We start from the raw sequence: 980,374 nt of genomic DNA on the forward strand, positions 1-980,374 counted from the left end.
GGTTCATATGGCAACTCTATTTTTAGCTTTTTTTTTTTTTTTTTTTTGTCTTTTTTGTCCTTTTAGGGCTGAGCCTGCATCATATGGAGGTTCCCTGGCTCGGGGTCTAATCGGAGCTATAGCTGCCAACCTACGCCACAGCCACAGCAACGCCAGATCCGAGCCTCGTCTGCGACCTACACCACAGCTCATGGCAACGTTGGGTCCTTAACCCGCTGAGCAAGGCCAGGGATCGAATCCACATCCTCATGGATACTCGTCAGGTGCGTTCACCACTGAGCCACGACAGGAACTCCCTTTATGAGCTTTTTTAAAAACAGACAAGTAGAATCAATCTCTGGGGGCAGGTCCGCATTGGCATTTGTTAAAGCTCCAGGGTGGAGAACCACTGCTCTAGGAAAAAAAAAAAAAGAAATGGTGCTGCTGGAGTTTCTGCATCTCTTCCGCCTTGGCACTTTGCCCTTTGTTCCGCGGCCCCACAGCCCTGCACAGCACAGCTCGCTGAGTTAGTAGAGCCCTTTGTAGACTGAATGGTCCTAACACTCATGAGGTCACATGAGGTACCTCAGTGGCCATCAGCCCTCTCTGTACACTGGACTCCCTGGAGAGCTAAAGAAAAAACCCAGTCTTCCTTCTCCCTTCAGGCCTGAAGCCGTTAGGTGTCCACACTGAGGGTGGGATAAGGGCGTGAGTAGGGGTTAGGGAGCCGTGGTGGGCAGAGTAGAGTGAGGAGGGCATCTCCACAAACTTGGGGATGGCTTGATTGGGGAGTTAGCGCTCTAGCGGGGTGTCCGCATAGGAGAAGGCATGCAGTGTAGATGGGAGATTGGTTATCTACAGGGGATTAACCTCATGAGTGAAAATATTAGGGTTAATGGAAGCCAGGTTTCTTACCATTGGAGGAGGGAGTTATAGTTATGAAAAGGGAGAAAATTAGAGTCAGCTCTGTGGTGGTAGATGGGAATTGGGTGTATCAGTGTGGGGAAATACATATATTTAATATATATTTAATATATATTTAATTGGACAGACGTGTCTGTGTGTGCATATGTGTACATGCATATATACACATATGAACATATATACACACATATATACTCCCTAGCTTTGTCCTCCGAGAGGGCCTGGGAGCAGGAATGCCTCAATAGCAATGAGCATACTTACCACTCAGATCTTGGCTTCTAAATACCATTTCCACTGAAAGGAACCAAGGTTCTTTAGAAACGTGTCCGCTTCCATGACTAGGGGGTAGGAGAGTACAAGATGAGCCTGAAACACTTTGTCGTAAAAGTATTCAGAGAATGATGGGGATGTGTCAAAAGGAGACAGAAGCCAGCTTGAATGAGCTCCCATGGTCAAGTCAGGGACAATTTGCACATCAAAATGAATAACGATAGTAAAAGATTATAACCCGTGGGACAACATAGGAAACCACAAGTCTATACTGATATATAGATTTTATTTTATTTTATTTTATTATTTTATTTTTTTTGTCTTTTTGCTTTCTTTGGGCCGCTCCCGCAGCATATGGAGGTTCCCAGGCTAGGGGTCGAATCGGAGCTGTAGCCACTGGCCTACGCCAGAGCCACAGCAACGCGGGATCCAAGCTGCGTCTGCAACCTACACCACAGCTCATGGCAACGCCAGATCATTAACCCACTGAGCAAGGGCAGGGACCGAACCCGAAACCTCATGGTTCCTAGTCGGATTCGTTAACCACTGCGCCATGACGGGAACTCCTGATATATAGATTTTAAAGTAAACACATGGAAAGTCTGATGAGAAAGAGGCCATTTACACAGCTTCAAAACACCTGACTACAAATGCTTTATTAATTGCAAGAGGAGGGAAAATCATTGACTTGACTGTGGAGAAGCCTGGTAGGCACCCCTTTGATCAAGGGATCAAAGTCAATCTCAGTTGGGGACAAATTGAAATCATGAGCCACTGATAGGATGCATCAAGAAGGGCCCATCCTGGGAGTTCCTGTTGTGGCTCAGTGGTAATGAACCCGATTAGGATGCATGAGGACAAGGGGTTCGATCCTGGCCTTGTACCATGAGCTGCTGTGTAGGTCATAGACACTGCTCGGATCCCACGTTGCTGTGGCTGTGGTGTAGGCCAGCAGCTGTAGCTCCAATTCAACCCCTAGCCTGGGAACTTCCATATGCCATGGGTATAGCCCTAAAAAGACCAAAAAAAAAAAAAAAAAAAAAAAAGAGACCCATCTCCTCTGTGATATTCCTGCCAAAGGCTCACAACCTGAATTTAATCATGAGACTCTATCAGACAAACCAAATCTAGAGATATTCTGCAAAATCTTCCTGTGTCAGGGTCATGGGAGTCAGGGAAAAGCTGAGGATTGTTCTAAACTGAAGTGACCAAAGAGAATTGACCGCTAGATGCAACATCTGATCCTGATCTGCATCATTTTGCCAGGAAGGACATTGTCAGAACAGTAAGGGAGTCTTGAGTGGAGTCTGCCCTTTGGATGGTGGTGATGAGACAGGGGCATGTGCAGTGTTACACTGTAACGACGAGAATATCCCGAGTTTTGATGGTTGTGTTGTACAAAGGCAGTGCACTAAGTAAGCACTGCTCTTGAGCCTGATTGTGCAGACACATCATCTGAGGGTCTTTTTAAAATACAGATTCTGATTCAGTGGGTCTGGCTGTGGCCTTGAGTTCGGCCAGTCTAAGCAGCTCCCAGGGGAGGCCCCTGCTGCCAGCTCAGGGACCACACTGAAGGCAGCAGGGGACTAGGAAACTCATGGTGATCGGTCACTGTTTGCTGCCTAAACTTCTACCTTCCCTCCTCTTTTGGTTCCAGAGGTTTTCCTTTGGGGATAATTCCCTCCCTGCTTTCTGTGCATCCGTTTTGGGTCAGCTGGTCCTCAAGGCTCAAGCATGCAGTGTGTGACCTAGGCCTGCTCCGTCCCATACGTGGCCGCTGTGAAAGGTTCTGGGCTGGTCCTTAGATCCAGGCAGGGCCAGTGAGTTGCAACCGTAAGAGGCCTGGCTGCGCTGACACCGTGTCTATATACCTCATCGTCGGGAACCCCACTAGGCTTCCAAGGCTTAGGGTGGCTCCTTCTGCCCTCTTAACTCCTCAGGGTCTCAAAGGTGTTTCTGACCCACGTGACCGACTCCACAACCTGGTAGCCCCCGGGACCTCACTTAGCAAACAATCTGTGCCTCAGTTTTTTCATCTATAACATGGGGTGCTGCCCACCACAAAGGGTGTTTGTTTTAATAGGGAATTAAATATCATCCACTTAAATAAGAGTTTTGTGCTGACCTGGTGCAAAGCAATTGCTCAAGACTTTTTTAATTTTGTTCAGTTTGGCTTCTGGCGCCTGTGGCCCCACACAAAAAGAGGGGATGGCATCCCGCTGGTAGGTTTTAGGTCGTTTTCTGTATTGAGAGGGGCTCAACAGAGTTTGGGGACCCTGGAAGATGAGGCCAAATATTCCACTAGCTATTATGTCATTGTTTCCGCATAGCTGAACTACTCAATTCATACCTAATTTGCTCCCATCTTGTATTAGTTGCCTATACAAATACATAGCAAAAGGAAATAAATTAGTGGCGTTGTAAGCGTCCCCAAGTGTGTTTTTCATGTTTCCAGTAATCGCGAGCCCCGGTGGGTGATCAGAAATCCCTTTTGACTGTCTTTATTCTACTGCCATCCTGTGGCCAGCCTGTGCCAATGCAGCACTGTGGGCCAGAGGTGGCTGAGCTTCCTGTTCTCGGGTCATCCTGGTTCCCTGGGAAGGGACTCCTTGGGAGGAAGAACATGCAGTTTGAAGGCCCTGCTTGGGTCCGCCACCGGGTCGGCAGGAGTCTGGGCTTGAATCACCAGTCTTGAGTAGATTTCTGTTTGATGAACCTTAAGGATATATAGTACAGGACCATGAAGCCACCACTGATGCTGATGACAATCAAGTAGATGGCGTAGAGCGGGTAGGAGTTCAGGCCCATGGCATTGAGGATCTGGGGACACAGACAACAGTGAGCTCCTTAAGAAGAGGCTCATATGGCTGCCGTCTATCTAGCATCCAAGACCTCGGCTACTTACTACGTCTCCTGGGATAGGGATGGTGAGGTTGCCAGCTGCCATGTGGTAAGTGAGCCCGCCCAACTGGATCTTCATCAACCCTTCAAAGCACCATCGGAGGAAGGACACCTTGGAAATCAGCGCGGGCACTGGAGACGGTGAGAGGCGAGTGACATCACTCACGTGGACTAACCACCTGCTCCCTGGGAAGTGGGACTGGGGAGGGGCTCTGATCCAGGGGCAGCAGGTCCCCTGAAGGACCAAGGAGAAGGGGGCGGACAGAAGAGTGAAAGGGCGGAGGGCGAAAGCTTGGGACATGGACTGGGGCAGGAGGGCCAAGTAGCCTCGGGGTCACCACGTGGTTGATCCATAATAACTTTAGAAAGTAACTGAATCAGGTGTCCAGCACGTGCTCAGCTTCATGGAGCCTATGGACTGTGGAGACCCAGGACCCCAAACTAGAGATGACTGAGTCTGGACCCTGACCCTGAGGAGGTATCACGGTTCGGGGCAGCGGAGAAAACAATGAACCCTGCCTGGGATGGTCAGGAAAGGCCCATAGAAGGGGGGTCATGGCGTTTCCACAGAGCAGGGACACACAGGCTCTACTGCAAGAGCGTGGAGTGTCTTGAGGGGTTTCAGAACACCTGGGTAGAGGCAGCGGGGAATGAGCAGCCCAGGAGCCACTCGAATACAACAGTGACTGGATTTGCACCTCGGGAAGCTCAGGCTGCCTGGGTGAGGGTTGCGAGGGACATGGAGGAAGCAGGGTGACAGACACTGGACTCTCACAGTGGCCCAGGATCTTTCAGTAAGACATGGGAGGCAGAACAGATTTGGCTCACTGGTGACATAGAGAGTGAGAGAAAGTCAAGGGTGGTCCCCAGGTGTCAAATGAGAAGGTGCCATCTGCTGCCATCCCACCCCCGCCACGGAGGCATTCCCTTGGCCTGCAGGTGAACCGGCCCAGGCACCTGCTCCCAGAAGGGCCAGCCGGGAGCTGGACCTAAGCGCTGAGCTCTCCTCTCCAGGGAAAGCAGGCTGACCCAAAGCCTGACTGGTGAGGGGAGCAGGTCTCACCTATCCACAGGTTGTCCAAGCTTATCATGAAGCCCCCGGTGAGGTAGAAGGAGTTGTAGAGGGCATTGCCGAAGAAGGAGGACATGTGGAAGGTGGGGAGCAGGGCGGCGGTGGCCAGGGCCATCATCCTGCAGCAGAAGACCACCAGCCACACCAGCATGAAGTGCAGCAGGAAGGGCTCGAGGCCTGGGCGCAGGTCCGTCAGCAAGTAGGTGGGCATCCCGTAGATGATGATGTAGACACAGTGCTCAGGAAGCCCCCCCAGGATCTGCAAAGACAGCGCTCGCAAGGATGGGGAGCCAACGCCTTCACTGGCTATCGTTTGGGAAATGCGCAAAGGTGGCAGCGCCCAAGGACGCAACCTCCCCTCCTGGTAGCGATGGCGGTAGAACAGGTGGTGGGCCAGTGGGTACAGCTGTGTGGGACACCGGGGCGTGAGCTCACCGCTGGCTTCTCCCTGCAGATGCCACGCGCTCTCCCCCTGGGGCAGACCAGAGCAGCTTCCTCCCGGGGGGCACGTGGCTCAGTGAAAACGGCAGTAGGGTATCTGCTCTCCTAAGACCTGGTTTCAAGTCCCCACCCTGCCTGCCCAGACCTGGTGGCTGTGTGGCCTTGAGACAGTCACATCACCTCTCTGAGCCTTCCTTTTTTGGTTGGTGTTCTTTTTAGGGCCGCACCCACTGCATGTGGAAGATCCCAGGCTAGGGGTCGAATTGGAGCTGTAGCCGCCAGCCTACACCACCGCCACGACGTGGGATCCCAGCCGTGTCTGTGACCTACACCACAGCTCATGGCAACACCGGATCCTTAACCCACTGAGCGAGGCCAGGGATCGAACCCACATCCTCATGAATACTGGTTGGGTCCATTACTTGTGAGCCACCGCGGGAACTCTGAGCCTCCACTCCCTTGAAGTGAGGACAGGCATACCTGTCTGACCTGCTTCCCAGGGATGCAGGGAGACTAGACAGGTGAAGAATGTTCCATGTTTCCCTTCTTCTTTGGTAGGTTTCTGGTGACCAGAAAAATATTGTTCCTGGTCCGTGGTCCTGGCCTTCTGGCAAATGTTTTAAAATATGGTCTCTGAAACTTCCCTAAGGAATGTGGCATCTGCAACCACAGATGATGCAGGGCCTGACAGTTGAGCAAAATGCTTTCCTTCCCCGTAACTTCTGTACAACGTTGGGCAGCGTTTTCTGCCCCTCCTCCAACCCAGGGCAGCCATTCCCTCTCAGGCCTGACCAGTCACCTTGGCAAAGAAATATGGCCCAGCAGTGTACAGCCCATCTTCTAGTTCATGGTAAAGCAACGCCCTCTCCGAGTGGCCTAAAAAGGGGAGGAAAGGAGAATGAAAACGTAAAATTCATGTATCACGTGTCTGTTTCCAAGTCTCAGTACAATTTGAAATAGTTTTATTGCCTAAATGTCTTCTATTAAAAAAAAACACACAGGCAGATTTAGATCCCAATTAAGATGTTGTAATTCCGTGGCTCGGGCATCGCTGTCCGTATAACTCCTGCTAGGGCAGGAGGGCCGCAGACTCCTCGGGAATCGTTCTCCTGTGCACACTAATGTTAATGTTCACACGTTAAAAGCAACCCTTTCTCTCTCTCACTCTCTGTTTTTGGCTTTGGTGCACAGCAGCTTGACATGGATCTTAGTTCCCAGACCAGGAACTGAAACCCAGACCATCAGGGACCTCCCGAGAAACCACCATCATCTTTTATTTCACAGTCAGGATGAAGTGTCCGAGCAAACCCGTTTTCTCCAGGAGCTCAGAGGCACTTAAGGCCGCCTTGGATCAGCTCCGAGCACAGCCGAGGCTGCTCCAGGTGTGGGTCATGGACACAGGTCACACTTACATTTGGAGATGACATCCAGGATCACATTGAAAGGGACGAGCGCTCCGATCATGAACAAGAGGGCGGACATGTCCATGAAGGACACCTTGATGGCCCCGTAGCCGTAGTAGAGGAAGCCGATGATCAGAGACATCAGGCAGGCCTCCACCCCGTGGATGAGGAGGGTCGGCAGGTCTCGGAAGTCATTGGAAATCTGACGACTTAGAAAACAAAAGAGAGACGTCCCAAGGGAACAACAGTCCCTGGCACTGTGGCCCTGGCAACGTTCTTTAATCTCTGTAAACCTCAATTTCCTCCTCTGTAAAATCGGGAGAGAGCAGGGCCCACAGAGTTTCTCTGAGGACCAGAGGCAATAACTGATGCTTGCATCTGTCTCCCAGCAGGTGCTCAGTAAATGATTGTGACTCTTGTGGCCAAGGCATCAGCCTTGCAATTTTATTTAAGGAAGTTACCCTGACGGAGTTCCCATCGTGGCACAGCGGAAACACATCTGACTACCGTCCATGAGGACACAGGTTCGATCCCTGGCCTCACTCAGTGGGTTAAGGATCTGGCATTGCCATGAGCTGTGGTGTAGGTCACAGACACAGCTCTGATTCGACCCCTAGCCTGGGAACCTCCATATGCCACAGGTGCAGCCCTAAAAAGCAAAAAAAAAAAAAAAAAAAAAAGTTATCCTGGAGTTCCCTTCATGGATCAGTGGTTAACAAATCCAACTAGGAACCATGAGGTTGCAGGTTTGATCCCTGCCCTTGCTCAGTGGGTTGAGGATCCGGTGTTGCCGTGAGCTGTGGTGTAGGTTGCAGACACGGCTCGGATCCCGCGTTGCTGTGGCTGTGGTGTAGGCCGGCAGCTATAGCTCCGATTTGACCCCTAGCCTGGGAACCTCCATATGCCTCGGGAGTGGCCCAAGAAATAGCAAAAAGACAAAAAAAAAAAAAAATTATCCTGAAGAAAGATGCAATCAGGAGCAAAAAGATGCATGTACCAGGATGCCTGGCATAGCATTACGTGTAATACCAAATGCCTGAAGATAATCTGACCATCAATATGGACTTCATGGATAAATTTATTATGGTTAGACAGGGAAAGCTGAAGACAACCTAACCAGGTGGGAGGTAGAGGCCCTATTCTAAGTGGGGGGTGGGGGAAGAGGTTACAGAACAACATGCATTTCCACTGTATCGTCTGAGTTTTTCACAATGATTCTGGGTGATTTCTGCCATCACCTGGCTAGTAAGGAAATTCTGATTTTGTTTAAGGAGTCAAAGTAACAGAGTGCTCTGTACAACCTGGAGGACTGGTGCTGGGTTTTTTTTCAAATGATTCTACCTTTTCAAATTCAAATTCCTCCTTCAAATTCATTTTATTTATTTATTTTTTTCTTGTCTTTTTTTGCCTTTTCTAGGGCTGCTCCCGTGGCATATGGAGGTTCCCAGGCTAGGGGTCGATTGGAGCTGTAGCCACCGGTCTACACCAGAGCCACAGCAATGCGGGATCCAAGCCATGTCTGCGACCCACACCACAGCTCACGGCAACGCCGGATCCTTAACCCACTGAGCGAGGCCAGAGATCAAACCCACAACCTCATGGTTCTTAGTTGGATTTGTTAACCACTGAGCCACGATGGGAACTCCTCAAATTCACTTTAGATCCAAAGGGCTTAATTTGATACAGCAAAGACTCTGGGGGTTCAGCTGGGTGATGAAATGGCAGACAATTACCGGATCAGTGTGGCAAACTGCAGTATGGGTGGGAGCTTGGTGGGGGTCTGGAAGGCGTAGGTGTCACTCCGGGAAGCCGGGCTGTCAGGAGACAGAGTGTGTCATGGGGGTGTGGGGTGGCCACCTTCTGCAGGACACTCTCCACCCAGAGCCACCCAGCTGTCTTACCTCTGCACGCAAGGGCTCACACCCTGTGCCCTTGGCTCCGCCGTCCACAGAAAGTCATCGAAGCCACGCACTTTTTCTTGAAACAAGGCCGCAAGTGACTGAGCCTTCTCCCTGGTGGCCACTTCCTGCTCTCGGCTTCGCCTGTCGATGCTGGTCAAGTCCACTGTAAGCAGAAGGGGTGGGGCCACAGGTGACCCAGTCCCCACAGGAGCTCAGTGCAAGCCCAGCCCACGAAGCTGGTCAGCCCTTGAGGACCCTGGGACGTGCTCCCCAGCCTCTGAGAGGGGACCACGAAGGGATGGTCAGAGCAGAGAGAGGCAGAGAGCCCAGCCCGGGGCTGTCCCTCACATCCACAGAAACCCAGCCTCAGGGGAAGGGCAGGTGGATCAGCAGAGGCCCTGTGAGCACTGGCCCTGGTCCCACCAGCCAGGCTCATGAGGGGGACATTGCCAGGACAGGGAAGGAGGCTTTGGGGTGGCACAGCGATGCCCTGGCTCCCACTCCAGCCATCCAAGAGGCTCGCTATGAGGACTCAGCTTCACAAATGTGCCTGCTATGGGCAGGCCAGGGGGAGGCTGACCAGCTGGGCTCCTCGCAGCTCAAGCTCTCACTGTAAATTTAGTCATTTGGCTTCCCAAGCAGCCTGCCCAAAAGGGAAACATGTTTTGGCTGGAGGGTGCCAGGATCCAGCCAAATATACTTCTCACTGCCCCAGGAGGAAGGAGCCAGCACCACCAGCTGGAGAACCAGGCAGGGCTACACTCCCTCCTCGTCACCCCTTCGGGAACACCTGGTAGCCCCAGACCACAGCCCTCCTCTCCCGGGGCCCCTGAAGTGCCAGAGAGTCTCACCTGCCGGTCCCTTCCTAAGCCTCCCCTCCCTCTATTCCTCCCTCGGGGAATCGGGGGAGCTCCCTCTTAACCTCTCTGCCTTTTCCCTCCTCCCCATTTTCATGACGAGACTCAAGGCGGGATCATGTCTCAGAGGGGCCTTGTAAACCACGCAGGGTCCCGTCTGTGTGCAGGGCCATAACTTCAAACACCGGATTCTTTGGGGCACTGCCAGGCCATGCAGCCTGGATCGGTGCAGGGCACCCGCCCTGGGGCTTGTGGGCAAGTGCACCCCTCCAATGATAATGGTGTAAAATTAAGAAAAGGAAGGGAATTCCCGTCATGGCTCAGTGGTTAATGAATCCGACTAGGAACCAAGAGGTTGCAGGTTCAATCCCTGGCCTTGCTCAGTGGGTTAAGGATCCGGCGTTACCATGAGCTGTGGTGTAGTTTGCAGACGCGGCTTGGATCCTGCGTTGCTGTGGCGGTGGTGTAGGCCAGTGGCTACAGCTCTGATTCAACCCCTAGCCTGGGAACCTCCATATGTGGCAGGTGAGGGCCTAGAAAAGACAAAAAAAAAAGGAAAACTTTTTTTTTTCAGGGGCTCCCGCTGTGGCGCAATGGGATCAGCGGTGTCTTGGGCGTGCTGGCATGTGAGTTCACTCCCCGTAGCCTGGCACAATGGGTTAAGGATCCAGCGTTGCTGCCATTGCAGCCAGCTTAGGTCGCAACTTCTGCTCAGATTTGAAGTTCTAGAACTCCATTTTGGCGGGGCAGCCAAAAATGAAAAAAAAGAAAAGAAAAGAGGAAGAAAGAAGAGGAAAACATTTTGTTCAGATCTGGGCACCTGACTTCCAGTAACTCTTCTCTAGGGTTATTGCACATGTCTCACAGTGGCCAAGCTGGCAGGTACACTTTGCCCTCTTATCTGGGGATGGGCAGCCAAAGAATGACACACTGGCAGGAAGCCAGGCTGGCACCTGAGCACAGATGAGTTCACGCAGTTTAAGCGTAGAGGGTGAGGGCTGGTGGGACACAGAGAGTGACCTGTCCTCCTAGGGGAGGGTTGGCAAGTGGGTGCTGGGAGGAGGGTGAGGACAAGGGCCAGGAGGCAGGGAGGGGCTGGGCACAGGAGTTCTGCACTTTTCGTCTGAGGACTCTGGCCTTCTCATTTGTAAGGCCGAAGACAACCATGGCCCTTGTGGCCCTGCCTTTGGCCAGCCTGGATAGGGTTTTCACCAGGTTGTGGGTGCTTGGCACCTGTGGCATAGTGTCTGGCTTTAAGGAGTTGGTCCTTATCATCAAGTTTATCAGGGAGGCCTGGGAGGAAGGCTGGGTGACTCCAGGTGACCCATGTTTAGGACAAGTGACAGCTTGCTTTCCTTGGCCCAGGCACAACCATGCAGCTGGTCCAGCAGCCACAGCAGGCCTTAGTCCTCAGGATCTCAGCACTGAGGATCCAGGCCCCTGCTTTCAGGGAGGGCACCTGGAAGAGCAGCTGTCCCCACAGAAATTGAGGGCCAGATGCTAAGGCCTCAGGACCCCAAGCAGAAAGGCTGGTGCTGAACAGAAGTTGCATATCTGGAGATTCACTGGCCAAGACCACACAAATGGCCCTGGGCTGGCTTGTGCCCTGGGCCCCCCTCCACCACCACCCAGCGCCTTTGGGGCCCCTGCCTCTGTGGGGGCACCAGGGCACAGCTTAAAGATTTCCTGGTGGCTTTCCGACCTCAAATATCCTGAGTTCCCTACAGAATCTGAATAAAGGCCACAGTTCCAGAAACTGAGCCAATCACTCTTAGATGACACCGCCTCGGGTTTGGAGTTCTCAGAAGGTTCTTATCTGTCCTGCGCACAAGGGGTAGCCATGTCCCAAGGTGCTTTTCGAGCATCTGGTCATTTGATGCTTGGCAAACTGAAGCAGGTAATACACCCCATCTGCCCCTCCGCCTCCATCCCTGGTCCCGCTCTCCTGAAGCCTCTGTGAGCTTCTCTCCTGGCAGGGTTTGGGGTGTGGGGGAGGCCCGATCTATGCGTCTGGCCTGGCTGGCTCACCATAGAAGTCAGCAGGGTTGCTGTAGCGAGGACAGGGGTGGCCGGCGGAGGTGAAATACTGGACCATGTGCTGGGCTGCCCCCAAGTAGATGGTGGTGCCAGACGTCATCAGGAGGACCAAGTCAAAGAGCCTGAAGATGTCGGAGCGGGGCTGGTGGATGGAGATGAGCACCAGCCTGTTGCCTTTGGCCAGCCTGGATAGGGTTTTCACCAGGTTGTGGGCAGTGAAGCTGTCCAGCCCAGACGTGGGTTCATCCAGAATGAGGATTCCTTCCCAACAGAGAGAAGCCTGGTGAAGGGGCAGGGCTCCAGCTGGACCGGATTAAGCCAGGCGGGCGATGCCGGCCCCTCCCGCCTCACCTGGGTTCCACAGCAGCTGCACCGCGATGCTGACCCTGCGCCGCTCGCCCCCCGACACGCCCCGTATGTAGGTGTTGCCCACGCGCGTATTGGCGCATTGCCGCAGCCGCAGCTCCGCGATCACGTCGTCCACCTGGGGAGGGAGGTGCCCAGGGCTTTAGAAGAACCACGGGGAGCCTGCTGGGGCCCGGCATCTTGGACCTCAAAGGAGGAGGACGCCTGGGTGTAAAGCTCAAGCCTTCGTTTCTCTGCTGCAATGTTTGTCCCTGATTCTTTACACACATCCTGCGCAGCTCCCACGTGCCGAGCGTGGTGCAACTCATTGGGAACGTGGCCATGTCTCGCTCCCTGCCCGCACAGAGTAAGCAAAGATGCATCACGCATTTGGGGCTATGATGGGGCTTTGAAAACCACGGAAGCCTGGGGCTGAGTTACGGTGGACTTTTTCAGTTGGATCGATGGTGAACTGGGTCGCTCACACTTGACCTGTGGCTGGACCTTTAAGCAGGGAGGGAGGGTCAGGGAAGGACGTCATGGCTTCTTGGGGGTCACCAGAGTCTGTTAGTTACCCTTTTGTCACGCTGGGCCTGGGAGAAGGTTCTGGGCAGGCGCAACTGGGCAACAAATGCCAAGGTCTCGCGGACGGTCAGGTTGGGGAGCAGCTGGTCGTGCTGGCGCACGTGAGCCACATACTTCCTCACCAGCTGCGGCGTGCTGGGCTGCCCGTTGATCCAGATTTGGCCGGACTTAATCTTGCCGCCAGGGCCTCGACCGGTGATCACGTCTAGCAAAGAGGCTCTCCCGCAGCCTGAGAAGCCACCAGACACATCCCTGAGAACAGAGATTCTAGGGGAGGAGGCGGGGGTGGGGGTGGGGGGTGGGGAGCAGCCTGGAATCCACTGCTGCCATCGCACTCTCCAGCCACCCGGGACTGCTCTGTCCTTGCAGATGTGACCCGCCCCTAGGGACGGTGACACAGCCTTCAGACCCCAGTATTCCCACACTGGCCAATCGGGCCTGAACACCCCAACTTTCTTCTTTTCTCTCCCTTTTTTTTTTTTTTTTTTTTTGGCCTCTTTCATGGCATGTGGAAGTTCCTGGGCCAGGGATCAAACCCTCGCAGCAGCAGCAGCCCGAGGCGCTGCAATGACAATGCCAGATCCTTAATCCTCTGCACACAGGGAACTCCCCTTCAGAGCTACTTTCTTTTTTGTACTTTTTGTCTCTTTTAGGGCTGCACCTGAGGCATATGGTGGTTCCCAGACTAGGGGTCCTATCAGACCTGCAGCCACCGGCCTCCACCACAGCCACAGCAACACCAGATCTGAGCTGTGTCTGTGACCTACACCACAGCTCATGGTGATGCCAGATCCTTAGCCCACTGAGTGAGGCCAGAGATTGAACCTTTGTTCTCATGGATACTCGTTGGGTTCATTACTGCTGAGTCACAATGGGAACTCTCCAGAGCTACACTCTACCTGCCAAATGGGATGCTGCCCATTTCATGAATGGTTGAATAAAGCCAATAAGATCTTAACAATCTAATCCACTGAATTTTTTTAAACATCTGCGCATCAGGAGACCAGAGTTCTGGTTCTAGCTCTGCATTAAGTGTATGTCCTTAGGTGAATCATTCCTCTTTGATCTTCTCGTCTGTGGAATGAAGGAGGAATGGCATAGGAGCCGGAGGACTCTCTAGAACTCTGGAGAACTAGATAATTTGAAAACCCTCCTCTAAAGATGCTTCCAGGCTGGTAAGAAGAACGGGAAAATACGGTGAAGGGCATGATCTCAGTTCTCCAAGGCTCCTTCCAGGCCTGGCGTTCTGTACTTTTAAGTCTGGTCTGCGTAAGTGACTTTTTGAAGCACTTGAAAAATCTGGATCATTGCTAAGGGTTGAAGGTTGAGCTAAGACTTGGGTTAGTTGAGAAGTCAGTTGCCAGTGGAGCTGTGCCTACCAGTTTTCTGACTGAAGCAGGAATCTAATCTGGGGATGAATGAGTGCGCCTTGTGGTGGGGGGGGTCCCCTGGGAAGAACATTGAATTCCAAAGCTGCCTGGTACTCTTGGAAAGCCCTAACCTTGGTATTAATGAAGGACCAAACCTCTGGTTGCAGCTTCAAGAGGCACCCTCAGGATTCATAAGGGGAGCAATTACCCGAGAGCTAGGAAGTGGAGGAGCTGAGATTTGAACCCAGCTCTGTCAGACCCAGAACCTGTGTTTTCACCACTCTGCTATATTATTCTATCCGTCAGCAAAGGCTTCTGCAAGGAATACCCATTGGTTCCAGGGACCACTCTCTATCCCAGGAGAGAGAGAACCCATTGCCCCACTCTTTGCCCCTAGTGCTACCTGAGCTCCCTATGATGGCCAGCATTTGTCCGCTCCTCACTTTGAAGCTCAGGTTCTGAAGGCCCAGCTCACAAGAGTCCTTGTGAGATGTCCAGGGCATCTTAAAGTGAGCCAGCTGCTCAAACCAAGGCACCTGGGAGGCCATGTCCACCTGTGGGAAGACATCAAGAGTTTCCTCAGAGGGCTTCAACTTCTGCTGGGTGCTGTCCAGCAGACATCCTCCTGCTGACACACAACAGGCCTGAGGGGCCCCCCACCCAGGTTCTATTGAACATGGAGGTGGACCCCACCAGGCTGAGAACCTGAAGCTGCCATTTCCAAGTCTGTTTTTTGTTTTTGTTTTTGTTTTGCTTTTTTGTCTTTTTGCCTTTTCTAGGGCCACTTCCCACGGCATATGGAGGTTCCCAGGCCAGGGGTCTAATCAGAGCTGTAGCTGCTGGCCTACGCCACAGCCACAGCAACTCAGGATCTGAGCCGTGTCTGCGACCTACACCACACTCATGGCAACACCGGATCCTTAACCCACTGAGCAAGGCCAGGGATCGAACCCTCAACCTCATGGGTCCTAGTTGGATTCATTAACCACTGTGCCACGACGGGAACTCCGTTTTTTGTTTTTTGCCATTTCCAAGTCTGAAGAGAAGACTTGGGAAGCATGAGTAATAGCAGAATAGAAATAGAAACACAACACGAAGCAGAGTGATGGCTTCACTTAATAATAATAATAATAACAATAGTAATTTACTAATAATTTATTGAATGTGCAAGGCATTGTATTAATCTGTTCATGTCCATTCATCTCATTCAGTCCTCACTGCAAACCTATAACACATATACTGTTTAGTCCCTGTTTGCAGATGAGACTCAGAGCAGTGAAGTAACTTGCTCAAGGTCACACAGCTAGTACGTGGCAGAGCAGAGAACAGTGATGGTGTAGCTTGTCAGCTTGTTCTATTTTACTTCCCCAGGAAGCCAGACTTGGTCTTCTGAGGGTGACCATCCCAGGCCCCACCAGGCTCCATCTGTGTCACCTAGTATCTGGCCCTGGGGAGGTGTAGGAAATAGGGCTCTTTGAATCTGACCAGAAGATTCCTGAGAGCCTCTGAAAGGCCAGTGGTCCTTGAACTTGGAATGTTTTATTAGTTGTTTGAAATTTTATTTTTAGGGCTGCATCTGCAGCATATGGAAGAGCCCAGTCACAGCAACGCGAGACCTGAGCCACCTCTGTGACCTTCACCACAGCTCATGACAACGCCGGATTCTTAACCCACTGAGGGAGGCCAGGGATTGAACCTGCATCCTCATGGATACTAGGCAGGTTTGTTACCACTGAGCCACCATGGGAACTCCCGCCATGGTTAATTTCTTAGTTTTGATCATTGGATTATGGGTAAGCAAGATGATAGCATTAGGGGAGGGTGGACAAAAGATGTATGGGAACTCTACTATAAAAGTATTTCAAAATATAAACTTGAAAAAGAGCTTTAGAGATTTTTTTCCCACAGGTTCACACGGTTGGCTTTGTGTTTTTCCAAAGGTCTCATTCTCTTTTGCACGCCCGTCAACCTCCTGCTGTATGTAGTTGAGGGACGTCTCCAGGGTGGTTGCCCCCAGCATATGAAGCATCAGCATGACCTTGACTCTGTCCTTGGGGCAGAGGGCCCCCATCTGGGCTCACCCTTCCCATCTGCTTGAGGAAATGCTTGGCCTTCCACCTGCTCCTCTCCCCCCCCCTCCCCCCGCTCAGTTGTGCCTCTACCTGGTAGGTGAGACCTCGGACCTCCAAGGTGTTGGACTGGCCGCTGTAGGTGAAGTACAGGCTGTTGTCACTTTCAGAGGAGAACACACTGTCCTGGAGGCCCTGCTGGGAGACAGGACGGATGAGGGCATCCTTTGGAAGGAGGGAGACATAGGAGAAAACAGATGGAGGGGACCCAGAGAGGTGAGAGCCGGCGCGAGTGTGGGTGAGGTCCCGAATAACCTAGAGATGGATTTGGGCAGGAGGAGCCCAAGGGCGCTGAGTAAACAGGAGCATCCATGAGGGCCCATCTCCCCTTCCCTGCAGTGAGAGCTTTGGGGCTTCGCTCCAGCATAGCCCCGAGCCCCAGAGAAGCTCAACCCCAGACCCCTGAAATCCGAGCGCAAGCAACCTGTGGTGGATCAGACCCAGATCGTGGCCTGGAAAGAGTTTGTGAGCCTCTGCATTTGGGGAGGACCTGAGCTGGGGGCTGGCCTTCAACTTTCTCTTCCGTGGATCTGGCTTAATATCCTCACGCCACACAGACATCCCGTCCCCAGTGTGTGTGAAGCAGACAGCTGTCAACAAGCTAGTGCTCAGGACACCCTGAAGACCCACCCCTTGGAAAAGTCACATCTTATTTTGACAAGGAATTTTGCACAACAATGCTCCCAACATGTTGGGAGATGTTAGAGGGAGTCCCTATCATCCCCATCGTCGTCACCGCCACCATCACTGTCATCATCATCTTGCGGTTGCTGGAGTGTGGTTTATTTGCATGTACATCAAACAGATCAATGTCTTGGGGTATCAGCTGATAACGTCGAATGATAGTAACCACCTGCAGATCTGAATTCCTTCTCTTTTATCAACTGAGTCATTTAAATCACCAAGCTCCAAGCAAGGAAGAACCTGCCTAGGGAGATTTCCGTTTTTTACCACATTCAATTTTTCCTTCTTTGCAGTAGTGCAGGGGAAAGTATGCCTTCATTAATAAATTCCTCTTGATTCCCGCCTTCCTCTCTCAGAACGGCCATCCTCCCGCTGATGCGTTCCTTCAGTCAATCAAGCAAGCATCTGATAAACACAGGCAGCCTATGGCATGCTTTAGGCTTGGAGTTTGGGATGTGATGGCAAAAAGACAGTCTTTTTTTTTAGGGCCGCACCTGGGGCATATGGAGATGCCCAGGCTGGGGGTCGATTCGGAGCTACAGCTACCGGCCTACACCACAGCCACAGCAATGCTAGATCTGAGCCACATCTGTGATCTGCACCACAGTTCACGGCAATGCTGGATCCTTAACCCACTGAGCGAGGCCAGGGATCAAATCCACATGCTTGGGGATGCCAGTCAGATTTGTTTCTACCGCATGACATTGGGAACTCCAAAAAAGGACCGCCTTTGAGAAGCTTAGGTTTTAATGGATGAGACAGGTGATGAGGCTGGAGCAAGACAGGCCAGGTGGAGAGACAGGCGGACCTTGAGAACCTGATCAAGGTGAATCTTCACTGTGTATGTGAAAGACCATGTGCGCTTTATGTAGAAACAACATGCCTGTAGCTTATGTGAAGATAACACCACCCAACAGTCTTTGTCAAAGCATTCCTGCAGCGGTGGAGGTAAGAGGTCCTTAAAAAGGGCGTGGGGACCAGAGGAAGATGGAGGGAAGTAAATACAGGTGACAGATTGCAGCAGACCCACGGTGAGTGGCCCCCAGAATTCTGGGTGAGAGTGGAAGCAGCTATTTACCTTTTTTAATATTTGAACTAGCACAGTCAAGATTCTAAATTATACAGAAGAACATGGGAAAAGGAGGCAGCTAAGTCAGCAGAAGGGCTATCTGTGGGGTATAGGAAAGGATACAGGGGAAGTGGCCCCGGTGGGTAGGGGGCGGGGTGGGCGTCAGAGCTATTGGTAATTAGTGATGGGTACATGGGAGTTCACACTTCTTTTTTTTTTTTTTTTAAATAAGATTTTTATTTTTTCTGGAGTTCTCTTTGTGGCTCAGCGGTTAACAAACCCAACTAGGATCCAGGAGGACGTGGGTTCAATCCCTGGCCTTGCTCAGTGGGTTAAGGATTTGGTGTTGCCGTGAGCTGTGGTGTATGTAGATTGCAGATGCGGCTCAGATCTGACATTGCTTGGCTGTGGTGTAGGTCAGTGGCTACAGCTCTGATTCAACCCTTATCCTGGGAACCTCCATGTGCCTCAGGTGCAGCCCTAAAATAGCCACAAAAAATATACATTTTTTGTTTGTTTGTTTGTTTCTATTATAGTTGATTTACAAAGTTCTGTCAATTTTTGCTGTACAGCAAAATGACCCAGTTGAGTTCACTCTTCTTTGAACTGCCTTTCCTGAAGTCTTTCAAAATGTTTTCAGATTGAGAGAGTGAGTCTGAGAGGAGAACTCCAGAATCCTACTCTCACCTCGCCCTCCAGCTGCCAGCGCCTCCAGTGGTGGCGGAGGTGGGAGGTCGTGTCCTCAGAGTTGGAGAATGAAGCTCCTGGGGAGCTCACGGGCTGCTCTGGATTCTGGCAGGTGAGCCCTGCAGCCCTGACCTTCCCACTCTCCTCCACCAGCATTTGCACTGGCTGGTTTTCCCATTTACCTTGTTCAGCTATCAGAAATGCTATCCACTGCTGAAAGACTCGTTTGGGCGAACATGCATCCTGCTTGTTTTTAGAAAGGAAATGTCTGCAGGAAGAATATTAGTCGATTGGTACAAAGTGTGAGTTAGCTCCGAAGTTGCTTTAGTGGACAGACACCTGAGCCAGAAGCTCCCCAGGTTAGATTTTGAGGCAAAGGCTGCTGACAATGGACCACTGGACATTTGGGAATCTGGCGCAATATGTGGCAGTGATCTGACACCTAGGGGCTTCCCTCTTCCAGGCAGGAGCTTTCAGAAGGTGGAAGCGGGTGGGGGCCCTGGGGATGGGAGACAGATAAAAGGAAGGAGAGGGATGTATGCCCCCTGCTCCTCGGCGCCTTCACCCTCCCTTCCCCCTGGGCCAAGGTGGCAGACACAGGCCACCACTGAGGGACTGGGCCATCTGGGGCCGCAGCTTTCAGAAAAGAATTCATGGCCCCTGTTCCATTTTGAAATATTTTCCTTGGCTCCCAGGAAGGATTTGTTAGACTCTTCATGAGGTTTTGACAAACTCTCTGTGTCTTTCAAATACTTAAATATCTGTTCAGCTGACATCTTAATCAGTGTGACTGTCAGAACATCACTTGCATTTCTGACAGGTGACACCCCAAAAAGCACGAGCAGCTTTGTTTGTAGGTAACCAGCTGGGCTCCTGCTGGGCTGCATTGTAATTTCTCCTTGTATTAACTTCGGAGCAAATTCCTGAGTCAGAAGCGTGGAGCAGAAGAAAACTCAGGGAGCCCAGAACCCACGGTCCTTGTTCCAAGGTGAAGAGCCTGTGCCTTGGGGAAGCAGGGACCTGCTGAGGACTTGACCCTGAGGCCTGGGCCCCTCTTGTCCTCTGGCCAGGCTCCTGCCCATGGACCCGGGAGGGAGTCTATGGGCCAAGGGCACTTGCCACTCTGGGTACCCACAACCCCAGAAGTACCTGTGCAGATGGCCACAAGGCCGCTCCCTGGGCCTGCGTGAACCTCATCCCAGGCCCATCCTCCCGGGCATCCCAGGCCAGGAGGGCATTTGTCTGGGGAGGGGGTATGGATAGAGTGAGGGTGGGCAGGATGGGGTGACCATGTGGGGGGGTGTGAGGTCACTGTGGTGCTGGGCCTGGAGAGAGAAAGGGGACAGGCCGTGGCTCTGGTGGGAAGCCACCAGTCCTAGAGTTTCTCAATTTTCACCTGGCCTTCCACATTGTGAAGAAGGTATGTCAGAGTAAGAGGAGAGGAACTATTTTATTTAAGAGCTCGTAACTTGACTAATTAAGGATCCAGACCTGTGATACATGGCCCTATGCTGCCTTCCAGGTGCCATAAACGTGAGGGGCAGCCTTCACTGGGCACCTTGAGAAGCAGGAAAAGGAAACTGGAAAAGGGAATTGGAAACAAGGAAATTGGAAACATCAGCGCCTGCACACATTCCTGGATGTCTGATTTGGGCAGTTCTTTGCATCCCAAGCTATGGGGGCTGAAGTGTCAGGAAGTATCCCCCAGAGCCACCGGTGACTTTATCTCCTTTGCAGCTGGGACCCTTGCAGTCCTGGCTTCTAGGAATCAATTCCCAGCAGGCATTGGCCCCAAGAGGGATTCCCAGAGCAGAGCTGGTCCCCTGCTGTGGCTGCAGGAGTGGTGGGTCCCTGGGGCCCGACTGAAGTTGGGTCCTAGCAACTCAAGGTCAGTCCAGGTGGCCTGTGGCCCTTCCTGTGGTGTGGAGTCCTCAGTCCTTTGCGTCTTTCTGTCCCTACCCCTGGTCCCCACTCACAGCTGGCAATGATGAATCAGAGGGTGGCCTGAGGTGGGGCTGGAGCGTGGGGATTCGCTTCTTTTCTATCTTCTGATTTCACCTCTTGCTTCAAATCCCACCCACGCCCTGATTTCAGTCAGAGGCCATTTGCCAGGGAAACATTTTTCCTGGAAAGTGAGGGCAGGAACCCCGCAGCCCCGCCTCTCAGCTTCCCCGGCTTGTCGCCTGTTCCTTCCAGTTCTCTCCAGGAGCTACGACCGCCTGCTGTGACCGTGTATGGAGCCCAAGTTCTGATGTGCCCCCAAAGCCAGCTGCCATCCTGTCTCGTCACTTTCCTGCCACTGAGACTCTGACCTTGATAGCCACATGGACAGAAGAGACACCCCAGGATCCCTGGGTCGTGTAACCCATGTCTGTGACGGAGCCTCATTCAGGAAAAAGCTGGATCAACCGAAGTCACTCACAAGAACATCATCTCCCCGTAGGAACGCAGCCCAGGGCAGGAAGTGACCTCAGAGGCGCTCTCCCCACCCCCGTCCCCCTGACCCCTGAGTCCACTGCCCTCGGCCCTGTGATGTCCCCAGGAAGTAGAGTTTGGCGGCCAGCTTCTCGCTCTGCTTGTGGTCCTGGTGCTGGTTTGGGACAGAAAGCTCCCGAGGGAGGACAGAAAGGCCCAGTTGGCCTCCTCCCCCCAGGACTGAGGGGACTGCCTCCCCATCACTCACCGAGTCATCCTGGGGAGCAGCCCTTTTGCCCAGCCCCGTCTCCTTCAGGGCCTCCTCAGCCATGGGGCCCAGCAGTATCTGCCGCAGCTTGCTTTGGACTTAGCTGCTGGTTCCCAGTGCTGGGCAACCTCTGCTCTGTCTCCCAGTATTCCTGTCTGCAAGCCCTCCTACAAACACGGGCTGTGTGTTCCGCCCACTGCCAACACACACACACACACACCCATGCACGCACTCTGGCTAAAGGTACATCAGATAATGGCATCCACGGCCAAACCCCAGTCCAGCTGCTGGAAAGGCCTGAGGAGAGGCTCCCGGGCCAGGTGAGGAGCAGGCTGGACAGTCTGCCCCGGGAGCGCACCAGGGAGGGTCAGAAAATTGCCCTCTCTTGGCTTCCTGTTGATCATGAGCGAACTTCCATTTCTCACCCCTGTGGAGTCCGGGGAGCTCCAAGTACACAGAGGCTCCTGGAGCTCCCTAAAGGGGCTTCCTGCAGCTGCTTCAACATCTCGACACAGCCTGGGCGTTTTCCATTCCTCCTACAGTGTCAGGTAATGCCTCCTCCTTTGTCACCTCCCCCGGGGTCGGGGGCGGGGGGGGGGGCATGCTCAGAGGCTTGGGCTCCCTCTTCAGCAGATGGAGGTGGAGAGAGGAGAGTAGAAGGGCTGCCAGAGGGACATGAGGAGCCACAGTGAAGGGCCCCCTCCTCCTGCCCACAGCGGGACCTGGGAGCTGCCACAAACAGCAGCTGCACTCTGCCTCCTGCCCCTTCCCGCCTCGTGTCTCCCTTGACAGCAGCCTGCCCCGGGCAGATGGAGCGGGCTTGGGGAATGGGGGTGCTTGGGAACCCGAGGTGTAATGAACTGGATGAAGGAACGCAGAGGCAACCGAACGAACAAGGAGTGTCCTGTTTGTCACCTGCTGGCTAGCCACAGAGAGCTGATAATCAGAGCCGCTCCCTGACAGGTGCTTTTCATAGGTGATCTTCCATCACTATCTGCTGGGATCTACAGAGGAGGACACTGAGGAACCTGTCCAGAGACAACTAGGGCTGGGGAGAACTGGGATCAGGGCTGGGGGGACAAGGGTCTGGGCCCTTGCAGGACCCCATGCTGCCTTTCCCCTCATGGGGTTTCCTTTAAAGCTATCACGTGGGACCCTGGTGGGACATCGCATCTTGTCAAAAGAAGTGGACCAGGCAGATCCTCAAAGACATCTCCTTGTACATCGAGAGTGGGCAGATCATGTGCATCTTAGGGAGCTCAGGTAAGCCGGGGAAGGCGTTCCCCAAATTTGAGTCCATGAGGACTCAGAAAAGGCTTCAGCTTGATTTGAACACCACATTGAGAAAAATAGCTCTAAGTTGTAGGTCAAGAAGGCCATGAGTTTAATATTAGGATGAAATCCGGTGACGTGCACATCCGATATGAATAGAATCTGGTGCTGATGTGAAATCTTTGGAAAGATCTGTGAAACACATGTAAGTTAATTCATATTTCGAAGTTTGAAAAGCACCCAGCACATGTCCGGGCATATAAGGGTGCTCAGTAAATGCTGTTTTTCTGCCTGGAAACAGGTCAAGCATGGTCACAGATGCTTTCGACCCCAGAAAGTTAAATCCACAGCCACTCCCTTGCTATAGCAGGTGGACAACTGGATGGCAACAGCAGTGCCATTAAGCTGAACTGAAAAAGAATTCGCTGACAAGAATGGTTACAATTTCCTGAGATTTCATTTCCTATTTCCAATTTTTAACCATGTCTAACTGTTATGCATGGACCACAACATCCAGGATCATTCTATTTTTTTTTTTCCCACTGTATGGCATGGGAACCCAGTTACACATACATGTATACATAATTTCCCCCCCCCCCCCCCCCCCGTTGTCGTGCTGCAAAGTAAGTATCTAGACATAGGTCTCAGTGCTACACAGCAGGATCTCATTGTAAATCCATTCCAAGAGCAATAGTTTGCATCTGTTAACCCCAAGCTCCCAATCCCTCCCCAAGCTCCCAATCCCTCCCCTTCCCTCGCCCTCCCCCCTCCAGGATCATTCTAATTGCTCTTTTCCATTCTTTAAAAGGGAAAAGGCTGGGAGGTCCGGTCATGGCTCAGCAGTAATGAACCCGACTATTATCTGTGAGGACTCGGGTTCAATCCGTGGCCTTCTCAGTGAGTTAAGGATCCAGGATTGCCGTGAGCTGTAGTGTAGGTCACAGATGCGGCTCGGATTTTGCGTTGCTGTGACTGTGGCACAGGCTGGCAGCGGCTGCTCGGATTCAACCCCTGGCCTGGGAACCTCCATAGGTCACAGGTTCAGCCCTAAAAGGACGAAAAAAAAAAAAAAAAAAAAAAAAAAGGCTGAGTTATTCCTATAATAATGTGTCACTTGTTGCCTTCCTTGTGTAGGATAAAAAAGGGTGACATGAAGCACAAGGAATTGAACCCACCTTCTTGGAAGGGTGTCTCACAGGCCAATGTCACACTTCATGTATGACTCAGCAAGGACAGTGGGTGGGCTCTCTGTTCTAGGGGCTCATGGACTGATTTCTGAGATAACTTATCATGGTTTTATGACTGTCCATCCTTTTATATTGAACATGAATTCATAATAGATGGTAAATTCTGTGAGCGTGGGAGTTTTTGGTTTTGTTTTATTTTTCCTGCTGTATCCTTAACAGCTAGGACAGGGCTGGCCACATGGTAAGTGCTTAATAAATATTTGCTGAATAAATGAGTAAGCACATGAATTAATGCTCTGAATTACTCTTGGGGTTTTTCTGGTGTCTTATCTAAAACTGTTTTGTTTATGGAGTCTTTATTAGTGAGGCAAAAGATGATTTAGGTGTACAAAGTCTGACTAGAGAATGGTCCAATGCGAGCCTGCCCATGGGCAACCACCACTCCAAGGGAAGACAGTTTTGACCCATTATTTTCTAACATTTAGGACTTGGACTCTAGGCTACTGCTCTAGACTGTTTGCTTACAGACTGTCTCTGCCCTTGTAGAGAAGATAAGCCCAAGGGTCAGGGTTTTATTGCCCTGTAGGGCATTAACCTTTTTTCTTTTTTTTTTAGGGCTGCATCTGAGGCATACGGAAATTCCCAGGCTAGGGGTCGAATCAGAGCTCCAGCTGCCAGCCAACACCACAGCCACAGCAATGCTGGATCCCTGACACACTGAGCGAGGCCAGGGATCCAACATGCATCCTCATGGATACTAGTCGGATTCATTTCCACTGGGCCACAATGGGAACTCCCTTTCTTTTTTTAAATTGTGGTAGAATACATGTAAAATTTGCCATCTCAAATTATTTTATTTATTTTTATTTTATTTATTTATTTATTTATTTTTATCGAAGTTTGGTTGATTTATAATGTTGTCTTAGTTTCAGGTATATATATATATATATTCTTTTTCATTATAGATTATTATAAGATATTGAATATAAGTCCCTGTGCTATATAATAGGTCCTTGCTGGTTATTTATTTTATATATAGTAGTATATCTGTTAATCCCAAGGTCCTAATTCATCTCTTCCCCTGCTCTATTTCCACTTTGGTAACCATAAATTTGTTTTCTATGTCTGTGAGTCTGTTTCTCTTTTGTTAAATAAATTCATTTGTATCATTTTTTTTAGATTCTGCACATATGTGATATATGTGATATCATATGTTTGTCTTTCTCTGACCTATTTCATTTAGTATGATAATCTCTCTCTTTCTTTTTTTTTTTTTTTTTTTTTTTTTTTGCTTTTTAGAGCCTCACCTGCCACATATGGAGGTTCCCAGGCTAGGGGTCTAATGAGAGCTACAGCTTCCAGCCTATACCACAGCCACAGCAATGCCAGATCCAGGCCATGTCTGCAACCTACACCACAGCTCACAGATCCTTAACTCACTGAGCAAGGCCAGGGATCGAACCCTCAACCTCATGGTTCCTAGTCAGATTTGTTACCTACAGCACCATGATGATGGGCACTCCCTGATAATCTCTTTTTTTTTTTTTTTTTTTGTCTTTTGTCTTTTGTTGTTGTTGTTGCTATTTCTTGGGCCGCTCCCGCGGCATATGGAGGTTCCCAGGCTAGGGGTTGAATCGGAGCTGTAGCCACCAGCCTACGCCAGAGCCACAGCAACGCATGATCCGAGCCGTGTCTGCGACCTACACCACAGCTCACGGCAACGCCGGATCGTTAACCCACTGAGCAAGGGCAGGGACCGAACCCGCAACCTCATGGTTCCTAGTGGAATTCGTTAACCACTGCGCCACGACGGGAACTCCCCTGATAATCTCTTAAATCCATCCCTGTTGCTACAAATGGCATTATTTCATTATTTCATTTTTATGGCTGAGTAATACTCCATTGTGTGTGTGTATGTATGTATGTATATACATACACACCAAACTTCTTAAACCAATCATCTCTTGATGGGCACCTGAGTTGTTTCCAAGTCTTGGCTATTGTAAATAGTGCTGAAATGAACTGGGGTGTATGTACCTTTTTAAATTAGAGTTTTTGTCTTTTCCGGATATATGCCCAAGAGTGAATTTGCTGGATCTTATGGTAACTCCGTTTTTATTTTTTTAAGGAAGCTCCATACTGTTCTCTGCAGTAGCTGCACCAATTTACATTCCCACCAACACTGTAGGAGGCTTTCTTTTTTCCATACCCTCTCCAGCATATATTATTTGTAGACTTTTTGATGATAGTTATTCTGGCCAGTGATACTTCATTGCGGTTTTGATTTACATTTCTCTAATAATTTGCAATGTTGAGCATCTTTTCATGTGCCTGTCGGCCATCTGTATGTCTTTGGAGAAATGACCGTTTAGGTCTTCTGCCCATTTTTTAAATTGGATTATTTGGTTTTTTGATACTGAGCTGTATGTGCTTTTTGTTTATTTTGGAAATTAATCCCTTCGCAGTCACATCACTGGCAAATATTTTCTCCCATTCTGGAGGTTGTCTTTTCATTTCATTGATGATTTCCTTTGCTGTGCAGAAGCTTAGAGGTTTGATTAGGTCCCATTTGTTTATTTTTGTTTTCTATTTCTTTTGCTTCAGGAGACTGATCTAAGAAAATATTGCTGCGATTTATGTCAGAGAATGTTTTGCCTATGTTGTCTTCTAGGAGTTTTATGGTGTCATGTCTTGCATTTAAGTTTTTAAAGCACTTTGAGTTTATTTTTGTGTATCATCTGAACCATTTAAAAATGTACAGTTCAGTAGAATTAAATACATTCACATGGTTGTGTGCAATCATCACCACTATCCATCCCCACAAAACCTTTCATCTTGTCAAATGGAAACTATTCCCATTAAATAGTAACTCCTTTTCTGCCATTCTCTCAGCCCCAGGCTTTATGATTTTGACTACTCTAAGCTCCTCATCTACATGGAATCAGACCGTATATCTTCATGACTGGCTTTTTTCAGTGTTCATCCATATTGTAGCATATTGCAGAATTTCCTTCATTTTAAAGGCTGAATAACATTCCATTGTATCTATAGACTGTAGTTTGCTTATCTGTTCATCCATTAATGGACACTTCGGTTGCTTCGACATTTTAGTTACTTTGAAGAATGTTGCTGTGAACAAGGGTGTATAAATAGCTCTTCAAGACCCTAATTTTAATTCTTTTGGATCTATATCCAGAAGTGGCATTGCTGGATCATATGGTAATACTATTTTGAATGTTTTGAGGAACTGCTGTACTCTTTTCCACAGAGGCTGCACCACTTTATATTTCCAGCAATAGCGCACAGGGTTCAAATTTTTCCACAACCTAGCCAACACTTGTTATTTTCTGTTTTTGTTTTTTTTTTTCTTGATAGTATCTATTGGGTGGGATGTGGTTTCTCATTATAGTTTTGATTTCTATTTCCCTAATGATTAATAAGATTGAAGATTTTTTCATGTGCTTCTTAGCCATTTGTGTATCTTTGGAGGAATGTCTATTCAAGTCCTTTACCAGTCTCGAATCCGGTTATTTGGTTTTTTGGTCATTGTCGTTGTCGTCATTGTTGAGTTTTAGAAGCTCTCTCTGTCTACTCTGGATGTTAATCCCTTTTCTGATATAAGATTTGCAAATATTTTTCTCTCATCCTGTGAACTGCCTTTTTATAATATGGATAGTGTCTTTCGTTGAAAAGCCTAAGTTTAAACTTGTCATGAAGTCCAATTTGTCTATTTTTTCTTTTGTTACCTGTACCTTTGGTGTCACATCCTAGAGCATTAACCATTTTTGCATCTAACTTTGCAACTTATTCCAATCTTCTCTTTTCCACTAAGAATACATATTCATTTCTTACATCTTTTTTTTTTTTTTAAAATGGCTGCACTCATGGCACATGGAAGTTCCCGGGTCGGGAATCGAATTCAAGCCTCGGCCACGATCTATGCCACAGCTGCATCAAGGCCAGATCCTTAACCTGCCATGCCACAGCAGGAACTCCTCTCATATCTATTTTTGAATGAGTTTAGTCATCCTGCTGGTACCCTCACTAATGAGTTAATAAATATTTGACACATGTTTTTAAAGGAAACACTGTTAGTTACCTATTTTTATGTTTTAAAAAGGATCCCCAAGCTAAGTGACTTAAAATAATAAAAAGCATTTATTATCTCTCAGTGTTTCTTTGAGTCAGATATATGGGAGTGCCTTGGTTGGAAATTTCTGTCTGGGGTCTTTTGTGAGGTGAGGTTGGATGTGAGCTGAGGCTGCAGTCGTGGGGCTGGAGAAGCTACTTCCCAAATGGCTCCCTCCCATGCTGGCTAGTAAGCTGGTGCTCACTGTTGCTCAGTCAGAATGTGTGATATGAAAAGAACCCCAATCCACGGCCACCCACAGGAGGCTGAGAAGCAGCAGCCAAACCAGCAGGATTAAACCAAGAGGATGAGGTGGCATCAAAGCCAAAGGAGAGAGATTTACAGAGAGGGGCAAACAAGAGTATCAAACATTGCCGAGAGGTCAACAACATGCCGAGAAGCATCTCCTGGATTTGGCAACAAAGAAGAAGGTTAATCTGGCCGTAGCAGTGGACCGGCAATCCAGGCGGCAGGATATGTGGAGCATCTGACAGAAGCCCAAACAATTTCATATGAAGTAACACTAGCAACCCGAGTTGAGATCGGATCCCAGAAATGTAAGGCCAGGGAGACCACTAGTTAAAAGAAGCACAGACATGGCTTAATACGGTGACTGAGAAACTTCAGGGCGCATTTTTGAAAGACAACCCCAGTGAAGTCACATGCTGTTTCTTTACTATCACCTTCCTCCCTTCCCCACGCCAACCTCTACCTGAACACACGGGGGCTGATTCCAAGCATGATCAGTCGTGGGCCAAGAAGATCACTGCTCCAGGAGCTGGGCTTGCTCAACTTCGCACCCCTTCAGAGCAACTAGGAGTTTCTTTAAAATATTTGAACCAAAGATCTTTTCTTTGGTTTTGCGCAAGTCATCACATCCTGAGTAGAATTAGCTGGTTATCTTCTCCGACGGCCCAGAACCTCTTGCCTGTTTCCTCCATTACTAATTCTGAATTCCTAACAGCCTTGATTAGGAAAGCCTGGGGACTCTCTATTGGAGAGTTAGCTCCAATAACTCTCTGGGCTTCTGTCCAGTAAGAATGGGAAGGTCTAGATGGTGTCTTATCCTAAAGGATCACTAATCTCTTAGTCCTAGAAAAAGCAAACCAGGAGAAACCTCACCCTCCAGTCATCCCAGCAAAAGGGAGGTGATTTCATCCCATCTCCTCTGTGAGAAAGTTTTTTTTTTTAATTACTCAATGAATTTATTACATTTATAGTTGTAAAGTGATCATCACAATCCAATTTTATAGGATTTCCATCCCACACCCCCAGCGCATCCCCTCAACCCCCCAACTGTCTCCTTTGGAAAACATAAGTTTTTCAAAGTCTGTGAGTCAGTGTCTGTTCTGCAAAGAAGTTCATTCTGTCCTTTTTTCAGATTCCCCATGTCAGTGAAAGCATTTGATGTTGGTGTCTCATTGTGTGACTGACTTCATTTAACATGATAATTTCTAGGTCCATCCATGTTGCTAAAAATGCTGGTATTTCATTCCTTTTCATGGCTGAGTAATATTCCATTGTGTATATGTAGCATATCTTGATCCATTCCTCTGTCGATGGACATTTAGGTTGTTTCCATCTCTTGGCTGTTGCAAGTAGTGCTGCAATGAACATTGGAGTACATGTGTCTTTGTGAGTCATGGTTTTCTCTGGATAGATGCCCAGGAGTGGGATTGCTGGATCAAATGGTAGTTCTATGTTTAGTTTTCTGAGGAATCACCATACTTTTTCCCACAGTGGTTGCACCAAGTAGCAATCCCACCAACAGTGTACTAGTTTTCCTTTTTCTCCACACCCTCTCCAGCACGTATTGTTTGTAGACTTTTTGATGATGGCCATTCTGGCAACTGTAAGGTGGTACCTCATAGTGGTTTTGATTTACATTTCTCTAATGATGAGTGATGTTGAACATCTTATGTGTTTTTTGGCCATCTGTACATCTTTGGAGAATTGTCTGTTTAGATCTTCTGCCCATTTTTTGATGGGGTTGTTTTTTTGGTATTGAGCTGCAGAAGGTGTTTATATACTTTGGAGATTAACCCCTTGTCAGTCAATTCATTTGCAAACATTTTCTCCCATTCTGTGGGCTGTCTTTTCGTTTGTTTAGGGGTTCCTTTGCTGTATACAAACTTTTAAGTTTAATTAGGTCCCATTTGTTTATTTTTGTTTTTACTGTCATTACTCTAAGAGGTGGATCTGTGAAGATGTTTATGTCAGAGAGTGTTTGGCCTATGTTTTCCTCTAGGAGTTTTATAGTGTCTGGTCTTATATCTAGGTCTTTAATCCATTTTGAGTTTATTTTTGCGTATGGTGTTAGGGAGTGTTCTAATTTCATTCTTTTCCATGTGGCTGTCCAGTTTTCCCAGCACCACTTATTGAACAAGCTGTCCTTTCTCCATTGTATATTCTTGCCTCCTTTGTCATAGATGAGTTGGCTGTAGGTGTGTGGGTTTAATTCTGGGCTTTCTATCCTGTTCCACTGATCTATGTGTCTGTCTTTGTGCCAGTACCATATGGTTTTGATGACTGTTGCTTTGTAGTATAGTCTGACGTCAAGGAGCCTGATTCTTCCAGCTCCATTTTTCTTTTTCAGGATGTCTTTGGCTATTCTGGGTCTTTTGTGCTTCCAAACAAACTTTAAAATATTTTGTTCAAGTTCTGTGAAAAATGTCCTTGGTAATTTAATAGGGATTGCATTGAATGTGTAGATTGCCTTGGGTAGTATAGTCATTTTGATAATAGTGATTCTTCCAGTCCAAGAGCATGGTGTGTCTTTCCATCTGTTTGTGTCATCTTTGATTTCTTTCATCAGCATCTTATAGTTTTCAGAGTACAGGTCTTTTGTCTCTTTAGGTAGGTTTATTCCTAAGTATTTTAGTCTTTTGGATGTGATGGTAAACGGGATTGCTTCCCTAATTCCTCGTTCTGATCTTTCATTGTTAGTATATAGAAATGCCATTGATTTCTGTGTATGAATTTTGTATCCTGTGACTTTGCCAAATTCATGGATGAGCTCTAACAGTTTTCTGGTAGAGTCTTTAGGATTCTCTAGGTATAGTATCATGTCATCAGCAAATAGTAATAGTTTGACTTCTTCCTTTCCAATTTGGATTCCTTTTCTTTCTTTTACTTCTCTGATTGTTGTGGCTAGGACTTCCAAAACTATGTTGAAGAGTAGTGGTGAGAGTGGACATCCTTGTCTTGTTCCTGATCTCAGTGGGAACTCTTTCAGCTTTTCACCATTGAGAATGAGGTTAGCTCTGAGTTTGTCATATATGGCCTTTATTATGTTGAGGTAGGTTCCCTCTATGCCCACTTTCTGAAGGTTTTTTTTTTTTTTTTATCAGAAATGAATGTTGGATTTTGTCAAAGGCTTTTTCTGCGTCTATTGAGAAAGTTCTTAGAGACAACCAGCTGCATTATGCTCTAGGCTCTCCTTGCAGGCTGAGACCAACTTGGTTTGACTTGGTTTGACTTGCTCAGCTAGAGCTTCTCAAACTCTAACATGCACGAGAACTTTAATAAGATCCTTTTAATAAGAAGGGATCTTATTAAAAAGCAGAATCTGATTTAGGAGTTCTGGGTTGGGGCCTGAGATTCTGCATTTCTAACAATCTCTCAGGTGCTGCTGCTGCTGGTGGTCCTCAGACCACACTTGATTAGCAAGGCTCTCGTGTCCCCTACATTCAGGAACCACCAAAGTATCCCAGGGAGTCCCCAAAAGAAATTCAGATATCCTAGGCTCCAAACGTTTCCAAGAGCCCTGATTTTCCTTTTATTTTGATCCTGTGTTTTCTTTTTCAGCCTGAAACAACTTTAAATGCAAAATAAACAGGCAGATGAAGCTTCTCCAGTCCTGACCTGGAGGAGAGACATAGCTTGTCCCCTCTCACTGAGAGAACAAGCTGGAACAATGCTTCCCAGCCATGAGTTTGACCCATGAGGCCAAGGAGAGGACACGTCAGGGCTGCACCACAGGTTCACCAAGGGTCTGGTGAAATTCCTGCATGGAGTCATGGAGGGCTTCCTCCAAGGCCTTCTCTTGTCACCTCCCAGGCTCGGGGAAAACCACGCTGCTGGATGCCATGTCCGGGAGGCTGGGGAGCAAGGGGACCCTGCTGGGGGAGGTGTTTGTGAACGGCCAGGCACTGCGCAGGGAGCAGTTCCAGGACTGTTTCTCCTACGTCCTGCAGGTGCACGCATCCCCGGCCCCTGACTGTGAAGCCAGTGGGTGTGTGTGTGTGTGTGATGGTGAGCGGGGGGTTGGGGGGGCTGGATAACACGGACACTGACCCATCCCTCCCCTGCAGAGCGACACGCTGCTGAGCAGCCTGACGGTCCGCGAGACGCTGCTCTACACAGCGCTGCTGGCCATCCGTGGCAGCTCCCCAAACGTCATCCAGAAGAAGGTGGGTACCACCCTGGGGCCACCCAGGGGACCTCCCCATGTTGGCTTCGTACCCCTCTTCCCTCCATGTGCTCTTTTCTCCCCTTCACGCTTCATCCTTTAAGCGCCTAGACCTGTGCTGTCCCTTACGGCAGCCACTAGTCACAAGTGGCTTTGGGACCCTTGAAATGTGACTAGACCTAACCGAGGTGTGCTGTGAGATTTTAGAAAATTAGTCTGGAGCCACAGAATGTGAGATAGCTCATTAATGATGTTTAAAATACTGATTTATGGGTCAAAGTGATAATATCTTGGCTGTCTTGGGTTGAAGAAATTATACCACTCAAATTCGTTTCACCTGCTTCTTTTCACTCTCTAAAATGTGGCCGCTAAACTGTTGAACTTCTCAGTGTGGTTTGCATTGTATGTCTGTTGGATGGTGCTGTCTTGGGAGCTCTATGGACAGATATGGTTATTTTCCTCACTGCCCCTTGCCTTGCAGCCTTGTTGAGATTTTCCCCAAATTCCTCTGAAGCATCTTCCAAACTGGATTCAGTTGGTGAAGGAGGAACTGGTGAATTGTCACCTCTTTCTAGGTTCCAGTCTGTTTCGTTCAGTGTACCCAGTTTGGAAGTAACTCTAGGTAACCTCCCGGGGAGCTTACCTGGACACACACAAAAAGGACAAGTTAGTGTGTCAGCTGCAGAGCAGGCATAGTTCCCTGGGAAATGGGTTCCCAGAGCTGCCAGAGACTACCCGTGACACCTGTCTCGGAAGCTTTACCACCGTGAGGACACAGCAAGGCTCCTCACGGGCTTTCCTCCCATAGCCTGGGAACTTCCATATGCCACAAATGAAGTCCCAAACGAACACGCAAACAAAAAAGTAAAAAGCAAAAAAAAAAAAAAAAAAAAAAAATTCTTAATGCCCCCCCCCCAAATGGACCATCAGCCCCACAGAGCAAGACTAGCCCTTGATTTGACCCCTAGCCTGGGAACTTCCATATGCCATGGGTGCAGCCCTAGAAAAAGACAGAGAAAGACTAGCCCTGTTCCTCCCTGGAGATTGCCTGAAGCCATTGTGAGGTTCTTGCTCTTCTACCAGCTTGCATTCTGGGCTCTCATATCTGGCTGGCATCATTTTGGCCTTGTTCACATACGATATCTCATTTCATTCTGGTATCAACTCTCTGAGGGAGGCCTTATCTCCATTTTTCAGCTTAAGAAACTGACCCCCCCCCCCGCCCCCGCCCCGGAGTTCCCGTCATGGCTCAATGGTTAACGGATCCAACTGGGAACCATGAGGTTGCGGGTTCGATCCCTGGCCTTGTGGGATCTGGCGTTGTCGTGAGCTGCGATGTAGGTCACAGACGCGGCTTGGATCCCACGTTGCTGTGGCGCTGGCATAGGCCAGTGGCTGCAGCTCCAATTGGACCCCTAGCCTGGGAACCTCCTTATGCTGCGGGAGCGGCCCTAGAAAAGGCAAAAGACCAAAAAAAAAAAAAAGAAAAAAAAAAGAAAGAAAAGAAACTGACCCCCAAGGAGATCAAGATCCCACAAGTCGGACAGGCAGAGCTGGGAGGCCATCCCAGGTCGTCTAGCTCCGTCATGCCTCCTTGAGCCCCCCGGTGCTCTAGAAGGTGCAGGTCAGAGTTCAGCTCCCAGTGAGACACAGGCATGCTCGCGTGACAGTGAGTGACAGGCGAGCCCCTCTGCAGGCTTCCTGTCTGCCTGCTTTAGTATTTTTGTCTCTGAAATAGGTAGGGGGACATCTCATTGGTATTTGAGTGGGAGAAACGATGTCATAAGCAGATTCTTTTGAGGTAGTGATCCATTTACATCCCATACCCCGGAGGAGAGAATCTGAGAAAGCCAATGAGCCATTTCCCCTGAAAAATGCACATATTTGTATAAAGATTCAGAAAATTCAAGGGTACTTGCCATTGGTTAATGGCAAATTTGCTCCCTGTGAAGGGCCCCTCTCCCTGGTACTGGCAGCCCCTAACCGGCAGCCTTGATAGGTTTCCTATCATAAAGTTCTCCCTGCTTGCGAGTACTTTCTTTCTTTGTTTTCTTTTTTCTTTTCTTTTTGTTTTTTCTTTTTAGGCCCGCACCCACGGCATATGGAGATTCCCAGGCTAGGGGTCCAGTTGGAGCTGTAGCTGCCGGCCTCCGCCACAGCCACAGCAACGCAGGATCCAAGCCACATCTGCGACCGACACTACAGCTCACGGTACCCCGGATCCTTAATCCCCCTTAACCCACTGAGCTAGGCCAGGGATCGAACCCACATCCTCATGGATACTAGTCAGGTTCGTTAACCACTGAGCTGCAGTGGGAACTCCGAGAGTACTTTCAGAGTAAATCCAGTCTACAGGTTGTAAAATTCTGATAAAAGTCATTTAGGAAGAAGGCAGTGCCTGTGATAATAGAGCAGAGAACATAGCAGAGCTGCTTCTGTTCTCTGCAGAAAGTGCATGTAAAGCCACGGTTGACGTGGTCAGGCTGCGTCTGCTGGGCGGTTGGCCAAATCTTGTGCTTCTTGGACCACTTGAGAACCCACACAGTTTACTCTCAGTCTCAGCTCTGCCATTTGCTAATGGTGTGGCCTTGGGCCATCGATGGACCTCTCTGAGGATCTGTTTTCTCCTTTACAATAGAGTAATAATACCTCTCTCCTGGAGCTGACATGAGGAATCTGTTTATGTGAAATCACACAGCATGGAAAGGATTGATGATCCCAATGGATCCCAATGAGCCCAGTGGTCCCTTCCAAGATTCTGTGAATTCTATTCCCAGTAGTGTTTGCAAAGCATGAGAGAGTCTTCTCGCCAGGGACAGAACAGATTAAGAGAATGTCTCCTCTCTCCATGCCTTCTGAGCCAGGAGGGGCAAGTTTTATTTTTTTCTTGCTGCTGCAGAGCAGATGAAAGGAATGATCAGGAATTTGCCCTGGCTGGTGAATACATAAACCCTGCCAGGTCAAGAGAATTTCAATTCCAGAATCCTACTCTGCTAGCAAGAAGAGACCCTTCTTTTTTTCCCTAAACCATCATCCTGGATTACTTATGCACTTAAAGTTTTTTTTATTATAGTTGATTTACAGTGTTCTGTCAATGTCTGCTGCCAAATGACCCATTTATACATATATGGACATTCTTTTTTTTTTCCATTTCTTGGGCTGCTCCCACAGCATATGGAGGTTCCCAGGCTACAGGTCGAATAGGAGCTGTAGCTGTCAGCCTATGCCACAGCCACAGCAACGCGGGATTCGAGCCACATCTGCGACCTACACCACAGCTCATGGCAACTCTGGATCCTTAACCCACTAAGCAAGGCCAGGGATCGAACCCACAACCTCATAGTTCCTAGTCAGATTCTTTAACCACTGCGCCACGACGGGAACTCCTAGACATTCTTTTTCTCACATTATCCTCTCTTCTTGTTATTCCCTTGTATCGATTTCAGATGGGTCCCTTCTTTTGGTCAAAGCTTCATCTGTTGATCCCACACTCTAACTCCTCTGGACTTTGTTCCATAAATCACCCCCTCTTTTACTCCAGCAAAAGTTCATTGTTGTCATTTTTAATATTTTGGGTTTTTTTTTCCATTATAAAAAAACACAATCTCATTAGAAGTACATGGGAGCAAAACTCATTACCATGTATAAAAGTATTCTCAGTCACTTTCTGTCTGCTTTCCCCAGGGCCTTATGCAGATAGGGGTACTCTGTAAGGGGAGGGCCAGAAATAGAGATTTTTGAAAGTGTCTCTGGAGAGGAGATAAGCTGAGGAAGCAAAGAGGGAGAGGGAGGAAGAAGGCCAACCTTCTTGATTAGAGGCAGTAAAGAATTTTTTTTTTTTAAGTGATTGTTGTTTTGGGGAGTTAAGGAGTAAGGAGAGGGTTCAGGGAATTGTAGGATGTAAGATAAGCAGAGTGGAGAGAATTGGGGGAAAGGAAATTTTTTAAAGTGTGGCTGTAGGTTATAAACTGGGTACCTTTTAAAGTCCTTAAAGAGGTTCCAATAAAGACTGACTTTATTTTTAATTACTTTTGATAGTTGGATTATATTTGATACAAAAAACCACAGTGAGATTGGACTACATGGGATCCCGGGACTTTTTTGGGTTACATAGGGGAAGCTAGAATTAGCTCAAAGCAAATTTTTTTTTTAAGGTATAAAACATTATAATAAAGGCTCAAAAAACCAAAGATTTTAAAATAAGCTATATTGTAACTACGTCTTTGGGGGGTTTTCTGTATGTGCTGGACTGACTTACCCTGAAAATAGGAGTCCAGCAAGATCTCTACTGTTTCTTGCTACATTTCCTTGAAGCAAGTGAAAGCAGTTTTTATTGTCATAAGGACTTTTGAAAAAAAATTGTATTATTTATTTTACTCTCATACGTATATTCTAGTGTGATTTAAACCAAACTGGATTTTATCGTAATAGGTGTGCCTTCCCCAGGGTGTGGTGCGTATGAAAAGGCTTAGGCACTCAAGGAAAGTGTGCTGCCTCTCCCGTGGCAACCTCAGCCCATGAACTGTGAGAGCATCCTAGCAGTCACCAGCCTTCCTGGACGTTGTGTCTCCCACAGGTGGAGGCAGTCATGGCAGAGCTGAGTCTGAACCACGTTGCAGATCGACTGATTGGCAACTACAACTTTGGGGGTATCTCCAGCGGTGAGAGGCGCCGGGTCTCCATTGCAGCACAGCTCCTCCAGGATCCCAGTAAGTGGGACCCAGCACTGCCACTAGCGGCTGCCTGGTAGCTTCCACGTGTCTGCAGACATTGTCAGCCCTTTCTTCACAGTCTTTGTTTGGAACAGGGTTGGTGTGGAACTGGAGTCACTGAGGTGTTTCAAACTGGGGACCCAGTTTCTTTGGGAATACTCTGTAGCTCCTGGTGCAATTCCATCACCCAAGTACCAAAGAGCTCTTGGACTTGGAAGTACTGCATTTGTGCTGATGATCAATTAGGGTCTTCTATACATGTGTGATCCTGCCCTGTCCATCCTATAACCTATAGGAGCAGCACCACTGTGTCTGCGCTGGAAAGCCAGTGCATTTTAGTGTGACTAGAAGTGTTTAGGAAATGGCAGGAATTAAAATAGGACTTTGAGTGATACATAAGAACGTATATATATTGGAAGGAAGGGCTCTCAAGATCAGGTAGCCAGTCCCCTGCCTCTCCTGCCTGGCTTGGTCACTTTCCCCACTATCTGGGGAAACCCTGCCATTTTTAGGCACTTGGAAGAGGACACAATACATCTGGATACTTTCTTTACACTGGGGTAGACCAAGACTGCCTGTCTTCAGAGCAAATAAGAGGGGTGTTATAAGAGCCCCTGTACTTTTTGAGTAGGAATAAGCTACTGTTAAACCCTCTAAAGATTTCCACCTCAGATTTTGTTTCATGGGTCAGAATTTTTTGCAGTGCAAGGACCCAGTTGGTGTGGGAAAGTGCTAGATGTGAAATGAGATGATGTCTTTTTTTTTTTTTTTTTTTTTTTTTTGTCTTTTTGCTATATCTTGGGCCGCTCCCGCGGCATATGGAGGTTCCCAGGCTAGGGGTCTAATCGGAGCTGTAGCCACCGGCCTACGCCAGAGCCACAGCAACGCGTGATCCGAGTCACTTCTGCGACCTACACCACAGCTCACGGCAACGCCGGATCCTTAACTGACTGAGCAAGAGCAGGGATGGAACTCACAACCTCATGGTTCCTAGTCAGATTCATTAACCACTGCGCCATGACGGGAAGTCTGAGATGATGTCTTTTTAAAAATGTTTTGGAGTTCCCGTCGTGGCGCAGCAGAAACAAATCCAACTAGGCACCATAAGGTTGGGGGTTCGATCCCTGGCCTCGCTCACTGGGTTAAGGATCCAGTGTTGCTGTGAGCTGTGGTGTAGGTTTCAGAAGTGGCTCGGGTCCCACGTTGTTGTGGCTGTGGTGTAAGCTGGCAGCTGTAGGTCCGGTTAGACCCCTAGCCTGGGAACCTCCATATGCCACAGGTATGGCCCTAAAAAGCAACAAACAAAAAACAAACAACCCCACGTTTTATCCAAGTATAGTTTACTTACAATTTTGTGTTAATTTCTGCTGTACAGCACAGTGATTCTGTTATATACACATTTTTTTTCATATTCTTTCCCATTATGGTTTATCACAGGATATTGAATATTGTTCCTTGTGCAATACCTTGTGCAAGGTGTAGGACCTTGTTGTTTATCCATTCTGTACATAGAATAGTTTGCATCTGCTAATCCCAAGCTCCCAATCCATCCCTCCCCGACTTCCCCTCCCCCTTGGCAAACACAAGTCTGCTCTTTATGCCTGAGAGTCTGTACCTGTTTTGTTGATATGTTCTTTTGTATCATGTTTTCTATTCCCTTTATAAGTGATACCATTTGTCTTTCTCTTACTTCACTTAGTATGATGATCCGCAAAGTCTATCCATGTTGTGAGATTTTGTCTTTTTAACCAGCCTCCTCTTAGCCTTTTAGAAAGACCTGGGTGCCAGCCTGCCAGCTCTTGTTCCCTGTTAGAGTTCCCTGCATGGAGCCCAGGCTATAGTGCCACATGAGGGGCCTGATCTGGTTGCCACTCTGTCCCTTCAAGGATCAAGGCCACAATGTCTTCTGGAGCTGGGAGTTGGGCCCTCCTGCGTCAGGTGCTTGCTCCTAGGTGCGGGCTGAGGTCCTTCTCCCTGCGGACTCTTTGGATGGGATAAGACAGCTCAATAAGGAACAAAATTCTGAGTCTAGGGCTCAGAGCCCAGGCTCAGATGTCTGACCTTTCTTTGCCTACAGAGGTCATGCTATTTGATGAGCCAACCACAGGCCTAGACTGCATGACTGCCAATCAGATTGTGGTCTTCCTAGTAGAACTGGCTCGCAGGGACCGCATCGTGATCCTCACCATCCACCAACCCCGCTCTGAGCTCTTTCAGGTAAGGGGGATGCCTCTTGTTCCAGCTCTGCTCATCCAGGGTGAGTATATATGTGCCAGGCTGGGGATCTCAGGGTAGAGATTTGTACTTAAACCCTTGCAATTGGAGCCAATAGCTCCTGATGTGGGAAGGGCAAAGGATGGAAACTCAATTCTTTTAGCACCTACCATGTACCAAATACCTTCTATACACTAGCTCACTTAACCCAAAGAACAACCCCATGAGGTGGATATCAGTACCTTCTTTTTAAATTTATTTTTATTTATTTATTTTTTTTTTTGCCATTTCTTGGGCCGCTCCCATGGCATATGGAGGTTCCCAGTCTAGGGGTCTAATCGGAGCTGTAGCTGCCGGCCTACACCAGAGCCACAATAACGCAGGATCCGAGCTGCGTCTGTGACCTACACCACAGCCCATGGCAACGCCGGATCGTTAACCCACTGAGCAAGGGCAGGGATCGAACCCGCAACCTCATGGTTCCTAGTCGGATTCCTTAACCACTGCGCCACGACGGGAACTCCCCCTTCTTTTTTTTAAAAAAAAAATTTTAAGTAGAGTTGATTTACAATAGTCCTTCAATTTCTGCCCAGTATTTTCACATTACAGAGGAGAAGAGTGAGACTTAGAAATGACACAAAATTGAGCCAATATCACAGTTAATAAAAAGCTAGAATTGGCATTCAGATTCCAGTTGGCTTTCAAGTCTGTGTTTTTCCATTAAACCATGTAGATTTCCTGTCAGAAATCTCACCTTCATCTCCCAGGATCCTTTTAGGGAGCTATTATTTGCATTTTATGGAAGAGGATCTGATACTTCCAAAAATTTTTTTTTTTTTTTTTTTTTTTTGGTCCAAGGTCACTCACTCAGGGGCACAACTAGAACTCCAACACAGGTCCACTGACCAGGTCCAATAGCTCTCCTCCATCCCAGATGTGGTGCTGGGTGAAGGCTGGGAGGCAGCAGGACCCACAGGGGCAACCAAGGCTGGAAAGAATAGGGACGACTCTGGGGATTCCAATGGATGCAGTAAGATGACTGATGTATGGCTGAGATAATCGAAGGGCTGACTACTTGAAATTTATCTTCCATAAGGATGCGGTGATCTGATGACACACTCACACTGTCTGTTGTTCAATCAGCTCTTTGACAAAATCGCCATTCTGAGCTATGGAGAGTTGGTTTTCTGTGGGACACCCGTGGAAATGCTCGATTTCTTCAGTGGCTGCGGTTACCCTTGTCCTGAGCATTCAAACCCTTTTGATTTTTATAGTAAGTTTTGGTTTCTTATCCTGAAAGTTTTTTAGCCTTTATCATCTCAGATTTCTGCCTGGATGACACTGGCACAAGTAGGTTTTCTTTTTGCTTTTGCTTTGGTGTTTTTACTCTTGAAAAAATTCATCTGACCTAGTCAATTAACATGCCATGGATGACCTATCAGAATGAGGTGGGGGATTGCTCTTGAAGTGGTGCGCTCCTACTTTGTCAGAGAAAAATTAGCTGAACTTCTGAATTCTCTTAGACAGGCCTTTCGGGGTCCTCATGGCCCTGCTTAAAATATTCTGATTTTGGAGTTCCCGTCATGTCTCAGTAGTTAATGAACCTGACCAGCATCCATGAAGATGCAGGTTCTATCCCTGGCCTCGCTCAGTGGGTTAAGGATCTGGCGTTGCCGTGAGCTGTGGTGTAGGTTGCAGATCCGGCTCGGATCCTGTGTTGCTGTGGCTGTGGCATAGGCTGATGGCTACAGCTCTGATTTGACCCGTAGCCTGGGAACCTCCATATGCCATGGGTGGGGCCCTAATAAGACAAGAAAAAAAAATTCTGATTTTATAGGTGGGCATTAACATCAGGTATTATTTTGATGAGATGAAGTCTTATTAAAATTAATTTATGAAATTGTATATTATTAGCCATTGGTATATATATATGTATATATATATATAAGCATTTAAAAACACATGGGTCATTCTGGGGGGGGAAATTTCAGTGGACCTGACATCAGTGGATACCCAGAGCAAAGAACGGGAAATAGAAACCTACAGGAGAGTCCAGCTGATTGAATCTGCCTACAAAGAATCGGCAATTTATCGCAAAACCTTGGAGGATATTGAAAGAACAAAACACCTGAAAACATTACCAATGATCCCTTTCAAAACCAGAGATTCTCCGGGAGTCCTTTCTAAACTGTGGGTTCTCTTGAGGTAAGAACCTCACCCCTTTTTAGGTTGGTCGACGTCCACCCACAAAAGCAAAGCAATTAAAACAGGGTTGTTTGGCTTTCAGGAGAGTGATGAAAAACTTAATGAGAAATAAGCTGGTGGTGACGATGCGTCTCACTCAGAATCTGATCATGGGTTTGTTCATCATTTTCTTCCTGCTGCGGCTCCAGAACGATGTGCTGAAGGGTGCCATCCAGGACCGCGTGGGTCTCCTGTACCAGTTTGTGGGGGCCACTCCGTACACAGGCATGCTGAACGCCGTGAACTTGTGTGAGTGCTGTGCCCAGGAGGTACCCTCGGGGTTAGGGGCTTTTGTCTCCCAGAGTATCTCCCTTCTCCAGCTGGCACCCTGCAAGCTTCCCCCATTGTAAGGGTATTTCTCGGAGCTCAACCTGGCCCTTTCCAGGGTTTTCTTGCTGGAGCAAGGTCATTACATCTTAATGGGAATTAGGTCACCAAGCAGATTTCCCTGAAGGTCTCTGAGGATCCAGGGAAACAGGAAGTTATGAGGAGCAGAGTTTGGGAAGGGTCATCTCTAGTGTCCTGTCTTAACCATTAGGAGGTGCAGCCGTGGGGGCCCAGATGCCTGGCCAACTTGGCACTGTTAACCTTCTTTTTGGAGGCTATTTTAGGACAGCCAGAACCTGGTTTTCAAACTCAGTGGGAGTCCAGAAGCAACATGTAGTTGCCTGATGTTCTGTGACAAGACCCTGCACGAAAAGGGGACAAAGTACCTCATGTCACTCATTTGTGTCCCTATTGCACATGTGTTCCTGAATTGGTGACACTCCTCCCCCGAGAAAGAAACCAATTATGAGAACTTTTGTAATCATGGTAATTGAGGTCGAGTGTAAATTTCTGGGGTGGGGGTATTTATAGTTCTACGGATGGCAGGTCCCCTCTCTCCATGACGAGCGAGCCCCACCAGGACCTCACCAGCCATCCTGAGAGACCTCAAGTTCAGCTTGGGCTAGCCCCCACCCCCTGTGGGCTGTGTGGTGACTGGCTCTTCTGAAACCTGCCTTCCGTGCCCAGTTCCTGTGCTTCGAGCCATCAGCGACCAGGAGAGCCAGGACGGCCTGTACCAGAAGTGGCAGATGCTGCTGGCCTACATGCTGCATGTCCTCCCCTTCAGCGCCCTTGCCATCATGATATTCAGCAGCGTGTGCTACTGGTAAGGGGGAGGGGATCCCGAGGTGTTCAGTTCTCCTGGGCCACGCTCCCCATGGGGGTCCCAGAGGGCCGATGGGACCCGTGGAGGGAGAACCCCAGGGAAAACAAGTCCCTGCTCTCTGCTCTGGAGGGCCTGTTTCTGCCCATCAGGGCCCAGGACAATGTCCTGTCCTTCAGGACAATGGAAAAACCCCACTGTGGGCCACATGGCCCCTGAGAGCAGACAAACTAGACCACATGCACCCAGGAATGGCATATCCCACACTCACCTCAGGGCCTGGCCCAAGGAGAGGGCTCTGGAGTAGCCAGAACCCGGGTGCAGAGGCATCGAGCAAGTGTCCACCCAGCTCAGCGTGGCTCCCAGGCTGCCGTGAGCTGGAGCAGCAATGCTGCCTGAGGCCTCACTGACTGAGCTGGGGCATCGCGGTTGGGTGGGGTGGTAGGGGATTGAGCAATCGAGAGCGACTGTGGGGAGAGAGCACTGGGGGACCATGAAGCCTCCCTGATGCTGGGTTTTGATGGATGGCTTGTCGAGAATGCTTTTTATTTCATGGAATCTTTAAAAGATATAAATCTGAAACGTGTAAAGTTATTGGTATTCCTTGTTGTCGTGTTGAGATGTTACCTTCTCTACTCGCTGTGGCTTTTCATTGAGGAAAAGATGGGGGGAGTCATCTGGCATTCTGTGACTCCAGTAGGGAAAGGTGGCCAGCTTTGCGGCCCCAAAGTGTTTCAGATGCTGGATTGTGGGCATAAATCTCCAGATGACTCTCATTCAAGAAAGTGTAAGATTAATATTATTCAGAAGCACCAACACTATCTAAGGAATATAACAGTAAATAACAATCATCATCATCATAATAGCTAACATGTATTGAGCACGTGCTTTATGTCAGGCACTTAAGAGGTTTAAATACATCAGTTCATGTAATCCTTGCCACCTTTCTAGGAAGGTGGCATTATTAATTACCCTGTTGGAAGATGTCTCTTTCCCATCTCACATTCATTAGCCCAGTGAATCACAAAGGAGGCCAAGGGTCCCTTTGGCTGGGCAGGGAGAGGGACTCCAGGAGGCTTTACAGAGGAGAACTTCCGAGATGAGGAACATTTGAACAGATAGAAAGGGAGCAAGGGAATTCCAGGGGAAGAAGAAACAAGCAGGAGTATAGGTTCAGAAGGAAAAACACACAAGACCTTTCCAAAGAAAAGGTTCAGCTGTGTTGTGGGGAAAGGGGGGTTGGACGGAGTAGCGGTAAATGGGGCTGACAGCCCCAGAGCCTGGTAGGGGAGATGCTGAATGCTGGGCTCAGGGGCTGAAGGGGACTGGATATTGGGACACAGTAGAGGATTCTGAATCCCAGCGAGCAATGCATCTGTGTTGGACTCTGGAGGATGAAGCCAGCATCACTTTGGTTGCAGGCTGCAGTGAGGGCAGAGATGCTGGATGGCCCAGTGAAGAGTCTGTGGGAAAGACAGAGGCCCCCGGGGAAGAGAGTAGCAGAGGCAACAGAAAGCGGGGATTGCTTGGAGATGCCGGGAAAGTAGTTACTGATGGACTCAGAAACTGAATGGACTTGTTGGGAGTAAAGAAAGTCAGGGGTGATGCCTGAGGTTTTAGCCTGGGGGAATGGGAAGGTGACAGCATCCTTGTCAAGTCTGCCAGGAAAGAGAATGGGTTTGATGTGGAACACGTGTCACTTGGGATGCTACAGGACACCCAACTGGTGATGTCAACCTGAGATTTGGGTGATAGGGTGGGTTGGGGAGAAAAGGTGAGGGGGGTAAGAATAAAGACCTGGGAATGGATTCTATAGGAGAGAATGTCACAAATGAAGGAAGCAGTGGAGTGTAAAACCTCATGAGGCCCATTCAGAGGGTGGAGAGAGGCAAGCGATCCAGAGACAGAGGCAGAGAGGTGTCAGAGAGGTAGAAGGAGGAGGAGGATTGGCAGCATTGGCGAAGCCAAGAGAGGAGTTTCCAGCAAGTGGAGAAAACCCATTCAGTACTGCAGAGGTTCAAGGAGGTGAGGCTTAAGATTAGGAGGTCATTGGCAACCTTCTAAAAAAAGAGCTTCGGTAGAGTGGTAGGGATGCAGGTCAGGTTTGCAAGGGAATAAGGAGTGAGATGGAAGAAGCAGATGCTGTTTGAGAAGCTTAGTGGTATAGGGTAGGATGATGAGGGGACAGTTGCTTAAAAGGTTGTCAGATTTGGAGTTTCCCGATGGCCTAGCAGTTAAGGATTTGGCATTGTCACTGCTGTGGTTCAGGTCACTGCTGTGGTGCCGGTTTGATCACTGGCCCAGGAACTTCCACATGCTGCAGGTATGGTAAACAAACAAACAAACAAACAAAAAACCTAAAAACTGGAGTTCCCATCGTGGCGCAGTGGTTAACGAATCCGACTAGGAACCATGAGGTTGCGGGTTCGATCCCTGCCCTTGCTCAGTGGGCTAACGATCCGGCATTGCCGTGAGCTGTGGTGTAGGTTGCAGACGCGGCTCGGATCCAGTGTTGCTGTGGCTCTGGCGAAGGCTGGCAGCTACAGCTCCGATTCGACCCCTAGCCTGGGAACCTCCATATGCCGCAGGAGCAGCCCAAGAAATGGCAAAAAGACCAAAAAAAAAAAAACAAAAAAAACCCTAAAAACTAAAAACCTGAAACCAAAAAAAAAAAAAAAAGTATTATCAGTCTCTAGGAATGGTTATTTTACAAAATGGTAAGAAAGTCCATTAGGGAAAAACCGTCAGATTGCAAGTTGAGAAAACTCTAGAGAAATTGGATAATTCACAGATCGAGTTTCCACAGTAGACCAAGGTTGGGACAGGAAAATCAGGATAACACAGACTCAGGGATGCAAGATAAGATAGGGATGAAGTTTGGCAAAGATGGGGGAAGAGCGAGGGAGGGAGAAGAGAGAGAGGGAGAGAATATGAAAAGTAGGACAGATAAAGGTAGAAATTCACAAAATGGGATGTGAAGCCATCTGCTGAGCACTGGGGAAAGTCTGAACTTCCCTGGGGAGAAGGCATAATTTAAAGTAGAAGATTATTTTAGCCATGATGGGAGAGCCATTGGACTCCAGTAAGAAAAGAGGAAAAATTAAGAGGTCCAAGAGTCAGCTGAGGCAAAGTGGTAGCGTGGATTCAATGAATACCGCTTAAGTGAGAGAGCAGAGGTCTCCAGGTGTGGGGATTGGTAAAACATAGAGCAGCCAAAGGGAGTGAGAGGATTCAGGGCAGTGAGGGCTTTGGGGAAATGGGAGACAGGAGGGAGGCTGTGATCAGAAAGGGTTTTTTCAGAATCTGAATCTTGGAAGTGGGGTTTTTGAGTAACAAGTTAACATTTAAATCGAAGACAAGATGAGTGATCAAGTTTACATGGGTGGAGCCACTGGAATTGATGAGGTTCCCTAATTAGGAGGCATGGATGTTGATGGTTTGTCAAGGAGGTTAAAGACTTTGAGGATCATGGCAGGCAGGAGCGCAAAGACTGACCCTGGTCCAGAAGCTATAAAATCATCAAAGGTGAGAGTGTCTTAACAGTCGCAGAGGACGGCACTGGGACAGAGACCTGATAGTATAAGCGAACTTCATGATTTATATAGGAGCAAAGGCAGATGGCCTTGGTGAGTGGTGGTGGAAATGGAAGAAAGAGCGGCCAGGTCTAAAGGCTGTTTGAGGACATGCTACCACCAGGGAAATGTTATTTGCTGAAAGCAATATAAGCGGTAAGGGGCAGGGATATAGGGTAGCTTGTTTACAAGAACATGAAGGTCAAGTAAATAGAAGAGGTTGGTAGAATAAAAGGTAAGGATGGGACAGAACAGGCCTGGGGAGGGCTTGTTGACGAATGAAAGCCATGAAGGATTTTCATGCTGGGAATAACCCCATATAACAGGGGTGAGGTTCACGAAAGAGGGGCTGGGGAGCAGTTGGGTGAGTCCTCAGCATTAGGGTCGTGGGCTAACTAGGGCGGGAGCAGCGTCAGCCAGGCAGGATGTGACTGTGCTTATGGAGAAGCCTGGGCATTCAGCCCTACTCATTGCAGCTGGTTGTGACTATCTCCCAGGTGTTAGGATTTTTCTGTGAAAGTTGAGCAGCTGTAAAAAGGAAAGGGTGGCTCCGTTGACTTGGGGCCAACAGAAGCAACCTTCGGTACTAAATGGCCTCAAATGTTGGTTCTCTTCCAAAAAAGGCCTCTCGAAGGGGAGTTTGGCTTCCCCTGCAAACTCTTCTCACCCACTAACCACCATGGATTTATGCAGAAAATGCCAGTGTGGGATTTTCCTTAAATGATAACCCTTGGAAGGGAGCTAAAGATCTTGTGTTTTTCTAGGACTCTGGCCTTATACCCCGAGGCTGCCAGATTTGGATATTTCTCTGCGGCTCTCTTGGCCCCCCACATAATTGGTGAATTTCTAACTCTTGTGCTGCTTGGTGTCATCCAAGACCCAAACGTGGTCAACAGTGTGGTGGCTCTGCTCAGCATCGCTGGGGTGCTTGTGGGCTCCGGATTTGTGAGGTAAGACCTACCAATTCAAATGATTTAAATTGATATGACTTGATGTTAATAATCACTTAATAATGATTAATATAAGGAATCCCAGAGCAGTGCTATGTGATACTGTGATACTATATCACCTTATAGCCTGGATTTATAATGTTTGCTAATCATTAATGCTTAAACTTTGAACTGTTCGCCATTTGTTGAGTACGATGTCTTCAGAGTGAGGATCAAGAAATGACAACTTAGGCCTCTTTATCAATATGATTTCTCTGTCACGAACCGCTGTAACAAGAGAAGGGAAAGTAAGCTATCCTTCAGAAACACTCAGCCTACTGCAGGCTGAAGAGCACGAGTTTCGTTCAATGCTTCCCCAGCACTGTTGATTTCTATTCCAGCTCTCAATTCCCATTTACTTTAGGGAAAGTAAGAATAGTCAGAGAAGAAAAGAGCTTGCAGGATGAGGGACTGCTCAAAAAACCATGAGGGCTCAAAGGACACACACCAAATGTCAACAGTAATTATCTCTGGGTGATATTTATTTTTATTTTTTCTTTTACATTTTTTTTTTTTTTTTTGGTGAATTTTCTATTTTAAAAAATACACAAGCATAAATTTTTAAAAAGTACTGTAGGGAAGGGTGGAACATTTTAGAAAGTGAAAGTGGTCTTCGGTGGTTGATGTGAGTGGGATCTTGGAAACCATGGGTCCCTGAGAAAATGGTGAAGGTGGCTCTGTTTCTTTGACTTACAATTTAAAAGCTATTGAGCAAATACTATATGTAATCGTATTTATTTAATGACTTCACTCTCGGAGCAATCCACATTCAGGTAAGGGGGCTAAGCTCAGATGTGATGTTGCTTGGTCACCAGCTGGCAAGACTTTCCCAGGAGGCACGGGACTCCCTGGAGAGAGGACTGATCCTGGAGTCAGTCTCCCTCCTACCACTTTGCTGTCATGTGACCACTGGCAAGTCACTCTTCTATCTAAACTAGTTTCCTCATTTATAAAATGGAGATAATGATCTCAGCCCCACCTGCCTCCAGGGATCATGAGAATCGAATGAGATCATCAGCGGGGAAACATTTCATGAACTCTAGTGAGTTATAAAAGGTGATATATTATAAAGCCAAGTGACCTAGGTTTTGTTCGGTCAAGGAGGATTTTTTTTTTTTTTTTTTTGTCTTTTTGCTATTTCTTGGGCCGCTCCCGCGGCATATGGAGGTTCCCAGGCTAGGGGTCTAATCGGAGCTGTAGCCGCTGGCCTACACCAGAGCCACAGCAACGCAGGATCCGAGCCGCGTCTGCAACCTACACCACAGCTCATGGCAACGCCGGATCTTTAACCCACTGAGCAAGGGCAGGGATCGAACCCGCAACCTCATGGTTCCTAGTTGGATTTGTTAACCACTGCGCCACGACGGGAACTCCAGGATTTTTTTTTTACAATGACACCATGATATTGCATTTGTCTATGTAGCTTAAGTGGCTTGTTAGCATCTCTGAAAAATGTGCAACTCAAATCACCCCAATGGCATGGAATCAAGCCAGTAAGTTACAGGCCCAACTTACAGCAGCATCTCCTCTTTCATGTTTGAATCTGTGTGTGTTCCAATCAGTCTGGCACTATTTCATGTATTTGATTTATAAGAAAAGAGGATTGTTTGGAGTTCCTGTCGTGGCTCAGTGGTTAACAAATCCAACTAGGAACCATGAGGTTGCGGGTTCGATCCCTGGCCTTGCTCAGTGGGTTGGGGATCTGGCGTTGCCATGAGCTGTGGTGTAGGTCGCAGACGTGGCTCGGATCTGGTGTTGCTGTGGCTGTGGTGTAGGCCAGCGGCTACAGCTCCGATTCGACCCCTAGCCTGGGAACCTCCACATGCCTTGGGACTGGCCCTAGAAAAGGCAAAAAGACAAAAAAAAAAAAAAAAAAAAAAAAAAAAGAAAGAAAAGAGGATTGTTCTTAAGAGAGAGGCAGTAGCCAACATTACCAAAATTCTCTCACATTCTTTGCAAAATCTCAACTTTCCAAGGCTTTACCTAGGTTCCACTCCCATCACCGATGCGACACTCCACCCCTGAAGGTCACATCAACCTCCTAGTCACTGAATTTATATTTTTCCCTCAAGTTATCATCGTTCCTGACTGACTGCCTACAGCATTTGCAATTTTTGATACTTCCCCATTAAACACAAGTGGAAACAGCTTTGCTATTCTTTCTGCTTAAAAAGTAATACAGTTCTTTGGGAAAAAACAAACATGCACACAATAAAGAAATGTATAAGGAGAAAAGTAAAAATTACCTGAAGTATCACTGCCCAGAATTAAGTTTTATTGTGTATCTTGCTAGATGTTTATATAAGCTTTAATTAAAATAGGAATAGATGAAACCATAAATACTAAATACAAGAATGTCATTGGACATGTGGCAATGGCTTTCCATATTTTTCTAGGCACAAATTGTTCACCACTGTTTATTTAATTTTTTTGTATAATAGTTAATTTACAATGTTCTGTCAATTTCTGCTGTATAGCAAAGTGACCCAGTTATACATAATATTCTTTTTCTCATATTGTCTTCTATCATGTTCTATCACAAGTGATTGGATCTAGTTCCCTGTGCTATACAGCAGGACCTGGAATTGCTTATCCATTCTAAATGTAATAGTTTGCATCTACTCACCTCAAATTCCCATTCTATCCCTCTCCATCCCCCTTGACAACCACAGGTCTGTTCTCCATGTCCATGAGTTTGTTTTTTATGATAGGCTCATTTGAGCCATATATTAGATTCCATATAAGTGATATCATATGGTATTTTGTCTTCCTCTTTCTGACCTACTTCACTTAGTATGAGAATCTCTAGTTTCATCCACAATGCTGCAAATAGCATTATTTTGTTCTTTTTTATGGCTGAGTAGTATTCCATCATGTATATGTACCACATCTTTTTAATCCATTCATCTGTCAGTGGACATTTAGGTTGTTTCTGTGTCTTGGCTATGGTGAATAGTGCTGCAATGAACATAAAGGTGCATGTATCTTTTTCAATGAAAGTTTTGTCTGGATATATGCCCAGGAGTGGGATTGCTGGACCATATGGTAGTTCTGTATTTAGTTTTCTGAGGTACTTCTATACTGTTTTCCATAGGGTTTTACCAATTTACAATCCTACTAACCAAGAGTATAGATGGGTACCCTTATCTCCAAACCCTCTACAGCATTTGTTATTTTGTAGACTTATTAATGATGGCCATTCTGACTGGTGTAAAGTGGTACCTCATTGTAGTTTTGATTTGTATTTCTGTAATTAGTGATGTTGATCATTTTTTTATGTGTCTGTTGACCATCTGTATGTCTTCTTTGGAGAAATGTCTATTCAGGTCTTCTGCCCATTTTTCAATTGGGTTGTGTGAGGTTTTTTTTTTGTTGTTGTTTGTTTGTTTTGCTGTTGAGTTGTATGAGTTTGTAAATTTTGGAGATTAAGCCCTTATTGGTTGCATTGTTTGAAACTTCTCCCATTCTGGAGGTTGTCTTTTTGAGTTTTTTTTTTTTTTTTTTTTTTTTTTTTTTTTTTTTTTTGTGGTCTTTGCTGGGCAAAAGCTTGTAAGTTTGATTAGGTCCCATTGGTTTCTTATTTGCTTTTATTTCTATTGCTTTGGAGACTGACCTAAGAAAGAAAGCATTCATATGGTTGATGCTGGAGGACATTTTGCCTAGGCTCTCTTCTAGGAGTTTTATGGTGTCTTGTCTTACGTTTAAGTCTTTAAGCCGTTTTGAGTTTATTTTTGTGCATGGTGTGAGGGTGTGTTCTAGTTTCATTGATTTACATGCAGGTGTCCAGTTTTCCCAGCACCACTTACTGAAGAGACTGTCTTTTCCCCATTTTATATTCTTGCCTCCTTTGTTGAAGATTAACTGGCTGTAGGTATCTGTATTTATTTCTGGGTTCTCAATTCTGTTCCATTGGTATGTCTATTTTTGTACCAGTACCACACTGTCTTCATTACCACAGCTTTGTAATATTGTCTGAAGCCTGGGAAACTCATGCCTCCTGTTTGGCTTTTGTTCCTCAGGATTGCTTTGGCAATTCTGGGTCTTTTATGGTTTCATATAATTTTTTGGATTGTTTGTTCTAGTTCTGTAAAAAACGTCCTGGGTAATTTGATAGGGATTGCATTAGATCTGTAGATTGCTTTGGGTAGCATGGCCATTTTAATGATATTAATTCTTCCAATCCATGAGCATGGACTATCTTTCCATTTCTTTGAATCCTGTTTAATTTCCTTGATTAATGTTTTATAGTTCTCAGCAAATGAGTCATTCACCTCAGTCAGATTTATTCCTGGGTATTTAATTTTTTGGGGTGTGGCTTTAAAAGGTATTGTATTTTTATATTCCTTTTCTAATATTTCATTGTTAGTGTACAGAAATGCTACCAATTTCTGAATGTTAACCTTATATTCTGCCAATCTGCTGAATTCATCGATCAGTTCAAGTAGTCTTTGTGTGGAGTCCCTAGGGTTTTCTATATATAGTATTATGTCATCTTCATAGACAATTTTACCTCTTTTCTTCCAATTTGGATACCTTTTATTTCTTTTGTTTGTCTGATGGCTGTGGCTAGGACTTCCAATACTATGATGAATAAAAGTGGTGAGAGTGTGTATCTTTGTCTTGTTCCAGATTTAGGCGGGAAGGCTTTCAGCTTTTCTCCATTGAATATTATATTGTCTATGGGTTTGTCATATGTTGAGATATATTCCCTCTCTATCCACTTTGGTAAGAGCTTTTATTATGAATGGATATTGGATCTTGTGAAATGCTTTTGCTGCATCTATTGAGATGATTCTGTTTGTTTTGACTTTTCTTTTGTTAATGTGGTGTATGACATCAATTGATTTGCATATGTTGAAACATCCTTGTGAATGTGGGATGAATCCTACTTAGTCATGGTATATGATCCTTTCTATATGTTGTTGGATTCAGTTGGCTAAAATTTTGTTAAATTTTTGTGTCTGTATTTATCAAAGATATTGGCCTATAATTTTCTTTATTGGTTTTATATACAAAACCAAGTATACATACCTATACTTTGGTATTAGGGTGATGGTGGCTTCATAGAATGTCTTTGGGATTATTCCTTCTTCAAGCTTTTGGAAAAGTTTAAGAAGGATGGGTATAAGACCTTCTTTGTATGTTTGGTAGAATTTGCCTCTCAAGCCATTTGCTCCTGGACTTTATAGGGAGTATTTTTTATTACATATTCAATTTCATTTCTAGTGATTGCTCAGTTCAATTGATCTATTTCTTCTTGATTCAGTTTTGGCAGGTCGTATGTCTCTAGAAAGTTATCCATTTCTTCTAGGTTGTCAAATTTGTTGCCATATAATTGTTATAGTCTTCTCTTGTGCTTTTTTTGTATTTCTACAGTATCCTTTGAGATTTCTCCCTTTTCATTTCTTATTTGGATTCATTCTATCTTCTTTTTGGTGAGTCTGGCCAGAGATTTGTCAGTTTTGTTTACCCTTCCAAATAACCAGCTCTTGGTTTTATTATTATTATTTATTTATTATATTATTATTATTTTATTATTGTTTTTTTCTATTCCTTTTTGAATCTCTATTGTGTTGATTTCCTCTCTGATGTATGATTTCCTTCCTTCTGATGACTTTAGGTTTTGTGTGCTCTTCTTTTTCTAATTCTTTTAGGTGGTATGTTGTTGATTTGAGATTTTTATTCTTTTTTGAGGAAGGCTTGTATCACTATGAACTTCCCACTAAGCATTGCTTTTGCAGCATCCCATAGATTTTGAATGGTTGTGTTTTCATTATCATTTGTCCCAAGGTACTTTTTAATTTCCCTTTTAGTTTCCTCATTGACCCATTGTTTTTTTTAGTAGCATGTTGTTTAGTCTCCATGTAGTCAGTTTTTTCTCATTTCTTTTCCTTTGGTTGATTTTTAGTTTCATGCCATTGTGGTCAGAGAAGATATTTGAAATAATTTCTATACTTTTAAATTTGTTGAGGTCAGTTTTGTGCTCTGGTATGTAGTCGGTCTTTGAGAATGTTTCATGTGCACTTGAAAATAACATATATTCTGATTTTTTGGATGTAATGTCCTGAAAATATCAATGAAGTCTAACATTTCTATTGTGTCATTCACAATCTCTGTTGCCTTATTGATTTTCTATCTAAAGGATCTGTCCATTGATGTGAGTGGAGTGTTAAAGTCTCCTACTAGTATTGTATTCCCACCAACTTCTCCTTTTATGTATGTTAGGATTTGTTTTATGTATTTGGGTGCTCCTATATTAGGGGCATATATATTGACAAGTGTAATGGAATGGTTCCTTTTATGGTTGAATAGTGTCCTTCTTTGTCTTTCTTTATGGCCTTCATTTTAAAGTCTATTTTGTCTTTTATGAGTATTGCAACTCCTGCTTTCCTGTCTTTTCCATTCACATGAAGTATTTTTTTCCATCCCTTCACTTTCAATTTATGTATCCTTTGCCCTAAGGTGAGTCTCTTGTAGACAGCATATTAAAGGCTTATACTCTTTTTTTTTTTTTTTTCTTTTGCCATTTCTAGGGCCACTCCTGTGGCATATGGAGGTTCTCAGGCTAGGGGTCCAATCAGAGCTGTAGCCATTTGCCTCTGCCAGAGCCACAGCAACATGGGATCTGAGCCACATCTGTGACCCACACCACAGCTCATGGCAACGCTGGATCCTTAACCCAGTGAGCAAGGCCAGGGACGAACCCACAACCTCATGGTTCCTAGTTGGATTTGTTAACCACTGAGCCACGACAGGAACTCCCTAGGCTTATGCTCTTTTATCTGGTCTGCCATTCTGCATCTTTTGATTAGAGCATTCAGTCCATTAACATTTAAGGTAATTATTGATAAATATGTACTTACTGCCACTTTAAACCTTTTTTTCCAGTTGACTCTACATTTCTCTTTGTTCCTTTCTTTTTTTGGTTGGAGGGTTTCTTTTTATGTTTGCGTCCCCTTTTTCTTTTTGTGAATGTATTGTTTGGTTTCTATTTGTGGTTGCCCTGTTTTTTCCCTCCCTATATCTGCTTGCTTTAGCCTGATAATCATATAGGCTCAAACACATTCTAGAAAAAAAGAGTCTATATTTTCTCACTTTCCTTCTCCACATTTTATGATTTTGATGTCCTTTTCTGAACATCCTCGTGTTTATCCTTTTGCTGTTCCTTGTGTTTATCATCACTTTTACAATAGGTTTCTTTTTTTCCTTTTAGATTTGCATAGTGGCTTATTTAAGTGATTACTTTCCAATTGTGATTTCTTCCTACTATTTCTTCATACTTTTTAATTTAGAGGAGCCCTTTCAGAATGGGTTTAGTATTGCAGTACTCTTTCAGTTTTTGTTTGTTGGAGAAATTCTTTATTTCTTCTTCTACTTTAAATGACACTTTTATTTTGTCTTTTTAGGGCCATGGCCATGACATATGGAAGTTCCCAGGCTAGGGATCTAATTGGAGCTACAGCTGCCAGCCTATGCCACAGCCCCAGCAACACCAGATTTGAGCTGCATATGTGACCTACACCACAGCTCATGGCAACACCAGGTCCTCAATCCATTGACAGAGGCCAGGGATTGAGCCTGCAGCCTCACTGTTCCTAGTTAGGTTCGTTTCTGCTGCGCCACGATAGGAATTCCTATGTGACAATCTTGCTGGGTATTCTAGGCTGCACATTTTTCCCTTTTGGAACTTTGAATATATCTTGCCACTCTCTTTTGGCCTGTAGTGTTTCTATAGAGAAATCAGCTCATAGCCTTATGGGGGTGTCCTTATAATTAACTCTTTATTAACTCTATAATTTTCTCTTGCTGCTTTTAGAATCCTCTTTAACTTTTCCATTTTTATTATATCTTGGTGTAGGTCTGTTTGGGTTCAACTTGTTTGAGCCTTCTGTGCTTCCTGTTCTTGATATGTTTCCTTTAGATTTGGAAAGTTTTCAGCCATAATTTCTTCAAATACATTTTTTATCCCCTTTTCTTTTTCTTCTCTTTCTGGAATCCCTATTATGCATAGATTGGCCCACTTTATATCATCCCATAGATCTCATATTGCTTTCATGCTTTTTTTTCATTTGGTTTTCTATCTGCTGTCCCGATTGGGTGATTTCCATTATTCTATCTCCATGTCACTTATTCTCATTCCTCTGCTTTATTCAATCTGCTCTTCAGTGCTTTTAACTCAGCTTGTGTCTCTGTAAATGAATTTTCTAATTTTTCTTGGCTCCTCCTTGTATTTTCTAGTCCCTTTCTAAAGTATCTGCATTGCTTTTCATATCTAATTTTAATTCCTTCATATTTGCTCTTAATTCCTTCAGTATTTTCACTATCTCCTTTTTGAACTTGGTATCTATTAGACTACAGAGGTCTGTTTCATTGTTTGCTCCTTCAGGGGAATTCTCCTGTTCTTTTAACTGGAAATGGTTCCTGAGTTTCTTCATTTTGTTTATATTTGTCTTATTCTGTGAGTTTAGGGAAAACAACTACTATAATCTTGGAGAGCTATTTATATGCGAGAGCACCCCTGAGTATTCTTGAGGGCTTTTTATTTTTGGCATGAGGGCTACTTTTGGTTTGGATGCTTGCTGTCTCTTTTCTCAGTGTGTGCAAGCTGTTATCCTCTTGATAGGATGCTACATGTGCTTCCATAGAGATGGAGGTAATGGGCAGGGATAGTAGCCACTGCCTGGTTGCTAGGCCATTAACAGTGGTAAGGACCCTGTGGGAAGATGGCACAGGCTGGCTACTCCTAGTTGCAAGACCCTGGAAAGTGGCAGTGACCCTCAGGCAGGTGTAGGCAGTGCCCAGAGCATTTGGCAATGGCAGCATCAGGGCATGTGCATTCCCAGGGGAGTGATAGCAACAAAGAGTTGTGCTTGGTTGCAGTGGCCTCTGTGCCAACCTCTGAGGTGACTAGGGCCACAGGTGGTTCCTGTTCATGGACCTCTAGTGGTGACAGGCCATGCCTACCTCTGGAGTCTGAGATGACTGATTATTTTCCCCTGCAGACTGTAGACTATGCACAAGGTGCCCTGTCAAGCTTACCCCACGTAGGAGGTGCCACCACCTGTAGTCTGTGCAAGTAGGCAGCTACTCACTGCCTGTAGCTCCACCATCCCAAGAGTTTGAGTGGGCACAGAGATATTCCTATGTGGTCCAACCCTCCTTTTCTTGCCCTCCACAACAATGGTGTCTTGCTTCTGCTGCAGGTGTAGACTTCCTCCTGGGTTCCCTCAGCTGTGGTGCTCCACTCACCAGCCCTTGGCACACCACTCCCTAGCCCCTCAGGCTGTCTCCACACAGTCAGCCCTAGTCCTCTCCCTAGAACTGACCTCCAGAGCCTGAGTCTCAGTGCCCAGCCCCCTTCTAAGCATCTCAGGCTGTGGTCTCCCAAGAGGTGGTACTGATGGTCTATGTTGCTCTCTCTGTGCTTTGCCCTCCTCATTACAGCTGTTGCACTTTTCTTAGAGGCTTTGAGGTCCTTTCATCTCAGCTGATCTCCCCATCACCTTAGGTGGCTTCCCAGGTATGGGTTCCTTTCTTCGTTCACAGCTCCTTCTTGGGATTGCTAGTCCCATCCTGATTCTCTTCTCTCCTTTTTTTCCCTTTTGTTCTACCCAGTTATGTGGAGTGTTTCTTGCCCTTTTCGGAGGTTTAAGGTCTTCTGCCAGCAGCATTAGTAGATGTTCTGCGTGAATTGTTCTACAAGTAGAATTTTTTTTTAATGTGTTTGTGGGAGAAGGTGAGTGCCTTGTCTTACTCCTCTGCCATCTTGACCCTGCCCCACTATGTATATTTATAGTCTTAGGGATACATAATCTATGTTCCCCAACTGCATTATGAGTTATTTAGAGATAGGAAACTTCTTTTTAATTCTTTAAGCACCTAGAACTAGTGCTTTGCAAATAGATTTAATGCATATTTGTTGATTGATAGAAACTACATGGTGGACAAAGAAGGCTATAGGGTCAGAGTGAGGTTTTTCCTGAAACAGGCTGAAGAGGTGACATACTTCATTTTCACAATGTATATCTACTTCTTCTCTCCATCCTTTCCCCCTTGTATTATAGTTTAGTTTTCACTTCATACATCAGCACCCTCAAATCTGTTTAATCACAAACATTCTCCTCTAATGTGATGTTTCATGTTTATTATCAGTGGTGCCTACCAATAAAATTAGATACCAGTCCATCACCAGGGGATTGTTACATTAAGGTTTCTATTTTAATGGAGCACCAAGCTGTGATTAAAAATGATAGAGTGCTATGCTTACTGACTTGGAGTGGTGTCTGAGACATATGTTTGAAAAATCAGGTTAGGAAAGAGGCTGAGGAGTTTAATCTCATTTAGGCAAAATGTTATAAACACATGTGTTATATATGTCACCAAAATGTTAAAAATAGTTATTTCTGGGCAGTGGTATTTCTTTATACCTCTGAGTTTTTTTGAAGTTTTTATAGTGAGAATATTGATAATGAGATGAAAAGCTGCATATATTCCTATTGTGAAACATAAGGGTTCCCTTTTCATTTGGTAGGACGGTTAACCAGAGCCTATTAAATTTCATCTTTCTTTCTTTTTGCTTTTTTTTAAGAAACATGGAAGAAATGCCCATCCCTTTTAAAATCCTCAGCTATTTTACATTCCAAAAATATTGTTCTGAAATTCTTGTGGTCAATGAGTTCTATGGACAGAATTTCACTTGTAAGTATTCTATTTTGGAATCTATTTTTAACATACTACTTCAAGAAAATATTTTTACATATTCAGAAAAATACATTGAGGGAAATGTATTTAAAATAAAAGCTATATTTTGAAATATGATAATATTTCCTCTAGTTTTTAAAATAAGCAGTAGTCAAATTAGTCACCTGTTAAAGGTCAACAGCTTGAGCCCGCCATGATGTTTTTAGAAAATGACAGACTCAATGTACACAGAGGGGAGTTCCCTTTGTGACTCAGTGGGTTGAGTACCCAATGTTCTCTCTGTGAGGATGTGGGTTTGACCCCTCCTCTTGCTCAGTGGGTTAAGGATCTGGCATTTCTGTAAGACGCAGTGTAGATTCAGATGTGGCTTGGATCCTGAGTTGCTGTGGCTGTGGCATAGGCTGGCAGCTGCAGCTGATTCGACCCCTAGCCCAGAAACTTCTGTATGCTGCAGGTGTGGCCTTAAAAAGAAAAACAAAAATAAGAAAACAATGTATACTTAGGTAAACTCTAATATTTTCTGGATGGAATTAATTCCTATACTACTGAACAGGCTGAAGCAGGATGCAGTGGTTTTTTTGTTCTCCAAAATGTACGTAGTATGTAGCTGAGCGAACCATTTTTGGCAAAAGTCTGTTCCCTGATCCCTTGAGAGGGCAGTAGGAGCTCAGCAAGGCACTCCTGGCCTCTGAAAATCCTAGGCCACTCTGAAGACAACTAAAGAACAGGGCAGAATTTAGCAGTTGTTCTAAACATCTTTAGGTGATAACAGTAACCTTGGGATATTCAGTGCTAAGTGATCATAATTTTTAGCATGATCTATGGTAATGGGTATATACCTAAAGGAAATAAACCTGAATCCAATATCTTTATGAAGAAGGGTACTTAGCAGAATGCTAAGCATGTAGTGGGGATTTGGTAATAAATATGTGTTGTTTAAATGACCTTGCAAGTACCACATCTGACATTGTCGATCTTCCCCCCTCCACCCCCCCACAGGCAGCTCAAATGCTTCTGTGTCAACTAATCCAATGTGTGCCTTGAGTCAAGGAATTCAGTTCATTGAGAGAACCTGTCCAGGTGCAACATCCAGATTCACAACAAACTTTGTGATTTTGTATTCATTTATCCCAACTCTTGTCATCCTGGGAATAATTGTTTTTAAAATAAGGGATCATCTCATCAGCAGATAGTAAAGAACACTGCTGTGAAAATGGAACTTAAGCTCCTAGATGTACAGGACTGCTTTGACTTTCTGAGAAAAAGGATGCCATGTGATTCTTAACAGTACATTTTAAGTCTTTTAACCATTAAGACTCCATTTGTGCCCCCTTGGATCCATGCTGGCCTTGAATGCTACTCCAACTTGCAGGGGACGTGTGGTATTTGGAAGTTGCGACTGAGCTGCTCCAAAGAAGTAAATAATAATAATTCATAAAGTTATGGGAGACTAGTGCGACTATTTGTTTTCTTTGTTCTAGACACAGCAAAATAGGTCAGTTAAATTATGCTTACATTTGATAAAGGATTTGGTTAAAAAAAAAAGAAAACATCTGAAAGATTACTGACATAAGTAACAGAAAAGAGAGTTGTGGTTTGATTGAAGCAAAGCGGCACACAGACTTGGGTAAGAATGCCTTCATTATCATTTAAAAACCCACATTTATGTGCACGTGTTCACATAAGTTACCTGGTCACAGGGAGAGGATGTTGGACAGATGCTGGATGAAGACCCCTGACATCGAGCACCCACTGATTTTTCTGAGAGTTAAAAGGAAAAACTGCAGGAATGGGCTGAACTGAGAACACACCAGACAAAAAGATTAGTTTGCTATTTTTCACTTTCTACTTAGTTTACCTACAAAATTAAGAGCCCACGTTACAAGATAAAAAGTGTATGTACTGAGAAATGACATTTTTAAAGTTGGAGAGCAGCTGTTATTTAAAGTCCATATGGAAGAGATGCTCAACTGACCCAACATTTACACTATGAAGAACAGCTCTATGTTAGGAATTCATGTTCTTGAACTGTAAAGAGAAAGTAAGTTGATTAAATAATTTTTAGGCATGAAAAAATTATGTATATAGATTTATTAAAAGTGGGTTCTTGACTAAATGATTATCTTTCTAATTTATCTTCAATTCATGTACAAATCTGAAATGAAACTGTCTCCATGTTACCATGGTAACTTTGAGTGAGACTATCTCAGTGAGTACATGAACTTGTTACTGTGACCTAGCTTATAAAGAATGATAAATTATAGCATTTGAAATGTCTCACATTATAGTAGGAAAGATCGGTTCATTAAGAAAACCACAGTAAAATTCTATTTCTTAGAGCAGTATTTAAGGATCTAGAGACATCGGTAAATTACAGAACAGTATTGTCAATTTTTATAAAAGGTCTTTGACACTGATGATTATGGCATAATCGTTACATAATGCCTTACAGATTATATATGTCACATCAGTTATAGACAATTCTGGAGATGAAAATCTATTAAAGTAGTTCAAAGAGTCCCACAGGAACCTCTTTTGAAATCACTGATTTCAACGTACTAAAGATATGGGTGTACGATATAAGCGGAAACATTTTCTGCTATTCATATGCAGATGAATTTCATTCTAGCTCTGAAACATTTGGGAAATTGACATAGCACATGACTTGAAGCTATTAAATGTTAGTGATACCATCTTAGAAAAATACAATGACTTTCAACATGTGATAGTTTGTGTCTCAAGTCAAAAATGGACAGTGATATCTAAGAAAAATCACATTATATAATAAAAATTCCTATTACTATTGTGGAATAGGCTGTTTCTTCTGACCAAGTCAGTGATGTTTCTGAGATCATAATGTTCCCTGTTAATTTAAAGGGAGCTCTTTCTGCACAGCACCCGGGCAGGGTGCTTGTCTGCTCCTGCGATTGCTGTTCCTTGGAGACAGGCAGAAAATTCAAGAGTATTGGAACCACATGCGCTGTAACTAGTTTAGGAAGTCTTTATTTCATTGCGATCCACTCGGATAGCACTCATCAAATAAGCACACTTACCAACCCCATGGTGTTCTTGGGGTTGGTAAGTGTGCTTATTTGTAGCTGGGTGCATAGCATATTAAAGTCAACATAGTCTATAGTGGAAAGGGAAGAGCACAGAGCAAATACTTTCCTGTTTAATGACAGCAATTATGCTTACTTCAAACTGCACTGTAGGTACACAAATCTACAGGCATTAGAGGGCTTCTTAAAGATTATTCCATCTTGGAAATCATCTTGCTTATCACCAGCTCATGCAGTTTGGGCCTGCTTATTGAAAGAATACCTCCTTATATTTGCCCATTCTTCAAAAAGTTATATTCAAATTAAGTCAGAATCACCAGAGGTACTGATTAAAAATGCAGATTCCTGAGCCCCATTCCAGACCCACTGGTTTAGGATCTCTGAGTGTGAGGACTCAGAAATGTGTGTTTTAAATAAGTACTTCAGGTGCTTCTTGTGCACCTCCATTAGAGTAAAATGACACCCGTGAAAGTGACCCCCCCCATCCACTGTTCCATCAGACACAATGTGTCTAATATAAATGCTCAACTTCATACTCACAGCTGTTACTAAATGCTCTTGCTTTCATAGTCCTGAAAACTTAAGCAAAAACTTATAAATGCTGAACCGAGAATACACTGCTTAAAACATGTTAGAGGTAGGGAATGCAAGATTCTTTTTATTTAAAAAAATATTACAAGTAATCATATAATTTTTCCTTTAAGAGACTTTAAAAGTATCCAGGGAGTTGCACTAACAAGAAATTCCCGCTTTTCCTTTAAACAAATGTTTGTTTTCCTTTAAACAAAGTTTATGTCTAAACTTTCCTCATTATTATAATAGTTAATTAATAAAATGATCTTACTTATATTTGGGAAAGAAGAAATAAATTCACTGTAGTTGAAGTAGGTTCAGGAATCAAGCTCAATTTGCTTCCAAGACTTGGAAGAACTTCTTTTGTACTGTTCTAGTTCCTAAAACAAAAACATATATTACTTAAAAAATAAACTTTAAAATTTAAACTAGGCACCTAAAACTGCCTTAGCATTTGGGGGTATTTTGGGGGTATTATGGTGTTATCCTTCTCAAAATTTCTTGACAACTGTTTTATAAATGATTATACTTGGGATTTATTTTGTAGAAACGTATTCTTCAGAGTTTCTAAGCAGCACTTACAGAGATTAAAGTTGCAGACAAAATTATACACTATATGGTATATACAAACTGTCTTTCGACTAACAAAATAAAGCATTTGTCATACTTTAAGTATATAAAGTGATCTTATTTTTAACCATTTGTTCAACTCTCGTCAAGTCATGGCTGAAGTTTGCCAATTAATGCCTAATATGTACACATCCTATTGCGCTTTAGAAATTTATAACATAGAATAAGAGAGAAGAGCAGGACAGAAATAGAAGGATGGGTATTGGAGTTTCCGTCATAGCTCAGCAGTAACAAATCCGCTTAGCATACATTGAACGTCGGTTCAATCCCTGGCCTTGCTCAGTGGGTTAAGGATCAGCATAGCTGTGAGCTGTGTTATCGGCCGCAGATGCGGCTCGGATCCTGGATTTCTAGGGCTGTGGTGTGAGCTGGCAGCTACAGCTACAGCTCTGATTCGACTCCTAGCCTGAGAACTTCCATATGCCAAGGGTGAGGACCTAAAAAACCAAAAAAACAAAACAGAAAAAAGAAATAGAAGGATATTCACTACACTGTGTACATTGTGTATTCCATGCAATTGGAGACAACTTGGATAACTATCTCCCAGTAAGGCCTGATTAAATACATGGGGGCTTACTCACCCCCGACTTTGTAGGCAGCCAGCAAAAATAATAGTGGTAGGTAGTATGTGCCACATGAAAAAGGAGAGGGCATGACACTTTCATTTTCTAGTTTCTATACTTCTGTAGCTTCCCCCCGCCACAATGAGCTTAGGTTACTTTTACAATTCATAAAATCAAGGTACATTTTAGTGGGGGTGGAAATGTTGCACGAGACAACTGACATGCAGAAAGGACGATCTAAGGGGACAGCTTCCTGGCCTCGTACATGGGTTCAAGGTCTAACTGTACAAAGTATATTATTATTTCAGATAAGCAAAAAGTGGTTACTCTGCAAGATAAGGCAGTCACTGCCCTTTGGCTGATGTAACAAGTTCACGGCTGCTAGGAAAGGAAAATTCCATTCTCATTTTCAGGAAAATTACAGATGGTCTGTTTCATACCTATACCCTTAAGTTATTAAAACTTAAATGTTGGTTAAAAAATAAAATTTAAATGTTGAAAGTTTCAAAACTGTATAAAGACTTTAGAATATTTTTTTTCTTTTTTCTTTTTTTTTAAATGGCCACACCTGTGGCATATGGAAGTTCCTGGGCTAGGGCTGCAGCTGCCAGCCTATGCCACAGCCACAGCAAAGCCAGGTCTGAGCTGCATCTGCGACTTACACTGCAGCTTGTAGCAACACTGGATCCTTAACCCACTAAGCAAGGCCAGGGATGGAACCTGCACCTTCAGGGACTACATTAGGTTCTTACCTTGCAGAGCCACAACGGGCACTCCTCGAAGAATTTTTATAGTATTAACTCCAAAGTAGTCTTTATAGCTTGGTTTATTTTTTCTAATGAACTTAACCCACTTCACCCGTTATCTTAGCTTATGGTTTCAAAGGTTATTAGCTCATAAAGAATAAACAGTAATCAGTTATCACAAACTCTGTCTTTAATTGGAAGTGCTGAATTCTTTTTAGCAATGATAATAGAGAGGACAGTGCTTTGAGGGTCTGTGCTAGTAGTCTCTCCCTTCCGCATACAGCAAACTGAGAGAATGGATCTGGTCACGCCGGCCATGCCATATTTTGTTTGATTGCTGATTATTTAAGCCACTAGGAGTGAGGTCTGGGGACGGAGAAGGAGTCAAGAGGAGGGATCACATCTAGTTTCAGACAGGCTCAGGACTAGCCTTCCACTCATATGCAACTGGATTATATTTTAATGAAACAGAATGTCATCTTTCCTCCTAAGAAGTTCAAGAGTGAGGATAACTATTTGGGTTAAAGGTATGAAGACACAGAGCATACAGTATACACTTTTTCAAGCATTTTGAGGTTGTTTTTAAATAAGAGCATACTTTTGTGTAATTACTGAGTAAGACATTTCTTTCAGATGGCTGTTACTGTTCTAACAGGCAAATCAAATCTAAAGATTATAATGCTGTTTTCACTGAAAAATGTTCAAAGCTACAGATTAGTTTTTCACCTAATGCAGATAAATGCTTTTATTAACACACAAATTCAATGTGTTCATAAAACTGGCACTATCTCGCCCATATAAATGAAAATGTATTCTTAAATGTTAAGAGGGAAATTCATAGGGATCTTTCAACATTAATCTATTGACAATTCTCTCATACCTAAGTCAGTTTCTGTATATGTCAGCAGACAACTGGAAACAACATAAGGCCCTGCAACTACTTTGGAAGAACATGAACAATATACAAGTTTAAAATTTTGGATATTAGAATGTCAAGGTTTGAATGTGGATATCAATTCAATAATTCAGCATCAAGTAGTAATCTTTAGGGTGACTTTAAAACAGAAGTATAAAATTAATTTAAGGTACTGCACATGCAAACTGAAATCAATGCCATTCATTTACTAAAATAACATGAATGAAACTGGTTTAGAGGCAAAATTTGGATATTATAACTCTTCAGATGAGTTTAAAAAAATCTCTCAGGCAAGAGGGTATGGGAATTCGTGAAGAAGTGGTGAGGTCCAAGGTGAAGTAACGAATGATATTGGTATTGTGGGGCTGCTTTCCAGTTCCACTCAACAGTTGTATGGTTTTAGGTCAGTTAGGGAAGATGGGCTGGAACATGAAAACTCATGATGCTCAGAAATACTCTAACCCTTTAATAATACCCACATATGTGTATATATATACAAATAACAAAAGGTATCACTGTATAATTTAAACAGATCCTCTTATCAACAATGGCAGTTAGTCACTGGCTCCTAGGTAAACATTAATTCAGAGATAACTTCCAACTAATCTCTATTAATTCAGAGATAACTACCAACTAACCCGACATAAGGGTTACAAGAGGTCATTTTACTCTTCCAACAACATGCCTCTCCCTGCGCTACAGTTACAAAACCCTCTAAATATGCATATTTTTCAAAAGCCCTCTGGACTGTGTTTAAATAAAATGTTTTACTTACTTATTCGAGGGCCCGTGAAGGTGAAACAATAGTGCTGAGAAAAAGGCCCTGGTGACTGCTCGCAATGAGTGGTTGTGTGCGGTTCCCTTGTAACCATGTGGCTGCCCAAGCTACTCAGCTCTACAAATCCCACCTGAGGTCAAAGTATTCAATGTACTGTGCATAATTCTATAAGGTCACGTTCTGCACCAGGTCTCACTTTATCAAACTAAGCGGAGATCTGGGAAAAATCTAAACACTGGCTCCTGATGAATTTACCAATCTTTTCATTCTTACATCAGACTTGTGTATCACAAATGGGAAGGCAGTCTCCACTTGCAATCACTTTCCTGGGAGAGCCTGGAAATTGCGTTTTGTCATCTGTGTTTTTGTGCTTTTAGACTGGGTCATCCTTAATTTTTCTGATACAAGTACAGACACATCTAAATGTCCTAATAAAAAACAAAACCTTTTAACTAGTCCCACAAACAAAAGGATATCATGGAAGTGTCTCCACAGCAGTGAGGGAAGAATCACTACCTATCTTAAACACAAAGGAAACTGGAAAATCCAAAAAGGATATGTGAACATCTCTGGGTGGTAGTTGGACAGGTGATTCTTAGCTCCTTCTACATGCATATCGGAATTTTAGTTTCTTTTTAATATAGTGAAGGTGTACTGTTTAACTAATTTTAAAAATAAAGAAATTTAAGGAAATCAACTGAGAAAAATTTATGGAATTCTAATATGGATATTTCTGTGATAAAACAAGATGAAATTTTAAAAGCGTTTAGGATAATACCTGATCCTTCTGGATTCTCATTTCATCAACCTCACATTCAGCGTACTGAGGGTCTCTTGCAGGGTCCTTGACATCTTTTTGTGTGCTGATACTCTGAAATCACAATTCTTCAGATCATTGCATGCCCATAAGTCAAGACCTTCAGTGACTATCATCTACCTCCCAGGCCAAGTTCCCCATTCCCCACCCAGACGGTGAAGGTGAAGGCTATCTTTTGAGCTTTTATTGGCACCTCTGAGGGCCATTTCGGATTCCCCCCTGTCCTTTCTCCTCCCTCTCCTTTCAAATGTTGTCTCTTTCTTCTCTAAGAGCCAGAGAACTCTGTTTGGAAGGGGAGAAAGAACTGTGTCTTACCCATCTTTGAAACCCCACAGTGCCTCATCTACAACAGATTTTTGGCAAATGTTTAGTTGATGTTGGGGCATGTGAGTAGGAAACAAAGGTACCATAATAGGCCCACTGGAACATTTCCCAAGAACTGTTGAGTAGTGCTGAAAATTCTTGTTTTGAAAAAATTAGAAATATATACCTTTGGTGGAAAGAGCTTTTCATATACTTTTTTCCACAAGTCCATTGGTGAATGGGCTTGAATCTTTCCAATGTCATTATCAGGAACAGGAGGCAATCCTAAAATTGCAAGTTTTACTCTAAATGACTGCATTGACTGAAATCTTACAAACTCTATCAATAAAGCTGATGACACTTATGCAAGCATAAATCTTAGATCACTCATTTCTCTTCTCCCTAATACAGTCACTATTAAAATTTACCCCAACCCAGTGTAGCAAGGCCACTGGGGCAGATTTGAGTACCAGAGGAAGAGGAGACAGAGCAATGATAAATTATAGTTCTCCTTCTCCACACTTAAACTATAGACCAGCAAAAATATAAAGTTTGATATTCCCATGTTTTCATGAATTTGTAAGAAAACAGATATTCTTACATGCTGCTGGTTAGAGTACAAATTGGGATGGCTAATTCAGAGAATAATTTGACACTACTAAATACTATGAAAATACTAAAAAAGATCATACCTCTTAACCAGCAATTCTGGTTTGGGGTGTTCCTGCTAGAAACACCTGCATACATGTACTAAGGATTTCACACAGGAGCATCATTTGTATTAGTAAAAAACTGGCCACCTGAAAATGTCCATCAATAGAGGTTTTGTGAACTAAATTACTATGCACAGCCACACTGTGTCATGCTCTCCAGCAGTTAAAGTACAAAATAGACCTACATGTGGAATTAATATGGAAAAATCACCAAGCTGTATTGAGTAAAAAAAAAGGATAATTTCAAAATGATAGATATAGAATGATACAATTACATTAAAATAGTTTTTTTCTATACCACATTCACATATATAGACAATAGTCTGGAAAGATACATACAAAACTTGATCCTTATATGTACTCTTTCAAGATTTTATAAGGCAGATGTCTTTATGTATTGCTTGCATAATTTAATTTAAAGATTAACATGAAAAATTTGAAAATATGCTGCTACTTCTTGGCAATTTTCAATCCATAATCTGAGATTTCTCATGCTTTCTATTCCAGCACCTACACTGTTCACTCACACTGTGTTACTGTTGATCTCCTGGGGCGTCCTTATCACTTTGGTGGGAAAGACTTTGACATAATCCACCAATCTTATTCAGATTTCCCAAGTTTTTTCCTTGTCTTCACCTGTGTGTGTATTAAGTTCCCTATTATTTTTATCACCTTTGTAGGCTTGAATTATGTTATATGTAACCTTTCCTGATTGGCTTTTTTCATTCAGTAAACTTTCCTGAAAGTTCACCTAAGTTGCTGTTCGTGTCGATAGTTGTTCCTTTTTACGGCAGAGTATTATTCCATGCTATGTATACACCAGTTTGTTTATCCATTTACCTGTTGAATGACATCTGGATTTTTCCACTTTGGGTCTGTTACAAATAAAGGTGCCATGAATACTTGTGTACAGATTTTTCTGTGAACATAAAGTTTTCATTTTCTTTCAGATAAATGTCCAATTGTGAAATTTCTAGGTCATAAAGTAGCTGCAAGTTTAGTTTTATAAAAAACTGTCAAACTGTTTTCAAGAGTGGCTGTGCCATTTTACATTCCCAGCAGCAATGTCTGAGTGATCCTGTTTCTCTGCATCCCCTCACCAGCATTTGGTGTTGTCATTCTATTTTATTTTAGCCGGTCTGGTAAGTATGTGGTGGTCTTTCACTGCAGTTTCAATTTGCAACACCTTAACAATTAATGATACTAAGCATCATTTCATGTTATTGCTATTTGAATATCCTCTTAAGTGAAATGTCTACTCATGTCTTTTGCATATCTTCTAGTTGGATTTTTTTTTTTTACTATTAATTCCTTTATGTAGTCTAGATACTAGTCATTTATGTAGTTTTTACCTATTTTCAAATACATAGTTTTAAAATATTTTCTCTCAGATTTTTTTTTTTTTGTCTTTTCTAAGGCCACACCCTGCAGCATATGGAGGTTCCCAGGCAAGGGGTCCAATCAGAGCTGTAGCTGCCGGGCTACACCACAGCCACAGCAACGCGGGATCTGAGCTGCCTCTGTAACATACACCACAGCTCACAGCAACACCTCATCCTTAACCCACTGAATGAGGCCAGGGATGGAACCCACAACCTCATGGGTCCTAGTCAGATTCATTACCCACTGAGCCATGAGGGGAACTCGGCAAAAGATTTCTATCAGTGTTATCTATCAGTACATAGTGATTCTCACTGCTAATAAAATTAAGCTGATACTAATAATAAATATAAAAATCAGTCTATGATCACTCATTACCACATCTATCCTTCTCATTCCAATTCAATTTATAACCTCTTGTCAAAGATCTCTACATTTGGGAGTTCCCATTGTGGTACAGCAGAAATGAGTCTGACTAGTATCCATGAGGATGCGGGTTTTATCCCTGGCCTTGCTCAGTGGGTCAGTGACCCGGCTTTGCTGTGAGCTGTAGATGTGGCTTGGATCCTGCATTGCTGCAGCTGTGGTGTAGGCCTGCAGCTGTATCTCTGATTTGACCCCTAACTGGGAACTTCCATATGCCATGGGTGTGGCCCTAAAAAGCAGAAAGATCTCTACATTTGAAGTCAAGTCAACTTTAGCTTGAAAGAGTAATGAGGGATGAGAGATAAAAAAGAAAGCTATTGTCCATTACAATTTTAAAACCAAATTATGCAACTTGAGAATAAAGAGCTGCTAGGTCTAAAAATCTCCACAATGAAAACAGTTCTTGAGAAGACAAGGAGCTTGACTATTTAAACTCTTAAAATACCTTTTGCCTGTGGCATCTAAAGTTTAGGAAATACATCCCATTAGATGAGGCAAGTTGTTTTCATAATGAGAAATTAAGGCGTATCTAATTATAAAGTACAACTGTGGTCTTTTTGATTTATTCCATCACTTGCATCTCTCAGGTGTTTCATCACTGCCATAATGTATAGCTTTTAATTTCCTGACCACTCTGTTTCTGGTTTCCTTCTAAACTCAAGGAGCTTAAGTTTAAAAGTACCTGGAAATCAGTGAGGAAAAGAAAATACACGCGAATTTTTTAGTGGACTAGAGATCAGAGAAATCAGCCTTTCATGAGGCAACATCCCTTCTTTTGCAAATATTTCAATGTAATGCATTATGCATCAATTCTGTGTATACGAATAAATATGTAAGAAATAACAGCAATGATAATGAAACCAGAAACAGTGGTAAAGTTGGAGATGAAGTGAACAGGGAGTAGGATAAAATCAATAAGCAATTAAAAAAAGATTGAACAATCTTAATAAGTTTACCAACCTATTTGACTTAAAGAATCCAATCCTGCTGTGATAAACAGTGGTTTATTCTGATCCACACATATTGATTTACTACACGGATAAGAAGAAAAAAGAATCTAATTTAGTTTATCAATCGAATAGCCTGCCTACTGTAAATACAAGAGCAGAGTTTTATATCTAGCCACTGGTGAGAGCATCACCCAAAATGAAAGAGTGAAAGTTAAGGCAAGTGATTTAAAAAATTAAAATATTGTGCCTTGGATGTATAGTGGTGAGCACAGCTGTTTCCCCAAAATTAAAACACAGCATTAATAAAGGTTTTATAGGACAAAGAAGTGACAGACCCAAATTATCTTAAAGGCAAGAAAAGTAGGAAGGTTAAGAAAAATACATACTAAAATTATCGATTCAATTTCTAATCAATATAAACAAGTCATAAAAGAGGGAAAGCTACTAAAATGAGGGAAAAGAAGAAATCAGGGAAACAAGTATAACATCACTATTTTATTCTAGTCTCAAGTATTTTTATAACATTTTACTTGTAAAACCCGAGATATAGTTAAACAAAATAAGCAGCAGGAGATAATATGAAATTATCTCTTTAAAGAACAGTTATCCGAGGCACTTCTGGGGTCAAGAAACAAAAGACTGGTAAAGACGATAACTGAATGAGATAATACCAAAAATGATAAAATGAAAAAATATTTTAACTACCTTTTGTCAATGCCAAATGCCAACTGGTTAATAACTCCACGTATTTTTAGTAATAGAGCTTCTGATTTACTGGTAAACTAAAAAGATAAAAAAAATCAGGGGAATCAATTACATGCTCTGCTTTTCAAATAGCAGGTAAAATAAATATGGTTTTGAGTGAGTACATATTACAGGGAGAATTACTATTTATTTGCCTAACAAATACTTGTGTTTGAGTAAGCAAAGGAAAAGAAAGCAAGCTCAAAAGCAGTTGTTTTAATCCACTCTTCAAACTACAGGAATGCATGATATCGAATGGATTATCCTCATTGCCAGGGTGCAAACTGGTTGGTTACAAAACAGGAAGTGGGCATCATAAATAACTTTCCCCTCCCAGGGCATATTACTGTCTTCAAAGCAGTTAATGTGGGAGTTGAAGGCCCATCCAACAATACTCACACTCACTAAAATGATTTTTTTTAACTTCTCTTCTGCATTGCTTTTGGAGCCTGAAAAATTAGCTACTGAATATTCTCAGGGGTGGTCTGTAACTAGGGTGATCATAACTGGAACATCTTAGAGAATGAGACAGGGCAGGGGTGGGTACTATTAATAATTAAGCTGAGAAAAATCAGGTGAAAGTTAGGATATATGGTTACTCTACAAATCTTTGAAGACTAATTTGGATTTTTTGGAAATATCAAATGTCACCCAGCCAAATCAGAGTGACTCAGAGGTACCAAAGCCGGAAAAACAATCTTGAACCAAAATGAAATGTAATTATAAGGCAAAGAGAGACCAGCTTTCAGGATAAGATTCATTATGGATTAAGAACAGGCTCCCAGGGAAAGTATTCCAAGGAGAACACTTGTGTGAATCTATGATTTGATACATTTATATTTTTTAAAATTAAAGCAATTTTACGCTTCTATTGAGACAATTTTTTAATATGAAAACTTCAATCGAATTTTAAAAACACTTCTTTCTCTTCTTTTTATATTATCTATTATGTTCCCTATATGGTGAAGAAAACCTCACCACAAATGTTATTTCATGGGACTATAGGGCCACCCTTGCAGCATATGGAAATTCCCAGGCCAGGAGTCGAATCAGAACTACAGCTTCTGGCCACAGCCACAGCAATGCAGGATCTGAGCTGCATATGCGAACCATACCACAGCTCACAGCAATGTCAGACTGCTGATCCTCTGAGTGAGGCCAGGGATCGAACCCATATCCTCATGGATGCTAGTGGGATTCGTTTCTGCTGCGCCATGATGGGAACTCCCAAGAAGCTTTTAACTCAACTCCCCTTCCCTATCTGTTGCATCAGTTGCCTTGAAAATATCCTCCACAAATAGCTATAGAGCTTCTACTTGTGAACTCAGTGCCTCCTGGAAGTTATTTTTAGAAACAACTTATTCCATTTTTTTTTTCTCCTTTTTATTTGTGGCATATGGAAGTTCCTGGGCTAGGGGTATAATCCGAGCTGCAGCTGAGGCCTTCACCACAGCCACAGCAACACTGGATCTGAGCTGCATCTGAATCCTATGCTGCAGCTCATGGCAATGCTGTATTTTTAATCAACCAAGCGAGGCTAGGGATCGAACCCGCAGCCTCACAGAGACAATGTCAGGTCCTTAGCCTTCTGAGCCACAACAGGAACTCCAACTTATACCATTTTCAGAAAATGTTAGTTTTGAAGTTTCTTTCTTAATTTGAACCAAACTCTCTTGATTCCTTGTTCTTGACTCTAAAAGAGCAAAGAATACATTTAATCCCTTTTCCATGGAACAGTTCAAGTATTTAGTGTTACCACATTCTAGATGGTACAATCTAATTGTATACTGTTCCTCTTAGATCATAATTTTATGTCCCCTACCATCCTGGTGGTTCTCCATTTAATCTGGTCCAACTTATCAATATTTATCTCTTTTTGCTTTTATTAACTTGATTAGATTGCCCATACTATTGAAGGTAAACTATGTTTTAAAAAAAACCCTGCTGAGTGTCACTGAATCTTTTTTTTTTTTTTTTTTGGACTTTTTGCCATTTCTAGGGCTGCTTCCCATGGCACATGAAGGTTCCCAGGCTAGGGGTCGAATCGGAGCTGCAGCTGCCAGCCTACACCAGAGCCACAGCAATGCCAGATCTGAGCCACATCTGCGACCTACATCACAGCTCACAGCAACGCCAGATCCTTAACCCACTGAGCGAGGCCAGGGATCGAACCCGCAACCTCATGGTTCCTAGTTGGATTTATTAACCACTGAGCCACAACGGGAACTCCTGAGTGTCACTGAATCTTGTAATGCAGTACCCAACTCGCTCCCTTGAATGGGCTGTAGGGTAAGAGTGGACGTGAAAGATGGGGCTTTGGTAACTTTGGCTGCTCTCTTCTGGCCTGGGAAGCTGGAAAGGCTTTTCTGATTCCCTTGGTGGTCCAGAAGTACTCCTCTAACCCCAAGCACTGATCCCTCTGGCTCACTGAAAGCTGAGAGGAAGAATTCTCAAATCATTTCCCCAGTTCCTGAGTCTTTTGAGCTATGGTTAACACAGCCTGCTGTGGCCTGCACTGACCTGACTTCACTGAAATCTGTCCCTATAAAAGCTGCCTGGGCCTTGGCTGATCATCAAGTAGGATCTGTTCCTAATGAAAGGCAGGAGTTTCCCCCGGCTAATTAACCCGAAGTAAATGTAGGGCCTCATCTAGTGACAAAAATGAGAAACTACAAGATCCATGGTCTTTACTTCTGTGCCCTGAATGAGTAATTTACTTTAAATTTCCTGTATCTTTTCAAAACAGGAAAGAATATTTCCAGAGTGCTTTGTTAATATGTAAGCAGATACCACACAAACATAAGAGAGGATTGCTTTTTTTTTTTAAAGAAAAATACATGATAAAATGTATTTGGAATATTTTGAGAAACATAAAAATTTTAAATACAAATCCTATGTATTACTTTTAGTCAGAATATACTAGCCATGAAGGCTGGGGGCTAGGCTATGTTGTCTCCAGGTTCCTCTGAACACTTTGATTTAGAGGGGAAAAGAGGCCAATCAAATGGGGAAAAAAATCTTTTTTTAAAATAAAACTGTTTTTATATTTTATTACATTAAAGAATATTCAGCAATATCTGGTCCTGCTGGAGAAGATAATGATAATAGCAGTGATATGACCCAGCCTTTACTGAGCAATACTTTGTGTCGGGCTCTGAGCTAAGGATTTCACAGGTACTCCCATCTATGAATCCTCACAACAAGGTACTATTTTTGTCCATTTTACCCTGGAGGAGACGGAAGCTTCAGTGAGATTCTGCGATTTGTCTGAGACCACATTATCTAGTACACTGTTGCCCTGAGATACGAACCTAGGCAGCATGACTCCGAAGTTCCTATTTTTAACCTCTACAACAAGCAGCCCTTTTTTAAGTTTAAAAAAGAACACACTGTTGGAGTTTCCACTGTGATGCAACAGGATCAGGGGCATAGCTGGAGCACTGGGACGCATGTTCGATCCCCGGCTAGGCAGCATAGGTTTGGGATCTGGAGTTGCCACAGCTGTGGTGCAGGTCTCAACTGTGGCTCAGATCTGATCCCTGGTCTGGGAACTCCATATGCCGTGGCGCAGCCAAAGAAAGACAGAAAGAAAGAAAAAAAACCCAACATGTTGTTAAAGGTTTTTTTCCTCTTTCAAAAGAAAACAGATTCTCTTAGGGGGAAACTGTAAAAATGGATAAATACATAACCAATTTATCTCTTTCTAAGGATGATTGGTATTTATGGCTATCAGAAATTTAGAATTTTTGCTTGAACACCTAGGCAACACCTAGCAGAGGGTGTTCTATAAATGCATGATAAACACTCTGTAATAAGAGAGTTTGGGGGCAATGGGAAAGGAAAGAAGGGGATGACATGCATTCGTAAAAGCATTAGCATTTGTAACTGTGCACCTATCAAATCTGTTACTGTGGAGTTCCCATCGAGGCTCAGTGGTTAACGAATCCAACTAGGAACCATGAGGTTGTGGTTTCAATCCCTGGCCTTGCTCAGTGGGTTAAGGATCCGGCGTTGCCATGAACCATGGTATAGGTCACAGACGCAGCTCGGATCCAGCATTGCTGTGGCTCTGGCCTAGGCCAGGGGCTACAGTTCCCATTCAACCCCTAGCCTGGGAATCTCCATGTGCCACGGGAGTGGCCCAAGAAATGGCAAAAAGACAAAAAAAAAAAAAAAAATTGCTACTGTCCATGCAAACCCAAAGGATAGGAAGTGTACAAACCATTAACGATGCTCCGTAATAATGTGCAACAAAACGAAGTGTCTTGCATATTACCTTTCTCTTCTCAGAGTCAAAGTCCTGAAGAAATATGTTATTACAAAGAAAAAACAAGTTGAGGGAACTAAATATCTGTAGCAAGAAAGCAGAAATTGTTAAGTACAGAAATAGATTCTTTCTTATTTATTTACTTTTTTGGAATGTACCTTGAAGGGTAGGATTCTATTACCTTGCTATTTGCAGAAAGCTGAACAGAGCTGCAGCCTTCTAGAGCTACAGCTTTCAGATCTTTCCTTGTTTAAACACTTAGCTCAATAGAATTTAGATATTAGCACACATTTTATAACATGGAATACCCTGAGGATTCTCTGACAAGTCAAGATAAGAAGAAACCAATTTTCTACTTTCTTCAATTTAAAAGTTGGGACGTTAAGTCCTGTCCCTTGGTAACTGGATTGGATTTGGTTTCTAAATCTTCTACCTTATCCCCATTTCACAGTATTTACTCTTTCCCAACTATATCCTCTTTTCCAAAATCTTTAAGATGTGTGACCCCTGACCTCTCCCTCCCCAAGTCAATTTTGTCATTTCGTTATTGCATTTGTTCCTCTCCTATAAAGCCCAGGCATGCACGTACACAAACTCAACTAGAAGGGGAAGAGCTTACCTGGAAAATATCGTATTTACTTCCAATTATGACCAGAGGAATTGGGAATGGATCAATTAATTCACGATCCTGATAACAAATATATTTCATTGGTTATAATTATTTATTACTATGTATTCAGCAAATTCTACTTATCTCATTTTAAATCTTCTCATAATGTTGACACTGTTTGCTTGACATAGAGGTTCTTCCAATGTTTAACTTCCACTTACTAAGCTACATTTCTCAAGCATAAAACTAGAAATAAGTTCCTAAGTTACTGTGATATATAATCACATTTTCATGTTCTGCCCTTTAATTTTCTTATGTAACATAAGAAAATGTCATCTTCCTGTTTTTGTTTTTTATTATTTTGTATTAACTGTCTGTTACAGTAACATTTATACTGCATACGTGGGATCTGTAAACTTTCAGTTATGTTCTGATATTACCTTTGTAAAATACATTCATATACACTCTGGCTACTATAAAATACTGCTCTTAGTTTTCTCAAAGACAAAATTCATGGCTGTATATAAAGGGTGTGTGTTATCACATTGCAACTTTATAATTTTATTAATTATCAGATGATAAAAAGATATTGATTATGTGACAGCCACTGAATGAATCTAAAGTATAGAGTGAAGGTGAAGGCTGTTAAAACCCTGCTCCTTGCTTAAAATTGTAGCTTCATCTAGTCTTTGCCAGGTAACATTTGTACAATCTGGCTTTTTAGCTTCATTTTACAGAGATTATAAAATCAGTATCAAACTACTACTTTAAAACTCTGTTCCTTTTGATTGGTGTAATGTGCCATAACAATCACAGAAGATGTCTAATAAGAAGACATACAAAATCTTTTTCCTTGTTTTGCTCCTGAGGTTTTATTAAATTGCTATAATTTTCCAGTGAACAGGTTCATCTACATCAAATGAATTTCAACTCATGCATACAAATCTAAAGAATGTGTTTGTGATGTTAACTTTAACTATGTATGGAGCTAAGAAATCCAGGAATAACCCCAACAGCCACTCACTGGATGGTCCTTCTGCATATTACTCCATATCTTCTGTCTCATTTCAGAAGCTGCTTTAGAATTTTTCTTCCCCAGCTTCATTATCACTTTATCTACATGACGTTTTGTGGCTTGCAACAGATTCTCCATGGTGGGCCAAAGGTCATTAGGTTTTGAAAGATCCAAAACAAGAACGACAGAAAATGTCCTAAAGAAGTAAAAATATCTTTCAAAAAAAGACTCAAAAATAATTACCATTTACTGAAATTTGTTTTCTAAGAGTAACACTATAAGGAAAAAAATAGCAATTTTCTAAGAAAGAAGTGCCCAAATTACAGCCTTATTTATTCCAGTGCTTTTCTCTAATAGTATTTAAGTGTGACAACTGAAGATTTTATTCAAACTAATAATAATCCAGTTCAAATAATCTGCAAGCAAAAAGTTTATATCCAATTTTGCTATGTGCTCCAGAGAAGGGAAGCAAAAATAATCACAGCATCAGTGACAATTCAACAATCAGGTGAAAGAAGGAAACAGATTTACTGAGGGACCTTGCTAGGGGATGATCTAGCTTATTCATCAACACCTCCTAGAAGATGTTATAATGGCCATTTTATGGATCAGAAGTTTGAGGTACAGATTCCTGTAACTAATAAATTGTAGAGCTGGTATTTAGATTCAAAGTCACCTTTCTACTATACTTTGCTGTCTCTCTGAAAGCACATTCCTGACCAAGACACGTACCACCACCGTCACCACGTATGCTCATGTTCATGTATATTACACATAAAACTATTTAACTCAGCAACAACAACAACCCAATTTAACAATGGGCAAAGGACTCAAATAGACATTTCTCTAAAGATATACTGCCAGTAAACATATGAAAAGATGCCCAGTATCACTAATCATTAGAGAAATGCAAATCAAAACCACAATGAGATACCACTTCACACTCACTAGGATAGCTTTGATAAAAAGGGAACAAAAATAAAAACAAACAACCCACCCCCCAACCCCCGCCTGAAAATAACAACCATTGTTAAGGATACAGAGAAACTGGAACCCCTGTGCATTGTTGGTGGGAATGTAAAATAGCACAGCAAACACTGTGGAAAACAGTATAGTGGTTCCTCAAAAAATTAAAGGATTCAATAAATTCCACCTCTGGGTGTTTTGAAATCAGGGACTCAAATAGATATTTGTACACCAAATTCTCAGAGCAGCATTATTCACAATAGCCAAACGGTAGAAATGACCCATGTCCATCAAAGGACTGATGGATAAATGAAACATGGTTTGTACATTTGATGAAATATTATTCAGGAAGTATGATTAAGATGGCAGAGGAATAAGACGTGGTGCTCACCATCTTCAACAAATACATCAAGAAGAAAAAAAGAACCATCAACACGTAGAATGATTCACACAGAACATCTACTGAACGCTGGCAGAAGAACTCAGACCTTCAAAAGAGGCAAGAACCCCTCCACATAACTGAGTAGAATGAAAAGAAAAAAAGAGAAAAAAAAAGAGAGAGAATAAAGAAAAAAAAAAAAAAAGAATTATGACAGGACCAGCTCTCCTGAGAGGGAGCTGTGAAAAGGAAAGGAATCAGCACCCTGGGGGACCACCTAACTGATGAGGAGATCAGCCAGGGCAGAGAAGAAGCCTCAAAGCTTCTCAGAAAAAAAGCACAGCAGCCAGTCAGAGGAGGGCAAAGCAGAGAGAGAGCCACACAGACCATCAACACCACCGCCCAGGACTCCACAGCCTGAGAGACTTGGGCTGCAAAATTCAGTTCTGGAGAAAGGACTAGGGTTGGCTGTGTGGAAACAGCCTGAGGGAGCACGAAAGGAGGCCTGGGCCCACAGGGGTAGCAAGGTACCAGTGTTGGGGAGGGCAAGAGGAGGAGTAGGGGGGGATGGCTGTAGGACCTGCTTTCTCTGCATGTGGGGGGGATGGCTGTAGGACCTGCTTTCTCAGGCAGCAGGGCACCTCTTGCGAGGGTTATGGGTGGGGGTACAAGCAGCCGTCTTGGACTCCTGAGGTACGTCCAGCCCACCATCAATAAGGGTCCTGTGAACAGGCATTGCTTGTGGCCTGTCACCTCAAGGGTCACTGCTGCGGAGGGCCCTGTAACCAGGTGCTATCTGTTGCCCTCACCCCCCCTGGAAATGCACATGAACTGCTGTTGCTGCTGCCAAAGGCTCTGGGTGCCGTCCCACCTCCCATAAGGTCACCTCCACTGCCCAGGGCTCTACAACCAGGGCCTGCTGCCTCCACATTCCTGTGGGCCCTCACCACTGCCAAGGAACTGGCAACCAGGCATTTTCTACAGGTGCTGCCCATTGCCCCTACCTCCATGGAAGCATGCATGGGTCATTCACCTGCACACCCCCATCAAGGGTCATTCACCTGCACCCCCCCCATCATGGGTCATTCACCTGCACACTCCTATCATGCGTCATTCACCTGCACACCCCTATCATGGGTCATTCACCTGCACACACTGAGGAAAGAGACAGGAAGCATCCAACCAAAAGCAGTCCTTATGCCAAAAATACCCCCCCAAAAAAACCCAAAAAACAAATAGTAAGCTCACATAAGCTACCCAGAGACACTCCTGCATATAAATAGCCCTCCAAGACTATAATAGATAATTGTTTTCCATAGACTCACAGAATAAGGAAAATATAAGCAAAATGAAGAAGCACAGGAGCCATTTCCAGTGGAAAGAATAGGAGAATTCCCCTGAAGGAACAAACAATGAAACAGACTGCTGTGGTCCAACAGACACTGAATTCAAAAAGAGAGACAATAAAAATACTGAAGAAATTAAGAACAGATATCAACAGTAATGCAAATTATTTTGAAAATGAACTAGAAATTATAAGACAGAGCAAAGAAAAATTAGAACATTCATTTGAAGAGACAAAAGCTGAGCTATAAGCATTGAACAGAAGACAACAATGCAGAGGGACAAATAAGTGACTTGGAAGATAGAAAAATGGAAAACATCCTATTAGGACAGCAGACAGAAAACCAAATTTAAAAAAAATGAAAGCAATATAAGAAATCTATGGGATAACATAGAGCAGGCTAATCTACACACAATAGGGATTCCAGGAGAGAAAAAAAAAGAGGATTGAAAATATATTTGAAGAATTTATGGCTGAAAACTTTACAAATCTAAAGAAAGAAAGAGATATCCATATACAGGAAGCACAGAGGGCTCCAAACAAGTTGAACCCAAATAGACCTACACCAAGTCAAATTATAATAAAAATGGCAAAAGTTAAAGGAGAGGATTCTAAAGGCAGCAAAAGAAAAACAGAGAGTTAATTACAATGGAACCCCCCACAAAAGACTATCAGTTGATTTCACTACAGAAATTCTACAGGCCAAAAGAGAGTGGCAAGACATATTCAAAACTGGAAAAATTTGCAAACTAGAATACTCTCCCCAGCAAGATTATCATTTCAAAAAGAAAGAGAAATAAAGAATTTCTCAAACAAAAACTAAAAGAACACAACAATATTAAACCCACTCTAAAAGAAATATTGAAAGATCTCCTCTAAACAGAAAAGAAGTAAGGAGACATAGGATGGATGAAATCACAATTGGAAAGTAATCACTTAAATAAGCCTCTATACAGATTAAAAAGAACAAAAAACTATTTGTAAAAGTGATGATAAACACAAGGAAGAGCAAAAGGATAAGCATGAAGATATAAAAAAGGACATCAAAATCATAAAATGTAGGAGAGTAAGAAAATCAAGTCTTTTTTTTTTTTTTAGAATGTGTTTGAGCCTATATGACTATCAGGCTAAAGCAAGCAGATATAGGAAGGGGTTAACAATCATAAATCAAAACCAAACAATATATTCACAAAAACCAAAAAGAGGACATAAGCATAAAACAAAATGAAATCATTCATCAAAAAAAGAAAAAGGGAGTTCCCGTCATGGCACAGTGGTTAACGAATCCGACTAGGAACCATGAGGTTGCCGGTTCGATCCCTGCCCTTGCTCAGTGGGTTAATGATCCGGCGTTGCCGTGAGCTGTGGTGTAGGTTGCAGACTCGGCTCAGATCCCGCGTTGCTGTGGCTCTGGCGTAGGCCGGTGGCTACAGCTCTGACTGGACCCCTAGCCTGGGAACCTCCATATGCCGTGGGAGCGGCCCAAAGAAATAGCAAAAAAAAAAAAAGAAATAAAAACGAAAATAAACTAACGGGATCTAATCAAACTTAGAAACTTTTGCACAGCAAAGGAAACCAGAAAAAAAAAAAAAAGACAACATACATAATGGGATAAAATAGTTGCAAACGATGCACTGTCAAAGGTTTAATATTTGAAATTTACTATTGACTCATATACAACTCAACAACAAAAAACTCCAACAACCCAACTGAAAAATGGGTAGAAGACTTAAACACTTCTCCACAGAAGACATACAGATGGCTAGTAGGCACATGAAAAAATGCTCAACATCACTAATTATTAGAGAAATGCAAATCGAAACTATAATGGGGTACCACCTCACACTGATCGGAATGGCCATCACTAGTAAGTCTACAAGTAACAAATGCTGGAGAGGGTGTGGAGGAAAGGGAACCCTCCTACCCTGCTGATGGAAATATGAATTGGTACAACTACTATGGAGACTCCTCAGAAAACTAAATATAGAACTACCATATACTCCAGCAGTCCCACTCCTGGGCATATATCTGGACAAAACTACAATTCAAAAAGATACATGCACCCCTCATGTTCATAGCAACACTATTTACAATAGCCAAGACATGGAAACCTAAACTTTCACTGACAGATGAATAGATTAAGAAGATGTGGTACATATACACAATGCAATACTACTCAGTCATAAAAAAGAATGAAATAATGCCATTTGCAACATGGATACAACTAGAGATTCTCGTAGTCAAGTAAGTTCCAGAAAAACAAATACCCTATGATACTGCTTATTATGTGAAATCTAAAATACAGCACAAATGAACCTATCTACACATCAGAAACAGACTCATAGACATAGAGAACAGACTTGTGGTTGCCAAGGGGGAGAGAGAGAGAGGAAGTGGGATAGACTGAGAGTTTGGAGTTAATAGATGCAAACTATTACATTTTAAATGAGGAAGCAATGTGTATAGCACAGGGAACTATATCCAGTGTCTTGGGATAGATCATGATGGAAGATAATGTAAGAAAGAGAATGTATATGTATGTATGACTGGGTCACTCCGCTGTACAGCAGAAATTGGCACAACACTGTAAATCAACTATACTTCAACAAAATTTTTAAAAATGAAAAAAGATAACAAGGATCTACTGTATAACATAGAGAAATCTACTCAATGCTCTCTAATAACCTATATGGGAAAAAAGAATGAATATATGTATATTTATAACTGAGTCACATTGCTGTACACTTGAAACTAATACAACATTGTAAAGGAACTCTATACTCTGATAAAGTTTTAAAAAAGAAAAAAATAGAACAGAAATGGTGAGGTCTTCCTGACAAGTTTGAAAAACCAGACCAAAAAATGAACACAAATATATTTCTCTTACACTTGTGTTATAAAATGGAATGTAAAAAAAATTTTATTCAGCTTTATAAAGGAAGGGTATCTGATACATGCTACAACATGAATGAATCTTGAAGACATCACTTTAAGTGAAATAAGCTAGACTCAAAGGACAAGTACTGTATTTCATTTGCATGAGGTACAGAGAGTAGTCAAACCATAGAGACAGAAACTAGAATGGTGGTTGCCAGGGGTTGGAGGAGTGGGAATTAGGGTGTTATTGAGTAATGGTTACAGAGAGTTCAGTTTGAGAAGATGAAATAGTCTGGAGATGGATGGTGGTGATGGCTGTATAACAATGTAAATATACTTACGGCCACTAAGCTGTACATTTAAAAATGGCTAAAGTGGTGAATTTTCTGTTATGATCTTTTACCATAATAAAAATGAACGAACATAAATCTAGGGGTATTTCAGAAGATGACATAATATGTATGTAGGGCCATAATTATGGGCCAATATATCCTTGATCAACAGGTAAACATTCTGCTAATAGAGTTACAATATATGTTATTTTATAATATAGTCAAGTTATTTTTCTTATTTTGACCAAATCAGCTATTTTGTGTAAAGCAAATCAGTAGCTAAATTCTATAATATGTCTAAATTCAGAAAGTAGTCTTTTTAGGCATTATCAAGATTTTCTATAAAATTACTGTGCTATTAAATTGTCTAGCCAATCATATGTCATTTTAATAAGCTCATAAACAGGTTTGCTTAATTTTAACAACATAACATATACAGTTTTTAATAGTAAGGAAACAAATTTTATTTTCAGGGTTTTAGTATTGTTAATGCCTTTTTTTTTTTTTTTTTTTTTTTTTTTTAAAGAGGCCTATGGTTTAACTTTTTTTTTCGGCTTTGTCCACACAGCATGCAGAAGTTCCCAGGCCAGGGATCAAACTCACATCACAGCAATGACAATGCCGGATCCTTAATCCCCAATGCCACCAGGGAAGTCCCAACTTTTTTTCCACTATGGCAAAATAAATATAACGTAAAATTTATCATCTTTTTTTCCAAATAAAAATAAATTTGTTTTAAGCAAAGGTGAAAGGGATTATTCAACTTTTTTTTAGGATTAAAATGTATGCGTCCAGTGTACTGGAAATATTCATGTTACTTTTACCTTCATGGCAAATGGCAGGTAAAAAACTTTTTTTTTTTTTTTTTTTTTTTTTAACACAGCCATCCTCTTAAAGCAGGGAAGTGGGGACTTCCCATTGCGGCTCAGCAGGTTATAAACCTGACTACTACCCATAAGGATGCTAGTTCAATCCCTGGTCAATGGGTTGAGGATCTGGCGTTGTCATGAGCTGTGGTGTAGGTTGAAGACGTGGCTCGGATCTGGTGTTGCTGTGGCTCTGGCTGGCACCTGCAGCTCCGATTCGACCCCTTGCCTGAGAACTTCCATATACCACAGATTCAGCCCTAAAAAGCCAAACAAACAAACAAACAACAACAGCCACAAAAACCAGGGAAGCAGACCACAGGAAATGCTCTATTACAAATTATCTCAAGTCTCTGGAGATGTTCAATGCACTTATAATTATTCTATGAACAGTCATTTTGAAGATAAGCACTGCTGGTAGCATTTGGTATCATTTTTGGAAGTTGCTGGGCTTTGTCCAACACAAGAAAATTATGTGTCAAATTAAATCCAGTCACAAAACACTCAGATTTGCAACTATATTAGGAGTGAAATGTTTTCCAGGAATTCTTCAACCACTCAGCAAACTACTCTGGACCCAAGCCTCTGGTGGCCCTTCCCTCTGTTGATCACAACCCTGACCTTCTTTTCTCTGAAAGCAGCCTCTAGCTGCCTGGGGTTGCAGGGCAAGAAGACCAAGAGCCCACAAACCGAGGCATTACACAGAAGCTGTAGAAAGACTTGGCTTCCAGTAGAAACCGGAATTTCTACAAGCCAGCGAGGTCTAGAGAAGAGAAGTGAGGTAACACAGCAAGGTGATGTGACACGTCAGGGCCAGAACTGAAGCCAGCGCCCAGCCAGGAAAGAGCTGCTCCCAGCCTTTTCTCACTCCTGTCAGCCTCCGGCCAGGCTCTGCTTCCTTCAGCTCCTCCCCACCCTCGCCATCTCTCCTCAGCCAACCACCATGATCTGCCCTAATTCCCAGGCAGCTTTGATTCTTTTTCTCCGTTAGGACAAATAAACTATATAACTGTAAAATTCCAAGATTCTGAAAAATAATATCAGAGGAAAATGGTGGTTCTAAGTGAAAAAGATCTCAATGTGGATATAAAATATCTCACATCTGTTCAAAGGTGAATTTACAAACACTGAAAACACTGAAAAATACCTCAATATGTGGAGAGTGGTTATCTTTCACATTGTTGAGGATGCTTTTACTTTCTAGGTACTTTTTAGGATTTTCTAAGTTTTCTATATGGCATACATTACTTTGGTGATAAGATAGTAAATTATATTTCTTTAAAAGAAAAAAAATCACTGGACAAATACAGCCAATGTTACTGGCTAGTTATGGAAAAACAATTATCCTGGTAACAAGAAATAATGCCATACTTATTTGGATCTTAATGGCTGAAATGTAACAAAGAATTGTCAAGCCTTTTGTATTTGGTCCAGGGAGCAGCAATGATTTGTGCTAAACTCTGACAAAAGTAAGATATTTTAGATTTCAAAATTTTGTTTTCCTTGGCTAAGATGGGTTCCCAGGAACACTGTGAGAAATGTCACAATTTTCCACATCTGATTTGGCCAACATGTGGGAGTCATTGTCAGGAAAGCACCACCAAGGAGTTTGAGGTTTTCCCCCAGGTTCTATTTCTTTAAGGTCAGCAACAGACTTCCTTTCTCCTCTAACTCATAGACTTCCCTTGGATGAGGTTTCAGTGGTACGAATTAGCAGTAAATTCAAAGGTGACTTGTAACATCCAGCTGAAGGAAAAACTCAGGGCTCAATGAGCTCACACTTGGATGGGTATTAGAAAGAACTGTTTTCAAATTGATTTTTGCCAAGTGAATTCACTGCCCAAGTGTCATCTGACATATTTTTGTTTGTTTGTTTGTTTGCAGGTTTGAGAAATATATGGTATTAGTTGGAATGCCAACTATCTCACTTCAGCACTGGCCAGAACCTTGGTTTTTCTCAAAATCTGAGGGTGTTACGGTTTAAGCACACAGAAAAGAAGTGAACTTAAGCCCTTCAGCAACATAAAAGTGTCCCTGCAAATTCTGATTCACAAAAGCCTGCTCATATTCATCCCGTGGCCTCTCCTGTATACTTACTAGCAACAGTTCCTGGAGTTAGTCCACTTACCGTAAGGTGTCACTTGTGATTGGTATGCTGATTAAGTCCAGTAAAGATGTCCCTCCACCTAGTTCCCAAAAGTGAGCAATATCTTTTGGCTGAAAAGAAAGTGTTTTTTTTCACTTTAAAATTTTTGATTTTTTGGCTTTTTTTTTTTTTTTTTTTTTGTCTTTTCAGGGCCACACCCGCAGCATATGGAGGTTCCCAGGCTAGGGGCCCAATCAGAGCTACAGCTGCTGGCCTACACCACAGCCACAGCAACACAGGATTTGAGCTGCGTCTGCAACCTACGCCACAGCTCACGGCAACACTGGCTCCTTAACCCACTGAGTGAGGCCAGGGATCAAACCTGCAACCTCATGGTTCCTAGTCGGATTCGTTTCTGCTGCGCCACAATAGGAACTCCAATTTTTTTGAATTTTAACTACTTCTTATACTTCATTAGCACTGGCCAGTATTAATTATGGATACAGAATACTACAGTCCTCAATCAACCCTTTCTTGGCAGTCAAAATTTTCTCCATTCTCTATCTCATCCTTCAAAATGCACCAAATCATCTATTCCAAAGGAGATGAAATATTAAAAATATACACGTGGGAGTTCCCATCGTGGCACAGCGGAAACAGATCAGACGAGGAACCATGAAGTAGCGGGTTAGATCCCTGGTCTCACTCAGTGGGTTAAGGATCCAGCGTTGCTGTGAGCTGTGGTGTAGGTCGCAGACACAGCTCGGATCTGATGTTGCTGTGGCTGCAGCGTAGGCCAGTGGCTATGGCTCCGATTCGACCCCTAGCCTGGGAACCTCCATGTGCGTGAGTACGGCCCTAAAAAGCAGAGAAAAAAAAAAAAAAGAATATACATGTGTATATTAATGCCCCAATTCTAGTAATACCTTAATAGAAGACATTAAACAGCACCCCAAATCTGTAAATATCACATGTAGCAGATACTCACTCAAATGTGGTTTTTTTTGGCTTTTTAGGGTTGCACCCTCAACATATAAGGTTCCCAGGCTAGGGGTCAAATTGGAGCTATAGCTGCAGGCCTACACCACAGCCACAACAACATCAGATCTGAGCTGTGTCTGTAACCTACACCACAGGTAACGGCAACAGCGGATCCTTAACCCACTGAGAGAAGCCAGGGATCGAACCCGCAACCTCATGGTTCCTAGTCAGATTCATTTCCACTGTGCCACAATGGGAACTCTTTTTTTTTTTTTTTCCAATTTTTTTGCTGTTGTTGTCTCCTAAGGGCTATGCCCATGGCATATGGAAGTTCCCAAGCTAGGGGTCAAATCAGAGCTGTAGCTGCTGGCCTACAACTTGCATTGGTGAATCCAGGAAGCAGCAGCAGGCAATTTTAACTCTTTATACACTGTCTAAGAACTAAACATTTGGATTGGATCAATATATAAAAATTTGCCTATGTTATGGGAGATATGGGACCTTCTATTCTAGACTGTTCTTCCACACACCTAACTTTAAGAAATGACTTATTGAAAAAATAAAAAAATTAATTAATTAATTAAAAAAAAAAAAGAAATGACTTACTGGAGTTCCCACTGTGGCACAACAGGATTGGCGGCATTTCTGGAGCTCTGAGACGCAGGTTCATTCCCTGGCCTTGACACGGGGATTGAGGATCTGGCATTGCCACAGCTGTGGCACAGATCACAACTGTGGCTTGGATCTGATCCCTGGCCTGGGAACTCCATATGCTGTGGGAGGGAGGGAGCAGAGAAGGAAGGACTTCTTTTCATGTGAGAACTCGGAAAGAGAATTCTATTTAGGAATTTTCATTCCCCTAACATATACTATAAGTTCTCCCTCTATCCTGAACAATTTCTAGCTTTCCTCTGCAGATACACTAAAACAAGTGAAAATAGAATTGTGAGCAATTAGGGCCTGTGGTCTCAAATAGCATTACCAATTTCAAGATGTATTTATAAAATATTAATAATTTCTAATAATTTCTCAAAATAGAGCAGAATATTTTCATAAACATTACACAAGTCAAGCTCATATTTTTAGCAGATTTTCTGGGGGAGACAGAAGACAACTCACACTTTTACTCTCATTAAAAAAAAAATGCCAAAAACTGTGCAAGATAATTCCAAAGGAGTCTTATCCCAGCATTTTAAGACATAACAAATGAGAAGACCAAAATATTTTCACAGTTTGGTTGGCTTCAAATGTGCTGAGTTGCACTTATGTTTAAAAATACAAGGCTAAGGGAGTTCCCCTGTGGCCTGGTAGTTAGGGACTTGGCATTGTCCCTGCTGTGGCTCAGGTTCAATCCCTGGCCCAGGAACTTCTGCATGCCATGGGCACTGCCCCAAAAAAAAGAAAAAAAAAAAAAAAAGAAAGCACATAACTAGAAAGTGTATAGCTAGATATTTTTATTGATTATAGATAAGATGGAAAATGTAAAACAATATCAGCATCATTATTTCTCCAACTAAGGGCATAGCAGCATCACCTAAACAGACACTCACTATGTTATGTCCTTTCGCTCTCCTTCCATATGTGTACTCCAAAGCTAAGGTTGGTTTCGGTGGCTCATCCCTGTACAATAAAGACAGGTAGCATTACCATCATGGGTGGGGTTGTTCTGTTATGCTATCATCTTACCTGATTTATTTTTGCTTCCTCTTAAAAACTTTATTTTAGTAGTAGAGAAGTTACATTTTACATACGACATTGAGATACAAATGACTAAAAATGTACCTAAAAATTAAGCCTTCAAAAAACCATCTATTTCGGTAGCAGCTGCAGAGGTGAGTGACGGCATCTGCATGTAGCAGTGGCTGCATCCAGAAACACCACTGGGGCGGGGGGGAAGGCAGCAGGCTGGCAGTGATGGTGGCCAGGTCAGGGCACAAGTTCGCTGCATCTCGGTCATGTGGGAAGCCCTGACATCAGGGTTATGCCCAGCCTGGCTGTGGGGAGCAGGAAACCTAATGACTGTGAATTTAATGGAGACATCAAGGAAAGATTTGAATTTGGTTCTCTATCCGAAATCATGGCTCAAACGTGGGCATTATGTAGCTACTGAGAGCTGCAAATAAATAGGACTTTTCCTTATCAACTTGTGGCACTACCTACATGTCATCCTAAACCTTAATCTGATGGCTCGCTTCTATGGTACAGAAGATGAGCAAGTATACAAAACACATGGGAATATGTACAGCATGAGGACCAATAATGTACTTCAAAAATGTACCTACGAGAAATTTAAAGATTATAATTAATCTTCAAATAATCATGAATTAGGCAGATTAAAAACAATTTTAAATACCAGAGTAGCATAGCCTAAAAAACAGTAAGTACTACCATAGGCTGAGTAATTCTGTTAATTTCTCCCCTCCAAAAAAGGAAATCTAATTATTAATCCTGTGTGATTTTTTTCTGCTTGTTGTTGGTTTTATTTTTAAAGGATCTATTAAAAGCCATACTAAAGATTCACTAAGAATTAAAATGTTTTATTTCAGCCTCAAAATTATTCTCCATGTTTTTCAGAGTCTAACCTGTCCTACACAACAAGAATAAGCAAAAATTAGTCTAAAGGTTAACATAACACTTACCTGTCAAGACACCTTAGAATAATAGTTGTCTTCCCCTGGAAATTCAAAAAGAAAGAATAGTGCGTTAATGTCATCCACATGTAAAATTTTATTATTGTTCATAATTGTGGCCCAAAATAGCTTTTAATCACTTGAATGATAAATTACCTGGAAACTAGAAACTGGAAACTTTCAGAATTGTTCCTAAGTTTGATGAGTGGAAAAAGTTAACTGTCAACTTTCCATCAGAGTGTAACTACACTGCTATTATTATAATTATAAAGTTCCGCAGATGACAAATACTAGCAAATCATACCTCATTTTAGTGGTCAACTTGGCAGCTGTCTTAAATTTTCTCTCTATTCATCAATGCTAATTACTGGTTAAGCTGATGATTAGTGTCTTCTAAAATATTTTAATTCCAATTTGTTGAAGTGGAAATAAAAGATAACATACAAATAAAGAACATGTTGCTAATATGTTCAAGGTAAGCAACCCATATACCAGGTTAGAGGACTTCTTTTGAGTTTATTTCTAGAGGATGTACTTATTCCAAATTTCTTTTTAGGAGTCAGGAAATAAAGGCTCGGGTCCCATTTCTGCCACTAACTATGAAACTTAACCTCACATCTTAATCAGGGACTGGCTCAGTGTTTTAAATCATTTGCTTTTTTTTTTTTAATAGTAAAACTTTTTCTTAAAAAAAAAAACATCTCTTACAAAAAAATAAGATAAAAGAGGAGCAGCAGGGAAAGTTCTACTGAAGGACACCTTTAGGATCCAAGGACAGCAGTTTAGAAAACTCTGGACTATCAAAAACAAAGATTATTTTACTTTCATATGTTTCTTTAACCAAGAAACCTATATTCATCCAAAAAGGATAATCATAAGTACATGACTCTAGATTATATCCAGAAATGAACAAAATGAATGACTTTTCAGTAATGAGATATATAATTAGAATAGTACTACAAATGTACATTATTGAAGGATATTTATTTAGCGGGTGTTATAACAAAGTGAAAAACTAGAAATAATCTAAATGTCCCAAATAGGGGATTGGCTACATTCATTATGACAATCCATAAAAGGAATCACATGCAGCTCTTAGGAGGAATGATGCAGGAATATCATACTGAAATGGTAGGACAAGCCATGCTAAGGTAACAGATTTGCATGACCTTTATTCAATTTAAAAACATCTTTTTCTACTCCTTTGAGATGCACAGATATATACACATGTGCATAGATAGAGAAACAAACACAAATGAATCCAGAAAGACATCCCATGTTAACGGTGAAAGTTTCTAGGTAATAACTTTGTAGGTAATTTATTCTTTAAGAAAATTAGTAGGAGTTTCTAATTATCTTATACTGAATATGTATCATGTGTAATATTTTTAAAGTTTTAAATAAATGAGAATTACAATACCTAAGGATTAATGTATTCTAGGTATAAGAAGGCATACAGAATTACTGTATCTTTGAATTGGAAGGAATGTTAGGTAATATCTAGCTAATTTTCCAAATTATCATAGTCCCATAGTGTTGATTTATATAAAGTTATAATACAAATAATTTAAATGTATAGGGCTATTTAGTAGAATTCCAAATAAAAATAAACTCAACTCTAGGCACCCAAATCAACTTTTACCATTAAAATAACAATCCAAATTTCATTTTTTTTTTTTAAGTTTGCCTTCTGAGAATGCATCCATAGACTTCCGGGTTTCTTAGTCCAAAAAGCACTGATCTAGTACAAGTTCACTGAGGGGCCATCAAAATGAACACCATCTTCCTTCCCGTCACCTCCGTCACATCAGAAATCTAGGCTTCTCCTCTGGCCTGTTATCCCTGCAACTCAAATTCCATAAACCCCTACATGTCCCTTCCTCTGCCATAATGACCTCTTCCCCCTAAAATCCGTCTAACCCACAACTCTAGCTCCATGATACCATCTGCCCTACATCCTCAACCTCTTCTCTAGAACATCTCTTCCTCTTGGCCTGTGCTAAAATGCGGCTGTCTTTGGACCACTTCCTCGGCAGTCTTATTAAATAAGGCTACTTCTCAGCAGCCTGATGTACTTCGGGGCCCTGCTCCCCAGTGCCACCTGGAAGCAATTACTTGACCCTCCTCTTCTTGCAAACCCCTAGAGGCTTGTATCAGCCTACCCTTGTGGCTGTCATCTCTTCAGACTCACAGGCTCCCTTTCCCTCTTGGCTGCTGTCACTAGCCTTGTTACTTCACACCCACATGGGCATCGCAACCCATCCAAGACCCTGACCGCTCAGTGCCCCTGGCCTCCTCAGGAGAACTTTTCCTTCACTCTATTCTGTCACATGTCACTTTCAAGGTTCTGTCTCGAACCGTTTCACTACTGGAAATGTTACCACTTCCAAAATCACACACAAAACATTCTCTCACCATTTCCTCAGAAATCCCCATAGTCATAACTCGTTAGTTTTAGTGAGAGGCCTTAAAAATCCATCCATCTCTCTCAAACACTTAAAAGTCCATGTCTGCTTTTGGAGACAAAGGGGTGCTCAGGCTACCTGGGCACCGATTCTGCTTAGTAAAAAGGCAGCCTCAGTGATTCAGAAAGCTTCCCATCTGTTAACATGCCCTACAGTAGAAGCATGAAGCACAGGAGTAAATACATGGTATGATAAATTATTCCCCGACTTAGGGTGGTTCCACTTATGATTTTTTGACCTTATGACATTCAGCAGAAACTGTACTTTGAATCTTGAACTTTTCCCAGACTAGTGATCCACACTGCTATCCTACCTCGTGATGCTGCGCAGGGCAGTGAGCTGCAGCTCCGTCGGCCCTGCGATTACAAGCGGAAACAACCAATACACCGACAACCATTCTATATCCACTCAACCATTTTGTTTTTCACTTTAGAACAGTATTCTATAATTTACATGAGATATTCGACACTTCATTATGAAAGAGGCTTTGTGTTAGATGATTTTGCCCAGCTGTAAGCTAATGTAAGTGCTCTGAGCACATTTAAGACAGGCTAGGTCAGCTATGACGTAGGTTAGGTTAGGTTTATTAAATGCATTTTCGGCTGACAGTATTTACAACTTATGATAGGTTTATTGGGATGTAACCCCATGGTAAGTCGAGACAGGTCTGTAATATAAACCCCAAATAGGATGGTTTTCAGCATCCTGGATCTGCATGCCTCAGCCTTTTTCAGATAGTGTCACCAGCCGTTTTGTATCTCTGGCAGGAACTCTGTGGGCCAAGCAAAGCTGCATGAAGATATGATGCATCTGCTCCTGCTCTGTATGGCCACTTCCTAAACCTTTCTGTAATCTTTGTTAAACAAAACAGAAACTTACACGGGGTGGGGGAGAAGGTCTCTTGCTACTAAAGTGTTCCAGTGGATATGCTGTCCTTTCCCCCCATATTTTTCACAACAATAAATAACCCTTTGACAAACATCATTGGCACAAGCCATTATTCCTTAAATATGATTCCTAAGAGTGAAGTAACTGAATCCAACATATGAATATTATTAGGATACTGACTTAGTGACTCAGATATTTAAATAGATCATGGCTTCTATACTCAATTGAAGTAGAAAAGTTTAATATTTTCAAATTATGAAATACAACTATTAAAAAATATTTTAATTGTTTACTGTTACAATTTTGCCTAGCTCAGTATAAGTGCTTTCTAATTCATGCTAAATATGGTATTAACTAAGAATAAATTTAGGGAGTTCCCGTCGTAGCGCAGTGGTTAATGAATCTGACTAGGAACCATGAGGTTGTGGGTTCGATCCCTGCCCTTGCTCAGTGGGTTAACGATCTGGCGTTGCCGTGAGCTGTGGTGTAGGTCGCAGACGCAGCTCGGACCCCGCGTTGCTGTGGCTCTGGTGTAGGCCAGTGGCTACAGCTCTGATTTGACCCCTAGCCTGGGAACCTCCATATGCCACAGGAGCGGCCCAAAGACATAACAAAAAGACAAAAAAAAAAACCAAAAAAAAGAATAAATTTAGTTCACCAACTTCAATAGTTCCATGACCATGAATTTGCACAAAATGTCTAAATATTATTTTCAAAATTAAATTATTCTAATATTAGATGATAAAGACAATAAATTCATTCCATACGTAAAATTCTTTCATCTGCATATTTTCCAATCACATGTCTCAGTGAGAGTGTTAATACTGTAGTCAAAATTATTTCTTAATTAACTTCCTTCTTATGGTACACAATACTTAAAGTGCTCAAATGACATAATGTGGTATTCTATGTGAAATTACCTCTCTATTGATCTGAAGGGTATGCAATACCTGTGCATACATCAACCCATGGACTCTGGCTGACTTCTGCTAATTCGTGTGGAGATAAATGACATTACTAGGGTTAGAAATGACAAAAAGATTTTTATCTCAACTGCCAACACTTTCCTGGAATGCTACGGATCAGATGTCATCTTCAGGCCCACCAGAGAAGAAGACCGTGGAGTTCTCGTCATGGCATAGCGGAAACGAATCCGACTAGGAACCATGAGGTTGTGGGTTTGATCCCTGGCCTTGCTCAGTGGGTTAAGGATCTGGCATTGCCGTGAGCTGTGGCGTAGCTCGCAGACATGGCTTGGATCCTGAGTTGCTGTGGGCTGTGGTGTAGGCTGGCAGCTGTAGCTCCGATTAGACCCCTAGCCTGGGAATCTCCACATGCCATGGAGCAGCAGCCCCCCCACCCCCCCAAAAAAGAAAGAAAAACAAGAAAAGGGGACCATGATTAACAAGGTATGTGCCTAGTATATGCTATCTACTAAGGAACTCTGGAAAGCATTTTCTGACAACCAGATCCTAAAGTGTGGAAAGTTAGAAAAGGAACAGCTCAGAGGTCTAGGTCTAGGTAGCTTTTTTCCCACTTTTCTACCACCCAGAGGTTCAGGTTTGGAGTGAGAAAGTAAGCTCTGGGAAGTGAAGGACTAGTCAATGACAAGTTTTCTGGACCACACTCTCAGAATACTAGAATTATTCTCTGCTAAGAGAGGAAACATAAGAGGATCAGAAGACAATGCCTAGAGACCTGACAATTAAACAGGAACACAGAAAATGAGAAAGGTCCAGATAAATTAAGATGTCAGTAGGTGACATTAAGAAAAATTGTAAAAACCATCGCCTCCACCCTCCCAGGCTTCAGAAGCAGTTGCAAGCCACCTCTGCCTCCCTTGCAGATATAAACAGTGATTGTGAGCCGCCTCCACTCCCATTGCGTGCTCTAAGGGTGTGTATGAGGAACCATCACCATCACCAATAACCCCAGGACCAGGTACCAGCTGCCATAGCCACATCTGCACACCCACTATCAAGGGGATAATGGCCTGTACACACTAAGAAAAGAATTCTCCATACTAAAAAGAGGCCTTGCGCCAAAAATATTTAACTTACACAAGCTACACAGGGATGCTCTTACATGTAAACAGCCCTCTAAGACCACAGTAAACAACTGTTTCTCTTAAATTCGCAGAATAAGAGAAATATAAATAAAATGAGGCAGAAGAACCACTCCCCATTAAAAGACCAAGAGAATTCCCTAAAAGAACAATAAAACTGATGTCTTCAGGTCAAAAACAAGATAATGAAAATACTGCAGGACCTAAGAAAGGCTATTGACAGGAGTTCCTGTTGTGGCTCAGTGGTTAACAAATCCAACTAGGAACCATGAGGTTGAGGGTTCGATCCCTGGCCTTGCTCAGTGGGTTAAGCATCCGGTGTTGCCATGAGCTGTGGTGTAGGTTTCAGGTGTGGCTCGGATCCTGCGTTGCTGTGGCTGTGGCATAGGCCAGCGGCTACAGCTCTGATTAGACCCCTAGCCTGGGAACCTCCACATGCCATGGATTTGGCCCTAGAAAAGACAAAAAAAAAAAAAAAAAAAAAAAAAAAAAAAAAGGAAAGAAAGGCTATTGACAAAAATGCCAAATACTGTAAAAAGGAACTAGAACCTATAAACAAGAACCAAGAAAAATTAGAAAACTCATTTGAGAAGACAAAAGCCAAGCTAAAGCCAACAAATAACAGAATGAATAATGTAGAGGAATAAATAAGTGACCTGGAAGATAGAATGGAAATTACCCAATAAGAACAGCAGACAGAAAGCCAAATTAAAGAAAATAAAATAAAGCAATATAAGAGACCGATGGGATAATATAGAGTGTGGCAATCTATGCATAATAGGGATCCCAGAGGGGGAAGAAAGAGAAAAGGGGATCAAAAATATGTTTGAAGAAATTATTGCTAAAAACTTCCCAGACCTATAGAAGAAAACAGATATCCAGGTATAGGAAGCAAAGAAGGTCTCAAACAAGATAAACCCAATCAGACTTGCACCCAAGACATATTAAAATAAAAATGGCAAAAGTCTAAGAGAGGATTCTAGGGCAGCAAGAGAAAAAAAGAATTAATGACTGGGGAACCCGCATAGTTCTATCAGCTGACTTCTCTACAGAAACATGCAGGCCAATAAGAGAGTGCCAAGATATGTTCAAAGTTCTGAAAGAGAAAAATCTACAACCTAGGATATTCTACTTAGCAAGATTATGATTTGGAATAGAAGGAGAGATAAAGGATTTCCCAGACAAGCAAAAACTAAAAGAATACAGCAATATTTAACCTATCCTAAAGGAAACACTGAAAGGACTTTAAATAGAAAAGAAGTAAGAGTCTATAGGAAAGAGAAAATCACAACTGCAAAGTAAACCACTTAAATAAGCCAGTACACAGACTAAAAACATAATAAATCAAAAAATTTTTGTGAAAGTGATGATAACCACAATGAACAGCAAAAGGATGAACATGAAGATGTAAAAGAGGACATTAAAATCATAAAATGTGGGAAAGGAGTAGGAAAATGTAGATTTTTTTCCCCCAAGAACATGTTTGAGCCTATATGACTACCAGTCTAAGGCAATTAGTTATAATTTAAGATTCTCTTTTTTTTTTCTTTTTGGAGGACCACAACCACAGCATATGGAAGTTCCCAAGCCAGGGATCAAATCAGAGCCACATCTGCTGGCCTACGCCACAGTCATAGCAATGCAGGATCCGAGCCATGTCTGCAACCTACACAACAGCTCATGGCAACACTGAGCAAGGGCAGTGGTTGAACCCACATCCTCATGAATAGCAGTTGGATTCGTTTCTGCTGCGCCACAATGGGACCTCTGGGTAAGCAAAAATCAAAAGCAGGGTAGAAGCAAGATGATGGAGGAGAAAAACATGGCACTCTGCTTATCCCACAAACACGTTAAAAAAAAAAACGCAAAACTACATGTAGAACAATTTCCACAGAACATCTACTGAAAGCTGGCAAAAGACCTCAGACCTTCAAAAAGGGCAAGAAACCCTCCATATAACTGGATACAACAAAAGGGGGGGGGGGAGAGCGAGCAAGCAAGAGAGAGAGAGAAGAGAAAAAAAGGAATGAGGATGGAAACAACACTCCTGAGAGGGAGTGTGAAAGAGGAAAGGAATCTATACCCTGGGAGGCAACCTAACTGACATGGAGATCAGGCAGGACAGAGATGGAGCTTCAAAGCCTCAGAGAAAAGAACAGTGGCTGGTCAGAAGAAGGAAAAGCAGAGAGAGAGCCACACAGACTATTGGTACCACAGCCCAGGACACCACACCCTAGACACTTGGGTAGGGGCTGGGTGCTGAGACTCTTCAGGCTACTTAGGCAGTTCCAGAAAGAGCACTAGAATTGGCTGTGTGGGAACTGCCCAAGGAGGCTACGGAGGGGTGCACCACAGGCTGGGGAGGAATGTACCACAGCCAAGGGAGTGCAGGAAGAGGCCTGGCCCACAGGAGAAGCAAGGCATTATTTTGGAGGGAAATGAAGGGGGAGTGGAATCACCACAGATACTTCTTTCTCTGCTCACACACAGGCTCTTGGGCAGCTGGGTGCCTCTTGCATGGGCTATGGGGGCAGGGGCAAACTGCCACATTAATCCGGACTCCTGAAATGGGTGCAGCCTGCCACCACTGAATATTCTGTGGGTGGGTATAGACTGAAGCCCCAGTCACCTCAGGGGTCATCAATGTGGAGGGCCATGCAACTGGGTGCCACCTGTTGCCCTCACCCACCTGGGAAGGGACACGTCCCATGCTGCTGCTGCCATTGCCAAAGGCTCTGGGTGTTGCCCCCACATCCTGGAGGGTCACTGCCATTACCCAGGGTCCTACAACCAGAAGCAGACTGCTGCCCCCACTTTCCCATGGATCTTCTCTACTGCTGGGGGCTTGATGACCAGGCTCTGTCTATAGGTACTACCCACTGCCCCCACCTCCCTGAAAGCACACATAGGCCATTCACTTGCACACCCCCTATCAAGGGGATAGTGACCTGTACACACTGAGGAAAGAGGCAGCAAGCATCCAAACCAAAAGCAGCCATCACACCAAAAAGAGTAAGCCCTCAAAGCTACCCAGGTACGCACCTACATATAAATGGCTCTTCAAGACTATAGCAGATAATTGTTTTTCTTAAACTCATAAAATAAGAAAAATATAAGCAAAATGAAGAACAGGAACCATTCCCAGTTAAAAGAACAGGAGAATTCCCCTGAAGAAGCAAACAATGAAACAGACTTCTGCAGTCTAATGATCACTGAATTAAAAGAGTAGGTAATGAAAATACTGAAGGAATTAAAAACAGGTATCAACAGTAACATGGATTACTTTAAAAAAGAAATAGAAACCATGAGGAGGAGTCAAGAAAAATTAGAAAATTCATTTGCAGAGACAAAAGCTGAGTTAAAGGCACTGAACACCAGAATGAATAATGCAGAGGAACAAATAAGTGACTTGGAAGATAGAATAATGGAAATCACACAACAGGGCATTAGAAATAAAAACAAATTTTTTTTAAAAATGAAAGCAATACTATAAACCTATTGGATAATATAGAGCATGCTAATCTACACACAATAGGGATTTCAGAAAGAGGAAAAAGAAAAAGGGACTGAAAATATATTTGAAGAAATTATGGCTGAAAACTTTCCAAATCTAAAGAAGGAAAGAGATATCCAGATACAGGAAGCACAGATACAGACCCCAAACAAGTTGAACCCAAATAGGCCCACACCAACACATATTATAATAAAAAATGACAAAAGTTAAAGGAGATGATTGCAAAGACAGCAACAGAAAAACAGTTAATTATAAGGGAATCTCATAAGCCTATCAGCTGATTTCTCTACAGAAATGCTATAGGCCAGAAGAGAGTGGCAAGATGTATTCAAAATTCTCAAAGGGAAAAATTGACAACCTAGAATGCTCTCCCAGCAAGATTATCTTTTAAAATAGAAGGAGAAATAAAGAATTTCTCAAACAAAAACTATAAGAATACTGCAATATTAAACTCACTCTAAAAGACATATTGAAAGGTCTCCTCTAAATGGGAAAGAAGTGAGAAGATATAGGATGGAGGAAATCACAACTGGAAAGTAATCATTTAAATAAGCCACTATACAAATCTAAAAGGAAAAAAAACCTATGGTAAAAGCAATGATATCCCAAAGATATTCTATGAAGCCACGATCACCCTGATACCAAACCAGACAAAGACCACCAAAAAAAAAAGAAAATTACAGGTCAATATCTTTGAATATAGATGCAAAAATTCTCAACAAAATATTAGCAAACTGAGTCCAACAGCACATAAAAAAGATATACCATGACCCAGTGGGATTCATCCCAAGTTCTCAAATTTGGTTCAGCATATGCAAATCAATGATATATCACGTAAACAACAACAAAAAAAGACAAAAAAACAGATGATCATGTCAAGAGATGCAAAAAAAGCATTTGACAAAATTCAACATCCATTCATCATAAAAACTCTTACTAAAGTGGGTATGAGGAAACACATCTCAACATAATAAAAGCTATCTATGACAAACCCACAGCCAATTATAATACTTGACAGAGAAAAGGTGAAAGCCTTCCTGCCAAAATTTGGAACAAGGAAAGGATACCGACTCTCACCTCTTTTATTCAACATAGCATTGGAAATCCTAGCCACAGCAACCAGACAAGAAAAAGAAATAAAAGGTAAAACTGACATTTTATCCAGATGACACAATACTATACATAGACTCCACACACAAGTTACTAGAACTGATAAAAGAATTGAGCAAAGTAGTTGGATACAAGATTAACATACAGTTGCATTTTTTTTTCCTTTTCTTTTTAGGGCCACACCTGCAACATATGGAAATTCCTGGGCCAGGGGTCAACTCAGAGCCTCAGCTGCAGGCCTATGCCCCAGCCATGGCAATGCCAGATCCAAGCCGCATCTGCAACCTACACCACAGCTTATGCCAGGGAGCAAACTCGAGTCCTCACAGACACTATGTTGGGGTCTTAACCTGCTAAGACACAATGGGAACTCTATGGTTGCATTTCTTTACACAAACAATGAAATATCAGAAAGGGATTGTAAAAAACAATACCAGGGAGTTCCAGCGTGGCTCAGTGGAAATGAATCTGAATAGTATTCATGAGAATGCAGGTTCAATCCCTGGCCTCTCTCAGTGGCTAAGGATCTGGTGTTGCCGTGAGCTGTGGTGTAGGTTGCAGATGTGGCTCAGACCTGGTGTTGCTGTGGCTATGGTGCAGGCTGGCAGTTGCAGCTCCAATTCAACCCCACAGCCTGGGAACCTCCATATGCTGCAGGTGCAGCCCTAAAAAGACAAAGAAAAAAATAAAAATAAAAAACCAACACCCTTTAAAATTGCACACCCCAAAATAAAATATGTAGGAATAAACCTGAACAAGGAGGTGAAAGATTTATATGCTGAGAGCTATAAAACATGAATAAAGGAAACAAGATAATTTAAATAAATGGAAAGACAGTCCATGCTCTTGGATTGGAAGAATTAATATTGTTAAAACTGGAAGTTCCAGGTCCAGTAGTTAAGGATTTAGCTTTGTCACTGCTATGGCTCAGGTTCATTTCCTGGCCTGGGAACCTCTGCATGCCTTAGGCATGGCCAAAAAAAAAAAGAAAGGCATACTATCCCAATCAATCTACAGATTTAATATGATCCCTATCAAATTACCCATGACACTTTTCACAGAACTAGAACAAATAATCCTGGAGCTCCAGCTGTGGCTCAATGGGATTGGCAGCATCTTGGGAGCCCTGGGATGTGTGTTCAATCCCCAGCCCAGCATGGTGGGTTAAGGTTCTAGCGTTGCTGCAGCTATGGCTTAGGTCAAAACTGTGGCTCAGATCTGGATCCCTGACCCAGGAGCTCCAAACCACATGGGGCAGGGTGGGCAAAAATGAAAAAAAAAAAAGGAACAAATAATCCTAAAGTTTATATGGAACCATAAGAGACCTGGAATTGCCAAAACAATCCAGAAGAAAAAGAACAAAGCAGGAGACACGACTCTGACTTCAGACAACACTACAAAGCTATGGTAATCAAAATAGTGTGGTACTGGCACATAAACAGATATGGACAACAGAACAGAATAGAGAGCCTAGAAATATAAATCCACAGATCTATGGCCAATTAATCTTCAACAAAGGAGGCAAGAATATATAATGAGAAAAAGACTTCAGCAAGTGTTGTTGGAAAAGTTGGACAGCCACATATAAATCAATGAAGTCAGAACACACCCTCTCACCATATGCAAAAATAAACTCAAATGGCTTAAAGATTTAAACATAATACATCACACCATAAAACTCTAAAAGAGATCGGAGTTCCTGTCGTGGTGCAGTGGTTAACGAATCCGACTAGGAAACATGAGGTTGCGGGTTCAGTCCCTGCCCTTGCTCAGTGGGTTAACAATCCGGCGTTGCCATGAGCTGTGGTGTAGGTTGCAGACGCGGCTTGGATCCCTTGTTGCTGTGGCTCTGGTGCAGGCCTGGGGCTACAGCTCCGATTAGACCCCTAGCCTGGGAACCTCCATATGCTGTGGGGAGCGGCCCAAGAAATAGCAAAAAAGACAAAAAAAAAAAAAAAGAGATCATAGGCAAAAGATTCTTTGACATAAATTGTACCAATGTTTTCTTCAGTCTTCAAAGCAATAGAAATAAAAAACAAAAATAAACAAATGGGACCTAATCAAACTTACAAGCTTTTGTACAGCAAAGAAAACCATAAACAAAATGAAAATACAACCTATGGAATGGGAGAAAATATTTACAAATGCTGTGATCAACAAGGGCTTAATTTCCAAAATATACCAACAGCTCATACAACTCAACAACAACAACAAAAGCCAAACAACCCAATTGAATAATGGGCAGAAGACCTAAATAGACATTTCTTCGAAGGAGAAATACAAATGGCCAATAGGCACAGGAAAAAATACTCAAGATCACTAATTACTAGAGAAAATCAAATCAAAACTACAATGAGTTAACACCTCATACTGGTCAGAACGGCTGTGATTAAAAAAATCTATAAATAATAAATGCTGGAGAGGATGTGGAGAAAAGGGAACTCTCCTCCACTGTTGGTACAGCCACTATGAAAATAGTATGGAGGTTCCTCAGAAAACTAAGGAAAGAGTTACTATATGATCCAGCAATCCCACTTATGAGCATATATCCAGACAAAATTATAATTCAAAAAGATATATGCACTCCCTATGTTCACTGCAGCACTATTTACAATAGCCAAGACATGGAAACAAACTAAATGTTCATCGACAGATGAATGGATACAGAAACTATGGTACATATATACAATGGAATACTACTCAGCCATAAAAAGAATGAAATAATGCCATTTGCAGCAACATGGATGCAACCAGAGATCATCATACCAAGTGAAGTCATAAAGAGAAAGACAAATACCATCTGATATCACCTATATGTGGAATCTAAAATATGACACAAATGGAGATTTTCTGTGGCACAGCAGATTAAGAATCCGGTGTTGTCACTGCAGCAGCTTGGGCTGCTGCTGTGGTGCGGATTCGATCCCTGGCCCAGGAACCTCCACATGCTGCAGACAAGGCCCTCTCCACACACAAAAACAAACAAACAAAAAAAATCCAAAAAAAAAAAAAAAACCACAACTGAACCTATTTATGAAATAGAAACAGACTCATGGACAGGAAGAATAGACTTTTGGTTGCCAAGGGGGAGGAGGTTAGCGGAGGGGTGGAGTAGGAAGCTGGGGTTAGCAGATGGAAGCTACTATACGTGGAAGGGATAAAACAAGATCCTACTGTATAGCACAGAGAATTATATTCAGTGTTCTATGATAACCATAATGGAAAGGAATATAAAAAAGAGTGTATTATATATATATGTATAACTGAATCATTTTGCTGTACATCAGAAATTAACACATTACAAATCAACTATACATCAATAAAAACTTAAAAACAGATTTGCCATACAACTCAGTAATCCCACTCCTGGGCAAATATCCAGACAAAACTATAATTCAAAAAGATACCTGTACCCCTATATTCACAGCAGAACTATTTACAATAGCCAAGAAATAGAAACCTAAATGTCCATCAACAGACGAATGGATAGAGAAAAAGTATGGATAGAAGTACACACACACACACACACACAAAATGGACTACTACTCAGCTATAAAAAGAATGAAACAATGCCATCTGCAGCAACATGGATACATCTAGAATTATTATACTAAGTGAAAAGTCAGAAAGAGAAAGACAAATACCATGTGATATTTCCTATATGTGGAATCTAAAATATGAACGTATCTACAAAACAGACATACTCATAGACATAGGAAACCGACTTGCGGTTGTTGGGAGCAGTTGGAGGGGTAAAGGTAGACCGGAAATCTGGGAATAGCAGATGCAGAGTATGACACAGATGTATGAACAAGGTCCTACTTTGCAAGCACAGGGAACTATATTCAATATCCTGTTATAAATCATAGTGAAAAAGAAAATATATTTAAGAATTTATATGTATATTTATAAAATCTGAATCTCTCCTGTAGAACAGAAAGTAACACCACATTGTAAATTAACTATATCTAGTCACTTGTGATGGAACACGATGGAGGATAACATGAGAAAGAGAATGTGATAATGTGGAGTTCCCATCTTGGAGCAGCGGAAATGAATCCAACTAGGAACCATGAGGTTGCAGGTCTGAACCCTGGCTTTGCTCAGTGGGTTAAGGATCTAGCGTTGCTGTGAGCTGTGGTGTAGGTCGCAGACGTGGCTCAGATCCTGTGTTGCTGTGGCTGTGGTGTAGGCCGGTGGCCACAGCTCTGATTCAACCCCTAGCCTGGGAACCTCCATATGCTGCTTCAGGTGCAGCCCTAAAAAGACAAAAGACCAAAAAAAAAAAAAAAAAAAAAGAATGTGATAATGTGAGAAATATGTGTGACTGGGTCACTGTGCTGTACAGCAGAAAATCTTTTTTTTTATTTGTTTTTTTAGGGCCTCACCCTCTGCATATAGAGGTTCCCCGGCTAGGGGTCGAATTGGAGCTACAGGTGCTGGCCTACGCCACAGCCACAGCCACGCCAGATCCGAGCCATGTTTGTGACCTATACCACAGCTCATGGCAACATTGGATCCTTAACCCACTGAGTCAGGCCAGGGATCGAACCCACAATCTCATGGTTCCTAGTCGAGATTGTTAACTGCTGAGCCATGAAGTGAACTCCTGTATAGCAGAAATTGACAGAACAATGTAAATCAACTATAATGGAAAAAATGAAAACCTAAAAAAATTCAATAAATTAAAAAATAAAAATAAAATAATGGAAGTGGGTCCATGTAATTCACAGGAAAAAAAAAAAAAAAAAAAAAAAAAACAGCTGGGACAAGGCCCTAGCATAATCTATAGCCCCAGATGCAAAACTGTACAAGTAAAATTAGTATTATCACAGAGAAAATGACTTCACATATACTACCAAAACCTGTGGCATGAGCAAAGTGTGAAATTTCAATGTAAAGAAAGAGAGAGACAGAAGAGGAGTAAAAAGGCTGCACACCTTGTGTTATTTGTATGGAAACTTACACACATGCAGATGGTGTCAGCATAAAGAAATCCAAGTGAAAATAAATGAGAACATATGCAATCTTGTGGCCTGACCACCTGAAATGAATTATACATAGAAGATCTCATGATACACATCACAGGAGGAATACAGGTAAACTTCAACACTGTAGCGGATATCAATACTCAAGACAGTGTCTTAGTTTGAATTGAGTTTTCTGTCACTCCCAGGGGAAAATAATCAGATTCACATGGCTTAAGTGACCAATTACAACCTGGAATTCTATACTTAAACTTTCAATCCAGAGTAGGGGTAAAATAAAGGCATTTTAGAGATGCAAGGTTTTCCATGGATACATTCCCAGAAAACTACAAAGGAATGTGCTCCACAAAGATAAGTCAGTAAAGCAAGAAAACAGAAGACAAGGCTCCAGGAAACTGAAGCTCCAACACAAGAGAGAGGCAAAGGGGGTCTCCAAGATGTTTGGAGGAGATGGTGTCTATGCAGCTCCCCCCCAGGAATAACCAGTACAGACTGGCACCAAAGGTTCAAAGATGGGAAGACTCTGGCTGGAGAGGGGAACTTTCAGATGATTCGATCCAACAGGCCATCTGCTGGGGATTGTGGAAAGAATTTGCAAGAGGTACTTGGAGAGCCAGCTTCCAGGGTGGTCCCAAATGATCCCCACCTCCTGGTATTCACACTCACGTGCAGACCCTCACACACGATACCAGAGTTGGTCTTTTGGACCAATAGCATATGAGAAGTGATGGCACGTCTCTTCCGAAATTAGGTGACAGAAGACTGCAGCCTCTGTCTTCGGTACCCTTTCACTTTTGATCTCTCACTCTGGAGGAAGCAAGCTGCCATGCTGTAAGCAATCCCTATGGAGATGAAGAACTAAAGCTTCTGGCCAGCAGTCAGCAAGGAACTGATGCTTCCTGCCAAAAACCATGCCAAGGAGCTTGGAAATTTGATTCTCCAGTTCAGCCGACCCAAGAGATTACTTTAGTCCCAGATGACATCTTGACTACAACTTCTTGAAAATTCTTAAGCCAGAACCACCCTCACTAGGGTGCTCTCAGGCTCCAGACCCTTAGAAACTGGATGAGATAATGTTTGTTGTTTTAAAAGCTGATATAAGTTTGGGGGTAATTTGCTACATAGCAATAGAAAATTAATGCATATAAAAACTAAGGTACATATGTAAAAACTAAGCAAATAAAAAACAAAGAAGTTTTAAACTTCAGGAAAAAGCTATTTGAGAAAGGCAATAATCACAATTCTGCACTTGATGTAGCAGCAAAAACAATTTAGATACTTAAATTAACACTGAATAGTGATCTAGCCCCAAATGATAACAGCAACAATGTTGCTGGAAGTGGATGTTTGAGAGTCACAGCAAAGTAAATACTCTTCTACTATTATCAGAAATTCAACAGATAGTGTCTAACATTGAAAGTCTGGAAATAACACATAAGCACACTATTCAGAAACAGAAGTAAATGACAGAAGAAACAGTAAAAGAGATGAAAATGGTGGAGTTTCTGTTGTGGCTCAGTGCGTTAAGAACCTGACTAGTATCCATGAGGATGCAGGTTCGATCCCTGGCCTCACACAGCCAGTAAAGGATCCGGCATTGCTGTGAGCTGCGGTGTGAGTCACAGACACAGCTCGGATCCCGCATTGCTGTGGCTCTGGCGTGGGCCGGAGTCTACAGCTCCGATTAGACCCCTAGCCTGGGAACCTCCATATGCCACAGGGGTGGCCCTAGAAAAGGCAAAAAGACCAAAAAAACCCACAAAAAACAAAAAACAGAAGCAGGCTGCCTTGTGAAAGACGACACCTCATTGTTGGAAATAGTCAACCCTAGACCATCCAGCCACTGTTTGCAGTGGCTCTCAACCTCTTCAGGAGGTGCTAGATCCCTGGGGGAATCTAATTTCCCATTCAAAAAACAAAACAACCAACACCAGTGGACAACCACACGCAATTGTGCATACATTTCTAGCAAGTTCATGGACCCCAACAAGTAGCTCTATGCACTCCAGGGTAAGACTCCCTATTGTAGAAAACTAGACTGTCAAAGATTCCTTCAGTTCCTGGAATGCTAGTTTAAGACAAGTGAACGTTAAATGTATTATACTCTACATGTTTCATGTTTTTATTATCTATATGCTTGTTTCAGTTTATACAAACTACCTGATATGACCATGAGAAGTATTTATGGTGCCTTTGGGCAACTTGGGAAAAGATGACTCTTCTGGGCTGTCCAATCAGAAGTGAGTAGCCCTTCTTCTGGCTGCTGTGGCTCAGGTCAGGGCACACCACTTGACAAGAAGGCTGGATGTTAGTCCCCACCACCCACAAGCAGGGCCCAACCAGATCAACATAACCAGCAGGCCGGAGACTGGTCATCTGGTTAAAGAGCTGAAGTACCTAAATTTGTTTTTTCCTTTTTTACAGCCACACCTGCGGCATATGGACGTTCCCAAGCCAGGGGTTGAATCCCAGCTGCAGCTGAAACCATGGCAACACGGGATCCGAGCTGCATCTGTGATATACACTGCAGTTAATGGCAAGGTCAGATACTTAATTCACGGAGGGAGGCCAGGGATCAAACCCAAATCCTCACAGAGACATTGTCAGGTCCTTAATCCACTGAGCTGCAATGAGAATGCCTGAAGTACTTAAATTTTTATCAAAGTATTAAAATCAATTTTACCCTTGTTAAATCATCACCATACTTTAAAAAGGTAGGAAAAAAATGCATATTACCCCGTTCTTACTGCCAATGAAGAACACAGACTTTTCTCCAATTTCAACTCCATCACCTTCACTTCCATTACTTCCCCGTTTTTCCACTTCAGCTTTTGCGATTTCCCAGAGAGTTTCACTGTATGAGAGGCAGCAAACCAAAATTCAGAGGATTTCAAAAGAATTCTTCCACGAATTTATTTCAAGCCCAGAGAAATTTTATTTCAGTCAAATTTATAAGTCATTATTTGTGGGGGAAAATAAGTCGGTAAAACCTCTGAGGATCTTTGCACTAGACCATCGAGACAGAAAATGATTAACAGCCTTTATCACCAGGATTTGAGGTTGTCTTATTTGGGGGCTCCTGGGCAAGGCTGGTTGCTGTATGTGTTAGCTTCTCAAACACATGGATATACAATGCTTTCTGGAAACGTACAACTTCCAAACCACCAATATCTAAGAAAACAAGGCATGTGTAAAAGCAGTGTACCACATAATCTTTGCTCCCTGAAATATGTTTTTGTTTTTTTCATTGTATTTTTTGGCTCAAGATTCCTTTTTAAAAATATAAAAAAGGGAAGTCACCTAAAATCACTTTTAAAAATCATCCTATCATTCATCTCTCTACACATGAATTTTACACGAATAAGATACCACTTTTTTTTTTTTAAAGTAAAGCCTAAATGAATTACGGAGTATTGAACTAAAAAAAACATGAGTAAGATTTGATGTTATAAGCTTGAATTTGCTACTTTCTACATCTATCAAGTATGCCAACTTGGGCACATTACCTAACCTCCCTGGAGCCTTCATTCCTTTATTAATTCAACACATATTTATTGAGCACCTAATATATGCAAGCGTCTGTGCTAGACCCCAGGCTCTAAAATGCTGATTTAAAAAAATACCAACTTTATAGGATTGCCACGATTGTTAAAACGTGATAATTCATTTAGGTTAGGGCCTGGTCTATATACAATTACCTAAAATAATAGAGTACTTATAATTACTATTTTAGGAATGAAAAGGGGGCAGAGAAAAGATCGAAATAAGCACTAAAATTCACACATTTATGTCGCAAGTGAGCCCCTAGGAACTCAATCCGGGCCTGTTGGCTCTTTAGTTACACACCGTTTCTTCATGATGTGATTATCTTCTTTCCAAGTTACCAGCGGGGCGGGGGGAAAAGAGAAGGAGGTGGTAGGTGCTAAAACCTGGTAGGTGCTAGAACCAATTATACGGTGATGGGAAGCTGACAATTTTTAAGGTTCACAAACTCTACAGAGATCACACTGCCCACATGTAAGGAAAACAGACTTATCCTGCTCGGTAATGGACTCCAGGACCCCTCTCTTCCTGATGTCGTTTTAAGTTGTTCAGAGAAGTTTTAGGTATCTACTTGAGAACAAGGAATTAACACTGACATCAGAGAACTGAAGAGGACTTGTTAGGTGATTAAAAACCCAGCCCCACCCCTGCTGCCCCTTTAAATTTGAGCTGACACTTTTCACAGTGTAACTTTCACAAGTTTCCCCTCATTTATTGTGGTGGCAAACATCTGCACCTGGAAGTGGCTTGGTGGTCTAGCTCACCGTCTGAAACTCGGCCCCTAGAACATTCCCTGTCCCGCAAGTAACTCTCATTAAGAAGTAAATGACTGGAGTAGAATGATCTTTCGAAATCTCTTAGCTTTTCCACCTGGGGAACTTTTATTTTGGCTTGCAGCAAAATCCACACGCTCAGGAATAATGCCTATGTATCCTTGACCATCTAAACAAGCGCTGCAAGCAGGAGAGACCCCAAATTTTCTTCCACCAGCAGGTCCCGCGTGGATCTTTAACCAAATATACCTGCGGGGGCCTCTTCCCCCCAGTCCCCACCACCCCACCCCTTTCTGGCAGGGCTGGGAAAGAGGGAAGGCTCTCGAGGGGAGCATAAGCCAGCAGCAAGCAGGGTTGCAGGGATACCTGGGCATCGCGGCCCGAGCGTCCCGGTATCTTGATCGAAGCGTAGGGCCCAGCTTAAAGCCTATCCGTCCGCGAGCTCCGAGCCGCGCCTGGTTGTGCGGGCTCTTATGTTGCCATGGTAGCGACGTCACAAGAACGGGATGCGTGCGGAAGAGGGGCATCACGGGAGATGTAGTTTCAGAGTTCTTCGTTAGGTAGTGGGAGACAGAGAGGAGATACGCGGTAATAAACCTGGGACCTAAAAGTTCTGGGCTGGACGTGTTCTTTGACTGAAAAAAGTATTTTACTGAGTACCAACTACTTATATGCCAGGAGGCTCTCCCTTTTCAATTGCTTTTCTCTTCCCAGTAGCAATGATTTGAAATTGAGGACGGAACAATCTTCTGAGCTATTTGCTAGTAATTTACTAGAGACAAAAATATTAACGATTTTTAGTATTTTCCAATTTTCTACTTGTTTGGTTGTTTCAGGATTTATGCAGTAACGCATCATTTATTAATAAGTTAGTAAAGAAATGCATCTCCTTAATACTTAATTTACTGTATCTCCAAATCAGTAACAAACATTGAGTTATTACTGAATGCAAGACTCTGCTATAGAGAGTAAGGAATGACGAGATGACTGCGACAAGATCACTGCCCTCGAGAGAGAAATACACAACTAATTACAATAATTCAAAGGAAGTCAGTGATACAAGCTATTGCTGGGTACAAACAATTTACATAAGAACAAGGGACTAATTATGCCTAAAGGAGTTGGTGAAACATACATGGCAGTGAAAATATTTTATCTGTCTTGAATGCTGAGTAGACCCAGGCTTTCTAGCCCAAGGTGTCCTGAATATTTGAAGAAGAAACTCCTCCTCCACCTTTCTGCCATTTGGCTTGGTCTCAAGAATATGGGCTTTGCAATAAGATAGATTTAAGTCCTGACTCAGCCACACTGGCTACATTGTCTCATTCCCACAATGAATACATCACTCCATTTCTCTGAGTCTTAGTTTCCTATCCTGTAAAGCAGGAGAAAAAGATGAGTGTTAAATGAGATAAATACATGTAAAACATAACTAATGTGCGTCTGACATAAGTGCTTAATAAGTTTTATTACTGTGTGGTAAGCTGCTGATCAGCAACGTTGAGGAAAGAAACACAAGAAAATGAAGCAGGGGGATGGTTGGTAGAAAGAAAGAGGCATTAGCTTCAGATAGAATCTTTGGAGATAAGATTCTCCCAAAACCTTGGAGACATAGGAGACTATAGTTGCACATCAGAGAAGAAATGGAGTTGAAGGGAGAAAGGATGGTAGCAAGGGGGTTTGCTACATCTACCATAGAATCAGCATCTATAGCCTGGGGCTGGCGTGCTTCTAAACCCACAGACTGACATGGGACAAACTGTAATGAATCATAAAGATTTGGATTCTGGAAGCTCAGAATCCCTTTGCATGTTAGTTGAGAAGCCCTATTGGTATGGACAACAATAATGGCAGCTAACATTTTGCCAAGTGCTTGCTGGGTCCTAGGCACAGTACTAGCATTTTAAAGTTTTAATTGTTTGGATAACTGGGATGGGTGGTTGAAGAAGGAAGCCTAGGAACAAGGAAGGTGAAAGCAATCTGACTGGTCCCTGATCACCAGCACTCATTCAGGAGTGACTGAGTTGATTCAGCTGATCTGATTGAACAGGTGAATTCCCTTTTCTACCCTTACACCTCCTGAGGCTTCATACTTGGACAAAGAAAGTGACTTTCTTGGGTAGATGAAAATTGTACTTAAGGTAAGAACATACAAAAATTTGAGCTCCCCTGCTGGATCAGCTCAAGAAGACTCAGATTTCAACGGTGGTGATGGAGGAGATAATTTTATGCTGCTTTCTGGATGAAATGAACAACAGTACAGAAGGATAAAGATGTGTGCAGGATATATTTGGGGACCTATCAATAGCTTGGATGGAAATTTATAAAGTGTCTGGTGGGACTAAGGTGGGAGAGCAAACTGGGCAGGTAGATTGGGCTGCAGGGAAAGATCTTGCAGTCTGGATTTTACTATGTTGGTGATGAAAAACCAAATAGGATTTCAAATAAGGGTGTGCCACGACTAGACCTGAGTTTCAGTGAGACAATTTTTTGCAGCTGCGTGAAGGATGTGTTGGAGTCTGCAAGTCCATATGGAGATTATTAACAATAACCCAGAAAGTGACAGAGTTTTTACATTTTCCCCTTGTTTCAAAGTTCTATAAGCATATTGTAGAAACAAATAGTGTACAGAAAAGATGAAGAGGGTATAATCAGCAAATGCCAGAAGTAACAACTGTTAAGCATTTTGATGTATTTGTTTTTCTTTCTTTCCTTCTTTTTGACTGCACCCAGGATGTGTGGAAGTTTCTGGGTCAGGGATTGAACCCTCACCACAGCAGAGACCCAGGTTACTTCAGTGACAATGCCAGATCCTTAACTCACTGTGCCGCAAGGGAACTCCCATTTTGATGTATTTCATGCTAATATTTTTTCCTCATAGTTGAAATTTTACTGTAAAGTGAGTTAATATTCTGATTTTAACATGTGTTTTCCCAGTTAATATTCTGATTTTAACATGTGTTTTCCCATGTCAATTCTTTTAAACGCCTGAAATAAAATATCATTGATGGCTGCATAAGATTCCACTATAGAGATTTTTAATAATTAGTCATTTTCCTAATATGAGTGTTTGAGATGGTTCAGAGTAAATACCTCACCTGAGTTGGGCTAATTCAGAGTCCTCTGCAATTTTTCCAAACTGGAATTGGGAAAATCGAGTCATTCCCTCTGGAGGAAACTGGCATATTTCCTGCTAAATGAAGGAGGTATTTTGTAGCGAGAGAACATGAAACAGATGCAGAGCTATGGGAAGAGGAAGAACTGGCATGAATCTCATGGTTCCGGTCCTCCCTGAGGCTCATCTTTGTCTATCTTTCTTATGACTTGGTTGCTCAGCTCTCGCTTTATGTGACACCTCCTCATATCCTTGTAATAAGTTCTCGCTCTCTTTTTAAATCTAAGTTCAAGTTGAATTTTGGACTTTTCAAAAATACAAGTGCTATCCGATATAGTTACTAAACAGCAGAAATCGAGGGCTCAGGGAAAGGGAGATGTCACTATTTCCCTATTGAGTGACTGATGAATGATGATCCTATCAACAAATTGTTGGGGGCAGTGAGTAGGAGAATCAGGTTTAGAGGACGAGTTTGAGATCCAGCCAGCACACAGTGGGGTGATTTGGAGTCCACTGGATTTGGCAGTGAGAGGGTCAATGGTAACCCTGCATAAAGAAGTTTCAGTAGAACAGTGGGGGCATGACATCAGCATTAATGATATTACATCGGGGGGCGGGGGGTATCCTATAATTTGTGCATAATCCCAAAGCTAATAACTCTCTTTAAGCTTAAACCTTTGCTTTACAGGAATCAGCCCAGAGACTCTGCAGAGAGGAAGTCCAGATTCCATGACAGCTGGGGATGGGGTGGGTGGATGGGTGAATGTGTTCCTGGCTTCCCAGGAACATTTAAAGCCTTTTTCTAGAGAAAAAGGGTTATCCATGGTGGTTAATTCTTCAGGATTATACTTCAGTACAATTATGGGTTACACGTATTATTCCAGAAACCCAGCTACCATGTATTTTTTTCCCCATGCGGGGAAAAAAAAAGTGTCCAAACAACCACTTAATAAACACATTTTTCAAGACTATAAGTTGTAACTAACTTTTCCTGTAAATTCAGAGTTAAATTTATTTCTAAGCTCTGGTAGTATCTGACTTTAAGGACAGACACACGAAAATGCAGAACATTTAAAATAAAATTTTAGGCAGTTCCCTGGTAGCCTAGCAGGTTAAGGATCCAGCGTTATCACTGCTATGGCTCAAGTCACTGCTATGGCACAGGTTAGATCCCTGGCCCGGGAACTTCCGCATGCTGTGGTCATGGCTTAAACAAATAAATAATAAAAATTTTAGAACACAGACCAATGAACTCATCTATCTGAAATAAGCTCCATTAAGGAGCTTGTTATGCAATCAAGGGAGAACCTCATGATTTATACATATTATATATGTGTGTTGATATGCAGACATACATATGAAAATTACCATTTGCCCAAACAGCTTCCCTTTATATGGATAAAACAAAGCAACACTGAAGACGAAGCGTGAGTGCAAGAGAAGGAGGTAATAACTACCATTTTCCCTAGTAGTACACCTCAGCTTTGACAATGAAAACATTAGGTATTTCTTGAAGATTGTTCAAAAGATAATGCTTGAAATGGGTTTTGTAAATCATTTATTATGATTGAAAGGGAAGAAAATGATAGGAGACAAATATTACAATTAAACACGTAACATTATTCTCTTGTAACCAATCATAATAACATACTTTGAATTTTTTAAATGGCTATATAAGCAATTTCCCAGAAAATAAAATTTTCACATCATCAGTTACAGAAAATTGATTTCTTTCCATCAAAATATTTTATCTCTGCTCTATCAAAAATAAATGCCAAGTCTAGGGTACTCCTGTTTAAGCTAAGCCTTCACCACTTGTTTAAATTAGAAGACTTAGGGGGGAGTCTTACCAGAGGGTGAAGTAACAATTGCCTGAGAATGAAGTTTTCACATATATGTAACAGCTCTGCCAACCCTCCAGCTCACCAACTAACTATTATTAAATAGTTTTCTGGGAACTCAGAAACTCTACTGTATCTCAGCCAAAAGGCTCCTGAGAGTCACCCCAAACTGGTAACCAGTTTCTTCTCAACAATTAATTTGCTTACACAGTGAGTAGTTGTGGCTCAACAGATTTAAGGGAAATTGTAAATGGAAATATTTCAATAGGGGTTTTGACTTTTGTCCTTACCAATAAAGAAAAATCTTACTTGATCAGTGTATTTCTTAGTTCTGCTCCTTCTAAGGATGCTAACATGGGATGGAAAATTTTCAAAAGGCTTAGTAAGAGAACAGTACTAGCCATTGGGAGAAAGCAGCGAAAAAGAAAACATGAAGGCTCTGCCAACAAATTAATTCAGCAGCTAACTTTTTCTTTTTCAAATTGGTCAATTACCAAAAATACCAAAGTGATAAATATATGTCCAAAATATAAATATAAAATATTCTACACATAAATAAAATTAAGTATACTCATGATTACTATTGCAATTAAACATTTTTACAATATAATTTTCATATCTTATCACAGTTTCATTTTTATCATGAATAATAAGTACTTTATTCTGTCACATACTGGAATGTACTGACCACTCATGTAACCCAGTAAAGTAATACATTTCTAGACTCTTTCAACTAAAATTTACCTCCTTTGATAGAAGAGTTACTTTCGCTTTCCTTTTAAAAATATTTTGGGGAATTTCTTTTTAAACCATAATTAAACAGGAGTGTATGTATGAGGTGAAGCTTTAAGAACTAACTATCTTCGTTTTCAAAGATATTATTATTGAACAAAGCAAGGTCAAGATGACCCAGCACCAATGCAATGAAATGTGGGCAATATTCCACTGAGCTTGGGTTATGCTGAGAGCCAAGGAATGTCAGGAATCTACTGTGTCGTTTTAAGTTTTACACGCCAGTGATCTGAAAAGGTGACAGGGTATGCTTTCTAATCCCACATAGGAGGTTCTGGTTATCTAGCTCCTGTTTTCTCACACAATGATTCATAGGGCCACAAGACTTACTGCATTTGCTCTAAAAATGTACCCTTCAACACCTCCCTGCAGCTTTTTCTTAAATTGTATACTCGACTTCTTTCTAAACACCATATCATTAATTAAAATCACATTTAATTACAGTACTTAATTTTTTGGCAGCGAGCATTTACAAATAACCAAGTGGTTTGCCAAATGAGAGTTTGGCAAAACTCCCTTGAATCTCCTTTGCTAAAGATTACTGGAATTTTTTTTTTTTTTTTTTTTAAAGAGAACAAAGCCATATCGCATGATCTCTCTGATGGCAAGGAAGAAGGTGATGGAAAAAAATTACAAATTCTAACCCATTTAATCTAAGAGAAAATCAGTATGTGGGAAAAATCTGTGTTTAGGTTTTAGTATTCACATTCATCTGAATATTTATGAATCAAATAAAAGAGATTAACTTCCATTATTTTTAAAGAATGGAATACTGCTGTGTGGGTGCCACGCTGCCAGGATGCAAATGAACTTATTTGGAGCTGATGCAGCCATTGCTTAGAGGACAGGAAGTCAAAGTTCAGACTCCCAAACTTTCAGAGTAAAGTGGGGCCTTTCGTTGGTCTGCTGCTTGATAGAAGGGGCTGGCTTCCCATCACCCTGGCTTGGGGGCCCCGGGTCCGAGCTGAGAGCAGCGCTGGAGCAGAGAGGTGGTGAACTGCCTTTTGTTGATAGAAGTTGTTTATGTAGCTGGCGATCAAAAGAGTGATTTCAAGAATCTAAAACAAGAAAAATAGAATTGTGATTCTTCTGAGAAGTTCTCATCACTTTCAAAAGAGGTTGAAGAGTTGGCCATGGGTGGTCTTCATTTGCAAGTAGCCAGGTTACCAGAATTCCCTTATAATCAAATCAGTCAAATACAGTTGACCTTTGAACAATACAGGGGTCAGGGGTTCTGACACTCTGAGCTTAACTTGACAGTGGCCCTCTATCCTCTGTTCCTTTGTCTCTCCGGTTCTGCATTCCTGGATTCAACCAACTGCTGGATGGTGTAGTAACATAGTTTTTACTATTGAAAAAAAATCCTTATGTGACTGGACCCATGCAGTTCATACCTGTGTTCGTCAAGGGTCAACTTGTACTTGCATGTTCAGTATATTTTTCCATTACTTAAACCAGCAGAAAAAAATGATACTTGAAACAAAATTTCAAATTTAGTGGCAACATTAGAATATGTGACAGCAGTATGATTCTATCCGTTATTTTAAAGCCATGTCTGTGAATATATGAGTAAGAAATTCAGTATATTATATCAACTCAATATTTATTTATTTATTATTTTTTGTCTTTTTGCCATTTCTTGGGGCGCTCCCGCAGCATATGGAGGTTCCCAGGCTAGGGGTCGAATCGGAGCTGTAGCCACCGACCTACACTGTAGCCACAGCAACATGGGATCCAATCCACTCTATATTTAAACTAAGGCACTGAGTGTGCCATGATCTTCTGCACTCACTATCTGCCTTTGCTTAAGTATAGATTTAATTAAAAAATATATATGCCACTTTTAAAGCTTCAAATTCTAAAAAAGGTTTTCTTTTAGTTAACAAATTTTAAGACAGTTAATTGTCTATCCATTCTAAATGTAATAGTTTGTGTGCACTAACCCCAAACCCCCAGTCCACCCCTCTCCCTCCCCCTAGGCAACCGCAAGTCTGTTCTCTATGTCTGTGAGTCTGTTTCTGTTTTACAGATTGGTTCATTTGTGCCATATTTTAGTTCCCACATATAAGTGATATCATATGGCATTAAGACAGTTAAAGTTTTAGAAAAATTAATTTTTTTTCTAAAATTGGAATTATATGTTAGAATATAGCCCTTTGATTTATTGCTTTTCGAGACTTTAGTTTGCTAAGAATAGTAAAGAAACAGGTATGTTTTAATTATAAAACCTCATTCTTCCCACTAATGAGTCCATAAAGTAAATTACTCCAAGCAAATAAGATGATTGAATAAAGTACCTGAAAACAACAGCTTATGCCATGACCACTTATTTTGAACTGTCTGTATACTAGGCACTGGGCTAAATATTTCACAGCTCCTTCATTTAATTTTAAACTCCCCCACCAAAAAAAAAAAAAAAAAAAAAAAGAAAAGAAAATAGGTAGCACCATACCATATTTTATAGGAAGAAACCAAGGCTTAGAAAAATGAGGTACGCCAGAATTTGGACCTATAGTTGTTGTTTGATTATAAGTGAAGTCTGTTTTCCCATCAGGAACTTAGTCTTTCCACAATAAACATTTTAGTATGGGAAAGAAAAACTAGCATAAAAAAGTTAGCAGAAAGGCTTCTACTCACCTTGGGTTTTGCCATGGCAAAAAGTAATTTCTCTGTTGGTTTGTCCTTTGAATGTGTATTGTTAATGACTATCATAAAATCATCTTGATAACCTCCAAAGGTCATTAGACTCTTGTACACATGGCTGACTATTAACCTCTTCAAAGAAAAGAAAAAGTAAATGTATTATACCATCTTCATTTTCATTTTATTTATTTATTTGGTTGTTTTTAGGGCTGCAGGTGTGGCATATGGATGTTGTCCAGCTAGGGCTGAAATCAAAGCTATAGCTGCCAGCCTACGCCACAGCCACAGCCACACCACATCCAAGCTGCATCTGGGAGCTTCACCACAGCTCATGGCAACACCGGATCCTTAACCACTGAGCAAGGCCAGGGATTGAACCTGCATCCTCATGGATACTAGTTGGGCTCATTTCCGCTGAGCCACAATGGGAACTCCCAATCTTCATTTTCAAAGAAAGGTGAGAGATAATTAATCACATATATCATCAATAAAGTGCTAATACAGGCAACCAACTGTGAATCAAAGACATTTTTTAAAAAATTTCATAAAGTTCTTAAAAGCAAAACTTGAACTTGCCATGCACCAGAAACTATTTACATAGTTTCTGTATTTGTATTTGTCCTTTAAGATAATCTACCTATCTATCTATACATTAGGTTGAACGGTATGAAACTGATGCTTTTTAAGGTAAAAAATGTTCAAATGCTGTCAAATCCATTAAGTTCAACTGACAAATAGATTTTGATATATATATAAACATAAACAGTATCACGCATACTGCTGCTTTTTTTTAACATCTGCTCCTTTTAGCTTAACATGTTATGAGCATCTTTCCATGATAAGAAATGTACTTGTCTAACATTTTAAATGATTTTATAGGCATTTAGATTTTATAGACATTACTTAACTAATATCCTAATGAAGAATATTTAAATCTTTTTGTAATTTGTTACTATCTTAAGCCATACTCCAGTGAATATTTTGGGACATATTTCATATTACATATACCTAAATTATTTCTTTGGTTATAAACCTCAACAACTGAAATTGCCATCTAAAAAAATGTAAGGAAAATTTTGAAATTTTCCAAATTGAGAGGTTATACCTGTTTATATTCCCAGCATCACTGTCTTGCTAAACACTGAATATCATTATTCTTTAGAATCTCTGCCAACCTGGGAATTCCGGTCTTGGCACAGAGGAAACAAATCTGACTAGGAACCATGAGGCTGCAGGTTCAATCCCTGGCCTCGCTCAGTGGGTTAAGGATCCGGCATTGCCGTGAGCTGTGGTGTAGGTCGCAGACGCTGCTCAAATCTGGTGTTGCTGTGGCTGTGGTGTAGGCCGGTGGCTACAGTTCTGATTAGACTCCTAGTCTGGGTACCTCCATATGCTATGGGTGCAGCCCTAAAACGACAAAAAAACAAACAAACAAAAAAATCCTCTGCCAACCTGATTGGTGAAAAGTAGAATCTCACTGTTTTTTTGTTTTTTGTCTTTTTAGGGCTGCACCCACAGCATAGGAGGTTTCCAGGCTAGGGGTCAAATTGCAGCTGTAGCTGCCAGCCTACACCACAGTCACAGTAATGCCAGATCTGAGCCGAGTCTGCAACCTACACCACAGTTCACTTAACCCCGGATCCTTAACCTCCTGAGCAAGGTCAGGGATCGAACCTGAGTCCTCATGGATACTAGTCGGGTTCCTAACCACTGAACCACAATAGCAACTCCAGAATCTCACTGTTTTAAACAGAATTTATTTGATTGTCACTAAGATTAACATTTTTAAATGCATTTATTTAATTATCTGTATTTCTTCTGAGTTGCCTTGGCCCATCTGTCTATTGATGTGTTCATAGTTTCCTTACTATTTAATAAGACATCCATGTTCAGAAAAGATATCAACCCTTTGTCATATTTGCAGCAAATATTTTTCCCAATGTGTTACTAAAACAATTTTAAAAATTTAACTCAAAGATGTAGAGCCTAAAAATAAAGGACTCTGCATATCTATCTGATGATTAGCCTGGAGACACGAAGCAGAACATTTCGCACTGCACGCCTTCAGTACTGCAGCCCAGCAGTGCCTACGTCCTGGCCTGTATGTCCATCTCCTGGGATCTAGGGCACTGGTTTACTGAGCTAAGGTAGCTCATGATGGTGTACGACTTCTGGTGACTTTAAGTCACTGACTTTATAATGTAACTTCAGATTATCTTTTCAAGAACTGAAAGGCATTCAGGAAATATAAACACCTTCAAAGAAGTTTTTCAGCAATTATAAGGAGAAACAGTTACTGCAACAATTAAGGACAAGAAATTCCCAGTGATCCTGACTATAACCACAGGAAGGAGAGCTCACTACACCTACCAAATGAATTTTGCAAGCTCTGTCCATTAGGTTAAAAAAAAAATTTTTTTTTTCTTTTGGTATGGCCATACATGAGGCATATGGAAGTTCCTGGGCCAGAAATTGAATCTGAGACGCAGCTGTGACCTACACTGCAGCTGCTGCAATGCTGGATCCATTAACCCACTGTGCTGGGCCGGGGATCAAACCCATGCCTCTGCCGCTACCAAAGCCACTGCAGTTGTATTTGTAACCCACTGTGCCACAGCAGGAACTCCTAAAAAAATTTTTTTGTGTGTGTCTTTTTAGGGCCACACCCATGGCATATGCAAGTTCCCAGGCTAGGGGTTGAATCAGACCTGCAGCTGCTGGCCTATGTCATAGCAACAGCAACTTCAGATCCAAGCTGCATCTGCAGACCTATGCCACAGCCTGCAGAAATGCTGGATCCTTAGCCCATGGAGAAAGACAGAGATCAAACCCATAACCTCATGGATAATAGTGGGTTCTTAACCCATTGAACCACAATGGCAACTCCCAAAAAATTCTTTTTGAGTAGTCTGATACATATAAAATATGACAGAAAATAAATTTAAGATAAATTAATATATAGAAAGTATTATTTGACTTATATTTAAATATGAAAAGATACTGTATAATACAAGTGAACGGATAAGAGATATTATGGGAAATCATAGAAATTGTTTTAGAAGCCTTAGTGAAGCTGAACTTAAACTTTGCTAACTACTTTCAAAAGGTTGAAGAAGAAGGAATACTCCCAAAGACATTCTATGATGCCACCATCACCCTCATTCCAAAACCAGACAGAGATACCACCAAAAAAGAAAACTATCGGCCAATATCATTGATGAATATAGATGCAAAAATTCTCAACAAAATCTTAGCCAACCGAATCCAACAACATACCAAAGAAATTATACACCATGACCAGGTTGGGTTCATCCCAGGTTCACAAGGATAGTTCAACATATGCAAATCAATCAGCATCATACACCACATTAACAAAAGAAAAGTCAAAAATCATATGATCATCTCAATAGATGCAGAAAAAGCATTTGACAAAGTCCAACATCCATTCATGATCAAGACCCTCGCCAAAGTGGGTATAGAGGGAACATTCCTGAATATAATCAAAGCCATTTATGATAAACCCACAGCAAATATAATACTCAATGTGGAAAAACTGAAAGCCTTCTCACTCAAATCTGGAACAAAACAGGGATGCCCACTCTCACCACTGCTCTTCAACATCGTTTTGGAAGTCTTAGCCACAGCAATTAGACAAACAAAAGAAATAAAAGGCATCCATATAGGAAGAGAAGAGATAAAACTGTCACTGTATGCAGATGACATGAGACTATACATAGAAAACCCTAAGGACTCAACCCCAAAACTCCTTGAACTGATCAATAAATTCAGCAAAGTAGCAGGATATAAGATTAACATTCAGAAGTCAGTTGCATTTCTGTATACCAGCAATGAAACATTAGAAAAGGAATACAAAAATACAATACCTTTTAAAATTGTACCTCACAAAATCAAATACCTCGGAATACACCTGACCAAGGAGGTAAAGGCCGAGAACTCTAAAACTTTAATCAAAGAAATCAAAGAAGATGTAAAGAAATGGAAAGATATTCCATGTTCCTGGATTGGAAAAATCAATATTGTGAAAATGGCCATACTACCCAAAGCAATCTACAGATTCAATGCAATCCCTATCAAACTACCCATGACATTTTTCACAGAACTAGAACAAACAATCCAAACATTTTTATGGAACCACAAAAGACTCAGAATCGCCAAAGCAATCCTGAGAAACAAAAACCAAGCAGGAGGCATAACTCTCCCAGACTTCAAGAAATACTACAAAGCCACAGTCATCAAAACAGTGTGATACTGGTACCAAAACAGACAGACAGACCAATGGAACAGAATAGAGAACCCGGAAATAAACCCTGACACCTATGGTCAATTAATCTTTGACAAGGGAGGCAAGAACATCAAATGGGAAAAAGAAAGTCTATTCAGCAAGCATTGCTGGGAAACCTGGACAGCTGCATGCAAAGCAATGAAACTAGAACACACCCTCACACCATGCACAAAAATAAACTCCAAATGGCTGAAAGACTTAAATATACGACAGGACACCATCAAACTCCTAGAAGAAAACATAGGCAAAACACTCTCGGACATCAACATCATGAATATTTTCTCAGGTCAGTCTCCCAAAGCAATCGAAATTAGAGCAAAAATAAAGCCATGGGACCTCATCAAACTGAAAAGCTTTTCCACAGCAAAGGAAACCCAAAAGAAAACAAAAAGACAACTTACAGAATGGGAGAAAATAGTTTCAAATGATGCAACTGACAAGGGCTTCATCTCTAGAATATATAAACAACTTATACAACCCAACAGCAAAAAAGCCAGTCAATCAATGGAAAAATGGGCAAAAGACCTGAATAGACATTTCTCCAAAGAAGATATACAGATGGCCAGCAAACACATGAAAAAATGCTCAACATCGCTGATTATAAGAGAAATGCAAATCAAAACTACCATGAGATACCACCTCACACCAGTCAGAATGGCCATCATTAATAAATCCACAAATAACAAGTGCTGGAGGGGCTGTGGAGAAAAGGGAACCCTCCTGCACTGCTGGTGGGAATGTAAACTGGTACAGCCACTATGGAGAACAGTTTGGAGATACCTTAGAAATCTATACATAGAACTTCCATATGACCCTGCAATCCCACTCTTGGGCATCTATCCGGACAAAGCTCTGCTTAAAAGAGACACATGCACCTGCATGTTCATTGCAGCACTATTCACAATAGCCAGGACATGGAAACAACCTAAATGTCCATCGACAGATGATTGGATTCGGAAGAAGTGGTATATATATATATATATATATATATATACACACACACACAATGGAATACTACTCAGCCATAAAAAAGAATGACATAATGCCATTTGCAGCAACATGGATGGAACTAGAGAATCTCATACTGAGTGAAATGAGCCAGACAGACAAAGACAAATACCATATGATATCACTTATAACTGGAATCTAATATCCAGCACAAATGAACATCTCCTCAGAAAAGAAAATCATGGACTTGGAGAAAAGACTTGTGGTTGCCTGATGGGAGGGGGAGGGAGTGGGAGGGATCGGGAGCTTGGGCTTATCAGACACAACTTAGAACAGATTTACAAGGAGATCCTGCTGAATAGCATTGAGAACTATGTCTAGATACTCATGTTGCAATAGAAGAAAGGGTGGGGGAAAAAATCTAATTGTAATGTATACATGTAAGGATAACCTGACCCCCTTGCTGTACAGTGGGAAAATTTAAAAAAAAAGAAAAATAAATAAATAAATAAAAGATTAAATTGTAATCATGGTTGCATTTGTAAAATGACTATTCATTATATAGTATTAGGAAGAATGTTTTCTGTGTATGAGAAAAATCAGATTAAGATATCATTACCCACGGAGTTCCCATCATGGCTCAGCGGTAACAAACCCGACTAGTATCCATGAGGATGCAGGTTGGACCCCTAGCCTTGCTCAGTGGGTTAAGGATCCAGTGTTTTCATGGAGCTGTGGTGTAGGTTGTAGATGCGGCCCGGATGTGGCATTGCTGTTACTATGATGTAGGCTGGCAGCTCCAGCTCTGATTCTACCCATAGCCTGGAAACTTCCATATGCCGTGCGTGTGGCCCTAAAAAGACAAAAAAGAAAAGAAAAAGATACCATTACCTTTTGTTTATGGTACACTGAGCAATGGAAATAGTTGACTCAATGCAAAACTTAAGGATTAATCTTACCATGGAGTTGTATTCTAAGATGCTTAAACCGTCTTCATGTACAGCCAGCCACATGAAAGTACTTCCAAGTGATGATGGGGTTATGGGCTATGAAGACGTGAAAATACACGATGTGATAATTGCCAAGCAAAATTACTGAAACACTTTTCAGTCTAAATACAATGCAACATTTGCAAAGACAACAACAACGTATTAAAAATCTCAGCTAGGGAGTAGGCATAACAGAAAGAGCAGTGAATCTAATCTTAGGAGACCTGGGTTTGAGACCTGAATCTGCCATTTATAAACAGATGCAATTGGACAAACCACTTAATCTAACCCCCGGCAGGGTTCATCTCTCCTTTCTCAGTGTTTCTGCAGCACTCTGTTCATGTCACCCTTAACAATATTCACCACACAGTGGTTGTTTCCAGGCCTATTGCAACACTGGTTGTGGGTTCCTGGAAATTTGAGCACAACGCATCTGAAGCCATGGGCTTATTTATCCCTAGAGCTTAGCTGAGTGTTTAGCAAACAGAATTCATAAATGTTAAAAAATTGAGCAAATGAGTGAAGGTGAAAAAGAGTGAATAGATGAATGAATAAAGAGAAGAAAGCAGCCTGGATGTTGTCTTCAGTGTAATGATTAATCATAATGAAAGTAGGAAATGATTTAAGGTAGGGGGAAGTGGAGAAGAGGGGAAAATATAGAGACACTGATGGCTTTCCTACCCTTTCCTTAGTGGATCTTCATCATTTTCTTTAAATTGTTAGAAATGTCCTTCTTTCCTTTTGTCTTTTTTAGGGCTGCACCTGTGGCACATGGAAGTTTCCAGGCTAGGGGTCGAATCAGAGCTGCAACTGCTGGCCTACACTACAGCCACAGAAACGCCAGATCTAAGCCATGTCTGGGACCTATACCACAGCTCATGGCAACACTGGGTCCTTAATCCACTGAGTGAGGCCAGGGATGGAACTAGTTGGGTTCGTTACCACTGAGCCAGGATGGGAACACCCTTATTTTCTTTTAAAAAACCAAATATACTAAGCCTGGGGTTACTGTTAAGACTTGGTATTTTACTGAACTGAATAGCTCCCCCACTCATCCTTACTTTTGCAAGAAACAACTTGGCACCGAAGAATGGCCACTTCCGGGCTACTGTCAAATAAATTCGCACACAATCTGTAGCACTGTGTCCCCGGAGGGCCATCCATCTGGTTGACAGTCGCTGGCACAGCTGCCTAAAAAAAAGGAAAGAACAAAAACACAAAAGAAAAAAATATAAACAGTGTATCATCCTCCCAAGATAAAGCTCTCCTTGAGCCAGTCCTAGGCACCACTGGGGGACCCACTCGCCACTGCGGTGAAACTGTGGTTTTGTGACTCCCCTCTCACAGCTGTCCACACCTTGTCCTCTTTGTAGCATATGGAGGTTCCCAGGCTAGGGGTCAAATTGGAACTGTGACTGCCAGCCTACACCACAGACACAGCAACACCAGATCCTTAACCCACTGAGCAAGGCCAGGGATCGAACCTGCGTCCTCATGGATGCCAGTCAGATTCGTTTCCACTGAGCCACAACAGGAACTCCTCCTTTCACCAAATTCCCCTATGATTAGTGCTCTCAGGATGACCTAGGTTCCCCACTCCCTACCCCCTTCAGGTAAATTTGAAAAAAATCTGATAAGCTAATATCAAACTTTCATATAGATTAGTTTAAAAGGTAATTTCTCATGGGAATAACTTTCATTTTTATGGAAAAGTACGGGAAGTTGAGACTGAAGAATGAATCCCCAGCAGCAGAATCCTGGCTTGGAGAGATGTTGGATACAGGAGAAACCTCTTAAATAAAACCATGAAAGCAACCATTTATTTACACAGACAAAAAAGGGGCTGATTTCAAATGTTTCTATGATGGAAAAATTCATGGTGAATTGGATTTGCCTCTATTTTTGAATCTACAGCTTTTCTTTATAAGGCTTTCAAAAATCATAACTCCAAGTTAGTTGAGTTTAATTATAAAACTTTACATGATGGAGTTCCTATTTGACTCAGCAGGTTAAGGACCCAGTGTTGTCTCTGGGAGGATACAGGTTCAATCTCTGGCCTTGCTCAGTAGGTTAAGGATCCAGCACTGCTGCAAGCTACAGCACAGGTCCCAGATGCGGCTTGGATCTGGTGTTGCTGTGCCTGTGGCGTAGGCCTCAGCTGCAGCTTGGATTCAACCCCTAGCCTGAGAACTTCCATATGCCACATGTGAGGTCATAAAAAGAAAAAAGAATTTTTTTATATGAAAAAATTTTGCCTAAGAAGATAGTTTATTTTTATTCCAATCTGTTTATAATGGAATACACTGAGATAAAAATTTTTGATAAATGCTTCATAAAAATTAAACATCAGTAAGTTTTTCTCTTTTATTTACTAGCAAGGTTAATTTGGATAAGAATCAGTAAGATTACATGAAAAGTAGATCTTCTACACTAAGGTATATATTTTTCATTAAAAAAAGTTTTAAATCATTAAAAAAAAAAAAAAAAAAGGTCCCTTGTAGTGCAATGGGTTAAGGATTCTGCGTTGTTACTGTAGTGGCCAAGGTTGCTGCTGTGGTGAGAGTTTGAACCTTGGCTCGGGGACTTTCACATGCTGCAGCCACAGCCAAAAAAAAAAAGTTTAAATCTAGATTCTAAAGTTTCTAGGTAAATCTTAAAAAGATCTATAACCCCTTGGGATTCAATACTCTTAAAAAATTCTTGAGAAAATTGTTATGTACAATTTTTTTCATCTGTAAAATTTGAACAGAAAAATATCACTGAAAAACTAGTGTGCATCTTCCCTTTAAAGAGTTACAAATTGTTCTTTACCTTAACTGTTCTTCAGACGAGTCATCTCTATACCTTTTGGGGTAAAATTTCTCGATGACTTGTTTGAGAGTTTGATTTGCTTTGCACTGATTAGTGACATGACCTGCTGGAGTGGAAAAAGGTCTTTCAAAATCTCCAATCTCCACCTAATTGAAAACCAAAAAAAAAAAAAAAAGATATAGGATATGAAGTAGAATTTTTAAAAAGAAAATTGGTTTTATTTTTTCAGCATTATTTATAACATACAACATATAAACCTATTTGTAATAATTGTGTCATTATGGAATTTATAATCATATACAAGTAAGATAATTAAAATCTAAAGTTCATTTAAAGTATTTTTTTTCCTCATTTTTCACTGTGAATAGTTGGGGTTTTTATTTTTTTTTAAGTTTTATTGAAGTACAGTTAAGTTATAAGGCAGTAGTAATTTCTGCTGTACAACAAAGTGACCCAGTCATACATATACACATATCTATTCTCAGATTCTTTTCCCACATAGATTATTACAGAAAAAAATCTGTAACATTTCAGTTCCATTTCTACATTAACTACCTGAGGTTCTTATCTGGTAGTATTTGCTAAAGACCACTTACTCTACCAGATAATTTTTCATTTTTAAGGTACTATTTTGGTTGATAATAATAAGGCAAAATAGAAGTTAAAAATGAAAGATTCAAAAAAGTTATAAAACCATTAAAATCTTTAAAAAGTATTACTTGGACTTTTTAAGGGTCTTTACCTAATATGATGGAAGGGAGTACTATATTCTCATTACTTTCTTCCTAGGTTTTCTATATAAATGTTACTATATTTATCCCTCGATCTATCATTCTGTTATTCTTGGAAATAAGGCCTTTCATTGTCCTTTCTCCCTAAATGAAAGAATGTTTAATCCTTCTTTCTATTAGCAGGCTACAAAGATGTCATTCCCTACCAACCCATCCAACTACCCACCCATCCATCTCTTCCACCCAGTCATTCATCCAAACTTACGTTGAGTCCCCATTTTATGTCAGGCACTGTGCTAATTTATATGAGAAAGAAAAAAGTTGGAGTTCCCGTCATGGCCCAGTGGTTAACAAATCTGACTAGGAACCATAAGATTGCGGGTTCAATCCCTGGCCTCGCTCAGTGGGTTAAGGATCTGGTGTTGCTGTGAACTGTGGTGTAGCTCGCAGACTCTGCTCCGATCCTGCATTGCTGTGGCTGTAGTGTGGGTGGGCAGCTGTAGCTCCGACTGGACCCCTAGCCTGGGAACCTCCATATGCCGCGGGAGCGGCCCTAGAAAAGGCAAAAAGACAAGAAAGAAGGAAGGAAGGAAGGAAGGAAGGAAGGAAAGAAAGAAAGAAAGAAAGAAAGACAGAAAGAAAGACAGAAAGACAGACAGAAAGACAGACAGAAAGACAGAAAGAAAGAAAGAAAGACAGAAAGAAAGAAAGAAAGACAGAAAGAAAGAAAGAAAGAAAGAAAGAAAGAAAGACAGACAGACAGAAAGAAAGAAAGAAAGAAAGACAGAAAGACAGAAAGAAAGAAAGACAGACAGACAGACAGACAGACAGACAGACAGAAAGAAAGAAAGAAAGAAAGAAAGAAAGAAAAAAGTTGAGTACAGTTCCTATCCTCAAAGAGTTTACTGTCTAGTAGGGGAGTCGGAAGAATAAACAAATACTTGTGATCAACTGTGTTAAATGCTTTGTATAGGGTACCAAAGAGGGTTCAACAAAGTGGGATGGGGTGGGGGACACACTGAACATTCACATCCTTACCTAGACTCCCCCCCCCCCCAACAAGTGGATGGAGGGTTCCATCAGACCTTAGAGAAAGTCTGGGTCTTCATCCTAAAAGGGCTCTCTGGCTCCAGGTAGGCTGTTAACATAACCAGCCTCTGAGATTCTGGCCCCCGAGACTTCCCTTATCCAGTTCTTAATCTGACCAGCTACAGTCTAATTCCTTAGCTGAGGGGAGTTCCCGTCGTGGCGCAGCAGAAATGAATCCAACTAGGAACCATGAGGTTGGGGGGTTCAATCCCTGGCCTTGCTCAGTGGGTTAAGGATCCGGCGTTGCCCTGAGCTGTGGTGTAGGTTGCAGATGAGGCTTGGATCCTGAGTTGCTGTGGCTGTGGCGTATCCGTAGGCTGGCAGCTGTAGCTCTGATTGGACCCCTAGCCTGAGAACCTCCATATGCCACAGGTGTGGCCCTAAAAAAAACCCAAATAAATAAAAATAAATTCCTCAGCTGAGCTTCTTCCTTGCAGTCTATTCTTAGGAACTTTCTAGGTTCCTTGACCCAGTCTCTTACTTGTTGGTTTCTTGGCTTGGCTTTGCTGTTCAGCTTTTGCACCCCCATCTCCTATCTAGTCAGGTATTTTTTGAGTTTCCTTGCACCAAATAAAAGTTGTCCACCTGCTCTTCAAATAACTGGAATTCTTCCTTCAGAGCAAGCTTTTCCCTTTTCCCACCTACCACCAGGCAGTACTCAGCAGAGCTAGCTGTGAAACTTTAGACCAGGATTTAACCTCCAAGCATCTGACAGTTGGACAAACAATAGTGACAAACATAGAGGGCCATTGAAGGTAACCCTGGCTATTAGGGAACCCTACAGTGGGATCTTCAAACACAGTGTCTCCCTCTGGCTCCTGGCATACTGTGTAGCACAGAATGAACACAATACATGTTTGGAGAATAACTGAAAATCAACTCAGATAATTCCCCATATGCCTCACATCAACATAAACACCTTATCAGACACTATATACAGCAATCAGAACATCAGCTCCAAGGATTTCCTTATTAAGACAGAAAATATCAACAAGGTCCTAGAGATACTCAAATCTACAAGAGAAATAATTTTTTCTACAGAGCTCAGATTTCCTTAGCATATTTTATTTATCTTCACAAAAACTACTCCGAGGAAGAGATCAGAGGTAATATTTTCCTTTTATAGATGGAGGAATTATACTTTTTAGTTTGCAATATGCTCAGAATTTGTAGGTGTGTGATTGATTGTACCTTTATACCCCTTCTAAAAATTCATCTAAAATATTAGAAGCATCTATCTCCAAAGTATATAATTTTTCTTGGAGAAGCTTTCGCCACAAAAATACAAATTAAACAAGGAAGACAAATTTTAGCAAAAATGAGAGTGATTTTAACAGAGCATCTGTGCCTTTAGAGAACCAAAGCCTAGCTCAGCACCTGATAGGAAATCATTCCTAATCCTATGACCAAGAAAATATGGGACCTAGTTCTTTCTTCAGCTCCTTACCACTTGCATAAAGAGAACATTCAGTGCAGCCCTAATGCTTTAAAGTCTGGATGATCATGAAATTGTTCTGAGAGTAAACTAAATTGTCAACTATTCATTCATCCGAGAGCATGGATGCGGAATGGACTGTGTGTAAGGCACTGAGCTAGATACAAAGATGAACAGGGAGCGCCATCGCTCTCAGGAAGGGCAGAGTCAGTGGGGCAAAGCAGAAACAAGTAAGTAAAATAAACCGCTGAGGTCAGGACAGTAGTAGGACATGGGCAGGACATTACAGAAGCCTCAAGAGGGACAATTAACCCTCCTAGGCAGGATTCAAGGTTTGCTGGAACGAGGGACACTTTAGATGAAAATTAAAGGATAAACTCAAGTTAACAGGTAGAGGCACAGGAGTAGAGGTATTCTGAGCAGAGGGGACAAACAAGTAAAGCATAAGAGGTAAGAAAAAGTGAATCATATACAACTCAGGAGGGTCAAGTTCAAGGTAGGGAGTATTAAGAGATGAGGCTGGAGAGGCAGGCAGAGGTTAGATCATGGCAGTCCTTCCGTGTAAACCAGGGAAGGACAGAGTTAGAGGCACATTTTTGCTGTATCTCCAACCCCAGTTACCAGTGCTGCCTAACAAACCACCATGGCACAGTTTCTAGGCCGAGACCTTAGGAAAATGGCAGCTTCCACATCTTGTCTCTTCCGGGACATTGCTCTTGCCACCCAACCCCCATTCTGTGAGGAAGCACAGGCAGCCACTTGAAGAGGCCACAGGTGGGGGTTCCAGCTAACATTCCCAGTGGAAGTTCCAAACAACACTTGGCATCCGCCACCAGATGTGTGAGTAAATGGCCTTCAGAGGATTTCAGCCCTCAGCTGTAGTCACAACCAGGCTACAAGCTACGGCAGCTGATGCCATATGAAGCAGAGACAAGCTGCCCTGACACATTCCTGCCCAAACTGTATTTTGGGCTGAATCTTGGAGTCATCTGTTATGCAGCAACAGGTAACTGGAACAATCTCTCTAGATTCTAGGTGGAGGATAAAAGTGTGTGGGGGACCAGACCAGAGAAAAACACTTTGGTGAGAAGCCTGATGCAGGACGGCCAGCAGGATGTGATGATGGGTCTGAACCATAGCAGTGGTGGTTGGCATGGAGAAGAGGAAACAGAATTTAAATGGGCAGGGCATGGTGACGGGGGCGGGGGGGCAGTCAGGGATGATTCCTGGATTGGAAGCTTGCTTGGTGGACTGAGCAGAGGCAGTATCACAGTGAAGACGCAAAACGTGTAAGAAGAGAAGGGAACACAATTAGTTCAGTTCTTGATATGCTGAATTTAAGGAGCCCATGAAAGAAATATGCGCTAGAGAGAAAAGATGCGGGCATCACCAGCATAGGTGGTAGAAGAAATGAAAAGAATGGTTAAGATGTCCCAGGATGGTGTGCAGAGTAAGAAGACCGAAAATTCTGGGCAATTCAAGGCAGCCAACACACCATTTTCCCTTCATGCACCTGTGCAAAGATCCAGATGGGGTAGAGACTGTGGTTGCCTCTTGGGACCCTTCTTTCCTTCTTTCTGAGTAATCAAAATCTTGAATTTAGCTGGGATCCTTGCAGCCCAACTAAGACCACATTCTTTAGCCTCTCTTGTAGGCTGACAAGGCCATGGGACTTAAGTTTTGATCAAAGAAACATAAATGGAAGTGTTCCGTATAACTGCTGGGAAGCTTCTCGAAGGCAAGAGGGGGCATGCCCTTCTTCAGTGCTTCCTCCATGCTGATGCCTGGAGCACTGATGTGATGGCTGGAGCCCTGGCAGATCTCCAGGACTGTGAAGATGACAGCAGAATGGAGGGCAGGATAAAACCCAAGCCCCTAATGACTGCCGAGGTGCCAGCAAGCCTATCTCTTGTCAGGGAGGAGCAGATTCCCCACCCTCATCCCTCCAGGGTTCTTTTTGCTGGACCCAAAATGGATTAACAGGAGAAAAAAACAGTTGAATGCACAGAGGTCTCATAGAATTAGAACTCCTGAAATGACCAAAGCAGGCTGTTTACATATCATTTTTAGACAAAGAAACAATTGTTTGTGAAGATTTAACAAAATAAAGGGGCTTGTGCTTAGGGGAGCAGACTAATGAAAAAGTAACAAAATTTGTTCATACAGCTTTCTGAGCCTTGAATTCCCTAACTCTGGTGATAAGGATGCTTCTATCCTCCTGGTAGAGGGAGGGCACCTTCACATGGGAGATTTATTTCCTGCCTTTAGAGGAAAAGAGGGGGGCAGAGTGGCTTTTTGAATATCTATTTCCCCCCACACACACTGGCTGTTTCTCAAGCAACTTTAGTTCAAAATAATCAACATTTAGGATTCCCTGGTGGCACAGAGGGTTAAGGTTCCAGTGGCTTAGGTCACTGCTGTGGTGCAGGTTCGATCCCTGGCCCGGGAATTTTCACACAATATGGGCGAGGCCAAAAAGAAGAGAAAAATTAGCAAAAAATAAAGGGGAGTTTAAAAAAAAAAACCATGCCATTGAGGCATAATTTGGGGCAGAATGCTCTCTCTATGTGAAAGACAAATAAATTTTTTTTTTTTTTGGTCTTTTTAGGGCCATACCCACAGCACATGGAAGTTCCCAGGCTAGGGGTCAAATCAGAGCTGTAGCTGCCAGCCTATACCAGATCCTTAACCCACTGAACGATGCCAGAGATCAAACCCTCAACCTCGTGGTTCGTAGTCAGATTTGTTACCGCTGAGCCACAACGGGAACTCCATATACTTCTATTTTGATTGTCACCTTTAATTTGCACGTGTGTATGTTCATAGATGTCTGAACTTGATACAATGGGTAAATAAAATAAAGAGCTTTAGCTTTTTAAAAGACTGATCCTCTTAGGTTGCTGAACAATTTTGGCTTGGCATCTAAACCCCCACAGTTTGACACTCAAACTCCTTTATTAAATGCAAAGCCTAGCAGGATACATCCAAAGAATTAAGAAACTAGGTTCCCTTTATGGAACATTGTTGCATTCTACATCATTGCAACTGTCAGCAATCGGAGTCAAACTGTAATTATAATGCCTGTAATTTTTAAGGTGTTAATCATAGCAAATTGGATTTAAAGAATTACCAAAAGTATATTGTTTTACGACATTTAATTCAGTGGCGAAATTAGTATTTTATCTTTACAAAACATTCCTTACATAACATGGAAGTTACCTGCGCTAAAAGAGCCGCCATTTCTAATGCCAGGTCTCTGTTCAGAGGAAAGAGTCCATTTATTATTTGATCATTTGTCTGATACATTAGCAGCAGTTTTTCTCTATCAGTCTCTCCATGAGCTTGCATTGAGAAATACAGTCTGTAAAAAAAGAGGAGACTTTTCATTAAACGACATGCTTACAAAGGAGGCAAAGAGAAATCCAGTGAACTGATACGGGTTGTTCTAACAGTAGTTCTTTAAGTGCTACAAACTTTGACGATCATTGTCTGTTAATGACCTCTATTTCTGTTCTTGTTAACATTTTTCAGCAAACTGAGTAAAAACTTGTTTGAGGATGAGGCTGTAAGATGCGTCCATGCCATTTCTGTGCCCTTAAATTTAATTTTAGGTGTTACTGAAGGACCTCAGTCACCAAGGGGCTATATAAACCTAATTTTCAAAACACTCATGATCTTTCCTAAATACCCTGGACACACCAGGGAATAGGAAATGAAGGTTTCAATTCAAAATCGACATCAAATGATCAAGGAGGGCCGTTTTCTTGGGAAACAGCCAAGTTTCTCAAGCAACTTTAGTTCAAAATAATCAACATTTAGGATTCCCTGATGGCACAGAGGGTTAACCTTTAAATGTTTTGACTTTTTTTTTTTTTTTTTTTTTTGCCACATACTGATAAGCAGCCTTAGGATCTCAAAAATAGCTTACGTGTTGTTATTACTTGTTAAAATATGACATGGTTTTGTTCACCTGGGTCATCATCAATTCATTGACCCTCTGTGTTTATTCACTGTGCTGTTTCTTTGTAGGTGGGATTGCTGGGGCTCTAGCTTCAGGCTGTAGAACCGGCATGGAGCACTGTAAACGCCGTAAATGCTCCGACAATGCAATGGATAAGCAGCATCGTGACATGTCTTCACATTGTCACGACAACAGAGTGGCAGGAAAAGAGAGATTTAGATCCGGCATGTATTAAGTGTGTGCTCAATTAGCTATGATTGGATTTCCAGCCTTATTTCCCCATCCACTTGAGGGAGAGGATACCCTGTCATCTGCTATAGTCTCTCTCATGGTAATTATCTCCAATAGCAAGGAATGAGAGGGCAGCGGGTCAGAATCTTGGAAGAAGCACTGGGGGTGTACTTTGCAAAGCTCTTCCTCCCCATATCATTCGGATCATTCTTTCTATTCATGCCAGCTTAGAGTGGTTCCTTGAAAAAATAATTATCTGTGACTGCACAATGACAAACTGTCAACTGGTAGAAGAATATGGCTGGGCAACAGAAATAGATTCTAAATTCAAAATGATGTTAGCAAAGGGAGAGAAAACAAATGGAATAAAGTTCAAGATGAGGAGTTCCCGTCGTGGCTCAGCAGTTAGTGAATCCAACTAGCATCCATGAGGACACGGGTTCGATCCCTGGCCTTGCTGAGTGGGTTAAGGATGTGGCTCAGATCCCACATTGCTGTGGCTCTGGCATAGGCCGGCGGCTACAGTTCTGATTGGACCCCTAGCCTGGGAACTCCAGATGCTGAGAGTGCGGCTCTAAAAGCCAAAAAAAAAAAAAAAAAAAAAGAAAGAAAGAAAGATAAAAGCCCCCCCTCCTTTGGGACATGTGAACATAAAAATGTTCACATGTCCCAAAATGTTCACATGTCCGAAAAATAAGCTCAGTACAAAAGTACTGAGCTTATTTTTTCCACTTGAAATTAAGAACTATGTCTTATTCATCACCATCGTCCACTAGGGTGTATTTAGCTAAGGGTTACCCCTGGAAGGTTCTTAACTAAAAGTCTGAATTCATAATAGGCTAGGAGGGAAAAAAGAACCAAATGTTCAAATGGCTACAGGCAAGAACTGAAGTGCATTTTCTATCATTTCTGGTTTTTTTTTTTTTTTTTTTTTTTGTCTTTTTAGGGCTGCACCTGAGGCTTATGGAAGTTCCCAGGCTCGGTGTTGAATCGAAGCTGTGGCCATCGGCCTTCGCCGCAGCAATGCAGGATCCGAGCTGCGCCTGCGACCTACACCACAGCTCATGGCAATGCCAGAGCCTTAACCCACTGAGCAAGGTCTGGGATGGAACCCCTGTCCTCACAGACACTGGTTGGATTCTTTACCGCTGAGCCACAACGAGAACTTCCATTTTCTATCATTTCTGACACACCAGTAAGACTGAACCTTGGAAGGGAAAAGGAAGCACTATAAGCGTGAAAGGGAAAAGCAATTCCAGACACACAAACAGGAATATAACACGGAGGAATCGATGGCTCAAGGTCCTAGTGGAACAGTTTGGGCTCCAACAACTATACGGACATTTGGAGAGAATGTGGGAGGAACTAAAGAGTCACAAAATTGATGAAGTCAGAAAATCAAATCCACAGGCCTTGACTAGGAAAGGCCTGGGAAACGTGATCTGTCTCTCCCAACATGAGCAGCTTCCAGCTGCTCCCAATCCCACAGGAGCCTGAAGTCGAGAAAGCAAGCTTCCGTCACAGCAGGCAGGGTACACGATGGATGGCAGGGTAGTCCCAAATGCCCACCTCCTCATTTGACACCCAGGAAGCCAAATACCATGCGGTGGAAATCACATCGCCGTGTGGACCAGTGTCACCAAGCACGCACTGTTCCGAGTTCAGCGGAGCGCTCGGCCCTGCTGAGCAATCCCTGTGCTCACCTCCAAATGCCTCCTTACTGCATTCCTACTATGGCCTTTCTCGGCAACGGCAATGTGTAAACTTCCTGAGGGAACAGCCTCCTTTTGTTCCCTGATCTGCTGATAACACTCTACGAAACTTGCAGTTCTGAGCCCCCCTTTCCCTGTTCTCCTCCAGCCTCCACAGCTACCACTTCAGGTCCTGTGCTCAGAAGCCAGCAGTCCGTGAAGCAGCCCTCTGTGTTCCCACGACATCTGGTACAGATACGGTACAGTCACGGTGGAGGGACTACTCCTGAGGCATCTACTGCGACAAGGGCTTTACATTCGCCAACATTTGGTCCTGCAGGCACCCCTAAAGGAAGGTACTGCCTTCACCTCCATTTTCCGGAAGAGGTACCTGGGACGCGGTCAAGGCCGCAATGTGAGCGCAGGAGCCGGGATGCTAAGCCAGGCCACTTCTCTCCAGAGCCCATGTTCTTCACTGCTCTGCCACACTGCTCCTGTTATAGCAGTCATCACATTGCTGAGAATTCATGTCTGTCTCTCCCTATCAACTGTCAGATTCTAGAGGATAGGAAAATTCTATTCACCCTTGAAACTCTAGGGCTTCAACAAGACCTGGCACTGGCAGACACGGGACAGAAGTTCACTGCCAGCATAGATGAATGGTGGTGAGAACTGTTACATACAGAAGTTATCCGCCAAAAAAGCTTGACATATCCCTTCTGTAGCCTTGGGTGAAAGAGTTAGCTCTCTAAAGCTTCAGTTTCCTCATCTATAAGATGGAGATAGTAATAATACCTACCTCATAGAAGGGTTGTTAGGATTACAAGAGATGAGGCATATAAAGAGCTCAGCCCAGGGCCTGGCCTGTGGTAAGTGCTCAGTAAATACTGGTGGTAGTTATTACTATAGTATTATTACTATGATGATGCTGACTCTTCTCTAGAGGTCTTTAGTATCACCAGAGTCTCTTTATACTAGAATTTGGGGGGGGGGGTGCCTGTCAACATAGCGGGAAAAAATGGGATGAATTAGGTGACCTGTAAAGGGGCTTCTTGGGAGTTTCCATCGTGACACAGGGGAAAAGAATCCGACTAGGAACCATGAGGTTGCAGGTTCCATCCCTGGCCTGGCTCAGTGGGTTAAGGATGTGGCGTTGCCATGAGCTGTGGTATAGGTGGCAGATGCGACTGGGATTTGATGTTGCTGTGGCTGTGGTGTAGGCAGGCAGCTGTAGTTCTGATTAGACCCCTAGCCTGGGAACCTCCATATGCCGAGGTCGTGGGTGTGGCCCTAAACAGCAAGAAAAACCAAAACCAAAAACAAACAAACAAAAAAAGAAGCTTTTTGGCTTAGAAGTCAATGGATATATGTACTCTTACAGTCAGCTAAAGATGGCAGAGATGGGAATTTTTTTTTTTTTTTTTTTTTTTTTTTTTGTCTTTTTGCTATTTCTTTGGGCCGCTCCTGAGGCATATGGAGGTTCCCAGGCTAGGGGTTGAATCGGAGCTGTAGCCGCCAGCCTACACCACAGCTCACGGCAACACCGGATCGTTAACCCACTGAGCGAGGGCAGGGACTGAACCCACAACCTCATGATTCCTAGTCAGATTCGTTAACCACTGCGCCACGATGGGAACTCCCAAGATCTTTAACTGCTAAATCTGTATAATTAAAATTCCATAACTGACTAAATATAAATAAAAACTCCATGATAAAGAGAGCTGGTGTTTAGTGTTGCTTCTAACAGTGTTGCTCGACAGATGAAGAATCAAGTCCATGGCTGCATGATTGGTCACAGCCAGTTCCCCTCCTAACTGTGTCACTGGAAATTAGGGCTTATTGGATTAGCTATTTCTACATATGTGCAAAGCATGGCCATATTTAGAAATACAGTACTTTCTCATAGCTGTGGCTATCCAGCCATTTCAGACTTCTGTCAAAAATTAACAGAAGGTTGAGCTGCTTTTTTCTGACATCAAAGATACCATCATGGGAGTTCCCGTTGTGGCTTGGCATGTTAAGGACCTGATGTTGTCTCTGTGAGGATGTGGGTTCGATCCCTGATCTCACTCAGAGGGTTAAGGATCCGCTGTTACTATAAGCTGTGGCATAGGCTACACATGCAGCTCTGATTCAACCCCTAGCCCAGGAACTTCCATATGCTGCAGGTGTGGCTGTAAAAAAGGAACAAAGATACTGTCATGAGGCTTTTTTTTTTTTTTTTTCTCTTAGCAAGGCAATCTTTAGTATGTGTTATTCATGACTGCCTTTGTCCTTCCTGGTGGACGTAATGCATTATTCTTGTGTGTCTTTTAGACCACTTTTCTCCATTTCATCCAAATTTAATTTTGGTTCCAACTGTGGCTATCATAGTCAAAAATCGGTATGTATTTAGCATTCATAAGGTATGAATTATTAGGAATAGTCTTAGACATAGAAGTAATTTCATTTAGAGCCAACAAAACCAAAACAGAATTCCTGAACTTCTTCTCCATAAAAATAGATAGCAGGTCAGGTCCAGGAGTTAGCTTCCTTCCACATAAAGGTATGATCAAAAGGGATGGGCAGCAACAAAGACCTCTAGATGTATGCTTTTCAAAACTTGGCATGCCTAAGAATCACCTGGAGAATTGTTAAAACACAGACTCCTGGGTCTTATCCCCAGAGATTCTGACTCCGTAGGTCTGAAGTAGGGCTGAGTAATTTGCGTTTCAATGTGTTTCCCTGTGATACCAAAGCTGCAAGTCTGGGGTCCACACTTTGGGAACCACTGCATCGGTCACAAAACTAGAACAATCACCCGCAAGGTCTATGTCTTGGTCTGCTGTTCTTGCCAGTCACCAGTGGACCACAGGTGAAGTGGAAACAGGTTCCTCCAGGAGCAGAGCCTATTAGACTTCTAAGTAATCCTGCTTATCTCTAGGAATGCGTGGTTTTCAAACCTTTGATACCAAAGCTTCATAGTGACCTTCTTGTTGCTCAGGACTCCTGTGAATCGCCACAGCTCCTGAACCTCCAAAGAGGGACGCGGCAGTGGCTCACAACCACCATTTATTCAGATCAAGGGAGTCTGTTCAAACAGTGGTGGCCCTTTAGTGGCTGGATGTGTAAGAGGAGTCCACGGTATGAAAGCACAATATTTATTTAACCGTTCCTCTATTAATAAACATAAGTCCCCCCCCACACTTATTTTCCACTGTTATAAAAAAATACTGGAATAATCTTATCCACTTATGTGGGTATTTCTGTGGGACAGAATACCAGCAAAAGAAATCCTGAACTGGATCAAAGGCTGTTACATTCCTCATGCTATACGGTACCTTTACTTCTTACATTCCAATTTCGGATCTACGAACACCTTCCAAAAGGAGGCCTCTGAAAAAAGTCAAGGCGACACCACCAATTCTACCAGGCTCTTGGTCTGATATTTTAGATTTCTTACTTTATGGGGTACGAGAGTCAAATAAAACCAGAAAAATACCCCTCTTTTTTGGTATAGTTAATATGACCTGGTCAGTGAATACTGGTTATTAAGTACCACCTTCTGCTAACACATGGAAGAAAAGATGATATTTTTTTTAAAAAGAAAAAGAGAATGTTTTCTGACATATGTCAGAGTATATTAAAATTGCATCTATTGAGAGGGTAATGTATTCCACAGAGAACAGACTTGTGGTTGCCACGGGGGTGGAGAGGGAGTGGAATGGACAGGGAGTTTGGGGTTGGTAGATGAAAACTATTACATTTAGAACAGATTAGCAATGAGGTCCTATGTACAGCACAGGGAACTATATCCAGTCTTGAGATAGACCATGACGGAAGAGAATATAAGAAAGGGCATGTATATGTATGTATGACTGGACCATTTTGTGGTACAGCAGAAATTGGCACAACATCAACTATACTTTAATAAAAAAATAAAAATAAAAAAAGAAGGTACGAGCCCTGGTCCCGCCAGCTTTTCCCCAGTTCCTGAGCACTCTATAGCCTCCCTCTATAGACTTTCAACTTCCTTTCCCCCCCATTTCAATGCTCCCACTCCCAACCCACTTCTGACCTTGGCATAAGCATCATTTCCTCAAAGAAGCCTCCCAACATCTCCGGTCTAGGTCAGGGTTGCTGCTATGTGTTCTCGCAGAAACACACTCTTTTCTTTCAGAGAACTTAATGTGTAATTCTATGTTGATTAGAGTTATAGGAAAACTAACAACCGCCCTCCACACTAGCCTGTAAATTCCAAAAGATCAGAGATTGTGTCTGTTTTTATTATCACTTTATCCAGAGCATCTAAGTGCCTGGCTTATCAATGAAGCTCAATAAAAAGAGAAAGACTATGAAAGACAGAGAATGAGTGGATGTGAACATATCGCTTCTAAAACACTTGAGGAAACATAACTATTTCTTCTTGCTACAGGTCTGTAGGAGGGTATGTGAGTATTCAGTCTTATGAAAAAAGGTAATAACAGTGTTAAAGGAAATTTTAAAGTGAAGGATTCATCCTTTATCGACTACCCTAAGAGAGCAGCTAATTATTTCCTACAGTTTTCTTCTAGTCTTTGTCGGAATGTATATTTTTATAAAATATAATTACTTATGACATTAAAAACCTAGAATTAGAGACAAAATTTCACACGACAGCTTCTTCTGACAGAAGTAGAGTTATAAATTATAGGAAAACAAACATACGAATAAATATAACTTTTTTTTTGTTGTTGTTCTTTATGTCTTTTTAGGGCGGCACTCGCCGCATATGGAGGTTCCCAGGCTAGGGGTCGAATCAGAGCTATAGCTGCTGGCTATGCCACAGCCACAGCAATGCCAGATATGAGCAGTGTCTGCGACTATACCACAGCTCACGGCAACTCTGGATCTTTAACCCATTGAGTGAGGCCAGGGATAGAACCTGCATCCTCATGGACACTATTCAGATTCGTTTCCACTGACCATGATGGGAACTCTGCAAATAAGTATAACTTTTAAGCTATGCAAGAGGAAGCTAAATTCCATGATTTGAACATAAGTGTATACTCCTACTTTGGCACTTGGCAATGGTATTACACACCTGTTTTTATAAGTGAGACGAACAGTTCTCGTACCTTCCCATTTTCCAGGCTGCTGCTCTTTGGAAGCCTGTTCCCACTTAGAAATAATGTCACAAATCTAGAAAGGAAGTGGAAAATTGAGATTCATAATATTTTTCGCATTGGCATTTTTTTGAAGACAAGCACGTCCAGAGACTAAAAATTTTCAATTAATGTGATCAAACCAAATGGATGGAAGCTTTCCGTTTTAGGCTTCTGCAGCTCCGAGTTTAGGATTTAATTATAAATCACTTCTTTGGTCCACTTATCCTTTTGGACACACATTAACTTTGGACTGTGGCCACGAATTTTTTACTCAAAAAGAATTTTTTTTTTTAGGGCTATGTCCGAGGCATATGGACATTCCAAGGCTAGGGATAGAACTGGGACCACAGCTACCAGCTTATGCCATAGCCACAGCAATGCAGGATCCCAGCCACATCTGCGACTTACACTACAGCTCACGGCAATGCTGGACCCTTAATCCACTAAGCAAGGCCAGGGATCGAACCTGAGTCCTCATGGATACTAGTAGGGCTCGTTGACTGCTGAGCCACATAGGAACTTCCCCAAAAGAAATCTTAATGAAGGATTGCAAGAGACTGGAGACAAGAAGATTTCCAGGAATTTTTCATGATTCAGTCACTGAAGAAGCAACTTCTCCACCTTCTGAGTTTATAAAGATTGGAATAACTGAAGTTATCCCAAAGAAATCAAATATAATGTTAAGGTGGTTTTTTTTTTTTATTGGGAAAGAACAAACATTCTTCAGAAACCAAATAAATATTTGCTTATTTATTAACTGGCCATTTACAGAATTATAAATAGAAGTTTTCAAAATTATATAATAAGCAGTTATTCATCACAGCCCCTAATATTTACTCAGCTCAAGTCAACCCAAAATCCTAGCTTATTTTATTGGCTGATGATGAACAACAGTGCTCTAGGGATGTCTGTCTCAAAACTGTGCATTTGTAATGGTTGGTCTTGATACACCTGGATATGCTTGGAGGTGAGAAGAAAAAGACATTCATTTACCTAGATTTCTCCATATGCCGCTGAAGAGAGAGACGGGGCTGTGGTGAGGGGCAGAATCATATCTTCCGACAGACACTCCTAATGAACTAGGTATGAGCTTTAACATATTCTGCAGAACCCCATGGAGACCCAACAGATCATTCTGCAAGTAGAGCTAGGCTCTGCGAGTCAGGTGAAAGTAATGATGTTTCTTATCTCTAAATTCATGGGAACTTCCACTGCTTTGCCCCAATTTTTTAATCACCAAATCACAGAAATACTTTTAATCTGGAAAAAGGTACTTATTCCCAAAAGTAATCAAAGACCACATCAAGGAAGAGGTCCAGACCTGGTTCCAGCTGTTTGCGTTGCCATAAGTCATTTCCCACTCTGGGCCTCAGTTTCCTTATTTGCAAAATAAGTCAGTTCATTCTCTAAGGTTCTTTATGGTTCTATATCCTATATTTTTAATTGCTGTCATTGCTAGATGGAAACTTTATTAAAGTTATTTTACTATGTGACCTGGAAAACATTTTATTTTTTCTTTTTATGGCTGCACTTGCAGCATAGGGAAGTTCCCGGGCAAGGGGTCGAATCGAAGCTGCAGCTGCCCAGCCTACACCACGGCCACAGCCACACCAGATCCGAGCCACATCTTCGACCTATGTCACATCTTGCAGCAATAGCAGCCACTGAGTGAGGCCAGGGATTGAACACAGACATTACGTGGGGTTCTTAGGCCACAGAGCCACAGTGGGAACTCCTAGAAAACATTTTTACAGAATCTTCCAAATCCCTGTCTTTGCTCATGATTTTCCTTATGTCTGAAATCCCTTCTTTATTTCCACAGGTCCATTTTCTACTTGGTAGAAAGTCCCTCAAAGTCCAGTTGGGAGCTTTTCCCTAATTTCCAATCTGAACTTAATCTCCCCCTCTGCAGGATGTTCACCACATTCTCAAAATACTCATCACTTTTAGATCTAAGGTTATCAGTGTATAAGGCTACTCTTCTCTAAGGAAATTAAAGTTCATGTGGGAAGGGACTATTTCTGGTCCTTCTTTTATACCCCACAGGGTCTGGTCCAGCTTCTGAGACACACTAAATAGTTCCATAAATACTGCTGAATAAATGAATAAAATGGAAAGCCATTTTATTAGAGAATCTACATCTCTACATTTTTTTACCCTAAAATTTAGGTTATTATTAATCCTCTTTCTTTCTTTAACATGGAGTATGTGTGTGTGTGTGCAGATTGTATTAAGAATTCTATGGCTTCAGGTTAAGGACTTGGTGTTGTCACTGCTTGGCTGAGGTTTGATCCCTTGCCTGGGAACATCTACATGATATAGTCAAAACAAAACAAACAAACAAACAAACAAATTCTATGGCTTTAACAAAGTTCTGCCATATTATGCTTTTGTCTTCTAGGGCTTCACCTGTGGCATATGGAAGTTCCCAGGCTAGGGGTCGAATTGGAGCTCCATTTGCCAACCTACGCTACAGCCACAGCAACGCCAGATCTGGATCTGAGCCTCATCTGCAACCTATACCAGAGCTCACGAACGTAACCAGCGAGGCCAGGGAACAAACCTGTGTCCTCATGGATACTATTCAGATTCATTTCCACTGAGCCACGACAGGAACTCCATCTTTTTAAATGAAGAGTAGATTGCTTAAATTTTTGGACACATCTTGAGCTAAACGTTTTGCAAATAACAGAGTAGCTTCTTTGATGTTTGCTGGGTCTGCCTTCTTAACAAGAGTAGGTTTTACCTTGATGTTCCCTTGAAGACAATGCTCTAAATCCCTGCCAGAAGGATCATCTGTGAACAATGCAAATCCAGACTGGGCTGGCTTCCTCATCCCTGTATCCTGGTTCAAAGTATTCAAAAATTCTTCCACTGTGGTAGATGCATCAAATCCAACGACCTAAACAAAAATAGCAAAGTCGTTCTCTTAATAAAAAGGAACACGCATTTCAAACTTAGATTTCAGGGGGGGAAACAGGGCATACTTGATGCATGATTAATGATAACATATATTTATTTAGGTGCTTTAACTTTTTTCAAAGTGCCACTGGAGAAAATTAATGTCATCTTAGTTGTTAGCTTGCTATAAGAATTTAGAAATCTTGGCTTCAGCCAACAGACATGAATTCAAAAAAGAAAGATCATTTGACAGCTATAAACATCTTGCAGAGATATTATGCCTACCCATTAGAAGTAAACCCAGAACTACAGCACAATATGTAATCTTTAATCAAAGAAAAAGAAATAAACAAGAAATGTACCTAAACAAATGAACATTTTATGCATTTAACTCTTCCTTCTTTAATATGCAGTTAAGTATCTGAATCCTGTGATAAAAGGCTTAGAGCGACAAAGACTAATTGCTAGCTTTGGAACAGGTTTGCTTTCGTTAATAAGCAAGCATCTAGATCTGAGAGTTGGACAGTTTTTCCAGATAATTTCTGAGATCTGAAGACTTTAAAGAGACTAAACCTATCACACCCCATGTTAGTAATTATTTCCTCACCCAGCCGGTACACTGGTGGGGAAAGGCCTCAATCAAAGTATTTTTGTTTTTCTCCATCAGAATTATAATGGCAGTGAAACTCCTTTATTCCGTTCTATATGGATTGTTTGGAGGGATTCCTTTTTAGCAAAACTGTTTCAAAACTCAGCTGTTCTGAGAGAAAGTCTCATACATTTGCAGGTTTATCACTGCCAGCTGCTGACAGAGGTAGGCAGACAGTCTCACTTCCCAATCCCGCAGAGGTTACACAAAGGATTCTAGGCTAAGCGTGTTTTCACGGGGTAGCAAGGCTAATCCACCTGATATATCCCATTCATGAAGTGCACCGGGATACTGAAGGGCAAAGAATGATGATATGGGTTTCGAAGAAGGGTTGAAAGAATTTCCATTCTTGAGGGTCTTGCTTCTCGATCTCCATTCTGTTGTGTTCTTTCTACACATCGCTGGCAGTAAATGGCATATTTTCCAAATTCTGTCCTATAATACAAAAATTAAGATAAAGCCTAAGAATAAATCAAATTAAGACAACCTTTTATATATATGCAACCATCAAGAGAGCTTTCCTTGGTGTACATTATTATAATGATTATGCTAAAGCTGACAGTAAATTTTCTTTTTTTGTGATAATATTAACTGCTGTCACTTTTCTCAAATTCTAGTGTCTTTACTTTTGTCACTGACTAAACCAGACTTCCCCACAAAGCAGTCTTCATCTTTATCATATTATTATACTCAAAAAATAAATTTAAAATTGCCAGATATTATATGGTCAATATACAGCGATTATATTAGCAAATGTAAAGAAAATAACTGTATAAAGACTAGCACAGGATAACTTAAGAAGTACATGATGCAACGGAGCTCTCTTGAAGAATACAGAAGTTAGTGCCTGACTACTAAGCAAGGTAAGAAAACATCTTCAAACAAAAATAAAAACAATGTTTTCTTCTTGACAAAACATGCATGTCTTATAAAAATGTCATGCCTTAAACAAAACCACTGGAGTACATAAATCCAGTAAAAGCTGGATAGAGACCTTATTTGCTTTCATTTGCCATACACAATTTTTGTTCCATTTATAAAAGCATATTTATAACACTTCTAAATATATTTGTATTTAAGTGCCTTCTTTCTTATTTTTTTTGGCTGTACCAGGAGCTTGCAGAAGTTCTTGGGCTAGGGATGGAACTTGTGCTACAACAGCAATCTGAGCTGCTGCAGTGACAACACTAGATCTTTAACCCACTGTGCCCCTAGGGAACTCCCTCACCTGCCTTCCAGGTAGATTTAAACTGTCACCGTCATCTGGTGGTCCTCAATGACTACAACTGAAATTACATGATCTTGGATGCTCCCCTTATGGCTCAGTGGTAACGAGCCCGACTAGTGTCCATGAGGATATGGGTTCGATCCCTGGCCTCGTTCAGTGGGTTAAGGATCCAGTGTTGCTGTGAGCTATGGTATAGGTCGAAGATGTGGCTCGGGTCCTGCACTGCTGTGGCTGTGGTATAGGCGGGAAGCTGTAGCTCTGATTAGACCCCTAGCCAGGGAACTTCCATATGCTACAGGTGTAGCCTTAAAAAGAAAAAGAAAAAAAACACACAACCTTGATGACAGCATCTGCAAAATGTATTATGACCTGGAGGATATTTTCCTACTGTTTCCAAGTTGTTTTTTGTTTCCTATTGTTTGTTTGTTTGAGTCCCAGAGTCTATTTAAACAACCTAACTGAACCTCTTGGACAAATGATCCTGATATCCCTTGGCCAGGCACACTGGGTCCCAGTGAAAGAAAATCATTGTGACAACTGGATTTTAAAGGTCTTTTTCAAAGGAGTAAAAATTCTGAAGGAATTCAAATGCGCATAATTAGAAAAGGTGGGAAGACCATCAGAGAAGTCTTCAAGTTCAAGTTGAATGGAAGTTGTCAAGCTTTTACCACAATCTTCCATAAGAGATTTAGCATAACAAAGGAAGTGTTTTCCCAGTTTCACATAAATGATAACCAAAGGCTTCCTTTACCAACATTTGTTTCACACATTCTTTCACAAATGTACCTGGCAGGTTCCTAAATACCTAGATTTATTGTAGACTGTCAGAGGCTGCTGGCTAGTAGCTTGCATACCTGGAATCTGCATTCCTCTTTAGGTGGAGTCTGAGGAGCCACAGGAAAGGATGATGAGGAAGGAAGAGCCCAACACAGAGGGCCAAGAGCTGCCAGCCCTGGGCAAAGAGAAGCAGCAGAGGTTAGATACCACATGGTCAGCAGAGATCGAAGTCAAGTGAGTGTGCCTGACAGAGGCTGGGAGGTCAAGGGGATGATGACAATTTTTTTCTTTTTTTTTTTTCCTTTGGTTGCACTCATGACATATGAACATTCCAGGGCCAGGGATCCAACCTGTGCCACAGCAGTGACAATGCCAGATCCTTAATCCACTGAACCACTAGGGAACCAATCTTTTTTTGACCCCAAAATGTTTTTGCTTCTTCCACATAGACATTATCTGTTTAGAGCATTTATAGTACATAAAAATATAAAAGCTTCATATTGGCTGAGGTCCATAATCCATCCAGTTGTGCAAACTGTTGTCTACAACTGAGGTACCAAAAGACATAACATGGTAGTCCTTTTTGATATCACACCCAAAGATTAGAGAAATTGTTCCTTTTTGTTCATTTATGTGTTAACTCCTTCACTGAAATATAAGTAATAGCACTGAGAAAAGATGGATTGAAAAATGGTAAAAAAGGAGTTCCCATTGTGGCTCAGTGGTTAACAAATCTGACTAGGAACCATGAGGTTGGGGGTTCGATCCTTGTCCTCTCTCAGTGGGTTAAGGATCCAGCATTGCCGTGAGCTGTGGTATAGGTTGCAGACATAGCTCGGATCCCAAGTTGCTGTGGCTGTGGTATAGGCCATTGGCTATAGCTCCGATTTGACTAAGCTGGGAACCTCCATATGCCATGGGTGCAGCCCCCCAAAAGACATAAATAAATAAATAAACAAACAAATAAATAAAATTAAAAAATAATAATAAAAAGGAGAAGAAGGAAAGACCCTGCCCTTGAAGAACCCACAGTCTAGGAGAAGATGTTATACATTTAAACAGTAATTTATAATACACCATTGTCAAATCAATGTAATAACGTTTTTGAAGTGTAACCAATGGAGGGAGTGACTAACTGTTGTGGGAGTCAGGAAAGAATTTACGGGAGAGATGCTGCTTGGGCTGGACTGTGAAGTCCACATATGGGAAGAAAGCAGGGGGATCCACATAACAGGAATAATGCCAAGTGCAAGGTGAAGGATAATGCAAAGGCAGGGTGTGTTTGAAGAATAGGGAGAGTTTATTTATTCACTGAATGCTGAAGGCAGGATGCATAAGATGAAGTGAAGAGAGAAGAGGCCATTGGAGCCAGACTATGAAGGATCCTTAAGGCAAATGAAGCTTAAGCCTCACCACCCCTCTCACACACAGGTCCCCTCCAAATCCCTGGGGCAGGCCCTCGGAGCTGTCAGAGTCATATGACATGGTCATATGCTCTTTTAAAATGTGTAAAAGTAATGTATTCTATATTCTTTTTCTTAGAGAGTATTCATTGCATAAGCCTCAAAGTTCCACAAAACTTGGATCCATGCTAGGGTAAGAAATTTGTTTCATTCTGTGGTTGACAGGGAGTCAATAAGCAAAGATTATTATTTACTCTTCAATTGAAGAGTAAACTCAAGTGACTAAAAAAAAACCCTGAAAATAAATTCAACTGCCCTAATGATTAAAGAAATACATCCAAAATCAACAGTGAGATACTACTTTTTACCTCAAAAGAAATTAAAAGAAGAATTATACTGAATATCGCTGAAGATACAGCAAAGTTCTAGACGTTGATTCAATGAAATGCACTGGACTTGCATACAAAATTTAGGTTTAAAGATGTTTACTGCAGTGGTATTTATTATAGGAAAAATAATTGGAAAAACCTAAATGTATAGCAGTTGATACAATGCAACGGAAGACTGCTGAAAGCTATAGGATAAATGACTATGTTCCATAGTTTTAAAAAAGTAGTATGCACAGATTAAGTGACTCCCTCCGGAGAAGTGGAATGGAAAATATGCTGAGACAAATAGGAAATTTATTCTATACTTTATCCCATTTTGTATGGCTTGCATCTTTGCTATTTAGTATTATCTATTACATTTCAATTTTTCTTTAAATATTTTAATCTGTTTCTTAAGATCCATGATATAATAATCTGTGTGAATGTAATTGCGTTTAAATATATGTATTTTATTATGTAAAAAAAAAAGTAGTATGCACATGGTAACTCAAGCAATGTGAAAAACTGAGCGTGCCCAAATATATACACATATACATTAACTATAAATAAAGAAACTGAAAGGATATATATCAAAATATTTGATATATATCAAAATATTAACAGCTATTTTTCCTTTTCAAACTTTCTGTATTTTTTAAATGTCTATATTGACTATGTATTATTCTTCTAATCAGAAACAGAAATCATTTAAAATTGTATGTATATGTATCAATACATACCTGCAGGGGTCCTGGTTGATTCTGCGGCTGTCTCCGTCTTGTCTGTTTAATGAGCTGACAGAAAATTTCATTCTGTAGCTCAGGATGTGTCAGACAAATTTGAAAAGCACTCTGGGCTAGAGATATGTGGTAATCAATTGCAGGAGAGTCAACTGCTGCATTTATAAAAAGCTGGCAGGTCTGAATTAAATGAAAAAAATTGATATACTCAAGGTGAGAAATGATTAGATTTATTCTGCATGAATTATATTGATTCTCTTCTCAGCAATAGTTTTTGTTTAAAAGGATGGAAAAGATACATTGTGATAACACTAGTCAAGAAATCTGGAGTGGCCACCTTAACACCAGACAAAGTAGACTGCAGAACAAGGAATTCTGCCAGAGATAAAGAGGGTAATTTTTAGGAGTTCCCATCGTGGCTCAGTGATTAATGAATCTGACTAGGAACCATCAGGTTGCAGGTTCGATCCCTGGCCTTGCTCAGTGGGTTTAGGATCTGGTGTTGCCATGAGCTGTGGTGTAGGTCGCAGACGTAGCTCGGATCCTGAGTTGCTGCGGCTCTGGCGTAGGCCAGTGGCTACATCTCAAATTAGACCCCTAGCCTGGGAACCTCCATATGCCATGGATGTGGCCCTGGAAAAGAAAAAAAAGAAAAGAAAAAAGAGGGTAATTTTCATAATATAAAAGGGTCAGTCCATTTAGAGGACATAACAATCCTAAATGTTTTAATAACATAGCTTCAAAGTACATGGTGCGAAAACTGATAGGACTACAAGGAGAAATAGACAAAATTCACAATTAAAGTCAGAGATTTCAGTACTCTCTGTCAATATTTGAGAGAACAGTTCCCACTATGGAACTGTAGACAGAAAATAAGTATGGATTTAGAAATTCTAAACACTGTCAACTTACTTTACCTAATTTGTAGAATACTCCTCCTCAGAGCAGAATATGCATTTATTTTAAGGGAACATTTTTTGCTCTCCTTTTGTGGAACTCTAATTCCAGATGGAATTATATATATATATAACAAGTGTGGGAGAATGCTGATAATTGTTGATATTAGGTGATGGGTACATTAAACTAGTCTCTCTACTTTTATTCTTGTTCATATATATATGGGTACTTCAAATTATCCTATAGCTCACCATACTCTATTCAACTTTTTTTAACTCTGTGTTTCATTTTGGATAATTTTTCTTGCTACGTCTTTGAGCTGCAAAATTTCCTTTCCTATTCTTTAAGGACAGCTGTAACAGCATTGAAGTTACCCACACTTATAAAATATGGTAAATTCCCCTGTTTGAATTTTCATTTGGCTGTGTAATTGATTTTGGCCATTTTTTTTGTTATAAAGTTGATCACTTAATTCAGATTTTCAAATGTAGTTGTGTAAAGTCTTTCTTGCTTTGGGTATTTTTGTATTCTACAGGTGGCTTTTTAAAAAATGTTCCATTATGGTAATTTTAAAACATGAATAAAAGTAGAGAGACTAGTTTAATGTACCCATCACCTAATATCAACAATTATCAGCATTCTCCCACACTTGTTTCATTCAACCCCTGAGTCCATTTTTTTTTCTGGAATATTTTAATGTATATCATGTTATTTTACCAAGAAATACTTTAGTGGGGACCTCCAATTGATAAAGATTTTTTCCCATAACCATCTTGTTATTATCATCCCCCACCCCAAATTAACAATAATTCTTTAATATTATCTAGTAAACACAAACTTTTTGAGATAGGGGGAATGTAGGCAAGAAAAAGCCCAAAAAGAGACAAAAATTGAGACTCTTAAGAGATGAGGGGGAAATAAATTACCAAGATCTTGGTGGAAAGTCAAAAACCAAATCTACAGAAGGTACACTATATTCTAAGACTTGGAGTAATGGAAGAAAAAATAAATGAAAGAATGTTTGTTAGGAATAGAGATTTGAGGTGATCATTTCTGATGCCCTCTAATTTTCCAACTGAACTAGAAGGTAAGTTTGTTGTGAGGAGTATTACTGAGAAGGAAATCTGAGTGGGATGTGACCAAAGCAAAGCAAAAGCAGAAACAGTTGGTCCTAAGGAATGAAGACCATAGATTTATACTGGCTCCAGTCCATTTGGCTATTTGATGCTCTCTAGCAGTACCCCCGGGATTAATATGGAAGCAAATAAGACAGTGGCACTGAAATCTGACGGGGTTTGGCTGAAGAATGCATGGAATTATGAGTCCCAAAGAACTATGAGTATTAGGAAAGCCATCCAGACTGGATAAAGAAGGAAGAAAAGTCAAGAGGGAGTTATTGTGCTCTCTCTTGACCTCAAAGAAAGTAAGTGGCTCAAAACAGAGGTCTCAGTGAGCATATGAAGAAGAAAGAAAGAGTAAGGAAGAGTAAGAAAATAAGAGAGCTCATGGGCTAAGAGATCATGGTTAAAAAAAGACATATTAGAATTTAAGCTTTTAGGAGTTCCCGATGTGGCTCAGCGGCGATCCCTGGCCTTGCTCAGTGGGTTAAGGATCTGGCATTGTTGTGAGGTGTAGGTCACATCTACAGCTCAGATCCTGCGTTGCAGTGGCTATGGCAGAAGCCTGCAGCTGCAGCTCCAATTCAACCCCTAGCCTGGGAGTTTCCATATGCCATGTGTGTGGCCCTAAAAAGCAAAAGCAAAAAAAAAAAAAAAAAAGTATTTAAGCTTTTAGAAGTGGTGTTCTTATAAGGAATGTTGAGGTCATAGCATGAACGTGAAGAACAGGATGGTGAAGCAGAGTAGAGGTGAAGCTTACTGACCTTGAGAAGGTCAGGAATCTTAAGGCCGAGGCATTGGTGAGTGAAGTGACAGGAAAGTCATGCAGGGTAATGGCAAGAATGGAGGTAGAGGGAATGTGAGTTGGGAGCCACTTCTTTAATTTCATTAATTTCCTTAATGAAATTTGAGGAGTTACCAGAAGGCGACTGATGACAGAGATGAGGGGCAAAGAATTGATACAGTTGAATGGCAAGTTTCAAGTGATCAGGGATTTCAAACAGAGGCTGAAGAATAAGAATTTGAGAGCAGTGCTGGAGAAGAAGAGTGCTGATCCCTCTTCCAACACCGAGGCACGTGTGATGTCACAACTCTCTCCCTCTGAGGAGGAAATGCTTCTTCTCTGATGAAGTGTTTCACATGGCCCAAACCATAAATAGCTCATTTCAGTAAATCTCAAATCCTCACTCAGAAAGCATTTTAAATTCACCTGATTTTATTTCAGGAGATTTTCTTCTTCAGCAGCATTATCATCACATTTTGAATTTTCCTGGAAAGAGTGAAACTTTATAACCTAAATTTTAATTTTTTTCTATGAACATTTTTAATAATATACAACTCCATATGAAAGTTTACCTTAAATAACTTAATAGCTTCTGTCTGTAGAGCTTCTGAAGGCAGTGTTGTCAAAGGGGAAATGATTCCTTCCTTACTGTGACACAAAGTAGGATGTCTCCATATCTGAGAGGCTAAATACAGAGGAAATACGAACAGGAAACAGAAATGATCAATTATTTTGGCCTCCAATTCTCCTTTTTGAAATTAGCTCATTCAGACCTGGCTCACAACTTTAAGTCATAAAAGTCGTGCAAAACCTCTGGTAACATTATTTTATTTCAGTTTCCAGGAAACTTGGATTCTCATATTTCTGTTTTGGATAAATTACGTCTGAAAGAATTTGGTACTAACATTCTGGGCCCAAACAAGTCTGCCGGGCCACTGTCATGTTACTTAAATGTGCTAAAGATTGGTGACCTAGGGAGTTCCCACTGTGGTGCAGTGGGTTAAATGTCCAACCTGCAGTGGCTTGGGTCACTGTGGTGGTGCAGGTTCAATCCCTGGCTCAGTGGGTTAAAAGATCTGGCATTGCTGAAGCTGTGGCATAAGTCACATCGGTGGCTCAGAATCGATCCCCATTCCAGGAGCCTTTATATACCACAGGCGCAGCCATAAAAAATTTTTTTTAAAAAACTGGTGATCTAGGTAGTGAGATGACTATACATGAGAGAGAGCTGGGGGAAGACACAGAGAGGAAAAGCCAGAGCAGGAGGAGGTTAGAAAGATAAAGAAGAACTTGAAGTCATTCCTAAAATCAGCATTTCTTAAATTCCTAGGCTAGACACTGCAAATAAAATGTGATCTCTATTATTAAGTAAAACAGAGCTTAGAATCTAGACTCTCAATGGGGAAAACTTAGTCATTAAAAAAAATTTCAATGCAAAGCGACAAATGTTGTAAAAGGGTTAAATGGCAAAATGCATTGGGACATCATTTTAACATTTATCAGGCACCTTTTATGAGCCAGATGCTGAGTTGGGATGGGCTGGCCGGGGGAACTCCCAAGGTAGGTAGAATTTTAACAGGTTGGTGGGGAATGTAAAGGAAGGAGGGTGTACCAGGCAAAGGGAGTAATGTGAGCAAAGGCAAAGAGGTGTGATAGGATACGGTATGTTGAAAAATGATGGTGTCTCTGGAGTCGAAGGAACACAATGAGAATCCTGGCCTATGAGAAGCAAGGCTGATGAAAAGATGGATACATTGCAGGGAAACAGGAACCCACAAATTCGAAACTCCAACAGACTAAGAGGACCCATTCATAAACCATAAAAACATATCAACTTACAAGGTTCCCCTTCTATATTCAGCAATTTGCAGACAAGTTGCTCAAATTCAGATCCAACATTTACATTGTTACTTCCAGCTGCAACAGTCAGGTGATAAAGCCAAGTGTCCTTAAAAATCAAAACATATTAATAGAGATGTTAACCAAGATATAGCTTTTGATGACTGAAAGAAAAAAACAACTTGGGTAACCAGTAGAAAACTCTGACACTGGAACACAAAAACAAAAACAAAAAAAAACCTCTTAATTTTAAAATATTAACTAAAAGCCACTTAGTCAAAGAGTTCTGAAGCAGGCTCACTTGAATTGTGCTCATAGTACCTCTTCCCCATTGATCACATTTTATTATTTTCTATTTTCTAGATGTTTCTTAGAGAAGCATAAAAAAGTAAGAAGGTAACATGACATTAAGAGGCTAGAATAAACACAACCAATTAATACTCTTTTAATAAATACAACTAATGTTATCAAATTTAAAGTACAATTCCCAGTACATACAAAGAACACATACAAAATACTTAGGAAATCCAGAAAATTTAAGGAAGAAAATAATACCCAGAAAGAACATACCTCAGCACAATAAAGGCCATATTAGAAAAGCCCACAGCTAATATGATACTCAATGGTGAAAAAGTGAAAGCTTGTCCTGTAAGAGCTGGAACAAGGCAAGGATGCCCACTCCTGCCACTTCTATCCACCATACCACTGGAAGTCCTAGCCAGAGCAATAGAGTAAGAAAGAGAAATAAAAGGCATCCAAATTGGAAAGGAAGAAGTAAACTTATCTCTGTTCACAGATGACCTTATTTCATTTGCAGAAAGCACTAAAGATTCCATAAAACACTGTTAGAACTAATAAATTCAGCAAAGTTATAGGATCCAAAATCAACATACAAAAATCAGTTGTGTTTCTATACACTAACAATGAAATATCCAAAAAGAAAATTAATAAAACAATCCTAGAGTTCTCATTGTGGCTCAGTGGTTAACGAACCCAACTAGTATCCATGAGGACATGGGTTCGATCCCTGGCCTTGCTCAGTGGCTTAAGGATCTGGAGTTGATGAGAGCTGTGGTAGGTTGTAGACGTGGCTCGGATCTGGCATTGGTATGGCTGTGGTACAGGCCAGCTGCTACAGCTCCGATTTGACCCCTAGCCTGGGAACCTCTATATGCCACCGGTGTAGTCCTAAAAAGACAAAAAAAGAAAAAAAAAAGAAAAAGAGAAAGAAAGAAAGAAAGGAAACAATCCCAAAACAATAGTCAAAAAAAAAAAAAGAATAAAATAATTAGGAATAAATTTAACCAAAGAGGTGAAAGATTTGTACCCCCAAAACAAAAAGCACTAATGAAAGAAACTAAAGTGGAGTTCTCATTGTGTCTCAGGGGGTTAAGAATCCAGCAGAGTGTCCATGAGGATGTGGGTTCGATCCCTGGCCTTGCTCAGTGGGTTAAGAATCGAGCATTGCTGCAAGCTACAGTGTAGGTCACAGATGTGGCTCAGAACCAGTGCCTGTGGCACAGGCCGGCAGCTGCAGCTCCAATTCAACCTCAGCTGAACCTCCATATGCTGTAGATGCGGCACTAAAAAGAAGAAAAAAAAAGAAACTAAAGCAGACACAAACAAATGGAAAGACATCCAATCTTAATATTATTAAAAGGTCCACACTACCCAAAGCAACTCATAGAGATTCAAAACAATCCCTATCCAAATTCCAATTGCTTTTTTAAAAGAAAAAAAAATCCTAAAATTAACACGGAACCACAACAGACTCCAAATAGCCAAAGCAATTTTGATCAAGAAGAACAAAGCTGGAGAAATCATACTTCCTAATTCAAAATATAATAGCAAGCTAAGTTAATCAAAATAGTATGGTACTGGCATAAAAGCTGAAATTAGGCCCATAATGGGCCTAATGATTGCCCCATTAGGCCAATGGGACAGAACAGAGAGCCCTGAAATAAACACACATATATATATAGTCATCTGATTTTTGACAAGACTGCCAAGAATGCAGTGGGCAAAGTATAATGTCTTCAATTAATGGTGTTTGGAAAGCTGGATACCCACATGTTTTTTTAGTGAAACTGGACACTGATTTCACACCATACATAAAATCCATTCAAAATGGAATAAAGACTTAAACATCAGACCTGAAACCATAAAACTAGAAGAAAACATTGAGGAAAAAAGCTTTTGGACATTAGCCTTGGCAATGATTTCTTAGGTATGACACCAAAAACAGGCAACAAAAGTAAAAATAGAAAAATAGATAAGTGGAATTACATGAAATGAAAAGCTTCTGCACAGCAAAGAAAACAATCAGCAAAATGAAAAGGCAACATACTTAATGGGAGAAAATATTTGTAATCATATTTCTGACAAGGGGTTAATATCTAAAATATATTTAAAAACTCACAGGAGTTCCCTGTGGGACAGTGGAGTTAAGGATCCAGTGTTGTTACTGAAGCAGCTCTGGTCTCTGCTGTGGCGCAGGTTCAGTCCCTGGCCTGGGAACTTTTCATATGCTGCGGATACAGCCAAAACAAACAAAAAACAACAAAAACTCATACAATTCAACAGCAAAAAGAAAAACAATCCTATTTAAAAATGGGATCTGAAAACCATTTTTCCACAGATATTGAGATAGTCAACAGGTACAGGAAAAGGAGCTCAACATCACTAACCATCAGGGAAATGCAACTGAAAGCCACAATGAAAACCTCACGCCTGTTTGAATTGTTACTCTCAAAAACAAACAAACGAAAAGAAATAACAAGTGTTGCTGAGGATGTGGGGAAAGGGAGTCCTGTACACTTCGGGAAGGAATGTAAATTGGTTCAGCCACTATGGAAAACAGTACAGGGATTCCTCAAAAAACTAAAAATAGAACTACCATATGATCCAGCAATTCTAGTTCTGAGTAGTTATATGAAGGAAGCATTATAATAAATTTATATAAAACAGTAACTTGAAAACATACATGCACCCCCATGTCCATCATAGCATTATTTACAATAGCCAAGACATGGAAGCAACCTAAGTGTCCATCAATGCATGAATGAGTAAAGAAAACATGGGGAGTTCCCGCTGTGGTGCAATGGGATTGGCAGCATCTTTGCAGTGCCAGGACACAGGTTGGATCCCTGGCCCGGCACAGTGGCTTAAAGATCTGGCATTACCACAGCTAGGTTGCACCTGTGGCTCGGATCTGATCCCTGGCTCAGGAACGCCAATGCCATGGGGTGGGGGGGGCAAAAAAAGAAAGAAAAAAAAAAAGGAAAAGTATGGCTTAATGTCATACAATTATTAAAATCTATTAAACAATATGTATCAGTCAATTCAAAACATAAATTAAAAAAAGAATATATGGTATGTACATATAATGGAATATTATTCAGCCTTAAAAAGGAGGAAATCCTGCCATTTGTGACAACATGGATGAAGAACATTAAGCTAAGTGAAAAAAGCTAGACACAAAAAAACGAATACCATATAATACTACTTATGTGATGGATGTAAAACAGTCAAACTCATAGAAGCAGAGAGTGGAATGGTGGTTGCCAGGGGCTGGGTGTGGGGCGGAAACAGGGTGGTACTAGTCCAAGGGTACAAAGTTGTGGTTATACAAGATGAGAAAGTCCTAGAGGGTTATTGTACAGCATAGTTCCTATAGTGAGCAATACTGTATTACATACTTAACATTTTACTCAGAGGCTAGATCTAATGTTAAGTAATTTTTATCACACACACACAAATAATAACTTAAAAAGAGGTGTACAGGAACATTCTGGAAGTGATAGTTAGGTTTATAGCATAGATTGTGGTGATGATTTCATGAGTACATGATTATTTCCAAACCATCAAGCTGTATACATTAATTATGAAGTTCCCTCGAGGCTCAGTGGGTTAAGGACCTGGCATTGTCACTGCTGTGCCTCTGGTTACTGCTGTGGCACAGGTTTGATCCCTGGCCAGGCAACTTCTGCATGCCACAGATGCAGCCAAAAGAGAAAAAAGAAATAAAGGGAGTTCCCGTCGTGGTGCAGTGGTTAACGAATCCGACTAGGAACCAGGAGGTTGCGGGTTCGGTCCCTGCCCTTGCTCAGTGGGTCAAGGTTCCGGCGTTGCCGTGAGCTGTGGTGTAGGTCGCAGACGCGGCTCGGACCCCGCGTTGCTGTGGCTCTGGCGTAGGCTGGTGTCAACAGCTCCGATTAGACCCCTAGCCTGGGAACCTCCATATGCCGCAGGAGCGGCCCAACAAATGGCAAAAGACAAAAAAAAAAAAAAAAAAAAAAAAAGAAATAAAGGAAAGAACCCATGTTTCTGTTCTACTGGCCTTTTTTCCTCTATTAAAATATATATGTACATTATATTTTCACATAGCTACGATTATATTAAGGAAGGGCTTTTACTATATTAGTAAAACTCAGAAATTATAATTATCTGTTTTTTACAGAAAAAGATAATGTCTTCAAAATATTTTTTCATATGGACATATATATATTTAATCAATTTCCTACTGTTGAACATTTAGATGGCTACTAATTTCACACTGATTAAAAAAACATGAAATCTAATATCTATTAAGTAGAAAAGGGTGTCTGTCATATCTTGTGTTTGAAATATATCAGAAATAAAATCATTTTTAAAAGAATACTATGTCCAAGTTTATATGTAAATCTTTGCTTGTACTTATGATCATTTGAACATTATTACCAATATGTAACGACAATAGTCAAAATCATTCTAAATCAACCAGTTAGTCCTTACATACCTTTTCGTGTTTGGATCCAATGAGGAGGTAAGTCGGACCTTGGTCTTTGGGGTGGATCACAATAGTGTAATGTGTGGATAACAGACTTCGTCCACTGGCTTCATAATCTTCATCTGAATCACAGGATCTGTCAACCTCCTCAACTTTAGCCTCCCAGAGTTTGATCTGACCTAAAGGAAACTAAAGTAAATATTTGTAATTGTAAGGAAGGCACTTTCTAAATCTTCTCCTACCAAAATTTTTCATAGTCCTCTCCACTCTTACCTTTATAAAGCATATCTTTTTTTAAATGATTTTTATTTTTTCCATTATGGCTGGTTTACAGTGTTCTGCCAAATTTTCTACAGTGCAGCAAAGAGACTCAGTCGCAAATATATGCATACATTCTTTTTCTCACATTATCCTCCACCATGCTCCATCATAAGTGACTAGATACAGTTCCCAGTGCTAAACAGCAGCATCTCATTGCTTATCCATTCCAAAAGCAATAGTTCGCATCTATCAACCCTAGATTCCCAGTCTATCCCACTCCCTCCCCCTCCCCCTTGGCAACCACAAGTCTGTCTGTTCTCCAAGTCCAAGCATACCTTTTTTTAAAATGAGTGCTTAAAGGTAATTGGATGACCTGCATTGTTACAAAAGCAGAAACCACAACCAACATGCCCGATGTAACATAAAAGAAGAATTCAAATACTAGACATTTGACTTTGGTGGAGAAAGCAGGAAGATACTTCTGTACTGTGGCTCAGATTATTCATTTGGACCAAAATGACCCATTACCTCATCAAGAAATTAGGTTATTCAGTCAAAATATTCCTTTGCCATTTGACCCCCCCCCCAAATTGATTTGATTAAGCCACTGGATCAAAAGGACAAGTGTATACATAGTTTCAATACTATTCATAGAAAAAGTAGCAAAGGTAGACAGCTGGTGTGAAGAAGTGTGATTAACCACCATCCTAAACTTCAACAAATGAGAAGGGGTTTGAGGCCACTTATATATGTAAAGTACCACCCAAAAAATGCCATGATTTCTTCCATCTTAATTTAAGGGGAAGAAAAACATTCTAAAAATGATTTACATTAAATTTTACCTAGTCTTTTACTGACAGAAACAATTATCTGCTGTATTGAATCTTTAGCCTGTTTGTTTTAAAACCTTTCTTGAATTAAGTACTTTTATTTCATGAACATACACAGTCTGCTTCAGACATGTACAGCTTCTAAAGTATTCAGTCAGGTTTGCAACTGCAGCCTGAAAAAGTTCATTCTCACCCATTTACCATCTTACATTTCCATGCTCAGGCCCAGCGCTCAGTCAACGGACTCTTTTCCCATCTACACTCACTTCCCCCCGGGGTGACCTCATTCAAGCTCATGGCTTTAGTACCAGCAAGTATTAGCTACACCCACACTGATAACTCCCGACTCACATAAATTCTACTTAGATGTCTAACAGCATCTCAAACATCGCTCGTTAAGTCCTCCCCTGGCCCCCGACCTATTCTCCTGAGTCTGCCCATCTCTGTTGTTGGCAACTTGATCTTTCCAGCTGCTCAGGCCAAAAACCTTGGCATCATCACTGATCCTTTTCTTGCTCTCATCTCCCACACTCTTTCAGTTAACAAATCTCGTGAGCAAACCTTTCAAAATATACCCTGAATCTGGTCTCTTCTCACCCCCCCACCGCCACATCACACCACGATCATCTCTTGCCTGGATCTAACTGCCTCCTAGCCAGTCTCCTCCTAATTCCCTTCAGACAGCAGCTGGAGGGTCGTGTTAGAGGTTAGATCATGTCACTGCTCTGCTCAAAAACCCTCAATGGCTTCTCGTCTTACTTGGAGTAAAAGCCAAAGTCCTTGCTCTGAAAGGCCCTATGTGATTTGGTCCCCTTGCTTCTCTGATCTCATCTCCTTTTATTCTCTTCCTAACGGACTCCAGTCCAGTCACGATGACCCTCTCACTATTCCCCAAACATGCTCCTGTCAGGGCCTCTGCACTTGCTGTTCCTTCAGCCTGGGATGCTCTCAGTTCTTTTACTTCCTTCAGAGTCTAATTAAAACATCAGCTTCTCAGCGAGGTCCTCCCTTGACATCTAACCTAAAAGGCAGTATTACCTGCCGGGTGGCTGAATAAGAGTAAAAAATTAATTCACTTAATTAAATGTGTTGTCTTTTATGAGGAACACTGCCTTTCCCCGTTAAATTAATAACAATTATTTCCTGAGTAGTTACTATGTGCAGAGCACTATTCTGAGCACTGAATAAAGAAGATTTACTTCTGAAGGCAAAATGCGAAATGAACGTATTTATACTTTCAGAAAAAGGCAGTAGAACAAAGCAAAATGTAGGGCAGAAAAGTCGCATGAATAAATACAAAGCGAGCTTTAAAAAAATGGGATAAAGAAAACGAATTCTACTTTGACAATGCATGGCAATACCATCCTGAGTGTGTGCTTCAGGCGTGTTCAATCACATGACAACCAAGGCTCCATCCACCCCAGTATTTAAAGATGATCCTTTTACCAAAGGATTCACCATGGCTCCATAAACAGTGACTAGACCTGGTGCTTTAAAATATCTTGACTGACTTTTTAAAAAGACACTCATTGGGATAAGGACGAACTGTTTCTGATACATCGATAGCACAAAACGAAGTAGGCCTAAACTGAGTCACAAGCATTCTCAATATTTTTCCAATCACTTCAGTGGAGTTCTGTTCATCCATCTACATTCGTCTGACTTTTTCCTTCTGTGATCAATGTTATCTATTTTATTAAATAATAAAATTGTTAGTAGGAGTAGTAGCAGTAAGGACATTTAAATTCTACTCTCAGCAAATTTTAAATTATTGTTCTACTTATAAAACACATGCTTATTATAGAAACTTGGTAAAAATAGGTATAAAAAAGGGAAGAAAAGAAATCATCCATAATTCTACCACTACTCAACATTTTGGTGTAGTTCTCTCTGATCCTGCTGCTACGTGTATTTTAAAAATGTTTTTTATTATAGTTGATTTACAATGTTCTGTCAATTTCTGCTGTACTGCAAAGTGACCCAGATATATATATATAAATATATTTATATATATATTATTTTTTTCATGTTATCCTCCATCATGGTCCATCACAAGTGATTAGATACAGTTCCCTGTGCTGTACAGCAGGATCTGATTGCTTATCCACTCCAAATGCAATAGTTTGCATCTACCACCCCCAAACTCCCAGTCCATTCCACTTGCTATGTGTATATTCATGTAGATGCGCTGGACTGAGAATTATAAACTCAGCCCCAACCTCCCTCTTCTAAAGTCTCCCTGTAACTGCAGAAAAAAAGGTGGGAACTGTTTGTCAGAATGCCCTCTGCTGTGTGGTTCCCAGTTAGAGCTCGCCTGTGAGAGAACTGGCCTGTGATGTGGAAGGGAAGGGTGACAGAGGAGTCATTGTTCTCCTGAGACAGCTGCCGTCAGTTGCCTAGGCTGATGTGAACGTCACAGGGGCTCCCCAGTAAACTGCCGAAGACCAGCTGCCTCTGTGCATCGTGCTCACACAGCCAGTGCTAACTTCTTGGACCTTTGGTGGTGGCTTCTTCTCTGACCTCTATTCCCCCAACTTTTCTAAAAGTTATATATGTCCCTAACTCTCTAGTAAAACCATTATACCTGGAATACGCAGAATGGCTTCTGTTTTCCTGACTGATAATTAGTTAGGGTCATACTGAATAGACCGTTTTCTATTGTGTTTATCCTTGTGTTGTTTTTATGAGTGCATTCCCACATGATTTCAGAAATGGCTCACTGGCTGCACTGTGCTAATTCCCATCCCATGAACGGTACTGAGAATAATGGCTTGCATCTTAAATACGGCTAGTCAGAAAGGAGGGTGCAGGTTGCAGAAACAGAACAGAGAAATAATAATTGACCTACATGGTCAGTGGACCAAGAAGTTTAGTCTCATTAGCATGGTAATCAGTCACAGGCTGCTATTCTGTGGAGCTGGCATTATTTTATGCAAGTACTCTTGGCCCACGTTGGTTCAATTGTTATAGTTTCAGTAATCCGAAGGTGACATGGAGTGTCCGTAATGACAATTAGGCATACATCTCACCTTTGGAAGATATCCATCTCTGGACTCTAAAAATGAGGATAATGAGTTTTTTGGGTGAGAGGTTAGTATAAAATGAATAAATGGGATAGAAGTAGGTAGACGGATGGATAGATAAGTGGTGCCTTGGGATTCAGGGGCCTAGGACAGAACTGGATTCAGTCCCCCCATCCTACCCCAGCTCTTCTTTCCTGGCTTGCTATTCTCCTCATTCGACCTTACCTAGCCTGTCAGATCTGGAAAATATGAGAAATTGATGGTTAAGGGTGGGGTAGAGGAAGACTTTTCTAAGTCTTAGGAGAAGCATTAATTAAAAGTTGCTAAGGCTTATATTTATAATTAAGATCCTTGTTAGGTCTATGATTACCTGAGTTATATAAAATTTATATAAACCTTATCAAATGTTATATATAATTTCAACCTTATCAAACATTCTAAAATTTGACTGGCAACAGTGAAATGAAAAACTTGAAGCTATAACAAACCAACAAAAAAATCCCTCTAATTAGCATATTACATACACATACATACCTTATCTTCTTGACTACGAAAATAATATAATGTTTTTCCTATAAGTGTACACCAGACTCTTTTGGAGTAGCCATGTTTCACCTGAAATCATATTTCAAAGAATTACAAAGTAGCTCAGGACTCTTGACACTTTAGGCACAGTTTATACACTCTATTTGAAGTTGTTCAGCTCTATGGTTTGCTCAAGCTATAGGTGATATTCCATCTAGGCTGTCCAAATGCTATTATTTATTTATTTATTGCTTTTTAGGGCCGCACTTGCGGCATATGGAGGTTCCCAGGCTAGAGGTCGAATCGGAGCTATATCTGCCAGCCTACATCACAGCCACAGCAGCACAGGATCCAAGCCACGTCTGTGACCTACGCCGCAGCTCACGGCAATGCTGGATCCTTAACCCACTGAGCAAGGCCAGAGATTGAACCTGCGTCCTCAGGGATGCTAATCATACTCATTAACCACTGAGCCACGATGGGAACTCCTGTCCAAATGCTATTTAAAATGTAATAGCTACCTGTTAGAGTAGTAGCATGGGATGTTTCACTTTGGTGTTCACTATTCAGCATTTAACAAACGTTTATTATATGTCAAGCACTATGCCTAGGACCAAGGGTTCAAAGATGCCAATTTCACATTGTAAGTATTTTTCACAGTTTGCATATTACATAGATTTCCAATATCCAACACCCTAATGTTAGAAATCAGAAGATTGAAACTTAAGAATTCTAATGGTTTCCAAAATGTAAAACATTGATTCATTCAAAACATGTGATACCTGCTCCAGGATACACACAAAATAATAAAATAATATTCAAAACCATTATTCTATACTGAGTACTTCCTATATGTCAGGAACTATGTTAAGTGACTGGGATTGACTCTGAATCTAGATCTTGACTATGTTTCTGCTTTCGGCTGCACCTCCACAGCATGCAGGTGTTCCCGAGCAAGGGATCGTACTTGCTCTGCAGTTGCAACCTGTGCCATAACTGCAGCAATGCCAGATTCTTAACTCACTGTGCCACACAGGAGTTTCCTAGTTCTTGACTGAATTGTCAGAACTGGGCTTTGCACCGGGGATACAGATATGAATGAGACACAGTCCCCTTCCTCAAGAAGCTCACAGTGTACATATTTTCATCAAGAACACAAAGAGTTTATGCACTTATATGTATACGTGTGTGTGTGTGTGTGTGTGTGTGTGTGTAAAACATTTTGCCTAAATTTGTACTGAATACTGTAGGTTTTTCATCATTTGGTGGCTTCATGAAGACCCTCACTCTGAGTTCCTCCCTGTCCCCCACCTGCCCCGTACAGGCTTTTGAAGATCTTTGCCCCACAGTCTCAGCTTCACCCTAAAGCCTAGAAAAAATACCAAGAACTCCATTCCTACAAGTGGTTAAGATTTATAATAAGCTCTGTCATCCCAGACCTAGAATGTGGTGTGCCTGGTTGAGTTTGCATAAAATTCCATTATCCAGGCAGCCCTGACAACTTTTACCTTAAGGCTTGACCCTCTCCTGCAGTGCTTAGAGTGGACTTAAATCTAGAGAAGCCCACCATCTGGAAAGCAAGACACTGGCCAGCAAAATTAAAGCCCAACACTGTTATCACGCTTATCCCTGGTGAGAAAAATGAAGGAGAAAAAGCAGGAAAGGAGAAAGAAGCACTTGGAGAAAGGATGATGTGTTTTTATGTATGTATGTATGTATGTATTTATGACTTTTTAGGGCTGCACCCGCGGCATATGGAGGTTCCCGGGTTAGGGGTCGAATAGGAGCTGTAGCCTCTGGCCCATACCATAACCATAGCAACGTCAGATCTGCAGCCTGCACCACAGGTCATGGCATTGACAGATCCTTAATCCACTGAGCAAGGCCAGGGAGCAAACCTTCATCCTCACAGATGCTAGTCAGATTTGTTTCCACTTAGCCATGATGGGAACTCCAGATGATGTGTTTTAAAATAAGGTGGTCAGGAAGGCATCACCCACACTGAGTCAAGCCCTGGAGGAAGTAGGGGAGCTCAGCAGTCACCTGAGAGAAGAGTACTCTGGGCAAGAGCAGCAGCAAGGGGTAGGGCCCTGAGATGGTATGTGCCCATGTATGTGAGACTGAACCAGTAAGGAGTGAGGTCACTGGGGAAGGGGCAGCACAGGGGAGTAGGGAGCACACATATTTTATGTAATGACTTAACATTCAAATGGACTGCTCTTGGGGAGTTCCTGTTGTGGCTCTCTGGGTTACGAACCCGACTAGTGTCTAGGAGGACATGGGTTCGGTCCCTGGCCTCACTCAATGGATTAAGGATCCGGCGTTGCCGTGAGCTGTGGTATAGGTCCACATGTGGCCTTGGATCCCTCGTTGCTGTGGCTGTGACATAGACTGGAGGCTGTAGCTTGGATTCAATGCCTAGCCTGGGGAACTTCCATATGCCACAGGTGCGGACCTAAAAAGCAAAAAAATAAAAAATTTTTAAATTAAAAAAATAAAAAATAAATAAATGGACTGCTCTGATAGTAGTACACTGAGAAGAACATAAACAATTGCCACAATGGATTTTACAGTCTGCAGGTCACAACATTGGAAAAGGCCTGGATTCTGAGGTCAAACAGACCAAGGCTTAAATTCCAGTTGTGTATTGGACGGATGATGTCCTCAGGTAACTGACTTAACCTGTCAACTTCTGCCATTAACATGAGATTACTGTACAGCTCATTGGGCTGTTGCGATGCCCAAAGGGGAAAATGTAAATTAAACAATAATAGCAGTTACTCAATAAATGCTTCCTTCCTCACCATGCATAAGAAGAAGGAAAACACATGTTTCATTTAAACCCACAAACAGCAGCCAGCCTTTGGGCTTTCAAAGCTATGGTTTAAGCAAACAAATAACTCTACCATCTAACAGTTTGATGGATTTAGAATGTTGCTTGAGAAAAAAAAAATATTTCATCTGGCAAGACATGTTTCAGTTTAATTAAATTTAGAAACATATATTTATAGAAAAATATCCCGCAAGTTTTAAATAGTTTGTGTCCTGCAGCTTTTTTTTTCTTTCTTACTCTTTTAAACAAACTCCAGAAAGCAGTCTCACCAAAACTGAAGCCTAATGCACCTGGCTATAGAGAGCATACTTTTGAAATGATTTATCTTTAAATAGAACAATGACTGCCTTTGAGGAATGACAAATGAAGACCTTTGCCAATTTGCCATAAAGACTATGTTTTCAAAACACACTCTACCTTTTTATGCAAATCTGATTATTTACTATCTCTTCCAACTCTGACTTATTCTGAAAAAAAAAAATCCCAATAAAACAAATTACACTAAAGGAATCTTCTTGAAGATTTAAAGACAATATCAAATCTCAAGGCTTTGGTGAATGAAATAGTTGAAAGAATAATTTTTTTAATTATTAACACCCAAACGAAGGTACTTATATCAGTTCTCTCTGAAACTTGGAAGACCAACAGTGTATCATATCCTGACTGGCCTTTTTCATTACAGAAAACATAAGCTTCCACAGTCGGCTCCCCCCCCCCCCATATTTTCATGCTTCTATCCTTTTCCACCACAAATCTTGCCACCTGCCTTGCTGAGTTCAGCATCTAGGTGAAACTCTTGTAATAATAATGGTGAGCCCTTTTGGAGTGTTTGTGATGTGTGCTCCAATGAGTGTTTATGATGTTCTAAAGCATTTTACAGGCTTAAATAGTTTACTCAATCTTCCCAACACCCCGTGAGGTCGGCACTATTATTCGCACTTTACAGAAAAGGAGGCTGAAGCACAGAGCCTATCAGTAACCTATTCAGGTCACACAAGTGGCAACAGTCAGAGCCAGGACACGTGCCCATGCACTCTGCCTCCTGAACCCTTGCTCTAGCCTCTTTGCTATCTGCCCTCTGTACAACTTTAACTCACAGTTCCTCGTTCTCTTCATTTCCAGAAACCTTTGCATTTCTCCATTTTTGCCATTCATGCCCTTGGCTACACCCTGCTCCTTTTTTCCTCATTGGGAACTACTCCACCTCTGAAATTTTCATTCTATTTTCTGTTTCCACTCTCCTCCTAGCTCCCTCTCTCCTTACTCACACCACTCCTACTCTTTGACCTCACTGTAAACTTTTAAGTTCTCTGATCCTTCCATTTGATTCCAATTTATCAGTTCCCTCCTGGCCTCTCTTCTTTCTCTACTAAACTTGGATCTGATGTTTGATCACAAAATAACTTTTGCTCTAAGACCTGTGATTATGTTGCATTCCTATGCTTCCCACAAATCCACTCAATAAAATATCACCTCCATTTGTTTGAAGTAATCCAGTGGAGGCGTAGGAAGAAAAAGGAGGTTATGAGAGCTTTTATAAGAAATAACACTAGCCATAGTTAATAACCGTTGAAACTAGGTGATGAGCATACAAAGGTTTTTTCTATTATTCCTTCCACTTCCATGTGGGTTTGAAAATGCTCCCAATAAGTATGAATTTAAAATCATAATCTTGATATGCATAAAGCAAGTAAAATGTTAATTGTGGAGTTTAAGTGGTGGGAATATGGGTGTTTGCTGTTAACCATTCTTCTGACTTTTCTGCAGATTTGAAAATTCACATACTACAATGTAAAGTCTCTGTTCTTATTTCTGGGCACCTTAGAGAAAAATAAACCAATATGAACTCAAATCACAGAAGTCAGGTGGGCCCTTAGTAAACAATGATCAACTCAGCCTTCCAAGCATGCCTGCCTGCCCGCTTCTGGACTTTTTCTTAATCTCTCATTTCTCTCTCCTGGCTGCTTCCCCTCAATCTGTAAATGCAAGGCATGCCTTTCCCATCCAAAAATGCCTCTCCTGACATCACGGTCCCTCCCAGCCTCATTCTTCTCATGTGCTGGAAAGTGTGGACAGTCCTGCAAACCCAGTACTGCCCTTACTCATCTCCCCATTACCCTTCAACACACCACATGCACGCTGCCGCATCTGCCACCGAGGATCACTCCCTCCCCGTCACAGTCCCCCTCCTGGCCTCCAGGACCGACTCTCCAGAGTCTCTTCACGCATCTCTTTTATGTGCCCTGAAATGTTGGAAACCAGAGTGTCCCATAAACAGTCCCCTGCTCTTCCCACCCTGCACATTTTCCTGGGTGATTTCTCTCACTGTCATGGACTCAACTATCACATCCATGCTGATGATTCCTCAGACCCTTCTCTCCAATCTAGCCCTCTCCTTTCTCCTCTGATGGAGACTGGCGTTGCTGCTGCCTGCTGGAGTCAGGTCCCTACAAGCTCTAGACACTGACAAGTACCCAAATAACTTTGTAATCATCCTGAAACTGCTCCTCTTTTCTTTCTTTCTTTCTGCCGGCCTACGCCACAGCCACAGCAACTCCAGATCCGAGCCACATCTGCGACCTACACCACAGCTCATGGCAACACTGGATCCTTAACCCACTGAGCAAGGCCAGGGATTGAACCTGCGTCCTCATGGATGCTAGTCAGATTCGTTTCCGCTGAGCCATGAAGGGAACTCCCTTTCTTCCTTCCTTCCTCTCTTATTTTTATTACTCAATTGAATTTGTCACATCTGTAGTTGTATAATGATCATAACAATCCAATTTCATGGGATTTCCATCCCACAGCCCAAGCACATCCCCCCACCTCCCAAACTGTCTCCTCTGGAGACCATAAGTTTTTCAATGTCTGTGAGTCAGCATCTGTTCTGCAAAGAAGTTCAGTCTGTCCTTTTTTCAGATTCCACATGTCATTGAAAGCATTTGATGTTGGTGTCTCATTGTATGGCTGACTTCACTTAGCATGATAATTTCTAGGTCCATCCATGTTGCTAAAAATGCTGGTATTTCATTCCTTTTAATACAGATGGCCAAAAACACATGAAAAGATGTTTAACATCACTCGTTATTAGAGAAATGCAAATCAAAACCACTGTGAGGTACCACCGTACACCAGCCAGAATGGCCATCATCAAAAAGATTTTTTTTGTTTTTTTGTTTTTTAATAGCCACACCTGCAGCATATGGAGGCTCCCAGGCTAGGGGTCAAATCAGAGTTACAGCTGCCAGCCTATGCCACAGCCATAACAACAGTAGATCCAAGCCATGTCTTTGACCTATGCTGCAGCCTGTAGCAACACCTGATCCTTAACCTACTTAGCAAGGCCAGGGATTGAACCAGCATCCTCACAGAGCCAGCACCAGGTCCTTAACTCCAGGCTCCTCTGTTCAGAGCTCACTATTATCTGGAACTATCTTTCACCCAGCTATCCCTATCTCCCCACTTCCTAGTTGCTAAATTCAGTCTAACTGAAGATTTTACCTCCTAACATTATTTAAATTCACTCTCTGGTCTCTTCCCTCTGATCAGCTCAGAATTCATCCTCTTCAGGAAAACCACTTCCACTTTCTGTTCTTAGAACCCCCCGCTTACTTCCCACACATTCATCTTCCTCTCGGCAGAGCCATCTGTTAACAATATGAACACACCCCTGCCCCTGCTACAAACCCTTCAGGATGAAAAACAAAGTCCATGACAAGACAAATTAGCTTTTTCTGAGAACTTACGATGGATATCAATAATGGTACTTTACATATGTCATTATAAATATGCTTATATCCTTTTCTTTCCCAATAGATATGAGGCTCTCTGAGGGATGGGCAGTGGCCTATTCCTCTTAATACTCTCCAGGGCATTGCCTTACATGGGCTAACTGCTCAATATGTTTTTGTTTTGGTCTTTTTTTTTAAATAAATGATTTTTTACATAGGAAATGTTCTTCCAAAGCACTGAAATAAATGTTGCAAGAGTGAGTATCCGGAATCAAATTAGTCAAGTTCTTAATATCTACCTACATCTTTCTGTACTTAATAATGACAGTGTGACAACGTGAAAGCACCTCCTCCTCTCCAAAGTATTCACATGCTGCTCTGCAGTATCTCGGATTGTAGCCTGAATCTCAGCTCAGAACAAGTCACTCAAAACGAGTTTTTCTCTTATAAGGCTGTGTGGGTGAAAATATGGGGGTGGACAAGCCTTTACGAATGGTAGGAAGGAAACCTAATAGCATCCTGTCTATAAACTCTAATGGTTTTAAAATGCAATTGTGAAATGAGAAGTGGAAGAGCAGAAATATAATACGATCGATAGGAAACTGACAAGCCCTTTGATAAATTAAAAACAAGCAAACAAACGAAAAAGACGAATTGCAAAAGAATTAGCCATGAGATCATATTAAAGTCTAAGGGTTTGATGAGGACAACTAGTTATTATGAATTGGAATAGAAATGTGGTTTGAAGTGGCACTGTGTTCGTTGAAAAGAATATATTAGCACAATACTAGGGAGTTCACAAACCCATCATTTTCATGAAAAAATATTTTCATGGTAACATAATATTTTGGTTAAAAAAAAAAGTGCATCTCTTTGTTGAATGTATTGGCGAATTTTTTCATCTTTTAGAATAGCTGGTCAGTCCTTGTAAATACTACTTAAGAGTACTTGGATTCCCACGTTAATATTAAGTATAAAGTTACACTGCAGCATAGCTCATTTACAGATAAATTTTTCACTTCTTTTTTTTTTAAGGATTTATTAATTTATTTTATTATTTCATTTTCTTTTTGCCATTTCTTGGGCCGCTCCCTCAGCATATGGAGGTTCCCAGGCTAGGGGTCGAATCGGAGCTGTAGCTGCCAGCCTATGCCAGAGCCAAAGCAACGAGGGATCCGAGCCGCGCCGTGTCTGCAACCTACACCACAGCTCACGGCAACGCCGGATCGTTAACCCACTGAGCAAGGGCAGGGACCGAACCCGCAACCTCATGGTTCCTAGTCGGATTTGTTAACCACTGCGCCACGACGGGAACTCCTTCACTTCTTACATAAACAAAGTACATGAGTGATGACTGGTGATGTGGAGGTTATTTTTGTGGATAATATTCTGTGTGACCAAGTGGACTTTTTAAAATTTAAAAAGAATATTTATCTTAGCATAAATTAATACTTACTCTTTCTAAAAAAGTTAGAAAACAGAACCAAGCAAAAATGAAGTAAAACCACATGGAGATGTCCATTACACCATAGTATATTTCCTAATCAGACCTTTTTCTACAAATAGGTTTACCAAAACTGGGATAACAATGTAATACGCTACTTATTTTATCATCTAATAATACATCATATATATTTCTATAACATTAAATATTCTTTCACAACATTTAAAAACATTACATAGTAAAGCATTATCTGATTACATAAATATTTATTTAAACTAGCCTCTATATCTAAATTGATCCCAATTTCTCTTTATTATAAATCATACCACACAAGTTCTCTTTTTAGGGTAATGGAAATGTTCCACATCCCGACAGAATGACAGTAAATATCTGTCAAAATTGACCAAACTCTACACTCAAGATCTGCATTGCAAGGTATGTTAAAATCTTTTTTTTTTTTTTTTTGAGTAGGAAAAAAAATAAACCATGCTGTGATGGACATCCTTATAATTAAAACTTTTGCAAATTAAGAACATTTCCTAAGCATAAAATTTTTGGACTGAGATTGCTGGATGAAAGGGAATGGATATAGGGTTTTTTTTATTTGTTTGTGTGTTTTTTTGTCTTTTTAGGGCCACACCCGTGGCATATGGAAGTTCGCAGGCTAAGGGTCAGTTCCGAGCTAGAGCTGCCAACCTATGCCACAGCCACAGCAGGGTGGGGTCTGAGCAACCTACACCACAGCTCACGGCAATGCCAGATCCTTAATCCACTGAGCGAGGCCAGGGATCGAACCCACATCCTCATGGATACTAGTCAGGTTCGTTACTGGTGAACCACAACGGGAATACCCTATATGGGTTTTTAAAACATTTAATATTTGTTCATTTATTTGTTCACTCAAAAATATTTGCTAAGTAAACACTTTGGCCAAGAGACATTACCAAAATGCCTTTTAGCAAAATTCTTAGTTTGTGTCAATACTGCATTTCATACTTTTTATTTATTTTATTTGCTTTTTAGGGCACCACCCACGGCATATGGAGGTTCCCAGACCAGGGGTCAAATCAGAGCTGCTGGCCTACACCAGAGTCACAGCAACACAGGATCCGAGCCACGTCTGAGACCTACACCACAGCTCACGGCAATGCCAGATCCTTAACCCACTGAGAAAGGCCAGGGATCAAACCCCCAACCTCATGGTTCCTAGTTGGATTCGTTTCTGCTGCACCACAACAGGAACTCTGCATTTCATACTTTTAAAAGTATAGTTGAGGAGTTCCCATCGTGGCGCAGTGGTTAACGAATCCGATTAGGAACCATGAGGTTGCGGGTTCGGTCCCTGCCCTTGCTCAGTGGGTTAACGATCCGGCATTGCCGTGAGCTGTGGTGTAGGTCGCAGACACGGCTTGGATTCTGAGTTGCTGTGGCTCTGGCGTAGGCTGGCGGCTACAGCTCCGATTCGACCCCTAGCCTGGGAACCTCCATATGCCGCGGGGAGCGGCCCAAGAAATAGCTAATAAGACAAAAAAAAAAAAAAAAGTATAGTTGATTTACAATGTTGTATTCATTTCTGCTGTACAGCAAAGTGATTCAGATACACACACACACATTCTTTTCATATTCTTTTCTATCATGGTTTATCTCAGGATGCTGTTCTGCCTTTCATAGTTTTAAAAGAGGTCCTCCTCTGATCAGATTTTTTAAATATCCATTATTTCAAGTTTCACTTTTTAGGGAAATTATTAATGATAGCAAAACATTTTTCCATCTGCTTCTTGATCATGTGTATTCCTTATCTCTACCACCTCCACTTCTCTCTCACTGTGTCCTTTGTTCCTGTCCCCCTACAGGTATTTAGCCTCTACTTACAGATTTGAAAAGCTCGTTTTTCATATATTTCAAATACCTTTTCAAAGCTTCTCCTCTGTCTTTTAAAAATTCTGCTTAGAGAATTTATGATTTTAAGAATATTTACATTTTCATGTAGTCAGATTTGTCAACTTTCATCTTTATGGTTTTTGCCTTTGGTATCACACACTCTTCTCTACCCCAAGATAAGAGAAATACGCAATATATATATTCTCTGATGCCTACTTTTCATGATCAGTGGGGCTAATTCGTCCTTGCCTGGGACACCGCTATGCACAAAAATTTCCCACCTTGGTGAGCAATCCCTTCACAGTTGGCTTGCCCTCAGGCTGCAGGAAAAGTGGGTTGGAAGCTTGTACTCGAAGAACATTCTGTAACACTTTAATCCATTCTTCCAATATATTGGGAGAATCTGCAGTCAGATAGTATGTATGTTTTTCAGTGGTCAACTGGAATGGGGTGAGAAAGAGAGAGGAATGGGGACTCTGAAGATTTTAGGATTATTAGCATTTCCCTGGCCATTCTTCAAACATCATTACCTAATATGGAAACAAACATGCTAGACTTTGAATCCCTAGCTTCTAAATAAATGATTCCATAAATCATTTAGCATATGCTAACCACTCTGTGAGAATGACAATTTACTTCTTGCTGAAAATAGCTTTTTTCACTTCTGTTTACTTTCGAAGTTTTCATAATATTAAGTTTTGGGGTCATGATTTTTTATCTTGTTTATTCATTACATTTTCCTTTTCTCCCTTAAATGTGCTACAGGCTCCTGGTTGTTGAAATGAGGAGCAGAATGACTGTTAGACTGTAATTAAATAACACATTTCAAGCAAATAAAGAGTAGTTATTTTTTATGGAAATGAAGAAATCAATTATAAATAAAATAAGGTCTGTATAGAAGAGGAATTCTTGAACTAACATGTGATCAGATATTAGGAATTCACAATTTCTTAGGCTCAAATTTGCCACATAAAATTCCAAATATTTTAGAAGCCTACAAATGATACCTATCTGCCATGCTCCAAAATAAAGTTTTCCCCGATTCTTCTTTCTACATTTTTGGGGCAGTCCTCAAGTATTAGAAACACTGATAAGGTAACTTCCTAATAAAATGCTGAATATTTTGTAAATAATTATAAATGACAATAAATATATTATTAATATATATTTATTAATTTTTATAATATAAATATATATTCTATTTATATTAAATATAAATAGTTTATATTGTCATTTATATTTAAATATAATACATTTAAATAAAATATCCCATCCTCCAAAGGAACAAGATAAGAAAATAATGATAATTGAAGGCATTTCAGAAATAAGTGCCCGAATTTTATTTATTTATTTATTTCTTGTCTTTTTGAGGGCCACACCTGGAGGTTCCCAGGCTAGGGGTCTAATTGGAGCTGTTACTGCCGGCCTACACCAGAGGCACAGCAATGCCAGATCCAAGCAGCATCTGTGACCTACACCACAGCTCCTGGCAATGCTGGATCCTTAATCCACTGAGCGAGGCCAGGGATCGAACCCGCAACCTCATGGTTCCTAGCCGGATTCATTTCCACTGCGCCAGGACGGGAACTCCGTGTCTGAATTTTAAATCATATACACCAAACTATCTCAACAGCCTGTTTTTTTAAACTTAACAAAGGTTTCTGGCAAGACCGGCATTATGTGTGGGTGAAAAGGGCAGCAGCCACCTCTGTGATATGACTTGGTGGGAACCAGGACAACCCCTCTGTTGATTAATATCTCTCCCGCTTAGCTATTAAGCATCTGAAGTTCAAGGAACTGCCATTTTCTGGTTCTGTATTAATTTGCAAATGCTGATTTTTGTCTTTTTTTGCTATTTCTTGGGCCACTCCCGCTGCATATGGAGGTTCCCAGGCTAGGGGTCGAATCGGAGCTGTAGCCACCAGCCTACGCCAGAGCCACAGCAAGGCGGGATCCGAGCCGCGTCTGCAACCTACACCACAGCTCACGGCAACGCCGGATCGTTAACCCACTGAGCAAGGGCAGGGACCGAACCCGCAACCTCATGGTTCCTAGTTGGATTCATTAACCACTGCGCCATGACGGGAACTCCTGCTTCTGATTTTTATAGTACATTCAATTACAAATATCTTTTTGGGAATTCATTTAGTAAATAACCCTCCCCTAAAAGAGCTTGACAGCTCAAGAACGGAGAATGACAGAGGATGGGGAAAGAAGAGTGTTAGGGATAAAGGACAAAGAAAGTGCAGTGGGGAGTGAACATCAACTTAGCCGGTCTTATAGTTTTAACTAAGAAGTCCTGGGGTATCACACATTTTTTGAGGCATCAAACTGAGCCTAAAATGGAGTTTTCAAAACACTGAATCACCCCATCTCCACACTACTTAAGCTTGCATAACTGAGAATTGAGTTTTCCCGTGACACAAAAAAGAAAAAAAAAAAAAGGTACCTGAACTGTTTGTTTGTTATCTCCTCTTAAAATACTGCAGGATGCACTAAGTTCAATATGACCCTGGGGTTTTCTAATTACATCACTCTGTATGAAAGAAAGAAAACCAAATGCAAAGTGATTACCAATAATAGTCATAATAAGAAAGGTTTTGTCTAATTGTACTACGTGGAAGAAAATCAATCAGCAGTTTGATTTACTAGGTTGAAGAGTTCAGTTCTAAATAACAAATACTTTCCACTCACTGGAGATTTGTAGTAAAGTAATTCACCACCTTTAAGAACAAACCATCTCCGCTTCCAAGTCTTGACTTTACCACTCATTTTTAATAAGTAGCCAGATTTTTCCAGTGGTTCCTAATGAAAAAGAAATTAAATACAATAAGTTTCCCTTGGGAGGCTCAAGCCAACAGATTCATTAATGCTTTAAAAAAACAAAAACAAAAAACCTGACTCAGTGTTTACATTTTTCCCATTATCACTAGAAGACGAGCACGTCTTAGGGAGCTTCTGCTCTGGCTGTGAGTACTCTGTGTCTGTGGAGTACGCATCTGGGGGAATAGCATAATCACTTTCAGAAGCCACAGAAGAGAGAGACACGCCTAGAGGAATAAAGAAATAATAAAATCAGTTTTTAATAATTAGGGGGTTCAAATTCTGGCTGTCAGTTCTCCATAGAACACAGCAATTCCTAAATCATAAACCTTCCTAGACTAGATTTATACCATGCCTTTGGCCACAAAGAAACTTCTAAGTGGAAAACAGAACTAAGGGTAAGGACTATCATGCAGCTCCCCAAGGAAATCAAAGGAATATAAATAACATTTTGGTATGATTGTAAGCAGTTATTTTTACATATATAAAATGTATGCAATAGCCTAATAATGACTTTATAAAGGATTAAAATACGTGTATCTACATATTGAAATATAGGCAAAAAAATGTTGAACCATAATCTATCAAGATTTGTATAATCAATCACACTTTAACACAATTTACATTTGTATTATATATATTTTTTATTATATATATAGTATAATATCATTTGGGGGGGGCTGCACCCATAGCATACAGAAGTTCCCAGGCCAGGGATTGAACCCACACCACAGCAGCAACCAGAGCCGCAGCAGTGACAATGCTGGATCCTTAACCCACTAAGCCACCACCAGGGAACTCCTGTAATGATTTTAAAAGTAACATCACATTAAAAAAAACACACACAATTTTAGAAGTATTTTTCATATAAGTCCAGTACTAACTGTCTGTAGATTTTTAAGACATCTTTCATGTAAGAGGAGCAATAAGACTTAAAGATATAAACAGACTATTCAATATGCCAGCAACTCTAATTTAAAATTCAAGGGGAGGAGTTCCCGGTGTATCCCCACAGTTAACAAACCCAACCAATATCCATGAGGACATGGGTTTGATCCCTGGTCTCACTCAGTGGGTTAAAGATCCAGTGTTGCCTTGAGCTGGGGTCACAGACACAGCTTGGATCCCATGTTGCTATAGCTCTGGTGTAGTCTGGCAGCTACAGCTCCAATTGGACCCCTAGCCTGGGAACCTCCACATGCTGTGGCTGCGGCCCTAGAAAAAAAAAATTCAAGGGGTCATTTTTCACAATAATTCAATTTCCATTTTAGAAAACAACTTGTAAGATGCAAGCCACATTTGGAGAGTGACTACATTTGGTTTCTAAGTGTTCATTAACATTTAAGGAACATATTAGGACAACGTCACTATCAGCCAAATAAATAATTTGACTAAGACAAGTAACAGCTGTGATAATAGTAGTATCTTTATTTTTCAAAGAATAGCACATTTAGATCTACAAAGGACCTTAGACATCCTGGTTCCAGCCCTCATTCTCTAAAGAGACTAAGGTCCACAGATTAAAGGATTTGTCCAAAATCAAACAGCTAGGCAGAGTCAATCTTGGAGTGCAAATCTCAGGCTTGGAGCTCCTGGACCAGTGCTCTAGGCACTATCCTAGGTGCCAGGGGAAGAGCAGAAAACAAAATGAAAAAATTTCTGCCTCATGGAACATAGATTCTAATCAGGGGAGACAGACAAAAAAAAAAAAAAAAAAAAAAAAAAAAAAAAAACCTGACAGTAAGTGCTACAGGAAAAATAAAATGTAGAGCAGACAAAAGGGAATGAAAAACGCTACCAGTTGGAGAAGGGCAAAGTATTTGAATGGCATGGTCAGGGTGGATCTCACTGGGAAGGCAGTGTGCAAGCAAAGCAAAGCAGGAGGCAGAGGAACCAGCCATAAAGACACCCGGGGGAAGAATAACAGGCAGAGCAACTAATCCGTGTGAGGGCCCTGAAACAAAAGCATGCCTGGCGTATTCTAGGAACAGCAAGAGGGTCTTGGGTGGCCACAGCTGAGTAAGAGAGGAGAAAGGAAGAGAGAAGGTCAAAGACATCAAAGAATCACATAATACTTTGAAGTCTTTATAAGGAGTTCTTATAGCGTTTTGAGCAAAAGTGTGACATAACCTTACGAAGGCTGTCAAAGGGTCAAGGTAGTAGCAAAGAGACCAGTGGAACCCCCAAATATTAAACCTATGACAGTTGAACAGCTCCAGCTGAAGCTAAGGGGTTTGGGAGGTCCATGGAACACAGTCTGAAAAACTGTGCTGAATTAAAGGCATTTGTAAAATACAGATGTCATTTAATGTGGCTGTCTCTCTCTATAACCTGTACGTACCCACGCCAAAAATTTCTTCAAAATCTCCCCAAATCGTAGACATGCCCAAAGTAAATTTTTGTTGGCTTCCATCTTCCTATCAGATTAACCATCAAATTCTTAGCTGTGTCCTTTGCCATTTAGGAGTGTAACGAATTTAGTTGAAATAAGTCCATCCCATAAATTATCCAGAATCACCCAGGAACTATAAAAGACAAGCCTCATTTGGGCCAAGTATCTCACTTTATGCCCATAATGAAGTGATCTCAAGGTTAAAAAAAAAAAAAAAAGACTGTCTTGTCTGGAATCACAGAGAATTAAGAAGAGACTTAGGACTGAAATATGAGCATCTTTGTCCTATGTGAATACTCATCATGATGATAAGAAGCCAGTGTGTTGAATTTTTTAAAGTCCTATAGAGAGATAAAATTCCCATTAAATATTCTGAATTATCAGGAGCTGTCCTGTGTGCCTGAGACCTTCCCTCACCTCGTTTCATGGCTCTGGGGCTGCCTGGCCCACTCCGACTGCGTGAGTCTGACTCCGAAGTCCGGGAGCTGGACCTGGAACTGTCTTCTTCCTCTGACCCAGAGGAGTCATCCAGGAATGGGCTGCTACTTATCTGGGTCGCCTTCTAAAGAAAAGCAAAACAGCCTCCCTGTGTCTGTCTCTGAAGTCCTCTTTTTCTTTAGGTATAGAATAGTTTATATTTTACCTTAAGAAGTTATGGAATAAGGTTTTCTAAGGAATACAAGAAGATACTTTGCCATTATCAAAGTCATGTTACTAAATCCCGAATTCCAATTGGAAAGCATGTGTCAATCAGAAAAGAACATAAGGCTGTTAATACATGATGATACTTTTTTTGTTTGTTTGTTTTGCTGATAATACTTACTTAATTAGGTACGTCACACAAGGGTGGGGAAACAAAGATGGCAGTGATACAAAGATGTTTCTAAATTAGGAGTTTTCATTGCATCATTAATAGTATTTCCTTTAAACAATTAACTGCTATGGATGGGGTGGAAAATCACCTGTAGCATAATTAAAATGGAACATATCAGACCTCTAATACTCTGATAAATAAAAAAGAATAAATATATTTTCTAGATCTTTCCATTTATTCTCTTTTAATAATATGTTAACGTGAAAACAATAGTAATATGTTAGTGTGACCTTCTAAAATGCCCTTTGGAGGGACAGTGTGTGTAAAATGTCAAGAACAGAATCAGAGCTTAATCAGTTTTCTTGCTCCATCATGAAGAGAACCGCATGTTTAACAGTAATAATAATGAGTTACCCCCTTCAAAGTTGTATACACTGGGGTTGTCATATTCTTGTATATTAGAGATGTATAAAGTCCTGATGTGGTATAGGAAAGCATTGTAACAGAATCTGAAACAGAAAACAAAAAAAAGGTTTTTAAAAAACTTTCTAACACATAGCTCTGTTTCTTATGAAGGTGAATTAGCAAAATTTCCAGTTAAAGAGAAACGGGTTTGACACACATGGTATTCATTACACAGTCTGCTTTAAGAAATATGGCATTTATGGAGTTCCCATCGTGGCTCAGTGGAAACAAATCTGACTAGCATCCTTGAGGATGCAGGTTTGATCCCTGGCCTCGCTCAGTGGGTTAAGGATCCAGGGTTGCTGTGAGCTGTGGTGTAGGTTGCAGATGTAGCTCGGCTCCCCCATTGCTGTGACTGTGGCATAGACCAGAGGCTACAGCTCTGATTCGACCCCTAGCCTGGGAACCTCCATGTGCCATGGGTGCAGCCCTAAAAAGATAGAAAGAAAGAGAGAGAGAGAGAGAGAGAAAGAAAGAAAGAAAGAAAGAAAAGAAAAAGAAAGAAAGGTGGCATTTACAGCTTTAACTATGTACTGTCTTATATGGTTCATTATGTCTTCAGGTGTGCCAGTTCCCCAACTAGACTGTAAGTGCTTTGACAGTAAAGATCTTAACTCTCATTTCGTTGGCATCTCCATCCAGCTCAGGCTGAGCAGAAATGAAGACAAACACCTGCTGAATGACTCAGTGATCAGTATTCTATGAGGATATTCTCTGCTTACTCATAGCCCTGTTAGCGACATGGTGTTAAAACATCATCTCTTTTAAACCATTATCAGTGGCAAGAACCGAAGACAACTGAAAAGGAGCAGAACATCAATGGTTACCTCTATGATATTAATTAGAGGTAGGATGGGGTGGTGGTGGGGAAAGGGCGGGTGCAGAAGAAACCATAGAAAAGTTTCTTTTTCTATTCCAGTCAGTTCTCTGTTGTCTGGTTTAATTTTTCCTAATGAACATGCACTGTTTCCATGACAATTTTTTGAAGAAAGGAAGAAGGAATGTGTTTTAAACTTTGGAAAAAGAAGATACAGATTTCAATATTTTTACAATTTTAAACAGCTGAAATGCCACAGTTTCTTAGCCTTTGCCTCTTTTAGGTGAAAACATGAGGTACTTGCTACATGAGAGCTGAATATCTATGTGCCCCTGTACTGAGTGACATGAAGTGCAATTTCAAAATGTAGATCAGCAACCTCAGAAAGCATTTTCCGAAGTTTCATAAAATTGTATTTATTCCAATGACTTTAGGCATTTAGGAAGTTCTTGGCTAGTGACACGGTAATATAAAAATCGCTTTCAAAAAACCCATGTTTTATCGTAGCAAAAAACACATAAAATTTACAATCTTAGCCATTTTTAAGTACACAGTTCAGTTAGTGTTAAGTATATTCACACTGTTGAGAATCAGATCTCCGAAACTTTTTTATCCTGCAAATCTGAAACTCTATGCCTTTAAGTATGTGCTTCCTTCCCCCTACTCCCTGAGCCCCCAGAAGCTACAACTCTTCTTCTTGTTTCTATGAATTTGACTACTTTTAGACCCCCTCCTAGAAGGAGACTCGTATAGTATTTGTCTTTTGTGATTACTTATTTCACTTAGCATAACATCCTCAAAGTTCATCCATGATACATAGCGTGCAAAATTATTGGCATATACTTATTTGCATATATACTTACTTTTATTAACATTCTCCATATTGAAGGCCTCAGACATTCGAATGCCTGATTTGGCTACAGCATAAATTCTGCTTTCCTAATATAAAAGAGAGATTGAAACTGAATATTTGAAGCAAAGAAATGATTACTTTCAGTACACCTGTTTTTCATTAGTTCGTCATTTAATAGTCACCAGAGCACAGCATTATTATAAAACTGTCATCAGTGCCAACTAAAACATGCCACTCTGAATAGCACTGCAGAAATTTTTTCCATCTATTATCTTTGTTCCCAAATTTTTGCTTGGTATTTTAAGTTCTTTTGAAGAGATAGGAAAAAAGTAAGAGAAAGCTTAGTCACAATCACTGACTATTCATAAATCCCACCATCAATATTCCACCGTTTTAGAACATGATTAAAGGGGAAAAAAAAGGGAAAACCCTGAATGGCTGTAACATGATGCCAGAAACCATTCATTATCATTGACTACACACAGATATTATCTTTAATATTCCACCACTTTAGAATATGGTGAGGAGTTCCCGTCGTGGCTCAGTGGTTAACGAACCCGACTAGCATCCATGAGGACTCGAGATTGATCCCTGGCCTCGCTCAGTGGGTTAAGGATCTGGCATTGCCATGAGCTGTGGTGTAGGTTGCAGATGTGGCTCAGATCCCTCATTGCTGTGGCTGTGGCGTAGCCTGGCAGCTACAGCTCCAATTCGACCCCTAGGCTGGGAACCTCCATATGCCGCAGATGTGGCCCTAAAAAGACAAAAGACAAAAAAAAGAATATGGTTAAAGAAAAAAAGTTAAATCTTGAAGTCAGAAAGCGCATGTAGAGAAGCATTAATATAAATTTCAATATACATTTTAATAAGGTAGAAGAAATACCTGAGGTCAAATAATAAGTGAATTTGAGAACTGCAATGGAATTTATAGGATCTTGTTCCAAAAATAGGTTATTTTGCTTTCTCTTCTTCTGAAGTTTCTGAAATGGGTCCTGAAAGGCTATCACCCTGCTTCCTGTGAGAAACGGGGCTCCAGATTGTTCCTAATGCATAGATCACCGGGTCCTGAACACACCTAACCTGGACAGTGGTCTCGATTAGGACATAGCAGGTAGTTGAGGCAGTCCTCTTCAGGACAAGGCTCGTCAGTGGCCTTTGAGATAAAGGGCATGACACCTCTAATCATTCAAGATTGAAGAGTGGCTGACTGGATGAAACAGATGCAGTTTCTCTGAGAGTGTGATGATAAGATGCTCACAGGGAGACAGAGTAGACAGAACAGAAAGTAGAAAGTAAAAATAAGGCAGGAAGTGAGGCACGCAGAAGCCATGAGAGAGCAAAGGAGAGAAGCACTTGGTCACTGCAGACAGCAGGGAGTTCTTAGGAACTCCTAAAAACTGCAGTCTCCTGATCTCTCTCCAACCGTTCTCCTCCTGGCCAAGAAGGAGAAGTGGCTTAATGTGACTGGTAAGCCTAGAAGGAGAAACGGGACATGCAAAGCCCAGCACCTTCCTCTCTCCTTCCTCTTGAGAAGGAGCCGTGTGCAGGAAACAATCATTTGTAGGCTTTAGAGACGCTGGACCTCACTGAAGGAGGCCTGTGGTGGTCAGTCCAGCACTACCTGGAACCAGGTGAATAAATTCAGCTCCCCTTAGAGTTCCCGTCATGGCTCAGTGGTTAACAAATCCGACTAGGAACCATGAGGTTTCAGGTTTGATCCCTGGCCTTGCTCAGTGGGTTAAGGATCCGGCATTGCTGTGAGCTGTGGTGTAGGTCACAGATGTGGCTCGGATCCTGTGTTGCTGTGGCTGTGGTGTAGGCTGGCGGCTACAGCTCTGATTAGACCCCTAGACTAGGAACCTCCGTATGCCACAGGTGCAGCCCTAGAAAAGACAAAAAATAAAAATAAATAAATAAATAAATTCAGCTCCTTCCCTGGTGTGCAACTGGCTCATTTGCCCAATTCTCTAAAATCTGTTTTATCTGTAATAAAGGTAATATTCTGATCTCCCGTTTGTTTTGATCCTTGTCTTATTTCTCCATTGGCCCAGAACTCAGGAGGAAAGAGAAGGCGAAATGGAATTCTAAAAACTGGGGCTTAGAACAAAGCTGGATTTGAAAAGCAACAGAAAAAGAAGTAAAGTAAAACCTGAGGATGAGTGTTGAGAAAAAAAAAACGAGTGTGCATGCGCTGTGCACAGCAGTATAACCTACCCAAGAGGGAAACCGGTGCAGGGGCGGAGTCGGAGGTTTGCCACAGGCCGCCTTCTTTACTGAGTCGCAGGTTTCGGGGTCATCTGAACATGGGGATTCCAGGGAGTCGTAGGAAAATAACCCATCATCACAACTCGTGTCCATATTCTCTAAAACTTCTGTACTGTCACCATCAACTAGATCAAGATCTGTTTCCTGAGGTCTCAGTGGCCGTATCATGCTTATAGCATTTCGGTTTGTACCAAACATCCTGTCGGAACTTAACTGTGGTTGGCTTAGATGTCTTTTGGCCAGTGCTACACTTATGCTGAAAACATTAGGAATCCTTAATTTGGGGGGTGGCATGTTTGAGGAAGGCACTAGCTGTGTGCCTCTTCCGGGGAGTGAGTTAGGATGCTTTGGACTCAACGCTGGGGTCAGAATGGGGCTTGGGGTGTTGGCTTCACTCGATGAAGATGAATAATCCAGTCTCTGAGACTGAAACTTTTTATTCAGTTCGTCTGAGGAACTATCGAGCTCTTTTCTACTTGATTCAGAATTTCCCTTTCCGAGGGGACAATTCTGAGCTTTCCACTGTGCCTCCTGTTGCCAAGAATACAGCTTCTTGTGTTCTGGTCTCTTTAAGCCAAAAGTCTCCTCTTCAAATAAAGAACTGCTGTCATCAGAGGCTGTCAGATACGTCTCACTGCCCATCCTGCTACACTGGACCCCTTCCTCTGATGTGTGGCTGGAAAGGGTGGACGTGTACCTGGACTTGGATCTTCCTTTGCTTCCGTCATCCTCATCGGAACTCCAGTCACTCCCGGGAGCCCCAGAATTCTGGGATATGCCACCGTCCATCACAAAGCTTGTCCTTGTTTTCCGATTCTGCTCTGAGACACAAGGAGTTTGATGCAATGTTCTCTGACCTCGGTTGTTTTCTTGAATTTGGTTGTCAATAGACTTTTCTGGAATTTCCATTTCTAGAAAAGCATACATTATATCGGCATGTTTCCCTTTTGGCGGGGGCTGCACCCAGCATTTCTAAGTTCCCAGGCCAGGGATTGAAATCCAAGCCACAGCTATGACCCACACCACAACTGTGGCAACACCAGATCCTTAACCCGCTGCACCAGAGTGGGAACTCTTGGCATGTTGCCTTTAATCATACAATCTTTCTTTATATTTAGCTTTATGTAACTACACTGTAAAAACTGGAATTTTCATATGAATTAATTTACATTAGCCTTTTGTCTGTCTTTTTTACGTTTGACAGTTAAAAGTTTTTAGTTTGAAAACTGTAAGTTTTCTATAAAACATGGGGCCCTAATACTTCAATAGAATAGTATCAAAATGAAACTTCTTTTTACAAAGAAATATGTTGGAAAAAAACCTGGTGATAGTCTAGGGAGAGATAATATAAGAAGCAAAATGAGAAATAGATCGACTCTAACGAATAAATGAGCCACTAAAAAAAAATGAACATGATTAATTCTATTTCAGAAGTAAAGAAAATCATAACCCACCCTCTTTCTGCTAAACTGCAAAATAATCATAAGTAAATTTAGACATAATAAATATAAAGCTATAATTTAAAAAAAAACTTTGTTCCCAAGCTTCAATATATGAAATAACGCAAAACCATGAAGAATACACACACAGAGGAAAGCTTCACTCTACTTCTGGTTTAATCATAGCTACAAAATGTGTCCTTATAATAACAGTCTTTAAAAATGTTTTTAGGCATTCCCACTATGGAGCATTGGGTTAAGAATCCAGCTTCAGCAGCTCAAGTTGCTAAGGGTTTGATCCCCGGTGCAATGGGTTAAAGGATCCAATGTTGCTGCAGCTGAGGTGTAGGTTACAGCTGTGGCTCACATTTAGTCCCTGGTCCAGTAACTTCAATATGCCATAGGTGTGGCCATAAAAAACAAAATTAAAAGAAACATTTTTAGATATGACTCATTTTTGTTTATAAGTAACAGGACAGACAAAATTGACTTCATAACCAGTGAACTAAAAATTTAGACGGAAGAGTACATAAGATACTTTGAAAATATGAAAACACAGATAGGACCTGCGTAATTAAGGAAACAGAGGATGAACAAATAAAGTCTACAGTTTGGTATCAGATAGTTTGTTAAATTTGCAAATGAGCAACAGCTGTAGTACAGGCAACCTCAGCTCTACAGAGCTGTGCCCAACTGACTGTTAGAAAGTGGGGACAAAAATAAATGACTTCTCAAAAAAGAAAAACATTCGTGTAAGGGCATCAAAGCAAGTGCTAAAGGAGCATTCTGAATGCAAAAACATTATGTAGTTTTCAGAATTTCATAACCAAGCACAGAGACAGCTTTTCGACCTATAATTTTTCTCCTTTGGAGGAAGGAAGTAGGAATTGAAAACACTCAGGATGCAAATTCAAGTCTCTCTAAAATATTTGGGAAAAGGCATCCTAGTAGTGGTAAAGCCAGCAGCCACTTAATAAAGCACAATTTAGAGGGGCTTTTAAGACTAAAAGATAGGTCCAGAGTTTAAACATGTGGACAAATATTTTCCTCTCTGAGGCAATAAAGGGAAAATCAAAATAGTTACTAAATTGTCCTCTGTGTTCTTTTTCTTTATAAGTTTGCTGTCATATTTAATTACAGAATGAAAATTAGATAATTTTTTTATATTTTAAATAAAGAATAGTAAGTTCATACTTCTTTTTGTTTGTTTGTTTTCTTTTTGTTTTTTTAGGGCTGCCCCATGGCATATGGAAGATCCCAGGCTAGGGGTCAAATTGGAGCTGCAACTGCCAGCCACAGCCACAGTCACAGCAATGCCAAATCTGAGCTGCACCTGAGACCTACACCACAGCTCATGGCAACACCAGATCTCCAACCCACCGAGTGAGGCCAGGGATTGAACCTGTGTCCTCATGGATACTAGTCAGGTTCGTTACCACTGAGCCACAATGGGAAGTCCAGAAAGTTCATACTTCTTATCTGAACTCTAAAACTTCTTCTTTGCAACTCAGTTAAACAAGTACGTATGACTGCAAATACTTGTTTTAATTTTAAATACTACTGCTACCTAAGGCAGAAAAAAGTATCAAGGGAAGAAAAACAATTTTTCCTAAGCATCCCTGGCAAAGAGTCTCAAAAAATACACAAGAAAACCAGATACACAAAGTTAAATGCTGTATTGCTCTTTGAAAATAGCCTCATAAAACATCAAGTTGTCAAGGAAAGTGAAGCTATATTTGCATTAATCTTAGCAAATGATTTTTCCTTTTAAAAAAGTCAAAGTATTCAAAAAAAATGTCAAAGTATTAAATTCCTTTAGTCCATAAATACCTTCTACGTCTTTTCCTTCAGAGAACTCAGGTTCTTTAGATGATATCTTGCTCATTTCCTCAGATTTTACAACTTGAGGAGGACTCCTTGCTCGGGATAAAAAACATCCAAAAGTCAAACTGCTCAGGCGCTGGCCTTCTGAAAGCTTTGGTATTGAGACGGTGGAGGACTTCTTCCCTTGAACTTCTGCAAGGTCATTAATCAAAATCAAGATCCAAATTTTTAGTAACAGCTTGTAAAACAGAGAACCAAAGCATATAAAAACATGGACAGATCACTCCTTATACCAGAAAAAAGCCTGAATTTCATCTTTTTTTATGTATAGTAACATGGAACCCTTAATGTCCAGCAGCACACACCAATGTTTAAAATCTGTTTACATATATTTTTTCATAATTTTTTTTCACAGCCACACCTGTGGTATATGGAAGTTCCTGGGTCAGGGGTCGAATTAGAGCCGCAACTGAGGTTTATGCCACAGCCACGGCAACACCAGATCTGAGCCCCATCTGCGAACTGCCCTGCAGATTGCAGCAACACTAGATCCTTAACCCACTGAGTGAGGCCAGGGATTGAACCTGTATCCTCACAGAGGCAACACTGCGTCCTTAACCTGCTGAACCATCATGGGAACTCCTGTTTATATATTCTGAATGTACAAAATATTTTCTAACTATAAAAAGGAAAGTATCTAATCCCTTTAAAAGTAATTAGTTCTCAAACAAACAAAAAGGCACACAACAAACAAAAATCCAGATTATAAACAACTAGAGAGTTATACAGCTTCTTGCAAAATCTGGTACTTACCAATTAAGTACTGGCAAGTACCAATTAAGTATTAGTAAAATTTGATTGTTCGGTAATGCTACTAATAGTGAGGATAAAGAAACTGAGGTCTTGTTTGCCAAGATAATCCAGGAAAATTTAGATAATCACTGGGGCAAATATCACATGATCACTGGAACAACTTTTGCTTATTTTAGTTTTCAGTAAGCTTCTAAAAAGAAAGCAGATGAAGGGGCTTGGTCTCTGGTGACCACAATACGGATCTCTTAATCACTTCCTTAAAGAAAAAAAAGGGGGGGCAGGGGACCAGTTTCTAGATAAGAGAATTTAGATAGCTAGGGGAGTCATTACTCAAGCACCTAATCAGAGGTTTAATTTATCTTCCAGGACTTGGAATACTGCTGCTTTTAAGATCAAAACCCTGGAGATCCCAGTGATGGTTAGAAAAGTTTCCAAAGAAATTAACTTCTTAATTCTGGGAGAAGACCAAAGAGTTAAGTAGCAACTGACAATTGAATATAGAAAAAAACACCTTTACACCATACACAAAAATAACCACAAAATGGATTAAAGACCTAAATATAAGACTGGAAAATACAAAACTCTTAGAGGAAAACATAGGCCAAACACTCTCTGACATAAACCACAGCAATATCTTCTCAGATCCACTTCCTAGAGTAATGACAATAAAAACAAAAATAAACAGATGGGACCTAATTAAACTGAAAAGTTTTTGCACAGCAAAGGAAATCCTAAAGAAAACAAAAGAAAACCCACAAAATGGGAGAGAATATTTGCAGATGAAGCGACTGACAAGGGATTAATCTCCAAAATATATAAATACCTCCTGCAGCTCAATACCAAAAAACAAACAACCCCATAAAAAAATGGGCAGAAGATCTAAATAAACTCTTCTCCAAAGAAGACATACAGATGCCCAAAAAACACATGAAAAGATGTTCAACATCACTAATTATTAGAGAAATGCAAATCAAAACTACCATGAGGTACCACCTTACACCAGCCATAAATGGCCATCAACAAGAAATCTACGAATAGTAAATGCTAGAAAGGGTGTAGAGAAAAGGGAACCCTCTTACACCATTGGTGGGAATGCAGACTGGTGCAACTACTATGGAGAACAGTATGGAGATCCCTCAAAAAACTAAAAATAGAATTACCATATCATCCAGCAATCCCACTCCAGGGCATCTACCCAGAGAAAACCATGACTTGAAAAGATACATGTACCCCATTGTTCACTGCAGCACTATATACAATAGCCAAGACATGGAAGCAACCTGAATGTCCATCAGAGGAGTGGATAAAGATGTGGTACGTATACACAATGGAATATTACTCAGCCATAAAAGGGAGTGAAATAATGGCACTTGCAGCAACATGGATGGACCTGGAATTATCATGCTAAATAAAGTTAGATGGTGAGACAAAAACATCATATGCTATCACTTATATGTGGAATAGAAAAAAAAAAAAGGATACTATGAACTTATGTGCATAAAAGAAACTGACTCACAGACTTTGAAAAACTTACGGTTTCCAAATGAGACAGGCTGGGGGGACAGGGATGCACTGGGGGTTTGGGATGGGAATGTTGTAAAGTTAGGTTGTGATGATGGTTGTACAACTATAAATATCATAAAATTAATTGAATTTTATAGTGTATTCCTTCAGATGTATCCTTTAATATTTTCATGCTGATCATTACTCACAGAGCTAATTCATGATACTTTAATAATCACACACACACACACACACACACACACACACACACACAATTTTGTTTTTTATTTTTGCTACGCTCACGGCCGAATCTGTGCTATAGCAGTGATAGGAGCCATAGCAGTGACAATGCTGGATACTTAATCTATTGGCTACCAGGGAACTACTATACATATATTTTTTTGAAGTACTATGTTATATCTATATCCATCACATCTATTCTCCAGTAAAGCCTAGGTTCCAAGGATCAATAATCCTGGAGTTCCCGTCGTGGCGCAGTGGTTAATGAATCTGACTAGGAACCATGAGGTTGTGGGTTCGGTCCCTGCCCTTGCTCAGTGGGTTAACGATCCGGCGTTGCCGTGAGCTGTTGTGTAGGTTGCAGACACAGCTTGGATCCTGTGTTGCTGTGGCTCTGGCGTAGGCCGGCAGCTACAGCTCCGATTCAACCCCTAGCCTGGGAACCTCCATATGTCGCAGGAGCGGCCCAAGAAATGGCAAAAGGACCAAAAAAAAAAAAAAAAAAAAAAATCCTTAGTCTTTAAGACCTAAAAGGCTGTCAGTTAAGACTGGAATTGCAAGTTAATAATATCAGGAAAAATATGGAGTTCCTGTCTTGGAGCAGCAGAAACGAATCCAACTAGGAACCATGAGGTTGCAGGTTCAATCTCTGGCCTCGTTCAGTAGGTTAAGGATCCAGATTTGCCGTGAGCTATGGCTTAGGTTGTGGACATGGCTCAGATCTGGCGTTGCTGTGGCTCTGGCATAGGCCGGTGGCTGCAGCTCCGATTAGACCCCTAGCCTGGGAACCTCCATATGCTGCTTCAGGTGTGGCCCTAAAAGACAAAAGACACCAAAAAAAAAAAAAAAAGAATATCAGGAAAAATAACAGCATTTTGTGAATGGGCTTAGTACACCCAATCTGGTTCAAAGAGGATGAACATCATAAAGAACCTAAAACTTTAATATGGAATTCCCCCACTCTATATAAAATAGATAACTAATAAGGACCTACTATATAGCATAGGGAACTCTACTCAGTATTTTTTAATAGCCTACATGGGAAAAGAATCTGAAAGAGAATGGATATATGTATATGTACAAGTGATTCATTTTGTTGTACACCTGAAACTAAGACATTTTACTTATTTGTTTGGGCCACATCCAGGGTATATGGAAGTTCCCAGGCTAGGGACTGAATCGGAGCTGCAGCCAACAGCCTGTATCACAGCCACAGCAACATGAGATCTTTTGTAATAAACCAGTAATCCAGGGAGTGAACTGTCCATCTGAGTCCTGTGAGCCTCTCTAGCAAATTACGGAACCTGAGGAAGAGATCTTGGGAACCTAGATTTACAAGCTGCTGGATACCCTGTACTTACGAAAGTTTGTGAAGTGTGTGTGTGTGTGTGTGTGTGTGTGTGTGCGCACGTGCTCAGGATGGGGGTGGATAGTTTTATGGGGCTGAGAAATCTGGTGCCATCCAAGTAGATAATGTCAGAACTGAGTTAAATTTGTAGGACACCCAGCCAGCATCTGCAGAGAATTGGGGAATTCGGTGGTGTGGAGAAAACCCACCTCATGCTAGAAATATTAAGAGAAAGAAAACAGGAGGTTTTTCTCTTTACAAAATGACAGCAATAAGTATTAACATGCAGTAAACAAAATGCTTTCACATGTCCTATAATCAAGAACCCCCGTGAAACCAAGAAGACATTACAATCACCATTATACTGACGTTAAAAAAAACAACACAAAAAACTGCTGGAGATAAAACACAGCAATCAAATTGTAAAGATGACTTCAAAGGCCAAGTTCATGCTACCATACCAGGATTTTTCCAATGTATTCTATGAAATCCCAGGGCTGTGTGGAAATATCACACAGGATGCAAGAAATGCAAGAAGAGGCATGAGTGAGGCTGAGGCAGGAGGTAGATGGGCTCCAGGATAGACATTTGCAACTAGCCTCTTATTTACACTTCTTGAGGCAGGAGATAGGTACAACTAGCCTCTTATTTATACCTCCTGAGGCAGGAAATAGGTGGGTTCCAGGGAGAGGTGGGGGCCAGGGACATTTACAACCAGCCCTCTATCTATACTTCAAGATAGAAATAACAACAGGCCCAAGGCAAATAACCAGTACTTGTCTTCTGTGAACTTACTAAACAATGGTAATGACAGGATCAAAAGAGGGGTCAAAAGACCAAGAGGTCACATGCTCCCCATCCTCAGGGTCAGGGAGACCCCAACTACACATGCACAGAGACCCCTCTGGGTCAGAAAGGGAGGGGGTGCCAGGCCACAATAAGTCTGGATAACCTTCCCACCATGCTTTCCTTTGGAATTCATCTTGACCAAAAGATGCACATGCAGATAGGGGGAGGGCCCTGGGTCTGGTCAGGTGTGAAAGATAAAACAAGATAATTGGACAAAGGAAGATAAAGACCTGGAAGAATTGTCCTATACAAGTGATTTAAGTCACCTCTCTTGCCCACTCATCATTCAGGGGGATCCTCGCACCCTCACTCCTTTAGGTGTGTATTACTACGTTGCTTTTGCCTTAGACAAATAGACTAATTCTCTGTGTGCTCTCCCGCATGCTGTACTGTGTTTCTAACAAGGAACTTTACCCCTGTCTTTGCCTCCTTGAAACATTCTTGCTTTCAACAGGGGGCAAGAATCAGGGCAATTCTGCTTTCAGCCTCTAGTGGCTAGGATTCCTGGTTTTCATCCAGGGTGCCCAGGTTCAATTCCTGAGCAGAGAATTAAGATGTCATTCCAAGCCATCCCCTTCTGCTGTCTCTGAAATCAAGACAAGTCTGCAGCACTCTAGACACACCACACAATACAGTTTTTACCTATTTTATCTCTTGAGATTCTACAGGACTAAAAAAAAATTGTTTTAAAAAGAGTTCAGTTGCTAAATAAAAGTTTGAAAAGCACTCTAAAAGGCCATGGGTCTAACAAGCATGGGCTATACATACACCCTGCTAACTCACCTCCTCTTCAGCTCAATGTGCACTTGAGTGGCTATCACAATAATAGCATATTTAGTAAATCTCTATCTTTTAACGCTACCATCCATCCTTAGGCTTTAAAGTTGAAAAGAAAGAAAGTAGCCCTAAGCATTGGAAAATGCAAAAGGTTTATTACATTATAAAATTCTGCTCAAAAACATTCAGGTTGGAAGAATTGCTGATCACGATGTTATGAAGTGAAAATAGAAAACAACCGGACTGATTTTTTTTTTAAATAAACATACTTGAAATTAAACATGCAAATTAGTATTACCTCCTTTGTGTTATAAATCAATAAATACCTCACTCAACTGTTATTCACTACTGTAGCTGTGCTAACATTGGATATGTGGCTATCTAAATTTAAATCAATTCAAATTAAGTAAAATGCAAAAATTCAGTTCATTAGCTGTGATAGCCAATTTCAAGTACACAGCAGTAATATTCTATACAGGCAAATAAACCCAACCAGGCTAGCTTAGTCAAAGTGCTCATACCTTGTAGTTTTGACTGCATTGTTCTTATCTCTTCGGTTTGGTTTTGGTTGATCAAACGAAGATTCTGATTCTCCAATTCCAGCTAAAAGAGCATAATGGTTTTCTTTTAATACAGGGGATATTTCTAAAATGTACTAGTAAATTATAATATTTAGAAAAATTTAATATCTAATTAAATGTAAGTAAAATACAAAAAAAGTAAATGCCTGCCGAATTTATCAGCACAGATTATTAATGTAGATAATTACGGCTTTAATACTTACTTTTTCCTGAACGAAAAGTTTTCAGTGTTTATCACCCCCTATGTCTTTCCCACTGTAAAATTATTTTTAACCAAATTATTTCAGCATTTAGTCTACCATATAAGCCAAATAATGTCTACTTCTCAGATACTGAATACATTAGTTTTATGAGACTGACACATATATTCTCTCATTATTTAAAATTAACTAATTAGAACTAAAGTAAAAAATAAGGCTACTTAACACTGATTACCACGAGTCTATCAATATTCTTATTTTTAGAAATACACTGGCCATTACAGAGAAAGCTGCCTGTCTCCTGTTTACAAAAAGCCATCAGCACCACCAACTGAGGGTTTTGCTTCATTCAGACATTCTGGTGACTTATCTATTCAAAAGAAGTAAAAGGTAAAGAAAAGACAAATAACTCAATAAATACCTCATTCAACTTAACTGTTACCCATTCTTTGATCTTAGCTGCTTTCTCTTCTATTATTTTAGCTTCTTGAATCCTTATTTGTTTCTGAAATAATAGCAGTTTGTTTAGTTCAAACATAAGCTCACTGGTCTGGAAATGCTACATCATAGAGATAAAGGCAAGTCCACTTAAAACCTGTTTCCAAGTTAAGATGTCTACCTTCAAATGACCAAACAGAGGGAAAAATGAGAATGGCTGTCCAGCAGATACAATCATAAAGGCATATCCCAATATTTCTAGTCTTAACATCTCTATTCTCTTTCTCTGAAAGATCACATACTGAAATCAATCCACTGAATCTATCAACAAGATCAAGTATTTCTAGAAACGGTCTAGGCTTTAGAACAGCAGTATAGAAGTCAACCAGGTTAGGGAGAAGAGAATCAGAATCTCCTCTGAGGTACGACTTGTTTTACCCTCAATTGCTAGCTTTATTTATTTGTTTATTTATTTTTGTCTTCTTAGGGCCACACCCACCGCATATGGAAGTTCCCAGGCTAAGGGGTCGAATCAGAGCTACAACTGCCGGCCTATACCACAGCCACAGCAACGTCGGATGTTTAACCCATTGAGGGAGGATCCCTGGCCTCATTGATCCCACGTCCTCATTGATCCTAGTCAAGTTTGTTAACCGCTGAGCCATGATGGGAACTCTTCAAGTGCTAGTTTTAAAAGATTCATAAATAATAAAGATTGAGGGAGGGGGAGGGAGTGGGAGGGATCGGGAGCTTGGGCTTACCAGACACAACTTAGAATAGATTTACAAGAAGATCCTGCTGAATAGCATTAAGAACTATGTCTAGATACTCATGTTGCAACAGAAGAAAGGGTGGGGGAAAAAATGTAATTGTAATGTATACATGTAAGAATAACCTGACCCCCTTGCTGTACAGTGGGAAAATTAAAAAAAATATTAAAAAAATAATAATAATAATAAAGATTGAGAAACTCACTCACATCTACCAACTTTTAAATCTAGTTATGGTCACAAAACTTCTGAGAATGTGACTATCATACAAATCTCAGTTGGGTGGGGGCTGAAAACCACTGATCTAAAGGAACACTGACCCCCAGGAAATGAAAAAAAATGCTGAAAACAAATGATTAAACATTTAGCAATTTTGTAGTGGTCATATTTAACTGATGCTAAGCAATCATTTAAGTAAATAACCCTAAAAAATGCAATATTTTCCTAAAATTAAAAAAATACTATACTTGATCTCAACAAAGTGGTTTAGAAACAGTGCATACATTTCTAAGCAGAAGGATTAGTGTCAAGCACATATTTAAAATATGACATTCCATAAACATTTCCAACACCCTGACAATCTAAGGCAAAGATTTGTTTGAAACAGTTTTACAGACATAAATGTCTGCTGATAACCAAGTGTTTTCAATTTAAGGAGTATTGTTATACCCAAAAGGTGGCAGATGTTGCCTTGAAATCACTCCAGACTTAAAGTGAATGTCATTTTAATTTACAGCTTTCACCAATAAGTGTGATGCAATCCTATGGATTAGCCAACTAAGATTTCTGACCAAAATGTAGAAATTTCAGCTTTCTCTTTATTATCTTTGTGATTATGCATAAATGAATGCACATATTTAGAACTATTTGATGATCAAATTCTTCCTAACCTGCTCCTCAAGTTGCAGTTCCAAGTTTTGAATGATGTCATCTTTTTCCTGTAGCAGGGTTTCCAGATCTTGACACTTTTTGTACAGTCTCGTCTCTGATTCACTGGTTTGAATATTAGCTGCTTTTAATTTCTCTTCCATAACTTGTACCTAAATGCCGAGGACAAAATATTAAAATTATGCACGTACTTATCATAGTCTTAAATTCAGAATTTTACTTTAACCTTAAATAGATACCTAGAAGTTATCATCATAAAAAATACTGAATAGCAAGTTTTAATGTATTTAAAAATTATAAAGTCTGAAGACTATTTTGCCAAGTGGTATCATCTCTGAGGCACATGAGGGAACAGAAAAGATTCTTAGAACATTGCTATCATATAAAGAAAAGTATATGTTAACTAGAGAAATAATAATATGCAAAGTATTTCATATCAGCTTAGAATTGGAAGGTTTCCAGTCCTCATTTTTTCATATTTAAACAAAGTAAGAATATCAAGTAAAGGTGAGTAGTGACATAAGATTCTGGATGATCTAGTATAAAAACACATTTGGGGGAAAAAGGAATTTAGATGAAAAAGATACACATATACAACAACAGCAACAACAAAAAACAAAAGAACCATAAAGCCCCTGTGAGAAAATCATAGAAAGTAAAAAAGATGACAGGAGTTCCTTTGTGGAGTGGCGGATTAAGGATCCAGCATTGTCACCACAGTGGCTGGGGTCGCTATTGTGGTGCAGGTTCAATCTCTGACTCAGGAACTTCCATATGCTGCAGGTGCAGCCAAAAAGAAAAAAAGTATGACAGTCAAGATATAGGTAGGAGAGAACATTCCTCGAGGGTTTATTAATTCAATACTTTAAGAAGTATTTAATGAACACCTGCCAAGTGCCATGGCTATTCTATGTCCTAGGAAGATATCAGTGAATAAAACAGACCCCCAAACTTCTATCTGCATTGAAATCACACTCTTGTGGGTAAGAGAGATCACAAATATAATAAAAACATAAAAATCACACAATATGCTACAGAAGGCAATAAGGGTAATGAGAAAACTAAAGCAAGATAAAAGAGATCACTCTGGCTAGGGATTGTGGTGTCTCAATTTTAATATCTAAGATACATGGGCTCCACTTGGATCTTCTGCAAAACACATTGGGCATATGAAATCTTTGAAGGGATATCTGAAATATTAATGACAGTAAGGGAGAAAATAAAGCACTGGGCACTGTACATAATATTAAGGTTTTTATTCTCTATACTCCAAATAGATAAGAATGTAATTTTAGTAATATTTTATCTCCTTTTTTTTTAATGGCAGCCCTATGGCATCTGGAAGTTGCCAGGCTAGGGGTCAAATCAGAGTTGCAGCTGCCAGCCTATGCCACAGCCACAGAAATGCAGTATCCTGGCCACATTTGTGACCTATGTTCCATCTTGTGGCAATACTGGATCCCCAACCCACTAAACAAGGCCAGGGATTAAACCTGCATCCTCACTTATACTAGTCAGGTTTATTAACCCACTGAGTCACAATGGGAACTCCTTGGTAATATTTTAGATTATAGGGGGCAAAGAAGAAAAATGTGTAAAGTCACTTGACAAATTAAATATGACAGTTAAGATGAAAAATTTTAAACTAGTAAAACACCTCTGAAAGATCGCAATGAACTTAAAGCTCAAAAATACTTGCCTAATGCAGGCTCCTAGAAGGAGGATGTTAACGTCAGTTTGGTTTTGTTTTTTTTAACCATGAATACAAAGTTTCATCTGTTCCTTCACTGTGTAAATGTAAATTTAACTCAAACGCCAAAAGTGTCCTATTTAAATACCACCCACATGGCTGGGAACTATGAAAATAAAAGTAGACCCCCCAAAAATAAGAGAAAAAGTATATTCCACTATCCAAATGATATTTTTAAGTTACCTTAAGATTTAGATTTTTAATCATAATAATAGCCCTCCAGCACTGTTGGTAGGAATGTAAATTGGTACAACCACTATAGAAAACAGTATGGAGGTACCACAGAAAACTAAGAACTAGAACTACCATATGACCCAGCAATCCCACTCTTGGACATATATCCAGACAAAACTTTCCTTGAAAAAGACACATGCACCCACATGCTCATTGCAGCACTATTCACAATAGCCAAGACATGGAAACAACCTAAATGTTCACCAATAGATGATTGGATTAAGAAGACGTGGTGTATATACACAATGGAATACTACTCAGCCACAAAAAAGAACAAAATAATGCCATTTGCAGCAACATGGATGGAACTAGAGACTCTCATACTAAGTGAAGTAAGTCAGAAAGAGAAAGACAAATACTATATGATATCACTTATATCTGGAATCTAATATACGGCACAAATGAACCTTTCCATAGAAAAGAAATTCATGGACTTGGAGAACAGACTTATAGTTGCCAGGGGGAGGGAGTGCAATGGATTGGGAATTGGGGTTAATAGATGCAAACTATTGCCTTTGGAATGGATAAGCAATGAGATCACTTATGATGGAGCATGATAATGTGAGAAAAAATAATGTATACAAGTATGTGTGACTGGGTCACCTTGCTGTACAGTAGAAAAATGACAGAACACTGTAAACCAGCCATAATGGAAAAAATAAAAATCATTATTAAAAAAAAGAGACACAGACATAATCAAAAGGGGAAAAAATAAACAATATAGCAGACTTTCTGCAGTAAACAAGAGGTCCTCTGTCCTTGTTTGCAAGGACAAAGGCCTGTATCATAGACGCTATCATGAAAAAGAATCAGAGCAGGACAGAAAGCTGGGCAGTTAATACCAAAGGTTGGTCTTAAGATGATTAGCCAGTTCCATGTAGCATATTCTGTAGCTAAGGAAGCAAGCAAAGAAGAGACCAAGTGTAGAATGGTAGTTCTCCTCCAGGGAGAGAGTAATAGATCATAAACCTCCAGAAAAACAAAGTTAACTGAGTACGAAGAAAAGTAAATATTACAAGACCTACATCTACAGTCTTCTTTTATTAAGTTGGAGCAAGTCACTCTACAGACATTGGGCTGCCACATAAATTGTCCTATTGCTGAGAAAAGGTCTACAGTCCTGAAAAACTGTGATTTGGGAGTACTCTTCTTCCATGAAAAACACATTCAATTTGAAAGGCTTTCTCATTGTATGAATGCAGGCTACAGTGGGAGGTCCCTGGCTGCATCTTTGCCTTGTGCAACTGTTTCATTTGACTGTTTCTTTTACATAAACAATGTTCCCGGGCAAGAAAAATATTGACAAAAGTGGCAAAACTCTCTTAGCCGGAGAGATCCCAAAGTAGTTACAGGCAACCCTCTTACCAACTGGCCTTGTTAGAACCAAGTTCCACAGGATTCACCAGCCTTCCTTGGCAATTAGGATAAATAAGAGGGCTACAGAAAAGCCAAGAGGCCTAAAGAAAAACCAAGCAGCTTTTTAAAATATCTTACCATAAGTACACAGAAAATTGGCCAGATCTTTTTCCAATCACATAACATGAACCATACAAAAATTTTAACCACTTGGAGACTGGCCAAGTCTCCTATGAATTCAAATTAGTTGTTAAATAAATTCTTGCAATTACCTATCCATGGATATCCTTTGGTGAGGAATGCTTTGTACCTTCAAGCTACTTTTCTCCTTTACTTCCAGGAGAGGCATCTACCCCTCTCAGCACACTCCTCAGCCATTTCCCCAAAGTCCTGTTGATTAGGAGTTTTGTGCAGTAAAGGGTTAATTCAGCAGACTTGGGGTGCTCAAACCCTGTACATTCCAAAGAAAGAACTTGCCCTTGACTGTTTCCTTGGAAATAATCTCTGAGCCCTTGGAATATTCTGCCTGATAAGACTGTCTCTATAAATCTGACCTATTGGGCCACACCAGATAGTTTATGCTAACAACGTGACTTACACTGAATGCCTTTTTTGTTCATGTACCTGGGTCATGGGCCACATTGTATCAGTTTGACCTCTGAGGGCAGGTGTTGGAGACTGAGTAGTTAAGGTGGGTTACAGATCCATTCCATGTCTACAAGACCAACCCTAACCCTACCCACAATAAAAGTCCTGGACACCTAGGCTCGGATGAATATCCCTGGTTGGCAATATGTCGTGTGCTGTTGCACATCACTGAGGGAGAATCGGGCCCATTCCTGTGCAAGTGCACTGTGACAAGACAACTGGAAGCTCCCATCTGGTGTCTCCTGGACTCTGTCCTATGCACATTTCTCCTGTGCTGATGTTAATCCATATCCTTTCACTGTAACAAACCATAACCATGAGTATAACAGCTTTTCAGGATTCCATGAGTCCTTCTGGGGAATCATCGCACCTGAGAGTAGTCTTGGGGACCCAGATGCAACTTGCAATGCTATTTTTCATTTTCCTGTCTATACTGGAGAAAGCAAAGATTCAAATATTGGTCCCATTGTAAGTACCCATAGAAATACTTCCTTCTTCCCATTTCTAACTTCATCCCTCCTTCTCTCACTACGAGTAATTAAGATGTGACTATATATATATATTTGAGTGGAGGTTGAAAGGTTCTATTTCTATATAAGCATTTCAATGGAATAATAAAAATACTTAATCATTCCAAAATATATTAAAGAAAGGGATTATTGAATATTTTGGATCCCAGACCATTTTCCAGTTATTTAAAATTTATTGCAAATTAATTAATCATCTAGTCATATTTTAAACACAGTTATTTTGGAATGGTATTTCATAATTTATGCAGTAAGACCAGAGCCAGTTTCACTGAAGGTGAAAAGGAACATTGAGGGATAAAGTAGGTTTCCATGTGATGAAACAAATCATGACAAAGTCCTAGATGTTAGGCTGACTTAGTGATCATTTATTAAAAACCAAAAATGACTTAAATATTAAGAACCAACTTTATGAATGGCAGATCAGCCCACATATTAGAACAGTCGGAAGGAAATTTAAATGGAGCCCCTACCAAGTCTGAATTAAATACAAGCAAGGGACTGATCCAAGGACAGAATGAAGGAGTTCCCTTGTGGCTCTGTGGGTTAAGGATCTGGCATTGTCACTGCAGTGGCTCGGGCTGCTGCTGTGTCATGGGTTCCATCCTGGCCTGGGAACATCCACATGCTGCAGGCCAAAAAAACAAAACAAAACAAAACAAAAAACAAAACCAAAAACCAGAATGAAAAGACAAACTTCTGCAAGGGAGAGTATCTACCCTTCTTTGGTTAGCATAAATTAGTGTGTTAGGTTGGATTAAATAATTAATCAGATACTTATGAAGGAATCCTGTGTATCAGTACCTCCCGAAAAGTTTGCGACTTTTCTGCCTCACAAGAGTCCTAATAAGTAGTACTGGTTTAAACTGCACATACTGCTTTCAAAATCTGTGAACAACAACAATGAATATGTACTACAACATTCAGTATAAAAACTGCCAAGATTTCTCTGGAATAATGTGTGATTTTTCTTTTTCACAAGCAACTTATTTAATGGTTATGCAGGTGATGCCCACACATTAATTAAAAATGAGGGAAAACGTACAAAGCTGAAGTGTAGAGTTGACCTGGTTTCAGCTGACTCTTGCTTTTAATGGTGAAACATTCTTTCTGGGTTAATATAAATACAGTTTAAGTCTTTGGATATGGCTCAACGACAAAGGAAAAGCTGAATTTAAGCAATATAAACAGCAGATCAGCCATAGTTCCATGGAAACTGTTACAGATAGCAAAGGATTCAGTTACTCTAAGTTAATAATATTTACTTAGTCTTGCAAAGGCAAAAAAAAGGAAAAAAAGTAATATAATCAGTGTATTGGAATTCATCTGCTGTCTATATTTCCTCTTAACTTTTAGATTCATTATGAAATATTTAAGAAAAAATTCTTCTGAAGCATAATAAAATAGGTACCATATAAATTTAAAGTGTTGTGACAGGGAGTTCCTGTTGTGGCTCAGTGGGTTACGAATCCGACTAGGATCTTTGAGGATGTCGGTTTGATTTCTGGCCTCGAACACTGGGTTAAGGATCTGGCATCGCCATGAGCTGTGGTGTAGGTCACAGACATGGCTCAGATCCTGCACTGCTGTGGCTGTGGTGTAAGCCAGCAGCTACAACTCCAGTTGGACCCCTAGCCTGGGAACTTCCATATGCCACAGGTGTGGGGCCCTGAAAAGCAAAAAGGTATTGTAACAAAAAGAAATATCTAAGTTTTTACTTAATTATGCAGAAACTCTGGGAGAGTTGCAATTTTCTCTTTTTGGGGGGCGGGGAGTGGTGAGGGGAATGTTGACTAAAGGCAGTATGTCTAAAAGAACCAGCCATTTTATGTTTTTGCTTAAAAACGTAGCACACAGAATTAAGTAATCTTATACCTGATATCCTCAAAGGACAATTTCAAATAAGAAACGCTTCTTGTTTAACTTATTAAGATCAGTGGTTGGGCTCTGAGGGCTACAAACGGCCATGCTCTGCTTCCCTTGAATTGGTAATGGGGATTTCTTTTTTCCCTTAAGAGCCAGTGTGGCAGAGGTGGGGAAATAAAAAAAAAAAAAAAAAAAAAAAAAAATCACAAAAAAATACTTAGTTAATTTTCAAAGCTAAACAAATTTGCTGCATATATGAACTTAGAGTTTTAAGAAAAGGCAAAACAAAACCATCCTCAATTTCTTTAATTTTTTCCTGTAACATGAACAGTTAAAGGAGAGAAAGGGGAGGGAAAGAGAGGGGGAGACTAGGCAGAGTGATGTATGGAGACAGCTGCGGGTACAGAGATAAAGAGAGATGTCACCAAGAAAGGCCAAATCCTTTCACTGGAAAGGGAAAGACAAGGAAGGAGACGTGAAAGTCAGAGGGGTCAACAAAATGACAAACATGTGCAAGGGGTGGGGCCGAACAGGACTTACGTACAGGGCCCACCACAGAAAAAGACATTTGGGAGTTCCTCTCACGGCTCAGTGGTTAACGAATCCAACTAGAAACCATGAGGTTTCGGTTTGATCCCTGGCCTTGCTCAGTGGGTTAAGGATCTGGCGTTGCAGACACGGCTCAGATCCCGCGTTGCTGTGGCTCTGACATAGGCCAGCAGCAAAGAGCTCCGATTAGACCCCTAGCCTGGGAACCTCCATGTGCCTCGAGTGCAGCCCTAGAAATGGCAAAAAAAGACAAAGAAAAAAAAAAAGAAAGAAAGAACGAAAGAAAAAGACATTTGGTACAGAGTGACAGAGAGTGACATAAACACAAGAGTCTTTCTTTTAGAATGTAAGTGAGCTTTCATGACTTTTCTGTCAATTGTTGGGTTTTTATAGATATAAGTAAAGAGATTACTATTTGGTCCCATCATCTAAAGAACATCAAATACAAAAAAAAAAAAAAAAGGCAGCATACATCCTTATCATTACTACCACATCTGTATCAAAAGCTACATTTGGAATTCCGTGGTAGCTCAGTGGTAACAAACCTGACTGGTATCCATGAGGACGCAGGTTTGATCCTCAGCCTCGCTCAGTGGGTTAAGGATGTGGCGTTGCCATGCACTGTGGTGTAGGTTGCACACAAGGCTTGGATCCTGAGTTGCTGTGGCTGTGGTGTAGGCTGGCGGCGGCAGTTCCGATTTGACCCCTAGCCTGGGAACTTCCATATGATGTAGGTGCAGCCCTAAGCCAAAAAAAAAAAGAGAAAGGGAGAGAGAAGAAAAGAAAAACTACATTTGAGGTCTTAAAGAATCATTGTTGATTTTTTGATGTAGTCATGGTGCTGTAGTTATGATTTTTAAGTCTTCGTTTTTAGATGAGTTACTGAAATACTCATGGGTGGACTGATATGATGTCCAGAATTTGTTTCAAAATAACCCATTGCAGGGGTGGGGAGGTGAAAAGTGGGTGGACGTTTAGACTAGCCCCGAATCAACTAATTGCTGAAGTTGATGATGGGGGTTCATTACACTATTTTGTCTACTCTTAGAATGGTTGACATTTTGCATAACAAAGTTTTAAGATTTTTATCTTCAAATATACTTAAGAAAATTAAGGATTAAATTAAATTTGGTTTATTTAGTCTGGCCACTAAAACTACTATGTAAAATAAAATCTTTTAGGTGAAAACAAGATTTGGTAGTACTCAAATTGAAGGGAGAAATATGACAAACTCAGAGCAAGTATTAGAAATGTAACATATAGTTCTTGGAAGAAATAATTTTGTATTTAACACTTATGAAATTCTTTTTTTTTTTTTTTTTTTTTTTTTTGCTTTTTAGGGCTGCACCCACAGCATATGGAGGTTCCAAGGGGATGGGTCAAATTGGAGATACAGCTGCCAGCCTACCCCACAGCCACAGCAACTCGGGATCCGAGCCATGTCTGGGACCTACACCACAGCTCATGGCAATGCTAGATCCTTAACCTACTAGGCGAGGCCAGGGATTGAACCCACAACCTCATGGTTACTAGCCAGATTTGTTTCCGCTGTGCCACAACAGGAGCTCCCTGAAATTCTTGAATGCATCTGACAGGGATCTTTTCATAAGATGTGAAATTATCAATTTTGGCTCTTTAGACAAACTTTACAGCTGGTGGGCTCATCCAAACCACTCGTTTTTCTCTTGGCAAGGACCAGAAACAGTTAAGTGACATATCAAAACACTATTTATTTTAATAAAAGTAATGCCAAACCCCAAAACTAGAAAGTATGAAGATACAGAAGAAAAAAACAATCACCCATAATTCCACAAACTTCTTTAAATTTTGAGGTGTTTAACAGCCTATTTAACTTTTAAGTTAATATCTATTAACATGTTAACTATTAAAAATCTGTTTATTTTTCCTAATACAACTCTAAGTATTTTTCTGTATTTGTATATATTTTGTAACAATTATTTTTAATGGTTGTTTAATAATTCATGGAATTGATACAGTTCACTAATTCATTCTCCTATAATATGGTATTTATATTATTTCCAATTCTTTATTACTACAAATAAAGCTGCTCCATGTAAATATTTATACATAAAATTTCATTATGGTTAAGCAATAAATGTCATTTTTAATTTTTTTCAGAAGATAAAACTTCCTCATAGAAGGGTTTTTGTCCTTTTGAAAATTTCTTAAGAGGCAAAATAAAGTTAGATTCTTCATTTTTACTATGGATCCAGCTCAGGAACAGTCAAAACGATAAAATGAAGGGAAGAGTTGAAGGCTATTTTCAAGACTGTTTGGGGCAAAACAATGTGTCCATTGGTAGAGGCAGAAAACAATTTTTTAACTAAAATTATACCCTACCTGTTGAAAAGCTTTTTCTGCTTGACGTTCAGCATCAATAACTTGTCTCTCAAGCTGCTGCATCTGTAAAGTGAGGGAAAATACAAAAAATCAAAAAATTCATATTTCCCTTTTGGAATTCTTTAAGAACATTTAAAGTACTTCAATGGATATATCTACAACTTAGCACACAAAAGGCTCTTTCAGAGCATATTTAAAAACTGATCAAACAGGAGTTCTCTGGTGGCACAGCAGGTTAAGGATCTGGCAGTTATCATTGCTTTGGTTCTGGTTGCTGCTGTGGCGCAGGTTTGATCCCTGAGCCAGGAATTTCTGCATGCCGTGGGGGCAGCCAAAAAAAAAAAAAAAAAATACTGAACCACCAAAACACCAAGGGTTTGAGACTGTTAATACAATGGAATATATACTACATGAGTATTCATTAGCACAATTTTCTTCATCGGGCTCTATGTTAGAAATTACTGGTCAACCTGTATTAACAACAATACATCAATAAATTAAATCTAAGACAAGAGTAAGACCTCAAATGTCATGTTTGATTTATTGATTAAAAAAAAGGTCCTAATGATACCAGAAAGTGATGTAGTCTCATAAGCTCTATAGGTGGCATGTTTAAATCATGACTGAGTAGTTATAATTTTTACAGATGCTGATGGAAAGAGTTTAGAAGAATAATAGAAGACACTCTGATTAAATACACACATGTCCACAAAAGCACAGAGCGCAGAGAATGGAAAAATATCTGGGTATTTATTTTTTTTTGGTCATGCCATGTGGAAGTTCCATGGCATCTGGAAGTTTCTAGACCAGGATCAAACCTGCAGTGACAACACAGGGTCCTTCACCCCCTGAGCCACCAGGGAACTCCTCTGGGTATTTTTTAAAAGTTCTTTGGAGAATAAAAAATTCAGAGCTTTCAGAGCATGGGGAAATTTTTTAAAAATTCAGAGACTTAAATAAAATACTAAAATGACTATTATAAATAAAATAAACAAAAGTCTTAAAAAGGACCCAACACAAACTAACATGAGATGTGTACCAGGTATTGAATATATAACCATGATGTAAAAATAAATTTCAAATCTTTTTTTTTCTGAATGTTGAGGTCTGGTCAACACTAGAGCCATCTGTGGCTCAAGCTATATTTATTATCAATTTTACTGTTGGCTTATACTCTCAGATGTCCTGAACTTAATGGTCCAGCAGGAAGCAAGGTGGCCAGCTCTGGGATTTGAACTGAGGCTAGTGCTAATCTTAATGCCTAAAAGATGGCTTCCCTGCTATGAGTGTATCATTTTTTAAGGTTATGCTGGTTGGGAGCACTTGTTGTGTTGTGGTGACTATGTTTGGGCAAATTACCATTGGACACAGAGGGAAAACTCAAGATCACAAGCACCATCACCTTTGCACAACTAACACCAAAGATTTCTTAAACCTGTCAGAAGTGCAACACATGGAGCTTAGTAAAAGTGTCTCTATTTACACTATCATCCTTAGAGAACCTGATGAAGAGTATTATTGGGCTGTAGTGAAAGAGCCTTGGACCCAACACTGTGACAAAGGGGAGCATTACAGTATTAAAAATGATGGTTTAAGATAAAAAATGACATGTGGACACATATAAGGAAAATGTACAAACATGTCTTTGGAAAGCATGGCGACAATTACAACTGGTTCTTTCTTGCACATCCCACTATATTTTGTGTCACTGAAAACTTAAAGTATCCTCTGTTTACTAGGAATGCTTCACAATCCTTCTATCTGGGCCACAATATAACATCTGGTGACCTTGAATACATGACTATGAAAGGAGGAATTGTCTTAAGAATAGAGACTATGAAAAGACTTAACAGACTTCTCAATTGTGAAAAGTGTGCAGATCAAAGTGTGCTTGGGAAGTTATTTGAGGATGTGCAGCTGGCAGCTTGCCTGAAACATGCAGGAGTTCTTGCAGAAAATGCAGAGGATTCCAAAAAAAGAGCTCTATTTAATACAAAACCAACTGCTCAACTTATTCAAGAGACAGTATCTAATAACTCTAAGCAAGTAGTAGAAGGCTGCTGTTCAGATAAAACTATTACTTTTAACAGACCAACTCCCCCAAAGATGATAGTAATAATGTATGGTGTGTATTAGCTCAGGGCATTTAGACATTATTTCAATGATACACTGATTTTCTTGCCTCCAAATGGTTCAGAAAATTACTGACAGCTGGGAAATAATTGAACTGTGTTGCCCAAGAGCACTTGACATGTGGCTAGTCCAAAATGAGATGTGGTGTAAGTATAAAATACACACTTCATTCAATAATATATTATTTGAAAACGTAGTACAAAAAATATAAAACATTTCAGTAATTGTTCATACTGACTCACACTGCAATGATAGTATTTTGGCTATGTTGCATTATGTAAAATATTGAAATAAATTTCATCTGTTTTTCATTTTATCAATGTTGTTAGAAATTTTAAAATTACATATGGGTCTCACTTTATATTTCTATGGGATAATAAATATGTAAAACATTCCATTGTCACCACATGCGGCAATTTAACTGCCTGTCCACATGGCATTAAAAGGCAGTTTATTGCAGGGATCTAGATTCTGGAAGAGGTTTCAAATATTTGGAAATGTAAATAGAGATTTCCCAAGTACATTCTCTGGTCCTCGTATCACCTTTTTGTGAAGATATTTCAAATGTTTAATAAGCAAGTATTGTTGTCTAAAAGCATTTTATTGAATCATTGTTATAGACTACAGCATTATGTTGGACAAGCACTGTGTCTCCCGTCTAGGATATTCCTTAAACCAAAAAACTAACTGGTGTGCACACGCTAACATCACATTATTTTACTACTGACAATATGTTGACAACTGTCACCTCTGCAATGCAACTACATTATGTGTTCAAGGGAATTTTTGCACTTGTGCAGCCTTAGCCTCAATGTTGAATATTTTTGAGATTTCCAGGAAAAAATGGGAAAATCCACAGATAGTTGCTGCTTTGAAAATTCTGCTAGTGAAAAAAAAATGATTGACACACTTATTAGATGAAATCCAGTGTGTTCAAGACACACCTATTAGAATGGCCAAAATCCAGAACAATAACAACACCAAATGTTAGCAAAAATACAGAGCAACAGGAACTCTCATTCATTTGCTCATGGGAATGCATTTTTTTGTTTGTTTCTTATACTCTTACCGTAGTATCTAGCAAGTGTGATCCTTGGTATTTATCCAAAGGAGCTGAAAACTTATGTTTCCATTAAAACCTGCACACAGATATTTATAGCAGTTTTATTCATAACTGCCAAAACTTGGAAGTCACCAAGATGTCTTTCAGATGACTGGATAAGTAAACTGTGGTGTATCCAGACAATGAAATATTATTTAGTGCTAAAACGAAAGGAGTTATTAAGCTATGAAAAGGCATGGAGGAAACAAATACATATTATTAAGTGAAAGAGGTGAATCTGAAAAGGCTACATAAAATCTCATTCAAGCTACATAACATTCTAGAAAACTAAGGAAACAATAAAGAGATCAGTGGATGCCAAGGTGTTGGGGATAGAGGCATAGAAGATTTTTAGGGCAGTGAAAATACTCTATATGATACCATACTGATGGATACATGTTATTATACCTTGTCCAAACCCATGGAATGTACAACACCAAAAAGAATGAAACTATGAACTTTGGGTGATAATGATGTGTCAATGTAGGTGCAACAATTTGTAACATGTATCACTTTGGTGGGGAATGTTAATAATAAAGAAGGCTATACACGTGTGGGGGCAGGGAATATATGAACAATTTGTATCCTCCATTTAATTTTTGTGAACCCTAAATTGTTCCAAAAAGACAAGGTCTTGGATTTCTCTTGTGGCACAGTAGATTAGGGGTCTGGTGCTGTCACTGCAGCGACTTGGGTTGCTGCTGTGGTACAGGTTTGATCCCCAGCCCAGGAACTTCCACATGCCATAGGCTCAGCCAAAACAAAAACAAAAACAAAAACAAAAAAACCCAAGGCCTTAATAATAATTATTTTTAAAAAGATTGGACAGTTTCCTAAGAGGACTGCCCTGATCTGAATGTTTATGTTCCCCCTAAATTCACATGCTGGAATCCTAGTGCCCAGTGTGACGGTGGGATTAGTGCTTTTATAATAGAGATTCCACAGAGCTTCTAGCCCCTTCTGCCAGGTGAAAGTACAAGTTTATGACCCCGAGGCAGCCCTAACCCAGTCTTGCTGGAATCCTGGTATCAGACTTCCAGCCTCCAGAACTGTTAGGAATAGATTTCTATTATTTGTAAGCTACGCAGTCTGTTGTATTTTGTTATAGCAGCCCGAACAGACTAAAACAGAATATTAGTACTGAAAGTGAGGTGTCCATAAAAATAAAAACCCATTCAAATACGGAAACAATTTTGAATTGGGTAAGAGAAACTGGAAGAATTTTGAGGTATGTAGTAGAAAAAACCTACATCACCATGAAAGAACCATCAAAAGCAATTCTGGTGAGAGCCCTGAAGAGCAGATAAGCTGTAGAGAATGTGTCAATCTTCTTGGAGAGTAAACCTAAGGATTATCAACAGAATGTTGGTAGAAATGACAGAGTCAAGGCTCTTCTGATGAGATGAGAAACATTATTGGAAACTGGGGGAAAAGTGATCTGTTATAAAGTGGCAAAGAGCTTGGCTGAATTGTGTTCATGCTCTAGTGTTCTGTAGAAGCAGAAGTTGTGAGTGATGAAACTGTATATTTGACTGAGGAAATTTCTAAGCAGTGTTTAAGAAGTGGCCTGGTCTTCTTGAATGCTTATAATAAATGTGAGAGGAGAGAAATGACTTAGAGACGGAACTGTTAATCAAAGAGGATACAAAACCTGAAAATATGAAAGATTTTCAGCCTATCCATATTGAAAAAAAAATGAGAAAGCTTTTTCTGGAGAAGACAGGGTGTGGCCAAGCCACCTTTTGATTAATAGATTAGTCTGAGTTTGAACCATAAATGGATCAGCCACCCCACCAGGAAAATAGTCTGTATGAACTGAAGAGGAAGGAATGAGGAAGGCTGTTGGACTTAGATTTTTCAGGACAGGATTATAAAGCTAAATGGCTATGAATGTAGGTTATTCTTCAAGACAAGGAAAGAAAGACCATAAATGTAATTCAGAGATCATCAAGGCTGCCTCCTCAGTTGCAAAAGGTGGTAGATAGGTGGGGGTCACTGCCTGGGTCTCAACAGACCAGATGTCTGACCTCTGCCCAAAACTAAGTGGTGCCCCCCAAAGCCATGGGAGCCCCAGCCCTCTCAGCAGAGCCATGGAACCACGGCCGCCTCCACTTAGATTTAGAACAATAGAGCAAGCTGGAGCCATGGGCCCACAACTCAAGCAGAGGGCCGGATCACTCAAGGGCAAGACCACTAAAGAGAGCCACTATCAGGGCAGTGCCCATGAAGCCATGAGGCCACCCTTGGGACCCCAGACTGGTAGAACCACCAGTGTACAACTGCAACCCATGAGAGCTGCTATGTTGCTATGCCCAACAAAGCCATGGGGGCAGGCATATCCCAGTGTATCCAGAGGGTGAAGCCAGGGAGATCTAGAAGGTAGGACCTCCACCCCACAGGGCAGAACATCTAATTAAAGATTTTTATTGGGAGTTCCTGTCATGGCGCAGCGGAAACAAATCCGACTAGGAACCATGAGGTTGCATGTTCAATCCCTGGCCTCGCTCAGTGGGTTAGGGATCTGATGTTGCCATGAGCTGTGGTATAGGTCACAGATGCAGCTCGGATCCAGCGTTGCTGTGGTGTAGGCCAGCAGCTGTAGTTCCAACTGGACCCCTAGCCTGGGAAACTCCATATGCTACAAGTGTGGTTCTAAAAGACAAAAAAGAAAACAAAAAGAAAGAAAAAAAAATTTTTTTTCTTGAAGTTCTCACTATAGTGCAACAGGTTAAAGATCCAGCATTATTTCTGCTGAGGTGCAGGTTCGATCTCCGGCCCGGCTCAGTGGGTTAATGATCTGGCATTGCCGCAGCTGTGGCTCAGATTCGACCCCTGGCCCAGGAATTTCCATGTGCCATGGATGCGACCAAAAACAGAGATGATTTTTCTCAAGCCTTAAGATTTAATGTTGTTTGTCTTGCAGGGTTTTGGACTTGCTTGGAACCTGTTGCTCCTTCTTTCTCCCCTATTTCTCCCTCTTGGAATGAAATGTCTTTTCTATGCCTGTCCCACCACTGTATTTTGGAAGCACATAACTGATTTTATTTCACAGGATCACAGTTAGAGAGGAATCTTTTTACCCACATCTGATTGAGATGGTATTCAGAATTAGGAGTTTGGGATTAACAGATGCACACTATTACATGTAAAATAGATAAATAGGAGTTCCTGTTGTAGCTCAGTGGAAGCGAATCTGACTAGCATCCGTGAAGATGCAGGTTCCATCCCTGGCCTCGCTCAGTGGGTTAAGAATCCAGCACTGCAGTGAGCTGTGGTGTAGATCACCATTGCAGCTTGGATTCTGTGTTGCTGTGGCTGTGGTGTAGGTCAGCAGCTACAGCTCCAATTGGACCCCTAGCCTGGGAACCTCCATATGCTGTGGGTGTGGTCCTAAAAAGACAAAAAAAAAAAATTAAAATAGAATGGATATATAACAAATATCTGCTGTATAGCACAGGGAACTATATTCAATATCTTGTAATAACCTACAGTGGAAAGGAATCTGGAAAAGAATATATAGATAGAAAACTAACTAATGGATATGTGTGTGTGTGTATAACTGACTTGTTTTGCTGTATATCTGAAACTAACACAGCATTATAAAAACTGTCCTTAAGCTTTAAAAAAGATATTTTTATGAAATTTTATTCTTTCAAATTTTGAATTGATGCTGAAGAGTTCTGACTTTGGGGGCTGTTGGGATGGCAAAAAAGTACTGTGCCTGAGAGATAGACATGAACTGAGGGGGCAGGGCTAGGGTCTAAATGTTTGTGTCCCTTCAAATTCAGGTTAGAATCCTAACACCCAATGTGAAGGCATTAGAGGGTAGGACCTTTGGAAGGTGATTAGGTCATGAGGGTGGGTCTCTCACAAATGAGATTAATGCCTAGATCCCACAGAGGTCCCTGAGTCCTTCTGCCATGTGAGCATTAGTCTGCAACTCAAAAGAATACTCTTACCCAAGGTTGCTGGTACCCTAGAATTCTCATTGTGGTGCAGCAGAAAGAATCTGACTAGGAACCATGGCCTCGTTCAAACCCTGGCCTCGTTCAGTGAGTTAAGGATCTAGCATTGCCGTGAGCTGTGGTGTAGGTCATAGATGTGGCTCGGATCTGATGTGGTGCAGGCTGGCAGCTGTAGCTCCAATTGGACCCCTAGCCTGGGAACCTCTATATGCTGTGAGAGCAACCCTAAAAAGAAAAAAAAAAAACAAGGTTGCTGGCACCCTGATCTCAATCTCCTAGCCTCCAGAACTGTGAGAAATAAATTTCTGTTGTTTATAAGCTACACAGTCTGTGGTATTTTGTTAACAGCAGCCTGCACAGACTAATAGAAGTACTATACAAATATCTTATCAGATTTCTCTTTCTGAAATGTTTGGTTTCTAGTGATAACAGTGAGGAGGCAGAAGCTTTGTCTGTTTGCCTCACTGTTACATACCCAATACAGATCTTTATACATAATAGGTGTTCAATATATTATAAATGATTGAATGCAATGACATCTATAAAGCACTATTCTTGTAGGAAGGATAGTAGTGTTATTTTCACCAGTACCAAATAACTTTTTCTCTTTTCCTCTGGCATTGACTTTCTATCCTGTGCTATTTTCACAACTATATTGTTGCTTGCTAACAGATTTCATGTGTGAGTTGCTTGCAAACAGATTTCATGTGTGAGTACACTTTATATCCTCTGTAACACCATATCTTGCTAAAGTTATGATTCTAGAAGCTTAGCAGTAAGTTCTAAAAGTTCTAAAAGCTTAACAGCATGAAGTAACCTTACAATGAACACTTTTTCCATTAGAAAAAGCATTACACATACACCAGCATTTTCATAGGACTTGGTATACAAGGTTACAATAAACTAAATTTGCTGGACATGAAGAGTATCTTTATATGCCTTTGAATATAGTGAGTTCATTAAAAGCACGTGTCCAAAAAGTATTTTTGCTTTTTTAATTCAAAAGAGTTAGTCTCTGAAATACTAACATAGACAAAAGTGGAAAGAGCACTGAACTTGGAGGCAGGAAGACGTAAATCAGAATCCAGATACTTTTATGTGTAAGCTGTGTAATGATGGGTAAGACATTTACCTTCCTGAGTTTGCATTCCTTGGCTGTAAAGTGAGATAACACTTACCTCACACTATTTATGTGAAGATTAAACAGGAAAGTGTCCAGCATAGTATCTAATACTTAATGGGTGTTCGATGAATATTTATACAGAAAATTTTAAAGCAGCCTATTTCTATCACATGAATGGATTATTTTTATAAATGTCTTAGCAAGGTTTAGGGTAAAATGAACAAACTAGATTTCAGACATCTGGATTCCAGTTTTTACTCTACTATTTACCAACAATTTGGCACTGGCTCTAAAATTCTTGTGTTTAAAACAGGGATGAAATAACCTACTCTAACTACCTGACAGGAAGTTATGAGGATAAGAAACAAGAAACATGTAAAAGTGATGTGAAAAAGCTGTCAGTGTTCATTAATTAAAAATATGTGGTAGGAGTTCCCGTTATGGCTCAGTGGGAACAAACCCACCTAGTATCCATAAAGATGAAGGTTCAAACTCTAGCTTTGCTCAGTGGGTTAAGTATCTGGCATTGCCATGAGCTGTGCTGTAGGTCACAGATGTGGCTCAGATCTGGTGTTGCTGTGGCGTAGGCCGGTAGCTACAGCTCCAATTCAACCCCTAGCCTGGGAACTTCCATACGCCAGGGGTGCAGACCTAAAAAGATGAAAAAAAAAAAAAAATTGGTAGTAGTTGTGGTGTTATAATTTGAATGATTTAAAAAAAAAAAAAAAAAAAAAAAGCCATGTGACGTTCCCACTATGGTGCAATGGAATGACTAGTGTCTCTGCAGCTCTGGGACACAGGTCTGATGCCCAGCCCAGCATGATGGGTTAAAGGATCCTGCATTGCCACAGCTGTGGCATTGGTCACAACTGTGGCTCAAATCTGATACCTGGCCTGGGAACTCCATATGCTGTGAGGCAGTCAAAAAAGTTAAAAAAAAAACAAAAAACAAAAAAAAAACCATGAATGTCCAAAAACATGGGATTGTCTAAATATTTAAAAGGATACCATATATTCATTAAAAATGTACACAGATGGATAAAATAATATATTTGGGGTTTTCTTTAACATAACATAGGATGGGAGAAGTGGGTCATAGCATAGATGAAACAGGTTTGGTCCTGGGTTAATAACCATTAAAACTGGGTGATATTTATCTGCGATTACAATGTTTACCATTATAATAGTCTCTTTACTTTTGTATGTTTAAAAACTTCTCTAATAAAAAGTTTTAAAATAGTAAAATTGTCACTATATGCAGATGACACGATACCATATAGAGAAAACCCTAAGGATTCCACAGAAAAACTACTCAAAGAGACCAACGAATTCAGCCAAGTAGCAGGATAAAAGATTAACATTCAGAAATTAGTTGCATTTCTGTATACCAACAATGAAATATTAGAAAAGGGTATTTTAAAAAATAACTTAAAATCACACCCTCCCAAAAAATTAAAGACCTAGGTATAGACCTGGCCAAGGAGGTGATGGACTTATATGCTGAGAACTATAAAATATTAATCAAAGAAATTAAAGTATTTTCAAAGACATGGAAAGATATTCCATGCTTCTGGATTGGAAGAATTAATATTGTTAAAATGGCCAGGCTACCCAAAGCAATCTACAGATTTAATGCAATCCCTACCAAATTACCCAAGGCATTTTTCACAGAACGAGGACAAATAATCCAAAAACTTATATATGGAAACATAAAAGACCAAGAATTGCCAAAGCAATACTCAGGAAAAAAAACAAAGCAGGAGATATTACTCTCTCAGAAGTCAAACAATATTACAAAGCTACAGTAATCAATACAGTATGGTACTGGCACAAAAACAGACATAGGGATTGATGGAACAGAACAGAGAGCCCAGAAATAATCCCAGATGCCTATGATCGATTAATCTTCAACAAAAGTGGCAAGAATATAAAATAAGAAAAAGATAGTCTCTTCAGCAAGTGGTGCTGGGAAAACTGGACAGCTGCATGTAGATCAATGAAACTAGAACACACCCTCACACCATGTATAAAAATAAACTCAAAATGCCTTAAAGACTTAAACATAGACATGACATGATAAAACTCCTAAAATAGAACATGGGCAAAACATTCTCTGACATAAACCACACAGATGATTTCTTAGGTCAATTTCCTAAGGCAACAGAAATAAAAACAAAAATAAGCAAATGGAATGTAATCAAACTTAACAAGTTTTTGCACAGCAAAGAAAAGCATAAAAAAAGGAAAGAAAAGAAAGGGAAAGGAAGGAAAGGAAAGGAAAGGAAAACCTACAGAATAGGAGAAAACACTTGCAAAAAATGTAACCGACAAGGGCTTAATCTGCAAAATATACAAACAACTCATACAACTCAACAACAAAAAAACAAACAATCCAATTGAAAAATGGGCAGATGACCTAAACAGACATTCTTCAGAAGAAGACACAATAAGATGGCTAGCAGGAACATGAAAAGATGCTCAACATCACTAATTATTAGAGAAATGCAAATCAAAACTACCATGAGGTACCACCTCACACTGGTCAGAATGGCCATGATTAATAAGTTTACAAATAAAAAATGCTGGTGAAGGTGTAGAGAAAAGGCAACCCTCCTATACCATTGGTGGGAATGTAAATTAGTACAACCACTATGGAAAACAGTATGGTGGGTCCTCAGAAGACTAAAAATAGAACTACCATATGATCCAGCAATCCCATTCCTGGGCACATATCCAGATGAAACTCTAATTCAAAAAGATACATGCACCCCTATGTTCATTGTAGCACTATTCACAATAGCCAAGACATGGAAGCGGCCTAAATGTCTATTGACACATGGATGGATTAAGAAGATGTACTACATATATACAATGAAATACTATTCAGCCATAAAAAAGAACAAAATAATGCCATTTGTAGCAACACAGATGCAACCAGAGATTCTTACACTAAGTAAGAAAGACAAATCCCATATGATACCTCTTATACATGGAATCTTAAAATATGGCACAAATGGACCTATCTATACAACAGTAACAGACTCACAGACATAGAGAACAAGGGGTTGTCAAGGGGGAGAGAGGAGGGAGTGGGATGGACTGGGAGTTTGGGGTTAGTAGATGCAAACCATTACATTTAAAATGGATAAGCAATGAGGCACTATTATATATCCAGTCTCTTGGGATAAACCATGATGGAAGATAATATAAGAAAGGGAATGTATATATATATATGTATGATTGGGTAATTTTGCTCTACAGCAGAAACTGGCAAATTGTAAATCAACTATACCTTAAAAAATTTTAAATGGTTTCAAAAATATATAAAATACATAAATGACATACTAAAAGATACATGTAAATGATATGTAGTATAATTAAATAATATATGTAAATGTATGTTAATTAAGAGGTCATTAGTGACCTTTGTGAAGTCAGCTATAACGTGAGGAAGCAAGGGCACAAGTTGGAATGCAACAGTCTGAGTGCATCAAAGTGACTGATTAGGGTTGGATGGCCACGAAAGGTGGTCGCCATCAATTCTTTCCCTCTTTTGTAAGCACATACCACTTCTCTCACTGAGAGGTGAGGTCTACTGTCCCTCTCAACACTGGGATGGCTTTGTGACTTACCTTAACCCACTGAGTGCAGTGGAACTGACACAGTGCCATCTTGGATCTAGCCTTTAAAACATTTATATTTATTTTTTTCTTTTTATGAAAACCTATTGATATTATAAATTAAGAATCTGCTGCTGTGGCAAGGCCATGGAAGACTAAGGAGTTGATGAAGGCTAAATTATTCTCTAAGATAAAAGGCTGCCTTCGGTTGTATTTCTACCTCAAATGTGATTCCATCATTCCCTATCCCAATGCATCTCCACACCACCTCAGGCTTTCAAGTATGTAGGTTTATGATAATGTTGGAAAAACCACTAGTTTCCTCCAGGACAAGATGGAACAACTGAAGTCTTTCTAGTTGCTTAATATTTTCCAATTCTATGGCTTCTAATGGATTTATACATTTAGCATCTCCTAGTATTCATCAATGCTGAAAATTACCTAAATTCCAAGAGCTTGATTGGAAGCTTAAATTGAAGGTGCTGTTTTTTAAGTTCTAGAAAATGCCAATTTTCTAAAGAGTGCTCACTAAAGAAAAAAATCAGTGCTGGTCATCTTAAGAGTTTCAGCAGTTCCTATTTTGATGCTCAGCTCTCCATTGCTACTTGTGTCCATCCTTTCCTTCACCAATCCACAACAGAATGCTACACTATATATAGATTTTTTTTTTGTAATTATCACCAACTCCCTAATGTTCCCCTGCCATATTCAGTTGAAAATTATATCATTACAACAAAATATTTTTACTGACCTTTAAAAAAAGAGTTAAGGACAATCACTTCAAAGAAGAGAAACTCATTCTATAGCTTCCAAACCATCAGAAGGGAAAAAAACATAGGAAGGGGGCAATAATGAAAACTTCATCAATATGATACACAGAAATGATACATTTATTATGAGTTCAGATAAATGTAAGGAGATGAAATGTTAGACATAAAATATGTCTTAATAAAGCTAAGAGGACTGAAATCATATCAATTAATTGCCCTGGGTAGACTTCCAAGGCTATGTTCATAAAAGTAGTAAGAGTGGGCATCCTTGTCTTGTTCCTGTTCTGAGAGGAAAAACTGGCAGCTTTTCATCATTGCATATGATGTTAGCTGTTGGCTTGTCAAATATGCCATTTATTATGTTGAGATACGTTCCCTCCAAAACTGCTTTATTGGGAGTTTTTTTTTTTTTAATCATAAATGGATGTTGAATTTGTCAAATACTTTGCATGGCCACAGCAACGCCAGATCCAAGCCACGTCTGTGACCTACACCACAGCTCATGGAATGCCAGACCTTAACCCACTGAGTGAGGCCAGGGATCAAACCCACAACCTCATGGTTCCTAGTTGGATTCATTTCCACTGTGCCACGATGGGAACTCCAGGAATCAATATTCTTAAAATGTCCATACCACACAAAGCAATCTACAGATTCAATGCAATCCTTATCAAAATTCCAATGATATTTTCCACAGAAATAGAACAATCTTAAAATCTGTATGAAGGAGTTCCCGTCGTGGCGCAGTGGTTAACGAATCCGACTAGGAACCGTGAGGTTGCGGGTTCGGTCCCTGCCCTTGCTCAGTGGGTTAACGATCCGGTGTTGCTGTGAGCTGTGGTGTAGGTTGCAGACGCGGCTCGGATCCCGCGTTGCTGTGGCTCTGGTGTAGGCCGGTGGCTACGGCTCCGATTTGACCCCTAGCCTGGGAACCTCCATATGCCACCAGAGCGGCCCAAGAAATAGCAAAAAAAAAAAAAAATCTGAATGAAACCATAAAAGACCCAGACTAGCCAAAATAATCTTGAGAAAGAAGAACAAAGTTGGAAGTGTCATGCTCCCTGATTTCAAACTATACTACAAGGCTATAGTTAAAGCAGTATGTTATTGGGCTAAAAACAAACACATAGATCAATGGTACAGAATAGAGTCTACAGATAAACACATTTATATACAGTTGATTAATTTATAACAAAGGTGCCAAGAATATACAATGGAGAATGGATGGTTTCTTCAATAAATAATGTTGGGAAAACTGGACATATGCAAAAGAATTAAATTAGACCACTATTTCATACCATCCACAAAAATTAACTAAAAGTGGTTTAAAGACTTGAAAAGGAGACCTGAAACCATAAAGCTTCTAGAAGAAAACATAGATGGTAAGCTCCCTGACATAAGTTTTGGTGATGACTTTTTTGAATTTGACACCAAATGCAAAAATAAACAAGTTGGACTACATCAAACCAAAAAGCTTCTGCACAGTAAGCCATCAACAAAATAAAAAGACAGCCTACTGCATGGAAGAAAATATTTATAGATCATATATCTGGAAAGGAGCTAATATCCAAAATATATAGAGTTCATACAACCCAGAGTTCCTGTCATGGCTCAGTGGTCAATGAATCTGACTAGGAACCATGAGGATCTGGCGTTGCTGTGGCTCTGGCGTAGGCTGGCGGCTACAGCTCCAATTGGACCCCTAGCCTGGGAACCTCCATATGCTGTGGGTACAGCCCTAAAGACAAAAAGACAAAAAAAAATTTTTTAATTAAAAAAAAAAAAAAAGAGTTCATACAACCTAACAGCAAAAAACCTCAAACAATCCAATCTAAAACTAGACAGAAGATTTGAATAAATATTTTTCCAGGAGTTCCCGTCGTGGCGCAGTGGTTAACGAATCCGACTAGGAACCAGGAGGTTGCGGGTTCGGTCCCTGGCCTTGCTCAGTGGGTTAACGATCCGGTGTTGCCGTGAGCTGTGGTGTAGGTTGCAGACGCGGCTCGGATCCCACGTTGCTGTGGCTCTGGCGTAGGCCGGTGGCTACAGCTCCGATTCAACCCCTAGCCTGGGAACCTCCATATGCGGCCCAAGAAATAGCAACAACAACAACAACAACAACAACAACAAAAAGACAAAAAAGACAAAAAAAAAAAATATTTTTCCAAAGAAGACATTCAGATGGCCAACAGACACACGAAAATATAGCTAACATTGTTAAACACTGCTATCAAAGAAGTGCAAATCAAAACCAAATACCAAACAATAACAATGTAATCTCTCTTAGAGTCTAAATAAATATAAATAAATGAATGAATTGAATGAATAAATTAAATAAATAAATAAAACAAGCTCATAGAGAGATTAGTGGTTGCCACAGGCAGGGAGTAGCTGGTGGGAAAAATGGATGAGCTATTTTTAGTTTAAATAGATAAAAATATAAGAAATTATCTCACTAGTTGGATAAAGAACTAAATCCAGCTACACACCATTTTATTTTATTTTATTTTTTACCTTTTGGGGCCACACCTGTGGCATATGGAGTTTCCCAGTGTAGGGGTTCAGTCAGAGCTACAGCTGCCAGCCTACACCACAGCCACAGCAACATCAGATCTGAGCCACATCTGCAACCTATACCACAGCTCATGGCAACACCAGATCCTTAACCCACTGAGCGATGCCAGGGATCAAACCTGCAACCTCATGGTTTCCAGCAAGATTTGTTTCTGCTGTGCCACAATGGGAACTCCAGCTACACACTATTTTAAAAAGTATACTACTTAACAAATATTATTAAGTGGTTCAAAGTAAAGAACAGAAATATATAAACAAATATTAACTAAAAGGAATATAAAAATCAGACAAAAGTAATCCTAACACCAAAAGTCTCAGTAATTACAAATGGGGCAATTCCTCAAGAATATATAATAATCCTGAACTTTTATGCACCTAACTTCAAAATATATAACCCAGTAATTGCTAAAATATACAAACAGCTCATACAACTCATTATCAAAAAAACAAACAACCCAATCAAAAGATGGGCAAAAGACCTAAATAGATATCCAAGGAAGACATACAGATGGCCAACAGGTACATGAAAAGGTGCTCAACACTGCTCATTATTAGAGAAATACAAATCAAAACCACAACGAGGCATAACTTCACACCAGTCAGAATGACTGTCATCAAAAAGTCTACAAACAATAAATGCTGGAGAGGGTGTAGAGAAAAGGGAATCCTCCTACACTGCTGGGAATGTAAACTGGTGTAACCACTGTGGAGAACACTATGTAGGTATCTTAAAAAGTAAAAATAGAGCTATCATACAACCCAGCAATCCTACTTCTGCACATATATCCCCAAAGGATGAAAACTCATTTTATTTTATTTTTGTCTTTTTTGTCATTTCTTGGGCTGCTCCTGCGGCATATGGAGGTTCCCAGGTTAGGGGTCCAACTGGAGCTGTAGCCACCAGCCTACACCACAGCCACAGCAACTCGGGATTCGAGCCGCGTCTGCAACCTACACCACAGCTCACGGCAACGCCGGATCCTTAACCCACTGAGCAAGGGCAGGGACCGAACCCACAACCTCACGGTTCCTAGTCGGATTCGTTAACCACTGCGCCACAACGGGAACTCCTGAAAACTCTAATTTTAAAAGATACATATACCCCAGTATTCACAAAAGAATTGATTACAAATAGTCAAGACATGAAAGAACCTATATGTCCCTACATGTCCATCATGAAATGAATGGATAAAGAAGATGTACACACACACACAGAGGAATATTACTCTGGCATAAAAAAGAATGAAATATTGGCATTTGCAACAACATGGGTGAATTTAGAAAATATCACAGTAAGTCAGACAAAGACAAACATATGATATCATTTATATGTGGTATCAAGTAACACAAATGAATCTATTTACAAAACAAAAACAGACTCACACAGAAAAAAATTTATGGTTATTAAAGGGGAAAGGGAGGTAGAAGGATTAAATTAGGAGTATGGGGTTATACACTACTATATATAAAATAAACAACCAGGGCTTACTGTATAACTCTGGCAATAATACTCAAAATCTGGGAGTTCCCATCACAGCTCAGCAGAAACAAACCTAACTAGTATCCATGAGGATGCAGGTTCAATCCGTGGCATCACTCAGTGGGTTAAGGATCCAGTGTTGCCATGAGCTGTGGTGTAGGTTGTAGACATGGCTTAGATCCTGCCTTGCTGTGGCTGTGGCAAAGACCAACAGCTCTAGTTCTGATTCGACTCCTAGCCTGGGAACTTCCAAATGCCATGGGAGCGGCCCTAAAAAGCATAATAATAACATTCAATCTTATAATAACCTATAATATAAAATAATCTGAAAATAATATATATGTAACTGAACCACTTTGCTGCACATCTGAAACTAACACAATATTGTAAATCAACTACACTTCAATGAAAGAAAAAAAATAAAAAAACCAAAATATATAACTCAAGAGCTTTCTTTCTTTCTTTCTTTCTTTTTTTTTTTTTTTTTTTTTTGGCTGTCCCACAGCATGTGGAGTTCCCAGGCCAGGGATCAGATCCAGGCTGTAGTTACAACCTAAGCTGCAGCTGTGGCAATGCCAGATCCTTAACCTGCTGTGCTGGCTGAGGAATCAAACCCATGTTTCATCGCTCCCAAGATGCCACAGATCCCATTGTGCCACAGTGGGAACTCCAGGTTTGATTCTTTTAGATATCTTCTGGAAACACAAAATAGTTATTTTGTTTAGATAGTGATTTCCATGGAAACATCCTATTAAGATCTCCTCTCAAGGAGTTCCTGTAGTGGCCCAGCAGTTAACAAATCTGACTAGCATCCATGAGGACGCAGATTTGATCCCTGGCCTTGCTCAGTGGGTTAAGGATCTGGTATTGCCGCCAGCTTTGGTGTAGGTTGCAGATGTGGCTCGGATCCTGCATTGCTGTGGCTGTGTTGTAAGCCAACAGATATAGCTGCAGCTACAGCTCCAACTGGACCCCTCACCTGGGAGCCTCCATATGCCATGGGTGTGGCCGTAAACAGCAAAAAAAAAAAAAAAAAGCAAAAAAAAAAGATTGATTTCCTCTCAAAAGACTGAACATGAACACGTCCATCTATTTAATTTTTCTTGTTTTCATGTTTACCAAAGCTGAAAATACAAAGTGTCAACCAGTTTCATAAGATTTATTGCAAAGATAATTGCATACTTCCAATTTCTTATTGTTTCCTTTCAATGTTCTAAATAATATTCTTCCATTTCTGTTGACTTTTTCAGTTTCGTGATTTCCTACTTACTTCCTTTATGGAGAATGAAGATTTAGCTTTTTGATCTCCTTGCCATGAACACAGATACACCCCCATTCTTCTAACATGCTTATATCTTACCTTTGGTTAAATCACTGTTCTTGATTATTATTATAGTGACTATGTATGAATTCAAAGAGGACTCTGCAGTAAACTATGGTTACTTTTTCCTCTGCTACATAACTTTTTCCCTCTAGAATTAAGTGTCTTATTCTCTTAGTTACTCATCTTTCTATGAATTTAATAGTTCAACTCCAAATTCACACCACTGTATAAATCATCTCTCAAGATGTTCATTCACATCTCATTTTCTACCAATTGGGTCTTCCTGAAACTGCTTGGAAAGCCTCTGCGCCAACCTGGACTGGCTCCCCTTTATGCCTGGGCACAGCTGTCTTCTTGAGGGGGCCCTTCAACTTTCCCCCACATCAGATCTCCCATTTACTACATGCTATCCCTTCTTCTTTCTTGGTTTACGTCCTTCTTTTACTGGAGCATATCCTTCCGGAAACTCCTCAGCAACGTGATGGGACCTTGCATGTCTTAAAAATCTCTTTATTCTACCTTCAAATAAAATTCATAATTGACCACAGTACAGGACTATGCGTTTGATATCATTTTCCTGCAGCATTTTGAAGGCATTTTTTTCATTATCTAACTTCTAAGGCTGCTTTTGATAGGTCCAAGCCATTTTAATCCTGACCTTTTGACCTCTTATTTCTCTCTGAAAACTTAGAGAATCTTTTCTTTGGTATATATATTCTGAACTTTCATGATGATGTGCCTTGAGGTGAAACTATTTTTGTTGTGTCAGGCACTTACTAGGTCCTCTCAATCTGGAATGTTGCATCCTTCAATCCTGGGAAACTTTTGGGCATCGTTTCACTGATATTCTCCCCTCCACACTTCCTGTTATCCAGAGCTTGGACATACTGAACTGGTCCTCTAAACATCTCTTTTCTCTCCTGTTTTACATCTCTTCAACATTTTCTTCTGCTTCCCAGGAACGTATCTTAAGTTTATGTTCCAAACTTTCTATGAAATTGGTTGTTTCTTCATTTTAATCTTTTGAGAGTTCTTATTTGTTTTCTGAATATTCCTTGTTTCGTGGATGCTGTGTCTTTTCTCTCTGGGAATATTAAATGATAGGGTTTGCTTGTTTTGTTTTGTTTCCTTTTCCCTGAATAAGCAATATTTTTTTTTTTCTGATTGGTTGTTCTCTATCGTTCATGTTAGAGGCTTCCTTCAAATGTCTGGTCATTCATGAGATGCCTACCTATGTTTAAGGGTAAGAAACTAATAAGCTGACTAGAAGCTTTTACACATACATGGAGCTTGTTGACCATGAACTTAAACATTAGGCAATCGGGCTAGGATTTCTGCTCAGGAACCGCTTATGTCAACATTATTACTTCTTCCCTCTGGGCTGATAAGATGCCTCAGAGACTTTCAACCTCCTCCTGTAGGATAAATGCTTGACTGCCAGCATTTTAGGAACCATGCAGGAGAAGAAGCCTGGGGGAGGGGAGACAAATTCATCATTAAATATTCATATTTCGCTTAACATGAAGCTGAGTGGTAGCAACCACAGCCAAGAATAAAGATTGGAGGGTCCTTGGAGTTTCTGTCGTGGCTCAATGGAAACGAATCTTGCTAGTATCCATGAGGATGCAATTTCGATCCCTGGCCTTGCTCAGTGGGTTAAGGATCCCTCGTTGCCGTGACTGTGGCGTAGGTCACAGATGAGGCTTGGATCCTGAGTTGCTGTGGTTGTATCGTGGGCAGGCAGCTATAGCTCCAATTTAACACTCAGCCTGAGAACCTCCATATGCTGTAGGAGTGGCCCTAAAAAGACACACACACACATACACAAAGATTGGAGGGTCCTGCGCTTCTCTCTCCTGTAGAGACTTACACAGGGAAGTGAGTGTGGGGCTGGGATTAGTGGATGCTAATGGAAAACGTGTGGCCTTTAGAGTCAACTAACCCCCTGAAATCTTCTCATTTATTTCCATGTGCTGAATGTCCAGCAGCTAAGCATGTAAAAACTTCCTGTGAAAAACTGAAACGTTCTTCTCTTACAAAATTGAATAAATTACATGGAGGGCTCTAGTCCAACAACTGTGGTATTTATGGGCTCGTGGTGTAATCAGCAGTTTCCTACCACTCATGCTAAACCAAAGACTGACAGTCAACTAGCCTGGACTATTTATACACAATTGCTGGTCAACTTTTCTGATGCTCCATTCTTAAATATAAATGGACTGTCAAAGATTACCAGACATTTGGAGTTTCTGTCGTGGCGCAGCGGAAACGAATCCGACTAGGAACCATGAGGTTGCTGGTTTGATCCCAGGCCTCGCTCAGTGGGTTAAGGATCTGGCGTTGCCATGAGCTGTGATGTAGGCTGGCAACTATAGCTCCTATTCGACCCCTAGCATGGGAACCTCCATATGCTGTGTGTGCGGCCTTAAAAAGCAAAAAAAAAAAGAAAGAAAAAAGAAAGGGTTATTAGACATTTGAGAGAAGTTTGTAACCTGAAAAAAAATAACAAACATAAAAATGGAAAATAATCTCAGGGGAAAGAAAAATAATACAGGGAAGAGAACTTTTTAAATATTCAAATTAGTGCTCAGGAATCATGAATTTTCTTTTTCTTTCTTTCTTTCTTTCTTTTTTTTTTTTTTTTTTTTTTGGTCTTTTTAGGGCCTCACTCAAGGCATATGGAGGCTCCCGGGGTAGGGATTAAATCAGAGCTGTAGCAGCTGACCTACACCACAGCCACAGCAACTTGGGATCTGAGCCACGTCTTCAACCTACACCACAGCTCATGGCAACGCCAGATCCTTGACCCACTGAGCGAGGCCAGGGATCAAACCTGCATCCTCATGGAATGCTTGTCAGATCTGTTCCCACTGCGCCACGACGGGAGCTCCCAGGAATTTTCAAATACATTATTTCACAGCCACACCATAAGAGAGAAATCGTTATTCTCATTTTAAAGATTAGGAAATTGGTATTTCAAACGAGTGTGCCTTGTGTAAGCTAGTGCTCCCAGCCAGTAACCTGGCTGGAACATGAGTCTTCACATTCAGATTCTCTGGTGCTCTTTTAGTTGAACCACAGCTACTTTGGTATTTATAAACTCCACACACAGTGTATAGTTATATAGACCCACAAGAAAATCAGTCCCAAAACAGAAACCACAAAATCCCTGGCTGGAAAGCAGTTGTCTTTATTTTTGTCCCTTGTTTGCTATTCTTTCAGCCTAGGGATCTTTTATTGGTAATTTAAAATCATTAATATTCATAAAAGGAACAATTTCAAGTTGCATGTTCTCAAGAAATCTACTGCAGAAGAAAACTTAGGGACAGAGGTATGACCAAGAGAGGTTAAATTTGGAATCTGAGATTCTATCAGAATTCTATTTCAGGAGCCTCTCTCCAGGTTTCTTTGGGGGGTGGGAGGGTGCTGGGGGTTTTTTTAACTTTTTTTTTCTATTAAAATATAGTTGATTTACAATGTTGTGCCAATTTCTGCTGTACAGCAAAGTGACCCAGTCATACATATATATATACATTCTTTTTCTCATATAATCTCCCATCACGTTCTATCACAAGAGACTGGATATAGTTCCCTGTGCTATACAGTAGGACCTCATTGTTTATCATTCTAAATGTAATACTTTGCACCCAGATTTCAGGGTTTATTATTTACTTACATAATAGTGGCTGAGACAGGGGTCATGAATACCCCACAACAGAAAGTCGATAAATGTTCGTTGAAAAAAATGAAAGAACAAATGAATGAATGGATGAAGGTTTCAACTCTCTCCAAATCATTACTTAAAAGCAAAGATAAACTTTGGTAAAAGAAAACCACTACATTTTCACAATCTATGTTAACAGATGGTAAGCGTCAAACACCTCACATTGCATAAATGTAAATATACATTAAGTATATCCAATAAAGTTTAGAACATTTTAAAATCAGTTTAAACATAAGGGTAAGCTGAAAAGGAATATTTTGACTTTTGAGTAACTTTTTATAATCAAATTGGGCAATAACTTTTGAAAATACTAAAAATGGAGAGTTCCCATCGTGGCTCAGTGGAAACAAATCTGACTGGTATCCATGAGGATGCAGGTTTGATTCCTGGCCTCGCTCAGTGGGTCAAGGATCTGGTAGGTGTTGCCATGAGCTATGGTATAGGTTGCAGACATGGCTCGGATCTGGCGATGCTGTGGCTGTGGCGTAGGCCAGCTGCTGCAGCTCCAACTCAGCCCCTAACCTGGGAGCCTCCATACGCTGCAGGTGAGGCCCTTTAAAAAAAAAAAAAAGAAAGACAAAATTCTCTTTTAGAATTTTCTCAATTCTAAAAATGAAACAAAGGCAATGCAGGAGACACTCACGTAAGTTTTAACTTTCACAATGTAACATAAAGCTTGTGTCAATTCACAGCCAATCCATACTAAGTCACTAAAAGAAACTTGAAACTATCTATTGTCCCATATCAAGCTCTTTATGAAAATAAGTCTTTTATGAAAGGCCACTATTACAATAACAAAATGAAACATATTCTAAACCTAATACTTTGATTTACTACTATGAAAATACCCTCTGTAGCCAGTGTGACGGTAGCACGAGTGGCAAAGGGAACTCTGACACAGATCCTGGATATAACACTCAGCGATCCCCTGTAGTTGCATGTGTTGCATACAAATAAACTTATTTAATGAATGGGTTACTATTGACAGAATACTTTCGAATCTTCAAATTCAGTGATATGGACAGCAATTCCTCACCAAGTATCTCTCTTTCTGATTATCCCCACAGAACCCGTGAAAGACTCTATCACCATTTTTTAGGTTTTGTTATTAAATATCTTCAACCAATAGCCCCCACATGACACTTAAATGAGCCTGCAAATTATATGTACACATGTATATGTATATATTATTTGTACACATATAATTTCCATTGGGTGAGGCAGTCGAGTAACTGAAGGCATATATGATTTAAATAGGGTTAAGTGTGGTGTTGACTGGCCTGTTATATGAAAGCAAATACTATGGTATCCAGGGACTCCTTATTCCTCTACAAGAAACCCAGACCACCTCAGAGGAATCATATTCACGAGAGGAAGGTCAAGTGGCAGGAACTCCCAGACAGAAATGCTGTCTCAGGTAAAGGCAGCATTAGGTTACTGTGGGCCACACTAATGCCCAAAGGGAAAATTCTTCATATTTTTCACCTTTTTCTTTTCACTGCAAATCTAACCCACAGGAAATAACATTCACTTCAACTGAAAAAGAAACTTTCCCTTTCCCTCCCTGACTCAGAAAATGAACTAGTAATACCGTAAAGAAGGAAAACTACTTAAATCTCAGCTTCCCTGAAGAGTTTATGTTTGGCATACTAGAGATATTTCCAACACCATTCCTTAAATTCCTCTAAAGACCTCTCCCACTTACAGCAGGATTTGCCCAAGACTTCAATAAGGCCTCTTTCTTCACAAGCTTCAATGCTCAAAGTTATTTGGAAATTGTAATGGAAAAAACAAATAGGTGAAAAAATAATGTTTTTTAAAAAATCCCATGAATTCTCCTAAACCATCTCTGAAATAAATAAGATATGTATCGTTGAAATCTATCTTTAATTATACACTCTGGAATCCTATCACACGTTTTTCTCTAAAAGAAATTTAGAATGATGTCTCCAATTAATATATAATCACATTAGTTTAAGTCACCTCCTTGTACACTTTACCAATGTGTCCGGTCAGAAGATAAAGGAATAATGAGCTACTTCTACATGCCAGGCCACTCTTTTAGCTGCAGCCCCCAAAAGTGTCTAAGGTTTCATAGCAGCTCTGCCATTTATTAGCTGTGTAATATTGGGCATACTACTCAGTCTTAATGTCAACATTTTTAGATTAGGGATAATAAGAGTTACCTCATAGAGTTACTGTGTGTTAAACTAGCAAATGGCTGTAGTTAAGGCTTAGGAACCACAGCTGGCACCTAGTGTTAGCTGCCCATAGTTGGTGTCAAGAAAATGGAACTAAGAACCAGAACTGTAGCAGAAAGGAAAAGTTGGACAGAATTTCTGGCAGGGCTTAAGAATCAAATTAGTATTTTTTCAATAATCTGTAGCCGTAGGCGTATATTCCTCCGGAGGGAAGGTATGGAGAACTATTAGAAAGAAGCCTTGGGGCAGACTGGTTTTAAGACAAAACCAAAGGTTATGAATGAGACCAGACTAGCCTTTGGAACGCAGTATTTGACTCAAGTTGGGCTGGCATGCAGAAGCAATGCAACAGGGTTTGTTTTGAAAAATATGTAATATTATGTAAACTGTTATTACTGCATACATACGCACATTCTAACTTCCGCAGATAAGTACTGCCAAGCAGAGAAGGATTTATCTGCTGCCTGGCTGAACAGAGAAGACAGAATAGATGTAGGTGAGAATTTCAGAGAAAGCAAGGAATGTGGTAATAAAACTAGATTAGAGATGCCATATAGGGTGATGGCTAAGCATTCAGGCTCCAAAAATGAAAGGTCTATTTTATTTATTTATTTTTTTTTTGTCTTTTTCCATTTCTTGGGCTGCTCCCGCACCATATGGAGGTTCCCAGGCTAGGGGTCGAATCGGAGCTCTTTGCTGCTGGCCTACGCCAGAGCTGCAGCAACGCGGGATCCGAGCCGCGTCCGCAACCTACACCACAGCTCACAGAAATGCCGGATCCTTAACCCACTGAGCAAGGGCAGGGATCGAACCCGCAACCTCATGGTTCCTAGTCGGATTTGTTAACCACTGCACCACGACGGGAACTCTGAAAGGTCTATTTTAAATCTTGGTCCCACTGCGTACATTTCAGCATGAACTCAGGCAGGTTTAACAACTTTCACGTGCCTTAGTTTCCTCCTGTGACATAGGAATAACATTAGTACCTACCTCATAGAGTTGTTATAAGGATTAAAGAGTTAATATGTATAAAACCTTTAGAAGATTGCCTGGCACACAGTAAGCATTGGTTTCCTATTCTGTAAAATAGGAACAATAAAACTAATTACTCCATAGGTTGTTATAAGAATTAAGCAAATCATATCTATAAAGTGCTTAGTAAATAAAGTCAATATTTGGTATTTCTATTAAAACATGGGTGGGTACCAAAAATAATTTTAATCCAGAGAAAGGTATTTCATAATGGAAAAGAACAGAAAAGATCATGAAAAGCATTATTCCCAATTTAGTGTTGAATATATTTCACTGGGAAACCATGAGTAACTTGGCATACTTATCCACTTTCCATTGTATAAAACATCTGAATCATTCCATCTCTTAGATCTGTCAAAGGATTTAAGACAGATGCAAAATACAGAAGACCAAAAAAAAAAAAAAAAGAAGAAGAAGAAAAAGAAACCACAACTAAATTGTATAGCATAAATTAATGACCAAGAAACCATTTACGATTTTACTTATAGAGAAAATGACACTTTAAAAATGTTTTAAAAGGGCACTCTTAAAGAAATTTGTTACAATAAGCCTTCTAAAGAACAAAATGAATGTTTACATTTAATTAAGAATTTAAAGGCCGGTTAATTGGAACCCAAATAAGCACAACTTCTTAGAAAGAATATCCATAAAGAAACCAGGAGAGTATAGCAGTCAAGAGTACCAAGAAAATTCTGAGGAGGCTGTGGGCAACAGTGAGCAACTACTGAGAGGTGAAGGCATCTCAGACACCTGGAAAGTGTCCAGTGAGGTTTAGCAACAAGGTTATAATTGCTGATACTGACGAAACTCATTGTGTGGGGGGGTTGGGATTGAAGAAAATAACAGATAAAATTGCAGTACAATGGTGGGAAACATTTTTATAGAGAGAGATGCAAAAGACAAAGCATGACTCACTACCTTTGAGTTAGGATAAGCGTCTCCAACTTGGAGATATTCAAACTGGGATTTTTTTTTTTCCCAAGTTACAATTTTAATTCTAATAGTGATAAATAAAGCAAACTGATATGTTCCATAAACTGTATTACTGGATCAGGCCAACTGTATTACTGGATTCACCCAAAGTGAATAAGATAATTTAAAATTTTCCATCTAACAGGTGTTAAAGCACACAAATTTAAGATGATATATATGAAAGTTTAAACTGAATGATGTTTTCCTGGACTTGATTAGAATTCTTATATGCTAAGAGATTCTTGGCTTGCAATGAAAAGAAGATTTAACACAAGTTTTGGACATGTGATTCATGAACCATTCTCACCCCAAAAGGATCATGCAGACTAGAGTTTAAGAAACCACATACAAGCTTTTCTGATCGGTTCTGAATGACCATTAATATCATTCATCCTTCTAGACAGCACTGTCCAATAGAAATACAATGCAAGTTGCATATATATTTTTAAAATATTAGTACCTATATTTAAGAAGTAAAAAGAAATAGGAAATTTAATTTTAATATTTTCTAATCTAATATCAAAAATATGTAATAGATATAAAAATTATTGCTGAGATACATCACATTCTTTTTTTTGTACTAAATCTTTGAAAGCCAGTGTGTATTTTACATTTTCAACACATCTCAGTTTGAACTAGCATCATCTCAAGTATTCAACAGCCACCTGTGGCTAGTGCCTGCCACTCTGGACAATGCAGGTCTAGAACGCAAATTCCTTGAAATAGAATATGCATTGTCTTATTGACAGATGTAACTGTAGCATTAAGAAGAGTGTCTAGCACAAAACCGGCCCTCAATAAGTATTTGTTGAATGAATAAACAAAAGAATTAATCTATCAGTTTTAGACACATTTATGCAAAAAAATTCCTATGATATGAATGAAACTTTAATTACATTATTAGGATTATTAAGAGAAGATATAGGAGTTCCCGTCGTGACAGAGCGGAAACGAATGCGACTAGGTACCATGAGGTTGTGGGTTCGATCCCTGGCCTCGCTCAATGGGTTAAGGACCCGGCGTTGCCATGAGCTGTGGTGTAGGTCGCAGACGCGGCTTGGATCTGGCGTTGCTGTGGCTCTGGCGTAGGCCGGCGGCTACGGTTCCGATTAGACCTCTAGCCTGGGAACCTCCATATACTGCAGGTGTGGCCCTAAAAGGACAAAAAGTCCAAAAAAAAAAAAAAAGAGAAGATATAATTATATTAATTCAATTCTAGCCCAGATGATAGTTTAGTGATATACAGTTAGTCAACACAAATTCTTAAATTGGTGCATACTTTCAAATATAGTATAAACACATTTTATTGCTATAATCACTTTAAAGATGATTTCCCTAAACACTTGGGAGATGGAAATGCTCTCACATTCCTCTAGTAAAATCAAATAAATTACAGCTGTTTTCTCTGGAATGAATGAACTCTACATCCATCAGACACACACAATTCTTACCTATTCTACTAGTATTTGCAAAGAAGTATTTTTTAATCTTAATGTCCAATCCATTCAAGAACTGGCAAAAGAATGTGCCAAATATTGTATCAGATCCCTGACAACAAGTTAAAGTGATATCCATTATTTGAAAAAAATTTTACCCCCTAAAGTACTAAGATTATTTACTATCAATGAAATGGGCCCCAAACAGCTAATGTTTACTAACAAAGGTGAGGGAGAAAAGCTTACCTTCTCTGCTAAGAGCTCTCGGATCTTGCTTGCTTGAACTCTAAATTTCATGAGCTGGGACTCCAGGGCTACACATCGTTCTTTCCAATCTATTGGTCCTTCTGTCTCAGAAAGCTCTGCCATATTTATGCTAGAAAAGAAAGCACAATACCAACTGGCATTCAGGATAATTCATTAAATCATCCAATGCATGCAATTCTAGTCACCATCTAACAGTATCTAGATACAAGTTTTGCATTTTAAGATAAATTCCAGAACTGATAATAGTCTGTGAAAAGAATTTAGGGAGGACAAGAGGCCAGGGTTGGAGGCACAACTGGGTTACTCAAACTTTTTGTGTAACTTAACCTTTCCACGTCTCAGCTTATCCAATCTAGGAAAGAAAGGGGGGAATGTGAAAATAAACCATGGGTATATTGTAAGGAACAAATTAAATATTGCTGTTCTTAGTGCACATTGGACAATACAATAACACCACACACTATTTTAACTCTGCTCAACAGATGAGATTTTTTAAATCTGCCAGCTCATAATTTCACTATGTTCTTAAATTTACAAAACTATTACAGTTTTTATTCAATTGGTGGCATGACAGAATAACCTAAAGGAACTTCCTATCAGTGCTACAATTATGGCTTAGATTTATATTATAATTATTTCTTACCACAGCCCTAAATTTGTCCAGGTCCAGGCTGTCTTTCAAGCCAACAGTCCTTTGCTATATATTTACCTGGACAAGTAGTATGATCCTGGACAAGTTTAGATAATCTTTGCTTGGTGTAAGAGAGAGATTCAGATAATTTTTGCTTGGTGTAAGAAGAGAAAACATATAAATATGAAATTTGGAATCACCTACATTAAGTGAGTCTGCAATCAGTGTTTTCCATGATATTAACTTTCCTCTTGGAGAAGATTAATCCCAGGGAGAAGCACTGTAAGGGAAGCCAAGAAGCTGGGAAAGCGGTTTTGAAATTCTAAAGTGCAAAAAGCTATTGATAGGTTTTGGAAGCACAATTGTTCCTAGCTCTGGGATTCATAAAAGTAGTTTTAAATGTTTGTTAATGTTTCATCAGGCCATTTTCATAAATGGCTTGATAATGCACTTCTGAATGGCCCTTGCTGGAAACTGATAAAATTTGCATTAGGAGTGGCTCTCCTGGAGAAGCCAAGCTCTAACCATGGAATATACGTGACAGCAAAACCCTCAGAACCCCAGGATAGAACTGCAGTTGAAGCATACTATTCTGCTTCTTTTGTTTTACAAAAACATGTCTCCTTCACAAACTAACCAAGTTTATTTTGCCAATATTGAGTGTAACATAACCCCTTCCTAAACCTATACCAGTTTTTAAAACCTGCAAAAGATTATTTTCCTAGCAGAAATATTGTTTTGTGCTTAGATCAGCTTTCACATGAATACTTACATTATCACTCAATAATTTAGAAAAGAATACCAGCAAAGTTGTTCTACAGAGGCTACGACTTTATTAAAAAGCTCTCCAACTATCTCAACGTTGCTCCTCAACTCTAGCCATGATTTAAGGGAAACTTATTGCAGAGCTAGAAATCCTTCTCTTCATGTCTTTGTTTTTACAGAAGTCCCGCCCCATTGTTTTATGAGTTGTTTCTAGGGAGATTAGCCTTGTTAATGACCTTTTTCATTACCTGCATCAGCATTTACTATCAATGATTTAGGTACCTCACTTTGTCAGTGACAAACTTTTTCTCGGTCCTACCGCTACTTCATTTCCTTCCTCATTAGCTTTAGAATGGACAAGGAAGAAAATACAAATGAAGCATTAAAAATAAAAAGCAGCCCTGAAAGGGACATCCTTAAGTCTTAAACTAATCACATCACTGCACAGAAAGGAAGAGACATTCCTCTGTCTTAAGCAAGCGTCTACTTCATGTTGGTTAATTTTTGTTCTACATTTAAAATAATCTGTTTGGGTTCTAGTGTAAAATTTCTACAGTTTTAAAAATAACATACACATATTTTTCAGTAAATAAAGATCACCATAATGAACCGTGGCAATAGAAAAAGACAAAAACCATACAATCATTTCAATAGACACAACATTCTAGGAAAAAGCAATGTAGAAAATCTCAGCCTGATAAAGAGCATCTACAAAGCTCACAGCTAACATCGCACTCAATGGTACATGAGCTGCCTAAGATCAGAAACAACATCAGGATGTCTGCTTTTGACACGTCTATTCAACATTGTACTGGAGGGCTCTGGCCGAGCAAGAAAATAAAATTGAAAGCACAGGGATTAGAAAGGAAAAACTAAAACTATCTCTATTTTAAGATGTCATGGTCTATACACAGAAAATTCTAAGAAATCCATTTCATAAAACAAAACTATAACAACTATTTGAGTTCAGCAAAGTTTCGAGAAATCAGATCAGTATGCAGAAATCAATTGTTCTTCTGTACACTGGCAAGGAAAACTCCAGAAATGAAATAAAAAATAGGAGTTCTCTTGTGGTGCAGTGTCTTAAGGATCAGGCATTGTCATGCACCGGCTCGAGTCACTGCTTTGGTGCAGGTTCGATTTCTGGCCCAGGAACTTCCATATGCCAGGGGCTCAGCCAAAAAAAAGAAAAGAAAAGAAAAAAAAAAAGAAAAAGAAAAGAAATCAAGAATACATTTCATTTATGATAGCATCAGAAAGAATTAAACACTTAGGAGTAAATTTAACAAAATAAGTACAAGATTTATACTTTAACAACTACAAAATGTCATTGACAGAAATTAAAGACCTAAATAAATGGAAAACATCATGCATTCATGGACTGGAAGACATAACATTGTGGGGGTGGCAATACTTACAAATGGATATACACATTCAATATAATTCCTATCAAAATTCCAGTTGCATTTTTTGCAGAAATTGGCAAGCAGATCCTAAAATTCACATGGAAACTCAAGGTACCCAGAATAGCCAAAACAATCTTAAAAAGTTGTAAGATCACATATTCCAATTTCAAAAATTACTACAAAGATAGAGTAATTAAGACTGTGTGGTGCTGGTATAAAGACAGACATATATAAAAATCAATGGAATAAAACTACAAGTACCAAAATAAGGAAATAAGAAATAAGGGTAGGGGCGAAATAGGTGAAAGGAATCAAGCGGTACAAACTTCTTACATTAGTTATATAATAAATAAATCACAGGGATGTATTATATACCATAAGGAATATGGTCAATGTACTAACTTTGTATGGGGACGGATGGTTGCTAGACTTAGTGTGGTGATCATTTCATGTATATGCAACATCAAATCATTATTTAGTGTACCTGAAATTAACACAATATTGCATATCAACTATATTTCAAATATAAATATATCTGTAATAACTCTACCTCCAAATAAGGTCACATTCTGAGACACCAGGAGTTAGGGCTTCAGCAACTTTTTTTTGGGGGGGGGAGCAATTCAATCCATTTTTTAAAGTACAGAAATAGGACTTCCTGCTGTGGTGCAGTAGACTGAGAACCCAACTACAGTGGCTCAGATAGCTGCAGAGGCACAGGCTTAATCCCTGGCCTGGTGCAGTGGGTTAAAGGATCAGGCATTGCTTCAGCTGTGACATAGGCCATAGCTGTGGTTTGGATTCAATCCCTGGTGTAGGAACTTTCATTTACCATGGGAGCAGCCAAAAAAAAAAAAAAAAGAAGAAAAAAGTACATAAATAAAACCTCACATTTAGAGTGAACTGATTTTTAACAAGGGTGGAATGAATAGCTTTTTCAATACATGAGGTGCTAGATGACTAGATATTCACATGCAAAAGAAGGAATTTGGATCCTCACCTCATACCATATATGAAAACTAACCCCAAATGGATCAAAGACCTAGATGCAAGAGCCTAAGTTCTAAAGTCTTAGTAGAAAAAATAGGCATGTCCGTGATCTTGAATAGACTCCAGTTTCTTAGATGTGTCACCTAAAATATAAGCAATCTAAGAAAAAAATAGATAAATTGAACCTAAAATGAAATACTTTTGTGCTTCAAAGGACACTATCAAGAAAGTAAAAAGAGGAGTTCCCATCATGGTGCAGCGGAAATGAGTCTGACTAGGATCCGTGAGGTTTCGGGTTCGATCCCTGGCCTCACCCAGTAGGTTGGGGATCGGGCTTTACCATGAGCTGTGGTGTGGGTCGCAGACGTGGCTTGGATCCTGCACTGCTGTGGCTGTGGCATAGGCCAGCAGCTGTAGCTCCGATCGGACCCCTAGCCTGAGAACCTTCATATGCCATGGGTGAGGTCCTAAAAAAGCAAAAAAAAAAAAAAAAAAAAAAAGGAAGCAAAAAGATAACCCACAGATGGGAAGAAATATTTGCCAATTGTATTAATCTGATAAGGGATTTGTATTCAGAATATATAAAGGACTCTAACAACTCAACAATAAAAAAATACAATTAAAAAGTAGACAAAGGATCTAAATAGATATTTCGCTAAAGAAGATATACAAATGGACAATAAGCATATGAAAGATGGTCAACATCTGACCCATCAAAATCAAAATGACATCCCACCATATACCACACAGGATGGTTACAATAAAAAAACAACATAATCACAAGTGTTGGTGAGAATGTAGAGAAACTGGGACTTTCATATACTGCTCAGAATGTACACAGTATACAGCTGCTTTGGAAAAGAGTTTAAGAGTTCCTTAAAAGCTGTGTGGGATTTTTTTGGCTGGGCCCATAGCATGAGGATGTTCCCAGGCCAGGGACTGAACCCACATCATAGCAGTGACAACACCAGATCCCTGAACCCACATCACAGCAATGACAACATCAGATCCCTGAACCCACATCACAGTAGTGACACCACCAGATCCTTGAACTTTAACATAAAGTTACCATAGGACCCAGCAACTCTAAGTACATACTCAAGAGAACCAAATGCTAAGTCCACACCAAAACTTGTAACATGATTATTCAAATAGTCAAAAAGTGGAAACAAACCAAGTGTCCATCATCAGATTAGAGGATAAACAAAATGTAGTCTATCCATACAATGGAATCTTATTCAGCGCCCCAAAAAGGAATAAAGCACTAATACATGCTACAGCAATGGCTGGATCTTGAAAACATTACCCTAAGTGCATACATGGAACAATGGAATATTATTTAGCAATAAAAAGAAAAGAAATACTGATAACTGCTTCAACAAGGATAAATCTTGAAAATATTACACGAAGTGAAATTGGCCAGACAAACGGCTACCTATGGTATGATCCCATTTATATGGAACAGGTAAATCCCAAGAGACAGAAAGTAGCTTAGTGGTTGCCAGCGGCTGTGAAGAGAGGACAATGGTGACCAACTACTAACGGGTCCAAGGTTTCTTTTTGGAGTCATAAAAATACTCGAGAATTAGATAGTGCCGCTGGTTGCACAACCTTGTGACTATACCAAAAACCAGTGCGCTATACACTTTGAAAAGGTAAATTTTAAGGTTTGTGAGTTACACCTCAATAAAAAAGGTATGTATTTACAAATGGGTAAAGAAAAAGTAACAGGAGTTCCTGTTGTGTCTCAGCGGGTTAGAATCTGCCAGGATCACGAGGACGTGGGTTTGATCCCTGGTCTCGCTCAGTGGGTTAAGGATATGGTGTTGCTGTGAGCTACAGTGTAGGTTGCAGCTCGGATCTGGCATTGCTGTGGCTGTGGCATAAGCTGGCAGGTGCAGCTCTGATTCGACCCCTAGCCTGGGAACCTCCATTTGCCTCTAGGTGCAGCTCTAAAAAAAAAAAAAAAAAAAGAAAAAACAGTTTAAGTGGATATATATGAATAATCCATTGTTTGTGATTACCCCTGCCAAGATTTTCACCAACTCAAGTAATTTAGAGTTAACTATAAATCTCAAATATGACAAGTTATCAGACACATATCTAACCAAAAGTATTCTGCTATGAAAATGACACATCAAATAAATTCTGTTGAACATACCAATTCATTCATTAATTATGCTAATTACATATTTTACAGTGAAGTAGCAAAACCTTCAGCGTATCACTGGATTTGAATAACTTCATTCTCTATTAGTAGGGTCATAATTTTTTTCCTTACAGCGATACATACTGCATGTGGAAGTTACAGGGCCGGTGGTCAAATTGGAGCTACAGCTGAGGCCTACACCACAGCCGTGGTAACACTGGATCTAAGCTGCATCTAACCTACACAGCTTGCGGCAACACCAGATCCTTAACCCACTGAGTGAGGCCAAGGATCAAACCTGCATCCTCATAGAGAGGTCTGTTCCTTAACCTGTTGAGCCACAACAAGAACTCCAATAGGGTCATAATTTTAAAAATTCACAACAGATTGGTTGGCTAATGGTCTATCCTGAAGTCTAGACACCTGATTTTCTCATTTCATTCTGTAATTTCAGTCAGCATAATGTAACTTCCGTGTTAACGCAAGGACTTGAGTAAAGATTCTGATTTTGAACAATACCTACCATCTCTTCCCGTTACTACTGATTTTATAGAGCCTAAGCTTTGGGAGTTAGAACCACTTGCTAAATAAGTATCATTTCTAGATTTCGAATGTGAAAGTAATCTATCTTCACTGCAGGGGACAGGAAAAAGTTTTGGTTTTCCAAATACCCCCAGTGACTTTTGGAAACATTTACTGACACAAAATAAACTGTTTACAATTGTGGAGTGAATGCTCTTTTCTCTGAAACTTTGACTTCCTGTTTCTCTTCCAAATCCCTAAAGGGAAAGAAAAAGAAAAGAAAGAATTCATCTACTTAGGCTTACTCTGATGAAACTCAGGATAGTTTCATATCTCATATTCTTTAATTCTCTCCTCTTAAGGGACAGCTTAACTTGGCCAGGTACCTGTGTGTGTGTGTGATATGTGTGTGTGATGTGTATGTGTGTGTGATATGTGTGTATGTATGTGTTATGTGTGTGTATGTGTTTCTAAAGCAGAAAAGATGGTTTTCTTGACCACACTGAAGATTCCCTTGCTTAAGGAACCTCCCAACCATCACCAACACCACTTGGGCAAAGCCTACCCTTTGGAGGTACTGTTCAGAACCCCTAGTCCTCACTTCACAGCTCCTCGGGGACACACACAGCTGTGTGGTCGAGGCTTGCGACTAGCATTTTCACAAAGAAAGCAGTGACCTGCAGGTAGTACAGCACTAGGGCTTTACCAGCATAAATGTCTCAACTTCTCTTCACACTGCGTTTCGCACATCAAAATCTATGGCTCAAATGTTCGGTCTTATATTTCAGGGGGAGTGCAGTTTCATGGTAGGTCATCTAAGGGCACTTTGACACTCCGGCAAATCAAGGTGTAGAAACCGGCTTTTTAAAGTTTTGAAAAGTTTCGCCGCCCCCCCCCCCTCCCCTGCGAGAAAGGGCGCTCCCAAGAAGCGGAGGCGGTTCCGAAGCATCCCTAGCTGCGTGGGCCACTCGGCGCGGGGACGTGCGGCAGCCTTGTGCGTCCCCCTGACCGCCCGCGCCGCCAACCCGGGCCCCGCGTTTTCAAACAAAATGTCACGGGAGACCAGGGGGCGAGGAGCCGCCGGTCACCGCTCCCAGACGAGACCCCAGTCCCGCGGGCAGCAAAGGGAGCCATGTCGTGTGCCTGAGCTGCAGCAAGAGCCGCGGAGTTGAGTCCGGCGCTGGCCCGCTCCATCCCCCGGGTCTCCCGCCAGCCGGATCGGCCCGCCGCCCCCATCGTCCGCACGGCTTGCCCACCAGGGACGGCGCGTTCTCGAGGGGGCGGGGATCCCCGGACATCAGGGACACTGGGATCGCCCTTGGCTCCCGGCCCGTCCATCTGCCTACCTCTGCGCCAGCCCCCCAGTAGCGCCCGACGTCCTGGCAGCCCTTGGCGCGGGGTTCCAGGGGTTCTCAGCCGGCGCCCGCCTCACACCGAGCCCGGAGTGGGAGGGGGGAAGGACACCGCCTCCTCCTAGGACTGGCGGCCAGAGTAGCCAGGCAGAGGTCTCAGTCGACTTCATGACGTCACCTGGGGGTGTGGCTATGAGTTTGACTCCTCCCAGTCCCTACCCAAAGAGAGAGTTCTGTCCAGGAGCTGTACCTCTGGCCTCTGCCACGCTTAGAGCTCAGAGCCAGTTGCACTGTTCTCCCCCTTTCCATTCCCTCTGCCTGGACTCCGCACCCTCCCATTTGGTCTCCCAACCAGAAGCGTCTCCTCTTACCGATCTTTCACCGTCTTGCCAGGTTAGCTGTCCTTAAGGGCAGTGTTGATGTACATTCACTGTGACAAAGACCTTCACTGGCTTCCTTTTGCTTAAGTTATCAAAAACTTAGTCTAGTATTCAAGTCCTCCGTCCTGCTTTCTTCAGGTTTTGTTTGTTTTTTGTTTTTTGTCTTTTTGCCTTTTCTAGGGCCGCACTCGCGGCACATGGAGGTTCCCAGGCTAGGGGTCTAATTGGAGCTGTAGCCACCAGCCTACACCAGAGCCACAGCAACTCGGGATCCGAGCCATGTCTGTGACCTATACCACAGCTCATGGCAACGCTGGACCCTTAACCCACTCACTGATCGAGGCCAGCGATCAAACCTCAACTTCATGGTTCCTAGTCGGATTCGTTAACCTCTGAGCTACAAAGGGAACTCCTCTTCAGATTTATTTTTCACAGCTGCCCCTTCACTATGTGAGACGGTTACTGTGTGTTTCCCTATTCCAGGGAAGTCCATTTGGAACATTTACCTGCTATTTCCCATCTTTAAAAGTTCAAACTATCCTCTAAGACAGAGCTCAAATAATCTGTGTGTAACCATGCTTGTTGCCCCATTTAGCAGTAATCTCTTTTCTTGTTTCTGCACTCTGAGAATTTAGATTTTCACTCCTCTTGGCACAAGCTCATTCTGCTCTGCTTACCATTCCTTCTCTCTCCATTACATTGTGAAACCAGGAATTTGTTTTCTTTCTTTTTGCATCCTGCTCAGCACCTAGCACAGAGCATTGCGTAAATGAGTGATATTTTTATGGTAATTGGATTTTAATTTTAATCACAAGAAGGGGTCTGGAGGGGCCAGTCTCAGGGTTTTAAAAAAAGAGAGAGAGAATTCTGAAGGTTATGGGTAATCCCTTCCTAGGTCACAAAGCTAGATCAGACGAATTACTCCCTTTGGTTCACAGTTGGCCAATATAAAGTGGAAGGAGGATTTTTTTCATTACACTCTTTTTCTTTTCCTTCAGCTTATCTCACCTTATATAGAAAAAGCACAAAAGAGATAAAGATTTACAAAGTTCCACAGAGGGAAGGCAGTAAACGAATAAGACTAAAAGGCCAGCAAGTGAGTATCAGGCTTCCATATTTCTTCCAGATGAGCTCTAATTTTGGACTGGATCCCAGACTACCCCCACACATCAAATTCTTTTTGCCTTCTGTGGGAGCTGATGATGCCTATCATATGAAAAATTGTCTCCAAACAGTTTTGGCAAACAAGCAGGCTGGACTGGGCTTATTTTATAAAGCATGCATGATTTAAATAAACAAAGTTTAAGTAACTTGCAAAATCTAACACAGCAAGTCAGTAGAGACCAAAGAGCTAAGTTCAGGAGAAAGAGAGAAAGAATTCCAAAATAGAATCACTTCCGTTTGTGAGTCAGAATACTAAATAGACTAAGAGAGCTGAGTGAATAAAGTCACTCATGAAAAGAAGCTTTCAAAACACGGCTGCCACCCTTGTAAGACTCAGCCAACATTTACTTACTGTCACCTTTTTCTAGAAACATGACAAAATGAATTTGTTTGACTGTGGAGAATACAGTGAAACGGTATCTTGTTTCTGCTTGTGCTAAGAAAAATACATGGAACAATGGAATATTATTTAGCAATAAAAAGAAAAGGGGTACTGATAAATGCTACAATATGAATAAATCTTGAAAATATTGTGCCCAGTGAAAGAAGCCAGTCACAAATGACCACATTTTGTATGATGCCATTTACATGAAATGTGCAGAATAGGCAATTTTATAGATATGGAAAGTAGATTCGTGGTTATGAGGAGCTGGGGAGTGATGGCTAAGGAGAGGGGTGTTGCTTTGGGGGTAACGAAAACATTCTAAAATTTGTGGTGATGGTTGTGCAACTCTGCAAATACACGGGAGACCATTGATGGGTACAGTTCAAGCCAGTGAATTGTATGTTTTGTGAATTATAGCTCAATAGAGCTGTTCTTCAAAAAACATTCTGAATTTTATGTTTTCATATTCAGTGGCAGCAGCTGGAAAATATCTCTGACCAGCCCTCCTGGTTGTTCATGGCACTGTGTACCTTTGTTTCATAGTATTTACCTTAGTTGTAATATTATGTTTATTTGTGATTATTGATTTTGTTTCCCCCAGCTAGAGTGTAAGTGTCATGAAACTAAAAACTGTCTGGTTTCCCTCATAAACATATATCTGGCATCTACCACAGTGCCTGGCATGTAGCAGGTACACAATAAATATTTGTTAAATGAATGAATGAAGACAGCAAGGGATATATATTTTATTAAGTATTTGTAACGTTCCAGGTCACCAGGAGCAAAACAGATATGTCTTCATGGAATTTTGGTCTAGGGAGAGACATATTCATTAGATAGTCACACAAATAAATATATAATTACAAATTGCTTTAGGTTTCTGAAGGACAAGAGTTCCCATTGTGGTTTGGTTCCCATGAGGATGCAGGTTTGATACCCGGCCTTGCTCAGTGGGTTAAGGATCCGGCATTACTGTGAGCTGTAGTGTAGGTTGCAGACATGGCTTGGATCCTGTGTTGCTGTGGCTGTGGTGTAGGCCAGCAGCTGCAGCTCCAATTCAACCCCTAAACTGGGACTTCCATATGCCACAGGTGCTGCCCTTAAGAAAAAAAAAAAAAAAGGCCAAAAAAACGGTTCTTAAGGTATAGCACAAGGGGTTATGCAACTGAATAAGAGGAGGAACTAGAGGGAGTTCCCTGGTGGCTCAGTGGGTTAAGGACCTGACATTGACACTGCTATGGCTCTGGTTAGTGCCGTGGCATGTTCAGTCCCTAGCTAGGGAACTTCCACATGCTGCAGGCATAGCCAAAAGAAGAGGATCTGGAATTCAGGAAGTACTTCTTTGAGAAAATGACAATTGAGCTGAGGTCTGAGGCCAGGCAAGAGCAAGAGATAATGGAAATAGCATCCCAAGTCATGAGAGCTACAGGTGCCAGGCCCTGTGGTGAGGAGGAACCTGAGACTTTGAAGGACTGACTAGAGGCCAGTGAGGCAGGGGCACAATGAGGCACAGGGAGCAAGGGGAACAGTAGAGCAGGAGGAGGCTGCAGAAGAAAGAAGGCCACATGTATGGGGCCTTGGAGAACAGAGCTTCTCAAACTTCATGGGGATCTGGTTAAAACAGTGTTCAGACTCAATAAGCCTGGGATGAGAACCAAGATTCGGCATTTCTAATATGCTCCAGGGACATACTTTGAGTTGCAAGGTTATGACAACATTATTCCAAGAGCCCTGAGAATCCACTCAAGTTTTTTAAACAAGGACGTGATAAGATCAGATGTGGCAAGTTACAGAGAGTGGATTAGAAAAGAGCAAGAGTGGGTTCAATGGATTTCAGTTATCCTGGTGAGAAGTGATAGCAGCTGGGGAGCAGTGGTGTTGGAAAGAAGCAATGGGTGTGCAGGAGAGAAGAGGCAGAGGCAAGAACGTTTAGAAGCTAAGGGAATGGATTACGGTAATCTGAAGTAGGTCACTTATGGCAAGAATGAAATGGAGGCCATGGTGGGAATTTAAAGATTCTGGATGGAATAGATAAAAATAGTAAACAAGTATGTGGCACTTACAAGGCATAGGCCCTCTTCCAAGTGCTTTAGCATATATAATCTTACGACAATCCTTTGATAGAGGCAAAATTGTTATCCCATCTGACAGATGAGGCAGTTGAGGCACACAGTTTAAATAACTCTTCCAAGGTTGCACAGACATTAAGCAGCAGGCCTGGGAATTCTGACTTCACAGTAATCTGTATACAGCATCTCAACTTCTTTCACGAAATTGAATTTGCAAGTTCTGACAACTGATGAGACTGGAAGACATGAGGCTCTGGGAGGCTCTGAGTGACTGGGAAATAATACACTAACTAAAGTAAGCAAGGAGAAGAAGGAAGTAGTTAAGGGAAGGGGAATGAGATCTGGCTTGGATGAGCAGAGTGCATCCTGAGGTGTTGTTGAAATATCCAGAGGGAGAGAGGCCCCAGAAAATCAGTCCAGCTGAGATGAGGATGAAGGCCTGGGTTGGGGTAGACATTTCAAGGTAATCTGCACAGAGGGGAGATTTTTGTAAATTGCATAATGACTGCTGACCACATGGCCATTTGGCATATTGGGAGCAAGAGCAGAGAGGTGGAAGGAGGCAGGGAGAAGGGAGGCTGGGTAAATACTAGGGAAGAAGAGCCTGGCTCTTTTTTTTTTTTTTTTTTTTTTTTGGCATGTGTGGCATATTCCCAGGCTAGGGTTGAATCAGAGCTTCAGAGCTACAGCTGCCAGCCTACACCACAGCCACAGCAATGCCAGATTTGAGACTCATCTGTGACCTCCACCACAGCTCACAGCAACACCAGATCTTTAACCCACTGATTGAGGCCAGGGATCAAACCCACATCCTCATGGATACTCGTCGGGTTCTTAACCCTCTGAGCCACAAGAGGAACTCCAAGTCTGGCTCTTGAATCCAACTGCTTGTAAAATCCAAAAGGAATCAGGGGGAAAAGAAGACACTGACCACACTAGAATAAGCATATGGCTTCTGGCACAAAGATATTGGCAATCCCAGTTCCGAAAGTAGAAGTCCCAGGACTCGGGGACATATAGGAAAGAAAAGGAGAAGACTGGGGGAAAGAAATGAGGCTTGTAGAACAGGCTCTTCCTGGCTGACTAGGGTACAACATGGGGTATAGGCCCAAGCACCCCAAGCTCTTCACCTGCAACTCAGGAGACCAGCAAACTCTGGGCCCCAAAGTATCCCTGTCATCAGAGAGGCAGACAAACAACCTGGCCCTCCTAGAGGGGGAGCACAGGGAGAGAGCCAGCCTGCTGTGTCCCCAGTGCCCAGGGCATAATGGCCTTTTCAGTCCTTTGGGTCGGAAAGAAGGCAGGGCTCTCTTCAGTCTCACCTCACCAGGTGAGCTGAGCTCCCTCTATCACAGACTGGTGTGGGCAGCAGCTCGTCAGTAAAGCCAGGCCAAGGCCAAGACTGGTGGAGGTGAGAGTGTGATGGGCACCAGTGAGGTCCCAGAGAAAACAAGTATGCACAGAGGAAAAAGAAAAGGGCAAAAGGGCTAGGGCAGAGCCTTGTGGACCACTTAAGGCAAGAGAAAGCAGGAGCAGATTGTTGACGCAGATCGAGGGGCAGTCAGCAATGACTTGGTCAGGACCCAAGAAGTTAAAAAAAAAAAAAAAAAAGACAGCACATATGAGAGTCACACAGGAAAACAGTGACCCAAATCATATAAAAAGCATTAAAAATGAACAGAGGATTTCTTGTGTTTGGGATCAGTACCTACCAGGAAGAGACAACCAGCCTGGTACAGATCCTCACTACAGCTAATAACTAAAACTTTTCCCTCTCTCTCTTTTTTTTTTTTGTCTTTTTGCCATTTCATGGGCCGCTCCTGTGGCATATGGAGGTTCCCAGGCTAGGGGTTGAATTGGAGCTCTTTGCTGCTGGCCTACGCCAGAGCCACAGCAACGCGGGATCCGAGCCACGTCTGCCACCCACACCACAGCTCACGGCAACACCGGATCCATAACCCACTGAGCGAGGCCAGGGATCGAACCCTCAACCTCATGGTTCCTAGTTGGATTCGTTAACTGCTGAGCCACGATGGGAACTCCTCCCTCTCTTTTTTTACATTGCATAAAGGGACAGCTTAAGCCAGAAGTAAAGGAACAAAAATCCAGAAAAACTGACCATAGGATCCTCTGACACTGACAGTTATGAAAATGTAAAAAGACACATTATAAAGACATTATTATGTGCTTTGGGATAACTATAAAAAGAAAAGGGATCCTCAAAAGACTTTGGAGAAAGCAGAGGTTAATAGGATGTTGTAACCTACAGGTGATACTCAGTAAAGAGGCAGGGCTTGAGGGGAGAAAAGATTAAGCAGAAGGAATTGGTTGCTGCATTGTTGGGTGATGGTGGGGCAGACAGCCTGAGTCAAGCCTAAGATCAGAAGCACTAAACCACATATGAGTGAATGAATGAATGAATGAATGAGGTTGATGTCCATGAGGGAGACTGAGCCATCCTGCCCAACTGGAAGCAAAGAGGTTTGGCATCAGTTGATAGTCTGAGTCTGATACTGCCTGAGGTTTTGAGGCCCAAGACCCATCACAACACAATACAAAGTGTTTTGTATCAGCTTTCTTTTCCTTTCATGGCCAATGGAATATAGTAAGGCTGTTTCAGAAAACCTGGAGGGGTGACTGATTTGATTGCCACTGAATGAAGTACAATCTTTAGTGCGTTTGATGGGTACCAGAAGCTTGCATGGAAGTTTATTTGAAGGATAGCAGATACACGGGAGGAAAATCCTAAGAGTTGAGGTGAGAAGGAGTGGGAAGATGCAGCAAGGAAAATGTAAAAATGAGAGGTTTGCATGTAGGAATGGAAGAGAGACTGTGTCTTGTTGAATCCAAGAGGTGGGTTTGCTCTGAGCCTCGTTGAAATAATGTGACATGACTTGGCAACAGCATTTTGAACTAACAATTGAATCAAAGTAATTACTTGCATCCTTGTTTTCAATAAGTCTTCCTTTACTTAACCAAATTCACAAGGTGGCCCTGGAATTTTAACTTTAGTGCTGTTGCCCTGTTATATATGTAAATCAATATAAAGATCTTTTTTAAAAAGTTCCCCATAGCCATTGTTGTTTTACATAGTTTCCTGATTATAAAAGCAGTATCAGTTCATTTTTTGGAAAATACAAAACATTATAACAAAGAAGAAAACTAAAATTATCTGCAGTGCATCATCAGTCTTTTTTCATATAATATGCTATTTTCCTTAATGAAATTCCCTTATAAGATCATGCTGAATTCATACTTTTTATCTTGCTTTCACACTTAAGATTTTATTGTGAGCATTTTCTTTGTCATTAAGTATTAAAAACATTTTTAATGACTAGTTAATATTCCACCATAAAATTTTACCCTAATTTATTTAACCATTCTCTTGTTATTATAATACAATTAGATCATTTCTAATTTTTCACTAGTATAAAAACAACAATTATTTCAATATTTTCATGTTCTAATAATAATCTTTTGAAATACTTTTTTGGTCTTTTTTTTTTAGGGCTACACCCCAGCATATGGAAGTGGGTTAAGCATCCAGCTGTGGTGTATGTAGGTCACATGCATGGCTAGGGGTCAAATCAGAGCTGCAGCTGCTGGCCTACACCACAGCCACAGCAATGCAGGATCTTAGCCACACATATGTGACCTACACCACAGCTTACTGCAACACTGGATCCTTAACCCAGTGAGCAAGGCCAGGGATTGAACCCACGTCTTCATGGATATTAGTCGAGTTTGTTACTGCTGAGCCATGACAGGAGCTCCCTTGAAAGGCTTTTTAATAACAGCTTTATTGAGATACATTTCATATTCTATATAACCCACTTATTAAAAGTTTAAAATTCAGGAGTTCCCTGATGGCCTAGTGGTTAAGGATTTGGCACTGTCACTGCTGTGGCTTGGGTTTGATCCCTGGCCTAGGAACTTCTGCATGCCATGGGCTCAGCCAAAAATAATAATAATAATAATAAAGTTTACAATTCAATGGTTTCTAGAGTGTTCACAGATTTGCCATAGTCAATTCAAGAACATTTTCATCAACCCAAAAAGAAACTCAGGGAGTTCCCGTTGTGGCTCAGCGGTAATGAACCTGACTAGTATCCATGAGGACTCAGGTTCAAATCTGGCCTCAGTGGGTTAAGGATCTGGCACTGCTGTGAGCTGTGATGTGGGTCGCATATGCGGCTCAGATTGGACGATGCTGTGGCTGTGGTGTAGGCCCACAGCTACAGATCCAATTTAACCCCTAGCCTGGAAACTTCCATATGCTGTAGGCGCAGCCCTAAAAAGACAAAAAAGAAAAAAAAAAATGTTAAGAATTCCTGTTGTGGTGCAGCGGAAACGAATCCAACTAGTAACCATGAGGTTTCGAGTTTGATCCCCAGCCTCATTTAGCGGGTTAAGGCTCTGGCACTGCCCTGAGCTGTGGTGTAGGTCTCACACATGGCTCAGATTCTGCATTGCTGTGGTTGTGGCATAGGCCAGCAGCTGTAGCTCTCATTCAACCCCTAGCCTGGGAACCTACATATGCCACAGGTGCAGCCCTAAAAAGGAAAAAAAAGAAAGAAACTCAGTACACATTAGCCATCACCTTCCAACCCCTCCAGCCTACCAGGGTTAATTATTAATCCAATTTTTGCTCCTATAGATTTGCCTATTCTGGACATTTAATATAAATGGAACCGTACAATATATTGTCTTTTGAGACTGGCCTTTTTTTTTTTTTTTTTTTTTTTTTGTCTTTTGTCTTTGTTGTTGTTGTTGTTGTTGTTGTTGCTATCTCTTGGGCCGCTTCCGCGGCATATGGAGGTTCCCAGGCTAGGGGTTGAATCGGAGCTGTAGCCACCGGCCTACGCCAGAGCCACAGCAACGCGGGATCCGAGCCGCGTCTGCGACCTACACCACAGCTCACGGCAACTCCAGATCGTTAACCCACTGAGCAAGGGCAGGGACCGAACCCGCAACCTCATGGTTCCTAGTCGGATTCGTTAACCACTGCGCCACGACGGGAACTCCGAGACTGGCCTTTTTCACTTAGCATAATGTTTTTAAGATTTATCTGTGTTATAGAATGTATTAGCAATTCATTCTTTTTTATGGCTAAATACTATTCCATTGAGTTGGATATATCACATTTTGTTTATCTATTCACCTCATGATGGACACTTGGGTTCTTTCCACTTTTTGGCTCTTAGGATAATGTTGCTATGAACAATTGGTGTACAAGTTTTAGTGTGGACAAAATTTTAACTGAATTTAGGTATTCAAGTCTATTGAGAGAATTGCAGCAACTCTTGGTATTGGAGGTGTTGCCTCATACAATAACTTTGTGTTTAAAGAACTGCCAGATTGTTTTGCAAAGTGGCTGCACCATTTCCTATTCGAGCCAGCAGTGAAAGAGGGTCCCATTCACTCTACACCCTCACCAGCAGCTGTTATTCTCTGTCTTTTTGATTACAGCCATCCTAGTGGCTGAAGTAGTATCTCATTGTCTTTTTGATTTTTGTTTCTCTAATGACTAATGAAGTTGAACATCTTTTCCCATGCTTTTTGGCCATTCGTATATCTTCTCTGGAGAAATATCTATTCAAGTCTTTTGTCCATTTTTCATCTTTTTACTATTGATTTGTAAGATGTATATTCTAGATACAAGTCTCTCACCAGACATAGAATTTGCAAATCACTGTCTTGAAGGTGTCTTTGAAGAAAAATGAATTTAATTTTGACGACATCCAGAACATCAATTTTTTGTTTTATTGTTTGTATTTTAGGTATATAAATGGGGCATGGACAGTCTCTGCCCTACCAGCTACATATATGGCAGCACTGAAAATTAAAATATGCCTTTGCTATTCATATTCATTGTGGTCAGACTTTGGTGATATCAATATTTTAGTTTGTATCATTAACACAGTATCTATTTTTCCTAGTTTCCTTCAGGTTAACTTATCTATTAGGCAGAACAGGCACAGTGCTCAGTGCCCACAAGACCTTTAGGGGCCCATGAAACTATGTTAATTTTAAAACTTGAAGAAGAAATTGAACTTTGTGACCAAAGAAATGTTTTAATATATGGTATTAATATATTCATGTTTATACCAACACAGTGGTACACTAACATTTTAATTTTTTTTTTTAAGGAAGGAAGGAGCCTACAAAAGTGAAAGTGTCAGGTCCAGGAAAGTAGTACTATGACCCTGGGTTCTCTAGGTTCTTTCTTTCCTTCAAATTATATATATATATGTTATTATTTTATACATATGTATATTTTGTTTTATTTTATTAATTGAGTTAGTTCATTTTTTTAGAGCCCACGGCATATAGAAGTTCCCAGACTAGGGGTCAAATTGGAGATACAGCTGACTGCCTATGCCAGAGCTCACAGCAACACCAGATCCTTAACCCACTGAGCAGGACCAGGGATCGAACCCACATCCTCATGGATACTAGTCTGGTTTGTTACCACTGAGCCAAGATGGGAATTCCAATATACATATGTATATTTTATATATGTATATACATGTATACATATCCACTTTTTTCACATACTTTGGAATTGTTTGATTTCATTGTTATTTAAGTGTCACAGATCAGATTCTCTGGAAGAAAATCCTGAGAAGAAGTCTAGGGTGCAAAATGTTTATGAGAGATCAAACTCTGCAAAAGGAAGTGAGTGGAAGTAGATTGGGCAGAAGGGGACCCAAACTGCAAAGGAGCCTAATAAAACCTAGGTCAAGCGGCAAGAAGAGATGTGCCAACATTGCCCACTGGAGTTGCAATGGACTTGTCCTACACCAAGCCAAAACGGCTGGCCTTTATACTTCTACTTTAGCCACTGTGTGAGGACTGGGCAGGCCCTTGAGCAAGATGTTTCTCTGCAAGTGAGGCAGACCCTTAAAGAACTGAGGCTGAAGGTTGTTTCCTGTCCATCTCCCCGAAGCTGGGCACCAAGTCCTTCTGTGAAGCGTATCTGCACATCCACCACACCAAATCTTGTAAAGTAACAAGGTGAATTTTTATAATCGTAGGATGAATCACTTAAAGAGCCTGCTAAGAGAGCAACTGGAAGTTGTAGGAGCCCAAGAAATAAAAGAATAATCAAGCTGCTGAACAAAAGGAAGACAGCACAATGGCAGAGAGCTGGCATGGTGTAGGATGAAGGCGCAACGAGAAATCCCAAGACATGGGTGTGGCCAAAGGCTTTTTTTTTTTTTTTTTTTTTTTTTGATAGGTAAGAAGTAGATTTATTAAGATAGGACACTTGTGAGAGATACAAGCGGGCAGGCAAGGAGGCACTGCCCAAAGGCTTTTAAGAACAGGGAGTCTAGGAGCTCCTTTGTAGCGCAGCGGATTAAGGATCTGATGTCACTGCAGCAGCTCAGGTCTCTGTGGCACAGGTTCACAGTGCCACAGTGTAGTCAAACGAACAAACAAACAAAGAACAGGAAGTCTACTGTATGATTTTAGGTTACTTGCTCTGTGATGTATGATGCGGCTTCTCTCAGGAGCCCCAGGTCCTCCGTAATATTTGCAACACCAGGTGCTTTGAGTAAGTAAAAGAATGGGATCAAATTTCATGTCTGACACTTACAGCAGAAACAAAAACAGGAAAACAGGAGCCCAGAGGCAAAGTGACCATAAGAATATCCTCCTCTGGAGAAATCACAAAATCCTTAGGTGTGTCTTAATTCTTCCGCAGCTATGGAATTGGGTGAAGTGGTGGAGGGGGTGGGGGGTGGGATTGGGACACAAAGAGAGGAGATTGGGTCAAATTGATCTAGATCTCAAAGGACTGAGATCGCCCAGCTGACATCTGGGTAAAATTTAACTTTTTATACACACACACACACATCTAAAAAACTGACATATAAGTAGATTTATTTTTTTTTTGTTTCTTTAAGTTTTTACTTTAGAAATGATTCCAAACATAAAGAAGAGTTGAAGGAATTAAAAACTAGCACATGGAAAACTCATATGGACTTTTCCCATTATCACTTTACCCAATTAGTTTGCCTCATTTGTTTTACGAAAGTTCACATCCTGTCAGTCCTTTTTTACACCCACTTACAGAGACGTCATGGTGCCCCGCAGTGTGTGTTCATCTTAGCTGCAATAAGTAATAACCCCAACTTGTTTAACTATGAGTGTGTTCCTAGTGGTCTCTGTCTGGAAGGAGTTAAAAGAAATAGATGTTCTGCTGAGATTCAGTCAGAAGCCCTCATGGTGGACAGAACCCTCAAGTCAGTAATCCTGTGCACATCTGGCAGCCCTGCGTCTCTACCTGTACATACTGAATTGAACTGATATTTCACCGAAGCCCTTCAGTGTTGGGTTTATTTTGTTTTCATAGGAAGAAGCTTCCTTAAGTTTTTTGTTTTTGTTTTTTGTTTTTTAAACACAACAGGTTTGTATTGTTCTTTGACAAAATTATTTTTGAGCCAACATCTGCTTCTGCTTGACAAGCATTTTTGAGTGTTGTTTGTAAAAGGAAAACTCTATGGGGAGAGGATCTAAACTTTCTTCTCTCTCCTTGCAGACAGAACAGCATTAGCTTTTTGAAAGAACAATTTCATATTCATAGAGAAAGGAAATCTAATAAGTTCATCTTGAGCAAGCCTCCAGGGCTAAGGAGTTCAAAGGTCTGCACAGACTAGTTTGAAAAGTTTGAATGAACTTTTCCATGGGTCACCTTTACAGACCTTATAAGGACTTTTCCCTCAGTGTGTCTTTGTTTCCCTGAGAACTGCTGTGTTTAATTTCATTGCAGCGAATCAGGAGACTTTGTTCAGCTCTGGATTAGCTACAGTTGGCCTTTGGCCAAGCTCTGGAGATGCAAAGTTAGCCAAGAACCATCCTTATGGAGCATTCCATTCTCAGGGGGTTTTCTCAATAGAAAACAGTACCTCTTCCAGGCTAAACACCTGTTGCCTTCATGCTTTCTCTTTATATGGTACACTTGACTTTCCAGTGGGCACAATTTCACCAGGGATAGTTTGGAATGCAGTGGACGATCTGGAGAACTTGTGACCTGAATAAGGTTGTTCATTTGAGAAGTGCCTCAAAACAAAATAAGAAAAGAGAAAAAGGAAGAAGAAAGTTTCTTAAGGAGATTGTCTTGTTTGTCTAAAAGACAAAAGTTTGTTTAACCTAAGAAATACCCCTTCCTTTTTTTGTACTTTAGAGATTAATGAGCTCTGACATTTTAATTTATGACTTGATAAACATTGTTATGTCAAAACCCATGGCACAGCACTCTATTTTGTGTGTCTACACATCAAATTTATTTTTCTATATCTGAACTTTTTTCTCCTCTTTGTAGAGGGACCATAAGAAGTAGCTTTTTACAAAAACAATTTCATATCTACCTAAAGATAGCTCTCTCACATTTTTTTTTCTGTTTCTTTTCCTCTCTTTTTCCTTCTCTTGGGAAACCTCAATTAATTTTAAAGAAACATCAGTTGTTATGTGCTAACTCTAGGAGTATAGTCCAGGTCAGCAGTCAAAAATGTCTAAGAGAAAGATAAAAGTTATTAAACCATGTTTCTTTTTGTTGACGCTAAAAAGTATATTTACATATTAGTCTGCATAACAGCTACGAGATAGGAAGAAAAGCCTTTAGAACATTAAGATAAAAGAGGAATTTTGGTCGTGATTGAGAGTTTTAAAAAAAATTAGTTTACCATATAAAAATAATGTCAGCACGACAGTTTGGTTCATTTAAGACCAAGGTTAAATTCTTTTGATTCAAACATCTTAAATTTCCTACATTGGTTTTATGCATTAAATAAATTATCACTGTTTCCATAATTTAAGTAACAAAAAAATCATACATATAAAATTGTATTCAACTAATTGGAATGATAATGAATGTCTGTTCAAAGGGTTTAATCTTATGAAGTTCTTACAATGCTACAAATCATAATGATTTAAAGTATTAGCTAAATTATGATTTCCAGACCTTTAACTAACTTTAGGACCTTCGACAAATGACTAAGTTAAATTAATAAATAATCTTTGATGCAGAGATGGTTTCTATACAAAAAGAAACAAAAACTAGTAACTAAACAAAATTTTAAGTTACCTTTTTGCCTAAACTGACAATAGATTAACAAAATTTGCAAATACATTTAAATGATACTACACATAGACACACACACATACACACACATTCACAATTTAGTTATTTTTGCCACCTCACATTTATTAGAGTTATATGAGGTAAGTGCTAAAGGAGAAAAATAGATAATTTTGGTTTTCAATTTTCTAGTTTTCTTTTGTATCTGAAGAAAAGAAAGGCTGGTGACTTTGGTTAAATAGGGCAATTCATATAATCGTTTAATTAATTACACTAGATACAATAATATTTTAAAATCACACACATATATATATACACACACACAATGATAATGCATTTTGAGGGTCTTATTAAAAAAGTTGTAGTTTGTTCAGATGGCAAATTTACTATGCTATATACATTGTTTTATTTACTCTATTAATATGTTAATTATATTTTAAAATTAGACTTCAAATTAATATCTATGTGTATATTTTTATTTGCATTTACATATGTGGGATTGAATACATATTAAGGTATATTAATAAGCCCTTTACCGCAAATTGTTACACAAATAATATGCAAAAGAAGTAAAAATAGAATTTGGATTTTTTTCTTAAAATTAATGTTATTTTATGTACAGATCAGTGGAGGTCACCAAATTATTTTGCTAATTCTTGGTGCTTCTTGACATAGTTTTAAATCATTTTTCAAAAGTTCTCACTTTTGAAAAAAAAGTTGAGTTTCTGGCAAGCATTCTTGCTTATTTCTATGTTTTTATACCTTTGCTGCAAGTTGTTTTTTATTTAGATATTTATGAATCTGTCTCCTTAATCACCCTTGATGTTGCTTTTCCTAAATTCAGGCCTCAAATTCAGAATAATAAAACTCTTAAGATATCTTTTATGCCTGAGCTATCCTTCAGGTCCCTAAAATGACTTGCTAGTAACACAAAGATTTGCTCCATCACTCAATAAAAGAAAGGCAAATAGGGATAATTAAGTTTGTCTAAAAAAACCTGTATGAATTCTTTTGTTTAACAAACTTAGAATTAAAAAAAAAAACAAAACAAAACACAAAAACCCTGGGAGTTCCCTAGTGGCCTAGTAGGTGAAGGATCAGGTATTATCACTGCTGTTGCTCTGGTTGATGCTGTGGTACAGGTTTGACCCCCGGCCCCAGGGAATTTCCATGTGCTATGGGTGCCACAAAAACAAATTAAATAAAACGATTTAAAAAACCCAACAATAAAAAGAGAGTTTATCTTCTCAGGCAAATTATAGTTAAGTAAAAACAAATACTTTGTATGATTGGGTACTTTTCAAGTTTAAGAAAACAACAACATGCTCATGTACAAGCACCAAGATGGTATAATAACCACCTATCAAAATGTGTTTTCTGGGATTCTATATATTTTAGAGATTAAGCCCTTGTCAGTTGCATCATTTGAAACTATTTCCTCCCATTCTGTAAGTTGTCTTTTTGTCTTCTTTTTGGTTTCCTTGGGATTCTAGATGCATAATTCCTATACCCCTGTTTGTTCATACAAAGTCTGAATAAACACTAGCAGTATTAATACAAATACATGGTAATCTTTAGAGGCCTACTGCTCATTTCAGCATTTCACTGAGTAGCCAAAATATAGTCACCTTGTTTGGAAGTGTGACAGCAATAGTAAAATGTGTAAAAACTTCATTTGATTTTGTTTTAAGGTTTTTGTTAACCTTAATGGTTGCTGTGCTATATACACTCTTCTACAGATAGAAAATTTCTCATTTTTTAGCTAGTCATCTAATCTCTATAAAATATTGTTCTATTTCACCTCCCATGTCACTGCGACACTAACACAGCCACTTCCTTCATTTGATTGAAAAAAGAGAACCCTGTCATTACTTAACTCCTATCAGGGAACGCTCCACATCACTTATGGGCCTTATAGAGACTCTCTTAAATGTCCTTGATTTAATTTTGTAATGGCCCATACTAAAAAAGAAAAACTGAAAATTGCCAAGTAGGCTGGGCTATCACAGATTTGAATTTACCCTTGAAAGGTAAGCTTCTCAGAAATCAACTCAGTTCAGATGGCCATATTAATCGGTCTCGCCCAGTGCCAGCTAACAAAGGATAAACTATTTGTCCTGATAGTAGGTATTCTTTGGGTTAGTCTATAATTTCAAAACTCTTTAGAAAAAAAGAAATTTCCTGACCATTACAAAAATCCTTGTAACATGGACTGTGAAATAAAGAACTTGAGATATTTTGCTAGTACGTAGAGAGATAACCACAATAAAAGTGAGAGTTTAACAAAAATCACACATGACATTATCCAAAATAGCTGAGAGAAATTAACCAAGATGTAGAAGAAACATTAAGGAGGTTATTTTACGTATTGCTGATGATCGTTCTAATGCGTATCTTATTTGCCAAATATTTGTAGCTCATTTCCACATTTCCTTTGGGACTTTTCTAAGATATAACCTTATGAATGAAGTCTTCCCTGACCATCCTATATGAAATAAGAAACTTCTTCTTCCCCATCCTGCTTTATATTTATAGCAGTTTGTCTACTGTCTGTCTTTCTCCACTAGAATATAAGCTCCACGAGATTCTTTGTTCTGTTCATTCTTGGGATTTCCAGTGCCTAGAGATGTCTAGCACATAATGTGCACAAATAGGTGTTGATACAATAAATGAATATGTCTTCCTAAGTCCATTGCACTTAGCAGCATTGATTTATTCATCAAAGAGGACCTTGTATCTTCCAGGTAGCGTGTTGAGATCTGATGATGAACAGTGACCAACTTCTGCTTTCAAGAAGGTTATGGTTCACTCAGAGGGAAGCTGATAAGCAGACTGGCATTTAGAGCACAGTGTAATAAATGCTGGGACAGGGGAAGTACTCTGTGCTGAGGAACTGTACGGCAGACTTACCTAATCCGGTCTGGAGGGCATCAAGGAAGAATTCTTCATGAAAGTGATGTCCTAACAAAGACAATGAGGACAAGAAGTTAATCCTGTTAAAAAATTGGGAGAGTCAAAAGTGTTTCATGGGGAGTTCCTGTCATGGCTCAGCGGAAAGGAATCTGACTGACTACGGAAGGTTCGATCCCTGGCCTTGCTCAGTGGGTTAAGGATCTGGTGTTGCCGTGAGCTGTGGTATAGATTGCAGACGTGGCTCGGTTCTGGCGTTGCTGTGGTTGTGGTGTAGGCCAGCAGCTGCAGCTCTGATTTAGACCCCTAGTGTGGGAACCTCCATGTGCCTCGGGTATGGCTCTTTGTTTCATGCAAAGAGATAGGTCAGTGGAAAGGCTGAATGGTGAGAGAAGCTGTTGCCAGATTAAAGACTTAAATCTCCCCAGAGGCGCTGATTTGTTTCATGTGTTCAAGTCCTGCACTGTGTTGTTCTCTGTGCTGGGAAAGGCTGGAATGCCTCCCTGTTTATAGCTTAATCACCTCTACATCCTGGAAAACCTCTTGTTATGTGGCTTCTCCCACTTCACAAAAGCAGAAGTAATCACTTGCTTCTTTGTCCCATCACTATAATCAGTGTTTCCTCTGTTCTAGCCCTTACTAATTTTTTTCAACACTATATTACACACTTTGTATCCTTAGGCACTAGGAACTCCAAGGGGCTAGTATAGCACAGGCACTCATTAAATGTTTGTTGAATGAATAAATGATTAATTGGTACTGATTCTGAATATAATTTCCTGTTTCTGTTACTTAGGGAAGAGAACAACTAGAAAAATCCTAGGATTCTTCCATATCAAGAAAAGAATGGGAGTTCCCATCATGGCTTAGTGGTTTATGAACCCAGCTAGCATCCATGAGGATGTGGATTCGATCCCTGGTCTTGCTCAGTGGGTTAAGGATCTGGTGTTGCCATGAGCTGTGGTGTAAGTTGCAGACTCAGTTCAGATCCCACGTTGCTGTGGCTGTGGTGTAGACTGGTGGCTACAGCTCCGATTGGACCCCCTAGCCTGGGAACCTCCATATGCCTCTAGAGCAGCCCTAAAAAAAAAGAGAGAGAGAGAGAGAGAGAGAGAAAAGAATGACTGCAGAGTAAAAAATCATATAGAGACAGATTCTCTATCTATCCATCCATCTATCCATCTGTCTATCTAACTATTCATCTATCTGCATTCTAGGTCCTGCTTGGAATAAAGGAGGTGAAGAATCACAAATGTGTCCTATTCCGTATACTTGTTAATATTTGTCCCCCATTAGTTCTGTGAAAGCAGAAGCTAAGGCAGGGCTTGGTATGCATCATATCTATTGGGACCAACTTCGGGTTGGAAAGGAATGATGTAGGTTTGGAACAAGAAATGCCCATGGGGAGGCCTAGAGCACATACAACCCAAGTCAGAGCTGTCCCACAATGACCACAAATATACTAAGAGTGCCATCGGTTGGTCAGTACTCAGATGGAAGGGTGTGTGTGCTGGGGTGTGGCAATAGTTTAGGGAAACCCTGATGGGAGTGACAGCTGGAAGCTCTTTGGTCACCATATTCCATGCAACCTGGGCAGCAAGTCCTTCCTAGAACTAGGACTCCACATCCCCTGCAACCTTATTCCATGAATATACAGTCACAATTTCAAATGAGGTAGGTTATATTCAAATTTCCCTAACAACAATGTGTGTATTTTAAAAGACGTGGAAAATATCAAATATCAGTATATCAGAAACATTACAAACACATTTTTCTCAGAGATGTTATTGGAATTTGAAGCACTGCCATGTAGCTTCCTTCAGGTTTGATGGTAATACTTCTAAGTCAGAATTTTGGTTTACTTTGTCCCAAAAGACATCTAACACATTTCAAGATGGACTGCAGATCACTCCCCGCTTTGAGGTGCCGTAAATTTCATTTTTCCATCCCTTTTCCATGATATCAGGAGCCAACTATCCAAATTTCACTTAAACTAACTCATATGGTAAGTAGCTCTGTACTTTGAAGTTTAGTGTTAATCTTTTGTATTATAAAATTATCCTTCAAACTTACTTAAAGAAAGCCAACTGATTTCTTGAAATGTTTTCAATATAATAGATATTATTGAAGAATTTTAACATCATAAAAATTACCTTTTAGTGGAAAAAAAACCTCTCATTTTTCCTCTGAATCTGAGCATTTTTCCCTTGTGTTGTTTTTCTTTTACCTCACCATATCATTCTAGACCATTCTATTCTACTGTTGCTCTTTCTGATTGCATTTCTTTCAGTTCTCACCAATGCTTCCTGTTTTTCTTCCCCAGCTGCTGTCTTTCAGAGCTCAAATGGATGTTGCTATCAATAGGGTCCAGATGTCACCAATAACATATTAAGGGTTAACTCTACATTTAAAAAGCATTCGACTCTTGTAGACATTTGGAGAACTGTCTGCCAGACTCTTAAACCTCAGGACTCTTGAAACTCAGCTGGGACCTGTGTACTTAAATCTCTAGTTGTTACTTGAGGTCATAGTCTTTTTCTCTTTTCTACCTCATCATAATAGAATGGCATTCGGATAAGTCCAGCTCAGTTCTTTAGATGCTAGTGGAGCACTTGTTCGCTACAGGCTGTAGCAGACCCTAGAGGAATAAAGATAATCCCAGCCTCCTGGGATTTTGCTGTCTGAAGGAGCAGACATTCACAGAAATAGATCGTTTTGACATAAGGTCAAATGCTAACAGAGAGGTACATATTATGTTCATTGAGAGAGCAAAGAAAAGGCACCTAACTCTATCTAGAGGCTTAAAGAACATTTCTAAAGATGACAGCTGACTTGAAAGTTTAAGGGTGTTTAAGAGAAATCTAGTCCCATATTACTAGACCATCATGTGGGGGCAGGAGAGGGGGTCCTTGGGAGGAATAGATGTCATGCTAAGTAGCATCTATTGTATTGTTTAGGACAGGAGGATCACTGAAAGGTTTAGCAGAATAGTGCTTGAATTTTGGAAATATCCTCATTGGTATGACATGAAGGATGGCTCTAAAGTGGTGGTTCTCAATGGGCCCTGGATGGGCAGCTTTGGCATTAGCTGAAGACTCAGAAATGCACATTCTCAGGTCCTACTCCAGACCTACTGAATTAGAAACTCTGGGACTGAGGCCCACACGTCTGTGGTTCCACAAAGCCCTCCAGGTGATTTTGGTCCAGGTCAGAGTCTGAGAATCGCTGCTCCAAGTCAGTAGGAACATTTGACACAGTTTGGCGTGGGACTCAGATTAAGAAGGAACTCACCCAGGCTGCAAAATTTAAGAGGGTGCCAAAATCCTCGGTAACCAAGATATAATACATTAATGTGATATTAAAAAAAAAAAATCAAAATAAATGCCAAAAAAATCACGATGTTGTTTGTCTTAGGGCCCTGTGTTATTGTGCAATGAGAACAGTTGTTTCCAATCATCTTGGGCTTCCTGAGGGCCCATATAGCTGTCACATTCCCCATCAGGGGGAGGGGGCAATGTGGGGTTCAGGGCTAGCTTCAAGGGCGTGAGACCTGTGCGGTCAAACAAGGTCCCACACGCAGAAGGACCCCACACTTCGAGGGGCCCCACAATTGGTTTACGGCTCTGCTGTCTTTAAATTCTTAAATTTTTTGTTTTTTTGGCTGCACAACGGCATCTAGAAGCTCCCCACCACAGCAGTGACCCCTGACAAAACCAGATCCTTAACCTACTGTGCTGCAAGAGAACTCCAAAATTATTTAATTTTTGAAGGGGCCCTGTATTTTCATTTTGTCCTGGGCCCTGCAAAGTCTCTCTGGATGTCCTTTATATTTTTTCCTTCGACTTTTACGTTAGCATAAAGTAAATTCATTCTTGTTGTTGTGGAAATTTCATTAACTTTTTCCACTTGGTTCAAAATGTGAGAGGAAATTTTGATAGGTGTATAGAGGGCACAGATTTTTCCTTTTGCCTCAGGCTCCAAGACGGCCCAACACAGTACTGGTCTGAAGACATTTTAAAGTGTCAAGACTAGAATTAAAAAAAGAAAAAAAGGAGTTCCCGTTGTGGCTCAGTGGTTAATGAACCTGACTAGTATCCATGAGGACTCAGGTTCAATCCCTGGCCTTGCTCAGTGGGTTAAGGATCTGGTGTTGCCATGCGCTGTGGTGTAGGTCGCAGATGGGGCTTGGACCTGGTGTTGATGTGGCTGTGGTGTAGGCCAGCAGCTCTGATTCGACCCCTAGCCTGGGAACCTCCATATGCCGTGGGTGCAGCCCTAAAAAGGCAAAAAAAAAAAAAAAAGGAAAAGAAAAAAGAACATCATGACTAAGGGGTGCTACTGACATCTAGTGGGTAGTCACTAGGGATGCTGCTAAACATCCTACAATGCACAACTTCACAGGAAATACTTGGTCCAAAATGCCAATGGTGCCAAGGTTGAGATACTCCTGTTCTACAAGACAAGTAAGGAGGTTGTTAGCAGTGTCTTGAATTGGGACAGTGATAGAAACTATAGAACTATCTAGAACTTGGTGATTAGTTAGATGGGAGGGAGTGGAGTTCAAAGCAAAGACTCTCAGAGTGTTTTGCTTGTTTAGGGTGCAAGCAGACATAGAGAATTTGGAAGGAGGAGCTAGTTAGGTAGAAGTGGGGCAAAAAGAGAGAGGAGTTTGAAGCAGGGCATCCAAATACAAATGTTCGTTTGAAGGTCAGCATCTGAAGCTCTGAACAGAGGGAGTTCTGAACGGTCAACAGCTACTCCATTATGGTCCACTGCTTTTAGAGGTTTCACCCCTCTTGCTTCAAACAATGAACACCCCAACCTGGGGACAAGAAAGGCAATTTTTAGCTTGACTTAACATGATTTTTCTGAAACTCACTGGCAGAGAAATAGTTTTGTGCATTTCAAATATTTAGACTCCAAAGAAATCAAGGTATAGAGTTCACTGTCATGCTGTGAGTAACAAGCTAGGGTAACAGACAAGCCCAAGCACTTTTTTTCTGAGATGGTAAAGGTTCCACAAGAGGGAGAAGGGAGGGACCAAAGGGATATAGGGTAGGGGACAGCTGAGATAAAGGGATTGGGTAGGGACATCAAAAGGACACGAGCAGGATCAGCATCAGCAGCCAGCATCCCCTGCTTGGAAAGGCAGCCCTCCTTCCTCATAGCTGAGTCCACTTGCAAGCCCCAGGAGAGAAAGAGCCCCATCACCTATTCTTGGGTAGAGCTGAAGGCATCCACAGTCCTTTACAGATGAATGCCAAAGTCATCTCCCACAGCTTTGATTGTTTCTCTGGAACTCCTCCTGAATGACTTTTTTCCCTTCTTCCTCAATTTTTACTTCAGCAGGGAGTGAATTCACTTTCCACTCTAAGTACTTTCAACTTTCTTTATTGTCATCCATAAAAGCCCAGGATTTTTCTTTGTAGTTTAAGTTTATGGGATACATTTCCTAGTTACAAGATAACTTTATTTCCTGAGTTTTTCTTAAAAAAAATTTTGTTTATTCTTTATAACTCTGCCCCTGTGGGTACCTTTGAAGGCAGAGGTATTGTCTTGTTCAATATTGTATCACTAGACCGTGGCACACTGCCGAGAACATAGTGGGGGTCTGTAGTGGCTGCTGTGATGTGCTGCCCAGATTTCCATTTTAGGACAAGGCGTTCGTTACCCTGGATGCAGCTTGTTTTGCCTGCTCGTTACTGCCTGATCCAATAACTGGTTGATGCCGAAGGCAGAGGCTCTGTCCCTTGCCAGGCCAACTCCAGAGCTCCGGGTAGGATTGGTTAAGGCCTCTGGGGCAAATTCATCCCAGTTCCACCCTTTCTGATCAGTTCTGTTTTCCTCAAGCCATCGCATGGTTTGTTCTCAAGAGTACTCCCCAGTAACCCTCCTTTATGCAAATCTCTGCCCAGAATCTGTTTCCTGGGGAACTCACTTATGACAATGTTTAATAAATACTTGTTGAATAAATGGATGAAGGGGCTTTTCCACTGTAAACTATGAGGTTCCTCACCCTGAGCAGAAATAATTGTGGAAAACCTCTGACCTCTATTTGTAGACTTAACATTATGTTTTGTCATCTCAGGCCCTAAAAGTCAGAGCTCACACTCAAAATCATTCACTCAGCTTCTGGGTCTTGTGTGACTCTTCTGTGATGACAGTATCAATACACAGTTGTTTGAGTTATATTGTCATTTGGCCACCAGATGGCAGAGGTGACACTTGGAAAGCCACACTTTCTGGCCTTGGGTCACCTACTCCAGGATTTAACATTAAACTCAAATTACCCATTTAGTACCATTAATTCTCAAGACCTTGTTATTATGGCATTGTTTCATTTTGTAGGGAAGTGTCACAGACACATTTGGCCTCATTTGCATATAAAAAGGAGACTTTGGAACATAAGGCAAAGAGCCCGGGACTAATCATCAGAACCACTGCACACTGGCCTTTTGTTCCATTTTAATGTTTCTCCCTCAGGAAAATGTGAATCCCAGCCCTGCCTGCTTTTAAGGTTTGTGGTTAAGGAATTAATGAAAATGATTAATGTTGAGGGAAGGGGTCTGGTTGAAGGGACCACATGTGTTCCTCCCTAGTCCAAGAGAGTTCAGCAGGGTGGGGAGGCGGGACAGAGTCCTGTAGGTGGGGGAACTCTGCCTGGCTTCCAGACTGAGGTGCCAGACTCCTGGGCTGGGTAGTTACCCCTCCTCTTGTGGGGCCCTCTGAGAGTGTTCTCCCTCTGAGAACAGCACAAAGGGTTCCTGTGTGCTGGGGTACAGACAACACGGTTTATCTCTTCCAAGAATCCTCAACTCCTGCCCTGCATGCTTGCACGGGTTACCGGACCAGGAAGAGTTTGGACAAACTCCTCACACTGCGATGGGATAGTTCCCTCACTGCTTGAATCCACCCATTCCCACACCCAAGTCCAAATACAGGCAGAGGCTAGTGCCAGCCAAACAGCAGCATGTGGTCCAGGCCTTGATGTGTCCTCTAGATCTCCCCCCAGGAGAACGCACCCAGTCCCACAGGAATCAACTGTAACCAGAAGGAGGTGTGAAAAATGCAGATGTGTGGAGATGCCCCAGGACCCCGGGAAGCATGCTACTCAGGCGCTATAGAAACGCGACCTAGAGTAGGGCACTGTGGCCCAAAACAGGAAGGAGTTTGCTAAGATGTACACTCCCACCTGGCACTGTGTCCAGGGGAGGAACTTCGGTAGTCATGTGACACAGGATACTCAAAACTGCACCCCCTTCTACCACTGGGCCAGGTGGCTATTCTTCTGTCCAAATCTTACTTAAGGTGTGGATTGCGCCAGGCATGGGAGGATCTACCCCCAAACGAGGACAGCAGCCTAAATTCCAAAGACCAGAGACTGACTTTTTTCAGCCTTGCTAAGAGAACATCATGATCTTTAACCTTTATTGTGATGTTTTGTACAGGTGCTGTACTAGTTTGTTGTGGCTAAAAAGCAGCTGGAACAACAGTTTGCATTTGGATTCGTTTTTTTGCCTTCTCTGCCCCCATGTCTTTCCTCTCCTGAAAAATCTATTCTTTAATTAAAACAAAACACAAAAGCCCCACACAGCTGCAGGGGTTTATTTTAGTTTCAAGGAGCTAAGGGGCTGAGGGCAGACAGCTAGGCAGCTGGTCTGGCTTGGACACTGAGGGCAATGGAGGGGTGCAACCTGGTGCCCTCCCTCTTCTTTTTCAGTTAGGCTGAGTATTACTGTCTTATTGTTGTGTTAAATACTACACACTCAGTAACATAAAAATAACACACATTTATTTTACTATAGTTCTGGAAGTCAGAAATGGGTCTTATGGGATTAAAAACCAAGATGTCATCACCTTGCCTTTCCCAGTTCCTAGAGGCTGCCTGCAATTCCTGGGCTTGTGGCTCCTTCCCCAGTCTTAAGGACACATCGCACTAACCCCTACTTCTGTACCACACCTTTTTCTATTTTTTATTTTTTGTCTTTTTAGGGCCGCACCCGTGGCATATGGAGGTTCCTAGGCTAGGGGTCAATCAGAAGCCGGCCTATGCCACAGCCACAGCAATGTGGGATCTGAGCCACATCTTCAACCCACACCACAGCTCATGGCAGTGCTGGATCCCCAACCCCCTGAGCGAGGCCAGGGATCAAACCCGCCTCCTCATGGATGCTAGTTGGGTTCCCTAACCGCTAAGCCATGATGGGAACTCCTCACATCTTTTTCTGACTTCAATCCATCTGCCTTCCTCTCATAAGGACCCTTGTGATAGGGCTCACCTGGGTTATGCAGGATACTACCCTCATCTCAAAATACTGCATTTTATCACATTTGCAAAATCCCTTTCACTGTATAACACATTCACAGGTCCCAGGGTTACTACATGGACATATTTGAGGAGACTTTATTCAGTCCAGGGGTGCTGAAAATTAAGTGAGGGGCAGTGAGCCCCAGATGGCTTGTGGTTGAGTCAAATGTGAATGGGAAAAATAACAGGCCACTTGTTGAACATTATTTCAATCCAGAAATCCTGATAGGCACTTCACACGTGCTATCTCATGTAATTCTCACAGCAGTATAGCAAACCATTACAATATTACAATCATTTTCAAACGATCAGAAAGCTGAGATCCAAAGAGGTTTATTAGCCAGTGGGAAAGCGTCACACTTGGGTTGTCTGACTCAATCCTTCCCCTAACCTGTAGAAAAACCAGTTTTCTCATTTGCAGAATGGAGACAGTAACTAGCGCATGTTTGTGTGAGGATTAAGTGAACTGACAACTTCAAAGGGCTAAGAAGAGGCGTGGCTTGAGGTGAGGGCCCAATTAATGCTGGCTGTTACTGTCACCCTCTGCCAGACTTAACCCCTGATCCATTCCTCCAGGCTCAAGTCCCTCCTCTCTCAGGCAGGGAGAGCTCACCTACTTCCAAACCAATTCAGACCAAAGTAGGCAGAAGCTCTGGCAAAGTAACTCTAGGTAATATAGGCTGTAAGCTCTGAAATTAGTGTGCTGCCAGAGAGCTGGTACCATGAGACACTAGAGCGGAGCATCCTGTTGAAAGAAGATACTATTTTTCTGTGATGTTTTAATATAAAGTTAAATGGCCCTTTTTTGTTGACTCTTCCAGAAGTGCCCCCAGAAGTGAACTGGGCTTTGCCTGAAAGGGGCGGGAGTGTTGACTATGTTAACTCATACCCCAAACGCTCCAAGCAGCTGTTCTGCTGGCTCTTGACTCAGTCTTGCCAGAGGGCTAGGGACACAGACAGAAGTGTCTGTCCAACCAGAATCCAAGAAATCATCTCTGATTCTTGTCTTCCGTATACTGCTGTACTCAGAGTTGTCAATTGTGCGTCCTAGTCATCTTTAAATCCATGTAAGTACCTTTCATGACTATGTTTCACAAACAGAGCAGATCTCCAAAACACTGGCCCCAAACTAGTCAACTCCTGTCCTCATGGCTGGAAGAACTTGTCCAGAGGTTCTCCTTACATAGAAAATGTGAACATGGAACAGCACTGAGGTAAATGGATTGGGCAGTATGTGCAGGGGTCCCCAGCCCCAGCCTGGCTGCACTGAGTTTGAGGAATCATTATCTTGGTGTATTCCTGCCCATTTGCAGCACCACCGGTCTGCTCAGCACACTGGGAAGTTTAGATCCAGTTCATTCCTGCGATGGCTGGCCCACATCTGGATCATGGGACAGATTACTTGACAGTGAGGAATGAATTCAGGTTCCCCTGCTTTTTTACTGAAGTTGGTCTAGCTTCTTCCTGGAGAAATTTATTTACATTCTAAAGGGTTAGCGTAGGAACCCAGGATCCTTCCCACTGCATTTCTACTGATATGTTCTCAGAAGAGGGGTGAGATTAACAGCTACCTTTCCTTCTATATAAATGCCCAGGCTCACTTTTTGGAGTTTCTCACCAATAATCATATTACCTATATGTAGACTTTTATTCAGCCAGTTATCATGTCACCCCAGGGATAAGAATTTGGGCACTGGGGAACCATATGGTTATTATCTGCTGTAAAGAAATAACAGTAATCTGCTCTGCTCCAGAAACCTTTAAGCATGCAGTCCAGATAATATTTATATGGATATTAAAAACCTGACAAAGCCTCATGTAAATCAATGCAGTTAGAACACCCTCCCATACCATATATAAAAATAAACTCAAAATGGCTTAAAGACTTAAATATAAGATGTGAACCATAAAACTTCTAGAAAAGAACATAGGCAGAACCTTCTTTGACATAAATCATAGCAATATTTACTTTTATCAGTCTCCCAAGGCAAAAGAAATAAAAGCAAAAATAAACAAGAGGGACCTAATCAAACTTATAAGCTTTTGTACAGCAAAGGAAATCAAAAACAAAACAAAAAGACAACCTAGAGAATAGGAGAGAATAGCTGCAAAAGATGTAATCGACAAGGGCTTACAAACTCATACAACTCAACAAGAAAACAAATGGCCCAATTGAAAAATAGGCAGAAGACCTACATAGACATTTCTTCAAAAAAGACATATGATGGGCAGCAGGCACATGAAAAGATGCTCAACGTCATTAATTATTAGAGAAATGCAAATCAAAACTACAATGAGGTACCACCTCACACCAGTCAGAATGGCCATCATTAATAAGTCTACAAATAACAAATGCTGAAAAGGGTGTAAAGAAAAGGGAAACCTCCTACACTATTGATGGGACTGTTAATTGGTACAACCACTATGGAGAACAGTATGGAGGTTCTTCAGAAAACTAAATACAGAACTACCACATGACCCAGCAATCTCACTCTTGGGCATATATCTGGACAAAACTTTCCTTGAAAAAGACACATACACCCACATGTTCATTGCAGCACTATTCACCACAGCCAAGACATGGAAACAATCTAAATGTCCACTGAGAGATGAATGGATTAAGAATATGTGGTACATATATACTACGGACTACTACTCAGCCTTAAAAAGAATGAAATAATGTCATTTGCAGCAATATGGATGCAACTAGAGATTCTCATACTAAGTTAAGTCAGTCAGAAAGAGAAAGACAAATACCATATGATATCACTTATATGTGGAATCTAAAACATGCTATGAATGAACTCACATACAAAACACAAACAGACTCACACAGAGAATAGACTTGTGGTTGCCAAGGGGGAGGTGGAAAGGAGTAGGATGGACTTGGGAGTCTGGGGTTAGTAGATCCAAACTACCATATTTAGAATGGATAAGCAATGAGGTTCTTCTGCATAGCAAACTATATCCAGCCTCTCAGAATCGACCATGATGGAAGGCAGTATAAGAAAGGGAATGGGAGTTCCCATCGAGGCGCAGTGGTTAACGAATCTGACTAGGAACCATGAGGTTGTGGGTTCGATCCCTGGCCTTGCTCAGTGGGTCAACAATCCCGAGTTGCCGTGAGCTGTGGTGTAGGTCACAGATATGGCTCGGATCCTGCGTTGCTGTGGCTCTGGTGTGGGCTGGGTGGCTACAGCTCCGATTAGACCCCTAGCCTGGGAATCTCCATATGCTGTGGGAGTGGCCCTTGAAAAGGCAAGAAGACAAAAAAAAAAAAAAAAAGAAAGGGAATGTTGGGAGTTCCTATTGTGGCACAGTGGAAACCAATCCAACTAGTATCCATGAGAATGTGGGTTTGATCCCTGGCCTTGCTCAGTGGGTTAAGGATCTGGCACTGCCATGAGCTGTGGTGTACATCACAGATGTGGCTCGGATTGTGTGTTGGTGTGGCTGTGGTGTGGGCCAGCAGCTATAGCTTGGATTCAATCCCAAGCCCGTGAACTTACACGTGCCACAAGTGTGGCCCTAAAAACCAAAAAAAAAAAAAAAAAGGGAATGTACATATGTATGACTAGGTCACTTTGTGATACAGCAGAAATTGGCACAACACTGTAAATCAACTCTAATAAAATTAAAAACAAAACAAAATGAAAAGGCTACCTACAATCTGGGAGAAAATATTTGCAAATGATGCAACTAACAAGGGGTTAACTTCCAAAAGGTACAAACAGCTCATACGACTCAATATCAAGAAAAACAAACAACTCAATTTAAAAAAACAGACAGAGATTTAAATAGACATTTCTCCTAAGAAGACATATAGATAGCCCACAGGCACATTAAAAAAATATTCAACATCATTAATTATTAGAGAAATGCAAATCAAAACCAACAACGAGGTATCACTTCACACCAGTCAGAATGGCCATCTCAAAAAGTCTACAAATAATAAATGCTAGGTTTGGAGAAAAGGGAACCCTCCTACACTGCTGGTGTGAATGTAAACTGATACAGCCACGATGAAAAACAGTATGGAGATTCTTTAGAAACTGAAAACAGAGTCACCATATGATCTAGCAATCCCACTCCTGGGCATATATCCAGAAAAGACAAAAACTCTAATTCAAAAAGATACATGCACCCCAATGTTCACAGCGGCACTATTTATAATGGCCAAGACATGAAAGCAACCTACATGTCCATTAAAAGATGAATGGATAAAGAATATGCAGCATACATACATATATGGATATACACACGTTTTTCCCACAAATACAGAATCCAAGAATTAGAAAAAAACACATACGAATTTTTGTCGTGGCTCAGCAGTTAGTGAACCCAACTAGCATCCATGAGGACATGGGTTCGATCCCTGGCCTTGCTCAGTGGGTTGAGGATCCAGGGTTGCTGTGAGCTCTGGTGTAGGTTGCAGACATAGCCTAGATCCCGTGTTGCTGTGGCTGTGGTATAGGCTGGCAGCTATAGCTCTGATTGGACCCCAGCTCCGATGGGAACCTCCATATGCCATGGGTGTGGCCCTAAAAAGACAAAAAAAAAAAAAAAAAAAAAAAAAAAAAAGAAAGAAAAAAATATATATATAGTGGAATATTATTTAGACATAAAAAGGATGAAACACCGTCATTTTCAGCAGCATGGATGGACCTAGAGATTATCATTCAAAGAAAAGTAAATCAAATTAAGACAAATTATTATTTATTTTTAGTCTTTTTGCCTTTTCTTGAGCCGCTCCCACGGCATATGGAGGTTCCCAGGCTAGGGGTCCAATCGGAGCTGTAGCTGCCAGCCTATGCCAGAGCCACAGCAACACGGGATCCGAGCCGTGTCTGCGACCTACACCTCAGCTCATGGCAATGCCAGATCCTCAACCCACTAAGCAAGGCCAGGGATCGAACCCAAAACCTCAGGGTTCCTAGTCGGATTTGTTAACTACTGTGCCACGACGGGAACTCCAAGACAAATTATTATATGGTATCACTTATATGTGGAATCTAAAGAATAATACAAATAAACTTGGAGTTCCTGTTGTGGTGCAGCAGAAACGAATCTGACTAGGAACCTGAGGTTGTGGGTTCAATCCCTCGCCTCAGGAGATCTGGCATTGCTGTGAGCTGTGGTATAGGTCCCAGACACAGCTTGGATTCCATGTTCCTGTGGCTGTGGTGCAGGCCAGCACCTGTAGTTCTGATTGGACCCCTAGCCTGGGAACCTCTATATGTCGAGGGTGCAGCCCTAAAAAAAAAAAAAGTAATAATAACATAAACTTATTTACAAAACAGAAAGACTCACAGACATAGAAAACAAATTTCTTGTTACCAAAGGGGAAAGGGCTAAGTTAGGAGTGTGGGATTAACAGATACACACCACCACATATACAACAGATAAGCATTTACTGTATAGCACACAATCTCTTATAATAACCTATAATTGAAAAGGATTTGAAAAAGTAAACATGTATAATTGAATCTATCACTTTGCGTACATCTGAAACTAACGCAATACTATAAACCAACTATAGAACCATAGCTCCAAAAAAAACCCACAACACAATCTTTGTCTTTTCCAAGAGATTCAAACTGTTTTGCAAACTTTGTTTTCTCTACTTGCAGGATTCAGAAGAGTCCTACTCTCTAAAAAAATTTTTTTTGGTCTTTTTAGGGCTGCACCTGTGGCGTATGAAGTTCCCAGACTAGGGGTCGAATCCAAGCTGCAGCTACTGGCCTACACCACAGTCACAGCAACACCAGATCCGAGACGCATCTGTGACCTATATCACAACTCATCGCAACACTGGATCCTTAACCCACTGAACAGGGCCAGGGATCAAACCCAGTTCCTCATGGATACTAGCTAGTCAGGTTCATAATCCACTGAGCCACAATGGGAAATCACTCTCTAAAATTTTTATCAAACTTTCCATTTCTTCCTGTCCTGGAGATTTCTTCTTTAGATATCCCAAAGAAATGGTAGTTAGGTATCTACTAGTCCCTTCTCTGGAGAGGGCTGAGAATTGGGATTGCCATATGCACTGGGCAATGCAAATCTTTGTTTTTCCTTCTCGGATATAGTCCATACGTGGGCCCCCAAATAATGGATGTTTTTGCATGCTTAAATAATGTGGGGGAAATAAGTCTGCTTTTTGCAGCAAGAATTAAAAAAAAAAATCTTTGCAAAAGCATTTTAATCAAAGATGATGCTTTGTATTTAAAATTTTTTGTGTTTTTCCATCTGTGCCCCCCCAAGCTGCCCTTTATTTAAAATGACAGTAATATAATTCAGTTGGTAAAAAAGTATTAAGCTTTCAGTAATTTGACTATTCCAGTTATCAACTCTACAACTTAAAAAAACAAGTCTTATAGTTTATTAGGAGTTCCCGTCGTGGCTCAGTGGTTAACGAATCTAACTAGGAACCATGAGAGTGAGGGTTCGATCCCTGACCTCGCTCAGTGGGTTGGGGACCTGGCGTTGCTGTGAGCTGTGGTGTAGGTGACAGAGGCGGCTCGGATCCCGCTATAGCTCCGATTAGACCCCTAGCCTGGGAACCTCCATATGCCACGGGTGCCTGGAAAAGACAAAAAAAAAAAAGTTTATTAAACTAGTGTTAAAGTTTAAGAAGAAAAAAGTTCACTCATAATGTTACCAGCCTAATGAACTGCTTTTCAAAACATTCTTTTCTAACTCTATTCTGTATTTTTATCAAGTTGTAAACATAATGTATATGTGATTTTCTGTTCTAATATTTCCAGATATTATTTTATATTTTTCTTTAATTTTAAAATTACAATTTTCTTTTAAAGTCTAAATATTTGATTTTGTATATAAAAAGTATAAGCAGCGATATGAATTTTAAAAACTTAATATTGAACAATTTTCATAAAGTAATTTTTATATTTATTATATGTCATAATAAATACATCATTTAAACTAGGCTGACAAGCTGTTCTGTTTTTATTATTAATTTTTCTTTTCTTTTTTTTGGCTGTACCTGCAACATGTGGAAATTTCTGGGCCAGGGACTGAACCCATGCCACAGCAGTAACAATGCCAAATCCTTAACCACTAGGCCACCAGGGAACTCCTGACAAGCTATTCTAACACAATTTTGGGTAGGAAGTTAATAAGCTAACATCTACTTGTAAATACTTCTTGTTTTATGTATTTTTCTAGATGAATTCTATATTCCACATGAAAAAAAATATGCTATCATTCAAATAGTCATAGAAAGTGAGGGCCTCCTGTCCTATAATTCCACTCCCAGAAAAACCACTGTCTACATTTGCTGAACATTCATCTTGGTTGAATTCCTTATGGAAAGGCAGAAATAATTCTGTAGTTTGATGCCACATAGTGGTAAAATAAGCACCACCGCACACCAACACTTCAAAGAACTATCTTAACCCAACAAATATTTGCTGAGTTACACACACTGGGCACTTGTCAGTCACTAGAGATCTAAAAATGGTTCTCATCTTGTAAAAGTTCATAAATTAGCAAGAAGATTGACAAGGACACAAATAACTAGCATGTCCTAAGAAGCTGACAATCCTGAGACAAAGTGACATAAAACTACTGGCAGAGGAGTTCCCCTTGTGGCTCAGTGGAAATGAATCTGACCAGTATCCATGAGGACACAGGTTCAATCCCTGGCCTCACTCAGTGGGTTAAGGATCAGGCGTTGCCATGAGCTGTGGTGTAGGCTAGCAGGCTGTAGCTTCTATTCGAGCCCTAGCCTGGGAGCCCTAGCCTGGGAACCTCTGTATGCCATGAGTGTGGCCCTAAAAAGACAAAAAACAAACTACTGGCAGAAAAACAAGAATTTCCTATCAGGTTTCATCGAGGAGGTGACGTCACCTGTGAGGTGGCTATTCAAAAGTGTGAGGAAGTTTTTTGGGTGGGAAGCAGACAGACCTTCCAAGCAGAGAGCACAGCACAGGGCATGGAAGAACAGTTTTCAGGGAATATTGAGAAGATCACACAAGTTGGAGCCCAGGGTAAGGGAAGGAAAAAGAGAAGACATAGAAGACAGCCATTATGTGCTCTTAAGTAGGGAAGCGATAAAATCAGAATTCATTAGAAAGAAGTTTGCAGAACATCTAAAATGTTCCTTCATAATAAACCTCATGTTTTTCTTTTTTTTTAGGACTGTCCTTAAGTATTAAAATAAATATTTGCATTGAGAATAGAGTTAATTTAGTAGCCTTCTTCACAATATTAAGAGTCACAGAAGTTTCATTCACGTTTAAGCAGTTGAGATGGTAAAGATCCTGTCTCTACTTCATAGGAAATGAATTACATTCAATTACTCCTCTCAACAGACAACCTGAAGATTATTGGGCTGGCATCTATGATGGTCCCAAATAAACGAGATTTCAGCCTAACATATGATGGTACTAGGTACACTCATTCACCAGGGATACAGCAGATCAGCTGGTCATTCTTCTCTAGGACCCACTGGATCATTTTGATTGATTTCTGCCTTGCCTTTCAGCCAGTGTGGTACAAAGGCTTCCAACATCCTGGGAAGCCAGGGAGGAACCCAGTCTCAGGTCCTGAGGAGCCCTGTGCATCTGGAAGACCTAGTTTTATGTTTAAATTCTGTGGCTGTCTTCTATGAAAATGTATGTCATTCAAGGCAAATATAAGTTTGTAAAAACACATGAGCATTAGTGTTTCCTTAAACTGTACTGTGGAAATTATAGTCAAGTAACTCTTAAATAAATCATTCCTTAGTTGTGATCCGTTAGTCAGTACATTTTAAGTAACAAGAGAAATCTGCAGATATGTTATAGGACTGTGGTAGATAGCTTCCAAAGTAGCCCCCCAATTATACTGGCCTCCTTGCACCTATGGGATGGTGTGGTCCCTTCTCACAATGAATAGGACTGCCCTTTGTAATCAACAGGTTATTGCTGAGATGGCATCTCACTTCTGTGGCTAGGCCATAAAAGCCATTGAAGCTTCTACCTTGATCTTTCTGGGGAAGGCTGGCCATGTTGGGAGAATGCTCACTCAGCCCGGCGGAGAGGCTCACATGGGGAACTGAAGCCTTCTGTCAACTTCAAGCACCGCTGAGTTCATCTTAGAATTTCAAACTAAGGATCTTGGAAACAGATCCTCCAGCCCTAGCTAAGCCTTTGATGACTGCAACCTCAGGAGATCTCTGGCCAGATGCACAGAGCCAAGTGGCTGTTAAATTTCTGACCTACAGAAACTGTGAGATAATAAACATTTATAGTGTCTTAGCCATTAAATTTTGGAATCATTTATCATGCATCAATAGATAAATAATAGAAGTATTATGCTTTCTTTCAATGACTTAGGTACAGACTTATACTAATGACATTTTATATCAACAAAGAATAAAATACCATCTTATACTCCCAAACAATAAAATGTTCATATTCAGAGCTCTAGTATATGCTTTTGGATTTCATTTTAGACACCAAACTATTTAAACAGGGCTTATTATGAGGGATTCCTTAATTATGTAAATCATAACATGCTGCTGGCAGATTACCATAAAGTGTGCTTTTTCAGGACGTAAGGGTGACTATGAGACCGACAGACTTCATTATGCTTTTCAGTTATGGACAACCATACCTATAGGAGATAGCTTTGATTGGTGTAAGGTTTATGAACAAATATTACATGAGTAGGCCATTAAATCCCTTTTTGTGGCTTTAAAAGATCAAATTTTAATTATTCAAATGCCCTTTTGAATGTAAAAGAATTAAAAATGTGTCACTAAATAACTATAAGAAATATTACCTTCTCTAATTGAGGGGAAAATACTGCTTTAACAGACACACATTTAAATTACTCTGAATAACATATGGATATAGTGATTACTTTTTATATTTTATGTAGGCCACTTTTACAATAAGATGTCATTTAAGGGAGTTCTTGTCATGGCTCAGTGGTTAACAAATCCGACTAGTAACCATGAGGTTGCGGGTTCGATCCCTGGCCTTGCTCAGTGGGTTAAGGATCTGGAGTTGCCAAGAGCTGTGGTGCAGGTTGAAGATGTGGCTTGGATCCCACGTTGCTGTGGCCGTGGCGTAGGCTGGCAGCTACAGCTCCTATTCGACCCCTAGCCTGGTAACCTCCATATGCTGTGGGTGTAGGACTAAAAAGACCAAAAAAAAAAAAGATGTCATTTAAGTGTTTTCTTTTATACTTTTATGTATTAAGGATTACTGGTTCTTTAAAAATTCCTTTGGAATACACTTTTACAAATATTTAGCTACTAACAAAAAGATTCATGGCCCCAATTCATGCTGCATTCTGAAAAACCTCAAGCAGAGAATTTAAAATGGTCTTAAGTTGGTAGTACCAGGTGACTATAAAAACAAAATGCTCTTTTCCAAATATGTTACTATTTTAGTTTAAAACCTTAACTTTCTCTTGTCTCTATTTCCCCTGGGAGTTAGCTCTCCATTTATTTGCCCCTGTCTACTGAAAGTACTACAGTTGTCTCTGCTTGATCTTGTCATTGTCAATTCCTTTCCTCTCAGTCTCTTTCAAACCCATTCAAATACACTCCAAGCAAATTTTTGCCCCAATCATTCTATGAATGCCAACTTTATCCTTCTAGTTGCTCAGGCCAGCAATTCTGGAATTTTTTTTTTTTTTGTCTTTTTAGGGCCACATTTGCAGCATATAGAGGTTCCCAGGCTAGGGGTCTAATTGTAGCTGTAGCTGCCGGCCTACGCCGGAGCCACAGCAATGCCAGATCCAAACCACGTCTGCAATCTATACCACAGCTCGAGGCAATGCTGGATCCTTAACCCACTGAGCAAGGCCGGGGATTGAACCTGTAACCTCATGGTTCCTAGTTGTATTCATTTCCGCTAAGCCATGACGAGAACTCCTGGAATCATCTTTGACTCTTCTCTTCCTCAGACTCCATATCCTATCCTTCGGAAAATCCTGTTGGTTTACTTCCAAGTCACATCCAGAATCTGTCCACTCTTCAGACTTTCCACTGCTACCCATCCTGGTCTGAGCCACCACATCCTGGCTGCTTAGCTTATAGCAATAGCCTCCTCACTCACTGGTCTTGTGGCTTTCACTAGTCTAATCTCAACAAAGAAGTTCCAGTGACTCTTATGAAATATAAATTAATCCTATCACTTTCTTGCTCAAAATGACTCCCCATTTTACTTAGAGTAAAAGTCTTTGTAAGGCTTCACATAAATGAAACTTCCTCATCTCATTCCCTTTAACTTACAAATCTGCTCACGTGGCTCCAGCCACACGGGCTTCCTTGCTGTTCTTCAACACCAGGTTCCTGCCCTAACACCTCTGCTCTGGCTGTTCCCTCCACATGGAATGTTTTTCCTCAAGATGGCCACAGCTCTTGCAAATCTCTACTCTGACCACCCTATTTAAAATGGCAACAAATCTCTACCCACACATTCTTATCTTTGAGTCCTGCTATTTTTACCATGGCACGGACTGCCTTTTCACATACATGTTTACTGTGTTCATCTGCCTCCTAGCTCATACTCTTATTGTGTGGGGTGAAGAGCCACAATGTTGGCCCCTTACTTGAAAATGGTCTGGCCAAAATCTAAAAATGGGTTGGAATCCATTGATTGTTGGGGAGTTATTTCAGTGAAACATATATTAAGTCAAGTTAAACACTTAAAAATGGTGTTAAAAAACAAAATTCCACCAAGTTAACTTGAAGTTCGCTTTATTCAATGTTTCATGAATCAGGCCGCATCCCATCCCGGAATTAGAAAGGCACCCGTTCAGTGGTACAAAATGGAAAGGTTTCATAGAAATGAGGGCGGAGAAAGGAGTTTATATGAGTAAAGAAAAAGAAAGGATTGTTTCAGGTAAGGTTACCTCGCTCGTGCAGATCGAGAAATTCCGGGAATTCTGTTCTTGAGAGAGGGTGAAACTGCGAATAAGTCTTGGTGTGCTGTCCTGGGGTCTAGTGCTCCACCTTGGACCTGTTGTTTTTTCTTCTTCTTCTTTTTTTTTTTTTTTTTTTTTAAACAATGGCTCTTATATCTCTATCACAACTTCAAAAAAGAATAAAGAAAAAAATCAGAGTGCTTAACTCCTGTAAAAAATAACGAATATTTCAAGACATTTTTGTTTCAGATATATATGTGTGGCTAAAGGTACAATCAATTTCTTACTATTAAATATTTGAAAAAAATTGCTGTAGATAAAATTCTACACGTACTCATCAGCTGATATGTACAAGAGAGTTCACAGCAGGACTGGCAGAACCAAAGCTGGAAACAATTCAAAGCTCCAGAGGAGTAGAATGAATAAATGTGATCCATTAAACAAGGGAATACTATACAACAGTGAGTGAAAGAACTACCTGGACCTGCTTTTCCATGGATGTCAAAAGCAATGCCAAAAGAAGCAAAACCCTAGAGAAATCAAACAAATGATTCTATAAATAAAGCTCAAAATCAAACTAAGATATGTTTAGCAATACATGTAATAAAGCTATATATAAAGATAAAAGAACGAAAATGAGATAAAATTGAGAAAAGTAATGATTAAAAACTTAAAATTACCAATCTGACTAAAGGTTTAGGAGAACTGGAATGTTTCTTAGTATTTCCCAAATAAATTGAACTTGAACAGAGTCTCCCTATCTTTTTTTCTGATCCTACCTCTGTCCCAGCTGCTAGCGTAGAGGCTGGCACCCACTTATTTTACGTCTTTTTAAAGGGTCGAACCACCCATAATTTGATTATCAGCGTAAAATACGTATCCTAAATAGGAAAACTTTCAAGGATAGCGCCTGGTAATGCTCCGACAACAGCATTCATTGACTGGTCGCTGAATAAAGACATGCACCGTGGCATACGTTAGTTCACTTCAGTACTTCCCATCCAGGTCAAAATTCTCACTGTGGCTTCGGATGGCTGTCTGCCCCATTTCCTACCCCATCTCACAAGTTCTAAAGTCGTTACGCTTCTGGTTCCAGCAGCCCAGAAGCAGTTTTCGCCCCTTCTCTGCGCTAAGGAAGCTGCGTAGGAGAAGAGGAGAACGTCCGAGTTCAAGCACTGTTTCCCAGGCACTGAAGGGCGTGGAGGGCACAGTCTCAGCCGCCCCATGGGCAAGGAGGCCGGTAGGGCTCGTCCCCGCGCGGGAGGTGAGGTACCGATCGTACGATTCAAAGCAGAGTCTGACCAAACTCATCACCATCGGCTCCCAGATGACATCACCCCCTCCCCGTACTGCTGATTGGAGGAACATATTAACTCAATTCTCGCGATGATTCCGTTTCCAGGTTCTCTTGCTCCCCTCCCATCGCCCCTACCCTGTAGCCGACTACAGACCACGCTGTGATCCACGGAGACACCGTAGAAGTAGACGAGCTTCCGGGACTCATCCTGACCACGACTCTTCCCAGACGCTCACGGGCACGAGGTTTGGCTCCCAGCCGTCTGTCGGCCAGACTCGCAGTAGCGCGCGACTCTACGGCTCGGCTCGGTTGCTCTGCCTAGGCCACCACGCGATTCACACCAATTCCCGTCCTGTAGTTACGCGAGATTTGGCGGCAGTGAAACTGATTTCCGGTCGTTTCGGTCTCCATGGAGATAGCAGTTTACTCCCCCCCGCCGCCTTTTTTTTTCCACCTGTCATTCTCCGGACTCCTCGTGGTTGGGAAGTTGCCCAGGGAATGTTTGTCGGAGTCAGCGGGAAAGATGTAGATGGGAATGAAACAGCAATCAGAAGGGAAGTAGCTATTGGGACCCAGAAGGAGTATAATTTGCAGAACATCTTCTGGCCTCCTAAGCAATGCCTTAGGGTGGGCACCAGATTTTCAGCTATTGGGAGGACAAACGTTTTGGCATTCGTTGAGCACGCATAAGCATCAAACTTCTTCTTGTGCAGTCTTGAGGGCTCCAAGTTTAAATCATACTGCAAATTTGCTCACCATTTACCAGTGAAGTTTCTCCAGGTTTCCATCTTTATTTCTTCTAAACTTTGTATATTGGTGACTTACCTAGGAAGTGATCCCAGTGATATTCGCCTTGACCTAATCTTGTCACTTTTCAAATTCTAACTTTGCCAGTGCCTTTCTAGCTATGTCTATTATTATCATTTTCTGTTAAGTGAGTTTTCACACTTCATTGCTGTATCGATTTTTTACTCTGTAAAGGGACTATAGGTTCTTCAGTGTCAGGGCTAACTTGTCACTTGGATATAGAATTTACTTTAAGATGACAGGTAGTCCACTTTTCTGCTATTAAGGGCATACATTTCTTTTAGAACATCATTGACAAATGTTTGTCAATTAACTCGTGTTTATTCATAAAGTGTATATTAATCAGAGTTCCCGTCGTGGCGCAGTGGAGGCGAGTCTGACTAGGAGCCATGAGGTTGCAGGTTCCATCCCTCGCCTCGCTCAGTGGGTTAAGGATCCCGAGTTGCCGTGGGCTGTGGTGCGGGTCGCAGACATGGCTCAGATCTGGCGTTGCTGTGGCTGTGGCATAGGCCGGCAGCAACAGCTCCGACTGGACCCCTAGCCTGGGAACCTCCGTATGCCGTGGGTGCGGCCCTAAGAAAAGCCAAAGAAAAAAAAAAAAAAGCAAAAATGTATTAAGCACCTAGTATGTGCCAGGTAGTGTTTTGGTAATTGAGAATTAAAACATGGACAAAACAGATTGAAGTTGCTGTCTTCATGGAGTTTGTTACTGTGAGAGACAGATAATATACAAATAAAGAAGTTATTGTAACTTCAGGTAGTAGAAAGTGCTGTGAGGAAAATAGAGTTAGAAATGGTCTGTATGAGTAGGAGTGGTGTCATTTTAGGATAGACTGGTCATGGAAGGCTTCTCGGAGGAGGTAATATTTGAGGAGAGACCTGAATGATGAAGAGTCAGCCTTGCAGAGGCATAACAGGCAGAGGTATCAGGAAGTGCCAGGTCCCTTCAGTTGGGGAGAGAAGATTGAATTGACATGAAACTTCAGAGGAAGGCAGGGCCAGATTATTTAGGACCTTGAAGGTCAAAGTCTCAAATTTGGATTTTGTGCTAAGTGTAAATGGGAGCCCTTGGAAAGTTTTAAACAAGAGGGTAATTAGATTTGAAAAAAAAATTGCTTTGAGGACTGTGGAAAGAATGGGCTCTTCGGAAGCAGGATAGAAGTTTGGAGACCAGTTGGGAGGTTATCGCAGGAGTCTAGGTGAAAAGGCTTCATTCGATTTCTGTTTGGATATTCCCCGTTTGGAGAAATTCTCTCTTGAAAGGCAGCCCATTCTGTAGTTGGACCATAGAATCCTTCCTTTGTACTGAGCTGGAATCTGCCTCCCTGAAGCTTGGACAGACTTTTCCAAATCCTGAAGACATCTACACAATTCTACAGCCATCTAAGACAAAAGACAGCTGTTCCTCTTTCTCTAGGGCACTCCTCCAGCAACAGCAGCTCTTTTAAGGCATTTGTCCTGTCCTCTTTTCTCCAGGCCAAACACCTCTGGTTAACTGAGCTGTTCTCTAAAGGGAGGTGCTCTGGAGGCCCTTCAGAATTCTGGTTGTTTCTTGGAAGCTCCATCATTTGTTATGGCTTCTTAAGATATGGCCATCAGCATAGCTTCTAATGCTTCACATGTTACTTGACCAGTGAAGATGACCAAGGGATCAGGCATTCCTTGTTCTAGCTGACTTCTGATGTCGTTTTTAACAGTCATGTTGTGCTGTTGCCTTACCTAATATTCAAAGCACATATTGAGCTGTTTCATCACATCTTTTCCTCCCCCTGCCTCCTCATCCAGTATTTCTAGGTTATACTTTTATAATTCAAATGCAGCATTTTACATTTATTTCTCTTTCATCTTTGTAAGTTTATTCCAGTTTACTGGGTGGTTTTTTAATCCTGATTCCATCATCTAACATGTGCTTCCAGCTGTATGTTTTTTTTAATAAATTCATTGTGTTATAACCTCTCATGTCTACATTATAAGCTCTGCTAAAAATACTAACTGCACTAGGCTAAGAGCCCTCTGGTCTTTCCCTTGCGACTTGTCTCCAGACCACGTGGTACTATTTGTGTATTTGGAGGCATTTGTTCAGCCCATTATGAACTTTGTTAATTGAAACAAACTCTGTTGATCAAAAGCAAACTCACAGGGCTGGTACGTGAATGTTTCCTATATCATATACTTGGCAGAAATCAAGATATAGCATGTTAGGATACCTCCTGATCTGTCAGTCAAAGAAGTCACTGAGGTTAGGTTGGCCTAGTTTATTTTTGAAAAACTGTGCTCATTTTTTTTTGTTATTACTAAAATGAAGGTTTGCTGTATTTTAAAATGTAGAGGCTGAGTAATAGTAGGTAAAATAACTTTAGGCAGTAATAAAATCTTTTTGAGCTTAAAGAAAAATTTTTCAAAGTAGAATCCCTAACTCCGGTACTTCTCATCCTGTGGTAGCATTGCTCCTCAGGGAACATTTGGCAATGTCTAGAGATATTTTTTGTTTGTCACACCTTAGAGGAAGGAGGATGCTACTGGCATCTGGTAGGTAGAGGCAAAGGATGTGTTAAATAATTCTATAGTGTCCAGGATAATACCCTACAACAAAGAATTATCTAGCCTAAAATGTCAGTAATGTCAGTAGTACTGAGGTCAATAGTGCATTAAACAATGTCTTAAAACTCTTCTTTCTTGTAGTGACTACTGCTAATTCTATTTAAAATGGGTGTAAAGAAGAAGAAAGAAACGCAAGTTATTTCATTGACCATTTGTCATCGGGACCTTGAAACTCTGAGATGTAAGTGATTTCTTTTTTTTTCTTTATTTTTTTAGGGCTGCACCTGCAGCATGTGGAAATTCCCAGGCTAGGGGTTGAATCAGAGCTACAGGTGCCAGCCTCTGCCACAGCCACAGCAACGCAGGATCCAAGCCATGTCTGTGACCTACACCACAGTTCACAGCAACGCTGGATCCTTAACCCACTGAGCGAGGCCAGGGATCGAGCCTGCGTCCTCATGGTTCCTAGTCGGGTTTGTTAACCACTGAGCCATGAAGGGAATTCCAAGATGTAAGTGATTTCTGACTTCATTTGTTGATCTCTATTTCTATCTTTGGGACTCTGTAAGCAAACTCTTGCTTTTTAATTATTCTGTTCTTTACATTCAGTTTTGGATTTAAAGTGTTTTTCTTAAACTTCTGTCCTCAGACTAAGTTCTGTTAGGTTTTTTGTGTTTCCCATTTATAAATGTTTAAATTTCATAGAAAGACAAACTCATATCCACATATTGTTAGATCACTGAAGGACTTTTTTGTGTGTATGTTATGTAGCTTTGGCTGATGTGGAAGGGAAAACTCTAGCTTCTTTGCTGTTACGTTGTGTAAAACTCACTGATGGAGTGTCGCAGATACATTATGTTAAACAGGTAAGCTGATTTGATATTCATGGATGTGTCTTGAAGATTATGCTATTATGGACTTTTAAAATTAGGTGATAATTTTTGGCTCCCAATTATTTAATATCTTATCATTAAAGAATAGGGTTTTGCTTTGTCCTTTTCTGTTCACTGTTTGATATCTTTTTATTCACAAAACAATGGAAACCATTTTCAGGCTTCCACCAGCATTGGTGCTGTAAATAAATAAGATAATGAGATAATTGTGCATATGTCTTCTGTGGAGATAAATTAAAAAAAATTATTTCTATTAATCTGAATCTTCAAAACTTTTGAGCAGGAACATTAAAAAGTTAACTTCAAATGTAAAGACTGTCCTTAGCAGTATTTAAATATTTAGATTTATCACTTGAACTTGCATATTTTTTTGGGAAAGCAATTGAATGTATTGTTGGTTTTCACTAGTGCTCCAGAATGCCTGTAAGCCATTAACAAGTCTGTAATTCTCAAAGAAGGTGGGTCTGGAGCATAAAGTGATGGTTGGGGGCATGGTTTAAAAAAAGGTTAGTAAGTACTGAAATAAGTGTTTCTCTTAACAGTGTAGTGTGGAAAATATTTCATATTATAATTGAGACTTAAAAGTGTATTTGAATCCATGTTACTTTGCTGTGCTTGATAGAAAAAAATTACTATGTCTTTGATTTTTTTGGATTATAGATTGTACCCTTACTGGAGAAGGCGAATACAAATGGCATGTGTGATCCCACCATTCAAAGCTGTTTGGATATTTTAGCAGGCATTTATCTTTCTTTGAATCTAAAGAATCCCTTGAAGAAAGTCTTGGCAAGGTAAGGAAAAAAAGAAGTTAGGTGTTATAGGTTCAGTTTGATCAAAAGAAACTAATATTTAGATTTTGTCTATGGTATGTAAAACCGAACTAAAATATATCAGTTAATGATTTCATTCATACAGTTTTGTCTTTGTTTTGTTTATTTACCTATTACTTTCTTGTAATTCTTAAAAAGTGTAAAAAGGCTTCCTAGGTCACAGGCCTTAAAAATGTAGGCTGTGGGCCATAGTTTGCAGGCTCCTGGCTTAGTCCATTTACATGCATGTAATTATTTGTTAAGTGTAAATCTGTCTTCCTGCTGTTTTTTTCCTCTGTTCGTCCAATCTGTTCTTAGTTTAAACATATTTTTAATTACACAGGTAATATAGGAATATATGCTTAGAGTAAAAACTTCAAGCAATAAAGACGTATATAAAACAAAAAAGTGACCCTTCCATTTCACTATTTCTGGCCTATTTTTTCTTTCTTTTTTTCCTTTTTACCACTGTACCTGTGGCATATGGAAATTCCCAGGCCCGGGGTCCAATCAGAGCTGCCGCCTTGGCGCCACAGCCACAGCAATACTTGATCCAAGCCCATCTACAACTTGTGTCACAGCTTGTGGCGGTGCCAGATCCCTAACCCACTAAGTGAGGCCAGGGATGGAACCTGCATCCTCAGAGAGACACTGTTGAGTCCTTAACCCACCGAGCTGCAATGAAACCTCCTAGCCTATGTTTTCTTAGTAAATGTTGTCACTTAACATTTTGGTGTCTTTTTCTAGTTTCTTTGCGTTTAGTGTGTGTGTTATATTTTAATTTTATTTTTTTACACAAATGAAGTTATATTCCATATATTTCTCTGTAGGTTGTTTTTCACTAAAGGGTATCATAGACATATTTTCATGTCAGTATAGAGCTTTTTTTAAAAATTTGGTTAAAAAAAAAAAACCACATAATACAAAATTTACCATCTAATCCATTTTGGAGTGTACAGTTCAGTAGTGTTAAGTGTATTTACATTGTTATGCTGTAGATCTCTAGAACTTCTTCATCTTACAAAACTAAAACTCTAAGCACATTAAACAACAGCTCCCTATTTCTTCCTCCCCCAGCCATTGGCAAGACCATGCTACTTTATTTATTTATTTATTTATTTGTGCCATTTTCTTGGGCCGCTCCCACAGCATATGGAGGTTCCCAGGCTAGGGGTCTAATCGGAGCTGTAGCCGCAGCAACGTACGGTCTTATACCTTTAGCCTCTTTAGGAGGAGGTGGGCTTTGCCAGCAAAAAATGGTATGGGGAATACCTGCAGGAAGGCAGCCAACTATAAAATGTCTTTATTTATAAGCGCTCTATACAGATTATGTGCCAAATATATTCCTTAATTTTGTTATTTGTCTTTAAATTTCTTCATGGTGTTTGCTTTATAAAATTTTTTTTAAATCTTTTTTTGGTAATCAAGCCTAATATTTTCCTTTATATAGATTTCTGTGTTTCAGCTTAAATATGCTTTCCCTGATACAAAATTATAGAAAATTGCTTGTCTTTTTTTAAATACTTTTTCCATTTGTTAACTTTTAAATCTTATCTGGAATTAAGTTTTGAGTGTAGTGTGAGGTAGAGATCCAACTCAGTTTTCTCTTCTGTTTGGGGAGCCACTTACCCTCAAGCTGTTGAATAGTCCATTTTTTCCCACATAGTTGAAATGCCATCTAATTATGTTCTATGTTCTTATATAAACATAGGTTTTATTTTATTTTTGGCCATGCCCATGGCATGAGGAAGTTCCTTGGCCAGAGATTGAACCCACACCACAAGAGTGACCCAAGCCAATGCAACACAGGGTTTTTAACCCCTTGTGCCCTGAAAGAGGTATTAGATTTGATTTTAGACTTGGGTCTATTATAGTGTGATAATATGATTTAATTATATACTAGAACCAGTCTTCCCTCCAGTGACTCTTGTTTTTCAGACTATTCCTATTTTTAAGGTTTTTTTTTTTTTTTTTTCCCTCTTCCAGAAAAGCTTTAGACCTGTTAAGTCACATTTTTAAAAAATGCCCACTGGTTTTGATTTAGGTTAACTGAGGTAAAATTGGCATTACATTTAATTCTGTCCATTTAGTAAACTTTTATTATCTATAATGTGTCAGGTATTCTTCTAGGCATTGAAGATTCAGTGAATACGACAGTCCAGGATGGAAGTTACTTCTAAAAGAAAGATAGAAGATAAATCAAACAAGCAAAATATATAGGAATTAGAGGGCGTGAGTGCCGTGGAAAAGAACAAAGCAGAGGAGTGGGAAGGGAGCACTGAGGTTGGGGTGAGGGTTATAGTTTAAACTATAGTAGTCACTTCAGACATCTTTGCTTAGTGTCATTGATGGGGTGATGAGATTGACCTGAAGGGGGTGAGGAAATGATTGTGGGTGTATTTGAGGGACCTGAAGGGGGTGAGGAAATGATTGTGGGTGTATTTGAGGGAAGAGAGTTCCAGGTGGAGGCCATAAGTACAAAGATGTTGGCACGTTGTTGGAGCAGAGGAAAGCCCTGTGGCTAGAGCTAAGTGAACAAGAGGGATGAGCCAGAGGGATAATGGTGGGGCCAGATTGTGTAAGGTCTCGTAAGTCATTGTCAGCACTTTGGCTACTACTTTGGTTGAGGGGGACTTTGTAGGAGGGTTTTAGGCAGAGGAATAATATGACTCTTTAGGAATACCACTCCGGCTGCTCTGTGGTGGGTAATCTGCAAAACGGGAGGGAAGCAAGGAGACCAGTTGAGAGAGGATAGACCAGGGCGTTTCAATGATGATGCTGCGAAGTTATAATTTTCTGACTATATTTTGAAGGTATAGTTCAATATTTCTTCATTTATAATATTCCCCCCTTTTCCTCCATGTCCCTGTATGTACTGTAAAGTTGTCAGAATTTTAATGTTTGCTTCTTTTTCTAGCTCCCTAAATGGACTACCTGAATTTTTTCTAACTGAGGCTACACAAAGTTTTACTTCTCGTCTTCAGGAAGAATTGAATACTACTGATCTATACTCTTACAGGAAAGTTATTGATAATATATCTTCCTGTTTGGAGAACTTTGACTTAGGTAAGCCAGCTCTTTTCTAATACTTTTTATGGCTAACACCTGTTGTTACATTGTTATTTTAAATGATGTTAATTTTGATCCTGAAACTTCTTACCGGTGTTCATTTCTTTCTCCTACAGGTATAACAAGCGTTAATAATATTCTTGAAAATGGTAAGTCCTCTGTGATTTTATTTTATTCTGAGAGGTGACTGCTTGTGTAACTCATTTTGGAACTGGTTCTTTTAAGTTTCTTGGCAATGGGTAAAGTACCGCAGATGATTAAGGTACATCATGTGCCTTCCTTTAAATTTCTGCTTCTATACTCTGATACGATTTTAAGTAGCAGCGATTTAAAATATTTTCTTGTGCTAAATTTAAAGTTCACAGCTTCAAATTCTGATTTTTCGTAATATTCTTTTTGTTTCAGTGCTTCATTTCCTGCAGAAGAGTTTAATTGAAATCTCAGAAGAAAATAGGTAAGTGTTTCATGTTTCCATGCTTGTGCATGTGTATGTGCATACTTACAGTTGTACATTGTCTTTGTACAAAAGAAAATTTTAAAAGGTTCTAGAGAGTTCCTGTCGTGGTGCAGCAGAAATGAATCCGACCAGTATCCACAAGGATGCGGGTTCAATCCCTGGCCTCACTCAGTGGGTTGGGGATCCGGCATTGTGCTGAACTGTGGTGTAGGTCATAGAAGCGGCTCAGATCCCTAGTTGCTGTGGCTGTGGTGTAGGCTGGCAGCTGTAGCTCCAATTTGACCCCTAGTCTGGAAACTTCCATATGCCATGGGTATGACCCTAAAAGCAAAAAAAAATTAAAACATAAAAAAAATAAAAAGTTCTAGAATGTGCTCTTTTCCATCTCCCTCCATTAATATTAGACCTGCTATTTACGTTTATTTTTTAAGGCTTGATGTTTAATTTAAAAAAAATCAAATAAATTATTACAAAAATAAATGAGAAAGGGAAGAGCTCTTTCTTGTACCTGAGGGTTCCTTTTTTGTAGCATCCTGTTCTTATTTCATGGATGCAGTAAACTCTATTATCTCTCTGAGGATATTAATAATAGGTTTTTTTTTTTTAAGTTTTCTTTTTCTTTTTTTTTTTTTTTTTTTGGTGTGTTTTTGTCTTTTGTTGTTGCTATCTCTTGGGCCGCTTCCGCAGCATATGGAGGTTCCCAGGCTAGGGGTTGAATCGGAGCTGTAGCCACCGGCCTACGCCAGAGCCACAGCAACGCAGGATCCGAGCCACGTCTGCAACCTACACCACAGCTCACGGCAACGCCAGATCCTTAACCCACTGAGCAAGGGCAGGGACCAAACCCGCGACCTCATGGTTCCTAGTCGGATTCGTTAACCACTGCGCCACGACGGGAACTCCTAAGTTTTCTTTTTTTACATGGAGTCTCTATTTCTTCCAAGCTGCTTCCCCCCACCCCCAGCTTGTTGCTTTTGGTGACTCTATTTGTTGCTAGAAGCTTTTTGAAGTCTGGTGATCCTTGGCTGAGCACTCATTTAAGAATGGGGAACTAGAGTTAATTTGAATTTCTCTCTGTATAGATGGGGTTGAGTGCAGGCTTTATGCTATACTAGCCTAGGTGGGCTCTTTCTTTGGGGGATCCTTGACGTCAATATATTTAGGTGTTTTTGCGTCGGTATGGATTTGCCATATAAGAATCTTTCCAACCACTAGTTTAATGTTCTGGTTACTGAGTGAGGGAAGAAAGCTGAGACCTTGGCATTTAGCATTTATTGTACATATATTATCTTAATCTTCCTGTTTGCAGTATGGTAACTTTGCCTTATCTGTGTGTTTTGTCTTCATGTCCAGACACTTCCTGTGTTACTTTTTTTTTTTGTCTTTTTGCTATTTCTTGGGCTGCTCCCGTGGCATATGGAGGTTCTCAGGCTAGGGGTCGAATTGGAGCTGTAGCTGCCGGCCTACACCACAGCCACAGCAACACGGGATCCGAGCTGCATCTGCGACCTACACCACAGCTCACGGCAACGCTGGATCCTTAACCCTCCGAGTGAGGCTAGGGATCGAGCCTGCAACCTCATGGTTCCTGGCCAGATTTGTTTCCACTGCGCCACGAAGGGAACTCCCATTCTTCTTGTTTTAATCCCTGCATTTACCTGCACAGCAAGGAGCACCCTTTGCCAACAATTTCCTAGCCTTTGGGGGCTGCAAATCAGTTTGCTCTGGGCTTTTTTTCAGGCTTAGTATTCACCTTTCTTGATTCTGCTAAGTCAGTTATCACTTGTTTGTCTGCTGCTAAAATTTTGGTATTGTCTTGTCTGTGTGTTGCCCTTGTGTATTTATGTCTTTTTATGTTTTAAATCCCTTGGCTAATGGTTTAGGGAGGATCTGTGAGAGACTTGAGGTAATATCTGTGTGCTGTCTTTAACCCTCGTTCTCTTTTTGCCTTACCAGGAGTTCCTTTTCTTTCTCCTTCTAGGCTCTTCTCCCTCTGTCATTTATTTATTTACTTAAAAAATTTTTTTTAATCGAAGTATAGTTGATTTACATTGTTGTGCCAATTTTTACTGTACAGCAAGGTGACCCAGTCATACATATATATATACACATTTTTTTCCTTATGATATCTTCCATCATGGTCTTTCCCAAGAGATTGGATATGGTTACCTATTGCTATACAGTGGGACCTTATTGTTTATCCATTCTAAATGTAATTATTTGCATCTACTAACCCCAAACTCCCAGTCCATCCTACTCCTTCCCCCTTCCCCCTTGGCAACCACAAGTCTGTTCCTGTGTCTGTGAGTCTGTTTCTCTTTTGTAGATAGGTTCATTTGTGCCATATTATTATTATTATTATTATTATTATTGTTATTTGTCTTTTTGGGGCCACACCCATGGCACATGGAGGTTCACAGGCTAGGGGTCGAATCAGAGCTGTAGCTGCTGGCCTACACCACAGCCACTGCAACGGGGGATCTGAGCCTTACCTGTGACCTACACCATAGCTCATGGCAATGCCAGAACCTTAACCCATTGAGCGAGGCCAGGGATCGAACCTGTGTCCTCGTGGATGCTAGTCAGATTCATTTCCACTGAGCCATGATGGGAACTCCCTATGTTTAACTTTTTGAGGAACCTCCCAAACTGTTTTCCCTGACTTTTATTTTAATATCATCATTGCTCTTGTGTTCGGCTGTGTTGATGATAACTGAGAGGAGCAAGGATGGGAGCTGGGAGACCAGTCACCAGCCTATTATAGTAACAGTAATGCAACAAAGAGATGAAAGGGACTAAGGCCAGGAGGAACAGTGGAGATGCTCTGATACTAGATATACTTTGAAGATGGAACCAACAGGATTTTCTTACAGATGGGATGGGAGTGTGGGGAAAGGAGTCAAGGATGACTGCAGAGTTTTTGTAGGATAGAGATCCTAGCCGGTGGAGCACATGTGGAGTTGCAGGTAAGTTCACATCATTTGAGATGTCTGTTAGACGTCCAGGTGAAGATATTGAGTAGGAAGTTGCCTGTTCAGATAAGTCTGAAATTAGAAAGAGAGGTCTGGGCTGGAGATACAAATTGGGGAATTGTTAGCATATAAATTATAATTGAAAGCTAGGTGAGCTCAGCATCAAGGGAATGAATTAGATGGACAGAAAAGAACTAAGGACCAAGTTGTGATGAGCTCCAGTATCAAGATGTCAGGGAGAAGAGGATGAACCAGCCGAAGTGCCTGAGGAGGAGCAGCAGCACTGAAGTAGGAGAAAATCTAAGTGCACCAGCATCTTGGAAGGCAGGTGAAGGAAGTTACAAGGTTAGGGAGCATGCAAATTTATCAATTGTGTGACTTATTCCTTTTTTTTTTTTTTTTTTTTTTTGTCTTTTTAGGGCCACACTCATGGCATATGGAGGTTCCCAGGCTAGAGGTCTAATCGGAGCTGTAGCTGCTGGCCACAGCCACAGCAATGCCAGATCCAAGCTGCATCTGTGACCTACACCACAGCTCATGGCAATGCTGGGTCCCTAACCCACTGAGCGAGGCCAGGGATTGAACCTGCGTCCTCACGGATACTAGTCAGATTTGTTTCCGCTGAGCCACAAACGGGAACTCCAATTGTGTCATTTATTCTTGATTTGTTATTTTCACTCTAAAAAGAAGACGTGAAGTTAGTCATTAGCTGAGAAAAAGGGAAATTTTTGAGGTAAGTTAAGAGTATTGAAAGTTTGCAGTAAACGTCTTACATAATTAGAATGTTTAAGAGGATGGAAAAAAGAGATGTAAACATGGATTGCAATCTAAAGTTGATTTTGGCCCTTTGAGGAGTGTGTTTATTTTGGAGGGAGGTAGAAAAGGTGACATTTTAATTTGACTTTTTTATAATAAGGGCTTTTCTTTGTTATAGGAAACTGGCTGGAAATCATATTGTTCAAACGCAGTTGATGAATGACTTGTTGGTGGGCATTAGAGTTTCAATGATGTTAGTACAGAAAGTTCAAGGTTTCCAGAGAATTCATTTGACGAGTTCTCCTATATGGCAAAGCATGTGTGGATTGCTGAGTATTTTTACCAAGTTTTTAAGCGATGGTAAGTATAAAATATATAAATGATGGTTATACTTGAGTGTCAGTTTTTGCTACTAGTAATATGAAATGTTTGATACTTAACTGAGATATAGAACGTCCTCTCCCCCAACCCCTCAAAGTGGAGAAAGGTCCTGAATTACACCTTTTTAATGCTTTTTTTCCCCTCAAATATACCAATTCAACAAGAGATCACCTTGAAGACTTTTCTAAATGTGTGTGTGCATGTGTATTATATTCTAAGAAGAAAACCTAACAGTCTTAGTATTGAAAAGCCACAGACTTTAAATAGCAAAAGAAAATTCTTGAGAAATTTCCAAGTTTGGAAGGAAGACCTGGCAAGGCTAGTATAACCCATGCATTTCTCCTTGGCAGCAGATGTTCCCTTCAAATAATGACTAGTCATGGTGGAGCTGGTCATTATTCCTCCTTCTATCGCTTATGTTGCTTCTGTCCATATGAAATGTACCACCGGGAAACCAAGTAGTTAATGAGAGGAAGTTAAAATGAAATGATACAATTACAACATAGGCATTTTGTAACCCTCAGTGACTTGAGGTGGGCATCAAGCATCAACACCCACTTGCATTGTAGAAACAGATGACCAGACTCGTGCCTCTGGCTTTTGAGTCTTGCTTTTACCACCTGTAGTCTTCCCGAAGGGATTGAATTTGAAGCTGATCCCACCTCTAGGTCATCTGCCAATTTGCAGGAATTACAGAAGACAGAAGAACGTGTGAAACTGCACTAGGAGTAAACAAACATCCAGACTGTGGGAAACTCTATAAGTCAAAAGGCCAGCGTTCTTCAAAAGAAAAGGGTGGACGGGGCACTTGCAGATTAAAAACTACATCAAATGAAAAAAAAAAAAAATGGAACACTCAACTATAGTGTCCAGTGATGCACATTTGATTAATAAAAGTGTTTTTAAAAAATAAGGAAGTCATTGCTGTGAAAGTCAGGATAATGCTTACTAGGGGTGAGAGGAGGGGTTGGTGACTGGGGAGGGATACATGGAGGACTCTTCAGGGCTGGGTGGCCAAGTTCTGCTTCTTACTTTGGATGGTGGGTAAGGGGTGTTTGCCTTCCAATAATTCATTAAGCTGTACATTTGTTTTGCAAGGTTTTCTGTTTTTGTGATTTACATTACAATAAGTTGAGAAAAAAAGTGATGCTAAATATATAAGTATCTACATAAAAAATCATATTACCTTTTCACCCTTCACCTCCCATTCTATATGATAGTGTATGTATGAATATTAACTTAATTAAAAAAATATTAATGGGATCTGTTCAGGGCTCTTGTTTGTGAAAAAAATAACAACTAATTTTGCTAGGCTAATGGGAAAAGATAGTATCTTATTTCTGTGTTTTAATTTTAAAAATTTATTGACGTATAATTGATTTACAATGTGTGTTAATTTTTGCTATGCAGCAATGTTCATTTTTGTTTTTGTTTCGTTTTGGTTTTTGCTTAGAATCTCAGATAGGTTTTAAAAGGAAAATAAAATGACTCTCATTAAGGCATAATTTACAGACATGTTTTCAGAGGATAAGAGTTTGTTAATCTAAAAAAAAAGACTTTTTGAAAAAGAATGGATGTTTGCATATGTGTAACTGAATCACTTTGCTGTACACCCGAAACTAACACAACATTATAAATCAACTATACTCTGATAAAATTGAAAAATAAAAAAATTAAAAAGTTAAACCCTTTAATTGATGAAATGCAGAGAAGACATGTTTTTAATTTGAGACAGCCTCTTTTCTGAAAAGTTGATGCCACCTGATCAATACTGTACTTCCCTAGGATTTTAAAGCTGCATGATTCAGTAAAGTGCTTAGCTGCAAGTAGCCAAACTGAACTTCAGAGACTTAATTAAATGTGCCTCCCCACATAAGAACATGTGCAGAGGCAGGTGATCCAGAACTACTGTAGGGAGTCTGGGACCCAACATTTCAGCCTTTCTGCTTTTCATCTTCAGCATGTTGGCTTTCATCCATATGTTTGTAGTTTCACGGTTACTATATGACTTCTGTGGCTCCAGACCTCACGTCTGTGTTCAGGGCAGGGAGGAGGATCCGTTGCATCTTTACCTTTAATCTGGAAGAGTAAAAATAGCCAAAAGATTGCTGCCTACATGCCATTGGCCTGAATCCTTGTATATGGTACCTTGCAAGGGACTTGAAGAAACAGGTATCCTGCCTTTGGCTGGGCACATGCATGTCTTCATCAGAGTCACAGTTTGTTAACAGGGACAAAGGGCTGAATAGATTTTTGTAAGATAGTTTATAGTAGGTATTTATAGTTCTTAACCCCAAATTGATCATTCACTGTATTAGTGTGTATACTTTCTGACAAACCGGAGGCTAATAGAAAACAAAAAGGGGATAGTAAGCCACGACTGTTTGGTTACACTGGATATAGTGCCAACAATAGCAGAGTTTGTAATTAGCCCTGATGTAAGCTGTTTATACTAGCCTTGATATTGCTTTAAGAAAAAGCAGTGTGTGGGGGGGTTGGTATGCAGAGACATTGGTGAAGGGAAGAGACAGGTGGTATGGCTGCTGGGTGTGCTGAGCGGTGGTGGATGGAGAGGAAGAGAGCGTGGATGTTAGAGGAGAAAGGAAGGAATCACATTGTTTGAGTATTTGTGTGCTGGGAATAAAAGCCTTTGTGTTCATTACTCAGGACAACAGCTGTGTCAGATAGGAGTTCTATTTTTCCCATTTTACAGAAGAGAAAGCTGAGTCCCTGGGAAGTTAAATAACTTAACCAAGACCTTTTCACCTAGGAGGTGGTCAGGCTAGAAACTGCACCCAGGATTGTCTGACTCCGTAGCATCTGCTTTTTCTTCTGTACCATAGTATCCATCATCATTTAATATATGCTTTCTTCTTTTTTGCCAAATAGATGACCTCTTTCAGACAATTCAGAGTACTTCTGGATTAGCCGTTATTCTTTTCATTAAGGCCATGTTTCAGCCACCTGAAAAGATTCCTGACCTGGTAAGTGCTTCTCCTTTTTACTTAAAAAAATTTTTTTCATATTCAGAATCTTTCTGATGACCTTTTTCTCTTATAGTAAGTGACAGTTTCAGAAATTTTTTTAGGAGTTCCCTGGTGGCCTAGTGAGTTAAGGATCCAATGTTGTCGCTGCTCTTGCTCAGGTCACTGCTATGGCACAGCTTCGATCCCTAGCCCAGGAACTTTTGTATGCTGTGGGCACAGCCAAAAACCAAAAAGTACCAAACCCCACAAATGCAGTTAAAGCGGAAAGAAGACAGTAATAGTCACCTATAAATTCAACTTATAAGGATAATCATTATCAACATTTTTGGTGTATTTTCCAGTGTGTTTGTTCAGTTCCATCTCTCAGTATCCTAAGAGATATTCATAATATTAAAATTATATGGAGATTAATGTATGGATAGATACAGTGGTAACTTTTTTTTTTTTTTCCAGTGGCTGTGCCTGTAGCATGGGGAAGTTCCTGGGCCAGGGATTGAATCCAAGCTACAGCTGTGACTTAGACCACAGCCGCAGCAACGGTTTAACCCACCGCTCTGCGCCAGGAATCAAACCTATGCTGCAGCAGCAACCCAAGCTGCTGCAGCGATGACCCCAATTGAGGATTGGGGTCCTCCCCAACATTGTACTTTAGGCAGGAAGCATGCTAGAATCAATTGTTCAGTGAATTTGATTATATGGAATGTATGAATTGATAATTTGGGCCATAATTCGTGTATTTAGTACTAGCAGTTTGTTTCCTTACTGTGTTATCTAGAGACTTATTTTAGTTCTTTACTATTGAGCAAAATGACTTTATGCAAAATTAATGTGTGCTATTTTATGAGTTCACACAAAGCAGTTATTGGATAAAATCAAAATTTTTTGTTTCTCAGAGTTCCTGTAGTGGCTCAGCGGGTTAAGAATCTGACTAGCAGAGTTCCATTGTGGCATAGCCAGTTAATGATCTGGCATTGTCCCTGCAGCGGCTTGGGTCACTGCTGTGGTGCAGGTTCAGTCTGTAGCCCAGGAACTTTCACATGCTGTAGGCAAGGCCAAAAAATTAAAAAAATTTAAAAAAAAAATGCAAGAATCCGACTAGTATCCATGAGGATGTGGGTTCTACCCCTGGCCTCACTCATCAGGTTAAAGGATCCAGCATTGCCATGAACAATGCAGCACAGGTTGCAGACACAGCTTGGATCTGGCCTTGCTGTGGCTGGTAAAGGCCGGCAGCTGCAGCTCTGATCTGACCCCTACCACTGGAATTTCCTTATGCCTTGGGTGTGGCCCTAAAAAGAAAGAATGTTTTGTTTCTCAGATCACCTCTAGAAAAGCGTTAGTTAGTAAGCCCATCCACCCACAAAGTGGGGTGTGTTGTGTTCTACCAGTACCTTCAAACCAGCAAAATGGTTCATATACTTAGATTTAATTTTTTTACTTTTGACATAATAATTTTAACACTTGTAGATTTTTCTTAACACTTGCTGGTCCTTTAAGTTCAGTTATTTTTCCTGGGACATTTCAGGGGAAAGAGAATTTTATATATATACATATATATATATATATATATATATATATATATATATATACACTTTTTTTTTTTTTTAAAACTTTTTGCCTGCTCTAGGGCTGCTCCTGTGGCATATGGAGGTTCCCAGGCTAGGGGTCTAATTGGAGCTGTAGCTGCTGGCCTACGCCAGAGCCATAGCAACTTGGGATCCGACCTGCATCTGTGACCTCCACCACAGCTCACGGCAACACCAGATCCTTAACCCACTGAGCAAGGCCAGGGATCGAACCCGCAACCTCATGGTTCCTAGTCGGATTTGTTAACCACTTAGCCAGGATGGGAACTCCTGGATTTATATTTTGAAGTATCTCTGGAATATATGTATCAGCTCTGTTGTATTTTTCCAGATCAGTAGTGTACTTCTCCATTCTGTGGACTGCGCCAGTGTCCCCGAGTGGCTTTGGAACTGCTGCAGGAGCCTTTGCGGTGCTGATGTCTCCCAGACAGCTCTCTTATTCCTGTGTCAGGGGACACTTACAATGCTGGACTGGCAGGACGGGAGGATGGGCACCAGCGGGGAGGCCCTGCTCTTGGATACTGTGCATGTTTTGTTCACCTTGAATTCACAGTGAGTTGTGATGCTATGGTCTCATATTTTGTTTTGCTTGTTGGACATTTAAAAGATGGCAGCTAAGCCAGCTTACTTAGTAATTCAGTGAAAAGTGGTCAGGATAATCTTAAATGAAAAGGGAGATGTGTAGGAGGTGAAAGTAGAACAGGAGAGGATGCGATGATGGAGAGAGAGAAAAAAAAATTGATAGTGCAGGTTAACCGGTAATGAACATTCGTAAAGTTAATTTTAACAATCCCTAATGCAGCATTTTAAAACAATTATAAACATTTCTGTGTGTAATGCTTTAAAGTTTAGGAATAACTTCAGGAAAGGTAATTAAGTGTGATTCTCATATGTCTGATAGATAGGAAAGGAAATCTCATCTGTTGAATGGGTAAAGTGAAGCTTAGAAAAATAAATGCTTTCCTAATAGCATATTGCTTTTGAGTACCTGAGCCAGGACTGTAATGAAGTCTTCTGACTTCTTTGGATTGTCTTTTGTGTTTTTTTTGGTGTAAGTTGTTTATATTTTAAAGTAATTTTAAAAATTATTCTTCATTGTTTATTTTACAACAGCTTTATTGAGATGTAATTTGAATATCATATAATTCACCTATTTAAAGCATGCGTTTCAGTTTTTTTTAGTGTATTTACAGAGTTGTGCAACCATCATAGTCAACTTTAGAATGTTTTCATTACCCCCAAAAGAAACCCCATTCCCTCTAACGTATGTGTACCCTAGGCCCTCAGTATATTGTATAACTATCAATACAATCAAAATAATGAATATTTCCATCCCCCTCCAAAATTTTCTTGTGTCTTTTTTGGATTAATTTTTATAAAATGGGAAAGTTCATATATAAATTTGAGATCTGTTTTGGCTTTGTAATTTTTCAGTTGTAAATTTAATAATCACTCAATTTTCTGATCATTCTTTATATTTTGTATTTGTAAAATCTAAATGATTATGAAGTGAAATTCCTCCTACTAGTCAGTGTATAATAATAATGACATTGACATTTTTTCTATAGGATCAAGGAGTCAACTCTGGAAATGTTTCTCTCTAGAATTTTGGCATCTTGGACTAATTCAGCCATACAAGCCCTTGAATCAAGTTCCCTAAGCCTAAAGGACAGTCTGAATGGGAATTCAAGCATAGTAAGGAGACTTTTGGAGTATGTCTATACCCACTGGGAACATCCATTGGATGCTTTGAGGCATCAAACTAAAATCATATTCAGAAATATTCTCCAAATGCACCAGCTCACTAGAGAAGAGTCAGGTTCAGATTTGGCTGCCGATCGTTTCATTTTTGAACTGACTGAGAGTCTTCTGCAATTGGAATGGCATAGTAAGGGAAAGTACACTTGCCTTGGTTGTTTAGTCGATTACGTAGGAATTGAACATATTTTGACATTAGCTAAAACCATTCCATCGCAAATCTTGGAGGTGATGGGGGACCAGTCCTTGGTGCCTTATGCAAGTGACCTCTTGGAAACCATGTTTAAAAATCATAAGAGTCGTTTGAAATCCCAGACTGTCGACAGTACTTGGATTGACAAATGGCATGAGACTTGGGTTTCTCCTCTCCTCTTTATATTGTGTGAAGGAAATCTGGATCAAAAATCTTACGTGATTGATTATTACTTGCCAAAGTTATTGAATTGCAACCCCGAAAGTTTAAGCTATATGGTAAAGATTCTTCAGACTTCTGCAGATGCTAAAACTGGTAAGGAAATGAATTTTTGTTTTTAATAATTTCTAGTTCGGATGCTCAAGTACCTAGACAGATGTTGATCATTCAGTTTAAGTATTCACCATTTCTAAATAGTGAAGGAGGCTGTTACCGATAGAGATTTCAGATTGAAACGAATGTTCCTGTGCCTGGCTGAATAGAGGTTTTTGGCTGAAGTTATTACCACAGCCTAAGGATTGATTCCAGTTATGATTATGAATTTCTCCTTATTACTAGGTTTTAATTCATTTTGCCAAGTTGTTATTTGTTATTTGGTTGTCGGACTAGAGTAAAAGTTTATGTAGTTTGTATAATTTGCTTATTCAAGTGATTGAAACAGTAATTAAAAAATTGTTTTAGGCAAGATTAAAGACAGGTACATGGGCAGTAGCAAGTATTTGTCTCTGGGAAAGGGATAACAAATTTAGAAGCATGACCTCAAAAAAAAAAAAAAAAAAAAAAAAACCCAAAACGGCTCTCTGTATTCATTTAGAATAGGCATAAACATCCCATTGAAACTCAGTAACTGTGAAAGAATCACTGCATTGAAGCATAATTTAGTAACTAATATGTAAAATGATAACACTGAATCATATGTAAATCTTAAAATTACTACATTCTGTTTAGCAAAGCAGGAATATGGTACCCCACATCACATTTTAAGAGTATTTCCAACCAAAATTTAAGTTAAAAACTTTAAATACTTCAGAGTGAGCCATTATTTATTTAATTTTTAACACCAATCTTCCTTGCTTTTTTGGTAAGCCATCTAAAGTTGAGTACCTATGAATCCGTTCAGAGACTTGACAGTCTTTATTTTATTTTATTTTATTATTATTTTTTCTTTTTTTTTTTGTCTTTTTGTCTTTTGTTGTTGTTGTTGTTGCTATTTCTTGGGCCGCTCCCGCGGCATATGGAGGTTCCCAGGCTAGGGGTTGAATCGGAGCTGGAGCCACCGGCCTACGCCAGAGCCACAGCAACGCGGGATCCGAGCCGCGTCTGCAACCTACACCACAGCTCACGGCAACGCCGGATCGTTAACCCACTGAGCAAGGGCAGGGACCGAACCCGCAACCTCATGGTTCCTAGTCGGATTCGTTAACCACTGCGCCATGACGGGAACTCCGACAGTCTTTATTTTAAATCAAGGTGTCTTGAAGTTGTCTGGTGGCCTGAGGGTTAAGGATCTGACATTGTCACTGCTGTGGCTGGTGTTTGGTCCCTGGTCCAGGAACTTCCGCAGGCCATGGGCGTGACCAACAAAACAAAACAAAACAAAACAAAAACGGAAAAACCCCGCAGAACTTCAAGATGTTCTCGAGCCAGAGATCCCTGTCCCCTTAAAAATGGCTGATGTCACGGCCTCTGAAAGCATCAGCTTCTTTGTGAGTCCCTCTTAGCTTCTTTGCTAAGAAGAAACTGTAACTCCAAAATAGGCAGAGGTTCAGTATTTATTTTTAGAGAAATAATGGTTTTTCCTGTTTTTTTGGCCAAAAGTCATTTTAATTATTTTTATGGTTTTAAATATTATCCACTTGATTTTTCTCCTGACTGGCATCTTGGCTTATTTTCTGTCAAATAAAAAGTAAAAATATTAGCCAAAAATTATGACTTCTTTAAGATAAGTAGATTATGCTTACGGAAATTATTGACATACAAACTATTAAATCCTTTTAAATAATGATTTTATAGTAGGAACACTAACTCATGTTAGAATTTAGCTTAAAATATGATTTTTATTTCTTGAAATGTAATGTTCATAGGAAACACGAGAATTATGGTAGTTGTTAAATAGCGGAGTGGTAGTATTTATTACTGTGCTTTTGAGACTAGAGTAATCGTTTCCATCTTTAGGGTCTTTTGATAGTAGAGGGGCTCTGGGAGCTTTGATGGCGTGTCTACGAACAGCTAGAGCCCACGGACATCTTCAGTCTGCAACTGATGCCTGGAGGGACCTTGTGTCCAGTGCCAGAATAAAGCAAGGCTTAATTCATCAGCACTGCCAAGTAAGTACACAAAATAACTGGGAACTCATATGTGCAGTAGTTCCCTGATTCTTCTGTTCATTTAGCAGTGCGATAGAGAGGCCGCTGTGTTATGCCCGGCAGTATTTTAAGGCATCCATAAGAAGGATGAATAGAAAGTGAAGAGAGTAGACATTCAGGCTAATTAAAGTTTAGTTGAGGGAATAAGAAAACCTGCATAAGACTACTGGAAACTCTTAGAGGACAGTATAGATACAAGTGTACCGTTATACATAAGGACTTGGGAGGCTCAAATGAAGAGGTTGATCTGAAGGGGTGGTTGATTAGAAAAGTGTTAAAATGATCCAAGGAGGGCAAATCCTGGCGCCCACTCAGAATAGAAGGTCACAAGTAAACAGGGGCTGGAGGGTGAAGAAAGACGCCCTTTGTAGGAGTTGGGTAGTTTGTCCATTTTATGGACACTTCCAGTGCTAGGCTGAAGACTTTAGGTTTTATCCAATTGATAACTAGGAACCAGGGCTGCTCTGCCTTCAGTCAGAAAGTGGCATGAATGGAAACAGAGATGAGTTTCCAGAGTGGGAGCAAAAAGAAACCAGGAGACCAGTTAGATGTGTATGATGGTAATCAGAGAGTGATACGTCGTGGTCCTGGGGCAGAGTGGTCACTGAGAAAAAAGAATGAAGTTGAGTATTACTGTGAATTAAGAATCTTTAGGATTTTTGACTTTTTTGTTTTTTTAGGGCTTGCACCTGCAGTACATGGAGGTTCCCAGGCTAGGGGTTGAATCGGAGCTATAGCTGCTGGCTTATGCCACAGCCACAGCAATGCGGGATCCGAGCCAACTCTGTGACCTACACCACCGCTCACAATAATGCCGAATCTTTAACCCATTGAGTGAGGGCAGGGATCAAACCTGCGTCCTAATGGATACTAGTCAGATTTGTTACCACTGAGCCATGACAGGAACTCAAGATTTTTCACTTTTATAAATACTTAATTTACATGTTCAATAGAGTAATTTTATAGGAAATAATCACTGGATCTTTGGGATTAGGGAACCTTTTCTAAAGCACATATGGTAAACTGATTTTTTTTTTTTTTTTTTTTTTTTCCGTCTTTTCTAGGGCTGTACCTGCAGCATATGGAGGTTCCCAGGCTAGGGGTCTAATTGGAGCTGTAGCCACCGAACTATGCCAGAGCCATGGCAACTCAGGATTCGAGCTGCATCTGCAACCTACACCACAGCTCACGCCAGCAACGCCAAATCCCTAACCCACTGAGCTAGGCCAGGGATCGAACCCGTAACCTCATGGTTCCTAGGATTCGTTAACCACTGTACCACAATGGGAACTCCTAAACTGAGATTTTTACAGTTTGTTTTTTTCCTCCTTTGGTAGCCTGTGTAAGTAATTGAATACATCAAGAGGTTTAAGCTTTCCTATTTTATTGAAAAATTAACATTTTATTGCTTGGTGTATTTTAGGTACGGATTGATACATTAGGCTTGCTTTGTGAAAGTAATCGAAGCACAGAAATCATTTCCGCGGAAGAAATGCAGTGGATTCAGTTCTTTATCACATACAATCTTAACAGCCAGTCTCCAGGAGTACGGCAACAGATTTGCTCTCTTCTTAAAAAGGTAGAGTTTCTCAGCAGAAAGTTTAGGAAAGGGGTGCACTTTGCTATGGAAGTTATTTTTATTTTTTATTTTTTTTTTGTCTTTTGTCCTTTTAGGGCCACACCTGCGGCACATGGAGGTTCCCAGACTAGGGGTCTAATTGGAGCTGTTGCCGGCCTACACCGGAGCCACAGCAACGCCAGATCTGAGCCAAGTCTGCAACTTCCACCACAGCTAATGGCAATGCTGGATCCTTAACCCACTGAGCGAGGCCAGGGATTGAACCCGCAACCTCATGGTTCCCAGTTGGATTCGTTTCATCTGCGCTACAACAGGAACTCCTGGAAATTATTTTTTAAAAGAGCTCAGATTTGGGGAGAGTATGGGAATCAGGGTCATGGAATTGGACCGCCACAGCTCTTTATGGTCCTTCTGAGAACTGTTTGTTCTATGATTCCAAAACGTTTACATTTGGGATTAAAATCCAGAGTGAAAAGTCCTTTCACTTTGATGTAAAATATCATACTTTGAGCTCTTTTTTTTGAAAGAAAAAAATCTAGCTCTGGAGTTTTCAGAGGGTAAGATATTTTAAGAATACTTTGGTAAGAGGAGGATGGATACTTTTGTATTTTTATAGTTTCTATAAGTGCCTTGAGAAAGGTCATTATTGACTAATTCAACTTGTATTAATCACCTGACACATTTCTGGACTGAAGAGTTAGTAGAATATTGAGTATATTTAAGTTTATGCTGACCTAAGGGAAATAGAACTGTGGTTTAATAATTGTATATTCTGGTTTACAATAATATTTTATTTTGGGTTTTAAAAAAGTAACTGTTGAGAGTTTAAAAACCAGTGCTTCTCTTGTCTGTAGTTTTAGTCTAAAGAATTGAGAAAGTTCTTCCTTTGCCTTCCAGGCTGAGGTTTGAGGTTAATGTGGCTCACATATGCTTCATTTTTCTGTTCCTCAAAGTTGTTTTGTAGGATACAGGAAAGTTCTCAGGTGCTGTATAAACTGGAGCAAAATCTATCCAAACATGAACCAGAGGATGAGTTAACGCGACAGCACCCTTCTGTTTCTTTGCAGCAATATAAGGTAGGTAGATTTCTAGATGTATGAATTTTTAAGAAACCTAAAACAATTATGAATAAACATTCAAGGGAAATAAATGGAAGCCTCTTGGTGAGTAGTGTTTCTCTGTTTATTCCTTCAAGGGAAATTTTACATATTCCTTTTGGTGCTTCATTACTTCTCTTGAGGTAGCCTGAGTTGTAGAACCAGTCCTGGGCTGGAAGTCTCTTGCAGAATAGCTTTAATAGGCTAAACTTGATACTTTACAGTTCATATGGGCCAGATGAATTTGGTACTTTAACGGAAAGGTAATTGCCGTCCCAGAATTCTTCTCCCCTTCCCCAGGGTACCTGTGCATGACTGCTTCCCCTTTCGACTAACATGACTTAGAGTGGCTTGATGTTACTGCCTCCTGGACTGTGATACAATTATATAGCTTCCTCTCTGTCCTGTCTTGGAGTGAGCTTGAAGAGTAGGGCTGGATTTCAGGGCACTGGGTTAATGGCATGGATGAAACCCTAGATATAGCAGCTCCAGTTTGGTCCAGGGCTCAGCTTGACAGCCTTAAGTTTCTGTTCATCAGAACAGAATGAGCTTTTCACTAGTGTCTTACTCCAAATCTATCCTCTCAGAAGCAGATGCGTATTTTCTCCTAAGACCCACATAGAGGACAGAACTCGTTTTTTATTTCCTTTAGGAAAACAAGTATAATGATATATTAGAGCCATGACATACTACCTACTTAAGGTAAAAAAAAAAAAAATCATCTAAAGAAGAATATTCCAATACAAAGGCTGAACTATGCTTCATTTTTGTAAAATCTCAACAATAAAGATAAGAAAGTCGCAATCTAAACTTTAAAGATATAGATTTAGTTGTGGAGTTCCCGTCACGGCACAGCAGTCAACAAACCTGACTAGCTTCCATAAGGATGCAGGTTTGATTCCTGGGCCTCACTCAGTGGATTAAGGGATCTGGCATTGCTGTGAGCTGTGGTGTAGGCTGGCCGCTATAGCTCTGATTTGACACTTAGCCTGGGAACCTCCATGTGCCCCTAGTACGGCCCTAAAAAGACAAAAAGACAAAAAAAAAAAAAAAAAGAAAAAGATTTCGTTGCAATTCTGCCACTGACTACTTGGCTTACTTTAATGAGTCTGCTCTGCTCCGCTGTAAATAGGATTAGTAACCTTTCTGAAAAGGTTGGTTTTAGGATTAAACAACAAAACTTTGTAAACTCTGAATCACTCTAAAAATCCTTGTTTGGCATCATTAAAACTGACTACAGTAAATGGAGCTCCCTTGTAGCTCAGCAGGTTAGGAATCCAGCATTGTCACTGCTGCAGCTTGGGTTGCTGCTGTGGTGTGGGTTCGATCCCTGGCCCAGGAACTTCCACATGCCATGGGTGTGGCCAAAAAGAAAAAAAAAGTGACTAGAGTATATATTGAGTACTTACTGTGTGTGTGTTTTTAGCCTTCTTTTTTTTTTTTTTAGATCATTGCTAGATCTAAGAAAACTTCTCTTTTGCTTGTTTTTGCAAGGGGTAAAATGACATTTGTGAAGTCTTAGTTACTTAGATACACAGAACCAATTTTTGTGAATTGACATTCTAAATTTTCCTGTCTGTGTGGTTTCTTAGCTCATGCTTATGAATATCTATTTTTTGAAAACTAGTCCTTTAGAATCTTTTTTTCTTTTTTTTTTTTTTTTGGCTTTTTTTTTTTTTTTTGCCATTTCTGGGACCGTATCCGCGGCATATGGAGGTTCCCAGGCTAGGGGTCCAGTCGGAGCTGTAGCCACTGACCTACGCCAGAGCCACAGCAACGCCAGAGCCGAGCCGCGTCTGCTACCTACACCACAGCTCACAGCAACGCCGGATCCTTAACTCACTGAGCAAAGTCAGGGATCAAACCCTCAACCTCATGGTTCCTAGTCGGACTCGTTAACCACTGAGCCACGACGGGAACTCTAACTCCTTTAGAATCTTAATCTGAGTCAGTCTCACAGTTCTGATAGTTTCTCTGAACTGTGGTCTCCTTGTGGCTTTTGGATATTGCAACTTTGCAACTGTTTTATCATCATCATTAGTATAGTGGGTATCATAGGCAGTGTGAGGTAACCTCAGTGCCAGTCAACAGACTAAGTCCTAGGGAAGAAGAGGAGGCAGAGAGTTGGAGAGGGTGTCTTCTAATCGAGTGATGGAGGTTATTTCATACCTAAATGATAGCTAGAATACTATAAATATATTAGAGTACTTTAAGGTACAAAGAGCTTTATATCTGTGTTCTCATTTAATCTTTATTGACAAAATTGTAAGATAGGCATGGTTATCCTCACTTAACAAGTGAGACAAGTGAAGCTGGGAAAAGCTGAATAAACACACTATCCAAGATTCTTCAGCCAGGAAGTGGTAGAGCCAGACTCCACTCCAGATCTGCTCTTGACAACCACATCTGAATAGTTTTTCCCCCTAGTACCAGCTTGAGTGAAGGCTCGGAGGTAAGAGAGTACAGGGAGGATTTGGAAAATGGTGAATTCACTAGTGTGAGTGACATGTAAGATACTCGAAGGACAGAGGCATTGAGAATGGGAAGTGAGTTAGAAAATCAAGTTGGGATGGGTCATAGAGAGTTTTGAATGCCAGGCCAAGGTGAGCCTAGAAGCCTCATGAGGAGCCATTAAAAGGGCCTAGGGCCTATGTTGAGCCCTTAGTGTGTGTATAGGACACTGAGCTCAGGACTAGGAACATAAACATCTAAACTATGGTCCCTGCCTCCATTATGGTTACAGCCTGATTGAGGGAAAGAAGAGCAATCTCTAACAATATAATTGGCACTACACTTAAGAGAATTCCTAAAGGGTGACCTTGTCCTTTAATGTGAATACTGTCCTACGCACTTATAATTAAAACTAGTTTAACTAGGATATTTTCAATAGTTACCATATTCTTTTGAAACCCAATAGAATTAATAAACTAATTAACTCTTACTTAGGGCTTATAAGGGCCTATAGGATAAATCCCCATGGTTGTATGTCCTTGACCAAAGACATGAATATAGGGATCCTGTCTAAAGACAGTGGCACAAGGGCTGCTTATATGTTGTTTAGTTACATATATGTGTTGTCGAGACATAGCAATATATGAGAGGCTTGAGAATCACAGCGTTTCCTTATAAGTGTTTTTTTTTTTTTTTTTTTTTTGGTCTTACAGACTCATTATTATTTTTAATTAGAGGAAGAAAACTGTCCTAGATAAAGTATTTCCCACATTGCTTCTTTTTACTGCATTTTACTAAAAGTTTTCATTTTTAATCATTTGTATAAACAAAAAGGCAGAATAGGAATCTCAAAGGGGCAGATAGAAGAACATGGAATAGTTGGGTCTTTGTTATGAATTGTATCATTATAGCCAGATATCAAGTACTGTATTTATCGTATTTATCAATGTATATTGGTATTTCCTTTGTCATTTAAAAAACTTTAAAGTATGTATACCTTTGAAGAAAGGTGAAGAAAATCAGTATTTATACAGCTTTAACACAAGTCAGGACAGAATGCATCATGTTTTATCAAAAAAATGTTTTTTTCTAGTCTGGTCTACAATTACAATTGTACTTTTTGTTGTTTTTTTTCCCTTTAACTTAAAAAAAATTCAGGTATAATTGACGTATTTAGTTTCATGTGTATAACACAGTAATTCCATACTTTATTGGGACATGATTGCCACATGAAGCGTAGTTAACATTTGTCACTGTACAAAGTTACAAAAAGGAATTCCTGCTGTGGCACAGTGGCTTAAGAATCCAACTCAGCAGCTCAAGTCACTGCTGAAGTGTGGGTTTGATTCCCAGCTAGGTGCTGTGGGTTAAAGGATCCATAGCTGTGACTCAGATTCAATCCCTGGCCTGGGAACTTCCATATGCCATGGGTGCAGCCATAAAAAGAAAACAACAACAACAACCAAAAAACCCAAAGTTACAGAAAGCTTTTTTTCTTAGCAACTTTCAAATATGTAATATAGTAGTATAAACTGTAGTCACCATACTGTATATTACATCCCATGAGTTATTTATTTTATTTTATAACTGTAAGTTCGTACCTTTGACTCTGTTCACCCACTTTGCCACCTTCTCTACTCCATCCCTGGCAACCACCGATCTGTTCTCTGTGTTTATGAACTTGGTTTTTGTTTTTCAAAAAAATTATTTTTGGTTCCACATAAAATGAGATCATACAGTGTTTTTCTGTCTGACTTATTTCTTTGTTTATCCATCCATTGACACTTAGGTTGTTTCTGTATCTTAGCTATTGTGAATAATGCTGCATTGAATATGAGGGTGCAAACATCTTTTTAAATGAGTGTTTTCATTTTCTTCTGTATTTTTTGTTGACTTTACAAAGATAGGATTCATTGAAGTCATGAGCTCATGGTCAAGGGTGCCAATCTGAATTGTCAAACAAAGTGCAAGTAGTATTGTTTTAAAGAATCTTTTCTTTCTTAATTAGAAAAAAAAAATCCATTCTTTAAAGTGATACCAGTGCTACTTTGAAGATAACCTATTATGAGTTAGCTCAATTTGACTTACTGTACTTTTTTCCTTAGAATTTCATGTCATCTATTTGCAACAGTCTTTTCGAAGCATTGTTTCCTGGCTCTTCCTACCCGACTAGATTTTCAGCTTTAACCATTTTAGGCTCAATAGCTGACATTTTTCCTGTGCCTGAAGGTAAGTTTTCAATAATGTTTGGGGAAAGAATTTGTTTTCCTGCAAAACATACTTTTCCAATATTTTGTTTTAGTTGAAGTTTCAGGTTTGTTGTCTTTTGTTTAGATTCTAATGGGAGGCGTTAGTCTCAGTATATACTTCTTATTTAGACAGCAAAGTCAGTTTGCTAGTAAGGGACATAAGGGAGAGAAACTTTTCAGTGATCATTACTTGCCAACCCCAAACTGCAGCTTTCATGGGTTATGCTTATTATAGAAGAGTTGCTGTCCTCACCTCCCTGATTCATGTGTTGCTGTTTTAGGATAGTGCCCAAGCTGTTCTTTCTTTCTTTTCTTTTTTTTTTTTTTTGTCTTTTTCTAGGGCCGCATCCTTGGCTCATGGAGGTTCCCAGGCTAGGGGTCCAATCAGAGCTGTAGCCGCCGGCCTACACCACAGCCACAGCAACATGGGATCCGAGCCACGTCTGCAACCTACTCCACAGCTCACGGCAATGCTGGATCGTTAACCCACTGAGCAAGGTCAGGGATCAAACCTTCAATCTCAGGGTTCCTAGTCGGATTTGTTAACCACTGAGCCATGACAGGAACTCCCCAAGCTATTCTTTAAAAATTAAAATAATAATAGTTTCTGTTATCTATAACATTCCTCAGTGAGTCCTTGTGGTTAAAATGTGGTTTCCCTATATGTTATCTGTTCTATACGTCTCAGTCAGGTTTCGGAAAGGCAGTATAAAGAAGTCATTTCCAGGCATTCTTGTTTAATCATAACCTTTGTTTCTCCTTCTGTGAGGTACTCAAAACGATGAATATTTAACTTCCTTCTTTGAGCCGTTTTATTTTCCTGTTTGACGAGAAATGATTATTTTTCTCCCCGTACATGAGTATATATGTATTTCAGTGTGGATTTCTCATTTGTGCCCAGTCCTCCTTAACTGCAGAGAAACAGGAAAATGCCTTGCTCTTTTGGAGGCAATGACCAAAGAACCCAGGGAGCTTTACACCATAGTTGGATTTTTTTTTTTTTAATTTAAATTTTCAGGTGAAGTATAATTTTTTGGCAGGGAGATTGTTATTTGCTGTTAATACAGGCTTGCTTCATTTGAAGAAAACCATTTTTTTCTTTAAGAAAAACCAAGTTTTTGTTTTGAAAAAGTTGAAACCCATAGCGAAGTTTTAAGAATAGTTCCGTGAACTAATAGCAAAGTTTCAAGAATAATTCAGCCATGTACCCTCTACCTAGATTCGTAAGTTATTATTTTGCCATGTTAGCTTTATCTCACTCTTATTAATTTTCTAATCCCAACACAATGATCGAATTCAGGAATTAATGTTGATACAGTGCTGTTATACAGAATCCATATTCAAATTGTACTAGTTGTCTGATGAATGGCTTTTTATAGGGAAATTTTTTTTCCCCACAATCTAGGAACCAATCCAAGATCACACATTACATTTTGTTGCTGTGTCTTGAGCCTCTTTCAATGTGGAGAGTTTCCTATTTCATGACATTAACAATTTGGAAAAATGTATCTCAGTTTGAGTTGGTCTTATTGTTTTCTTATGACTTGATTCAGATTATGCATTTTGGGCAGGAATACTGCATAAGTGATGTGATGGTTTGTCTCATAATTCATGATCATAAGTTTGATCACCTGATGAAGATAAGTGTAGTAGGCCAAAAAATGATCAAGGAACTCACACCGAATCCTTAGTATCTATGAATGTGAGCCTTACGTAGAAGGGGCGGGCTTTGTAGATATGATTAAGTTAAGGATCTTAAAATGAGATAATCTTGGATTATCTGCATGGGCCTAAATGCCACTGCAAGTGTTGTTACAAGAGAGAGGCAGAGGGAAATGTGACGAAAAGAAAAGGAGTTACTGTGTCAGTGGAGGCAGGGGTTGGAGTGGGGTGGCTATAAGCCAGGGAATGCTGGCAGCCACCAGCAGGGGAAAGAGGCAGGACTGAGTTCTTCCTTGGAACCTCAAGAATGAGCATGACCCTACGGACACCTTGGTTTCAGACTTTTGGCTTTCAGAACTGTGAGAAGATAGATTTCTGTGGTTATAAGCCACCAAGGTCATGGTAATTAGTTACAGCATCTATAGAAAATGCACACAGGAGTAGCCATCAGTTTAGGGAATTTCAGTGGTGCTACAGCTGAATTTAGAAAATAAGGTTTTACGTGAGAGTGATCGATTATCCATTTAACAAAAAGTCTTCTGTACACTTACTCTATTTATAGTTGCATCTAGGTATATGGAAAAAAACTAGGCTGAATTATATTGGTAATTTTTCAATTGAGAGAATAGCTTAATATATTTGAATGTATTGTATAAATGAAAAACGTGCATCATCTTCCCAATGAATGAGTCATAGACTTTGGCAGTGATGGATGTCACGGTAATGATGTTAATTAAGCAGCTGGGAAGTGATGCAAATAGAGTAACCCATGCTGTATCCATTCACTGTAAAGGAGGCTGGAGAGGCCGGACTGTGAAGTACAGGATGGGAAATGTGAATTCCTTTTTCGTTGCCTTTTTTTGTTTGTTTTTTGTTTTTGTTCTTGTTTTTGTTTTTGTTTTTTTTGGCTGCACCATGCAGCAGCTTGATGTGGGATCTCAGTTCCCAGACAAGGATTGAACCTGGGCTGAACCAGTGAAAGTACTGAGTCCTGACCACTAGACAACCAGGGAACTCCCTGTATATTTATTCTTCATCCTTACTTAAAGAGTATTAATGTAGGCTTTTATATTATTTCATAGAAGAACTGTGATCTGGGATTAGTAAAATTTTTTTTTTTGCCTTTCCTCAAGTATGTCCTAGTGCAAGAAGAATAAGGCATATGCATCTATCTCATTTGGAATCAAATGTCACAGTATTCATAGTAAGAAATTGGATTCTACTAGATGAAAAGGGTTTGTTCAGCAAATATTTATTTAGTGCCAAGGATATGCAGTGTACAAAACAAGGTGCTTCCCAGTCTTTAGCTTAGATTTTAGTGACAGGAGGTAGTGGTAAATTAACAAGTAATACAAAGAATTTCACATAGAGATAAGTGATATGAACAAATATTTCAAGAAGAGAAGGTCAGGGGAAATAAAAGAATGCCTGGGAGGTTGGGAGTACTAGCTGTTTGATGCAATGGTGTCAGAGAAGGCTTCCCATTTGTGCAGAGCTCTTTTCTTTTTTTTTTTTTTTTTTTGTCTTTTTGTTGTTGTTGTTGTTGTTGTTGTTGCTATTTCTTGGGCCGCTCCCACGGCATATGGAGGTTCCCAGGCTAGGGGTTGAATCGGAGCTGTAGCCACCGGCCTACACCAGAGCCACAGCAACGTGGGATCCGAGCCGCGTCTGCAACCTACACCACAGCTCACGCAACACCAGATCGTTAACCCACTGAGCAAGGCCAGGGACCGAACCCGCAACCTCATGGTTCCTAGTTGGATTCGTTAACCACTGCGCCACGACGGGAACTCCTGTGCAGAGCTCTTAAACAACCAATGGATTAAAGAACAACTCACAAGGGAAACTAGAAAATACTTTAAGAGGAAAGAAAACAAAACCACAACTTATCAAAATTTATAGGATGAAGCAAAAGCAGCACTAACAGGGAGATTTATAACTATAAATGCCTACACGAGAAAAGAAAAAAGATTTCAAATCAGTAACCTAACTTTATACCTCATGGAATTAGAAAAAGAAGAGCAGATTTAACCCAAAGCTACTGGAGGAAGGAAGGAAGTCATAAAGATGAGAATGGAGATAAGGGAAATAGACAGCAGAAAAACAATGTAGAGAATCAACGAAACCAAAAATTGTTTTTTTAAAGATCACCAAAATTGACAACGTTTTAGCTGTGCTGACTTTTTTTTTTTTAAGGAAAAAAAGGGTACAAATAACAGAAATAAAAGTAGACACATTTCTACTGACCTTAACAGAGATAAAAAGGGTTATAGACAACACCGTAAACAATTGTATTTCTAATAAATTAGATAAGGTGGATGAAATGAACAGATTCCTAGAAACATAGAAATTGCTGACTCAAGAGGTATAAAATTTGAACAGACCTATAATAGATAAAGAGATGGAGTTAGTAACCAGAAGCCTCTCAGCAAAGAAAAGTTTGGGGAGAGTGGCTCATACTGGTATATTCTACCGAACATTTAAAGAAGAATTAACACACTCCTTATCAAACTTTAAAGAAATTGGAAAGGAGGGAACATTTCCTAACTCATTCAACGAAGCCAGCGCCAGTGTCGCTCTGATACCAAAGCCAGGCAAAGATAACCACATCAAAGAAAACTACAGCCTGTATCTTTTATGAATATAGATGCAAAAATTCTCAACAAAATTCTATTAGACCAAATCCAACAGCATCGCAGGAGTATTATACACCAGGACTAAGTAAGTGGAGTTTACCCCAAGAATACAAGAGTGTTTCAATAAGAAAAGATAGTAAATTTAATATAGGACATTAGAATGAAGGGGGAGAAAACCCTTGATAATCTCAATCAGTGCAGAGAAAGAATTCACAAAATTCAACACCCTTTCAGATAAACACTTAGCAAACTAGGAATAGAAGAGCACTTCCTCAGTATGATTAAAGGGACATTCATGAACAGCCCATAGCTAACACCATATCCAGTGGTGAGAGACTGAAAGCCCCTTTCCTATCATCAGGAACAAGGCACAAATGCTCATTTTCACTGCGGTGTACTAAGAGTTTTAGCCAGAGCAGTTAGGCAAGAAAAAGAAATAAAATGTGTCTGAACTGGAAAAGAAGCAGATTTGAGCAGAGAGGTGAATGGATTGACAAAAAAGGTCATTAGCAATTTCACAGGGTTGGGCTAATTTGTTAAGATTAAATAAGACACTCGGAGTTCCCGTCGTGGCGCAGTGGTTAACAAATCCGACTAGGAACCATGAGGTTGCGGGTTCAGTCCCTGCCCTTGCTCAGTGGGTTAAGGATCTGGCGCTGTGAGCTGTGGTGTAGGTTGCAGACACGGCTTGGATCCTGCGTTGCTGTGGCTCTGGTGTAGGCTGGCAGCTACAGCTCTGATTCAACCCCTAGCCTGGGAACCTCCATATGCGGTGGGAGCGGCCCAAGAAATGTCAAAAAGACAAAAAAAAAAAAAAAAAAAAAGAAAAGAAAAGACACTCACATGCTGATTTATATTGAACAACATTTCTCAAGTTAAACGGAGGAATGTTTTCCAGTATCATGAGAGGTTAATGTTAAATGTTGCTCACATTCTGCTAGGAAACCCATTATTCCCACAGGGTTAGTCTTTTTTTTTTAGGGCTGCACCCGTGGCACATGGAGATTCCCAGGCTAGGGGTCAAATTGCAGCTGTAGCTGCCAGCCTAGACCACAGCCACAGCAACATGGGATCCAAACCAAGTCTGTGGCCTCCACCACAGCTCTCGGCGATGCCAGATCCTTAACGCACCAGGCAAAGCCACAGATTGAACCCACGTCCTCTCGGATACTAGTTGGGTTCATTACCACTGAGCCACAATGGGAACTCCCCGAGAGGTTTAGTCTTAATTTAACAGTCAAATGGATTTGGTGACTGCCATCACTCTTTAGTGATAGTTTTTCTGTTCATTTCTTGCTTGGCTGAAATTCATCTTTTTTGAGAAGAGTTTTTGGGGAAAAGTAGTTCTTAATTTCTTGTACATTCAGAAATGTTTATGTTACTGTTGTAGTTGATACTGGAATAGAATTTTGATAGGCAGATTTTCATCACCCCTTCTTTCCTTGAGAATTTTGCTCTGCTGTCTTCTAGCGCTACCTATTATGGCTTGTGGTGTAAATGAATTGAGCTTTTTGCCTGAATGGCAAAAGAATTACTTCCTTATTGTTGATGCCCAGGAGTGCTTTTAGAATATGTCAAAGTATTGATTATTCTGTGCCAGTTCACCTAAGACATGGTATGACTTTGGATTCTAGATCAAGAAGGTTTATGAAGTTTTTTTTTTTTTTTTTTTTTTTTTTTTTTTGGTCTTTTTGCCTTTTCTTGGGCCACTCCTGCGGCATACGGAGGTTCCCAGGCTAGGGGTCGAATCAGAGCTGTAGCCGCCAGCCTACACCACAGCCACAGCAACTCAGGATCCGAGCTGCATCTGTGAACTAGATCACAGCTCACGGCAATACCAGATCCTTAACCCACTGAGCGAGGCCAGGGATCGAACCTGTAACCTCATGGTTCCTAGTCAAATTCGTTAACCACTGCGCCACCAAGGAAACTCTGGTTTATGAAGAGTTTTTGAAAAAGATACATTCCTAAAGTTGTTTGGATTTGCTTATTTAAAAAATAACTTAGCTATCTTTTTACATAATATATAACCTTCTGGAAGAGAATGAAGTAATTTTAAACAAATTTAAAAAAAAGTTTATTTCTTATTTGGAGAACTGTAATATTGTATTACTTTAGTAAAATAAATTAATGGAAACATTGTTTATGGTATTATGGGTAAATTATGAAGTTTGAATTATTGTACTAATTTTGTATACATTTGGCCAAACAACTTTAAAATGTAGATTTTCTTTTCCTTCTATTCATTGTGAACTTTTTTTTTTTCTTTCTCAATTTCTAGGTCAAGTCCAAACAGTGTATCAGCTGAGTCATGATATTGATGTTCATCGTTTCCAAACACTAATAGAATGTTTAACTGGCACTTTTGAAGAAGTGAAAATTTTAGCATTTGATCTTCTAATGAAGTTACCAAAAACAGTTGTACAATTTCAGGTATTAGGGCTTTTCTTATGTAAGTGTAAATGTGGTGTTTGCATGAAAACTTTCTATCTCAGCAGATAAGGCAACCTGTGGATTGTCCGGGTTCCTTGCATCTGCCTTCTTACATCTTCTGGGTGTTTGAGTTATCTTAATACCTCTCCTGTTGCAGGCGGTGGGATGGAGAAGAGGGGGGGCTGGGTAGTGTAGAAGGAGGAAATATTGCAGAGAGAAACAAAATTCAAATCAGTGAGCTTTGCTTTTTTTTAAAATTGTTTTGATAAAAAGGGAGATGGAGGAGGTGCAGTAGGTTTTATTGTTTACAAGATTATTCATAGATTTCAGTTAACTGTGGTCTCCCCAGTTCCCCTAGATATGTTAATACTCGATCAAAACACTTCACTTACAGTAAATTGATTTTGTTTAAGATAATCTCCCTGCTTGCTAGACCAAGAAGCTGAGTGTAAATGAGGTAGAGAACAAGTTTCTGATCTTCGAACAAGCAATAGCTGAACTGAGACTGAAACTCAGAATACTTGAGGTTAACACCAGTTTTCTCCCTGGGTGTTCCACCCCACCCCCAGGCCTCAGGCTCTTCCTGACGCCTTGCACTTCCCGCCTTGGCTCTGGGGTGCAGGATGGGTCTGCAGAGGACCCTATAGACCAGGCACTAGGCTGTGCCCTTGGGCTTATTCTCTGGGGTCACTGGCTCTGGAGCTTCTCTGTGACTCTCTGTTGGAGCTGTAAATAGGCCAAAGGAGCCTACAGGGGCAGTAGCTGAGCCATGGTCTGGCCTCTGGCTGTCAGGCTCTGTTTAAGGCACAGCAGTGAGGTTCTGTAAAAGTGCATGGCAGAGAGCCCAAGGGGTCTGTTTCCACTACTTCTAGGTGGCTTTTTAAGATCTCAAAGCATCTCTTCTGATTTGGGTTCCAGTTAAGAGGTGCTTTCTAGTGTCCACCCATCCCCATGGTCTTTCAGGTGCCTTGGTGAGCAGAAGCTTCTCTGATGCTTAGGTTGCTAACTTTTGTACTTATAAGAACTTTTAAAGAAGATGCTTTCTCTTTCTGTATCTCCCCTTCCACCAACCCTTTCCTCTTACCATTTGTCGCACTGTAGCCTCGTGTCATATATATATATATATCTTATTCCTGGCAAGATTTTTAATAGTATCTGAAGTGGGGAAGTTTTACTATGACACCTGTATGAAAGGCTGGCCCTTACATGAACTCCGAAGGGCCCTTAGGAGGGGGCTCTATGTATTTAATTTGATAAACATGTTCCTGGTATATAGATACAAACTGTAGAATTCAGGAAATTTAGTAGAACTTATGTTTTGTTTTAGGATTCTGGTGGTTATATATTTGATCTGGCTTAAAATGATCCTAGGAGTGTATTAAAATGGTCCTAGGAGTAGGCATTCAAGTTTTAAAATATTAGTTGTATATTATATTTTCAGAGTCTTGTGTTGAGTATACCCTGTGTAATATGCAATTAATTTCTTAATGTAGTTAACTTGAAAACATTTTTTGAATACTAGCCTAATCTCTGTAAGGACCTATGCATTCATATTTTTAATGGCATATCTTTCTAATATATGAGTTTACTATTTACCTAGTCTATTGCCCTTCTTTCTTTGGAGTTATATATCCAAAGTCTTTGGTAGACCTGAGTTGATGGAACAAAGATGTTATTATTTTAATTAATTACTTAATTAATTTTTGGCCACACCGGCAGCCTGTAGAAGTTCCTGGGTCAGGAATCAAACCCACGCCGCAGTCGTGACCCAAGCCGCTGCAGTGACAACGCCGTATCTTTAACCTACTGTGCCACAAGAGAACTCCTGGAAGACATTTAAAAATATTGGTATACCTATAATCAAATTCAAAATTAAGTTAATGGTTTTTATATTAGTCCCTTATATTAGACAAGGACTAATACTAGTAGGCTCAATATTGTTAAGCAAGGAAACCCTGAGTTCCAATGTAGTAAATATGCAGCTTGTCAACCGTGCAGCTGGGACTAGGATCCATGTCTCTTGTCCTCAGCCCTGTGCCTCTCCGTGCATAATACACTGAACTGTCCTTTGTTCTGTCTTCTTTAGCACAGGCTCTGTGAGTGGATGTTTATATGAGATATAGGTGTGGGAGCTCTGAGGCAGAATTTCTAAGGTTGATTTTATCACTATATTTGCCAGAAACAGCCTGGTGATTTTGTAGTTTCATATGTATTTGTACTTTTCTCCATTGAGCTGTAGCTGTATGGGGAAGGGAAGGGGTGGGGAGAAGGGCGGGGGCGTGGCGCCCAGGTAAAACAAAGCTGGGTATATGAAAGAACTTCGGTCTGTATAAAAATCATGAAGATGATCTAGTTACAGTCCCAGGAACAGTTCTATGGGGGAAAATATACTTTTGGTGAAGAAAGAGATACTTAGACAAAAAAAAGCTATATCAATATTTAATTTCCCAACTGGAATTATTTTCAAGACCTTCATTACTAGAACTGATTACTAATAACCATTAATTACTACTATAAAAACTCTAGCTTATATTTAGGGTGAACGGGAATTAGTGTTCATATTGAGTTACAGCTGGGCGATCTCGGTTTTAAACGTTTTATTCCTTTAAATTCAGAAATGTTTCAGTGACAGTTACTGAGTCTGTGTTTTATCCTAGGATTCAGAGAAACTACAAGGCTTATTCCAGGCAGCACTAGAGCTCAGCACAAGCACCAAGCCCTATGACTGTGTAACAGCTTCCTACCTACTGAATTTCTTAATCTGGCAGAATGCTCTGCCGTCATCTCTGTCTGTCTACTTAAAAACTCAGCGGGTTGCCCGTGGAGATGGAGATAAGTCTGCTGCTGTGGTGGAAAGTAACACATTAATGGGTTCGTATTGAGTAAATGACCTTTTGCTCTTATTTATCAAAACTAGTATCTTACTCTCTCACTCTTCATATGGTTAAGATATCTAATGGTTAAACATTTACTCTGTGGTTTTTTTGGTTTAAGAGTTTACCAGCATCTACGTATGTCATGACTTTCTTCTTTGCAAGTAAATAGCTTACTCAACTATATTATTTCTAAACAGAGGGTTCATGTTAAATAATAATGTCCATTAATAGAAACTTTAATTTAAATATGACCTCTTTCTCTACCTAAAGCGTATTTTTTTTTTTTTCTGCAGAAACTTTACTGTGACTATAACCTTGTTAATTCTATACAGAGCGGAGGTCCTCTGTCTGGTGGGGGTTTATGCTTTAACTGGCTGTCAGACCCCTACCTTTTATTCTTTCCATATAACCAGTTCCAAAACCTAGGGTCTGAGTTGGTTTAGATCTCATGATTTCAAGCAGATATTTGTTGGGGATTGATGTGCTTAATTTTATGCTAGCAAATCTTCACTTTGGAATTGTACTAGATAAGGACAGATAGGGATTTTTATTAAACAAAAGAGAAGTCAGGTGTAGAAAGAGAGTTGAAAATTATTCTCTCCAAGATGATGGGAAAAGTTACAAAAAAGAGAACTAACAATGGGAGAAAATAGGAGGCCATGGATAGTTCTGGTGGAAATGTGGCCATAGAGGTGGGAATTGAGAGATGACAGTTCCGTGGAAGGTGACATGTACCCAATGCTAATTGCTTCTGGGCTGGGTTTGAAAGGAGACCCTGGTAAGATGATAGGACAAGGTCTGCAGTTGGGGTGAACTAAAGAGTTCATGCTTCTTGGAAAGGCTTTCAAATTCAAGACATTTTAAAACTGTATGAAATATTTCAAACATAAAAAGAGCGTTTAAATATATATAGTATTTAAATAGTAATAATAGAAAAATTTTGCAAGCTTTGTCCCCAAACCAAGTGATAATACCCAGCTTAAGAAGGACATAAGTTTAAAGCCTCCTCTTTATCCTAGCTCCCTCCCTCCACCATATAATTACTGTCCTCTGTGTCCTATTAATCTTTCACTTTGTTTCTATCAAGATTTTACTTTATTTATTTATTTATTTATTTTTGCTTTTTAGGTCCTCATCCACGGCCTATGGAAGTTCCCAGGCTAGGGGTCTAATGGGAGCTACAGCTGCCAGCCTACACCACAGCCACAGCAATGCGGGATCCAAGCCGCATCTGCAACCTACATCACAGCTCACGGCAACGGCGACGCCAGATCCTTAACCCACTAAGCAAGGCCAGGGATCCAACCCATATCCTCATGGATCCTAGTTGGGTTCCTTAACCAGTGAACCATGAAGGGAACTCCACTATGTATATGTTATTAAACAAGATATTATTTACTTTTACATGATTTTGAATTGTGTATAAACAGTACTATATGTATTATACCAATTTACTACAATTTTTCCTGTTGATGGACTTATTTTTTCTAACTAAAACAATGCCAGTGTAAACATCCATGTATCTATCTTCTAATGCACATGTCTAAGAGTTTAAACAAAAAATTAGAACAGCCTAGTCATAAAGTATATGCATCTTCAGCTTTACTAGATGATACCAAATAGATTTTTAGATTACATTCCCACCCATCAATAAATTATGACAGTTGTGATGCATCCCATTGTTACTATAACTCCCTTTTGTCAAATTTTAAAATTTAGCAAAATGTCAAATTGTATCTCATTGTGGTTTCATCTGGCATTTTTCTGATTATTAATGTAATTAAGCATCTCTTTACATGTTTATAAGCTATTCACACTCCCCTCTGTGAAATGCCTTTTTGTGTCCTTTGTTCAGTTTTCTGTGGGGTTGTTTGTCATTCCTCTGTTGATTTTTGGAATTCTATATAATAGTCTAAATATGAATAATTTTCTGCCTATACACAACTCTAAAAGTTAAAATATAACCCTCTCCTGAGTGGTGAGGGGAGACATTTGCTGTGCTGAGATATCCACAAGCAAAAGAACTAAATTAGACCCAGTGCCTCAAACCATATTAAATTAGCTTAAAATGGATCAAAGACCTAAATGCAAGAGCTAAATGATAAAACTCTTAGTGGAAAACGGAGGTATAAATCTTTGCGATCTTGAATTTGGTAATAGTTTCTTAGATATGACACCCAGAGCACAAGCAAATTAAAAATAGATATATTGGACTTATCAAAATTAGAAAATTTGTGTATCAAGGCCTCCATCAAGAAAGTGAAAAGACAGTCCGCAAAATGGGAAGAATATTTGCAAATCTTTTATCTGTTAAGGGACATGTTTCTATACTATACAAGGAACTTTTACAACTCATTAATAAAAGGACATAACCAGAGTAAAAAATGGATAAAGAATCTAAATAGAGGGCGCTCCCATTGTGGCACAGCGGAAATGAATCTAACTGGTAACCATGAGGTTGCGGGTTCGATCCCTGGTTTCACTCAGTGGGTTAAGGATCTGGTGTTGCCGTGAGCTGTGGTGTAGGTCGCAGACGCAGCTCGGATCCCATGTTGCTGTGGCTGTGGCTGGCAGCTGTAGCTCCAATTCGACCCCTAGCCTGGGAACCTCCATATGCTGAGAGTGTGGCCCTAAATAGCAAAAAAATAAAAATAATCTAAATTGACTCCAAAATCTAAATTTAAATCTAAGAAATCCAAATTTTAAGTAGACTCCAAAAGTGATGAATATGAGCAATAAACATGAAAAGAAGCTCAACATCATTAGCCATTAGGGAAATGCAAATCAGAATCGCAATAAGAAAGCACTTCACACTCAGTAAGATGGTTATAATAATAAAAAAAAATGATGATAAGAGTTCTCTTGCAGTATAACTGGTTAAGGATCCAGGGTTGTCACTGTAGTGGCTTGGGTTGCTGCTGTGGTGCAGGTTCAGTTCCTGGCCCAGGAACTTCCATATGCCACACGCATGGCCCCCCTCAAAAAAGAAAAAAAAATGATGATAACGAGTGTGTATCTGGATGTGGAGAAATTGGATCCCTCATATACGCCGTTGTTGGGAATGTAAGATGGTCCAGCCCCTTTGTAAGACAGTCTAGGTGTTTCTTAGAAGGTTAAACATAAAAATTACACTATGACTCTATAGTTGCACTTTTGGAAATTGTCTTAGTCAGCTCAGGCTGCTGGAACAAGATACCATAGATTGCGTGGCTTAAACAGCAGACATTTATTTCTCACAGTTCTGAAGCCTGGGAAAGTCAAGATTGAGGTGCCAGCAGATTTGGTTCCTGGTGAGACCCGTCATCCTGGCTTGTAGACAGTAGCCTTCTGGCTCTGTGCTCACATGGAGGAGAGAGCAAACTCTGGTTGCTGTTCTTTTTATAAGGATACTACTCCCATCATGAGGATCCTGCACTCATGACCTCAGCTAAACACACTGACTTCCTAAAGATTACACCTTTAAATGCCATTGCGTTGGGGGTTAGGGTTACAGCATGAATTTGAAGGGAGCAGGGGAACACAAACATTCAATCCATAATGGGCATATACTTAAGAAAAATGAAAACTATATCTAAGTAAAAACTTGTGCATGCATGTTCATAGCAGCATAATTTGTAATAGCCCCAAAGTGGAAATAACTTCCATGTCCGTCAGCTGATATATGGGTAAATAAAATGTGGTATATATGTGCAATGGACTTTATTCAACCATTAAAAGTTATGAGATATTAATCCATGCTACAACATGGGTGAACTTTGAAAACAATATGCTAACGTGAAAGAAGCTTACATATTGTGAGTCTGTTTATATGATGTGTCAAGAATAGGCAGAAAATTGTAAGTGCTTGCCCAGGGCTGGGGAAGGTGAGGGGTGCAGGGAGGGGACTGACTGATAACAGGTGGGGTATTTTGAGGGGGAGAAGGACAATGTTCTAAAGTTCACTGTGGTGGTGGTTGCATATCGCTGTGAGTATCCTCAAAAACATTGACAAGTACAGTTTATAAATTGTATGCTATGTGAATCCTATCTCAGGGAAGCCTTTACTTCAAAAAATCTGTCGAAATAGCATTTGGCACATGGGCCTAGGGTCTGATAACCCAGGCAGAGGATGTCTAGGAGGCATGATCTAGAAGGAATGCTGTCAATGGACCCAGGAAGTTAGGGGAAAGACAGTCTTACCTTAACTGGAAGTGGATGACAGGCTGGATAACTTTGAAAGATCTCTTTTTTTCATTCAAAACCTCTAGTATAAAGTTCAGTTGAGTCGGGTGTTTTTGTGAGAACTGTTCTGCTATTTCCAAACTTATTTTTTTTTGTCTTTTTGGGGCCCCACCTGTGGCATATGGAGGTTCCCAGGGTAGGGGTTGAATTGGAGCTACAGCTGCCAACCACAGCAACGCAGGATCCGAGCTGCGTCTGTGACCCACATCATAGCCCATGGCAACACCGGATCCTCAACCCACTGAGCAAGGCCAGGGATTGAATCTGTGTCCTCATGGATACTAGTTGGGTTCGTTAACCACTGAGCCACAACGGGAGCTCCACAAACGTATTTTTAAACTGGCGTTATTTTGATATTTTGTTGGCTTTTTCTAGTTATCAAATGCTTGTTGGAAAATCTTGAGGAAGAAGTATCTCAGGCTGAAAATTCTCTGCTTCAAGCTGCAGCATCATTTCCAATGTATGGGCGAGTCCACTGTATAACTGGAGCTTTGCGGAAGCTAGCTCTGAAGTAAGTATATCCCCAGCTCTCCTGAATACTCTCTTCTGAGCTTGAAACTCTTATTGGCGTATGATCTGGGAAAGGAATGCATTGCCTTAAAAGTAATTAAAAAATCAGATTAAAAAATGTACACATACACACGTATTTTTATGTCTTAAGTATTTCATAGCACAATCTTGAACCTCGTATTCTTTCCATCCCTTTTATCTATTAATTCCCATTTTGAAAACATGACTACTTTTGGTTTTAGTATAAATTTCCCTGCCATTCTTGTTGTAGCAGCCTGCAGTTGGCGAGTGAGTGGAGAGCCGTGGTGGGGAAGCTGCTCCTGCTGTCCTACAGGCTTTCCGCTGTGGTGTCCCCAGTCATTCAGAGCTCCTCCCCAGAAGGCCTCATCCCCATGGACACTGATGCAGGTCAGTAAACAGAGAAAGCTAGAATGATTGTATGGTTCCCCTAAGAATTCCTTTGGAGTGATAAAGAGGCTAAATGGGGGGGGGGAGAGAAATTATTGTTAGGATTGGTGATATTACTGCTCTTTTTAGTAATATTTAGGAATATTTTTAACTATTAAAAAAGACCCAAAAGAAATAAATAGCCAGATGATGAGCAAGGTACTCCCTCCTCTGGGTTTTATAATGACCTCATTTCAGAGTCCAGCCTACCAGGGTTGTATTCTGACTGGGACTCGGGGAACAGGCAGTAGAAATTGGTGAGGTGAGCAGTTGATGGGGATCCGTCAGAGAAAGCAACTTGTTAGGAATCTGGAATAGGCAAAGACCATTTGACGTACAAAGAACATTTAATTAAAAAAAAAAATTGGAGGAGATACTCAAAATGCCCAGCATTGAGCTCATGAACTTTCTATCTTTTCTTTCCCAACCCCTGTTTCTTTGCAAATGGCCCTACCAGAGACCCACTTATGCAAGTCAGAAGCCGAGGGCTGCTTGCTTTGCTCCTTCCATCTAGCCTGTCTCCACATTCTTTCAGTGATGCCCCTTAAATGGCTTTCAAATCTCTTTTCCTTTTATCTGCGTCGTCTTACCTTACTGCAGGCTTTTATCCTCTCTCGTTTGGGCAACTCTAGGTTCCCCACCTCTACTCTTCTCTCCTCCCATTTCCTTTTTACTACGATCCAAGGTAGTCTTTTCTAATCATATAATCCATCATGTTACACACAGTCTTTACTTAACCCTTGTGCTCTGCCCACCTCCTCTTCCCTTTCTTTAGTTAGTAACCAGGGCCTGTAAGAGTTTCACTCATGGTCTTGCCGGTCTTGTCTCTTAGCACCCTCCCTTTCCCATAGATTTCTCCTTTACGGAGTGGTTGCAGTTTAGTAAGGGTACCGCCTGTATTTTCCTCCCTTGCGCTTAGTATAGTGCTTGGCAGGAGTAGGTATACAATGAATAATTGTTATAATGATAAAATCATTGAAGGAACAATTCGTGAAAGTAGAGGTGAATTCAGCGCCTGGGATGCTCTTGGTGGCCTCTGTATACCACATCCCCCCTTACCTGAGGCCTGAATCTTCCAAGACCCTCCAGTGGATGCCTGATAGTGCAGATAGTACCAAAGTCTACACAGACTATGTTTTTTCCTATACATTCATACCTATGGTAAAACTTACTTTATCAATGAGACACAGTAAGGGAATGAACAACGGTAACCAGTAATAAAATAGAACATTATAACAATGTACGGTAGTGCAAATTATGTGAATGTGGTCTCTTTTATGTTTCTCTGTCAAAATATCTTTCTGCACTGTGCTCACCCTTCTTGTGATGATGTGGGATGATGAGATGCCCACACGATGAGATGAAATGAGGTGAATGACATAGGCCTTGTGGTAGGCTTCTCTTGACCTCCTGGCGATGCGTCAGAAGGAGGATTATCTGCATTAAGTGATCCTGGATCATTGAGCTATGACGAGGTTGATAGCCAGATGTCAGCTGCAGACGATATGGTTGGTCAGGGATCCTGGGTAGGATGGAGAGATTTTGTCATGCTATTCAGAACAGTGTGCAATTTAAAACTTATGGATTATTTCCAGAGTTTTCCATTTAGTATTTTCAGACTGTGGTTGACTAAAGGTAACTGAAACTGTGGATAAAAGGGAGGGGGGATTACTGTACCTGTACTACAAGGGGCTGAAGGGATTGGCCATTAAAGGTATGTACTAACATGGTGGAGTTCCTGTTGTGGCGCAGCGGAAACAAAACTGACTAGTATCCATGAGGACACAGATTCGCTCCCTGGCCTCGCTCAGTGGGTTAAGGATCCGGCGTTCCCATGAGCTGTGATGTAGGTTGCAGATGCAGCTCGAATCTGGCATTGCCGTGGCTGTGGTGAAGGCCAGTGGCTGCAGCTCTGATTCGACCCCTAGCCTGGGAACCTCCCTATGCCACTGGTGCAGCCCTAAAAAGAAATAAAAAAAAAAGTTAGATACTAACATGAATGTTCTTTGAACACCTAGAAACTCATGAAGTAAGTTTACATTTGGTATTGAAATAAAGTTTTGTGAATGCATTTTGAAGCACAAATGAGAGACATATTCAAAACACATTGAGTTATTAAACACGCACTGCATCACACAACACAATACTTTGGGCTGTAATTAAAGCAATCTAGAGTTGTGTGGTTGTATAGAAAATGTTACGATTTGTTCTTTACTAAAAATGAGTTGAAAGTTGGTGATGGTTTGTGATACTAAGACACATTTCTTTGTTTTGGCTGATAGTCTAAATACTAAAATTTGTTGGTTTAGTTTTCCTACTTCAACAGCGCACAGGAATAGGGAACATTCAGTTTTATAGCTAATGTTTGAATCAGGCAAGTACCAGTATATTCTGGATGAGAAATCTTGAATGATTGTCACAGTTGCGGGTGGGCCCTTCAGAGTATGCTAAAATTCTGTGTGTTAGTAAAGTATCTGTCAGTCTCAAAAACTGTCTATGGCCCACTGACTTTTCCTTAATTTTGCCTTTTCTTTGTTCTTCTGGTTGTCTTCATTTTTTCTTATATCTTTCCCATATCATTTGCCATGCATTCTGAATTCTTTGAAACAAGTCTCCCTGATAGCCACAGGTAGGCTTCTTAAAATTTTATTCTGATCATCCCTCTTTTGTCTTATTATTTCTGTGGTTTCTTTTTGGGCCAGTGTTACTTTTTCATAGATGTTGAAATTTGTTTTTGGCAAAATGTCGTGGAAGCCACAAATGAGCATAAGGTGTTGGCTGATTCATTATGATGGCAGTTTGGATCTTTGTGTTTCCCTTAATACCTAAAGTATAGGTGTATAGAATAAGTATACAGTAAATACCAGTTCTTTGATTCGTTGATTGTTTTCAGATAATTACTTGTTACTTTTCTTTTAAAATCTGAGCCTGGTAGTTCTCTTGTGGTGTCATGGGTTAAGAATCTGGTATTGTCACTTCAGCAGTTTGGGTCGCTGCTCTGGCGTGGGTTTGATCTCTGGCCCAGAAACTTACACATGCCGCAGTGTAGCCAAAAAGGGGAGAAAAAAAATCTGAGCCTGGCTAGCTCTTCATTACCTAGTCATCCATAAATTCCTTCAGCCCATGTTATTGAATCTTTGCCATGAGCCAGTTTCTGTTCTAGGCACTGGCCACTCAGCAATGAACAAAGAATTGCATTCATGGAGTTTACATTTCCAAATCTAGGGAGTGCTTAAGGAATGAAAATGAGGTTTCATATAATACTAGGACTGTAAATCATACTTAGAAAGCAGTATATTACATATGCATTTCAAAGTCAAATGTGGAGTCTTCATGATATTTCTGGGCTATAAAAGATTGTTTCTGTTGGTAGTGGGGTTTCTTCTTAAAATTAATTGCAATTCGTTACCGTTCCTTCATCTGATTGAGATTCTTAGACAACACGAAGAAGAACAAGGTTAAGTGAGATGGGCAGCCTTTGTCCTGTGGATAGTTTCTGTTGTCTTTTTTGGTCCAGTCTTCACCCTATTTAAAATATTTGCCATATTTTAAAAGTACACTCAAGTGTCATGAAGATCTGACATAAATAATTTTCACATTATCCATCCTGTGAGCCCCTTCTAATAGCGCTAATTATCAAGCATTGAAAATTACAAAAATTTTGAGGGGAAGTATGCTCAAGGCAAATCTGCCTATGATATGGAAAAGGGATTTTCTATACTCTCATCTCTCTCCTTCAGAGTCAGCAAGCCGCTTACAGACGATTCTGAATGAGATTCAGCCACGAGATACTAATGATTATTTCAATCAAGCCAAAATTTTGAAAGACTGTGATAGCTTTGATTTGGAGGCCTTGCATGCCAGTGTACCGAATATTGATACTTCTGCAGAAGTCAAAGGTATGTATATATCAAATCAGTACCATAGTCAGTATTTGAGTGACTATGATACTCAAGGTATCATCCGTGCAAAGGTGCAAAATGCCCCCTTTCTGTATAGTAAATTGGAGGCTGCAGATGTGTGCAGGACATTTCTAGAAAATAAAGTCTTCCTTGAGCTTATAGATGATTTATTTTAGGGAATGAGTTTATAAGATTTTTACCAGAAAATGATGTGCCCCAGTGCAGCGTTTAAGGTGCTTCAACAAAAAGCCTTTGGTGCTGAAACCTGTCTTGACGGCCAGGTGATGGTGGAACAGTGATGTGCACAGTGAACCCAGGTTTGGGCAGCAGTCTGCTCCTCCCAGTGATATGGTTCAGCTGTGAGAGTCCTTAGTCAGGCTGCTTTTGCAAGGAAACAAACTTTATGACTCAGTAAAATGTGATCTACTCTGTTGTACCAAGCCTCCAGAATTCAAGTTCTTACTGCTTGTTTTCTTATTAGTTGTTCTTTTATAATTTCTGTCATGCTGTAAAAAGTCATCAGAAGCAGTAATATCTTACTGATTTATAACGTATTCTACATCTTCCACTAGATGGAGATATTGTCTTATGAAAACTTTTTTTTTTTCTAAAATTAAACGAAGTAATGTATGCTTGTTACAATAGTTGCAAATAATATGAACTAAAAACAAATTAATTTTGTTTTCTCTCATTTCTTTATTTCCTCCCCAATCCCACTTCTTCCCTTTTTAGTGTATATCATTTTAGACCTATTTTACGTATTTAAGTGTATGGACATTTATCCTTTGAGTTTAGTGGGCTTTTAAAAGATCAATGGGATCATGTTATAAAGATTGTTTTGTTAACTTCACTTTTATTTTTATTTTTTTTAGGGCCACACCTGCGGCACACGGAAGTTCCCAGGCTGGGGTCGAATTGGAGCTGTAGCTGCCGGCCTTCGCCACAGCCACAGCAATGCTGGATCTGAGCCATGTCTGTGACCTACACCACAGCTCATGGCAGTGCCGGATCCTTAACGAACTGAGCGAGACCAGGGATTGAACCTGTGACCTCCTGAATTCTAGTCGGGTTCATTACCACTGAGCCAAAACAGAAACTCCTTGACTTTTAGATTTAATGGCTTTTTTTTTTTTTTTTTTTTTTAATATCAGCACTAAAATACTACGAAAGCTAGAAAAAGAGAATAAGGATTATTATAGCTTATTGACCATGGAATTTAAATAATATTTTGAAAGTCCTATCCTGTTCTTTTACTGATATGGCAGCCAGCCCCCATCACCAAAACAAATAATGAAATATATTTATTAGAGTCATATTTTACAGATGATTGAGGGACAGAAAGAGTTTATTGCATTAATTTCCAAAGGTTAGACTTCGGTTTGAGGGATAGTGTTGTGTTCTATTTTTAAATTTACTTTGAAAATAGTGCATTAAAAAAATACTTAGCGTGATTCCTACTCATAGCACATGCCCAACAAATGTTTGTTATTTTTTCCTGAATAAATATAGCATATGACAAATTGGTTTGTTCAAGTTGATTATTCTTGGGGAAATTATGAATAAGCTTGTTCTGAGAAACCTGGGATGTGAGTAATCAAGTGGCGAATGTTGCAATAGTTTTTTTTTTTTTTTTTTTTTTTTTTTTTTTAAGGTAAAGAAGGAAAAACATGTGATGTAACTGCTCAAATGGTGCTGGTATGTTGTTGGCGAAGCATGAAGGAAGTCGCTTTACTCTTAGGCTCCCTGTGCCAGCTGCTCCCCATGCGGTCTGTGCCAGAATCTCCTGATGGATTATTGACAGTGGAGCAGGTAGGGTAGATGTTTATTCCACCTGGTTTAATTTCTGGTCAAGGCATAAATCACAAACTTTTATTTATCACCCACCTGAAAAACTTTTAAAAATTTCTTCTTGAATAAAATCTTACAGATGTCAACCGAAGAAAGTTCTCTAAAGTGTAGAAATTAGACCTTGCAGTACATTTCAAAACTGTGGCCTTTTTAGAAACATTGTACTTTTTCTAAGTTATGTTAAATAATGGTAGATTTTTACTTCACTTTTAACCTCAATCTGATCATTTTAAATTTTTATTTCTCTATTTAACACACACAAACTTTAAATTGAAATGAGACCGTCTATTTAGTAAAACTTCACATACCCATCAAATTTTGCAAAAAAAAAAAAAAAGTACTATGTTAGTTGATTATGGATTTCTTGTTTCCCTCTACATTGATGATGATAAAGTTGTAGTTGCTTTGGGTTTTTTTGGCTGACTTTTATTTTTAAGACCACAAAGTTAGTTCACCATCTGGGACTTTTCAGGCAACTTGAGTGCTGTGTTTACAAGAAATTAGTCTACCACAAGCATTTCATTTAGAAATATTTTAGATTTATTAGATTTCTGTTTTCAATTGATTCCCTCTTCCTTTCCATAGGGCTTCAACAAATCCATTTCCCACCATTTCCCAGCAAAGATATATAACATGTTCTTTCATTTTTAACCTTTTCCAAGTAAAGATGATTTCTTCCATCGGGTGTTACAACATTTAAGAACAACACAAATATTGTAGTATGCTAATGTTCATTATTTCTATAATAACCATGTGACTGGTTTCGTGGAAATACTGCTAATGTTTTTATTCTCACACTCTCTGTGGCTGATGTGCTTGCATCTGGATAACAGCTGGGCCCCTGATGTTGCAAGGCTCTGAGATGGAGGACGGCGAAAGGGAACAGGACACTGCCAGCATCGTTATGTTCCTTATTCTCTTCCAAATCAAATAGGCGTCAGTGACCTAGAGTTACTTGCAGTCATTGCCGGTGACTGGCTAGAGTGCCAATGCCAACATCTTTGCTGAGGAATCCAGCTATGATTAATGATTACTTCACTGATGTGAAGTAAACATGTGCTAGAGCCCCTTGACTTCTCAACTTTTCAAGGACAACTTAAAATATCCAGTTTTCTGGGTTTGTTGGCTAGTGTTCAAAAAAAAAAAAAAAAAAAATTAAGGAAACAGATTTCTCTTTTACTGTAGCTGAGAAAGACCTGAAAGCGTCCTGCAAAAATCATTTTGCCTTGACACCTTTACAGAGCACCCCAGTCTTACAAAGTTATGTGGGATATCCATGTTAAAATTGTGAATTAATTTTTAAATGCAAATTAATATAAAATAGCTATTTGTAAAAACAACAACAGTAATGAAGGGAGGCTCTTATAAACCAAAGAACTCTTCTAATGACTGTTTTCTTGAGTAAGAAATAGAATCCATAGGCGTTCCCATCGTGGCTCAGCAGTTAAAGAACCAGACTAGTATCCATGAGGACACGTGTGGCTCGGATCTCAAGTTGCTATGGCTGTGGTGTAAGCCAGCAGCGGCAGCTCCAACTTGAGCCCTGGCCTGAGAACTTCCATGTGCTACACATGCGGCCCTATAAAGTCCAAAAAAAAAAGAGAAAGAAATAAAATCTTGTTTTTCTGTAAAATGCCCGTTTCCATTCTAATGAGATCATCTCTCCACGTCACCATTTCTGTGGTGACCCCACATATATATGCTTGAGAGGAAATTCATGACTGAATGAGTGCCTAAGAGTGTGTGTGATAGCACTATTCTGACACTGAAACTCTGCCCTCTGTGGAAAATTTTAGGCTTGATCATGCTAAATTTTACTTTAAAAATGCCTCAGTTTAGGAGCATTTAGTCAATGAGAAATGAAAGTCATCAAGACGTTAGCATTATTCATATTATTAGAGAATTCCTGCTTTTAAACATTAAAATTTTGCTCCATGAAATTCACTTAAACTAAACGCATTCCCATGTATCAGTACTTTTAAGAGATGGAAATAGCAACATTGGAGGTTTGGGATTAGCATGTGCACAGTGTGGCATATAAAATAACTGGCCAACGGGGACTGGCTGTATTGCACAGGGACCTCTACCCAGTATTCGGTGATGATCTATATGGAAGAGAATCCGAGAAAGAATGGATATGTGTTTATGTTTAACTGAATCACTTTGTTGTACAGCAGAAATTATCACAACATTGTAAATTAACTACACTTCAAGAAAACTTTAAAAAGATGAACAAAAAGTTAAAATAAATGACAGAGAAGAAAGTAGTTTACTCTGGAGTGGCAGGGCCATACCTAAGGTCTCCCTTCCTTCCAAGGGCATAGTCGCCCTGGCATTGCTAGGTCTTCTGTGCACCAGGAGGAAAAGCTACTAATTTAAGTCAGCAGCATCGGTGAATGTGACCATAACAGACCTGCAGATAGTCGCTGGAGTGACTTGCAGGTGGAATGCTCCCTGTTGTGGGGGGAGAATTTGGAACATGGATTTCTTATCCCCAAGAATCGTAATAACTGATCTTTTCTCTTGATGGACAAAAGAAGCTTTTCTTTACAACCTGAAATACTGATGTTCAGTCTGGTGCTTTTCTTGCTTCCCGCTCACCCTTCACCATTGGAAAAGTAACAGGATTCTGTTAGTTTGAAAATTGGGGCCTCTCATGTAGACAACAGGGAGGATTTCTTTTGAAACTCACTTGCTGATGTTACAGCCCTTGGTTACAGGAGTAACATCTTCAGCCCTCAAATGTGAATGTAGTTTATAACAGGCCAGCAGGTAGTGAGCCTCTAATTGGGGGATTTTTGCTGCAGTGTGAGGAGAAGATCTGGTGCACGTTTGTAATTCTGCGTATTCAGAGCTGTAGTCACAGAGCCTTAGAGCTGGAAGGAGCCCAGAGATGATAGTATCCAGCTCCCTTGTACAAGGGGAGACTGAAGCCCTTGGACGTTACCTGATTTGCCCAAGATCACAAAGCTGGTTTGTGGCAGCTCAGGGACAGGAACCCAGTTCTTTTGCTTCCCAGGCTGCGTTCTGACACGACACAGTGCCCCCTTTGTTCTGAATGGCTCATTTAATTTTTCTTTAAATTTAATTTTCCCTGCTTCCCACAGCCAACCAGATTTTTGCACGCAACAGGACAGTCAGGCAACTTGCTACTAAACTTTTAGCAAACAATCCATTTCCCTAGATGACTCCTTGTGAAGCAGTGTGTCCTCTGCAACTTCACCCAGAGGAAACGTCTTCATTCAGAGGCATGTCTGACTTTCCCCTGCGCTGTAATCACATCATGAAAGGTTCTTTCAGAGTGTCCCGTACAAGAGGCAGAGATAAAACCAGCTTTGAGGGATGTAAGTCGAGACCCTTAAAGAGTGAGCAGTGTGTGCAACCTTATCTCTCAGCTTCCTGACTGGTGTGTATCTGGATGTTTTGCTGATGTAGAGCTTTTGCTTGATACATTGTTGGTCCTCTTTCCTTGGGATATGGGATATCCAGGACCTACTGATTTTTTTAAACAACTTCCTCTACCTGGATTATCAGTTCATATGTTTATATAGTTCTCCTAATATTCTTAAAAAGAAGCTTTTGAGTAGATTTTTCACATCTGCTTTCCCCTTCCTAGTGATTATTGCCACAGAAAGGACATGAATAAAAATAATTAGCAACTATTAGAAATTTACAATTTTATTTTTTATTTTTATTTTTTGTCTTTTTTAGGGTCGCACCTATGGCATATGGAGGTACTAGGCTAGGAGCCGTAGCCATTGGCCTTCGCCAGAGCCACAGCAATGTGGGATCCAAGCCACGTCTGCGACCTACACCACAGCTCACGGCAATGCTGGATCCTTAACCCACTGAACGAGGCCAGGGATTGAACCCGCAGCCTCATGGTTCCTAGTCAGATTTGCTAACCACTGAACCACCACGGGAACTCCAGAAATTAACAATTAAAAAAAAAACTCCTACTTTAGAATCTATTGTAGTTTTCATGATGTACATGTCTAGCTGAGTTTATGCATTCCCTTAGTACTTTTGTTACTGTTTTAGATTTTCGTCAGTGGACTGTAAGTGGCATCTGTGTTTTCTAGCATTCATTCATTAAGTCATAAAGAAATTGCTTTTATATTTTCTTTTACCAAAGTTTATCTCTTAGAAATTATGATTAAAAATTGAACGGTACTGTATGCAAGTTTACCATTTTTAAGTTGTGAAATGAGGTTGAGCGTGTAATCACATCACTTAGTCCATGGTGATTTCCTGACTGCCTTACTGCAAGAATGTTGTGGGAACATTAAGAAATATCACATGTGGTTCTCTGACCTCAAAGGGCTTAGGTATATAATAGGGGATATAAGACAGAAATTCATCTAAAACAGTCAGACTAAAAGGCACGTTAAAATGCCACGTGGTTAAGAATTTTCCAGAAAACAAAGAATCAGCGTTCTGTTAGGAAGATATTTTTCTCTCCAAAAACCATCATCGTCTTTGTTATCATTTGTAGGAAGACAATGTTTGGGCTTTGAAGAAATCTCACGTGTTAGTAAGAAATCACTGTAGTGGAGAATATCCAGTGGAAATCATCAGTTATCTTATTGTAGCGGAAACTTTTACAAAGTATTCCATTTAACCAAAGTGGAATTAGAAACTCGTGTCGCCTGGTCTAAGGTTGTAAGAAGTGGCTGTGTCTTAAAGTAAAATTTAAGGTTTAGAGATTAACTCTCACTAGTTGATGACACAAAATAAACATTTAGCAAAACAAAAATTGACATTTAGCAGTATTGACTGCTATTCTCTGCCAGGTACTCTGCTAAATGCTTATATGCGTCGTAGGTTCTAGTACTAGTAAGGAGGCTGAGTAGGGTTCCTGACCTCAGCCGTCTTGGTTCTGGAATCCCAGATCTTAACCACTGTACAGGCTCTTTGCAGAGATGTCCCAGCTGTATACTTCAATCTTTTTGGCTTTCCTAATTTGTAATGTGGGCGGTTAGCCTTGATTTTTCTACTGTATTTTTCTCTATTATCTAGATAAAGGACAAATAACAAAAGTATTTACACTTGTTCTTTGTGGGTTTTATGCTCTCAGTGAGCATTTAGCCACCTTATTTTGTCTGTTGGTGAATTCCAGGTGCCTGGAGACGTGGCAAGTAGCTGTCCTCCCCTGTGGAAATTCATACCCTGTAAATCCATAAAGCATGTCGATTTGCCTGTAGAAAAATAGGTTTTCGGAAAAGATAGAACCAGGATATGCTGAACGTAAAAAGATGATGACTAGAATTTAAAGAATAGAAATCTGTGCCCCTTTTTTCCATTTTCCCATTAGTTCCCTTTCAAAAATTCTTAGGTGTATATTGCTTATTATTTATTACAGAGAATATTTTGTAAAGACAACATCCATATTAAAAGGTTTTGTGAACTTTATTATTATTATTTTTTTTTGTCTTTTGTTGTTGTTGTTATTGTTGTTGTTGTTGCTGCTATTTCTTGGGCCGCTCCCCGCGGCATATGGAGGTTCCCAGGCTAGGGGTTGAATCGGAGCTGTAGCCACCGGCCCACGCCAGAGCCACAGCAACTCGGGATCCGAGCCGCGTCTGCAACCTACACCACAGCTCACGGCAACGCCGGATCGTTAACCCACTGAGCAAGGCCAGGGACCGAACCCGCAACCTCATGGTTCCTAGTTGGATTCGTTAACCACTGCGCCACGATGGGAACTCCGGTTTTGTGAACTTTAAATAGAAGCTTGGTGGTATCTAATAGATTGAAAGGAGATTGAGTTGACTTTTCAGAGGACTTTTTCATTTTTTAAATTAAATTTAAAAATTCTTCTTCTGATTCAACCATTGACATAAGTTTCTACAGGGTTAAATATGTTCCCTGTAAGCTGATCATCCAAGGAGAGGATGTCAGCCTGACCTCTGTTCCCTGTCCAGCTGCTCCTGGACCACACTGCCCTGCTGACTCCTCCCACCCATGGTGATAGGGTACATGCCTACTTTGAAAGCCTGTCTTTCTGGCATGAACCTCGAGCCACTCAGCCAGGGCTGCCATCATTCTCCTGCATAATCTGTGTTCATTCATATAGAAAGACCCAGTAAGTATCTGGCAGGTAGCAGGTTCTTAATACATGTTTGTTCATTCATTCTAGCATCCCAGCTTCTCATGTTAATTATCCTTTTCTATACTGGCTCACCCAGGTGTATCTTACTTAAGGTTTGGCCATGAAGCTTTTTCTAATTATTTATTTCAAGGCAGAAAAGAATTTTCCTTTTTTAGAGCTGTTAAGCTTCTAATGGGCACCACCCAGTGTATTGGTTTCCTGCGAACTGAAAGCCTTTTGAGGGCAGGCATCTTGTTTTATTCTTTGTCTATCCAGTGCTAAGCTGCTAAGCATTTGACAGTGTGCTCAGTAAGTACTGTCGGATTAACAGAAATTTTATATTCTCTTCAAAGGGAAAAATTCATAATAAGCCTGGGTGTTACCTAAGTGGGTTTGTTGGGAAATTAAAGCGCAAAATGAATTGAGGAAAAGCTGTCTACCTCTCCCTGTGTCCTTAGAACCTCATTCTGTTTTCTGAGCCCAGGATTATTAAGGGTTGAGGTCTACCCTTGAGAAGTGAAACCATACACGGGTCGTACTATTTTTCTTCGATTTTTTATGCTTTTTGGTTTAGGGCTCTTTGAAAGGAGTTAAGGTAAAGGTTGCAGTGAAAATCTAACTATTACTGAAGAACTAGATTGTGAACCCTTTTAAGTTCCACAGAGAAGCATTTGCCAGTGCCATTTGTTTTTCTGAAGTTTGTTTTAATATCTGTAACATTAAAAAAAAATTAAGGATATTAGAGAGACTCTATCTCTATGACTCCCTGTTTCTATTTTTTGTGCCTTAAAACACCTTCTTAGAAATCTTGTATTTCTTTAATAATGGAAATGACCATTGTAACAAGTTAGTTAACTCATGTTTCTACTTGTCCTGTTTTGTAGGGTTATTGAGCTTTACCTCTGTTTTGGGTGTTAACTTCAGAGTTAGGGCTTGATAATTGTTGAAAATATATGCTGAAATTATGTATCAAAGGTAAAATGATAAGACTTACCCTTATTCTGGCTTTTGACACCTAGTAGTATGTAGCCTGTAAACAATATTAAAAATGAGGGGTATCATCAGATCTTCGCCTGAAAACTCTAGCCGAGGAACATGTCACTCTTTGGGGATATTAAAGCGTTAGAATTTAAAAACTTCTGTCATTAGCTGTTTTTCTGGTTCTATCTTGATCTCATATCTTATTCTTATTTCTCTAAATGTATCACTTGTCTTTCTATAATCATATTTAAAAACTTCTGTCATTAGCTGTTTTTCTGGTTCTGTCTTGATCTCATATCTGATTCTTATTTCTCTAAATGTATCCCTTGTCTTTCTATAATCATATGTATTTTGAATTTAAAAACTTCTGTCATTAGCTGTTTTTCTGGTTCTATCTTGATCTCATATCTGATTCTACATGTATCACTTGTCTTTCTATAATCATATATATTTTGAATTTAGAATATGTCTTTATCTATTCTCTACTTGGAAACCCAGACAGAGCTCACATTGAATTGAATTAGTTTATAAGTTAAGGGCCTGGGCTGAGCTTTTATTGCATTTTATTGTGTTCTATTTCATTTTATTTATTTATTTATTTTTAGGATCACACCTGTGGCATATGTAAGTTCCCAGGCTAGGGATCTAATCAGAGCTGCAGCTGCCAGCCTACACCACAGCCACAGCAACATCTGTGACCTATACCACAGCTCACGGCAATGCCAGATCCTTAACCACCTAAGCGGGACCAGGAATCGAACCTGCATCTTCGTGGATGTTAGTTGGGTTCGTTGCTGCAGAGCCACGATGGGCAGCTCCTGTGCTGAGCTTTTAGATTTATTAATGCATTTTAATACCTAGTCTGTGAGGCAGGTGCTGTTATTATTCCCAGGTTATCGATGAGGAAACTGAGACAGTTGCCTGTGGTCACATATTTAACTATACCTTCTACTGGTTATCATCTCTGAAGCGGACACAACTCACTGTGCCGAGATAGAAGTTGTTTCTGGAGAAGCACATGTGAGCTTTCTTGGGCTAGCTTGCTTTTTCACCATTCTATGACCTGTGGGGAGACCTGGATCAAGAGAAAGCCAGTTGTAGCTTTGGTCCTGAGTTTTATACACAACTGGAATTTCTAAAGCCTTGTTCAAGCCACCAAATCTTACAGTATAAAAGTTCAGACAACCTAACCAGTTTAATAGTTAGTGCTGTACAAAACTTCATCAGCAACTAATCGTCAGTCCTATCTTTATTTAATTATTTATCTATTTTGTCTTTTTAGGGCGGCACCCACAGCATATGGAGTTTCCCAGGCTAGGGATCGAATTGGAGCTGTAGCTCCCCGCTTACGCCACAGTCACAGCAATGCCAGATGGGAGCCGAGTCTGTGACCTACACCACAGCTCACGGCAGCGCCAGATCCTTAACCCATTGAGCGGGGCCATGGATTCTGGTCAGAATCATTTCTACCGAGCCACAATGGGAACTCCCTCAGTCCTGTCTTTAAAATAACATTGTCATATTTGTTTAAACCTACATGGGGAAAAGCAGCATGGAGGAAAGCAATTGGGTAGCATTCTGGAAAATTCCATGGTTCTGTCTCAAAGTGTAGCCTGTCAATTTTCAGGAAGCCGTTTGCACTAAATCCTGCATAGCCATTAACATTTATCTACCTCTAAAAAGCAATTATTGGAAAGTCCTGCTTAGTGGATTAGAGTTTCAGTTTGGGAAGATGAAAAAAATTCTGTAGATGGATGGTGGTTGCACAACAAAGTGAATGTACTGAGTGTCACTGAACCGTAGCCCTAGAAAGGGTTAAAATATTGAATTTCATTTATGTATACTTTAACCACAATAGAAAAAAAAAAAAACTATTTGAAGAGGAAAAAAGTAATTATTTCCCCTAGGCCTAGGTGTATGACGGTTGTCACCTGGTGTGATTTGCTCTTTGTGTTAAATGATAGGAGCCAGCACAGAGAACACAGCAAGGTTGTGAAGCTGGCGTAGGAGGCATTTCTAGTGTAGCAGTTTGAGATGGCCACATGTGGAGCCAGATTGCCCGGGTTTCTGTTCTGTTTCTACGATTTCCTTGCCTGGTGACCTTGACTAAATTACTTGGCCTTTCTGGGCCTCATTTTTCCCCATTGTAAAATGGAGCTAGCAGTGGTGCTTCTTTCATGGAAGTTATTGTGAGGACTAATTGTGATGTTATAAAAATGCTTCAAATGCTGCCTGTTGAATAGTGGATGGTAAATGGCTGGTCATCTAGACCTGAGCTCTAAATAATGTTACTGATGTAAACACATCTGTTGGAGTTCCCAGTGTGGCTCAGTGGGTATGAACTCGACTAGTATCCTTGAGGATGCAGGTTGGATCCCAGGCCCTGCTTAGTGGATTAAGGACCAGCATTGTCATGAGTTGTGATGTAGGTCACAGACGTGGCTCGGATCCCACGTTGCTGTGGTTGTGGCTATAGGCCAGTGGCTGTAGTTCCAATTCAGTCCCTAGCCTGGGAACTTCCATATGCTGCAGTGGGGACCTAAAAAAGTAAAAAAAAACAAAACGAAAGAATCTGTCAGTGTAAGCATAAATTGAATATGTATTTTTGATTTTGTTTTAAAGGTTAAAGAAATAGGAGATTACTTTAAACAACAGCTTTTGCAATCCAGGCACAGAGGAGCATTTGAACTGGCTTACACTGGCTTTGTGAAACTCACTGAAATTCTCAACAGGTAAAACAAAGCAAATATCCCTTTGTATACATTTTAAAAGACTAAATGTACAAACCGTGTGCTCAAAGTAGAATATAGTTGTATCTTTTGATGTTTAAAAGAATTAAGACTTAGTTGGCTTCAAAACTCATGAAAGAGATTGTTTTCTTAGGTTTCATTGTTTGATTTACTGCAGATGATGGAATGAAATGTCCAAACCAAGTCACTCTCTCATTGAAAGGGGATTTGACACACACTCGAAGATTTTGCTAAAAATAGCTCTGGAGTTACCATTTATTTTCATTGAATGAAATGACTTTTTGTCTGTTGGAAAATTACTTGGCATGTGGAATGAAATAAGCCCTCCAGTTTTTTTGATTTGTGTATATTACAGACAGAGAAACACTTAAGGATTTTGTGTTTTTCTTCTTAATTTTATCTCACAGAAAAACTTGAGAGAACAGTAAATAGACCAAAAAGTATAAAAGACTTTTCCCCCTTACTTGGGAAAATACTTAGGTAGATTTCATACATTTAGCCAAGTGTATTTGTTTTGACATTATAGGTGCTGATAATTTCATTCATTCATATAATAGATTTCCTACAAAGAGCTTGTGAGGAAACCTTAAATTACTTAATGACTAAGTGTTCATGGCAAGTGTTCTCTAAATAAAAGGTAGTATTTTCCAGGAAAACATTTCCATTGCCTGGAAACTTTTTGAAATGAAGCGGAGTTCTGCCAGCCTTGTAGCCTCAGCAAACATTTTATTTTGGGCCGTTAAGACATCTACTTGAATATTTTTGAAACATTTTTTTCACACTCCTGGTAAAAACATTCATAAAACATTTTGGCAGTTATGGGCTGCACAGAGTATCTTTAAGTGATACATTATAAAATATCCCTGACATTAAACTGCTGATCTTGAAAATATTTTGTTATCTTTGCACCTCTTCCTTTCCAGTGTAGACACGACTTAAGGAATTTTTCTCACAACACAACACACTTTACTCCCTTCAAATCAATTAGCAAATATATTTATTGAACACTAGCTGTATGCTTAGTACTGGGCTTGGTTTGGATGATATAGTAGTTCTTTATGAGACAAGGTTCTGTTCTCAAACAGCTTATGGTTTAGTTGGGAAAATAAGCAGGGATGAAATTCAAAATATTTAACAAGTAGTATCTCATGGGCACTGACTGGTCAGAACAGACACTGGCTGTTAGCACCCAAACAGCGTTGTCCATATGGATGTGTGTTAGCTGAATACAAGCTTGGAACGTGAGACCAAGACACTTGAACAAGCTGGGGCCAATATAATTGTCAAAACTTGGGTGAAATTTATGAACTTTACAGGATTAGCAGAGAGAGAGAGAGAGAGAGAGAGAGAGAGAGAGAGAGCAGCAAGGAAAGGCTAATAATGGTAGAGGTGGGGTTCATGCTGCTGCCCAAGTAAGGTTTAAGTAGATGGGAGGAGACTTTGTGAGCAAGCGTTCTGAGACTGGAAGCAGCCTGCCACAGTGTTAGGGGAGCCTGATGTCGTGGTGGTGCTGGTGGTAGAGTTAGTAGGCAACAGCATACAGCTGGATAGAGGAAGGCCAAATTATGGATACCCAGAGAGCAGATTTGCTGTAGTAGAGATGGAAAGAGGCACTGAACATTTTTGATCTGAAATAGATCATAGGAGACACGTAGCATAGAGAAATAGCAATAAGCTACAACACAAGGTCTTAGTTATACGCATTCTTTTTGCCTTTTTTTAGAGACACACCTGCAGCATATGGAAGTTCCCAGGCTAGGGATCAAATCAGAGCTGCAGCTGTGGGCCTACATGACAGCCACAGCAATGACAGATCTGAGCCACGTCTGCAGCCTACACCACAGCTCACGGCAATGCTGGCTCCTTTAACCCATTGATCGAGGCCAGGGATCAAACCTGCAGCCTCATGGATACTAGTTGGGTTCTTAACCCACTGAACCACAATGGGAACTCCACTTATATGCATTCTATTTACTGGCAGTGACATTGTACAAAAGTTAACCTCTTTGGCCTCCGATCTCTTCATCTGTTAAAGTACAAAAAGGAGTGTTTGCCCTCTTGACAGATATCTCAGGCTTTTGTTTTATGGATCAAGTGAGATAAATATTATTAAACTTTCTACAAATGTAAAACATTATGAGATTGATGTTGGTAGTGGTGTTTGTGTGTCAAGGTGGTTTTTCAGTTGAAAGTATTGGATAGATTGTAATGACAGATTATCATGAGGAGAGCCTGGAATCACGCTTAGCAGTCTAGAGCTGAGGTGGTGAGAGTTTTGTGAATGGAGGCAGAGAACCGAGCATCTCATGAACATTCAGCCCCACACAGTAACAAGCCTACACGTAATATTTGTAATATTTAGAAGGGAACCTGTAGACATCTCTTATTTTATTTCATGACTCTATGTGTCAAGAATTCGGGCATAGCTGGGTGATTCTTCTCCCCAGGGTATCCCCTGAATTTAGTTGATGGTGTTCAGATGGCAGATGAACTGGCGAGGAGGGTCCAAAACAACTTTAATCACATTTACGGCACTGAGTGGCGTAGCTGGAAGACAGGGCCTCGTTGCGACTTCATGTGGCCTCTCAGCATGGCAATCTTAGGGTAGTTGAAGTTCTTCTATGGTAGCTGACTTCCTCCAGAGAGACTGTTCCAAGAGAACCTGGCAGAAGAACCTGCACGGTCTTTTCTGACCTGGCCTTGGAAGTCTCAGAGCATGGCTTCATTCACATTCTTTTGGTTCTAAGTGAGTCCTAGTGCCCGTCAGATTCAAAGGGAGAGGAATTAGACTTCACCATTGGATGTTAAAATGGCAAGATCATGTTGTAGGAATACATGTCGGATGGGGAGATAAGTGCTGGCCATCTTTGAAAAACGCAGTCTGCCTCATGAGGCAAACTGAATGGGAGTGGTGGAGGTTGCTGGGGAGTGAGTTAGCTGTTCCTGTGGGTTAATTCTTGGTGGCCAGAAAAGTAGGATTGATGTTAACAAAGACAAGGAGACTGAAAGAGGGAACTAGATTGATAATGATGAATAAATTTGTTTTTTATGTGTTGAGTGGGAGGCAATGGTGGCATATACTGGTGGAAATACTTAAATCAGAACTGGGAGATAGGGGATTAGTTTGGGCGGTGTTACAGAAACAGAGATGGGATTTATGAGCTGTCTTCATAAATATCATAGTTAGTGGGCTTGAAGTCTTTAGGGAAGAGCTTAACGGGATAAATGGACAGAGGACCAAGGACAGAGGCTTTTGAACAACTGTACTGTGCAGTTGAAAGTACAGTGGAAGACATTCCAAATGAATGGAGTGAGGAGATGAGGCAAGGCCCAGTGCCTGGTCTCTCAGCCACACCTAATCTGCTTTCAAGATCTCCTCATGGCTTTTAACCAACCTGTTATGAGTTCCCAACTGTTGCTTCCAAACCGAGTGGTTCCCTGATCCCCTTGGAGACTTTTCAGATCCGCTGAAGAGAATGTTTTATGGAGAACATCTCCGCAGTGTGTGTGGCTTCCTTTTGTTTGGTTTTTCCATTTTTAAAGAAAATGTGTTTCTTTTGGATCCTTTTGAAAGCTTTTTATCAGCTCTTAAGTTATGAAAAGGTTATTTAGGCATACAACATTTTTAAAGTTTGCAGAAAGAAATCTGGGTTTTCATGAAAATCCACTGAAATGGAGGCCAACTGCTGGCCACCTCTTGAACTACAGCTGTGTTAAGGAAGGAAGCACTTAAAGAGATTGATGGATAAATAACTGAAGAGTTAAACATGAGCCACATTGTTTGAGTTGGTTTTTAATAAGATTATTCCAAATGTCTTCAAATGTAAACTGGCTTCACAATTAAACAGTCATCTAAAAATAAATAGGAATGGGAGACACTCTTCTCTTTTCTGGGAATTTTTTCAAAGTAACACTTGCACACACACACAGTATGTTGAGTTAATTTTCTAGAATCTGATTTTCTTATATAGTGCTTTCTGTTTTGAATTTGATGAAATATTCATGCAGTCTTTAAAAAACATCATTACCTGCCTATGCATAATTACCTGCTTAAGCATTTGGTGAGAGTGGTTAAGTATATTAAAATAGTTATAACTGTAAATTCAGGTTTCTGATGAAATTCATATTTGCTTATTTACTCTCTATGATCTTACTATTTTACATTATTTTCTTTCAATGAAAATGAATGGAATCCTAAACTAGGGTGGCAAGCCAGGTAATCAAGCTTTCATTTATTCAACCATAAATTAAAAGCTTAAGGGAGTTCCCGTTCGTGGCGCAGTGGTTAACGAATCCAACTAAGAACCACGAGGTTGTGGTTTGATCCCTGGCCTTGCTCAGCGGGTTAAGGATCCGGTGTTGCCATGAGCTGTGGTGTAGGTTGCAGACGTGGCTTGGATCCCGCGTTGCTGTGGCTCTGGTGTAGGCCAGTGGCTACAGCTCCAATTCGACCCCTAGCCTGGGAACCTCCGTATGCTGCAGGAGCAGCCCTAGAAATGGCAAAAAGACAAAAAAAAAAAAAAAAAAAAAAGCTTAACTGTAAGGGGAGTTAAATTGTTGACTACAATTCTAACTCTAAAAGGGAGGTTCGCAAGTCCTTCATATTATCTTACTCTTCATTTTTAAAAATTGCTTTGCTTATTAAAAGGTAGCTTAATGTACAAATATTTATTGCACTAATTACAATCATTTTCACATGATTGGCCTAAAAAGATGAATTGCTGACATTAAGGAATTTTTGTCATAAAATGCTAGTGCGGACTCATGGATGTGAACAATTATTTATGATGGACAGAAGTAAATTAAATGTTTGTTTAAACTTTCATCAGCTAATTATAGCTACTACAATTCAAATTCAATAGAAAACTTCTTATGAACAATTGAAATAAAATAATCAAAAAATGATGTCTCTCTACTGGAGAATGAAAGACCAAGTTTCTAAAGAATATGCAGGGAGTTCCTGTTGTGGCTCAGCGGGTTACAAACCCAACTAGTAGCCATGAGGATGTGGGTTTAATCCCTGGCTTTGCTCAGTGGGTTAAGGATCTGATGTTGCTGTGAGCTGTGGTGTAGGTTGCAGGCTCGGCTCAGATCCCGCATTGCTGTATCTGTAGGCCGGCAGCTGAGCTCTGATTCCCCTAGCTTGGGAACTTATGCTGCAGGTGTGGCTGTGAAAACTGCCAAAAAAAAAAAAAAGAACATGCAGTCGAGCAAGAAATAAATGTAAACTGTAATATATGAGATTTTTGGGGAAAGTCATTTAACTCTAAATAAAAAATATATAATCTTGTTTAAGCCTTTATTTTCATCTCCTTTGGCAAATGTGTCTAAACAGGACACTTTCTCTTCCTCTTTTTTGGCCGCCCTGTGCATATGGAGTTTGCAGGCCAGGGATCAGATCTGAGCTGTGGCTGCAACCTACACAATGCTGAATCCTTAATCCGCTGTGCTGGGCAGGGGACCAAACCTGCATCCCAGCACTCCAGAGATGCCGCTGATCCCATTGCACCATAGTGGGAATTCCTGAATAGGACACTATTTATTTCTGAGTATCCTATGAATTTTATTTGAAATATTAATAATTAAGAATAGCCAGAGTTCCCGCTGTGGTGCAGTGGGTCAATGAAGGCTTGGATTCGATCCCTGGCCCAGGAAATTCCATATGCCGTAGGAGCGGCCCAGAAAGAAAAAAAAAGAAGAACTAAATGATCAGTCACTCTGGGAAGCCATATTAACACTTCCTGTAGAGAAAAATCTTTTAAATTTCCCATTTCTACAGTGGATTAAAGGGATTAAAACTAGAATGCCTTAATGTTTAAAATCTAGATCTTTGTTGTGTCTTTGGTTTATGACCCTTGGATTTTTCTGTTTAAGCCCCTCCATAGCTGAGTAAGATATTACCTTCTGGAACTTTGAATACTCATTTTTAAAGTCCTCATAATAATACTGAGTCATTTAGACTCAACTACCGAGGCATCTTGTGTTTAGTAACTTCTTTCTCGACTTCGTTAGTAAAGTCTCAGAGTTTTTAATGTCAATCTTTTTCTGCTTGATCTCAGAGAAGGATTATATTAAATATTAAGAGAACGAACAATTTGTTACATCCTTCTAACCACTTTTTTAAATCCACCATATCTTGCCCTTCTCCCCGTGGCTTTCTGATTGGTAATTCAATTTAGATTTGATCATTGTTATTATTGCCTGTGCCTGCAGCTGAGGCTTCAAAATAACCCCCTGATGTTTTAGCCTGCAGTAAACCTCAACAATATTTGATAGTGGTGAAGGAGGTTAAGATGGCTTCTGTTGATATGTAGCTTCCTCACTGGATCTCATTTGGGCAAGTCGTTTTTTTCAGGCTTAAAATTTCTCCATGCTTCAGGGCTATGTTCCCTTTTAAAAATGTGCCTGCACATGCACACAACCTTTCTGCACATCTGTCACTGTTTAGTTTAATTGAAATAATAAACATGAACCTTAAAATAATAAACACAATACTTGACCAAAGAATGAATGGAGTGGAGAATTTAACTTAGGAAATAATAGGAGCTTGGAAAAATTTCTATGTAAGGAAACATAACCATACTGAAAGAGTTTGAGGAAATGAAGGTAACATTTCTCAATTAACAATAGTAATATAACTAATCAGAACTCAGCAACAACAAAAATAGCTCTGTGTTACCATACTTAGGTGGGTGGACGAAGCCATTGGAAAGCCACTCTGTAGTCAGGGAACCTAATTTATTGGCACAAAATAGTCTAATGACCAATTAGTCGGGTATACAGCATATGTAATTTGATTTCAGTCTGGGTTTTATGCTTATCTTAGAATACTTACCCACTACCAGTGAGATAGCTTTGTGGATCGAAATTGGACTAATCCGGTTATAGAACAATCATTTGCTTCAGTGATCTTCACAAAGACCTAAACACCAGCCATGGCCTGGCCTGTGGCAATTCTTTTATTTTAGGTAGGGACTCAGGCAATAGCACTTAGCATAGAAAAATCAAACCAAATAAACAAACAAACAAAACAAAACAAAACTCCCCTGCCTCTTTCCTGTCAGCCTTAAAAATTTTTTTCCCCTACTATTTCTTGACTGTGCTGAAAGGGACAATCGCAGTGGTCTGTTTCCTCCTGCATCCCTATCCTTAACCCCCTCTCTCATGGAGTGTAAAGAATATTGAGGTGTGAGTTAAAGCTGACCCAGTTCCACCCACCAGCTCTGATGACACTAGAGAAGCCATGTAACCTCTCTAGGCTGCTCTGTCCTCTTTGGTTAAATACGAGAATTGGCCTTCTGAGGCCTCTTTTAGTTCTGAGGCTTCTGCTCGGTGTACAATGCTGCTGTCTAGTTTCGGAAAGTGTGGATTTCGGGTATGAAAGATTGAGGTAAATTGAATACGTTTGTAGTAACCTTCTTTTAGAACTGGTAAACCAATGTCTTAGGAGTTTTGTGGATTAATAACATTTAATGAATGTTGCTTTTGAAGAACCTTGAATCCTTTGTAAGAAAGTTACAATTTTTCCATATACTCAGAGACTGAAGACAATGCGTAGTTTGTATTAATTTGACACTGGAGTGAAGCAAAAAGAGCCTTCAGACAAAGAGGATGTCCGCTCTTTCAGGGGAGAGGCACAAGCAGCCTAGCATTCCCCATGCCTGTGGTTGGTGCGTGCATGGGGCTGGCAGGGCGAGCCATGGGCTGCTTGGCCCAAGGACCTTTCTTTGCCTTTTCCTGGCTGACCCTGGATTGTGTGCTGAGGAACCAAAACAAACAACTAGTGTCTGCCGCATTGTTCTTGAGAGCCTTGCGTGGTTCCATTTTTACCTCTCAATTCCTTCATTATCATAAACACCAGCAACTCTAGAGTTTTGAAATCACTTCCTTATGAAGTAATCTTGCCTTGCTGGGGAGTAGACAGAAAGTTCATTGAATAGTTGGCCCTCCAGGTTAGGCTGTTATTGTGTTTTTCTAGGCCCAGTGCTTATACCAGGGATGAGCCTTCAGATTTCAGCCCTTCTTTTCTACACCTAGTGTTTCAATTATCTGCCTCCCTGAAGGAGCAGGCAGCAGCTGTGCCAGCTGATGAATGTGCAGCAGCCGATGTGCACACCAGTTGGTCCTTATTCATTCAACAAACGATTTCTTAAACAGCTACTGTGTGCCAGATGCTCCATTTGACCATTAAGAGTATGATGTGGCAAGCTAGAGTTTCTGTTAACCTAGAGACAATTATTAGGACCTAAGTTTGAAACATTTAACTCCGTAGAACTAAGAGAGGCATGTGAAGACCCGAACAGGGGGCTGTGGCCTGTGTGGGGCCATGATGAGGTGTTTTTCAGACAGTTTCATCAGGAGCTTTGGGTACTTATATAATTTAGGGTCATTGTTTTCTCCATTTGGAATAGTCACCCAGTACTAATATCTCATTGAATTTCAGAGCATTTGGTTTTGGTTTTGTTTTTTTTTTGGCCTGAGGTATGTGGAAGTTCCCAGGTCAGGGACTCAAACCTGCACCATAGCAAGTGACTTGAGCTGCTGCGGTGTCAGTGCCAGATCCTTAACTCACTGTGCCACAGGGGAACTCCCAGAGCATTTTTACAATGATTTTATTTTCACTCTTGGGCATTGAAAAATCAAGTGATTTGTCCATAGTCACCACTAGTTGGTGACAGAGCCAGCACTAGAATCCAACTCGTTTTTCTGAACTTCATTCTGCATCGGGAATAAGCAATTCAACAAAGGTATATTGATCACCTGCTTTATGTAAGAAATTGTGATAGGTGGACATTATAGAGGCTGACGTACTGGTAAAACATGGTTCTTATTCTTAGAGGCACTTCTCGCTTAGAATTTTCATCTTTGGTTTTAGAGAAATAATTTGGATGCTTTACAAGGCAGAAATGGAAGACCAGGAAAAAAGTCCACTCACTGAGCTGTCTGCCCAGGTTGTGGGAAGAGTGATTAACACATTAATGAAACAAGCAAGGCAAGAGGAAGGGCCCGATGGGAGGCAGGATAATACTTTACCTGTGCTGAGTTTGAGGTGGTGTTAGAGGCTGCCTAGTGGCATAGCAGACAGTTGGAAATACAGGTCAGGAGATTGGGGGAGGGATCGGAGTAGGAGACAGGGTGATCTGGGACGGCTCCGATGTTTTAGCCCTAAAAATGTCTAATACAGCATCCTGGGAAACCCTTCTGTCCCGGGCAGACAGGGACGTTGGTCATCCTTACTAGAGGTATGTATTTGAGAGACATCCACACAAAGGAAATAATCAAAGGCACGGGCGTGGTCTCCTGAAGAGCCTTTAGAGAGAAGGGAATGGTTATAATCTGGGATTGAATGTTATATGTGTTAGAATTCGGAAACATTGGTCATTTGAAACATAGTTCCTATCCTACGTTCACACAGGTACAAACCTCATTTAAATAACACTTTCCACAAACCTGAACCCTCTGCTGGGTTTTGAACTCTATCCTTCGTTCTGTTCTTGAATACTGGGGGGAAAAAATGATCTCTTGGGGTAGTATTTAGGCTAACAGAGTTGGGTTTTTTTGTTTTTTTGTCCTTTTGCCTTTTCTAGGGCCTCTCCTGAGGCATATGGAGGTTCCCAGGCTAGGGGTCTAATCAGAGCTGTAGCTGCCGGCCTACGCCAGAGCCACATCAACGCGGGATCCGAGCCGCATCTGCAACCTACACCACAGCTCACGGCAACGCCGGATCCTTAACCCACTGAGCAAGGGCAGGGATGGAACCCTCAACCTCATGGTTCCTAGTGGGATTCGTTAACCACTGCGCCAGGATGGGAACTCCCAGAGTTGGTTTTGATTGGAAATTTCAGTAGAAAATATCTTCCTCTCAGTGCTGTGACCTTGGTATGTGCAGACTCTGAGTGTGTTCCTACCTGTTGGAGGAAGCTAAGGACTTGAACCACCCGCAAGCTCTAATGGTGGCATCCCTTTGTCACTGGAAAGCACTGCTGTTTATCCCTTTCTTTTCCAGTTACTATACCCTCTTACTTTGTCAGCCCAGTTTGTAGAATGGTGCACTTAATGGAGTTGGTTAAGTCCTAAATTGTTCCTTTACCCAACAGATATTCAATTAGCTCCCTATTGGGATGCCAGGCCTTGTTCTGGGTACTGGGAATAAGGAAGTGGATAGGACAGAGTGTGTCCCTAATATCATGAAGTTCATATTTTATTTTTTATTGATGTACATTTGTATGTATTTATAAAAATGCCTGGGAAGATAAATTCCAAACTTCTCATAGTGATCTCAACATCATAGTTGAATGATTTTCATTTTTTCTTTCTTTCTTTCTTTCTTTCTTTATTTTTTTTTTGGTAAGTGTAGCTTTTCTTTTTTTCTATTTATTAAAATTTTTTTAATTAAAGTATATTTGATTTACAGTGTTGTGTCAATTTCTACTGTGCAGGAAAGTAACCCAGTCATACATGTTTACATTCTTTTTCTTGTATTCTATCATGTTCTATCACAAGAGATTGGATATAGTTCCCATGTGCTGTCCATGGAGTTTATATTTTAAAGGCCATCTAGTAAATAACAAACTGTAATAAAGCAATATGTATTTTGATGTGATAAAGTTTGGTGGTAAAGAAAATTCTCTTTCCTCTCATACTAAAGTAAGTCAAGGCTTGTATAACAAGAAGCAGCAGCTTTCTGAGGGAAGAGCTTTCCAAGAGAAACAATTATATTCCAAGGGAACAATTATTGCAAAAGCCTTTGGTGTATTTAAAGAACAGAATGCTAGAGGTTGTCCAAATATGTAGGGTTTTGTGAGCCAGGATCTCGTGCTCCCTGAAATTTTTTTTTTCCCAAAGTGTCTCCAAACAGATGGATAAAAAAAATACAAGGTATCTTGGGAATTGTACAAACATTAATATGTGTAGACCCTAGTAAGTAACTTTAAGATGATCAACAAAAAAGTGCATATGTGTGTTACAGAGTTGCGTGGAAGGGGGAAAAGGGCTGGTTAGGACAAATGAAAAATTACGTGAATATAAACTAATTGGAACGAAAGTTTCTGTTCCCAGAAAGTATGATTTATCTCCCGAGACTGCCTTTATCCTCCTCCTGACTCTTTTTCCACCTGTACGTGGAACCTTGGTTTGTTCAATAACATCAGTAGATGATGTAAGACCTCATGCTTGGTGTATTTAAAGCCTGTAACTTGTGAAAGCAAACACCTTTTTTTTTTTTTTTTTTTTGCATTGTGGATAATTTTTCTCTTTTAAACCTAAAAGGCTTACTGTTCTAAGTGTAAAGGTATAGCCTCTCCCCCAATGCCAGCTTAAAATCAATAGTCTGATTTGTTATGGTACAGGAAGCTTTGCTTTGCAAAACGCTGGACTTGGGTGAGTGAGAAAAGTGGAATTCCTCCTAATAACATTAATATGGTAGAGGTTTGGAGGTGATTCTGAAATTATCAGATTACCTTTCTTCTACTTTCCCTGAAAACCTCACTTTTTTTTTTTTTTTTTTTTGGTCTTTTTAGGGCCATACCCGAGGCATATGGAAGTTCTCAGGCTGGGAGTTGGAATTGGAGCTGCAGCTGCTGGCCTACACCACAGCCACAGCAGTGTGGGATCCGAGCTGCATCTGTGACCTACACCACAACTCACAGCAATGCTGGATGCTTAACCCACTGAGCGAGGCCAGGAATCGAACCTGCTACTTCAGGGATACCAGTTGGGTTTTTTTACCACTGACTCCTCTTTTTTTTAAAATGTAAGAAGGTACATGTTTTTCACTTTCCTCTGTTTTCATCTATATGAAGGAATAATATTCTTACAGCTTTGTAATTAGACCAGAACTAATCATTCCCCCCTTGGTTGCCAGTGTATCATCCACTCTGATACGTGATGTGTAGTGTTTTAGGAATCTAAGTGTGTTATTCTGAGTAGCAGGGCTAAGTGTTTGTTATTTTTGAAATTATTGTTTATAGCTCTCTTCATTCAGATTATGATGGTGATGACTGATGGTGCTGAGCTTGAGTAAATACACATCATTTATTCCGAATGAAGGTTAGGGACCAATCCTGGTTTTGTACCAAAAACAAAACCTTCCCCCCACCTTGTGTTATTTATAATTATTTAAATGATGAAAAATAAGGAAAGAGAAGTAAGGAACCATGATAAGGTAAAAGTTTATTAACAATCATTAAATAGATAGTCTTGTTTTTATTGACATTTATTTTTCTGTACCTAGTAATGTATTTATTTGAATGAGTTTTCATTTGGAATTGCTCTTAACCTTGACAAAATGAAAGTGTGTTTATGGGAAAGGGAAATGATTTGCTTCCTTATTTACAACTTGGTAAGTAAATTATTACTTGGGAAATGAAGATGTTGGCAGAGGCTTAACCTTTACTCAGTTGAGATTACACATCATTAATTTCTTGGCAATTGAGTTTTGATAATTTTCTGGCATTTTTGCTTCATATATTGGCTTTAAATGTATTTCACATTTGCAATGTGAAATTTCACCTTTAAAATAGGAAATCAGTTGCTTTGTGTTTAACGGTGTGTGTGAAGGTTTCTTTAGGCCAGCAGTGAGTCATTCAGTTCATGTAAGAAAACAGTTTACTAACAGTAATAAATGTCCTCAGTTGTTTAAGGGAGTTAGAATACCTCCAAAATGAGTGAGACACAGTTTACCTGAAGTCAACCACAAAGAGCTTATCTGCCGAGTGGATTTTCTAGGGTATTTTAATTCTCTAGCTAGCATTCCATTCATATCACCAGTTTTGCTTCAAAACTGCTTTAACCCCCACTCTGCTGGTAGTATTCAGGGATGGAAATCAGTCTGAATGGTAACCTTACTAAGACATGATTAGGAAGGCAGTCCTTAAAAACAATACACTCTGGCCACAGGAACTTGCTTTCTGAATCATATAAAATTTGGAATTTTTATTCTACTGCTTTTTTCCTAGGGCACAACATAGTGCCAGTCAACTCCTAGGTACTTAATAGATCTTTTTTTCCAAGTGAAAAAAATGAAATCCACTGAAGCACATAATAAGAGAGTTGATAATATCTGTCATGAATCAAATGAAGCCAAATGTGCGTCTGAGCATTTAAGACAGCCACCTTGAATAATGCCTTTAATTTATTAAGCAAGAGCTTTGGTGTCAGTCTACATTTTGATTCTTAGTCTATCACCTATTAGCTATATCATCTTGGGTAAATTATTTGATTTCTCTCTGTCTCTCTCTGCTAGATTAAAAAATTAGTATGAAAGATTTAAACAGATTGAAAAATATAATGAGCATTGTAATCAACAATTGTATGAATGGAGAAAGAGCATTCCAGGCATAGAGAAAGGTCAAGTCAAAAGTCCTGAGAGGCATAGATTTAGGATATTTAACAAATAACTAGTAAGCCATTTGTTAGTGGAGTGGGTAAGGGAAAGAGTTACAGAAGATAAGGTCAGAAAGGTAATGAGGGCTAGATATTATAAGCCATAGAAAGGACTTTGGCTCTAACTCTGAGTAAAATGGGGAGCCATTGGAGGGTTTGTGAATAGAAGAGTATCATGATCTAGCCTTTTAAAAGATTGTTTTGACTGCTGTGAAAAGACTAATAGTAAAAGCAGAAAGACCAGTTAGAAGGCTACAGTATTTTTGAAATTCAAGAAAGTGATGGTGATGGTCTGAAGAGTGGTGGAGATAGTAAAAAAGTTATCTGACTCTGAATGTAATTTGAAAGTAGATTGACAGAATACGGTAACAGATTAGACTTGGTATTTGAGCAAAAGGATTTGTTACTCATATACTAGAATGGGGAAGACTGGGCAGAGTAGATTTATGGAGGAAGATCAAGAGTTTAGTTTGGAGCATGTTAAGTTTGAGATATATACTAGGCACTATATTGTGACTGCTCTGGGTTTACTTAACTTTGCTGAAGTGTATGTCCTTTAGGGTTTCTTTTTATGTAGGTCTCTGGGAGCCAGACTTATTCTTCGTATGTATCAGATTGTTTTTATCTTGGCCTCCACTTTTGAATGTAGTTTAGCTGGGTATAGAATTCTAATTGACAATTACTTTTCTTCAGTGCTTGGACAATATTGTGTCTTTTATTATTACCAACAAGAAACTTGTCTTTGAATTTTTTAAAATTGTTTTTTGTTTGTTTTTGGCCTCACCTGCAGCATGTGGAAGCACTGGGTCAGGGATCAAACCTGTGCTCTGCCAGCAACCTGAGCTGCTGCAGTGACAACATGGGATCCTTAGCCTGCTGTGCCACAAGAGAACTCCTTTTTTTTTTTTTTTTTTTTTTTTCTTTTTGGTGAAATTTTGAAAGTGTATTTTCATCACCAATATTTCCAATGCCTTTATTTTCATATATGCCTATTCTTACTTCAGTACTGCCTGATTTTCATAATTTCTTGCTGTTTTTTGAATAGAAGTTATTCCTTCATTTAGCTCTCGAATATTCTAAACAATTATTTTAAGGTTTTTGTCAGACTGTTCCATAAAATAAAGCTTCATTTAGAGTGAATTTATGTTCTAATTATTGATTTTTTAAAATTTTCTTTCTTAATATAAACCTTATTTCAGTGTTTTGAATTTTGGTTTGCTGGCTATGATTGGGAGGCTTTTTGGCTTACTCATTTATATTTTGTCTCTAGGCTCATTCCTGTCTATCACAGGAAATAGATTGGCTGGTGGCATTTTGGATCTTCCATCCACAGTGATACTGGGGATATCACAGATCAGTAATCAGAGTCTCCCTGGAGCCATGGCATTTCCTGGTGGTATAGACTCAGGCAGCTGTGGCAGTAGCCCTTTTACAACCTTTTTATGGGAGAGAAAGCCACTGAAATTCCCCATTTCTGGGGATTTAGGCAAGTTATCCACAGGAGCTGACTTTCTGGCCATTATTGCTGCTTCTAGAGTTTGGACCTAGCAGATTTCTGTTATCAGCTATTGACCTGAAACAAATAGACTACCAGTTATTTCTCCATCAAAAATGGGCTTATTCCAGATCAACAAAGAATTACAGTTTGGAGTCTGCAACCATGGCAAGCTGTGTACATATCCCATTTCCTCCCTCCACCCCCTCTACCCTCTCCACCCCCACAGACCTAGCAAGGGAAGAAGAACTCTTTTAAAGGGGGGAAAAGGAAGTTGAGAGGGCTATAGTAAAAAAGAATCTGTTGGAGGAGTTGAGAGTTCAAAGTATAGTGGCTTTTCATTGGCAGAGCTTGGTAGTCTCTCATTGGCTGAGCTCTTGCCAGGCAAGAAGTCATTCTTCTTCCTTTAGGCTTTGCTATCTTGATAGGGCATGAGAGCTCCCCCTTCTGGCTTCCCAGTTAATTGAGGTTTCTGTGTATTAATTTTTATACAGCACATTTGCTGCTTTGCATTTCTTTTATATTTTACCCATAAAATTATCTTGGTTTTTGGCTTAGTTAGTTTTAGGATTCTATTTGTGTATTTTGGTTATTATTAATATGTATTGTGGGGGCAGTTTATGTCTTGTCAAGATAAAAATAGCTGTTGCATCTCTATCAGAAGTTAAATTGAAACTCTTTAAAACTTGCTTTTCTCATAATAAAAGATAATACCTTTAGAAAATAACTTTTAAGAACTTACTAAATACTTTACAAGAATAAACTCATTTAATTCTCCCAATAGCTTTCATTTTACAAAGGGGAAAAGTGAGAAATAGAGAGACTTGACCTGGATCACACAGCCGTCTGGTGGCAGAGCAAGGATTCTGAACTAAATACCTTGGCTTCATTGTCTGTCTTCCTAACCACTGTGATATACTCCCTCATATGTCAGTTGGGGAAAATAATACTTTCTTGCAGATTTTTGTGTTGCAAGGTAAGATAAGGTGTGAAAAGCCTAATGTTAAATGCTGTGTCTGATGTATAATAGGCATTTGATAAATGTTTATTATTCTTTTCTTAATGGCAAGCAGATATATTTTCAATGTGATAATTTAAGCAAAACTTGTAAATGGATTTTGTTTAAAATGTATCATGTTTTATTTTAGTAAAAAAGGTAGGAGTTCTATTATTGGGCCCCTTGCTCTGTATGGCTATAGGGCAGGACTGGCTTGGGAGGGATCCAGATCTAGGAAGCAAGAGAATCAGCAGAATAGAGTCCAAAGGCAGAGTCCAAATTGGAAGCCCGATAACTGAAAGATTCTGCAGGAAAGCTAGTATGATCCTGGGGAATTCCAGAGCAGACCAAGAAGGTTTAGACTAGATGGTAGGAGCTGGTGCCTTGGGCATTCCCCAGAGCTCCCGACATTCCTAGATCCTTTGTGATGGGCAGAGAGATCTCTTTCAAGGGCATTTTGCCAGCTTTGACCTCATCGAACATGATTCTGACCTTTGTTTTCAAGTTTCCCAAATTAACAAGAAGCGTTTAGCCTTAGTGTGCAGCACTCAGGGGAATAAGTAGGCCTAGTTAACTGTTCATAGTTATAATAACCAAGAATCTAAATTAGGGAATTGTCTTTAGGGCCTTCACTGAAGCTATTTCCTCCGCCATCTCAATGCCCCTTTCCTCAACCCCACATATGTAGGCTTCCACCATTCTGCCTACACATCCTTCTAAGTCCAGCCCAAATTCCACCCCCTCCATGGCACTGTACTGACCTCTTGTGCATCTTGTGCCCAGTGGTTACTCTAAGAGCCTTCGAGAAAGGAAAGGTCCTTGTGAGATGCAGTATTTGGAGGAGGTTTCACCAGTATGTACGAGTAGGAATGAGCATGGAGACGTAAGCAAATTCCTAGTTGGGAATATGTAGTATGTGTGGTGTGTATATTAGACTAGGAACCAGCCAAGTGAACAACCTTATCGGAACAGAAGGTCTTTGTAGAAATTTGGAAGGATTTTTCATGTTAGATTGTAGTACGAGGGTTTGGACTAGGACATTGGGGGCCTTTCAAACTGGAAGATTTAATTAAGATGGAAAAGGAGTTAGCTCAAGGTATGTTAACAGTCAAGAGCCACTGTGAGTTCAGGTAAAGAAGGGTGATGTCTGGGAGGTGACCCATTCTTTTTTTTTTTTTTTTTTTTTTTTTTATTAAATGCTTTTTAGGGCGGCACCCATGGCATATGAAGGTTCCCAGGCTAGAGGTCCAATTGGAGCTGTAGCCGCTGGCCTACACCACAGCCACAGCAATGCAGGATCCGAACGACATCAGTGACCTACACCAACCTCACGGCAATGCCAGATCCTTAACCCACCGAGCAAGGACAGGGATCGAACCTGCAACCTCATGGTTCCTAGTTGGGTTTGTTTCTGCTGTGCCCCAACGGGAACTCCAGAGGTGGCCCACTCTGATTCCAGACCTGCCTGCTTTCTCAGATTGGTTGATTTTGCTCGAACCTCTGTGTGCCAGCTCAGGGAGGCTCAGGAGAAGCTCACTGACTGTGCTGAGGTGGGAGCATTAGTGAACTAATATTCGTTGTACTTGTATTTCAGTGCGCTTGATAGAAAAATAAGGAAATAGGAAAAACAAACAAACAAACAAAAAAAACGCTTATCTCCTGCTGTTCCTTTTCCCCTCTTGTTTTTTCCTACATTGCCCATGGTCCTGTGGTGGGGAAGAAAATCAAAGTAAATGAAATCCACAGATAATGTGAGATCAAGAAATTTTTCCTTTTTTCTCCTCTGTGACTCCAGCCTTTTCTTTAATGGTTAGGTCATGAAAAGATGACTTTGCTTTAATTCTCTTTTTTTTCCCTCCACTCACCCATTGTGGTGTAAATTAACCCAAATATTCTTAAAAGACATTGAAGAATGAGCAAAAAAGCCAATAATCATAACTATATCGTTAACACTTAAATAACAGCCCTGAGGGATTTGAATTTCAGGTTTTGACTGGGCATCTGTGTAAGGATTATACCAACTTGGCAAGATGTTAGTAATAAACTTGAGAAATTATTCTGTGAAACAGATCCATTTTATCATAATTTTTAAAAGATACAAACCCAGTGATTGGGAAGTAATTTCAGTCCTTATAATTGTAAGTGTGGGAGAATTACTTCTATTATAAAAAATTCAAACATTTTAATGGATTTTTTTATTATGAAAGTTTTCAAACAAATTTTAAACATATATAAAGCTATATAAAACATTAAAGTTTCACAAAGATACACACACATACACCCATGTATATATGGAGAGAGATGTAATAATGAACCATCTTTATCCATCACCCAGATTCAACAGTTACCATAATTTTGCCACACTGGCTACATCTATCTGGTTCATTGTTGTTTGCTGAAGTGTTAAAATACATCCCTGGTTTGTTATTTTCACTACTGTGCACTTCAGTGTGCATCTCTGAAAAAATATGGACACTGTTCTTCCATGTCCACAGTGCCACTGGCACATTCTATAAATAATTCCTTGGTGTCATATAGTATCTAATACATACATAAATATCTTTATTTCTCTATTATTTGAAAATATCTTCTTTACGTGTGCTTTTTTCAAGTTGGAATCTAAACAAGGTTCACACTTTGCATTTGGTTGTTTTTCCTTTGAATCTCTTTTAATCCTGTGGTTCAGACTGTTGGTGGCTGGTTTGGGTGGCTGAGGGAGCCAAGTGGGAAGAAGCAGGAATGAGGTGATGGATGTTAAGCCATGCTGAAAGGAAACCTTAGAATCACAGAGTCTGCTGGGAGTGGGCAGATTTGATTGTAACACTGGTGGCTAAAATGATGTTTCTAAAAAACATATCAAACTTGTAAAAATGCCTCTTTCAAAGTAATATTATTTATGTATTTTGTGCTATGCCAGACATAAATAACTAGTTTTAGTAGCTATTTGGAATGTTTATAGTCAGAAATTGAAGCTGTCTATCCTACCTCAAACTAAAATAAGCCAAAAAAAAAAAAAAATACACGTGTTTCTAAGAGATCTAATTCTCTTTACAAATTGGAGATCAGTTACCTTAAAAAAGAGAGTGTTTTTCCCTTGAACTTTTATCTCTTTATTCTCTTATTATTTTTAGTTCAATTATGATCTTCCTAAAATAGTTGTGTCTGCTACTACTAAATATGCTGTTTCTTAGGAAAATATTATATAATTTAGTAGAATGTAAGTTGAAAAAAAAAATTTTTTTTTTTTTTTTGTCTTTTTTTGCCATTTCTTGGGCTGCTCCTGTGGCATATGGAGGTTCCCAGGCTAGGGGTCGAATCGGAGCTGTAGCCGCCGGCCTACATCACAGCCACAGCAATGCGGGATCCAAGCCGCGTCTGCAACCTACACCACAGCTCACGGCAATGCCGGATCGTTAACCCACTGAGCAAGGCCAGGCATCGAACCCACAACCTCATGGTTGGATTCATGGTTCCTAGTTGGATTCGTTAACCACTGCACCATGACGGAAACTCCCCGAAAAAAATTTTATAAGTCAAAAAAATTTTTTTTGGTCTTTTATCCTTTTAGGGCCACACCCACAGCATATGGAGGTTCTCAGGCTAGGGGTCTAATTGGAGCTATTGTCCCTGACTATGCCACAGCCACAGCAACACCAGATCCGAGCCACATCTGTGACCTACACCACAGCTCACGGCAACACCTGATCCTCATCCCACTGAGCGAGGCCAGGAATCGAACCTGCAACCTCATGGTTCCTAGTCGGATTTGTTTCTGCTGTGCCACAACGGAACTCCCTAAGTCAAATGTTTTTAAGCATTCTAGAATAACATTTAATGTAATGGAACAGAATCTCACTAACAGTAATGTCCAATAACTTCAAAACATTTAAGGCTCTTTCCAAATGATTTGCTTTATTAATTCTCCACAGGATCCAAATGAAAATTTTATTTGTGATAGGCCACACATTGAGAGAGTTAAAAAGATTACTGAAATATACTTGAAGATGTGTTTTCTTTGAATATATATATATATACACACACACATATATAACCTCTATCAATGTAGAATAAAAATTTACAATAAACTGTAAGATTAGTTCTTGTTAGAAATTTGAGTTTTGCATGTAGATAGAGCTTTGGTGAAACTTGATTAACCTTCAGAACATTTTGATTGTGCAAACCTAGGTATTAAAGCTTATTGGCACACAAGACGTATTCTGCATGCTTTTGTAAGAAGTGAAAGCTGTAATAGCTTCCAATTCTAAGACCCACATTATAAAGAAGAAAGTAGATGAAAAGGAGAAAGTGAGGCATTTTTATTCCCTTCCCTCTAAATGTAAGGACATTTATAACTTCCTAACAGTGTGAATATATATCGATAGTTGACTTTTACTTTTAGATACCTGACCATTCCAGATGTTTGCTTTATATATGTCTTCTAGATGCCCTAATGTGAGCCTGCAAAAGCTCCCTGAACAGTGGTTATGGAATGTCTTAGAGGAAATTAAATGCAGTGATGCTTCATCCAAACTCTGTGCTACAAGACGCAGTGCTGGAATTCCTTTCTACATACAGGTATTTCTCTATGGGATCAAAGCGGGGGTTTTCTTTGTTTGTTTTTGGTCTTTTGATAGTAGTATATTCTAACCCTCCAACTTATTAGTGAGCATATTGCAGAAGGAACAGTTCTGTCCTTTCTATAGTATATTTCACAAGTACTGTAGCATTTGTGACTTTGTTTTCACGTGTGGACAGTATGTTCCTGTGACAGATCTGTTCTTGGAACAAACCCTGTAAGAGCACAGTCTTGCCATGTGAACGGAGGGTGGTAGAGATTTCTGCCTTTATGTGGAGTGGGAAGACATTGCTATGGCGCATTCATTGCTCACTTCCAGGAAGTGCTTATGCTACCTTTTTTTTTTTTTTTTTTAATTAGAAAATTTATCCTTCTCATTTCAATAACCCTTTAGACTCTCTTTAGACAACCAGTGTTAACAGTTTCTTTTGAATCCTTCCATAAAATATCCATGCATAAAACAATCCTAATCCTAATAGCAGGTAACTTTGTAAGTGGTTATTTCACATATATTATTTTATTTAGTCCTTCCTCAAGCCCTGCCAGATGGGTCCTATTATCATCTGTATATTGTGGGTGAAGACAATGGAGTTTAGAAAAGCTAGTTAAGTGACTTGCCAATAGCCACAGAGATAGTAAGAACAGAACTAAGACTTGGCCCAGGCACCCTGCCTCTTGAACCCCTCTCCTATAAGTGTAGAGGTGTGTCTATGTGAGAGTGCATTTTCTTTTTAATGAAGGTGAGAGCATACTGTTTTCTGCTTACTTTTTTTTATTCACTTAACATTATACCTTAAAGCGATGTCTTCTATATCAGCACACCCAGATATTGCTACTTGAAAGGAAAATATTTTATTTCCACAGTGTTGAAATTAAGAGGTTGTAACCTTTATGAATCCAAAAAATAAAAACCAAGTCCTCACAATACTAAATCAGATGTGAACTGAAAGATCATTGTTTAATATTTAGGAAGATAAAACCTAGGAAGGGAGTGGTGTAATAAAAGCAATGAAAATAAGTGAAATGAAGTCTTCTTTAGTGCCCCAACATTTTTTCCTTCCCTTTCTTATTCCTCCCTCACCTTCCCAAAGTCATAATTTTTTGGTGACAATGGGCACCAGTTGTAGAGGTTGATTTGACACAGAAGTCACCAAGGTAGTTCTGCTAGGTAGGTTTTGGTGACCTTCAAAAGTCAGTTCCTTTCTGATCTGACCTGTTCTGGATTAGCGTGGGTCAAGCTGTAATTCATTCTGACCTCTGTTTTTGCCTCGTATGTCTGTCTGAGGACAGATATTAATGCATCAGCAAGGTCTGGTTGCATGTTTGTGTCTTGTGCTTCCGTCTCTGGTTCCCAGCCAGTACTGAATATTGGTCATAGTGATAGAGTGGTCAGAACTGCACTTTCTTAGCCCAGCCTCGAGAAGAATGCTGTAACCGCACACAGCTATTGGAGGAAAAAAAACTATGGTTGGCAGAAGACACATCAGTAATCACAGATAGCTTTCGTATTGATTTATTTATTTGCTTTTTAAGGGCCACATATGTGGCATCTGGAAGTTCCTGGGCTAGGGATCGAATTGGAGCTGCAGTTGCTAGCCTACACCACAGCCACAGCAACACAGGATCTGAGCCGCTTCTGTGACCTACACCACAGCTCACGGCAGTCCACTGAGCAGGGCCAGGAATTGAACCTGCAAACTCATGGGTACTAGTCGGGTACGTAACTCACTAAACTACAATGGGGACTCCATAAATAGCTTTCTTATTTATTTTAGTTGAATAAAATCTAAATTATTAGAAAAATATGTTCAGAAAGGGCCCATTTTTCTTAGCATGACTTACCAATAAAGTGATATTCTTATGCTGGTGGAAACTTCTGCTTGGTGTTAGCCATAGAGAAAAACGGCCTACTTCATTCGTGAACTTACCTTTTGTGTAGACAGATATAAAAATTTTTTGAATGGTCATTAAAAAATAGTGTACGGGACTTCCCGTGTGGCTCACAACATAACTACTCGGCGTTACTTCTAAAAGAAGAACAAAAAAGACCTAAAGTCAGCAGAAGGAAGGAAATTATAAAGATCAAAAAAGAAATCAACAAAATAGAGACTCAAAAAACAATAGAGAAAATTAATAAAACCAAGAGCTGGTTCTTTGAAAAGGTAAACAAAATTGACAAACCCCTGGCTAGACTCACTAAGAAGAGGAGAGAAAGAACCCAAATAACCAAAATTATAAATGAAAAAGAAGAAATCACAACGGATACAGCAGAAATACAAAAAACCATAAGAGAATACTATGAACAACTATACAGCAACAAGTTTGACAATCTGGAAGAAATGGACAATTTCCTAGAATCTTACAGCCTGCCAAAACTGAATCAAGAAGACACAGACCAACTAAACAGACCGATCACTAGAAATGAAATTGAAGAGGTCATAAAAACACTCCCTACAAATAAAAGTCCAGGACCAGATGGCTTCACAGGTGAATTCTATCAAACATATAAAGAGGAACTGGTGCCCATCCTCCTTAAACTCTTTCAAAAGGTTGAAGAAGAAGGAATACTCCCAAAGACATTCTATGATGCCACCATCACCCTCATTCCAAAACCAGACAGAGATACCACCAAAAAAGAAAACTATCGCCCAATATCATTGATGAATATAGATGCAAAAATTCTCAACAAAATCTTAGCCAACCGAATCCAACAACATACCAAAAAAATTATACACCGTGACCAGGTTGGATTCATCCCAGGTTCACAAGGATGGTTCAACATACGCAAATCGATCAGCATCATACACCACATTAACAAAAAAAAGTCAGAAATCATATGATCATCTCAATAGACGCAGAAAAAGCATTTGACAAAGTCCAACATCCATTCATGATCAAGACCCTTGCCAAAGTGGGTATAGAGGGAACATTCCTGAATATAATCAAAGCCATTTATGATAAACCCACAGCAAATATAATACTCAATGTGGAAAAACTGAAAGCCTTCTCACTCAAATCTGGAACAGACAGGGATGCCCACTCTCACCACTGCTCTTCAACATCGTTTTGGAAGTCCTAGCCACAGCAATTAGACAAACAAAAGAAATAAAAGGCATCCATATAGGAAGAGAAGAGATCAAACTGTCACTGTATGCAGATGACATGATACTATACATAGAAAACCCTAAGGACTCAACCCCAAAACTACTTGAACTGATTAATAAATTCAGCAAAGTAGCAGGATATAAGATTAACATTCAGAAGTCAGTTGCATTTCTGTATACAAGCAATGAAATATTAGAAAAGGAATACAAAAATACGACACCTTTTAAAATTGTACCTCACAAAATCAAATACCTCGGAATACACCTGACCAAGGAGGTAAAGGACCTATATGCCAAGAACTCTAAAACTTTAATCAAAGAAATCAAAGAAGATGTAAAGAAATGGAAAGATATTCCATGTTCCTGGATAAGAAAAATTAATATTGTAAAAATGGCTATACTACCCAAAGCAATCTATAGATTGAATGCAATCCCTATCAAATTACCCATGACATTTTTCACAGAACTAGAACAAACAATCCAAACATTTATATGGAACCACAAAAGACCCAGAATCGCCAAAGCAATCCTGAGAAACAAAAAACCAAGCAGGAGGCATAACTCTCCCAGACTTCAAGAAATACTACAGAGCCACAGTCATCAAAACAGTGTGGTACTGGTATCAAAACAGACAGACAGACCAATGGAACAGAATAGAGAATCCGGAAATAAACCCTGACACCTATGGTCAATTAATCTTTGACAAGGGAGGCAAGAACATAAAATGGGAAGAAGAAAGTCTATTCAGCAAGCATTGCTGGGAAACCTGGACAGCTGCATGCAAAGCAATGAAACTAGAACACACCCTCACACCATGCGCAAAAATAAACTCCAAATGGCTGAAAGACTTAAATATACGACAGGACACCATCAAACTCCTAGAAGAAAACAGAGGCAAAACACTCTCTGACATCAACATCATGAGTATTTTCTCAGGTCAGTCTTCCAAAGCAATAGAAATTAGAGCAAAAATAAACACATGGGACCTCATCAAACCGAAAAGCTTTTGCACAGCAAAGGAAACCAAAAAGAAAACAAAAAGACAACTTAAAGAATGGGAGAAAATAGTTTCAAATGATGCAGCCGACAAGGGCTTAATCTCTAGAATATATAAACAACTTATACAACCCAACAGCAAAAAAACCAATCAATCAATGGAAAAATGGGCAAAAGACCTGAAGAGACATTTCTCCAAAGAAGATATATAGATGGCCAGCAAACACATGAAAAAATGCTCAACATCGCTGATTATAAGAGAAATGCAAATCAAAACTACCATGAGATACCACCTCACACCAGTCAGAATGGCCATCACTAATAAGTCCACAAATAACAAGTGCTGGAGGGGGTGTGGAGAAAAGGGAACCCTCCTGCACTGTTGGTGGGAATGTAAGCTGGTACAGCCACTATGGAGAACAGTATGGAGATACCTTAGAAATCTATACATAGAACTTCCATATGACCCCGCAATCCCACTCTTGGGCATCTATCTGGACAAAACTCTACTTAAAAGAGACACATGCACCCGCATGTTCATTGCAGCCCTATTCACAATAGCCAGGACATGGAAACAACCCAAATGTCCATCGACAGATGATTGGATTCGGAAGGTGTGGTATATATACACAATGGAATACTACTCAGCCATAAAAAAGAATGACATCATGCCATTTGCAGCAACATGGATGGAACTAGAGACTCTCATACTGAGTGAAATGAGCCAGAAAGACAAAGACAAATACCATATGATATCATTTATAACTGGAATCGAATATCCAGCACAAATGAACATCTCCTCAGAAAAGATAATCATGGACTTGGAGAAAAGACTTGTGGCTGCCTGATGGGAGGGGGAGGGAGTGGGAGGGATCGGGAGCTTGGGCTTATCAGACACAACTTAGAATAGATTTACAAGGAGATCCTGCTGAATAGCATTGAGAACTGTCTAGATACTCATGTTGCAACAGACCAAAGGGTGGGGAAAAAAAAAATGTAATTGTAATGTATACATGTAAGGATAACTTGATCCCCTTGCTGTACAGTGGGAAAAAAAAATAGTGTATGTTTTCTGTACATAAATATATTGTGAAATATTTCTTTTTTAAAACTAAGTCTTGCGCCTGTGTATCTTTACTTTCCTCTTTATGGATTATACATGCTTCAAAAGGAGGTGAATAGTTTGAAACTTGCATTTTTGGCAGCCAGTAGCTACATACATTTGAATTTTTCCAACTGTTCCCAGTCCTACATAACTATTAATAATCTCTTTTATGTCTCTGTTGATTTGCCCATTCTGGACATTTCATGTAAGTGGAATCATATAATAATGTGGTCCTTGTTTCTCTTCTCTTTTGCTTAGCACCATATTTCTTTTATTTATTTATTTATTTTTTTAAGGACCACACCCACGGCATATGGAGGGTTCCAGGCTAGGAGCTGAATCCGAGCTGTAGCCGCTGGCCTGCACCACAGTCACAGCAATGCTGGATCTGAGCCGTGTCTGCGACCTACACCACAACTCACAGCAATGCTGGATCCTTCACCCAGAGAGCGAGGCCAGGGATTGAACCTGAATCCTCATGGATGCTTAGCATCATATTTCAATGCTCATCCATGTTGTAGCATGTATTAGGACTTCATTCCTTGTTATTGCTTCAAGTGGTTTGATACTCCCATTTTTATATTTATTGAAGATTGGCAAATTGTTAGAAACAAAATAAATAAGCAGCTCTTGATAATTCAAATATAAGGCCCCCTTTGAAATTTGTAGTGTGTCCTTTAGTTTGGAGTTTCTGATGCTACAGTTTGATAGGTCTGCAGGTAGATGCTTGTGAAGAATAACTGATCAGTCTCCAGGGAGTTTCCAAATCTTTAAAAAAAATTTTAACCCAGAGGTTTGTTTTTCAAGTAAAGAGAAGTTTTCTGTTGGATAAATTTGTTACGAAAACTGACTTGCCTATTTTATCTGAGACCCTCCATCTCTTTACGGTCCTAGAAGAGTTGTCAACAAGAGCCATTTTCAACCTCTTAGAATTATATAACTAACAAGGAAACTGGAGGTGACCTTAGAAATTCCCTGACATCACCACCTAGTTTTGCAGGTGAAGAATCTGAGGGCTGCAGAAGTTAAGATGCTTGCCCAAGGCCATATGGCTTAACTAACTTGTGTAACACAGCATGTTTTTATAAAGTGGATTTTGCATTTGGGGATCAGTTCTGGGAAGTAGCAAATAGATGTATATGAAATAATAATCCTGATAATTGTTGCTTTGTTTTTCCATAGGCTCTGTTGGCGTCTGAACCTAAGAAAGGCAAAATGGATTTGTTGAAAATAACAATGAAAGAGTTAATCTCTTTGGCTGGACTTACAGATGACTCAAAGAGCACAGTCCCTAAGGTAATAATGGAAAAACACAAACCCTGCTAGGAAGACAGTGGTTTTAAATCTGTGCAGTACTTTATAAAACAAAACAAAACAAAACAAACCTGCTAAAGATACAGAACTCTCTCTCTCTCTCTCTCTCTTTTTTTTTTTTTTTTTTGGTCTTTTTTCCTTTTTTAGGGCTGCACTCACAGCATAAGGAGGTTCCCAGGCTAGGGGTCCAATCGGAGCTGTAGCCGCCAGCCTACACCGCAGCCATAGCAACGCTGGATCCTCAACCCACTGAGCGAGGCCAGGGATCGAACCCACAACCTCATGCTTCCTAGTTGGATTCATTAACCACTGTGCCATGACAGGAACTCCAAGATACAGAACTCTTAAAGATAAGACAGATAATTGAAGCTTATTTGGATGGGTTGTTTTGGTTTGGTTTTTCCAGTGCACAAAGTAAACCATTGCTTTAGTTGTTGTAGATTGACCAAGATGATCAGGTGTTTTTTTTTTGGTTTTTGTTTTTTGTTTTTAAATTTTGTTTAAAGTATAGTTGATTTACAGTGTTGTGCCAATTTCTGCTATACAGCAGTGACCCAGTCATATATATATATATACACACATTCCTTTTCTCATGTTATCTTCCATTACAGTCTGTTACAAAAGGCTGGATATAGTTCCCTGCGCTATACAGTAGGACCTCCTTGCTTATACATTCTAATTATAATAGTTTGCATCTACTAACCCCAAACTCCCAGTCCATCCCACTCCCACCCTCATCCCCTTAGCAACTACAAGTCTGTTCTCTATGTCTGTGAGTCTGTTTTGTAGATAGGTTCATTTGTGCCATATTTTAGATTCCACATATAAGTGATAATCATATAGTATTATTTGTCTTTCTCTTTCTGACTTAACTTCACTTAGTATGATAATCTCTTATTTATGGCTGAGTGGTATTCCATTATATATATATATATATGTATATAGATGTATGTGTGTGTGTGTGTGTGTGTGTGTGTGTGTATATATATATGCACCACATCTTCTTAATCCATTCATCTGCTGATGGACATGTAGGTTGTTTCTTGACTATTGGAATAGTGTTGCTGTGAACATAGGGAAACCAAATCAAGAATCCATTTCCACTGGGTTTTTTGCTGTCATTTTTTATTTTTTTTTTTTAGTGATGCACCTGTGGCACATGGAAGTTCCCAGGCTAGAGAGCAAATCGGAGCCACAGTTGCTGGCCTACACCACAGCCATAGCAACATGAGATCCGAGCCACGTCTGTGATCTACATCATAGCTCACAGCAATACTGGATCCTCAACTCACTGATCGAGGTCAGGGATTGAACCCGCATCCTCATGGATACTAGTCATGTTCGTTAACCACTGAGCCACGACAGAAACTCCTTCATTGGACCTTTTTTCCAGTTCATTTTTCAAGAGAAGCTTAACGTGTGCATATCTTTTATGTTCCATTTAAAGTTCATTGCACAAGTGCTGATTTATAGCATCTTCATTGTTGTTCAACTCTAAATATTAAAAAGTTTTTTCTTTGACTAGTGTTTTAAAATGTGTCAACTTTAAAAGTATGTAAAGGAATCGATGTCTAACTCAATTCCACCATGATGAAAGAAGAATCTGTAACGTATTAATTATTTGGTATTTTTTGAGGCTTTATTTGTGGCTAGGTTTGAGGTCATTTTAAAAAATGTTTCAGAAGTTACCACTGTGGCACAATGGGACTGGTGGTTTCTTGGGATTACTGGGACACAGGTTTGATCCCTGGTTGGGCACAGTGGATTAGGGATCTGGTGTTTCTACAGCTATGGCTTAGGTTGCAGCCACAGCTGGGATCTGATCCCTGGCCCCCAAACTCCATATGCTGCAGAACTACATATATCTGTTAGATCACTCTTTTTTATTGCATTGTTCAAAGCTTGCTAGCTTAAGAAATTGATTTATCAATTATTAGGTATGTTTTATTAAAATCTGCTATTTTGGAGTTCCCTTTGTGGCTCAGTGGGTTAAGAACCCGACCAGAATCCTTGACAATGCAGTTTTGATTCTTGGCCTTGCTCAATGAGTTAAGAATCTGGCATTGTCCTGAGCTACAGTATAGGTTGTGGATGCAGCTTGGATCTAGCGTTGCTCTGGCTGTGGTGAAGGCTGGCGGCTATAGCTCCGATTCTACCCCTAGCCTGGGAACTTCCGCATGCTGCAGGTGCGGCCCTAAAACAGATAAAAAAATAAATAAATAAAATAAAATCTGGAGTTCCTGTCGTGGCGCAGCAGAAACAAATCTGACTAGAAACCATGGGGTTGTGGGTTCGATCCCTCGCTTCACTCAGTGGGTTGAGTATCTGGCATTGCCATGAGCTGTGGTGTAGGTCACAGATGAGGCTCAGATCCTGCGTTGCTGTGGCTCTGGCATGGGCCGGCGACTGTAGCTCTGATTGGACCCCTAGCCTGGGAACCTCCACATGCTGAGGGCGTGGCCCTAAAAAGCAAAACAAACAAACAAACAAACCAAAAAACAAAATAAAATCTATTTCACTTGCAACTTGTCCATTTCTTCTTATACTTTGGTAATTTCTCATTTTGAGGCTATGATTGTTACTGGGTATGTATAGATTTGAAATTATTCCGGTCTTCGACTTATAACTAATTTTGAACTTTTTATTCTAGGTTCATGCTTTAAATATCCTTAGAGCCTTGTTCAGAGATACACGTCTGGGAGAAATTATTATCCCTTATGTTGCTGATGGAGCTAAGGCTGCAATTCTGGGCTTTACATCACCAGTCTGGGCAGTAAGTGCTTTTGCCATTTATTTTCATTGACTTAATTATACCTCTGAGTAGGTTTTAATAAACTAACCTTTCTCTGGATGATAAAAAAATATTAATTGCATTTTATCAAGGAGGTAGTCCAAGGGATAAATCCTTGGATCAAGCTGCATTTTGACCGTTGGTATTTTATGACTACATTCTGTCTCCTGTTGACTTACTAGCCATAACTCTCTGTTTTATTATCTTAGTGTTTGTTTTCTTTTAGAGTTTATAGTATTAAACATCACAATCTACCCTCAAGTGATATTTTACCACTTCACTTAAAGCATAAGAACCTAACAATATGTACCCCCATTTCGCTCTTCCTGATCTTTGTGCTTTTATTATACATTTTACTTTTATATACAATGTACACCCACACTACATTGTTATCATTTTTGTTTAAACTGTCAATTATCTCTTTTTAAAAATTTACCGTTTTAACCATGCAATTCAGCAGCAGTAAGTACCTTCACCATGCTGAGCAGTCATCACTACTGTCCATTTTCAGAATTTTTTCATCATCCCAAACAGAACTCCATACCCATTAAACAGTAACTCCCCATCTCCACCAGCCCCCAGCCCCTGGTAACCTCTGTTCTACTTTTTGTCTCTATGAATTTGCCTATTCTAGGTGTCTTATGTAAATGGAATCATACAGTATTTGTTCTTTTGTGTCTGGGTTATTTCATGTAGCATCGTGTTTTCAAGGTTCATCCATGTTGTAGCATGTAATATAACGTCATTCTTTTTCAAGGCTGAATGAAATTCCATTGTGTGGATATATGACATTTTGTTAATTCATTCCTCCGTTGACAGACTTTTAGGCTGTCTCTTTCTGGCCAATATGAATAATGCTACAGTGAACACTGGTGTATAAGTATCTGTCTGAGGTCCCCTGCTTTCAATTCATTTATGTATATCATATAGTAATTACGTATTTTAACTTTTTGAAAAACTACCAAACTGTATTAACAATGGCAGCACCATTTTATACTCCCATTACAATGCACAAGCGTTCCATTTTCTTCACATCCTTGCAAACACTTGGTATTTCCATTTTTTTTGATAGCAGCCATCCTAACAGCTATGAAGTGGTATTTCATTTGTTGTTTTGATTTGCATTTGATGTTGAGCTGGAAGCAGACTGACTTTTAAGGATCTGAATGTGTCTTTCTTGTGGATGTTGTAGGCTCTGGGTATCAGTTGTAGAGCAGAGTGCTGGAAATATACTCTATTAAAAGGTGAAAAAAAAGGCATGAAACATTAAAATGGGGGAGGTTAAATGCTGAGTCACACACACACACACACACACACACACACACACATCACATATATTTGCAATGTTATCTCGGTACAAAAGCTTTTTGATTCAGAATGCTAAGATAGTGGGCAATACCCAGTACAGTTGTTGGATTTAAACTTTCATATATATATATTTTGTGTGTGTGTGTGTTTTTGCCTTTTCTTCAGCCGCTCCCACAGCATATGGAGGTTCCCAGACCAGGGGCCCAATAGGAGCTGTAGCCACCAGCCTGCGCCAGAGCCACAGCAATGTGGGGTCCGAGCCGCATCTGTGACCCACACCATAGCTCACGGCAACGCCGGATCCTTAACCCACTGAGTGAGGCCAGGGATCAAACCCGCAACCTCATGGTTCTTTGTTGGATTCGTTAACCACTGCGCCACGACGGGAACTCCTAAACTTTCACATATTTTTTTAAAATAGTTCTTAAGAGAAACACTGTGATTTTATTGTTTTTCTACATCATCATGCCTTCTAGAATCAAGGAGACTAACCTAGAGTTTGTAGGCACTTGACTATGGCTTTATAAAAAAAAAAAAAAAAAAAGAAGACTGGCAAAGTGAAAGGAGAAAAGAAGCTAGACCTTAATATGTTACCTGCAGAATAGAGAATTTACCGGAAAGGCAGGCTTTCCAATTAGTGAGCTGCCCAGACCATTTCCTAACTGTCTGATGAGCCTCTAATTGAGAGTCAGTATATTGCCGTGCAGCCCAAGGCAGTGACTCCCGATGTATAGAGGGATTGTCAAGGTTGCCAGCTGCTGCCTGGAAAACTGTACATCTTGCTGTTAGAAAGATAAATGCCTGCGGTTCTGTCTAGGAGCATTGCCTAACTACTCCTGAGGACACGGTGTTTCCCTCTTGCATTTACAGGAAAAGGGAGCAATACCTGTATACCGTCAGGAAAGGTAGGCAGGAATGTGGCTTGACCATCAGGAAGAGTAGAGATCGTAAAACTGATTGCCAGAAATATTAGTGTTGTTTTCTTCCAGCCGTGAATTCTAGATGAACAGAGGCATGTTCTCTGGGAAAGGGCTTTCAGAGAGTGAAGGCTGGTGACTCTTTCAACTTTTTAGCAGCACAGAGTATCAGAAATGAATAGGTCATTTTTTAGAAATTCCTTTCTTGAGACCTTTTAAACAGTAACACAGGTGCACTGCAGAAAGTCTGAAAATAAAAAACACAAAAAGTTAAGTCCCCTGTTTAGTTACCATACGGATAGAATAATTTTTAGTGTTCTGTTGCATTTTCTTGCTCTTTTTTTCTCTGTGGGTTTTATATGTGGGTAGTACTCATATGCACACATCTATTTACAAAAGCCTGCACAAATGTACATAAGTGCTTATGTATAGTTTTATTTGGGGAGATCTACTCTTTTAATGCCAATTATAAAGGAATCTTTTGTTTCTATTGTGTTCAGTTTGTTTGCTTTACTAGAGAAAATAACCATTATAGCTATAATGATCCATAGTGGGACTTTAATATGTTAATTTTGTTTCCTTCCATATAAAATCCTAATCTAACACCAGAATCATACCAATATATTCAATAAATGTGAAAATTCATTTTACAAGACAATACCACAACATTCTCTGAAGAATTTAAAGAGTGATTTTTCCTGAGTGTGTGTGAAATACGGCTTGATTTATGAAAATCTGATTTGTACCCGTCTTATACATATGCCTTGTGCCTAAAGATGACTCCATCTATACTTTTGACTTGTTTTTCCTAATAAATTAGAAAAAAAAAAAGCAAGTTAAATAATTTTGGAGTAAAGGAGAAATTTCCAGGAAGCATTCATGTGTATATTTAATTGTGTATACTGATTCTTTAATCTTTTCTATTGAAACCACACAAATCTCTTGATCTTTGCCACCTATTATGCATTTTTTAAATCTGGGGGAAATGGATTGTTGTAAACATGTTAGGCATTGGTGCAGATGACTAAATACTAGAAATGCAAGAGTGTATAAGACAGTCAATAATGGCTGTTTTATTGCATATTTTCCATGTGCTTGGTATCATTTACATTGACTTTCTCAGGTAATGCTCAGAACAGCTCTGCTGTGTAGGTTCTGTTGTTAGAATCCCCATTTTACAGGTAAGGAGAACAAGTTCAGAGAGGATAAATTACCTTAAGGACACACAACTGTTATTTGTCTGAATCCAGAACCTGTGCTCTTATCAGGGAAACTTTGGGGTATTATAGGGCTACAGTAAAGGTGCATCCCATGTCCTGTGATGTAGCATCTCATCTGAGTCTGTAAATGGCAGGATTAGCCGTAGCCACCATGGGTGTAGTTGGGACAGACCTGGGGTTTGAAGCTTGGCTCCCGCAGCTGTTGAAAAACCCTGCACGAGAGAGTCACAGCAGGGGGATGAGGGAATATGATGGATGTAGTTAAAAGCGGAGACTCAATTGTGAGGTGGTCAGAGGGAAGGAAGAAGACCAATCAGGAAGCTATTGTAATAGTTCTGTCCAGAGATGGTGGTGGCTCAGAATAGAGAAGTATTAGTAAAAACAGTGACAAGTGGTAATCTTCGGCGTATATTTTAGAGATGAAGTTAGTTTAGTTAAAAATTTAGGTAACAAAGGTAATTTATATCTATATCTATCTATCTACACACACACACACACACACACACACACACACAGAATTTTCTGGGCAGGTTTTGGAAACTGAGACATTTCCGGGCATTCCCTTTTTTATGTCCAGTGACTTGATCTTTCCCTGCATCCTCACTGCAGGGAAGGTAACCCATCTTTCCAGCTTGCACAGAAGCACCATTGAGTGTGCCACTTAAGGGTCCTTCTAAGACCACACTGGGTTTACATTTCTGTCTGATACGTCTTACTTGGCTTCCCTCAGGCCAGCTCTGGTTTACAGTATGCAGTGGGTTTCAGAGAAGGAAAGGTATTCTCACACAGCTGTCATGTGCACTCTACGCCTCTTGGCACCAGTGTCTGCAGGAGGCCCTCTGGTGGTTGTGAGGTTGCCAGGCTGAGGCCATGCAGTGCTGAAACCCAGCGCTACTCTGCTTATTGCACGGTGTGCCTTGGCATGGATCTTTATCCACTCGCAGGAAGGGTCCTTTTTTCCTAACTTACGCATAGGTGGTGTATGGGCTAGTGGAAGCTCCATCTCTTCTTTTCGCTTGTCATGGAAGAAGTATCTTGCTTTCTTTTTCAGAAGAAAGTCACCCTGAACTCCAGAACATGCTAATCATAGACCCAGAAGTCCTAGTACAGTTTTCCTGGATTACAGATGAGGGACTTGTGACCTAGAGTTTTAAGTGTCTTTTTCAAGGTCAAAGGCTAGGAAGTGATGGAAAGCAAATTAGGACCTAAATCTCATTTAATTTTTTCAGAAAGTAATTTTTTCTACCATAAACTGGCAATATGTTCACTAAGCAAAATTATGTGCAGACTCCATCCTCAAGGACGTGACTGTCTATGAAAGGTGAAGGTATATGGTATGTAAATGATTCTACCACATAGTGATGGCACATGGTAGGTTCTCCACTCATATTTTAAAAGTATTTGTCAAGGGACATTTATGTTATATAAGAAAAGACATATAAGAAAAATATATGGCACAAAATATACACAGATGCATAGATACGTGTATATACACTTCACACTCACACACTACTTTGTGAAACCTAATTTTCTTTTCATTTACCTAACTTTTCCATATCTTATAGAAGTCTGTATAGAAACTTTTTTATACCAGAAAGGAAAAAAGTCATATGTACTCAGGGGATAGAAGGGAAAAATTTTGGTGGCAGGTGTCACTTCGTAACTGAATACCAAGTCTCTGTCAACCATATGTTGGGAGCTTGATGGAGAATTGAGTAAGGGAACAGATTTTCTGGTGTTTCCCTTGTGATAAGGATTGATTATAGCTGGGGTTATTTGGCAGCCATTCTAGTCTCTCCATTTCTTCTTCCTTTTTTTAATAGCTGCACCTGTGGCATATGGAAGTTCCTGGGCTAGGAGTTGAATCGGAGCTACAGCAGAGGCATATGCCACAGCCATGGCAAAACTGGATCCAGGCTGCATCTGTGACCTACGCCGCAGCTTGTAGCAATGCCAGATCCTCAACCCACTGAGCAAGGCCAAGGATCGAACCCACATTCTCACAGAGACAACACTGGGTTCTTAACACATTGAGGTGCAAAAGGAGCTCCCTGTTCTCTCCATTTCTAACTTTACTACTACTAGTTACTCTTTGGTTACTTTCCTTTTTTACTTGCATTCTCCTTGATTCTTCCTTCCCACATAGGACTGTTTTCATTGCCACTACTAATAGGAGTTTTTCAAAATATACTACCACTACCACTGTATATGAACTTTTCATTATCTACATTAAGATTTAACATCACTGAGTCAGGTTAGTATTTATTATTGATGTTTCAGGAGTTGATAATGTAGTTTGTCAAGTAGTCTTTTTTTTTTTTTTTTTTGGTCTTTTTGCTATTTCTTGGGCCACTCCCACGGCATATGGAGGTTCCCAGGCTAGGGGTCCAATCGGAGCTGGAGCTGCCGGCCTACACCAGAGCCACAGCAACGCGGGATCCAAGCTGCATCTGCGACCTACACCACAGCTCTTGACAACGCCGGATCCTTAACCCACTGAGCAAGGGCAGGGACCGAACCCACAACCTCATGGTTCCTGGTCGGATTTGTTAACCACTGCACCACGACGGGAACTCCAAGTAGTCTTGATTATATTTCTACTTAACTCCCCTCTTTAGCTTTTTAGCAAACAGAGACAGAATACATGGATGAGATATTAGAAAATATACAAGGGCGCCTGAAACAGATGTCCTTGAACTATTTGTATTATTATACAAAAACAAGGTCACTCTTCTATCTTAAGAAACAAATAGTGTTCATGCTAGTTATTTTGGTCTACATTTATAATAACTTTTTAAAATGTTATACTGTACAGTTTCTACACTATTAAAACATAGAGTGTATATTTTTAAACGTATGGAAATCAGTATCATATTTTGCACAAATAAAATACCAAAAACCACCTGATCATGTAAGCAGATGCAAAAAAGCAATTGACATAATCTCACACCATTTCATGTTAAAAGCACTCAGCAAGCTGGAAATGGAAGGGAAGTTTCTCAACCTGGCGAAGGATATCAGCGAAAAATCCAAGTTAGCAATGTACTTAATGGTAAAAGACTGAAAGCTTTCCCTCTAAGATCAGGAACAGAACGAGGATGTCCACCCCTGTCACTTCTATTCAATATTGTACCGGAGGCTGTAGGTAGAGAAGAATGAGAAGAATTAGGCAAGAATGAGAAATAAATATTAGCCAGATTGGAAAGGGAGATGCAAAACTATTTCTGCTTTTCAATCACATTTATATATAGAAAATCCTAAAGAGTTCACACACACACACACACACACACACACACACACACACAAATTAGGGCTAATAAACAAGTTCAGCAAGGTTGCAAGACACAAGATCAATATATAAAAATCAGTTGTGTTTCTGTATAGTACCAATGAATAATCAAAAATGAAATTAAGAAAACAGTTCTGTTTATAATAGCATCAAAAAGAATAAAATATTTAGTAATAAATGTAACGAAAGAAGGGCAAGATTTGTTGCCCTTATTTGTTTTTAGTGAAACTTAAAAACCATTGCTGAAAGAAACTAAAAAAGTTCTAAATAAATGGAAAGATATTCCATCTTCATGTACTGGAAGACTTAATATTGTTAAAATGGAAATACTCCCCAAATTGATCTACAGATTCACTACAGTCTTGGTTAAAATCTCACTTTGCAGAAACTGACAAGGCTATTCTAAAATTCAGAAAACAAAGCAAGAGACTCAGAATAGCCAAAATAATCTTGAAAAAGAACAGGATTGGAAGACTCACACGTCCAAATGTTAAGACTTATAACAAAGCAACAGTGATGAAGACATTGTGGTAATGCCATAGGGATAGACTTATGTAAATCAACAGAATAGAATTGAGTCCAGAAATAAAACCTAACTTTTAGTGAAAAAAAAAAAAAAAGGTGCTGATATAGTTCAGTGGGGGAAAGAATAGTCTGTTGAACAAATGGTATTGGGACAACTGAGTATCTACATACAAAGGAAAGAATTTGCTTCCTGTCTTACACCATATTCAGAAATTAACTCAAAATGGATCAAAGTCCTAAATGTAAGAATCAGAGTGATAAAACCTTTAGAAGAAAACATATGTGTAAATTTTTGTGTCCTTGGATTAGAAATGGTTTCTTAGATATGACACATAAAGCACAAGCAACAAAAGAAAAATGATGGATAAATTAAACTTGATCAAAATTTAAAATGTCTTTTCAAAGGATAGCATCAAGAAAATGAAAAGACATCTGACAGAATGGGAGAAAATCTTTGCAAATCATATATCTGATAATCATATATTTGACTGGTATCCAGGATACCAATGATAAAAAGACAACCCAATTTAAAAATGGACATTGAATTGAATATATTCCTCCAAAAAAAGATGAAAGTGGCCAATTAGCACATGAAAAGATGCTTAACATTATTCATAATCAGGAAAACATAAGTCAAAACCACACTGAGATACCATATTGTATCCATTGGGATAGCTGTAATAAAAAAAGATGGGCAATAACAATTACTGGGAGGATTTGGAGAATTGGTGAAAATGAAACTCACAAACTGCTGGTAAGGATGTAATAGGTACTGCCATTTTGGCAATTTCTCAAAAGGTTAATTAACATAGATTTCCCGTGTGATCCAGTAGTACCACTTCTTGGCATATACCCAAGAAAAGTGAAAACTTGTTAACACAAAAATTTGTATGTGAATGTCCAGAGCATCATTATCCGTAGTAGTTAAAAAGTAGAAATAACCGAGTGTTCATCAGATGATGAGTAAATTTTTTAATATGGTATATCCACACAATGGAATACTCTTCAACCATAAAAAAGAATAGCATTCAACATGGGTGAACCTTGAGAATGAAAGCCAGATGAAAGAAACCAACATAAAAGGCTGCCTCTCACATAACCTCATGAATATGAAATGTCCATAACAGGCAGTTCCACAGAGACAAAGTAGATTAGTGCTCACCTAGTGCAAGAGGATGGGAATAACTGTTAATGTGTATGGGTTTTCATTTTGGAGTCATGAAAATATTCTGGAATTAGATAGTGGTGATAGTTTCCTACTTTGTGGATATAGTAAAAACTTCTAAATAATGTCCTTTCTGATGGTGAATTTTATGGCATATGAATTATATCTCAATAAAAGGAAAATTAATTTTTCAAAAATTTTTTAAAAGTTTATCAGTTGGTCGCCTTTGGAGGTTGCTATAGCATGAACGCATTATTCTGCAAACTGGTAAATTCGTGGAAATAATCTGTACTAACAGAATGACCAAATAGCTCATGAGGGAAAGCCTTTTATTTTAGAGGTAGTTTTTCTGAAAAGTATAACTAATTAATGGTAGACTATCACTCTTTTGCTATACCACTGGTATAGGTAATGATGATCATAGGCTCCTAATCAGTGAACTTGATGAATGGATTAGGCTGCTTATCTATCTGATCCATCTTAACATTATTAAAAGACATTATGTGTCTCCTGCCTGCAGGAGAATCAAATAAGGGAGTGTTCTTTCTGGGGGCACCCATTCATTTTGTCAAGCAGTTCTTTACAGTTCTGATAAAGTGCGCCTTAGTGGACATCCTCTTTCATCTCCAGTTTTAACTTTATTGCTTCTGGCAGTCTGTCAGAAAGTTTGGTTTACGGCAATGTGTTTTGATTTTTCTTTTCTTTTTATGGTTTTTGTGTGTGTGTGCAATTCCTAAGAGGCGACAGGGTCCTGTATGACTCTACCAAGTCATCTTAAACCTAAGAAGTCTTTGGGAACCAAGTCAATAGAGGAGAGAGATAATGAAGACCTGAGCTTGGACAGATGTTGATAGAGTAACAGGACAGAGCAATTCATTTGCAGATATTGGGCAGGGCATACAGTAGAGACTTCATTGATGTTTGTTAATTGTTGAGTGGACATAAGTGAACTGGTCCAGTTTTAGGTTTCATTGCAGTTATGCTATGAATTGCGCCAGTGTATCTATGCTCCAATTCTAGAGTTACCATGCACGAACTGAGTCAGTCAGTGCTTCTGGAGGAGAGGTTGCAAGCTGGTGGCTGAAAGGTCAAATCTGGCCTACAACTGTGTTTTATTTGGCCTCCACCACAGTTTTTTTTTCCTTCTTCTTCTTCTTCCTTTAATTTGTTGCCAGCATTAAAAATAGATTTCACATAAAAATTGGGGTTTCTGGCTTCTTTTGAAAAAGCAGAAGATCTGGCAGCACTGGGCTTACATTCCCTCTGGGCAACAACTTCAGCTGCAGCTGAATAGCGACTGCATTAGACCCAGTTCTCTGCTGCTTTTGTCTCACTCACTGGCCCTTGTGGGCATTTGAGTTTGTGATCCTTTCAGCAGTAGTTTCAGGAAGCTATGGTCTCCATCCTACATTGTTGCTTTTAATTACCTTTCTTCTTATGTTGCTGTTTAACACACCATATGATGCCCATCTAATTAGGCATAAGCTCTGTGTTAGCAGTAAGTGTGTGTCTTCTATTTCTGGATGTTCTCTGTGGTGCCGGTATAGGGCCTTACACATTGTGGGGAAGTCAATACATGTTTATACCTGTCTACGCTGATTTGGCAAGGTAATTGAGGAAGCCCAGTATGCATTCAGGACATTTTTATGATACAGGAAAGCATCCTGACACATTGATTTGGAAATAGATGTGATTCATGCTTATTAATGATGGTTCTTTCTTCTTATTTTTATGAACCAGTTATCTCAGATAATCTTAGGGTTTAAAATTACATTATTAGGTTACTGGCATTGTGCGGGTAGTAGCATTTTAGATACGATATTAAATATTTTTCTGGCCATGTTAATAATGTGGGTTCTTTGAGTTAGGTCTTATATTTTCTCATAGGCAGATGACTACAGAAAATAGATGGAGAGAGCTGAGCTTTTTACTGGGGTATTATTCATCATCAGAAATGTTGTGGAAAAATTAACTTTTTTTTAAAGTGTTATTCGATGATATAAGCACAAAGAAATAAAACAGTTGGTGGTAATATTAGAAGTATGAAAAAAGCTGTGTTGTGTGGATGTGGTTAGACTATAGAGCTCAGTTTGAGAGGAAGTCATAGAGGGAATTACTACAAAGTTAGTGAAAATTGTCTTATTTTATGAATAGAGACCATATCTCCTTTAGCCCTCCACTAGGAAATTGGGTAATGATTTTGAATATCTAGTTTTAACATTGTAAATGTTGGTGTTATGCCATGAATATGTCTTAACCTTTATTGTATATTCATTTTTACATTAGGTGAGAAATTCATCCACGCTTCTCTTCAGTACCTTGATCACAAGGATATTTGGAGTTAAAAAGGGAAAGGATGAACTTTCCAAAAAAAATAGGTAAGCTTCATCTAATGCTAACTTCCCTTTTTACAAAATATTGTCGTGGCCAAAATAATTTTTGGAATTTCACTTACTTTTATAGATTCCTCTAGAGTATATAACTATAAAAACACTATAGTAAATTAATCTATGCTGCCAAGTTCTAAACCCTTGGGTAAAAATATCTACTGTTTAAATAAGTGGACCTTTCAGAGCAACAAAAATATAGCAAGGTAGCAAGGACTTGAAATGTAGAGCTCGTTTCCCAGTGCAACAGCTAAAGTTTTGTTGATTTGCATCTTCTTCGAGTATTCCCGAGATGTCTTAAATTGCTTTTTCTTGATATGTCATCAAGTACTGGCTCGTGCCATATTGTTGCTTTTATAGTAACTGGAAGTTTAAATGTTTATGATGTGCTCATCAGAACACGCCCCAGATTACACTTGCATTAAGCTCTCACCAAGGTGAGCAGTTGCAAATGTTGGCCACACGGGATAAACAGTGCTTGTTTACTTTTAGGTCTTTGTTGTGTTTGTTCCCTAAGAGGTTTTTCTGTTAAGGTTTTCTTTTTTTTAATGTCTGGAAAAAAACTTACTGAAACACTTTGATTATGAGGAATTTTTAGATACAATGCATAAGTTCTGTTTGGTGGTTTTTAAAGAGAAGCTTTGAATAGTTTCTTTAGTACTTAGGCTGGTTTTAATGGTAGTCTAGTGGCTTGCATGAGTTAACACTAGATGTCACTGTCGCTGCATGCTTAATTACTTTTAACTTCAGGATCTGATTTGGCCCAGTGGTCTTCCTCTGGATGAACTAGAGATAAATCAAGCTCCATTCCTCTCCTACCTAAAAAAGTGGATGATCGCACTTTTAATTTCAGTTTTAATCTGTTGTTTATTAAAATATGTATTCTTGGCAGTTCCTGTTGTGGTTCAGCAGTAATGAATCCAACCGATAACCATGAAGATGCTGGTTTGATCCTTGGCCTCACTTAGTGGGTTAAGGATCTGGCATTGCCATGAGCTGTGGTGGAGGTCACAGACGCAGCTTGGATCTGGCATGGCTGTGGCTGTGGTGTAAGCCAGCAGTCGCAGCTCTGATTCAACCCCTACCCTGGGATCTTCCATGCGCCACATTTGCAGCCCTAAAAAGCATATATATATATATATATATATATATATATATATATATATATTCTTATGATGGAACTAGGTCTTAGGAATTAGAAAATATCATGAAATAATTTTGTAATACACTATAAGTAATTCTGGTGAAACCTTCTGGTAGTTCTGAATTGTCATTTAAATTGCTACATATCACCCTATAAAATTCAATAAATATTTAAATGGAAAGCAGTTGGCTATAAATGTGTGAATCCCTTGAGTATATTAAGGAAAGGCTAGAGAAGTTTTTTTTTTTTCAGCTGAGTTGTATTTTTCATAACGATCACATTATTCCTTTGAAAAGATGATTAGTAAAAAGATGATTTTTACTATTTAGCTGATTCCTAAATAAATTCTTCCTGTCACTAGGTTGAAATCGCTGATATGTGTTTCTTTTTAGGTTTGTTTATTTTGTTAATAATTCAGTTGTGCTAAGGTTTAAAACAGTTTGGTCATATTATAATGTAAGGCCATGATAAGTAGTGTAAATAAAATACGGTATGAGGTTTATCAAGCAAGTGAAATTGATATTTAAAGCTGAATTCAAAAAATGAAGAAATGCTTTTTTTCCTCTTTTACTTTTTATGAAGAGAATGATTCTTGGATGTGTATACAAGTTTTACTATGTGCAGGAGAAAATGATCAGATTCATTTTGCATAGGTTACATCTGAAACAGGGTGGAAGAGTAGCACATAAAAGCACATAGTCCTAGTCTCTTTGCCACAGCATGCTTATGGCAACCCCATTATAACTTCATTCCTCTCAAATAAGGAAGGTTACAAAATATATAGCTTTCCTAGAAAGAGGGAAATGGAATAGTCACATAATTGTTTTGAGTAAAAGCTAAAAAGTGAAATGAAGGCATTAAGAAGTTAATTTTTTAATGTGATGAGCATCTTTGGTAAGAGTTTTTATTTCAGTAATCTGAAGGTTGGTATATCTCATTACATAGACAATGCTTTTATTCTCTGTTTAATCCTTAAAGGGTATATTTCTTGGCAGCATCCACTGGATTTGCTTTGCGAAACTTTGAGTGTCTTACACTTGCCATTATTTGTTATGGTTCTTTTAGCTGTAGTTTATTTAATTATGCCACTTTTGGTCAAAATGTTTATATACCTGTCCCCTACAATATTAACTCCCTGAGGGTGGAGCCTTTTCCTTCTAGTCTGTGTATATATGGTGGGCACTGTAAGAATGCTAGTGATAATGATGCCTTGTTGACTGGTTACTCAACCACTGAATAACTAAACTCAGCTGATGACACCGCCTAGGTCAGTGGAGTCTACGTTCACAGCCACAGATGGTTCTGCACACAGTCTTGCAAATATGTGCTCTTGATCAGAAGGGAACTAGACATAAAAAGAACATCTGCCTTTCCCATCTAGTGGGGGAGAAAAAGGTCTATCTTGGAGTAAACAGACTTGGTTTCTAAGCATTTTGCTGCCCCTGGAGATGACCTTAATAGACTCCCTTATCCGCTCTGCTCTTCAATTTCTCCATCTATAGAACAGGAATAATAAGATCTGTTCTGTACTAAGAGGGCTATAGGGAGGATAAAACAAAGTTTTAACAGTTCATTTTCCTGAAAAATATTGGAAGTCCTGTGCCATTAGAGATACATAGTTTGCTTTTTCTGTTACCACTTCTAGTATTTTACCCATCCCATTGTCTTACAGTTACACTGTGCTTTTGGAGTACTGGGTCAGTATCTTATCCTTTCTTTTTTACACCTGGTGCCTAGCATAGTGTCTGGCATGTAATGGGCAAACAGAATACTTGCTTAATGAAGAAGCAAATTTTGTTACTAGAGGAGGAGAGATAAGAACTCTGGTTTCTGTTTTGTTGCCATATAGCCACAATAACCAGCTGAGACAAGTTAACCTCTCTGGCTTTGGCTTTCTCCTCTAAGAGACTTGGACTATCCTTGAGGTCTTATATTTCTATAAAATACTAAGCTAAGGCTTTCTGTAATTGTTACTAGAATTGTGAGTTTGGTAAACTGCTATTTTCCCAGTGCCTAGAACAGTGCCTGCTTGGTAGTAGAGACAAGAAGTTCCCTTTTCACATATAAAGAAAGGAGCAGGGGTTCTGCACCCCTACTTAAAAGTGCGTACGGTACACTCATAGTGATTGAACTCTAGAGTGCATTAGCCTTGTTCCAGATGTGTCTTTGGGATTATGAAGAATGAGAAAACATACATTTCACTTGTTTGTTTTCAATAATGTCATTACATTGTCTTTTCCTAAAGCTCCTCTCCTTTTTTTTTTTTTTTTTTTTTCCCCCTGACTGGCTTGGTATGACAGAATGAATAATGGATCCTTTGTAGGGTCAGAAGCTGCATAGCTCTGTGATCTGAGGAGTGTGCTGGGCTTCCCTAGATAGCCTTCCTCTGCAGTGGGGGTGGGCGCACCTTGCACACCTTGCTAGTTCCTCCTTCCTTTCAGGTGGGAGCTAAACCAATGTGATCTTTCACTCTAGATCTTTCCCATCAGCCCCAGTCTAGTCCAGCCCCTGCTTATAGACAGATTTTGTTCTAGTCCCAGGTAAGCGACAGGTAACTATATAGATAGTCTGAAAAGCTTTATTGTAGACTTTGTTAAAGCTTTGTGCAGGTGCTCAATGTACAGAGTGTTCTTTTGCTCTTGCTTGCTCTTCATTTTAAATCAGTCAGTCAACCGGTAAGAATTTGTAAGCATTTGCCTTGAACTCATTATTGACACAGTAGAGGAGTACATGAAAAATATAAAACTTGGACCTTGCTCAAGGAGCTTACCTTTTAGCTGAGGAAGCAAGAATCATTATTTGTGAAGCAGGTAGAAATAGAAGACAATATATAGTATTCAGCTGCACAATATGGTATGAGTAATGGATGCAGAAGAAATTCATCAGTGGGAGAGTTGAGTGGAGTGCTTGAAGGGAACGGTATTTCTTATAAAGCTTTGGGGATGAGTAGATTTGGGGTACATGGAAACAGGTAGGTTAAAAAAGAGGAACAAAAGAATAATAATCTAGTTTTCATTGACAGACTAGTACAATCTCTATTCTGTCTTGTTAGCCAGAGCTCATATTCAAATTAACAGTTTAGGATGGTTTAGTACAATTTAAGAGGAAAATGTTTATAAAAGCATCACTGGGTCCAAATAAAATTATTTCTAATGACTGTGTTAGGAGATGTTAAATTGTATTTGTTTTGTTTTCCTGGGTATAAATAACAGAGAATTGTTTTAATTATTTCTCTTAACATCTTAGTGCTGTGGTTCTGGAAGGATCCTCCAAGGGACATCTAGTCTAGTCCAGCCCCTGCTTATAGACAGATTTTGAAGCAATTTCCAGACAGACTGGCTTCTCTCCTGTTTTTCATGTTTTCTAGGAAAAGAGATTCCACAAGTTTTTGTGGTTACCCACTCCATTGTTTAGGAAAGAATTGGATTCTTGAAGCTAAAATTGAGAGCTGTAGGGCAACGAGGTTTTTATGTTAGAGAATGTAATTATTAGAATTCAGAATAGCTTATTTGCTTTGAACTACATAGTAGTTTGTAGCAGTTGCCTATTTGGCCAGACTGAAGATCAGAATTTTCTTTTGACTGTGGCCAGGATAATCTTAACATCCTCAGCCCCAAAGTATTCTCGTTTCCTCCATTTAACAAGAATTTATATTGCATTTTCACTCTTTGCCAGGCCTTCTGCTGGGCACTGAGATCCAAGGATGAAATAGACATACTCCTGGCCCCAGGGAAACCAATGGTCTGATGAAGAATATATCAGTTATCTACTGCACTGAAGTTTCTGTTCCACACATGTAAAAGGGAGACGTTGTGGAAGGGGGAAGCATATCCTTAGTGTCTGTTTGCGTGCTTGGTACGTGCCAAACCCTTCATGGGTGTCAAATTTAGGCTTCATCACAGCCCTGCAGCATGAGTAGAGCCATCCTAATTTTATAGAGGAGTAAATCAAGGTTGGTGAGATCACGTGGTCCGCCCGATGTCGTACAGCCAGAAAGAGGCAGAACTAGAACCCAAATCCAGCTGCATCTGTAGAGCACATGCGGATTTGCTCACCCAATACACACAGCTCCTGATGAGCGGTGAGTCACTGTTTTGAGTCTGGCTTTAGATTTTACATTGTGAGACTGTGGGAAATGAGGCACTTGACCCAATGTCTCATTGTGGACTGGGACTCAAACAACTCCCATGTGGCAGGTTGATTTTAAGACCCTTTAATTATCCCAGTAGGAGATTATTGTGGCAAGTAAGACATTTATCTCTGTAAAACTTGTATTTCATGGTAGTTTGATGCTCGAGGGAGAGGATATTGGGGTTTTGTGATCATCTTTGTCTATGGTATGCTGTCTTTCAGCCTGAACCTAAAGTTTTTCCAAACCACTGCTTATATTTTTCATTCATATATTTAATAAACATTATAGTAATAACCACTATTATATTATATTTCATTTATTACAGTTTAGTGTATTTTATAGTTTTTATATTTGAGTGCACCTAAGAAGCCATCTAGTTCCATTCTCATTCAGCAGATGTGAAAATTGAGGTGCTCAAGGTCACATAGCTAGTGCTGGAAATAAAGTTAATGGGTACTTTTAACTCACAGCAAGCCTAGCTAGAACATTTAACAAATTTAGCTGATTTTAACAACAATAACCCTAGTTTTGATTCAAATAATTTGAAATTAAGCTAAGAGCCCCAGTGTTTTGATATGGTCTAGAGGTACCATTCATACATTTTCCACAGTTGTTTCTAGAACATTCAATCTGGTTCTTTAGGCAAAGTTGGTAAGTGCGTGTTTTTTGAGACTGAGAAATGAAGTACAGGTCTTATGTAACCCTTGTGGAGAAGTTCTTAAAATCAGAATGAAGTCTATTCTGACACTTTGGCCTACTGGAGAGTTTCATGTTTCAAGTTTTTTGTTCATTCTTAGGTTCATGGATCACAGGTAGGAAAAACCACAAATAAAAATTTTCACCAAAAAGAAGCTCTTAAAAAGAAATATGTTGATGAACTTGAAGTGGGAATTAGTCATTGTGTTCTTAAATATTGACTCTTGCATGGACCAAGTAATCTTTGTTCCTAAGTACTGCCTCAGGCCATTGCCTTCTTTAATAACTAAGGTATTGTTGCTTTAGTTTGAGCATGTTCTATGGAATTTTGGCAATGCATGCATCCTCTTTCTGCATCTTAGTAAAAGCATGAGTAAATATTTTTTCTTAGCTTTGGTATTTTTGTAGCTTACATTTTATATGAACCAGACTGATATAATGTAATACCAGGATTACATAATTTAGGACATCAGGATTGCTTCCAGGACTATGAGATAGAGTTTTCATTTATCAGGGGTTTTACATCAGTATTCGTTGCTTGTTCAGTACCTGTGGAGAAATACCACAGAGATGTTTTCCAAGTGAAAAAATGGAGTCAAAGAGGTTAAAACCTGAGGGAACAGTTTCTTTAGAACTTAGATAATATTTCTTCTTTATTCAGAACTTGGTCCTTATAACTCTTGATCTTAGTAATGTGTGGTAGAAATTACAGGCATTTTCAACTATTCTTATTATACACTAAACTTTTAATAAAATATAATCAATGAAGTTTTTTATTTTTTTATTTGTATTCTTATTTTTTTTTTTTTTTCGTCTTTTTGCCTTTTCTTGAGCTGCTCCCGCAGCATATGGAGGTTCCCAGGCTAGGGGTTGAATCGGAGCTGGAGCCACCGGCCTACGCCAGAGCCACAGCAACGCGGGATCCGAGCCGCGTCTGCGACCTACACCACAGCTCACGGCAACGCCGGATCGCCGGATCGTTAACCCACTGAGCAAGGGCAGGGACCGAACCCGCAACCTCATGGTTCCTAGTCGGATTCATTAACCACTGCGCCATGATGGAAACTCCCAATAAAGTTTTTTTTATTGAATGCTTATTATATACCTTGCCACTCTAATATGTACGGAAGTAATTTATGACACGGTCTTGGATTTCAAGGAGTTTATCATTTACTGAGAGAGAAGACCAAAATGTGAACTAGTTTAGGAAAAATGAGTATCAGACTCTCTGATGCTGTCAGGGGATGCGGGTGTCAGAGGAGATGAGGTAAAGCTCTATGCAAGAGTTAGTGCTGAATTTGGATTTGAAAAGATGGATAGGATTTGAGTATGTAGAGAAGAGGATGTTACATATAAGGTTACATATACCGAGTTGGAACACATGTTGTATATGTCTGAGAAAGTTAGAAGATAAAACCAGACCAGGACTGAAAGCACATGATAAAAATATTCATTCATTCGTTTATTCCTAGAGCAAGAATTCTATGACCACCTATTCTATGTAAGCACTGAACCAGGTTCTGGGGTTATATCAGCCAGTGAAATAGACACGCCAAGCAATAAGTTCCTACTGTACAGCACAGGGAACTATTTCCAGTCTCTTGGGATAGACCATGATGGAAGATATATAGGAAAGGAAATGTGTATATATGTATGATTGGGTCAGTTTGCTGTGTAGCAGAAATTGGCACAATGTTGTAAATCAACTATACTTTAAGTTTTTAAAAAGAAAAAACAAACAAAAAACAGATATGCCAAGGAGACTAGTTTGAATTTTAAATGACATGAAGAATCATTTGGAAGTTTTTTGTTTTGGAGTATTCCATGATAAAGGCATCATTTTAGGAATCAGTGGAGAAGTGATTGCATTCTGTAGCCCCAGCTGGTAGAGAATATTGGAGAATATGATGCAAGACTCTGGAAGAAAGTTACTTAGGAATAATTTGTACTCTCTGTAGATTATTAAAGTGTGGTTCCAATTTGGTGTGTGTGTGGTTTTTTGGGTTTTTTTTTAGCATTTATTCTTTTTGTTGCTTCTAAATTGGGTAGTAGCTGTATTAGAGGGGAATATTCCTCTACAAGGGCAGATAGGTAGGGGGAACAGAACAGTTACCAGCTTTGAAATATAATAGGTAAGTTAGGATCTATTAGTATGGCCGGGTTCTATATGTCTTGATAGGAAATTAAGCAGCATACCCTGTTATTGTTCTTCATCTTCCAAATAATAGCTCCATTTGTTAATATTTAAACAGAGGCTTGAAATATTTCAGACTTGAAGCAGTTAGAATGCTTTTGGCAGAGTTTCCATCGTTGTTCAGTGGTAATGAACCCGCCTAGTACCTATGAGGATGCAGGTTCAATCCCTGGCCCTGATCAGTGGATAAGGATCTGGCATTGCTGTGAGCTGTGGTGAAGGTTGTAGATGAAGCTCAGATCCCTTGTTGCTGTGGTTGTGGTGTAGGCCAGCAGCTGTAGCTTCTCTGATTCAGCCCTAGCCTGGGAACTTCCACATGCTGCAGGTGTGGCCCTAAAAAGCAAAAAAAAAGGAGTTCCCGTCGTGGCGCAGTGGTTGGCGAATCCAACTAGGAACCATGAGGTTGCAGGTTCGATCCCTGCCCTTGCTCAGTGGGTTAATGATCCGGCGTTGCCGTGAGCTGTGGTGTAGGTCGCAGATGTGGCTCGGATCCCGCGTTGCTGTGGCTCTGGCGTAGGCCGGCGGCTACAGCTCCGATTGGACCCCTAGCCTGGGAATCTCCATATGCCGCAAGAGCGGCCCAAGATATGGCAAAAAGACAAAAAAAAAAAAAAAAAAAAAAATGCTTTTGGCTGCAAGTAGTGGAAAACCCAAATCAAAATGTAAACAATAAGGAAAAGTTATTATCTCACATATAACCAAGAATTTTTAAGGGAGATTGATTCATTTCAGGTTGCTGACACCATCAAATACCCACGTTCTTTGAATTTCTTACTATGCCATCCTTGATGTGAAGGCATTGGCCCAGGCAGACTTCCTGCATGGTTTCAAAATGGCTGTGGTTCTAGCCATCACATCTAGATGTTGCAGATGCAATATTCAGTGGCCTTCTGCATCCCTATTTCTTTTTAAGAATGACAACATCACCTCCTGTACATGTTCCCATGCTTTCAATTCCGCACTCTCCAGACTTTCCTTCACAGCTTTTTGGCAGAATCAACAACTTAGTATGCCCCAACTTATCCCTAAGGAGGGAAATGGATCCACCCTAGTTCGTTTAGACTAATTAGGATTCTCCAGTTGGGTCTGGGGTTGTTTCCAGCCCTCCCTGAAACGTGGGTGAATACTCAGAGAAGGGTGAATACCCAACCAAAGTCAAATACTGTTAAAAGGAAGGATGGGATGAGGGAATGGATTTTTATTAGGTGACTAATGATGTCTGCTGCTACATTCTTCTAGGCTATCTCAAAAGCTTTGAAAATGTTTTCGTTTCATTAGGGAGATAAATAATATATGTAGTATTTTAGCCTATTAGGAAAGTTTTTCCCCCCTTCATTTATGCAGTTCCTGCATATAATTTTTTTAAAGTATGAAGTAGTAAAACTGTCTGGGTATGTGGTTCCATGTAATTAACTCCTGTAAGCAAGCCTAGATTATAAAAATTACGCTCAGGAACAAAGTTTTATCGTCACACATGAAAAAAAAAGTTTTGTCGAGCTTTAAAATAGAGATTCTGAATAAAATACAATAAATTTCTAAGTCACAGAATGCCCCTCTGCAATATGAACTATCTCCCTGATTCATAGCTAATCTCTAACAAGCTAACAGAATGTTAACAGTGTTTTTTATTATAAACTCTAATTCACTTTGGAATTTGATCCATATATTATAACATTTATTTTGTTATTGTAAGGCCAAATAGTGTGAAATCAAATAATCTTTCTAAATTTATTGGAATTGGTACTTGTTTTTATTTATGAACTAAAAGTCCCTATTCTGTTTAAATTGAGCATAGTATTTTGATATGACCATTTTGGCCTCTGAATTCAAATCAGGCCAGTTGTCTTGAACAATCTCTCTTTCTCTCTCTGCCGGGTTTCTTTCTTTTCTATCCACCAGACTTACATTTTGTTCTGTACAAACTGCCTGCCTCTATAGAAGTGGAACATGAAGCTGTCTGGGTCAGGGCACACCAGCCCAGCTCAACAAAAGATGGGGTCAGACTGGCTACGTTTGACAAGGATCAGTAATTCTGATCAAGTTGCTGAATCTTAGAGGTCTAGAATTTTCTACTCTATAAGCACAGTCCTAGAGGCCATCCATTGCTCCTAATACATCGTTGTCTTTCTTCTGTTTATCTCTGTAACCACTCAAGTTATGAACAACTGATTTAGATACAGGCAAATGGTCAATTACACACTTCCTCCCTTTAATTCTCTTGGTCCCCTCTTTCACTCCCTGCAATCAAAGCCCTCCTAGGCCATTGGTTTCATTTGTATAATTGGTGGCCTGTTTAGACGGTCCAACATTTTTTTTTTCCTTCATCATTTATTCAACAAACACAATTACTACATTCAAGGCTCTGACACTGAGGGGAGTGTAGACATTTATAAAATATGGTCTATGTGTTGAAGAATAGTGGAGGAGGAGAGATAAGACTTGAACTCAACTGTAATGCAAGATGGAAAGCCAGGAGTTCTGTCAGCACCTTTCCCCTCCTTCAGGGGAGGAGCCTGCAGGCGCCCCTCCTCCCACTTCCTCACTTCCCTGCCTCTGCTTAAGTGCACCTCTGTGGAGCTCACACCTTCAAACACTCATCCTTTGTAAACCCCTCCTTCTTCCCACCCCAGTTCTTCAACCATGCAGGTGAGAATATCTCACATGACCATGTCTTCGTCTTGCCTTTGTTCTATCTGTGTGACGAGCAGTGATTCAGATCATGACTGATAACTCGAGAGCAGTGTTTGTGATATGGCTCCCCTATCTATTTGGAGTTGAAATTCTCTTTACTGAAAACACAATGCCACTGGTCTCTAAAGGTGGTGAACGCCCACTTTTTCCCAGAAACACGACTGGTCATCATCTCTGTCACCTTTCTGCTTTTAATTAAGCCAACCTAATTTTCCTTATGCTTCAACCTTTCAGGGAAATAAGAGAGGATTTCTCTTTCAGTGGTGTTCCATTGCTTTAATTAGTTCCTAATACTGCAGGAATGTAGGTTTTAATTTTTATCATTGTAAAAGTATAATGTTTCAGTGGGGAAATAAATATATTTCTCTGGGCTACCTGCAGTACCACCATTTATAATATTTATGTCTTTGGAAAATGTATTTCAATTGCCAGATGATCATTTATAAGTATGGACTTTCTACAGATGGACTTAGCATTCTTAAGTTCTTGCCTCTTCGTTTCCTTCCTGTTTTCAGCCTTCAAAATTGTGCTGCCATGTACTACCAAACTGGTTGGTCCGACCATGAAGATTGAATTCCCAGGGATTCATGGCCTTTTCTGTGGAGGTTTCTTTCTCTGGAAATCTCTTCCTGTCCTTTCCCCCCATTAAATTGAAATGTAATGTTTTTTCTTGGTTTGTGTATAATATCACTCTTTTTAGCATTTTAAAGTAACGTTCCTTGTGATGGACAAATCATAGTTTATGTAATTATTCTTTTACTATGAAATATTTAGTTTTCCCCTAGTTTTTAAAATATTTTGAATAATGGTGTGTTATCTTTATGAAGTTTTAATATGTAGGGTTACTGCTTGTAGATAGATTCTTCTAGGTGTGATTTCTTGGCAACAGAGTTTATAACTAGTCTTCTATTCTTTTTATATATTGTCTGATTTCTTAAAAATTAGTCTTCTTGAAAAACAGTTTCCCCCATCACCGTCTTTCTCAGGAATTTCCGTTAGTTCTCTGTTGCCCATGGTCTGAGGTCTGTACCCCTTTAATTGGCCTTTGCCCTTTTTATTAAACCTTTTTCCTCCTTGTTTTAACCACCTGCCTACTGTGGAGCATTTATAGCCCATCTTATTTTTCCACACAATAAAAAGTGGCACAGGGAATATCCTCACACATTTTAGCTTTGCCCATGTTTTTTGGTGTTATTTCTCTATGATAAATTAACAGAAATGGAAGCACAGGGTTAAAAACACTAACATTCCATGAAACTGATGGCCAGACTTCTTTTAAATACGATATCAATTTACAAATTTGCCAGCACATATAATCTTTCTGGTGGTGGGTATTATTCTTTTTTAAATGCAAGTTTAAGAGAATGTGAGGGGGGAAATTACCATACTGTTTCAATTTATATTGCTTTTATTACTAATAAGGTGGCACATTTGCCCACATTATTTGTTGGTTAATTGTATTTTCTTCAGCTTAGCTTTCAAGGCCCTGTATAATTTGAATTTGCCCTTTCACCTTATCTCTTATTAGTCAAACTCCAAATATTTATTGAACTTTTACCGACTACCAAGAAATACTCATACTCTAATCAAGCTAATCTCCCTACCATTCCTTTGAATGTTCTAATTTTCCCTTGTGTTGCTTTCGTTCATGCTTTTTCTGCTCCTAAAAAGCTTGTTCCCTCTCTTCTACTTACAGTAGGCTGATTTTTCCCATCCTTTGAAGTTCAGCCTGAGTCTTTTTTCCTCTGGAAAGTTTTCCCTCACCTGACTGTGGCTTCCTTGAGAGCAGGGCCTGTGTCTGATGCTCCTTTTTGCCCTAGTACCTTGGAAGGCATCCGCCTTACACGGGAGGCAAAGAAGTGATCTATTGATGTTGCTAAGAAAATGCATGTTGAGTGAGGCCGACCTAGCTTCAGCTTTTGCCTCTGACTTTGGCCAAGTTTAGTCCCTTGCGCCTCGGTTTCTTTATGTCAGCCTCATCACAGGCTGGGGATGTGAGGAGTCAGTGTGGTGATGCTTATAAAGGACCTGGGGCAGTGATGCTGGGTATACAGGAGGCTGTCTCAGCGAGAATTGTTTTTAGATTCATCGAACGAATAAAGTGGTCATCCCAGCACTCACTGATCTCACGGGGCTCCCTGTCCTCAGGAGACTCTTCCTGGTGTGCTCCAGACGATGTGCGCTGTCTCTTTCTGGTGTTAGTATTGCTTCCCGTGTGAATTAGTCAGGTACTCTCAAATCAATTCCAAGTTCTTAAGGGGAGGGATTGTGTTTCCAGTTGTATGGCCTAAAGCACTGTGTAAAGACTGGTAGATTAAGGTAGTTGCATCGCTTTGGTAGCAGTGAAAAAGAGAGCAAAGCAGTGTTGAAGACCTTGTTTTCCATTTTTCACTGAAACCTTCCCTGGACTTTTGCTCGGAGAAACTGCTTTCTTCTAGGGCCTTTAAGAAATGTTTCATTTTGCTGCTTGTTCAGGCAAGTGGAGTTCGTTATTCAGTAGAAGATGGTAAAAATATCCAAATAACACCACTGGATTTCACTTTTCCATATACTGTTTCAAAGTGTTGTAGTCATTAATATTTGTGAGAAACCTATGGTTAATACCACAAGAAGTCATAAACTAAACCAGATTTCCCCCCGTTTTAACTTTCACATGACTTGGCTTAACAACAGCGTTACACCCTAATTTACACCTGGGATTTCAAAAACCTTCCCCAAAAGCTGAAACAATGATTCATATTTAGTCACCATGTGACTGGGTTATTTTCATTTATTGAAAATATAAACAACAAAAAATATCCTGGCTGCAGAGCTCCATGTATTTTAACTAGTGACAGATGCTATCTATGATCAGAATTTCTCCTTAAGTCAGGCATTTTTGACATACACCTCAAGCCTCGCAATTAAGCTTTATGCCTTTCCAAACATAACAGTTAACCAATAAACCAAAATATCAGCCTGGTCTGGCTTAGCTCAGCGGTCTTTTGATTTCTTCCAGTCTGTTTGATGTGGAGGCTTATTGAGATTTATCTACTGAGCTGTTCATAGTTTGTAGGGCTGAGAGCACTGGCTATATTATATAAGATTCCATTACTGACAGGAGAGTGTAGACAGTCCTCTACAGTGTAGATAATTTAGTCAGTTGTGCTGGTCATGGGTTTGTTGAAATTTTTAAGACTTTTGTCAAGGTTTTTTTTTTTTTTTTTCTTAATTAATACTCAATGATTTTTCTTATTTCCAAGTTTATAGTCTGAGCCTCAAGACAGATGTAGTTTGATTGGTTCAATTCAGAAAGAAAATTTTTAAAATTTCAATAGAAATCTCAAGGTAGACTGAAAACTTTTCCACTTATTTGGACCAATGCATGAAGAAGGGAAATAAAAATAGAAGTGTACAGAAATGAAGTATAAATATTTGGTATACAGGGAGTCAGATATCATCCCACTGTATTGTCTGTGATGGTAATAGCATCGGCGTACACAACTTTATAACCTAAAAGCTGCAAAAGACTGTCATGTACTACATAGTCAATAAGTATTATTGCCCATGTTCTAGAGAACACACTTGGAATTTATGTTTTACTTTGCAGCGTGTCTCATATCGAATATGAAGCAGAGCTCGTATTCGGATTTAGCTATAACTCCTAATCCGCTTATTTTCCCATTATATTAAAACTTTTTGTTCTGTAATATACAATATTTCTAAAAGAAGTAAAGTCCTGCCAAACAGCTTTCCAGTGGTTTCATCACATCTTCTTTCCTAAGAAGTGGAGTAAAATTACTCATGTTTACCCTGCTGGAGGTAAGAAAATAAGATCATGTTGGAGAAGTAATAAAGCTTACTCATTCTTTCTGCCTTGTTGCCTCATGGCTCAAATGGGGGAAATACTAGCACTCGCCTCATAGGGTTTTAGGGTAGATTAAGTGAATTAATACATGCAAGGCAATTAGAAAAGTGCCTGGCATAGAGTAAATAATACATTTCACTGTCATTGCCATTCATTTACTCAGCAGGGTTTGTTAATAAGCCAGGTAAAGTGCTAGGCATTGAAAGATAAGTAAGTCAAAATCTTTGCCTTTAAGGGTCTCACAATCAAGCAAACCACACACCGCATGCAAGGGGAGGTTTGGAAGTGCAGAGTAGGGATAAGTACCTGCTGCAGGAGAGGTTTCCTCTAAGAATCAGGATCTGAGCTTGAAGGATAAGTAGAAGTTAGCCAAGTAAAGAAAAACAGTAGAGAAGAAAGTGGCCAGGAGGACAGATGACAGTGGTCAAAGGTTGGTGTGCATATGTTTCTTCAATCCAGGATTTCTTTCTTTTTTAATTAAAATATAGTTGCTTTACAGTGTTCTATCAATTTCTGCTGCATGGCAAAGTGACCCAGTCATTCTTATATGTATATGTATATGTGTATATATATATATATACACACACACATGCATTCTTTTTCTCATGCTGTCTTCTATCATGTTCTATCACAAGTGATTGGCTATGTTTCCCTGTGCTATTTCCCTGGACCTCACAATCCAGCATTTCTTCAAGACTTTGATATACTGATAGGCACTGTGACTCTCCAGTCACAGTATAATTACTTGTTTAAAATATTGAATTATGGAATCCTTTTTATGGAATATATTATGAAGAACTATGTTTTAAAGAACACAGGGAAACTGGATAAACTGGGTGGTGAGAAGTGAGTTCAAGTCAGTAGGCAAGGAGAATGGAGAAGGGGTATTGATTAGAGATATTAAGATGGTCAGTTTAGGAGTTCCCATCATGGCACAACGGAAACGAATCCGACTAGGAACCATGAGGTTTCGGGTTTGATCCCTGGCCTCGCTCAGTGGGTTAAGGATCCGGCATTGCCATGAGCTGTGGTGTAGGTCGAAGACACGGCCCAAGTCTGCCGTTGCTGTGGCTGTGGCAAAGGCCGACAGTTATAGCTCCCATTCAACCCCTAGCTTGGGAACCTCCATATGCTGCAGGTGCAGCCCTGAAAAGACAAAAGACAAAAACAAAAAGAAACAAACAAACAAAAAGATGGTCAGTTTAACAAGATTTGATGAAAAATGAGACCGAAGAAGAGGAGTGAGATGATGGCAGACCTTTGCTTGGGCCAGTGTCTGCAACTGATGGTGCTCCTTACAGAGGTGAAGATTTAGGAGGAGAAGCAGATGGGTGACGGATGGGAGAAAATTCTGTGTTCAGTTATCAGTTATTGTATCTGTTTTGAGAAGCCCAAGAGCCATCCAGTGGAACATAGTCATATGCCTAAGTTCTGGGCTGGATGAAGGAGTCACTCATGGTATTTTCTGCCAGGAAAGTGCATAGAGAACCCAGATTGGTGAGGATAGACTCCTGGGGACGTCACTGTTTAAGTGACGTGTGGAGAAAGTGGATCTCTCAGCAGAGATCAAGCATTTCCACAATCTGATATTCTTTGGGCCAGGCTTGTCTGCTTCCCGTGCTCCCCTTTCAAGATCCATGAGTATTTTGTTTTGTTTTTTTAGAAAGTGCCTGACTCCACCCATGCAGGAAACCTACTTTGCCGGCTACTCCTTCTCCCAAGAATCTGGGCAGTTGTAGCAAGAGGCACTTCACCCACACCCTAAACTCTCCCGGGAGGGCTGTGTGATACCCCGCCCAACCCTTCTGAGTCCAGAGGGGGAAGGTGGAGCCATCCTGCATTGTTAAGTTTTTGAGTGTGAGGTCCTTCCGTGTAACTGGAGAAATCATGAAAGAGAAGAATTCCGCTGGCTTAAACAAGTTCAGTGGATTTTAATTTTCCCGATAAACTATTATTAAGAAATTGTTTTGGAGATTTACTCTCTGAGTAGGATTAGCTAACCTACATTTTTCATTTGGATAAGTAGTTCTTTAATTAGAAACCAAGATTTAGGGAATAATTTCCCATTGCTTTATGTAGTGTAGAGAAGGTATGCGAAAATACCAAATGAAGGTTTTCCTCATGAGAGTGAGAAGCTGGGAAAACAAGAGGAAATTATAATATGTTAAGGGAAAGGATTCTCTTCATCCAGTATGCCTGCTTTTATCTTCAATTCTGGAAGTCTCTGCCGGCAGGGGTTTTTGGTTTTTTGGGGTTTTTTTTGTTTTTTTTTTTTTAATTCCCTATTCTTGTTGTGCCAAAAGTTGCATATTTCTGGCAAAATGTTCATTACTGGCTAGGGGTGCAACAAGAAGTCCTGTGCCAGAGAATTAAGCAAGGAGAAGTCTGTCAAAACAAATATTCTACTTTGAAAATTTAGTCCTGTGGGGAAGGGGGGAGGGGGGAGATAGTGCAGGAGCCCAGGCCATGTTTTAAGGCTGAGTATTTATTTCATAAGAATTCTGTGTTCAGAAAGATTGCTGCTTGTAGGAGTTGCTGGAGAAAACAGGATTGTGATACATTAAATGTCCTGATGAGCAAGGATGGATTTTGGGGGGATTTTCAGTTTGCTCTAGTGTTTGATATTTTGCTCATAGAATGACAGCCTTTGCTAAGAGTGAAACATGTTGATAACAAATAGCCTTTTAAATTTAATTCAAGAGGCAGTTAACAAAACTTATGTTTACGTGGAAAAACTCTCAGGCCTGAGGATATTAAACATGTATAAACAAACATGCGCATAAACACACAGTCTACTTCATAAGCCTTTATTTGGCTGGGAAATGCCGATTTTATATAATTTCAGTCTAAAAAGTATTGGCTGATTGATTCAAAAAAGAAAAATTTGGCTTTTTTTAACCCCTCTCAATTTTTCTTTGTACTTCTTCCTTGTTACTTTAAAAAAAAGGTTTTATAGAAGAATGATTATAGATTGGGTAGATCCACGGTTTTTGGATTTCTTTGCTATGTTGCTTAAAGCTACTATTATAGAGTTGCTCTTCAATTGAAGTTGGAAAAACATAGGCTGACATTTGTGTTACTTTCCCCTGGGGTGGGGGTGGGGACTAACCATATGACGCCTCAAGGATGAAAACTGTTGCACGCAAAAGTGGATTTTGAGGATTTCCTGAAAGATCTGCATACAACCAGTGTTATTTTTTGAAAGAATTTAAAAAATAAAATATACTTCATTGTAATAGTGAAGTAAATGATCAGACATAATAGAGTGTGTTCATAATAAAAAAAAGCCATCAGACTAATATTAATGAAATACAGACCAGCTTATTTTTATCTCCTTTGGGCACATTTAAACTTGCTACCATAGGCAATTCAGGGAACACATACCTTCTTCTAGAGCACTGGGGGGAACTTTTCTGCTCTGTGACTCTGACTTGACATACTTTGTTACTGAGAGAAGCCTTAGTATATATATTTTTTAATTGTAGTAATTCAAAAGAATAAAAATTTTTGGAGGGGTTGAAAAGATCCTGGTGCACCATTGGAATTTGCCTTTAGTAAATGTAACATTTGTTTTCTAAAGAACTATAACAACATACTTAAATTCCAGAACAGTAAGCAAAATAGCTTAAGTTCACTGACTTGAAAAAACATTCTTTTATACTGCACGGTTCTAAAATAAATACTTAAAAGAAACAGAGAGCAAACCATTCTATCTTGGATTTCATTTTCCTTCAGATAGAACAGCTAGAACAAACATTCTTGCTAGTTAACATTGCCTGTGTTTTTATGAAGTTAATAACTGACCTGTCAATCACGCCCTATATAAATACGGTAGTTGAATGCTTTCTGCTTTAGAAGCACTTTTATTTACAAGAGCTGCCAGCCAAGATTTCCAAAGGACTCCACGGGCTGTTTGCTTTGATCTGTTTTGAGGGCTGGTCTCTTTATACCTGTTGGTTTGCTATTTATGATACCTTTGTGTAATCAGGTATGGGGAGAGCAGATGTGCAGAATAAACACGTCTTAAGGAAACCAAGGCTCAAGAGAAATGGTGTAATTATGCACCAACAGCTTTAAAAAAAGAGAGAGAGAGTATTTTCTTAAATCAACTTAGTTGCTGTTATGACAGGAGAACAGATGTTGTGGTATTCACCCCGGAGAAGGAAAAGAGTCTCTCTTAAATCTCAGTTTATAATGAATGGAGGTGGTGTGTTTATCCCCACCCTTCAAACTGTTGCTCTCCTTTAAATTTGTAAATTGCTGAGATGTTGCAGCTCTTCTCAGTTGACTTTTACCTTTGACCTTTTTTTCATTTGCTCCTTCCCTAGGAAATGTTTACCACATGTCTCTATCCAAATAAGCGGCTCTCTGGGGGAAGAGTTACCTTTGCATTTTGAACTGAAAATGCTCTTTTAATGTTTAGGACAGATTTCAGAAAGGGATGGCTTTTTGTTGTTGTGACTTTTAAGATTTTGATTTGGAAGATGGTTGAAAGGTACAAACATATAGTTATGAGATAAATACTAGGGACACAATGTACAACATGATAAATATAATTAATACTGCTTTATGTTATAAATGAAAGTGGTTAAGAGAATAAATCCCTCGAATCTCACTTCTAGGGACCTGAAAATCAAATTCATCTTTAGCTTTATCCCCCATAGTGCCAAGCACGGCACCTCTGCTAGCATAAGGGTGCAGTACAGGAAAGAATGGCAGAAATTAAGAGAAACCCAAGTCCTTTGGTCATGTTTCCAAAATGATCTGTTGATCATTTGGTCTCGTTCATCTTTCAATTAAATGATGCCCTAATAATTCCTGTGCATTATATTTCATGCTGCTTTTCTCTAGGAATTTGAATGTTTGAATATATTAGAGAGATTGTTAACTTCTATTTTACTTTAAAATTGGAAAACTTAGGAGTTCCCATTGTGGCTCAGAGGAAACGAACCCGACTAGTGTCCATGAGGATGCAGGTTCAGTCCCTGGCCTCACCCGGTGGGTTAAGGATCCGGGATTGCTGTGAGCTGTGGTGTAGGCTGTATACTTTTCATTCATTTTTTTTTTTTTTTTTGGTCTTTTTGCTATTTCTTGGGCCACTCCCGTGGCATATGGAGGTTCCCAGGCTAGGGGTCGAATCGGAGCTCTAGCCACCGGCCTACGCCAGAGCCACAGCAACTCAGGATCCCAGCCGCGTCTGCAACCTACACCACAGCTCACGGCAACGCTGGATCGTTAACCCACTGAGCAAGGGCAGGGACCGAACCCCGCAACCTCATGGTTCCTAGTCAGATTCGTTAACCACTGCGCCACGACGGGAACTCCTTCATTCATACTGATTTTACTGGAGCTTTTGGTCAGCAGCTTTCCCTGTTGCAACACTGGCATGAATCTTCAACTTTCTGTGGAAGAGTGCCTGAACATGCCCTAAGGTTTAGAAAGCAGGTATTTTATTAACCAGTTTTCTTCTTGCTTTCTTTGTTGCTCAGGAAACTCAAAATCCTGTGTCTTTAGGTATGATAGCTATTTATTTGGTTCCTTGTTTGTAGTTTTTTTTAATTGTTTTTTCCTTCCAGTTTCATTGAGCTATAACTGACATACAGCACGGTATAAGTTTAAGGTATACAGCTTAATGATTTGATTTATATACATCATGAAATGTTTACCACAGTAAGTTTAGTGACTCCGTCATCTCATGTAGATACAAAATTAAAGAAACAGAAAAAATTTTTTTTCTTGTGATGAGAACGCTTTCAGATTTATTCTCTTAACCGCTTTCATTTATAACATAAAGCAGTATTAATTATATTTATCATGTTGTACATTGTGTCCCTAGTATTTATCTCATAACTAGATGTTTGTACCTTTCAACCATCTTCCTCTAATTCTAACCACCTCCATCTCGGGAACCTCAAATCTGATCTCTTTTTCAATGAGTTTGTTTGTTTGCTTGTTTTTGAAGCACAACTGACCTATGACACTGTGTTAGTTCCTGTTACACAACATAGTGATGCAATATTTCTAAACAGTTCAAAATGATCATCATGATAACACACTGTCACCGTACAGGTTTTAAATGCTAACGTCTCTACAATAATTAATGTGTAAAATGCACACACAAATACTGCATTTTCAGCATATGCAGCAGTCTTCCCCAGATAATTACTTGCCAGAGTAAAATCATTTTATAAACTTGAAAATAGATTAAAGCTTGGCTTGAAACTCTGGACTCCTTCTACACAGCTCATGGGGTCAAAGGTGGGACAGTCCTGGGGTCGCCTGGAGCCAGCGAGAGTGAGCGAGTACGGTCATGTTGCCTTTGTTGAGGCACAAACATCTAAAAGGTATGAAACCGCCCAAATTACATCTGAGCATCCTCAGGCCTTTGATTGCCTGAACTCTGTTGGAAGCTGAGTGGCCCAGGGCAGCTCAAGATCAGGCCAGAGAAGGAAGCCATGTCCCAGACCCCAGGGAAGAGACCGCCTCTCCAAATGATGTGCGGAGGGACCGTTTTGGAATCCATGGTACTGCTTGGCTGGCAGATTAGCAGAAGGAAAGTCCCCTCCAATATTTTCATTTTGCATTCGTCCAAGGCTCAAACCTATAATTAAATGTTCTGAACAAAGACCCTATTAATGCACACCATCCAGATTGATGACTAACAGCTCTTCCTTCCAGGTCCATAAGGAAATCTGTAACACTTAATGCAAAATAAAGACCCTAGTCAGGTTTTAGGGGGAGGGTGAAGTCAGGGAGTGAATGTAGTTAGGACTGAGTTTGCCTTTAAGAAGTCATTTTTTCAGTGCTGTGTAAAATGGACCGTTCAGTGTTTACCGTGTTTACTCAAGGATGTGTGATTTACGGAGTGATCTAAGATTTAGTGACAGTGATAGGGTTTTTTTAAACTTTAGGAACATAGTTGAGAAAAAGTCTCTTTTTAATTCTTTTTTTTTTGTGGGCAGTGTAGACTTATATAAAAATGTTTAGGACAGACTTAAACACAGTCATGTTACTCACTGGCCAAAACTTCAAGTAGATTTCCAGGATTTGAGAAATCTGGTTGAAACTCATTAGCTTGCATTCAGGGCCTTCTGACGTCCAACCTGCTCCCTCCTCCAGGAGCATTTTGGTCCAGCTTCTTCCTTCGTCCCCAGGCAGGCCTTGCTCGTCTCTCTCTCCATGGTTTCCTGCCAGCCCCTTCTCCTCCACATACTTCCTCCTCCTTCAACCTCCCCCGCCTCTGGGAAAGGGGACCCTTAGCTGTCCTTCAAGCCCTGGAGCCACCAAGACTAATTTAAGACTGCTCTTTCTCTACATTTCCAAATCTGTCCACCTCCTGGTGCCTTCCATCCATGGAGCTAGGTTTCCCTGAGCATCCCTCTGCTTTGGCCTCCAGAGCAAGCTTGTGCCACTTTGTTAGCTCTTACCATGCCAGTCCTTCAATCATGCTTTAACTTCTGTCATATGTTTTAAGCTTGATGTTAAGTCCTTGAGGCTTAGAATTGAACCTTAATGTGCGCTGCCGGTGTCCTCCAGAGCACTTAGCATACTGCTCAGGACACGACTGTCCATTGCTTGATTGATTGGTGTATGTCTAGGCCCAGGATTGAGAATTAGCAGTCTATAAACACCGCAAGCTCTTTTTAGAACTGCTGGGTACCTTTGTACCAGGTTCATATTTTGGCTTGTCAGCTTGGTAGTAGAGATGTCAGGCCTAGATCTGTCCAGAAAAATCTGTTTTCCAAATCTCTCTCTCTCTCTCTTTTTTTTTTTTTTTTTTTTTTTTTTTTTTTTTTTTGGTCTTTTTAAGGTGGTACCTGCGGCACATGGAGGTTCCCAGGCTAGGGGTCGAATCGGAGCTGTAGCTGCCAGCCTACGCCACAGCCCCAGCAACTAGGGATCTGAGCCACGTCTGTGACCTGCACCACGGCTCATGGCAATGTTGGATCCTTAACCCACTGAGCAAGGCCAGGGACCAAACCTGTATCCTCATGGATGCTAGTCAGATTCGTTTCCACTGAACCATGACAGGCACTCGGTGTTTTCCACATCTTTACATGAACAGAATGGTGTTTCAGTCACACTCTGGAGCATTGTCAGCCAGGGACTGCCAACTCTTCCTTATGCTGACTAGCTGACTCAGGTGGACTGTTCCTCAGATCTCATTTCAGCTTTCTGGGGTACTTTTGTTCTTAATTAAAGGAAAGCTTATTTCTAAGACCATTCTTGAACCAAAGGCAAGTGAATATTCATTAAATGTTGACTTTCTTGACTTTAATTCACTTCAGTGGGTGACAGCTCAGGTGGGATTATGCCTTGACAGTGATCTGACAAGGCCCTTGTTCCTGGTAGTTATTGACTTTTCCAGTGTGAACCTTTTTGGTAGAGTAGGAGGCCAACATCCTGGTGTCTGAACCATATAAGGAACTGGCTTTCTTTTAATTTTGTGTTTTGAGTTTGAGGAAGATGGAGACTGTGCCAAGTTGGGACGTTCGAGCCTTCAGTGCTTAACTCATTTGATCTGAAAATTACTGGTAAAAGTACTACTTCTGCCAAGTGTAAAACCAAGTCTTAGAATATCGAATGCCCTGATATGACTGACGCAGCCCGCTTTAAGGCTTCTGAAAGCTTAAGCCAGACTCTAGGAAGAGATTTTAATAGGCCGATGTGAACCCAATGCCCACAGTTGTCAAGGCTTCACACTTGTGTAGTGCTTTTTGACACTCCTAAAATGAATGTTTATTCATTCGACAAATATTTTTTGAGCACCAGCTTGGAGCCAGACATTGTTCCAGGTCCGTGGAATACAGGGATGAACCATCACCAAGTGTTTCACTTCTCTGTTATTTTGAATTTTAACTTCTAACCTGCTTCCTCTTACTAGAATGTCAGCTCCTTGGGAGTGGATCTTTATCTCATTCACTGCTCCATCTCCAGCACCTGGAGCAGTGCCTGACATATAGCAGAAGCCCAGTAAATATTTATCAACATATTAGTGAAGTTCTACAGTGAAGGAAGTAAGAGTTGCTGCTGTAATGGTACATGGTGGATACATGGAATCTGGGCTTAGAGGAATCAAGGAAGACACCTTAGAGCAAAAAAGATAATGGCTGAGCAAAAGGATATGCAGTATTTACCTGAGAAAGAGGAGGTGATATAGGAGGGGGCTGTTCCTGTTCAGAAGTCAGGAGTGATATGAGCCATCACAACACATGATTGCTATGCAGAGTGCAAGGGCCACGTGGCCTGAGATGAGGTCAGCCAACCTGAGGACACAGGAGCAAGGAAGTTATTTCAAGCACAGGTATAAAGGGATTAGATTTGTTTTAGTTTGATCAGTTTGACCACTGTGTAGAGAACACAGTAAAGCTGGATTGGAAGTAAAAGTTTGAAGACCAGGGGATGAGTTTGTTTGAATGGCTTTGTTTGTTAGGATAATATAGGCTAATGGTACCCAAACATTTGGACTTCATGAACCAGAAAAAAAAAATTAAATTTTGTGGATCACCATAATGGAGTTACTAACCTTTTCGTTTTGTTAAGTAAGGATGTTAAATGCACCACCTGTCAGAATCATTTCGTAAAACAAAGGACATTTTAATATACATGCCCACAAATACATACAGACCGCAGTCACAGGAGAATGTCAAATAAATGTTAGATGGTGAAATGGAATACATTTAGCTTGGCTTTCTCATTTTCCTCGTGAACGGTATACTGTGGTGTTCTGCTATTTATAAAGGTGATCCAGCCTAGGGAAGAAATGTTGGTGGTCTGAATTAGAATAGTGACAATGAAAGTTGAAAGAAATGAATAGAATTGAGAAATAGGAGGTCGAATCAGCAGAAATTGATGATTTCAAAGTACTTTCACATTTGATCCTAGTGGTAACCTGGTAAGGGAGTTAGGTTAGGTATAATTATCCCCGTTTAATAGATAGGAGACTGAGACTCAGAAGTTAAGTGACTTAACCTGAGTCGCATATCTGAGTAATAGCAGGATTGAAACCACCATTAAAATGGTGTGAAACTCTAGGTATGTGGCTCCCCTAACTTACCCTTTCTGATTTTTTTTTTTTTTTTTGTCAAATTTCAGGGAAGAATGGAAAAGGAATCATGGGCTCCCTATGAGTCATGTGTTTTAGGGCAAAACATATGATATTGTCCATTCTTAGAATAAAACAATATTTTAGTGATGACTCTGATTCATCCTAATTTTGCAACATCATCTATTACCAATCCATGAACTTGAGTAACCCTATTTAAATCAGGCCAGAGGAGACGAAGAGGCTTCTTTGGCTGTATTTTCATTTTTATCCTGTCCCTTTGTCCTTTCTATAAATAAGCCTTGGCCACCCTATTTATGGATCTCTGTGGAGAGAGTGAGGCTTTGTGTGTATGTAAGGATATTTATCTCCTACCACCTGATTTGTTGGTTTGTCCCCCTTTTTCTTTCTTAGTGTACTTACAGGTTGAAGTTACTTGGTACTACATAAATTTTAGAAAGCATGGAGTAGGTTTTATGATGGACTGCCCCTTGTTGAATGGCAAATAAAGAAGTAGAAGTAAATACAAAGAACAAAATTGGACTTAAAGGAGGAAAAAATGAAGCAATCACAATTTGAATTAGACAAAAGGAAAAAATGTATTAGAAAATATTTGTGGGCAGTTCCTTCTAAATGGCTTTATAAACAACATTTTTGGTGTGTAGTCATAAAATCCTCTGACCTATGAAACACCAATTTAATGGAATTAATTAAAACTAAGACGGAATGCCAAAATTTACATGTGAAAATGATCAGTGACTGTTCCTTCAATTAGTTATTTTTATTCAGCCTTTGTATCAGTCATTCTCTGGGCTGCTTGTTTTCTGACAAATTTGGAAAACTACTAGAGTGACTGTAAATTATTTCCGTACAGACTCAACAGCTAGCCAGTGTTACTGTAATCACAAATAATTGTGAGAAATATGGTTTTTCTTTTCCAAGGATGAAATATACCTTTGTTGAAGCATCTGCATCTATTTGTGTGTATGTTCAGTGTCTATCTTTACCACTAGAATGAGCGCATTAAAAAACAAATACTGTTTTCGTAGATTGGGTGAGTAGGAGAATGGGAGAGCAGCATTATATATCACCATTTTTATTGTCTCACACACATCCTCTGGGTGTGTGTGTGTGTGTGTGTATGTGTGTGTGTATGTATGCAGGTACACTCATTATTTGTGTTTGGACACCCTAACCATGTTTTTTTCTACCAATATGGATCCATCCACCCCATTTTATAGCTTTCTTCCTGGCCTCTGACTCTTATATTTGCTACAAAATATAAGTGTTAACATATTCAGAATACTAGGTAAAATTTTTTTGTGCCAGACCCAAATTTTAGCCATATTTTCAGTGCCTGCACTTCATGTACTTTTATTTTTTTTTTCACTTCATGTATTTTTAGAAGCTATTTGTATAGCAAGCATGAAAGTGACTTATGTTCTCTGATACTCTTGGATCTTAGAATCTCAAGGTGTGTTGACGTTAATGGTAATTTGTACCAGTCCCCCCCCCCCTTTCCTTTCATCTCCTCTTTTAAAGTGGGGTAGGGAACAAGGAGGGCCAGGTGGCAGGAGCCAAGGCCAAAGAACAATGCGTGAGTAATTGGATGAGAAGGTACAGTGTTAGATTTGTCCATGTATTATCTCATTTCTCACAGTAACTCCACAGAGTAGGCACTGTTATTCGCATTTTATAGAAAACAAGGTGGGAAGGTACTCAGCAAGGCTGAACAAATCACCCAAGCTTACACAGCCAAGAAATAATTCTCCTCTCATCTGGCTGCTTCTAAACCTTTGCTCTTTCTCTACATTGTGTTTCCTCATGTCCATCCCACCACAGAATAAATAATCTATGGAACATGGTTTCAAATTTTAATCCGTGATGTAGTAGAAGCTTGTCTTTCTTTCTTTCTTTCTTTTTTTTTTAGAAGCCTTTTCTAAAATAAAACACTGTGTGTATTATGTAAAAATATTTTGTTATTGAAAATAAGCTGAATGTAGGCAGATAAATAGTATTTGAACTGCCTCAGTTTATGTGTCATATTATTAGCTCTTGTCTGAACTCATAGCATTGTTTTGCTTTAAATGTGATTATATAATTAAGATAGGTATTTTGCTTAACATTTGTGAGTTTTACACATTTTTAAAGACTTTACTTGGAGGTATTTATATACTTCAAATATTTACTGGGAAGTATCTTTGCAAGGTTAGGTGAAACATTTGACCAAGCTCCCACTTTCAATGAGTCTCTGTTGGGAAAGGTTAAATAGCACTGTAGAATAGTCTTTGGGCATTCAAGCAGTTCCTCTGCTCAAATAACGGTGAGTAAAATTGATGGTTTTAGTAATAAGGTCATAAAGTCAAAAAGAGTTACCACAGTGTGGTCAACATTTGACCATAAGGAACAGTATGTAAAAGTTGGTTAGCTGGAAGGATGTCCTGCCTTCTTAGTGACTGTTGTGTCTCTGTTTCTTTAGAGTCATAGCCAAATTGGAAAGAAGGGGAAAATCTTTTATGTAGGACATTTTGCATTTAGAATTGTTGTTCTTTAGATTCCCATGGCAAAAAGCTTCTACAGATCCATATAAACCAGAACCTATCCTTTGAATAAAATGCCTCTCTGCTGTATTGCTTATTCAGAATACTCTGTAATAGTATTGAGCCACCTTCTTGTTGGCCTCTTCTCTAAACCTTGTTTGACACATCATGGAACTTCATGTTTTTTAACTGATGTTTTCTATTCTTTGCATTGGAATGTGTGTGTGTGGCAGGGAGAGAAGTACTACAGTCATTCCAAGACTTACCTAAAATTTATAATCAATATTAGAAAATAGCGGGATGTTTTTAAGGGATTAAATTGAAGTAGATATAATACAGGGACCAGAAGAAAATTTTAAAATGAGGAAGAGGTAAATTCACATTCTCAGAAAAATGGGATAAAATTGATTGCATGAAATAGGAACAGGATGGTATTTTTAAAAGAGCAGTCAGAATAAGAAAGAGCTCTAGGAAATTAAGAAAACATGATAGCCCAAATAAAAATTTCAGTACATGGGATAGAAGACAAAGTAAAAGAGCCTTTTCAGAGATACAACTAAAGAAATCAAGAGAGATGGAACATGAGAGAGGAAAATAATATGAAAATTAGAAGATTATTTCAGGCGGCTCAATATCCAACTTACAAGAGTTCAGAAGGGAGAGCAGAGCAAAGTGAGGGCAGGAAATTGTCAAAGAAATAGCACAGGGACATTTCCTAGAACTAAAGGACACAAGTTCTAGTACAATGAGTGAAAAATGAGCCACACCAAGACACATCATCATGCAATTTCTAAAATTTTGTAGAGTAAAACAAAACCAGCCAAAACAGTTCACATATGGAGAATTAAGGATCAAAATGACAGCAGACTGAGAAGATAGAAGAGCGATATCTTCAAAATTCTGACGCTGTATGATTTCTTTGCTTTTCTTTTGCATGCAACTAGATTATTGATCAAATGCTGAGATAAAATAATAAGAATATACTTTTATTCAAAACATTTTTTAATTAAAGCAAGAAAAACTCTCTTTTTTACTTAGAGAACATAAATGAGTAAAGCACCTAAATGTTTTTTAAAAAGTAAGTTGCTTGGAGTTCCCGTCGTGGCGCAGTGGTTAACGAATCCGACTAGGAACCATGAGGTCGAGGGTTCGGTTCCTGCCCTTGCTCAGTGGGTTAACGATCCGGCGTTGCCGTGAGCTGTGGTGTAGGTTGCAGACGCGGCTCGGATCCCGCGTTGCTGTGGCTCTGGCGTAGGCTGGCGGCTACAGCTCCGACTGGACCCCTAGCCTGGGAACCTCCATATGCCGCGGGAGCGGCCCAAGAAATAGCAACAACAACAACAAAAAGACAAAAGACAAAAAAAAAAAATAAAAATAAAAAGTAAGTTGCTGAACAGTATTTAACACACATCTGTGTTTGTCTCTCCGCCAGAACAACTGTGTACATGATAATTTTAATGTTTATAAATAGATAAATAAATGGATAGAGAAAAGGTCTAGAGTGGGCCAGTGTGATATTTACTTATTTATATATTGCATAGGGTGTTTTAATGAGAATTAATTGTAATTAATAGAATATAACTGAAAAAGGGGGAAGAAAAGAGACGTGATTTACTCCTTAACTTATGTTTTAAAATGTAGGCAGTGCATATTCTGTCTGTCTCCTCTGCTAGGTACTGTAGGAGATACAGTTGAAGTAGCAAACACAGCCTTAGCCTTTGAAGGATGTTGGGTTTGGCTGTTAAGGGAAACACGCATGGAAGGGAATGGGGCTCCCAGCCGTGTTGAAAGTCTGCCTCTGTGTGATCTCAATGTACAGGCTGCTCTCAGGGCCAAGCAGATGGCTTTCCAGGGTCTGTGAAGAGGCGGCAGCCTACTTACTTCATAGTACTTAAAAGAACAAAACAAAAAACCAGTATTCTTGAGAACACCAAACATGGAACCCTGATCTTGGAATGTCTAATTTAATAAATGTCATTTGCATTGCTACAGAAACCAACAGTCTTCCAGCTGCCAAACCCAGGAGCCAGAGGTTAGGGTTTTAAATAATAATAGCAATAATGAGTTATACTTATTCCAGATTAGTCTTCTGGCTCTCCAAAAAATAAGTGGCTAAGATGTCCAAAATGTTCTTTTCGCAACTCTGCCAAACACTGGCTTTTCCTCTTCGTCTGGAGATGCAGCCAATCTGTTGAAAATTATCCCCTCCCCCTTTTTTTTGAGTACTTCCAGGCAGTTGTTCAGAGAGAAGACTAAATCCTGCAGTCTAAGGTGGACATTCACTAAATGGAGACTCTTTCCCATACTTTTTCAGCAGAAGAAATCACTCTGATTTCTGAGTCTTACTTCATTTCTCCTACCTGTGTATTTGGGGAGATGTACACCGGACAGCATATCATACCCAGTTGTGGACAGCGTTGTGTATTAATTGGGAGTGTAACATTTGCCTGGCGACTCCTTGGTTTTTTGTTTTTGTTTTTTTTTTCCCCTTGTAAATAAGCCTTGGCATTCACTAGGGCAAAGGAAGCCTTGACCCTGAATAAGAACAAGTATGCACACTTTTTTTCTGGTTTAATTTGCATGAGATTTAGAGGGTTTTTTTTGTTTTTTTCTTTCCTTTGTATTTTAAGTTTTTAATTTTGGGGGTGGGGGAGTTGTGGTGAGGAAGTCGGTTAGAGCTATTGTAGTGTGTGGTGAGATTCTCTTAATTTGAATAGAGGAGAGGCTTGAGACTTATTAGACCAAATAGAATATCTGTGGTCCAGTGATCTCTGAAAATGCTTTGTAAGAGCAGATGGATAGATTTTTAGTTGGCAGTTTGCCTGCTCGTCTACTCCCTTTAAAGTCGGTGGGTGGGCCTGGCTCAGTGTCTGGCAGTAGAAGCTCAGGTCGGGAATCTTAATCTAAGTTGATCAGGCTGATTGACAGCAGTGGAGAGATGCTATCTGACCCAATCATGAGGACATGAACTCCTTTGAAAATCGGCCTGTCTGGGCCAGTGTCCTCTGCTTGTTAAGCAAATGCCTGGCACAGGATGGTTGGATTACCTGTGTAATGGAAGCCCTGAAAGGTCTAGTGGCTAGATTGGGTATCAAAAGAATTGGGTTCTAGTCCTGCACTTTCCCCCAACTTGTATTTTGATCTTGGGAGATTTCCTTAATTCCTCTGGGCATTGGTTTCCTCATCTGGAAAATTAAGTGAGGCGAGTAGCAGCCCTTCTCTGAGAGTTCTTCTCATTATAATATGTTCCTTGAAGTCTGGGACTCTGTTGGTACCTTCCCCTTGCTTTAACAAGAGGAATTGGCAACTGAATGTTAGCCTTAATGAAAATGTTCATAAAGTTTAGAGTAAGATCTTGAAAAAATTAGTTGAATGAAAGCATAACAGGGATAGAAACCAGAAAGCTTTTATTTTGAAATACTGGACTTTTTGCTAAATTAGTCTATTAGTTATTAATGAGTCAAAGAGAAATTTCTAGGTGATTTCTTGCTGGCATTCAGGATGGGGATGAGGCAGGTTCAGCATTGTTTGAACTGTTTGCATGTTTAGTGCATTTGCTTGACTAGAGTTTTAATGCCTATACGATACTCTTTAGAAGTACCAAGTAAGACCTTTTTAGTCCTGTACATATTTTTAGAATCAGGCTGATGGGGATTGGCCTCCTATGGTTGTGAAGAAGGCAGCCCATCCTTTACTGGGGCAAGATTTGTGGAGGGCGTGCTAACAAAACAGTAAGAAAGCAGCAGCTATTTACTGAGTGTCCTGTGTGCCAGCACCATTCTAAATGCTGAGGTTAGAGAAGAAATAAGACAGTTTTTAGTCTCAAGAAGCTCACTTCGTCGTGAGAAGAGACAAACATGGAGCATGTTTTAATAAAACAACAGTAGGAGTTACCGTCATAGCTCCGGGAACGAATCCCGACTAGGAACCATGAGGTTGCGGGTTCGATCCCTGGCCTCGCTCAGTGGGTTAAGGATCCGGCGTTGCCATGAACTGTGGTGTTGGTTGCAGACTCGGCTCGGATCCCGTGTTGCCGTGGCTCTGGGGTAGGCTGGTAGCTATAGCTCTGATTCGACCCCTAGCCTGGGAACTTCCATATGCCGCGGGTACGGCCCTAGAAAATGCAGAAAGACAAAAAAATAAAATAAAAATAAAAAAGAAATAACAATAACTATGAATGTTACGAAAAAGATGTAATCACTATTTTAGGGACGAGTGGGCAGTGACAGGTGGAGTGTGCGTCTTTAGCTACAGAGGTTTGAAAAGATGGGAACAGAAGGAAGTGAGGACGCTCTCTCTCGGAGCCTTCGCACTCTAGACTGTGCCTCTGGAGCTCACACAGGTGTATCAGAGCCTGTGCCTGCTGAGGATAAGGTGGAGGCCAAAGTGATGATCCCTGCCCTCAATCTGCTTTAACCTCAGGAGTTCTGGTTTGGTGTTGGTTGTATATTTTGAATATTGGGATTATATATGAAAAAATGTGATCTGTTGCTTTAAAGATTTGGAAAACAGCTGCCTCGGAATAAACCAGTTATGTTCATTCTTGCCCTTAGTACCTTAACTCTTGTGTTTTGCAGTTGTGCCATGCAGTTAATGGCCCCCAAAGACATTCAGGTCCTAATCCCCAGAACCTGTAACTGTTACCTTGTAAGCAGAGGGGGTCTGTGATTAAATTAATGATCTTTCATGGGGAGTGATTATCTTGGATGATTTGGTTGGGTACTCATGCAATGACTGATAAGAGGGAGATGGGGGGAGATTTGAGACAACAGAGGAGAAAGCAGTACAATCACAGAGGCAGAGTTTGGATTAATGGTGGTACAAGCAGGGAATGCCAGCAGCCACTTGAAGCCAGAAGAGGCAAGGATTGTGATCTCCACTAGAGCCTCTGGAGGTGCCCCACTGACTCTTTGATGTTGGACCATTGATAGTGATTTCAGATTTCTGGACTCCAGAACTGCTAGAGACTAAATATAGTAGTTAAGGTAAATTGTGAGTTCCTTGTTATCAGTGTCCCTTTTATTTAGTCTATTATGTTTTCCACAGAGTGTAACTCAAGTGCCTTGAATGTTATAACCATGCTTCAGTTAGCTATTGCTGTATAACAAACACCCCCGTTATGTTCGTGGCTTTTATTTCTCATAATTCTAGGGATGAGCTGGGTTCAGCTGGATGATTCTTATTTACTGTGTGCTGTCACCTGGAATCACTCAAGTGGTGGCATTCATCTGAGACCTCAGCTGGGCCCTAAATGTTTGGGGGACTAGAAGCACCTGTCTCTAGACAAGGTCAAGTCCTCTAGACGGTGAATATAGAAGCCTAAGGCACAACTGGCACAGCGTCACTTTCACTACCTTCTGTTGATTGAAGACCAGTGGGCTAGACCAGAGGCCAGAGAGAAAACAGACCCTGGTTCTTGAAGGAAGAAGGCCTGCCCACATAGGGAGGTAGTGGGAGCCATTGTTGACCATCTTTGGAAAGTCTACCACAGACTGTTTAGAAAATGATGATTATTATTATTTTACTTTTTGGGCCACCCCTCAGCATATGAAGTTCCTGGGCCAGGGATCAGGTTTGAGCCACAGTTGCAACCATGACAATGCCAGATCCTTTAACCCACTGTGCTGGGCCAGGGATTGAACCTGTGTCCTGGTGCTGCAGAGACACTGCCAATCGCATTGTGCCACAGCGGGAACTCCTAGAAAACAACTATTGAATTAACTATGGGAGATAGATTGATTCTCAGATTTTATAGATGATGAGATTCAGTAAGAAACATTATCTAAGAAAAAAAATTTCTGGTTTAAAAAAATCCAATATAAGCTACCATAATGGGGCCTTGTACACTGAGGAATACGAAAGATGTGTGCTTACTGACCAACTGGCTGGGTAATGAATGGAAATATGTTTCTCAGCTCACTCCTGGTCAGTGATTTCACAAGAGGAAGAGCAGGGCAGGCACTTCTAGAAGCAGGACCTTTCACTTCTCCCCCTGGGTATAGTAATGGCTAATTTTGTGTTTTGGAAGATTCTCTACCTGGAAAGTAGTTCCTAAAGGGAAGCATTAGAAAAGCATTCAACGCATCCGAGTATTTTATGGCTGTCAACAGAGGCTAGGAGGGGAGATGAGACCGGCAGGAGACCTGGTCACAGTCAGTACTCGTAGAACAGAGACCCTGCAAAAAATGTCTTTCCTTTCACTTCCTACACAGTTTACCTGGAATTTAATAACAGGACTTCACAGTGATTACAAGTGCTTGATGAGTGTGAGATTCTGACCCTGGGACCCCAGCATCCCTTTTGTCCAGTCACTTATCCTTGTTTAATTACTCCTACTCTAGGGAGAAATGTGGGGGTCAGCCCCAGTCAGAGTCTAGTAGAGAGGGGCTTCCAGGAGTGGAGTCAGAGATGGTTTTTCTGGTGGGATTCCAAACCCAGATTTCTCTTTATTAGTTGCTTCTACTTTATGAGTTTGCGTTTGATCATCCTTTGAAATGCGTGTGTGCGCTTTGTCTTCTTTGTGGGTTTGTTTCCATTGGGGGTACTGTTTTTCTTGAGAGGAGCTTGCTGTTTTTATCAGCAATCACCATGGCAAGGAGACATAGGCCCTTAGCTGATTGCTCTCCTCCGGGGTGGTTTTATAGGCCAGAATCTGGGGAGTAGCTAGGTTTTAATAGTTTATTGAGTTCCCATTTGAAATACCAACGGAAAACCTTCAGGCTTTTGCCCTCATCATTTGTTTTCATCTAAGGACCAGTTTTATGGTGTTTTCTTCATGGCCTGTGAATAAGTCCTGTTTTTTTAAAACCAGGCTCAAACTCTGCCTTTGCTTGCTGTTTGCCATGTCCTTCCTTACTCCTGCATGTTTTTGCTTTCCTTTTCGTTTTATACCTTTGTGCAGTACTCGGTTGCTCCCTCCCTCTTCCTGAGATGATTGAGAAAGATAGGGGGTATGTGTGCAGGAATTGGGGTCTAGAGATACTTACATTTTTCCTTTTAATGCGTTTCCCCAAATGCGTCTTTTCTTTGCATGACTGTCTTCATTCCTGATACTTCTGTTCAACTCAGAAGCACATGCTTCCAGCATTTCAACTTTTCATATGTGTGGCAGATATTAGGACACAGTTCTCTAAGAGAAACTGATTGATTCAAGTGACGGTTTCTCTAGGCTGTTAGATGGCAGGGTGGGGTCACAGACTACCACAGTGACCAAAGCTCAGATGCTCTCAAAAACTAGCCTCTCGGCATTACCAAGATTAGATGTGGAATGTGCAGCGCTGAATGTGGCTGCCATGGGACTGCTTTTCACACACAGCTTAGCCAAGGCGGGGAGGAGTTGTTCTGGGCTGGTGTCTGGATGAGAGCCCGAGACCTATGAGAGGCACAGGCAGTGCACAGAGGCTACTACACTGAAATGGGTTCACACGGACATGGAAGAGTGTTCTTGATGTATTATTAAGTGTAAAAAAAGCAGATTATAGAGCAATGTATGAGGAGAAAGGTGTAGAGAGACATCAGAACAGACTGGCAGTTTTCCTTGGGTAATGTGTTTGTGGTGGTTTTTAGACTTTTCTTTACAATGTTCATTATCTGCCTTTTTCTCGATAAAATACAAAGTGCTGGAATAATTTTTAACTAGCCAGGCAGGCTGGTTCTTTCATTCAGTAAACCTCTCTTGGGAGCCTCCTTTGCCCTTGGCCCTGGCTGGTGCTGGGGAGTCCAGCTCTGAACAGGTCAGGTGGAAGAGTGCCCAAGTGAAGATCATGGCCACTCTGTGCTCCTGGCACGTTATTCTTGGTGCAAAGCAAGTCCATGTCTTCAAGCAGCTTCTGTGTTTCCCCAAGGGCCTTTGATTGGTTGTGCCTGAATAATTCTTACCTGATGGGATAAGAGGAAATAACTCACTTTTCGTGTGGTCTGACAGTCCCAAGGTTAAAGCAGCTTATTCTCATCCTCTGCTCTGGCTTGTTTGTTTTCTGTGTCTGTCTGTTTTATCCCATTCAGAGGTTTTGCTGGTCTCCTTTGTCTTCCTAGGAGCTTGAACTTACAGGGGTCCAGTTTTTCCTTTTTTCCATTTCTCTTGTTTCCCATAAAGTTGCTAGGCTAGGAGTTCCCGTCGTGGCGCAGTGGTTAACGAATCCGACTAGGAACCATGAGGTTGCGGGTTCGGTCCCTGCCCTTGCTCAGTGGGTTAAGTATCCCGCGTTGCCATGAGCTGTGGTGTAGGTTGCAGACGCGGCTCGGATCCCGCGTTGCTGTGGCTCTGGTGTAGGCCGGTGGCTACAGCTCCGATTCAACCCCTAGCCTGGGAACCTCCATATGCCGCCGGAGCGGCCCAAGAAATAGCAACAACAACAACAACAAAAGACAAAAAGACAAAAGACAAAAAAAAAAAAAAAAAGTTGCTAGGCTAGTTTTTGACCACATAGATAAACAGGTTTGAGATGCCAGTCACTGGAGACTTTTCCCCCAGGGCTTGCTGTATCCGGGGAGATAACATATCAGCCTGATGGCTTATTTGGGTGAACTGGAATCGACCTGTTTGCAAACCAGGGAGATGAGCTTTGTATATTTGTATTTAAGAACATTTCAAGATACTCAGTTTACTAATTCAGGTTATGATTCTGAACATCCTTACATATAGCTCATGATGCACTTTAAGAAATTATTCATTTGTTACCATCTTAGTCATAATTCCTTTTCTTTTTTGACTTTGTCAAGGAGTCTTCCCTTTCATTTAGCTTCCTTCCTTTAGCAACTGTTGATTAAGCACCAGCAGCGAACCAAGCATCATACTTGGTCCCTGAGATAACATGGAGAAATAAGATAGCCACAGTCTCTGCCCAGACACAGTGTGTAATCTGGTGAGAGGGATAAGCAGGTAAATAGGAAGTTCCACGTAGGAATTGCTCTGAGTGCTCTGATGGGGAGATTGTAGGTTGTAGTGTAATGCCAAGGTCAGGCACCTCACTGGCACTTGAGATGTCAGGGAAGGTGCCCTCAAAGAAGCTGGCCTAACCCCCAAACTGAAGGATTACTTGGAGTTAGTCTTGTGGGTGAGGGGAGAAGTGTTCATAGCAGGAAGTATATTTGCCAACATCTGGAGACTAGAAAGAGCATAGAATGTTGATAGATCCAAACGAAGTTCTGCATGGCTCGGTTTGAAGGTGGAGAGGCAAAGGATAGCTGGACAAGTGTGTCCAATTAAGCAGAACTTGGTAAATCAATCTAAAGAGTTTAGACTTTATCCAGAAAGTGGTAGGGATCCATTAATCTCATAATGTCACATGATTAGGTTTATGTTTTTAAGAGAAAATTCTTACTACAGTGGAGAGTTACAGAGGGGGAAGATGTGAGGCAAAGAGATCAGGTGAGAGACGGACACAGTATGTAGGCAAGAACTAGTAGCCGTCAGACATGGGCTGTTAGTGGGGATGGTGAGAAACAGACTCCGCACAAACTCTGGAGGTAGAAGCAACAAGATTTGCCTGTCGATCATGTACATTGGGAGCTTCAGGATTGGGAAGTTGGGTGAGTAGTTAGGTGTCAATTGGGTGGGTACTAATCACTGGGAAACTCCGCACAAACTCTGGAGGTAGAAGCAACAAGATTTGCCTGTCGATCATGTACATTGGGAGCTTCAGGATTGGGAAGCTGGGTGAGTAGTTAGGTGTCAATTGGGTGGGTACTAATCACTGAGAAAAGAGCAAAGGCAAAAGGCGTAGGTGTGAGGTCAACTATATTAGAATTTGTTTTCTTCTCATTCATCGCCAAAATGTTTACCAGTCAACCAACACTTACATAGCATTGTGCTGTGTATCAAGAGGGTGAGATGCAGGGCAGTATAGATGCCTATGGCTATTAATGCTCTGGTTGGGGTGAAAAGTGTATAGTTAGTGAATGTCCATGGGTCACCACGTTTCTACTTTCTCTAGTCTAGTCTGTCTGCTTTTGTCACCTCTCGCTCCTGCTCAGAAACTTTCAATGCCTGTGAGACACAGGTGAATCTATCTAGTCTAGCATTCAGATTTCTAAAAAATTGTATGTCTTCTGTGTTTTTTACTTTCTCTTGTCCTAAAGCCCTCTTTTCATCCAGCTAACTTGTCTGCCCACTTGGTTCCTATACTTAGCAACCCCCTCCATGATGTTTTCTCTCTTTTTTAATCCATTTTTACCATTTTTTTCAAGACTCACCTTGGTTTCATGTTTCCCACAAAACCTTTCCTACCTCTCCAGCTCCCAGTGATACCTTTTCCAACTCTGTATTCTTACTGTAAAGCATCATTTATTTGACCCTTACACTAGTTGGCTTACATTCTTAGTTATAGTTTATGAATATGCTTTGTCTTCCTAACCAGATTGTAAGTGCCAAGAGCAGTGGCTAGCAGTGCTCTTCTGCAGGACCTAGCACAGTGTTCAACATAACATATGTAGGTGTTTAAAAATATATATTTGTTATATTCTTGAGAAAAATATGATCACAATTTTGATTAAGTAGCAAGTAAGAGGTAACATTTACATGTTCTAGAGGATTCAGAAGAAGGAGATTCAAACTTGGACTAATATGGTTCCATAACCATGGTCTTTTAAAATAAGTCTAGATTATAGACCTATACAAGCAGCCCTAATCCTATGAACCACCTCCACGTAGAGGTGCTATTGTAGATGGTGGCTCTCTGCTCAGTATAACTATGAAATGTAGTCACTGGTTAGTTGAGGGCTGGAATTAATATATCAGCAGCTGAATATCTGGATTCAAGATACTAGAGACCTTTTGATGTAGTTGAGAATCAGGGGTAACTCACTTACAAGTTTGAATAAGACCCTTAGATAATTCTGATATCCTTCTATGTCTGACCCCTTGAGGTTTTGTTTTATAATACACAATTGTTAGTGTTGAATATCCTTTAGAACTCCATTAGACATTTAGCCAGGTCTTTAGTACTAAGCCCTTGGCTGATGCAGAGCTGAGATGATGCTACTTGGCAAGTACATGGAGCTCAACTCTTCTGTGTTTGCAGTCTTGGCCTTCTGGTGAGCTGAACCGGAAATGGGGTCAGCATTGCCATAACAGTATCATGGAACCTAAGAATGCTAGACTAGAAAGACCCCTCCTGTGTCTCCGTGTACCTGAGCAAGGTTGAAATTCTCCTTAAAAATAATTTTGTTTTTTCTTAAACACTGACAGATGCACAGTTGATGCTTCAGGGTCCTACACCAGTAAGCACGGACACAATAATTTCAACAAGAATTTTTTAAAGATGGAGTCAAAACCCATCAAGCTACTAAGATTAGTGAAAACATTCGCCAAATGTTTAAATAATGTACGTTCTTCATATATCCTCCAAGATAGACTGGTTGGCAAATGTTTGCTAAGGTACCTGAATGAGATAATTTGTTGCTGGGGATCGTTAGCTTTCATTCAATGAAAGCAATGACTTCACTTTCAGAAAGGTAGCTCCCCAGCCCTTTTCTCTGGCAGTATTGTGGTCAACAGAGCCAGTTATTTATCAGGGCAGTTTCTAGATGATGGGTGATCATAAGTATATAGTCTGCTTAAGTGAGAATGCTTGGCTTTTTTTCCTCTACCAAGAGATACCAGGCCATTAAGGAGTGACTTACTCCCCAGAAGTGAATGACTGACACCCTGAGAAGATGTAGCCGCCAGGCTTTATTGTGTAGATGTAGATGTTCTGTAGAGGCAGATGCACTCAGAGTTTCCAGTACAGAACTCACACAGTTTTAAGTGATTCTACTGAAAATGGAAACTGGTGATCTTGTCCGATTTTGCTTGGAGGAGGTAAAGACTGTAACACAGCCTGTAGCGGTTTTGTCTTGCCCCTGGGTAAAACATTGACCCTGCAAAACCCAGGTTTGCAATCTCTACAGACAAAGTTATACATCATCCTTTGTAACAGTATGAGATGGATAACAACCAAAAAGACCTAACTACTAGACATTAAATCAGTTATACTCAACCATAGTGTGGATTACTCTGCAGCCATTAAATGGAAAGAAATAGATCAGAGTGCCTGTTACTGAGTGATTTCATAGTTATACTTCAGATGAACAAAAAAGAAATCAAGGTGCTCAACAATATAGGTAACATGCATATTTGTCAGCGGGAAAGTCAAACTAAAATTATATACTTGAATGCACTGAACTTTTTAAAGAGGAAGCTGAGAATACTTTTGCATGGTTTTCCATGAGAACTGGGCAGTCCAGTGTATTATTTTTAACATTGAACAATTTATTCCTTAAAAATATGTAATAAAGAAAAGAAGGAAATGAGCTTATTTTACATAAAGTGTCTAATAAATGTTCAATAAATCTGCAATTTGAGGTGAAGTGAGAACTTTTGCTTTTCATTTGGTTTTACTGAATATGAAATAGGTATAAAAGAAAATTTATAAATTGTGGGTAAGGTTTAAAAAGTATCAACAAACAGGGAGTTCTCTTGTGGTTCAGCAGGTTAAGGATCCAGCATCATCACTACAGCATCTCATGTCACTGCTGTGACACAGATTCAGTCCCTGGCCTAGCAACTTCCACATGCTGTGGGTGTGGCCAAAAAACCAAAAAGAAAAAAAAGAAAAGAAAGTATGCAACAAACAAAAGTAATCCTTTCTCTACAAAATTATAGGGGGATACCCTACATATCCACTGGGATAGCTAAAATGGAAAAAAAGACAACAGCAAATGTTGGAAAGAATATAGAGACAATGCTTACTCATTGTTGGGAATGTAAAATGCTGTAATTATTTTGGAAAACTGTCAGTTTTCTGAAATTTTAAACATATTTCACTTTTATTCTCTGATATTTATTTAAGAGAAATTAAACCATATGTCCACAAAAAATCTTGTGCTACAAGAATGTTCCTAGCAGCTTTATTCATGATAGCCAGCAAATGGAAAGCAGTCCTTATCCGTCAAGGGGAGAATGGATAAAGAAACTTGTGTATTCATGTAACGGAATACCAAACAACAAAAAGAATCAAACTCTTGATAGACTGAATAACATGAATGAATCTCAAACTTTGGGCTAAGTGAAAAAAGCCAGACACAATTATGTAATGTATTATTACATTTATATGAAATTCTAGAATAGACAAAACCAAATTATGGTAATAGAAATCAAATCATAGTTGCTTTGAGGATTCAGAGTTGACTGCAGAAGGGGCACAAGGGAACTTTCTGGGATGTTGAAAATGTTCTGAGGCTTCCTAAGGGTGGATTACATGAGTATATGCATTTATGAAAGTTGATTGAATGGTACACTTAAGATTTAAGCATTTCACTGTGTATAAAATATACCTCAACTTTAAAAGTATGATATTAAGTGTCATTCATAAGAGCATACATCTAGGGTTGACAAGAGCGGGCAGGTTAGCGAATATTTGTGTCTCCCTTTCCGAGTAGTGGTTTTTTAATAGTTTTAGAGGCCGAGTGTTTAACCAAATGTTGTATTTAGCTTGAGCCTTTTTGTCAGTTGTACAGTCAGAGGAACTATTTTCAGGATCTTGTCAGAGTTCAGGGGGCAGTATTTATTAAGATGGGAAAGGTCGTCCTTGCAGATTGGAGCCCCAGAATCTCACACACCAAGTCTTCTTCTGGTCATCATCCTCCCGAACAGTGGGTCTCAACTGGGAACCTTTTTCTCTTCTCAGGGTACATTGGGTAGTGTCTAGAGATACTTTTGATCATCAATTGGTGGTGGGAGGGGGTGTTGTGTGTTACTGGCATCTAGCGAATAGAAGCTACAGAGGCTGCTAAACATACTACAGGCACAGACGGCCCCCCACTACAAAGATTATCTGGTCCAAAATGTTACTGGTGCCAGTGTCAAGAAACTTTATTCTGCGCTTCTCCTGATGCTGACTCAGTTTCAGTCAACCAGGTTCATTGTCCAAATCAATCATGGCAACTTGGCATTTTCACAAGTTGCGTGTTTCTTCTCTGTCAGAATTTAATATTAAATAGTTGTAAATATATATATTTATATATATATATATATATATATATATATATACACACACATATAATCTTAAGGTTTGAGATAAAATTCCACTTGTTAAGAGCATTTCCGAAATCCAAATTAAATGTATTGTTTCTGCTGGTTGTTAAATTCTTCAGATGTAGGTTTTGTTCTTAACTTTATTTCATTAAATATTCAAACAAATGATCTTAGTTATCATTCTTTTAAAAATAAGGCTTTATTAATTACCAAAGCAAAGGAAATAAATGATAATCTTTTTGTTTTTTTCCCTCTACAGAATGACAGGGAGTGAATTTTTCTCTCGTTTCCCGGAGCTCTATCCCTTTCTTCTCAAACAGTTGGAAACTGTAGCCAATACCGTGGACAGGTAAGGAGAGAATATGATGGGGTGAGGCGAAGTCAAGGATGTGAATGACTTGCAGGGTTTTTTTCCCTCCAGGCAACAGGTTTTTTTGTTTGTTTGTTTTGTCTTCTTAGGGCTGTACCTGTGGCATATGGAGGTTCCCAGGCTAGGGGTTAAATGGGAGCTACAGCTGCTGGCCTACACCACAGCCACAGCAACGCAGGATCCAAACCAAGTCTGTGACCTACCCCATGGCCCATGGCAACGCCGGATCCTTAACCAACCACGTAAGGCCAGGGATCAAACCTGCATCCTCATGGTTACTAGTCAAATTTGCTTCCACTAAGCCACAACTGAAACTCCTACAGGTAACAGTTTTTAATCAGTTCCTTTCTTGTAACGTAGCTGGATTTTTTAAAAAGTGATTCTTTATTACATCATGTTTTCTGACGCAGTTGTAATATTATATTTTACATTTTAAAAATCCTGTTTTTAAACAGTAGAAATTGACAGAACACTGTAAACCAACTATAATGGAAAAAATAAAAATCATTAATTAAAAAAAGTTTTTGGTGTTTTATGTAAGTCACCTATACTTTAATAAAAAAAAATTTTCTAAGTAAAGTTAGGTTTTTTTAGAAGCACATGGTGATTTCTTCTAAGAATCATTTTCTTCCTCCTAGATTTAAAAATTGCTGGGTTTATATAATGAGTTTGCTTTAAAACACCCCTGTCATCTTTTTATTACCGGCCTGTTACAGCTGACTAATCTGGTCACGTATGATCCAAAATGATACTGTTCTGGAGTTCCCATCGTGGTGCAGCAGAAACTAATCCGACTAGGAACCATGAGGTTGTGGGTTCGATCCCTGGCCTTGCTCAGTGAGTTAAGGATCCGGTGTTGCCATGAGCTGTGGTGTAGGTTGCAGATGCGGCTCGGATACCGCGTTGCTGTGGCTCTGGTGTAGGCCGGTGGCTACAGCTCCGATTAGACTCCTAGCCTGGGAAACTCCATACGCCACAGGTGTGGCCCTAAAAAGACAAAAGACCAAAAAAAAAAAAAAGAAATGATACTGTTCTACTTGAGCGAAGATGGCCAGTGACCCTGGAAATACAAAATAGAGCTATTAAGAGGCTTTCCAGTCTGATCCGGGCAGATAAAATTCACCATTGTCCTTTTTATCACGTTCTGTGGCTGAAAGTGGAATTTTTAGTATGGACGTCTTAGAACATGGGCAATTTTATTCTTCTAGCAGTTTTTGCACTTGGCATGAAATTGTACAAATTGTCTGTGATGGGAAAATAAAATCGCATCAACGAATTTTACTTTTGTTCATAATACATTTCCTCACATTAGTAATTTGTGCAGACAGGCTTTTCGGGCCCTAGTAAATGACCAATAATGCTTTCTTAAGTTCATTTGGGTGTCGAAATTTTCACATTTCACACTCTGCAACAGGCTTCTCTCAACTCTGATCAGCTCAAATCAAAATAGCAGACTCAAATTATCAAATTATTAGCTTTGAGAAGAGAATCATGTGCAAAAGTCCAGTCCACAGCTTTGCCAGTGTTTCTTCCTTATTTGCACATTAAGAAAACATGAAGTGAATGAAGGGAAAAATATGAAAAAAGAAAATTATCCCTGATCTTAGACTCTCACCTGATATACATAATTATTTGCTGAGAAAAAAGTGTTTGAAGACAGTGCCTCACTACTTAAGTTTTAAACCTTTTATGTACAACATTTTTTTTTTCCAGTGATACCGGAGAACTAAACCGTCATCCCAGCATGTTTCTCTTACTTTTGGTGTTGGGGAGACTCTACCCTTCCCCGATGGATGGCACCTGTTCTGCTCTCAGCATGGCACCTTTTATTCCCTTTATTATGAGGTACTGTGTGCCTCATGGAGGTAATGGGAGTGGGCAGGGGGGCTTTATGGGGTTATTTAATCCTTTCCTTGTTTCCGAAATTATAGATTTTTTTTTCCCTTTAACCTTTGGGAGGGGTCTTGTGAAGGCAGGGGCCTGGGAGTTATTGCCTATTGCTGTTGGGTGTCACCATGGATTTAGGCTCTCACATCTACCGCGTAAGTAGTGTTTCCTGGGAGCCCTGCCTGCTAATGGCCATGCAGTGTTGTTAGGAGATACCCCCTTCGATAAACATAGCCTTGGTGTTTGCACTATTCCTGTGCCCAGCCTGGCCAGCATGGGGCAGGCAGTTCTGGCAGATAGCCTGTGTCCAGAGGTTCAAGAGGACACCTGACTCTTCACTCTGCACAACTTTGCTGGTGGCTGCAAGGGGTAGCATCTAGGTGGCAATGCTATGTAGCATGAATTCATGTCCCCACTCATCGTCCCTTTCAAGCTTGGGGTACCTGAGAAAAAGCAACGAGTAAAGCTCACGTGTGGAATCAAATGATAAGAGGTTTTTCTGCTTCTACAGACTATTACCACTTCCTCTGTTACTTTTTTTTTTTTTTTTTTTTTGAGGTATTTGCCAGCTTCTGATCCCCTTTTTCATTTTGGATCAGTCTTCACTAAACAGGTTCTGGAGAGTATTGAAATTTTCTGATGAAATATTTTAGAAGCCCTGACACTTTAGTTAGCTTTTACCTTCCTGCATACCTCTTGACACAGCAGCACCTTCTTTTTTATATAGCTACCAAAAATTGAAGCAGACTTAGAGCAGAAGGATGAAGCAGACCCAACTCAAGAGAGTGTACTTGTTATTTATGTGGTGTCCTGGGTTCCACTTCCTGGTTTCACAGAGCTGACTGATGCATTTTAATGTGAGAAACCATTAAACACGAGATTCTGGTGTGTGATTGCTGTAGCCATTTGTTTGCGCCAAGCGCCGGCTGTGGTGGTGTTATCTGTGATCTCAGAGATGACTCACGCAGATTGGTTTTTGTTTCTTGATACACAGAGTTACCAGCCTCCCTTATCCAGCATTGGGTGATTCATTTTAGGAATTTGGGTCATAAATTTTACTTTCAGGAGCATTGAAAAATTGTACTTTCACATATAACTGGGAAGAACTAAAAATTATTTCAGCAAGTTGATGGGAGGAGGGGGGAAGGCACATGTACAGACTCACAATGTACCGTAGAAACAAAGACGCGATTAGAACTTCAGCATCCTGTGTGGAGAACATTCCGTCTGTGGAAGCTTATTACTAATCCGTCTGTTATGTGTTGCATCCTAGAAATGAGAAGTTACTACATTGACAGTGTCCTTCCTAACCGTTATTAGTTGTCATATAATCAGAATGCTCATATTACTAATTCAGAGCACCTAGTTACATATACAAAGATTGCACTAACGTGGAGGATTTAAACATTGCCTTAAGGCCGGTGTAGTCGGTGCATCGTGGGGTTTTTTTTTTTTTAGCTCAAAAAACACGAAGAAAGAAATGTACAATTCTTCTGTCCTTCCAGTGAACATGCCTTAGACAGTGATTGCTTTCTACCCGGACAGAGATTCCTAGAGCACCACCACCAGCAGAAACAGAGGTTCCTTAGAGTGTTAGTAGGCTCTGATATATTGAATGTCCATACGTGTTATAGACAGTGCTGCTCAAACTTTAAGATATAAATATATCATTTGGGGATCTCATAAATTCTGATTCCATAGGACTGGGCTGGGGCCTGAGATTTCTGCATTTCCCATCAGTTTCCAGGTCATGCTGATGCTGTGGGCATGCAGATCACAACTTGAATAGCAAGATTAAATTTGGGACAGTACACATTATCAGAACTACACACATGATAGTTGTTTTGTTTTTGTTTTTGTTTTTACTTTTTTAAAACTTTATTTAAATGTATATGTTTTTATTTTTCTAATTATTACAGCACTGCATTTTTTCTAAACATGCTGAAATACAATAAACTGTAAAGAAGAAAATAAAAATCATCCATAATCCTACTACCTAGAGACAGCTAAAATTTATATTAACTTTTAGTCAGAGAGATGATTTTAATAAACTCTACAGTAGTAGGAGCCTACTTGGTCATTGCTTAGTCTATTCAGGAAGTTTATTAGAAGTAGCTTTTGATTAGGAGTACAGAGAACAAGCAAGAAGGTATTCTAAGCAGAGAAGTCAGTAGGAAGTAGACCAGCCCTTGTTGAGCCTCTGCTGTTTGCCAGGCACTGAACTGGGCATTCGCTTACAGTGACTCTGAGAGGAAATTATCCCTGTTGAGGAAACTGAGGTTCAGGGAATGAGTGCGTTATAGAGCTGGAATATGAACCCAACGCTGTAGGGCTTATCAAGAGTGTCGGGAGTACTCTTTGTGTCGTTGTTGTTGTTTTTAAGGGCTGCTCTTGTGGCATATGGAAGTTCCCAGGCTAGGAGTCAAATCGGAGCTACAGCTGGCAGCCTTACACCACAGCCACAGCAACACCAGATCCAAGCCACGTCTTTGACCTACACACAGCTCATGGCAACGCTGGATCCTTAACCCACTGAGCGAGGCCAGGGATCAAACTCACATCTTCATGGATACTAGTCGAGTTGGTTACCACTAAGCCGCAACGGGAGCTTCCAGGGTGTCCTCTTTCCATTACACCAAAATAAACAACTCCCTTTTGTGTAGGCAAGAGTTTTACCTATGCTGAGTAGGCCCATGGGCCCTGAAATTTATGCACCTAGGAATGATTAGGAGCCTATATCCAGTCAGTGGATCATAGTGCAGACTGACTTCAGGGTACAAAAGTCACGCTCCACCAACAGTGGAATCAGCTCCTTACCTTGCTTTTCCAGCAGTGGAGGGCTGATTGGATACAGCCCTTTTCTCAGGCTCGCATCAATGGAGTCATTGCTTAGGGGCATGGGGTTGGTCTGTGACCAGAGGTGGGAGAAGGCTGGCTTTTTCTTGAAAAGAAAGTGGAAGAATCCTAGACTTAGAGTTAGGAAAACTAGTTTTGGGTTTTATCAACCCACTGCTGGGGCAGCCTTATGCTACTCTAAAAATGTTCCCAATCACACCAAGGAGATGAACTGTAAACAGATCTTTTTAAAAATAGTGAATTTGGTAAAACTAGTACACATTTAAATTACTTCTGAGAAAATTATCTGTGAAGAAAGTGAAAGATTGATGATAAAACCTGTCATTCCAAACAGTGTTTGTGGTTCTAGTTGCGGTAAAGTTTGGGCTGTTTGGGCTTGGGATAATAGCTGAAAAGATGGATGTATGCACAACTGGAATGGGCAGTGTTGTATTTTTATGGTATTGCTAATGTTAATTTATGTAGCGGGAAGACCTCTAATCAGGCTCTTGGATACTCTGAGGTTAGCTCAAGAGAAATTTTTCAGCTAGTGGGAGTAGCACAAAGGTTGCTCTGACTGTGCTAAAGTGAATCAGTTGGGGTGGGGGGATGTGCTTGGGCTGTGGGATGGAAATCCTGTGAAATCAGATTGTTAGGATCGTGGTACAACTACAGATGTGATAAATTCATTTGAGTAATAAAAAATTAAATTAAAAAAATAAATAAAGCGAATCAGTTGTACAATGAGGAGATGATTAAAAGCCCTAAAGACAGCTTTTTCTTTCCCTTTGATTTACATGTACTTACCTGCCATTTCGTTGCTCTCTGTGAGGTATTTGTAAGTAAGTGTTAGTTGTGTTTTGTCCCTTATTCCACATTTGGCAATGTAAGCTCATATCTGTTGCCTTTTTTGTTGCCTTAACTCTTACAGTTTCTGATTTGATTTTCCAAAGTTAGGCATGTGTGCAGCTATGATTTGTTGCATCATCTTGGAACAGAAGTGATAATGTTAATCCCAACATTTTGTTTACAGGGTTCTTAACAATCCAGTGTGTTTTATGTGCCTGATGCCATGCTGTATCCAGACACATGACCCTTTACCATGCACAGGGGATGCTTTCAATTTAAGGCCATTCACCCTTCAGTTTAGATACCACGAAGCAGAGTGACTCATGTCTTAAAAGGGACCCTGACTAACTCCCTGAATACATTTCACTAGTGTCCCCTTGAGACTTTTCTAGAGACCAAAATATCTCTGGACACACACCTTCGAATCTCCTTTCATAAACAGGTTTCAAATTTGAATTGAAGAGCTGTAGGAAACCAAGTATTTCCCAAAGCCAGGTGACAGAGCATGGGGCCCTGACCAGAGCAAAGGCCCTGGACTCAAGAGACTTGGTTCTCTCTAAGCTCTGCCATTTATTCACTGGCTGGTTGAGCAAGGTTCTTACCCTCCCTGGACCAGTGTGGTACCTGTGTATGTGGGTTCCACTTGAGACAGAAAGTGCCTTCTGTTAACTGAGGTTAATACCTGCGGGAAAAGTCCCTCCACTGCCTTTTATTCACAATTGGATGCTTTTAAAAGGATTTCCCCACCCTCCCCCTTTTTTTGACTTCTTTTCATTGCCAAAGATTTTCAGTATGTTTTCCCAAAATCATTTCAGTCCTTGTTCACTTTAGATAAATTCTCAGTTAAATCTACTTTTCTTTTCTCTGAAAAAAACTGAGGTACAAATAACCATACGATCTTAATTAAACATGTGGCAATGGAAATCACCTATCCCGACCTATACAATGAAAACTTTTTCAGTTGTGATATTAAAAAATCCAGTCAACGATCAAAAAATTGAAAAATATGTATTTTATGTATTTAAAAAGTATTGAACCTTTTGATTGTACCAGTCTTAGAGAGGAGGGATAGGGAGTCCAAGAATTAAGAGTTCTTTTAAGCCTGTGATATTGGGAAATAATATTGATTGTTTTCTTTTCCTTGAAAGTTGCATAACTCAAGAATTATCACTTTACTCCTCACCCAGGTGAAAGTGGAAAGATCTTGTTTGCCATAAGGTAGAGTTGGGGGTTTTGCAGTAGACAATAGATGGCTTCTACCTTCATTTGTAATACCAGGAACTTCCCTTCAGGGCTGCACATTTCTGTCTGTTCTGTCTTCCCAGAATCCTTGTAGATGAGTGGAAGGTAGGATTTGCTTTATAGAGAGATACCTGGAGCAGAGGCAGTTGAGACTGCTGGGAAGGGAGACGACATCCCCACCTCCCTTTCCCTCCACCGCAGCCCCTAATCATCGCTCCCTGTAAACTGCTGTAGCATTAACTTAAACCTCTTAGCTTGTTATCCTTTAATCCTGTATCAAAATATTGTAGTTTATATGCTCAACACTTCTTCTCTCCAAATAAATCTTCATCTCTTTCCATGGAGAAGCAGCTATAGATTTTTTTGGTTTTTCATTTTTGGTACTCTTCTCTGCCTAGCCCTGTTTGGATACAGAGACTGAATTATTAACCTAAAAATGAAACTAACTGTGAAATGAGACATTTCGTGCCTTAGCAGATCTGTGTATCTATGAAATGCTTATGGGACTCCTACAATATTGGAGCCACATTTCATATCCCACTGGTGACTGGTTATGTAGAAAGGCAACTCAGCTGGGCTTTGCGTTTTACCTGGCCTTTGAGGAGTCTTGCATTCTAGTATGAGTTCTGACATTGCTTCATTTCGACGTCGCCTACCTGACCCTCGGTTCCTTTTCTATGAAGTTAAGCTATGGGACATTACCTAGGTCCTCCTTGGCCTCGTGAGCCTATGACCTGAGACCTTCCTAGACTCTGAACCCCTCTCCCCTGACTGCTGTCCAGTCAAGGGATCTGGAAGTCCATCTTGCAGCTACCCTGCTGCAGGCTTCAGAGCCAAATGAGAGGAGCCTAGATTGATAAGAGGAGGGGGAGCTCATAGAATTATAAACAAGCCAAAATGCATAGGGGAAAGCCTCCCAGATTAATGTGGCAAGAAAAGGAGGGCCCCTAAGTGCTTCGGGCCCTCAAGTCTGTATAATGGGGATAATCCTGACCACAAAATAGCAGATAAAAGCACCTTAGTTTGCTTAAGAAAAATTCTAGAGAAAGAAAGGACTTGATAATGCAATGGTGATAGAGAGGGCAGACTTTTTTTTTTCTTTTTTTTTTTTAACTCCTGCTTTGGCTTTGTCCCTGCCAGTAAGCTGAAAGGAAGTCCCTGAAGCCAGATGTAGGTGAGGTGATAGAAAAAGAACACTGTCTCTTGCAGATGAAAGCAAATCCCTGGACCCAGACAACTTACAGCCTCCGGTGCAAGTTAGCCTAGAACCAAGTCAGTAATTGGGGGATATGTGGAATGGGAATGTTATCCTAGAAGCTGCAGAAAGATTTCAAAAGAGAGGAGAAAAGGGATATTTTATCAGTGACCAACCAGTTGTGCTGATACTGATACTGATTTTTTTTTTTAGACTGGATCATTCAGTGTATTACTTGCAAGTGCTTCATATTTTATTTGCTGAAAGCTAGTAAGGATTCCCTAAGAATTAGTCATGCTGACTCATTGTTTTGATGGGCTTACTAGTCTGATAGATGAGGACAATGCTGCCTAATTCAACATTTGAATTACTTACTTAAAATGAAGACAGACTAGATTGCATGCTTGTTAGGTTTGCATGTAAGGGAAATATAACTGGTGATGGATCCAAACTCAAAATAGTCTTTAAGCTTGGGAGTAACAAACACAAATTCAGGTTAGTGGCCATTACCTCTGTGTATCAGGGAAGGAAGGGGATGGAACTGAAAAAGCGTATTCTTTTTTTTTTTTTTTTTTTTTTGTCTTTTTGTCTTTTTGTCTTTTTGCCTTTTCTAGGGCTGCTGCTGCGGCATATGGAAGTTCCCAGGCTAGGGGTTGAATCGGAGCTATAGCTGCCGGCCTATGCCAGAGCCACAGCAACGAGGGATCCGAGCCGCGTCTGCAACCTACACCACAGCTCACGGCAACGCCAGATCCTTAACCCACTGAGCAAGGGTGGGGACTGAACCCTCAACCTCATGGTTCCTTATCGGATTCCTTAACCACTGAGCCACAACGGGAACTCCTGAAGAAGCATATTCTAGGAGCTTCAGTTTTCTTCATGATGTGTCCTTAAGCTGGGTTTTGGGCAAATGGTTGTCATAGTATTTTTTGTACTTTATTTTTTTTAATTGAAGTACAGTTAATTTACAATATTGGGCCAATCCTTGTAATCTCCTTTCGATATGTCTGATATGTTCAAATTTGAAAAATATGATTTCAAAATAGCCTTGGAAGACTGAGACATATTGGTCTTATCAGAGAACATTTGATTTTTCAAAGAAAAGTCAAAATTATGTACATATAGACTGAGAGCTGTCCGGCTTCATAGCAGTTTTTTATGAAAACATCTTGGGGTTTGGGATTTCCTGGTGAGCCCCAGAGGACTAATATCACACAGTTGCTGCCTCTAGGTTATGAAGGCGAGAGTCCCCCTGAATTCTGTTGGTCAAACTAAATCCACATTATTCTGCTATTATGTTATTCTGCTGTGGGCTTCCCATTTGAGGAGGGTCACTGATAAACCAGTATTTATCCAGAGGAGGTGACCAAAATGAGGAGGAAGCTAAACATCTGGAAATAATTAGATTATTATCTGGAAATGATTATCTGGAAAAGACTTAGAGGCAACATGATAATGGCCTTCACATATCAGAGAGGCTGCCATATGGCAGAAGGCACATAATTTCTCTCTTGTGCTCCCAATGGGAAAGTAGGAGAGAGAGTTCAGATTTTAATATTAAAAAAGAATTTTGTGAAAGTAAGCATTCTCCATCAAGAGAACGAGCAGATTTCCGTAATACCGCGATGCTGGAAAGTCGTCAAGGAAAACCGATCACATGTTGTGCATATTTTTAAAAGGATTTCTACAGTGCAAATGAGGTTGGGTTGCATGACCATCAAGGCATCTTTTTGAGCTGTCTTATTTCAGAATAGCTGAACAACCCAGCCATAGATTCCAAATGTGCAATAAAATGATAAGCCTGCCTCTAAACCTGTAACACATTATTTGTGTGTTTTTATTCATGGGTTCCTCCATCTCCCAGTTGGGGTGCCATTCTTGGTCTGCTTCAAGAATGGGGTGATCTGCTCCATGGTGCCCTCCAGCAGTTAATCCACTTAAATTTAGCTTCTAAGTAACTTCTATAACTTTGTTCTAGAAAGTTCTGAAAACATTTTTTTTTTTTTTTGGCCCATGGGATGTTATGTCTGAAAAGCATTCCTTATTAATTTCATTATCTTTTTTTTTTTTTTTTGTGGTTGCTATATTTTTCTGCATTCCAGATGTTGTCTTGAGCCACATTTGTTTTCTGATAAGTACAAGGAACATCTGAATCCTTGAGAAAAGTCAGAGATGCTTTTTTTTTTTCTGAAGAATGGCTAAAATAGATACTTCTTTGTTGTCCAGACTTCCTGAAGGATCTTCTTCAAACAGAGATGTCTGTAGAGAGAATACAGGAGTTGCCAATCCTAGCCCGTTGCAAGTAGAAACCCCTGAGAACAGGGCTTTCCTGGTGCTGTTCATGTAGCACTTCCTCCTGTCTGGCAGCCCTAGAGGTTCAGGGCTCCACCCTTCCTGTGGTTACTGGTAAATTCAGTGAGCCTTAGAGAATGGGATTAAAAGGTTAGGAATCTCCCTATACAGTCCTGATCTGCTAACAGTGGTTGGCTGAAAGAAGGGAACCTAACATCCCATTAACATGTAGAAATTCTGACCTCTGACTGGTGTGATTCTGAGACCAGGCCAGGCTTTGAGCAGGATTGTCAAGGTGTAGCTGTTCAGTTGAGCTCAGGGCTTTTTTCAGTGCTCGGTTTTCCTCTTTGCCTGTACGCCAAATCTGTGCCCACTCCTTCCTTTCATACAGACATGGAGATGACCCTTCTCATTACGTTCCTTTGAGCTGTTTGTTATATTACAGAGATACACATTTTGAAGTAAAGTCGTGAATCTAGGTGGTGGAATTTTAGGCCTTACATAACGAAGGACCTAAAAGCAGAGATTGGAAGGTTGTTTCCTAATGCTGGTGAAATCACAGTTTGTTGGGCAACTGTCTACTTGGTCTCCTGTTTATCGTGGCCCTGCTTAGCTAGTGCTTTATTTGGAGGGCTTTGCTCATGACCTTCTGAATTTCCAAATTCCACCCGGGGTAGCTGAAGCTCAGCGTGTGGAATGAAATCATGTTTTCCATGTTGGGTGGGCTTTTTTGCAAAGCGTTCTGGCGTAAAAAGATACTCTGTCATCTGTCACCAATTTTTATCTCCCCGTTCCTAGAGAAGGGCCTGGCCAACTTCATCTCTGGTGCCATTTCTCTTTAAGACCATCTTCTAAATGTGTTTTTGAGCAAAAGGCATGAGGAATTCACCTCTTACGGAATGCATTGACAAAGCAAGCTAGAAAAACAAAACTTGTAGGGACCAGCTTTTCTTTAGTGTTATCTGTTACCTCAACAGGCCAGTTCAGGTCATGTTAGAACAAGTGATTGGATCTGCAAACAGCCTCATTCTTAGGTGAAATTTGTGACAATGAGGACAATCCATGGCCTATTGCTGCTGTTCACTCTCAAACTTGGAATCCAATCAGTTAATAGATTAACCAAGTAATTGTTAAATATCCATTGTATGCCTAGCTAGCCTTAGGTCTTCGGTTAGATGCAAAGTAAAGAGAAAAGGTCTTCATCCTTGAAGAACTTAAGATCTTGCTCATGAGATGAAACCTACACTTGTGAACCTGACATACTGTCTATAAACCACTTAATTGTATGGCAGATACACTAAGGACCAAGGGCCTATGAACAAGGGGAGCAGCATGGGCAGACTGGAGAAGTTCAGGAGGCTTTCCCTAGTAGCAAGGCAGGAAAAGAACATGGGAATTCCGTCTGCTATCCTGAGGACTTTTAGAAATTGCCCGTGCCAGTTAGCAGCTCTTGCGAAAGGCAGTAGACAGTAGGACGTTACAAGGGGGAGATTTTAACAGAGGCTTATGATGCATAACCTGGAAGTCATCCTAAAGAGCATTGCTTCCACTTGAATCAAGGCTGCCCCAGGAAATTCACAAGATAACTGGTTTGCTGCTTAGCAGGAGAAACCATGGTGGATCTTTGGTACTTGAATAAAGAACAGTATTTGTTTATTCCCAAGTATTGCATTTCCAAATCTTATGGAACGGATGAGTGGTAATACGGAAATTATTACAAATGCAGTGATATTTAAATTTTAAAATATTTTGATATTTTTACCTTAGGAGCTTCTAGTGCCTTAGTCTTAATCATTTTCTCAGAAATTATAGCCAGGGTGCTCAGCAGGCATTTTCAATGCTGAACTGAAGGATTTGAGAGTACCAAGCCCCAAATGCCACTTGATATGAAGTCATTCCCTACATGGTAGGGAACATTTTAAAGTCAAAACTGTATTTTTTTTTTTTTCTCTCTTTAGGCAGAAAATCCGAATTAGGGAGTGGAGTATGAAAGTAAAGAGGAATTATAGTAGGCTTAAAATGAGGACAGGGTCAATGAATGACATACCATGTTTTGGTTATCTTGCCCTGATTGGCACGGTGTTTTCTTCCTCCTCTCCTCAGGCCTTGACCCTTACTGGTCTATTTATAATCTTCTAGTTGAAACGAGCTGCCTGAGTCACATCAGCTGCACAAGATACATTCACCCCTCATATCCTTTGACTTCTTCCCTTTGTATCTTATTTCCCCCATTTGCCTTGAACATTGAAACTCTTGGCTGATCTTGCCTCCCCTCCACATAGTGACAGGTGTTCTCTTCTTCACCAGTCATTGGGGTCTTTCACTCTGTTTTGTGAGCACTCTTCATTACCAGTTCATCCACTCATTAAGTGTATTTGCTGAGAGCCTACTTTGGGTCGCTGCCCAAATCCAGTGCCCCTACTTCCATCACCTCTTCTTTATAAGAGAAAATAGAGGCCTTCAAGCATGGATTCGCTCCCTGGAGACACCCACTCTACCTACCGCCATAGGCGGCAGCCCCTCTGATTTATAGCCAGACTCTTGAAAAAAGGTTGTGTTTACTGTCTCTGTTTCCTGCTTTCTTATCCTTAAACCACTGTGGCCTGGATGCTTTTGCAACGACTTCACTGAAGCTTTACTGACAGAGGTGAAATAGGAGTGACCTCCTTGTTACAAAAACTACTGGATGCTTTTCAGTCTTTATCTTTCTGGATCTTTCTCTGGAATTTGGCACTATTGCACCCTGCCTTCTTCAAGGTGCTCTTCCTCTGTGGCCATTGCTTCTTCCTCCTCTTTCAAGACCCCATTCTTCATGCTGCCTCTGCTCAATGTTGGTGCACCTGTTCGTCCTGCCCTCTGCTCTCTTCTTTTTCATCTTGCGTGTACTCGCCCATCCGCAACTCACATACATTGATGAGTCAGTCCGACACCTAGAACTTGCCCAGAATCATAGATTCAGCTTTCTAGTGGACTACTCCTTCTGCGTGTCCCACAGACATCTAAACATCAGCAGTTTCCAAACAAGCTCCCAGGTAGTTCCTCTGCACGCTGAGGTCTGACCAGACATCTCTTGGGGCTTAGCACAATATCTAGCATCACATTCCCCCTGGCAAGCTGGAGTTAGGGGACTTCTTGCAAGGAAACAGGACTCCGGGTGTTATAGAGGATCGTGTGTTCATATTTACTCAGTAACAAAGAGACATTGGTTTAAAAAGTCATTGACTTTTCATATCCTTCTAGTAAGTTTGAAGTGGTTTGCTTTTTTTTCCCCTTAATATGGATGGCAGCAAGTGGCAGGTGTTGGTAGCTTTCTTTAGAGATGGAAAAGTCAAGGCCCACAAAGAGTAATAAGCAGAATATGTCCACAGTCAAAAGAAGTGATTCATTAAGGAGTCAGGGTTGATTCGCTTATTCATTTACTCAACAGATAATTACTGTAAGCATCGATTATGTGTCTGGCACAATAGAAATACAGTGGAGCATTTTTGGCATAATGGGATATCCTTTGTGCTTTGCTGCTTGTTGGTCCCTATCTTCTATGCTCTGATTTTTGTCCATCTGCTTAGTGATAAGTGATAATAACTAGCAAGTGTTTACGAGGGGCCAGACGTTGTTTTAGGACTTAACACGTACTCATTTAATCATCATGGCAATGCTACAAGGTCCCTAATGTTATTATTCCCATCCTACATCCTACAGAGAGAGACAGTTGGGCAGTAGGAAATTTAGAAAGCTGCCCTAGGTCAATGCGCTAAGAAATGATAGGCCAGAGTTTGAACCCGGCAACCTGGCTCCAGTGCTCTTTGCCATTCTCTTAGCTCTGCTAGTGCTTAACACTACCATACACCCTTTTGCTCATCTGTTTATGATGCATTGTCTGTGGCGTATGACAAGCTAGTTCTCAGGGTGCCAAAATTAACCTGCAGTTTTAAATAGCAGACATTTGGGCTTACTTTGCTTTCCTGTGATATCTCTCCCCTGCCTCCCTTGGGCATTGCTCTGGCCATGGCTTCATCTTCTAATCTGAAATCAGTAGAAAAGGAAGAAGAACTTGCAGTTAAGCCCAAGTGATTGTGACAGGTTGCTAAATAAAACTGGCTCAACTGAATTTCTGAGATTCTTGAGAAACAGAATTTCTTACAAAAGAAATTTTCCTTATAACAGGAAATCACGGGGCATTGCACAGTTGCAAGTGTCTTAGCAAAGAGAAAATGTGTCTTGAGGCTAAGAAGCCTAAAGTCTTAATGAGGTTATTTGGGGGCTGCTACTGAGGCATAATTTTTAAACTATTAGAAAATATTTTTTCCATACGACTTTACCATCTTAAATTTTTCCTGTTGACAACATAATTTTGAAAATCTTCAGGGTTGTTGAAAGAAAGAAGAAAACTAGCATTTATATAAGCAATATATACAAAGTGCTTTTGTACACTTGATCATCCCCTTATTACTCTCTTCAAAAGAAAACAGAATCACAAGGTTATCAATATGTGTTGAAATTTTTAAAAAGTGCCAACATTTTCTTCTGTGGTAATCCTAAACTTTAAATGGATGCCTTAAAAAGGCAAGTCTGAGTCAGTGAAATGTTCAAATTATGGAATATTATGAAATGAAAGTTTCATTACTCCAAATTGTAGTTGTAATTTAGGGAACTGCTTTAATGGGTGGGTAACAATAACACCTCGAGGCCTCTGAGGTGGGTTGAAATCCCCTCTGTTTCCTCAATTTAGTGTGTTTCAAGTGCAAAGCCGTCCCTCCTTCACCCACCAAAGGCCACCAGCCAAACCTGCTGGAGGACACACTGAGAGAGAGATGTGTGCGAGGCACCCCCTGGGTTGTTTTGTTCTGTTTTGTTTTGTTGGGCATCCGGGAAAATTCCAGGTCTGGGATATTTGTGTCCTGGCCACCAGTCCCCAAGGGATGGCCACATTTCTCCCAATTGTAAATGAAATGCTCAGTCCCAGAGGTAAAGTTTAGCTCCGCCTCAGCCTGCAGAATCACAAAATCAAAATGAGGCAGGTCCACATGAATGAGATTTTCTGTCTGGTCTCTACAATGTCCAGAGCATTAGCAAAATACCTGTTTGTCTGAAGGGTGCTGCTGTGTAAAGAAGCCCCCTCCTTTTTAATTATTGCAATCATACAGGAAAAGGCCATCTGTTTTGGTGGAAACTGTGGAAATATATCTAGGTAGCCAAGGAAAAACTGGATTGTTCCTGAAGGATGTGTCACACCAACAAGAAAATAATTTACAAAGCAGTGGGTAGAAAATATTTTCAAACACTGAACAAATAAGTCCCTTAAGCTATCCTTTTGGGTGATGGTGAATAGTGTTGGTTTGTTTTTTGCTTGGCTGTTTATTCATTTTTTCTTGTTCCCCAGAAGACTCTCTTTTTCCTGTAAAGCCGGAGTTTAAGGCTCAGCTTCTTTTCAGCTTGGATAAAAACGAAAAGTAAAATTCTTTTAATACTAATTATAACCTGCATAAATCTAGCGAAGAGAAACTTAAGAAATGTAATTCTTGTTTTCTAGCTGAGCTTCAGTGCCATATAATTAATATAATTCAATCACTTCTTACCCATTTTTGTTTTCTGCATGATTTAAGACATTAGAATTTAATTCATAGCCAGAATGAAAACCGGACTTAGGAAGAACTTGAAAGGCCTAGAGAGGGATTTGCATTCTGCTGCATGGTTGAACAGGTCCCTAAAGTAGCAGCTTTAGAATGCCATGTCCTGATAGAATTCCCCGTGGAAAACTGGCCAGCAGAGCGGTTTCCTAGCCCTCCCCCTGGTCTGCACACTGTGAACTGTCCTGAGGGCCCTGGATGTGAACTAGGGGGCTTCACAGGATTGCTCCACAGCCTGACAGAAGGGCACGGGGCTGACTGGGCAATCTGTGCTCTGGTTTATTAGCCCCAGGCTGTGGGTTTTGAAGTTGGCCAGCCACCCTGGCTCAACCTTGGATAAATATTCCTGGGTTCTAAGTAGGAGGGGGAATTCAAAGCCCTGTTTTTCCTTCCACAACCAATCCGTGGCATGTTATGAGGTCTGAGTGGGGTGGCTGTGTTTGGAGGGGGTAAGGGAACATGTCCTAATTAATATGTATTCCCCTAGTCACTCAGAGGACCGGGTTCCAACCCACTTTATTCACCCAGACCAGCTTCGCCCCTAGGATGGTTGAAACGTATATGAAATGATTTGAGAGGTCATAAGCAGTGCCTTTTACCCATCCCCCCCAACACACACACACCCCAATTTTCTCAGAAGCCTCTTTTCCCTTTTGAGCTGAATCTTGAAGTTGCTGAGGTATACATTCATTCTTTAGGTATATCGTTTTGATCCCCTCTAAAACGGAAATTCCACTGTGAGGTATGTTACTTTAAGGTATGATTGGTCACTTAAACCTCAGTGTGAATCACAGTGTTTAAGATTCATTGATTTTGTCTAGAAGAGACATTGGTCAGGTGGATTCATGGGTCGGGTGTGGTGTTAGAGAGGGGCCGGGCGGTGGGGAGAGGGTGTGGACCTTGGAACAAGGACAGATTGCGCGTTGCCAGCTTCACACGTGTGGCCTGGAGGAGAACCGCAGTGGCTTCTTCCCCACCAGAATTTGCTTCCCTGCGTTCAGTGCAGCGGGCGTCCTCCTGTTTCCCACTGACCTCTCCCTGCTGGCCGGGAGAGACCTGGAGGTCTTTTTACAGCTTTGACTCTTCCTCACCCCCTTCTAGACGTAGTTCCATTTCCGTTCCAAGATGAAAGCTTGCCTTTGTCCCTTCCCAGAATAGTTCCAGGCAGCAGAACACAGTGAATCCTTCAGATAAAAGACCTGCTGATAAAATGCCAGATCGTTATCAGAGAAGCAAAGTGGGGGGGAGTTGAGTCCCTACCGTTAATTACCTGCTTACAGCTTTGTTTCTATCCTGTCCATTTGGGGGCATGTTTTCCTTGGATAGTTTCTTGTCTGTGTTTTGAACGTAGGTTGATGTTTGTAAAAATCCCAAAGGTCAGAGAATAGTGGGTTCTTTATTTTCTGAAAGCTTTAGTGGCAATGAAGAGAGTATCAGGGCTTCTATCTTCCACCTGGAAGGAAATGGACAGATGCTTGGTTCTGGCAGTTCTTTCCTCACCTCCAGCAGACAAACCCTAGTGTGCCGAATGAACTCCGACTTTGAATACATAGATAGCTAAGAGGCTACCTGGAAACAATGACATTTCTCTCTGCAAAGCCATGAGTATTAACCAGTGAATGCCTGGCAATCTAGACATTGAGGCCCGAGTCTAAAATGGTCTAAAACTACTTGGTAAATGTGCTTAATGCCACTGACCTGTACACTTAGGAATGTGAGTTTTATGTTATAGTTATTTTACCACAGTGTAAATGAGTGAATGAATGACCGATACTTGTTCCCTGGCAACTCCAATACTTTGGATCCACCTGGAAATACCGCAGGGTCAGGCTGTGCATGGTCTGCTTTGCATTGAACACAACTGCTGTTGCCTGTAAGCCACTGTGCATCCTTTTAAGAACCGTGAGACCGAAAGCACAGAGATCCTGATTGAACACAAGATGAAAAGCCCGTTTTGCCACCATCATATGGACATACTAGGAAGCCTGGGACTGGAAAAGAGCCCCATCTTGAAAATGGTTGGTTCTAAAGCACTGTCCTTCCACAGATGTAACAAGAGGGGGGAGTAGGGTCTCTTGGTGGCTGGGATAGTAGGTGCATCTATTGCTCTGATTCTCAAATAGTGGCATTGAAAGGCTCCATGGCTGGAAGTAGCAGAAGTTCACCTCCTCTGTGTATCTGCAGCCATCGAGTGGCAGCACGTGTTTCTTCACCACAGTAAATTCCTGTCTGACCTTATATTTTCCTATTAGGTTCTCTTTTCAGTCCAACTTATTTTTGCTATAATACTCTTAACCAGTGATTCCGCCAGCTTTGTCAGCCTCACTGATGATGGGGGTTCATTTTGTCCACTAGACTGTTGCTTTTCTTTTGGCTAAGCCATGAAACTTCTCAAATTTTGCAAACATATTTTCTGGTGATATAGCTGCAATATGATTTCAGGGAAAAAAGAAAGAAAGTATGAAAATAGCTGTGTTCCTAATCAGGCAGCTTTTTTTCTTGTTAACCCCAAAAGCCCTGAACTCAGAACTCCCACTAAAAGGTGCTGCTTTTTTCCTGTAAAGGAGAGTGAGAACAGTATTCCTACCATCATTTGAAGGTAGTTGTGAAACATTCACCATGGTTCAATACCTTTCTGATGTTTAAGTTTAGTATTTTCCTTAGAAAAGCCAAGAACCTATAGGAATTTAGGAAGAAGCCAAGGTAAATTTAAAATATAAAAGCTCACGTTGAATGAAACCAGTAAAAACAAGCCCTGACCTTCTCATACATAAGAAAAATTTGCATTTAAGAAAATATTCTTTTAGGAAATAAAGACTTCAGCAAAATAACATGGGTAGATAAAGCAGTCTGCTGTGAAAAGTACATCTTAAAAATCTCCACTTCAAAAAGTAAGGTTTCTTTCTTGCTTTCTTCTTGACTAACGGTTTTGTCAGAATAATCATTTGAATAATAAATGGATACTTTGAAGTATGTAAGGGAGTGGAGAATTTTTCTGTGCCTTGTACGAACTGGTGATACAGATTATAACCTCAGTGATTCCAAATTCCACCAATTTACCAAGGATCCAAATACTAGCAATTGTAGCCAAAGCCATAGAAATCTACTGATGAAATAATGAGCATGAACGGAAGTGATCCAGATTCTTTTCTTTTGAAATGTTGTGTTTATTAGATCTTAGCACCCAGAAGTTAAAACAGTATTGAATTTCATACATAGCCCTTTATTTGTAATCTTAGGCTGAAGGTTACGTCCTTGGCATGATTGAAGAATGACTCATACAATTTGCACTGACTTGTTGGTGTTTTTTTTTTTTTTTTTTTTTTTTTTGATGGGCACAGAGGGAAGTTGGGGAGTAATGTAGTATTGAACTAATGCTAAATTTATTAATTGAATTCAAATGGGAATAAAGAGTGTCGTTGAATGGTTTTTATTTCTTTTTATATTCATGTATATACCCTCTATGAAGATTCTCTTGAATGTTACTTATGCTTAAAATGCAATATTTTTTGGCTACTAAAAGTAGCAGTAGAAATCAGTAGTGATTTTTCTTCTAGTAAATACATCAAATTGTGTCACAACCTTCAGTCACATGGACATATTGGAGGATGTGACCAGAAGTCTTTACTGACACGGTCCCCATCTTAAAAATACGGTGACCATGAAATGAATGTATTAAGCCTTAGTCACAGCCCAAGGAAGGGCTTAAAAAGGTAATGTGATTCTTCTTATAATTAGCAACCTAATTAAATGCTGGGAGGCTTCAACCATATAGTAATATACCTTGCTTCTGAACAAAGATAACACCACCACTGAAACTGTATACTTGTAACACTAGTATTTTTTTAATTAGTGATAGGGTATGTGGGTATGTGTGTGTGTAATCTGTTTTGTTTCATCTTCAAACTTTGCACAGCAGTCTCCATTGTGCATTCATTGGGACTGTGTTAAATGGTGTACTAACTTGGTTTGTTTGTTCAGAAATGATTCAAACTGGGATGAGTTGAAAATTACTTTTTCACCATGGAATAAAGAAATGATCAAAATAAGCAAAAATAAAAATTATGAGCAAACAGTTTCAATCTGTTCAAGATGGAGGGGAAAAAAATCTGTTTTTCCGTAATAACCACGTGACAAATTCTAGTGCTAAATGCATAGTTTATTAAAGCTAGCCCAAGAGATTTGGCATTGCTTGGGTGAATGGTGTGAGTTGTCAAGTGTATGTAAGAGTCATACAATTGAATTTCTTTGAACATTTGTTACTGTTGTTCAGGCCTCTGGTGGTAAAATTGTCTTATAGTTGAAACATGCTGGGTTTTGCAACTACTGCAGGCTCAGGAGTCAGATAGACCTGACTTTGAATCTTAGCTTACTTATCTGTTCAGTTCTTTTGTCACTTAATGTCTCTGAGCCTGTCCTAGAAGAGCATGTGGAAGATTTGGAACATAGTTCTGGGGGGAAAAGAAAAAAAAAAAGAAGTTTTTAAAAAAACTCTTAATTTGATTAATTGTTAGGTAATGTGTTTATTGATTTGATTCTTTAATTGTTAGGATTTAAGTGTTTATTGTTTTGATTCTTTACATCTTTTTTTGATTAGCAAAGAAAGGTTAATTCTGGTCTTAAAAGTTCAAAGGAAATAGCTGGGTTTGTTTAATATGAAGAAGAGAAGATTTGGGATGTTTAGGAGATGAGACTGGAGCCTGAGAAGTGAGACTAAGACAGGACTGTAACAACTTTTCTAACATGTATGAAATGTTATTCTTTTTAAAAATAAGCATTTTTGAGGTATAATTGACATAAAATAAACTGCACTTGTTTAGAGCATACATTTTGGCAGGTTTATACACCCATAAAACTGTCAAGATAATGAACGTATCTATCACCCCCAGAAGTTTCCTTGAGCACCTTTCTAACCTTCTCCAACCCTGCCCCATCACCTGGCAACAGCTGTTCTATCACTGTAGATTAATTATATGAGTTCCTGGAATTCATATACATGGAATCATACATTAGGTATTTTATTTTGTCTGACTTTTTCACTCTCCATAATGATTTTGAGATTCATCCATGTCATTACACATATCAGTAGCTTGTTCTTTCTATTGCAGAATAGCATTCCATTGTACAGATATACCACAGTTTATTTAAGTACTCGTTGATAGATATTTGTGCTATATCTAGTTTTGACTGTTACAAATTAAGGTGCTAGAAATATTCATGTTCAGGTCTTTGTATGGACATCTGCTTCTGTTTCTCTAGAGTAAACATCTAGGAGTGGAATGAGTGGGTTGTAGAGAAGAGTGGACATTTAACTACCTAAGAAGCTGCCAGGAGTTCCCGTCGTGGTGCAGCAGAAACAAATCCAACTAGGAACCATGAGGTTGCAGGTTTGATCCCTGGCGTTGCTCAGTGGGTTAAGGATCTGGCGTTGCCGTGAGCATGATTCCAACTGGGATGAGTTGAAAAATGCTGTTTCACTATGGAATAAATTATCAAAATAAGCAAAAATAAAAATTATGAGGAAAAGGTTTCAATCTGCTCAAGATGGAGGAAAAAAATCTGTTTTTCCTTAATAACCACAAGTCGCAGACACGACTCGGATCTGGCGTTGCTGTGGCTGTGGTGTAGGCCGGCAGCTGTAGCTCCTATCAGACCCCTAGCCTGGGAACCTCCATATGCTGCGGGTGCAGCCCTAAAAAGACAAAAAAAAAAAAAAAAAAAGAAGAAGCTGCCAGATTATTTTTCAAAGTGATTGTACCATTTTACATTTCCAGCAGCGGAGGATGAGAGTTCCAGTGGTTCAATATGCTAGTCAGTGTTTGGTGTGCTCAGTCTTTTTAATTTTGTCTTTCTAGTGCATACGTAGTGATATCTCATCATGGTTTCAATTTGAACTTTCCTAATGACTAAGGACGTTGAGCAGCTTTATGTGTGTTTCTTTGCCATCCATAATATCTTCTTTGCTGAAGTCTTGATTCAAAGTTTGACTCAATTTTTTGTTGGATGGTTTGTTTTCTTATAATTCAGAATGTAATCTGGACATAAGTCAAAAGATTATTCGCTCAGGCATAGATTCATTTATCTTCTTGGCATGTAGAATCAGAGAAACAAAATTAAGTTGCAGCAAGAAAAGAGTATAGTTATACTTAAGGAAATACTTTTTGACTGTGACATGCATGTGGGCACTGGGGCAACCAAAAAGGATGTAAAGCTTTCCTAGTAGACATTGAAAAATGGGGCTGGGGAGTTCCCTGGTGGCCTAACAGGTTAAGAATTTGGCATTGTCACTGCTATGGCTCAGGTCGCTGCTGTGGCACAGGTTCGATTTCCAAGCCCAGGAACTTCCACGTGCCATGGGTATGGCAAAAAAATAAATAAATAAATAGGGCTGGCAGTGGTCTGTTTGGACAACAGTGTATGACACTCAATTAATTCACCTAATTTCAGTCTTCATTTGAGATAAAAATCTTTCCTGGGGCAGGTCTGTTGCTAACATCTCAATAGTCTTTGCTCTTTTATGCTATTTTTTTTTTCAGGCCAAAAAGTGTAATTTCTTGGAATTTTTCAAAACTTTCCATGTACTCCATGGTTTTAAAAAATTCATTCTTTGTGATTTTAGCTTGAAGCGTTGCTGTGGAACCTGAGGAGAGTCATTCATTATATTCAGGGGTATTAATTAGCTCTAGCAAAAACAAATTGCCATGTCTGGAGGGTAATCACCTTAAAAGAAATGCTCAAATTTCTCTCATCCAGCAATAGCACAAATCACTGTTTTAGCTGATAGTATTGGGAAGGTTCATTCATCTCTCTGTAGAGGCAAAATAATTAAGTAGATTCTCGAGAAGAGGGTCTACATGATTAAAGGAGCACAGACTGTTTTAGTGTTTTTAGCCCATGGAAGGGAAGAGTAAGGGGTGATTTAATGACAGGATTCCAATAGAGATAATGAAGGGTTTTCCTATGGATAGAAAACACTGCTCATTTGTTCTCCAACTCCAGAGAGATTCTAACAGAGGACATCGGCTCCCACCAGAGAAAGATTGAGTGTATTAGACTTAAAACTTCTATGATCGGCATCAGTATTGTTCTGAAATTAAGCAATGGGACAATAAAAAAGATAGCTGTCTGCCTGGAAGGTTGACGTGTCCACTGAATTATAGGATTTTGTTATTGAAGGGACCTCTGAGATGACTTCAGTCTCCTTTTACAGATGAGGATGTGAAAGGGCCTTGTGTAGCTTACCTGTGGCCACGTCTAGATACTAACACTTTAATTTGAGGATGTTGTAAAAGTAGCCAGGTCTAAGAGACGGCAGAAGGACCATGTAAGAGTTTTGGCATCGCAGTAGGTTTCTCTCCACCAAAATAGTCACTTAACTGGTGACTATGTGAATTTATTTTTTCCTAAGCCCATGAAGATCCTGCCATTGTGCTGACCTGGGTCTTTTGTCATTAAAAATACTAAAGATTTCTAACCTTGGACATTCTGAATGTGTCTCTAAATAAATAGTACACTTGGAAGAACTATTGATGGTTTTACCTGAGGTGATCAATATTGATAAAGGACAGCAGAGGTCACTGCCACAGCTGTGCCCACAGCCTTTGGGGAGCCTGCCCCAGTCTGATACAAGGTTCTTCAGAAACTTTTGGCAGATGCCTGTGCTGCAAAGACTACCATTTCATGGGCAACTATACACTGGTGACTGATCTGTCGTCCTTAGAGATATTGCGTTGTAAAGCTTTAGGTTTTATTTTACCAAACACTAGTTAGAGCGGTAGGAAACACATTTAGGCTCCCAATTCATTGTGTATTGGATCTGCAAATATGAGTTCTAACCATGGGAATTAAAGGGATAAGCAGCTTATAAAGCATCACACATCCTTTACTACAACAGAAAGAAATTAGCACCATGCACTTTGATTGTGAGTACGTTTTATGTAACACATTCTGTACATGTCCCCACTGGTCCATTTAGAGCAAAAACTGACATATGTTTATATAGTATTCTGTACTTATTTCAGAGGGTTTGTGTGAGTACTAAAAATGAGATAAGATCTTCGAAGGCACCTAGCATGTCTCCCGCCATCTGGCAGACACTCAGTAAACGTTTCTACCCTTCTTTCCCTTGTCCTTTCTCAGGTTTTAGCACAGGTATCGGAATCTTTCAGAGCCGTAACAAATGTTCGGGACTGTTTTCTCCAACCCGCCCACTACGTACAAGGAAAGGAAAAGACATGCAGAAGCCCAGGTGCTGCATGTTCAGCCGCTTTAAAGACTCAGTGGCTGCCCGAACTGTTCATCTCCGGGTCTTTTGTGTAGCAAGAGTGGGAACAATGTGAGGGCTTTTGCTATTGAGAGGAATATGCAGCTCTTTCCCTCTGTCTGCACAAGGCTTATCCTGGCTTGAGAGCCCCGAGGGGAGATCCAGAACGCTTTTCCAGCTGTCTGTGAGGAGGCCGGTGGACCAGTATGCGGCTTGTTGATCCAGGGTTAGAGAGAAAAACCCACACGTGGACTGGGAAGGAAGAGCATGCCAGAATTTCAGACTAAGTCCAGTGGTTATTTTTATTGTGTTGGAAAGTTTTATGCTGATTATGTTAGTTTTGTTTTGTTTTGTTTTTTACTTTATAATACTCCATTTTATTTTTGGGTAACGGCGGAAAGTAATGATTCCCTTTTAATCTCTAGGGCCTCCAAAAATCTTTGTATTTATGTTTCAGTAAAGTCTTTTCCATGTTTTTTCTCAGTCAGGAAAGAATCTGTTCAGGTATAACTGCATTTCAGCGCTTCAGAGGAAAAAAGAAAACTTCGTTCCAGCAGTCTAGACAATTTGGGTGGCATCTGAAAAATTCAGTTTCAAATTGTATTTGTTGTCTAGGCAAAAAATAATGAAAGCATGAAATGAAATTTCAGATAAAATATAATTTTCATCCGCTATGTGTTTTCCAAAACTCTGTGTGGATATCAGCAAGTAACTAGGGATAACAGAAAGCATCCTTTCAGTTATTTAAAACATGTTTGTAATTCTGAATAATCAAGGAGCATTATTCAAAGATCTCTTTAAAGTAAGCACCACGCTGGATACCTTTCCCTGTCCCTGTTGGAAAATTCTCTTGCTTTCTTTCCCAACACCGAGCGGAATGGTATGAATGCAACTAGCCTCTGCCACTGTATCTGTGACCCTATGTCCTTGTCACATATGTGACCAGGTGCTGTGCCCAGTTGTTGCAGGGATAAGTGGAAGGGTGTCAAAGTGATGGAGGCTGATTCCCAACTCCTGGCAGCTGCCATTTTTACCAGTTTGGGATTAACAGCCCATGGCTAATTGACCCGGAGGGAGCCCTAGTAACTTGGAGTTAAGAGTGGTGGGTGGGGAGTTCCCGTCGTGACGCAGTGGTTAACGAATCCGACTAGGAACCATGAGGTTGCAGGTTCGGTCCCTGCCCTTACTTAGTGAGTTGATGACCCGGTGTTGCCGTGAGCTGTGGTGTAGGTCACAGATGCAGCTCGGATCCCACGTTGCTGTGGCTGTGGCTTAGGCTGACAGCTACAGCTCTGATTCGACCCCTAGCCTGGGAACCTCCATATGCCGCGGGAGCGGCCCCAGAAATAGCAAAAAGACAGGAAAAAAAAAAAAAAAGAGTGGTGGGTGGAGGGGACCTGAACAGGATGCACCTTCTATGCCTTAAACTCTGGTTGGGATGTCCTGGGGCTAACACATTGCAGTTTTCAGATGTGCTGTTTTGGCTTATTAATTATTGTCAGCATTTCTTCATCAATTTTTTTTAATTTTTTTATTAATGAGAGTTAACTTGTAAAGAGCAATTACAGCTTTGAGCTGCTCGATATTTAAACATTCTACCCATAGATATATATGTGTGTGTGTGTGTGTGTATTTTTTGTCCATGAAAGCTGGAAATTTGTGATTTTTAGCTTAGCTACTGTCTACTGCTCTTATTTTCCCCTCACTATCCAAACCAAGGATTTTTTTTTTTTAACTCAAACTTCAAAAGTCCTGAACCCATTACCCTTCCAAGAAATATATTTGAATAAAGAAATCCATGAGCTGTGCAGAGGGAAAGATTACAGTAAATGCAACTTCTGAGTGCTGGTGGTTTGAGTTGCAGGAAAAGGAACAAGTAGTTCAGGTGGTGGTAGGTCCTTTGATGAACTGAAAATCAGTTTAGGCAGGACAAGCAGAGAATCTGGCCACCTTGGTGGCACCGAACTCACCTGAGAATGTGCAAGAAGGGCTTCAGGAACACCACACTTAGAACAAAAACATATTTCAGAGTGGCTGGACACATGGAACTGTTTTTTCAAATTCACTGGTACAACCTTATTTTTTTAGCGGTTTCTCTCTTTTATGCGTACACACGTACCCACACATGTTCATGTTTCTGAAGGCAAGATTGAAACCGGGACTCACACACAATAAAAAAGAAAAAGAACTCTTGTGTGAAACGGCATTGGAATTGACAGAAAGTAGAATCTGGGCCCTGGATCTGGAGAATAAAGGCAGCAGGGCTCATGTAAACAAGTCAACAGTTGGTACCAAAGAAACTCAGTCTTCCCTCTCTCCTTTCCAGCTCCTTCGGTGGAGAGGGGGAGGGGCAGCCCCTTGTGAGCCCTGAAGCTTGTTGGGTCCGGCAAGGCTCTGTGTCCTCAGCCAGTTGTTGAGATAGAGAATATTAGAGAGTTTGTACATGTGGATAAAAAGTGTAAGTTTGAAAGTTCTTCCACCTGCTAGATTTCAATTCTAGCAGGTACCATTTATTGATCATTAACCTTGTAGGCATTGTGTTTCTATGCATTTATCTCATTCAAGCTTCACAGCAGCCTCTGAGGTAGTTACTTTTACCTGTTTCATCAATGATAAAAACTTAGGAGGTTCACTGAACTGTCCAGGGTCACCTGCTAGTAAGTGGAAGAACTTGGGCTTAAACTTAGGTTTCCTGGATTCCAGAACATATTCTAAACTCCTGCCTTATGTGCTCTGCTATTCAAAACTATAAAGACCCTGTTTCTGCTCTCAAGATTATTTTAGTCTAGCCAACATGATACCCAAGGGCTGTTGCGGGGAATGCAAAAAGGGTGGACCCCCACCCCACCCCCAGCCCTGACAGCTGTAAGCAAGCCATTGCAGTGACAGGACCCAGGAGAGAAAGGGATTGCGTCTGACCAGAGGAGGTGCAGTAAGATTTTGTAAAAGAAGTGATACCTAAGCAGAGTTCAGAGGATGAAGAAGAGCTTCCCAAGCATACAGGAGTGAAGAGGACCTTCATTCCAGAGAGCGCAAACTGCAGTGTGCAAAGGCGCTAAGGATGAAACAATAGCTGGCTTAACACAACATATATAGAAATCTTATATATTTATAACCTGGTATAACCTCAACCTAGTCTTCAGAGATAACCTGCAAGGCAGGGTCATCTCAGCTTCAAAGATTGTTGGTAGATGACTGTTCCCAAGAGCAGCTGGCCCTGCTGTCGGAGAAACCGACCATGATGGCAGATTTTCGGAAGAAAATTTAATGAAGGGCTTGGGGGTAGGTCAGACATACCTTCTTTAAACTCTGCCCAGCTCCTGAGATGCTAACCCCTTGGTCAAGTAGGGAAGTCTAGAGCAAAATGGATGATTATTTTCATCAGCGGCAGAAGTTCTAGGTATTCGGTTTTGTACAAGGCACAGCTTGACTTCTGGAAAGTGAGGAGCGGGACTGGATCTGGGTCTGAGAAGGCAGAGGAACTGGGGGAACCTTAATCACGTCAGTGAGGGAGAGGGGAAGGGGATGGCTGGGTCCTAAAGCCATCCTGAGACTTTTCCGAAGGCTCTCACTCTAGTTCTCATGAAATGAGGGGCCTACTTAGGGTCACCCGGTTTTACAGAGTCTTCTCAGTTCAAAAATACCTCCCCCAGTGCTGTTCGGTCAGCTACTTCGCCGTGGTGAGGATTAAACGACATAATACATGCAAAGCTTTTAACGCGAAGTCTGGCCCTTTGTAGTGCTTAATAAATACTCGTTACTGTCAGCATCATCTTTATTGTTCTGCTTCACAGTCTACCAACTAGGGACTGGTTGGCTCCATCATTCCTACCTCAATGCGATTAGGTTGAACAGGTTGCTTTGGAAACATTTGGCTTGTTCAAGGCTCTGAGGATTTGGAGGCAACTGTGTCATAACGTCTTAGACTGAATTTTTCAGGTTGATAAACCCTAATTAGAATGCAGGACCTGCCACTTGCTGGTTTTGTGACATAAAGAATGTTGGGAAACCTCACCTTTCTCATCTTAAAGTAGGAATGAAGATGGTACCCTTGTGAAGAAGATTTAATAAAGGAAATGAAATCGTGTCTGAAGGACACAGCCAGGCCTGGTACACAGTAGGCATTTAATAAACCTCAGTTCCCTTCCTTTTGACTGCATGCCCTGGGGGCCAGTTTGTGTTCACGGAGAGAAAAGCAAGGCCCGGGGAGGGCATGTCTTTCTTACCAACCTTCAGTGTTCCTCTGCCTGATCCCACATGGTCATCTCCTGGACCAGCCCCTCCTCTCTGGATGTCTCACCTCACTTCTTCTACAGCAGCCCGGGTTGGCTTCTCACGGCCCAGAAAGCATTGGCTGAGTGGCCTGTATTTCCCACTGGACTCTAGACTCCCTGTGGCCTGGGCATGACTTCACCCTCTGAGCCTCTGGTTCCTAACCCAGTGTGTGCTCGTGCCAGGCACTCAGTGGACATCTCCGTGACTAACCTAGAGATCTGAGTGGTGTCCAGTCAATTCTCTATGAACAAAATCTGAGGGTAAATATAAGGGGGAAACACCTGGACAAAAGCTTAGCCACTGCTCTTTGACACCAAAGGATCTCAGAGGAGTGGTCTTTCCCCGCTCAGAATACTATAGTCTCAGTTTTCCAAGGTCATCCAGGGTTCCTGCAGTCCAAAGCTGTGTATCACCTCACTCCAAGACCCTCGTCTCCTCTAAAAAGGGGTTCCGACTCTCCCTCCTTTCTCTCTTCTATGCCACTGCACACCCTTGTATGCCTGTGAGGCTGTAACTGACTTGTGAGCATGAGGTTGTCATTCTGGCTCCCCCTCTAAGCCAGAGGGTCCTTGTGAGCCACGTCCTGCTCCCTGCACTCACGCCTCTAAAGCAGAGCGCGCACCTGACACACTGTGTGCAAAGGAGCAACTGGAGATTCTTGACCTGGGTTTGGGAGACACTGCCCCAAGGGTTTTGAATGTGCGTCATGAACCTCCTAAAATTGTATGTGTATGTTGATAAATGTGCTTCTCTTGTGAGAGAGTCCACAGTTTACATTAGATTCTGAAATGTTTTCATGATCCTAAAAATGTTTAAAGCAAAAAAACAAAAAACCCAACACACTAAGTTAGAAATTTTCCACATACTCGTAAATTAAAGCTCATGTTTTTATTAGCTGGGAGATATTCTTATGCTCCCCTGATACCCAGGTGTGAGCTACAGCTCGAACTAGCCTACAAGTTCCACTGGGAGCCATGGCTGGTGGCTCTGGCCTAGCTGCTGCTGCTTACACATCATGGAGGGCCCGCTTAGCCTTTCTGTGCTTCGTTTCACTTTTCTTCTGTTAATTTAGATTTATAACGCCCTCACATCCCTCTGGAATGCTGTATAGTGAAGACATAAATGGGTGTGCAGGCATTTTATAAACTGTCAAGGGCTCTACAGTTGTGGAGTGCAAGTATTACTCTTACAGATGTGTCAGTATCATGTTACATGGTACCAGGAACACAGGCAATCGATAAATATATGATTAAAATAAACATGGAAAGGGTTTATTGGAGTGAGAGGGCTTGAGGTTTAGAGACACCAGTGTCTGCGTGTCCCACAGAGCCTGTGTGTGTTCTAATATTCAGGCCTAGAACATAGCTGGTTATACTGAGGAAATGATTTTCAAACTATGGTGAAAGAAGAAATGAACTTTGAGATTCCAAATCCATCTGCTTTAGTTTCCAGAGGAAATTGAGACTTAATAGAAGCTGTCCTACTTCTTTCAGAAGCGCTCTGAGGAATTCCCATTGTGGCTCAGTGGTTAACGAATCCGACTAGGAACCATGAGGTTGTGGGTTCAGTCCCTGGCCTCGCTCAGTGGGTTAAGGATCCGGCGTTGCCATGAGCTGTGGTGTAGGTTGCAGATGTGGCTCAGACCTTGTGTTGCTGTGGCTCTGGCGTAGGCTGGCAGCTACAGCTTGGATTCACCCCCTAGCCTGGGAATCTCCATATGCCGTGGGAGTGACCTTAGAAAAGGCAAAAAGACAAAAAAAAAAAAAAAAAAAAAAAAAAAAAAAAGCTCTCTGAGTCTTCCGAGTCTTCCTCATCACTTTATAATGGAGGCCCAAAAAAATCTTTTTGCCCTCATATCATCAATTTGCAGTCTTACCTGTTTTTAAATGATGCAGGATCACACCCATCTTAATTCTCTCACTGGGGCCACAGAGAGGCCTGCCATTTCTAGGACATGCTGATCCTGTACTGACACTGGCATTTATAATGCATTATAAAAACTGTATTTCCAAAGTACCTTCCTTCTTGGAGCGTTCTTGTAGACACCTCCTCAGACCCCTGGGGACGGATTATTGCCACCACTGTCAGCTTGACAGAGCCTGGGAGTTTATTGTGACTTGTCCAAGTCACCGACATCAGTGTCCAAAGCAGACTGAAAATTCAGCTGCTCTAATTACTTGGCCTTGTAGTCACTAGATCTGTGTCCCCAAAGATCTCTGCTCGATTTTAGCATCTTTGCTGAATCAAACTAAAAGACTCTGTCTAGGGGAAGGATAGATTTTAGCTTCAAATGTAGTTCACTTAGGGCTGAAAAGACTGTGCTTTTATTCCCTCACACTCCAGACCACATACACCTGGGGAAAAGTTCAGTCTCATCACACCCTTCCCTGCCCCCAAAGACTGATGAACAGTAACCTGGAAATGTTTTTTTGCTTGATAGCTCTGTGTGTGTGTGTGTGTGTGTGTGTGTGTGTGTGTGTGTTGATTAGAATCTATCCTTCCATTTAAACAATCTGCAATAGGAGGCGTTTGAAATTACATTTAGTCATTGCTTTAAAAGGAATGGTACTTAATTAAATATCACGTTAAAAATAAGCCTCTTCTCTTTTTCTGTAATTGCATTACTTTTTTGAGAGGAGGTTTTGTTTTGCTCTTTCACCTGATTGTGTGCATTTGGAAAGTACCCTAATACGGGGCATCCGAAAGCAGAAAATTCTGGCCCTTTTCCCACTTTCCATTCTTTCTCCTTTTGGGATGCCAGATTTCTTTGTGAAATCATCATTTGCAAAAGGTCAGGAGCAGAAGGAGAGGCATTCTTTAGTGTACAGTTACTGCTAATTAGAAACTAAACATCTGTAACCATGTCAGAATTATTTGTATTTGAAAAGAAACATTTATACACAAAAGCCTTTTCGGTAACATAAAACACACTATAACACAAAGTGTGTGTGTCAGAGGGGTGGGGGACAGACAGCCCAGGAAGCTTCCGACAAATGACTGTGCTGAGTGAGGTCATTTGCTAATTAAATCTCAAAGCTTTTTCTGAGTATTTTCTTTTCTCCATCTAGTGAAGTTTTCTCACTCATTCCCCGCAACCCTCCATGGGCCAAAGCAAACATTTTACTGCGTTTGCCAATTACAGATCAAACATTTAATCGTTTTAAAAGAAAAGTAAGTGAGAAAATGGGTGAATTGGCAGAACCCAGTCAAAAACCATTGGGAGGAGTTCCCGTGTGGCTCAGCAGGTTAAGCATCTGACTAGTATCCCTGAGGATTTGGGTTCAGTCCCTGGCCTCGCTCAGTGGGTTAAAGATCTGGTGTTGCCATGAGTTGTGGTGTGGGTCACAGACCCGGCTCAGCTCCCAAGTTGCTGTGGCTGTGGTGTATGCTGGCAGCTGCAGCTCCGATTCCACCCCTAGCTTGGGAACCTCCATAAGATGTGGCCCTACAAAGAAAAAAAAAAAAATGGGGAAATCTCTAGCTGCCTACCATAGCCTTCGCCTTCAGTGACTTTCCTACCATGATGTAAGGGGAGCTCTTTTCCATCCTGAAAGTGTGTCCTGTTTGACCCATCCCATGACTGTCCCAGGAGGAAAGGACACAAGGCCTTGACTTCCCTTCACCTCTCTCTCTTCTCTCCCTACTTGCTCCAACCTGCCCTCTTCCCCATGATGAAATTCTGCTTGGATCATTACATTTGTACAGAAATTCTATCTGTACATTTATTATCATATTAAGATAAATGTCAGTGATAGCTCTGGAGTGTTAGAAACAACTCGGTCTTAGGGCTTTGTCTCTCCACATGCTAAGCCAAAATGCACCTAATGGCTCAGATCTTACTGGTAGTTTTTTTCTTGGACGACTGATTAACTTTGGAAAAAACAAGAGGCCATCTCTTTCCCCCACGGAGTCTGCTACCTTCTGAGCCTCCCCATTCTTGTCTTGGCATCTAAGGCACTTGTATAAGTTGAGTGAGTTGTTTTTTTTTTTTTTTTTTTTTTTTGTCTTTTTTGTCTTTTTGCCATTTCTTGGGCCGCTCCCGCGGCACATGGAGGTTCCCAGGCTAGGGGTTGAATCGGAGCTGTAGCCACCGGCCTATGCCAGAGCCACAGCAACGAGGGATCCGAGCTGCATCTGCAACCTACACCACAGCTCACGGCAACGCCGGATCCTTAACCCACTGAGCAAGGCCAGGGATCGAACCCCAAACCTCGTGGTTCCTAGTCGGATTCGATAACCACTGCGCCACGACGGGAACTCCCTTGAATAACTTTTTTTTGTTTTGTTTTGATTTTTGAGCCACACCCGTGGCATATGGAGGTTCCCAGGCTAGGGGTTGAATCGGAGCTGTCGCCGCTGGCCTACGCCACAGCCATAGCAACACAGGATCTAAACCGCTTCTGCAACTTACACCACAGCTTATGGCAACAGCAATACCAGATTCCCCCACCCACTGAGTGCGGGCAGGGATCGAGCCTGCATCATCCTGGATACACATCGGATTCCGTTTCTGCTGTGCCGCAGCGAGAACTCCCAAGTTCCTTTTTGTAATGGGATGAAAGATGGTGAAGTCTTGGGAGTTCTAGTCAAGAACTTATTTAAGCTGGGACTTAGCATATCGGGCTTTCCTTTCAAATAAAACTCCACCTGTGAAAGCTCTCAAGTGCCCACTTTCAACAAAAATGGTTGTGGACTCTCAGGTTCTGAGTGTTTACAAAAAAGGCAAGAGGCCCTAGGTGACCTGCCTTTCCAATGACCTTTGTCGAATCTCAAAATACCACTTCTCTGTGACTTTCACTTACTTAAGAACTGGCTTCTCATCAAGCTCTTTGGCTGTGAGTCAGCCCCAGAGGCAAGGATTTGGTAACTTGAGGGCCCACGTCTTATTCTCCTGGCAGTAAGTTCAGAGCGAGTACTCTACCGTTGGTGGCATGCCCCAGTCTGGCCTGACTTCTCAGCCTTAAGGTCCACTGTTATTCATGAGCCTCTGCTGAAATCAGACACGTTTACCTCGAGCATTTCCGACGCTGCTGTACGCAACTGTCCCTGCTTGAAATAGCTGCCTGGCCTCTCGTGGCTTCCTTGAATCACACTCGCTTTCCTGAGTTCCATCCTTCTCAACATGATCACCCACCGTTTCATCCTTCTGTAGCCATCACAGTAAGATCATTTGCCTGTCATTTTTAGTTGGCTTTTCTTTTTTTCTTTTTTCTTTTTCTTTTGTCTTTTGTCGTTTTTAGGGCTGCACCCATGGCATGTGGAGGTTCCCAGGCTAGGGGTCTAATGAGAGCTGTCGCCCCTGGCCTACACCAGATCCACAGCAATGCCAGATCCACAGCTCACGGCAACGCTGGATCCTCAAACCACTGAGCAAGGCCAGGGACTGAACCCTCAACCTCATGGTTCCTAGTTAGATTCATCTCTGCAGCACCACCACGGGAACTCCTTAGTTGGCTTTTCAAATGTACTTCTCATCTTGTCAACCAGAGTATAGGCTCCTCAGAGACAACAGTGACAATCTTATTTCTCATGACACTTATCATAGCACATTTTTTCATTATGAGAGCCTAGAAAATAGCTGTTTGATTGTTAAGGAGCAGCTAGCTAGCTATCTTATTCCCAAATCCTATCTGTATTTTTCCCTGAGATAGAATCATAGATTATCAATGGTGTTTATGAGCAAAGCAAAGTCACCTGTAGAATTGACATTTTAAAAGTCATTTGGAGTAAGGAAAGTATGAAAAAACATCATTTGGAATGGGGAGCAACTCCTCCCCTCACCCTGCCCTTGGGTATTTCAGGCAGACTGAGACAGAACCTCAACACGTGCAAAGGTGCGGATGTGGAAGTGAGTGTTGAATGGCCTTGTGTTTTTATATCTTCCCAGATGTGGTTGTTCACCTGTTTACCGCTCCCGTGAAATGGCAGCTCGTGCCTTGGTCCCATTTGTTATGATGGACGAAATCCCTGCTACCATCCGAAGTCTGTTGGCCAAACTCCCTGACTGCACTGACCAATGTTTCCGGCAAAACCATATTCATGGGACACTTCTCCAGGTAAGGAAAGTCACTTTTTGTGACTTCTGTCAAACACTAATGAACTTTGGTACAGTTAGCAGGTGCAGATTTGATATGCTTTTAACTTTATCCATAGAACTTTTTTCTCTTGTTGAAAGAACAAGTATTTCTTGGGTGTGCTTTTTTCATTATTTGCAATGCAGTAGCAGATCGTCTTTTATATTGCAACCTAAGCTTTCTACAACATGCTTTTCCACTTGGTCTTCCTCTCTAAACCAGATGAAGTCTTTTTCATCGAGGATGCCTGCAGAACATTCTGGGCCACTCCCTGTTCAGGGTGAAGTTGTGAGTGTTCCTTGATACACATCAGGGAGGGTTTGCCCTGCAGCATGACACTGCAGTACATGAATTACCAAACCCTATTTTCCTGTTTTCTCTGTGCTACAGAGGAGACTTTTCTTTTGAATAAACACACAAATTTATTTATTGCTTTTAACTTAGCATTCCTCCTAGAAATGTTACAGCAGATGATTAAGAAATAAGCTTCTTATTGAAACAATCCTTTTTATTTTGTTTCTTTTTATGGCCTCACCTGTATATGGAGGTTCCCAGGCTAGAGGGTGAATCAGAGCTGCAGCTGCTGGCCTGTGCCACAGCCACAGCAACACTGGATCCAAGCTTCATCTGCGACCTGCGCCGAAGCTTGTGGCAACACCAGATCCTTACCCACTGAGCAAGGCCAGGGATCAAACCCACATCCTCATAGACAAACTGTCTTTTTTAAACCCTAGCTGTAAACATGGGGACAGGAGGTATTAGTAAGAAGGTCTGCTGTTCCCTTGGCTTCTGCGGTCACTCACAGTGGGGCTGGCTTAGGATTTAAATATGAGGTCATGGAGTTCTCTAGTGACCTAGTGGTTAAGGATCCAGTGTTGTCACTACTGCAGCTATGGATGCTGCTGTGGCTGGAGTTCAATCCATGGCCTGGGTACTTTTGCACACTGCAGGCATAACCGAAAAAAAGCAAAAATCAGGTCATATTTATGATTTGTGAGCAGATTTGAAAGATGGCCTTAAGATGCAAATATTATGCTCCAAGTTGAGATACACTCTGCTGATGTAGGAGGCAGTGGGTAGGGTGATTAGGGGCATGTGAAACTGTGGATCCAGACTAGTCTCAAATCCATCACTCACTGCCTCTACATTTGTGTCATTTTTGAACCATAGATAATAGTAGTGCATACCTCTGAAGGTTTGGGGGAAGATTAAATGAATTAATGCATATAAATTGCTTAGAATAGTACCTGGTACATAGTAAGATATACAGATAGTCATTATTGTTATTGTAATTTTAATAAGTCTGTACTGTAGTGAAAACTGATATTTTTAGTAACTAATTCCACCAGGTGAGAATGCAAGATAGACTTACTTTCTTGCCTTCCTTCCTTGGTTGTTTTATTATATATTCAACAAGTGTTTGTTGAATGGCTTCTCTATACTACTGTGTCACAGTCAAAATAGTGACCAAGTCAGGTCTTGCATTAAAGGAATTGGGGACAAAAAAAAAAAAAAGCAATGAAGAAGAGAAATGACAAAGTAGTGTGCTCCATGCTAGGTGAGCACAGAGCAGGGCCACATGACTGGTCTTGGGGAAGTCAGGGAAAGCTTCCCAGAGGAAGTGACAGCTAAGCAGAGAGCAGAAGGTAGCCGAGGGACAAGAGAGAAAGAATTCTTCTCTTCTGTATGCAGAGGTAAGAGCATATAGAAAGACTTGGGCTGGGTGAGAAGTCAGCCCATCTGGGAACTGCAGGGGTGGGTGGGCCTGAAGTTCTAGAGCGGCAGGTCTCAAACTGGTCTCAGAACCTTTTTATCCTCTTCAAAGTTTTTGAGGATCCCAAGGAGCTTTTGTCTGTCAATATTTAACCAGAAACTAAAACAGAAAATAAAACACAAGAACTCAACAGCACACATTCCATTAGTCATGAGAGAGGTGACATCATCACACACCTTGGAGCCTCTGGCAAACTCCGCTGTGCACTTGTGAGAGAAGGAGAACAAAGGAGGAAAGCAAAGTCTCAGTGTCATTTTGAAAATAGATTAATCTTGAAGATCTCCTGAAAATATTGTGCAACCCCCAAGGCTCCTGGACCAGATGCTATGGTCTGTGTTACACATGTGATGTGTCATTGGTGGCTTCTTCAGTGCACACTCTAGAGCACTCATCTCCCTTAGTCCTTACAACATCCCTGTGATGAAGAGAGGGGCTGGGGTTGCTTATGAACCTGCGACCCTGATGCCCGTAGACTTCTGTTAGACTCTGCTGTTCCTTTGAAGGGAAAGGACCTACAATAATAAGTGGTGCAGAACAGGCTCTTCAGAGAGTCATAGAGGATTCAGCTGAGTTAAAAGGAAGCCAGCTTGTCAGGGGGCATCAGCCTCACTTTTTTTTTTTTTTTTTTGACTGAAGATCCACTCTTGGCGAAACTTAGAAGTGGTGAGGTTGGGATTGTTTCTTTGGCTCTCCCACCAGTTGCACAAATGGGCCCCCAGCCTCGGTCCCCATACACACTACTCAAAAAAGGTCTGGCCTGTGTTTCGCCATTCTGCCAATCAACAAAATATGGTCTTTTGCTCTGTGTCTGGGCTGTCTTTGATAGTCTCAAGGTCACTTTTTTCAGCTACATAATACGTGAAACACTGCGGGAAGGTTAAAAACCCTATAACTCTAAGGTAGTTGTGACTCTTGTTCCTGAGCGTTGGAGAAATGAAAAAAACAAAAACAAAAAAAACAAAAAAACAAGTATATGGGTGTCAGCTGTTGGGTGTTTTATCAGATAGATTCCCGTCTTTACCAGGATTGGCTTATACCCTGGCTGAAAAGAGGCAGTCAAAGGCTTGTGAAAATCGTTTTGTCATGTCTGTCCAGGTGTCTCATCTGTGTTGCAATAGTTCTGTTTCACCCTGTTGCTCTTTGTGGGGGCGGCTTAAGGGGTTAAGGTGGGAGGCTCTTTGCTTTTTCCCTTCTCCAGCTTATTGATTCCTTCTCCACATAAAGCTACCTTTGAAATCAGCAAAAGCCCTGCACCTGGAAAAGAGATGTTAGGGATTGAAAGGAATAGAAATCTCCATGGGACTTTCAGAGCCAGCTAAGTCAATAGAAAGTTGTTATTTTTTTCAAAAGCAGGAAATCATTTTGCAATCAGAAAACAAATTCTTTCACAGAACATTTTCTTGAATTATACATTTTGACTTCTTTGAAAAATGTTTATGTACATATATCAAACCCCCGAGTATTTCTGTAGTATACCTTGAAAACGAGAAATATGCTGATCTCTGAATTTTCAGGGGACTATGGAAGAAAGATTCAAATTGTAGGACGTGCGAAAAAGGAAAAGAACATGTGGGATTTGTTTCTTAATCATTTTTAAAAACCAGAGGCTCATAATTGCCATGCTGAAATGGATGGAAATAATGCACACCAGAAAAGGTGAGATTATGCTGCAGGTTCACAAGAGCCAGTGGTAAATGACATTAAATCTCAATAAAGGCTAGATAAGAGCCATGGACATTACCTCATTTGGGAACAACACTGGCAGGGCTACCCTGTCTTTTAAGTAGAATTAAAGGTCTGTTTTTATTGCCAAAATTCTTCATGTTGGGGACTTAACATTGTTACTAGGTTACTTATCACTCCCAAGAAATCATGTTAGAGTTGAAAACCTTCTCTTGCACTGAGGAAGAGTTTGGTCAACAGTCACAAGGAGAGGCTTAATCTAATTCTTAGTTACTTAACTCCCCTTTTCATGTTTCTAAGGAAATATATACCTTTTGACGTAAAAGTTTGAAATTTGAGTTTTGTATTTCCTGTCCATTTTGGTGATTTTCCTGATGGTCTCGACATATAACAGGTGATCCCTGGAGTTCCCGTCGTGGCTCAGTGGAAACAAATCCAGCTAGGAACCATGAGGTTTTGGGTTCGATCCTTGGCCTTGCTTAGTGTGTTAAGGATCTGGTGTTGCCGTGAGCTGTAGTGTAGGTCCAAGATGCAGCTCGGATCCCTCGTTGCTATGGCTCTCCCATAGGTCCTATTAGACCCCTAGCCTGGGAACCTCCAGATGCTGCAGGTGCGGCCCTAAAAAGACAAAAAACATAAAAATAAAAAGTGATCCCTGCCCTTTCTTAAATTAAGTTTTTTTTATACGGGTAAGGTGAAGGGGGCAGTTGAGGACATTTAGTTTCTATTAAAGCAGAAAAACCACTTTTGCATTTATCTGTATGTTCTAGGTAAAAAAATACTCTATTTTCTTCAGTTAATCCAAACAATTGCCACAGTTCTACATATCCCTTGGCTGGTATTAAATTTTCTCCATTTTCACCAGCGGAATCTGTCAAACACTTTACTGTTTTATCCACTCCCCGCCCCCAAATTTGGAGTCTTGATTTCTGTACTTACAGAAATCTGGGTCGAGAAGATTCCACTTTTCTGGCTGTGGAGCTGAGCAGTGGTGCTGTCTCTGTAGGTTGACATGACTTATCAACCAGGGATCAGCTTCAGACAGCCTAGGCCCACGCACTTGGAAAGTTTGCCATAAGAGAAGGAAAATTGAAATTTTAAGCACCTATTGGTTGGTTGTTTGTTTTCTTATTGTCTTTTTAGGGCCGCACCTGCAGCATATGGAGGTTCCCAGGCTAGGGGTCAAATTGGAGCTGCAGCTGCCAGCCTACACCACAGCCACAGCAACGCCAGATCCAAGCTGAGTCTGCGACCTGCAGCCACAGCTCACAGCAACTCTGGAAGCTTTAACCCACTGATTGAGGCCAGGGATAGAACCTGTGTCCTCAGGGATACTAGTTGGGTTTGTTAACCACCGAACCATGATGGGAAGTCCTTGAGCACCACTTGTATTCCCTGGGAATTGCAAACATGATTTCATTAATCCTTCCAGTAACTCACAAGGTAGGAGTTCACACGCACACACATACACACCCAACCCCCAGTCTCTGCCTCTGTTTCTAATGAGGAAATTGAAGTGTACCTGGAGGAGTGACCTGGGGGTAAAGTCACAGATGTAGTCAAGGGTAGAGAGAAGACATTAAACTCTAAAACCTACGCTCCTTTTCTCTTTAGAACTTTCTGCCTCTCTGATAGTTGATATGAATAATGACTTTTTATCCCTAAGGAAACCAAATCAGGAATCCATCTTTGCTGTTTTTAATCCTCTGTCACTCAATTGGTCTTCTTAAATGTGATTTGATATGTTAATGCACCACTGGAAACAACGAAGTCCATCCATATTGTAAAGAGAAACAGAGGAAGCCAGTGAAACCCTGAGAAGCCAAAGCTGGTGAAAGACCTTTAAAAGTGCTCACTATACCTCCCCTTCCTCCGCTCGCCTCTTTCTCATCATTTCTCTTTGGTATCCCATTTAATACTCCTAACCTGGAAATACGGAATCCTCCCTTGGAAGGTCATAGCCAAGATCCAGTTGCCGCACCTTCTGTTATCCTTAAGGCTGTGACCAAACCCCTCAAACATGGGCAACCTAAGTGTAGCTCGTAGGCCTGGGAGCAGATGGGACCATGAAAAAGTGATCAAGACTGGATTCAGTTCAAACTATGGAATACATACCCTGTTCTAGGCTTAGTGAAAACATGAGTTTGCCTTTAAGACTCTTCCCTCCTAGTGTGGGGAGCCATGGGTTAGAAGCCCAGTGAGCCAGCTGAATCCTTGGGGACCAGGGAGCATATGAGTGACAGAAGACATGGCCAAAGATGAAGGCACCCATCATAGAGGGAGCCTGAAACTAAGGCCATTTCTGCTTTAGTCTGTAACATCCTAATATACTCAGTGTTAGGGTCTTTATGGGCATAGGTATAGAAGTGCTGGGCCGAGAGGGCAGCATGAGGATAAGAATCGAGGTGGATCTTGGTATCATCCTTTGTGGAAAAGAAAAGCAGAAAACCAAGAAAGAAGTAACACTAGGCCCGTTTGGCCAGCTTGTTGTCTGTTCAAGAAATAAGGCTAAGACAAACCACCCTTCACTCTCTGCTACAGAGAGAAGCAGTGGAAACGAGTAGAAAATGAATGATGGAACTAGCCTTAATAAGTATAAATTCTGTTCGAGTTTTCTAAGTAAGGAAGTGAATGTTTTTAGAAAAAAAAATATTTTTTACTCATATTATTGCACCAAAACTTATGATTAAGTATAATTTAAAAGAATGATCAATTCCATCTTTTAAAAATGGGACCGTATAAGACAGCACCTGATGCTTAAAGAATTTTAATATCTTTTTCTTATTTCTTAAAAGTACAAAATTGTGAAACGTAGAGTAGCAATTTGCTCAAGCCGTCCAGAAATGGAACATTCCCTGACGGGTTCCATTTGGCGACCTAAGCTTGGCCTATCTCCGTTGTTTATTTTCTACACAGAAAATATAATTGCAGAATGGAAAGTCAAAAACAAAAGCATGAAATTATGCTGATGTTGTAAGTTATAAATGGGTTGCTGGTCAGTGCGCTTCTTTCCTGGAATGAGTCATAAAGAAATGATCACTCTTGTCACTATAGCAGTGGCCAGATTTACTCATTCTTTCTGAGGACTTGTGTTTATGTGAAAGGAGAAAATCTAAGTGGTTAGGAAGGTCCCCAGTCCAAGAAGAGCTAAAGCAGAGCTTCTCCAGTGGCCCGGCTGTAGATGTGTCAAGTATTTATTGATTCCTTCAGCTCTCAGGGCATCTGAGTGGGACCTCGAGGGGCTGGAGGCTCCACACAGTCCTCTGCAGCATCTCTTTACCCCAGAGCGCCAAAAAAAGCGGATGGTCTGTGTACGCCTCGATGGGAAAAGAATCGGGAGGCGCTGGGCTCTTCAGAAATCAAAGGAAAAAAACCAGACCTTGTTAAATCTTACCTTTTGGCAACATATTCCTATCTGGATGTAAGCCCAGAAAACTCATTTTTAATTAAAATGCTACTTTGAAGATGAATTAATCCCTTCCTTCTAAACATCGAAAGGCTTTTGTTTGGTGTGTGTTACTTCGGGAGCTCTTTCTGGGTGTGGGGGACAGCTCTTCCCTCCCAGGTTTGGAGCACCGACTGTCGTGCAATGTCACCGTCACTCGCCAGTGTCCTGTTGTGAACTCATAGTATCAGCCAGGGGTATGTAGAGTTCAGAGGTGTGTCAGTTGGTGTAGCCCCAGGGTGGTGTTACTACGTGGAATGAGAGTAGGGGAAGTAATGCTAGAAAAGAAGGTACGTGTGTAAGTATTATGTAGATGTATGTGTACGTATATACACATACCTACACACGCACATGTACGTGCCAGTTATTGAGAGAGTGTAGGGGTGTGTGGGGGGGTGATATATATATATATATGTATATATATGTATATATATATGTATGTATATGAACAATCTGGGAGCACTGTGTGTGCTGAGTACCTTTGGATGCTGAATGTTATTCCCATCACACTGATGAGAAAACCGAGGGCAGAGGGGTTATGAGATCTGACTAAAGTTGTGCAAGGACAAAAAGTCAAAAAGGAGTTGGGAGTCAAAGCATTCAAGCTTGTGTGGTTCACCACCCTTCTCTGACTTTTCTGGAAGAGGAAAAGAACATTCTCAGGCGAGAGTGACTTGCTCGGGGGCTTTCAGGGTGTGGGGTGAAATGCAAGGTGCTCTCGTCTGTTTCTTTGTTCCTTCGGGGGAGCTGTTGGTTGAGCACTGTTCTAGGTGCTTGGAATACATCAGAGAACAACAGAGACAGACCCTGGCTCTCAAAGATCACTGCTCTCCCAGAGTGTACGTTCTAGGGGCAGGGAGACAGACAATAATGGTATTACAGGAAAATACATTCAATTTATTATGATAAGTATGTAATACATAAGGAGAATTAGGAAGTGGTAAGAAGGCAGACAGTTGTGAATGAGGCATCAGACTAGTCACTGTTGAAAAGATGATGCTTGAACACATCCCACCAAAAGACAAAGGAAAACTTTTTTATTTTTTAAATAAAGAGTAAACGTCTTTTGTCCAGAAATTATGTTGGTGACATGTGTCTCTTTGTTCAGGACTGCCCATAAGCTTGGAGAAGGAGGCCGTTTGTGTAGAAACGTGAAGGCTCTGAAAGGTCCCCCTGCTGCACGTGCAGATCTCCGGGGCGGATGTGAAGTCCTTTCCCATAGGCTCACAGTGCACCTGGTCAGTCCGCCGTGGTTCCCGAGAGCTTGGGCAGAGAGGAACGGGTCTGTCACATCACCTCTTCTGCTCCCCAAGATGATCTTTGCCTCAACCGTCTGTCTGTGACTGGGCCTTAGAGATACGGAGTAAATGTGGAGCATGCTTATTTATTCTTCTATTTAGCACACGCCATTGAGTAATTATTAAGTGCATGGTACTAGGCCAGGTGCTATGGAGGACACAAAGAAAAGTTAATGTAGGTGTTCCCATCGTGGCGCAGCGGGAACGAATCCGACTAGGAACCATGAGGTTGCGGGTTTGATCCCTGACCTCGCTCAGTGGGTTAAGGGTCCGGCGTTGCTGTGAGCTGTGGTGTAGTCGCAGACACAGCTCAGATCTGGCGTTGCTGTGGCTGTGGCGGAGGCCGGCAGCTGTAGCTCCCTTTAGACCCCTAGCCTGGGAAGCTCCATTTGCTGCAGGTGCGGCCCTAAAAAAAGTAGCAATAAATAAATAAATAAAAAGAGAAGTTAACGTATAACATACTTACTGTCCTCAAGAGGCTTATGAGCTGCCAGAGACAGACAAGCCATCCATGCCACAAACAACTTCCCAGAGACTCACGGCCATGACCTGTGCCGGGCAGCTGTCTGAGAACGCATGTCTGAGAAGAGAGCTCAGAAAGCCTTGTGGAGTGAACTTTGTTTTTCTTTTTCCTGCAGCATGTGGAAGTTCCCAGGCTAGGGGTCGAGTCAGAGCTGCAGCTGTCGGCCTGCACCACAGCCACAGTCAGCCACAGCCATGCAAGATCCAAGCGGCATCTGCGACCTACAGCACAGCTCATGGCAATGCCAGATCCGTAACCCGTTGAGCCACAATAGGAACTCCTTATGGGATAAACTTTTAAACTTGTTTTCTGTCGTGGAGACAAGGGACTTGGTGGGAGCCAGGGCACAGAAGAGGGCACACAGAAGATGTTTGGAGAGGAAGCGAGCAGGCTAGCCCGTCGGGTCCAGGAGTGCATCAGGGAGAGATGGGATGCGTGGCTTTCAAAGCGTGGTGTGCAAGGCAGTACCGTGTGTGGCAGAGCATGTGGGCTCATCATTTCTTTTCTCTCATCCTTTTAACTACTATTTTATATCTGGTATATATAATGTGTATAGTATGTTAATAGAGTTATATATAATTTCTGAGTAGATATGGCTAGAAGAGCTGGGAGCATGTACTCGAAGAGGGCATTGCACGTGGTGAGGAAGCACATAGGCCCTGGAGCGAGACGGAGTCTCCATGTAGGTCCTGGCTCTACTGTTTGCTAGTGGTGGTATTTTGGGCGAGTTGATTTCTCTGCCTCCTCTTCTTCCTCTGTAGGTGGGCAGATAACACTACCTCCCAGGTTGCTTGTGGGATTAAATGAATGAGCTAATACATAGGTCATGCACAGCCAGGTCCCCAGCAGAGTATAAGTGTTCAGTGCGTGTTGGTGGCTGTTACTATCCCTTGATGCTGCTGCTGCCCCCTTCACCACCACCCCTGATCGGGGTTTATGATCCAAAAACACGAGGAGCACTGATACATTGAAGAATCATCTGTGAAGGATTTTGAGCTAAAGAAAGCTATGCTTTAAGACACATTAATGCTGGGCATTGAAATAATACTGTAAAGAGTGTAAGACTCCCTATTGATATGTGAGTGTGTACATAAGAGAAAAGTAAGTTGATTTTCAGCCGTTTTGACTTTATGTGTTAGCATGCTTCACAAAGAGGTTCCTCTGCTCAGTCAGCATTCTCTACCTTCCTGTAGATCGTATCGAAGACTCTAAGAACAGAGGTCAGTTCTAATTTTTAAGGGTTGAGTTCCTGCCTCTCAGGTTGTTATTCCTTGCACCTGTTTTGTTTTGAATTACACTCCCTCCCTCAGACCCCATCAGAAACCTGATGAATCAGGAAGGAACACTGTCACACTGTCCCAGACAAAGGAGTCCTTTACTATTCAAAGAGGGGAATGCAAAGTTCATAAAGTGAAAGGGAGATACAGGATCCTCCTGGAGAGATTAATCTAACACTTTTCTCAGTTCATTTTTCATCGTAGAAGACACTCTTTCCATCCTGTTCCAGCCTTCTTGTTTTAGACTTTTTTTTTTGCTTTTTAGGGCCAAAAGTGCGGCATATGGAAGTTCTCAGGCTAGGGGTTGAATTGAAGCCACAGCTGTCGGTCTGCATCACAGCCACAGCAACGTAGGATCTGAGCCTACACCACAGCTCACGGCAATGCTGGACCCTTAACCTACTGAGCGAGGCCAGGGATCAAACCCACATCCTCATGGATGCTAGTTGGGTTCGTTACCGCTGAGCCAGGACGGGAACTCCTTTTTGATACTTTTTAGGACAGAAGATAATTCTGAATGGACTTTCCAAATACAACAAAACACAACATCACACTGTGGACACACTAGCAAGCTTCTGTCTCCCATCATGTGATGCAGTTTATTTGGTGGGCCTCTGTCCCATGAAAATAGCATTATTTGTTGCTTGGGTTTGGCTATGCCAATCTAATAGGCAAAAGGGAAACCTCATTATTTTTATTAGGGAAGCACTTTTGAGATTGCAGAGCACGTGTGCTTGTTGCATACATAGCCCTTGGATTTATTTAGAGCACCCAGCATATTTCAGTTAGCAAGGACTCACTCAGTTGGCTGCTTAAAAGCACTGTGGTTGAAAATAGCCAGACAATTTGACAGCCACCAAAAAGGTCTGAAGTAAAAGCATCCTCGGCCCCTGGGCCTAAAGGAAAGTTTAAATAAGCAATAAACGTCTTTCTATTTTAAACCATATTATTGTTCATGACATTCTTCTAGTTCTCTGTACAGTTGACTCGAACAGTACAGTCAAAAATCCATAAATACATAACTTTTGACTCCCTCCCACTTAACTACTAATAGCCTACTGTTGGCTGAAAGCCTTACCAATAACATGAATGGTCAAGTAACACATATTTTAGATATGAATTATATACTGTATTCTTATGATTAAGCTAGAGACGACATAAGTAAGAAATCGTATGAGAAAATATATTTACAGTACTGTACTGTATCAATACTGTTAAGTTTCCCTAGTCTGATTCAAAAATGAATCTTCTGTCTGTACCTACATTGGTTATTGCCTTATACAAAACACTGTAGATGTTATACCTATTACACACTCGGCATCAAAAATGAAACAATAGGAGTTCCCATCATGGCTCCGTGGTTAACCAATCTGACTAGCAACCATGACGACGCAGGTTCGATCCCTGGCCTCGCTCAGTGGGTTAAGGATCCAGCGTTGCCGTGAGCTGTGGTGTAGTTTGCAGAGGCGGCTCAGATCCTGCATTGCTGTGGCTGTGGTGTAGGCTGGTGGCTACAGCTCCGATTCAACCCCTACCCTGGGAACCTCCATATGCCTCAAGTGCGGCCCTAAAAAGAAAAAAGAAAAAAGAAGAAGAAACGATAATGTAAAAAAGAAATTTATATTTATTTGCATGTGCAGTGATTCATGCATCAATAAAGAAGTAGCAGTTTGATTGCTTTATGGTAATGTAGCCTACACACTGTGAATGAGAGTGTTCCCTCCTTCAACTTTCAGGGAAAAATTTGAGAAGGATTAACTTAAGTCTTCTTTAAATGTTTGGTAGAATTCACCAGTGGATCCATCTTCCTAGGATTGTCTTTGTTGGGAGGGTTTTTTTAAATTACTTATTCAGTCTCCTTATTCGTTATTCATCTGGTCGGATTTTCTTTTTCTTTCTGATGCAGTCTTGGTAGATTCTTATGCATGTTTCTAGGAATTTATCCATTTCTCCTAGGTTGTCCAATTTGGTGGCATACAATTATCCATATAAATCCCTTTTTTTGCCTTGTTTATTCTTGTGTTCCATTAGACCCTCAGATAACCGTGCATTTATTCAGCAAAATCACGTATGCATCTAGCTCCTAGAGCAGTGCTGGCCATCCTGGCTCCCTGGGACCTCTCCGCCCACCCCGTATCTCATACTTGAACATTGAGCTTAGATCCTAGGTGTCATCTTTGCCCTTGTGCATCAGCTGTGTTGCTTCCCCAAATGTTAGTTCTGTCTTAAGGTAATAGTATCGAGAGGGAAGGCTCTGGAGTAAGACTGTCTAGGTCCAGGTGCCAGCACCACTGCTCACTTAGATATCGTAGCCTTCATTCCTTCCTTTGTAAAATGGAGAAGCAAATAATTTTCTGGGGATAGCTATGAAAATTAAATGAGAGAAAATAGAGTGATTCTAATGGTCAGCGGGAGGATGTTGTTTAGGGCAGGAAGGGGTGCCTTTGAAACTATCAAAAGCCTCATTGATTGTGCCCTCCTGTGTGCAGATGAGTTTCATGATCACTCCTGGCTGCCATATGCTATCGGGGGTTCCTAGCAAGTCTCAAGCTCCAGGTTCTAGATGTGCATTTTTTTATTATTTATTTTTTTATTTTTTTTGCCAAAAGGAGGTAGGCTGTTGCCTTCCTGTTTCATTAATTAATAAAGGGAGGAGTTCCCATTGTGGCACAGCAGCAACAAAGCCAGGTAGGAACCATGAGGTGGCGGGTTCGATCCCTGGCCTCTCTCGGTGGGTTAAGGATCCAGCGTTGCTGAGAACTGTGGTGTAGGTCACAGACGAGGCTCGGATCTGGTGTTAATGGGCTCTGGCGTAGGCCAGCCGTAACAGCGCCGATGAGACCCCTAGCCTGGGAACCTCCATATACTGCAGGTGCAGCCCTAGAAAGGCAAAAAGACAAAAAAATAAAATTAAATTAAAAATAAAGGGAATGTGTGTTATATACTTGAATCATTGGCATTCTGGAGCAGTTGTTGGGTATGTACGGGTGTCAGACGTTTTAATATTGGACCCATATTCATACTGAGTAGGGAGATCTCTCTTTTCACTGGGATCTTGGTCATTCTCCTACTTGCGATGCCTTTTTAATTTTTAGGTGATATTTCTCGCGAAGAGGACTTTTTTCATTAACTTCTTGATAACCATATTTCCAAAAAGGGGACTCAAATTGGAGTTATTTTTTATATCAAATGGATTTAACATGTCTTTTTTAAATCGTGACTTTGAAGAGTTTATGTGTCAGAAAATTCCATCACCTTTGTTAGGCTTCAAAGAGACCAGTATAATTAACATCTTAAATGTGCTGTTTGACATTTTTTCCCCCCTTATTCACCATTTAAGCCTTTAAAAAGTATCTTTATTTCATGTAGATGGTAAGACAGGTTTTACCTGTAAGTTTAAGTCAGTTTATAGCAAACAGACATTATGTGTTTCCTTTCTTCTTGGATTACAGGATATATAGTAATTTTTGTATCTAACATGTTGTTTCTCAAATGCAGTTTTAGTTTCAGTTTCCTGTTTCATAATTGATTTTTTCAAGTATGTGAGACATTTACTCCTCCAGTTAGCAAATTGTTCTTTTTATACTGAAAGGTGGTATTCATTGATTGGTTTGAGAGAAAATTTAGTCATCAGGTTTGATTTTCAAATGTTTATTTAGAGCACGGAGTCACAGGGCAGTAGTTTATGTTAACGTGTATGATTGAATATACACTCACATGTGTATAAATGCATTTAGAATCAAGGCGCTGGAAACTGGAGTGCATGTTCCCCCATAGTGAGTTGGACATGCCATGGAACCCATGCCCATCAAAATCAAAACAAGGGGTAAATTTCTGAAGGTGATCACCACCAGTGTCCTTCCACTTGTAATCTCTGAGCAGGGGTAAGGCTTCTGCTTGGGCAGCCCACTCGTCACCAGGACCTCTGGAGGACCATATCGTTTTGCAAAGATGTCTTCATCCATTCTTTGGATGACAATGGACCAACAGATGATTTACTTTGTTAGTTTTCCTTTGTCCTGGCTTTTCCTTCTTGGTTGCTTCTTTTTTTTTTTTTATTTTCCCACTGTACAGCAAGGGGGTCAGGTTGTGTACTCTTTCTCCCTCCCTAAGGGGAGCACAGAGCGAACAGAGATACAAAATTCCCAGCTGTCTTTCCCTTCCAGAAGTTAAACCTTAGATTGCACCACCCTGATCACAATAGGTTTAGTCATTTCTAAATTCATATAGAGAAGGCAGAGGTAGCCTGTGTATGATAGAGGTTGGGCTGGGTGTGGTGGTGGTGGCCTAAAAACAGCTACAGTTTGGAGTCCCCTTGTGGCTCAGCAGGTTAAGGACTGGGCATTGTCACTGCAGCGGCCCGGGTTGCTGCTGTGGCTCGGGTTTGATCCCTGGCCTGGGAACTTCCAGATGTCATGGGTGCCGCCAAAAAATAAATAAATAAAAACATCTACAGTTTCATTTAAAGCAAATCTGAAACAAAAGCAACACCCAAAAGTCTGCCTTGGAGTTTGTATTCAAGTGAATAGATTTGAACATTGAAAATATTTCATTTTGCCTTCCCTGGTTGGCCTTTCAGAGGGGGAATGTGTTGCTACAGAGCAGAGGGAGCACTCGTTCCCAGAAGAGGTTCAGCACAGCCTGGAGAGCCTTGTTGCTCAGAGTATAGAGCCAGGCCAGCAGCAGCAGCAGCATCGCCTGGGGCTGGTCGGAAATGCACCATACAGGGCCACCCAGACCTGCTGAATCAGAATCTTCATCGTCACAAGATCCCCAGTTAAACTGGAAAGCTCATTAAAGTTAAGACATACTAGTCCAGCAGTTCCCATCCTGGCTCAGCGGTAAGGAACCCGACTAGTATCCCTGAGGACGCGGGTTTGATCCCTATCCTCGCTCAGTGAGTTAAAGATCTGGCATTGCCGTGAGCTGTAGTGTAGGTCACAGGAGCAGCTGTGGTTGTGGTGCAGGCCGGCAGCTGCAGCTCCAGTTCAGCCTCTAGCCTGGGAACTTCCGTATGCTGTGGGTACAGCCCTAAAAAGAAAAAAGAAAAAGAAATACTCATCCAAATAAGCCTTTTCCAGGATGTTGCAGTGGACTGATAACCCACAACATATCCCTACTGATGTAAATAAATTAATGATTGAACAAATAAATAAATGGGGAGAAGAGACACTGAAGAATTCCAAATAATTTATGTAGTTACCCCTCACCCCTCCACCAGCGTCTCCTTCAAAAAAAAGGTGAAGCTTAGCTTCCCTTCCCTCATTCCTTGAGTGTGGGCTACATGCAGTGACTTGCTTCCGCAGAGTCTGGGAAGGGGCAGGAAGGAGAATAACTCCAGTGGAGAAACCTGGCAAACACTGCATCTAAACTATGTGATCCAGGCTAATATCAACAGTGATAAGTCATGTTGATAGCATGTGATAACATGTACCCTTGTTATGACAGGATGAGAATGGCATGTCACCTATGTGGTCTTCCTCCCCCAAACTCATAATCCTAGTCTAACTAAAAAAAAAAAAAAAAAAAAAAAAAAATCAGACAAACCCAAATTGAGGAATTTTTTTACAAAGTATCTGACCAGTATTCCTCAAAACCGTTAAGGTCCCTCAAAAACCAAGGAAGAAGTAGAGAAACTGTCACAGACCAGAGGAGCTTAGGGAGACAGGCCAGCTAAATGTACTGTTCCTGGTTGGGATCGTGAAGCAGAAAGAGGACGTGAAGGAAAAACTTGTGAAAGCTGTGGGCTTCAGTTAACATAATGTTCCAATTACTTTCTTAGTTGTGACAGATGAACCATAGTAATGGAAGATGGTACCAGTGGGGGAACTGGGTGAGGAATATACAGACAGTTTGTGTGCCATTTTTGCAACTTTTTGGTACATGTAAAGCCCTCTCACTTAGAAAAACAAACTTTCTTTCTCACAGAGTATGATGGATAAAGGTAAGCTTGCTGTGTGTGTGAATTCAGATCGTCAGAGCCTCTGAAATGCTCTTCTGAATGTCAGTAACTACTGGCGTCTGACTTTATCTGAGTGCGATATTTTGGGCTCGGTCTGGAAACAGCCCTTGCTGTTGACCCAAAGCAGGTGTTGGTTGTTTTGCTTCTAAGTGGGATAGAATTAGGCTTCATCCATTTAACAGGTGACCTTCAGTAACTGAGACTGAATGTTTAGAATATGGCTCTTCATCATTGTCAGGGGGCCTTGTAGTAAATCCCTACCGCCAAATTCATTTTGGTAGAAGAACATTCGTTCTGTGCGTTTTCAGCTTTAGAATCAAAGAGAACTTCAAAAAGGAATGAGCCACGTGGGGCCCATTTTTGAAGAGGAGGTGATTTTCATTAAAAAATAAATGTTGGCTCAATTGTCTCAGCTGCTGGTAGAAAAAAAAAAATCTTCGTCAGAAGGGTCTTTGAAAAAAAGAAGGGTCTTTCTTCAGGAGTATAGCAACAGTGTCTTTGTACCTCAAAGTCCAAACAGAAAAAGGCCGGCCCTTTCAGAACTGTGTCTTTATACACACCAAATAAAGCGGAAGAAAGTGCTGCCGGTCACGTGTAGAATCTCTGGCGAGGACAGACGTAGAGAAGCGTTCTTCTGTTTTCCACAAGTACAACTTTAACCAAGCTATAAATATTGCCTCTGAGAGTTTCTCCCTGTTGATCCGGCTTCAGGGGCCCCCTTTCGTCCAAAATGGTTGCAGTTGGCTGGTGTTTTTTGTGTTGTGTTGTGAATACTGACGCCAGGTTCACAAAATTCTCTTGCAAAATGCTTGTGCTTGCTTGTGCTCTTATTCCTCTTCTTGGAGGTGGCACTGGTACCGGCCCTGTGCCGATTTTCCTTTGCCGTCTTACCACCGTCAGCAGTTCTGTAACAGGATTAAAGGGATACCTCAATTTCCAAAAATAGAAGTTCAAGAGGTTTACTGCCCAGCAGAGGGAAGTCAAAATGCCCAGCGTTATGTTCCTCTGGCATGCGGATTTTCAGTTTCCCACATTGCGACCTTGTGCACAGAAAATGAAAACAGTGACAGAATTTTTCTCAGTGTCAAGTTATGTTGAAGCTCACTCTGCCTTCACTTTAACTCTCTTCTTTATTGGAAAGAATTTGCTAGTAAGGTAGAGTCTCCTTGGATCTCATCCAGTAACTGCAGCACCAGGTTCCCATGATAGAGTGGAAGTAAGACCTCAACCCCAGAGTGTTTACCGTTTTAAAACTTGAAAAGCACGAGAAGATACTGTGTCTTATTGTAGTTACTTCATTCCTACTTGGTTTGCACAAAGTATAATCTTGCACTGGTTTTTTTCTTTTTTTTCTTGAAGTGGCGTTGATGTACAATATTGTGTTGGTATCAGGTGCACAGCAAAGTGAGTTTTCATATATATATATGAAATATGTATATATTTTTCTATTCCTTTCCATTTAAATTTATCATAAGATATTGAATAGTCGCACGTTTTAATTGCTTCATTCTTAGTGTTTCTTTGACAGCTGGCATTATTTTGTGGACAGGAGGTGGTATATGGAAAGAGGTTGGAATGGAGGCATGATATATGCTCCCTGCTTTGTAGGTATTTGACCTCTGCCAAATCACTTGAATTCCAATGCGAAGCTTAGCCATGTGTAGGATGATGATAACACGTACTTTAAAAGTTGTATAAGGAGTAGAGATGTTACAAGTACATTATAAGTTTAAAATACTACTAGGAAAATTATTTAACATTATTGAGATGAAGTAGAAAGTAAATTAATGGAGAGCTGTTGCATGATTTTTTTATCCCAAATTCATTTATTAAAAATACACCTTATCACTCCTGACAGAAATGCTATCTTTGTCATAACACTAAATTTCAGTATTTAGATGTTCTTATTTTCTAGATCTTTAGTATGTCTGTTTCTAGTGTATTGAAAATGTTTATCATGAACAGATGTTGAATTTTGTCAGGTGATTTTACTGCATCTATTGAGATAATCAGACCCTAAAATATAATATGTATGTACATTAATGTTTATAATCATTATGCATTAATTTTAAAGTATGATACTAACACATTAGAAAGAAAGATCAAAGGATAAAATGGAGAGACCAGAAACAGATCCTAGTATAAGTGAAAGTTAATATAAGGGTGTTATTAGCCCTATAAAGTTCACAGTTTTCATAGGGATACTGAAAATGTTGAAATTAATCTTTGAATCACCATATAATTTAAACTGTATATTGTGTAGTGTATTTTTTTTTTTAATATTCTCTTTTTGCCATTTCTTGGGCCGCTCCCGCGGCATATGGAGGTTCCCAGGCCAGGGGTCGAATTGGAGCTGTAGCTGCCGCCTACGCCAGAGCCACAGCAACTCAGAATTCGAGCCGCGTCTGCAACCTACACCACAGCTCACGGCAACGCCAGATCGTTAACCCACTGAGCAAGCCCAGGGACCGAACCCGCAACCTCATGGTTCCTAGTCGGATTCGTTAACCACTGCGCCACGACGGGAACTCCTGTGTAGTGTATTTTAAGTAACCAGGTGAACATGTCATGATTATTATTTAGGCACTCCCATAGCATTTGACCTCAAACCCTTGATAAAGGTTTATTGAGTGAATGCACTAGGTTAATGCTGTTTTTTAATAACTCAGAGCATGCGATAGTATTTTCTTCTTTTTCTCTGTTTTCCTATTGATAGCATTAGAAATAAATGTTTCTGGAATAACCTAATGGAGATTTTAAATACCAGACAAATGTTCTCCCTTTATCACATCGGAGGTTTCCTTTCTGCCACTTCGAGATACAGTTTGGATGGCCATGAGACATAGGGATGCTGCGTAGCAGAACAAGAAAATTCATGTTGTAGAAAACACCCTTTGTCAGCTGTATTGATTGGGTGAAGATTTCAGGACTTTCACACCCTGCAGTACAAAGTTCTCAGAGTTGTTATAAAATCCTGACTTTAGAACACCAGTTTTAATGGCCCTGTCAGCTCTCACTTTGTTCATTAAAAAGAGTGAGGTTTTCCTAAATGAAAGAGGAAATGTCATTTCTTTGAATTGTACCATTTTAGAGCTTTTCGTAGTTCTAACACGAAGACCGCATACAGATTTACCTTCCTCCACGAATGTTCATTGCAAATGAATCTTCTAAATGTATTCAGGATTGGCGTAACAGAAATGCTACTTGACAGTTATTTGTTTGTTTTACTATCGTTCATGTTGCTGACCATATTTTACAAATGGAGCAGCAGTTCTTTAAAAATCACTTGTTTAAAATTTTTTCTTCTGCATTCAGATCTGACGTTTCCTTTTGTATCTAGGAAATGTTGCTGGTTCTTAGATATTTGCCACAGCCACGGACACATTGGGTTAGCTGAGCACATCATCATCATCATCATAGATCACAAAGGAAGATGTTTATATTATGAGAAGGTGACAACAGGCAGTTAAAAGATGGGAGAATGTGTTTGGGTTGAGTGCTGACAAAAACCCAACACCTACCATGAGTTGTCTCAATCGTCTTCTCCAGGATGAATTGAATATCCTGGGCCTGGGTTTTATAAATCCACCACTGACTTGGGTGGTAGATATTTAAGCAATGGGGAAAATTAGCACATAAACATTGCTGCTAGAATGACACGTGATTTCTTAACTAGCCAGAAAAGGGGAACGATAGTGGACATGCTCAGCAAATAAGTGGCCAAATTATTTATAGAGGTTTGGGAAACAAACTGAAGTGATTTGGTCCATAGACATGACAACAGTTTTAACTGGAGAAACTGTAGAGGTTTAGTTCATTTTGTTTCCTGAGGAGCTGATGTGTTCAGGGGTGAGTTAACAAAAGAATCAAAGAGTTTGAAAATCAGTGTCGATGATCTTTTCCCTTGTAGCAAAAGGTGCACATTTTGGTTTTTCTTTTTTTGTCTTTATTTTTATAAATAAAGAATACTTATACTTTATATACTGATTTTTTTTTTTTTTCCATTTCTTGGGCTGCTCCCGTGGCATATGGAGGTTCCCAGGCTAGGGGTCCAGTCGGAGCTGTAGCTGCCAGCCTATGCCAGAGCCACAGCAACGCAGGATCCGAGCCGCGTCTGCAACCTACACCACAGCTCACGGCCGGATCCTTAACCCACTGAGCAAGGCCAGGGATCGAACCCGATACCTCATGGTCCTAGTCAGATTCCTTAACCACTAATCCAAGACAGGAACTCCAGTACTAAGTATTTTTTAATATAAGGACCCAAAGTATTTACTCCTGAAGGTTCATCCCTCCACCTGGAAAAAGTGAAGGCTGCTGTTTGTTATATCATGAACAATCAGTATCTGCTGTTAATCTTTAAGTCCATGTGGGCGGTGAGAATTCTACCAGTTAACCACCAGTGCAAGAGAATGTTGTACTTTTTAGGGAAAAAAATGATCTTTTACAAATAATCTTATGTCATGGAATCATGTTGAGTTATATTACTGTAAGTTATAAAAACAATTATCATTAGGCGTATATAAAAACTCATCAAGCTTTACCCTTCAGATTTGGCACTTAAAGTTGTATTTCAATTTTTTTTTTTTCTTTTGGCCACACCCCACAGCTTGTAGAAGTTCCTGGGCCAGGGATGGAACCCACACCACAGCAGCGACCCAAGCCGCTATAGTGACAATGCCAGATCCTTCACCCACTGTGCCACAAGAAAACTCCCTGTATTTCAGTTTTTAAAAAACTTTACTTAGGATTGATGGTCAAGCTTTAGGAATTATGTTTGATAATTGGGGGAGTTAAGTACTTTATAATGCTGTGGAGAGAATGTTCTCTATCTAAAAAGATTCTCCAAGGAGTGAAGCTTGTGGTTAATTAAAAACAGGGAGACTATTTTTAAACTCACCTTCAAATCACTGTATACACCACTTGGTACAATTGAAGTCTAATGGCTGAAAAAGCGTATGTTTATGGCATGATTTTCAGCATTCACTTCAAAGCAGAAATGTAATGTTCATCAATCTTATTCTTTGATTGTGATGTGAGCTCTTTTGTTACTGTTGAGTTTACCTTGGCCCAACTGCTGGCAATAATGGCACAGTGAAGATTACTGGGAAACATTAACTTGTTATTGTGAGTTGACATCGTGCTAAGGTTGATGGGAAGTAGAGTTTATAAATAGCCTGGTCTATGAATTGATTTAGAAATCTGCTCAGTTTCAGAGATGTCTCATCTTACGGATATTCATTGTTTACATTTGAAGCTTTTTATTTAACAGAGAGGAGAGTCATCTTTTTGAAAAATGTAATATGGAGCATAGCTGTGGTATACCCCCACTGAAACTTTTGTTTTCACTAGTAACTTCTATTAAATAAATTGGCTTCCTATTTGTGGCTCAGCTATATTTTTCTGGATGTTGTATAAGCAGTAATCACTTTTTAGAAAGGGTCCTATGGTCTTTTCTCTTTGATTTAATTCATTTATTTATTTCTTTGAAACCTGCTTTTATATTTTCATCTAGAAGCGTCTTCCTGCTTTGAAAGTATGTTTTAAAATAAGCATCCTTGAACATTTGCAATGTTCGACATGAAACGTGTCTCCGTTTCTGAAAAGTGTTCTGCGTGTCCTTTGCCTAAAAGCAGGCCTGTTACTTGAATTTTTATCACGCACTATCAGATGCAAATCATTAATCTGCGCTCTCCCCTGCATGACGATGGAAAGAACACAGGGTTGGAGCAGTAATCCTTGAGGGATGAAAGGAAGTGGACTCTATTATGGGGAATGTAGGCAATCAGACAAAACCTAACAATAGTTTTGAGAAATCTGGCCAGATCACTGAACAGTTGCCTTCTTCTTTCAGGGCAAGAGACCATCCTTAAATTTTCATTCTCATTCTCATTCACCTGATGGTTAGTGAGGGGAAGATTCAGTGCTACGCAAGTAGGCTTTAAGATGTGGCGTTTTAAAGGGTTTTTTTGTGTTGGGTGGTGCCTTTACCGATTGTTCAGTAAGGTTTAAAATGGGTTTCCATTAAATGCTCAATCGTTGCTCATTAAGCACTAGGTGAGTATAAAGCAGTATAAATTCATCACCAGAATCTTGCAATGTGACTGCAAGAGAAAAATTAGAGTGCAGAATCACATAATATTAATTTTAAGTCATATTATCAGCATGGATGGAATAGGTAGAATCTTTGTGACTAAACCCTAAATAAATCAGGCCATTTGAATACATGTCATCAGGTCTCTGGTTATTAGGACACTGACAAAAACAGGAAGATTTAAGAGGCTGTCAAATGTTTCCTAAAAATACCCGACACAAGAGTTTAAAATACAGGTTCCCATGTTTCTGTCTTAAAGATTTTGATTGTGTGGATCTGGGGTAGGACCCCAGAATCTGCATCTTTCATGTGCAGCGTAGGTGAGTCTTGCAGTCAGACAAGTTGGAAAACATTGGGTTAAGAGAAGAAGAGAGGGATTCAATATATAAAATTGATTTTGTATAAGATTCTTCTGGCATGATTCTTCTGGCATGTCCAGGAGATAACAGAGGAGACCTATCCCCCAAAGCGATGGATGTTATATATCACTAGGTAATTTGCCATTGAGGTTAAAGGACCATGAAAAACAATAAGAAAATCATGAGGTTTCTAAGCTCAAGTATTTAATGGGCAAAAAGTGTTCTGGATTTCATTTCATCAGTCGTTTTTCCCCCAAGCCTGTTCCATTCTAGGAAGGGTGCTCCTGGTCATTCATGTGGAGAGCAGTCAGGCAGACATGAGTAAGAAGGAAGCATTTGAAATAGCAGCTTGGCAGATGCAAGGGGAGACTCTTCCAAGTTTAAAGGGCAGCTGGCAAGACTGCCCAAAGGCAGTAGTGGAGGAAGCAGAAGACTGAGTGAGCTGTTTAGTAACACAATGTTTTGTGGTCAAGATCAAGGGGCATGAAGTAAGAGTTGTGGGAAACCAGGGCAGAGATAACAATAATAATTGTGCATGACACATCTTATAAGGATCAAGGAGGTCAGCAGTGCACATAAACCCTTGGTCCTTATCCAGAGCAATAAAGGGGAGGTTGGTTATATTATTTCAGGTCTACAGATGGAGACGTAGAGTAATTGGGAGCAGGGTTTTTGATGTAGATATTGAACTTGAAAAGGAAGTAAGAGAACTGGGAGCTAATAGGTTTCTTGACATATAGTGTTGGGTTGGCTGAGTGCTGGGAGGATGGAGAAGAGCAGGAAAAGACTATCTTGATGTTGCGGTGGTGAGTTTGTGAAATTTTGACCAGATTTCAGCATAGGTAAATGAAAAAAAGTTCTCAGACAGGCTAAACAATTGGTGTGGAATGGGAAATGATGAAAGGTATGAAAATGTTGAGTGTTTTAGCTATGAGCAAAGAGAAAGTAGATATCTATGGGAAGTAGAGTGATGTGATCAACACATCAGCAATTCTTGTATGGAACCGTTGCGTGTTCCATACAAGTGTATGATATTAAGCAAACTTACACCTACTTACGCTGACTTTTTGATGACATAGTGATCATAATAGTCTCAAGCACATCCTCTCTGGTAAGTGTCATACTTTTAAAAAACAGTCTGCGATGGAAAACGTTTTTAAAAATTGAACTTTGTCTAAGGATTTAGCCTATGGTGGTTGTTTTTCTCCTCTTCTGCAGTAGTAGAGAGACTGGAAAACCAGTGAACAAAGAAACAAACAAAAAATAACAACAGGTCTTTATTGTCTGCTCATCAGTACCAGTGTCCCAATGTCACTTGAGAATTGTTCCTTTCCTTACAGTTAGTATCATCTTATGGCTTGCCTCTAGTGATGGACTTGGCTATTTCTAATTAGCATCTAATGCTAATGTTTTAAGGATTAAAAGAAATCAAAATGAGGTTCTAAGAGCATCTAATTGATGCAGGCTTACAATACCAGTTGGTACACTAAAGTAAATGTATAGTTCACCCACAAGGCTTTTTCACAGATGAGAAAATCTGTAATCAGATCATTTAAAACCTGTGTCAGAAATGATACTGACTACAATATTACAACAGTGACTATTGATGACTTGAATGTAGAGAATCTTAAAATTTTTTTTAATTTTTAGCTGTGCTAAAATGCATGGAAAATTTGCCGTCTTAACCATTTTCAAGTGTTCACATTTCACTTTAGTAGTGTTAGGTATATTCACATGTTGCTGACCAATGTCCAAAACTTTTTCATCTTGCAAAATTGAATGTTTATACCCATTAAACCATGACTCCCTGTTTTTCCCTTTCCTCTCAACCCCTGGAGACCACCATTCTACTTTCTGGTTTGATTCCTATTCCTGATATCTCGTATAAGTGAAATCATACAATATTTGTGTTTTTGTAACTGCTTACTTCTTTGCATAATCTCCCTAAGCTCCACCCATGTGTTAGAATGTCCTTCCTCCTTATGGCTGAATGGTATTCCATTGTATGTGTCCACCGCATTTGTTTATCCGTTCATCTGTCCGCGGACACTTGGTTTTCTTCCAGCTTTTGGCTGTTGTGAATAATGTTGCTATGAACGGAGTGTATAGACACATCTTTGTGACCCTCCTTTCAATTCTTTTAAATACAGACCCAGAAGTGGAGTTGCTAAACCTTATGGTAATTCTCTTTTTAATTTTCTGAGGAAACTGCAGTACTTTTTTAAAATAGAAATGTAGGGAAACTTCATGTCTTATTTTAGATAGGAACTTTAGCAGGAACCTTAATGGTTTGTTTCTTGGCCTCATTTTCCTGCAGTATTAAGTATTGTAGGTAAACTTGTTTTCTCACTTGTAGTCCTCTTCTGGGCTGTGAATACCTCCCCTCTCTACCCACCTGCATGGTCAGGGGGTTAATTATAATGTACATTACCAATTATAATATACACAATTCCAAATTTACACTGTTTTCTCTCTCCCTTTTTTTTTTTTTTTGCTTTTTAGGGCCACCCCTGTGGCATATGGAAGTTCCCAGGCTAGGGGTCAAATCAGAGCTGCAGCTGCCGGCCTACACCACAGCCACAGCAATGCTGGATCCTTAACCCACTGAACAAGGACCAGGATCGAACCCACATCATGATGGATACTAGTCGAGTTTGTTACTGCTGAGCCACAGCAGGAACTCCCACCCTGCTCTCCTTATCTGTGACCTTTTTCCTATTAAAACTCTACATTCTTCAGAAAGTGAGCCTTTCCTTTATCTCACCTTACTTCCATCTTTCCTCAACTGAATCCCTATGCATTTGTATATAGTTTGCTAGATAATAAATCTCAATTGGCATTTCATTGTTTAAGTGAAATTGATTTTACTTTTTATTTAGTAGAATTGCATAGAACTCATTTAACTTGGAGTTCCCTGGTGGCACAGCTGGTTGAGGATCCAGCATTGTTACTGCAGTGGTTCAGCAGTAACAATGGTTCAGTGGTTCAGCAGTGTTCCTGCTGTGGTATGAGTTTGATCCAGGGCCTAGGAACTTCTGCATGCTACAGGAACGGCCAAAAAAAAAAAAAGAAGAAGAAGAAGAAGAATCATTTAACTTGCTAAATCTGTGCAAAGTTAAGATATAAAGGAGAAAACGTATTTACAGTTTGCCTATTAAATAGTATTGCCTTGGAGTTCCTGCAGTGGCACAGCAGGTGAAGGATCTGGCATTGTCTTGCAGCAACTCAGGTAGCTGCTGAGGTGCAGGTTCAATCCCTGTCCCGGCACAGTGGACAAAGGATCTGGCATTGCTGCAGCTGTGGCATAGGTCACAGCTGTGGCTTGGATTAGATCCCTGGCCCGGGTACTTCCATTTGCCACAGGTATGGCCAAAAAAATAGTCTTGCCTTTTTTCTCAGTGAACACGTGCCCTGGAGTGAACAGTGAGCTGTGAGTTGGAAATGTGCTATCTCTTTGGTGTCTGTGGCTGTGCTGAAAGTGATTCAGGGTAATTTTCTCTGTATACAATGTTCACCCCAGTCACTGGCTTTAGACCCTACTCCCACAGAGGATGTGGCCTTATTGTACTTGTTTGCTGTCTCTTAAATTGTAAGATCCTATGAAGTAGCGATTATCTTTCCTTGTCACCCCCATTGGACCAGGAGCCAATGCCTTCCCATCTGAGCAAATAAAAACTCTTTATTCCCTGCCCTGATCTAACCACAAACATGGCCTCCCGCTGAGCTTCTCATTCTCAATAAATGGCACTGTCATTCACCCAGTTTCTCAAGAAACCTGGGGATCAAATTTTGATTCTTACCTTTTCTTTAACTTGATGTCTAATCCCCCAGTATCATCTGCTTCTCTCTTCACAGTCTCTATACCACTGGCCTTGTCCAAGCCACCCTCATCTGTTGCTTGGACAACTACATTCACCTCTCTGCTTGTACTCTTGCCCTCTTCATTCTATTCTTATAAAGGGTAGAGGGACCTTTTTAAAACACAGATGAGATTAACTTAATTCCCTGCTTAAAGCCCTTAAGTCATTTTCCATCACATTTAAAATAAGTCCAAACTTCTTACAGTTGTTTCTAAGCACCAAAATGATCTGACCAACCTGCCTCTCCTGCTTCATCTCATACTGTTTTTTTCCTCCTTTCATTCAGCCCTCACCCCTTGAACCTTCCTCTAACACCCAGGCCTTGTCCTGCCCCAGGGCCTTGGTATATGCTGTTCACTCTGCCTGGAAGAGACGTATCAACAATATGACAGTTACTGAATGAGTCAAGATCTTTTTCGGAGTTCCCGTCATGGCTCAGTGGTTAACGAATCTGACTAGGAACTATGAGGTTGCGGGTTCAATTCCTGGCCTTGCTCAGTGGGTTAAGGATCTGGCGTTGCCGTGAGCTGTGGTGTAGGTTGCAGATGCAGCTCAGATCCCACGTTGCTGTGGCTCTGGTGTAGGCCGGTGGCTACAGCTCCGATTGGACCCCTAGCCTGGGAATCTCCATATGCCGTGGGAGCAGCTTAAGAAATGGCAAAAAGACAAAAAAAAAAAATCTCCTTAAGGACTTAGACTATATTAAGTATCACTTCCCCAAAATAGATATAACACATGGTACCAGTATGTAGATTAGAGTGCCTGGTTCTCAACTGGACGCATTTTCACCCGCAGGGGACCTTGGCAGTGTCTGGGATATTTTTGGTTGTTGTAACTGGTGGTGTGCCATCAGCATCCAGTGGGTAGAGGCCAAGGATGCTGATAAACATCCTATAATGCACAGGACAAGACCCAAGGCAAAGAATTACCTGGCTCCAAATGTCAGTAGTGTTGAGGTTGAAAAACCGTGCTTTATACTAATACGTTTGCAATAGGAGAAGTCAGCATTAGTAGCTCTACTGGACATTTGAGTCTGTCCCATTACATAAAAAGCCTGTTTAAATAATACTAGGAGAGCAAATGCCTTTGATAAAAAACTGCTCTCCTGTCCTCAGAGATTGTGTGTTACTCCCCTAAGAGTAAATGCCTCTAGTCCACAAGCTTCTGAACCAAGGTTCCCTTCTTCATGAGTAGCCTGCCCACGTCCTCACAGTGAATGCTGAGATGAGCCCTGCCTTTCCATTTGTACTTCTAGTGGTAAAAGGACCACTGATCTCCAAAGGTGAAGGCATCCCTCTGGATCAGGGGAGACACTTCCCCTTCCTCCTCTGCCACCTCAGAGGTTTCTAAGTAGGAGTTCCTGTTACGGCTCAGCAGATTGAGACTCCAACTAGCATCCATGAGGATGTGGGTTCCATCCCTGGCCTTGCTCAGTCAGTTAACCTACGCCAGCGTAGTCACAAGCTGCGGCGTAGGTCGCAGATACAGCTTGGATCCAAGCTGTGACTGTGGCCGTGGCATAGGCCAGCAGCTATAGCTCTGATTAACTTGCTAACCTGGGAATTTCCATATGCTGCAGGTATGGCCCTAAAAAGAAGATAAAAAGAAGTTTCTAAGTAAGCTCATTTTTCATGTTAGCCAAGATTCTGCCAATTACGAAGACATGATTCATTCTACTAAGAGTTCAGCATTAATTTCAAGAAGATTGGGACTAACTATGAATCTGTGGAATTTTAAATATGTGCACACGTATGAACACGCCTTTCAAATAAGACTATACTATAAGACTGTAAGACTTCACTGTATAAAATATTCCAGTATCTATTTTGTGAAACTAATATGCACATAAAAGATGCTTTGGTTCCTTTGAATAAAATGAAAGCAAAATGTCCAGATTCACCCAGGAAATGGCCTGAACGGAAGCTAAGGTATTGTTAAAGTGTTACCCGATTTGACTCATTCAGGAAATACCTAGGAAAATAAGAATGTGCTTACTTAGTTTATTTTTAAAATGTTTGCCTCTTCGAGGCAAGAAAACGGAGCTGGAAAGCTGTACCTCTGAACACGTGAGTTTTTGGAGCGTGTCCTATTGGAAGGAGAATCAAGGATAAACCTCCCGAGGGTCATAACTAACAGGGCTCATATCTTCAGTGGCCACCGAAGTATTCTTCTGACGCACTGAATGGCACGACTTACCCTTAGATGTAAATGACAACATGCAGAAACTTTAGTTTAAGACGAAAAGGACAACCCCGCTAACAAGTACTCTGCTTACACCTAAAGCACCGGAAAGAGAATCACTCATTTATCTTTGCCATACACTTGGTCATTGTTATGAGCTGTCGTAAGATGATTAGCCAGAAACAGTTTCTGGGGAAATTATCGTAGACCACCACGAGAAGCACTGCTAAGGAACAGTACTGAAGCAGGCAGAAGTCCAGTGCACAAGTGAAAGCAGCTGCCAAAAGAAATAAGATAAGCAGGTCCCACAGAGGAGCAAAGAAAACTACCTAATAGCACAAAAGTGGGAGAACACAGATACCCCGGATGGATGAAGATGAGTGAGATGAGTCTCCTTTCTACACCAATACTGAGTGATGCTCAAAATGCCCAGCAAAATTAAAATCACACATGGGGCATGCATCCGTTACAAGGGTGACTGCTTTTTTTAAAGAGTAGTTACAAAGTTCTTTTCACATCAGTTATCTTTTAGACGTCACTACGCCCTCATGAGTGTTATATTATTAGCTTCATTTTACAGATGAGGCAATTAAGGCTCAGAGAGGTTAAATAATTTTCCTAAGACCCCCAGCTCGGTCTTGGCTGCAGAGCCCTGCTGTTACAGTAGACCAGGGTTTCTCCACCTCGGCTCTGTTGATCTTCTGGGCTGGCCTCTCTTTGTCATGGAGGGTTGTCGTGTGCCTCGCAAGATGTATAGCAGCATCTTCGGCTTCTACCTACTAGAAGCCAGTAGCTCCCCCTTTCAGCCATGACCACCAGAATATTTCTTGACACTGCCAGATGTCTGCTGGAGGTGCAAGCACCCTGGGTTTAGAACTGCTGGTCTAAGGACCGCAGTTTCCAGTATGAATCTAGCGGGCACCAAGAGTGTTCTGTTGTCTTTTGGTAATCAGTCCCAGTATTTGACTAGGAGGGCTCGTTATGGGGAAAAATTCATAACAGCTTTTCTTAGAACTTTCCTCAACTGGAGCCTCATAGCCTTCCAGCAATGCAGCGAAAAGGGACAGGCCAAAATGGATTGGTTACGCAGAGAGTCCTTGTTTCGTTTGGCCATTTATTCAACAAATAAACCTAACAGTTCCTGGGAGAATGATTTCCCAGAGGTGCCAGTATTTGTAGATTTAGAGGGCGGATTATGAGATTCCTCAGGATGAGCGTGGGGGGTGATGAATTCATGGAGATGACATGACATGGTCGTGGGCTAGGAATAGCATGCTGATGGCCCAGGCCACAAACATGTTCCAGCCTCAAGGACGTGCATTCATTGGTCATTTTACTTTGTAAGGCGACCCACTGGCAAGCAGTCTTGGTGTTTACTTTCACTATTGAGTTAACTATTGCCTTGGAAGTACTGTTTATCTCAACCCACATGGTAATTGCCTTAAATTTAAAATCAAATCAACAAACTTTTGCATTCCAGTAAGGCTCTGTAGGAGATAAAAAGACATGGTTTACATAAAAAGATAAATAGCAATCAAGGCAACATATCTTAGGTGCCAAATGAGTGGTTCAGATAATAAATACTATGGGATGAGAGGATGGAAAGATTGCCACAACCTAGAATTGTCAGGGAGAACTTCGCAGAGGGAGTTGATGAACTGAACCTTAATGGATTAAGTGGAAATAATATGAAATCTTTATAACAGACTAGAGATCACACCTTGATTAATGCACATGGCAACTTGGGGGGGGATACCTATTAGATGATGACTGTAATGCCAGCAAGTCTCATTATTTTGGAAAATGTCTAATAACATATAAAATCCAGTTAGAAGCTCATCCATAATGATTGTCCAGAGTTCATTATCAGCTCACCCAAGAAAACTCATAAGCGAAGAGGGTTTTTTTTTTTTACCACTCTCAGGGATCAGAGGAGGTTCATAAAGATTGGTTTCACTGACCCTTGGCTTCAGTTAGACCTCCCCCAATCACCCTTCTCTAAACAAAGGTGCTCAGAGGAAACGACTGGGGCACAGGGAGTCTTGGCTGCGGCCTGCCTGTGTGACTCGGGGCCTTGCACCTTCTCACAGGGTGGTGGAGGCACAGTACGTGCTATAGCGGCTTTTGCTTGTTAAGACACTGCCTGGTTTATTTCATGAATCCTCACCATCCAGCAGACTTTTTTTTTTTTTTTAAATAATTCCGCATAAAATGGATGCAACAGATGTTCCTGAACTTCTCTGCTGGAGGTGTTGAATGGCAGACGAACAAACAAACTGGGGGAGGGGGAACCACCCAAATCTCCATTCCTGGGGGCTTAGAGGAATCATTTTTCCTTCCTCCATGTGCAAATATAAACAGTGGCTTTATAAACAGTTGTCACTTTTTGACTTATAAAGATTCACAGTCTTTTCCTTTTGTTTACTTTGATGACCTTTGAAATAAGCTGCAACCCAAGGAGTCAAAAAAATTTTTTTCCATCTTCATTTTGCAGAAAGAGAGGTCTCTGTTAATACAGTGTGCTAGGAGCCAACGGACTCCTGAGGCTGGCTCCAGCCTGGGCCCAGGTTTGTGGGGGCCTTTTGCCCCAGACCCCCTCACTGGGCACCTGGGAGGGAGGTGCATTAACAGCCTCAAGGCCAGATGCTGAAAACCAGACACTTTCCTGTGGGTCATACTCTTTCTATAAGGCCCATGTTACAGCTGCTCTAAAGTCTGGGAAATGCAAAGTAGTGTAATAACGCTGCATTTCCTTTGGCTTTGTTTGCTGAAGACGACCCTGGAGATATTCCCACAGCTCTCCTGCACGCCTGTCCCCACCTCCCCAGTGGCCAGCCTTCTCCACCCTCTGTGGGTCTCTCTGCTGACTGGCTCTTCCACCCACATTGGACACAGGTCTGAGCAGTCAAAGGAGGAGACCAAGAGGAAGGAGCCTTGGAAAAGTCATAATACCTCTTTGATGTGTTGAAAAGTTCCTTTTCTTTGGTTTCTATCTCTTGGTAAAAAATGCCACACAGCCACCTGTCCCAATAATTGGCATGCGAATTTTCATACTGAGTTTAGAGTTAGGGAATACATGATAAAAAGAATATCACTTCAATTTTATTTCTTTTTTGTTATTTTATTGTTTTTTAATCAATGAATTTTATTACATTTATAGTTGTACAACAATAATCACAACCGAATTTTATAGCATTTCCATCCCAAACCCCCAGGCCATTTCCCCCACCCCCCAGCCTGTCTCCTTTGGAAACCATAAGTTTTTCAAAGTCTATGAGGCAGTATCTGTTCTGCAAAGAAGTTCATTATATCCTTTTTTTAGATTCCGCATATAAGTGATAGCATATGACTGTTGGTGTCTTACTGTCTGACTTCACTTAGCGTGATAATTTCTAGGTCCTTCCATGTTGCTGCAAACGCCATTATTTTCTTTCCTTTTATGGCTGATATTCCTTTGTGTATATGTGCCACATCTTCTTTATCCACTCCTCTGTTGATGGCCATTCAGGTTGCTTCCATGTCTTGACTATTGTATATAGTGCTGCAGTGAACAGAGTACATGTGTCGTTTCAAGTCATGGTTTTCTCTGGATAGATGCCCAGGAGTGGGGTTGCTGGATCAAATGGTAATTCTATTTTTAATTTTCTGAGGAATCTCCATACTGTTTTTCACAGTGGTTGCACCAGTTTATATTCCCACTAACAATATAAAAGGGTTCCCTTTTCTCAACGCCCTCTCCAGCAATTATTGTTTGTAGACTTTTTGATAATGGCCATTCTGGCAGGTAAAAGGTAGTACCTCACAGTAGTTTCGATTTGCATTTCTCTAATAATTAATGATGTTGAACACCTTTTCATGTGTTTTTGGACCATCTGTTTGTCTTCTTTGGAGAATTGCCTGTTTAGATCTTCTGCCCATTTTTTGATGGGTTTGTTTGTTTTTTTGGTATTGAGCTGAAGGAGGTGTTTATAAATTTTGGAAATTGATCCCTTGTCAGTCGCTTCATTTGCAAATATTTTCTTCCATTCTGTGGGTTGTCTTTTTGTTTTGTTTAGGGTTTCCTTTGCTGTGCAAAAACTTCTCAGTTTAATTCGGTCCCATTTGTTTATTTTTGTTTATTTTTCCAAAACTAATGTTTCTTCTTTGTGGGGATAAGACAGTTTGTATCTTGATTACAGGGGTGGTTAGGTGGTCACACAGATCCATGCATGAGATAAAACTGCCCCCCCACCCCAACACACACTCACAAATGAATACACATGAAATATGGTAACAACTGAATAAGGTTTGTAGTGTAGTTAACAGTAGTGAGACTGTGTCAGTTTCTGCTTTGGAGATAGGAACTACAGTTATATAAGATGTCGCAGTTGGAGGAAACTGAGTGAAAGGCATAACAACTCTATTTTTGTAATTTATTGTGAGGCTATACGGTTGACTCTTGAACGACACAGAGGTTAATCCACATATAACTTACAGTCAGCCCTCTGTGACCAGGCTTCCTCTGCATGCCTTGGATTCAACAAATGACAGACTGTGTGATACTCTATAGTATTTACTACTGAAAAGTGTCCACATGTAAATGGATCCTTCCAGTTCAAACCTGCATTACTCAAGGGTCAGTTGCAATGATTTTAAAATAAAAAGTTTAAGAAAGTAATACATTCTTACTGTAAAACTTCCCAAATTATAGAAATATACAGTATTGAATGTCAAAATTTCAACCTCCACTGTTAATAATTTGGAATCAATAAAAACGGAATCATATAATTTTTATATCTGGCTTTTTCACTTACCATTATAGTCTTGGAGATATTTTCCTCAGTCCAATTAAATTTCATTTTTAATAAGTGTGTACAGCTTGGCTAGATAATGATGCGATACTTGTAGGAATAGCCCATAATTTTTTCAACTGGTCCTGTATGAGTTGTTTCTAAATTTTCCTATTATAGTAGGAGCTGCTTAAGGTCATCCTTGGGCATCTGTTTCTCTGCCCATACCTGCAAACTTTTCTATGAGATAAATTCCCAAAAGTGGGTATTGCAAGATGGAAGAAAGCACGTGGTGTCCATTTTGATAGCTGCTGACTACTATCCGTCCAAATTTCTGCTTTGTTTAACAACAGGGGGAACATTTATATAGAATATATTGTGTGTGCAACAACACGGCCCTACTCCTTATCCTCACAAAAGGTTGTAACAATTTCTACTCTCCCTAGTAACGAATGTCTGTTATGAGACATGAGAATGTCTGTTTCCTTATCCAGATAATAGTTGAGTCTTACTCTTTTTTTAAAAAAAATTCTCTGCAAATTAGTGGGGTTTTTTGTATTTAAAATTTTATTGTTTTAATTGCCCTCCCTTAAACATTAATGAAAGTAAACATGTCTTCATATACTTATTGGCTCTTTGTATTTCATCTGTGAATTGCTTGTTTATATTCTTTGCTAAACATTTGCAATTCCCATAGAGTGTGCCAAAGCACTGTTGGGTATTTAAATTTGGGGGGGGGAAGACAGTGACACTTGCCATCTGTGAGATATTATGTGAACTCTTAGTGTGGAGTCATTTACAGTTATCAGCATTAGCTCACACTGCATTCCTTCTGATGATGCTGTATGTCTTTGCAAAGCCGAGTATTTGATAGTTGCCGTAATAAAGAGCTAGTACCGTGAGAAAATCAGTGTGGAGCAGGAATGAGGGTGGTGGAGCCCAGCAGTTCCAAGGCTTGGGAAGTTATGAAGTATCCAGCAGGCATACACATCCCATTAATAAGTAATTGTGGTTATTAAAGAATGAAATGAAAGTATTTTTCTTTCAACTTTTGTGTATTATTTTTTCAAACAGTTCCTAAGTTGTTAGAGCATAAATACTTATTAGGCTGTTTGGACCTAACTACTTAATAAATGGAACTGTTAGGTATTTCTTTTGGCCTAGAGGCACCATGAAAAAATTATTGAGGTGCTAAGGGTGTTAGGAATAGAGAAAGTTTGTAACTCCTGCCATATTTCATTTGGTTACTTTCATTTCTGTTATTAACTTGCAGGAGCTTTGTTCCTTAGGGGAATTAGCAAATATTTTACCCCTGGCTTACCTGTACTTTTGACTATTCCTAGTTTTTCCCAAGATTTTTCAGTTTTTATGTTCAGTTTATGTTACAAATACATCTTTTTATTTTATTTTTTTTAATTAATTTATTTATTTATTTGTCTTTTTGCTATTTCTTTGGGCCGCTCCCGCAGCATATGGAGGTTCCCAGGCTAGGGGTCGAATCAGAGCTGTAGCCACCAGCCTACGCCAGAGCCACAACAACTTGGGATCCGAGCCACGTCTGCAACCTACACCACAGCTCACGGCAACGCTTGATCGTTAACCCACTGAGCAAGGGCAGGGACCGAACCCGCAACCTCATGGTTCCTAGTCGGATTCGTTAACCACTGCGCCACGATGGGAACTCCCCCAAATACATCTTTTAAAATTTTTTTACATTCCTGACTTTGTTTCCATTCTCAGCCTGTTTTTACCCAAAGATTATGAAACATTTCCCTATTTTCTTCCACCATTTTTATAGTTTCCTTTTTCTCAACATTTGATTATTTTCTATATCTTGAATTTATTTCAGGGCTAGGATTTGGGGTACAGATCCAATTCTCTTATTTTCCCCAAAATTAATTGTCTTATTACCATTTATTAAATAAATCAATCTTGTCGCTGCTGTTTCAATGTCATTGTTATCATCTTATGACTTTCCAGTGAGCTTATTTCTAGACTTTCTGTTCTCTCCTGTAGCACTTACTGTTTCCTATCTTGAATGTTAGTTATTTATGTATATCTCTTATTTCCTGCACTGGGTCATAAATTCTTTTTATATTGATTTCATCTCTATGTCCTATAGCTGTCCTCTTTTCCCTTTCCCTTCTCTCCCTCTCTAAATCTTCTTAAACTTTTATTATAAAAATTTTAAATATACGCAAATGTAGACAAAATAATATAATGAATCCCATGTACCTATCACTCACCTTCAAAAACTATTAATTCATGACTGATTTTGTTTCATTTATACCACTGCCAACTCCCCCCCTTCTGTATTGCTTTAAATTAACTGTCTTGACTGAACAGATTACCTGTTTAATTTTTCATTAATGAGTTTTGCTTCACCAAAGAGTTCCTTATTGATCTCAGTATTGTCTTTAAGGAAACTCAGTAGTTCGAGGATCTGGATATTAGAAAAGGTAAATTATCAAGTATATCAAAGCTTCTCCTGAAGAGTTTAAACTGGGATTCATTTTACAAAGAAATAATTTGTAATTTGAAAAATGTTATGCACAGCTTTTCAGAAATGTGTCTATGTTGTAAAGCTAGAAACTCTATAGTTAGAAACTCTATTATATCAGTGTTTTATAAATCATGAATTCTTTATAAGCAAGCCTTTGAATGTTGGGTTAAGACTGAGTATCTTTAAACCTCACCCTTGGAGTTCCCATCCTGGCTCAGCAGAAACAAACCTGACTGATATCCATGAGGACTCAGGTTCGATCCCTGGCCTTGCTCAGTGGGTTAAGGAGCTATGTTTTATAAATCATGAATTCTTTATAAGCAAGCCTTTGAATGTTGGGTTAAGACTGAGTATCCTAGCCTGGAAACCTCCATCTGCTGCAAGTGCGGCCCTTCTAAAAGGACGAAAAAAAAAAAAGACAAAAAATAAACAAATAAATAAAAAATAAACAAACCTACCTTGCTCTTACCCACAACTCAGAACGCTTTGTACTTCTTCTGGGCAATAGAACTCCTAACTGCATTGTAGAATATGGAGCATCAGGCCAGAGATGATCCAAAACAAATGGATGTATGCTCACCCTCTTGTTAATACTGTGTATTTCCCCCAGCCCTTTGTGCAGGGAGAATTTAGAGAGGTGGTCTTAGCATCCCAGCTGCTGCTGCAAATATAGGTTCTGCTCTTGCCACCCCTGGCAAGGGGACAGGGTAGAACTCTGACTCAATACATGCTCAATTTACTGAGTCTGTCCTTCTGCCAGGCAAAGGCATATATCCTTGGGGCCCAGGGGCAGCGAAGACACAGTTCTTTTCTTCAGTGCGCTCCAGGGAAGGGCAATTACAGATTGATAACTATGATAACAGAATTTTAAAAGTTAGAGAAGGAGAACAAATGAAATGAGCTGTTGGGCGCAGAGTAGACAAGTCTTTGGGTAGGGATGGGGTGGTTGATGAAAGCTGAGGAAGGCTTGATGGGGGAGGTGGTGTTTAAGCTGGGCCTTACAGTATGAACGGAAATTCAGTAGGCAGAGCTGGAAGAGGATGCAGGGAGAAATGGAAGGGACATCCTGTTCGAAAATAGTCTTAGGAATCATCCCTTGTGGATTCAGAAGTGGAGGAAGTAAGAGGTAAACTTAGAAAGATAGGTCGAGTGTTCAGTGCCCAGCCAGTTACTTTAGGACATGGTGAATCATCGAAAGCTTTTGAATTTGGAAGTGATACACTCAGGGCTTGGCTTTAAGAAGCATTCTCTGCAGCCATGTGTAAAATAACTTGTTTTCATTCTCTAGAAGTAAGGTCTTTTTGTTCCTGAACTAGAACAGGTCAAATGTTACTCGAAAGAAGAGAATACATTTGAGACGTAAAGTGAATGTCCAGGGCCCTATAGACTTTGTGTTTTTGTCCATTTTAGACCTTGAAGATATTCATGGCCTCTTTCCCAAGCCAGAGTCAGCGTGGAAGTCATTACAGTTTGTAATTAGCATCCTTTTCCTGGCAGAACAACACAACATGTCCAAGTGTCACCTTTTGGGAATTCACCAACACCTTTCTAAGGATCTGTCCTCATCTGATAAACAGGTTGTGGTTTGGGACAGTAACCACTTGAAGTGCTTCTTGGCCCACCCTCCAGCCTCGAGTTAGGTTGCTTGGGTGGCCGTGGGTGGCACATGCCCACTGGGCCCTTGCTTGCAGGAATGACCAGTCCACCCTGTGACCCTCCAAGGCTGGTAACAAAGAAGAGGATGTTGAGCTCTCTGTACGGATGACATGGGCAGGGGCGGGCCCTCAGCAAGCACTGAGCTGGGCGCCGTGGGAGGCAGGAGCAGAAGGGCTGCTCCTCAGAAGCCTGTGGTCTAGTTGAGGATAGATTACTAAGTCTGAAGCAGGAAATTAAATCCTCAATCACAGGGCAATGATTAGAAATGGCATGTAAGTTAGAAAACTCTCCTCTCTCACTTTCCCAACTCTACTCCCAACACACACACACACACACACACACACACACACACACGCACACACCCTCCCCCCACACACATATATACATACATATAAACACAATCTGCCTTTTAAATCCTTCTTTGCTGTATCCATTTCCCAGCAGTTATATGATTAGACGTGTTTCTGTGAATTAGAAAGCTTGGATTCCTTCTTCAGCCATCCCCCTTCTCACCCCACCTCCTTTCAGTCTGACTTAAAGCCATAAAATACTTCTGCCTGCCTGCCTTTCGTTCTGTTTGTATGAATTAAGTCGACAGGATAAATATTCACATTCCCAACTACAGGCTGAAACAATGTTTGCCTGTTCTGCCCAGTGAGTCGAGAAGAAAAGGGGGCCTGACATCACCCTATACTGTACATTCCCGGCATAGATCATTTATTTAAGTCCCTGAAAAAATACAGATGTTTTACCAGCCGAAATAAAATCCTGTGTAAACACTGAGCTTGGAAAAATGTGGCTCGGACTTAGCCGTGGGGGGTTGGGGCAGCGCGGGGAGAAGGCCTGGAGGCAGGACAGCAGATAGAGCAAGTGTATCCTTGGCTGAATGTGATAGGGGCAGACGTGTCCCCCCACCTCCCCGCCCCCCGTCTGCACCCTGCAGAAGGAGAGCAGGCTGTTTTTAAGGAAAAACAGTTGCAAAGGGGGAGAGATTTGTTGATCTTCAGAGTTCAGGATTATTCATGATCACGATACCCGCAACTCATTTATATCTGACCTCTGAAGTGAACACCTCTCTTCTCACTGGAGTTGTCCTTTTTCATGGCCCGCCTCACCTGATCCTGTTGTGGTTGGATCCTGCTGGTTTCTGGAGCTCAGCTGCTGTTGATTTTATAAGGGGGAAAATTGCCTGGAAGCCATGCTTGGTGGAGAGGAAAACCCATCTCAGCGTTGCATTCCCAAACAGCCATATATCATCTTGATCTTGTCTAACACAAGTCACTATTTTAGTCCAGCAGCATAAACCAGACATATTTCACGGGGGCAGTGCAAATTTTTTTCAGGGCTCTGCCTCATGACTCTTTTTAGGCCTGTGGCATATATTCCCAGAGCATCACATTTGCTCCGTGGAGTCTCTTTTAAGGTTCAAAGCTGCCAGAATGGACCCCATGCTTTACACAGATGCTCAGGGGCTCCCCTGGGTCTCTCCGGGTTGGGGGCGGGGGCAGCGGCGCAGAGGGTATGTGTTCTCCAGGCTTTTTTTAGATCCTCGCGGAGTTTCCTTGAGGCCTGCATCTCAAGGGCCTGAAATCTTAGCCCACTCTAGCTGCTTCCTGACCATCCCTTCCTCAGGGCAGGGCCTGACCTCGTCTCCAGGCAGCCCCGGGCCTGTGACAGGCATGGGTGATGACGTTGGTTGGCACTCGGTTGCTTTTGTATGCTTTTTGTGTCGTTCTGATCAGGTCACAACTATCTTTTTGTCTTTTTTGCCATTTATTGGACCGTTCTCGCGGCATATGGAGTTCCCAGGCCAGGGGTCCAATCAGAGTTGTAGCCACTGGCCTACGCCAGAGCCACAGCAACGCGAGATCCGAGCCGCGTCTACAACCTACACCACGGCTCACGGCAATGCTGGATCTCCAACCCACTGAGCAAGGGCAGGGATCGAACCCGCAACCTCATGGTTCCTAGTCGGATTCGTTAACCACTGTGCCATGACGGGAACTCCGGGTCACAACTATCTTAAGTCAATAAAACTTTCTCCCAGTTGTTTTCTTGTATTTTTTTCTGAAGAAACCCCTGAGGTCCACTCTAACCTTTCTTCAAAGGGCCTGCGATAGCTGGAGGGTCACCAACTGTCTCAGTCTGTCCCAGCATGATTATTAGCAGAGCTCATTTTCACTCCCAAAAGAATTCCTGGTGTGCAAGATCAGTTGCCTTCACCGAAGCAAGCTTCACATGGGTATTCCTGCCCAGACTCATTAGAGTGCCCTCCCTCGTTCCCAACCCTGCCGTGTCCTCTCGTGATCCTCGTCTTGAATCCTGGTTCTCCATCCCCAGCTACTCAAGGTGAGGTCTCGTTCCTGATCCCCAGCTCCAGACCTAAAGCAGCTGCCAAGTCCTGCTTCTTCAGCCTCCAAAACATCTCTTGAGTGTATCCTTTTCTCTCCATGTCCACTGCTGCCACCATTCAGGTTGGGGTGGAAGGGGTGTCCCAAAATCAGCGTTCTGCCGGGTCAGGCAGGTAAGCGAATGCAGGGGCAGCACGAATAACCATCCCCTGTTTTCGAACTTGATAGAGATTCGGATTCATTAAATAGTTCATCTTCCTTTTTGTTTTTTGGGGGGTTTTTTTCCTTGTCTTTTTGTCTTTTCTAGGGCCGCACCCGCAGCATATGGAGGTTCCCAGGCTAGGGGTCTAATTGGAGCTGTAACCACCGGCCTACACCAGAGCCACAGCAACGCGGGATCTGAGCCGAGTCTGCGACCCACACCGCAGCTCATGGCAGCGCTGGATCCTTAACCCACTGAGCAAGGCCAGGGATCAAACCCACAACCTCATGGTTCCTAGTCAGATTCATTAGCCACTGAGCCACGACGGGAACTCCCATCTTTCTTTTAATTCTCCATAAGTTTGGGGAAAAAAGGCATGAGAGCTGTGATAAATGACACCAACTTAGTGCCAGTGAGTACTGGGCAGTCGTGGGGACAGTGGTGAACCAGAGCATGCACATCTCATCTCAGGGGCCAGCCCTAGCAGGTGACCATGGCCCAGAAGGGCATGTGGGCCCATGAGTGTCAGATCCTCTCATCTTTCAAGAGTTTAGATATCAGGGTGTTTTTGATGTGAAATCTTCCAGTTCATAAACGACGATCTTAAAATACTCTTGTAGGTCAAATAAGACATCTGCAGCCACTTTCGGTCCCCGGGCTCTTCTTGGTTTTCAGGCTCTGGCTTCCAGCATCACCCGCTTTTGTCTAGCCTGGCAGTAGTCTCGCTCATCCTGCCCCTTCTAGTCCAGCCTCTGCACTGTCCCTGGCCTTTCCTTTCCAGATTGCAGATCTCATCACCTAAGCGCTCTCTCTGGAGAGGTCGTTGCTGTCTGTGGAGCAGAGGACGTGTTCCTTGATGCTACCCCTAAGATCCTTCCCCATCTGCCCTGACCCCTCCCTCCCCATGTCCTGCCACCCTGCACACACCCTGCCTGTGCTCTTGTTACACGCAGCTATTTGCTGTCCCCTGAGCAGGCCCAATACTTTCCTCTTACTTAATGGGTTTTTAAGAACAATTTTAGATTTGCAGAAAACATGGCTACAAAGAGTTCCCATACATTCCTCTCTTTCCCACCCCCTGTCTCCAGTTTTCTCCTGTTATTAATATCATACATTAGAAGGGTGTGTTTGATAAATTTATGAACCAGTATTGACACATTATTACTGAGGTCTGTAGTTCACTTTTTTGGTTGGCAATCTCGATATTTTAACACTATTGAACACTTTTTAACAACTCAGTTTCCTCTGCTTGCAGATTCGCCCCCCAGTTCTGGCAAGATTCTTTTCAAGGCCAAGTATGACTATCACTCTTCCTGCAAAACCATCTCTGTTTATTTTTGGAATGGGGGCTGGAAGGGAGGGAGGAGATGGAAAAAGAAAGAGAACTAACATTTTGATCAGGTGCCTAGCATGTGCCAAGTATATATATAGTTTTTGAACTCTTTCTACAATCCTAGCAGATAGATATTATCCTCTTTGCTGTGAGGAAGCCGAGGTTAACCAGTTGCCCAAAGCCCCACAGCTCGGAACTGGGTTTCCACCCAGGTCTGCCTGGCTCCAGTCTCTGCCCACCCCCCCACCCCCTGACTCCCTCCCACAGGGCTGCATTCTTACTACTAAACCAGCCTCCCTGTTTTCCCCACTGGATTAGGAATCCACTGGAGGGAGGACCGCACATTTTTCAGCTCTGTCTCCACTCCTAACACCAGGTTGGCACCTACCATAGCTCACCAGGCCCTGGGGCCTGTGTCCTAAAGGCAGAGTTAATATAAGAAGAGGCACCAGATACTGCCATCAAGTCAGCAAATGCTTGTTGAATCCCCGCTCTGTACGGTCGTGGTGGAGGGTGAGGTCACGCGTCGGAGCAACGTGGTGGAGATGCTGTCCCAACCAGGCAGAGTCAGGGAAACGAGTGGTGTTTTGTTCATCCACGACGAGAGCGTCGACCGCAGAGAGGCAGGGATTCTCTCTTCTCTGCTGCAGACCCCGGGACAGTGCCTGCTAATAATGATAGCTGTTTCGTAGTTTAATGAATATTTTTGTACTGTAGGTTGCAATTCTGTTGCATATTTGGGACATGCGAAGTGATGCTAAACTTCTCGGGGTTCTCCTGTGTGTGCAGTTGGCAATCATCCTCAGGTCGGGCAGCTTCGGGGTCTCTGTGTTTGGTGCCGTGCAGCCCTGTGTTATCAGCTGATTGCACCTTGTCCCGAGCCTGGGCTTGCCTGGAAGTTCTTCTGGGCCAGAACTTTAGGAAAGGGGAGAGGGAGGAGGAGTTGCCTCACCCCCGCCATCCCTTTTCAGAACTGATAGACAAACCATCCTTCCCAGGACCTGCCTGGAAGTCCAGGACCAGACCCTGGACCAGAATTCCAGAGGCCGGGCCTCAGTTCTGGACTTTAGGAAAAAACTGAGGCAAAGGGATAGCCTCCTCTTTGCTTCAGAGAATTGAACCCAGCACTCTAAACGTCCTGTGACGGTAGTCATGTGCTCCAGGATTTTCATTCATTATCTTAAAGGGAAAAGTTATCTCAAACATAGTCGCCTGCTTCAGACAGCTGCTTACAGGACCCCCCCAGCCCCACCCCACCCCACCCCACCCCACCCTGTCTTCTCTTCTCCCTCCTCCCCGCCCCTGTTTTCCTTGTCTTCTCTGACCCTGTCTTGCACGTGGATTGCTCTGTCTCTCCTACGTGCTTATTTCCACCAGGTCCTCCTACGTGTCCCGCCCCCTCCACTCGTCCCATGTAAATGAGTCGCTCTCTGTTCCTGGTGAATAACCAGGATCACAATTGTGTCTGGTTTGTGCCCAAGGTGACAGAATTGATGGGTCTGGAGGCCGATTTTCATAAACCAGAGCTACCAAGCGTTTCAAAAACAGTCTTGTTTTTGCCAAGGAAGGTGAGCAAATATAGGACTAAGTTTAAACATCCATCAGGAGTTATTTTTGAAGTGATTGCCTCTAAGTGAGAGGCATTTGAAAATCTCATAGCTTTCTTTACAAGTCAATTCCAGAGTCATGTATTTTGCTGGTGTCTGCTGATTAATTACAATCCTGTGACACCATGAAAAAGGCCTGGTGGTTGGTTTTGTGCAGCTGCAGAGAAAAGTAAAGCGGGGCCCGGTGCCTTTGCCAATTCTTTCAGGATGGTGGGGATTCGGGCAGAGGGAGGTAATTTGTTCACTCTGGCAGTCACCACATGAGACCAGAAGGCCCGGCCAGACCCATTTCTCCAGACTTCACGACGGGCGGTTTGGGTCCCTGCGGGGGTGTGGTGAAGTAGTGATATTTGATCTGTTGCTTCTGAAATAACAGACCCATTATTAGAGAAAGCATTTTCAGTCCCCACAGGGGGGACTTGTGTGCCTTCTCCTGCACAGTTACTTCTGTTGAGGGAAAAAATTGTTTAAAAGCAGTTCCAGACGATAAAGTCGTCAAAATGTATTTTGACTCTCTAAACCAAAGGTGCCTAGCTTATATTCTTGGCAATTGCAGATCTTTGATGCAGGGAAACCTGCCAGCTCATACCCATTTAGGGTCCGATGGCTCTGGATCTCTTTCCTCTTGGCCTCTTGCTTTTTCTCATTGCTTCCTTCCCTATCTAACTCTCAGAGGTTGCCCTTCATTGACAGGAGGGAAAGAGAAGAAGTAGTTAAGTCTTGGTGCTTAGGAAGAATCACCTGCAGCTCCGGTGAAGGATACAATGGGGATGAAAACAGATTATTAAAATAGACTTTCCAAGTTCTCACGGTGCTTATCTGTCTTGCTTTCGCCACCCTCCTCCTGTCCTTGATTTTTTTTTTTTTGAGTAATCAATGAATTTATTACATTTATAGTTGTACAATGATCATCACAATCCAGTTTTATAGGATTTCCATCCCACAACCCCAGCGCATCCCCCCGCCCCCCCCAAACTGTTTCCTTTGGAGACCGTAAGTTTTTCAAAGTCAGTATCTGTTCCGCAAAGAAGTTCATTCTGTCCTTTTTTCAGATTCCACAGGTCAGTGAAAGCATTTGATGTTGGTGTTTCGTTGTATGGCTGACTTCACTTAGCATGATAATTTCTCTCCTCGATTTAGATAAAGGGACAGAAGGATTTCTCTGACATGTTTTTGCCCTTGACACTCGCTAAGGTTAGAGGATCTCGTTTATGCCCTTGTCCACTGCAGTTCTCTGCTGCAGGTTTGTACTTCTCACAAAGGCCTTGTTGATGCCGTCACTGAGTGAATCCAAGACACATGCATGTGCACAGCCTGTGCCATGAGTTTGCTGGAAGTGTGTCCTTCATTCTAAACATATGCAGCTCGAGAGATGCAGCAGGGTTTGTCTTTCTCTGCTTAACTCTAATGTGTAACCTCATGTCAGAGTATGAGAGTAGGGTATGACATCTTGGCAAAGGTCTAAAAAAATCTGAATAGTTTACAAACGTCACTGTCAGCATTTGAAAAGGCAGACATCACTGTGGCCTGCTTCTTTAGCCAAGCCTCTTCTGATGAACCCCAACGTGTAAACCAGATTAGACTCACAGGCAATTGATTTTTCCTAGGTAGTTAAGATTTTGACTTCTAAAAATATTCGTTAAGGGAGTTCCCATCGTGGCTCAGTGGTAATGAACCTGACTAGCATCCATGAGGATGCAGGTTTGATCCCTGGCCTTGCTCAGTGGGTTAAGGATCCAGCCTTGCTCTGAGCTGTGGTGTAGGTTGCAGCTGTAGCTCTGATTCGACCCCTAGCCTGGGAACCTCCATATGCTGTGGGTGCAACCCTAAAAGAGAAGAGAAGAGAAAAGAAGGAAAGGGAAAAGAAAAGAAAATAGTATTTGTTAAAAGTGGTTTTTGTTTTTGTGTTTTTTTCCATATGAGACTGCTGAGATAGAGAAAGGGGTTTGCTTTTCTTTAATAAAATCAATTTACAGGTTGTTCGTAACTAATAAGCTCTTGCATCTGATGACTGGTCACAGAGCAGTCACCTTTTTTTCAGACTTGCGTAGGGAACCCAGAGAACAGGTATGGATGAAAGATGAAAGTTTCTCACCACTTGCTCTTCCTCCAAAACCAACATGCTTTTCTGCAAAGAGACCAAAGCCACATTTTGCAGGTGTCTGTTTTCTCTGAGGGGAATATTTTGAGGCAATCTAAAAGGGAGGAACTGAACATTTAGGACAAATATATTTTCACAGCAGGATATGGCTTTTTCTCTTTTTCTGGTTTAGGTTTTTCATTTGTTACAAGCCTTCTCAGACTCCAAATGCAGACTGAATACATACTTTCAACAGGAGCTGGCTGACGTCGCCGTTTGTACCAAAGCCAAACTCTGGCTGGCCACGAGGTATGTTAAAACCCCACATGAGCTCGGAGCTATCGAGGGTTAGGAATACATTGGAGAAATGCTGTTTCTAGTTGTGGGAGTTTTAAAAGTCACTGACATGCGTTTTCTAAACTTATTGGACTATTTATCTTTTTTGAACTTTGGGTTGTGGTCAAGAAAGAAAAATATTTTCTTGAGAATTTTTCTAAACTGCTGTGGAGCTAGGGGGCATGTAATATGGTTTTTTATCTGTCCACCAATCAGCTGGTATTTATGAATCTCTGCTCTGTGCCCAGCCCTGTGTTAGATATTGCCCCAAGGAGAGGCAGTAATTGACTAAATCATGTGGTACAAACTATTAGGTGCCATGGCAACTCAGACAGGAAGAGACTGGCGCAGGCCCAGAGGGGGTACCTTAGAAAAAGACATCGAAGTTGCCTCTTTTTAGGTAGGGAGCAGAGTAGCATGAAGAAGCAAGGCAAAGGAAGGTATGTACATTTTTTTTTTCATCCTTGCCATCGTTAGTTTTTTTCTGGAATGGAGAACATTTACCAGGTGAAAGATGAAGCAAAAAGAATTTCTCAGTTTCTCTCAAATACACAGGGAGTCCTCTCTGTAACACTGTGTTCAAAATCTGTGTCTCAGAGGAGTTCGCACTGTGTTGCAGTGGGTTAAGAATCCTACCGCAGTGGCTCAGTTCAAGCCCAGGCCCAGCACAGTGGCTTAAAAGATCTGGCTTTGCCCTAGCTGCGGTGTACGTCACAGCTGCGGCTTGGATTCAATCCCTGGCCCAGGAACTTCCATATGCCTCAGTGCTGCCATTAAAAAGACAAAAAAGTAAATAAATAAATAAATCTGTGTCTCAGATCTTGATAGTGGTAGGATGGTGTTGCTGCAGGGGCCTCCTGCCCCCTGCTATGTCCTCTAATTCTAGGTACATGTAGCAGAATACAGAGCTGAGGAAATACACGGAGGCCACACAGTGAAATTTCCAAAAGGAAACCTTTAGGCGAAAGGGAAATTCAGCGAATGGGGATGCGAGTCTCCACGTTTAAGCACCTGTAGCTTTGGCCAGGGATATTGGTGGGAAAATTCTCTAGGATAGGAAATGCCAATAAACAAATGATTAGCGTCTCATTTTTAGTTCAGTTTTTGTTTTATCTCTTATTTAGAGAGTAGGAGTTGATTGACCATAAACCGCTTCCCTAAGCCAAGAATCATTTGCCTTCTGTGTAGCCTTTAGACAACTTCCCAAGGTGCCTTTTCCAGGCAAACAGGGCATGGCAATCATATTTGTGCTCTCCTCTGTTTACCTGATGCTCCTCGCTGTTATTTCCCGGGATCAGGAAGTCAGGGCTCTCTGGAAACCTTCCTAATGAAACCCCTGCTTCCCAAGACAGAATCTGAATCTCCCGTTCTTAAAGTTCTCTAAGGAGGAAATTTCTGTCCCCTTTGTTTGCTGCCTTTTGATGGGTCTCCTGAAAATTCATCATCTTCTGGCTTCCTAAGTCAATTCCTGCTTGCTGGATGGGAAGGAGGAATTGGAATAACAGGCCAGCCGTCTGAATGGACCTTCATGTTGTGCAATGCTGAAGGCGGATGGCAAAGCTGCCAGCAGCCTCCTCTTCCACTGAAGAAGCCCGCCTGGCCTTCCTTGTGGTCCCTGTCTCGATTTCCTAATCAGTCTTTTCATCATCGCCTGCCCCCCTACTGTCCCCTTCTCTGATTTTCCTCCATGATTTCCCAGCCCTAGAAAACAAAGGCATGAATCACTGAAATTCGCTTCACTGCATTTCCACCTCCCTTGCCCAGAGTCCAGGAAAGCCACTTTTATGTCTCCAGTACAGTCAACGCTTTATTATCCAAGCATGAACTTTACACTTCATGGGTGGTCTGTAACACCAGGCTTCCTCTTGCTCCCCAGCACACTTTCACCATATTAATCAGGATGTGTTCCGAGCCTGGAAGAGAGTTTAGGAGGAAAACACATGGCCAGAGCACAGTGTTTCCCAAAGCCACATGTCAGTTTTTCTGGATTACCCGAGTCACTGCCAGGATAACCTTCAAGTGCCTGTCCAGGAGAGTATAAAACGGATCTCAGCCTGTCACACCCTTGCTGGTCCTTGGGGTCCTTTGAGAGTGTTGCCCAGGAGGTGTTTGTCTGCCCAAATGAGCCCCTCCTGGGTCCTAGCAGGCCTTTCTCAGAGCTGACTGCCCCCCCACAACTTACATTCTCACCTGCTTTTCCTCTGAAAGGTGTTACAGTGCAAGGTATTCCAAATCCCAATGCTGAAAAGGCTTCTTTATGTCCCTGGCAGTTTACGAAGAAAGAGGAATAAATGTTCTTTTGTGCCTACTAACGATTTTCTGTATCTTTTGAGTATAGCTTGAAACATGAATGTGATTGCAAAAAAAAAAAAAAAAAGGTCTTTAAATTTTAGTACCAACTAAATTTATTAGCACCAACTTCAATGTATTCGATCATTAGCTTGTGTTTTATTCAGTCTAATAAGCTCAGAAATATTAGTGAGGTTATCATTTATTTGTTTATTCCCCCAAAGAGGGTTTTTAACAACAACAACAACAACAAAGTTCATTGGAGCCATTGAACAACCAATTCAGTTTTTAAAATTTTGACTCTAAAATTGAAGGCACATAAAATAAAGACTTTTGTCATATATTTGTGTTTTAACTTTGCAAAATCAATAGGGCTTTATATGAGGTGATTAAGCAATAGCCATGGATTTGTTGGGGAATTTTTGGTGATGAATGGCCAGCTGGCAACATGGCCTAAGTAGAGGACTGGGCTTCTGCTCTTACAGGCCGCTTTTCATTCCAAGATGTCAAAACCTTTATGGAAATCAGCTCGTTAATCCTTCAAGTCCCTTCCTTCCCCTTTTTCTTCCATCCCTCTCTCCTCAATCCAGTTTATTGTCTCTCTCCTGGTGCAAAGGCACCACTCCTGAAGGAACACCAAGTTGACCTGGGCCAGAAACTGAGTGAGAATAGGGTCAGCCGTTGGCCTGGCGAGCCTGGCTGTGGGCACCGCAGAAGAGGAAGTTGGCGCAGCCCGCTCGCGGCCGTGTGCTGCCCTCACCATGTACAGGTTCCAGCTCTGCTGTCCCAGCTGGATCACAGGCCCTGCCTGAATAAGGACTTGGGTTAAAAAGCCCTGTCAAGTAAGAGTAAGAGGAGAAAAGATATATTTACTTTGATTGAGAGTTGGAATTACTGTTATTTGGGACTTAAAATTTTTCAGAAATCAATTTGGTCATCTAGTGTCTCCTTTGGTTACAAAAGGAAAAAACTCTGTGTGTGTGTGTGTGTGTGTGTGTGTGTGTGTGTGTGTGTGTGTGTCCTTTTAGTAAATATGGTAAACTAAATGGACTCTCAGAATCAATGTGATAGATGATGTCATGACTGGGAAAAAGAACATTTCCCACTAAATTTTTTTCACATTTTTTTTTTCCTTGACTGTCAGCGTAGTGTATGCTTATCATAGAAAATTAAGGGAAAGAAGGGAATATAAATCTACTTTTACCAATATACAGTGGAATCCACTATCATTGGCTAATATTTGGGGGAAGTCGTTAGCAGTTTTACACACATAGCTACTTCATCTTTCTTCCTATCTTTTTTTAATGTAGTTGAGATTATGCTGTATGTATGTAAGTGATAGCTTACTTTTTCCATCTAACAGGATCATGGAAATATGTGTCCTTATTATTGAGAACTCTTTATGGTATCGTTGCTATGGAGAATAGTATGATGTTTCTTCAAAAAACATTCAAAGTAGAATTACCATATGAACTAGCACTTCCACTTCTGGGTATAGTCTCAAATGAATTGAAAGAGTCTTGAAGAGACATTTGTACCTGTTCTAGTTGCATTATTCACAGTAGTCGGAAGGTAGAAGTAATCCAAGGGTCCACTGATGGATGAGTGGATGGACAAAATAAGGCACCTCTGGACACTGGAATGTTATTGAGCCTTAAAAATAAAGGAAATTCTGGAGTTCCCATTGTGGCACAGTGGAAACGAATCCGACTAGGAACCATGAGGTTGTAGGTTCAATCCCTGGCCTTGCTCAGTGACTTGAGGACCTGGCATTGCCGTGAGCCGTGGTGTTAGGTCGAAGACGTGGCTCGGATCCAGCGTTGTTGTGGCTGTGGTGTAGGCTGACTCCAACCCCTAGCCTGGGAACCTCCATATGCCATGAGTGAGGTCCGAAAAAGTGGGAAATAAACTAAAATAAAATAAAGGAAATTCTAACACACACTGCCACATGGCTGAACCTTGAGGACGTTATGCTAAGTGAACTAAGCCAATCACAGAAAGATAAATATACTCTATTGTTCCACTTACATGAGGCTCCTAGAGTTGCCAGATTCATAGAGACAGAAAGTAGAATGGTAGTTAGGGGCTGCGGGAAGGTGAATTAGTGTTCAACTAATAGAGGTTTCGTTTTGCAAGATGGAAGAGGTCTGGAGATTGGTGCTACAACAGTGAGTGTGCTTTACACTCCTGAACTGTATACTTAAAATAGTTAAGATGGTAAATTTTATATTATGTAAACTTTATCACACTAAAACAATTTTTTTTTAGTTGTGCAACAATCATCACAACTGAATTTTATAGCATTTCCATCCCAAACCTCCAGGCCATCCCCCCACCCCCAGCCTGTCTCCTTTGGAAACAATAAGTTTTTCAAAGTCTGTGAGTCAGTATCTGTTCTGCAAAGAAACTCATTGTGTCCTTTTTTCAGATTCCACCTGTAAGTGTTAGCATTTGATGTTGGTGTCTCATTGTCTGACTTACTTCACTTAGCATGATAATTTCTAGGTCCATCCATGTTGCTGCAAATGCCATTATTTCTTTCCTTTTAATGGCTGAGTAATATTCCATTGTGTATATGTACCACATCTTCTTTATCCACACAAAACAATTTTAATGACAAACCATTAAAAAACAAACAAAACTCTTGGTACTCTATCATTCCTCTGAGGTTATTGTCCTGGCTTTTTATGATAATTGCTTTTGCCTGTTTTTGAATTAAGAAAAAAAAAATCTTTGAAAACACTGTTTGTTAAAGGTAGCATATTTTTGTCACCTGAATAATCATTCATTGAGTTACCTTACCATTGTTCCATTACTGGCCGTTTGGTTTATTTCCTTTTTTTTTTGGTCCTTTTAGGGCTGCACCTGCAGCATATGGAGATTCCCAGGCTAGGGACTGAATCGGAGCTGTAGCCACTGGCCAACACCACAGCCAGAGAAATGTCAGATCCAAGCTGTGCCTGCAACCTACACCACGGCTCACAGCAATGCCAGATCCTTAATCCATTGAGTGAGGCCAGGGATTGAACCCGCAACCTTGTGGTTCCTAGTTGGATTCATTTCTGCTACACCACAATGGGAACTCCATATTTCTTATTTTTTTAATGTCATAACATTCCAGTAAAAATCTTAGTATGTACGTGTGTGAGAGAGAGAGGTTGTGTGTGATTGTGGGTTATTGCCTTAAATGTGATTTCTAGACATAGAATGAATTAAGAGGATATGAACAGACTTGTGGTTGCCGAGGGGGAGGGATGGACTGGGAGCTTGGGGGTTAATGGGTGCAAACTATTGCATTTGGAGTGGATAAGCAATGAGACCCTGCTGTAGAGCACAGGGAACTATATCTAGTCACTTGTGATGGAACATGATGGAGGATAATCTGAGAAAAAGAATGTGTGTGTGTGTGACTGGGTCACTTTGCTGTACAGCAGAAAATTGACAGAACACTATAAAGCAACTATAATGGAAAAAATAATCATTTTTTAAAAGGATATGAAAAAATTTTGATTTTTCGTATTTTAAAAGCCTTGATATATACTGCCATATTGATTTCCAGGAGAGATGTGTCAGTTCATCTTCCAGGGCACAGGAGACCTCCACCAAAATTTTAAATAACTAAGATTTTAAAAATTAGGCAAAGGCATGAGGTTTCGGTTCGATCCCTGGCCTTGCTCAGTGGGTTAAGGATTCGGCATTGCCGTGAGCTGAGGTGTAGGTTGCAGACGCCGCTCGGATCCTGCGTTGCTGTGGCTGTGCTGTGCTGTGGCAGTTGCAGCTCCGATTCAACCCCTAGCCTGAGAACCTCCATATGTCCCAGGTGCGGCCCTAAAAAAAGACAAAAGACAAAATATATATATTTTTTTTAAATAAATGAATAAAAATAAAAATTAGGTGAAGGAAATTTTTGCTTTTTAGATGCCTTCTGTGTGCCAACCTCTGTATTAGGAGATTTATAAATATTATTTCATTAACTTTTCTCAAATCTCCCTTAATATAAGCAAATCTGCTTTTGTCTTTTTCTTTCTTTTTTAATTGTTTTTTACAGCCACACCTGCAACATATGGAAGTTCCCGGGCCAGGGGTTGAACAGCTGCAAGCCTACATCACAGCTACCACAACACTAGATACAAGCCACAGCTGTGGCAACACCGGATCTTTAACCCACTGAGCAAGGCCAGGGATCAGCCCACATCCTCACAGAGACAATGTCGGGTCCTTAACCTGCTGAGCCACAATGGGAACTCCAAATCTGCTTTTCTACAGTGAAAACAACTGCAGAGACAAACCCTGTGTATAAGACACCCAATTAAGTTAGCATTTCACCTTAGCAAGAGTTAAGAGATAAAAGAGTATAATTTTTTTTTCAATTTTCGCTTCCTACATTTTGGCATGGAAGCTGCCATACTTTAGTGTTTTATCAAATTGGCTTGATAAAGAATCTTCCCCTCAGCTCTCCGTGGGCTGCTGCTTGGGCCTAGGTATACTCTGCATTCTCAGCCAGAGGATTGGACAACAATGCATTGGGATCAAATTGGCCATAGGAGTGTTTTGTTTGACTTGAGCAGAGTTTAAATATATATATTTAAAAATCACTGCTGGCATTTAAAACTCGGGAAATTCCATAGTAAATTAGGGTTCCTAGCTTCTCTTAGCAAACTGGAAGATCTGGCCCCACCAGGACCAAATTCCCACACAGCTACAACAGGCCAGAGCTGCAAATGGGCTGCCCTCTCTTGGCAGTGCAGCTGTCTGTATGTCACTGCTGTCCCCACCCAGCCATCTCTCTCGTTAGGTGACCTGCTCAGCTCCCACAAGAGGAGGAGTCTGTGACTCTTGGCACTGGCATTTATTAAGTACCACATAGGCTGGCAGTGAGTTTTTGCTCCAGGCAGCAGTTCTTAATGCTGATGGCTCCATAGTAGCATCCTCTGGAGGGGCTTTAAAACCTGCCAGGACCAGGCCCCACCTCCAGAATATCTGATTTTTTGGTTGAAGGTGTGTCCCAGTCGCTGGTGGTTTTATGACTCTCCAGGAGATTCTAGAATGCCATCAGATTGAGAACCACTGATGTTTTCTTGTGTGTTCTGTGCCTCCCTCCTTGAGGCAGCGGGTAAGGGATGAGCAGTCGTGCTAGAGGGCACTTGTGTTTTTCTTCTAAGGCCAGAGATTGACTCAAAAAAGATAGAATGACTCGGCTTCTGCCTGCTGCCCTTAACACTTCAGCTCCACAGGTGTGCAAGTGTGACACACCTGGCCATTGTGTAGTTTCATATTTGAGCAAACTTCTAGGCCTGGTCACTTAAAAGCTGTCTTAGCAAGATATGTCGATTGCTTTCAAAAGTGCTATTTAAACCAGATACTCGAAGTTCCCATCGTGGCTCAATAGAAACGAATCTGACTAGCATCCGTGAGTAAGCAGGTTCGATCCCTGGTCTCACTCAGTGGGTTAAAGATCTGGCGTTGCTGTGAGCTGAGGTATAGGTTACAGATGTGGCTCAGATCCTGTGTTGCTGTGGCTGTGGTGTAGGCCAGCAGCTACAGCTGCGATTCGACCCCGAGCCTGGAAACCTCCATATGCCATGGTGCAGCCCTAAAACAGACCAAAAAAAAAAAAAAAAAAAAAAATCTGATACTCATTTGGTTGACCTGGAAGCTTATGGCATATTTTCATTTTTGGAGATGAGACTTAAATAGAATAGCTACACTGGTTTCACTTCATTCAGTAAATTATTTATTAAACCCTGCTATATGCCAGACTATATTAAACAGAGCAAGTACTTATTAAAACCTCTGCTTTAGTGTAGAGAGGGCAACAAAACCATCTTGCCAACTAGAATCGTAGACCTAGAACTTAAGAACTGGAAAGAATCATAAAGTTCATTGAGGCCCACTCCCATCCCTGTGCCTATGAGAAAACACAGCTCAGAGGTCGAGGGATTTACCCATTTTCACACAGCCCACCAGGCTGTAACAACCACCTGATGACAACTAACACTTGGGGAGGGCCTAACTCCATGCTTCTCTTCGGGCTCTTTCTGCTGGACCACATGGCCTCCATCTATCCAGTGTTGGCATATCTGGACTTGGAATGGTGGTAACTTAACAAGACTCCTGCAGTAGTCTGGGCTGGGGCCTGAGATCCTGCTTTTCTGATAAGCTCCACGGTGATTCTGGCACGGCTGGTTCTGAGAGACAGTACCTATTTTGAGGGCCAAGGATCAGAGAATCAGCCACTGTGATCATCCAGCCCCCCTCTTTGAATATTCCCATCCTCCGCCCTCATTCTCAGGCTGGTGGCTGGAGCTTGGAGCCGTAGGAGGGGGCTGAGGCTCTCGATGGGGTCAGTCTAGAATTCTTTGCCGTCCACCTGGGATGACCTGCACTGAGAGACCGCGTGGCCCCAGAGCTCGCGATGGGGCGTCCACACTCCCTTGTCCGGGCAGCCATCCCAGTGGCCTCGGTGCCTGGGGTAGGACCCAGACTTTGTTGGCATGCGGCGAATATTTATCATTTTGAAAAATAACAGTCTGATATTCTGGTGAGAAAAACAGGCTCTCAGAAATACAAGAACAGGTCCCAGGGTGACTTAGGAAAGGAACTTCGGGAAGTACATTTTTGAATAAAACAGTGCCGATGTGGGGAAGAGGTGATGGCAGAAGCTTATGTTTGTTGAAGACCTAGCTCTCTGCGCTTGACCTCAGGATTTCTGACCCCGAGTTAGTTCTCATGTGCAAAAAGCATCACCTGTATGACCCATCCCCCTCCCTGTCCAGCTTCCCTCTCAGTCTCCTGACCCCCTCACCCTTGTCTCTCTTGTGCTTGTCCACCTCCCTACCCCTTAAACTCCCAAGTCACTTTAGCATCTCCTCCCCCGTCCACCCCCTTTTCCAGACTCTCCTCTGCCTTCCCCCCATTTTCTCTAATTCTTAATGGGTCCCCACTCAGCTGAGGTGGCATGCTTCTTGAAGGCCTGGGATTTAAATGTGTAAGGAAAATATGCTTATGGGGACAAAGCTAGGGCTGGCTTTTGTGTGGCAATGCCAGTTCTGCCCCCCACCCCCCGGTGGGGGGTGGTCTGCGGCCAGCTGCAGAAGTCCTGGCTTAGGGTTCTGTTTTGCTTTACAGCTGAAGACAGCAGTTATTTTCTAACCACCAGATTTATTCACACGAGAGACTACACTTCCCAGGCAGAAATCCTGGGATTTAGGTCTGATTCCACTTTCCCACTGTCCCTTGGCCCTTCCCAAATCCCTCGTGCCTTCTGGACCGGTCCCCTCACCGAGGAAGAGATCCTTCTTTCAGAAGTCCTCAGAGGGGCCTCGGCCCTTTGCCACAGCTACACTCCCATGCACAGTTTCACTCCCATGCTGCTGGAATGAATCCAGTCGAGATGGGTTGTTAAAATATTCAGATGATCATGTGGCATGTTAAGGCTATCATTTGTGGTCCCTGCCAAAACTTTAAGGGAAGCAAGTCTTAACAGGGGTGGTTACTTACATAGCAAGTTTCCAGGCATTGCTGGGGGTTGGGTTTGCTTTTGGTTTGTTTCCTCTCTCCTCTTTCTTTTTTTAAAATAAAAGGCTTCCCAGTACTCCCCTACCCCCTTTTTAATTGCTTTTCTTTCAAACCCCAGATTTTTGGGGGGGAGGGAGATTCCCATCAGGACCCCTCTTTAATCCCCCAGCTCAGCCTATTCAAAGTCTCTTTGAGCCTCACGCATATTTGAACGATGAGAGAAATGAAGTTGGTGTATTTTAGACCCAAGCTTGTTGACATTTGTTCGCTTCCCTTTCAGACTTCTCAGGAATGTTCAAGGTCATGATATCTCAAGAGGAGATCCTGTTTGTATTTTTTGAAAACAGAGAGAAACATTAAGTTTGCACATTTCAACCCAAAGCAATGGACAAGGTGCAAAACAGTTTCTTCATTAGATATTCCTTTTAAAGGAATAAGCTGTTTAAGAAATGAAACTTGAGACTATATGAGGCATTTCTTGTTGACAGGCTGAGCTTATGGAAACCAGTTAGGTAAAAGCAGTCAGAAGTGATCAGTATACTAAACTGAACCTTTGTACAAGTTGCCCGAGATCAAAGCTTCTTCATATTGCCGTGAGCAATAAAAATAGTTCCTTTATGCAACTGCACATCAAGGGTTCAGCACCCAACTTTCTACTTTTTAAATATAGAAATCTTCAGACCTAACCTAGGAGTAGTAATTAGTTTGATAAAGGGCTCAGAAATAGCCATTTTGCTCCATTTGTGGCTGTTGGCTTCTTGGAATATTGCTGTTGGAAGATTTGGGCGGTGTTGTCGTTGCCCGGCTCCCAAGAGATGCAGGCTTTAAATGGCCTCAACACATTTTTATGATATTATGTAAAACTCTAACATAGGGATGGTGGTGGTGGTTGTTGTTGTCATTGTCATCCTTAGCATGTGATATATTCCATCTTTAGGGTAAATCAACACCATGATTACCTTTACTGAGCCATATTCCCAATGAATCTAAGCCAATTCATATTTGCAAATGGTACAGAGCAGTGTCTTAGGCACAGTGGGGCATATAGAGATGAAAGATATTGTCCCCATTTCAAAAACCTAGTGACTAAGGCAGGTATGGATTTAATTAACTAAACAAGTGAGAATTTGGTAAATGCTGGAATAGGGTCCAAGTGGATGACAGGAGGCAGTTAGTGGGAGTTGGAATGCCAAGGAAGTCTTCCAAGAGAAGGGAGAAGTCTCTAAAGGCGAGGCGAGATGTAGTTGTTTAGATGAGATTCATCTTCATAGATCGGAGAATGAGTGAGGTTACACTCGTATAGAGCCCGTGTTGGTAAGTAAGTTGTGACGGTCTCATTGCCCAAGTACAAAGGAAGGAATCTCAGTACCTCAGTACCGCGCTCAGCATTGCAGGGACCACTTTAGGCATATTTAATGACGTCTCTTGTCAGAGTTTGGTTAAGAGCCAGTCCAGTTGACAAGACATAGCCATGTGACGCTGACAATGACATTCATATAGAATTCGAATTCTGTAGTACACACAACAAGCACAAGAGTTCACAGAAGAATGTGGCCCGGGATAGCCAGGCAGGGCTTTCTAGGGGAGCTAGGTATTTGAGCTGCCTCTTGGACCCTGGATGTGATTTGGAAACCCCAAAAGTGGCAGGAAAAGAGCAGGTCACCCTGGAGCAGCCGCACCCTGTGGGGAATGCAGGTGCTGTGTTGTGGGACAGAAGACACGGTGTGTTCGGAGAGCAGTGCAAGATTTGGTGAGAGACCAGTTGTGGCAGGCCTTAAATGTCAGCTAGAGGAATTTGAATCTATCCCAAGAGTCGAGAGGAAGTCAGTAAGCTCAGGCTTACACGGCTAAGGAGGCTGCTGTCTCCATGCTCATGAGATACACTGAGGAGGGTGTTAAATCTTCCAGCCTCTCTCAATGGTCAACAGACGTTCCAGCCCCTCCTGGAGGTTAACAGAAGCTCTCTAGTAGCAATCCCCTGGCCGTGTCTGGCCCTTGGAAGCCCTTCTAGCCTGCCTGGGCAGCTAGTGATAGGAATAGAGATGCCGCTTGTGTGCATTTCAGACTAGGTGGCTCTCATCTGCTCAGTGTTGCTAAGAGGACTGTAGCACCACAAGTTTATAGCAAGAAAGGGAGTTTAGAGATCACCTAATCCAGTGGAATCCTCGCTTCAAACAGAAGCTTAAGTGGAAGTTCAAGACGTTCAAGGTAATCGAGATGGCAAATACAGTGCAAGTTGAGCTGGGGGCCTCGCAGCCCACCCACATGGCTTCTCAGCCCCTGGGAGCCCCAAAAGGGACTCAGAAGAGCACCGGACTCCCTCTTCCCAAACAGGGATCTCATCCAAACCAATACCCGTAGGTGGAAAAACAGACACAAGGAGCAGGTGACTTCTTCCTACTTGACAGATGGGTCTGGCTCCGAAGGTGGCCTAAATTGGGGATGTGGAGAGCACATTTGTTTTCTGGCCTCTGGATCCACTGCAGCCTGATCATCCTCCTAGAATATGCTGCAACCCCAGGCCCTTGGGCTGTCCAAGGGCCTCTCTCAGGAGCTGCCCTCCTTGGACATGACCCACGCCCTGGACCTTCTTGCTGTCAAAAGAGAACGGTTCTGGATCCCCTTTCCGCAGAAATCCACTCTCAGCTGGCTGACTGCCAGTTGCTATGACCAAGAAATCACACGGGCATGTTACTCAGTGCTAAATGTCAAGAAGTTGATTCTTATGGGTCGTACCACTGTCGTTTACTCATGATCTTCCAGAGGCAGCTCCTTTAACCGAAGTCAGTAACTTGAGCACAGGGTTTCAAGCACCATGCACACCTGGCAGGAGCACTGCGTTAGGCCTCGCTTAGCTTCCTGCGTCTTTGTGCTCACATTGAGCTGGCTCAGCCCTGGCACTTCGTCCTCCATGGTTAGGCTTCACGCTGACCCCAGGGGGGCTTGTGGGCATGTGAGCAGGTTTTATGTCCAGGGGCCAAGGGAGCTGCTTTGAGAGAGACCCCCCAAAGCCTCGTCGCCCTCCTCCCCCTCGGCTGTCAGTGATGCCCAGGCTTCCTCAGCCATTGGACTGGGCTGCAGGCCTCTGGAGGTAGCTTCTCACACACACTCAGGACCTTATTCCCTGCTTGAGCCGGAAGAGGCCCTCCCCGGTCCAGAGGCCCTGTGTTCCCAGGTGACCACAGGCAGGGCCACTTGGAGAGGCACTGGGTAAACGGAAAAGCCTCTAGGTGTGAACGCACCTCCCTGGGGTCGAGGGGAGGCAGGGTCACTCAAAGGTGGCAGGTCTGGGTTCTGGCCCCTGCTTAGTACTAACTAGTGATGTGTGGACCTTAAGTTCTTTGGGTCTCGGTTTTTATCCGTAAAGTTGGAAGCTCTAAAATGTGAAATAGATGAGGGTGGGGAAAGACACGGTGAGCAATGGGTGTGTGAGTTCAAAAGAGCTAAGCAAATAGAGGGAGTGTTTATTGTCAGATACTTGAGTCGGCCGTGCCGACGGGCCCCTAGGTTGGCCCTCACAGAAACAGCTATGCTTGGAGCCTTGCTCTCCACCAGACTGGCCCCCAGGACACAACACCAGAGCTTGCGGCTGCAAACCCAGATACTCTCCTTGATCGCCGTTGCGTCATACTTTTCATCCGATTGTGTTGGGAACACATAGACACAGTTTGTCTAGAAAACCTTGACTCCCTTCTTGGTTTTTGCCCTGATCTTGGGTAGGTCACCTGAGCGATGCCAGCTACTCTGTTGATTTCTAAAAATGGGAATAGTGGTGCCTGTTTTTCTTCTCTCTTAAGAATCTTACAAAGCAAGGATACTTTTTGAAAATAAAACTTTTATTACTACAATGGATCATTGCCAGGACTCATTTCCAAGTGCATGCGTTGCTGCACTCACATCAGCACAATTCTGTTGTCGGTGCCGTTGGAAGTTCTCACCTGTGATCTACATGCAGACCTCTCACGCAGCTTCTAGAAGTTTCCATTCACCTCACTTATGTACCCTTTTTAAAAGAATTCTAGGGAGGTGAGGTCTGAAAAGAAAGGAGACTTCTGTTAGCGTTTTATATAATAACTGAAGCTATATATCCGCCAAGCCCCAAACTGTACAATAAAAGTTTTCTTGGATACTACTTTTCTCCCATAATTCCTAGCACATTGCTTATTAAGTTATTAACCAGCAATTTCTCTGGCAGCATATTAAACTTTACTTTTAAACAAGTCACAGAGGGGGGGAAACATGCATCTCTCATAAAAGGAATAAAAAACATACACCCTCTAAAACAGTTTCTTCAGGCTTTGAACAAACCCCAAGCCCCACACAAGGTCTCTTTTTCCTCATTCTCTACACATAACTTGAGTGTTAGTACATCAATGAGAAAAAGATGCCTAATAGAAAGAGGGAAAAATATGAGGGCCTCTGGGGGTGTGGGAGGCTCCCTTGGGGGAGCCTCTGAAAAGGCAAGTGAGCCTTCAGGGAGGGAAAGGCAAAGCCTTGGTACTGAGCTTACAGACTTCCTCTAGGAGCAGCGGCACCCCCAGGGAAGCAGAGGCAGCTGTGGCCTCGACCTTGACCTAAGAAGGGCCTCAGGGCCTTGGGCAGACTGCCTGGACCTTTGCTGAGTGCCTACCCAGAACCCTGGTAAAGTGGTGAAGGCCCTTTGTCTTCACACACTCCATCCCCCGGGAACAAAAGCTGTCTTCCCAAGGGCGGCCCCAAGTGCTCTGTAGCGCGTGGCTGGGACGTTTGGTCCCTTTCTGGACAGACTCACAGCTCATGGTGTCTTGCTGTGTGCATGACGTCTTGGTAAGGACTCCCTGCAACCTGGTCAACCACCAGAGAAGGGCACGAAGATGGCTTCACTTTAAAAGGAAAATCCGAGCAGAGGGCTGCAGGGCAGCTTATACGTGTGGGTGTGAGTATAAACACTTGCAAAGCTCCAGACCAAGAAAGGCTGGATGGAAGTTGGAACATACCCTAAAAATGCAGCTCTGCCGGCACCCGCCTCCCCTCCCGCGGTGGCGGGCAAGGTAAACGAGCAGTCCCGGCTCGCCAGCCAGGCCCTGCATGCTGCTGCCAGCTGGCCTCGGGTGTAGATCTGGACTCTAGATGTTACCACGGGGGAAAATAACTTGTTTAAAAATATATATTCTGCAATTCATGACCGTTTGGCATCTCGGTTTAAACAGATCCCCTATTGTTTCTCTGAGAATGCCATATGATGGTTGCTTGGCTGGGGGCTGTGGTAAAAATGGAAATCAGAGGGGAGAGGGGGTTCTTTTTTATTTAATTTACACTTCCACATTTATATGACTTCATGTGGCCTGCATCAAAGGAGTACCTCCTGGCTCCTAACCACAGCAGCTCTTCCTTTTATAACCAAACATAAGGAGAGGCAGCGTCTGGTCGGCCGACCGCTCCTCTTGCAGAGTCTCCAACTGCCAGGGACGACAGAGGGGGCCCGCGGGAGCTCTGGGGGACCAGAGGAAGGTCAAGGCAGCAGCCCGTCAAGTCAGCTGTTCAGACTGTCCTCAGCGGCTCTTCTCTGATGGTTAGTCAGGGCCGGTTTCCTAGAGGGCAGGCTTTGAAGTGTGTTTTAAATACAGGACACTGTGTGGCTGGACATGTGTCAGGCAGGGGGGCCCCCCCGCCCCGCACTTATTATTCTTTTCTTCTCCCCACCCCAGCCCTGCCTCTCACCTGCCTTCTCTCCCATATTCCGCATCTTTGTTTCCTCTCTGCTTTTCTTCTGTCCAGCCTATTTCGGGGCTGGTGGCGGTCCCCAGGCTGATGCTTCATTAACTGACTGCTGACGCCATGGTGAGGGGCTGCCAGTGCTTCATACTCACTGCGCTGGAGAACAGAAGCCGCCTGAGTTGCAGTGAGCCCGTGGGAGCCCTGCTTAGAGGAGGAGCCCTTGGTGGGCTGTGCTGGGCCCAGCCCCTGCCAGGACCCAAGAGCCAAAGTCATCCTAAGCTGTCAAGCTTGTCTCCTGTACCTGTTTGAGTTTCTGGCCGGTGGCAGGCATGTTCCCACCGTTGTATCTTTGCTCCAGTGAACTCTCCTGCCTGGAGTTCCTTCTTTCCATGCACCAGTCAGTTCCTTCCCCATCTCCAGACCCCTCCTCCGTGATATTCGCTCAGATCGTTTTGTGAATGTCTTGGTTTTCTCCATGTATACCCCCAACACCGCCACACACACACACACACACACACACACACACACACACACACACACACACACACACACACACACGACCTAAGCTCTTCAAGGCCAGAACCTTGTCCCTTCCACTTCTCTTCCAAGGAGGATATCTCCCATGGTGCTTCGTAAAGCTTTCTAGATGAATAAAGTTAAGCCATGTGTCTAATCAGGATTCTGGGGAAGTAATTTTTCTGTAGGAACTGGAGTGACCTTAGACCCTGACTCTTGAAGTCCAGATAGGATCTCATGACTTAGAGACCTTAACACTCACTAACAGCGTCAAGCCAGAATGGTTGTCTTCAGCCCTCTGAAGATGGCAGTGGATTCTTCTGGAAGAGTTTCCTATGTCCAAAGTAAACCATCTGTTTCTCACACTAAGGAGCAGGACTCCCAGACTCCCAGGATGGCTTGGACTGATGGGGTCCCACTAGGGCTTCAACCCTTTGAAGCTTTTGGAGCTCTTAAAGGCCACTCCTAAGTGCCTCCATTTGGGGCGTGTCACCCATCCGCTGTCACTTCCTGCTGTCCCTCCTCTTCCACATCCCCTTTGCACTTCTTGTTATTATGCCATAGTCTTTGGACATGCTGCTTCCTCTGCTGGCAGTGTCTCCCAGGCTCCTCCTCATCCCCCAGCTCTGCTGAGGCACTTCCTGACTCACCTGGGCAGTTCCCCTTCCCCACCCTGAATTTGCACTCTGGCAACCCCTCTCTCTTTCTCTCTTTTTTTTTTTTTTTCCTTTTAAGGGCCACACCTGAGGCATATGGAGGTTCCCAGGCTAGGGGTCGAATCAGAGCTACAGCTGCTGGCCTCCGCCACAGCCACAGCAACGCAGGATCCAAGCCATGTCTGTGACCTACACCACAGTTCACAGCAACACCAGATCCTTAACCCCCTGAGTGAGGCCAGGGATCGAACCTGCGTCTTCATGGATACTGGTCAGATTTCTTTCCACTGAGCCATGAAGGGAACTCCCTATCAACCCCTCTCTCAAGCACCCATTATAACATATGATTGGTTGTGTGTTTCTCTTGCTAAACTAGTGGATTTCAAGTTTTTTGACAGCCATTCACAAGAAGAAATACATTTTACAGATTACTTAATATGTATCTTTGTACTGAGTGTGGGTGTGTATGTATACATACACACCCACACCTATGAAATTTTGCATAGTTTGAAATTTTACTGTCTATATAAGAGATGAACAGTTTGCAAGAAATGCAACAGAGAGGGAATTTACTCAAGATTTAGCATATTTAATTTCAGGAACATTAGCTTTCAGCATATTCACCATCATCTTGGATATTGGGCCTGACCCCATGGATATCCTTCAGTATAATAAAGGGTAACTTAGTACCTGGAAAAGAAAAAGACGTTAGACTGAATCAATAATATCTTTACCTCAAATTATTACATTTTATGAAATATTTATATCTTATGTCAAAGGTAATTGATTCAAAATTCATTCTCGGCAAGGATTTTATAGAAATTCCACAGATATTGGAGTTCCTGTCGTGGCGCGGTGGTTAACGAATCCGACTAAGAACCATGAGGTTGCAGGTTCAATCCCTGGCCTTGCTCAGTGGGTTGAGGATCTGGTGTTGCCGTGAGCTGCACGTATATGGCCCTAAAAGGCAAAAAAGAAAAAGAAAAAAGAAAATGTAAAAGAAAAAAGGCTGTTCGGGACTCTAAGTTCCTTGAGGGCAGTGACCACTGTCACTGAATCATTTCAGCTTTATGTTTCCATTCCCTGGCATGATTCCTGGCTCCCAGTGGCCTCTTAGTAAATGTTTTCTAAATGAATGGGCTTCAGTTAAAAAGCTCTGCAGCCCCTGGGATTCCGGAAGGGACAGGAGAAGTGAATAATTGATCACAGACTCCCCGAGAGCTCCTGCTGTCCCCTAGACACTAGAGCCATTGTGGACGTGTCTGGGAAGCCCTGCCTTCTGCCTCCCCCAGCTTCCAGGAGATTTAATGAAGTTCAGAGATCAGGGTCTCGGGTGGGTGTTAGTCAAGGGACAAATGATAAAAAGAGTGGAAGAAAGCATTTTTAACAAGCCCTTCATTTCATGTTATATGTGTAAACTGAGTCCTCATAGTACCTGAGGTCTGCTCTTCCTTCTGAAGCCACTCTTATGCTGCTTTTCAGCCCATCTGTTGGACCCTGACCACGCCTGACTTTTTTCAAACACTCTCAGTCTTTATTATACCATACCCTATGCCAGGATTTTTCCATTTGGGGGAAGAAAAAAAAATCCCGGAGTTCCCGTCGTGGCGCAGTGGTTAACGAATCCGACTAGGAACCATGAGGTTGCGGGTTCGGTCCCTGCCCTTGCTCAGTGGGTTAACGATCCGGCGTTGCCGTGAGCTGTGGTGTAGGTTGCAGACGCGGCTCGGATCCTGCGTTGCTGTGGCTCTGGTGTAGGCCGGTGGCCACGGCTCCGATTCGACCCCTAGCCTGGGAACCTCCATATGCCGCAGGAGCGGCCCAAGAAATAGCAAAAAGACAAAAAAAAAAAAAAAAAAAAAAAAAAATCCCCAAGCCCACCAAAACCCTGTGGCTTGGTTTCCTGTCCAGCTGGCTTGCTCTTTCCCAGGATTTTATTCCCATCATCAAAGTGGCCTGACAGACCGAGAACAAACCTCTGGCTCACCCTGAACTCTCAGTGTACCATTTCCAAGTCAGAACAAACACCAAGTAAGAGGGAGAGAAAAAGAAAAAGAAAAAAAAAATTATTTCCTGACTTAGGAGCCAGGTCAGAGTGAAGCCCAACTTTGATTCCAGACAGAGATGTTATGAGGCCGTGGCCGTGGCTGTGGCTGTTCTCGAGGTTGGAGCCTTGAACGGTGGGCTCCAGGCCAGAATTTCTCTCTGGGCCAGTCTCGAAGGCGAGGCCATGGATGGACTCGTTTGTGGCCCCAGATCCTCTCTGTTTCCTGGAATCAGAAGCAGCCCTGGGTGAGGGAGCCTCCCGTGATCTCCTTGACTACATCAGACTTGGCTGAGCCCCTCAGAGCTATGGGTGCAGTCAGAGTGGTCCCTGCCATGTCCAAGGATGCCAGCAAGGTTGGCAGCCTGTGCCAGGCCAAGAGAGGGTGCAGAACACTTCAGCCTGGCTGGGGGCTCTAAAGATCATAACCTTTCCTCTATTCATTTAGAGATTTTAAAAAATATATGGGCTAAAAAAAAAAAAAAAATCTCATGGAAACTAGGCTTCTCACCAGACTTGAAAGTCAAACCGATTTCCCAAAAACATTCTGTATGGCTCCAGCAGAAAAACATCTGGGGTGAGATGCTAAGAGTGTGAGGCCAGATGGGAGGAGGCAGTACATTTTTACACTAAGGAGCACCGGTTAGCACAGAGTATCCCATCGCCTGCAAGTCTGGCTTTCCTTGCTTATTTCCACCTTCTCGATACATTCTCTAGTGTCTCTGGACCCCAACCTGGTCTCACCTGGTCTGAACAGGGCAGACTAATTTCTTCCCACATCTGTTGCCCCCTCTCAGAGTGCCTTTCCTTGTCAACTGTGTCTAAATTCTTCCCATCTTTCATGGCCCAGTTGAAACTGCAACTTCATAAACCTTTTCCATTTCTCCAGTCCACCCTAATATGTTCTTTCCCTTAACTCCTTACATCCTGTTCCAGAGTTTGTCTTTATTCTTGTATCCCTAACTAGACAAAATTCTCTGCTTCCCAAATCAGAAAGCCTCTCTTCCCAGCACCTAGCTCAAAGCTGGACAATCAGGAGGCATTCTACCTGCTCTCTGCAGGCCATTTATTTATGCAGCCCTGTGCTTCATGTCCGATAATTTATTAACCCATTGCAGTAGGTTTTCTTGCTTTCTTTCTTGAGTGACCCTTTCTTTGGGGGGCAGGGGGTGGAGGGGAGGGAAACATCCCACTTCCTAAACAGTGGAAGTGCCAGAACTGGGAATGCTATTAAAGAAGTTTTCATAGACTGTAAGCTTTTCAACTTCACAGGCCAAGTTATGACTGATCAGGGGGAAGCTGGATAGAGACAAAAGATGAGGGTCAGATTCAGGGGGAAATTTTCCAAATAGATCAAAGTATTAACAACAACAAAAATTGGAACTGTAGGAGTTCCCACTGTGACACAACAGGATTGGCAGCATCTTGGGAGCGCTGGGACACAGGTTCAATCCCTGACCCAGCCCAGTGGGTGAAGGATCCATCACTGCTGTGCCTGTGGCTTAGGTTGCAACTGCAGTCGGATCTGATCCCTGGCCCAGGAATTCCATATGCCATGGGGCGGCCAAGAAAGAAAAAAGAATTTGGAACTGTAACATAAAGAACAGTGGTTGTTCTGTTCTTGTGGTTGCCAAGGCGGAGGTGGGAGGGAGTGGGATGGACTAAGAGTTTGGGGTTCGTAGATGCAAACTATTACATTTAGAATGGATAAGCAATGAGGTCCACTGTATAGCACAGGGAACTCGATCCAGTCTCTTGGGATAAATCATAATGGAAGATAGTATAAGAAAAAATGTATATGTGTCTATGACTGTGTCACTTTGTCATACAGCAGAAATCGACACAACATTGTAAATCAACTAAACTTTTAATTTAAAAAATTAAATATATATATATATTTTTTGTCTTTTTAAGGCCACACCCATGGCATATAGAGGTTCCCAGACTAGAGGTCAAATCAGAGCTGTACACTCTGGCCTACACCACAGCCACAGCAACACAGGATCCAGGCCTCATGTGCAGCCTATATCACAGCTCATGGCAACGCTGAATCCTTAACCCACTGAGCAAGGCTAGGGATTGAACCTTTATCCTCATGTGTGCTAGTCAGATTCATTTCCACTGAACCACTATGGGAACTCCTTTTTTTTTATTTTTTATTTTTTGTAGTGATTGAAAATTTATTAGCATTTTTGGATGCTTGCCAAAATGAAATTGTTTCATTGGGTTTTGAGATACATACTCAGTGAATATATGTCAGTGCTGTTTCTTTTATATATATATAATGATTTTTTTCCATTTATATAACTGGTTTATAGCATCCTGTCAATTTTCCACTGTACAGCATGGTGATCCAGTTACACATACATATATACATCCTTTTTTCTCACATTATTATGCTGCATCATAAGCGACCAGATGTAGTTCCCAGTGCTACACAGCAGGATCTCATTGCTAATCCATTCCAAAGACAATAGTTTGCATCTATTAACTCCAAATCCCCTATCCATCCCACTCCCTCCCCCTCCCCCTTGGCAACCGCAAGTCTATTCTCCCAACTGCTAAATACTTTAAAAATGGAACTGTAGGAGTTCCCGTCGTGGCGCAGTGGTTAACGAATCCGACTAGGAACCATGAGGTTGCGGGTTCGGTCCCTGCCCTTGCTCAGTGGGTTAACGATCCGGCGATCCGGCATTGCTGTGAGCTGTGGTGTAGGTTGCAGACGCGGCTCGGATCCTGCGTTGCTGTGGCTCTGGTGTAGGCCGGTGGCTCCAGCTCCGATTCAACCCCTAGCCTGGGAACCTCCATATGCCGCGGGAGCAGCCCAAGAAATAGCAGCAGCAACAACAACAACAACAAAAGACAAAAGACAAAAAAAAAAAAAAAAAAAAAAAAAAAAATGGAACTGTAAAGTACTAAAAGAAAATATGGGAAAATTTAAAAATCTCTATCTTGGAGAAGGGTTAGACTTTGTAAGCATGACATAAAACCCAGAAGACATAAATAGAAATATATTTGACTACATACAGCTAAACATTTTTGAATTGAAAAAAAATTATAAGGTTAAAGGACAAATGATAAACTGCAAAAACATATTTGCATCACATATGACAAAGGGCAGATTTCCTTAATATACAAAGAGCTCCAACAAATCAATAAAGAAAAAATGAAAACAAAATAGGAGATTTTAGTACAATTCACAGAAAAGGGAATTCAGATAGCGTTTTTGAAAAACATATGAAGGGATGGCCACTGGAAATAATTGTGATTTAAATCCAATGAGATACTGTTTTTAACTTATCATCTTGGCAAAGGTCAAAAGTTAAATCACTGTGTTGGTCAGGTTGTTGCGGAGGTGGGGCTCTTATACACTGTTGATGAAAGAATAAATTGATACAATCTCTTTGGAAAGCATCTTATCAAAATCAAGCAGAATTTTAAAAGTGAAAATATCTTTTGTTTTGTTTTGGTGTTATTTTTTGGCCATACCCACAGCATTTGGAAGTTCCCTGGCCAGAGATTAAATCCAAGCCACAGCTGCAACCCACACCACAGCTGTGGCAACACCAGGTCCTTAACCCACTGTGCCACAGCAGGAGCTCCACATGTGCAAATATCTTGATCCAGCAAATCAGCTTCCAGGAATCTCTCTTTTGGGTATTCAGGCCTATGCACAAAACTAATGTATGTATATATGTTTATATTTATTGCAGCATTGCTTTCAAACAAAGTATCTTAAACAGTCTGAGTTATTTCAGTAGGGGACAGGTACCTCCATGAAATGGATCAGTTCACAACCATTTAACGAATGAGGCAAATCTCTGTTTTGAATAGAATGATACTTAAAATATATGAGTGAAAAAAGTAGTGCTCAGAACTTAGTATGTAGTAAACCACTACTTACATAAAACTAAACAAGTGAGTAGCTATAGATAGATGCTTGTAAATGAATAGAATGTGCCTGGAAGGATATACTGTGGCAAGTAGTAACGGCGGCTGCCTCAGGGGAGCAGAACATGTGGATAGAGGGTGGAGGCATGGAAAAGGAGCTTAATTTTTACTGCATCCCCTTTTGTACTGTTTGAATTATTTTTATACTGTGTGCATGTGTTGTTACCTGCTTTTAAAAGCTAATTTTTAAAAATAGCCAGGCGTAGGTATGAAATGAGGCCAGATGTGCAGTGTACATGTAAACATGTAGCTCTGCTCGGGTGAGAGCCAGGGAGCAAGCAGATCCTGGAGGGGAAGCAAGTCAGTGGCACAGACGTGAGGCTGGTCAGCCCCAGGGAGATGTTGAAATGACAGGGGGTTTTGTTTTCTGGTTTTGTCTCCATGCCTGCAGCGCGCGGGAGTTGCAAGGATCAAACCCATGTCACAGCAGTGACCCAAGCCACTGCAGTGACCACACTGGATCCTTGACCACCACAAGAGGACTCCCAAGACAGTTTTGTTTTAAATTAAAAGAGCTGACTAGCTTTTCCTATAAATCCATGCACATTCAGAGGATATGAGCAGCTCAGGATAGAGTGGGAATGAACCTTAGGGACGTGGTCAAACTGATCATTTATAGGGAGTGAGAAGGATGGATTGAGGGATCAAGCCAGATGGAAAGAGCGTAGCCAGAACTTGTCCCACATCCTAGATTGGAGGCGGAGGAGCAGGGCAGGGAACGGACGCTTGCAGAGCTTCTGCCGGGGCGAGGCACTGAGGCAAGCGCTCTGGGTTTGCCCATCCAGTGCTCACGGTGACTCACAGTGTGATGATTAGGGTTTCATCGTACAGGTCGGGAATCTGATCCAGGTCACAGAGATACTAAGTGCCAAAGTCAGGATTCAAACCCACATCCGTCCCTGCAGTTTTTACTGCTTGTGCTGAACTCTCTGTACACCGAGGAGGTTTGGGCTCTTTTCATGGTCCCTCAGAGCCCAGGACCTTCAGTGCTGTTCTCAAAAGGAAGTCTCCATTCTTTCTTTTTTATTTAGACCCCTAAATCCAAGCCCAGTTATTATTCTCAGGATGAGGTTCAAAGAGCAAAAAGAGCTGCTCCATTTATCGAAAGGAGAAAAAAAAAAATCTCATTTATCAGCAAAGAAAGGTCTATTGCCGTGTTTGTCAGTGTGTTCATATGTTTGTTTTTTTCAGCTGATTAAGTCCGTAAATATGGCTTGTCATATGTGAATGCAGTTCTTCTCCAAAATGCTACATCAGTGATATTCATCACCCATGATTTTTCCCCTAAATGTGTTCGCTTAAGAGGAAGATGATAGAACATGATGTCGAATTCCCTGCCTCCCCTTGTTTTCAAGTAACTGAGATAGGATATTGGTTTGTGTTTGTTTTCAGTTAATTTTATTTGGAGCCAGAGCATAGAGTTTTATACATTTTGCACACGCACAGCCCAGCCCCCACCATATGGGCTAGGATTTCATTTTCTCCCCTGACTTGCTCCTGTGTTCTCGCCCTCGGTGACTGTCCATCATTTTTAGCATGCGTTACAACTCCCTAAGCCTCATGACATGCCTGGTGGAAAATACCCACTTTCACTCTTCTGTCACCCAGGCCTCAGGGAGAGAAAACATCGATTTATTTTCTGTTCTTTACTTTTCTAGGCAAAATCCATGTTTGGTGACCAGAGCTGTGTGTATTGATATTCTCTTCCTGTTGACTCGCTGCCTTGACAAACCCGCAAAAGGCAACCAGCCAGGTATGATTCAGAGTTATATCATATTTTGGAGTGATTACAGGTCTTTGAAATGTAGGTGGGGTTTTGAGTGGCTCTACCACACACTCCCCCACCTTCTACTTTTGTCAGACTAACCACATATCAAAATTAAACATAGTGTCATACGGTTCCCTCATAGACGCTTCCCGAGAAAGCCTGTCCTTCTTTAGTTGCAAGTTTATTTCCTATTTGGTCATTCAGGGAAGAGTCTGGACTCCACTCAGATACTCTCTGTATTTCTGAGACCTTGGCTCTTTCCCGTTTCATGCATTTTCTTTGAAAGGTTGTCATTTTCAGTAACTCCGAGTTCACTGTGTTCCATTCTGTGGAGATAACCGAGTGGACTCATTTGAGGCTGGAGCTTGGACTGGATATTCGAGGCTCAGTCTCATATCCACCCCTCACTCCCCTACGCTCTGACTTTGTATATGTTCCTTGGTGTCATGTGTGTTTCCCGGTATGGGCCCCAGATCCACACACAATTGTTCTATTTTCATCACGATTCACAAAGTGTTCTCGAAAGGGAGAGGGGCAACTCCAAATAAAAAAAAAAATTTTTTTGATGTGTTTATGTAAGAGGCCGCAGGAAGTGCCGTACATGAGTTCCAGGCCACAGACTGAAGCTGATTTTCATCAACACAAACTGGAATGCAGGGTAATGAGCCTGCAACTGGTTAAAATCAGCCTCTTCTAATTGATTAGGCCTGTCTAAAGGAGGCTACAATTACAAAGTCAGATTCTGAGTACAAGCAGGCCAGACCTTTCCTCTGTTACATTTAGTCTGTCAATGATTTGTTGTCTTCAGTAAATATATTCAGGCTGTCGGAGTCCAGCTCTGTCCATATGGAACCCTGTTCCCCAATTCAAACCAATTTAAAATGCTGGGGGCGGGGGGAGGTGCGAAACTGCCTCGCTGGGATCAATGTATATTAGGCCACAAAGCCCCTGTGGCCACACAGAGGTAATAAGAACACGCCTGGACTTTCATCAGCTTCACGTCCCTGCACAGGGGTAGCTGTTGCATCCGTTTGATAGACTAGGATCATATAGTTTTATGGCTGTGAAACAGTCCTAGTTTATACCTCTAACCCCAGCATAATTAGTAGTAGTACCCCTTTTACTCCTGAAAGTGTCCAGGTTTGCACAGTAAGTCACAGGTCACCCTAGCTGTACGGGACCTCAGGATTGCATTGACTTTATTTTACCCTTGAGGTAACTGGGTCCAGAGATTATAAACAGATTATGAATCAGCTATTGCCATGTGAATCGTTTGGAGTTTCTACCATTTTTGTATTTCAGTTCCAAATTGCATAGAGCTTTAGAATACTCATCTGCTTAACGTCTAAAGAGCCTTGTCCAGGAGTTCCCATCGTGGCTCAGCGGTAATGAAACCGACTTGTATCCAGGGAGATGTGAGTTCAATCCCTGGCCTCGCTCAGTGGGTTAAAGGATCTGGCATTGCCAGAGCTATGGAGTAGATCACAGATGTGGCTTGGATCCTGCACTGCTGTGGCCATGGTGTAGGCTGACAGCTACAGCTCCGATTTGACCCTAGCCTGGGAACTACCATATGCCTTGGGTGTGGCCTTAAAAAAGACCAAAAAAAAAAAAAAAAGTATTATTAATCTCATCTCTTTTTACTTTTAAATTTTTTTTTTTTTTTTTTTTTTTTTTTGCTTTTTAGGGCCACACCTGTGACATATAGAAGTTCCCAGGCTAGGGGTCGACTCAGAGCTACAGCTGCCGGCCTCCACCACAGCCACAGCAATGAAGGATCCAAGCCATGTCTGTGACCAACACCACAGCTCATAGTAACACTGGATCTTTAACCCACTGAGCGAGGCTAGGGATCAAACCTGCTTCCTTGTGGATACTACTCAGGTTCATGACCCACTGAGCCACAACAGGAACTCCTTCTTTTTATTTTTTAAAATGTGACTATTAGAAAATCAAAAATTACGTATATGGCTCATGTATTTCTATTGGACAAGCACTGATTTTTTTTCCAGTCCTTTGGGAACTGCCCTCATAAACCACAGGATATATTCGTATGTATGTATCTTTCTTCTATATGAATGTATATATTCATATACTATATCCACACAAGTAGTGGTAGCAAACCTTCCTCCTTTGAGGATGAGTTTGATTTTTTTTCTTTTTTTTTTGACTGCACCTGAGGTGTATGGAAGTTCCTGGGCCAGGGATCGAATCTGAGCCATGGCCATGACCTACACCACAGCTACTGCAACACTGGATCCTTAACCCTCTGCACTGGGCTGGGGATCAAACCCATGCTGCCAGAGACAATACCAGATACTTAACCTGCTGTGATATAGCGGGAACTCCCTGAATTCAGTTTTTAAAATGAACTAAATGTCAAATAAAATGGAGATTAGAATGGATAGCACTGTTTAGGATAAAAATAATCTGTAAACTTAAAGTAATTAAATCTAATCTTATGTGTTTCACAATTATTTCCAAAGGCAGTTTGAGCAGTAACTAAGTATATCACCAAACAAGGTGATCACTTACCTGGATGTGTAGATTTCAGTGTGATTTCACAATGTAGCCAAGCCATAGTTTTACCTTGTAAATGCCTTGAAAGAATGGATCATGTCTTACATTCCATGTCCCCTGGCTCAGCAAATAGCAGGCCTGGCTAAATGGATTTGTTATTAACTGATTGATTGAAATACAGAATTTTCCTCAGTTTTTAGAATAATAACAGGTGTCCTCAAGGTACGAATCTTATTTAAACTTATGCATTAGTCAGATGTAAATTCATTGTCCAAATTCAAATCGAATTTTTATTTTTGGCCATGCTTGCAGCACAGGAAGTTCCCGAGCCAGGGATCGGACCCAAGTCACAGCAGTGGCCCAGGCCACTACAGTGACAATGCCAAATCCATAGCCCGCTGCACCACAAGGGAACTCCTCAAATCAAATTTTATGTCATGTATATATGTAAATATGTGTCTGTCTACCTCCAAAGCTCACAGAGCCCAGACACTGAAGGTAGAGCCCTAGGTTTGAATTCCAAGTCTGCCATTTACTAGCTTTTGTGACCGTAGGCAAGTCATTTAACCTCTTTGAGATACTTTTTCTCAATTGTAAGTGAGGATATAATAGGATATATGTCTTAGAGCCATTGTCAACTAATACATGTAAAGTCCTATGTAAAGAATGCGCTTTGCAAGTTCTTGTCGTGGCTCAGTGGTTAATGAACCCGACTAGTATCTATGAGGACTCGGGTTCAATCCCTGGCCTCACTCAGTGGGTTAAGGATCTGGCACTGCCTTGAGCCATGGTGTAGGTCGCAGATGCAGCTCAGATCTGGCATAGCTGTGGCTGTGGCATAGGCCAGTGGCTACAGCTCCGATTTGACCCATAGCCTGGGAACTTCCATACACTACCAGTGTGGCCCTAAAAAGACCAAAAAAAAAAAAAAAAAGAGAGAGAGAGAGAGAGAGAATCTGCTTTGGAATCCACTTGCTTAGAGATGCTCCTACCCCTCTGACTGATGCAGAAAAAGCTCATTTTGTTGTCGTTCATTTATTTTTTCATTCATCAGACGTATGTTGGGCACATACATCTGGAGATACACGTGATATATTGTGGACTTATAAGCAGGTCCAATAAGGGATTACAGATGCTGTAAAGGGAATATGTATGGGATACATTTGAAGCACGAAAAAGTGAAAGGTCATTTTTACTTGGGGAGACATGAAAGGCTTCGTAGAGCAGGTGGTGGTTGAACAGTTTTGAGGATGAGGAGAAAGTCTCCAGATGGGCAAAGTAGAGGTATTATGGACGGGGAAAGGAGCTCGTCGAAAGTCACAGAGACACAAACCAGCACAGCTTTCAAAGAAGTAGGACACTGCAATAGTAGCAGTGCTGGGTTCAAGGACAGCAAGATGTGACTAGAAGTGAGGCTGGGGAGGCAGGAACTCAGTCAAGGACAGCTTCATGGGCCTGCGTCTAAGTAGCTTGAACTTGACCTTGTAGATAAAGGAGATTATTGGAGGATATAAGACAGGGAGTAGGGTCATGTGGTTTTTAAGACAAAGTGGCATTTTCTCTATCCACGTCCATAAAGAATTCTTAGGACCCTTATGGAGCCAAGTTCCTTTGTCACAGAAGAAGAATGTAACCAAAAATGCATTCATGGAATGTCAGGGAGATTTGTCCAGGCATCTTGATAACCATTATTGGGGGCTTAGGGGAGTAGGAAGTGGAAGAGTAGAGTTCAAGGCAGCACAATGCTAAAAAGAGTCACTTTAGAACCGTGCTATTATAAAGGGATTTCTTCCTCTAATTTCCCATTTTACCAATTTTACATAACGTAATTCTGTTTTATTCATATGTGTATACATGTATTTCAACAGTAACTATATCTAGATATGAATCTTAAAGGAGATTAATTCTTTCGAAAGAAATGCAGTAAGATCAATTTCCGGGAAACTTTTTGGATAGAGACGGGTCTGCCCATCTCCTCTCAAATACTATTCTGTACGTGACCTTGGAAGGCTATTCCTACCTCTAAAATGTCTTGGAACCACATTGAAGGGCTGGGGGCATAAACAATGAGAAAACCAGTGACGGGGAGAGGCAGAGAAGATGATTAGAACAGCTTAAGATAATGATGTGTTTTGTGTAATTCAAACTTTTATCTTAGTACTTCCCAATCATTTGAGGTTTCCTTAGCCATTAACTAGGTTTTAAAAATTCCAAATCTGGGGCTTTTGTTTTGAGTTTTAAAGTGATTTAAACCCACAAGGACTCTCTGTCCCCTGTATTCTTTTTCCTCTTCTGAATCCAGCTGTCATCATTAGTATATATCAGTTTCCTGCTGGAAAGAAAATTATAGTCTCCAGTGGGAGCTGGAGGATGAGGAAGAAAGAGCCTAACTGCTGCGAGGACGCGGAGGCTGGGTTACAGGCCTGGGCAGGGACGGGGAAATGGAGAGCTTTCATTTGCATCTTAAACCCGTCTTAACTTATTTGCTCTCAGGTTGGAAATTTTCCATTGCAATATCTATTTGCTGAAATCCTCTCTGAGACTTGCCTAAATATTTACTCCCTTTATTCTGCGAGGTGGACTTCTATTTCTCTCCTATGCCCATACCCCTTAAATTGTGTTTTTCGTAGTTCCTGAATTGAACATTTTCTTTTACCAAGTGTTTAAACAAATATCTTACCTATTTGCACTGTCTGACTTTAAGTTCTCTTGGTGGGTGTATGAGTGGGTTTCCCCTTTCCTAGTCTCCATCTTGCTAATTTTAATGTAACCTGGTTCTTTCTTTTGCGATTATATGTATGTTTAATGTATTAAAATTCAAATCTTGGGAAGTTTCTGTTGTGGCTCAGCAGGTTAAGAACCCAACTAGCGTTGCTGAGAGCTGTGGCGTGGTCCCAAACGTGGCACAGATCTGGCATGGCTGTGGCTGTGGTGTAGGCCGGCAGCTGCAGTTTGACCCCTAGCTTGGGAACTTCCATATGCCTCAGAGTGCGACCCCCCCCAGAAAAAAAAAAAAGTCAAATCTTGAAGAGGATTAGTTAATCCCAAAAGAAGAAATGACATAATAACAGTTTCCAAAAAATATTTTAGGTAGAAAAGGATTTGTCCATCCTACCCACATCATGTGAGTGATCTCAAAAGACTGTTTCTCTACCCCTGAAATGTATATAGGATGTCTATTATACTCTCATTTTCAGGAAAAAATCATTATTTTATATCGTCTTCCTTGTAGAGATCATAATAATTATGACCAACATTTATCGGGCCCTTAACTCTATGCCAAGCATTTTTCATGCATTAATGAAGGAGGTACTTGTGGTCCTTCACTTTAGATATGAGGAAACTGAGGCACAGAGAGACCTGCCGGATGTCACGTGTATAGTGAGGGAACAGAGCCTGAGCTTTCCAGCCACTGGAGACCACACTGTGGCCCCACAGCACAGTCACGCCCAGGTCAGGGAAACCACGCCCTGTCTCAGGGAGGGATGCCGGGGACCCCTCTGGGCATTCAGCTGCCCAGGCTCCTGCCCCTCCTGCAGAATCCCCAGGCCTCAGAGAGGGATCCCCTTTCTGGTAGCTTCCAGGTCGTATGCTTTCACAGGTCTTTCTTGTCTGCAGCGCTGTCTCCCATCCCCGGGGTGTGTGGAATAATAGGAGAATGTACTCGCGACTGGAGCAGTTACTAGAAAGAGGAAGCTGGCTTCTCCCAGGCAGCCACCTGCTTTTTTCCCTTTGAAAGTGGTCCCACGGCCACTGCCCGAAAGACTTCCCAATACTGGCTGCTGGGGACTGCATTTTGTGGTTTCTTTGTTAGTTGGCATTTATAGTTCGGATCTCATCCTTCTGCCAAGTGCAATAAACATTGTGTTTTAACTGGAATGTAACTTTTATTTTTGTTATTATTCTTCTAAATGCCTCAAAGGTGACCAGCTTGTGAGCGTGAAGTCAGAATCCCTAAAGAGTCGAAACACCAGGTTAATGTCCTTTGTAGATCCGTATAAGACGAGAAGACAGGCTCTCATTTTGGACTGCTTGTATTTATACAATGGCAGTTCAGTCATGTAAGCCCTCTCAAAGGCCAGCTTAGATGTTGCTGATGGTTAAGTGGTAAAATCTGTGAGAAGTATGCAGTGACACCTTGTATTTGTACTGCCTAGAACATGAATAATCTATGTGTGACATGAATAAATATAAGGTCAATGATTTTTATGACATACTACCTTCCTTTACCTAAGTTCCGGGGAACTATAGCCAAACAATTACAGAGACTAAAAACATTAGCAACTTCCAAACACCTGCTTTGATTACTTGGCCTAATTAGGTTACATTTAACCAGTCCCATCTGAACAAATTGAAAACAATTCTTATCTCTTCCCGCGGTCATGCACTTTTATCGGTGTTGGATGCAGATGTGTTTAACATGACACAGTTGGTGCTATTACTTCTCAGCTCTGGGCGGAAGATAAAAGGGAATTGAGAACATATTTTTAGAGTCTTCTGGGACTTTGTATTTCTGGGCCTGCAGCTCTAAACTTTAAAAAAAAAAAAAAAAAAAAAAAAAAGGCTTTGTTGTCAATAAATTAGTTGCTTTTCTCCAAAACACTGGGACTGTCATCTGAGCTGTTGCTTTTGCCAAAAGTATCTTTCACAGAGAACGGTGAGCTCCTAAAATAAGCGGATGAGTCCTAGCTGCCTTTCGGAAGTCAGCATCACGCAAGATGTGGCATCATTAGATGGCTGGTTTCATGTGGCGTTGACCCCTTGGTTCCTTCCAAGCCCCGTGCTGAGTACACTGGCCCACAATTCTTAGAATTTTAGAGTTTAGAGATCATGTAATCAAAAGGTAGAGTGGTAACTGTAGCAATTAAGTGACTTACCCAAGGTCACACAGCTGGTTAGTGAAAAAGTCAAGCTTTCCTGGTTCCACTATTAACTGTGGTCACCCATCTCTGTGTCCAGAGTGAATAGTGTTGAGTTGACCAAGTCTCTGGATTGTTAACCAAACCATATCATGAAATTGTCTGGATCCTTAAAGCCCTCATCACAGATAAGCTGAAACTAGCTGCCCATGTCAATTAAGTTAGTTAAAAGCAAGTTGGGTGGTTTTGGGGTTTTGGTTTTGCTTTTTAGGGCCGAACCTGCAGCATATGGAGGTTCCCAGGCTAGGGGGCCAGTCGGAACTGTAGCCACCAGCCTACACCACAGCCACAGCAACACCAGATCCTTAACCCACTGAGCGAGGCCAAGGATTGAACCCACAATTCGTTTCCGCTGCGCCGCAACAGGAGCTCCAAGCAAGATGTTTTTGAAAACTTATTCTAGACATTTCACATAAAGAGAATTGTACAGCATGTGGCCTTTTGTGTCTGGATTCTTTTTTTTTTTTTTTTTTTTTCCCACTGTACAGCAAGGGGGTCAGGTTATCCTTACATGTATACATTACAATTACATTTTTTCCCCCACCCTTTGTTCTGTTGCAACATGAGTATCTAGACATAGTTCTCAATGCTATTCAGCAGGATCTCCTTGTAAATCTATTCTAAGTTGTGTCTGGATTCTTTCACTTAATGTTTTCAGGGGTTCTTCCATGTCGTACCATGAATTGACACCCTCTTCTCTTTTCTGACTGAATGACATTCCGTCGTCAGATGTAACAAGTTTCGTTTCCTCAGTTGATGGACACTTGGATTGGTCATACCTTTTGGCTGTTAGAAGTAGTGCTGCTGCGAAGATTCATGGATGTCTTTTTTTGCAGGGACATATGCTTTCAGTTCTCTTGGGTATTTGCCTAAGAGTAGAACTGCCGGGCTATCTGCCAATTCTAGGTTTGGCTTTAAGGAATTGCCAAACTTCTCCCCCAGAGACTGCACCGTTTACGTTCCCACTGGCCGTGTATGAGGTTTCCAGTTTCTCCACATCCTGGACAATACTCGTTGCCCACTTTAGGATAATAGCCATCCTCGTGGGTGTGAGATGGGGCTTCACTGTGCTTTTGATTTGCATGTCCCTGATGGCTAATGATGTGGAGAATCTTTTCTAATGCTAACGAACCGTTGGTACACTTTCTTTAGCGAAATATCTGTTCTGATCCTTTGGGTTATTTGTCTTTTCATTCTTGAGTTGTAAGAGTTCTTTGTATATTCTGGATATTAACCCCTTATCAGATAAACGATTTGTAAGTATTTTCTCCCACTCTGTACATTGACTTTTCCCTTTTGGGATCATGTCCTTTAATGTACAAACATTTTTAGTTTTGATGAAATTCAACTTATCTGTTTTTTCTTTTGTTGTTTATGCTGTTGATGTCATGTCTTAGAAACTATTGCCTAATCCAGCGTCGCAAAGATTTGTATCCATTTTCTTCTTAAGAACTTAATAGTTTTTGGAGTCCCCATTGTGGCTCAGCAGTAACGAACCTGACTAGTATCCATGAGAATGCAGATTTGATCCCTAGCCTCGCTCAGTGGATTAAAGGATCCCTCATTGCCATCGATGTGAGCTGTGGTGTGGGTCAAAGGTGCGGCTTGATCTGGCTTTGCTGTGTCTACAGTGTAGGCCAGCAGCTGCAGCTCCATTTCGACCCCTAGCCTGAACTTCCATGTGCCACTGGTGCAGCCCTAAAAAGAAAAAAAAAAGAATTTAATAGTTTTGTCTCTTAACTTTTAGGTTTCTGAACCATTCGGAGATAATTTTTGTGTTTGGTGTGAGGTATAGGTCCAGCTGCATCCTTTTGCCTGTGGCTATCCATTTATCCCAGCACTTCTCATTTAAAAGACTTCTTTGGGAACTCCCTAGTGGTCTAGTAGTTAGGATTTGGCACTGTCACCACTGTGGCCCAAGTTTAGTCCCTGGCCTAGGAGCTGAGATCCCATGCAGGCTGTTGCAGATCATGACCAATAAATAAATAAATAAATAAATAAATAAATAAATAAATAAAAGGACCCCTCCTTTTTCCCATTGAATTGGCTTGACACTTTGCTTAGTCAAAACATCAAGTGACCGGAGTTCCTGTCCTGGTGCAGCGGAAACGAATCTGACCAGGAACCCTGGGGTTGCAGGTTTGATCCCTGGCCTCACTCAGTGGGTTAAAGGATCCAGCATTGCCATGAGCTGTGGTGTAGGTCAAAGACGTGGCTTGGATCTGATGTTGCTGTGGCTGTGGTGTAGGCCAGCAGCTGTAGCTCTGATTCAACCCATAGCCTGGGAACTTCCATATGCCGCCAGTGTGGCCCTAAAAAGCAAAAAAAAAAAACAAAAAAAAAAACAAGTGGCCATAAATATATGGATTTATTCTGGACTCTGGTTTCTAGTCCATTGATCCATATGTCTGTCCTTATACCAGGACCACACTGTCTTGACTGTCGTTGCTTTATAATAAGTTGAAATCAGGACGTGAGTCTTCCACCTTTGTTCTTTATTTTCAGTAGGGTTTTGGCCGCTGAGTTCCTTGCATTTTCTTACAAATTTTAGGATCAGCTTATTAAATTCTTCAAAAGCAAAAGACAACTAGGATTTTGATAAGTATTATGTTAAAATCTGTAGTTCAGTTTGAGGAGTATTGCCACTGTAGCAATATTACATCTTCAGATAGATCAGAACACGGGGTGTCCTTCCATGAATTTAGGTCTTCAGTTTCCTTCAGTGATGTCTTGTAGTTTTCAGCGTACACGTCATGAACATCTTTTGTTAAATGATTTTATTCCGGGAGTTCCCGTCGTGGCTCAGTGGTTAATGAATCCGACTAGGAATCCCTGGCCTCACTCAGTGGGTTAAGGATCCAGCATTGCCATGAGCTGTAGTGTAGGTCACAGATACGGCTTGGATCCCAAGTTGCTGTGGCTGTGGCGTAGGCCAGTGGCTGCAGCTCTGATTAGACCACTAGCCTTGGAACCTCCATATACCAGAGGTGCAGCCCTAGAAAAGGCAAGAGACAAAAAAAAAAAAGAAAAAAGAAAAAAAAAGAAATGATTTTATTCCTGTTTTATTATTTTTGATGCTGTTGTAAATGGAATTATTTTCTTAATTTCAATTCTGGATTGTTCACTGCTACTGTACAAAACTATAGTTGATATTTGTATATTAATCTTTTATCCACAACCTTACTGAACTTATATATTGTCTCAAATAGGTTTTTCATTTATTTGTTTGTTTTTATGGACTTCTTTGAACATTCCATCTATGAGATCATGTTATGGGCAATAGAAATAGGTTTTTACTTCTTTCTCTCCAATCTAAATGACGTTTATTTTTCTTGCCTTCTTGCCCTGGTTAGAACCTCTAATATAAGGCCGAATAGAAGTGTCTTGTCCCTGATCTTAGGAGAAGAGCTTTTAGTCTTTTACCATTAAGAACAGTGTCAGCTGTGGGTTTTCCATAGATGCTTGTTATCAAGTTGGAGACATGTCCTTCTATTTCTTGCTTGTTGAGTGTTTTGAGCCTGAAAGGGTATTGGGTCCTGTCATTTCTTCTTCTGCACCTATTGAGATGACTGTGTGGTTTTCATCCTTTATGAACATGATGCGGGTCTTGTCTTTTTCTTGATGAATAGTATTCCATTATGGGCATGGGTTGTTTATATTAATTCTCTAGTTGAAATACATTTTGGCACTTCCACCTTTGGGAAATTGTGAATAATGCAGCTCTGAGCATAGATATGTTTATGTGGCTATATGTTTTTATCCCTCCTAAGTAAAACCTAGGAAAGAGATTACTAGGTCATATGATAAGGATTGTTTAAGTTGTAGGAAATTGCCAAACTGTTTTCCAAAGGGCCTTACCACTTAGCATTCCCACCAGCAGTATATGAGAGGTCCAGTTATCCTGCATCCTCATTGAAACTTGGAATTGCCCCTCTTGTTGATTATAGCCATCCTGGTAGATGTGTAGTGGTGTGTTATTATGATTTAAATTTTCATTTCCCTAGTGACCAGTTGTATTGAGTATCTTTTCATGTGCCATGGTTGCAATATGCATATCTTTTTTTGGTAAAGTGTCTGTTCAGATTTCTTGCACGTTTTCTTTTTAATTGGATGTTTTTAATTATTGAGTTGTAAAAGTTTTTTGTTCTGGATACAAATATTTTATACAGATAAATAGTCATTAAATATTTTTTACCTATCTGTTGCTTGTCTTTTTTCTTTTCTTTAATTTATTTTTTATTGTTATTTCCCCCAACTCACTTTTTTTTTTCCACTGTACAGCATGGGGACCCAGTTACACATACATGTACACATAGTTTTTTCTCCCATTGTCGTGCTCCATTGTAAGTATCTAGACGTAGTTTTCAGTGCTACACAGCAGGTCTTTTTTCTTAACAATGTCTTTTGAAGAGCTTATGTTTTTAATTTTGATGAAGTCCGATTTATCAGTTTTTCCTTTGTCTTTTATGCTTTTTTTTTTTTTTTTTTTGCTGCGCCTGAGGCATGTGGAGGTTTCTGGGCCGGGGTCAAACCTGTGCCACAGCAATGACAACGCCAGATCCTTCAACCACTAGGCCACCTGAGAACTCCTGTTTTATGCCTTTTGTGCCCTAGTAAAGAAGTCTTTGCCTATCCCAAGGTCACAAAGACAGTCTCTCAGGTTTTCTTCTGAAGTTTGATTTTTAAAGTTTTACGTTTAGATCTGTGATCCACTTTGGGCTAATGTTCATGTATGTCATGAGATAAGGTTGAAGTTTTTCTTTTTTTTTTTTTTCTTTGTCTTTTTAGGGCCTCACCCATGGCATATGGAGGTTCCTAGGCTAAGGGTCAGATTGGAGCTGCAGCTGCCAGCCTACGCCACAGCCACAGCAACGCAGGATCTGAGCCACATCTTCGACCTACACTACAGCTCTCAGCAACACCGGATCCTTAACCTACTGAGCAAGGCCAGGGATTAAACTTGTTAAACTTGCGTCCTAAGGGATGCTAGTCAGATTCATTTCCACTGAGCCACAATGGGAACTCCTGAAGTTCTTTTTGTTATTTTTCATATGAATATCCAATCGTTCTGACTCAGCAAGACCTCTGGGCTCTGGGTTCTCCCTGTCTGTGCCGGGGAGGGAAGGTGCCCCTGCTTAGTAGTCTGGGGCAACTAGAAGTCTCACCTTATGTGTTGCTTTCTTCTCTCGGGGGCCATGGTCCTGGACTGCCCATGTCTGATGTTTAAAAACAATAATTTCACACGTTTGTCTAGTTTATAGCTGTTAGTTGTTTATGGCAAAGGGCAATTCCTATAGTGGTTAAACTTGCATGGGCTAAAAGAACTATCACCTTCATCACTTTGCTTTGAAACTTCTTGGTTCCTCAGTTGTAAAGTGGGGATGGTACCCTCAGAGCATTGGGGTAAAGGTCACCTGAAAGAAAGAGAAAAAAAAAAAAAAAAACTGTGAAAACCCCATGGAAAGTAACATTATAAGAAAGAAAAAATCTAGCATAGGAAGACAAGCAGGTATTAGGAAGTAAAATTGGTACCAAAACGAATGGTCGGTCATCTCATCAGAACTTCTGCTGGTCCCATGGCCAGCTACGCTTACTCCCAGGCTCTCCTCCAGTGCCCATCTGGCAGAATGTACTTGATGGCACACTAAACTGCATGCCAGTGCAACCAGATTCTGTTGGATTTGCCAGCTGTAGATTGTACCTTGTGGCGTCATTCCCACATTGATGTAGGCCAGTGGCACCAGAAACCTCTTCAGTCTTAGAGACTGTTTCTTCCAGAACTATAAACTGTAGCGCTGGCAAGACACTGAGATCAGCAGTCCTAGCCACTCATTACAGGTGCGTCGGCAGAGGTAAGCCCCACTTATTTAAAAGAATCTTCCCAGCCACTGAGACTCTCAAAAAGGTTTCGCACCGTATCTCATTGCCGAAGGGCAAAAGGGAAGCCCCAGATCCTTTGTGGGGAAGAGGTTAAATGAAATGGGGGGTGTCTAAGCTGTGATGATACAGAAGTTGCTGATTTCTCAATCTTGTCCTTGGGAGCAATTCGCTGACAAAGAACCCAAAGCAGTGTATGCTAAGAAGTAATTTTATGTTTGTGTCTTCGGGTTGTCATGTGTTTATCCACAAGTATTTCCTGACTTCCTCCCTGTGTTGGGCAGAGGCAAGGATGGGATGGTGGGTGGAGGCAAGAAGTGAAAACTGCTGGTCCCACCCAGGGCCTGGTGAGCTCATTTTTAGCCTACCCAAATCCCTTCAGAACTCTTCGGACTCCATCTCCCAAGCCACAGGGACTGTTGTTATTTTTTGGGTTGACCAAGTAGTCTTCAAATAGTATTTTCAGAAGCTCATCCTCCTTCCTCAAGAGCAGATAAGGCGTTTGGTGCCTAAAAAAGTACTTGGAGAATCTGCTGGGGCAGGGGAAGGAGGGAGTGTTTTCAGAGGGATGTGTGTGTCGGGGGCCATGCCGGTACGCAGGGCAGGAAGGGGTTCAGAGACCCAGAAAGTAGGCAAGACGTAAACAGCCGGCACCCGTTCAGGGTGCTTCTCAAGACGGAGCGAGTCTCCAAACGCTTCCGCCAGGTCCTTCTCCTTGTCTGTGACTGGAAGGGCCCTTCAGGTCAGGATTACTGTTCACCAGGAGGAGCAGAGGATTAAGTAGAAGAATTGGAATTTCCCTTCGATAAGGAGAAGCCAAGATGTATTAAATCACTCGATTTGTGGTGTTGTTGTTGTTGTAGTTCCTATGGTTTCCTCTCCTCTCCAAACATAATTGTGTTTTTTTTTATACTGAGAAATTGCATAACAGACCATTAACAGTCACAGAGTGTACAAACTATCATCTCTGATTATTTTTAGAACCAGTTTATCAACTGGTCCAGATAAGAACATTTGTTGGGTCTGATTACCAGATCTCTCTGACCAGAGCTCCAGTTCTTTGAAATAGAAAAAGCTGACCGTCTCACTGTGCCTTAAAAGTAAAATCCACTTTGTATTCTCTCACTTTTTTTAAGGAGAGTAAAGGGGTGGGGGTGGGGGGGGCTTCTACAGACGTTTCCTGATCGAGCGGGATCGGAGAATTCCGAGTCATTACCATATGTGAGAGAGAAATTCATTCATTCATTCATTTGTCCGAAACTTCTACAGACGTTTCCTGATCGAGCGGGATCAGAGAATTCTGAGTCATTACCATATGCGAGAGAGAAATTCATTCATTTGTTCACTCAATCATTTAAGGAGACAGCACAGGAAAGGTAGAATCAAGAACCTGCCTCTGAGGCTCAATGGCAAGCGACCACCAGAGTGGCACGGTCCATACCCTGGCCATTTATACAGCGTCCCCAGTGTGGCAGTGAAACTGTTTTTTTCTGTTTGATTGGCCTCTTTCTAAGTAGAACAATTTTGCTGTGATTACTGGGGTTTTAGCTTCTCCCATAACGGTCTCTGCGGGGGCCAAGAAAACAGTGTCCCTCGGGGCCTGTATACCAACTCCCTCTGGCCCCATTAATTTTGGCCAGTTCAGCACAAAGCAATGGGCTATCTTGGTTTGTGACATAACCAGCGAAGGCCAGGAACTGTATACTATTCAGGAGCCTCTTGGTTGAGCCCTAGATGAAGGGGTTGACATGATGAGGAGCCCTGATATACAAAAACAAACACCGTTCAGCACTAGAATTAGACACGTTCAGCACGGCAAGCTGTTTACACTCCAAGAAGCGCGGATGATCTCAGGTGGTCTGAGAAGTGTGGTCCCTGCATCAGCACATCAGCATCGCCCCAGAATTGGCTAGAGATGAGGTTGGGGGGCCCTGCCCTAGACATCCTGAGCCAGGAGCTCTGGAGGTGAGCGCACCAGCCTTTGAGAACCACTGGTCTGAGGTAACCACACAGCCACCCTCTGGGGATATGCTCAGTGCTTGGAATGTCAGATGAAACTGCCCTCGCTCTTTTAATTGTTATTTTTCAATCCCTTTCTCTCTGTTTGCTGAGTAGAGTTAAATTCACCTAAATGCTCTTGTGGTGAAACTCCACTGTATCCATAATTATGTGGTAATGATATCATCCACATTGTTTTCCAGAGTGCCCTTATTAAGGCTATTTAGATTAATATGCATCTTTTCAGATTATGTTGACTTTTTGAAAATCAAACTGGTATGAATAGCTGTGAAAATCAAAGATAACTGACCCATGGGCCTGCCCTTTGGGGCTGTGCTCCTCCTCTAGGGAAGAGGCAGACTTCCCTAAACAATAAAACAGGACCTCGGACCTTGCTTGCTCAAGGTAGTGCTGCTTTTAAATCCTCCCTCAGCCAGGAGAGTCGATGTTAGCGCCCTCCCTTGGTTGCTTGGGGAATGGCAGCTTTGAAATCCAGTTGATTAAGCAATCACAGTTCAGGTCATAGACATAACACTGAAATCTGCAGCTCGCCAGAGAACCGAGAACCGAAACTGCTAAAATAACACATCTGAGATTCCCAGAGGGAATTGTGTGAATGGGCCACTGTGCTTCTTCACACAGACACTCCACTTGCTGTCCTGCAGGACTCGGCAAAGTCCCTCCATCCCTCTCTAGGAAATCTCTGTTCAGGCACCTCATGCTCTCCAAACAGATCAACCTCAGGAAACTTCCTTCGACTTCTCCAAAGCGGCAGTTTCCTAATGCTGCTCCCTGGTGATATGTTCGCAATAAAACGACAGTAAAATGACACTATAGCATATTTTTTTTTCTTGAAAAGAATTGTCCTTTATGGAGCTCCCTTCTGGCACAGTGGGTTATGGATCTGGCATTGTCGCTACAGTGCCTCACGTTGCTGCTCTGGCATGGGTTCGATCCCTGGCCCGAGAACTTCCACATGCCAAGGGTGCAGCCAAAAGAAAAATAAATAAATAATTGTCCTTTTTAATTGTAATTGATCTTTTTCATATGTGACTATGAAATTACTACTTTTTTGGTGTTCACATAGCCTTTCTTTCATGAAATGATAATAGATGGTAGATTTCTAACATCCTCTCTTTACAAAATAAAATGTTGGCAACTTATACCAGCCTGTCATTGTTTTGATATTTGATTAGTCCTTGAATTCCAAACTTGGGAATTATTTCTCTTTTGAACCAGGACATGGCATGGCAGGAGGTATTGTCCTTCCAAGTGGATCCAGCCTTTAAGCCATTTCTTTAAAGGCTATTCTTGCTCTGGAGAAGAAAAAAAAAAAGTTAATTTCAAAAGTGAACTCTGATTGGATGTTTGGAATCAGTCACACATATTTGGGCGACTAAAATGACTACACCGTTGGGAAAATCCAAAGATATTCCTAACAGGGAAGGCTGGGGAAAAAAACTCCAACTAAGAAGAGTTTACAAAAATCGTCTAATTTAATGAAAACCAAGCTGGAGCCATCAGAGAGGGAGGGACTTGATTCTTTCATTGGAACACTTGGCTTTCCAAGAAACGTAGAAAGGAAGCCACCCAAAGCCATCAAAACTGAAAATGCAAGTAGAAAAGTTGGCTTCTAGGGAAGGGGGTTGCCAGACCTCAGACTGCAGAGCTAACTGCCATCAGTTTGTTGTGTCCTGAGGACAGCAGGCCATCACAGAAATGGGAACAAGTACTCCGTGTTGCTCTAGACTCTGGTAGGGCAGGATGCCAGATGGTGCTTCACCAGGAAGAAATCCTGATTGTGAGAACCATTCGGTGAGCTCTGCCAGCCATGGGGTGCAGAGCCCCACAGTAGCTGTGACCCCAGCTGCACAGAGGAATCACCTGGGTCATTTTGAAACCAGCCTTGCCCCCAGAGATGCGGTCAAGTGTCCCCCAACCTAGATGGGTTTTTTTTTAAAGCCCTCCAGATAAACTTAATATACCTCGTGGGCTGAGAAACCGCTGTGCTGGAGAGGAAAGCAGTATGTCCTTTTCAGTCATTGCTGCTGTGTGTATTCAAGGATTGGATATGTCTCTCTCACCTCCATCTCCCGTTCCACCCGGAGACCCCCTCACTCTGGCCCTGGGGGAGAGGGTGTGCTGTGGTCTCCCCCTGCATGAGCGCTTCATGCAGGAGCCTGATCTTTTTAATTCACTTTTTTTTTTTTCAAGTTGACATGGGGAATTTATTTTGTAGAAAAGCAATATCTAGAGAATGCCACACAACCCTAGTATGTCTACAGTACTATATATAAAAATGACAATTGCTCATAACAACATTGAAGCACTGAAAGATAACAAAGTACTTTCTGAATCCAAGAAGTCAAATTATACCCAGTATCATTTTAACGTCCTTATATATATATATCAATGCTAACATTCAGTAAGCCAAATAACCAGGTCATCCAATAATGTAACTTTGGGTGAAACATAGCTTGGTGATATCCAAGTCTTTTGGCAATACGTAAACTGGCTCTTACCCATCTGGTTTATCTCCACACAAATATTTTAAAATTTCAATTTCTTGGTCAAATGACATACTTTGCTTGACTTCATTAAATATATTTAGACGTTTCTATTATACACAGTTAAATGTACAACTAAATGAGTAAAAAGTGCTAAGGTTTTATGGGAACATTAATACTCTGACAAAAATGTTTATGAATGTGCTCTATACTAATATTTCTTTCTTCATTTAAATCTTAATTTTTTCCTGATCTTTTTAATTCACTGCTACATCCTAGACCTCGAAGAGACATAGGTGGGTTTTTTGCATAGTGAGCCAGCCTCTGCCTGCGAGGGGCCTTTATGGAGCGGGTTCATTCTTTTGAATTCTTGGGGATTTCCCCACCCTTGGTGTGTTTATTTGTAAGAGAAGAGGGGGGCGGTGAATTTTCTAGTTCTTCGCGAGGTGAAGTACGGGGCTAGAATCAGCTGGGCTCTTTGGAACTGCAGCCCTTACCCATCCACCCATGCAGCCCTGTGATAGTTGTAGCTGAGGCGTGTGGTTCTCAGCCGGGGCACGTAACAGAATTACCTGCTGGCTCTGAAGGCTCCAGATGTCTGCGCCCAACTCAAAACCGACAGAAGAGAATCTGCAAGAGTGGCGTTCGTGCCTATGTGGCTTTAACAACCTCCAGTGAGGAGCCATCACCTGAGGGCAGCAGTTTTCAAAGTACCTGGCCCTGCGGCAGCAGCAGCAGCAGCAGCAGCATCACCTGGGCGCTGGTTAGAAATGCAGATTCTGGAGTTCCCGTCGTGGCGCAGTGGTTAACGAATCCAACTAGGAACCATGAGGTTGCGGGTTCGATCCCTGCCCTTGCTCGGTGGGTCAAGGTTCCGGCATTGCCGTGAGCTGTGGTGTGTAGGTTGCAGACGCGGCTCGGATCCTGTGTTGCTGTGGCTCTGGCATAGACTGGCGGCTACAGCTCCAATTCAACCCCTAGCCTGGGAACCTCCATATGCCGCAGGAGCGGCCCAAGAAATGGCAAAAAAAACAAAACCAAAAAAAAAAATAAATAAGAAAGAAATGCAGATTCTCGGCTGCCCCAGCCCTCCTGCAGCAGAAACTTTGGGGGTGAGGCCAGGCAGCGGGCTGGTGCTTTTACAAGCTCTCCAAGTGGTCCTGATGCTCACTCAAGTTTGAGAAACTGCTTTAGGACACCTCATTGGGTCTTGCTGCACAACAAACAACATTATTTCCAAAGTAGGTGTTTGGAGAAGGTGCCTACGTGAATGTGATCTGATAGTTTCCTAGCTTGTGGCTCTGACCTGACGGCCCCTGCTGCTCCTCTGTTGAGGCACAGGTCTCTCCTTGTTTTCTCTCTCCCACTCCTTGGAGCTTTTGCCTCCCTCTCCTGGTCAGGCACCTCTGGGCAGCCTCGGTGCCCATCTTACATTTTGTTCCTTCCTGAAAGCCCTTTTTAAAAACTTCTTCCAGGAGTTCCCGTCGTGGTGCAGCGGAAATGAATCGGATTAGTAACCATGAGGTTGGGGGTTCAATCCCTGGCCTTGCTCAGTGGGTTAAGGATCCGGCGTTGCCATGAGCTATGGTGTAGGTGGCTAGGGGTTGAATTGGGTGTAGCTCCAATTCAACCCCTAGCCTGGAAACTTCCATCTGCCGTGGGTGTGGCCCTAAAAGGCAAAACAAAACAAAAGCAAAACTTCTTCCAATGGAAAATAAGTGCACATTGCATTCGTTTTGGTCATTCTTATGGCTTTTGTATTCCCTTTACTTACTGTTTCCTGTGTGACCTTGGGCAAGTAACTTAACCTCTCTTGCCTCATCTGTAAAAATAACAGGCAATTTTTAAAAAGAAGAATAAATTTTAAAGAATAAATTTTAAACAGAATAATAGCAGTGCCTACTTCATTAAATTTAGTCTAAGTACTTGTTGAAGTACTTAGACTAAAATTCAGCAACTGTCAATTCTAAAAGTAATTATCATTCATAGCATGAAATAACAGGTAGATAATATGGCACATAAATCCTTAGCAATTGTCATTTCTCGCTAATGATTTTGGGGCACTAAGCATATTGCAATTTTAGTAGTTGTCTTTCTCCTCCCATCAGGTTTTTTTTTTTTTTTTTTTTTTTTTGGAGGGGGAGGGTGACAAATTTTTTTAATGATTTTTATTTTTTCCGTTATAACTGGTTTACAGTGTTCTGTCAATTTCTACTGAACGGCAAAGTGACCCAGTCACACATATGTATACATTCTTTTTCTCACATCATCCTCTGTCATATTCCATCATAAGTGACTAACTAGATATAGTTCCCTGTGCTGTACAGCAGGATCTCATTGCATCAGTTTCAAAGCTCTTCATATCTCTGTGTCTCCCAGAGTACCTACTCTATGCTCAATGTGTGCTTACAGAGTTACACTGAACTCCCGAGGCAGTGTAGGCCAGGAAGTCCCAAAGGAGCCTTTCCTGAGCAGGAACCCCGTTTCCTCTGTCTTTGCGGGTTGTGCCTTCAGTCCCAGGCCTCCCAATGATGTCATCCTTTCTCAAGGTCTTAAAGGAAGCAAATGGGTCTGGATGTCCAGCTCTTGAGTCTAGCGGATTATACGCTCTTCCTGGAATACCTCTCTTTCAGAGAACAGGCTCATCTGAAAATTATCCAGAATTAGACAGTTCTTCCTATATTTAATTAGGTTTTAAAGAGCAGATCTCTGAGCCATGTTTCTGGCTCCTTACCAAACCAACGAAATTCCTTTTTATTTATTTATTTTCTTTTTTCTTATATAATGATTTTTATTTTCTTTTCATTATAGCTGAAATTCCTTTTTAGTGCAGTGTTGTCCTCGGGCAACAGTGGGTGGGAAGACTAGGAAAGTGGCACCTGGAAACCTCGGGAGTGTGGGCTTCTCATTTCTAAATTTGAATTGAGTTTTTAGGCATTGAAAATAGAGATGATGGAGTTCCTGTCATGGATCAGCGGGTTAAGGACCCAACACTGTCTCCATGAGGATGCGGGTTCGGTCCCTGGCCCTACTCAATGGGTCAAGGATCCAGCATTGCTGCAAGCTGTGGCGTAGGTCACAGATGCAGCTCAGATCCGGTGTTGGCATGGCAGTGGCATGGCTGGCAGCTGCAGCTCCGATTCAACCCTGCCTGGGAACTTCCGTATGCCGCAGGTGCAGCCGTAAAAACAGAAAAGGAGGGAGGGAGGAAGGAAGGAAGAAAATAGAGATGATGACACAAAGGTTGAGGATCCTGACCACCTGGGGTTTCCCTGCTGCTTTGCAAAGATGGCTGCCCTCCTGTTTGAACATGGACTTCAGCAGCGTCTGGGTTAAGAGCAGATGTCTACAGCCGCAGTTAGCAGGTGTGGGGGGCGGGAGAGCCTCCACCAGTCACAGTCATGTAGGAGCCTGGGCCCTGTTTTGCCTCTTGGGGCAGACTTCTTTTTGAAACAATTTGGTATGTAACAGGAATAGTCTGTATTTTTATTTTTTATTAATAACTCCTGGACTATAGCAAACCTATGCAGTTTTTCAGTTTCAATTCAGTTTTTCCCAACTATTACCTTAATCTTTTACATTTCTATTATGTTTACGATAGTTTTCTAGGCATCAGTAGTGTTCATTGAGTTATGAGGTATTTCAGCAAGGCCTGTGGAGTTCCCGTTGTGGCTCAGTGGTTAAGGAATCCGACTAGGAACCATGAGGTTGCGGGTTTGATCCCTGGCTGTGCTCAGTGGGTTAAGGATCTGGCGTCGCCCTGAGCTGTGGTGTGGGTCGCAGATGCGGCTCGGATCCTGCGTTGCTGTGGCTCTGGTGTAGGCCGGTGGCTACAGCTCTAATTAGACCCCTAGCCTGGGAACCTCCATATGCTGTGGGTGTGGCCCTAGAAAAGACAAAAAAAAAAAAAAAGAATCTGGGTTCCAGGAGGTATCCAGGACTCCTCCCATAGTCAGTCCCCCGGTGCTGCCAATTTTATTCCTTCAGTGCTTCTCAAACACATCTTCTGTTTCTTCCTAATTTAGGCCCTCTTCATTTCTCTCCTACACTACTGCAGTATTCATTTTAATACTCCTGCAGTAGTGTAGAGGAGAAACGAGAGGCCTCCCTGCCTCCAATATTGCCCTCTCCGCAATAAGAATACTTCCTCGAGCAGGTTCACCTGATGTTGTTGCTTAAAATCACCACTCAGTGGCATCCCCTTGCCTGTAGAAGCGTGTCCAAGCTCCTCTGCGTGGCCTAGGAAGTTCATGTCCCAGCCACGATGCTTCTCTAGCCTCAGCTCCTCCTGTTCCCCACCCCAAATTCTGTGCTGAGATCAGCCTGCCTCTAGTTCCCCACATGGTCCATTCGGTTCTATGCCCTTAAACCTGTGCTCTGCCTTTGATGGTTCCAGCAGCACCTCCTCTCTCTTCATGCTTGAGACTCAGATGATCACTTTCATCACTGTACTGGAATCACCCAGTCATTCATTTCTCTTTCTCGGACTAGATTATAAACTCCCTAAAGACAACGTTCTTATTTCACTTATCACCCAGCACACAGCAAGCGGGCAACAAGTATTTTTGACCAGAACTGAGCATACAAAAGATCTCAGCAATCAAAAAGGCAGATCATGAAACTTAACAGAGTGGCAAAATTTAACAGGGCTCTGCTTAACGAGTCTTGATCTAAGTCCTGAGTACAAAGTGGGAGGTGGATGACTCGCCATCATCAGTAGACCATGTAAAAAAAGAAAGGCCTGTGGTTTTCAGTTGACCTGATGCTCCGCGTGAGTCAACAGTGTGATGCAACCCCAGGAACCTCATGTCAGAACAGGGAAAGTAACAGCCGTGCTGGTCAGACCACGAGGCAGAGTCGTGTGCCCTCTGGGGGGCCAGCCCTGAAGCGGGTGAGCCCTGTCCGACGGAAGGCAGCTTAGAATAGTGAGAGAGGGTGCATCCCTTGTCTGGGGAATAGTTAAGGGAAGTAGGGTATTTTGTCTCAAGAAGACAAAGGGGGTATAATAACTGTATTCAGATGCCCTAAGGGCTCCTGGGGAAGCTCAGAAGGCCGAATGGGGCCACTGAGTGGAAACTCCAAAAAGAACCTTGTGAAATGAGATCTACTAACAGTGGGACAGTCATTCTCGTGAGCTCCAAGTCACTGTAGGATTTCACCGAGAGCCTCGGGGCGGTCTCAGCCCCTGAGGATGCTTGAACTAAGTGTCCTTTTATCCTGCTCAGCCGTGAGGGATTGGTGATCCAAGAGGTAGCTGAATTTCTATTTATTGAATATTAGGAAGGAGTGCCAGGAGCACGTCTTCTAATAGGAATGCCCGTTGTCACCCCAGGAGGAAATTATGAACTAACTGAATAGGAAGTGCTTCTGGGCCAGAGGTCTGAATCTCGGTGGGCTGGTCACTTATTATATGGTTCGTGTGAAATCCACTCTGCAAGGATGTCGGGTAGTCCCATCCGATGTATCCAGAGCCTTGCGCCTTCTCCTGTGCCCTTGTGTGAAACGTGGAGTAAAGCGAGTACCTCTTTTCCTTTGCTTTTTTTGCCTTTTAGTTCTGGAGCATGTGGACCTCTGGGAGGAAGTCAGAAGGATCGTCTCAGAATCAGAGCTGATAACGGGATTCCGCTATACCTTCACGGTGCCCGGCCTGCCCCAGTACCTCCAGAGCCTCACCAAGCTGGCCATCGCTGCGGTGTGGGCGGTAGCGGCCCAGGCTGGAGAGCAGACAAGGGACCTTCCCATCTCCTTCTCTCAGCTGGTAGAGTCTTCCTTCCCTGAAGTGCGCCTGCTGACCCTGGAAGCCCTGTTGGAAAGGTTCTCAGCAGCAACCTCTGGAGTAGGACAGAAGGGACTGTCACCCTTGCTGTGGAATCTGGGAGGCACATTCTTGACATTGGCCGTGAAGGAAAATCACCCAGAATGCCTCTGCAAGGTGAGGCCTCTGGGGGACTGGCCACCCCTTTCCACTCCCCACGCTCCAGCGAGCCCCGCAGTGATAAGGTCATGAGGCAGGATTGGGTTTGGCATCTGCAGGAGCAAAGAGGGAGGAGAGTCAGCATCCAGAGGGCAGGGACTCTCTTCATAGGGAGCTTGGCATGGCTTCATGCATGAAAGGACACTAAGAAAAGTGTTTGATAGGTAATGGTGTGGATGACAGAGATTGACCAAAGGCAAAGATTGGGAGAGTAAGCCACTCAATGCTCAAGGAGACAGAGCATTGAAAACTGGTGGGAGAATGCGCCAGATGGTAGTTTTTGCCAATGTGGCTCTTTGGGGCAGATGCCCACATGGAAAGCATGATCAAAAGGAAAGGAGGGCACTGATCTAGGAATCTGGGCTTTTAGAGTCCGATCCCAGTATGCCATTGCCCTCCCCACATCCACCCCTCCCCGCCCCATTTTATCTCCTAAAGGGATTAAGGGGGAAAGAGAAGTCAATGGGAGGAGTTCCCATTGTGGCCCAGTGGAAACATATCCAACTAGGAACCATGAGGTTGCAGGTTCGATCCGTAGCCTCGCTCAGTGGGTTGAGGATCCGGCGTTGCCGTGAGCTGTGGTTGGTGTAGGTTGCAGATTTGGCTCGGATCCTGCATTGCTGTGACTGTGGCGTAGGCTGGTGGCTGCAGCCCCAATTAGATCCCTAGCTTGGGAACCTCCATGTGCCAAGGGAGTGGCCCTAAAAAGACAAAAAAAAAAAAGTCAGTGGAGAGCTTTTCTTTCTCTTTTTTTTTTCTTTTTAGGGCCACACTCGCAGCATGTGGAGGTTCCCAGGCTAGGGGTCCATTTGGAGCTGTAGCCACCGGCCAACACCACAGCCACAGCAACTCAGGATCCAAGCTGAGTCTGTGACCTATGCCACAGCCACAGCAACGCAGGATCCTCAACCCACTGAGTGAGGCCAGGGATCAAATCCTCAACCTCATGGTTCCTAGTCAGATTCGTTTCTGCTGTGCCATGACGGGAACTCCAGTGGGAGCTTTTTCAAAGATAGACTCCCTTATCCATGCAAATGGTTATGATTTAGGTTCTGGGGACTTTTTTCTGAGGTGTTTGTGTTTGTTTTCCACGGATCTGGCTCACGCAGATACTGAGAATTCTCCACTACATGGACCCCAGTGAGTGGCTTCCTCAGACAGAGCGCTGCATCCATCTAACCCCAAAGGAATTCCTGATCTGGACGCTGGATATTGCTTCCAATGAAAGGTTTGTCCTCAGTGCTGCCTGTGTAAACTTGGTACAACACGTGGTCCCATCAGTCATTTATGTAATGAACTTGAACACAGTCCTGGCCTAAGAACTCCGATCCTGTCTCTCTGTAAGTCTCAGCCTGTTCTCTAAGCCCAAGCAATAGAATGAGGTCAGAGTTTCCCATTGATTACCGAAAGGTAATTGCCCTGAAGGTTTGTGTACAGCATGAGGCAGAGGATTCCAGTAGTCGCAGTCACGCAGATTACAAACTGTCTGCAAAAACCATCTGTGTATAAAATATGTTTGATTTTACTTATTGATGTATAATTCGCTTATAATAGTGTATTTGTTTCAAGGTGATTTTATGTTCTGTGTGTTTTTTTGGCTGACTTTTCTAGGTCAGAAATTCAAAGTGAAGCTCTGAGACTTGCCTCCAAAGTGATTGCCCATCACATGCAGAGGCGTGAGGAGGTGAGGCTGATTCCCTCTGTTCTGGGGTCTAGGTTTCTGTGCTCTGATTTCCCTGGAAGGTGTCAGTAAAATCAAACCATCCTACAGGCAGTATAGAAGCCCCGTGGCACATGCATGTAGCTTCAACAAAAATATTTGCTCCTGTTGACTTTCACTTTGGTTATAACTTCTGGAGAATTTTCGGAGCATCATCTTTGACATTTCTCTTGTTCTGGGCACATTTGATTTGAGTCCATGAGGGTAACACAGCCTCTCCCTCCCCCCCCAACATATACACACACCTATGCCCAAACTCCTGTTTTTCCCCCCCCCTTTTTTTTTTTTTTTTGGTTTTTTGGTTTTTTGGTCTTTTTTTAGGGCCACACCTACAGCATATGGAGGTTCCCAGGCTAGGGGTTGAATTGGAGCTGTAGCTGCCACAGCCTTGCAGGATCCAAGTCGCCTCTGCGACCTACACTGTAGCTCACAACAACACCGGATCTTTAACCCACTGAACGAGGCCAGGGATCAAACCTGCATCCTCCTGGATAATAGTAACGTCCTCAGATTCATTACTGCTGAGACACAATGGCTATTTCCTATTTTTAGCTAGACTCTTTATTTGAAGAGGGAATGAGCAAATCAATTCCAAGGACTGCAAGTTGCTAGGATTGCATTCTAGTCAACTAAGCATGAAAATATATCACTAAGGGTTAAATATTCCCCCAAACGTAACCCACCTGGCTCAGTGTGGAGGCCCAGATGTGCCCCACCTGTCTTACATGTCTTTGGGGTGAGATGGAACTAAAGTAATCAAAACAGCTTCCTGGGGGAGAAAGGAGAACCCTCCTACACTGTTGGTGGGAATGTAAATCGGTGCAGCCACTATGGAAAACAGTATGGAGGGTCCTTTAAAAAACTGAAAATAGAGCTACCACATGATCAGCAAGCCCACTCCTGGGCATATATCCAGAAACGTTGAAAACTCTAATCTGAAAAGATCCATGCACCTCAGGGTTCATAGCAGCACTGTTTATAATAGCCAAGACACGGAAACAACCTCAGTGCCCATCCACAGACGATTGGCTTAAGAAAATGAAATGTTCCTCAGCCATAAAAAAAGAACAAGATATTGCCATTTGCAGCAATTACAGATGAACATAGAGGGTATCATACTAAGTGAAGTTAAGTCAGACTGAAAAAGACAAATATTATGTGATATCACGTATATGTGATGTCTAAAAAATAATACAGTGAATCTATATCCAAAATGGAAACAGACTCACAGATATAAAAAACAAACTCATGGTTACCAAAGGGGAAAGGAGAGAGGAAGGATAAATTAGGAGTTTGGGATTAAAAGATATAAACAACTATACGTAAAATAGAGAAGCCACAAGGATTTAATATAGCACAGGGAACTATATTCAATGTCTTATGACAACCTACAATGGAAAATCTGAAAAAAATATATATACATCTATGTGAATCACTTTGCGATATACCTAAAACTAATATAACATTCTAAATCAACTATGCTCCAATTAAAACAAAAACCAAAAAAAACCAGCTTCCTGGGAAGATGACTTGATGAGACACATATGTACATACGTAGGACGTATGAGAAAGATGCCACCGTCAGAGAATCATTATAGGTAGAAGGCAGGCCGTACCCCAGTCAAATGACCCGAAGACCTTGGTTGCACATCAGCACACTGTGTTAGTGGGGCCAGAACATCACGGACTCCAGCTCCTTACACTGCAGCAGCGCTGGGAGAGGTACTGGGGATGCGAAGATGAACGAGACTGGAGAGCAGTCTAAGGAGAGAAAAGGAGCCTTAAGTCCTTAAATGCCCTGGCGGGGAGGAGGGAATCCAGAGGAGGGGGTGTTTGCAGAGCCGAGGAAGGCTTTGCAGAAGAAATTAAGCTCCCAGAGCCTGAGGCTGAGCATAGAGTAGACCAGAAGGTGATAATTAAGTAGATACAATTCCTTGGGTCTGTCATTCAGAGGCCAAAGCCGGAAGTCACTAGGAAATACAAAAAGCCAAAAAAAGAAAACGGTCATGTGTGTGTGTGTTGGGGAGGATGGGGGGAGAGTTTGTAGGAAGGGAAAGGACTTGCTAAAAAACTACAGCCCAGGAGTTCCCAACGTGGCGCAGCAGGAACAAATCTGACTAGTATCCATGAGGATGCAGGTTCGATCTCTGGCCTCGCTCAGTGGGTTAAGGATTCAGCATTGCCGTGAGCTGTGGTGTAGGTCGCAAATGCAGCTCAGATCTGACATTGTTGTGGCTGTGGCGTAGGCCAGTGGCTATAACTCCTATTTGACCCCTAGCCTGGGAACCTCCATATGCCATAGGTGTGGCCCTAAAAAGACAAAACAAAACAAAAAAACTACAGCTCAGAGCAGGGAACATAAGTTCTGGGAAAGTAGTCTACAGAGCAGCCTAACAGGTTTGCCAAAAGACAGTGCTCTCATCCAAAACCACTTTTAATCAATTGTCATGTGCATCTCAGAAGCACTGTTTGGTACTTGGATGAAGTGATATTTGAAAAAAATTGAGAGTTTTCATGGAAGAGAAAAATTACCCAAACTGTAGAGAAATACTTATAAGAAGTTGCCAAGAAAACCTGGGTTTTTTTGTGCCTTAAGAGTCAGCAGCTTCCTCCAGGTCTAAGATGCTGATCAGTGTTGTTCCATAGATGCCTTTAAATAATCAGAGGAGCCAGTAATCTCATTTTGAACATTTAAAGAGGCTTAGTTGATAGGAGGAGTAAAACATACTTGGAACAGTAATCCCCTTCCTAGAAAAAGTAAAAAAAAGAGTTTAAGAGATAGAAATAACCCAGCCATCAGCTGCTGAATGGGTGAACAAAATATGGTATGTCTATATAGTGGAATATTATTCAGTCATAAAAAGTAATGAAGCCTGATATATCCCTCAGCATGGATGAACCTTGAAAACATGCCTGAGTGAAAGAAACCAGTCACAAAAGACCACATACTGTATGATTCAGTTTATATGAAATGTTCAGAATAGACAAAGCCTAAAGTCAGAAAGTAGATGAATTGGAGTTCCCGTTGTGGCACAGAGGGCTAAGAACCTGACTAGTATCCATGAGGATGCGGGTTCTCTCCCTGGCCTCATTCAGTGGGTTAGGATCTGGCGCTGCCGCAAACTGCAGTGTAGGCCGCAGATGTGGTTGGGATCCCATGTTGCTATGGCTGTGGTATAGGTTGGCAGCTGTAACGCCCATTCGACCCCTAGCCTGGGAACTTCCATATGCTGCAGGTGTGGCCCTAAAAAAGGAAAAAAAAGAAAGTAAATGAATAGTTTAGGTCTGGGGGGAGAGGGAGCTAACAGGTTGGGGATGATAGCTAGAGAGGGCGGGGCTTTGCTTTTTGATGATGAAAACTTTAAAATTGACTATGGTGATTGGTTGTACACCCATTACAGTGAATATCCTAAAAATCATTGAAGTACATATTTAAGTGACTGAATTATATGGTATATGAATTATACCTCAATAAAATTGTTTCTATGACAAAAAAGATAGGGCTTTGATTAAACAATGACGTGAGGATGCTGCTTTAAATGCTGTCACAGACACTCACACGTACAGTGGCTTCAACTAGAAAGAAGCGTCCACAGCAGAGAGTGGCCTGACACTTGGGCCCCCGGGCTCTTCTGCCTTGTTCTGCTGTCCCTTAATATGGCTTCCATCAGATGGTCCCAGAGGGTTGTTCCAGCTCCCAGCATCTTGTCCTTGTTCACAACTAGCAGGAAAGAAATCTAGAGACTGCAGGTCATACCTGTTTCCTAACGTAGGACCTGAGAGTGCACAGATATCACTTGGGGGGGGAGGTTTTCCCATGGCCTCCGGAAGTTCCCAGGCCAGAGATCAAACCCACGCTATAGCAGTGACAATGGCCTGAGCCACAGCAGTGACAATGCTGGATTGTCACTGCACCACCAGAGAACTCCAGATACCACTTTTAATGACACCCCATGGAACTTAATCATATGCTACTCCCCAATGCAAGGGAGCTTGGGAAATGTAGTCTTTAGCTGAGTGCCCGCAGGCCCAGGCAAAAATCTGGGGTTCTGTTACAAAAGACAGAAGTATCTGGTTATTAGAGACAACAGATATCATTTGCTGCCACAGCCTTGCCCCTCAAGTTTTGTCTTTACGGAAGCTATAAAATCCACCAACGTTCTGTTAACCTGAAGTGCATCAGAAAAGACGCAGAGAACTTGCCCTCCAGTTACAGTGGCTCCATATTCCTGAAAGCGAAGTCAGATTTTCTTCCCTGGGCTTGTTCATTTCTCCCTAGTTGGGATGGAAAAGCAACTAATAAACCCACCTTCCTTCCTTCCTATTGCACTTAGAGCTAACTTGCAGATCCAGTGTGGTGTGCGTAGCTCAGCCCTAATTCCATGCCAGCCCATCTTCTGAACTGCGGTGTGTACCCTTTGTGCTTTTAGACTGGGGACTTGGTGGCCTCCACCCTGAAGCAGTGGGTTCAGTTGGTCGTCTCTTGCTGTGGAGATCGTCTTCCCACAGAGTCCAGGCTGACCGCTGCTGAAGTTCTCACCAGCACTGCACCATTTTTCCTCACCAACCCCCGGCCCATCCTCGGTAAGTGCGTGGAGAAGGGGCGGGGAGGCAGACGGTCCATCTCACCAAACGCGCTGCCAGCGTGAATAGATGCTCTAGGTTAGGAAAGGCGGCTAAAAGACCGTTACCTCTTTCACTTTTCATGGATATTCACACACTCAGTTCCTACTCAAATCACTTTTCACCACCAACCTCCTAACTGGCCTCTTTTCTTTCAGTCTTGTCCCCTAAGCGCTCCTTCCTCCTTGTGCTTCCAAAAAACTTCCGTGATCTTTCTGAAATACAGGTCTGAACATTTCCCTCCACTGCTTAAAGCCTTCGAGTGGGTGCCTCTTGCCTTCAGGATAAATCTAAAGGCTCTTTAGCGTGGCTCATGAGGCCCTTCGTCTTCTGTGCCCTGCCCACCTCTCCCTCCTCATCAGCCACCACTCCCCATGCGTCATCAGTGGGGAACAGTTCTCTAAACAAACTGCTGCTTGACTGACTTTTGTTTGTCTTTCAAGACTCAGTCTAACCATCACCTCTTCCAGGAAGCCTGTTGCAGTGAGAAATGAATGGGTCAGTGTGAAGCATGGCCTTGAGGAGGAAGAAAGGCCAGGCTGAAAGGCATTTAGGAAGTAGAATCAACAGGACTTGGTGTTGAGGCTAATATAAAGGGAACATTCAAGGATGGCTTCCTGGCTCTGGCTTAAATTTAAGACTGGAAAGTCTGCTGGTTCCTTTCACTGAAATTAGTTCGAAGTTAAGGCATCTTTGGAAAATAAAGGTAGAGATATTTGGAAATCAAAGAGATATACAGGTCTAATCATATTCTCCACCTTCATGTCTCTTTCCTCACTGCCACCCAATGAGCATCACATCAGTGGTGTTCGAGAAAACCAAGCTTTAGGAAGTCTGAAGGAATTGAAAAAGCATAGGGGTTATTGTTTTGTTTTAACTTAAAAACATTTTTTTTAATTATAGGGTTTTGTTTTAAGCATAGGGTTAAATAAAAGGGAAACCCAATACCCAAGCCCTGGCCTTGGCCTCTGCTACCGTCTTACCCTTGTATTACCGGGCAGGGATTCTCTTCTATCCAGTACTGGAAGGCTCTTTTTGCTCTCTTTCGTTTCCAGCCCAGGAGAATAAACCGTGGTCCCTGTATCGGGGAGCTTTCAGTGTAGTTGTGGAGAAGGGATTTACATAAGAAAGGAAATAATTGCTTTTTTAGATGGTGAGATTCAAATTCTGAGTGTTATCAAGAGTTCAGACCAATCAAGCGTCTCGTGTCCCTGGATCCCTCTGAAACAAAGTTGTCTTTGGTATCCTCTTCCATCTTTCTTCTAAGTGACTTTTAGGCATTTTTTTCACATCCAATGGAGGACTGGAAGGGGACCTGTTACAATTGTGATATAATCATTGGACCCATAGGAATAAGAGCAAAGGTTGATCAACTTCAGTGAAGTTGGGAGTTCCTCTCATGGCGCAGCGGAAACGAATCCGACTAGGAACCGTAAGGCTTCGGGTTTGATCCCTGGCCTCACTCAGTGGGTTAAGGATCTGGCATTGCCAGGAGCTGTGGTGTAGGTCACAGACACGACTCAGTTCCTGCATTGCTGTGGCTGTGGTGTAGGCTGGCCGCTCTAGCTCCAATTCGACCCCTAGCCTGGGAACCTCCATATGCCGTGGGTGTGACCCTAAAAAGCAAAAAAAAAACCCACCAAACTTGGGTGAAGCTTCTTCGGGGAGGATAATATCAGTCTGCAGCACATTTTCTGGGTGACTTGGGCTGCTCCATCCCCGGCTCACATTGGGCAGACGTGTGTGGAGTAACGTGCAGTTCCTGAGTGAAACTGAGTCCTGAGCAGAAGCCATCGGTTCATCCTGAATTGCTGGAGCTGGTTAGAGCATTACAGGCAGTGAGGAGGAGGTCAGAGCTGGCGGATGGCCATCAAGAACCTGAAAAATAGGTGTGGGACTGAGAGACAGAGGGCAGAGAATTACATGGGGACAAGTCAAGGACAGACCAAAGTCATTTAAGGGGGAAGAAGAAAAGTTGAAATGGACTAAGGGGGACAAGTTGAGGATCATAGGGGTCTAAGAAAATATTAAGAAAGGAAACTTTGGGAGTTCCTGTCGTGGCACAGTGGTTAACAAATCCGACTAGGAACCATGAAGTTGCGGGTTCGACCCCTGGCCTTGTTCAGTGGGTTAAGGATCCAGCGTTGCCGTGAGCTGTGGTGTAGGTCGCAGACGCAGCTCGGATCCCGTGTTGCTGTGGCTCTGGTGTAGGCCGGTGGCTACAGCTCTGATTCGACCCCTAACCTGGAAACCTCCATATGCCGCGGGAGCAGCCTTAGAAAAGACAAAAAGAAAAAAGAAAAAAGAAAGGAAACTTTGAAACCCTAGAGATCGAGTAGAATGAATAGATTCTGAAAGACGGAGTAAAAATTAAAGCCAAATTTATAACAGACAGGAGAGCACAAACCCCAGCAGGAGCCAGGCTGTTCTTAGTATGACTGGAGCGTTGGTGGCTGTTATCGGTTCTCTGTGGATGGATGAGGGAGCAGGGAGGCTCAGGAGGGTTCTCAGGATGGGCTCAGTTCCTCTTCAGAAGACGAGGGTTGATGCGTGATGGTCTTCCATGACGACCCACCCACCCGCCCCAGAGACAGCCCGTGTCCTTTCTTGAACCCTGCCCCCTCCCTCCCCTCACCCGGTCTGCCTCTGGGGTCCTTCCTGTGGTGGGTCCCAGCCCTGCCTGCTCCTTGCCTCGTGTTCTCGCCTTGATGTCCCCCTCATTTGCTCAGGGGCAGACTCTATTCCTCTTCCGCGGTCCCCAGCAGCACCAAACACAGGGACTCGGCAGGCTCCCTGCCCCGGGTAACATCGGTCAGATCGTGGACCCCATGTAGACGTGGCCCAGGCCAGTGCCTTTATTGTGGTTCTTGGCTTTTTTTTCAGTTCCTGTCCCCCCAAAGCAAAATCTTGATTGAAACTTTGCTTTCAGAATTTATAAGCTCACACAGCCACTCAAATCAACACTGGGCTGGTTTCCCAGAGCACTCTTGATGCATAAAGTTTCATTCCTGAGAAGCATGAGTCATTGTGGACAGCTGGGCCTTAGTCAGCCAGGCCATACCTTCTAGGCAGCCTTGCCTAAGTCTGGTTGCCTCCAGAAGCCTTTCGACTCAAAAGGGTGTTTCCAAACCTTCCCCCTTGGGGCCCCTCTCTTCCAGCATGTGTCTAACTCTCAGGTCTCCCTTTCTTGCAATGCCCACCAAAAAAGGAGTAACTGTTGCTCATTAAATACTGGATTTGAAGCAGTGTTTATACCCGCTTGTAAATCACATCCTAGGTGATTCGGATTCTTTTGGGCCTTCTTAGGACTGCAGGATACACTTGCCCTCTGGAGATGTGTCCTCACCCTCCTGCAGAGTGAGGAGCAAGTCATCCGAGATGCAGCCACGGAAACCGTGATGACCGCCGTGTCCCAGGAAAACACCTGCCTGTCAACAGGTACCTCGTTTTCATCCTTTGATGCCTTGTTGCTCTTGGACAGAGATTGGCACACGTTTTCTGTAAAGGGCCAGGGAGTGAACATTTTAGGCTTCGTTGGCCACTTGGTCTGTTCCAACTCTGCCATTTTAATGGGAAAGCAGCCATAAACAGGAGGTAAACAAGCAGACCTGACAGTGTTCCCCTAAAACTTTATTTACAAAAGCAGGCGGCTATCCAGATTTGACCTGCTAGCCAATGTCCAACCCCTGTTCTAGATTTTCATAGAGAAAAATTGCTTTCAAAGGTAAAACTCTCATAAGTTGTGCCATTTGTTAGTTACATTGCCATCCTTTTCAAATAAGGCCGAGTCTTGATTATCTGTGTGGCTACACAATGCAGGAGTCATAGATCCATCGTTTTGTTCCCCTGCGAGTTTCTACACGTGACAGAAACAGTTGAGTATAAGTCAAGTTTCTCCTTTGTGCCTTGGCCCCTCGTTCGGTGGCAATGTTAACCCAGGAGGCGAGTGGAAAGAGGAGCAGCCCAGCGGGGGTGTCCTGAGTTCAGAGCCACTCAGCCCGTGATGTGAGCCGTTACAGCCCTGGGCCTCGGTTATGTGTATGTGGTGGCAAAGGGTGAGGGAGACAAAGGCACCTCCTGGCTGCAAGTGGAAAATGGGCTGCTGTAGGGAGGGGGGTCAGTGGAGCAGAAGCAAGGTCACACCTCTGGACAAGTGGCCATCTGGGAGGGTGACGTGCATTCCCTGCACTTGGGGCCAGGTGTCACCAAAGATCTCCGGGTCAGCCATCCCCCAGACAAGTCAGAGCACCATTTTTGTTTGATTGGTTGGTTTTTTTTGGTTTTTTGCTTTTTAGGGCCACACCTATGGTATATGGAGGTTCCCAGGCTAGGGGTCTAATTAGACCTACAGCCACCAGCCTATGCAACAGCCACAGCAACACCAGATCAGAGCCTACACCACAGCTCACGGCAACACTGAATCCTCAACCCACTGAGCGAGGCCAGGGGTTGAACCCGCAACCTCATGGTTCCTAGTCGGATTCGTTTCTGCTGCACCATGATGGGAACTCCAAGAACACCATTTTGAGACAAGCAGTCACAGGCTGAGCTAAGAAGTCCACCCGAATGGACAGCAGAAGGGGCAGGGAAGAGCCAGACAGTGTCTGTAACTGACTCAGTGCCTCTTTTACCCATGGCTGGGGCCGTGGGCCTGCAAGGTCCTGGAATGTGTGAGCTTCCCTGTACCTGCGTCCTCTGCTGCCATGGACTGGGTACATTTCTCTGCATGTATGTGGGGGAGGCTGGTTTCAATAATCTCCCAGGGATGCTGCCCCAGAACAGGTGTAGCCAGGGTCAGCTTTGCCTCTCAGCAGGAAAGCATTCAGATTGGCGCTGCGAGTGGTGGACAGGCAGCCTCCTCCCCACCCTGTCCCAGGCTGTCAGAGCGCCTCAGACCTGAGGTTCTGCCATGAGTGATTCATCCCTTTTTTCAGTTGTGTATTTTCCTTGGAAGGACGCACAGAGCACCCAGCAAGTGCTCAGTATGCATTTGGTGGAATATAACACTAGATTTCTACTGGGACCTCTACCAAAGGCAAGAAAGATCATTTCATGGTGGAATTCATAAGTGGACTTCTTCCCTGCTAAACTTTAGTTTTTACCTACTACTTTTATTTCACTTTTTTTGTCTTTTTTTTTTTTTTGGTCTTTTTGGGCTGCACTCACAGCATATGGAGGTTCCCAGGCTAGGGGCCTAATTGGACTTACAGCCACCAGCCTACACCAGAGCCACAGCAACGCCAGATCCAAGCTGCATCTGCGACCTACACCACAGTTCACGGCAATGCTGGATCCTTAACCCACTGAGCCAGGCCAGGGATCGAACCTGCAACCTCATGATTCCTAGTCAGATTCTTTTCCGCTGTGCCACGACAGGAACTCCCTACTACTTTTATTTCTTTCAGAATTTTTCCAAGTTCATTTATAGTAAAGAACATTACCATGTTCTCCCTCCTCCTGGTTTGAATTTTTTCTTAAGAAATAGAAATCAAAGGAGTTCCCATTGTGGCACAGCGGAAGCAAATCCAGCTAGGAACCATGAGGCTGCAGGTTCGATCCCTGGCCTCGCTCAGTGGGTTAAGGATCCGGCATTGCTATTAGCTGTGGTGTAGGTCACAGACTCAGCTCAGATCTGGTGTTGCTGTGGCTGTGGTATAGGCTGGCAGCTGTAGCTCCAATTAGACCCCTAGCCTGGGTCTCTATATGCCGTGGGTTTGGTCCTAAAAAGCAAAAAGAAAAGAAAGAAGTAGAAATCAAAGAGTTCCCTAATGGCTCAGCCAGTTAAGGATCTGGCATTGTCACTGCTGAGGCTCTGGTTGCTGATTTAGCTAGAGTTTGATCCCTGGCCTGAGAACTTCCATGTGCCATGGGCACAGCCATAAAAGGAAGGAAGGGAGAGAGGAAGGAAGGAAGATCAGAATTGAGTGCCTTTTGTGTGTAAAATTCCATGAGTGAAAGCCTCAGGGCATAATTGATGTAAAAGCTTACTTGTCTATCTTTCTATTCCCCACCTTGGTCTGCAAAAGATTTGAAGTGTGAGAAAGACAAGAATTCTGTAATAGCTAAATGTATTCTGTTACCTTGGACCAGATCCTGTACTGGAGGGGTGAAAAGCCATACAGGAAATTATTAGAATAGCTGACAACATTGAAATGTTGTTTGTAGATTAAAATCAATATGAAATTTCCTGAATTTGATAACTAAACTGTGGTTTTGTAAGAGAATATTTTTATTCTTAGGAAATACTCAACTGAAATATGAAGGGGGAAAGAGCCACAGTGCCTGTAATTTACTCTCAAATGGTTCAGAAAAAAAATAAAACTATATGCGCATATAAATAGTAAACATGGGGAGTTCCCCTCATGGCTTAGCAGAAACAAAACCAACAAGTATCCATGAGGACACAGGTTCGATCCCTGGCCCCACTCCGTGGGTTAAGAATCCAGTGTTGCCATGAGCTGTGGTGTAGGTTGCAGGCTTGGCCAGATCCCACATTGCTGTGGCTGTGGTGTAGGCTGGGGGCTACAGCTCCAATTCAACCCCTACCCTGGGAACCTCCATATGCCGCGGGTGCAGCCCTAAAAAGACAAAATAAATAAATAAATAGTAAACACAGACGTTCCCTGGTGGCTCATCAGGTTAAGGATCCGGCAAAGCCATTGCTATGACTCAGGTCACGCCTGTGGTGCAGGTTCAATTCCTGGCCCAGACACTTCTGCATGCCGTGAGCACAGCCAAAAAAAATAGTGAACACAGGTCGTTGCTATACTTGCCTCTTTTCTGTATGTTTAAAATTATTTCAAAAGAAAGTGTTTTTTAAAACATCCAATTCCGCAAAAAGAAGACTAACACAGTAGATGGTGATAGACCACCTGGCTGGTTTATCCTCTCCCCTCTCCCCAGTGTGATTCCTTTCCCCGAAATTATATGAAACCATTCCTGCACTCCCCCCACTTTATAACTCATTCTGAGTGAATTTTTGCATAGAAAAATCAAAGTCAAGCCAGACTCCTAAAATTCAAAGATCTCAGCAGCCTGGCGTCACTTTGTGGGGACACTCGTTCAGCACGTCCCCGTGTGTTCTCTGTTCCTTCTGATAGCAACAGAGAACCTCCGTAATGCAATGTCATTGACTTAAGCAAAAAATACACATCTTTCCGCTTTAGACTGAAAAGCAGCTGAGAACGGAGCGTCACCCCTGATTTTTCGCTTTAGTCAGACAAGTTTAGCAGCTGATTCATCAGAACAATAGTGTCTTGTTTTGACTTCTCTCAAGGACACCACGCAGCTGATGGTGAGTCTTCACATTCCTTGAGCGCATAGGGCTTTTGTAACATACCCCACTAATGGTTTGCTCTTTGGTGTTCCAAGTTCATTATGACTACTGAGTCTTGCATACCTTGAAAATACGTGTCATTAATTTTGCCCCCAAGTCAGTGGTTTAATAAGTGCTGCAGTACAATGATATTATTAAATTATGTTCATATTCAATGTCTTCTTTGAGAAGGCTAAATATTGTTAAATTAATTCTTACTTTTCCCCTTCAGAAAGAAATTAAACATGAGGACACCTTGCCTCTGAGATCTAATCCTATAAACGAGGTCTAGATGGGAAAAGAAAGAGCTTTGCACTCATACTAATAGCCTACTGGGGAGACGGGGAAGTTAGAAGTGCATTTTTTTAATATGCATTTATTTATTTTCACCTTTGTTTATTCTTTCTTGGGAGGGCGCTATGCCCATGGCATGCACAAATCCTTAAGGGCAGGGATTGAACCCACACTTTAGCAGTGACGTGGGCTACTGCAGTGATAATGCCAGATCCATCACCCACTGATTCACATGGGAATTCCCTTGGCCTGCATTTTGGTTGTGGGGTCTCAGGAGTTCCTGAGAGTGGAGCTGGCTGAAAAGGGGGGGCAAATGGCACACGAATGAGAGCATTTCAACATGGAAGGAAAAGCCGGAGCCAAGCTTGGAGTCGGGGGTAGCTCAGGAGCTGACTAGGCAGCAGCAAGTGGACTTGTGTGGCCAGAACACAGGCTGAAGCCAGGGGAGCAGAATGGGAGACAGAGCTAGAAAGGCAGATGCCAGACCTGGATGGCTTTGAGTCCCAAGCCAAGGACCTCCTCCTGTAGGCGAAGGGAGGCTGGAAAAGGTTTCAGACAAAGGGGTAGTGTTGCCAGGGACGTGGATGTGAGGGGATCTTTCTGGCAGCCCAGTGAGATGGCTCAGAGCTGGGGGCAAGTCAGCTAGGAGCTGGGAGCGCCCCCGGGCGCTGCCGCCAGCAGTGATAGGATGGAAAGAGTGTACACTCAGGAGGATGTGGGGGTTTGGGGAGCTGGTGCTTGTGGGAGGTGGGTGAGGCGGGAAGGCAGAGATGACTTCAGGGTTTCAAATCTATGAGGTGTCCAGGCGAAGCACCTGGACGTGCCTCTGGCACTGACTGCACGGTCAGGCTATCGCGTTCCGGGAAGTGAAAGTGCCAGGAATGGGGAAAGGCCCTGAGAGGCCACAAGTCACTGTGGTCTGGGACAGAGTATTCCTGAGTCCTTGGGGAGATCTGCACTGAAAAGTGAGAGGACAAAGGGGGCCCTTTATCTGCTGGAGGAACAGAGTGAGCCTTGCAGCTCTGGCCTGCCCTCTCCAGCACCCCGTCCAGCTCTGCTGGGCCCTCCCTCTCCCCCCCCCGCCCCCGCACTCCTTAGCAGGGCAGCGGCTGTGCCCATAGCACCGGCTAGAAACCACCCAAAAAGAGGCAACCGTGCAACCAGCCGTGCTGCCCATCACTGGCGTTAGGTTGAGATTTGTGGTGGAAATTTGTTCCTGACTCTGCAAGGTCCAGGGTTAAATAAGTCCGTGTTCAGAGAGCCCTCGAGAGGATGGATTTGTCCTTCATCCTTTTGGTTGAACTTCACCCTTGAGTTCCCCTGCTGTCCTCCTGCATATGCTTCACCCACATAGTCACCTGGAAGGTGGCACCCAGCCTCTTCACAGCCTCTGAGCACCTCCCGAGGCCCCCCCAGCTGGGGGCGCTTGAGGAAGGCCCCGCCCCCTTCCCTTCCCGCTCCTCCAGCCAGTTGCAGAGAAATGGCACATCTCGGACTCAAGAGGTGGGGATGGGAGTCGGGGCAACTAGGACAAGAACGTGTACAGGCAGCACTCCAGGTGGGGCTCCACCGCCCTCCTGCCCCTGCTGTCCGGCGACCCCCAGCCGTGAAATGCTCTGGAAAGAGCTCTCGGTCAAGAGCAGGAGACCCCACGGCTGACGTCCTTCCAAGCAGCTCGACTTCCTTCCAGGCCTGCCTTACACACTCATGTGCTAGGATTTCAAACCACGTGCATTTAAACGAGGGCTTCCACGTGAGGCCAAAAAACCCCAAGCTGGGCAATGTTTAAGTGTAAATCACGAGATTTGGGCGATTCTCAAGTGAGGCAGACAGCGAGCGCTGTGGGGAAAGCAAAGGGGCACCTGTGAAGGTACAAACGTTAACAGCTGCTGTAGGAGGAGAACAGAAAACCAAAACCAACCCAGAGTGATAGAAGATGCCAGAATTCAACAAGTGGGGGTTACCCCTTTGCCTTTCTTTTCCACAGAGCCCTTTGTCGATGAGAGAGGGCCTCTGCTGGGTCTGATGTCATCTACTAGCTTCGACTGGAGGCCTCGGGCACAAGAGGACGGATGGCGCAGGCCTGAGGGGTCCCTCAGAGATGAGGAGATGTGGAGGCCCGAGGGTGGAACCCCACACGCTCACCCTTCCTCCCCGTCTCATGGGAGGGGCTGGGGCTGGGGTGGAGGCAGGTGGGGGGTGGCCTTCTGGAGCCCCTTCCCGGCTCCCTGCCCCCTCCGCTGCGAGCTCCCCACCCCTCCTCTTCAGCCAGGGTTTGCGCCTGATTCGGATGGCCTCCTCCCTTTGTCCGTTTCCGTTTATTAGATTTAAAAAAATATTTCTGAGACCCAACAGTCGCTTTAGTTGATGCAGGATAAGAAAGAGAAGCCAGTTAACAAGAAATGTTAAAAGGCTCTAGGAGTTCCCGTTGTGGCTCAGTGGTAGCGAACCTGACTGGTATGCATGAGGACGCAGGTTCGATCCCTGGCCTCACCCAGCGGGTCAAGGATCCGGCGTTGCCGTGAGCTGTGGTGTAGGTCCCAGACAGGGCTCGGATCCCACGTAGCTGTGGCTGTGGTATAGGCCGGCGGCGGCAGCTCTAATTAGACTCCTAGCCTGGGAACCTCCATATGCTACAGGAGCAACCCTAAAAAGACAAAAAGGAAAAAAAGAGTCTCCAGATGAGATACATTGTCAGTGTTTAGGTTCAAGAAGGATGACTTCTTATTAGAAACTTTTTTTTAGCTATAATCAACATAAAAGGCAGAAACTGACTTATGAAGAGAATGTAAAAGACTTAGAAAGATTCAGTGGGACAGAGAAGCGAGTACACGTGTCCTCACGCACTGAGTGATGGGTGCTCTTCTCCTTGGAGCACTGGCAGCAAGGAGTTCCCATCGCTCCCACCCACCACACCCCTCACCCTCAGAAAATTGTAATACTTCTGCTCGTTCTGCCAAATATAAATGTTTAATGGTGACACAAAGTCCCACCTTCTCTACAATACCTCCTCCCTCCAAGACCTCCTCTTTGAAATCCTACAGACCTTTGGTTATGCATAGCACTGGGTTTTCTATTTCTTTCTTTCTTTTTTTTCTTTTTTCTTTTCTTTCTTTTTTTTTTTTTTTTTTTGGATCTTTTGTCTTTTTAGCCCTCCCCCCACGGCCTATGGAGGTTCCCAAGCTAGGGGTCCAATGGGAGCTACAGCTGCCGGCCTACACCACAGCCACAGCAACACCAGATCCAAGCCACATCTGCGACCTACACCACAGCTCACAGTAATGCCAGATCCTTAACCCACTGAGTGAGGCCAGGAATCAAACCCACAACCTCATGGTTCCTAGTGGGATTCGTTTCCGCTGCACCACGACAGGGACTCCAACCCTGGGTTTTCTACTCTGTTATTTTTCTCTTCCATATAATTTATTTACTTTTATAGTCCCAAGCCACCCATGAGCTTCGAGATTATCTTCTGTGAGGTACACAGTGGGTGCTCAATTGGTGTTGATGGGCTGATCTTCCACAACAGTAGTAACTGTCTGGACAGTCCCGAGTTCCCTAAGGAGATGAGGTGCCCTTTGAAGCAAGAAAGCTCCCAAACAGGCCCAGAGATGGAGTCTCTCTACTAGAACTGGCCCGAGGGCCAGTGGTGTTCATTGCTCCTGACAAGCTGGAGAGGCAGGCGGTCCTTCTGAGTGACTCACCGTCTGGGGCTTGTGGGACGAGAGCTGGCAGCCCCGCCGCACTCTCTGGCCCTTCCTTCCTCACTCCTGCCTCTCAGGCCTGAGTCTCACAGCAGGGCCAGGGAGCCAGCCTGGGCTTCAGGCAGTGGCCCCGGGTTAGCCAGAAAACCCCACGGGAGCCTCGGGGCTCAGGCTCTGGAATAATGACGGAGCTTAGCAGAGGGGCAGAAAGTGGAAGCAGGATCAGGATGTAAAATAAATGAGACTCAGAGGTTAGAGAACCAAAGGGCAGGAAGCCCATGGCATCGTGGGGCTAAGTTGAAACATTCGTATAGGAGTTGTCATCGTGGCGCAGTGGTTAACGAATCCGACTAGGAACCATGAGGTTACGAGTTCGATCCCTGGCCTCGCTCAGTGGGTTATGGATCTGGCGTTGCCGTGAGCTGTGGTGTAGGTCGCAGATGTGGCTTGGATCTGGCATTGCTGTGGCTCTGGTGTAGGCTCCGATTGGACCCCTAGCCTGGGAACCTCCATTTGCCGCAGGAGCGGCCCTAGAAAAGACAAAAAAGACCAAAGAAAGAAAGAAAGAGTCCGGGGCAAGGTGAAGAAGCCAAGAGCCAACGCCTGGTCAGTTTCTCCAGGATATTTTCCTCCCCCCACACACCTCACCCTTCGCACATAGACACACACCCACCCCATTGTCACCACACGGTGTCCGAGGGACAGCATGAGAGCATGAACACAGCTCAGAGGCTCCAGCCCTTGAGCAGGCAGGGAGGGAGGGCGGGTCACCGTGACATTACACAGTGGCTCCACGGTGACTGCCTGGTCAGCAAAGCCCCAGGCCTGTGGGGCTTCGTGCTGAGTCACAGACCAGACAGTTCTGCCCCCGGAACCTCTAGAGCTGCCCACCAAGCCCTCCTGCCCCCAGCCATGTGCCCAGCGGGCAGCCCTGCACTTTCCAAGTTTCTGCAGGTTGACAGGCTCAGGTCCTGCCAGGGTGGCCTCCCTCTGCCTTCCAGGAGCTTCCTTCCTAGTCGACACAGGTACCCTGTCTCTGTAGTGTCTTCTCTGCTCTGAGGTACCAGAGCCTGGGCCCAGCTTCCATTTCAGACAGACGTCACGCTCCCTGAGTGTCATCTCCTACATTTGTACCACGTACCCTTTTTGGAGACCAGCACACCAGAATGTCCCCCCATGCCTGCTTCCAAGCCTGACCTAAATGTCCCTGGGGCCAAGCCAGACTTATTTGCCTCTCTCGTTTCTTCGTGCCTATTTTTGAATTCTAAATTGTTTTCTCACTCCTCCTCTCACTCCTACCTAGATAAACCACAGCTTTTCCTTCTACTATTTAAGTAGGAGGCAAAAAGTGATGCTGGTATTGCTGCATATTCATTCATTCATTCAGCAGATATTTTCGGAGCACCTGCCCACAAGGCTTGTTTCACATGCTAGTCCAGGCCCCCGGCATCTCTCACCTGCACGTCTGTGAAAACCTCTAGCCTGGCCTTCCTGCCTCTGCTCTTATCTGCCTGCAAGCTACGGTCCCTGTGGCCTTCGGAGGGCCCTTCTTAGGGACAAGGATGGATGATGTGGCTCTCCGGCCCAGAACCCTCCCTTGGCTTCCCTCCTTTCCCAGAATAAAACCCCACTCCCGCAGTAACAGACAGAAGGCCTCCTGACCCCACCACCACCTCTCTCTCCACCTCATCCCCTGCGCCGCCGTCTCCTTCCCTCTCTCCTCTGCACCCTTCTGTGAGGTACCCCACCTCGCTAAGCCCATTGCAGCCTTGGGGTCTTTGCACTAGCTGGACCCGGGGCTAAATGGTCTCCCCTGGTCTCACGTGGCTGACTCCCTCTTGGCATTTCAGTCTCAGCTTCAGCGTCCTGTCCACAGAGACACCTTGAACACTCAGTTAGTTTAGAGTATATGGTACTCGCTCCATCTTTTGCTAGTACTTCACCCTGCTGGTTAAATTCTCCACAGAGTCCTCTGATTATCTGATATTGTACTATTTGCCTCCCTCACCAGACGAAAAATTCCAGGGATGCAGGATTTTTGTCTGCTTTACGTGTTCCTGTATCCCCAGAACCTGGTACATGATTGATGCTCAACAAAAACCCCTATGGGATGATGAGTTGAAGGTAGGAAGGGGTGAACGTGTCACAGTAGCTAAGCCAAGTAGAGGTAGAGTTTCTAGAAATGCCCCCAGGGAGTGGAGCTATGTGGATTCTCTCTGGTGAAATTGCCCTGACACGGTGGATCCTTGGTATGGTGGTTTAAATCCGCACCCTTAGGCCACCTGGTTGACCTTAATTCAACCAGGAACCCATTGAGCCTCTGCTTAGGTAAGGCCACAGTGGTGGGTCCTGGACCATTCCTACCTTTCCCTCCTATTCCGTCCTGTCCCTGCTGGGTGGGTTTTTTTTTTTCTTTTTTCTGCCATTTCTTGGGCTGCTCCCACGGCATATGGAGGTTCCCAGGCTAGGGGTCGAATCGGAGCTATTGCTGCCAGCCTACGCCAGAGCCACAGCAACTCAAAATCCGAGCCGTGTCTGCGACCTACACCACAGCTCACGGCAACGCCGGATCCTTAACCCACTGAGCAAGGCCAGGGATCGAACCCGCAACGTCATGGTTCTTATTCAGATTCATTAACCACTGAGCCTGGGTGGGATTTCTTGAGCAAGAGTTTCATCCATGGGGGCTCCGGGGTCTAGCGTGGGGCTGGCCCGGGAGGCGCCCAGACAAAGAAGACCTTTCAGTTCATCGTCAGGGGGTTGGGACCAGTGCCGACTGAATCATCTAGAAGGCGCAGCTCTGAGAATGGAGGCCCCTTCCTCCGGGGCCCTTGTCCGGCTGTCTCTTACCCACTCTTTGTAGCCTGGGGTGGGAGGGGGGCGGTGAACCTTTCCCTCTGGAGGCCCCTACTTTCATTTACCTCTTTTGGTCCTCGCTGCCACTCTATCAGATATTGTACTACCGTCTCCATTTTAAAGGTGGGTACCCTGAAATTCAGAGAGTTGGTGTCATGGAGCTCAGGGCCCTGTGGTGACAAAACCTTTGCACCTTTGCACTTTGATGCCCCTTCTAGGACAGGAAAAGGGCTTCAAACCCAGCCTCTAGGTCTGGAACCAAAGAGTTAACAAAAAGGACATTGAAGATCTTCTAAATTCACTGCTCTGCTTAAAAGGAAGACATTAGAATCATGACTCAGGAAAATGGGCTGGGGACCCAAGAGCCCAGACGCATAGTGCTTATCCCGAGGAAGGGAACAGGAACTGAGATGGCCAGGGTGCCTGCAGGAGGCCCTTTGTGAAGGCTGAGTATATCCCCCTTTTCCAGTCCTCCCTAGGGAAGGGGAATCACACAACCCGGGGTTTTATTTTTATTTATTTATTTATTTTGGGGCTTTTTAGGGCCACACCTACAGCATATCGAAGTCCCCAGGCTAGGGGTCTAATCAGAGCTATAGCCACCGGCCTACACTACAGCCACCGCAACACAGGATCTGCAACCTACGCCACAGCTCAGGGCAACGCCAGATCCTTAACCCACTGAGCGAGGCCAGGGGCCGAACTCACATCCTCATGGGTACTTGTCGGCCTTGTTACTGCTGAGCCACAACAGGAACTCCAACCTGAGGTTTTAGAGCTTCTACTTTACAGACAGGGAACAGAAGCTCAGGAAAGGTAAATGATTTTTACCTTTTTAAGATGTCACATAATGAGGGAGGGAATGTGGCCTAAAACACAGACCCCCTGAGACAGATCAGCACTGCTCTCTGCTGCACCCCAGGCCTTGGTTTATGGAAAAGAAGTGACAGAAATGTCGTAGGCTGACTGCTGAGAATAATCCTGACGCTTCAGTTGGTGAGACCGGTGCTGGGGGCGAGGCAGGGGAAAGGAAGCTTCCTCCGAAGGCCTGGAGGAACTCCAGCATCACTGGGGTGGGACGGACAGACTGTTCTCTGAAACCAGGCATCTCCCAGCAATAAAACCACACCCTGCAGTCAGCCCCGAGAGTCCGCAGGCTTGCTCTCTCCTGGGCCCTCGCCCAGAGCCATCTGGATGCTCATCTGTATTGTCAGTAGGGTCCCAGCCGAGGGAACACAAGAAGTTAGAAATTTCCCGAGCAGACCCTGGCATTGCCCTGGCCGAGGGCGAGGGGAAGTGGCTGGTGAGGGTAGCCGAACAGGAAGTAGTTCTCGTTTCTCATTTCTTCCTTCCAAACTAGGGTGCTTGATCAAGGCAGGAGCCCCACTCCAGCTCCAGGGGACCCTTCCAGCCGAGCCCCAGTTACCATGAACCCAGTTGCCCTTCCCGTACGTTGCCGTCCCTGGAAGCCTGGGCCCCTGACGTTCACCTGTGTCTCAGCAAGTGCGTCACAGGCAGCCAGCCCACCTGATGTGCAGGAGCAGGTGCAAACTGAAGCTCCTGTCTTAAGTCTGGGAGCAGGTTGCCACCGGCACGGAGCGCCCTGGCGGGGCCTGGTTGCTAGGGTGATGGGATTGTTTCCACGGCCTCCCAGTGGCTAAGCCTCAGAGAGACAACAGCAGGCTCCTCTCCAGGAAATGAGGGTCATCTTTGCATCATTTTGCCGCCACCGTGGCTGCTTCTGAAAGCAAGCTCCCTGGACCCAAGGTGACGGCCCCATGAGTGACGATGAGCCCAGAGTCTGGGGCTCAGGCCATCTGGCGCTGACGTAGATGCGGGGTTTCATCTTCCCTCTCAGTCGGGGTGAGCCCTGTCCCCGGCAAGCCTCCTTCTCCTGCTCGTGGCCCCAACTCTGCTCTTTTGTGCTTTCCTTTCCGACCGCAGGAGCCTCCAGGGTGCATCAGGGTACAGGATTCCCCTTTGCACCGAGACAAGCGGTCTTCCTGTTTGAACCTTGGCCAGTTTTGAGAATTGAGGTCACTTCTCTGTCAAGGATGACCAGAGATGGGCCCCTGTGCCCCTTCGCCCTGGGCTGCTTAGGGGGACTGAGGCCAGCAGCACTCCCACGAGCCCGCACCCAGCTGCAGGCCTGCTCCTCACGCTCCCTCCATCCACACCTGTCATCGGCACAGGCCTACGTCCCCCCCACCGCGAGTGCAGTCACGTACAGACTTGCCAGAGGACTGATCTTCCTCCCATCCCAGCAACCAAATGATAGTCAGATTGGACCCGTTACAACACAGCTACTGCCTGAGAAACCACGTCTGGCCGCCATAGAAGCCCCTTGTTCTTCAGCATCCTGCTCTTACCCCATCAGGCAGACAGGGTGAGGTCAGAGGCCAGTAAAGCCCTCATCTTGCCCACAGAACCCTCCAGCTCTGTTCTCAAGTCTCAGGGTGACAGGCGGAGCCTGCTCCTTCCTGCTGCTCCTTTTTGACTACAAGAATCCACATAGCAGTGGCTAATAGGGAACAGAGTGGGAGGTGGCTCTGGGGGTGACAGGGCATCACAGGGAGTATTTTTATATGTGTGCATCTATCTGTGTGCATGGGGGGGGTATGTTTAGATAATGTGTAGGTGTGCTATAAATCTTTAGGCTTTTCATGGCAGCTCTTTGGAGAGAGTGCCCAGAAGCAGTTTGGATGTGAATGCGTATCTGGGAAGAGTGGGATTTTAGGAGACATGCCCTGTTTCCTGATGTGTGTAGATCAGCAAAAGTAAGACTTGTTCCCCCCAGATGTCTTAGGTGAGGAACTTTCACTGTAGTTCAATGATTCAGCTTTTCAGGAGTGATTTCTGGGAGTTCCCATTGTGGTGCAGCAGAAATGAATCCGACTAGTATCCATGAGATGCAGGTTTGATCCCTGCCCTCACTCAGTGGGTCAGGGATCCAGCATTGCTATGAGCTGTGGTGTAGGTCACAGATGTGGCTCAGATCTGGCATTGCTGTGGCTGTGGTGTAGGCCAGCAGTTGTAACTCAGATTCGACCCCTGGCCTGGGAACCTCCGTATGCCCTGGATACAGTTGAAAAAGCGGAAAAAAAAAAAAAAAAAGAGAGAGTGATTTCTTTTGAGGCTTGTGCGCAGGAGTGGAGGTGGAGAGCTCAGGTGAGACTCAGACAAAGATTGGCCTTGCCCCCAGCTCACTGAGTATCTGTCCCTCTCTCTCTCTCCCTTTCCTTCTCTCTCTCTCCCTCTTCCCCCCTCCCCCCACCTCCAGCTGAGGTGCTCAAGTTACTGGAACACAATTAAGGATCTTAGTTTGGGGCGTTTCTTGAAATGGACTTTCTGAAGCATTTTCTTGGAGCGTCACGCATGAGACAGCTGGGGTTTAGGTGGGGTAGAGATTTGGCGCCCGTCACAGACCCAAGTGGAAAGTGGCCTGAAGAAGTTAGAGGCTTATTTCTCACATAGAGGCTCAGTGGCCTCCTGTGACACTCCATGATCATCAGGGACCCACCCCTCCTTTCTTGGGGCTCTGCCTTTTCCAAAGACACTGTCTCTCTCCTGGTGCAGAGTCCAGGGTAGCAGCACAGCCACATCCTCGAGCCAGAGAGCAGGGGGTGGGAGGGGAAGGGCCCCCCTAGAAGTTAAACGCACCACTTCCAGGGGCGTCTCATGCCGGGACTTCGTGCACCACACAGCTCGGCATCAGAGGCTCAGCATCAAATGTGACCTGTGCACAGCTGGCGCATCTGTTTCTAGGTCAGGAAGGAAGAATTGATTTGGGGAGATGGGACTTTCACATCCCGCCATTTCCCCTCTTCTTGTTTTCACCCAGGTACTCATTCCTGAGTTCCTGGAAAGTTGTGGCTGCTTGCTAACAGCTAGGGACACAGGCGTAATTAAGATAGAGCTTCTGGCCTCGAGCTGTTGGGAGTCTACCCTCGCAGGTGGTGTTCTCCCTAAAATCAACAGATTTCCCTTTATTTGCATCCACATTATTCTTTTTGCAGCTTATATGGCCAATTTTATTTTTTTTAAAGGAGGTAATTTTACTTTTTAAAAAAGGAGGCAATCAAAAATCAACAATAAGAATTTTGATCTAAATCTTCTCACTGACTTGAGAAGTTTAGTTGCTTATCTCTGCTACATTTCTTAGAAACACACATCACCCAAACTGCAAACAAACTGTATTAGGAAACAAGACCTGCAGGCCTTGCAATGGCATTCCCCGTAGCTAGAACTTACTAGAAAGAGATCTCTTTAATGGGGAGATGGCACTTAGAAGAGACTCAAGAACAGGGAAGCAGAGGAGAGAGTCCCGGGGCTATCTCTTTATATTCACCCCGTCCGTTCCCCTGTGCTTTGGCCCTTTCTGGTCTTGTGGCTCGTGTGTCCTCTTCTGCCGCCACAGACGTCAACGGTACTGCTTCTTCCAGGCCCTCTTTCCCACAAAGCCTCCAGGCCTTGGGGTGCGCTTTCCTTTTGTCAGGCCCACCCTGTTAAGGTCTTTCTTGTTTCTTGGTTGTAACCCCATTCACACTGGAAGCTTTATAAGGGCAGAAGCCCCCATCCCAGCAAAGTCGGGCATTGAAATTCTCGAGTAGCTCACATGTTGTCCTGAAGCCTGGGTTTTTGAGAGAGAAACGTGAATGTGAGGTGTGAGGTGGGCCTCCCCCTCGGGTCGGAGTCCCCTGCCCAGCCACACAGCAAATTCAAGGGTTCCCGACGATCTTGAGCTGGGCCTTTAGATGGGGATGGGCTGGCAGGGGCTCCCGAAGCAAGCCAGCCCCATCATCCCAGCAAACTAAAGTGTCTCCATCTTTGTGAAAGCCAGTTGTAGCACATAGTTGTTCTGCATCAGAGACACAAGTGTATTCATGTTTTTCAGAAGTAAATGAAAAAAAATTAGATTCTTGCCCTCTCTTCCTCCTCCTTAATCTGTTCCAAATGAGAGCTTCGAGGAGGAAAACTCCCAGAACCTACTCTGTTAAGCAAATTGGTTTCTGCTGTGGAGTGGGGCTGGGCTGGGGAATGGAGTTAGGAAAATATATGGAACCTGACATAAAAGATTCGGTCTGTGTTTGCAAACGGATTCAGGTTGTTTTCAGGTTTTGAGTTACAGCTCGGGTGCGTCTGAAGCAGCAAAATTGAGCGGCACCTCGACCCCACAACCTTTGCAGGCTTTTCATGCAGCTCCTCCTGCCCCAGCCGGTCCCTGTGCTGGAGGCCTTGCTTGGCAGGCTTGGGGCGGGGGGCGGGGCAGACCTTCCTTCATAAATAACTCCCCGGGGGAGACAGGAGTGATAACAGACTTTAAGTGGGAGCTGAACTGCCTTAAGCACTTAGGAAAGGTCCCACATAAGTCTGGCCCTGCACCTCTCCCTGCCAAGGCCGGCGAGCGCTCTTCCAGTGCTCACTTTGGCTGCTCTAATTTTATTATTTCTCCAGCCTCTCTAACCAGCAGGGTGATTGAGGCTCTGATTGTGAGCCCTGTTTTTATTTTTCACACTCTATTTTTATACTTTGAAGCTGTGGTTATAAAATATACACTCAGAAATGTTGGCTTTGCACCCACAAGACCCAGGAGGCTGCCCAGACGCAGGGACCAGGGCTGCTCCCACCCCTCACCTCACCCCCCGCCGCTGGCCTTTCAGGGAGGGACCTCGGGGTAGGGGGCAGCGGTGGCCGGTAAGAGATGGATCCAACCATGAGTTAGAATTCTGGCCAAGCATTTTCGATTTGACTCTGAGAAATTGGCAGGAATATTTTTCTGGTGGCTCCCCAAACACACATGGAGGGGCAGCGCCCCTGAGAAGCAGAAGTCCCAGGTTCAGACAAAAGGTTCATTCACCTCCATGTGTACGGTTCTCCCGGCCCCCGTCTTCCTCGCCATCCATACAAGTGGTGCATGCAGCTGGGCGCTTAGGTAAAAACAATACCAGCAAAGCAGCCTTGTTTGTTTTCCGTTCATCGCTGTTTCCTGGAAGTGGTTGTCACGTTCACGGCACTCTAGAACTCAGAGACTGGGCACGAGAAATCTTCCCAAGTGCTGACCTTCCCGCATTCTGCTCCAGCCCGTCCCACCCCCTCCCTCCATCCGCGTGCCATCTCGTTTCCCCCGAGGTCCTCCCTGCCTGCCCCTTCCTCCAACCAGAAAAGATCTAGGAATCTCCTGACATTGTTTCCAGCTTTGGCTCCGAGCAGCGCTGGGTCTTTTTTGAGCAGACTTGTCCATAAATCTTGGATTGTTTTTCATCTTTGAAAAAGCCGCTTCTATCAGCAAGTCATTATTCACGTGTAAGGGGGCAGGGAGAAGTTCACCAAATTTCCAACTTCAATTTCTTTGCCCTCCAGTTTACAACATCCACTCCCCAGAAACCACAGAAATTTAAAAAAAAAAATCAATCTCAGTAGGCTAAGTGCTTCGTGACATAGCCTGCTGGAACCAGGGCCAGCCACCTGGGCCTGGGGGAGGTGGGGGGTGGTGGTGGGAGAGCGAGGGTTTGCCTAGATTGGAGCTGGCTGGCTCTAACCCCCAAAGGAACATAGCTTCAGATTCTCAGAGAAAGAAAAACCCACCCTTCTCACTTCAGAGTAGTGGATTTGATGGGTGGGGAGGTTTGGGGAGATAGGTGATGTTATAAGGAAAGGCTTAATTTAGCCGTGACTCTAAATTACAAATAGGGGATCTAGTATAACACAGCTGAGGGGCTAGAATATACTTCACTTCCATGTTATACCAGCTAAAGGAGAGGTGAAGGGAGAGTGACTTCGGAGCGGAAGGGAAGAGAAGGGAGGGAGGAGGCATGGAGGCAGGGCAACAGAGTCCCAGTCAAAGGCCTGGCTCTGTCTTTCTGCTTTGTCATCCCCAGCCTGTTGGCTTTTGACCTCATGCTTATTCCCATGGTTACAAGATGGTGTTTGCACCTTCAGATGTCCCCTCCACATTCTAGGTAGGAAGAAAGGCACACAAACATACAGTGTTCTTATCACACGGTTCTTTTTAATCCAGGGAGGAAAAGATGTCCCCACCCCCAGAAGACAGCTCTGTATTGTCCCCTTGGTGAGTTCTGGGTGCAGGCCAGCTTAGCTACCAAGGGAGGCTGGGCGAGGAAGAGTCATGCAAAGGAGAATGAGATGAGCTGGGCACGTCACCTGGAGCCGGATGCATCGCCTCCCACAACAGCATTGGAGGAAAGGGCTGGCTGTTGGGTGGGCTCTAGGTGAAGACCCTGACACCCTAGCCCAGTGTGAGAAACAGAGACTCTGGCAGCGATGGGAGAAGAACAAGAACTGAAACCGGAGAGGTGAGGGCCAGACCTTCAAAGGCCGACGATGCCCGCTGATGGCTTGACTCTATGGCGGGCGCCTTCCCAGGGTCTAAGTAGAGAATTGAGGCCATCGGTAACATTACTCAGAAGAGGAGAGGGGGCACCTTTGCCCTCTAAGGCAGTGGCATTCACCCTGCACTGTGTGCCCAGATCACGTGAGGAGCTTGTGAAAATTCGCTTCCGATTCAGTAGGTCTAGGAAGGGCATGAGCTTCCACATTTCTCACCAACTCCCAGGGGACGTGGATGCGGCTCAAGAGACCGTACTTAGAGCTGCAAGACCCAAGGGATAGCTCTTAAAAACAAACATCCAGATGTGTCTGTTAAGCATTTTAACATAACCACTAATATAACCCGAAACAGGAATTAAGACTCAAATCATCAAATATCGTTACTCTTAGATTGTGTCCCCCACCAAAAAGAAGGGCAAGATCTGATGTATTTTTCAGGACTCCCTATGTCTGCCTGTAACAGAAAAGCCAAACAAACCATGGTTTGAGCACAGTGGCATTTTCCCTCCCTCTCTCGGCTTAAAGTGATCCCTGAGGAGGGGGGTCCCGCTGACTGGCAGCTCGCAGTCATGAGGGTTGCAGACCCCAGGCTGCTTCTGGCTCTGCTTCCCTCTCCTGGCATGTGACTTCTATCCTCAAAGTCACCTCTTGGTCCCAGATGGCTGCTGGAAGCCTCAGCCATCCCATCCTCGCGGCTGATGAGACGAAAGCAAAGAAAGAAGAGCAATAAAGAGCTCCCACCCGCTCCCTTTTTGGGACCCCGTCCCTAAGTCCCGTAAAACGCCCCTATGTACCTCTCGTTGGCTCCAGCTTGATACTGTGGCCATGTTTATCTGCAGGACGTGCGCAGAAGTGTGTTTTTTCGGCCTCCGCATGTTACTCAGAGCTGTCTATCCTCAGAAGAAGGGAGTGCCTCTAACTCTGTCCCTCTGATATAGGAGATATCGGACTGACTTGGGACAGCCAAAGATAGAGGGATGAACAAAACTATTTCAGGCAAATGACAACAAAAAGAAAGCAGAGGTGGCAGTCACAATACTAGGCAAAATTTCAGCAAAAAGTAGGAGGATAGATAGAAAAGGACACGTTGGATAATAATAAAATGTATAATCCACAAAGAAGATATACAGGCATAAACCTTTACATATCAGGCAAAATAGCATCAAATATACCCCTCCCCCAAGAAAGACACACTATCAGAAGTATTAGGGAGGATTTCCTGTGGTGGCTCAGCAGTAGTGAACCTGACTAGCATCCATGAGGACATGGGTTCGATCCCTAGCCTCACTCAGTGGATTAAGGATCTGGCGTTGCTATGAGCTGTGGTGGAGGTTGCAGACAAGGCTTGGATCCCACGTTGCTGTGGCTGTGGCGTAGGCTGGGGGCTACAGCTCTGATTTGACCCCTAGCCTGGGAACTTCCATATGCCGTGGGTGCAGCCCTAAAAAGCCAAAAAAAAAAAAGAAGAACTATTACGGAAAAAATTCTTAAAATTATAACCAAAGTATGATACTTTAAGCTTCCTTTCGCAAAATTTATAAGGTCAAGCAGATTAAATATAAATAAGATTATGAAGGATTTGAATGCTATATTTAAAAGCTTGGATATGGGTAACCTTGTATTCTGCAGTCAGAAAGTAAGCATCCATTCCAAATAGCTACATAACATTTACAAAATTGATTGTATTTTGAGTCATCAAGAAAATGTCAATTCCATAAAGTAGGAATCCTTCTAGGCCGCATTCTGACCAAATTACAAGCAAACTAGAAATTTGTAACAACAAAATACCACTTAGATATTTATGCACCCTTAAATTTTAAATAAGTTATGCCAATGGCAGAATAAAAAATTTGAACTCAGGGATTTCCCTGGCGGCTCAGCAGGTTAAGGATCCAGTTTTGTCACTGCTGTGACATGGGTGCGATCCCTGGCCCTGGAACTTCTGCAGGCCGTGGACATGGCCAAAAAAAAGAAAAAAGAATTTTTCAAAACTCCTTTGAGGCCCAAACAGATGAAAACACTATCAAGATTTTAGTAGATGAACCTCTCCTCAGGGGAAATACTTTGCAGTACTTTAGACAGTTAAATTTTGATCCGTAGCATATGATGGATTCTTTAAAAATCAGTAAGTGAAGATCATAGGAAAAGAGGCAAAAGATAAAAATCAAGCACTTTGTGAAATTAAAAAATAGCCATGGGAGTTCCCATTGTGGCACAACAGAAATGAATCTGACTAGTATCCATGAGGATGCAGGTTCGATCCCTGGCCTTGCTCAGTGGGTTAAGGATCTGGCATTGCCATGAGCTGTGGTTTAGGTCACAGATGCTGCTCAGATCCCCTGTTGCTGTGACTGTGGTGTAGGCTGGCAGCCTTAGCTCTGATTTGACCCCTAGCCTAGGAACTTCATATGCTTTGGGTGCAGCCCTAAAAAGCAAAAAAAAGAAAAAAAGAAAAGAGGGAGTTCCCGTTGTGGCTCAGCAGAAATGAATCCAACTAGGAACCATGAGGTTTTGTGTTCGATCTCTGGCCTTGCTCAGTGGGTTAAGGATCCAGCAGTGCCGTGAGCTGTGGTGTAGATTGCAGACGAGGCTTGGATCCTGCATTGCTGTGGCTGTGGCATAGGCCAGCAACTATAGCTCCGATTCGTCCCCTAGACTGGGAACCTCCATATGCCTTGGGTGCCAGCCCTAAAAAGACAAAAAGACAAAAGAAAAGAAAAAAATAGCCATGAACAGTACACATATGAAAAAAAAAAAATGCTCATGCTGACTTATAATAAAGAAATGCCAACTAGAGCGACAAGTACCCTGGCATTTTCCAGATATCTTACTGACAAAGGATAAAAAGATGGCTCTTACCCAGGATTGCTAAGGCTGTGAAGGAACAGACATGATATAGCTGGTGAAACTGTAAATTGGTACTTTTTTAATTTTTTATTTATTTATCTATGTTTGCTTTTTAGGGCCACACCCGCTGCCATAAGCTGTGGTGTAGGTCGCAGCCATGGCTCGAATCTGCCGTTGCTGTGGCTGTGGTGTAGGCCAGCAGCTGTAGCTCCGATTCGACCCCTAGCCTGGGAACCTCCATATGCTGAGGGTGTGGCCCTAAAAAAACCAAAAGACAAAAGTAAAATAAAATAAAAATAAAAAAGCAGTGGAGGTCAGCATTCCTTTAGCACCCTAGATCATGGACCATGTTCCATCTTGGCTTTACTTGTTCCTTAGTGTTCTGCAAGCTTGCTCTCCACGTCAGATCCTCCAGAATCTTCCAGAATCTTCAGGAGCCCTACACAGGCCAGGTTACCCACAATCCCAATATAACTCTGTAGTCAACTCTTTCTCTCTCTGACCCTTGGCTGGGAGAGGGGCCAGCAGTCTCCGCCGTACTCAGGGAGAGGCGCAGGAAGCCGACCCCTCAAGGAGGAGAGAACGTGAAGCTTGATATCCCCCAGTTGCTGATTAGCATCCTGCCTCCTCACAAGTCTCTGTGCTGCTTCACCTCCCGTGTCCAAAAGTGACCATCCACTTGATTCCACCCCCCACCCCCACCCTCAGTGTAAATACTGGCCTGGTCACTGCGTTCTGGTTCAAAGAATGGTTTGGCCTCCAGCGCAAGGCTGCCAGATTTAGCGAAGAAAAATACAGGACACCCAGTTAAATTTGAATTTCAGATAAACCACGAATAACGTCTTTGTGGAAGTATGCCCCATGCACTGTTTGGGACGTGTGTATCCTACAACGGCATTCATTGTTTACCTAAAATTCTAATTTAATTGGGCATCCTCGGTTTAATTCAACAATTTTTCTCTCATGGGCTTCTGTGAGTCCCCATTCCAAGGGGGGCATCTGAAAGTTTAAGGATAAAGATCAGTAAGGAGGAGTTCCCATTGTGGCTCGGCGGATACGAATCTGACTGGGATCCATGAGGACGCAGGTTCGATCCCTGGCCTCGCTCAGTGGGTTAAGGATTCGGCGTTGGTGTAGGTCACAGATGTGGCTTGGATCCTGCGTTGCTGTAGCTGTGGCATCGGCCCGAGGCTACAGCTCCCATTCGACCCCTAGCCTGGGAACCTCCATATGCCGCAGGTGTGGCCCTAAAAAGACAACAACAACAAAAAAGATCCAGGAGTCATAAGTAATAGTTACTGACTGATACGCATTGCCCAGAGCCCTGCAAGTCACCTCACCCCAGAACCTTCTGAACGCTCCCCTTTCTGTGCCTCCTCCCTTGTCGCACGTGCTTCTGAGCTTGGGCCTCACTTCCTCCCCCCCGATCTTCCTCTCCTTGAGTCTGTGGCTTTCCCCTGCCCTCACCTCTCCTCCTCCTGTTCCCTTACTCGGCTCTCACTGGTCCAGAACATGTAATTAAAGTTTACATATTTGAGTGTCGGTTGTACTTACTAAATAAGGTTTTACGTTCCTTGCTGTATTTTAAATAGCAGGGGAATTTAACTTCGTGCGTGTTTCATTTTCCTTTTATTGATAGGTAGTCTTACATTTATTTTTAGCTACGTGACTCATTGACCTTCACCTTGGGTGGGAAGAAAGGTCTCCCGTTTCCGGAATGAGCTCATCTGCATCTTCCTGAGACCGATGCAAACAAGAAGGAGGAGATAGAATAGATCGAAATGGGGGGACAAAAAGGGGATCCTGCGAGGTCGACCCATTCCTGGGAGGAGGCTCAGAAATGTCCCATACTGCCCACAGCGAGCCTTTTGGGGTCGGGCCCAGCGGCCCAGGGTGGGGTACCCCTCTCTCCTCTTTGGGATGATCACCTGACTCTTCCCCAGCCTCCAACAGACAGTGAAGGGCATGGCTGGGGCTAATTGCTAGAGTTCCCCCCTGGCCTTCTGCTTCCATTCTCTGCCTCTCCCAGTGGGAGCTGACACTTGAAGGAAACCATTCTGGCTCCCTCCCCGGTACAAGTGGGCTCTGGACATTCTCTGTACCCCCTCTGCATTAGAACCCCTGGTTTCTACCTGCTGCCCTGAGACTCTGATTTCTTCTCACTCATTCTCCCCCTGCCTTTCTTTCTCCATCCCCGTAGTCTGCCCACCCACGGAGGAGCTGCTTCCCCATCAGGGAAGGAGCCCTTTGACGGGCAGTGCTGACTTGAGAGCGAGCAGGGATCTGGGCATCGCAGAGCCACCTCCCTCCTGAACTAGTTGGCCCTCTTCTCTTGGCCTCAGTGTTGTCATCTGTACAGTGGGGATGATCACCCGTCTCACCTGCCTCGCAGCTGCATTAAAATATCAACGAAAACAGGAGTTCCTGTCATGGCACAGTGGTTAGGAACCATGAGGAACCATGAGGTTTCGGATTCGATCCCTGGCCTTGCTCAGTGGGTTAAGGATCTGGCGTGGCCATGAGCTGTGGTGTAGGTTGCAGACGCGGCTCGGATCTGGCGTTGCTGTGGCTGTGGCGTAGACTGGTGGCTACGGCTCCAATTAGACCCCTAGCCTGGGAACCTCCATATGCTGCAGGAGCAGCCCTGGAAAAAAGCAAAAAAAAAAAAGAAAGAAAGAAACTTGCTCTTTGTCATAGAGTCCTTTTCATGCCCCCGGCTTAGAGAACCTTCCCGCTTGGTCTTACAGGCCTCTTTTAACTCCTTCTACAGGAGATCCATGAACAGCTGGGTGTTCTGCCCCATCTCTCTTTTCTGGCAGGGAGAACCCGAAGGAGGCTGAAGGAGTAGCTCTGTCCTCCTTGACATCCCAGCCTATGTTTCCGTAGAAGGGAGTGTGGCCTCTGCCAAAAGCTTGGCCTCACAGTTCGTGACCGAGTTGAGGTATCGTCTTCACTTTGCGGGGGAGGCAGCTACCTGAGTTTGAGGTCAGCACAGGCCAGATGGCTGGAGCTACCCAAAGACTCCTGGGCCGGATCGCTCAGCTTTCATGGGAATAAGACGGCAAAGCCTCCCCCAGCTGGAAGCCAGATCCTGAGGGTGGGGGGGTGCGGGGCAAGATCTCAGGCTTCCCAGAACGCGTGGGAAGCGGAAGATTCGAGGCCACAGCATTCCGACTCTGATACTTGGACAGAGCTGGTCGGTCCCCTTGGTTACAGCCGTGCGGGGCCTGGGCGCCACGGTTACCCTGCTCACCTTGCAGGGCTGTTCACGTCCTCACCTTTGAAGCCGCCCCACCTCTGGGGAAACAATGAAAATCAGCCACACCCGTGGAAATTCATGTCGGGGAGAGAAGGCAGGGGCAGATCAAAGCCTCTGTAACCCAAGAATTCCTCAGCAGCTCGGAGTCCCTTAATAATTATGGTTTGGAGATTTGCCAGAAAGCAAAACCACTTACATGCCATGTTTAACAATGAACAGTTTTCTGTGTTCAGAATAGTCGCTGTGCAGAGCAAATAGGCACCTTGAACAAAGGGTAGGATATTTATATTTGTATATAAAATAACCCGCACTACCTTAAACCAAAGCGTGTCTGCAGGGAAGAATGTGGCACTTCCCTCTGTACTGGTACCTGTTTTATGAGTAAATTGGAGAGTGTAGCCTGCCTCCATCCCCACCTTCGTGCATTAAAAACAAAAGCATTTGTTTAATCCAGCATTTTCCAGACTTATTTAATAGATTCCCCCCCCCCCACTTTGGTTGGTTTTTGGAGTTTAGAGTTTTCTGTTTTAAGTATCTACGAACATTGACCAGCTATAATGGAAAAAAATAAAAATCGTTAAAATAGATAATCCACTAGCACCTACTGTATAGCAGAGGGACCTCTACTTAATATTTTGTAACAACTTGTAAGGGAAGAGAATCTTAGAGTATGTTATCACTTATATGCATAAAGCATATATGTTATGTACCCAAAAAAGTATCTGTCAACATTCCCAGCATCTCAAGGGAAACTTTTTGGGAAATGATGGCCAAAGAGGATAGGAAGCAGGGATTTAGTGAGAAGATGGGTGATGAAGAGGGTTGCTGGAACCCAGGGCTGTACAACAATTTGGTGAACCCGCTCCTTGGACCCTGTTTCTCTGTGTCATTGTTTGTTCAGTTCATCATTTATTCAACAAACATTTGTTATTGGGGGAAATGGGAGACGAATGGCTTCTTGGAGGACAGCTCATTAGAACTGAAGCTTAAAGGTTAGATATAATTTGAGTGAGAGAAGACGGCAACGATGGGGAGCATTCCAGAAAGACAGGGTTGGCCAGGTGTGAGGCATGTGCAGGAAAGGAATAAATTAGTAGGCAAGTCTTCATACGCACAGAGGATGAGGTGAAAGGAAGCTGGGATGCAGCAGAGGAGCTTTGGATCAAGCAAGACTCTTTCTCTGATCCAACCTGCTCCAGCACTGGGTGGAGGGAGCATATTGGCTCCCATGACTGAGAGTTCTGGGGTCAGGGCTGGCTTCAGATGTGGCATGATGCAAGGGCTCAGACAGTGTCCCAAGGACCTGGTTTATTGCCATGTTCTTCCTCTGTCCTTAGGTTGGTTCTGTTTTCAGATAAGCTCTCACTCCCCTGGAAGTTCTAAGATGCAGCAGCTGCTCTAGCCTTTGCATCTTGGTTTATTCGAGGCCTGTGTCACTCAAATCTCTTTTAAAGGCTTTTTTTAATGACTGTAGTTGGGTTCCAGGCCCATCCCGGAACTAATCTCTGAGGCAAGGATGATGATGATGCCCTGAGTGGCTTAGACCTGGGGTAGGTGCTCATGCTTGGGGCGGGGGGCAGGATAACCACACCCAAACCACATGGGCCAAAATTGTGGAAGGGCTGATTCTCCAGGAGAAGACTGGGGCACAGCCATCCAGAGAAGGCAAATGGAAGCTAAGCCCACAAAAACAGCAGATGTCCACGGAAACTGGGAGAGCCACGGCAGTGAATCTGGATATCATTTGCACCAGAAAACCAGTAAAAACTTTTGAACAAATAAGTAACATGATCAGAGCTATACATTAAGATTAATTCAGCTACAGTTTAATAGCTGCCATGTGCTTGGCACATGGTAGGGGATCAGTAACTATATATTGAAAGAGGGAGATAAATGGATGGATTAGGGGTGGGGAGAGAGAGAAATTAAAGGTAAGGGAGCATTTGTAGAAGACTCTGGTAATAGTTTGGGAGAGGAGCTAGCCAAGGAAGTAACCAAGCCCCATCAAGAAGACCAAGAGGTTCCATTGTCATGAACTCACCTAAGGAAAAATGAGCAAGGACAGAGTTGGTCAGCCATGCCGCTCACCATCAAAAGATCTGGTCAAAGAGAATAAGGATGGAGGAAATGTCCTAAGTGAGAGTTGAGAGAGAAGGTCCAGTAGTGGGAAGGTCAGAAGCCAGCTTCAAGGAGTTTAAAAGTAAGGAGGAGGCCACTCTGTAACAGTCATCAATCTTCTTATCTGGCCCCTTTCAAACTCAGCAAAAAAATGCTCCTTCATGTCCATGAATCCTTTGTGCAGCAGCTCATTCCATCCCCAGGACCTTCCTCCAGCCACGGCGCCCTTTTCTCCCATATGTCTGCAGGCTCTCCTCCTCCCTCTCCAGGCTCTCTCTCCTGTCCTAACACTGCGTTTCCCAGACCCTGCTCTGTTTTCAAGCTGATGTTTCAAAAGAATCATTAGAGACGTTTTCAAGTGGGGGAGGACAGAAGTTTGAGCTTATGCTGAATGTCTTTTGTAGAAAACAAGATTATCTGGAAGAATGAGTGGTTAAGGGAGTAAAGATATAGGGACAGGGAGAAGGTTGGGACAGTTTATACAGCGGTTCAGTTAGGAGGCACCACCCTGTAGGTCCAGAATATTTTCATCACCCTCCAAAAAAATCCCGTATCCATGAAGCAGCCACTCCCTAGTCTCCCCTCCCTTTCCAGTCCCTTGCAGCCACCAATCTGCTTTCAGAGTCTCTGAATTTTCATAGTAGGGACTTCAAAGAGATGGTTGAGTGGGAAGGCGAGGGGATCGTGTAGAGGTAGAAGGCGTTTGCTGATCGGCCTGAGTCAGAGATGAAGCAAAGAAGGAACAGCCTCTACTGGAAAGGGAGGAGTATGGCAGCTTCTGCCAGGACCAGAAAGCTAGGGAAAGGATGAAAAACATGGAGTGTGCTCACAGTAGAGCAGATTTGGATTAAGAGCACTTTTCCTAGTAGCTTTTAAGGAAACCCATTCCCCGAGCCTTGGGGCGCGTCTGAATAAAGCATGAGGATAGGGAGGAAATGAGAGGAGGTTTTATAGGCGATTCCTGAGAGAGCCCATAGCAGGGGGCTCTGTTCCCTCCCCTTGATTGTAAAATGTGTGACCTGAGACAAGGTGGCTCAGGACTGTGTGCTGGTCACCAGAGCTGAACACGGCTCCCTGACAGCCTTCCCACCTCCCCGGGGGTCCCCAGTTCTGCGTGCATTTCCCAAATCAGTGCTGCTGGGCATTGTGACAGATAGAGGGTCCTGGGATTCGGGTTTGGGGGCTTCTGTTTTTAGAGAACAGACAAATAGCTTTTAAGGGGAAGGAAACAGGACACCAGCGAGCTTCGTGTCTGTGTTCTCTTCCAAGAGTGCTGCTCCGTAATGTAATTGTATTCAGACATTTTTTTTGCATGACATCAGGGAATAGCCTCCCTTAAAAGCTTTCATGAAAAAGCACAACTATAAAACAGACTCAGGCAATGAAATGGAAACCAGACGAGTGGGTCTGTGTAATTCGGGTAAAGAGATTTCTCCTTATGGCTTTGTGATCCGATCTCTGCTCTCTGCATAAAAGTCTATTTCACAGGATCCACTTACATATGAGTCTTACCTTGCAGGTGCTTCTAGACATAAAATGTCTTGCTTTCTTAGCAAACGTGATGAGGTGTAGGAAAACAAGGGTTCCCTCCGCAGTGGCTGTTCAGACCACCCTCCTCTGCCTGCCTCCTTTCCAGCCCTCTGAGTCTAAACCTCTGTCCTTGGGTGAGCCAACCAGCAGCAGGGAGGGAGGGCTGGCCCCTCTTCGCCTCTTTCGAGCCCTATGTACCCCTCCATCTGTCCACCCCTCCCACCCCTGCTCAGGGCTAGTCTTTGGGACATGTGTCCGGGGGAGCAATACTCACTGAGGAGCCCTTTTCTTAACCCCACCCCCTTTAATTTAAAGACACAAGGGTATAAAATTGAATTTCCCACCATCCTCTATTCTTGGCACACCCTCTGGCTCCGTCCCCAAGGAGATCTTTTCTTTCTGTATTTTTTTTTTTATTAAGGTGAAATTCACGTAACATGCAATTAACCATTTTAAAGTATACCACACGGTGGCATTTGGTAATTCATAATATTGTGCAACCATCACCACCCTGTAGGTCCAGAATATTTTCATCACCCTCCAAAAAAATCCCGTATCCATGAAGCAGTCACTCCCTATTCTCCCCTCCCTTCCTAGTCCCTTGCAGCCACCAATCTGCTTTCTGAGTCTCTGAATTTCTCTATGTTGGCTATTTCATAGAAATGGAATCATATAATGTATGACCCTTCCTGCCTGGCTCTTTTCACTAGGCAGAGTGTTTATAAGCGTCATCCATATTGTAGCATGTAGCAGTGCTTCATTTATTTTTATGCTCAAGTAATAATGTGTAGTATGGATGTACCATATTTTGTTTATCCTTCATCCAGTGATGGATACTTGGGTTGTTTCCGCCTTTTGGCTACTGTGAATAACGCTGCTGTGAACATTCATGCACAAGCGGTTGTTTGAGTACTTGTTTTCAGTTCTTCTAGATGTATACCTAGGGCTAGAGTTGCTGGATTATATGGCAGTTCTGTGTTTAACTTTGAGAAACTGGCGGTCCTTTCTTGACGGAGTCTCCTAGGTCTGCTCTGACGAGGAATGACAGGGGTGGACCACCCCTTCCTCACCCTCTAAGACACATTGACCTCATCCTGCTAGATCTAGAGAGAAACTGAAGGAATAAGCCAGAGGAAGCAGGAGTCTTTCTGGAAATGAAGAAGTCACCAAAGAGGTACTGAAAAGGCTGGACTCAGGCAAGGCAAGAACTTAGTAAGATAGGGACTCAACAGCCTGGAGTGAAGGAAGATGGGAAGCTAATACCTGCATGGCTGGTATGGCCCATGCACTCGTGATGGGGCATGAAAAAGGAGGGCCAGGAACTTACTTATTCCCGTAACTATGGGGGCAGGGGAGCCAGGCAGAATGAACCCTTCTGCTAAGGAGTTAAGACACTCTGGCTTCAAGGAGCCACTGAAAAGCTTTTTTTTTTTGGCCTCAGCAGCGTGCGGTACTTGATGTGGGATCTCGGTTCTCAGACCAGGGATTGAACCTGAGCCATAGCAGCGAACGTGCTAAATCCCAAGCACTAGACCACCAGGGAACTCTCACTGGAGACCTTTAAAACAAAGGGTTAGAAAGATTGCCCGGACCACAGGGTAGAGGAGGGATGGCTTGGAGACAATGAAGACAAGACTGGAAGCAAGGAGGCAGGTTGGAAGGTTGCCCTTGTTCCAAAGGAGGACGTGTGAGGGTGAACCTCAGAGCGGGGGTGGACAGGTGCAGTTGTCAGGACAGGTGACTGTGGATACAGAGGTGAGGACCAGAGGCGGGATGCCACGGACAAGAAAGGAACTCTGAGGACGAAATTTAGAGGAGACTCGCTTCCTTTCTGTCCCTTCAAGCCCACAGAAATCTCAAAACGAGTTCAGTGTATTTTGGCCTCACCATTTTGACCTGGAGGACATGGCAACTCATGTAAATACAGATTTTTAATCTGAATTATACTAACATTGATCAGTTTTCATCAAGAAATTATTTTCTGGAGTTCCCGTCTTGGCGCAGCAGAAACGAATCCAACTAGGAACCATGAGGTTGCGGATTCCATCCATGGCCTCAATCAGCAGGTTAAGGATCCAGCGTTGCCATGAGCTGTGGTGTAGGTCGCAGACGCGGCTCGGATCTGCCGTTGCTGTGGCTGTGGCATAGGCCGGCAGCTACAGCTCCGATTCGACCCCTAGCCTGGGAACCTCCATATGCCACGGGAGCGGCTCAAGAAAAGGCAAAAAGACAAAAAAAAAAAAAAAAAGGCAAAAGACAAAAAAAAAAACCAATAAATTATTTTTCACCGTAACTCTATCAGACCAATTTAATTCCTTCATCCATTTTAAACATAGAAAAGTTAAAATTTTCTAATGTTCTGCCTTATTTTCTTAAGTTTTAATTCTTTTACCTATAAACTTAACAATGAAGATTTACTTTTTGGTCAATAATTTTACTCAATACGAGTTTTACCATAGCTGGTTTTAGATTTTGTCAGTTTTGGTTTGGAAGGGGTTTGGGGGCCGCTGGAGTGACAACGCCAGATCCTTAACCCACAGTGCCACAGAAGAACTCCAGGGGTTGCGTTTATTTGTTTGTGTTTGGATATTTATTTCCACCAGGTCACATTTCCCCTCCAGTTGTTATTGTTATTATTTGCAGTTTTCAGTGTCACAAAAAGACATCTTTGGCCAGTTGTCATAAATTTTATCATGTGCTATTCAGCCATCGTCAGTCTAGTTTTATGTTGATTGTTTTCACCAGCAACATTCATGGCGAGATCAAAACATCCTCAAGGTCAAAAACAACCTGCTTCTTCCCAGATTTCCTCTTCATCTGAATCTCTCCTCCCCCGCCTCCCCACTCTCCAGAGGGCTGATACTGAAAGCAAAGGAGCTGTTCTGGGCAGGGGACTCCAGGGCCTCAAAACCCTTAACACCCAGATGCTCTCCGGGCAGCTCATTTAAATCCAGCCAGCCACAAGTTTGATTTTTTTTTTTTTTTTTTTTTTTTTTGTCTTTTTAAGGCCGTACCTGCGGCATATGGAAGTACACCACAGCCCCAGCAACACAGGATCCAAGCTGCATCTGCGACCTACACCACAGCTCATGGCAACACCGGATCCTTAGCCCACTGATGGAGGCCAGGGCTCGAACCCACATCCTCATGGATACTAATTGGGTTCCTTACCGTTGAGCCACAACAGAAACTCCAAATTTGATCTTTTCTCCCTTTTAGTTGCTAAAAACTCAGAGCCTCACTGCTCTCTGTTCTCTGGTCATTTCTTTCCTGGCTTGTTTTGAGCCTCTCCCTTCCCCTCCCTCCCCCAGGCTTCTCTAAGCTCAGCCCCCCCCCTCATCCCCCGGCCCAGGGTCATGGCAGCAGGCAGTTTCCGATGTCTTTGGGAGGCAGGCCGCAGTTCCAGGGAGGCTACTGGGGAATGTTGGTCACAGATAGGAAAGGTGCTGGGTCACCTGGGAGTGTACTCAATTTCTTTTCTTTTTTTTTTTTTCTTTCTTTTTTTTTTTTTTTTTGCTTTTTAGGGCCATACCTGTGGCATATGGAGGTTCCCAGGCTAGGGGTTGAATCGGAGCTGTAGCCGCTGGCCTACACCACAGCCACAGCAATGCAGGATTCAAGCCACATCTGTGACCTACACCACAGTTCATGGCAACACTAGATCCCTAAGTCACTGAGCGATGGCCAGGGATCGAACCCACAACGTCATGGATCCCAGTCAGGTTTGTGAACCACTGAGCCACAAAGGGACTCCTGAACTCAATTTCAAGACACAAAATCCCCAGAAACTTTGAGATCACAGGCAGTTAGATTTTAAGCACTGTTTATAAATCTTAAAATCACTTCATGAGTTTGGGAGTCATTTCTACCTTGATTTGCTACTTTTATTACCATGGACTACCTCTGTTCTTTTTTTTTTTTGTCTTTTTGCCTTTTCTTGAGCCGCTCCAGTGGCATATGGAGGTTCCCAGGCTAGGGGTCGAATCAGAGCTGTAGCTGCCAGCCTACGCCACTGCCACAGCCATGCCAGATCCGAGCCGCGTCTGCGACCTATACCACAGCTCATGGCAGCGCCGGATCCTTAACCCACTGAGTGAGGCCAGGAATCAAACCTGCAACCTCATGGTTCCTAAACGGATTCGTTAACCACTGAGCCACGACGGGAACTCCTTTTTTTTTTTTTTTTTTCCTGTCATGGCCACACCTGCAGCTTATGGAAGTTCCTGGGCCAGGGATTGAAGCTGAGCTGCAGCTGCAGCAGTGCTGGATCCTTTAACCCACTGTGCCAGGTCATCGATCGAACCCACATCGCCACAGCTACCCAAACTGCTGCAGTGGGATTCTTAACCCTCTGCCTCACAGCGGGGACTCTTGGGTCATCTTTGCTCTGTTTTAGAACTCTGAAAGCCTGGGAGTGAGGAGGGGGCCACAAGGGAGCTTTCTGGATTCGGGATGAGACTGAGCGGTGATAGTGGGAAAGTTCTCAGGAGAGAAACATGACCATCCTGAGTGTTTCTGATTTCAGACTTCTAGTCTTCAGACACGCTTCCAGACCATCCTCATCCACTGCTTTCCATATCCCACCAGTGTGTTGGGGGAACTAAGCAGCGCCCCATCTTGAGCTCTGTGCTGCTCCCCAGGGCTTGGACCGGACGCATCTTCAGGGGAGCACTGGTTCCTGGCAGAGCACCCCGTGCCCGTGACAGCTTTGCTGAAATGAATCAGTCGTTCGGTTTCTTCCCTTCTCCCACCTCAAGCCCTGAATAAGCTGAAAGCATTGAAGGGAGAAGTGGGGAACCAGGGAGGAGTATGACGGGGTGGTGCCAAGGGCCAGGGAAGCTTCTTGAAGGACTCAGAGGGAGCCAGTCAGTCCTAAGAGCTCAGGCTGAGAAGAAATTCCCTGTAAGAGAAAGAAATTCCAGGAGTGAAGTAAACTCAAGAAGACCAGAGTGATTGCAAGGAAAGGGAAAAGAGAAATGGCAGGCTCGAAGCTGGTGAGTGAGGAATGCGGACAGTGTCTGCAGAGCCCCGGAACTCTGCCTGGGCCACCCAGCAGGGGAGGCTGAGGAAGGGAAGCCGCCCCAGGAAGCATCTCAGGCTGCCCAGCCCTCCCCGCTCCCCCCAAGAGGGCTTCCCAGTCCGGTAGGCATCCTCGCCGAATCCCACCTCCAGCAGCGCTTCTCCTGCCCGCCCTCCCTGGCTCACTGGGCAGGGGCCTGGAGAGAGGGCGTCAGACTGCCCCCTACAGGAGAAGCGCTCTGGGGTGAAGGCCATGGAGGAGAGAGGGGTAGAGCACACGAGGCGCTCCCCTTCCACCAAGAGCTGGAGGTGATTGCCCACAGGGAGACTCCACGGAGTGCAGCGAAGTGCTGGAGTGGGCCTGGCTCACCTGGGTACCAGGGGCTGGCTTAGCACCGGGCACGGGAAGGGAGGGCCGTGTGCCACTTATCCTTGCTGGAATGAGGAATGCCAAGTGTGGGCCAGACGTTCAGTCCAGAGCGTCTCTGGTCTCACCCCAGCCCACGCCTCACCCTGAGACCCCTTCACACACCAGGGCCCCGGGGACACGCCCTGGTTATCTGGCTCTGGAACAGCCACAGACAAAGCCCATGGGTGCCTTACTCATCCCCGCTGACCTTGGGATGTTGCCACCAGAAACAGGACAGGGTGTTGCCCGCTAAACTGGGTATAACTGCAGTCCCTGGAAAGGTGGAAAGGAGGCAGGCCCCCAGGATGAAACAGGTCTTTTCCACAGCGTTGTTGCCTGAGGGTGATATTTGTTTGAATCCATTTCTTCTTGTTTGATGCGGTTCGAAGTGAACCCAAAAAAAAGTATTTTTATAAACTTTAAGCCGAGTGCACTGTTAGCCAGCCGTAATTTAATTATCGATCCCTTTTTGGTGAAGTCTGGCCCTACTGAATAAGAAGTGCATTCTTTTACGAAATGCTTATTTACTTTCATTCATGTTGGCTGTATCCATTTTTAAAATCGGGATGGGGAGGATGGCACATGCATATATATTTACCCAGTGATTTGAGTTGGGCCCTACTTTTTTAATTTATAGTTTTTTTAACTTTAAAAGTAAGGGTAAGGAATTCCCTGGTAGTACAGTGGGTTACAGATCTAGCCGGGTCACAGCTGTGGCTCCGGTCGCTGCTGCGGCACAGGTTCAATCCCTGGCCCAGGAACATCCGCAAGCCGCGGGGATGGCCAAAAAAAAAAATTGTTTTTAATTTAAAAAAGAATTAAAATAGGAGTTCCTGATGTGGCTCGGTAGATTAAGAACTACTCACGACACCTCACGACATAGTATCTGTGAGGATGCAGGTTCAATCCCTGGCTTCGCTCACTGGATTAAGGATCTGGCATTGCTACAAGCTGCAGTGTAGGTCACAGACGCAGCTTGGATCCTGCATTACTGTGGCTGTGGTATAGGCCAGCAGCTACAGCTCTGATTTGACTCCTAGCCCAGTAACTTCCATATGCCACAGGTGTGGCCCTAAGAATAGAGTAGAATCGAATCGAACAGAAGAGAATCAAAGGATTTGCTGCAGTATTTCTGGTTTCATGCTAGGTCACCAGAAAAAAAAGTTTGCATCAGGCACATGACAATATCTGTGGGAACCTCAATATGTGGGAGCTGGTCTACAGGAACTTTTGGGAAGCCAGGCTGTTTGTTCCATATGAAAATAGCTAGAAAATTAAGAAAAATCAAATTACTAATATTTGAAAGGTTTTTTCCCTAAGTATTTTTAGAATTTCAAATGATGGTATTTTTATCCTTTCCCTTCAGAACTAGAAAATGTTTCCACTTCCAGACAGAAGGGGCTCTGTAACAGGCTGTTTATCTTTAGTGGCAACTTTCCACCTGTTGCCACTCTCTGCCCAGAGAGCTGGTGGGGAGGGCATGAGCCTAGGGATTGCCGTCTGGAAAACAGGGATAAGGAGGTGAGCTCCGTCTCACCTGCCCCAGGGTCACTTATAAAATAGCACTGGGCACAGAGCAGATGCCAGCCACTTGGCACTTGGTTAGAGTCTTATAGTTAAGGAATTGACTTAGGACTTGTGGAGTTCCCCCAGTGGGAAAACTCCCAAGATTGCAAGAAGCCCGTCACACATGTAGATAGAATGATGGTTGCCACTTACCATTTAAGATCCAGGGCACGAGTGCGTGGGCAGCGATCTCCGTGTCTGCTGGGGCTGCCCTTGGGAGCCACCAACCAGCACATTCGCTGCTTCTTTGATGAAATTTACAAAGTGTTCAGATAAAGAACAGGGACCAATACCACAAATACCCATATTCCCCGACCCAGACTTCCTGCTGGTTCTTCAGACCTGCTGGGCGTGCCACATCTCTCATTCCTTAGGACAGACCTTCCCCTGGACCGTCTGTCTCAGGTCAAGGTCATCTGGGAGCTCTGTCTAGTGGTAAAGTCTGAGATGATGACCTTTGATGGTTTAGCCAGGAAGTCCTGTCACTGACTGCCGTACCTGGAGATCCCACTTCCGAGCCTTGGTCAGAGCAGAGAACCTGAGCTCTAGGAGAGGCAGGGGCAGCGAGGCTCCTGACAGCCCTGCAAGCGTTGAATAGCAGAGTCAGCAGCTGAACCAAGCCTTGGTTCCACACTTGTTTCTCATGACAAGTTCAGATACAGGCTCTTGCCCTGCTGAGAGGACGTGAAGAAATCTACAGAGAAGACTGGAAATAGTGAAATGTCCAGAACCAGCCTAGGGAAACCTTAAAATAGTTTCACTCACAAAAAAGAAAGCACAGTGAGCTCCCTTGCGGCCCAGGAGGTTAAGGAGCCGGTGTTGTCACTGTGGCGGCTCAGGTTGCTGTTGAGGCACTAGTTCTATCCCTGGCCCCAGGAACTTCTGCATGGTATGGGCACAGCCAAAAAAAAAAAAAAAAAAAAAAGAAGAAGGAAAGAGAAGAGAAGAAAGCAAGCACAGTAGTCCTCACTCAGTCAGACACTGCCTCTGCCCCTCCATCTTCACCTCCAGTCCCCCACCCCCAGCCCCCGTCTTCAACTTCATAATCTCCCTGCTCCTCCCTTTCATCCCAGCAGTGCCTGGCCGCTGACCCTCTGCCTGCCCAAGGTTCCCCTCCATGAAGCTCTCCCTCCTCCCTCTCTCTGCTTTTTTTCCTTTTCTGTCTTTTCATCCCTGCTAGCGATGGTATGTATAATTAGTCCCCGTCATATACCATCTTGGACTATTTCCCGACACTTCATATGTGTCAGCTTGCCTCCGACTAAATTATTTGCTCTCTGAGACAAGGGCCTGGGATTTTCCTCGTGTTTCTCACGGTACCCCCTCCCCCTCCCCAGCCCCCTATCTGATGATCGCTAAATACTTGTGGGGAGATAAAAGCTGGAATTGATGGGTAAATGGGTGGGTGAGCGGAGACTTGGTTGGATGGCAGGATTGAGGGAGTTTCCACAAAAGCCTGGAGCAGGATACTGGAGACCTGGGGCCGGGAGAATCCAAGCTTTTACTCAGCATTTCCCGGGCTGGCTTAACCTCCCGTGGAAGAACGGGGAAGGAGGCTTGACCACTGGCCCCCTGCCTAGAAAGCATCTCTCCTGGGATACTTTAGCATCAGACAGTAGGTTTCTAATCCATGGTCTAAATAGGTTTTCAAGGTTGGCAACATGGAAGAAATCCATATCGACATTTTCTTTTTCTTTCTTTCTTTTTTTTTTTTTTTTTTTTGTCTTTTTAGGGCCACACCCACAGCATGTGGAGGTTCCCAGGCTAGGGGTCAAATCAGAGCTGTAGCCTCTGGCCACAGCCACAGCCACAGCAACACCAGATCTGAGCCACATCTGTGACCTCCACCACAGCTCACAGCAACACCCGATCCTTGACCCACTGAGCAAAGTCAGGGATCGAACCCACAACCTCATGGATACTAGTTGGGTTCATTACCACTGAGCCACAAACGGAAACTCCATAGCATTTTCATTTTAATCAGAACAGGGGAAAATGACCTCAACGCCTATGACTCGCTTGTCTACCTGCGTAGAATTGAATGACACAGTCTGGGACCTTTAGTGGATCCAACACACCGTGTAGAGCCTGAATCTTCAGCTCCTAGGCCCAGGCGGGGCCTCTTCATGGAGCTGGGAAAGACAGGGAGCAAGAAGAGTTTCTGATCCCCAGGCGTCTGCCTGGGCAGGGCCGCCCCGCTGCGGCTGCAGCAGTATCAGGAGGAAGTCTGCACTGCAGCAGCCCTGTAGCCTCTTGTCTGCTGCCCCCCAACTCAATCCAAGTGAGTTAACGGTTCACAAGAATGGAAAGCACAGGATTAACCCGTTCCAAGTGCTCATTTGTTGGATTTCCAGCTCGCCTCTGCAGGACTGGGTGTTAAGCCAGTCTGCCTTGTGTAGGCCTCCCCGTGGGGGTGTGTCCCAGCACTCCTTTCCCACTGGAAGTGCTCCCAGAGGGCTGGAAGGGATATTTCACTCTTGCTCTGTGTAGCCAGTGGGGGGCAAAGTCTCCCACACTGACCTCTCCTGTCCCCTGATTCCTACAGCTCTTGGAGTCCAGATGACTCCACTGAGGTCATAACTGTCGCCTGAGTGTGAGCCTGACCCTCCCATAAGGTTGTATACCCATCACCACGCTCTGATTCCAGAAATTTTCATCAAGTCAAAAATAAACACTCGGAGTTCCCATCGTTTATTCCACGCAGCGGAAGCGAATCCGACTAGCATCCATGAGGATGCAGGTTTGATCCCTGGCCTTGCTCAGTGGGTTAGGGATCCGGCGTTGCCGTGAGCTGTGGTGTAGGTCGCAGACATGGCTTGGATCTGGTGTTGCTGTGGCTCTGGTATAGGGCAGCAGCTGCAGCTCCAATTGGACCCGTAGCCTAGGAACTTCCATATGCTGCAGGTGTGGCTCTAAAAAGCAAAAAACTAAAATAAAAAATAAACACTACCTATCAGCAGTCATTCCTGATCTCTTGATTTTCTGACTCTTGGCAACCACTACTCTACTTTTTGTCTCTAGGCAAACATTTGCATGTTCTGGACATTTTATATGAGTGGAATAATACAATCTGGGTCTTGTGTGTCTGGCTTGTTTCACTTTACATAATGTTTTCAAGGTTCATCTGCATTGTAGCATGTATTGGTACTTCATTCCTTTTATGGCTGAGTAATATTCCACTGTATGGATGTACCACATTTTATATATCCATTCATCGGTCGTTTCCACATATTGCCTGTGATGAATAATGCTTCTATGAACATTCATGTACACATATGTTTTTTTACTTCTCTTAGGTATATAAGAGAAGTAAAGTACTCCTAAGAGTAGGAGAGACTTTGAGACTGTTTTCCAAAGTGGTTGCACCATTTTACATTCCTACTAGCAATGTATGAGTTCCAGTTCCTTCGCATCTTTACCAAAACTTTGTGTCCATCTTTTTGATTAAAGTTAATCCAGTACTTAGGAAGTGGCTTCTCATTATGGTGTTGAGTTGTATTTCCCTGATAGTCAATGATCTAAGCATCTTTTCATGTGCTTATTGGTCATTTACATATCTTTTCTGGAGAAATGTCTATTCAGATCCTTTGCATGTGGTTTTTATTTGTTTGTTTGTTGTCTTTTTTACAGCCCCACCCATGGCATATGGAAATTCCCAGGCTAGGGGTCGAATGGGAGCTGTAGCCGCCGGCCTATGCCAGAGCCACAGCAACACCAGATCCGGGCCTCGTCTGTGACCCACACCACAGCTCACGGCAATGCCGGATCCCCAACCCACTGAGCAAGGCCAGGGATGGAACCTTTATCCTCATGGTTACTAGTCAGGTTCATTACCGCTGAACCACAGTGGGAACTCCAGATCCTTTGCACATGTTTTAACTGACTTATTTGTCTTTTTATTATTGTGTTTTAAGAGTTTATGTATTTTAGATACAAATCCTTTGTCAGATATAAGATTTGCAAGTATTTTCTCACAATTCTGTGAGTTGTCTTTTCACTTTTCACTTTAATGAAGTCCTTTGAAGTATAAAAGGTTTTCTTGTGTTTTTTTTTTTTTCTATGAGTTTTATAGTTTTACCTCCTAAATTTCAGCCTTTGCTACATTTCGAGTTAATTTTTGTGTATGTTGTGAGGTAGGGGTCCAGCTTTTGCATGTGAGTATTCGGTTGGCTCAGCTTCATTGGTTGAAAGGACTGTTGACCCTGGGCAGTTGTTTTAACATCCTCGGCCAATTGATTGTAAACGTGAGGATTTACTTCTGGATGCTCAGTTCTAGCCCATTGATCTATATTATGTCTATCTTTATGCCAGTTTTGAAATCAGGAAGTGTCAGTCCTCCAGTTTTGTTGGCTTTTTCCAGATTGTTTTGGCTGTTCTGCACGCACAGCAGATTCTCCTGACACACATGTTGCTTGGTCACTTGCTTTCTTGTCTCCTTAATGGACTGTGAGCCTGTGAGAGCCTGGCTGGCCTGCCTGGCTAGGCGAAAAGTGTCTTCTCCCTGCTCCTCGGCCCCCCCTTCCCTGGGTCTGTGGCCAGTGGAGATCTGAGCTGTTGTGGCTGAGCTGTCTTCATCCAGGGCAAGGTAGTAAAAGAGGAAAGTTGGTGAGGTGCATCTGGCCCCTCAAGTAGGAGATAAAAATCCAACTGATCCTCCCCTTGCCCCCATCCCAGCGTCAGTGTTTGGTTATAATTCTGTTAGATCCACTCGGAGCCAACATACCAGCTCTCCCCTGGTGCCTCTGTCATTCTTGTCACTCTCCTGCCACGTCCTAAGCATGAGGCACAGCAGATGGTGCAGGCTGGGGCATATCTGTCTTGTCAGGTGGGGCAGGTGTCACAGTCCAGCTGCCTGGTGGCATCTCCGGTCCCCTCCAAGTATTCTTTATGGGCCCAGCAGAAATGTTGCCTGCACTGCAGGCACCAGTTTTGCTGATGGATGAAACTTTTTCTTCCTTGTAGGGCTTTCCGTCCTTGCCTTAAGAAGACCAAAAGAGGTGTAGCGGGGGAAAGGGGTGAATCAGAGGGCAGATTTTTCTGGAAGGTTTCAGGAGAGGCTGACCTGCTACTGGTACCATAATACTGAGGACTTACAGCTTTGACCTTTTCCCAAAATACGGCCCCCGGCTAGGAGCTCTCGTTAATGAGGAAAAGTAATAAAACCGAGTGTGACTTGTCATCTCTCTGGAGTCCCAGGAATGATTCTTCATGGCCTCCCTGCAGGGTGAGGGGAGGCCAGTGCCTGGGGGAGACTGAGCTCAGTGCCTTCACTGCGAACCGTGTGAACTTGGACCCGATTTCTGTGAGACAGCTTCCTCTTTTGTTAGTAAGGGAGCAATAAGGAATTTTTTTTTTTTTTAATGGCCACACCCACAGCATATGGAAATTCCTGGACCAGGGACTGAATCCAGCCACAGCTGCGACCGAGCTGGGTCTTTTAACCCATTGTGTCAGGCTGGGGATTGAACCTGTGCCTCCACAGCAACCTGAGCCACTGCAGTCAGACTCTTAACCCACTGCATGACAGCAGGAACTCCCGCGAAGGGTTCAAATAGGAAAGTGTTCGTTGTTATCAACCTATTGAATGCTTTCCTTGTGACAGTCCCTATATTACTATTCAAACTAAATCAAATAGGGTAAAGAAAAAGTTTTCGTCATCTCCAGAGCCATAAACTGGAGTGTTTTGAGCATCTGCTGTATGTTTAATCCTGTACTAGTCTTCATGTGTATTTTCAATTCTATGAGGTTCGAAAGAGGCCAGTTAATGGCACCCTCCCACATAAAGACTCTAAACTAGTTGAGAACTGCACAGAAGAGTCAGAGATAAAAATAGAGATTGTATTATAAATGAAGGTTGGACCAATACACGGCTCCGACCTACAGCTAAAATGCATCTTCACGCTTTCGCCTGACTTTTTCTGTTCCCCAGTTTGAAGCCTGGTTCCAAGGTGCAGAACCGAAGGAGCAGGTGTCCTGGGGGATAGATCTGGGGCTCTGAGGGTGGTAACATTGGTCTTTTGGCTGCTTCTGTGAGTCTCGGCTCCGCTTCCTGGGCTCTCTGTAGTGCTAGCCCTGAGGGAGTGGTCACCAACTCTGCTTATCTCACCATGAAGACTTATGTCTCTGGAATGTTATTGCTAATTCTTATCCGAAGCTGTGCTCTGCATGCACCATGAAACTTGTTGGCAATTCCAGTTTCTTGACAGCCATTTAAAGCTCTCTGTGTGCAAGTGGGTTAACCTGTCTGAGCCCTGGATTCCTCATCTCTGAAGTGTGGTAAGACTCAACCCAAAGGATGCTGAAGGACTGGAGAGAAAGGACTTAGTTAGGGACTGGCCCTTAATAGGTCCGTTGAGCCTGGTGCAACACCCTAGGGAACCCAGCTTTCCTTTCCAGATGCCGAGGCTTCTCCCTGTGTGCTGAGTAAGTCTCTTTGGAGGCCAAAGGATCAGGCACAGGTCTGCGGGCTGGAGTTAAGAGATGGAGATTTGGGAAAGACAAGGACTCAGTAGAAGCCGGGCATTGAAAAGCAAGCACGGTGCATGAACTGATCCGTACGGATTTATTGCCTGGGTGGTGGAACTTCAATCCCACATTTCAAGCCTCCTCCCGGTTGGGGGTGGGAAGGGTGTCTGGGGTTGTTAGCAAAAGTGTCAATGCCCCAAGCCTCCCCTCAAACCCATATTTAGGATTGTCTAAGGCAAAATGGTGAAGTAAGCAATGGTTTCCCCAGGTACCCACTTCCTCTTTCTGCACCCCCTTCTCCTCTTTCACCATCCTTCCCCCAGCCAGCCAGGGGGATGAGTCTCTGAAAACGAATTCACTGCAACACAAAGGGTGGCAGAGTATGAGCTAACTCCAGCCCTCTACCTGTCGCTGTAGGGCCCGGTGAACTATGAATGGTTTTTGCAATTTTTAAATCGGTCACGCTCACAGCAAGTAGTTCCCTGGCCAGGGATCAACCAACACCATAGCCATGCCCGAGTCACAGCAGTGACAGTGCTGCATCCTTAACCCACTGCACCACCAGAAAAACCCCGGTTTTCACATTTGTAGATGGTTGGAAAAAATCAAAAGAAGAATAATAGTTTGTGACACAAAAAAATTACATGAAATTCAAATTTTATTGAAACATAAAGTTTTATTGGAACCGTACCACCACAACCATTTGTTTACATATTGTCTATGACTGCTTTCAGCTGAGTTGAACAGTTGTGACAGAGACCATAAGACTCCCAAAGGCTAAAATATTTACCTTCTGTCCCTTTAAAAAGAAGCTTGCTGGAGTTCCCATTGTGGCTCAACGGGTTAGGAACCTGACAGGTATCTATGAGGATGCACTGGCCTCACTCAGTGGCTTAATAAGGATCCCAAGTTGCCACAAGCTGCGATGTAGGTCGCAGATGCAGCTTGGATCTGGTGTTGCTGTGGCTGTGGCGTAGGCCAGCAGCTGCAGCTCTGATTTGACCCCTAGCCTGGGAACTTCCATAGGTTGCAGGTGCGGCCCTAAAAAGGAAAACAAAAAAGTTAAAAAGTAAAAAGATGGATGCTAGAGATTTACTGTGCTATGTGCTCAACGGGATTTGCCTTCAGAGGAAGGGGCAAAGCAAGGGAACTCAGGCATGTGGGCAGGCCTGCAGAGGAGATGCTGACTGAGAAACTTTCCCAATATCCTTCCAGTTAGAAGGGCAGAGGGTGGAATTGTCTAGTTCTGCAGACAGGGCCGCTTTTTTTCTTTTGCTTTTTAGGGCCACACCCAAGGCATATGGAGGTTCCCAGGCTAGGGGTTGAATCAGAGCTGTAGCTGCCGGCCTACACCACAGCCATAGCAACGCCAGATCCAAGCCGCGTCTGCAACCTGCACCACAGCTCACGGCAATGCCGGATCCTTAACCCACTGAGCGAGGCCAGAGATGGAACCTGTGTCCTCATGGTTCCTAGTCGGATTCGTTTCAGCTGTGCAGCTAGGGCTGCTTTTGTTTACACCGGGATAGCATGGCATGGAAATGGTGGGATTCAGGCATATGCCTCCGTCTAGCTATGTAGACAGCAGGATTCAGTAGTGGATTAATAACCCTTAGAGAGCCAGTCCCTCCAGCTTCCCTACCAGGCTGGTAGCAGTGATTTTACCTGAGGCCATTCAAGTTCCCAGAGTCCTGCACAGCCTCCCTGGTCGGCCCTGAGCAGCCCATTCATCACTCGCCTCTCTCGTCCCCACAGAATTTGCCTTCTGCCAGGTGGATGCCTGCATTGCACTGGATCTGGCCCTGGCTGTGCTGTGTGACCTGCTCCAGCAGTGGGACCAGCTGACCCCTGGACTCCCAGTCCTGCTGGGATGGCTGTTGGGAGAGGGTGATGACCGCATGGTCTGTGTGGAGAGCGCGCATCAGGTAACCCCAGGGCCTCAGGGCAGTGGAGGCAGGTGGGAGTGTCCAACACCCACTGGGTGCAGCACTTACAGGCTTATGCGGGCTTATCGTGCCCGCTGAAAGTGTGCTTCTGGATGCTCAGATACTGAGCAATAACCAACCAGGACAGGTTCCAAGTGACCCCAGCAGTTCACTGGGGGCTGCTCGGGGGACTGGGGCAGCTCTCATGCTGGCCTTCTGGGTTCCAGTGGCAGGCCTTCAGATCAGTGTGGGGAGGGGACTTTAAAAGGGGCCCCTGGGCAGTTGAGTTTAATTACCGAGAAAGCTTATGGGTGACATTGGAGTACCTGCGGGCTCCCCATAGTTGGGTCTGAAGGTGAAACACTTCCAGAGAATCAGGTTCCTTCCAGGATCTTTGCTGCTTGAAGAAAACTATTCGCTTCCTCCGGGTAGGGGAGCAGTCCACAGATGGGGAAACTGAGGACCAAGATAAACAGCAAGAGCTTCTTGAGAACTGAAACTCCACTCCACCCGTGTCTGACTCAGCTGGCCTTCCTGGCATCCGCAAGAGGCCAAGAGTTCAGCAAACAGCCTGTTTATGGGAAATTTGGAGACAAGATAAAATGTCTGTGATAAAATGACCTTGAAAATCCCCAACGGTGTAGAAATTTGGTTTCATACTCAAGAGACTCGAGTCTTGTGTTGGACAGTTCTTTGCCCTTTGTTCTGCTGCTCAGATTCCGCTTTCCCCCCCCACCCCCTCTGGTTTCTGGAGACACCTTCAGGCCTAGGCCCACTCCTGTGCTGAGGTCTCCTTTTCAGCACCAGGCCCCCAAAATATCTTGGCTGAGAACCACAAACACATCTTTATCAAAGGTCATGTTAAGTCTGGGGGAAGAAAATTCTTCTCCGGTGGAGAAGTACAACAAGTGAAAATAGAAGGTGACCTTCAAGGCTGCAAGTGGTGTGTGTCCAGGGGTGTTGACAGGCGAGAGCGGGCCCTCTGTTGGGTGGGGGAGGGGCCACACTGCTTCTGCGGCCGCAGGACTCTGCTCAGCATCCCCTCTGAGGTTGGCTTTTGGCCTTTTCTTCTGATTGTAGGTGGAAGAAGACCACCTGTTTGAAAAAACGGAAGTCAACTTTTGGGCTGAGACCCTGATCTTCGTGAAATACCTCTACAAGCACCTCTCCCGCCTCCTCTCCACGTCCAGCTGGTGTCCCCTGCGCCCCGAGTGGCTCCATCGTCTTCAGAAGACAGCGTCCGAGCAGTGCCACCTCCTCTCCCAGCTCTTCAGAGAGCTGCCACCAACGGCTGAGTTTTTGAAGACGGCAGAGTTTACGAGGCTGCGCATCCTGGAGGAAAGGACTCTGGCTTGCCTGAGGCTGCTGGCCTTTCTGGAAGAAAAGGACGGGGAAGGCGTCCTAATTCTGGATGCTTTGGACTCTCCTGCAGCAGCGAATCCGTTAACCCTTCCAAGAACAGAAAGGGCTTGTTGAAGAACGAAGACTTGTTGGCCGGGGGGGCGGGGGGGGGCGCCTGAGGTATTCCCCCACTAAGTCTGCGGGAAGCTCGTTAAACATAAATTCGAGAATCTTCTCCCCGTCACACCTCCCCCACCTCTGTGAGTCTAGTCTCCTTTCCTACAGAGGAATTTTTCTTCAGTTCCGTCATTCAAGGCAGCCTCGTTTATTGCAGCTACTGTAGGAAGTGAGGCTACCACGTGGAGTATTTACTCTGTTCCCAGGTGCAGGCCACCTGCAGGCCTGATTTAGGCTTTCTCATCCCCCAGGACCTCCACTATCCAACCATAGCCAGCCTGCATTTTCTCTGAGTTGATTACACAGAATTGGGTTTTAAGACATGATTCCCCATCACCACCCCCTTTTTTTTGGCTGGACGTAGAAGCTGATTTAGTTGGCAAACAGCCCATTTGGTCAGCATTCCAAATTTTATTCCATTTTTAGCTAAGGCAAGAATATATATTCCAAACGTTGGGTCCTGGGAGATTAAGGATCAGCTTCATACAAGTAATTTTTTTACTGTCTGCATGTTTAAGTCCTTCAGTGACCTACGTATGCAATCCTAATTAATAAAAGACCCATTAAGAGCTCCAACCCCCCACCCCCCATTATTAGGAAACCAGATTTCACCACCCGGTGAAACCATAGACTCTTGGCTGTTACAAGGAACCTGGGGAAAGGAGAGTCAAAATAAATGACTTGTTTGATACTAAACTGTTTACTATCATTTTCTTGGTGGCAGTAACACGAAGATTCTCATTTAAGATGCCAGAAAACATTTATCCATTTCAGTGATTTAATCTAGACCTTAAGGATTTTCGGCTTGTCTAAATCTAGCCTGCCCTGCTTCCTCAGACACCCAGAAGGTGTCGCTCTTGCACACATTTTTCTGCTGGTTCTGGGTTTTTTTGTTTTGTTTTTTAATTGGCTTGCCATTCCTGAATTATAATTTCTGAGTAAGTGTCACCCAAAGACAGTTATATTGAAATTCACACCTTGGGTGGGTCACAGCCTCATCCATGTTCATTTTTCATCCTAGTTATCTGAAAAAATGATTTCAGTAATCATATATGCACTTGGTCCTGCTTTTAGGATCTGTAAATATTTTTAAATACTTCTCAGGTGAGCAATCAGAATTATTTTACTGATGTGTAAGGGTCTAAAGGGGCAGTTTAGAGGAGAGTTTGAAATGATCATTTCCTACTGTAAAAAAGCCTATATTGCAAATATAATTTGTTTATCTTTGAAAGAAAACCACCCAATTACTCAAAGTAGAGCCCAGTGGAAGTGTGAAGAAAGGGCTGTACAGGAAGAGGCGAGGAAAGAAGTTAAAAAAAGTTTTGTCCTATAGAGAGCAGGGAATTCCTGGAATGGTTCTGCATTATTCAGCTCAAAATGTGCTTTTTTGTGAGCCTGGATTAATTACCTGGTTAGGCATCTCTAGCCCACACTTGATGGAAAGTTGCCAACCTAACATTTCTTTTTGTTCTGAGAAGGCCTGGCTGGTGAGAAGTCAGAGAATTGTTGGCATAGCGTGATGATAACCATGGTAGAATAATTATGAAATTGGCTCCAGCAAAGCCCAGCTCATTTGAAAAGGCCAGCATTCCTTTTTTCTCCATTTAAAATGAAATAAAGCAGTTACATAATAATAAAAATATTTTCTACCAGCAGGTACTCTGTCCCAAAGCATGTTTACATGTTAGCTCCAAAGTCCTTCTACCAAGCCCACAAAGTGGGTGTTCTCAAAGCTGTTGACTGGGAATTACCCCAGGTTCTGATCTTGGCTGCCTCTGGCCAGCCTGGGAGGACAGGAGAGACAGATGTTTCCACTGGTTCTGTATCTGAAATCTTGTTACTGACCTCCCAAAGCAGGAGAAATTGTTGTTTCACACTTTCTTGATGCTTTCCCAAGGGAAACTCATAATACCCCATTGTTAGGGCCGCCCTCCAACTCTTGTGTTGGGGATCATTTAAACAAAGAACAAAACAGAGTCAGGGTTCTTGGGTATTCTAGGCTACAGGTGTCAGACACAGTTGCCCAGCTTTGTCTAAGGGCCAGTGTAGGCTGGAGAGGTAAGAGGGAAGCAGTGACCTCTTCTGAGGTCACTGCCCTTGGCTCCTAGCTTGAGGGTCCAGTATTTGATGCCTCCTCAGCTCTGTGTTCACAGAGGCGCTCCACCTATCTGGCCATACCCCAGAGGCCTGGCTTCCTCCATTTCTATGTTTGTCAATGTGTTTTAATAAATAAGAGAGATTATACTTGTTTATCTTTTAATCACCTTAACAAATAACTCGTTTGCACTTTGACATAGGTGAGAGAGGAGTAAAATAGGAATTACCTTACTTTTACAAGGAACTCCAGGTGCCTAAGTGATTATGTGATTTGCCTAAAATCACAGGGTTTATAAGGGACAGGGCCCGAACTCTAGCCCTATGCTTCCCATCCTGAAGTGCTCACAGCCCTGCTCTAGCTCCCTGGATGGGCGGTGGGTGGAGAATACAGCAGTGGACACTGAATGCAAGCTGAACTCTAAGGAGTCGGTTTCTTGAGTGACAGGCCTGACTCATTCCCTCCCAGGTTCACTGAGATAAAGAATGAGCGCTGCAGAATGGAAGTGAGCATCAGGAAACAAAACAAGATCAGCTGGGGAAGGGGGCGTGGGTAGCTTCTTGGCCTTGTGCTTACTGGACCTTTCAACTTAGGCCCAGTTACAGCCTAGGCTGTCAGGTGTGCGAAATCATGGGCCCAGCTCCAGCTTTTTGGTAGCATATGCGAAGACGCGGAGCGAGGAGTCCCGGACCAGATCTGCTCGAGTAGGGCCGACAGCGGCTTTAGCCTCCCTGGGCGCTAGGGGGGGCGTCTGCCCCATACCCACAGTGCACCCGTTGGCAGAGCATTTCCCAACGCGAGCTTTTGGGGGTGTGGGCGGAAACCCGGGCGAGCCCACCAGACGCGTCCTCGGTGCCCAGCCCTGCCTGGCTGCGGGTCGGCCTCAGCCAGAGCCTGCAGCCCACAGGTTCTGCTCACAGTTAAGGCGGGGCGCGGCGCTCTCAACGGCCGGAGGGAAAGGGCTAGGAGGCCGCGCCTGGCCAAGGCTGCGGAGGGCGGGAGCCTCTGCTGGCAGCTGTGCCACCACCCCCGGGAGGGCTGGGGAAGACCGAACCGACCGGCAGACAGACAAGGTGGCGGGAAGTGGCCTCCATGCCTGCACGGCTCTCCCGGCCTTTCCTCCAGTCCTCCCAGCCGGCTCCCCCGCCCGGGACGCCCCGCGCCACTCCGCGCCTTTGGCCCTGGCTCAAGGTCTTGTGATGTGATTAGCAAAGCCAGCGCCTTGTCCTCAGACACTCAGCCCTGCCCGGCAGGCCCCGGCGCTCAAGCCCTGTTTACTGCAGCCTGGGCGGGAAGGGGGGCGGAGAAACGGGCCCAGGCTCCTCCGGGCAGGACTACCCCGGCAGCCGCCCGCGTGGCCGCTCCCGCCCCCACACCCACCGCACTCCACGTGCAGTCGGGATGGAGCCACCACCCATCCGACTCAAGCCCTCGCCCCCCCGCCCCCCCCCGGCCGGAGCACCCTTTGCAACCCAGTGGGGACGCGCGGACGGTTGCAGTATTCTTGCATTTTGCAATTCCCGCGCCCAGTATAAGACCGAGGGTGGGAGATAAAAACTCCGCAATTTCGCGTAGCAGGATCGGGCGGGGAGAGACACGTCCAGGGCTGCAGAACCCCGGCCAGCTTAAACGTGCTGGGGATTTCCAACAGTGCAGCCCCAGAGGAGGGGAGCTGAATCTTCCCGCCGCCACCTAGCAGCACCCATCTAGGCCGAGCTCTCCACGCTGCCCCGGGCGCCCCAGCGCCCAGCCCCGCCCCGAGGCCTCCCCACCCCCCTCCCCCAGAGAAAAAAAAAATTGGCGGCGGCCAATGGGAGGCCGGGAAGGCGCCTGACGTCCGCGAGCCGGCGGGCGGCGTTGCCTGGAGACCCCGGCGGGGGTCAGCGTTCTGTCCCCTCCCCCGGCACGCCCCTCCAGCCTCTGCCGCGCTGCGGGACAGTATATAGGGCGCGCGCTCGCAGGCCGCTGAGTTCCAGCAGTCCGAGAGCTGCCGTCGGCTCCGCGCGGGGGGGCGGGCCGGGCACCCCGGGGCGCGGAGGAGCGCTCTAGCTTCACTCTTTCTTTCCCCCCACTCCGCACTCCTGGGCACCCTCAAAACCAGTCCACGCTGCTGCCTCCGTTCCTTCTTTTCTCGCCCCCCAGCAAACTTTCGATCCCTCCCCCGCCCCTCGCCCGTTATTCGTCGTGGCTCGAGCCCGGCCGCGCCGCCGCGAGGGTTCCTCCGGACCTCCCTGCCTGCAGCTCCGACCATTACAGGATCCAGAAACATGTCGACCACACTTCTGTCCGCCTTCTACGATATCGACTTCTTGTGCAAGGTACGCGGGCGGGGAAAGGAGGGAGGGAGGGAGGAGGAAAGGCAAGAAGGAAGCCCTTCGAGATTTCAGGCTTGGCCCTCTGCCCTCGGCTTTGGGAGCCCTTTCCTCGCCTTGACTTTTGGGTTCGGGAAAAATCCTGGAGTTTGCAGTGTGTGTTCTCGCGCCTTGTGGGCGGAGAGAAGGAGAAGAGAGGAAGGGCTGGAGGGAGTAGCTGTAGCTGTTTAGTTTCTCCCCAGCCGACCACAGCCACGCTGCCCGGGGCTTCCCGGACGGGGTTTGCGCCGCCCAGGCCGGCGGCCCACGGCTGAAGATCACATGTTGCAAGCCGGCGCGGCCTAGGGTGGGAGAGTCCGGCTCCTCCCAACTCGAACTTGATTCTTGTGCTCTTGTAAGGGTGGCGGTTGGGGGCCGAGTCAGAATCCGAAAAAAGGGAAAAGAATCAGAGAGCTGCAAGTGGTTGTTACTCTGCAACTCCTCCAACTCTTCCCTCCCTTTTCCACTTTTCACCCCTTCCCCGCTACCCTCCTTTTGGCAGACGGAGAAATCCCTGGCCAACCTCAATCTGAACAACATGCTGGACAAGAAGGCGGTGGGGACGCCTGTGGCCGCTGCCCCCAGCTCGGGCTTCACCCCGGGCTTCCTCCGACGGCACTCGGCCAGCAACCTGCACGCGCTCGCCCACCCAGCGCCTAGCCCCGGCAGCTGCTCGCCCAAGTTCCCGGGCGCGGCTAACGGCAGCAGCTGCGGCAGCGCGGCGGCCAGCGGCCCGGCCTCCTACGGCACCCTCAAGGAGCCGTCGGGGGGTGGCGGCACGGCCCTGCTGAACAAGGAGAACAAATTCCGGGACCGCTCGTTCAGTGAGAACGGCGATCGCAGCCAGCACCTCCTGCACCTGCAGCAGCAGCAGAAGGGGGGCGGCGGCTCCCAGATCAACTCAACGCGCTACAAAACTGAGCTGTGCCGACCTTTCGAGGAGAGCGGCACGTGCAAATACGGCGAGAAGTGCCAGTTCGCGCACGGGTTCCACGAGCTGCGCAGCCTGACTCGCCATCCGAAGTACAAGACGGAGCTGTGCCGCACCTTCCACACCATCGGCTTCTGCCCCTATGGGCCGCGCTGCCACTTCATCCACAACGCCGATGAGCGGCGGCCTGCGCCATCGGGGGGTGCCTCCGGGGACCTGCGCACCTTCAGTGCCCGAGACGCGCTGCACCTGGGCTTCCCCCGGGAGCCGCGGCCCAAGCTGCACCACAGCCTCAGCTTCTCGGGCTTCCCGTCGGGCCACCACCAGCCCCCGGGGGGCCTGGAGTCGCCCCTGCTGCTCGACAGCCCCACGTCGCGCACCCCGCCGCCGCCCTCCTGTTCCTCCGCCTCGTCCTGCTCCTCGTCCGCTTCTTCCTGTTCGTCGGCCTCGGCAGCCTCCACGCCCTCAGGCGCCCCGACGTGCTGTGCCTCTGCGGCGGCCGCGGCTGCGGCGGCTCTGCTGTACGGCACTGGGGGCGCCGAAGACCTGCTCGCTCCGGGCGCGCCCTGCGCCGCCTGCTCGTCGGCCTCGTGCGCCAACAACGCCTTCGCCTTCGGCCCGGAGCTGAGCAGCCTCATCACGCCGCTGGCCATCCAGACCCACAACTTCGCCACGGTGGCTGCCGCCGCCTACTATCGCAGCCAACAGCAGCAGCAGCAGCAGGGCCTGGTGCCCCCTGCGCAGCCCCCGGCACCGCCCAGCGCGCCCCTCCCTGCCAGCGCCACCGCGCCGCCCTCACCGCCCTTCAGCTTCCAGCTGCCGCGCCGCCTGTCCGAGTCCCCCGTGTTCGACGCTCCCCCTAGCCCCCCGGACTCGCTGTCGGACCGCGACAGCTACTTGAGCGGCTCCCTGAGCTCGGGCAGCCTCAGCGGCTCTGAGTCCCCCAGCCTCGACCCTGGCCGCCGCCTGCCCATCTTCAGCCGCCTCTCCATCTCCGACGACTGAGGCAAGAGGGCGCCAGTGAGGAGGAGGAAGGGAAGGCAGTTCTGGGGGTGTTGGAGGGCGCCCCGGCGGTCTCGCCTCTGCTAGGGGCAGGGGAGCACGGGGATGTGTAGGGGGGAATGATACCGGCCACAAGCAGACTTCAGGCCGCACCGAGCACTTGGACTCGAACTTGTGTGCCGGGAGGGGCCCCCACCCCTCCCTTTTCGGTTTCCTCTTGTTTTTTTTTTTTTTTATTATTATTTTTATTATTATTACGAAGTTTCATTCTTGTTGAGCAAAAAAAAAAAAAAAAGCCAACGAACTTTTTGTATCGGTGAACAAAATATTCACAACGGGGCAGTTGTTATGCGAATTGAACAAAAAAAAAAAAAAAAAAAAAAGACAAACACCTAAAAACTTTTTTAGGTCTCTGAGTGTGGGACTTTAGGAAAAATCAACCCAGCACCAGCAACTACCAACCACCATTCCATATCTTCACTTGAAAAGCATTAGTTAACAGTCCAGATGTGGGGACTCTTGAGTGGAGTTCCTAATTGTGTGTCTCAGACCAGTGTAAACAAACCAGCCAGCCATCACCTTGCTAAACCTATAAGCTTTTAGAATCCAATATCCTACCAAGAATATGCCTTGATAGCAGACCTCAGCTCCATAGGTGTTTTTTGTTTTTTTAACAAAGTTAAATATGTCTGGAAAAAAAACCTTGCATTCCAAAGTTTCATACCGGTTACTGGTTTCATTGCCACCACTTAGTGGATGTTTAATTTAGAACCATTTTGTCTGCTCTTTTCTGGAAGCTTTGGGCAGAGTTTAGTTTGTAATTGTTGGGGAATAACTGCTGAATTTTTAGCTGTTTTGAGTTGATTCGCACCACTGCACCACAACTCAATATGAAAAAACTATTTAACTTATTTATTATCTTGTGAAAAGTATACATTGAAATTTTTGTTCATACTGTATTTATCAAGTATGATGAAAAGCAATAGATATATATTCTTTTATTATGTTAAATTATGATTGCCATTATTAATCGGCAAAATGTGGAGTGTATGTTCTTTTCACAGTAATATATGCCTTTTGTAACTTCACTTGGTTATTTTATTGTAAATGAGTAAAAAAAATCTTAATTTAAGAGATTGTATGTAATATTTATTTCATTAATTTCTTTCTTTGTTTACGTCAATTTTGAAAAGATTGCATGATTTCTTTACAGAAATCTATCTTGAGGCTGTGGAAGTAGTTTGAGGAATATCTTATGAGTTTTTCTTAGAATGTATAATGGTTGTAGCCCATCCAACTTTAAAAGAAAAAAGTGACCACATACTTTGTAATCAGGCATAAATGTGGCATGCTTTTCTCATTCCAACTTTAAAAACTAGCAAAAAAGAAATGTGTTTTGTTTGCTTATCCCACCAGTTCTACTGTGACATAACTGCGTATAAAGACATGTAGCAATAAGGGGGGGGGGGTAGTCTCAGTGCCTTTGGAAGGGCCAGAACTTGCCTTAAATCTTCCTCAACCAAATAAGTATTTTGTCTATTAGTGCTTGAGAGAATTTGAATGTAGGATGGGTTCAACTGCACAAAAGGAAAAGATTTTTACCACTTTTTTATATATAGATATAAACTGAAGAGGCCACCTCTTAGTGCTAAAATGGTATATGTAGTACATGAATATGACTTGTTTAATTACAGAAAATTCCAAAAACTTGTACTATTTTTTTTTTTCCATGTAGAAAGGCAGGAATCTTTCCTGGACAGCGGATGAATGAGTAGTCGTTTTAGTTTGTACGTAGGTACAGTTGGAGCACTATATTTGTATGTACTCGGGACTACTTTGACAGAAGTAGGTATTTGAATGTAACGAGATAAGTCAACTTGAGTTGTAATATATTTTGGGGAATCAGTTCACTACAAATTGTGACTGTAAACATTGTACTGTAAATGTTCTGTAGTTTTCCCCCAATAAAAATTTTGGGAAAAAAAAAAGTATTAATGTGTAAGATAGCTTGCTTTTTTTTTTTTTTTTTTTCCTAGCTTCACACCCCTCTCAGGCATTGATTGCCCAGGTCAGAGGGGTTGAAGGCTAGGATTTAGCTGGCAGAGCCCAGAATTCAGAAGAGCTTGTCCCCCCGGCATGTTTTATAGCAAGTTCTTTTAGCTGGAAGAAAGTAATTTGGACTGTCAAGGGCATTAGTTAGCTGTTCCCCTTGGTAATAAGATGCATCCCTGGGTTGGCTGGTGGCAGGGCCTGGCTGGAAGGCCTGAAGGGGTGTGGCCCGCCTGTGAGTCACCAAGTGGTCACGTGTCTGCAGTGGCAGCTGAAGGTCTGATTTCCCCCCCTCCACCCCCCCACCGCTGAGACGCCCAGGGAACTGCTTGGGTGAGGAGGGTCTTGCCAACCCTTGGCTGAGCTGGGGGTGGGGGGGTGAGGCCCGACCTTTCCTGGGCTGGAGAACCAGGGTTTTGCCTGGACTTTGGAAAGCCTGGTTGTGTCCTTGTCCGCAGAGGACGGAAAGAGAAGGAAGATTAAACAGGTTAAACTTATATCTGGGTAATGTTTGTTTATGCGGACGGCTTCCTGTGGGAGTGAGCACACACGTTATTTATGCAAAAGGATTAGTGTCTGTGTTTGAGATGGTTGAAAGCGGCCAGAAAGCACATTTAACCCAGGTCTCTGGAAAAGGGAAGGAAAAAAACTAAAAGCACCAATCTGTCTGCTGATTCTCACAACTGAGCTGAAACCTTAGTATGGTCCTTTCTTACACTTTAAAACAAAAATGGTTCATAAATCAATTCCTGTTTTTCCTTTCCATCCCCCCCCCACTCCACCCTCGCAACACACACACACACACACACACACACACACACACACACACACACACACTTCAGACACTTTTTCCAAAGTAGGTAAGAGACTCAGCAAAAGTTGTTTCCTCACCTACAACAGCTGGGCTTTATCAGCTGAAGTTGCAACCTCCGCAGGCCTGTGTTCGCGGGTCTCCGGGGGCTTCACTGCTGAGCCCGGCAGGGTGGGGGCATCGGTGGAGTCCACCAGGCCTCAGGCAGCTGTTTCATGTTAAGGACGATCGCACTGGTGTTCACTGGAGCGTCTGGGTGCTGGGCGATCGCCGCCAAAGGAGCCGAGGAACAGTTTCGAAGTTCTCTCAGCTGCCCGGCCCCCGGCTGCTGCGGGCCTCGGCGGTGGGGGAGGGAAGCCTGAGGCCAAGGAGGGCTCGGCCGGCCTGGACCCCGCAGGCTCCCAGGCCTCTGCACCACAAAGAATGTGCAATGGGCAGGAAAAGTCTAAAGTGTGGTGCTATTTAGGCCAAACTGCATTTCAAAGGCCTTGTTTCCACCTCATTCCCAAACTGATTTTTCTGAACAAGTACTTTGGATCAGCTGGAATGGTCGACTTCTTTTTGGGGTAAGCCGCCTTCATTTTTGAAAAGTTGGTTTGTTTGAAAGCCCAACTGCTAGGAGTTGATGTTTTGGATTTAAGACCCAGTGGAGCGTGGAAAGCGGGGCGGGGGGCCGGGGGGGCGATCATTCAGAAATTTCCTCTTGCCACAGATCAATGGAGGGTATGTAGGTCATTGTCTTTCTGCAGCGCCTGGAATTAACAGCACACCACACGCTTGGTCGCCCTGAGCAGAGTTTTCTTGTAAATTAAGGGAACTAGAAGTAAAAACTGCAAGTAAGAACAAGCCAGGATTCCTATCACGGGCTGGGGAGCGGAACTAAAACTGACTCCTGCGTTACATTCTAGAAAATTCTTTGGTTGTCCGTTGTGAGAATGAGCCCGGAATGTGATGATGTTTAGGATGTCTTCACCAGGGCATTTCCACGAGCCATTGGCAAACGAAGGTATCTTTGAAGCAGCCCGGTTCGTGTGTACCACCTTCTACATTATTTCGGAGAAGGGGTGCATGCGTGTAGCTAGTTTCCACCCTTCACTCACTCTGTCTGAATCCACTGCTGAGTGTATAAAACGAGGGGAAAAAACCACACACACAAAAAAACTATTGAGAAGGCCAGAGCTCTGCACCGCCCTTGGGAATAGATGGGGGATTGTGAGCCCGGGAGCGGCTCAGGAACCCGGATGCAAGGGCCAGGCCCTGGAGGGCTCAATGCAGGCTGGACAAACAGGCAAAGCTCTTTGCTGCAGCTCTGGCCCCGCACTGGGATGCTCAGTGGGGAACTCTGCCTGGGGGGTGGAGCTCTCAGAAACCCCCGGGGCTGGCTGTGTGTGGAGACGGGGAGGCCCACTAGGGAGCATTTGAACCTGGAAGAGAACCGTCTCCAGGCATTTGCTCTCTTTCAGTTGTGCTTGTGGTGGTGACAAGGGTGAGGGCAGATGTGCCTCTGGCTCCATCTTGAAAGTTGGAAGTTGGGCCTCTGGGCCTTCCCTGGCCTTGTGAGTTAATGGGAGCCAATGAGGCCCGCCCCTGGTAAGCGGCCCGGCTCACCTGCCACCAGGGGCCTGTAACCACTCTCCATCGTTGTTACCTCATGGATGCTGTTTATTTTTTCTTGTTCGTTCTCTGGGATGTGCAGACGTGTGGCCATCCAGGGCAGTTCCAGTTTGTGCCGCTGGCAAGGCCCAGGAGGGAGGGAGGAAAAGAGGGAGGGGCAGGGAGGGGCCAGGGCCTGGCGGCTGGACAGGCTTGCCCAGGAGGAGCCCTGCGGGAAGGGGGGCCGGGGAGCAGGAAGCTACAGCCCCTACAGGCCCAGCCCTGCCTAGGTGGCATCTCCCAACCTCTCCTGACAGTGTTTGCTGGACCTGGAAAATGTATGGGTGTGCATGCGTGTGTCTGAGGGTGTTTTTGCGGGTGTGGAGGGAGGGCTGGTGGGGCGTTTACATGAAGGGTGTATCTGTGTCCTCATCCATCTGGGTGGATGTGCACACGCGTGTTGTGTTGCCATGGCTGGGGTCTGTGGGGGGGGTTGCTGCAGGAGAATACTGGGGCTGGGGCTGGGGGGTGTGTGGAAGTGTGGCTGTTGATATGTGGGGGGGCATGTTGCTCATATAGGGCGTGAGATTTGGGGAGTGGGTATGAAAATCTGTGAGTGTGGGTTTGGGTGGGTCTGTTGCTCTGTGTGTGTGGTGTGTGTGTGTCGGTGTATGTGGGGATCTGTGTACAAGCATAGGTGTGAGTTTGGTCATGTGTTGCTCTGTGTGTGTGTATAGCTTTGTGTGTGTATGGATCCATGTGAATGTGGTTATGGAATTGGGTTGTCTGTTGTGTGTGTGAGTGTGAATGTGCAGGTGGGTTTGAAGGTATCTGTTACTCTCTGTGTAGAGGGTGTGTGTGTGTGTGTATCTGTGTGTGAGTTTGAGCGTGTGTTGCTCTCTGTGTGTATGTATAGCTTTGTGTGTATATGGATCTGTGAATGTGGTTATGGATTTGTGTGTGTGTGTGTGTGTGTGTGTACAGGTAGGTTTGAAGATGTCTGTTACTCTGTGTGTAGAGGGGTGTGTGTGTGTATCTGTGTGTGAGTTTGGGTGTGTCTGTTGCTCTGTGTATCTATCTATGGAGGTATAGGTTTCAGTGTCTCTTGCTGTGTGTGAGTGTGGGTGTAGATTTGTGTTTTGCTCTATATGTGTGTGTCTAGGTATGTGTGTGTATATGTGTGTGGATGCAGGTTTCATTATGTCTGTTGCTGTGCGTGTGTGTGTGTGTGTGTGTATGCACACGCACATGCGCATGTGGGCTTGGGTGCTCCTGTTGCTGTGGGTGGGTGTGACTGTTGCTGTTGCCTGTGTGCATGTGTGTGTGTGTGTGCACGCGCACACGCATGTGTGGGCTTGGGTGTCCTGTTGCTGTGGGTGGGTGTGGCTGTTGCTGTTGCCGTGTGGGTAGGTGTGTAGGTCTGTGGGATGTGAGGAAAGAGCTGTGAGAGTTGCTGTATGTTTGGGTCTGGATGTTTCGGGGGGGGGGAATGTCTCTGTTGAGGTGGAGTATGAACAACACCTTTGGAGGAAAAGCACCCCTTTTGAGCAGGCCTCTTTCGAGTTAAACCCTGTTTTCAAAGCCCGGAAATGGCGGCCAGACTGTCACCCACTTCCTGCAGGGCGGTGGGCAGAACAGGGCTGGGGGGGCGGTGGGCAGGCCTTCAGGCCCGAGGGACCCCAGACCCATTTTATTGCTGGTCACACCTGCCAAGGCCTCCTGGGCCTGACTGTGGGGACACATTTAGAAGCAACTCATTCTCTAGTGGGAGGGAGAGGGGGCCCTTTTATTTTCATCTGTTGCAGAAATAGCTCGCGTCTGATAGGAGTTCTTGTGCTCTCTCGGGTGGGAGGCAGCTCTGAAATAGAAGGAAAGATATTAAGGATTTTAGACACACGAGAAAACTCCTGAGCTCACTGAAACTGAGTTTAAAATATTTCTCTAAAAATAAGCTTTGTTTTCCTTGTGGATTCCTCTGGCAATCAGGCCCTTGTGTCGGGGCGTTTAGCTGGCCTGGGAAGCCAGGCGGAATTTTTTAAAAAGCGAGCGTTTCCCAGCTGTGGCCTTGGAAAGTTCTCTGTTTTCCATTTATTAAACTCCTAGTTTCCGGCTAATTAAAATTATTTTCAAATACATCTCCATGGCCCACCAATATGTGATGAGACATGCATGGACTTCCCAGTGACCCTGGAGGAGGCCAGGCCAGACTGTGGGGTGGCCTGTGACCCCTGCACTGGGCCTGGTTCTGGTATTATGGGGAGACCCCTTGAAAGGCAGGCCCAGGGCCTTGTGTTACCAAATCCCACCACCCGGGGAGTGACTGGGGTGAGAGGCTGCTCTTGGGCCGTCTTTGAGCGCTACAACCACTGGAGAGGGGCTGGGGGACCTTGGTGGCCTGCTGCTCGTTCCTCTGCTTCACTGAGGGGAGAAGGGCTGCCCTCCAGGGGAGAGGAACTTGGCCGAGGTATATGGCAGGTGGTCCTGGGCTGCCTGGTTGTCTCTCCCTGGCCCGGCTCCTGTTGAAGCTACAGGTCCAGACAGGCCAGTGTTCCTGGGCTCTTTCGAGCACCTACAAGACGTCCAGACTCCCAAGGTGACGTGTTGTGAAGATGGAAATCAGAGATGCTGCAGGGCAGGAGGCACAGGCCGCCAAGGGCCAGGGCTGGTGTGATTCCTCGCATGCTGGCAGCTTCCCTTCCACTGCCCTGGGGTCCTGTCCAGACATGGGGCGGGGAGGGGGGTGGCAATGCTGGAACTGCTGCCTAAGACCTTGCATCCATCCCACAGGCAGCTCCTGATCGTCTGGGACATGCCAGCACCACAGGACAGAGGTGAGTGGACAGGTGCCATCCTTACCTTTCTGGAGTACATGTGTTTTCAAGGTTCATTCATGTGGCAGCGTGAAGCCGCCTTCCCTCCTTGGTGTGACGAGATAATATTCCTTTGCATGCATGGACCGTGTTTTGTTTTTCATTCATCAGTTGATAGATGTTGGAGTTGGCACCTTTTGGCTGTGGGGGCGGGGGTTGGTTAGTTTGTTTTGCTTTTGCTTTTTTTTTTTTTTTAATCTTTTGGCTTTTGAATCATGTTGCTATGAACATCCATGTGTACACATTTTTGCATGAACATATGTTTTCAGTTCTTTTGGTTCTATACCTAGAAATAGAATGGCCAGATCGTATGGTAATTCTACATTTAAGTTTTTGTTTTTGTTTTTGTTTTTTTGCCTTTTCTTAGGCCGCCCCCGCGGCTTATAGAGGTTCCCAGGCTAGGGGTCCAATCGGAGCTGTAGCCACCGGCTTACACCAGAGCCACAGCAACACGGGATCTGAGCCGCATCTGCGACTTACACCACGGCTCATGACAACACCGGATCCTTATCCCACTGAGCGAGGCCAGGGATCGAACCCGAAACCTCATGGTTCCTAGTGGGGTTCGTTAACCACTGATCCAAGACGGGAACTCCTACATTTAAGTTTTTGAAGAACGGCTGTACTATTTTCCAAAGTGACACATAGGTTTTTATAACAGTTTTATTAATGTCTGTTTCCCCTACTTTGCATGCATGCTCCTTGATGGCCACACAAAAACAAACAAACAAACAAAAAAAGACCACCACCACCACAACAACAACCACCAGAAACTTGTACCCTTGTTCACAACAGCCAAAAAGTGGAAACAACCCAGATGACCATCAACAGATGAACAAAAAGTGACACGTCCACACAACGGAACGGTATTCAGACAAAGAAAACACTGAAGGGAGTTACCGTCTGGCTCGGTGGGTTAAGTATCTGGCATTGTCCCTGCAGTGGCTCAGGTAGCTTCTGTGATGCGGGTTTGATCCCTGGCCTGGGAACTTCCACACGCCGCCGCAGGTGCAGGCAAAAAAAAAGGAATGAAGAACTGATAACTCTGTAAGTGAAAGAAGCCAGATACAAAAGACCACCTATTATATGACTCCTCTTATATGAAGTGTCCAAAATAGGCAAATCCATAGAGACAAAAAGATTAGTGGTTGCCAGGCACTGGGGAAGGAAAGACAAATGATTGCTGATGGAGACACTGGTTCTTTGGGGGTTGATGAAAATATTCTGGATTCCATGGTGGTGCTGATTGAACAACTTTGTGAATATATTAAAATGGGTACACTTTGCTTTAATCTGGTGACTTTTATTGTGTGTGAATTATATCTTGATTTTTAAAAATGCATAGTCACAAGCTGAAATCCAGCTACAAAAGGGAAGGGCAGGGCACTAAGGGAGCCTCTGTCAGGGAAATTGGTCTAACGTAGGGTCCTGGAAGCCCTTGAAGAAGTAACAAGGGCAAAGGGCTTACTTAATAAGGCAAAGGACTCGTGAAAAAGCTTTCCAACTAGAAGGAGCAGCTAGTGCAAAGGGCCGGTGGTTAGAGGGAAGAACATGGTTCCACAAAAGAAAGAAAAGGAAAAGGTGCCTGGGGCTGGAGCACCATGGCACAGGGTGGGGCTGGGGCAGTGGGCTCGGCCCTCTAGATTTCTCGCTTGCTCTCTGTCCCCACCAACTCTGCTATTAGAGCATCAGAATTTTAGTTCAGTGAGTTCTACACTCATGGTTTTTCATATTATCCTTTGAACTTTTCTATATTTTAGTGAAATGTGTTCAATTAACTTTTTCAATTTAAAAAAAAATTGCCCTCAGAGCTCCCCCCTAAAAATATAAATACCCCTTGAGAGGGGGATTCTATTTGGATTTTTCGCCCCAGGGCCCAGCACGTTATCACCCATGGAAAGAACTGCGACTCAAGTCAGAGGTGAGGAATGAGTCCCAGGTGCTGCCCATGACCCACGGTATTGACCCTGAGCACCTTTCATGGTCTCTTTAAGCCTTGGTTTCTTCGTGTGAAAAATGGGTTAATGCATTGTCCTTGCATTTGAGGTAAGGATTGAGTGAGATACTATATGTGAGATGCCTGGAGGTGGAAAGCATTCAACCAAAGAATTCGCTGGCCATTATTATTATTACCTCTGTAGCGCTTCGTCATCTTCAGCTTCATCATCTCTGGCTCCCCCTGCTCCCCCAGCTCCTGCCCACAGGTTCCCTGGTCAAATGCCTTATAGGGTCTAACAGCTACATTTATGGAGCACTTATTATGTCCTCAAGTTAAAACAGTCCTTCTCTCTTACCCAAGACTGAAGTAGTCCCCATCCCCATTTCAAAGATGAGGAAACTGAGCTCAGAGCTGTCATAGGCCCGAGGCCAAGCAGCTAGGAAAAAGGCAGAAGCTGAATTCAAAGGAAGCTAAGCCGTGGCTCCTTCAAATCGCCCTAGGCTGCCTCTCTTTCTCCTGCTTTCCTCCCACATTGTCTGGAAATGGCGATTTCCAAGAAGCCTTCCAGAGTTTCTTGCCAGGTAGAACTTGGCTGCTTTTTTATTTTATTTTATTTTGCTTTTTAGGGCCACACCCATGGCATATGGAAGCTCCCAGGCCAGGGATCAAATTGGAGCTGTAGCTGCCAGCCTACACCACAGCCACAGCAACACCAGATCCAAGCTGCATCAACAACCTACACCACAGCTCACGGCAATGCCGGATCCTTAACCCACTGAGCGGAGGAGCCAGGGATTGAACCCGCGTCCTCATGGATACGAGTCAGATTTGTTTCCGTGGCACCACAATGGGATCTCCTCTTTTTTTTCCTTTTCTTTTTTTTTTTTTAAGGTCTTATTGAAGTATAGTTGATTTACAATGTTGTGATAATTTCACCTGTGCTTTTAAAACACAAGTTTAAGTTACCCTTCAGCTCAAAATCCTCACTCCGAATAAAAATCTAAACTCTTCCCAAGGCTTACAAGGTCCAGCATTATCTTTCCCTCCCACTCACTAGCCTCTTTCTCTTCTGACCCTGACTCTCCCTTCCCTCTTCCTGCTCCAGCCACTCAGCTCTCCCTGCTGTTTGTATTCATGATGGGCCTACTCCCTGTCTCAGGACCTTTGCACTTGCTGTTCCCTGTCATGCTCTTCCACATGGCTCATTTGCTCCGGTTGCCTTTACAGGGGGCCACCCAGACCACCCTCTTTAAGACAACAGCCCCATCTGGCATCTCTCATCCTGCTTTATTTTTCCCCCAGCATTTGTCATCCTCTGGCTTTTTTTCCCTTTTTTTTCAGGGCCGTACCCTCAGCATTTGGAAGTTCCCAGGGTAGGGGTCAAATTGGAGCTGCCACTGCAGGCCTGCATCACAGCCACAGCCACACTGGCTCCGAGTCACACCTGCAATTCTGCATTTCAGCTCTCAGCAATGTGGGATCCTTAACCCCCTGAGCGAGGCCAGGGACAGAACCGGCATCCTCATGGATACGAGTAGGGTTCTTGTTTTGTTTTGTTTTGTTTTTTAATTTTGTCTTTTGTCTTTTTAGGGCTACACCCTTGGTATATGGAGGTTCCCAGGCTAGGGGCCTAGTCAGAGCTACAACTGCCAGCCTACACCAGAGCCACAGCAATGCCAGATCCAAGCCACGTCTGCAACCTACACCACAGCTCACGGCAACGCCAGATCCTTAACCCACTGAGCAAGGCCAGAGATCAAACCTGCAACCTCATGGTTCCTAGTCGGATTTGTTTCTGCTGCGCCATGATGGGAACTCCACTAGTAGGGTTCCTAACCCACTGAGCCACAATGGGAACTCCCCTTTGACATATTTTAAATGCCTTTTTTGTGTACACATCATCCTTCCTTCTTAGACTCTAAGCCTCCTGAGGGCAGGAGGAAGCCATTGAAGGATTTTAAGCTGGGGAAAAAGACAGCCACGCTCAAGATTTTAAATGGTTTAAGTTGTGTAGAAACTAGATTGGAGAAAAAAAAATGATTCCTTATAAAAACTATTTTCATGCTAAAAAAGTTTTTAAAAACCATAACCTAGTGTAGCCCTTTCACTCCTTAGATGAGAAAACGAAGGCTCGGCAAGAGTAGGAAGTCCCCTTTGGAGAATTCCCAATTTCCAGGTTTCTCCATGAGCCCTGGGTAAAGAGATCACCCAGGACACTGTCCGCCTTAGGTGTGAGCTGTCCTAGGGCTGTCGGTAAAAACGCTGAATATCAATTCTCACCAAGCAGACCTAAAGACCTCTGAGCTGAGAGGCTCAGAGCAGCAAGTTTCTGAAGGTTCTGTCCATCTGGCTTCTTAGGGAGGTTCTGGAAGTTCCATGGAACAGACAGGCCAGTGGCTCACAAAGCACAGCCTGGGGAGCCTAGAGCTGCCACAGGGGCTGGAGCATGAGAGGACTCCAGGCAATGTCACCACTGCCGTGTGAGGGGCCTGGTCTGCAGGGCTTACAGGCGAGGCTCCCATAGACCTGGCTTCAGATCTCACTTCATGGCCACTCCCTACCTGTGTAATCCTGAATGCACCTCTGAGCCTCAGTTTCCTCATCTGTGAAATGGGGGCGATGATGCCATTCCTGCTACACAAAGTCCCCATGAGGGTCAAAATGTGATATCATGGGTGACATGACTAGGAGAGAGCCCAGCTCAGGGTCCCCCAGATGGAACTGCCCTGCACAGGCTGGCACAATGAGTAGCCGCCAAGACTGCCGAGCCAAAGCCTAGCTCTGCTACTGCCGGCTGCGAGACCATGAGCCAGTGGCTTGATGTCTCCATCTGTAATATGTCAGGCCTGTCACCTTGGACCATCAGGAAGCTTCTGAGAAGCCGTCAACCCACTTAGTGTGAACAGAGCAGACACACAGGCAGTAGGATGTAAGTTTAGGACTGCTTTCTTGGGTTTTTTTCACACCTAATTAATAGACGCCCAAGCTAAGGAGGTTGAGGAAGTCTGCCCCCACCAAACTGCCCCAACCACATGAGTGACAATCGCTTTCCTTTAGAAATTCTAGATAGCTCTGCACGGTCCAGTGTGGTAGGCACGAGGCACGTGACACGATGTGCATTGAACTTAAACGAAATTCATCACTTCCTTCCTCGCCAGCCACTAGCCACACTGCAAGTCTTCTGTTGCTAGAAGCCACTGCCCTGCATGTTTCCGTCATGGCAGAAAGTTCTGTTGGACGGCACTGTCATTCTGGAGAGTTCTCTTAACATGCAAACCACTGTAAGGAAGGACGCGTCTGTCACCTAACCCTTGAAGGGTTGTCCTTCTCCAAAGCAAGTCCTGGGACACACCCGTGGCGGCCTTCGTGGGTCCCCCTCCCTCCGCAAGCCAAGAGGGTCCAAAAGAGTTCCAAACTGTCCCTCTGTCAGGTAGACTGGAAGTGCCAGTGGAGGAGAGGAGAAGGGACTGCCCACCACATGGTGGCACCGCACAGCCCCACCCAGCAGCCTTGAACCCCCTCCTCTCAGTCGCCCCAGAGACATGGCCCCTCACACGCACCCCTCCCATTGTCCCTGTCTCTACAGCCGTGACACCATTTCCCTCCAGCCCCCTGTGCCTGAACCTAGGGTCTTCCCTGAGTCTTCTCTCACTTCCCTCTACCCCGTCCCTCAGGCTCCCTGAACCAAAGGCAGCTTTCTAGCCAGCCTGTGCACCTCCCCGGTGAAGACTCAGCAACCCAGGCTCCACCTCCCCCAGACAGCAGGGGATCCAGGAACCCCCAGCTGCTCCTCCTCCCAGCCACCCGCCCCAGAGCCAACTTCTAAAACACATGGGTGATCATGCCCCTCCTGCCCTAGGACCCTGACCAGTATCCTCACCCCCAACTCAAGCCCAAGCTTCGAAACATGCTCTTTGAGGCTCTGCCTGGAACCTCAGTGCTCCCTCCTTGCCTTGGGGCACCCACTGCAGTGATGCCTCCTGCTCGTCACAATCCTGGGCCTCTGCTGTCCCCATGCCCCTGCCTGGGACATGCCCCTGATGTGCCCTGCTTCCTCTGCCTCAGCTGAATCGCAAGCTCAGATGTAGCCCCTCCACCTACCCCAGCCCTGGCCCCCCAGGGCCCCATCCTATAGGCCTTTGTGGGTGCACAGAGTGCATTGCCCTACTCCAGCCGCTTGCAGCTCTGTCTTCCTCTGCAGCCTGTAAGTTCTTTCAGAGCAAGGAGGAACTTCTTCTTCCTCCTGGTACCTCCCCCCATCCCAGCCCGGCCTCTAGAAGGGCCTCAATAACTGTGCAACAAAACCAGCCCCCCCTCATCCCCACAAGAATGGTACTGTCCGATCCATTCAACAGATGAAGAGCATGCAACTCAGAGAGAGGTGAAGACTCCTGCCCAGGGTCTCCCAGCTCCTGAGTGGTGTGGCCATGGTGTCTCTCCTCACTCTCACCTCCACCCCTCCCCACCTCCCCCACCCCCACCCCCTACTCCCCTTGAGACGAGAATGCCTGACTATGCAGAACAGGGAGAAATTCACGGCTCCTTGGTAGGCATGACGTCCCGTAGGGTTTTCTCTCTCATTCCAAACTCATGCCCGCTGGTTTTGAGCATCCCAACAGCAGGCAGTACATTCCAGCGTGTCCCTCCTCAGCCCCACTCGGCAAAGCTGATCGCATGGGACCCGCTTTGTGCGAGGAGCTCTGGAGATTTGTACATGGCAGCTGTCTCTGTACCTACTCACACACACCTTCAATTGGCAGAGTAGGAGCATGCTGTCCACCCTGCCCACGTGCCAGCACCTTCTTTGACTGTGGCACGGTACCCACAGGAGGAGGGCCAGCTGCACCATTTCACTTTTATGAGCAATGCAGCATGAACATCGTTATTCACAGATCTTTGGGTGAGGATTTGCCTCTGATGAACCCATGAAGGCAGCATGGCTGAGTGACCAGGCGGCTCACATGTTTCTGGGGAGGGTTACAGGCATTTAAAACCTTGAGACCGTCCATGATAGTAACCCTCCAAAAATATTGCACTAATTCGCCCCCTCCCATGCCTCTGAGGCCATTTATGCCCCTGTTTTGCTCCTTGCCTGCTGAGTTTCTGGAATCTACCTAACAGGGGCTGCCCCCTGGGCTCTGGTCTTTCTCTGTCTCCCTGTCCCATCTTCAGTTTCTCCCATGCTGAACCCCAGCTCCCCCACACCTCCACGCTCTTGGGGGGCAGCTTGCTGATATGTAATGCCCCCCCCACCAGCTGGAGCCAAAGACAGAGGCTGTCACCTGGGAGCCCCAGGCAGCCCTGGGTCCATCTCACTGAGCTCGGGGCACCCAGGGCTTGAGGGCAAGGGGGTCAGAAGATTCTTCCCCCGAAACCAGGGGGCGGGGGAAGGCCCCCATCTGTGTGACTGTGGGTGGGGGCAGCAGAAATCCCCCAGAGACAGGAGTGCTGCCACTGAGGATGGGAGAGCATGGTGGTGCATCTCAAGCAGAGCCCGTGCAAGAGTGTGCATATGTGCAGAAGCCTGTGTCTGCGCGCGTGCCAGCGTGCGTGTGTGTTTTAGGGGCCGTTGTGTCAGGGGTTATGTAACGGAGGCGCTCTCTGGGGCCAACAAACCACAGTGGTGTAACCGCCGGTTGGCAGGGCCACTGAGAGGAAAGGAGGGACAACGTAAGCAGCCCGCTGCGTCGGTCCCTCACCCGCCACAGGCAGGCCCTGGACAGCACAGCCCTTCCGGCCCTCCATGCCCGCCCTACGCCCCGGGGGCTGGCCTGGGAGGGGCGATGGTGAAGGCCAAGGAGGCCAAAGCTGGGGGTCACAGAGCTGTACCGGGAGTGGACATCCACAGCTCTTGACCTGGGCCCAAGGGACAGGACGGGGAGGAGAGCCGCGCAAGGTCTACCTGGGCTTTTTCTGGGTCCGCCGGAGGCCATGGAGCCCCTGCAAATGAGGCATGCGGTCTTCCTCTCTCTTCAAAGCTTTCTGGGAGTCCCCGTGTCCCAGACACCCCTGCCTGGCCCTGAGCCAGTGTGGACTCACCACTCATCTGCCAGCTGTCTGTGCCTCTCTCTCACATCCCCACAAAGGTGCACCTCCTCCCTGCCCCCACACCTCACCCCCAGCCCAGATGCCTGCCTTCCGGTCAGTTCCTAGCCCCTTGCTCAGCACCGCACCTTAGGCCTTCTCTTCCGGGAAGCCTGCCCTGACTGTCCTGTGCTGGAGTCTGCTCTCCCTGCTCCGAGCCTCTGAGGTGCCTCCAGACCCATAAACTGACATCTGGCCACACACAGGGGTCCCTTCTCCAGTTAGTCATTCTAATAATAACAGCCACAGTTTTTGCAGCATATTCTCCCCCAAACCCTGTCCCTTGAGGGGCCCTCGTTGTTGCATGTCATCTTTGCGCTAGCCCTAGAAGGTGGCTTTCTCACTGCTAGTACGTGGCAAGGGTGCGCATGATTGAAGCCAAAGGAGCCACAGAGCATGGGTGGGCGGTTCAGCCCCAGGAAAGCCAGACTCTGACCCAGAGACCCTGCAGCCAAGGCTCGCCCTGGGAGCTCCCAGTGGGCTGGGAGGTTCAGGGTCCCTTTGACCTTAAGATCCTTTCCTGAGAGTCCCTTGGAATTGTGACTGAGACAACAATGGGTGTACAGGAGGGAGGGAAAGAGAATTCTCACCAAGGTAGAAACCCAAACTAGGGAGACAGGTGAGTGAAAACCAGAAAGCTAGAAAGCAAAGATGACTCAGGAGGCAGCTGTGGGCCTGGCCGAAGTCAGAAGGGGCAGGGTAGCAGGAAGGAAGGGGGGAAGGGGAGAGGGAGAGGTGGCCCAGGCTGGCTCTCTGGCTCGCCTGCCCCCTCCAGGGGAAGCATCCTGCCTGCTTCTCCCAGCCTGTATGGGCCTGGGGGCCTGGGAGCACCTCAACTTCTTCCCTGTGCTCCCCTGCTGCACTGGGCCCATGGCAGGCACTCATGCTCCGGGGTAGTGGCTGGTCCATGAACCAGAATGGCCAGCCTCCCCCAGCAGTAAAATTGTCCTCTGTACAAGGATTAAATGAGAGGAGTTGCTGTTGTGGTTCAGCAAGAACCTGACTAGTATCCATGAGGATCTGGGTTTGATCTCTGGCCTCGCTCAGTGGGTTAAGGATCCTGTGTCGCTGTGAGCTGTGGTGTAGGTCGAAGATGCAGGTCAGATCTGGCGTTGCTGTGACTGTGGTATAGACTAGCAGCTAGGGCTCCGATTCAACCCCTAGCCCGGGAACTTCATATGCCAAGGGCGCAGCCCTAAAAAGACCGAAGAAAGAGAAGAAGGGATTAAATGACATAAACTACGCCATGCCTGGCACACTGTGATGCTAGAGAATGTTAGAGCCTCCCTCTTTTCCCTGCTGGGTCACCAACCCTGCAACCTTCCTGTGGTCACTCCTCGTGAGGTCAGGAGTCCACAGAGGGCCTCCAGGGATGCAGCCATCGCCATTCACCTGGTTTTCCAGAGCACAGACTCTGGAGCCAGACTGACTGGTTCCATCCCAGCCTTCCCACTTATCAGCTCTGCGACCTTGGGCGAGTTCCTCAATCTCTCTGTGCCTCTGTTTCCTCATTTTGGATTCCTCTGTTCCCTGGAGGTCCAAGGGGAAGTTTTATTTCATCAAATAGCCTTCAAGTTCCAGAAGGGTAGAGAAAGCCCATTGATTAGACTACACTGCCATTTAAAAATCTCTGCCTCCGCTCTAAGAGAGAATGACCCCATATTACAGAGGTGGAAACAGAGGTTCACAGAAAGCTCATGCCTCGCCCAAGGCCACCAGGCGCACCTGCCTCCAGGAGCTCTCTCTACCTGCATTGGCTTAATTGCAGCTCAGATTTCTGGGCTCTGAGATGGGCCCAAGAGATTCTGACCCAAGGGTGACCGGGGGTAATTAGAAAAGAGGTGAGGGAGCATTTAAAATGCTCTGACAAGAACCTGGACATCATGTAAAGGCCTGTTTGCAGGGGACCAGCCCCACCACGGCGCATCTGTGAGATGGTAGATTCCACATGGCCTGAGCGTGGGCTGGCTCTGTAGGTGCTGGTCAGAGGGCTGTCTAAGCTGTGGGCTTACAAGAGCAAGGGAGGATCTGTGTGTTACAGCACAGCCTCTTTACCTGGACATTCTGCTTAACAGACACACGTGCCTGCATCATATGCTCATGTGGGCCTAAATTTTTTTTCCTGCAGGTGGCATGAGAAACTGGTACCTGGTTACCTTCAGACAGAGGTTGGGAAAGGTTGAAACCAAGAGGTGGGGCTGGGCGGGGGGGATGTTTTATTTTAAACCCTTCTCTTTTGTTTAATTTTCCTACCATGCACATATATTATTACAGACAGACCTCAGAGATACTGCAGGTTTGGTTCTAGACCACGGCAGTAAAGTAAATATTGCAATAAAGCAAATCAGGAATTCCCATTGTGGCTCCGCAGTAACGAACCCGATTAGTATCCGTGAGGATGAGGGTTCGATTCCTGGCCTCACTCAGTGGGTTAAGGATCCGGCGTTGCTGGGGCTGTGGTGTGGGCCAGCAGCTATAGCTCCAATTTGACCCCTAGCCTGGGAACCTCCATATGCCACAGGTGCCCCCCTAAAAAGACAAAAAAAAAAAGTCTAAAGCAAATCAGGGTATTTCTCTTTCTTTTTTCTTTTTGGTTTCCTAGCGCATATAAAATTTATATTTACAGTATGTATTAAGTGTGCATAACACACTTAAAATGTCTGAAAAACGATGTCTAAAGAAACAATGTACATATCTTAATTTAAAAATTCTTGGAGTTCTCGTTGTGACACAATGAGATCAATGGTGTCTCTGCAGTGCCAGGATGCAGGTTTGATCCCCGTGGCCCTGCACAGTGGGTTAAAGGATCCGATGTTGCCATAGCTGCAGCGTAGGTGGCAACTTCAGCTGGGATCTGATCCCTGGCCCCGGAAACTCCATATGCCTCGGGGCAGCCAAAAAAGAAAAACAAAACTCTTTATTTGCTAAAAAATGCTAACCATCATCTGACCATGTAGCATTGCCACAAACCCTCAGATTTGTTAAAAAAAAAAAAAAGCCAATATCTGAGAAGCACAATAAAGCGAAACACAATAAAACAAGGTATGCCTTTATTTTTAAAAGGCTGATGTTATCTGAGTGCTTGGAATTAAGAGCCATTCTGCTCTTTTTCTGTGGTGTCAAAAAAGAGAGATGTAATGATATTTGGTGGGAGATGGTATGGTTTTGGGGAGTCTTGCTGTGGAGGGCGAGGGCCTGGCTGGGAACCAGAGCTAAAGGGCCTGGGGACCTCAGAAGGGGGAGAGCGGAGGGGGGTCCGCCTGCTGATTCTTCCTGCCCCCTCTGCCCCATCCCCACCACTGGTTCAGGAGGACTTTGAGGGACCCAGGCCAGCCCTCAAGCCTTTGGAACCCTTTCTCCCATTTGAGCCAAACCTTTCAGAGCACAGGCTCCTTTCCTATGAAGGCAAGAACCAGGACTCTTGTCTGTTTGCCTGAAGTTTGCCTGCAATTTGCATGACCCACCACTGGCTGTCCTGCTTTCTGAGCCTCTGGTCCAGGGCTTCCCTGCAGCCAGGTTCTCTCTGCCAAGTCCTGCCCTCCTGTCCTCTCACTGGAGCCTCCTACAGCCCTGTGGCAGATGCCACGGCCCGCTGGCCAGTCCTGGAGGGCCTGGGGGTCTGCTGGGGGCTCAGTTTCAGGAAGATGACCCCCTGACTTGCTCCTCAGTCCTGGCCCATGGGGCTCCCTAGTTTGCTGTCGTTGCTGGCCCAGCACCAGGTGAGGCAGCCTGTGGTCCCTGGCTTCGCTCACCACTGACCACCATGCCAAGCCATCACCCACATCCTTGTGAACAGAGACACCCCCCTACCCTCAAGTGGGAAGAGTGCTGCGAGCTCCTTTATAGGCTTTCAGGCTAAGAAACTGAAGTCCAGGTTGGTAGGTGACTTGTCAAGGCCAATGGCAGTGAGCCAGTGACAGAACAGTAGCTAAGATCCAGGCATTTCTCCATCCTGGGTACTCGACCCTAAGGGTGGACTGACCAAGAAATGAAGTTAATATGATCTCAGGATTATTTGAAGAAAAATCTGCCTTAAAAATCTGTTGAGGCGTTCCCATTGCAGCTCAGTGGTAATGAACTCCACTAGTATCCATAAGGACGCAGGTACGATCCCTGGCCTCGCTCAGTAAGTTAGGGATCCAGCATTGCTGGGAGCTGTGGTGTAGTTTACAGATGCAGCCCAGATCCGGTGTTGCTGTGGCTGTGGCGTAGGCCGGCAGCTGTTAACTCCAATTCGACACTTTGCCTGGGAACTTCCATGTGCCGCAGGTGTGGCCCTATAAAAAAAAAATTAAAAAAAAAAATTAAAAAAAAGCAAAAAACCTGTTGACCCAACTCAACAGCATATGGCATTGTGGAAATATGAGTTAAAATGAGATTCCAGGGTGGGGGAAAAAATCTAATTGTATTGTATACATGTAAGGATAACCTGACCCCCTTGCTGTACAGTGGGAAAATAAAAAAAAAAAAAAAATTAAAAAAAAAACAAAAAACGAGATTCCACTACCTACCTCTTAGAATGGCCAAAAGCTGGGACACTGATACCACCAAATGCTGACCAGGATACGGAGCATTAGGAACTCTCATTATTGCTGGTGAGAATGCAAAATGGTATAGCACTTGGGACGGCAGTTTGGCAGGTTGTTTTTTTTCTTTTTTTTTCTTAAATTAAACGTGCTATTTATAATCTAGCAATCACGATCTTGATATTTACCTAAATGAGTTGAACACGTATGTCGACAGAAAAACCTGCACACAGATGCTTATAGCAGCTTTATTGGCAACTGCCACAACCTGAAAGCAGCCAAGATGTTCTTCAGTAGGTAAATGGAGACATAAACTCCGATACATCCAGACAATGGGATATTATTCAGTGCTAAAGTGAATGAACAACAAACTATAAAAAGACAGGGAGGAAATGCACTGCGTGTTACTAAGTGAAAGAAGCCCATCTGAAAAAAGGCTACGGACTCTATGATTCCAACTATGACATTCTGGAAATGGTCAAACTCTGCAGGCAGTACAAAGATTAAAGATTGCCAGGGCTGGGCTGGGGAGTAGGGTGAGCACAGAGGCAGAGCTCAGAGGACTTTTAGGGTAGTGACAATAGTCTGGATAATCCTCTAACGTTGGATACCTGTCATCATACATTTGTCCAAACCCATGGAATGTCCAACACCAACAGTGAACCCTAATGGGCCTTGGGTGATAATGATGCTTCATGTAGGTTCATCAATTGGAAAAAAAACGTACCACGCTGGGTGGGGATGTTGATCGTGGGGGAGTCTAGGCGTGTGTGGGGCAGGGGGTATATGGGTACTCTGTATTTGCCGCTCAGTTTCGCTATGAATCTAAAACTGTTCTTAAAAAAAAAAAAAAAAAAAAGGAAGATTCCCTTGTGGCGCAGTGGGTTAAGGATCTGGTGTTGTCACTGCAGTGGCTTGGTCACTGCTGTGGCATGGGTTTGATCCCTGGCCTGGGAACTTCCATGTGTCAAGGGGACGGCCAGGAAATAAATAAATAATACAAAAAAATAAAATCTATGGAGAGTTCCCATCATGGCTCAGCGGTAATGAACCCAACTAGGATCCATGAGGACGTGGGTTGCATCCCTGGCCTCACTCAGTGTGTTAAGGATCCTGAGTTGCTGTGGCTGTGGTGTAGGCTGGCAGCTGTAGCTCTGATTCAACCCCTAGCTTGGGAACTTCCCTATGCCACAGGTGCGGCCCTAAAAAAGCAAAAAATAAAATATATGGAAAAAAATTCACCCGGGAGTGATGGTTCTGAAAGCTAACCCTCCCCCTAGCGTCTTCTGTAAGAGGACAACTGTTTTCCCCAGGCCCTCCCAGGTCCCCTGCCAGCAGGGAGATGAGGTGGGGATTCTCAGTGCTTGCGGGGGGCTCCTGGGGTGGGGGTTATGGGGTGAGCAGGCCTGACCTTGCCCCGGCCACCCATCTCCCTCCCCACATGTTTCCTGGAGGAGCCTCAGAGGTCCCGGCCGTTGGCCCCCTTCTCCCCAGCTTCCTGTTTGGGTTCCAGAGAGACGTTTGGCCGTTTCTGCAGCTGAACTGGGAGCCAGTTGGGCTGGTGGGAGGGCTGGCACTTGCCTTGTGGGTGAGCAGGTCAGGGGGCCGAGACCTGGTTGGAGCCTCAGCTTGTGTCACTGGAAGGCTCCCATCCTGACCTGGAGGCCCATGAGAGGTCAGCTTGTTCAGTCCCCTGCCTCAGAGCAGAGCATACCTGGGCCGGGCAGCTGAGTCTCAGACAAAGCAGCCCCCGGAGGCAGACCTTAGTGGCCAGTTGTGATTGGAGCCACTTTGTCCCGATGAGCCCCAGCTTCGTCACCTGTGACTACGACTCTGCAGGTATGTGGGTTCACATGAGCAGCTCTAATTCTTATGGCAGATGGGAGACACTCTGCCCACGTCTGAAGGGAAGAAACCCCGACTTGTCCCCCCTCCCACCTGCCCCAGGCTGGCTGTCCCACCACACCTGAGAGCTTCATTCACAGCGGCAGACCTGCCAGGGGTCAAGGACACAGACGACACAGACTTGCCCTCAGAAAGACCCGAGCTGATGGGGCCAGAGGCACACATGGGCGAGTGCTTCCCAAGGGAGCAGCATGGGAAAGGCCAGGGGGACACTTGAGACACCCTGAAGCTGAAGGAAGTCTTCCTGGAGGCGGAGACGCTGAAGTCAGATCTTCAGTGATGACTGGAGTTGGTGGGTCCGTTAGCAGAGGCCCAGACGCAGGCAGTGCTGTGGGCAAGGCTGTGGTTAACGAAGGTGCTGCCAGGGAAAGCCAGAAGCCAGTGGGGACAGGCCAGCCACCCCTCCCACTTCCCCTCCTCCCGTTCCTGGGGCCTAGGACTGGCCCAAAGTCATTGCCCTGGGGTCCAGCAGGATCTCAGCCCCGGCATACAGGACTATCAGGCTCCTCCAGGTGAGCAGAGGCTCAGGCCACTGCTCTGCTTTGTGGCTCCAGAGTGGGTGTGGGGCCTGACTCACCAGGCCCCAGGGAGGCCAGACCACACACCCTCAGGGCCAGGGAGCAGAGAGAAGGGAAGGCAGCCTTAGCCAGGCCCCTGACCAGAAGGGGGCTGCAGGGGCTGCCGCCAGAGGGGCCTGTCCACTCTAGCCGGTGAGGCCATTTGCCAGGAGGGAAGCCACTACCTCAGGTCCCTTACTGAGATGTGTAGGTAGGCAGCATCTTTGGAGATGCTTGAAGAGATGCTTTCGGAGCAAGAGCTCTGCAGGTTAAGGATTAGGGGCAGAGGGGGTCCCCGGCTTGTACTTCTCCAGCTCCAGAAGGAGCCACCTCTCCTCTCATTGTCTCAGCAAGGGTCAAAGAGAGGAGGAAATTGAGATTCGATTTCTCCCACCACAACTGTGCCCTCAGGAGACTGGGACCTTCCCGGGCCAGTTGCTTTGTCTCCTCATCAGACTCAGGGACTTTAGGGACAGAAGCCAGCTTTCCTTCTAAGACACAGTCAGGGTCTCTGCCTCTTCTGTTCTCCACATCCCCTGGCAGTCCCTGAGCCATTTTCCTCAGGTGACATCAGGCCTGGGCCTCTGATGTCCAGAAGGTCTCTGCTTCTGTCACATGGGCTGCCAGTTCTGGTCACAGGGAGGTGGGGCTAAGGAGGGAGTGATGAAAGGGGAGGAAGGCAGGTCTGGGGCATAATTTGGGGAGCCCAGCACAAAGTGGAAATTTAGGGCCCCTTGTTCAAACTTTTTTGGGGGGGGTAAATATAAAAAAGATACCTTTATTGCTTTAGCAGGCTAATACCTTAAAGATCGTGCCCCTAAACTTTTTAATTACAGGATGGCCCCTGAAGTATGAAACCAAGCCCAGGGTCTTTCTAAGCACGGGGCCTTGGCTAACTGCATGGGTCACGTGTCCATAAAGCCAGCCCTGCAGGAGGGGCTGGTTCCTCAAGTGGGGGCACTTCATGGAGAGAGGGGAAGAGGCTGGCACACAGACCCAAGGGCCGGGGAGGATCTAGGCTCCTGGACTGTTGCAAAGAGGGAAAGATGAGGCTTGAGTAGGTAGGTTGGTACCAGATCCAGAAGGTTCCTGACCACTCAAATTGGAACTTGATCCTGGAGGTAAACACTAAAGTTTCTGAGCCCCAGGGAACCAGGAGGCTTCCATGGGCCAAGCTGGAACAGGAGTGGGTCCATAGAAATCAATTCCTCTCTAGATGATGGACAGAAGAGGAAACTAAAGCCCAGAGAGGGACAGAGACTTGCCCAAGGTCACCCAGACAGGGGTACAGAGCCAGGCTAAGCTCTAGCTGCCTGGACCTTGTCTCAGGTTCTGTGGGGAATAAACTGAGAACTGATGTGTGGGGTGGGAGGGCAGATTGTGCTGGGCCTCCCAGGTTCGGTCCACCTAAAGGGCAGGACCTACCTTCCCCAGAACCCTCAGTCAGGACTGTTCTGGGTGTCCCTTTCCTCTGGCCCTGCCGCTGTGTCTCTTGTGTTCCCCATTCCTTGTCCATCCTCATACTTTTCTATTACCTGCCATGTTGGCCCCACAAAGCTGTGCCTCACCACGCCCCCTACCCCTACCCTCCTGGCCAGGCGATAGCCCACAAGGGAACGGGTGCCCAGAGCAGGGGTCCCTGCCACAGGAAGGAAGCTATGGCCCAGGAACTTCCTCTGAGCCCTGACCCAGGAGCAGCTACTCCCCCCACCCCAACTTTCTGCATCCTGCCCCTCCCCCCATTCAACTTGGTGCTCTGCCCCCCATACTCCTTTCTGTGCTCCAGGACCCCCCCACCCTAAGACCCACCCAAGGCATTTGGAAACTTCCCTGAGGCTTCAGTGCCCCCAGAAGCCCCCAATCCGTTACTTCTCCATATTCTTTGCCAAAAAGGAGAGCTTCCAAAGCCACCTTGCAAATATATGCAAATGAGATGCAAACAGGCTAGGGGTCGAATCAGAGCTGCCCTACACCACAGCCACAGCAATGCTGGACCTGAGCCACAGTCTGCGACCTACAACACAGCTCCCAGCAACCCTGGATCCCTAACCTGCTGAGCAACGCCAGGGATCGACGTCCTCATGGATACTAGTGGGGTTCATTACCGCTGAGCCAGGACAGGAACTCCCAGGGATTCACCCTTTGAAAATCAGTCTCTTGGGTGGTTGCTTCCCTCCTTCCTGCTCTGCCAGATTCACCTAAATTTGTAAGTGTTAGTGACTGTGAGAAAGTCAGAGCAGAAACGCAGCCCAAGGATAGGGCGGAGACCAGGGCCTCTGTGCCCGGGTGAAGGGGCGGGGCCTGGGCTGCCCTTCCCTCTGCCCCGGGAGGCCTGCAGCAAAGGGTGTGTGGTGTGCTGGGAGTTGAAACATTGTACTTAGCTAAGAAGTTTCCTGGGCTTTCTGGAGGGGGGGCCCGGCCGGGGGTGTCATTGTCAACGGTGGGGAAGGGCAAGACTCTGAGGGGCGGTGGCCTAGGGAGGGGGCTGGGGCAGAGAGCAGCAGGGCAAGGCTGCCAGGGTGCCAGGGTGCCAGGGTGAGCTGGGGGGAAAGGCCTGAAGCCCCCAGGGGAAACCTTCCCAGGCCTGGAAGCGCCCGTTGGGGCCACGCCCAGTGCAGCCCTCACTCAGTGCCACCGCTGCCCTGGGAGCTCATGTGGGAGGCACCTGGCCAGCAACGTACTTGACCTCCGGGGCCCTTGGTTTCCTCATTGGAAAACACAGGCGATGGTGTGAGGAAACCACTGTGCAATGCTGATTCTAAGCAGTCCAGGTCCGGTAAGATGATTTACAACCCTTATGTAGAAAGAAGGAAGGTGATAGGTCTTTCTAGAAGTCTCTGCGAGAAGCTTCACACCGTGTCTTCAAGGGACGAGCCCTATTTTAGGAGGGACTTGGAAATCCTTGTCCAAAGTTCTTGAGTCTCCCTGTGGAGTCTCCTGGAGTCACATGCTTGGGACGCAGAAGACAAGGAGGACCTTTGCTGGGAAGGGTCCCACGCAGGGGAGGCCCTATGGGATTAAGAGTGCAAGTATCACTGTAGGTGAGAGAAAGTTAAATGGAAGAAGGAAAGATGCAGTCGGTAACTGGTCTGAAGAGCTGAACTGGGGGTTCAGACCGCTATGGGAAGAGCAACCGATGCTAAGTTCTTTAAAATCGTGTTTGGCAGGAGTTCCCTTCGTGGCTCAGAGGTAACAAATCTGACTAGGATCCATAAGGATGCAGGTTCAGTCCCTGCCCTCACTCAGTGGGTTAAGGATCTGGTGCTGCCGTGAGCTATGGTGTAGGTTGCTGTGGCTGTGGTGTAGGCCAGCAACTGTAGCTCCGATTTAGCCTCTAGCCTGGGAGCCTCCATATGCCATGAGTGCGGCCCTAAAAAGAGAAGACCAAAAAAAAAAAAAGACAAAAAAAAGTGGTGTATGTCTTTCAGGTCAGGTAGGCCAGACTGCCACTTTCTAGCTGTATAACTTCATCCAGCCTCAGTTACCCCATCTGTAAAATGGGGATGATAAAGGTGTCCCCAGGCTTGCAGTTCTGCAGGGTAGTACAAGCTCATGTGGGTGTTTAGTGGGCAGGTTCAGTGGGCTTTCCCCTGAGCAGAAACAGAGCTTCTCTGGAGATTTGTTACTTGAGTAGAGAATTCAGTTTTTCTAGAAAAGGCTTGAGTGAGCCCCATGACATACGGTCTGTGGTTCTTGCCGTGGGGAGGCTGACCACGGGCTTGGGTGTGATAAAGCTGTCCCCACCCCCAGCCTTTGGAAGACCACATGGGCTGCACGGTTGAACTTCAAAGGACCATTCTAACAGATGCAGCCAGTTTCCTGCAGCTGTGCAACAGCCCACGCCCATGCCAGCCTGAATTACCCCAGGGCTGAGGAAAGCTGGGGGAGCAAGGTCCAGGAGGGTCCAGGACTAGGTTAGCCTCAGAGGCTTCCTGGAGGCAGCTAGCCCCCAGATCCTTACTGCTAGAAGCAAGAAAATAATAGCTCTGTTGGGGAGCATGCTGTTCTTTGGTGATTTCTTTAGTGAAGCCCAGGGTTTTGTAGCCCAGGGTGTTGGGACCTGGTCTGTGTATATTCAGAGGGGTCTCTAGGTGGAGGAAGGACTTGGGCAAGGAGTCCCACACTGCTAACCTGGATCACACATAGGAATGCAACCTACTGACCCTCCAAGCTCCAGTTAGCTCTAGGCAAATCCTCCTCCTCCTCCAGAAAGCCCACCAGGTGTGCTTCCAGCAGTGTGGCTTGTAGCTGCCAAGCAACAGGGAAACTTCTTGGGTCTGTGCTGTGGGTATGAGCGTCTGATGCGGTGGGCATGGATGGGAAGTAGTGAGCGGGGATCAGGGCCAGACTGGCTGCATGGGGAGGTAATGGCCAGAGCAAGGGGCTTAGAGGCCCTGTGTGAGGCTGGCCCACAGCAGGGGGGAGGTATTTTTAGGTAGGCTCAGGTGCAGACTGAGACATTACGCCATGGCCCGACAGGTGGTTAATATTTAATCCCTTCCTTAATCATTAACTCCCTGGCTGGCTGGAGAGGAACAGTCCTGTTGTCAAATCAGTAACCACAGGCTGGGAACAATGTCCACTGATCTTGTTGCCCCTCCCGCAGCTGGGTGGGGTTGTCCCTGGCCGGGGGGCCTGGTTCATCTCTTTCCCATGGTGACTTCAGGACTTGGAGCGGGGCCGGGGAGGTGAGGAAGCACCCCCTCCAAGCCAGGGATTGCCCTCTAACCCCAGGTGCTTACTGCTGGGGAGGGGCCGTGGGGACCACATCCATTCAGGCGTGAGGATTCCAGGCCCCTGCTTCCAGGCTGAAGTGACCTTGGTGAGTCACGACGTAGCCTCCCGGAGCCTCAGTTTCCTCATCTGTGCAATGAGGATAAGTCCTCTTATCTTAAAGGATGGTCATGCGATTTGAATGAGATATGGATGTACAAGGAAGTACTTTGTAAGCTGAAGATTGAGACAGCAAAAAAGAACAGACAGAAAGATGCCGAGTAAACGAGTTCAAAGCTGAAAGAGGAAAGCTCGCCTGCTCTGGTTTCTGGTCACGTAAATGCAGTTCCTTTCAATGCCGTTGGCTTTAATTCAGGTTATGAGTGTGTGTATTATGCAAGGCTGTGTCCCCAGACCTAAGCTGGGCTTTGGGGTAATTTGAAAGGCGTCAGCCTCCACCCTCAGGGAACAAGGGTGACCAAGCTCCAGGCCTGAACCAGAACAAGACAAACAGTGTTTGCGATGTAGGTCAGCAGGTCAGGGCTGCAGGGTGAGCAGGGAGGGTCAGAGGGAGGACAGTGTGAGCTGGAGGGTCAGAGCAGGCTTCAGGGGTGAGGCGGGGCGGGGGAGCGTCCTGAGGGCTGTGGAGGAGTTGGGTGTGAAGGGGAGGGAGGACTCCTGAACACATGGTTGCACCTACCCGGAGCATTCAGGCACATAAGCAGACTGAGCGGGGGTGTACGAGAATCACACACACACACACACACACACATACATTCACAAATGGATGAACACAGTCACCCACTTGTGACTACGTGCATGCAAGGCACGTACACACACAAGGCATGTAACACACACACACACACACACACACACACACACACTCCCTTGGGCATGCATGCACCTCCTCTCCCAACCCCAGCTGTAGCTGCTAGAGCGCTCTGGGTCCTTCAGCACATCTGAGCCTGGCGGACACCTGCCGAGGACTGAAGCCTTCACAGTACATCCAAAAGCCAGGGAGTAGTTTATCCCAAAGCAGAGTTACTTTGCCTCTGTTTCCCTCCTCCAGCTAAATGTGTAAGGCTGAACTTCATCATTTATCTAAAGACAAAATATGCAAAATTACCAATCTTGTTAAGAGTGCATCATTATATTTTTACGTTAAAAATACAAATTAAAGGGGCTCCCGTCATGGTCGTGGCACAGTGGTTAACAAATCCGACTAGGAACCATGAGGTTGTGGGTTCGATCCCTGGCCTCGCTCAGTGGGTTGAGAATCTGGCGTTGCTGTGAGCTGTGGTGTAGATCGCAGACGCGGCTTGGATCCTGTGTTGCTGTGGCTCTGGTGTAGGCCGGTGGCCGCAGCTCCAATTGGACCCCTAGCTTGGGAACCTCCATTTGCCGTGGGAGTGGCCCTAGAAAAGGCAAAAAGACAAATAAAATAAAATAAATACAAATTAAATTGTGGGGATTACATGTTTAGCAGAAAACGTGTATGTTTGAAACACTTCGTCATGTGCAGGTTATAACCAATATTTCTGTACATTGTAACAAGTTCTGTTATCTTTCTATACAAAAAAAAAATTTTTTTTTTTTTTTTTTAAAGAGCTGCGGCTAGGATCTCATGTGAGTGTGAGGGAGCTGCAGCAAGAGAGCTTAGAGTCCGCACAGGGACCCAGACACATCCCCCAGCTGGGACTGGAGACAGGCAGAAAGGGGACAAAGAGACCAGGCAGAGGCTGGTCTAGGGGCAGCAGCCACAGCTTAGAGGAGGTGGGTGTGGAGTGGCCTTTAGGAGAGAGGGGTTGAAGGGGCAGAGAGAGGTCCTGGGGGGCCACTGGGGATCCCAGGAGCCAAGGTCTTGCCCCCCCCCTCTGGCTGCCCCATCTATATCCCATGCTCAGGCTGGGATCAAGTCCCCACAGCCAAAAAGAAGCCAGGCAGAGACTGCTCAGAGATTGGCCTGAGGGGGACTAGAAATAGAACATGTCCTTCCCTCTAGGGCCTAGAGGAGCCTGGGGTAAAGGTCCTTTGGGCTCTCGGAGCAAATATGAAGATTCCTGTAAGAAGCCAGCCCTGCTCCATGTTGCCTGCACCCAGTGTGGGAGGGGGCCCTAACAGAGGTACAGGGGCAGCCATCAGTGGTTTAGAGCTCAGAATTCAAGCAGCTAGAGCCTAAATCCTGCCTCCGTCCATTTCCAGCTGTGTGACCTTGGGCCTGTTACCTGACCACTCTGGGCCTCAGCTTCTTGTCTATCACATGCAGACAATAATAGTAAAGCAGCTGATGCTTGTGGTTGTTATGAGGGTTAAATGAGACACAGGGCCCACCCTAATGCCTGGCACAGAGTAAGTGCTAAAGCCATTTCAAGAAGGAGAATATGTTTCTGATTTGCATGTTCTGGGAGGCTTCCTGGAGGAGGAGACATGTAAACAGGCCCTTGCGGGACCAGCAGGGATTCCACTGATCTGGATGATGGGAAGGTGTCCTTTCTCGGTGGAGGGGCCAGGGTGAGCAGAAGCAAGAAAAGACATGGTGTGTCTGGGGACTATGAGGATTTTCGTGTGGCCACACCCACTGCCCGCAGGATGGACTTGGGGGCAATTGTTGGGCTCGGGATTAGTCAGGGAACGTTTGCAACATCTGGCTATCCTGGAGCAACGGGGACACGGGGAGGCTTGTGAGTGAACCCTGATAACACTCAGGCTGACTTTTGGCAGCAAAGATCAGGTTTCAGGTGGGGAGAAACCCAGGCAGAAGGCCTCCTGGGGGACAGGAGCCCTGCAGGAGGCAGTCTTGAGACTCTGGGCTTGGGTGGTTTGGGAGGCTGGCCTGAGATGGTTGGGGCGGGCGTGCAGGGCAGCAGGTGTGTGTGGGGGGGAGGTAGAGGTACTGAATCTTCAACTGTGGGTCTTTCACTCCAGTTATACTCAAAATCCTCCCAGAAGCTCCATCCCGGAGCCTTTGGGTGTGCTCTCCTGCCCTTCCACCCCCTATGCTGCTTCTATGGCTCTGGCCTGGCAGCCCTGGGCAGTCACATCATTTGTCCTGCTTCCATTTCCCCATCTGTCAAGTGGGTGTAGGAAGTCCCGTGCCCCTGGGATGTGGAAGCCCCAAGGGGATGCCCTGTTGCTTTTCTGGCCAAGGCCAAGGGTCAGAGAGGGAGGTTTGGGGCGGCCAAGGACCCAGGCCACAGCTTCACGTCTGTCTTGTGAGGATGGCCCCTCAGCTTATCTGAGTCAGGGCAGGGCTGGGGTGGACGCGGGAGAGATACTCCTTCAGGCGACCAGATAGTGCGAGAGGGTGATAAAGCGCACAGGCCCAGAAACCGACTTAGAGAGGGTGGGACAGCAAGGCTGTCACTTCCCTGACCCCCTCGCCCCACCCTCCAGGCCAGCCGGGTACAGCCCAAGGCTTCTGCGGTTCCTGCCACACCCCTGCCCCAGCCCCAGCCCCACCCCCGCCGTGGGCAAGAGGAAGGAGAAGTGGCCTCAGCGACTGGCCTTTGAAGGTTGTTGGTGGCCTTTGCACACTGTCTCAGGGGACGGATGGGAGCAGAGGCTGGACCAGGAGGGGGGCCACTTGTCCTTCCCAGTTTTTACGCTGAAAGCTGGTCCTGGGACACCCCTCAGGCTTGAGTAAATCACGATGGTTTGCCTGGGACCATCCAGATTTTTTTTTTTTTTTTTGTCTTTTTGTCATTTCTTGGGCCACTCCCGGGGCATATGGAGGTTCCCAGGCTAGGGGTCGAATCGGAGCTGGAGCTGCCGGCCTACGCCAGAGCCACAGCGACTCGGGATCCCAGCCACATCTGCGACCTACACCACAGCTCACAGCAACGTGGTATCGTTAACCCACTGAGCAAGGCCAGGGATCGAACCCGCAACCTCATAGTTCCTAGTTGGATTTGTTAACCACTGCGTGGGAACTCCCATCCAGATTTTAAAACCAAAAATCCCTTGTTCCGGAAACCCCCTCAGTCCCAGGGAAACTGAGTCTGTTGGTCACTCGGGGAGTAAAGGAGTAAGTCTGGGGGCAGAGTGACTAGGAGGGGGTAGCAGCCGGCTCTTTGGCAAGCTTCCATAGCCCTGAAGCTTTTGGTTTTAATTTATTTTTTATTGAGGTAATATTGGTTTATAACATTATATTTCTACTTCTGTATATACTACAGTGTGCTCACCACCAGCAATTTAGGTTCCATCCATCACCGTACAGTTGATCCCTTTCTCTCATGCCCTGCGTGAGGGAACTGCTCTGGTTTTATCTCCAGTGGACGAATCTGGAAGTCTGGAGTTGCTTCACTGGAGGGCTTCTTTGCCAGGCTGAGGCTGGGAGGGGTGGAGAGTTCATGGGAGAATCGTGCATGTTGGCTGCTCTGCCTTCCAGGAGACTTCAGAGATAGAGATGGGGCTTAGGATGGGTTGCGTGCCTCACAGCTTGCTGCTCTGGTTAGTGAGATGCTACAGTTCCACTGATGTAAGCAGCAGCCAGATCTCTACTCCAAGTCGGATGCTTGCCTGGCTTTTGGGGTCCAGTTTCAATGCTCTGCTCAGAACCTCTGCTCTTTCCCCCCTCTTAGGCCCTCCTTGCTTGGCCCTGCCCTGGGTGGGCTTCTGAGGACCAAGCAGAGCCTGGGGACAGGACAGGAAGGCTGTCAGGTACGTGGAGGGAGAGTCAGGGGTTCCTCCCTAAAGAGGACTCAGAATGGGACAGAGATCCCCGAATGGAGGCTTTTTGCTGCCTGCAGTTCAGACTTTGGCCTCCTTGCCTCCCAGCTTCGGGGATTGGTTTTATCCCACACTCACTCTGTAAAAAACTTGGCCTGTCCTTCCTTGGGACTTGGAAATCCCCGAGACCCTTGGCCCCAGCACCTCCATCCTCAGAGTGGCGCTGGCTGGTCCGTGTCAGACCAAAGCCTGGTGGGGTTGATGAGAACAGGGCCTGGAGGAGAAAAGAGAGCACCCAGAAGAAAGAGGCTTTGGACTCTCTCTTGGGAAATGGGCCTAAAGGGATGGGAAAGGAAAGTGGCTCCTGATTCATCCCCTAAGACAGCTCCCTGTGGGTTGGCTCAGCCAAAGAAGATTCTTAGACACTGCCTGGGCTCTGGGGAGTTGTCTGAGCCAGATACCCACAGAACAATGATTTCGAGACTTGATGGAACCTCTACCCACTTCCCCTTCCAAGGATCCTCCAACTGGTTGGGTGGGTCAGGTCTTTTAGTGAAACCAGCTGTGGTGTAGCTCTTCCCATCATGGTTGGCAAATGAGCCAGACTGAGTGGCCCTGTTCTCACTGTAGGCTCTGTTGCTTCCAGAAGGTCATGTTGCTTGCCCCTCTGCTCCCTGAGCCCCACCAGAGGCAGGGGCCCTGCTTATAGCTCACCTCATTTTACCTATATTGCGCCCTGTTGCTTCTGCCTGTTCACTTATCCGGCACCTTTATGAGTCATGGTTCCTGTCTGGTCACCTCTGAGTCCCCAGCACCTCTCAGGTCATGTCTGGAAGATTAATGTGTGGGTCCCCCAACGGTGACCATGAAGTTGCAGATGGGCCAGGGCCTTGGGGAGAGGGGCTGGTAAGGGAGCTCAAGGAGGGGCCAGAGACCAGGCAGGCTAGGTGTCCTGAGGCAGCCAGAGTGAGCCGGGTGGACCAGTCTGGGGCCCTTTCTGTCTCCGACTCAGCCTTCCCCACCTCCCACACTGACTCAGCCACGAGACCAAACTGTGCGAACAAATGGTCCTGATGGTCCAGGGGCCAGGACGGAATCCCCCCAGACAGGCTGGCCAAAGGGTCCCTGTCCCTGACTTCCTCAGTCGGCAGGGAGCCACAGGGTAGCTGAGGGGGCGGAGGGGAGAGGCTGGGGGCAGGGCTACCACCGGGGGCGTGGCCGAGGGGAGAGGTGCTGAGGGCAGGGGAGCCAGGCCTGGTTGGCCTTTGAAGGGCAGGCCTTCCTGGGGTGGACACTTTAATCGCCCCCAATTAAACCATTGCCGGAAGCTTTTAACAGCCCCATACGGCCTTTCAAGGACTGTCCTTTTGTTAGACAGCCAAGCTGTTATGCAAAAAGAGAGCGGGCTGGGGGCCTCTGACCACTCACCCCAGGCCCCAAGGCCAGCCTGCCCCAAACTCCGGGCCAGCCTCTAAAGAGTCTGCTTGTTTGCGAATCAAAGGCTGGGGAACCAGCTTTGATCTGGGGAAACCCAGCCCTTCCCCGCCTTTCCAGCCTCAGTCCCCTCTCTGAGGGGGGTGGGGTGGGGGGAGCCTTTGACTAGGCCTTCACCCCCATACATTCTGGGTCTGGGGCCAACCAGGCTGATCCCTGGGGTCCTGGGAGCCTGTCCCTTCCTTCAAGAAACGGGTCTGCTGGGACAGTAAGAACTTTCCGTGCTCCCCCTGCCCCCCCCTCAGGCAAGGAAGCCCTGGCCCCACCTCCTATAGCTGCCCAGCGGTCTTCTAGGCCTTTTGACAGAGTGGAGGAGTCCTCAGAGGGGTGCCGCCTGGGACTCTGTGCGAAATGCAGATTCTCAGGCCCCAACCCTGACCCGGGAGGCGAAGTCTGAAAACTACTGCTGTAGCACTTCGAGTATTTCTCCTCCTCTCGGCCTCTCCTCTCCCACTTCCCCTCAACAAAAAAAGGCAAGATTAGTGTAGAAGTAACATTAGCCATAATAAGTTATGGACAACATAACTCTCTGCTTGCTAAACCCTCTATAGCATATCATTTCTAAAAAGTGAACAACAAAGCCCTTTCTGTAAATAGCAGCTTCTGGACGACCCTGAATGGCAGGCTTCCATTTGGTCGTTTGGTTAACATCAAAACCTGCCCCCCCCTCCTCCCTGCGGGAGCTCCCGCCCGTCGTGGCTCAGCGGAGAGAATCCGACTGGGAACCATGAGGTTGCAGGTTCGATCCCTGGCCTCACTCAGTGGGTTAAGGATCCAGTGTTGCCGTGAGCTGTGTTGTAGGTCGTAGGCATGGCTTGGATCCTGCATTGCTGTGCTGTGGTGTAGGCTGGCAGCTGTAGCTCCGATTTGACTCCCTCGCCTGGGAAACTCCATATGCCACGGGTGTGGCCCTAAAAAGGCAAAAAGCACAAAAAACCCCTTCCCCCCTGATTTCCACATCTGCTCCCTCATTTCATCCTCAGAACTGCCAGAGGGAGACAAGCATCCCCATTATACAGACGAGGAAACTGAAGTGCAGGAAGGTTTGTGGACTGGCCTGCGATGGCTGCAGAGTTAGAGGGGGAAACTCAGGAAACCCCACTCAGCGTCTCCCTCCCTCCTCTCAGGTCCAGCGGGGCTGCCACCTGCAGCTGTGAAGCTGTGAGGTGCATGCACTGCGCAAAAGCACCCGACCCTGGGGGTGGGAGTGGGGGCTAAGAGTTCCCACTCCACTCCCCAAGGGTGTCCTGGTGGGCGCTGGAGGAAGGGGAGCCTTTTTCTGTCACACAAAAGCCCCATTCAGGCAAGCAAAAGCCTGGAGCTTCCAGAATTCCCCATTTTCCCTCCACCTCCTCTTCCTCCTCCTCCTCACAAAAGCTGCAGGTCATCAAGCACCTACTACGTGCCAGCCTTCATTCAGGCTCAGCGCTTTCTTTCTAGATCCCACTTAGTCGCCAGGACAGCTCTCAGTCTTATTCTTCTGGATAAGACCCAATTCTTCTGCTTCTTTCCTTGAAGCTGGTTCCTTGAAAACCAAACAAGAGGCAGAGCGCACTCCAGATGAGTCAGAACCTGTCCGGACAAAGGTCTCCCACTGCCCCCCCTGGGTGAACAGCCTGGCTCAGCCTGGGGGACGCCAGGAGGGGTTGGTTTAGAATTTTTTCGTCCTTCTCAGGTGTTGAAACTTCAGTCCCATCTGGGGCAAATCTTTTTTTTTTTTTTTGTCTTTTGTCTTTTTAAGGCTGCACCAGTGACATATGGAGGTTCCCAGGCTAGGGGTCCAATCGGAGCTGCAGCTGCCAGCCTATGCCACAGCCACAGCAATGCAGGATCTGAGCTGCGCCTGTGACCTACAACCATAGCTCACCGCAACGCTGGATCCTTAACCCACTGAACAAGGCCAGGGATCGAACCCACAACCTCACGGTTCCTAGTCGGGGTCGTTTCCGCTGTGCCACGACGGGAACTTCTGGTGCACATCTTTAGTACCTGGAAGTCCAAAGGGGGCTAAAATCTATTTTGTTTTCCCTCTGAGATCCTACAGTGGGCTCAGCACCCAGAGAAAGACAGCAGCCTGTCAAGGCAGGCAGGGTGTTCAGAACTCCGTGGAGCTGTGGCTCATCAATGGTGCCTTTCGGAGCAGGGGTCGGCAAAGGTCTTCTGTGAAGGGCCAAATGGGAACCCTTGTAGGCTGGTCCCTGTCACTACGACTCAGCTCTGCCACTGTAGTTCAAGAAAAAGCCATCAAAGAGATCTAAATGAATGGGTGTTGGTGTGCGCCAAGAAAACTTTATTAAGGGAGTTCCCTGGTGGTCTAGTGGTTAGGACTCAGTGCTTTTACCGCTGCAGCCTGGGTTCAATCCCTGGTCTGGGAACTGAGATCCCACATCAAGCTGCTGCATGCCATGATGAAAACAACCACCACACCACCATGTCCAATAAAACGTTATTAATGGACACTGAAATGTTAGTTTCCTGTGATTTTCACATGTGCCAAAATCTTATGTTTCTTTTGATCCCCCCCCGCCCCCGGTCATGTGAAAACCATTTTTAGCTCTCAAGCTGTAGAAAAACAGATAGTGGCAGAATTTGGCCTTCAGGCCCGTATAGTTTGCTGGCTCCTGGTTTAGAGCAAAGGTTTTGAGGTCGGTTGTCAGTCTTGAATTTAAGTCTCGGTTATTTCACTAACCAGCTAGGTAATCTGGGGGACGTTACGGAACCTCGCTGAACCTGTGTCTTCCCTTTCAATGGGGTTGCCTCGTCTGTCTTTCAGGGAGTGGGCATGTGGGAGCACTTACCAGCCTCGGTGACTGACAGGAGGCAGGAACGCCCTAAATGTGAGCCTAGAGCTTTGCAGCAGGCTGGTTGGAGGTCAGTGCGAGCGGGCTATGAGGCTGGAGAGGTCAGGAGACCCTTCCGGGAGGGAGGAAGTCTGGGGTAAGTTGGGCCTTGAGTGCCTTGAGAGGTGCAGCGATAGAGGAGGGGAAAGATGGAGAGGTCAAGCCAAAGAAATTCTCCTTAACGTCATTAAAAAGTCTACAAACAAATGCTGGAGAGGGTGGGGAGAAAAGGCAATCCTTCTACACTGCTGGCAGGAATGTAAATTGGTGTGGCCACTATAGAGAACAGGATGGAGGGTTCCTTAAAACACTAAAAATAACATTGCCATAGGATCTAGCAATCCCACTCCTGGACATATATCCAGAAAATGCTAATTCGAAATGATACATGCATCTCAATGTTCACTGCAGCACTATTTACAATAGCCAAGACATGGAAGCAACCTCCATGTCCACCAACAGGGGACTGGACAGAGAAGATGTAATATATCTGTATATATCACATAATATATTTGCAGCAACATGAGTGGACCTAGACATTATCATACTAAGTGGAGTAAGTCAGAAAGAGAAAGACAAATACTATTGATATCACTTATTTGTAGGATCTAAAATATGACACAAATGAACCTGTTTACCAAACGGAAACAAATTCACAGACAGGAAACAAACTTACAGTAACCAAAGGGGAAAGCGGATGAGGGAGGGAGATATTAGGAGTTTGAGATAATATATAACATGGATACACAACAGAGTCCTACTGTATAGCACAGGGAACTATACTCAATATCCTGTAATAAACCGTAGCGGAAAATAATATGAAAAAGAATATATGCAAAAAATAAAAAAGGAGTTCCCGTCGTGGCGCAGTGGTTAACGAATCCGACTGGGAACCATGAGGTTGTGGGTTCGATCCCTGGCCTCGCTCAGTGGGTTGAGGATCTGGCGTTGCCGTGAGTTGTGGTATAGGTTGCAGACGTGGCTCGGATCCCATGTTGCTGTGGCTATGGTGTAGGCCTGTGGCTACAGCTCCAATTAGACCCCTAGCCTGGGAACCTCCACATGCCGCAGGAGCAGCCCTAAAAAAGGAAAAATAAATAAATCAAAAGTAAATAAATAAAAAAAGGAATTGGCCTCAATCCTAGGGTCTGGGAAGGCCAGTGAAGGGTCCAAAAAGAGATTCCTTCAAACGGGGGCCAAGGGGAGGCCCATCTGCAGGGAAGGAGGAAGTAGCATGAGAGGGAGACAAAGTAGGCAGGTGATGAGGTTACCTGTGAGGTTTATCAGGAAGTGTTGTGTTTGTTTTTAATCTCCTGCAGGTACTAATTAGCCCCCTTTCCTGACTGCAAGTGCATTTCCAGTTTAGGAATTTGAGGGATTCCCCTACTGCTTTTGCTGACCTAGCAGCCCTCCCCCCACCCAGGCACCCCCATCCCCCATTATGGCAGTGCCATGTTTTTGTAGTCGCCAGTCCCTTTGCTTCCCCCACACTGAGTGGGGCAGGGGGAAGGTCCCAAATAAAGGGGAGCCACGGAGATTCTTTCTCTGGGCTTTCGTTAACTTGGGTTCAGAGAGAATAGGATGTTCTCTCCCAGAGAACATCAAGACTTGAAATGCAGACCCGGCCAGGAGCAGCCGTGTGCCCCATCGCAGGGCAGACGTCAGAGAATCGGGGAGAGAAGCTGATCCCATCAGGAGGCAGAGTTGAGAGGCAGTCCCTCCGAGGACCTCGGTCCTGCCCTTTTGTGCGGTGCCTTAGTGATTCAGTCCTTCCCCTGATTGCAGGGGAGATCCTGAACCCTTTGAAAGAACTCTTTCTAAAACTAGGTTGAGTTTCTATCACTTGCAAATGAAGAGAATTACCAACCAAATGCACCCTTCTACCCATTTGTTGTGCAGCAGCTGTGTGTTAGGCGTCCTGTAAATTGCCTGACATTGGCTACTTCATATAATCCTCAATTATGCTGTGAGCTATGGGTACTATTATCCTCCCCTTTGGAGATGATAAAACTGGGGCTCCATTTCACCTGACATTTAAATGGGGTGCCCCTCAGGCCTTAGGCCTGGTCCTCTTTGACTAGCCCAGGTTACTCTCTCCCTGGCAGTCTTTTCCTATGTTAATTCCCTTTCTATAGTTTCCAATTCTCTCTCTCTCTCTCCTTTTTTTTTTTTTTTTTTTTTTTGGTCTATTTTTGCCTTTTCTAGGGCTGCTTCTGTGGCATATGGAGGTTCCGAAGCTAGGGGTCTGATCGGAGCTGTAGCCGCCGGCCTACCCCAGAACCACGGCAACGCGGGATCCCAGCCGCGTCTTTACCTACACCACAGCTCACGGCAACGCCGGATCCTTAACCAACTGAGCGAGGCCAGGGATCAAACCCACAACCTCATGGTTCTTAGTTAGATTTGTTAGCCACTGAGCCACAACGGGAACTCCCTATAGTTTCCAATTCTCAATCTAGACCTCTCTTTTATGTATTTTATTTATTTATTTATGGCCATACCCACAGCACGTGGAAGTTCCCTGGGCCAGGGATCAAACCCAAGCCACAGCAGTGACAATGTCAGATCCTTAACCTGCTGAGCCACCAGGGAACTCCCTACACCTCTTTTTAAACTCAAGTCTGGTATATCCATCTGCCTACCTTTTCTTTTTCTTCTCTCTCTCTCTTTTTTTTCGGCTGTACCCGCAGCATATGGAAGTTTGGAAGTTCCCAGGCCAGGGATCAAGCCCGGGCCACAGCAGTGACCCCATCGGCTGCAGTGACAGTACCAGATCTTTAACAAGCTGCACCACAAGAGAACTCCTCCAGCTGCCTACTTGATAAAGATATTTTAAACATCAATCGCTAAACTTCTACCTCCCCCCTCCCATCAAATCTGCCCCTCCTCTGGGGCTTCACCTCTCAGTAACTAGCTGTGCCCTCCACCCAGTTTCCCAGGTCAGAACCTGAAAGTTTTATTTGATAGCTTCTCCTTTGACCTCTATACGTACCCTGTAACTAGGTCCCATTGTACCCACTCCTTAAGCATATCTCGGCTCTGCCTACTTCTCTCTAGCCCTGTTTTCCCTCGCCCTACCACAGTCTCCTCTCCCTTGAAAGACAGTCTGATCCTTGGTTTCCCTGAATCCATTCCAAGCCATTATCCATTCAGGTGCTACAGACATTTTTCAAAGTGCTCTAACCATATTCCCCATTCCTTAAAACTATTCAGTGCTTCTGGCCCAAAGTCTTTCCCAAAGTCTATGTGGTCCCACCAGATCTAGCCTCTTCTTCAACCTCAACTTGAGTCTCTTTTTTGCTCACCATAGGTTCCCTTCAGTATGAGTACCAAACTCTTCTGACCTCAGGGCCTTTGCACATGTTATTTCTGTAATTCATTCTTAGATATCCTTCAGGTCCTGGCTTAAAGCTCAGAAATACCTTCTCTTGGTGTTCCCATTGTAGCTCAGCAGTATGAATCTGACTAGTATTCCTGAAGATGCTAGTTCGATCCCTGGCTTCACTCAGTGGGTCAAGCATCTGGCGTTGCCATCAGCTGAGGTGTAGGTCGCCGATGCAGCTTGGATCTGGCATTGCTGTGGCTGTGGTAGAACTTCTGTGTGCGGTAGGTATGGCCCTAAAAAGCAAAAAAAAAAAAAAAAAAAAAAAAAGAAGAAAAGGAAGAAATACCTTCTCCTATGCTTTCCAGGAAATATCCCACAGCACCCATCACTCTCTGTAGCACTCAATAATTATGTGTTTGGATATACATTTAATGTTTGTCTTCCTTGCTAGACTATGATTCTCTGATCTGTATTCTTCATTGTACCTGTGGCACGCTGTAGTGTCAGGCATAGATCAGGTGCTCAGACATATTTGCTGAATGAATGACTAAGTGACAGAGGCTTGTGACCCAAGACTCACTGCTAGTGATTGGGGAGCTGGACGTGAACCCCAATCTCCTGGGCTCTGAAGTGCACGCTGTTAACTTCTGTGCAATATCGGCACCATTGGGGGAACCAGGAATGAAGGGGCTTAGAAGCCATCCCCAGGCCCTTGGACTCATCAGAAAGGATGCAGGAAGCAGTGGAGTGGGGTAGCAATCTACTGCCACATGCAGTCAGGCTGGAGGTGAGCAGATTCCCTGGTCTCTGGTGAGGACAGGGGGTGGGCGTAGGTTGGAGAGCACCCACTGATGGAGCTCTGGTCCTGCCCCTGGTGGCCCTACACCAAGAGCTTTGCCCGTGTTGCATCATTTAATTCCCCGCCAGCCCTGCAAGGCAGGATTATTATCTCTTGTTACAGACTAGGAAATGGAGCTTTTAGAGAGAGTAAGGAACTTGCCTAGAGTCTCTCAGCCAGTAAGGGTCAGAACCAAGATTTGGATCTGGAACTTGAGGTTTTTTGGGGAAATCCATCCAGAAAAAGAAAATGGCAAGAATGGCCCCCGGGTTGGACTTCAGGGAGAGCGCACCGCCCTCCCTTCGACACTTCACCCCTGTGGGCTGTCCATTCCTGGGGATGTCTTTTTGAAATTCCAAAAGCTCATTGCAGGAACCAAAAAGCCTCTCTGTGCAACCCTTCAGGTGGCCAGACCCTCCCAGGCTGGCGCCTACCTCCCCCGAGGATTTCCCCTGCACAACTTCCATTTGAAAAGGAGCTTGGGGCCTCGGTGCCTACCTGCTGGGGGCCATCAATGCCCTCAACTCAGGGATGCAAAGTGGAGCAGCTGATGGGGGATGGGGGACTGGGAAAGCCACCCCGAACCTGGCCTTGGGTGTTGGTTGTTTTTTTGTTTCGTTTTGTTTTGCTTTTGTCTTTTTAGGGTCGCACCATGGCACATGGAGATTCCCAGGCTAGAGGTCGAATGGAAGCTGTAGCCACTGGCCTACACCACAGCCACAGCAATGCCAGACCCGAGCGGTGTCTGTGGCCTACACCACAGCTCATGGCAATGCCGGATCCTTAACCCACTGAGCAAGGCCAGGGATTGAACCTGCATCCTTATGGATGCTAGTCAGATTCATTTCTGCTGAGCCATGATGGGAACTCCAGGTGACGGGTTTATTAATTTTTTTCCCCCTTTTTTGGGTCTCCCAAAAGCATATGGAGTTCCCAGGCCAGGGATCACATCCAAGCCGTGTTGTGACCTAAGCTGCAGCAGAGGCAACGCTGGATCCTTAACCCACTTGTGCCAGGCTGGGGATCGCATCTGCGTACCAGTGCCCCCAAGATGCCACCGAACGGGAACTCTGGGTTTATTATTTTTGACATTATTCTAGACCTTCCCCCACCCCCATTTAACACCGCTTCTATGGAGCTCTTTTTAAAAACTAGCCCATCATAAACATGAACTAACTCATCAGTGCCCAGAACGACTCTGAGGAAGGTACTATTATCCCGACATTCTGTGGACTGGAAGGTGGAAGCAGACAGGCTCGGAGACTTGCCCAAGGTCATCTGCAGGGAGCTGCAGGGCTGGGATTGAACCCAGGCACCAGTCTCTGGATGCTCAGCTCTGAAACCCCTCCTCTTCGCAGGGGAACCAGTCAGGAGGAGAGGGATCACTCTGGTCTCCAGAGATAATGGGTCCCTTCATGTTTCTTCATTGCCCAGAGTCTGTTTACCTCGAGTGAGCAAGTGGCCGCCTCAAACAAAGGGAATGCAGGCGGAGATAACCCAATCATTCCGGGCCTGGCGGGCGTGGGGAGGGCCGGGATTGAACCCAGCCTGCTTTGGGGCCGGACTTCGAGAAACTGCCAGAGCCTGGCCGCCTGCTGTTTGTTGCAAAACAATGAGTCAGCCTGGCAGGGAGGGGAGAGGGAGGGCTGGGGAAATGGGGGGCCCCTCTGGCCCAGCCAGGCTGGGTTCTGCCCACCCCCACTCTCCCAGCTCTTTGAAGGTGCACCAATTTCCTTTTTCGTTGTTTGGCGGAGTTAGGAAAAGTATTGAAAAATAGAAAGTGCCTTAGACAGGAAAACACGCTGAAAGCTGAAAGCTGAAAGCTGAAACCTGCCTGCTCAGGCCAGCCCCCCACTGGGGGTGGTCAGCCAGCCAGGAGTCCATCCCTGGCCTCCTTCCCGGGCACCGGCCCATGGTGGCACCTTAAGCTCTGGTCAGGAGAGAGAACTTGGAAGTCCAGGGATGAGTGGTGACCGGTTCAAGGACACAGCAGTGCTGACGGCCAGGAGGGTGGGGAAGTTCCTGTGGGAAGGTCTTGGGGACCAGGTTACTGGATAGAGCCTGGATACATAAAACTCCTGTTATTCTTCTTTTTTCTTTTTTTTTTGGTATTTTTGTCTTTTTAGGGCCGCGCCCACGGCATATGGAGGTTCCCAGGCTAGGGGTCGAATCAGCTGCAGCCACCGGCCTTTCCAGAGCCACAGCAACCCCAGCTCCTTAACCCACTGAGCGGGGCCAGGGATTGAACCTGTGTCTTCATGGATGCTGGTCGCTAATTGCTGAGCCACAATGGGAACGCCAACCTCCTTTTTTTCAACTGGCCTTGCCAAGGGACAATGACCTTCTTTCCTCACGTGGGAAGAGCTCCCCCACCAGGGGCACGTCAGGTGTGGGGCAATTTTTTCCACTGGACTCTCACTTATGAGCCAATTTGGTTGCCCCGGAAGGACCCGGTTTGGCCAGAAGCCTCTCCATGTCTCCCCTGGCCCTGCCCCCTCCACCTCTGGGCCGCTCCCTCCCACTTATTCAAGAAAGATCCGTGTTTTCCTCTTGTTAGAAGGTGACAGAGGGAATTTGCTCATGGTCACAGAACAAATTCATGAATTCATTCATCAAAACTTGGAGCTGCTGCTGAGCCAGACTTGGCAGAGGAGTGAGATGAGGCATAGCCTCTTGGGTACCAGTTGCCTAAACCAAGGGCCACTCTGTAATAGTGCATTGCTCAAGACTTGTCTGCCATGCATGCAGCAGGGACATGGAGGGGCCTGACCCAACCTGAGAACCAGAGAAGACTTCCTGGAGGAGGCAGATAGAGCAAAGTCTTAAAGACTGAAGAAGAAGAACAACAACATGAAAAAATGGAGTTTGCACTGTGGTACAACGGGATAGGTGGCAACTCTGGGGTGTGGGGACACAGGTCCAATCCCCAGCCGGGCACAGTGAGTTAAAGGATCTGGCGTTGCAGTAGCTGTGGCTTGGATCGCAACTGTGGCTCGGAGCTGATCCCCAACCAGGGACCTCCATATGCCAAGGGGTGCCCAAAAAAGGAAAAAAAAAATAAAAAGACTGTGTAGGAGTGTGCTGGGGGTGGGAGTGGCAGAGGAGGGTGTCCTGGGCCAGGGAGAAATCAAATCCACCTACTCCAGGCCAACTTCCTAAATTCTACTCCTGGTCTACAAGCATTACTGAGCTCCTTCAATGGCGCCACATTGAGCTGGGACCTGGGAGAGGAGACAGGGCCACGAGCTCATGGGGCTCGCCCTCAAGAGGCTTCCTGGGCCAGTGGGAAGACAAAACAGTCCTTGTTGCAGAGGAATGAGATCAAGTGCGGGGGGGCTCCACTGTGTATCTCTGGGGCATCCATCTCATTTAACCCTCACTGCACCTCTACAAGCGGATACTCTTAGCATCCCCAGCCTACAGAGAGGAAACAGAGGTTTGGGAAAGATCAGGAACTTGTCCTGGGTCAAGGACAAGTAAGGAGTGGAGACAGAATCTTAACTCAGGGGTTGACTGTGGAGCCTGAGCCTCCAGCCACTGCACTCACTCCAGTTGGGGGTAGAGTCGCAGCTGTCATAGACTTTATTTGGGGAGCTGGCCAAGGTTTCTCGGGGAGAAAGATGAAGGCCGAGGGGGCGCTGGAGAGGCTAAGGAAAAGGGATTGGTCGCAGAGGTGGAAGGTCTGATCTCAGCCCTGCCCTGGCCTCCTCCTCGGGAGAGTTGTCTTTGCTTGACCGCTGACCCTCTGCTGCCAGTGAAGCCTAGACAGTGGCTGTTTGTCCCACAAATACCAGTGGAACACCTGCTAAATGTAGGACCTGTCAGCCTGAGGAAGCAAGAGGGAGAGCAGGATGCTGCAGAGCAGTTATTCTCCCAACAGTTAGCAGCATCCCCTGTGCTCTTTCTCCCTCTGACCTCCCACGTGTCCAAGAGGAGCCAACTTTCTTTTTAGCCACCCCTCCAATTGCTTTGGCACAGCCCTCTCCTTGCCACCATCTCTCCCAAGTCCCTCAAAGATTCTGAGACACATCTGTCTTCTTGCATTTCCCACAGGACCAAGTCTAGCACTGAGTTCAAAACTAACTACTCATTAGTACTTGTGGGGGCTAATTAGTCTCAGTTGGGGAAGGGGGGACTAATCTTGAGCTATAGTCTGACCTTGAACCCGGACCACAAATTCCTTTATCCAGGCGGTTTTCAAAAGGTGTTCTTGGCCCCAGAATCCCTGTCAAAGAGTGACGTTGATAGGGGTAGGGGGATCACAGAGGAGTGTCCCAGTTTCATGGGACCAAGACCTTTGGTTAGAAGGACACTGCTGAGCCTTTAAGGCCTCCTCCCTGTATGCAAGGGGCGGATCTCTGCAGCTGTCAGTCACCCCAAATGAGCCAATCAGCACAAGACATCTGGAAGTGCACGCTGAACTAGGGGATGAATGGGAGGGCTCTGGCCAGGGTAAGGACAGGTGTCCTGCAGTACCATGCACCTAAGGCTACTCCAGACTTGGATGGTTGTGGCCGCTAAGGTACAGGAGAGCCTGACTCTGGGAAGAAAGGGACCCTGTGAGGTATCACTGCCCTCAGGAGACTAGAGTGAGGGTAGCTCAGAAGTGAGAAATGGGGCAGGACCTGGCAGCCCTGAGTGGGAACCAGCCATGGGAGGTGGCCGGTGCTCGTTTGTGTTTTGTCTGGGGGGGAGAGGCATTCTCGTTTCCTTTTTGCCCTTCCTTAGGATTTACTAAGGCCCTCTGGGAAGTTTCAGCTGCCTCAGCTCTGGGCGTGTGTATGCACGTGTGTCTCTTCTTGGGGAATGAGGTGGCCCGAGGGGGAAGGGTTGGCTCAGGACCAGGAGGAGGGGGACGCTGGAAGCCGGGTTTTTGCGAGGGATGCTCTCCCCTCCCCTGGCACACCTTGTCCCAGTAGCTGGCGGCCCAGAGCTGAACTGGGACTATTTCTTCCTTTTGATTCTGGCAAAAGCTACAGGAGGGAGTTCCCCTTCTCTGTTTGTTTTGATTCTGTTGTTTTCTTAAAGAGAGGAAGGAAAACCATCATCACTTTTTCGGTTTTGTGAACAAAGGCAGGCAGAGAGGATGTTCGCTGGGGCAGGGGATGTGGGGGCTGGGCCTCCCCTTCCCCTCCCCCTCCCCTTCCCTCCAGCAGCTCCACCCCCTCCTACCCCAGAACACAGACCAGGCCCCACAGTGTGGGGTCAAGGTTAGGTGCGGGCTCTGCCTTTTAATAGCTTTGGACCGCTCTGAGGTGCATCTGTGAAAATGGGAGTTGTCAGATCGGCTTGACAGGATTGTTGAGGTTCAAAACAAAAGAAAATACTAACCTGTAAAAACACAGGGACTGGCCCACAGCAAATGCTCCAGAAATGTCTTTCTTTTGCTTCCTTCCTTTGGGGAAGGGGGTCGGTCAGTCGGTCCGTCTCTCCCTTTGGCCTGGTTGTGTGGGTGGGGGGGAGCTTCCCCACTGAAAGCCCCCTCCCATCTTCCTGTTAGTCTGTGTGAAGCTGCCTTCTGCCTCAGCAGGACCTGCAGTGCAGGCCTTGGGAAAGGCTCTGAGGAGAAATAACAGGTAAGGTTGGGGCTCTTTTTTGGTTCTGGAATTGTCTCTACTCTGTGGGGGACAGGTGAGGCCCCTGAATTTGTCCGAGCCCCATAGTCCTTACAGCTTCATGCCCTACCGGGTGGTGGCCCCCAGATCCACCCCTGCAGGCCCCTTTTTTGAGATGTTGGTGGCAGGAGGGGCTGTTCCGACCAGACAGAAAGGGAGCCTCCCCCGCCCCCTAACTTCTGGGCCCCAGCTTGCTCTGAAACTTGGCCAGAGCATGCTGGCTCTCAGGGCATCCGTGTTTTGGTCTGTAAAGTGGTTTCTGAACTTTTTAAAAACACAAATAGTCTTTTATAGAATCGAAACATTTTGCAGACCCGCTCCCTGCTTCATGTGATAGCAGTCGTACTTTTAATACCCTTTGAGGGGGAAAAAAAAAAAAAGACAAAGGAGCATAAGCAAATCCGCCTTCAGCGACGCATCTAAATCAATGTGTGTTTATCCAACAGCTCCTACCTACGTGGGAGAATGTGTCCCCTGATGTGGGAGATGTCAGCTTGTCGATGATGTTGGTACCTAAGGGAGCTTGGGATTGAACGACTTCTCCTTGGCCCTCCTGGGGCTGACCCAGGGACTCCGGGGCACCCTAAGGGGCTGTCCCAGGCCCGGGTACAGAAACCCGACAGTGACTGACAAGAATGCAAATAGGGTAGTGGCTTTTCTTCAGCACGTGGGTACTGCCTGGGCTTGAATCCTTGCTCTGCCCCTAACCAAGCTCTGTCACTGGGGCACATGGTACCTCTCTGGGCCCCAGTTCTGTCATCGGTTAAATAGAGGTGAGGTGCTAATGGGTTTTTGCGAGGATTAAATGAGATAATGAACTCATGGGACTTACTTGGCACAGGGCACACACTCAGTGCTTAATAAATGCTCTATTTTAAAAAACAAATCCATGGAGTTCCTGTCATGGTGCAGTGGTTAATGAATCCGACTAGGAACCATGAGGTTGTGGGTTTGATCCCTGGCCTCGCTCAGTGGGTTAAGGATCTGGCACTGCTGTGAGCTGTGGTGTATGTCACAGACGCGGCTCAGGTCCTGTGTGGCTGTGGCTGTGGCTGTGGTGTAGGCTGGCGGCAACAGCTCTGATGAGACCCCTAGCCTGGGAACCTCCATACGCCATGGGTATACCCCTAAAAAGCAAAAAAAAAAAAAACAAAAAAACAAACCCACAACCAAATCCACAAGTACCCCTGCTTGCTTTCTTGCAGTTGCTGCTTGCCATCACATGGGCATGTCCTAACCCCCTGGGGAGTAGTCTGGTCGCCTGGGCCTCCTCTCACCTGTCCTCCAGGACAGATCTCTGAGCATGTCCCTCCTGCCCTATCTCCCGTTGCTTGGCTGGACCTAGCCCCGCACCTCCTCCACCCCAGGCCCAGCCTCTGCTCCGGGGAACAGAGCGTTGGTTCCCAACCACATGAAGGAAGGCACACGGAAAAGCCATAAACTCGAAGGCTGAGAGGGATGTTTGTCAAACAGGACAGATCTGCAGCCAGGGACATGGCAGGAGTGTTCTGGGACTTGAGCGGAAGCGGGCATTTCAGGGGAGAGGGGATGAGCCCGGGAGCTGGCATGGGCCTGGCAGGAAGGAGGCCCATTAACACTTGGGCCCGACCGCACTTCCTCCCGCACCTCGGCCAGGGCGCACACAGGCGCGTTTGTCCCGCTTTCACTGTGGCGCTGTGTTCACAGCAGCCCCTGCCCCCCAGCCCAGGTGGGCGGTGTTGCCTGGGCACAAATACCCTTTATGGATGGGCAGTGCTAGAGGAAGCAGCACCTCTGGGGACAGGGACCACCCCCCAGAATTCAGAAGTGGCCCAGAGCCTCCTCTCTCCTGGCAACACAGGCAGGCACCAGGCAGGGAGCCTGGCCACATGGGATGGAGCAGGAGGGGCAAGGCTTGGCCCCAGGGGGGCCCCAGTTATAGGGGTGACTCCCAGGAGGAGGCAGCCAGGTTTAGAAGGCCAGCGTCCCCCAAGTGACCCTACCCTCCAGGACCTGTGCTGGGGGGTGGTCCCCTCACCCTGGCTGCTGCTTCCGAGGGCAGACAGGGGGAACTTTCATCTGCTTGAGGGGTTCTAGGCGAGGGCATTGCCTTGGCGAGGCCTGTAGAAGAGAGAGGAAAGCAGGCAGACCCCAGTTGTCCTGCATCACCCTCCCTCCTGCATCCTGAGAGGAGTGGGGCCTTCATCAAGCATCCAGGAACCCCACCATCCCCACCATGGAGCCCAGCCCGTTGAACCTGGGATTGACTTCTCAGAGGGGCCCCCAGTCCTCTTCCTCTGGCCAGGGGGCGACAGAAGTCACGCATCGCACAGACAAACCCTCCCATCAGGTCCCACTGAACTTCTGTCCCCCATTCACGTAGACGCTCATGCCCATCGTCTCCCCCCTCCCCCAGGCCTTTTGCTGGGTTTATCCTTTGACAGGTGCAGGCCCCGGGCTGCCTCTGCCTGTCGGTGCCCCCTAGAGATGGCCAGAGGACCTGCACCCCCGCCCCAAAGGGAGGATCCCACTGAACTGTTTCTCTGGAGGCCTGGGAGGTGGGGCAGGAAGGCAGCGAGATATGGTGGCCATGACTCCAGGCTCAGCTGGGGTGCAGGTAACCCCTTTCTGTAATGATTGCTCTCCTCCTTTTTCATGTGGGCATAGAGGAGAAGAGGCCCAGCCTTTTGGGATTTGCAGTCTAGCTGGGAGCAGCATCAGATGTGGGGCTGTGAGCCCGTGGAGGATCACCCGGTGCCTGAAATGAGTCCTGCCTGCTGGTGGCCTGGTGGGCCCTATGCTCCTGATGCCCCATCTCTGCAGGGCTCTGCCTGATGGGGGGGGGGAGGAAATAAGGCCTTGCTTTCATTCCTTTCCTAGGCCAGGTGCTGGGTCTGATGAGCCTCCCTAGCCCCCAAAGACCCCCTGTGAATGTGATGTCCCTCCCCCCCCAGTTCAGACCATGGCGGTTTATCTCTGATCCTCTCTGACCCTCTGGCTAGGCTGATGGAGCTGCGACTGGAGGATGCGTCACGGGCCTTAGTCACAAACCCAGGTTCTTGCACATCCTGCAGAGCCAGGGGCAAGGTTTGCCGTCCAGGCACAGTCGCAGACACAAACACTTCCTCCGTGCCCGGCACCCGCCTCCTCCACAGCACGGATCCCACGCCGATGCTCTCCGGGCTCCCACGCCTGGCCCCTGTGATACAGACCCACAACACATGCACGCGGCCGGCCCCCCACAGCGAGGAAGCACAGCGCCCCCCACTTTCCTCCCACCACCACCTGTCAGGCCCGTACCGGCCACAGCTCCCTTCGCAGACACCCCCTCCCGATCTCAACCACACAGATGAACCCACAAATTCAGACTCAGCCCTTCTGAGACTATAGAACCCCTGCGTGCGCACGCAGCCAGCCACGGCTGCGCACACGGCTGCGTTTGCGTCTGTGTGTCCCAGCCCCTGGGGCCACGTGCCCCACCCCCCCCACCCCCGCCTCGCCCCCTCGCCAGGTCGCAATGCTTATGACGATAACCGCTTATTTATACTTCGTGGGTTCTGAAAGGTACGTTGGTGTGGTTGCAGGCGTGGGGTTGCTTGTATGTGTGTGTGTGTGCGCGTGAGAAAGAGAGAGAGAGAGAATGTGCAAGGTGTCGGGTGAGCAGAGTGGAGAGGAAGAGAAGGAAGGAAAAGCTCGGTGACTCACTTCCAGCTGAACAATGCCACATCTCAGCCCTGCGCCGGGGGAGGGGCACGCCTGTCAACAGCCAGGGCCCGGCTGAAGGACGGTCCGGTCCGGAAGGGGGGACCCCATCCAGAGAGCCTTGCCCTCCCCACCCCCCCATCTGCCCTTGGGGGTATGAACTCAGCATCCCAGGTTCCCCAACGTCTGTCTTGTCTGGGGGGCACTAGATGCTATGGCTGTGCTTCCCCCTCTGACCAAACAAAACTGGGGCGCTCTCCGTTTATCCTCAGCAGAATTCTCCAGGTCCGACGGCCCCACCAGGCACAGCCCAGCCCGGGACCCCTGTCTCTAGGAGCCTGAAGCCCCCCTGGAACCCCTGCAGGACTCTCTTCCAGCTGTGCCTGCTGCCTGTGTGCTCCTCACTCCCCCACCCTTGTCCTCTTGGTCCTTCAGGCTCCAGCCCCTTCTCTGACACTGCCTCCTGGCCCTGAGTCCTTCCTGCCCCAACCATGGTTTCTGTTCCTTATTTTCTGGATAGTGAGCCACCCTCACTCCCTCTCACCTAGACTATTGGCTCTAAAGGGTAGGCTCTAGAATTTCTTTGTTGTTGTTGTCATTGTTGTCTTTTTAGGGCCGCACCCAAGGCATATGGCGATTCCCGGGCTAGGGCTCGATTTGGAGCTGCAAGTGTCGGCCTTCACCACAGCCACACCAGATTCGATCTGCATCTTCGACCTACACTACAGCTCATGGCAACACTGGATCCTTAACCCATGGAGTGAGGCCAGGGATCGAACCCGTGTCTTCATGGATACTAGTCAGGTTCATAACCCGCTGAGCCTCAAGGGGAGCTCCCTAGAATTTCTTCTGTCTCTGGAACTCCCTCCCCCTCCTCCCAGCAGAGCCTTGGAAATGAGCTAGTGCACAGCAAGGTTTTGAGAGATGACTAGGAAGGGATGAGAAGAACAGAAAAGGCAAGAAGAGCTTCTTCTTGGGCCTCTGCTCGCTAGGTCACTGGTTTCTCTCTGGACTTGACTCTCCTGGACAGGGCCCCTCCCCATTCAGCAGAGGGAGGGTTTCCCACCAGGCCCCACCCACACCAGGTCCCTGAGAGCCAGAGCTGGGCAGGGCCTTGTCTACTGCACTAACCAGGAGCCAATCCTGTGCTGAGCTCACTTACCCCACAGTAGCCTTGTGACCAGGTGTTGCTTATGTGCCTCAGTTTACACTTGTGGAAACTGAGGCTTCGAGAGGCAGGAGAATTGCCCAGGCCACCCAGCTGGTAAGCGGCGGAGCCCCAAAGCCTGTGCCCTGCACCACCTCCCCCATGGGACCATCTGGCCCCTCAGCAGCCTTGCATCTTTTTCCAGGTTTGCCCTCTGACTCTCCCTGGTCTCCAACCTTGAACTTTCGCTCTGCTTTGTCTGGCCTGAAACTCTGCCTCTTTGTTCCTATCCTCACCCTTTGCCTGACAATGTCTCCTTTAATGGGCCCCTGAGGCAGAATGAAGTCCACCTGTGGTTGAGGGCAATTTGTGGCTCAGCGGTAATGAACCAGACTGGTATCCGTGAGGATGCGAGTTTGATCCCTGGCCTTGCTCCGGCATTGCCGTTCCTGGGCACCAGCAGCACTGTGCTCACTAAATGTTCCCAGTTGGCCCCCAGCCTTCTTTCTGGCTCTCTCTCTCTCTCTCTCTCTCTCTCTCACTCACACACACACACACACACACACACACACACACACACACACCACTGCCGCCTTGCCTTCAGAGCCTGCATAATCCCCATTGCCAATGATGATGGAAAAAACAGATAATGGGCTCTGGGAAATGCATGGGGCAGACTCTCCTTGTGGTACAAACTCAAGGGTGTGAGCCCAGGCCGCAGATAGCATGTAATTATTTGGTAATAAATCTCATTCCAGCCCCAAGCCAGTTGTCCCTGCTTTTTCCCCTCTCTTTCCTGTGCTCCTTGCCAGGCCCACAATGTCTCGGTGTCGGATATGAAATATGGTTGTGATTTTCATGTCTAACCAAAGTCAAGGCTGATTCCTCGATGAGGGCAGTTTTGCTGGAAGATAAAGACTGACCCAGATTCCTGTGTGTTGATGCTATGGAAGAGACCGGGTTTCCAGGGGAGGCGAGAGATGGACACCGTTTGGATGGAGGAGAGGTGAATTCTTTGCCAAGGGGGATTCGAGTGACCCAGCTGGGAGTGGCTGTTAGCATACCTGGGATGGACCTGACTCACTCTGTGTGACCTTCATGACGTAGAGTTAGGAACACAGACTTGGTAGGATGACACTTCACTACCCGCTTCAAATGAGTGTGGCCGAGTGACTTGCTTTGGCCAATGACCTGTGAGTAGGATTGATACATGCCACTTCCAGGTGGCCACGATGAGAGCAAAAGTGTTAACCCTCAAATCCCCTTCTGGCTGCCATGATGGTTGTGAACAATGATGTCGCTAGAAGCTTCCTTCAGCCTGGATCCCTGAGTGAGGACAGCATAGCTCAGAAATCTCCAGGTGACCTGCAGTGCTCATGTGGCATGTGAGAGAAATACATCTTTACTGTTTTAAACCATCAAGGTGTCAGGATGTTTGTTACTGCGGCATAAACTAGCCTATCCTACCTGATCCTAGCCACGCCAACCTTAGAGGGTGGATGAAAGAATTTATAATGCATGCGAAGAGCTTAGCTAAGTGGCCCTAAATATGCCACTTCCTTTTCTTCTTCCTCCTCCTCTTTCTGATGTTATTTCACTTTTTATGCAACTTTGAGCCAAGTCACAAAAATTGACTCAGGCCTGCTGCATGTCTGGCTCAGGAGCACAGGGATGCGTGGAGGGCAGACAGATATGCAAGTAACGGTCACAGGATGTGTTCATGCTGCATTACCTGTTTGAGCCCAGAGCTAGGGAAGCCCAGGGGAGGAAGTGATAAGTCTCTTGAGGTCCTCACAGGTCAAGTCTGAACTCAATTTTTGAGGGGCTGGTTTGATTTCTTCAGATGGAAGGAAGGGAACGGTGTGGTCTAATGAAGAGTGCGGGCAGCCGCCATTCACTATCTGCTACTTGCTGGGCACTGAGTCCAGCCCTTGAGCCAGTCCTCTCCAAGTGTCAGAGTAACGACCATATCCATGCTGTGTGCTCTTGTTATGCCCATTTTATGGATGAGAAAACCAAGGCCAGCCAGGCAGCGGGTAAATGGCAGGCAGCGTGTGTGCACAGATACAGAGGTGTGGCAACTCCTGACGGGCCTTCGTCTCCGGCCTCCCAAAGGGCCATGTGACATGACCCCAGGGCGATCGACCTAAGAACGTCGTTGTCATCACCATCCTCCACTCTGTGGCCTGGGAAACGTTTCCAAAACAGGGCTCTGGGAAAGTCACACCGCTGCTCCCCAACCCGCCGCGGCTCCCTGCTGCGCTCTCCACGAGGTCCCGTGGTCTGGCCCACTCCTTTGAGCCCCACCCGAAACTTTCCAGCATTGTCTCTGGCTATAGCCATTCACCCATTCACGTTCCCAGGCTTCTCGGCTGTGCCTGACTGTTTCCTGCCATTTCCTGCCTCTTGGATTTTGCTCAAGCATTTGTCTGGAATATCCTTTCCCAGTGTGTCCCCCTGCCTGCCTGAGGCTTACCCTTCCCCAGACCTTCTCCCTCCGGCCCTGGTGTCCCTGCGGAAAATGAGCCCTGGGGAGGGTCCCTGGGGTTGATGTGATCTGGTTTGAATGACAGGACAGGAAAAGATGCTTCCATTAGAGTGTGGATATTTGCTAATATTTGATAAGTAGATTTTCAGTAGTACACGTATATGATTTATGGATACGTATAAATATATTAAGGGTTTGTGCTGACACGTGTTATTTTTTTTTACCGATAGCATTTAATCAAGCAAGTCTGGAGACTTATAGATGTATAGCCTTATAGACTACTGCATGCAGGAGAGGTTTGCCCTTTACTGGCTGTGCGACTCAGGAAAGGTACTAGACCTCTCTGAGTCCAAGTGTTCCTATCTGTAAAATGGAAATGATCTCCCTTCCTACCCCATGGGGTTGTGCAGGCTGGATGAAATAAAACTGTAAAGGAAACGAGGCCTGCAAGATGCGTCCTGAGACCCAGCTTGGGGACATCCGGGCTGCTGGTGGGTCCCGATGGCAGAGGTGGAGGAAGGAGGGGAGAAGGGTGGCCCCTATTGATGGGGACTCTGGGGCTTGGGCAGGCCGGGCTGAGACAGTCCCAGTGGTGTTTGATAAAAGGAAGGAGCTCTCTTCTGTTCAGTAAATATTATAAGAAAAGCCTGTCTCCAGGGAACGGCTCCCTCCCGTTCCCCGCTTGGGGGCCAAAGTCCCCAAGGGGCCAGTCTGGAGGCTTCTTTTATGTGACTGTAAAGTAATCCAGGGCCTGGCAGGGTCGAGGCTGGGCGGGCACTGACACGCAGGGCGGCATTGATGCGGTCAATGATTACCTTTTATGCCTTGCCATAAAGGCAACCGCCCGGCCCTCCGGACAATGCCCCCTCCAGACAATGCGTCAGGAGGGTGGGTGTACACACACACACACACACACACACACACACACACACGGCTGCTGGCAGGGACCAACACACACACACACACACACACACACACACACACACGGCTGCTGGCAGGGACCAACACACACACACACACACACACACACACACACACACACACACACACACACACACGGCTGCTGGCAGGGACCAATCCCTGTCTGAGATCTCTGGGGACATCCTCAAAAGGTGGTCCCTGGAGCCTTGGTTCAGGAGCTAAAGGGGTTTGGGTGGCCGAAAATGGGACTCAGTGAGGTTCAAGACACAAAAGAGCTACCTCCAGGGTCCTGGATCCTGTTCCAGGTGGGTCTAGGCATGGGGGTGGGGTGGTCACCCAGCCTTAGGTACCAAGTCTCAGTGGGAAGGTGGGTATTCTAGGGCAAGTCAAAGATTCCCATTTTACAGGTGAGGCAGTTGAGGTCTGATGCACAGCGACGCGCCCAGTGGCAGAGCTGGGAGTAGGACCCTGGGCCTCTCTGGCAGCACCAGACCCAGGGGGTCCAGGTGGGAACGTCAGGTGTCAGGAAAGGTTTGGGTCACTCCTCAGAGAAAACATCTCCCCCAGGACAGAGGGAGCTGGGAGGGACCTGAGGGCCTGGCCTTGAGGTTAATACCAGGAAGACACCAAGAAGCCATTTCTCTCACATGGCTGTGGGCCACATGTAGGTCCCTTCCCACAGCCTTCTTACCCTGTCCTTGTGGGTACACACCCTGCCCACCTGTAGTGGGGAGGCTGGCTGTAAGGGGGCAGGGCTGGGGCAGAGATGGCCAGATTAATATTCTACCTCTTGGGCTGATAAGGCCCAGGAACTTTGTCCTGGCAGACAGGCTGGAGGAGCAGGGGCTGTAGCCCCTGGTAGGGGGTTCTGGCAGGTTCCGGTGCCTGGGGCATCACTGTGGGGTGCCCGAGACTGGGGGTCAGGACTGGCATCACGTCCTCTCCCAGCTGTGGGGAGGGCTCTGCACTCCCGTCTCGGTGGACATGGTGGGGATCAAACCAAAGACTCCATGAGTTCCCGTTGTTGTGCAGCAGAAATGAAACCAACTAGGAACCATGAGGTGGTAGGTTCGATCCCTGGCCTCGCTCAGTGGGTTAAGGATCCGGCGTTGCTGTGAGCTGTGGTGTGGGTCACAGATGAGGCTTGGATCCTTCGTTGCTGTGGCTGTGGCATAGGCTGGCAGCTACAACTCTGATTCGATCCCTAGCTTGGGAACCTCCATGTGCCGTGGCTGCGGCCCTAAAAAGCAAAACAAACAAACAACCCCCCCCAAAGACTCCACAGGGCATCTCTCGGACAGGTCCGGCTGCTATCTTGAGGAAAGAGGGCTGTTATTCACAGCGGTTATAAATGCTTCGTGGAATCAGAGTGAAGTTGCTTTGAGCTTGAGCCAGAATGCTCCAATCAACCTTTGGCTCTGATAAAGATAAGAGGACCCAAGGTGATAACACACAAACCAGAAACTGTCAACAGGTGCTAATTAGGGCACTGGGTGCTGAGCCGCACCCACTACACCTGACGGAGGGGAGCGGACTCAGGTGGGGAGCCAGGGCCTGATCTGGGTGGGGGAAGATAAAGGCTCACTGCTGTACTTTCGTCTTAATGGCCTTTTTGTCACCTCCTCCATCCAAGGACTTCCCCACGCCCCTCCCCACCCCCATTCCTGCCTACCTGGCATTACATAACGTAAGACGAAAGAACAAAATACATTTGAACGTTGTGTAATAAAACATGATGGGCGTGATGTAACGCGGCGGACAGCGTCCCGAATTGGGAGCCAAGAGTCCCGGACTGTCGTCTTGCTCTGCACGACCTTGAGCCCGTCGTTACGCTGCGAACTCCAGCCACCCCACCCCCCCAACTGCCACAAAATGGGGGGTGTCGATGGGGCAGTTGTAGAGTAATCCCCCCTTGGGGTCCCTGCCAGGTCTAAAGTTCAGGCTTCTCTGCCGCAAAACCCTGCAGTCTGTGAAGCGCATGAAACATGTCGCTGGTGCCATCCCGCCACGCTGGGGTGTGTGTGACACTTGACAGAGGCACAAGTCTATCTGCGGGAGGGGGAGCCGACAGAGGGCTCGGAGGCGAGGACAGGTCTCAGAGCTCCTGGAATCCCTCTCTCTGTCTGAGCCAGAGGTCACCGAGCCTGCTGCCTGCTCTTGGGGCACTCAGGCTATTTTTAACTCGGTGCCCCTTAAATAAACATGGCATCGGGCTGATGGCTGAGTCCCCTCCCCCCCAAGTGGACGCACAAACTGAAGAGGCCACCGAGAAGTGACCCAGGGTGCTGAGCCAGGGCTCCCTGTCTTCAGGTGCACGCTGGGCCCACTCAAGCCAGAGGAGCTCCTGGGGGGACCAGCACCACCCCTGTCGCATGTTCAGCCCGGCACAGATTCTACCTCCCATCAGCAAGGCCCATCCTGAGAGCAGGGCAGGGGCTTGCCACTCTCTTCCTGGGAAAAGAGCTGGACAGGGAGAAATGCAGGGATGGGGTGCAGGGGGGAGACATGGCCGGAAAGTGGGACGAGGGCCCAGACCGGCCTTCCTCTGGTCAGCTTCCCCAGGCAGCAAAGGGTTACCTGCACGGCCAGCTTGCCGGGCTCAGAGCTGGGCAGTGACTCAGACCTGGGCCCGCCCACCTGCTCTCACGGGGCCAGTGACACAGGAGAAGGGCACACATCAGTGCTCCGGGGCTGAAGTAACAAGCTCAACAGAACTCACTCCAAGGGGCAGGGGCTCTAGGCTAGAGGTCTGCTCGTCCTGTCCCCGGGGGAGGGGGGCACTGGCCAGGGCGAGGGCAGGGGCGCTCAGGAACGGGGGAGTCCCAGGAAGGTGGTACCCAAGTGAATGTTGAAATATGGATAGAAACGCATCCCTCTGTCCCTCTGTATGTAGCCTTGCTCAGCTGCAGTTTCCTCACCTGAACAAGGCTGGCTAGTAGTGCTCAGATGCTGAGAGCTGACTCAGGGAGGTGGGAGGGAGGGTGTTTTTCGGGCAGAGCCAATGGGGTATACATGGGGGTAAAGACAGAAGAAAATGAAACACCCCAAACCTAACCCCTCAGACTGATCCTGGAAAGCGGCGTGGAACCCAGCTTGTGCCTCTGTGTGCGGGGACGGGAACTGGCTTCGGGAAGATGCGGGGCTGGCCACGCAGCCACTGCCAAGTCCAGCCAGGGAGGGGGCCCATTAGGGCAGAACCAGGAGCAGAAATCCCCAGGGCTTGACCATGGCTTCCCAAGATTGAGTCAGGGGTCAAGGTTTTGCATATGGAGGTTCCCAGGCTAGGGTTCGAATTGGAGCTGTAGCTGCCAGCCTACACCACAGCCACAGCAATGCAAGATCTGAGCTGCGTCTGCAACCTACACCACCGCTCACAGCAACGCCGGATCCTTAACCCACTGAGTGAGGCCAGGGATTCAACCCGCTTCCTCGTGGATCCTAGTCGGATTCGTTTACCACTGAGCCACAACGGGAACTCTTTGGCTACTTTTATTGTGAGGCTAGTGTAGTGGGGGGAGGCTTTGAAGTGCTGCAGAGGAGGAGTCTAGGGGTATGTGTTTGTGTGCAAGAGAGAGAGGACTGTAGTGCTGAGGCATATTCGAAGGATCGAGTCCCCTCAGCAGCCAGTATCTGTGCCTGTTCTAGGGAGGGAGCCAGAGGCACAGACCCCTTTCCCAGGCCTCTGGTCCTGCTCTCTGGTACCAGGAGGTGTTGGGGCCTCTGCAGAAGAGGCCAGGAGGCCACACCCCACAAGACTGTTCTGGTTCAGCCTGGCACCTGCACTATTTCATCTCTAGTAAGAGTGTGGCTGAATGTGAATGGGGGTGCGTGTGTGTGTGTGTGTGTGTGTGTGTGTGTGTGTGTACGCACATGTGGCATTTCGAGATCAAAGAATGCTTAGAAGTTCCTGCTAAAAGGTCAGGCCAGTGAGGAGTGAGGGCCTGGCCCGTCTCCTCAGGCCCTGGCATAGGACACAGCCTTCCCACCCAAATCTGCTGGGCCTCAGGGGCATCAGAAGCTGACGGGCCTCTGACTCAGGCGGAGCCAGAAGGAGGGGCTGGAAGTGCCAGGCTGAGGAGGGGCAGGTTAGTCATCCGCTGAGCGGCAGGCAGGACATTGAGCTTCGGGCGAGAGGCTTTCCTGCCACCGAAACAACAGCCAGGGCTGGGGCCAGGGGTCACCACGCAGGATAGGACGAGCTCTTGGGGTCCCTGAGCAGGAGGACGAGGTCCTGGTGCCTGAGCCCAGGTCCAGGAAGGTCTTTGGGGATTTGCTGCAGCGCTGTGTTGCTGGCAGCTCACGGGCAGGCTGCTCGTCTGTCCGTGCAGAGCGGCGAGCCTCCAGGGGCAGGTCCACAGCACCCAGCACAGGGCTGGGCCCCGCAGGAACACACTCCCTGGTCATGGGGTGGGACTGAGCAGAGCTGAGACAAGAGTGCTGGAGACCCGAACTCCTCTGAGGCCAAGAGGACACACCAGGATGGGGAAGGAGCTGCGAGTGTCCCATCTGCCAAGGCCTCTGCCATGGAGAAGAGGAACGGCCCCGATACCCCAGGGATGCTCCAAGCTTCCTGGCCCCAAGACAGGGACTGTGGGTAGGACCCTCCTCAGCTTATGCCAATTCTGGCTGCACAGGCCCCATGGAAAATCTCCCCTGAAAGAAGCTGTCTTGGAGCTTTCCAGGAATGCTGGCCCCAGGGGCGGAACTAGGGTGGCAGCCGAGGGGAGAGGCATAGGGTGGTATGTTCCAGAATAGACTTGGATCCAAATACGAGAGCACTGTGTTCCCACAGGCCTGATGCCTGGCTGTGGAGGAACCAGGAGGTCACCGATGTGCCTGGCAGCACCAGGATGAGGCAGACTGTGTGTGTGTGTGTGTGTGTGTGTGTGTGTGCGCCAGAGAGAGAGAGAGGCAGGGCTGGGAATGACCTGTAATGTCACATGTCCATGCCTCTGGTGCCAAAGGCAACCAGGACCAAGTAATCTCATGTTTACTTTAAAAAAAAAAAAAACTATAAAAAGAGACATAGTATGGTATAGTGGTTAAAAGTGTGGAACCAGTCTGGGTTTGAATCCGGATTCCTCAAGCCACTCCTGGCTGCTGTGATTTTAGTATATTGGTTCCTCTATCTCTGTGCCTTGGTTTCCACCCCTGTGAAGTGGGCATCAGAATAGTTATCTACCTTGTAGGGTCCCTGCGGGGATTACAAATAAAGTGCTGAGAAAAGAGCCTGACTCGGTGAACCCTGTCCGGGTGTGACTGGCCCTTCTTAAAGGAATGAAACTCCATGTCAATCAATCAATCAGTGCCAGCCCAGGCCCAGGCCAGGGTGAGATCTGGCCAACGGAGCCCAAATGGGGCGTGGAAGGGCTGCCAGCGTTAGCACATCCCAAGTCCCCAGACCTGCTGAGTTGGCAGAGGGTCTGCCCTGGGAATGTCCAGCCCTAAATAAAACCCTAGAAAAGTGCCTGGGTTTCCCAAGGTGTTGGTAGGTGGAGGGAACAGGGGGTTAGGAGACCCTGGCTTTAGCTTGAGGTCTCCTTCTGTGGCCTGATAATCTCCCTTGCCCTTGTTGGAGGGCTGGGCCTGGCTGACTGGTCAGTTGTGCATCTTTTCTATGGCAAGTGGAAGCTCAAGGGTGCAGGGCTCCCTCCCTCTATGGGGATGGCTGAGACAAATGTGTGCTTGTGGGGTTCAAAGCCCCCAGCCCAGAGTTGCTCCCCTGCTCTGATTAGAATTCCACAGCAGCTAGTCCGCACCAGCCTATTAGGCACTATTTTTTTTTTTTTTTTTTGTCTTTTTAGCACCATACCTGCAGCATATGGAAGTTCCCAGGCTAAGGGGTCGAATTGGAGCTACAGCTGCCGGCCTGCACCACAGCCACAACTACTAGGGATCCGAGCCATGTCTGTGAGCTACACCACAGCTCACAGCAATGTAGGATCCTTAACCCACTGAGCAAGGCCAGGGATTGAACCCGCGTCTTCATGGCTACTAGTCGGGTTTGTTAACCACCGAGCCATGATGGGAACTTTAATTATGCACTATTCTTAGCTGATTTATATTCCTAATGATTTCACCCAGCTGGTAAGTTGGTCAGTCAGTCAACAAACATTTAGGCCCTGTTGTGTGTCCCACTGTTAAACTTTAGGTATGCAGAGATCTGTCTTGAATGATAGGTCTGGTATGTGGGGTTCAGGAGTGAAATGGGGAAAGGGTTCCTAGTTGCAGGAATAATGTGGATCCAAGCATATGAAAAGGAGAGAACCCCCCTAAGGTGTCAGATGTTGCTGGATGGAGGGCAAATGTGAGGTGCTAGGGTAGGAGGCAGGGTTGGAGGGTGAAGCATGAAGGACCCTGTGGGTCCAGCTTTCTCTGGGAAGAGCTATTGAAGGTGCTCCGAAATCCCATAGGGTTGGGTCCAGAAGCTGTTCAATGCACATTTGTAGATTAATGACAGCATGGTGTTGGGGTGTATCTGAGGGGCCAGGTGGCCCCATACATTGTAGACCATGTGGTTGGCTCATTCTGTTGCTATGCAGTTTGGTAGTTGTGGTGTTTGGGGGACTGGTGTTTGGGTGCCAGTGTGTCAGTGAATGCACCTGTGTGTGCATCAAGTGTCTATGGGGTTGATTCTGCCAGCGGCTGTGTGTGTGTGTGTGTGTGTGTGTGTGTGTGCGCGCACGTGAGCCATGATTGGGGTACTCCCCAGTTGCTGGGAGGCTATTTTTGGAGGTATTAGCCCATAGATATGGCGCTGACCCCACCCCATCCTATGCACACCTGCACAGGTAAGAACACCAGGAGGTGACTCCATATCTGGGCTTGTACTTGGCTGGAAAGTGCATCTCTGGGCATCAGGCCAAGCAGGTGTCTGCCTCCCTGGGAACCTGGTCTGGGAAAGGAGACAGGGAATGGAGCTGGGGTGGGAGTGGTCTGCAGGGGAAGTAGCTGGGTCTTCAGGCTCTTGTGGGGCTTCAGAGAGTGACCCCAGTGGCCAGCCACCCACTTCTGTCTTTCCATTTGTCTATTCATGCTCCTGTGTCTTTCAATCCATCTGCTAGTCTATGCATATGTCCATCCATTGGCCACTCATCTGTCCTTAGTGCTGTCCCTAGTCCTCTCCTTTATCAGCTTGCCCCCCTCAGTCACCTTCTTCTCCAGTCTACTGATGCAGGCTCTGACTATAAATCTCACCCGACCTTCAGTCGCTCTGGGGTCACAGCATCCCCTCCTCATCCCTGGTGCTCAGCCTGCCCAATCAGCCTCCGCTTCATCTCATGGGAATTGTGAGGTCCCAGCACAGTCACGGTGCTCCCTCAGCAGTCCTGGAGTCAGAGATGCTCAGATGCCTCTTCCAGCCATCTTCCCAGAAGGCCCTCCTGTCTCTCACTGTACAAGGCTCCTCTCCTCCAGGGAGTCCTCCCTGACCACCACCCCCCTCTGCTCCTGTGTCCCCAGGCATCACTCTTTTTTATTTTTTTCCTTTTTTTTTTTTTTTCTTTTTAGGGCACACCTTAGCATATGGAAGTTTCCAGCCTAGGGGTTGAATCGGAGCTGCACCTGCCAGCCACAGCCAGAGTAACACCGGATCCAAGCCACATCTGTGAACTGAGCGAGGCTGGGGATTGAACCTGTACCCTCATGGATATTAATCAGGTTCTTAACCTACGGAGCTACAATGGGAACTCCCCCTGAAGTGTCACTCTGTTACATCCATGTGCAGGCTGTGGGAAGCCCAGCCCAAGCACTATGGGGGCAGAGCTGAGGGCTCCTAGATGGGGTGGTATCACCTAAAATGGGGCACTCCTTCAGAGGAGGGGGCTGGGGAGGGCCTTATAGGGGTCACGTGTTCCCCTCCCCTGGTGGATTTCTGGGGATGTGGCCCAACCCAGAACTCCAGCGTGGTGCGGTGGCTCCTCCAGGGAGGTTTGTCCTGTAGCAAACAATGATTCCCACATCCTCCTAAATAGGGGTTCGAAGCTACTTCTTTCCCTGGGCTGCCCTCTCCACCCTCCCGCTCAGGTCCTCAGCCTGGCTTGGACTCTGGCTATGGGGGATTGGCCAGGCCAGAGGAGGACAGGCCTTCTGGTCTTGTCCTTGGTAGGGCCTAGTAGACCCAGCACAGGGGGGCAGGGATCAGGTGAGAGTGGGGGTAATTATTACAGAATGTGTGTGTGTGTGAGTGTGTGTGTGCATTCATTCAGAGAGCAAACGTTTCTGGGCACCTGGTATGTGCTGGACACGGTTACAGGCAGAGGAGACAGCAGTGGACAAGAACGGGGGATGCCGCCCTCAGGAGGCTGTTGTTCAAGCAGGGGCTGCCCGGTCGGTGTCAGTGAGCGTTGCAGAGTATGAGTGTGGGGAGAGGGTGTGTGTGGATAAGGGGCCTCAACAAGGACAGGGACGTGTACATGCCAAGCTGAGTGTGTGTCTTTGGGGGTATCCGTGGGTCCCTGGGGGTCTGTGCGAGGCAGTTTTGATGTGTGTCTGTGCAGGCCCAGAACTGGCGGGCACATGCGTATCAGCCAGTTTGGGGGGCCATGTGGCAGCCGCACCTGGCTGACTCCCAGGCTGCCAGGCTCTATATTTAGAAGTGACAGCTTGTAGGCCCCCCCACACACACACCTGCTCAGGTGCCCAGCCACTGGGGAGGGCCCAGCTGGCCTGTGGGTGAGAGTGAACCGGTCTCAGCCAGTGTTACCAGCTTTCTCGCACGCAGACCCACACTGCAAATGGAGCAGCCTCGGGCTTCCAGTTAAGCCTGGTGGGCTGGGCTTGGGGCCCTGATGGGTGATGGATGGGGAATCCCAGCTCCCATGGCCCGACACCTGCAGCTCTCTTATCACCTGGAAGCACCTTACACCCTCACCCACCTTTTGCAGGAGGCCCAGTTCTGGAATCTGGAGGATTGCTGCTGGTCCACCATGCCCAGCCCTGTCACCCTAAACTGGGTGACCAAGCTGGGCGGGAGGTAGAAGTAGAGGAGGGAAGCGGGCCAGGGATGACCTCCTCTCTTACCCAATAGCTGCCCCCCCAATCACCCCCTCCTCCCAAAGGGCTTTTTCCTTGGCTGCAGGTGGACCATCCAGAGAGGCAAAGGGCCCGTGTGTCATTCTTCCCCGTCTCTGATCCTCATTCTCTCCCTTTGGATCCCCTGTCCGCTTTCTCAGTTAATGGCACCGTACACTGAACTCCACCTGTACAGCAGGCATGCCGCCAGGTGCTTTTACATATTATCTCAACTAACCATCCCCACCACCCCGTGAGGTCGCTGTTGTCGCCCCACTTTGCAGGGAGAAGGCTGAGGCCCAGAGGAATCCAAAACACCCAGTGAGGGGGGCTCAGAGTAGGGGTTCAAGCCCGGGCTCAGGCATAGCCTTAGTTAGGCTTTGTCCTGGGGCTCACTCTGCTGTTCTCCCAGACTCGGTCTTGGTGGGAGCAGAGCTGTGGCCCTGGGCTGTGGGAGGGGGTGCATTGGAGGAAGAGAGAACACCAGAGGCGGGGTTTTGGATCTGGGTGAGGGCCGAGGATCCCGGCCCCTCCCGGGATCTGGCCCCCTCCCTCGCTGCAGAACCTTCAGTGGCTCCCTCCTGGCACTCCGGGGCAAGCTCAAAGTCCTCTCTGGCTGGCGAGGGGCCACCATCAGCTCCACCCACCTCCCCCTACCTGGCAAACATTTGCTTTCCCGCCACTGCAGCCAAAGGGTAAGAATTAAAAAGGCCCGGCCCAGAGCTAAATGCCTTGCCGATTTCAGTTCACTGGGTCTGCATAATGTCCCCGCAGACCAAGTTTTCTGGCGCTCTCTGTACAAATGCGGAAACAGCTCAGAGGCGGCAGCCGTTGCTCAAGGCCACACAGCGGGCTGAGAACAAACATGAGGGGGAGGAAATCAGACCCCTCATCTGACTCCACCGTGCCTTTCAATTCAATTGGGTTCGATAGATTGGACTTTATGGCGTGTCATTGTGCCAATTCCCACCCCAGTGGCTGGGAATAGAGACAGTACTAGGGGAGTGGGCACGCGCGGGCACGCAGGAGATTCCAGCGCGGCTTCCCCCAGGTCCTCCCTGCCTTTCCTCCGCTGGATGGGGAGGGGAGGCAGACGGGGAGGAGGGGGGAGGTGCTGAATTGCTCACCTCCCAGTCCTAAAACCTTCGCACCTGTGACTTAGACGCCCAGATGGTCCCTTTCAAGGGCTGAGTCCTATCTCTCTTTAAAAGAGGGAGAGGGTAGGGAAGAGCCAAACGCATTTTGTTCTGCTGTCTCAAAATGTCATCTGGGGACAATTTGTCTCTTTCCCTCCCTATGTCTGTCCTGCTGCTCCCTACCCCCACCCCAGGCTGGTCCTGAGAGCAGAGAGAGCATCACCTCTACCCCGTCTTTCCCCGCTCCATCACCCCACTGAGCTTTCCAAAATCCCCATGTCCAGCGCTGAGTCACCAGGCTGGGGATGGGTGTGACACAGGAGAGAGTTTTTTCTCTGTAAAAACTCTCAGTTTTTAGTCAGGGGGTTGGGAGAGAAGCCAGGGGTCCTCAGCGAGCTCCAGACTCAGATCTGATCCACTTTACTCGTTCCTACTTTTGCTGAGAAGGTCAGCGTGTTCTTTGATTAGAAATTTCCTGAGACTGAGACCTTGTCTGTCTGGTTCGGAGGTTTACAGGCCTTTTAAATAAAACCACTTTTGGCCCTTGATGCACTTAATTTGGGAGGCCCCGTCCAAATCACATGAAACATATTAAAATGCACTCTAATTCCACATTGAATGTCATTTTATGATTCTTTATTTTTTTTGGCTGCACCTGCGGCATGCGGAAGTTCCAGGGCAGGCCAGGGATTGAATCTGCCCCTCAGCAGTGACCTGACCACAGCAGTGACAACGCTGGATCCTTTAACCACTGAACCAGTCACCAGGGAACTCCCACGTTATGGTAAATTTTTAAAAAGCGTTTTCAATTAATTATGATTGTGAAATTATTCAACTACAGTTAATGCGTTTAAATGAAAATGGACTTGAATTTCTTGAAAAGCATCATGCATTCTTGGGATTTTTTTGAAATGAGAACATCTAAACCAACAGATTGCTTTAAAATGTAATGAAATGTTCATGAATTCCAGTTTCCAGTTAATGAGCTTGCCGTAAGATTATGTTTGGTTGAGATTACATTATACCATTTTGGGTTCAGCTTTTTGGTCTTTTAAAAATATTTGCAAGTCAATACATCCCCCACCCCCACCCCAGGTCTCAAACTTTTTTTACAGGCTCTTGAAAATTCCGCAGGTCCCAGATACTTTGCCTATGTGGCTGTACAAGGGCGCCTTAAACACTGTTGAAGAGAGGTAAGGGAAAAAGAAATACAGTGATTTGGAAACAGGAAAAAGATGCTAACATCTCTCATAATTAAAAACGTAAATTACAGTGAGATACTATTTTTTATCCTTTAGATGGGCAAAGACCTAAAAGTGGCTTTTGGTCCAACCTGGTAAAATTTTTTAGAGGACTATTGGCTGATATCTATCAAAATGCAAAGCACATATTCCCTTTGCCTCAGAAATTACTCTTCAAGGAATCTAGGCCCCTGTAAATGTATAAAGATCCATAGAGAGAAACTTTCATGGCCACAGACAACTGAGAACAGACGAGATGTCGACAAGTTAGGACTGACATGAATGGTGGGACCTGCTTGCACTGGACTAGTACAGAGCAGTGGAAGAGTGTGATGATCTGGAACAAATGCCTTGATACAGTGTTGAGTGAAAAAAAATTGAGGTGCAGAACAATGTGTAATGCATTAAAAAAAAAAAAGAAGAATGCATAATGTATTCTTTCCTTGGTTAAAAAAAAAAGAAAACAGGAGTTCCCGTTGTGGCGCAGTAGTCAACGAATCTGACTAGGAACCATGAGGTTGTGGGTTCAATCCCTGGCCTCACTCAGTGGGTTAAGGATCCGGCGTTGCTGTGAGCTGTGGTGTAGGTTGCAGACATGGCTCGGATCCCATGTTGCTGTGGCTGTGGTGTAGGCCAGCAGCTCCAGCTCCGATTGGACCCCTAGCCTGGGAATCCCCATATGCCACAAGTGCAGTCCTGAAAAAGCCAAAAAAAAAAAAAAAGAAAAGAAAACAATATACATGTACAGACATGTATTTATATTTATATACTAGGAAATGCCTGGAAAGAATTGGAAGGAGACTTAGAAACTGGGAAGAACAGTTGTCCCTGAGAGGAGGGACACTGGGAGGATGGAGGAGAAATATTTCGGAGTTCCCATTATGGCGCAGTGGTTAACAAATCTGACTAGGAACCATGAGGTTGCGGGTTCGGTCCCTGCCCTTGCTCAGTGGGTTAACGATCCGGCGTTGCCGTGAGCTGTGGTGTAGGTCGCAGATGCGGCTCGGATCCTGCGTTGCTGTGGCTCTGGCGTAGGCCGGTGGCTACAGCTCCGATTCGACCCCTAGCCTGGGAACCTCCATATGCCATGGGAGCGGCCCAAGAAATAGCAACAACAACAACAACAACAACAAAAGACAAAAGACAAAAAAAAAAAAAAAAAAAAGAAATATTTCTTGCTTTTGCTGTGTTTATTGCTTATCAGCCATCAGTACCTATCTCTTTTTTCATGAAAAAAAAATCTAACATCTAGTTAATAGATAAATTAACCTGTGGAATAAAATTTGCCTGTGGAATAAAAGAAGCAAAATGGATGAATGCATGCATGCATGCATGAAGGAACCCTACGTGCCACATGGAGGAGGGAATTGCTGCAAGGTGTTCTTGCCACTTGCTAAAGGAGATCACAGAAAATACAGAAAGCTCAATGGTCCAGCTGACTGTGGGAGGAGGGGAGGGGAGGATTCTGGAGGCTTCCTCCAGGAGGGCCTGAAGGATGGAGAAGGCTGGGAGGGGGCGGGAAGGAGTGGTGGGGAATGCTTGGTGGGGTTGTGTCCTGGGAGGCCTGCCCCTCCATCCCTGCCCTACCCCCGGCTCCTCCCTAGGGTGTACATTCTATTTCTAGCCTGGAAAGTCCCAGCCCCTAGCATGATGCCTGGCATATAATCTGTGGCAATAAATAGTGGTTGACTGAATGGATGGAATCAGTCACTGGTTAATCCAGGCTGCAATGTTAGTCACTCTTGTCCCTTCCCTAAACACCTCCCCACCACTGAACAACAACAACAAATGACTCCATCAGGGCTGCCATGGACAGCTGTGCCGTGTGTCTCCTGCACAACTCCAAGAGGTGCCATTTTCATAAACTGGCATGTAAGTGATGCCTCCTGAAGCTGTGGGAGTTGGTGCACCTGCAAAGCAGTTTCTTCTTCTTCTTTTTCTTTTTTTGGTCTTTTTAGGGCCGCACCCGTGGCATATGGAGGTTCCCAGGCTAGGGTTCTAATTGGAGCTGTTGCCGCCAGCCTGCGCCACAGCCACAGCAACATGTGATCCAAGCCGCATCTGCAACCTACACCACAGCTCATGGCAATGCTGGATCCTTAACCCACAGATCGAGGCCAGGGATCGAACCCGAAGGTTCAGGTTCCTAGTTGGATTCATTTCCGCTGCGCCACAATGGGAACTCCAGTTTCTTCTTTCAAGCTTAGGGGAACTGAAGCCATATCAAGAGTGAGAGGGGTCTGGGAAGGGACTCTCACTATCCAGACCTCGCAGGCCTCCCGCTCGCTTTCCATTTCTCGTTCCTAAGGCCACTTCCTTTGTTCCTTTTTGGTTTGGGCTTGAGGTAACTCAGCCAAAGCTGACCAATTACTCTGTTCCCTGACTACAGAGTTTGGGACTTGTGGTATGATCTTGGGCAAGTCTTAGAACCTCTCTGGGTTTCACTTTTCCCATCTCAGAAATAAATAAATGTGTAAGGAGCAATTTTTTTTTAAAGTATTGACATATAGCTGATTTACAATATTGTGTTCATTTCAGATGTTTAGCAAAGTGATTCAGTTATATCTATATTTTTTTTCAGATTATTTCTCATTATAGTTATTATAAGATATTGAATATAGCTCCTTGTGCTACATGGTAAATCATTGTTACTTATCTAAATTATATATAGTAAGGGAGCAATTCTTTTTTTTTTTGTCTTTGCCATTTTTTGGGCCGCTCCTGCGGCATATGGAGGTTCCCAGGCTAGGGGTCAAATCGGAGCTGTAGCTGCCAGCCTACGCCAGAGCCACAGCAACGCGGGATCCGAGCCGCGTCTGCAGCCTACACCACAGCTCATGGCAACGCCGGATCCTTAACCCACTGAGCAAGGCCAGGGATCGAACCTGCAACCTCGTGGTTCCTAGTCGGATTCGTTAACCACTGCGCCACGATGGGAACTCTGGGAGCAATTCTTGATGATTTTCCTTGGCTTGACAGGACTTTATGGGGATGCAATCTTAAAGGAAGGCATCCTTTCAGGCTGTGGCATTCTTGGAGGGGACAAATGCCCCCAGCCTGCCCAGTTCTGCCGGGCCCTCCATGACCTTGGGCCCTCAACTCAGTTCAGGGGGCAGCATCCTGGAATGGAAGGAAATTGTGTGGGGAACAGGAGCCCTGGTTGAGTCCTAACTCTGAGGATAACTGCTGTGTGCTACTGAGTAAGCTACAGCCCTGCCTGGGCCTCGGCTTCCTCCTCTGTAGCACGGGCACTTAGGCCAGGTCCGTGAGTATTAGGCTGAGCCTATCATGGCCTTTTCTTTTTCTAATTTCTATAATTTTTGTTTTATTCTTTCTGATTTTGAACATCACATATTTCTAGAGTTTCCTGGTAGCTCAGCAGGTTAAGGATCTGGCATTGTCACTGCTGTGGCTAGGGTCACTGCTGGACTTCAGGTTGCATCCCTGGCTCCGGGACTTCTGCATGCTGCAGGTGGGGCGGAAAAATAAAAACAAAACAAACCATCGCATATGTTCATGAAAGTTTCAAACAGTACCCAGGTAGGTGATATACCAAGGGAGATTCAGTACTTGAAAATCACTGCCAACTCACTGCTAATCTTTGGTGGGGTTGAGGGGCATGGGGGGTAACTTTTAATTCTATACAATATCAAATTTACAAAGAGAATTCCTGGAGTTCCCGTGCTGGTGCAGCGGAGGTGAATCCGACTAGGAACCATGGGGTTGCGGGTTTGATCCCTGGCCTCACTCCGTGGGTTAGGGATCTGGCATTTCCATGAGTTGTGGTGTAGGTCACAGACGCGGTTTGGTTCCTGTGTTGCTGTGGCTGTGGTGCAGGCCGGCAGCTCCAGCTCCAATTTGACCCCTAGCCTGGGAACTTTCATATGCTTCGGGTGTGGCCCTAAAGAGACAAAAAAAAAAAAAAAAGAAAAAAAAATTACAAAAGAAGTGGCAAGAATAGTACAAAGATTCTGGTACAGTTTTTATTCAGATTTAGCAATTATTTACATATTGTCCTGTTTACATTCTCTTTCTCTGTGTATGTATGTATAATTTTCTTCCAAACTATTTGAAAGTTGAGACAGGTGCCCTTTTACCTCTAAATGTTTCAGGGTGTATTTCCTAAGAATAAGGACATTCTCTTACCTTGTAAGACTTACACAACCCCTGCTGTTAACAAAATCAGGAAACTTAGCATTGATACAATAACATTATGTCGCTCCCAGTCCAGTTCAAAGTCACTCTGTCAGGACCTTTACATAGGTTTCCAGTGACAGCAGAAAAATCCGGATATATGGAGTTTTTCTTATAGCTAATATGTATTTAATTGTAAGGATTGTGCTTATTGTAAAATTCTTCCTTGTCCTGTTTTTTTGTTTGTCTTTTTGGTGTTTAAGATGGCCCCTCTTTTATGAAATGATGGTGAGAGTAGAACGTGGTTTATTTGTTATTTGCTTTTGAAATTCTTGGCGGGGGAAAAAAAAAAGGAGTTCCTATCATGGCTCAGCAGAAACAAATCTGTCTGGCATCCATGAGGACGCAGGTTTGAGCTCTGGCCTCTCTCAGTGGGTCAAGGATCTGGTGTTGCCATGAGCTGCAGTGTAGGTTGCAGACGCAGTTTGGATCTGGCGTTTGTGGCTGTGGTATAGACCAGTAGCTACAGCTCTGATTCAACCCCTAGCCTGGGAATCTCCATATGCCACAGGTGTGGCCCTGAAAAACAAAAAACAAAAACAAAAACAAAAAAGAGAGAGAGAGAAAGAGAAATTCTTGGCAAAATAAAAAGTGGGCGATCCTATGTTAGTCTTCAAATTTCTCTTGCAGGGATCCCCCGGTGTGGTTCCCCAGTGCCAGTGTTGTCTGATTCCAGGTGAGTCAGTTCACCATAGACCTTCCTGAAGCCTATTGGAGAGGCATTTTCCTAATGCTGGGAGCAGGAGGATGAGACAGGCAGCCACAGACTCTGCAGATCAGGGAGCAAATGGTCTCTCACCCTGCAGAGACAACCTTTATACTTTTCATGGATCTCCAGCATGTATTTGGAGCATCTCCTACCTTGTTGGTCTGCCAGGGAGGTGGAGCCCTCTTCCTACCCTAAAAACCAGACCTCACTTTCCCAGCCTCCTTTGCGGCTGCAGTGCGGTCATGTGACCTGCTCAGCCAATCAGATGCAGCCACTCGGTAACTCTGCTTCCGAAGCAGGTGATACAAATGAGCAGAGATGGGATGTATCTGACAGAGTGGTCCGGTGGCAGCAGAAGGAGGAATTTTCAGGGATAGTGGAGCCTGAGGTGTAATTTGGGCTGGGGTTCTGGCTGCAGTCTGGTGCTCCTTGGTTCCTGAGCCAGCCTGAGGAGTCTGAGCATTCTGTCACTTGCGACCAAGCAGTGTTAATACAGAGAAGTCACCACTGTGGGAATGGAGAGGAGCTGGATCCTGAAGTGGACGTGTCTGGACTTGGTGAGTAGTGCTTCTGTGGGGTGGGCAGCTGCGAAGGAATCTAGTTTCCTTATCTGGAATCTGGATGGGATATCCTGCCTAGGTGCTAGGCGGTGTATCCCAGACAGGAAGTGAGGAGTAGGAGGGATGTGAGAGAAGAGATCCTGGAGCTTGAGGATGAGGCGGGAAGGAGGGAGATGAACTCAAGGCAGCTGGGGGCTGGGGGGAGAAAGAGCGCTTTGTAACACGAACCAATCTGGGTGATGTGGTTCCATCTGCCTCAAATATTGCTTGACGCTTTGTTATACACCAGGCAGTGTACTGGTTAATAAAACAGTTTGGGGATGGGTATTGTTATCCTCATCTTACATGTAAAGAAAGGGTGATACAGAGAAGTGAAACAGCTTGTACAAAATCAGAAAATCAGAGACCAAAATTCAAACCTGGGTCTAACTGCTATGCTGATGCTCTTAAGAACCTAAACAGATGCTCAGATGAGGGAACAAAGTCTCTGCCTCAGTCCCTGAGTTTTTACATATTTCCAATGAGTCCTTTAAGTAAAATATTCTCCCTGCAAGTACTTTGTGAGGCAATGCAGTTGAGTAATAGAATCTGGGGGCCTGGTTCACTTTGTAAATACCAATTCTTTCATCCTCTTCCCCTACCGGGGTCCAGTCAAATGAGCACTAATACAGACAGTTGGTTACCCACCCCGTGGCCCTTCCACTCCCCTTCTCTCAGCACCCACCGAGGTTGCTTTTAAGTGTTCATGCTTATCCTTCTGGGACCAGGGTTAGTACTGTGGCATTAATAGTGACATTACCCCCCTTGCTTGGGATAGATTCAAGCATGTGATGCGACTCAATTCTGGCCAATGAGCAGTGAAGAATAGATTCCTATTCGTTTATAGGGGGCTTCTGAGAAAAACTTTCCTTGATCTTAAAATGGGACACAATGATGAGATGTTTTCTGGGGTTTTATTTATTTATTTATTTATTTGCTGCTGTGCGCATTGTGTGGTGATGTGATGTCTGGGGTGGGCGCAACCATCTTGCAACTGTGAGGCAAGCTAGCCAAGGACGAGGCGACGTGCTGAGAATGGCAGAAGGGAAGGAAAAGAGGAAGTCTGGGTCACTCATGATGATGCTGAGCTGCAGGATTAACCTCTTCTGAAGCTATTGTTCCTCTGGACTTCTTGTTCTCTGAGATAAGACACTTTCCTTATTGTCTAAGCCACCTGAAAGAAGTTCTCTGTTTCTGGCCACTGAAAAGACCTTTACCGATGTATGAGCCACGGGTTCAAAAGAATGTACACCCAATGTGCTAATGTGATATGCCGACAGTTGGAACAACAGCATTGGTTAAAGGGGAAAACCGGATTCCTTGACCAAGGGAGGCACTGAAAAGTCCTTTCTCTGCTGGTTCAGTGGGGAGAGAGTGTGGCAGTCTGAGGCCCTGCACTCTGCATCTCGTCCACGCATGTGGGAGGCCTCCTATCAGAGGAGAGGTCTGCTCCTGGCCAGCCGAACTTCTGACTCCCATTTCCTGTAGGGTCAGCAGAGGAAAGCAGCTTTATTTACTGAGTCAGGATGGAAAACAGATGTCTAAGCACCCCGCTGGGCCCGGGCTCACCCTGGACAGAGGCCGGGCCTGTTCTCAGCCCTGACCCGCCCACCAACCTCTTGTTCCCCATATCGAGTCCAGATGTGGCTTCTTCCAAGCTCTAATAATAATTTTGATTTGTTGCAGCTAAATAAACTACACCCCTCCCAGCTCAACCCTTCACTCGCTAACTCTCCAAGGAGTATGGGAGCAATGCTATGAAACATTTGTTAAGGAACCCCGGGTGGGGCAGAGAGGAATGTGAATTTGAGAAGCAGAGCAATGTGGGTTCAGCCGCAGCCTGGTCTCATATTAACTGAGTGATTTCAACCCTTGTATCAGTCATCAATTGCTGTGTAACAAGCCACCACAAAAGTCAGTGGCTCAAAACCAGCAACTGTTCATTTGCTCATGGATCTAAAGTTTGGGTGGGGCTTGGTGGGACAGCTCATTCATTCTCCACATTGTGTTGTGTTTGGTAAGTGAAGTCAGATGGGTCAATGGAGCACAGGTGTGAGCAGAGGTCAGCATTACCTCTGGGCCCAGCCAGCTCATTGCTTTCCTGTTCCCATAGAGATAGTTCTTTTTCTTCTCAGTCCTTCCTTCCTCATCAGTAAACTGAAGGCAGAGAATGTCTGTAGAATGTGTGCATAGCAAGAGAAGTTGGAGTTCCTGTCGTGGCTCAGGGGCTAACGAATCTGACTAGGAACCATGAGGTTGCAGGCTCCATCCCTGGCCTTGTTCAGTGGGTTAAGGACCTGGCATTGCCGTGAGCTGTGGTGTAGGTTGCAGACGCAGCTCGGATCCCACGTTGCTGTGGCTCTGGGGTGGGCTGGCGACTAAAACTCCGATTAGACCCCTAGCCTGGGAACCTCCATATGCTTCGGGAGCGGCCCAAGAAACGGCAAAAAGACCAAAAAAAAAAAAAAAAAAAAAGGAAAAGGAGAAGATGGTGTTCCTGTTGTAGCTCAGCAGTCATGAACCCGACTAGAATCCATGAGGACACAGATTCAATCCCTGGCCTCGCTCAGTGGGTTAAGGATCTGGCATTGCCATGAACTCTGGTGGAGGTCACAGATGTAGCTCGGATCCCACATTGCTGTGGCTGTGGCATAGGCCAGCAGCTGCAGTTCAGATTCAACTCCTGGCCTGGGAACTTCCATATGCCATGGGTGTGGCCCTAAAAAGTGGAAAAAAAAAAAAAAAAGAGAGAAAGAGGCTCTTTTCACAAGTGGCCTGAAGTCGTCTCAGAAAATGGTTCCAAGATGGTTTCACTTGATTCAAAAAACTCCACAAGATCATGCAAATCAAGAGGTTCAAATCTTCACATTCACTTTAAGGGCTCCCGTGAAACTGCCTAGGCTGTCAAGGATCCAAAAGATGTCTCTTTCCAGAAACAGTGTGTGTCATTCTGTCTTGACAATGGTGGAGCTGGTAGGTGTGTGCCAGCCAAACAGCGGGGGTTTGGCACAGGGTCCGGTGGCCCAAAGAGAGTGTTGAGTTTTTGATGCATGTGCTTGAAAATGCAGGAAGTTCTGTTGAACCGAAGGGTTTAGATACAGATTGTTGGGTAATTGAGCACATCTGGGTGAACAAAGGCCCCAGGATGTGCAGCCAAACTTGCAGAGCTCCTGTCCAATGAAGCCCATGTGAGTTCACCCTGCCACATTGAGATGATCATTCTTTTTTTTTTTTTTTTTGCATGCGGTGGCATATGGGGATTCCCAGGCTAGGGGTCGAATCAGAGCTACAGCTGCTGGCCTACACCATAGCCACAGCAATGCCAGATCCGAGCCACGTCTGCAACCTACACCACAGCTCATGGCAACACCAGATCCTTAACCCCCTGAAGAAGGCCAGGGATCGAACCTGCAACCTCATGGATCGAACCTGCAACCTCATGGTTCCTAGCTGGATTCGTTTCTTCTGCGCCGCGACAGGAACTCCTGAGATTATCATTCTTGAAAATGAGCAGATTGCTCCTAAAACAGAAGAGGAGGTGGCACAGAAGAAAAAGATATCCTGGAAGAAACTGAAAAAACAAACAAAAAAAAAAGTGGCCTGGGAATATATTCAGCATAAAATAAATGCAAATAAAAGCAAAAGCAGAAAAAACGAGAAATAAAAGTTGAGTTCATTTTGTGCAATATTCTGTCCGTGTTTCCACTTTTCTGGTAAGAATGAAATACACGTGCCTGCCTGAGCTACGAAATCGGAATTGCATGATTTTGGTTATCCCATATGGGAGTTAGGTGTTCTTATATGCATTTAAAACTGCATAGAATAATATAAAGTTGAACAGTAAAAGGTATACTAATATTTATTTATTTATCTTTTTAGGGCCGCACCCGTGACATATGGAGGTTCCCAGGCTAGGGGCTGAATTGGAGCTGTAGCTGCTGGCCTAAGCCACAGCCACAGCAACGCAGGATCTGAGCCGCATCTGTGACCTACACCACAGCTCCTGGCAATGCCAGATCCTTAACCCACTGAGTGAGGCTAGGGATCGAACCTGCCTCCTCATGGATGCTAGTCAGATTCGTTTCCGCTGAGCCATGACAGGAACTCCCACGCTAATATTTAAAATTTTTTCCTTAGAACAACATTAAGTAGCAAAAAGTACCATGAAGACTTGAGAGACTTTGGAAGAAAAGAGAGCTCTATATATCAGTACCAATAAGGGCATTTTTTCTTGCTTTTTGAACAGGGGGACCCACATTTTCATCTTCTTTAGACACTACAAATTATGTAGCTGGTCCAGGGGCCAATTTTCTTAAGGCCTAGACCCAAATTGACACAGCATCACTTTTGCCTCATTCTTTTGGTCAAAGCTTGTCACAAGACCAGCCTGGAGTCAAGGGGGCAGGAAAACAGACTAGAATCTTGATGAGAAGAGCAGCATTTGACACAGAGATGGGAGGAATTATGGGGGACCATTTTTGAGGTCACATGTCTTAACCTTTCTGGTCTTCAGGCTTCTCATCTGTAAAATGGGAACAATTCTATTTACTTCCCAGGGTTGAGAAAAAAGGGTTGTGGTTGCAATTCCTGGAATACAGTGATGGCTCACTCAGGGGTGGTCCCTCCTGTTTTTTTTTGGTCTTTTTTCTTTTTCCTTTTAGAGCCATACCTGCGGCATATGGAAGTTCCCAGACTAGGGGTCGAATAGGAGCTGCAGCTGCCAGCCTGCATCACAGCCACAGCAAACACCAGATCTGAGCCTTGTCTGCGGCAATGCTGGATCCTTAACCCACTGAGCGAGGCCAGGGATAGAACCCGCATCCTCATGGATGCTAGTCTGGTTCATAACCTGCTGAGCCACACAGGAACTCTGGTCCCTCCTGTTCTTTAATCTTGCTTTTCAAATGCTTACCTATTTGCTATCTCATTCATTCATTCATTCATTCACTCACTCACTCAATTTATTGAGTCCTGTGACCCAGGTACTGTTTTAGGAAGCAGGGGTCACAGGATAGAATAAAACAGAAATCCCTGCCTTGTGAAATTTACACTTTGATAAGAGAGACAGATAAAAAAATATGATCAAATATGTGGTATGTTTGGTGAGGAAAGATGCTAAGAAGAAAAAAGCAGGGGTGTGTGGGGGGGGCGTAGAGAGCACTCAGCTGGGGGCCGCAGTGTTAGCTGATGCAGCCAGGGAGGCCTCAGTGAGAGGATGTATTTGACTAAATTCTGAAGACAGAGTCCTGAGGCCCCTCCAGGCAGAGGGAACGGCAGGTGCAAAGGCTCTGAGAGGGGAGGCCTGGGTGTTTGTGGAAGCCAGGGCCCAGCATGGCTGGAGTTGAAGCCAGAAAGGAGAAAAGGGAGGGGTGGGCAGCTCCCCTGGGACCATCGCAAGGATTTTCCTCTATGCGGTGGATGAGATGGAAACACACCAGTAGGTTGGGAGGAGAGGGTCAGTGGCTGCAAGTGGACCACAGACTGCTTCAGGGAGCAAGAGGGGAGGCAGGGAAGCTGGTGGACGGTGGCCTGGCCAGGGGGGTTCCCTGGAGGAGGGAAAAGTGGCTGGACTCTGAACAGTGTTTTGGGAGGCAGAGCAAACAGGATCTACCTGTCGATTTGCGGTTGAAATTTGGAAAGCAGATGTTACCAGATTCTCATTTCATCCAAGAAAAACTTGGAGAAAAGGCTGAGTGACTTTGCAACGTCATAGGGTGGCTGAGTGGTATCTCTCACGGGCAGGGAGGGTGACAAGTACGTAGGCGTGTGCCATCTGCAGGTGGGTGTGGCTGCGACGTTCCTTTCTCTGGGTCTATCTGTCACCCCATCTCCATCTGTCCCCCTCTGCCCTACTTTCCAGCCTCTGTTCTGCTATGCATTGCAGACACATCATCATCTTCTCCCAAGTCCGTTTCTAAGGAGTCAATGTGCTTCTGGTGCCCAGGGGACCCACTCTAGGTCTCTGAGGGTGTGTGACTCTGTGTGTGCCCTGGTGCTGGCATGTCTTACGTGAGTGTGAATGTCCCCAGTGCATGTGTGTCTGAGTGTTACTTTGGCATCTGTGAGGTGTAGTGGATATCTCCGGCTGTGAAAACCTGTGTATTTTGGGGGAGGGTGGTGAAGCTTAAGGGACTGAGTGTGTGTGTGTGTGTGTGGTGTCACCTGTGTGTGCCAGTGTGTGAATGCATGGACTTGTCCTTTCTCCTCTCCACCCATTCAGATTTGCTCTCATCCTAAAAGGCCCAGGTCAAGCCTCCTCCCTTTTTTCTAGTTCCTAACCTCCCGCCATCCCCTCTCTCAGTCATTGCTACCCCCATCCTTTGGTGGTGGTCTGGCTGGCTTAGAGGGGATCTGCCTTCTAGAACGCCATCTCGCACAAACTGCAGGGCTGGGTGGGGCTGTAGACACATCCCGTCCCCTGATCAGCCATCAGCTTCCCTCTCCTGAGGCCAAATGCCCCCCGCCCAACCGCCATGGGGTGCTTGAATGCAGAAGGAGCTGGCAGCCTCAGCAGAGGCAGGTGGTGGCAGGCTCCCTGCCCCCCGAGTGGCCAGCTGGCCCCCAGGCAGCAGGATGCAGCTCCTCACTGCACTCTCTCAGTGAGCTCCCAGGCACAGGTTGGTCAGGGAGCCTGGGGACCCCAGAGACTTCCCCCACCCTCCCCCTAGAGGCCCCCAGTCTAGGGCCTTCTCCCTGAGCTCAGGCCCCCAAGGGATGGTAGGCTCCTTCTGGTCTAAACCCTTTGTCCCTCTCTGTCCCCTACTTCCCATGACACTGGTTCCTGTGGGAGCCCTTTCGCTTTTGCTGTAGGTACCAGAAGGTCCATTTTCTTTAACCCACGGGGCATCAGCCCTCACTCTTGGCAAGGTGAGCAGATGCCAGAAGGCGTGGGGCCACGTCGGTCCACCAGCAGGCCAGGTTGTCCTTCCCTCAGTCCTGGCAAGGCATGCCTCTGCCTCAGGGCCCTTGTTCTAGCTATTTCCTCTGTCTGGAATGTTTTCTTCCAGACCTTGCTTGGCTCCTTCTCCAAGCTTTTGTTGAAATGTCACCTTTTCAGTAGGGCCTCCGTGGACCACCCAGTTTAATACTGTGACCTGTGTACACATGGGCACACACCCCTCTTGTCACCCCCCCCAGCACAGCCCCTCCCCCTCACCCCCCCCAGCACATTACAGCTCTCAGCGTGGTTCCATCTCCTCTCTTCCCCTGTGTCACCTGCCACCTACTGACATACCTGACTTCACTTGCTCTGTCTACTGTGTCTCCCCAACAAGAATATTGACCCCACGAGGGCAGGGATCTTTGTTTTGCTCGTGGATGTTTCCCAAGTGCCTGGAACTGCTGGGCCATTTTAGATGCTCTACAGACCTTTGTACAGTGTTGTTAGGACCGTCACCCAGAGGAGAGCAGCTGCACAAGCAAAGGCTGGTCCTCTGAGGGGCCAGATGGGGGCTAGCTGTCGGACCCCGCAACCTGTGGTCAGAGGGGATGGACGCTGTGCTCCCTCCCAGGGGAGGACCAGCTCCCTTCCACCCCACCTGCCCCCTCCCTGGAACCACACCCCCAGGGCAGCCTTGCACACGTCTGTTGGCTCACACCTGCAGACCCTGCACCCAGGGCCCCACCTCCCGCCAGCCCTTGTGCACTCGCCCTTGACGTGGTGGCTGTGGTTTCAAGGCCTTAGAGGTGCAGATTGGAGTCAGGGCATCCTGTTCTCTGTGGCTGCAGCAGCAGGTGGGGGTGGGGGACAGGTTCCCCTGCAAACAGGCACACGCAAAGGCCCCTTCTCCCTGCCTTCTTACACACGCGAATACACACATGTGCACGCAGACAGATGGACACCGGGTGGCCCCCGTAGGCTGGCAGCTCTTAGGCCCCAGGCACAGGAACCGAGCACCCATCTGTAGCAGACCCACTGGGGGCAGGGAGCTGCTGGCTCCCTTCCCTGTGCCTGAGCTCCCACCTTCACAACTTCATGCCCAGCACATGGCCTGCCAACCTCATCTCAGGTCTTTTCTTTGGGGGAAGTCTTGTTCTGCCGCCTTCTGTCCTAACCACATCCCTGTGGGAGGGGTGGTGTATTCAGCCCTCAGTGGGGTCCAGTTGTCCAGCCAGTCCTGGGAGCATACTGATCCCTGGCTCAGAACCCTGCCATGGCTCCCCAATGCCCGCCAGGTCCAACCCAAACCCCTGGTCCTGGGCCTCCCCTGCTCCAGGGATCTCCACTTTGAGGAGAGGTGAGGGTGCCCTCTGGAGCCAGGCATCCTGGTTTGAATGCCAGTTCTGTGTGACCTCAGGCAAGTCGCTTAACCTCGCTGTGCCCCAGCGTCCTGCCTCACAGAGCTGTTGTGAGAATTACATAGGTTTATATATGCAAAGCATTTAGCACAGCACCTGCTCTGCAAGAAAGTTGTCAATAAATGATAGCTGGAAAGGATGTCTGTTTCCTGCCAGAAAGGACCTGAGAAATGTCTTCCAATGGGGCTTGTGGCTCAGCTCTCAGCTCTGGCCTTTCAGACTGAGCCAGCAGCTTCCAGGCCACCTGGGAGCTGGCTGGAGACTCAGAGTGCCAGGCCCCCTGGGGGTCCTAAAGCAGCAGGTGGGGGGAGGGGCCTGTACACTGTGGCCTGTAGCCATTTGTGGGGTGGGAGTCCCCTAAGCCCCCATCCCAGCCTCAGACTGGTCCACCACCTGCATCCTCTGTCTTCTGGCCTTGCCAAGGCCCCTCTGCCTTGCAAGGCTCCTGCAGGAAGAATGCCTGTCAACTCTGCCACCTCAGTGCCCACAGCTCCTATTTTCCTAGAGCCTCAGTTCCTCAAGAAGAAAGGGAATAAAAACACCCACATCCAGGGAGGTCAGGGATGAGCAGTGCACCACCGAGGCAGCCAGTCAGGGCTGAGTATTGCTACTGGCTGCACCCCAGGCCTGGTGGGTCCCGCCTGCCATGCTGGAGTCCCCGCAGGGATGAGGGAAAGACCTGTTGATGGAGGGGGGCTGGGATGAACTCTGGGAGCTGAGAGGGAGCACAGTGACCTGGGATGAACTCTGGGAGCTGAGAGGGAGCACAGTGACTGGAGCCGGAGGGTGGCTGGTGCTTCCCCAAAGCGGCCTGAATGAGGGAGGAAGGAAGGGAGGGCGAGCTGAGCACACCCTGGGCCCCAGAGGAAGTTGAAAGCCAGGGCCATGGTGTGACAGTTCAAGGGCCCTACACCACAGCGCTCCACTCCACCCGCACCTGCTGACGTCAGTGGGAAGTGCAGGACCCCGCCACCCCACCCCACTGGCTCTGGGTCTGTGAGGCAGGGTCCCAGCCTGGAGCCTCCCCCGGCTCGTCTCTGCACAGGTGGGTGGCTGGTGGTCCCTTGTGTCTTTAGGTCAGCATTGCCCTCTCCCTGAATGAAAGGAGCACCTCTTCATCTCACCCCATGGGCTCACCTCTCCCAGGTGTGACCCTAGAGTCTATTAAACACCTGTTATATACCAGGTGGTGACACATCCACAAGCTCATTTAATCCTTCACAATACCCAGAGGAAGGCATTTTACAGATAAGGAGACCACCTCAGAGAGGTTCAGTAACCTGCCTGAGGTTGCACAGCTTGGAGGTGGCCCAGCTGGCCTTCCAACGCAGGCCCCCCGACATGGAGTTCCTCCCGCCACCTGTGGGCAGGTGGATTCATGGTGGAGGTGCCCTCAGGGAGCTGGAGCAGCCGGCCCTCTTGTTTGTCAAGGAGGAAATGGACACCCAGGACTGGGAGTGAGTGCCCCAGGCCATGCCACAGGCTCCTGGCAGAACCAGGCAGGATTAGAGAACTTTCTTTTGGCACTGCCTGCCTGGTAGGAGGGGCTCTGCCGGGAAGTCTCCTTCCTTTACTGCCTCTGGGTCTCTGCTCAGAGGCTACCTCCACAGAGAGAAGCTTTTCGGGGCAGTTCCAGCAGAAGGAGAGCCCTGTCACCCTCATCTCCTGGCCCCGCTTTATTTTCTTTCATGGCACTTATACTGTCACTTGCAGTTTTATGTGTCCAGTGATTTGTTTATTGTCTCCCGCCTTCCCTGCGACTAGAATGTGAGCACCGTGACTCCAGCAGGGTCTGTCTTGTTCCCTTGCTTATACTGGTACCTGGCACACACTCAGCAGTGTTTTGTGGAATGAATGAATGACCGAATGAGAGGAGTCAGTAGGTAAAGGATGAAGCTGATGCTTACGGGGCAAGTTTGGTGTGAAGACAAACTTCTTAATGGCAAGCTAAATAGATCCTTCTAGGTGGAGGAGGGGAATGAGCAATAATTTAGAAAAGGGAAGAGGCCACGTACAGCCATGCGGTCTGGTACACAGACCATAAAGTGAGTGGTCCCCGCCCCCCGCCAGTTGTACAGTTCTCAACTCGTACAGCAGTACCTGGCGCCCCAGGGGATGGGGAAGAACCCGACAGTCGTGGGCCCCTCGGCGGGGATGAGTGGAGGCAGCTCTGCAGGTGCCTGCAGCTGGAGGAACAGGCTGTACCTTCCACGAGGACGCCACGTGGTCGTGGTTAGCAGTTTGCCATCCGGTGGCGTTGTCACCACAGACAGTGGTCCAACCAGGGGGAGCAACTGTTATGCTGTTAGCAATCTCTGGTGCCTGGAGTGCCCAGCGGGACGCGGGTGGGGAAACCACCTTGACACACCCCACAAACACCGAACGCGGTGGACGAAGATAATCGAGACAGCGGGAGGGAGGGCTGTTTCCTGAGGCAGCTCTGGAGGCGGAGGACACTGTGTTCCGAGACGTCTCCACTGAGCAGAGGGCTGGCTGAGCGACCGGTCTCGGCCTCCCCCCCCCTCCCCAGCCCCACAGGCTGGGCACAACAACAATCAGCCTGTGGTGGTGGGGCCCGGCTTCGATGAGTCACCTTGCCCACAGCGGGCCTTGCTGGGAGATGTTATCAGCGCTTCTGCTCACTTAATTCCCTGGTTGACATCACCACCGCCTCCATCCTTTCCTTCTCGGCACTGCAGCCTGCAGCCTGGCGCATCCTGGAAGAGAAGGCGGTGCAGGGCTCTTGCCAGGAGCTACCAGGGCGGGTAAATTAGGACCCTCAGCTCTTTGGCCTTTAGCCTCCGGGCGCTTGGCTTAGTTCCTTGCTGCACACGGGCCTGGGTTCATCTCCCAGGAAATGCCGTCTGGAGTCAGGTCTGAGAGACACTGTCCCACCCCCGCCCCGTACCTGTCCCCTCCCTCCTGTTCAGATGTGGGCCAAGCTGCTCCCCTGGGCAGTGTGTCCAGACCCTGGGGTCCAGTCCCCGAGTCCAGCCCTCCGCTGGCTCAAGCCTTCGCTCCTCAATTCCATCTTGTGCAAGCCTAGCTGCCTCTGACTGCACTGCCTTCCTGTCCAGCCACTCTGCCTGGGGATACAGCTCCCTCAGACGTCCTCCAGCTCCTTCCTCTGCCACCCCCCGCTCTCGGGGTAGCCTCCTGGGAGCCCAAGCCAGTCCCTTCCCTCCGTAGCCCAGCATTCCCTCTCTCCTCCTCTCTCCTCCCCTCAATGTCACTGTTCCAGTGCTGATCCAGTGTGGTCAGTGGCACACGGAGGATGCTATGGGCTCAGCAGAGTGGTGAGTGACAGGGGTGACCAGAGACTGTGCTGTTCCTCCCTTTAGAGACGGACAGCAGGGGGGCGAAGCTCAGGTGCCAGGAGAGAGGCTCAGGACCCGGTCTGTGATGGGAGGCTGCCTGAGCCTGCCTGCCAGGGAGGCGGTGAGGGAAGTGGGTGGGGAGGGTGGGGAGAAGAGCCAACCCTTTGAACTGCCCCAAGAGCAGCCTCTGTGGCCCCAGGAGACAGCGCCTCAAATGTCGCTGCCCCGGGCCAGGGAAGGGGGAAGAGGAGGTTTCTTAACACCAGTCACTTTTACTCTAGTTATTTGACCAAAACGAATTGTTCTTAGAAGGAAGAAGAAGAAGAAAAAAACAACAACAAACAAAAAACCAAAAAACCCACCACTGAGGTCACTTCTATTACCCGAGCAGCTGAGGGAAAGATCCTGTGAGCAGATAACGTACCTGGGCCAGGGCTCTCCCCCAGCCCTCACCCCCTGCACATAATCTCGCCGCCTGGCCACCCTGCATCCAAACCCCAGCTGCTGCCTTGGCATCCTGGAAGGTTCTAGAAGGCCGTTCCAAGTAAGGAGGGGTGGGCCCAGAGGGAGGCCTAGAGGAGCAGGCCTGGGCTCAGCCCCACACACCCGGTCTTGCTGGGTCTCTGCTTCCCCAAATGAGGGGACCCCTCGGGATGTTAAACTGTGTGAAAGTGCTTGGCAGTGACCACTAGCCAGCCTTCAGGCTGGGGTCCTGGAGAGAAGGGAAAAGGGAGTTAGGGAGGGTTTCCGAGAAGAGGTTACACCGCAGCAATTTAGAACATGAAATCAGTTGACTACATCTGCTCTTAAGAATCCTTTAGGTTCCTTTTCTTTTTTCCTTTTCCTTTTTTTTTTTTTTCTTCCCCCTTCGGCTTTCACAGCATATGGAAGTTCCCAGGCTAGGGGTGAAATTGGAGCTGCAGCTGCAGGCCTACACCACAGCCACAGCAACTGGGGATTCAAGCCTTGTCTGCAACCACCACCGGATTCCTGACCCACTGAGCGAGGCTAGGGATCGAACCTGCATCCTCGCAGATACTAGTCGGTTTCATTTCCCCTGAGCCACAACCAGAACTCCTTCGGTTCCTTTTTGACCCCAAATTTTCTTATTAATGCTCTCAGCGATGTGCACACCTTGAGAATGAAGGGTGCCATTGCTGAAGCAGACTCAGCTTGTGTCTGCTCAGACCCCTGGATCCTTTTTCAAGTTTGAGAACCCAGGGTCCTAGGCTTAGTCTAGTGGGTGTTCTGCTGCAGTACTTCCCTTCTTGGCTGCAGACTAAGCTCAAATTCTAGTCAACCCTGCCCGCTTTCCTCAGAGTGTAGCCTGATTTTGGCTGTGGTTTGAGCTCTTTTCCCCTCTACCCCTGAGCCCCCAACTCACCTACATTTACAGAGCACACGCTTACCTCAAACGCCTTTATCCCAGACGGAACCTGCTATCTTTCTCTCACGAGTCCCTTCCTTCTCTTGGGTGCTAAGATCTTAGTTTGTGGTAAGACTCCCCACCCCTGAAGCCAGAGGCTGAGTCATCCTTGACCACAGCCTTCTGTCCACCTCATCTGATGAGCCATCTCATCTGGCAGATTCTAACACTGGTATCTTGAGTCTTCATCCCCTCTTCCCCATGCCTCCTGCCCCCCAGTTTTTGTAATAGTTGAGAGCCTCATCTCTTAAGAAAGGCCAGGAGAACCAACTGGATCTCCTGGGCCGTCCTCCAAACAGCTGATGTGATGGCACCCGCCCCTCCAGGTGGCTCCCGCCTGCCTCTCTGCCCTCATGTCGCAGCACTGCAGGACGGGAACAGCCCGCGGGCCTGCTGGAGACGGCCAGGCTAGAATGGCTTCCTTACGTCCGCTCAGGCTGCTGGGACAGCCCTTCCCTTCCCGTCAGCCTGCAGAGCGTCCCCCTCCTCCAGGAGGCAGGCCTCCGACTGGATGTCTTAGGTGGGTCACTCCTTCCTCAGCGCCCCGCTCCACTCTGTCCATTCTATGCTGAGTTTGAACTGCCCTGTGGTGCGTCCCCAAGACATAACCTCAGCCTTCATCCTCTCTCTACCCGGTCCCCCAGCCCACCAAAAGCGTGGGATCCAGTTTTGCCCCTTCCCTGCTAGGGGACCTCAGACGAGTTACTTTCTCTCTGAGCATTCGTGTTCTTGTCTATCAAATGGGGTAGTATCACTACCTACTTCCCAGGATGGGTAATTGAGCCAGTCAAGTGCTTGGCACAGAGCCTGGCACAGCATGAGAGGGTAGCAAATAGCTCTCATGGTTTCCACTCTTGTTATTAATTACTAAGACCTGGGAGAAAGTGCAGATAAGTCAGCGCAGCTGACACCTCAGCCCTTCCGCTCCTGAGACTCTCTGGCACAAGCAACGCGGCCCCTTCGCCCCCTCTGCCCTTATTCAGGGCTCTCAGTGCATCCCCTTTCTGGCTGCCTGCTCTCGCCACCTAGATAGGGGCATGGGCTAGGCTTCCTTGTCTCCCAGGACCCAGTGCTGTCACATGGGGCTGTGACAGCCAGTGTCAGAAGTGTTTTCAGCTTGCGAGTAGTGTGGGCTGCCACGCTCATCTCCCTTATGGCCACTGCAGTGGTTTGCTCAATAAGGCCCCAAAGTGTGCCCCCAACCACACAGGGAGTGAGGTGCTGAACCAGCGTGCTGGCAAACCCAGGCGTTCTGGCTCCAAAGCCAAGACTCTATCCTTTCTGCCACGTGGCTGTCCCTTCTGGTCTTTTTTGCATCTGTATGATTCAGTCTCCTCATCTGCATAATGGGCATAAAAATTCCTTCTCCTTCGTCCAGAGGAGAGGCGAAAATGGGGTCAGGATGGGAGGTGGAGACCTTGCCAGGTCCAAAGCAGGCAAGCCTGGCTGGGGTGAAGGCTATAAGGCGATAAACAAGAAGTGAGGGAGGCCCGTCCAGTCTCCACCCTTCTAGCGGCCCAAGTCCTGTGCCTGAGTCCACAGTGCCCCCTGCTGGCAGGTCACCCAGAAGCTCCCTGTGGGCAGCACCAGCCCCAAGCTTCTTTCCCTTCAGTGACCACTGGGAAGGTGTTGCCTCTGCCCTTAGGGAGCTGAGTCTGAGGTAAATGTGCACCCATGGCTCCGGAAGCCCAGATTAGGGGTGGGAGCCAGGGTTTCTATCTGAGAAGGGGGCTTCCTAGGCTAAGGGGTCCAGCATTTTCCTCTCGTGAACCTGCTGAAATCTCTTCCAGAGAGAAAGATCTGTAGCCTGGCAGGAAGCTGGGTGGTGTGCTCCAAGCCTAGCAGCTACCCCTTGATTAGGGCCACCTCCCACTCCCCCCACCTCTGCTCTGCAGGGACCATGGGGGAGACATGAGGTGTGGGCAGATGCTGAGAAATCAGGCTGGGCCCCCTCAACAGCACCCTCGCCACGTGGCGATGGTCCTCTCAGCCCTCCAGAGCCCAGGCCCACCTTCTCCTTGTCAGGACTTGTCTCCCATGAGCCACAGCTTCATCATCTCAGCATTTCCTCAGCCTGATTCTGTGCTGGGTGCTGGGGATTCAGGGAACAACCACCCCCTAAGAACCCTCTCTGCCACCCCCAGGAGCTCCCCCCACCCCCACCCCACTGTCTTCCTTCCCACTCATCCCCGGTATCTTTCCGGCTCCTGGCTCCAGGACTTGCTCTGGAGGAAGGCAGCCTTAACACCCCAGATTAAAATCCAGCCAGCTGTGAGCACCCTCCTGCCCCCTCCCTGGAAAGTCTCCACTCACCTCCCAACCCTGAGCTCTGCTCACTGTCTTTGAAACTTTCCTTCCAAACTGCATCCTTCCTGGAAAGTTTATAAAAGGACCAGATAGCAATCCTCCTCTTCCAGGAAGTCTTCCTGGGTGGATCCCAGCCTCAATGATTTGCCCAAATTCAGTCTTTTCCAGGATCTCCTGGCACACACTGCTGGGTCCTGGGTACATTTATTGTCCTATCTCCTTGACAGCAGCTCCAGGCCTCAGGAGGGAATACCTGCACCATCCATACATGATCCCTTTACCTCAGTGCTTCTCAGCTGGACACAGTTTTGCCCCCAGGGAGCATTTGGCTGGAGATAATTTTGGTTGTCACAGGAGGGAGGTGGCATCGCTGGCATCTAGTAGACATGAGAGATGGTGCTGAACATGTTCCAGGGCCCAGGACAGCCCCCACAACGAAGAAATATCCAGCCCCCAATGTCAAGACTGTCACAGTTGAGAAACTTTGATTTAAACAAATCCACAGATTAAGGATTAAAATAATGGCCAAATAGAGGCAGTGGCTCATGCAGGGGAAAGAGGCAGTGCAGACGTCTCAGACCAGACACCAACTTCCCCCCACATGCCTCCCACACCCCTTTGTGGGCCAGTGGTGTCTTGTGTAAGTGGAGGCAACCTGACCCAGAGGAAGAGGAGCCAGCGCCTGCCTAGAGAGTTCCTGGGGAAGTGGGCCTTGTGTGGGGAGCCCTTTGGGAGCAGGGGGTGCCTCATTTATGCTATCTGTGAAATGGGGATGGGTGCCGCCTTCCAGCTGGAGTGGAGTCCCAGCCCTCAGCCCCTTGAACAGATGTGGGGGTTATTGTGGCTCCACTTGCCCTCCCAGGAAACTGCTGGAAGAACAAGAACCCTTTGATAGGCTTCATCAAAGCTGCCTCCATGTCCCCTGGGGGCTGACTGGTGGGTGGTGGTGGGGCAGTAAGAGCCTCTAGCTGGGAACAGCTGTGAGGCCCCAATGCAGAGGTGGAGGCTATGAAGGGTGCCCCCTCTTTGGCTGGGGTTAAGAATGTCCCTGAGGCAGGTCGCCTAGGGGAGCCTCGAGGCCCTTCTCTGCATCCTCCCTGGGTGGCTCGGGTGAGCAGCGCTCAGAGCAGAGCAGCCCTCTCCTGCTGTGAAGAGCTCTTTCACTGTGGCTCTGACTCCCCTGGGGCAGGGGTCTATGAGGAGGGCTGTGGGGGAGCCAGCCCCCTTAACCCCTGGGGGTCCCTGAGGCTCCCGTTAGGGGACCGGAGTGAAGTCTTCCTGGGGCTCCCAGACCTGCCTCACTCAGGGGCCAAGCCTGCCTGGAAACAGCTTGGTCTTCGAGGAGAACAAGCAGGAGACAGAACTAGCATAAAACCTCTCTGCCAGCCAGAGCCCCTCCACAACTTTCCACGATGAAAACACGGCCCCACAGCTCCTCCTACGGGGTGGGGTGTGCGCATGTGCATGCGTGCACACGTGTACACGTGCTGCGGCCACAGGTCTCCCATTGTGGCCGTGGGGGTAAGGGTGTCATTTGGAGTTAGTGCTGGGGCCAAGTGCTGGAATCTCTGCCGAGACGTTTGTTTAATTCCTCAGTTTCCTCATCTGCGAATGAGCCTAATGACAGTTCCTCCCTCACAGGTTGTCGCTAGGGTTCCATGCAGTACCATGTGCAAAGCCCTGTGCCTGGGGTATAGAGCTGGCGCCCAGTACAAAGGGCAATTGTGGTTGCTGTTATCACCATCGTGGGGTACCGTCTTTCCAGATTCCAGTTTCTAGGTAATCTATTGCTTCAGCCTGGTGTGAAAAACAAAGCACTTTCAGGGCGTTTTTTTAAAAAGCATCTGGAGGAGGTATGGCTGGGAGAAGCTTTAGCCCCAGAGCGCCTTGGACATTGGGGGTTCAGTGTGACGTCCCAGATGTGGAGGGCTGGGGATGCGGCTGAAATTGGCTGTGTTCCTGCTGCTTTGGGAGCATGTGTGATTTGTGCTCAGTTTGGGTGTGTGGCCCGGCCGTGTTATGCACTCTGGGTGTTGGGAGGGTGCTGGGTTGTGTTTGCTAAGTGGGAGCTTTTCCCTGTCCTATGAGCCCGTGAGGCTTTCTCTGTGTGTCTGACCCTCTGGGTTTCTGTGCCTCACTGTTTCCACCTAACTATCTCTCTACCTGTCTTTCTCTCTCCTTCTCCTCTCTCTCTCCCCCTTTCTTTTGTTTTTAAATTTTATATTTATTTATTTTTTTATCGAGGTAACATTGGTTTGTAACACTGGTTTCACGTGTACAACATTGTTTTTCTACCTCGATATACCACACAGTGTGCTCATAGCCTTCGTCTGTCACCATATAGTCGCTCCCTTTTACCCCTTTCGTCCTCCCCACCCCCTACTCCTTCCCTGGGGGTAACTGCTACTCTGTTCTCTGAATCTAAGTGCTAGTTTACATTTGGGTTTGTTCGTTTATTTTGGTTTTTGTTTGTTTTTAGATTCCACATAGGAGTGAAATCATTTGGTGTTTGTCTTTCTCCATATGACTTATTTCACTTAGCATGTTACCCCCAAGGTCCGTCTATGTTGTCACAAATATATATATATTATATAATATCTTTATCAATTCATTGTTGATGGTGACTCACCAGTACTTAAAGGCACATGTCTGTGCACCTCTCCTTGGTTTTGCTGCCGTGTGTGTTTTTGTGGGTACCTGGTCTTTGGGTCCTTTTCCCTGGTGTCCCTGTAGGCTTGATCTGTGGGAGCCGCAGTTGAGTGAGGGGCTCCAGGGCTGAGGGGGATGGAGGGGGACAGGCCGCTTCCTGGGGAGGGCTGGGTTTGGAAGCCATGTTGGGTTTGGACACGTCCTTCTCATGCAGGCAGAGGTTAAAGATTCTTCTTGCCTAAAGTAAATGGTACTTACTAAATCTAACTCTGAGCAGAGAGGGAGCTTAGAGCTCTTCCCTGGACCAGTTCTTTCATTTTACTGACTGGGGAGGGGGAGTCCTGAGACCAGCAGTGACTAGGAGGGTGGAGGTGTGCACTGCTAGGGCTGTGGGCTGCTGCCAGGCATCTCCTGGGCCTCACTCCCTTCCCCAAATGGTCCATTTCCAGGACCAGGCCTCAGGCAGAAGTAGGAGTCTCAGCTGGGAACCTGGGCTGGACCTTCAGCTGGGTCTGGGCAGGGCCTTTTCTGGGAACAGACTCTTGGAGGGGATAGGGTTTCCCCAATAAACAATGCATCTTTTTTTTTCAGTATCCCAAATATTGCATGGGACATGCTTATATTAAAAATGATTTGCAGGAGTTCCTGTTGTGGTGCAGTGAAACAAATCCACTTAGGAAACGTGAGGGTTCCATCCCTGGCCTAGCTCAGTGGGTTAAGGGTCTGGTGTGGCCGTGAGCTGTGGCATAGGCTGGCAGATGTGTCTCCAATTTGACCCCTAGCCTGGGAACCATCATATGCCACAGGTGCGGCCCTAAAAAGCAAAATAAATAAACAAACAAATAAATAAACGTTGCAATTCTCACTTAAAAATGAAAAAATGTAGATATAAAAAAAATGATTTGCAGAGTTCTCGTTGTGGCTCAGCGTGTTAAAAAACCTGACATAGTATCTATGAGGATGTGGGTTTGATCCCTGGCCTTGCTCAGTGGGTTAAGGATCCGGCGTTGCTGCAAGTTGTAGTGTAGTTTGTAGCTGTGGCTCAGATCCAGTGTTGCTGTGGCTGAGGTGTAGGCCAGTAGCTGCCGCTCTGATTAGACCCCTAGCCCTCCACAGGCCGTAGGTGTGGCCTTAAAAAAAACAAAAAGATTCACATTGGTCTGAAATTCAGAGTTAACTGAGCATCCTATGTTTTTATTTGCAACTCTATTTCAGGGCTAGGGGACTGGGGGCTGGTGAAGAAGTGGGGAGGATTCAGCCACGTTCCACCCACGGACAGTTACCCCAGGTCCACCCAAGTCAGCTTCTACCTGTTGAGTGTTTCCTGGGGCCAGCCTTGTGCCAGGAGCAGTGAGGGTGACATGCTTGGAGACCCATGGCTCTGCCTGAAGGCCCACATGCTCCAGCTCAGTGGGCCTGGGTGTTGGAACAAGGTCACTGCCCAGGGTCTGGAAACCAAACTGGTCAACAGGAGCTCTCCATTTTCCAAAAGTCAAGAGAGATAGCGTTGTGATGAATAAAATGCACATTTGTTTAAAGGCAAGCATTACATAATAGCTTTTGGTTCTTAAGGCTTTTTCTCAAGAAAAATACCAAAAGTAATTACTAGGGGAGAAGGACGCTCTGGGGGTTTTCATACTGGAAGAAATCTGAGGACTATTAAGATTGAGGACTCTAGGATTTGACCTTTCATAGACTGTGGACCCAATGGACATCTGGTGAAGCCTATGGATTTTTTCTTGTAAAGGTTTCAAATATATAAAATCAAACCCACAAAACTGCAAAAGAAACCAGTGGTACAGAAATACAGATATCAAAACATAAGGGAAACAGCTTTATGAATGAGTAATAGACATGCTTCTTTATTGACGCTTTGGTGGCGATCATTTTAAAGTGATGATGGGTAGATATTTCCAAAGATTGGCCACAATTCTAATGTGATCTCAAAATGTCTGTGATTTCTACTGGTGACAAAGTCACAATTTCTGCAAATAACTGCTATAGATTGTTCCCTGCATGCACAATGGAAGGAAATGCTCACTCTCAGAGGCTAGTGAAAAATATATAGGGTTTTCCCATCCAAAGTCATGCATTCCTGAATTCTATCTACAGACCTCTTTGGGCTGGGGGGTGTTTATGGTCCTTAGGTTAAAGGCACCTGCTCTAGAGGGAAAGCCCGCAAGAGGGACTTCGAATAGAGCACAGGCGAGAGTCACTCATGCTCAGAAACTGGGAGAAATTAGACAGAAACATTATGAGCAGCCTGAGGGTGTGTGTCAGTGTGTAGACAGCCTGTGTCTACCCGTGGGACCCCTGGGAAGACCCTAAGGATGCTCCTACTTGCACTGCCTGAGCCAGCCTTGTAGTTCTCGGGTTAAGCATTGCCTGCTGTGTCCTCTGTCTGTCTGTCTGTCTGTCTGTCTGTCTGTCTCTCTCTCTCACACACACACGATCTGAACGTCACCCACCTTCCAAGGGCAGCCCAAATATCCTCAGAAGAGCACCTGTGGGAAAAACAAGCTTGAACTTTATTTTGTTGTCAAGTACCCCTTGACTTTTATGCCATTGTCAAGTTCCCCCTGACCACTGAGTCAGCCATGAAGAGGATAGAAGACAACAGCACACCTATGTTCACTGTGGCAGTCAAGGCCAACAAGCACTAGCTCCAACCGGCTGTGAGGAAGCTCAGTGACCTTGACATGGCTAAGGTCAACACCCTGATCAGGCCTGATGGAGAGAAGAAGGCTCCTGACTATGATGCTTTGGATGTTGTCAACACAACTGGGATCATCTAAACTGAGTCCGGGAGTTCCCTGGTGGCTCAGTGGATTTAGGATCCGGGGTTGTCACTGCCATGGCTCTGGTTACTCCTGGGGCATGGGTTTGATCCCTGTCCTGGGAACTTCTGTATGCTGCAGGTATGGTCAGAAAAAAAGAAAACTGAGTCTAGCTGGCTACTCCTAAACATAACATTTTTCACGATTTAAAAAAAGGCACGGGGAGGGGGGGGCGCGGGTCTGGAGAGAAGGTTCTGAGGGGAGGGCCTCAGGCAGAGCTGGTAACCTGGTGAGAAGGAAGCCCTGGTTTTTTATTTTTATTTTTGTTTTTTAAGTGGTGGAAGGACTCACACAATACAAACACAAATGCCGATGTGAACATCCATAAGCAACTTGATAAGCATATTGTCACAGGAACGAGGACATTATAATGAGGAATTCATAAATAATGTCCTCTCACAAGTGTCAACTCTAACCCCAGGATGACTGCTTGTTAAAGCATTAAGCTGCTAATCCAGATTATCTGCATTCCAAATATTTGACACTGGAATTAATCTTGAACTCACTGTGGATCAATGCCTTTTTAAATTTTTTTTTTCTTTTTTCAAGGCTATTTGAGATATAACTGGCATATAACATTGTGTAAATTTTTTTTTTTTGGTCTTTTTGGTCTTTTTCTAGGGCCACACCCATGGAGGTTCCCAGACCAAGGGTCGAATCAGAGCTGTAGCCGCCGGCCTACGCCAGAGCCACAGCAACGCGGGATCCGAGCCGTTTCTGCGACCTACACCACAGCTCACGGCAACTCCGGATCCTTGACCCACTGAGCGAGGCCAGGGATCGAACCCTCAACATCATGGTTCCTAGTCGGATTCGTTAACCACTGCGCCACAACGGGAACTCCCCGAGATCACTCTCTTGACTTATTTCAAGAAGCCCTGGTCCTGAGGAGACTGCAGGCACCTTTGGAATGAGGGGAAGGGAGGTGGCGGGGGGAGCAGAAAGGAGGGTGTATCCAGCCTGGGTTTTGCCTGGTGGGGTAAGACGACACAGGGTAAGATGCAGGAGGGAGGAAACCATGAGGAAGTTTCTAGAAATCTGGGCCTTTTGCCTCCTTTCTGAACTTCCCTTCTCCTTACCCCTCCTCCCATCCAGAACCAGGATCCTATTTCCTCTTTTTTTCAAAAACTCAAAACAGATTTAATCTTTGGGGATGGTTCTGTGAGGGAAACCTATAGAGGCAAATTGGTCTCTGAAGTTGAAAGAGAAATGTATGTATCTCGAGCGTCTGAAAATAAAAAGTCTGGAGTTCCTGTTGTGGCTCAGTGGTTAACGAACCCGACTAGGAACCATGAGGTTGTAGGTTCGATCCCTGGCCTTACTCAGGGGGTTAAGGATCCGGTGTTGCCGTGAGCTGTGGTGTAGGTTGCAGACGTGGCTCGGGTGCAGCCCTAGAAAAGGCAAAAAGACAAAAAAAAAAAAAAAAAAAAAAAAAAAAAAAGAAAAGAAAGAAAAGAAAAGAAAAAGTCTATTTGGCATGTGAAACTTCTCACATCTCGAGCTGCTGGCCACCTGCATCCTGCCTGAGGTGGATATCACCTAGGGTCACACCCCAGGGTTGGTGTCCCTCCCCTACCCCCACCCCATAGGGATTTTTCAAATATAACCACATGGATAAGCCCTAAACTTGGGGAGGAGGTAGCCCCCTAGGACCCATGATGCAGATTCCGAAGTCCCCTTCCAGCCTAATGCACTGGAATCTCCTAGTTGCCATGGGGATTCTGCTGCAGACAATCCATGAGGTCCACTCTGGGCAGCCGTGGCCTGCTGGCCAGTGACCCTGCTCACTCCGCTTGGAGCTGGGGCCTCTGCAGTGCTTCATAGACTGGGCTTTGGGACGGAACTTCCAAGCCTTTGAGAGTTGTTGCCTCCTGTCGTTCTCAGTCATTCTGCAGTGCGGTCAGAGGTGGTGGTGGTCAGTGTGTGAACCATGTGCCAGGTGCAGAGAGGGCACAGGGTGACACAGTATGACATGTTAGGGTCACTGCCACATGTTGTCTCAGCCCCAGCTCCAGTGGTGTGGAAGGATGCTCCCTGACCGCCCATCAGTCATGGCTGTGGACGCGGAGCAGATAGTCCCACCGAGACTTCCAACCTGCTGGGAGAAGCTGTCTCCCATCCAGCATGGGCCACCCGTGTCTGTGGTCCTCGGAGTCAAAAAAACCTTTTCCCACCAACCTTTACATTCCACCAACCTGGTAGGTGACTCCACCTACCAGGAGTTGCCAGGCCAGCATTCCTCATACTGTCTTCTGAGCACGTCATGAAATGTAATAAAGTACCTTTGACCCTTGAACAACATGGAGGTTAGGGGCGCCAACCCGTGCTCAGTCGAAAATCTTTGTATAACTTCTAGTCATCCCTCTGTCTCGGCGGTTCTGCATCCGCAATTCAACCAATCGTGGATTGCGTTGTATTATGGTGTTTACCACGGAAAAAAACCAGAGTGTAAATAGATCTGCACAGTTCAAACCCATGTTGTTCAAAGGCCAACTGTGTTCTCCCACAGATGTGCAAAAGTAGCAATATTTTCCTTTAAAATTTATTTTGGAAAATATGTGTATGGAAAGTGACGAGTATGTGTGCACGTGGATTGTTATGTGATAATCTATCTTTGCAACATAAGATGTTCTATCCAAAGATGGCTGGAACTCACACTGGGGCTTGTGCATTGCAGGACCGATGTAGAGATGCTGTGGTCTGATACATTGGGAAATGCCGTATTGGACTGTGAGATCCTTGAGGACAAGAGTCAGGACTGGTGTCCCCCATAGTTGGTGGACTGCTACATTGGGGGTCCCCAGGGAACCACACATGTTCTGGTCTTTATGCTCTCGTATAGTCCTCTCCCACACTTGGAATTGGGCATGTGCTGGCTCTGGATGCCAAGCCTAGATCCGATGAGTGCTGGCTTCTCCTCTTGGAGCTTGTCCTCTTGAGGAAGACAGCCACCAAGCTGTAAAGAAGTGTGGGTAGACAAGTGAATGACAAGACAGCAGCACTGGGAGATTGTGAGGCCACGAGGAGGAGCTGAGGCACCAAATACCTTAGTGAGGTCTTCTTGGACTTTCTAGTCTAGCCCAGCTGAGTGAGTAGCATGAGCTGATATCACCCGGAGCAGAAGAACCATCCAGCTGAGCTCTGCCCAAATTCCCGATCCACAAAATCATGAAAAAGAACCAACTGTTGCTGTTTTGAGCTACTAAGTTTGGGGATAGTTTGTTTCAGAGCAATAGATAGTAGGCTGTAATAAATGTGTGAGAAATGGGTGGAAGGCAAATCACAGCTCCAGCTCTGGGGCTATTCCCTTGCTTACACTGGTCCTGGATACTCCTTAAGCCATGATCACATATATTTTCTGCTGTGATTCTTGTGATGGCTAATTTTACATGTCAACTTGACTAAGCCACGGGAGTGCCCGGATAATTGGTCAAACATGTTCTGGTTGTTTCTCTGATGAGATTTTTGAATGAGATTAGCATTTAAAATGGTAGACCAATAAAGTAAATTGACCTCCACAATGTGGGTGGGCCTCATCCAATCAGTTGAAGGCCTGAATAGCTCAGCTGGGTGGTTGAATAGAACAAAAGGCTAACCCTCTCCTGAGCAAGAGAGAATTCTCCTGCCTGACAGCTTTCAAGCAGGGAAGACTTTTCCTGCTTCTATGGCAACCTGCCGGCCCTCGGACTTGAACTGGAATATTGATCGGCTCTGCAGATTTGGACTTAACAGCCTCCACAACTGCATTAGCCAATTCCTTATAATAAATTTCCTTATCTGTAGATCTAGAAATTCTAGATCTCTAGTTATATGCTATTCATTTGTTTCTTTGGAGAATGCTGAATAATACAGAGTAGAGTACTTAGAGGCAGGTGCTGCTATAAATGAACCTTTATTTATTTATTTATTGGCCACACCTGCAGCATGGGAAAGTTCCCAGATCAGAGACTGAACTCTCACCACAGCGGTGAGCCACAGCGGTGACTTGAGTCGTAGCAGTGACAATGCTGGATCCTAACTCACTAAGCCACCAGGGAACTCTCATATAAGAGACATTTAAAACATGGACGTGACTTTTGCACTGGGTAATGTGTAGAGGTTAGAAGAGTTTTTAGGTGCCTGCTGAAAAAATCCTAGATTGCTCTGAGGGACTGTGGGTGGAAATATGAACATTAAAGATGATTCTGGTAAAGACTTAGAAAGAAAAAGAGAGCTGTAGAGAAAGACGTAGATATATCATCATGAAGAGAACGAGGCTGGAACATAAACACTAACACAGCTTCTGGTGGGATCTCAGGAGGAACACACTACTGGAAGCTGGGAGGCAAGGCGATCCTTGTTATAAATTAGCAAAGACCTTGGCTCACTTGTGTCCCTGTATTTTGTGGAAGGCAGAACTCGTGTGCGACAACCTTGGATATTTAGTGGAGGAGACTGCTAAGCGAAATGTTGAAAATGTGGACTGGCTTCTCCTTACCGCTCAGAGTCAAATGTGGGCGGAGAGAGATACATTGAAGGAACTGGGAAGCAAAATGCAACCAGAATTCAAAGATTTGGAATATTCTCAGCCTCTCCATGTTTCAAAAGCATCATTGGGAAAAAAGACCAAGGGTGCAGCTGGATGATCACTCCATAAAGGGATTACCCACATATTTTGTCAGCCATCACAGCAGAAGCCAGGACTAGAGGCGGGATTATACTAGCAGAATCTCTGCCAGCGGGGACTCAAGGAGAGAGAAAAGGGAAGGAAGGAAGGCTGTCAGATTTCTGGAATTGACAGTGCCATAGAGTATCCAGCCTCAGACATGCTTATCCTTCGAGAAAAGGGAAAAAATGACCATGAATTTGATTGAGGGATCGTGGAGGCTACCACTCCCACCGCAGGCCCAGGAGACAAGGCTGTTTCACAGGGCAGGGCCACCCCCTCGGTTTCAGAGGGCCAGGAGGCCACCATTCAGTGCTGCAGGGGCAAGGCTGCCAGCGGAGCTGCGGGGGCAGGGCCACTGCCTAGGGTCATGGGGTGATGCTACTGCCCCAGTGAGCATGGGGGTGGGACCCTGACCTCAGGAGGATCACTCTGGAGCCTGAAGATCAAGTGGAATTTGCCTGGCTAGTTGTGGCCTGGCTTGGAACCTGTAACCCCTTCCTTCTTTCCACCTTTTCCCGTTTGAAATGGGAATGTCTGTTCTAGGCCTGTCCCACCCTCACGTTTTGGTTGGAAGTACCTAGCTTGCCTGGTTTCAAAGGTTCACAGCTGGAGAGGAATCTTGGCTCAAGATGAATCAGGAGTTCCTATCGTGGCTCAGTGGTTAACGAATCTGACTAGGAACCATGAGGTTGTGGGTTCGTTCCCTGGCCTTGCTCAGTGGGTTAAGGATCCTGCGTTGCCATGAGCTGTGGTGTAGGTTGCAGACACGGCTCGGATCACTTGTTGCTGTGGCTGTGGTGTAGGCTGGTGGTTACAGCTCCGATTAGACCCCTAGCCTGGGAACCTCCATATGCCGAGGAAGCGGCCCAAGAAATGGCAAAAAGACAAAAAAGACAAAAAAAAAAAAAAATCACACCTTGACTCTCACCCGTATCTGATTTAGATAACATTTAGCTAGACTTTGGACTTGGAATTGATGCTGGAATGGGTTGAGCCTTTTGGAGATGTTGGGATGAGGTGAATGTATTTCGCATATGAGAAGAATGTGAATTTGGGGGAGCTAGATGGCAGAATGTTATGGACAGAATTGTGTCCCCCAAATGTACATGTTGCAGCCCCAACCCCCCACGTGATGGCATTTGGAGATGGGACCTTTAAAAAAGAAGCACTAGATGTGAACATGTGGAATGAATAAGCAAGGGGGTCCTACTGTACAGCACAGGGAACTATGTCCAATCTCTTAGCGCAGAACAGGATGGAAGATAGTATGAGAAAAGCAATGTATGGATATGTATGCCTGGGCCACTGCTGTACAGCAGAAATTGATACAACACTATAAATCAGCTGTAATATTTTAAAAATATTTTTAAAAAGGTCCTTAAGGTTAAATGGGGGAGTTCCTGTCGTGGCGCAACAGAAACGAATCCAATTAGGAACCATGAGGTTGTGGGTTTCAGTCAGTTAAGGATCTGGCGTTGCCATGAGCTGTGGTGTAGGTCACAGACACGGCTTGGATCTGGCGTGGCTGTGGCGTGGGCTGGCGGCTACGGCTCCAATTTGACCCTTAGCCTGGGAACCTCCATATGCCGTGGGAGTAGCCCTAAAAAAAAAAAAAAGTTACATGAGGTCATAAGGGTGGGGCCCTAATCCAGCAGTACTGACATCTTTATAAGAGACACCAGAGAGCTCTCTCTGTCCTCATGTACACAGAGAAAAGGCCAAGAAGGTGCATCTGCCAGCAGAGGAGGGAGTCTCAGCAGAAACCAAACTGGTCGGCACCTTGATCTTGATCTTGATCTTCCAGCCTCAAGAACTATGAGAAAATACATTTCTGTTGTTTAAGGTTCTCAGTCTATGATATTTTGTTATGGCAGCCTGAACAGACAAATGCAATTCCCCACAACAGTTGATGAGTGAGCGGCTCATGCAGGCTTGGAGTTGAGTTGTTGCATTCAGTGATCCAATTACTCAGCCTATATTTAAGTTCGACTATGTGTCAGACACTGTTAGACTCTGGATTTCAGTGGCAAGCAACACGGTCACAGTTCCTGTCCTTGTGGAGATTATTTTTATTTTATTTTATTTATTATTATTATTATTTTGCTTTTTAGGGCCACACCTGCAGCATGTGGAGGTTCCCAGGCTAGAGGTCCAGTCGGAGCTGTAGCTGCTGGCCTATGCCAGAGCCACAGCAACACCAGATCCAAGCCCGTCTGCGACCTACACCTCAGCTCTCGGCAACGCCAGATCCTTAACCCACTGAGCGAGGCCAGGGATGGAACCTGCATCCTCATGGTTCCTAGTCAGATTTGTTTCCTCTGTGCCACGACGGGAACTCCTTGTGGAGTTTAAAGTCATGTGAGGGAGATGACCTTCGTCAGTTAATAACTCACAAGACATAAAATCATAACAGTGATGAGTGCTATGGGGGGAGGTCCCCTAGTCAGGAAGGTCAGGGAAGGATCTTGGAGAAGTGACACCAGACCTGAGAGATGAAGGGCGATTAGGAGTAAACTAGGTGGAGAAGAAAAGGAATGATGTTCCATGCAAAAGGAACAGCATGTGCAAAGAGTGCTTCCACCAAGGAGGGAATTGGAGGGTGTCCTGGGAACCAGGAGAAGGCCACCCTGTCTTTCTAGAGTGGAGAGAGGCAGGGTGGGGAATCAGGTGGGTGCTTCATGCTGGGAAGACCTCTGCATGACTTTATCATACGAGCGGCAGAAAGCCACTGAGCTGTCTTCAGCTGGGAGCTGTCCTGGTCAGAGTGGCGTTGACTGGCCTGGGGCCAACGGAGACCAACGTGGAGGCTGTTGCAGGGTCCGGGGGAGATGTGCTGGGGGTTGGGCCAGAGTGGTAGCAACGAGGTGGAGGGAAGGGCTAGACTGGAGAGCTATGTATTAAGGTAAAACAGCTGGCCTTTGGTGCTGCAGTGTGTATGGGAGGTGAGGCTGGGGAGGAGTTAGGGATGACCTCAAGTCCTTGAATGGAGCACCTGGGATGGTGGGGCCACCCAGTGAGGGAGAGAAGATGGGGAGGACCAGGTCAGGGAGGGGGGCAGCCACTTACGGACTGGGTGAATGTGGCAGGCACATTTCAACCTCTGCGTGCCATGGTTCCCTACCACGTGCTATGGGTGACATGATGTCTGCAGAGTCCGGCTCAGAGCAGGGGCTCCTGCGTATCTAGGCCCCTGCCTTTCCCTCCAGGCGGTGGATTGAACGGATGCTACTGTCCCCATTTTATTTTATTATTATTTTTGATAATTTGCATTTTTAATTTTTTTATTTACTTATTTTTTAATTTACTTTTTTTATATACGTAAAACCTTTAATAGTTGGTAAGGGGGAACAAAGAACTAGCTCCACATCCTGGACAATCTACCATCCTTAGGGCATGAGCTTTGGTTAGTTAGATCAGCAGTGGTGAAGAATATGGATTCAGTAATCCACACGTCTCCCTCGTGGGTGGCAGCACGACTGTTCACTATTACCTCCAGACTGTATCCCTAGCTTTTATTGATTTATTTTTATGATTTTTATTTTTTCCATTTTTGCTGATTTACAGTGTTCTGTCAACTTTTTGCTGCACAGCCAGGTGACCCTGTCACACATACATGTATACATTCTTTTTTCTCACATTATCATGCTCCATCACAAGGGACCATAGTTCCCAGTGCTATGCAGCAGGATCCCCTTGCTTATCCATTCCCTTACTGTCCCCATTTTAAGGATGTGGAAGCTGAGTCTCATCCAAAGTCCCACATTGTTGGAAGCAGGCTCACAGAGAGGTCGTGGGAAGGACATTGCCTTTCTGCCAGGCTGCCCTGAACATCGGCTTGCAGATCCTGAGAGCTGCCATGATCCATTTATCAGCTGCTCAGTCACCATCACAGGCCTGGTGTGAGGTGGGAAGAGGGGACAAAGTTCCGGCAGGAAATGCAGTTGGGGGAGGGGACAGAGGCGTGTTGGTGTGAGGGTAGGCCCCGAGTCCTTAGAAGGGCAGGAAGTGAAATACCAAACAGCCAACTTCCAAAATGTAGTGTCCTCACAAAGTTTGTTTTCCATTCACACAAAGTCCAGGATGGGCGCTCTGATTGGCAGGTGGCCTGCCTCTGGGTGGAGAGGCCCCCTGGCTCTTTCCATCTGCGGCTGTGCCATCTTCTAGAGCAAGAGGTCAAGGCAGGGGGCGGAGAGGTGGATGGGGCACATCTGCTTCTCAACATCCTCAGCTCAGAAGAGACACAGGTTGCTTCTTCTCATGCTCTACCAGCTCAATGGCAAAGGAGCTGGAAACATCCTCCAAACGGGTGCCTAGGAAGAGGAGACAATGAGTTTAGTGCCAAGCCTTGTTGAGAAGGGACATTTGAGCAAAGACAGATGCTGACATATGAGGACACTTGTGGAAGGGCAAAGGGAGCAGCAGGTACAAAAGTCCTGTGGTAGAGCTGGCCTGCCGCATTCAGGGCCGAATTGTGTGTGTTTTTTTTTTAAATTGCCTCACCGATGGCATTAGGAAGTTCCCAGGCCAGAGATCGAACCCACACCACAGCAGCAACCTGGGCTGCTGCAGTGACAATGCTGGATCCTCAACCTGCTGTGCCACAAAGGAATTCCAGGACCCCAATGTAAACAATCCAGGCAGAGATGGTGGCAGTAGCAGCGCGTGGGGCGCGGGGAGAAGTGATGAGGCTCTGAATCCATCTGTAGGCAGATCCCTCCTTTCCTTGCTTCCCTCCTTTCTCAGTTTTCTAGAAGGGATGAAAGAAGACACACTGAGGCCTGTCTACTTCTGTGCCCTTTTCTGGAGGGTAAACCCCATGAGGGCAAGGACCAGGCCTGACTGCTCTCCTCGCCCTCACGCCTGGCACCGGGAGGGCCCAAGGCCAATGTCTCTAACGTGTCCACGGAGCGAAGGTACATCCCCCTGAGTCATCAGTTTCCTGGGCTGAGCCCCGGCCCTGCTGGTCAGCATACTGCTCAGTGACCTGGAAGGCTTTCCTGGGGCCCGGCCACCCCCACCCCGACTCTGAAAAGACCTCCTACAGGAGGTCGGGGGATGCGGACGAAGGAGATGGGGCTCAGAGTTGTGAGGGCATCATGGGGACTCCTGCTGGGAAGACAACATCACAGGTGCTTCACAGGGTCTTGGATGTGCCCACCTGCTGGGTGCAGGAAGTGACCGGAGGCACTGACAGCTGTGCCAGGAGAGACCCCGGCTCGGTGCGGAAGCTTGCCTTGCCCCGCACCTTCCTTGGTGTATGGATGGACCCCCAGCGGCCTCTGAGGGGCCTCTCGAGCTTGGTCCCCGGGGTGCCCTTTACCCACTGTCCTGAGACACCTTTCCTGCAACACCCCTCACCCTGACCTTTTACAGACCCCTGGGGGCAGCTGCTGTTTCCAGCGACTCAGGCTCTGGGTGTCTCAGAGCCCCCGCCTTCAATTCAAAACGTTGCTGCAGGCTTCCGGCCTTCTCCTGAAGCCCGTTCTGAGAGCTGAGTTTCCTGTGCTCTCACGCCACAAATTAACTGCCTTTGCACTTTTCCCACAGGTTTTCACTCGTTCTTGTGGCAGCCATGAAGGGGTGGTGGTTACAAGCGTGTGAACTCTGGAATTAGACAGATTGGAGCCGTGTCGTAGCTTCTCCCCTTACGAATGGTCACAGGAGCAAAGCCCTCTGAGCCTCAGTTTGTTCATCTGTAAAATGAGGACAGTCATTGTAACGATCTAAGAGCTCGATTGTGAAGATTAAATTGAGGAAGTGACAAAACGCCTAGAACCACAATGAATGCAGTTTTTTTTGGTTTGTTTGTTTGTCTTTTTAGGGCTGCACCCACGGCATATGGAGGTTCCCAGGCCAGGGGTCAAATTAGAGCTGTAGCTGCCAGCCTACGCCAGAGCCACAGCAATGCAGGGTCTGAGCCGAATCTGTGACCTACACCACAGCTCACGGCAACGCCTTGGGATCCTTAACCCACTGAGCGAGGCCAGGGATCGAACTTGGGTCCTCATGGATGCTAGTCAGATTCGTTTCCACTGAGCCATGATGGGAACTTCCTGAATGCAGATTATTATTACCCTTAATAGCAACCCCGAAGAGAGGCAGGGCTCTCAGTGCAGGCCAGCAGCCCGGCCGGCTCCGAGCCCGCTCCTGCTTCCACCAGCCTCTCGGGCAAGTTCCACTTCAGGCCAGAGCCAGATGAGAAAGCTCTGCGTGTGCTGAGCCTTCGGGGGAGACTGAGAACAGCTGAATCCATGAATGATGCCTCTGCAGGTGCCAGGGCCCCATGGCCCCACCCTCACCCAGTGCCAGCGCTCTGCCCGCCAGACCCTTGTCAGCGGTTACAACCTCCAACTGCCTCCCGCTGCCCCAGTTTTATCAAAAGCTCAGTTGAGAGAAAAAGTTCATGGGGGTTATTTAAAGGCCATGCATTCCATCCATTCTTCCAGATGAGACTTATCCCTGAACCGAGTCAGCCTCTCATGGAGCCGAGTGGCTCTTGGACCACGTTATTTAGACACCACAGAGTCTTTCTTATGCCCTCCCTCATGGTGGGCCTTTCTGGAAAATGGCCAGTGGAGTCCCTCTGTCACATTTATTTTGGGAGGCTGCTGTCGCTAGCTGTCACTGCCTCAGCCAGCGCTGGGTAGAAGAATATATTTCAGGTTCCAGTTCCTGGCAAAGCTCTGCATCCTCAGAGGAACCGGTGGGCTTCTGATTATGGGCCACGTAACTCATGAAACTGGCCCCAATTCTCATGTCACTTGGGCCACCAGGAAACTCAGAGCCAAAGGTGGGGCTCCACTCTAAGGATCCTAGAGCATCTCTTGGCCTGTTGCATAGAGCAGATGATTTCTTCCCAGATGCTGATTTCTAACAGCTAAGATGGTGATGACGATGATGTGTGCACCTCGTCAACTGCTTTAGGGCTCCAGTGGGACTGGAGTGGGAGTGTCCATCCTGGAAAACAGGGATGGAGGACCAGCCAGGGCGAGTGAAAAAGGAGGAGGGGGAGGCGAGGAAAGAGATGGTGTGAGACCTGGTGAGGTGGGACGAGACCCTTTCTAGGCCACTTCGGGGTTGGTTAAGGGTCTAGCGTCACTCACCCGTAGAGGGTGAAAAGAGGATTTTCCATGAATTTGTGAAGACAACCACAGCTGTTGCTCAACTTGAACTTCTCCCTGTGCAACCCCCCCCCCCCAACTTTCTGGGTATTTTTGTGATGTTGTGAAACTCTGAAGCTTGCAGTGTCTCCTTTCTCTTCCTCTTCGCTCCTCAGCCCAGGCACCCCTCCCCTCTTTTCCTTTTTCCGTCTCTGCCCTTCTATAGCTCCCGCTGCCCCACCCCCGCCCGTCCCACCTCTGGGGCGCAGGGGCGAGAGCTGTGCTGCCCACCGTGACTGCTCACCCTCTCCAGCCTGAGGTCCACAGCTTTGCTGCTGGAGCATCGGAAGAGGGCTGAGGAGTCCGGACCCCTCACGGAAAGCGTAGCAGCAGAGTATCGAACACGAATCGAAACTGCTACTGTCTGCCAAACACTTAGGGACCATTATCATTGCCCTTTGAGTGGATTTATTTTCATGAGTCATATGCTTCAGCAGCTCACTGTCCTAGCCAGGCCCCTTCACCTGTCTGTTTATCCATCCTCTAGGCTTCAACTCCATTGACATTTGGGGTCAGATATTTCTTTGTTACGGGGGCTGTTCTGGGCATTATGGAGTGTTCAGCAGCATCCCTGGTCTCTAGCCACTAAATGCCAATAGCACCCCCACCTTATGACAACAGAAAAAGTCTCCAGACATTGCCAAACATCCCCTGGTGGTGGTGGGGGATGGGGGGGGGCAAAATCACCCCTAGGGTGGGAATCACCATCCCTTCTGTCCCATTCGTCACTTGTACCTCCCTCTCTGATACATTAATCGGTACCCTGTTCGCGTTGGTTCTTGCAGCTGTTAACTGCCTGCTTGTATCCTTTGCTCAGTTTTCCATTCAGTCTGCCATCTCCTTCTTTGGCTTTGTGAAGGGTGGTTTTTGGAATTTCCACTATGGTACAATGGGATCTGTGGCATCTCTGGAGTGCTAGGATGCAGGTTCGATCCCCAGCCCAGCACAGTGGGTTAAGGATCCATCGTTGCCGCCACTGTGGCTTAAGTTGCAACTGCAGCTCAGATGTGATCCCTGGCCCAGGAACTCCATATGTCATGGGGTAGCCAAAAACGAAAAAAAAAAAAAAAAAGAAAAAAAGGACAAAGCTATTCTAGAGATGAGACCCATGTTGGTTTGGACCTGTGATGTCTTCTCATGTTCTGCCGTCCATCTATTAACTGTCACCTTCCAAGTGAGGACATGGAGGCACAGAGATTAAAACTCCAGCAAGTGGCAGAGCCAAGAGATGAGCCCAGGTCTCTGTCTTCAGAGCCCAGGCTCTTGACCCCTGGGGATACAGAGACATGCCTTCCTTCCAAATGTGCCATCAGAGAAAGGCAGACAAGATCAGGCACTTGAGGCCTGGGGAGGGGAAGGAGGTGGTTTGCTCAAGGTCACAGCTAGTCATCAGCATTACCTGGATCTCCTTGGTACGATGCCAAGTGTCTTGGGAGTTGGATTGAGCCTTTACTTTGGTCTGGGAGCGGCCAGATTTGATGGCCAATGTCTGATGAGAGACCCTGGCTGCCGCGAGCCAAGGAGGCAGGGATCTGAGAGTGCCAGGTAGGGAGGGCTTTGCTAGCTCTGCCCAGAGGGAGGATGGACAGGGCTCACAGACTCAGAACTGGCAGATTTCTGGATCTGGGCTTTCTGTGTGCGCAGCAATGCTTTCTGCGCCCAGGGCCCTGGCAGAAGAGTGCTTCTTACCAGGCCCAGAGGATGATGGATGAAGGGGGAGCAGGGGGCAGGGCAGTGGGGGCTTTGTTCCCTAAATGCCATTCACATGACTCTCTGACCTCAGAGTCCTTCCCCTTTCTCTTGTCTTTTTCTCCTTCACTGCCTTCGGCCCTGCTTCGGTTTCCCTTCTCTATTCCTTTTCTCAATCCACACAAAGCCCTCAGAGGGCTCGAGCTGCCCTGGGGCCTCCTGCCTCTTGTGCGGTTGGTTTCCAGGGCCCGGACCACAGTCCTGGGGCCATCTGCCTTGGAGGGGCACAGGGAGGCCTTGGGGGCCTGGTAGGGAGCAGGCAAGCCAGTGAGCCAGCACCCAGTAGCTGGCCCTGAACCTAGTATCCTGCCAGGGTGGGGGTGCAGCGGGGCAGCCCCAGGGGCAGTCCACAGCCCTCCCCACCCATCCACGACAGACAAGCCTCGCTACTCACGGAGTCCATCCCACTGGCCTCAAGAGCTTCTCAGCAGAGAAGGTGGCACCCAGATGTGGCATCTCTGGCTTACAGCTTCCTCTTTCGTTTCTAGATGCCTTTTCCACAATGGTTCTGAACTCTTTCTGCTCATTCAGAATCACCTGAGTAACCTTCCAAACAGACTGAGGACCAGGCCCTGAGCTGAGATTCTGGTTTCTTTGGTCCGGAGTGTAGCTGGGGTCGGAGATGGTGTGGTTTTCCCAGGTGATTCTGATCAGACTCGGGCGTGAGAGCCTCTCTTTTACAGGGGGCCGACTGTCACCGAGAGGACGAAGAATGCATTTTCGGAGGCCTGGTCAGACCACCCTCAGTGAGACGGGTGTCCCTGGGCACAGCTTCTCTCCCATCCCTGGGCACCCTAGGGAGAAACGACCCATGTGTGGAATTTCAGACTTGGAAGGGGCCTGGAAAATCAACCAATGTATCCATCCCTTGTTCTCCAAAGGAGAGGCCTGTGCCTGGGTGTGGGGGGGCAGTGGTGGGGGGAGTAAGTGAGGTGCCCAGGGTCACAGAGGGCTTGGGCAAGGTCAGGAAACCCGTCAGGTCTCGGGCGGTCAACTTCCCCCAGCTACCCTCAGCCGGGCCCCTTTCAGGAGTTCTCTCTAGATTAGATTGCTGGGGAGACTGTGACCCCGGGAGCAGTACTGGAGCGGGGGCTTCTCACTGTTTCCTGGAGGGGGAGACTGGCCTTCTGAGCCTGGGAGAGGGTGGCAATGGCTAGAACGAGTGGCTGTTACTCTCGGCCAAACTTTGCAAGAGAACTTGCCGAGCCGCTGACTTTTTGCAGCTGTTTTCTGGGGGCTGTGGACTGAAAGGGGAAGTTTGGCTGCATTTAGAAAGTTGTCCACAAAGAGGAATGGCGGGGGCAGGGGTGAGGAGGGTGGCCGGGCTGCGGAGCTGGAGGAGGAAGGTGGGCGATCTGGGAGAAATGCCAGCAGAGGCCTGAGGACAAGGGTTTGATTTGGGCCCACATGTGGTCACTTTGGAAACTTCTTGGGGTTGGGGGGGGGGTGCTGGGGGAAAGTGCAAGGGTGGGGGAGGGGGGAGAAAAGAAAAGGAGAAGGGGGAGGGCAGGAGTTCCCAGCTGGGGAGCCTAGCTTTTTCTTGGATTGGAAGCAAACATCAAGGGTGCTGGGAACCTGCCCAGCTCTGGCCCAAAGGCCCAGCCAATGGTTTCCTCTGAGGGGCACAGGGACATGGTGAGAGGGAGGAGCTTCGTCAAGATGGCACAGCCCAGGAGTTCCTGTTGTGGCTCAGCGGTAATGAGCCCAACTAGGATCCATGAGGTTGCAGGTTCAATCCCTGGCCTTGCTCAGTGGATTAAGGATCCGATGTTACTGTGAGCTGTGGTGTAGGTTGCAGACATGGCTCGGATCCTGAGTTGCTGTGGCTGTGGTGTAGGCCGGCGGCTGTAGCTCCAATTCCACCCCTAGCCTGGGACCCTCCATATACCATGCGTGCGGCCCTAAAAAGCAACAAAACAAAACAAAAAAACAGCACAGCCCACGACAGGGGCCAATTAAAGGGGGACATTTCCCCTCCCCTCGAGGTCACAGAGATTTCTCTGGGCGGCCTGAAATGTCCCATTCTTTAAGGCCAGGAAGGCATCCAACCCCTCAGGGACCAAGCAGGGGTCCAGAATCCAGGGCAGCAGCAGGAAGAACACTCCGGCTGCCCTGACTAAAGAGCCCCAGGCCTCAGTCTCCTCCTCCTGTCAGCACCTGGGAGGAGCAGTCTCACTGTCCTGTAACCACGATCCAGGCCCCAAGCACCAAGGAGGACAAGGGTGCGCCTGGTGACCCTGTGCTCTCGATCAGCGTCAGGCCCCTGTAGGGTGAACTCCGCTGCCCCCAAGCCGAGCCTTGTCCACGCCCCTGTATGCGGGGGTAGAGTGAGGGGGCAGAGATGGGGGGACCGTAACTTTGACCCGGAGCCTCTCCCAGAAGATCGCGCCTCCAGCAGAAGTGTGCCCAGCAGAGCTTCTCTTCCCAAGGTGGTCCCACCCCCAGAGGAGCATGAGAAGAGACTCTAAGAGGCAGGGCCCATCTGTCCTGACACTGACCACACCACCCTGGCCGCAGAGACGGTGCGGCTGTCTTTCTCAGAGACATGGTGGAATCAGCATCCAGAAAGACCCACTCTGAGGAGGGGCAGGGGGGGTGGAGGCGCTGCTTCTGCCTCCATGGCTGAGCCTCCGAGCATCTCTCAATGAGCCTACTCTGTGTGCCCTGGCAAAGAAGGCAACTCAACCCAACTCAATGAACAAGGCTCCCACTCACTCTGTTACTCGATGTCTTTGCTGAGAACCCACTATGTGCCAACGGCCGAGCTAAGGGCTGGGGGTGAAGAGGAGAGTGCCTGAGGGCTCATCGTGTGTCTGTCTCCCATAGATGGATGGCCCTGGAGCCAGGGGTGGGAGGAGGCAAGGCCCTTACCCCTATCATCTCACCAGGGAGACAAGGTGCACATACACGAATCACTCAGAGAAAGAGGTGATATTTACATAGACACATTCTCAACTCTGGTAACCACATGCTGACGTGCCCACAACCAGGTTCAGGCTGCGTAGGTCTGTAAATACTCTGGGTGGACCTGATGGGGCAGTCCCACTGGGCTGGAGTTACTTTCCAATCTCCTTGGAAGGATCGGATTAGGTGGGTCTATTAACATTGAAAAAAAAAAATCGTCAGTTCTGCCATGAGTGTGTTGGACTGGAAAATCTGCATGGTTTCTACCATCTTTCGTGATTCCTTCTTCCCTTTGATCCTTCTCCTACTTCCTTCGTCTCTCTCAGAGCTGGAAACCTTCCCTGGCCTATGACTGGATGCCAGGTTTGGTTGAATGCCTACTGTTTACAAAGCACAGTGCTAGCTGCAATAGGATTATAGAGACAAACAACACGGGCCTTCTGCTTAAGGACCTCAAAACAACTCGTGTTCAAAAATTGCTGTAATAGGAGTTAGTGAAAGATGTGTATGTGGGGCGAGGCAGACAACAGGAAAGTTAAATCCCATCCCTGGTATAGGATTTGAAATTTTTTTTTTTTTTGTCTTTTTGTCTTTTTTTAGGGCCACACCTCTGGCATATGGAGGTTCCAAGGCTAGGGGTCCAATTGGAGCTGTAGTCGCTGGCCTACACCACAGCCACAGAAACACCAGGTACAAGCCGTGTCTGTGACCTACACCCCAGCTCACGGCAACGCCGGATCCTTAACCCACTGAGCAAGGCCAGGGGTCGAATCCGCAACCTCATGGATGCTAGTTGGGTTTGTTAACCGCTGAGCCACAATGGGAACTCCAGGATTTGAAATATTGATTTTGTGTGGTGTGTGCACACGCGCGTGTGCTGCCTACCGCTTTTTATTCTCAAATTTCAGAAAAATTATAAGAATATTACAGGTAATTTCTGTAAGCCCTTGTCTGCGATCCACCAATTATTTACATTTTGTGGAATCGTTTGAGAACAAGTTAGAGACATTTTGCTTTTACCCTTAAACACGTCAGTGTGTATTTCAAGGACATTTTTTATGGAGTCTGGCTTTCTTATAGTTGAGCCTTCTTCTGCTCATTTTCAGAGAGTATTGGATCATTCTATATCCTAAAGAAAGCTTATTTAATGGGAGACAGCTAGCTTGTTTTTCTGCTTGGTGCCATGCTGGTGGCCTGGCCTTTGGGGGCTGCTGGGTCCTGCAGGGCTTACAGGGTCCCCCTGGGAAATTCTGCCGGCTTCAATGGCTGTGCCTGAGTTGGCTTGTAACCAGCCAATCTGCCCCTAGAGGCCTGGCCAGGCCTTGGCTGAACTCTCCACTCCCTTTCCCTCCACTTTGTTCTGGAGTTTTCTGCACATTCTCCCACCCACAGACATGAATGTCGCATGATGTTGGCTTTCCGGTGTCCAGCATAGCCTGATGGAAGCGGAGTGAGCCGGTTTGGACACCCTCTCTGGGCTCTGGCGGCCAGCCCGGGCTCCTCTGAAAAGACAAGAAGCTTCCTTTCCCTGATTTGCGGGAGGAGCAAGGCGCTATGGCGTGGTCTGGCTCCGAGGCCTGGGGTTCTGCTCGGGACTGGCAGTCTTAGGCTGGAGGAACTTTTTCCAGAGTACAGCTGAGGGACAGAATGTCTCCACGAGATGGGCTGGAATGGGCAGGGTTTTGGAAAGGTCCCTGCTTGTTCTGGGAGGTGTTCAGGATGCTGAGGTTTTGGAAATCCATGGTGGCTTTTCATGACTGCTCCCAGCTTTGGGAGGAAGAATGAATGGGTGCCCATTTCCTTGGGTTCCGTGGCAAAGGAGAAGCCCAGTTCTGCTGACCCAGGACGAGGCCCTCTGCTGGACCTGGGGAGGGCCCTGGACTTTGAAGGGGAGCACAGCCCAGAGAACTGGACCTTGAAATCATGAGATGCTGTTCACATCCAATGAGCCTTAGCCGGAGCTCTCCCAGTACTGGCCTGGACACAAACCCAAAGTGATCTCTGGGCTGCACTCAAGGGTACCTCTGATGGAGCGGGTAGGAGAAGCCCCAGTGAATCCACGGGACAGAACATGCTGGAGGCATTTAACGAGGCAGATCAATCTTGGGCAAAGAAAGATGGGAAGGGAGCGCTCAGGGCAGGGCTGAGCAGTCAAGAAACGCTCTGGGGAGGAGGAGAATCCTCCGTTTGAGCAGTTTCTCCCTCTCTTCTGCCCTTGCACACCACCACCCCAGGGCAGGTTCCAGTTCTGTTCTGTCACCTTGGGAAGGTCGATCTATGTCCTTGAGCCTGTTTCCTGGTCTGTGAAATAGGAAGGGGGGCCCCTGAGCCATCTCCTTGGGGCAGTGGGGGGCTGAGAGAAAATCCAGCAACATCAGTGGGCTTCAAGCTGCTTGGAGAGTTTATGCCTAGGCCCCAGCCCAGACTTTGGGAGCACGTTCTTTAGGGGTGAGGCCTAGGTCCTTGGAGCAGAAGCCAGGTGACAAGGAGGTCTTTGCTTCTGCAGCCCCTGACTCAACTGCCGGCGGCAGGGATCCAGACTCAGGCCTTATCCCTGCAGGCATTTTCCCTGGTGTCCAGCAGAGTGGGATACAGGTGGGGGACACTGACCTCCCCACCTGAGAGTCCACCAGCCGCTCCCACACGCCGCCTGAATGCCTCCCTTGCTCTCCTTAAGAACCAGCCTCAATGGCCCCTATTTCCATCTCCATGGCACTCGCCTCCAGGGCCCCATGGAAATCACGAGGCTTTCTGAGGAGCTGTGTAGACTTCAGAAAAGACCCCGGGCCCCCCGCCCACCCCGGGGCTTGCCGGCCCTCTAATCCCGCTCGAGCGCGGACACAGAGCTCCCTCTCTCCTCGGCGGCCTGGCCGCTCATTCTCCCACAGAGCTGACGTTTCTCTGCGGCCCAGCTGGCTGCAGTTTTTAGAAATAACAATATCCCGGGGTGGGGTGTGTGGGGGGGGAAGGAGCGGCGGGGTGAATGGGCGCCTTTGTCCGGGGCCCTGTGAAGCCCGATTAATTATGCGCTGCGGAGCGCGGGGAGCGGGCGGCCCGGCCCCCGGCGGCTGAAAGGCCCGGGCTTGGGAGCGCGGCCGCCGGCTCCGCGCCGCCGCACAAAGGGCCGCGAATTAGAAAACCGCCAATTACCCCGCATTCTGTATTTGCCCTTGTCTCGCTGACACTGTGGACGGCCCCTCCCCGGGCGGCTGCACTTTGAGGGTTTTCCAGCCCTTTCTTGGTTACCAGGGGCGACTGGGCAGAGAGAGGACTGGGGGGCTCGGGGAGAGCGGGGAGGCGCCAAGTGCCCGGTGGGAGCCTGTGCGGTGGGGACGTGGGGCAGGGGATGCGCCTGTGGGTATCGCTCCTGGGGACGTGGGTCCCCAGTCGCATGCTCTTGCCAAAGCGAGAGCCTGTTCAGGATGCAGATTCCCGGGCTCCGCTCTAGAGGACCCGTTGACTCAGTAGGTCTGGGGCATCCAGGAAGCTGTATTTTAAAAGGCAGTCCAGATGATTTTATTTTATTTTATTTTTTATTAAATTATGACTGTGAAACACATTATTTTTTTTTTAAACAATATATTTTGTAAAACCATAGAATAATGGGAATTCCCATCATGGCGTGGCTCAGGGGAAACGGATCTGACTAATATCCATGAGGACACAGGTTCCACCCCTGGCCTTGCTAAGTGGGTTAATGATCTGGCGTTGCTGGGAGCTGTGGTGTAGGCTGCAGACACGACTCAGATCTGGTGTTGCTGTTGCTGTGGCTGTGGTGTAGGCCAGCAGCTACAGTTTGGATTCAGCCCATAGCCTGGGGTGCTTATGCCCGGGGTGCTGCCCTAAAAAGACAAAAACAAACAAAACAAAACAAAAGCTGTAGTATGATAGTGTTGAACATGCATAAATGTTAAGTGCACAGCTCCATGTGTTTTGACAAATGCATCCATCTGGGTTACCTCCTTTCCTTCAAGATATAGAACACCTCGGTCATTCCAGAAGGTTTCATGGGTCTTCTTTGCAGTCTCCCTACTCCACCCTCCAGCCCCCAGGCAACCAGAGTTCTGACTTCTGTCATCATCTGTTAAGTTTCACTTGTTTTTGGTCTTCATCATAAATGGATTCTTATAGTATCCACTCTTTTGTTTCTGATTTCTTTCATTCAGCATGATGAGTTAGAGATCTACCTGCGTTAGCAGTAGATTTTCTTTTTATTCAATGCTTTGTCCACCTGTTGGTGGACATCTGGACAGTTTCCAGCTTTTGGCTGTTGTAAATAAAGCTGCTGTGATCATTTCAGACAAGTCTGGTTTGTGGACATGTATTTTAATGTCTTTTAGGAGGGAGATGGCTGGCTCATAAGGAAGGTATTTAGCTTTAGTAGGTACTGCCAAACTTCTCTGAAGTGGGTATACAATCCTGCATCCCCACCAGCAGTGCATGAGAGTTCCAGTTCATCTTCTTTGTTGGCACTTGGAACTGTCAGTCTTTTTGATTTTAGCCACTCTGGTGGGTGTGAGGTGGTATCTCCCTGTAGTTTTCCAGCCAGGTGTTGTTTTTTTTTTTTTTTTTTTTTTTTTTGCTATTTCTTGGGCCGCTCCCGCGGCATATGGAGGTTCCCAGGCTAGGGATTGAATCTGAGCTGTAGCCCCCGGCCTACGCCAGAGCCACAGCAACGCGGGATCCGAGCCACGTCTGCAACCTACACCACAGCTCACAGCAACGCCGGATCCTTAACCCACTGAGCGAGGCTGGGGACCGAACCCGCAACCTCATGGTTCCTAGTCAGATTCGTTAACCACTGCGCCACGACGGGAACTCCAGCCAGGTGCTTTTTTTTTTTTTTTTTTTTTTGTCTTTTTGTCTTTTGTTGTTGTTGTTGTTGTTGCTATTTCTTGGGCCCCTCCCGCGGCATATGGAGGTTCCCAGGCTAGGGGTTGAATCGGAGCTGTAGCCACTGGCCTACGCCAGAGCCACAGCAACGCGGGATCCGAGCCTCGTCTGCAACCTACACCACAGCTCACGGCAACGCCGGATCCTTAACCCACTGAGCAAGGGCAGGGACCGAACCCGCAACCTCATGGTTCCTAGTCGGATTTGTTAACCACTGCGCCACGACGGGAACTCCAGCCAGGTGCTTTTAATAGCTGAGCTCCAATGACTGTACTTGGAGAAAACTCCTGTCTAGTCCAGTTCTTGCCTTTGCCTTCAAGGTCCAGAGTAAATGATCTCCTGATCTCCCCAAGGCTCACAGCTGATTAAACAGAGATGGGATGAGAACGCAGGACTCCTGACGGTCAAACAAGTGCTTTCTCCTTGATATCCTTGACGTGACACTGCTGCATGTCATGGGTGTGTGTGTGTGTGTGTGTGTGTGTGTGTGTGTGTGCATGATGTGTGGATTTTGCTCCACCCAGGCCCATTCAGAGTGGACCTGGAAGGGCACTTTTGAAGAGTCCCAAGCAGCAGCATCCATATCTCTCTGGGGTCGTGAGACTGGGCTTGACCAGGTAGGCAGGGACACATGTACACACAGCAACAAGGGTAGGGGCTCAGGGCTGGTTCCCCTTGACTCTTACTCAGAGGGCACAGACCAATTCTGAGAGTCCTTCTTTTGAGCCACCCATAGAGGGAGGGCCTTAGATATTTTCTCATCAAGGACAGAGGAGGTGCTGGGTGATGGAAATGAAGTGTCCTGGGGCTTTCAAAGTCCTCCTTTGCCTGTAAACATTCTCTGAATGGGTTTTTAAGACCCTCCAGAACCCTTGTGGCCTTGTATGTGGCTGCCGCCATCATGTGTGTTGTACTCCAGTGGTAATGGATGCCTGTCTATCCATTGCTGTCTCTTTCCCCTATCTTTCAAGATACTCTGTGGGGATTGCATTGTCTAAAGATGGCCTCACCAAAATAGAGGTCCCATCCCACATGCTCCTCTTACAGTGTAATTGACACTCTTCCCGCACAGAGGTGGGGGTCTACATTCTTCTCATTGAATCTGGGCAGGGGCTTGTGATTGCTCTGGCCAATAGAGTTTAGCAGAAGCGATGATTTCGGGTGCTAAGTCATAAAAAGGCTATAACTTCCACCTGACTCTCTCTTTTGGGATACTTTCCCTAGGAGCCCAGCCTGGGGTTGGGGGGACTGTGGTGGTGAACAAAGATCAGAGGTATAAATAAATAAAACAAGGGGAGGCCTTGCATGGAGAAACAGTGATGGATGTGCCATTGAGAGTAACTGACTCAACTTCTGCACCTGAGGTCTAGACAGAAATCAAAATCAAAATCAAATCTCTCTTGGAAATGATGCTATCAACTTAATTTTTTTCCTTTATCAAAAAGAGCTTTTTCTTTCTTTCTTTCTTTTTTTTTTTTTTTTTTTTTTTTTTTTTTTTTTTCAGAGCTGCACCCATGGCACATGAAAATTTCCAAGTTAAAGGGTTGAATTGGAGCTATAGCTGCTGGTCTACACCAAAGCCACAGCCACGCCAGATCCGAGCTGCCTCTGTGACCTATAGCACAGCTCATGGCAACACGGGAGCCTTAACCTATTGAGCGGGGCTAGGGTTCAAACCCACATCCTCATGGATACTAGTAGGGTTCGTTACTGTTGAGTCACAAGGGAAACTCTCCAAAGAGTATTTTAACCAAAATAAATGTGTGGCCTTGTCATATTCAACTGATAAGAAGAGTTCCACAGAGGAGTTCCTGTCATGGCTCAGTGGTTAACGAATCCGACTAGGAACCATGAGGTTGCGGGTTCGATCCCAGGCCTCGCTCAGTGGGTTAAGGATCTGGTGTTGCTGTGAGCTGTGGTGTAGGCTGCAGACGCAGCTCTGATCCCGCGTTACTGTGGCTCTGGAGTAGGCCGGCAGCTACAGCTCTGATTGGACCCCTAGCCTGAGAACCTCCATATGCTGTGGGAGCGGCCCTAGAAAAGACAAAAAAAAAAAAAAAAGAGGAGTTCCACAGAAACGTTTGACTGAAGGAAACTCATGTTTGTGACAGATCATTTTCTGAGGACAGATGTCTTGAGTTTGGTTATTTTCCTCCATTTCTTTCTTTTTGTTCTTCCAATTTTATTGAGATATAATTGACACGTGGCACTGCTTAAGTTTACACGTAAGTATACCACAATGATTTGACTTACATACGTCACGAAATGATTATCACAATAAGCTTGGTGAACAAACGTCTTCTCATATAGACACAAAATTAAAGATACTGTCGACTTTAGGAATGCACTCATCTCTGCAGGCAGAGGAGAGGAAGCCTGTGGGGCAGGGATGCAGCTGAGGCTGTAATGTTTTATTTCTTTAAAAACGATAAGGATACAGCAGAAATTGGCACAAGGTTGTAAATCAACTCTACCTTAATAAAACATTTTTTTTTAAAAGGAGAAGGAAATCTGAAACAAAATTGCAAATTTAACATCTAGTGAATCTGGGGAGTGGCTACATGGGGTTTTGTTTGATTATTTTTAAATATATCACAACTTTTAAAAATATTTTGAGAGGTTGCCCATCAAGACACTGCAAACTAATTTTGTGGCTGTTGCCAGAATTCATTTCCAGTCGTAGATTGGCCTCCGAGTAGTTTATGGAGCTGAATGACTGCTAGTCTGTCAGGGACACAAGTCCCATCAAGGAGCAGAATAGAAAGAGTCGACTTTCCATTGATGCTGAAAGCGCTCAGAAATAAGATCTTCAGTGAATGGAAAATGTCATTGCCTGCTGAGGACAGAGTGAAATCAATTGGCCGAGCAGCCACAGGAATCTTTCCCTGGTTGGATAGGATCAGCCTCTGAGGATTTAATGGAAAGATCATTGAATAGCTGTCAGCTTTCCTGCGGAAGACAAATACTAGATGGTTGTAGGCCACTCTTAGAGGACTGTACAGCTCACAACAGGGCCTAGGCTCTGAGCATCACACTGATCCTCATGCCAAAGGGCCTATGAGGATCTATGGTGTGGGTTAAACACTAGATGTCTCTTCTCCCCCTGCTCCCCCACAATAGCTGATGGGTATGGAGGGAACTGCTGAACCAAGCTGGGCCCATCAGATTATTTCTTTCAAGATCCTGGAATTTGGGGGCGGCTTTAATGGACGTGTTCTGAGGAAGAGATTCACTGACTCCAGATGCTCAAGTTCTTGCAACTGCCCTGCCTCTGGCCTTTACGGAGGCTCAGTTGTTCAATCCTTTCTTGAAATTGAATCAATTTATTATTATTATTGCCAGTGTTGATTTCTGTTACTTGTCCTGTGGAATAGGTAAATATCATGTTTTATTATATCTTCTAGCCTTGCCCTGTGCTCCTGGTAGTACATGTGGTATCTCTGAGTTGGAAAAAGGTGCCCCTCTGGGTGGACAAATTAGAAAATGCTCTTTTTTTTTTCTCCAGGCAGACACAGTCCCTTACCCGGCTGGAAGGTTTGGCCGGTGGAATGTGGGGTTGGGTTTCAGGCCCTATTCCACTCATTTCCTTGGCCAGGCCCCTTTGTGCAGGGCATAAACCACATCACCACTCATGGTGACCCTGCCTGACCACAGTTTGTTTCCCGGCTGATGTGTCCTCTGGCTTCAAGGTGCCATTCTGAATACGAAACATCATTCCAGACAAGATTTACTAGAGGAGTTCCTGCTGTGGCTCTATGGGATTGGCGGCATCTCTACAGCACCAGGACGTAAGTTCGATCCTCAGCCCGGCACAGAGGGTTAAAGAATTCCATGTTGCTGCAGTGGCGACACAGGGGGCAACTGTGGCTTGGATCTGATCCCTGGCCTGGGGACTCCCTATGCTGCAGGGCAACCGAAAAAAAAAAAAAAAAAAAAAAAGAAAAAGAAGATTTACTAGAAATATTGGCTTATCATGTGAGCCCTATTCAGGACTTTAATGCTCATGACAAAGATGTAACTTCTAATTTTTGAAATCTGATGAAAGTCCAGCTTTAAAGGAAATTCAGGAAAACTGCATGGCCTTGTTAAAAAAAAAAAAAAAAAGCCTTATCGTCTGATGAATAATCTGAAGGCTTTAGAGGAAGCTTTCCACCAAATGGTCTGGCAGACATTCTTGAAACGTCAACAGACACACCTTTCCCCCATGTCCACACACCTGGTGAGAAGATGAGAGCAAGTGCATAGGAGTGAGTTGACAAGAAATTGTCTCGGGCTGTAAGGAGAGTGACATGGAAGCTACAACCAGGACACCAATGGCCACGGAGAGGAAAAGGGTCTCAGGGAGGAGAAAATGCCTTGAGAGGGGGCTTTGCCAATTCTGATAGACAAAGCCCCCCTAAGGGTTTCAAGAGTGTGCCTCACAGATTCTCTTCACTAAACGACAGGGCTTCTAAGAACCTTAAGGGGATGATCCTCCGACAGCCTTAGCAAAAACTTCTAGATGGAGAAGAGCTGATCTTGATGAGGTGTGTACAGCTTTTGACGAATGGCATGAACCTCAACAGGATGCACCGGAAACCTATACACAGGGCTAAGGATAACACCGATTTCAAAGGAGAGTAAATGGATAAGAAGTAAAAGAGTTAGGAATTCCCGTCATGGTTCAGTGGTTAACGAATCCGACTAGGAACTATGAGGTTTCGGGTTCGATCCCTGGCCTTGCTCAGTGGGTTAAGGACCCAGCGTTGCCATGAGCTGTGGTGTAGGTTGCAGACACAGCTTGGATCCCACGTTGCTGTGGCTGTGGCGTAGGCCGGTGTCTACAGTTCCGATTCGACCCCTAGCCTGGGAACCTCCATGTGCCATGGGGAGTGGCCCAAGAAATGGCAAAAAAAGACCCCCCCCCCAAAAAAAAGAAGTAACAGAGTTAGCCTTTGTGCAGCACTAAGCGGGGATGTGGTGTGACCCTAAGACCCCATGAATGTTACTTCGCCTTCAGAGAGCTTCTCAGTGGTTGCTATCCCGAGTGATAACCAAATCAAACAAAAGTGATATTTGATTTCAATTTACTCCATTGAAGAAGGAACTGCTTGCCTGACAGTGACTATTCATTGAATAAATGAAAAAGAAGAACAAGAAAGAAGCTTTAGGGATGTAGGAGCTGGTCTCCAAAGATGGCAGTTCCTTATATTCACTGTCTTGTAGAGTTAACCTCCCATGCTGAATCTGGCCTTAAGAAGTCTGGTACCCAGCTGGAGGAATCCATGTGGAGAAGAGACCTGGGAAGACCACACGGAGAGGGGGAGACTCTGGGTAGATAGAAAGGGGGAATCCAGCCATCCTGGAGTCCCAGCTGAGCCCAGCCTTCCAGGGTCCCTGCCAGGGTACCAGTTTCTGCCATCTTGACTCATCCAGTCCCATCACGTGCCCAGATGACTGCAGTCCCTGCTGCCATCTGGCTGTAGCAGCATGAGAGACCCCAGTGAGATCCGCAGAAGAACTGTCCAGTCGACTAATAAAATAGTGAGAGATAAAAAGCATTTGTTGTTCCTTTTATGTCACTCCACTTTAGAGTAGTTTGTTACCTAGCAGCAGATAACCAAAAAGTGAGGACCCGGGACAGTGTCTGGCATGCAGTAGGTGCTCAATAAATACTGCTGACTAAGCAAATGAACCTCTTGGCTCTTCTCCTTTCAAACCTTCTCTTCTTGGGCCTGGTGCTCTGAGATGCTTCCCAGCCCACTGCTCACCCCTCTGCCTCTGCCTTATCTTATTGCCCAGGGACTAAAGTAAAAAGGGGGATCTTGGAGTTCCCATTGTGGTGCAGTGGTTAACGAATCCGACTAGGAACCACGAGGTTGTGGGTTCGATCCCTGCCCTTGCTCAGTGGGTTAACGATCCGGCGTTGCTGTGAGCTGTGGTGTAGGTTGCAGACGCAGCTCGGATGTGGTGTTTCTGTGGCTCTGGCATACGCTGGCGGCTACAGCTCCGATTCGACCCCTAGCCTGGGAACCTCCATATGCCGCGGGAGTGGCCCAAGAAATAGCAAAAAGACAAAAAAAAAAAGTGGGGGGGGACTCCTCATGTGCTCTTGGGCACAAAAGCCTGAAATGAAAATTTTCTTTGTGAGGAAATCCCAGCATGTGGCTCCCTAAGACAGTGTTTTCTCACCCCTTGGTTCAGTGGGAGCAGGTCATCTATATCTGTAAAGAGGAGGGAGGAGAGAATGGGCTTTAGAGTCCATCTGCCTGGGTTGGATTTCCTGCTCCTCCATGTCCTGACGGTGTGGCGGTGAACTGCTGATTCAGCAAAACGGGCTCAAGATCAAGGCTTCAGTGCAAAAAGTCGGCATGCCATCCTCTGTGCGCCTGGAGCACGGTAGGGGCCCTATTGCTGCGAGGGCATCCAAATCCCAGACCCGATGCGGCACAAAATGCGCCTACAGCCGGAGCCCATACTACTTGCTTGTTAAACGAAGTTAAACCAAGTCCCCCAAATGGGCAAAATTAATTGACAGGAAGAGAAAGAAATGTCTCAGGGTGGTTACCACTGAGGGGATGGGTGTGGACTGTGAAGAGGCTCCAGGGAAACTTCTGGAGTATTTGAAATGTTCTCTCTTTTGATCCGGGGAGGTATGCATATATCAAATTCATCAAGCATACCATTTAAGATCAATGCACGTGTATGTCCCCCATGTCTGCTACGTCTTAATAAAGAAGTTGACCAATGTCTTCCCTTCGTTCAGGAGTGATCTTTAGGAATTTCCTGACTCTTAGGTCTTTTGCTCCCGGGGGGCTGTCTATCCTTCCCTGCTCCCCAAACTCCCCCGTCCCCAGCCCCAGTCCATCCTGAGAGCAGCCTCGATCACCCTCCTCTAGAGCTTGGTATCAGCCGGCTCCCCTGCCAGGCTTGGCCTGGGGCCGATCCCAGGGTGGGGGCTGTGCTGGGAGGTGTGCTGACTTTCTGTTCTTGGGACAGGCTCTGGGGCTTTCTAAGACCTGAGCTGGAGGCGGGGGGGTTCCTGCTTTGGGATTGCTGGGCAAGCTGCTGTGGGGTCTTAGATGCCCCTGGGGGCTCATGAGTGGGAAGGGAGATGTACCACCCCCCATTCCAACAGAGAATTGGGGGATTGAGGGGGCTGCAGAGTGCTTGGAATAAGTGAGCCACAGGGGTAGGTGCTTGGCGTGGCGGGCCGGGTTCCTGGAAGGAGAGCCGGGAGGGGTGGGCGCCGAAGGCGTCCGGGCTGGGCCGCAATAAAGAGCTTGTTCTGCTCACAAGCCTTCTATTTGAGGACCTGGAGCCATGACGTCCCTCAGAGTTTCCATTCTCTGAGCTGCAGCTGTTGGTTACGTGTTTCATTCAAAATGCTTTGCAGGAAGCAGCAGGCTCCACATTCCAGGGCTTTTAGTCATTTTTTCTCTTAGAGCTTTGGGGCTGGGATTAGAACGTTCTTCAAACCACACTGTCCTCGGCTGGACTCCCAAGAGGAAGTGGGTGGGTCCCTGGGGGATGAGAACATGGGCCCCAATTCAGAGATGGAATGAAAAAAGATTAAGGCCGGCACAAGTAAACTCCTAGAGAGATGGCTGAGCTGAGGCCCACGTTGGGCAAGGGGTGGGAGCAGGGGGCTGGCGACTCTTGCCTCCCCAGCCAGGGGCCCCTGGAACTCAGTCTCTGGGTGTGTGTGTGTGTGTGTGTGTGTGTGTGTGTGGTGTGAGACAGAACTGTTAGTGCAGCATTTCATCCTGAGGGACCCCCCATGCTCAGCCCTTCGCTTTGCCCTCAGGCCAAGCAGAATGTGACAAGGGCCTCACTGGCTTCAGGGAAGGGTGCAGACATATGTTGAGATTTGGGGCAGAGGGAGAAGCACTTTAGCAAAAGGACCCCACAGATATACGAAACCAAAGAAACTACAATGAATTTTTTTTTGTTTTTGTTTTTTTGTTTCTTGTCTTTTTAGGGCCAGACCCGCGGCATATGGAGGTTCCCAGGCTAGGGGTCTAATCGGAGCTGTAGCTGCTGGCCTACACCACAGTCACAGCCACGCCAGATCCGAGCCACGTCTGCAACCTACACCACAGCTCACGGCAATGCCAGATCCTTAACCCACTGAGCAAGGCCAGGGATCGAACCCACAACCTCATGGTTCCTAGTCGGATTCATTTCCGATGCGCCACGACGGGAACGCCATGAAACAACAATAAATGTTTGCAGAGTGTCTGCTACATTCCTGGCACGGGGCCGGGTGTTGGCAGCACCGCAAGGTGCAAGATGGAATCCATCTCTGTACTTGCAGTAGGGCTGGGAAATAGGGCCTGGAAGGCATCCACTGGGATAAGGAGGAGGGAGCAGATTAAAGAAGCCAGGGCCTGTGGAGCCCAGGCTGTGGTGGGCAGAGGGGAGGCGCGTGTACAGGGCCGCCAGAGATCAGGTCGCTGCTGCAGCGCACAGGGCGTATGAAAGGCAGGGCAGAGCCCAGCAGTGGGGGTGGCTGAGGCTCTGGAAGGGGGAGGGTGATTAACACGAGCAGAGCCCCAGTGGTCCTGAAGCAGGACTATCCCCCTCGGGTCACGAAAAGCCCCAGAACCTGTTCCACGAGGAGGACTAGAGAAAAGCAGGGGTTCCTAGTCAACCCCGCAGCCCGGTGCTACCCTTTCCTCTGAGCGCCTGGGCAGAGGGAAGGAAGTTCTGTACTAAGAGTCTCGTCCCGCGTTTGGACAAAAATGCCAACGTGTTTTTGCACCCTGGATGTAGACAGAATTCAAAATATGGCCCCCTGAGATTTCTCATCCTAATCCTCAAATATGATGAGCTATTGAGCCTCTGATTCTGTTACATTAGATGGCAAAAGGATTTTAAAAACCCAGTAACAGTTTAGAATCAGTCAACTTTGAGTTACTCAAAAGGGAGGTTAGGAGTTCCTGTTGTGAAGCAGCGGAAATGAATCCGACTAGTATCCATGAGGATGCGGGTTCAATCCCTGGCCTCACTCAGTGGATCGAGGATCTGCCGTTGCCGTGAGCTGTGGGGTAGGTCGCAGACTCGGCTCGGATCTCGTGTTGCTATGGCTGTGGTGTAGGCTGGCAGCTACAGCTCCAATTCTACCCCCAGCTTGAAGACCTCCATACGCCACAGGTTCGATCCTAAAAAGCAACAACAATAATAATAGTAATAATAAAATGGGGGCAGGACTATCTAGTAGGTGTTCCTAATCTATTCACACAAGCACTTAAAAAGAAATTTTTTTTCATCTTTTTGCCATTTCTTGGGCCGCTCCCTCGGCATATGGAGGTTCCCAGGCTAGGGGTCCACTTGGAGCTGTGGCCACCAGCCTTCGCCAGAGCCACAGCAACGTGGGATCCAAGCTGTGTCTGCAAACCTACACCACAGCTCACGGCAACACCAGATCGTTAACCCACTGAGCAAGGCCAGGGATCGAACCCGCAACCTCATCATTCCTAGTCGGATTCGTTAACCACTGCGCCATGATGAGAACTCCCACACAAGCCCTTTAAAAGCAGAGAGTTTTCTCTGGCTGGTGGCTGGAAAGGAAGTCATGGATTTGAAGTATGGAAGCGGGTTCCATGTCCCTTTAATGACTTGAAGGTGGAGGGAACTGCATGGAAGGAGCCTAAGAGAGAGCAGCTTCTAGGCGCTGAGAGGGACCCGCGGCTGACAACTGGCGGGAGAACATCTTAGTCCTACAGCCGCGGGAGCAAAGTTCTGCTACGTCAAAATGAACTGGGGAGCAGATTCTTTCCTAGCACGTCTGGACACCAGCCCACCCAGCTCACAGCTCGATTTTGGCCTTGCAAAGCCTCAGCAGAGCATCCAGCTGAGCCCACCTGGACTTCTGACCTACAGAACTGAGATAATTAACCAGGGTTGTGTTAATTTTGTGGTACTTGGTTATCCAGCAGCCGAGAGCAAATACGTTTCCACTTTTTTGTTTCTTCGGAGAAGGTCCTGAGGCGACTCTGCTGACTCCTTCTCTGCAGGCAGGGCAGGCTGGATGCACGGGTCCCGGCCGGGGCTCAGACCTGGGCCCAGCGGAACCGCCACACATGAATGGCAGGCCCTGGGCCTCAGCCGAGGGTGTCTTGTCTTCCTGCTCAGGAAGGAGAGGGGAGGCCTGCATCTTACACCCCCCTTTCTAAGAACCAGCCAGCAGCTCCCTCTGTAGACTGTCAGCTGCCAGCTCTCCTAGCCCCGTGTTCCCTGCAGAAGAGCAGAGCTCTGGGCGGAAACCAGAGAAGGGCAGTGACCTCGCCCTTCCCCCCGCTTCTCAGATGACAAGTCTGGGCTCTGTCAGGGCAGGAGGCAGGAGCTGGGATGCATGGAGTTATAAACTTCAGCAGCACCCTTCCCCACCCCCGTGAAAAGCATTCTCTGACGGGTTAGAACGGGGATTTTTAAATTTTATACTTGCTTCCTGACTAATTTGTTGGACACAGAGTCAGGTACCCTTGAGAGTGCAGAAATGTTTGCAAGGAGGAAGGTTATGTTTCTGCTTTACTGATGAAAAAGCCCCAACGAAGTTTCTCGCATTCCCACGTGAGGCCTTTTCTCAAAATCTTCTCTGATTCTTCCCAGATGGTGTCTAGCTCTGTCCCCGCAGCCCCTGGCAGGGTGGGGCTTCCGAACATAGGAGGGCTCTGTGTCCCATGGACCTGAGATCTCAGCTCTGTCACTTAACCCTCTGAGGGCAGTGGGGGCTGGGCACCCTCCCCAGCCTCAGTTCCTTCCCGTAGGACATAAGCCTGGTGGGTAAGAAGGAAGGAATAAATACTGTTTTCCTTATCCCCCGCCTCGCCCCTGCACAACAGCTACCTTGGAAATGTGTGTATTTTTGACAGCCTGACAAGAATTTTCATTCTGGTGACAGGCGGGCCTGGCCGGCCAGCAGCAAAACTCTTCAGTTAGCAGGTTACCTTTGCGCTCCACCTTCTCAAAGCCTCTTCCTCTCTCTGTGTCCCATTTCCTCCTTTCAGGCCCAGGCTGGTTCCATCCCAGGGCCCTGGGGGTGGACACGCTGGGAAGCCTCTGAAAACCTCTCACAGCTGAGTGTTGGGGAGGGAGGGCAGAACTGCCCCCTGGGGACTGAATGGTGGCATCCAAGGCTTGGGGCAGGCAGGCCGGAGGGGGTGGGGTAGAGGGGTTGGGGGGTAAGAGGGGTGGGGGTAGGAATGGGGGTGAGTAGGAGTGGGGGTGGGCGGGGGTGAGGGAGGAGGGTGGGGGGTCGTGGTGATCAAGGTGGGGTGGGGGCTGGGAGGGGGTGTATTTCTGGCAGGTGGGGGGTTTCGAGGTCCTTCTGGGGATCTGTCTGGTGGGGACCATGTGACGTGGTTGTGTGAGTGAGGTCCCCTCCTGCTTGATTTCTCTCAACTGCGTGTTTGGAGGTTTGCTCTAATCCTCTTAGGCTGGAGGTTTTGCTGTCAAGGAATCTGGGGGGAAATCAGCTCCATTTCAACTTTTCAAAGTTTCCACGGCGAGGGCTGAGCTGAGCGGGTCCTGAAGACGGAGGACGGGGTTGTCACGTGTTTTTGAAGGGGGTGGGAGGCAAAAAGAGCCCCAGGGTCTGGGCCCGGGGACATCAGCCCCAGGGCCAGGAGGAAGATGAGGGCTGGAGGTGGGGAGGGTCTCTGGCCTTCTCCTCCAAGAAGTGGGAGACCTCAGGATATTCTGGGAGGGAGGGGTATTTCAGGGCCCCTGCAAGTCCCTGGGTGTTGGGAGCAAAGCTGGTTCACCCTGGGCCTGTCTTCCCGGGCAGAGGCTGAAGGAGGTACCAGGTAGGCTGGCTCTGCTGCCGGGCTGGGGTGTCAAGGCCGGGGCCAGGCACCTCCGCCCTCCTCCCCGGGGCTGTGGGCTCAACGCTGAGCCAAGTATGAAACGGCCTCTCCCCGCCTCTCGGTTCCCGCCCCCATCCTGATGGAGTCTGGTTTTCATCACCCATTAATCACCGAAGCTTCCCACAGCCTGTGTCTATCTGTCCGCACTCACCAGCCCCCTGGGCTCTTGGGGGATGGATAGACAGACAGCCAGGCAGATGGTCTCCGACTTGGGGAAATTTAGGGTCATGCTGGGGGCTGCCCCCTACCCCCAGGCAGTGGAGAGGTGTCCTTCCTGAGCTTGTTATATCCCCCCACCCCCCAGCCCGGCTTGAAGCTGCCAGCCCGGCCACCTCACCCCGGCAGCAGGCAGCAGGGGCCATTAGCTATCCTGTTCACCAGGGAGGAAATGGGTTGGAGGGCTGAGGAATTCTAATTAAGCTTCCCCAGCTGGCAGGCCGGCTGGCGGGTGAGATCTGGCACCTCCAACCCCGCTGGAGTTGGTGCCAGCCCTGTTCGGCCTGGCCTGCTGGGTGCCCACCTGCTGCTGTGGGAACCCGGGTTCAGGAGGCCTTGCAAACCCCCTGAAGATTCCCAGACACCTGGCTCTCTTCATACCACCTCTCTGGCCCTGTCCTCACTCCCTCCCCAGTCAGCCCCCTTGCTGTGACTTACCTGACAGGCCCTCTGGGGTTGGGTTGCCATGTGGAGCCCCCATCTGTTCAGGGCGTCATGGTGCCCCCCTCCCAAAATCTGGAGACCTGGGTTCCGATCTGGTTCTGCCTGACCTGCTGTGTGGGTCGGGGCCACTCCCCTCTCTGAGCCTTGGCTTCTTTGATTGCGATAAAAGAGTGTTCATCAGTGTTGGGGGCACCCAGCTCCTCCGGTTACCAAGGCCTGCACTGGGGGTACAGGCTGGTGGGTGCACAGTGAGCAGTCTTGGCGTGGCAGGCAGCCAGCGGCTCCGGCTGGTGGTCACAGCAGAGCTGGGACCAAGTTTGAAACCCTGACAATGACCCCAGGGGTGGTCTTTTCCTTCCTGATCCAGCTTTCTGTACTCCCCTAGAGCTGTGGCCCAGAACCCAGGCATCCCCAGCTCTGGCCACCCTGCCAGTGTTTCTCCTGGGCTGGTCCCTGCTTCATGCAGGGTCAGAGCCTGCAGGACCAGGCTTCTTTTTTTTTTTTTTTTTGCTATTTCTTTGGGCCGCTCCCGTGGCATATGGAGGTTCCCAGGCTAGGGGTTGAATCGGAGTGGTAGCCCCTGGCCTACGCCAGAGCCACAGCAACGTGGGATCCGAGCTGCGTCTGCAACCTACACCACAGCTCACGGCAACACAGGATCTTTAACTCACTGAGCAAGGGCAGGGACCAAACCCACGACCTCATGGTTCCTAGTTGGATTCGTTAACCACTGCGCCACGACAGGAACTCCAGGACCAGGCTTCTGAGGTCGGGGTACTCCTTCCCATACGGCCATCTTCACATCTGCACATCAGAGCACAGTCATTTGCATCCAAGTCCACGTCCACCCCACTGGCCACTGTTCCCTTTTCCACCTCGAATAAGACGAAATATTTAACCAGCAACTCCAGAGTTGTACTCTCTAAGCCTCCGACCCAAGGCTGTCCATTTCAAGTGGGTTTGGAGGACCTGGTGTCTGCACGGGCTTCTTTCTGGGCCATCAGGGAGATGGAGGACAGGGAAAATAGAGCCCTTGTTCTTGGGCTGCTCACAGCCTAGCTGGGGAAACTACATTCAAGGCGGGATCTTTGGACAAGTATTCGATGGATACACTCCAGCGTGCAGTTCTGCAGATGGTGGGGGTGCTGGGGCAGAGGAGAGTTGGGAGCTCTGTGTGGGCCGGAAGGGCACAGGCAGCGAGCTTCGGCATCCCTGGCACAGGGCTTTGTGCATGCTAGCCACTGTGCTGGAGAGGGGTCTGTGGCACCCAGAGGGCCGATTCTCTTATTCAGCTCTGGGTCCCACGGCCCTCTTTGCAGTAGGCCCTACAAACATTTGCCTTGTGTCCTACCATTGATCTGCTCTCGGCCCAGACAGAACAGCCCAAGTGTGGGGCCAGAACCAAAGACAGCCTTCAGAGAGATGCTGGACGTGAGAGCTCTGACAGGCAGGAGGGACTGCCTTACCCAGTCTGATCCCCATCCAGATGACAGGGGTGAGGGGAGTGAGGTACAGGGGGGACTGGGTAACATGCCCTAGGACCACCCAGGGAGAGAGGGAGCTGGGACATGAACCAGGCAGCCTAACTCCTCAGCCTGTGCCCTTGACCCTCACACTCCACAGCCTCTTGTGAAGGGATGAGCTGGACTGGATGCTGGGGGAGAGGGGAGTTAACAGGCAGGGGTTAGCAGGGCGGGGCTCTGGAGTCAGACCACCTGGTTTCAAATCCTGGCTCCGGTGATTACCAGATGTGTGACTTCCGGGAAACCACTTGATTTCTCAATCAAGGGTTCCTCCCCCGTGGAGTAAACGTAATAACACCTGCCTCACAGACACCTGACTCACTTTGCACAGTGCCCGCTGGGCTCTGCAGTCAATGTGCACCATGAGTCTGCCATCGGGTGGGGACTGAGGGAGGAGGAATGAGGACAGCCTGCTGTGGGCTGTGGGTGTTGTGAGGAGATCAGGCTGACTGGAGCCGGGTGCCCAGAAAGGAGAAGGGACAAGGCCCAGCTGGGGAAGGGACCCCAGTGCTGGGGCTATTGGCTCCTGGTTACCTCCGTCATTTTAGAGGCAGATGCAGCAGATGTGTCCACAGCTGCCCAAGGTTTGGCAGCCTTTCTTCACTGAATCCACTTGGTCCACCCATGAGATGCTGGGGCTCCAGGGATGGGGTGGGGTGGGGGGGCTGTGCCTTTGAGACACAGGTGCTCAAAATGCCACCACATACCCATGATTAGCCTTTGAGTCCTATAGTGTGGTGAGATTTTGCATTGCTTGTCATGGCACTTGAAACCAATCCCTTAAGATTAAATTTTGCCTTCTCTGGGTTCCTTAGGCAATGTCCAAGAAGGATGAAGATTTAATTTTGGAGTTCCCTGGGGGCTCAGAGGGTTAAGAATCTAGCATTGTCACTGCTCTGCTTGGGTTGTTACTGTGGCATGGATTCCATTCCTGGCCCAAGAACTTTTCATGCTGTAGGCTTGGCAAAAAAAAAAAAAAAAAAAAAAAAAAAAAAAAGACTTAGTCTCTCCACATCATTGTGAAAAGCTAATCAGATCCCACTGTCAAGGCAGGCGAATGGAAGTATCTCTGGAAGAGAGGCAGAGGGTGCTGAACAGGGGCAAGAGAGCAGAATGAGGGGGCTGAGTATGTAAAGATAAAACCAGAGGACTCCATTGTAAAGAAATAAGACTCAGAGGCAGCCACATATCTAGACATATGTTCCTGCCCACTCACAGGCCACTGACTATGATCAAGAGGCTGAGCGTGGTGGGCTACCAGGCAGCTTTCTGGAACATTCTTTCTTAAGAGAAATTGCATCCAGGAGTTTAGGAGAAAGCAAGGCAGAATGAATCGGCTCCCTCCTTTACACTTTCTATTTAAGCGTATTGGGCAGATTAAGTTTACTAACCGAAAGAGAGGTTTGCGATTCAGACTATTCTTTGCCCCAAAACTGTGGGCAGGGAAGGAAGGAGGGAGACGATGGTCTGAGATTGGCCTCCCTCCTGAGTCCCAACCCCAGAGCCCAGCCCTGTGCAGGACACCCACGGAAGGGCAGCCTGACCTGGACAGGTGGCGTCAGCGGGACAGTCAGGCCCCTACCCCATCCTTCATGGCAACCCCTCCCTGGCCAAGTCACTCAGCCTCTCTGGGAAGAAAGCTCTGGGCCTTTTCTTTTCCGCTATGGGCTTCACGCTTCCTGTTCCCTGACCTTTGACCCTCAAATCCTATAAGTTCCTTCTAGAACCCCTTTCTGCATGAGGTTAGACCCTTTGTGACTTGGGTCTCTCCTCTAGTAAAACTTACATACAATAGAGTTAACAGAGCTCAAGTGTATAGCTGTGCCCATGGGACCACCAGACGAAGAGACGGAACATTTTGGTGCCTTGGAAGGTCTCCTGGGCCCCTTCCCAGTAAACACCATCCCTAGAGTCACCAGGGGTCTCATTTCTATCGCCATCGTTTCATTTCGACGGTTCTTGACTTTCTACAAACGGTCTCTGGCTTCTTTTCCTCAACATCCCATCTGGGAGATTCATCCATGCTGTTTTTTGTGTAGCAGAAGTTCTTGTGGTTTTTTTTGATTTATTTGTTTTCTGCCCTTTTTTTTTTTTTTGGCCACACTCATGGGATGGGGAAGTTCCTGAGCCAGGGAGCAAACCCGAGCTGCAGCAGTGATGCCAGATCCTTAAGCCACAGAGCCATCAGGGAGCTCCACTCTTGCTGTGTTTGGTCGCTATGCATGTGAATGTATGTATCCAGTATGTGGATGCATCTCAGTGTGTTTACCCTTCTCCTATTGATGGACATTCGGGTTGTTTCCGTTTGAGGTACTGTGCATAGAGGATTAGTGTACACACGTCTTCATAGACTTGGGCATTTGATTCTCCTCGGTGTATAACTAGGAGTGGCATTGCTGGGGGGCTCAGAGTTTTAAGAGATCACAATCCTTCTTTCTCACTGGCTAGGCCTTTGGACACAGCAATGTTAGCAAAGCAAGTTGTCCCTTCCTCTCAGTGTCCTCCCACCTCCCAGGTGCAGCTTCTAGAGAAGGGTAGGCAGCTCCTGCACACTGCAGGGTGTGAGGAACGGGCCGACCCACCCCGGAGGGCCCTGTACTTTGACAGAATCCCTTGAAGAGGCCTGAATGGCTCCAGAAGGAGTTGAGGGTTTTTTTCTTTTCTTTATTTGGCCACACTCATGGGATGCGGAAGTTCCTGAGCAAGGGAGCAAACCCGAGCCACAGCAGTGATGCCAGGTCCTTAACCCACAGAGCCACCAGGGAACTCCACTCTTGCTGTGTTTGGTCACTATGTATGTGAATATATGTATCCATTATGTGGCTGCATCTCAATGTGTCCTGGGCTGGAAGGGAGGTCAGGGGAGGGTGAGGCCCAGGGCAGCGAGGCTGGAAGCATGTGATTGCCTATGATGCTGGTGGACCTTTTGCTCCAGGGTTAATGACCTGTTCAAAGTCACATGGCCAGTATGGGGCCAGCAGAATGGTCAGCTCAGGCGAGCCTCATTCCAGCCCAGCACTCCTTTGATTGTGCAGGCTGCCCTCTCTATGGAGGAGGCCTTTAGGGACAAGGAGGTCAGGGTCAGGGTCCTGCAGAATGCTCCACCCTGAGTTCAGACTCCAGGCCACCCCCTGCCTGGCCAGCAGCCCTGTCTCTGGCCAAGTCTCCTCCCAGGGAGACATTCACAGGCTTTGGACAGCCTGAGTCATGGCCATGGCTGAAGGAAAAAGAGAGAGAGGGAGAAAGAGAGAGACAGAGCCTGGGGGCTGGCATTGCCCAAGACCCCGTGCCGGGGCCTGCCCCTGAGCCAGCGTGGGTGGGTGAGTGAGTGAGCGTAGCGAGTGTTTTCAGAGAACATTCCTGGAAAACAGTTTGCCCTGCATCAGCACCTCAGGCTTTCTCAATAGAACATCGCTTTAGATCCAGACTGGCCAGGCTGGGAGGATAAGATGGCTTTACACATCTGGTGAGGCCTTAGCGGGTCAGGGGAAGAGCTGCCTCGGCCTCCTGGGAACTGGCGATGGACATCTCCCTTGGAAGGCTCTGGATGGTGTGTTCTCCACTAATACTAGGTGTGGTTCATTGTGTCAAGACTTCGGGCTGTGGAATTAATGATTCTCTGACTTTGTGGTTCTCTAGGAAAGGAGAGAGGCTGTGCAGGCATGCATGCGTGAGTGTGTGTGTGTGTGTGTGTGTGTGTTTTCATCTATTGCTTAGCCATTCATTCTGCAAATATTTCCTGATGGCCTATTATGTACCAGTGAATAAAAAAGACAAAGTCCCTGCCCTCAAAGGAGCTTATTGGACCCAGAACATATGTCTCCATGTGACTGTGTGTGTACCTGAAAGTAGGTATCTACTGGAACATATGGCTCCCTGAGTGTGTATTATGTGTGTAATGTGTTTGTGGCGTGTGTGTGTGTGTGTGTGTGTGTGTGTGCGTGTGTGTGCATGTCTCAAGTGGGTGGGGTTCGGAATATCTGAGTATGTGCGTGTATGTGCCTGAACATGTGTGTCTGAGCGTGTGTGTCTATAAAGGGGAGAGCATTACTCATCCACTGAGAAGACTATTCAAGAAAGACCTCTCCCAGAACAGTTACATTTTCATAAATAAAAATAATCAGATAATGAGTTCATTTCCGATCTCAAGTTGGATGCCAACATTCCAGTGAAACAAGACCCGCTGGCTGGCTGGCTGCTCTCTGTGTGGCTTGGATTAGCTGGGGAAAGTGCAGGGGTGAGACCCGCCACTTGCAGGCTGCAGGGGGGTGGCAGGGGCAGTGGGGGTGACCTCCAACCCTGGGGGCAGCTGCGCATGCCTGGGGCTAAGCCCTTCACCCTTCTATCAGCAGATGCCCCCCCAACAGCCTGCACAAGGCCTGAACTTCCTCCTTTCACTCCTTTGGGAGCGGGAATGGGCAGAGTAGGTGCAGTTTTGGAAACACAGATGGCTTCAAAGGGGTGGCCCATTAGGCTTCCATGAACTCCCAGGCTGGAGTCCACAGATGCCTCCTGGGGCGCCTATGGGGGGGCGGGGTACAGAAAGATCCTTGAAGGGAGGGGGTGGGCTGCACCCGGACCACAGTGGGGGGAGTCAACGCCTTGGCTTGGCATTCACGGTCTTGCGCAGCACCTGCCCCAGGCAATGCCATAGCCTCTTCTCCTTGTCCACCTCCCCCTCACCTGTGCTCCTGCCAGACAGAACCGCCCCCTACTCTGTCCTCTCTGCTCCCTCTCCTGGGAATGCTTTTCCCCCAACTCCGCATGTTCCGGTTTTTCCATCCTGTAAGATCCCCATGTCACCCCCTTCTCGACGTCTTTTCTAATTTTGCCCGCTGGAGCGCTTTCTCACGTTCTGCAGTTCCCACCTTCTAATGGCTCCAAGTTCCAGGAGGGCCGGGTTTGTGCCCGTGCAGCTGATTTTCCACCGCAAGTCCCAGGCAGCCTAAAGACGGGGTCTCCCCAGGGGGCTGGCTGGAAAGGTGACCTGCACTGGAGTCAGAAACCTGCTCCCGGCCTGTATCGGGGAAGCTGTGAAAGATCTGGCCCTGCGCTGAATGTGAGACCCCAGGGCAGAGGGGATGCCATGTCCATGCCTTGGCAGAGGCTGGAAGAAGGGTGTTCGGGGGACGGGAGGGGAACGGAGAGAAGCTTCTCCCAGGAGGAACAACTCGGACCCCAAATCAAGACATCTGCGAGATGTCAGGAAAGGGCCCTGCGGTGGGGAAACTATGGAGAATCAATGGAGAGGCAGAGGCTGATTACCTGCAAGTAAAAAAGAGGAATTCACAGGGGCCATCTGCCCGTCCATCCATCTACCATATACTCATGCCTTTACCACGACATGCATTTAGCAAGCAACACTGAGCACCCACTGCATGCCAAAGTCTCTTGGGGGTTTTACCTACGTACCACTGCACATGCCATTCAGCGACGCCTCCCAACAGTGGGGTGAGAGATGGGTCAACATCTCAGAGAGGAAACCTGAGCCTCGGAGACGCTGAAGCCAGTGTTCAGGGTCACACAGCTGCTGAGGGCCTGAGCGGGATTTTCACTCAGGTCAGGCTGTTTCTCCAAAGCCTGAGCACTTCCCACGCCAGTGAGCAACAAATGGCTTATTTCTCAGTCTCTCCACGGCTTCGGGCCGAGCTGGATCCAGGCCCAGTGGCAGCGTGATGAAGTCTTACTCTTTGTCTGGGAAGTTCGGCCTGTGTCCCTGTCTAGTGCCCCCACCACAATTTTGCTATAGGCCAGCTGTCTTCATCTTTTAAAACCGTCACTGACAAGGCCATTTGTAGGGACAGGGTCCTAACCCAAAGAGCAAAGCTCCGCCAGTGGAATTTCTAGGGCCAAAGGACGTTTTGCTGGGCAGGGCATCCATGACTAACTCTGCGAAGAGGTAGGACAGTCTTGGCAGGCGGGCCCAGCATGGGCTCAAGAGGAAGACAGAGCTGAAAACATTCTCAAAAAGCACCGGGGAGGTGGTTGAAAATGTATCTTCTGGGGCCCCATCCTTATAGAGCCTGACTGAGCAATCTGGGTGGGTCTGGAAATCTGATTTTTTAACTTGCCCCAAAGGTTTTTCTTTTTTTCTTCTTTTTTTTTTTTTCTTTTTAAATTATAGTTGATTTACAATGTTGTGCCATTTTCTGCTGCACAGCAAAGTGACCCAGTCATATATACATACATCCCCTTTGTTAAATTATCTTCCATCAGGCTCTATCTCAAGAGACTAGACATAGTTGCCTGTGCTATACAGTAGGACCTCATTGCTTATCCATTCTATTTTTTTTTTTTTATTTCCCTTTTGCTTTTTGCTTTTAAGGGCTGCACCCTCGGCATATGCAAGTTCCCAGGCTAGGGGTCGAATCGGAGCTGCAGCTGCTGGCCTACACCACAGCCACAGCAATGCTGGATCCAAGCTGTGTCTTCCACCTGTACCACAGCCCACAGCAATGGTGCTGGAACCTTAATCCACTGAGTGAGGCCAGGGATCGAACCACGTCCTCATGGATACCAGTCAGGTTCGTGACTGCTGAGTCACAATGGGAACTCCAATACACATATGTATATTTTATATATGTGTATATATATATACACACACACACACATATCCTTTTTTTTTTTTTTTTTTTTTTGGCTTTTTTTGTCTTTTTGACATTTCTTGGGCCGCTCCTGCAGCATATGGAGGTTCCCAGGCTAGGGGTCAAATCAGAGCTGTAGCCACCGGCCTACACCAGAGCCACAGCAACGTGGGATCCGAGCTGTGTCTGCAACCTACACCACAGCTCATGGCAATGCCAGATCCTTAACCCACTGAGCGAGGCCAGGGATCGAACCCACAACCTCATGGTTCCTAGTCGGATTCATTAACCACTGAGCCACGATGGGAACTCCACATACGTCCATTTTAGCGCTCTAGGCTGGAGACCTATGTCCATATTTGTGACCTAGAAGATGAGCTGCAGCGGATGGAGAGCTAGAGTCAAGGAGACACTTGTGGGAATTTGGTTTTCCTCCAGGACGTGAAGAGGCTTGACTAAGTGGTCAGTGTAATTAGCACGAAGCCTGGGAATGAGATTCCCCCTTTCCCCTGGTGGAAGGGGCTGGGCTGCGCCTCCCGCTTCCTGAGCTGGAACTTGAGCCTTGTGCTGGTTACATGCAAAGTGGGGAAAGAGGCGAAGGGGGTGACGCTGCGACTTAAACGTTCTGGCGCGTCTGGGAACGCAGGACTCGGAAATCTGATCGGGGACTGTAACAGCTCGTTTCCTCCATTTTTCAGGGGGCTTTCTCACCAGAACTTGGGTTTCTTTGGCATAATCCTTCCCCCTGAGCATGTCTCCCGCTCTAACAGGGTGGGGTGGGGACAGGAAGCATGCATTTACTGTGCTTTAGGGATTCTGGCCTGATGGTTTCTAAAACCCCCTCAGCTGCCGGAAAGGCAGAGTGGGCACATGTTGGAGGAGAGGTGGGAGGGCGCCCCCAGGACCCCCAAGCACCCCACTGGGCTGGTGAGGTCCAGAGATGGGTAATCCTGGGAGAGGAGAAAGTTCTACCTGCTTCTCAGGTTCGGAAGCGCCTTCACTGGGTTCCAGCTGTCCTTCACCCCATGGAACTGTCCCAGGTTCCCTGAGGACTGGCTGCCCACCCCTGAGGCCGAGGGGACCCTGACTTGTGCTCTCTTAGGGGCCAGGAGACTGGCCGGCCCCCTGTTTCCACGACTGCCACTTAGCCATTCCCCAGGGTTTAAAGACCTCCTCTCAGCACATTTCAGGGGCTGGTGTCCTTTGCCACCCAGGCCTGCCCCTCTTAGGAGCTAGAGGCAGCAGCTGCCGTGGCAGAGTTTTGTCTGTAAAAGAGAGAGGGCTAAAGAAGAGGCTGTGTCCTGGCCTGGCAGCTGTTGGGACCTCCAACTGCATGAGCGGCCCCTCAGGGTCTCAGCTCTGAGCCACCGCTGTGCCTGCCTCGCGGAGGCAGCAGAAGTCCCGCCCGAATTTCCCATGAGGCAGAAACGAGGAACCGAGGAGAGACCTGAGCAGCAACAAGGCTCCTTTATGCCCATCATTTGCCCCTTGAGAGGGTCAGAGCCTTGGGTACGGGTCTACTTTGTCCTGAGTTGACTCTAGGGGGGCTGGACCCCTGGCCTAGGTTTTGTTCCCTTGTGGCTGGGGACCACTGTGGCTTCACAGTAAAGTATCAGAGGTTTGAGATGCCACAGGACCTCATCCTTCCAAGGTCAGGTTTACTAGATTATGGGAGGGAAAGTTACCATTATTTTTATATCAAAATAGCCATGTCTATGTTATGAAGTCAAAAGCAAAATTCACATCAATTTTTTTTTCCTTTTTTTTTTGGCTGTCCCACAGCATATATTGTTCCCGGGCCAGGGATCAGATCCGAGATGCAGCTGTGACCTAAGCCGCTGCTGTGGCAATGCCAGTTCCTTAACCCACTGTGCCAGGCCAGGGATCAAACCTGTGTCCCAGCACTCCCAAGATGGTGCCGATACAGCTGTGCCACAGAGGGAGCTCCCACATCAATTCTTGAGAAAACACATTTCAAACACATTTCAGACTTAGAGCTATGCCTCTAGATGCTCACTCTCTATTCCCTTCAGACAAATATCCCAGCCTTCTGGGAGTTCCCGTCGTGGCTCAGTGGTTAACAAATCCGACTAGGAACCATTAGGTTGTGGGTTTGATTCCTGGCCCCGTTCAGTGGGTTAAGGATCCGGCATTGCTGTGAGCTGTGGTGTAGTTTGCAGATGTGGCTTGGATCCGGCGTTGCTGTGGCCCTGGCGTCGGCCGGCGGCTATGGCTCCGTTTAGACCCCTAGCCTGGGAACCTCCATATGCCTCAAGTGTGCCCCCCCAAAAAAAACCCTCCAGCGCTCTGTACCTCAGTTTCTTCATGTGAGAGTGGGATTACACTTGAGCAGTTTATGAGGGTGATGGAGGTGGGGTGTGAGGAAGAACTGGGTGGAAGGAAGAACTGGGTGGAAGGCGGCATTTCCTTCTCCTGTGCTAGCAGCTCCTACGCTCCAGCGCTGCCGTCCCAGGAGAAAACTCTTCCGTTCTGGTTCACTAGGCTTCTCCGCGTCGAGCTGGGTGTGACAACCTCTGGCTTCTGGCCATGCCCCTCAGTGACCTGGAAGCTTCCTTCCTGAGCCCTCTCCCTCCTGGGGGCAGCCTGATGCAGGGCATGGGGATCTGGGCAGGGGTGGGGCATCCTCCAACACCATCCCTAACTCCTTCCTCACTCGCTGACCCTAGAGAAGCTGGAGGGAGAGGGGCTTGGGGCAAGGGATGGGTGTTTCCTCTTCCTGAGGCTCAGGGTACCAGGAACATTTCCAGCACTGCACCTAGGAAAGGGGGCTGTGAACGGCCAACCTGTGGGCCGAATCTGGACCTGGCCCATGTGAGGGTAGCCCAGTTTAAAATTGGGAAATCCAACTGAAAAGCCTGAATTTGATTTAAGGCTCTTGAAAAGCTCAAGCTTGGTTAGTATGGCCCCATAAGGCACTAATGGGCCAGAGCGAGCCGTCACTGCCACGTTTACTACAGACTTTGCCACAGTCTCCGCCATCCCTGGTGCCTCACACCAGATGCCCTGCCCATGTCTCTCATTCCTATCACCTGCGTCTACTGTGGGCAAGGGGGTGTGTGCTCTGACGACACTGCCTCCGAGGAGGGTGACACCCACAGCCCAGAGAATGCTCTTCTTTTAAAATTGGAGTATTGTAGGAGTTCCCTGGTGGCTCAACGGGTTAAGGATCCAGCATTGTCACTGCTGTGGCTCAGGTCACAGCAGTGGTGTGTTGGATCCCTGGCCTGGGAACTTCCACATGCTGCAGGTGTGGACCAAAAAGAAAGAGAAGAAAAAGAAAGAAAAGCGGAGTAGTTGGACCCTCTGGAGTGGCTAGTGAGAACTGGGTGGCAGGAGAAAGTCCCAGGTCCTCCTCTTCCCGGCCCCATGGGTCACCTTCATGATGCTAATGGGGGTGGGAGAGCCCCCCAACCCCGGGGAGCTGCAGGTAGAGCCTGGAGGGAGGTACGGTTCTGCTGAGGCTGCCAGAAAGGAAGCCAAACAGACACATTTCCTACCCCTTGAACCCCAGACCCTAGTGGAGCCCCCTGTGGTGCCTGGGTGGGTGGGGGTTTTAGTAGCAACAAACACCTGCCTGAATCTGCCAGAACAGCTTTCTTGAAGGTTGCGGACCACTCTGTCAAGCTGCGAATCCTCTCTTCCTTAATCTCCCAGGTCATGCGTGGACCACGGGGTGAGGTCAGGGCTAACTTTTTCATTCATTCATTCAAGAGATAATTGTTGAGTGCCCACTCAGGGTCAGCCAATGTGTTTAGGCACCACTTCCTACTTCAGAAGCTTGGACAAGTCACAATCTATGCACCCACTTCTCTTATCTGTAAAATCTGGACATTACAGGATCCGCCTGGAAAGATTGTCATGAGGATTAAACGAGATGATGCATATCTTGGCGTGGTGCTGGTACACAGCAGGCGCTCATTAGATGGTACCTGCGCTATTACTGATAAGCCCATACTATTACTAAGAAGCCCGTTCAGATGCCTGCGGGCACTGGATGGTGTCTGCTGCCTCTGCCTGCTCTTCTCTTCCTCCCTGCTCGCCTCCTGCACCCCTAAGTCTGCACCCCGAAGCCGGGCCCCGCCAGGTGCACAGAGGCCCCATTCTCCGGCCGCGCGTCCCCTCGCCCGCTCCTGGGGGACCCTGCCTGGTGACCTCGCGACCCCGCCGTTTGCGCGGGCAAAGAGGGGCCTTTTGTTCCCGGCCGGCCCGCGCGGCTCCCGCCCTAATCCGGCTAATTACCGTCCACATGGCGGCGGGGCGCGCGCTCGCCCACCACTTTCCCACGGCCGCGAAGAAAGCCCCTCAGTGCGGCGCCGAGAACAGAGCCGCGATTCAGCAGCGCCCGCCCCGCGAGCCCCTCGGCCGCCCCTTTCTGCGTCTTCTGCTCTCTTGTCCTCTGTGTCTCTCTGCCTGTGGGTCTCCGGGGCTGCCTCTCCAACTGTTTCTCTCTCCGATGCCTCTTCTTTCTGCTCCTGTCCGAGTGTCCCTCCCTGTTTTCTGTCCCCTTCCCCCTCTCCCTGCCTGTCCGCACCAAGATTTTTCTCTATTCCCTGTATCTCTCCTATGATCAAGGTTCCACTTGCCTCCTCACCTATGGATTTATTCGGGGGCTCAGAGGACCTCACGCTTTCCCTTCTCTCCTTCCTGGGGACCCCAGGGTCCTGGCTCCTTCTAAGTGTAAAGAAACCAAGGATGCTTGGGGCCCCAGGCTCGTCTCTTGCAGGGTTTGGGGACAGCTCTGTGTTCTCGCTGGCGGAAGGCAGCCGTGAGACAGGGAATGCTTGAGATGTCCAGTGCTGGGCCCAGGAAGGTGTGCTGGGGTCCCTATAGCAGCGTAAGAACCAGGCCAGAAAGGGGAGCAACGCTGAAGCAGTCCCAGGCTTGCGGGCGGCCACCAGCCCCAACAGAGTTGGGCCAAGGGGAGGGTCTGGGTCTGGGTCTGGGTTATCCTTGGTGTGTGTCTAGACCAACCACCAGTGAGTCTAGACAACTGCTCTTCTAGAATTCATTGGGGGTATATAGCTGAAGGGTTTGGGCAGAACCATGGAATGGGGGTCTTTTTGGCCACTTTGGCCCAAGACATTCATTCATTCATTCATTCAACAAATATGTATTGAATGTTTACTATGTGCTGGAAACTGTCCTGGGCCACAAGGGAGAAGGCCATAAACAGAGCGAAGATCCTCGGAGTTCCCATTGGGGCTCAGCGGAAACAAATCTGACTAGTGTCCGTGATGACGCAGGTTCGATCCCTGCCTCGCACGGTGGGTTAAGGATCCAGCGTTGCTGTGGCTGTGGTATAGGCCAGCAGCTGTAGCTCCAATTAGACCCCTAGCCTGGGAACCTCCATGTGCCGTGTGTGTGGCCCTGAAAAGACAAAAAAAAAAAAAAAAAAAAAAGCAAAGATCCTGTGTTACATTCTAGTGAGAGAGAGGCTTCTGGAAAATAAGGAAACCAGCTGTCAGACAGTAGGAAGCTCTGTGGAAAAATGCAAAACCAGGAAGGGAGGAGCTGGGTGAGGGGAGGAAGCCTCACAGGAGGCCTCTCCTGGTTGGTGACACTTGAGCAGAGACCTGAAGTGAGGTCAAGTGCTTTCTTTCTGGGGGGATCCTGGGCTTGCTGGCAAGTTCCCGCCACAGCTGCCAGGAGGCTGTTCCGGGTCTCTCAACCGCCAGTCAATGGGGGGCGCTGAGGCCTGGTGGAGGCACCCAGCTCACCAAGGGACAGTGGCCAGAAAGGGGCTGGCCAGGAGACTTGGGCTGTGGGAAAACCCTTCCCGTCCCTCTTTTTTCTGGCCTTTTCCTCACCACTAGTGTCAAGGATTTCCCAACAATGGCGATCTTTCAATGAACAGATCACGAAAAAAACCACACAGCCCCGGGGGAGGGCTCCTGATCAGGGCCTGGTGGTCTGTGTTTGAGGGAGACGGTAGGGCCCTCTTGTCTGCAGAGAAACCAAGGGCTTCTTTACCTCGAGGTAATTGAGGAAAAATTATTAGTGAGTTTTGTGAGCTCATAAGTCACAAGGCAACACAGTGTCGTTGCGGTGTTCAGATCAAGGGGACAAGAAAGAAGAAAAGGCAGAATATACCCCTGGTGGGCTCATGTCAGTCTAGGCAGGAGGCCCGGAGGAACAGAGGCAGGACAGAGGCCCCACAGTCGCTCTAGGTGGGGGTTTGGGGCCCTGAGGGAGTCTGGAGCCCCAGCCAGAGTGTGTTTTTATGAGTGCGTTTGCTAAGTGTGGTGTGTTTGGCATCTGGATGGAGGGAAGAGGACCACGTGGCCTTTCCCAGCCTCTCCCACCAGCTCACCCCCACCCCATAATTGCCCATCCTGGGTCCTAGCTTAACTCCCACTGAGTGGGCTTCTGGGAGGGGCCCTGGTGGGACCCAGCTGGGATGTCCTTTATCCTGCCAAGCTCAAGGGAGACCCACCATGTTTAGGGGTCCAGACACCCTCCAACTTGGACCTCCTTCCCAGAGGGCTGTGCTGCCCGGGACTGAATTTGTGAAGCAGACAAGTGCCACAGTTTTGTCTGGGGTCAAAGGCAGGAAACCACAGCTGGGTCTGGGATCCAGGAGATTTCTTTATAACCTGCCTCTCACTAACTAGGAGCTCTCGAGGGCACCATTGGACTTTCCTGAGCTTGTTTCCTCATGGGAAAATAGGGATGGCAATAATAATCCCTCCTTGCAGGGTTATAGGAAGGATAAAATGAGATAAGGATGTAGAATGTGTTGTCAGCCAACAGCTTTAGGCTTTTCTGACCAACAGATTTTACATTTTGACCCATCACCGGCATATATCATCAAAACAAAGGTTTACACGTATTATGTTGAATGCATTGATATATTTCACTCTATTTCATTCTACTTTTTAAAAAATTGCAGGTTGTGACCCATTGGACCTTGAGGGTGGAGGAAAGGTTGAGTGGGAGAAGTCCAGGGTGATTTTTAGGAGGGTGAAATTGTTCCGTATTATATTTTAAAGATAAATTCATGACACTGCATTTGTTGACACCCATAGAACTTTGCAGCATGAAGGGTGAATCTTAATGTATGCATTTAAAAAAAATAATTTAGGAGGCCAGGAAGTCCCAGGATGGAATGCAGACTGTGACAAACCTACCTGTATTACAAATGCATGAAATGATCTCACTGAAGAAGGTAGAGGGAGCCCTGGGTGGGGTGAGGGGAAGGTTTTGATTTAAATAACCTTGGAAATGAGTAGATTCTGTAAGACTAAAAGCAAAAGAAACTGCATAAACTCTGTACACTAGTTGATGAAGCAGTTTCCCATGAGTTAATAATGCTGAAAACCCTATACATGTATATTGGAACTGAACCGCTATACATGTAAATGGATGGTGGATGGTGGGAGCCAGGTTGCTCATTGTGGGAGTGGGGGGTGGAAGGGTACAGACAAGCAAAGGAAGAAGGCTAGTATGACCCTTGAGATAATGGATTAAAGTTATAAACATTAGGATGAACTCAAGTTTACCTTAATATAGATACAGATGGTTACGTATAGAAATATTTGTAGATTTGTGTATGTTTGGTTAGTTTAATAGACCCACAGGTTAGTATACACCTTGTTCTATCACCTGAGAGGTCCTAGAAGCAGTGATACCCCAATAGCAATGAGCACACTTAGCACCCAGATCATGGTTTCTAATACCATTCTCCAATAAAAAGAACCAGGGCTGCTTGGAGAAATGGCTGATTCCAGGACGGGAGGTGGGAAATACTCAAGATGAGGTTGGAGCGTTTCGTAGTTCCAAAAAGTAAAGAAGGGCTAAAAAAAAAAAAAAAAAAAATTGATGAGAGTATGTCAAAGGGAATAGGAGCCAACTGAAAGAGCTGCAGTGACCAGAGCTGGAATAATTTGAGCAAGAAAATCATTGTATTGCATTTTTACCTAAAGTATAAAATTAATAATCATGAGTCTAGATGTACATCAATAAATGCTTTAACAATTAACTAAATAATTAAGTTACTAAATAAAACAAATAAATGAGGGAGGAGAGACTAAACCTCGGTGCAGGAGACTTCCCAGTGATTTACGTCGTCACTTCATCCTCACGGAGGAACCTAGCTTCCTACTCCTTAAATGTAGGCTGCACATAGTGACGTCCTTCCAAACAGTGCTGTGTGGAAAAGGGGACAAGAGAGTAACTTGGTCGTGGCGAAACCTCAGCCAGGTGGTCACGGTCAGCATCGAGAGTGATAAATTATGTTGGTCACATGTACCCTTGCTGTGATACGACGAGAATGGCACTTCCCCTCTGAGACCTTCCTCTCCAAATTCATAATTCCAGTTTAACCACAAGCAAAAAAGCATCGGACAAGTCCCAACGGAGGAGTAGTCTACAAAATTCTTGACCAGTACTCCTCAAAACTGTCAAGATGATCAAAGACAAGGAAAGTCTGAGAAACCGTTGCAGCCAAGAGGCACTGAAGGAGACACGACAACTGAATGCAATGGTACCTGGAAGAGAAAAGGACATTAGGTAAAAAATGAAGGAAATCTGGGGAGTTCCCGTAGTGGCACAGCGGAAACGAATCCGACGAGTATCCATGAGGATGTGGGTTTGATCTCTGGCCTCGCTCAGTGGGTCAGGGATCCTGCGTTGCTGTGGCTGTGGTGTAGGCTGGCAGCTACAGCTCCAGTTTGACCCTTAGCCTGGGAACCTCCATATGGTGCAGCCCTAAAAACAAAAACAAAACCAAAACAAACAAAAAAAAAGAAGGAAATCTGAGGAAAGTATGGACTTACACTGTAATTACAATTATGCCATGCTAATAATATCATAAGGCCAATAATAATTATCTATATTGGTTTGTTCATTGTGACAAATGCAGCCTACTAATGTAAGGTGCTATTAGTAGGGGAAATTGGGTGTGGAGAATATGGGAGCTCTCTGTTACTCTCGGCCCAATTGTTCTGTGAATCTAAACTATTCTGCAAAAAACCTTTATTTAAAGAATCGAAAGCCTTATGCTGGTAATTAGCTGCAGCTCACGGCTGAGCCAAGTGGAATTGAGGGAATGCCTTTGGAAAGGTTTCAAGGCAGTATGGAGAGGATTTCAGAAACTGCTTAGGGCTGAGAAGCACAGCCAGGGAGGCAGGGCCAGGGAGGAAGTCTGCACAAGCCCCGGCCTGAGAGGAGGCGCCGGAGGGAAAGGAAGCCTTGATCTGGGAGAGCTTCTAGAGCAGGTAGGGAGTGATAGCCAGGCTCCTTGCCCGCCTACCTCTTCCTGGACAACCTCGTCAGCCTGCCAGGGCCAGCCCTGCTCCTCATCTGTGGGCAGCTCACAAGGGGAATTCAGGACTCGGCCCTGGAATCAGAAAGGCTCGGCCACTTGCCAGCTCTGTGACCTCAGATAAGGCTAACGCCCTCTCTGAGCCTCAAAATGCTCATCTATACAAAGCGGTGGGAAAACTGGCATCCAGTGCCCCTGAGGCTAAGACCTGGCACGCCCTGGAGACTTCCTTCCCTCTGCTCAGCCCTGAGCAAGAGCTAATGGTCAGTTGCTTTTCCTTTATTCTTGAGATCCAGTTCTTCTTCTAGTCCCAGGCCCAATGTGGCAGTTGCAAAACACGGGCCCCAGTTCTGACACTCCTTCCATTGGGTGAGGTTTAGATCTCTTCCCCTTGAACCTGGGATATGTGACTGCTTCAACCAGTAGAATACGGCAAAAGTGATGCCAGGCCAGTTTCTGGGTCTAGGCTTCAAGAAACTGTCACTTTCCGTTTCCGGTCTGTTGAGATTCTCACTCTTGGAACCCAGCTGCCATGGCGTGAGGAAGCCCAAGCAGCCCGTGGAAAGCCCACGTAGGGAGCACCGTCCTTGGCTCTCAGTCCAGGCGGAGCTCCCAGCCAGCAGCTGGTTCTCACTTGCTAACCTTGTGAATGAGCTGTCTTGCTCGTGGGTCCTCCTGTTCTCAGATGAGCTGCCCCAGCCACCACCTTGTAGAACAGAACCTAACCTTTCCCATCCTGTCCTGCCAGGCTGTAGATTCATGAGCTGAAGAGGCAACTGATGATGTCTTAAGCCACTAAGTTTTGGGGTCGCACAGCCATAGACACCTGAGCATCTGGTAACGAGAGTCTCTTCTCTATATAGGAGTTGTGGTGTGGTGGTTTAGTGCATAGACTCTGAAGCCAGACTGCCTGGTTCAAATCCTGACCCTACATCCATAGCTCTAGGCAAGTTACCCACTCTCCCTGGCACTTCACCTGTATAGTAGGAACATTACAGAATTGTTGGGAAGATTAAATAAACTAAAACACATAATTTCCATTGAGAGGCACCTGCGTGTACGCAATTACTCTGCCTGCTCAAGTCAAGCCGTCAGCCCTCCCAGGTGCTGGGGTGCTAGCCAGTGGGCCCACCTTGGAGGACCTGTCATCTAAGACTATGCTTGCTTAGCCCCTAGGCTCCCCAAGCTGACTTCCAGATGCCACCAGCCTGTCTCTCTGGACCACGAGTTATTGCCTGTGCCTTGCTCACTGTCACAGCACTTCGTCCCCTGGTCTCTTCCTACACCTCCCTGATTCTGACTGCCTGTTTTACTTGCTTTCAGCTGGGGCTGTTCAGGGAATAAGAAAGATTTGTTAGGTGGCTGTGGAGTTCCCCACCGATGGGCTAGATCTTTCGTTCATAAACTTCCCTGGGAAACAGAAGTTTATCCTCCACACATCTCACAGGAAGACAAGGATTTGTTGCTAAAATCAGAGTTCAGGAAGAACCGGACACATTTTGGGTGAGTCTTGCTATGGGGAAGCCAGAGAGTTTTCACAGGCCCCAGGAACTGCCCAGTGGGCGAGGCAGACTCCCAAGGAAGCTAACATTTCATCTTAATTAGATTTAGCCAGAGAGAAACCAACATGCTCTAAGACTTTCCCACACGCGTCTTTGTGCAGCTTCTGAGAGCTCAGCTGTGCTTCTGGGCCAGCCTGCATCCCAGGACCCAGGTTTCATCAGCTCTAGGAGCGCCCTTTTGCTTAAGGAATGCAGCAACCTGGGCCAGAGGGAGGGGGGTGTTGAAATTCCTTTGGAAGGGGGACTGATGCCCAGCCTAAGGTATCAGAAGAGCAGCCTGAGTTTTGAAGCTTGTGGGGCCTCAAGCCCTATTTAAAGATGGTCACGTGGAGTTCCCGCTGTGGCTCAGAACCTGACTAGGATCCATGAGGACTCGGGTTTGATCCCTGGCCTTGCTCAGTGGGTTAAGCATCTGTCGTTGCTGTGACCTGTGGTGTAGGTCACAGATGCAGCTCGGATCTGGTGTGGGCTGTGGCTGTAGCTCCAATTCCACCCCTCACCTGCATGCCGTGGGTGCAGCCCTAAAAAGCAAAAATGCTTCCATCTGCCTGGAAGCATGACCTGCTTAGTGTGGGGAAGCCATGTTCGTGATATGGACCCCAGGAACAGAATTTGGAAACCGTCCGCCTTCCTCCCCGCCCTCTGAGGAGACGGACAGCTGGGAGGATTGAAAATCTGCACCAAACCTGACCGCAAGGGCTGGGCACATGGAAGACACAAGCGCCCCCTTAGGGAGGACGGGTTCTGTCACATCTGCTCCACGAGGGGCCGGACAGGATGAAGGAGCATCCTGGCCTCCAGGAGGACTGGGGCCTGACTGCAGGGAGAGACAGGAGTCCCGGTGGGACCCGGGGTGGGGTGGGGGCTGGGTGAGCCTTTTGCCACCGCCCTCCCCACCCCTACCCCCAAGGCCACCTGACTCCCAGGGGGAGCTGCTGAGAGGTCCGTATCTGGAGGTGTTTAGGGGGTGTTGAGTGGGAACAATGTGTCAAGAAGAGAGAGCTCTGCATCTGACCACAGTGACCGCATCACAGAAATTCCTTAACCTCTTGGAATCTCATTTCTAAAATGGAGATGATACGGCACAGGCGCACGTGCGCACACGCCACCACCATCACCGCCAAGAACAACGCATTTCCAGAGCAAAGTTTTGTTTTTTTTTTTTTTGTCTTTCGTCTTTTTGTCTTTTGTTGTTGTTGTTGTTGCTATTTCTTAGGCCGCTCCCGCGGCATATGGAGGTTCCCAGGCTAGGGGTTGAATCGGAGCTGTAGCCACCGGCCTACGCCAGAGCCACAGCAACACGGGATCCAAGCCGCATCTGCAACCTACACCACAGCTCACGGCAACGCCGGATCGTTAACCCACTGAGCAAGGGCAGGGACCGAACCTGCAACCTCATGGTTCCTAGTCAGATTCGTTAACCACTGCGCCACGATGGGAACTCCCCAGAGCAAAGTTTTTTGGCTTGGAAAGTTCTTTGATCTGTTAGCCGGTCCTGTGACAAGAAGAGGAGCTAGAAGAGAAGGTATTTCCCAAACCTAATTGGTCTCCCAGCCCCTTTCTGGAAGTAGGAGCCTCTCTTGGAGGGAATGATCAATTCAATAGTCCTTTGCCCTGGCCGGCTGCACAGTAGAATATCCCAGAGCCTAAACATAAATGAATAAATATGGCATGACCTTACTTCAGAGTCATGGAATCCTCGTGGGGCCCAGAGGCTGTAGCGCTTTAAGGCGTAGATGATTCTCACCAGCAGGTAGGATCGAGGGATTGAGGTCCATGGCATTGGATTTAATGGAAAACCCACAGACATGCCTCCCTTTCCCCACAGACACAAGATGCTGACCCCCTCGGACGCACATCTAGATGTCTCCAGCGCCTGGCAGGGCTCAGTGGAGAAGGTCACTACATTGAATGGAGGCTCAGGCTCCTGCCTCCCAGGGACCTTGCGTTCCTCAGCCTCCGCTGCCTTTGGGGCGCCTTCACAGCCATGGTGGCTGGGCAGCCACTGTGTGTGCGCTGGCCCTGACCTTAGCAGCGTCGCCAGCCTGGCACGGCCAGGGTCCCCCTCACAGGTCTGGTGTGTAGCTGGCTGGAGGCCCAGAATCTGTCGGCAGCTTCATTGAGATGCTGCCCCAGCTCTGCCCTAGTTCAACTTTCAGAGCCCTCGGCACCCACCCGGGCTTCCCCCTGCTCCCTGTCTCAACTTCTGGGGGCCCAGGTCGGGTGGGGGCCTGTCTCCTAGTGCTGACTGGTTGAGGTAGGATAGAGCCAGCTGGACCATGCAGCTGTGGGGAGGGCCTGGGCAGCCCACCCTGAAGAAGGGACCCTTTCTCAGGTCCACTGACTTAGAGGGGGCTGTTTTTTTTTGTAGCTTGCCTCTCCCTGTGAGAGTGCCTTTTTAAACAAATTTTATAATGGCTTTTATTTTCTCCATTACAGCTGGTTTACAGTGTTCTGTCAATTGAGAGTGCCTTTTCTGACACGCAGAAAGGGGCTGTGGGTGTAAAGGGTGGCCTGGCCTGGGTTCTGCCTTCTGGTAGCTTGCGGGTTCAGCCCTAGGACTCCAGCCCAGCCCCACCCCACCATGAAGAGAAGAAGCATCTTCTTCTCCAAAGTCAAGGCCAGCCCAGCAGCCCCACCAAACCCAGGAGGAGAGGGCTGAGCACATGGCTGTGTGGAAAGTGTCTTGGGCTCTCCAGGCGTTTCCTAAGCCCAGAGTCCCTATCATACCCCCCCGGTCAGCAATGTGTCTGTGGGAACAACCAGGAGAGGACTGACAATCACACTTAACCTCCTTGCTTTTGAGATGCCACGACTCTTTAGATTTTCTCTCCCAAACACCTGCTTATACACGTACCACAGCCAGCGTGACATTGCAGGGGGTGGCACAGGTCTATGAACCGCTCCCCCAGGTAGAGACCTCTGCTCCAGAAATACGGGCTCTTGGCTGATGCTCTGGCCCTGCCTCTGCTGCTCTTTCCTCGCCTGCTTCCTGGGCGCCCCCTGTGCTCATCCAGAGACAGGGCTCTTTCTTCCCAGGCAGGACAGCCCAGAATTGGCTGAGGCCAGTCTGTGGGCTGGCACCTAGCTGGCTACCTGGGGGCTCCCCACCTGGAGTGGGGTGACTACAGTGGGTGCAGTGGGCGCTCTGCCCAGATCCCTTTACCAGCTGCTGTGAGACTTGCCGCTAAGGCTCACTGCATCCCCTTCTCTGGAGAACTGTCCTGGCACCTCCCAGGCACCCCCATCCCCCCGCCCCCAGCCTGTAGTGGGTGATCGACGCAGAACCTCGCAGGCTGGGCCAGGGCTGTGTTATAAGTCATCTCCAGAGCCCTTGGGATCAGGCTGGAGCCGGAGGCCACCACATCCTTGCTGCGGTCCTCCTCTGTCCACCCTGCTTCCCTCACTGCCTTGCTCCCTGGGCACTCCCCCAGTTCAGCATTCTCACAGGGATCACCCCTTCAGGCTCTGCTTCTCGGAACCTAACCTGAGACACAGGCTTGGCCTACAAGAACTCTGAGGGCCCCTGGCTCCAGACGTGTGTGGCTATGGGGCAAGGAGGAAGCGGTCATTGTCTGTGGCGGCTCAGAGCAGACAGAGGATGGCGGAGGTTGGAGCCTGAGCTGGGGGCTCCAGTCTGGGCAGAGAAGGAAGGCCAGGGTCGGGGCTGCTCAGCCTGCCTCTGTCCTCCCATTCCTCGGCCCCCACCCTGAGCCTGGCCTCTGGGAGCCACACATTATTCGTCCTGCCTTCTCCATGTGGCCACTGAGGACAGAGAGTCACTCTTCTCAGGGCCTCAGTGTCCCATGGAACCGAGGGCCTCTGCAGACACCTTGTCCCTGCCCCATGTGCATGTGTGTGCGTGCGTGTGCTTGTGTGTGTGTGACAGAAGCCAGACCCTCGGCAGGAAAGAACCTGGGGAGATTGAGTACCAGGTCTTCCTGTGGCGTGGAGAAAGGGGTTGACTGGTGGCGGGAGCAGCTGGCCTGACCCACACAGCTGGCAGCTGAATTGTGAATTTGGGGAAGCAGGTTTCCTGCAAACTTCCTTCCCCTTTCCCACTAGGAGGAAGGAGTCTCATAACTTCCCTCCCTCGTGCTGACTCTGCTGCTCCCTGGGTGGATGGGCAGGTGGGGCAGCGTCGAGCACAAAGGCAGGAGTACGAAGCATTTTGGGCACTGTCGTTGGCCAAGGTGGGGCCTGCTTGGGGCTCTTCACATCGCATCATGTAGACCCGGCCCTGATCTCAAAGAAGAGGGAAAGGCCTTTGACGCTTGGGTCTTTCTGCCGTGCTCCCCCGCGGCCCTGCACACACAGCTGCCTGCTTGCCTGGCACAACAGCCTGGGGGCACTGCGGGAGCAAAATCTGGAAGGGAATCAGCGCCCAGCTGACGGGCTGAGGAGGAGGAACTGCTGGGTGTTCTGCTCACCCGCTGATGTCCCATGTCCGACTGGCCTGCATCAGCACTCCTGGGCCTGTGCAGCTGGTCCCTTATGTGCTCAGCCTGTGGGAGGCCACCGGCACCAGAGGACACTCTGGCCGCAGCAGGTGGAAGGAGGGTGGTGGCCCAGCGCCTGGCCCTGGGGGCTGTGGCCATTGTGCTTGCAGCCTGTTTATCCTAAACCTTCCTTCCTTTCACCGCTGGGAGCCAGGAAAGCCTCGGCTCTGTGGGCTCCAGGGTGGGGACTGTGCACGTTTAAACTGTGGGGTTTGTGAAAACCTCATAGTCACACACGTGTGATCAGTGTTGGGGGAGCCAATGTAGACTTTTTGGGGACAGCTTAGTTAAAGATGTTTGTAGCTTCTGACTCAGCAATCCACGCCTGGGAATTGATCCTAAGGAAACAATTCTAAGTTCACACAAGGTGTGTGTATAAAGTCGCTTATCTAGCCTGATTTAGAACTGATTCCGGGCAATGGGAGACTGGAACGTTCACACAATGGAGAACTTGGCAGCCATTTACATGGTGATGGAATTATCAATAAAGCGGCCGTGAACATTCTGGTACATGTGTTTTGGCAGGCATAAACACGCCTTTCTCTTGGGTATGTACCCAAGATGGAATTTATGGGTCAAAGAACGATGTATGTGCAACTTGAGCCAATGCTGCTGAACGGTAGCTGTTCCAACACCCCTGCCCCCACCAGGTGGAGCTTCATTTGCTCCACCATCTTCACATGGATTGTCAGCCTGTTTCATTTTGGCTTTTCTAGGAAATGTGTAAAGGTGTCGCCTTGTGGTTTTCATCTGCATTTCTGAATATATGTCAACAGGAAAATGGATAAACACATTGTAGTATATTTGTAAGGTGGAAAATTACACAGCAGTGAAAAAGAATGAACTACTGAGTCATGTGATGACATGGATGTAACTCCAAAAAACATGGCTCAGAGGGGAAGAAGCCAAACACAGGAGAGTATACGTACTGTGTGACTCTATTTAGATGCAAATCCCAAGCAGGCAAAACCATCTAAAATGAGAGCAGTCAGAACAATTTTCTATGAGGGCGGGGAAGCCCTAGGAAAGAGACGAGGGAAGCTTCCGAGTGTTGGAAATGTTCCATACTTTGATCTGGATGGTGGTTAAATAAGTGGATGTCTACATAAAATCTTATCAAGCTGAATAACTTTGCATTTTGTTGTCTCTAATACACTTGTATTGAACTTTAAAAAATAGTTTGCCAAAAAAGAAAGAAAATAATGCAGATCTATGCTGATTAACATAGAATTATGTTTAAAATATAGTAACCATAAAAATCTGGTTGCAAAATTCTGTGGACATTTGGGGCTTCATTCATAAACATTTCCTTGGTGAAAGTCTAATGGCTCTCATTTTAAGCTAACGTAAAATATTGAATAATGGAGTTCCCGTCATGTCTTAACAGAAACAAATCTGAGTAGCATCCATAAGGATGTGGGTTCGATCCCTGGCCTCGCTCAGGGGGTTAAGGATCTAGTGTTGCTGTGAGCTATGGTGTAGGTCACAGAAATAGGCTCAGATCCTTTGTTGCTGCGGCTGTGGCATAGGCCAGCGGCTACAGCTCCGATTTGACCCCTAGCCTGGGAACCTCCATATGCTGTGGGTGGGCTTAACAAAAAGACAAAAAAGTATTGAATAACAGTTTTTGAAAAGGATTGAAAGAGCACAGGCAGCATTGTATAGACATAATAAATAACTCAATTGTACACTGATGAGGAAACCAAGTACCACATTTTGAAGGACTGAAAACATATCCTGTGTCCACTGGGCCATGAATATGGGCCCTGAAGGAAGGAATATCTGTAAATTATATAAAAAGGAAACAGAGAAATTTGGAGTATCTTTTTCCTTCGTTTTCTTCCTCACTTCCTCCTCCTTCATTTTTTTTTTTTTTTTAAGGCTGTACCCAAGGAAGTTCTTGGGCCAGGGATCGAACCCACACCACAGCAGCAACCAGCTGTGTGTGACAATGCCAGATCCTTAACCCACTGAGCCACAGAGGAACTCTTCTTCTTCCTCTTCTCTTGCTCCTTTTCCTCATCCTCCAGCCAGTTCTAGCAGGGAAGCCTCTGATTCTCTCTTCTGTGGCTGAGAATCTTGGTAAAGGGAAGAAAGAAGTGATTTAAACTCAGACTAGGATACTCGTTCTGATGCTGCCACTTCCTGCAAGGCTGACCTTGTGATACTCGCTTGTTCCCTCTAAGCCTCAGTTTCATCAGCTGTCAAATGGGGATAATGCCTGTCGGGCTGGACGGCTGGCGGGATCAAGGCAGCAAAGGATTGAAGACATGGCAATAATTGCCAAAGAACCCCAAACCTTTAAAGTAGGATGGTCCTTGCCAAGGTGGAGGAGGCACAGAAGAGACTTTCATGTCGGGTGGTCCTGGGTTCGAGTCCCAAGGACATCGCTTACTGTGTGGCCTCGGGCATGGGGTTTAGCTTTTATGAGCCTTGGTAGGTTGTCTTTAAAACACAGATTGAAGACAGTGTCTCGAACACAGAGCTGGCCAGGATGCTGAAGGAGATCACGTTTGTAAAACAAGTAGTGTAGCGAGAGTCTGGATGGAGGAAATGCTCGGGAAACAAAGCAGCAGCAAGCAGATGGCCACGAGCTGCTCTCAGATCCCTGTATCCTGTTGGCGTTTCCCAAATTACAGCATGGAATCCCCGGGGGTAGAAACATGGAGCCGACTGGATGCTCTCTGTCTGAGGGTGGGAGCTTGTCTCTCCCCTCCAGGGTGGGAATAATGCCACTCTTGCCACTCTGCTGCCCCCACACTGGTCTTGGCTCTGCAATGAGTCCACCGGAGCCACCAAGCCTCACCCCAATGTGCTTGGGTCCTGAGAGGATGGTGCCCATCAATGGCATTTCACGGAGGTCGAGGCTCTTGTAGGGCCGGGGTGCCAGGAGGGTCTCTGGAACCAAGCACAGAGCCTGAACCCCAGCTCAGGGCCTGAGGGGGACTGGTCCAGGAGAGGTCCCATCATCTCTGCCTTGCCCACGAGGAGTGCGACAGGGACTGGTGAGTCATGAGATGGGAGGACCCTGGATGGGAAGCTGAGCACAGAAGAGGCTAAGGAAGAGGCCAGGGGCCTGGAGGACCCTCCCCCAAAGCACATCTTCCCCCCCGCCTCGAGGGAAATTCCAGCTGGCCACCTACTGCGTGCCCAGCTCTGCAGCATTGAGGCAGAACAATGGACGAAAGAGATGCCATCCTCATCTCAAGAAATCTCAGCCTTGGATGGGACAGACAAGTCCCTGGAAATACCAGAAAGCTGTGCACTAACAAGTGTAGGGAGCCACTGATGAGGGTTGCCAAGCTTGCCGTGCTGGGGGCACGCGTGAACCTTATCACAGGCCTCAGACCTGGTTCTCAGGCAGAGGCAGTGACGGGGCGCTCGCCCAGACCGGGCTTGTAAGGGTGGGGGCTGGGAAGGCTTGCCCTACAGGAAGTGGCTTCTTAGCCCAGTGGAGGGAGGGCCTGGTCCTCTCCTTTCTCTAGGAAGGTTTCAAGGGGCAACCTGGGATGTGCTCCACATTCCCGGACTTGACAGAGAGTCCCCCTTTCTGAGCTTCCACCCCCACCGTCCCCTCATCTCACTCTGCCCCATCCCCCTTTTATAACATTTCTAAGCAGAAAGGACACTGGAGCTGCCCTGTGCACCGAGGCCAGGAAGCGGATAAGTCAAGGGACTCATCCAAGGTCGCCCAGCTGGTCCTGGCTGAGCCTGGAGACCTAGACCTTCTTGGTTCCAATCCAACGTGCTTCCACCATGTGCTCCGGTGGGGAGAGCTGGTGGGCTCACTAGGCTGGACTTGGGGCTCTGGGGTTGAGAGACGATAAAGACAGTCCTTAAACGCCCGTGTTTGAGTTGATCTGGAAGCCATGGGATCTGAGGCTTTTCCCACAGGTAAAGTCAGAGATTTTCCTGTCTTTGGTGGCCGTATTTTCTTCTTTCCTTCGCTGAAACCATTTCAGCCTCTCCCAGCATTGGTTTTGCCCAGACTTCCTGGTCGAGGTGGCCGTACCACGTGCGGTTTGTAATAGGGCAGGGGGGTATCTGTGTGGGTGTGGGATGAGCACGCGTGATGCCACATCTGTCTGTCTGTGTCAGCATCTGTCTGTCTGGGTGTGACGTGACTCAGATGCTGAGGCTCACACTCCCTCAGCCTCCCCCGCCCTCTCCCCTCACCCTGCAGCTCTTGAGCAGCTGTATCCCGCCCCCAGGGAAGGAATGTCCCTGGCAGCCACAATGCCCTCCCCAGGCTAGAAGGGCAGCACAGGTGGGGGCGCTGTGTCCAGCTGGCCCTGTGACAGCGCCGCCCGGGGGGGAGCCACCCCTCCAACCTCCCCATCAGTGCTGCCTGCTACAGCTGTTGCCCTGAGGGACCGGACTGCTTGGAGGCCGGGCGACCCATCCACGGGACCCCCCTGTGCCCAGCCTGGTTGTCCAGGAGTCCCTGGAGGGCAGGGCCCTGTCATATTTGCCTCCCTGTTGCCCCATCAGCAGATCCTTCTCCAGGAGCTGGGGCCTGGCCAGGGGCTGTCCATGCAGGGTCGGGGTGAGCAGAAGTTCCCACCCGAGGCCTGAGCTGTCCAGGGGTTGCCCTGGAGGGAGGGGACTGCTTCTGGGAAAGGAGCACTGCAGTTATTAGAAATCCAAATCCCACTGCCTTGAGGGAGTGAAACCCAGACACCATTCATTCTTTCTCATGACAACAACAAGCAGTCTGATCAGGATGGTGAGAAAAGCCCAGAAACACCATTTTGGTGATTTTGAGCCAGGCTCATGTGTGCTTCGGGGAAGGCAACGTGACATCTACAATGGGCATCAAAGGATGGGTGGGAAGCAGAGACACTGCAGTGGCAAAGGGGTGACAATCGGGAGGGGGACTTTGGGCTCAGAGGTGGGGCCAAACCCGGTGCCCAGTTAGAGATGCGTAGGTGCCAGTGTGTGGACAAACATCTGGCTGTGAGGTGGGGCAATTCAGGGGAGAGACACTCCATGAGACCTGGTGGGGCCGAGAAGACCTCAGGGAGGAGTGAGGAGCACAGCAGGCAGATGACATCCATGAACCTGGAAGGCCCTCTACTCCCCATCGTGGCTTTTTTTTTTTTTCTTTTTACAGCCACACCTGTGGCATATGGAAGTTCCTGGGCTAGGGGTGGAACTGGAGCTGCAGCTGCTGGCCTACGGCCACAGCCACGCTGAATCTGAGTCGCATCTACAACCTACATCATAGCTGGCGGCAACACCAGATCCTTAACCCACTGAGCAAGGCCAGAGATTGAACCCACAGCCTCATGACACTATGTCAGGTTCTTAACCTGCTAAGACACAATGGGAACTCCCCCACCTTGATCTTGAAAGCCAGAGGCCTGGGGATGGAGGACCAGGACACTGTCTCTGAGAAAGAGCAGGGACCCTCAGCTTGTCCCAGTGAGGGGTGGGCAGGGCTTAGAGCAGTGAAACAGGGGCTCAGTGCATCTAGGGAGCCCCAGCCTGGCCTGGCCTCCCTCTGGTTCCTCTCCTTCACCCACAGGAAGGCCCTTGCCTCCATATTGGACATACCTATGGAGCATAGAGCTCAGTAGCTTGAATGGGGCTATGTGACCTCACATAGGTCACTCAGCTTCTTTGGGCCTCAGTGTCCTCCCCCATAAACCACAGGGGCTGGGCTCCATGGGATCTCAAATAGCTCCCATGTCACCTGCCAGCCCTGACTAGCTGGTAAGGTGGGGTGGAAGATTCTGACACCAAGTCCAGGCTGGGAGGAACAGATGCTGTGATCCACTAGTGATGTCTGCTGTGTCTTTCCAGAGTGGGGAGTGGCACGCATGCCTCCTATCCCTAGTCTTCACCTAACAGTGGGTGGAGGGGAGAGGAGGAGGCCCAACCTTCTATGAAGAGAGGTTCCCAATCTTCCATGTATTCTCCCAAGGCCAGATATCTAGATGGAAGGCAGGTGTTTCTGAGCATCCATCACTTGGCTTTTATAAACCAAGGCATAGCCAGAGATTCATGAGGAAAAAGAAGGAGAGTAAATATCCCCACATCTGAGTTCTTGGTCCATTTGTCTTTCCGGCATTTTGAAGAATGTATGCCCAGCTGCGTTTATCTATAGCTCATAAGAGGGGAAGTTTTGTTGTTATTGTTTTGTTCATTTTTTGCTGAAGAGGAAAAAAGCCGTAACAATTGCCAAGAAAGAAAGGACAGGCCAGGAGTTCCCATCGTGGCACAGTGGTTAACGAATCCGACTAGGAACCATGAGGTTGAGGGTTCAATCCCTGGCCTTGCTCAGTGGGTTAAGGATCTGGCATTGCCATGAGCTGTGGTGTAGGTTGCAGACGCAGCTCGGATCCCGTGTTGCTGTGGCTCTGGCCCGCGGCTACAGCTCTGATTAAACCCCTAGCCTGGGAACCTACATATGCCACGGGAAGCGGCCCTAGAAATGGCAAAAAGTCAAAAAAAGTCAAAAAAAAAAAAAAAGAAAAAGAAAAAGAAAAAAGAAAAGGGCAGGCCAAAGGAAGTGGATGAGTTGATGAGTTATATAATTGGGTTTAAATGGAAACTAAAATCTTGAGAACTTTAATCAGAAAAATAGAGTATGTTCATGAAATGCATGTGTATTTGTGTGTATGTCAGTATGTGTGTTTGTGAATACTGTGTGTCAGTGACTCTGCTGGGTGTGTATAATGCACGTTGATGCACGAGGCATGTTCGTGCAGCATAAGCATGTGTTGATATAGTGTGTGCTACACAGTAGACGTGGAGGTAGTTTGGTTCCACGTCAGTGGTGTGCAGTGTGCCTGTTGGATATAATGGACATCAAAATAGGTCAGTGTGTTGGAGTTCCCTTCATGGCTCAGTGGTTAATGAACCTGACTACTTTCCATGAGGACACAGGTTCGATCCCTGGCCTGGCTCAGTGGGTTAAGGATCCAGCATTGCTGTGAGCTGTGGTATAGGTCGCAGACACAGCTCAGGTCCTGCATTGCTGTGGCTGTGGTGTAGGTCGGCAGCTGTAGCTCCGATTGGACCCCTAGCCTGGGAATCTCCATGTGTCGTGGGTGCAGCTCTAAAAAGACAAAAGACAAAAAATAAAAAAGTCAGGGTGGTGTGTATGTGTGCAGGATGTGTGTGCATCATGTATGTGTGACCTGTGACGTGAGCATTTCGGGTAGGCACGTGGCGTCCTTGCCCCGTGATGCACTGGCCTTGAGCAGGTCCTGGCAATGACGTCAAGTATCATCAGAGCTTGAGAGCAAAAAGCCCTGCATCTTTTTCAGGGCTTGCTCTTCCAAGAAGAAATTGGGAGTTTCCGGGGTCTGCTTTCCACACCCTGTCATGTCCAGACAAGCAGAAAAAGACTGGATCTGGTGGAAACCCAGCTGCCGGCTCATGACGGCGATTAAAAGGCTTATGGCTTGCCGTTTCCATGAAAAATTGCTCATCCAACTTTTCAGACCTTTTCTCTACTTTGGCGAAGGTGAAAAATGTTCCCAGCAGCTTATTACTGGGAAGTCGAGCACTTTCTGTGATGGATTTGGGGCACACTTTGAACAAAAATGACTCTGTGGTAGGGAAGATGGTTGCCAGACAGCCAGAGCTCCCAGCACAAGTGTTCACAGTAAGAGTTGTTTCCCCCAGCACATTAGTGGCCACAAAATGTGGCAAATCCATCCCTTTTCTCTGCCTTCAGGCAAGACCACTGGAAGACTTCGCTCTCCCAGGCCAGGGGGCAGAAGGGAAGTGGAGGCCCCTCGGCTCTGTACCCTTGCAGAACTCATGGCACCTTCTTGAGCCTCTGATTTGTCAAGAAGCGTTGTCCATTGGAGCCCTTCTTGCTATACAGGACTGTGGTGTGAGCCCAGAAGCCACAGATGTGAATATTTTTACCGAGTTGAAGGGACAGTCCCAAGGGGCAAGGTGGTTCCTGGCACAGGGCCTGCTACCTAGTAGGTGTCCAGTAAATAGCCGTTGAATGAATGAATGGCCCAGGAGGGACCATCCAAGAGAAACAGGCTGGTTTCCACCCACCGCCAAGCAGAGCTTCCAGGGCAAGGCTGGGGCGGACGTGCCTGCCTGACCAGCTGTCGGCTTTCCCCTCCCCTTTTCCGGTCCCTCTCCCCATAAGCTCAGCTGGTTCCCACACCCTCGCTCTGGGGGCTTCTGCTGTCATTGTTCAGCTGTTATCAGACCCAGGCCTCTGCCAGCCTAGATGCTTCTCTGGACCAGGAACAGAAGCAGGCAGGCTGTGGGGAAGGGGAGCGTCACAAACTGAGGCAGAAGAGAATCAAATCTCAAATGCCCCTGATTAGTGCAGTCTCAGCTGAGGAAACCAAGGTTTAGAGAAGGATCGGGCATTCCCAAGGTTAGGTGGAAAGGCGGTAGAAAAATCATGATTACCGTAATTATGGTAATAGTAGTATCTACCGTGGTAGATCATATGGTGGGATAATATATTTTTAAATATTAGCTAGTCTTTCCCCCCAGTGTTTTCTTGCATTCCTTAGTTCCGTGTAGCTAGTTTCCTTTGAGGTGCACAGGAGAATATGAGTGTTTGTGCAGCCCCTGGTGTGACTGAGGGGACCTAGGGAGGCTGCTGGGGGCTGGAGGCCTCAGCCCTAGGATGCTAGGTGGGCAGCCTGAACTGGAGACTTGACCGCTTCGGGATTTTTTTTTTCTTTTTAGAGCCGCACCTGTGGCATGTGGATATTCCCAGGCTAGGGGTGGAATCAGAGCTGCAGCTGCTGACCTACACCACAGCCACAGCAACACCAGATCCAAGCTGCATTCACAACCTACATTGCAGCTGTGGCAACTTCGGATCCTTAACCCACTGAGCAAGGCCAGGGATCAAACTCATATCCTCATGGATACTAGTTGGGTTCTTAACCTGCTGAGCCACAACGGGAACTCCCACTGACCACTCTAGCTTTGGTGGCTTAGAGAATAGGCTAGAATTCTTGGATTTTGAGTTTCAAAAACCAGACGGTGCAACTTCTAGAATAAAAAGAATAATCATTGAAATTTCATACTCAGTGAGAGAAACAGAGCTGGAAAAGGAGAGGTGAGAATTCAGCCAAAGTGCAGCACAAAGAAGTCAATAAGTGGAAAATAGGGAAGAGCGAGAGTTATGGAGAATAGATCGAGAGCGTCCAAATGCTGCCATGCAGAATTTCAGAAAGAGAGGCTGGGAGTTCCCGTCGTGGCGCAGTGGTTAATGAATCCGACTAGGAACCATGAGGTTGCGGGTTCAATCCCTGACCTTGCTCAGTGGGTTAAGGATCTGGTGTTGCCGTGAGCTGTGGTGTAGGTTGCAGATGTAGCTCAGATCTGGCATTGCTGTGGATCTGGTGTAGGCCAGCGGCGACAGCTCTGATTAGACCCCTAGCCTGGGAACCTCCATATGCGGTGGGAGTGGCCCAAGAAACGGCAAAAGGACAAAAAAAAAAAAAAAAGAGAGAGAGAGGCTGGAAGGAATAAGAGGTAATCTTCAGAGGAACAGTAGCTCAGAAATTCTAGAACTGAAGACAGATAGGAGTTTTCACATGGTAGCATCATAGCAGGATCTGGGCCATCGTGGTGCAATTCCAGATCTCAAAGAGACGGCTCCGGGATCCCCTCGCTCCTAAAACCCCTCCCTTCTGACCGCCTCAGCCCTCACCACAGGACCTTGGCTTCTGCACTGGATCTTAGACAGCCTCTGTTTGTCATTCTTTGCTGAGCAAATTTTGCCTTCTCTATGAACCTGGGAGCTCCCTGAGCATGGGAGCCTCCCCAGCCCCCAGACCTGGGAAAGGATGGCAAATTCCCCCGGCAGAGGTCGGCTCAGGGACCCGGACAGGTAGCTCAACTCTTCCTGTTCCACTTTCTTCATTTCTAAAATGGAATGAGAACTACGTGGTCCGAACACTCTGAGATTTACATGCTATGTGATTTTCTCAGACACCGAGTTCCTGTTCTGTTTAATCCATTGCCTTTTACATTTCACTATTTTTTATTTTATTTTATTTTATTTTATTTTATTTTATTTTATTTTATTTTATTCTTTTATTGTTATTTCCACAAGGGCTTCATCTCTAAAATATACAAACAACTTACACAACTCAACAGCAAAAAAAACTAACAACCCAATGGAAAAATGGGCAAAAGACCTGAGGAGACATTTTTCCAAGGAAGATATACAGATGGCCAACAAGCACATGAAAAAATGCTCAACATCCCTGATTATTAGAGAAATGCAAATCAAAACTACCATGAGATACCATTTCTCTATTTTTATTTCTAGATAACCACCCTCTTCCATTCTGCTATTTCATTCTCTTACTTCGTATGCTCATGAAGAACCACAAAACAATCGCTTTCAAGCTTTGTTTTAGCAACAGAGCCCTTTCATCAAATAAAATAGGAAATGGGAAAATGCATGTCTGGGAAATCTGCTTCAGGGTGTTGCATGAAAAAAAAAAAAGAGTTCTGTGGTCAAATAAACTGGAGAAACACTGGATTAACCAGTTAACTGGGTCTTTTCAGGATTTTTTTTTTTTTGAGACTTTAATATTTGCATTGTGTACCAGGAGTCTGACACAGAGGGTAGCCGATGTACCAGAGTTTTGCAAACCTACCTGTTTTATCGGGGATTACTCTGTAGGCTGGTGCCACGCAGAAGACACTAGAGAAGGACAGTGCTGGAGAATAATAACAATTATAACAATGATAATTTTTACGAGGTCTCCCCATTCCGATCTAGCCTAGGGCTAAACACTGAAATGGGAGGGGAGGCAATAACTATTCCGAAGTGAATGTAAGCTTTGGTCTCCCCCAGTCCCAGAATCTAAAAGGGCCTGTGGGAAGCCCAGTGACTTTCAGTCCTTCGTGCTTCCTGCCTCTGTTCTGCAGCCACAGACACGGCCTGGTCGGCACGGACATGGCGAGGTGCAGTTCCACTGGTCAGTTCTTCTGACACCTCTGGCTGAGGCCCAGCCTCTGTCTCAGGGCTGAACCGGCCCTTCGGCCCAGGCGAGAGGCCCCAGTGCTCCAGCCTGGCCCGTGAGAGCTCTGGGAACCCTGGTTCCCACTTGCCCATCCCTTCCCGGCAGCCCGAGAGGCTATCTAGGCTTCTCTTTCCTCTTCTTAATGGAGGAAAGAATTTCTGGAAATGCGGCTGGGCCAGTGACAATGAGGCAGGATGCCCCCCTCCCCTGCCCCCTGCCCTGCCCGCGCCAGCCCTGCCAGCAGACTCATCGCCTCTCAGGAGCTGGGGCCCCCGTAGGGAACTCTCTCCAGCTTGTTGGTGGCTCTGCAGGGGCAGGAGAGGGCCAGGCCAGCCCCTCCCTGGCTGCCTTTCCCCACCTCAGGCTCCAGGAACAGAACAGACCCCAGCAGCAAGGCCAGAAAAGAGGGCCAGGTGCCCTGAACCCTCTCCCAAGGGGCCATACCCCATGGTAGATCTGTGGGGTCCCCTCCTGCCCCCAGCCTTTCCCTCTTCCTTTCATCCCTTGGACAGACAGTGAGGGGAGGGGCTGCCCCTGCCCCAGGGGCTGTGATGCAAGAGTGAACAAGGCTGGGGGGTCCAAAGTGGGGTGGGATGGTCCAACAGGCAACTCAAGAATGCTAATAGGAGTTCTTGGGTGGCCTAGTAGCTAAGGATCCGGCATTGTCACCAATGTGGCGTGGCTTCATCCCTGGGTGGGGCACTTCCACCTGCCGTGGGCACAGGCAAAAAGAAAAAACAAGCAATGCTAATAGGATGTCTTAGGCTTTGACAGACAGGTGCACCGCAGAAGCACGCACTTCGGGCTGGATAAGGATCCGGAGGAGGTGATGACGTGGCTTGTGAAGTGGCATTTCCCCAACTTTGGGGCTGAGGATCCCCGAACTGAGTGAGACTCAGTCCTTGCTTTCAAGGAATTTCCTCTCTGTGTCACTCTGCCTCTCCCTGTCCTTCCCTCTTTTTTTCTGGCTCCCCTGGCTGGCTCCAGCCCACCTTCCCCTCTCTGTCTCAGACCCCACATCTCCCTGACTCCCTGCCGTGCCCTGCAGACTTGTTATTGCCAGGAAAGGTAAATAAATCCTAGAAATTCAGCAGACCCCCTTCCCACAGCTCCCTGGCTTGGTGTCCCATCCCCGGGGGGCTGGGGGCCTCAGGACCGCTTCCCCATCGCCACACCCCTTGGGTCCGCTAGCTGACTTTGTTTCTCTCCTCGGCGACTCTGTTGCTATAGCTACAGCCACATCACCCAGCCATCCTTCCTGAGGGGAAGCTGGGCAGGAATTTTTGTGCTTTAAAAAGTTGTTATTGTCTGAGGGGAAGCAGACCAAAAAAAAAAAGAAAGAAAGAAAAGAAAAAAGGGGTGTTTTATCTGCAGACTGGAACTGGCTTTTCCTCCCAAACTAATGGAGTTCCCAAGGAAGGGATTCGTGGGGCACTTGGGTCCAGAGGAAGAACAAGGGCCTGGAATGTCTGTCCCTCTCGTGTATAGACTGGCAGCTCTCTCGATGCCCTCAGGCTGGCTTCCTTGACTGCCTCTGCCATCTGACTAGAGTGTGAGGACCCAGGGGCCCTGCCCCACCCCCAGGTCTGAGACAGCCCTGGGAGCCCAAGGAGGGCCCTGGATGGGTGTTGCAGAGCCCAGTGTTTCTTGCGGCCAGCTGCTCAAGAGTCACTTCTGTGGCTCTCTTCTCAGTCATCGCTACCCCATCCCCTCCCATGCTCCAGACCACTCCCCCCCCCCACAAGGTTCTGGGGCCTGGGACTTGGAGATCCACTGCAATTTCCTCAGCCTGGTGCTGTGGCCACCCCTCCAGCCGAAGGCACAGAGGTGGAAGCAGCCCAGTGCGCCCAGCTCCCTTCCCACCCCACATGCACACTGGGCTGCTTCCACCTCTGTGCCTTTGCTCACGCTGTTCCCGGGCCTGGAGCGCCCTCGCTTCTCTCCACTTAGCATCCTTCCCGACCTAGGACTAGTCGCACCTCCCAGCCGCCTGGCCCGAGTGCCCACCCGACACTGGCCTCTCCTCCGCCCCCTGCTGTCCCTCCAAGACCAGGTGCTGTCACTTTGTGGTGACCAACACCTCCACACAGACACACGTCTGGGCGATGGATGAGGCTGCAGCGGCTCCCTTCCCTGCTGCGGCCGTGGTCAGGAGATCGCCCCTTGAAGAAGCCTGATATTTTCCAGGAATTTCCTGAGGGGAGGGGACCAAGCACTCTGGAATGAGAGCCAGCTGTGGGGTTGAGGCCTGGGGTCGGGGGTAGGGTGGGCTCTGGGCTTCCTGGCTGAGTCAGCTACCCTCCCCGGGAAATTTATGGGCTGAGTCAGGGTGGGGGAAGCAGGGGTGGGGGTGGGGAAGGGGGTGGGGGTGACTTCTAGGAAGTCTGTCAAGGGGAGGGCAGCCGGGCTGACTGGAAGTGAGACTGGCCGAGTCGGCGCAGACCTCGTCTCCCCTCCAGCTCTGCTTCTCCTGCCTGGAGCCAGTAAAGGCAGCAGCCAAGAGTTGGGGGAATGCAAGGCTGCAGAAGCAGGAAGCCTCTGGCAGGGGCCATGAAGACAGGAGGCATGGCTGGTGGCTGGCAGGGAGTGGACCAGGGCAGGCTTACGGCTAAGTTGGGGCTGAGGAGAGCTGCTGGCCCTGGCGCCCCAGCCTGAGAGCCACCCGTGCTCCCTTCCCTCCCTGCCAGATGCCTTTCCCAGCAGGCCTGGCCTGCACTGAAACACAGACCTGGCTTCTGATCTCCCTTCTGCTGTGGACCTGCTGGGCGACAACGGGCTCAGGGCCGCCTCCTCTCAGCCTCCAGTCCTCAGTTGGGCAAGACGGCCTGGCTCCTCCGAGCCCTGATATGGGGCTACTCAGCTACAGCCAGGGTGTCCGGTCCATTGGCAGTGGCTTGGAAAACAAGACTCGGCAAAAACAAGCCCAGGAGAGCTGCCCTCTGAGGCCCACTGCAGGGCTCGGCCTTGAAGGGAGATAGGGCTGGGGTAGGGGGGCCATCAGGGGAGGCTGAGCCTGGTCACCGTCGCCTCCAGGTTGGAAGAGCTGTGTGAGGTGAGGGGCGGGGCGCATCATCACACACGGGTCCCCAGCTTCACGCTCCAGAGTCCTAGCAAAGACCTGTTTCTGCCCACATCACCCGGCATGGGGCCTGGGGTCCCACAGAAAGATGAGTCCTGATCTAAGCTCCCAGGAGGAGCTGTCTCTTGCTAAGAGGGCATGGTGGAAGGGTCCCCTGGGGGGTAGAGGCCCAGCTTTCCCATGTCATTCATGCACAGCTGTTGCATCACCACATCTGTTGCAGAATCATCCCACAGCAGATTCCAGTGTGGTCCTGGGGCTCCGCAGGCCCTGGTCTCAGCATGTTGGAGGGGCCCCCGGATTGCTGTTTCTCAATCTGGCTCACAGCTCAAAGTCTTCATGCTGGGGAGGAGCCCCTGTAAGGACAGTACATTACACAAACCCCAAATTAGGATGTGAGATCTGAAGAATCTGGGGGATGTGTGATACTTTGTAAAGGTATCCATAAGGAGTCTCAATTTGCATGTGACGAATGAGCCGCTCTTCGTGTTGGACCAGCCAAGATGAGATCAAATCTGAACAGGAGCGTCCTGAGCACATGCGGGGGTCAGTGGCAGAGCCTCCATCACCACCCACCTCATGCCCTGGCTGCTCTGTGGGGCAGCGACAGCAGGTAGAAGGCTGTGGAAATTACTTGGGCAAGAGATGCCAGAGCAGACATGGGGCGAGGTGATTGGGTTCTGGAATAAGTTGGAATCCAGCTGATGGGATTCTTGGACTGACTATGGGGTCTCAAGAAAAGACTCAAGGTCAAGTCCAAGGTTTTGGCCGGAGCAACTGAAGGGATGAAGTTGCCATTAACTGAGATAGAGAATGATTTTCGTTGAGCATTTAATAAATGGCTTTTGTGGTCAAAAGTCCAGAAATCAGGATGGTTGGAGCTAAGCAGGGCATCTGTGGGGGCCCTACCACCCACAGGGATCTCTGTCTCATCACACCACCCACCACAGTCCTGAGGGTCCCAAGAGGCCCTGGTGGAGAAAGAAGGAGGCCTACCAGTCTGCCTCTGGTGGAGGAGGGGTAGCAGCTGAAGGGGGTTGGCCTACCCGAGTCGTCTGAGCTGACACAGGGGACCTGGGCCCAGGCAGAGGGTGGCATTAGAACAGGAGGGGTGGTGTGTGGGCCTCTGTCTGCAGAGACCCACCTCTGACCCACAGAGGCTATTTCTCCTCACACCCAGCGTGCTGTTTCCAGGGCCTTCTGGGGGAAGAGTCCGCGGGAGCTGTGGACGGCTACTTTGCTTCCCCGGCCACAAACCCCCGCAGGCCCTGCTGACAGAGGCATTCCTGTGCATCCTGGGCAAGCCAGCGCCTGGGGACTCAGGGCCAGAGAGCCTGTGAGGATGCTTTGTGCAGCTCTCAGGGTGCCCCTGGCCAAGTCCCCTGCCAGGAGAGGCCCGTTTGGCTGCCGAAGCTCCTGAACTTAGGTTACCTGAGGAAGCGGCCTTGCAGCCCATCTGTTTCTCACTGACCCAGAGCCAAACACCCTGTCCTCCCACCTCAGCGGAGATGAGGGACAAGGAGACAGCATTGTGGGAAGAGCCAGGAGGACCACCCCGTGTGACGACACAGACTCCGGGGCCCCCTCCAGCCCGGCAGAGCTGGTGTCTTGGGGGAGAGGTCCTGGGCCCTGCATATTTACAGCAGCTCCCCCAACCTTGAACAGAATCAAAGATGGAACACATGGGACAGGCGGCAGGTGGGGTTTGGGGCGGAGGGGGGTGTCCTGGTTGTCTGAGCACAAGGGACCCCTGGATCTTCGAAGGGTGTCAGGGGGCTTTGGCAGAGTTTGAGCCTAAAAGAAGGATAAAGCCCCAGAGAGAGGGTCACTGTATGCGCTCAGCCAAACCAGAGGCCTGGGCAGGACTCCAGAAGCCTGTGCTGGGGCGGGGGGTGGGGGGCTGCAAAGGGGTGGGCTGCCCTGGAATGGGGGTCGGGAGACTCCGCTTCTCCCAGCAGGAAGGAGAGATCGGGGCCACTGAACGCCGCGCCTTCTCTGAAGAGCAGGAGCCTTGCTGTCAGCTCCGCTCCGGGAAGGACCCGCGACGTTTCCTGCGCCAGCTTGGGAGGGAGGCGGCATTTGGGACTGGGGTGGTCCTGCAGGCGGGGGAGAGTGGGAACCCCTCTGGCCCTCTTGGGGTGAGCCCTGGAGGTGATGGCTCCGCACCCCGTGACCTTGCCTCTTCTCCCTGCAAACTCCTAACCCCGATCTGGGGGAAGGTGAGCTCCGACGGCTGGGGCCTGCCCGCCCAGGAAGACATTAAATAAATAAATGTGCTCTGTCCAGATTTTATCTCATCAGGATTCCAGAGCAGAAGACAAACGGCCTCCCGTCCGGCTGGGAGGTATAATTCATTCTCTCAGGTGAGCCCACAGCCTGAGGGCGAGGTTAGGAGGAGGAAGAGGATGGTTTGGAGCACAAGGAACATGCAGGCGTGGGCCCTGGAGCTCAGCTTGCAAGGCTCAGGGTCAAGACCTCCAGAAAAACCCGGCCTGGGAGTTCCCGCCGTGGCTCAGAGGTAATGAACTTGGCTGGTATCCATAAAGACATGGGTTGCATCCTTGGCCTCCCTCAGCGGGTTAAGGTTTGGGCATTGCCATGAACTGTGGTATAGGTCACAGATGTGGCTTGGATCCTGCATGGCTGTTGCTGTGGTGTAGGCTGGCAGCGACAGCTCCAATGTGACCCCTAGCCTGGGAACTTCCATAGGCTGCAGGGAGAGCCCTAAAAAGACAAAATAAATACACGAAAATAAAAAGAAACACCCAGCCTTCCCTGGAGCCTGCTCAGAGATGGAAACAAAACCTAACACCCTTTCATTCAGGAAGTTTGTTTCTGAGACTTATTCTGGGGGCATTTGAGTGGTGTAAAGACTTAGCTATGGGGTTGTTCTTCACTGTGTTATTCATAAGCCCGAAAAATTGGAAGCAACCTGGAGTTCCCGTCATGGTGCAATGGTTAACGAATCCGACTAGGAACCATGAGGTTGCAGGTTCGATCCCTAGCCTTGCTCAGTGGGTTAAGGACCCGGCGTTGCCATGAGCTGTGGTATAGGTAGGACGCAGCTCAGATCCCGCGTTGCTGTGGCTCTGGTGTAGGCCAGTGGCTACAGCTCCGTTAGACCCCTAGCCTGGGAATCTCCATATGCCGTGGGAGCGGCCCTAGGAAAGGCAAAAAGACAAAAAAAAAAAAAAAAAAACAAACAAACTGGAAGCAACCTAAATGTCCAAGAGGGGATTGGTTCAATAAATTATGAACTATCCAGAAAATAAAATGCAATGCAGCCTCTAAAAGATGATGCTGGAGGAGTTCCCTTGGTGGCACAGTGTGGTTAACAAATCTGACTAGGAACCATAAGGTTGCAGGTTCGATCCCTGGCCTTGCTCAGGGGGTTAAGGATCCAGCATTGCCGTGAGCTGTGGTGTAGGTCGAAGACGCGGCTCGGATCCAGCATTGCTGTGGCTCTGGCGTAGGTTGGCAGCTATAGCTCCAATTAGACCCTAGCGTGGTAACCTCCATATGCCGCGGGAGCGGCCCTAGAAAAGGTGGAAAAAAAAAAAAAAAGAGGATGCTGGAGAAGAACAGTTAATGACCTAGAAATAAGTGTAAAGCATCATAAACAGAAAAATTAAAATCTGACAAATATGTAAAATAGCTGATTTTGAAAATATGATTTCATTAAATATGTTGGAAGAATATATACCAAAGCATTGACTGGCTGCGAGATGAAGTGTGATTTTTAGATTTCTTCTTTTTCTCTTGTTTTTATTTAGGCTTAGCTTATCTGAATTTTTAACATTTTCTAGAATTGCCATGCCGGTATTTATAGACAAAGGACAAAAATTATTAAAAGTATTATTGGTGTTATTATTTTACAAATCAGAATTTCCAGGATTTAGCTCAAGAAGGAGAATTTCTGAGTGGGACGGACGGCTGGACTAAATAGCCCCAACTCTGTCTCCCTCTCCTCTTCTCTGCTCACTCTCCTCTTCGGGTCATTTTCTTTATCCCCACTGTCTCCCCCTGGTACTCCCCCAGGATGCCACTGTCCTTTCAGTTCTCTGGACCAAGCAGAGCTAGAAACCTAGTCTTTGGCTTCTTTTAGCAGAGCGTAGCTAAAAAACCTGGGACAATGATACTAGGGGGCGTTAATAAGCCCTATGGGAAGACAATAGGAACAGAAAGGCAGTATCCAGAAGGACTGTAAAGCCAACCAGACTTCCTCCAGAGCCGCCCAGGTCCTGCCCATCCTGTGTGACTATCCATGAGGGGACAGAGGCTGTACACCCAGAGTCCTCCGTCTCATCTCAATCTTTAGTGTCTGCTTCTCAGGTTCACATTCCCCTCTGAAAGACCTTTTCTTCCTCAGGTACCAGCTCTTAGGAATGACCTCCCTTCTCAGGAGGGACCCACCATCATACGAGGGCACTAGAGCTCAGTCCAGCCTCCTGTTAGAGATATCCCAGGGCGCCACCAAACCATGGCACTCACTGCAGAGGACTTCCACCCTGTACACACACAAAGATGCAGGACTCAAAAAACATCCAGAGTGAAGAGTAAATGGATTGCTTAATATCCCCTCTTCTTAACACCACTCTACCTATATTCTGCATCAGTGAAGCCACGACGGAAAATCAGTGAATTATTTTCCCCCATCAAAAAAAAAAAAAAAAAATTGAGTTCCCTTTGTGGCTCAGTGGTACTGAACCCGACTCAGATCCATGAGGACGCAGGTTCGATCCCTGGCCTTCCTCAGTGGGTTAAGGATTCTAAGGATCTGGAGTTGCCGCGAGCTGTGGTGTAGGTCACAGACACAGCTTGGATTCTGCGTTGCTGTGGCTGTATCATGGTCCGAAAGCTGCAGCTCTGATTCAACCCCCAGCCTGGGAATATGCCACAGATATGGCCCTAAAAAAGACCAAAAAACCCCAAAACTAATAGCAGTTAGAAATTGTAATATGAATATAGATTCATCATAAAAATATTTAAAAATCTAGAAAAGTATAAAGAGTAAAATAAAAATGTTTTATAATCATTACACAAAAGGAGAAAACACTATTGGCATTCATACACACAAATACACTTTTTTTTTTTTGTCTTTTTGCCATTTCTAGGGCCGCTTCTGCAGCACATGGAGATTTCCAGGCTAGGGGTCGAATCGGAGTTGTAGCCGCCGGCCTACACCAGAGCCACAGCAACGAGGTATCGGAGCCGCGTCTGCAACCCACACCACAGCTCAAGGCAATGCTGGATCCTTAACCCACTGAGCAAGGCCAGGGATTGAACCCGCAACCTCATGGTTCCTAGTCAGATTCGTTAACCACTGAGCCACGACGGGAACTCCCACACATATTCGCTTTTAAACAAAATCAGGACAATGCTTGTAAGTGTGTGTGTATATACAAACACACACATAAAATCCCAATTTTATATATGAATATAAAATTATTCACACACATGCATATATAAAATTTTGGGCTTTTTTTTCCCAATGAAAATTACATCACAAGAATTTTTCTCGGTCATTAAAATAGTCTTCGAAAATATAATTTTAAATGGCTTCATAGTATTCCATTGTCTGGCACACTAATTATTAAACCAGTCTTCTATTATTAGACATTTGAGCAATTTCCAAATTGTTTGCCATCATAAATAATAACTTAAGAAACATCCTGGGAGTTCCCGTAGTGGCGCAGTGGTTAACGAATCCGACTAGGAACCATGAGGTTGCGGGTTCGGTCCCTGCCCTTGCTCAGTGGGTTAACGATCCGGCGTTGCCGTGAGCTGTGGTGTAGGTTGCAGACGTGGCTCGGATCCCGCGTTGCTGTGGCTCTGGCGTAGGCCGGTGGCTACAGCTCCGATTCGACCCCTAGCCTGGGAACCTCCATATGCCGAGGGAGCGGCCCAAGAAATAGCAACAACAACAACAACAAAAGACAAAAAGACAGAAGACAAAAAAAATAAAAAATTTTAAAAAATTAAAAAAAAAAAAAGAAACATCCTGGCACACACATCTTTGCATACATCTCTGATGACTTTTCTAGGATATATTCCTAGCAACGGAATTACCAAGTCAATGGGTGTGAATGCCTGCAAAGTTTTTGTTGTCTCTTACCAATGCATACTCGTGAAATTGTATGAATTAGAAAAAAGTAGCTGGAGGCCCCAGAGCAGTGCTTTGTCATCGTTGCTGCACATTCTGAGACCCACAGAAAGTTCTGGGATTCAGGTGCACCCCTGCACCCACCCTAGGTGACTGCCTTTTGAAATCTGGCTGGAGGCTGAAGCCAGCAGCCCCCTCTGTCCTCCTGAGCTGGGCTGGCCCCTGCTGCTACTGCGCAGCAGCCTCCCTCAGCTCCTCAGAAACGCCCCAGAGTCCAGGGTGGGGGTGTGTGGGCCGCCCCCCCCCAGGAGAGGGAAGTCAGGGAGGGGCGGTTACTGTCCTGGGCTTGGTGCTCACTGTGCAATCTGTTCAGGCCCCGGTGGGGACTCCCAGTGCTTGGAGTGGGGGCACCAAGTCTTCTCGAAAGCTCCTCCATGGAGATTTCCTTCCAGCCCAGCTTCGGGACTCCCGGGAGGATTCAGGGAACGGACCACCCTCTCCTTCACAGACACAGTCTGAGGCTCAGAGGGGTAGAGAGGCTTGCCTGAGGCAGGTAAGGCAAGAGAGGCAAGACAGGACCTGGGACCCCAAGACAGGACTCTAGTTCTCTCTCTGCCAGCAGGCCCTGGCAAAGCACAGAGGAGGCAGGAAAGTGGACCCACACAACCCCAGGCAAAGGCCCTGAGAGGAGCCTGGGCTCATGTCTGTCATTTTCCACGAATATTTATTCAGCGCCTACTATGCGCCCATCACTGAGGAGAGAGAGGTGGCTCGAAGAGGCAAAGCTCCTGCTCTCAAGAAACAACATTCTAGGAGTCCCCACTGTGGTGCGAAGGGATCAGCAGTGTCTTGGGGGTGCTGGGACGCAGGTTCGATCCCAAGCCCAGGGCTGTGGGTTAAAGGATCCAGCATTGGCACAGCTGCAGGGTAGGTTGAAAATCAGCTTGGATCTGATCCCTGGCCCAGGATTTCCTTAGGCCACAGGCCAAAAAAGAAAAGAGAGAGAGAACGAAAGAAAGAAAGAAAGAGAGGAAGAAAGAAAGGAAGGAAGGAAGATTCTAGTGAGGGAAACAGATGACAAGCACCCGAAAACATGTCCAATGGTGTTTGTTCAGAGCCGTGAAGAAACCAAAGCAGGGCAAAGTGGGTGGGAAGTGATATGGAAGGGTGGGTAACTTTTAGATGGGATAACCCAGGAAGGTCTCTCTAGGTTGATTTTTTTTTTTTTTTCTTTTTAGGGTCATACTCGAAACATGGAAGTTCCCAGGCTAGTGGCTGAGTCGGAGCTATAGCTGCCCTACACCACAGCTACAGCAATGAGGGATCTAAGTTGTGTCTTCGACCTACACCACAGTTCACAGCAATGCCAGTCCTTAACTCACTGAGCAGGGCCAGGGATCGAATCTGCAACCTGTTGGATACTAGCAGGGTTCATTACTACTGAGCCACAGTGCGAATTCCTCTAGGTTGATATTTGAGCAAAGATCTAAAGGAAATGAAGGAGTGAGACCTGTGTGAATCAGGAGGAAGCCCCCTGAGGCAAAGGGAACAGCAAGTGCAAAGGTCCTGAGGCAGGAGCAAGACTGGCAGGTTTGAGTGGAAGTCAGGAGGCCAGTGTGGCAGGAACAGAGTGAACAAGTGGAGAGTGTAGGGAATAAGGTCACAGGGCCAGTGGCGTCCCCATCAGAGGAGGAAGGCTACCATGCTTGGGCCCCCACTGGGCCACGGGTGCCATATAGGACACTTGATATCTGTTGTCATAAATCTTTAAGGTTAGGGGACCCTGCTGGGGTGGCTTGCTCTGGGACAGAAGACAAGAGAATGGCAGAGGGCCTGGGGAGGGTTTTACCACCTGGTTAGGTGTTGATACTGAGGCTGTGGAGAGGGAGAGTATTCTAGAGCTCCAGCCACCCCACTGTGCCGGGTGTTGAGTGTCCGAGGTTGATCAGGCCACGACTCTGCTTCTAAGGGTCTCACAGTCCCTTGGGGCCAATAGAGGGGCAGAGCGAACAAGCATATGGCAAGGAAGTCCTGTCATCTGTGACAACATGGAGGAACCTGGAGGACATGATGCTAAGTGAAATCCACCAGACCCAGAAAGACAAATACTGCACCATCTCACCTACACGTGGAATTTCCAGAAGCCCAACTCGTGGGAGTGGAGAGTAGAATGGTGGTTGCCAGGGACTGGGAGCTGGGAGAAACGGGGAGATGTTGGCCAAAGGGTTCAAAATTTCAGACATGCAGTTATGAATAAATTCTGGCTAGGAGTTCTCGTCATGGCGAAGTAGTTAACGAATCCGACTAGGAACCATGAGGAAGTGGGTTCAATCCCTGGCCTTGCTCAGCGGGTTAAGGACCTGGCGTTGCCGAGAGCTGTGGTGTAGGTCGCAGATGCGGCTCAGATCCCGCTTTGCTGTGTCTGTGGTGTAGGCTGGCGGCTATAGCTCTGATTAGACCCCTAACCTGGGAACCTCCATATGCTGCAGGAGCGGCCCTAGAAAAGACCAAAAAAAAAAAAAGAAAAAAATTTTGGCTAGCACTAGACTATAGTTAATGTTATATTATATACTTGAAATTGGCTACAGGGGTAGCTCCTAAGTGTTTTCACAGAGGAAAAAACGTAATATACGAAGTGATAGATGTGCTATTAGCTTGGTAATCATTTCACAGTATATGCATATATCAAAACATTATGGTGTACTCCTTAAACAGGCACAAGTTTAATGTGTCAATTATACGTCAATAAAACTGAGAAAGAAAGGAAAGAAAGAAAGAAAGAAAGAAAGAAAGAAAGAAAGAAAGAAAGAAAGAAAGAAAAAGAAAGGAAGAGAAAAAGAAAGAAAAAAGATGCATCCCTAACACATAGACTTGTGGAGTAAAATAAATAAGATAATAAGAGCAGGTCACACAATAGCCTATGAAAAATGCTCAGGAACTTTTTGTACCTTCTGTTCAACTTTTCTGTGAACCTGAAACTGCTCTTAAAAATAAAGTTTATAAATTCAAAAAAAATTTAAAGATAAGCATATGGCGTGACAGACAGGGAAGACTTCTTGGAGGAAGTGAGCTGGACCTTGAGGAAAGAGCAGGTGAGCCAGATTTCAGCAGGTGAGGAAGGTGGAAATTGCACTTCAGATGGAGATTCTGGTTTGGTGAGGAGGGAGCCAGAGGCCCCTGTGGCGGGTGGATGTTAGGGTCTGGAGCACATGGCCTTGATCTGGGGTCATCGCTGGGAGAAGCCAGGGAGGCACACAGCTGTGTTGGCGGTGGGGTAGGAGAGCGCTGGGAGGGGGCTGAGGAAGAGGAGCCGAGAGGCAGGAGGACCACCAGGCATGTGGGCCGACACAGGATTTAAGACAGCGCAATGTGGAAAATGGAAATATTGCCAAGAGGGCAAGAGAGAGGCGTGCTGAGAGGGCCAAAGAGTTGGCAAGAGTTTGGTCCCTGGGGACCTTGACGAGGGTTGGGCGGTGGGGTGCTCAGGGCAGAGGTCAGGAAGTATATGACTTTCTTATTGCTGTGCAACAAATCACCACAGTAACTTAAACAATACAACTTTATTCTCCTACAGCTCTAGAGGCCCAAAGTCCAAAATTGGTCTCTCTGGGCTAAAGCCAAGGTGTTAGCCGGGCCCGGAGGCCCCAGGGAAGGACCCACGTCCTCGCCTTCTTCAGCCTCAGCGGCCGCCTCTCTTCTTCAGCTTGTGGCCCCTTCCTCCATCTGCAAAGGGCATCGCTCTCATCCACTCTAACTAATCTCTGCCTCTGACATCCCCTCGCCTTTGATGCTTTGATCTCCCGCCTTCCTCTTCTAGGACCCCTGTGATGACATTAGACCAACCCCAATAACCCAAGGTAATCTCCCCACCTCGTGATTCTTCACTTAATTACACCTGCAAAGTCCTACATAAAGTGACATGGACAGATTCCAGGGACTGGGACATGTACATTTTGCGGGGGTGGGAGGCGTTATTCAGCCTTCCACTATTCAGGTGGTGGGGGCTGATGGTGGAAAAGAAGAGGGAACGGAGGAGTTGAGCGGAGAGAGTTCACCCGGAAACAACTGAGAAAGGAAGGAGGGGGGTGGGGCGGTCATCCAGAGGAAGACCCAGCCTGGCTGCAGAGAGGTGGCTTTGCGATTTTTTTTTTTCCTGTTGTATCTCTTCTCCCTCCTTCCTAAGCCTAATTGAAAATTTAGAAACACAGCCCATGTTGTTGATTCCATAAATTACTGCTTCCCCTGACTCATGATATCCACCCACCCAGGGGTGTTCCAAGCTATGTGAGCTGAAATCTGCTTTTATTTTTTAAAATTTATTTTTGGTTGTGCCCATGGCATGCAGGAGTTCCGGGGTCAGAAGCTGAACCTGCACCACAGCAGTGACAACACCAGATTCTTAGCCCGCTGAGCAACCAGAGAACTGTATTTTTATTTTAAGTTTTTTTTTTTGTTTTTTTTGTTTTTTTTTTTTTTTGCTTTTTAGGGCTGCACCCATGGTATATGGAAGTTCCCAGGCTAGGGGTCCAATCATAGCTTCATCTGCCAGCCTACACCACAGCCACAGCAAGGCCAGGTCTTTAACCTACTGAGCAAGGCCAGGGATCAAACCCACATCCTCATGGATGCTAGTTGGGTTCATAATCTGCTGAGCCACAAGAGGAACTCCAAAATCTGCATTTTAAAAAGATTATCATTTTATTTCCAGTGACACGTTCTCCTTAATTAAAAAACGAAGCTTATTATATTATTAACGTTTCAGGTTCAGATATTAATGTCTATCTTAGGAAGGTAATAGTTTAATCCACATCCCTCAACCTCCATATCCACTCGCTGTCTTCTAAGCAATTTTTCTTTTTGTGCAACTGACTTTCATTCTTCCGCTGATTTTACATATATCTTAATTTTCCCCTTAGTTTTACTGAGATACAATTGACAAGGGATCTACACTTTTAAACCACAAGGAAAAAAAAAAAAAAAAAGCCAGAGCTACCAAGAATAATATTTTATTGACTTGGAACGAGGACTGGAATCTGTATTTTTAACTGACTAGGTGATTTTGATGATCAGACAGTTTGAGGTGGTTCCCCACCCCCTTTCCTCCTTCTTGTCCCTTCAGTAAACTGTTTTTCAACTTTGTTTTTCAGTGAAAACCATTTCCTCCTCCCCGTGGACTTGATCCAGAGGCTGCGCCCATCTCTCCCACGTCAACAGTCCTGTGTCCTTGACGGAGGACAGTGCTCTCATTCTGGGCCTTTCCCTTCTTCCTCAGCCAAATCCCTGCTTCTGTAGCTCCGTGCAGCTCATAAAAAGCTCAGCTCCCTGCTGCAGGGAGAGCTCCGGCCCGCTGCCATTCTCGGGCGGATGAGTGGAATCTGCAGCTTCCCGCCTCCTCCGCTTGCATTTTCCCAGAGCAGCCAACTCAGCCCCAGGCCTCAGGGGTCCCTGGGAGGCGGGATCCAGTCCTGACCAGGTTCCAGAGCCAGACAGCCCTGAGAGAACCTGCAGCAAGGCAAGAGCTGGGTGCTTCCTGAGGAAAGAAAAGTTTTCCCGGGGGAGGATTTGAGTTGATCTGGGACAAAAAGCACTTACTGGCCCGGGAGGGTGGAACGGGGGGCCCTGTGCTGAGTGGAGGCGGGTGGCTGTATTTCCCTGGCTCGCAGGCCTCTTGTCGGGTGGGATCAGCTGCCCCAGCCAGTAGCCACCTGGCCCAACTTCGGGAGATGTGGAGAATGAATTTCACAGTGGTTTCCACGGGGCTATGGCACTGAAACAGCTGCAGGAGGGGACACAGCTGGCGCGGCCCCCATCCCTTCCTGTGGGGCTGCTCTGGAGGGATGCCACCCCCTCCCCCCATGGGGAGAGAGAGGGTCCCACCTGCTGTGGTTCCAGGGGCCGTGGGAAGGTACCTCTAAGCTAAAACCCTACTTTTGAGGACACAAGTTGGTCTTTATGAACATAAAACCCCATCATCACTTATTCCAGTGGCTTCTAAACCTGGCTAAGCATCAGGATCACCCAGGATGTTTATTTAAAAATAAAGACAAATAAAATAATGAGTTTGGGAACTCTTCCCAGACTTAGGGAATCAGAATCTCTTTGCATAGAGCTGAGGCTGGAATCAGCATGAATCCACTTAATCAGACAATTTTCCTGATTCCAGAAGGTTGAGCCCCTAGAATGAAATTGTGAAGAAGGAGAATATTTAGCCACTATTCGGATGCATATCTATGTGCCAGAGAATTGCTGACTTCTCATACATTATCTTATTTATTTATTTACTGCTTTTTAGGGCCAGCCATACCCTTGGCACATGAAGTTCCAAGGCTAGGAATCGAATCAGAGCTACAGCTGCAGGCCTACACCACAGCCACAGCCACACTGGCTCCTAGCCACGTCTGCAACCTACATCAAAGCTCACGGCAACGCCAGATCCTCAACCCACTGAGCAAGGCCAGGGATCAAACCTGCAACCCCATGGTCACTAGTCAGCTTCATTTCCGCTGTGCCACAATGGGAACTTGGCATATGTTATCTTATTTAATCATCAAAACAAAGGTCTGTCCAGCGCGGGTCCCCGTTTTGCTGATGAGGATGTGGGAGCTCAAAGAGGTCACATAGCTCAGAAGAGGCCAAGCTGGATCTCGGATCCAGATGTTTCTCAAAGAGGTCACACAGCTCAGAAGAGGCCAAGCTGGAACTCAGACCCATCTTTCTCTTAGCATCTCTGCCATAAAGGGATAATGTGAAACCTAGGCTCCACTTTGAGAGTTAGGACAGCATGTGACCAAATGGTGACATCAATGCCATGTGCCTCCGAAACACTTGTCTCTGGCGGGTTCAGTTCCCCCATGAGCACCCCCGCATGTTGGTTCACCAAGCACTCACGGACACTGAGGTGGTCAGGACACAGCCCCCATCAAGATGGGATGGGTCATGGGAAGGACAGAGGGCTAAAACCAGGAGAAGGGTTTTCTGGTCCCAGCACCACTATCCGGAAAGGACGATGGACTGGGGGATCTGTAAGGGCCCATCGGCTCAAAAAAAAGCAGGCTCAGCAGAGCCCAGTGCCATTTCACCAGACACTGTCCCCCTCCCACTCTAGGCCCCTCCAAGGCCGAGGCTTTCTCTTGACTGCAGCATAAAATCAGTTTCTGGCTTGGACACGAGGAGCCTCTCTGTGGGGCGCTAGGAGAATCAAGGAGGAGATTCAACCTCCCCAGACTTCAGGGAAGGCTTCCTGGAAGAGGTGGCACCTGAGCCAGAGCTATCCAGGAGAGGCAAGTGGAAAGATGTCGAGCAGTGGGAAGAGCACGAGCCGAAGCGTGGCTGCCTCCCCTCACATGGCGTGTGCGGGTGGCTCAGTGTTTTAGTGTGTTTGAGGGTGGAAAATGCAGCACCACCAGCCCCAGGAAGCCCTCCTGGCACCTCGGGCAGCCCCATTTGGCTTCCACACTTGGGAACTCTCACTGCTTGGGAGGGGCTATGGGCAGTGCTTCTCACAGGCTGGGGGACCGAGCCCTTCCAGCTCTTATCCTGTGCCTGACAAAGGACCAGGCACTGGGTCAGACAAAAAGGAAGGGAGGGAAAGGAAGAAAGAAAAGGAAGAAGGAAGGTCTGGCTCAAAGAGGCTCTTTACTCGGGAGGCCACCAAGGACACCAGTCTGTACTATTGGGTCCCATGGGACTACCCAGGCTGGGTCAGCCTCATCCCTCTCTCCCTGGCGAGGGACTTTCAATGTCACGCTGTGACCGGGTGGCCTGAGCTCTGGGAGGTCAGGCTGGTAAGGACCACTGCCAGGAAGGGTACCCGCATCCCTGCCCCTCCATTTGGACGTCTTGGATACCCACCCAACATCCTTGAATCGGGATCAGGATCCTTGGCCCCCGCATGACAGCTGGGCAGTCGAGAGCCCTGCCTTGGAGAAAAGTATAATTCAGATCCTAAACTAAGTTGGGGCTGGGATGAATTCTTCACTTGTTGAGAATGAAACTGAGGGGCAAAAGCCCCAGCCTGGGATGTCAGACTCCTGGGCTGGAGGAAGAGGACAAAAAGAGACAATACGAGCCCCAGAGACTCAGCAAAGAGGAGAGAGGGGAGGGGCCGGGCCCATTTCCCCCAAGGTCCCAGAGACCTAGGATGTTAGTATCAGAACGGGAAGAGGCTTGGGGAGAGAGACCCTCTGATGTTCTGGCTAAGGACCCGAGAAGGATGCTTGCTATAGAAGGGAGGGGCCATAAGCCAAGGAATAGAGGTAGCCTCTAGATGTGAAAAAAGACAAGGAAATGGATTTTCCCCTGGAGATGCTTTGACGTTAGCCCAGCGAGGCTGATTTTGGACTTCCGACTTCCAGAATTGTAAGAGAATATATTTGTGTTGTTGAAGTCACTCAGCTTGTGGTGATTTGTTACAGCAGTAACAGGAAATTCATCCACTTGCCTAGAGATTGAGAACAAGCAAGTGGTCCAAGCTTCCCTGGCCCTGCAGACCCAGCTCTATGGAATCCCCATCCTGCACTGGTTGGGGCTGGGCTAGCAGTGCAGCGAGGCCCTGAAGGGGCTCAGACCACACAGTGAGTTCTGGGCCTTTGGAAGGTGTGTGCGTGTGTGTGTGTGTGTGTGTGTGTGTGTGTGTGTGTGTGTGTGTTAGAGCAAAGGGAAGAGCACAGCTTCTTCATGCATTGGAAATTTCTGGGCGGACGATCCACCAAAGGCATGTCAACGTTTTCCTCTCCAGGAAAAAATAACTCAATCCCTATCAAAAAAAGTCACAGTCTCACATGCACTTACATGAACGGACGTGTGGGTCCTTGGGAGAAGCGAAACAGCCCCTCCCCTGCTCCAGGCGTCTTTAATTTTCACGGGGCAGGGAGCACAGATGAGGGAGGCTGGGGGAGCCATCAGCCAGAGGGCTGTGGACACATTGTGACATCTGGATTTCCCCAAAGCTCACGGGTCCTGTGGAGGGAGCGCTCCCCCCTCCCCTCCACCGCCCCGCAGCGCTTCCCACTTCCACAAAATCTCTGGGAAGATTTGACACATTTTTTTTTTAGCAGCAGAGAGCAATTGGAATTTCCAGCTTAATTCCAGATGTGGTGCTGACTCTGCTGGGGAGTTTGGCTTGATACAGCATCCGGGAGGCCCGTCGTTCCATTGGATCCCCGCCCCCCATCCCCAAACCCTGGCACTGGCCTGCACGCTTGTGTGTGTCCCCTCTCCTCTGCTCTGGGTCTTGCGGCTGGGCTTTCCTGCGGGGAGCTGCAGAGCGCCCATGCGTGTGGTTTTCACACGTGTGGAGAGGGCTGGGTGGCGGGTGGGCAGCCTGGAGCCCAGGGTGCCTCTGGGGCAGGGAGTAGGGGCCGTGACAGAACAGGAACCGAGTCACGCGGGGTGTTCTGGGAGCATGGACAGGGCCGGAGGCTGGATCTGGAGCAGGCTGGAGGGGGTGAGGGGGGAACCGAAGGGTCAGTGTGGGCTGAGGTCATAGCTGGTGCCTGGCCAGGGGCTGCCGGGAAGGCAGGCAGAAAGGAAAGGCCCTTTAGGCAGCCAGCGCACCCTGGTTCCTGGGGCTCAATCCGCCAGACGAAACGTCAGGACCAGATGGCTACTCGGCAGGAGTGAGGGTCCCACTGGTGCCTCAGTGAAACCGCAGGAGGATCAAGAATATCCAAAGGGGGAGTTCCCGTTGTGGCACAGAGGGTTAAGAGCCCAAATAGTATCCATGAGGACACAGGTTCCATCCCTGCGCCTTGCTCAGCAGGTTAAGGATCCTGCGTGGCCACAAGCTGCGGTGTATGCCACAGAGGCAGCTTGGATCCCACGTTTCTATGGTTATGGTGTAGGCCAGCAGCTATAGCTCTGATTCAACCAGTAACCTGGGCACGTCCATATGCCCCAGGGGCTGTCCTAAAAAAGAAGAGAAAAAAAAAGGAATGTCAAAAGGAACGGATATATGTATATGTGTAATTAATTTACTTTGTCGTACACCTGAAATTAACACAATTTTGTAAGTCAGCCATATTCCAATAAAAAATTTAAAAAGACTGTTACCCACTTTGGCCAGCTTGTCTGTGATTTCTCTAGGTAGTAGACAAAACAGTGGCCCCAAAAGAGGCCCACATATCTACTCCCCAGAACCTGTGAACAAATGTTAACCTCACAGCCAAAAGGACTTGGCAGATGTGATCATGTCAAGGAGCTTGAGATGAGGAGACTGTCCTGGATTATCTGGGAGGGTCCAGGGTAATCACCAGGGTCCTTCCCAGAGGGAGGCAAGAGGCCAAAGCAATAGAAAGGCGATGTGACAGCACGGAGGAGGAAGGGGCCCCAAGCCAAGGGATGCAGGCAGCTTCTAGAATCTGGAAAAGGCAAGGAGACCCATTTCCCCTAGAGCCTCCAAAAGGCACACAGCACTGCCAATCCCTTGACTTTAGCTTGGTGAGGCTGATTTTGGACTTGTGGTCCCCAGGACTGTAAAATAAATGCGGATTATTTTAAACCACTAAGTTCGTGGTGAGCTGTCACAGGAGCGACAGGAAACCAATACAGCCTCCCATCCTGAGGTGGGCGCCATCCTCGACCGCACTCCCTTCGACAAGTGCCTTTTCCACACGACACAGGGTGAGGGGAGTACCCCATTTGTTCTCCCCAATGGCCCTGGCTGAACAGCAGCACAGACCACCACAGGAGGGGCTGCTTCCCATCAGCCAGGGCCTCCAGCTGGTAGCAGAGCTGGGCCCCGTCCAGGGCCCCCCAGACTTCTGGGCCAAGACCTTGCCCCCATGGCCGCTGCCTCCCTTCAGCTGTGGATGAACCAGCCACCAGCCTGCTGTTTCTCCACTGCAGCCCTCTACCTTCCCCGCATTCTCTGGGGCTCTGCTCCTCATTCCCAACAAGAAGAAGAGCATTTTCTGTTTCTGCTTTTCAGGACCGCACCTGCACCATACGGAGGTTCCCAGGCTAGGGGCTGAATGGGAGCTGCAGCTGCTGGCCTATAGCACGGTCACAGCAAAGCCAGATCCGAGCTTCCTCTGTGATCTATGCTGCAGCTTGTAGCAACACCGGATCCTTAACCCAATGAGCAAGGGCAGGGATCGAACTCACATCTTCATGGATACTAGTTGGGTTCTTAACTCTCTGAGCCGCAATGGAAATGCTGGAAAAGAAACATTTTCGAGCTGCAAATGAGGGAACCAGAACATACACACACACAGCTCTGGAAGTACTTGCTTCCTGGGAACTGGATGTCAACTACACCTGCTGTAAATGAGGTTTTAACAAACAAATTCAGGGGCTGTGCTGATTGAGGGCAGGAGTCAGGCGGCTGGGTCAGGGTGTGAATGTCAGATGGCACAGAGGGAGCAGGGGGTCCCTCATCCTTGTCCTCGAGAATGATGAGATTCCACAGCACACCTTGTCAGTAATTTTTCAGCTTTCTCCGCACAAGGCCAACCAGAGACACCCATGCACAAAGCATACAGACACCCGCATGCACACAACTATGCACAAGGACCACAGTAGTGCTGGCGTATGCAAAGAGAAAATGAGCAAACACATGTGAATAGATACCACCCAACACACAAGCAGGCAGTCGTGCCCGCGTGCCGACATTGACATGCCCACACAACAACATACGTCTACTGTACACACTTGCACACACCCACATGGGTGCACACATAGACAGACACACCTGTGCACCAGTAAAGAGCACCTGTGACCTGGACACCTGTGAGCAGGGCGGACTGTCCATGCTTTCTGCTGTTCCCTCCCCATGGCCATCCTGAGCTCTGCTCTGGAGCCCTCTGCTGGGGAGGCCAGGAACAGGCTGCCAAGCCCTCCTGGGCCCTGGACTGGGGTTCAGAGGGAAGGGAGATGAGGAAAGAAAGGGGACCAACGGGAGCCAGCTCCTCTGCCCTCGGCATCCTGCCCCCACTTGGTCCAAATGACTTTCTGCAGCCTCCAATCTAGGGCAGAAGGAGAGATTTCTCCTTCAAGGACTCCTCTTGGGCCCCAGCCTTTCTGCCAGACTCCAGGCACAGCCACCCTTTCCACGGGCACTGCTGGTGTGGCTGCATATAGAGGAGGGAGCCCCAGCATCACACACACAGCCCCCCTCTCCAGGACCAGGCAGCTTTACCCTCCCACATCCAGGAGCCCAAGCGGGCACCACCCTACTCCCCTCACCGAACCTGGGCCATGTGGCAGTACTGCTGGCACCCAGCCTCCTAGCCAACCCACCGGGTCTCTGACTCTGCTTATTGCAGCTCCCGCTTCAAACCTCCACCTCCTGTACCTCCTCGTAGGAATCACCCTCCTGCTCTCAACGGCTTTTCCTTTCCATTTTCTCCTGGGGGAGGGCGAGGAACTGAAGAAGATCTGGGCTTTGCAATAAGATGCATAAACCTGACTTCAGATCTCAGCTCAAAGGTGGGATTTACTCATCTGCTGTGGGCCTCTTGGGCCGCTCGCCTCACTGCCCTCGGCCTCAGCTTTACCAGGGAGAATGGAGATCATGCTACTTACATGGCAGGGTGAAAACACTTTCAGTGCTTGGTACCAGAGCTGGTTGAAGGGGTGACCAGCCGGGCAGCTGGCTGAAGGGCACTCTTTACAAAGCACGCAGACATCACTGGAAATATAAGGAGAAGGAGACGAAGAAAATCATGTCTGGAACTCTTTTAAGGGCAGTCGGATGTTCTGCTTTAATAAATTACTTGCAACAGGGTGGCTTACGGGTGGGAGGACCCCAAAAGAACAGGCCGGCATAACAATAGTTGGTCTCTAAGCTGTTCCCTAAGGAGGGTGGAGCAAGGTCTCTACAGAGTTTTTGTCTGTCTAATTGCAGCATGTGAGTTTGGGGTCAGAGCTGAATTGCTCAGAGGAGATGGAGTGTTGCCCGGAGGGATGAGGGATGCTGTCCCCTGCCCACCACACACGCCCCCCCCTTTCCCCAAGCAGAGACCAGTTCCACTACATTAAACATGAACTGATAAGAGTTTCCATCATGGTTCAGCAGAAACGAATCTGACTTGTATCTATGAGGACGCAGGTTCGATCCCTGGACTCGCTCATTGGGTTAAGGATCTGGCGTTGCCGTGAGCTATGGTTTAGGTTACGGATGCAGCTCGGATCCCCAGTTGCTGTGGTGTAGGCTGGCAGCTACACCTCTGATTCGACTCCTAGCCTGGGAACCTCCACATGCTGCTGGTGTGGCCTGAAAAAGACATAACTAACTAACTAACTAACTAAATGAATAAATTTAAAAGATAAAGATGCGCTGATAGTTCGATGGGACATAAAATGATTAGCTGGCCTGGGGGACCCACTCGCTTCCCCACTGGGCCCTTCCTGACGCATGGAAGGTTCTTAATAAATGTTAGTTGGATCTTTCTCTCCAGTTCTAAGACTTGTCCCCAGGCCCCTCCACTCAGCCCAGCCCTTGTTGTATCCTCTCTGCCTGGTCCTTGGGTCTAAAGCATCACCACACCCCTTCCCCCCAACCTTAGCATGCTGGTCCAGCCCATCCTGCAAGCCTCAAGACTTTTCCATTTCTGGGGAAACGAGAAAGCTCTTACACATCATCCTGTTTAAAATGACACCAAGCAGCCACCATCTCTCCCCGGAAAGCTTCTCCTTACCTTAAATGTCTACAATCAGGCAGTCCCAGCTTACCAATGAGTGATATTGCAAACCTTGGTTTCTGGGAAGTGGATTGGGGTTCCAGACAATAAGCCAATAGAAAATCAAGGACTCAGGGTTATGAATGGGGCTCAGTTTTCCAGGTTGAGCCACAAATGCTCGTTTAACGCATCACAAAGCTGGGCTGCTACACACCCACGTGGGGAAAAAAGAAAACCCTAATGTTGCAAGACCTGTAGGTTGAAATGGAAAAAAAAACAAAAACAAAAAAACACAGATCCAGGAAAGTCTGTTCATTTTTTCTTGAAAGCTGGTGCTTAAGGGAAAGCAGGTTTCTTAACAGGAGTGTGAAGAGATGGCAGGGGGATGATCTAAAGGAAACTTCCAGGTGCTTTCAAGGGCTTCAGAGGCTGAAAGCTTTTGTTCTTCAATATTCTAATGAATCTTTCTGACGTTCAGTCTGCCTTTTTCTTGGCACAGGGGCAGTCCTGGCTGCACCCTGATACTCAGTTAGCCAGGATTATTTGGGTTGAAAGAATAAACTAAGGAGGAGTTCCCGTCATAGCGCAGTGGTTAATGAATCCAACTAGGAACCATGAGGTTTCGGGTTCGATCCCTGGCCTTGCTCAGTGGGTTGGGGACCCAGCGTTGCAGACTTGGCTCGGATCCCATGTTGCTGTGGCACTGGCATAGGCTGGTGGCTACAGCTCCGATTAGATCCCTAGCCTGGGAACCTCCATATGCCGTGGGAGCGGCCCTAGAAAAGGCAAAAAGACGAAAAAAAAAAAAAAGAATAAACTAAGGAAAGGAACTCTGGAGGTAACCAGGGTAGGGTTGTTTTAAAGGAGGTGAAAGGAGATTCAAGGGTGTCATTTAGATTTTAAAGATGGCTTGAGGAGGGAGTTCCCCTGTGGCACAGTGGGTTAATGATCTGGCTTGTCTCTGTTGCAGTGCTGTTTTGATCTCTGGCGGGGCACAGTGGGTTAAAGATCTAGCATTGCCACAGCTGCCATGTAGGTTGCAGCTTCGGCTCAGATTCCATCCCTGGCCTGAGAACTTCCACATACCGTGGGTGTCCCTGAAAAAGAAAGGGAAAAAAAAGATGGCTGGAGGAAGACTGAGCCCAACTGAACTGATTGTGGTAAAAAACAAAGAACAAAAAGAGAGAGAAAAGGGACATTATGGTACTCCGTGATCCCATCAGCCCAATCCAACTGCAAAAGAAACAAAAGGTTGGGAGCTGGGCAGTTCCAAGGCTGGCCGCTAGGTGACACCAGAGGCCCAGGGCAGCTTGGTTGCAGCTGTGTCCTGTAGAGGGGGTCTTGGGAGGCTCCAGGGGAGTGGGGGAGTCACAGGTTTGGAAGCCCAGGACAGAACATTCTCAGGTTCCATTGTTCTGACTGGTTGGAGAGAGATGGTTCATGCACCTAGCCTTCCTTCTCCAGCCCCCATCCCATCTGCCCTGCGGACTTTATGCTGGTACACTAGGCAGAATGGGGATGGATGCAAGGGTGGGGTGAGTGAAAAGAAGAGGAAGGGGGGCTCAGGAAGGCCTGGGACAGAACATTGATAGCGTGAGGGGACAGAAAACAATGAACCTTTATTGAAAATCCGCCCCCACTCACAGGTCCTGACACAGGGAAGCCCAGAGGGGAATCAAGCCGCCCCCACCTATGAGGCTGCCCACGGATGCAGGTGATTCAGAGTTTAGGTTTGGCTGATAAGAGTCCTGGACCAGCTGAGAATGAGCCCTTTGTGAAGGTGGCCCCTCCTCAGGCCCCCTCCTCACGACTGGGCCAGCTACAGCAGGCCTGGGAGGAGGGCTTCCTTGCAGGAAACAGTCTTCCTTGACTGCAAAGAAATCGAACAGCTTCTACAGTGAGATGCTATGTGAGAACTTTAAAATGCCTCCGGACAAATGTGCACGAAAAAGATGCAGCATGGCTGGAGCCCACATTCTTTTCATCCAGGTTTTCAATCTCAGCTGTGTCCCCTCCCTCCCACCTCCGATTCCCCCAGAAAAAAAAAAGTCACATTCAGTGCAGTGTGAGTCAAGACTCTGGGTTGCAAATGGCAACTCAACTTTAATCGGTTTGATGAAAAAGGGGTGTTGATTAACTGGTTCAATCTGGGGAAGTATGGAGCAGGCCACAGGGAGGCCTGGACGGAGGCCCACTCACCCTGCTGGACTCCTTTCTCTCTGCTCCTTCAGAGGCCTGCTTTGGCAGGGAACATGACCACAGTCAGTTCAGGATTACCTTCTCATAGTGTCATGATCAGAAAGGAAACTGCACCATTTGTCACCAGACTTGGTTAGGAAAAAGTCCCAAGGAAGAACTCTGATTGGCTCATCTGGAGTCATGTGCTCAGTTCTGGACCAATTGCTGTGGCCAGAGGGACGTGTTAATGTGGTTTGCCCAGACCATCACTTGCCCAACCCTGCGAGAATGAGGTCCAGGACAGACACATACAATAAAAGAAGCTTCTTTCTTACTGTGTTCTTGGGGTCTCATGAGGCAGAACTGCTAGTTGTTCCCCAGGAACAACCTCCCCTTTTCTCTCACAGAATGAGGTGCTTATCAGATGCATGGCTGCCTGGATTAAAAACTACATTTTCCAGGTTCCCTGGCAGCGAAGGATCATCAGGTGGCTAAATGTTCTGAACAATGGGAAGTGAGCAAAGCCAGATATGCAACTTCCAGATGAGAAGCAGCCCCTCTTGACCCTCTTCCCCCTACTTCATGCATCCTGGAGGCCTCTGGGATGGTGAGCCACTTTGGATCCTATGGGTGAGAATGCGACCATAGGCATGGCACGGTTAGCAAGTTAGTTACAAGAAGCTTGAGTCCCGGATGCCATTTTGGCCCCAAATTGTGCCTAGACTGTTACACAAAGGGAAATAAACATCTGTCTTGTCTGAGCCACTCTTATTTTGGGTCTCTGTTACATCAGCCGAGTCTGTATCCTAAGTAATACCTCTTGGTACCTTCTCTGGGTACCCACTGCTGTGGGCTGAAAATGCTCTCATGTCCAGGACCAAATTTATTTTCTGACCATGTATACCTCCATCCAAGCCCAGGAAAGTCCTCCCTGTGACCAGCCCACCCTTTGCTGAGAGTGTGATGACACATCACAGAGCCAGATCTGCTCGCTCTGATCCAAAATCTTATTTTCATTTGTCCCTACATCCTGACTTCATCTCACTGGGCATATTCCAATGTGTTTCCATGTGGGTTAGACCTGACTCTGTGTCAGCCCGGGGCTCCTATAGAGTGAAGGTCATGGCTTCCCCATCAGACCAGGGCTCCTGCAGACAGGACCGTGGAGAAATATAAAGCCAGTTCCCCTCCCTACCCCTGGGATACCAGCTGTGCCCTGCTCCTGAGGGTAAGACCAGCACAGCCGATGGCCCATCTGCCCTTGATGCAGGGAGCTGGGGGCACAGAGTTACTGAGAGCTGAGCAGTGGAGGACTCAGGAGACACCGCGGATACCTGCCCTTTCTCCTGCCACCTGGGACTGTTCCATGCCCGGGCTTCTACTGAGATCTTCCATGGTCCTGAGGGAGGGACAAGAAAGCACCAGTGGGGTAGATCCTGGGCTTCCGGGATGGGGAGAGGCAGGGGCTGGTCATACCTGAGGTCAGTGTAGGAGACGAGACAGAGAAAATAATCAGACTTTGTGTCTAATGCACCCAGACCGTCATCCCAAGTTTGCATAGTTGAAGAAGGATAATCGAGTGAATCCTAGGTGGAAAATACCTTGGACCACAGAGACCCAGGCTGGGCAGGGCAGGGCTCTTCCTTTCTCTCTGGACTGATGGTGTTTCAGAACAATGGTGTGCAGGCCCACATCTTTCTTAGACCCGTCCTTGGCCCCCAAGAGGCTGGCTTCACCTCTTCTTTTCCTCCAAACCTCCCCCAACGCCCGCCAACTCACAGAGGCCTCCCTAAGAGCCTACATGGAGTCTCTACCCTGAAGCAAGTTGGACTAGCCCAAGGCCGTGGGAGCCACAGGCCCCACTGACGCCAAAGGAAGGTGACATTAGGTGTCCAGACTGCATCCCTGGACCCCCGCAGAGGTGGAGGCAAGAACCTTGGCCCGGCTTCTCTAGGGCAGTTTTCTACCCTGGTTTCCCCTGACACCAGCACGGGATCAAGGGAAGAGTATTGACTTCCAGGCTCCCTGCACAGGAGGTGCACCAACCCCAAGCGCTGGTGACACAGCGAGATGCTGAGCGATGACCCTTCCACGCACATGCCACAGCAAGGAGCATGCTGCACTCCTAGCCTGTGAGGAGAGCCAAGGCTGGCCATCCATGACACACACCCCTGCCGCAGCCTTGGCAGAGTCCTGGCAGCCTGCTCGCCTCACCTCTCTTGCTGGAGCCTCCCCTCCACCCTGGCACAAGGCTCTCTGGAGTTTCTGCACCACAGGCGGTGCACTTGCCTATATCTTCAGCCTCTTGGAATGTCCCCCCCCGCCACCTCCTCTCACCCTGAGCCACCACCTCCCTGTAGCCCCCCAGGTCCCATCCCAAGCAGAAGTGGTTTCTCAACAGACTGGATTCTCACAGTCTCCACACCTCAAGGCTGGAAGGTAGAGTTTGTTCTTATTACTCCTCATAGTCACTTCCTGCCCATTATTCTCATCCTCATGTAAAGCCTGGACCACTGACACTCCTGTTTCGGTTATGCCATTCTCCCTCCTCATCCCTGTCATCTCCCAGCCTCCCAGGCCTGCTCCCTCCCTCTCTGAGGACCCCAGCTCCAGCCTCATCGTCTTCTCCTCTACCCAGCCCCCCGCTGCTCTCCCAGACCAATAGAACCACCTGTACCCACCCTCTGACCTCTCGCTTCCATCACCTACATCTCTAATAATTCCTGCCTTAGCTGTCCATTTCCACACTTATCCCTGAAGACCTTAGACTCACCCAAAGCCTTACTACTTCTGAAAATCAGTAGGAGTTCCCACGGTGGCTCAGAAGGTTAAGAACTCAACCAGTATCCATGAGGATGAGGGTTCGATTCCTGGCCTTGTTCAGTGGGTTAAGGATCTGGCATCACTGTGAGCTGCCGTGTAGGTCTCAGACATGGCTTGGATCTCCTGTTGCCATGGCTGGAGTCTAGGCCGACAGTTGCAGCTCCAATTTGACCCCTAGCCAGGGAACTTCCATATACTGCAGGTGCAGCTCTGAAAAAAAAAAAAAAAAAAAAAAAAAAAAAAAAACTCCTTACTTTCTGCTATCCATCCATCTATCACCTCCAAGTCTTTCTGCTCCCTGGCCCAGGTGCTCTTGCAATGGCTTTTTGATCTCATAGAACTCTTCAGTCCATTTATTCCTTCACTTCCTTTGTCCAACAGCCCCCTCCTGCTTTCACTTCTCTCCCTTCCCAGTGTAGAGTCCATGGTTTGGGAGTGAATAAACTGGGATATTCATACAGTGGACTGTTACAGAGCAGGTTAAATAAATGAGCCAGAGCTAAGTAGAACAATATGAATACATCTTCGCAATCCACAATTGGGGAAAAAGTGTAAGTCCCCAGAGATTTTAGGGCCCTTTCACGTCACTTCCTCAGCTGGGGGTATAAAAGCAGTTGGCCTTCTCAGCATGGAGAGGCTCCAAACACTAGATTCTCAGTCAATTTGCAAGACTGGCCACAGGCAGGAAGAATTTCCACAAACAGAGTTCTGTGTTTTGTTTTGTTTTGTTTTGTTTTTTTCATCTCTGCTTGCAAACTGCTGTCTCTATTCTGAGTTTTTCTCTCTTCCAGGACCTTGCTAAATGTAGGGAGAAGACTATACCCACCAGCGTTTGCACCTTCTGACCACTTCCTCTAGAACTAGAGGCTCCGTGGGCATGGAACTTCTTCCAAGGTATCAGGGGAGATGGTGCTACCGACTGTTTTGCATAACATGGGTCATGAGATTTCCAACCTGAAATATCTGCTCACAGTCTGACAATAGCACAATGCCTCATATTTAAAATTTTGCCACATCCAACCTTTCACTTCTGGGTATCAGATTCTATGTTAATCGGAATATGCTTTACACTGCTGTAACAAAGACCTCAAACTCCAATGGCTTAAACAAAATAGAAGGGTTTTGTTTGTTTGTTTTCATTTGTTTTTCTATCATGTAACTTGGTGCAGGGCTGATACAAGGGTTTAGCTGTTTTGGAGGACTTGGGTTTCTTGTATCATTTTACCTCACTATTTTCAACACATTGCTTCTATCGCACAGTCTAAAGACAGCTACTATCATAGGCTGTCACTCAGAAAACGGACTCAGAAGGAGATTTGCAGCCACCAGTTCTGTTAGGGATGCACCCTGCTGGGAGGAGATGATGAGGCAGGGCGGGGTAAAGGGCAGAGCTGAGCTGTGATTTGGTCCCAGGAGAGGACCCAGCCAATCCCTGAGGAGCTCTGGAGCTGGGGGCGGGGCTTCAAAGTTGTTCCAGTTAAGGCAAGAAGCGAGGCTGGTTATCCCACACATCCTTGGATGCAGGCCCCCTTTTGATACTCCTGGAGAGAAAGCATAACTTTGAGCAAGGCTGTTTCTCACAAAAGACTCAGCAGAGCTGTGAGTGGACAATACTCTTGGCAGATGGGGGAAGGAGGGCCTCAGTTTTGAAGGGGGCATCAGGGAGTGTCCACTGATGGCCAATGCCCTACTGTCCACGAGAGCTCTGGTAACTCTGACCACCAGGTGTACCCATCCGGGGGGAAATGGAAAGTCCCCACAATACTTCCACTTACATCGCTTTAACCAGACTTAGCCACATGGTCGCACCTACCTGGAAGGTAAAAACGGGGAAAAACGCAAAAGTGAATGTTGGAGTCATGTGGGAGTCTCTGCCACATGTCCCCTGATTCCATGTCCATCTCCGGCCGTTGTCTCATCTGTCCATGCCTCCTAGAACCCAGCTTCCTCTACTTTTGCATCTGTCTTTGCTCCAAAAGACCCCCATGACAGCTTTTGGATGCTGTGTTAGTCTTATTGGAGTGTCTCTTTCAGTCATAGGCTAAAGGATTCTCCTAGAGGAGAAAAGGATTTTATGAGGTCATGTATTGGATCAAAGAGAGGATCTAGCTTTAGGCACAGATGGACCCAGGGATTCAAACGATGTTGCCAGAACTCAGTCTCTCTCCATGTCCTGATTCGGCTTTCCTCTGGCTGAGTGATGTCACCGACAGTGCCGACTGCACATTTCCCTACAGCCCACAAGCCCAGAGAAGAGGGCAACCCTCTCTTCTTCAGTGTCCTTCCAAGTGGGTGGGTGCTCACCCCTAGACCAGTCTCTGTGTCCAGGGGGTGAGTGCTCTAATTGGCCAGCCTGAGGCACGCCCTTCTGTGTGCTTAGGGGAGCGAGGCCATGCAAGTGATGGCCCAACCGAAAGCACTTGCTGGAGAGGCCAGGCAGTGGGGTTCTGTTGCTAAGAGGGAAGGGATTAGCATACGTTAGCTCTTAGGAACCTCAAACTTAATATAGCTACAGCTGAACCCTTGGTTCCCCAGCCCTCAGGCCCAAATATGTGTTGGCTCCACTCTTCCATGTGGTAAAGGGCAGCTCCATCTACCTTGCTGCTTCGGCAAGAGAACTGGGAGCCGTCTTTATACCCCCACCCTCTATACCTTTATACCTGCCAACCCTTGCTTACAGATTCCAGCACCCAGATGCTCTTAAATCAGCCCCTTCCCTCATTTTCTCCTTTGCCAACATGTTGCCCAGCCTCCATTATTTCTCCCCTTCTATTCCAACGGACTCCCCTGTCTCCACATGCTTTCTCTCTTGTTGCTCTTGTTTACATGGCAACCGGAGGCATCATCTCCAAACATGCAAATGAGACAGGATATAACATGATGACGAGGGGTGTACCTGGAACAAATGGGCGCCTGTGCATAGAACCCAATCCTTATTTTCCCCTGGGGAAGTCCCAGATTAGAGTTCACGGTCACTCACCACAGCACTCGCCACCTGAAGACTTGTTTGGTACCTATTTCCTCCCCTAGACTGGAAATTCTAGGAGGGCAGGGGTCTTGCCAATCCCATATTCCACCGTGCCCCAGGCACTGTTTGGAGCACACAGCCCTGGGGACATGGTGATGCTGGGATGGTGTTCTTGGGATGAGTGGGAGGAAGTCTTGAAGCCAACTGCTTCCCCCACAGCACCTTGGATTTTCCAGAGAGGTCATGTCCCTGGGATGGGGCAGAGAGAGCAGGGCCTCCGGCACAGGAGAGAAGACCCAGGGAGAAAGACAAAGATGGGCAGAGACGCTGGGTGAAGGGCGGGGAGAGCCTAGGAAAGGAGGGAGGAGCAGGCAGAAGGTAAGAGGGACACGCAGGATGAGAGGGATGGAGGCATCTAGAGAAAGGGGAGGCTAGGGACTGCAGGCTGGGGGTGGGGGTTTGCAGAAGAAAGAGGAACCATTCTTTTTGAATGGGCTGGTTCAGGGGTGGATCTGCCAACGCACGGATTCAGAGGGTGCTGGGACCACCTGCCTTGTGCTGTGGCTTTCTCAGTCAGCCTCAGACCACTGGGAGGAGGGTGGGGGACACCCAGCCAGAGGCTCCCCCAATTAGGAGTACCCCACAGTCTTTGGTGCCTGCCCCCAGCACCCTAACTCAATGTTCCGCGGTGGCCCAAGCCCAGCAATGCTCTACTGGGACAGGCAATTACAGGGGTTGGGTTACAGCACCAACACCAGCAAGGGCTCGGTGGCAGCAGATAAGAAGGTGGCACCCGGAAGGGTTGTGTGTGTGTGAATCGCGGGCTCCCAGCACACCCCCGAGGTGGCTCACAAGGCCTCCATTGTTGGGGGCTGGCTCCCAGCCCATCACTGGCCAGATAGGAGCTGCTGGTCTGACAAGGCAAGAAAAGCACACCCCAAGTTCGTACAGATGCCATTACCCCATCCTTATCAGGCCGAGGGAAGGGATCCAGCAAAGCTAATGTTGATTCAGAGAAAAAGGAAAGGCACATTAATGCTCATGGTGAAAGTCGGTTCCAGCGGCAGAGTGAGGATTACTGGTGCTGGGTTGGGGTTTTTATAATGAGCAGATGGAGGCAGGGGTGGGACAGTCAGGAGTGTCCCGAGGGTGGGGGAGGAGGCCCCAGTGTACCCAGCCCTGTGCTAGGGATGGAAGCGCAGCAGGTGGGTTCTGCCACTTAGGACTTGAAATCTGGTGAGGAAACCAGAGTTCGTTTCTTCACCCAGTAAAGCCACGAGCCCACCATGTGCAGGCTCTGTTTGCAGGTGTTGGGGGTTTCTGGGCCTGGTGTTCTAGTGGAATGTACCCGAAAATAAAGAGTCCTGGAGACCAGTACCTCAGACAGAGGGAAGGGAGCCGTGGCGCTGAGGTGGCGGGTCAGGAAAGGCACTGAGGGCTGGGCCTGGGCTGAGGGCTGAGGGAGCAGGTTACCAGGATGCCTGGTGTGAATCCCAGCTCCTTCCTCTGCTTGGCTGATTCCAGGCAAGGAACCTTGTCTCCATGAGCCACAGTTTCTTTCTCTGTAAAGTGAAGATGATAAGAGAAACCACCCAAGGGAATGAACACTGAAAATGGAAGAGGTAGGCAGGGAGCATGGTGGCAAATGATGGTAGGCCCTTGGTCAATCAGGGTCACGAAGGTGAGTGAGATGCAGCCACCACCTGCAGGGGCTGACGGTCTAAAAAGGGAAGACCTGGGAAAGGTGGTGGAGGGGGCCCAAGCCAGGGTGCTGGGCTGGGACCGGGTTAGTTGGTGAGGAATGGCAAAAGCAGCTCTGAGGTCAGGAGGGGCAGAAGCAAAGGAAGAGCGCCCAAAGGAGCCCAGCCCCACCCACGGTGGAGGTGGGGGTGGGGGTGGGGCCATTCATCTACCATCACTTGCCGCCCCCCCACCAGAACCACAGAGGGAGCACTCCAAGAATGGTCACTCAAAGGGATCACCACGAGGAGTTCCCATCGTTGTGCAGCAGAAACGAATCTGACGAGTAATCATGAAGTTGTGGGTTTGATCCCTGGCCTTGCTCAGCGGGTTAAGGCTCCAGCATTGCCATGAGCTGCGGTGTAGGTCGCAGATGCGGCTCGGATCCTGAGTTGCTGGGGCTGTGCTGTAGGCCGGCAGCTATAGCTCTGATTCCACCCCTGGCCTGGGAACCTCCATATGCCGCAGGTGTGGCCCTAAAAAGGAAAAAAAAAAGGGGGCGGTGATTACCATGAAAAACCCTGCCGTGCTATTTGAGCATGCTTTAAGAAGTAAATGTGAGGGAAGAAAAGAGCACTTTAAAGATGACAAGACCCGGAGTTCCCATCATGGCACAATGGAAATGAATCCGACTAGGAACTATGAGGTTGCAGGTTTGATCCCTGGCCTTGCTCAGTGGGTTAAGGATCCGGCGTTGCCATGAGCTGTGTTGTAGGTCACAGATGCGACTGAGATCCCTCGTTGCTGTGGCTGTGTTGTAGGCTGGCAGCCACAGCTCCGATTGGACCCTTAGCCTGGGAACCTCCATATGCTGCGGGTGTGGTCCTGAAAAGACCAGTAGAATTTGCTGCCCCCAAGGCAGCAAGCAAAGAAGCCCATTCAGTGAAGATGAGACAGTGATGAAGAGGAAAGGGATGAGGCTGCATGGAAAGTTGGTGGCTGGGGAAGCCTGTTGAGTAGAAAGGGGCCAGGGTGCAGGTGGCCTCCTGTCCTGCGCGCCTGTGCCATGCAATGGTGTGGGTCTGAGACCGAGCTGCTGTGAGCGAACAAGGCACGGGAGGAACGGAGAGGCTTGTTTCTTCCCTTGGGCTGCCGCAGACTGGGTGGTTTCATGAGATGTGTATTTCTCATAGCTCTGGAGACTAGAAGTCCAAGCTTAAGGTGCCAGCAGTTTGCTGCCTGGTGAGGGCTCTCCTTGTGGCTGGTGGACGGCTGCCATCTCTCTCTGTTCTCACATGGACTTTCCTCTTGACAGGTGCAGAGGGAAGGAAATCTCTCCCATCTCTTCCTCTTCTTCTGAGGGCATCGGTCCTATGGGATTTGGGCACTACACTTAGACCTCATTTAACCCCCATTATCTCCTTCAAGGCCCCATTTTCAAATACAGCCATACTGGGTGGTGAGGGCTTCAATAGATAAATGGGAGTCGGGGGTGGGGGGACATTTAGTGCCTAACAGAGATCTTTAGCGTGCAAAGCAGAAACAAGAGAAGGTAGTGTGCTAGGAAATATGGTTTTCCCTGGGATTAGCAGAACAGGTCACAGACTTAGTCTTCCACTGGGGACAATTCATGCTGACAGCACAGGCAGAGGCACAGCTGGCCCATCACCCCCTGGAAGCTTGGAGAACCCCTCCCTGAGAATTTTTTTTTCTTTGTCTTTTTAGGGCTGCACCTGTGGCATATGGAAGTTCCAAGGCTAGAGGTAGTAGAATCGTTGCTACAGCTGCCAGCCCACGCCACAGCCACAGCAATGATGGATCTGAGCCTCATCTGCAACCTACACCACAGCTCACAGCAACGCCAGATCGTTAACCCACTGAGCGGGGCCAGGGATTGAATCCACATCCTCAAGGATATGAGTCAGGTTCATTACTGCTGGGCCACCACGGGAACTCCCTAGAGAAATTCTTAAATTGGAATAAGGAAAACAGTTTATACAATCATTTGCCACCAGTGGAAACTTAATGATGGAAATACCTGACTAGACCCAGATATTAGCTTTTCTTTCAATCTTAACATTGGTGCGTAACAAGTCTTTATGTACAACCTTAGGAAAGGTTGTAGACACAGGAAATCTCACTGGGATATTAAAAGAGCATGCTGTTCCGTTTCTTAATTACGAATACCTTAGAAAATCTTAACTGGTTGGTTCACATTATACAAATGGTGTTGCTTTTGTTATTCATGTGATGACTGCTGTGTGAATAGCAGGTGTGGTGCTTGCAGGGAAAGAAAAATAAAACTTCATGGAGCCTATTATGTGCCTGTTATTTTACTGACATCATCTCATTTAACCCTCCTAATGATCCTGTAAAATTAGCATTGGTCCCACTAATTTGTTGGCTTGACTGTTTTAAGGTAAGGCCAGGTGGAATTTTCCCCATCTTGAGAAGCGGCGAACTGAAGCTCAGAGAGGTTACGTAACTCAGTGGAGACTAAGCAGCTAGTAAGTGATATAGAGTCAAGATTTGAACTCTGGTTTTTCTAAAGCTGATGCCAATGTTCTTCACATTCTTTGCTGCGCTTAGGCTTTCAAACCCCAAACCCATGAGATGATAACAGATGGCACGCACTGAGGCACCCAGCCATAGATGTTCACATGCATGTAGACTCAAGTTCGTGCCCCCTCCCTCACATCCAGTCATGGGTTGGCTACCTAAGTCCCAGGTGGGCAGAAGGGAGGCTGTCAAGGTGGTTCCTGACACAAGGTCAAGGTGGCACCTGCTTTCCCCTTCTGAGGGCCAAGCATTCAATCTGTAATCATGGGTCCTTCTTTGCCTCAGCCTTTTATAGAAAGCAGAGGCTACCCACACAAATTGAGTTTCCTTTGTCTCTATCTGCCCAGTCTTGCATGCTAGCCTGGACTGTGTCTCCTCCAAATGCCTTCATCCTGTCCCAGTTGACCCCACATACTAGAGAACCTTTTTTTTTTTTTGTCTTTTTGCTATTTCTTTGGGCTGCTCCCGCGGCATATGGAGGTTCCCAGGCTAGGGGTCGAATTGGAGCTGTAGCCCCTGGCCTACGCCAGAGCCACAGCAACGCAGGATCCGAGCCGCGTCTGCAACCTACACCACAGCTCTCAGCAACGCGGGATCATTAACCCACTGAGCAAGGGCAGGAACCGAACCCGCGACCTCATGGTTCCTAGTCGGATTCATTAACCACTGTGCCACAACGGGAACTCCTAGAGAACCTTTTAAATGTGGGGCTCTCGAAGCCAACGCACAGAACTGGACCCCGTCTCTCCCATCCCAGTGCTCACTGTGGCTTTCCCCCCATTTAGTTTTTAAAGTCACTGTGTACAGAATTTTTTTTTTTTTTTTTTTTTTTTTTTGTCTTTTTAAGGCCACTCTCAGGGCATATGGAAGTTCGCAGGCTAGGGGTCAAATCAGAGCTGCAGCCCCTGGCCTATGCCACAGTCATGGCAATACCAGATCTGAGTTGAGTCTGCAACCTACACCACAGCTCAGGACAATGACAGATCCTTAACCCACTGAGCAAGACCAGGGATCGAACCTGAAACCTCATGGATGCTAGTCAGGTTTGTTAACCACTGAGCCACGATGGGAACTCCTGTACTGAATGTTTGTATGCCCCCAAAGTTTGTATGCTGAAATTCTAACCCCAGGGCATTCTCTGGTTAAGGATCCAGCGTTGTCACTGCTGTGGCTCTGGTCACTGCTGTGGCACAGATTTGACCCCTGGCCCAAGAACTTATGCTTTCTCTGGGTGAGGCAAAGAAAGAGAGAAGGATAGGAAGGAGGGAAGGAAGGAGGTAAGGAAGGAAGGAAGGAAGGAAGGGGGGAAGGAAGGGGGAAGGAAGGAATTCTAACTGGGATGTGAGAGTATTCGGAGGTGGGGTGCTTTTGGAGGTGGTTAAGTCATAAGGATGGAGCCCTCAGAAATGGGATTAGCACCCTTATAAATGAGACTCCAGAGAGCTCTCTCACCCCTTCCGCCATGTGAGGACACAGCAAGAAGATGGCCATCTATGAATTAGGGCTCTTACCAGACAAGGCTGGTGCCTTGACCTTGGACTTCCAACCTCCAGAACTGTGAGAAACAAATAACATAAGCCACCCCATCTATGGTATTCTGTTATAGCAGCCTGAACAGACTCAGTCAAGTCCTAACTCAGCATCCTCTCTCCCTGCAGCCTTTTCTGCTCTCCCAAGTCCAGAGTGGGTTTCTCTTCCCTGGGCCCCCTGAAATCCCCCTGCCAGAGCCCTACCCTTCCTCGTGGTAGGGGTATAGATTTCCTTGTCAGTCTCCCCGCCTACACTGGAAGCTCCCTGAGGGCAGACACTGGGTCTGTCATCACTGTATATCCTAAGCACAACTCACAGTAGGTGTTCAGTTAGGTCCTCACAGTTAGCAAATAAAAATTCAGAGTGCCCAGTTAGATTTGAGGTTCAGATAAACAATTAATCCTACTAATAATGAATAAAAATACTGCATTATTGTGTCTGGTGACCCTATGCTGAGTGTTTACTGTATTCCTTACTATGTGAATGAGCAAACAAGTACAGAGAAAGGAACAGGCATTGTATTTGGAAGAAAATGAGAAAAATCAGTTTGCCTGGAACTTGGCACTGGTACAAATCTGTCACGGTGAAATGAGAGGAGCCGGGCACACCCGTACCTCGCAGGCACTCCACCAGCAGCGATGGAGGGACGGACTGAATGAACACGTGTGGGCGGGGGTGGCGGTAAATGCCAGAGAAGCGGTGACGATGACAAAGCAAACCCAGAGGGCATGATGATGACAGTGCTGTGGTCGTGGAGGCCTTCAAGGGGGTCAAGTGACCAGCAGCTGCAACCCCCACACCCTCACAATTGAGACTGGCAGAGTGGCCACCTCCTGATTTAATGAGGAACAGAAACTCTCCTCGCAGACACTGTAGGGTCTCTGCCCACCTCGGGCAAGGCCAGTGCAGGCCCCGATTCTCTGCTCCCCACCCACAGAGCAGCGGGGCTCCCCCTGGGATTCCTGAGGCGAGAGTTACAAGCCTCCTCAGGCTGGGGTTCCACAAGAGCTCCTCATGCAGAACAGGGCCTCTTGGGGAGTCTCCCTGACCCTCTGCAATCAGCAGCCAGGCCCCCAGGCCCCAGGCTGCCAGGCGCTCTTGTGGGGAGAGGGAGGAAAGAGGCCCCCTTTGTCCCCTGGGCCTGGCAGCACAAAGGGAGCCTGTGTCACACCAGCTGCTCTATGTGGCTCTGACTCTGGGGGACACCAGCCTGGGAGAAGCATGCAGCCTGGGGGACCCCATCTGTCTCACGTCCCTCCGGGTGGGACCTGTGGGCTGGCTCTCTGTGCCTGAGGGACAGCCCGTGTCTGGGGGGACACGGGCTGTCTCTAGGGGGGGCATATATGCGTGTTCATGCCAGAAGGTCTTATCGAGGGCAGGCCAGGCTGTCGGCATGCGGGGACACGCATGTGCCTGGGGCTGGCTGGGCGAATCTGCAAGGACATACACACGTGAGTCTGAGTGTGTACACCGAGGAAGGTAACGCCTCTGAGCACGTGGGAGCCTGCGCGCCTAGGTCTTCACCGCTGCCAAAAGAGGGAAACTTCCCCAAGCACCAGGCCAAGAAGGGCAGAATGGGCTGCGAAGCTTCCTTAGGAAGCGAAGTACTAGAAGATGGGGACTGAGATTCTGCCCAATTGAAACCAGTGTTCTCAGAGTTCCCGTCATGGCTCAGAGGTAACAAACCCAACTAGTATCCATGAGGATGTAGATTCAATCCCTGGCCTCTCTCAGTGGGTTAAGGATCTGGCATTGCCATGACCTAGGGTGTAGGTCGTAGATGTGGCTTGTACCTGGTGTTTCTGTGGTTGCGGTGTAGGCCGGCAGCTGCGGCTCAGATTTGACTCCTAGCCTGGGAACTTCCATATGCCGCAAGTGGGGCCCTAAAAAGCAAGCAAGCAAGCAACAAAGGAACTGGTGTTCTGCACATACACTCCCTGGGCTCTGGGCTTGGCTGCCCCCTTCATCTGGCCCCTCCCTGCCCATCCTGGCCTCTCCCTCCTGCTGCTTCCCCATACCCTGGACCAACAGGAACCCTCACCTGGGATGGGAACCCTCAGCCAAGTAGCAGGTGGGAGGATAAGAGTGAGAAGCTCTTCCAGGTTCAGAATGGTCCCCCCACGGATTGAGCTGCCCAGTTTGGCTTTGCCTCCTCCCACCACCTCCCTTCCCCAGGCACCGCAGCCCAGCCCACCCAGCCTGCCCTTCCAACCTTGCTGGAATCAGGAAATGAGATTTCAACTCCATTCAACTAAATCCAACAAATATTTACAGAGGAGCTTCCAGGCACAAGGCTCTGTAAAGCTGGGAGCAGTGGGGAGAGGTCCTTTGCCAGGGCCTGCCTCCCAGATGACTCTGGGTTCAAGGCGATAAGGGGGTTTGCTCCCTACCACACCCACAGCTGCTGCCTGAAGCCCAGGTCCCATCCCCTCCACTGGCCACTGATGGAGGCCCTGCCTGGTGAGGGGTGCACCCAGAAGCTTCCCAGAAACAAGGCCCATGGCACTGGTGGTCCCCTCTCACCTCCAGGGGGCCCGCTTCCCACCCTCCAGGATCAAAGGACCCCTCTGAGGGGTAGCCAGGGGAGTAGGTGGCAGAGGAGAGGCAGTCTCCTGCCCGCTTTGGGAGATGGTGCCAAGAGCTGAGGAGCTAGGGAGCCTGGGCTTTCCTTGTGATGAGAAGGAAAAACTCTTACTCCCCCAAAGGGGCCTCCAGCCTTCACAGTTCCAGCTTGTTCCCTGGAATTTCCTCCATCTCTGTCTCCAAAGGGAAAGATGCAATACGATCCTTCCGGTGAGGCATAACAGTGTTGAGTCAGCTTTTTTTTTTTTTTTTAAATCTAGAAATTTAAGAATTTCCTGCTGCGGTGCAATGGGATTGGTGGCGTCTTGGGAGCCCTGAGACGCAGGTTCAATCCCAGGCCTGGCACAGTGGGTTAAGGATCTGGCATTCCCGCAGCCATGGCTTAGGTTGTGACTGCGGCTCAGGTCTGATCCCTGGCCTGGCAACTCCATATGCCATAGGGTGGCCAAAAAAGAAAATAAAACAGGAGTTCCCATCGTGGTGCAGTGGTTAACGAATCCGACTAGGAACCATGAGGTTGTGGGTTCGGTCCCTGCCCTTGCTCAGTGGGTTAACGATCCGGCGTTGCCGTGAGCTGTGGTGTAGGTTGCAGACGAGGCTCGGATCCCGAGTTGCTGTGGCTCTGGTGTAGGCCGGGGGCTACAGCTCCGATTCGACCCCTAGCCTGGAAACCTCCATGTGCCGAGGGAGCGGCTCAAGAAATAGCAAAAAGACCAAAAAAAAAAAAAAAAAGCGATTTAAGACTTACCCAATATTTAATAAGTGGGTTGACATTGTGGCCTTCCTCAGTCGCAGTTTCACATTATCCTGAGTCTTGGAAGGTTCTCTGGGAATCCTGGGGGTGAGGGCCAGCATCTCCGTGTGGGGTGTTTAGGGGGGACCGTCTCACTTTGGCTCATTTTCAGCAAACAGTTACTAAGTGCTCCCAGCGTGTCAGCAGTGTGGTTGGTTTTGTAAAAACAATGCCCTAAACAGAAGAATATTTTCACACTTTGTGAATGAGAAGGGTATAACAGGAAGCTTTTCCTGAGCATGTAGGTCTTCTGGGAATCAAATTTAAGGACAATTTGTGCATTTTTCTTTTACAGAAAGACAAGTGTATTCTAGGGTCTCTGACCTTTATTTACCATGGCAAGTGCCCAGTGGTCATGTGTGACCCAAGCCAATATTTCAGAAGAACCAGTTCTTCCTATCGACCTATAGCGAAGATTCTAGCAATAAGTGAGAGAGAGACATCTTTTCAAATAAAATGCATGCTAAGGAGAAAACATTTTGAAAATGGTTATTTGGAAATGCTTCCATCAAGGTGATGTTATTACTAAAAACTATGTAAATATGTCACCTATTACAATTCTATATCCACAGTTAAAGAAATAAGCTTGGACAATTTTCCAAACAAAGAGTTTCAGAGAATTTTTTTTTTCTCCTTATGGCGGCACCAGCGGCATATGGAGGTTCCTAAGCTAGGGGTCAAACTGGAGTTGTAGCTGCCAGCCTACACCACAGCCCCAGCAATGAGGGACCCTTAACCCACTGATGGAGGCCAGAGATCAAACCCACATCCCATGGATACTAGTCAGGTTCATTTCTGCTGCGCCACAATGGGAGCTCCTGAGCTTCAGAGAATTTTGAATCTGTTTGCTAAAAAATGTGAAAACCCAAAACCTTCCAATTATTTTGCAAGAATAACTGTTTGAAACCAGGAAAGGTAGAACTCTGCTGGCTAAATATCAAATTAAAATGCACAGTGGACGGATGAGAATGAAATACAAATGTCATGATTTAATGGACACAGTGAATGATGCATGCCCATTTTTTGGTGAGGTATCTCTTACAACCACGGCCACTTTGAACACCAAGACTCAAAATGTATAAAGTTAAACATTCACCTGGCAAATGATTCAGCAATCTTACTTCTAGGTATTTACTCAAGAGAAATGAAAGCATGTACACACAAATACCTGTATGCAAATGTTTATAGCAGCTTTATTCACGACTGCCCCAAACTGGAAAAAACCCAAAAGTCCATCAACAGGTGAATGGATAAACGAACTGTGGTATGTCTATACAATGGAAAAATACTTAGCAATGAAAAGAACAAATTACTCATACACACAACATGGACGAAATCCAAAAGCAATATGCTAAGTGAAAAAAGCCAGACATGAAAGATTGCATCGTGTGATTCCAATTATGTGACATTCTGGGAAAAAAGCAAAAGTATAGGGAAAGAAATCAGACCAGTCATTCCTGGGGGTTGGAAGAGGGGAGTGACCACAAAGGGGCATAAGGGAAGTTTTGGGGGTGATGAAAATATTCTACATCTTTTTTTTTTTTTTTTTTTTGGCTGAGCCCATAGCTGTGGAAGTTTCCAGGCCAGGGATTGAACTGGAGCCACAGCAGTGACAATGCAAATCTTTAACTGTGAGGGTATCAGGGAAGTTCCCAAAAATATTTTACATCTTGGCCGTGATGGTGGCATGCCTCCGTATGTTTGTCAAAACTCATCAAACTATACACTTGAAAAGTGAATTTTAACATACATAAACTATGTTTCGATAAGCCTAATGTTAAAAAGACATACAGTGCTTAACACATAATGCTACTTAAACATTTAATAAAGAAAATGTTTTAAATTATAGAAAAGGTCTAGAAGCATACAATGAAAATATTATCAGGGATAATTTCTAAGTGGTAAGATTATTGTAATGTTTACTTTCTTCTTCATGATTTCTGCATAGAAAAGTAGGCAGAAGTTTGAAAATGGATTCTTACATTCACAGGGAAGTGCCAAGGATCTAGAATCACCAAAACAATTTTTTTTTTTTTTATAGCTGCACTCGTGGCACATGGAAGTTCCCAGGCTAGGGGTCAAATCACAGCCACAGCAACAAGGGATCTAAGCCTTGTCTTCGACCTACACCACAGCTCATGGCAATGTTGGATCCTTAACCCTCTGAGTCATGTCAGGGATCAAACCCACATCCTCATGGTTACCAGTCAGGTTCATTACTGCTGAGCCACAACAGGAACTCCCCATCAATGCAAATTTGAAGAACAAAGTTGGAAAACATTACTTGATTTCAAAATGTATTTCAAGGCTCAAGTAAATCAAGACAGTGTGATGTTGGCATAAAGATAGGCATCAATGGAGCAGAATCAAGAGGCCAGAAGTAGACCCTATACTTTTCTTAAAAATAGCTTTGTTGAGATGAAATTGACCTATAAGTATTATCCTATACTTATATGGACAAGTGATTTTCCACAAAGGCACAAGGACAATGCAGAGCAAAAAAGATGGAGTTTTTAATAACTGCTGCTGGAACAATTACACACCAATGAGCAAAAAAGGTAACCCTCTCTCTGTACTTTGCACCATATACAAAACGTAACTCAAATGGACTATAGATTTAAATGTAAAACTGAAACAGGAAAACATCTAGAAGAAAACCTTTGTGACCACGGGGTAGGCAAAAATTTCCTAGATAAAGCACCAAAAACATGACCCATAAAAGATGCTTTTTATCAGATGCTATTAAGAGAATGAAAAGAGGAACTACAGACTTGGACAAAGTATTTGCAAATCATGTATCTCATAAAGGACTTGGATCCAGAATATATCAAGAACTCTCAAAACATAATAGTAGGAAAAAATCTAATCAATAGCATAAAAGAGTTGAGATACCACTAAAAACCTATTAGCATGGCTAAAATAAAAAGGCTGACCTATCAAGTTCTGGCAAGGATAGGGAGGAACTGGATCTTACATACAGAGTTGGTGAAAATGTAAAATGGTACAACCACCAACCACTTTGGAAAACTTTTTGGCAGTTTCTTAAAAAGTTAAACATCCACCTATCATGCGATCCAGCCATTCTACTCCAAGGTATTTACCCAGAGAAATGCAAGCATATGTTCCTACAAAGACCTATTCATGAATGCACATAGCAGCTTTATTTGTAATAACCAAATACTGGAAACAATCCAAAGATCCATCAACAGGTGAATGGATATACAAACTGGTATGTCTGTACAATGGAATATTACTCAGCATTAAAAAGGAATCAGCTGTTCATACATGCTGCAGCATGGATGCATCTCAAAAATAATTCCTCTGAGAAAAAGAAGTCAGACTGAAAACAGTACATGTTATGATTCTATTTACATAAAATTCTAGAACATTCAAAAAATCAGATCACTGAATGTCTGGGGATGGGTAGATGGAGAAGGGGTGGGAGAAAGGAATTGTACAGGAGGAAACTTTTATGATGATGGAAATGTTCATTTTCTTGTTTGTGGTGATGGTTTTGAGGGTGTATAAATATGTCAAAAATTATCACATTGTAGACTTTGTGCAGTTCACTATAGGTCAATTATATTTCAATAAAGCTATTAAAAATAAACAGATTACTTTTGCGACAATACATTTCTTAAAGGGCAGAAATAGGAGGCTAAATTCATTGTATTATATTATACACATATCTTTTTGTGGTTAGTTACTATGGGGCCCCGTTTAATTATTCATATACTATTTGGAAACTTTATAATATAGAGATCATGAGTATACCATTATAGCTATTTGAGTTTGGTTTTGCGGTCAGTTCTATAAAATTTGGTGTATCAGGTCCATGGCCAGGAGCATAAACCTCTATTACAACATTGTTTCTGTGGGAAAATCAGAATTGACTTGCATTACATTTAAATAGTCCCTTCCCTCTGCCTACAACCTCTCTCTTCTCAAATCCATCTAAAACTTTGTAGCCAGACTTTAAAAAAAAAAAAATTAAAAAACCCCCAAATTAGGTCATGTTACTTGCCTGCTAAACCCCTCAGTGGTTCCAAACCATGAAGTCTAAACTGTATAGCGTGACATTTAAGGTCCTTCCCAACCAGTCCCATCCAATGTCACCAGTTCTGTCTCCCAGAACTGCCTCCCCCTTTACGCATCTGAGCTATTTGTCAAGTGTTTTCACCACTTTGAGACTTTGTTTTTACCGTCCAACTGTCAAGCATGTCTTCCCTTTCACCTTACTTGTGCATCTGGAAAACATCTTGAAGATGTTTTTCAAATATCACCTCCTCCTGGGAGCCTTCCAAGATTTTCCCCAAACAGAATTAACCACTTATCACTTCACACCCATAGCACCTTACCCATATGTCTACCAGAGCATTTATTCCATTGTATTGCAGTAACTGAGGTGTATCTGTATTACTTAGGTTAGAGGCTCAGATGCTATAACAAAAACAAACAAAACCCCCACATACCAAAGATTTGAGCCAGTTTATTTCTGTTTCACTTAAAAGTCCCAACTGGCATGCTAGCTCAGCTCTGCAGCGGTGGAACCCAGGCTTCTTCTATCTTGTTGCTCCACCATCTTAAGGGTTTGCATTCACATGTGTGGACCAACAAGTCTCTCCACTACATACTCCTTCCAGCCATCAGGCCAGGGAGAGAGGATGGGAGCCTTTCTATGGTATGATCCAGAACTTGTACCATCCCTTTCCTCACATGCCACTGGCCAGAACTTAGTTACAGCTGCATACAACTTCGAAGGGGTCGGGAAAATGCAGTTTTATCCTGGGTGGCCACTTGTCTCACTATATATGTGTCAGGTGTTAGTTTACTAGAGAAGCAAGGGAAAAATGGATCATAGGCAAATTAGCAATCTCTGCCACGGTCCATCCCTGGAGCCAGCTTAACTCGCTACGATCTCTATAAAACACTGACACTAACACTGCCTTCCAAGACTAACAACCTTAAACACCAGCCATCCTGTACCCAACATCTCAGTCACATCTGGATGAAGATTCCTGTGGCCTAGAGACCAACACACCTAAAAGACAGGTTATCTGTCCTGCACCCCACACCCACCCTTCTCCAACACACAATGATGGAACAAGAACCACATACCACATTCTGAAAACAATTCTTTTTTTCTTCTTTTTTTTTTTTTCTGTCTTTTGTTTTTTTAGGGCCACACCCCAGGCATGTGGAGGTTCCCAGGCTAGGGGCTGAATTGCAGCTGTAGCTGCCGGCCTACACTGCAGCCATAGCAATACCAGATCCAAGCTGCCAGATCCATTCTTGGCTCCTGGCTTTGCCCTCTGGGAGGCTCTTTCTGGTGAGTAGCCTCCACGACCACATCAGGGCACTGAAGAACATGCCTCTCTCAGGCTTCAGGACTACTTGCTTCTAGTCAGTTCCATGCACAGCTAACTCAGCCAAAGGTCTTGTCCTGACGGTTTGTCAGGTTCAAAACTGGCAGTGTTTTTACTGGCTTATGCGCTCTGCCCAGACCCCTCTTTCAGCTTAGTGGTTGTTCTCTTCAGGCCATCTGAGACAACAGGCTAGGCTGGAAAGGGAACACCCTTAATCTGATCCTGGCTGCTGGGCTGGCTCCCATCGTCTGGCAGAGAATTCTCAACGGGGAAAGCTTGAGAAAGGCTCCGGGCCACAGTCAACTCCTACTAAGGCTGTCTGTTCAGAGCCAACTTAGGCCACTCCCTCCATTGTGGGTATGGAAGCCATTGGTGTTTACAACTCTTCAAGATCCAAATTTTCAGACGCTTAGATTGCAGGCAGCAGGCACAGGGGTCCCCTTGGCAAAACTCGATTCCCTTCCATCTCTGCTTGCAGACTGGCCCGGTCTCCCCTGAGTTCTCTCTTTTCTAGGAACATGCTGAAGGCACCAAGAAGCAGTCAGGTCTCTCCAGTTCTCAAGTTCTCCTAGAATTATAGGCTCAGAGAGCATGGGGTCTTCCTGTCAAGGTATCATCACAGATCACCGTTTCACTAAATCTTCTGCAAGAGCATAACAAGAGTCACCAACTTTTTTTTCTTTTTTGGGCTGCACTTGTGTCACATGGAAGTTTCCAGGCTGGGTGTCTAATGGGAGCTATGGCTGCCGGCCTACGCCACAGCTCCATCAACGTGGGATCCGAGCCGCATCTGTGACCCACAGGGAACCTCACGGCAACCCTGGATCCTTAATTCACTGAGCCAGGCCAGGGATCAAACCCACATCCCCATGGATACCACTCGGGTTCATTACCACAGGAGCGACAGGAGCCACAATAGGAGCTCCCAGGGTCACCAACTTCCCAGTCTGCACATCTGCATCCCCCCACCTGGCTGTGAAGTCCAGGCCGAGTATGTGAGTATGATAAATGGACAGTCTTTACTTCCAGGTGGTCTAAATCAAATCTGGAAAAGATTCTGGTAGCTCTAACTGGGAGACCAAACCTAACAGTAGCTTAAACAAGATGGAAGTTTATTTTTCTCTCACGAGAGAATCCAAGCTGGTCTGATGATTCTGCTCTGTGACATCATCAGGATTCTGAGCTTCTTTTGCCTTGTCGCTTCCCCATCCCAGGAAGGTGTCCCCATCCAGATGGTCCAACATGGTTCACCCCTGATTCTTCATCCCAGTGAATAAGAGGGAGTATGCAATTCAGAAGCTGGACACACCACTCCTGTTCATGTCCTGCTGGTCACATGGCCACACTTGGTGACAAGGGCGGCTGTGAAATGCAGCTTTATTCTGGGCTGCCATGTGCCCAGTTGAAAACCCAGGGGTTCTATCACGATGAGAGAGGAAGGGAGGGAGTGATGTAGGGGACCATTAGTCATCTCTGCCACAGCCTGAATCCTCTTGAGAAACCTCTTGGAGGGGCAGGGGCCTCATCATCAGCCGTAGGCCCAGCCAAGTGCCCTGTACCGGGTCAGTGACTATATGCATTCAACCTCGGTTTTCCCAGACCATTGCCAATCCCAACATGGCAGACCTCTGTGGCATGATCCTGTTTAAATGGCATCTTCTGGAGTTCCCTGATGGCGTAGCAGTTAAGGATCCTTTGTTGTCACTGCTGTGGCTCAGATGGCTGCTGTAGTGCAGGTTTGATTCCCTGTCCTGGGAACTTACATATGCTACTGGTGTGGCCAGGGATATATATATCTCTTTGGGGATGTAACCCAGGCACCCCTAGCTCTCCAGCCTTGTGGAGTCACCTCTTGTGCCCAGTATTCCCGAGGGCTTTCTTAGGTGGGCCGTTCGTTCCTCCTGACCCACCATGAGGTCTGTGCTTCCCGTTGCGGTCCTCAGCCCTGTGCCTGGCGTCCCCTTTCCAAACTGCCTCTTGTTAAGCTGATGCCAGACTCCTCCCTCCCTCCCTATGTACCAAGAACCCAAGGCTCACGTGTGTGGCAGATGTTTAGTTGCTTTCAGGACTCGTGGATAGCGATCTGAGCATAGGGGACAAAATGACTTCATTGTCATATACTAGTTGTTTAGAATGTGTGGGTCCTGCCCCACCCAGGGAACTTCCCCTTGGCCCTCTTCCTCTGTTGGTCTCTCCTCTGCCTGCCTCACGTGGAACTTTTCAAGTCTTCTCTCCTGATGCCCCCGGACCTCACTAAGTTCTCACCTATTCCCGGGCACGGCCCTCACAGCGTCACAATTCCCCCTCCTGCTTCAGCTCAGCCTCACTCCTCCAGGGTGTGCTCACTCCTAAACCCCAAAGACCCATCACTGTTCCCCTAAGTAAAAGGGCCATCAGAGTTCCCATTGTGGCTCAGTGGTTAACGAATCTGATTAGGAACCATGAGGTTGCAGGTTCGATCCCTGACCTTGCTCAGTGTGTTAAGGATCTGGCGTTGCCTTGAGCTGCAGTATAGGTCACAGATGAGACTCGAATCCTGCGTTGCTGTGGCTCTGGTATAGGCCGGCGGCTACAGCTCTGATTAGACCCCTAGCCCGGGAACCTCCATATGCCATGGGTGCGGCCCTCAAAAGACCAAAAAAAAAAAAAGTCCATCAACCCAGAGGTGAATTATGTCCTTTCTGAAGAAGGCAGAGGTGGCTATAATCCATTTGAATGGTAAATAGTCACTTTGTCCCTTCCTCACTCTAAGCACAAGATCTCATCAGACACCCCCCCTCCCGCCCCCCGTCCCCCGCAAGGAGAGGTAAGGCCCAAAGGTGTTAAGCCATCGTCCAAAGGCCACACAGCGGGCGAGGGGCAGGGCTGGCCCATGCCTTGGGTTCCAATGCCCCTGCCTGGGAAGCAGCTGACATTTACCTTGGGTCATCTCATGGGTTGTTTTTTTGTTTTTGGCTTTTTGCTTTTTAGGGCCACACTTATGGCATGTGGAAGTTCCTAGGCTAGGGGTCGAATCAGAGCTACAGCTGCCAGCCTACATCACAGCCACAGCAATGCCAGATCCAAGCCAAGTCTGTGACTTACACCACAGCTCACGGCAACACCGGATCCTTAACCCACTGAGGGAGGCCACGGATCAAACCCACAACCTCATGGATACTGATCAGGTTCCTTACTGCTGAGCCACGATGGGAACCCCCATCTCATGTGCTTTGTGACCTGAGTCTCATCTCCTCTGTGTATGGCCCCAAGGGACAGTGCTCCCTCTTTCTCCCAGACCTCTGGCCAAGCTGGGCCCACCTGTCCTGCCAACCAAATGAAATGGTGGTTGTGGTGAAAACTGTGCACACGGCAAACTGCACTTAGGATGCTCTCCTTGGATGCACCCCCTCAACAGTCCCCCAAACACACCCATTCGGGCTCCAGGCTCAGACTCCCAAATGTCTTATCCCCACCCGCTGGCAGGGGTGGGGGAGGTGGGAACTGTGGGTGGGAGGAGGGGGAAGGGGAGAGGCTGGGCCGAGGGGACAGAATTCAATAGCTGCTTTCTTCCTGAAGGCTTCCCCCACCCCCAGTGGTCACTGATTAACCCTCCAGACCAGATAACCCCTCTATGGGAGGAAAAAAAAAAATGTGTGTTTATCTTGGGTCATAAAACCTCAATATTGACTTCTCACAGGTGAAGCCAAAGGGGACGGGGAGGTTGGGGGGTGGGGTGTGAGGCTCGCCACCCCTTCCTCTCAAGGCCTGAGACACACTTGCTGGACATGCAGAGCCCAGACCACCAGGTCCCCTTCCCTAAGGAGGATCTTGAGTGATCAGGCTGCAGTAGCTGAGGAAGCTGGGTTTAAGCCTCAAAAGCACCCCCCGGGTAGCCCCTTCAATGGCTGCAGGGGGCCTGTTCCCCTGCCTGCTCTCCTCATGCTGCCCTGTCCCCAGCAGATGAGGGAGTGGCACAGGTCCCCGGGCTGCTTCTGCTCTGCTGTTTCCCAACTCTGGGACCTGGACGGGGGACCGACCTGAACCTCAGGTTCCTGCACTGTCAAACGGGGGTCACACCCTGCCCACAGGATGACCGAGATCACTTCTGCTTCTAAGAAACTCTGGGAGCTGGTGCTGCTGTAAACAGCAACATTCCCCCTCTGTTCGCTCTCTTCTCTCCTCCTCCAGGTCCTGGGGTTGGAGACCTGCCTCCTTGCTCCCGGCTGAGGCCTCCTTCACGAGGCTTTGGAGTGGACAGTGCTGGGCTCCTCCAGGGCTAGAGAGGTGGTCTGACCCCGGCTGGGGGTCCCTATCCCTCTTCCCTCTGTCCCAGAGTCACTCGAACCTTCCCTTTGGCTGGCGTTTTCCATCAGAAGGACTGAGGAGCGGGTGTGTGGCCCCATGCTGTTTGGGATAAGGCGACTGGGACTCAAGAGTCCAGCTCTGTGCGCCTCAGGGAACCTCACACCTGCATCCCTGGGCCTTCTCTCCATCCTCCGTGTCTTTGCTTTGGGGGGCAAGGTGTTACTGCTGCTCCTCTCTGACCCTGTGGAGGGTCAGACGAGGAGGTTTCCAGCCACCCTGCCCAGGGCCCTTTCCACACCTCAATCAATTCTGCGCTCGAGGAGCAGAGGGGGACACATTGGGCTCCTTTGATCCTCAGCCAAAGCCAGGATTCTCTCTCTCCTCCCTGGCCCCAGGTGTGCCCCACCTGAGGCAGTGGGAGGCCAAGGCCCCAGCCCTGAGCACCCTCCATCCAGCTGGCTGGAGGGGCCCTGTCCCCGGGTACCTGGTCAATTATTAACACTGAGCAAACTCAGGCCAGCGGGCCTTCCAGCAGGGTCAGGTCCAGACAAAGGCCCTGCTGTCTCCCTCAGCTGCCATCTTGGGGAGGGGGGAGGGTTACTGGCCGGTCAGTCACCCCATGGTGGCAACACCCCTGCCTCTGGCAGGGCCCTGGAGTGGCTGCCACTCCACAAGGACTTGGGTGGAGAGAGGCTCTGGAAGAAGAAGGCGATGGGGTGGGGTTTGGCCACAGGCCTGGGTTTAAGCCTCAGCTTCAGGTTTGTGAGCAAGCCTGGGATGGGGGCCGGAGAGAGGAGGACTGCCGCGGGGCTCCCCAGGTGGGGCACTTCTGCCACTGCCTGCCACAGGGCCACTGGGGGTGGTGACCCACCTTGAGAGCAGCTCTCAGCCCCATCCTTTCTCCCTCCTTCCTCCCACCCCCTCTGCCTTCCTTAGCAAGTCTGTTGAGTCTCTTCTGTGTGCCAGCTCCCTCCTTAGTGTCCCCCGAGTCGCGTTCCTCCCATCCCCCCAACTTCCGCTCCTTCCCCGTGCCTTTGCTCATGCTTTCCCATGATCCTGGAAACCCTTCCTCTTTCTCCCTCGGAATCTCCTTCCTCCCCCAAGACGTCCTCCCTGAGCCCACCCTGACCCAATCCCCTGATGCCTCCCACCCCAAAGCTCTTCTCACGGTACGTGGGCCACCTCCCCAGCTGCACGGCGAGCTCCTTGGTGGAGCTCCCCATCCCCGCTCTGCCATGGACAATGAGCACCGTTAGTAGGTTTATCAGCAATGCCACCCCCAGCCACCAGTCCAGCAAGAAGTTACTTTCTTTTATTTTTTTGTCTGTCTTTTTAGGGCCACATTCATGACACATGGAGGTTCCCAAGCTAGGGGTCTAATTGGAGCTGTAGCCTATGGCCTAGGCCAGAGCCACAGCAACGTCAGATCCGAGCCGCATCTGCGACCTACACCACAGCTCATGGCAATGCTGGATCCTTAACCCACTGAACGAGGCCAGGGATTGAACCCGCAACATCATGGTTCCTAGGCAGATTCGTTTCCGCTGTGCCACGACGGGGAACTCCCAAGTTACTTTCTTGAAGAACAGTAACTCAGAAGTCACCATTTACGTTGGTCAGAAAATTCCAGATACACGGCAGAGTCCCAAAGTCAGCCCTGCCCACCCAGACCCCCCTCAGCTGGCTGCCCAAGATGTCTGAGAGCTCTCTTTACTGTCATCCCCTTCCTCCCTCACTCCCAGCCCAGCCAGTAAGCTCTTTGGTTCGGGAACAGACGAGGACACCCCTGGCTGACACTTACAGCTGCCCGCGGATCCAGCCCTAAGCCCAGGCCCAGCTGCCGCCTCTAGGCCCCTTCCTCCCCGCAGCAGCCCCACACCCACTAAGCAGGTGCCATGGGCATCCTTTCTGGAGCAGGGACAGAGCAGCCACCAGCACCATCCTCTCCTTGCCTGGCTGGCTTTGCCCCTCTTTCTCTGATACCCTCTCATCTCTGCCCTCTGTTCACGCTTCCTCCCTCCCGGCCCCCTCAGCACCAACACACCTGCCCCTGTGGGGTGCACAGTCAAACAGTTCACACGTGACACACTCACCACCGCCTACGCTACATGGACCAGCAAAAAGTTCAGGGTGAGCCAGAAGATATTAGAGAGAGGCGGCCCATCCTTAGCAAGACTGAGGGTGACAAACTCACTTTTTATTTAAGGCTGAAATAGACCCGGTCTGTAGGGACTCACAGTGCTCCATCTACCTCCAGCTGAGGTAAGGCCATGGGAGACGGCCTGGGGACTGGCCATGTCCAAGCTGGGTGCAGAGGAGTGGGCACCTCTGGCTACTAGTCAGCCCTTCTCTAAAATATTCCGCCCTATTGTCTCAGAAGTGTCATTCTTACCACACCAGGGACACCAGTGTAGAGGCTGAAAAACATGGCCACCATCCTTAAGGAATCCAGGGTTGGGGGAGTGGCCGGTGGGGAGCTGTGTGTCCCTGGTGGGGATAAGCCAACACACACAGCTCTTACCCTGCTCTTTTCCCCAGGGACCCTTGTGCCCCTAAAGCCCTGTGCTGGGGCCTCTGAGGGCCCTTTGGAAGTTTCCCTGGAGAACTCTCCTCGGTCCTTCTGCCACAGGCATCTTTGCTTCCCTGTCCCACTGCCCTCCTGGGCCCACCCCCAACTCTGTGCACCACCAGCACCAGCCGTCACCCACTCTTTCCCACCAATGGGCTGCCCCACAAGAAAGGAAGAAGGGGAGAGAAGGGGCTCTTCAGGTTTTCCTTGTTGACTAAAGGCCTAGAGATTAGGAGATACAAGGCACGTCCATCAGTGGACGGTTTCTCGCCATTCCTCGTCATACTGAAAGCTGCTCTAGTTTACGTGTCCTTCATTCGTGCAGAGCAAACCCTCTCCCCCAGGGGTAGAACCCCACTCCTCCTGCCACTGCCAAACATTCCTGGGAGCCTCCTGGAGCCCCCTCCTATTTAGGGGCACTGAGTGCCTTCTGAGGACATAGCATGTGAGCCAGCTCGGGAAGACCCCCTGATGACATTGCCGTTGGGCCGGGCCTGGAGTTCCCTTATCTTGCGATGGTACCTCGAAGTGAACCATTTCACAGACACTGGCCTTGGACTCCAGCTGGAAGCAGAAGCGGAGGGGCGGTGGACGACAGCAAGGGAAGGGAAGACCGTAGAGGCAGGAGGCGGTTGGGGTGGAAGAGGAAATGGAGCAGGTAGGCACGAAGTGAGAAGCCCAGGGAGTAGCAGGCCCTCGGAGAGGGAGCAGGACTGGGGTTCTCCCCTCCCCCAGCTCAGGCTCCTGCCCCACACCCCCACTCCCAGGCAGCGTTTCCTGCCAGCTCCTGCGGCACCTGTCACCAATCCCAGCCCCATGGCGCCATCTGCTGTGAGGAAGGAGCAGCACACCTTCCTCTGTTAAGGGGTTTGAGAATTTGGGGTGAGGGGTAACTCCCATCTTAGATGGCAGCCTCTGTCCTGGGCTCTAGGAAACAGCCTTCTGTGTGGGGTCATCTTCCATCATCCCAGGCACCTCTCAGGTGGCCAGATTCCCTCTCCTCACTTTCCAGGTCCCCACACTGTTACTCAGGCCCATCCAGATGGGGCTGGAACCCTGCCCAGGTCTCTCATCTTTTGCTGGACCTGTCCTGACTCACTGACCCCAGCCTGGTGCCTCCTTTCCTCGGGCTGCCCTGTGGCCACAGCCCCTGAGCAGCCTCCCCACCCCAGCATTTCCCAGCTCTCAGACCACCATCAGCTTCTCACCACCTTCCTGCTAAAGGCCAGCCAGATTCAACCAGACTGAGCTCCCCCTGGGAGGATGGCAGCAGACTTGGGTAGGAGATTGGCTGGTGCTGTGTGGTGCCAGGCTGCTGGGGCCACGAGACCTTCTAAAGCAGAGGGCTGGGTTCTCGCAAGACCCAAATTACACAGTTTCTCTGAGATGAACTAAGACGTGGTCCAAGGTGTCACTCAGTCTCTAGGCCTGAGTGGAGGCTGCTCAGCCTTCCAAAGGCCTCTGGGGCTTTCTCTCCTCTCCACGCCTGCTTCCCTCCTGCATGCAGGGCCCTGGTGAGTGCCTCCTCCTCCCGGATTCTCCCTCTCTAGATCATCCCTACTGCCTGGACCATCTTCCCAAATTTCCAAGTGGGATCCCTTCATGTCTCTGCTTAAATTCCTACATCATCTCCCTGTTGTCGTCTGGAATTAATCCAAAGCACCCCACCCAGCGGGCAGGGCCACACCCCTCTGATCCCTCCTGCTTCATCTCTCAACACCCTCCAGCGGTCCGTCCCGCTACAGCCGAGCCAGGGAAGCCTCGTGCTCTGCCACACCTGGGCCTGTGAATTCACTGGCTTCCCAGCTTAGAACACCCTCCCGTGGGTTGGCTTATCCCTCCTCCCCTTCCAGAAGCAGCTCAGATCTCACCTCCCATGAGAAACCTTTCCTGACCCTCCCTGGGAAGATATGATCCTCATATACAAACACCGAGCTCACCGAGGACAGGGACCTGGGCTGTGTAGCAAGCATGCATGCAGGAACGAATGAATGAGTGAATGAATGACTCTGTGGCTAGGGATGACAGCCACATGATGGCATGCTGACCAGTGGAGGACCACGTGCCTCTGAGCTTCCTGCCCTGCCCTACTCTCTGAGCCCCGTCCCTGATTTAACAACCCCCTTCTGTTCAGTGGGTTGGGGATTCAGTGTTGCTGTGAGCTGTGGTATAGGTCACAGATGTGGCTCACATCCTGCGTTGCTGTGGCTCTGGCATAGGCTGGCAGTGGTATTTCTAATTCGGTTCCTAGCCTGGGAACTTCCATGTGTCACAGGTTCGGCCCTAAGAAGCCAAAAACAAACAAAAAAAGCCCCAACCCCCCAAAACAACCCCCTTCCTTGTCTCATTCCTATGTCCCTCTGCGCCCTACCCTGCCTTGCTCCCAGCAACCCCTGCCCACCCCCCCCCCGGCCCCGCAGCCTCTCTCCAATCTCAGAGTGCCCCCCTCCACTCACCCCTGGTGGTCCAGTGAGCAGGAATCAGTCCCCTTACTTGGTCAGGCCCTACGGCTTTCCCCATCTGACCAGTCCACAGGTACCAGGCCTCCTTCCACAAGGAAGAGGCCACTTGGAGCAGGACAAGGGGGCAGGGGTTTTCTGCCCACTCCCAGGAAGCCTCCTGCTGCCTGACTGGGCAGCTCCCTTTGTCCTCGGCCCACAGCCCACATCACTTCCCTTGGACTTCAGCCATCGGGCTTTGCAGTAGGCACATTTCATCTACCCTGCAATACTGCTAACATTTTTGAGAGCAGGGACCACATGGAAAAGTGCGACTTCTGAGGCAAGTTTCAGATGACTTCCTCTGGAGGAAGCCACCCTCATGTCATGAGGATAGTCAAGCAGCTCTAGAAAGAGATCCATAAGGTGAGGAACTGAGACCCTCTGCCAGTAGCCAGCACCTTGGCAGGCAGGTCTGGGAATCAGATCTGCTAGTCCCGGTCGCACCTTCAGATGAACACAGCCCAGGCCAACATCTTGACTGTTAACCTCAGACAGACCCTGAGCCAGAAACCCCCCTGCTAAGCTGTTTCCAAATTCCAGATCCACAGGAAGCATGTGAGATAATACATATTTATTTCAGCTAAATTTTGGATTAACTTACTATGCAGCAATAGGTAATTAATACAGATTTAATGATTTTATGATTCTCAATTCCTGGCCAGATCAAAACACACGTGAGCTTCAAGGAAAGGTCTGACGATTGGAATTGAAAATATACAGTTGCCCCAGCAAACGTGTACAGACATAATTGTGGGAGGGCTAAAGATCACACACACACACCTACCCAGATGGGTCAAATCAGTATTGTTCTTACTTTTTCTTATACTCTTCTCATCGTGATCTGATAATTCCTACTACTGACGGGCAAAAAGAAAACAAACAAAAAGAAAGCATTAAATTGCCCCTTAGACATAGCTCCATTTCTGTATGATTAACTCAGTCTCTTTTGAGTAAAATTGCTCAGTATTCCAAGGTTTTCTCACCCTTCCGCCTTCTCCCAGCCAAGATAATTTCCTGGTGCAGAGAGATGTTCATGGGCCTCACGGTGGTGGGACAAGAGGGTTGAAGGTCTGAGTGGAGTCCCCTGCATTCTTACACACACACACACACACACACACACACACACACACACACACGCAGGACAGAGATGGTTCTGGTCCCTGGGGCTTGCTGGTGGGGTAGGGGCAGGAAGAGGTGAAGCCAAAGTGCATGGTCCCTGCACATAGCTGGTGAGGCAGATCTTGGCTCTGCGGCCCCTGGGACCTAGGACTACCTGGCTGCATTCTCACTAGAACGAGCAGCGTTGCATGAAGCCACTTCCCAGACTCCCTTCCTCAGCCATTCCAAACCACCTCCTGATTGGCACCATATTGTGCTGGCACCATCTTGCATCGCTGGTTTGCTAGGGAGGGGGTGTCATTAAAATTTCTCCCCACTGCAATCTGAGTCAAGTCCCACCCACCCCCTTGCTGTGAGATCTCCCCTCAGACCTGACTGGGTTTCTCCCACACGAGCCTCTGAGGTTGAAGGTTAAGGGGCTGCCCTTTTTGCTTCTCATGTTCTCTCTTCCTTAGGCCCCCCTTTTCTGGTCCCATTGCCATCAGCAGCAGCTTCTCTACATCATGTCCGCTTCACCCCCTGCTTGAGGTCTTGCTTCGAATTCACCCCTCCAACTTCATTGGGCCATACGCCTCAGCGGGAAGGGCTGCAGGAAAACAGGAATCACGGGGAGATGAAAACACATAACTTTACATATCTGCATGCAGAGACCCACGGACAATGGATACCAAGAGCCCTGCCTATCCAGGCCCCTCTGCCCGCAGACACCGTGGGGTGAAGTGGGACCAGCCCAGGGATTCCTCCGTGCTGCCCTAGGAGGATCCCCTCCTGGATCCCTCCTCTTTACCCTCAAGAATGTTTTTCTCACTGTATCTCTCAAAGGCCTTGGGAAAGAGGCAAAGAGGAGGGAAATATACCTCTATTCAGATCTTACTAAAGGTAAAAATCTGGAGATGCCTTTTAGCTGGTGGCCTTCCACAGCTTAAATGCCACCTGTCCCTTGAGGCTTCTGGACCCAAGTCCCCTCCGCTGAGCTCCAGACTCCAACATTGGCTGCTCTGGGGCTTGGCTGTCTGATCCCCCAGCGGATCCTCCAATTCAGCCGGCCCCCACATGACTCATTCTCTTCCTCAAAACAGCCTGCTCCTCTTTCCCCAAACCCACACGGCCCTGATCCTCTCTTCTCCCTAAACGGTTCTCATGCCTCCTTCCCTCTCTCCCACTGCCCCGGGGTCAGCCCTCATTTTCTGCTTCCCCTCTGGGTTTTCCCTGCCACCTCCCCCCAGGCCGTTCATGGTGACCACGGGACTTTTCTTAATAGCAAGTTTTAGGTCTTAAGCACCACCGGCCCCCAGGCTTAAAATTCTTCCTGAACTCCCTGGCGCCCAGAGGACAACACCCTTGGCAGAGCGGCGAGCTCCTTCCCCATCTGGCCTCCCCTGACCCTTCTGCTCTGATGTGATGCTGCTTCATAGGTCCCCAAACAGGCCTGGCTCCCTCTCAATGGGGCCCCGGCACACCGGTGTTGGAATGTTCTCACCCTCTTGAGTGCCTGCTGAACTGCTCATTTTTCAAAATCCTGCCTGAGTCACATCCCCTGGGAAAGCGGCCTTGGAGTGAATCACGCCCTCCTCCACGTTCCCCGTTACTGTGGTACCTGATTCAGGTTTCTCCGGGGGCCCCTCCCATCCTTCGCCGTGCAGCCTGGCTGCAGCACTGTCACCTCCTACCTGGATTGTGGTAGGTGCCTTCTGACCGGTCCCCCAGCCCTTTGCCCTCACCCTTTCCAGGCTACTGTGGATACAACAGCTCACACGGTCCTCTGAAAAAAAAAAAAAAAAAAAAAAAAAAAAAAAAAAAAAAACAGTCAACACACATCTCTCTGCTCAAAACCCTCCAGCACCTCCCATCTCACCATAAAAGCTAAAACCCTATAGCAGCCTCTCAGATCCTCCTGGCATGGTCTTCCTTATCTCTGGACCCTCATTCCTGCTTCTCTTTCCCTCTCTACCCCAGACTCACTGGCTTCCTTGCTGCTCCTGAATATCGCAGTCCCCCTCCTGCCCCTGGGCCTTTGCACGTACCCCAAAAAACCATTCTCATCTCTGCTATCAGCTTCAATTCTTTGTTCCTGTCTCACCTTCTCAGGGAAGCCTGACCTCCTGGGCCCTGTGAACACAGCGACCAACCCACACCTCCTGATCCTCCTCACCTGCTCCACTTTCCTTTCTTATAACACTTTTCACTTTCTAAACATATTATTCACCTGATTTTTTTTTTTTGTCTTTTTGTCTTTTCTAGGGCCACACCCATGGCATATGGAGGTTCCAGGCTAGGGGTCTAATCAGAGCTGTAGCCGCCGGCCTACACCACAGCAACATGGGATCGGAGCCGTGTCTGTGACCTATACCACAGCTCACGGCAACGCCGGATCCTTGACCCACTGAACAAGGCCAGGGATCAAACCCACAACCTCATGGTTCCTAGTCGGATTTGTGAACCACTGAGCCACAACGAGAACTTATTTTTTTATTTTTATAGCCTGTCTGCTCTTCCAAAACTATTTTGTTTACGGAGAGATCCTATGAGCCTAGAATAGTGCAGACATGTGGTATACACTCAATAATAACTGAAGCAATCAAGCAAGCAAGCAGTCAATCAAAGCTATTTCTTGGTGGGCTCCCCAGAAGTCAGTGAAGTCCTAGAGGTGGAATCCATGCTCAGTCACCTCTGGATCCTCAGGGCTTAGCCCACTGCCCTGGCCACCATGGGTGTACAAGAACCAGTGAATGAATGAATGAATGGATAGATGAATGAATGAATGAAGGGGGCCCTGCCCTTTTGCCTGAGGAAGAAAAGCAGGGGCCTGAGCAGATAGTCCACACAAATGATACCACTGCCCGTTGGTTCCTGGGCTCCTCCTGTGCCAGGATCGCCAACATCTTCCTCCAGAGTCCCACCTTAGCCCTTTTCCCTTGGGTCCCTGCCCTGCTGGCTGTTTGTTAGAGTGAGTTGATCCGTTACTCTGCATTCAGGTAAGCCTGCCTGCATACTGCCTAAGACCGGAGGCTTTTCTGGAAAGTTATGCACTGCAGCCCGGGACAGTCCCTTAACCAAAGGATTGGAGCAAAGCGGTGATTCACCAGGTGTGATATGAGGCCACAAAAGCACAGGGGCCTGTACAGGGTGCCTCGGCCTTCCTTGGTATGCTCCTGAGGACAGGGACTTCATGCTGGGCTTAGCCCTGGTTTGAGGAGCCAAAATGAAACCCCCCATAGCGAGTGGGAGCGAGAAGGTAGGACATCCCGGGCCCTGCTCTCCGCTGACCCCTCCTGTCTCCCGTTCCTGCCGAGATCTCAGGCAGTAAGGGGTGGGGGGGAGGCTTGGATCCCCAGGCCCCGGGATGGACCTCCCGACGACGACGTGGGCCTTGGGGGTTTCAGGCTGTTTTTGTAACCACGGTCACGTGTTCCTCTGTGTAACCTGAGCTCCCTGACACGGCATGAGTCTGCACCCCAGCTCCCGGACCACATCTGCTTCTCATTTCCGTCCCAGGAAAATGGCCCAATTTCCATGAGTCGCTGGCCCAAGCCAAGCCTGGAGCCTCTCAGCGGCCAACCCCACCCAGCTGGGTTCCATTACTGGGGTGGGGGGTGGAGGCTGAGAGCATTAGAGGCAACGGTCATATTGTGGAGCTGGATGGGGGCCAGGAGGCCAGAGTGCTTGGGGGTGGTTCTGTCAAGACCTTGCTGTGTGTCCTTGGGGGAGTTTCTAACCTCTCTGAGCCCCAGCTTTCTCATGGTAACACATGGGTTACTCTACTAATGGAGGTATTATTAGGACTTGGGGACCAGGGTGGTTCTTTGGGGATAAAAACAACAGAATTTCAACAAAAACAGAACTGAGAAGGAATTGGTCTGAAAGCAGAACCACTGGCCCACGGCAGGAAACTGGTGGGGACCCGGAGCCGCTCTCCTATGTGAGCAGTGGGTTAGGCCCTTCCCTCAGTAGTTCGGTAGAGTTGGGCCCTAAGTCCTTGTGCTGCAGGCTAACCCCAGTTCTCAGTTCTTTGTCTAGCAGCATTTATTAAGCACCTAGGATGTGTCAGGCCCTGGGCAGGGGTTGGGAGACCAAAGTGATTAAAAAAAAAAAAAAAAAAAAGCTCCCTGTGAGGGGCCTTATAAGTAAATAAATAAATACAGCCCAATGCAGCAGAGTGGAGGAGGCTATGGATGGAGTGAAGCCAGAGGCTGGAAATAACACATTCTACTTCTAGTCTTTCAGTGGAGACCCTTAATTTTTAAGATGTTCTTAACTTGATTTTTTTTTTTTCTAATAAAATCTACAGCAAACTCTACCCTCCTTCCAACAAAGATAAGGACCTTAGCAAGCGTCCCCCAGACAACTCCCATCCTCCATGTTAAATCCCATGTCAGTTCCCTCTGTGGCAGCTTGTCAGTGACTCCACAAAGGGAGGTCCCCACCACCCCTGCCTGGTGTCACTCAGCCACCCTTGCCATGCCCCACCATGCCCCCTGCTTCCCGGTGGTTGGGCAGCGCCTAAGCTGAAAGCCACAGGGGGCTGGTGGAGGACAAGGGGGTGCTGGTGGGAGAAACTGCCCTTCAGCTTTGCTTCCCATGCACAGACACAAATACCAGGACAAGGGCACTGCGTGCAGCTCCTGGGGACACTGTGGGGTCCTTACCCTGCCAACATGTCCCTGACAGCACTAAACCACCACCTTGGGAGGTCCATTTTATAGATGAGGAGCCTGAAGTTCAGAGAGGCTCTGCGATCTGCTAAAAAAAAAAAAAAAAAAAAAAAAAAAAAAAGGCAATAAGTCTGCAACCTTTCTGATTCTGGTGCTCTTTGCACCAGCTTGGCACTAGTTGGGCACCTAAGTTACAAATTCTAGTTCCGTCACTTACTAGGAATGTGACCTTGGGTAAGTTCTCAAAGTTTCTGTGCCTTGGTTCAATATATACTTTTTAATAAATCAAGTTTATTGCGGGATAATGTACATGCAAAAAACTCACAGATTAGGTGCACAGCTTAATGCATTTTGACGAACATATCCGTGCATGTAACAACCCCCACGATCAAGATACAGAACTTCCCTCACTGCAGAAAGCCCCTCCTTCTGGGCTCGGTTTGCCCACTTCTACAAGGGGCAAACAAAAGACCTGTCTCCTGCCATGTTAGGAAGATCGAATGAGGTAACGACACTGGCAAGACACTTGGCATCTGGCGTGAAGTAAGCACTCGAGAAACATGCATTGCTTTTGTGACCTCATGCTGTATTTTATCTCCTGCCCCTGCCCCCCCCCCTCCCGTCCCCTCACCTTTGAGGCTGGGGCAGGGCTCAGGGCAGGTCTCTGAAGCCTCCCTCCCCAGGGTGAAGGCATCTGCCCACCTGAGAGAGGACTTGGGGTAGATGTCCCGAAAGAGACTCAAAACCTTTGTCTGCCTCCAGGCACCCCCAGTGGCTGAGGACAGAGGAATGGGCCAGAAGACAGGTCCTCTGTCCTTTCGAGACTCCCCCAGATCTATCTCAGGCACTGGGGGCAGGACCAGCTCCCTGAGTTTGCAACCCGTCAGCCGCCAAGGACCCCACACTCAGAAGGCCCCGCATTTGGGTTCACACTCTGTCACCTTCTTGCAGTCTCTAATAATTTTTGACAAGGGGCCCTGAGTTTTTCTTTTGCACTGGGCCCTGCAAATTATGTAGTTGGGGGGGATGGTGGTGGTGCAGGTAGAGTGAGCTGTCTGGTTTCCTCCCTAGGGAAGCCGATGCCCCTCCCCAGTCCCCCAGTCACCACACTCAATCACACACACTCATTCACCACCTCCTCTGTCCCTTCTTTGTCACTCCCTACAGCAGGGCCTGGGCCACACGGAGCCCTCGGCCACCAGGAGGCACCCACGGAGTCTGGCAGCCTGCTCGGCCTGGAAACCCCCTTGGGGACAGCTCCTGCTCACAGGGCCTGCTGGCCAGGCCACCCGAATTCCCATCCTCTGACGGTCCTCTCCAGCCGCCTCCGCCCCGACTCCACAGCTCAAGTGTGAAACCACAGCTGGGCCCCAGCCAAGGGGGCTTGGGTTTCATCACATTCAACTTCCCACACCTCGGCCAGAGGCCAGGGTCCGATGGGGCCCCTGGCGCGAGGCCTGGGCTGGAAGGCAGAATGGGGGTAGGGGGTGGGTCCCAGTCCCCCCAGCTTCCTAGCCATCCCAGGGGAACTCTCTCTCAGGCCCCAGTTTCCCCTCCATGCAGTGGGCCGGGATTCCAGTAGGGCAGGAGCAGCTGCCAAGGGTGCAGGGAAGGTAGACGTCAGAGACAAAGGCATTAGGGGACATTCTAGAATGTCACTATCCAGTACAGTAGCCACCACGCGCCACAGGTGGCTCTTTGAATTTAAACTAATTTAAAAGAAAGAAATTTACATTTCAGTTCCTCAGCCACTCTGGCCACATTTCAAGGATTCAATTGCAACCTGTGGCTTGTGGCTGCCATATTGGATGGCACAGATATGGGCCATTTTCATTAACAGAGAAAGCTCTCTTGAGATGTGTCCGCCAGGTGGGAAAACCACGGCGCTGGGAATGCTGGTAGTTTTACTGACCCCAGGTCGGGGTACGGGCTGAGGGTTGTGGGTGGGACACGTTTGAGAAATGTTCTCGGTTGTCTACCGACCTCAGGAGTGAGGAGATGGATCCGCCATAATGGGGAGGTAGGAGTCAGCCTCCAAAGGGCACAGAAACTCTCCAAAGGCAGCTTCAGCTCCCCACTCCTGGGGTGGAGAGCAGATTTCTGGGTCCCCATTGAACGGCTAGAGGCCCCAGAGAAGAAGGAGGTGGTCCAAGAGGGGTCCTTCTGAGCAGAGGGCTCCGGGGGCCATTTCCAAGTGAGAAAAGTCCTTGCTCCTTCCTGCCTCACCTCTAGGCTTGGGGAACCCTCACATGCACTAGAATAGTGGTTCTCAAGCTTCAGTCTGCAGCAGCATCACCTGGCAGCTTGCTAAAGTACTGCGAACTAAGCAACAACCCCAAACACATAGACTGTCACTTCGCTGATGAGTCAGGCTGAACTACAAATGGTCCGGTTCTGGTCACCTGCGAGTTTGTTCTTGTTTGGCGGACGGAGTAAATCACGGAAAGAATTTTGGGGTTGGTTGAACTCGGGATGGCACAGAGGGGTGATGGAGAGACCTCAGGAGAGAGCAGAGGCGGGAGGAGAGAAGGGAGTCGGAGGAGGGGGAGGAGGGGGCGGGAGCACTCTCGGTGCCTCTCCTGCTGAAGCTGTTCTTCCTGGGCATTATCTCATCTGCCCCTCACAACGCCCTTCTAAGTTGGCAAGTGTGTGGCTCCGAGTGGTTACACAGCCCCCCACCCCCCACCCCCAGCAGACGCAGGGTCACTGAGGGATCAGGCTGGCCTCCGTTTCTTTTTCCTCCCCTCTCTCCAACTCGGCATATTTTCAGATGAAATCAGCCTGGGAAGCAGGGAAGGCTCAGAGCTGTGAATGCATTTTTTTGTCTTCTGGGCTCATTCGGCTTTGACAGGAAGCTTGGCTGAGTGCAGGCGTCTGAGCCCTCGCTCTCAATGGTGCTTTTTAGGCACGCCTTACAGAATGTAAAGAGTCGCCATTCAAAGTCGGAGCAGGCCTTGGTGGCCCACTCAGTCCCTGAGCCCCACGCCCAGCCGGGAATGGTGGGACTTCCCGCCTGCCCTCCCTACCCCCCCAGCCAGCACCACCCTCCTTGCATCTGGGAAGGGTGGGGGACCATGCATCCTGGGCTGGGAAACCAAGGCTGAGGAAAACCCAAAAGGGGGCCTCTCATTTCAGGAGGACTATTTCCAGCACCAGGGAAACTATAATCACAGAGCCACCTGTGAAGGTTTTAGAACCATCTGCATTTGCAGGTGAGGGAAGAGAGGCCCCTCTGGAAAACATTTTTTTTTTTTTTTTTTTTTTTTGCTTTTTAGGGCCACACTCACAGCATATGGAAGTTCCCAGGCTCGGATCAGAGCTGCAGCTGCCAGCCTACACCACAGCCATAGCAACACCAGATCTGATCTGCATCTGTGACCTACACCACAGCTCATGGCAACGCCGGATCCTTAACCCATTGAGCAAGGCCAGGGATTGAACCCATGTCCTCATGAATACTCGTTGGGTTCATAACCCGCTGAGCCACCACAGAAACTCCTGGAAAACTTCTTAATGTCCTCCCCGCAGCCCCTCCTCCCAACGTGGGAATGAAAGTCTCACCTCCTACTCTGTCACCTCCCACTCCACCCCAATGTCTCCGCAGCATCATCACCCTTTGGATGGCTGCACCTCAGACTTTTTCCTCTCCCTCCACAGTCACCCTCTGAGGAAGGCAGGGCCAGGCATGGTCCCATTTCACAGATGGCCAAAGGAGGAAGGGGCCACACAACTCATGCCCAGGAGCGCGGCCTATACCATCTCCTGAGCGCCCTCCTCTGCCCCTGCACCTCCCACAGGCAGGCTCTGGCGGCCTGCCACCCCCACTCCCTCCCACGAACACCTCCTGCCTCCTCCCCAAGGCCCAGGAGCACCGTTGATTTAGAATTTCCTGCCCTTCTGACAATCTGTGTGCACAAAACGGGCTTTATTTAAACCGCTTTGGAGGGCATCTCCTCTGCCCCTTCCTCTGGCTTCATTAAGCTGCTAATCTGAAGCAGGATAAATCATTGGCATTTAACTACCTGATTACAAACACATTCCTGGTTCCTGTCCCTGCCCTGATGGGAAGCTCATTTCTCAAAGGGTTAATTAACAGCCTTCACACAGGCCGCATTTAGCACCGAGTACAAAGCCGCACACATAAATAATGTCTCGAGCGGAAGAAGCGGGTGCAGATGGTTTGTGACTTTGCCGTCCAGAGGTTTTTAAACCGGTGTGAACCACGTCCTGTCAGGACCCAGGGCCGTGAGTCAGGGTCAGGCTTCGAGGTGGGCCAGGCCAGAGACACTGGTGGCCAACTCTGCGCCCTGCTGAAAAAAAGTCTCAAAGCAAAACAGAGCCCTGAGCCAAGATGTGGGGGAGAGAGGGCGGGCCTGGGGTGGGGGAACGGGCCTGCTGACTGACCCAGATTGAGAGGAGCCAGGGAGAAACCAAGCCAGAGACCCAGCTCCCTGCACTGGGTGCTGGAGCCACAGCGGGGCCTCCACCCAGAAAGGCAGCCCCGAGGGCACAGGAGCCCACGCAGGCCCTGCCGCCTGTGATGCCAAGAGGGCCCAGGCTAAGAGGAATCATACGGGGCTGGGCAAAGGGCAGCCTGAGGAGGCCGAGAAGGTTCTGGAAGTGATACAAAGGCACTCGTAGTTTTCTGCCTCCTTTGTGGGTAAGCTCTGTTCCCCTGCAGGGCCTTCAACTCCCAACTGGAGGCTCACAGGCCCACCCTCCACGACTGTGAGGGCGCATCTGTGATTTTATAACGGACGGCAGTAACAGCCTAGGACTCTGTACAAAAATCAGCACGGTCGCAAGGGACCTGAAGCCAGAAAATCAGGACAACAAAAGCCTAGAGACAGAGGGAACGATGTAAATGCACACTGGACATCACTGAAAATGAGAAACAGGAAATGGCAGAGGGAAGAAAAGAAAATGAGAAACAGGAAATGGCAGAGGGAAGAAAAGAAAATGAGAAACAGAAAATGGCAGAGGGAAGAAAAGAAAATGAGAAACAGGAAATGGCAGAGGGAACGATGTAAATGCACACTGGACATCACTGAAAATGAGAAACAGGAAATGGCAGAGGGAAGAAAAGTGGGAACGCAAGCTTTTGGCGTCCTGTCTCTTCCCGTTTTTGTTCCTCTGGTTCCTTATGTTCATTCGCCTCAGCCCTGACATGGGGCCTCCATAGCTTGAGAGCTCTCCCCATCCCCTCCCTCCCTCCCACCCTCTCCTCCTGGAAGCTGGAAGTGGGGTCCCGGAAAGGGGGCCGGAGTCACCCTGAGGATTTCCACCCTGGGGGCGGCGAGAGTGCCCCCTGGTGGCAGGGATGGGCCCTATCTCAGTGGCCACCTGGGCTGCCCCTCCTGACCCAGGGCTGAACCTGCAGGGCTCAGGCCCGGGGCCGCCTCCTTGTGCCAGGCTCAGTGCCCTGGGGGTGAGGAAGCAAAGAAAGAGATGGGGGCCAGACAACACTGGCCTAACAGCGGGGCTCTGTGTCCAGGAGTGGCAGTTTCTCCCTGAGTAATTTTCCACAGTTTGCCTTTCCCTCCGCACAGAGTCGTGTTCACAGAACTCATATGGTGGCTGCCATCCTCCAGAGGGTTATTCTGGGCCAGTCACCTGCTCAGTGACCCTACCTGCTTTGATTTCTGCCCCCATCACTCATTCGGCTTTGCCTCTCAAAACCCCCACACCTGGCTCCAGGATATGGTCCCCCTGGACCCTGGGACCCCCATCCCACCCCCTCAAGGCCTAACTCTCGGGCAGTTCTACGAAATCCCAAAGGCGCCATTGTTGCCGGGCTGGGGCCAACATTTCTGTTTTCTCAGAAGGATCAAAGCCCCATCCCAACCCTGCCAGGAGGAAGCAGTTTTGACTCGTGCAAATATCTGCAGTCCATTTGGGATTTTACTTTGGTGAGAAATAAATACACAGCCATCTGCAGATGATGGAAATATGACTTAAGTAACTTTTTGGTCGAGGCTGTTGGGCCAGAGCCCAGATGGAAATAAGACCTTGTATCTCAGTCTCCCCCGCACACTTTTGAAAAAAAAGAAAAAGCAGAGGGGGAAAAATTAAAAAAAAAAAAAAAAAAAACAGTTGGTGGAAACTGAAGTTCAAAATGGAGCATACTCTATTTCTTAGCCTGGGAAAGGAAAAATAAACCCCAAAGAGCGACTCCATTCAAGTGTGCGTTATCTGGCTCATCCTAGCCACGAACTCTCTCTCCTCCCTTCTCCGACCGGGAAGTACTGAGCCTACAAACAGCCCCCACGCCCACCCCTAACCCAGCGTGGGCAGACAATGGGCCAGAAAACCCAGCTCAGCCAAGGCCTCTCCCTGCAGCCCCCAAGAGGCCGTAAGATTGGGAAACACAAGGCTATTTTTAATGTCCTAGTTGCCGACCCACCGCGGCTCTGCGAGCCTGAGAAATGGTATCATTTGTGGGAGGTGGCACTGATTTCTTTTTTAACTTGCTCAGACAAAGCCACATTTTTGCAACTTTCAGAAAAGCCAAAAAGGCCACACTTTCCAAGGGTGACCCCTTCCCGGGCCTGCCCTCCTGCCCCACGGAAGGGCTCGCTCAGGTGTGTCTGGGAAGGCAGCCCCCCCACTGGCATGTGCTGGGCAGGGCCCAGGAAACAGAATAAAGGCCCAGACAGCACCCAGGAGATCCGGTGAACCAGGAAGGAGCAAGATGGGCAGAGACCCGTAGGATCGGAGAGGGGTAGAGTCCTCCACCTGTGAGGGAGGCCCGTGTGCTGGGGGGACAGGCAACCACCTCCCCTGGGGGACAGGCAACCATCCCAAAGAGAAAAGGGTGAGAGGTCACACACAGAGGAAATGGCTTCGTGCTAGTCACCCAGCTCCCAAATCCACTGGGGGCAGGGGGCTTTGTGCAGTGGATGTGTCCGGGGGCCAAGAGGGTGCCCCCAGTGGGCCTACCAGGCTGAGGCAGCCCTTGAACTCTGGGCTGAAAGAATCCAACTGTAATAACAGGAGCCCCTCTGTTCTTGGGGCTTCTAAAGGTTTTTGCCATGAGGGCACGACCCCACCTGGGCTCCAGAGGCCTCGCCCTGCCCTCTTCCAGGACAAAGAGATGGAGAAAGATGGATGAAAGCAGAGAGAGGCCCAGGTGGGGCAGAGAAGTAGAGAGAATACAGAAGCCTGAAGATGCAGAGAGACGGAAAAGCCAAAAGTGGGGAAGAGGGAGGAGGTTTTTCTTTGTTGATCCCCAGCCCCAGCTCACAGCTGTCAGGACAGACAGAAGGGTGACCGCTCACGAGGACCAGACTAGAGGGAGGCGAACAGTGGACCGCTTCCTTTCCCCACCTAGCCTGTGGCCCACAGCCTAGAGGTGGGGTGGGAGCCCGGGGGTCTCTGCTCACCGCCTGTGCACCAGCCCCCATGACCCACCGGGAAGCTGACTTCCCCGCCCGGCCCACACTCACTCAGCCCTTCCCTACACGCACTGGCCCTGCGACCTTGAACGGCTCTCTTCATTTCTCAATTCTCTCATCTGCAAAAAGGAGATAATAATAGTACCTCCCTCCCTTGGGCGTTTCGAGGATGAATTTGACAAGGCACGTGTGTGCATGTGCGTGTGTGTAAATGCTTCACACATGCCTGGCACACAGTGAGGGCTTGATAAATAGCAGCTTTAATGCATGTGGCATGTGGTCAATAAATGGTGGCTGTTATTGCTGCGATTCCCGGGGAGAGGCGGGGCTGGGAATGTTGGGAAAGAGAGCAGAGGGCAGGCGGGAGGGGGAGGCAGAGGAAGGAGCCTGGCGGGAAGGGGCCAGAGGAAGGCGATGCAGAGTTAGCAGAACCATATGCCCCAAAGCTGGACGGGCCTTGAGACCACCCTGACTCACCCGTGGCACCCCTGGTGCTGACCCTAAAACGGATACCCAGGGGGTGGGGGTGACGGAGCGGGGCCTTCCTACTGATGGCCACACATCCCAGGTTCCACAGTTCCCCACACTGTGAGCTCAGGTCAGCCTCACACTGAGCCCTCAACACCCCACCCTGGGGATGTCTGCCCTTTGATGGGACAGTTTGGAAAGCCCAGGCCCCAGAAGAGCAGAACAACAGCCTGAGAGGTCAGCAGGTGACTCAGGGCCCATCCCAGCCCCCAAAGCATTTACGGGAAGCGCAAGAAACCAAGCAGAGTCTGTCATCCTGGCTGATCAGAGAAGCCAGTGCCATGTGAAGAAGGGCGCCCAGCAGCCACTTTAGCTGCCCGGCATTATTGGAGGGAGTCTGGTCCTTCTGTCCCGGGAAGCCCAGGTTCTGGGGAGGGGACAGACCTTCAGCCTCTTTACAGCCTTCAAGAAGCACCTCCCTACCACCACCCAAGCTGACCCAGAGCCTGCTCTGCCCGCACAGCTGCCATCTGGGGCCCCAGGCCCAGCCCCCACCTCCCTCCCAGAGAGGGGCCCAGACAACACCTCCCTGGTCTCAGGAGGCAGGCAGAGGAAGCGGAGTCAGACTTTAAGGGCCACGGGAGGGAAATCTGGAGACCTGAGTTGTAACCCTGGCTTGCTCCCTGTACAGAAGAGGCTCACTCTTTCAGAGCTTCATTTGCCTCCCCCAGAAAATGGGAATAATAATGTTTACATGGTGGGCACTTGGTGAGACAATGGCACATATCTCACCACTTACATAACACTCTGACCCGCTCCTTCGTGGGTGGTGAAAAAGAGCGGTTGGGTGTGTGTTAGTTGGCAGCCTAAAGACTGTGGCTTTCGGCAGAGCTGGGTGTTTGCATGCAAACTATTCACTGGGAGGTGGATTAAATCTAGAGGCTGGTCCTTCCAGAATCTTGAGGCTGCACGGGCGGATGAGGGCGCTGGAACCCCATGGCACGTCCCCCTGGACTAAGTTAACGCTCCACACCTCAATTTTCTCAACTGTAAAGGGGGACGATAGGAGTGCCCCAGGCATTTGATGCGATGATTAAATAAAGTAATCCACACGGATCCTTCAGCACAAATGCTCAATGCAATTGGTCAGTGATGGTAAAGGAAGAGGGACACCTTCTAGGAACTGATGGGGAGAGACTGCCAAGGGGTCTGGTGAGTGGACATCACAGCGTGTAGGATGCTACCATCTGGGCGGGGAGTGGGGAATCAGCCCACAAGCCCTAGGAGGATATTCTGGAAGGATACCTAAGAAGCTAGAAAATGCACTTACCTTGTGCTGAGAGGGGATAGGAGAGATGCAGAGTTTTTGATTACACAACTTCATACAATTCTGATCCATCAACCATGTGGGCAAATTAACTATTACAAAAAAAAAAAAAAAAAAAAAAAAAAAAAAACACCTTTTTTTCTTTTTAGGCTGCACCCAAAGTACATGGACGTTCCCAGGCCAGGGATCGAATCAGAGCTGCAGCTGCCAGGCTATGCCACAGCCCCAGCGATGCAGGATCTGAGCCACATCTGAAACCTATACCACAGCTCATGGTAACACCATATCCTTAGCCCACTGAGTGAGGCCAGGGATCAAACCCATGTCCTCATGGACATTATGTTGGGTTCTTAACACATTGAGCCACAATGGGAACTCCATATATATTTTGTCTTTTTAGGGCTGCAGCTGTGGCATACGGAAGTTCCCAGGCTAGGGGTGGAATCGGAGCTACAGCTGCCCTCCTACGCCAGAGCCACAGCAACTCAGGATCCGAGCCGTGTCTGTGACCTACACTACAGCTCATGGCAACACTGGATCCTTAACCCACTGAGCAAGATGAGGGACTGAACCTCTGTCCTCATGATACTGGTCAGATTCACTTCAGCTGAGTCAGGATGGGACTCCCCCAGAATAGTTCTAATTAACAGAAAAGCGTGAGCTACTGATAGGATTAGTCTCTCTGAGCTTCACTTTCTTCCCTAAATGAGGAAGGTGGTCTACACCTCACCTGCCTAACTTGGGTTTTGTACAGATTCAGAGAGAAGGTGAATACACAAGTGGCCCAAAAAGCAGAAGGAGGCTGGGGTGAGGAGGAGGAGGAGGAAGGAGGGCAGGGATGGGAGGCACCCAGTGGGAGAATCACTGAGCAATTGTCCCAGGAGCTGAGCCTCAGTAGCAGCAATGCCAGCTGGACACATTTTGCTCTGGCCTCAGTCACTGGCCTCTTTCCTCAAACACCCATGGTCCAAAAGAGGCCCTTCGTCCTGCCAAGCATTCCGGGCAAGGTGGGGCCATGGGTAGGGCTCATGGGCACCTGCATGTGACCCTTAACGCCTGGCCAGATGTGCTGGCAGTGGGAAGCAACCCTGGGAAAGGAGTTGTGATGAGATTGATTCTGCCCAGCAATGGCCAAGGGTGGCAGGACCTCATCAAGGGTGGGTCTTGAGTGACCTGGTCCTGGGCTCAGTGAAAGGAGATAGGGGGAGCTACCTTGCTTATCACCCCCCAGCAATTCTATGTCATAGATTCGATTACCATTCAGATGAGGAAACCGAGGCTCAGAGCATTTCAGATATGTCTACAGCCAACTGGTGAGCAGCTCGGATCCAGACCCAGGCAGTGTGGCTCCAACTCAGCACCACCCCGTCCTACTTCGTCACCCTGGCCCAGGGCTGGCTACTTCCAGTGGACCCCGTTTAGAGCAGCAGAACAGAAGTCACTCTAGCTTAGCTCAGCAATTGCAGCAGCAGCATCGTCTGGGCTGAAGAGTCCCTCCTGCAGGAGGTTTGCACACTAATTAGATACCCAGAGCCCGGGGGCAGAGCCTGGGAGGGGCCAGGCATGGCACTCCCTCAGGACCCCATGCCCCTGAAACTTCAGGGGCATGAGGCTGGAAGAATGAAAGCGCTTTTCATGGAATTCCAACAGGAAACCCACGAGAACATTCCTGCCCCGAGGATTCCAACAGGAAAACCACGAGAACATTCCTGCTCGAGGGATTCCAACAGGAAAACCAAAAGAACATTTCTGCTCGTGGGGTCCAGCTGGGAGCCAGAGCCCATGTTCCCCGCTAAGAAGGGTGGAGGGCTAGAGGAGAGGGCTCACCCGCCCTCATAAGCGGTCCCCAGCCCCTCAGACACATTCAAAAATTCCTCGGGTCTCTCCAGGATGGGATGGGCCATTCAGGATCCGGCCTGCCTGGCTTCCAGCCCTCCTGCCTTTGGTCCAAGTGCCTGTCCTGCCACCCAGCCTCTGCACTGGACACATGGCCCCCTGCCCCTCCAAGGGCCTTTGTACTCTGGGTGAGGACTTTGTGAGCATATAAATAACTATCTCAAACTCAATGGCCTCTTGAGCTGTTTCAGTCAACAGTGAGGTGTGCCTGCAGAAATATGGGACACACGCCTGATTCTGCCCACCCTCCTCCAAGAATCCACTGCACCCCAGCATCAGGACCTGCCTGAAGCTATTGTGCCGGGAAGGGCCCAGAGGAACAGGACAGGTTCTTGGCCTCAAAGAACTTCCAGTCTAGCAGAGGAGCTGGAAGGCACTCCAACAGGAAGTGCTTTTAGAGTGTCACAAGAGAAATGACCATTAGCCCCAGGCATCATCAAAGCAAACTGTGTTTATGGAGTACCTTCCATGTGCCAGGCTTCAAGGCAAAGTGACTCAGTTCCTCCTCCCCAAAACCCAATGGGAGAGACCAGCAAATAAATGGCTATATCGCAGTGAGAGGAGTGTGATGATCTAATTCACTCAGGAGGCACAGAGAAGAGGAGAGGCAATCAGAGAAGACTTCCTGGAGGAAGCGGCGCTCAACCACGCGGAGGAGCTCAGCTGAAGTTCGGTGGGACTTCAGGGGTGGGAATGGGTTTGACATAAACCTTGGTAGTAATGGTTAGGATTTGGGTCGTGGAACGGTGATAAGACCTTAATAAGGGCGTGGGGGGGCATGGAAAATTAGGTTTTGGAGGCAGGAGAGAAGATGCAGTCACCAGATGGGTGGATTGGGGGTGGGGGGGGGAGGTTGGAAGGACAGGGGTCCTGGAGAGCTGGAGGTGCTGTGAGTCAGGTTGAGACATCTTTTCACTCGGTGAAGGAGTGGGGAGCGAATGAGGGTGGGCGAGAAGGCTGCACTCAGGAAGAAGGGAGGGAATCCAGGTTTTGAGGTGGTCTCAGAGTGCTGGGAGGGAAGAGTGTGACATTTGGAAAGTGAAAGAAATTCAGACTGAGAGCCCAGGGCCTTTGCCTCTGTCACCAGCCAGACACCCCAGTCCCAAGTCCTGGGGTGGAATGTTATGACCCTACGAGGCCCCAGGGCAGATCTAGGCAAACAAGCAGTGACACAGAGCAGCTGTGGCCGAGGCAGAGGGAATGGGTCACCTAACCAGCCATCCAGTTAGCAAGAGGGGCCAGGGGAGTTCCCGTGTGGCCCAGTGGAAACAAATCCGACTCACATCCATGAGGACATGGGTTCGATCCCTGGTCTTGCTCAGTGGGTTAAGGATCCGGTGCTGCTGTGGCTGTGGTGTAGGCTGGCAGCTGCAGCTCTGATTTGATCCCTAGCCTGGGAAGCTCCATATGCTGTGGGTTCATGCCTAAAGAGGAAAAAAAAAGAAAGAAAAAAAAGATAAGATAAGAAAAAAGAAAGAAAAAAAAAGAGGGGCCAGGGGCAGGAATTTGGGCTCAGGCTTGAGGGAAAGCTGAGGTGGCAAATCAGAGATTATGGTGGGGACACACATGGCAGCATCGAGCTGTGGGACCAAGAGCTGATGAAAACCCACCACCAGGGTCGGGGTGGGAGAGGGACAGACCTGCCACCAGAAAGGAGGGGACTGGACTCAGAACATGGCGAACATGGGCCAGGGGCTGTGGTCGGTAGCGTCAAAACACCAGAGCGCTGGCACAGGCTCCTACAAGATATAAGAGCCAATTCTTAAATGCCAGCAATTTTGTAGGAAAGTTGTTTAAATGCTGGCAAAATCAGCCATGGAGCATTTACACCATGGAAACCAGCAAATGCTACAAATCCAGGCTACTTTTCTCCCCTCCCAGGGAGAATGGCTGAGACCAGGGCCCGTGACACTAGGATTCTGGCCTTTCTCCACCGTGTGGCTTGGTGCTGCTGTGGCCTCACCTACAAAGGACAGTTCTCAGCCCTGCCTACCGAGGAGGACTGCTGGGCGGGGGTCATATTAGAAACCATAGCTGGGTGTGCACTGTAGGCCAAAGCACTGCAGAGAGAGAGAATCGAGAATGGATTTCCTAGCATCTCCCGGCATGTCTGATCTAAATTTAGGTCCTTTTAGTCTATACTGAATCCCAGCCACTGCCTTTCCTTCCTTCCTGCAGGCTCTCTGGAGACAGCCATAAGGAAGCCCCTGCTGGATGGCGGCTGCCCTTTGTTGTTTCACCTGCAAGTGTGCATGCGTGCTTTCTGGCCATAGTCCCCCAAACCTTCTCTCTGTGTAGCTGGAACCCTTTCCCTTGGGCTCAGAAAACTGCATTGGCTCCCTGCTCCTCTCCTAGGGCTCCTAGTGCCTCACCCCTGCCCCACAGCTATGCCACCACTCTTTGCTCAACATCGCCTGAGAGAGCATGTCTTTCCACATCAGGACAGCTCAGGCAAGTCCCTAACCTCTCCAGGTCTCATCTGTACTCTAAGGATCATGCCAGTAACAGAGCCTGTGCGTTTTTCTGCAAGTAATAGAAACTGACTAACAGGGACTTCGAGCATAAGGAGAGTTGCTTACTAAGAAGTCTAGAGGTGGACAGTTACCAAGCTGGCTTTGCAACTTCAAGATGCCAGAGCACTGGGTCAGGGTCCAAATTCTCTCATCTTCTCCCTTATGGTTATAAGATGGCTGCCACAGCTCCAGATATCACATCTTAAGGCCTTCCTCCAAAGTCAGGATGCAGGGTGATGGCCAAAGTAAAAAGAGCCCTCTTCATGTGTTTTTCCTATCTGATCAGGGGTGAACACTTTTTCTCAGAAGCTTTTCATCCCCATTCCCCACAACTCTAGGCAAATTTTTCTTATATCCTGTTAGCCAGAACTGGATTATGTGACCCATTCATGCCACAAAAGATACTGGGGAAGTGTCACTTTTTCAGCCTCTATGATTGTAAGAGGGCAGGGGCAATGGGGGTTGAGAATAGTCTCATTGGTCAATTAGTGTGGTGTTTTAGAGGGTAGCTGAATATCAGATACAACGGCCATGAGTGTTCTTCCTGTTGCTAAAAGGACTCACCAGCTCCCAGAGCCCCTGTTCTGTCCCTGGCTGGTCACCCTGGGACGTTTCTTCCCTAGGGGCTATTCATCCCCCTCTATAACAACTGTGAGAGGACAGGCTCAACGCTTTCAACTGGGCAGTCACAGGGTCAATTGCATGGTTGATTCCAGGACAAGAAGGGAGACCTGAGTCTTGTCACAGACAATCGGCAAGTCTGTACTGGTCTCTCTGTGTGCCCAGCCCTGGGGGAGGCAAGAGCCTGTCTGTCCCTTGCTTGCTAATTATCTGGGTAACACTGGCTGCAAGTTAGAATTACCTGGAAAAGCTTTTCAAAATATCCTGTTCAAAAAAACTCTCAAACCCCTAGTCTAACCATGAGAGAAACTAACAGACAAATTCCAACAGACAGGCATCCAGTGATATCCCTGATCAGCCTTCTTCAAAACTGTCGAGGTTCTCAAAAGCAAGGAAAGTCAGAGAAACTGCCAGGTCTCTGAGGGACTAAATGCCATATGGTCTCCTGGCTGGGATCTTGGGATGGAAAAAGAACATTCGATAAAAATGAAGGGGGAGTTCCTGCCGTGGCTCAGCGGTTAACAAAGCCAACCAGCATCCATGAGGTTGAGGATTTGATCCCTGGCCTCAATCAATGGATTAAGGATCTGGCGTTACTGTGAGCTGTGGTGTAGGTCACACATGAGGCTCAGATCCTGCGTTGCTGTGGCTGTGGTGTAGGCTGGTAGCTAATAGCTCCGATTTGACCCTAGCCTGGGAACCTCCATATGCTGTGGGTGCGGCCCTAAAAAGACAAAAAAAAAAAATAATAATAATAATAAATAAATAAATAAGGGACCTCGAATATAGCGTGGATTTCGGTTAGTAATAGTCTATCAATATTGGTTCATTAAGCGTAACGGATGTACCATACTAACGTATGATGCTAGTACTAGAGAGACTGTGGAGGGGACAACGGGATATACAGGAGCTCCCTGTGCTATGTACATGCTCAATTGTAATGTAAATCTAGGACTGTTCTGAAAAATAAAGTGTCGTATTTTTACACACTGCAGACCAGTGATACCGAACCATCCTCCCATGTTCCTCTGGGCTTCCCTTTTCAGGGTTCAGCTCCCCCACCTCCTCAGGGTCTTGGAGGTGTTTGGTTCTCTGTCACTCCGCCAGCTGTCCTACCTTCTAAGTCCCCCCCCAGCGGGTGCCATAGCAACAATCTGCCTTCCCTGGCATAACACTGGGAATAACCCTAGGCTCCCAACTGGATCTTCCCCAAAGGGCCTCCAGCAGGAATAGGGCTCCCAGATGGGGATCACAGCAAGAGGCAGAGGCTGGCTGGAGGAGAGCAGGAGTGAGAAGCCGATCACACCCGTGTTAGGTGTGCTGGCTGCTTCCGAAGGCGAGTCTCTTGTTTTTTTTGCCAAACTTCATTTGAGGAGAAATGTGGCTACACAGGAAGTATATGAAAGCTGAAGGAGAAAGTTACGTTCCTTGGAGATCAAAACTCACAGAGCTTACATGGAATGCTAGAGTTAGAAGAACTGCCAATTTTGCAAAAGATACCTCCCAAAGAATGGTGCTAACCTAGAGAAATAGCTATGAACACAGGCTTTGGGGCCAGACACATTTGGGTTCCAATTCTAGCTCTGCTGCTTATTTAGCTGAGTGATGTTTACACCAATCAGGATAGGCTAAATTAGGCTGCAGGAACATATAACCCCCAAATCTCAGTGGCTTAAACAGCAAAGATCTAGGGAGCTCTATTCAATACCTTGTGATAATCTACAATGGAAAAGATTCTGGAAAAGAATATCTCCATATACATATATGTAACTGAATCACTTTGCTGTACCAGAAATTAACACAACATTGTAAATCAACTATACATCCAAAAGCAAACACCAGCAGCAAAGTCTGCTCGCTGACACAAAGGCTCGTTACATGTCTGAGTGGCTCTGGGCAGCTGCCTTCGGTGTGAAGACCCAGGGGTGCACCTTCCGGTGGCATCGCCTTCCCTGATCACTGAGGAGGGGGGAGAAAACTGGGGGTCAGACACCAGCGCTTCTGCGCTTCTGCTGGGAAGCGACCAGTGTCAGGTCCATTCACCCTTCCTTGGCCAAAGAAAGTCACATGACTTCATCTAACCTCAAGAGAGGTGGGAGGTCCATCCTCCCATGTTCCTGGAAAAAGAGGGGACTAGGTGTTGGTGAGCAATAATAATGTCCTCTCCACAATTCTGGACAAGTAAATTAACCTGTGTCCACAGCAGTTTGCTCCTCTGTAAAATGGAGATAATGATAATTACGTTAGAAGGTTGTGGTGAGGCTGGAATAAGATTACCTACAGGAGTTCCCTTCATTGCTCATCAGTTAACAAACCCGACTAGCATCTATGAGAATGTGGGTTCAATTCCTGGCCTCGCTCAGTGGGTTAAGGATCCGGCATTGCCGTGAGCTGTGGTGTAAGTCGCAGACGCGGCTCGGATCCAGCGTTTCTGTGGCTCTGGCATAGGTTGGCAGCTATAGCTCCTATTTGACCCCTAGCCTGGGAACCTCCATGTGCCATAGGTTCAGCCCTTAAAAAAAAAAAAAATTACTTAGGCTGGCCACTCCAAGTTTGCATCCTCTTGACCAACTGATTTGTTCAGGGGTGGATGCAACCCAGTGGTGCCAATCAGAATTTCGCTTAAGATTTGGTTTAGGGCTGCTGGAGAGTTTCTCTTCCTCCAAGATACTGAGCGAGGAAGATCAAGAGCTCAAAGCTCTTGCATGTATTAAGTGATTTTTATCATTTGTCTTCATAGAAAACAAATTCCAGGAACTGTGAGAATCCCCAAACTCCATTTAACCTAAAACTAAACTGCACCTGAGGAGGTTTCCTAGAACAACTCCCTCAACGAGTAAAAACTATCATTTATTCCCATGGAATTGATGAGGTTCAGTTATATGGATTCATGCAACCCGGTAATTTCCCTTCATAATTTGAATAATTCATAATTAAATGTATAGAGATATTAATTATTCTGCAAAATTTAGGGTGCTAGAAGGATTGTATTTTTTTTTTTTTCCTGCAAGGCCGCATTTGCGGCATATAGAAGTTCCCAGGGTAGGGGTCAAATCAGAGCTGAAGCTGCTGATCTATGCCACAGCCACAGCAACACGGGATCCAAGCCACATCTGTGACCTACACCACAGCCTGCAGCAACATGGGATCCCTAACCCACCAAGTGAGGCCAGGGATCAAACCCGCATCCTCATGGATGCTAGTCAAGTTCTTAACCCACTGAGCCACAACTGGACTCCGAGAAGTGTTCTTTTGGGTTTTTGTTTGTTTGTTTGTTTTGTTTTTGTTTTTTAGGGCTGAACCCATGGCATATGGAAGTTCTCAGGCTAGGGGTCTAATCGGAGCCACAGCTGCCAGTCTATGCCACAGCCACAGCAACACAGGATTCAAGCCTTGCCTGCAACCTACACCACAGCTCACAGCAATGCCATATCCTTAACCCACTGAGTGAGACCAGGGATCAAACCTGAGTCCTCATGGATACTAGTCAGATTTGTTTCTGCTGCACCACTACGGGAATTCCCAAAAGTGTTGCACTTTTTAATTTCCCCAAATAAGTTACATCTAAATAAAACTGCACTTGTTATGATATAGGAAGCTGATGAAGAAAATTATAGAAGTGCCCTAGGCTATGCTTGACCCATGAAAATGGAGAGCAGGGACTAAGTGTCAATCTGTATTTGTCCCTGCTGCCACCCACGTGGTCCTTGACTCTGAGGCAGACTTGACCTGTGGACCTTTCTCAAGGTTCTGGAGCCTCAGCTCCTGGGGTCCAGTCCCCATAGGCACAGAGCAGCCCTGCGCTGCTCCAGGGCCACACCTCAGCAATTTTGGGGGGCTGATCTCTGGAGTCCCCACCCCCATCCCCACAGACCTTCCAACTTTTCTCCTCAGCAGTCCAAGAAGGCCCACACTCCCTGAAGGCCATGCCCCTCTTCTAGCCCTCCCGACAGGCACCCCATTTAACCACCTGATGGTCACAGGCCCTCCAAATCACAGGGTAGCCCACCCCAGCCTGGCAACTTCTCCATTTGGCCGGAAACACAGACCAAAGACTGTTATTTCCCCCATGCTGATAAGGAAAGCTCAAACCTCAAGAACCCCAAAGCTGGGCTTTCCAAAAGGGTAAAGGAAAAGGCACATACCCCATCTTTTATCTTGATAAGACAGCAGCCTTAAAAGTAGGAAAATGAGACCCCATTTCTCAACAGGGTGTTGTTACTTTACACTGGCATCAGGCCCACCTGCCAAATATATTTATTTGGTGACAGGAGCCCCTGGAAGCTGGTGTCTAATGTGCTCCCCATTTACTCCAGTCTCGGGCTCATAACATGAGCAATAGGTCTTAATACATATTGATTCAATAATTATTAAGCAGAACTCTTTCAGCGCTAAGTGACAGAAATTCAGACTGGATCATTTTTTTTTTTTTTTAAAAGATCATCGGTTCTTGTAACTGAAAACTGAAGGCAAGCCTGGCATCAGGCAAGGATGGAATGATGTATAGCTTTGGATCCTCTCTCTGACTCTTTGGCCTACTTTCCCTTGAGTGTTGGCTTCATTCTGCCAACAGCTTCCTCCTTGTGTCCTTGGACAATGGCTCCAGCACCTTCAGACTCTCTTGGCCCTCATCACTAGCTCAGAGGAGGAGAGACTCTCTTTCCAGCATCCAAAGTCCTAAACTTGGGAGTTCCCATAGTGGCTCAGCGGTTAACAAATCTGACTAGGAACCATGAGGTTGCAGGTTTGATTCCTGGCCTCACTCAGTGGGTTAAGGATCCAGTGTTGCTGTGAGCTGTGGTGTAGGTCACAGACGCAGCTCAGATCCTGCGTTGCTGTGGCTCTGGTGTAGGCTGGTGGCTACAGCTCTGATTAGACCCCCTAGCCTGGGAACCTCCATATGCCACAGGTGAGGCCCTAGAAAAGAAAAAAAAAAAAAAGTCCGAAACTTAAGCAAGACTGATTGTATTATGTCTCTACCCCTAAACCAATCACTTGGCCCGGAGGATGGTCTGCACCAATGGCCGCTTGGATTACCTGCCCCACTCTGGTTGGTGGTGAAGGGGCCCCATAAGAAACAGCTTCACCAAGAAAATGAGTGTCTCCTCTAATAAAAATGGGAGCCAAGCAAAGAGTGAAGGGGGCTGTGCGGTCAGACAAAAACGGCAGGCATTTCCTACACATGGTGTTGGGAGCTAAAACTGGTGGGACATGTATTCAGTTAGGTTCAATCACAGTGAGTGTATCAGTTAGGGTGAGTTAGCTGCTGTAACAAACAACCCCCGAATTTCAATGGCTTAACACACCAGACTTACTCATGTCACAATTCAAAGCAGGGTGATGGGGTACTCTTCAGGCAGTCTTCCAGGGACCCTCATTTTAGTGTCTTCCTCATCCTCCAGGGCTCTAGAGTCCTGCACTTCTAGTTGCAGAGATGGAAGGAGGAGTGCACATAAGACTGTAAAGGACATTTTTAGGGGCCAGGCCTGGGACTGGTGGATATCACTCTGGCCAATATCCATTGGCCAGAACTTGGTAACAGCACACACTAATTGCAAGCTGGACTGGAAAACGTGCCCAGGAAAAAAAGTACACAGCATCTGGTGAGTTCATAGTCTCTGCCAAGTCGAGGGAGGGCCCCTCATAGAAACAAGGTGGCATTTGGGAGGAGGTGGGGGCAGTAGGAAAGGGCAGGGTAGAGTGAGGCTAGAACTGAAGCTTGCCAGCCTCTGCCCTCCAGATTTTTCACCTTGGGCAGGACACCCTCCCTCTCTGAGCCTCAGTATCCCCTTCTATCAAATATAACTCCCTTTAAAAATGCCTTCTTATGCAAACATGTTTTTTTATGGCCACACCCGCAGCATATGGAAATTCCTGCTGGGGATTGAACCCACACCTCCACAGGGACCCTAGCTGCTGCAGTTGGATTCTTAACCCACTGCGCCATGACAGGAACTCCTATGCAAACATTTTTTGCTTCTATGATTCACCCATTGCCTAAAGCCTCCATAGCTTCTCCCAGCTCCGAATTTCTATACTCTTATCATCTCTGATCTCCCTTTTCACTTCATGACATCTCCCAATCCAAGCCCTCCTTCTCTCCCTTCTTTTCTTTATTTCTTCCCAGAGCACCTATTATCACATGATGTACAAAATATTTTTCTCATTTATTCATCATCCCCATGCATAAGAAAATAAACGCCAAGAGGGCACAGCTTTTTGTATTTAGCTCACTGCTCTTTCCCAAGTACCTAGAAAGTGCTTAGCATATGGTAAATACTCAGGAAATGTGTGTTGAATGAGTGAATGAATGAATAAATGAACAAGTGAAATTTAAAACCTTTCTCAGTTGTCTAAAATTCCTAACAGAGCAACACTGCCATCTGGTGCCAGACATCTGAATTGCAAGCACAAAGTTGGGGGCGGGGGTGGGGGGTGGAGGGCGCAGACAGACTTCAGGAACAAGCATGGTCAAATTAACCCTATCTCCTTGCTTCAAACACCATAGTCTGACTTTGGATGTTTGGATGGCTCAACAGGCCCATAGGGTCTGACTTTCTGCCCCATGTGTGCTTCCCTCCCATCACTAGGTGCCATCTCACTAACCATTTACAAGGTCCTCAGATGCACCAGGCACTCAATGCTTGCTCTTATGCTGCTAAAGTCCATAAACCTCCAGGCAACTGTACCTCTTCAGAAGATGAACTATCAGAAAAAAAAGACCCCAGTCCTGAGAGAGAATGAGAGCATATATGAAGGGAGACCAGAAGAAGGACCAAGGCAAGAAGGAAAAGCCTTTGGGAGCAAGGATACTAGACTCAAGGTCAGAATTCAAATCTGACCTTGAATTCACTTTGGTTTCCACACGATGGATGGCAATGGACCGGACAGGCTCTAGCCTATCCTTGCGGCCCAGCTCCAAAGTCCTTGAGAAGGAATAGAGGGTCATGGGTATCTCCAGTTTCTGGAGTTGGCATCTAGACAGAGAGGTAAGCGGCTCACCCACCGGTCAGAAGCTGGTGTCCTCGGGTGGGGGTCTCCTCATTCCTAGGCAGTTGTCCCAGTACTGAGAGGGGGGACTTTCCTCTCTAGGAGAGAACTTGGCTGTTTAACCAAGATTCCTTCTCAGAGCCTCGTGCTGCCTCTCGCTTTGAGGGGTGTGGAGTGCCCTTAGTGCCATGGCAACAAGGAGCCCCCTCCCACCCCCCCCCACCATCACCCCCTCACCATCACCCCCCCCAAACACACACACACTGTGTTTTGCTTGCATTGCTCTTTTCAAGTCTGAGGATTCATTCCAGTTGATCTCTGATATCTCTCAGCAAAGTATTCTCATTTGGGTTGGTTGCCTTGGGGGATGAAGGGAAGTGGTTCTAGATGGACCTCTGTCCCTTCTACCAGAGCCAGGCCCATAGGTGGTGGGAGCAGCCTAGGTGGCTCTGCTGATGCCTGCCAGTGACCTTCCTTCTGGCCTTTGCCCCAGCTCCATGCAGCCCAGTCACATGGAGCACCTTCCACGACTGTGTCGGATTTGGGGCCTCTGATGCCAAAGGGCTAAATGGGGGACACAGAACATGCAAAGCAGCAAACAGGCCAAAACAAGTGTACGTGTATGAACAACTGCATGTGTGAGCAACTGTCAGGCTAAGGGGAGAGTCGACAAGGAAGCCTTCCTGGAAGAGGGAGGATTTCTATGGCCTTTATGTTCACATAGTTTCTGAAACCTTGGGAACAACCACCTCGTCCCAGCAAATCTTAGCACCTAAAGTCAGGAAAAAGGACAACTGTGAGCACCCTCCCTCCTCCCCCATGTGGGTGTCACTGAGATGTAGACCTGGCCACCCCCTGACACTGGAGCATCTGGATGCCCAGAACAATTTAGGGGCTCCACAGAAAGCCGCTGTTCTCCCTCCATCTTCTTCCTTCTCTACTTCCCCTACCACAGCCAGAGACTCCTCTCCTCTTGGTTTACCCAGGGTCCCTGCTTAGCTTACGTCCTTCCCTCCCTGTCTGTGCTCTGCTTCTGCTGCTCCTCATACCTGGCAGTTTCCTCCCACTTACTCCTGGAAGCTCTCAGCTCATGGAATAACAGGGCAGATTGATCGTCTGTTGTCGGCTCAACATCACCAGCACCCCTTTCTAAGGTTTCCCCTGTGGCACTGAGAGAAGCTGAGAACTACGATTCCCAGAATCCCCTTGGTTGTATGGTACCATCTTGGAAACACCAAGGAGAAGCTCTGGTCCAATTTTTTCTTTTTTTTTTCTTTTGTCTTTTTGCCTTTTCTAGGGCCGCTCCCTCAGCATATGGAGGTTCCCAGGCTAGGTGTCGAATAGGAGTTGTAGCCGCCGGCCTACACCACAGCCACAGCAACGCAGGATCCAAGCCACATCTGCAACCTACACCACAGCTCACGACAACGTCGGATCCTTAACCTACTGAGCAAGGCCAGGGACCAAACCTGAAACCTCATGGTTCCTAGTCAGATTCGTTAGCCACTAAGCCACCACGGGAACTCCTCTGGTCCAATATTTATCATATATATAAGAAAAGGAGAGGTCATTATTAAATACAGATTCATAGTTTTCAATGAAAATTTAGCAGCCAAACTGACATGACCTATAAGTGTAAAACACATATCAGATTTTAAAGACTTTGTACCCCCAAAACATAAAATATCTCGTTGATAATTTTTATATTGTTTCCACATATTTTTTATATATTGAGTTAAATAAAATACTAATTTTGCCTGTTTCCTTGTGTTTTGTCTATGTGACAACTGGAAATGTTTTAGTTACTTATGTAGCTTACATACTCTTGGGAAGAGCTGGTTTAAAATGTGTGGAAAATAAACGCACAAAACACTTCATAGATGCACGAGACAATGAACAATGTCACAATGTTGAATGTGGATTAATGCCGCGTGAGAGAGATGCAGACGTCAAGAGTTAAGAGCTCAAAGGAGAAAAAGAAGTCCCTGGGGGCTCCAGGGTAGGGAGGGAGGTGGTAAAGCCGGGACTGAGCCACACCCGGAAGAACAAGGAGGATGTGGATGGGGTGAGGGCATTGAGGCTGTTCCAGGCAGTGGACTCAATGCACTAAGAGAAGAATAACTCAGGCTCGGCAAGATGCGACGGCCTTGGGGTCTCAAGCAAATGTGAAGGAAGGATTGTTTCCACCTGTGTCTTCAGCCGCCCCTTCCATTCATTCCATCCCGTGGCTAGAGTGTTGGGGAGGGAGAGAGGCGGGCAGGAGGTCCTGCGTTGAATGCTGGGAACACAGGTGCTGTGTCCTAGGGTACCAAAGGGCCTTTGAATATCAGGTCACAGTGCAAACTCAAACCCAGATCCAAACACCTCCTCTGGCTTTGTCTAGAGTGGGTTCCTTGAGGGACCACACTTTCCAGGGGTGCTGGGGTCCCGGGTCCAGGCTCCGGGGGGGCAGGAGGCTCTACCCTGGCCTCAACCCCAGAGGCTCTGCCTCCCTCCTCCAGGCCCAGCCCCAGTGGGTTCCTGGTGGCTGCAGACATGAGTCCTGGGGCAAGTCACAGGGAAAACGTGCTCCAGTCAGAGAGGAACTCCCTCCCTCCATCTGGGCAACATGGAGTTTGGTGGAATGAAGCCATGGGGACAAGAAACCAAAAGCCTACGGCTTGAATGTGCTTATGCGCTTGCATTTTGCAGAATTTCTGGCATGGCTCTCCCTGGTCAGTAGTGGGATCTTTCTGAGAAAAGCTGGGACCTCTGTGGTCCTGGCCTGGTCCTGTGGGACTGGCTGCCTAGAGCCAAGAGGAGGGGCTGGAGCTGAGCCCAAGCTGTACTTTTGTTTTCTTTTCTTTTCTTTTTAGGGCTGCACCTGAGGCAGCATATGGAAGTTCCCAGGCTAGCGGTCAAATTGGAGCTGCAACCACCAGTTACACCACAGCCACAGCAACACAGGATCCAAGCTGCATCCGCAACCTCCCCCGCAGCTTGCAGCAACGCCGGATCCTTAACCCACTGAGTGTGGCCAGGGATCGAACCCACATCCTCAGGGACACTAGTCAGGTTTTTAACCCACTGAGCCACAAGGGGAACTCCCAACTTGGATGTTGAGTCATTTCAAGAAGGGCCAGCTGTGGTTTCCAGGCCAGAAGATAGGCCCAGAGATTGGCCCCAGAGGAACGTCAAGCCAGCCAGCCAGAGAAGGTGCTAGAGCGTCCACACAGCCGAGAAACAGGAAGCAGGGTAGTCTCAGAAAAGGGCTGATTCCCCAAGCCCTGACAGTGCACTGCCTTGGAGAGGCCTCCTTGGTGGGAGATCTTTGAAAACAGAACTTTGCCGCCATTGCCTCAAAGGGCTTTCAGACTTGCTTCCGGAAAGAAGAAGCCTTAACAGTTCAATGATCCCTCCCTAAGCATCTATCCTCCCCAAACACTGAACCAGGCGCCATGCGGGAAATGAGAAGAAAGGCAGAAAAACTTTAAAGCTCAGCACAGGAAGAGCCTTAAGAGGGCACTTTAGTTTTTTTCTCTCACTGATTCATTTATTCAAACAATTATTGAATATTACGTACATTCCAGACACTACTTTAAGTGCCAGGTATACAGAAGTGAACAAGAAAAATAAAATCTCTCTCCTTTCTTTGGTGTGTTTTGTTTTTGTTTCTGGTTTTTTCCCCCCATTTATTTTAAAGTTTTATTGAAACATAGGTGATTTACAATGTTGTGATAACTTCTGCTGTACGAGAGCGATGCAATGACACATCTACACATATTCGTTCTCCTTCAGATTCTTTCCCTACACATATTGTCACAGAATATTGGGTAGAATTCTCTGTGCTATACAGCAGGTCCCCACTGGCCAGTCATTCCACATACTTCAGTGTGCATATGCCAATCCCAAACCCCCAGCCCAAGAGGTCACTTTAAAATGACTTCTCAGAGTAGAAATTCTTGCAAAAGCACCCAGAGCAGTTCCATGTAGACTTGGGGCTCTGAGAGCAAACTGCTTAAAAGAATCAGGAGTTCCCGCCGTGGCTCAGTGGTTAACGAATCTGACTAGGAACCATGAGGTTGCAGGTTCGATCCCTGGCCTTGCTCAGTGGATTAAGGATCCAGCGTTGTCATAAACTGCGGTGTAGGTTGCAGACGCAGCTTGGATCTGGCATTGCTGTGGCTGTGGCTGTGGCCGGCAGCTATAGCTCTGATTAGACCCCTAGCCTGGGAACCTCCATATGCCACGGAAGCAGCCCTAAAAAAGGCAAAAAAAAAAAAAAAAAAAAAAAAAGAATCAAAGAATCTGTAAGCAGCATATGGAGGACTGACCCAGTCCAGGAAGAGACCCTGAAGCACACAGCCCAGACTGCGAGGGCCAAGGAACCCTGAGCCAGGACGGCCCATGACAGGGCTGGCCACTGTGCGTGCGCATAGGTCTAGAGAAGGCCTCCTGGGCAAGAGGCCTGGAAGTAGGCCTTGAATGACATGCAGGCTCTGGGGTTGGGAAGAAGGGAGGGGGATGCAAAATGATTTTTTAAAAAGAAGAGGAGGAGGAGGAAAAGGAAGAGGAGGAAGGGAATGGGCAGGAAAAGAAGTCAACGATAGTGACCCAGAGGCCGCAGGAAGTTCTCCAACCCCAAAATCTCTGCTGCCTAAAATCTCACCACAAAGTGTTCATTTTGGAGGGTGGGATGGAGTTTTTTCATTCTTTATGTTCATCTTTCAAAATGAAGCTTTCTTCACTGAGATAACACGTAAAGTCCTTAATAGGACCTCAGATGGTGACAAAGAACAGGCAGAAAGGAGATGAATAAAGACAAACTCTGTCCAGTTTTGCCACCAATGAGCCAATTCACTCTACTGCTAACCAAGCACTAAGCTGCCACGGCAGTGCAGAGGGGAGAGGGACAGGCTTGGTCCAGGGGGCAGGCTCAATGTGAGTCCCTACTCCATTGATCTTAGGAAAACCCTGACTTTTCTCCTACCACCCTCCCTGAAGCTCAGCCCTCCAATCATACCTCAAAGTGTAGAGAAGCAATGTGTTCTTGTTGGCCTGAACAGCTTCTGTGTGACCACAATCTCCTTTCCAAAGGGTTCATGGGAGAAAAGGCTTTTTTTTTTTTTTTTTTTTTTTTTTTTGCCTTTTGCCTTTTCTAGGGCCGCTCATGTGGCATATAGAAATTCCCAGGCTATGGGTCTAATCGGAACTATTGCTGCCAGCCTACGCCAGAGCCACAGCAATGTGGGACCCAAGCCACATCTGCGACCTACACCACAGCTCATAGCAACGCCGGATCCTTAACCCACTGAGCAAGGCCAGGGATTGAACCCGCAACCTCACGGTTCCTAGTCGGATTCGTTAACCACTGAGCCATGACAGGAACTCCCCGGGAGAAAAGTCTTGAGAAAGTTTCACAGCAAAATTGTTAAGTTTCTGGGCACAGGAGTCAGGCTGTCTGAGTTTGAGTCCTGGCTCTGCTAACTGGATCTTGACGTTCATCTCTGTGAAGCCCAGTTTCCTCATTTGCAATATGAGGCGGATGAGAGTACTTATTTCACAGAGTTACCGTGAGGTTTGAAATATATAATGTACTTAAAGTACTTGGAATGCCAGGCATTACACTGATAAACCTTGTGCTTGACATTCTCACCGATTTTCTGCAAGCAGCCAGCACAAAGAATCTGTTTGGGTGTTTCAAAACAAAGATAGAGTCTACCTCACCCAGACAATTTTTGCATCATTCTTCCATCATTCAGTTCCTTTTTTTTTTTTTTTTTTTTTTTTTGTCTTTTTAGAGCCACACCTGCAGCATATGGAAATTCCCAGCCTACGGGTCGAATCAGAGCTACAGCTGCCGGCCTACACCACAGCCATAGCAACACAGGATACGAGTCATGTCTGTGACCTACTCCACAGCTCACAGCAAAGCCAGATCCTTAACCCACTGAGCGGGGCCGGGGATCAAACCTGCATCCTCATGGATATTCATCGGGTTCATTGTGTCCGGAGCCACAACAGGAACTCCTCATCATTCAATTCTTACTTATTGAACACCTACGAGAAGCAGGATTTTGTAAAAAGTATAAAAGACACAAAGAATAGCATGGAGAGCTACCCTGTCTTGAAGGAATATAAAAACTAAGCAGGCCCGATAAGACACAGTGTCAAGGAAAAACTGCATGACGCAGTGAACAGGGGTGCCTATAAGGTCCCACATCATTTAGGATTAGGTTGGGGAAAACCCCAAATGATGGTGACTGAAGCAAGGTGAAAATATATTTTTCCCTTCTATAATCAAAGTCAAGGGATAAGCAGTCCAGGCTGACGTTTGTGGCTCAGTAACTGTGAAGGGCCACCTTCAACACATGGCTCTACCCCATTACCCAAAATGTCATCCCAGCTCCAGCCTGGTCATCCTCTTCTGCATCCTCATCACCATCTTCCTCGCCAGAGCCACACTTAGAGGGCACACACCGCACACTACGTGCCAGGGGCCATTCCATCACTCTTCAAATATCATGGGATCCTCACAATAGCCCTGTTACGGCAATATTATTTTTACTCCTGTTTTACTACTAAGAAAACTGTGGCACCAGAGGGTTCATAACTAGCCCAAGGTCACACCCCTAGGTGGCAGAGCTAGGAGGATTTCAGCTCAGTCCGGCTCCGGAGTCCAGCTACTAGGAAGAGGCGAAGAAGGGCATTCCCTGCCCTTTAATGACATTTTGGTCAGACCTGAGTCACACGGTCATATCTGATTGCAAGGGAAGGCGGGAAACAGTTGTTATTCAGGGCAGCCCAAGCTGGGAGTTCTTTCACTCAGAAAGACGAGGAAATACATACTGGGGGCTGATTTATGGGGAGTATGGATCCCCATAAATTCCTCCCCTCTGGTCCTGGTTGACCCCTAGCAATAATCCTGTATTACATGACCCCTCCCTCTGCCCTTCCCCAAGAGTGACTGGTCAGAGCTCCTGAACTGGGACAAGGAGAGGGATTGCATCGTGCTGTGTTGGGCAGCGGCCTCTATCCTCCAGGACGGTGGGCAGCAGAATTCAGCCAAGTCTTCAGGGTGACAGTCTACAAAGACGAAGCTTAAGTGTCTCTATATAATATAAAATGCACTTGAAGTACTTGTTCTTGGCGAGAATGTGGCCCATGAAATGTCTCTAGCTGCTAATGCCAGTACTCCCTAAGGTGCTGTAGCATTTCCACCCTTGGGTACTAGAAACCCATCAGAGGCTTGTGATAAAAATCCCCTTGTTTGCCCCACCGGGTTTCTGACAATCACCCAACTGCCACCAAAGAATTCCAACTCCGTTACCAGGCAAATCCGGTAAGTGCTGCCAGAAGTGTCAACAAAAATGCTACGGAGGAGCTCCTGCTGTGGTGCAATGGGATCAGCAGCATCTTAGGCTGGAGCTGCACCTCTGAGGTCATACGTGCAGCATGATTTCTGGAGCTGTGGGTACAGATGACACCCCCAGGAGGGAGACCCTTGACTAGAACCTGGCGGGAGGCAGGAGCATCAGGAGTCAGAAGGAGCTGGGAATCAGCCAGCTCCATGGCCAGAGGATAGTCAGGAAAGCGTGCTCTGGAAGCCCAGAACACTCTCACAAGGAGGAAGACAGGGCACTCGGCGGGCGCCAAGCATGTGGGGGTTGGAGAGCAGGAGGTGGGCCAGAGCTGCTGCTTCCCCACACCCCAGTGGGGGGCCAGGCTTCAGCTCCCTGCAGGCCCAGCCCTGTTAGCGCTTCCACCAGCCTCCCTGTTGCCCTGGAAAGGGCTCCAGCACTGGGGCTGCGCAGAGTCCAATCATTCAGATTTATGATGGAAAATGGCCCCAGGGACTGGGGCAATTTACTGCTCACAAGCGAATTCCAACTTGTCCATGAAAGTACCTCATTCCGGTCCCAACACCCAGGCATGTTCACACCTCCGGTGAGGAGTCAGGCCTGCCCAGATGATTAGCGTGTGGGATGGGCTCTGTGGGAGCAGCACAGCCTCTAAAGGCAGCCAGGACAGCCTTCAGAGCCGGGCTGCTCCATCCCACCCAGCCCGGGAGAGAACGAACAAGGCCCCGCAATAGTCCCCAGCTCCAGCCGGCCCTGGACGAGCATTTACTGAGCAGGCAGAACCCACCAGAGAGTCATGGACGAGTGGGCTGACAGGGGACTGGAGAGCAAGGCTTTGCCATCAGGCCCTGGCTCTGCTGGTTAAGACCTTGAGCAAGCTCCTTGGCCTGAGAAGGTTTCCTCTTCTGCAGAAGGGGATCGAGTCCCACCTTGGGAGGGTGTTGGGTGATTAAATAACTTGTGTGAAGCACGAGCCCTCTGGGTACGGCACGCATTGGCAAACCAGCGTGATTATCATTCCCAACCAGCCCTGCAGTCTGAGCTCTTCCCCCAAAGCATGATGAGAGGAGGGGGGTTACTGGGGCAGGGGGCGGTTACAGGACAAGAACTGCTAAGCCATTTCCCTTCCTCTCACGTCTGTCTTCTTCCGGGAGGGCCAGCCCTCATTCCCCATCCCTCCTTCCCCAACCTCACAGCAGCAGCCTCCACACTCAAGAAGCCCTCCCTGATTCCTAAGGTCCCCAGGAAATGGGGTGTGGTGAGGGCCCAGCCCAGCGCGAAGAACCTGCTCACAGTCTGAACCTCCAAGCTGCCCAGGTGGAGGTAGAGGCAGGTGGGCTGGACCAGCAGACTCTGGAGGGACCGGGACAGGAGCACAGGGGTGTCCTTGCCTCCGCAAGCCACTGGCCTCCCAGGGGAATTAACGGACAGGGTCGCCTGCCCAGGTTTACACTGTGTTTTGCTATTTCTTCTCTTCTCTCTCATTATAATCCCACTTCCACACCACGTTGTCTTGACCAATCTCTACGAATATGGAAGCAATTGGCCAGTTTGGAAACAATGCAGACTCCTTCACGCTCTTGCCTGACGTTCACCTCCCTGGACTCGCTGACTTCCTCTACTCTTGGCTCAGCCCCCGGTGGGCTCATTTTCTTTGCTGTGCTTCTATATTAAAAAGTGGGACTGGAGCCAGGATGGAGAAACCCATTGGGGATCTGACTGTTTGCTTCGAGATGCCCGCCAGCCACCCCCTTTGCTGGAATCCACAGTGGGCAGAGTGCGAGAAGGCACTTCCCAAAGGGACACGTCACCCTCCAGCCTCCCAGCCCTCTGCCCGAGCACCCATCCCCAGGGTGTGTGCAGGGCAGCATCCTAAGGTGGCTGCTGAGGCAAATAAAGACTCATAAAGAAAGGTCAGTATCCCCACCCACCAGCCCTCATGCATATACCCCGGAACAAGGGCCATTCGCCACGTGTCAATATCACTCCTCAGCCCCAACCCGGGCCCCAGGTGTGTCATAGGAACAGAGCCGGTGGTGAAGGGGGCCTGTGATGGGCAGTTCCCACCCCAAGAAAGTTTACAACATGCAACCTAAGAGATGAGATTGACAAACTCAAACCATTTAGGAACAGAATAAGATATAGGACTATAAAAGATGAGGCTCTAGGAACAAGTCCTGCCAGCGTTTGCAGGGACGCAGTGGGCTCCAGGTAGAATCCTAGAGGGTTTGAGAGTGGGCACTGCTGCTATAGGGGGGAGGGAGGGTGGCTCAGGGAGGGAGGCTGACACCCCACACAGAGCCCCCAAGCACCACTTAACATGGTAGCTGACCGTGACCAGCTGTGGCTGGGGTGGGCCTGCTCCTCTCAGAGCCACTGGGGGAGGCTGAGGTTTGGGTTTTGTTTGGGGAGAAGCTTAAATGTCAAGGAGGGTTATGAGACTGACTTACCTGCCAGGAACACCCAGAGGGGCAGGGACTAGAGGGGGACCAGGTGGTGCCAGCACCCAGGGCCCTTTGCTGTGCTGGAGTGGGGATGGCTGAGGGGAGCCTTCCTGGCTGCAGGAGGATGAGGAGATTAGTGGAGACAGTGATCTCCGGGGTAGCGGAAGATGGCCCAGCAGATACTAAGTCTCACGGCCAATTGCAGGAAACACCCCAACCTCACCTCAAGGGACCCCAGATGCCCCAGCGTCCCCAATGAAAGAGCTTGAGTCCCCTCTGAACACCTCCACTGCCACCCCATGATCGGCACAAAGGGCAACCCAGAAGGCTCGTTCCTGACACCCTTGTCTGATCGCTCCAGGACCCCTGGAATCTTTCCCAGATGCACCCTGTCCAACGCGGCCCCACTCCGCAAGTCTGCAAGGGCATGGGAGGAAACCAAGAGTGTGCCGCCCAAGATAAAGGTTTCCGTCTGATTTTGTGGTTCAGCCGAAGTCGTGTTCTGAATCGTCCAAAGAAACAGTTTTCAGCCAGGAGGCCAGGATGTGCCAAAACATGCCACTTCCATTCCCAGTGCCAACTGGGTGCTACGAACCCATTTCCTAAGTCATAGCCAGAGCTAAACTGCATTCAATGGGCCGTGATAGGCAGCAAGGAGGGCTGGCTACCAGCTGGGTGACCCTGGGCTTAAGGACATGAGGCAGGGCTGGGCAGCAGAATGTCCCTTGGCAGGGAGATGGGAGTCCTGCCCTCCCAGCTGCACTGTCAGCCCCGCTGCTGACCTTGCTCAAGAGGCTTCTTCCCACCAGGTCTTGGTGTCTACATCTGTGAAATGGGAGAGGAGGGCTAGTGCCATGCTTCTCAAAGTGTGTTCCCTTTAGCACCATTATCATTTGAGAACTTGTTAGAAATACAAAGCCTGGGAGTCCCTGCGGTGGCTCAGATGTAACAAACCCGACTACTATGTATGAGGATGCGGATTTGTACCTGGCCTTGCTCAGTGGGTTGGAGATCCGGCATTGCTGTGAGCTGCAATGTGGACTGGCAGCTATAGCTCTGATTCGACCCCTAGCCTGGGAACTTCCATATGTTGCAACTGCGATCCCAAAAAGACCAAAAAGAGAGAGAGAGAGAGGAAGGAAAGAAGGAAGGAAGGAAGGAAGGGAGGAAGGAAGGAAGGAAGGAAGGAAGGAAGGAAGGAAAAGAAAGAAATGCAAATCCCCTCCTAAACCCAGAACCCAGAAATCTGTTTTAACAAGCCTTCCAGGTGATTCTGATGCCAGCTAAAATTAGGAGACCTGTACATTTCTGTCCAGCTTTAATATTTAATGAATCTTACTTCTTTTACTCAAAAGAACTACCTACTTCCCAGGTTATATCACACTCCTGAAAGAAGGACCAGCCCTTCCCTTGAGAGAGACAGCGCTCAGCCTTGACCTCAGTTCCAGCCTGGTCCGAAGCTGGCATCACCAGAGCTCTGGGCTCTGCCTGAACTCAGCCCTTGGTCCTGTTGTGCGCTGGGATCTGGCCTGGGCTTGGAACTCCGGATTCTGGGTGTGGCCTGGGATATAGCAGCCCAGAGGAGCCAAGTTCAGGCAGCCCCAGTGGCTGTCACATGGCAACAGAACCTCATTTCCAGACAGACTACCAGGCCAGCTCCACCAGGAGATGTGGGGGAGGCAAAGAGCTAAAACGAAGGCTCTGCTAGCTCTAGAGATCACAGGCATCCTGGGAAGGAACAAATTCTACTGCCTCACCGTCAGCCTTTATAGAAAGAAAAAAGCCCCAAGGAGAGCGCCCCCTACAGGGACACCCGCTGTGAGCATATGGTTTCTTTGCAAGGAACTTAATACTCTCTCAGTCCAAGCAGGGCATTAAGAGGCATTCCTCCCTGGCTTAGATCTGTCCTGCAGAGACATCTTCAGGAGTCTGAGGGTCCCAGCATGATGGCCTCAACTGAGTGGTCTTGAGGAGCTGGTTTCCAGGGAGACACCAGTTCTGGAACTGGGACAGGCCAGCTCACAAAGCGACTGAGTCTGCAGGCAGGCCCGGATCCAGAAGGGCCAGGGGACCTAGCTGTCCTAGAGTGTAGGGGGACCCTGGGAGCTGGGGGCCAGAAAGAGATGGCACAGGGAGTTCGGACAGGAATCTGAGACAGATTCCAGGCCTAATGGGCCCCCTCAGCCCCTCTCGTACAGGGTGGCCTCAGAGGGGCTGCTCTCTGGTGAGGATGGGGAGGAGCTGGCAAAGCCAGACCCTTGGTCCAATCGGAAATACCTTTCTCCTTGGGCCCCGGGCCACTGCATGATGAGGCTTGTTTTCACTGAAACATGCCTTCCCCCATATTTCTGGGGCCTGTTTTATTATGGTAACCGTGAGTTCCTAGCACTCAGAGAAGAGGCAAGGCTGGGAGAGGGAGGAGGGTGGGCCTGACACATCTGTCACTAATCACAGGGAAAGGCTCAGACCAAAACTCATTTCGGACCCAGAGCCTCTGGGCCTGTTTTGGGAAAGTTGACTAATCCCATAATCCTACCCATCAGGCAATTTTTCTGCCTGGCTTCCAAGTGGGAGTGGGAGAGAGCCCTGGGGGCAACTGTCCGCTGAGGAATGTGCGCTCTTAAAGGGGAAAGCCCCCTTCGTTAGGTCTTGCTGGTTCCACAGACATCTATGGCATAGGAGTGTCAGGGCACTTGATGGCAGTGCCCGTGCCGGGTGGAGGCCAGTTCTGGAAGCAGGGGACAAGGGAAGGGTACAGGGGGCCCTGCAGGACTACGGCCACCTCTCTGGGCCTGCTACTCAGACGTGGGACTGGCAACTCAGCCCGTCCAGGGAGCGTGTGTTATACGAGCAGATGCCACTGGAGCAAACACCTCGCTCCGTAGGCCGGGCCGCTAGAAGGACAGAAATGTCACGTCCCCCTCCTCCAAGAATTGCCATCTCTTCAGTCCAGACAACTCGGGGAGGAGGTGACGAGTGTCCTTAGCTTGTCCACGTGCTGAGGAGACCTCTCCTCAAGGCAGAGACCCTCAAGGCAACGAGCTGGCACCATGCAGACACCCGCACACCCGTACGCACACACAAGCCCACACTCGCCACACAGCCCGCAGTGACTCCAGCGCTCCAACCTAGCGATATACTAACTACGCCACTGAAGACCAGTGCCTCCTCCAGTCACAAGGGAGCAAGTTGTGTGCGAACTAGATTTGTCCCTCTGTCTGCATTAAACCATGTTTGAAGGAATCCTTTTCAGATCATATAGACAAAAGAAAATCATAGTCTCCTGGTCAAACCTCACCAGGGCCCCACAGGGAGACCTCTGCTCCAGTGAAACTCCAAACCACCCCCTCCTGGTCTGCATCTTCTATCGAGGTGTGGGAAAGGAGGGGTGCCTCCCAGGGCAATTCTTTTGTAAGCTTCTTAAAGTCCGCTTCGTCCTGTGAGTGTCCCATAGTGATCCTTGAGGCCCCCAGCGCATGGCGCCCTGGGTCTCTTACAAAGGGAGGAGGACTGAGCGTCCAGCTGGCAATAAGCATGCGCTGTCTCTTTAAGAACATGGCCTGAGAGTTTGTTTGGGTCTCAGTGGGAGGAAAGGAAGAAGATAAAAGGGGGTTGGGATTCTAGAAAGACAAAAGAAAAAGAAAAAAAAAAAAAAAAAAAAAAAACCAGAATGCAGAGAAAGCAAGATTAGAAAAACTAGGTCTACAGGGAAACTTTATTTTTACAACAAGAATTCCAGTCCCCCAGGGACTGTTTCCACTGAGCAAGTTAATCGCCAAATGTATATAAGTTAGTCAAACACAATTCACTGAATCCACCTGAAGGAGCCTGGCCACTGAGGGCCACCTGCCCGGCTCAGGCTTTGGGCCAATGGGCAGACACAATGACTTCCTGGGACTAAGGTTGGAAGGGGGACAGGGTGTGGGTAGCCTGGAGACAAGCCCAGCAGCTGGGCCTGTGGGAGCAACAAAAGTTTTCAACCTGGGCCCTGGGTATGGGCTTTGAGGCACCTAGGATCCCTGCAACTGTCCCCACTGTTGTGTGGTGGACACGTGTAGGTCAATAGAACTCCTGAGAAGGCTTTCACAGCATCTCACGGGCTCCCTGGGTGTTTGGGACCAGCAGAGAGAGTCCAACTGGGGTCAGGCCTGCACCCATCCCCCTGAGATGTGAGGTGAGCCATGGGGGACCCTATGCTTTCGGTTTGCCGCTGTATCTGTTTCCCCGGGAGCCACAACGAGTGACCAGGCAGTGAAGTGGTACAATGAGAGCTGTCACTCCAAGTAGTGACTGGAGGGGCAAGACCAGAAAAGAGGGAGGCTCTGAGGTGGTTTTGCCACAGTACAGAGTCCGAAGATGGTTGTGTAGGACAGGGGGAACCCTGCAAGCTTGGACCTAGTTTCTGACGAGATATTCCAGGTACAAAGAAGACCATCTACACACAGTCTGGACCCACAGCACGCACATGTGTATGCGTGCCCAGGCGCCATCCCACTGCCTCCCCCAGCCCTCCTGGACAGCAGGCTCCCTGCAGAAACGGATCTGCCCACGCTGGCTCTTTGAGGCCACCGCCCTGCAGGGAGGACAGCTGAGGGCTGAGGGTCATGCTGAGGACACGCTCTAGCCCTGTTTGGACAGCAGAGGCCACCAGGCCCTTCTCAGGGGACAGCTGGGCCCGGATGTTCCTGCAGCTAGTTCCCAGAACTTTCCTTCATGTCATCTTCTGAGGACGGGGGAAGAGCCTCTGAGTGGGGTTATCCCATGAGGGCTGCTTTAAACTCTAGGTGCACCAGCTCCAAAGGCTGTCCCATCTCCTGGTGGTGGGGATGTGGAGGAGGGTGGATGGGGCAGAGAGCAGGTCACCCCCGGGTCACGGGACTGGGCACCCCATACTTCTATCCCTTGATACCTCCCCCAGCCAAGACTCATCCCTAGAGTCCCAGTCCTGGGATGTCAGGGGCTCTGTCCCTACTGTTCCATGTCACAGGAATCACTCCCTAGTTAAGGAAAAGTCGTGATTTGTGAGATCAAACCCTACTCACCAGGAAACTGGGGGATATGACTTGCCTCAAAAACTTCAGAGTGCAATCCCACAGCCTGCACTCTGGTTTCTCCCAAGGAAGATAAAATGAGTCGGCTTAAAAGGTCCTTAGATGGTGCTTCCTGAAGGCAGGGTCATGCCCGTGCCCCCACAGCGCCCCTTCAGCGTTGATGTCAAGCACACCAGCAACTTAATACGTGGGTGCTGGTTAAAAGGAAGGGAAGGCGGGCAGCCGGACAGCCTATATCCAGCCTTCCGTTTTGAGCTCTCCATGCCAACCAAGTCAGAGGGAAGAGGCCAAAAGAAAGTGGACCATGCGAGTTCCCAATATGGCTCAGCGGTAATGAATGCAACTAGTAGCCATGAGGATGCGGGTTGGATCCCTGGCCCCGCTCAGTGGGTCAAGAATCTGGCATTGCTGTGGGCTGTCGTGTAGGTCTGGCGTGGCTGTGGCTGTGCTGAGGCCAGCAGCTATAGCTCCGATTCGACCCCTAGTCTGGGAACATCCATGTGCCATGGGTGCAGCCAGCCCTAAAATAAATAAATTCTTTAAAATGATAATAATAAAAGAGAGTGGAGCTGTCAGAGGGAGGCAGGGGGCCCTTGGACGGATGGCCCTGAGGGTAGGAGAAGGAACAACAGTCAAACGTCAATTGATCAAATCAAAATCCCTGCAGGCCTTGAAATCCCCACAAGGCCCGGCACGGATGGGCTGGAGAGTCCACTTGCTCAAAACCTGTCGCAGGCTCCCATCCTCCTGCCTAGCTCTCAGGGCGCCCCTGTCAAGCCGCCTCTGGTTAAATAAACCTGCCTTTGTGTGTGTGTGTCCCGGAGGAGGGAGAATGGACTGGGGGAGGGGAGGAGGATCTGTTTGTCAAAATAGACCTTCTGAATGCTTTTAAGGGCCTGCAGTTTGGATGAGTAAATATTTTCCCTTTCAGATGAAAGGTGCAATCATCGCTGTTTTTTAATTACTTTAATTAGAAAAGATTGCCTTAATCTTTTACTTATCTGTACTATTGTGGGAACTGCCAGAAAATGAAGTGCAGGGAAAACAGGTGGAGTTTGACCTTTGCTCTAAGCATCTTGAATTTCTTCTAGGCTGGTAATTAAGAAGAATCAGGGGAAGTTCCTTGCAGAATCTAGGAAACACAAACACACACACGCAGTCGTGGACACAGGGGCCCACTGGCGCACTCTCTCTCTCTCACACGCACACACACACAGGCACACTCTCACACATAAGTGTGCACACAAGTGGAAGAGAAAATGGACTCCAATGGGGGAGACCAGAAAGTTCCAACTTTTGAGAGCAGCGTTCCTGATCCAAGCCCTGAGAGGTGGCTTAATGAGTTTCCCAGGGTGGCCTAAAATGATTAATTAAGCAGACAGCTCCTCACCCCCTCCCCAAACAACGGAAACCCAGTAACGGTCTGTTTGGGGAGGGAGCGGCAGGGGCCCCCGACTCCAGGGGTGGTTGGGGACGTGGTGTAAGAGCCAGGAGCCCCAGATAAGGGACGATAGCAACGGCCTGTAACGGCCACCGAGGCTCACCCTGCCCAAGCCCTGGTTAAAGGACCTTCCTCTGCTCTTGGCCTCTGGCCTCCTGCCCTGTGTCCCGGCACTGCCCAGACCCAAAGGGGCCCCTGGGAAAATGACTGGTGGGGGACAGTTGTCTCTGGCCTCCCTCCCTCTCAGGGACCTCCCCCCCCCAACCTCCCCGCCCTGACCATTTCTACCACGCGCCTTTCCTGGGCTGGTAGCTGAACACTGGGAAGGGATTCTAGAGTCTGCGTGGGTGTCCAGACCCACAGGCATGGAGCAAGAGGGACAGGGAAAGAGGAGAGAAGGGTGGGAGGGCTCTTGGGAGCGTCCCTCTCAGGTCACCCATGTCGGGGGGGACCCTACTCTGTCCTTCACAGCCGTCAGGGGCTCCAGAGCCCAGCATTAACCATTTACCGACTCTGCAAATGTGTACTGAGCACTTCCGGTGTTCAGGCTACAAGGGTGAGCAGTGGTATAAAATGCAGACTCCTGGGCCCTAGCCACAGGGATTTCATTGCCTGAAGGGAGTCCTGCAGTCCAGGTGATGCTTGTACAAAAGCAGAGCTCGGGAGTTCCCGTCATGGTGCAGTGGTTAACGAGTCTGACCAGAAACCATGAGGTTTCAGGTTTGATCCCTGGCCTCACTCGTGGGTTAAGGATCCGGTGCTGCTGTGAGCTGTGGTGTAGGTCGTAGATGTGGCTCGGACCCCGAGTTGCCGTGGCTCTGGCGTCGGCCGGCGGCTACAGCTCCGATGGGACCCCTAGCCTGGGAACCTCCATATGCCGTGGCCCTAGAAAAGACAAAAAAAAAAAAAGCAGAGCTCAGCACTCCGGTGTCCTGCGGTTCCTTGTTTTCTGCGTCTATAACCTGGACCTCCAGAACCCTGTGGACGTTTCTCTTGGAAGGTGCCCCAAGGTTTCACCTGGGTGCCGATCGTGTTTCCTCTTTTCCACAGACAAGAGCATGGCTTCCTTCCCAGACAGTCGCATCCCCTGGGGACCAGGACAAGAGCAGCACAAAGCTTCTCTGGCATGAGGAACGCCCAGCTGGGGGGGTTGCAGTCTGTCCTTGTAAACAGGCCTCGCGAAGGGGCCAGGGGTTCCAAAGCAGGCCCAGACCCGGCCGGCCGGCCTGCAGAGTGGGGAGGAGACGGAGGTGGAGATGTGGATCAGGCGGAGCCAGGAACAATGTTTTTGTTTCTAAAACGCTCTGGGTCCTTGGGCTGGATTTCCAGTCTGGTGTTTCCAGCATCTGCAGCCGCGTCCGTGACCGCGTCTGTCTGTACCGCTGTCTTTCTCTCCAGGTGTCTCTGTGTTTGGTGGTCTATCCAAGTGAGTGTCTGCCCACACCTGTGGGCGTTGGTCTCTGTGTCTGCAGGAGGCCTTATGAGAAAAAGGGCTCCAGCTTCCACTTGTGTGAGCTCTTCCACCTCAAAATACGGCGAAAATAAACCTTGCTGAAAAAGCTTTAACAACACTATATTTTCCCCCCTGTCCCTGGCATGGGCAATAAGACCAGCAGGTCTCCACGGTCAATTTAGGAAGCTTGGGAAAACAGTGCTTGTAATTAAAAGTCTAGAAGGGCCTCAATTAGGGCAGTGTTTGCCCTGCCAGGCCCGTTCCCAAACCCCGCTCGGCAGCATTCCTCTCCTGGCTGGAAAAAGCCTCTGATTTGCACCAAATGTTCAGTGGCCACACTGGACCCAGCCCTGGCACTGCCTCTCCTACCAGCTGCTCAGGGCACAGGCAGGCCTCCGCCCCAGGCTGCAACCAGAGACCCCAGCTCTCTGTACCCCCTGACTTCCTGGCCCCTCTGTGATCCTGAGCTCCTGCTTTGGGAGGTGCAGACTTCCTGGAGGTGGTGGAAACCAGTGCACGCAGGTGCCCACTCCCTGTCTGGGGCGGCAGCACTCCCTCGAAGAACCAGAACTCAACGTCAGGCCTGTCTGAGGATGAGGCAGCTGTGGTCACTGTGGGGAGAGGGGTGGAGGTACAGCCAGGGACACCCCAGTGTGTCTTCTTCTGCAGAGGCTGCCTCCATCAGAGCAGAAACCGGCCTTGAGTTACAGCCACTTCAGGGAACTCAGCCAGAGGGCTCCAGACTATTCTGCCAAGACCAGAGAACACAGGGCCTGGCTGGGAGGGTCAGGAAATAGTGCAAACCTCTGACCTCTAGAGTCCCTAAGGATCAAAGACAAAGACCGTTTGGTGGGGGTGGGGCAGCCAAAGACAGAAACACCAGAGGCCCAGGAGTAGCCTCCTGCTTGGGGAAAGGCTCAGGCGCTCACTGGCTGGGTGGGTGGGTGGGAAAGAGAAGTGCTGAGTCAGCTCAGTTTCTTTTCCCTCCCAGGACACACACGCACGCACGCACGCACACACGCACACACACACTGAGGCCACAAGTGGGCCCTTGGTGGCCCAGATCACAGCCACCCACACGAATTCATACTGCTGCACAGTTTCGTACTGACATGATTCACGATCACGGCCATGGCCACAGTCAGACACACAGCCACTATAACAGAGGCCAGCAGACCCCAGGCAAGACCAAGCAGCCTTCCGGGGTCCCTGAGTCCTTGGCAGCCCCCAGCACCTCTGGCAGGAGCAGAGGCAGACAGCAGCAAGAAGGAATCATTGTGCAGGCAGATGGTCCATGATGCAATGCCAAGGGCAGGCCCTCAACCCCACTGGCCACGCCCTGGGGGTGGGGGGAGCTGGGGAAACCTTGAAGAAGGCAGCCCTGCTGATGTCCGCCCTGCTGATGTCCCCAAGGGAGTGCCTCACCCCAGTGACAGAGAATGGCAGGGGAAGGGTTACAGGCTAACCCGAAAAAACAATTACTAACGGGAAAGGCAGCACATTCCAGCCCTGCTTAGCAGGGCCGCCAGGGCCGTGGGTGGTTCTTGGATTATGCATTTCCTTGAAAACAAAAAGGAAAGTTCAGGGCAGTTCAGCTGTGCCCTGAATCTCACTCCAGGGCCTTTGTCTCCAGCCCCCTCACAGCCCGCGTGCCCGCACACATGCACACAATCCTGCTGGCCCAGCCAGAGGTCTGCTGGGAAACTGGGAACACTAGCACCACTGAAAGTCCCGGGAAACTAGTACAGGAAAAGTGGGGAACGACTGGAAAGAAGAACTGAAGGAAGAAAGGGGGCAGGGTAGGGAGTGGGGACCCCAGAAAACTCTCATTGCCCAGAAGTCTCCATTCTGCGAGTGAGGCTGAGGGGAATGTTTGTCGATTCACTCAGCAAACCTACATGGAGCCCCTGCTCTGTTCCAGACACTGTGCCAGGCACTGGGGTGACCTCAAGGGGTTCCTGTCAGGAAGACCTGGTCTCTCATTTTCCTGTCAGCGGTCTCTTCTATCCATTTCTATCGCGGCTCCTAGCACTCTTTTCTAGGAAATCTGGTCTGATAGAGTTTGATTATCCAATTCAGACTGAGAAGGCTCCCAGGCTGGTGTACTTTTGAAGGCGGATGAAAGAAGGTGGTGTCTCCCTGTGGAAGAACAGGAGGGGGCAGCCATCTTGTCACTGACACGGGAATAGGTTCCAAAGGCCGCTGAGTCTGACTGGACGTGCCCTTCTCCTGGGATCCCTCACCAAGCCCTGTGAAGAGGCAGCCTCCCCACCACAAATGGGGAAAGTGAGGTGTGACGAGGGATCCTGGGCCTCCCTCAAGCCATTGCGCAGGCTGCCTCCTTCCTCAGCTCTGTGAGGGCCTAGCTCGTTCTTCCTTGGAGGCCTCACCTTAAACACTGTCCCTCCCCGAGGGCCTGTGTGACCACCCGTCTGAAGAGGTCTGCTCTGCGTTGCCTCTCTGCTTCCTTCTTTTCAGACACATGCTGGTCCCGTTCGTGTTTATCTGAGGTGTCTTACCTCCTGGAGCAAAAGGCTTGAGTCCACTTGTTTTGTTTTTGGGTTTTTTGAGCTTTTTAGGGCTGTACTCGCAGCATATGGAGGTTCCCAGGCTAGGGGTCTAATCGGAGCTGCAGCTGTCAGCCTACGCCACAGCCACAGCAATGCCAGATCTGAGCTGCATCTGTGACCTACCCCACAGCTCATGGCAACACTGGATCCTTAACCCATGGAGCGAGGCCAGGGATCAAACCTGAGTCCTCATGGATACTAGTTCTCATCACTGCTGAGCCACAATGAGAACTTCTTCGAGTCCGTTTTATTCACCATATATATCCCAGGACCTGGGATAGTGCTGAGCACAGAGCAGGTGCACAATAAATGTTTGTGGAATGAATAAGGAAATGTGCAGCTACATAGCTAGGGTAGGTGGAACTTCCCAATTTCCAGGCCTCCTCTCAGACTTATGTTCTCTTCTCCATTGAACTCCCCTCCAAATGACAAGGTGAGAAGGATGCTGGGGCCTCTCCATTCCAGCCCTGGACTGGATCTAAAACAGCCCAGACTTGGAAAAAAAAAAAAAAATCAGATTCCATAGCTGGGCTACATGCTGCTTCTTTGAGGCCCAGATGCCTGGCGCATAGGGTACCTGGGAGCCTATGCCCTATGGGACGTGGCACAAAGGGAGGGCGGGGGCGCTGCCCCATGGGTTCCACCTGGACACACTTATTCATTCAACTGCCCCACAGACACTGACCAGGCGCTGAGCTGGGGTCTCACACACGGTACCTGCCCTCATAGCGCACCCAGACATTCTGGAAAGATGATCAAAGAACAAACTGGTGAATTGTGCTCAGACCCTAGGAGCCGCTCTGGGAGCCAAGGCTCTGCTTGGGACATCAGGGACAAGGAAGTCAGGTGTGGGCTGAGAGGAGGCTGACCAGGAAGGGCGTGCCAGGGACAGGGAATGGCATGTGCAAAGGCACAGAGGGAAGGGGGGCCGAAGTGGGCCTGGGTCAGAAAGTTCTGGGAGGGAAGGGGTTGGAGGAGGGATGGTCACTGGGGGCAAAGTCTGCCAGCCCAAGGAGCCAGGGCTTTCTTGGGCAGGCAGTGGGGAGCCCGCCAAGGCTTCGAAAGGGGAAAGGACACAGGCAGTTAGTTATTTAGCTATTTAGGCTGTGCCTGCAGCATATGAAAGTTCCAAGGCCAGGGATCGGAGTCACACCACAGTAGCAACCCAATCTGCTGTAGCGACAACACTGGACCCTTAATCTGCTTTGCCACAGGAAAACTTCCAGCTTGGCATTTTATTTTCTTTAATTTTTATTTATTTATTTATTTATTATTTATTTATTTTTGTCTTTTCTAGGGCCGCACCTGTGGCATATGGAGGTTCCCAGGCTAGGGGTCTAATCGGAGCTGTAGCTGCCAGCCTACGCCAGAGCCACAGCAACGTGGGATCCGAGCCGCGTCTTCAACCTACACCACAGCTCACGGCAACGCCGGATCCTTAACCCACTGAGCACGGCCAGGGATCAAACCTGAAACCTCATGGTTCCTAGTCAGATTCGTTAACCACTGAGCCATGACGGGAACCCCCCAGCTTGGCATTTTAGAAAGCTCACACTCCAGGAAATTTGCAAAAGCCCTGGTGGAATTGAGACTGGACAAATTGGGAGTCTGTGGCTGTCACCCAGGTGAATACTGAGCGCTTGGACTTGGGGCTGCGGGGTTAGAAGTGAGAGGGCAGATGTGGAAGACATTTAGGAGGATGTGGGAGAGCCCTGTGACACAGTGACATGAGGGGATGGGGGCAAGGGCGCTGTCTGGTCTGCCCAGCTGAGCGGAGGGGGCGGGAAGCCAGGGGGTGGGGGCCGCATAGCTGGGCGCTGTCAGGGATGTGGGTCTGGAGAGGAACGTGCTGGCCTGGAGCTCCGGAGTTGTCTGAACCCATGCACAGGCAGAGAGGATGAGGCAGGAGGACTGAGCCGACTGACAAAGGAGAACTAAAGGCACAGCCGCCCCTCCCCCTCGGCCAAATCAAACCTTCGCATCCTCTGAGATCCCCTTCCTGTCTTCCCAACCCATCCATGTGTGAGAGAGAGCACACAGGGAGGGAGGGAACTTGCACCAAGCCCAAGGGGCGGGAGATTAGGATGGGTGGAGGGCCTTAGATGGTGGTGGCAGGGTGTGGGGAAGTGCAGAGGGTGGGTAAGGGGCCACGTTCCAGAACCGTAGGGCTCTCCCCAGCCTGGGCCTAGCCAAGGCTCAGCAGCCCATTGGGAGTCCTGGGGGCCAGAGGCTCAGAATGACTCCCTTTGTTGGAGTGGGGGGGTACAGACCTCAGCCCACTCAGATGCAGGGGCCAGATGCTGTGGGGGGCAGCCCTTCCTCTGGGGGCTGTTAGCCCAGGGCCTGCCTTGTCCAACCCAGGGAGCTGGCTCTCCAGTCTCTTGTTTCTCTACACGTGGAGTCTTCAGGGGCTGGGCACAGAGGTGACGGGGAGAAGCACAGGTCCAGAAATAGGGACCTTGAGCAGCGAGTCATTTTCCACTCCAGAACTTTACTTCCCTTCTCATTTTCCTCTCTGCATTTTATGGGCTGCACACTAGCTTGTCCCAGACAAGGGGGTCATGGCCCTCGGGGATCTGTCACCAGCCCTCAGCTTCTCTCCCTGAGTCACTCTAAGAGGTCAGGCGAGGTCTGGGACCCAGCTTGCTCCTCAGTCCCTCTCTCCTCCCAGACCCCAATGCAAACTGTTACCTCGTCTCCCCAACTTCAGCCAGGCACTCCTGTAAAAGGCTCTGAGTCATTCCAAAACCAGGCAGAGATACCACCAAAAAAGAAAACTATCGGCCAATATCATTGATGAATATAGATGCAAAAATTCTCAACAAAATCTTAGCCAACCGAATCCAACAACATACCAAAAAAATTATACACCATGACCAGGTTGGGTTCATCCCAGGTTCACAAGGATGGTTCAACATACGCAAATCAATCAGCATCATACACCACATTAACAAAAAAAAAAGTCAAAAATCATATGATCATCTCAATAGACGCAGAAAAAACATTTGACAAAGTTCAACATCCATTCATGATCAAGACCCGCGCCAAAGTGGGTATAGAGGGAACATTCCTGAATATAATCAAAGCCATTTATGATAAACCCACAGCAAATATAATACTCAATGGGGAAAAACTGAAAGCCTTCTCACTCAAATCTGGAACAGACAGGGATGCCCACTCTCACCACTGCTCTTCAACACAGTTTTGGAAGTCCTAGCCACAGCAATTAGACAAACAAAAGAAATAAAAGGCATCCATATAGGAAGAGAAGAGACCAAACTGTCACTGTATGCAGATGACATGATACTATACATAGAAAACCCTAAGGACTCAACCCCAAAACTACTTGAACTGATTAATAAATTCAGCAAAGTAGCAGGATATAAGATTAACATTCAGAAGTCAGTTGCATTTCTGTATACCAGCAATGAAACATTAGAGAAGGAATACAAAAATATGATACCTTTTAAAATTGTACCTCACAAAATCAAATACCTCAGAATACACCTGACCAAGGAGGTAAAGGACCTATATGCCAAGAACTATAAAACTTTAATCAAAGAAATCAAAGAAGATGTAAAGAAATGGAAAGATATTCCATGTTCCTGGATTGGAAAAATCAATATTGGAAAAATGGCCATCCTACCCAAAGCAATCTACAGATTCAATGCAATCCCTATCAAATTACCCATGACAGTTTTCACAGAACTAGAACAAACAATCCAAACATTTATATGGAACCACAAAAGACCCAGAATCGCCAAAGCAATCCTGAGAAACAAAAACCAAGCAGGAGGCATAACTCTCCCAGACTTCAAGAAATACTACAAAGCCACAGTCATCAAAACAGTGTGGTACTGGTACCAAAACAGACAGGCAGACCAATGGAACAGAATAGAGAATCCGGAAATAAACCCTGACACCTATGGTCAGTTAATCTTTGACAAGGGAGGCAAGAACATAAAATGGGAAAAAGAAAGTCTATTCAGCAAGCATTGCTGGGAAACCTGGACAGCTGCATGCAAAGCAATGAAACTAGAACACACCCTCACACCATGCACAAAAATAAACTCAAAAGGGCTGAAAGACTTAAATATACGACAGGACACCATCAAACTCCTAGAAGAAAACATAGGCAAAACACTCTCTGACATCAACATCATGAATATTTTCTCAGGTCACTCTCCCAAAGCAATCGAAATTAGAGCAAAAATAAACCCATGGGACCTCATCAAACTGAAAAGCTTTTGCACAGCAAAGGAAACCCAAAAGAAAACAAAAAGACAACTTACAGAATGGGAGAAAATAGTTTCAAATGATGCAACCAACAAGGGCTTCATCTCTAGAATATATAAACAACTTATACAACCCAACAGCAAAAAAACCAATCAATCAATGGAAAAATGGGCAAAAGACCTGAATAGACATTTCTCCAAAGAAGATATACAGATGGCCAACAAACACATGAAAAAATGCTCAACATTGCTGGTTATAAGAGAAATGCAAATCAAAACTACCATGAGATATCACCTCACACCAGTCAGAATGGCCATCATTAATAAATCCACAAATAACAAGTGCTGGAGGGGCTGTGGAGAAAAGGGAATCCTCCTGCACTGTTGGTGGGAATGTAAACTGGTACAGCCACTATGGAGAACAGTTTGGAGATACCTTAGAAATCTATCCATAGAACTTCCATATGACCCTGCAATCCCACTCTTGGGCATCTATCCGGACAAAACTCTACTTAAAAGAGACACATGCACCCGCATGTTCATTGCAGCACTATTCACAATAGCCAGGACATGGAAACAACCCAAATGTCCATCGACAGATGATTGGATTCGGAAGAGGTGGTATATATACACAATGGAATACTACTCAGCCATAAAAAAGAATGACATAATGCCATTTGCAGCAACATGGATGGAACTAGAGAATCTCATCCTGAGTGAAATGAGCCAGAAAGACAAAGACAAATACCATATGATATCACTTATAACTGGAATCTAATATCCAGCACAAATGAACATCTCCTCAGAAAAGAAAATCATGGACTTGGAGAAGAGACTTGTGGCTGCCTGATGGGAGGGAGGGAGTGGGAGGGATCGGGAGCTTGGGCTTATCAGACACAACTTAGAATAGATGTACAAGGAGATCCTGCTGAATAGCATTGAGAACTATGTCTAGATACTCATGTTGCAACAGAAGAAAGGGTGGGGGAAAAATGTAATTGTAATGTATACATGTAAGGATAACCTGACCCCCTTGCTGTACAGTGGGAAAATTTAAAAAAATTATTAAAAAAAAAAAGAAAAAAACAAAAGGCTCTGAGGTCAGGGCTATAAACAATCACCATGGCCGCTGACATGGTCAGTTTTCCTCACGGGGCTCTCCTAATGATGGCGAAGTCACAGAGGCCAGCCGCTATTGGTCCACCCAGTCCCACAAGCCTGTACCCAGCTGACCTCAGATGCCTGTGACAGCCCCTCCTCTTTGGTACCCTTGCCCCTTCCCATCCATCTATCCCTCATTCCTGCTTCTGCTGGTCCTTCCCCCTGCCTGCTCCTCAGCCCCAGTGTACATGGGTGGGGGGAGCACCCCAAGCCTCATTTCTGGCCCATGAGACCTGCCCATCCAGGTGGAAATCATTGCAATAATTAACAAGCCTCCTTGGCGACGCTGGTGGGGGTGGGGGACAACTAGAGCCTGCCTAATGGGCCCGTGTGCCCCCAGCCCCTATCCCCGACAAAGACCAGTCCTTCCCATTCTTGGGGCCAGAACAGAGATCTAGTGCCTTGTCCTCTGGAGGCATCACAAGGCCTGGGACCTGACAGGTTCCTTGAGGGGAGAGAAATGGAGGCTCAGGGGGCCCAGTGGGGAGGGCCAACTTCCACCCCAAGGAAGTGGGGTGACCCACAGATGGGCCTGGGGCCTGTTGAGTCACCTCCGTCCCTTCTAAGGTAACGTTCTCTCACTCAGGACTCTCGCTTGGACAACTGAGTCGGGGGGACCATGAAGGGTCTAAACCACACAGGCTGGAGGTGGGAAACCAGCTGGCCCCCATCCTGCTTCCTCTGGAGCCACTCTGTCTTCAGCCACGCTGTCTACACCTCCAGGTGTGGCCTGCCTCCTCTTCCTTAAGGATCCAGCAGCAAATTTCAAAGCAGGAGCTCCCCACTGCCTCCTCCCGGAGATGAATTATGCACAGGCGAGGCCCCGCACAGCCAGAGTCATCTCCAAAACCTTTTCATCATCACGGGACTGGCACCAAGGTCCCATTAGGCAGGATTTTGTGCAGGGGCAGAGGAAAAGGGGAGGGGCAGTAAAGAGTTACTGGTTTGGATTGAGGTCAGCTGGTGTGGTGGACAGCTTTTCCTCTGGCTCTGCTGGTGTGCCTATCAAATGAGGATCTGGGATGAGATCTGTGGTTTTTCAACTCTGCTCTCAGGGCCCAAGCATTCTACAGGAAAGAACTGGGGTCCTGGTCACTCTGGTTTTATCAGCTATACACTGGGTTTCATCCCCAAGATTTCATTTGCAGAAGGAGCTCACCGCTGAGAAACGTTTGATCACCTCTGAGCTAGGTGGTGCCTGTGTCCATCCCAGCTCGAAGCTTCCAGGGATGGGCAGCATGCTAGCGACTGCAGGAGGCTGCGTGGGGAGAAAGGACAGACAGAACCAAGACAGATGAACCAAAGGGACTTACCCCTCAAAGCTCAGTTTGGGTACAGTGCTGGATGCACAAGTAGGGCCAGGACACAGAGAGACAAGGCTGGCCATGGGAAGTGGACTCAGGAGGGCCTGGGCAGACCCAGAGGAGAATGTAAACCCATGCTTGCTCCTACATGTCTATGTGCACACACACGCATATACGCTGGTACACGCACACAGCTGACCCGCAGCCCTGCCTACCTGGGAAGGCTCCAGCTGGAGGAATTTCCTTATGTCTCGCTCGGAGCCCTGGCCCACTCCCATTTTACCTCCTCTTTGGACTCTTTGAGCTGACCTAGCTGAGCTCTGTCTGGAGATGGCGAAAACGTTTCTATCCGTTTTTCAAATATTCGGGGCTTGCTAAAGACCAACACATTTTTTTTTTTTCAAGTGTGTATAATTTGAGGGCAATTTGATCCATATGTTTCTGATTCTCTTGCACTTAAATCATCAAAATATTGATTTTTAAGAGCCATTTGATGTCTAAGGAACCTTTTTAATAAGCTTTTAAAGCTCTTTAAACCCAGAGACTGGAGCCGGTGCCAGGGCCCAGGCTGACTGCCGGCTGGCCGCAGCCCCTCCCGGGGTCATGATTATGTGGAGTCTTACTCGCCCTCTGCGGCCTCACCTCTGCCTGGCCTCCCTGCCTCCCCCAGCACTACTCAGGGGTCCCAGCTCCAGCTTCTTGCTGTCCCGACAGAGGGGTCCAGGCCTCTTTCTTTTTCACAGATTTCTCTCCTATATCTTCAAAGCACCCCTAAGGCACAAACCAAGAGGAGCAAATAGGACTTTTTTAATTTTTAAGGCTTGCAGAATATTGTGCTGTAGAATTATGCTACAGTTTATTCAACCAATCCCACTGAAGAACATTTAGGTCATTTCCAATGGTGCACCTTACTGCACATTTCTGACTATTTCCTTTGGATTCGTTTCTAGAAATGAAAATACTGGGTCAAGGAGTAGGCACGCCCTTAATGCTCTTTCCACACATGCTGCCACATCATTTTTCCAAAAGAGCATCCCAATTTATACCTCCACAGGCCTCTCCTCCTGCACGCTTGAGAGCAATGCTCATTTCGATTCAAACAGTGCTGTCCCGTTTGAGCACAGAGAGGCTCTCTCACATAGCACAGAGCCAAGTGGGCTCTGAAACTAGAAGGCCTGCCTTTGAATGCCAGTTTGGCTATTTACTAATCGGAGAAGGTCCTTATTCTGTCTGTGCCTGTGTTCCCAGCTATAATTTGGGGATAACAATGGCACCACCACATGTGTTTATCCCGAGGATTAAATGAGACCATGTATATAAACTTAAATGACAGTGTCTGATGCATACTCGGTGGTCAATAAGTGATGGCTTAATATCATTATCCTTTAGCTGTTCCTTCAACCCAGGAAGTTCTTCCCTTTCTTATACCTTTGTGATGCACTTTTTCTCCCCACACGCCTTTTTGATGCACTCACCACTGGGTCATTAGTTGTCGCTACACTTAGTTAAGTTCCATTTCAATTTAAATCAATTCAATTCCATCGCAACAATTCTGGCACTGTGCAGAACAGGACCTGGGGAACTGGGGAGACGTTAAATAGACCCTCTCTGTGCTCTCTGAGAGTTAGAGGGGCCCTCCACCCCAGCACATGCTGTTCCTTCTGTTTGATCTCCTGCGATCGTAAGTTATTTTGGAAGAGACTACACACTGCTCTCACTCACACAGTTAATTGTGTGTGTGTATTTGTATGCATGTTCTTATGCACACATGTGTGTTTGCATGTGTGTGTGTGGGTGTGCATGTTTGTGCACGTGTATGTTTAGAATTTAAGTTCCTAAGGTACAAAGTGAGTTTCCTCTGACTCTTCCAGTCTTACCAAGGTAAGGCACAAAGCTGCTGTTCAAGAAACACATGAACGAAAAAAATGAATGAATGAACGAACGAACAAACACATAAAGGAACAAACAACAAACCCTAAACTGCAACTCAGGCTGAGGATCTGGGAGGAGGGTTTGACTGGGAGTCAGGAGTTCTGCATCTGTTTGTTTTCGCTTCTGTTTTTGTTTTCTTTTTGGCTGTGCCTGAGGCATATGGAAAGGTCCCCCTGCCAGAGATCAAACCAATGCTGCAGCAGTGACCAAAGCTGCAGCAGTGACAATGCCAGGTCCTTAACCTGCTGAGCCACAGAGGAACTCCCAGGAGTTCTGCATTTGAAGCGCGATGGATCCTGTGTGACATGGGTAGGTCTTGCCTCCTCTGTTCCTCAGCATTCATCCCTGATGATTGAGGGGATTGGATGAAATAATCTCTAAGGTTCTTCCCAGGCCCAAAGACACTCTGAAGCCTCCCTTCCTGAGCAGGCCCTGTTCCCAATTGTCAGCCCTGCTCCGTTCCCTCAGACGCAGAACTCATCAGACCCATGAAGGCCCCAGTCCAGCTCAGGGAGGGCCTTTTGCTCTCCTGCCTCATGCGGCTCAAGGCTATTTTGTCTAAATTCTCCAGGAACTGAGAAAAAGCACAGAGGCTTTTGCTAAAGCCCAGTGGGCAGGTCTCTCTGAGGACAGGGATTAAGTTTGTCTCTGTTGCTCTCCCCTCGAGTCGACTTCCCTGTCTGGGAACCACCTTCGGACGCTCTGGGGTTTATCCTCCCTCATATGGTTCTGGTCCCTGGTGTTGCCCTTGTGCCATTTTCAGCCATCCCTTTGGAGAGCCTCTCCAAAGCAGAACAGATCCCAAAAGAACAAAGCAAATGTTGGCCCAGGCTGGTTCTAAGCGAAGTCCTTCTTCCTTCAAGAACCTCAATTTGGGAAAAAAACCGAGCCCCTCCTGCCTCCGGGGCCTGGGACAACTCTGCTGGAACTCCCACCAGACCTAAAAGACCATCCCTACTGGCCAGGAGCGGGGACAGCCTCAAGGGGCCCCGGCTTCCCTCCATCCCAGCCTAGGATGTTTTCAGGCTCTGACGGGCCTGCTAGTGATGGGCTGGTGGGTTGACCCTTACAGGATTATCTGGATTTGGAAGGGTCACTCAGGGGTCAGTGAGTCTGGGAGGACTGAGTCTAATTCCACACAGGAGAGGTGGGCAGAGGGGTCTCTGTCTCTGGGCGACCCCTCCTGTCTCAGAACTGCCTGTCTGCTGGGGGAAGGAGGCCTGATGTCTCTCAAAGGTCTTACCACCCCTGACCCTCACTCCCCAGATAGCAGCTTTGGGCTATAACATGCTGTCTCTATTGACGCCACAGTGCCAGGAATGTGAGCATTAGGTAGAGAATGGAGGATGTTTTGGTACAATTAACATGATATTTTTTAAATCCAAGTTTTTTTTAAAAAAACCTGATGTTCCAAAACAGAGGAAACATTGATGCTTCAATATGCAAACTGAATAATCTTCTGCTTTTAAAAGTAAAGCCTTGGAGTTCATAACCAATTGGGGTTCTCCTTTTACTTAAAATATATGATTTTGGAGTTCCCACTGTGGCTCAGTGGGTTAAGAACTCAACATAGTGTCCATGAGGATGTGGGTTCGATTCCTGGCCTTGTTCAGCGGGCTAAAGATCCAGCATTGCTGTGAGCTGTGGTTTAGGTCACAGATGTGGCTCAGATCTGGCATTGCTGTGGCGGTGGCATAGGCTGGCAGCTGCAGCTCTGATTCTACCCCTAGCCCTGGGTGTGGCTACAGGTATGGCCATAAAGAGAAAAAATAAATAAATAAAATTATGATTGTTATGCGCCTTCTTTGTCACACACACACACAAACAAGCACACCTGCTCTGTGATCCTGGACATATTTCTCAGTATCTCTGGACCTCAGTTTACTAATTTATAAAATAAATATAATTTATATAATGTACATACTAAATAGGTCAATAACTAATGTCCAAGTTTCCTTTCGACTCTTTAGTTCTATGATATCAAGGGAATTCTGAGCACACAAACCTACTGCAGCAGTTGTATAGCTAAGAAACTATTTTGCCCTGGAAAATTCTCAGGACATCTCCCCAGCCATGGGCTATGGATGGGGCAGAGCTGGGTGCACTGATGAGGAAGGCCAAGTACTGCTCATGCTTCCAAGAACCACCTCTGTGAGCTACACAAGGGCGGCACCATACCTGCCTCGCCCACCACTCTGTTCCTGCCACAGGGTCCAGTATGTAACAACCACCCCAAATGGTTGTTGAATAAGTAAGGGGATTCACTCATTAAGGCATGCATGCCGGGTCTCTTCCAGGATTCAAATGGCTCTTGTCAAAAAAGAAATTTTTTTTCGAAAAAAAAAAAAAAAACCTAATGTTAATATTTGAAAAAAAGAACACCTAATGTTACTTTTTTTTTCAGAAGATGCTAGACTAGATATTGGTACATATGTAAGACATTAAAACAGATCCCTCGTAATTCCTGTGAAAAGCCTCCTCCCCCACATGTGACCTGTGATGACTAGAAGCAAACTGAGCTTTCTGACCTACTGCACCAAGGCGGAACATCACACAGAGGATCCTGAAATGATGTCTCATTAGGAGACGTGCGGTCATGGTTTTCCTTGTTCTAGTAGGAGGTAGGTATCAGAAGCGGAACCAGTATCTGGACCGATTATTTTCTTAAGACAAAAACTGATTCAAGCGAGGGGAGGTGGTGAGTGAAGAACAAAGTGTTATGGAAATCCAGACAGTCTGTGGTGATAAGGGCATAACTGATGGGAGTGGGTACTGGTTCTTATCCTCTGGGACATCCCCTTTGTGGCCATTCTCTGGCCAAACCAAACGATCAGCCACAAAAGCAGCCTCTCCATCACTGTCAGGATTCTAGGTGGCATTATCATCCAGATCCAACAGTTTGGAGTTGGGCTGATCTGGCCTCCCTATCCCATTCATCAGGTGATGCGTCAATGGATCATACGATGTGATCATACTTGTACACCCACAGTCAAGACTTGTACAGTCAAGACTCTGGAGGATCTATACTTGGCAGCTGCTATGGACATGAAGACAAAAGGGTGATGTTTAGGCTTTGTGGAATTCCATGCTACCGAACCCAGGTTAAAAATCATGTCCTAGAGTCTATTTGAGTTTACGTAGAGAGAAAGGTGGCTCTCTCTTTCAGTTTCAAAATAGATAACACAAAATGTGGACAGTGGCACAAATAACGCCCTGACTAGCTAACAGAAAATCTAAAGCTATCTGATTGTCCATTTCCATGGGGCCAAAGAATTTGGATTTGTCCAGTGAACCTCAAAAGCTAGGGAATATTATTTATAACACCAGCTAAGGTTACTAACACATTTCTGTCATCCTTTGCCAATGATATAACCTTTGTCATAGAAATCACCGTTTGGATGGTGCAAATAAAAAGTAAATCAATACTTCCTACAGGTAAATTTCTAGAATAGCCTATGTGACTTCATTTTATAAGTTCCTGGAGGCATGCTCCTTAAGATATGTCCCACAGAGAGTGCTGTGATCTTAAATACCTAAACATTTCTAGAAAGTTAAGGCTTGATTTCCACATCAAAAAAATAGTCCTTAGACTTCCCATTGTGGTGCAGCGGAAACATATCCAACTAGTAGCCAAGAGGATGCAGGTTCAATCCCTGGCCTTGCTCAGTGGGTTAAGGATCTGGCATTGCCATGAGCTGTGGTGAAGGTCACAGACTCGGCTTGGATCCTGTGTTGCTGTGGCTGTGGGGTAGCCCAGCAGCTGTGGCTCTGATTCGAACTTTATCCTGGGAACTTCCATATGCCATGGGTGCGGCCCTAAAAAAGGGGGGGGGAGAAAAAATAGTCCTAGTGGGGCATAGACTGTGTTGAGGATGGAAAGCTTAATGATAGAGTGGGATAGTATCCTTTTTTCTTTTTATGGCTGCACCTGCAGCATATGGAAGTTCCCAGGCTAGGGGTCGAATTGGAGCTACAGCTGCCGGCCTATACCACAGCCACAGTAACACCAGACAGGAGCCACATCTGTGACCTAAGTCACAGCTTGTGGCAACATGGGATCCTTAAACCCACTGAGTGAGGCCAGGGATCCAACCCGCATCTTCACAGACACTATCTTGGGCTCTTAAACCTGCTGAGCCACAATAGGAACACTGTGGATAATCTCTTGACATCTCCTTTGGGTAGAACTAAAATAATGATAATAATAAAAATAACAACAACAATAACAATAATAAATGTGAAAATGATTAAAAAAAAGATTTCCTCAATAAAACTTATGCTATGGAGCAGCAGCTGCACTATCAAAAAATCATTACCACGAAATAGCAGAGTGGAAAGAAACAGGCAAAAATTAAAGGAAGAGTGCTGGACAAAGGAGAGTGTGTTCATCTGTGGCTCTGGGCATCTGGGTGATCTTATTCCTTTTTTTTTTTTTTTTTTTTTTAGGGCTGCGTTCAGGACATATGGAAGTTCCCAGGCTGGGGTCGAATCAGAGCTACAGCTACAACTGCCAGCTTATGCTACAGCCACAGCAACACCAGATCCAAGCCATGTCTGTGACCTACACCACAGCTCAAGGCAACACCAGATCCCTAACCCACTGAGTGAAGCCAGGGATCGAACCTGTGTCCTCATAGATACCTGTCAGCTTCGTTAACTGCTGAGCCACAACGGGAACTGCTGGGTGATCTTATTCTGAAGACTTGAAAGTATGTCTATTTCATGCTTTCATCTGCTAATATGAAGATCTCAGGGTAGAATCCCCTTCTGAAGATCTGCTTCTGAGGGGTTCTTAAGTGTCCTCACTATGAAATTTCTGTCCAGGAGTGCCTTCCGGTTTCCAGGGATGATTTGAGTTTCTTTAATTGAGAAGCCTACATCCCCAAACCAAACCCCTGATGCTTTACTGCTCTCCTAGGTGTTAGCAGTAACTGATAACGTCTTTTTCTATCAATCTTTCTATAATGTGTCTTCCAGAAAACCAAGTTCTAGGTCGAGCAGGCACGGAGTATGAGGATGTTAATAACAAAACTGGCCTATTGAATGGATCCCTTGCAGTGTTTGGCTATTGCTGCTCCTAACAGGGCAGAGTCTAGGATTGGAGATGATATTCCTAGATGCTTGGGGAGGTCTGTTACCAGCTTTTGAGGAAAGAGTTGATATGCCCTCAAAGGAGTTAATCTTACTGTCATGAAGGCCAAGGGCAGGACTTTGGACCAGGGAAATTCAGTTGTTTCTGAAAGCTGGGCTAAGTTTAATTTGAAAAGTCCATTCATCTTTCTACTCTGCCTGAAGATTGGGAGTGGTGTGACAGAGGAATTTTGAGTAGGCAGCATTGTCTTGCAGAACTCTTTAGTGGTCATCTCTGCAACGTGAGGATACTTATCACTAGAGCAATAGATTGGGACCTTTCTGGTAGGAAACACAAAATCGAATGGCTTGTTCTGATGTTCTTCAACAAGGAAAGGTTGCAGACACGGCTCGGATCCCGTGTTGCTGTGGCTCTGGCGTAGGCTGGGGGCTACAGCTCCGATTCGACCCCTAGCCTGGGAACCTCCATATGCCGCGGGAGCGGCCCAAGAAATAGCAAAAAGACAAAAAAAAAAAAAAAAAAAAAAAACAAACAAGGAAAGGTTTCAACAAATCTGCAAAGGAGCATGCCCCCTGAGCCAATAACAAACAAAAACAAGAACATATTCGAATTCCATTTAAAAGGCATAGTTATATTACATTCATTTGGAAGTTTTCAAATAGGTCTTGAGGTCTTGATTCCCAACCAGGGTCCCACCTTTACTGTTTTTTGCCAAGATTATGTTGTTGACAGGTAAAGTATACACTAGAGCAGGGTTCAGTAAACTATAGCCCACAGGCCAATTCTGGCCCGTGGACTTTTTTTGTAAATAAGGTTCTGCTGGAACACAGTCATGCCTATTTGTTTATGTACTGTCTATCACTGCTTTTGCACCCCAGCAGCAAAACTGAAGAGTTGCAACAGAGACTGTGCGTCCCACTGAGCCTAAAACATTGACTCTTTGGCCCTTTACAGAAAAAGTCTGTTGATTCCTGGTCTAAGGCACCATTAAGATGGGCCATTGGGTCATGTTGTAAGTTCCTCAACCCAGCCACTGTAATTCCAGACTGTCCTTGGAGGAGCCGTGTTGTTTTGTAAAATAGGCATGAGAATTTGGGTTACAATGAAAATCCTACAAAGAGTGGGTCTCCAGCCTGGTGGAGAAGTAGACTTGGACTGAGGTGACCCCATGCAAGTTAATAACAGTTGCCCAAATGAGTTGCTTCTGTACCTCCTGTCCTGGGCTGCCAACCAGAGGGTGGCTGCCTCCAGCTGCAGTCCTCAGCAGAAGGGGCTTGGGGACATTTTGCCTCCCAAATCTACCCTCTGGGACATAAAATCAGGATGGAGAAAAACAGAGCCTGTAATACTTTCAGATGGAGAGCCAAGATAAAGTTCATCCTCTGAAGGTCACCAACCAAGCAAGACCTTAAATGTGTTGGTCCTTAGGGCTGGTTTTGGCCATGGACTTACTGGTGCTCATCTGCCAACAATTCTATGGCCATTTTTCCCCTTATAGACAAATAAATTTTATGACAACATAGGGCAAAACAAAGGTGAGATTAGATGAATAAAGTCTAAATTGTGGAAAACCCCTGGTCAATTAGAGAGTTGTTTTTATAGAAGTAAAACTGACTTTTGTTGATTTAGAACGTCAAGGGAAAACACTACACTGACATTTCTTTTTTTTTTCCTTTGGTGGTTTTTTTTTGGGGCCACACCCACAGCATATGGAAGTTCCCAGGCTAGGGGTCAAATCAGAGCTACAGCTGCCTGGCTACACCACAGCCACAGCAACATGGGATCCAAGCCACGTCTGTGACCTACACCACAGCTCACGGCAATGTCGGATCCTTAACCCACTGAGTGAGGCCAGGGATCGAGCCTGCATCCTCATGGATACTAGTCAGATATGTTTCCATGGCATCACAATGGGAACACCTACAATGACATTTCTTAAATAACATCTTGTTAAGAGAAATGAATGTAGTTTATTTTACTCCTCATGGTGAGGCTCAGTTCTTAGAGCAGGAAGGATATCAGAATAGGACGCACATTTAAACTGGCTAATTTCTTTAAGGCAAGGGTCAAGTTATAACAGGCAAGGCTCTAGGCAAAGAAAGGAAGTCTTGAACTAGTCACCAGGTCTTCAGGTATTGTCGTTGCACAACTGATGAGCACTTCTGGTTCTCACTCCAAGTCATTCTACAGTGATAATGGATGTCTCTTATTAGGCCAGACAATGTAGATGATTTATCTCTGTGTACCGTGTACCAGACTGTCCACATTCCATCTCATTTAAATCTCAACAATACTGTCAAGTCGGCATTATTCATCTTTCCTTTTGACGGAGGTGGAAATTGAGGCACTGACCCAAAATGTAGCAGAGAGAAGCCCCCAAGTAAATACTAAATCTTCTCCCACATCAGTATCTCGCTGCCTCTCCTGTGGGTGTGACTCCACGAACGCTGTAGCCCTCATTCCCAGATTTCCCTCTGCTTGGTCTTCAAGTAACAGAGATGCACCTCTCAAAATTTCCATATACAGCAGTCATACACCTTTGTACTCAGAAGGTCTCTTCCCATTTCTCTCCCTCCTTGCTCAAAATTAAAAGATATATCCATGTAAAATAATGATCATTTAAAGGGTGTTCAATCTCATTAGTCAAACAGAAAATGCAAATGGAAACCAAACCGAAATGAGATACAATTACACTCCCACCAGACGAAATAGCTCAAGTGAAAAGCACCGATAATACCAAGTGTTGAGAAGACTATGGAGCAACGGGAACTCATATAATGGTGGGAACGTAAATTGGCATAACTTTTAAAATTGTTTGACAGTGTCTGCTAAAACGAAATATATACCTTCCCAGATACAGATCCAACAGAATTGGGCACATGTTCAAAATGCTCAGAGTAGTACTATTCATGCTAGCTAAAAAAAAACTGGGAATACCCACCAACAGTAAAATGGATAAATAAATTATACTATATTTACAAAATGAATGAGAAATGAATAAACCTGTAACTCACATAACAACATGGATGAATCTCAGACATAATACAGAACAATGATTTTACACACAAGAGTATATACCATATGGTTTCAGTTATAGGAAATACCAAAACTGTTTTGATCAGGATATTGGTTACCCTCAGCAGCAGGGAACATGAAGGCTGGAAGAAGATAAGAGGCTTCTGGGGTACTGGTAATATTCTGTTTCTTGATCTGGGTACTGAACACAAGTACATTCCCTATATGAAAATTAATTGAACTCTACTCATAATACACACACATTAAACTTAAAACTAAGAGCTTAAAAAAAAGGCTTATAGCCTCTTCTTTCCAGGCCACACCATCCATCTCCCCCAATAATTTCCACTTTCAAGAGGATGGAGTTACAAATCCAGACAGCCTGGGTCTGAAATCCATAGTCATCGGTCCCTAGGACTGAGGTTCCCAGGTCTGACTACCCCACCCAACCTGCACACACACACACACTGCCGCACACACCTTGGTCTTGCACCATGAAGGTGACAGCCTCGAAGTCACTGGGCTTTAGAATCTGATAGATTCCCAACTCTACTACTTACCTATTGTGGGGCTTTAGGCAAATCCCTTCATCTCTCCAAGCCCCACCACAGGTAAGTAGCAAACAGAACAGTAGCACATGCTGTTTGTTGTCTACCCCCAAATCAAGCCTCCCCACCTCTCTGCTGCCCACTGCAGCTGAGCACCCTAGTTGTGGGACTTCCTAGCCTCTCAGATCACTAGACCAAGGGCATATGACCCTTCAAAATGCTGAAGATGGGAGGGCAGAAGCATGAGAGGGCATTTGTGTTCTTGATTGGCAAACTGTTGTAGCAACCCTTGAACCCTGACTCTGGACAATTGAATTGGAGGGAGAGAGAGGCCCTGGGTGATCTCTCCTGAGGAACTTGGGCATGGGGGCACTGAGCTCCTCAACTCCCTCCATGAGAGCTGAGAGATGAAAGAGGTTTTTCCAGGCTGCAGGGAAAGTCCCAGAGGAGGAGGAACTAGGCATATTAGAGCCAACTGTGAGTTGTTCACAAGGGCTTTCTTGTATCATTGTCAACAGTATTTGTTCAATGCCTATGAGTTCCCTGTACCCTACTGTGTGCTGAGGACACAGTGGTAGACAAAACAGACAGGATCTCTACCTATCAAATGTCAGTTCAAGGGAACACAGACTTTCCAACTTCCCAACTTTCTAAATCATTGTGAGCATAACTGAGAGCATATCCCCACCTCCACACTTTGAAATCCATCAATAATCAAAGGACACCCCCAGAGTCCCTGGCTTGAGGTTTTTCAAGATGAATTGTTTTGAAGGAAAGTGAATGTTTATTGAGAATCTTGCATGTGTAAGACTTGGGTCTATAAAGATGGGGTCCATTTTCTCCCCTCAGGGAGCTTAAATTCTGGGGTAGTTGGCACAGGAAAAATGTTTGATCAAATTATCCTGCCTGAGGGAACCACAGGGAAGGTCCAGAGCAGCTGAGTCAGCTTTGGGGATGAGGTGACCTTACAGGTGGTAGGATTCCATCAGGCAGAAAAGGACAGGAGATGGCCCACAAGATCAAGTTGAGGGGCACTGCCCAAATGGGGGAAGAGCAAGCAGAGGATGGAGATAGGAAATGAACTGACCCAGACACATGGTTTGCACCCTGGTCAGAGGACCTTAAATACTCAGCCCAAGAATTTAGACTGCATCCTATGCAAAGGGACATTTCAGGGCAGGAAGTAATGTGACAGAGCCGGTGCTGTGGGAAGATTACATTGGCATCTGTAAGGGAGGTGATTAAGGAGGAGACCCTGGAAGCAGCAAACTGAGGCCTGAGCAGATTTAGAGCTTTCAGAGGGGCTCACACCCTTTGGGTTTGATTCCTGGCTCAGCAGCTTTGCTGAGTAAGACTGTGCAAATCCTGCTGTGGAAGACTGGTTACCCCCCAATATCCATTTCTTCTTCTCTCCTTTCTAACAAAATACTGAGTTTGTCTGGGGCAGTAAAATTCCCTGTTAAAAATATTCACCTCCTTCAAATCTAGCCAAAGATGCACACATTTCTGGTCAGTGAGGTGTAGAAAGCATTTTATAGTGGGGCTTCTGGAAAGGTTTTGTTTTCTTGAAAAAGACATTGGTCCAAACAGCACAAAATTTTTCCCCACCCACTTCTTCCAGCCTGGAACTCAGTCATGATGCCTAGAAGTGATCCATGCATCCATTTGTGATCCTGAGGATACAAGCTACAAGTCAAGGATGGTAGAGCAGGAAGATAGCAGGAGTCTTGATTCTTAATGACTCTTTTGAACAACTGTACCAACCTGGACTGCCTATCTCTAGACATCCTATTATGTTAAAAAACTGTCTAACTTGTTTAAAGTTTATCTTACACAGCCAAATGTAAGTCCTAACTGATATACATGGCTACACTGAATGCCTCACTTTCTCCCTCTCTCCATGATCTCATAGCCTGGAACAGGAATGGATTATGCATCTGCTATGTGCTTTTCAAAAACTGCCCACAACAGCCATGGAAGAGGCCCTCAGTCTATGCTGCCCACTTGGTCCCAGCTCTCTCAGCCTTGCAGGGCCTCCCTAGCTTGCCTGAATCCTCCAGAGACCAGGAGGTAATGTCAGCTGGGACAACCCTAGGACTTCAGATCTCCAGCTGTGAATCCCAGGCAAGAGTCCTAGACAAGCAGCCAGAAGTCCTGGGATCCCAGATCACCTCTGCTGTTAATCAGGACATGACCTTGACCCAATCATTCCTACTTCCTTTGAGTCTCAGTCACCCCATCTTGGGAATGTGGGATCAAGCCAGGTTTTCAAAGTATATGTCAATTAGCTTGCAATTAACTGTAAATAATAAAAGCAAGCGAACACACAAACAACGAAAAGCAAAAACAAAAAGATTGGATCCTGCGTTGCTGTGGCTCTGGCGTAGTCTGACAGCTACAGCTCCAATTAGACCCCTAGCCTGGGAACCTCCATATGCCGCAGGAGTGGCCCAAGAAATGGCAAAAAGACAAAAAAAAAAGAAAAGATAATGTATTCAAATAGGCTTAAACGATAAGGAAAGTTATCATCTGATAAAGTCCAGAGATAGGACCACTCCAGGGCTGGTTTGATCAACTTCCCACCAGTGTCGTCAGGCACTCTCTAATTCTCCATGGATTAGCTCTGTCCTTTTTCTCACTTCTTCAAGGATACAGGACAGCTATCACAGTACTGGGTATCACAACCAGGCCCACCCCCAGGCAAGAAAGAAGAGAATCCATCTTTTTTGGGGGGGGAGGGGGTACTGTGCCCGCAGCATGCAGAAGTTCCCGGGCCAGGGACTGAACCTACACCACAGCAGTGACCTGAGTCACAGCAGTGACAACATCAGATTCTTTAACCACCAGGCCACTAGGGTACTCTGAGGTTTTTTTAAGTCTTTTTCCCCACCTTTTTTGGCTGACCCCGTGACATATGGAAGTTCCCAGGCCAGGGGTTAAATCTGAGTTGAACGTATGCCACAGCTGTAGCAACCCACTGTGCCAGACCAGGGATTGAACTGGCACTGCCACAGAGACAAGCCAGATCATTAACTCAGGTGCCACAGCGGGAACTCCCCTAGAATCCATTTTTCTTGTGCTTCATTTTTAGGAGCACGAAGCTTTTCCCACAAGCCTCTATCAGACTTCCAACTACCCCTCATTGGCACAAAAGTGCCTGTTTCCAACCAATCATTGGAAAGAAAAGTGGGATTACCATCCAGTATGAACGTAGGTTGGGAAGCCAGTCCTGACCAGTACAGAAATGGAGCCTCGATCTCTAAAGAAATACCACATGACTCCATGATGCAGGGCAGATAAACACAAAGTCCCTTGGAATGAAGTCAGGGATGAGGAGAAGGCTGGCCCCACCCCGACTGTCCTCAGAGTCCCAGGCACAGAACCCTGGTGCTCTTAATACCTGCTTGAAAGCCGCTGGGCTTGATCCCTGAGGCAGCTTCCTACCCCAACAACTCTGTGGGTTTCAGCTTCTAAGATGACTGACTCTGGCAGAAGAGGGTTAACATGAAAGAGGAAACGACCCATATTCCCTGAGGTCACCCTGAGGACAGGGCCAAAGGGCCAGAAAACTCCACGGATTATTCTGTAGTCTGCACTCATCATTGTGTGACACACCTTCATACAACCTTCTCCTATTTGCAGGTACACATGATCTCATCCAGTCTAAGAAGCAGCCCTGTAAGTAGTGTAAGAACCAGATGGGTCTACACTCGAGCCACAGAGGTGGGGAAACCGAGGCACAAAACAAGGAGGTCTTGACCCAGCAAAGCCAAGGTCTGGAATTGCCTCGCTTGGACCATAGGCTGCCAATTTGGCCTAAGGCTGAGTGACCCTCCTGGAAAACTGGGGATACAAGGAAAAAAGACATAGGTATGACGGCAAGGCTCCAGACCATTAAGGCACAGGCTTACTGGCTGGGTGACGTGGGTCTCTCAATCTCTGAGCCCCACTCCCCTCATCCGTAGAATGTACACCCTCAGGGTCCTTGGGAGGACTGGGGGAGCCCTGTGAAGGGTGGATTAAAGAGCCCTAGGGTGTTCTGGGCTGAGCTGCAGACAGCTTGGGGAGGACAAGCTTGGTGCCGACTCCAGACTATACCTAAAGGAAGACTGGGCCCAAACCACAGAGTGCCACCCCAAGCCTGGCCACCACCTCCTCCTGGGGCTGCCGGCTGAGCTAGCGGTGGCCCTGGCCCAGCACCTCCCCCACTCCCTGGAGGCAGGCGGCCGCTAATGGCTCTCCCCACAAGCTGGTTCATTAAAGATTTGTTCTGTTGAGTTGCAATCAAAATAAACAGACCAGCCTGAAAGCCAGGGAACTAAAAACCAATTAAGAGGGAATGGAGATGGAAGGAGAGGTGGGGGCAGGAGGGGAAAAGAGGCCGGGGCTTTCCAAAGACTCAGTTCCCATGGCAGCCAGCTTCCAAAATAGTCTGGGAATGAAAAATAATGAAAACCACAGTGGAGAAAAAAGCGATCCTGGCAGGAGAGTCCCAACCTCGGGATTGGCTAAATCCCCTGGCTCTTGGCTCCCTGCGGGCCTCGGTGGGTCAGAGCACCAGTGACCCTTTCCTCTCCCCGCCCCCAACTGCTCCTCTTTCTCTCTCAAGGTTGTGAATGGTGCAGACCCTCTGCAGGGCCTGCTGCCAGGGCTCCAAGGTGAAGGAGCCGCGGCCGACCCCTGCCCCGTGGGGAATGTGGGATGGGGGCGGGAGGGCTAGGCACAAGACTCTGGGGGTAGGGGGGGCAGTTCAGGATGCCGCGAGGTCTCACAGCCCAGTTTCAGAGGGCTTCCTGGAGGAAGTGACCTTCCGACTAAGATCCTGAAATAAGATCTGGCCAAGAAATGAACAGAAGGACCAGTGCTCAGGAAGAGAGAAGAGGAACTGCAAAGGCTAGGGGGGGGTGAGGGAGCAGGAGAGAGAAAAACCAGAAGTTTGGTAGGGCTGACAGTTATTGAGCTGGGCATGCTCTGTGTCAAGCTGAGTCCTTTTTTATGTACCGAATCCAAAGAGGCAAGAACCCCAGCGAGCTACAACTCCTAGATTTTGTAAAAGTGATGGAGCCAGGACCCCAGCACACATCTGTGGACACTGCACCTGCCTACTTTTCCCTCTGCTGGAAGCCAGGCCTTCCGGGGAGCCCCCTGTTCCCTGCCCTTTCCCCCACCTTGGTGACAGGGGAGCCCCGTGTGGCATTTCTAGCCGGCATTTCCTAATGAGATCTCCGAGGAGGCCCCACAGCCCCCCCCCCCCTCCCGGGAGGCATCACCCGAGGCACCACCGTTTAACCATCTCCAGACCCCCTTGTGGTCTGGTTTCTGTTTCATTGGTGAGGCAACAGGAAAGCTGAGATCCTATTAAGCTGACTCGCAGATGCCAAAAAGGAATAACGGCCAAAATTATGTTAACCCTTTCACACCCCCTCATCTACCCTCGCATCCCAGGCCACAGAAATAAGAGCCCTGGACCACCAAACCATCAAGGGAAGAACACCTGAGCCCCAGAGGAAGGGGCTCCCAGGCCCAGAGGGACACTCGGCCTCCTAGGCAGGCCTGGTGGGCCAGGAGCTACGGTGTGATGAGGGCGCAGTGCCCAGCCTGCCAGCACTTACCCGGTGGAAGGGCTTCCCAGAACTAGACCCACATCGTCTAAACAGGAGGAGGCAAGATGGAGGCTGTGGAGCTCAGCAGCAGCATGTAGGCTCTGATTCTTCACTCTTTTCCCAAGAAGCCAAGCCAGCACCGAGGGACAGCCCGCTGGAAGTGGGATGTACCTGAGAAGGCAAAAGCACAGCCATCAGCTCCCAGCTTCATAGCCTCTGACATCTCAGAGCAGAACAAGGGGAACGTGGGGGAAGGAAAGAGCCCTGGACTGAATGCCCAGAAAGGTGGACATTGAGCACTCGTACTGGTCTCGTGATGAGCAAAGCACAGATTTTGTCATCAGAGCCCCTGGGTATCGATCTTAGTTCCATCCTCTGATAGCCGGGTGTCTATGGGCAAATTTCCCTCCTGAGCCCCAGTCCGCTCAGCAGCAAATGGGTGTCATCATACTGAGCCCATCGGGTCTCTACAAAGGTGCAAAAAGTGCCAGAGTACCCAGGGCAAGCTGGGCACGGAGCAGGAGCGCACTAGCATTCTCCTCTAGGCTCCATCGACTGCACAAGGGGGTCCCCACTGTCCTAGATTAAGTGTGCAAAGCACTTGGAAAACTGCAAAGACCAACAGACTCGTGCAAGGGGCCTCTGGCTGGGGCAGACTCTGAGTTACTTCCTTGGTGCCCCCTCTACCCTTAGCATTTCTCATGCCCGCCCTCATGGGGCTTTTCTCACCCCACACAGCCTCTTCCTGGGTGCCCTTGAGAAGTTTCTGGGGCCACAGAGATAAAAGAACATTTATTGGGCAAGTATGAGAAACTTGCAGCAAGTCGAAGAAACTGTAATTATTGTGTTCCCCGCTCCCTGGCTCCCCGGCTCCCCACTCAGTGCTGAAGGAAATGAGGCCCAGGCACAGATGGTGACCTTCCTGAAGTCACAGCTTGTATGTGTCTGGGTTTGGAACCAGGACCGTCCCACTGTAAGGCCAGTGCTCCTGCCCCAACCACACCCCCAGCCCACCAGCAAAATGACTTCCGGGGCCTAAGACACCGCCTGAGACCTGGGGTGGGTCCCCCCTCCCGTGGGTGCTGAGAGAGGTCACCCTTCGGCTTAACAGGAGAAGGTAACGCACTGAGTTACCACTTGCTGGCCGAGGGCCGCCCAGAAGCAACCCACAAGGTGGTGAAAAGGGCAGCCTGCCTGGGTGGCAGTGACACTCAGCCCGGGGTTTGAATCTGGGCTCCACTGTGCAAACTAGCACAAGTTCCTGAACCTCTCTGGCTCTTGGTCACCTCATCCGTACATCCATAAATCCAGGAAGAACGGGCACCCTACCTCCAAAGAGGTGACTGACGTGTGTTGAAAACGGTCAAACCTTGTTATCACTCGTAATTAGCACATCCATTATTTGTTTGTGTCTCTAAGTAGCAGATTCGCTAAACAGCTTCTCACGTCCCACTCCCTGGGCCTCCCCATCCTGTTGAGTCCCGCTTTGTTCGCAGACAGTGAGGTGAGCCCATGCCCGCATTGGAACATCCATCCTGGTGAGCAGAGTCCCTGAGAGGCAAGTGTTCATCCCTTGTGCTGGTTGTGTTGGCCCTTGCACAAGTGGAGCAAAAAGAAACAAGTGTAGCGGGTATTTCCCTCCTTTTGACGCTCATAAATGAATAAGCCAACACATTAGATCACTCGCCACCTGACACGTCTGCATGGAGCGCTTACGCATACATGGGGCAAGGCGCTTGCCCCTTACAGATAGACGTCTAGGAGCATATGCCGTCACCGTCCTGTGACAGAGCAGTGACCGACTTACTCCCTCCCTTCCTTCCTTCCTGCCTTCAGTCCCTCAGATTTCCACCTTTGATTCCCAAAGCCACATTTCCAGACAGTCCCAGGGCGGTGTCACGGGGGTGGGGTGGGCTGGGGGGGTGCTGCCAGCCTCAGGAACCCCGTCTTAGGGAAGGACCCAGGGGACCTGACCCCATCAGAGCAGCAAAGGGGACAGAGCAAGGGCAGAGATGCTGGGCCCAGAGAAGGCACCTGCTTGGAGAGTTGGGGCACCGGCTGGAGCAGGGAAGCCCTTCTGCCTGGAAGTTCAGGAGGGAACATTTCCCAACCAGCTCCCCCCACCTCCACCCCTCTCCCCTGGATACCTCTAAGGCCAATGCCAGAGGCTCCCACAGCAAGGCCTGGCACCACAGGCACACAGTCAAGGCGTTTCCCGTCAAACCAACTAGGAAATCAGATGAAATGGGGCTTCCTCCAGCATCTGAGAAAAGTAGGAGAAGCCCTCAGACAGAGAGTTAGAGGAAGCCCAGAACAGGTGAGCGCAGATTTCTGGCCTCGGAGAAGTTGGATTCAAGGGCTGAGGAGAAGCTCTTCATTCGGGGGGGGGTGGCGGGGGGGTTGGTCCGAAGGACCTCTGGGCTGTAGGCAGCTGCACACCCATGTCCCAGGGGCCACAGAGAGTGGTGCCTAGCCACTGGGCTCCAGAGGACCCAGTGCTTCTCATGGGTCTTCTTGTCAACCCTCACAGCTACCCTCATGAAGCAGAAATCATCACATCTAGTCAAATCTAAAGAACCTGCAGCTCAGAGAAGTTAAATCACTCACTCTGAGTCACACAGTGTCCTTGCCAGGGTCATGTGGCGGCTAAGAACCTACATGCTACCTGTTTGATGGGATAAAATCACTAAGCAGTGATTGTTCCAAGCCGTCCCCTCCTCTCTCCTGCTGAGGGGACTCTGGCTAGCCCACTTCCTCGCCTCTCCTTCCCACCCTTGAAGACATCCTTGCTGGGGAAGCTGGTCTCTCGGCCTTTGACAAGATCAGAAGTGAAGGGGAAAGAAGAAGAGGATCCGACAAGCACTGGGGTAGCTCTGAGGGGGAGTCATGGGGAGAAGAGAAAGAGCTGTGCCCTGGCGAGGCCAGACTGAGAAATCCAAGGATAGAATTGAAATTCTTCTTCTTTTTCCCTTGCTGTTTAGGACCACATCTGGGGAATATGGAAGTTCCCAGGCTAGGGGTGGAAACGGAGCTGCAGCTGCCAGCCTACACCACAGTCACATCTGCGACCTACACCACAGTTCATGGTAACACTGGTTCCTTAGCCCAGTGAGCAAGGCCAGGGATCAAACCTGCACCCTCATGGATACTAGTCAGATTTGTAACCTGCTGAGCCACAACGGGAACTGCCAGAACTCAAATGCTGATGACATCATGTTTGGCTTCCGAACTTTGTTCTCTTGAACCAACACCACTGAGGCTGGACCACACGAGTCACAGATCTGTAAGCGTGTCGTTTGTAAGGAGAGAGGAGGAAAGGCAAGGGGGCAGAGATTGAGGTGAGGCAAAGCCCAGGCTCCTCTCACCGCACCTTTGCTCCTTCTCTGCGGGGTGTTCCCCTGTGTCCTCACCACCTGCCTTGCTCACTTTTAGTTTCTGCTCCATCCTGACCCTGGCTAGCATTCAGCCCACCCTGGCCACCTGCAGCATCTCTTCAGCCCATTTTTATTTTATTTTATTTTATTTTTATTTATTTATTTATTTTTGTCTTTTTGCTATTTTCTTAGGCCGCTCCTGCGGCATATGGAGATTCCCAGGCTAGGGGTCTAATCGGAGCTGTAGCCACCAGCCTACACCAGAGCCACAAAAACTCGGGATCCGAGCCGCGTCTGCAACCTACACCATGGCTCACGGCAATGCCAGATCCTTAACCCACAGAGCAAAGCCAGGGATCAAACCTGCAACCTTATGGTTCCTAGTCAGATTTGTTAACCACCGAGCCACAACAGGAACTCCCAGCCCTTTTTTAGAATGATGATGATTCTGTTTGCATTCCCACTGTGAACTGTCTCATTGTCCTCATGCTTCCTGGTTAGGAAATCATTTTCCCACACGTAAATCTGTTTTTGGATGTTTTGTTAATCTTTCAAGCTTGGCCTTAAGCTGTTCTTGATGCCTCATGATGATCTCATGTTTTGTAGTTCCATTATCAAGTCTAGAGCTTGTGAATTTATAGAACTGTATACTGATCCTTAAAGGATTCACAAATATAACCAGTTTATTGAAGAGTCTCAGTGCAGTAGAAAATAAACACAAAAATGGTTCCACATTTTCTACCCTATCTATCCTGTGACAAATTCTGTTTCTCATTGATTAAAGGCTCCCTTAACTATAACCACACATTTCAACCTCCTTGCGTTCCCAGGACAATCTGGTTCTGTTCCTTAAGACTCAGTTCAGCTTATTGGCTTGTTTCTTCTCTTCCTTTTCCCAGGAGAGGCCAGAGTTATAGCCCCAGTTACAAGAGATGGAGAAGGGATCTGAGCTGAGCTGATCTTCACACACGCCCCCAACCTCCTCTGAGGCCAATGTTATCCACTGCTGGCGGCAAAGGAGAAGAAAAAGGGCACACGCCTAACTTGGGCTGGAGCTCCCTCCAGGTTAGCTGCCTCTGCTGATTACTTAGTTAAGCCAAGGGACCTTCAGCACCCTCGGTGGGGCAGGCATCCTGGAGCTGGCTCTCCATGGCATGCATGTCTGGGCCCTTCAGAGGGCCCTGCAAGAAGCAAAGGGCTGTTTGCTGCTGTTATTTCTCATTCAACCAGGCAGCCTGCTTGGGGGAGGGGAGGAACAGGAGGAAGGGAGAAAGGGGAAGGCAGGATTGGGTGACAGCAAAGGACTCAAGTCCAGCTGCCTTAGCCAGCAGCCACTAACCCATGGGAAACTCAGGAACCCCGGCCTTGCCCGGTAGCAGGAGAGCCTCTGCTCCCTCTCTGCTCTGCCAACTCTCTCGAATTCTCTCTCCTGCAGACATACACAGGGGCAGAGCAGAAAGCACCTTCTCTCACTCCGTGGGCCCCTTCAAAATATAAAAAGGCTTTTGTAAGCACCTCTAAAGATGGTTTTTTTTTTTTTTAACTTTCTGAAAAAGAGGTTTAAATATAGGCAAATGATTTTTGAACCATCCAGGAAACATGGATAATGGGTCCTTTAAGAATGGGTCTCAGACTACCTAGTGTGGTGCAAGAAGATCGAAGGTGTCTCTGCAGCAGCAAGAACGTAGGTTCAGTCCCCTCCCCAGATCCAGCAGTTGCCACAATTGTGGTATAAGTTGCAACTGTGGGGCTCAGATTCAATCCCTGTCCCAGAAATTTCCATATGCTGCGGGTACGGCCCAAAAAAAAACCCCAAAACCGAGTGGATCTCTTGGTTTCCCCTCCCTGGCTTTAAGAAAGGAAAAGGTCTCCCTTTCCCCCTCCATTGGAAAGGGAAGAATAGCCTCTCTATGAGAGCTGCCCTCTCCCCAAAAGGCCACTGCTCCCAGCTCTCCCTGTCCTCTTCTATAGATTGAGGGTTGGGGGATGTCCATCCAGGGGGCCAGACAACTGCAGGCAGATCCATGTAGACAAGGCGAATGTACCTGCATAGAGGAAATGGTGCACGAGACAAGACTGCCAACCAAGTGTGCACGGCAGATGGCTCTGCCCAACAAGGTATGTGCTGAAGCCTGTTGGCATTTTAAACTGGCAGGCCAATTGTTTGTTTCTGTCTGGACAGAATGTGCCTTCATGAGGGGCTGCGGATAACTGATCACATGAAACTGTCAGACAAGCTCATCTGGACAACCTAGGGGCAGGTCAGAGTGAATTTTCATGCTTCACAGTATTTTTGAAGAAAGGCAGTTTTACTGCTTTTAAGTAGATACAGTAATGGGAACCAGGTGTGACCAGGAGCAGTCCTTGGGGAACTGCTTCAAGGACTAGCTAAGAATGAGTTGTAGCCAGTAAAGCAGTTGTTTATATAGGAAAGATGTGATTTTAAATGTCTTGTTTGAATGTCTCTCTTAACATCATTTTCTCACTATCTTTTTGTACTTCTGTGAAGGGAAGTCAGCTAAGCAAAGGTTAAATTCCTCCCAGCAACACCTAAATTCTTCCAAACCTCAAATGACCGTCTCCCCACAATCAAAGATGTTTGCTGGAGTTGGCAGCTCATGAGGAAGCTTGCATTTCACAGCAGGAAGAGGAGTTCAGCCAGCATTTCCACATGAGACAGCCTTGACCCTAGCTCTAATGCATCTCAATGCAAGTATCTTCAGACTTAGGTGCTCAATAGCTATGGGTGAACATAGCTGCATTGAAATGTCCAGGGGAGAAAGAGGGAAGGCTGAAGGCTTCCCTGTGGGACTGGACCTGGACCAGATCTGGAGAAAGGCACTGAAATTGTGACTCATTCAATTTAGTAACTACTGTGTGTCTGACACTTTTTTTTTTTTTTTTTTGGTAGGATGCTCTGATGAATAAGCCATAGTATGGTCCTCATCCTCCAGGAAAATTGAATCTTATATGATAGGACAGAAATAAACAGCATTCCACAGTGGGGCAGGAGAACCACAGGAGGCCTTTCGAAGGAGAAGGCTTTTAAGGTCAGCTTTAAAGCTAAGTTAAAATAAAACCAAAAAAGCAAGCTATACTGATAAAAGACACATAAGTGACTATTAGTAGAGTACAATAATTTGGAGAACAATTTGGCAATATCTCCTATGGTTGAGGATACACATTCCATCACCCAGCAATTACACATCTAGGCATACATGGTGGAAGACTCCACATATGAGTTGAGAGGAGACACACACAAAGACATTCAATGCCACTTTCTATGTAATATCAAAAAACTAGAAATGACCCATGTCCACTAACAGATAAATGGATGAGTAAATGGAGGTATAGTCATGTAATGGAATGCTATACAAAGGTTAAAGAGAATGTTCTAGAGCTTCATGTATCAGCATGGAACAACCTAGAAAATTTTGTTCAAAGCATTTAAGGAAATCTCTGACCAATCATTAGTTGGCCTCTAGGCTGACCCAGCAGTGACATCATTGGCTGTATATACAGGAAATGCGGCTTTTACGGAATTAGTCCAGCAAAGTCACTAAACAAACTAATAGCAAAAGTACAACAACAAAACAAAAACAAACCCTTGTTGTTCCTTCAAGGAGAGGAAAATCTGATTTCCAGACTTGCCATAATATATTATCTATACTTAGACATATTGTAGCCAAACTGTCAAAAGACAAGAAGAGACTCTTGAATGAAGCAAGGGGGAAACTCATTGTATACAAGAGACAGTCAACCAAAAATTTTATGTCCAGCAGGATTATCCTTCAAAAATGAAGGAGAAATTAAGCCATTCCCAGAGAAACAACTACAACAGAAGTCACAATAAATGTACATGAGCCAATCTAGCCAGAGGTTCTTAAATTGGATTTTTTTAAATCTAGTTATATGCTCTTTATAAGAGGCATTAAAATATACAGACCGAGAAAGTGTGAAGTAAGGAGATGAAATTAAAATATAACAGAAAAGGAAGTTCTGATTGTGGCTCAGTGGTAATGAAACTGATTAGTATTCATGAGGATTTGATCCCTGGCCTCACTCACTGGCTTAAGGATCCAGTGTTGCCAATGAGCTGTGGTGTAGGTCACAGATGCAGCTTGGAGCCTAAGTTGCTGAGGCTATGGCCTAGGCTGGCAGCTCCAGTTCTGATTTGATCCCTAGCCTGGGAACTTCCATATGCCATGGGTGCAGCCCTAAAAAGAAATAAAATATAATAAAACATAACAGAAAAAAATGATTTCTGAAAGAAAGTCGGTATAGTAATATGAATATCAAAATAGATTTTAAGGAAAAAAGCATCATTAGAAATAAAGAGGGTCAATATGTAATAATGAAAGGAAATTCCCTAGTAAGATATAATTTTTTTAATGTGAAGACACCTAATAACACAACCTCAAAATATATAATGTTTGGCAGAATTACAAAAAGGAAACCAACAATTCCACAATCATCGCAGATCTCTCTGTAACTGAAAGATCAAAAAAACACTAATAGAAATGATTTAAATTAATAAGCTTAGTCTAATGAACAAATATAGACCACTTCATGCTATCATTATGTTATTGATATTTTTCTTGGAATATTTCTAAAAATGTATCATGGATTATACACAAACTAGAAATTAGAAATTGATAGCAAAAAAACTTTTGAAGACATTATTCTGTAAATTGATAAACACATTCCTAAATAACTCAAGTGTTAAAGAAGAAATTAAAATGGAAATGAGAAAATATTTAGAACCTAACAATAATTACAATAAAATTTCTTAATTTCTTGATGCAGCCACAGGGATATTAGAGAAAATATTTGCACTTTCACTTATTGTACAAAAAGTAAAGGCTACAACTTAAAGAGTAAATTGTCCAACTCAAGTGAGGAAGGAGAGAAACAACAAAGTAAACCCGAATAAAGTAGAAGGAAAGAAGTAATAAAGATTAAAAGAGATTAATGAAATAGAAAACCGGCATAGTAGCAACAAAACCAAAACCTGGCTCTTTGAAAAGACTGATAAAGTAGACAAATTTCTGGCAAAGCTGATCGATGTAAAAAGAGTCAAGGTATAAATGAACACTGGTGTAGTCAGGTTGCCACACCAACCGTGAGCCCTCGTCTCCAGAATATTATGTGCTTTCTATTAAAATAGTCTTCAATGTTGTTTAAGCCACTGTCTTTGGGGGGCGGGGCACACCCACAGCACACAGAAGTTCCTGGGCTAGGGACCAAACCCACACCACAGCTGTATCCAGAGCCACAGCAGTGACAACACAGGCTCCTTAACCCAGTGAGCCATGAGGGAACTCCACCATTGTCATTTTGAGTGTCTGCTTCTCGAAGTCAAACCTAATCCTAACAAACAAAGAGGGCTGATCCAGACCTGGGCTGGCTCCGGGTATCCCAACTAGGCTGGGCAGGATAGAGGTTGGTGGGAGATAGCAGAACCTGTACCATAGGCGGTCAAGCCAAGCAGAGGTGGCAGGTGAGGTCATAGCCAAGTTAATTTGAGGTGGCAGCAGGGACAGTGGCCAAGCAGAACAAGCAATAACCACAGTACATAGCAGACTGCCATGCCTGCTTTCAACAGTCTCCTAGCTTTCCAGGCGGGCTCACCCCTGGGCTAACTCTGGGGGCCCAGACCTACTGGGCAGGTCTGGTTCCTCTGGGACAGGTACCATGCACCAGACTTTTACTTGCAAGTCACAGGAAGCCTGACTCAAACTGGTTTAAACATTAAAGACAATGTAGTCTCTCATTTAGCTTAATTCAATTCAATAGCTTAAACTACAGTTCCAAAGATCCACCATATTGGCCCCATATGGTTCCATGCTATCCACCCTCCAGCTCCAGGCTCTTTTCTGGTAAGAGAAAAATAGCTCCAGCAGTTCCTGACCTCCCGTCCACACCATCCAGGGAGAGAGTTCCTTTCCCAGCACCTCTCCTACAGTCTAGTGCTTAGTCTCTTTCATTGGCCAAAATTAGGTCATGTGCCTGTCTCTAGACCAATCAACATGCTGATTGACTTCAGCCAGTCAGGACTCACTACTGGAACTGCTGCTAAGTTGAGTGACTTGGACGATTTACTGAGCCTAGCTTTCCTCCTGCGTCATAGTGGATGTTAATAATGCCTAATTTGTAGTGTTTTCAGACAGTAGAAATAAAATTAGAATTTAGCACAGTGCCTGACACTCTGCATTTGATCAGTGGTAGCCATGAATAGCTGTTTGTACTAAGGCTAAAAACAGAGGCTCCATTCTCAAGCCTGGAGTGAGAAAGTTGGGCTGGGGCTTTCGGTTTGAAATGAGTGTCAGACTGGGGCTAGTTCCTGAGAAGAGGAAGAGGTATCAACATTAAACTTGACCCCCAGCCCTAGGAGGTAGACTGAGAGAGAATGCCCATGGTACAGCTGAAAGTTCAGGGATCGGGGGAGGGCTACAGTGCCCCAACACCGGCAACCCCAAAGATACAGAGGCACAGGTGACTCCGCCCAAACATGACTTTCCTAGGGGGCTCCCTCCCCATTTTGTGACCTCCCTGGGCATCATGCAGGGCCCCCTAGGGTGGGGCTGTCCCATTAAATGGCCACATTCAAAGTAAGAGGAGCAGAAAGGCTGTGGAGCCCCCCTCCGGCTCAGCTCATGGTGGGTGACAGGGTCATATGCCCTGACAGGCCTTTACCCAGGGAGAAAAATCTTTCTAATAGCCCAGAAGAATGCCCTAATCTGACATCTCGTTTAGCAGATTATTGGGCCTGGCTTTGATCTCTACTGGGCATAATGAGTGCACCTCTCGGGCCAATCAGCAGTCATTAATTAGCAGAGCGGTCCGCAGCTGGGCCTGCCCAGGAATGGGGCCTTTGGCTTGTGAATTGGGAGCTGAGAGAGGAGCTGTTTGTGAGCAACAGACTTAGACTGAAGCTACGGGATAGATCAGGGTCATCGGGACCAGCCCCGGGGTCTCTTTGGGAAAGTGCTCCAAGCCAGGCCTTCCAATGATACATGCGCTGCACCAGGGACTGGACAGCAAGCAATGGCCCCCACTCTGCAGCACATCACCCAACAGTGAGAATACAGCACAGGCTTAGCACATAATCAACAGTGTGTGACACCACGACACGCAGCAACACAATGTGCAGACAGACAGCAGAAACCACCCGGCAACATCAGACCTTGCCTCTCTGACTTATTGACTCGATTCCCACTTCTCTCTTCTTGGGCCCCGGGATCCATCCATGTGGTCCTTTGGGTCCCTGGGAGTTGTTGGGCCGGAGAGTGTGGGGTTTGGGTCCTGTGGTTTCACCATCTCTAAGAGCAGCAGGACACAGCCTCGCAGTCCTGCATGAGTGCTGGGGTTTTAACAGGGACGTAACTGGAACACAGTTGGGGAGGCACCACACGGTGTTCCTGGGTCAGAGGGCCTGGAGGCAGTGCAGGGTGGGGATACATGCTATAGACTTAGTACAGGAAGAGCCAGATTTATATGCCTTCTTCTGCCATTCGCTAACTATGTGACCTTGGGGTAAGCCACCTTGACTTCTCTGAGTGGTAGCTTTGTCCTTTGTGTCAGGACAGGGTCATTTTTCCTCATAGCGATTGCAACATGGGCTGTACTTAGTTTTTGTATAACACTGACATATAGGATTACTTAATACATGTATAGTAAGTGTTCACAATTATTAATACATGTTTAAATGTCAAACTAAGCATTAAATTTATTTGAATTTTTTTTTTTTTACCACATCCGTGGCATGTGGAAGTTCCCAAGCCAGAAAATGAACCTGCACCACAGCAGTGACCCTAGCTACTGCAGTGACAACACCTGATCCTTAACCCACTGCACCACAAGGAGAATCCCTATTTTAATTTTTAAAATTAATAAATAGAAGTTCCCACTGTGGCACAGTAGATTCAGAATCCGAATGCAGCAGCTCAGGGTTCACGCTTCAGAGGTACGGGTTTGAATCCCTGTCTGGGCTCAGTAGGTTAAAGGATCCGGCATTGCCACAGCTGTGGCTCAGATTCAATTTTCAGCTCAGGACTTCCATATCCCGTGGGCGTGGCCATAAAACTTTAAAAATATTAATAAACAGATGAAACATTAAGTAAAACATTCATTTATATAAATATAAACTTAATATTAAATCAGAACAAACAGGAGATGAACATTTTTAAATAATTATTCAAATAATTACATGAATTATTATTTGAAGGGTAACAAGAAATGAAAATTAATATTATTTGATATTTTTAATACAATCCTGAAAAACAAGTTAAACACTTGATGCAACACCATTCAAGGGAAGAGTATGGATAGTTATGAACTAATAACAAATTCTCCTTTAGATACCAACATAATGGGGGAAAAAAACCTACCTCGATTAATTTTTAAAAAATTTTAAATTATAGTTGATTTACAGTGTTCTGTAAATTTCTGCTGTACAGCAAAGTGGCCCAGTTATACACTTATATACATTCTTTTATTCACATAGTTATTCCATCATGTTCCATCACAAGTGATTAGATATTAATTTTTAATTTATTAAAAACTTTTTAAGCTTTTCTCTGTCAGAAGTGGGCAGAGACTGAGACCTTTTTCTTGATAGTAAGCATTCATTTTTGTTTGTTGTTTAGTAAAAGCCTCTTTTACACTCATCAGGTATAGATGGAGACTCAAAGTATTAGTTGTAACCCTTTCAATGCTCTTGTGTCCTTTGATGTAAAACTAGAGCTTCAGAAGAGACTTTGCTTGTATTGCTTAGCATTTTCTTTCTCCTGAGAATTATGGAAATGTAAAAAAAAAAAAAACTTTCTAAATGAGTGTCCTTTTGTACTATTTGGAATTTAATGTAGCATAGAACTTTCCATGTGGTTTCAAGACAAATTACCCTGATTTTAGATTTTTTTTTTAAAATATGAACTAATAGTATTACACTACGAAACAACTGGTGTGTGATACATTAAAATCCCACCCAGAGAAACTAATAAAAACTGGCTCTGCAATGGTTTGTTTCAAATAGGTGGTTTCTGAATCTTTTCTACTGTCAGGACCCTTTATTGAAGGACCTGCATGCAGAACACCAGCAAAAGCAGGGGTCCTTGAACCAAGCGGATGCAAGGGCTCAGAGCCCTTCCTCCTCCCTCACACCCCCCACACACACTCACACACATTAGTATGGGGCTAGGGGGAGGGGAAGATGGCCAAGACCCCTGTGGACAGAACCCAGGATTTTAGGTGGTCTCTAGTCCTCGAGGCCCTTTCTATCCCTGAACTTCCATGAGGCAGGCATGTCTCATCTCATTCATTCCAGCCACGGGACTGGTGCCATCTTCTTCCATGCCTCGAAGTCCTTTGTGGTTTCCGGGTCTGGGTTCAGATTTTACAAGAATCGCTAGTTCTCTCGCCATCCTTGTCACTGAATCCCCTCCTCCTTCCTCTACCACCATCATCACCTCCATCACTCCTCTCCCCTCACCCCTACCCCCTGCAGCCTTCTGGTTCCTCAATGACGTGGACGCCCCTAAGAGGCATCTCCATCATATGACCACCTCATCATGTGGCAGTGATTTCATCACATGGTCTTCTCTATAGAGGGTAGAGGATGGCCTCTCCTCCAACCTTGTTGATCGAACTATGCACTTTGTTACTCAGAAGTTTAAAATGTTTATTTCAGCTTCTCAACCAATGTCATGTGAACTTTTAAGACTGTTGTCAGTTGGGTTAAATCCTTAACACGTTTCCTATATGAGCTGGAAGATGGAAAGAACTTTCCACAGACCAGCTTCTGGCTCTGTACCTTTCAAATCTTGTTTCTCTATCCCTTCCCACGGCTTCCCGTCCCGAGAGCCATAGGACGCATTCTCACTGCATCACCCCAGGTGAGTCAACACCACGGGAAGCAGGAGAATTCCTGGAATTCTCCTCCCCTAATAACGGTAACGGGACACCCAAGTGACCAAGAGCCACATTCACGAAATGCTATCTGCGCACACTGCAACCCACATCAATACTCGCCACTCACCCACGCTAAATGCATCCCCAACTCAAGTTTCCCTTGCTGGATCCCAAAAATGCTCACAGTTATTCCGAGCCCACCTGACAGGAGGGAAAATGTGAGAGGGGCAGTCAGGATGAAGAGAAACAGCAGCCTTCAATGATTGTGGTCAAAATAACGCACTTTTGCAAGCTTTTCCAAAAACATGAGACCGTGTGAAAGCACCACCAGGGCCCCTCCCAAAGCCTTGGAAGGACCCAAGCAAGCGAGGGGCCCAGTGGGGCTGTGCAAAGGCGGGCAGCCCTCGCAGATGAAAGAGGTGAGGAGAAGGGTAATTACCGAGGCGGGGGCCTCGGGCTGCGGCCGCTGGCACAATTATCTTAACAAGTTAAATTAGCCCCAGATAAACCTGTAACTAATAAACCTGGGCTGCCTGTGCCTGGAGCCTCCAGGAGGAAGGAGGACTTCAAAGCCCCAGGCCGGGTCAGCAGAGGTGATTGTCTGCCCCAGGTCCTAGGCCTGTCCCGGGCTTCGGGCCAGGGCAGGGCCCTAACTCCCCTCTCACGCACCCAGCACCCGGCTCACACAGGAGCACCTACACAGACTCCAGGACCCTAACACGCCTCTGCTGCCCCTTCCCCAGAACATTCTTGTACCCAGCAGCTCATCCGACAGAACACACAGACTCCTAAGAGCCATTCCCAAGCCCAGGACAGGGGTCTCCTTCTCCCCTGGTGGGTGGGTGGGGGGTGCGGTCACTGGCTGCCACCTTTTCTTTTAACATTACTGAGGACTAACTGACACATATAAGTGTATGTATTTAAAGTGCATGATGTGATGATTTGATATACACATACATTGTGGAATAATCATTAACATCGAGGTTAATAACACATCCATCACCCCATCTATAACATAAGGTAACTCTTTCCTGTGTGTGGTGAGAATGCTTAAGATTTACTCTCTGCAACATTCAAGTCCCTATTTACTGTATGAACTATAGTCACCATGCTGTATATAGATCCTCAGGACTTACCTTTTTGCAGGGGACGCGAGGGGGGCACCTGTAGCATATGGAAGTTCCCAGACTAGGGGTCAGATCAGAGCTGCAGCCTTGATCTAAGCCGCATCTGTGACTGACACCACAGCTTGCAGCAATGCCAGATCCTTAACCCACTGAGCGAGCCCAGGGATCGAACCCACATCTCCAGGGAGTCTTAACCCTCTGAGCCACAACGGGAACGCCAGAACTTCTCTTATACCTGAAAGTGTGTACTCATTGAAATTCCTCACCCCATTCCCCCCCCAATAGAATGGCAACCACCATTCTGTTCTTGCGTCTATGAAATCCTGCCTTTCCTCTTTACTGCTCATGCCAGAGCCAAGGTCCAAGGTTCTGCAGAACTGGAATGCACCCCGCCCCCCCGCCCTTCCTCTTCTTTCATTTCATGTATCTCTCCCACCCAAGGAGCCAGACAGCAGGACAAGATGCTGCCTCTGTGGTTCAGGGCAGAATTACATACCAAGCCCCAGCTCACGCTGGCCTCACATGACACAGGCTGGAGAGGGGTGATGTCACCTGCCAGCTCCCGCCTCCACCCCAGGACAAGTGGGAAATGATGGGGGTGATGGGCTCGGAACCTCCCAGGGCTTCAGGGTTGGCCAAAGTCCTGGCTTGCCTCACTCAGGCCCTGGAGCCCAGAGACTGGCCCCTTAGCCCTGGCTACCGAGTCCCAGGTTTTGCCAAGGAGCTTGGCTGAGCAGCAAAGGGTTTTCAAAGAAGACCAAGTTGGGAGTTAAGGCCCTGGGTTCAAATTCCAGGTCTCAGGAGTTTGAGGAGAGATAATGGCCACTAGGATCTTTGGGTGAGTGGGTGAGGGGTTCCTCATCCTGAGTAGCAAGAGCCACAGGCAGGCGGATCAGCCAGAACTAGCTGGTAGTGGGCCAGGTCTTTGAGGCTCTTCCGCTCAGGAAAACCCTGTTCTCCGTCCTGAGCCAGAGGGGGAAGGAAAACAGGAAACACATGTTCTATAGAGAAGGCTGAGCACCCAGCCCTGAGAAGTCCCCAGGGAGGACCTGCCCCCCTGGACGAGAGTTTCCCAGCCCAACCTGGGGACCCAGCCCTGACCAGCCTCGAGGGAGAAGCATGCTCATCAAGCTTATACAAAGAGCCAAGAGCTGTGAGGCCAACATCTGTGTTCTCCTCCCAAACTCCTGTGCAGCCTTGGGCCAGGAGCTTGGCCACTCTGGTCCTCTCCTTCTTTCCCTATCAAATGGAGTTGACAGTCCCTGCCTCCCTCTTTGCCTTGCTTGCCTCATTGGCTTTGGAAATGACAAAGTACCACACACACAAGAACACTTTTGGGAATCTCAGAGGGCTTTCTTTTTCTTTTTTTCTTTTTTTTTTTTTTTTTTTTTTTGTCTTTTTGCCATTTCTAGGGCCGGACCCGCGGCATGTGGAGGTTCCCAGGCTAGGGGTTGAATCGGAGCTGCAGCCACCGGCCTATGCCAGAGCCACAGCAATGTGGGATCCGAGCCGCATCTGCAACCTACACCACAGCTCAGGGCAACGCCGGATCATTAACCCACTGAGCAAGGGCAGGGACAAACCCGCAACCTCATGGTTCCTACTCGGATTCGTTAACCACTACGCCACGACGGGAACTCCTCAGAGGGCTTTCTTCCTTCATGCCTCAGCCACCAGGAAGCCTTCCCTGATTGCCCTCAAAGGGAAGGGCTGACTTGCTCATGTGATCCCTTCTAGCCTTCACCCTTGACCCCTCTTTAGGGGCCTGACACAGACTCTGCATCAGAGAAAAGTCCTGATGTCTGGTCATCTTGTCCACATAATCATGAGCAACTTGCAGCCCAGCCAACCTTGTTTCACATCCTCCCCGGGGGCCAACTTGCAGCCCAGCCAACCTTGTTTCACATACGCCCCAGGGGCCCCCGGGTGTATAAGAAGCCCTGGTTGGGGGCCCAAGGCCTGGGTCGGATGATAAGTCATCCCTGCCCTCCAGCCAACCCTCTCCTTCCATGGGCAAAGTCATCGCCTCCCGGCCCCTCTTGCACCTGGGACCATGCGACTGGTCCTCACAGCAGGAATGTGAGCTGTTGCATCCATGTCAAAGTGCTTAGGAGAGTTACCTTTTCCACCTCTTCCCTGTCTGCCTGCTGGATGCAGGGGACTCCGAGGTGGAGCCATGATGCAAGGAGCCTGGATCCCTGAATCACCACACAGAAGGCCTCCTGCTGGCCAGGAACATCCACCTTGAACTGTTATGAGTAAGAATTCGTCTGCTGTGCTCAGCCACTGACATTCCGGGATTTGTTTGCTTCATCAACAGACATTCCCCTAATTCACTTGCCTCAGAGGAGCAAGACAGCAAGGGGAAAACGAGCTCGATATCCCAGATCTGCCCACCTAGACCCCATTTAGGACTTGGGACAAGACCGGAGCCCACCCCCTCGGTCTTGGCCAGTGTTTCAGCCCCAGGTGGAGGGATGCTTTGAGTTCGAACACCTGGGAGCAGAACTATCCGCTCCTCATTCATCTTCTGGCCCCTATCTCAGTCTGGCCTCCCTCCAGCCCCACCTATCCCAGGCCCTCCAACTTAGCCTCCTGACTGGACCTTGTCCAGTCTCCAACCTCCGGCACCATGTCCTGGCCAGTACAGGTCTCCCCACTCTTCTTCAAGCCTCCCAGAATCATGGTCCCCACCCTTATCTGGTGCCCTCACCCTTGCCCCTTCCTTCCTCAGAGGCTGCTGTGAAAGTCCAGAGGCCAGATCAGGCCCACGGATGTCTACAGCAGGCTCAAGGGACAGGAGATGCCTCCGTACTAAGGGCTTTCTGTGCCTCGGCCTAATCAGTCTTCACAACGAGCCCACTTGGTAGACAGACACCTGGATCACCATCCTGATTCTGCACTAGGGGGCTATAATTCCCATTCTACAGATGAGAAAACCAAGGTATGAAGTGGAAGTCACTCATTCAAGGGCACATAGCTCATACCTGATAGAGCCAGGCCTAGGATCCAGTCATCGAGACACTGGAGCCCACATTCTGACATCACCAATGGCCAAGCCAAGGCCCCTGGGTTGGTAGTGTCAAGTGGCCCTGGGACATTCTGCAGAGTCCTCATCCAGAAGGTGGCATTCAGGGTCGAGTCACATAAGCTGACTGGGCCTGGTTTTCCTTCCAAGGTTCTGTCAATTGCTCAGGTGTCAGCGTGTGTGTGTGTGTGTGTGTGTGTGTGTGTAAAATCTACATAAGCTTGGACATGGAAATATAACAGGGAGGGGCTTTAGTGCAGTGCTGGCCAACAGCAATACGACATAAGCAATACGACATAAGCCACAGGTACAAGCCATATATATCATTTAAAATTCTCCAGTTGTACATTAAAAAAGGAAAAAGAATGTAAAATTAACTTTAATAAATTATTTTATCCACTATAAGGTAGTATTGTCATCAACATGTAATCCATGAGGAAAATCATGAGTGAGATCACACACTCTTTTGTGCTGAGCCTTCAAAGTCCAGGGTATATTCTCCATGAGCCTCTCAGCTCAGTCCAGCTACGCCTCAAGTGGTCCCGAGCCACAAAAGGCTGACGGCTGCTGTATTGGACAGCGAGGCTCTGGAGAGGATCTGGGCTTGGGAGGTCAAGCTGACCCTGGGAACGCGGCTCTACGACATGGTGGGCCTCCTGGACCCTGAAGGGCACACCTGCTCAGGTCTGGCTTGGCAGAGAGCTACACAAGTCTGGGAGAAGCAGGCAAGGCAGGGACTCCTGCCGAAACACAAACCGCTATGTGTTAGGATTCAGGGAAAGCGGCGGATGGTTTTCATTTGCTGCAAAACCGGCATGTGTTTGTACTTTCCTATTTACAGTAGGAGCTCGAAGGAGGCTTGTAAACAACTCGAGGAGCGTCAAGGAGCCCGGCACTCCATGCAGCTGGTCTGCGTTCCCCGATTACCCCAGACCTCCGGGTTACATGCAAGCGCAGATTAAACCCAGAATGTTTTCACGACCGAGGAGCATGGTCTACGGAATGTGACGGGAAAGAAAGCTGAGCGAAAAGCCGGGTTGGGACATTGTTGCCAGCTGTGCTAGGTGGGAGCCAGGGATGGAGATGGGACCCCAAAAGGAAGCCCTGAGTCCTGCTCTGTATCATCTGGGGTCTGTGTCTAGCCCAGGAGGTATCACCCAAGAGAGAAGCTTCACAAACTCAAGTTAGCCTGCAGAATGAGTGTGAAATTATCTGCCAGAATCGGTGGCAGCCAGGCCTGGGACCTATGTGGTCACACAGGTTCCCTCACTTACAAGGGCCTGTGCCCAGAGGGGCCCCACGCTTGATTTAAAGCTCTGCAGTCGCCACCTTGAAATTCTTATTAGTTTCGGAACCAAGGCATGTTCGTTTTGCCCCGGGCCCACAAATTATGGAGCTGGTTCCAAATGGAGGCCACTGCAAGAAACAAGAAGCCCCTTCTGCCCGGGGTGCCCTACTGGGGAGAGGCTCAGCATTCTCATGACTTTTCCAGGGCCCAGACCCCTGGTCCAGCCCCTTCACCCGTGCACAGACCATCTGGAGGAAAGGCAGAGCCGGCCCGACAAGGGCTGCCTGAGACCGCCTTGGAGAACAGCACCAGGATGTTGTGTATTTTCCAAAGTTCGATTCACAATGGTCTCTTTTCATTTAAAGAAAATACCGCAACCATTTCCTAGCAAAGGTTAAGTCTTTACACTTAAAAAAAAGAAAATGTTTTTTAACCTGCCAAGGAATGTGCTTTTTTAAGCTTGCTTCCTGCCCTTCCTGAAGTTGAGGTGCCCTCCCCCTGCTCACAGGGAGAGCCCTGGGGTTCTTTGAGAGTGGGGAGCAGTCACTGCCCCCAAAAGCAGGTCAGGGAAGGAGCAGAGGCGCAGGGAGCCAGTGCTCAGTGGCCATCCCCTGATTTACCTGCCAGTCAGTCAGGACAGGAGCCCCTGATGCCCAAAGTCCACAAAGTCTCCTATTGTGTAATCTGTAGGTTCTGTATTAGAGTTCCCCTTCTCTTTGTTAAAGTCAATTAGTTTCTCTCTCACCCACCCCCTGATTATTTGACCAGAGACTTGTTAATTTTACAGGTCTTTTCATATGATTATAGATTCTGTCTATTGTTTCTTTTCAATTTCACCAATTTATGCCCACATCTTCATTATTTTTATCATCCTATTTGCTTTGGATTCGGTTTGCTTTGGGTTTAGTTTATTTTTCTAACTTCTTGAGCTGCATATTTAAATCGTTGATTCTTCAGCCTTTCTTTTCTAATACAAGCATTTGGGGCCATAAATTTAAGTCTGGTTTTACATTGCAAAATATGTAGGGTGCAGTTAGTCTTTTTAATCACCACTCCCTTCAAAATTCTAATTTCTACTGAGATTTCCTCTTTGACCATTGGTTATTTATTTATTTTTTTAATATTGCTTAATTGCCAAACATTTGAGGAGTTTCTAATTGTCTTTTCTGTTGCTGGTCTTAAGCTTAATTCCAATATAGTCAGTGAATATATTCATTTCAGTCCTTTGAAACTTGTTGAGATGTGTTTTAAGGATCAATTTTTATATCTTTTCCATCTGCATTTGCAAAAAGATGTATTTGAAGTTGTTGGAAACTATGTCCTCTGTATATCATTTTGTTCGAACCTTCTGCATCCTTACTGGGTATTTTTTTCTCTTTGATTTATACCCCTCTCATTGAAAAAGGTATACATAGTCTCTCACATATATGACTGTGGATTTTCTATTTCTCTTTTTAGTTTGGTCATATTTGTTTACTTTTAGGTAATATTATTATATTCACACCACTTTAGAATTGTCTCAGCTTCCTGGTTAATTGAACCTTTTATTATGGTGAAGCATCACCAACTCTAGCAATGATTTTTTTGGCCTTAAAATCTATTTCATTTGACATCAATAAACCTACCTCAAATCCCTTTGTACAGTATATTTTATCATTTTTTTCTTCCAATCTTTCTGTATAGTCTTACTTAAACCTGCCCCTTATAAGCAGGATATAGTTATGTTTTGTTATTTGCTCTGACAAATACATATTTTAAATGGATTGTTTAATCCTTCTGCGTGTAATCACTGTTATATTGGGTTGTAATCTACCATCTTATTTGCTTTATATTCAAGCTGACTCTTCTATGATCCTTTCTTGCCTCCTTTTAGACTGATTCAATGTTTTTATAGTGCCCTTTGACTCACTCTTTTGAGAGTAATACACTTTCGTGTTTTTGCTACTTTTTTAAATGTGATATGGTTGCAACATCTGTGACTCGTCAAAGTCTGATAAGTTAAGTACTCCCATCACGTCTTGAATAATGCGAGGACCTCAGACTGCTTTAAATCTACCACCATCCTCCAACATATGCTATTACCATATGTTATTTCAGAGATTTTAATTCACCATACATTTAAAACCACACCAAATATCATCATTGTTGTAAATGTGGTCAATATTCATTTACATTCCACACACGTATTTACCTTTTCTATTGTTCTTCATTCCTTCCTGCATCTCCCAGATTACATTTGAGTTTATTTTCCTTCTGCCTGAAGAACACCCTTTAGGATTTCCTTTTGTGCAGGTCAGCTGGTGATGAGATTTCTCAAGCGTTGTTTTTCTAAAAGTGTATTTATTTCCTCTTTATTTTGGAAGGATATCTGTGCTTGCATAGACTTCCACTCGTAGTTATTCTCTTTCAGGGCTTTGAAGATATTACTTTATTGTCTTTTGGCTTCCATTGTTTCACTTGAGAAGTCAGTGTGAGTCTTCTGTATCTTTTCTCTCTGCCTGCTTTTAAGATTTTATCTTGGTTGTTTGCTCTTCAAATAGTCAATGTCCCTGGAAGAGGTGAGAAGAAATCTGGGAGGTGGGTAGGCAGGGTTGCTTCTTTGACCTCAGAGCCTTCATACCAGCCAAGGGAAGCCCTAAGAGAGTCACCCTAGGATGGTGGCCACCAGAACTTGGGTTTTCCCAAGGAGTGACTTGGTCTGATCACTGAAGAGCAGGATAAAAACTCCAGGGTTGTGTAGAGGAGGATAGAAAAAAGGAGGGGGTGGGGAAGGGACTATGCTACCTGAGCCATTTAAAACCAACCACAATGATGAGATTATGACCTTGACACCTAAACTCCACAGCCAGTGAATGAAGTCACATCACAGCACTAGAAATTCAGCCCTATGAGGGCAGCAATTTTTTTGCCCCTTAAACAAAACCCCTTAACCATGTGATCAGCCTTCCTGGATCCTTCCTGGTAGCCATCTACCCAACCCTTATAACACACAGTAAGACAGAAGCCTGTAGCCTCTAATTTCACTTCCTGGCTGGCCTTTGGGTGAGTATGTTGCAGTAACACATGTGGGCATGTCTACAGAGAGCGGATAGTGGATAGCCATATAGCAATTAGTTTAGAAAATGTCTTTATTCCAAATCGAGGGGAACTCTTTAGTACAATGTTCAGAAGTTGTGCCTTTCCTATCCTATTAAAACCCAAGGCTGCAAGTAGAACGACACCTACCACAGCAGTGGCAGAAAGAAGGTTCTTGGCAAGGCCAGCTTCATTAGCAGAATGTACACTGGCTGAGAGCCCCACCCACTACTTTCAGTCTCCAAATAAGCCTGTGGTAAAGCAAACAGCAAAGAGACAGTGCTATGAAACCAGGCGGGCTGAACGCTGTATTCTAAGTCTTGGGAAATTAGAAAAACTAGTTCTTGGGCTTCGAGTCCTAAAAAGAAAGGGAGCGGCTGTCATGGAACCAACTGGGACTCCAAATGGTTTGGAACAAGAGGAGGACTGGAAGAAAGAGTAGAACCCAGATACTGCCTGAGACCATAGAGGGATGGACTGGAACATTCCTTTCTCAATCTCTTGTTGAGGAGGGACGGAAATTAAAAGCAGATGCATACTCTATATTGTCTGAGATTGCTGTGGATGTGACAGCCTAAATGTTCAGAAAACCATATACAGTTCATCTGCACTATAGGTTAGGCTTTTCTCAACACGTCCCTTTTGCTGCCCTTACTAAGTTCTGTGTAAACCTCCCGTCGACAGTGTAGGAGACACAGGGGGGCCCACCTAACCATCTCAGGTGAAGACGCTGGGTCTGGAGCGGGAAGCCCTGTTAGAGCCACACGTCAGGGCAGGGGGCCAGGGCCCGGCCCACTCCCATCCGGGGTCGCCCGGCTGTGCCACGCAATATGTAGTTTGTAGGTTTTGTTTATCCTCTTAAGCTGGCCTTTCCTTGTTTCTAGAAAAAGATAAACACACCCTGAAAACTCATCTGCTGCTCATTAGAGGGGGTAAAAAAGAGACACAGGATTCTGAATTTCATTTTGCAAATGGCCAGAAAGGTGTCCATTGAAATGAATAATTATTTCTGGTTGAGAGGACAGGATACCCTTCTCTAGCACGTCCAAGCCCTTCCTGGGTGCTCTCAGGCCTGAAAGAGCGGGGCTCCTCTCCTCCCTGCCCAGTCTCCCAAGGAAGATCGGAACCCCACGCCTCAGAGCACTACCAGCGTTGGCCTCTGAGCACATGACCAGCGCCATCCAGGCCTCTCCTGCTGGCCCTTGCAGGGCAGTGAGGGCTCTGAAAGGCCCCAGCCAAACCCTGGACTCCGGCGACATCCTCTCTTGGCCCCAGAGGCCAGAAGGGCAGCCGAGGGGAAGCAGAAACAGGCTGTTGGTTTTTCTGCCACTGCTTTGATTTTTTGTTTTTCCAAGAAGAAAACACTCAGCCCCGATCCCGGGGGAAGCGGGGAGGACAGAGCAAAGGCTATTTCTGAGCCTCTGCCTCCCCCAAAGGAAGGGTGTGAACAGTGCAAAAAGAGTCCAGCCCTGGCTTCCTGGAATCGAGCATGTGGGCAGGCTTCTGCAGTTTGCAACGATGCTTTGATGACTTTATCTCATTGGGGGGCCTCACAGTAACCCTGGTGGGTGAGAGTGGAAAGGGGTTGTTACCCCCACTTGACTAGTGAGGAAACCGAAGCTCTGGGGTGGTAACTAACCGCTGAGAAAGAGCCGAAGTTCAGATGCTAGGGCAGGCCCTCTGACTGCAAACCTCCTGCCTCATCCCCACTCCCATGTGCCTCTGGACAGGGGCGATCCACACGCCCGTGCCCAGGCTCTGCAGCCCAGCGTCCCGGACGAGACCTCGCTGAGAGTGATAAGAATCAACACCCTGCCCCAGTCCTGCCACCATCTGACTGCGTGGTCTTGGGCATATTCCTGCTCCCTCCTGGCCCCAGTTTCTTCATTTGCAAGTGGTGATAACAGTCCTTTCTGTGTCCACCTCTATCCATTGATGAGAGGATCGAATAAGATACCCTATGGGAAATGGCTTTGCAAGTTCTAGCATATTCTACCAACACAGGTAGTACTACCTTCATGATGGGAGCGAGCAGAAAGGCTCCCTGCCTCAAATTATCTCCCTGCCCTCCCTTCATTGGCATTCAGCTTCTAGTGAGTCTTTCCTCTTGGTAAAGGGCAGATCCACCTGGAAAGGCACGCATCTCCAACCATTATCAGTCATGAGTTTCACAGAGGAAATGAGTTTATCAGCCACCCAGGGCTTGGAGGGGGGCAGGAGCTAGAGCAGAGGGCGTCCAGTGCCTACCTGAATAAAAGCAGGAGATGGGAGTTCCTGTCGTGGCTCAGTGGAAATGAATCTGACTAGCGTCCATGAGGTTGCAGGTTTGATCTCTGGCCTCGCTCAGTGGGTTAAGGATCTGGCATTGCCATGAGCTGTGGTGTAGGTCGCAGATGCGACTCAGATCCCGCCTTGCTATGGCTGTGGTATAGGGCGGCAGCTACAGCTCTGATTCAACCCCTAGCCTGGGAACCTCCATATGTCATGGGTGTGGCCCTAAAAAGACAAAACAAAACAAACAAACAAAAAAAAACCAAGAGATGGTCACAGGCCTGGGAAGCTTTTTTCAGTTCTGCGCTCTGAGGGTTCTGAGAAAGGGGCGGACTGAGGATAGGAAAGAGCTCTCCTCCTCCCCAACACCCTCACCCCTGCTAACACAACCCCCCGCAGAAGTGCCTGGGGCCTCAGCAGGGCAGGAAGTGTTCCTGGACCAGGGTCCTCTTCCCTGACCCCCAGCCCAGCAAGGACACCCTATGGGGGGCAGAGCAGTGTGCAACCACTCAGACCTACCCTTCCACAGGAGCCCAGCTGGGAGCAAGAAGACCCAGGACGTCCCCCCAGATCCTCCCATTTCTGTCCTCGATCTGCCCAGAGACACAAGCCAGACAGACGCACGCCTGTGCCCATTCTGGGCTGCACCCTTTTCTGCTACAACTGTAATGGGTGGCTCAGGCCAGCTAGAGACAAAGCAACATGCAGGGTGGGTTTCCCAGCTCCAGCAGAGCTCCCCTCCCTCAGCCGCCCCCCCCCCACCCCCGCAACTCCTTTCTATACCCCTAATCCACCTCCAAGAACCTCTCCTCTCTTCCCAGAGTCCCCGTTATCTTCCTGCAACCCTGGCTCTGGTGGTCACAAGGGACTCAGTACACAAGGTCTTCTCGGCTTAATGTGGGACCTTCCCAACATCGATGCTCAGCCCAAAGGTTCTGCTGTTAGGATTTTAGGCATCTTGAAAGCAGAGTGAGATGAAAGGATGGGAAAGAGGCCTTCCCACCGCCTTCACGTCCATTGGGTGTGGCTACCTGCACTTGTTGTAAAACCAGCACAGCCCGGTAGCCCCAGGACCCGAGAATTGAGTGCTCTGCAGCCTAGAAATCAACAAAACATGGCTGAGCAAGAATGTGCCCCAAGGGTTGGGGGAGGAGCACCCCTGCCCCTTTTAGATGTGGGATGGGTGCGGGCACCATGTTGGACGGCCCCTCACTAATTCACAGCTCATTCACTCAGGCTCATCCACTGAGACCTCACCAAGCCCCACCCATCTGAAAGAGGAAGAAATAAAAGAAGGCAAGTGTGAGGAAACCATTTTATAGCTCTTTAATCACTGTTTTGCTAGGTCTGTTTATTCTGCTCAAAGTGTGTTATAAAAATATTCTGCAATTAAGGAAAGAAAAAAAAACCAGGAAAGTCCTTTTCAAAACAGGCTGGAGGTAAAGAACAGGTTGATCCTATCAGCTTGGGGAAAACACCTCCTGCAGCAAAAGACATCTGTGAATATCCACCTGCACTCACTGGGAGAGGCGGATGATGGTGAGGCCAAGGAGACACAGAGACCTGGGTCTGAGGGCAGCTCTCCATCCTGCACCTTCAGTGCTGGAGCAGGAATGCAGCCCCTCACACCAAGATCAACGGAAGACACACAGCTTTTCTCCCCGGGGATCTGACCTTCACAAGCACCTTGCCCCACCGCTCGTCCAGCCCTGCAAACAGAGCCTGGGTCAGTAACCCAAGCCGTCCTTTCAGCCTCTACAGGAAAATTGTCCATCTTTTAGCTCCCACCACCCTCTCCAGATGTCAGGGGACTCAAAGCAAGGGGAGGGGATGGCTCTGGGAACTTGCGTGGATGGAAAAACAGCCTGGTCCTGGGGTAGATTCTCTTCTTATCCTCCACTCTTCTCTCTCCCTTCCTGAAAGAGGGTGATACCTGCCTGCTCGCGGCCATGAGACTCACCACAACTCCTACAGGAGGACCATCCTTCCCCACCCCACTGATGTGGCCACCGTGTGACGTGTCTTGGCCAGTAGCATGTGAAGGCAGATGACGTGTGCCATGTCCAAGCAGATGTGTTAAGAACCAATGTTGCTTCCCCCCGGCCCACCCTCTTAGTCTTTTCCCCTGCCCTGAGAAAGGCATGTCCCATGTTGGAGCTGCTCCCTCAGGCAGAGTCCTAAATTGAGAGGACATGTGGGACAGAGCCCAGCCAACTGCAGCCACTGACAAGTAGCATGGATATGAAATAAACTCAATGTTTTGTTTTTGGTTTTGTTTTTTGTTTTTTGGGTTTTTTTTGTCTTTTTGCTATTTCTTTGGGCCACTCCCGTGGCATATGGAGGTTCCCAGGCTAGAGGTCTAATTGGAGCTGTAGCCTCCGGCCTACGCCAGAGCCACAGCAACGTGGGATCCGAGCCGCGTCTGCAACCTACACCACAGCTCACGGCAACGCCGGATCATTAACCCACTGAGCAAGGCCAGGGACTGAACCCGCAACCTCATGGTTCCTAGTCGGATTCGTTAACCACTGCGCCACGACGTGAACTCCAAACTCAATGTTTTAAGATGTGGAGTTACAGGAGCTGTTTGTTATGGAGGGCATACCTAGCCATAGCTGACTGATACAAGGCCTTGCCCTTCTCCAAATCCTCCAAACTAATATCTCTCATCCACTTGCATAAAGTCCATGGCCAGAGAATCCTGCCCTGCTTTGTGTCTTGGACAGAGTCCTCCCCTCACCCAGATCCCCTAAGGTCCAACTGTGACTCACATCTGATGCCTAGCACCGGTAGTCTGCCCTGTGACCCTCAATTATAGGACACTCGACTCCTCTTGCCACAACCTCTCTGGGTAAACTTCCCAGTCCCTTTCAGCTAATTTCCAGGGTCATTTGGGCTCACATGGACATTTCTGGTGGCCATCAACTGCCTCAGGCCCTCACTCTGCCCAACCTCACTGCCTCCATATTTACTCTGATGCAGTCATCCACAGGTTGGTGCAGGAGCAAGCTTCAAGGTGACATCCTCTAACCCCCACTGCCCCACCCCACCCCCTGGCACCTCCATGAGGCAGAGTAATGCCCCTCTACCCTTAGCATCCCCGCAGCCAGACCAGAACTGAGCCAGGGTAGAAGTAATCAGAGCACACACCTCTCACCTCCTGCCACACTCTTACAAAGCTTCCTCCACAATCCCTGGGCCTGGGAGGAGAGTCTTCCTTCCTCCTGGTCCTCACCTGAGCCTTCCCCACCTGGGGAGAGGTGAACTCTGTTATCTAATCCACCAAGCTTGACCTGAAGATGATAAAGGAGGATCTGTTAACCACCCCTCTGTGTCCACAAAGCCTGGATTTCCACACCACTGTCTCACTGACTTTGAGCCCAAAGATGACCATTCTCCCAGCGATTCCCTGAGGTGGTTTTTGATGGCTCATCTTGTGAGGTGGAAACTGTAAGAAACTATGACCAAAAAAGGTAATATTAAAAAGAAATCACTTCAAATGGTTAGGATGGTTAATTTTATATGTTTTTACCACAATTTTTTAAAAAAGAAGTCAGTTCTGGAGTTCCTGTCGTGGCTCAGCGGTTAAAGAACCCAACTAGCATCCATGTGGACGCAGGTTCAATCCCTGGCCTCGATCAGTGGGTTAAGAATTTGGCATTGCTGTGAACTGTGGTGTAGGTTGCAGACACAGCTTGGATCCCTAGTTGCTGTGGCTGTGACATAGGCCGGCGGCGGCTACAGCTCCACTTGGACCCCTAGCCTGGGAACTTTCATATGCTGTGGGTATAGCCCTAAAAAGACAAAAAGACAAAAAAAAAAAAAAAAAAGGCAGTTCAAACTCAATACAATTTGCCAATTAATTTTGCCCCTTACATCACCTAGACCCATATGCAGAGGAGATAAAAGTAAGATGTGCTGGCCCCACTTCTCTTCAACACTGCTCTGTATGGTGGTCCTGTTTTCTCCTTCTTTGGGATTCTTAGAGCTTCAACTGTCCACACTCTTCAGAGCAGAGGAAAGATACTTCACTATAACCCAGCCTGCTGTATTGCTAGTACTTAAGAGTGGCCCTACCCGGAGTTCCCATCGTGGCGCAGCGGTTAAAGAATCCGACTAGGAACCATGAGGTTGTGGGTTAATGATCCCATGCTCAGTGGGTTAATGATCTGGCGTTGCTGTGAGCTGTGGTGTAGGTTGCAGACGAGGCTCGGATCCCGAGTTGCTGTGGCTCTGGTGTAGGCCAGCGGCTACAGCTCCAATTAGACTCCTAGCCTGGGAATCTCCATATGGCCCAAAGAAATAGCAAAAAGACAAAAAAAAAAAAAGAGTGGCCCTACCCATCCCATGTGACTTTCTGGCCCCAGGCCCCAATAAAACCCCCTAGAGTCTTCTTGCCACAGACACACGGAATGCAAGAGACTTGACACAGGCGCTAATGAGCTCGGAATCATTCAGGAATTGGGTTGCCTGCATAGAACAGAAAACCCAAATAACAGTGGCTCAACCACTTAAACAGTGGCTCATGTTTCTTTCGCATAATGAGAAGATCAAAGGTTGGACAGTCAGGACAGTCTAGCATCCCCATGATGTTGTCCTGGGCCCAGGTTCCCTCCAGCATTCCCCTCTACTACTGTAGGGTGTGACTTTGACATTCATGATCACAAAGTGGTTGCCAGAGTCACCACCATCACACCCACCCTAGTGGCAAGAGGGAGGGTCAAGGGCTGAATGCCCTCCGCCCTTTGTAAGGAGCTTTCATGGAAACCCAATCCAACTTCTGCTTCTATCTCATTGCCCAGCACTGCATTATGTGGCTCCCCCTAGCTTTACGGAGGCTGAAAAATGCAGTATTTTAGCTAGGCCAACTGCCAACCCTGCAGAGTCCAGATGCAATAAAGTCAGGAAGACGAGGAGAGGGAAGAGTTGGTCAGGAACTGCAGGAGCTGGCAGCCCCTGTCACTCATTCCTAATACCAGCATTTTCCTGAGAGGTTCTGAGGTTGGTGTCTAATTTGTGCCTTCTTTCTGCCCTCTAAGAGGATATACCTCTTTGCAAACAGAGACAAAATGGTATTCATTTTTGGTACTGTCCCAGCTCAATAAATGCAAATTCCTAAAAAGGAAAAGAGGGAGTTCCCAGGTGGCCTAGTGGTTAAGCGTCCAGTGTTTTCACTGCTGTGGCTTGGGTTCGATCCCTGGCCCAGGAACATCCATATGCTGTAGGCACAGCCAAAAAATCAATGAGAGAATGAAAGGAAGGAAGGAAGAAAAAAGAAAGAACGAGGGAGGGAGGGAGGAATCTCTCACTATTAACGATATGTGCCTTGTGACATTTTCCATTACTTACTTGAGTCACTATTCTTTTGTCATTTTACATTGCCTAAGTGTATGCAGTAACTAACTCAGTTGTAAACTCCTAAGAGTCTGGAAGTGCCAATCCAGGGACCTTCATGCCAGGAGTGCTTTCATGAAATGTGAGACTATAGGACCTGGCTTTTAGTGGTTCTCAGTAACCACAACAATAGTAATTTGATCTCTTTGTGATGCTTAGAGTTTACACAAGCTCCTTCAGCCCCATTATCTCATAGGTCTTTTGAATAACTCTTTTAAGTGAGTAGAGCTATTATAATTATGCCTTTTTTACAGATGATGAAACGGAGGCTAAGTGAAGGTACACGATTTGCCCAAGGGCGTGCAGGAAGTATTTAGTCTAGAATGTAGGTGGAGGTCTTTTGACTTCGGATCTGGAACTTTTCCATCAAACTTTGGGCCTTAACGCCCTCATTTTCAAAATGAAGAAATTGACTTAAGTGGTTTCTAATGCACTGCTGTCCAACTGAAATAGAATGTATGCCACAGATGTAATTTTACACTTTCTAGTATCTCTTTAAAAGTAAGAAGAAATAACAGGATTAATTTTAATAATAAAATTTTATTTACCCCAAAATATTGTAAGTTCAATATGGAATCATGATTTAAACAAAATTTTTTTGGCCACGCCCCAGCATGCATAATATGCTGGGTCAAGGATGGACCCTGAGCCACAGCAGCGACTCAAACCCCAGCAGTGACAATGCCAGATCCTTAATCCACTGAGCAAGGCCAGGGATCAAACCCACATCCACAAACCTCACGGACACTTTGTCAGGTTCTTAACCTGCTGAGCCACAACGGGAATTCCAACTAGACATTTTACATTCCTTTTTTTATTAATATTTGAATTCAGTGTATTTATTATACCTTCGGCACCTCTCAGTTCAGGCTAAACCACATTGCAGATGCTCAAAAAGCCACACATGTCCAGTGGCCACCATATTGGAAAGTTCAGCTCTAAGGTTTGAAATTCAAATTTAAAATTAAGGGCTATACATTCTTATAATAAAGAACTATGTCCCAACCAACCATGGTGGGGAACGCCTCTGTGCTTAGATCCACCACAAAGCACCACTGCCATCTGGTGGCAGCCTTCTGAATTGCAAGCAAATTCCCCAAGGCGCAATAGTTAATTTCAGGTTCTAGGAATGTGCATGTTGCATCTGATTTACCACAGAAGCTCTTAAAAATGCAGACTGCTTGGGCCCCACTGAATCAGAATCTCCAGGACAGATCCCAAACACCACATGAATACTGTAACTTGAGAACCGTTGATATAAAGAACATGCCTACTTAATGCAACCATAGAAAATTTAGTGGCAACAAATGTCAGAGGGGGAACTCATTTTTCCATGATACTGCTCTTATATTTAGAAAACCGCTGTTTTCTCTTTGTAGCCTGGTGGGTTATATGCAGCTGTGTTGTTGTTTCTAAATAGAAAGAAAAAAGAAAACAATACCCCATTCACTCAACACATAGAAAGTTGATAAGAAGCTGTAATCCAATCACTTTTAAAGTTTATATGCCACCCCTCTCCCATGCAACCCTATTAACAGATATGTGTGTGTGTGTGTGTGTGTGTGTGTGTGTGTGTGTGTGTGTCTCACAAGGCTGAACACAAGCCAGCCTCTTCCTTTCCTCTCGCGCCTGCTCTGCTCACACCCTGAGCAGCTCAAGGCCCTCTCCTGCCTGAGACTTTGCAAATGCTATTCCCTCCACCTGGAACAGCATTCCCCTTAACCTAGCCTCAATAACAACTCACCTCTCAGGATGCAGCCTGAGCATCACCTACCAAGGAACTCCCACTTTTCCTCCCAAAATTGCCTGTAGGGTCATTGTCTGCAATCTTCCCCACTGGACTATTAGCTTCTAGCGGGTAAGGGTATATCTCTTTTCTCTGTATCTACACAACACAGCAAAAGCTCTGCCACAAGCAGCATTTTAAAATATTTGCTGAGCAAATAAATGCTTTCTAAAGGCAACAAGTAGTTAGTTCGGTTTTTAAAATAATAACCATGGTGCTAATGTGTCTGGAAGAGGCTAAGACGGCAGCCTGCTCAGTAAAGGCATTTCACGGGCACCTTCTGACAGCGAGCCTGGTGGGACTTGGGGCTACAACTCACTGAGCAGGAGACTGTGTTTGGGGAGGTGAGGGGCATTTGGATGCCCGTGAGGCAGTGAGACAGGGAGGGGCGCAGGGAGAGGGCAGGAACAGAGTAACCTGGGAATGTCCTTGCCGCCTCCCAGGAAGGGAGCCATTTCCCCAGAGGACAGAGGCCTGTCACATCTCGCCCGGCTAATCTGACAGAAGCCAGCTGCAGCGCTGGCTGGGCCTGCCCCCAGGAAGGCGTGCTCAGGCTGAGAACCACATGCCGCTGTTTGCCCCCAGGGACAGGGGCACAGAGGGAGGGTAATTGACTTGTCTCCCAAATTTATTTATCAATTCCTAGCTGCACCATTTGATGTGGTTTCCAAGGGGCACGCCGTTGAAATCTGCCCCCTCCCCCTGTTTCCCCCTCCCCTCCCGCCTGAACGTTTACTCCATGGTCCCCCAGGGCGGAGGGCAAGGCTCAGAGCCAGCCCCGCGGGAAGAGCGGTGTGGGCAGGGGGCTGGAAAGGGTGCCCACCTTGCAGAGGGGCTCATGGCCCCTGGCTCAGACTTGTGAGAGGGCTTGAGAAGCCAGTGGGACCGCGGGCTCAGGAGGCCTGGGGGGACAAGGTGGGGCACACATGGGGACAAGTCTCACCTGCCTGCCTCAGCTTCCCAGCTATGAGAAGGAGAAAACCATGACTGCTGATGGCCTTTCATGAGGCTGTGCAAGAAGATCAAATGTGACAAGGACAGGAAATTGCTATAACAGGTAAAGGGCACCTGTAACCAGTGGGAACTCAGACATGGTGGGCCTTCCAAGTGGGCAAAAGTGTCCATCTCCAAGGGCCAGGCTTAAGCCACTGAGATGTTCTATTTCATGCTTTCCCAATCTTCCATATTTCCTACAATTAGCAGAAATGCGCATCCTACAAGAGACAGGCCCTTGTGGCCAAATCCCAACAAGCGGATGGGTACAGGGTGGAGGGAGAAAGGGGCTTCTCCCTCCAGGTCTGCTGAGCAGGAAGGCGGGAAAGGGTGGAGACCTCGGGGCAAGGGGTAGGGTTGCTTTCTCGGGTGAATACAGCCACAGACCCCAGCAAGCGGGGATGGGAGTCAGGCCCCCACAATTCTCCATTGTTAACCCAGCTTCAGCTGTTGTAGGACCAGTGCAGATGAACCCTACTGAGCTGGCGAGCGGCCCCCAGTTCCGAGGACCTTCTCCAAAGAAAGACTCCGCTCATTTGCAAGGAGGGAGTTGACTGCAGAGGTGGGCAGCGTTGATGCCCAGCACACCCTGATCCCAAGGGGGCAGGAATGGCTGCAGAGCACACACACCTGTCCGAGGCCCCAGCCAGCTGCCCTGGCCCCTGACCACAGCCTGTGGCTCCCCGCCCCTGCCACAGACCCCTGGAAAAGGAGCTAATGAGAAAGAAAATGTTCAAAGGTCTCAACGTGGGCAGAAAGCCAGGGGGCTGGCAATCCTCAAGCAAGACACAGACTGGCACACATGCCAAGGTGCCTGCCCTTGGAGATTCCAGGAGAACCGGCCCAGAGCCCTACACTATGTCGCCTCTCAGCACTGGCTTCCACTGAATGGTTGCGGGGGCAGATGGCGCTCCTGCCCCACGCTCTCGGCCTCACTTCCAGACGGACAGGCTTGACCCTCGGCGTCCACCCCCTTCCTTTACCCCATTAGACATCACTCGCACGAGTTAAATGCGTCTAAAGCGGACCCCAGTGAAGGTCTGGGTGACCGAGGGCTTAACGACGCCCGTGCCTCTGTCATCCGCCACCTTTCAAGGCCTCCCCGCTTTTACATCTTCCCATCTCGCCCCCTCCAACCCATCTCCGTGGAAATGAATTCTTTTCACTTTGTTTCACCGACTGCCTTTTTCCATGTCCATCCCAACTCTGCTGCCTGCTTTTCTTTCCACTGCCAAGACCCACTCTCCTGCTCGCCAAACCCTGCGCTGGGCGCCCCCGCCAGGCCCTGCCCCCCAGCGCCATGGAAACACTTAGCAGAAGCTCTAAAATCTGTCCGTCTTTCTCTCCCTCCCACCCCCCCTTCTCACACACACCCACACCCACCCTGCTCCACAAGCCACTCCTGGAAAGGCAAAATTCTGGTCAACTTCCAATTCTAGGATGTTCCAGGGCCCAGGCCAAGGAATCCTTTCTCTTTGCACTTCAGGTGCAAAACTGTAGGGACACCAAAAAATTCAGTGGGCAAGACAAATCATGTTTTAATGCAATCCTTTTAAAAACCAAAGCCAATGCAAAATATCTGTGACGGATGAAGTACCAAATTTCAATAAAGACAGGATCCCTGTTACTGATTTTTCCTTTTGCCTCAGGCTCCAACGCGATGGAGCCCAGCATTGTGTTGACTCTACAGCAAGCTGAGACGATCACAAACAGGAAAGAACTTCTCCAAAGCGCCGAGAGGAGGACGGGAACACGCGGCTCAGGATGGATTTAAGGAGACTCTGCAACCAGCCAGATGAGTTTTGCAGAGGCTTAAACAGTCTGCACGGTGGCACCCATGAAGGAAAAGAGCCCCCAGAGCAGCTAGAATCGGGGAAAGCAAAGTGGCCAGTCCAGGGCCGGACACTCCAGCTTCCATGCACGGCGGGAGAGGGAAAGGCAGAGAGATGGGGGGTAGAATTGAGACCAAGGAAGGGCACAGGGAGGAGGAGAAGCAGGAGACAGGGCTAGCAGCCTGCCTGTCCTCCCTGCAGCACCCCCCGAGCCTGCTCAGGCCTGCCCGCATAACTCAGGCTGTGGGCCCGGTAAGACACTGAGTGCTCATGTCTAAAGCCAATGCCACCTCCATCTCTCTAGGGCCACCAAGAGGCCTCCAGGAAAGAACATGCAGCTCTGGAGACCCCTTGACAGAAGGCTGGGCAGGTCATCAGGCCAGGATCCTAGGAGCCCCTACAGTCTGGCCCATGTGCTAGGCCAGGGCCCAGGAGGACAGGAGCCCAGTGCCTGGCCCATATAGTTCAGTGGGCTGCCAGCCCCTGCAAGGGTCCTGTCATCACACCTGCCAGGGAAGTTCACTTCTCCCAGCTTGGAGAAATTCAAACCAGCTCATAACTCTGCCCCCCCCCCTTTTTTAAGGGCTGCACCTACAGCACACAGAAATTCCCAGACTAGGGATCGAATTGGAACTGCAGCTGCCAACCTACACCACAGCCACAGCAACACAGGATCCAAGCCACATCTGTGACCTACACCACAGCTCACGGCAACGCAGGATCCTTAACCTACCGAGTGAGGCCAGGGATCGAACCCACGTCCTCATGAATATTAGTCGGGTTCATTACCGCCAAGCCACTATGGGAACTCCAGGACTCTGCCTCCTGAAGACTCAAATCATCTTTGTCTCCAGAAGGGAAGCCCGTGTCTGCTCAGCCAGACCAGAGGGGAGACTGGACTCCTGCCCCCACGGCTCCAGGACCTTCCCAAGGACAGGAGCTTCCCCACCTCCCGGCCAAGGCCAGTTTCCAGGATGTTCTCTCTACCTCATAAGTACAGGAAGTACTGGGCTCAGTATGGCTGAAGGTGGCTGGAGGTCCAGTCTCTGGAAACAGGGGGACAGTAGGAAGGGGTAGAGTGGAGCCATGGCCCCAGCCTGATCAGGTACCGTCAAGCCTGCCCTGCAGTACGGACAGCTGAGCCAGTGTCCACCCGCTGAGGAGGCCAGGCAGCCCTACTTGAGTCGACGCTGGCTTCTGGTAGGACAATTTCAGCTGCTGTTTCTGGAGGTCGGTCTGCCCCAAGGATCTGTGCTGTGTCTACATTCACGTTTATTCACTCAACAAACATAGGCACCCACTAAGTGCTAGGCCCTGGCCCATGCAGGCCAGGCTGTGTGCACACTCCTGCTGGGTTGCATACCTACAAACCTGGGCTGGGCGGTGTCCCGCACCCGCTCCAAGAGCTAGATGGAGTGCACACTCACGTCCACACCCAGCCTGGGCTGCGCTGACACACACATGCTCGCCTCGACTGGCCGTGCTCATGCTCGAGGGCTCCCTTGGTCTCCTGCCTCTGCCCCCTGGGCTGATACCTGCCCGCAACAACAGACATCACTTTTTGGTGCAAAGGGCTGAGACACCCAGAGGCCTCTTACAGGGGTCAGAGCCACAGCGGGCAGGGTGGTGAAGGAGGGGCAGGGCCCGGCTTGGGTCAGGGCCCAGCTTCTGTCTCCAAGGCCCATTTGGTTCTGTTGGCCTGTGAGGGAGGAGCTGTCCCAGGCTGACAGTGTTCTTGGGTCAGAGGGATCCAAACACAGAAAGAAGACCTGAAGAGTGTCCAAGAGTCACAAAAGGTGATGAGGATTCGGTTCTACCACCTTTGACCTGACTCCCAGCCCCAGGCTTCTTCACCCTAAACACCCCCTGCCTCCGTTCTTTTCTGCTCTCACTGCCTCCATCCCCACCTACCATGTGGCCTGATCATCTGGCCAGTCTTTCAGCAGGTCACTCCTCCCTCCAGAATCTTCAGTAGCTCCCCACTGCCTAAGGAGGAACTCTGGCTGGCATTCAAAGCCCGCTCCATGAACAGGCGCTCTAGCTCCCTTTTCTCTCATCCTGAACTCTCCTTGGACCGGTCTCAGTACTTCATGAAGGCCTTGCCCTTCCCCACCCCAGAAGCCCACCCTCATGACCACAGTCCCCCGGGACCCCTCTTCTCTGTCTCCTCTCTGCACCATGTGCTACTCCTCCTGCCCCACCGCACCCCCAAGCACTGCAGGCTGCTGTCACCCCACCCACTCTGGCCACACAACTTTGACTGTCTGTCCCTAGAAGGTGTGCCCCTGGCCAGCCAAGCTCCTTCCTCCAAAGGCAGCCATTGCAGCCGGTGCTCTAGTCAGGCCACAGTCTGCTCTGCTGGGCGGGAACTCGCACGCATTCCTTCAGAATTAAACAAGGTCTTGCTGGCTCCAGGCTCCCCAGCATGACATTGATCCTGTTTGCCTTTGGAAGTAGCTTTTTGCCCTCCCCAGGGAGGGAGGCCCACTGGGTTCCCAAGGAAAGTTTCCTGGTCTTGGGGTAGGGGGATGGCAGAGACCTCAACAGCCACAGGGGAGGGGGAAAGGTCACATCTAGGGCCATTTGGAAACCTGAATCCAGACTTAAGACTCTACCCTCAGCCACCTACCGCCTAGTATACATCCTGCCATACATCTGACGAGCACACACATGTGCAAACACACAGATACACAGGTGAGCAGGTACACGGCCCCAGACACAGGCATACATGTCAATACATACCCCCCCCCCATAGACACACACACAAACACCCATGTATGTACACACAGGCACAGACAGGAGTATGTGTGTAAACATAGACATGCACACACAAACACGTGTAAATACAGACCCACACAGACACATACACAAGCACACACTCATATACACACACATACTCTGCTGCCACCTTGACAACCCGGAAGTGGGCTGGGTGGCCCAGATACCTCTAACGGGACTGAATCTCTGGCAAAAAGCCCATCTCTCCTCACCCCAGAGCAGCATCAGGAAGGACCAAAACCTGATTTGAAGCATGGCCAGATCATTTTTCGCAGCTCACCTTCAAAAACTTCAGCCCCAGGAAAGAGCACACTTTTTAGCAAAGATAAAATAAAAGCATTCCAATCCCCTTTCCCCTCCTACGGCCAAGAGTAGGGACAGAAACAGACCAGACAGGGAGGGAAAGAGTGGACAGGCCAGTGCCACACCGCTCCAGGCTTCTGGAACACGGTGACCACTGCGGCTCACATCTGCCCCTTGGATAGCATGTGGGAAGGACCTCACTGTCCCCTCGGAAAGATCTGCTCAATACATGGGTTCTCTCTGCCTGCCAGTCTTGGAACTGAGAGCACAGGGGTGCTGCCTCCTGGAGCAGTGGGAGGGGCAGAACCAGAGGAGTCAGGAGTCAGGGGCAGTGCTCATCTATACTCCACAGCCCCGCGGGGAACCAGGGGCCAGGGCACCAGGGCTGCAGCAATAGGAGTACAGGCTCTCATGGCACAGAGCCAGGAAACAGCCTCTGGCTTAGTCAGGCAGTCAGATGGCCACTCTTGCTCTGCCACTGCCTGGCTGTGGGACTTTGGGCAGCCCCCCACCTCCTCACAGGGGGCTGTGGGGGTGGGAATTTGAACCTCAATCAAGTTGAGGATGAATTTGATTGAGTCAGACCTTGGGCATTTGGGGAGCCAAGACTTGGGAGTTGAAAACTCAGCCTGGAGAGACTGCAGGGCAGTGGCGGTCTGTTTCGGGGGCATGGATCCTAAGTGATCCGTGCACCTCTCTGGTAGAATCTGAGGTGGCTAAGAAGCCTCACCCCCTCTAGTCTCCCCACCACAGGCCTTGTTGTCAGAAGCCCCTAAGGGTCTCACAGGGGAAACAGACAGAGAGGAGGAGAGACAAGCCATGAAGACACCATGTGCTCCAAGCTCCCAGTACTCACCCAAGGGCTGCAGGCCAGCTCTGGGAGGAAAGGGAGAGGTCCCCTCCCTTCGGCCCCCAGCCAGCCGCCCTGGCCCCCACTGGCCCCCCTATGACTCTGGGCTTCACTGATCTCTTCCTTCCTTCTCCCAAAGCCAGCTCCTGAACTGGGGTTATTGGGAACCAGAAGCCCTGTGCATAGGCCAGTGAGATGTGCAATGAGACAGAGCTTTCTAGAGGTAGGTGGGTTCCAGAGCTATGCCAGCTTTGGCCTCAGGGCTCCCAGACAGCTCCTGGCTGGCCAGAACAGGGATCATTTAGAGATCCCATTGTGGCTCAGCAGAAACTAATCTGACTTGTATCCATGAGGATGCAGGTTCCATCCCTGGCCTTGATCAGTGGGTCGGGGATCCGGCATTGCCGTGAGCTGTGGTGTAGGTCAAAGGTGTGGCTCAGATCCCATGTTGCTGTGGCTGTAGCTCCGATTTAATCCCTAGCCCAGGAACTTCCATATACCACAAGTGTGACCCTAAAAGGCAAAAAAAAAAAAAAAAAAAAATTCCTGTAACTCAAGCTCCTAAAAAAGAAAAATAAATAATAATTAAAAAAAAAAAGAACAGGGATCATTCAAGACCACCAATCATATTTTCCTCTATAGGCTGGGGAGGCTTTCAGAATAGATTCTATCAATGTCTGAAGGAATATGGTCATCACAAGGCCAAAAGAAGCCACAGTCACATGACCAGCCCAGTCTAAAAGGTTGTTAGAGTCACATGACCCCCCTTCTTAAACTTAGTCCATGAAAGTATGACGGTCACATAACCCAGCTCAGACTTGCTCAATATGGCTAACCGAGGTCACCAAGTCAGCCAGCCCTGAGCCCTGAACAGTCACACGGCTCAGCCACCGCCTGTCCCAAATATGGTGACTGTGTAGAAAATGATGCTTTATTTCCATTAGTGAGGAAATTAACATAATATACTGATAGTGTTAAAATAAGCACCATCTGCCATAAGAAATACACAAATTGCCCACCTTTGGAGTCAATAAAATTATAAAAAAAAAATTCCAAATAATAGAAGTGTCAGTGACATAAATAGAGCCCTTAGGGGTGGTGCCCTTGTGCAATCTTGTGGCAGCCTTGCTTGTGGTCTCCATCACCCTGTTATAGGCTGAATTGACCTCTCTAAACTCCTATGTTGAAGCCCTAACCCCCAGTACCTCAAAGTGTAACTGTATTTGGGATAGGGCCTGGGGGTGGGGTGGGGGACACACCTGCAGTATGTGGAAATTCTTGGGGCAGGGATCGAACCTGCACCACATCAGTGACCTGAGACACAGCACCAGGCCACCAGGAACCTCCAGGAAATGACCTTTAAAGAGCTGATTAAGCTCAAACAAGGAAGGCTCTTAGGTGGTCCTAATCCAATTTGACTAGTGTCCTTATGAGAGAAAGAGATCTGTAGACACAGCAGGATGCCAGGGGTGCATGCACAGGGAAAGGCCATGCGATGAGGCAGCAAGAGGGTGGCCACCTGCATGACAAGGAGAGAGGCCTCAGTGGAAACATAACCTGTTGACACCTTGATCATGGACTTCCAGCCTCTGGAACCATGTGAAAATACATTTCTGTTGTTCAAACCACCCAGTTGGTAGTATGCCATTATCACAGCCTGCCTGAGCTGACTAATAGCTCCTCTCCCTTACTTACTGTACCAATCCCGTTCCCTCACTCCCAAAACAGACTCAGGGCTTCCTTCAAAATAAATCCTTGAGATGAGGGGACCATCCAGTGGCCCTGACAATGCAGGCTTATACATCCTCCTCCTGTGCACAGACATATTACACCTTCACCTTGGACAGGCCCTGGGATGGATGCCCCACCACAGGCGGCAGTCCTTGCACAATCCCAGCCCAGCACGATCCAAACAAAGGCACCAACAAGGAAGGATCTGCCCCTTGGCTCTATAGAGAAAACTCAGGCTGCCCTCTTCCTCCATGAGGCAGGCCACGCACAAAGCCCCCTGTTCACGTGGCACCCGAGCCCCGCCCCCTCCACGATGGGAGGAGAGGCCTGAGGAGGCTGGGGCCGAGAGAAGCCCTGCTCTCCTCCAACCACTCAGAGAAGGAGTCCTGGAGGAGAGAGGGGTCCAGTCACCACAGAAGGTAGCTGCTGGAGACTCCGCAGCAGCCATCAGGCCCAGGGCCTGTGATGCTTTTAAGGGGTTCTCCAAAATGTTTTCATTTCTTTTAAAATCAGCAGGAAGGAGTTCCTGTCATGGCTCAGTGGTTAATGAATCCAACTAGGAACCATGAGGTTGCGGGTTTGATCCCTGCCCTTGCTCAGGAGGTTAAGGATCCGGCATTGCCGTGAGCTGTGGTGTAGGTCGTAGATGCCGCTCAGATCCCACGTTGCTGTGGCTGTGGTGTAGGCCGGCAGTAACAGCTCCGATTAGACCCCTAGCCTGGAAACCTCCATATGCTGCAGGTGCTGCCCTAAAAAGACAAAAAAGAAAAAGAAAAAGCAGAAAAAGACCAAATACAATAATAACGAATCTAGGTGTTCCTGTTGTGGTTCAGCAGTAACGAACCCAACTAGTATCCATGAGGATGCGGGTTTGATTCCTGACCTCAGTGGGTTAAGGATCTGGCGTTGCTGTGGCTGTGGTGTAGGCGGTCAGCTACAGCTGATTCACCCCTAGCCTGGAAACTTCCATATGCCATGGGTACAGCCCTAAAATAATAATAATAATAACAATAATAACAAATCCAGCCTTGATTATACTCACCTTTATACTAGCAGTCTAAATACTATGTATTTTATTTTTTATTAAAGTATAGTTGATTTACAATGTTGTGTCTATTTCTGCTGTACAGCACAGTGACCTCTTCACACATGCATGTACATTCTTTTTCTCATATTACTGTCCATCATGTTCTATCACAAGTGCCTGGATATAGTTCCCTGTGCTATATATTGCTTACCCATTATAAATGTAATAGTTTTCATGTTAACAAAAGCATAAATTTATATATGTATGACCAGATCACTTTGCTATACAGCAGAAATTGGCACAATACTGTCAATCAATGACACTTTAATAAAATAAACTTTTTAATTTTTAAAATTTTTTTAAAAAGAAAGCATAAATTTAATCTTTTTTAAGGAGGAAGAATCCTACAAAAGCAAAGGAGCTCTGGGTGCTACACGTGTCAAGAATCGGGGTCTGAATTCATGTGTGGATTCACTGCCTCTCTCATTTTAAGGGTCTAAAATGTAAGCGCCTCAGGACGAGCTGCCCCCAGCAGGTCCCAGAACCTCACTGCCCCTCCTCAAAGTACAACAATACCCACCCTGGAGGTCACTGGGCAAAAGCAGGAGTGGTCAGGGCAGAGAGGAGGGCGGGACTCAACACAGGGGTTCAGCCAGCGGCTGTGGCTGGCCAGTGTCCCCCCTTTCTGCTGAATGGGCTGGCCAGCACGTCACGGTCAAAGACTCTGTCCATGTGGAGTGCACAACTCCTTCCAGCCAGGTTCAAACCAGCCAGCCCAGCTGTACTCAGCTGGTTGCAATTGCAGCCCCATTGGGCTGGGGTTTCACTTTCAACATTGATTTATGCGAAACACAAGGTTGCCTGAAATCCACTCAAATTCCTCTTCCATGAAGCAATGGTTCCGGAAGGGAGGGAAGGGCCCTGGCACCCTAACATGGGCTAGGGGAGCGTCCACAGAGCTGGAGCTCTCTGTACAAGGAAGTACCCCAGGGAGCAGAGCCACACCCCCAGGGCGCTGGCAGGAGGCCTCCTTGGAGAGATGATGGAGGCACGCAGTGGAATCCTGCACAGCATGGAAAATAAGTGAGCTAGAGTCACGTATGTCTGTGGGCTAGCATCCCTAAACATACTGAGAAGCAGAAACTGATTACACAAGAATACATAGTAGAACGACATTATTTATACAGGTTTCAAAGCAGGCAAAACAACTCTGTAAATATTTCAGAAAAACATGCATATGTACCAAAAAGTTAAAGAAATTTATGAGAATGAAAAATGCCAAATACCAGATACTAGTTACTTCCTGGGGAGAAGGGGAGGGGGTGGGGGAAGGGAGGTGGGTTTGGAAGGTGCTCATGGATGCCTTCAGCTGGATTTGTAATTTTATTTCTGAGACTGGCCTGTGCTTACAAGGGTGTTCACTATAGCACGATTCATTCTGGTATTTTCAGGAAAGTAAGGCCTGAAGGGGGTAGAGGATGAAACAAAAATTTCTAGCGTCACCTCCAGCAACACCCATGGGGAAAGAAAACACATCCATAGCCAAACCTGGTCCCTCACTTCGCCCCTATATCACCCAGGGAGGAAGACAGGAGGGGCCGGGGAGGCTTTCAGGACAGAGGTCTGGCTGCCTCCGAGGGGGGTACCCAGGACTCAATGAGGCTGATAGCAAGCAACCATGAGGTCCCCAGTATGCTCAAGGCTGGAGTGAGGAAATGCACCCCAGGACTCCTGTGTAAGGTCCCAGAGCCCCACTGTCATTCTATTAACCATTTCCCCCAGAGAGCCCAACCCTCCCACCCCTACACTTTCCCCTCTGTCCACACAGGCCTCACAGGAAAAGCATCCGTATAGCTGTTCAGGCCAAGAACCCAGGCCTGGGCCCCAGCTGCAGCCACAAACCCCAAGGCCACCCAGAGGGCCCAGGGTACAACCGTCTCCTGCTCCTGTTCCTCCAAGAACCAGGAGGTGGGGCCTGGGCCTGCCCTTTCCCTGCCTCCAGCAGCAGAACTGGTGCCTCACTTAGTCCTAGCCGAAGGCTCACTCTCCAACATGACAGCCTGGCCCCACCAGTGCCCAGCTGCTCCCTGTGATTTCACCAAAGGGTTGCATTTGAAAACTTTAAACAATCATGGAGTTCCCGTCCTGGCTCAGCAGTAACTAAGCCAACTAATATCCATGAGGACGCAGGTTAATCCCTGGCCTCGCTCAGTGGGTTAAGGATCCGGGTTGCTGTGAGCTGTGGTGTAGGTCACAGATGCAGCTGGGATCCCGTGTTGCTGTGGTTGTGCTGTAGGCCTGCAGCTGTAGCTCCAATTAGACCCCTAGCCTGGGAATTTCCATAGGCCCTGAGTGCAGCCCTGGGGGGAAAAAAAGGCAAACTAGATATTCAGAGACATGGAAGGCCTTGGAAAAGTGCTCTTAGGAGCCTCCGTGCCCACTGCTGCCCACCGCTCCCCACTGCTCCCCAGCCTGGGCCTACTGCGTTGCCTGGGGCCTGGGGCTCCTCCCCTTACACCACCTGCCCAGTCCCCGTGGGCAGTGGAGCTTGTGAATCCTCATTTAGGACCTGGGAACAGTTTTGCTGGTGGGGAAATACGGCTCCACGATGCGTGTGTTCAGTGGGCCCTTCCCAGGCCTGCAGCAGCCAAGGTGGGAGGTGAGAGCCGCCAACCAGGAAAGAGAGCCTGGTATGGAGGCAACCCCAGGGCCACAGCAAGAGGGGACAGCTTGGCCACATAGCCTACAGCCAAGCAGCGAGGAGGAAAGGCTGTTGAGCCTGACAATTAGACAGTTATGTGGTTTGAGCCAGGAAGGCAGTGTCTGGTTGAACCTGGTGAGGGCTGGGAGCTGGTGTTCTTCTTAAATTCTAAAGTAAGCCTCCTTCCAGAGTACAGGGTTATCCCCTGGGTCCTCCTGTCCCCACCCCCAGACTCACAGCTCCCCACTCCTCCCGAGGCACAGGCCCACAAGAGAAGGAAAGGAGGCCTGAGCCTGCCCCAGAGCTTTCCAAGACAGGTGGCCGGGAGGTGCACCCACCACCAAGGGACAGCCACCAGCCTCGGGATGAATTCAACTGCAAGTTAAATATCACAGGGAGATCAGAAGGATGGGTTCTGAGCGTGGGAGCCAGGAGCCAGGCACTCCCAAGGCGCTGCAGGCAGGGGCAGGGTTGACTGACATCCTTCTGCTCCTCGCCTTCCTCCTACACCCACACTCCCTGGCCAAAAGGAAGAGCAGGCCCCAAATCCGCTCAGGTCACAGAGAGACAAAGGGACGACCGTGAATGTCACCTGGCCACAGAAACCAGAGACAAACGGACAGCTTCCCCTGACCACCCCAACTGACGGTCAGCTTTGAAGGCCAGACAAAATCACCATGGGAACAACCCAGAGCCATAAAAAATAAGCTTTCAGGCAAAGCACTGTCGTCTATTTCTCTATGTTTATCCAAATATCCACTGACTTATCATTCAGCCGGCACCAGAGATTTAAAGCAATCTTACTGGAGGAAAACTCAAGAGGGCAAAATGCCAAACTGTTAACGTGATATTTTCTGGCAGATCAGGACAAGGCAGCCAAGATTTGGTCTGAGCTGTGAGAAGACATCTGTTTTGGGTAATGAGTGCAGAGATCCCTCAGGCATGAGACTTTGGGCCCACTGTCCTAACAGTCCACTACTACTGCCGGGTCATTCAGATATGAGGGACACCTACCATCGGGGCCATCCCCTCCAGGCCAGCTGGCCATGGGCTTCTAAAGCTTTTCCAGCAGTGGGAGGGGTCTACACGGAGCCTCCTGGACTCTCCGGTCCAACCCCGATGGGTTCTGGCCAGGGTCAGGGAAACACTCTATGAAGTGAGATTGGGGACCACAGAGACCACCAGGCCCCTCCCCAGCCGAAATCAGCACCTCTTTTTCTTCCCAGCAGACCCAAGCACTCAGCCTGACTCCCGACCCCCACCCTGGCAGGCATGCCCCTCTCATCCTCCCCCCACTGTTGGGTTCCTTTTCCAGAAATCTGCTTGTGCAGCAGGAAATGGCTTCTCAGGCTCCCTCCCTCTTCCAGCATCCCCCAAACAAGCCCACAGAGCATCTTTTCACTGTGAAGGTTCACTGCCAGTACTGAGAGAAAACAGAGCGGGGATGATAAAATTCACAACCGCAGGGAAAGGGACCAAGGCCTGGGCAGCCTTCCTCCGCTGTTTTACAGTCACAGTCCTTGGCTGGCCAGTGTTAATGCTCCTTTTGCCCCAAAGCCAATCATCCTCCCTTTTAACCTTCGCCCTCCTTCCCTCCTTCCTCAAACCTCCTCCCCCAGGCACTTTAGCTGCCAACAACTTACTTTCCCAACTTTGATTTACCTCCACCAGAGGGAATACAAAGTTAGATCCAGAGCCACCCCCATACTTTCTTTAAAAGTAACCTACACTCAGCCAGCAGAACTCTTAGATTCAGAGGTAAACACTCAAACCCACCCAGTCTGAGACAGACAAAGGCACAAAGACACACATTCATAGGAGTTCCTCTTGTGGCGCAAGGGAAGCGAATGCAACTAGGAATCATGAGGTTGTGGGTTCGATCCCTGGCCTCGTTCAGTGGGTTAAGGACCTGGCGTGGCTGTGGTATAGGTTGGCAGCTGTAGCTCTGATTCGACCCCTAGCCTGGGAATCTCCATATGCCCTGGGTGTGGCCCTAAAAAGCAAAAAAAAAAAAAAAAAAAGACACACATCCATATACTCAGAGACAAAGCAGAGGGGCCCACGCCAGATACCCCACACTCCACACACTCCCCCACAATCAGAACTGAGCCACTCACACCGTCAGGCACGCACACCAGGAGGCTGCCCTGCCCTTTGAGCCACTTAGAGTTTCTTTTGAGGAAAAACACTCTGCTCCAAAGAAGGTCCTTGACAGGGCTGGTTGTGTGTGTGTGTTTTCCCAGAGCGACTGGATAAATTGCTTTTGTGCAAAAATAAACACAAGTGAACTGCATTAGCTGAGCAAGTGACACATTAGTTACAGATGCGGGGCCTGTCAGAACATTGAAGGAACAGCTTTTATTGGGGAAGGGCTGAGAGACTCATAAATAACCGGTTGGCAATCTCACATAAACATTTGTGCATTCACATAAACACCGCCTACCACAAACGCTGGCCTGGCTGCCAGCACAGCCTGGAAGAGCCCTCTCCCCCTGTCCTCAGAGCAGAACTGGGAAGGAGGTGGGGGAAGGGTCACAGGCACCTCTTCTCCCAGAGTCCCAGCACCGTGGCCAGGCTCCTGTCCCGGGGGGTTGGAGGAAGGGAGCCAAGCTCCATCCTGAACATCGGCCAGAGAATGAGGGTCAAGGCCCAGCCACGACAGGACAACAGGTCCGATTTCCTCCCTCTGCTTAGGACAGGACAGATGAGGGGATGTTGTTGAACAGGGGGGCTGTGTAATTAAATGAAGCCAAGTAAGGAGTTTAAAAAGACAGTGCCCCGGAGTTCCCGTCGTGGCACAGTGGTTAACGAATCTGACTAGGAACCAAGAGGTTGCGGGTTCCATCCCTGGCCTTGCTCAGTGGGTTAAGGGTTGCTGTGAGCTGTGGTGTGGGTCGCAGACGCGGCTCGGATCCCAAGGTGCTACAGCTCCAATTAGACCCTAGCCTGGGAACCTCCATATGCTGCGGGAGCAGCTCAAGAAAAGGCAAAAAGACGAAAAAAAAGACAATGCCTTGGAGTTCCTGTCATGGCTTAGAGGAAATGAACCTGACTATCATCCATGAGCACATAAGTTCGATCCCTGGCTTTGCTCAGTGGGTTAAGGATCTGGTATTCATTGCTGTCAGCTGTGGTGTAGGTTGCAGACACGACTGGGATCCCGAGTGGCTGTGGTGTAGGCCAGTGGCTACAGCTCCAATTCTACCCCTTAGCCTGGGAACCTCCATATGCTGTGGGTACGACTCTAAAAAAATACAAAAGAAAAGAGAGAGAGAGAGAATGCCTTGGAAATGCCTCCTGGATACAACTCCAGTGGTTCCCATTAGAATCAAGGAGAAAGTGGGAAAAGGGCAGTGCCACCCTCCCTGCAAAGACAAAGGCCACAGCCATCCAGGGCATGGGAAACCTAGGCTTGTTCCCCTTGGCTCCTGGGGTGCCCTTGCCTTGGGCCCTAGAGTTCTCCTCTCTGAGTCGAACGCCTCAAAGCCACGTTGAGCTGACCCCGTGAAGAAGGACGAAGCAGGTCATGGGAGCTAACCCAAAGCTTTTCCTCTACTTCTCCTGTGGTACCTGCCAATCCAACCTGACACCCTCGCACGTGCGGCTGTCCAAGCAAAATCCACTCTCTAGAAAGCGTCTGGTGCATTATTTGCCCCGAGGTACAAATAATAGTCAATGGCTGTTTTTGTTTCCTTCCCTCACCTCTCTCCCTCCTCTCTGTCACAAATGCTTGAAGCAAAGGGACAAAGTATGAAGTGGTAGAATTTAAAGCAAATGGCTAACAACTTTTTTTTTTTTTTTTTTTTTTTGGCCATTTCTTGGGCCACTCCTGAGGCATATGGAGGTTCCAAGGCTAGGGGTCTAATCAGAGCTGTAGACACCGGCCTACACCAGAGCCACAGCAACTCGGGACCTGAGCCACATCTGCAATCTACACCACAGCTCACAGCAACGCCAGATCCTTAGCCCACTGAGCAAGGCCAGGGAGGGAACCCACAACCTCATGGTTCCTAGTCAGGTTCGTTAACCACTGAGCCACGATGGGAACTCCTAACACTCAACATTTTTGTTAAGTGTTTGAATCAGCCAAGAGGGGAGAAGGGTTGGGATCTTTTCAGGGAAGAGAAAGGAGAGAATGCTCACTGGCCCCAAGATCACATCACAGAGGATGAGCTTCCAAACCAGCTCCATCCTCCTGCCACTCAATTACTCTCCACTGGCCCTTCACTTTCCACCCTTTAAAAGGCCAGGATCCTTGGGCAGAGTGGCCTCTTCCTTTATCCAGCATATTTCTTGATCTCCTCCCACCCACTTCAAGCTGATTTCCCTCACTGCCTGCCCCTTAGGCACCTTGGGGTCCAGCCCAAGTGAATTCATTCCTCTCCTCTTCATCCACGGGTTACAGTTTTGTGCTTTCCCTTACATCAATCCCTCTTCTGAGAAGACCTTTTCCTTCTACTTCTGCAGGTCTGGATCCAACCCATCCTTCCAGATTCAATTCAAAACCGCTTCCTCTCTCCCTCCTTTAAATTCTGGGGAATTTTTCAGAAGTTTGTTGTTGACCTTCCTTCCTTCTTGTTCTCAGTTGTTTGTGTATCTGGCCGATCCCTCTAGATTTTTTTTTTTCTTTCTTTTTAGAGCTGTACCCTGCAGCATATGAAGGTTCCCAGACTAGGGGTCGAGTTGGAGCTACAGCTGCTGGCCTACACCACAGCCACAGCAACCCAGGATCCGAGCCGCATCTGTGACCTACACCACAGCTCATGGCAATGCCAGACCCCTAACCCACTGAGCGAGGCCAGGGATAGAACCTGCACCCTCATGGATACTAGTCAGGCTCGTTACCACTGAGCCACAATGGGAACTTCCCCCTTTAGAGATTTTGAAGATTCAGTTCTGTGTCATATTAATTTCCCAGGTTTCCCTCCCTCTCAAACCCTAACCAATGCCTGGGAAATGGTAGGTGTGTTGCATCCATAAAGGACGTCATGACGGTGCCTGGAGTCTTGGTGGTGACAGTGGTGGGGATATGGTGGGTGGGGCTGTAAGGAGGGAGATGGCAGCAGTGATGGAAACTGGCCAAGAAATCGTTCCCCAGGCAGCCTCCCTCTGGCTTTCATTTTGCAGTTCCACAGCAAGCAGAGCTGTTGCTGCTTTGGAAGAGAAATTAAGATGCCAGGCAGGTACAGACAGCCAAGCACCATAGCTCTATTGAGTCCAGCTCAGCTGTCTAGCCCTTTCTTCCCATCAACAAATGGAATGCTTTATGAGAAAATACAAAGCACAGCCCTAGATAGAAATATTGAAGGCTCTTTGGCCAGAACATCCCTCAGGAGGGAACACAATGTAGCCATAATTTATTGCATTTGATATTTTCACTTCCAATCTTATTTTTCTAGACATTATTTCATAGGCTGAAGCTTAAACACAGATGGAAAAGATTCCGGCTTTGTAATAAGAGAAGGTTTACGGCGGGCCAGCCTACTGCTCTGTGTTTGCATGGGGTAAATGCACATTATCACGTCCTTAGGTGGGGCAGGGAGATGCCTTTATTATGTGTTTGGACCCTGATCCAATAATTCTGCCTTCATCTCTCCCCTTGGCCCGGGCCTCTGGATGCTCCCAAAGAAAGGAAGTGACAAAGCATAGCGGGGCAGGGAGAGGAAGGTTGGGCCAGCCTCTGAAACGCATTCCTGGCTCTGGCTAGGCCTACCATTCCTTGGGTCTTCAAAGGACCTTGGCCCAGGGACAGGGCCTAGACCCCAAAGGGCCGAGTTGAAAGGAAGCAAACACTACAGTGCTATATATGTGACGGTGTTGTGTGATTTGCATTGGTTTTTTTTGCAGGGTGCTGTTTAGAAAGCTGAGCTCATACTGCCGGTAATGCCTCGTGAGCGCTCTTCCCTCCACAATATATCACAGGTAGGTTCATGTCAATGAACAGTCTTAAAAGCACAATCTGGCCTATAAGGTTCATAGCCTGGATGTGCTAAGGTTTCTTTAACCAACCTCATCCGGGTGGAAGGGAGAGAGCAGCGGGAGAAGGGAGGGAGAGGGCTGAGGAGGAAAAAGGAGAGAGGGAGACAGAGAAGAAGGAGGGAGGAAGCCCACCAGAGCAGGGGGTCAGGCATGTCTTGGCCCAAGGTGTGGCCCCCACACATCCACAGACTCACTGCCGGGGGGGCAGGCGGCCTCCTTTCTTCCCTCCCGGGGTCAGTGTTCAGCAGACTCTGAGGAACCTGGGGAGTGTGTGTCAGGAAACACTGGGGACTCTGGGCTGATCGGGGAGAGGGGAGGAAGGGGTCGCAGCTCTGTTCTGCTGGGAGGGTCCGTGGAACATGAGTCAAAGGAGGAGAGAACTGGGGAGGGACCCCTGTGGGTCCTGGCTGCTGAGCTTCTGGGGGATTCCAGGTGGGGGAGGAGCTGTGTGAGGCAGAATGGTACGAGACGCGGTCCACTAGGGTCTGTGTCCACTGAGAACCTGTCGCTGGGGCTCCGGGGGAGAGGGACGACCCCCTCAGTGCCTGGGAGACATGGTGTCTTTGATGTTTACTGCAGAGATGTCTCTAGGGTGTATAACTGCAGAGGTACGGTTCTGGGGGGTGGTGTGAGTCTGGTCTCTGTGAACACCCAGGTGGGCCTGAGTGTTCATAGAGACCAGTGGAAAAGGCAGCCCAAACCCAGAAAGCCTTCTGCCTTCGCGGGCTCCGTCATTGCTGCTCTGCTGGTGACTGGCACACCTGCACCAGGGGTTTGGCCAAGGATTGAAAGCTTTGAAAGAAGAGTGGGTGAAGAATCTGCTTCGGGCAGCCACCAGCTTCAGGAAGATAGTGCCTACTACCTTGGCTGCTTGAGAAATCTGGCCCAGGTGCCTGGCACAATAGACCAAAAAAGTGAATTTCGCAACTGGGTCTAGGCAGGTGCAGAGGGCATGCTGCGTTTTGACTGCCTCCCTTCCTTGGGGGGCAACCACGCACACCTCCCCTGCGCCCTAACTTGAGGAGTGTGGGTGAGCCATCTGTCAATTGCAGGGCTCCCCAACCCCCATCCCTAAAAACAAAGTAGGAGCCCCATATCTCTGTCCCCGGCCTATCCAGTTGTGGGAGCCAATATATTATTTCCTGTTTAATTGGTCTTTTGTCACTTGCAGTTGACAATGTCTCAATGGCTATGCCAGGTTAATAACTGACTATGAAATATGTTTCAAACCAAAGAACTAAATCAAAGTAAGAACAGGTCTTCCAAGGATACGGGTCCTGCAGAACTTCAGGAGGGAGGCACACCTCCATCAGACCTGCATAGGACTGCTGGGGGCACGAATGCATACAGTTAACACACGGATGCCTCTGTCTCTCAGGATCCAGCCCTCAGCCCTTGCACAGGTGATCACTAACATCTGAACATCTGCTCTCCTGGGTAACACCATTCAGGCCTCAGGGAAATGCTTCTCCACATCATTTGTGTTAAGTCCTTGAATCAAAAGGAGACTGTGTCTAAATGCTATTTTTAAAAAAGGTGGGTTGTGGTGCTACTGACATCTGGGATAGACCCTGCTCTGGAGCGTAAGGAGGATTTAATGGTAGACGCACTTAGGTTGGAGAAAAGTCAGACTGATTTATCAAACCCTCCCTCTCAGATGCCAGGATGCTATAGAAGGAGCATGTCCCAATAGGGACAAATGTGCATTTTCTTGCTTCTCTTTATGGTTCCAGAGGAACTCAAAAAGCACAGTAGTTGTCACAATTGTACATGACAGCTAGAGAGTATTTTTCCAGTACAAATTATTCATAATTCTCCTATATTTGTACATACCCAGGTCAAGACGTAACAGGCATTCATTGTGATACTGATTCTTTATATTGGTAACTAGACAGACATGAAAACAATCCTAGAACTGTGAATGATTTTATTTTTATAAAAATATTTACTAAGGGGTTCCCACCACAGTGCAGTGGGTTAAGAATCTGACTGTAGCGGCTCAGGTTGCTGCAGAGGCGAGGGTTTGATCCCTGGCCCAGTGCAGTGGGTTAAAGGATCCAGCATTGCCACAGCTATGGCTTAGGTTGCAGCTGTAGCTTAGACTTGACCCCGGCCCAGGAACTTCCATATGCCACTGTGCGGCCATTAAAAAAAAAAAAAAAAAAAAAAAAAAAAAAAAAGGCTAAGATTTAACTAAATTTTGGAGTTCCCTGGTGACTCGGCAGGTTAAGGATCTGGTGTCGTTGCTGCTATGGTAGTTTCAATCCCTCGCATAGGAACTTACGCATGCTGCAGGTACAGCCAAAAAAAATTTTTTTTCTTCAATTAAATTTTCACATCTTAGAAAATTCAGGGGTTCCTGTCGTGGCTCAGCAGAGACTAATTTGACTGGTATCCACGAGGACGCGGGTTCAATCCCTGGTCTCGCTCAGTGGGTTAGGGATCTGGCATTGCTGTGAGCTCTAGTGTAGGTCGAAGATACAGCTCAGATCCCACATTGCTGTGGCTGTGGTGTAGGCCAGTGGCTACAGCTCCAATTCAACCCCTAGCCTGGGAACCTCCTTATGCCATGGGTGCAGCCCTAAAAAGACAAAAAAGAAAAGAAAGAAAAAAAGAAAATTCAGCTTACCTAAATAGTTTATTAAAATGTTTGCATGTATAGATAAAATGTAATACTTATACTCTTCATTATACTTGCCTTTTAATTTTAATAGAATAATTTTTTTTTTATTTTATAGCTGCACCCATGGCATATGGGAGTTCCCAGGCCAGGGACTGAAATTGAGCCACAGCTGCAACTGTGGCAACACCAGATCTTTTATTTACTTATTTATTTTTTGTCTTTTGTCTTTTTAGGGCCACACCCATGGCATATGGAGGTTCCCAGGCTAGGGGTCAAATCGGAGCTGCAGCCACCAGCCTACACCACAGCTCACAGCAACGCCGGATCGTTAACCCACTGAGCAAGGTAGGGACCGAACCCGCAACCTCATGGTTCCTAGTCGGATTCGTTAACCACTGCGCCACGACGGGAACTCCAACACCAGATCTTTTAACCCACTAAGCTGGGCCAGGGATCAAACCTGCATGTCCACAGCAACCTGAGCTGCTGCAGTTGGATTCTTCACCCTGTACCACAGCAGGAACTCCAAGAGATAAATCTGAATATTAAAAAAAAGTTAAAAACTTACACAAAAAGGAATCTGAAGCTCTGATCTTTTATAACTGGTTTGCATTTTTATTAAAATACATATAATTTTTTAACAGTTTCAGTTATCTATTGCTGTACAAAAACATCCTCAAACTTGGTGGCTTAAAATACATTATGTTTAAGAATTCCCTGGTGGCTCAGCGGGTTGAGGACCAGCACTGTCGCTGCTATGGCATAGGTTCTATCCCTGGCCCAGAACTTGCACATGCCAGGGGCACAGCCAGATGAATAAATAATGTTTCTCACAGTTCTGTGGATTGACTGGCTCAGTGGTCACTTGGAGAGGGGACGTCTCTTGTGTGCTTGCAGTCAGATGGCGATAAGGTCTAGTGTCAAATGCAAGTTCAGCTGGATGGTATATTCAAGATGGCAGCGTGTGCCTTCTCATATCCAGTACTTGGCTGCGGCGGCTGGAACAGGTGGAGTCTGGCTGACTACACGGCTTTCTCCTGCCACCTGTCCACAGGGCTAGCTTGGCCTCCTCAGAGCACAGCAGTCTCAGAGGCATCAGACTTCTTACACGATGGCTGGCTTATCCCAGAAGGAGCATTCTAAAAGACCCAGGCCAAAGCTGAAAGGCTTCCTGGGACCTGTCCTCAGAAATCACACAGCATCGCTGTTGCTGCTTTCTATTGGCCAAAAGTGAGTCACAGGGACAGTCCAGAAAAAGACAGAGAACCATAGGAGGTCATGAATACCAGAAGATGAGGTTCACTGGGGACTAGCTTTGAAGACTGTCCCCATTAGTCTCTGGCCCCTAATGAATCACATCCCTCACATGATCAAAAGACACTCACTGTCTGAGACGCCCCACCCGAAGTCTGATCCGTGAATGAGATTCACAGGCTTAGGCTCCAAACCCAGGACCTCAACATCCAGTTCAGGTGACTGCAGAGGAGGCCCCTCAGGTGTGGGTGCTTAGGGAGGCTGTCTCTCAATGTGAGGGCCCGTGAACTAAAGAGACAAGTTATCTTCCTCCCCAGACCTATCACACGGCAAGGGAATAGGCACAGGACAACTGCTACCTACACTCTCATTCAAAAAGGGGGAGAAAGCTGTGTGGAGCAATTCTGAAATCAAGCCAGGTCCTGCTTTGTGAGAGTGGTTCTCCAGAGAGCTCTGAGCTCCATGTTCTGAGGTATCCCTCCTTTTCCAGAAGAAATGGGCAGTGTTTGCAGCCAGACTGACTTCTCAGCCTGCTTCCTGCCCATAAAAAAGGTCTCTTCATTTGGAATTGTCTTTGACCCTTTCAATCCAAGCTGAAAAAATTCTCTTAAAAGATTTGGGGGTTTCTTAGATATCTAACTATAACCTACTCCCTTAGACAAAAGGCATAACACCCCCATTTATTTCCCAAAAGGCCCTTCTCACCTTAAGCCTCATATTCTCCAACAGAGAGGACCTAAGAAGCATGCCTTTAACATTCTTAGCAGCCCTGTTGTCTCTCCAAAACGGGGAGGGCATGCCCTTAAATATTTCTAAAGGGTCTTACAGACACACCCACGACTATGCTAGAGACCACGTTTTGCTGGCAGCATCCTGGACCTTATCTTTGCCCTGAGACCACTTCTTACTTTTCCAGACTTTTTTGATTAGAAGAGTAGACCAGGGCTCCTTAGCTTTCCTACATTCTGCTCCGAAGCTTCTTTAGGTCATTTCTGTCTTTTCCTGCTTTATCAGAGTCAGCTGGAAGAAGCCAAGGAGCACTTTCGACATTCTGCTGGGAACGGCTTCCTTCAGATCATGGGTTTATTAGGCTGCCTTGCTACTTCCCCATGACGATAGGGAGAATCCTTCTGAGTGACCATCTCAGGTCCCCTCTTCTCCAGCCTTCAATAACAGTTTCCTTACTGTTCCAAGCCTTTAGGAACTCCTCAAGACTCCCCAGCTTCTGCCCTCCAGCTCTCCCCAAGCAAACCACAGGCTTTAGGGCTTTTGTGACATCACTCCCTTATAACACTGAGGTACCTAGCCTCCAAGGAAGGCCCAATGAACAAGACCTCCTGGAATGTATGCCCTGTGTGGTCCTCCCCACACTGAATCTTGCCTGACCTGTGACTCATGCTAACACATGGCACACACTGGACATACATTGCACAAGCTTTGGATGTAGCCTTTAAGAGGACTGGAAGTTTCTGCTTCCTTTTTTTTTTTCTTTTTTTTTTTTTGTCTTTTGTCTTTTTAGGGCCGCTCCTGTGTCACCTGGAGGTTCCCAGGTTAGGGGTCTAATCAGGGCTGTTGTTGCCGGCCTATGCCACAGCCATAGCAATGCCAGATCCAAGCTGCGTCTGGGACCTACACCAGAGCTCATGGCAAGGCCAGATCCTTAAGCCACTGAGTGAGGCCAGGGATCAAACCCACAACTTCGGAGTTCCCGTCGTGGCGCAGTGGTTAACGAATCCGACTAGGAACCATGAGGTTTCGGGTTCGGTCCCTGCCCTTGCTCAGTGGGTTAACGATCCGGCGTTGCCGTGAGCTGTGGTGTAGGTTGCAGACGCGGCTTGGATACCACGTTGCTGTGGCTCTGGCGTAGGCCGGTGGCTCCAGCTCCGATTCAACCCCTAGCCTGGGAACCTCCATATGCCGCAGGAGCGGCCCAAGAAATAACAACAACAACAAAAAAGACAAAAGACAAAAAAAAAAAAAAAAAAAAAACCCACAACTTCATGGTTCCTAGTCGGATTCGTTTCCCCTGCGCCATGATGGGAATCCCATCTCTTCTTCTTTTTTGAAATACTCCCTCCGGGAGTCCTGAGCTGCCATCTGGGAAGTCCAGTTACCCTACTGGAGAAAACCAAGTGGAGAGAGAGGCCCAGAGATGATATGGAAAGAAGCATAGGACCAGCTGTCCCAGTATCTCAGTTGAGCCTCTTGACGAGTCTAGCCCCAAGGCTGTGCACCAAGGCACAAGCACAGGAGAATTCCTAAGCAAAGCAGCAGAAAAGATGTTCAGCTGAGCCCAGTCAACCCACAGAACCATAAAAGATGGCCTATTTTAAATCACCAAGCTTTGGAGTGTTTTGTTAGGCAGCCACAGGTAACTGAAACCACTCTGAATACAAGTGCATCTCATTTTTAATCCTTTAGATCATTACTGTCTCTGGAACACAAATTGAGTTCTCTATTATTAAAGCTGAAATTAAGTCCAGAAAATAAATTTTAAAGAATAAGTATATATTAATTTATGAATCATAAATGTCTCTATAATATAAATATTTTTATATTATTATTCATTCAAACGTCACTGGCCCATCAACAGAATCCCTGATGTGCTGAATACTTCAATTCCATTTTTTTCAATATTGTGCCAACATACAATCATATAAAAAATCATAACTATAATATATTTGTTCCGGTTTTATCATTTTGAAAGGTAAACTTCTCAAGGTGGAAGGACAGACATATTTTAATTAACAGTTTGTTAGTCTGACTTACTAATATGTGGGCCTATGGTCTGTGGGTCCCCATTTCACTCCTCCCCAGGAATGGATATCACGGAATAGGTGCCTGATCAAGGTGAGAGCCGGAAGCCCTGCAGCAGCCAGAAGAGTCCGGGCATTTTCAGGGCCAGGAGGAACCCCTGAGCAACCATAGCAACAAAGACCAGAGGGGAGCATCGGGTGGGAGAGGATGCTGAGAGGACCGCCTGCCCCATCACTGCTCCACTGGCCAAATCTGACAGGCATGGCCTGGCCTAGGACCAGGTGTGGGACACCACAGAGCTAAGCCTCTCCCCAGAGTCATCCTAAAACCTGACCCGTGCTGGAGGCATCACATCCTCCAGAGGCCCCAGGTCTGGGCCTAGTGCTAGGCTAAGAGGGGTCTGCAGTCAAACCGAGTCAGGGCTCGTTACTGATGAGTACCTGAGGTCTGTTATTTCCGCAGTCACCCATTTCTACAGTTTCAAACAAGCTTCCTTTCCCCCATAGTTTTCTTCTAAGGATTATTTCTGGGAAGCCCTAATCTTTCCTTTGCAAAATAGAGGTGAAAAGGATTTGTCCTTATGTAGACAAAAGTGCAGAGTGGGGAGAAGACAAAGGGTGATGGGTTGAAGTGGTCACAGCCGCAGCTTCTTGAAGGCCAGGAAAGCTGGGATGTGGGAGGCCAAGGCTCACAGGTGTGTCTCAGTTCCCAAGGCTCTGCAGGCAGGTGATCTGGATCCTAAGATGGCACGTGTCTGGGGATCGTGTGTTGCTCTCTGCCTGCCTGAGCTCTCTCCTTACTGGTCCAAGGCGGTCCCTGGGGGTGAGACTCTCAGAACTTTCTAGGGGAGAAGCTGGGGATGAGAGCTGGCCTTCAAACAGGAGGTCCAGACTCAGGCTCTGATGCGGAGAGGGCACTGCCCGGGTTTGGGGCCTCACTCTGCCCCTCTCTAACCTGGGGGCCTTGGGCAAATTACTTAACCCCTTTACACCTCATGGATAAAATCTCATGGATAAAATAGGGATGATGATGATGATGATGTTGAAGATAATATTTGTTGGGAGGATTAAATGAGTAACACTTTGCTTAAGTGCTAAGAACAGAGCCTGGCTCACAGGAAGTGCTTATGTTAATGTTACCAACAGAGAAAACAGTCCAGGAGAAAGATGGGGTAAATGCAGATTTGCATGAGGGTTGTTTCTCAGTCAAATGGAAATACATCAAGGAGGGGTGTTTACATCTTTTCAGGCCAGAACTCTTCCTGTGCCTCAGAGATGGGGCCCTGACTGGGAGCAGAAGTGTCTCTCATGTCACAGCCACAGTCACACAACAGCCTAAGTTCTTTAAAAAGTCCTTACCACTTACACCAACCAGAATGGCCATCATCAAAAAGTGTACAAATAGGAGTTCCCATTATGGCTCAGTGGTTAACGAATCCGACTAGGAACCATGAGGTTTCAGGTTCGATCCCTGGCCTTGCTCAGTGGGTTAAGGATCTGGCGTTGCCATGAGCTGTGGTGTAGGTTGCAGACTCAGCTCGGATCCCGCATAGCTGTGGCTGTAGCATAGGCCGGTGGCTACAGCTCCAGTTCGACTCCTAGGCTGGGAACCTCCACATGCCATGGGAGCAGCCCGAGAAATGGCAAAAAGACCAAAAAAAAGTGTACAAATAGGGAGTTCCCAGCGTGACTCAGTGGTTAATGAATCCGACTAGGAACCATGAGGTTGCAGGTTCCATTCCTGCCCTTGCTCAGGGTTAAGGATCCGGCATGGTGGTGAGCTGTGGTGTAGGTTGCAGACGAGGCTTGGATCCTGCATTACTGTGGCTCTGGCCTAGGCCAGTGGCTACAGCTCCGATTCGACCCCTAGCCTGGGAACCTCCATATGCCTCGGGAGCGGCCCTAGAAAAGGCAAAAAGACAAAAAAAAAAAAAAAAAAAGTGCACAAACAATAAATGCTGGAGAGGCTGTGGAGAAAAGGAAACCCCTTTACACTGTTGGTGGGAATGTGCACTGGTGCACCCACCGTGGAAAACAATATGGAAGTTCCTCAAGAAACTAAAAATAGAATTCCCATACAATCCAGCTGTCCTACTCCTGGGCATCCATCCAGAGAAAACCCTAATTCGAAAAGATACATTTACTCCAGTGTTCACTGCAGCACTATTTACAATAGCCAAGACATGGAAGCAACCTATATGTCCAACAACAGAGGAATGGATAAAGAAGATGTAGTATATGTATGTGACGGAATATTACTTAGCCATAAAAAAGAATGAAATAATGCCATTTGCGGCAACATGGATGGATCTAGAAACTATCATACTAAGTGAAGTGACAGACAACCATCATACAATATCACCTACATATGGAAACTTAAAAAAAAAAAAAGAAAGAAAAGATACTAATGAGCTTTGAGCTTATTTGCAGAACAGAAACAGACTCACAGACTTTGAAAAACAAAGTTAGCAAAGGGGACAGGAGTGGAGGTGGGAGGGGTGGACTGGGGGTTTGGGGTTGGCATATGCCCAAGAGGTATATGGAATGATTGGTCAGTGGGGACCTGCTGCATAGCACAGAGAACTCTACCCAGTATTCTGCGAAAACTATGTGGGAGAAGATTCAGACAGAATGGATATGTATGTACGTATGACTAGGTCGCTTTGTTGCATAGCAGAAATTATCACAGCCTTGTAAATTAACTATGCTTCAATAAAACTTCTAATAAAAATCAAACTTTCAAAACTTTAAAAAAAAATAAAATGTCCTTGGGTCTGGATTAAAATTGTAGCCAGCCACCCAGAGCAAGGAGCTATCTCTTTGAATGCCTGTGTCTGGTTTGTCCCAAATGTCCATAACTGCACACACCAGAAGCCTTAGTCTTCCCCCCACAGAGTCTTATCCTGTGAAACACTAAACATCAGAGTCAGAGTTAAGACTTGAGGTTGAAGATTCACGGGGTGACCTCAGACACATCCCATCCCATCTCAGAGACTCACTTTTCTACAAAATGAAGGGGCTGGACTAGATGATTTCAAAGCCCCCAGCTCACTCTAACATTCAAGGACAATGACTCTGTACTGCCCGCCCACGCCTGACCCTGGGTCAAAGCCCACATGTGGTGCAGTGTTCACTGCCAGGAGTCATGGAAGGCTACCAAGGTGGCCCTTGGGCTTGCTTGAGCCACCTTGGCCTCCCCTTTGTGCAGAGACCCCCCCCTCCAGACCCCAGGAAACCCAGGGGACTTCCCAGTTGGGCTCACCTCAAAGCCTCCAACTGGGGAAGCTTGGCTCTGGGATGGAGGTGAGGAACAAGAGCCACACTTGGGCAAATCCAGAGAAATCAAGTCCATTGCCCAGGGGCAATCTTGCACTCACAAAGGACAAGGGGGAGAAGAGGCCAGGGGTCCAGAGATCCCAGGCAAAGCCAAAGTTTGATTTAGCTCCTAGAGATAAAGTCAGATCTGGCCTCTTTCCCCAAAACCATGCTGAACCCCTCCCACAAGAGTAGGCTCTGAACAACATTTGCAACAGCAGGCGTAATACAGGAGCCACGTGAGAGTCCTCTCACCAGGAACAAACACTACCATATTAGGCCAGGTTAGTCAGAAGGCTAGAATGTTCTGCAAGTTTCGGCCTGCACGTGGTGGGGATTCCAGGCCTCGTGATGTGTCTTGTAGAAGTGCATATACTTGTATGAGGGTTTTTTGTTTTGTTTTTTTGTTTTTTAGGGCTGCACCTACGGCATAGGGAAATTCCAGGGCTCGAATTGGAGCTGCAGCTGCCGGCCTACACCACAGCCACAGCAATGCCAGATCTGAGCCACGTCGGTGACCTACACCACAGCCCACAACTACCAGGATACCCAACCCTCTGAACAAGGCCAGGGGTGGAACCCACATCCTCATGGATACTAGTCAGGTTCACTACCACTGAGCCACAACGGGAACTCCTGTAGTAAAGACTGTGATGGGCGGGGGGTGTCTGTGAGGAAGACAGCAAAATAGCTGGTGGTTACCAGTACAGGCTCTGAGGCCTAACTGCCTGGGCTTGAATCCCAGGTTTAACAATTACTGGCTTTGTGACCTTAAGCTGTCATCTCGGTGTGACTCAATTCACCCATCTGTTAATTGGGATAAATAACAATACCTACTTCATGCAGTTGTTATAAGGATTCAGTTGCTTAATCCTCTTGTATGGTGTTAGAACAATGCCTACTGTATAGGAAATTTCCAGTAGGTTATAACTACTATGTTTGACTATATATCCATATCCAAAAAAATAGATTTATGAGCTTCTGTGTAAAGGTTTCATGGTGTCTGTATATCTCTTGAGTGTGAGAATGTACACATCTGTGTAACTGTGTCTTTCTATTTTGGGACTAAGTGTAGGAGACCCTCTGTGCCCAGTGATAATAAGGGCTGGTGTTCGTTTCATGTCTGCGGTGTCAGGCACTACCCCAAGAGTCCTACGAGGACTCACGTGGAAACCCACGTGAATGTAAACGGCTGAGCACGTGTTCTGACACATGTGCCAGTGAGTTCCTGTGAGGGTGGCCTGTCAGCCCTGCAGGGAGAAACCCCCAACCTGAGCGAGCTGTGTAAGAGATGAAGACCCCCCGGCCACCCAACCCCACCACAGCCTGCACGCCCACAACACTGGGGAGCGGTGGGGGGTGGGGGCAGTAAATTATACCCATCACCCACCCCCTTTCCCAGTTAGTTTGAAGTGCCTGTGTCTGCTTTCCTCCAATAGGAGAGAAGCCTGGAGAGGAGTCCACCAATCATGGCCTTCCTTTCATCCTACGTCTGTCTTGGTCTTGCCCTGGCCCCAGGGAGCTCAGGGCGGGTTCCCGCTGGACTGGCCCAGCTTTTTAATGGGGTGTGCCATTTTTCACTGAGTGACATCTGGTTCTGACTCACTGTGTATCGCCCTGAAAGGACAGAGTCCAACACAAACAAGATAGTGAATTATCCTCGTGGAGAAAGCCTTCCCATTTTACCTGTTGTGGTCTGTTGCTTCCGTTATCCAATATTGGTAACATTTCAAGCATAAAAGGATGTTTGAAGATTTATGAATGTGCTTTTCTTTCTTGCCTCTATGAATACGTGACCTTCATCTACCTTTGAGGCATCCGTCTCTGCCTGAGGAGAGACTAGGATGAAGTTGTGACATTGAAAGCACAGAAGAAAAATGCTGTAATATTTGGCATCTGACAGGCAAAATACAATTATGTAGTAGGTCAAGAGTCTTCTAAACCAGACCATTCACTTGAAAGCATGTTTTCTGGATGCCTTCATTTCTCCCCCTGGGTGTGATCATGGCATTTTTTTGTAACGGATGCTGAGGCAAGAAGAGAAAGTTCCATCTGCTTTGCTCTAGAGAAGAAACCCCAGTGTGGCCTCTGTCCCAGTCTCTCAGGCTGCCCTGAACCCACCCATCCTCTGCCTCCAACACCAGGGCTCCAGGGTACAGCAGAGGAGCCTCAGAAGTTCAGCTTCACAGCCAACTTCAGTTCCCACAGGCCAGGCAACCACACTGTGAGCCAGCAGGTCAACTGGGGTCAAGCTGTACAACAAGGAGATGCCACGGGGGGGGAGGGGGCACTACCAGGTTAGTGGAGGCCCCCTGGGAGGCAGCCAGGAGAACTCAGGTGCAGTGGGCTGGTCAGCTGGGGCACCACAGAGGCTCTGGCCAGACCAGGAGGGACCAGACCATGAGTTATACAAACTCAGCTTCAAGCACAATCCGTGGCCAGCAGGGACAAGGGACCTTGTGGGGGAAACCAGAAGACACCAACCCCAGGATCCCAACACCTCACTCCTGTCAGATATCACATGAGCCGCCCTTGTCTGTCCACACACCTCGGTCTCATCTTAGTGGGTGAAGATTAGGAAGGCAATCTGAAAACTGAGCACTTTTCTCTAAGAGAAACAATCTAATAGGACGGGCTAAACTATTGGGTCCCAGGACATTTAAATCAAGTTGAACATTTCACTGTTTTTCTCACTCTTCATCAGATAGGGGTTAGGGGAAAGGTCAGATTAGTTATATAACAAATAAAGAAATTACTCTTTTTTCTGCACAGATGAACTGAAGTGGGAGTGAAATTTTCAACCCTGTTGCACACACAAAAATAGAGGACTCTCCCCTGCCTCTGCTGAAATGCCAGCTGGCCCGTCCAACTAAAGACAATGATCCCAGGAGGGGACAAGTCCTGGCCTCCTCCAGGTGGTGGGACAGGTCCTGGCAGAGTACGATGAAGCTTCCCTTCCACCCAAATGCTTACGTCAACCTTCCTGGGATCACACACAACAGGTCCCCTCCCCTTGCCCTATCTGTGGTTTTTTAAAAGAATAAGGTCTTAATTCTCTTTCCAAGGCATTTGGGCTCCAGGCCCTGGCCGCTTTCTTCCCTGAGGAGGTGGGAATGTGGAAGGTGAATTGAGAGCAGTCCAAGGTCCTACACCCTAGGTATCTGGGAAGGAGGGGTCAGGGGCGGAGAGCAGACATGCAGAGGGCGATGCTGCCACCTGCTGGAGTTCGGGGGAGAGACAGCCCAGTAGGGAACCTTGTTTCACCAGAGGAGGGGTAGGGGACCACCTCAGAATCCTGCCCTGGAATGATTCACTGTTTTTCTTCAAAATAGTGTCTCACCTATTACCCCATTTGTCATCTGGTTTGCTGGTTGGGGACAATGTCATTCATCCCATTTTATGATGAGTAAACTAATACCCAAGAAAGAGTAGAATGCTGTCTGATGTCACATGAGGAGGGCTTAAAGCCTCCTAGCCTAGAGCTGTGTCCCCAGCTCGGTACTCAGACTAGTGTGTGGGGGAAAAGAGAGGGGTCCCTTTCTGAACAAGGCTGAGAGGGCCAGTCCCAACATCCAGGGAGACAGTGTGAGGAGAAGAGAGGCATCTACACCCTCCTGTGGGGACTAGGGCACTGGGCGCTAATGACAACCCTGTAGTGGCTCTGGGCCTGATGTATGTCTGCAGTGATTTTATTTTCAACAGATTCACATACACATTACCATAGAGATCGTTAAAGTCAATCTGGCGTCATTTTCTGAAATGCCACAAGGGCAGGCTGGCTGCTGGGACCAATGCCTGTCCTAACTAACTGGGCCCCTCGATGTCTCAGAGGGCCCACCCCACCTGGGCCCATCACAGTCCCTGTTCAGAGTTCTCTGTCTTGTGGCCTCTCTGGTTCCCCAGATCCCGGGACCTGGACCCCAGCCCTGCCCTGCAATCTGCTGGGCAGGACTCCCCCAGTCGCAGCCTATCTACCAGAATCGCCCACATCTGACTCTCCTATGCCCTGGGATACCTGCACCTCAGACCAGCTGACAAGGGCGCCTGGACCATACCAAAGTTGGCCCCATCATGTCCCAGGTCCTCACGGCAGGGTCAGTTCCTCCAGGCCCTCTTCTCCAGCAAGGATGCAGGCTCCTTCCCAGTCCCTGTTCTGCTGTGAATAACTGTCAAGTGGGGAGACGATGGCCAGTTCAGAGCTAGGGCTGGAGTCTGAGCCCAATGGCTTTCAAAGGCACCCCCCTCAGGTAGCCACAGAAGCCCTCAGCTCCATCTCATAACCACATCACTAACAGAAACTTCTCTGATGTGGCTTAGAGGGCAAATTAGGAAGCCATGAAAACACAATTGAAGAAAAAGACTGTTGAATTGAACTCAGGACAGGCAATGACTTTCTAGGTGAAGAGATCATACAGGGAAAGACGGCTTAACAAATCGTTGAAACTTCTAAACATCAAAAACACCTCACAAGTTCCATCATGGCGCAGTGGAAACGAATCCAACTAGGAACCGTGAGGTTGTGGGTTCGATCCCTGGCCTCGCTCAGTGGGTTAAGGATCCAGCATTGCCGTGAGCTGTGGTGTAGGTCGCAGATGCAGCTGAGATCTGGCATTACTGTGGCTGTGGCATAGGCCAGCAGCTGTAGCTCCGATTGGACCCCTAGCCTGAGAACCTCCACATGTCGTGGGTGCAGCCCTAGAAAAGACAAAAGAAAAAAAAAATCTCAAAATAAAAAGGCGAGCAGGCCCTCAGTGGAAGAGTTTTTGACAGCCTTAACGTGTTTTTTCCATATATGTCCTTTAATGCCCTTGATGATTTTTAGTTGGGAACATTAGGTTGTACTCCTATATATTAAACAAGAAAAGCTTGCTTATTTTGAACGCTTTGAATTTTGAATCTTTGAGTATATTATCTATTGACTAAAAAAGAAAAAGATGGCATTTTCAATATAAATCAAAAAATATTTTAATTGATTCTATGTGAACAGTTTATGAAAGAAAATGTAATACTAAAAAAAATTCCTAAGGGGAACTTCTGCCCCAACCCTCAGCCCAGAAAGCAGAGAAAGTGACTAAGTGTCTCCAGCAGCACCCACCCTCTGCTTTCTGCTCCCCTTTCCCTCTTTCAAGCACCTTTCTTTCCCAAAGCCCCCACACACACACACTCCCTATCCTTCTTTCCCACCCCCACCACCTGCTCTCTGATGGGCTTTGCTAAACTCACACATGCTGAGGGGCTGAGGTGCTGGCAGGCTGCCCACCAGGAGAAAGCATGAAGGAGCAGGAGGAAAACTGGAGCTATTGAGATGGGACCTTATTTTTATGTTCTTTTTTTTTCCTTTCTTTATTTTTAGGGCTGCACCCACGGCATATGGAAATTCCCAGGCTAGGAGTTGAATCAGGGCTGCAGCTGACGGCCTACACCACAGTCACAGCAACGCAGGATCTGAGCCACATTTGCAACCTACACTACAGCTTGTGGCAATGCCAGATACTTGACCCACTGAGCAAGACCAGGGAATCAAACCCACATCCTCATGAATACTAATTGGGTTCTTAACCTGCTGAGCCACAATAGGAACCCCCCCTCCTTTATGTCTTTTTTTTTTTTTTTTTTTTTTTTGTCTTTTTGCCTTTTCTAGGGCCGATCCTGTGGCACATGGAGGTTCCCAGGCTAGGGAATCTAATTGGAGCTGTAATCGCCGGCCTACACCAGAGCCACAGCAACTCAGGATCCGAGCTGCATCTGCAACCTACACCACAGCTCACGGCAACGCTGGATCCTTAACCCACTGAGCAAGGCCAGGGATGGAACCCGCAACCTCATGGTTCCTAGTCGGATTCGTTAACCACTGAACCATGACAGGAACTCCCGGAACCCCTTATTTTATGTTCTGACATTGACACTGCAGGCCAAGCCCACTGTTAAGCTGCTGATACATAGCAAATCACGACCTGGAACTGGTGTGGGCTTTGAAGAAGAGTTAAAAGTTTGTCGCAGTGTTGTTTTTTGATGAGAATTTCGAAGGCCTGAGCCCTGGGGTAGAGCTTTGGATGAGTCCTTCTATACAAAACAGGTGATTAAAGATCCAGCTCCTAAGGACCGGCATCCTCGGAGCCATTTTCCCAAAGGGCAGGGGCAACCAGAGGACGGATGGGGACCTGGCTAAGGCTCTGCCTGTGGTCAGCAGAGGGCTAACAGGCAGATGACCAGGGCCATCCCTCCCCCCAATCCAGGCCTTCACTGGATGAAACAGTCTGTGGGGCAGGAAGAGTACCTTTTCTCTGCCCAAACCCCAGCCCACTGGGGAGCAAGTCCACTTTTCCCAACGTGTTTTGCTCCCACTGGGAGATGATTTGGGTCAGTGTCCCATTAGCCCAGGACAGAGTCCCTGCCCCTCCTCCTGACAACTGCTGGACAGTCAACCCTCACTGCCAACACCCTGCGTTGGCCCAAGCCGCTTCCTCTCCAGACCTCCTGCCCCCCTCTCTCCTCGGCCTGCCAGAGTCCAGGAAAGGCAGAAAGCTCTGGACAGGCCCCCAGTTGCCCTGTAGGCTGTAGATAAAATAAAGTCAGTGGCTATTCCCTAAGGTCCGCACTGCTCAGGCTCCACTACTAGGGGGAGCCCTCTAAGGCAGAGCCACAGCGCCACCTGGTGGTAAAGGGCCAACTGTGCAGCTAGGCCTGAGACAGCACAAAGACAAATACCTCCTGGGTGCCCCTTTCTTAACTATTTCAGTAGTTGCTGGGGGTCCTCCCTAGATCCCAGGAGAGCCCCATCCTGAGGGCTGAGGGACGACTGTAAAGTTGAAGTCCCCAGTCACATCTCTGACACACACACCCCCATACACATAGCAAAACCCCTTAGAAAGGGCCTGGGCTTCTGTGTCACGAGGACTAGGTCCCTCCTACCTTCTCTGGTTGATATACGTCTGAGTTCAGGCAATTACATAACCTCGTGAGCCTCAGTGTCCTGCCTCTAAAATCACTTCTTTTTTTTAAGAACAAAATAATGCCATTTGCAGCAACATGGATGAAACCAGAGACTCTCTTACTGAATGAAGTCAGAAAGAGAAAGACAAATACCATATGATATCACTTATATCTGGAATCTAATATATGACACAATTGAACCTTTCCACAGAAAAGAAAATCATGGACTTGGAGAATAGACTTGTGGCTGCCAAGGGGGAGGGAGAGGGAGTGGGGTGGATTGGGAGCCTGGGGTTAATAGATGCAAACTACTGCCTTTGGAGTGGATTAGCAATGAGATCCTGCTGTATAGCACTGGGAACTACATCTAGTCACTTATGATGGAGCACGATAATGTGAGAAAAAAGAATGTATACATGTATGTGTAACTGGGTCACCATGCTGTATAGTAGAAAAAAAAATTGTATTGGGGAAATAACAATTTTTAAAAAAAGAAGAAGAAGAAAATACAATTGCTTCTTTTTTTTCTTTCTTTTTTTTTTTTTTTTTTTTGGCCTTGCCCTCAGCATATGGAAGTTCCCTGGGGCCAGGGATCGAATCTGCTTCACAGCAGTGACAACACCAGAGCCTTCACCCACTGGGCCACCAGGGAACTCCTAAAAGAGAAGCAATAAGAAGGCTTCCATAGATTAGGAATCAATTGGGTAAAAAAGTCCCTACAGCAGTAGCTAGTTCATTGCAAGTGTTCAAGAAATAATGGTTTCCTTACCCTTCTGTCTGGATTTGGTGCCTGAGAAACCCAGACTTACTCAAAGGCAGGGCCAAGGGGACAGTCAACACCCAAAGTCTAGGATGGGAACTGTTTCCATCTCAGCTCCTCCAAGAAGCCACTTTAAGCTATTTGCCTCTCTCTGAACACCTTGTGTTGAGGGTGACCAACCCACCTGGCTTACACTGAATGAGGGAATTTTCAAGAAGAGAAGGATCTTTGGTGCTGTCCCAGGCCATCCGGGATGTCCTTTCCTCACAGCCCAGTTCTAGGGCGGCACATAACCATGGGCTGTAGCCCAGGAGTGTGCACGGTAATATTTCCCAGTCACTGCCCCCACACGCTGTGTCTTCTCATCAGCTTCTGGTGGGAACAATACGCTTCAACCAGATGGGCGTCACCTGGGGCACAGCACACACTCAGGGACAACCCCTTGGAAAGACTCCAAAGAACTTTCTAAAAACCAGGCTCCAGACCTGGAATCTGCAAAGCAAACCCACAGCGATGGGACCCATGTTATCTACTCAGCTTTAACATTTGCACCCAGGTGCTGCTCCTCTATTATCTTCCAGTCATACTCTTCTTTTTTTTTTTTTTTTTTTGTCTTTTTGTCCTTTTCAGGGCCTCACCCACAGCATATGGAAGTTCCCAGGCTAAGAGTCCAATTGGAGCTATGGGTGCGGGCCTACACCACAGCCGCCGCAACGCCAGATCCTTAACCCACTGAGCAAGGCCAGGGATCAAACCCAAGACCTCATGTTTCATAGTTGGGCTCGTTTCCGCTGCACCCATTCATTCTTAAATATCTGTTGAGTTCCTATCAGCTTGGCACAGGAGGAATATCCTAGTTGTGGGAGAAAAACAATTCCCACTTATATAAACACAATGATTTTAGATAATAGTAAATACTGCTATCCTATATTCAAAGGCATCTCTGAGGAGGTGACATGTGACCGAGCCCTGGAGGTTAAGGAGCCAACCCCCTAAGATTTGAGCAAAGGTCTTCCAGGAGAAGGAACAGCCCTTGCAAAGGCCCTGAGGCAGAAACAAGGAACAGAAAGACTAGCGTGGCTGGAGCAGAGTAAGTGGAGACAGAGTGACAGGAGCTGAGGTTGGGAGGTGGGCAGGGGCTGGTGCAGACACGTGGGACCTTCTGGGCCACTGGAGGCCTGTGCATTTTATCCTGCATGTGATGGAAAGCCGTCAGTGGTTTTAAGCAAGGAAATGATGGTATCTGATCTGTGTTATTAAGGTCCCATCTGGGCTTCTGTGTGGAGAAGGAACAGGAGAGGGATGAGAGTGGAGGCAGGGAGTCAGTGAAGAGGCTACTGCAGAGTCCAACCGAGAGGTGACAGAAACTGCGGATGGAGAGAAGGGCAGGGTCCAGGATACATACTGGAGGGAGACTCAGCACTTGCTGATGGATTAGACCGAGGGGGGAGCAAAAGAGGGGCCATGAAGGCCGCCACCTAAGCTCTTTGCTTAGAATCCAGGTGAATGGACAGCGGGATGGGAAAGACTAAAGGGGAAGCGGGTGCGGGAGGGGAAAAAATCAAGTGTTGTGCTTTGGATGAGTCATTCATGTGGAGAGGGCAAGTGTGCTGACCGGGAGGGCCCGGCTTTGTACAAAGGTGTGAGGAAATAGCTCTTCACTTAATCTCCAGGCCAGTTCAATGGTTTTAATGATTGGACGTTGCCTCTTCCTTCTGAAAGGAATTCTCAGTAAGAAATGTGAAAAAATCAGTCATCAATGTAAAATGATGTTTTGTACAATAACAATTGCACCAGTCAAGACTACTTTTGGTTACAAGTGGAAAACCCAAGTCTTACTGGCCAATGCAAAGGGGCACTTTTTTTTTTTTTTTTTTTTGCCTTTTAGGGTGGCACCTGCGGCATATGGAGGTTCCCAGACTAGGGGTCAAATTCGAGCTGCAGCTGCTGGTCTACACCACAGCCACAACAACACCAGATTCAAGCCGCATCTGTGAACTACACCACAGCTCATGGCAACACCGGATCCTTAACCCACTGAGAGAGGCCAGGGATTGAACCCACATCCTCATGGATCCTAGTCGGGTTCGTTAACCACTGAGCTACAAAGGGAACTATCCTTTATGTTTCTAGACAGAATGAAAGACTCTTTCCACTTAGCTCAAGATAGAAACATCCCATGGAATGACTCTGATAGGTTCCTGTTGAGTCACAAGTTCATCCCTGAGAAGGGAAGGTAATAACACAATCTACTGTACAATGTCTCTTTTCTGAAAACAGAACTAAGAATCTTAGGGCTAAAAGAGATCTTAGAAGTCCCATCAACCCCCACCAATGCCAGCTTCTCTTCTACTACAGTCCAGCTTCTACTCAATCACTTTTTTTTTTTTTTTTTTTTTGCTTTTTAGGGCTGCACTAGCGGCATATGGAGCATCCCAGGCTAGGGGTCGAATCGTAACTGCAGCCACTGACCTACACCACAGCTCATGGCAACACTGCATCCTTAACCCACTGAGCGAGGCCATGGGTTGAACCAGAGTCCTCATGGATACTAGTCAGATTCGTTTCTGCTGCACCAGGACGGGAACTCCCCCACTCAGTCACTTTTAAAGCTAGGAAACACGTTCACCAGTCAATCCATCCCACTTCTCAACAGTGCTAATTGTTTTAAAAATATATGGTCTTCCTTGTCGTCATCACCCTTGTCGCTGTAGTTCTAAGTTCATGTTCTTTCCTCTAGGTCGACACTGAATATGACTCCCCCTTTCCTGTATATTTGAAAGCAGGTCATATATTCTTCTTTAGCCTGCTCTTCTCTGGGATCCATACTCCCTGGAGTTTCAACTGCAGTCATCGTGGATGGCTTATCATTAGGGGAAGTGAGAGAGGCATCTCGTCCCCTGGATCATTAAGGTCAGGTCAAGGACTTTGTGGGAAAGGCAGGGAAGCAAGAGAAAGGCAGGAAAGATCCTCACCCTACCAGACTTGCTCAAAGCACAAACAAACTCTACCCAGACGTCTGCCTATGCTCCCTGGGGGCCCGCCAGCCAGCAGGGGGCAAAGAAACACTTAAAGAGAATTCGGTTTGGGAGTTCCCCTTGTGGCTCAGCGGTAAAGAACCCAACTAGTATCCAAGAGGATGTGGGTTCTATCCCTGGCCTTGCTCAGTGGGTTAAGGATCTGGTGTTGCCGTGAGCTGTGGTGTAGGTCGCAGATGCAGCTAGGATCCCTCGTTGCTGTGGCTGTGGCATAGGCTGGCAGCTGCAGCTCGAATTTGACCCCTAGCCTGGGAACTTCCACATGCCAGGGCTGTGGCCCTAAAAAGCAAAAAAAAAAAAAAAAAAAAAAGAAAGAGAGAGAGAGACAGAGACAGAAAATTCAGTTTTGCAAGTGAAGTTAAAAAGAAAAAGAAAAAAAGGAGTAGATAAAAACAAATTTAGAAGAAAAAGTTGAAAGAAGGCTATAAGGAAATGAATGAAAAGACTAGGCACAGAGGGAAAGATATCATGAAAATTTTAGAGAAGGAATCTACCCATTAACAAGAGTATTTAAAAGAATGAAACAGTTAAGACAGAACAAAAAAAAAATTTTAAATAAGAATAACTGGGAAATATACAGATAATCAGTTACATAAAATTTTTTTAAATTTTTCTTATTGTTGATTTACAATGTTCTGTCAATTTCTGCTGTACAGCAAAATGATCCAGCCATATATATACAAAAGATTTTTTAGAAGTTCCCGTCGTGGCGCAGTAGTTAACAAATCCGACTAGGAACCATGAGGTTGCAGGTTCGGTCCCTGCCCTTGCTCAGTGGGTTAATGATCCGGCGTTGCCATGACCTGTGGTGTAGGTTGCAGACGCGGCTCAGATCCTGCGTTGCTGTGGCTCTGGTGTAGGCCAGTGGCTATAGCTCCGATTGGACTCCTAGCCTGGGAACTCCATATGCCGCGAGAGCAGCCCAAGAAAATGGCAAAAAGACAAAATAAAAATAAAAAATAAAAAAGTAAAAAAAAAAAAGATTTTTTTAAATGACTGTGAACATTATAAGACTAAAATATAGGAATTCCCTGGTGGCTAAGTAGTTAAGGATCTGACATGATCACTGCTGTGGCCTGGGTTGGATTCCTGGCCTCCGCATGCCATGAGCATGGAAAAAAAAAAAAAAAAAAAAAGACTAAGAGATAAAATAGAAATGTGTTAGTTTGGGGTTAGTAGATGCAAACTATTGCATTTGGAGTGGATAAGCAATGAGGTCCTGCTGTACAGCACAGGGAACTCTATCTAGTCTCTTATGATGAAACATGATGGAAGATATTATGAGAAAAAGAATATATATAACTGAGTCACTTTGCTGTACAGCAGAAATTGACAGAACATTGTATATCAACTACAATTAAAAAATTAAAAATAAAATAAAATAGAAATGGGTTAAGCTAAAGGCTGCAGGACAGAGTCCAAGGCCAGAAGCACCAGGCAGGCTGAGTGTGAAATCTCATGGGCTTTTCTAAGCCTGGGTTATCTTCAAGGCACCCCTGCGAGCTGAGCTCCCTGGCCAGCTGTGTCTTCTGTCAGAGCCTCCAGTAAGTACCCCTCCCTTAAATATCCATTGAGGAAAGGCATTCAGTGGTGCCTCCCCTGAAGGGGGCATGCCCCATCAGTTGGCCCAGGCCCTTCAACCATGGCTCTTAGGATGGGAATTCTAGAGGCCTCACATTCATGGATTATCACAGCAGAAACCCTCTTTTCTTTTTTTTTTTTTTTTTAGCTTTTTAGGACCACACCTGTGATATATAGAGGTTCCCAGGCTAGGGGTTGAATCAGAGCTGCAGCTGCCAGCCTACACCACAGCCACAACAGATCCAAACCACGTCTGCAACCCACACCACAGTTCACGGCAACACCAGATCCTTAACCCACTGAGCAAGGCCAGGGATGGAACCCACATCCTCATGGATAATAGGTATAAAACCTGGGCTGAGTCACAGTGGGAACTCCAAAGACCCTCTTTTTTTTTGGCTGCCCCCGAGGCACGTGGTGGTTCCTGAGCCAGGGATCCAACCTGCACCACAGCAGCAACCTGAACCACAGCAGTGACAACACTGGACCCTTAATCTGCTGAGCCACCAGAGAACTCCCAGAAGCCCTCTTTAAAGATGATTTTGCACATCTGGAAATTTTTACATTTATTATATACATTTTATATTTAATGTATATGTTATATATAACATTACATTTTATATAATATAAATGACTATATACAAAATTATATATATAATTATATACCTACATATTTTAGAGCTAGATAGCCATCCCTCAGGCCAGCAATCCCACATTCAGAATCCATCTCAAAGATATAACAGCAAAATATACAAAACAGTGTGAACACATCTATTCATTGCAGCACCATCTACAAAACCAGACTACTGAAAACAACTGAAATCTTCAGAGTAGAAGACTGGCTGAATATACAGTGGTACATCCACAGGGATAGAATACTATTCAGCTGTGAGAAGGAGTGCAGAAGAGTTCTATCTGCAACTCTGAGATAATAAGTATATACTGTTAATGAAATTAGCATGGAATAGAAGAGCTTTTGAAAAAGAAGGAGAGGAGTGGAATACAAACATAAGTGTGTTTTTGCTTATAGTTTTTAAGATCAAATAATGGAAAGATAAATCAAAAAAGTAATTTTAAAATTATTACCTACACAGAGAAAGAGGAAAAAGGATTAGGGGACAAAGATAGAAGCTAGACTTCTCAGCAAAAACCTTTTTGTATAGTTTTGACTTTGGAAGCATGTAAATATTTTAGATAAATAAGGTAAAAGAAGAAAAGGAATTCCTAAAAATGTAAAATAAACTCAATCAAATGGCATTCACTGTGTATCAAGTTGATAACATAGCCATACACAGAAATATTACTTTGACTTAAGAATATCAGATGCTTACATGTAAGGATAACCTGACCCCCTTGCTGTACAGTGGGAAAATAAAAAAAAAAAAAGAAAAGCAAAAAAAACAAACAAACAAAAAGAATATCAGATGCTTAAGGATGCCAGATCCTTAACCCACTGAGCCACCAGGGAACTCTTACTTTGACTTTAAAACACAATTTTTTTTTTTTGTCTTTTGTCTTTTTAGGGCGGCACCCATGGCATATGGAGGTTCCCAGGCTAGGGGTCTAATCGGAGCTGTAGCTGCCGGCCTATGCCAGAGCCACAGCAATGCCAGATCTGAGCCATGTCTTCGACCTCACTACAGCTCACGGCAATGCCGGATCCATAACCCACTGAGCGAGGCCAGGGATCGAACCTGAATCCTCATGGTTCCTAGTCTGATTCATTTCTGCTTCACGATGACAGGAACTCCAAAACGCAATATTTTGCATTTTGGATGTAAACTAAGAACGAAAGGAATCACATAGAAATCTTAAACTGTAATCAATAATCTTCTTATTACAAATAATATTGATATTATTTTAAAACTATTGTGTTGCGTATCATAGGATGACACCAAAATTAAGTAATTATGTAAGAGTTGTAAAGAAATCCAAATATAAAATTGAAGGGTATACATTTTGTAATCTTACATTAGAATTGGAAATATCATTATATACTCTGGTTTTATTTTTCTCTTTTTTAAAAAATATGCATTTCCTAGTTCTGTCTGCTGAAAAGGCATGAAAATATGACGACCACAGAGCAGCATTAAGCAACTCTAGGACATAGACTGTGGTCTCCTAGATAACATTTCCCAACAAAAAGAACCAGGCTCTTGGGAGAAGTGGCCAATTCTAGGACTGAACAAAGACAAGTACAAAACATATTCTGAAATACCTCATCATGCCAGGAATACATCGTAGCTTAGATTTAAGATTACATCAAAAAGACCCAGCAGCCAATTTAAAGGGAATTTCTCTGGCCAAACATGGGACAAATCGAGCAAATGGTAACAGGGTCATTGAATCAAGAGATCATAACAGTCCTAAACTTTTATACAACCAATAACAGAGCTTCCAACAACACAAAGGAGAAAAAGATAGAACTAAAAGGAGAAATGGAAAAAAATGCCATTGTAGTTGACTATTTTCATATCCTTCTCTCAATGACAGAGCAAGTGGGCAGAAAACTCAAAGTTACAGAAGTCTTGAACAATCCTATAAACCAACTTAATATAAAACCTGGTCACCTTTGGGAGTTGTTAGAGTATCAATTCACTAGTCTAAAGATTAGTAGAAAAAGAGAGTCCAGCAATATTATCTAGCCTTTTCTACATGAATTGTGCTTTAGGAAAACCAAATAGTCAATGGAAAAAAGAGGTTTCTTTAGAATCCACAGTCATAAATACAGAAGAATAATAGAATGAGAAAACCATTATTGAGTAATCCTTAATAAAATAATAAATCTAGACAAGAGCATCAACAGCCACTAAAACCATTAGGTTAGAGGCCGATGTGGCCTTTTATAATGGATGGATCAGGCTCATCACATCTGACATCACCAATAAAATTAACATCAGTAAAAGCAGAACAACCAGACATTATGTACTTCCTCTCTTGTGATACAATAGAATATAGTACCACTTATAATATATTTTTACAAAAAAAACCTGAATCAATATTATCAAGCTTCTATGATATCACTTATATCTGGAATCTAATGTACAGCACAAATGAACCTTTCCATAGAAAATAAAATCATGGACTTAGAGAATAGACTTGTGGTTGCCAGGGGGGAGGGGAAGGGAATGGGATGGATTGGGAATTTGAGATTAACAGATGCAAACTATTGCTTTTGGAATGGATAAGCAATGAGATCCTGCTGTATAGCACTGGGAAGTATGTCTGGTCACTTGTGATGGAGCATGATAATGTGAGAAAAATGATTGTATACTTGTATGTGTGACTGGGTCACCATGCTGTACAGTAGAAAATTGACAGAACACTGTAAACCAGCTATAATGGAAAAAATAAAAATCATTTAAAATAAAAAAAAATTATCAAGCTTCTTAATCTAACTGTCAGGGGGAATTGAAGAACTTTTGAAAGGGAGCCCTGAGGAAGCAATAAGCCAAATTCTGCGGGAAATTTTACAGATGAACAAATAAATATCATAAAAAGGAGTAGGGAAAGAGGGAATTGGTACTAAATGAAAAGAGATTTAAAAGATATTTTGACCAAATGCAGTATGCGGACCTTGGTGAATCTTGATCCTAACAAACTAACTGTAAAAATATCTTTCAGAATTATGTGTGGTGATGCAGGGTCACTATTATTCATCTTGTTAGGTGTAAAAATGATTCTGTGGTTATGCTCTTTTAAAAAGGGATTACCTGTTGGGTATACACACTGAGGCATTTACAAGTTAAATTAAATCATATCTGGGATTTCCTTTAAAATATTTGGTGACCATGCCAAGGTAGGGGAGAATGTTGTGGGAATGAGATAGATAGAGGAAATAATGTTGACAATTTTGTTTTGTTTTTCCTGGAATAACATTGAGAATTTTTGAGAGCAGCAACGGATGGATACAGGGCGGTTAAATAGACTATTTTCTCTACTTTGTACATGTTTGAAATTTTCCATTTTAAAGAATCGGGGTTATGGTTTGTTGACTTTTAAATGGGCTGTGTTCATACAGATCACAGCCCTCAGGCTGTATTTTGACCTACTGAGAGGGTTCAACAGTATCCCTCCCTTTCTCCATATGGAAGCCACACACTCAGTGTCTGTAGGTCACAAAGGAGAGAAATGAGTCCAGGGTTAAGAAAACAGCAAAGCAAGCGAGTGGAGCAGTGGCAACCCACCTCTGTGCGGGAGATTAATGCAGAGTGGTGGGACCACGGCAAAGGGAAGATCATTTGCCCATCCAAAGGGGGCAGCCAACATTGCCATGTGGGAATAAGGGCCCGAGATAACTAAGTCTTCCAATTTTTCATTAGAAACTTGACATCTAAGCATTTCAGTAAAAATCTCCCAATATATAGGCAAATAATTAATTTTTAAAAAATATTTTGCAAGGCAGTACTAGAAAGCCACACAAAACCTGTCTGAGGCTAGATTTGTTCCACGCACTGCTGTTTTGTGATCTCTGACACCACAATATGTAATGCATTATACAGCAATGCATTAATAATTGGTTGACATTCTCAGCAGCTGGGTCACACGGCCAGGACGACTGGGGTTGTGCATATCTGAAATGCCCAGATCCCCTTTGCATGCAAACAGCTGTCACGCCAGGCATTCCTCTACACGGGAACTCTGAACTGAACACAGGCTACAATTATCTCTATCAAATTGCATCTTGTCATTTGTCAGAAACATGTGTCTCTGGATTGTCTACTGAATTTGGACTCCCTTCCAGCTTTGTATCACGCACAGTTTTAATAAGCCTATCTTCACCAAGCCACCTATAAAGCTAATGTCAACCTGTGTGTACAGTTCAATGGATTTCAGTGGGTGGGTAAGCCTTCTCTCCTGCTAGACATGTACAGCCGTTCACCTATAACTTCCAGGTACCTTCTGAGTTTGTCCACTTCCTATTTACCCATCTTCTACTTTGAAGCCACCAAAACATTGCATACAGGCCTAACTCACTAGTTTTATGGTGATACGAGTCCCACCTCCCTAGTATAATATAGGTAGTAATTTATGGTTTTTATAGCATTTTCCAATAATTTTCTGACTTGATCTTTATCACTCATCCCAACCTATAAAAACTCTGTCAAAATCACATTATAACATTGCTCTACAATCTGCCAGGGGTCTGTTTCTTTGTTTGTAATCCACTAATAACCACCTATCTGGTGATTTCTAGATTAAATAGAGCAAGGGTAACTAAATTTAGCTTCTTACCTTCCCACTGCACCATCTCACCAGAAAAAGAGTTGCCCAAACCACCAGCATTCCAGTAATAACCTATAGGGACAGAAACAATATTTAAGAAGAAGAATGGTGTAACCACAAGAGTTGACAGAAAATGGAATGTATTGCCTTGTGAAGAAATGACATTTTGATGCTGGAACTTTTCAAATGGGAGCTAGAGATTTGTAGAGGGGATTCCAACATGGATAGGGAGTTGGGGGGGATGAACCTGCTCTCTTCTCAGCTCTTGGAAGTATCTGACCAGTTCTTGCAGTGATACGCTCTGAAGGTTAAAACATACATTTGGCAAGTGTGACCATTTTTATGCTTTGTAACATTTTAAAATTGATTACCTTTTAAAAAGTAGCTTTCAGCAAATGTTTTTAAAATGCCAACGTTTTCTCCATTGTACAAAGCTGGAAAGAAATCTATACAGTGGAATATTATTCAGCCATAAAAAAGAAATGAAGTACCAACGGGGGTAGGACATGGATGAATCCTGAAAACGTTAGGCTAACTGAAAGAAGCCAGTCACAAAAGACTACATCTTACATGATTTCATTCATTTGAAAGTCCAGAATAGGAAAATGCAGACAGAAAGTAGATTAGTGGCTATTTAGGGATGAGGTGGGGCGAGGGCTAAAGGATACAGGATTTCCTACTGAGCTGATGAAAATGTTCAAAAAATGACTGTGGTGATGGTTGCACCTATCTGCGAATAAACTGAAATCCACTGAATTGTATGTACACTTTAAATGGGTGAATTGTAGGGTATATGAATTACACCTTCCTAAAGATTTTTTTTTTTAATTAAGCAAATTGGGGGAGGGGGGCGCAGAGAGATACTTGCTTCCAGGCTGGCTAGATGTCTAGCAAGGAGCACTCACCATGTGCTGAGGAGGAGCTTATGATAGAAGGGATCTGGTCCAACGAGGAACTGGCCGCCAGGGTAGATGAGGTGGGTGGACTTGCTCACATTTCATGTGGCGTGGGGCTCTTCATTGCGAATCTGGGGCTGCCGTTAGGAGCCGAGAAGACAGACAAGAGCTCCACTCTCCATCTGCTTTTCTCTGAGCTTTCTAGGTCTTGTTTCTCACCACTCCCGGTAGTATTTCTATCCCATGAGTTAACTACTAGCACGTCCAAAAAAACAGCTGAAACCACTCTTGCCGGAGAACGCGTCCAGGAGGCCTCTCATCCCCACTAAGCTTGTTCCCTACTTGGCCCTGCCTCCTGGGAATGTGGAGTACCCACCCACCCCTTGGCAAAGCAGCCCCCGCGCCTCCGAGGAGTGTTCGCGTGCTGGCCGATTTCCTGCTCCCCGGGAGGACTTCTGAACCTGGGACGGTGGCAAGCATGAGAGGACACCCGCCGCTCGGATATCCCTAGAAAACGTCTGTTCTCCGATCTGCCAGCAAATTCCACGACTCCTGACTGACACGCGGGAGAAGGGGCGCAGGGGAGGGGGAGGGAGCGGCCCAGGCACTTTTCCCAAGCTCTGCAAGTCCGCCCAGGGAGCCTTGGAGGCCTGGGGCCTGGATAGGGGAGAAGAGCCTGCGGTCTAGCGGCTCTGCACGTCGGAGGGAGGAGGCCATGACGAGTTAGTAGTAGTTAAAAGCGAGGAGAGCGACCGCTCGCCTTGAGCCCCTGCTCTGGGCCTCGGGCTCCAGCTCCCCGGAGAGGTGGCCCGGCTCGGGCAGCGGCCGGGAACCTGAGCCGGGAGCTCAGGCACGACCCATAGAGAGGGCGCCTGGGATCGTCAGTGACCGAGGCCCAGGGAGGACCCCAGCACCGGTGCAGCGCCCCGGGACCTCCTGTCTGCATCACCGGTACCGGGACCAAGAGTTGGGGGCCGTTAAAGGACATGCCTAGGACGAGGGAGCAGGATGCAAATGTCTGGTTCCAGCGGCTAGGTGGTGAGCGGCGACAACAAGTAGCTTGGAAAGAGAGTAAGAAGCGCCAAAGCTTCCTGTCAGCCTAGAAGCAGGACTGGTAGGCAGCGAGTCAGAGACAGGAACTGAGGAAGCTAAAGAAAAGACTGACGAGATTCCTTAAGCAAGGAGATAAAAGCGAGATGCGGGTATACAAAAGGGTCGTGCTCCAGGTGAGGCTCGAACTCACAACCTCGGCATCGCTCTGCATGTACTGCCGTATAAGTACCGCGCGCTAACCGATTGCGCCACTGGAGCTCCGCTTACCCCGCCTTGCGAAGGCTCTATCAGAGTTCACTCAGGGCCTGTGCGGGCCTCCACAGAGCATGCGCACCAATGGCTCAAGGCTCGGCGGGAGCAAACCCCGACCCGAGACTCCGCAGCTTCCGGCCCGACACCCCCGGGCCGAGGGAGGGAATGCAGAAAGGCTGCGAAGGTCTCCCTCTCTGAAGGCAACATTGTGTGGCAGGGCCCGGAAAAGAGCGCAGCCCGCCTCCCTCGGCAGCGCGGGAGGAGGAGCCTCGGACGCTGCAGGCTGAAACCAGCGCCGCATCCTCCGTGTGGAACTTTTCCTCCCGAGAGCGGACCCTGCGAGCAGCGGACCTAGCCCAGGAGCCAGGGGGAGGCCGGCGGTGGGCCTTGTTGCGAGGGGTGGGACCGAGCGGGGAGGCCTCGGCTTCAGAGACCGCAGATGCCCGGGGCGGCCGCCCCTGCCCCGCACCCTCGCATGACCCGTGAGCTGGGGGATCCCCTCCCCTCTTCCGCGCCGCGCGGGAAAGTCGGCGGGAACGGGAAAACCCAGAATGAGCGAAGCCCGCGCCAGCGGGTGGGGCGGCCTGGGAGCGGCAGGCGGTCAGCCATCATGTCCTTGTCCTGCCCCAAAAGCTTTCTGCTACCCTTTCTTCCATCCTGAGCAGGGTGCTTGGGGCACTCAGGCTGAAGACGTGTCCTTGAAATCGTGTCAAGCCATGGGCATTCCAGGAACACGATGATAGCCCAAGCCTTCCTCAGGTTGCAGGCTAAGCTCCACATGTTTTGTTGGGCCACAGTGTGCATGTTTTGTTTAATTTTAAAGCGAGCTACTAGCATTTAAAATCAAGAGGTCCCATGCAAATATGTGGAAATACATTCCTTTTTTAAAAACCAGAAAGGGTAAACACTGTACCCAGGGCCCAATTATGACTGTCCAGTACCCTAGGCACTTTTGTCCTTGTGGGCCGCTTCCTCCATCAAAAAGAAAAAAAAAATGTTTTAAATGTTTACAACTGCAAAACAAAGACAACTATAATCCAGCTTGGATCTCTTGTTACTTTTTTTTTTTTTTCTGATTTCAAAAAAAATTTTTTTAATGCAAACATTTTTGCAGAGCCTAGGTGCTGTGCCTACTGTCCCCATTTGATAATTCTGCTGCCAACCCGCATCCCTCAGGGAGGGTAGCTGCAACCACCTCCACAAAGTAACCACCATCCCCTCTCTCTCTTCCTCTGGGGTTGCCAGGATTGTCTCTTGGGCCTCTGTTGGTATGCTGGTCACCCTGCTTGGTGACCTCTGCTTTCCTGGGAGAGCCAGAAGAGCCAACAACAGAACACTATGTTTTTTGGAACCAGCATAAGCAGATGATGAGGGCAGAACAAAGATGATGCATAATCACATTTATGGTGACTTGCCCACCTTAACAGGTTGTGTTAGGGTGATGAGTGCAGAGCAGTAGGATTGTAGAAAGCCTTGAAATTCAGAAGGGATTAGAGTGATTGGGCAGATGATGAGGAGACAGGCGTAGGTTCTCTGTAAGGTAGAGGCCTCCTGAAGGTGGTGTGTTTTAGGAAGTTCCATGCCATGTGCGACTGGGTTATACACCCAGAGACAGGTAAGCCTCTCCAGATGGTTTTGTAAACTATGAGAGATGCACATCCAGAGCAGGAGCTCAGAAAAGAAGTGGTCAGCACCCCTGCAAGATCCCAGGAGGCAGGTGGTGGGATGCAGAACTATTTACAACATGCCAGGATTAGTCTTTTGTTTTTCCTCTAGGCCAGGGATCAAACCCACAGCACACGAGCGACCCAAGCCGCTGCAGTGACAATGCCAGGTCCTCAACCCCCTGCACCACAAGGGAACTCCCGGGAGTAGGGCTTCTTGGAGCATGCATTGTCAAGTCCAGGGCAAATCAAAGGCAGCAGAGAGTCAGCCTTTGAAATAAGTGCCTCCCAAAATATGAAACAGGCTATAAAGGTGAGGGAAAGGCAGCACTTGACACAGCCTTTGGGAGCTAAAATACCTTAGTCCCCAAGGAAATTGGGGTTCTAAAGAGGAAACTAGTGGGGGCAACGCCGAACCTAGAGAGGGCAGTGTCAGACCCTCTGCTACCAGAGAAATTTTTCAGCAAGAACCAGTAAGTTTCCTGAGAACTTCAAATCACTTAACCTCATATATTCTAACCCTGAATAGAAATGAACTAAGAGTCTGAGCTGTGGCCCTCCCTGGCTGTGTGATCTTAAGTAAGTCTCTTACTCTTTCTGGGCATAAGTTGCCTGATTTATAAACTGAGGGGTCTACACCAGATAAGAACTTTTTAGCTTATCCTGACTGGAGAATTTCTTTTACCATGTATACGCTTGACAACACCCTGCAACTATTTAATCATTTATTAATTTGTAATGAAGTGGTTTTTAAAATAAAACTTTTAGATATATGTCTAATGTTAGAATAATCTTGAATAATATACATAGTATAAGACTTGTCTTAACCTTTTTCCATTTACCGTGCAATGCAAAATGTTTAATTTCCCTTTAATTAATTATGTCAAGGAAAAGCATGCTTTGCTAACAAATGGCTTTTAAAAGAACTTGTATCATATTGGTCGTAAAACAAATGTATATTAAAATGTATGAAATTTAATGACTCATTGTAGCATGAAAAATAGACACAAACTGCTTTCCTAAATGAATGTTTAGAATTTATGCTTTTTGCACTTTAAAATGGTTTATTTTTACTACTTTCATGGTTTTGTGTCTAAATTATGAGCTAAAACAGAAGGGTTCTGGATGCTTTATGCAAGTGCCATTCTGCAAATAACATGAAGTGGGTATGGCTAGTCTTTATTCCTAATAATAAAAGGCCAAATCGGATATAATGATCACTATATTTTCTCTTTTTGATTTTTGTTTCTGACATAGAAGATAAACATTTTGATCAGCCGAAGGCAATTTGCACATCTAGTGAATGAAGATCATCTTGAGCCAAATTTGTAGAATTTTCAATTTATGGTCTTCTTTTACTTTATTTCAGCAAAATTTTTATATTGCCTATTTTTAGCCAATGTTCCATTTTGATTATACATGAAGGAGTATATGATTTTAAAAAGTCACTGTAGAGGAGTCAAAACGCACACCTGGGACCCACCTCTGCAACTGAGTCGTATGCACACCTCTGGTGTTCAAGGACCACTGCAGGTGCTGGGCAACAGGCATTCAGAGGCTCCCAGAGTGATCCATGTTCATGGGGCAAGAGGTTGTCTGAAGAACTATTTTAATTATTCTTCTTCTAAGCAGTAAGTGAAAAGATCCTCTGCCCCTGTAACAGTGAGGACCATCTCGAACAGCTTTCAGAACCCCTAGGATGTGGCAGCGTCTAAGATCCCTTCCTATCCGAAGAGTCCATGACCCTCACCAGAAAGGACCCTCTGTTTTTCCCTTCGGAGGAGAAAGCTCTAGGAAAGGGTGATGCAGATTTGAAGCAATTCTACATGGAGCTTGATGATAATTTGGGGAAACACAGACTCCCTTCACTCTGAATTGAAGCTTAAATATAGACACGGTGAGAGCCTGTCAGAAGAGAAAAAATTTTTAAAGATCGGCCGCACCCAATGTAGGGAATCGTGTGAGGAAATGGACATTGTTCAGTTTTGTTCAGTTTTGTTTTGAAGACAGTTTAGCAGAATCTATCGAATATATGTCATTTGACCCAACAGTTCCACTTCTAGGAATCTCCTATAGAGACATTCATATGTGTGAACAAATATATGGTATTTCATCAACTCTAAGTTGCTCTAACCTGTAAAATGTATCATTATTTTGTGCAGCATTTTAAAAGTGAGCTTTCATGTCAGACGTTTTATTCTATACTTGTTAAAAGAGCTCTTTTAGACAGACTCCGACATACATTTTTAAAATTATATGTTGCTCTTGAGAACTACTGCTTTCAGCTCAGCTTTTCAGCCCCTTACTTTCTCCCACCTACGAACCGGCCAACGCTTCAAGAAGGAAGCAGCTCAGGCTGCCTCGCTCGTCTCAGTGCACTTCTCTTCTCCCCAAATCTTGGCCCCCCAAAACCTGGCCTGCCTTCAAGCAGACCTGTGTGTTGTTGTGTTTCTAGCTACTATGGGTGGGAGGATTTGGATAGAAAATGATGTCAAGAGTTAGTGTGACCACGTACTGTGTCCTCCGAACAGGGACGTGTTTGCGAGCGAAAGGGGGCGCTGTTCGTCACAGTGGATCCACGGGCAACCAGGAGTACAGGGCTGCCCTCACCACAGCCCGCTTGGTACCGCTCTGCTCTAAGTGCATAAATACGTAAATAGGAACGAGTCCCTGTTAAAACTTATTTAATTATGAGAACGACGCTGGGGTGTATGCCAGCTGTTGGTGCTGGTCTGCTCTCCGTACACCGACTCTGCGCTGCTCTGTGACCCGGCCAGCCAGAGCCATGCTTTGGCCTCCCCGGGGAGGGGGCGGGAGGAACACTGCAGGGCCTTCCCCGCTGCAGCGCTTTTCTTGTGGCTCGTACAGCACAGCTGCCAGTGGGCGGCTTCCAGTCAGATTTTGTCATCACCCAGCACAGTCTCCTGCTTGCCAACCCCAGCTTGCAGCACCTCAGCAAACCTCTCTGCCATCCAGCAAGCCCCCACCACGCCCCTACCAATGAGTTGCGAGCATCAGCTTTGGCGGGGAGGGAGCGCCTTTTCCAAGTTTATCCTTCCGTGGGTTCTTCTGTCATCTCTGGAGGTAGCTGCTGCTCCCTTTATCCCTTATTTCTGTATCCTTTAGGGTTCCACTTACCTCTCTTAACAGTTAGCCTCCACGTAGTAGCTAGCTGTTCTTTATATTGAATTTTCCTTGTTCAAATTACTGGTGTGGTTTCTGCCTCCTGACTCGATCCTGGCTGGATCCTACGTCTTTCTTTCACTTGCCATATAAGAACAAAACCTTTCGAGGAATAGAGAACACAGCAGTAGGTGAGTAAGAATTACACACTTACACAGTGCTTACCCTGTGCCAGGCACTGGTCTAAGAACTTTACACCTTATGGACTAATTGAATCCTCATGCCCACCCTATGGAGTAAGCAGTAGTAATATTTTCTATTACACATGAGGAAACTGAGGCACAACTACCTAAGTAAGTTGTAGAGCCAGGATTCAAATATAGATTCTGGTACTTAAGAGTCCAGGCCCTGGAGACCCATGAAGGGTCACCCTCAGGAGAGGCACTGATCCCAGCTCACAGAGACACTGCATGATGGTGGTCAACGGGTTCCAACTTGAACTATGGGAAAGATCGGACAGAACAAGGACCTCTAGAGAGATGATGATAGGATCCAGGTATGCTGGGCCCGCAAACAAATGTCCAAAGCCCTCATGCTGAGATGCAGTAGTTCCTCTGTCAGTTCTGGCAACAGCTGAATCCAAACCTACTGGACCAGGTACAGGACGGCAGGTCTTAGAGACGAAGCACTGATAATGATGGGGTTCTTCTCTTTGAGAGGAGGAAGAGTCTTAGCAGAGGCAGCCAGGGAACTCTGGTGTTCGAGTAACATTCAGGACTGTCCCTAGGTCAAAATTTTGGAGTAAGAAAACACACCCTGTGGGACTGAAGGAAGATAATGAACTGGAGCCTTTGTTCATGTCTCTCTTCAGCCAACAACTGACTGAGTGGCTTCAATAATATTTCTTTACATGTATACACCACAGTTGGTTAGCCATTCCCCTGTTAATACGTCTTGGGTTATGTTCAGAGTTATTAGAAACAAAGCTGCTGAGAGCACCCTTGCACAAGTCCTCTGTTTTCATTTCTTTTCAATCAATACAGGAGTGGGATTGCTGGGTCATAAGGTAGGGTTTTGTATAGCTTTTTAAGAGCATTTTTTAATTGTGGTAAAATATACGTCCGTTAAATTCGCCATTTTAAGTGTACAATTCAGTGGCATGAGGTTCATTTACATTATTGTGCAACTGTCACCACCATCTATCTCCAGAACTGTTTCGTCATCCCAAATGAAAGTCTGTACGGATTAAACAATAAACTCTCCATCGCCCTTCCTTTAGGCCCCGGTAACCATTCTGCTTTCTGTCTCTACAAGTTTGACTATTCTAGGTAACTCATATAAGTGGAATTGCCACAGCATTTGTCCTCTTGTGTCTGGCTTATTTCACTTAGCATAGTGTTTTCAAGTGTTTCCATGTTACAGCCTGTGTCAAAATTTCGTTCCCTTTCCATTGTATGTACAGACCATATGTTTCGTATCCAGTCATCAAGCAGTAGACACTTAGGTTGCTTTCATCTTTTGGCTATTGGGCATTATACTGCTATGAAGATGAGTGCACAAATATCTGCTCAATGTCCTGCTTTCACATCTTTTGGATATATATCTGAAAGTGGAATTGCTGGATCAGGTGGTAATTCTGTTTACTTTTTTGAGGAACTATCCTACATCTTTCGCAGCAGCGACACATCATTTTACACTCCCACAAGTAGTGTACAAGGACTCCAATTTCTCCACATCTTTACCAAGACTTATTTTCTGTTTGTTTGGGGTTTTCTTTTTAGTAAGAGTCATCCAGTTGGGTGTGAAGTAGTATCTCATTGTGGTTTTACTTTGCATTTCCTTAATAATTAGTGCTGCTGAGCATCTTTTCTTGTGCTTATTGACCATTTGTGTATCTTCTTTGGGGAAATGTCTATTCAGATCCTTTGCCCATTTTTAACTAGGTTGTTTGGTTTTTGTTGTTGAGTTTTATGTGTTCTTTATATATTCTGAATATGAATCCCTTACTAGATATATTATTTACAAATGTTCTATCCATTTGTGGGTTCCCTTTTCATTCCCTTGATAGTGTCCTTTGATACACAAAAGTTTTTAATTGTGATGAATTTCTATGCCCTTAGTTTTACAAGGAACTGTCAGATCCTTATTTCCAAAGTAGTTGTGCCATTTTATACTCCCACCAGCAACACTGAGCATTCCAATTGCTCTACATCCTTGTCAGCGCTTGGTGTTGGCAGTCTTTTTCATTTTAGCCATTCTACTGGGTGTGTAATAGTATCTCCCTGTAGATTTAATTTGTATATCCCTGATGACTAATGGTATTGAGCGTTTTTTGACGTGCTTATTGGCTATTTGTAAATCTTTTTTTTTTTTTTTTTGTCTTTTCTAGGGCTGCTCCTGCGGCATATGGAGGTTCCCAGGCTAGGGGTCAAATCAGAGATGTAGCCGCCGGCCTACGCCAGAGGCACAGCAACTCAGGATCTACGCCGCGTCTGCAACCTACACCACAGCTCACGGCAACACAGGATCCACCTTAACCCACTGAGCAAGGCCAGGGATCGAATCCGCAACCTCATGGTTCCTAGCCGGATTCGTTAACCACTGAGCCACGACAGGAACTCTGAAAATCTTTGTGAAATGTTTGTTTGAATCATTTTGTTGGGGTTTTTTTCCAGTTCGTTTTGCCTTTTTTGACTTTTGGGTTTTGATCATCCTTGAAATTAAGCTGTAGAAGTGGCTGATAATTCCTCAATTTCCTCACCTATAAGTAGCAAGTATGAATTCCCCCATGATACCTGGGCCACAAGAAATGCTAAGCTCAGCCACTGTCCACAGTGCCCTGGACTCATAAATGCCTACATATGTCCACGCCCATCCAGGGCATGTGGGATCCATCAGGGGAATGCTGTGGGGTGATGGGGGGAATGGGCCATGGGATGTTGGGGGGAAGGGGCAGTGGGATGGCTAACACTGAGTGATTTGAAGGGAGGTAGCATTCGTGGCCCCCAGCAAAGGGAGGAAAGAGACCTGTGGTCTCTAGAATATTATCTCTACAGGAGGAAGGAGGGAGGAGAGGGAGGTGGAAGAGCCCCCGGCCCTGCAGCCAGAACAGTGGAAATGTAGCAGATATATAACCCAAACTGAAAGCTCCTAGCAGAGCTGGTCTGTGAATGTCTCCCCAAGGACTTTCTGCCCCGTGAGGCGACAGAGAGACGTAAACTTCCAGCTCTATTTGCAGAGAGCCCTGAAAAGCGGACATCCCAGGGCCAACAGCCAACTTGGATCGCACTAAAGAGGCAGGATGTTGGAGAGTTAACCCCTTTTACTATTTGATGACCAAGCTTAGAACCTAACCCTCTTTGACTTGCAAATCACCACCACAAAGAAATCTCTTAATGAAGAGAATGAAGCTTATAAAAACATATCAGTCAGGAGACAGAAACCAAGCCATTATGTAAGAGAGAACTGTTTACTACATTTAAAGTTGTAGTGAAGTCCAAAAAAAAAAAAAAAAAAAAAATCTGTAGTATCACAGAAGCGGTAAATGTAAGAAGCAATTACTGCCCACCTAGGGCTGAGGGAACCAATAAAGTTGAATTACGAAAATCTGGAAGATGGAGGAAGACGTCTGCAGAACTGAAACTCGGACCTCTGAGGGGACACACCAGCTGCTGGAACTGGTATCTCTGATGGGGTCACTTTTAAAGGGGATTCTG

At 45.3% G+C, this 980,374-nt stretch overlaps 8 protein-coding genes, 10 long non-coding RNA genes and 3 other non-coding genes across 73 annotated transcripts; 8 read left to right on the forward strand and 13 right to left on the reverse strand.

Moving 5' to 3' along the window:
• Window positions 1–1,803: 1,803 nt before the first annotated feature.
• On the reverse strand, window positions 1,804–21,479 carry ABCG8 (ATP binding cassette subfamily G member 8). Of its 4 annotated transcripts, none has more exons than XM_021087570.2 (13): window positions 21,338–21,479; window positions 16,248–16,349; window positions 14,489–14,639; window positions 12,706–12,944; window positions 12,137–12,269; window positions 11,777–12,046; window positions 8,892–9,054; window positions 8,724–8,804; window positions 7,000–7,199; window positions 6,387–6,463; window positions 5,138–5,405; window positions 4,079–4,206; window positions 1,804–3,993 (listed from the first exon to the last, which is right to left on the reverse strand). In XM_021087570.2, the coding sequence occupies exons 1-13, from the start codon at window positions 21,398–21,400 to the stop codon at window positions 3,856–3,858; spliced, it is 2,013 nt and encodes a 670-aa protein (XP_020943229.2). In that variant the 5' UTR covers window positions 21,401–21,479; the 3' UTR covers window positions 1,804–3,855. The 4 variants fall into 4 exon arrangements, with proteins under 4 accessions (XP_020943229.2, XP_020943228.2, XP_084875529.1 ...); XM_021087569.2 differs by having other exon boundaries at window positions 16,248–16,352; XM_085019403.1 differs by having other exon boundaries at window positions 3,303–3,889.
• A 28-nt stretch (window positions 21,480–21,507) lies between these two features.
• Window positions 21,508–60,726, forward strand: ABCG5 (ATP binding cassette subfamily G member 5). Of its 4 annotated transcripts, none has more exons than XR_014842040.1 (13): window positions 21,508–21,885; window positions 22,479–22,600; window positions 31,985–32,121; window positions 32,239–32,337; window positions 36,913–37,045; window positions 39,126–39,265; window positions 40,406–40,535; window positions 41,254–41,467; window positions 41,656–41,755; window positions 42,521–42,659; window positions 46,993–47,178; window positions 57,806–57,919; window positions 58,918–59,366. XR_014842040.1 is itself a non-coding variant. In XM_085019404.1 (13 exons), the coding sequence occupies exons 1-13, from the start codon at window positions 21,740–21,742 to the stop codon at window positions 58,943–58,945; spliced, it is 1,794 nt and encodes a 597-aa protein (XP_084875530.1). In that variant the 5' UTR covers window positions 21,508–21,739; the 3' UTR covers window positions 58,946–60,726. The 4 variants fall into 4 exon arrangements, 2 of the variants coding, with proteins under 2 accessions (XP_084875530.1, XP_020943231.2); XR_014842039.1 differs by having other exon boundaries at window positions 57,806–57,915; XM_085019404.1 differs by having other exon boundaries at window positions 41,550–41,755; window positions 58,918–60,726.
• A 703-nt stretch (window positions 60,727–61,429) lies between these two features.
• On the reverse strand, window positions 61,430–108,662 carry DYNC2LI1 (dynein cytoplasmic 2 light intermediate chain 1). Of its 10 annotated transcripts, none has more exons than XR_014839384.1 (14): window positions 108,583–108,662; window positions 106,648–106,754; window positions 88,880–88,914; window positions 87,791–87,860; window positions 85,302–85,390; window positions 76,418–76,604; window positions 75,403–75,471; window positions 74,739–74,816; window positions 70,478–70,554; window positions 69,783–69,853; window positions 67,857–67,935; window positions 66,491–66,588; window positions 65,962–66,054; window positions 61,609–61,930 (listed from the first exon to the last, which is right to left on the reverse strand). XR_014839384.1 is itself a non-coding variant. In NM_001244749.2 (13 exon segments), coding segments are annotated over 13 exon segments (1,056 nt in total). In that variant the 5' UTR covers window positions 108,591–108,655; the 3' UTR covers window positions 61,430–61,867.
• A 4,210-nt stretch (window positions 108,663–112,872) lies between these two features.
• Window positions 112,873–238,919, reverse strand: PLEKHH2 (pleckstrin homology, MyTH4 and FERM domain containing H2). Of its 15 annotated transcripts, none has more exons than XR_014842049.1 (31): window positions 238,845–238,919; window positions 231,015–231,144; window positions 203,313–203,375; window positions 194,024–194,173; window positions 192,347–192,430; window positions 191,666–191,747; window positions 185,621–185,806; window positions 182,301–183,262; window positions 180,097–180,172; window positions 178,366–178,460; window positions 177,555–177,699; window positions 174,836–174,972; window positions 174,617–174,727; window positions 174,372–174,458; window positions 172,204–172,362; window positions 162,043–162,123; window positions 157,404–157,583; window positions 152,627–152,735; window positions 151,360–151,472; window positions 151,214–151,273; window positions 147,989–148,168; window positions 145,555–145,652; window positions 143,730–143,907; window positions 142,669–142,824; window positions 139,893–139,956; window positions 132,133–132,274; window positions 125,659–125,804; window positions 123,909–124,038; window positions 122,818–122,904; window positions 116,602–116,739; window positions 112,873–115,022 (listed from the first exon to the last, which is right to left on the reverse strand). XR_014842049.1 is itself a non-coding variant. In XM_021087573.2 (30 exons), the coding sequence occupies exons 2-30, from the start codon at window positions 231,135–231,137 to the stop codon at window positions 114,840–114,842; spliced, it is 4,479 nt and encodes a 1,492-aa protein (XP_020943232.1). In that variant the 5' UTR covers window positions 231,138–231,144; window positions 238,845–238,919; the 3' UTR covers window positions 112,873–114,839. The 15 variants fall into 15 exon arrangements, 5 of the variants coding, with proteins under 5 accessions (XP_020943232.1, XP_084875538.1, XP_020943233.1 ...); XR_014842055.1 differs by having other exon boundaries at window positions 114,574–115,022; window positions 157,404–157,573; XR_014842052.1 differs by having other exon boundaries at window positions 114,574–115,022; window positions 139,859–139,956; window positions 157,404–157,573.
• On the forward strand, window positions 204,619–205,520 carry C1GALT1C1L (C1GALT1 specific chaperone 1 like). The gene is given in 2 exon segments (XM_085016194.1): window positions 204,619–204,897; window positions 204,900–205,520. Coding segments are annotated over 2 exon segments (900 nt in total).
• A 36,933-nt stretch (window positions 238,920–275,852) lies between the features above and the next one.
• On the reverse strand, window positions 275,853–277,675 carry LOC146404845 (uncharacterized). Of its 5 annotated transcripts, none has more exons than XR_014842069.1 (3): window positions 277,488–277,675; window positions 276,515–276,566; window positions 275,853–276,203 (listed from the first exon to the last, which is right to left on the reverse strand). It is a non-coding gene; the product is annotated as an uncharacterized LOC146404845 (long non-coding RNA). The 5 variants fall into 5 exon arrangements; XR_014842068.1 differs by having other exon boundaries at window positions 277,469–277,675; XR_014842067.1 differs by having other exon boundaries at window positions 276,816–277,675.
• THADA (THADA armadillo repeat containing) lies at window positions 277,438–602,163 on the forward strand. Of its 10 annotated transcripts, none has more exons than XM_085019406.1 (38): window positions 277,438–277,578; window positions 280,823–280,922; window positions 281,453–281,547; window positions 282,235–282,365; window positions 285,301–285,449; window positions 285,569–285,601; window positions 285,858–285,906; window positions 289,816–289,997; window positions 292,908–293,002; window positions 294,923–295,143; window positions 296,160–296,857; window positions 298,718–298,869; window positions 300,332–300,487; window positions 301,441–301,563; window positions 306,141–306,264; window positions 312,864–313,015; window positions 315,673–315,886; window positions 320,488–320,623; window positions 320,894–321,030; window positions 324,810–324,968; window positions 326,623–326,780; window positions 336,514–336,623; window positions 356,959–357,091; window positions 363,480–363,593; window positions 366,262–366,384; window positions 377,113–377,204; window positions 418,776–418,865; window positions 420,600–420,731; window positions 453,239–453,407; window positions 498,576–498,691; window positions 523,048–523,142; window positions 546,531–546,910; window positions 548,062–548,180; window positions 548,564–548,636; window positions 553,103–553,256; window positions 556,602–556,733; window positions 599,780–599,949; window positions 601,030–602,163. In XM_085019406.1, exons 2-38 carry the CDS (start codon window positions 280,847–280,849, stop codon window positions 601,423–601,425), a joined length of 5,838 nt encoding a protein of 1,945 aa, XP_084875532.1. In that variant the 5' UTR covers window positions 277,438–277,578; window positions 280,823–280,846; the 3' UTR covers window positions 601,426–602,163. The 10 variants fall into 10 exon arrangements, 5 of the variants coding, with proteins under 5 accessions (XP_084875532.1, XP_084875533.1, XP_084875534.1 ...); XM_085019407.1 differs by having other exon boundaries at window positions 320,897–321,030; XR_014842042.1 differs by lacking the exon at window positions 498,576–498,691.
• LOC146404846 (uncharacterized) lies at window positions 405,062–408,670 on the forward strand. The gene is made up of 3 exons (XR_014842076.1): window positions 405,062–405,150; window positions 405,307–405,580; window positions 405,885–408,670. It is a non-coding gene; the product is annotated as an uncharacterized LOC146404846 (long non-coding RNA).
• Window positions 410,303–417,493, forward strand: LOC146404847 (uncharacterized). The gene is made up of 2 exons (XR_014842074.1): window positions 410,303–414,045; window positions 414,173–417,493. It is a non-coding gene; the product is annotated as an uncharacterized LOC146404847 (long non-coding RNA).
• LOC146404848 (uncharacterized) lies at window positions 574,454–580,806 on the reverse strand. Its single transcript, XR_014842075.1, has 3 exons — window positions 580,633–580,806; window positions 575,606–575,798; window positions 574,454–575,073 (listed from the first exon to the last, which is right to left on the reverse strand). It is a non-coding gene; the product is annotated as an uncharacterized LOC146404848 (long non-coding RNA).
• Window positions 602,164–605,529: 3,366 nt separating the features above from the next.
• Window positions 605,530–609,834, forward strand: ZFP36L2 (ZFP36 ring finger protein like 2). Its single transcript, XM_003125190.7, has 2 exons — window positions 605,530–605,880; window positions 606,416–609,834. Exons 1-2 carry the CDS (start codon window positions 605,830–605,832, stop codon window positions 607,847–607,849), a joined length of 1,485 nt encoding a protein of 494 aa, XP_003125238.2. The 5' UTR covers window positions 605,530–605,829; the 3' UTR covers window positions 607,850–609,834.
• A 1,100-nt stretch (window positions 609,835–610,934) lies between these two features.
• Window positions 610,935–785,502, forward strand: LOC106509841 (uncharacterized). Its single transcript, XM_085019414.1, has 6 exons — window positions 610,935–611,272; window positions 615,087–615,130; window positions 773,297–773,528; window positions 780,688–780,970; window positions 782,261–782,625; window positions 783,406–785,502. The coding sequence occupies exons 1-4, from the start codon at window positions 611,130–611,132 to the stop codon at window positions 780,740–780,742; spliced, it is 474 nt and encodes a 157-aa protein (XP_084875540.1). The 5' UTR covers window positions 610,935–611,129; the 3' UTR covers window positions 780,743–780,970; window positions 782,261–782,625; window positions 783,406–785,502.
• LOC106509839 (uncharacterized) lies at window positions 679,714–691,861 on the reverse strand. The gene is made up of 3 exons (XR_001307760.3): window positions 691,826–691,861; window positions 689,200–689,816; window positions 679,714–680,283 (listed from the first exon to the last, which is right to left on the reverse strand). It is a non-coding gene; the product is annotated as an uncharacterized LOC106509839 (long non-coding RNA).
• A 7,296-nt stretch (window positions 785,503–792,798) lies between the features above and the next one.
• On the reverse strand, window positions 792,799–800,263 carry LOC146404849 (uncharacterized). Of its 2 annotated transcripts, XR_014842071.1 has the most exons (6): window positions 798,714–800,263; window positions 798,412–798,629; window positions 798,038–798,186; window positions 797,547–797,787; window positions 794,249–794,386; window positions 792,799–793,534 (listed from the first exon to the last, which is right to left on the reverse strand). It is a non-coding gene; the product is annotated as an uncharacterized LOC146404849 (long non-coding RNA). The 2 variants fall into 2 exon arrangements; XR_014842072.1 differs by lacking the exon at window positions 798,412–798,629 and having other exon boundaries at window positions 794,245–794,386; window positions 798,714–798,842.
• A 1,262-nt stretch (window positions 800,264–801,525) lies between these two features.
• LOC146404850 (uncharacterized) lies at window positions 801,526–808,020 on the reverse strand. The gene is made up of 2 exons (XR_014842073.1): window positions 807,802–808,020; window positions 801,526–801,752 (listed from the first exon to the last, which is right to left on the reverse strand). It is a non-coding gene; the product is annotated as an uncharacterized LOC146404850 (long non-coding RNA).
• A 15,103-nt stretch (window positions 808,021–823,123) lies between these two features.
• LOC106509843 (uncharacterized) lies at window positions 823,124–971,940 on the reverse strand. 10 transcript variants are annotated; one of them, XR_014842059.1, is made up of 7 exons: window positions 971,887–971,940; window positions 970,576–970,703; window positions 969,680–969,742; window positions 913,656–914,013; window positions 892,748–892,909; window positions 825,286–825,450; window positions 823,124–824,274 (listed from the first exon to the last, which is right to left on the reverse strand). It is a non-coding gene; the product is annotated as an uncharacterized LOC106509843 (long non-coding RNA). The 10 variants fall into 10 exon arrangements; XR_002342751.2 differs by lacking the exon at window positions 971,887–971,940 and adding an exon at window positions 828,335–828,425 and having other exon boundaries at window positions 970,576–970,776; XR_014842061.1 differs by lacking the exon at window positions 823,124–824,274 and adding an exon at window positions 828,335–828,425 and having other exon boundaries at window positions 825,316–825,450.
• Window positions 906,734–906,814, reverse strand: MIR9855-1 (microRNA mir-9855-1). The gene is given in 1 exon segment (NR_128550.1): window positions 906,734–906,814. It is a non-coding gene; the product is annotated as a microRNA mir-9855-1 (primary transcript).
• Window positions 906,734–906,814, reverse strand: MIR9855-2 (microRNA mir-9855-2). The gene is given in 1 exon segment (NR_128551.1): window positions 906,734–906,814. It is a non-coding gene; the product is annotated as a microRNA mir-9855-2 (primary transcript).
• LOC146404851 (uncharacterized) lies at window positions 940,017–944,362 on the reverse strand. Its single transcript, XR_014842077.1, has 2 exons — window positions 941,023–944,362; window positions 940,017–940,205 (listed from the first exon to the last, which is right to left on the reverse strand). It is a non-coding gene; the product is annotated as an uncharacterized LOC146404851 (long non-coding RNA).
• LOC146404852 (uncharacterized) lies at window positions 941,577–943,418 on the forward strand. Its single transcript, XR_014842078.1, has 2 exons — window positions 941,577–941,709; window positions 942,053–943,418. It is a non-coding gene; the product is annotated as an uncharacterized LOC146404852 (long non-coding RNA).
• TRNAI-UAU (transfer RNA isoleucine (anticodon UAU)) lies at window positions 971,785–971,877 on the reverse strand. The gene is given in 2 exon segments: window positions 971,785–971,820; window positions 971,840–971,877. It is a non-coding gene; the product is annotated as a tRNA-Ile (tRNA).
• Window positions 971,941–980,374: the final 8,434 nt, after the last annotated feature.

This window comes from Sus scrofa, chromosome 3, assembly GCF_054392235.1.
Source record: "Sus scrofa isolate SSC_HxYL_T2T_F1_AM1 chromosome 3, Sscrofa_HxYL_maternal_Yorkshire_Landrace_v2.0, whole genome shotgun sequence".
NCBI classification, from domain to species: domain Eukaryota; kingdom Metazoa; phylum Chordata; class Mammalia; order Artiodactyla; family Suidae; genus Sus; species Sus scrofa.

Bases quoted from the DNA above. Each gene is read 5' to 3' on its own strand.
- PLEKHH2 (XM_021087573.2), bottom strand. From the start codon at position 231,137: ATGGCAGAGCTTTCTGAGACAGAAGGACCAATAGATTGGAAAGAACGA. The intron at 148,169-151,359 runs GTAAACTTTCAT...CATTTAATTCAG, and splicing joins AAGCTATTAAGTTATTTAAG to ACCTGCCAGCTTTTTATAAA. The intron at 116,740-122,817 runs GTAAGATTAATC...TTTTCTTTGAAG, and splicing joins TCTTAGAATACAACTCCATG to AGGTTAATAGTCAGCCATGT.
- ABCG5 (XM_021087572.2), top strand. From the start codon at position 21,740: ATGAGCGAACTTCCATTTCTCACCCCTGTGGAGTCCGGGGAGCTCCAA. The intron at 37,046-39,125 runs GTAAGTGGGACC...CTTTGCCTACAG, and splicing joins ACAGCTCCTCCAGGATCCCA to AGGTCATGCTATTTGATGAG. The intron at 42,660-46,992 runs GTAAGGGGGAGG...GTGTTTTTCTAG, and splicing joins TTCAGCAGCGTGTGCTACTG to GACTCTGGCCTTATACCCCG.
- ABCG8 (XM_021087569.2), bottom strand. From the start codon at position 21,400: ATGGCTGAGGAGGCCCTGAAGGAGACGGGGCTGGGCAAAAGGGCTGCT. The intron at 12,047-12,136 runs GTGAGGCGGGAG...TCTGTTGGGAAG, and splicing joins GCAGCTGCTGTGGAACCCAG to GAATCCTCATTCTGGATGAA. The intron at 4,207-5,137 runs GTGAGACCTGCT...CACCGTCTCCAG, and splicing joins CTTGGACAACCTGTGGATAG to TGCCCGCGCTGATTTCCAAG.
- ZFP36L2 (XM_003125190.7), top strand. From the start codon at position 605,830: ATGTCGACCACACTTCTGTCCGCCTTCTACGATATCGACTTCTTGTGC. The intron at 605,881-606,415 runs GTACGCGGGCGG...TCCTTTTGGCAG, and splicing joins ATATCGACTTCTTGTGCAAG to ACGGAGAAATCCCTGGCCAA.
- LOC106509841 (XM_085019414.1), top strand. From the start codon at position 611,130: ATGTGCAATGGGCAGGAAAAGTCTAAAGTGTGGTGCTATTTAGGCCAA. The intron at 611,273-615,086 runs GTAAGCCGCCTT...TCCATCCCACAG, and splicing joins ATGGTCGACTTCTTTTTGGG to GCAGCTCCTGATCGTCTGGG. The intron at 615,131-773,296 runs GTGAGTGGACAG...TGCTCTGTCCAG, and splicing joins GCCAGCACCACAGGACAGAG to ATTTTATCTCATCAGGATTC.
- THADA (XM_085019406.1), top strand. From the start codon at position 280,847: ATGGGTGTAAAGAAGAAGAAAGAAACGCAAGTTATTTCATTGACCATT. The intron at 313,016-315,672 runs GTATTAGGGCTT...GTTTTATCCTAG, and splicing joins AAACAGTTGTACAATTTCAG to GATTCAGAGAAACTACAAGG. The intron at 498,692-523,047 runs GTATGTTAAAAC...TTACTTTTCTAG, and splicing joins AAACTCTGGCTGGCCACGAG to GCAAAATCCATGTTTGGTGA.
- DYNC2LI1 (XM_021085661.2), bottom strand. The intron at 87,861-88,879 runs GTAAGTGTTATG...TTTATTGTACAG, and splicing joins ATTCTAAGGTGTCTTGACAG to GGATGAGCCACCGAAACCAA. The intron at 76,605-85,301 runs GTAAGTGGACTA...TTACTTCTTTAG, and splicing joins ATCACAAGTGACACCTTACG to GACATTTTCTGTCGTTCTTG.